Here is a 1,153,433-nt window from a genome sequence, read left to right on the forward strand (position 1 = left end):
TTCCCTCTGTTACTTCTATTTGGTTTCTCAAGTACACTAACTGGTATACTTTCTTGGGATTTTGGTCCAAGCTACAAAGAAAGCCATGAAGATGACAGATGTTGGAAGTGAATTCACAACCCTGACTCTGAGAGACTGATGCACTGACCACTGAGAAACAGAGATAAGATTCTTGCACATCTGCCCACAGAGAGGTGTGACTCAGAACTACTGCCATCAACAAGGACCCTGCTACAAGTGTAAGTTAGTATGGTCTGTGTTTTCGTGGCACCAAGTACTTGTGGTTTTTTAGAGAGGGTATTGGAGGACCAGGCAAATTGCTTTTTTTTTGTTTTGTTTTCAAAAAGTAAATACTTTAGTCAGAAACAATGAGATGTAGTCAAGAAAAATGAGAGAGTTGCTAGACAGAAGAATTGCTTAGGAAAAATGGCTCCTATTTAGCTGTTTTGTTTCTGATTAAATGTTGCATCATCTCAAAGTCTTCATTGATTTCCAGGAGAATGAACAACAGATTCACAATGCTCAGGAGTTATAAACAAGATTTATTACGGAGACAGTAGTGTACTTCATTTGTAAGAAGCTATCAGAAAATAAAAAGCAACCCTAACAAAGAGCCTTCCAGGCCAGTGACGACCTTGAAAAGGTTCTCTGTGTATTTCTCTGCGTCTGCTTATTGTGTAGAAATGAGAATGGAAGGTATTTCTGTACAGCTTTCTCTTCTCCTTTCTCAATAGAGCCGAGGGATTTCAATGATTCTAGGTACTTGCCGATGGTACTGTGTGGGAGCCTGTTATCTCTGTCTTGTCTGTCTTATGGTGGTGGGAGGTAGCAGGTTCCTTTCATCCTCTTTCAGGATACAGGCCCTGGTGTTCTTGCTGACTTTACACTTCAGGGATTGGAATATTAGGTTTTAGAGGACTAGAGGGTTAATGGGTTTACTCGTCAAATGCACAAAAGGTCAAGAATCAAAAGGAAGAATCTCGACTTTAAGTCCAGAGCTCTTTTTTTTACATCTCTGAATTGCATGTGTGGTCAAAGCTGGGTAAGACACTATTGAGAGCAGCTGAGGGGAACAGATAGCAAAGATATCTTGTGCTATTTGTTTGAGAAATTTCAGTTTTACATCAACCTTGAGACCCCAAATTTTCACAGATGGGTGAGGTTACAGGGTGGGGTGTGTGGAGGAGGCAGCTTTGGGAAAGGAACTTTTGAGCTCAGGTTTGCAAAACCCACAGTTGTACAACAGCTCAGAGCTAGCCAACATCCTGGGGTGTGCAAAAAGCTACCAGGACAGTGCATGGCTACCTGGAGTCTCAATTCTCCTTTCACAACGTATCTGCACAGCTGTGCCAAGCCTCACCACTGCACCTCATCAGGCCTTAACATTTTGACTTTCTGAACCATCCAGGTTGATTTTCCATTTGACTTTAACAAGTCAAAGTGTTCCTTGAGTCTCTCTCCACTTCTGCTTGCTGAGGATGGCTTCAGATCATGCTCAACAGTGAGTGATGGGCAAAAGTGGCTATGTGTTCTGTTTTATTATGTAAATGAGACATGGTCTTCCAATTATCTTTCAGATTTTCACAGCTCTGACTTACTGAAAATTAAATTTGGTCATGCCACTCCCTGCCTAACATTATTTTGTGACTTTAGTATGAAGATCTACTTCTAGCATGGAGTGCAAGGTTCCCTACAGCCAGGCTGTTCCCCACTTCTACATCCTCACTACCATGTTGTTTTCAGCAACACCAAATTTCCTGTAGTTCCTACACATTCATTCAATTCCTCCCTTAGGGAAAACTGTACTGGTTCACTTTTCTGTCAACTTGATACAAGCTGTGTCATCTGTAAAGAAGAAACCTCAATTGAGAAAATTCTCCTGACCAGATTAGCTGATGGAGCAATTTCTTTTTTTATTTCTTTATTATTTTTTTATTGATTTTATTGAGCTATATATTTTTCTCTGCTCCCCTCCCTTTCTTTTCCCTCCCCTTCAACCTTCTCCCATGATCTCTATGCTCCCAATTTACTCAGGAGACCTTGTCTTTTTCTACTTCCCATGTAGATTAGATCCATGTATGTCTCTCTTAGGGTCCTCATTGTTGTCTAGGTTCTCTGGGGGTGTGATTTGTAGGCTGGATTTCTTTGTTTTATGTTTAAAAACCACTTATGAGTAAGTAGATATGATATTTGTCTTTCTGGGTCTGGGTTACCTCACCCAAAATGATGTTTTCTAGCTCCATCCATTTGCCTGCAAATTTTAAGATGTCATTTTTTTTCTGCTGTGTAAATGTACCACATTTTCCTTATCCATTCTTCTGTCAAGGGGTGTTTAGGTTGTTTCCAGGTTCTGGTTATGACAAACAATGCTGCTATGAACATAGTTGCGCACATGCCTTTGTGGTATGATTGAGCATCCTTTGGGTATATACCCCAAAGTGGTATTACTGGGTCTTGAGGAAGGTTGTTTCTTAATTTTCTGAGAAATTGCCATACTGATATCCAAAGGGGCTGTACCAGCTTGTACTTCCACCAGCAATGCAGGAGTATTCCCTTTACCCTACAACCTCTCCAGCATAAGTTGTCATCGGTGTTTTTGATCTTTGCCATTCTTACAGATGGAATCTCAATCTTCTTACAGTAAGATGGAATCTCAGAGTTGTTTTGATTTGCATTTCTCTGATGACTAGGGATGTTGAGCATTTTCTTAAGTGTATTTCAGCCATTTTAGATTCCTCTTTTGAGAGTTCTCTGTTTAGGTCTGCACTCCATTTTTTAATGGATTATTTGTTCTTTTGATCGCCAGTTTCATGAGTTCTTTGTATATTTTAAAGATCAGACCTCTGTCTGATGTGGCGTTAGTGAAGATCTTTTTCCATTCTGTAGGCTGTCATTTTGTCTTGTTGACAGTGTCCTTTGCTTTACAGAAGCTTTTCAGTTTCAGGAGGTTCCATTTATTAATTGTTTCTCTCAGTGTCTGTGCTGCTGGGATTATATTTAGGATGTTGTCTCCTGTGCCAATGCATTCAAGTGTACTTCCCAATTTCTCTTCTGTGAGGGTCATTGTGGTTGGCTTTATGTTGAGGTCTTTGATCCATTTGGACTTGAGTTTTGTTCATGGTGATAAATATGAATCTATTTTCATTCTTCTACGTGTTGATATCCAGTTATGCCAGCACCATTTGTTAAATATGCTTTCTTTTTTCCATTATATATTTTTTGCTTCTTTGTCAAAAATCAGGTGTTTGTGGGTATGTGGATTAATATCTGGGTCTTTGATTCGGTTCCATTTGCCCACCTGTCTGCTTTTACGCCAATACCAGACTATTTTTAGTACTGTAGCTCTGTAGTAGAGTTTGAAGTCAGGGATTGTGATGCCTCCAGAAGTTCCTTTATTGTACAGGATTGTTTTGGCTATCCTGGTTTTTTTTGCTTTTCCATATGAAGTTGAGTACCATTCTTTTGAGGTCTGTGAAGAATTTTTTTTCTGGGATTTTGATGGACACTGCATTGAATCTGTAGATTGCTTTTGGTAAGATTGCCAATTTTCACTATGTTAATTCTACCTAGCTAAAAGCATGGGAGATCTTTCCACTTTCTGCTGTCTTCTTCCGTTTATTTTTTCAAAGATTTAAAGTTCTTGTCATACAGGTCCTCCACTTGTTTAGTTAGAGTTACTCTGAGATATTTTATGCTATTTGTGGCTATTATAAAGCATAATGTTTCTCTGATTTCTTTCTCAGCCCAATTATCATCTGTTTAAAGGAGGGCTATTGATTTTTTGAGTTAATCTTGTATCCTGCTACATTACAGAAAGTGTTTATGAGTTGTAGAAATTCCTTTGTAGAATTTTTGGGGTTGCTTATGTAAACTATCATATCATCAGCAAATAGTGAGAGTTTGATTTATTTTCCGATTTGTATACAGTTGATCTCCTTTTGCTGTTTTATTGCTCTAGCTAGAACCTCAAGAACTATATTGAATAGATATGGAGAGAGTGGACAACCTTGTCTTGTTCCTGATTTCAGTGGGATTGCTGGGAGTTTCTCGTTGGAGAAATTTTTGATTAGTGATACATGTGGGAGGACCCAGCTCACTATGGGTATCACTGAAGGGCTGGTGGTCCTGACTCCTGTAAGAAAGCCAGCTGAGCAAGGTATGAGAAGCAAGCCAGTAAGCAACACTCCTCCATGGCTTCTGCTTCAGTTCCTGCTTCCAAGTCCCTGCCATGCTTGACTGCCTTGACTTTTTTCAGTGATGGTTCATTACCTAGAACTGTAAGCTGAAATAAACACGTTTCTTTCAAAGTTGCTTTTGGTCAGTGCTTTTATCATAGCAGTGGAAACCTTAACTAAGACGAAGCTCTTCTTTTCATTATAGATAACCTCCCTTTGGTCTAGCTTCCCCTTATATCCACAACCCTAAGATTTCATAGACCGAGACCTCCACACCAGTGGGTTCTACATCCAAGTATTTAAACAACTACAGATTGAATAAAGAAAAGTTCACCCATATACAACATGTTTGATTTGTTCTCTTGTTATTCCCATGTACTACAGTATAGTAATTATATAACATTTATGTTCTATGAGGCACTATAGTAATCTAGAGATGATTTAAAATGTCTGGGAGGCCCTTTATTGATTATATATATATATGCACCATTTTGTAAGGGAGTTGAGCGTCCTGATGTTTTGGTATCCATGGTGCAGAATCAGGTGAGTTAAGTGTCCTGGAGCCAGTTTCCTGCAGATACCAAGGAACAACTGGAATCTGTGATAATTTCTAAAACACTTTCAAAATCTGCATCATAAGTTTGTACTCCCAACACAGATCAAAGCTCTTTCACCTAGTAGCCCAGCCCAGAACAATGGGCGCCTGCTAAACACACAGCATTAATGAAGGAGAGAGCATCAGTTGACTTTGAAAGGGTCCATTGCTCATCCTTCCCAGCTGCAAATTGTCTGGAAGGCATTGATGGTTTTTCTCTAGTACTGCACTTAGGATATTTACTTAAATATTGGCAGTGATAAAAGGGTGGGTAAGAAATTGCACATTCATCAAAAGTAGGCAGCCTGATAGAAGTACATAAACATGGTACTCATCTCAAAATTAAATTACCATATGTACATGGCTTGATTTGTCATTTATGTACTTGTATATTTATATACCCATCATCCTTAATCACCTGCAAGAATGAATGGTTGCATTTAAAAACAAATGTTTTCAACATAAGCTAATGGCTAATTGAAAATTCCTTCTGGGAGGAGAAAGCTCAAGACAGAAAAGGCTTTGGAAGAGAACAGCAAGACTCAGGAATAATATACACTCTGAGTTTACTTTAACCTAAATGGCTGGTGAGATACCTCCAATTTGTTTCTTTTAAAGGATGATAGACAGAAGGACAGCTCAGCTTATGAGACAGAGCATAAATTTGGCATTGGGAGATGTGTTTGACTCTCCACTCAGTCTGGTCTAAATGTATGACAAGAAGTTCACGCAATGCCGCCAAGTCTCTTGTCTCATGGTTAATTTGAGAATAATGGTGCAACGTTGCTATTGAATTGGTAAACAATCAAACGCACAACAGTGCTTTGAGAGACTACATAAGTTCCTTTGAATTAATTCTTTTCACATCTACATAGTCATCTCACGAAAATAGGGTTTTCAATCCCCCCAAAATATTGCTATTCCTTCTTTATTGCTACTTCTACTCTTGATGACAGCAATAATAACAACTAGTATTGTTTGAAAGTTTAGCATATATCTGCCAGTTTCTTTATTAAATTTACTTTCATTTAATTAAGAAACTGCCTTGGCCCATTTATAGGCCAGCCCTTAGGTGGGTGGAGTAAACAGATAGAATGCTGGGAGAAAGGAACAGAGTCAGGGAGTCGCCATGATTCTCCCACTCCAGACAGACGCAGGTTAAGATCTTTCCTGGTAAGCCAGCTCGTGGTACTACACAGAATATTAGAAATGGGTTAGATTAATATGTAAGAGCTAGCCAATAAGAGGCTGGAACTAATGGGCCAGGCAGTGTTCAAAAGAATACAGTTTTCGTGTAATTATTTCGGGGCATATGTAAGTCATGCGGGCGGCCGGGTGCCGGGGACGCAGCCCCGCTGCAGATATTACAACATCTGCCATACTTAAGCTTTTTACAGGAGTTAAGCATTTGTAACTCATAATACTCTTATGGCTTATCTTCCACAGTTTCTCCATTTTTGAAGGTAAAGAGCTGGTAACCCAGAGAGGCTATGTCACTTGTTTAAAAGCACATAGCTCATAGCCACAGGTGTAGGATTTGAACTCAAGCACAGACCTGAGAGTCTAAGCATTGAGGACTCTCCAGTCGTTATCTAATATTAATAGTGGAGTGCACTGTGACCACAGCTGCACTCTGCTTTGTTTCTTTCAGAGTGATGACCTCATTTCATCCCTGCAGAATTTCTATGAAACAGAAGTCGTTGTCTGTAGTCTAAGGCTGTGAAACTTGGGTCAAAAAGATTAAGGTGTTTGCCCAAAGTCACACTGCTTCCAATGAATAAATACAGACCCTTTACTCTTTGGTGGTGGTGATGAGAAAGTTTTTCTCCTTTGTTTCTGACTTCATGCTACTTTCCCTGCACATTTCTATAGGAGAGGCTTACTATGGAGACCCGAGCTCAGGATGGAGCATTTTGAGTTGTTTATAAAGTTCTCCCTTTTCTGTCATACTCGACCCATGATGTGAATTGGTCCTGCAAGCACCCAGTAGCTTTGTGAGCCTGCACTGAGCTACAACAGGCTACCATCCCAGATGTCACCAGCATTTGAAGAAATTAGCCTGGGAATACATCTGTGGGTAAAGTCAACTCATGACGTCACGGTCACCTTCTTCCCAGGTGCTGATCTTGCCTTTATCACACTTCCCCTGGGGGGGAGCATGTAGGTGTCCTCAGACAGAACATGCCCATGTCATTACTCCCGGTAGATTTTAAGCTTGAGCCCTGTCTCCTGCTGTCTACAGCTTTGCATACTCCACATCTGGCCCTGATTAACTGTCTCAACTGCTCAGCCTGCTGTCTCTCAATTATGTCATTTCGTAGCGTCACTGCACCTCACGCTCAGCTGCTCCTTCAACTAGGGCTCACCTCTTCAAACTCTTGTCTTGGTTGACAAGAGTCTCAGCTTAGGTCTCTTTCTGTGTGTCCTTCCTCACATAGCTTCCACGGGCCACTTCCCCATTTGCTCTTCCACCACTTTTAATTTCATTTTTCTTCTCATTGTGGCTTTTATGATACCATATAATAAAATTTTAAAATGTTAACATTGCGTTGTATTATCATGTGTATCTTTCTGTCTCGGTCTATACATATGGACACATGATTATGATAACATACATGTCAGGGTAAACAGACAAACTTCGTTGGATAGGTTCTCTCGTTCCACCATGTGGGCTCCCCAGATTGAAGTTGGATCCGCAGGTTTGGCTGCAGGCTCTTTTACCAAATGAACCACCATGCCTTTTCTGTCCAATACATTCTTACTGATACTATGTGTTTAGCCACCCCCCTTTCTGTACTATTATAAGCTCTTTGTAGCTTCTAGCTTCCATGCTAATGCCGGCATGCATGCAGAGGTGCTCACTATATAGCTGTTGTTAAAGCACTGATTTCCGTCACTGACTTCAAGGAATACATCAGAAGAATCTCATCAACCCAATTCCAGTGCATCTTCCAGGTGCAGATACTTTCCAAATGTGTTCTTAATGCCTGAAATGGATGAAGGACTCAGTAAATGAGAGCCAACAAGAATTTTAACTTGATTTTGGGGCACTTCCTGCTAATCCATGGTAGCAGGGTTACAACGAATGGCTTCTAACCGCCCATATCCTTCTTTAGATGTTTTTATGTCAGCTCTTTCTCTGGGCTGTGGACTAGATTCAACACTTCATTTTTTTGTCACCAGCATTAAATAAAGATAATTGAACATAATTCTTTTTGGTGCAGGGTCTTGTGTGGCCAGGTTGGTCTTGAATTCCGGATCTTCTGCCTCTTTTCTCTAGTGCTAGGATTAGATGGATGAAGTCCTACAGTGGGTTTTGGATGTCATTTCTGAGATTAGGTTCTTAAAGGGCTAATGGTCACTTGTTGTTGTGTCTCCCTTTCTCTTTCTCAGCCCAGAGAAGCAAACTGCCATGTTGTTATATTTCTATTGAAATCCATGTGATATGGTACTTTTTCTCATCAGCAACAAGTCAGTGTAGATGATCTGCTAACAATCCCATAGATGGCTCCTTAGTAGATCTTTCTGATGATTCTCAATCACATGTCTGTGAGAAGGGGAGCCAGAGGTGCCCGCTGAACACTGCCTAGATTTTGGATATGGAACCTGTGAGGAATAAGGATTTGTTTTTACCAAGGCACTGATTTTCGGAGTTATTTTATAGATAGAAGTAAATAATATATGATTTTATACACAAGGATACAAATGTTTAATTGTTCCTGTTTTACTATTAATCACCGATTAAAAGTTGAATCAAGTGAAGAAAGCTGATAGATTATGTTTGTATATACTCATTCTTTTCAGAAGCCTTGCTTACTTTGTGAGACAGAACCACATACAAAAGAAGACCACAAACACAGATGTGCAGCCAGAAGAATATAAGCAAACACCGAGGTTCTAATTTTATTACTTTTTTTTCATGAACTCAATCTGCAGAGTATGTGTAACATTGGCAATCATTTCATCTCCCCCCACCCCCCCAAAAAAAAGAATAAAAAGAAAGCTAAACAGATGCAGCCTTTTGGGATAGTTTATGAATTAGAGTCTAAATCATTGTGAAATATTAGTACGCGCTTTTTTTTTCAACAAATTAAAGAGGAAATTCTCAGTCAGCATTAGTCATCAGGAGGAAGTCTAGAAATTATGCCACAGAGGGTCATGTGTAATCTGTGGGGCAGAGTGGAACCTCAGACACAAACTCATGATGGATGAATAGACCTGGAGTTTAGACATGGGTTTGAGACTTGGCAGAGGTCAGAAATAGGTGGCTGTCTGTCAACCTCGTTCCTGAGCATATCAGAGCTCTCCTTTCTTCATCGTTAAATGGGAAGCATGCTTTTTCAGCTACAGGGTTTAAAGTAAATGACTCAGTTTCGACAAAGCCCCTTTGAGCACACGGCAAGTGCACACAAGACTTGTACAACACTGGTAGGTAATAACTCTGGCCTTAAAGCAGCATCACATAGTGACCTATCACTTTGCTAAGATTAGCCATATTCCAAGATGACTGGGTTTTTCTTTTGATAGAAACTTTTATAGTGACAGCTTCACATACCATAAAAGCTGTTGTCTTTGCTACTTTTTTTTTTTTTTAAAGAAAAATCATGGTAACTATTGCGAAACACACTGATGTGAAGTGTACCCATACTCTTGGATCACCACTGCTGTACCTTTCCAAAACTATCTCATTTTGCAAAACTGAAACTTTCTGTCTATTAAACAGCAACCCTGTCCTCACCCCTCCCCCACCACACCCTGGAAATCACTCTTCTCCTGTCTCTATGAATAATTTATTCGAGGTATCTCATATACACGGAATTTTCCAGTATAGTTCTTTTTTTTGTGACTGGCTGAACTTGGTACAATATCCTCAAGCCTTATCTATATTGTAGCACATGCCAGATTTCTACCCCACCTTTTTTTAAACTGTTCATATAAGCCATGCATGGATCTACTGGGAGGTCAACAAGACACAGAGAGTTCTTCCTTGGGCAAAAGAACCTCCACCAGACTGTGCACATGGAGGGGTTGAACAGGTAGACCTATGAACGTGACCCAGTGCCAACTCTTCTGCCTCCATCTTTAAAAAAACCTAGCTCTTTATTTAGCTGACTGTAGATATGGATGGAATAACAGATGAGGCTAGCCAGTGCTTTCTGAGTGGTTCGTATGGGCCAGCCACTGTTCTGGAAACTATTCTAGTGCTGGACTGGTGTGGTGCTTGCAGCTCAGCCCACACCCTCCCAGACTCTCCCGTTTCCAATATGGAAGTAAGAGCTCAAGCTCAGAGCTTCTTAAAAAACATCCTGGACATAAACCTCTTAAAGCAACCCTCAGTAGGCAGGAGTAGGTGGTTCTCTATGAGTTCATAGGGAGTTTCGGGCCTGTCAGGGTTATATAGAAAGAACATCCAACAGCAGCAACAAACCACAACCAAAAACCAAACAAAAGCCAAAACGGCACAAAGAGGAAAGTAAGTAGTGGCCCCTGAATTCTGGCATAAACAAAAAGCCACAAGATCTGCATTGGTGGAGGGCCGGGGACTGGGATGGGGATGGGGGAGGGGGAGATGCCCCTCCCATCCTCACCACCACCACACCCTCCATGACCACTGCCATCAATGCCTGAGACAGGTGGGAGAGCGGAAGAGCCGTGATGACTTTCCTGTTCCCATCAGCTGCAACACTCGGGAGAGCAAGCCCTGAACTTCACCTGAGCAAGGCTCTCCCCACTACTCGCCTGTCATACATGCCATGCAGTGGTGTGAGTATGGGAGAGATGCCCTCCCTTACTCCTTCCCCTGACTGCCTGCAACAGTGAGAGATGACCCAGCTGCCGCACTCAGAAGAGGGGCCCTGCTCCTCACGGAGGCAGCACAGCAGAGATGTGGGTGACCCAGCTTCGATGTTGAGAACAAGGGAGAGTTGTACTGTTACTCATCTGACATGTGGCAGCCTGGGCAGAGAAGAGATTCCCCCTCCCTCCAAGACCCTTGCCCATCAATGTCCGAGGCAGGTGGATTAGCTGGTCCTGGGGTCATAAGCGTGGGAGGACTGTCCCTGGCCCTCACCAGCTGCAGCACTTGGGAGAGTGACCCTTGCATCCTACCTGGGCAACAGTGGAGCTGGCCCTGATGAGGTGAGGGAGAGCCCACCCTGAGGGTGTGAAAGCAGGAGAACTGGTCCCACTCTTTGCTCATTGCTCTGAGGGCAAATTAGCTGGGACAATGCTGGAGAGCTCATCTTTGTTGTGAGGACAGGGGAGAGACTGACCAACCCTGCAGCTGCCCAGGCCCAGAACTAGGGTTTTGAATTGACCCACCCCAACATATACCCCATCTGCGACCCTCAGAACCAAAGCCATGACACAGGGCAAGAGCAGGATAGATACCCAGTGAGGGCTCAGCATTGCATTGATGGTGCAGTAGAATCCAGAGGCCTCAAACCAGATCAATGACTCTTTGCAATGAACACTTGTAAGTAAAGATATACGGACAAAGGGGTTTACCATGTGACTCACTGTATGACACGACAGCTTCCATGATGAGATTTTAAATTTTTTCCCTTTTTATCTTTCTTTTCTCTTAAATTTTGGTTTTTTTCTTTTTGGGGTGGGGGGTGGTTGCAGCAGCAGAGGGTGGATGCGAAGGGATGGGAAAATCAATGCAATCAGAACACATGATGTAAAAGATGCATTGGATAAATAAAAAAGTGGAAAGATAGAAGAAATAGGCGTAAGATATTTTATTCAAGGGCAGTGTTCTGCATTTTCTCTTTCTATGCTGTGAAAGTGTGAGAGGGTATGATGATGGAAAAAGTCTCCAGGTAAACGAGAGTATGCTCAATGTGCTCATCAAAATGGACCACACTTAATTCAACTGGAGGCAGCCAGAGCAAAAGGTAGTGAAGTCGTCGGGCGGTGGTGGCGCACGCCTTTAATCCCAGCACTCGGGAGGCAGAGGCAGGCGGATCTCTGTGAGTTCGAGACCAGCCTGGTCTACAGAGCTAGTTCCAGGACAAGCTCCAAAGCCACAGAGAAACCCTGTCTCGAAAAACCAAAAAAAAAAAAAAAAAAAAAAAAAAAAAAGGTAGTGAAGTCCAAGAAGTGGCTGAAATCTGTGTCAGACTTCTTCCCTCACCAACGGCAGTTTCCTCAAGTATCCCCCTAAAGCTAAGTAAAACCTCTAGGAAACCAACAAATATAGGCCACTTCTTCCTTTTTACTGCATCTGGTAAGTGTTCCGGGTATGGAATCACAACCTCTGCCGTGGAAGATTAAGATCCACACTGCGGACATCCGTGCTTGTTCTCTTTCTCTAGCCTCTGACTTTCGCTGCTTTTCCATTTTGACCTCAAGATGATTGACAACGGATTCTTTTCAGCTAGCAAAAAAATTGCTAGCGTGTTGCTTTTTTGCATTTGTTTTAATAGTACTCTTCTTCAGCTGAGAGGGCATCATGAAGAAACTGGGCATTGAGTTTGACAACACATGCCAGTGGAATGGAACCTCAGGTTTCTTTCCTTGTCGAGCACTTTCTGAAGCTTATCGAATGAGACCGTAGCTTTTTCCTGTTTAAGTGGCTTCTGGTGACTGTCAGTGTTTGTCTTTGTCTTTTTAAATATGTTTATCTTTTTGGGAATTAAGGGAGGGGAGTTCTGTGACCTAATTTTTTCTTTGAGTTCTATTTGTTGTTTGCAGTAAATTATGTATATTCCTTTACTAGAAGCCACAGCAATCCAAATTATACAATGGATGTAGACTCCTGCATGAAGGTCGTGTGAGTTCCTTTCTTTTCCATATGAGACATTTGGGTTTATTGAATTTCCCTTTCTCAGTGGTAGAAACAACCCTATTTATTAATAATATAGAATCTCTTCCCTTTCTCAAGTGATAGAGCTACATCATTCATTCATTTTTTTTCTATCTTTTGGGGGTTTTTATGTTGAATGGAGCAGAAGTTCAGAAGGATAAGGGAGTTTTGCATGTATTTACTCTTCCATCTTTACCTGTTACTTGGGTGAGAGAGGATGGGTTGGGTTCTCTTTTGAAGAACTGTGTCTTCCGACAGAACCGATATCTAATTTCAGGAGATAGAAAGGAGCCTCTTTATGACATGTTTCTCTATATCTGGAATTGATACTTAAGCATTAGAAATTGAAAATGTTTTCTCATGTTTTGTTATTCTTTACCTTCCTGGATCTCTTGATGCTACTGTGTCTAACCACTGGAATGTAAGAAGGATCAGGAGAGACTAGACACATCAGGAAGATGAGGATGATTAACATATTAGCATGCCATATTACAAGCGAGCCTCTAACATAATGCCCCAAATTCTGTACCTTACCTGGGCTCTTCTCAATGCCCTGCAGAATCAATACCTTCCCTTCCATTTAATAACCAGGAAGCCTGAAGCCTAGTAATCCTCATGAATATCTTGTTAGAATCTTATTGCAGAATCTTTGAACAGATATTATTTGGCACATTAGTAGAAACTAAGAGAGGAATATATTATAGGAACTTCTGTGATGAACACAACATGGAGGCTCCTACCGGAAGCTCAGGGAACATTCTTAGGCTGCTGATAAACTGCATTTCTTCCAATGACTCAAGGAGTGAAGAGACTTGCTGTGTTCTCACCTTTGCTTGTTCATGTCATTTGTGGGGTACAAAGGGAACATCATAGGAACCACCCGGTTCACACCTTGAACCCCTGTCTCACTGAAGGTCAGAGCCTCGTCTTCCTCAGGTACGTGTGAGAGCAAGTGTATCCACTTGTCTGAGTTGTGAAGCAGCTGTATGAAGATGGTTGGGGAAAGGGAAGTATATCCGTTGCTCTTCCTGGAAGATGAAATTTAAGGAAATACTTCTAGTTTGCTTTCCGGAACTAATTTTGCGATCACACCCAAGTAGAGTAACCTCCATGTGTGGGCAGGCCAGGCCTCTATCAACTTGACAATCACTGTACTACCATTTTCAGTGTCTCAGACTGAGAGGTGCAGGCTAGGCACCCTTGCTTCTGTTAGATATGAATGAAGAAACTCAAGAATTGTCTGCCACAGACAGGGCTGAAGGGATGGCTTCATTTCACGTAAGAGGACTTAAAAGAACCTGAGCTTGATCTTAAATGCCACATTAAAAAAATAAATAGAAGGTTGGACATAGTGCTTCATACTTGTAATCCAAATGATTGGGAGGCTGAGATAGGAGAATCCTGGGACTCCATGGACAGCTAGGATAGACAACCTTAGTAATTTCTAGACAAGAAAGAGACCCTGTTGCAAAAAATAGGGTGATTGTACCTAAGTAGTAACAGCCACTGTTGTCCTCTGGCCTCCACATACACACATATGCACATACACATGACCTCCATATACACACATATGCACATACACATGACCTCCATATACACACATATGCACATACACATGACCTCCATATACACACATATGCACATACACATGACCTCCATATACACACATATGCACATACACATGGCCTCCACATACACACATATGCACATACACATCGTCTCTATATACACACATATGCACATACACATGGCCTCCACATACACACATATGCACATACACAAGGCCTCTACATAAACACATATGCACATTACCTACACATATACACATATGCACATGACCTACACATATACACATATTCACATACACATGTGCACACATTAAGGACAATGAAGAAAAGACTTGCCATGTAGAACCAGTTCTTCTAGACAACATGGAGAGATGACTCATCCTGAACACCATGTGATGACTAGGTTTGTCTGAGTAATCCCCTCTTTCAGAGCAGGAGAGATACTGAAATTATTTTCTACCATTTCTTTTGTATGCTGTAAGCTGGCCCAAGGTACCTGAAAGAACTAAGAGGTATAGAATGCCTAAGGAAGATAAGTCTGAAGGACTCACCCCCCCACATACACACAAAAGACACTATTGATTGCTATTAGGTATCTAGTCCTGCTCAAGTCACTTGGAAGATACCAACTCCTTGTTTCTCTTAACAACTCTATTGGGTAGTCATTTTTTTTTTTTTTTTCACATTTTAAAGCAAGGTAATAAAGTGCAACTAGGTTAAGTAATTTGCTTAAGTTTGTGCAGATGTTAAATGATAGGGCTAGGATTTGAGTCTGGAGAGTTCTAAACTGTGCAACTCAACTGTTATGCTACCCATCATAGGAATACATCCTAGGTGTATTCATCTGTTTCCAGGTTTATTTCTCTCTGGACTTGAATATTGTCCTCTTGAGACTGGTGTAGATTTTTTAAAAGTTCATTGTCTGAATCTCATGGAAGATTGGAATGTCCATGAAGATGACTGGAAGCCACAGAAGTGGCAGAGAAATCAGAAATAATGGCTAAAGGTCAGAAATAAGATGGGGTGAACTCCCTTCCCAGATCCTTAATAGCAGCATCTACTACGATTTTGACTGCCTTTCCTCGAATGAACCTCTCCGTCTCTAGCTGGGAAGACATGGCCCATCTTGTGTAAGATCATGACTGTCCCTGAGAAATGCTACTTCATAGCCTAGCCCTGGGGACTTAAGGGACTCATTCAAAGCACACTTCTTTTCTTTTGCCAAAGATAAGACATTGAGTGAAAACTAAACCAACACTGAGGCATATTTGCGACAAACACTAATAATGATAGCACAGTTTGTCACTCTGGGAACAAGTTTTCTACCAGCTTGGGCGGAAAAGAGAGAGAAACAGACTTCCATGGCTTTAGTACAAAGAATTTTTTTTTTCTTTTTGGATCCATTGAGGTAATGGCTACGTGGAAATTAGACAAGTTCAAAGAAAGATGCTTATTGACATGTAGTTCAAAATGTCACAGCTGGTTTCTCTCAAAACTGGCCATTCAGCTTTATTTTTTTTGAAAAAAAAATTAAGACTGTAGGCAAGATGATACAAGTTCACAAGAAATCTGACATGATTCACACTAGTGGCAGGACAGAGGGATCTAATTTAGATGGAGAAACTCCTGCCCTGCCTGGAGAGTAGAACATGCTGGCTGCACATGGACCACTCCCTACAAGCCATGATGCTATTTGCTCAGACTCAGCCCCAGACTTGTGTCAACTGGAAATGAGGCAGTCATTTCTTTCTCTTTCTCATCTGTTTTTCTCTCAAGCATCATTGCTCCTGTGTCAGGCTCCCTCTCCTGACATTTCCTGCAGTCTAGGCAGAAGCTAAGGATACCTGAAAATGTCATTTATAAAGTGAAAAGGCATTCAAGTGACCACAGGGAGGCAAGTGACCCTGGCAAATCCCAGTTGCTGCCAAGGCATGATGGCTTGGGATAGCTCTGTGTGCCAGGATTGAGCTGTTCCTGCTTGCGTTGTCTCTCAGTACTGGACGTGGGGTTGAGGCTTATTAAGAGAAGAGTATATTCAAGGCAGGTACATCCCAGGTGAGAACAGATTGTAAAGAAAACACTGGGCAAACACAAACTATGAATTAAAGAAGAATATTTGACCCCGGAGGCAGTGCACACTGAAAACTATTTTTTCTTGAAGTTAACAAATACTGACAAAGTGACCTCGTTCTGTCTGAGGAGGAATACAGCCAATAAAAAAAAGCAACAGCAACAAGGGGCTGATAAAAAAAATGTGCTGTAAAAAAATGTGCTGTAAAAAAAAAAAAAAGACTGAGTTAGACAAAGGCCAGAGGGTTTAGAAAGGGTTCAGTCCAGGATCTGGATGTTTAAGGCAGTACTTGCTGTACAGGCACAGACTGCTTGCAGAACTGGCCTCTGACAAAGATTCACAGTGTGTACAGGTGAGACATGAAAAGGAACGAGGGTTAAATGGGGGGAATGGTGATGAAATAAAGTGAGAAGATTGCATGCTCAGATATGATGGGAAATTAAGCCTTTGGTGAAGACAAGGGACCGCAGGACACATTAGTACTCTATGAAGGTGTAACTTGATGAACTCTCCTTGAACTCTGAGAAGAGGAACAAGGATTGACAATAATGGAAGTTGTAGAAATATTGGTTGAGTACATGGAGTCATGTGACACATTTAATGTTACTGCTCTAGAAGGACAGGATACATATGGGGGCCAGAGAGTTTACCACAGTTAAGGAAAACTCAAGAATCAGTCTCACATCTGTGGAAAGGTGAAGGCTTTAGTCAGCAGAGAAATTATATAGGCATATAAACTGTTGTGAAGATGAACGTTAACCTAATTGGGATCTTGTCCCTCCTGGCACAGAGTCAATGATAGAAAACACATAATAGAGTTTGAAGACTGGTCCATTTTTATTCTAGTTACTATCCACATATGCAGGGTACAGAATGATATCCCTGAGTAAGCAAAAGAAACAACATATATTTACAGACTAGCCACAAAACATTTGTCTGTGATATCTTGTTAAAAGAGTAAAGACACACGAGAATAGTCCAGTTCAGTGGGATCAGTAGAAATTAAGGATAAGCACCAAGGAAGAGCCCAATCTTAAAATCACTGTTACGATTAAAAAACTGAATTGAATCCCAACAGTCATCTAAAAGACAGTGTTTATAATGTTTAAAATCATAATATGAAAAACAATGATTGGACCTTCAAAGAATTAGTAACCTAAGACAAGGCAATAATAAGATGACGAAATGCAATGTGATGAACTCATTGTCCTATGGAGGGAGCAAGGATTTTATCTTTGTAACGTGTTTGTAGTTTTGGTTTAGAGGTGCTTCTATGTTCTGCCTTCTAAGATGAATATTTGTCTAATAAATAATTAAAGAAAATGGGAACTAGCAGGAAAGAAAACACTCGAAGGTGAATTCGGCCCGAGGAAAAAAACTTTTTAAATCTGTGTGGATTTTCATCTATAAAGAGCCTGCTGTAACTTTAAATTTCTATTTGTGAGAAAATGGCACAGACAGAGGTTGGAGAGGTAGCAGTGGAATCACCATTCTTGGGAACGGCGAGCCACCACTGTCACACACTGTGGGACATGGAATAAGATGTCAGCTGCAGCTGATAAACAAGGTTCTCCATGGTTCTCTACAGCTGGGGCTGAGGAACACCCAATAGAATTCAGGGTTTGATAATAGTTATATGATAAGGACATTTCTCCACATTTTCTTTTTGGCCTGGAGTTGAGCTTTGGTATACAACAGCAGGTGTTTGAGTCTACCCTACTTGATTTGTGCTTTCTCATATGGAAGATGTAGGTAAAAGACTTGTCTCAAACTCTCTTGAGGAATTCAAAGACATCATGATGTAGGTGGGTCATTATCTATCTGTTGTTTTCATTGGTTAATTAATAAAGAAAACTGCTTGGCCTGATAGATTAGAACATAAGTAGGCGGGGAGACAGAACACAATGCTGGGAGGAAGAAGGCAGTGAGGTCAGATGCGATGGAGCCAGCGGCCAGGTCAGACATGCTGAATCTTTCCCAGTAAGACACCACTTCGTGGTGCTACACAGATTATTAAAAATGGGTTAATCAAGATGTAAGAATTAGCCATTAAGAGGCTGGAACTATTGGGCCAGGCAGTGTTTAAAAGAATAGAGTTTTCGTGTTATTATTTCGGGGCATAAGCTAGCCAGGCGGCCAGGAGCCAGGTGGCAGGAATGCAGCCCGCTGCTCCTTCTACAACATCAGATGGTCTGAGCTTTTAACTTAGCTGGGGAGCAGTAGCTTAGTCAGTACTATGTTCTTTTTTACCCACTGAGAACTACGTGATTAGTCTGTCTAAACTGAGGGAAATATGCTGTCAATGGAGCAGTTATCTGGACAGTTAACCTGATGTGTCTGTAGAAAAAAAGAAAGTAGGACAGAAAAGGGAGGGAGGCTGATATCCAGAGAGGAGCTGGGAATCTCATCTATATTCATTGTCCTGCAGCTGTTGCAGACGGTAGAGGTTTCTACCCTGGGCAATCTCTTGGTACCATAATTCCTGACTATCTGTAAAATATATTGTGAGAAAAATAAAAACAACCTTCTCTACATTTTCAATGACGAGGGTTAGTTTCTTTACTTTAACAACTAACTTTTACTTCCCTTTCCCCAGGAAGGAAATAAATCAAGCTATTAATGGCTCCCTCTTCATTTGGTTGCATAAGACCAGTTCTTCTTGGGAAGGGGCACTTCCGTACTTTGGGATCCTGCAGTCTAGAAAGGGAAACTCCTTTGATGAATCATTGACCAAGCCAGGGCTTGGCTGACCTCAAGTTTTCAAAATCGAGCTTCTGAACCACATTCTTTGAGAAGTCTTCTCGAATTTTTCGGTCTGTTGGAGTACGGACCAACAAAACCCTTTCCTTTCTTCTTCCTATATTCTTCTCTGCATGTGAGAAGCTTGCTTCTGGACTTGAAAGTCATGAAGAAATAATGGTCTCTCTTCTCACTTAGCACAAGTCGGAGCACATGCAAGAGATGTGGGAGGTTCCCATTGCCTTTTGCCTATCTGCTTCCACGCTGCTTCCTGAGTTCCAGGCTTTTCAGCCCTCCTCACCATGATGGCCCTCCCTGACAGATAAACGCTTTTAGTTTCTTCCTGCATTAAGGCTCTATCTTCTTTAAATATGCAGAGAGAGAGAGAGAGAGAGAGAGAGAGAGAGAGAGAGAGAGAGAGAGAGAGAGCCTGGTATCTTCCCAGTCTGTGAAACACCAGGCTGAATGAAGAGCACTGCTCTTGGGCAGTCTTTTAGCACCTCCTTGCTGTTATCACCCCAACTGGTAGCTTCAAAGTTGAACCACAGGGTGTGAAGCAAAGCAGGAACTAGCATATATTCAGCTGCTGCTGTTGCTGCTGCTGCTATGTGTGTGTGTGTGTGTGTGTGTGTGTGTGAGAGAGAGAGAGAGAGAGAGAGAGAGAGAGAGAGAGGAGGGGGAGGGACGGAGGGAGGGAGGGAGGAAGGGAAGGAGGGAGGGAGGTAGAGAGAGAAACACTCCCCAGTGTACTGGCATACCTGTATAATTCTAGCACTTACATGAAAGACAGAATATTGGAGCCAAAGTCCAACCTGTCTACATATTTTAAGTCAATCTGTACTGCATCGCAAAATCCCATCTAAATAAAACCGAAGGACTGAGGTGTCGCTCAGAGGTAGAGTGCTTGCCTGCCTAGCACATGCGAGGAGGCCCTGTGTTCTATCTCTGTGACCACAGGAAAAGAAACAAGAAAACAGAAAGAGGCCCTTAGGGCCATCAAGAGTTGTGCTGCGGTCCCAGGCACATACTAGGAGGTGTTGCTCAGCAAAAGCCTCCTGGGGGACCACAGCAAATGGGGAGCGAAACTAACGAAACCAATAGTAGTAAGTCAAGGATGCAGATGAGTCATTTCAGCTCCGCAGGGTTAACCACTTAACATTTATTAATCAGTGGAAAACCAATGAAGTTTCCCACCCCCTGCCACTTGCCAACCATGTTCTGGTTTTGTGCAACTTGCCAACAATCACTAGAAAAAAAAAGGGGGTGGTGGTGGGGTGGGAGGAGCTTTGCCGGATCTCCAGTTGTTGCAGGTGAGTAGTGTAGGAACCACCTTCTTTCAAGAGCTGACAACTGAGACTTTGCCATCTTGGAATATGTATATATATATATATATGTATATATATATATATATATATATATATATATATATATATACACGTGCATCTTCAATCAAGTGTTGCAAAGCCTATCCACAGAGGTGGATAGTCAATATATTTAGCTGTGGTTATACGTTTTCTGCTTGAAATACGGCACTTTGCCACCGTACAAAGATCTGTCATAGGCCTTTTGCAAATTAACAGTATAATTGTTTTGTAGTGAAACTTTCTTTAGAGCAATAGGACAAATGATGTTTTGTAAGTTTATTCACTTGCTCACTTTTGTAAATAAAATTAGTTTAAGCTGTAAAGACCTTGCTTCCTTAAAAATGCTTTATTTACAAAATCTGGTTCATAGTTTTTTTTTTTTTTTTTGCTCTTAGCGTGGCCAAATTAGTTTCTTATCCAAATTAAAAAAAACAAAAACAAAAACACATTACCCTCATTTATCTTTGTTCCTTGAGTTCAGAAGTTGGTCTTGAAACAAGGGGGAAAGATACAGCTGGTATGAAAGTTTAAACACTTTTACTGAACAAACCGTGAAGATGGAGGACATCCCAACCTTTTTTTCAACCTCTGCTACTGTTGACGGCTCTGTGGTATGAGGTGTCCATGAGTTAGGATACACAGATGGCATGTATATTATAATATTGCAGAAGACACAGGTGAAACTTGGTCTGAAATGTGGGATCACCTCTGTTTCCAGGTGCTCAGGCTCTTTGTTGTAAGACTCTTTTTCAGTGGCTGGGCACTGGAGTCCAGGATCTCATTTGAGGAGTGGGCAGAACTCCAGGTTTTGACAGCTCCCTTGAAGAAGTCCCAGCTCATTCTGTCTGTCTGTCCAGGGGTTGGGTTGTCCTTTCCCTTTCCTCCATTCTTCCTTACTTTTCTTCTATTACCTTCCTGTATTGTTTAAAACATCTTACAAGTGTAACTTGTATTATGCTCCTTATAGAAAAATGATAAAATTTAGATAAGCCCAAAGTAGATATATTTATTTATAAAAATATGATTCAACAAAAATCACTCTCAGCTCAGTGATATATGTACAGTAAGACTCTATATTAAGTGTACATGTCTAAATTTGTTGTAATAGGGCTGCTAGCTAGTTCTCGGCTGCTTAGCCCTAAAGTAATCACACCAAAATTGTATTAATTAAATCATTGCTTAGCCTATTAGTTCTAGCTTATTATTGGTGAACTCTTACATATTAATTTAACCCGTTCCTAGTAATCTGTGTATCGCCATGTGGCTGTGGCTTGCCGGGTAAAGTTCCATTCAGCATCTGTCTCTGGCAGGGGCTACATGGCTTCTCTCTGACTCTGCTTTCTCTCTCCCAGCATTCAGTTTAGTTTTCCCTGCCTAGCCAAGTTCTGCCCTATCAACAGGCCAAGGCAGTTTTCTTATTCATTAATCAATAAGAGAAACACATAGACAGAAGGACCTCGCAAACCATTTTCCCTTTTCTGGTTAAACAAAAAGGAAGGCTTTAACTTTAACATAGCAAAATTACATATAACAAAACAGTTATCAAGTAAGAATTATAGTTACAATATTTATATCTATATTATCTTTTATCATGACTAAAGAAAACTATATCTATTCTTTAACTCCATGAAAGACTCTAAAAGGATATATTACCTAAGAAAACAGGAAGTGCATTGTAAGCTACTTCCAGAATTCTAGAATTGACAGAGACATCTCACTGCCTGGACAGTCACCCAAAGTTCTTTTGTACCATTAGGGCATCTATCTTCAACCTACAGGCCCATAGTATCTAGCAGACTTTTCCATGAAACAGGAAATTTCAAAGAAAGTTCTGCCTATATTGGCAGATTGTCAGTCATTTTCTTCTGTGTCCTGAAGAGCATCTAGCAGACTCTTTCATGAAGCAGGAACCCTGAAGAATCATCTCACCTTTAGGCAAGTTCAGCAGCCATTTCTTTGAAGGTCCTGCATGTCTAGTTCATCAAGTAGTTCAGGCAAGAGCAGTTTATTGCCCAAATGGCTAACTAACTTCATGAGGAGCCTCTTCAATGCCCATCATCCTCTTGAAGTAGATTGGTGCTGCCAGGAGCAGATGTGTCTCACTGTCATGAAAAGTCCTAAGTTCTTAAACATTTTAAATACCATATTCTGTAGTCTTTGAAAGATTTGAAGCATGCCTATCCATTTGAAATACATCTCTGTACATCTAGAAAACCTAACATGACTACAAGCTTGACTATTATAGATGATTATCTATTAACCCACATTTCTTAATTATACATTACTTTTTTCTTTGTTTTTTTTGAGACAGGGTTTCTCTGTAGCTTTGGAGCCTGTCCTGGAACTAGCTCTTCTAGTCCAGGATGACTTCAAACTCACAGAGATTGGCCTACCTCTGCCTCCTAAGTGCTGGGATTAAAGGCCTGCACCACCACCCATACATTACATTTTTAAATGAGCTGCACAATCACAATACCTTAATTGAGCACAGAAATATACACATGACAAAATTGACCTTAAATTTGTATCAATAAATGAAGATCCATACTAATGCAAATCTATATAACATTTATAAACAATATTTAGTGTAGTTCTCTCCAAACTGCTTCCTGCTGTTTGTTGGGCAAAGTGTTTTCTTTTTGGGGGTGTTCACAGTGACCTTCAGGGGGTCTTGGTGCATCAAATCATATTAGTCTGGAAGCAACCCACAGGTTCTCATCCTCTGTGGAAACAAAAAAAGAACCTTTTTTTCCAAAGCAACATATCCTTAGACCCAAATTCTGAAGACATGATACCTTAAAATATATACATTGATTACTTAGCTCCTTCACAGTCAAAAAATTTAAAGAAAATACAATAATATACATAATTCAGACTCTCTGTGAATTTTCCATCTTTATGTGGCTTTTTAAACTCCTTTTAATCTCTGACTGCCTTACTTTGTCTCTTCAAAGACTTAGTTTTGTTTTCAAATATAGCTCTCTGTACTCTTTTTCTTTTCTTTCCCAAGCCTATGTACATTACTCAACACTGATCCATGTGAGGTCTTTTTCAGCTGGATTTTTTTTTGTTTGTCTATTTATTTGTTTGTGGGCTGTTGAATTGCTTCCACATTGTAGTTGTCATAAATAATATCAGTTATACATGAGTGCATAAATACAGCCCACCCCCACTTACTTTAGACTGGATCTCACTATGTAGCCCTGACAAGCCTAGAACTTACTATGTAACCCAGGCTGGCCTTGAACTTGAAGTGAACTTCTTGAGTACTAAGATTACAGGTACGTACACTACCAAACTGGTTTCTATCCTTCTCGGTATAACTAAGAAGCAGATTTACTAGATCATATGGTCATTCCATGTTTGCTTTTGTTAAATTTCTGAAATAATATGAAGCGTTTCCCACAGAACCTATGCCATTTTATAACCCTGTGCCAAGAGTTCAAAATTTTCCACATTCTCACAGTTATTTGTCTATTGTATCAAAGGTGTTCTCCTCTTGCATGTGAAGTGACTCTCCTTTTCTCTAAATTAAAACCAAGATAGAACCAAGTGCACAATATGCCTATTCTGGTTGATGATGCACTCTAATAGATTTTGAAGGTATTCTTCAGTTCAAAGTTTGATTGTAGCGTCATTTCTAGTGGCTGCCTGGCTTCCTGGCCCCTGACTTACTGTGAGACTGTAGCCAAGTTGTATAATTTTTTCTTGCTGCAGTTTCTGAAGCTGTAAAATGCAGTAATACATAGTCTAAAGGACTCTTTTGGAGAGTGCTGTAAAGAAAAGTGATGCTATAGGAAACAAACCAGCAATAGCTATGCATGCATTGGTAACACTTAAAAAGTGTTAATAATTGTGTTTGTGGATCTAAGTAATTCCTTAATGACCTTGATATCGCTCCCCCCAACCTTTTCACTTTGTAAAGATCTACAAATTAGCTACATATTTGGAGTAATTTCTATCTTAGTGCCATCTGAGCTCATATCCTTCTTCACAGAATACTGAACCAGAAAAGAAAACTCAACCCAATAGATCAACTTCTCTCTATCTTTGTCTGCTTTACAACAATTCTTGGTCACATAGCACAGGGCCACCCCTAGAATACATTGCTCAGACCTTGGTTTTTAAACAACCCTATTTCATAATTCATTACCAGGCTATCGTTCTTGCTGATCTGTGGACCCAAAGCCCTTCTGGGGCTCTGCACAATGATGCATGGCCTGGAGAAAGCTTAGTCAAATATTTACATGGAAGAATGTGGCATTTCCTACCCTGCTGCTCCGATTACCATCAGGGGCTTATCTTTCCCCATAAAAGGAAATGCGGACATGGATTAAGCTGTCAACACCAGAAAAATACAAGGTCTAGAAACGAAGGTCTGGGAGTTTTCCCACTGTTCTACTGCCTAATGTGTCTGAGGATAGGAAGCAGAAGAGAGGGTACCTGGAGTCTGGGAGGTAGGTAAGTTTGTGACTTCAGGTACACTTCAGCTGTGGTAATCCATCTTTGTAATGAGTGAGGGGCTTTGGAAGGGAGCAGAAGGCTCTCTGATCATTGCTGTCTTTACCACTTGTGTTTGACTGACTGGTCCTTCAAAGGCGCAGAAACACCAAGCGTCAGTACAGGTCCCCATCTCTGTGATTGGAAACTTGCTTTCTGTGTTGAAACATGAAATGCTACATGAGAGGGAGCTAGCAGGTAGAGCTCTACTGTGAAACCCTGCCCACAACACAGACCTCCCAACTCTGGAAGGTCATGAAGCCTCTTGATGGCCCTCATCTCCTTGTCTGTGAAAACTACACATGCAATGACTAAGGATGGTGGGGTTTGTGTAAAGATGAAATGAGATGGTCTGTGCAGTCTCTATGATTATAATTGGCTGCATGAAATAGTGACCCCACTTAGTTCCTTTTCTCACAGCCAAGTGAATAGAAGCCAACGTCAAAATTATAATACCAAGCTATTTGGACTTTCCAGCTGCCAGAACCATGAGCAGTATAAAAGCCTCTTTATTTCATAAATTTTCCAGGATCAAGTATTCTATTATAGCAAGGCCAAATCCACTAAGACAGCCTTTGATCCACTAGTTTGTATCATAACTGATCATTATAATCAGAGAAATACATACATTGAGAAAAGTATATGCAGGTGGCATGGGTAGATAATTTAATATTAGAACCGGAAGGTTGCTTAGAAACCAACCAGTACAAATTATTCTCATACACAGAGTCTACAGTGGTGACCTTCCAACTTTGACCTCCTGGTCTCCAACTTCATAGGGTTCACAGCATACCTCGACTCTCACCCTTGGGCAGTCTTTGGCTACTTCTGGCAGCTTGAAAAGTTTCCCCTATATTAAGCCACCATTTGTCCCTGGGTAACTGTTACACAGCCCAGTAGAGTTAATCACAGCTTTCTTCCACCTGACAACCCTTTCAATACAACAAACTAGTTTCCAGGTGGCAGGGGATCTGGGATATTCTTAGGCTCAAATAGTGCTCAGCAATGCTGAGGACTTCTAGGACTCATCCTGACTTCAGGAGGGACATGACTTGACACTGGGGGGTCTGTTGAGCATTTCTTGTTACAGATGGATTTGCATTTTAAATACTAGCTGAGCTAACTTCGTTGGAATTTATAAAGCATGTTAGCATTCATTATTGTGTAATGTCCTTAGGCTAGCTAAGTGTCTAGACCAACTTATTACTTCTGTTTTGTTCATAAACACAGTGAGGCTTAGAGTCTGTTGCACCTGTGCTACTCAGCTAACCTCTCATAGAGTTAGAACCCTCCAGATGTTGATGCAAAACCTACCTGCTGTCTGTCTTTGCTATGCCAATTGTTGGTGTGGGAGGTCCGTCTATGTGTTGCTTTTATTGGTTAATGAATAAAGAACTGGATTGGCCTATAGCGTGGGAGGAGGAAGGTAGAGTTAGAGAGAAGCCAAGGAGCCATGTGGGGGTATACAGAATAATAGAGATGGGTTAGTTTAGGATGTGAGTTTAGCCAAAAATACGCTTAAGCTATTGGCCAAACAGTATTGCAAATAATATGGTTTTCTGAGTGGTTATTTCGTGGCTGGGCTGCTGTGACAAACAAGCGACCCTTCTCCCAACAACTTGTCTTCTATCCATCTGTCAGGCTTCCCAGAATTTGCTTATTAGTCTTCCCCGAAAATACATCTTGTGGAACATTGGTTACATTAGGTTACTCCCTCTACCCCAAGCCCTAAATCAAAAGATCAATCTTCAAGCTTCTAAAATGTCCCCGAATGCCTTCAACAGTGTGTGCTTCCTGTGATCTTCAGGGAGCATGAGGAGGATTGGTGAAGCACAAGACCATGCTGTATTAATTATTTGTTGGAAGGTTTATATTCAGGGAAATCTTGGAGGACAGCAGAACAGGATGAGGATGAGGTGTAGCTTCTATGATCTGGAGATGCCTGAGACACAATTTAACAGCACACATGTCCTTAGAGTCCCAAGAGGAGTCATGACATTGTGTGAGAAAAACTTCATTATGCCTGTAAGTATAGGAAACTGGAAGGAATTTTGTGTTTTGGCAGCATGAGATTCAGAAAGAGGTTTAGGGAAGGGTTTGTGGGAGGAGAGTCAGGTTCTGGAATGTGTCACATTAAAGATTTTTGTACTTTATCTTGAAGGCTGTGATGGGCCAAGTTGGAAGGGCCAGCCAGTGGAAACTCTAAGGAGGTGGAGGTGAGGAAGGAGGTGAAGATGGATGGAGCCAGCATGGTGGCAGGCAATATAAAGACAATCATATGACTCAGAGGAAAACAAAAAACAATGATAGTGACTCAGAACAAAGGACAATGACAATAATCATAATAATGGAATGATTTAGAAAACTGCATTTCTTTAGGGAAAAACCAAATAGACCCTATGACTGGGTGATTATAAATGGAGGAGCAAGGCTTCTGTCATATTCATAGAGATTTCTATATTGGCTGGAAGTGCTGTCTTATTCATTGCCCTTGCTGACCTGTACTTAGAATGAGGTATTGTAGTGAGAAAGCGTGATTTGTGGACATTGCCTTTCTACTATTTAATTTTGTGTGTGTTATAGGCAAGATGATTGGCTAGTTGCTTAAATGGTTTCTTTTGATGATATTTTATTTATCTTTTATAAATAAAACTTGCCTGAAGACCAGAAGGTAAAACTAAGCTACTAGAGGCCAGTCAGTGGTGTCTCACACCTTCTCCCAAAATCTGGGAGAAAGAGGCAAATGGATGGATCTCTGTAAGTTCAAGGCCACCCTGGAATACACAAGATAAATACAGAAGCCAATCCAGGTGGTTGGTGGTAGCTCACAGCTTTGATCCCAGTACTAGAGAGTCACACACTTTTAACCCCTTCACTGGAGAGGAAAATAGGTGGGATGAGAGAGCAACTTGCTCACCTTCAGTCTGAGAATTTCTTAGAGGTAAGAGCTCTCTTGGCTTGGCTACTTTGCTTTTCTGATCTTTAGGTTGAACTCCAATATCTGTCTTTGGGCTGTTATTATTCATGCTACAGTTTCTCCTTCTTCTTAGGTGCTCTATACACTTCTCTGTGCTTAGGTGTGATCACAGGATCAAATCTGAGGGGAATGAGATTTTTACCTTCAAGCTGAGTTTATAAACACTCCTGTTTTGTTTTATCTGTTCTGCCAACCTGATGAGCACAGACTAAGGAGAAAAGGAAACCCCTGTTTACTATGTGGATGAGAGCTAAGTACCAATAAGGAACAGCTACTTCTGACATCATGGCAGCAAGCACTTTGCTTCTGTGATGTTTGAGCCATTCCGAATCAGACTTGGTTGTTATAACAGCCACTTGTGTCTGAATGATACACATTTCTTGTTTCCTGTCCTACCCAGAGAGGAAAGAGGGAGGAACTTAACTGATGGATGTTAAGTCCAGACCCATTACCTCACTTACTTCCAAAGATGTACAGAAACTTTTCAACTTGTGTTCTGCAAAAGGAAGAAAAAGGAGAGTTGATCCTGAAGTTAGCTGGTTGGCTCTGGTCATTCTGTTTTCCTCTAGACACCAGCACATACAGATGAGCAATACAAACAGTTTTGTAGGAGATTCCTCCTCTCCATTTCTCCCCTCCTTAGAAAATGAGATGATTATAGAGAAGAAAAAGAAGATATCAGAAGATGATTGAGAGAAAGAGAAACCAACTAACTGAACTTTCATTGGTTCAAGGTTAGCTTTGGTAAGTATCAGATGCTGGAATGAGCTTTGGGCTGGAGTGTTGCGTTAATATAGGTTCTTTTTTTTTTTTTTTTTTTTTTTCCTAAAACTGTGCTATCCTTCCATTGCCCCGGTATTTGTCTTCTTTTTATGTTTGGTTACTATGCTTCAGTCATACTGACTTTCTTTCCATTCTGAAAAGTCTCCTTTCTAATCCCTGGAACTTCACAAGTGTTGTTTTGTGTCTTGGGAGTCTTTACTCATCCATTCAGTTGCTAATCCTCATCCTTCTTTTTTACTAATCCTTAGGTTTGTTCTTCAGTATCTTCTTATCAGAAATGTACTCCTTGACCCCAAGAGCCTGAGCTATGCCCCATACACCCACATTCTGGACTTCACTTTGTGGCAGTCTTCTGATTGTGTAATCCTTTAGTAGTTCAATATGTGCATGCACTGTGTAATAGAGTGTATGCTTTTCAAGGGCAGGTGGTGATGCTCAAGTGCTCTGTCTGTCATGAGACCTGAACCCAGTACCCCAAGTAGAGGGTGAGCCAGAAGCAAAGGTTTTTCTCTTTGCAAAATAACTTTTAAAAATCAGCTGTAAAGAAAGACATTTTCCAAACGGCTTTCTGGAAAAGCACGATAGACAATGTGAAATTCTGAAATGAATCATCCACTTAGTATCTAGAAACTTACTTAAATCTAAACCAGAGTGTGAAAAGGGTACAGCTTCTCCTTGCTGTTGAGTCAGTACTGAGGATGCTAACAGTGCTTGTGCATTGCTGGGAACTTTCTCTCGGATGCTGCCATGATGGTGACTTGGTGGGGCAGTGCTACATGGCTCTAGAGGAGGGACAAATAATAGTAGAGTTGGAATTGTGGCCACCTAATTTAGTAGCTAAGCAAGCTTAGGTAATATCAAACCTCAGTTTCTTTCCTTAAACATGGAGAGTTTTATAATTCCAGACTTAACTCATAGGTTGTTTGCAAGACTCATGTGGGAAAATATGGATGTGTATGTCTTATAAAGAGATTGGTATTCAGCAGGAGCTCCAGAAATTTTTAATAGACTGTCAGATATGAGGGCCATTGATGTGAGATTCCTCTCTGTATGCTGTAAATATGTTTTATTACCATTGGTTCATAAAGAAGTTGGTTTTGCCTTTGGCAGGGCCGAATATAGCAAGGTGGGAAATCCAAGTAGAGTTAGAGTAGAATAGAAGGCAGAGTCAGGCAGATGGCATGTAGTTGCCAAAGGAGAAAGATGCCAGAACCTTACCAGTAAGCCACAGCCTTGTGGTGATATATAGATTAATAGAAATTGGTTAATTTAAGATGTAAGAGCTACCTAAGAATATACCTGAACCACTGGCCAAACAGTGCCATAGTTAATAAAGTTTCTGTGTGATTATTTGGGTCAGGGCAGCTGGGAAACTAAAGTGCAGTCTCCATTTACAGACTATTTCAGGTGCTTCCTGAATTTCTTCCTTGAACTGATCAGTCAGCAGCTGTCAACAAGGCAGAGCTTTGCTAGTAAATGAAGATCCTGATTTACTTCCAAAGACACAAACCAGAAGAGGATGATGAGATCTCTAATGCTGAGTCTGTCCCTTCTTCACAAATTACAAATCTTGACTAAAGGAAAGGCCTCCAGGGCAGCCACAAGACCCAATGACCTAGGTGATGCCATGGCCATAGCAAACTACACATTTGTTAAGGGATCCTTTATATGCTCACTTGTGCTGCATACCTACTGTGTGCGAGGTGAACTCTGTTAAACATACTCCATTTGCTGCTTTGTACCTTATTTAGTGAAAAATCTAGTGTGAGTACTCTTTTAAAGATAAGAACTAAAAACTGAAACTGAAACCAAATACCAAGACCACAGGACAAAGGGACTAGTCAATTTTGTCCTTGTTAAGGCTCCTTGTGAGAAGTAGAGCTGGTATTTGGATCCATGTCTCTCTCAAACCAAATTTCGCATACTTCTGCTAGACACGTTCTGTTCAGTCATCAGTAAAACACATTTCATGAACAGTGAATAAGGAGCATAGGTAGAAAAAGTGAGCCCAACATTAATAATAGCAATAGCAATATGGAAGTTAGTGTTGTAGCTGTGTAATTGCCTCTGGGACGATTCCCCCTGGGATGCAGAACTTTCCATTTCCTTTCTATAGAAGTTCAGTTTCTAATTTGCTCTTTCTCTTTTTGATGGTTCCTGAAGCCTCCTGGGCAGACAGGATGTTTAGTGGAGTGGAAAGAGCATAAGCCTGAGGACCACTTCTAGCACTCATTTTGTACTAGGCCTGACTTTGAGAAATTCTTGCAAGGCCATAGTGTAGTAAGAGGAACGGGCTGCGTCCTGCTGCCCAGCTAGCTTAAGCCCAAAATAACCACACAAAAATTGTATTAATTAAATTACTGCCTGGCCCATTATCTCCAGCCCCTTATTGGCTAACTCTCACATATTAGTTTAACCCATCTCCATTAATGTGTATTGCCACTTGACTGTGGCTTACCGGCAAGAGTCTAACCAGTGTTCATCTCAGGCAGGAGAACCATGGCATCTGTCTCTGTTTTCTTCCTCCCAGAATTCTGTTCTGTCTTCCCCACCTACGTGAATTCCGCCCTATCAACTAGGCCAAGGCAGTTTCTTTATTTAACCAACGAAAGCAACACAAATACAGAAGGACCTCCTACACCACCATGGAGGCTCAGTTTTCCTACCATGTAGAACAGGAACAATCCCACAGCTTACCTGTCTGCAGTTCTGGATTTCAAGAAGCCTTATTGAGATGGCTGTTTCACAGTGGAGGGAAGAGATATTATCTGATGTCTATGCTGAATTAACACTTTGCTTCCACTTTCTCGCAGTGCATCAATCATCTCTACCTCCAATTTCTGGTGAGAACTTAGGACTGATCAGTTCCAAAAATGAAACCTTCCTGCCTATGGATTTTATGTACCCCAAAGTGTCAATTACTTGCATATATAGAAATGTTTTCTTACTGGAGAGCTGCATTTTGATGCTGTGAACTTGAAGTACCACTCGAATGAGATGTATTTCCTTCATGGACACATTGTGAATTCTTCATTTTCACACAGCTTTGTTACACAAACTCAGCCTATCTGGTGAGTTTTGTCATTGTCAAAATCAAAGCCAACTATTGTAGTGGTGTGGAAAGTCCTTCTATATATGTGTTGTTTTTACTGGTTAGTGAATAAAGAAGCTGATCTCTGCTAATGGCATAACAGAACATAGCCAGGCTGGAAGAAAGAGAGAGAGAGAGAGAGAGAGAAGGCAGAGTCAAAGAAAAGCTATGTAGTCCCACTGGAGTTGGATGCCAGAGCTCTACCTGGTAAGCCACAGCCACGTGGCAATATACAGAGTAATGGAGATAGGTTAGTTTAATATATTAGTTAAGTAGAATTATGCATAATCGAATAGGCCAAAGAGTAACACATCAGAGTGATTTAATTAATACAGTTTCTGAGTTTTCTTTTCTTTTTTTCTATTTTTGAGACAGGGTTTCTCCGTAGCTTTTGGTTCCTATCCTGGAACTAGCTCTTGTAGACCAGGCTGACCTCAAACTCACAGAGATCCACCTGCCTCTGCCTCCCGAGTGCTGGGATTAAAGGCGTGCGCCACCACCGCCCGGCTAAGAGTGATTTAATTAATACAGTTTCTGAGTGACTTTTTTTGGGACTGGGAGGGACAGAAACCTCCATTACAACAAATTGGCACACCAATGTAGGTCTAACTACATCCATGTAAAACCTGAGAAAGCTTGGATAGGAATTCTAGACCTAGAAAAACAAGGTTTAGCACATTTTTCCAGCAGGTGGTGTGCAGCAGCTCTCTTAAGAGAGGTTTTCCTGACTCAGTAGTAGCAGAAAAAAAAAGCCACATGGTTTTGCAACAGCGGTGCTCTGGGCCGAGCTGTCAGTGTGAACTCTGGTTCTAACAGAAGACCGAGTATTTAAATGGGGTTTGTGGGCAGTGTGCTGCAAGTTACTTGGTGGCAGCATGGGCCAACTGGTTATTAGAGCTGAGGTGATGAGGATGGCACCTACCCGGAAGTCTCAGAGGCAGTGAATGGACTTCCACCATGTCAGACTTGGCAGAGCAAGCAGGCAGTGCCATATTTGACCTAGCAATGGTGCAGCTTAGGTTTTTAAGAAGTACTTAGCATTTTAAGAAGCAGTCCTGATCAGAAAAGGATTACAGGTACACAGTAAAGACAAATTCAGATAGAAAAGACCTTTAAATGGGTCACAGCATTGGATAAATGTACACAGGCTTGGGAGAGAGAAGAAAAAGAATATAGACAGTTTTAAAAAGAAATAACTGGTTTAAAAAATAAAACAAAGACTTTAAAGAGACAAAGTACAAATAGTCATAGATAAAAGAAGTACAGAAAAATAAGCCATGTTAAGATGAAATATACAAAGAGTCTGGATTATGTTTATTATTGCGTTTTCTTTGAATTTTTTTAACTGTAAAGGAGCTAAGTATTGAGATATATTTCATTGTATGGGCTGCTAAGATAAACCAACATAAAGGTATCTTGACTTCAAAATTTTGGTCTAAGGATTTGTTGCTTTGGAAAAGAGGTTTTGCTTTTGTTTCCCCAGAGAATGAGATCCTGTGGATTCATTTCAGGCTAATGTTGTTTGATGAACCAAGACCCCCTGAAAGGATGACATAAACACCACCAAAAATACTTCACCCATCAAAAAGCAGGAAGCAGTTTGGAAAGAACTACATCCATATTACCAAATATTGTTTATAAATGTTTCTTTACATTTAAAGGGGAATATACTATAGAGATTTGAATTGGTATGGATCTTGGTTTATTGATATAAACTTAAGGTCAACTTTGTTATATGTTTATTTTTGCTCTTAATTAAGGTATTGTGTTTGTATAGCTCATTTAAAAAACATAATGCATATTTAAGAAATACAGTTAATAGTCATCTATAATAGTCAATCTTGCAGTCATGTTAGTTAGGTTTTCTAGATATATGGAGATATATTTCAGATAGATAAAGATTACTCAAATCTTTCAGAGACCTTCAGAATATGGCATTGAAGATGTTTAAGATCTTGGGACTTTTCATGTCAAGGAGACATATCTGCTCCTGGCAGCACCAATTACTTCAAGAGGAAGATGGATATTGAAGAGACTTCTTATGGAGTTTGCTAGTCATTTAGGCAAGAAACTGCTCTTGCCTGGACTGCTTGATGTTATGCTGTATGAACTGGACATGCAGAACTCACAGAAAAAAGGTCTGCTGAAGTTGCCTAAAGAAGGTGAGACAGTCCTTCAGGGTTCCTGCTTCATGAAAGAGTCTGCCAGACATTCTTCAGGACACAGAAATATAACTGACAAATTGTTGTTATAAGGAATAACAGATCTTCAAATTTCCTGTTTCATGGAAAGTCTGCCAGATACTATGGGCCAGTAGGCTGAAGATGGATGCCCCCATGTTACAGAAGAACTTTGGGTGACTGTCCAGGCAGCAAGCTATCTCTGTCAATTCTAGAGTTTTGTAAGTTGCTCACAATGTACTTTCTGTTTACTTAGGTAATATTATTCCTTCCTGAGTCTTTGATGGAGTAGAAGAATAGATATAGTTTTCCTTAGTTATGATAAAAGATAAAGTAGATATAAATATTGTAATTATTGCTCGATACATATTTTGTTACATGGGCTTTAACTGTTAAAGTTAAAACCTTCCTTTTTATTTAAACAGAAAATGGAAAATGGTGTGAGAAGTCCTTCTGTACATGTGTTGCTTTTATTGGTTAATAAAGAAGTTGCTTTTGGCCAATGGCTTAACAGAATATAGCCATGCTGGAAGAAATACATATATAGAGAGTAGGCAGGTCAGAAAGATGCCATGGAGCTGCCAGAAGAGAAAGATGCGGACTGTCATCCAGATGACCTTGAGGGTAGGCCATGAGCCTCGTGGCAAAATATAAAATAATAGAAATGGGTTAGTTCAAGATATAAGAGTTATCTAGAAATATGCATAATCTAATAGGCCAAGCAGTGATTTAATCAATACACTTTCTGAGTGATTATTTTGTGTATGGAAAGCCAGAAATGAACAAGTGGTCTCTGCTAACATCACAGAGACTAATGGGTTCACAGGGACCATCATTGCTGCTGTTCTCAGAAGCTGGCTTTAGCAGTTTCTATCACCATCAGAGATCCTTAATGGAATTACAGCCTTGTATTTCAGTTTTATTCTTGTTTATTATCCAAAGAGCCTCTCTACTCAACTCTCCTTAGCTTATTTGAGGAGACACAGCTAGCCACAAGTGAGCCATGTGGTCTAGTCAATTGAATTTCTACAATTTTATTAGATGACTAGATAAATTAACTTTAGTAGACATGGTTGACACCCTTGAGGATTCATCCGTCTTCCAGAGTTCCTAGTTTTTCTTTTTAACAGAATCATCTACAAAAAGAGGAAAATGAGGAGACAGGGGACCTGAATTGCTGGGCTCCGATTCTTTCAGTACTGGAGAGTACTATGAGCATAGATTGTTTTTGCCTTAGCTAGCAATAAGTACAGAGAGCATAGAGCTCAGGGCAGGGATAGACTAGCAGAGGCATGGGAAGCCTCTCAAGGTACCCTCTTAGTGGGTTTTCAGCTGTTCCCTTGATTTCCCAGGCAAACAGAAAGAAGAAAGACAAAGGGCCATTTTCATTACCAAGGTGGACAGATCATGCAGGGTAGAATGAAAGTTAGCAGTTGGTCTAAGGAAAGATATCTCTTGGGTCACTGTCATGGGAAAGAGATGTACTGAGAGACTTTGTGACTAGATCACAAAAATATTAGGTCAAATTTAGGTGTACGCATCAGGCAATGGGCAGTTCTCAAAGGCTGTTAACAGCTGAAGAAGGACAATTAAAACCCTTTATTTAAACAGCCAATATCTAATATTAGGTTTTCAAGGCAGGTTAGCAGGTACTTTAGGAGCAGGCCAAAAGATGTACATCTTGTTTATATTATCACTACATGGAGCCATATACTTTTTTACTTGGCAGGTGAAGAAATAAAGTCATATAGAGGGGAAGTGCTAAAGGATATATTGCTCAAACAGTAGAATCATCTTGACTTCTATTATAATGTCATATCTTGTAGTTCTGCTGGATAGAATCCTCTGGATTCTCTGAAATTTAATGGACTCCATTGGATTGCTAAGAAACCTTTGTTTTAATGACTCAAAAGGGATTCCCATCTCTGGTTTGGGAATTCTTTCAATACTCTGGTATGAATGGAGGCCATTGCTGACTCAGTAAAATTCAGAGTCATTGGAATTTACCAGAGACAATAATAGGCATGGAAGTGATGAGGGAGATAAAGAGGGAGGGGAAAGGAGGAACAAGAAGAAGATGAGGAGGAGAAAAGGAGAAAGAGGAGAACAAGCACTAGTCCTTATAAACATTATCAGAATAGGTATGATACTTTTATTCAGACTTGTGTGTGAGCCTGGAGTACTTCATTCTCTGATACAGAGATCTGATCCTCTGATTTCAGAGATCTTTAATGTTGCATCTCCATGGAGGCAAAAGTAATGCTGTATGCTGTATAAATTGGGGAGTCTATCTTCTGAGTTATATTTTCAGTGATTACTAAAATGAATTGTTGCCTTATAGTTCAACACTGGAAGTCAGCCAATCTAATTTGAAGTGCTCATTTGGGAAATTTTTGGAAAGGCTCGTGTTTAGATCTTCAGTTTTCAGATCTTCAAAGTGCATCTAATACCATCTTCCATGTAAAGGTATATAAATATAGTTACCATAACAACTAGAGTAGGCTGCAATGCATAGCTGGCGCTTAATAAAACTTACTTGATACTCGACTCAGTTGTTATTTCCTTTGAGTCTTGGACATGCAATATGAAAGTGTGCTTTTGCTAAGATCATACAGAGGAGACACAGACTCTCTTTTAGTTCCTGCATTCCTCTCTCCTATCCGCAACATGGAAATACCTTATTAACCTGTGCAGACTTCCTATCTTCCTTCTTCTCATCTGGGTGGTTTCTTATTGTGGTGCCAACTTCTCAAACTTCTGCATCCAGTGGTCTAGCCTGAAGCCAAAGCCAGATATTATCAACATCCAGAAGAGAAGTGAGGTTAGGAAAAAAAACCCCACTGTTTGAGCACCTAAAGCATTAATTTATGTTGCAAGATGAATACCACCCCACTCTCTCAATTTTATTTTGAAAGAAAATTTTACATTTATATAAAATAAGCTATCATTAGCGTACTGCAAAGGCACAGAGATTTTGTATGAAGAAAACAATAAACATAGAGATCTAGTGTTGTTTCCAATTTAAGGTGCATTACATCATAGTTGAGTGTTTATGGGGCCAATCTTCTACTACTGAAATTGACATCTCCATTTTTGATTTCATGGTTTTGTTTTGGGTTACTCCAAAATCCCAGGGGTTTCCTACTTTCACATTGACTGAAGCAGACTGAAATAGTGGTAAGCACAAAGAAGAAGCAAAAGGAAAAGGCTACCAAGGGAGGCAGCCCCATGGGAAAACTGTGGAATGCATCAGGTGGGGAGAATATGAATTAAATAACTCCACACTAACTCCAAATAGGGTATACTAAGGTTTTTCTTTATGAAAAGGGAAAACTCACAGAAGAGGAATGGGGATCCAGGTGTGGAGCACTGGAAGGGTGGTCCAGTGGGTGGGACTGTGACTTTTTGGTACCCAAAGCCATGCCTCAACCTGGACCAGCCTATCAAAGGACATTGGCTGAAGGAGGTTCTTCATCAGATAACTATATAGAAAACTTTCTGCTAAAAGATGTTGGGTCATTTATGTAGCTTCAATTACAGTGTAGATACGGAAAGAGTGTATGAGTCTGAGGCCATATACTTGTTTAGTAGATGTCAACTAAGATGCAAGTCCAAAACAATACCTACAAGGAGGTTGGAATCAGGATAGGATAGAAATTTGTCCTTTGTGAAATTTAATTGTGATCATAAAAAGCCACGAGAATCCTAGGAGGGCCCTTCAGAACTGTCCCAGCTGGAGACCTTTTTTTCTCTCTCTATCCAAGTGGATTTTTGGAGAGAAACTATCCACAAAAATTTTCATGAGGATTGCTTTGTTGGACAGAGCTCCTGGTTGAAGGTAGAAAGGGTACCTCCATCTCAGGGGCACATAACAGCATATGATACCTTCTTCTACCAGTAGAAGCAGATATATTGTCTTGTCTTTCCAAAAAAAAATCTGTTCATCTCATGTCAATTTCTATCTATCTTATTTCTCACCATAGTACCTACTAAGAGTGAATGCAGTTTCTCCTCTTTGACTGCTCTAGAATGCCAATCTAAAACAAGCACGGATTTGTTTTGCTCATGATTATTGGCCCAGTTCTAGAGCAGGGCAACATATAATTTAAATGGGAAACTTGAAAGTTCTAGACATCCGAGTAAGTTAAATCTTTACAACCACCAAAAGATCCAAATACTATTCTTGTTTTTACAAATGATGAAACTGAGGGAGAGAAAAAAATGTAATTATCTTGCCAAGATCAAGGAATTCAGGAGCAGTACCAGACAGCTGGATTCTAACTCCAAATTCATTGCCATCTCTCATCAGGTTCTCACTCAGCACAGTTACTTCTTCCTCTCTTCTTGCTTCTTTGAGCCCATTTACAACTTACATGGTCACTGCACAGCTGGATGCCCCTGCTGCCTGTTCAGATCTTTACCATCTTATAGGGTCAGCTCAACAGCTCATGCTCTTCCTACTGGTTTTTCAGTACTAGTGCCCTAGAACTCGACTGAGTCATGTGACCTGTCTTACTGTCATCCATTTCTCTACTCAGATGTTCCTAGGGTTTATGGGGCTATCACGTAAGCGTGACCTCATTTAATCAGCCCACCCTTTCCGAACATATGGCAGTGCGAATGTGGGAAAACGAAGCCTGCAAAAGGGTATGTGAGGTAACTAGGAGGCAGAGTCTTTAATTGTACCTTCTGTTGGCTGTTTTGTCCTTTTCCCCCACTTGTTGCAAGGTGGATGGGGCTTAAAACATTTCTGCTTTGTAGATTTAGGGTCAGTTCTTTGGAGTTTCAGTAGATATTTCTCATTTTCTTTTCTCTATTTGATAAATTAGAGTTCTGGGGTACTAAGAGGTTACAAGATTAACCCTGTCATATAGTAGTGCTAATGAAGTGAGATTATCACTAAAGATGGGATACAAGGTTGCAGATTCATGTGCTCTTCAGTACCCTAAACACTAGACTATCACTAAAGATGGGATACAAGATTACAGATTCATGTCCTCTTCAGCACCCTAAATATGCAAGAATTGTCCACCCTTGCTTGAACAAGAGAATAGGGTTCACCTTAAAATTTAAAAATGCTAAATAATTAAAAATGCAAAGTCTAGATTACTTTATACATGTTTGGGTTGTATTAATCTGTGGTCCCAAAGATACCCAAAATGTTGGCAAAACTTATTTATTTTAGAGTTATTTTAAAAGCCCAACAACACTAGCCAAACTTCATAACATCTTTCAGAGGCCTAAGGAAGGGCAGGAGTATTTTTAGTACCCTTGAATGTAATTAAATGGTAAAGAAGGCCTGAGGCTATCCTCTACAAGACAGCCTCCAACGTGGATACAGGTATCTTGGAGCATCCTCTTTTTGCTGTTTGTTGAAGACATTGTTTTGCTTCTTATGGAATGAAAAATTTGGCTGAGTTCCAGGATGATCAAACCTTTCATGCTTGTGGCTTGACAAGTTTAAAACATCAAGATGAGGATTCATTTGTCCTGTCCCTCTGAAATGGAGAAATAATTTGAGATACCATTGACAAAGAAATGAACAGCACAATGAACCAGCCGATCTATCAAACTAACCAAACAAACAAGCTAATAGAAAGTTTCAACTAACAAAAGAGCTTAATTTCTTCCTAGGACTTAGGCTAAAATGGCCAATATAGCTTCTGTTTTGTTCTTTCTGAAAACTGCATTTTTGGATGGCAGCTCCTTGACTGGTCCATTGAAGAGACAAGAGGGGGCATTGACGGGGAGAATATCTGAGGACTTCATCTGGCATCAATTATAGGAAAGATGAGCCTTCTCTGTTGAAGGCAAGTTAACCTGAAGCTACAAATAAGTAAATGATGACGATGTATTTATGTGTTGTATTGAATGGATTGGTTCTTCATGACAGTTGGAATGTGAATCACAGTCGGCACTATTCAATAGGGATAAATGCAGTATCTTATATTTAGACTCAAATAACTATAAGTACAGCACACAGAAAACAGAAGCCATGACATCTATATTGTTAAATAAGGTGATAAAGAGATGAGTAAGTGCCCTTGAGAAGATACCCAGGAGAGAACACACACATGAGCTCTGTAACTGACCATATCCCTAATCAGAACCAACTCTGCCCTGATGTTCAAAAGCTGAAGTGCCCAAGTTAAAGGAATGAATGAGTGGCTTTCTCTCTTGCTGTGACTATGTGAGTGCCAAGAATTCTTAGGATAACTTTGGGCATGGAAGTATGAAAAGAAGTAACCACTGAACGAGGGCCAGGGTGGCACAGAACCGGGCAAGTCAATTCCAGGGAATGCTGAGGGATATTTGTTCTTCAGCCTATGGAACAGAAGGGAGTCAAAGAAGTTACTTCGGCTACTTGAAGGAAATGACAGGCTTCTTTTCTCTTGCCTAGAAGTTGGCTAGGAACACAAAAGCCAATGTTATAAATTGGCAGTTGGCAAACTTTTCCTATAAAGGGACAGATAATAGGCAGCTTAGACTTGGGAAGCCACACGGTCTCTCTTATAGCTACTTAACTTTGCTTTTGTAGCACAAAACTCAACTGTGATCAACATGTCAATGAAGTAATATGACTCTGTCCTAATAAAACTTTGTTCATAAAAACTGGCTCTTGGTCACATTTGCCAAAAGATAATAGCCATCCCCCAGTCCATGTATAAAGTCTTTTCTTCTATAAAACCTCACGCTTCCTAATAAAGGAAGCTATTCAGAATTGTCTAGGAAGAAACTCTAATATACTTAGCCTATTAAAATAGCCTGGATGAATCATAACGGGATAAAAATAATACCACTAAAGTACTCAATAAGTACTAAGGTAAGCATCTATCTTAGAAATAGCCGAAGAACAATTACACCTCAATAATAAGAACACATCCTTGCCGGTGTGTAGAAGTAACCAAGAGACCCTTCATGAAGGAAAACATAGAAAGGGACAATAAATATCCAGATGTACTATATGATTATTATAGATATACTATATGATTTTCATGAGGGAAATGCAAATTGGAACATCAGTGTGCTGTCAATATAACCATGAACATTACTAAAATGGGAAAGATGATGCCAAGCATCCATATTAAATGTAAGCAATTGAATCTCTGAATTGCTGGTGAGAATATAAAATGCCAGATCCCTGAGAGGGTCTCTGTGGCAGCTTTGGGCAGGGTTCAACATTTGCTTCTTACCATCAACTTACCATTCTTTTCTCAAGTGTTTAGTCAAAAGAATATAGGTTCATCCAAAAACTTGTATCAAATATTCATAGCAATCTTACTTGTGGATTACCCAACTAACTGTAGACATACAAATAGATAAATACACTGTGATATGTTTGTATCATATATTTCTGATACACACACCATATATAAACATGCACATTAAGTAGGATATTATGTAGTAAGGAAAGGCAAGCTGTTAATTCTACAACAAGGCAGCTTACAATATATTGATAAAATATTTCAGACACAAACTATATAATGTTTCATATACATGAAACTCTAAAGCAGATGAACCTGTCTACACCAATAGACCAGATGGGTACAAAGCAGATTGGTAGTTCTGTAGGAGTGGGGTCAGAATTGACTTATATTAAAGGGCTGTGAAGAAACTTACAAATTGCAAGGACAAGTTTGAGGTTGTATCTTTGGGAGTGGCTAGAAGACTATGCATTTGGACAGAAGCACTATGAATGGCCAGTCAAAATGAGAATCCTGATCCTGGGAAGATCAGCCAAAAACTTTTCTGGGCATGTGGATGTCAATTCCCAGGCAGCAAAATGGAATGTGTTTGATTTACTGTTAGCACCTATCGCAGAGAACTTGTAAGGCCCAGCTTGAGGTTAAATGCAATAGTAGCCATGTCAGTTGCTGTCTTCTGAGAATGACTTCTAGGAATTTCACAGCCCCAGGTATTTCTCAGATTATAATACAAGTGATCGAAATACCTGATGATATTGATACTACAGCAGACTAGTAGTCAGGCTAGGAATTACAGGTCATAAAATTCTTGTGGTCATAAAATTCTTCTGTCCCTGACCAGTTAGGCACTTTGGGCAACTCACTCTGGATCTGTCTTCTGATGTGTGAAATAAAATAAAAGGCATTCAATTATGGTTTAATCCTCAATTAATTTGCAAATATGAAAATAATCCTCTCTCTTCAGCCTCATTGGTAAATGAAGGAAAACATTGTATCAGTCAGATTTACTGGAGCGTATCACCCCTGTGCCAGCAACTTGACGAGTGTGCTTTCTTGTTACTCCAGGAAAGCTTAGGGAGTCACTGGTTGGGTTTGGTCTGTGGACTGGGTTTGTATTTGAGGTTCATACTTACCCCCATCTATTGTTCTTGGGTTCAAGGTGGGAGAAGCAATAATCCTTTGGATGTTTATTTATGAATGAAAGGGGAGAGAGAAATTATAATCATAGGAATTTTAAAACAGATCTTCTGCCACTTCTAAATACATGGACTAATAATTTTACAAACCTTGAGAAAGTGAAAAAGTAATACACCAGGTCCAAAGTAGACATCCATATGGCATTGGGTAATGTTGAGTCAAAAATTTCTACCCACTTAGATTCACCCATGGACAAATCATATTTGTCTTTGATATTTAACAATATGTTAGTTACTTATCTCATTGCTGTGATAGACTACCTGACCAAGTCACTTAAGAATGTTAGAGTTTCATTGCCTTGTGGGTTGAGAGTGGTTGGGAAGGTAAGCAGCGAAACATGAGCCAGCGGGTCACATTTTATCTGTGGTCAGGAAGCAGGGAGAGATGAACAAATGCTACTCCTTTTTTTTTTTTTTTTTGGATCAAGTTCATAGAATGGTGCCATCCTCATTCAGAGGAACCCTTCCTTCTTCAGTTAAACTACTCTGGAAAGACCGTTAAAGAAATACACAGAAGTGTGTCTCCTTAGTGATTCTAAATGCAGTCAGCGTTGACCAGGGAAAGGGTGGAGGTTTATTCTCCACAAGTAGCATGGAGATCCTCACTTGAGGAGAAAAAGTAATTCTAGGTAGCTTTCAGCAAAATTTTATTCCTAACAAGTTCAGTTCACTGTTGTATGTGCTTCCCCCACCCCCATCTCCTCTAAGCACTGTCGCAAAGGTTTTGAGATTGCAATATGAAGTGCATCTGATTTAATCTCAGGGCTCATTATTTCTTTCTTTAAAATAAAACATGAGACTGGTTTTCTACCAGATCCATTTAACTCTTTTTTGGATGTCTTTTTAATACCGAGGCGGACTCTAGCTAGTGCTGGCCTTGTGCTTTGAATGCTCCCCTCTCAGCCACATGAATGCTTGGATTACAGGCATGTGCCACCAAGCTGTGTTTATTTCTACTCCAAAATGGTGTGATTCTGCATTGCAAATTTTCCAGGGAAAATCGATTACATGTCGGTGTCTTGGGGACTCTGAGGAGAAAAGGCACATGTCATTAGGTAGGAAAAGGCAGAATTCCCCCGTCTTCTTGTGATATCGGAAGCAGAGATGGAGAGAGGATGGGCAGAGGCGCCAAGACGCCAAGATAGCTGTTTTTTTAAGGCAACCAAGTCCTCTGGCTACAGTAAGTCAATATGTATTGTCCTCTGGCTAGAGTGAGTCAATACATATCAAAATATATGTTAAATTGTAAAATTAAAATACGTATTTTCTTTAATGCATTTTGATAATGCAGCCCAATCACCAGCACAGGGCAGAATTAGGCAATCAGGCAAGATCAAGAACAAAAAGTTCCACGCAGGGTTGGGTAAGTTTTCCTTTTCATTTAAACAGATGACTGACCATAACCTGGAACCCTAACCACCTTGGCATGAATGAAGGCATTCTAAAGAGATGCTCATGTCCCTCCCTTTGGCTATCCGACTGTTGAAACAATGGAGACAAAGGAATTATTATTTAGCTAAGAATCTTCTGATGGGGAAAGGGAAGAGCTGTTGCTACATGCATGCAGTGTTCACAGAGGCCAGAAAGGGGCTTTAGATCCCCTCTATTAGAGTTACAGATGGTTGTAAGCTAACAGATGGATGCTGGGAATGGATCCTGAGTCCTCCGGGAAGAGCAGTCAGTGTTCTTAGCTGCTGAGTCATCACTCCAGCCTCTTAACTCTGTATTTTATATCATCTGTATTAACCAAATCTACTTATATCTTCTTTCATTTAAAGAAAAAGACCTTAATAGACATGTTATAAAAGAAAAACTAACTGGTATTAGTTATGACAATTATTTAAGATGTAATTCTAAACTTTACTTCAAAAAGATGACGCTTATTAATGTACCACCCTGAAACATCTCTCAGGTATGTGATCACCCATGCAGAAGCTGCTCAGGGTTCCCTCCTGATTCCCCTGCCTCCTGGAGGCTTTGAAGAGCTATGCAGGGTGCTTGCTTCACCATGCTTCATCCAGGAAGACTTAACGCAGCCATCTCTGAATGCAAACTCAATACAAGCGAACTGTCTTAATCCCGAGGAGCAAATGACACACAGCTTTTCTCTCTCTGTTTTTCCCTTTTGATTAACATGAGTAACTAAGAAGGGTTATTGGTGAGAAGAGAGAACACATCTTTTCAAAGCTGCTTAGAAGATTACAGTGAGTGATTATTTAGCAGATTTTTGTATTTAGTGCCCACATTTGAGGCTGAGCTGGGAGTTACAAGTCTGCAGCAGTGGGCTCATGGTAGCTTCCCTGTAACCATGTCTGCTCGGCAATGAGTGATCTGCTTGCTAGCAGCCACCATCAGAACCAGTCCTTGTTAGACAAGGTTGTTTCCCTATGAAGTTCTGGATTTAGTCACATCCTTTAACTTTTTAAAGTTTGTTTGTTTTAATTTATTTGTGCTTTTGTTGGCTGGCTGGTTTTGGTGTTTGAGACAGAATATCATACTTCAGGCCTGGCTGTGCTTGAACTTGCAGCCATCGTACTGCCTCAGCTTGCTGAGTGCAGAGATTATGAGCAAAGACACCACACATCCTAAGTGAGGACTGCAGACTTGGCAGACAGAAGGGAAAAGTGAAAATGTAGAAGCTGTGGGGCTCACGTTCAAGGGGCAGGCAAGCAAAGAGAAGAGTCTGAGGAGAAGATTAGAAGCAGCTAGAAGCTGGCTCAGAATCCTCTGTGTGTGAGGATGGAAGGTAGAGGGTATTTCTGGGGTGTGTATGACTGAGTGAGGGACAGAAAGAAAACCTGCTTTCTAATTTTATCTTCTTGTGGCACTTTACCAAAAAGCCCCTCAAGGTGGCCGGAAGTTGGAAGCCCTCAATGGGGAGAAGTACTGGAGTAAGAGTAATTTACAAAGGTCCAGCAAGAGACCAGGGAGGGGAGAACACATGTGGCCTTCCACCTGGGCCTCTGCCTTTCAGGAGTCCTTAGAGTTTCTTCCGGCTCCTTGTTTGCATACCCATATGGTGGTGGTGTATTGATTCAGGGAAAATGACTACTTTAACAAAGAAAGAAGAAGATTTAACTTTCAGAAGCTCTCTTGCTCTCTAACTCCCTTTCCCCCTCTCTGTTCCTCCCTCCCTCCTTCCCTCCCACCCTCCTTCCCTCCCACCCTCCCTCTCTCCCTCCTTCTCTCCCCCCTCTCATCCCTCTCTGCTCCCCCTCCTTTCCCCCTGTCTCTCTGCAGGTTCTCCTTCCTCTTCCTCTTGTCTTTTATAAATAAGGAACTTGCTGGAGGGTTGGTGCTCAACCCCAGTGAGCAGTAAATGCTCGCTTGTGAGTGTTTACATGTTTCACCTGCTGCTGTTCTTCTGATGGAGGGATGATGGAAGGCTTAGGGAGTATACTGAAGCTGGAGATAAAATGGAACTGCAGTGGCTGGGGGTCTGCTGGCTTTGGTATTCACCTAGGATTTCTTAAAACAAACCTCCCCAAATTTTGACTTTTGCATTTGCTGTGGAGATGGTGAATGTTCAAGACAGGGATTATTTTGAAGAGTTGCTGAATTGTGGATTCAGCCTGGGTCCTCCCCAACACACACACACACACACACACACACACACACACACACACACACGATTAGATGTAAAAAGAGAAAATAATGGTGTTGCTTGCAGGAAAGTAGACAAGAGCTAGAGATCATGAGGTTAAATGAAAAATGTCAATCTCAGAAAGTCAAATTTATGTTTTCTTGTTAGTAGAATCTTGATAAGAAAATCAGACCCAGCTGTAGGACTATTGAGGAAAATGAAGGGATCCAGCAAGAGTGCAAAGTGGGGACCAGAAAGGGCAATGGAACCTGAATATACTCGAGATATATGATATGCATATATGGAAATTCCATAATAAAACCCATTATTATATAAAGTTATCATCTGGCTACTGACCACTAAAAACCTGGAAATATAACCAATAGAACAGAAAAGAGAAGATGGCTTTACTTTCTTTGTTTTGTATCAAGACAGGTAACTTGGACCTTGCTATGTAGACTAAGCTGGCCTTGAACTCATAGAGTCACCTGGCTCAGTATCCTGAGTTTTAAGACTAAATACAACCCACCCCTGTATACCCGACTGATTTGTTTTTTAATCCTCTGCTACCTTGGCATGAAGAAAGCAAATATTTCATCTTTCACATGTTCTTGACATGACTCCTATGATTCAGTCACTTAGACGTACATTTATTAAACAACCAAAACACCAAAGACTTCAGAACTACAACTAAAAGATCAGTGCCTCAAAAATACCTTAATTCCACAATTATTTTACTTATTGGCTTTGCTTTTTTTTTTAAAAAAAAATGTGTGTGGTTTGTGTATGTATGCAAGTCCTATTGTATGTGGTGGAGCATTTATCTGTGCCCAGCTATGTGCACTCAAGTTTGATGTGCTCTCCACCTCATTTATGGAAGCACTGTCTTGCACCTAGGTCCTCTGTCTCTGCCTTCTTAGCGCTGGAATTACTAATAGGCTGTTTTTCCTAGGAGTCATTTACATGGGTCCTGGGGGTCAGAAGTCTTGTCCTCATGCCTTGAAAGGCAAGGGAGTTATCTATTTCACCTCTTCAGTCTCAGTTTATCCCTCAGTCCAACAAGTATTTGTTTCCGGCATCTCTGATACCCTGCAGTGGACCAGATGTCTTGGGCTAAGGATTGGAGAATTATCTACTCCCTGCTTTGAACCCCTTCTGACTCTTCGGCACCATATTTATGAAAAGGGGGACAAGAAAGAACCCAGAGAGTTCTGTAGGAAGGTCTGCAGAACTTCAGGAAATGTACGATCTGTGTGAGACACGATGCAAAATTTTATTTGCATGAGCTATCACAAACAGGGGTCATGACCCTCATGTGTCCTTAAAGGTTTTAATGAACAAAAATGTTTTAGAGCAATGAACTTTGCCATCACAGAGACATATTTGGACCACGTGCCTTTGAGTTCCCATAAACAGGAACTTCCTCCACCCTGTTGAGGATGCTGCCTTTGAAGCTCATCAACTTGCCTGGAAATCTGTCTCCTGAGAATAAACCTAGGTATGAGGTCAACAACGTCTCTGTCACTTCTGAAGTGTCAGCATAGGTCCCTGTTATGTCTCCCATAGTGCGTTCCTTGCTCGACGTCTTATAGCCAAAAGAAGCTCCATGAGAAAGAGCCAATTATGCTCTCATTTTGTCCCCCAGTTGTCGATCTGAGCCTGTGAATGGCTCAGATCCTGTTCCCTCTGGCTGCCGTGAGGTGTTCTGGTGTTTCTCTCAAGGAGGGGTGAGAATAAAGAGCCTTCCTTAATTGGGGTGTGTGCACAAACATGCTTCCTGCGAAATGTCTCTCACGTTCACAGCCTCGAAGCTTTGTTCCTTGGCTATCATGTGGGGAGAGGTGTTTGGACATCGTATTAATGATAGCTCTGCATATGTACAGGGCACATTCCACTTTCAAAGGCATTTATAAACACTGCAAGATGAAAGCTCATGCCACGCATCTTGGGAAAAGGGAATGTTAATCACCACCATGCAGGGTCCGTGGGGAAGGCTACAGATTCCGAGAGCTGGGAGGGATGTCAGAGTTCACCAAAGCAAACTTCAGGGCCTCCTTGAAGAGGGTAAAGGATTTCTTACAGCTTAGCTTTTCAATTCAAGTAAATTCCGCTTTTGTGTAATTTTCAGTTCTCTCTCTCTCTCTCTCTCTCTCTCTCTCTCTCTCTCTCCTGCCTGCCTGCCCCTTTTCTTCTTCTCTCTCCTTTCCCCCACTTCTCACTTTAAAGTCAGAGGTCACTTTAAGGCTCTAAGTTTGAGGTGACTTTTTAAGTATCGATAATTGTAATATCTGGGCTAAATGATTGAACTGTGTCCCATGAACTCTCAAGCAGTAAATACCGCACACAACCGCTCCCCACCTTTGTCCCCTTCCCTGTGCTGCAGTTCTCTGATCAAAAGGCCCTTGGGCTTCCAGTGCTATTCCTCCAGATAAGTACTGTGCCATTCTACATTATCCCTATAAGCACTTTCTGCAGGAGGCAATTGATTCTAGTCCCCGAAGCACCCAGAAAAGAATGCCTCCCAAGCTGCCTTTCCTCTCTAGGTTGGTCAGAGGAAAATAGAGCATTCACAAGGTGCCCTTTACTCTTCAGGCTGCTCCGAGGGATCAAGTGTATGAGCTTCACCCAGAGTCAGCCATGTAGATGGTACTTCTTACCACATCAGGAAGCAGAGACCCAGAGAGGCAAATCAGTCAATCTCACAGTCTCACAGCCCAGGAGCTAGAACTAGGATTTTAGTCACATGTTGTTGCTGTGCGGCTCACAGTGGGTGTTTAAGGATTAAACTCAGTACCTTTCCATTCTTCCCTATCCCAAGTGCCCCTCCCATCACTTCCTCATCCTGGACTTCTTAGTTCTACGGAGTAAATCTACCCAGAGAATCAGTACCGCAGCTAGAATTTTGTTTAGTGTTTGCCATGTGCCTTGTTTTTATATGTTTTATTTCACTGGATCCTCAGTAACCTATTAAGGGTGCTGTTACAATTTCTGTAGTGTAAATGAAAGACGCGTCACGGCAGGGCTGATTCTCCCCGATCTGTTATTGGTAGGAAGCAGAGCTGGGTCCCAACTTGCTCTCTGTTTCCAGTAAGTTGTTCCTTTGTACTAGATCCATTATTCTTTCTTATTTAGTAGATTTTTCCTTTCCTTCTTATTTTGTCTACTTTTAGTGTTTTGAGATAGGGTGTCAGGCTTCTCAGAAACCGAATAGCAGTATAGCCAGGGATTAAGGCAATCCTCCTGGCTCAGCCTCCCAAATTCCAGAACTCTAGGTGTGAATGTCCATTCTGGCTTAATTTTTACTTTTGATATGACCAGTGTTCCTAAACTCAGCTCTTGATATCGCTAAAACAAAAAGCACTGATTTTCAATGAAAGTCATTAGCCTATGTACTTATACCATGAATAGCTATAATATTTTCGAGAGGCCCATCTCTATCATACCAGATAACTAGTCCACAATAAGACCATGTACAGGAAAGATATAGCAGGATCATTGCCACTTTTTTTGCATTGAGATTTATCTCCATATTTGTTAAGAAAATATAAATGAGAGATCATTATAATACTATCGCAATGATAGCAATAGCTGCTATTCTCTCTGAAGTGCTCTTTTGTGTCCCTTGGTGGTGAGTACTGTATGTTTGGTTTCTTAGAGTTTCCCCATCTGCATTCTGTTTCCTCTACTTGAGAGGAAGCTCAGTGTCTGTGAAGTCAGGTTAGACGTATAGAAGAATGCTAATATTGGGCTTGGGTCTGGGTACCTCTGACTCCCCTCAGCCTTCACACTTAATTAGAACAACACACAATAAATAGCCCCCGATTTGAATCAGCATGAAGGGTCTCCAGCCATCTAAACAAGAAATACTTCTGTCCTGCGGCAAGTGGGGAATCTCATCCAATACCCTTGTAAAGTTTCTAGAATGTCACTCTTTCTGTGACACAGGTGTAGAGATAGAGGAGGGTGGGGATGGCTAGATGGTACTTTCCACATACCACATTTCGGTTGTGGTCATTCTCGTGAGTGCATGTACCTCGCAGAACATATGTGGAGGTCAGAGGGGAGCCTAAGCTATCAGTCCTTTCTCCCTTCTTATTTATGAGAAGGTCTTTTGAATGTTGCTGCTGCTTGTATCAGCTAGCTTCCAGGGATCCCTCCTTCACCACTGATTTTGCAGTAGGTGTGCTGGGATTGCAGGCATGTACTACCTGATCCAACTTTCCATTGGTTCTGGGGACTGAAACCCACATCCTCCTCACATGCATACACTCAGGTACTCCCCAGTTTTGGGAGTAGCCATTCTAGATGGGCCCTTTACAGGTTGGATTTCCAGAAGCAGCTGTAAATTGTTTATCTTTCCCACATGATCAGAATCTTCTGGAAAACAAATGCCTTGAAGATATTCTATAAATCCTGAAACCCCTAAGAATGTGTGTGGCATTCAATATGAGCTTAATAAATAGAATTGATCTTTTGGATTGGTGAAGGGATATTGGGTGGGGAAAGCAGAAGTACCATTGTTTAAGGGTAGTGTGGAAGAGGGGAGAATACAACACCTCACTGGCTCTGCAGTCCTCTGTTAGCGGTTAGCTATGGGTTTTAAGCTAGCTTCTTTTCCTTGTTCGTCCTAGGCTTCCACAGGGGATGGCTTTACCTCCTGGTCTTCACAAGAGTGCTGTTAGAAACACCCCAAGACAGAGCATGCTTACAATAAATAATGAAATAAATACAATGGTAGTGACGTCAATCATCCCACAATAAAGGACTCTTGGCTTGCATGGATTGCCTACCCACCTGGCACTTTCTGTATATTGTCCTCGCAGCTACCCTGGGGGTCATTATCTTCCCAGTTTACAGATGAGGACACTTTGAGAGATATTATCACTCTTAAATAACATAATTATGGAACACACAGAAAAGATCATGACGTTAATGCAGTTTTCTGGGAGGTTGCAGAATATGAGCGTTAAAGAGTCAGTAATGGCCCAAAGCAGGACCATCCCCTGAAGGCTGATCTGGCTGATGCTGGGGACATTTGTGTGCAGTGGGACTGATGAGCATAACTGGAAAAGAGGACCAACCTCCTCCCGTGAAACTCAATGCATCTCACCTGTGGCCCCGGGGAAGAGTCCACATCCACATTCCCTCTGAAGTGGACCTACCTGGGATGCCTGGACTGGATGAAAGCAGCCCACTTTGATGCCAACTGGCCACGGGCTTTGGACAACTGCATTACCTCATCCTCTTTGCTGTCTTGAAGAAACAAAGATAATAACACTTTCCCAAGGCTGGGGCTGGGTACATCTTAATTTATGTGTGTTTGCGAAGGGCTTTGAAGATGGCAAATGTTATTTAAGTGTTAAGTATTATTATTTACTGTGGTTCTAAATGCTATTTCTCCTAGCCATTGTCAGGCTACAAAACAATAAGGGAAATGGTAAAAGGGGCCTGTGAAGTATCCAAACATCTATAAATGAGGTAACTTTGGCCTGAGCTCTGTGATGGTATCTACAAGCCTAGCATTAGCTGTGCAGCATTTTTGTGTGGGCAGGCGGTTGCCTAATTTGCACTTGAGCATGCCAACAGCAGGCCCTGGCACAGGTCTGGCACACACTGGTGATGCAGGGCTCTTTGGACAGAACTGCGTTGCTGACATCATGCTTTGCTGTGTTCTCTTTGAGATGCAAATGAGACGCTGGAGGAACCCCTTGTCCTTTCATCATTTCGTCTTAATAGAAGGAAATTAACATTCATTGAGCCCTCCCCTGCGCTGGACACTTTTATGAATGTGATCTCATTTATTCTCAGGACAGGCAGTGAACTGGCCCCAAATGTTCCCATTTTACAGGCGAGGCAACTGAGGCTCAGGGAAGATAAATAATTTGTCCCTGACCATATAAGTAGTCCAAAGCTGAGCTATGTTTAGAATCTAGAACATGGCTACAAGCGTGTCCATTTATTATGGGGAGCTGTAGGCAACATGCCTTACTTTGCTTCTTCACCTCACCTGTCTGGGCAAGTTCTCTGGATCCCTGGTAAAAATTTTTCAACTGCCTTTGCTACTGTCCTTAAATATCTTGTACACCTCTTGAGTGCCACTTGTTGTTTATGCCTGCATGACAGTTCCTTGATCTTTAGGTTCCATCTTCTCTTTCTGGGCTTCTCTCCTAAACTGCTTGCAAAATGGTATGTTCTTCCTCTGTGTCTGCTAGCCCTTCGCACGTCATTTTCCTAGGGATACTTTCTGATGCTCCAGATAGCAGGTCTCTGACTTGGGTTCCCAAACCTTCACCATCAGCATCACCTTCAAACTTGTGAGAAATGCAAATTTACCGGCCCCACCCTGGCCCTACCAAATCAGAAACTCCTCTGGGCCCTGAGGAGGAGGCCCATCCCTCCTGGGAACAGCTGCTTACCTAAGTCTGAAAATGACCAGGTTTCTCAGCCTCGGCAGGATGGTCATTTTAAGCTACCCAGTTCTTTGCTGTTGTTGTGGCGTGGAGCCGGGTGTGCCTAGCACAGTGGTCCTCAACCTGTGGATTTCAACCCTATGGAATGACCCTTTCGCAGGGGTTGCCAAAGACCATCGAAAAGAGCAAAACATTTGCATTATGATTCATACCAGTAACAAAATTACAGTTATCAAGTTGCAATGAAAATAATTTCGTTGGGGGAGGGGTCAACACAACATGAGGAATTGTATTAAAGGGTCACAACCTTAGAAATATTGGCAACCTGACTTAGCAGGACTTTGAAGAGACTCTTCTGGGTATCCTCAGCCCTCTTCATTTTCCTCTCCCTACTCTCCCCGAGTTGGAACAACTAGAAATGTCTTCAGAAGTTACCTAAGCTCTTCAGGTGTGCAAAATCAAACCAATATGTTTGACTAATGTACGCTTCCAGGTCACACTTCCATATGAACTTACCAGTTGATTATCTGGGTTAGTGTAATGGATTCTCTTACTTAAGGCAAGTCTCCCTTGTCCAGCTCAACACCGGATCTAAAGCTTTGAGAGGACTCTGCCATTCCAAGATAGAGTTCCAGCATATGCCAACAGGAGCGCTGGTGCACATCACAGTCGGAAAGAAATACCTCTTCCTACAGAACTCTGGGAATGAAGACACAATGGTAGACAATATTATTAAATATTGGAGAGAAAGAGGGGGAAAAAAGCATCTTTAGAATGCTGCTGGAGTTAATTTCCTAATGTAGACTCGGTGCTCCTTTTGCTAAAAGAGAAACAAAAGTGCACTCTGCCCACAAAAGCAATAAGGGGATTGTTGACCAAAGGGGGTGTGACTTAGCCTTCCCTGTCTGCCAGTGATGCACTCAAGATCTAGAGGTAGGGGATATACACTAGGATCCCTCAGATTCCTGGAAGGTCCTCAGGCAGTAAAACTCTTTCCAGAACCAGGGGACAATAGAGAGTGGAAGAGGAATGCAATCATTGCCCGCATCCTTTTCTTCAAGTGAGACAGTGGCAGCATCATTCCAGAGACACTCAAAGTGGATTCAGAAATGGAAGACTGGCCGGGCGGTGGTGGCGCACGCCTTTAATCCCAGCACTCGGGAGGCAGACGCAGGCGGATCTCTGTGAGTTCGAGGCCAGCCTGGTCTACAAGAGCTAGTTCCGGGACGGGCACCAAAGCTACAGAGAAACCCTGTCTCCAAAAATAAAAAAAAAAAGAAATGGAAGACTGGCTTGGATCTTTAGGGCGTGGGTCTACCCCCAGGCTTCAAATCGCAGCTCAAAGCAAAGACTCCATAAGTTTCCTGGCTAATACCAGGCTTCTTGTAACCTTATGACTTTCGGGTTATAGTTAAGGGATGAGAACGTAAAAATGCCAGTGAGGAGGAGTTTGCAAAGTGTGTGTGCATGTGTATGTGTTTACACCTCTCAAAGAATTATTTTTCCTGAAGAAACTTTAGAAATAGGAAAAAGTGTATGTGTGTGTTTGGCGGGGGGAATACAAACCTATCTGGATCTTCTATCGATTTGAATAAGCAATTTTTCTTACATCTCCCCCCTTAACATAGTATTTTAAATGTAACTCGGTGGCTTTGTAAAATGGCATTATTTTTAAAACTGATAGCTAAATTCAGTTTCAAACTATTCCTATATGTGGCCGTTAAAATAGCACAACTTTAGAAGTCAAGGTCCGTTACTTTTGCTGCTCCAAAGGGCATAAACATGCGCACTCTTCACGACAAAGGTGAGCCTCACTCTTTCACACACGCTGGAGTTTTCCAAAGGTCAGTTTACTAATTTACAATTTGTAATAATTTGTAGGTGAATGGAGCTAAAGGTTACCTTTGATATATATGTACATGCATAATCTCAGACACCTTTGGTGTATTCTACTTGCCAAATTAACTTAGTCAACCCCTGTTATTGGCATTTGCTCTCATGAACAGGTCTACAGTGGGATTTTACATAAAAGTTTTTTTATTTTCTAAAATAAAGAACATTTCCTCTGGAATGAGGTCAGAAATTTAATCACTGGCTCCAAAAAATATGAACACAATTAACCCACATCAGATTTTGAAAACTACTGCTAAGTCCTTCTACTAGATGGCCTGATCATCTGTCTATTTCCTGAAACTTTATTGACATTGGACTGTGATGATTGGATATGGATGAGAATTTAGGCTGAGGGAACAAGGCAGTGGAAGCATTTCATCTCAGGCAGATGTGATAAAAAGAAATCTTCCATCTGTATCCACTTTGCAGTCCCTAACACCAAGAGGGTCAGTTTGGCTTTGAGTACAGTTAGGATATTTTCTAACAGAGCTGCTTCCTTTATGCTTATAGGCATGAAGTCTACTGTAAGAGGTGATTAAAAAAGAAGAAGCCTCCCTACTCCAGCTTCTACCCCTGAAATCAAGTCAAGTCTCCGTGAGACCTGGGTCTCTTCTTGCAGGATTAAGAATAAGTTGTACTTGTGCCTATTTTCTTACAGACCCACATGACTAAAGGGAGTGACAATCTGATCTCACACACTCTTGGGCTCCATCACTCAGAGCTACCTTCTGTCGCTGCCCTCACACAGGCAAGGCTAGATTTAAATGCTTGTAGTAGTTGTCCTTTGAAGGACGGACCACATAACGCATATAAGAAGGGGAAATGCTCTTCCCTCTTTCTATATTATCTTCTTCCTTTCTCTCCCATTCTGTCTTTTTTTCTTTCCTCCATTCCCTCTCTTTCCTTCATGAAATATCAATTCAGGTAAAACCTATGGTGAGGAGAGACTGGCTAGGGTGATTAGTACACAATATTACTAATTGGTAGGCTTACTGTTTAGAGAAAACCCCAAATTACCTGGGCTGAGTAAGGAATATGATTTGGGTAAATTTAATGTTCAGCATAACTCAGGGTTATTTGGATGAACCTCTTGTTTTTCAAGCTCTCTTTTTGAAGGCCTTCTGTTCCCCTCTGAAAAAGAAAATGAAAAAAAAAAATCCCAACCAACCAACCAAACAACCCCTCTCCCTACCAAAAAAAAACAAAAAAACAAAAAAAAAAAACAACAAAAAAAAAAAACAACCAAACACACAAACCAACCACCACCACAACAACAAACCTTTTGTAAGTCTTAAGAAGAGGGATCCTGGGATGAGAGTTGAACTTTTTGACAGAATCTCAAATCATTATTATTCTTGAGCAGCCCTGAGGATGCAATTATGACAGATTGGGGTTCACCTCGCCAGCTCCCGGGGTGCACTCTAGAGACTGTTCTGCAGTTGTTTTTATTATGCCTATCTTAGCTTATTTAACTCCTCTCTACTTCCTGCTGCGCACACAGCCTTCCTTCCCCAGCCTTCCTTGCAGTGATTTAGGAATGATCATGTGATTACCTCTGATGTATTAAATGTAGTCTGAAGAAACACTCCCTCCCTTTCCTGGTCTGACACAGGAGGACCTATCATCCTCTCCCCTATAGTACTTCCTGACTTCCTTCTTGGTACAGACATAGAGGAACCATTAACTTGGGAGCCCTGAGAGACAGATAATGGAGCCATTAAAAGGAAGGGCCTGATGCTGTTTTCTGGATCAGGCCGAGGATTGGCAGATGAAGAACATCTAACATCTTAAACTGTACATTTGTGAAGATGTCTATTGTGTTTAGTATAATATTTTAGTTGTACTGTAACAGCCACTAGTGCAACCGTTATTAGTATTCATATCACTTGGTAATAAAAGTAAGATTAAAATGTACATTTCAATTAATTTATGTGGCATTTATGGTGTGCTTGCTTCCAAGAAACAAATTTTCTTAAAAATCAAGATGTACAAGATTTTTTTCCATTTAATTTTTAAAATTCTAATTTATTCTTTGACAATTTCATACTTACATATATATCTCTCACATATATATAACACTCTTACCATACTCCTTCTTACTCTCTCTACCCCTCCCCATTAACCTTCTCTCCTCTCAGCAAATCCTCTCCCGTTTTTATACAATTTTGTTTTGATTTGTTTTTTTTTTTTTAACTCACTGAGTTTATTGAACTGTTGTATGAGCATGAATGTGAATGGGTGGGGCTCTCAGATGTGACAACCACACTGAAGACAATGACTTCCCCTCCGCCAGAAGCCATCAGCTGCCAATAGTTTCTTGGGAGTGGGGAGGACCCTAGTAGTCCATCCCCTATACATGACCAAATGTTGACTGGACTAGTCTTTTGCTGGCCCTTTCAATATACATACAGTTTTTACAGATCTTAGGGCCAGTCAGGACCAATGCAGGAAGAGAGATGAGCTTCAAGATGGTGGGCTACATGGATTTAAAATTTCTTCAAAGGAGATTCTCTTCTCCAACCTACCGGAAAGAGAGCTAATGCTTCAGTGAGTGAGCATTTGGCCCTCAGATTAGTTATGAACGCTAATACTACAATAAGTCTTTACTGCCCAGTTAAACAGTTGTGTGTAGGAAGGGAGGGTATGAAACTGAAAAAAAAAATGACTCTGTCCTTTTGATTCCAGCTGCAGTATATGCTGAGATCCTGTAGAAAATGTAATGCATCTCTGCATGGTTGAAAACTGGAAGACAATGTGGAAAATGAGATTACCTTTTGGTTGAGAATTCCTTTGGTGAGGCACACAGTCCTTGGTCAAGTTAGCTGTACACTAGGTTTTCTGGTTACCTGTGCCTCATATTTAAACATACCCTGACATCTAGAGGCACAGTGTTGGAGTCCAGAATCAAGTTCAGAGTCAGTATAGAGTACTGGTTAGAATGGCTAGACAGATGGCAAGATTCCAGGGACTCAAGGAAGAGGAATACACCTTATACCTGCCTCTGAACTCAAGATGTCATCTTTAAGTACATAATGGAGTTTCTTTTTTTACCAAAAATTGTCTCTAGAAGACTCACTGTGGGCTTGTCTGATTGACAAGATGTTTTCTGTATAGGGAACTTCTGTCTTCTTTGTATGTTGGTTTTCTTGTAGCTATTAAGACCATGTATGTTGTTACAAATATATCTGTCTTGTGTTTGCTTGGAACTTGATAGAACTCATGAAAAAAAAAACCCTTAAGATTTTTGTTCTCCAATGTTTTACCTCTTCTCAATTATTCATCTTTCTCACATTGCAATTTAAGTTTTTATAATATTCATTCATAGTTTATAGAGGCATTTTAATTAGAACTAGTCATATGGATTTACTATAAGAACTAGCTTGAAACTATGGGAGTCCTAGATTCTAGCACTACTAATAAAAGGGCCTACATTTTCCAGAATATTTATTGTATAAATATATATATTAAAAAAGAGTTATGGAATTATACTGTGCATCTTGCTTTCTAATCTGATTTTATACATTAATAATGCATTGTTAATCTTTCCTAGATTTAAAATATCACTTTTAACAACACTAGAACACTTACATGGCTGCATAATCTTTTACAGCAAGATGATGTAATAGAAGTAAGGAGTTTCTAAGTTTCTTTTAAATACATAATGTATCAAAGAACATCCTTTAGCTATAAGCGTGGATCTTTGAGCACATCAAAGGTATATTCCTAGAAATTAAATAATGGGCTCAAAACTCACAAAATGTTTACTTTCTCTTTAGTTTATTTTTGCTTTTAGTTTTTGACACAGGTTCTCACCATGTAGCCTAGGCTGGCCCCAAATTTATAATGATCATCCTGCGTTTACCTCCTGTGGTTGTTTGAAAGAAAATGTTCCTCAAAGGGAGTGTCATTAATGGGAGTTGTGGCCTTGTCAAAGTAAGTGGTGGCTTGTTGGAGGAAGTGAGTCACTGAGGGGGTGGGTTTTGAGGTCTGCTGTGTTCAAGCTACACCAAGTGAGACAGATTACTTCCTGTGGCCTGCTGATCAAGATATAGGACTCTCAGCTGCAGCACCTTGTTGCCTGAATACCACCCTGTCCCACCGTGATGATAACTGACTAAACCTCTGAACTTCAAGCCAAGACCTTAAATAGTTTTCCTTTATGAGAGTTGCCATGGTCATGTTGTTTCATAGCAACAGAAATCCTAACTAAGGCATCTCCCAAATGATGGATGAAAAACCTGTACCACTATGCCTGGCCTACTTTCATTATCCTCTTTAGCACTACGAGATGTTGTCAACCTTAACAATCCAAGCAAAAACTTAGTCCATGATTTATGAATTGAAAATGTCACAACGGAAAATCCATAGCAAGAAAGAGGTGACAAGGTTTTGAAGTTTCCTGAAAAAGGGTGTCCTTAAGTCTTGCTAGACCTAATCCCCTAACATGTAAGATGGAGCCTTTCCATGGTTTGGGAGCTTCTGTGGTCACCTTTGAATGCTGGAGAAACAAAATTTGAGTATGTTGATGGGTCTGCAGAGTTACCAGGATATTGCAAAGTAGTAGAAAAGCCTGAGGTTTGGACAATGACTGACTTTGGTTGCTGGGAGGTTCCTTTCTATCTGTGGGAGTGCAGTAACTCTTAATCTCTCTTTAACTTAATTCTGTCTCTGTGTGCATGTGTAGTGCTGCCCTTTATCAGGAAGACCCCCAGCCAGGTTAAAGAGCAAGTGCTAATGATGTCCCTTCAGCAAACTGATGTCACTCAAGACTAGAGAAAACATGGCCTTGGGAAAAGAATTCCAATAAGAGAAACTCCAAATCTCTTGCAGTGTTGGCTTACCTTCAACTCTATCCCCAGTTAAAATTCCCTTTCAGAAGTAATTTTAGCTGACAGTGGGAAGACACAAGGGAATCTTGACCAAAAGAGTATAGTCATTTCCAGGATGATATATCCATGAGAAAAGAAAATCTTCAAATGACTGTGTTCAAGATCCCAGGGAAAAGAAAGTTTAAGATGCAAGACTTTATCAAGTCCCTGCCCCATGAGATGATACCTAGCAGAGTTCCTTATTCTTTCAGGCTTCCTGCATTACAGTGTCAATCACAATTCAAGCCCATTCCATGCAGTCACAGTGAATCCTAAAGCAACATCTCATGTCTCTTGCAAGACTCCAAGCTCCAAGCACAGGACTGAAGCTTCATGGATTAATTTTCTTAGGAACTATCTTGAAAGTAGGAATAAAACAAAAGCTCAACAAATCTATGCCTATGAATAAAATCAGTTTGTTGTTGTTAAATGTGTCCACTTATTCCTCTAATGCCTAAAAATTCCTCACCAGCATATCTCCTGTATCAACTCAGGAATTAAAGTCTATACTGACTAAGGGTTAAAGATGAGCAAGTCAGCAGACTTTTGAGTCTTAGGGAATTTCCACACCGTGCAGGCATTTAGATGCTAATCATATAATTATCAGGGAAGGTTCTTTATGGCCAGTGCCACTCAAAGAATTTAGCGGCTCTCACAGCAGGATGTAATTTTTTGCCCTGCCCTTCTTTTAGTGGTCAGAAAAGGTTTCTCTGAGGAAGGTAAAAGTCATCAGGGGCCTGATAAGGTCTTAGGAGGCCTGTGGTGCGAATACACCGGAGGCAGAGGGAACTGCAGGCACCAGGACCTTAGGATAGAAGACTATGAAGAGAGCTGGGATACTGAGTCCTGGGTAGTGTGACTGCAATGAAGGACGGGGACAGGTAAAGATAGGAGAGGTGGCCAGTTCTCTCATGAGTGGGTTTATAGGTTGTAGCAAAATATTAAGGGTACTCATGAGAAGATGAGATCATCTTTATCAAGAAAGTGACATAGTTAGGTTGATACTCAAAATCCAAGTAAAAGAAAATTGAGTCTTTTGTTTCTTTGCATAAGTTCTAAGAGAAATAAAGAGAGGGAGGGATTTTTACCTTGTTTATGGTCTTTGGTTTTTCTGAGTCCTGGGTTGTCCCTTAGGAATAATATTCATTTTTTTCTGAGGGAATAGCTACCACTGAAGAATCATATGAGGTATACAGACTCTATGGATTTTATGCTCTCATAAATGTGAATGAAATTATATCTTTTGAAAATGACAGAGAAAATGGATAGACCTGGAGAATATTATGGTGAGTATAATAAGCCAGTCTCATTGACAAATACCATACATTTTCTTTCATGTGTATAGGTAATTAGCTGGGCTTGAGGAAGAGGCCGGGACATAAAAATAAAAGAGTGATTGGTGGGGATGTGGAAAAAGGAAAGAGGAAGGATTGAGAGCAGTAAAGAAAGAACAAGAGAGAGGGCAAATATGATCAAAATATATCATATGTATGTATAGAAATGCGACTGAATGCTTTGTACCATCCATATAGGTTAACATAAGAGACAAAGGAAAGAGGGCATCTGTGGTGTCAGAATCTGGCTGCTGCTACCTTCTTGAACAGCTTTCGCTGGGAAGATTCTGTCTTTTACCTTAGCAGACGTAGTTCTTGACCCTTCATACACAGAGTTGATTTAATGCATGCTAAATTCCCTCATTGATGGGCTCTGTATTGAGATCTGAGTCACTTCTCTGTGTGACATGACCAGCATTCCATTGTTGCTCTCTCATCTCTCCTGCTTATCCAGGGACTCCCCAGATCGAAGGTGTGATTGCAGGAATCTGTATGGATTCCCATCTCCCCTTTCCATCCCCACTCCCTGTGCTGTAGGATACCAGGGCCAACGTAGACCTTCAATTCTCCATTCCATAACCTTCTGTCATTTATGGATCATGCATATTTTTTTTCACAATAGCAATCCACTGTCTGTTTTACTATTTGCTGAATGCGACTCTCTAAATGAAGGGATTTTTCTTCTTTAATAAATGTATTTGATTAGAAAATGTGTGTATGTATAAATTATGACATATTTGGAATAACTAGAAAGGTAAGGCTTCATGTTTTATACATATAGAGAGTAAAACTCTCCAAAACGAATATAAAACTATTACAACTAAACATATGAATCCACAGACCACTTTGAATCTAGTGTGTCCCCCTAGGGTTGAATAAGCTCCCCATTGGGAGTAACATCTAAGTTCTTCATTACCCATTTCTACCATCCTAGTTTCTAAAGCTCACCATTCAAGGCAATTTGATTCAAACTGCACTTGTAATTTTCATTAGTTCTTAAATTCTAGTATCCATGTGTGCAGAGAGCAATGGCTCCTCTTGTTGGGGACCTCTTGTGCACAATGTCCCCAGGCTTTGCATATCTCTAGTCCTCTGGGTTCTGAAGAGCTGAGATTCTCACTCACTTTACATATGAGGAAACAGTCTTATGAAAGTAAACCAGGTGGCCCCAAGTCACCCATTCCGTCATGGTAGGTTTGAATGGATTCTGGTATTCTTTTTTATTTTACCCATGGTTGCCAAACACTGTCATTATTGAAATTAAATCATGGCCACTAAAAATAAATTATAGTGAAGACAGAGATAGTGAACATTGAAAACTTGTCACTTGCTTGTCATTTTTCTCTACCTGAAAGTGTAATGTTAAGGTCATTTCCATGTATTGCCTCTGTGCAATGGAAAAACAGTACTTGTACTATGGTGTTTAGTGATGCCATCTTGATAATGTGACGCTGGCCTTGATGAGACTATTTACACTACAGAACTCTTTTATCCACCTAAGTAGGACCTTCTCCACCTTTTACCCCTGGAGCTCCTTATTAAAATCAATAGCACAACACCATCTCCAGGTGTCCCTGCTTGGGTTGGAAAGAGATAGATCTTTCCCTTGTATGATGTAAATCCACTGCAGGACGTCTGTGAGAGAATTCACTAAAGTGGGCAGTCTGCTCCAATTAGATGCAGGTCCAAAAGGAGATGAAAGTGCAAATGATTTCTCAAAATGTCACGGTTTTGAATGATTTAGCAGAAACACCAGGGCCACGTCAGATCCTTTTTTTTTTTTTTTTGATGAGTAAGAAGAAAATTACAAGAACAAGCAGATTCAGGAGTGAAACCCATCTGTGTCAGTGTGTTGCGCCGAACGAATCACACATGTCAACACACGACTCCTCTGCTCACGAGTAAATGTTTCTGATGTAAAACACATTGCAGGAATCTCTCAGATGCTCTCCTCGTTGTGACGGAAGGCAGCTCTCTCACAATGTTCTCATCTTATAACCTGGTGCACTCTATTGCTAGTAATATAGTCCATTCAGGAATATTAATGAGTCATTTAACTATTAACCTTTATAACTTAATTGAACAAACATGTAGAAGATGCTAAAGATGTAGCTCAGTTGGTAGAGTGCCTGCCTGGCATGTGTGAAGCCCTGGGTTCAATCTCTAGCCCTCCATGAGCCAGTCATGATGGCTCATGCCTATGGAGGCAGGAAGTCCTGAAGTTTAAGGTCATCCTTAACTACATAATGGGTTACAGGCCAATCTGGGATACATGAAACCCAGCCTCGAAACACAACAACAAACAGTAAAAATATTGAAAACAATGATAGAAAGACTGTAGGAATCATTGCTTCCATTTTCACATTGAGGGCAATAACATTCACGAAACATACTTAAAACATACCAAAGTTCATCAGTGAGCCCTGCCTGATTCTCAAGGTTAAGATATAAGATACATTGATCCTAGCCACAAGTAAAGGATGCAAGCTAAAGTGACAGGTTAAATGAACATAGCAATTTATTCTTCAGATAGATACTAAAAAAATGTTAATTGATGAGAGAGAGAGAGAAATCCCTCAACTCTGTCCATTTCCTGTTCTGAGTTTGATCATCCATATCATATGAGATAGTACACTGCATGTTATGAATTCCCAAATACGGTGCTGCCTGGGTTGAAAAGATATTAACAGTCATACTTTGATCTTGATCCGGATGAACAAGTCCCCCCAAAGCAACTGCTAATATTCTAAAAGCATTATTCAGCTAGTCTTCAAAAAGCACCTGTGGTATAAGTTCATGGAAAGGCCAAAGGAGAATTCAGACATGTTCCTGTAGAGAATCAATTCAACTGTTTGGAACAATCTGGAAAAAAAAGCCTTGGTGTCAAGCATCTGTGTCGCCCATGAGCCTTCTGACCAAAAAAGACTGATGCTATGCTTTTGTTTTCCAGTACCTTCTGTGATGCCCTGAGTATATTCTAAGAATCTGAAGGAATGAAAGGTTTAAGTACAGTGAGCATTGCTGGAAGGCTCACAAAAAGATTTGAAAGCGTATGTTGGGTTCCTGCCCCGATTATGGCTGATGGGAGTTTGAATTCTGTCTGGGTCTATTTTAGAGCAGAGACATCAGAGATTTGAAGAGCCGAGATCCTGTGGTCACTCCTGAGAGCCTACCTCTGATGTTTCTATTTCAGACAGTGTCTTCCACCCAGTCTCTGCCTGCATCGTGTGCTTCCTGGTGATGAACATGGACACGAGTGGAATCACCCGCTCTGTGCTGTCACCTGCTCTGTGCTGTCACCTGTAAAAGTTAACTCGATTCAGGAAATAACCAGGCTAGCTAAAAGATAAGCAAATGTATTTTTATTTATGATAAGGGGAAAACCCATGAAACCGGAACAAGAAGTCCAAGCTCAGCTGTGCGGTGAGAGAGAGAGAGAGAGAGAGAGAGAGAGAGAGAGAGAGAGAGAGAGAGAGAGAGAGAGAGAACACCTCTGGGTCCCAGAAAACCACACCCTAACTTGGTCCCACCTCTTAAAGATAATTGGCTAACAAGGCTTTCCCATCAGTAACACACTATCTGATAGTCTCATGCGAACCCCCTATGCCCTCTGATGTCCTCATGCAGGGAGACAGCAACTCTTCCCCAGGTATAGAGGGCAGCCTCCTGATTTGACTCTTTCTTGGCTGAGGGATGTCTTGACCATTTTGTTATAACCCCCGTCAGGTCTTTTTGAAAACCTATGGGGACATCATTCCTCTAAAGTGACCAATCAATCAAGTGAGTGTTCGCCATTAACCGTTGTGAAGCTCTCCAGACAATGAGTACCAGAACGAGGTTCTAGTCCCCACTCTGTCCTTCTCCACGAGTGGGTCAGGTCATTCTGCTTAAAATGTAGCCCTGAAAAGGCATAGTTGAATTGAGCCTCTGGTATTTGATGAAAGTTTAATGGTTAACATTTCCAGAAATCAAAACCTGGTGGGAACAAAAGCCAACGCTACTTGATAGATGAGCTGCTTGGAACTCTGTGACGGGTTTTATGTGCATTGTCTGAGAAAACTCTAGAAGACAGTTTTTGTTTTGTTTTTCTTTAGAGCAGGCGAGGCATAAAAACCCTAAATAACTCAAGGCTAATAAACGGTACCACTGATAATTAAACCCACATCTGTCTGGCTCTATAACCTTAACTCATGACTTCTTTACCCCAAGTCACTGAGGATTGTCAGTCTTTAGGATAGGGAGGAAATTCAGGATGTCTGTTTCTGAATACTACTGGACTCAGGAGACATGCTTCTAAAAGCTATGTTTTCATAACAATGACCTGCTTAGAAAGATGTCCCCCTTTTAAGTCTTTCTCTTCATCCCTCCTTCCTTCTCTCTCTCTTTTTCTATGTCTTTGAGTCTGTCTTTCTTTCAATTGGTAGTAAACCCAATTCAACCCACATGATTACTGTGGGAGTGGTAATTAAATAATAATTATGGTAACTGTAGAGATTGCACACACACACACAGAGACAGACAGAGACAGAGAAAGAAAGTCACACATTTAGTGCTTGGGAAAAGCATGTTGTTACACCGTCACTAGCTTCACAGCTGAGACACGTGTCTCCCAGAAGTGAAAAGCTTGTTCTCAATAATTGCGTTGATAGAGCGATGGTCAATGATTTTCAGGAGACACTGAAACAAGATCATATGCACAACACAGGACATGGTGACTGAAATTTCTAGGGAAGCAAAGGCACAGAAAAGAGAAATGACTTATGGTAGCCCATAACCCATCAGCAACAGAGGTGGAACTTGAACTCATCCTGATTCCTACCTCGTGTTTTCCCCATTGTAGGTGAGGCAAGAGGTTCATGCTGCTGATACAGGCTGAAAGAGTCAAGGCACTGCCCCATGCACTGCTGTGCACAATAGGCATACTCTAACCCCCCATTTAAAGTTCTATCACTACTAGTCATTCAGCCTAGACTATGGCATAATCTCCATAATTCCGGTTCTTCTCAGTTAGCTTAAGCATTGTAGTAAGCTTAAACATCCTTCTGTTACTGAAGGGATTAAATAAGATGACACATCTAACATGATTCTTGTCCAAGTGCCTGGCCCAAAGTAGTCATTATTGCAGGCACTACCCTTTTCTTTTGGCCAATGTCACATGGGAAAGTTAACATATCTGGCAGCGTACATGTTAGGATCCTTAAGTACCTTATAGATTGAAGACTCTTTGCATGCCACTCACCCACTGGGCACTGGCTCATGGCTTGAAAGGAAGTTACTATTTGTTCTAGCCAAGGGAAGTCAGCTGCCAGTTTATTTGACTTTGTGTAATATATCCTGGTCCATGGCAAACATAACTCCCTTGTGTTGTATGCACCAGGTCAAGGGTTCGGAAAGTCTTATTTTAAGGACTTGAGTTTCAGTATCACATGGGAATTGACAAGGGAACTAGGGAACTGTACATATTTGTGTGCTGGGTAAAATCATCTTGAAACTAGAAATGGTCAAGAGAGATTTGGGAGAAAAAAAGTGAAAGTTGAGATCACAGGACTACTGTGTCTTGCTTCACATGTCAGTGACCTAGCCTTTTCTTTGTTAAACTGGCTTTGTAGGGATTTGTGATATGGTGGTGTGATGTACCAAGGATCTGCTGTCAATAGGCTGGCATTCATCTATCAACATAAGTTAATATATGGATCTCACACTGGTGGAATCCGTGATCTCTGGAATATGGCGAGGAGACATATTTAGTGTCGACTCAAATCCACTTGACCCCTTTGTGTTCCCCTCAAATGAATTTGTCTTATCATAGGTATGACTTGCCAGCTATTTGGGGAAAAGGCTAAATTTCACCTCACTACTCAGCCCTCCTTTTTGAAATCTGCACTGTGGGTTGAAATACTTGTATAATATTTCTGGGTGGGAAATGATCAGCTCTAATTTATATCTAAACAGAACTCTTGAATTCCCTTCTCAACATCCCAGCACCTTGTCTTGTTCAACATTAGACCTTGTATTTCTTGCCTTGTTCATCATTAGACCTTGCATTTCATTGATTGTCACCACCGATGTCAAATTCTCTTATCAAAGTTTCCATGATCCTTCTAGATTTCACCTGGTATCTTGCACTGTTGTATCCACTTTGGGAGTGAGACTTTCTTCATTTTAGCCTGAAGAAAAATTTCAAATCCTTCAGTTTTGCTTTAAATAAAGCCACACCATCTGGTTTTTTTCCTCCCCATTCTGGTCCATCTGGTCTACTGGAATAACTTCCTAACTGGCTTTTTTACCATCCTTTGCTCAGTACATATAAACAACTCTCTATGCACCTGCCAAGTAGACACATACCCACTGAAAAGAAAGTCTTTCGCTGTTCCTCACCTGGCTTTCAAATAAAATAAAAACCCAGGCTTCTTCTCACACTGTATTCACGGGATCCTTTCTGATCTGGCCCCTATGTCCTAGATCTCATCCCCTGCTACCCTTCCTCCAGCACACTGTGAACCAGACAAACTGGTTTTCTTTCTGTTGCTCAAAGCCCCAGGTTCTCTTCTATGCTGAGGCCTTTGCACAGCCAGTTCCTTCTAGCTGGCTCTGTCTTAGACATTCACACTGTGAGCTCTTCCTTCTGAGTCGATCTCAGTTCTAACATCTGAAGATGTTTCCCAGAGTCACTGATGACCACACAACCTAGTGCAAGCTTTCAATATGATTCATTTCTTTTATATCACTGCCTTTTATATTGTGCATCAAGTGTCTTTATCTCATATTATCTTATTTATTTAGATTTCATTTATTGTCTTTCTCCATTATTACTCAACTACAACATGATTTCAAGAAGAACAAAGCTTGTCTTCCTGGAGCTTGAGAAGGTGGATCAGTGGATAACAACACTAGCTCTGCTAATATGGAGATCTGAGTTTGAACCCCCAGCACTTACAAAAAGAGCTTGGCATAAATGCTCACGCTTTTAACTCCAGTATTGCGCAGTAGAGACAGGCAGATCATGGACTCTCCCTGTCCAGCCAGCCTTGCCAAAAGTAGTGAGCTTCTGATTCAGCAAGGGACCCTGCCTCAAGGCAAAAAGGTGGAGATGACAGAGGAAGGCACCTAATGTTCTGTTCTGGCCTTGACATGTACAGGCACGGTGTACACAGACTCACACGCATGCACATGGACACACACACAAACACAATTTATAAGAAATTGTCTGTATGTTCACTGTTGTGCCTGTGGTATTTGACTCTTGGTCTGTTACAGAGAAAATACCCAGTCCCAGTTTGTTCATTGACTAGATGACTTCGATTTTGAAGTTCTTAGAATTACTTCAGCTGAAAATTTATTGAAGAGAGTTTTAAGTAGGGCAGGTATCAAATGGGCTTGTAAACATGACTTCAAATATTGTTCTGTTACTTCGAGTACATTTTGAAATAAAGCAAAAATAAACCAATAATTGTGAGACCTTGGACTTGTACACAATAACAAACAAACACACAAACAAAAAAGCATCAATAAAACCAAAAATTAAAACCAAGACACAACTTAAAAACAAGTCATTCTAACCAAGCATGTGTTTTCTAGGGTGGAGAGCCCTGCTGGAACAGGCTCCCGTTAGTGTCTGACAGCAGGCTTGCTTGCTCCTACCTGACTGCACAGTAGCCTTCAATGCTTTTTCTCTAGAAGCTCCTTTCTCAGCTTCTGCTGTTCCCTTCCTTGTATCTGTCTGAGTCACCTTCATTTCATGTAGCATTGCATTCTTACACTGTTCACTAATCAGTAGAGCACACAGTGCTGTGTAAAAGCCTGGCTTTGTAACTTACTGGATGGAGGGCTTGTGGCAGGGGCTTTGCCTCCTCCTGCCTGCTGTGCTCTCCCATCTCAGAAGGAGATGATGCAGTCCATTTGGAAGAGTGGTTGTGAGCAATGGCTGATCTGGTTGAGTCTTGGTCCTTACACTCAAATGCTCTGTACATCCGAGGGGATGGAGTACTTGATGAGCAAATCCTTCATCACAACACCTATGCCATGACCTTTCTCTAAACCCTCTCACTGTTATTGGAAATTCAACAATTCAATTTAAGTACAGTGGGTTTTCATGCTAGATCATCAGATGTTTCACAGATGGGTATTGATACTTTCTTCTGGAACAAAACTAGATAGCTGGAGAGCATACCCCCAAAACTAGAATTCATTCTACGTTCTTTGTTAGGTTGTTTTTAAGCTCAGACTAATAATAGTTTCTGCTCTCTGAGCTGTTTTACATTCTGCTGTTAGTGCTCCTATTACTGCTACATTACTACTTTTGCTATTACTTTTGTTTCTGTTGCTACTCTTGTTATTACTAATGGTAGATAACATTTACTGAGTATTTATTATGGGAAAGGAAATAAGCTATACCTTTTATATGTGTTACCTTGAGTCATAAGCAGGGTAGCCACTGTAGGAGACAGGACTTGTCATGGTTAGGAATGTGGGCTGGAGGCCAGGCTTCCTGGCTTTGAATCTTTGTCAATGACTAGGTGAACAGTGGTGAAGAGTTCTAGGAAGCTCCCTACGATGGTGAATCTTCTCTGTGAATGACTGAATTCAGAACTCCCTAGGAGACATGTCTTTGGGTATGTCTGTGAGGGAGTCTCCAGGGAGGTTTAACTGACTTGGCAAGACCTATTGCTGAATGTGGGGGGCACCAATTTGTAGATCCGGCTCTCAGGCTGAACCAAAAGAACAATAGAAGAAGCCAGCTGAGAAGTGGTATTCACAGTCCCCTTTCTTTTGTATTTTAGACACAATGTTGCCAGTTGTCTCACACCCTTATAGCCATGCCTTTCCCACCAGGATAGTTGCATCCCTTAGACCAAATAAATGCTTCCCTAACTTGCCTTAGCCATGTGCTTTGTCACAATACACCTTTATGCATGTCACAAGCTTGCAAGCACACATGCAAACTACTACTGATAATAATAATAATAGTAATAATAATAATAATAATTTATACTGTGATTGGAGTAATCCCTTTCCACATCCTTGTCTACTCTTCTGCATTTCTATAGTATGGTCTTTCCTGTTTGTCCAAAGGGAGTCTCCCATATGATACTAGTCGTTAGCCTCCTAGAGTTCTCTACTAGCACTTCTGTAGAGCAGAGCCCAAGCCTTGTTCATTGTTTTTCTGTATCACCTAGCAGAGACTAATGTGTTGAGTTGGCACTTGCTAAATGAATAAAACTGGATCACTTTAGTTTGCATTTGAAACCAAACTTTCTGCTGACTTGCTACAATATTTAGTGCGCATAAAAAAAAAAATCTCAACTAGTGAAACATTCCTTCTTTTTCTTTTTTCCTTCCCTTCCTTCCTCCCGTGGATATAAAGGTTTTCATGACTCCGTCGTGGATAGAAGATTGAGGCATGATTACAAACAAGCTCCCTGAAGTCGTACACCTTCTTTATGAAGGGCTTTCAATCTCGAAGCTGGGACTTTCCAATCCTAGCCCTGTAGAGCATGCTGACTTAGTAACTACTGTGTACATTCAGTTGTAATTTGAAAAAAATCTTTGAGTACTCTGGAATGGCAAGGCTTCTGTTATAACTTTTTTTTCCAACTGAAGCTAAGTTCTATTATTTAGAAGATTCAGTACATAGATACACTTTATTTTTATTCTGAGAAATGTGTTAGTTACTTTTATGTTGCTGTAATAACATACAAAGACCAAGGCAACTTATAGAAGTAAGGGATTGCATGGCTTATGGTTCTAGAAGGATAAGGACTCATCATAGTGGGGAGGCATGGCACCAAGTGACAGTTTCAGGAAACCGAGAGATCACATCTTCAACCACAGCAGGAAGCAGACGAGAATGAATTGGACTTAGAGCCAAGCTATGAGACCTCAGAGCCAACCCCCAGTGATGTGTTTCTTCTAAGAAGGCTGCACTGCCTCGCAGAGAGACACCAGCTGGGAGCCAATTGTTCAAATAATTGAGCTTATGGGTGCTGTACTCTTTCTAACCATCACAAAACGTACACAGTGTGGCAGAAACTTTAGAAAAAGGAAAAAAAAACCCACATTTTTAATCTTGTGAGTTTAGTAAAATTACTTCATCATGTTGATTATTTTCCATATTTTTTCTCCTGCTTATTTTTTTCATTATATTCATTATAACAGCACATTTATAAAGCTATTTCTGTGCAAACTTTTAGTATTTCAATGAATATTTCCCCTTCTTTCTTAAGTACAATGGTGACGGCCACAATATTTATTTAGTATTGGTGTGTATTCATTGTAGACAGTCTGGGCTTTATAAAGACCTTTCCTTCAAGTATGATGTCCTTTAGCCACAGCCAATGTCCTTTAGCCACAGCCACATACTCCCAGCTCCTTTCTTTAGTGTCCAATCCCTCTTAGACCTCTTGTTGACCTTCCTTCTTCTAGTATCTTCGGCTTTATTCTCATATATGCATCTATACCCATGGCTATACCATCTGTGTCTACATGTGCTCTTACTTATCTATAGAGAATTCCATGGCCCATAGATAAAGGAAACATGAATTATTTATCTTCCTGGGTCTGGTTTATATCACTTAATGAGATATCCTTGGTTGAATCCAGTTTCCAGCAAATGACGTAATTCTTCATTGTGGATGAACAAAACTTCATTGTACGTAGAGACCACATTTTCTGCACAGATTCTTCTGTTGATAGACACCCAGGATGGATGTATAACTTGATTATCATGAATAGTGCAGCAGGGAACATAGACATGCACATATCTCTGTGGCGTGTTGACTTATAGAATTTTAGAAATATACTAAGAAGTGGTCAGAGCTGGGCTGTATGGTAGTTCCACTTTTAGCTTTGTGGACAACCTCCATACTGATTTTCTATGGTGTTGGACCAGTGCGTATTTCTACCAGCAGTGTGAGAGTTTTCTTTTCTCCATATCCTTTTCAGCAGCTTTTTTCTTTTAAAATATTTTGAAACAAGATTTATTTAGTTTAGTTTAGTTTGTATGTGTGGTTTGTCTGTAAGTGTGCATATGCATGTTGTGCCCATGGAGGTTGGCAGAGGGCATCAGATTCCCTAGAACTGGACTTATAATGGTTGTGAACTACCATCTGGGTGCTAAGAACTGAACTCAAGTCCTATCTGCAAGGGCAGTCAATGCTCTTAACCACTGAGCAATCTATCTACCCCCATAGTTGATTTCTTTTCTTTTTTTTCTTTTTTTTTTCTTTTTTTCTTTTTTGGTTTTTCGAGACAGGGTTTCTTCGTAGCTTTTTTTGGTTCCTGTCCTGGAACTAGCTCTTCTAGACCAGGCTGGCCTCGAACTCACAGAGATCCACCTGCCTCTGCCTCCCGAGTGCTGGGATTAAAGGCATGCGCCACCACTGCCCGGCTCCATAGTTGATTTCTTGATGGAGTAAGATGAAGTCTCACTGGAGATTAATTTGGATTTCTCTGATAGCAAAGGGTGTTGCGTGTGTTCATGTACTTCCTCACCATTCTTATGTCACCACCCTTTGAGAGCTGACTGCTCCTTACACTGGCTCATCTATAGATCAGATGTATGGTTCTTGAGTTCTTTATATATTTGAGCCATTAACCTTCTGTCAGAGGTACATTAGGCAGAGATGTCTCCTACTAGGTGGAATCTCCCTTTACTCAAATCTACTAGGTGGAATCTCTCTTTACTGTTGCCTTTTTTTTTTTTTAAATTCCATTTAATCCAATTTGTCAGCTTGGTGTTATTTCCTGAGCTTTTGATGTCCTCTCCAGAAAGCCCTTGCTCATTCCTACATCTTGAAGCACTCTCCTGCTGTATTCCTTCAGCAATTTTAGAGTTTCTAGTTGATTTTTGTATACAGTGAAATCTACAGATCTAATTTTGTCCTTCTACATGTGGCTAACCAATTTCCCCATCATCATTTGTTGAGGAAACTATCTTTTCTCCAATGTATATTTGTTAAAAAGAAGGTGGCTTTCACTGTTGGGCTTACTTTGGTTTCTCTTAATCTATTCCATTGATTTGTATGTTTATATTTGTGCTAATGCTATGTTGGCTTTGTTACTATTGCTCTGTGGCATGACCTTAAGTCAAGGATGATGATACTTCCAGCATTATTCATTTTTCTTAAGATTGTTGACTATTGGGTCAATTTTGCTTACATATGATTCTTAGGGTTTCCTTTACACTATTTATATAGGAAATTACATTAGAGAGTTTTTTCTTTTTCTTTTTTTCTTTTTTTTTTTTGAGACAGGATTTCTCTGTGTGACTTTGGAGCCTGTCCTGGAACTCACCTTGGAAACCAGAATGGCTTCAAACTCATAGAGATCTGCCTGTCTCTGAGTGCTGGGATTAAAGGCGTGTGCCACCACTGCCCAGCACGACATTGGAGTTTTTGACGAGAACGTAACTTATCTGTAGATCAACTCTGGTAACAGAATTTTCTCTTAATATTATTTTGCCAAATTTTAAATATTGGAATTTTAAAAATCATCTTCCAGTTCTTTATCTGATATTTTAAAAGATTTTTACTGGGGCTCTTTCACTTCCTTGGTAAAGGTTTATTCCTCAGCATTTTTAGTATTTGCAGTTATTGTGCATGGGATTATTCTCCTGATTTATTTTTCTGTATGTTCATTAACAGTATATGGAAAAACTACTGATGTTTGGATGTTGATTGCCACTTTCTTGAATATGCTACTGGTTCTAAGAGCACTCAGTGGAATTTTCAGAATCTTTTATTCATAGCATTTATATTTTCTATAAATAGGGATAACTTGACTTCCTCCTTTCCTGTTCTTATACATTTTATTTTTTTCTCTTCTCTTATTGCTTCAACCAGGACTGCAAGGATTATATTTAATAATAGTGGGAAAAAATAAAATCAAATGCATGTAGTAGTGAGTCGTAAGTTTGGAGAAGTTGGAAATGTTTATGTTTTTCCTCTATAATTGGATTTCTTCTAGCAGGAAGGAGAGGGTGGGTTCACTGATTAGTAATCATCCATCAATAAAGGATTTTGGACTCTGCATCCTGTTCTGTTTTGCTTTGATGCTTATTTTACTTTGCTTCTGATAGTAGTGTTTTTCTATCATTACCCACCTATTAGAATAGCTGCTCTCCCACAACCTCTGCTTTATTCCTTGGCATTTGAAAAGACCACACTCTGTTTCAGTCACTATTTTCCAGGGTCATTACCATAATATTTAAGTGGTTAAATGTTGTTCTCCGAGAGCATCGGCAACTTTACAGTTCTTGTAACTAGGATTCCCTGCTTCTAATTTTTAGTTTCAGTCTCAGTGATGCAGTACACAAATTCTGACACTTCTCTGTCACTGGTAGGCGCTTACAACATTGTCCCACTGCTAACTTTAAGATTCCCTGGTTCTTATTATTTGTAGATTATAGTGACTTAGACACTTGGTGAAGAAAGCATTTCACATAATTTTATCATTGTTTTTGGATTCAGAGACCAGAGCTCACTCTAAAAGCTATGGACATGGTTGAAGTAAGGATGCCCCTGTGCCATGGCTGTAGCTAGAGAGACAGAAAGGTTATCAGGGCAGGCAGGTATGCACGTGCATGCTCACGTGGTACATTATAGCCTCCCATCATAATGTGGGAATTGATCTGATGAGATAGAAGGCAGCACATGTTTGCTTTTCCCTACTGAGAACAGAAAGTAGGGGCACGGGTTAAAATTCAGGACAACCGCCAGTGGCAGTCTCAGAAAAATACATAGATAAGAGATAGCAAGCAGCTCAGGTTAGATGTTAGCACAAAAGCAGCTCAGGGCTTGAGGGGAGTCGGTGTCTACTCACATTATCAGGGCCGAGAGACAGTATTTCCTGACATGGAATATAAAGAGGGAAAGAAACCAAGAGAATGCATGGGAGAGACTAGAAGGAGGAAAAGGGAAGAAATGATATCATAATTTCACAAGATACTGTCAAACAAAAAGAATTGCCTCCATGTGCTTCTGAACTAAGTGACTGAAGACCTGACTGAAGGACATAGATGACTTAAAAAAAAATTGATTGGGGTGTGGGAGGAATGAGGAAGGGCTAACATCAACAATTCAAAAGCACACCATTTTGTAGTGTTTCTCAGATTTTGCGTAAAAATGTCAATCGAAACCAATTGTTGAATTTGAATGCAAGTGTAAATTGAAGGAGAAAGTCAGAGAGCATCGTTGAAAGATTTTGAGTGTTAGATGGTGCTAAATGCCATGAGTCTAGATGGGTTCTCTTTGGGGTTTGGAGTAGACAAGAGGGAAGAACCAAGTCTTCTCTTTGGACAGAAATGTAGGAGCCAGGGAAGGAGTCAAAAATGACATTTGCAGAGCCAGAGAGAAAGTTTAATAATTCAAGTACTTGCTGCCAAATAAGATGGCATTCAATTCTACGAACTCACATGATGGAAGAAGAGAAACAACTACAATTTTCTCTCATTTCCACACATGTACATTCACCTGCACACACACAAACAGATGTTTAAATTTTTTTGAGATTTTATTTATCTTTGAAATTTATGTGTATGGATGTCTATGCTCCATGTACACACGATACCTGAGGAGGTTAGAAAATGGTATGGAATTCCCTGAGACTAGAGTCACCAAAAGTTGTTAAGCACTATGTGGGTGCCAGGAATTGAACCTGGGTCCTCTAGAAGAACAGACCATGTTCTTAACCACTGAGTTATCTCTCCAGTACTTAAAACAGTTTTACATTTTAGAAACAGATGTGGTGGTGTTTAATGGCTGCAAAATATCCCACCCTATCGAGGGAGTACAATTGATGGAGTCACTCTGTTGAGCATTAGTCTCCTTATGTAATTACTAACAACTCTTGACTTCCAACAACACTCTTTTGTATTTCCCTGCCTGTGTATAGACACTAGCTAAATGTGAGGACCTGGTAGGTTGATACCCTAGTCAAAGCCTCAGGAACACCTCATTAGGTATCTAACTAACCCAGTATTTCTTATAATTTGTTACAATTAGACTTGAACCAGTCTGAAGTTAACCTTTACATTGTCTCCTAAAAGAGAGAAACCCTTTCAATAAATCCAATAAATTATATTCATTGTTTAAATTAGCTGTAAGTTACCTGTAATTGACTAATCTATTCTGGGTAATGAATAGTGTAAGCAGTATTGGAAGTGCGCATATTTAATCTGCTTAGAGAAACAAACTGGTCACAAAAGCTTGTAAGCATTCATTGGTCTAACAACAGTAATACATGGTTTTAATTTTGTCATCCGTATATTCCATTTAGAAACTATAACCAAGACTGCAGGCTTTAGGATCATCCAGGACCAAGTCAGAATCTCACCAGTGATGTTCTGCTCATTGGTGGTGTGGGCTTGGGAAAACGCCCTCCCATCTCTCTAATGAGAAGAGAATACTGATGCTTACTTCAAAAGCTGGGTTATTTATAGAATGCATGGCCAAGAGTAGATGCTCACTTGTGGTGGCTTTCTTCACTTTCTTGAGTTTAGTTTTCAAAGCCCAACTTTGAAGGTAATAGCATTAAAAAACATTCTTGATTTTCCCTTTTTTTCTTTATGAGCCTAGATGAAAAAAGGCTCACCTCAGAAGATTAGTGTCTCCACAGTCTGGAAAGTTAAAAGTTGCCACCATATGAACAAAGAACCAAGCAATGTTCTGCTTAGAAAGAATGACAGAGTTTCAATTTCTCGTTATGCCTGTCCTTAAATGTTTCCTTTTTCCTTCTTTGGTTAGGTGATACTAACTTGTTCTGCCCTACAGACAGGTCCACAAGAGCTTGATAATAGGGAATTACTTGATATAGATTATGATCAAAGTCTGGCCTTTTTAACTTAAAATGGTGTATATATATATATATATATTTGACATTTTTGGCACCACCAAGTTTAGCCTTGCAAAAAGCAATCTATGATATACTCTTAATAAACATGATCAGACATAAATCTAGATTACAATAAGGCAACTCAAAGAGTTCTAATGGCACCATTATGCTGATTCATCTGCATTTCACATACACACATGCACACACACACACACACACACACACACACACACACACACATATATATATATATACACAAACATGTATATAATTCAGGCCAAGGTGTTTATATTTTTCCTTTTCAAATTAAAATGCCCCCTATAGGTTTTGAGCATATCTATTATTTAACAAGATTAATTGGACAGTGTATGGTAAAATAAAATTAAGATAGGATAAAATATACTAGAAAGAGTTTCAAGACCTGGGTTTGAACTCTGACATTATGACATGGAAAATGACTTTGATTGTGACAAGTTTTCTCAGTCCTGCTCTGCTTCCTCATCTACAGATCAGAATTAGAGGCAACACTTGGAGAATTTTCATGGAGATTAGAGAAAACTATGTTACATGCTTATTTTTACCCCTGCACAGAATGAGCTTTCAAAGAGAAGTTACTAGTGCTATCAGAGGTCAGAAGAAGAAGAGATTGAAAAGGGCCTTGGAACTGGTCAGCAGATACAAAGTCTAGAGAAAATTCTAGGAGATTTTGGATAGAGAACTAAACATGAAAATGAGGAGGAAAGTTGAAAACCTGTGCGTGCATTTGTGTGTATGATTGTGCACGTGTGTGTGGTGATATGCGTGAAAGTTTGTGTGGTGTGTGTGTGCCTGTGTGCCTGTGTGCTGTGTGTGTGGTGAGTGTATGCATGTGTATGCATGTACATGTGTTTGTGTGTGGTGCTTGTACATTTGTATGATGTGTGTGGTGCTTGTACATTTGTATGATGTACATGTATCATGTGTGTTGCTTGTACATGTATGATGTACATGTATCATAATACATATATGAGGTTCATGTGCCTGCATGTGTGTATATTCATGTTTTCCTAGGTGCATGTGTATATGCTGAGTATGTACTGTATGTGTGCATATGCTTGTGTGGTATGTGTGTATTAATGTTTTTTTTGTGTGTATGGGTGCATATGTATGTGCTGCATGTGTATGTGTTCTACCACAAATGTGTGATTCATGTCCATGAGTGTGTTGGTATGCACAGCCAATATACAAGCATACTAAGGACTAAGAATGTTGCTGGGTTTTCTATGTTATTCTTTACCTTATTAATGTGAGACTCTGTCTTAGTGAGAATTTCTGTTGCTGTGAAGAGACACTTTGACCAAGGCAACTCTTATAAGAAAAACATTTAATTGAGGGGGTTCATTTATAGTTTCAGAGGTTCATTCCATTATAATCAGGGAGGAACATGGTAGCATGCAGGCAGACATGTTGGAGGAGTAGCTGAGAGTCCTACACCTTATAGGCAACAGGAAGCCGACTGAGTCACCAAGTGAAGCTTAAGCAAAAGACCTCAAAGCCCGCCTCCACAGTGACACACTTCCTCCAACAAGGCCATACCTCCCAATAGTGCCACTCCCTTTGGGAGCCATTTTGTTTCAAACTGCTATAGACAGTATCTGTTACTGACTCAAAAGGTGTCCATTTTGCTTGGGCTGGCTAGCTAACAAGGTCTTGGGATCCACCCACAGTTTTGAGGTCACAAGCACCCCTAACCAGGCCAGATTTTTCCATGCTTGCTGAGCACCAAAACCAAAATTTTCATGCTTATAGTACAAGAGCTCTCACCCACCAGATCATGGTCCAAATCCCTCTGAGAAAACATCTAGCTAGATGTCAACATCGTAAGGATAGCAATGGAAGGCTTGGAGATACCTATGGGCACAAATGCAGTGCTTACTGGCAAAGACTATTTGGGAGACAAAGTTCAGACTCTTGGGAGAATCAGAGCCCAGAGTACAAAATGAAGCAATGTGATCAGGTGCTAGATGAACCCCAAAATCCCAAGACGTCACAACCAGAACCGCAGTGCTTTATTGAGCACCTGCTTCCTAACAGGAAGTGAGTCAGGAGCCAGGATGTGTTTTCAGAGATCAGGAAGCCAAGTTGCAAGATCTTAGCAATTGCTCTATGATATAAGTTTGGTGGGTGGCATTACTGGACTCTCAGTCCTGTCCATGGAACTGTTCTGTGTACATTTTTAATTATTCCACCAGTGTACAAAATACATCATGAATGTTCAATAAGGGAATTAGGTTGGACCCTGGAGCGAGGAATGGTTTGTTAAAGAGAAAGAAAAGAGGAAGATGGAGAGTGCCAGAAGTGTCATAAACCTGCAATTTCTATCTATAGGAGCAATGAATAAATTATAATAGGGTAGGGTTAAATTTTATATTATGTTTTCTCCTGGAGAAAATAATAAAACTTTCAGCTTTTCAATAATGAATATTTTGATCTAGACACTTATCTGTAAAACAATTTTTTTACTGTTTGAAAATACAGAAAACAAAATAATATACTGAGTTTATGTTTTAAACATTTGCTTTTATTTTATGTGTATGAGTGTTTGCTTGCATGCATGCATGTACACCACATGTGTGCTTGGGGCTCACAGAGTAGGTTGAATTTTCTGGAAGAGATGTCACTCCTTGTTATAGGGTGTTGGGAATTACACCTGGATCCTTGCAAGAGAAGCAAGTGCTCTTAACTGCCGAGACATCACTCCAGTCCCCTGAGTTTAGTGCTTTACAAAAATTCTGGTTTGCAGCTAGTATTAGAAGGGTTGCACTGGCCCAAGAATGCCTTGTATCTGCAATCTCTGCTGCCTTCTCTTCCGTATTACCAACATCTGCAACTCAATTTCCTAGAATCCAGGAAGGCCTCTGAGCTTCTGCTAATTGATGCTCTTTGTCCTGTGATCCTCCCCTGTCTCTTATTACCTGTCCCACCTCCCTCTGTCCACCCCTGACACCTGTAATGTCTAAGAAGGCAGAGTTACAGAACACTAGTTCACCAGTCTGTGCCCCCATCCAATACTCCAACCTTGACTTAGCTTCAAGTCCTTCAAAGAGAATAGAAGCCCTGTTTGTTCAAGACTGATTGTAGCTTTGCAAGCCAAGGTTGTTTGATATTACTGGATCTGTTTCAAAGGGAGCGAATACACAGAGAACATGCTACAGGGGGAAAATCCTTTCCTACTAAAGGAAGCTCTGGACAGCAAAGATCAAGGATGCCTTGTAAGAAGGTTTGAAATCGCTGGCAACAGAGCACACATAAAAGTTCTGTTTGGGAATGAACTGATCCTGGAAAGAAGGAAGTGTAAGGGAAGAGACTCTGAAAAGTTGTCCTATAGGAGACCCAATTGACTAGGAGTTCCAAACGCAAACCAGCCGCAATCTTCCAGGACAGACTTTCTCATTAGATTTCAAGGGGCTGGAAAGTGCGGATTCATCTTGAAAGCAGACACATTTGTTCAGTGATTTGTTTCCTGGGTAAAAATGACCTGTGCAGGACCATCTTAGCTGTTTCTAGGGTAGGGGAAGTCCAGCTGGTTTGATGGCTGTAGCATGTTGGGCTAGGCCTAGGCTGGTGTCCTCGGAGATCATTGTGCTCCATAGTTTAGGAGTCCTCAGAGGATCCTTGAAATCCTTGTCAAATTCCAGGAAGTATCACTTCTGAGAGTGGCACAATATCATCATGGATTACTTTTGTCACTTCTTTCCTTTTCCAGGGTAACCACAGCAGAACTTTGTAGCCACAAAACACTGTCACCCGCTCACGTATTTTAAACATATATAATACAGTCAGCACAGATTTGTTTTTTTTTTCCATTTTCTGGACATTTGATTAGGTATACCTACCTCTACATATTGTAGGATGCAATTGGGTTTCAATCTCAAACATCCTTCCTGAACTCCTGACCCCACAGTGAACAGCCTTTCCCTGACAAGCCAAGCTATACATAGAGCCTCTCTGACTCTTTATCCTCTTGAGATAAGAAAGTGTTCTCCCAATCTGCCTTCCACCTTCCATATTTATTCTTCAAGATTCTCATATTAAAACATTTATACGGCATTAATATTATCTTTAGTTCATCTATAAACTAGGCCTTCATTACCACCTGGAGTCAACTCTGCTGAATCCACTGCATGGTCTTCCTTAGTCTATTTCCCCAATCCTTTTGTTTCTTTCCCTGTAAAACATGGATTATAAAAGGCATACACTGGAGTTTTAGCTAAGATTAAATGTGGGCAATGCTGTCCTATTTTTATTTCTGTTGCTGTGATCAAACATCCTGACAAACACAAGTTGGGAGAGAAAGTGTTCATTTCAGCTTACATCTCCAGGTTATAGTCTGTCATTGTGGGGAAGTCAGAGATGCAGGAGCTTGAATCGCTAATTGCGTCACATGCACACTTAACAGAAAAGAGGAATAAATGCATGCATGCTTAGGTCACAGATACTTTACTTTTATGAATCCAGGCTCCTGAGTTAGAGAATGGGGCTGCCTACTTTCAGGCTGTATCCTTCCACATCAATTAAAGCAATCAAGACAATTTCCCACAGACGTGTCCACAGGTCAACCTGATCTAGATAATCCCTCATTGAGTCTCTCTTCCTGCATGACTCTAGGTTGTGTCAAAATGACAGTTAAACTAATCATCACCAGTATTTAGAAGAGAGAACATCATTTTGCATCTGCCATCTTGAGGATAGTAACATCATAAACACTAAACTTCTACTCTGGGTGGATTTTTCTGATATGTTTATTTTACTTATGTAAATTCAACTGCATAGTCTCACATATAATTAGAATACTTTAAAGTGATATTTTACATAGACATTAACATATATATATATATATATATTTATAATCTTGTATTTGTATAAACACATATTGAGACAGGTTATACATACAAAATGCCCCTGGACAATTGTTAGATAATTAAAGGTGATTTTTAGCCATCTGAAATGTGTGTGTGTGTGTTCTTAGAGATTTACCTCCACATGGTTGAGCTCTTAATAGCTATGGGTTTTTTCTTAGATGACATTTATTTGTGATCTTTCATGGTATAAAAGAAGAAACTAAAGATAGGGGATGTTAACCATCTTATCTAAAGTTATATAGCTATAAAAAGTGAGGTTTGGGTTATTTTGTTCACTTGTGAAGTGATGGGGATAGTACCCAGGATCTTGTATATGCTAGTTAGTCAAGTGTTCTACCATTGAGCATATGCCCCTATCTCCAGAAACATTAAGATTTCCAAACCACAACTGTCTAACTTCCTATGGCCATTTCACCTCATCCATATTTACTGATTTGGGCTTTATAGTAATGGTTCATGTAAGAATTAATCAGTGTTCCACAAGGATGACAGATAACCAGCTATCCTTGAACAAATAGCCTTGTGTTTTGGCTCCATGAGAGCTTTCTCTGGTGTCAATAAGCTGGGGCCTCTCTGGTAGTCTGGGGTCAAGTCTTTGGTCTATTCTTTCAGCTCTTTCAGGGGTATCAGGCACCAGCTGTTCCTGAATGCAAGTTGCAGCTGATATTGGTTCCTGAGGCTGACCTATGAAAGGCTCTCAATTTCTTAGCAGGAGGACATTTAGTGATGCTCTTATTGCTCACAAAAGGACAACTCCCAACAGGAGCTGATGATATTGTTCTATGGGCGGGAACACAATAGATTCTGACCAGGAATAGTTCCATCTCACGTCTCTGCTCTTGGTTTAATTTGACTTGGCAGAGTGACTAATTGGAACAGTGTGACCTCATGGCTCAGGATGCCCCCAAACACATCCTTATTCAAACAGAATAACAACACGTTCATCTCTGAATCCATCAGATCTGTGCTTCTGGTAAAACAAAACAAAACAAAGCAAAACTAACCAAAGCATTAATAGGACATAACCCTCAAAATTGTGATCCTATTATTTTGTATGTTGTATAATAAATACTGACAGTTTACCAACTGCATTTCTGTAAAGCTTGCTAATGAGCCGCCACAAGTCTTGATGCCTATTTAACTTGGTTAGAAAAGAAATGTTACTACAAGTGCAGGATAGGCTAGTAATCATATAAGCTCAGAGAGTGAAGAATAAGGAAGTAGCTCAAATTCTAATTCCTTTCCCTATTTACTATGTAACCTTGAACATATAATTAAACTGCTCCGAGTGTTTCTATCTCTAGTGTAGACAGTGCTACTCTTTCTCTCACCGTGTTTTATTGTATGTATTAATGGTCAGCAGAGCACTCTGTAAACTGTAAGGCATCCTTGGTTTATGCGAAGTGACATGTACTGCACCATGGTACAGTACACATCTTAGAAATCTGGAAATCCATCTTCTATTAGCTGTAGGGTGCTACTGATGCATCAGGTTATAAAATTAGCAATGCCATTTTCTTCCCTCATTTGGGGTAAATGGGAGTTAATGGCTCTATTTTCCACTCCTAAAGAGTTGACAGTGAAAAACATAGAGATATAATCACACGAAATAGGTCAGGCACCTTGCTTAGTGTCAGTGGATTTCATGATTGCAGCGCACCTCGGCCGTCTGCGCTCTATGCGCTACCATACAGTTCGTGAACCGGACAAGGGACTGGAGATTGAAACACACAAAGACTCACAGACAGAGACACAGGTCATCCTTGAAACAGGAATGCCCCAAGAATGCCCCCTTTATTGTGTCCGGGGGCAGCTTATATAGGGATAGCCACGCCCCAGCCAAACGCACCAGAAACCATTCCCCCGCCATCAGGAACTCCTGAGGGTCTCGTGCTCAGAGCAGCTCTGGGCACTCAGATCAGAGGAAAACAAGTTGTTTACAAGAAATTCAGGATCTGGGGGTTCACAGCTCTCAACACATGATTATGTTCTGAAAGCAAATACTGTGATCTCAGGTTGGCAATGGGTTTTGAGGGCTGCTTTCAGAAACCGCAACAATCTACAGACCTGGAGGAGTCTAAGAAGGTTGGTGGTAACTGTGAATTATCAACCTGACAAGATCTAAAATCCATTGGGGATGACTCCGAGAACTGTGAAGAGTTCACTGGGTTGCATTAACTGGGGCGGGAATACCAAACCAATGTGGGTAGCACCATTCCCTAGGCAGTAGATCCTGTGCTGTATAGGAATGGGGAAAGTGAGCAGAACCGGCATGGATATATTCATTGTTTTCTTCTGTCTGGACATAATGTGACTATCTGCTTCCCGTTCATGTTACTGTCACTTAACCCACAACAATAGACTGCAAACCTGAAACTGTGTGCTAAAACAAGCCCTTTCTCCCTCAAGTTGCTTTCGTCAGAGTATTTTATCACAGAAGAATCCAAGACTGATCTTTCCTGAAACCAAGTTCTGTTTAAAAACACTCACCCCAATTAGAATTAGTATGGGAAGTTAGATTTATTTTAAACTTCTTCCAGTGAGCTAGGTTTGATAACAGTAGCCTCCAGGCTACTGTTATTTCAAGATAGAGGAAGGGGGAAAGTAGATGGTGGAACAGCAGGGGTTTGCTAAGCTTTGGATCACAAACTGGGGTTAACTCATGGCCTTGACACTGGCTAGCAAAGGGATCCTGAATAAATGATTTAACTTTTTGACTTTATATTCTTCACCTGTAAGTGAGGAATCAGAATAATGCCCACTACTAAGATTGCTGTGAAGAATAAGTGAGACCACACAAGTGCAATGTTTGGCTGATATTGAGATGCTACTCTACCGCTACCACCAACACACCATTGCCTTTGACCCACATCATCACTTTCTTCTACTTTCTCACTTGGGTCTGTGACTCAGCAAAGCCAATCTCAATTCTTCCACCGTTCCTCAGCCTGTCCCTTCCCTTATCAAATAATTGTCTTTTTTTTCATATTATAAAAATGTTTTCACACTGTAATGATCTAAATAAGAATGACCCCCCCCCATTGGCTCATATATTTGAATATGTCATCCTCAGTTGGTGGAACTATTTGGAAAGGAATCCGTGTTGTAACCATACTAGAGGAAGTGTGTGAGTTTTGAGGTTTCAAAGACTCCTGCCATTTATAGTGTCTCTTTGGCTTGTGAGTGTGTCTCAAGATGTGAGCTTTCTGCTACTGCTCCGGTGCCATGGCTCTCTATCTGCTACTATACTGTACCATGATGGTCATTGGCTCTAATACCCTGAAACTCGAAGTCCCAAATTAAGTGTTTACTTTTATAATTTGCCTTAGTCACAGTGTCTTATCACAGCAATGGAAAAGTAACTAAGACATGCATCTTTAAAACGTCATCTGTTATGATTACCCTTGGCTAGTTATTAGAGGTATAAGTGGATTATGTATTTTGATCACCCTGGAAAGATATTTTTTCCAACAATCTCTCTCAACTTTTCAAAATTCTAGCAGGAGTTATGTACCAAGAGAAGTTTCAGTGAGTACTGAAGTGTTTATTTTTCTGGATCGACCTCTGTCTTCCCTTATACTCATGCAAATGATAGTAGAATCCTGCTGGGATGCTTTTCGTGCTATGGAGACCTGGTCTTCCTGACTATTCTGAGTCAATAGCCCGTTGCTATAGTCCTCACTTTTCATCCTGTCGTTTCCCACTCATGTGCTCATTCTTCATATTTAACATTTCCTTCTCCGTGTCCCCTGACATGGACATTAGGGTCATCCGTGTTATGGTCTCTAAAAGTCAGTGGATTAAATAAGATACGTGATAGCCATCTTATGACCATGCAGGCCTAGGAAGAGACATTTAAAAGAAAATGGCTTCAGCTCCAAATGAGGAAGAATACAATGAAGGAAGCATGTGATGTTGACAAACATAGATAGGGATTTGTCTTGTCTCAGTAGATTAGAGAAGGAAGGTAGGAAGAATTGGTATTGGAAGTGGGTCTGGTTAATAAAAGAAGGAGCTTGCAAGGGGTCTAGTTGTAAGAAACAGTTCTAGCCAGGTGGCAACTCCATCAGTTGACTTTCTCAGCATCCTAGCAATGTATACCACCAGGACTGGATGCCCTCAGTTCCCTAGACCTTTTCAGTTTTCTTTCTTTTCTTAAGATCCTGAAAACAGATCACAAGATAAACTTTAGGCATGATGGATGCAGTCATCAGCTAACCTGAGAATATTTACGCTGTGGACTATGAGCCAAACACATGTGTTCTTAGGAAGAGACATCTAGCAGTTTATGATAAAGCCAGTTTGTATCTGACGTGCGGTGACTGGCATCCCTTCTTGCTTGACATGGAGAGAAAACAATCTCTTTCCCCCTTCTTCTTCCTCCTCCCCCATCCTCTCTCTTCTCCTCCTCCTCTTCTCCTTTACAGTATATATACATTACATTTGAAACTTCAAATCTGGGAGAAACATAAGACATCTGCAAATTATATAGCAAGTTGGTAATGAGACATCTAAAATCATATTGCAAATCAGTAGGCAACGGTTTGAGACAAATTTCAACTCTATTAGTATTCCATACAGAAAGAATATTGAGGGTTTGAAAACTGTTTCTCCTGTCGCTCTTCAGCCTGGGATGTACCCTGTACACTGTACTAGGCACATCTGTTTTAAAGGCTTCCCACAATTCTCCCCCACCCCCACCCCTAGCCAATCCAAGGAAGACCCAAGTACTGTTCTCTATATGGCTCTAACGTCGGCTAAGGCATCAGAGTTGTTTGATCTCTCAGCCTTACACTTACAAGTGTTGGTCCCTTTGCTGGCTCTAAGTCATATAAAGGCTATAGCTCTCTGTTAGTCATATCATAAACACACTGAATGATTCAACCAAACAAACCCTCAGACGCCGTTTCTTCTTTGAGTTAAGGTGCCTTTCACCTGAAAGCCGTCTGTAAGCTTTTTTTGAAACCCCAGAGAAGGTCATATCCCTTTTCAAATAAGCTTTTATCTTGGCAGTTTTCTTGGAGTGGGGAACTGTGTGGGCCTGGCTATTGGGCAATGCACAAACAGAAAGCTCCTGTGATGGATGGCCTGAGATTGCCATCGAGTACATGGAGTTGATAAACTAGTATTTCTACAGAAGTAAATGCAAACAGTGGCTACCCAAGCAGATTAATCCTGGGAATCCTTACTGTGTCTTCAGTGGTTTCCTTGGTGAATTGTTTGTCTTCTTAGGAATAACAACAACAAAAATTGCTCCCCCGCCTTTCATTGTGAATTTCACATCAAGGGGTCGGGCCTGGGGATCCGCTCAGCGCAAGCAGGAATGACTTCAAAGCTTGAAGACAGGTCTCTGCTTAGCTCAGCTCAGCACAAAATCAGTACAGAAGAGATTGCAGAGTCTGGATGGAATAAGACTCAAATCCCGACTTCATCATCACAAATTCACACAAGTTGCTTTACTCCTTTGTGCCTCAGTTTCCCCTTTGATAATGATCTGTCTTCCTGGATGAGTTTTGTCTTTACAAAAAGACATTATTGGCTGCAATAAAAGGTGATAGTAGAGAGACACTGGTATCTAATCCACACCTTATAACCGCTGCAGGTGTCTTTCTTCCTGGGCCTTGGGGGAATTGAAGCAGACAACAAACAGGGAGGAAGTCTTTACTGAGGCTGCTTGAAGCAGCTTTCTTTGCACATATATATTGTTTTTACCTTTTTTGGATGGAGGCACAGGCCAGTATTTCCCCTTCTAAGTCTGTCTGGCTTCTCTTCTGCTCTCACTCAGCTACCCGAAACCACTAATTGTTCTTTCATGAATGGGGCCCACAGTGAGCCCCCTTACAACCTCAGTGGTTGCTAAGGTCCCTCCTCCATCTTTTGTACTTAACTTTGACCTTCCTCTTCAGTGACCATTTTCTAAATTCCAGGAACTCAGAGGTTGTACTTTAGAGAGCAGCTTTTCTCACTTCTGGCTCGGGGCTTTGACCCACACAGCACATCCTGTTAGAAAAAAAAAAATAGGTACTGAAAATGGTAATGACAGCACCACATGGAGCGCCTCTCCCTGTCACACTCCCCCCCCCTTGCATGATGCCCCAGGAGGTCAGAAGGTTCAGCCTGTGAGAAGGGAATTGTCTCTATTTTTGCATGTATTGTGAAGACATTGTGTCCATTTCTTTGAATTACTAACCCAAAGCATATTGCACAAAGATGAAAGAGGATGAAGTTGCATCCATTGAAAGATCTCTCTAGTCCTCCCCATTCTCAACCCCTGAACTCTCCCCCAGAGAGTCAAACTGCTGCAGATAGTTGCCCACGCCTGTCTCTAGTATTCAATGCATGCGTGTTTGGTGGCATTTTGTCACTCAGAAGGTGGCATGGGGTTGCACCTGGCTCTCTGTATCGAGCACCATGCTCCACTAATCGCTTCCCCACTTCTTTCTCTTTCTGAACCAAGAACTGTGAGTGAACCTCTGGATAATTCAAAGAGTCAGCTGAAGGGAATTTAGATTGTTTGCAAAAAAAAAAAAAAAAAAAAAAAAAAAAAAGGCAGTCAATACAACTGAGATGGTAACTCAGTGGCGGAGTGATTGCCTAGCATGCAGAAGGCCCTGGGTTCAGCTCCCAGTACTGCCAAAATAAATGGGCTTGGGAGAAAATGGAGAAGCAGTTAATACCCCGGTACCTCTGTGCATATATCATTTCCTTGGATTTAGTTCCAAATCCACTGAGGAAATAGGAGGTTTGGAAGTATTGTCTTGTGACTTAAGAACACAAACGCGTGGAATTCCTGGAATGTTCCTGCCTGCTTTTCTTGTTTTTCTGTGGACCTCGTCTTTGAAGATTAGGCTCATAGGTCACTTCCTCCTGTCTTAAACTTTTCTCAACCAGCCCCAGCTGGGGGAAGTTACTCCTCTACTTCTTGGGAGAGCAATGGTGGTTCCCAAACTGCAGCTAGGCCAGAACATTGTTCCCTCTGGGGGCTGTGAACTCAGATTACCACCTCTACACATCCACCCCCTTCCACCGCAACAGGCATCCAGCAGAAGTTGCTCTTCGAATGTGGTTTCTTAACAAGGTGCCCCTGGTGCTCTGGTCATTCGTCAGAACCGTACTTGGAGACCAGTTCTTTCCCTGTGACCTCGTTGAGTTCGTCTTCCTTCCCCATCTCACTTGAACCTGGCTCAGGCTGGATTGGTTTCTTCGAAATGCTCAAACCATCCTTTCTTTTTAGTCTAACAGCAACATGAAGGTAGACATTAGGTGTTTAGTGTTAAGTACCTTGGTGGATTGGGGTTAAGGAATGCCGCAAAATCACACCATGCAACTAACCTCATGTGAGAGATTTAGTGGGGAGGGGTATACAAAGGCTACCTCTGAGTGAGGGTGGAGGAGAATGAGAGCATGCTGTGAAAGCACAGGCTTTATAAATGGGTAGAGCCCTTGCACCTAGGGAGACTATGCAACTCCTCTCAACAGTGGAAATGTATCTCATTTGGTGGCTGGTGGGGCTGGGTCACTGAAGGTGGGCTGCATGGTGCTTGGTTTACCAACATTTAGTCCACACTTTCTCTTTAGGATTAGGCGGAGTTCCCAAGGACACCCTGGCACTTATATAAACGTGTGTGCAATGAGAACACATTGAAATAATTTATTGTATTTCTCATAGTTCCTTTTAGGTCCTTACATGTCTTTCATTTCCACTGCTACCAACTCTACTTGGCTAGTCTATTCTCTAACTGGTACTCTCAGTTTTGCCTTCACCTCTTGTCTAGTTCTCATCCTTATGGTAGGACAGCTGATGCTACAATAAAATGCAATTGTAAATGCAAGACCTGACACTCTTCTTTCCAACAACAAATTCTCACGTAGCATTACACATGTAATGTTCCCCTTTCTTCCTTCTTCACACTATAACCTCTCTTCTTCATGCCAAGATGGTGCAGCGCTGTGGCGCTGGGAAGGCAGCAGGGACTAGGATGACCACCCAATGCAAAGGGTTTGAAATTCACTAGTATTTTGGGCACCTGGCAAAGAGATGCATTCTGGAGGGAGAAGCAGGAATCGTGATGAACGGAAGTGGTAGAGCGAAGGCCAGAAAAGGGTGCAAAACTCAGGGACCGCCAGGCAGTAAGGTTCCTGCGAAGAAATCACAGCTGGGAGACATAAACCTGTGGGGGAAAGTGATGTCAGGAAGGGGGTCATTTCTCTCAGCGACTCAGGTATGGGACCTAGAGTGATGGAGCTGCAACAAGCTGTTTCAGACTGGATTAGCTGACTTGCTGGAGATAGTTTGCTGTTGTGTGTTTTGGTGTGGAAGGAGCAGCAGGCTGCATTCCTGCCACCCGGCTCCCAGCCGCCTGGCTAGCTTATGCCCCAAAATAACAACACATAAATTGTATTCATTTAAACACTGTCTGGCCCATTATATCTAGCCTCTTCTTGGCTAACTCTCATATCTTGCTTAACCCATATTTAGTAATCTGTGAAGCACCACGAGGTGGTGTCTTACCAGGAAAGATTCAGCAAGTCTGACCTGCATCCATCTTGGGCTGGAGCTTCTCGCATCTGCCCTGGAGAGGAGCGGTATGGCGTCTGGCTCACTTCTCTTCTTCTCAGCATTCTATTCTGTCTACTCCACCTAATGGCTGGCCTATCAAATGGGCCAAGGTAGTTTCTTTATTAACCAATGAAATCAACACAAACAGATTGACAGATGACAATACTACATTATTTTGGGACTGAAAAAAATTATGAAAACTTTAAAGTGTGTGTGGGTGCATGTGCACATACCATAGCACATCTGACAAGGTCAGGTATCTTCAGGATTGGTCCTTAACTTGCTTGCGTCTTGTTTGAGATGGGTCACTCTGTTGCTCATTGCTGCGTATGTCAGTGGGACTGGCTCACAGGTTTCCTATAGGTGGTTATCCTATTCCTGCCTCTCATCTTGTTACATGAGGACTGGGATTGCAGACATAGGACATGGTGCTCAATTTTTATATAGGTGCTGGGGATTCCAACTCGAATATTCATACTTACACAACAAGTGTTTTTCCCACTGAGGCATCTCCCCGGTCCCAAGAAGTGCTTTTAAAGGACTCTCATTTTCCTGCACAAGAATCTCGAAGGCCTGAACAAAACACCGCAGCAAAAATCAAAATCAAAACAAACAAAAAAGTGCAAAAGAAAATTTACTCTAAAGTCAGTCTTTGAATTTTTCCACCGGGATTTTCTCCCCATTATACGACAACCAGTGCAAGCAGCCAGGAAGATCAGTCATTGTAACCTGTTTAAGCATCTGCTAAAGTTGCCTGACAGTCCATTACGTATCAGCGATGACAGAAATTCACGGACCACCTATCCCATTTGCATTGTATACCCATGTCTGTTGCTAAGTCTCCGTGCCTATGAGGAAACGTGCTGCTTCTTCTAAGGACAAAGGTGACCTTTGGACAAGGGTATCTCTAGCGTGGCTAACCCACTATTCCTGACAGCTGAAAAGGACCCCTCCTTCTTAGCCCCAGCAGGAAACAGTAAGAGAAGGAAGCAAAAATGTTCGGTAACTCCTTTCCCAGTCACACCTTTGTACTTAAAGCAGAAGCCTGCTGCTTTGTGCCAGGCACCAAATGCCAGCATATCACACCTTGCATGGCTGATTAGATTTCCATGAGTTTGCTGGCATCTCCCTTTTTCCAATCGATTTGTCCAAGGTCAAGATAGAATTGATTTCAGAACAGTCTCTCATTAGAGCAATAAACGTTTAAAGTGGACTAACTCACAACGGATTTTGTTATTAACTGCTCATTACAAACTATGTCAGAGCAGTGGCTCTTACCCTTTGGATGCATTAGAATCACCAAGAGATGCCACAGATGGTGACATACACCTGTACTCCGAGCACTCAGGAGATTGAACTGAGAAGACTGAGAGTTCAAGGCCAGCCTAGCGTGCTGGGTCACAGTGTCAGAGCTTCAATAGCTCTGGGATGGAACCTGGACTTGCATTGCTCACATGTTCCCAAGGGATACTGACATTGCTGGTCCAGGGACTAACCCGGAGAAGTGCTGGTGTGGAGGGAGGAAAGAGATCTAACCTGCAGATGTCTGCTGGCTTAATGTCTGTAAGCCTTAGCTCATAGTGAATGGGGACACGGACCCAATAAACTCTGCAGGTACACTAAAACTCTGTAAAGAAAATATTGTTATTTTCGTCCTTTACGGTTATGTGAGTGTGTGTTTCTGTGTGTCTACGCATGTCTGTGTGTGTGCATATGGAAGCTGAAGTCCACCTTGAATTTCAGTCTTTAAGAACTGTTCACGTTGTATTTTGAGACAAAATCTCTCATTGGACTAGGAAAGTCACTGTTTAAGCTATGCTGGCCAACCAGTAAGGCCCAAGGATGCACTTGTGATGACAAGCATAAACCAGCATGATCAGCTTCTTACCTGAAGAGTGGAGATTGAAGTCAGGTTCTCATGCTTACAGTGGCTAAGCCATCACCCCAAACCCTTTCTTCTGTTCACTTCTTCCCTTCCCGTATTCCCCATTCCTCCCCCTTTCTTTCTGGAAACACCTGAGACAAGAGTTCTCTCTTTTTTGAAGTATCCAGAAACACTGAAATCCCTACTGTCTTTTACCAACTCTAGGAGACGGGCGCATCAGTGTAGAAATCGGCAGGATCTGACTCAAGATCTTGGCTCTGTCACTGAGCAGCTTGGGAAACAGAGTATGGGACGTGTGCTGGGCAGGTTGTTGTCCACTTGACACAAAGTAGAATCCCCTGGGAAGAGGACTTCAATTGAGAAAACGCGTTCACAAGATGAGGCAAGTTTATGGCACATTTTCTTGATTAATGATTGGTGTGGGAGGACCCAACCCACTGTGGGCAGTGCCACCTTCTGGGCATGTGGTCTGGGCAAGCTTGTAAGGATCATTAACTTACTGGCTTGAGGAGAAAGCCAGTAAGCATTATTCCTCTCTGGTCTGAGCTTCAGTTTTTACTTTCAGGTTCCTGCCTTGAGTGTCTCTGCCTTGTTCTTTATGGTCTTTATGGACTGTGTAAACTGTGAGATTAGACATACCCTTTCCTCCCCTAAGTTGTTTTTGGTTATGGTGCTTATCTTAGTAACAGAAAACAAACTAACACAGGACTTGAACTCACAAAGATGCAGTGTCCCACCCCTAAGATGGCCATCAAGACTGGAACACCTCCCACGATGATTAAGGGTCCTACATGAAATGGGCAATCCAGATGCCTGGGAAGGTTTGGAACGGAGGGAGAACTGATCTGCTGTGACTAACGTGTTCGTGGGAATCCTGAAATATTCACATCGGAATCAAACCACACCCTGCAGAGAACGAATAACCCAAACAACACAGGAAAAGAACAGAACTCCCTATCGCTCCAGAACAACGTCTGAATGACCCTCGTTGGCAGCTGTGTGTGGATGCCATGCTGCCCAGGGAAGATAGAGAGCATCTGGCTGCTCACCGTGGGGAAGCCCCAGCTGACCCAGCATCCTGGTTGTCTGCAGTCGTAGTTGTGAGGCAGGCCTAGTGCCAGGGCCTAGAGGCAGAAGAACAGTTGGAGGAGGCAGGAAGGGAGGGGGAAGGAGGAGAGCGCCAAGGAGACTTTGCAATTATCTCCCTGAGACTGTTTAGAATGTAATGTTCCTCTCCACCCCCTTCCTTTTCACATTGTAATTTTCTTCACAGAAGGAACACAAAGGAGAACATATTCCAGGCTGCGGAGCTCTGCTGCTAACTCTGACAGCCCAGACATGGGGACAGATAAGGAAAAAACACAGGCATTCTCTTTTTCTTCTTCTTCCCCCCAGAGAGATCTCAGAGATTGAAGCTAAGAAATCCAGTTATGTTTGAACATCGTATTACCTGCCCACTTAATGGTTTGGATACGATCTGTCCTTGATGCTCATCAAGTTTCACTGTCTGTTATTCTTGCTGGGGTTTAGGGAAAATCTGCCTCTGCCATAATGTTCACCTCTAATCCCTACCCAGGTGAGAGGCTGTAGTCAGTCCGGGTTGCTGTTTGCTCTATTTGGATTTGACACAGGGTTTAAAGATCCATGTTTTCTTCGCACCCGTGTCTTGGAAGTAGGGTAGACTCTGGACGTGTGGGTCCTTCTCAACTTCCAGGTGGCCATTGGATGAGCACAAGACAAAGCTGAAAAAGGCATTGAGGAACAAACAGCCTTGGCTATCTATCTCTGCGTGTCCCAAAATGATTTACTTTATCATTTATTTTCATGTGTGTGTGTCTTCAGAGGGTGTTAGATTCTCTGGAATGGGAGTTATAGGCTTTTGTGAGCTGCCCTATGTGGGTGCTGGGAACTGAGCCCAGGTCCTCTGAAAGAGCAGTCAGCACTCCGAACCTCCGAGTCATCTCTTCAGTCACGTGACCTTCCTCCATGCTCTTGCCCTGTTCTCTTTTGTGTTCTCTCAACAGCCACCCTACTTTGAGTCACCTATCCCCCACCCTCTGCCGTGTTTCCCTTTTGTTTGGAGACAGGTGGACATCACAGTTCCAGTCTAGCTGAGAATGACCTTGAATTTCTGATCCTGCTGTCTCTACTGCTCAGTGCTGGAATTACAGGTGTGTGCCACCATACCCAGTGTGTGCTACTTTTAGAGCTGGAACTCAGAGCTTGGCGTATGCTAGACAAATCTTCTACCCACTGAGCTACATCCCCACTCAGCTTACATTTAGCACATCATCACATAGCCTTAAGAAAGGTGGTATAGTTTCTGTAGAATGTACAAGAAGGATCAGAACATCCATTTTCTTCATCTCCTCTCTATTCTTGGTGTTATTAAGCAAATTAAGTACTCTTCTATCAATCCATTTCTGTCCAGGGGACTCCATCATCACTGAAAAGTCATGTCACCCTAACTGAGATGTCCTAGACTCCCCAGTCCCTAGCTGAAGCATGACCGAATCCATGATGCAATAGAAGCTAATCTACCCAGACCTGAGCTCAGCATACATCACAGTGGTTCATTCAACCCCTGATTTGAGAAAAATAAGAAGCGTGTGTTTTTTAAAAAAAACTATTATTGCCCACTGATCATGTGCTATGGGTCAGAAATTTGCAAATGCATAATCAATTATCACTGAAACATTATCCTGGCTTTTGAAGGCATCATGAGAAAATGAGATTAATATGGGAAGGTGCTACAATGTTTACGGTGCAAGCGACACCAACTTAGATGAGAAGAAAGCATTACAGTTTGTGTGAACAGATCCTGTGATGCTATATCTGTCTCAAGAGAAGAATCCCAGAACATGAACACCTGTAAGTGTTGCTTCTAAGAAAGGTCACCAGACACCGGGAACGTAGAAAGACCATTTTCTTTTCTATCCTTCAGTGTTAACCCCCAAATCACCAAAATAAAAGCAGTATTTTTAGGATGTATTAGGCAAAGTATGCCATATGAAAAAATGTCTTGTCATAGATTAACAGAGTTTATTTGGAGAGATGACACATACATATCCAGAACCTCAATAACAATTTAAAAGCAGTGACAATGCTTGCTCTTTAGCTAAAATACAGTTGCAGTTAGATACTTCCCTCATGAGACAAAGGTCCTGAGCACTAGATTAACTCCTTAAGCCGGGGGCCTCATCTTCCTCCCAGCTGTGCTCCAGCAGGAGGAGAAGACCTGAAAGATATTAGAAGCTCAGTAGATAACTAATTAAATGAATGAATGAATGACCCAGAGAATTAGGTAAATATCTGATAATACTTTAAGACCACCATTTCCAAAGGCTATTTCTTCTGAACCTCGAGAAGTAAAATCAGAACATTTCACATCTATAAAGGGGGTAAGAACTGATATTTGTCAAACCTTGCCACATTCCCAGAGCCATGCTAGCGCTGTTATGTTCTTAACGACATAGCATTCTTTCAGTGACCCCAGGAGGCAGATGTTGTTGCTGACATTGATAGATCTAAGTACTTGGACTCAGAGAGGTTAAGTAGTCAGTTGAAGATTGCACAGTGGAGAATGTGGAACAGAGTTTTCTCTTAAATGTCACCTGGATCAATACCTCCTCCAGTTCTTCGCGTTGTCTATTCATTTGGGGAGGATTTGAAAAGACTTGTAGTGAAAGGAGGAGGAGAAAAACCACCGTGTAGAAGAGGACTCATGCACTTTTCAACCAGGACAGTTAGAGTCACAGAGTTTATAGAGTCCCAGTGGGATAGATTAGCATGCGGGGGCTGTAATGACAGGGTCTGTGAACATTCCTAGATTGAAGAGTCTGTGCCTGTCTTCCTGCTTCACCAGCTCTACTTGCCTCTGATTTAATTATATGCTCAGGGTACACATGCCTCTGGAATTGCAGGCCATGTCTTGCTTCCCAGGAAAGACTACTGGTTAGATGACACTCAGCTCTTGGAATGTAAGGGGTGGTGTGTGTGTGTGTGTGTGTGTGTGTTAGTTATTGGCTTGGCTTGGCTTGTAGCTGGGTAGATGGGTTTGAATCATTGTCAGTTAAAGTTCACTAATTCCTTCGTTCAAACACATCCGTTAGTTACATTTTTGATGTGAAGATCACTGAGTAGTTCAAACGAAAGAGAGCCAATGTATGTGCCTTAGCTCAAAAAATCTCTATAAAATCCAATTCCAGCAAGGTTCAAGGGAAGGAATCAGTTTGGACATTCAGAGATTATCTCTCATATCTTGAGCTGAAAGAGTTTAGAACTGGGATTGTCAGGAACTCTTTTATCGGGTGTGCTGAAACCAGAGTTTCACTGACAAAAGAATACGGCATCGAGGTGCAGAGAGGAACATAGGAGCACAGAGCACAGCAGCCCTTGCACACTGGACCTCTACGACTTTGTTAAGCCTCTCTGCACACAGCACTGGAGCTGGGAGCGGGACATAAACACAAAGTAGGGATTTCCCCTTTTCTTTCCTTGACCATAGGCCCTCTCTTCAACTTCAGGCTGATGTCATGGATATAGAAAGAACTGGAAGCAGAACTGTGAGTTTGGATCCTAGACATACTGTTGATTTCTTTAAAAATCTAACTACCAGTTCTGCTCTGGTTCCAAGTACTTGAACAAGAAACTCTGATTCGAAGTGGGGGCATAGAGTTTCCCTAGCTGAATGCATGAGCCTTTGGCAAACTAATTGCCCTTTCTGAACCCTTATTTCCTAGTTGCAGAAGGGGAAATATGAAAATAAAATGGGAAAGGCCTTTGGAAATGTGAAGAGTGCACTCTCGTGTTTTCTGCCAGCAAGGATAGATCACGCTCCCAATGTCTCATTAAGACATTAGTGTCTAATGACCACAGAGCTGATACAGTTTCTTTTTGTAGTCTAGCCTGCAATGCCTCAAGATGTAGGGTCTAGTTTTCTCTGCCATGAGAAGCTACAAGCTAGAGGTTCCCTGGGGAAATTTTAGCTGTACCTTATCAGTTAACCATTACTTCATAACAAACCACAACAACACTGACACTTAAAAAGTAATTATTATTTTTCTTGAGTCTACAGGGGAGCTGGGCAGTTCTGCTAATCCTGGGCTGGATCTAGCTGGTCTTGTCGGTTCTCTCTGTCAGTTGCCAGCTGGTGGAACTGAAAGACAGTGGGTATTGGGGAGCCTCAGGAGGGATTTATCCTGCTCTTCCCCACGTTAGCCTAAGCTTATACTCATGTTTCCAAGTGACTTAAGTGTTGCTCAAGGCCTCTTAAGGCCTCAATGAAGAACTGATCACTTCTCCCATACTTTCTTTCGCAAGCAAGATCTAGGGACAGAGCAGATGCAAGATTGGGGATGTGGGCTTCGTCTTTTGATGGTCAGAGTTTCAATATCATATTGCCAGAAGCAGAATAATAACTGGAGGAAGATACCATCACCCTATCTACTACCCTTTAAGCAAAGATGGAAAAGTGATTAAACTCAGATGATGAAAACTCTAGACAGCTCCTCTTCACTTAGCTCTTTATCTGATCATTGTTTGTTTTTTTGTTTGTTTGTTTGTTTGTTTTTTCCCCTGTTACTGCCGCAGGAAAACTTTCCTAATCTCTGCTGCCTAGACATTTAGGAGAGCTTGAAACTGATCTTTGTCCATATAAACCAAGTTAAAGATGTTTATTTCACAGCTCATAATTCTTCAATCCTGTATTAAGGTCAGAGGGAAAGTAGTAATGTTCTAAGAAAACAGATCTTCCATCCTGGAAGTCAACCCAGTAGAACAATCCAGTTCTACATATTGCTACCTGTTAGGCAGACTGATAGATGTGCCTTCTTTTTCTAAGTCCTTCTCCTTTGCTTCACTAAGATTATTAGAATACAGTTTTTCCTGTTCTCAAAATAATGACCCCATTTCTTAACCTGGTATTTAGAACTTCCATGAATTGCTTCCAACTTCTCTCTCCCAGCTATTGGCTGTTCTTGTGGGATACTATACAAACACTTACTACAGAAGAATCTTTGTTTCCTACAATCCCCTAGCTGTGTTTCATGATGAGTTGTATTTCTCTCTGTGCACTTCCCACTCTACTCTCAATGTTGCAGTCCCCTGATCCCAATCAATAGATCGATAGATCAATAGCCTCCTCCACACTTTTTTTTCTTCCTTCCTGCATCGAATTCGTTTCTTCTTCTTCTCTGCATCATGCTCTTGTACTCTAAAATATCCCTATGCTTCCTTTCCTTGGGAGAGTACAGGCCCTCCAGAGTGGGCCACAGTTGTTTTGTTGAGTAACCGGGCTGCTGTTTTCTTGTAGCAAGTGCTATGTCAATACAATTGTTCTAACTTGAATATTTCTTTTCGTCTGCCTCCTTTCTGGCCCTGCCTCCACTGTTGGAACCAGGGAGAGTTGGACCACTTTCCTGGCTCTGTAGCCAGCCTGGTAAGTTGCACTTGAGTTCAGAGTTAGTATGCTCTTAAGGCCTTGAACTTGCCAATGCTTAGTGACCTAAAAAAAAAAAATGTCACCCTCTGAAAGAAAGGCCAATGACTCACTGTAATTCTTCCTCTGGCCACTCTTCTGAGGCTTGAACTTCCATGGCCTGTCTGCTTATATTTTTAGAGACTTGTAAACTTCTTTGGGTTATTATAACAGTTATGAATGGTCTCTGGAAACCAAGGTCCCTGATTATAATTCAAGTTGTTCAGATGAGGATTCTCCAAGCTCTCATGTTTGAACCCCTTAGTTTTAAGTGATTTGCTCTAAAATTTGGGTAGGAAAGTCATCTCAGGTCTTTGGAAGCCTGAGAATTCCTAGGTGTCGTCCCCAAGTTTTCTGGATTCTCATACCCAGGCAGGAACTCAGCCTACATAAACTTCTCAGATTCCCAGGGTATCTGGTTATGATCAAATGTTGAAATGAGAAGATCTGCTGCAGAGTTATAAGCAGTGGGCAATGACGAAACATGTTTGCTATAGGCTGGCAGCTGATGTGATAGCAAAGTCACCAGCATGGTCTCCGAACCCTGGCTCCTATCTTCATGTTTTTCCTCTGCTCAAGGGCATCCCGTAACCCCGTGTGGCCTTTTTCAGATCACAACTACACCCTTCCTCATTCCATCTCCCAGTCTCCCTCTTTCCATCATCCCCATCCTCTTAGGCCTGCTCGATCCATATTGCTGCCAAAGTCTGGTATTGGGTTTGAACGGGACGCCTGCTATTTATCCCACTCTTTGATGTCATTGTTTCTTCTGGTGACATATTGTTCCTCTCCACTGCCTTGCATCTTGTCTCGTTTTTTTTACTAAGAATCACCAGCATCTTATGGAGCACCTTCTGTCTGCCAGGCTCTGCTACACGTGGGTTGATTTAATCATCAGGTCAGTCCCAGGATAACAGTCACATCACTCCCCCTGACAACAAGGCTTCTGCGATTTTCCCACAGTCACATGGCTGATAAACCAACTTGAAGTCCCATGAAATGGAACTGTTGTATAGAAGGTACCACAGACCTTATGTAATAACTGCAAACACATTGTATTAGTTTTACAAAGCAATGGGATTCAGTTTATTTTCATACATGTGTATTGCATGCCTTGATCATGTTTATTCTCTACTACTGTCTCCTTTTTCTCTTCCACATTGCTCTTCTTACTTCCCTTTCTACTTTCATATCTATAACTTAGAAGTCTCATATATACACAAATGTATACACATAATATAGATTCTACATATGAGAGGAAAACATGGGTATCTGAATGTGGTTTATTTTGGTCAGTGTGATGGTCTCCAGTTGCTTCCATTTTCATGCAAATGACATGACCTCACATTTATGAATGGAGAAAATTCTATTGTGTACATGCTATGTAATTTTCTTATGTACGTTGTCTTTATGGATATGCTGTTGTGTATGGCATAGCAAGATGCATGGATATGCAGGTCTATCTGTGGCATGCTGTCATTAGATGCTCAACAGAGGTACAGCTGGATCTGATGACATCAAGTCACAAGGCACCTCCATTCTTATTTCGTAGTGTCCATTAATCTCAGCAGTATACGAGAGTTCCTCTCTTCACCTCGTCACCCCCAGTCTTTGTCCTTTGTTTTCTTGGTGGAAGCCATTCTGCTGTGGGTGAAAGGGGATCATAACATCGTTTGATTTGTAGTTTCCGGAGAGCTAAGGATGTTGAACATTTTGCTGTGTATTTATTGGCCACTTTCACTTTCGACAAGAACTGACTGTGCAAAGCCTACGTAATTCACACTCTTCCTGGGAGGCAACAACCAAACAGCATCACCCGAATTAAGATGGGAGCTGCCCCACACTGAGCTGGGGTTGACTGGACAGGTGGACCTGCAGGCTAACTGCGGGGGTTAGGGACGATGGGCTTGTAACACACTGGGCCCAGTGACTGGCACAATCTGACTGCTTCACTTCAACTGCTGTTCAGACACCATTCACCTGGGACCCTTTGCAAAGTATTTTCCGGTGGGAGTGCTGAAATTCCTGCGGCTTTTGAGGAATGATGGGATTCAATTGTCAGAACAAACTTTCTGGCATCAAAGCACAACTTACCCTCTTCCTGTGGTTTAGAGACATCACTCAAGGATAAAGATATTAGAAGCCATTCTTTCGGCTGCAGCATTTCTTTCTTTTTTTATCTGCTCTTCAAAGAGGGATCTCGAGACAGTTACAACCATGGAAACAGAATGCGGCAGGTGTGGCTATGCTCGGGATTAGAGGCTCATTTTCCCCAGTGGGAAGGAGAAAAGCTTGGGTTGGGGAAGATGAATGGACGTGAGCTGGGGCTGCTTCGTCACGGTCTGCAAAGAACGCATTCTCCCAGCCTCCATCAATCAGGCCCTCCTATTGAAGGCCCTTCACTATCACTTGTGAGTGACTTGCAGCCCTTTATGTCACTGGAGAGGAACTTCTCATCTACTTGGGTGACCCAAGCGTGTGACGCAGCGTCTAGCAGGAACGGGCCCACCGTTAAGAGTAGATTTAGTAGTTTCTTTGATTCTTGGAGTGGACTGGCAAGGCTGGGCAGTAGGAGCATTCCAGAGGAAGTGTTCTCTTGCCTGTGCCCTCAGTTTGGTTGATTCGGTCAAGTGTGGAGAAAGCCATTATGTGTGGCCTCACAGAAGGGAAGCAAACAAGTGAGCCTGAGAGACAATGTGTGTGCTTCTCTGACAGGCTAGCCTGGTGGTGTGAATGAAGGACTGGGTCAAGAGTCATTTAGATTCTGCCTCCAGTCAGGTTGTGACTCAGGCAAACCACTTACTCCCTTGGTTTGCCCCAAACCGTCAACTGAAAAGGAGCCTGCATACTAGATAATACCCTGAAAAGTATAAAGAAGAGTTTAGGTAAATATCTGAGGTAAGCGAGTAAGTATCTCTAGTGGACAAGAGTCAGGGTCGGCATCCATTCACATGTACACACAGTGGCGTGAGCACCAGGTATCAGTTTCTTCAAGACAGCTCAACGGTTTGACTGACAGCTTTCCGGGTTTGGGAGGGCAGCTTAGCCTGTGAGGTTCTAACTGTAAGGAAACCAGAACCAGGTTTTTTGAGGCCTAGTATTACTTGTTTCTAGAACTGCCTGTAGGCCTTCTGATATTACGTTAGGGGCTTTCTCTATGACACACTTTAAAGAAGAAAGTAGAGCCAATTGCATCCTTCTAAATAAAGATCCCTCTAGAATGGTTCTATGCAAAGTCTGAAGCAGGGTGGATTATTGCATATAGAAAACTAAGTAAAAGCTCCCCGAATAGTGGTAAGTATAGGATATTGTAGAATTGAGACATTGCTTGCCAGGACTGAGTCTCTTGTCAGCTGGCTCCAGGAACTCTTGGGCTCCTCCTCTTTCCCAGCCTCTTACTGCAAACAGGCCATTCTGATGACCAAAGGGTTGTATCCTAGTGATGACAGCGTTCCCCCTGGGCATCAGGGCCAGTTATTAAATGTGCTTTCCTTTCCCTTCATTCATCCCTGAAACCCAGCATGGGAATTCCTCAGACAGGGTAGCATTTGACCTTCCTTCAAAGAACTGTCTGTTTCTTATTTATAGTTTTCCAAATATAGAACTTAGTGTAAACTGAGTCATACTTTGTGTCCCTCTCTTGTATAAAGTAATCTCATTCAATATAAGGCTTTGAGATTCAATCCCTATGCATGTTGGTGGCTGCTTAATTGCCATGAGCATTAAAATTTCTGCTAGGATGGGAGAAAAAAATATAGATCAAATGCTTAAATACAATACCTAGTATATAGCAGACAAGCTATAGATGTTTCTGTGCATCATATATATATATATATAAATAAATAATGGTTAAATGTATGGTTAAATATATAAAATGTAAATTTTATATCTTCATACTTGATTATATGGACCGTAGTAGCAATCAACTACCAAAGAGAACTGTGTATTTTACTGTTTCTTCTGAGAAGCTGGCCCTGGGCTATTAATTCTATGGTTCAGAGCTCCTTGGAATGATTTTTGGTTTGTCTCTGTACTGCTCCCACCCCTTGGAAAGCATACGTCTGTCCACTGTAACCTTTTGAGTAGTACATCCATTGGTGTTACTCTTTATCCACCCTAGTGCTTTTTAATATGCTAAATGGGAGGAGTTTAACTTCACCTTTATCAGTACCAGGCCAATGACCCAAGCTCTACCTGCATAAAAGTGAATTGCTAAAGACCTGGCAAATACCTCCAGATTGACAGGCCAGCTGGCTGTGGGGCACTTGCATTGCTCATGCTCATGTCTGGGTATAGTGCCAAGGGTCCCAAGTGCGCATTTTGGTTTTGTTGTGAATCTCTTTCTTGGAGTGGTTTGCATAGGGTTTATGATGTCAGTTGGTTGTGAACACAACCGTGTATGACACCTTTTGTTGTCCATTTTACAAGTGAACAGACTCAGACTGAGGAAAGGGGTCAGTAAACAGTAAAACCTGGACTGGAACCCAGACCTGTCTGATTTCTAAGTCCCAGGCTCAGTCCTTGGAAGATGAAGGACACATCAGAGACAGAAAGGAAGCAAGAAGAACAGTGGATGGGGCTACTGCTTTAGACAGGTACCAAGATGAATAATAAATGGCTCTAACAGTAGGCATGTAGTTACCATTTTCTTATTGAAAATTTCTTCTAGTGCTAATGCAACAACACAATATAAAAGAAAAAGATGGCTACAGTCATTCTATAGGTCAATAAACAAGGATCCTAAAGATAAGTTAGTAGTGTACAGGTGTGTTAGTAGCATGAAAATGGAGAAGGACTTGAATACAGATCTTAGGACTTGTTTATTTTTTTTACTGTAAAGGCCTTTGGGTGGGAATTCACATATTCCTTGGACTGCATGGTGATAGATATCTGAGTGAATACATTTGACATAAAAATGTGGCCAGGCAACAATATTTTACAATTAGACAGCTGTTTGTGGATGGTTTTCTCTGGGTCAGGTACCAGGTCTGTCAACCACATCTTCAGCGCGCTGATCAGGTGAGCTCTCCCCACGCATGCATGAGTGAGGCTGTGCCATTTCACATCCTTGAAGAACACCCAAGAGCCTGATCGTTCCCTTCCTTTATTCTAACGGTGTTTTGTTTAGTTTTCACCTTCTCTCAAGCTGAGGCCTTTGTCTGTCCTTGGGAGGTAGGAGTCTGGTATGAAACATGGCTTAAGTTGACTCACATTCCCAAGATGAGGCACTCACCTGGGCAGACTAGAGTCTCCGAGAGGAAGACCTTTCAAGGATGACCAATGCAGGGTGAGTGTCCTCAACTTGGTTGCAAAGCATGACTCATCTCCTTTGCTTAAAAATATAACACTGCAATCTATAGGTGGACACAGAGGAGAAGCAGAGATGGCAGGAGGTAACGGGACTACACATTTTTGTAGAATCTCACCATCTTTCTCTGGAGAAGGGAACACTCACCACACCAGGCTTCTGTGTGACAGACAGTGTGATCAGCTCAGGCCAGTTTGGTCATTTCCCGGACATAGCTCCCAAAGTCCCATGTCCCAGGCAAGCTCTCCGAACAAGACAGACTAGGATAGTTGGTTATGAGTAAACTGTTTCCATGGCTATATTATTCTGGTTACTCCTAGGGAATCAGAGATTTCACTTCTAATACAAAAATGATTCGTTCATTTGCTCATTCATGCATTCATTCATATTCATTCATTCATTCATTCAGAGAGACTTTCCAATAGGCTAGTCTGACCTCCAATTGCCATGTAGCTGAGGATGGCATTGAACTTCTGCTTCTCCTACCCCTATGTTCCCAGTGCTGGGATTACAGCCATATGCCACTATGCCTGATTTATATATGGTGTTGGAGATCAAACACAGACTTCTGTGCTAGGCAAGCAATCTACCCACTGTGATATATATATATATCTCCATCCAACCCACGATCTGGCAACTGTCATACCTATTTTCTGGATGGGAGACAGACAAAGAGGGGTTAATTATGTGCCCAGGGAATAGCAGCAACTAAGCAGTGAAGAAATAAACATGGAGTTTAGCTTGCACTGATTCGTAGGCCTCCTGACACAATAACCCTTAAACTAGTTGAAAGGTAAGAATCACAGGTGTGGTCAGGAGGCAGCATCTTATCTGGGAATGCGTCCATCTGCTGCAAAGAACCTCCAGCAACACTGCTTTCTAATCTTTGCCCTTTTTTTTCCTGTTTCTTTTACCCCTGAGGGCCTTTGTGGCTTTCTGAGCCAAGAGCACAGCAGCAGGGCAGGGATTCAGTGAAGGGCACTACTAGGACATCTGGAGACAAAGGAAGTGTGATCTTTACCCTGGGCTCAGCAGCTGAGGACTCAGCCCGTCTTAAGTTAGTGCTGGAGAAACCAGGAGAGGCCATGCCCAGGTCACCATCATCCCTGTTAGAGAGATGGTAACCTGTCAAAGGCAAGAGTCTCATTTCAATTTTATCTGACCCAGTAGCCCAGGTAGCAGTAGATGCATATACCGAGAGTGTCCCCTGTCCTGAGAATAGTCTTCCCTCCATTTTGTTCTGAGTCTAGTAAGACAGCATTTTTAAGTATGTTGCTAAAACCTTGTCTCCTTACTCTCTCCTCCGTGTTTTTCTGGAACTGATTATGTTAGGGCTTGGAGGTGAAGGTGAGGAAACACTGGCCTTTCCCACAATGAAGGTCAATTCATTGAAAAGATAGGCAATAAGCCACCACAGTTTGCGAGTTTTCTCATACATGAGTTCTCACGGCGTTAAGATCTTGGTGAAGCTGCTCCAAACATTCTTTGAGGCTTAGACATCTGATCAGTGAAACAGGGTTGGCAATCAGACTTTCCACTTGCTGTGAGGAACAGGTGCAATGACACTCACCTAATGCTCTGGCCAGTGTCTGTCAGTGGCTTTTTACTTGAGCACCATATCGGGGCAAATGGTTGGTCAAGCTTGCTCATTACTCCATGCACCAATCTTTTTTTCTGCAAAATGCGCATTGCAACAGTACGTCGTAAAAGTGTCAAGAAAATGAGACCAGAGACTGCACATAAAGTACACTGGCATTGGATCACATACAGTAATAAGTGACTGTGTGACTGTTACTATCAACGATACCCGTAACAGCTACTACTACATCTGTGAGCAAAACAAAGACACTCTAGGAAGGAATTCCAGGACAGAGGCGGGAAAGGCATTGCAAGGAGGGAGGGAACAGGTGTCGGAGAAGTTGGAGAAGTTACCGTGCTGGTGAAGGACACCACACAGAGCTGGCACAAGGGGCTGTTGGGCTTCAGAATGAATCACAATACAGGGTGTGCTACTAGGGATCTGGATGGTCTTTGGACAGTCCAGTAGCATCTCTGAGCCTCTTGGCTAGTCACAGAGAGACAAGGGTTTTTTTCCACCTTAAGTATCAACCTAAGGATGAAATAACTTAACTCCTGTAATTGCTTAGCCAGTCAGGAGACCCTCAAAAGGTGGTGCCTAATTATGGTGATTTTGTTGAAATTAGGGGATATGATGAAGAATGGGAGGGACCAAAGGAAGGGTGATTCTGCTGGGAAGGTAAACTGTGATCAAAATGGGTGGAGAAGCCGGTTACAATTTAAAATACAGAGGCTAGGGGAAGCTCAGCTCTGTGGTCCCGAGGATATGTTTCCAAGTGACAGCATTCCCACCTCCCTCTGAGCCCTAGCATATATCCCCACCACAAGATACATGCTATGTCTCATCAGCTTGTGAGTGGAAGAGATAGAGGACTCCAGACTAGGGAGACTAAGGAGGGAGAGGGAAAGGAAAGGCAAAAGTGGAGGAGGAAGAAGACAGGGTAGGATATGGGGGAGTGGAGAAGAGACGTATGGGTGGGATGGGAAGACAATAGGGAAAGGGAGAGGAAAGAGAACAGAGGAGAGAGAAGGGAAGGGGAGGCACAAAGAGGAGAGCACAGAGAAGGAGAGGAGAAGGGAAATAGAAGACAGAGGAGGGAAGAGGAGAGGGTGAAAGCAGAGGAGAAGACAGGGGAACAAAGAGGAGGGAAGTGGGAAAAGAGAGGCCAGAAGACCCTGCAAAGCAGGGAGGTGGCATAGGAGAGGAGGGGAAGAAAAGGGAAGAGAGGGAAGGACCTTATGCAGCACAGTTACCAGTTACTTCATTCTTCGGGTGCTGGCCCATCCCTCTGAAATAACTCCTAAGGGTAAAGCTGGCTCATGTGTCTCTGGATGTTAAAATTAGAGTGGAGAAGATTAAATGCTCCCAAGAAGCTGACCAGCCTCACATTTTTCTCTTCCCTCTCTTTTTATAACTGTGACCACAGTAGTAATTCAATTGGAAACATATCCCATCCCTGATTGCTCCAACATTGGCACTAGATCATTCCTGAGGCTTGAGTCTTCCTTTTTTCTGTCTTTCCTTTTTATTATTATTAAATGCACACTGCTGTTATTTTCTGCTGGAGCTAAAAATACATCTGAGTGTGCAGCAAGACCTCAGCCTGGGCCTCCTCCCCCTGTTCTTGAGGAGGCCAGGACCAGGCTGAACCAGGAGCCTAATAGGCCTTCCAGCCAGAGTCTTCCAACTTAAGCAGCACATTGATTTCATGGAAGAAAGGCCCAGATCCTCACAGAACTCCTGAAGTGGGGCTCCTGGCTGACTGGACAGATCAGAATCATAGGAGCATCCTGCCTACATTCATTCACTGACAACATTTCTTTCCTGGGGTAACTCACCCTTCTGCAATATTTATGTCCCTTCCAGAACCTTCATCTTTGCAGGTGCTCTTGCAGAGCCTGCTCTTCTTGCCTCTCTCTTGTCTGATTGTTTTTGCCTAAGCCCCGAGTCATTTTCTGAGTCCTTGGACTGATAGAGATGCTCAGGGTCCCTCCACTCATGCATGCCACTGGCCTGGATCTGTCTGCCCACAGGACCCAACTATACCACAGTGTTCTAAAGATAGACACAGTGCCTCAGTACCTCTTATATTCCAAGCTCCTACCACAGAGCTGGGCTCAACATGTTTGGAGCTTGACTGGGTGACATGAAGCATCAACAACACACAGCTCTGTTCTCGGGTGCTCTCAGGAGTGACTCTGCATTGACAGGACCCCGGGAGTGAGGGTTCTCTGGAGACCTCACCCTAGGCTCTTAGCGTGTATCATCTCAGGGCTGGCCTTGAGATATAAGATGGTCAATAAATAATTCTATCAGTGCTTGGCAGCTTCCTGATCCCTTTGGTAGTTGTTGACCAGGGGATGGGAGAACAGCTCGTTGCTCCACTGTCCTTTTACTTCCCCGATAGCTACTTACCTGCATCCATCTTGGACTAATTGTTCTTCCATCAGCCCCAAGTACCGTATATGCTCACATAGAATCACCAATGTCACAGTTATCTGCCTCTATGGTCCCTTATTATTTACTCAAACACTGTGGAGTGCTTACCAAGTATTTGAAATATTGCAAGCTGAAGAAAGCCGGAGACATCTGTACTTGGGAAACATGCTTTTCAGTGGCTCATACCTGCTGAGAGAACACAAAGGTCTATAGCTGCATATCACTGAGCACGCAGCTCCATCACCACTGATCAATAACCTGCTTCATCTTTGCATTCTCCGTGTAGCTCTGCCAAGTCCCAAACCGATGTTCAATACGCAGAAAAGAAATGCTCTCTTCAGTGAATGAATGAGAGCGAACCCACCTTAAATATCAATGTTTCTGTAAGAGCATCTTAAAAATCCCTCAAAGTCTGCTTTACTGACTAGTTGGTCCCTACATTCTTTCAACTGAGTGTCATTTCTGTGCCTGACCATGTCTGAGGCACGTGATAGACATGTGTCTTGATATAGCACAGGTTATTATGTTTATGTATCTCCTGTTTTCTGCCCTCCAAGGCTCCTTGTTCAATGCTTCTCTATACCTTATGACTTCAAACAATTGATAGATGCTCATCATAAAAGTTACCTAAAGAGGAACCCTACTTTTATTTTTTAATATTTATTTTTATTTTATGTATATGAATATTTTACTTGCATGTATATGTGTGTACCACGCTCATGCATGCAGTGTGCATGGAGGCTGGAAGAGGGTGCCAGAGCTGTTGGCACTGGAGTTATACATACTTGTAAGCTGCCATATGGGTGCTGGGAATCAAAGACACTCTCTGGAAGAGTGGCCAGTGCTCTTAACTGCTGAGCCACCTTTCTAGTCCCAAGAACCACACTGCCCAAAAAGGTTTCATTTGTTTATTACTCCTGTGTGGGCTTTTGTGTGTGACTACAAATGCACATCTTCCACGGTGGGTGTGTGAATGAATGTCAAAGGCCATGTTTCAGCAGTCAATTCTCTCCTCTCCACTCTGGCTTCTAGAGACCGAGCTCTGAGTCTTAACCAGACCAATGACTCATTGCGATGAACATTTGTTGGTAAAGCTCATTGGACAAAAGGATATACTATGTTACACACCATGCCCAATGCTGCCAGGACAAATAAAGAGGCTTTGGAGAGGTGGGAAACATGGAGAATCTAAGATGGTTTTGTTTGTTTGCTTGCTATGGTTTGTTTTGTTTTGATTCTCTTGGGGATTTCTGCAGGGGTGAGAGGAGAATATGAGGGGGGACTAGGAGGTGAGCAGAATTGGACCACATGATGTGAAATTCCCTCCCCAACAATAAAAATTGTTTTTTAAAAAGAAAGTATATACCAAGACCTTCTAAAGGACTGTTATTACAGAAGGCTGTGCTTTTACCTGAAAGACTTCGTTGAAGTGTTTCAGTTGCTTCACAAATTCCTGGTGACATGTTATGATTTGGCTGCTCTCAAGTAAAATGACTATGAACTTCAGTCGGTGCCTCATAGTCCAATTGGGAGCAAGAATTCTGTTAAAAACTCTGCAGAGAACATAGTGCATCCAACTTTACTTTGAAAGACAAGAAAGATTCATTATTTGAGAGTTGAGAAGTTATAAAACCAAAACCAAACCAAAGCCTGATAACTTGAGCCATTAGGGGAAGGGTCCATAATGAGGTAGGACTGACCTTTGACACTCAAGGGCAGGGGACAAGGCAGAGGGAAGTAGGCGAAAGTCAGCAGGGACTTCTTTCCAGCCTCCAGTTCTGTGCTCTGTTTTATTTGTTTATTAATTCACTCATCAGAGGCAAAAGGCCTCTCTGAAGTTTGGGTGAATTTGACGCTAGGATTTGGCTTGGTCTCCAGGATTGGTTGGGAGTAGACTTAGATGTCTCACTGCCATGGTAACGTCGCCCTGCATGCAAATAACAGCCATGTCTTGTGTGGGCAGGTAGACTAATCTTTTTTGCCTTCTCACTACCTCCAAGTGAGTTGAACTGAAAAGGAAATCCTTTGAAGGAGTGGACAGAATCACTTCTTTTTGAGGCCAGGAATAGTAGAAATAGAGCAAACTTTGGTGGCCCCAAGGGAAACCTAATTCTACTCTAGTCTTCAGTTCTTAAAGGGCATAGAGCTGTCTTGATGGTGGGTCCTTCATAATGAGAGTGGGTATCTAACTGTTGGAAGCGAGTGAGCAGAGAGGTCATAGGGGTGAGATAGTCTGACTTCTTTGATTTGAGTCTGCCATCTGTTTTTGTTTTTTTTTTTTTGTAAACTTTAAACATTTTTTAAATTTATTGTGCATGCATGTTGTATAAAATTTGGGGGGGGCATAACATACATGCAGGCATCAGAGGACAGTTCTGTGGAGTCTGTTGTCTCCTTCTATAGATTTCTGGGTTCTAGGCACTGAGTTTGGGTGCTCAGCCTGCCAAGTGCTTTTATTCATTGAGCCATCTTGAATTATTTTTAAAACACTGCTACATACTAAGATGGTACGTAGTAGTTTAGGTATTTGCCTATATTTATGCATATTCTTTATGTATATTAGCCTTTATTCTAAAATTGATGTGAAGAGGAGCTTTAGTAAGTTTGAGTATGATTTTTAATAGTTAAAATGATTTTTAGTAAGTGGTGCTTTTATGATAGCATTCATATAACATTTATTATTTAAATAATTTTAAGTGTGTAATCCAATGACATTAAGTTTATTTATATTATTGTTCAATCTCCAACCTGAAACTTCACATCCTTGAACAATAACCCTCACTAAAGGGTTCCTCAAGCTGAGTTTTGAAGGTGACAAGTAGTTAAAACCGTGGCCTTGGAGAAAGTTGGAGTGGCTTTAATCAGACAGAGGGTGTGGTGACGTTGGAAGTGTGTGCCTCTGGAATAGGATGGTGATTAAACTGTGTGCGCTGTGACCAGCTCTGCTGCCCAATACAAACAACAGGACATCACATAAATAAGACAACAGTAAACCATTTTTACCTTGTATACCAACTGTCAAAGCCTCACATTTAGATAAACCTCCCGACTCTTAAACAAGATTAACTCATTGAGTGTTGTTTGGGGCTAGCATGAAAATACTGGAGACCCAAAGTCATTGGTCTCTATCTCTAATGAGGCATACAGGTAGATGACCTTTTTGTGTGTGTCAGCTGGAGACTGCCTATGTCAGGACGACATCCTCTGGCTTCTCTTCATGGCATGGGCATTTCTTCTTTGCCTAGACTGGTAAAGCCTTTTACACTGCTTCTGCTCCAATTCTGGTTCACTGACTGAAAGACAGAGAGCATCAGTTCAAATATTTGCATGTGGGTTGCTGTGTAAGATTTTCTCTGTGTCGTTAAAACTGAAGGAAGCCATCAGACTGTTCATCTGACTCATCTGGAAAGTGAGGGCTCCAGATCCAGCGCATGCCCATGAACAGTCCTGTGCCCCTTCAGGCGTGCGCCATGCCGTGGTACCTCTTCCCTCTGCTTGCTGCTTAGCTGATAAATTTTAGTGGGGATGAATGGAAACACTGCATGAGTTTGGCTGGATGCTGAGACATGGAGGGAAACCTCTGTTCCAGGTCTTTGTATCCCAGTGACCGGCTCAGCTGTACAACCCTACACAGCTCCCCAGTGCTAGATGGCTGTGAAGGAGTTGGCCCTGCCTTTCTTTAGCTTTGTCATTAGAAGATGGAAAACCAGTTTGGATGGAAAGAAGAAGGCTTGACATTGGCAGGTTTCAAATATGGTAAACATTTGATCTGCTACAGTTGATAATTATGAATATACATAGTAAAAAACTAATGAAAAAATAGCCACTGTGCTTTATAGCATTCTCTGAAGATGTATTTCATCATCTTACATAAGATAGAGAAATAGCATCTTAAAAACTGGTTTCTTCAGTCACAGACTAATTAACCAAGACCTATTGAGTAAGTGAAATGTTTTCCTTGTGACATCAACTTCAGTGTAAGTGAACAAGACTTTAAGAGCCCTGACCTTTGTAAATAGTTAACAGTTGGTACTGGTTTTAAACATCACCACCAACATCACAGGGTGGCACTATTATATACCCACTTGCAACTGAGGAAATTTGAAGTTTGATAAAGTTAGGGATGCACCCCAAATCTCAGGCATTAGGAACTTAAACACTGGCCTGTCTGATGTCAAAGCTGCTGATCTCAGATTCTATTTCATTCTTTTCTTGATTAGGAGCCTGAATCATAGCTATGTATCTATTCTGCGAAATACTTCAGATCTGAGAAGGGCCCTTCCATTCTATAAATGAAACAATTAAATCTTCCCCCCACTGTACTGATGAGACATTCTTATGTCTAAATACAGCCTTCTATCATTCTCCAGGTAAAAACGCCTTTGGTTGTCTCTTTATTTGGGGGATATGATTCTGACTTTTCAGCACGGCTGTTAATGTTCCTTCGAGCCCTTCTCCAATGTCACTATCCAGAGCTGGGGTCAGCAATGCTGGCTTAGCCTTCACACCCTCTTCTCAACAACCAGCAGGGGATGGTTCAAATAAAGGAAAGCAGGTTCTGGAGTTATTGGAGTTACTCAGAAGAGAGGGCAGCTATAGATGCCTCTGGGAACTGCCCACAGAGTTTATAAAACAGATGACTCTTTTATCGTTTTCATTCTGTCAGTGATTTGAAATTGATACCTTCCTCCCTACTCCACCCAGGACTCCTTCAGGCATGGGCCTTCCTTAGGATGATTCTCTATCTTTAGAAATTGTATGCAACCCTTTCCATTAGATGGATAGCTGTTATCAAAAAGGGCAAAACTGTTCTCCCTGCTCTGGGTTTTGACTATCTAATAATTTTCCTTCTAAATAACTTTCATATTTTCCTTTAGCTATATATGTACTTGTAAGAGTCTAAGTGCAATAAAATGTTATTTCTGAATAATATTGTGTGTCTTAAAGTCTAATAAATCTAAAGCAAAGCAATAAGAATAAATAGTGCCACAGCAAAAATGATTCTGAAAAACAGAAATTTCTGCATATTAGTTACCTTATCTGTAAAACAACAGGGATGGACTAGTCTGTGCCTGAGTCCTCTTTTCACACAGTGTTCTTGGATTCTGTGGGAGTCTAGACTACTCCAGGCATCATCTGTGGGGTATAACTGTCTCAAGGGTATTTTTCTTTTACAGACTCTTTGAGAAATGATGGCACATGTTTTATTTGTTGTTATGGCTGGAAAGTGTGAGAAATAATTTTGGTGACATCCATAGAATTCTCCCTGTGGTGCAAAATACAGATAAGACTCTCATAATATTATCCCTTGATGACTAGTAATCGTGGTGGTCGGGATTTTCTCTAGAGGTCACACAGACAGGGACAGTGTGACCTGTCACTTGTTGTTGACTTGTCTATAGGGATGCTCAGACCTTGGTGCTGCTTCCCCAAATCACTTTAGTCACCCATGTCACAAATATTTATTGGACACCAACATGTGCCAACCATAATTCGGGAGACCGGAGAAGGATAAATAAAAGGTCATATCTTAGAGGGGGCAGAGCTATAGTCCATGCTGCAGACAGAGCCTCAGTACCTGACTGTGCATGGCCTTGTTCCATAGAGGAAAATAGGAAAGAGAAAAGTGGGAGGACTATGTGAGTTCAAGTTCCAGTGTAACTAATCCTTTATGCCCGGCACTCAGAAACTTCATAGAGGAAATGGTACTAAATGGGAGACAAATAGCATGGGATGGTTGAGAGGTAATGAATGGCTGTGATGGTCTCAGTGACCTGGCCAGAGGCTTGAATGAACCTCATGCTGGTTTAAGAAATCTGGCAAGAGCTAAGAGCCATGATGGCAGAGAAAGGCTTCCCCTGTTGCTCCTCATGTCAGATAAGGACAATATTCTTCTGTGCATCACTAATAGCTATTGCATCCCTGACAAAAACAGTGAATCTTGTCTAGTTGCCTGCAGAAAAGCCACTGCTTTCCACACACTTCACACTTTGCTCGACTCAGTAGTCTGACAATGCTCCAGAGGAGGTAGTGTTATGGACTGAAGGATACAGGTGAGAGAATGAAGCCCCGGGGAAGGTAAATGGCCTGTCATCACTATCGTAGGGTAACTGAACAGAGACAGAAATCCCCAATCCAAATCATGTCTTCAGTTTTAAGTTGGGTTTTTGTATTTTAAACTTTTAAAGGTTAATCAATAAAGCAGAGATAGGGGAATAGTGCCACTCATAAACATACAGCTTAATATATTGTCACGAGCTGTCAGCAAGGTATCAGTCCATAAATATCAGTCTCCTCCTTGTTCTTACAAATGCAGTGTGCTAGAATCTACCTGTGAGTTCATCACCGTCATCTTTATGCAGCACTGGCAGGGTTCAGGAACTGAGTTACAGAGGGGTGACCCTTATTGTGTCAGCTGTTACGACGGTTTGCCTATCCTGGTATTATGACAGCGGGAGCACAACTGAGAACCTACTGACCAGGTGGGAACACAAACAGAGCCAAGGTCAAGGAGTCATCCCACTTCTCATATCCAAGAACAACTCCATAACTCCATCTTCTCTCTCAAAAGGGAATTCTTATGAATATGGTGCATTATTTTACCTTCTTCCCCCAATCTTATAATTTTTTATCACAATATCTACTCCATAACAGATTTTTTTACATATCTGGCTGAATAAATGAATTCTAATATGGATCGGTAAATTTATGAAGTTGTCAGATGATTGGGTATTTGTAGCTTTTGTTTGAGTTATGAATGACAAGAAATGAACACTTACTTTGTCCAGATATGATCTGGAAAGTTGTACTAGTTAGTTTTCCACTGATGTAATTTAAAAGAGAAAGAAACAAAACAACAAACTCCAGAGATAAACAATTCAAAAGAAGAAATATCTACTTTGGGTAATGGTTTCACAGCCTTCAGTTCATTGCCACTTGGTCCTGTTGCCTTGGGTTTGCAGCAGCGCGGTACAGCATGGCAGGAGGCAGCTGTAAAAATCTGCTCAGCTCTTGGTAACTGGGAAGCAAGGAGAGGAGCAGACAGGAATCAGAGGACCCTTATTCCCGCCCAAGTACACTCCCAATGACTTACCCTTCTGACATTGAGGTTCACATCCTAAAGATTCCTTAAGAGCATCACAGCCCAGTGACCATGTCTAAGCCGCAAGTCCTTGGGGGAACATTTAAGATTCAAACTACAGCAAAGGTGTATCATGTTTATTTCACTGACCCCAGATACCATTTCCCAAAACGTGACAAGTCCTGGGAGATTGCTCTGGGAATCTAATGACTGTGGATAGTGATAAACCCTCCACTTGAGATTAACAAGACACATTCGTGTAGGAAAAAAGAAACAACTTCATTCTAAAGAATAGTTCTTTCATCTTTGACCCTAGTTTACATTTTTACCTTAATCTTCCCCAAACACAGCCTTCCTTGGACTGTCTGCTAGCATTCTGCCCAGCCAAGGCCCCCAGTGAATACACTCTGGTGAAACGTTGCCTTAAGAAACGTTTTGTGCAATTTCACTTTTACAAGGTGACAGAAATTTGTGGCAGTGAATATTCTCCCTGCTGTGTGATCTGATTGTATTTAGAGAACTCTTCACAATGACATTTTTTTTCAAAAACCTGACAGAACAGAAGCAGTTTTTAATGTTTCCTTTGTCAAAGTGTGCCTTTCCTTTAGTCAGAGGGGAGGAAGAAACCTTGAGGTAATTATATAGTGACGGGAACTTTTCTTTTTTATTCTCCCATTGAGCTCCAATGTCAGTCTTCTTGAACAAAGATGCTATTGAAAGTTTGAATCATAAAGTTGATTTTTCCTACTTCTGGGCACCAGCTGAGCTCAGTGGGGAAGGGCCTGTGGTATGAGGGAAGGTTTTATACTCCCTCCCCACAGAGGTTCTTTATCGTGTCCTTCAAGGGCTTTACACAGCTATTTTTCTATGTACTTGTTCATTCTACACACATGTATAGAACTTCCATTCTGCCAAATACTGGCAATATCCTCATTAACAAAACCCATTGACTGCTTCCCTGAGTAAGTTAAGATTTCAGTCAATTCCCATGCCAATCTTGGTTTCCAGATTAAGATATTTCAGGAGCATTCATCAAATCCCCTGTACATAATATTGTGTGGTTGTAAAGCCCTCACAACGAAATTTCATATGTATACCTGGAAAATTGGTATCACACCCATATTGCATTTTAGAAAACTGAGGCTAAGAATGTGGTCACATTTAATGTAGTCATTAGAGGACAATTTTGATGTTTGAATCTAACAGTATCCACTCCATGGCACATTGCTCCCACAGTTTTGACTATACGATGTCACTGGTAGAAAATTTGATGTTGAACGTCTGGTAAGGGTTAGGGGGGGGCAATTATGAAGCAAGCAGCCATTCATGAGCCTGCTTTTGAGTTTCTATCATCCAGTTGCAGCAGCAGAGAGACTTTCTCTCTGCTATCTTCGGCTTCATATACATTTCCTCATAGTAACGCTGGCTTTGAAAAGAATTACATTTCCTTCTGCAGTGATTAGATAGACCCACACACTTAAGGCCTAAAAGCCAGAACTTAGCCCTGGGTCCTGATGCTGAGTGTGTTAATAAGCCTTCTCCATCTTTGCGATGAGGTGAGAATACAGATCTCTTTTCTATTTACATTATTCCCTTCCAGACTCCGCTGTCCCACGAACAAGATAGATGGTTCATTCCCATTTAGGAGTAGCAGAGTTACAGAGGACTAAAGAGGGCTGGGTGTGTGGTAGATGATCATGCTAATTAAAGGGACTTATGCACTAACCTTTCTCCCATTCTAGGCACGCAGTGTGATAGCCTAGTAGGAAGATCTTTTTGCTCTCTTGAATTTCCTGGGAACTAACAACAAACCTGGCATACAACGCTGAGAGCATGGTAGTGCTCTCAGTCCTTGAGGAGAACTTGAGATATCATGATTCCTGGGATTTTAACTCCAGGTCTGAACATACATGGGAAGCATAGACTCTCATGACTAAGTGCCAATCTGACATCACCCAGGAATGTCTTTAGGTATCCCCAAAATAACAGGTCTAATTCAGACTTCTAATTTCCTTCCTTCCTTCCTTCCTTTCTTCCTTCCTTCCTTCCTTCCTTCCTTCCTTCCTTCCTCCCTCCCTCCCTCTCTCCCTCCTTCCCCCTCTTTCTTTCTTTCTTTCTTTCTTTCTTTCTTTCTTTCTTTCTTTCTTTCTTTCTTTCTTTCTTTCTTTCTTTCTTTCTTTCTTTCTTTCCAAAGCTTCTTTTTCCAGTTTATCTTTCCACCAAGGGAAAGTAGCTTTTTCATACTTCATGTTGGAAATTTGCCTTGTTCTTGATGTTTCTCTTTCTGCCAACTCCCACACTGAATTGAGCACATCATTCTCTTGACCTTCCATTCAAAACATCCTCATATTATGTCTCCTTCAAATTCCCCACTTTCTATGCCAATCGAAATCAGTGTCTCCGTACTGAACCTCAGCAAATACCATCCTCACAGATCTCCCTTTGGTGTACTCATCTGGCCACCAACAGTTCATCAAGGATTCAGAGTTGTTTTTTAAAAGAATAAAACAAGACCAAAGTGCTCTTCTGTTTAAAGCCTACTACCATCCTCCTTTACCACTGGAAAAAGCAAACTTCAAAATCCTGTCTACTACAATCTTGAGTTTGATTTTTGACATTCTGATTGCTTCCTGATTTCCCCTGTTTTCACTGATCCATATTTAACCCGTGCTGTTCTTGGTATCCTTAACATTTCGTGTTTACTTGAGTCTAGAAGTCTTTCCAAAGCCTATCTCTTGGTCACACCCTCTGTTTAGAGCATTTTGCTGGCTGCTTCTTGTCATTCAAACCTTAGCCTAAATGTGACCTCATTAGGAAGCCATTCTTGACTTCCCAGTCTTAGATAACTCTTAGATTACTACCATAACAAAGCATAACAAAGAGTCTTACTATGTGGTCTTTTTCCTTTGAACAAGTCTTATGATCTGAAATTCCCACTCCTCTCTCTCTCTCTCTCTCTCTCTCTCTCTCTCTCTCTCTCTCTCTCTCTCTCTGTGTGTGTGTGTGTGTGTAAGTCCATTGATAGTTTCCCCACTTTTCCACCCAGGAGAGCTGGGATCATCCAGTCCTTTTCCATGTCTATGCCCTGTTTACACTTCAGCTGCCTTGGGAGGAGCATGAATCCCTGAATATGCAATAGACATCAGATGTGAGTTGTTGGGAGTTTCAGCAGAGTACATGGGCAAGGGTTAGATGAGGTCCTCTAAGATAAATCTTGAGCCATTTGAGATGAAGTATATCCTTATCTCTCTTTCTCAGAGAAGGCAACTGAATCTTAGTTTAAGTACCTTGCCTAATAGCCATAGAGCTTATTAACTAATTACACCTAAAAATGTTTATAAAAGGTAGGCATGAAGTATGATTCATATTTGAAAAGTCATTGCTATTTTTTTGCAATGAGAATAGCCATGGGAATCATGTATGCAAAAGACACCCAAGAGTTCTCTTCTGACAATTTATTTGTAAGATGGTCAAAGACACCCTCCTTATCCCAGTAAAAACATCAGCCTTTGAGTGCTTTCTTGTCTTTGAACTCTAAATATTATGCATGCTTTTCCAATAGTGTGTTGAATTTTCACAGTCTGTTTATTTCCCTGCAACTAGAATGCTCCATCTAAGTAATTTTCCATATAACTTAGGAAGGTGGTGGGTCATGCATCTCCGGAGTCTGCCGATAAGAAGGATAATATTCCAACTGGGAAGTGTAAGTGATACCCCTCAAAAGGAGGCCAAGGAAACTGTTTGCTTTGTACTCTGACAGCTGATAAATGGGGCCTTTGAAGGCTCACAGGAAAAACCGAATTTCATGGTTAGGATGAGGAAGAGGGACCCTGCAAGGGAAGAGCAACCTTCCTCAATACCCAGGGCCAGGGCTCTGATGATAAATGTTTGCTTGAAATGTGGACAGAACTTTACAGCTTCAAAAACATTTCACATAGCTCAGTGTATGTGAAATTCCCATCTCCTGCAAGATGGGCTATTTTATGCCTGGTTAACTAGAGGGAAAATGGAGGATTAAGAGAATTATGCAGTTTCCCAGGGTTATAGAGTTGAAGGGAGATGAAGCGAATGCTCTGGGCAGTTTTCTAGCTAATGACTCTAGCTCTGTATGGTCTCTGAGCTCAAGGTCCAAGCTCTGTGTGTGGTCCTGCCCAGTCTACCTGCAGATGAGCACATCAGTCTTCCCTACTTATCTCGGTACTCTAGCCAACTCAGTTATAGAGTTTGCTTTCTTGACAAGTGGTTTCAACAACATGCTTAAAATCCCACGGGTAGCTCTGTGAAGCTCTAGCTCTCAGCCAGTGTCAGGAAAGGATATTGAGAAAGGATGTCAGTGAGGTGATGAGGGGATATGGCAGTTGGTAGGAAGCACCACTCATGACTTTCTTTCTTGTGCTCAAAATCAGTAGCTCTCAGACTTTAGTCACTATGGAAGAAATATGAGGAGATCATTAAAGCACAGAGCCAGGCCTCACCTAACACAGTTGCTGACTGAGGAGAGAGGGTCTAGAGACTGGGAGCTGATGCTTCACTTTTCCATAAGACCATTAAATTGCTCACGTGAGTTTCACTATGAGAGAGTCATTGGTGAAGACGGTGTGAAGGAGGCATCGTGGAATGGAGTCAATAGAAGGCCCAATATGTACCACTTCTCTGGAAGAACAGCCAATTCCAGTGAAAATCTGGGAAGGATGGTCTGATCAGTTACATTTCTTTTTAATGTATCTTAAAGAAATAATTAAGGATGTAAACAAAAACTTCAACATCACATCTCTGGCATTGTAGATATTTAATAAATCTTTGTAGAGAGAGCCGTCGAATGGATGTTTGTAAACGGAGGCTGCTTGTTCATCCCCAGCTGCCCAGATCTGAAATAATCACCCAGGAACTGTATCAATTAAAACATTGCTCAGCCTATTAGCTCAGGCTTCTTATTAACTAACTCTTACATCTTAATTTAACCCATTCCTATTATTTTGTATTTTATCACTAGGCTTGTGGTTTACCCGTAAGGTTCCGGGGTGGGAACCTCTCTCCTTTGGAATGCATATGGTACCTCCCTAACTCTGGCTGCTTTTCTTCTCTATCTCTGCTTGGACTTACCACCTTGCTCTATTCTGTGCTCGATAGGCCCAAAGCAGAACCTTTATTAACCAATGGTAATAAAACATATTCACAGCATACAGAGAGGAATTCCATATTAGATGCTTATCTCTAGAATGTTTATAATAGAGAAAAATAGGAAGCTACCTGCTTGCTGAGAGTTAACGAGGATATATTTACTATATACATAGGTATCCCTTCAATTGAATACCAGAGAGCATTATAATGTGTGAGAAAAGATTTGCCATGTAATAGTAAGAGAAAATCAGTCACATATCTTCATTTTGTTTTCATATATATTTTCAAAATCAGTGATTGCAGACTCTCAATTTCTTTATCCTGTCACCGTAAGCAGATGTTACATATCTCATTAAAAAGAAACCACCCCTACCAAAAGCAAAACGAATCAAAAAGCCCATCTAAAATCTATCTACCAAACAACTCTGCAACTTAGGGCTGTACTCTCTGGCCTAGGAGCTTTTTCTGTATCTGCCACCTTGGAGAAAGCAATCTGTTTGAGGTATGAAGGGGAAATTGTTCTTTGCCTTTGAAGAGACTGTTGCAATACCAGTTAATGGAAACCAGACGTTTGTGAACCTTAGCTTTCTAGCTGGGTTACTCTTTATCTTGGAGCCCAGCATTACCTGTGGCATGAGCCATTCCTCTGAGGGCTGATGTGTAAGGCGGGATTTCAGTGGAGGTGAGCATGTTAGTCTGTAACTATTAACTGGACTGGGTTTTGTTGGAAAGTCAGCTTTGGCAAACTGTACATGTTGCCTTTGAAACTTTTAAATCACTCGGTCATTATTAACCAGGGACAATTGCTGGATTAGAACTGCAAGGGAAGCCGTTATTTGCTGTTTGGGAATTATAAACATCAGCAAGAACATTGATATTTGCCTTTTGTACAGAATGTCACCACGAACAATATCTAGTCTTGCTATGGATGTGTGCGAAGGTCAGATTGATGGGACTTAGAATCATCTGGGAGTTGGGCTTCTGAACAGGCCTGTGATATGACAGTATTAATCGAGTAGAAAGTTTACCCATGTTCTCATTCCTGGAATGAAATCCTAGATGATTTCAATGGAAAAAGCAAGTTGAGGGGCAACAGAGTGCATTGATTTGCTTTTTACTTCCTGGGTGTAGATGTGAGACAACCAGCTGCTTCTAGCTGATGCCACCTTGACTTCCTCACTTTGATGGGCTGAGCCCCTTAACTAAGAGTCAGAACAAGCTTTTGCTCCCTTAAGCTGCCATTGTTGGGATATTTTATCCAACAACAGGAAGAGAAACCAAGACAGCATCCATGATCAATATAGAAGATGCCACCTTTGGGCTGTTAACATGAATGATGTGGCCTCAGATTGGTTGAATCATGAATGTACATTTCTTCTTCACTTTGCAGATATTTTCATGCAGTAGGCATCATAAGCTAGTCAACAGACATAAAATGTAGTGTGAACTGGTTAAGGAAGAAGATGGTACCTCAGTGAAAGTTGAATTGTTAGAAAATTGAGAATTTGGGCATGGACATATAGAACTGGTCAGCAATCTGCATGGCTTATGAATATATTGTTTCCAGCAATTGCTTCAGTTTCTAAATTTGTTCTTTGTGTGGATTTTTTTAGTCAAACATTTAAATAAGTGCTGTTGCTTTAATTATTCTGAGATGTTCACATGACTTAGAGGGAAAGTCTTTAAGGTTTTCCTTTTTTAAGATTGTAATTACAGCATTTCTCCTTTTTATCTTCCTCCAAATTCTCCCATAAACCCCTCTCCATCCTCCTTCAAACTCAAGAACCCCCTTTCCACTAATTGTTATTACATCTATATGTGTATGTATATATTCCTACAGATAACTCATTCAGTTCCTATAATGTTGCTTGATAGATGTTTGCAGGACTTTTCCTCCTTGGACAACTAATTGGTGTGCTTTTCCGTGGGAAAGACCACTTCTCCTGCTCCCAGCTTTTCCCAGTTGCCTGCAGTTCGTTGTGGAGATGCTTTTCCACAGTGTTTTCATTATAGGAGCAGCCTGACCATAGTAAATTTGAAAGCAGCTTAAAACATGTTCCAGTTTCATTAGCACAATGCAACCACTAACAGACTTTTGTAAAAATTGCAAGCAAGGTTAAAAAATAAGCATTTTCAAGTTCTAGGTTGTGTGCTTTTAATTTACCTCAGCTATGAATTCCTTTTTAAAGCTCCAAACAATCTCCTTAGAGAGAACCGACTTCCCAAGAATTTTTAAGGCTTGATTATAAGAAAACTAAGAAAGCATTGGTAATATGTTGCATCTTAGTACTTACTTCAACACATTGATTTTAAGTGTTCATGTGTGTATGCACATGCATACATGTGGTGTGTGTGTGTGGGGGGGTGCCCACATGCAGAGGTAGGTGCATGCTGGTGCAGGTGCCCACAAGGGCCAGATGAGCGAGTCAATTTCTACATGGAGCTGGAGTTGTAGGTGTGTAGGCTGTTCAGCTTGGTGCTGGGAACTGAAACCAGGTCTTCTGGAAAGACAATACACACTCTTAACCTCTAAGCTGTCCCTCCAGCTCCTTATCACTGTAAATGTACTGACTTCGATAGTTAATTTAATGAATATTTAATGGCCTGTATATTTGAACTTAACAGATTAGCAGAAATACACCAATAAAGAACAAGTATCGGGGCTGGAGAGATGGCTCAGTGGTTAAGAGAATTGCCTGCTCCTCCAAAGGTCCTGAGTTCAATTCCCAGCAACCACATGGTGGCTCACAACCATCTGTAATGAGGTCTGGTGCCCTCTTCTGGCTTGCAGGCATACACGCAGAAAGAATATTGTATACATAATAAATAAATAAATATATATAAAAAAAAAAAAAAGAACAAGTATCACCTCTGCCCTGAGGGCATTACAGTTCCATTCTGAAGATAAAGTTGAAACTAATTCTTACTTATGTGAACCCAGAATGTTTTATTACAATAGGAATTGGTAAAAACACATCAATAATAAATGATTCCAAGAAAGAGCATAACCAGGGGCCGAATTAAATTGGGAGACACTAGGAAAACATTTTTTGAGTGATATTCATCACAGTAGATAGCAAGAATCCATTAACCTAAAGGATGGAATGTGTAGGGGTTAGAGCAATGGCACAGGAGAACCCTAGAGGAAGATTCTGAAGCGAGGAATGCCTTGACATGTTTGGGGTTCTGAAAGAACAGTAGAAATAGATCCCATTGGCCTAGAGAGAATACCACACAGGTGAAGCTGAGAAAGTCAGCTGGGGCACAGCACAGGGTACTTTGTGAGCTCTTATAAAATGTGTAGATTACCTCTTCAGTGAACGAGAAGACCTGTGAAGGGTTTTGAGCTTGCAAGAGTGTTTAGAAAATATATTTGCTTCTCCATGGCAATTGGATTAAAAGAGGTGAGGAATCATGGGTAAAATCCTGTTGAGATACTTTGAAGGTGACTGGAGGAGCCCAGCCAAGAGATGCTGAAATCTAGATTTAGGATGAGGTGGGGAAGGCTTGGAAAGCAGGGACCTAGAGTACTCAGATGTTAATGACAGGGATTGGTGGGAAATGCCCCCAGGAAGTTTAGAAAGCATGATCATAAATGATTCTCAGTCTTCTTACTTTCAGATATGTACCGGATGTGGTCCTCTCACAGAGCTAGGCATGTCAAAGATCAGTACTGGGAACTAAGGGAAGTTCTGGGGGCATGTTTAATCAGCAACTGTACATACAGATGCTCACAGCTACAACTGCGTATACCTTGGCTTGGTGGTGATTCTGAGAACCAATAAACTTCTCCACTACTTCAGCAACTTTTGGTTATTTTGTAAGTACTAGACATCTGTAAGAGAGCATGAAACACTTTCTACTTACTTTATTCAAACCTTATGCAGTAAAATCTTCTCTAGTTGTAGGTAAGATTACTTCAATTTAGGGAACTTAAATCTAAGGCTATGTGTAGATTTTGGAAAACACAAAATCTGACAATAACTAGTAAAGTAAGGACTCTGATCTATGACCTTCTCTTTTCTGGATCTATCTAATATCTCATGTTATTTCTTCTTTCCTGTCATCCATCTGTCCATACATCCATCATCCCTAGTCATCTTTTAAATCATTTACTATGTTCCTTTTGCCTATGTAATCTATTTTCTGTTATCCATCCATCCACCCATCTATCCACCCATCATCCATCCATCCATTAATTCATCCTTCCAGAAATAAATCTACCCTTCTGGATATAAACGCTCTTAAAAGATCAAAAATCCATTCACTTTATAGTGGAGGAAATTGAGGTCCAATGGTTAGAATTCTCCTGCTTAGAGCCATTTAGCAGCTGGTTAAAATTCCATTCTGGCCCCTATCTCTAGTCCTTAACTGGTATCATTTGAGTTTTGTGCCTCCTTGGGGATCAGCTCTGCTTGAAGCACTAAAGCCTGCACTACCAGGCTTCTGGGGGGAGCTTTTGCATCTATTTCCAGCAGTTCTCCCCCCTGGTGTTTAAATGTGTGGCTCTACCCTTTGAAGTCCTGCAGAGCAAAAGCATCAGCAGGCGGTCTTTAAATTGCTGCAGCTTCCAAGGAATCTGCAGTCAGTCTGCTAGCACACAGTTAGTCTCCCCTGCTGAAGGGGCCTGACAGAGCTTGGGCTTTATAACAGGGACAAGATAATGATCAAAGGGAAATTTAGAGAGAGGGCTAAGGAAAAGCTTCTGTGATTGATCTGGAGGTGGGGAAAGAGGAAGCTACTAGGCTCTTGGGTGTAGATTTGGAATCCTGCCAAGAGTCAAGTCTGGGAGCTGCCCCAAGTCACAGCCTCGGAACCTGAAGGATGAATGTAAGTAGACATGCATCCGAAACTGGGAGTCTCTTTTCCTCAGAATGCCTTGACTGTGTGCACTGCATGACCTACAAGCTCAAAGGTAAATTTCAACTCTGTGAACTTGATGGCTGTCATAAGAGCAGTTTTGGAATATTGCTTTATATTTATTTTAAAACTAAAACTTAGGGAACTGATGCATCAATAAGCTGGTGTCCATGCAGCTGACACAGCAAAGTCGGTCCTCTCTGAGATCATAATGACGGTTTGAAATTAAATTGCTTATCATTTTTTACTTTATTGTCATTCATGGATTTATATTAGTCCATTTAAGTTGTCCCCAAAATAAAAACTTAAATATATATTTTCCTACTTGAGGCTTCCCTTGTTCCATAATATTCCTAGTGAGGGCAAACCCATGATTTCAGTTTTAATGACATCACCATTAGCATTTCTCCATGTATGATTTCAGACAGAGCTATTGGTGAGGAAAAAGAGACATTGATAAGACCCAGTTTAAGTAGATTTAATATTTTACTAAGTTTAAACTGAAAATAGTTTAAATACTGAAGGGAGGCAGGGGCATGCCAGCTGCAATGCGTTCACTACTGTAAAGCCTTGGTTCCTCTGAAAGATGAAGGTTTATCATGGCAAGCTTTCGTGACTCTGCCTACAGATTTTTTCTTTTCTGGGTCCAAAGCAAATTCCAGGGAACTAATGGAATTGTTTTGGCAGTTGATGGACTAAGTGAATTCCTTAGGCAAGGATGGGTAGACACTGGAGGATGGCTGCAACAGCCCCCTGAGTCTTAAATAGGTCTCCAAAGAATTTTTGTTCCAGAAATCATTAGTTTTCTCTACATTAACCTTTTTATTTGTACATCCCCTATTGGATTTTATTTCTTTCCTCTCCTTCTTTTCTAGGCCTAAACTTCATCCTACCAGGATCACTTCACCCTAAACCCTGTCTCAAGATATGTGTCTGGGAAATCTGGCCTGGGGAGACAGTGGTTAGTTCTCAGGACATTTGGGACTAGGAAACAAGTCAAAGGGGGCTCGGTTGTAGTTTATAGCATGCATACTTAGCATGGGTTAGGACTGGGGATTAATCCCCAATTTAGAGAGGAAATGGGAGGTGGAAAGAGATGGGGACAGAGAGGGTGAGAGAGATGGGGAGACAGAAGAGGAGAGAGGGAAGGAAGGGAAGCATAGGAGGCAGGATGCTGGAGGGAAAGGGGAAATTGTAACACAGTGGCTTGACAAAGGTTACTGATAAGATGATCCCAAGTGATGATGATGTGAAAATACCAAATCACCTCCTTCTGCATTGTGCTCACCCTGTCACTTAACTTTGCAGGTCCTGTGGTTATTGCTGTCCCCATAACCTTGTAACAGGGTACGCTCGTGTTTTATGTCTTGAGGCATTTGCTTAAATTAAAAATATTTGGCAGATGCGTCTTCTTGGATGAGAATAAAACACATTGCAGTTTCAGAAATAAGGAAAAAGAAGTAAATATCTATAGATTTTTAGCATATACACTGAAAGAGATTTGGCCCCTTATCAAGGTTTTTAATGTAAGAGAACCCCAAACTCAAAATGAGTTATTATTGCCATATAGTTTGTAGTCACACTAAATGATATTTTGTTTTGCTTTAATTCAACCTATTCTTCCAGGACATTCTGACTCAGTACCTATTTCTTCCTGTGCTTTGGGTATCCCTCCCTCCGTCCCTCCCTCCGTCCCTCCCTCCCTCCATCCCTCCCTCCGTCCCTCTCTCCCTCCCTCCCTCCCTCCCTCCCTCCCTCCCTCCCTCCCTTCCTTCCTTCCTTCCTTCCTTCCTTCCTTCCTTCCTTCCTTCCTTCCTTCTTTCCTTCCTTCCATTAAACTGTCTTGTTCACTTCAATTTAGGAATCATTGCCTAAAAAGCAAAAGGTAGCTTGTTGAAGAAGTAAATTCCTTCACCTCAAATTATACCAATCAATGGGTTGTAAGACTTTGGGAAATCTTTTAGATAAGGGAAAACTAAAAGTTATTCAATTTAAGAGACTAGACAGTACCAAATGTTTCATAAATTACAAAGACCAGGAATTAACAGAGATCAATGGACCCAACTTCGTTTGTGTTAAGGACTGTTCTTCATCTAATTGTTCAGCAAATGTGGTTAACTCCAAGGAAGATGGGAAATAGTTCAACTAAGTGTAAGGTGGGCAGGATAAGGACCTCAAATAAAGGTTTGCTTTGCTTTGCAGCTCAAACTTTCTGCCTCTCCAAGTTCCCATTTCTCTAGTGATTTATTTAGTGGATCTTTTTCTGGTGAGAGAAAGACCCTTGCAAAGGCAATTTCCTCTATGAATGTGGTTCTTCTTATAAAAGAGCAGCTTTTTAGATCTACTCCAGTGTCTACAATTCTTCAAAATGAAGAGCTCAAAATAATCATTATGCCAAAGAGGCATATTATGCGGTCCATTTTCTGGTCTTATACAGACTCTGAGAAATTGTGCTGAGTCCCTTCTGGAGTTAAATAACTACTCTATCCATCTGACAGTTTGGACTTCTTGGAGCATGGGTTTAAATACTATAAGAATTCCATCTTTGTCTTTCTTTCTTCACCTGTAAGATGAAGGTAATGGGGTTCTTAGCTAGCTAGGCAGGGTAGACACATTTTTAGATTTCTAGCATGTGGGACATAAAGGCAAGAGTTTACGTATATTCTCTGCTGCATAGTGAATTTGAGAGCAACATGTTATGTGAGAGTCTATCCAAAAACAAAACAAAACAAAATCAAAAAAGAGAGAAAGAAAAGAGATTCAGTGGATAAAACTGGTTAAAGTATCACACAACATTTGGTAATACATTCTGCAATTATTGTGGTTTATTTTAGAGCAATTGCTGTCAATAAGGACTATGCATTGGGAGTCAGATAGAGATGGAAGGTAAACTTGGCAAGGATATATGTGCACAGATCAAGAAGAGGGCCATGACTTTGGCAATGCTCTGGTAGTGGGAATAAAGGAGATGAAAGTTTGGAAGCAGAAAGAAGACAAAAGAGCTGAGAGAGACTAGGAAGTGCTTGGGCTCATAGACCAGCAACCACAGACATTATTATTTAATTGGGATCCTTCCAGAATCCCTGTACTTAACCTGGAAAATACTTGTCATTACTAATGAGGCTGCTTACTGTCTTCTGGTATTGAAGTTTCCTAATGCTTCATCTTACTTAAATTACACATTTGATAGCCAGCACGAGAACACAAAGTAGGTGATCAGATAAAAATGATGGTTGACTGGATTTTAACTTGCTTAATCAAGAAGTAGGTATTTAAGACCTAAAGTAGTAGCAACTAATACATGAACTCTTGCTTGAATCCTCCAGGGGCATGAGAAGGCATGCTGGCAGGTGGGGGACATAGTCAAAATTTGTCCATTTTGACCAAGTTTCTGTATGCTCTTGGGGCATGGACAAGTTCACAAAGATCCATCTTTGTCCTCTGAATGGTGTGCCAAATGCTGTATTGCTCTCTCTCTTTTTTTTCTTATGAAGTTAAGAACCCTAGACACCTGGTAACCAGTGGCCATGCTGTGATATTACCCAACAGCTCCTGGTGGAGCTCTGGTCAGGGGATAAATGAGGCAATGCATTCCTGAAGTTATGACTGGCCCACTGGGTCCACTTGCAGGACACCTTTGCCCATCTCTACTGTGTTCTCCTGTTCTTCCTAACGGCTCTCTCATCTCTCCCCATAAAGATCATGTTTCAAGCTTTAGGTTGAAATTTTGACAGCCGTCTCTCCTGAGGTCACTTGGAGACATCCCTTCAGAAACTTAATGAGAGCCATATTAGGTTCATCCAAAAGAGCCGCTCTCAGGCTGGGGAAGGAGAAGGGCTTAAAGGGGTAGAGGAACAAAGGCATCTTGAGCACTGGAGGCAGGCACAGCAATGGATGCTTTGCTTGAGAAGAAAGGATGTCACCCCATCATCATCTACTGTTGTATGTTGGGGCAAGACCCTCTTTTCTCCATCTTACTAGTGCCTTGTTCGAGCCCATTATGAATGAAACATTTTCTCTTCAAGTTGCTAGTGCTATCTATCCAGGGAATGATACTAAAGGGTGATTAGCCCTTATGAACAGCTTGCTCAGAATGGCTCCTGCAGAAACCAAGATAGAATCGCATGAACAAGAGACATTTTAGAGAAAACAATGGTCTGGAGTGAGGAGAATGGAAGAAACCCATGCTGTGATGGGAGTGCTGGCCCTATTGAAGGCCACAAGGAAAAGAGGGAGAGGTCCATTGAACCTTAAGTCATAAAATGTCATCTCTCGGGTCTCTGCTAGGATGGCCATAAAACCCAGACTAGTGACTCTGCTCAGAGTCCTGCCACAGGGCAGCAGCTTGGTTTTAATATAAGTAACACGTGGTTTCTAGGCAGAAATAGCCTGTAAGAGTGAGCTTCACTGTGAGTGCTGGACGGACACTGATGACGAACCAACTGGAGGCTGTGGAATACCCATGCTCTAATCCCAAGGTCTCTGTTGAGGAGACACCTTGATATGTGTGACCTTTCTTCTTTCATCTTTTAGATTCATGCCATGGAGTTAAGTATTTCTATCATTCATTTTTTAGTCTAGGTCTGGCATAATAAAACTCCATAGAAACATTAGCCTAAACTCTAAACATATCATTTTGCAATTCTTGAAATGCAGTGTTCAAGGTTTAAGATCGATTTCCTTCTATATGGTAGATGGTCTGCTTCTTGTTGGATTTTCACATTGTTTTTTTCTGTGTGTAGCCCCTGCTGGTATTTGGCATAAGAGCAGCAGTCCTATTGGATCAGAACCAAACCTAATTGATTTTGCTCAGCCTTAATTACCTCCTGAAAGTCCTCATTTCAAAATATAGTCTCTTTGTGAGTTCAGCCTTGGCTGCTTGCATTTGATGAAAATAGTTAAAGTCTCACTTTATTTTGTAAATGGGTTTTCCCCCTCCCTTCTTTCTCAATCATCTATCTATCTATCTATCTATCTATCTATCTATCTATCTATCATCTATTTATCTATCTATTTGGTGTGAGTGTGTGTGTGCGTGTGTGTGTGTTTAGATGCACATGAATCTATATGTGCATACGTGTGTATATGTGCATTTGGAAGCCAAAAAACAACCTTAGATATCATTCTTCAGGAGTACAGTCTACCTTATTTTGAGATAATAAGGTCTCTCTCTTTCACCTGGGGATCACCAATCTCTATTTGGCAGACCTCTAACGCCTTACAAACATGGACCATCATGCCAGAGATTTTGAAATGAGTTCTGGGTATTTAACTCTGATCTTCATGTTTACAAGGCAAGCACTTTACCAACTGAACCATTTTCCCTACCCTTTCTCCTTGTTGTATCAATAATCTGTTATGTGTGTTAAAATGTAGGCAAAAGATACAATTTTCACTATTGATCTTACGATCCAGTAGGAATGAGAAGCTGGGACTGGCTCTACACGGTGACAAGAGAGATGCTGGGCTCTGAAGAAACAGAAAGGAGAGATCACAGGTCCAGTCTCAACTTGCTGGGATGGTGGGAAAATGCTTCGAGAAGGAGTTGGCATCAAGTGAGCTTTAAAGGCTGGGTAGAGTTTAGTAACCGAGAGGATGGGAAAGGAGCATGTGCAAGTACAAAGGTAACTTGAGGGATGAGGGTCCCCTCAGGAAGTGGATAGCAGTCTGTCCCATGGGTCTGGGATATGGGACAAGTAGAGAAGGATGTTCTTGGAGCCAGCAATGGGTGATGTGGTGTTATGGTTCATGCTGCTGGAGACAGAGATTCTCAGAAATTGGGCTCAGAATTTGGGTATACACTGAAGGCTCTGCCAGCCTTCCTGCTTACTCTTCTCCAATTTCTCATTGCATAGATTAGCAGAAAAAAAAACCCTAGTATTTCAAGGTTCCTAGGTCTAATGCTCACAATGCATTTTCTCATGTTTTTGCAAGTCTCAGCTGAAAATTGCATTCACATGCAAGAGCCACCTCGCCTAAGCTCTCAGTTCCTTGCTATCCCCATCTGCCCACTCCTGAGCACAGTGTGCCGCTCACAGAGATGCAGCTGTCCCCACATTATGCTCAGTGGCATGTCACTATCCCCTGTTATTAATGTAAGAGCAGAGAATGCTAAGGAGATGCCCTCCTCTTAGGAGCTGCCTATGAAGCGGCTGAGAAACACCCTATTAAGACCTGAAAGAGGCAATTTCCATTTCCTGTGGCTGTGGTGATGCCACCAACATGGTGATTACATATGCTGAGCAAATGCCTTGCAGTGGGATGCCCTGTAATTGTGGACCCCAGGCCGTGGGTTTCAGATAGAGGTGCAGACCTGGCAAAACGGACAAACCTTGCCAGACTGTGCTTGTGAGCAGCATGTACTTTACAGGCATGCATTTCAGAGGTGCTGCAGTGGGTTTTCTTTCCCCTTTAGTTGACCGTGACCATCCCATCGCCATCTTGGATAGAGATAACATCAGGTAGGTACCCATGGCAATAATCTAAGCACGACAGTGCAGTAATAGTCTATGGTAATGGAAATAGAGCTGCTAACACTACATAGTAGAAGAGGTCTGCCCCAAGATCCTCACGTGGAATTCTACTTATTACTTACTCCTGCCTGTCCCAGCTGCCGGTGATTCAGGTAATGTTAGTGTATATAGAGGAAGGTATAAGGTTCAATGAAGGAAAATCCATGGTGCAGTCCTATGAAGTTGTCATCCAAGATGGAGGAGGACTTGCTGGTGGTGTAGCTCTTTTGGGGTTACCTCGAGTATTATAAAGTAACCCTGTACCCAGTTCTCTAAGTAAGAGCAATGGACTCATTGGTTCATCAAGCTGAACTCATGTAGCATCATTATTTTGGTCTGTTTTGGACAATCTATTTGTAGGAGTTGATGTTTGTTTATAGCTCCTCAGGAAAGGTGAATGGAACATGGGAGTTATTCATATGAGAGGTGAGAGGGGCTACAGAGCAGTGAGGCCCAGAGATTGTTACTACTGATAAGGACAATTAGACCCAGAGACGAATTATGGGAAGAAGGTCAGGATTATAGGTCTATTTATTGGGAAAATGAGGACTGGCCATTGCCAAATCCAAGGGAATGCCCAAATTCTGTTCATTTGTTTATTAAATATATTTTGAATGCTTGCAGAGACATATGCTCTATGTAAGACAATCATCATACATGGGGAATAAGAAGGAGGTATTTTTCCCCCAGGTTAAAGTATAACTACAACCTATAAGCATTTGAACAAGCACACAGCAAGGACAGGCTGAGGCTCCAGATTTCTCTAGGACAGAGAACCCAAGGCTGTCATATCAGTTTGTATTCACTGAAAGGTGGTTTTAAGACCAAATTCTTGAGAGTTGAGGACCCCTAAGAACTGCAACAGTTAGGTTCCAAAGGCTTGCAATTTGTGTGATGTATTTTTATTATGAGAATTAAAATATTTCATACACAACTTTTTATATTGTTTTTATGCTACAATACTGATACTTCGTGTATATTTGATTAAATAAAGTATATCTCAAATTAAACTTAACTATCTCATTTTAAAATCTTAAAAATATGGTTAGCAGAAAATTAAAAATATATCTACCTTTTTCAAAAATTTATTTTATTAATTAATATGCATATATATGTGTGTGTGTGTGTGTGTGTGTACATGCATCTACACTTGTCTGTGGTTACTCTCAGAGGCCAGAAGAGAGTATTGGGTCCCCTGAAACTGGTGTCACAGGTAGTTGTGAGCGTCTAGATATAAGTGCTGGGAATTAAACACAAATTCCAGTCTTCTGCAAGCAAAAAGCTCTTGACCTCTGAATGATCTCTCCATTTTCTTGTCTTACATTTTATACTGTTGGGTAATGATCACTGGCCAGAGAAAAATGAGGGGAAACTATACTTTTCTTCAGTGACCCTGCGATCTCATTCTAGATCTATACTTGTACACACAGTACCAGCACACAAGGACAAGAGGCACTAAGGACTGCAGTAAAGAGGGTGGCCTCTGGACGTAGCTCCGGAAATATAGCATGAAGCAACTTTTGCACCGAATCATCCCATCTGGGTTCTAATCCAGGTTGGATTGCAATGATGATTTGTAAAATGATCTTGGGTAGGAGGTGCTAATCCTTCACCTGCAAAATAGGCAGAATTAGGTTAAATTTTCATTGAGATAATTTTGGATATTGTTTTTATTCTCCTCATTCTGAATCTTACATGTTTTCTGTGACTTTGTTTCTATGATCTTCTGTCATCAAACCTAAACCCATCTTGTCATCAATGCAGTTTTGATACTGGCCAATGAAATCCACAGGCACTATCCTAAATTTGGTTTCAGGGTCTCTTATCCTAGATAATAAAATGTAGTCCCATAGCCCTGTTGACTACTTTCCTGTTAAGTTGCAAACAAAAATGTCCAACAAAAATAAGACAAGTTACCTCCGGCAGCGTATAGATGTCATTTCTGATTTCTTCCTTTCAAATTCTTTGCTGTCATCAAATGACACTGGGGATTGAGGCGATTTTCAAAAAGGCAATGTCAAATTATTGAACAAAAATTATTTCTGAGGAATATGAGACTCAAGAGTTTATTTTGTTGGTATACATATCAAAATTGGGGATAAAAACAGATAGATCACAGGCAACCAACCTATGGTGGCACTTCTGCCCTCTCTAAAGAGATGATTTCGTCTTAGGGATATCTAGTGCCAATTCAGAGGTGACAGTGCCCATTTTTTCCACACTACAAGAGGCAGGGTCATTCTGAGGTCTTGCCTCAAGCCTTGACTCCTTAGATTGCCAGCTTATTCTGGAAGCTCACAGCTTCAGCAACAAAAAACTCTCAGGTGTGGTAGAAAATGTGGACTTTCTTACTGGAGACTTTATAAACCAGTTCTTGAAAAAATTGGTTCAGGATGGGGGGAAGCAGCTGCTAAGTTCTAGGAAGTGAATTCAGGGAGAGAAAATACCATCTTTAGCAGTGGTGACTGTGGAAGAAAGAACATCTACAGCATTAATAATGGAAACACCTCTAGGCTCAGCACTCGATCTGCTCCCTGACAAACTATCCCATCCATCCATCTTTGGATTTCCGTGCTGAGAAAAGCTCTGAGACCACTGTGCCATTTCAAGAGGCAGAAGAGCCTTGCTGAGATCGGGTGTATGTGTTGGGGTTTTCATATGGCGTGAAATCTATGAACACAGGCATATTAGGAGCCTTTCTGAGCCTGTTTTTCTTCACATATAAAATTGGACCAGTTGTCTAGGCTTACAGAGTTACGAAGGTTACATGAGTTATAAGCAAAAAGATCTCTTTGTGTTAAAATAGTCACTTCAAAGATAGAGAAAGATCTTGCCAACTCTGGACAGAAAGAGGTTAATATGAAGCTTTTTTTTTTCATTTAGGATTTGTGGGGAGGAACAGAGTTATGAACAAAGATTTATAGAATGTTGGCTATTAACTTTAAGAAATCTGATTGAAATAATTGGACTTATTTATTGTGGAAAGTTTGGGGAATAACATTAAAAATGAAAAAATTTTGAATCATACACTGAGAACTAATGTTTATTAAGATTTTGGGACCCTTGTGGCATATATTACTTAATTTGATAAAACAGAGGTGAAAGAAAGTTCTGGTCATTTAATATTATTTGAAAACAGAGGCTTGGCATGAAATGGGAGGGGAATTTGGTTCTGTGTCTGGAAAGAAGGGAAAATAATCTTGGAAGCAAGTCAAACAGATTTTGGAGAGGAAGATATCAAGAACTCCCCCCGCCTCATTTTTCCTTGGAGGGAGAGACCTATTCAGTCTCAACTTTCTGTGTCCCTTTCCTGGTGCTTGACCTGACATTTATCAATTCCTTAGGCACATTGACAGAATCTGATGCGAGGAATTCCCTCTTGTACCTAACAAGTGAACACAGGACTCAGACCATGTATTTCCCGGTGGAAGTGTCTCCACCGGAGTGTGCATATCACGTGTAAAACGAAGCTCTTTAGACAGGAGTTCATGCCAGGCTCCTCAGTGGTTGTTACTTACAGAAACGAAGGGAATCCTTCTGGGCCTTGCTGTACATATAAAGATCTTCCCGAAATCTTTGCCCATATAGATGAGAAGTCCCAGAATTTAGATACCTTTCTGATTAAAAGATGGGGTTATTGGGCAGGTGTAAAAAGGTGTGTGTGTGTGTGTGTGTGTGTGTAAGACAGAGGCAAGGAGAGACAGACAAATTCTAAGCTGTTATGAAGTATGAAGGATAGAGAACAGAAAAGAGAAAAAAGTCAAGGAAATTGCATGAAGAGAAGATAATAAAAGGAGCAGAGAAATGGGGGGTGATGGGAAGGAGACAGGAAAGGCTGCTTGAGTGACAGAGGCAGGGAAGACAGCCATTACCACTCAGTGATTAATACCGGATTAAATGAAATATTCATGAAAGGAAATTGGAGCTATAGACAAATCCAAATGCCACTTCCCTGAAGCCCTTCCCCCTCTTCCTCTCGAAAGTGAATTCCTTGGAGATTCATACCCTCTGTTGTCATTACCTGGGAACGATTGATAGATGTGGCCAGGAGGTGAAGTTTGTTTCTTGGGTGTCATTTGGCTCCATTATAAATAATCCTGTGGTTCTGCTTCAATCGTTTCTGGAATTCTGTGAAAGGCAAGGCACATTTGAGAAGGCTCTTAGTGCCTTGGAGATAATCCAGAAGCTCTTCCTTTCTTGGAGCAGTCATCTGTGGCAGTGTCTCAGGGTTTCCTAAGGTATTCTTCCCTACCAAGAGATGGTTGAAAATGGCTGAAAACATTCCTCTGAGGTTAGAAGCAAACTCACACATATTCCTCCAAGCCTGTCATTGGTATATAACAAAAGCTCAAAGTCCAGGACACTGCCATGTGTCATGTGACATCTGTTCAGCCCCTGTCAATCAATGCAAGGCATGGCACCATCTCTTCCAGCTTCTCCTTTCTGTGCGGATACTTCTTTCTATCTCCACGCAAGCATTACCTATAAAAACATGAAAGCGCTCTCCATAGGATGAAATATTTCCCCATTCCTTTCCCTCTTCCCTTTGGCTTTCTACAACGTAGGATGAAACTGGTTCACTACCGGACCTTGTTCCCTGGGAATTGGCACTGAAATTGGCAACCAGCCTCTGGAATCTTCATTCCTCTCTGATAGAAACTTACCTGGGGCATCCTTGTCTAAAAACTCCATTTTGCATACCACTCCTCAACAACTTGTCAAAACAGCTGCTTGTTTTCCTAGAAAGGAGGTTATATCTGGGGTAGATTACCCTTGCCTTTGCCTGGTCCCTAAAGCACAAATTTCCTGAACTCCAAGGAGAAGATAAATCTGGCAGCTGTATCAATCTTTATACTATAGAACTAATTTGACCTGTCAATTTTCCATTATGATGGCATATAAAATGTGTTTTAAAATTCATATTATTATTATATTGTTTATCTTAGTGTCTTCATTTGACATGGAGATGAAGCTTTCATGATGGTAAACAGTTGTAATCCCAGCACACTGGGAATGAAGCTGAGATGGGAGAATCACCATGTGCTGAGGCCAGCCTGGCCTACAGAATGAGGTCCTAGCTCACCTAGTCTTCCTCTAAAATTAAAATGGAGTTGGTATCATTTACTTCCATGATGCTGTCTGAAGATAGAGTGTCCCTGAATTATGAAACCTATTCAACGGTCACATATTGCAGTGAGTCTGAATGCACCACAAATTATAAACGCTCCACCCTTTACACCTGGGTCCACTGTGCCTGTGCACAAATCCTAGCTACATAGTGGGGACTCAGAAACAGATCTTCTGAGGACCATCTTTGCTTCTTCATATTAATTCTTCTTGTTTTGTTTTATTTCGTCTTGAGACAGGGTCTCATTGTGTCTTTCTGACTGGTCTGGAATATGCTATGTGAATCAGGCTGGGCTCAGACTAAAGAGATTTCTCGGCCTCTGTCTTAGTGCTGGGATTCAAGGTGTGTAACGCTATGTCAGCTCTACTCTTAATTCTCTGTCAATCATTAATCACAATGCTGCTCCTATCTCCATCCCCCATCCTGCAACCCTCAGTCTGTGGTGTTGACTTCATGAATGACTCAGACATTTAGATTATACCAGCTATCATAAGACTGTAAAGCTTTCAAGAGATAAATATATGGAAATCCAAACACTGCTTGACAGGGCACAGAGGACCTGCATCCACAGAGGACAATATGGATGGCACATCAAGAGCCCATTGCATAAAGATCAGTCTTTCAAGGCACAGCCTTAGAGAATCCTGCTTCATTTTAGCACAGTAGTGGTGTGGATGGACCACAGTACTTCATCAATTCTGCATAACCAGGATCTATTGTCTGTACTATAGACTTGGCTGTCTGCAGGTGTTTGATACAATTGATTCATTAAATGACTACACATAGGATATGTCCTGGATCATATTTCCTGTTTAGTGCTAAATATTCCAGTACATCATTCCTTTTCCTTATTTATCTTGTTGACTGCACACCTTTCTGCAAATCTTTAAGCTCTGCCTGTTTGCTTGTTTTATTCTTCTGTCATATGCTCAGGATGAACACTGTACTTAGCATATATTGCCACTCATTCATTGTTGATTTAACACCCACCTTTACTGATTTTTTTATTTAGATGACATTTATACCTCTTTTGTAAACAAAGTCAAACAAAATATGTAACACAAGTCTGTATCTTTTTTCTTATGTAAATGATTTAGCATATCTTATTTCAGAATTTTCTAAACAACACTAAAATAATAAAAAGGTAGTGTCTACAACATTATTGGTGAGTAGTATTCTACTGAATTAATTAATCTCAGAAATAACCTTTTCATATAGACAAAGGGGATAAAGTACAGAGTGGTTAGGTAATCTGTCCCAAGTATCCTAGAAATTGTTATAAGTCTAGTGTTTAAATCCAGATAATAAGATCTCTGAGCTTGTAAATTTAATCACAAAAAATCATTATTTCTAAATATGAATTTGGCTGTTGGCAGTGAGTTGGTATCTCTATTATTAAAGCGAAATCTTATATGCAAGTATTAGAGTTTCTTTTCTGTTGCTATGAAGAAACACTTTGGCCAAACACAAGCTGGGAGGGAAGGTTTATTTTGCTTGTACTGCCAGGCAAAGACTGCCACAGTCTTCTATTCAAGGAAATCCAGGAAGGTACTCAAATGGGCATCGTAGTTCTCTGAGAACATGTGATGTGTGAGAAGACATTGATTTGATCTTTCTGATGTTTATTAAGGAAGACTAACATTAACAGTATTTCCTCCCTACACAACCTCCTAAGACTGGGCCAGAATACACAGGTAAGAGCTCATTAACCAGAAATGTGATTCGTGAAGTGATGTTGGATGTGCCGAAACAAGCAGTCTTGGGAACCAGCTGTTTTGCCTAACCTGTAGCCATTGAACATCTTTAGTAGACAGCCAAATGATTTTAGGAGATAAATGGCTCTGAGTTATCTCAAGAATGAGGCTGGATGTTAGACCCTTTGCAGGTGCTGAGTGCTTTGAGTCAACCTGGGACACAAACTTCCTTTTGTGGGAGGAAGCACAGGATCAAGTGAGAGAATTTTGAAGAGCAAAGGAGTGACTTCATTTTTAAAACCCTTCTTAACTTGACAAGAACCTTGGCAATAAGGTCAAGGTTGGAAGATTCCATCTTAGAGTCTGTCTTAGAGAAGATGGGAGGAAAGACAAAATTGATTCCTCAAGGCAGACAGACTTGGTTATTCTGCACATTTGGAAGGAAGACTGAATTTGTGAGGCAACAGAACAATTTCCATGGCAACAGACTGTCTGGTATCAGAAGAACAAAAAATCTAAAGGTTCTACATCCCAACTCAGTATTTATGTGATGTTTATCACATTGCCTCCTAGGATGTGAAGGACATGCTCTCTCTACAGACTCATTTCTGTCTAAACGATGCTGATATGCACTCCACACTATTCATGCCAGTGTTTTTCAGTTCTAAAAACATCACTCCTTGCATCTTCAAAAGATTCTAATACTTTGAATGGAGCTTTAAGGACCTTTAAAAAAAGATTTTGTTAGGTCTTCAGGGAGTGACACTAGAGATGATGAGATCTGTATTTAGGGTATAAGTTTTGGATTTGTAGGTTACATGTAATTGACATTGTCTTCAGCATGTGGACAATAAGAAGAGCACTTGAAGGACCTTGATGGATCCTTTATTTCAGAGGGTCATCAGGCAGGGTGCAATAGATTGGCCTGGTCCCTGGTAAGTGCACTAGTCCCTGTTACCACAGGCGTCCTTCTGCTACTGATAAATTCCCTGTGCCAGAGAAGCTGTCTTCTTACATTTGAGTAAGAAACTTTATTCCTTCCAGGAATTTCTGAACATGATTAGCATCCTGAATTCATCAAGCAAACACTTTGCTATTGGCTTTATTCCTGAGCTCAGGCTTTTCTAAAACTGCAAAGTCTGACTTCATTGCTCCAGAGGAGTCAACTCTTCTTATTCCTGTTTGCCTAAATCAGAGGTCAAGTGTGCATAACCATTCTTCTCCTATTCGTAGCCCAGAGAAATCTGTATGTTAATCCCTAGATCCAAAGTAAGTACAGAAAAATGAGCATGAATTGCTGTGTATTTCTAAAGAGAGAGATACTGCCTACAGTGTTCTCAGATTTCCATGTGAGTGGTCACACAGTTCTTAAGGTATAGTAGAACTCATTCAATTATGCATTGTAAATTGGGAAATTGTTTGTATGTTATGTGAGTTACATTACAATAAATCTATTGTATAATAGATTTCTTGTACACCATGGTAATCAGAGTAAATAATAATATATTATGTATTTCAAAATTTTACTAAATCTGTAGAGATATGATGTGATATGTCTTAGTTATTGCCCTATGGTTAAAGTGACACCATGACCAAGGTAGGTTATAGAGGAAAGAATTCAATCATGGGCTTGCTCACCACTTCGGAGGGATTAACCATCACCATCATGGCGAGGAGCATAGCAGCAGGCAGGGAATTATGGCATTGGAGCAGCAGCTGAGAGTTCACATCTGGTCAGTAAGCTGTAGGCAGAGAGAGGAGAGAGACTAGGCCTAGTGTGGGCAAGGCCTACTCCCCGTGACACACCTCCTCCCACAAGGCCACAGGTACTACAAAAAAAGCCCTACCTCCTAATCCTGCCCAAGTAGTTCCACAAACTGTGGACCAAAATTTCAAATATATGAGATTGTGTGGGCCATTCTTATTCAAACCACCACGTAATACGTAAGTTAATTTGATCAGTTTAATTATTTTACAATGCTTGTTTATATTTTAAAACATCAAGGCTTTGATTATGAATATATACTATTTAATAAATATAGGACTACATTTAAGAGCTATACCTGCAATCCGACAAAACTAGTGAGGTCAAATGTTGAAAATAAGCATGTTTAGATGAGTGCTGAGTGTGTTTGGAGAAAATATGGTTATGTGTATCATGCTATAGAATATGCGGTATGTGTATGTGGGCATGGAGGGCTAGGAAAAGTTGGTGTGGTAGGAGTAGCTTCTGTGACATTTTGGTAGCATTTTCCTATGTGATTTTTTGGTTGTGTACCACCTTTAAGCATGGCACAGCATGGTAGACCCACATTTGATAAGTCAGACAGCTGTCATACACTGATCACTTCACAGTTCAGAGTGTTTTTCTCCCTCAATGTTGTTGGCCAAGCATTAGGTATTCTTCTTCATATATATATAATATATATGTAATATATATATAATACGATATATGTATACTTTTGAGTATTTTATTGACAACTTAGTGACTGTAACTCAGGACTTTTGCCCTTCACACTGTGGGCATTGTGAACTGGATAAAGCTTCACTGTGGAGCTTGTCCAGAGCATGGTGGAACATTTACCAGTAGCCCTTGGCTTCTCTCTACCAGATGTCAACAACACTCAGCTGAGATGTGACAATACACCACGTTTCCAGACTATGACTGAGGCTTCTCAGGTGCCCAAATCAGTCCCAGTGGAGAGCCCCTGCTCTAAGCCAGTAATACTCAGTTCTGCTTGAACCTTCAGTCGATACTTTTTAATAGTTTCCCTATGAGCCAATTTCTCCTCTGACCACTGATGATGTAGCCATGAATAATAAGAGCTCTTGCTTCCAAGATGTTTATATTCTGTTGGGGAGAAAAACAGAAGCCAAAGAAACACATTAATCATCATGTTAATTTGTAGAGTGTCAAATGCAAGGAAGAAAGTTAAACAGGTTTCTGTATGGTCAAAGAACCTCTTTAAGGATGTGTTTGCAAGCAAGGTCAGGGTGTCAAGGGACATCCAGTTGTAAGAAAAGGAGAGGGTATTTCTAGGCAAGGGACATCTGTATCAATGTCCTCAAAGAGGGGATGGTTTAGAATAGTATCGAGCATAGAAAGTGTGAACAAGCCTAGAAAGGGAGGTAAGGGATAAACTCAGACCATGTTAGTGGTAGATCCCTGGGTGTGAAATTACGGTTCTGATTCCAAGAAGAATCTGTGTTGTCACGGTTTTTCTCCTCTGACCTTGGCTGCTATATGCATTGATCTACTGGGTCCGACAAAAAAAGGATGAAGTCAGAAGGAAGATTGTGGCCATCATATCATGGAGAAGTTATGGGAGCCTGTATTAGAACACTTGTGGAGGAAGTAGGGACATGGAAACAGGATAATGATAATGACAGAAAGAAGATGATGAGCAGTTTCTTCAAGAGACTGGGACAACAAGGACAAGAGACACACTTTTCCTGAAAAGGTGTTTCTGTGTATATCACCCTTCTGTCACTGTGAGAAAATCCTTAGTAGTATGTGGTGTGTGTATGGGTATGTGGTGTGTGTGTGTGTGTGTGTGTGTGTGTGTGAAATTGCATGTGGTGTGTGTAATTCCGTGTATATGAAATTATGGTGTGTGTGTGTATGTGTGTGTGTGTGTGTGTGTGTATGAAATTAAAGAGGAAACATTTATCCTTGTTAATTCTTTCAAAAGTTTTAGTCCATGATGGCTTGGCCCTATTACTTTGGACTCAAGAGAATGACAACTATTATGTAATAGAGCTAAACAGTCCACCTCATAGAGATTAGGTCACAGAGAAAGAGGGTGAAACAAAGGGCCAAGGATAGTAAAGACGTTTCAGAGGGATAGCTCCAGTGATCTAGTTTCTTAGTCTGCCCAACCCCTTAGTTTCATCACCTCCCAATAAATTCTACCAGATTGCAAATCCTTACTGGGGAATGTCGCTCTGTTGTTAGAGTACTCTCCTGGCATGCACGAAGCTATAGGTTCAATCTTCTGAACCTCCTAACACCAGGCACAGGGGTATATGCCTCTAATTCTAGCACTTTCAAGACAGGTAGTCAGGTCAAAAGTTCAAGGCTATCTTTGGCTACACAACCAGTTAGTTCCACGCCAGCCTGGGATCCAGAGGATCCCTTTATGAAAGACAAAAGGTCAGTTATAAAGGCTTTGATAAATGAAGTCACAAATGAAATGACTGCCCCCATGATTCAATTAGGATCGGAAAGATCATCAGCTGGCAAACCCAGCTTTTAACATGCAAACCTTCAGAGCCAGCTTCCTAAACAGTGAGTCTGAAGTTCATTACAAATTGTGTCATATGAGGGTCATGAAAAATTTGGCAACAAGTTAGGTTTCTGAATGTTCAGTGACCAAAAATTAACTAAGAAGAAAAAAAATCAAATGTGTCCTCAGTTAAAGGCACTTCGGAGAGTACTTACCCGTGCTGTATTTTGTGACGTCACGGGAGCTGGGCTTCGCTTTGCCCTGTCTGTGACACACCATCATGCAGCACCAACAAACACTGCCTGGAACATGCTGGCTCAGAATTCGCACCATTGTATGTTATAGATTGCATTGTTTTGACTGTACATATGAAATGCTGTGTTCTTCTGAAAACATAATGGTTTTCATTGCCCCAAACAGAGATTTTTAATATTTTCTTACCATCAGTTTTCACATGTAACTATTAAATTAATATATCTGTGGCATGTATTGTACTTTAAAATTTGCCATTTGAGGTGCTGATTTTGAGTTTAAAGAAACAATTGACTTAATTTTTGCTTAGGATAGGATAGAATTCCTAACAGTTTCTGAAATGGCTCTGAACACATCTCTACCATTCTGCGCTATATATTTGCATGAAGCTCAGAGCCTCCTCCCTGATGCTCAGCGTTCTTAGTTCCAGAAGGTGCTATGCAGGTTTCCAGGGAAGAAAAGGAATCAGTGCTCTTACCTTGCTGTGAATCCTATGAGCTATGATAATAAACTTCCAGGCAAGGTCTGCTCATTTGTGCAATAGGGTCACTAGAGTCTTGGGATAACCAACTCCTCCCTGACTGAACTGAAGACTGGATCCATAGAATGGAATCCATGCCTGGACTGAAACCTGAGCCAAACTCCACAAAAAGTTTGCTGTGAGGTTGTTTCCCAGAAATGTGAAGAAATGACATCCGTTAAGTCTCACCAACATAGCTGCTTAAACAAGTCCTGAGTAATAACAATAGGCGTGCTAGAACAAAAGATGAGAGACTCAAAAGGGTTTAACACGGAATGCTGAGAGTTAAAGAAATAGTCATCCTCAGTCTTTCAACTGGTAACCCAAAAACCAGTGGTTAGCCCAGAGATAATTTTTATAGAGGGGACATTATACAGACTGAACAGGTGGTATTTATATACTTAGGAATATGTATAACAACAATGAAACTTTTTAAAAAGGTTATGAATTTGAGAATTATAAAGAGGGGGAATGGGAGAACTTAAAAGAAAGGGGGATGGAAAAGATGTAATAATATCATTTCAAAAAAATAAGACAAGTTGTATTTTTATAAATTTAAAATACCTCCCTAGCAGCAGAGACTGTAAGCCCAAAGTAGGAACTAAATACTGTTATTTACCAAACTGAGAGAGTGCCAAGCTGCCCTCTAAATATTTATGCTTATTCTCATAGGCAAATGTTGCTCTGAGACAGGCTTTCCAGTGGACGGAGGGTGGGGACACGGGAACTCACTGCTGCCCAAGGGGGCTGAGATAGACACATGTGCAACCCTCCACTGGTCCCTTATGCCATCTCCTCTAAGGTTCAGGTAGGGACATAAAAGTGGGGGCAGAGAGAATATAAGAGCCAGAAGATAGGGAGAAGCTCTACCAAGTCTTCTCTCTGATCCCAGATCAGCCATTGCGGCCATGAACGCATAGCTGCTGCGAGTGTCTGCGCTAGGGCATTTCAGATTCACACCGTAACACCGAGAGTCTTAACTAGACATTCATTTATGGGAGGAGAAAATGACTGCCTAATCAGATTCCATTCTCACCAGATTTTCTAGCTAGTGATTCAAGTTAGGCTTCTTTTATGGCCAGCTCATTGTTTTGTTCCTATAAAGGTGGTTAATAGAGTGTAACACCAGCTTAATTATACCTGTTTCCTTGGCCACTTTCTTTAGTTTAATATTTACTCAGCTTAGCATTTAGTACGTATCTCAGCATAACATGAGGCCATTGAGAAAAGTTCCTGAGTGACAGCTTCCAATGCTTTCAACTGGGCTGTTTACCCTTCGTTCACAGTACATCTTAGAAGACGAACAACCCACAAACTCCACGTCCCCCTGGGCCTCAGAGTGCTGTTTCTTTTCCACTTTGATTCACGTGCTATTTACTTCGACTCAGATGCGCAAAACTGCCTGGCAGAAAGAGCTTTACTAGAGGGATTCGTTTTGATCACAGGTGTTACCCTTCTTCCATGTTCCTGGGCTGGTTATGAGAACACCGCAGTGGTGGGAATGTGTGGCAAAGGTGAATCTTTGTGGTTGACAAGAAACCAAATAGAAGGAAGCCACAAGAAGCAGGAATTCTGGCATTGTGCTCACTTCATCCGTTTCTTTCCTATTACTCTGCCCAGGCTTCCAGCCTTTGGTTTGGCACCACCCACATTGCCCTCAGGAAGACTACTCACAGACACACCCAGAGATGTTTCTCAATCTTCTAGGCAATTCTCAGCAAAGTCATCACCGCAAAGTTGATCTTATTAATATCAATAGCATAGTAACTATGAATACTGTTGATGGAACTCCTCTGGACACTGGGCTGTGTATTTTCTTTTGGGTTTAATGTTCACTCCAACACTACAGGTAGGTTCCTATCACCATCCAGTGGACGAAATGGTTCAGGGAGGAAGTCAATGTGCCTAAAATCACACTGCTGGAGTGTCAGTTTCTTGGGGGTACAATAATAAAACACCACGAACTGGATGGCTGAGAACAACAGAAATTTGTTCTATAATAGTTGTGGAGACCAGGGGTCTAAAATCAAGTTAGCAAGAGCACACTTGTTCTGAAGGTTTTGGAGGAAAACTCATTTTTGGTTCATCCATCTTCTGGAAATCTTAGGCATCCCCTGACTTATGATAATGTGACACTCATCTCTGCCACCATCTGCACAGGGCATTCTCTTTTTTCTCACACATATATATATATATATATATATATATATATATATATGTATATATATTTATCAGAATACTGTCTAGATAATTGAAGATGATGTCTTTTCGAGATGTTCTACTTTACTACCTTCACTGAAAATTCTTTCCAAGCTGAAAGTCCCAAACACACCTGCTGGCATGGCAACATGGGGATACCTTTGACTGGAATTGTTCAGTCTACAATACCTACCTGTGGCTGTTTCCTTGTAAGAGCTCCCAGCTCTGTAGAGTTTGTGCCGTACAAAACTTACTGTGTTCAGATATCTTTTCATCATTGGAGTCTCAAACATTTCTACATTCACTTTCATTGACAATTACCCAAAGACCCAAAGGAGGTTTGTAATTTTTTTTAAAATCTTAAATAAAGTTAGCAGTATAATACAGTATAAATTTTAATTACAGGTTTCACAGTGGAGAAAGTCTTCAAAATGGTGACAGATATTTAAAGATGTTAAGAGATGCTGGTCTTGCTAACTCTAATTACAAAGGAGAACAAAATATTTCAAAATACTTCTTAAGAGTTTTGGGTGCAATAAAAATAAGCTTGAACAACTAAACACCAACTGACATCTAGGCAAATTGATGACACAGCTTTACTTCCCTCCTCCTCCCTCTTCTCTCTCCCATCCTCCCCACCTTCTCCTTTTCTTGGTATTAAATTGATACTTGGTGATACTGTTGTGAAGTCAAGTCCCATTTTTTTTATCCTTAATAACTTCACCTCCCCTCCCTCTCTGCCTTGCTTCCCATCAAGCCACAAGTCTAAAGAAAACCCAGAGCAGCTGGATCTGCTCATAGAGTGAGGCAGACAGCAAATGAGCTACTTTCTAAAGCAACAGGGCATCTCATCAAACCAAATGCTCTTGGTTGAGGAGAATTCGAGGCAGGCAGCTACATAAAGCTAGTCGGATCAATTTGTCTAGTTTGAGTGGTAATCTTTAAGACAGTTGATTAGATGGGTTTTTTTCTTGGTTTATTGCTTGCTCTGCAGAATTTGTTTCTCCCCATCAAAACACACACACACACACACACACACACACACACACACACACACACTCTCATGACTGTCTATGCCATGAATAAAAGATAGGTCTGGAATCTGCAGAGAATGAAACACATTCTTTTTCTCTCTAGAATAAGAACGTTGCTCTCCCCAAAATAGCTCCCCTGCAACCCTTAAAGGAGAAAGAATGGATAACTCTGAGCACAGCTAGGAGGACACAGAGCTCTTGATTCGAGGGACACTGAGCCCCAGTCCTTTACCCTGCCTCTGATGAGCACACATGTGAGCATATACCGCTAGATAATATTTGGGCAATCTGGAAGCATTTGAAAGAAGCGTAATACCTTGACCACACTTGGCTTATGTTTTCAGTCTCCTTCTAGAAATGTAACACGTGTTGCAAACACTTGTAATGTTTCTGCATCACTCTAGGACATAGTACTAAATTTCTAAAAAGAAATTATGACACAATTATTGTTACATGACCATACCATTGGATATTTATTTAGGTTATATCTTTTTTTATCTTTTAGGAAAATCATAAACTTCACGCCATTTTTTAAAATTGCTTAAAAATTCACATATATGTATACATGTAGTATGCATGCTGTGTCTACCTATCACTATGAGTGTCAATCATCTACCCAGGGAAGCTTCCCTGATGTAATCACAGGGCAACAATGGACCTCCAATGCCCAGATTCTTAGAATTGGATTAGTCTATCTTCCTCTTTTCTTCTTTTTTCTTCTGTACATTTCTCTTCATTTTTCCACTTTGTTTCCCAGCTCTGCAAATCATCAAAACAGTAATCTCTTTTCAGTTACAGTGGATTTTTGAATGTTTGGGTTATTCTTGGGTGTGACTTTAAAAATCACAAAGGGTTTATTTTTCTGTATCAATACCCAAGATTTTAAAGTTCAGGGAGTTGTAGGGCAAATCTGATTCTATATCATCTCATCCGTGTGAATATAGAAGGCTGAGAGATTGAGAGACATTTTACAGGATGCAGGGGATCTGGATTGATGGACTCAGCGTCCCCTCCCTGAAGGTTTGCCCTTGTACTGGACAGTTATATTCTACTATTACATGAATGGAGAGCAGAACATCCATCCCTCGTAATGGTCTCCACCTGATGGGGCTTCTATTATCTCACTCACTTTCCAGATGAGCAAAGAAAATCAGAAGCTCTTGCTGGGGAGGCCAGGCTTTCATCTGCCACACTATTTGTTTATCTTGGAGCAGGACAGAAGAGGTCAAACATTTCTGGGGTGTGAGTTGCTCTGCCCTTCCAAGGATAGCAAACAGATCTTCCAAGCAACTTAATGCAACTGTTTATGTCAACAGGCAAACAACTCTTTCCCCAGCCCTGAGGATAAACACACAGAGGCTAATCCGTTCTCCTTGTGTAGATTTCTAGGTGGGAATGTTGACACTTGACTTGATTCCCCTTTAAATAAACAAACATCCAGACAACTGAAATCCAGTTTCCACTCACTCCTTGCTTCTCCCAACAAGCTAGGGGTCGCCACAAACAGGAAGACTTTCTTTCTGGTCCTCACGGTTCTCCCAACACCATCTCCTTTGCTTCAGCTGCTGTATTCTCACTGGATCTTTAGAGCTTGTGATTTTGTGTTCTTATCCTTGAGTCTTGGGGATTCGTGTTCATGGCGGCCCACAAGCACATGGTTCACACAAGCGATGATGCACGCCTGCAGCAAGATGCCATCGTGGTTGGCACTGGGTCTCAGTCACTTGGGAGGAATTCCTGATTTCCTGGACCCTTGGGATTGGCTGCTAGATGCAGGCCAAGTGCACAAGACATCCTCTGGGATCCAAGGTGCTTGTTGCAGAAGTGGGATATAAAAGTTTAGGATTCTTTTCTTTCTTCTCTCAAAACTCTACTTATTTCAAATACCGGGACTCAAAAGTTGATAAAGAATAGCATGTGGGCAACTGTGAAACATGAAAGTCAACTTATGCCAGTAATTGACAAATGAGATTATGTGACATTAAAAGCTTTTGTATGTCACATAATAAAACAAAACAAAACAAACAAACAAACCACAAACCAGTCACCAGCGTAATGAGGAACCCCACAGAATGAGAAAAAGAATGTCTCTGCCAGCTACATATCAGATACACAAACATTAACCCATCCCCCCAAATCCAGATCAGTAAATGGGCTAATGGGTTTAGTAGACAGTACTCCAAAGAAGAAATACAAACAGCAAATACATACCCAAGAAAGTGTTCAATATCTTAAGCTATCAGAGAAATGGAAATTAAAACTGCTTTGAGATGCTATCTCATTCCAGTCAGAATGGCAGTCTTCAGGGTCACAGTGGCAACAAGTGCCCAAGGGGATGTGGGAAAATGGAAGCCATATTCTTTTTTGGTGGGGATGAGAACTAGTGCAGTCACTATGAAAATTGGTGTGAGGTTTCCTCTAAAAAGTAAACCTAGAATTACCATGTGACTCAGATGTATCTCTGTTGCCTCTATATCCAACCACTTGCAAATTCATATTTGTTAGTGCAGTACTCACTAGCCAAGAAATGGAACCTCCCTGGATGCCTACCGACTGAGGACATTGATAAAGAAAATGTGACTCATAACCATGACATTTGCAGGAAAATTGGTACAACTGGAAATCATTTTAAGTAAAATGTCATTTTCAGAAAGACAAATACAATCTACTTTCTTTTATATTCAAAACTTAAGTTAAAAATTACACACATGTATGTCTGTGTGAATTTTTACACACACACATGTATAGGTCACAAAACTAAAAGAGGGATCATGAGGATGGATAAAGAAATCTTTATATGTAAATGTATACATAATCTATATATATAGATTATATATATATATCTTTATTAGTTAAAAATAGCTTAACTGAAAGAAAATAATATACTAGAGAAAGCCAAACCCAAGACCAAGATAACAGACTAAAGATCCAAGGAATAATAGATGCTACAATGGTTATAAAACTAGTTACTGGAATGAAAAAAATACCCAGAAAAGATACACACTCTCTCTCTTTCTATCTTTATTTTTTGAGAGGAAAAGAAATAGTTTAATGGAATACATGTGGTAAGAAGGGGGGCTAAGTGGGGAAGAAAGGAAGGCAGGTAAGACAGAGGTGGGAGTGGCACAGGAGGAAGTCAGTGGAGCACAGTGAATGGAAACAAAATAAATGACATACATGAAGATATGATAGGATCCATCTTTTGTATGCTAACTGCATTAGTTACTTTTTCATTGCTATAACAAAATACCTCACAGGAACAATTTAAGGGAGCAAGGAAGGGATTGTTTGGGTCATAGTTTGGGGTACAGTCCATCATAGTGTGGAAGCCTTAGTAACAAGCACATGAGACTGCTGGTCACATTCCATTCACAGTCAGGAAGCAGGGAAAGGAATGTTTGTGTTTAGCTTGCTTTCTCACGGTCGGAGAAATGGTCCCTCCCATAATCAGGGTGAGTCTTCTTCTTTATTTCTGGGAATACCCTCATAAGAGACATGGAAAGTTGTGTTTCCATGTTTCTAAATTCTAAATCAAGTCAAATTGACAAAAAATATTAAATCATCACACCAACCTAAAAAATTAATTAATAAATGAACAAAGGTAAAAGGTCAATCTGACCTTCCCTCAAGCACGGTCATGAAGGACTTTTCTCTTTGATCCACTTTATTTGGAAGGAAAATATAAGAGTCTCATTCCATAGGAGTCCTGCCCTACTAATGGAAGTACAAATGTTATACAGAAAAATCTAGGAGAATCTGAGACTTCACTGAATGCCCCTACCCCAGTTTATTACTGTTTGATCATACACTTTTGCTTAATTATTTCCTTACATGTCTTTCTAATGAACCTAATGACACAAATCATATTTTCTGTTGATTTTAAGGCCTCCATTTATTGTCTCTTCAAGGCTGAGATGACATATAAGACATTAACATTTCTGATTTTCTCTTGTGAACCTGCCTTGTGCCATAGGGACATTAGCTGTGACCTACCTTTGCCATGGTGAAGATGACATCCTGTTTACTCCTGTCAGAGTACACACACTGCACTCCCACCCAGGACAAAGGTAGTTGAAGAGAGATCATTATAGGCCATAGCTCTGCCTTCATTCTCAGACTTAGCCTTAGCACTTTGGGGCATTTTGTAGAACAGCTCATCACAGGAGTACATTAAGAGCCCAGGTACTTTCAGCTACAGAATTTTGTATCATTCATTCATTTGCTCTATTTTTTTTTTCTTTTCTGAAAGGAAAAAAAAAAAAAACTACCAACATATGCCTGGGGCCAAAGACAGAAAAATGAATAAGAATTCCCTGAAACCACATTGAAAGAAGAAAGACAAATAATAAGAGATGAACAAACACACATTTAATTTCTCAGGGAGACAATGCTTCAGAGCCAGAGCCTGAACCAGAGAGCAAGGAACAGGATGGTTCCTCTAGTACAAGAGACGACATTGAGGTACCGCTGTGAAGGGACACAGGAATGATGTTCCAAGGCGCCGTGATCCTCTGCCTTTTAAAATTGTGAAAACAAAAACGAAAAGCAAAATATGAACAGATATAGAGCTAGAATTTGAACTAGACGTTTAAAAAGTTTGCAAGTATTTTGAGAAATTCAGCTACCTTTTCTACAACCAAGAATCTCTATTGTACATCCTAATAGAAAAACCAAAGTAGGGGTTCTTAGTTTCATGAAAAGCCACCTTCTCTCATTTGTTCTCTCTCTCCTCCCTATCCCTCTCTTTCTCTTTTCAGATTTGGAGCTTTAGACCATGGTTTAGCAATCTATCTCTATGGCCCCTAGGCACCCTTTGTGTAGAGAAGGTGCTCAGATTATATTCTTCTAATTTATAAGAATTAACAGTAAATGTAGTTTGTTGTTTTTGTTATTGTTGCTCCTCTGTGCATTCATGAACTCTCACAGAACTTTATATATATACATATATACACACATAAATTACATACATACATATATATATATATATATATATATATATATATATGTAATAGGGGCTAACTAAAGTTATGTATTGATTAGATACCAGTCCCTTTGACTGGTAGAGAAGCAAAGTTCAAAATGATTAATATAGTCCTCAGATTTAGTATAGGTTTAAGCAAGGTTTGAGATCAGATTCCAGCCAGATATGGCTACTAAGCATAGGAGATATTTGAGATGGGCCAAGTCAGGCCGAGTGTGAGAAAGGGGAACAAGTTCACTGATCATAATTCTGAAGGAACTATTGCTTATAGGCCTCTTTTTGTTCTGGTCAAAGGAAGGGCAGGTGACTTAAATTTCTGCCTTTCTGTTTCTAGGCGAGAGAAACACAAACACTGACAACAGGTGAGGTAGAAGCACGCCCATTCCAGAGTGTTCTTGAAGAGAGAATGTTTTGGCTTAGAGCTCAGGCCCCGCTTGATCCCTCGTTCCGCTGTTTGCTCAATGTCTTTTGCACAGCTCCAGCCCGCCCCCCACCCCCAGCACATTTCAGTCTTTGCGCAGCTCATACACAGCTCGACCCTATTGTCTGGTGTCGAGTGCCAAAGTGTGCAGGATTAGAAGTCCAAATCCCTAGAGAGACCTCAGTTCCTATCTCACCTCTGCTACAGTGCAGTGACTACTGCACCAGACAAGTCAATCTCTGCAAATATGCCTTCTTCCCGTGAAATCGGGATAATGACACTGTTGAAAAAAACGAGCTGATGCATGTAATTTGCTTAGCAGTGTGCCTGGACTTGATCATGCAGTTTTGCCTAGGCTTTCTTTTCTTATCAATGCCTTAATAAATATGATTTGCCTGTTTTCTTGGCACACCAGCTGTTTTGATTTTCCTTGGCCAACTAAGGGCAAGTATGTTTTCCCTACCTCAGACTTGGATCAGAGAGTGTGTACAACACTAATATAGACAAATACCAGAAAAATATCACAAGAATGGAATTTAACAAATTCGGAGCCAACGATGGACTGAAGCCATACCAAAGAAGAAGACTATAAAGGGTGTATTGTCCTGGGTGACTTTATAGACTTGAGAGCATTAAGAAGTCACAAAATCATGTGATTCTGTATCTTGACTTAAAATATTTGAAAGCCCCGTTTCTATTTTTCACTCAAGGAAACAGAGATCTTTCATTCAATGAATATAGTTGTTCATTTCCTGCCATGTGTTTCCTGCCATGTGTTTGGTATCATGCTTCATTCTGAAGATAAGGAGCTGAAAGATGAAGCAGGCACTGTGTTGTTTAGCTCTGTTCTCGGGGAGAAATGAGCAAATGTCTACTCACTCCACATAAGAAACTGATGGCAGATCAAAGAATGGATACCACTGAAGTCCAACTTAGTGGACCAATGAGTTCTGTTGGGGTGACTTACAGGAATATGACTGAGGGGTTACTTACAGGAACAGAAATGTCTCAAATGCAGCTGCATCACCAAATTCTACCTCAGCATGGCTGACAGTTCTTGAACACAGGAAACACAGAGCATACTCTATAACCAGCAGACTGCTTAACAAGCTACAGGGTGTCCTTTCTGGGTAGCTCAGTTGGTCTGAGTCTCTTCCAAGCAGGTCTCTGATTTCTTCAGGCTGCTTGTTTTTGCTTCTTCCTGGCGGTCTGATTGACCTCTTGTTTCTTCTGGTCATCTTGGCTGGTCTCAACTTCATCCAGGCTGTTGGGTCCATCTGAGCCCCATCTGGGCAGCTCAGTTTCTCCGAGGGTTTTGCTTGTTTTTGTCACATGATACCATCACAAACTCTTATGAGGACTAGAATGTTCACCACATCTTTTGGCTTAGCAGTGGATGAGCAATCTTAGATCTTGCAAGAGTGAGGTCATCCAGAAATACATAGGGATCCAGGTCTCCTGCCCTCCACAGCCGTGAACAGTCTAATTTCTCAGAATAAACACAGCACTGAAGGCAACAGGCCTTGCCTCCCAGTCTAGATTTTATTTGGTAACTCTTTGACTTCTTGGAAACAAACCCAAACAGAGTCAGTTTTGATCTCAAATCTGTTTATATCCCTGCCTAGGTGTTTTTCTCTTTCCTAGGATCTAATAATTCATTTCTTCTTTTTTTACTAAATAACGCAGAACCTCACTTCACATTCTAGACTCAGAGGTGGAGATAGTTCTAGTGTGTAGACCACAGACTCAGGTATGACTTGCTAGGCATTTGATCATGGGCAAGTCACAAGTTTTCCTTTCCTTCCTCATGTTTCCCACTTACTCAGGGCTGCTGTTGATTCTTGTTTCATATTAGTAGAATAGTAAATTAAATTCTACATAGAAAGGCTCAGACCATGGGGGTGAACATGAACATAAGGTAAGACTCAGCTCCTTCTGGGTCCACAGAAGGATTCATTCACAAGTACCCCTACACATCAAAATTCTCTGATGTTCAATTTTTTATCAAAATGACATCATATCTGCAGATGACCTAACAATATCGTCTCATAAAATTTAAATCATCTCTATATTATTTGTTTGTGTAATATTGCTTAGGAAATAATAGCAAGAAAAATGCCTGTATATGGTCAGTCAAGATATATTTTCCATTTATTTTTAATTCTTGGTTGGTTGAAGCTTCTGGTACTGAGCCCAGGCATATAAATTACCACGTTGACTAAAGTGTAACTTGGTGGAGGAGGTTGGCTTTAAGGGAGTTTATAGACTATGTAACAATTGTGCATTGGGAGCTCCAGGATCCTAGGAAATTGCATTGGACAGAGACTTTGCCAGGATGGACGGCAAGAGAACCCTGGCTGTCCATGAAGAACCTTCTCTGAGCTAAGTTCTGGGAGAACATTCTACAGACACTTCCCTGCAGCAGCTCCATGTGTCCTTTGGAACTCTGCTGTGCTGTGAGGTAAAGGGTAAGACTGAGGGAGTTAGGAGAAACCCTCAGAGGTTCAGGCATTTCCAGTGTTCTCCGTGTAACAAAGAAAGAATTCAAACAAATATTAAGATAATTCTCCTATGCTGATGGCCAACCAGCTCTTGTTTGCTCTATCAAAACTCACTGACAATCATCACCTTCACCCCTGCAGTGAGGAGTAGGAATCATATTATAGACGAATAAATGAAGGACTTAAAAAGCTCAGCTTCTAGGAGACCACACAATTGGTGGCAGAACTATGATTTGTATCATATCTCACGACACTGTGGATGTTTCCTTCAGTTTGTACAATACAGCAGTTTCTAAATTAAATAAATAGAAATGAAATAGTAAAATACAAACTTGGTATGCTGTTGGAAAGGTTGTTTGCTGGGAACCCATAACTTGATAGAAATGTTAAAACATGTACTAATGATTACTTAGAACATTAACAACTAGACTACATGCTACTTGCCAAGAGATTCATTATTCCTATATAGTTTCTTGCTTTGAACCCCCCTCCTAGTTTCAGATTATTTGAAGTGCAATTTAGTGAGCCGAGGACATTTCTTTTAGAAAAACCAGGAGGAATCCTAACTGGTGATGGTTTTTATAAGTCAATGAATATGGAACGTGGCAAAAGACATCAGAGCTATCTCCAGTGGGATTTTGATAAAGTTTTATGAAACATTTTTTTTTTCAGTAAAACTTGGGTCCAAATCATTTCTCCTTTTAATGGGGAGTTTTACATTTGTTTTCTTTTATTTACTTATTTTTTTAAAAACCTCTTGCCTAAAAAAATATACTCTGGATCTAGGAACTTTCTGCTTTGGGGACTCCAGGAGAGAAAAAATGGTGCAGAAATTAATAATTTGTCAGATTTTTAAGACCACCGTATCTTTAAGGACCCCCTTTTCAACATAGTTTGGGGTTCTGTTTCCAGAACGTCTCTTGTGTCTTCAGTTTGATACCATTTTGATACCAATTGTTCACAATTGAGCATCACAGTGACCAGCTTCGTCTACAGAACTTTTCATATCCCTGACTTTCAGCACACCATGCAGGTGTGTTCTATTTCCCATCCGACTTCATAAAGCATCTTGGCACGTGGCAAGCAAACCTTCAAAAAAACCTGCAACCAAGGGGCTGCAAAAGGGGGTGAGTGGTGCCATGGAGGGCGCTTGCATTCCAAATATGAAGCTGATTGACAGTGCCAAAGTAAAAAGCAAACGTGTGGAAAACAAGAATTGCTTAGATGGATTTATTCCCAAAGATTCTCCCTTCTCTTAAAGCACATCAGACACAAGGGTTAGCAAGAATGTAGTCTGTTACAAAATGTCTCTCAAAAACTTCGGGGAACTGGGCAAATACCACAGGAAAGGAAGGCTACCGACTAAGGTTTCAATGAGCCGTTCATGTATGAAAAGTGAAGCAGAGAAGATCTCACAGGGGAACTGGAGATGGTGCAGATCACATCTTAAAAGTTTTCCCCTTTAGGAAGGAGGATGATGGGGTGCTTACATCTCACACTGTGTTCTTCAGTCATTGGCTAAGGCTCGACAAATTCTTTCCCATCTGTTTTCTGTGTTTTGGTGAAGGTGACCAAAACAGGACCTAGCAGTTTGGGTGTGGCCCTCGGAACAGAGAAGCAAGTGTTGTAAGCAAGAGCCTTCAGGATGGAGGCATGTACAAAAATGGTGAAAGGATGTTAGGGACAGTGGCCAAGTTTCTTCTTAGATGTAATATAGAAAAAGGCAACTATTTTCCCCATAAACTTTTTTATGAGGATTACATTTGGATGGACAATAGAAAACAAATGCACAATAAACAAAAAGTAATTCATTTCATATTGTCATAAGCACAGTGCCAAAACTAAGTCAATTAATATACAGAACCAGATATTTGTATTATATAAACACTGGATAAATGATTCTTCAGGCGTAAATTTTAATTATGATCCAAATGACAACAAAAATGGAATCAATTGATAGGGAAAAGAAAGGAATATTTTATGTAAGTCTCTGAGATGAGAAAGTCAAGGATGTGTTTTAGGAGTACCTAACAAAGTGTGCCAAACATGATGACCTAACAAAGTTTTCTTGTAGCTTCAGTTGCTCAGGTGGCCGAACCAAAGCTGAAGAGGCTAAGAGAAACTCTCTCTGGCACTCCTTCTTGTCCTTTGCTGGGCAGTGAATTCTCTTAGGTTTCCTTGGGAAACAGAGAAGTTGCAAGGCCCTTAGGACACAAATGCCTTGCTGCAGAGGTTACAAATGATCACTCACTTCCACCAAATTTTGTTGGTCAACAGCCATGATTTACAGGATGAGGAAAATGGATGCACCTGTTGACTGAAAGTGATGCAAAGACTTGAAGCATTTCCTTAATTTACTACCAACAGTGACAATGAAGTGACACATGCTGGGGGAAGATTAAGTAGGCCCCGGTGGAATACGTTACAACATTTAGATTGCTGCCATTTGAAAGTGCCCAGTCACCAATATTAATAGCCATTCTTGATCAAGATCTCAATTAGTATAGAAATAAAACAGAGGTTCAAGATGCATGGAAATCAGGATCCCTTCTTATCCTCTGAGGATGGGACTGGTGCACAGGTGCAAGTGACAGCTCTAGGGGCTTAGAATGACATTAGGAAGGATTACCACTCAGTCACCAGCCAGGTCCTCAATTACCAGTATTAGAACTATGTTTGTCCATGAGGGAGTCTTCGGTATGGTTTGCAGTTATTATTAGTATGGGCCAGTCATTCTGGACCACTGATTTGCAAAGAGGCTGTTAAGTGCATCATGCACTGTGGCTTCATCTTTCTTCTCCCTATCATGAGAATTTTCCACTCCTCCTTCTGCTATCATTGTCTCTCTGTGCCTCTGATTTCTTCCTGGATTCACTCACACAGAAGCTTCAACCAAGGAATGGGAGGGGATGCAGTGAAGAACTTCTAAAGGAATGATAAGAAGATTCTTGGGCTTAATGTTTCTGTGAAATTATTGATGAATTTAAATAACAATGTCCAGTAAATGTCTTTGTTTTATTCCTTTATGAAGATGAAAACTATACAAAAATTGTTCTTAATATTGACTGAATAGTTTTTTCCTAAAGGACGATAGGTAGTATATGCATGTACAGCTATCCTTCATGGAGGAGGGAATTCTTTCAGGAAAATTCAATGAAAATGCATCTACACATTAGTAGATATTCTCCCATAGCCAAAAAGCTGTCTCAGTCTTTAATATTTTGCTTAAAAAATCAGACCACCTACAAATTCTGTGATTTACTAGATGTCACTGTTCATAGAGATAGGATAGCTATTACTTTGGACTTTTTATGAACTTGGTTAATACTAAGCCTTAAAAACATAATTGGTCATCTAAATTCAGGTAAGTGATTTCTTCCATATCCAGATTTATATTTTGTTGCTATCCCTTCTACAGATTGCCAGGTACAGAAAAATTCTTATAAGTCAGAGCAAAAAGGAGCCAGGAAAGTAGAAATGACACCCATCCCTAAAGAGCAATGCTGTGTGGAACAGGGAATGAACAAATACAGGAAAAGCAGAAGGAGAGTACATACATGGAGATGGAAGGAATACCTGGGTACCATGGAGACAATCTCAGCTCTCTTGGAGTTGGTTTCCTGAATACTTCCACTTCCTTATCTGGGGTTAATTTCTTCCAACTGCTTCCTATGAGGGAATCTTATGCTTAAAATATCCCCATTGTGGCTTGAGTATTAGGTATCCTAACTTTGTCTTGAATGATTCCCCAACTAGTGATATGATATGGGAAGGTTCTGGAAACTTTAGCAGGTGAGGACAAGTAGGATTAAGTAGGTCACCCATGCCCATTGTAGGTTACAGCTAGTCCTCAATCCCATCCTGACTGCATCGTGTCTATGTAGTATATTTTATTTATTGATCTGTTCATGGGTACCTAGGTTGAGTCCAAGCTTTAGTTATTGTGGACAGTGCTGTGATAGTCACGTGTTTTATTCAGCTGGTAATCTTTTTGAGATTCAGAGTTTCTTTATTCTTCAGAGAAGTAGAGACTGAGAGCTGACAACAGTGCAGTTATGCAAAAAGATTCTCAGAACTTTGTGTAATGTTGGAGACTAGTTTCAACAAAAATACCACTTGCCAGGGTAGGGGCATGGGAATTAGAAAAGTTAGTATAGAGTATAAAGATACAAGTGAAAATAAAAAAGCAGAGAACATAGGATAGTACCAGGAGGGAGTTCCAGTGAATATTGAAATTTCCCACATTTAATTTCCATTTCCTTAAGATATCCTGATCCCAAAAGTTAGGAGTAAGATAAAAAACTGTACTAACATGGTACAAAAAAATGAACATACCAGTTGCAAGTTGTGGGCTACATTCTTAGTTAAACATTCTGTTGCTAGAACAAGACAAGTCACTCTCACACCCTAGACCAAAACATTCTCTAGGCAAAGCATTCCCCGTGTGGAATCCATTGTTATCTCCCTAAGGGAGTAGGAATTCAGCAAAATCCTTAGACTTCTGTTTGGGGTAGAAACATATGTACTTCTCTCTTCCTGAAATACCAGGTTTAGATATTAGCCACACCTGTTGACAACAACCTTGAGAGAACAGAACTCTCTAATCTAAATCTAGGTGGGTCCTTTGTTCAAAGTAGAAACAGACAATAACATTGAAGGAATAGAAGTAAATTCCAACTCTCTGACCTTTGGTCAGGGTGGAAATAGGCTCACATTTTTGGGTCTCCACAGTGGACACTAGTTACATATTTATGGATGGTATTGTTTTCATCCTTGCTTGTGCCTCTGCAGAAATCATCTTGGTTGGAAACTTCACCAAGTAATTACAATATCTTTCTTCCCAAACTCCCTCTCTCAGGGTCACTTCTACTTTAGTCTGTCCTATCCATGTCCTCTTGGTCATATTAAGTCTTTCTACTGCCACAGCACAGCTGAATCAGCCATCATTCAAATAATGATATTCTTGAGACTAAACATCAAATCCAGGTACTGAGGCCATTCAGGGGCAAACCAGTTTGTGTGATAACCAAACCTTGATCTTTGGCCAGTCTTTGACCTTGCAACTTTAGGCTTCCCTCCTTATCCTTTGGGAATGTCATGGTTTGTTAATCCAAAGGATCTTTCCATCAAAGCTCAGGGACCTGTTTTCTAGGTATTTTCTCTGGAGAGCCGTCTAACGCTCTAAAAGCCTTCAAGCTTTCTTCACTCAAAATTTTGTTCTCTTTGATGGCCAAGGCCCAGTGCTCCATTGCACTTGAGTGCCTGTTCCATTCCTGGGCAACTTGCCTGGTAAATGGTTGATAACCTGAGCTTCCTACACACCTGTTTTACCTCTGAGTTGAATCTCCAGCTGCTGAAGATCAGATACCTAGCCCAATGCCAAGGCTTGAGTTCTGCTATTGACCACTCCCCCAAGTTTTGGGAGGATCTAGGTTGTTACATCACTATGATTTCTCTGAAAATCTGAGGCCCTGAAAGATCAACAGCAATAGGGAAATTCTGTTGCCTACTTTCCCATAAGTTGACAGCAATGAGCAATGCGCTGTCACACCCTACCCTGTACCTCTATATGGTCTTTAACCTAAAGATGTATTATTCGTAATAAAAATGGTCCACCAGTGTCACCCTGGAAGGAAACATTTTATACATTGTCATTCATTATTAGAATTGTACTAACCATCGTGAGACTCTCTGTCTACCCCTTAATGTCCTTTAGACTACAGTTTCCACAATATTTAGCTTAGCAGAGAGGGTTGCTCGGAGAATCATAAGACAAGATGGGTAGCCAAGTGGTTTGTAACTGGTTGTTATACATGTACCGTACGTGAACATTAACTACTTTGATGATTGCTACTCAGTGTTGTATTATGACCTACAGATGTGTATTCAGGGAGGACTTCTAGTCAAAGCATAGCTCCTATGTGTGTCTCAGAATGCTAGTATAGAAATGGAAATTAGAGATCGTGTCATTCAAAGATTAAAAGTTGCCAAGTATTCAAATAAAATCTGTTTTTTTAAATCATCCTGGGTATTAAAAAATGTCTAGTCACCATTATTTACATATAATGAGATTTTTACATCATAGTCCATACTTCAGGCACCTCTTTATGTTTTAAAGAATAGATTTAATTTATTATTTGACAGTTTCACAAATGAATACATTTTGTCTTGATCATTCCTACCCCCAGTCTGGAATCTCTTTAAAAAATTGTTTTGTAATCTGAATAAACATGAGGGGCAAGGCATGTACCAGCTGGGACTGTATAAAGCATCTCTATTGCAATATCAAGGGCATTGCAATTGCTCAGCTCAGGTAGTTCTCAGTCTAGATGGCCCACGTCACAGCTGCAGAAACTTTCCAAAGATGAATCCATAATCTGCTTTTGAAGTGACATTTTATCCCCACCCCAGACCTCATACTTTGTCAACTCACATTGAAAATGAGGAAACTAAAGACTGAGTTGTCTCTTTGTTTGGCCCTGAATGTTCCTTGGCTCTGTAGAGTCTTTGGCTGTATGTTCCGTGACACTAACTATATATTGCTTCTTGTCTGGATCTGTACTTTGAGCACTGAACTCCACAGGAGAGCAGATAGTTACTTTGCTATGTTTTTTTATTAATTTGTTTATTAATTTCATTTTATTTTATTCTTAACCAATGAAAGAGCTCTTTACAGAATGTTTTCAAAACCATTAGCAGTTCTTTCTCTTTTATTGTTTCCTCAACTGGTTTCCCAGGGACAATGTTTAACCTCTGTAGAAAACCTCCTGGCAGAAAATCAATAAAATTGATAAACCCCTATCCAAACTAATCAAACGGCGGAGAGAGAATACGCAAATTAACAAAATCAGAAACGAAAAGGGAGACATAACCACAGACACAGACGAAATTCAGAGAATCATTAGATCTTACTACAAAAACCTGTATGCCACAAAATTGGAAAATGTAAAAGAAATGGACACTTTTTTAGATAAGTACCATATACCAAAGTTAAACCAGGACCAGGTGAACAATCTAAATAGACCTGTTAGTCGCGAAGAATTAGAAGTTGTTATAAAAAACCTTCCCACCAAAAAAAGCCCAGGTCCAGACGGCTTTAATGCAGAATTCTACCAGAACTTCCAAGAAGACCTAATACCTATACTCCTTAATGTATTTCACAATATTGAAACAGAGAAGTCATTGCCAAATTCCTTTTATGAAGCTGAAGTTACTCTGATACCAAAACCACACAAAGACACAACCAAGAAAGAGAACTACAGGCCAATCTCACTCATGAACATCGACGCAAAAATACTCAATAAAATACTGGCAAACCGAATCCAAGAACACATTAGAAAAATTATCCATTATGATCAAGTAGGCTTCATCCCAGAGATGCAGGGCTGGTTCAACATACGAAAATCTATCAATGTAATCCATCATATAAATAATCTGAAAGAAAAAAACCATATGATCATTTCATTAGATGCGGAAAAAGCATTTGACAAAATTCAACATCCCTTTATGATAAAGGTCTTAGAGAGATTAGGAATACAAGGGTCGTTCCTAAATATAATAAAAGCAATTTATAGCAAGCCGTCAGCTAACATCAAATTAAATGGAGAGAAACTCAAAGCTATTCCACTAAAATCAGGAACACGACAAGGTTGTCCACTCTCTCCATACCTCTTTAATATAGTGCTTGAAATTCTAGCAATAGCAATAAGACAACATAAGGGGATCAAAGGGATTCAAATTGGAAAGGAAGAAGTTAAACTTTCATTATTTGCAGACGATATGATAGTGTACATAAGCGACCCCAAAAACTCCAGCAAAGAACTCCTTCAGCTGATAAACACCTTTAGTAGCGTTGCAGGATACAAGATCAATTCCAAAAAATCAGTTGCCCTCCTATACACAAAGGATAAGGAAGCAGAGATGGAAATCAGAGAAGCATCACCCTTCACGATAGCCACAAATAACATAGAATATCTTGGGGTAACCCTAACCAAGGAAGTAAAGGATCTATTTGACAAGAACTTTAAGTCAATGAAGAAAGAAATTGAGGAGGATACCAGAAAATGGAAGGATCTCCCTTGCTCTTGGATAGGGAGGATCAACATAGTAAAAATGGCAATTCTACCAAGGGCAATTTATAGATTCAATGCAATCCCCATTAAAATCCCATCAAAATTCTTCACAGATCTTGAGAGGACAATAATCAACTTTATATGGAGAAACAAAAAACCCAGGATAGCCAAAACAATCTTATATAATAAAGGATCGTCTGGAGGCATTACCATCCCTGACCTCAAACTCTATTACAGAGCCTCAGTATTGAAAACAGCTTGGTATTGGTATAAAAACAGAGAAGTTGATCAATGGAACCGAGTAGAAGACCCTGATTTCAACCCACAAACTTATGAACACCTAATTTTTGATAAAGGAGCTAAAAGTATTCAATGGAAAAAAGAGAGCATCTTCAACAAATGGTGCTGGCAGAACTGGTTGTCAACGTGTAGAAGAATGAAAATAGATCCATATCTATCACCATGCACAAAACTCAAGTCCAAATGGATTAAAGACCTCAATATTAGTCTGAACACACTGAACCTGATAGAAGAAAAAGTTGGAAGTACTCTACAACATATGGGTACAGGAGATCACTTCCTACGTTTATCCCCAGCAGCACAGACATTAAGGGCAACATTGAATAAATGGGACCTCCTGAAACTGAGTAGCTTCTGTAAAGCAAAGGACACTGTCACTAAGACAAAAAGGCAACCCACTGACTGGGAGAAGATCTTCACCAACCCTGCAACAGACAAAGGTCTGATCACCAAAATATATAAAGAACTCAAGAAACTAAACTTTAAAATGCTAATGAACCCAATAAAAAAATGGGGCACTGATCTGAACAGAGAATTCTCAACAGAAGAAATTCAAATGGCCAAAAGACACCTAAGGTCATGCTCAACCTCCTTAGCGATAAGGGAAATGCAAATTAAAACAACTTTGAGATACCATCTTACACCTGTCAGAATGGCTAAAATCAAGAACACCAATGATAGCCTTTGCTGGAGAGGTTGTGGAGAAAGAGGCACACTCATTCATTGCTGGTGGGAATGCAAACTTGTGCAACCACTTTGGAAATCAGTGTGGCGATTTCTCAGGAAATTTGGGATCAACCTACCCCAAGATCCAGTAATACCACTATTGGGAATATACCCAACAGATGCCACATCAAATGACAAAAGTATCTGTTCAACTATGTTCATAGCAGCATTGTTTGTAATAGCCAAAACCTGGAAACAACCTAGATGCCCTTCAATGGAGGAATGGATGAAGAAAGTGTGGAATATATACATATTAGAGTACTACTCAGCAGTAAAAAACAATGACTTCTCGAATTTTGTGTGCAAATGGATGGAAATAGAAAACACTATCCTGAGTGAGGTATCCCAGACCCAAAAAGAGGAACATGGGATGTACTCACTCATAATCGGTTTCTAGCCATAAATAAAAGACATTAAGCATATAATGTGTGATCCTATAGAAGTTAAATAAGAAAGTGAACCCAAAGAAAATCATATAGTCATCCGCATGGAGAGGGGGAAGTAGACAAGATTGCAGGGCAAAAACTGGGAACTTGCGGGTGAGGTGGCATGGGGCAAAGGGGAAATGGGATGAGAAATATGAGAAGGGGAGGATGGGAGGAGCTCGGGGGATTGGGATGGTTGGGATATAGGAAGGATGGATACGGGAGCAGCGAAGTATATATCCTATCTAAGGGAGCCATCTTAGGGCTGGCAAGAGACTTGACTCTAGAGGGGTTCGCAGGTGTCCAGGAATATGTCCCCAGCTGGTACCTTGGGCAACTAAGGAGAGGGAACCTGAAATGACCCTATCCTATACTGATGAATATCTTGCATATCACCTTAGAACCTTCATCTGGCGATGGATCGAGGTAGAGACAGATTCTCAATTTGGAGCAACGGTCTGAGCTCTTAAGGTCCAAATGAGGAGCAGAAGGAGGGAGAACAAGAGCAAAAAATCAGGACCACGAGGGATGCACCCACCCACTGTGACAGTGGAACTGATTTATTAGGAGCCCACCAAGGCCAGCTGGTCTGGGACTGAATAAGCATGGGTTGATTCCGGACTCTCTGAGCATGGCGGTCAATGAAGACTGATGAGAAGCCAAGGACAATGGCACTAGGTTTCAATCCTAATACATGAACTGGCTTTGTGGGAGCTTAGCCTGTTTAGAAGCTCACCTTCCTGGACGTAGATAGAAGACCTTCGTCTTCCCGCAGGGCAGAGAATTTGGACTGCTCTTCAGTATCGAGAGGGAGGGGGAATGGTGTGGGGGGAGGAGAAGAGGAGTGGGGATAGGGGGAGGGGAGTGGGGGGAGGGGGCAATATTTGGGAGGAGGGGAGGGAAATGGGAAACGGGGAGCAGGTGGGAATTTTAATTAAAAAAGAATAAAAAAATAAATAAAAAAAAATAAATAAATAAATAAATAAATTCCATGGGAAAAAAAAAAAAAAAAAAAAAAAAAAAAGACATGCACCATAAACCACAACTCCTATTTCCACGCTAGATTCAAGGTAATGGAAGCTACTCCAAGGGGGAAACTTTGTCAGGCAGTGTTTCTAAACATGAGCTGTACAATACCCCATCAATATTTCCTATAAGCTACTTAAAAATAAACTGCCCTAATGTTTTCCAAAAAAAAAAAAAAAAAAAAAAAAAAAAAAAAAAAAAGAAAACCTCCTGGCAGGTCTGTATGAAAGTAACAAAACACTATATGCATGTATGATGGTCTCAATTCCAAAAAGAAAAAAATATAAAAATCAACAGTAACATCAGAACATGTGATCATTGTACTTGGTAGTTAGAGAGTGTTTACATATGCCAGACCTTAGTTGATCTGCTTAAGAGCTATGAGACAGAGAAGGCAGACAGTGATACTGCCTTTAAGCATATGAGAGAACCCACGAAACCAACGATTTACAGAAATGTTCAACAATTTATCCCAACATGAGCTAGATGCAGGAGACAAGTGAGTTGAACCAAAAGTAATACAGCAAAGTTGAGACCAGAACAGGGTTTCCTTGTCTCTGATTGAGCACTGGGAATACAGACAGATCCAGTAAGAACCTTGGGAAAAGGGGGTTCCGAATTCGTCATCTGACTTGCGTCACTGCCTCCTCTCTGTTACAAGGGTCAGGGCTGGGTTTAGAGTATAGAATTCTGCAGCTTCACCAAGAATTCTTCTTTGTTTCACAGCAATTTCCCAGCCCCATGTCAAGATTTCTGTATAAGACAATGTGAACTAGGAGAGCTAAATCTAGTAAATTTTCAAGAGGCGGAGGCTATCAGGCTGACTCGATGCATTTTGATGATGCATTGATTAATGCACAGCGGTTTTTCTCTGTAGCTGAAATCTATTTTTAAGTGAATCGATAAGTATTTATGTATTCTGACTGCCCACCTTTGTCCTTCCTTTGTGTCCTCTTTTGTCTCTAGTTCTCCAAGCATCTTCTAAGCTCTCCTTTGCTATTTCAGAGCCGTGGTCGGTTATGTGGAGCAGTGTATAAATAGAGCTGGAAGGAGGAATGTTTAAACACCTTGGCTTTCCCTGGCCGGGTCATAGTCTACAGGTTTGCCTTGAACTACCCCTCTTGCCTTCCTGATATCTGGCCCTTGCTTTCTGTGTGTTGAGACACTCCCTAACCCTCTTCTCAATTGCCTGTGTCAAAAGGTTCTAAATTCCTAATCCCTGTCCCAATGTTTGCTCATTTCACTACCTATGCGTGTCACAGCCATGACAGATGGGGATAGAATGTTGTTATGTCTGCAATTTGCTAGTTATGCCATATGGAACACTTTTTGACCCAACTGAACTTTTCTTCACTCAAGCATACATGGGTGACTTCAAATCATGCAGATCATAGTACATGGAAAGAGGATATTGCCAGGATGGCAGACTTTTGATTCTGAGGCTCGGGGTGTAGAGAGGCACAAAAAAGCCAGTAAAATATCACACAATGATGGACATGTGGTGTAGGAGGTCCTTCTGTTTCTGTGTTGCTTTCATTGGTTAATGAATAAAGAAACTGCTTTGGCCTGATAGGGCAGAACTTAGGTAGGTGGAAAAGACAGAAGTGAATTCTGGGAGGAAGAAAGCAGAGTGAGAGAGAGCCATCATGAAGCCGCCAAGGTCAGACATGCTGAATCTTTCCTGGTAAGCCACTGGCATGTGGCGATACACAGACTAATAGAAATGGGTTAAATTAAGATGTAAGAATTAGCCAATAAGTAACTAGAGCTGATGGGTCAAACAGTGTTTTAATGAATACATTTTCTGTGTGATTATTTTGGGTGTAAGCTAGCCAGGTGGCTGGGACAAACAAAGGGCCCCCCTCTCCTTGTAACAGACATGATTCAATGTAATAATGTGCAGCTACATGGTCATGTGTAACTGAGTATTTCACAGTGCTTCCAAGTGTCCCTAGAAGCCTATAATGGACCTTATATTAAGTCCCCCAATTTACATCTACAATTATGAAGGACATCAATTTTGTTAATTTTACTTCTAAACTTACAATCCCTATATGGTGCCAATTAGATTGAATATGCTCTGCAAAAGCTTATTCATACTCTGAATATTAATATTTCCCCAATCTTACTTTTCCATAATTTCTTATTATACATTTTAAGACATCCATTTTTAAGTATAATTTATACTGTAAATATTTACAAAATTAAGCAAGCGTGTGAGCAAATAGCAAAGAGGCAAATATCTAAATACTTAAAGAGTTTTAAAATGTGAAAATGAATAACTATCTAAGTCAAAGCTGGACAAAGACTGACACTGGATATAAGCTTTTCAATTTCTAGCAGTATCTTGATCTCTGCAAGGGTACTTGTTTTCCCCCAGATCAGTTTTCTCAGCTGAAAACAGGGCAAATGATGTCCACATTGTGTCAGGGACAGAGTCAGTGTGTTACACATATAAACAAAGGGCTCACAATATTAGTAACTCACCTCTTTGAATGTCTACTTTGTATGAGTGTTTCATACTTACTAAGGCAGAGGCCAACAATGATTGATCAGCTTTTCAAATCGTAATATGCTATCCAATGCGTCTAATCATTTCTAAAGTAATAAAAGACCATAATGTAGGCTCTTGTGGACTGGATAGGACGTGTCCTCCACAGTTTTCCGTGTTGGATGATTGATTTTCAACTGGTGACTCTCTTGAGAGATTCTTCAAATTTTAGGAGAGAATGAGAATATATAGGGTAGTATGTTACAGGAGCAGGTCCTTGGGAGCAGGTCTTGGTTTCTGTCGCTTATTCTCTCTGTTTCCTTATCACCATAAGGTCAATAGTCTCCTCCTATACGTCCTTCTGCTGCTATGATGTTTTGACCTAGTGCATAGTGCCAGGTACCCATGGATGAAAACTTCTGAAACTGTGAGTTCAATTTTGAGACTGTGTGCATGTCTTGTCCCAAGCTCCCTCTTTTTCTTCTTCCACCATGATATAAGCCCTCCTGTCATGCTGGCATGGAAGGACCCTTAGAAACAGGAAGCCCAAGCAGCCCTTTCCTTCCTTCCAGTGTGTTCTCAAGTAAGATTGCCCCAGTGATTGAAGCATAGCTAAAGCAACACTCAACAGAATGCAGCTGCTACAATATTAAGTTTTTAATTTCTATTACATTTTCTCACCAGCAATAATTCCATAATCCACAGTAAAGATTTTTCAAGAGGAACCAAAGAATAATAGCCCAAGATTCCTGCTGTAAAGCTGTATGATTCAAACTAATTAGAAAATGTGCTTTTATTGACCAGGAACTGCTGCTGTTTGGTCTGGTTTCCATATATAAGTGTATATCTTTCTTTTTATAATATTCCCTGATTTATGTAGGTACTACATCCTAACTGACCCATATTCAAAGCCGATGTTTTATAGAAGCCAGAGGAGGAAAGCAGAAGAATGAGAACATAAGGTAGTTTAATTCTGTAAACACGTCTTTCCGGTCACGAGCATGTCTTCAAAGGATCTTTTGATTTATGTCTCCAGTTTCATGGCAGTAGGAGGGTGAAAAATTTGTCACCTTGGATTTTGAGGATCTAATTATTTACACTCTAAAAATATGTCTCCACCTCCAAGGAGTGATAGAGGAATGGTATGTGAGCTCTCATGTTAATGGGAGAGCTACAAAAATCAATGGCAGGATCAGGGATGGGAGCCATTTAATCTCATTCTTGCAGCCGAAGGTGCCAGTGCATCCATCTTTCTCAAGAGTATGCGCACAGCTCTATTAGACAGTGGGCATGCTATAATTCTGCTGTAATTGCAGTAGCATTATAAATTATCACCCTAACACCATGGACGGCGTGTATGGGAGCTCCGGTTCATGGCTCTCTCTGCCAAGTGTAACCATTTATTTTTGGAGATGATACAAGAAGCTATGAGCATAAATATGCCCACATCTTCCTGTCCCATGATTGCTCTGCTGTCTGCCTATGTGATATGCTTTGTAAGGGCGTGGGATGAATGAACGAAGGGAGCTTTGTGCTCTGTACTTAGTATTACTACTAACCAGCTATGCAACCTTGTGAAGGTCACATGCTCTCCATCAGTTTCATGCTATGCGAAATCGGAACATTAAATTGAATCACCGACTTGTAGATATTAGTTGTTTTTGTTTTCTTATCTTCTCATTTTGGGGTGGTCATTTTGCATTTTATATACATGACTGATTTTTTTTTTTTAAACATTTGCCCAGGCACAATAAAGCATACCCTTATAAACATCCATGCTGTTGTGGCAAGAGAAAAGTTTTCCTCAGTTTTTATTGGGAATAAATACATGGAGACTGAAACCACACTCTTGTTTTTTGTTTTTTAATTAAATACCATTACTGTAGTTTTATTTGGTTTTATACCATTTCTGACCTAGCTCCATATCTCTCCTAGGAGATACGGCACTAGAAGCCAGCTAGTACATAGCTGACACTATGAGAAAAGATTTTTTTTTTTAAATTTGCTTTACCTGTTTCCTCCCTACCATTTTCTGTTAGCTAGTTGCTGACTCAGCCTCCTGAACACAGGTTAATTTTATTTAATCAAACAAATGCAACCTGTTTTTGCACTGTAAACAAAAGCAATAGGAAGAAATATAACATACTTTAAAATAACATTCCACAACAAGCTATTTCCTTCAAATCCTAGATATCCATACTATATCATCTCTTCTGAATCTTTAGTTGTCTGTTTTGATTTTAAAGGCCATGGTTAGATAGCAAATCAGAAAGTTAAAAGGACCTTCCTAATTTTTTTTAAAGACTGGGGATTGAACCCAGGCATCACTCATGTTAGTGGGTGCTAAACCACTGAGGAACATCCAGATATCCGGCCTCTCCTATTTTTTCTGAAGTACTTTTGGAATATTATCCCATTGGTACTGTATCCTCTCTCGATAGTTACTCTCTTCCCAAGGACACTCTCTTTCATTCTTAGTATCTTAGGCTTTCTTTATTTGACAGTACATGGATAAGAAGGAGTAGAGGGTGAGGGCTTGTTAGAGCTAATCCTCCTAATTTTAGTTCTGAGTAAACTTTTGGAAAGATGGCAATTCTTATCAGCCAGTGATTACCTTAATGAAATGAGAGTTTGGTTCTCTGGGTCCTAGCCTTCAAAAGTAACTGTCTTATCAAGTGCCAAAGTAAAACTTGTGAGAAAAAAAATCAGTTCATATCTCCTGTCTACTTAAAATTCCCCATTTTCTTCATATCTCATTCATAGTAAAAAGATAAAGTTCTTAAAATGAGGCACAAAGCCATATTAATATTACTCCCCCATTTCTACTTCTGATCCATATTTCTTAATTTGCTGAAAGTCAGGGACCTTATATACTTTGTTTAAAGCCAGTACCTTTGGCCATAAAGTTTTCATTGCTTACTGTTTCTCCTTCAAGGGAGATTTGCATCAAGTCTTTTAGGTCTTTACACATGTCACACCTCCGTCAAGGCTCTATCCAAGGTAACAAGCTATCTATCTATCTATCTATCTATCTATCTATCTATCTATCTATCTATCTATCTATCATCTGTCTATCTATCTATCTATCTATCTATCTATCTATCTATCTATCTATCTATCCACCTACCTACCTGTTTTTTAAGACCAGTAGTGTTTTATGTTTCCCTAAGTCTCTGGGTTACCTATTCTCTGGTTCTTAGTGACCCAAGCAGTGTTAAATATGGGTTCCTCCTCTGGGAGTGGGCCTTAGGTCAAATCAGATATTGGTTGGCAACTTTCACAAGTCCTGTGCCACCACTGCCCTAGCATATTTTGGAGGCAGGAGAGATTGCTGGCCAAAGGTTTTGTGCTCTTTCAGTAGCCTGCCGAGTACCTTCCTATACCAGAGACTGGAATGTAAGGGAGAGAGCTCCATGTAGGTGCCAGTTTGGCTTTATAGTCATTGGGTTATGTTCGTTTTCTCTTTGGCAGTAGGGCCCCACTGTCAGTTTGCAGAGGGCAACCTTTTGTCTTAGCAGCAGTCTGGATTGTTTGGGGATTTCTGTGGCACTCCCTTGGCCAATAACTCAATTGAATGCAACATAGCCCTACTACCGGAAGCCTCTCCAAGCTATCAGAGACAGCCAGCTGAAAATCCATATCCCCAATACTTATAATTGACTATTTTAATTCTCATTAGAATTTTCTGGAGAAGAGCATGGACAACTTTTCTCAGCTTGTGAGTGTGTTCTGAGCTTTTTGAAGAAAGGGAATTTGGATAGATTTTTTTTCCCTTTCCTGACTCCTATAAAAAGGTAACCTAAGGCTAGAAGTGTGAAGGATTCGTTCTGCTATTGAGAGAACTACCGTGTCTTACATTTAAAGATACTTTTGACTTTTTTAAAAAAATTTTGTTTGTTCATCTCTGATTTTTTAAAAAAGCAATGCTTGCATGGGGTCACAGAACATGACTTTTTGAGCTGGAAGGACCATTGGTCCATGGTATGTTTTCCCTTGCACATCACTTGACTGAGAAAGAGACAATGCTAAGAATCTGAAAGTGCCTTTGTCCATGGTTTGGGGGCCACAGCGTTGATCTTAAAAGAGGCCATACATGAAAGCAAGTTGGAGGGCATAGGGCAGGTCACATTCTGGGATTCCATCCAGATAATGTGCAGCAGCGTGAGGGGCCCCTGTGCTACCTTCATCACTCTGGTTCTTTCCCTTTCCTTTCTTTACCTTCAAGGTTAACGGTAAAAGTGGGAATCTGGGGAAGGAAACATGTCCAGTAGGAGGAGCCCAGAATATTTTCTGCTTTCTCTACTGTGCACTCCATGGTGTTGACCTAAATCTCTTTCACATGGAACCACCTAGAGGATCTGTGTCAAAGCTTACAGGGTGGGAAAACCTCCTATGCTTTTGTCTTCTTAGTACTTGCTCCAAGGACTACCCTCAGTCATATAACCGAAAGACTTATCAAAGGAGTATCAGGCAAAATCTAAGTATGAAAAGTGATAGTTGATTCCTCAGCTCCTATTTTCTTTTGTATGTGTCTCTTTTAGCAAATTATAGAATGGGTGGCTGGACCACAAAGGAAATAGGTGCCCACGGATCCTATAAATGTTGTCTCTATCCATCCTCAAACTCACCATGGGCTTGCCCTACTCTGTTTCACCCTCACTAACTACAATTGAGAAGTTGCTATTGTATGGCTGGCACATGCAAATATTATTGTTCAGCATGGCGCTAGGAGAAATTATCCTAACTTTAATTGCAATCACGTAACTACTTAAGCAAAATCATATGCTTAATCACTTCCTAATATTTTTAGAGTGTTAGTTCAATCTGTGCAGCAGATGTTTTTAAAGATGTGTTGCTAGCTGGCCAGGCTGATGACGGGCATGCTTGCCCTGTGATCACATCAGCAGTGTGAACAGATAGACCACAACGGGAGGGTACAAGGCAGCAGGGCTGGGCAGTTCCTAATGAATGAAGCCTCTCCTTGGTTAGGAACTTGGCACCTGCTGCTCTTTGAGTAGTGCTGTGGTGATTAACTTCTCCTTCTTGTGGGGGATTTTTGAGATGGGAATTTCTGGCTTTCAATAAACAAACAAAACAAAACAAAACAAAAAAGCTTCATGGTAATCACTTTCGCATTTTAACTATTTCTTTTATATTTTGAAATTATAGTATAAATACATTATTTTTCTCTTCTCTTTCCTCAAGGTCATGGTCTCTACTTTTTTTTAATTAATTTTTCCAAGAAGGGAGTGATAACAATAGATGGCTTCAAGGAAATGGAGGGAAATATTATAATTCATGTCTGAATGGACATTCAGATCAGGGAATACAGGACAACTGAAGGTAGCACTGGCAGAGAGGCCAAGGGCTTGACTGTACTTATCTCATCTGCTTCCTAAGGCTCATGAATACTGTTATTTTCATATATTGTCTTAAGCTTCATAATGATTCTAAGCATAGACATGACACGATCATGTTTATATCCTAGAAAATTCACTATAGGTGCCTTTAAAGAAAGCAAATTTGGACTGCAGGTTAATGTTGAAACTATTGGTAGGTAATGATGATGTTGAAGATAGAGTTATAGCAGGAAGCACACTGAGATTTCAGCCCATGGAGGCTGATGTCATCCTGTTTGAATCTATTCTGGAGTTCAGATTACCAATGCATGACACCAGTCAGTCCTATAAATCATAGGTTTCCAGGATAGCAAGTTACTCATTTGTTGAAAATGCTTTTCTCTGTTGAATTTTCTTTTCTTTTCTTTTTTTATTACTTAAAAAAAATACCAATCCAGATTCCCACTCCCTCCCATTCTCCCAGTTTCCCCTCCCTCCACAGACCCTCCCCACTACCTTTCCAACCCTAAGGAAGTGCCATGCACCCCGCCCTGTGGAAAGTCCAAGGCCCTCCCTACTAAGTCTAGGTTGAGCAAGGTTTACATGCAAAGAGAATAGAATCCCATGACGCCGGTATGTGCAAGTAGAGACAAATCCCCGTGTCACTATCAGTGGCCTCTCAGTCTGCCCCAGCTGTCAACCCCCTTCAGAGGGGCTTGGTTGTTCCCATGCTCGTTCACTCCCAGTCCAGTTGGAGTTGGAGAGCTCCCATTAGCTCAAGCAAACTGTCTCAGTGGATGACCCCCTCATGTTCTTAAATTCCTTGCTCATACTCTCACTCCTTCCACTCTTTAACTGGATCTTGGGAGTTCAGTCCAGTGCTCCGATGTGGGTCATTGCTTCTGTTCCCATCTGTTGTTGAATGAAGGTTCTATGGTGATATTTAATCCTGTACAATAAAGAGGCTGCCAGAGGTATTACCATCCCTGACTTCAAGCTCTATTACAGAGCTACAGTAATGAAAACAGCTTGGTATTGGCATAAAAACAGAGCCATTGACCAATGGAATCTAATTGAAGACCTGGATATTAATTCACACACCTATGAACACCTGATTTTGGACAAAAATGAAAAAAGATACAATGAAAAAAGAAAGCATCTTCAACAAATGGTGCTGGCATAACTGGATGTCAACATGTAGAAGAATGAAAACAGATCCATATCTGTCACCATGCACAAAACTCAAGTCCAAATGGATTAAAAAACTCAACATAAATCCGACCACACTGAACCTGATAGAGGAGAAAGTGGGAAGTAGCCTTCAAGGCATGGGCACAGGATATCACTTCCTAAATATAACCCCCAGTAGCACGGACAATAAGAGCATTATCATCATCATGACACAGAGAGATAGGACTGTTTGGCAAACTGAAAGAGGCAAACTTGTGATGCCTATTCTTGGTTGTCAACTTGAATATATCTCGAATGAACTACAGTTCAGAAATGAAGAGTAAACTCATGAGAGATTATCTTTGCTTCATTTGAAGTGGGTGGATCAGCTTCTAGTCTGGACCTTTGAGTGGAGAGACACAGGTTTTCGACCTGAATCTTAAGTCTGGAATACACGTGTCTTTCATCCAAATCTTGAGGTTGGAAGGCATGCTTTCATTATGGGATAACTTCTGCTGGAAGTCTGCATAAGGATTTTAGAAGAAGAAAACTTTCACTCTTTGCCTGCTGAAAGAGGCAATGGAATCTACCACAAAACCCATTTTTTATAATAAAACACGCAATATCCTATGTACTGTTTTGAATATTCAAATAAAAAATGCAGGCTAAAAAAAGAGCATTAATAAATAAATGGGACCTCCTGAAACTGAGAAACTTCTGTAAAGCAAAGGACACAGTCAATAAGACAAAAAGGCAGCCAACTGAATGGAATTTTCTTAACTTATTTAGCTTGAATCAGTGTGTTTTCACACTATCGTGACTATATATGAGGATAATTTGTTTGACACTAAGACTGATCTTACATATCTCTGGGACATTGCCTGTAGTATTTTAAAGCAGAAGATGAAAATTTAATTCAGTGTTTATGAAGATTTTTAGTTAAAGGACTTCTTTCTTGTATTTATAGGGAGTTATATAAAGTATTGCTCCAGAAGTACTGAAATCCTTGAAGGAAATGCCAGCGAAGCAAATTATACTTAACGGTATGACCAATACCTTGAAAACACATGATATTTGATGTGTTTTTATGTCCATCACAATGAGTGATCATTTAATGAGTTCTATTAGTCAAGAATAAATCATCTCCTGCAAGTTAACTTCAGAAGGAGTCAGGTTTTAGATTATAAAATTAGTATACCATGTAGGCATCCAATTTTCACAAAAATGAGTTGTTTTTAACCATTCAGTAGTTCAGGTTAGTTTTTCAAGATAAAAACAAAGAGTAGATTAGTTTGGCAGACAGTTTAAAATAAATGAGCTGCCTCTTCCCACTCAATTCTCTCTCTGCCTTCTGCTTCTCCCCCTTTTTTGTTCCTACCTTCTCCATCTCTTCCTTCCCCTACTCTTCTTTATATTTAAACATTAACTAAAATCCAGGCATGGCCATTTCCAGGGAGCAGGCTGGCTGCTTTCTCTTCCACACTTTACTCTGTAAAATCTGCACTTCATTGACAGAATGTTGATTTAGAATTACACAGTGGACTGTAAAGCTCATCATAGAGTCCCACTTATACGACCTCCAATAATGTTGAAAGATCAAATGAAAATCCTACCCCAGCAATTCTCTGAGTCATCATAGACTATACAAGAAGTGATTTAGATGAATGAACTCGCAACTTTCAGAAAATCTGAATTTCCATTTTTATACCTGGCCCACATTAGTACTCCGCAGGCCTGTTCTAGAGGGATGGATGCCTCGTGTGGGGAGTAACAGCCTGCCTGGGACTGGGAATGCTGCTTTTTATACTCTTACCTGCAGGTGACTTTGCTTAATAGGTTGCATCCCCATACCTTGTTACAATTGCTTTGAGACTCCAAAAGCATTAACTCCAGGCCTCCCCATGTTTATTCCTGCTTGCTGACTGCTCGTGAGGATGTTAGTTCATTCTCTCCAAGTGCCACTCACGTGAGGTGATTTCCAACAGGTGCTGAGTGAGGACCAGGACTCAGTTACAGCTTCCAGGCCCAGTCCGCTATGTTCTCCTTTCTCTGTCGGACCCTCTCAGGTGGCAACAAGGGCTGTTGGATATGATTCACTGCTGCAGATTCAGAGCCTCCTCAGGTGTTTTGTTCCACCTCACTGGTCTGTATGGAAAACACATGTGAAGGTCTTGCTTTGCGAGTTTACCTAGCTTTACTGACGTTCTCCCTGAGTTGTGTGGATGGGGAAAGGAGGAAGATGATGACTGACTTCTGCAAGAAAGTGTGGACCAAGGAATGCAGTATGGCAATTGGTGTGCATAAAGACCGTCTTACATCCTTTTGTTCTATAAATAACAGGACCAGGGTGCCAAGAGGGACTGGTGAGGGCCAAGATATAGAGATTCCCACATTCCTCTGCTTCTAACTCTAGAACGTGAAAAATCCCTGCATGGCAAGCTGGTACTATGGCAAGAGCTACTGGGTACTATGTCCACCGCACTTGCCAGGTGAGCCCAAGGACCAGAGTTTCAACCCCCGTATCCACATGAAGCTGAATATGGTGGTACTCTTCTTTAATCTCAGTGCATTATGGTCTAATGGAAGCTCTCAGGCTAGATCCTGGCCTATACAGCATGAACAACAGAAGAGAAGAGAAGACTTGGTATGTAAGGTCATCCTCTGATCACCACACAAGCATCCATGTGCCCAGTACAACACACGCACTGTTGTGGTTAGGTATTATTACTATTATTAGTTATTATTATTGTTGTTGTTGTTGTTATTCAACCCGACACATACTATGTTCAATTTGAAACCAGGAACTTCAATTGGAGAATTGTATTCATCAGATTGGCTTGTGGTCATGTTTGTGGGAATGTCATGTGGGGCAATTTACTTGATTAATGGTTCACATGGGAGGGCCCAGCCCATGGTAAGCAATGCCATCTCTGGGCAGATGGGCTGAGTTTTACAATAGAAACCTGAGAAAGTAATGGAAACAAAACCGGTAAGCAGCATCCTTCCTTGGTCTATATTTCAGTCTCTGCTTCCAGATTCCTGCCGTGAATTCCTGTCTTGTCTTTCCTCAGTGATGGCCTGTAACCTGTAAACCAAATAATACTTTTCTCCCCAAGCTGATCCGCCAGAGAGTGGTACGAGAGACGCATGCAGATTCTGTTGTAATAAACCCGGCTATGGTTTTTGGCAGATTTGCCAAAAGATTTTGGAGTTTTAAACTGAAAGAGCCGTTTGAGTGCTCAGAACCTAATAAGCTGTTGTGACAACCTGCAAAGTGACCCCAAGAGCAACACAGACAATAAAGCCTTGGAATGCGAAGCTTCAGAGGGAAGCAAAGACTCTAGCAGGGCTGTTCATGTGTGATATTTAAGTAAAGACTTTGTGGCAGTGAAACATTCGATTTACTGGTACAATTGATGCTGGTTAGCTGGGCTGAGGAATCAACTGTAATTAGTGAGAAAAATATCATCGCAGTGAATTCTTCTGGCACAAGTGACACAAATTTAGACATCGTTTAGGAAAAGGAACCTCAAACGATGAGTTATTCCCATCACATTGGCCAGTAGGCATGCCCGGGGGCTCTTTTGGCTTTGCTCATGTTGTTGGCGGGTCCTGTCTACTCTGGGTGCCCTATTTTCTGATCAGGTATTTCTTAGCTATACAAACAAGCAACTGAGACTTTATGAGTGCAGATTCCCTGCAATATATAAGTGACACACTATGACAGCAGAAATCCTTTGGCTACCACAATCTTTTTGCCCCTCTTCTGTGGTATTCCTTGAGCCTTATATGTGAGAGGTTATTGAGCAGGTATCAACTGGGGTTCAGCACCCCATGAGCTACATTTTGATCAGTTGTGACTTTTTGTGATGGTCTCTGCCTGCTGATGAGGGGTGAGAGCTACATTTATGTAAAGGTGTGAGGATAATTATGGAGAGTGCAGTCAGAGATTGGTTTGGTTTGGGTAACTGGCAGCTATTGGTTCTCTAGCTTCTGTGGCCTCACTAGCCACATTAATTAGCTTATAGTTGCAGGTAAATTCCCTCTTATTGAGTTGACTTTAGTCCAATTAGACAGTAGTTGGTTATCCCAAAAGTATAAGTGCCATTATTGTACCTTTGGGGAGATATTGCCATTCTGATCATTATTGCACTACCGAAAGAGAGAGCATTAGTCTCGCCTGAGGATGAGATCCTTAATAGCTTATCCAATACTAACTATTAAGTCATAATAACATACATATGTCAGCAGCACTAAAGAGATTCAACAAGCTGTATGAAATGTGTGTTTATAACTATAACTAATTAATGTGTGTTTATAAATAAGAACTTCCTTTACTTGGTTAGTTTTGAAGAATTAATAAATTAATTTTGAAGGTAATAAATACATACATGCAGCTCAGCCATATAGTATGTAGTTGAATTCTTGCCTAACACTGAAGAATCTGAGAGTTTTACTGATCAGTGTTGATACTGACTGGCAGAGCCACTTGGAAACCATAACTGGCATTAACACTGAATAGGGAAAATCATGCCACTCCTAACGGATAATATTTAATAAGTGTTTACTGTGGTTGATAACATAAATACCAAATGATGCTACAAAATCAACCTAGAACATTTTTTTTTCTGGGCAGGGAATTTTTTTTTTTTTTGTCTCACCCACAGAATTAAGCATAGATATTGGTGATCAGCTGGTTCATTGTCTCATAGTGATAAGATCTCTGGCTAACTGGTGATACTTCCATGTACAATGTATGGTCATTTGCAGAAGGAATAGGGCCACAGTAGGTGCTGGCTAATGGGGTGGTAAAATTACTTTTGTTCTTGTTGCATTGGCCATACTAGTTGTGTGGCCACACCCAGGCCAAAGGACTGAAAACCACAGCGGTCTTCAGTATCCACTAAGCAGTAAACTATTTAGGAACTTGCAGCTACTGCTTATGTTCAGTCTGTAGCCATTATCTCATTTGAAGCTATGGGATAGAGACCATTACTTCCATATATTTCCCTGGATAGAGATGCATAAAAGGTTATAGATCCACTGAGCATCACACAGAGCAGTATTTGTGCCCATACGAAAGGTTATTAATCACCATCTTCTGCTAGCTCTTGAACCACAGGATCTGACTTTAGAACAAGACCAGGCAGAGCAGTCTAGAATATCTTCCTGCTGGGGTTTTTAATAGCTAAGTAAATTTGGGAAGTCACTCTGTGTCTTTGCATGTCATTTCCCCCCTGAGAAATGAGACCATCTGATCAAGTTCTCTTCAAGCTTGAAATTCCATTTAATGTTATCAAATTAAGAGAAAAGGATATATGTCTCTTGGAGAATTCCTTTTGTGTGCCGTGTAGCTATCACGTAGGGGGTAGAGGATACTGGAGAGATGCTCCATTAGAATCGTGTCCATATGGGATCCTCAGCACCTTCTTTGTTCCCTTTGAAGAAATCCCCATGTGTGAGCACACCCCACTGTCAAAGCAGCTGATTCTTGTTGGTTTAGGAAAGCCTCCAGCCAGGCTTGTGTTCAGCAGCCCCTTGCCTCTCTTCCGGATCATGCTGGGAAGGTAACCTGCCAAATCGCTTTCACCCTCAACTCACCATGAAACGCCTGACTGGGCTGCAGAGCAGTGTAGTTCATAAAGCAGGAGACTGCTAAAGGGAAAGAGGTTGTTTTTGCTGCTCTGGAAATTCTGTGTGCCAAGAGTCAGCCCCTTTTGGCTCCCTTGGGAAGCTGAGGTTTTCAGGTTTAAAGGCAAGACAGCAATGGCCCACAATGGCCCACAGCCAGCTTCCTGAAAGAGAGATGAAAGACTTCATCAGAGTTTATCACCTCTGGCAAAGCAGATCTCTCTCTCTCTCTCTCTCTCTCTCTCTCTCTCTCTCTCTCTCTCACACACACACACACACACACACACACACACACACATATACTCACACACATGCACGCATACACACAGAGGGTCTTTTCTGTTAACAGAAATGAAGAACAGTGGCAGAAAACAAATATGTCAACCAGAACAAGACTGTGACCTTTAGAAGTCTATGACAGGAGGAACTCTGGTCTTGATATGGGTGAAAGGTTTCCATTTTTTTTAAATCAGTTTGCCAGAATAAGTTAAGTGCTGCAGGTATTGAGGGTGAGTAGAAACAGTCAGGGCCAGACAGAGAAAGCAGTGTCTGTCCATGTGTCTGAAGTAAGCCCAGGCAGTCTGAGACCTATATTTCACATCTGTCTCATCATAACACGTTTATTTAGGACCTCCAGCCTTGATTCTACCTACGACTTCTGGGGACAGACAGCCATGCTGGCCTTGCTCTATGTCTCCGCAAAGCCATGTCTAGCCATAGCAAGACTGTTTCTCTTTATGGCCCTGCTGCTCTCAGTCTTGTTAATTGGGTTATGTCTTCATTTTCCTTTCTGTATCTGCTTCACCTTTTCTGCTCACCCATCCAAGTTTGTTCCCATTGTTCTTTATTTTCTACTCTATCACCAACTTCCTGGCACTGTTAGGAGTTATGGAAACCTGAAACTTTGCACGTTTTCATTTTGTTCCTTCTCCAACTCTAACAGAATGTGGCCTCGTTTTTCCTTCCTAGTTGGCCATAGGTAATAAGTCAGACTGAGATGAAGCCTATCCATACTGCTGACATTCTGCTGTAAAGAGTGCCGTGGCCTTAGAGAGAGTGGTTATTGCACACCAGGTACTGGAGGCTTGGGAGATGTTGATCAGTTAGAATTCTGACTTAGTCATTGAAAACTGACTTTTCCTATGCAGATAGTGGAGTTGAATGACCAAGAATATTTTGTAGAATTGAAGCACAGTGTGTAGAGATGAAGAAGGAAGAAGGGGCTGGAAAATGGCACAGGAAAGTCTGATAGAACATGCTTGACAGAAAGTGAGGAGATTCTCATTTACCCCCAAAACTTTAAATACAGTGACGAAAATAAGATAGGTTTGTCCCCTGCAGCTGTCAGCAGGATAGTGTTGCTTCTGACAGAAGCTGTCTCTCTGGTGTGCTGCAGAGGAGGATGCAAGCAAGTAATTCAAGCAGATTCCGTGCCCTTCACATTGTTCTTCTCATGACCTCAAACCAACCTGTGTTTGATTTGGATCCCTTCATACGCCTTGGAAAGGAGAAGACAAGATGGCATTGTTTTTTTGACTCTTTGACAACGACCTCCAAATATGCTTTTTAAAGGAGAAGGTTCGTAATATTTACGGAGATGGCATATGTTTGGAGAGAAGAGGGAGCCAGTCTTCTGTTGGAGACAACTGCTTGAGCGTCTGCAGGAGGAGTCCTTGCAGCAGCTGCTGCAGCGGGACACGCCCTTTCTCTTCTGAGCAGTGGAAGCGGCAGCATAAGAATCTACGCAAAATCATGCGGTAAAGGGTCACGTAGACTTCCTGTGAGCCCACCAGGAATCATTCACTACCTGTTAGCACTGGTGGGTACCACTCCTGTTCCTGCTTAAATCCATCAATTCAGACGAGCTTGCTTCATATTCACACGCAGAGGACTTCAGGAAAGAGGGGAAGGAGCCAGCTCAGGTATCGGAGGAGGTTTGTGTGCATCTCACTCAGCTCCAGAGAACACTTCTTGGTTATTTTCTCTTTTTCAGTTATGTAATTTTGGTCAAATTAGCAGATGCTGCTGAGCTCCCGTGTCTCTGCAAAACTGGATTAATAATTCCTGTCATAAGGAATTATTCTAAGTGCTAAAGAGACAGTGCACATGACATGCTGGTGGTAGCAACTGAAATTCAATGTACATCAACAGAACTTAGTGTGTAATTATTACTTGCTACCCCAACTGTCACTGCAGTGATTACTGCACACATTTATTAGACTCCAAACTGAGCAGGAAAAATCTATGTCTAAGTTTTTAATAAGCTCCTATAGAAGTATAATTAATATTATACAAATATTCCTTGATGAGCATTTATAAAATATTATGAATGCATTATTCTAATATATTAACATTTTCTTAATAATATGATTACTAAATTATTTAAGAGTCACTGGGCTAAATTATCTTTTTCCTCTCATATTTATTTTTCTAGGGATCTCAATTACCCTCTGGGGAAAAGGGGAAGAGAAAAGAAAACAATGTTTTTATGTGGTTGAGGGCAAGAACTCAGGGACCAGACAGGGTTGGATTAGAGCCCCGCTATGCAGTTCTCTACCTGCAGGCTTTCACCTATATAATGGGAAATAAAGCTTACGGTAATAACAATTATAGCAATAACAGTTCTATAATGCTAAGCTCTCCCTCCACCTATCATTTCATGATTCACACAAACACCTCGTGGGTGAGATGATATAACCCTGTGGAAGGCAAGGTCAACATGCCAGATGACATCAGTCACTTGCTCGGTTCATAGGAAAGACTTTGCGACAAACAGTGCCACCTTCTTGTCCCTGAATATAGATGCAGATAGGTTCTAGCTGTGTATGTGGCTGCTGAGGGGCTGAACCAGACTTTCGGATTACTCAGCTGGCTCTCCAGCCCTTGTCTGTTTCCAAAGAGGGCCATGCTAAGTAAGACTCATTGCATCTCACAAGAGCTCTCTCTCTCTCTTCTCAGCTCACAGCCATTGCCTCCTGGTTGATTAGGAGTGGGATAGGATGAGTCAGACCATCACATGCCTGCTTTCAGGGCCTCTCTCCAGGTGAGAGAGGCAAACGCTGCTCATGACCAGCGTATCAAGTGTTGCCTGGAACAGCAGGTCCTGCTCTTTTCGCTCTGTGGATGTGATCTGCTATTTCTCTTCCGAGAGAGCCAGCATTGTCTGCTCAGCAGCTTCCTTGCGCTGGGTGGCTTGCTGAGGACTGACTAGCTCAAGATCTTTTTGAAGTTAGCTTGGCTCGGTTTTAAAGCACCCAGTGCAGAGAACTATTGAGAGGTTAGCGCTGAGTCACAAGCAGCTGCCGGCCAGAGATGTGCTCTGTTTCTCTGATGCAAGGGGTAGCAAGTTTCCATGCCTGCTGTAATGTCACCCTGTTGGCTGGCTTAGGTCATCGAGCTCAGCAAACCAGTTTAGCCTGGGAGAGAGGGGGAAGGAAGGCTTGGATGCAATCTGAATCTTCCAGGTAAGGGCCAAATAGCTGACATGACCAAGAGAGCAAAGTAGTCTCTTTGGGGCATCTACCTTCCTGCCTCTCATCCTGAGGCGGCTCTTCACCTAGGAACTTGGTGATTTCACCTCAAGCAAAAGGCTTTTTATCTCTATCCTTCCTACCTGGACCAGTGAATTGTGACTGATACTGCCTGACTCACCAGATGTGGGGGCGCTCAATTACCTATAAGGGAGTGTAACCCACTCCTGGCTTCACCCCAGATTCTGCTAAGTGCTTTCACTGTATAATTTTAAAGGCCAGCAGCCTCTCCTTTTTAACACTCGTCATTTACATGATGTGATGAATTGCACATATTGTTTGCTATCTGTCATCCTTCCGGGGACAGGGCTATGCCAGGCTTATTCTCCACTTTAGTCTGATGGAGGATCTGCAGCAACATTAAATAATCTATATATACTGAGTTATTAAACTGCAATTCAAAAAAATTATAACTTCCTGTTCCTGCCATCAGCTTTTGTTTTGTTTTGTTTGTTTGTTTGTTTTTGAGACAGAGTTTCTCTGTGTAACTTTGGAACCTGTCCTGGACCTCTCTCTGTAGATCAGGCAGGCTGGCCTCAAATTCACAGAGATCTGCTTGCCTTGGCCTCCCAAATGCTGGGCTTAAAGGCTTGTACCCGCCCGGCCCCAGGATTGGCTTTGCCCCTCTCTGGACCACACAGCTCAGAGGTGATAAATGAAGAGAGTTTGAATCATCTCCTCCTTCCATGTCCTGACCTTTTGCAGCCCTGTCTTTTCTCTTTGTGACTCATGCTCTTGTGAGCTTCATTAGCCGTCACCAGGACACTGTGCTACTTAGAATCCTTTTGTCCTTTCGCACATGATTTACTGTCTGCCTGAAATGTCCTCGCTGCTCTTATTCTTCCTGCCAAGCTTCTGTATACTAAGCTTGGGTAAGAAATCTTGGGGCACCCACTCCCCTAAGCACAGCTGACTCCTCCTTTCTTTGGATTCACAGCTCAGCGCTTCATTTCTAAATACTCAGTTAAGTTTTTTTTTTCTTTCCTCAAACACAATAGCAACTTCAGGAGAGGTTACCGTAGGTGGGGATATAGGCAGTGGAGTGCGTGAGGGCAGAAACCACGATGGGTCCTTAGCTTCCGTAGATGTAAGAAGGAAACCAATAAGAAGACTAAAGAACGCCGCAAGTATCTCGCTTCACCAGGAATCCTTGTCTCTAGCCCAGGGAAAACGTGTCAGCGCAGGTGAACTGCCCTGGCTGCGGCAGTGTCCTGAAATAGACGGCACACCAGGTGAGAGGAGCGTGCAGGCTTTCAATCCCAGGGCCTGGCGTGCAGCCCACAGGCAGGCACAGGTCCAAATGAGGCTCGAATTCCCTCTGTAAGCAAACAGCAAGCCGGGAGCAGACTCTCCTGCTAATTTTGTGCGGATCAATGCTTTCTGTGCTGGAGATGGCCTAAATCAGCCTGAAGAGACATTCAGCCCCCCCTGCTGAATCAGCTGGGGACTCGGTGGTACCGCAGGCACACAACTAGGGCTTTGCTTCTGATTGGGAGAATTGATTATCCAGCCCAAAACAGCCACCTGAAGTTTCAAAAGGACATTTCAAGTAGAAAACATAAACTGTATCAGAGAAAGCTGCCAGGCTTTGTAGTCGGACAAGCATGACGTTTTCTTCAGTGACCCAGGAGTAAATCGCTTAATTACCAGAGCCCTGGTTTATTCTTCTGTAAAATGGGAACAATTATAACACCTGCCTCATATCATACAGAGTACTGTATGTTGTGCTATTGACAAATCCATGTTGTTATTGCCTAGCAGAAAACAGGAGTATACTAGAAGGAGCAATTTATGCTCTGAGGGGCATTTGGCAATGTCTAAAGATTTTTCTTTCTTGTTTGCTTTCTTTCTGTTCCCTGTTTATTTGGCAAAGTTCTCACTGTGACCATTTCAGAAAATGCATATAGTATTTTGATATTTTCTCTTTTCATTATCCTCACTTAGTGTAGGAGTTTCTTCTGTCTGTGTGTTGCTTTCATTGGTTAATGAATAAAGAAACTTCCTTGGCCTAGTTGATAGGGAAGAACTTAGGTAGGCGGAGAAGACAGAAGTGAATTCTGGGAGGAAGAAAGCAGAGTCAGAAGAAGCCATGGATCCTCCACCTCAGACAGATGCTGGTTAGAATCTTGCCGGTAAGCCACAGCCACATGGCGATACATAGATTAATAGAAATGGGCTAAATCAAGATTTAAGAGTTAGCCAATAAGAAGTTAGAACTAATGGGCCAGGCAGTGTTTAAATTAGTATAGTTTCTGTGTGGTTATTTCGAGTGTAAGCTAGCCGGGTTGTTGGGGTGAACAAGAGGGTCCTCCTTTACAACACTCACTTATGATTTCCTTTCCCTATCCTTAATAAGCCTCTTCTTCCTGTTTCCATGTTCTTTCCATGTTCTATACATGAAGAAAAAAATAAACCACGCAATGTCTGTTTTTAAAGTCACCTCTGATTGTCATGAGTAGGAGATAGATTCCTGGTATCTGGCTGGTTGAACGAAAGGATACTGAAGAGCTAATGAATATCTTACAGTGCACAGGATAGGCCAACAATGTTGAGGTTGAGAAAATCTGTCTCAGAGAAGCTTGGCCATCTGAAGACACTAACCGTGGTAGCTTTGAACATATGATTATTATCTCTTTCCATTTATAAGTACTGAGTTTATACTTAGAAATCAGGAGGAAGTCAGGGCACACCGAGGTGGCTGTAATTTCTCTGATGCTCTTCTCATTGAGAGACTGGGCCCTTCTTGTCTCTCCCTGAAACTATAGGAGTTCTGCAACTGCTCTAACAAGACATGACAGAGTCATGTGATACCTACAGTTCATGGCGTTGGCAGCTTCAATGCTTGCCTTTTGGAGATCCCTCAGATCCCATGCTTATCCTAACACCACCATACTTAAGATTCCTTTAACAAAAAATTGTGTTTAAAGATAAATGTTTTATTTTTTAAAAAATTATATTCTATATTACATACATATCAACCCCAACTCTTCTCCTTAAATCCTTCCAGATTCACCCCAAGTTTTCTACCCCATACTTTATACCATCTTTTATTTTTTAAATTTAACAATCTACCAATCCAAATTTCTGCTTTCCGTATACTTCTCAATGTAGAGTCATCCACTGCAGGATGGCTGATTTGATATGACTACAGCCTTAAAAAAAAAACAAACAAAAACTCAGCAACACAAACAAAAACAAACAAAACCCATATTCTCCCTCCCCCAGAAGACACAGCTCCTCAATTAAGGCTTCTGAAGTCTTTCTTGCTCCATTCTAGAACACGGACTACCTGGAGCTTGTGCAGGCAGTCACTGCTGCTGTGGATTCACTAGTGCCGTGGTCCTATGATAATTAGAAGAGACTGGTTTATTCTGGTCCTCTCTGATTTCTGGATCTTAACAGTCTTTACAACCTCTTTTCTGTGAAAACTCATCAATGGTCTTCCACAGCTTGCTAACCCTGTGAACTGTAGTAATGACCTGGTTGTCAGGACATGGGTACGATAGTGGCATGAATGTTATAGGAGTAGCCAACCACTCTCTGACAGGATTTAAGGTTCACCTAACAGGAGGAAATGCCTGCCGTGCACTGTGAATCTGACTAAAAGTCATGGTTGGGGAGCTCACAGGCTCGAATGCTGAGCTCACTACCATTATTTTTCTAAATGCACATAGCATCAACCTTCCCTCTAAATCCGTATCTCTCTACTTGTAGTCTAACTCTCAAGATTCTTCATTAACGAATATTTTTGTGAAGTGGACAATAGCTAACATAAAAGCTCACAGGCAGCCAAAGTGCAGCAAGCATGACTGTAGAGTGCTCAGACACACATTGGAGATGCTACAGTAAGTATGGACAGTTCAAGCTGACTTCACGTTTCCAGCCGCCACTGCCAAGCAATGAGCCATATGAGTGAAACCTTATAAGTCACCTCACTTGCTGCTCCAGTTCCTAGCTTAATCCATATGCATGAAAATTACATGATTTCATTTTCTTTTACACCTGAGTACAGTTACATTGGATATACACACATGATTTTGGGTGTGTCGCTCATTAAGGCTGGCTCTATTTCTTTGCTGCTGTGAAAAGAACAGCAGTAAACATATCTCTGTGGTAAGATATAGGGTCCTTTTGGTGTGTGCCAAGGAATGTTAGATCTTGATCACGTGGTCTCTTTTTAACTTTTGGAGAATCCTCCCCACTGATTTCTGTGCTGGCCATACTAGTTTTCACTCCCACCAGCAAGCAGCAAGTAATGTTTCCTCTCTTCCCACACCCTCGCCATCAACTGACAACAGATTCCTCGATGGCAGCCATTCTGACAGGGAAGAAGAGACCTCTCAAGGTAATTTGCATTTGCATCTCTACATGGAATAACTTCAATTTCTCAGTGAACTTATTGATTTCTTGTATTGACAAGGTTGAAATTTGTTAATTTTGTTTTTGTTGTTGTTAAAGTTTGGCCTTCTTGAACAGGTTAGAATGTAAAGTCAGAACTTGTGTTATGGAGAGTGATTCACTAGAGATTAAATTTTGAGGTAAATCATAAATTAGTATAATGCTGAGTTGTTTTCTCTAGTACAGCAGACAGCATTGTGATTTGCCACAGTTTTGGAGTGGGATGGAAGTGAGCGACAGTTCTGCCTGTGAATAGTCTCAGATGATTAAAGATATGTTCATGGGTTTGGGGCATTCTGAGAAATATTTCTACCAAAATACATGTGGGACATCAATGACAGGGAAATAAGAAAAGAATCGATAAATATTGTATTTGATGCTAAATACCCATTTTAAACTCTTCGCTACCTAGAGAAAATCTTCTGATGCTAAGAAAGCAGAATCTTAAAAAAAAAAAAAAAAGAAAATATTTAGTAGATCAACCCTCACATTAGCTATGACTGACAATCTTGGTTCCAGCTAAAGGGCCACATCTGTAATAGTTGAACAAGTGAAGTGGGAAGGAACTTGTATCTGGGAAGGAAATGGTTGCAAAACAACCTCAGAGTCTGAGCAGTGTTATTCCTGGAGGGAGCCCATGAAAGTGGAAGGTCTGGATAAAGTACTGGTAACAATGTTCTCCTGATAGATGGCCTGGAGCTGTGGGAAATTATCTGTAGGAACCATAAGGAGCCCATGAGAGCGTGAGAGAGGAACCTTGGAAGGAATCAATAATTTTAGGAACTTAAAAGAAAAAAAAATAACTGGAGGTAGGTGATTGGTCGAATATAATAAGCACACAAAATTTGTATTCAAAGCTGTTGAAATTGATTTCATTTGACTTAGAGAAGAATGAATAACCTCAAATTGTGAGTCTTTTGTCATCATAAGCTTTTAATCTGTTTGATCAGATTAAATATGCCTGGTCAAAGAAGTGGTTTAAAATTGTTTTCTACTTAAGGTCCTGTGTGTTCATTTAAATTCTGTCCTTCTTGTTTCCTAAAGGAAACAGATTATCTGTGAATGTGGGCAGATGATGACTCCAAGGCTTTCTAGAGAGTTTGTGCTGGCTTATAAACTCATCCATGATAAATTTATTCTTCATGTACAACCTCCATTACAGTGATTTGGATCTGAAACCTCTCTCTCTCTCTCTCTCTCTCTCTCTCTCACACACACACACACACACACACACACACACAGACACGCACGGGGGGGGGGAGAGAGAGAGAGAGAGAGAGAGAGAGAGAGAGAGAGAGAGGCTCGTGTGTGAATGTTTGCCATCATTTTGGGAGATTTAGGTTACTTCAGGAAGTAGGACCAAGTTGAAGAATTAAGTATTGGGGGCATGTCATTGAAAGTTCTGTCTGAAACTAAGTAGCTTCCCTACTTTCCTTGGTTTCTGGTCCACATGAGGTTAACTACTTAGCCCTACCATGATGGGCCAATACACTAAAATTTGTAAAAAAGAATCAGTTTTTCCTCTGCTAAGTTATTCGTTGTCAGTTATTTGGTCACAGTCAAGTATAAAGCAACTAATCCATCTACCCTACAATCACATTTTAAAGTCTTGATTCTGTGTAATGAGAAGTGCTTTGGGGGTGTTTCTCTTGAAGGGAGAGACACTGAATGAGAGGTCAGAGAAGCAGCTGCATATTTACTTATCGTTTGAAGACCCAGAAAGAAGCTGGTAATCCATTAGCTCATTAAAGATCCGCACAAGACCCCCAGTTTGCTTGTGCCCTGCTCTTTGATGGCTTAAAAATTTCAGACATCTGAAAAATTAGTTTTTGTGATATGTAAGTCAGCAGTCCATGATATTTCAATATAGCCACCCTGACATGTTGTGCTCATGTTCATTTCATCCCAGGGAAGCCTTTCCTGGAGGCTGTGCCCATTCTCTTTATCCTGGTTGAATAAGGAGCAAAGTGTACTTTGAGGACACAGCTTGGAACTTTTAATAAATAGCAGAAGTATTAAATCTGAGTGGTATAATTGAACAATTTATGACCTTGGGGAGTTCAATACAACTTTTCAAAACTTGCTTTCTTCTGCGAAATGAGGATAATGAAGCTCTTCCAGGAAATGTTTAAGAGATAGATGTAAAAATGTTCTGCAGAACCATTTACATACTCCTTGGATTGGTGCTTCCTTATTAGCTACTCCAGTCCAACTCGAAAGGACCCACTTGGTATCCAGCATCTTTGTGAAAGTCACAATTACAATGATTCTTGCATTTATACACTTTCAAGAACGATGTTGAGAAATTGTGAGCTAGAAACTCCAAGATACCAAATAAGAGAAACAAAGAAGATGCATGGAGCTGTGGTGGTCTGGACCTGGGTGGGCTTTCTCATTCTGGATTAAGAGAAAATTCAAAGATGAAGAAGCTGTGCATGTAGGTCATTTTAGGCTGTTCAAAGACATTACCCAACTTGAGCTATGAAAGACTTTGTGAGGTCTGAACAGCAGAGATTACTACTGTTGTCCCAAGTTGACAGGTAAAGGCACTAATCCTGAGAAACAATCTCTGTTTAACACCGGACTAATACCCAGATGTTTGAGCCTAAAGACACCCACCCACATGTGGCCCATCCGTGTTTTGTTTTCTGAAACTTAAAGTACTGGACTAAGTATAGAGTTAGAGAAAGGGATTAATATTTTGTACCGTGACAAGTTAATTCCCTAGAAACAAAGATGATTTCATTTTGTCCTCACAGTTCTTCAAAAATGATTAAAATTTTATTGCATTTAATATTTATAAAATGCTTAAAAAGTGGGATCACGTCTCATTTATTGCTCAAACTGAAGCTAAGCCATGTTAACTGTGGGCAGGTTATGCAGCAAGGAAGTGGCGAGTCCAGGCCTTTGAGCTGGCCTTTCCATCGCAGGTGTGTCCCTTCCTTCCTGTCACCCCCCTGCCTCCGCCAGCAGCACGTGCCAGCAGTGTCAGCGCCTGTTTAAAACGACCTTGCCTCCAAGAGTCTTTGTAATAAAATGACAAGGCTTCTTGGCGGAAAGACACTTCACATAATGACGAGTCTTACTCCCACTGGCATTTCTTTTTTGCTCTGTTAACTTAGTTCTTGGGGAGAGGAAAGAAAAGGTTGCAATCAGCAATTTTGCCACAGGAGTGGAACCCGCACCCTTAGCCAGCTGTGACCGAATGATCCATTATTCATGTGCCACGCGGGCCTCTTCATTCCTCACCTGCCTGAGAGTGGCTCTCATTTCCATCCGTCCTTTCAGAAATATCCAGAATGTGAGCACACAGAGCAGGTCTGTCACTTTAGTTCTACCTAACAATCCCTTCTGGTTTGATTCCACTCTAAGGCAGAGGGAAGAAACGTTTGCCCATTTCAATGTCACCTGAAAGATCTCCTGTTGTCAACTGAAGGTATTTCGCTATAATCCAAAAGTGGAGAATTGTGTCATGTGACTTGACCTGCAAGCTTATAAAGGCGAGGGTAGGCAGTTCTCAACTCCAACTGAGCTGAGGTGACGTTTAAAGGTGGCCTACGTGGGAGGAATACACAGTGACGTTTCTCTCTGCCACAAAGAATATCCCCGGTAACAATAAACATAGAGGCTATTCCCTCCGTGCCTAAAGCCATGCGGATTAAAAAAAAATCTCTTTCAGCTGAGAGGTTTGTTAGGCTCAGGCAAGAGAGAGAGATTTCATCAAGTAGAGATTGTTCATAACGTTCTGATATAGGGCCATGCACAACTCCATCCTTTTTAATCCCTTGGCAATCATCTTCCAAAGAAGGCTTTACTGTAGGTTGACTAGGTGAAGTTCTTTGATTACGGCCTCACAGCTAACAAATAGAATGTACTATATCAGAACTCCCAACTCACAGTTTTGCTCATTTTTTTTCTATACACGTGGCCGTTATGGCTTGCAAATATCTTTAAATGGGTTTATAGTATTTTGTATAAAAGAATTTTTAGTCTTGTGCTTTGATTTTTGCCATTGGGGTCTCTTTCCATTCCGAACAGTCATAGGAGCCTGCTTGGGCCAATATTTTGAGTAATCAAGAAGAATAAGGGTTGTGATGCTAAAATGAAGTTTGTTGGCTTTAAAACAGCTGACCTTTGAGTCTAATGCCTGAGGGCCTGGATGCTTAATCACCGCTGGTAGGCAGATTGGGAGATCTGTCATAAGCTCCCATAGAGTGTCCTATGTGTGGAGACAAGCCAAGGTGTATGTTGCTGCAGAAAGCAATCAGAAGGGGGTGGAGGAGTAAGTAATGGCATCAGAAATACAGAACTAAAGGAGAATGCTTCAACAATGGCTTGCTGAAGATGTTAGCATGTCAAGAAAGAGACTTGTTTGTCACCTCAGATGTGTTTCTTCAGCCCTGAACTCATCATAGGCACAGACACCAAACAAGCAGCGCCCAAAGCCCTTTTCTTACTGCATGCTAAAGTCACATGTATCTCATATGAGTATTTGAGTTTCATTTTATATATAAGCTTGCATGTATTTATCTGCATATGTATATGCACATAGATATAAACATCCTATAATGAGTCATGGTATACACATATACACATGGATTTGCACTTGTGCAATTGGGATGGTGATGGTGTGATTTTTCTTAAGCAACACTTCAGTAATATTTCTAAAGTGCTAAGTTGAAGAACCCATGAAGGTTTTGCTAAGGGATAAAAGCTGAAACAAGCAGATTTAACCATTGCTCGAATCCCCCCCCCCCCCTTGGTTAGTTTAAATGGAACAAGAGTGCCAGTCTCCTGGGACAGTTCCTATTTGGAAATGCCTTTACACAACACATATTCAGCATCCCCTCAGAGTTTGCCTGGTTCCTCTTGTTAATGTGGAAATAATTTGAATCCAGAATGGAGGTCTCAGGTCCTGGGTGCATCTATAGTTCTGCCGCTTGCTTGACAAGAACTTCAGCATTCAGGGTAAGGTAATACGAACATACCTCAACAGTAATTGATTTTTAGCAACATAGTAACAGAAGTAGAAAGTTCTGCCACTGATAAGATAATTGTACAGGCATGGTTCAGCTGGCGACCTTTCTAGTTGTTTTTAGTGAATTAATCTTCTGAGCATCATATTGTATTCAGCAACATGTGAATAATTATATTCTCTTGAGGTGTGACAGTGAAGAAGAAATGGGTGTATATTAAACATACAACAATTTCTTACCCGTGCAAGGCACTTAATTAATTATACATATATATATATGCTTAGGTGTTTCTCATATATCCATCATTTAACTATTTATAGTCTGTAATATACACCACTTACAGTTATGGTTGACTAAAAGTCTATCTGTTCTGATTCTCAGAAAACTGAAGTGATAAGACAGTCATAATATCACAATTATTAAGTCAAAAAGAATGATAGGTGAGTAAGTAAAAGTATATTGTTTTAAATTCTAATTTTACATTTGAAAATTTAAAGATAGACTCTATAATGCATGTGTAATTAAAAGCACGATAGACAGACTGAGGAGATGACTCTGTGAATAAAGGTACTACCTGTTCAAACACAGAGGTCTGAGTTCGAATCAGCAGCACACTCACACAAAAAGCTGAGCATGGTTTGGTGAGACAGGGGCAGAATCACTGCAGCTTCTGGATGGAAACCTAGCTCTAGATTTGATGACAGACCTATCCCGTCTTAAGGGAATAGGGCGGAGTGTGATGGAACAGGACATTCAATATCTCCCTTCAGCCTCTGAACTATGTGCCCACTCCCTACCATGTGCATACACCACAAAAATACCAAAATAAATAAATAAAAATAAAAACATCATAAAGTTTGAACATAATGCAACCTGAAAAACAGAATTGTTTCCATTTTCTAGATTAGCCTTTAAAAATATTTGCCTATAATTTTCAAAATTTTAACTTATACATGGCTTCATTGATTTCTTCTGTAGAGATTCCATTAACGAGCTTGTCAAATTTAGCAAATCCTACTACAGAAAACAATAATGATGCTAATTGTTACCATAAGAAAATGTATCAAAAGCATATAAAATGGAGCTATTTACAGCAATTATTGAATCACTTAAAATACCTTGGGAAAGTGCCTAACAGAATCTAATTCTAGACTCTGTTGTACATATTGTCAAATATTTTTCTCTAATTCTACCTTTATCTATCTATTTATCTATCTATGTATCATGTATTAATAAATCAATCTATCTATGTTTCTATCTATTATCGTTCTATCATCTGCTGATCTATCTATCTAATTCTATTAATATCATTTATGTATTGAATACTTTCTCCGTTCATTCACTCAATTATTCATTCATTGAACTTCTACTAAGATTTTTAATAAAGAACAGGCATTGCACTAGTTCTGGATGCATAATGTAAACTAAGATAATAATATTTATTAATAAGTGTGCTATCTATTGTACATGAATGGGAAGACTATATAAATATATATGCAATTTTAATATGGTTTTTTAAAGCAAAACTGTGAACCACTAACCATGTTAGAAAGCTAGTTTGCCCAAACCTAGAATCTGGGGACCATTCCTATAGGAAATATGATATTTCTTGATGAAATTGGGTGTCAATAGCATGGAAAGCACCCTAACATATAATAATGAGACACATTTTCCAAAACAAAAGCAATCTAACATTGGCATATTAGATAGTGGATATAGATGAAGATGATTATTCTTTTGGTAGAGGAGTGATTGCTTCCATATCAGAGTGATATGTTGTATCTTATACTGTAGTGATGTGTGCAAAATAAGAGAGAATAAGAGTGTGCCTGGTTTTACAGGGAGACATCACAGAGATGGCAGCTTCTCTCCTGTGTGACTGATCCTAAGTTTCCTGAAGCCAGGGGATGGAACTCTTTTAGGGTTGCATATTATTCTTTCCCCCAATATAGCAGCAGGTCCTCAGTGAGATCTGAATACATTTCTGACTTAATGTTACTTATTAAAATGACACCTAGGAGGTTAGAACAGAGGCTACTTGGATGGGATGAATATGAAGCATGGCAGTGACAGGATAGGTTAACATGAGGATTTTGCTCACTACCTCTGTGGTTACTAATTTGGGATGTGTTTTTGTTAATTTGTTTTTGCATTCACATTGTTGATACCAGTTACCTATTGAATAGAGAGATCATAGTTCATGTTCATTGTCCATGCTCATGTCTGCATGGAGCTAGGATACAGAAACATAAGCATACTATTAGATCAGTGTAATATGAAAAAGTATTGGCACAAGACACTAAGAAACAGGAATGTGAAAGTGATGCTCTTTGGTGTTGTATGACATTGCTAGGAGCTGTCCTCTGGTTTGTGAAGTCCTCCTGTATATGTGTTACTTTTATTGGTTAATGAATAAAGAATCTTCCTTGGACTGTGATAGGACAGAGTAGAGCTAGGTAGGGAAAACTAAACTGAATGCTGGGAGAAAGAAAGCAGAGTCATGAGATGCCTTGTAGCCTCCACCAGGGACAGACATGACAGAACCTTGCCAGTAAGCCACGACCATGTGGCAATACACAGATTAATGAAGATGGGTTAGTTTAGGATGTAAGAGCCAGTCAGTAAGAAACTAGAGCTAATAGGTCAAAGAGTGATTTAATTAACACAGTTTCTGTGTGGTTATTTCAGCTCTGGGCAGCCAGGAACGAACAAGCAACCTCCTCCAACAGTTCTCTGCTTATCCTCTGATCCCAATTTCTCTTCCAGTTCCTCTTCTTAGTGTACTTTATGCTGTCATGTCTTTCACCAAGTTTCATGTGATCAATCCACAAATCTCTTTCCCCAGCATTGCTTCTTCCCACAACTTCATCTATATAGATCTAATTCTCTGGTGACATCTCCACCTAATAACTAGCTGATACTTCTAACTCAATTTCATCAATGCTGAGCTCATCAAAATGTGTTCATTGTCTATTTCTAATTTTGCTAATAGCTCCCTGCTAAACCCAATAATGTTGGGAACACTTTGGCTCAGCATTTCCTTCCTTTATTCCTACATCCAGCCATTTTGGTTGATCATCCATGTGTGATGTGCTGTAATTCTTAATTCTACCTGAGTTACCCTGGTTTAGATACTTTTGCTTCTCATGGAGGTAAGAAGGTAAGAAATGTTCAGCAATAAGATATGGAATGTGGAGGTGGCTGTATAGTTGGCCTACTTAGTAACGCACAGCTGAAAAGTGCAAAGACATGAGTTCATTCTTCAGTTCCCACATAAAAAGCCATATACAACAGTATACCCTTGTAACCCTCATGCTAGGGAAGAGGAACAAGAGGATCCTTATGTCTTGCTGGCAGTTAGCGCAGACAAATCAGCAAAGTCTATGAGAGACTTTCAAAAGTAAGGCAAAGCGCAATGATGATCATGTCAGACATAACTTCTCACCATCACACATGAAAATGTTGGGAGAAACTGATTCCCAGGCTCTGCTTACAAAGGCCATGATTCTATGAATATAAAGTACAACTTGGACATTGAGACTTTTCAGAAGCATTCCAGGGTCATTCTAGCATGTAATAAGGTCAGGGGTCACTGACACATGCAAAGAAGAGATTTCTGCTTCCTTCTTGTTTGGCATACTCAACACTGCCACTCTTTTTTTGGAAGAGCAGAAAAAAAAATCACTTGAACATTGACACGGTTCCAGAACTCCAAAGACGTAAAAACAAAACTTAAAGAGAAAGTGAATAAACATGAAATTTGTGAAGTACAAAACCCTTCTGATAACCATGGCAATCAGCTCACTCCAGACTGAAGGACAAATCTCTCACGATAGCACAGTAGCCTTGGCATCTGTTTAGAAAGAAACAAACATGAGAGTATTCTCTGCTCAGACTTCTTTTTCCACTTCTAATTTTTCCTTCTTCAGTCAATCTTAGACAATATTGTTGCTTTAAAAAAGACAACTGTGATTGTATCACTCTCCTTCATGAATTTCTTTCAATTCCTTTATTGTTGTTGCTTTTTTTAAAATAGGAAAATACTCATAGGTTCTTTACTAATTCTGCATACAGCTCACCATTCCATTCTACGAACTCCATTTCTTTTGCATGCACTCCTGCCTTTTAGGAGCTTGCTTGTGCTATTCCTCCCCATTCAACACTAGTACTCATGCCACTGTTGCCTTTTCTGTTCACACACTATCTCACACCCAGTTTTCCATGGACATTTCTTATCCTCTTAAGTACCATGATCTTTCTTTACTTTACAAACTGAATCTATTATTAATTTAAAAATTCAAGTAATATTGTTTGATTCATGAAACAACTGTTGAACATTTGGTGCAGACCCATGGAGAGAGCTTTGTACTAGGAAGAAACACAGACCACAGCAGAAATGACTACTGTCACCAAGAGAGGGTAAAAAGATGCAAGGACTGTAAAACAATTGGGATTGTTATTTTAATACTGTTTCAGAGGGGTTTTTTGGGGGGGAAGGAATGGGGATTAAATGGTTGAGGATTCATCACTCTAAGTGAGACAAGTAGTTGAGTTAGAGAGGATGAGGCCCTCTGTTTTAAAGAAGTGGTCTTAGAGGTAAGAGAGCTGATAAAAAAGAAGCACTTGGTTTTGGTAAGATGAAAACAATTTCAGAAGAAATGGGCCAGGGATTGGACTATTCTGTTGACGGGAGATTTTAGAGAGCGAGTCATCTAAGAAGGTCCAATATTGGTTGTAACTCTGTCTTCTGTTGCAAGGATTTTTTTTAAAATCTATTTTTCAATTGAACACTCCCATTCATTTTCATTTCTTGCTAAGAATGGATTGTGGTTTGTATGGGGTCTCTAAAGCTAATGTATCATAAATTGACTCCTTCATGTTTATAATGTCTGGAAAATTGTAGTCCCCTGGCTTCATACTACTTTCTCCTTGATCCAAGAAGACGAGTGGTTATTTTTCCCCCTTTACCTTTTAGACCTCAGTCCTGAGGAATATGAACTTCTAAAAGAGATAAGGGTAAGAGAAAACAGATCTTTTGGATAAATTGGGAGCATGAGGACCTTGGGAGAGGGTTGAAGGGGAGGGGAGAAACAGGGAGGGAAGCAGAGAAAAATGTAGAGCTCAAAAAAATCAATAAAATAAAAGAAAGCAGAAATTGATGACACTAAAGGGACTCCAATTTTGTAAATAAGGCTCTGAAGAAAAGGTAGTGCCCAGTTCACTGGGGCTTCTGATTGGGATAAACAACAAAACAAACAAACAAAAACTAGAGATATAGTTTTTATATGGGATCTCTGTTTTATTTTCATTTTATGGTTACAATGGACATTTTCCATGTTGCTAAAATCTGGTTGGCATAAGCAACAACATTTCTTGTTGCCAGAAATAGTCTTGAGTCTCTCAGGTTGTGAGCTCCATTTTGAAATAAAACCCTTACAAAGATCTGGATTTCTTTTGCTTTTATTAACTAAGCAGGACAGAATTCTTCATAACACCAGGTATTAAACACTGTCCAAAGAATGTTATATCTTCTCACATTCCAATTTACAGAGAGCCAAAATGATGGGCATTTGAAATAAAATAGCTGTTGAACTTTGAATTTAGCTTATTTTCAGAAGCGTCCACAATCTTTACCCAGCTGTGTTGGTTCCAGCCTTTCATCTTTTCTAATCCAAATCAGAGAATTAAAATAAAACTCAGCAGAAGGAAGAGAAAATTGGCAGCTGCCATGTTTGGTGATACCCCAACGTCTTTTACACCTAAGGAATCTATACAACAGAGGGTGAAAAGTAAAATTATTTTTCTCCTGTCAAATCATTTGTTTTTACTTTATTTTTTTTTCTTTTCCTTGATGAAATCAAGGCTTTCCACTATTTTATATCCAGTGAGGCCCTGCTTTATACTAAATTGTCTGCAGTATTGGGGGGATATGGTATGTACTTGTGAAGACACAGAAAGACTGGAAGCAGAGCTGATGTGAACCAAAGTTTGAGTAAATGTTCTTGAGGTCACAATTTCCTATTATAAAAAGTGCTATGTAAAGGCAAAGCTAGATGCTGGGGAAATCTCCATTGTGAAATTCATGTCTAGTGGGTGTCTAAGAGTTAGGTCATAGAGGGAGGAGCCGGCAGTCCAGGTATTTAGGAAAGTAAGTGATGACGTTGAAGAGGGAGGAGCTTAGCTCATTACATAAACAGACAGGGGGCCATTTTTGTTGGAGGGTAGGAAATAGGAAGTTGAGATTGACCAGGTCTTGTACAGATTGATAATTTATGCTCAACGACAATGGCATATGATTAATTCTATGGTAAAAAATGTAACCCAATGCATACATCTTATAGGAGAGGAGAAAACTTTGGGCTATTGGAGTTGTCTTAATTACTGTTCTGCTGGTGAAAGAGACATGACCAAGGCAACTTACATAAGAAAGCATTTGATTGGGGACTTGTTCACATTTTAGGAGGGTTAGTTCATGATCATGGTAGTAGGTTTGTATGACAGTACAGAGCAGTAGCTGAGAGTTTAATTATAACTTGTCCACAATATGAATGTAGAAGGAGAGAGAGGGAGAAGGAGGAGGAGGAGGAGGAGAGGAAGAGGAAGAAGAAGAAGAAGATGAAGGAGAGAGAGAGAGAGAGAGAATGAATCTGTGTCTGATGTAGGCTTCTGAAATCTCAAAGTTCACCCCCAGGACACACCTCCTTTAACAAAGCCACACCTCTCAATCCTCCCAAAACTGTTCTACTGACAAGAGACCAACCGTTCAAATAGCTAAGCTTGTGGGGCCAATCTCATTCAAATTACCACAGAAGCTAAACAATACACACAAGTCAGAGCTATTTGTCAGCAATGTTTACAGTTCACTGAATAACACAGGACTCCAGTAACACCTTCAGTGTATTTGACATCTGGAAAAGTGTTCATCAATTTTACCCATCAGGGAAATACAAATTAAAATTGCTTTGAGATTCTATCTCACCCAGTCATAATGGGTACTGTCAATAAATGGCAAGAAATACTGACAACGATGTGGGGAAAAAAGAATCGTATTTGCAGCTGACAGGAATGTAAATTAATACAACCATTATGGAAGTCAGTATGGGAGGATGATATAATCATTATAATGTCAAAAATTAATATTTTATAAAAATTAGAACAACCACATAATCCAACTATACCACTTTAGGGTATATATTTAATGGATTCCAAGTCAGCATGTCACAGAAATACTTGCACATCTATGCTTATTGCTTATTGACAGTATTGACAATGGCAAATGTGTCGATCCAACATAGCTGTTCATTAAGAGATGTATTCATAAAGAAAATGTGCTACAAGTACAATGCAACTTTGTTCAAGCACAAGAAATAATGAAGTCATGATTTCAAGGAAGTAGATAAAGCTAGATATCACTATGATAAAAAATAAAGAAGATTCTGGCTTATGTCACATTTTCTCTAACTGGAATATAGATAAATGTATATATGTAGAACATAAAAGTATTACAGGGGACTATGAAAGGAAAGGAAGAGAACTAAAGGAAGGGAAAGGAGAAACAAGAGAAGATAATGGAATACATGAGACATGAAAGCATAAGGAATTATTTGGGTGTGGGAGAGGCAACGAAAGAGGCAGTGTGTATGGTGGGAGGTGGAGAACATCACAGGGTCTAATGATATACATGTACCAAAATGCCATAAAGAAACCTATCATGTAACTACTAAATATGAATAAAAGAGAACCTTTGCATATGGTAGTTTTCAAAAAAGACTACTGGTATGATCTACAGTGTATCTATATCTATATATCTATGTAGTGTGTGTATACATATATACACACACAGAGAGAACTTGGAGGTGAGTTTTGCATATACCATTCATTGGGAAGGGCCTCTAGAAGCTGCTGAATATGTTGGAGGCTCAGAGCAGACCTTTCCCTTCCCTGAAAATGCACAATAAAGACTCGTGTGTTTCAACCATCAATAATGTCAAGGCTGTGAAATTTCAGGTTAAAGTGAACATCAAAGGAAGCTATAATTAATGGGGTTGGGAGCACAAGCAGGGGCAGCCGCAGGTAGCTGTAACAGAACGGAAGCTGGCAGGTGATATGGTGGTTTTGTTACAAAACACAGGCAAATGAGTCTGCGCTGAAATACAAAAATTATGCCTTGAGTATTGGCTTCATTTTTCCTAATCACCCAGTGGCCAGTGGTGTCTCTCCATTGTCTACACCAGGTTAATTAGTCTGATTTTCCATCCTAGCTATGCGCTGCTTCACTGGAAATGCCTGTTGAATAAATAAATAGATGCTGATTTATTTTGAGAAGATGAAGTTTTGTATAATCACAGTAACTACTGAGCTACTAGTATGCACCACATATTCCTTACAGTTTGATACAATTCTAAAAAAATCTGTGCAAGCAAATCATTAACTAACTTACAAAGGGAAGAGGGAACTAAAAGTTTTGGTTTGTGCCATGGTCAAGAAACTAAATGGCAAGTGATTAATGAACACCATTTTCTGTCCCTTTTAATCACTCTTGGTATTATTTTGCATCAAAATTTTCTAAAAGAAATATAAACAAACTCTATCTATATAAGTAGAATGAGGTTATGGTTATAGTAAATACCCCCCACATACACACACACACACACACACACACACACACACACACAAGAGTGACCTAAAGTACAAAGATTCTACCTTAATGAATGTAATTGAAATCCAAAATCAGTGGGTGGACCCCTACTACATCAAGGGTCCATATTCCTTCTTTTAGACTTAGTCCTCTTTAGCTAATAGTTTCTGTCCTCAGGGCTATCTCATGGACCAGAGTGTCAATCATGTAGCTATCACTTATTACTCTTTGGAGATTTTGGTAAGAATTGCAAAAAAAACGAATGAATGTTAGGAGAACATAAAAGATGAACTCTCTAGATTGGAGGACTCCAGGAGAATTTCCAATTTAGGATGAAAGTAAAGAGATTAAACAGATCTGTACAAGAACAGCTACTAGAGAGTGCCTCAGCAGATAAACAAGAAGACAGTGCGGTGCAGAGCCATGGTCTCCTCTCGGCTACTAGGTCTGCTTAGATCAGGAGTAGAGACAAAAATATCCACTTCAAACAAGTTGTGCTAGAGAGAAGCACACTGAAAATAAGCACAAACGAGTGAGGTGTGTTCACATACCATTCAGACAATTGAAGAAAGTAAAATATTTTAGTGGAGGAAGGGGTGTGTCTTAAATATGAGGTAGGACTGGTGGAGGATTGTGAACAAGACAGAGTGGATAAAGGTATGCTTGTCATAATAGTTTGTGAACTGGTCATTTGTGCTGGGTGGGTTAGTGAAGCAATGCTTTTTTATGTACATATGTGGTGTTTACAATCATTCTACGTGAAAAGCAGGACTGGTCACTGTAAACTTGACACTGAAGCTCAAGAGAGAAACCCAAGGAGGTGAACTATTGAAGCAGGAGCCACACATGAAAGGGATGTTTCTGAGGAACTGCTTGCACTCTCTTGGGAGTGAAGGCTGGTGTTCAGATTTACGGTGTGGTCTGCACCAGTTGTTCAACCTCTTAAAGTCTCATTTTCCTTCCCAAGAACTGAAAGTTGTGATAATTGCTCCCAGGAACATGATGACAACCTTAGGACACATGTCACAGTGACCATGCTTGTGGCTTGCATATCAAGCATTTTCCCTTTTATTGTCTCCACTTTCCTCAGATAAAGAGCATCAAACCTCCAGTAGGAACACTTTGATCACCAAGAGACCCATTTGAAATGGAAACCTAATAGATTAGATGGTGTTTTGTCTCAACAATGCTACAAAGTCTAGAAACATTCTGAAGTTGAAAAGTAAAGTATAGGAGAACTGCACTTTTTTCTCATGTGAAATATTTCCAACCTGCCTGGAGTTTCCCCTCCTTCCTCAACCCCCAATCCATCCCCCTACATCCACTCTGGCCCTGCATTCATTCTTCCTCCATTTCTATTCAGAAAAGGGCAGGCCCTCTGCTTATGTTACAGTTGTGTATCTTGGTCTTCTTGTGGGACTGCTAACAGAAGTGGAAACAAAAACAAGAGTCTCTGTCTCCTTTGCCAACTTTTCCCTCATACTGAGTTGTTTTGTTCCAGCCTTAATAGGAGGGGAGGTACCTAGTCTTTCTGCAATGTGATGTGCCAGGTTTGGTTAACAACTGCACTTGGAACTTTGTGGACAATTTATGAATGACTCAAGGCAACTTTCCGGAGATAGAGAACGCTTGAAAAATCTCATTGTTTCTGTTGGTACAGCAGAGGAAGGGTCGATTGAACTGGAGACAAACTGAAGACTTTGTGCTGGAGGTAAGTCCAATAAGGAGCTTCTTACAAAAGTCAGTTTCCTTTCCATTGTCCCAGTATTTCAGCTAAAGGTAATTAGAGAATACAGGTTTGGTCACAAACCCAGCCTCCCGTCCTCTGCTCACCTCCCATTATTTTTGACTTATTTGGCATCCATGACACCAGTCTGCTACCTTGAGCCCATCCACGAAATCTTGTGAACAGGCAGCTTCCAGAAACAGCAAAATGATCTCTATGAATGCTCTACATCTTCTGCTTTGCTAAGCCACATTTTAAGTCATTTGAAAGCCATAAAGAAGAATTATTTCCAATATGACAGAACTGATTATTCTAGGGGCTCCGAACAGGTTGTAAAAACTGCTGGGATCTGCTTCCATGAAGATCAATCTAAGTGATAATGAGAGACTGCACCATGTAGTGGGGATGATTAGGACATTGCAGTGACAGAAACGCTCATTGCCAAGGCAATGTTTTCTTGGTTGAAACAAGGCTATCCTCAAGTGACTTCCTTTCCTCCTATATCTCAAAGAATATTACATAACCCAGTGTTTATTACTGAAATCAGATTTTGTCCGTAGAGTGCAAAGTAAGTAACAAGTAGCAAGCAGGATCGGCAGAATTTTCACTTCATAAAGAATTGAGACTAAATTGAATTTATAAAGATTCTATTTGATTCTAGTGGGTCATGGGCAGTCAAATGAAGACACATTTGAAACAGAGGAAAATCAAGAGACTTCAGTGGCATAAAACATTGCTCCAGGAACTACTTAGGCTGGCAGAGACAAATGTGTCTGCCTTCTGCTGGGGAAAGCAGCAGTTGTTTACCATACACCCTGGATACTCTAAACACTGAATGAGAGGAGGCAGAAATCAGGGACGGATGAAGCGATGATTGATGGTAATTGAAGCTTAGCAAAGGGAAAAAGTACTAGTCTGTACTGTAGTATTCATATTGCTGTAAATCTTACTCCAAATTGTGATATATCATTTGTATATTCTTGTAATGAACAGGAAGATAATTTATATCATGCTTTAATGCACAGACATACTTTGTAGGGAAAGAACCAGAGCCTGGCTCCATTGCTCTTTTACTTCTACTTGCTCAGTTTTACACTTGCGCTTGGGAACTGAGAATAACATAACTCACCTGCTGTCAGTGTTCCAATCTATTTCTAGGAAAAACATAATATGTTTCTTATAGATTGGCCATTCAAACCTAAATCTATTAGCCATTGCAACATAATTGAACAATAGAAGGCAGGAGAGTAGCACAGTGGTACTGAAAACATTATATGTGGACAGATTTGAATGAGAAAAAACACAGAAACAGAAAGCAAAGGTTTAGAGACATTTAGAGAACCTCAATGTTGCCAAGACACCTATAAGCATCACAGGCAGAAGGATCATGCACCATTGACAAGGGTATAAAAGTTTAAAAACAGAAAGACAACAGAGAAACAAAACCTTGGCACTTCATCACAGAGTATCAGAAAAACCAAATGGATTATTTGTGACCTTGGGAAGGCAAACCACTGTCTCTGATCTTCAGCATCCTGCCTAACTCAGGGGCTTCAGAGATGCTTAACTTTTAGAGTAAGTGTACTCATTGAATTAGACAAGGCATTCAAAGCATCTGCTTGTCAATGCACTATTTTTTCTAGTTCTTTGGCTTGTATTTTTAAAGCCCATTTGATGATTATGAGAACTAAGTAAGATAAAAGACTCTGTCAACTTTGGGTTTCAGCCATCCTTACTAAAGATCCTGACACAGAACTGTTGTCTTTAGTAATATCTTATTAAGCCAGCTTTCTATCACAGAAGCCAGCCTATCCTCATGAACGTTTCTTTAACTTTTCTATTAGCTTATTAATGGGATTGGGGAGATGAATATCATTTAATAGGACTTCTCTCTGTCTCTGTGTAAAGCTTGACATTCATAAATTAAAGAGGTCATTCATTTGCACCCAGCTGAGTAGGTCACATGTCTGTCTCTGACAAGATGATTTCCAATCATAAGTCTTCCGTTGCTGTTACATCTGGTAAGTGACAGGGAGAAACGAAGGAGACCCCGAGCTAATTAGAATGGACAGAGAAAGGAAAGAAAATAAGAAAGAAGCAAGTCTGTGCTAAACAAAGCTTGCCAAGCTCTGACCCTGATTAAGATAGACTGATGGAATGAAAAGCCATGGAGTCTGAATTTTGGAGGAAGGAGGGATGGGAAACTGATGTTTTAAGAATGGCACATTTCTTTGGATTAAGGGTTTTAGGTGTGATGACAGAATAGGAAGTATTAAACTGAATTTAATCTGAGGTGCCTCTTATGTTCTGTCTCCCTGTGATGTGTGGGGTACTGACTTCACAGAAGATAGGAACTATTAATGCAAACATATTAGACCATGAATCTAGAGTTGTAACGGTAGAATGATCTGGGGCATTTTTATAAGATCCAAATCTTGCTGGGACAGTTAGGAAACGTACCACAATGGATGTCCCTGCCTTAGGTCAGTTCACTAGAAGTACAGCTTACAATAGGGGATTATTTAGAACACATGCTTAGAGAAAACAGATAGAAGAGAGATAAGACAAGGCTGGGGAAACAATTGTGTGTCTTTAGATTAGACCAAGGAAGTTGATCTCTAGAGGCTTGAACCCTAGATCTCTTATTCATGTGACCCTCTCCTACAGATTTCCAAAGAAAGTTTCTCTGAAAGAGCTTCTTGAATCAGGGGGCTCATGCAAGTTCTTAGCAGCCAGTGCAAGTAGCAGGTGACAGATGAATTCCCCAGTAGGGAATTAGATGGACAAAATGTCTGCTATAGTGATATTTGAAGTGATTCAGTCTCTGCATTGGATTACAGGATGTTACAGGAGTGCACAGAGAAACCAAAGCTTGTGCAGAGACCCAAAAGAGCTAGCAGGATTAATCTGCCTTAACAGAAAAGTCACTGGATATAGGTGAGATGCGATTATGGGCAGTGTGATAGGCCATAGTTACTGTAGGCTTGGGAAGGAATGATGCAGCTTGGAATCAAATATCCTACTGTTCCTTCCCAGTTATGTGATTCTCAGCAAGAGACCCTAATTCTATCTGCTTAAAGCCCTTCCTTTGATAAAGAGTACAATAAGCCTTCCTTTCAGAAGAGCTGTGAGAACCAAATAATATAAACAGTTGAGTTTGCTAAGCAATCATAACTTTCAACAAATGACTGTCTCCTTAATTATTACAGAACTGCATACATGACTCATATTGATAGTATCGAATTCTATTCAGATAGATTTGGATTTTATAGAGATGATAGTGATGATGATGATGACAGTGATGATTATAACGATGATGGTGATGTTGACAACAGTGATGGCGATGACGATAATGATGATGATGATACTGATAATAATAACAGCACCATAATGTAAAACGAGACATCAACGGATGTTCTACAAAACCAGGCAATTTTCAATCGTTAACCTGCCCTGTGGAGGTTGGGTGAGGTACAGAAAGAGAAAAAGAGAGAGAAGAATCAGTTACGATAGGGCAAACAAGCAGTAACAGGGTTTGAACTCGGCTGGTTGTATGGTTCAAGAAGAAACTGGTACAGGATGGGTCAGGGCTCATGGAATTCTACAACATCAGTCATAATGCCGCATGCATGGATTCTATACAGAATGGATAAGCCACTTCAACTGTGCACAGTGCTGCCGATATCTCGGTGGAGACCTCCAGTTGCCACGCACCGCGCCCCGGTGTCTGCGCTCTATGCACTGGCACCCAGTTCGCGAGCTTCGGGCAAGGGGGCTGGAGGTTAAAATACACAAACACACACAGACAGAGAGACACCAACACGGGTCATCTTTGAATTCCCCAAGAATGCCCCCTTGATTGGGTTCGGGGCAGATTATATAGAGATAGCCATGGCCCAGCCAAACCCACCAGAAATCACTCTCCTGCCATCAGGAACTCCTGAAGGTCTCATGCTCAGAGCAGCTGTAGGCACTCAGATCAAGGGATTACAAGAAATTCAGGATCTGGGGTCTCACTGCTCCCAACACAGTGCAAGCTTTGCAGAATAGCATCGTGTTCTGGGTTAAGCATTTCAGTAGAAAAGTATCCCTTAGAGATGCCACTGGCTCCTGGTACTGATGACTCAATGATGCTTGTGAGCCTGCTCTGCTGTGTCTGCTGAGTTTCTGTGTACTCAAATTCATTAACTAGGAGACAAAGGAGGGAGATGGGTATACGTCCCTTTTGCCATTCTCTGGAAGAGTTTTTCAGGGAAACTATCAAGCATAATGTAATTATTGTTTCTGCTGAAAGCCCATATCTACCCAGAATGACCTTGGCTCCAGTCCATGATGCAAACAGGAAACAAGCTGATTTAAGTTGTATCATCAAGGTACTGTCCTGCAGCCTTGCTATGAAAGAAATCAATAGACATACTTTACTACACAGACACGAACAAACACAGCCTGCTCTTCCTTGCTGAGTTCCCACCAGTCTTCAGATGTCAACTAGTAAAGAAAGCCCACATCCTAGGTTATACAGAGTTAAGATTTTGGGGTGTTGTATCTCTTCCATGTGGACACTCTGACTGTGATTTTCAAAATGATATCCTTAACAGAAGGTAATAGTGGTAACAATCACGGATCATTCTGTGGAACTCACATAGCATTTTCACATATGGTATTGTGCTTGGACTTCATGGTCACTATAAGGCACGGGTACTACTGGAACCCCATTTTACACTCAATGATACTGAGGATTGATGAAGGAATGCACAAAGGTAGGCAAGTGAGGAAGAGATCTAATACTCCATCTGGTCATGAAGGTTTTTATTTCCCTTGGTTTCCAGTGAATGACTGCAATGTTTGTTCTTCCTGTGTGTCTCAACACAGTTCTGGTCCCTTTTGTAATCGTTTGCTCATAGGGAGGGAAGATTCATTAGTGTCAATCACAGGGAATATGGAAGCAAGAGCAGTTGCATAGCTGTGTATTTCTCTCAAACCACCCTTTAAAATGTTGACACTGTAAGGACTCAGACTAATTTTTGTTTTGTTTTGTTTATTTTTACTGAGAAACTTATGGAGTAATTGAAATGTTACCTACATATTTATGTCTGAATAAAGATAACTTTTCTGGGCTAAGGATTTAACCCCGAAAGAGGTTTAGTTTAGCATATTGAAAAATGAATAAAAAGGCCTGGAAGGATGGTACCACATATGATGTGATAAGCAGACCATTGAAAAGGAAACTGTTTACATGAATGGTCTTCATAAGTATACATGGAAGAACACGGAGGGATGGTACTACATATGATGAGATAGGTAGGCCATACATAAGGAAACCATTTGCATAAATAATACTTGACAATAGACCCTTTCTGAAGTAAATGCAGAAAGATGTACACAGGATCACACGACTGGACTTCATGCACACTCATTTGTACTGTGCTCCAAGAAGCTACCAAGTAAGTGACCTTGAACACATTATGGAACATTATTTTTAAAATAGAGAAGATAATCACGACAAATGCATAAAGTTCAGTGAGGATTAACACCTACTGAGTCACAAAAGTTTAATTTACCAGATTTGAAAGTCCTTTATCCTTGTCTATTGTTGCAAAGGTCCTGGTTTAGGGGTCACTGTCTGCCAGTGATTACTGACTGATGGTTTTCTGCTTGAGACCTGTTGAAGACAAACTCCAGGTTCTTTTCTCAAGTGCCATTGTCTCTTTTAGACAGGTGCATAGAATCTCAGCGAGGGGAAGCAGAATAGTAGTGTGGTTCTCTAACTTATCTACCACCCATTAGCATAAAGCCAGAGCACCAGGTCAACTAGGAATAGCTCTCTGCAGAGAGCCAGACAGGTCCTTTACCTTTAGCATCTTTCATCCCGGGGAAAGTAGAAAAAAACAAAACGAACAAAAACAAATACACCGAGATGTGTCTTGGATGACAGATAAGTAGAATCAGAACAATTTCCAGATATGGGGTAAATAAAGGCCTTTACCTGATTAAGTTGCTTGGATGACATAAGGAACAAAGATGCAGAGTTTTCAAGTATAACCTAGAAATTAATATCTGCTTACTATGGTCAGAGAGGTGAGCTGGCTTCCTCCTCTCCAAAGTGATCCAGTGTCTCCGTAGCCATTTCCTTGCCCTTGCAATCTCCGTTTTATGGACAATAGAGGTACTTACTTATGATTGAAATACCTGATGAATATTGTATGAAGAAGCTGTCCCACAGGATGGCAGAGAGAAGGTATTAAAGTTTGTCTTCTACTCAAGTCTAGGAAAAAAGAGCTTCCGGGGCAGCTATAAATGGAGAGGGTAGCAGCACAGAACAGAGACACTTAGTCTAGAGGAGGCAGAACAGTCTTCACATTCAACATGGGACTCATAGTTTAATCTGTGAGCATTGTGACAGCCACCTTAATTCATTATAATTGTTCTAATACAGCTGCAGGTCAAAGTCACCTCATTCAATAAATAGCAATGACAATGTTATGTGGTCCCTGGCTGTGTGGCCATCCTATTATAAGAGCAACAGAGATATGGAGGTGGATAGAGTACAGAGAGCACCTCCTATAAAAGTTTTAGGAGACTACACACAGATATCAGACAGACAGACAGACAGACAGACAGAAACAGAGGAGAGATACTTTTCCTGAAGAAGATGATATCCTGTTTCCTCTGCCAACTAGTTTTCTTATTCACTGTATTACACTCTTGAATCTTGAAACTTGCTATTCAAGCATGGAGTACCTATTACAGCCATCTGTATAAATAATATATGCTAAAATGCTTTTCTGTGCCACAAATATTGACCTTGTTCAATAATTGATGGTGGAGTTCACTGCTACCCTTGAACTATGCAGAGATAGGTTCATGTCCTTCCACTACTCTTCATCTGTGACTTTTTTTTCTTATGCTCGAAATACCTAAATTTCTTGATGAAAGTGGACTTTTCTCTGGAGTTCTAATGTGATACTAGAAACTGGACTCAGTCAGGCAAACATGACAGACATAAACAGAGAATTCTCACCTTTCCATTATAAAAAATAAAACAAAGAAAAACAAATGCCTCCCAGCTTAATATCTTTAAAGAATGTTGAGGTCATATATCCTCTTTCTCTGAATTTTTTTTCAAAATGTTATTATAAGCAAAAGATCATGCAGCATAGGAAAGATTTAGCGAGCATTTATCATGTTACTTGTTGCCATCCAAGGACTTCATTTGTATTACTTCAATACTCAGAAATATTTCTTTATTGAAGAGTTGCAATCATTTGTTCATGAGAGATAAACAAAACTGATTACATAGGGAGGTTGCCTAGTTGTGTAATATGCTGAGGGAGTGGCTGCGGGAAACAAAGCCTTATACCTAGGTCACAATAATAGCTAACTCCCTGCTCACACATCCATATAAAGAGAAATTCCTCCCTCTCTTCCTTATCATTCTTACTTAAAGCATCAGACATTTACTATGGCCATAAGTGTGGTTTGAATGAGAAATGCCCCTCCCCCATTGCCTTAAGCATTTGAACTCTTGGTCCCCAGATAGCATCACTGTTTGGGGAAGTTTAGATGGCACAGCCATACTGGAGGAAATCCATCACTGAGGATGGGCTTTGATATTAAAGACATACCACCTCTTCCATCTTGATGATTGTGATGGAGAATGTGAACTCTCATTTCCTTGCCTGATTTACAAGCCTTCCTGCTGCCACTCCTCTTCATCACGATGGATTTCTAATCCTCAGGAGCTGTAAGCCCAAATCAACTCTTCCTTAAGTTGCCTTGGTCATGGTGTTTTATCCCAGGAGCAGAAAAGCAGTGAGTCCACTTAGACACCATTCCATGCAAGCTTTGTCTCCAGACTTTGTTTATAGTTTCTGATTTAATGATGTGTCTTTAAGTCAAGTTCAACATGAAATCAATTGCACGAGTGGTACCAGCTTTCTACTTTACCCCAATTTATGCATTTGCAATGTGATTTTGAAGATTCACCCCAATGTTCCCCTCAGTGCTTTTAATGTAGACCAGGCCTTGTGATTTAGTTTAATTCTTAACGTACGAAAGAATTGAAGAAATGATATTGTGCTGCTAGTACATCTTTATCTAAGATTGCCTTGTGAAATTCCACCACCTTTCTTCAGCTTTGCTATTACCATTATAACTACCTAGGATTAATTAGTAAAGGATGGAGTATGCGCAGAGAAGTGTTCAATTCTTCTAGATGGCAACTCTAGGATAGCCAGTCTGCTATTGCCCAAATGTGCAGAAGAACTGAGAAAGGATTAGCAGGGCCTCCAGCTATCTCACAGATGGATGTGATGCATGAAGGCTAGCTGAGACTAAGGGCCATCTACAGACTCATGAAAGTTGGGGGATACGTGATCACCCTGTGAACCCTGAGTTTGCATTTGCATTAAGTAAATAAAATTAACCTGGAGTCAGGAGGCTGAGTTAGCAACGAGATGACAGAACGTAATCATAGAGCATCAGAGGGCATCTGGAAAAGATAAAGAGATGCACTGGAAGAAGCAAGGAGGGGAGCATCAGAGGGCATCTGGAAAAGATAAAGAGATGCATTGGAAGGAGCAGGGAGGGATTTGGAGTGGTGCCACTTTTTTTTGTTTGGTAGAGCAGAAGGATACACTTTTTTAGGGAGGCTCCAAAAGAAGAGAAGGTTAGCTAGCTGCTACTCAACATCTCTGGGGTTAGCAGGTTTTCACCCCAGCCTTTGAATCTTGAGTCATATTTATAAGTAGAATGATAGAGGTTTAGTTAAAACTCCTTTAGCGGCCGGGCGGTGGTGGCGCACGCCTTTAATCCCAGCACTTGGGAGGCAGAGGTAGGCGGATCTCTGTGAGTTCGAGACCAGCCTGGTCTACAAGAGCTAGTTCCAGGACAGGCTCCAAAACCACAGAGAAACCCTGTCTCGAAAAACCAAAAAAAAAAAAAAAAAAAAAAAAAAAACAAAAAAAAACAACAACAACAAAAAAAACTCCTTTAGCGGCAGTGGTAGAGCCAGTGCCTGTGGGAACAGAATTTCTGCAGAGTCACAATTACTGGCTGAAATAGCAGCAGATTAAGGCACAGCCACTGGGCCAAAGTTAAAACAACACATGGGCAACAAAGAATTTTGGTTACCTTTTGTGAGGCAAGAGTTAACTAGCATATCTGGCCAGCAGAGACCTGATAATTTTGCTGCAGTTATATCTACTTAGGATAAATTGTTGATGGCTATTTATATTCATGAAAAGCTCCCATGCAAAAATACCAAAACCAGACAAAGAGATCTGAAAGGTTAACGAAACAGATCTCTTATGACATTTTCTTTTTTTGAGAAGCTAGGAACATCTACGGCCATACCACCCTGAATGCGTCTGATCTCTCATTTGATCTCAGAAGCTAAGCAGTGTCGGGCCTGGTTAGTACTTTGATGGGGAACAATGGCCAACCAAACTGAAGATTCTATTAAAGTCATATTTGACAAACTAAGTAGTTGATTGTGTTTGATTACAGCAGTGTGATCAAGAAACAAAACTGAAAATCTAATGCCAGCATGATTGATGGAACAAATGTCACTGGAGCTTTCTATAGGATACTCAGGCAGTTCAATATGGCAGAATCTCTTAATTGCAAAGTAGCTGCTCAGAGGGGCTCCTCTGCAAGGAGTATTTTGCCTTGAGAAGGGGTTTTGGGAATCTTTTAAGTTTTAGATTTTAGACCTGACATGTGAAGTTTATTTGATCTCAAATCTCCTGAGCATCTTCCTTCTAATGGGAGAATGTTTCAACAGTGAGGAAACTACCAGACAACAGTATTGTTTTCTTGAAGTTCATAACATAATGAAACAATGCTATGCTTGCTTAAAATAGTGGGTTTGAAGGCCTACCCTTCATAAATAGTTGGTTGTGGTTTCCTGTTGTAAATCATCAAGAGTGCTACCTTTTTCTCCCTCTTTAATATTTTTTCCTGTAATTTCATTTAAAATTAAATTTGGTTTCAAATTTTTATGAAAGAAGAGTCAAGAAACAAGTCAGAAATAAAAGTAAGAAGAATACTACACGCTAGAGCAGATAGGAACAAAGGTTGGGATCATTAGTTCACTAAATTAACAAGTAATTTTGTTTGCTGGGGTTGGGAATAGAACTAAAGCAGACAAAGCTCCACCTTCTCAGAAATATGTTTCCTACAAACAGTGACAGATACCTAAATACAATATAAATACTGTGTAGCAAATAAGGTGATTTGAGATACATACATACATACATATATATATATATATATATATATATATATATATATGAGAGAGAGAGAGAGAGAGAGAGAGAGAGAGAGAGAGAGAGAGAGATTTTAGCACCGAGACAAAATAACGAAAGTAGGAAACAGACCCCTGTGAAGTTGGAGTGCATGGGTTGTTCCAGCAGAGTTCCTGGGAAGTGATGCTAAATTGGTGGATGAGAAGCAGCCAGCCCTAGTTTGGGTAAAGAGCACTGTACATAGAATTTAAGCTCAGAATAAAAGAGTGAGAGAAGACTACAACTTCAAGTTCAGAGAATAAAACCAAGTCGACACGTAGAGTAGGGAGTAGGATTTTGGAAGAAATGAGGTTGGGAAGGTTAGCCACAGTCTTCTTCTTCTTTTTTTTTTTTTTTTTTTTTTTTTTTTTTTTCGAGACAGGGTTTCTCTGTGGTTTTGGAGCCTGTCCTGGAACTAGCTCTTGTAGACCAGGCTGGTCTCGAACTCACAGAGATCCGCCTGCCTCTGCCTCCCAAGTGCTGGGATTAAAGGCGTGTGCCACCAATGCCCGGCAGCCACAGTCTTTAGTGCATGCTGAGGGGTTTGGATTTTATTTTGAGTGTGATGGGAAGTCATTCGTTTGTTGGTGCTGCTGTTTAATAGAATAGCAAAACAGAGTCAATTCTCAAGTGTTGACTTGTAGAGACTGTTATATGTGACCATAGACTACTTTGAAAGCATCATAGGAGTTCGGTGAAGCAAAGGTGATAGAAACTTAGAGTACTGAATGAAAAATTCTGATAAAATAGTAAAAGCATTTAACACTGCTACAGAGCAAGAGAAAAGAGATGATCAACACAGTATTATAATAAACGCACACACAATCAAACATAATAGATTGGATATAAAGTCAAATCTTTTCACCTAAGATTTTAGACATAAGTGGCAATTTTCTTCCTTTTTTATACTCTTGTATTTCAACAAGAAATAAATTTACAGGAAACAACCAAGGCTTATTCATACTAATTTATACATTTTTTTTTGCTCAATAAAAGTAGAAGAATCATTTTGTGTATATCTCTCTTTTCACTTGATGGCAATTTATTCACTTAACAACCATCTTACTGAATCCCTAATATCTGTTAAATGCTTTTCTAGAAAGTGAAATTTAATTAGGTAATAGAAAATACACACACATACAAAAAATCACTAAGCTTGACTGAGGGTCTATAATGTTAGCCACTCTAGAAGAGAATGCTGGAGGACCATAAATTCAGCGTCAGTCTGGGTTATAGAGTGAATTTGAGGTTAGAGTAACAGTGAAATCTGGTCTCAAGTGAACAGTCAAAACATAACTGAAGGCGTCACTCATTCAAAAACTAGGTCCAATGTTCAGTACAAAAATATACTTATTAGTTCTTATTGAGTATATATTTTATTTGCAAACACAAACAAGAGTAGAATATAAGAGATTTGGTAATTTAGAATACAAGGAAATGTTTTTTGTTGAGAGGATTTGACACTTTGGAAGTCAGAAACATATTTCTATTAATTTAAGACAAATCTTTTAATAGTTCTCCAATATCCCTTCTCTTAACCCAACTTTAAAAGCCTGTTTGTAACATATATGTGTGTGTGTGTGTGTGTGTATTCACTGGACTCAATGCTTCCATTAAATTTGGATACCTTTGTTGCTTTAAAAAATATTGAAAACATTTCGAAGAGGTGAAATTGATACTCATAGGAAACAGATCACTTGCCTAGGTCTTCAGAAAATTAGTGACAGTATCTGGTCAATATTCCAAATTATCTAAATTATAGTCCCCAAACTCTTGCTACTCCCAATTCAATATCTTTATCAAGAAGATAAACTATGCATTGTCCAAGGACATTTCCTATATAACTGCTAACATTTTTTCATGCTGTACCTCCAAGTGTGTCTACCATGGTGTGCCTCATCTTTCCGATGGATGAGGTTCAGGGTCAGCCACCTATATAATTCAGCACCAAGGAGAGCTCCAACAACATGTGACCTGCAATCGTCTTCAGCTTCCAGAGCTTCTTGGTGTCTGTTCATACTAATATGAACTCTTTTCTTTCAGAATAGTGGCCTATGCCTTTTCTCAGAAAGTATTTGGATTATCTATGCCAGAGTTCTGAGTTCTGATAAATTGCATGTAGGCAGAAATTCTGGGTGCCATCCAGGTTTGGGCTATTAAAACTTCTTCAGCAATTTCTTCTATGGACTAGGATGGCCACTCTATGCAAACTGGAAAGATATCTGTTTTATAGAACAGTGATGCCACAAGCTGCTTTTTACATAGCTGGGCACTAAAGAGCCACGGATTGCCTTATTCTCATGAGACCCCCCCACACCAAAACTTAAGCGCACTGTATTTATTATGTTACTTTCATTTGTAATAGATTTATTTTACCCTAACAATAACAGAAGTTGTCTTCAGTTCTTTGAAGTTGTTGTTCACATTGGGCTCTGTGTTTTTCACATCTCCGCTCCTATTTACACTTCTATTATTTTCTAATGAACCTCTCCTTTTAGGATCTATCCTATTTCACTGTCTTGCTTGAACAAAATTCAACTCTTCTATTTTACTTTTCCTTGTCAATGGATAAATAAATCACTTCCTTCTCCTTCTTTACCTTTTCATTGTTATCTTTGCCTCTCCCTTATTAATTTGTCATCATGTTGTGGAGAGTTCAGCCTCCACATAAGAGGAGAAACTGATGCAGCAATAGAAACACCAGATAATTGTTACATAGAGAAAATTCTGGAAGGTAGAATAAGGTATAATTGAGAAGAAAGACATAGAAACTTTCCTTCCAGAAGAAGGGAAAGCTAAGAAATCCGAGAGATTTTTGAGGAATGTTCAAGCAAGAAAGTGAAATACACAGGGCCCAATGTAAACAATAGCTTCAAAAGACTGCCATCTAGTTCTCTTGGTGAGTTTGCTTCTTTTTGTTCTAAAGTTTTCAAATGTTCTGTTAATTCATTAGTGTGGGATTTTTTCAGCTTCTTTATATAGGCAGTTAGTGCTATGAACTTTCCTCTTAACACTGCTTTCATTGTGTTTCATAAATTTGGGTATGTTGTGTGGTCATTTTCATTGAACTTTAGAAAGTCTTTAATTTCTCCCTTTATTTCTTCCTTGCCCCATTGATAATTCAGATGAGCAAATTTCCATGTGTTTGTGTGCTTTCTGGAATTCGTGTTACTCTTAAATTCTAGTTTTAAGCCATGGTGAAGGATCACTTTGTCTTGAGGCTTGACATATTCTGTGCTTTCTGGCTGGTGAATTCCTTTCACACATGTTAAAAATAATGCCATTAATGGTGTTTTTGCATTCTACCTGTCTTGCTTTCTTATGAACTTTTGACTTGCTTATCATTTCTTTCGTGATGAAACTGCCCACTTCAAAACTACTGGGATTCTGGATTCTCTACCTGCGTTTCTATTTTTTGGTTGTTGTTGATTTTTTTTCTCTGGTTGGCTTCATAATGCTTAAAGGTAAATGTTCCTTAAGGATCAGGCTTCCCTCTGGGCTCCCATGAGTTGTCTTCTTTTGCCAACACTCCCCACAGCAGCTTCAGTCATAATTTAAGACACACCAGGTTTCAAATTTGAGCATTTATGTGGCATTGCTCTTCCTCCTTTTCACCGTGATTTTCAAAACATTTTAATAGTTATAACCCCATGAACAATAAAATGTTATGACCTCTCTGATGTTTTCAGTCAGGTGATAAAATATCACCCCTGAATCTTCTTATGTTTTGTTTATACTGGCAATTTGAAACACTTTTAGTGTAGCCGTATGAACACCAGCTGGCATATAGTTGTCCTTAACCTTCCTTCCTGAAGGGAAAAGGGAAACTGGAGGGAAGATGTAAAGCTCCCATTTTCCCTGCATGGTTTTGGATTGCTACAACCAAACATGACCCACACAGCCTGTAACCATTGGGGTTTTGAATTAAATCGCAGCTCACTTGTACAAGGTTTTATAATCAACTCTGGATGTGCTTAGTGCCATTTTCTACTTCTCTCTCCCCTTGAAAATGATAAATCAGACTCATCACTGTATTCAATTAATTTCACACAGTTGGTTCCTCAGGGAATTTGTTCCCAATGTCCTCTGGCTGATGATCAATCATGCTCCTTTGGCTGTCCCTGAGACCAGAGGCAGCAGGCCCATGACATGCTCCAGGTCGTCGAACAGAATGTGTCCCCCTTCCAAGCAGGAAAGGTTCGAGTGACCTTTGATGGCATTTGAGAGAAGTCATTTGCTCTGGCTTTTCTGAGGCCATATTGATCTCTGCTCAGGGTTCAATTTTAGACAAACAGGCGACATAATTTATGTAAACTGGGCAGGTAATTAAACTCTCCTCCCAGCCAAAAAGGTCAGAGCAGAATATTTAAAGTTTTATTTCTAAGTAGAAGAAGAGAGAGAAAGTAGAGAGAGAAGAGAGTTATTAGATTATTGGGCCCTGATTGCCTTTTTGGAAGTAGATTTGAGTTATTCTTGTTGAAGAAACTATAAGAGGCAAGAAGCCTCAGTAAGCACAAGGGTTACACAGTTAAGATAAATGATGAAAAGACATAGTACAGTGCAATAAAATGTGAAGATAATTTCAAAATGATTTTAGAACAGTATCAGCCTTAAAAGTTGCAACTTTGACACACACATTACACCTTATCTCTCCCTGAAACATTTGGGACTAGTTTTCAGGAAGTATACCTTCCAATAATTCTGCATTCAGTTTCTATAAACAATACTGCTCACCCCTGTAATCACAAAACAGCTATCAAGATCGGAAGTTAACACTGATCCATTGCTGCCATTTAATCTTCGACTCTCCACCTAAATTGCTCCAATGTCCTAATAATGTGCTTTTAGCCAAAGAATGCATTTTAATGTTGTACTTTGATACTATCTCCATTCACTCTGGAGCAATTCCTCAACCTTCCTTTGACTTTCATGACTCTGACTTTATTGAAAGCTTATTGGACAGGTGTTTCATAGAAAATCCTGTTTCTTCATGACTAAACTCTGTTTCCCACATTTGGTACGAAGATCATTGAGGTGATACAGAGTCCTCTGCTTTCTGTCTGGTCTGTTCATATGTGATCTCCATTCCATTTCTGGTGATCAGTTCTCTTAGTGGGATTTTCTAGGTTATTACCAAATTATTCTTTTCTTTTTGTGGTGAAAATGTATTGAAATAGATACAGTATATAAGAAATTTTTTAAATGTGCGATTATTCATCGATCTTTCAATTTATTCATTCCTAGGTCAATATTGGGATAGAATTTGATTTCTTATTTTACTAGTAAGTTACAATATATTGGTCTCATTATGTTTCATTGCTCTAATTATCTTTGATTGACTTGATCCTTCAAGCTGTCACATCTTGTTTATGTATCTCTATTTTTGGTGACTTCTCTTGCTAGTCAAGGAAGATGCTTCAGGCTCATTTGGGCTTTTCTTCCCTATGGCAGGGTTTTCCTTCACCTCCCTTTTGTTTAGCCATTGCTACATAGACCCCATACCCCATCAGTGGAAAAGCAATATTTAGAAGTCAGTATGTAGATGATATGTATGTTGCTATATGCAATCATTTTAATTTACTGTTCCCAGGTGCTCTATATAGAACAATCTAAAGATTTTCTGATGGCTTGCTTGCTTGTTTTGAAATAAAGTCCTGCTCTGTAACTCTGCCTGACCTGAGACATTCTGTGTAGGTCAGACTGGCCTTCAATTCAAAGAGCTCTGCCTGGCCCTGCCTCCTTTAATTACAGAGATTAAAAGAATTAAAATGTGCTACCATGCCTTGACATTGTATTTCATTTTTATATGTACTAGATATGTCTGTATACACATCTGCATCTATTGGAAAGCCATGAAATTACATTAATATTTTCAGTTGCATAGCCAAATCACAGGGCTCATTCTGGTTTCCTTGCCTTTTGTTATTCCTGATTATCTTCCATTCTCAGTGTTCGAAATCCTAGCTCTAATTATTCTTAATATGTTTACTTATTTGATTATGCTCCTTTTGGGAAACCAAACTCCCTTTGCTGCTGCTCCATTCTGCTCTTTTGCAAAGACTCATTGCTCATCCTGCATGATGGTGATATCCTCAAGACTCACTGTCATTACCAACCCTGCCACGCTTTGTGGATACCACCCTCACAGCACATATCTGGTACACTTTCTTATTGCTGTGGTGGCCCTCTGCCTCTGGAATCCAATATCACAGCCTCTGGTTCTTGTGTCGATACTTTGTTTTTTTTTTTTTTTTTTTTTTTTTTTGTGCAAGGCTGCCATGCGCCGGTACTTCTTTCCTATTATCAGGTTCTAACGCTGCTCTGTGATGGTTTCTACTCAAATGCTCCCTTCATCACTAGTGTTGCAGGGCCGCTTTCTGGATTCCTAACACATCATTTCTCTAGTGCTTGCTCTCCTCTTACTCTGTTCAGGCTCTGACAATCCTATAGGATATTGCTATGATGCAAATATCTTGGAGACATTCTGACACACAAGGCTGTTGTATACTTTTAAGAAGTCCTCTCATATTGAAGTTTATAAGAAACCCTTGCCTTCAGCCATCTTGCCTAGCAGACACTGTCCTAACTCTGCTCAATTTTTATTTGACTGTAGTGAATGACTTTACTCCACTCCATTCTAGTCAGAGACCCCTGTTCTGGTATCTAATCATCCTTGCAACGAATTATTTGGGGGGAAGAAACAGGAAGAGTTTTTGATGACTTTGTTAAGGATTTACTATTTTTTGTAAACATTCAATTGGAATATAAAAAGCTTTGGCATGTTTAGCAGAATTTTGTGTAAGATTCATCTTCTTTTTAAGTTTAAAATTATATACCCCCTTCTTCTGGATTTATTGTTTAATAGAAGAGGATATTAATGTAATAGCTGGTGCTTGAGAGTTAGTGGCTCCTATTCAAGTGCATCCAGGAATGTCCATTGATGGTGGCCCTATTCAAGTGCATCCAGGAATGTCCATTGGTGGTGACCCTATTCAAGTGCATCCAGGAATGTCCATTGCTGGTGACCCTATTCAAGTGCATCCAGGAATGTCCATTGGTGGTCTGTTGTGAATAATATCAGGTGGTGTATTCTAGCCCAAACTTCCTTTTAGTTGGCTTCCCTTTTCAAAGACTACAAGATTTGCTTATTTCTGCTCAATGTCAAGCTTTTCTCTGGAGATCTTCATCGAATAGGCTGAGACTTCATAAGATCTGCCTTGGAGTAGGAGGCTTGCTCTCTTCTTCCTCCACCCTGCCAGACTTGCCCCTGATCTCATAGGCCTCCAGCAGTAGACAATTGCAACATCCTATTTTGATAGGGTTTCTTCATGCAGAAATACTAAAGAGACCACTAAGAAAAATCCAGAATTTAGATGACAATAAATATTCTATCATATATTTAACTGACATTATATGTCAAGAATTATTCTATGTCTGAAGAGCATGATGATGGATGAGACTTGGTTCCTGACCTCGTAGATCTCAGATTATAACAAAGAAAGCTGATACATATCTGCAAAAAAATGTAGAGAAGAGTTACTTGAATATATTAATTTTTATTTTTTAAACATTTTTCACTAGGAGTTTGGAGGCTAAAAGACAAAGGTGATAGTTCACAACTATATAGTAAGTTACGAAAATAAAACAGAACAAAACAAAACAAGGCCAGGACTTAAATAGGCCACTTTTTTTAGGATAATAGGAATTCTTCTATATGAGTGATACCACTGTGCAATAAGGAAGGGATCAGGGTGTGAATTGCACCTGTATGAAATATTTAATGATTTTATTACTTGAATTCAGAACAATTAACTAACACCATGTGTGCTCTCATTTTCAAATTAAAACTGGGAGAATGATGCTAATAGATCACTTTCGCAGCTGTTGGCGTACCTGTGAAGTGTCTTCCTCATGAAAAAATAACACCCACATGAGGAATTTTAAGTCATGGTCAGTCATATTACACTTTGGTTGTTTTTTTCCCCAATTACAGACCCACTCATTAAGAAATTTTTAAACTGATAAGAACAGATACTGCACTTGATCTTTGCCAAAAGGTTGAGAAGCGATTTTAAAAAGACCAATTATATGTAATTCAGAAAAAGTCAAAACTGGTTGGTGGGAACAAGTATTCCGATAATAGAGGGGAAAGGTAGGCTTTCAAAATAGACATGCTAATGACTAGATATCAGTGAAAAGGAAGATGACAAAATGTCCACGTCCACTGCACAAGACATTATCTGTCCTCAAGCACAAGGCCAAAATCCTATAAGAGGTTTAGCAGTGAGAGTTTTACTGAAAGATCACTGTTTTTATTTTAAAAGTAAAAACACACTATTCTGGAATAAATTAGGAATTTTTGTAATATTAGCGATATCTGCGATATTCCTCTACTGTAGATTTATTATTATCCCAACTTTCTGTACTTTGGATTCTTTGGAGTCACAGGGAGGTCATGAAATAAGCTTCACTTTATACGTCTCTCATGCTTATGACCTCAGAGCCACAAAGGGATAAGTCAAGAGTGTTGAAGTCAGCTCCAATCTATATGCCTTGCATATGAGTATTGAAGTATGTAGAACATTCAGTAAATGTATGTAATTACTGTATGTCTGGCTGGGTGTATAGCTTAGTGGTAGAGAACTCACCGAACCTACACGGGGCCTTGGATTTAATCCCCAATACCATAAACAAATAAACAATCATAAAGATCTTATTTTATTGGGAAAAAATATTCCAAACGAGGAAAAATAAACAATTAAGCACCATCTGTACGATGATGAAAGATTTGAACAAAAGTTTGAGAAGAGTAACAAACAACAATTATAATATTAGAGGTTTTTCTTCTCTAGCAATCCTTTGTATGAACCAGTCTCTGTTTCATGAATTTCTTTAATTTTAACTGTTTCTAGTTACCTGAAGTCCTGGTACCTCAGAATGTTTAGTCATTATTTCAAATGTTATGCGGATACTGATATCAACAAGGGGCAAACAAAGCGTGTCAGACTCAGTCTGTGCCAAAGCAATAGAACTTATAGATAATGCTTTAGAAGTTGGTGGAGTCTCTGAGAGCTACAGAAAAGCAGAGCTTTAGTCTAGATAATGAACTTGCAATAGAAGCAATGATGTATTTGGCAGGAAAATTAAGCAGGCCAAACTTATTTATTCCTTATGCAACTATGTCATTCTACTCTCCATGTCCCCACCTTTCCCTTCTTTATATATCTGTCAGAGCACTTGTCAGATGCTGTTCTTTCAAAAGTGGTGTCTATTTTGTTAATGCTATTCATGTAAATAAAGACCTTTGAGTCTGGAAACTTCTACAGCTCCCCAGCTGACATGGTTCTAGTATCTCCCCCAACTGTTCGACATTGTTTATTGAGTGCTGTGATTGAAAACACAAATAGTTTTTTTTTTTTTGTAAAGATCCTTGATAGAGCAGTCCCTTAAAAGGAATGTATTGAATCATTTCCTTAGCTTCACTCGGGTGTTATCTATACCAAAGAAACTGCCATTCAAGTCACCCAACAGAAAACAATCCATCTTTTTCTAGTTCAGCTGGAGACAATTTATCTGAAAACCCACAATAACAATATGGAGTCAATGGTGGAGGCTCACTGACTTGGTGACTGAAAGTTGGTCAAAATGAATTTGCCACTGGGAAAGTCAATAGCTGCACTGTCTTCTTGGTATTAGTCAAACGAAAATCATGGTTATAACTTCCAATATTTAACTCCCACCGTTAGTCCTTCACTAACCACTATGATGACTCCTTTTCCTGTTTGTCTGACTTCTTGTTCAGTAAACGTAGCTCAGATATTGGTTATATCATGTTGTTTAGACCTCTAGCTATAGAATTATATCATTCCTTTTCTAAAGTTTCTACTAATATTAATATCTTTTTAGATGCTATTCAATTTCTGATACCAGTATTGCATAGTTTTAAATGATTAAAGCTATTACTGACTGTTTTAGTTTACCTAGAGTGTGTTTATTTGCTGTATTTTAAATTTTTTTGACCTTCCATTGATAAAGTCTAAGTAGGTCCATCTTACAACAGCCAGATCCAGAAGCATGTGGGAAATGAAGGGTGCTGTATCTGCCAAGGGAAGTTGAAGGCAAAACCACACATTGACTTCTCATATGTATTCCGCCTGACCAGTACCTACAGTTTATATATATATATTTCTCATCAAGAGCAACAAAAATTATTTAATCAATGACAAATGAGCAGTGAAAGGAAGATTTTAATGGCTACCTCCCAATTACTTGGTTTCCTGTTCAGTTTTATTGAATCTCTCAGTTATTACTGTAGCCATTATACAATTGAGAAAATAGCAAGTCAGAGAAGTTAAATCACTCAATAAAAATCTACCGGCTGCACACATAATAATGGAAAAGGAATTAGCTGCCTGACTAGAGGTTCAAGCTTTCCCCCTAATACAGCTTTCTTATGCCAAACGTAAATATAGGGATCTTGAACAATCTATCTCTCTGATTAGGTCAACACCCAGACTGACTGGATGCACTTTGTTAAATTACAAGGATGGGAAGCTTCATAATTTCCTACCCAACCATATTAGAAATCTGACAGACATTTCAATCATCTGTGGCAAATGACGGCACAGGTGTCTCAGTTTCAAAAATAAAAGCTGTAATTCATCGTTCATTAATTTACTCAGTTATTTTTCTACATGTTCATTTTGTCAGCAGTGATTGACTTTGTTCTGCATCAGGATAATATGCTTAGAAAAAAAATCCAAAGCCCTTAATCACGAAACCAAAACAATGGTCAACAAAAGCAGTAAGTAGTGTTGTTTTAAAGAAGTAAATTAAATGTGTGCTGTCCTCATGATTAACAATCAGCTATGTTAATTGGGTAGTCAGGAACAGCTCTTCTGAAGATTTATTTTCTTTTATTTACTTTATTTTATCGGTTTCTTGAGACAGGTATGAGACAACATCTACGGCCTTTTGAAAGACTTTATACATTAACTGTTATCTGTCACATCCGATTCAAGGAGCCAGCTAAAATATATCAAGGGCTAAAGGAGTCCCCAGAGGATATGAGGGAAGACTGAAGAAGCAAAGATCGGGTGAATCAGAGAATCTTTCTGTGATATGAAATGAGAAAATGTGCAGGGGCTAGATCACAGAAAATTTCCTTACCAGTGGGAGATGATGAGGAATTGTAGAAAGTCTCAGAGCAGGGGAATTGGATGAAGAGAAGATACATTGAGAGCAATACACTAGCTGTTTCCTGGGAAGTGGAGAAGCCTGGGATCAGAAAGACCTGTTAAGAGGATTGCTACTAAATAGAGTAAAAGATACAGAGGGTTCGATGAGGCTGTTGTAAAAAGAAGAAACCAGTGAAGGTCACAATAGAAAAGAAATTGGAAGTTGAACATTTCCTTAAGTATCTTTTGGCCATTTGAAATTCTTCTGTTGAGAATTCTCTGTTTAGTTCAATATCCCATTTTTTTTTAAATTTTAGAATTTTACTGTCTAATTTCTTGAGTTCTATATATATTTTGGAGATGAGATCTTTGTCTGATGTGGGGTTGGTGAAGATCTTTTCCCATCTAGCAGGCTGCCTTTTTGTCTTTTTAAGTGTGTCCTTTGTTTACAGAAGCCTCTCAGTTTCAGGAGGTTTCTCTTATTTATTGTTTCTCTTAGTGTCTGTGCTACTGGGGTTATATTTAGGGAGTGGTCTCCTGTGCCTATGTATTGAAGACTACTTCCCACTTTCTCTTCTATCAGGTTCGGTGTGGTCAGATTTATATTGAGGTCTTTAATCCATTTGGACTTGAGTTTTTGCATGGCGATAGATATGGATCTATTTTCATTCTTCTACATGTTGCCATCCAGTCATGCCAGCGCCATTTGTTGAAGATGCTTTCTTTTTTCCATTGTATAATTTTAGATTCTTTGTCAAAATTCAGGTGTTCATAGGTGTGTGAATTAATATGTGGGTCTTCAATTCGATTCCATTGGTCAACGTCTTTGTTTTTATGCCAATACCAAGCTGTTTTCATTGCTGTAGCTCTGTAATAGAGCTCGATGTCAGGGATGGTGATGCCTCCAGAAGTTCTTTTATTGTATAGGATTGTTTTGGCTATCCTGGATGTTTTGTTTAGGCTCTATAAAAATTCCCAGGAATCCACAAGGATGACCCAAGCTAAGACCTTGTGCAATAGAGAAGAGGGTACCCGAACTGGACTTGCCCTGTATTCACACTGATGATTATCTTAAATATCACTATAGAACCCTGGTCCAACAACAGATGGAAACAGAGGCAGAATCCCATATCAGAGCACTGGATTGAGCTCCCAAGTTCCAGTTGAAGAGTAGAAGGAATGAGAATATGGGCAAAGAGGTCAAGACCATGAAAGGTTCATCCACTGAAACAGTTCACCTGAGCTGATGAGAGCTCACCAACTCCAGCTGGACTGGGAAGGAACAAGCATAGGGGCAAACTCTGAATGTGGTTGACAGTTGTATAGCTGGGGCAGACTGAGGGGCCACTGGCAGTGGCACTGGGATTTGTCTCTACTGCATGTACTGGCTTTTTGGGATCCTATTCTCTTTGAATGTATGCCTTGTTCAGCTTAGATGTAGTAAGGAGGGCCTTGGACCTTCCACAAAGCAAAGTGGCTTACCCTCTCTTAGGGATTAGAGGGGGTGGGGTAGGAGGGTGTGTACAGGGAATTGGAGGAGGGGAGGAAGTGGGAATTTGGATTGATGTTTTTTTTTTTGTTTTGTTTTTTTTTTTTTTAAAAAAAGGAATCTAATAAAAAGAAAAGAAATTGGAGTCAACCAGACTTGTTAATAATTGAGAGATGGTCTATGCAGTACGTAGGAAGGAAGGGCAAACCCATCAATTTGAGAAATAACAAGGAAGGAGTAGATTGGGAGACAGGCTTAAAAACAGAAACCCCGAATTTTGATTTGGCCCCATGAAGCTGGAAATGGCAGCTGAAATTCAAGTGGAGGCAAGAAGCTGAAACTTACATACAGATTTCTGAAAGTCAAGACTAAGGATACATTTTTGAGCTCTGGCACACAGACTCTGTGGAAACCTGAGAACTAGATGAGGTCACCAAGGGAGAAGATGCAAGAGAAGAGAGGCAGAGTCCTGAACTTGCCAACATGTTGGGGCTGAGCAGACTGTTAGCCAGCAAGGAGAGCATCAAGCACCACATGTATGTCTGAAGTTCCTGATATGTCACGGCACAGAGGATTATGCATATGCTAGGTTAGTCATCTGTCAAATTCACAAGCAAGGGGACATCTTTATTTTTGCCTGGTACTGTATTGTGAGCTATAACGTATAATAAAATTTCTCTACCACTTTTCATAGCCAAAATTATACTCGTAAGTATACAATAGTTTGTGAAACCTTCTAAAATATATCTATTGCTTGTCATGCTTTCCAACATTCAAAAGTTAGAAGCCACTTATTATTTGTTTTATATTTTAGAAAATTTTCTTGAATCTGCTGACTTATTAAAGGCAGGAAAACAGGTGATACACAGAATCGAAGGATTTGTCCATGCATGAATTATAGCCTAGATCACATTCCAGATGGCACTGTTCCCTATATATCCTTTATTCCAAAAAGTGTAGGTATCTGGGATGCCCCTTTTGCAGGTCCAGTTACATATGTTTATCCTGTTTTGCTGTGTCTCAGAGGACAGAGTATGTCAACTTTGAGTTATAGGGGCTTTGTTGTAAATTCTCACTTTGCTACTCATTAGATGTATGATGTTTGAAACACACAAATAAAAAATTAGATATGAAGGGATTTAAGTATAACCAGGTGTGACAGGTTTTCAAATACTCAGAGAGTCAAATGAAAATGCCAGTTACTCTGCCTGAAAACACACACACACACACACACACACACACACACACACAAACATATCCTACAAATATGTAAGGCTCCCTAAGGCAAAATTCTATAAAATAATATATCCTATCAGCTTAATTCAATGGAGTGTCTAAAGTAGATTATGTTAATTCTAACGGTAATTTTTAATATTTGTAATGTAATATATTACTTGATAAGATTGTAAAAACTTCTGACAGCTTATTAGCCAGTGCCATTAAAACCAAATGTCAACTTTATCAACTGCTGTCAGGGAAATTAGCAATGAGACAGTCTCCAAGGGATGGAAGTTCAAGTTGTGTTGTATAATAGCATGAATAATCACTTGGATTTTTATAGCACCATTTCTCTGAAGGGTTTGAAGAGTTTCTACTCACTATATTCTCCCCTTGAATAGAAAGAATGACCAACTAACTGCTCATATGTGGCTTATGGTCACACTGCAACCTTCAGTGTATGAAGCCAGTTCTTACAACTGGCTTTCTAGCCTCTTTAATTGCTCTGCAAATGGATGGGATATGTGATGCCATTATGTAATGAGAGACGCCAGTGTGGAACCACACAGTTATAGAAAGCAGAGAATGGAGGTTTCGGGGCTTAGTGGGCGGGGACACTTGTGCATAGGCTTGATGACCTGAGTTTGATCCTTGGATCCTATGATGTAGCAGGAAGGAATTGACTCCCTCTGATCTCCACATGTGCACACCTGCAACACATACACACACACACACACACACACACACACACACACATGAATAGAATGACAGGTAAAAACCGAAGGATAGGGATGAGTATTATGAAATGCTACCTTCTGATTCTGTTCTCATAAGATCCACTCTCCCACGCAACCACACCTACCCCAGCATTCTTCCCTCGACAGCTCTTTCTAGCAATCTCAGCAGACCCAATAGGCACAAGCACTTTCCACATCACTTGGAAAAACAGATGGATAAAAGCCAGTGTAAGAAAACATTCAACCACATAAAGGGCAATATGGCACCATCGAGAACCCAGTGGTCCTATACTAGCAAGGCCTGAACATCCCAACAAAGATGAAGCTAAATAAAATGGCCTTAAAATGATTTTATAAAGATCATAGAAGCCTTTAAAGAGGAAATGAAAAAAATCCTTCAGAAAAATAGAGGGGGGGAATGGGCAAAATCAATAAATTCCTTAAAGAAAGCCAAGAAAAAAATAACCAAACAGGTGAAGGAAACAGTTCAAGAATTGAAAATATAAATAGAGGCAAAAAGAAAGCACATACTAAGGGAATTCTGGAAATGGAAAATTTGGGTAGCTGAATAAGAACTGCAGATGCAAGCATCTCCAGCTGAATATATGAGATAGAAGATAAAATCTCTGGTGTTAAAGATGCTATAGAGGAAATTGATTGATTAGTCAAAGAAAATGTTAATTCCAAAAAATTCTTACCATAAAACACTCAGGAAGTCTGTGACACCATGAAAACAAATAAGAATAATAGGGAAAGAAGAATGAGAAGAATTCTAGCTCAAAGGCACAGGAAATATATCCAGCAAAATCGTAGAATATTTTCCCAACCTAAAGAAGGACGTCCTTATGAAGGTACAAGAAGCCTACAGAATATCAAATAGACTGGACCAGAAAAAAAAGTTCTCTTGCAGCTTAATAATCAAAACACCAAACATACGGAATAAAGAAAGACTAATAAGAGCTACAAAAGAAAAGGACAAGCATATAATGGCACACCTATTAGAAGTACACCTAACTTCTCAATGTATACTCTAAAAGCTAGAAGGTCTTTGACAGGTGTTTTGCAGACACTAAAAACTACAGATGTCAGTTCAGAATACTATACCCAGCAAAACTTTCAATCACTTTCCACTTAGTTGGAAAATAAACCAAGGTATTCCTTGACAAAATCAGATTTAAACAATACCTATACACAAATTCATTCCTACAGAAAGTACTAGAAGGAAAGCTTCAGCCTAAGAAATTTAGCTACACCCACAAAATCACAAGCAATATATAATATCACACCAGCAGAACCCAAAGAAGAGAAACACATACACTACCACCAACAATAACAAAGCCAAAAAGCAACAGGAATTAACAATTACTGGTTATTAACATCCCTTAATGTCAATGCACTCAATTCCCCTGTAAAAAGACATGGAATAACAATGGATATGAAAAAGGATCCATCATTCTGCTTCATACAAGAAACACATGACAACTTCAAAGACAGGACCTATCTTAGAGTAAATGGTTGAAAACTGATTTTCAAATCAAATGGACCTAAGGAGCAAGACCTGCCCCTTTTTGAATGGAGGTAGAGAAGGAGTGGACTTGGGGGGGGGGCTAAATGAGAGTTGGGAGGAGGGAACAGTAGGAGAGGATGGAGGGGAAACTATGCTCAGTATGTAAAACAAATGAAAAAAACTATTAGTTAAATAAAATAAAATTTTTAAATTGCTGTTTAATTTGATGACTTGAATTTTATAGAACATCAGCAAGTAAGTTTGGGTTTGAGATTAAGAGTTAGAAGCTTCTTCTTGGCATAAAAGGTATTATAAAAAGACCCTCAACTGGTCAAGGAACTGAGATAAAGACTCTTTAGAGTATTCAACCCTAAATAGGACATGTGTATCCAAGGGTCAGGGATCATTGTGGAAGAAGAGGTGGAAAAACTGTAAGAGCCAAAGTTGATGGATAACTATTAGGAAATAGGATTTTCTGGACATAACAAGGCATTAGCACAAACTAAACTCATGGTGGTTGTGACAAAATACTTTATACCTGCACAAATTTGAGTTAAACAAAAATCAGAAAATGGAGTGGGAACTAGACATTAAGTTTTACCCCAAGATAAGGAACTTGTGACAACTAATAGCTACCAGAAGAAGGAGAGCTAGTTTTCTTTTAGGGTGTGATGCTGGTAGACTGAACATGCTCTACTGGATGTCCTCACACCCAAAAGTATATAGGAAGCATAATGTGACTTCATGGAATAAAAAAAAAAGGAAGTTATAAAGTTGTGAAGGTAAGAAATGAGGATTTGTATCTGGGACAACTTTGAGGAGAAGGCATGAGTTTGACCAAATACCATCATAGAAACTCTCAAAGAGTTAATAAAAATATTTTAAAGTTAAGGACAGAATTTTTACTAATACTTGTGCTATTTTGTACTGTGCATTTAAAATAATAATAATAAAAACACCAAACATACATTTGGTGGCATTTTCAGCATTGACTATTAAAAATTAATCAACATGATCAACTCTGAATGTGCTGAAGATAATCACATAGTGTGGCCAGCCTGGGTTACATGGGTCATTACTATTTTGTAGCCCATGAGTGGAATTGAATAGTATATTAAACAAACAAAGAAAACAACCAAAAACAACCATTACCTAGGCTGGTGGAGTCATGAGTAATAGAAGCTGTTGTACATATACAACATATGGCCAGCCTGGGCTACATAGGTCATTACCATTTTGCAGTCCATATATGGAGATGAATATTATATTAAACAAACAAACAAGCCAACCAAAAACCAGTACCAGTCTTTGCAGTTCATGAAGTGTCACTGTTTATCATTTATTATGACTTATTTCCAGGCCTCCATAATTAACCCTTGTGTGTCCTTACTGTCATTGGCATTGGAATTGTTGACCTGAAGATATATAGACAAACAAAAAGCACAGCAAATGAGATAGAAATGCTAACAATCCCTAGTTGTACACTATACATTATATAACGCATGTAAAATGATGATTATACCTAGAAACATGTACAATTAAAGTAATAATTAAAATATATTATAACTTTAACAAGCAAGCAAAAAAGAATGCTAATTGTAGGAGGGGGAGCCGCTTGTTCATCCTGGCTGCCCAGAACCAAAATAATCACACAGAAACTGTATTAATTAAATCACTGATTGGCCCATTAGCACTAGCTTCTTATTGGCTAACTGCTACATATTTATTTAACCTATTTCTGTTAATCTGTATATTACCACAAGATTGTGGCCTACCAGCAAAGTTTCAGCATGTATATCTCTGGTCGCAGATCCATGTCTCTTAACTCTGCCCTTCTTTCTCCCAGCACTCAGTTCTGTCTTCCCTGCCTACCTAATTCTTTCCTATCAGATCAAGGCAGTTTCTTTATTCATTAACCAATATAAATAATACATAGACAGAAGGACCTCCCACATCAGCTAATGAATTTAAAAAATCTTTTGAAGCAATCTACCCTAATACCGGGGTTAGAAAACTCGCCAGGCTTGCTTGAGAACTTTGCTTTAATCTGCAGAAAGACTTTCTCAAGACTCCAGTATTTGTGAACACTAAACTTAGAGAGCACAGAATTGGCCACATAAATTGAATAAAACATGCAATCCACATACCTTGCTACTTGAGTAATGTATTGGGAAAAGATTTGTTAGAACTTCATTGATGTCTTCATAAATAAAGTTTTCAGAAGTGTTACCCAAGATGACATTATTGGCGGATGAATTATGGAAAGGTTTGAGTGGCCATACTTAAAGAATATTAATGATGACTCCAACTCCCAAGGGGGACGTGTCTGCAGTGAAGACTGACATGATGGTTTAATAGTTCTATCTGTTATTTGGGAGGTTCTATATAGAGAGCACATTTAGGATAGAAAAAGATTGCACAATACAAAATGAGCTCAAGGAATTGAAATGCTGCAAAAAACAAAACAAAACAAAAACAAAACCCAAATAAGCAATAGGATGAATTAGAAAGTTGAAATCCAACATTTAGGATGATGAAAATGTATTAATAGGAACACATTGAGTATGGTGTTCATCATTTTTATTTTTGGATTTCAAGTTTATAGATTCTACTAAATGCAGATAAAATATTAAAAATGAATTGTACCTTACACAACATAAACCAACTTTTTTCTCTTGCTATTTCTTAATCATTGTAGCATGACAAATATTTGCATATCACTTACATTGCATTAGTATTACATGTAATCTAGAAATAATTTCACATCTGAAAGGGAATATGGAGAGTATATGTAGATTTTCATAATTTCTTTGTGTAGGAGATATGAATGTAGAGATTTCAAACCTCTGGGGCTTCTAGAACCAATCCCCCATTGGTTCTTTCATTTATTATTAGGAGGTAACTTCTCTGAATGCCGAGAAAGTTCTAAGTATCATTTGAGAAGAAAGACCAAAAAATCAGTAATGTATTTGCTGAGGAAGCAATATTACGACTCTCTGGGCAGTTAGACTTAAGATCTCTAAAGTTTTATAACGCCAGTGATTTTGTTCTACAGTGAAATTATAAGGTTTAAAATAACTCATTTTTAGTATAAGGTTTAGAAAGACTTATTCTTAAAAATGGATGTTGACAATAAAATCTGAAGAAATACTAATTTACACATTTTTCTGTGACTTCTGTTAGTCTCAAAAGTTTTACTTTGATCTAGATATTTGGCAAATAGCTTTTAATAAATATTTATGTATCACTAATTGCCAATATATGGTCCATCTCTATATAGCATTTGTAAAATATTCAAAGTATTAATTTTAACACAAAGATGATAAAAACACATCAGAGAATTCAAAGGTAAAGGCAGAAATGGGCACTGCACACACGGTGATGCTTAATTACTCTGCCATATTGACTCTTAATTTGGTACCTCATATTTCTTCCAGATCCAGTGTACTGGATTTGACATTAACAATTGTCAGTAATCTCATTTTTGTTGTTGTTTATTATGAGTCATTTTCAGTGATTGTGTCTTTTATATTCTTATAACACCAAGGCAAATGCCTGACTTTGACAAACCTTTGTAAAGTAAACATCAATGAGAAACATAAAACCCTTTACTGGGCTCTCAGGAGTTTCCCTAAGTGAATCAGAGGCAGCTGAGAAAGGGACGTCTAGCTGCCCATTAGCACACACATTGAAGGGTCCCATATGTGAGGCTTTATAAAGCAGATTTGCATTCATTAGAGGTCACTTTCTGTTGAGTATTTGCAGTTACATCTAAGACATGAGAAGGCCACTCTACCTCGTGCCTCCAATTTGTCTGCTCTGTGATCAATACTGAAGTCTAGACTAGGGCAGCTACAGAATCTTACCACTGCTTCATTTCCCATCATTTTGACTGGAATTCCTGGACATCTGGGGTGGGCAGCAGTGAGGACGGAGCAGGAGTGACTATTGTCCCTATGACACATTAAGATACACAGTGATGGAGCTGAGTGTTTCCTGTTATGTTTCCTGGATATTCTACTGAGGTCTTCCAGAGGAAAGTTTATTTTTCATTTACCAAATAAAAAAAAATACTACAAGACTGAGTCACCGAGCTCTGTACTTGAGGAAAGTCAGAGATATGGTTGTCATTTCACACTCTGATGTTGGTCTGCATCCTCTTCCTGCTAGGACCCCCATCTCCCATAGAGCCCCATGCCTTCCATGTAAAACATTGCTCAGTTTCTGGCATTTGCATGAAAGTGAAGTTGCCTTTATATGAGAGCCTTCAAAGAGTCCTGGGAGAGTCTCTGTTGTAACAAAATACACAGTCACGTTGTCCCTTCTGTCTCCTGTTTCTTCTTAAACAGGCCCTAATCTTTTCTCTTTATTTATTTATTTATTTATTTTTAGCAAATATGGCTTCTTTCCTTTAACTCACTGTAGCCTGATGATACTCTTTAACTCTTCAGTCTTTTGTCTCTACCACCTACAAGTCTTGTATTTGTGAAGACTAGTTTCTCTGGGGCCCAGCTTTAAGTACATTTAGATATTTCCCTCATTTAATAAAAGTGTATTTATAATCTCCTAAATACCAAACATTATTCTAGATAACCTCCTCAAAGCACAACAATGAGCGTGGGAGAGAAATTTGGTTATATGGAGCTTTTTGACCTACTTAAAGAAGACAAAAATAAAAATATTATATATATATATATATTCAAGATAAAGGAAGCATTTAAGACACTCCTCACACAATCTGCAGACTGTGAGGAGACATCAATGGAGCAGAGACTGAACCAGCAAAGACAGAAAGTATTCAAGCAAACAGAGGACCACAGTGCTAAAGGACAAAGGCATGGCAAGTGACATCAACAAGGAAGACATTGCTTTTTATGTTTGAGGAAATGTCTGAGGCCAATATGGCACAGCCTGGAGTGGGAGAGGAGCTGGTGGTGGGGTGGGTGTTACTCAGGATTTCCTTTTGATTCAGCTATGCAAATTCCCTGGATCTTGCCCAAGGTCATACAACTCGAAAACAGGAAAAAGTCACTTTCAAAGTCAGGTTAGCCTTAGATTCTTCCTCAGATTCATCATTTGCAAATGATATCAAATAGTTGAACGTCTTCCATGTAAAGTGCATACAACATTGGATTCTGTGATTTGAATAGGAACATTGTCCATAGATGTGGTCCAGAGTCCTAAATCCCTAGCTGTTGGTGCCGTTGTGGGAGGTTATAGAAACATGGGGTATGAGACTTAGCTGGAGCAAGATCATTTGAAACCATGAGTCAAATGAATTCTTCCTCCTTTAAGAATATTCTAATGATGAAACTAGCTATGTTGTTGCCAAGAGAAGGCAAAAACATTAACACACACACACACGTCATATTCTGGTTTCAGAAAGCCACAGTCTGTTAACCACCCATCCTCCACACACATAAGCAGATATCATTATGACAGCAGTCACAGGTGGCAACAGAGAGCTATTCACCTCACAGAAGGTAGAAAGCAGAGGAATAGACAAGAAGTGGCCAGGGAGAAGAAACCCCCAAGGACTCATGCCGAGTGTTTTCTGCCTAAACCAAGGGCACAACTCCCAGGGCACAGATGGAGCCACAACTACTGCCATGTTTTCCCTGTCCAAATGACCAAAATCTCTGTAAAACCATAAGCTCAAATAACCTTTCCTCTTTTAAATTGTTCCACCAGATATTTTATCATAGTCTTGAGAAAGGAGCTGACCCAGGACCTTTGGCATACATTCATTAGATTCCCCTATTATATATCCTGAAAGCAGTCTGAGTTTCTCAAAATCATATCTTAAAGTGTATTTTTGAGTATTTTTTCCCTGGATTTTAGAGCTCCTAGGGGTGAGGATCAGAACTGTGTTGTATTCAAATAAGTCTGCAATCTTTGTTCATATAGTTAACAACTGATAGCATTTTACTGCACCCTGCGAGAAAACATCTTCCTCACCCTATGGGCCTAGAAGTGGTTGAAAGAGTTTCAGTAGCATCTTACTCAGCTCCAGTTGCTCCTGCGTATGCATCTCATGGTAACTTTTGAACTGTGTGGGTTTTATCCCAATTCTCAAGAAGCTAAAAAGTGAAATGCCTTGAAGAACAACTCCTGGACCAATTATGATAAGAGAAATTCCTACATTAGAGTGACTTTACTCAAATGTTTGTTTTTGTTTTCTGTAATGTCGTGCAGGTCCAGGGTAACTCTTAGAGCCACAATCTTACATTTGTCGTGATCCCAGGATATCTGAGTTTGTGGTGCTGCAATTTCTATTCTAGGCCACCTCTACAATGACTGGAAGAAAGTAAGACTATTCTAGATGCCCTTATATTTAATCAAGTTTTAGACTAGTTAGGATAATTAGGATAGTATAGTATCCATCCAGCACTTCCTTCCAGACCATAGTCTAGAATATTCGCATGTCCAGCTACGAAGGAAGTAGAAAAGCTGACCCTTTCAAGACAGAGAAATATGGATGTAAGAATTAGTTAGCTAATTTGTAAGCAATTGCATTTAGTGCTAATTGGATACATTGTTTGAAAATTAAGCCATTTCTGTCTTCCGTGGAAGCATATGGTTTCCTAGGCAATGGGTTATCACCCAGGGTTATAACAAAGTTGAAAGGAATCTTAAGATAAATAATATTTTGTCAGTTGGTAGATGACCTGAATATATTTTTTCAGAATATTGAACTTAGGTATTTATGCATTAATTTAAAATCTAGTATATTTGGTTAAAAGATTGTTTCTCTTTAGATCACTTGAGCTAGGATGCAATGATAAACATTCTGTGACAGCCTACTTATCAATTGTTGATGCTAGGTAAGCATCTATAAAATGGTGAAGATTATATCCATGCAGTCGTCCTTCTCAGCCTCATTTTAAGAGTCGTAGAAGACGCAACAATGTTTTATAACGAGTGATGTGTGTGTGTTCACATATGTATGGGCATACGTGTTTGCTCAAGTTTGTATACCCATGAATGTATATGTGTGTGGAGACAGAGGTTAATGAAAAGTGTCTTCTTCTATCACTGTGACCTTATATACTGAGTCAGGGTCTCTCACTCAAACTTAGAGCCCACCAGCTTCGCTAGTCTTACCGGCTCACCACAGAATCTCTGATCCTGCCTCCTGAGCATGGAGATTACAATGGGCCACCTCACTCTCGCGGTATTTGTATGGATCTTGGGGATCTCAATTTCACTCCTGATTTACCCATTCAGCCCCTTCTCCAGCTGGTGTGAGAGCCTTCCCGTAGTAGTAACTGAATAGCTGCAGAAATACTGTGTGATCTCTAAAGGACTATGTAAACATATATGTTGTATCCTTGTGCAATAACTGGTAGGAGAAATAAAACAGAATCGCACATAGACAGTAGAAGGGGGAGTCAGGGTGATCCTTTTTGAGTATTCACCTGAGTACACCTCTGTTGATTTGTATTCCCCGAAAGAGGAGCATGAAGGCCTCTGTGTTTAAGACATATTGATGCCGCTCCTCATTTGTATATTATGGATTCCCACCAACAGGCATTGAGTGGAAATCTTTATGAAAAAATGGTACTGTCAACACCGGGCTGTGCTGTAACAGCTTTTTTTTTTTTTCACCCTCTTTTCTGAATGTTTCAGCCTTGGTCTCTAGACTGGGGAAAGAGTATTTCAAGCAAGCCATGCTAAAAACAACAGCAAAAAGAAAAGGAAGAAGAAGAAGAAGAAGAAGAAGAAGAAGAAGAAGAAGAAGAAGAAGAAGAAGAAGAAGAAGAAGAAGAAGAAGAAGAAGAAGAAGAAGAAGAAGAAGGAAAAAAGTGATACATGGCTCTCATTTGGTCATGATACATATAAGCTGCCCATGAAATGGCATCAACAAATTTGAATAATTAGGACCATTTGAATATGGATAGCATATAAAATGAAATTAAGAGATTCTTATTGGGTCTTTTAGGTGTATTATTGTCATGGTGCTAAGGGAACCACATAAACAAAACATGACCTTATCAGTCAGAAATTCGGGCTGAAGCTTTTGCACACAAAATGACCTGGCATCTGGCATTTGCTTTCAGCCAATCAAGCAAGCAGTGAAATAAACAATCAAAACCAAAGAGGGGGTCTCATAGATCAGGGATGATTGGCAGAATACTTATTACAAAAGATGGATACCTGAGGCACAGAGGTTTGTCGGGGTATCTGTGATGCCTTTTTAAGATGTTGTAAAGCCTGCATAATAAAAGGACTATAAGAAATTGCCTTGTAAGAGGATGAAGTCATTCCTGAGATGTGGAGGAGCATCAGAAAAGTCTTTTTGAACAATGAGTACTTTTGGAATCCTCTCATAGGAGGTTTGTTCCAAGAGGGGGATGGCTGCCTTCCACTGAGAGTCTGTTCCTTTTGTGAGTAGAACTGACATCCAGACATGAGATTACAGCACAAGCGTTGTGTCGGGAGAATGTAACTCATTCTAATAAACAGACAAAGAACTGGAGAGAGTAGGTAGAGACAGACAACAAACCTTCCATCACTACAAGTAATTGGAAAGTCTACATTCTCTCCAGTCAATCTATTCTGTATCTTCTGTTCTGGCTCACAAACTCTTGAAGGCTTTGACATCCTCTAGTCCCGTTTATGTAAACATATACAAACATATACATAAACTGTTTTTGATGCACAACTATTTTTCTGTCAAGTGGTATAGACAAATGGCTCACCAAAACTATGGAAAACCACCTACTGATTGTAGAAATTACAAACAGTGCTGTTAGTGTGTTGTGAATCTGTTCTTGCAGTTGTAGGTTCTTTCATTCCCTCATCTAAATATGAATGCATACACACCCAAAGTATTGAGGTAGGCATTGGGACTCTAATGGTAAATCATTCGATGAGTTCACAATTTAGTAACCCAAGAGCTCTATCCCTTGTTATAAAGAAAGACCAAAGAGAAAAATTGGTGGTGGTAATGGTGGTGTGTGTCACATAGTGAAGTAAAAGCAGATATTCATAACACAACTACACAAAAATCATTTTTTCTATCTTCTGTTATTGCTGGCATTATCTGCTCTTTCTCTTCCCAGTTAGGACCTATATGGACATACCACCCTTCAACCAGCTTAAAACTCTTTGCTATGAGTGCATCGCCTCATTTGATGTCTTTGTATTTCTTTGCATAAACTGGTTTCCTTTCCCCACACTCAGAAGAACCAACTCTTCTCCATTCTTCAATACCTAAACAATGCATCACAACTCTCAGTGTGGCTACGGCACCTATTGCCTTGCTGCCAAGAGGGAAACTATGTTCTTTTATAGACATCTGTTATAGTATTTAAGATTCTTGGTTTCATTCCTGTTCTTTATATGTCTGAATCTTTTGCTGAACTCTGAAATGCTACCAGCCGAGTCTATATCTAAAGCATCTGTAGCATCAGTGCCTCAGACGATGAGTGACTCATGGGAGATGACAAATAAATATTTATTAAACAAATAAGAGCATGAGTGAGTCATAGCAGGGGAAGCTTTCTGATATAAAGCATTGGTCCTTTTATCCCCTGAGAGCAATATACAGTCAGAGTCATGGGATTTCAAAGTTGTTAGACATTTTGGAGATCATCTATTTCAAACCATAATTCAGTACATATTGCCATCAACTGGGCTTTCTTCATTAGTACTGAATGAATTGCCTTATTCTGCACTGATTTAGAAAGACAACTTTATAGCCAAAGTATGTGATAGGGATGGTCGGGGAGAAGTCTATGAAAAGTTAAACATTCACAAATACAACTATCTGCCTAGGAAAAATTGACCACATTCTGCTCTTTTGTCCGTGGTGTTTAATACTGCAATCTCCTTCCCCAGGTCAGGATTCCTGTCACGTGCTTTCCTTTCTAAGCTCTTCCATGAAACTTATTAACTTCTACCATGCCATTCCACCTAATCATTGAGCAGGACCATTGCTTATTATCTTCTGGCTTCCGAGTTCATGTTCCCTTCCCTTCACAAACGCACGCCTGGCTAATTCATTCTGTTTGCAGCAAATACTCAGCCATATGCACGGTGTTTCCAGTCAGAACTCAATAGACCTTCTCTGAAGAAAAACTTGTTTTATAAATTTTCAGTGGAGGATCTATACATTTCCCGACTGAGCTTGAACAGTTTGGGCCATGTGTCCTTCACTGCGTAGGTTGCACAGTGCTGAACTGCTCTGTATTCTGTTTGCTGAGAGGACGCTGCTGAGAGCACTCTTGGATGCCAGGCAAAGAGCGAGCGGCTATAAAGTTCCCCAGTGCTCACTCACAGTTTCTATTCTTATCTCACAGTCAGCTGCCAACAAACAGGTCATAGGCTGGACCACATTCAGAGGAACGATTAATTTTGAGGTTGGACTCCAGAGCTCATGGCCTAGATTTGGATTCTCTCTGTCCTCTTTACTAGCCTTGTAAGTCTGAGCCAGTTTTGCTAACATCTGTAGCTCTCAGTTTACTCCTATTCAAAAGAGAGTTAAAGGAGCCTACACGGAGGGTTGCTTCAGAGAGAACATGGGTTCGTGCAAACGGATGGCTGAGAACACGGCTGGCACAGTCAGTGCTTGCTAAATGTCAGCTCTTGTTATTGCTGCTTGACATTTCCTCAGTCAGGAACACACTCTTCACATCCGGGTTCCTGAATTTCAAAACCCTAGTGTCATATAAGGATGCCAACCTGGGAAAAGAAAAAATCTGCTAGGGAGACCAGAGGCCCAGTGGGATGTACCTGTCCAGACCAAGGGCAACTCTTCTCTTGCTTTTGTCTTTTATACTAACTCACAGTGGGGGGCTATTTTCTTCCTCCAGCCAGGAAAAGGAATAAGACAGAGGTATCTTTTACTTGGGTTGGAAATGTTGGTTGGTTTGCTTTGCACTCTTATGTGGCATTGAACTTGTTCTGAAAGAGGTGGGAATGTGAGGAAAGTGAGCATCCAGCTCAATTTCTAGAAAGTTCAGGACTTTGCCAGTTGCTATAACTCTCTGTCTCAAGTCAGCCCCCCTGTGGGGCATGGGTGATTTTCTTTTGAGTTGGTAGTAATGTCCCATATAGACACTGATGTGGATATATCCCCTTAGATGTGGTACATCTCTAATTCTATAAAATATCTATCTTTGCTAAATGGATTCACACATATAAAACTAAGATATCTCCTTAAGAATGTGTAGTAAATATATTATTCTCACACTTTGGGCATGTAGAACATATTTTGAAAAGAAAAGATATAAAATGAGTGAGAAGTATAGAGCAGCAAAGCCTAGTTAAAGACTAAAGTAATAACCAAAATGAGAATATATATGTATATATTTCTGTTATATATGTGTCATATATATGTGTGTGTGTGTGTGTATATATATATACATATATATATATTCTGCTATAATTTGGCTAGCTGATTTAACCAACATATAAGAGATAGCAACTAAAATTGTTTCCACCCATATTACATGCATATATTAGAAACTCTTGTATACCAAATACTTCATTCCAAATACTTTTCAAGGTCTTATTATCCTTATTTTCCCACTTGATTCTTACTGGATTGTACTGAGTCAGATCAACTTTGCTTATTCTACTTTGACATACTTTCTTCTACAGTAGGAAATACGTTTCTGTTTTCCTGTTCCCTTTTCCTAAAGACAACAAAGTTTCAACTCTAGAAGATTTCTATTTCTTGGGGGTGTTTTGGGTGTCAGAATTTCTCCCAAGGCACTAAAATCCAAAGAACAGACGGTCCAACAGAATTGGTGAGTGGTGGTAGCAATCCTATGGTTCAGTTCTGCCTGGCATAGAGCAGGTAGGACTTCCGCATAATTTTGATAAGAATTAGCCTTGATACTGCCTATGTCTCAAGTCACCTTCAAATTGAAGGGCAATAGCAAATCTCTAGGTGTGATTAAGAACCTTTTAAGAGGGCAAAGTTTAGCAGGAATGAAAGCACAGTCTGCATAAAACCATAAATAGTGGTCTTTCACCTTTTTTAAAAATTCAGATTGCTAATCAACTTTTTGCCCAAGGATAGAAGGTGAACTATTTGTGTACATGCCAATCAAACTGTGGCAAACATTAGGTTCACACAAGACTTATCCTTCTACAAAGTAAATATGCCCTGTTATTGGTTATCACTTCAACTACAAAGAGTTCTAAGCCGAGCGCTATTGATCCAAGTAAAGGAGATAAAACCCAAAGGACTTTGAGTGCATGTTCTTTTGCTCGAGGCAACTTCCTTCTCTCCAACTGTACATTTCACAGCTTCATAAAATGGGCCATGGGAGCCCCATGTGATCATGGCAGTTACTGTCATCGCCAATAACAACAGCCTGAGAGAGGCTACCGCAGTAGGCACACAGGACTGGTGGGGTACAAGGAACAGAGGTGGGGGTCTAGACAGGTCGATGTCTGCAAAGAGTGTTACTGTTGTTGCTTTCCCACCCTGAAACCCTGAACTTCGAACGATACATTTCCAAAGCTATGTGAGTGTCTACAAATTTCACTCCAAAACCCGAACAATATGTTTCTGAAGCTGTGTTAGTAAGTATCTACAAATTTAGGATGGTCATGGTTTCCTGTTGAACTCAGCTCTCTATCATTGCAAAATGTCTTTGATGACAACTCTAATGATGGCTCCCACTTTAAAGTCAACCCTGCCTCTGGTTAAAGCTACGAGGGCCACATCAGCTGTCTCTTGTTACCCACGTGAAACAGCTCTTTCCTGTAATTCTGTTTCACAGCTCTAACACCACTATAAATGAGTTTCACAAAAAGCCCACCATTGCATCTTTTATTTTCACTTCTTTTTAAAATCTAGACCGATAGTTTTGCCAGTGAACTGGGACGAACAATACATGTACGGATAATTTCATTATTAATAAAGCTATGCATAAGCTCATGTCTTGATATTCATTTTTTCCTTGTCAGAGCTTCTCGATCCTCATTTTGTATCATCTTCTGGATTAATCAAGTATTTTTATGATTTTATTTTATCTCTAATATCTTTTGTAGATGTTATTCCTATCATGTTTCTCTTTAAACCCTAACATAGCATCTAAACAAGAAAGATATCTAGTGTGAAAAAAATTGCTGTAGGCTCTTTTCTGATGGAAATTTCATGGAGCATGTCTCTTTTTTTTACATGTGGTGTGTGTGTGTGTTGTCTACACATGAGTGTTTGCATGTGCTAGCTTTTGTGTGTCTATGTGAAGGCTAAACCAGGTCATCGGGTGTCTTCCCTTGCTGCCACACTATTGCCTTGAGACGGGGTCTCCTACAGACCAGCCAGCTCAGTGTCTTGGATGTGTGGACTGACTAGGGATCTTTGATGAGCTACCTGTCTTCACCCCTCCATGCTGGAGTTGGAGGGACATGAAGCTGTGTTCAGCTTTACATGCTCAGGAATTGAACTCAGGTCCTCACGCTTCCAGCATAAGCACTCAACTTGTGTGTCCCTAGGCCACATACCTCACAAATGTATTTCAAAATCCCCACGTCTGCTCATGAGCTCTGGTAGCTGATGTGCCTCTGGGTCACAATATGTCCTACCAGGTGAAGATTGTTGAATGTGTGCAATTGTCCTCTTTCATTCACTAAAAACCAGTGGATGTTTCCAAACCCAAGTCTTTGCCTATGTCCAGAATCAGCAAATGCCTTCCGAGAGGAAATGACAGGTTCTCAGGTCATCTTAGAAATAGTCTTTTCATTTTTAAAGTCTAGGTCTTCCAGTCTTCTTAGACTTCCTGGCATAACAATGATTTTTACAATTGTGGCACTTTTATAATTTGTCCTCTCAGTGGAGTAATGACTATCATTCCTCTCCTAGAAGCCAAAGCTCTGAGTGCTATTGTACATCTGAGATACAGAGGTTTATCTCAGGGTTAGGGGGCAGGGTTGGATTGCGCAGTTTACATTCCCACTGGGCCTTGGGCAAGTGATTGAACCACTGGGCCTTTGTTAATTCTCTTGGAAAACAGGATTAACGATTCAACATGTCTTTAAGGACATTATGAGGATATAATGTCATGAATGCAAAATATTTCACACGATGGCTGAACATAGTGATTTCTTAAGGATTAGTTACTGCTATGGCTGGGATGTACTTTGAGTTTCTTCCCCAAGGGTTCGCAGGCTGAAAGCGGGGCCTTCAGTGTGATGATGGCCTTAAGAAGATGTGGAAATTCAATAGGAACACAGAGGTGCTCTGCTGCTCCCTGCCTGCTAACCTGAATTCTCGCCCTCACAGGCTCTCCATTGTGCTACTGGCCTTGAGGCCTTCACTGGAGCCAAACATGACAGCCGAAACCTGCGGATTTGGGAGGTAAGGAAGCTTCTGTTCTCAGGAGATGTCTGTTTTTAGCACCTTGCTATGTTGAAGTGGACCAGCATACCTATTGGTAGACAGTATTGATTATGCTAGACGGGAGCCCCGTTGTCAGTTTTGAATCAGATACAGCTTAGGAACATTGTGACTTTGAATGGTCTATTTGATGGTTTTGTGGCTGTTGCTTCATTGTGAAATATAGTATCCGTGATAATATTTCATAAATGCTCATGTTCTCATGTCATAGAGGTTAGGGCTTATTTCATGGGATGTTCAAATATTAACAATATTGATCCGTAAATTATTGTCTGATAAAGTATCAGTTGTAGCTATAGTTTAGACTGTGAGTATAAAGCTGAGCTCAAGTCTCAGGGAAAAGAAAGTAATTTAATTGGAATTGAATTTGAATCACAGTGTTCAAAGCGTGATTCTTACTTGGCTCATATGAAAATGAATGTCTCACAATAGCATGCCAAATGATAAGTTTGCATTTGATTTTATTTACTGCATCAATGTTGAATGCAGGCTCTCACTTCATAAGCAAGCTTCAAAATAAAAATGCATCATCTATTAAAACGTGCTGAGAGTCATGATAGTTAGTCTTCCTTGTCAACTGTATTTGGAATCACGTAGGAGACTTACCTCTAGGTATGTTATGTGAGCCTTTGTAGAAAGGTATAACTGAAGAGAGAAGATCTACTTTGAAAGAGAGTGGCATCATCCCGGAGGCTAGGACCCCACACTGAATATAAAAGAAGAAAAAGAGAAAGCCAAGAAAAACTCACCATTTCTCTGTAGCCATAGCTGGAAACCTTGCTGCTAGTGCTCCTTCTTCACCATGATGCTGTGTACTATTGTCAAACAACAAATCAAATTAACCTTTTCTCCCCCAAATGTTCCTTGTCTTATACTCATGTGTTTGCATTAATGTTTATCAATCACCTTTCTTTGGAAAAATACTGCCTTTTATCCTTTCAAAACCATTTTAATTAAAAAATCCATTTTATGAAATAACATTATATAACAGTTGTCAAGTTCTTATTTGAATATTACTTAACAAAAATAAAGTCCTGAAAAATCTTGTAACAGCCATAATTTAAAACCAGAGCATCTTGATTTATTTTATTTTTTATTGTATTATAGTTGTATAACTTCCCCTTCCATTTCATCCCTTAAAATACTCCCGTGTATGCCCCCCTTTTTCAAATTCACAGCCTCTTTGTCACTAATTGTTGTTTTATATCTGTGAGATATAGCATATATAGATACATTTATCATAGATATAAATTACATAAGCACAACCTGCTCAGTCTATATAACGTTAATTATACATATAATTTTAGGGATGGCCATTTGATATTGGGTAACCAATCAGTGTGCTCATCCCTAAAACCAGAGCCTGTGACCCGCTGATAAAGGTGAATACTGGAAACTTGTCCTCCTAAACTTGTTCTCTTTTGTAAACTTGAGATATAACCGTTACCACCTACCTACATGCCACACATCTTAATTATTCTCTCATATTTCACTGTATTAAGTCAAATCACAAGAGATTGCTGGCTTCAGAAATTCTCGACAACTTAATCCATATGGCCACATTATTGACATTTCTATTCTCTTCTTTTGCTAAAAATGAGAACCTGGAACACAAAAGAACTTAAAGGACTTTCAGGGGATCTCAGGATCAATGGTTGAATTGGTGTTTATTTCAGAGTCTTATATTGTCCCGGCAAAGAGTGGTCTTTCTGTCTTATGGGCAGAGTAAATGTAAAAGAAGGAAGTAAGTCTTTTTCCTTCTCCAGCCCACTTCCACTGGACCCGAGCACCCATACTAGAAAGATTCTCTGTTTCTGTGTGGACCCATTTCACCACCCTACTCCAGCGCCAGGCCTTCTCCTCTCTGGAAGCCACTGTGGTTTGCACCCTTAGTTCCTATCATGGCTTCAGGAGAAGCACAGAAGCTATTTTGTGTGCCTGCACTGCATCTCAATGGCTCTCTATTTGTCCCATCAGCAGCACAGACTGTTCACCTACTTTGAGCATATTTTGTGGTATTTTTCCCCCCCTGTGAAACTTGCAGCCATGGTAATAAAGCTAGTGTTCCGGGAGGAATGGATTGAATGTGACTCTTTAAATGAAACTAAGAAGCACAACACATACTTGTCTTCTGAGGTTGACAGCTGCATTTTTCTGGAAGAACTCTGGCTTGTATGTGTTTTATTCATGTGGGCCTCACACGATGAGATAGATTTGATCAATGGAAGTCAACTACCTCACACTAGGTCCTAGAAGATTCTGTTCTTGCACTTTATGAACCCAGAGAATTGTTGATTTTTCAAATAGGAGTGTCAACACTTGTTTGGATCAGTGTCGTGTCCTTCAGGCAATAAGCTGTAACTGACCTTGCGAGGGATGAGTCAGCTGAGGTTGATCAAGACAAAGTTTCTCCAAAGGATCCAAACAAGCACCAGAGAAAGAGGAGATGAGTGTCTGTTATATTTGATTATCTTTAGCAATGAATTTTTCCCCCCTCAGGCAAAATCTTATGTGGAAACTCAATTAAACTTATTAAAGAAATTGGGGTGTCAATGTTGCATCACTTCTGATTTATTACATTTATTTTTACTGTCAATAAATGCAAAAAAAAATCCTGAGGCTGTTTTGACGAAATGAACATGTGGAGTTGAAGACCAGAGATGATAATTACTTCATAATAGAGTCAGTGCTCAATTCACTTTTGGCTCTTCTTCCTTGTTTTGTTCTGCTGTGTCAAACAAGCCTCTACTCACACGGAAAAATACATGTAAACGTTAGTTAGGTAAGGATTTGGCTTGCAATTTCTGTGTGTCCTTTGGTTAAACTGACTATGAGCTTTGAGTCTGTTCTAGGTTGAATTGTTGACATCTGAAGGTTGCTCATATCCGTTGTTATGGATGTACCAATTAGAGAAACCCAAAGCTATAACAGCAAAATAAAAGCATGGTCTTCTGGCGATCTGTGCAACATGTAGCATCTATAGTTCTTATTGGATCACTTACCCCACAATGTGATAAAAATACTCACTGGCTCCATTCATCCTTTCCTGGTGCTCAAGTACAATAGAAGTATAAAACAGTGACAAACACTTGTTTATATAAATAAGTATATCTTACATCCCAAGAAGAAGCGGCTTCAACTAATAATCTTCCAAACTAATGATATGCTCCCACACAGATTGACTGTATGCACAAGGAAAGGGATAGAAGCTTTATTTTAAATAAGACCCAAACAGCACAAGATAACCATATGGGGCCTCTGAGATTTCAAGCTCTAAACAATATGTTTCAGTGTACCTGCTGTTACTATTATAAAAGTTTATAGATATATCTGAGTAAACATACACACTGTTGGCTATTTGAATCCATTGTACGGGAATCTTTGGGTCAAGGCTGTGAAACTGCTGAAACATCTCTGGAGAGTATTTTCATATTTCTGGACTTGCGGCATCATTTCAATGTCTCCACCTACATCTTCCATGGGAGTCTCCTCTGCATCCTTTGCCTAGCAAGTCCCTCGTTATTGCTCATTTTTCCCTAGGTGGCTAATTTTTGCTCCTTATTTTTCCACTCAAAAATCAATTTCTTAGTGTGGCCTGCCTTCCTACTAAAGAAATATTCCTTCCAAAGTAGCCTGTTTTTTGTCAATCACCAACTATTGTTTCACCCTATTATTTTCTAAGCTCCACGCCTTACCTGAAATTATTAATTATGGCCTCTCTTCCCTTATCTTATAAAATATTTTTCAATAGAAAAGATTGGCTGCTTTAATTCAGCAGAATACTCTTATATATTGCTGATTTAACATTAAAGTTAGGGTTAGGGTTATGGTTAGCACTATTTCGTCATTATCAGAGTATTACATTTAGGGCAATAAGTAAAGTGTTCACTTTAACCATGTTTTTTTTATAAAGCCTCATCCTCTGCTCCCAGCATAGTGTATGGCTCCCATTTTTTTGTTGTTGTTGTTGTAAATAATGGAACATGAACAAAGACTGTGTTTCTTTGGGAAGTAGTTTGACAGCTGATTAGACAAACAATGTGTCTTAGGTGCTCACTTTGACAGCATATATGCTAAAAAGAATGGAAATCAGGAATATTTGGTTACTATTCCAGATTCAATTGTACAGTGGATCAAATATCCCTGAATGAAATAGGAATGACACAGGCTATCCATATCCATTCTATTGTGTCAGTCAGATAACAGAATACTTTCAGACAAAATTGTTTTTTTCTCTATAGATTTGCAAAGATCAGAGCTAATTCATATTCCAAGGCATTGATGTGGGAGAAGAATTTGGTTTTCCATAAGGACGAGTTGTTAGAGCAAGGAAACCCTACCAAAGCTATGGGCAACTACTCCTGGAAATGTTTGCCTGGGTCCCCAAGGAATGGCTGCTTGTGTATTGCACCCTGACTTGCAAGTTAATATCTATGATCCTTTCCCTTTCTGAAGCCAACTGGTCTCATGTATAACATATAGATGATTCTATCAATGCTTCATATCAAATCTTCACATCTTCTCTAGTTTGCCAAAAAAGTTAATAAATTAAGTTATTTTAAAGTACAACAGATCAAAGCAACTGTTGACATGTCAATGAAAAGACAGCCTAATGCAGGACTTATCCTGGATGACTAGATGTTTTCTTGTCATGGGGACTGAGGCACTTATTGAAATGTGTAAAGGAAGAGCTGGGGTGAGCTTTTCCAAAGCCTCCATGACAGAGACAAATCTGCTCCTGACATTGATGGTTTCCATTTTAATAAGTGATATAATAAGGCTTCTTTTGCTTCCATGCCAAGGTCAAACAAGTGTTGTTTTCCGAGGTAAGAGCTTTGAGGTATTGCTGAAATCTAGAGGGGCTCCCCTGTGTCTAAATGGAAGTCCCTTGAGAAGTACTCAGAAAGTTTTCCTTTTCCAACTTGGGCATATGTTTGCCCATATAACCCTAGGAGCCTTAGTATGTTTGTGTACATGAATGAGCACAAACACAGATCATGAAAATGAAGAGAGACTGGGAGGAGTGTGCTTTAGACCTACTAGGTGTCAGATTGTGTTACATGGTGACATTTAACATGCTACATTACTTTATTGCTGTGTTAAAATAAAAAAAAACACATAACTTAAGAGATGAAGAGTTCCTTTGACGTGTTCCATTATAGCAGACAAGGAAAACATAGAGAGAAGAGTCATTGGGAGGGTGATTTTTCACAATGCGTAGCCAGTCAGGAATCAGAGAGAACAGGAAGTGAGGCTGTAAGGCACCAAAGCCTACTTCCTCCTCCAGTAAGGCCTCACTCTCTGAAGGTTCTACAACATGCCCAAACAACACTACCAGCTAGAAATCATATTTGGTTTCTAGCCATAAATAAAGGACATTGAGACTATAATTCGTGATTCTAGAGAAGCTAAATAAGAAGGTGAACCCAAAGAAAAACATATAAGCATCCCCCTGAATATTAACCTTCATCAGGCGATGAAAGAAGACAGAGACAGAGACCAACATTGGAGCAGTGGACTGAAGTCTCACGATCCAAAGGAGGAGCAGAAAGAGAGAGAGCACGAGCAAGGAACTCAGGACCGCGAGGGGTGCACCCACACACTGAGGCAATGGGGATGTTCTATCGGGAACTCACCAAGGCCAGCTGGCCAGGGTCTTAAAAAGCATGGGACAAAACCGGTCTCGCTGAACATAACGGACAATGAGGACTACTGAGAACTGAAGAACAATGGCAGTGGGTTCTTGATCCTATTGCACGTAATGGCTTTGTGGGAGCCCAGGTAGTTTGGATGCTCACCTTAATAGACCTGGATGGAGGTGGGTGGTCCTTGGACCTCCCACAGGGCAGGGAAACCTGCTTGCTCTTTGGGCTGAGGAGGGAGGAAGACTTGATTGGGGGAGGGGGGAATGGGAGGTGGTGGCAGGGAAGAGGCAGAAATCTTTAATAATTAAATTAATTAATTAATTAATAAAAAAAAGAAAAAAAAAGAAATAAGTTTTCAAACAATAGAAAGCCAACAAGACACACTTTACTCTGCTCACAAAACAAATGAGGGACCTAAAGCTAAGAGGGCTTAACATATTCCAGGCAAAGTACACCATGAGTACCTAGGCCTACATCTCTGCTTGATGCCAGTTAGAACTCAGCCAGAAAGACTTGCTTGATTTGTCAAGATAAACTTATGCTCTCCCCCACCACAAACAAGATTATAAATAGCATTCCCGCTTCTGTATCACTCTCACCCTTGCCTGCATGCCATCTTGCAACTCGAGGCCACTTTTGTGGTTAACTGGAGAAGTGTACAAAGTGTGTGTTCATCTGGATTCCTGTCTCATGTGTCTTTCACAACCATGGTCTGTGGTCTGCTTATTTAGTAATAAAATAACCTTAAACTGAGTTTCTTCCAACATTCCCAGCAATCTTGGGAGGCAAGCATCACCTGTGGTTTGGCTTAGAAGTAGGTTGCCGTGGCAGCCCCGGTCCTAACCATCCACCTTTCATTGCATTACGTTAATAATTCTCTTGTCCATGTTTCAGGAGCTCTGGTAGCTAGCTTCCTTAGGGTGGTGGGAAAGAGTATGTCTATTCTGTGAATGATAAGAACAATTTTGAGGATGTGGACGTCTTTCAAGTTCCCTTGAAACTAAATGAATCGAAGACGTACAACTGCAGAGAGGTTTTGGAGATCCTAATCCCCATAAAAATCCAGTCCCAGTGGAATATAGTGGTTGCTGATCTTCAAATGTTGTTTTTTTCCTTTGTTGGCAAATGGGATGGAATTGATGACTAACCAGTTCTTTTATCAGCAAGGACTATTATTGTCTCACAATGACCTCAGAGTAGCCATGGCATTTATGATCTTATTCATACAGGCTGTCTGCCCGGAAGCATAGGGGAATGAATCTCTGCTTGAAATGAATACTATTACTGACTTCCGATACCCCACTTCTTCCTAAGATAGGTCAAACTTTTTGCTTTTTAATGCTAATAATACTACAATTTAAATACATGTGGCTTTCACTTATTCTCTATCACAGGGAATCTATTTAAATTTTTTATCTGTTCTTGATTTAATTTTGGTATGGGGTATCTATTCAGAAAATTGTCCATTTCCTTTAAATTTTAAAATTTTGTGGAATACGGGTTTTTGAAGTATGACTTGATGATTCTCTGATTTTCCTCCATGTCTGTTCTTTACCAAGTGGCACATATTTCATTTTTACATACACTTTCAATACTACACCTATTTTTGAGGGGAGTATGCTCATTTAAGAAGAGACAAATTCTTCTTCACATTTTAGACACAGTGTTGATAATCAACTTTATTGTTTATGCCTCAATTTTCTATATGTATAAACAGAGAAAACATACTTGCTTTAAGGTGTGAAAGGCTCACAAAAAATAATACTACAGGGCAGTAGGTTGAAATTCTGTGTCCCTCTCGGATTCATTTGTTGATGTCTAATCCCCGATGTCATGGTTTTGGAGATAGGGCCTCCAGGAGGAGATAATGTCATGAAAATGGAGTTCTCATGAATGGGATTAAAGACCTCATCTAAGAGACCCCAGAGAGCCCCCTTTCTGCTTCCTTCAAGTGAAGAAATAAAGAGAAGTGGGCAAGGCTGTATTCTGCACAGATATCTTCTTGGGATAGATGCCATGTCTGTCAGGGCTTTAATCTTTGCCTCCTTACCATAATCAGCAAGTTTCTGTTATTGATATGTCACTCAGGCTCTGGTATTCAATTACACCAGGCTAACTGTGGTTTTAAAATGGATGTAGTAAAACGAGCTTCAGTGGGGATGGGGAGAGCACCTGCTGCTCTTACAGAGGACCTGGGTTCAATTCCCAGCACCAGCACCTGCAGTTCATAACTTTTTTTTTTTTTGGTTCCAGGGACTGTACCACTTTCTCCTGACCTCCACATGTGCTGCACACATGTGCTTCACATATAGACAAACAGGCACACACACATACACATAACAAATACATAAACAAACAGATAGTAAAAGCCTTGAGTCAATTTCTGATGAGTGCTAAAGAAAAAAATAATGATTCTTGCTTGGGTTTAAGAGCTTTGCTTCTTCCTCACAGTGAGGAACAAAAGAAGAACTCTCCAGGATGGGCTGGTGTCAGAGCCATTGATTATGGCAGTTAGTGCGAGCAGGATGGGTAAATGAATCACCGGTCTTGATCCCGCAGAGGAAATCACAGACAGATTACCTTTTGAAGTCCCATTATACTGGATTTCTATTGAGCATGGCTGTTTACTCTCTGGATCAAATTTGCGCTCCTGTTGTGATAAAATATAATATATCCCGACAAGAAACAACGTAAGGGAGAAAAGGCTTATTTTGACTTACAGTAGGAATCATAAGATATATGATCCATCACGGAGTGGAAGGCATGGCAACAGAAACATGAGGCCATCTTGGCAGTCAGGCAATAGACTTATTAGGTCTTTATCTGCACACAGGAAGTAGTCAGAGAGAACAGGAAATGGGACAAGCTATGAAATGCCTCCAGTGACTTAATTTCTTCTCACAAGGCTCTATTTTCTATAGGTTTCATAACACCCTCAAGGAGCGCCACTAACTAGGGAGCAGGTGTTCAGATGTATATGCCCGTGGGGCACATTTCCCATCCAAGTTGCTATTACATGAGATTCTGAGGTAGCAAGGCTTGCGATTCTGCTTCTGTTCTAATCCTTAGCACATTCTGGGGAAAGAAACACTGCATTGCAGTCAAAGGCCCGAGAGTGGTAATGGAAGAACACGGGGACTGTTATATCCTGACTTTGGTGGTTTTTTGCATTTATTCTATATGTGCAGCATTTGTGTAATTACAGAACTATGTCAGAGCAGAAGTCTGAAGTTTAAGGCAAAATATATTCAGGGTTCTTAGAACAGGGCTTAGCATATTCTAGAGGCTCAGGATGAAGAAACTGAGACTCAGTAAGAATTAAAGGTAGATGGATGGAAACCTCATGTGTCCAGGTCCGGAACACAATAGTTTGACTTCAGAGGCTCCCGTTTCTCACCTCTGAGTCTCATGGAATCTCCAGACCTTTAGAAAACACAACTTGAATGGCCTGCAATCTCTACATGCACAGAGAAAACAGATTAGAGTTAGGATAGAGAAATGATCTAACAGCATGTGACTTTGAACAATCAGAATCCTGTGTTTCACGGTGCCCTCCACCATAGAGACTGGTTCTTGGGTCTGGCCTGGGTTCCCTGGTCCCTTCTCCTTGAACTTAGAGCAGTGGGTGCTGAGAGGGCAGGGTTGAGGAAAACAAATTCTAGTACCTTCCTTGCATGATACTCAAGCAGTCAGTTTCCCATTCATGCCTCAGATTCATCACCTGTGAAACGGAGGTATGATTTTTATAATCTCCAAATTACCTTCCAGTCCTGCCAATTTTTCCTGCCCCCCTCCCCCCCGGGAATCAGGTTTATGTTACCTCTTACCTGGCAGAAGATAAATCCCCAAAAATATGTCTCCAGCATCTCCCATAGCTCACTAGACAGATTAAAGAATTAGTGAGCTATTTTACATGTACAGATTAATCTGGACACAGACATGGGTGTTAACGGCATTCTTTTATTTCCCGCCTCAGGTAGGGAAAGCATCCTGAAAGCATTGTCTGAGAATGTTTAAATTTAGAGCCTCAGGAATGTAGCAAGGACTCCTACTGAATGAAGTCTCTAGGCAGCCTGTCCAGTGATATCAACCTCACTTTTCTGGTATGATGATTCAGCCATCTTTAAATGGTTCACACCTGTTGTTACTATATGTGTGGCCAAGGCTTGGATACTTTGGCATCAAAACAAGAATCGTTGCCTAGAGACAGGACAAAGACATAGTATTCATGGACACTGTGTCAGGATGACAGAATGCTTAGCTGCATATCAACTCTATGGGCACACTAAAGAAACTGCTAAGCGAAAGACATACATCTAAACAAAAATGGCCTAGAGTCTTATTAGAGGAATATAACCTATAAACTACGTTAGCTGCTCCACTCAATGCTAATTTCCTTCTTCTATCTTTAGCCAAGGATGTACCAACCTCTTGCTGAAAATGTCCCCTGGGATGGGAACTTTATTTTCCTTGACAAACTTCCAAAGTCTATTCTAGATCAACTCAATCTTTTTCATGCAATAATCACCATTGAGTCAACATTCCCAATTCAATCATTTGTCCATATAGCAGTCAATTATTCCCAATAGCCTTAAGATATTTGCCAGGCATGGTAGCATTCACCTGTAATCGGAGAGCAAGTAAAGGAAGGAGAATCATGAGTTCAAGGTCATCCTCAGATATATAGAGACAGTTTGAACAGTCTGGGCTACTTGACACTTCACCTTCAATCAATCACACACACTCACACACACACACACACATATTGCAATATTTCTCATTTGAAAATTTTCAAGTTTACAAAGACTTTTGTCAGTCAGAAACACTAAGTCTGTTTAATAATCCAACCAATCATCTAGCATAAATGTCTAAGAACATGATACAATTAACACACCACAGAAGATAGGGAATTTAGCAAGAATGCTTTTTTTCTTTCAGAAAGTTGTGCCATCTTTTCAGCTTTTCCTGTCAGTGAGCTTCAGTGAGTAATTTGAACTCTTCGGATGCATTCTCTGCTCTTTTAAAATGTAGCTATATTGTGCAGCCTCACAATGTTGTTATAAGGCTCAGCTACAGCAAAGTACATGATACTCTTTGCAAACTGTGTGTGAAAGTGCAATATGCCTATTGGTTCTCTCTGCTAGAGAAGGAAGGAAGAGGGCAAACTACTGTATTAGGGATAAAGTAATCTATCAAAATGAGTACAGCAACATGCTAAGATTGGTGTGCTATGTGGTAAGGGAGAGCCATGCCAAAGTTAGTAATTACCCTACAATTCACTTGAGGGAAGGAGAGCAGCGATTTTATTTTTATTTTTGAATATTTCATACTTGCATACAATGTATCTCGCCTTCCAATTCCTCCTGCCTACCCAACACATCTCTCTCCCAACTTGACAGACATCTCATTTGCAGAACTCACAGTTAGGTATTACTAACAGTCTGAACACTAACGTGTCTCTACATTAACCACTCTCCACTGTAGTGAGAAACTTTTCTGATCATGGTGAGAGTGGTACAAATCCACGGGGATAAATATTTAGAAGGCAGCTTGTTAGCATGACCACTTAGCAAAACATTAATAGGGCCTAGGACTTCCAGAATCATGGCTGTTGACCATGATTATATTATCAGGTATAATTTCTCCAGTTTCAAATCTAAATCAAGATTGGTGAACCTACAAACTTTATCACTATTGTGTCGCTGGGAAAATCTTGCCTTGCAGGTTAGTATTGTAGCATGCAAGGTTCATAACTGAGTAAGATTATTGATCTGTTTTTTTTTCTTCTTTTTTGCAAGAACCCAAATATCACATTCTATCATTATGAAAACAAGGCAGCAGAAGCTTCCTGTTCAATTTGTGTTGGTGTCTGTATGTCCTTCCATCAAAATATATAGTTTTCAGCACAGGGGATTACCATCTAGTTACTGTGGGTAGCCTATAACAATGGTAATAACCTGTGTTGTTTTAGGTGATTCATGAGCCCTTCTGGTTTATAACTAACAGGGAGGTCACCTATATCTGAAACTGAGATTTTTCATTTAATAACCCATTTCTTCTTCGAGCAGCACTGTTGAGCCATGAGGGTTGCCTGTGTTTAATTTTTTTGAAGTTCTATTTTCATTATCTTACAATGTAGAGGAATCTACATAAAGTAACTGCACTAAAAATTTGTTCCATGAAAAAATGGAAGCAGAGGATGATTTAAAAGTAAAAGTCTGTCTGTCTACCTATTCCTATGCTTTTTTCCCATTCATGAACTCTACCCACAGGTTGTATTTATTTCTATGACAGCTCTGAAGCTTTGCCTGTCTAAAGATATAGAAGGGTTGGCAGATGACTAGAATACTTTTTGAGAGTACCAAGGATGGTTTTATTTTTCTAACAGGGCAGTGGATACCCATTTTTTGTAGCCATCCCACATTAAGAAAAGTAGCTTTAGAATCAACGTAGACAAGGTTCTCCTTCGATTTTTAGCTGTGTTACCTTGAGCAAGTCACTGGCAGTGGTGGCTTGGACAAGAATGGGGCCTATAGGCTAATACACTTGAATTCTTGGTCCCCAGTTGATGCAACCGTTTGGAAAGGATTAGGAGGTATGACCTATTTGGAGAAGGTGTGTCACTGGGACGTACTTTGAGGTTTCAAAAGACTTCCATCATTTCTAGTATATCCCTCTCTACCGTTTTCTCCTAGTGGCGGATTAAAATGGCAGCACTTAGCTATTGCTACTCCCATTCCTCTGCTTTGCCGTCCTGTACTGTAACCCTCTTAAACCATAAAACAGTTAAATGGCTTCTTTTATAAGGTTCTTGACCATGCTGTTTTATCACAGCAATGAAAAGATAACTAAGACATTGACCCTCTCTAAAACTTCCTTTGTTTGCACAATGCATCTAGCGATAGCAATTTCAAAGTGTGTTGTTAAGTATTGATGAACCAATACAAGCAGAAGTCCCAGAGAAGCCATGATAAAGAAGGCTTGTGAAACTAGAGAAAATGGAGAATGAGGACATGCCACTCTGAAGAGACTTTCTGCTTGTTGATTCCTGATTGCCTGACAGTCTGAACTCCTTAGGTCTCTGGCACTACATTCGAAGCACTGAGTAAGCAGATTCACGCTGAGTTAATCCATCTGGGGACATTGTATTGATCTAAACTGCAGATCCATTGTGACCGAGGGCAGTAAAAAGCACGAGGTAAATTCATAGGAAGAGGTTACCCATTGGTTAAGACATTTTTTAGTGTGGGGAATTTGGAGATGTCGTAAGAAGGATCAGGATAAAGAAGAAATAAAAAGAAATGTGGGATTCTCGGGTTCATTTAATTATCATCTCTTTCTTAGAAAATGTGAACTGTACCTTAGGTCTCCAACTGTAAGCATGGGAAAAATGGTAGTTGCCTAATATGGTCATGAATCTGCATTTATGAGATTCATGATACGGAGTTTCAGGAATGCTAAATGACCCAGAATTCTCCATGAATATGTGTAAGAAATTTATAAAAATATCTCAGCAAGTGTGTCCAAAACAGTTTATTGTTGCTGACATTTTTGCATTTCTCCGCAAAGCTGCAGATGTGTGCATGGAAGCTTCATGCTGTTGAGCTGAATAGGAATATTATGGCAAGCATTAAGCATAGTAAATTATTATCAGCTAAAGGCACATCCTCTGATCCTGGGCTACTTTTGTAAATGAGTTTCATTGGAGCGTGGCCACATCAAGTTGTGTACATATGGTCTGTGGCTTCCTTTGTGCGGCAGAATTGAATAGTTGGAACAGAGATCTTAAGGCTCATTCTCTAAAGTATCTAACTCTGTAATAGAAAGTTTCCCAATCTTCTGCTCTAATGCTCTTTGCATACTAAAAGCACTGAGAAGTCACATATCCAAGAAATCTAATTTTTAACTCAGAACTTGGCAGGCCACTCCAAGAAGGAACTCATTGCTAGCTACGTCTTGCTATTCCTGCCCTTGGGTAATATTCTCCCATAAGTTTTGACCACAGAGATCTACTTTTTAATGGAGAAAATAGAGAATGAGGACATGCCATTCTGGATCTTATGACATAAGGAAGCTATGTTTCTCCCTGAAACACTCTCTACTCCTTCCCTGGTCTAGAGTCAGTAGATACTGCATTGTAAATATGTAGAGGAAGCCTCCAGGGAAATCTATGTGGTAAGAATCCAAGTCCTAAAGTAACTACATGTGGACAACAGAAAGAGGAGCTCCTCAGCCTGCCAAGAACCCCATGAGCGAACTTGGAAACAAACTCTCCAGTCTCAACTGAGCCTGAGATGACTGAGGCATGACCAGGAGCCTTGATGCTCCTCATGAGAAATCTGAGTCAGTGACATTCTGCTAACCTCTAGTTAGGTCCTTTAGCACCAGAAACTGGGATACAAAAAACACTTGTGACTTTAAATTGCTAAACTTTGATTGAGTAATAAAACAATGCTAATTAAACAACTTTTAAAAATATTCAGCCATTACAAAAGTCATTTGTCTTAGAAAATTTTCTTTTGTTGTGAAGAGACACTGTGACCAAGGCAACTTATAAAATAACACATTGACTTGGGGGCTTGTTTACAGTTTTAGAAGGTGAGTCTATGACTATCACGTCAGGGAGCATGGCAGCAGGCAGACAGGCATGGCGCTGGAGCAGTAACTAAGAGCTACTTACTACATCTTACTTACATCTTATCTGAGATGAGAGACTTACATCTTAGCTGAGACTGGAGTGTGTGCGTGTGTGTGTGTGTGTGTGTGTGTGTGTGTGGTGCGTCTGAGAGAGAGACAGACAGACAGAGAGAGAGAGAGAGAGAGAGAGAGAGAGAGAGAGAGAGAGAAACAAAGAGAGAGAGAGACATAGACAAAATCAGAGAGGGCAAATATGCCTGGGATGCCTACCCTCCAAAACATACCTCCTTTAACAAGGCCACACCTCCAATTTCTACCCAAAAGTTCCACCAACCAGGAACCAAACTTTGAAATAAACTAATTTATGGGAACTTTTCTCATTCAAACCACCACACCATTCTCCATAGCTTTCTGCCATGAATCATATACTGCCTTAGTTTAGACAGTGAAGGGTTAAATAACTACATCTTTCAAATTCACATAAAGGGAAAATGTATTTCTGTTCTGATCATAAATTAAAACCTCAAAGAGTTTGATTCATTGTCATTTATCTGATGTAGTAATAATAACCACATTAGAAAAATGACTTCTTCAGGTTAAGGGTCCACTCTATTATCAAGAAGAATGATTATGAAAAATCACTATAAATAATTAGTGCTATATAAGCGAATTGGCCATCTCTTTCCCTGTGAACTCTGTTTATCCTGCTTGAAAAGCAGTGGGAATGTAGTAAGGACACAGGTCTTGAAGCTGTGCGTTATCCCTGCATTCAGATCTGAAGACACAATCATAAATTCCTAATGCATGCTAGCTTTAGGAAGTGCCTTGGGTCTGCAGAAACTTGCATTCCCTTACTCTCTGCAGTGCGACTCACAGTTTCTGAAAATTTGTCCTGTCAATTCATTGATCTCATGGGTTGGTGATGTACTTTTTCCTTATAAGTCAGTACAAAGTCTCTGTAATTGGATCAATTGCCAGTATTTAACAGCAAACATGACAAGAAATTGCAAAACAAGAATTCCAGAAATTGTTTTCTCCGTCTTTCATTGAGTCTAGACATTGAGCAAAATATACAGCCCAGGGTTGTCTTTACTAGGTGTTTCTACAGTATCTCTTTGGTAATCAGCAGGGAAATTCATATGTGCTGGCAGTCCTGTAAGGAAGGGATCTTTACCCATACCTGAGTGGGTCCAATGACAGCTTAATGTAATTTGCAAATGAGAATTAAACAACAGTGAATTTCCATAGCATTTTCACTGGTCATTGGTTGTATGAATCTGGGCAAGAATCTGTAATATATGAGTCTGGGCTTTCATCGATAAAATATTGAAAATCATGATTTGGGAGTTAAGAAATATATCCAGTGTCTCTCACAGAGCCTGGTTCATCATAGGCCCACAGGAATGATAGTTTCTGTCTTTGCCTCTCTTCCTTACATCAGAACCCATCAGACGAGGACTGTATATGGTCTGGATGCTTAGAGCTGCTGTCTTCTTGTTTGTCACTTTTCCCTATTGTTGCTCTCTGTTTTCTTCTTTTCTGAACTAACATGAACATTCTTTGACCTGAATGTTATGAACCTTGATAATTTTTATGTTCACGACTAGCATCCTCAGCCGTTAAAGAAAACTCTAGTTTTGAAGATGTTTACTCATCAGGAGATTATCTAGAAGCTATCCAATTTACAGTAGAGTTTGACAGAGCTGCCTGTTACTGGGTTTTGTAACTGAAGTTTTCTTAGGATTCAGTCACATTCATGGCTGCTTTTCCAATTCAAAGATAGCATCAAATAACTGAAACTCCATGGCCCATAAGCCCTAAAGTATTTACCATCTAGCATTCTCTAGAAAAATGTTTACTCACTCCTAATCTACCTACTTGTTCTCTGGAGGCAACTCAGGAGATAGCCCTCTAAATGTCTGAACTGATATATAAATTTTATATATAAGTATATGCAACTTAAGAACAAAATAAACAGAAATGATTATTTCCCATCAGGACATGGGAAAGAATTGTTTCTTTACCCTACAAAATAATGATTTCAGTAATTCTTTCCTTAGAGAGTTTTTTTTTTTGGCAAGAATTAATGAGATAATATACTCCATAAACTTTAAAACTTTATACAAATGTTATTTTTGCGATTAAGATATAGATCCTCGAAATATGTTTGTTGGAACAATTAGTATAAAGATTACACCTCTAATATTGTTGGCAGATTTCCAGGCATGTACGCCATGAGACATGTTGATTGAAAAGTCAAACATGAGTTGATTCTTTCTTGCCTAAAGTCCCCAGGACATTTTTGTTTTAACACAAATGGTATTTTAGGCCTTTAAATTTCAGGCCAACTTCCAACATAGACATATATTCCAATACAGACATTTTAAATCCCTGTAGACTGTGCTTTGTGGGTAAAGCACTGAAGTCATGAAATGCCTCTGTATCACCCCATCCTGGGTCATGGATTACAGAATTTATCCTCCTTTGCTTTCCTATGGAATTATTCCATCTCTGATCTTGGAGCCACCTTCCTATCTTAGAACTACCGAAAGCCATATTGAATACAATCTTACCTGGTCTTCTTTAGTCTTATAAGCCAGATAATATGTAAGCAGCTTGGGAAAACAACTCTGTTTTGTGCCTCTTGTCTCTTCTGGATCCAGCAAAGAAGTTGCAGTCACCATGTTGGTAAGTGGGAGTCTACAAATCGCATCCCTAGGAAGGCCCAAGGAAGATTCCAATTTTTCTTCTACAGGAATGGGTAAAAGGGGAAAATCAAGCAGTTAAGATGATGACAGAGAAGGAAGTCTGTCTGCCTTGAGGGGAGAAAATGGTGTGAATTTAAATGAAAAATTACTATTCTGAGAAGATGCTGGCAGAATTCCCAGATCTCCCTTTGTGTGAACGGCGTTCAGTTCAGTTAGTCTTCTAGCCCATGCTGTGCTCCAGCTGTGATGTGTGCCTGCCATGTCAGTGATTTACTCCCTGCCACTTCTAATCCACACATTTTCAGGGCTGGTGACAACACATTTGTGGCATCTAATTTGCAGCGACTTTTGTCATTCTGACATAAAAAACATCATAAAGTACAAAGTGCCCATGGTGAGTATCCCTTGTGGTGTGGAGTGTAAAAGATCCAAAGTGTCCAGGACATGATACCTAAGGGACATCTGTGCCTGGGGTCTGAGGTATGAACAGTCTCTCTTCTTTGCCTCATAGTTTAAATACTACGTACGAGTAGGTATTCTAGCCATTTCAGATTAAGAAAGAAACTTGGATATATGATGTACACTCAGTAACTCAGGTAGTAAGTGTAAACCTGGGGAGAGAATCAAGGCCTGTCTACACTGTTTTCACACTATGGTGCGCGGCTCAGAAGTCCTGAGTTGATTTGAATGTTTTTGTTTGTTTGTTTTCTATGTATTTTACCTGGTTCTCTGATTTTTTTTCTCCATTTTTCTTTTTTAAGAATTTTTCTTTTATTTTTATCAGGGTTCCACCTCTCATCCTGCAATAAAATACCTTTCTCTTGGTGGTACAGGGTTTGAAGTGTGAGTGAGAAAAACACACTTTGGCTCACTCACTCACCTAATCCCAGAACCAAAGCTTCATCACAGCAAGTCACTGAAATAACTTAAACATCTTACTTGCTGTACAAAGGAGAGCTCATCTGCCAGAGCATGGGTAGGGTCAGCTTTCCCTGCCGAGGGGCAAATAGTACTTCTTTATGGCATTGTTGGCTATGCAGTAAGCAACAACTACTCAGTAGCTCTGCTGAAGCGGGAGAACAGCTGTGGACCATCCATCAATAAAACACAAGGTCATATCCAATCAAACTTTATTTACAATATCATCATCAAGTCAGATTCAGATGGAGGGCCAGCATTTGGCTTGCTTTGGCTAACTTGCCTTCAGCAGCAAGCAGCTGACTGTGGACTTCTGCGTTATCTATGACAGACAAATCAAGTCAAGGGCACTGCTGGGAGAAGAGCGACTAGGGTTCCTAGAGCTCATGGGTTTTGACTGATGTGGCAAAAGAGTTGAGTTGTTGGTGAGCCTCACCAGCCAAAGGCAAGCTGTGTCTGAGATGTGGAATCTAAAATTCATAGGTGATGAAGCTGGGTGATCAGAGTCAGAGCCTGGCTTTAATTGGAATATTAATTCCAATTAAATTATTAAATATTAAATATTAAAGTAGTGATGGTGATGATGGGGCTTCAGGTTAAATTTAAAGATAGAAATAAGCCATTTTAGCTCTCTTCCTTGACACCAAAGTAAAATTTACCTAGAAAAGTAGCCTGTACCTGATTTTCCATCTTTTCTAAGTACTGGGATGACATTCATATATGTACCTAATCACCTCTCCCCAGCTTTCTCACTGACTTAATCATTTCTTCCTCTACTCTAGTCCCACTGTTTGATCTGGGTCAAAGTCTTGCATTACAAGACTTTGTCCTCCTGAGGCTGAGTAGTGACATGATTTTGGGAAGTTGATATATGGTGCCTGGAGGAAGGAATTATATATCTGTCTGGAACAGTTCAGAGCAAAGTACTGATCCACATCCAAAAATCTGGAAAAATGAATGATGATAACATGAACTCAGTTCAAGATGGTTTCTATTGAAGTTCATTCATGACTAACTAGAGATAAGCATATCCGAAAAATGCTGGGCTCCTTCTCACCTGGGTCATAGGGAGTTCAGGACTCATTGCAATCTGACCCATCAGGGTGCCAAAACACAGAAAGCAAAGGTTTGTTGCCTTCTATACATTCAGATGTGGAAGGTGGCTCTGTGGATAAGACTGCATATGTTCTACTATAAGACTATCAGTTGCAATGGTCACAATCTCCTACATAATCCTGTATCTTTAGTATAGGAAAAAATGAAAAAAATTCTTACTTTGTTCTTTTGGATATGAACTGTCTACAACACAGTCATAAATGTTGAATATTTAGTCCCCACTTGGTGAATCTTATCAAGACATGATTACACTAGGAGAGCTCTACTCAATCAATACATAAATACACTGATCAATAATCTTGTTTGAATGGACTGAGAGGGTGATGAAAATTGTTGTGTGGAACCTGATTGATTAGAGAAAGTAGATTTCTAAGGGTATGCCTTTGAAGGATGCTATCTTTTCCTGGCCTCCTTTTATCTCTTGTTCATGGTTACCTAAAGATGAAGAGCCAGCTCAGCCATGTCTTCCTGCCGCCATGATGTCCTGCTTCACTGGAGGTCCATAGTAATGGAAACAGCTGATGAAATCCTTCTTCCTTTTAAATGAAAAGTCAAGAGAAATTCCCAGGAATCCACAAGGATGACCCCAGCTAAGACCCAAAGAAATAGTGGAGAGAGTGTCGGAACTGGTTTTGCCCTGTAGTCAGATTTATGACTCTCTTAAATATCACCATAGAACCTTCATCCAGCAACTGATGGAAGTAGAGGCAGAGAGCTACAGTGGCACACTGAGCTGAGCTCCCAAAGACCAGTAAAAGAATGTGAGGAGTGAGCATATGAGCAAAGAAGTCAAGATCATAATGAAGATACACACTGAACCAGCTTACCTGAGCTAATGGGAACTCACCAACTCAGACTGGACAGGGAAGGAACCAGCACAGGATCAAACTAGGCCCTCAGAATGTGGGTGACAGTTGGATGGCTGAGGAAGACCGCAGGGGCACTGGCAGTGGTACCATGATTTATCCCTACTGCTTGTATTGGTTTGTGGGAACCCATTCTCTTGGAGGGATACCTTGCTCAGCCTAGATATAGTAGGGAGGACTTTGGTCCTTCCTCAAAGCAATGTGCCTTACCCTCCCTGAAGAGTGAATGGCAGGTGGGATCGGAAGGTTGGGGGAGTGAGAGGAGGGGAAGGAGTGGGAACTGGGATTGGTATGCAAAATGAAAAAAGACAGTTTTTTGTTTTTACATAGGTTCTTGGAATATTTTGCTTTTCACCTATAATATGAAAAATGTTTAATTGTGTTAAGGGATATATCAGACATGTTGGTTTTTACTTGTATTCATGGTAATCATTCACTTGAAAAACAGAATGCAACCATTTTGTAATTTTTATATTGCCTGAAAGATTTTGCTGGGCTATATAAGCTTTAGGGGAAAGAATAAGGCTAGAGTTTAAATGCATTAGAAGGAAAACATCAAGAATGAGGGAGTTAGAAGGAAAGTATCAAGAATGAGAGAATTAGAAGAAATCAGAAGGTCAACATCAAGAGTAAACATAGATTTAGAAGGAAACCATCAAAAATGAGAGAAGGAAACCACCAGGAAAATAAAGAATAGAGAATGCAAAAGAAGAATAAAGGAAAGGTCTGAAGGAAAGAAAGTCTCTAATACATTTATTTTCTGCTTTTGCTAAATACAGGTAATATTTAATATATTTTATAACTGATGCCACTACTGATTATTCTCACAATTAATTTATGTAAAGACATTTAGCAATGTGAATGATTTGATACCTCCTTCTATTTTGCACAACAGTCTTGTGAAATTTGGTGAAGTATCTAAGGATCAGAAACATGGGTTACCTCCGATGAGGTAACAGAGCCCATTAGATGCTGTAACCAATCTGCAAACTTAATTCCTGTGTGGACTGAACATGCGATATCCCCTATAGTCTCATGTATTTGGACACTTGATTCCCAACTGGTTGCACTGTTTGGAAAAGCTTTGGTATCTTGGAAAGGCAGAGCTTCCCTGGAGGTGCTAGGTCATTGTGGGGAGTAGGCCTTGAGGGCTTCTAGCTCAACCATACTTCTCATTTATTCTCTGCCTCCTGCCGGCAGATATGACGTAATCAGTCAGCTTCCAGTTCTTACCATCATATCTTCCCCATTATGATGGACTGAAACTGTAAGCGAAAATAAACCCTTCATTTCTTCAATCACTGTGTCAGTTATTTTGTTGTAGCAACAGATATGTAACTAACGCAGTTCCCCAATTACAGTTCCTGGTTAAGAAATTCTGTGATTCCATCATGATAATTGCAGTTCTGTTGTCTTCTCCAACACAGCCATTAGGTAACCAAGAAGTATCATTTTGTGTGATAATGCTACTGCAGGGAATACAGAGTTCTGTGGACCTGTAGTGCAGAAGCAAATCAATTGAGGGGGACTTTCGCTATTAGCTTTAGCCTTACAAAGAGGAAGGACTTATTAGTGGCCATAAATAAAGCGTATGTCTCTCTTAGCTTCAAAGATATTCTATAAGAAAGACCTGAGCTGGGAAAATTTGAAATTGCTAAGGAGAGAATAATTTTGTAATCTGGAAGTAAATTTATACTTTGCAATTAGCAATGAGAAATGTCAGTTAAGGCTTCAACACACACTCCAGAGTAATTCTGTTTTCTGCTTAGTAGCAAGAGAAAGTTGTGGACACACAATCAGAAATATATTTAAGACTTCTTCATGGTCCCAGAAATACTGTATGATCAGTTATCTTATTGAGTCCTCTCAAACACGTGGGGCTATTATTTCAAACAGAGTACCAGCAGCCTCAGAGAATAGATACAGTGCTATAGCAGAGAGGGATGAAAAAGACACATTTAGTGACCAATAGATATAAGATCTGCCTCAATTACCTGTATGCAAGTCTATTTCTTTGCTTGGAATATTCCACTTCATCACTTAGTTTATTTTGTCTTATCCAGATGAAAGTCCACAACCTTTTTATCCTCTTATAATTTTTTATTGTTCCATAATTGTACAGCACATTAGATTTCTGATTATTATATTATGTTCTGCTGTGTTAAATAGCCCAGGTGTTCCCTGACATCTGCTACATACGCAGAAGAGATGTTTAGGATCCATGTACCATGGAAGTATGAGAAACCTCAATTCACTAATAGATAAAAAAAAAAATCCATGTGTATTGACCACAAAAAAATGGTGCCTAGTGGGTTACAGTTATGACATTTATTCTTCCCTAGGGAGCAGTTTTAAAATATTTAAATGTGAAAGCTGGGAGAGATTTGAATCCCAGCAATCCAACTTCATGGTATTACAAATGAGAGAAATAAAACAGTATCTCAGAACCAACTTGCTCAAGGCTACAAACCTTACTAAGCTTTGAGATCGTTGATCATTGTTTTCCAAATCAGTGCACAGGGAAAGATGGTCACGAGGTACAGCAATTGGAAGGAAAAATCATAGTTGGTGTATAAAATGTAAAGAGATCTGGGGCTGGAGAGATGGCTCAGTGGTTAAGAGCATTGCCTGCTCTTCCAAAGGTCATGAGTTCAATTCCCGGCAACCACATGGTGGCTCACAACCATCTGTAACGAGGTCTGCTGCCCTCTTCTGGTCTGCAAACACACACAGAAAGGATATTGTATACATAATAAATAAATAAATATAAAAAAAAAATGTAAAGAGATCTTGTAAACATGGGGTTCTTAAATGAATAAATCATTTGCTATTTCTAGAGGTAGATTTTGAGTATATATCATACTCAAATGGGTTATCCAGTCACTATTGTTGGGAAGCTCGTGACCTTTCTGTTCTGGAAAGGGATGGACTTCAGCGATTCATTGACTTCTGTCCAGATAGCTTTAGTAGACAGGAACAAGTATTCTCTACATAGGCTTTGAAACTCTTATAGATCTACTTCTTTTGACAAGATATTAAATATCTCTTGGCTCTTTGTTCACAAAGATGAATATTGGGTCTACTGCTGACTCTTGGCTTTCTGCTTCTTGCAGAATATTTGAGGATCCAGTTTTCTTCTGCAGAAAACCATCTGCACTCCTACAGAGCAGGAGAATCTCAATGGGCAGGCTTGCACATTCCCAAAGAGCTCATCAAAGCAAAGATGGGCCTACGTGAGCTTAGCAGAAAAGAATGAATAATACTCTTTTGATCTTTTCTAATAATTTTAATGTGGTATGGATATGATTTAGTCTCCATGACCCCCAAATTAGATAAGAGCAATTTATTGAAATACAAATTTAGAATAAACCAGGATCTAAGTTCTCTGAAAGCTTTTGAAAAATCACCCTTGATAAATTAAGTCAACCTGTATATCTTTTGACATTTAGAATTTGTCTAATTTGGAAATCACACTTTTACAAATAACAGTTATTTGTATTTACAAAGTAAAATTGAGCAGGACCAAGCTTGGAGGCTGGAGAGAAGGGTCTATTGTCACCATTATTTCCTATTTGCATGACTTTGCAAAGGTAGGCCATGAATGATCTTTCTAAGACTAAGGTTGCTTATTTGCAAAACAGAGATAACAACATTTACCCCCAGAGTTTAAACTGTGAGAAGAACTAACACAGACAGAACTTTCCAGTTGTTTCATGACTTGATTACAAACTGTGTCTGAAATTTGAGGAATAAATTTTGAGCAGGCCTGATAGTGAGAAAATGGCTGAATTTGTATTTTGAGACGTTGAGATAAGTGGATTTCTGGGAGTCGTTCAAACTTTAGTAATTATGTAAAATTACTTTGTATGCAAAGTCTTATACATATATATGCACACATATTTTCCATATATGCATACATATAATCTATATATACACATCACTTTGCTTAATTCTCATCACACTTTGCAAATTTGCATATGTCATATCCATCCCCAGAGGAAAAAGCCAAGCCTGGCAGAGAGCAAACAGCCTACAAGGTGAGATGCTAAAAAATAGAACTGAGATATGAAGGTGACCTAGGAGCACCTCAAGGTCCCTCAGGGACTCACCATGTGGTACAATCATCTCAAATAGAAAATCATAATAGAGAAAATAGGCACTCTGGGGATGTTGCATGCCCTTATAGCGAGTATAGCAATGTCTTCTAAAGCCAAGTCTCTGGAATCTAGAAAAGCACAGACACAAATGTAGATAAACAACTCACAATCTCTTCCTTTTATTTCATTTAAGCCAATAAATAAATACAAATTGGATGTGAGTGTCTCCATGGAGGACAGCACCATCTGGCACCCACTGGGGCTTCCTGAATCATCCTTTAAATTGAGCTGCCTTAGACTTCACCCATCTTTTGATTCCAGAATCTGTCTTTCTAGAAATAAAATTAAAATTACATTCATGCATTTAGTTTGTAGGGCTTGTATGTGTGTGCATGCATGTTTATGTGGTATGTTTGTGTGCATTTATGAGTATGAGAATGTGAGCCAGCACATGGCACGCCATAGGTGTTGATGTTAAAACAACTTGCAGGAGTTGGTTCTTCCTTCCACCATCCAGTTTGAGCTCAGGTAGTCAGGGTTGGTAGCAGATGAACCATTTTGCCAGCCACCTAGGGCCTTTCTTACCTCTTGTCCTTATGGTCTCTTTATTACTTTAGCCTTACTAGTGGCTACACTATTTTAAATAAGTCTCTCCTTTCTTCAACAGCCACTAACTGCCTATTGATCCTCAGGAAGGGGTGACGCTTTTTGAGCTCCTCCCCACCACAAGACAGAATGTTGACTGGCTCAATTATGTGCACGTTTTGCACAGGTAATCACAGCTGCTGTGAGCTACTGGGTGTAATTGCCATACCACACCCAGAAGAGAGCATCAATTTTGATGCTTCCTTGTTCTCACAAAGTAATTGAATGATAGAAGGAGTCTGTTCCTCCCTGAAGAGAGAGGTTCTTGCTCTGATGCTGCCCCTCCTTTTTTCCCACCACCTTGAGCATTAATGCAATGCGTTTTCTCTGCAATTGGTGTTGGTAAAGGGTACATTTTTCCTATGCCAATTGCTGATTATTTGATTATCAGCTATACAAGTAAACTGCCGGGTCAGAGGTTCCTAATTTTACTAACAGTAATCCGTGATTGGCTTTCGTTTAGAAGCTTCTTTTTTATTATTATTTTATTGATTTTTTTATTGAGCTCTACAAAAGCTTCTTTAGCCAAACGCCACACCAACAAAAATCAACTAAGTAAGGAGTACTTCTGAGGCAGAGAAGGACTCCAAGGAAGTGGGAGGAGAAGGAGACTAAAGGAATAAGTCAAATGTAGACACTAATATTTTATTCATTTATCTGCAGTGAAAACTCTCAGCGGGTTATGTCATGTTACAGCAAAGCAACGTTGGCCATGAGAGAGCTGTCACTTTTACAGAAAGGAAGAAGATATCTTTAATCTCATTAGGATTGGGTTTTGTCCAAAGAGGGCCGCCTACCTACCGTCGCCTGAAAAAGAGAAAGATGTATAGGACAGAACCTATTTATAGATTACCCCAAGGCACTGGCAATGATTTTTGATTGAGAAGAAGAAAGAAAATGATCTTTTATTGAGGACCTGTGCTTCTTCAAAGGTAATGGTCTAGTTTCCAAACTGCCGTGCCTGTGAGTGGAGTTATTAGACTTCCCACTGGTACAACCTAACTTAACCTTGCAGCACATTGTGCAACCCTCACAAGGAAAACTCAAATGAGCACTATAAGTTCTTAGAATGCTTTCTAGCAGGTGGTAGGTAGAATTGCTAATCTTTATCTCTTATACTGTCGAGACTTTTGCAATGTGGATGTGGGCCTCTGGGGCTAATGTTCTGAATAGAAGCGCTGTGCTGGAATTAGAATGCAACTTCAGAAGTGCTTAATGTTTGAAAGTGCATACAGCAGAGGGCTGCAAAAGGGTTTTCTCATCTTGCACGCCATTAGCGTACATGTTGAGAAACAAAGGTGAGCCCCATACCGTAAGTTGCACAATTTTTTATAATTACTGCGAATGCTAAAAGTTGGTTATTATAAGGTTTAATTCACAGATGAAGAGATTGAGACTTTCAGGTATTTGCACAAATTAAGAAAGGGTATGATGGCATTCCTTGGGTTTGACTCCATAGATTTTTATCTCTGTGATTATGATTCCTTTTGCTCCACTCTGTTTCCTGTGTGGGGCGAGTCAATATATTTCTATCATAATGTGATATTGCTCCAACTGGGCAGAAGACAAACCTACCTCAAGCAGTTTCAGCTACAGGTAAAGCTATTTGTTATCTGAGGAGGAGTCTGCTTCTATTCTCATCTGTTTCTGCTCTCTTGGAGACCTCTTCTCTCAGCACCCCTGTGAACAAACAGTGGAACCCAACCTGTGCATCCTCTGCAGTGGCCAGGGACCACTGTCATCCTCCAGCAAGTGGATGTATGTATCACCCCTTACCTAATTTGGCCTAAGTTTGCATTCACTTAACCATTTCTTAACTCATTCCAAGGACAAGCCAATGTATTAAGACCAAGAACACAAAGATAAATCTTGTCCTCAGGAATTCTCTGTTCAATGTGATGGATTTACATAAAATTGAAATCCATTGAGAGAAGAAGGATGGCAGGAGAATTTGTCAGTTACAAGGAAAGCACAAAAGCAGGAGAGGTGGCTGTAATCCAGGGAGTCCAAGGATGGCTCCATGTTTCCGTATAGGTTTGGTCATTTGTCACGTGTGCATCTAGGAAGAGACTGTAGGGGAAGACGAGACAGCAGATGAAGCTTATTAAACAAAGTCAAAGAGTCAGCTGCAAGCACTAGGCAAGGTCTAAGCAAGAATTTGAGTGGCAAATCAGGTGATCTAAGGTGACTTGGAGCCAAGACCAGGAAAGGGATATGTGGAATAATTCACCATATACTTGGAAGTTAATAGTAAACCAGTGGCAGTGTGACAATATAATTATTTAAATGTCACAGTATTTGACACATCCTGATAATGTCCCCATTTAATATTTAATGAGTCAGAAAGTCTATACAGCTATTGCAGGGTTTGTGTCTCACCTCTTTTCTTTCCTCCTATCTCCTTATGTGGTCCCTTAACCCAAATTCCATCTTTTCTACTGTGATGGTCTTTTAATTATGCCCTCTTCCCTTAATTCATCCCTTTCTTAGAGAGATTTAAAAGGCAAGATTCACCAAAAACTTGTTAAAAATATGACAAGAATTCAGCATATACGTTTAAAGGAGTGCAATAAACAGGAATTGAAATTCATACTGGAGTTTGCCATTTTCATTTCTAGACCCTTATGTTTTAAAGCCATTTCTCTTGTGCTGTAGTCTTCAGGAAGTGTAGGCATGAAAAAGAAAACCAATGCACATGATATGATAAGAGTAGAAAGCAAAGAGTTAAAGATTCTAGGCAAGTGAAAGGGCTCAGCCAGTGAAGATATTTGCCATCAAGCCTGACTCCTTAAGTCCAAGCCCTGAGACCCACATGGTGGAAGGGGGAAACCAATTTCAAAGTTTCCTTTCAACTACCACAGGAATGGTGTGGTTCATGTGTACAACAACCTCCCCAAACAATAAATAAATAAGTAAATAAAAGTAATTATAAAAAAAAAAAACAAGAGAGTTAAAGATTCTACAGCACGAAGTAGCTGTATGAAGCTATGGTGTTAATTTTTTGAACTGAAGTTAATAATTTCAAAATAAAAGCTATCTTATTAGTTGAATCATGTTTCTTGAATGTTGAAATCTGAGTTCTTAGTGTCCCTAAACTTGACATTACATGGCACTAGTATCATTGGAGATGTAAGATGTTGCCCCTCCTATCATAGGGTGACTTCCTTATAGTTGCTGTCCTTGCAGTAATAGTCAAATACGAAGTTAAGCAATTGAGCAATGAAGGAAGATTCTGTGAGCAGTCAGAAAAGATGATAATGAAGAAGACCGGAACTGTCTCTGTTTTTAGCCCCCAGAAGGAGCCAACCTTGTAAACACAGGGACTTTGGTTTTCTGGCATCCAGAACGATAAAATGATAAACTTATGCTCTTTAAATCCTCTGGTTTGCTGCACTTGGTTTTGGGATGGTCTTAAGAAACTAACATAAAAGTCATGGAACTTTGATGTTAGCCTTTGAATGGTAGGTTTGTACAGCCGCCTCTCACAGACACTGGGGGTACTTTACCTTATGTTCTCCTGGAACCTTGTTGGACTTATTACGTCTTCATTTTGGAAACGAGACCTGAGGTTCCTGGGGCAGTTTCTTTCCCCAGGCAGCCATTAGAAGTTTGTAATTTCCTTGTAGATACCTGGTGACTCTGACCCATGGCTGAAGAATGTGAGAGAAAGGTCTACCAATGCTTCAACTTCTGAGGTAGACCCCATACTCTAGAGTTCCCCACACTTCAGGGGGAGTCTCTCTTTCACAGGGATTCATTTGCAATCCTCTTTTGAACTTCACCAATTCTTTTGCCAGAGATCACTTGCTCTCCAATCCTTTTATCAATATCTGCTTCAGGGAACCCTTAGCTACCATCCTGCTGGGTCTCTTTCTGCACTCATCACCTCTAAGATTGAAGGAAAAAGTCAGTCTTTGATTGCTTCACAAGCTACGAAAGTGGGGTTGGTAAATGCCAGCCAAGGGAATGGTTGAAAGGCAGACTGGCAGGATGGCATTTCCTTTAGGAACAAAGAGTTTTACATAAGGCAGACAAATACCAATATCGAGGTAAAGAGGATATAATAGAATTCCAACAAAACCTTGGTGTCCTTGGAGCACAAGGAGCCACGCATTGTTATGAACATCACGACTATAGTTGCAAACATACTTCAAGAAAAATTATAGCATGTGCAATTTATAGCTCACATCCTTTGGTTCCTAGTGTGTGCTTCTGTCTTCTCACTGCGCTCCGCGAGTTAAGACAATGTGCAACTTGTCATAAGGAAGTGACTTTTTCACCTGCAGAATTTGGCTCAGTGTTAGTTAAATGTTCTGGAATTTAAAGTCATCTTTTCCCCCCTTCTTTAAAATGTCTAAATGCTGTGTTGATAAATGTCACATAGAATAACGAATGTGATGGAATGTGCTAAGGATAATGGGAGTTACTTTCTAGTTCGCCTGAACCATGACTTGCCTGCATTTAGAAAGAATAATGAATGTAATTTAATACAGCCCCTTTGCAGAGAAGTGACTCAAAACACTTTCAAAGTGAATATTAAAATGCCAAATTATGCAATAAGGACACGGACTTAAGTAGATAATAATAGATCACACACAAAAATGACACAATGCAGCAGAAGGTGCATTTTTTTAAGGTCTGCGTTATGTAGTTATTTGTACAAAAATGAACAGAGAGGTTGGCATGAGATGAGGTAGACAAAGGTCAGATAGAGATTGAACACTTATGGCAATGATGAGAGCAGCACAGGCACCTGCCAAGGGGACATAAGGAAGCCAAAATCATGGGCAACAAAGTGTGATCCAGTATTCATGATTTGTGTTGCTATGAACAAGCTCATTTCAAACTTGAACTTTAGGATCCCTGCATAATATATAGACTGTTTTGTGGAAACTCATTAGTTCCATACGTTTTAGGAGACCTCCAATAATAAATAGCTTCATTAATATAGCTCTTATTATCAATGTGAAACAATAGCCTCAGCATCTTCTACACACACTCTTCTGCTGCCTGTCATACACACACACACATACACACACATGAGTGACATCACTATGTAAATCCATCACACACACACACACACACACACACAAGAGAGAGAGAGAGACATTACTATGTAAATCTATCACAATTCTCTCTCTATTCCATAGAATGTAATCACACACCACTCGTAGACCTTGAAGAAAATTAGGTTTAGAGATCATCTAGTCCCAGACTCTTATTTTCACATTGTAATAATTGGCAGCCTAATGACGTGAAATGATTGGTTTGAAATTGCACAGTCATAGCCAGCGTTTTGGTCTAGATCCTATGCTTATTACTACACACCCATCATTTTATCCTTAGGAAATCATTATGAGGGATATATCTTTACTTATGACTGACAAACTGAGGTAGATAGAGAGGAAACAGTTTGCACCAAGACTCAGCTGCGTTAGCCTACCTAGCCCAGACTCCTGAACAGAGTCTCGGACTCCTCTTCTATTCTGCACTCCCATTCTCTGTTCTGTCTCCACAGGGCCAGATAGTGGATCAGGCCTTACTTTCCTGGAACTTATGTAAGTAGGCCATGCAATGTCCTTTGCTCTAACATTTTCTCTGTCCCAGGAGAGATGGGGAAGTAGGGAGGATACTGTAATTCAGCAACGACTTGTTTTGCTAAACATGAAGAACTTTTGCCTTGGATCTTTCCCAGTCTCCTTTGCTGCTCTTTGACTCTGAACCAAAGACCTGAGTCAGAAAAATCCCTATTTAAATATGTGTCTGTAAGCAGGACTTAAAGGCATTCTGAGTCTCAATTTGTTCATATGAAATACAGGGTTGCCATTAGTAGCAGGCCGTTTCCTTGAGTACCAGATGATAAGCATGAAAAGGCCTTGAAAACCCAAACCGCTAAATATTACTCACTTTTGCTATGCCAGACGGAAGAGGAAGCTATGAGTCTCATAACCCAGAGTCTTTGAGTGAGATGTAACTGTAGGAGACTAATCCTCAAAGCCATTATCAGTGTACTGCCCTTTAGAAGCAGGGGGGAACTACCGGTTACTATGACATGGTGGCTAAGGAAGTGATGACTGAGAACACAGAACCTTATCAGGTCACCAATATGACTTAACAAGCCAACAAGGTCCTTGGCAGTAGCCTCTTCCAACAAATCAGTATGTCAAAAGAAACAATGACTCCTCCTGTGAATAAGAACAAAGTCATCAAACCGTTCAAGATGGACTCGAAATAGAACTCTTCAAGACAGCCTCCTTGCATCTCATGCCTTTTGCATTCATTAAGGACAAGGGCTAGCTAGTGGTAATGGCATTCCTTTGACCCAGTCAGTGAAGAGAATCATCTACCCAGAACGACCCATAGAGGCTCAGATAAGAGAGTGAATTGTTTGTCCATTGTAAGTTTAAGTATCTCTTATCCAACTAACCAAGTACAATTTTCTAATGTGAGATGTTCTTGGTATTTTTATTTGGACTGGAACCTAGAAACCAAATAGAAAACCCGATTGTTAGTTTCTTGCAACAATGAGGGTGGGACAGCTTGCTACCAGAAATCCAAAGGAAACCAGATCAACTGTGGAATGCTATTTTTTTGTCTTAGAGATTTTAGAGATAAAAAGATAAAGCATACAGCATCTTGCCCTACCTTGTTTTATGCAGAAAGAAACAAAGACTGAAGAGGTAGACAAGGGGAGACAATATGACCAGGAGCACAGTCACCTGATCAAACAGTTGCTAGTCTCTTTTCACCTTTTTCAGGGCTTTCCCATAAAAGCATGGCCATTTCGTCAACTACCTTTGACCCAGCGCTCACTCCTCTCACCTGCTATATCTCCAGAACTAACTAGGTCTAGAGTAGAAAATGTCAGAACCAAACAACAAGGATCCATTTACTGGTTCCCCCTACTGCACTTAATCCTTCCCACAGCAGTGTGAATCGGTGATCCTTGTCTCTGAAACAAAGGAGTAAATGAAACCTTGTCTGTAGTCACACCATATAGAGTTGTGATTCCCATTATAAGCCATTGGACCTCACATTCCAGATTTTTAGCGTATACTATGTGATCTTCTGCACCACAGATCGTTTTTTTTTTTTTTCTTTCTTTCTTTCCTTGACAACTCTTGTACTTGCTTATATTTTTATTTCCACTGGGCCTTGTTATAATTAAGTTGTTAGAGATGTACAATGATCTGGGAACTTACAAAGTCCCTGATCTCAGGAGCCGAGAAGGTCCACAGACCAGCACACACAGCTTCTGCAGAATCAATAATGTTTTTGTTACATGCTAAGAAGGAAAATGAAACAAAATAAAGGAGAGGCAGACAAGCCAGAAGAAGCATCATTTTCAATAAAGAACTAAAGGAAGACCCTCCTGAAGGCACACTATTTGAAAACAGACTGAGAATTGCAAAGACCCGGGACAGAAAAGAGAAGCTAGGCAAAAGCCTTGGGTTATCCTAAAGAATAGAAATACAATTCAAGACCTGGTGGAGGAGTCAACATATTGTATCAGATAAGAACACAGGTGTGGACGTCCATCTGACTGGTAGAAGCTATATACCCAGCAGATGATTAGCTATATCACATAAGCACATCTACTCCAGTTCTCTGTACCTCAATTCTCCCTTTTGTAGTCGGGTACTGATGAGATGCTTCACTTCTGGGGTCATGGGAGGATTTCCTGTTGACAACAGTACCTGACCCACAATCAACAACCATCCACCGTTTCCCTTTACGTCAGAGCTAATACCATTATTGATTCTGCCTTTATACTTTTTTTTCCCTCCTTTGAAAAACAGCAGGAGCTTGTTATATACTTGTTTCTTCAATAAAATGTGAGGAAGGGCCAATAAAATAAAATCAGTAAAACAGGAAGCTGGCAGTTCTGGCTGACTCAAGAGAGTATCAGGCAACCACACCATCTGCTGAGCTCCACCCAGGCCCCATGGTGGTCCTGGGGAGGCCCTGGGCTTCAGTACTCATAATTAACTACTTTCCTATGTGAGCTCAAAACAAAGAGATTAGCATCAAGGAGGGCGAGATGCATCATTCTCAAAAAATTTTGAAAATTGTAAAGTAGAACATCTTGTCTCTTAAACTTATTCGACTTTTTCTCTCCCCCTTCTTTCCTTTTCCTTCCTTCCTTTGAGAAAAGAGATGGCAAAGATGCACCACACATAGCCACCCTTCTTGAGGTGGTTGCTGGTGCCTGTTTATTCAGCTCAGGCTTAGTCACAAGTTCAGAACATTCTGTGGGTTTTACTGGAACTCAATATCATGGCTCATCCATCCCAACTCAGATCACTCTGGCGGAGGCTGCCAGCAGTCTCCCTTGGGACAATGGCTCAGAGTCTCAGGCTGCACACAAGAGAGAAAACAGGTCCTACAATTCCTTTTAATATTTAGGAATGGTCTCTGGGCCTATTACCAAAGCCTTAGAACTGCTGGACTGGGAACTTGGGGAGGTGTGATGGCCCATATTTGGTGTTCCCTAGGGACACTTTCATACTTCACAAAGCACAGACCATCTGTCACACTATGCTTCTAGATGTCCTGAGATCACCTGCACATCAACACTGTTGTGAGGTTATTCCTCTTATGTGCCTTACAAGTTGCACTGAGAGTTGGCTGTGGTTAGTCCAAACACAGGTTTGACGTTGAGGGTTTGATGGTTTCTGACCTTTTCCTTCACTTTCGTTCCCTGCAACACTCACCAATATCCCATCCTTTCGGAGTTTCTGAGCCTCAGCTCGTGTGTGCTCACTTCTGTTGTGGGTTCTGTAAATGGAGCACAGGCACAGAACCTGGTGTGATCCTGACAGCAATGCTGCGAGTGGGGAATAAATCATGACTCTTCCTTTAGACGAGGAAAATGGGATCTACAGTCATTAAATAAGTCACCAGCACTCACATTGCAGATGGGGATGAGAGCATCCGCGGAGCAAAGTCAGGTGGATTCCTGGTGCTCTTTTCTACTGAACTGTGCTCTAATGTGAACCTCCATTTCATTTTAAGACTAAGACAACTGTATCTCTTATGAAAGATTTGCATTCTTGATACCTAAAGTTTACTTATCCTGATGAATTCTTAGATTCAATGAGAGAAAGGAAGAGAGAGAGAGAGACAAACACAGAGAAAGAGACACGGGGGAAGTGGAGGAGACTGAGTCTGTACATGTGTGTGTAATGATTTATGTTCGCATGTAGAGAAACAGGCAGAAAAGGTAAGAAATTAAATATCTTTTGGATACAACTTTAGTTTCCAATGCTGTCAAATGAAAAAGTTTGTTGAGAGCTCTTCTAACTTCTTTGCCAGCCTGTACTACTGAATCTCTGCACTGGGAAAAGGGGGAGAGTGCGCTATCTTCCTTCTGTCACTTGCTTTTCTTCTTAAAGACCTTTATTTCTTCCAAAGTCAAATCAAATCAGAGAGAAAAATCTGGCAGAGCAGCTGTAAAATGGGCCTGCCTTTTGATGTACACACTACCAGGGCACCATGAGAGCCGAGAAGGAAGCTGTTTTGTTTTGTTTTGAGTAAGCTTCCTGGCATGTATTTATTTGGTGATGGGGTTATGAGTTGTTCCAAATTCCGATAAGAGAAACATAGTGGTTTGAGATGTCTGGTTGGATCAGAAAGAATAATGAGAATACAAGGCTAACTTCACCGTGCCTCGGAGAGGGTGTTTGGAAAGAGGCAGCATTTGGGATCAAAACATGGGAGCTACTGGCTCAGAAGACTGCAGATATCAAGAAGCCAACATAGTGGAGGTTTCCAGATGCACCCACTTGGTTTATAAACTGAGTGTGCAGAATAAAGGTATTTCGATAAAGGAAAGGAGGAGGCGCAGTGAAAGTTTAAAAACTCTGGGGAACAAAGGATTCAGTTGTACCAGAGATATTCATTGCAAAGACTAATCAGAAATTGCCTGTCACAGACAAATCAAGAAAGTATGGTTTTATAGCTCATACCAAGACAGATTTGGACAATATATGCTTATCTCTTACCCAGTACCTTAGGAAATCTATTTTTGCATAGACAAGAGTCAATGCTGAAAGGGGCTTTAGAAACTACTACATCTAACTTATTTTACAATGAAGAAGAACTTTATAAAAACCCCAGACAATAGGAAGCATTTCCACTCCTTTTCAGGACTTTAAATATTTTGAAGACAAGTGGTTAAGGCCATAATAGAGCAACACAAAGGAACTTAGAAGGTCAACTATGGTATTTGTTTATTTTATGGTATTAGGAAAAAAATTTAATTTTATGAACCTTAATTTCTTTAAAAGAAATTGAAACTCTTCTTATTTTACAAGGGATATCATGAAAATTAAATGTTTATAAAGTGGTTAGCACAGTTTAACACAAAGAAAGTGTTCAATAAATGTTCACTTTTAATATGTTTTATATGAAAGCATCTCATTTTAATTCTGTGAATAGCCTATGAGATAGTCCTTATTACTCCTATTTTATGCCTAAGTAGATTGAGCCTAAGACAACTTAAATTCTGTTGATCACGGCAACAAAACTAATGGATAGCAGAGTTGGGATATAAGCTTAGGTTGATCAAGCTGCAAAGCCCAATTGTTTAAATTAAACCATGATGACATCATGTTGAGAAAAAAAATGCTTTTCAGCAACTGAGAAGTGGCATAACATGGTTCTTAAGTACGTGAACCAATACTGTCCCTGCAGCATGATGAAAATTAACTGAGATAATAAAAATAAGCACTTTACATACTACACATATAGTAGTAACTTGTATGGGCACAGAAAAAATATTCAATAATTGGCAACTAAATAGTTGATGACATTCGCCTTGCATATTTGAAGCAGCACAGAAGATGTCCGCTTCCAGCTGAGCACTGTACAGATGGGAAAGGATAGCCCTATGTCCTCTTCCACTTGTCTCTCCACTTTCTCACCTTCCTCTGGCTGCTCTGCACGTCTTCAGACACAGGTCATGTGGGTATTGCAAAATCAGAGCTCCGCATCCCCTGGTCACCTACCTTCATTTGCATTTCCCAAACATCTCATGAGATACTACCGTGATTTTCTGTTGTTTTCCAAGAAGAGAGAATGTTAAGGTATAGCTAAGAAACTTAACTTGGGTGGGGCCCACAGCATGGAAAGATCTAGTAAGCTTGTAACACTTTGACTGTAACCTGAGCACAGCACATATGCAATTGGAAGGGGTGTTTCAGCTCTCCTCCGAGAGCTGCCTCCTCCAAATATTTGTGCTTAATTAAATATTAATCTCCCTTTATTCTTCAGCATTAGCTCTCTAGTCTGAGACCTGTTAGCCCAAACTGGTTTTTGTCTTCCCATTGTAAGAATGGTGACTCTCAGGTTATGGGCCAGTAGGAGAGCATTCTTCGTTGAGGTGATAATATGCTCTAATGAGTTGCAAGCAATCACATATGTGATTTCAGCATATGACAAGCAGGAGGGTATCAGAGAGAAGCCAGGAGATTATCCCAAGGCCAGAACTGCTCCCTGTAGGGCTTGGATAACAGCTGAGTCCCACATGTTTTGGGTCATAAGATAAAACCATACTTTCTCCATGTTGAAAAGACTGCCTTTTACAGTCTGCAATGCATAAGATCTTGTGTGAACTGTTAAGACTCTTTTATTTGTTCATATACATATAGCAAGTTTTCTGATAATACTGATTGACATTTATGAAGATATTTTCTCTTCATGTATTCTTTCATTTGTGCTACATGTCATATGCGGTGATGGGGTATTTTTATAAACAATTTTATTTCATGTATACAAAACTTTTAGGAGATAGGTGTTGATTACCACCTATCAATTTTTGATTGCAAATCTGGAACACAAAATATTTTTTGTTGTAAGTCCTCCAAACAAAAAGGAAGTTAGAACTTGTTATATTTGTGGCAATTGCCAAATTAACAAACAAACAAACAAACCCAATTCAAACCAATAAGGAACTCACAGTCTTCTGGATGATATAGATAGAGGTACAGATAAGTAGACACAAGAAATATATTTTAAAATGGAAATTTAATTTTAATAGCATGAAATACGATCTGCATCAGTGCAGCTTCATATTAAATGTATTTCTACATATACATGTGGTTAAAATAAGTATTTTAAGGTCTACAGCTAAGATTTTTATAAAGCTGAATATTCAAATATCTAAGATTAAGATGATTAAATTGGTTACGAACTGATGTTTAGCAGTGTGTGAATGGCCACTAGGCTCTCATGAATGACAGCTGAAGTTGTAATGTCCCTTGGTATAGAAAAGCAGCATGAAGCTTTCCTCTAATCAGGACTCTAGAGGGAAAGGAACCATCTCTCATGAGAAATGGAAACTCAAGGATGTGGATCCGAACTTACTCCAAAAGATAATTATTTATATAAAATCTACGGGAAGATAAATAAAGCAACTGGTTATTGACAGGGAAGAAAATATAAAATGTTTACAGCTCGACCTGACTGATTCTAACAGAGAAAGAGACAACCTCTACTGAAATGAGTTCCCAATACAAATTATAAACACCATAGGAATTGATGTGCTACAAGGACATTGCAATTGATATAGCTCATTTATGACAGAGTCTACCAAGAATTCAATACAACAAAATAATCTGAAAGCATTAAAATATTTGATGTAAATTTAGTAAAGAGAAATTAAAACAAGTAATAATCAATATAAAATAAAAAGTCAACAAAAGCATTTATCCCTTTTATCAAAACCAAGCAATCATAAAAAATTTCTTTTTATTAGATTTTATTTTCAAAAATGATATATGTGTGTGAGCATATGCAGGTGAGTGTAGGTGCCGGCAGAAGCAAAAGCCATCACACACCCATGGAGCTGGAATTGCAGGTAGTTGTTACTGACCCGTTGCGGGTGGTGGAAACCGAACTTAGGTCCTCTCTAAGAGCTGTGTGTATTTTAACTGTTGAGGCATTTAAACAGCCCTCTAAAGAATTTCTGAAGTTGAAAATATGTGTCCGTGATGGGAGAAAAGTCAATAGCAGCTTATATAACCAGGAGAGAGAATTGGTGAACGTGAATCTTAAAAAAATTACATAACAAAACATAAACCACATGATGCTTGAAGGATAGCTTTAAGAAATTTGGAGGATGGAATAGGTTAATTTAATATATATATATATATATATATATATATATATATATATATATACTTATCTAAAAAAGAAATGACTAGAAAGAAGGCAAGAGGTACCAAGGATAGAAATTCTTTATGTTTGCATCTTCAGAATAAAAAAACCATGGTGGATTCTGAGGGTAATAAGCAAGTGAACAAAAATAAAGAGACTGCACTGAATACATAGTGAAGTCAATAATTCCAAATAGAGAAATGATTCAAGCTGCAAACAGAACGAAAAAATAGATCACCCACGATGATGTAACAATTAGACTGACAGTGGCAATGCATACTGAGAATTAGTAAAATAATGTCTGCTAAGTGCCGAAAGGGTGAACGAAGAGAATGGAAGGAGCAATAATAAGAAAATCAGTGGAAATTGTGTGCATACATTTAAACACAGCTTAATCTGAAAAACAAGATACTAACCAAAGCCTTACAAATAAGATGGAGAAAAAAACAAAACAAAACACTAGTTATCCACATTACCGTGGAAGATGGGGATGGATGGCAGGTGTTGTGGTAGTCTGAATGAGAAATGTTCCCCCACAGGTTCTTTTATTTGAACAATTGGTCCTAGAAAGAAGGCAAGAGGTACCAAGGATCACAGGATAGAAATTCTTTATGTTTGCATCTTCAGTCCTGAGTTCAATTCCCAGCATCTCACAACCATCTGTGAAAAAACCATGGTGGATTCTGAGGGTAATAAGCAAGTGAACAAAAATAAAGAGACTGCACTGAACACATAGTGAAGTCAATAATTCCAAATTGGTGGTAGAGTTTGGGAAGGTTAAGAAAACTTTTGACGGTTGACCATTTCTGGAGGAAGTATGCCACAGTGAGTGGATTTTGAGAGTTTATAGGCTCACCCTACTTCCGGTTATCTCTTAGTCCTGCATGTGGAATGAAATGTAGGATCACACCTTCCTTCTCTGGTGGCCTGCTGCCATACGTTTCTGCCATCAGCCTCCTCCTCTGGAACTGCAAGCCAAACTACTCTTCCTTCTGTAAGTTGCCTTTGTGGTGATGTTTTTATCATAGCAATTCACGTAACTAACAAGCTAGGAGGTTTGTGTTTTAAGGAGAATAGGTTAAGTGCATTGTGAATCTTGATACTGTGAACTCAAGGTGGACTAAGATGATGTTCAAGATAATCTTGAAGAAGAGAACATGGAAATTTATAGCTTTTCAGGCAATGACTCACGAGGAAAGGATCAGAAACCCAAATTAGTTAGCTGATGTGAACAAAACCAAGTATAGGAGAAGAGCAGGGGTCAAAAAACATAGAATAATATTAACAGAACAGAGTTCCCAGAACTCACTCATTTGTAAGTAAAGTCTGTGAAAAGTCATCAGAAAGAAAGGACAAGCTAATGAACAATTCTAGAAATATGGACAATCCAAATTGTGATGAGCAAGGCAATGACTAAGGTTCTCATCTCTCGGTATCTCCACAAAGTCTTGATGAACTTAGGAGGCAAGTATCAAATATCAAAACTCTTAACCTAGATTACTTTTAGTCTTTTGATAGAAAAGTAACTTTTTGTTAAGATTCAGAAAGACCACTCGGAATGTAACTTAGTGGTTAGAACACTTGCCTAGAGTTCATGAATCCCTAGGTTCAATATCTGATACCAGAAAAACTATTCATAAGGGGAAATAGTAGTACTCATAAGTATTCTAACATTCAAAGCCTCTATATGGCAAACACAGCAACATAAAAATGGAATATCCAAAGGATGCACAATTGTGCCACAAGGACATGTGCTCAACTATGTTCATAGCAACGTGTTTTTTTTTGTTTTGCTTTTTTTTTTGTCATAGCCAGAACCTGTAAACAACTTAAATGCCCCTTGACCCAAGAATGCATAAGGAAAATGTGGTACATCTACACAATGGAGTACTACACAGCAGAAAAAATAACGACATCTTGAATTTTGCAGGAAATGGATGAAGCTAGAAAACATCATTTTGAGTGAGGTAACCCAGACCCAGAAAGACAATTATCACATGTACTCACTCATAAGTGGTTTTTAAACACAAAGCAAACAAAACCAGCCCACAAATCACAATCCCAAAGAACCTAGACAACAATGAGGACCCTAAGAGGGACATACATAGATCTAATCTACATGGGTAGTAGAAAAAGACAAGATCTCCTGAGTAAATTGGGAGCATGGGGACCTTGGGAGAGGGTTGAAGGGAAGGAGAGAGGCAGGGAGGGGAGCAGAGAAAAATGTAGAGCTCAATAAAAATCAATAAAAAAGAATGTGTAGAATTGACAGTTATCATACTTTCTTTTCCTGTTGATGTGATGAAATGCCCTGCCAAAAGCAACCTACAGAAGGGTCTACTTTAGCCTTCAGTTAAAAGCATCATTGTGGAGGGTATGAGGTCTTCTTGCTTGCAGAGAAGCCCTAGAGAAACAAGGATGGTATGCATACCGACCTGTCTCTTCAATAGAAGGGATGTGTGTACCTATTTTCCACCTATAAGGCTGGGAGTGGGTATTGTTAACAGCCTGTTAGTTTATAGGGCTGGGCTACATCCACCACCCTCCCCAGACTATTGTGTTTATGCTAGATTCTTCCTCCCTACACCTTTTTCTTTAGTTTTGTTTCTCAGTCAATATAACCCTTACTTAGGGGGAAATGTCACATGTACTTTGCAGCTTGGTGACCCCTATGACATCCGTAGACTGAGACCACACCTGAACCTCTCCTAGGCCGTTAAGCTGCCTTAAGCTGTTTTGTGCACATGGGGTTGAGATCATTGTTACCAAAAACTTTTCCCCTAAATTGTACTGTACTTAAATGCCTTAAAAGTAAACTGCCTGGTGTCAGAGTCTAGAAGTTTGAACTGGCACCTACTAACTAGGACATGCTCAACCACATCTCCTCCTTGCCTCTCTTGGATTATTCCACTGCCAGCCGCAGCATTTGCAGGAACTCCACACAGCATCATGATAGAAAAAAACAAGGCACCAGGAGCTTGAAGCAGCTGATCACATTATCCCCATAGTCAGAAGAAAGCAATGAATGAATAAACTTAGCTCTGTTTCTCTGTCTTACACAGTACAGGATCCCTACACAGGGAATGGTACTGACCCCAGTGTACAGGTCTCCCTACTTTATTTACCCCAATAAAGGCTATTCCAGACAGTTCTTGATTCTGTCAAGCTGGCCATTATTGCTGACCATCACAACCATTTTCATTTGTTGCCAGCAGTTTAGATTTTAAAGTGATTGGCCCAGCTACTTTGCAGTAGTGATAAATTTAAAGAGATATACATGATGCCTAGAGATATACCTATGGCCCCTATCTTGGGCAATTAGGAAAACTGACTTTATCTTTAGACCAAGGGGTGAGATACATCGCTCAAAAGTGAACACTGAACATACAACTCTCTTCCCATTGACGGCTATAAGAATTCAGCACGATCAATTAGCAGAAACCAGTACTTTCATTTGATGTGTTCTTGATTGTCATCCACAAGCCCAGCAGTGAACATCTTCATCAGCCAATGGCAAACATTTTAATATATCTAGGGAAGGAGCCTGAAAATAGTGAATTCAAAGTTGAACAATCAATGTTGAAAATATAGAGAAAGCAATTCCTGGTCCTGTTTTAAATCCCCCAAAGAACATTTGCCTAAAACCAATTATACCTGGAATTTTTAGTCATCTGAACCAATTGATCTATAAGCTAACAAACACTAAAATCCTGTCTCATGCTACATCACTCTAAGCTTTGATTGCAGTGTTTATTCTTCTGTATTATTGTACCCAGTAGCATCCTAAGATGAACAATACTTAACAAGGCTTAGGAAAATTGGGTAAGATGTATTATGGAATATTCATATACTGTATTTTGCTTTGAGCATGCTTTCCCACAACACCTTGAACTGCCTACACTTATCTGCCCCTCCTTTCTTTGAGAGGTGATACAAATATAATACACCATACACAAATACACTAATGCCATAGAGTCTGTTCCAGTAAATACTTGTTGAATGAATGCTGATCAAAAAGAAAAGCACAGAGCTGGTAGATACCATCCAACCCAACCTTCAGGAAGATCCACACAGAGGGCAAACTGTATGGGAATCAGATATATTGGACTATAGTGTAAAATGGCAAAAAAGGAAAAATAAATCTGACCCTTCACTCACACATTCATTTGTTCAAGAGGAATGGGGATTAGCACCTATGTATCACAGATCATTTACTCTGGCACTACAGCAAATACAACATGTAGGCCTTATTTAAATCTCATGGCAACCCTTCAGGTTGTAATAGAACCTTGAACAGAGTACATACTCAGTTTATTGGGTGGTAGCACTTAGATAAATGAATAGAACCAAATCTGTACTCTTTTTTTATCTTTCTATGAACTGAACATTGGTTGAGTACCTCTTCTGGGCCAACAAAGTGGAGAGCAATTGGTGAAGCACTGGGAAAAGCCTTGGCAGATGGTGTTCCATTGGTGGTGAACACTTGCTTTCCAATCTGGTGCGCAGATACTTTACAAGCCTCAGTTGATATTTTCTGCAAAGTTTGAATCATAAAGAGAATGATAAATATGGCCCACGGCTCTAAGTTTTATTGTTCTGATAGAATACACAGACACAAAGTAACTTAGAGGATAAAGGTTTTATTTTAGCTCACGATTCCAGGATATAGCCCATCATGGTTGGAAAGTCAAAGCAGCAAGAACTTGAAACAACCAGTAATATCACATCCATGGTCAAGAGGAAAGAGAAATGAATGTATGCGTGTTGCTTATTTGCAAGTGTTCAGATGGCTTGCCCTTCTCTTTTAGAGCCCAGAGCCAAAAGCTCAAGGAATGGTGACACCCAAAGTAGGCTGTATCATCTAGTATCATCACAGGCAATCAAGACAATCCCCAAAGGCAATGCTCACAGGCCAATATGATCTAGACAACTCCTCTTCGTGACTGTCTTCCCAAGTGATTCTGGGTCATGTCAAATTGGCAATTAAAGTTAACCATCATATCTGGGTATGCACAAGGAGTCTTCTGCCTTGAAGAAACAAATGAAGGAAGGTTTTTTTCAGGACAACAATGAACATGGGATAATGGTTCCAATTATAGTATAAAGTATTTAATTAATAACAGTTGAAAGTACTTAACTGCATTGCCAGAAAAGCAGTAGTAACCCAGAAAAGATACTCATTTTATAACCATATACTTGAGAATTTATTCCTGGTCTTGGTAATGGGTCTAAGGAAGAAATAAGTGCAGATTCTATGGAAAAGAGTGTTAGAAGTATTGTCAGAATACCTGACAATAAAACCTAAGGAATGAGAATTTTAACTTCTAGATTCTCCCCCCATGCCTACTCTATAAAATGGAGCAATCATAAGATTTACTTTATTAGGGCTAGAGTGGAATAAAGCATTTTCCAGAACACAGCCAATGCTTGGAATTGTCAGCACTGATTGTCTTGAGGCAGGTCCCTAAGGATCAAGACATACCAATAAAGGTGGGACAACTTAAGCACAAGTAAGAAAAAATAGAAAGAAATTGGGAAATAGATTTATGGCAGGAGAGAATCTGCTTGCTCTGGAGGGTGAGGGTTTAAATTTAGCATATGTTTATACTTACTGTGTGCTTAGCTCTCTGCCAAGCCCAGGGATGCAGAGAAGGTAGCTGGAGCACACAGCGTTCAGGGTCCTGCAGCTTTCAGAGGCAATTAAGGGCTGGTAGCCTTGGCTTTGGAGTCAGGTGATGATGTTATTCTGAGCTCACGTTCTCCCACTTAATAACATTTGTATTCTGTCTCCAAATCAGCTAATTTCTAGTAGTGTTAGGGTGGTAGTGATACTGAAATGTCTCCCTCCAGTGCCTAACAGGTTTGATGATATATTTTAAAGGCATTTGCCATGATATCTGACACATATTAAGATACCTGCAGGAGCAATAATAATAATAAAGCAAATGTAAATAACTTATAATAGTAACATCAACATTGGAAGGGCTACCTGTGGTCAGTTAATTCAGAAGTCCACATGGAAGCATCATCTTCAACAGTCATGTCTATGGAAAGAGAACTCCAAATGGGGAATGACAGCTTGAGAAAAGAGGACAAAGGGATGAGTGACAAAATAAAGATGGCTAAGTGTGTGTGAGAACTGAGGGGAAAGGAGCTTCCCAGAGCATACAGTGAGTAAAATGCACAGTTACTGAAAAGTAGAAACAAGGCTGATGTAAATGTGGGGAGATCTTCGAAGCAGCAGTTTGGGTTCATAAACACAGGCAGGAATCCAACAGTAGATGGTCAGAGCAGGCTACACAGTGAAAACAACATTAAATAAGTTGTAAAGTAAACATGTCAGACAGGAGGATCATCTGGAGAAGTGTCAGTGTAGCATCATGTGTCCATTCAGACCTCTGCAGTGTGACAGTCTGCTGGGACAGCAACTCTCTGACCAGGGAATTTGTATCCTGTAATAGGGCCGCTAGTTAATTCCTGACCACTTAGGCTTCTTATTGACTAATTCTTACATTTTTATTTAACCCATTTCTATTAATCTGTGGCTTACCAGCTAAAGTTCCAGCATCTGTCTCTGAAAGGGCTAGATGGCTTCTCTCTGACTCCACCTTCCTTCTCCCAGCATTCAGTTTAGTTTTCCCCCACCTAGCTAAGTTCCACCCTGCTCTGCTATAGGCTCAAAGCAGTCTTTTATTAACCAATGGTATTTACAGCATTCAGAGGGGGATCCCACATCACTGATGCCCCTTTGAGTACCACCAGTCCTCCAGCTTCCCTCATAGATAGATGTAGTGTGGGACCTTGTGGGTAAGAGCTGAGCTTTTGGCAATGAGATCCTAGCTGAAGGTGCTGTGACACTATGGTCCTTGGCCTTGACTTCCTTTATCACCCCACTTCTTGTATTATTTTGTCCACCACCCCAAACCAAGATAGGGCCTCTAACAGCACAGGCTGATCTTAAACTCAACCTGAGTATGTGGCGGATGACCTTAAGTTTTTTTTTTTTTTTTTTTTTCTCCTGGGATTACAGGAATACACTCCCACACGAGATATATACAGTACTGGGTATCAAACAATGTGCTGAGATTGAGAGACTTTGGGACACTCAGTCCTAAATGTAATGTCTTCACTGAAAGCCTCCTCTCAGGATTCAGGGAGCAATGTATAAGAAAAGGTTGTAAGAGCCAGCAGTAATGGAGGACAGCAAAGAAGCAGTGCCTTCCAGACCCAACAGGACTAGTACACACAGAAACTCGTTGAGACTGGAGCAACATGCATAGGTCAAAGCCAGATGGAGTCTCAGGACTGAAAGGGAAGGTGGAAAGAAACCCCATCCCTAACTTGAAGCTATCTTCAAATGTCAACTGCTTGTGGAGGAAAAAATAGCATTTTTTTCCATTGGAATTTTACTGAGCATACAAACCTCACTTATGCCCGTAATGGCCAGAACAATGTGAACTCGGTGGTATTTTTGGAGACTTTTTTTCTTCTTTGTTTGAGCTTTTTTTTTTCTTCCCTTACTGCTTTTTTGCAAATGTGTTATGGTTTCTGATTTTGTGTTTTTATCAGCTTGTGTGTGTGTATCTGCATATGCTTGTATATGTTTCTTATGTTTTATTTTTTTTCTCTATTTTTTCTTTTCTTAAGAGTGAGAAAAGGAAGATATGGGGTTGAATGGATGAGGAGGCAGTGAGGATATGGGAAAAGAAGAGGGAGAAGCAGCTTTGATCAGAATGTATTATATGATAGAAGTCTTTTTTCAGTTAATGGAAAGAGGGTTTCCTGTATGCCAGGTAAGCACTCTACCAACTGAGCTAAAACCCTAGCTTCTTCTGCACTCTTGCTGCCTCTATTTCCACCTAAGTGGAGGAATCCAAGGATCCACGGTGAAACCCTTACACTGACTGATTCCAGGCCCTTCTACCCTAACTGTCGTTGTACATGAGTGAAAAACACAATGTTTATAAAAATTAGACACTAATGTTTAAAAGACCTTGGACACCATGGTTAATATACCCTAAGTCAGTCAATGACTCCATTAAATCTCTGCTTCCTCATTGATAAAATAGGATTTCCTTGTCAATGGGCCACTAGCAATGGCAAGAGAGTTGGTGATCTTTTGTTTTAAGAGAATCAAGATCTGTCCTCTGTGTTGGCCATGTGGCATGTATAGCACATCTCAGAAGAAGGCTGAGGTGCTGGGTGATGGCTGACCAATTTGCACCATTTTTGACAAGTTTTCCTTTGTGTCATGAATGGTTCAATATTGTATATGAAATAAATGAGATATGCAGAGGAACCCTTTGAAGTTTCTGGAAAACTTTTATATTGAAATGGTGACTTGAAAAACACACATTTCTTCATGCAGAATTTGCATATTAACATGTAAAAAAGTGCTACTTGCAACCACCTTGCATTTTTTTTTTGCCCACTAAGAGAGAAATTGAAGGCAAAAGCTAAATGAAGATGGGAGAATGTCAAAGGCAGGGTGCCAATCTTCGGAAGCATCCTGACAGCTGAGGATCTTTGGTGCAATGAGAACACTGCCTTTTCTTCGTAGCATTCTTCATTGTTCCTCTATTTAAAATGAAAACCATCCTAATCAGTGTTTCTATTTAGACTAAACTAATTCAACTGCAATGCATGGGTCAGGGCTCAGCAGGATTTTCCACATAATGGCCATGATGATCACCATCAAGGTATGGTTCTCCTGGGGCCAGTCTAATACCTCAGCCCTCATTGTCCCAACGTAGAAACAGGATTGTGTTCCAACCATGTAACAACATGTTATAGAGGTTGTAGAGCTGGTAACAAGACCGGTGAAAGACAACCAGAGAACCTGGACTCCTTTAGAAACCCAGGCTGTAGAGGGGATGTGGTGGTAGATGCAGGAGGATATGTCTTTTAAGTGAAGTATGGAGTAAAATGTGTCCTACACAAATAAGGGTATTACTAGCTAGGTAATATTTAACTAGCACTCCCTCCTTATCACAAGTAATTCAAGGCAATAGAACAGAATAGCACAACCCTTGGCAAGAAGCAGGTGGGAAAGCATGGGATCCTCACATCGTTTCTCCTGATTGGTAGAAGGGATAGACACAGAGCCTTTCATTATCCTGCATTCTGCCTGCCAAGGTTGATAAAGAGCAATGCTGCTTCGTGAAAAATGATGCCACTATAAAAGCCATCTTTCCTATCTCTCTTCTGTGAGAAATCAGAAAGGGGAATCAAACTAAGTATGTGTGTTGAAATTCTAGAGGAAATAAACAAGCGATTTTCTCGTCCTCCAATGACCCAAAGGATAAAAACACAAGAAACAGCATCATGAAGAAGAAAGAAGGGGAGTAGATGGAGAAAGAACAGACTTTCTGTGCTAATTTCCTCTTTATCGGTGTCTTTCATGCGTAATTTCATTTTACAGCTTAATGATTCAATAAACCAGGGAGCGATCCTCTATCCTCAACACCTAACAGATTAGCAAAGTGATACTCAGTGAAGTTGAGGGCATTCCTCCGAGATGTCAGCCAGGTCCTTGCATTCCAAGTGCATGTGCCTGCCTAACCATGTTTCTTTTCAGTTTCTCCTCTCGAGGATGAAAGTCTTGGGTGGCCTGGACTTCGGATTCAAATATCATCACGGCAGTCACCCCACCCTCGGAGGAGCTGGCTCAGACATGAAGAGGTGCTAGTGAACACTGTGTTTATGAGGGAGTATGGGTCTCCGGATTCTGGCTAGGCAACAGCTGGGTGCAGCTTCTGTTAATGTACTTATACTTGAGCCCCAAGGAGTGGTTTAGAAGATCCTGTCTCTGACTTTTGTTTTCCAAAAACAAACAAACAATAAAGGAATAAGAAACAACATTCTTGGCCACCAGGACTGTTTATCTTTGTTTCATATTCACGTTTTACTAATATATATGAGTAGAAATGCCAGGGAGTAAAAGTTTTTTAAAAGATGCTCACCTTAATAGACCTGGATGGAGGTGGGTGGTCCTTGGTCTTTGCACAGGGCAGGGAACCCTGATTGATCTTTGGGCTGACGAGGGAGGGGGATTTGATTGGGGGAGAGGGAGTGAAATGGGAGGCGGTGGCGGGGAGGAGGCAGAAATCTTTAATAAATAAATAAATTAAAATAAAAAAAAGATGTTGCCCGTTGTTTTCTCATAGATTTGAGGACTTCTGTCTCACAAGATAGTCACTAGGTAAAGCGGGTCTATAAATGTTTTTAAGAACTACAGGAGATCCAGAAGCAAGTCATAGAACTGTTGAATACATATGAACCTCTCTCTGTTCTAGTCCCTTCTGCATGAATCCTTTTAGGGGACAGTGGACTGGCTGAACTCGTTACTCATGCTTCAGACCAGAATTCCAGCTGGACTTACGACATTTTCTCTAAGATAATTCCAATTTTCTTCTGCCTGTGTGGCCCCAGATTCCCATTTGGGGCTATCTAGCAGCACACAGTGTAGGATAATGTAGGACTTTCTACCCTCCTCTGAAATGGCACTTTTAGACTCTGGGCAGCATTCATTTACCCCAGAAACTGTATCTACAACAAGGATACATATGTTCCCTATTTGTTCTGCAGAACAATCATGTTAGGCAGGGATTGATGGTCACTCTGCTGTGGAAAGAGAAAACAACTCAGAAAGATTAGATCAGAGGTCCAGAATGACGGCTGTTGTGAATATCACCAGTTGGGCTGTCTCTGTCTCCATGTCACCATGATTCCTGAGCAAGCACTTTCACACATTGTCTAAACACAGTGCCGCCCACGATGATAATCTACTTTCTAGGAAGCTTTAGGAAAAAAACGCTTTTACAGAACCCATTGTTTCCGTGCCTCAGTTTCTCCATCTATTAAAAGAAAAGCAATGAAACGGAATTACCTATGTTTGGTTAGATGGAGTTTGTCTTAATTCTCCTCTGAAACGTGATGAATGCAAATTACCTTGTTATTTCACTAATTAATAACATCTGCTTGGAAATGCAGCTATTAGCACACAATAAACGATACGGCTTATAATTATGGGTGACAGTAATTGCTTCGTTTTGCCTTACCTTCATTGCCGTTTATCTCCCTGAACTATAGCTACCCTTGTAGGGGTTAGGAAAACATATTAGAAGAAGCTAAACGCGGGGTTCTTTTCCTGTGGGTTTGCAAATTGATGAATCAGCATACTTTCCTCAGGCTCCCAATGAATGTCTTCCTGACACACGGGGAGAAGCAGGCTGTTGGAAACGTCATCTGAGTACAAATACATACTGCCTGCTCGGAGTGTGACCTGTTCCACTCCCCGGCTGACCCCTTGTGCCCAACGTCACCTGGAGCCTGGAATCTGGAAGCAGAAAGTCCTTGACTGGAGTCAGCAGAGAGAAAATCATCACCTGCTTGGGCACAAACATGCCTAGGGACTGCGTCACTGTTTGTCAAGTGGATCAGCTAATAGTTGCTCAGCGGACCTTCAAAGCTCCACCGCGAAGTTGCCCTTAAGTTCCGTCAATGCGCTCCCTGTGCGGGGGCCTTGGACTTTAGCTCTCAAGTGCTCTGAAAGCATTTTGAGTCTGCTGACTGGCTCTGGGGCGAATCTTGGTTAAAGTGTAGGGGGAAAAGACTAACTTTATGCCTCATCACCCCTGGCGCCACCATGTCCTCCCCTAGGCTGGGATTTCCGGCCTTCTCTTTGCCTGGGACACTGTCAAACTACCTGCGGGGCTTCCTGTTTCACCGACTGACCTACCTTCTGATAACTTTTCTAAGGACCTTGAAGCATATGCTCCCTTCTGTATTTGCTTCAGCCTTCTTTGTACTCCTTACACTCGCTAATGCATTTGGTTGACATTTTGAGAGACCAGAAGTCCCCAGAAAGCATGGCACATTCCTGTTTCACTCATTGCTCTTTCTCCAATTCCGGAGAACGGTTTTGAATAGGTGAACAAATATATGAAAAAAAATGATTAACCCCATCTTACAAATGATAAGACTGAAGAACAGAGCAAGGCAGTTGAACAGGAATTAGGGGCAGATCTTAGCGTTAGTGCATTGACTTTATAACAGCATCTCGGATAGTTTTTAAGTTTTTTTTTTTTTTTTTTAAATGTATAATGCTATTCTCCACATTTGCAGCTAAGATAACTCTCAGGACTCACCTTCATGTTGGTTTGACTGGCTTCACCATGTCTATACCTATGAGTTTTACAACGGCTAAGTCTTTATTAGCCAGGTTCTTATTGACTTTACATGGTTTACAAATTCCTTCTAAAAGAAATGTACCTGAATGTGACACTATAATATTTTTTAAACAAACCTTAATGTAAGTAATTTTATCACTTAGTGTATAACTGTGTATGCATATAGATTATAAGTAAACACGAAAATCCCTAGAGAAGCTCTACTGTCTTTCAGTATATTTCATATGAATCTAATAATTAAAAATACACTGTACTCAATTGAAAAATAGTTTTACATATTATGCTTAAGGAGCTTGCTATTTTACTATTTATTATTATTATTTGTTTTTATTTTTTCAAAAGTTCTCACTATGTAAGTCTGACTATACTGGGACTCACTTTGTAAACCAGGCTGGCCTCAAACTCACAGAAATCCACCTGCCTCTGCCTTTTGAATGCTGGGATTAAAGGCATACACCACTGTGCCCAGGTTTATATAGCATTCTGATGCCATTAAAACTAACAGTCTCAGGAGCCGCCAATATTTCAACTCATGAATGTGCCATGACTTTCCTTAATAACTTTCCTGTTGAGAATACCATGCCTACTTCCATCTTTTACTTATTTAATTATTAGGTACCTGTCTTTTTTTTTTTTTATGGAGGTTCTAATACTATGCTAACATAGTCATACTTTTCCAAAACCAAGAAAAGAATGGGTTATTCTTTATGTTTTTGCTGAAAATGTTAGAAATAATCTTGAGAATCCTGGAATTATAGTTCAAAGCTTCCCTGCGCATCACTCACCCCTGAAGATTTCTCTCATTTGCATTTCTGGTCTTTGAAGCCGAATAGACGGTGGGAGTGTGTGTGAGGAGTGGACAGGAAATATTGGCCAATTTGAAAGTAAATAGAGGTTTGGGGAGTGTGTTTACATTCCGTCCAATGTGTGGGATTCTGTCCTTTGTAGCCAGGCGGATAAAAAGGCAAGACTGGCTTTCATGGCGCCTGGGAACCTCTGTGCTTTAGCAACAGGGGCACACGTTGTCCTGGGAGCTGGTCCGCATGACTCAGCCACAGAAACATAGCAAGTTTTGCAGGGCCGGGATCTGCTCTTCCTCCCAAGTTGTGCGGAGAAAAAAAGGGCAGCAAAGATTGCTAGTCTGAAAAAGAACTCTGTGTTCAGAGTGGATGGACCCAGCAGGTTATTCGAGCAATAACTCTGGCCGGGAGATAGATGCCTTAGCCTCATGCCTACCATAGTTGCACAGCTCACATGGATGTTATACATCTTCCTGTAGCCTCACATAATCGCCACCATTGATTGGGTGCCAGTTGCTAAGCCAGGCACTTACAGGCCTCAAAATACCAATTCAAGGCCAGTATTGTTGACTGTGTTTTCCAAATAAAGACACTGAAGTTCAGAGAGATTAAGAGAGTTCCCTAAACTTTAGAAGAAGACTTCTGCCAGAGACCAGGGAAGATTAGGGACCCCAGGTGAGGCACTGCCCACTGCCAACTAACATTCCTTAAAGCATGCTCAGCCACCCCAGACTGCACCTCCTCCCCTGGGCTCCACTCTAGGGCTTATGTCCCAGAAGCTTTATGGGATCCCAGGCTGGTTTTGGGAACCCGGGCTGGTTTTGGGAACCCAAGGTTAGAGGCTACCCATTTCCCACAGAACCTCTTTAAAGCTTGCCCAGCAACCCCAGAGTGCATCCCCCCACCCTCCCAACCCCTCACTTCTGCCTCCATAAGGATATAACTTTGGAAGAAGACTTTCGCTTTATCAGAGGTAAGGCCAAATCTAGAGACCCCAGGTCTGTAAGTTCAGAACTCAGCTTTGCTGGAGCACAGGCTGGATTTAGAGACCCCAGTGCCGGCAGCTATACAGCATGCCAAGGTGGTGCTAAGGACCCCAGAGGACAGATCAGATATAGGGACATAAGTCTGCACCCCTTTCCTTGCGCTCCATATCCTAAGCTACAATTTCTGAACAGAACTTCAGACTTATCAGAGGCCAGGCTGGATCTAAGGACCTGTAGTCTCAAACAACACAGAGTGGACACCCTATTGAACCTGGAAACACACTAGCTACTATAATTCCTGACCATTTAGGCCAGAAGACCAGAGAGGAAAGAGAAAACAAAGAACAAAACACCCATCTAACAAGACAAACATGGGCATCAACACCTAGACATAAAATTATCCCAAATCCATGATCTTGGGCTCCAGAGGTTCCATAACTATAAGAAATTAATTTTCTTATGAGCTGCTAGTCTATGATATTTTGATATAGCAGTGCATATGACACAATAAGCCAACATTAAAGTCAATCAGTGTAGGCAGTGGAGAAGTGGGGTACAGTTAGGCTGAATTTAAAGTTGGAATTTAAAGAGTGGAATTTAATCTGTGTGTTGTCTTATTTGTTGTATCCATGGGCAGAGCACATGCTATTTAGTTGTGTGACATCTCTAAATAAGTAAGGGATGAAAGTGGTACAGAAAACATCAAATTTATTAACATGATGTTATTATTGTAGAAGAACAAAAGAGTAAATTGAATATAAACAAAGAGCCACCCTGTTGTCTGAGGTCACTTGTTTATTCCCAGCTGCTCAGCCCAGAAATAACCACACAGAAACTATGTTATTTAAACCACTGCTTGGCCTATTAGCTCTAGCTTCTTATTGGCTAGCTCTTACATCTTAATTTAACCCATTTCTACTAATCTGTGTATCGCCATATGGCTGTGGCTTACCGGCAAGGTTTCATCTGGCATCTGTCTCTGATGGGGCCACATGGCTTCTCCCCGACTCAACTTTCTTTCTCCAAGCATTCAGTTTAGTTTTTCCTCTCTGACTCTATTGTGCTCTGCTATATGCTCAAAGCAGTTTCTTTATCATTAACGAATAAAAGCAACATACATACAGAAGGACTTTCCACATCATTACCCTTTATGTGGGTTTACACTCTGCTACTCTGGCTGTTTCCTACTTCTAAATTTAAGTGATTCTTCTGCTCCATCTCCTGCATACTGGGACCCATGCACCCTTAAGCTTGCATTTCTAGAAATGTATTTTGAATGCATATTAGTGGGACATGTCAGTATAAGCTCCAGAGTGAAATAAAATGGTTAGCTTGGATCTTGCATTTAAGAAACATTGAAGTAAAACTGAGGTAGGTATGACGACCATTATGGATGAATCTGGACTGGTGGGGAGAAGCAAAGAAAGTAGAGAGTGAAAGAACCTTGTGAAAGTTTATTATGCACCAAGAAAGAGCCAAAATAACATGTTCCCATTGTTCTGTTAATCTTGACCATTTCCCTAATCCTCATTTGTAAGATGAGCTTGTCCTGCATGGCCTTGAAGCTACTCTTTTGATCAAGCTCTGTATATACTTAGAGAAAAAAATTATTAATTGCAACTGTGATCATTGCTAAAAGCTAGAAATGTAGAGTGACCCAAACTGCCTACTCTAATCAGCAAGATCAAAGAAGATGCCTCACAAGTGACCATGACATGGAAGCCTGAAAGACAAATAGCTGAGTTCTCTAGAGCTCTCTGTCTCAACCTTGCACTATGACTATTGACATTTGAGGCTGGGTAATTTTTTACTGAGAGAAGTTTTGTATGTTGCAGGATGTTTGACAACAATCCTGGCCTTCACCTCCTGGAAAGAAATATCACTTCCACCCAGTTGTAGCAATCAGAAATATCCCTAGACATTTGTAAAAGTCCCCTTGGAAGAACACTATCATGTTTTCTGAACAGAGACCCACACGTGCAACTACAAGGAAGGAAACATAGCACAGCCCAGGAAATAGTGACTATAGGTGATTTTATATATGTATATATGTGTGTGTTTGAATGCATGTATGTATATGTATATATAATTATTCTTTATATGTATAATAAGTATATGCCTGCACCTGCCTCCCAAGTGTTAGGATTAAAGGTGTGTGCCACCACATCCAACTACTCTCTTTCTTTATTTTTTATTTTTAGGACTTTTTCCTTTTTCTTTTCTCTCCCAAGCCTACATATATTTTTAAACACACTATAAAGGTCTTTCATCTGAATCTATCTTTACTGTATCTTTACTGAATCTCTCTTTTTCTGATCACATGAATCTTTAATTTGCTAAGTGATATGGCTAGGATTAAAACCATGGGTTTGACTGTTGGATTCACCCCATTCCGTAGATTTCTGAGAGCCTAGTCTCATGGCAGAGGTACTTGCAGGAACCATGTTTATTGGCACAACTCTATGGAGTTTCAAGGTTCATGCCACCACCAAAAAGCATGCTATCGGCTATCTGTCAACACCATTTAAGTGTTTGGTGGTGGAACCACTTAAAAGAGCTGCAAGGTTTTTGCAGCTGAGCTAAATCAGAAAGCCTCTCTTAAATGAGATGTGCTTGTCTCTAGCAAACAGAGCCCACCTGAGAAAATGTTGTTACCAAGAAGCCATGCTGAACTCTGTTATTTTGTTTCTAGAATTACTTCCCAAGCTCTCTCAGGTTTTATGTGGATATAGTTGTCCACATTGGCACTATGTGTTGACCGATGTTTCTGTCCTACTTGGTCCTGCAGCCTTTGGTGCAACAATCATCTTCCACATCGAGAACATGTCCCACTTTTGTGTGTGTTTGATACTTTTAACTCCCTTCTCCAACATTTTCTTTTAGTTCCCAATCACACTATCAGAACTCACTAACTCAATGTACCATTTGCTTGCTGTAATTCTTAGTTCAGGAACTGGCTTGTGTCTGAGCTCAGCCAGTGAGCAAAACATTAGAATACAACTGTTCTTCAGCACATAAACTGGTAAGCAAGGTGTGTGTTTATGTTCTTTTGTCTGCACTGCACATCTTAATGCCACAGCAGTCTCCAGTGTCTGAGCAGAAAAATGAATAAGTGACATTTTTGAGCAATAATCTTTCCTCAGAGCTTGGGTTCAGAGTTTAACACACTGGTTCATTTTTCACAAGATCATGAAATGCCATGATTAGTCTCTCAGAGAAAAACATTAAGTTTTTGCTTGAGTTTTATTTTTTAATTAGCTGGTTCTAGATTAGATAGGACCTAGAAATTTTTCTAATATTGTCTTTAGAAATGTTAGGCTTCCAATTGCATTCAGTAGTCACTCAGTGATAAAACTAGCATACAATGCAATAGTTAATTCACATGCTTCATGGTTGGCTTACCATGATTTAATTCCTGACTGGGTCAATTAACGATTTTTTTCTTTGTATTTCTAGAGATGAAAGCTGGGACCTCACAAATACTAGAAAAACACTACCACTGAACAGTCTTCCCAAGCTTAATAATTATTTTTAGATTGATCAAATAAGTATTCTGAAGCTGTTTCCTTATTTGTAAAACCAAGAATATAACAATACGTGAAGTCACACACAGATAGTTTCCTTAGTGTGGCTTAATATTTTTATTTGTGTACACACACACACACACACACACACACACACACCAAACAGAGAGGAGACTGGAGACTACCTACCAAGTCAAGACACTCTTTAGAACATGGTTTGCAAACTAGAAATCAGTCCAGGAAAAAGCCCCAATGATTCAGCATGATGGGCTGTGCTCTACTAGATGAAGAGATCATAACTTCTGTCTTTAAGATATGTGGGCAAAATACAAAGTTAATATAATTGTGTCTGAAATGTCACAATATAAACTATTGCTTCAATAGCAAAATAAAATTGTATTTGATGGAACATATCTCCACCTCCAGATTTAAACTCAAAATTTAAATGCTTTGGTGTAATAAGATTGAAAGTTAAAAAAAAAAAAAAGAATGTGTGGGTTCTAGGAACAAGCGCAGGCTTCATATTTCTCCAATTCTGCAAGAATTAGGAGGAGGAGAGAGGAGAAAAAGGAAATGGGGGAGGAAGAAAACAGAAAATGAGGAAGGAACTGAAACAGAGAACAAGGAGGCAGGAATCAGCCTGTGGAACTTCCTTTGTTTCAGCAGGAGTCACACTCTCCACAGGAATATTCATGTCGCCAGATTAATAATTTGACCTGAGTGAAGGGGAGGAGGGCGTGGGTGAGGGAAGAATCAGTATTAATATATGAAATGAATGAATGGCAACAAAAAGACAGGACACCCCTCCCCCCACTCACACACACAAATCCCACCGAGGCCTGTTTGTTACACAGAGCATGTTTGATGTCTAAGAGATAGAAAGGCATGCACGCTTGGCTCACGAAGCTTCTCCTCCCTCACTACTGAGCAGCTAACCTATTCCAGTTCTCAGACCACTATCTTGCTTTGCTGGAAGTATTTTTTCCCCCTCAGTCAACGGTCTCCCATTTCCACTACTATTCATGCATTCTTGGTTTAATTCCTTATTCTGGAACTTAGGAACTTTGAAATTCTTTTAGGTGCCTGCTGGAACCTAATTCAGGTTTGCACCAGCTGAATTGAAGGAGCCATAACTTTAAAATGGTTTCCACGGACTGTGGTCCATCTATGGAATACTCTTTACCAGAAGAAATGAACTACAGTGTTGGGAGAAGACAAGGAAAACACTTAACAGCCTATGCTAGGTGAAAGCAGCCTATGTGAAAATCTTCACAAGACATGAGTTGAACTTTGAAAGATTTTTAGAAAGCTTAAACTGCAAGACAATAAAAGGTCGGTGGTTTCAGGACTTGGAGAGAAGAAAGGGTCAGAGCATAGAGTTCACATCTCATGAAACCTTGCCCCATGTTACTATAAGGTTGGATGCCTGGATGACATAAACTTGTCCAAGGCAGGGAAATATCTAACGCCAGAGTGAACTCACAAGTGCATCAGACTCAGGACTCAGATGGTAACATGAGCCACTGTGAGGAGTGGTGGCCGGTGGGGGGGGGGGGGGGGATGGAGGGTGGGGGGGAGGGTTGACAAGGGAAGCTCTGCCTCTGTCAGGGCCTGGCTTTGCATGACAAACCAGCACCTTCTGCTTAATGTAATCCCGAACCAAAAATGCCAATTTCAAAACTAAGCTCTGTGAGAACAAAGTCAGACAGCTTTCCTCCATTCATTCTTTTACAAACAACCCAGTTGCCACTGACTTTTAGAGAGGCTTTGCTGGGCGGTAAGCCCTCTACTGAGTGCTTTTAATGAAACAGCTCGCTTAACTCCCACAAAATCAAGGGACATGTTCCGCTGCTTCTCCTTTTAAAGGTGAGAAAGTTGCAGCTTAAATATAGTAAATATCTTTGCAAGGGAAAACGGTTTGTGAGAAGGTCATATGATATTTCAGAGTAGAGCGTTAAAATTCCCAAACAGTGTATGTACAGAAAGATACAGGCCAAACCCCTTGTTCCCCTCCTCCCCGAGCTCTCGGAAGTCTTAGTGATAGTGAGAGCCCCTTAGAATTTCCCGAGAACATGGACTAGTTAGTCATGCCATCTTAGGTCTATGTTGATGAAAGCACTTGGCCTTTCTGAGTCATCTAGGCTATGCAAACCATTGTTAACACAGCTTCACATATCTCTTCAGAGCTGTAGTCGCAGAAATCGGCAAGCCACAGGTGAAGGAAGTTCAGTACAGGCGAGCCATCAAAAAAATGCATCCTCAGTGAATGTGGCCATGGAGGCGACTTAAAGAATGAGAGGGTTAGAGATCGCAGGAAAGGCCTTACAGAGGACAGGAACTGGACGGTGGAAATAGCTCTGACTCTGAGCTATTTCAATAATAAATAAAATGCCACTACGTAGTTCATTGTTCAAAGTTGTGCTGCCTACCGAGGGAAGACCCCAGAGACCATTCAGAGGTTAATTACTTTATATTTCTCTGACAATCCAAGCAGTCTAGTTCTCTGATTTCCTAAACCTTGGCAATTGATAGGTAGGTTCAAGAAGGTGATGTTAGCGACAGGTTCTCTTAAAGGAAGTAGGAAAAGCCTGTTGCATGGGTTTGAAAACTGAGGGAAAGAGGCCAATCCATGGCCCTAATTTGATTTTTCATTCCCTCAAAATTTTGTTGGAATCTGATCTCCAAAACAGCAACAGTAAGAGGTAGTGCCTTCAGGAGACAAATAGACCACAAGGTCTCCACCTTCATGTCTGGGATTAGCATCTGATCAAATATCTGGAGGTAACTGCAAAGGCCCCTTTGATCTCTTTGCAATAAGTCAAGTGAAGACATAATGTTCAAGATGCCATCTTTAAAGCAGAAATTTTGCCCTTACCTGACACAGAAGTTGCTTGAAACTTGATCTTTTACTTCCCAGGTTTGAGACCTGTGAGGAAATTAATTTCTATTTTGTTTTACATAAATTTTCCAGTCTGGAGTATTTTGCTGTAGCAGCACAAATAAAGCAAGATGGATAATTTTTCCCCCATTTTTAAGGTGAGAGGCAGTGGAAAAGAATATCTCACTACTGTTAAGGAAAGGTACTACCTTAAGTTTGATTGAGGTTTCATTAGAACAGTAGCAGTAGAGTTGGGAAAAATTATGATAGGCTTCTAGTTAGGATACCAGAGAAGGTATAAACAAATGTGACCAGGAGCTGTAACTATTGGTGGTGATTGGTAGAGGTAACACTAGAATAAGAACAACAAGGTTTAATTATGGAAAAGTAATTCATGATTTTCAACATAGACATATTTAATATGAAAACTCGTAAGTTATGATACCTTTCTTCAATCTACGAAGTTGAATTTCAGACTAGAAATGTAGATTTTGGTTGTCTTGACATGGACTTGAAATTTCAAATCACAGGGTAAGGCTCTACAGGGGGGAAGAGTCAAGAAATTTCATGAGATCAAGACTTGACATGTCCCTATCTTAAGACAGTTTGCAGAGGACTTGGTTGATAAAAGAAATTGAGAAAGAAGAACTGGAGAGAGGGAAAAGCACCTTCACAGAGCACAAGAGATAAAGGCTTCTAGATAAAGGTTGTGATAAAATGGTACTAAGAATTCATCAAGGAAGTGTTGGATGCTACATGGGCGTGAATATATTCATGGTCTGAGATCCTGTAGCTCTCACATAACAGAGTCTTCTTATATTTTTGCTGAATCTGTGAACAACTCAGAAAAAAAATCCCCAATGCTTGTTACAAGTTGTAAAACATTCTAGAATGGATGTCATAATTACACAATGAATGATTCTTGCCATTTCTATTTCCTAAATGAGGAATTAGTGTCCTGAAGAAGATGTTTGTTTTTTTTTCTTTTTATTTTATTTTATTTTATTTTATTTTTGGTTTTTCGAGACAGGGTTTCTCTGTGGTTTTGGAGACTGTCCTGGAACTAGCTCTTGTAGACCAGGCTGGTCTCGAACTCACAGAGATCTGCCTGCCTCTGCCTCCCGAGTGCTGGGATTAAAGGCATGCACCACCACCGCCCAGCAAGAAGATGTTTCTTTTCCTAAGTAAAATATCTATTATTACAGTATAGTAGGAACTAGCCTGTATCAACACCGCAGTTGCTGGTAGACAGGGATATATGAGATGCTATAACTGCATACATACAGTATCTGTAGCAGTGATTCTCAGCCTCCCTAATAATTAGACATTTTAAGAAAGTTTCTCATGTTGTGCTGACAACTAACATAAAATTATTTTCATTGCTACTTTATAATTGTTTTATAACTTTATAATTATTTTGCTACTGTTATGAATCACAATGTAAATACCTGTTTACCAATGGTCTTGGAAGGCCCTTGGTGATAGGGCCACTCGACCCCCAAAGGGGTCTCAACCTAGAGGTTAAAAACCACTGACCTATAACAACATTTGTGCATTGGAACATATTTGTGCAGTGCTGTGTGTATGTGTGTGCGTGATTGCATGCATGTGCACCTGCATTTCCTCAAACTTGAAGCTCAAAGATAAAAGTTAAACTAACATTCAGCTTGCAAAGACAGTGGCCACGTTTCCTGGAATAGAAGAGGATGTGGTGCTATATTGTGTTAGGGTGATTGATGAAAGGGAAGAGACTGACAGCATGAACCAATGGCTGGAGAGAGTTGACAGGAGGTGGGGTTGTGTTTCAGCATCAGTCACTGTGAGAACCGATCCCTCCACACGCAGATGTTTATAGAAGGCAGACTCAAGGTCCCCTCAGTATGAAGGAGCTTCAGCTGCATCTCAAGATCTCTAGGCACATTACCATAGTGAAAACAAGTGAAGCTGCGCAACATCTAGAAAGAGAAAATAGAAAAAGCTACAACGGGAATATAAGTCATTATTCACCTTCTTTCGTCGCACTATTCATACTAAAAATTTTATTTGTTTGTACATGATCATTGTATTTATATCATTTTCATCTCTCCATTTCCTCTTCCAAGCCCTTATATGTGTTCCCCTTCTCCCTTTCAAACTCATGACCTCTTCTGTGATTATTGTTGTTGGTGGTGGTGGCGGTGGTATGTGTGTGTTCCAATATAACCTACTGATTTCATTTAATATTATTCATTTGCATATGCATTTATGGTTCCCCAGTCAGAGTTGGGTGACCTATCAGACATTTCTTCACTAAGATAATTGATTATTCTCTCTGCTCCTCTGTTCTCTCTCTCTCTCTCTCTCTCTCTCTCTCTCTCTCTCTCTCCCCCTCTACACCCCCTATCTATCTATCTATCTATCTATCTATCTATCTATCTATCTATCTCTATCTCTTCCTGTTTTCCCCACCTTCTCTGTCAGCAGTCATTGGTTGCCTATAGTTCTTCATCCTCATCATATTAATGGGGTCTTATGAAATTCATCCTATCCACGTTGGCATGTGAACTAGTGTGATTCTTACACAAATCTTATTTAGGCGATTGTATTGTTGAGATTTACTGCATACTGCTTCCTTGTCATGTCTAAATGCTAGTATCTCTCAGAGAGAACCATGGTCTTCTGTTGATTACACACTTTTTGTCCCTTCCTCAATGCTCCCTGAACCTTTGGTGTAAAGGTATTGTTATAGATGAACCAATCTGGGCTGGGCATCCCAGCATCACTTATTCTCTGCATTTTACTAACGGGTAAGATATCGGAAATGAAGAAATCACCCGCTTTACATGGCTTCCGTTTCCAACATCTTTAAATCCACATGATCCAGTCCCAAATGTGAGTTGGCTTTTAGAGAATGTAGGAGCTGTAAGACTCAGGAAGTGTTGTCTCAATTTGATGTAGAGACTCAAAATTCATATCAAGAATGGCTTCTTCTACAATTTCTCTTATTTAGACATTTTCCTGGTTTATTTAAGACCAGGAAATCATCTCATAAAGATTTTTACTCTGTCATATGCACATTTAAAACAAGGGCATATGTTTATTGTTTCCTAGAACTTGCATGCTTGTTAACACCCCCCCCACACACACACACATAGTGTCTCTCTTTGATTCCTATAATCTACATCTTTAAAATATCGAGTCTGTAGCTCACACATAGGATTTTCCAAATTCACGTTCTTGGGATCCTACTGAGGTTTTAAATAAGCAGAAATATTATAAATAAATTCAGCCTGAGCTAACCTCTGTGCTTCCAGTGGCTTTGTGGGTACAAACTATGTTTCCCCTGCTATACCTCAAATGACTTGAACACTGGGACAGTGTGCTGAACCAAGGGCAGCACAGCCACTCCAAGATACAATGAAAAGCTAAGAGCTGAAATATGTAAGGTAATATTTACCATCCTTTGTTAGTCCTATGAGTGACTGATTATAGACTGGATTTCATTGATGAAATATTTGCAACCCAATCTAGACACAATCCCTTCTAGGCTCACTTCTAAGGCATTCTTATAGGATCCTTTTTTGATGTCATGAAAATGCACTCAAATGGATTGTGGTGGTCATTATGCAACTCTACAAACAAACTAAGAATCCCTGGGTTATACATGTTAAATTGGTGAAGTTTATGATCTTTTAATCTCAATGAAACTGTTTTCCAAAAATCTTATGTTTAACAAAGCAAGTTAATTGTTTTTATTCCATGCTTTCCAAATATCTTTGACTACAGGAATTTCCCCCCCTTTTAAATAACAAGTTCTTTTTGTATCCTATTGTATACAGATTTGGCAAATAGGCCAGTGGATAAACTTTGGTTCAAATAGTAACTGTGTCTTTTTCTAAGTGGTTGCTCTAGAGACAAACAGCTGAGTGAGCTTTGGCAAGTCATTCTGATCTCTGAAGCTCATGGTAATAGTAACACATCTCAACAATCTTTGCAAAGATTAAATGAGATAACAAATGAAGTATTGAATTTTTAATCACAATACTTGGCAGTAAGAGCCTACAAACATCAGCTGACTCTGATTTGCTGTGCTGAAAGAATCAAAATAAAAACAAAGTAACAAAAGAGAATTCTCATATTGGTGAAGACACCCGGATTGTACCTTGTGAAGCATTAGACAGTAGGCACAGGAGACTATGTATCAGTTTGCTATCTACTTCTGAGTGCCAAGTGTTGTGGTGGTAAATGTTTAAGTAACAGAGCACAGGTCCTTGAATACTTTCAGGCCTGTTTTTGACTGTAGCAGTCAAAAGCCCCCAGGCTCTGCATTAGGCTTCCTCCAGGAACACCATCCTGGCAGTCTAGATATTCTCTTCAAATACTCTTCTAGGGAATGTAAATCATTTTCTGGGAAAGCTGAACAGAAATGCTATGATGATGAATGAAAACATTAATGCTGCATCTGGTAGAGTCGCTTACTGTTAATTTTATGTTGTGAGCAATTAGAAAAGAATAAAAAAAATGTTTTTGTTAAGGAAGTCCATGTAGCTCGACAGGTTTACGTTTTTCACTTTGATAATTGTTTCATTTGATGTGTTCATTAATTAATTTATTTATTAGTGATGTGATCTCACCATGTTACTTCACCTAGTGTGGAGCTTTGGGGCTCAAATGCTCCTCCTGTATCAGCCCCCTAAGCAAATGTGACATCGGCACAAGCCACCACACTTGGTTCTTTCACTTTTAAAATACATTATTTTTGAACAGCAAGAAAATATTTTTCCACCAACTTCAAAACAGAATCTCCTTACGAGAGGGAAGTCCAAGTCAACCGTGTACTTGGAAATGAGCATGCGTTTACCAGACTTCTAACCAGACTGGAAATCCCTAACTGATCTTTCAACTGTATCTATGACTTTGGCTTTGAAAAAAAACAAAGCCAGCTTTCTGGAAAGGGTTATCTTGTCGCTTGAAAGTGGAGCACATTAGTCACTACGTTACCTAAAATCTATCAGAGCACTGAGAAAAATAAACACTCTGGTTGATCCACTTAATTTGACTAGAAATTGTCAGGTCGCTGAGAACAGTGTGACTCAAGATGAACAAAGGCTGGATGCAACAGATGAGAACCTCACTCAGTAGCAACTTATACTTGTAAGCATTTTCAATAAGAAAAGGATGATATTTTTGTCTAGACAGGTCTAGAGTCTGGAAAGAAATGACCTCAGATTCACAAACTTCCCTTCAACTTTCTTGTAAAGCCACACATGTGACATAGGAGATTCTGTATCCTCTCCGTCAAGGGAGAGCATTGACAATTGCGGGCGGTGAACTTGAATCTAATCTAAACTCTTGAAGAGTGCTTCATGCATGGTTGAAGTCTGAAGATCATCTGGGATGGAAACCTTTCCAGTCTATCCAAAAGTCTAAGCACTGGAAGTAAGCACTCCTTGGTCTTGTCCTAAAAGGTCACTGTGAACTGTTGTCAGTCCTGTAACAAGTTAAATAGGTTCAAAAAGGCAATGTCTTAGAGCCAGGAAAACAAAGTGTGCAAGGAGACTCCAATTCATTCACTCTTTCTTCATTCTCTGGAGGTGTGATTAGAGAGTTAACTTGCACACCTGCTTTTATGTGTTCCGAGTGCAACAGTTTGAGGTCGGCACCATCATTGTGTTTTTACAAAGAAGCAGAAAATTTTCATTTAAAAATGCATATTCCAAGCTGAGAAATTCACAAAGAAAGCTGTTTGTCTGAGGCTTTTTGGCCAACATCACAGGCTGGAGCCAAACCCAAACCTAGTCACCTGGGTTTGAAAGAAAAACTAGAGTTTCCAGCATCCACCCAAGTTTAGCTTCCATGTAAAGATCAAAATACACAAATAATCTGAATGCTATATGTTATTGTGGCATCTTTGAATTGCTTTACTGCTGAGGAAGGAGCAACAGCTGCTAAAAGACATTTTATTATAAATACTGCTGGATTGATTCAACCTATATATTTTGAAATTGCTTTAACTTCAAAATTTAAATAAAAGGGTATGTTACTTTGGAGAAGAGCTTTGGCCTCCACAGGAAGTGAGAGGCTGTGGAATAATTCTGGGTTAAGAAAAATAACCAAGGAAGTTGTGATCAAGGAAGACCCCCTGAAAAATCTCTAATAGGAGCAGATGACCAGATGAGCTAATGTTTTAGAGCACCTCTGCTGCAGTTTTCTCTGAGTTTTACATCCTGAACAGTTTCAAGACTGCTGCCTGAGATTATTCAGCTTTACAGAATACACCAGTCAGGACTTCACCATAATCCTAAATATTTTTGGGTCCCCAGAAGACTTTAAGTGCCCACAATCAGCGGGAAGTAGCCTAGAAAACTAGGCCCACATTTCCAAAAAATGAATTATGGATGTCTGTCTTTGCTTAGTGTGTTGGTTACAAGTTGCTGTAGATAATGGTCAGGAAAAAAAGCTAAACAAAGGGAATTAGAGTCAAGGTTCTTGTTTTGAAAAGAAAAAAAGGAGGGATATAGATATGATCTTGTTTTGAAAAGGAAAAAGATATAGATATGAAACAATAAAAGAATAGATTATTGAATCTACTGTGAAAAGAATAAAGGGAGGACATAGATAAAATTAAAAGGTAGATTATTGAATCTACTTTTAAAAAGCAACTATTAGTTTTAAATGTTTTACCTTGGATCGGACTTTTCTATAATGTATATAATTTTATATATTGAGATTAATTTTGTTAGAACATACTATACATATATTTTTACTCTTGCTCAAGGTATTGTACTTATGTAATTCATTTAACATTGTAATGCAAATATAGAGTCCTTGTAAGTTATTATGACCAACTTTTTAGGATAATAAGGAAATGCAGGTTAATAATAAGTCACCTAGTATAATCAAACTTGTAGTCACTTTGGTATGTTTTTCAAGGCCAAACAAAGATATATTTTAGGCAGATCATTTTCAAAAACTTCAAAAATCTACATAATATGACATTTAAGATGTTTTCATAACCTAGGTTCTTTTATGACAATTAGACATGTCTGCTCCTGGCAATACCAATCTACTTCAGAGAAGATATGAGCATTGAAGAAATTTCACATGGAATTTACTGTCTTTGTGGCAAAAGTAAGACACTGGGCAAGAAAATGCCTTAGCCTCGACTGCTGACAGTATGTTGTCCTAATTAGACATGCAAGAACCAAAAGAAAGTGATGGCCAAATATTATCAAGATAAGGAGGGGCAGTACTTCAAAATATCCTGCTTCATTGAAAAGTCTGTTGGATATGTCCCAACATTGTAGAAACTTTGGGTAACTGTCCAGGCAGCTGATCGTTTCTGTCATTATTCAGTTTTTGGAAGTGACTTGCTTGAACTTCCTGATTACTCAGTTGATATTATTTCTTTCTTGGGTCTCTGAGGGAGTTGAAGATTAGATAGTTATAATTAGTTTACCAGATGCAGAAAGCAAGTTATGATAGAAAATAAATTAGGTATAAGTCTTTGGACTCACCAAGATATGATAGATAGATATGGAGGATTTTCTTTGATTAGACATTGATGATGTATTTATTGCCTGTATATATTGTATATAGTAATTGTACTTATTTTATATTGATTCTCTTATATTAGTTATAGCCTTCTTTTTTATTTTAGACAAAAAAGAGGATTCAGTGGCTTTTCATTTGTATTTTAATAAATAAAGCTTGACAGAAGATCAGGGAGTAGAACAGCCCCACTTGTCAGTCTTGCAGACCAGGCAGTATGGCACACACCTTTAATCCCAGTAGCCACACTAGTTTGCTATAGATACCAGGCTGTGAATGCCCTTAATCCCAGTGGGGCACACCTTTAATCTGAGCCCTAGAGAGGATTATAAAATGGGAGGAGATAACTCTCACTCTCAGTCTCATTCTGAGTTTCCTGGAGGCAGGATCACCATTTCAGACTGAGGTAGAGGTAAGAGTCAGTGACTGGCTGTTGCTTTTCTGACCTTCAGGTTGAATCTCAATTTCTCTCTCTGAGTTTTTATTAGTTGTGCATCATATATTTATATATCTTATGCTGACATACTGAATTTTCAAAAATATCAGATATTGTTTAAAGAATTTCATTTAGCTTACTGGAAGTCAATGAACTGTACTGAGTAGATTACATGAAAATTCTGACATACAAACCACAACATGACAATAACAACATGATTACCAGGAATGGGAATGAGGAATTCACTTAGTTTTTACAATAGAAAACTTTATCCACACAAATATTGTAAAACATGTAGGCTTAAGCAGTTCAATAGAGAACAGAGTCTTCCACATTCTTATGAAATTGTGTTACTCAGTGTTCTGTTGCTGTAAAGAGACACCATGACCAAGGCAACTCTTATAAAAAAGAGCATTTAATAGAGGGCTTGCTTGTAGTTTCAATGATTTAGTCTAAAACTATCCTGGCAAGAAGCATGGTGGCATATACAGAGTTGGAGAAGTAGCCCAGAGCTTACATTCTAGGGTGTAAGTTAGAGAGAGACACTGGCCCTGTTGTGTGTTTTTGAAACCTCAAAGACTATCCCAGGTGATATACTGTTATCTGGGTTTTCTGTCCTATAGTCATAAGGTACCAAAGAAATCACACAGAGGTCTACATTAGTTATAAACTGATTGGTTCATTAACTCGGGCTTCTTATTAACCCCTATAACATATATTAGCCATGTGGCTTCGTACCTTATTCAGCAGGGCAGTTATATCTTGCTTCTTCTGCGGTAGGATCAGTACTGCAGAGAAATGTGCTTCCTTTTTCCCCAGAATTCTCTTGTTCTCATTGACCTGCCTCTACTTCCTGCCTGGCTACTGACCAATCACTGTTTATTTAAAATATAATTGACAGAATACAGATCATGGTTCCATATCAATATACTTCCTTCAACAAGACTACATTCCCTAATCCTTCTCAAACAGTGCCACTCCCTGATGACTAAGTGTTCAAATATATGAGCCTGTCAGGACCATTCTTATTTAAGCTGGCACAGAAACATTTATCATCATTCTTAAATGTTGTCTTCTGAATTTCTGGAAGAGCCATGTAGCTGCTTTGGAGAATTCTTTTCTGAGTGTCAACAACTTTTCATGGTGCATTAATCTAAATCCCTCACCACTGTTAGTGGAATTCTTACCCAAACATGGCACACTCAGGATCAAGGTTAGTTATGAGAAAGCATAGCTGATTTCTGGTAATAAGTTAGATAGCAGACATTAGACCAGTAGCTGGGTTTCCAGTGAAGACAGGCCCAGAAAGGATGGGAATTCCACAGTTGTTTGTTTGAAGGAATTTATCCTAGAGAAGCAATTTCCTATATACCAAGCAGTCTTAGACTAAGTTTGAGTGTAGGGCACAGAGCCAATGGACATTCTAAGCAATTGGTATTGGTATGATTGGATTCATTCAATTTAGGGCAACTAATTTTAACAAGATTTTTAAGTTGACCACCAGTTTTTATGTGTTTTTATATACCATCACTCACAAATATAATTAAACATAAATTCAATAATATTTTATCCTAACATAAGCCATTTTTAATAAATAAAATTCTTAAATAGCAATTATCCATTTTATTCACTGTCTCCTTTATCTTTTGTGCTTAGATACATGGTCCAAAATACCCCATTGTCTACCACAGCACACCTCAGGCCAGTATTTGCTACTGATTATGTCATATTATTGCATGGAGAGCTACCCAGTAAAAGTGGGCTATTTTCCAATGTTTCTCTGGCATTATAAACACAATGCAGTGTGAGGGAGTTTTGATTCTTAAATATGACAGTTTATTTTGGTGAAATTATAACAACTTCTAAAACTCTTTCATTGTGTTCCAAAAACTTAGCAACTTTTAATTATCATAATTGTTTTCATTTTTCAATTACATGTATGCATTTCATAAGAAACATTTTGTTTCTGCAGTTAGAAAGGTTGAAGCCCCGAAGAGACAAGAAGCAGCTTAGCTGATTCTAGCCTACATTTCTAGCCGTAGCAGAATTCCACATGTGGGAAAAACTAACTCATTCACCCAAAGGGAGAACAAAGGGACTTCAGAAAAATGAAATCCATAGATCATTGCAGAATCTGTGTAGTTCTCATTTTCACTCTTTTCTCAGGACCTCTTTAAAGCTTGTCCAAGAGCTATAAAGGTTCAGAAGAGAAAAAAATAAAAAGATAAACAAAAATTTCTCTGAAAAGAGGTGGGGTGGTATTTGAGTTTGGACATTGTAGAATGAAGATCTAGCTAATAATGCTCCATGATTATTACCTGTGTGAACATGGTAAGGTCACATTATCCTGTTAGTTATTCTTTCCTATTCTGTATGAATGTCTCTTAAGATTGCTGCTTGGAGCAATTAAAAGAGTACCGATATTGTAGATATATTAAATATAACCAAAAGGTTATTCAGTTGGTCTCAAATTTGCTGCATACAGTGTACAGGTTGTGTATTTCATATCTAGGCATGCCCAGGTGAAGGGGAAGAATGAAATCCAAACTGAGGTTAGTTGATAAAATCACGTACTCAGTCATAGGACTGTAACACATTTTATATTTGGTCATTCACATAAATGGACTATTTACTGGAGTCATGGTGGTACAAAATAAGTCAGGGTGGTTTAAAGTATTACATAAAATACTCTTATACATACTTCAATGGCTCACATGTCAAAGTATAGGAATTACATTCAAGGAATCTGGGTACTGGACCTGCCTTACTGGAAATCAATAATTTTAAGCTATTTTCATAGCTCCTTTGAGCTCCTACTTGCTCATTTTCAGAATAAGGTGGTTTTCTTCCCTCTAATCTGGAGAATTCATGTTTCTTACTTGCTCTGAAAATGGAGACATGTTCATTATTCAATGACTGCTCTAACTGCATCTTATCCAATTATCTACCTTATTAAAACATTCCCGGCAATCTGTAATTGGTTCCTAAGATCAACAAGCTAAATCTTTAAAATCCAGAGAAACCGTATAACCAGGCACCGTCTGGTGCAAATGAGGCTGGGCATTCTTTGTTCGTGGCAGAGAGCTTGTGCTCATCCTCTATCTTCCTTCTCCATCGTGTTTAGTCTCCATATTCCCTTACTCATCGCGCTCGGAAATTACTTGCTGGCGACGTGTAAAGGATAATTGTTTTAATTATTTTAGCCTAAACAAATAAAACTAAACATTACAAGATGGAATTACCTGTCGGCATCTTCAATGCCAGCTGTTCTTCAGCTCTCTATTTAAGTTGCACTTAAAACAGTGAGTTCATAGGCACATGGGCAGTGTGCTAAGAAGGGATCTATGGGGGGGGGGAGGATGCACCAAGCACAGGTTTGTTTTGTAGGAAAAAGGTTTACACTCCAAGAAGATCAGTGGCTGGCCCTGGTTCCCTCCTCTAGAGCAGAAGTATCTGAATAAGGAACCAGCACTTTGAGGCTTTGGGTGTGTCACCTATGCAAAGACAGCTCAGTTCAGTTTTGCCAGCTGTCCGTGTTGCTCGCCTGCGTCTCGCTTTGCAGGAACTGGCGCCTCCCAAGCTGTACCTAATAACGTTGGGCAAGTTGGCAACATGATTTCTCCCTCTAGAGATCACACACTAGGGTGACCCTGCTCCTGACTGTCCATCGATTCCCATGCAAGTTTTATGTCTTTCCAACTAGGTCTTCAGTGTTCATAGTTTTCTAAAAATATTATTACTGTGCTTTAATTTCTTCATAATCCTTTCCAAACTTTAATAGTATGTTTACATTACTCATGCTATACTTGAAATTGCATTTTTCCCCCTCAGTCATAATGAGATTTCCATAAAAACAAGGCTTTTCCTCCCTTTTCTTTACCCCAGTTCCTAGAAGAGTGTCTGGCAGATGGTGGGTGCCTAAGACCTTGCTGTGGGAGAAAGAACGAATAAGCAATGGCTTAGTTTCCAGGTTTTATTTTGCATTCTTAGTAAAGGAGCTTGTTGATTTGGGTGCTTCTAAGAAATCTGATTAGCATAATTGAAGCTGTTTAACAATCTTTGAATGTCAGCTCTCTGTTTTCTCGTTCACATTGAAATCAGACTTACTCTCTAGTCTCATGTGGCATGGGAGGTTAGCGTATGTGGTCCTGGAATCACAGAATCTTTTCATGTAAAACAAGAGATTCAGAAGTCAGTACACTTAGTACAGCGCCTTGCAGTCCAACTGAAAACTGAGCTTCCCTTTGATAAACATTTCTGGTTATGGATATTTAGTTTCTATTCTGTGTTGACTAGGATGCTCTGAACTGTGGTTTTCACGACCATGGAAGTCTCAGCAAATTGTCACATTAATTACATTGTTTATCTGAAGCCTAAAGTATTGATGGATGCTGGGCCAAAGGTCCCCATGGAAACAGACTGACAGAACTTCTTTCCTATTACATTTTCATTTAGCTCACTCCTTATTTTCTCATCTATTTTCTTTAGAATTTCCTCATGTAAGGAGTTATTATTCACTGTGAGAACATTTTCTTTTATGGAGGCAGAGAAGTATTGCGCTTACATTTGTGCAAGGGCAAATTCAGAGGCAATCCAAGCTGGGCTCTGGCCTCTGTGCATAGGCAAATCCATCACGCAGAGGCGATGAGACAGTGAGTGATATTCTTTAATTAGTTCTGTCCACAAAATGTGGTTTTTCAGGGGCAGAAGGAATTGCTGGCTTCTTTATACAAGTGTCTTCACTTGTCCTTCAAGGATTTTTTTTTTTGTAGCCTTGAGTGAAATTTTACTTGAAGATTAATATTTCCTTGGTTTAGTTTGACATAAAATTTAAAGCTGATATATTCAACTTTTTTAATGACTTCATTTACTTAGACATTCATGAGACTGGAATACATGGCCCCCAGGAGGTAAAAAGTGCACTTTATCATAAGTGAGGCATCTGAGTACTCAGTAAACTTTCTAACGTATAGGGAGAGCCTTCTATATGTTTGTGAGTGAAAGAATGAATTAGTAAAGAAATGCAAGAATGAGTAAATAACATAAATCAGTCATCTTTTTTGCCAGAGGAATATTTGCAATAAAGAATCAATAAAATAATTTTGCTTGTATAATTATCAGGCAGTCAATGTCGGCCAAGAGAGGGAGAAGCAGGCTTACTCTGGGACAACTCAAGAGCTCCTTTGAAAGTCAATTGAGACCTCCACTGTATGGACACCATGGTTTCCTTTTCCTCCTACCCTATCCTGCTCTGTTTACATAGTTTCATTTTATTTTGAGAATTTAATCACTGTATGTACATCACTCTTGCTCCTCTGACTCCTCAGTTAACTTTTTCTCATACTGCCTTTTCGAAATTTATTTTCTTTAAAAATTACTATTACCTATATATATGTAATATATATGTAACATATATATATATACACACATGTATATAAACCTACTTAGTTCATTTAGTTTTACTTATATTTACATGTGTCCATGGATGACCACTTGGGATTGGTAAATCTATGTGGGGATTTGTTACTTCAGGGAACTGTTTCTCCCTCTCTTGGCCGACATTGACTGCCTGAATCCTGAATCTTTTATTCTATGGATGGGTCCATATGAACTTTCTCTTGTCCCCACCAGCATGGCAACTGGTGTTGTCATTATACTTGTTAAGAAAACCATATTGCTGAGACTTTGTGGTTGAATTTGCTCTTTCCTCTCTAGGGGAGATGATTGACTAGCAGGTATTCAGGACCTCTGGCCCTGAGAATCACTCCGATCTTTCTTCCACACATTTTCTTGAGCCTTTGGTGTAGACGTTGTATGACAGATGTATTGGTCGGTGTTGGGGACTCCGCAGTCACTTATTCTCTGCATTTTGACTAGATAGCATCTCTCTAATATCCTCTATCAATTACAAAAGGAATAGATAGATGAGCATTAAGAGAGCTGTGAGGATAAGTGTTTAAAAAACGGAAACTGGCAGTATTAAGTTCTTCTTTTAGGTTCATGATTTTTCCAGGCATGGTTGATTCTTTCGCTAGGTTTAGAGTAGCAGTTATAAATTCCCTCTTGTTGAGCAGGACTTAAATCCAATGAGAGAACTGTTTCTTACCCCCAAGATAAAATTGCCACCATTGTCTCCTATAATATCTTCTTTGGCCCGACATCATTCCAGTTTATAAAAACCTAAAAACTTTGCAGCTGTGTAGGACTACCAATAGCACCTTCTAGTATGCGAGCCAGTCTTCAGAGAGGAGGGTTTCCGGTCAGTTCCAGGTTTTATTCTTCCCAGTTCCGTGTCTGAAGTCTATGTATCTTCAGTAATATCGCCCTACTTTCAAATTCTGGAAGGTAATCTAGAACACTGGCAATATAATTTGAGGGTTTATTGGTTTCCTCCGACCAACAACTCAGGAGGAGGGTTTTCTTGCCTGGCTATTGGAGTTTTGTTAGAGAATCCACAGTTTTGTGGGAGATACTATCACCCCAAATGGAATAACTTTATTAAACTGTATCCATATACTTAAACACTTTATGTAATTCCAGGAAACATAAAATTATCCCCTATATCTTTTCAAACATTCTTGGTATTAATGTTCTTTCCTCCCTCCCTCTCCATCTACACTGGTTTCTAACCCTCCTCAATTAAACTACCTATTTTCCCATTTCCCCCTTCATAGCACATGTCCTGCTCATCTCTTTTTACAGACGCAAGTCTTAGATTAGCATCCTGACAGAACTCTACTGTATGAATCTCTGCAATCAAACATGTTGCAAGGAAGCCATCTGAGATTAACTTTCCTTACTTAATAAATAAAAGATACATACCCGAAAAGACTATCACAAGAATTAAAAGTGTAGAAAAGAAAGGTCCCCGTTGCTCTTTTTTAGTGTTAATTTGTGTACTTCCTTTTCCTCATAACCTTGGATGCATTCTAGATCTTCTATTACAAAACAAGTAGGTACACATAATAGCATGACAGAAACCTGAAAATATCACTTTGGCTTTTTGTTTTAAACCCAAAGAGTGATAACATGGGGAAAGGTCAGGACACTCAAGGGTCAGGTCATTCCATGTGGACTCTGCAAATACCCTGAGAGTTTGTGTTTTGCAGAGTTTGCTTGCATTAAGTTCAGGTTTCTTTCTTTCGTAAACATGAGCAAAAAGAAAAAGAGAATTCCTTTTTGCCTCTTCAAAGGCATTACAAACATTTTTTTCCTCTGTTTTCTGGGGATTCAGAACAGCTTCATCAGCAGAGAAACAAACTGGTTACCTTAACAGTAGTGCTTGTGAAAATTTTTCTAAGAACCCTTTAGTCTCTCTGTACTACTTGTATAGGAAGAAAAGTCCACCAGGGTTCAAGGAAGACAGAATCCTCCCCAAGACCTTCGCCCCTCTTCTCTGAGAGAGACAAACATAATTATTCAACTTACATCACTAAACGAATACCATTTTCTACATTTGGCCCTGTGGATCTGATGTGTAGAAGTGGATTCTTGGCAGTGTGCTGGTCTTTGTGCTTTCATTTCTCTCCCTGTAATGTAGCAGTGGGGTATCTATCTTAGAATGGCTGTAGCAGTGGGTTCTGTCTTAGAATGGCAGAGAAGTGTGTTCAAATATAGAACAGATACAAGTTCATTCAAATATACATCCCATTTTTAGTGGCTTCTTGATGTCAAAAGAAGGAGAAAAATGAGAAGGAGGAGGAAGGAGAGAAAGGGAGAGAGGAGGTCAAACTACCTCAGGACATGGATTTGGTGTTCTTAGAACCCAGGATGGGGCTGGTGTGCATTTAGAGGAGGAGTAAGAGGGAAAGAAGGAGGAGCAAGGAGAGGGAGAAAAAGGAAGAGAAGAGAATAGGGTGGAGGAAAAACTATTTAAGGACATGGATGTGTGATCTTGGAGTCAATGGGAGGTCTTAGTGCATATTTTGGAGGAGGAAAAAGACAGGAGAAGGAAGAAGGGAGGGTAAGAGTTGGAGTTACCATTTAATGAGACTTTCTTACACTAGAATTTTATTATTCGGTTTGAGTTAGCTGTTGTAATAACGCTTCACAAAAGAGAAGAAAATCAAATTAAAGGACTATGAACAAAATGCAATCATTCCCATGGCCACATTATCATTTGACTGTTGCGTGTTGAGATCAATATGGTGGCTATTCTTCAGGCTTTGGGATCTGCTAGGGTTGGAGCCAAGAGATGGGATCAGTGCATATTCTGGTTTTGTGTGTTTTAGGCCTGAGATAAAGGGTGCATAGCCACCTGAAACACCTCTTTCTCAACAGGGCAGCTGAGTAAGTTACACTGTAATTCTATAACATTTGCTATTATTACTCATCATAGCCTACCTGTGTTTATACATATATTGTCTGTTAAACCTTGAGACTTTGAGGGCCAATGGGTCTTCCTCATCTCTCAAACAAATGCTTCAGAATTTTTTTGCTATCTGAAAGCACTCAGTATATAGCTTTTGGTTAAGAGATAAATAAATGAAAAAAATCTGCATGAATGTGCACCAGTAAGTTCTAAATGAACTGTACTCAAACAATGAATAGTTGAGCTACAATTTATAATTAGGACAAACTAAACCTGCTTGGGCAGTTGCTGAATCCTTTGAAGCTGCTGTTATGCAATATAACTGGCAAACTGCCTTCTCATGCCAGCCTTGGCTTTCTACGCTGGTAGCTTAGACCACTGATCTGAACTAGGATGCTTGCCTTTTACATTCACTCATGAGAATGCATTTAAAAAATTGAGAGAATTCGGTGAATTTGCACAGAGAACTCTGAGCTTTTTCAAAGCACGGCATTTGGAATCATCAAAGAAATGGAGTTATCTGCAGTGTTAAGGAAATATTCCAGTGACTCAGTCACTTATCCCCAATGAGAGAATTCCAAAAACTCTTCCACTGCAATAGAATGAAGGCAATGAAACTTACTTACAGAAGCACTGCTCTAAAGGACAGTGTTGGGAAGTGTCCACAGGGATAGTGACATCAGTTATACTTAAATCTTTAGCTTTCAAACATGAATGTGCTAGGAATGTTGCTGTTTTCTGACTATAACATATCTTCTTTGTAAAATGGAGATAATAATATCTAAATGCCAACCTGATAACAGATAGTCAATCTATGTATCTACTGACAGTAAAATTTCCCCCTCCTCTTCTGCCTTATTTTCTCTCTCTCTTGTTTCTTTCTTCCTCCTTCCTTTCTTCCTTCCTTCTTTCCTTTCTTCCTCCTTCCTTCCTTCCTTCCTTCCTTCCTTCCTTCCTTCCTTCCTTTCTTCTTTCCATTTTATTGATGCTCTTTTATTCTCTCCATTCCCTCTCTTGTTTTTTTCTTTTTTATTTGGATATAAAATCACTTGAAATTAGCTTTCATGAAAGCACAGATATTACCACTATTATCTTCTTAACATTTATTTAATCATTATCTTATTTGCCAAAGAAATACAAAATTATTTTTTTACTATCTATCAGTTTATTAACTATGTGACCTCTATTAACATTATGATGTGGGTAAATGCTATTAAATTATTAGATAATCTGAATCCAATTTCATTTATGACCAGAAATAAGTTACATATGTTACTTAGTCTTTTTGAGCCCTCATTTCCTATAGGATATCAATATTTATGATTATTGAAGGCGTATAGATCTATTCCTTCAACATCTATGTTCTTATTGATAGTCTCTTATTTATTAATCCATCCATCTTTCTACCATAAACGCTCCTTGTGCCACCTCTGAAGTTAATGTTTTCAATAAACAGTTATTCACGTCAATTTGGAGCTTCAGATAAGTCACTGATACTAGCAAAATCTTTGCTAAAATTGAGGCAGTCAGGATCAGTGAGAGGCAATTACATGTATAACAGTATATCATTTAACTAAATAAAACGAATCAGAGGCCTAAGTAGATAAAACATGTTTTGAGCTAACCTCCAAATCTAAAAATTTGGATTCACCAAGTAGGTGAGAGAGTTAATATCTGTACCCAGTCATCAGGGAATATTTTAAATCACAAGATCTTCCACCATATTTAAATTTATTTGCTATAAATCCACTTATACAATTAATAGAGTCAATCTTGTTTATTATTTTTCATTAAATATGAGCAATGCAAGTATATATCATTTTTTTCTAAACTATGCTTTTAGATCTTAGCTGGCAACTTGCAGCCTCAAAACAACCCATCCTTCCACTTCCTTTTCTAATCTTTCTATTCCCAATATTCTCAGTGCAGACTGTGTGACTTTTTCTTCTGGGGACGACAGCCTCCTAATTGGTTACACTGACCTAGAGTCATGCTTCTTCACTTCCATTCAGCTTCCAATCTGATCATCCTTAAAGGTGCAGCATTGACCGTCAAATCAAGGCAAAGCTTGCCTATTTCACTGTGAATAAGTAGCACACTGCTAAGCATAGAACACATTGCTGTTTCAGTGCCACTTAAATCTGTTCCTCACCATCCTACTAACACATCAAGATAGTGAGGAACTGAATTTTATCCCCATTTCTGGAATTTCGACATAGCTGTGTGTTTCCACACTTCTTTGTTCTATAGAAACATCCTTTCCTCCCATGATAATCACTGAATCAAGGTTCTGTCCTTCAGAAATCCAGTTCTAACCTCATTACATACCTATGCTCAGTCATTAGTCCTATGACAAGGTACCTTTTCTTGCTTCAAGGACCATTTTGGTTCACTGCTGACTCCAAACACTATATACTTGATGAGAAAATATTTCTGTCACCCATACTGTGCCGGGGATGGCTGATTACAAAGGTTCATGATTCCAGCATTACACCCAAATTAGCTAGACATTTAACAGACATTTGTGGAATTAACAGAGTGAGTGAAATTTTTATAGCAACAGCAACCTGGTTGTTGTTACACATTAAAAAAAATTTAAATGAGAAAGAAAAATTTCCATACAGGTTGATTCGTCTTAGTGCATTGTTTCCCTGTCATATTATGTCAGAGATCAAAAGATAGTTGTTTTTCTTTTTAAAAATTCAAAGCAGCTTTGTTTTTACTGCTTTCATGTCCCTTGTATTAAAGGGAGCTTTAGTGGTTGACTTTAATATAACTTGATTGTCTCCACATTCATATCCCTTGATACTTCACTTTCACCACAAGTCAGCACGATCCAAATCTCTTCTTAATTATGTTCCTTACCTGCTGCAATAGCAGTTGCTGAGAATGTGTCACTGTCTCAAATGATTACACTGGTGGTAACGGCACATATTCCCACAGGGCAGGGTGGTGTAGTGGACTTCAAAGGGCTCATGCCAAGTGGTGATGTATATTGTAGTCCAATTAAAGCTTAATTACAGTGGCATGCTATATTCTGATTTCTGCTTGTGTCGTAGATAACCTATCCCTATATTTTCTACTGTTACCTACACAAAACCTCCCAGGTCACACCAGCAGAGCACAGCTCAAACTCCTCCAGTACACACCCATGGGAGTCAGCATCAGGTGTTCAATGGGGACCAGATTTCTTTACATATGCATGTAGTAAGTCTGACATAATGCTAAGTCTTATGTGCAATATCTCATGGATCCTTAGAGGCAAGTGTTACAAATCTCAGTACCACAAGGGAATGATAAAATTCAGAAACACTGTGTTATGCACAAAGTCATGAGATCTATCATCCCTTGACCGCATCATGATCTTGGCCTCAATTTCAACACTGCAGTACCTATACAGAACCTGAAGGAGAGAGAGAGAGACAGAGACAGAGACAGAGAGACAGAGAGAGGAGAGAGACAGAGAGAGAGAGAGAGACAGAGAGAGAGCCTATGATTATTTAACATAAAGATTGAATCATGGTTAAATTGCTTCTCTCTTCCTAGATGTGATCTTAGAGGAACTTCAAATTTTGATTCTAGCCATTCCAACAGCTGTCAAGTTTTCTGAAAACAGATTTTGGGTTCAATCACTCTCCACCCCAGCCTTGGAGAAAAACAAACAAAGAAACAAAACCCAAAGGAGAAGCCCAATAGATAGATATTTTTGTGGCTCTATTGAAAGATTCTAAGAGACTTTGGTTTGGGCATTTTAAATGGTCCTCTGTTTTGGATTCTCCTATCTCTGCCTAAGGCTTGTAAAGTTAAACTTCCTATTAACTTGTGCAAGGCCCTAATGGGATAAAATCTTTCTTTTCTCCAATTTCACACCTGGGACTCTTCTCCTGCTTTAACTCCTCCCTCGCATCACTTTCCAGGCAAAGGTTGTTCATCCTTCTATATACATGTAATTACTGATACAAGTTTGAGGACCCTCACTGCAAAGTCACTCAACTGCCACATCTGATATCCTAACCCAGAAGGAAGCAGGAAGAAGCTAGGTTCATCCATTGTTCTTTCAAAGAAGAAATGATGACTGGAGAGAGAAATGAGACAGGAAAGCTAGTTACAGTAACCTTGATTTATATTTTGGCCGTAAATCAAAATTTTCCTTGGTCCTACGTAGGATTAAAACCAAAAATGATAGAATTGTTTGGGGAGTCTGATTCTGGATCAATTCTTCAGTAATTTTAGGGTTACCACTTCAAAAGGGTGACTTTTATAACAGGCATTAGGGAAAGTTAGGCTTGGAGGCACTACTACAAGCTACCCAACACATAAAAATGTTAATATAGTTGGGTCACTCACTGATCTAGAGACCACCCCTCAGTTCACCTTAAGTCATGATAAACATGTAGGTAGAACAATTATCCAAATTTTAATGAAGATTATGTTGCTCTTTTCTGGAATTCTCACTTAGGTATATTATTCCTGGGAAGACATTTAGCAAATGTCTACTTACTACAGAGAGACCAAAATACAGAAAAAAAAAAAAACTCAATTTGGTAAATCAATGAGTTTTATTGGGAATAATTACAGGAATATTCATAAGGGTTTATATAACAAGTCTTTCTCTGTCCTGTCAGTTCCCAAATGATGACAGGAGACTTATTATTAATTATGAAAACAACCTCAGCTTAGGCTTGTCCCACTAGCTGTTATAACTTAAATTAACCCATTTATTTTAATCTGTCTTCTGTCACATGGCTTATTACATCATCTCTCTGTACTATGCATGCTTCTTCTTCTGCTTCTGGCTGGCGACTCTGCCTTCTTTTTCCCACATTTCTCTCTGCCCAGAGGTACTGCCTATACCTTCTGCCCAGCTATTGACCATTCAGCTTCTCATTACACCAATCACCATAATACATTTTCACACAGTGTACAAATAATCCACAACATTTCCCACTTTTTGTTTAAATGAAAATGAAAGGTTTTAAAGTTAATGCAGTAAAATTATATACAGTAAGAGTAATCATCAAGTTAGAATTACATTCACAATGTTCAGTCCATTTGTTTTTGTCAAATTTGGAGAAATTATTATCTATCTTATTTTGATGAGTCCAAAGTTTTATACCTAAATCATTTTCAATCATAACTTGTATTATCATATTTTCAGACATTAAGACATCTCTTAGATAAACAAGTTAAGCTTTTATGTTTTTCAACCTATAAATTTTATATGTTTTATATATGTTTCTTTCTGAATTTCATAGCAAGGAAAACTACCTATCTAGTCCTGAATTCCCATCAGAGACCCAAGAATGATAAAATATTACTTGAGTAAACAGGACATGCAGAGAAATCAACTTTCAAAATTATAAGAAATAAAAGATATAGCTATTTGTAGTCAGGTTTTTTTTTTGTTGTTGTTGTTACCATTGGGTCCCTAATAATGACACAGAGACTTACTATTAATTATGAAAGCTCAGCCAAGAGCTTAGTCTTATTTCTAACTAACTCTTATAACTTAAATTAACCCATATCTTTTAATCTATACTCTTTTATGTGGCTCTGTTACCTATATTCTATACTGTCCATGGCTCTTTCTCCATGCCTTTTGGCATCTCTGTTCTTCTTCTTCCCAGTGTTCTCTATGCCTAGAAATCTTGCCTAGCTATTGGATGTCCAGCTTCTTATTAAGCCCATCAGAATGATACATTTTCATAATGTATAAAAAGATTATTCCACAACAGGTTTACTTACAAGACTAAAAATGGCTCAGAATAGATGTGTCACCAAAGCTCACCACAGCATGAGTGACATCTCACAAATGTTGGAAACATAGAGCACACTACACACAGCCTACAGGCAGCTCAATAGGTTAGGGAGTGTTAATTACAAGTAACTCAGGTGATCAAAGCTTCAGCAAAGCAGTTCACCTGGTCTTCGTTTCTTCTAGGCAGTTCTGCTGGTGTATCTTTCAGGTTGCTGCTGGTCTTACTTCCAGTCAGCTGGGCTAATAATGTAAGAGTGACTTTCTGCAGTATATATTTCTTAAATGCTCTTGGGAAGTGAGGGACTCAATGAATCTGATCTGTTTCAGGGGCTTCCTAAAACTGTCTGAGTTGTTTTCTTCAGGTCTTTTCTTTTTATTTTTCTTATTGTTTTTATTGAGCTATGAATTTTTCTCTGCTATCCTCCCTTCCTCCCCACTCTTCTTCTGCCCTCTCCCATGATCCCCACACTTCCAATTTACTCAAGAGGTCTTGTCTTTTTCTACTTCCCATGTAAATTAGGTTCATGTATGTCTCTCTTAGGGTCCTCTTTGTTGACTAGGTTCTCTAATATTGTGAATTTTAGGCTGTTTTTTTTTCTTTGGTTTATGTCTAAAAGCCACTTATAAGTGAGTAAATACTATATTTGTCTTTCTGGGTCGGGGTTACCTCACTCAAAATGATGTTTTCTAGATCCATCCATTTCCCAGCAAATTTCAAGGTGTCATTTTTTTTTCTGCTGTGTAGTACTCGATTGTGTAAATGTACCACATCTTCTTTAACCATTCTTCAGTCAAAGGTCATTTAGGTTGTTTCCAGATACTGTTTATGACAAATAATTCTGCTATGAACATAGTTGAACACATGTCCTTTTGGTACAATTGAGCATCCTTTGGGTATATATTCAAAAGTGGTGTTGCTTTGTCCTGAGGTAGGTTGCTTCATAATTTTCTGAGAAATCACCATACTGATTTCCAAAACAGCTGTACAAATTTGCAATTCCACAAACAATGAAGGAATGTTCCCTTTACCCCTAATGCTCTCCAGCATAAGATGTCAACAGTGTTTTTAATCTTGGTCATTCTTACAGGTGTAAGGTGGAATCTCAGAGCTGTTTTGATTTGCATTTCTCTGATGGCTAATGATGTTGAGTACTTCCTTAATTATCTTTCAGTCATTTTAGATTCATCTGTTGAGACTTCTCTGTTTAGGTTTGTACCTAATTTTTAAAATTGGATTATTTGTTCTTTTGATGACCAATTTTTTAAGTTCTTTGTGTATTTTGGAGACCAACCCTCTGTCGGATGTGGGATGGCTGAAGATCTTTTCCTATTCTGGAGGCTGCTGTTTTGTCTTATTGACTGTGCCCTTTACTTCCAGTCTTGATGAGCTTCCCTGCAGGATAGAATGTTTCAGTCTCTGAGGAAGCAGGTGCTAGACATCACCATCACCTAGTGTTGTCCCCGTAAATAGCATGAAGTTTTGTTAGGTCAATCCAACTTTCTGAGTTCAGAATCTGAATCGTATAACAGTTTTTTCTTTCTTTTTTTTTAAAGATTTATTTATTCATTTTGTATACAGTGTTCTATCTGCATACATTCCTGCATACTAGAAAACATCACCAGATCTCATTACAGTTGGTTGTGAGCCACCATGTGGTTGCTGGGAATTGAACTCAGAATCTCTGGAAGAGTTGCTGTTGCTCTTAACCTCCAGCTTGTTTAACACAAACAGCTTGGCTTTCTGCTTCCTCATACCCGTCTTCCTCTTCCAGGCTGTGGCCCATATTTTAACAGCCTGATTTTTCTTTTCTTTTTTTCCCGGATGTTGTAGTTTCTTACTTGTTCATTTGTTTTTAACTTCTTTATTGAATCTTTTGGGGTTTCACATCATGCACCCCAATTCTTTTAACCTCCTGGTCCTCCCTTAGCCATGTTGTGCCCCTCCATAAAAGAAAACAAAACAAAGTAAACAAGCAAACAAATAAACAAAAGCAAGAACAACAACAACAACAAAAACCCAATATATCACAACAGAGCAAAAAACATAGCAGGAACAGAAAAATCTTTGCTTCTCTTTCTTTCCTGTCTCTCCATCATCTTTTTATTCATTCTCGTGGCATTGGAGTCTTCAATGTGTCATATACTATATCCCTTTGTCCTATCAGCTTAACTGGCAAATGGTCATTGCAATGAGTCACTGGGCTGGTTCAAGGCTTCTAGGTTTTGGTACACCATTCTCACTGGGTCCTTACCAGAGCTCCTATGGGGTATAGTGTGGCCTCCTCCAGTCTTAGAGATCTTGCAGGTATTGGTTCACAGAACCAGTCCCTTCATGAGCTCCGGTAGGTGCCAGATGGGGTAGATCCTAGGGTGGGTCAACCCCAAGGCCCAGTTATGGGCCTGAGTGTTAACTAAGCAGGTCAGATCCAGCCACTGGAACCACCTACCTCTGGTGGGCAGTGGGTGGGGATGGGGGCAGGGTCAGCTTCTTTACATGCAGGCCCTCAGGTTAGGTTTATCCTTGTCTGTGGTGAGGATGGGGGACCTCTCTTTCTGGTGAGTGCAGGGACCAGCTCTCTTGCTGTAGTAACCATCCAGAGACAAGACCAGCTTATCCAGGGCAGCAAAGGGCAGGGATGGCTCAGCATAGCCATCTGATTTTATCTCATGTAAGTCCTTCTGAGGTGACACTGACCGGGAATTTTTTTTTAAACTCTCATAAAAATGTGCTGGCCTTTCACAAGTTTCCTTACATTCTGAACAAAACAGGAACTAATACCTTTATCATTGATCTGCATAGAGTTTGCATTAATATGTACTTACACACACTAGAGCACATGTGTCTGTGTATGGACATATTTACCCATGCAACTTTGTGAAACACATGCCTATTTTCATCTGTATCCCATTCTTGATCCTGTTTTACAATGCACCACCATTTTCTTTAGTTTCCAAGGCCACAAAACTAAGAGTGCCACCTAACCATCCACTTTCCTGAGGCATCATGATACACTGACCTTTTTCTTGAACTATGTCAATTCTACAAGAAACTATTGGACCAGTACTTGGTAGGTCCCTAAAGTAATGGGACAAAATCGCATGTTGATTCATCTCTTCTTATGTCTTAAAACATATAGAACTAAAGCAGGGCATGAAGGACTTCTGTGGATATGTGGAGGCTACCATAGACAGGTTTTTTTTTTTGTGATATCTAGATAACCTCTTTCAAAGACAGAAAACAAAACACACACACACACACACACACACACACCACCACCACCACCACCAACAACAACAACAACAAAAACCAAGTTGGTTCACTGTGGTTTTGACCAATGAATCAAGATTTAGAAAAGTATGAGTTTATATCTAGACCCCTTTATTTAACAGCTGTACAAATTTAAATACATTCTAGGCTTTAGTTTTTATCATTAATAAAATGAAAATGCTATTAATACCTACATCATAGGGTTGTGAAAAGGGTTAGATGAGATAATGCATAGATAGCTGTTTGCCATGTACCTGTTTTTTTTCCTCAGAACTCAGTCAACTTGTGTACTGTTATTGTTGTTACTCCGACTTCCTCTTTCTACCCTCCCCTAATCTCATCTTTTCTCATGTATGCACACACACTCTCCCCAGCCTTTTGTCTCACCTCAGACTTCCAAACACTTCTTGAAGGTGCTCTCCTGCAGGGGAAGAATCAAGCAAACCTACAGACCATATGTGGATTTACCTCTGGAATTCAGTCCGCCCCCCATCTTTAAATTTCAACCAGATTTACATTTCAAGTACTGAGCCAGGTTTGACAATTCTCCTGTGTGATAGCAATACTGTAAACTTGAACATGGATTCTGAACCCTTTTCACAGGTTGTTAGTTATCATAATGAACCTGACTTAAGCCTATCCCAGGTGCTGTGGGTGAGCAGTATCAAACCTTCAGCATGATGGGCCTAAAACTAGGTTAAGTTGCATGGAAGAGAGCTCCGAATGAGATCCTATCTCTTCCTGTCTATCAGAGTCTATCACAAAAGTGGGGTCTCTGTGGCAGTTTTGGGGACTCACAGTATTTCAAATGGCCCTCATGCAGGATCCTGTTTATGGCCCAATAGCAAAAGGGCAAGATCCAGCATAATATAAATCTGCTGAAATGCTGAAATGTAGATTTAACACATTTAAAGAGCAGAATAACGAATAATGGACAGAAAGAGGGGGAAGGTAAAACAGCACTAATGATGTAGGAAGTTGGAGAAGAGGTAGCATGACACAGATAGTTGTCATGCAAGTACTTGGTAGAGCAGAACTATTTCTAGGTATTTCCTCTCTGTTAAGAACTTTCTTTTTGCCTTGTGAATTTGTGCCTTCTTAAAAATTCCAAATGCTTAATGAATTCTCATAAATGCTCTTTAAGAGATGATTCTCAGTTTCTAGAGAATTATGGCAGCAATTGGAAATTTTCAGACTTGATGAGTTTTCAGACATCCCAAATTTACAGTAAAACTGCATTTTGCTGGAAATAAGTGACTCCTCTTCATTGCTTAGTACTTGGTGTTATAAGACACATTTTCAAATCTAATGTATCTCTCTCTTATTTCCTAAATGTTTGGTATGATAGCACAGATGCCATTCAATAATTTGAATCCTTTAGCAATTCATGAACATGCTATAGAGATTTGCATTGGTATGGATCTTGGTTTATTGATGTAAATTTAAGGTCAATTTTGTTATATGTATATTTCTGCTCTTGATTAAGATATTGTGTTTGTCCAGCTCATTTTAAAATGTAATGTATAATTAAGAAATATAGGTTAATAGGTAGTTATCTATAATAGTCAAACTTGTAGTCATGTTAGTTAGATTTTCTAGATGGACAGATATGTATTTTAATTAGATAGGCATTCTTCAGACCTTTCAAAGACTACAGAATATGGCATTTAAAATGTTTTAAGAATTTAGGGCTTATCATGACAATGAGACACATCTGCTCCTGGCAACTCCATTCTACTTCAAGAGGCAGAGTCATGGAGAAGCCATGGAGCTGCTGCCTGGAGACAGATGCTGAAACTTTAGCAGGTAGGCCACAGTCATGTGGCGATACACAGACTAATAAAAATGGGTTAAATTAATATGTGAGAGTCAGTCAAAAAAAAAAAAGCTAGCGCTAATGGGCTAAGCAGTGATTTAATTAGTATAGTTTCTATCTGATTATTTAGGGGCTGGGCAGTCGGGAACTAAAAAGCAGCCTCCTCTAACACAAACATGCTCATTATTGTCATCAATTTTAATATATATTCATATTCTTATTTATACACATGTTATATATTCTCTGCTACAGTTTCATAATGTTTGTTTTTAATTGAGTTCTTTCCCTTATTCTTAGAAAGGCTCTAAGCTGATATGGGATTCTCCTCTGTATGCTGTGAATACCTTTGGTGAATAAAGAAACTGCCTTGGCCTATTGATAAGGAAGAACTTAAGTAGGCAGGGAAAACTAAACTGAATGTTGGGAGGAAGAAGGGCAGAGTTAGAGAGATACCATATAGTCCTGCTGGAGATGGACTCGGGAACTTCAGCCAGTAAACCACAACCACGTGGCGATACAGATTAATAGAAATGGGTTAAATTAATATCTAAGAGTTAGACAATAAGAAGCTAGAGCTAATGGACCAAGCAGAGATTTAATTAATACAGTTTCTGTATAATTATTTTGGGGCTAAGTAGCCAGGAATGAAATAAGCAGCGTCCTCTAACACGAAGCAATTATACCTTGTTCTGGACATTATGTCCACTTTGTTAGAGGAAACAAGATCGAATAACCTGAGTTTATTTTCATTGAAAAGCTGTGTTGAACTATTACTATAGATCAAGAACATAAGAAGACTTTAGACAGAAATGAGTTGTCCGAACAAGCTCCCAAGCAGTGGAAGAAGTAACAGACATCTGTCAAAGCAACCGGGATGCAAGGTATTAGGGATCCAATAATGGTGGGAATAAAGTGTTTTTACAATTTCATTGGGTTCTCAGACCCACAGAGAAAGGAAAGAGAGGAGTGTAGGTTGTTTAGGAAAAAAAAAAAAAAGAATGCTCCTATGGGAGAGACTATAGCTTTTTAAGCCAATTCCAGTCCATTTTTTAAGAAATACTTAAAAGGGGAATCCAGAGTGGCCAAGCGTTCATATGTAAATTGTAATTTTCTCATCTTAAAACTATTTGTCAGCTCTTTATCAAGGTCTGTCTCTTTTAAGACCCCTGGGTAATAATGAGAATAAAATGGAAAAGATGCTTAATGATACCTGCAAGGTCAAGACGTATGTTAGATCTGAGTTGAACCCGAACAGCTGAAGAAGTGGGGAATTATATTCTGTAGACTTAACGCCCTCTGTCTGGTACAGCATATGTTTTATTCATCTGTATGTCTGTATCTTGCTTCATTGCTCAAGGGCTAGGGTCTGGGGTACTCAATATGTATCTGTGGAATAAATTTTACAAATCTCAGAAAAAAGGTACTCAAATATAAACTGAACATAGAAAGTGCAAGATGCGGTAGGAATAAGTCTTTGATCTGTCTTATTGTTGTATTTATTTAACAAATAAATGTTGGGAGTCTATTTTGTATGTGAAATTGTTTCAGATACTGCAACATCGCAGGCAAACTCTTTTCATTATGGCATTTATACACTCTACTAAGAAGACATAAGAAAAATAAACCACTAGAATAAATTCAATGTACTTATCACCTGTGCTGAATATGCTATCCACACTGTCTTCACCATTCAAGCTAGAAAGTATTTTCTGTCTCTCTCTGTTTCTCTCTCTTTCTTATATACACAGAGAGATGTGTGTACCCATGTAAGCATGTATATAAGCATATGTGTGCGTGTATCTATATTATGTTTATATTTGTAAAATAACTGCTAAAGTGGCACCCACACACTGAGACAATGGGGATGTTCTATCAGGAACTCACCAAGGCCAGCTGGCCTGGGTCAGAAAAAGCATGGGATAAAACCGGATTCGCTGAACATAGCTGACAATGAGGACTACTGAGATCTCAAGAACAATGGCAATGGGTTTTTGATCCTACTGCACGTACTGGCTTTGTGGGAGCCTAGGCAGTTTGGATACTCCTCTTATTAGACTGGGATGGAGGTGGATGGTCTTTGGACTTCCCACAGGGCAGGGAACCCTGGTTGCTCTTAGGGCTGACAAGGGAGGGGGACTTGATTGGGGGAAAGAAATGGGAGGTGGTGGTGAGGAGGAGGCAGAAATCTTAAGAAAGAAAGAAAGAAAGAAAGAAAGAAAGAAAGAAAGAAAGAAAGAAGGAAGGAAGGAAGGAAGGAAGGAAGGAAGGAAGAGAGAGAGAAAATAAATCACAGAAAATATGATGTGTCATGAAAATTGTGAGACAGGTTATTCTTTTGATGAGGGGCAGGGTTCAAGACAGGGTTTCTCTGTGTAATAGCTCTGGCTACCCTGGAACTCTGTATACCAGTCTTGCTTTGAACTCACAGAGATCTGCCTGTCTCTGCCTCTGAAGTTTTGGAATAAAGGTATGTGCTACCACCACCTGGCTGACATGTTATTTTTATACTTGGGTCACACACACACACACACACACACACACACACACACGAGATTACAAACAGAGAAGCCTACACATCTAGATGAGGTGAAAAGTGTTCAGGAATAGAAGTTACTGGATGAAAGGACAGCCCTAGGAAATAAGGTCAGAGAGCAGAGATCTAGCACTGGACGCATCAGTGACGCATTAAAAGAGGTGAGAAACTACTGGAAGCTTCTGAGCAGAAGCATGATGTGATTTGACTTTCATTTTAAAGGGATCATTTAGAAAGTTACTTTAAGAACATGATATAAATACCCAGAACAGAAAGAGGAAGTCAAAATCGTGAGAGGACCTTGTAGACACCCTGGAGCGGTGAATGATCATACTAGAGTAATGAAGATCTGGTCAGGCTATGTATCTATTCTGGTTCAGATTTGTTGATGGGTTGGATGGATACAGGGTATAAAGAAAGCGAAGAGGATAATGCCAAGATTTTTCTCTGAGCAACAGAAGGCTAGCGTTATCCTGAGTTTTGCCATGGAAGCTTGCGACAAAGGTTAAGTAAGGATACATGAAATTAAAAGTTTCATTTTGGCTTCACAGAAATTGAGATGCCTGTTAAACATCCAGATGGAGAAATTAAGTAGACAGGGCATATGCATGTTTAGTGTTTGGGAAAGAAGTCTGAACTAGAGATATAAATAAAGCAGTTACCAGCATGTAGATAGAATCACTACATCTAGTTAGGTCAATTGAAGACTAAGTTTAGATAAAGAGAAAGGCTGTGCAAATGGAGGCTTGGGGTTCCCACAACTCTTACAAGTCCTGGAGACAAATCTAGAACACGCAGTGAGATCGGAGGAGGAAAGTCGCCGCATTAAGGTTTTCCCGAATGTCAGTTGAAGACTGTTTTAAGCAGGCAGGGGTTATCAGGGCGCCAAACACTGTGCCGTAGGCTGACTGACAAGAGGCAGTGGATTGAGTAAATGAAGGTTTTTTTAGTGACCTCGATCAAAATTGTTTTGTGTGGAACAGATTGCTTAGCGTTTCAGAGACAAACTGAGCAAAGCTGAAGATGGATTTTCTGAGGAGGAAACAAAGGAAACAACGTGTGAGAGGAAGAAAGAGAAAACATTTTATTTTACAGGGTATGCATGGACAATAAGAATAAATCGGGAATGACGGCATGTAGGAGGACGGACATTTCCTCAGCTGAAATCCCTTAAGAAGGAGAAGGGACTTGTCTAGGGCACAGGTAGAGAGGTAGGCTATGAGTGAAGTGTGTGCATCCATATTAGGATGAGAGCTGTGCAAAGCCAATAGGCCAGCACAGAGGGTGTGAGACTGTGGTGAATGTCTCAAATTCAGCTGTTATATATCAAGTGTTCACTCCGAATGGCTGAGGTGTTATAGGTTTGATTTGAAGTGCTGCTTTCAAAGGCGGGAGTTTGGTGAGCGAATGGACTCTCTGGTGTAATGAACAGCCAGTTCTATTGGTGGCTTCATAATTGGAGGGTTAGGACATTCCGGAAACGTTGAAGTATGACTTAGGTGAAGGAAATAGATGGAACCAAGGGGCTGCCCCTGAAGGGTGTACTTTGTCTTCTATTTTCCTTGCTTTCTTTAATTCCCAGACATCACAAGCTCAGCATTCCTCTGCCACATGCTCCTACTGACATGATATTCTCCTTATCACAGGCCCACAGCAAAGGAGCCAGTCAATGCATGCCAAAGGCCACCAGACTCCAAAGTTGTAGCATTTCTTCTTTCCAGCTGCTAGGACACAGGCCATGGAAGCTCAGCATTTGCCCTCCCTCAAACAAGTGTTCATGTATGCGTCTTGAGGGCTAAAGAGGTGATGAATCCTGTTCCTGTCTAGGAGACACGAGGCATACTGGAAGGCAATCTCTCGCAAACTTCTGTCATATAAATGTTCCATTGAATTATTGTCATATAGTTATATATTCCCTGTGTTAGTAGAAAGTTTCCTTTAAATATAGACACTTTCACGTATTGCTGTACATACGTTGAAAAGATTTTTTTCTGCCAACATGATAGAAAACTAGTCTTATTTGCAATTAAAAGAAAGTAACTATTAAAACCAGATAGAATTCCAGTAGTAAGTAATACTATAAAATTCAATCCTTCTGCCTCAAATGCTCAAGGTTCCTACCCAGAATATCTTCTTCTTTCATTAATATTGGAAATTATCTAGTAGGATGACATTTTCCAATATTAATGAAAGAAGAAGATATTCTGGGTAGGAACCTTGAGCAAGTGTAGACTAGCAAAAGGCTCAGATTTTTCCCATAAAGCTGTCAGAAGGATTGAAGAGAATGAAAAGGAGAACTCTACCCTCTTGTCATTAAGTATGGGGTTCAATATAAAATAGCTCTCCTTCCTCAGGTGAGGCACACCCTGGGTTTAGATAAATGCATATTTCAACAAAAACCATCCTCACAGAAAAGAATAACCTATATAACAAAGAGATAGGGCATAGGCCTCACTGGAGGACAGACTAGCAAACTTGCAAGTCACATTAATTGAATTTGTCATTCATTGAAAAGTAAAATTTAGGAATCATAATATGGTTTCATCATGAATTCTCAGGAAATTGTGATATTACTGAGTTAGAAGCTAAATTGTAAGGGAGTAGACATTGTGAGAAGCCAAACAAACATGGTAATTTATCCATCCTCTCTGGCATAGCTGAGAATAGAAAGCTGCTCAGCCAATTTAAAGTCTGTGTTATTCTATTTCATTAGGACTTGAGTTTGTTTTCACTTTTAGTCTTTTTTTTTTTTTTTTTTTTTTTTTGCCCCTGGAAAAAGACACATGGAAACAGAGAAGCTAGCTAAGAAGATATAACCTAGACAGCAGCCTACAGTGTCTAATAAGTTACTGAAAATTGGGATGGACAGAGAGGTGGAAAGAACAAGTATTTGATTTTAGACTGGGTAAGCGATGGATTAGACCCTGTATTTAAGGAGGGGCAGTCTGTAGCATATAACCATAGGTAGAACGTCATAATGATTCATGAACATCACAAGCTTTGTAAACCACTTACACTGGAAAGATCTACACACACTGTTGCGGGAGGTCCTTCCGCTCCTCCAGCCAATAGCCGCCAAGATACCAGCCCATTGGGGCGTGGTATCTTTCCCTTTAAAAAAAGCGGCCACTTCCCTCCTCTTTCTCTTTACTTCCTGCTCCAATTCTGCGACTAGACTTCTTCCTAATTGCATGCGCAGAGGGCTGTTGTCTGGGACGGTGATCTGTAAGTTTATTCCCCTTTAAATAAATACCACCCTATTAATCACAATTCCAAACTGGTGTGGGATTGTTTATGACTTGCGCCTTCAACACACATCACACACACACACACACACACACACACACACACACATATTTAAATTTTTCCAAATCTTGCTTTGCCACTTTTTCATTGCTTGAAATTGATGAAGCTGCCCAACTCAGTCTCTCCACTGTAAGATATTAGACCAAGTGGATGACTCGTTGGGTAAAATCATTGGCTGTAAATGTCTGACAGCCTATGTTAGATCCCTGGAACCCATGTTAAAAATGGGATGCAGATGTACCCGTTTCAATGCTAGCATTTCTATAGCAATATGGAAGGCAGAGACAGGAGAATCAACTGGAAGCTCTTGGGCCAACTACAGCCTGGAATCCACAGTGCAGCAGCAGAAACCAGAGAGACCTTACCTCAACAAGGGAGAATGCCTAAACTGACTTCCCAAAATAGTCTTCTGACCTCCACATGCAAACCATGGCATGCGCGTATCTATGTGAACAGATGCATGTGTGCAGGCATGCAAGCTCGCACGCACACATAAACATCCACTAAATAAATAAATTAAATAAGATACAAAACTACTTAAGATCTTTCTGTTAGGTATCACACAAATAGTGAGTGTATTTTATGATCAAACAAAAATATCTTGTCTTTACATACCCTTCTGGGAGACGAGATAGGCACACACATAAATTTATAATTGCAAGTGTGATTTCATGGCACTAAGAGTGGAGTTGTCAGGAGAACATGAATTCATTCCTTTGGTAATCAAGTAATTATGTTGCGACTCCAACAGAATTGTATTGTGTACTGAGTACAATTTTTTCGGCAATGTGTAAAAGGGAATGGGGTGTAAGGGGAGATAAAAGCGGATGGGGTAGGGAACCTGGCCTTCAAGCAAAGGACTCCCTTCTGGAGAGTGGGAACATGAGTTTGAATAAGTATGTTTAAAATCATTTATTTTGAATTTCTCTCTCCATTTCACAAATGAGTAGCCCATCTCTGTACAGAATCCACTGAGGCAACCAAGACAGATGAAAGATTCCAAACTCCATGGGTTCACTTCCTGTATACAGAAAGCACTAAAATTCAGTCTAAATGTATATATATATATATATATATATATATATATATATATATATATATATATTCCATCCACTTTTAATGAAGCAAATTAATTCCCCAGACTCAATCTTCACATAAATAACATTTGCGTGCAACTAATACATTTTATTCTTAGACTTGGAGTTATTCATTCCCCTTTTTGCTCTATGGTCTAAGGAAGTCAGCTTTCCAATATACATTTGTGTTAATTGTTTTAAGACTTGTTTGAGATGTATAGAAAAACAAAATTTAATATGCTGGAAGTTTTAGGTCAGCATCCAGATATCCTGGATGGATTTCCCCTTATGAGTTCCATGCTGCCCACACCGGGAGTAACAGGTTGGGTAACATTTCAGCTTGCTGGGTAACCTTGGTAGGAAGTTCATCCATCCTTTTCAGATCTCAGTTTTCTCATCTATAAAACAAAGGGCATGCTAACCTTCTCTGACCCCTTCAAAATGTTAGAGAAGGGAAATCAGTTAATGTTTGGAAAGGCCTGTGTGACCCTTTAAACCAAGACATTATCAAAGTACAAAGTAAATGGGAGGAACTGTTTGCCATCCCATTAGTAACTCAAATAATACATGAGCTCCTGCTGTCAAATTCTTGCAAGGCAAGCTTCCAATATACACTTGTTTTGTTTACCAGGATGAAAATGGAGTAGAAGTGTACTCCCTGACTCCTGCACACATTTTAAAAGGACTCTGCTGGGGAAATTACGGGCACAGGCAGATTCCTTTTCAAAGAACCCAACCCCAAACTCTTTATTCTTGTCCCAGGATTCTAAAAACAAGATAAAGGAGTTTGGAAATGAATCTAAGACCTTAGAACTTTTATGATGTAGAAGCCCTGATATTGTTTCTGGACATGTAAAGTAACAATCACTATCCTCATTCTTAGAAGTCCAAGGTGAAATATATAAACTCTTATGATGCTAACTGCTCTATTGGTACTACTTCCTTAAATTCTCACAAAAGCTTGTGTGATGTGATCTATTACTGCCCTTAACTGCCATACGAATGAAATGAGATCATGTAACAGAATGTTGGGACCATTTTGAGTCCTGGATTGCATCACACAACACCTGTCTGCACTCTATGCGCTTCCGTACAGTTCTCGAGCTTCGCGCAAGGGGCTGGAGGTTGAAACACACAAAGACTCACACAGACAGAGAGACAGAGACACAGATCTCTAGTCACTGGTAAGAAGCCCTTTATCAATAGCACTATGGAGGCTTACATACCCAACAGTCAGGTGGGCCAGCAGGTGAAAACCTTATCCTCTGATCCTCAAGGCCAAGACAACACGTGCTCGTGAAGCAGAGCTGGTAAACAACTTTGACACGGCCTTTAGTAACTCAAATCAGAAGGAAAATAAAGATATCTAGTAGGGAAAAGCAGCTGGAGGCCAGGACTCCAAATGGTCCCAACAACAGAAGATTGTAAAAATCAGTTTGCTGACTTTTGCAAGCCTTAAGAAAGCCTGAGACTGCCCATACATCTGCCTGAACTCAGCCTGAGCTCCCTGACTAGACCTGGCACACAGTGTAGTCAGTACTTCATTGATACACACCTACAAAGCAAACATACATTGTGACTTTTATTCACATGGGAAGAGAGTTGTCTTTCCCCTAACAGTCTTTTGTTGTTGTTGTTGTTGTTGTTTACTTTTGGAAAGTTAAATGTGATAGGACATGGAGAAGTTCTTTGATCATGCTGATTGGGGAGGGAGTGAATGCCCTATACAGACAATAATATCTAATCCAAGATTCATTAAGGTTTTTTCTATTTGTTCACTGGATATATTTTCTATGCTATACCTCTTGTACATAACATGTCTCCTTCTCCACTTACTCGTTTTAAGTTTAATCTCTTAATGGTGCCTCGGAGATTTTATACAGATGTCTGATTCATTCACACAAGAGTGAATAGCTGACTATCAATAAGCCAATTATGCTTACCTTGGGAAGAGGGTCTTAATGAGAGAGTATCTAGATCTCATTGACTGTGGAAGATAGTCTAAGTCAAATTAATTGATATAGGAAGACTCGGCCCCTCATAGGTGATTCCATTCCCTAGCCAGGAAGTCCTGCACTGTATGAGTGGAGAGACTGGATATAAATCAGGGAGCAAGTATGCTGGTATGAATGAATTTCTCTCTGACCATGACCATGAATATGAGGTGACTGTAGCTGTTTGAAGTTCCTGCCTTGATTTCTTCTCAGTGACGGCTGTGACCTAAATCACAAACTGGAATAAGCTGTTCTTTTTCCCAGATGTGTTTTTTTTTCCAGAATATTTTACCACAGCAACAGAAATTAAATTAAACAAGGACAGTCTGTTGCCCCTGTCAAAATGAAGAAATATATTATATTTTTAGATTAATATAGCTATTTGTTTCTTATCAATGCCGATCCAGCATAGTAAACTAGAATGCTTTTTTCCAAATTTATCAGCATAATTAAAGTTTACAAAAGTTCAAATTAGATATGCATATTTACTTCTGCTAAAAGACAAATAATAGCAATGTTGTGATTTATGAAATAGCATTGAAATGATGATATTTGGGTTTATGTTTACATTTCCACAGACCAGTGAATTTATCAGCTCTTTATGCAAGACAACACATGTTGAGATCTTTCCGTATCGATTTACCCCTGGATTGACTCAGAGAAAAATGCTCTTTCTGTTCAGCAGGAGAAGAGTGGTGATTAGTTCACACCAGGCCAGCGCAGAGCTCTCCCAATTGTGCGTTTAGACCCTTTTCATTCTATTAACCTTCAGCGTTAACTCAAATTACAGCTCTCAGAATCTACTGTTTATTCATACGTTCAAGCTTCTAAGTGATAGAGATACGGGTGTTCTAAGGTGAGTGGAAGTGAGGGAGATAAAGACTCCTGGTCAGCCTTTTCCAGCACTCTTCCAAAGCTTCTGATGCACTGACCTGTAGTTATGCAGAATTACAAGCACCTCTTTTGTCCAGGTACTAAGAACGAAGACATCAGGTCAATCATCTATGAGAGGGAAAGTGCACTGTGAAGAACTGGTGCTTAATAAAATGGTTTAAATTCATTCAAATATACTCTCTTGGAAGGATAAGAGAGTAAAAACCAAGAGTATTGAGGAAAGAGTTCTTGCTTACACTTAGTGTCTCTCCTGGGGGCGTGTACTCTGCTGAGCAGGTAGTCGCATGATGGCTGATAAAGAAGACATCTGATATCAGAGTTCATCACAGAGAGTTGGCCCATTGGGTAACACATGGCTCTCTTAATCCTGAACCATCTTCTATAACTGATACTAAGGAATCATCATCTTTGGGAGACAGAAAATAGACACAAACAGTCATAATTTACTTCATTCCCTGCCTAAATCTCTAAGGTTTATAAAACTGGGTATCACAAAATTGAAAGGAATGAAGGAGACAGAAGAAATCTTTCCCTTCATCTCATAGTCTTCTCAGCTTGTACACTTGGAGATTCCAGCTTACTTTGCATAAAGTGGAAACACCCATGACTTTTAAGCTTACAGCAATTCTCTATTGTCGTCAGGAACAAAACAAAATTGTTCAGATTATTTCTCCCATATCTCCAGTAAATGCAATAATATGCCAAAAGTATCTTTTAGATATAGAATAGCTTTAAGAACAGATAGAAAGGTGTATCTTTTTCTGAAAACCACAATACAACATACCACACCACAAGGCTGCTGAAACTACTGGCCAATAACACAATGTCAGTTCTCAAATGACATTCTAAGGTCAAGACTGGACCCAATGAGCTTTTTCAACAGTTCTTTTGCACTCATTTCGCAAATTTTAGGTGGGTACTTCCTATTGTTGAAGATGCGAGAAATGCATCAGTAATTCAAGTAGGAAACTCTTGACAGTAGAGTTTTATCCCAGTGGTAAAAGTAGAATTTACAAAAATCAGCGCATCCATAAGCAAGATGGTTTGAAATAGAAAATACTAGGGAGAAAACAAAACAGAGTAGAAAAGATGTAGTTAAATTTATTTCAGAATGAATTTCAAGAAACTTCCTTTCTCAGAAGGTGATAATTTGTGAAGATGTGGCTGGCAATTGGGAAAGAGCCAGGATCTGACAGCTGGGATGCAGAGGTACCAGAGGCAAAAATAGTCTTCCCGAGCAGGGCGGAGCTCAGGTGCCTGAGGAGTAGCTGGTGTATGTGTGCAGCGACAGCTGTGGAAGTGTTAGGCCCTGGAAACACTCGGTTTCAGCATATGAAATACTCTTTGATCTGCTCTGCCATCCCCTCAACCAACGTTTTTGCTCTCTTTCCTAGTTCCTCTGAACTACTTACAGACTGAAGGTGAATGTACCAAGCTCTTCACATCTCCACTCCTCAGCAATTCTTGTTCTCCTTGCCTGAGATATTTGTATCCATTCATCTTTGAATATAAATCTTCTCTTTTATCCCTGTAAGCCATAGAGGGCATGATTAACTATTCTTATTATTCATCTCTATTGCTAATTAATGATTTGTCTTCTTTTTTGGAGCCAAAATTTCAAATGAACATTTTTGCCTTAGTTTTCTGCTTTGGCCAATTGTAAAGTTCAGAATGACATTTTAGGTTGTAGACTCCAGAAAAAGATGCACCTGTGTTGTGGAGTATAAAAAACTAAATTTGGACTGGGTGTATATTTCAGGGGCAGAAAGCTTGCGAGCCTGTACACAGCCATGGATTTAATCCTCAAAATCAGCAAAAAAAAAAGAAGGAATAAAAATTAGGACATAATGTTGGCAAGATGGCACAGAGGGTGAAATCACTTGAGGCAGTAGGCTACGTTGTATCTATAGTCAGGTATCAGAGAAGAGTGGTTGCTGCCCCAAGGTTTCTGCTTCTTATGTAGTCCAAGACTTGTGTATAGGGTGGGTCTTGCCTTCCTAATTAACCTAATCACAATAATCTTTCACAGGTAAGAACAGAGGTAAAAACAACAAATGCGCCCCAAAGTATATTAAGTTGGTAACACTAAACATCACAAAATATAGCAGTGTGCTAAGTCTTCAGCTTGCAGAAGACAGATCATGGGACGTCTCAGTTTTTTTTTTTTTTTTTTTTTTTTTTTTTTTTTTTTTTTTTTTTTTTTTGGTTTTTTTGAGACAGAGTTTCTCTGTGGTTTTGGAGCCTGTTCTGGAACTAGCTCTGTAGACCAGGCTGGTCTCGAACTCACAGAGATCCGCCTGCCTCTGCCTCCTGAGTGCTGGGATTAAAGGCGTGCGCCACGTCTCAGTATTTTATTGTGTGAGAACATCCCATAGTAACAAATCTCTCCTTTTTGTCTCTCATTGGTTCTGTTCCTCTGGCAAACAATGACTAATATGTAACATTTCTATTTCTTGGATAATCAGTTATTCCTATAAGATGACACTACTATTTGGAACCTACTAGTAGCCAGGACTACTAGTTCATCTCACAAGAGTCAGAATGGTTCTTACTAGAAAAGAAGTAACATTTTCTGGAGTGTACTGACTGCTCTTCCATAAGACTGGGTTCTGATCCTAGCCTCCCCATGGTGGCTCATACTATCTATAAGTTCAGTCTGAAGTGATCCAACCACCTATAGCCTCCTCAGGCCCCAGAAACACATGCGATCAAGAGACATCCATACATGTAGGCAAAATACACACACATATAAGGTAAATAATTTTTTTTTAAAAAATAAAGCCAATAATAAATTCTGGCAAAAATGTAGGGAAATTATTCATTGGTGGTAATAGAACCATCAAATTTGTGGCATAAATGTTTAGAATTGAGACATCATCTTGGTGGCTTTTTCCTTTAATGAAGATGAAAAGTCTTTCTTCATCTCTTTTGATTAATTTTGGCTCGAAGTCTATTTGGGGAGCTAGACTTCTGATGCCCTAGATAGCCTCTGTTCCACAGGCGGATTGCTGGCCATGTTTGGCACTGAAGTTCTACTATGTATACGGGTGGCCTCTGATCTGGCTGGGGTCTTCTGGGGTTCAGAGGATGTTTCAACCAGAGGTGTGGGCCAGGACATGGTGACAAGGAGAGGGGCTACATTGGGTAGGGCATGGGGGGGTGATGGAGGTAGCTTACCTGGTTTTTGGGGAGGTAGCCTGGCCTCTAATGGGGTGGAAAGCTTCCATCAGAGATATGGACTGGAATATCTACATAGAATCCACTTAGAAACTGTCTAGGTTTCTAAGGGTTCATGTTTTTTACAGGGCAGTATAGACACTATATTTTTTTCATGTTATCATGCTATGCTGGGAGCTCCTGTTTCCTGTCCCCTACAGAAATAACCCACATCTTATTATTATTTTTTAAATCTTTCTCATTATCCTAAGAAGAGCCTTATATGAATACAGTTTTCTCAATCTGATGACATTTTTAGAGAAGTTAAAATCTCCTCTGAGATTGAAGTCTGCAGTTAGTGCACAGTCACTGACCGGCTAAATCTAGCTCCATTGAGCAGTTCTAATTCTGGATAAGTCAAGAAAAATTCCTGTGACCTGAGCAGTCTGTTTCTCATTCATCAGCTCAGTTACTTTACCCGGATTACTTTCTATGACCTTATTTATAGGAAACATCCAGAAGGCAGATCCGTACTGACAAAGTATGGAAGTAATTTCCAAAGGGTGACCTTGAGCTTTTGATCCTCCCTCTTCTACTTTCTGATTGCTGGGATCATAGCCATGTGTCAAGACACCAACTTATGTAATACTGGAGACTGAAAACAGGGTTAATATCCATTATGCTAACTACGGCACTTCACTACGACATTTCCATATATGCATGCTTTATTTTTGTCTTCCCCATGCCCCCACTATACTTTATTATATTCCCTTACCTCTCTCTATTTCCATTTCCACATCTCTGATAGCACCTCCCCCCACTCCTTACATTGCCCCACCCCTTTTTCTTCCCAGAGGCTACACATGAAAAACAAAACTTGATATTTGACTTAATATCATGATCTCCATTTCCTGAAAATGTTAAGGCTTCCTTGTTCTCAACAGATGAACAAAGTTTCATCGAGCGCATGCACCATGTTTTCTGTATCTATTCATCTGTTAGTGGGTAGCTGGGCAGATTCTGTAAATCCGATGTGAATAGCACACAAAGAAACGTGGGCATTTCCATATAGGAAATTCTTTTTTTTTTTTTTTTTTTTGGTTTTTCGAGACAGGGTTTCTCTGTGGCTTTGGAGCCTGTCCTGGAACTAGCTCTGTAGACCAGGCTGGTCTCGAACTCACAGAGATCCGCCTGCCTCTGCCTCCCAAGTGCTGGGATTAAAGGCGTGCGCCACCATCGCCCGGCCATATAGGAAATTCTTGTGGATTCTTTTGAGTATATTCTTTTGGGAAGGATGAATGTTTTCTTTTTGGTGGTTTTAAGGACTTCATATTAAGTTTCATTGTCAGCTTTACATTTTAAGGTGACAAAATGTTCTATAGTTGGATGGAGTGATAACTCAAACTTTTGAATATAGTAAACATACCTAGGTGATTTATATTTGGAGGGTAAATTTTATTGGATATACATCACATCTCAATCAAAGCATATGACCTCCTTCAATACTACTGGAATTTGATGAAGTTTTCACAAATCAGTTTTTGGTTTGTTTTAAATGAAACTTCTCCGGTAATATTATAGGCACTCAAAAACATTTTGGATTTGATCATCCATTTTCTCACAAGCGGCAGACTGCAATTATTGCTGCTTACCCAGTGGCTGGCTTTTCTAGAAGGAAGAACTAGATAATTATTGACAAATTTGCCAGATGGGTGAATTCAAGAATTAGAGAAGATATTCTTTTGGGTTTGAGCCTTAAGAAACGAATGATAAGTATATTTATCTCTGTGGGCTACATTCCCATTTCAGCCAGCAGTTTCGATTGAATTCAAGTGATTTGGCTGTGATACAAATAGCATACATTATATGCAAATTTCCCAAGCATATGAACACAATCACATTCACAGTGGGAAGAAAGTGAAACAAAATCTATATTTAACCACACAGTCACTTATGCTAAAAATACCCTCTTTCAAGACATATCTCATTTTTTTCCAGTGCTTGGAAAATATATTTGTAGTATGCCCTCTATGGTACTAATGATCAATTGTAAAATTATGGCATAAAATTTTAATCTGCTATTTTTCCCCTCTGAGCAATTGATTTTTCAAAGTGGAGAAACTAGCTTTCTGTTCTTTCCAGGCCTTTGAGCAACTGATTATTTTAAACACCTGCTTTTCTCTAAAAAAAAAAATTATTTCAAAATATGTATGATGATACATGATGGCTAAGCTACTTAGTTGTGTATCTTGGGGACACTGTCACTCAGATGGAACCTGGAAAGTGCCTTTTGCTCTTCTTGCTCAGCATCCATTACTAGTGCTCTCCCCTTGAGATATTTCAAAGCTCATCTGCTAATAAAACTCAGTTCTGAGAAAACGGGAGATAAAGCGAGTACCAAGCTTTTAAATCTTAATATTCCCTACGCCCATTTGACTTTATCTTTCTCCTCTGGTGGTAGAAACAATCAAAGAAACTTTATGGTCTATAAAATAATTCCATGTTCCCCCTTTCCAAGGAATGCTGCTGGAACTGAGATTTAGGAATTTCTTTGACTGAAAAGGGGAATCACAGAATATTTTTTATTTATTTTCTGGGTGGGAGCACCTTTGGAAGTCTTTGGCAGTATGGCAGATGGTAGGGTGTGGATGGAAGACTAAGAAAAGTAAGTATATTAAAATGTTAAAGTTCAATAGTACTTAAGAACACTGGTTCTTCATGTTTGAAAAACAGGCTTAATAGGTTAAAATCTTAAATTAAGTGTGACCATCTAAAGGCAAATGAAGGTGCTAAACTTTGTTTTTGTTACTTTATCTGTCATTTACATACAAGAGTTATCTTCAGGATCTACATGAGTCTCAATTTCATTTGACTGTTTTCTTTGAGATTGGAAATATCTTATCATGTCTTTTCTGAATAATTTGGTCTCCTTTCCTAGCTTTATAAATATATGTCCATAATATTTTTTAGGTATAATTCAGATTAATAATTTATTGTTAAGGCCAAAACACAATCCCTAGTCTTAGTGATGTCACAGAAAACTCACCCCTCTCATCCTCTTTATTCTCATCACCATCTGCTCTGGGTCAGGCACCTCTTTCAAAGAACAGTTTAGAAATTCCAGTACCTTGAAAATTTTGGCTCAACTCTACAATTATAAAATAGCTCTTCCAAGATGGGAATCTTTCACTTCTAGATTCTCGAAAGGAAGGGAAGGACAGGCTGAGGTCCTAATGAAGAGTCTTAGGACCCCTTGAAAGTACCTTTCTTCTGTTAGACCCACCTTCCGTTGGCAATAGCTGACTGTTTCCCAAGTGAAGAGGAATTTGGAAACGAGGTTCTCCTGTGTTCGTATGAAAGAGAAATGGAACTGAAAAGGAGCAAGATCCTTTTTGGTCTCTAACAGTCAATTATATTCTTCCTCTTAAACATGAAATATGCTGGCCTTCTCCCTACAGGGGACAGTTTAATGTTTTGTTCAAAGCGATCGTATCTCCAGATGATGCACAGGCCTGTGCACTCTGCCAGATGTCTGCCCTCATGACTTGATGATCCATGAGGACAGAGAATCAGCCCCTAATCTTTCTTTTCAGCCCCCCCCCATGTTATTATACAATAGCCGACTGTGGACAAATTACCAAAACATATAATCTAATTTATGAAGGAGAAACATGCAGGAAATTAAACCACTAGGTACAAAAGATACTTGGGTTCTCCTTGCAGACCTCCCTCAAGGGCATTCGTTGCTGATAGTTCATGGCAGGATCTCTTCCAAGAAATGCTGTCTAAGGAAGCTACCTAGGCTAAGGCAATGACCTCTTTTTGCAACAGCTTGCATTCAATGATTAATGTAGGTTAAAAAGATAAAGCCCATTTGCCTCAATTGGAGGATTTTGAAAGAGATTTTCCAGCTTCTAAACTTCGGCAAAATTGGTGGAATCTTTTCTTGCAAATATTTGTTGTTCAAATTCTTTCTCAGCAAAACCTTTATGCTTCCCCTCTTTCCTTAAAGTGATTCCCAATGGCATTTTCAAGTACACTTTATACTCAAATTTCAGATTGTAGTTCATGATCCGAGGATCCTGAATTCAAATACTGGCCGTTGGTTTCCTGACATTCCACAGGATCCATCTGATGAGGTCCTACTAGTGTGGACACTGGAGAAAGTTCCATTTAGAGGTTACAGTTCTATTAACTAGTAGGAAAACACCCTGTCTTCTGTACCCAATGACCTGTCGTTCTATCCTGGAGTGTTGGCTCTCTTTGGACAATAACTATTTTAGGGGACATCAGAAATAAGTGCCAGAGTATACCATTCTTAAGGGATTTACAATCTGTACCCTGTTTGTTAGGTTATAATCCTAAAGGTGATGATCTAAAGGACCTAAGCTTTTAAATGAACTAGTGACTTTATGTCAGTTTAATTTTTCTAACATTACCACGTTTTCTAATTACTACATTGCCAGTCAATTCTATGCCCAATAAAAACACCCCATTTAGTTTCCTAGACTTGGTTCTCAGATACACTTTGCAAATTAATTAATTTTAGTTTTCATACCTCTACCTTTCAATCTTAGCTAAAAAGGTCCTTAAAATTGCATGGATTGATCGAAACATAATTCATCTTTTCTCTCAGTTACTTTTTACAAATAAGAAGTTTCTCCCTAGCTTTCCATTAAATGACATGTGAGGGCTTAGAATTTGTTAAAGTTTCCAACTTAAAAAAATGTATTTCTGGCCCTGTGTTATTCAGTTTCATTTTTGCCTACAAAATATCTAATTCTTCCTTGAGTGTTAATGTTATCTTACCAAAGACAGCCATGTGTGGTCAATGTACAACATTAGGCTTCTCTTCCTAAGATTTCTCTAAGATGTTAGTTTCCCTGGCAAGTGAATTGTACTCCAAGCACCTGCAAATTGGAATGAAACCAATCTTTTTACAACTGCATAATCAAATGACCTAAGCTTCCATCCTGTATAACTTTGTTGATTACCCATCCCTGCTAATTAATCCTTCGTTTTACTTTTTTGTTATGGAAGTGTCTAAAATTTAATTACTAAATTCTATCTGATATTTGGTAAGTGGCAAACAACTATGAAATCTCATTGACCTACGGGACAAGATTAACAAATACTCTCTCATTTCAGTGCTTATTTCAGATACAATTGGTTTCTTAGATTTTCCTCTGAGACATATGTCTGCTAGCCCCTAGCCGCATGATAACCTCTGCCAGGTCCTTCTGTGCTTGTGAACTGAATAAGCAGAGTGCATGAGAACATGTCTTGAGAACCTTGAGGAAATGGGAACGGCTGGCTTTGAAAATGCTGTACATCCCTTTTGCTCTCATCTCATTGTCTTGATTTGTCATAAAGGCACAAATGACTCTGGGTGATCTAAACTTTTTTTGTTATTGGGAGAAGGAAGAAGTTTTGAAGAGAATCTAGGATCTCTGTATTTCTGCATTCATAGCTCTGACCTACATATTTCTCTGGTGTGGGAAAATGATCTATATTTGTCAATTATATTTTAAATAAACACTGATTGGCCAGTAGCCAGGCAGGAAGTATAGGTGTGACAACCAGATAGGAAGTAGAGGTGGGTCAATGAGAACTGGAGAATTCTAGGAAGAGGAAAGCCCATTCTTCTGCAGTCCTGGCCTAGCCACAGAAGAAGCAAGATGTGACTGCCTTGCTGAAAAAGGTACTGAGCCATGTGGCTAGCATAGACAAGAATAATGGGTTAATATAAGTTATAAGAGTTAATAGAATCCTGAGCTAATGGGCCAATCAGTTTATAACTAATTTAGACCTCTGTGTGATTTCTTTGGGACTTAATGCCTGTGGGAGCTGGGGCAGGACAGAAAACCTCAGTCAGCATTTCTCTCAATAGAAAACATTTCCTAATGAATACTTAATATGTGCATGGCATTTTATGTGTGTTATATGTTGCAGTCCCTAAACATCTTTATGATTTTTACTTTTATTCTCTTTGGTGGATGGAGCAGTGAGGCTTAAGAGTTTAATCATGTTACACATATAAAACTTCTCAATATCCTATGATCTCTGCTGAAATTAGGGTCAAAATGTTACCCTCATGTGCATGCAGGTTGTGGTGATGGTGAAGTGTAAGAAACATATGCAAGCTGAGCAATAATATTAGCGAATGTATGTTTTTAAGTGATATCTGCTATATGTAAGAAGGGAAGACAGGCTAGTTTGTATAAAAATATAATAATTTATAATATTAAAAAATAGCATTTCACCAGGTGGTGGTGGTGAAACCTTTAATTCCAGCATTCAGGAGACAGAGGAAGGCGACTTTCTGTATGTTTGATGCCATCCTGGTCTACAGAATAAGTTCCAGGACAGTCAGGACTACACCGAGAAACAAATAACCAAAAATAAGAAAATGAAAAATAAACTGCAGCCGGGCGGTGGTGGCGCACGCCTTTAATCCCAGCACTTGGGAGGCAGAGGCAGGCAGATCTCTGGGAGTTCGAGGCCAGCCTGGTCTACAAGAGCTAGTTCCGGGACAGGCTCCAAAGCTACAGAGAAACCTTGTCTCAAAAAACCAAAAAAAAAAAAAAAAAAAAAAAAAAAAAAGAAAAGAAAAATAAACTGCATTGCAATAATGGTTTTGCAGCTGTGCAAATACCTTCAAATGAGTGTGCATTTTCATTGGTGAACTTAATGGTGTGGAAATCATATCTCAATAAAGTTGTGAAAATAAGAGTGCATTCAAGAAAAGAATAGCAGATGCTTCTTCCATGTTATTGACAACCTTACTGTTTCGGGTGGACACCAAGGCTGACTAACCAAAGCCTATGACAAACCTGTGAGTTTTCACCACTGACCCTTGCCAACCTAGAGCGACAAACAGCTCTTGTGAATCCATCTAGCTCAGCCTGGTTATGAAGATGAGTTTGAGACTTGTTATCATTAGATAAATTATTCTTCCTTCTTACCCTTCCAAGCGACAAGTGGGAACTGGCAGAGGTTCTGACATGGTTGGTATGATGAGGGTGAGGGGAGCAGGGCAATTTAAGATGGGCACAGAGAGAATAATGGAAGTAGTGTGTTTTAGTCAAAAGTTCTGTGAAGCTTCTCTGAATGGAGGCCCTGTAGTCAGATGTTCAGTAGGGGCTTTCCCAGTTCTGCCCCAGCCATCTGGGAAATTCTCCAAAGCCACCCAGTGACTTTGTACCTACTACATGAATGGGGTCAGTGGGTGAAGGAGTTGTTTTTCCTTTATATGAACTTCAGTACAGACGTTAAGCAGATAAACCTTCTGCATAGAAACACCTAACAGTTGTACTGCAGTGGGACACTATGCAAGAAATTATGCTTAGTTTTTGCAGCAAAGCATTTTGAACATACTGTTGTTTTCCTTTTATAAGTGAGAGATGTTACTATCAAGACAGTTAAATACAACAGCAGATTTTGCTGTGAGAAAGTAACAGGACTTGATCTTTCTGATGTTCTAGCTCTTTAATATTCAATGTTGACTCATTAAACGTTTAATAAGTGAGAAACCTTAAAACATACCTTCTTTTTTACTTTTTTATTTAAGTAACATTACCCCATTCATTTTACTTAGCAACCAGTTTTCCCTCCTCTTCTCCTCCTCCCATCCCCTTTTCTTTTCTATCTATCCCTCCTCCCATCCTTTATCTCAGTTCAGAAGGAGGCAGGCCTCCCATAGGCTTGCACAAAGCAAACTGAAGCAGGACCAAGCTTTTCCCCTTACATCAAGGATGGAGCCAGGTAATCCAGCAGGGAGAACAGGTTACCAAAAGCCAGTGAAGCTCCAGAGAGCGGTCCTGCTCCCACTGTTAGACCCTACTAAGAGACCAAGCTACACAATTGTCCCACACACGCTGAGAACCTAGGTTGGCACCATGCAGGCTCCCTAACTATTGGTCCAGTCTCTGTGAGATCTTGTGAGCACAGGTCCACTGTCTCTGTTTCCCTCATCATAACCCCCCTGGCTTGTACACCCGCCCCTCATTTGTACACTGTCAGTGCAGCGCTTGTCTGGGAATCTCTGTCTCTGATGTCGGTTACTGGATAGAGTATCTCTGATGACAATTAGGGAAGTCCCCAATCTTCTTCCAATAGATGACCAGTTCAGACACTCTCTCCACTATTGCTAGGAGTCTTAGTTGGAATCATCCTTGTGAGTTCCTAAAATTACTGGTCCAATTAAGCATAATTAAACATCAGTAACTATTGACTTTGTTTTCTATTTTTACATATGACACTTTAAGTATTTTAAAAGTTGAGGAAAGTAAGCCAGTGTGAGGTTAATGACTATCTCATTCAAATACTTCAAGTAAAAACAAAGACTATGAGAAGAATTAATTTGAAAGTAGAAATATCAAAATGTACCAAGTTCATGGAAGTTAAATGCTCATCAAATAAGTTATTTTGAAAAGGTCCACTTTTATCAGAGGTACTGGGTAGCATTAGAGCTTTGAAATCAAAGGACTCAATTGGATCTCTTCTTAACAAAGTTCTGAAGGATTTACATGGTTAAACAATGTTCCTCACTGAATATGGTTCTACAGGAAGACACAAAATGCTTCAACCCTTTTTATAAAGTATTTTCAAGTTAATTCTACAATTCTGCTTTATTAACAATCTATCTATTTATCTATATGTATACATATATATAATATGATAAAAACAATAAAACTTTATTGAGAGCCAATACAGTTCACAAATGGAGATCACCATCTTTATACCATAAGTTGATAAGTCAGTCTGGTTTGTCAAATGGCATCGATAGAGAACATTATGAAAATGGAAAACATCTGCCTAAGAGAATGACCGAAACCAGAGCTTTACCTGCTTTTAACGACTCCTACCTATAACTTTCACATCTCTTGAGTCCTATTCTCCCCACAGCCTCTACCATGTTTCTTGCTCCAACAACATGGAAATAGAATAGAAAGACCTTCACGTCAGAGAGAAGCGCAAAAGCCATGGCTAAAAGTCAAAAAGGAGATTGTCTAGGGGGCATTAGTGTGAGTGGTCAGTACTAACCCTGGTCACAGGCAGTCCCAAGCAGCATAAACAGAGCAAGTGAACATGAAATGGGTTCTAGTGAATTGGGCATAAACCTCACTCTTTATCTTTGTGGTACACTGGATGCTGTCATTTAAGTGGTTCAGCTTCTAGGAAGCATCAGCCAATTGTCCACACATGGAATAAAAACCTTATTATTACTTTCAAATAAAAATGTATTGAAACCCAATTTTCATACAGATTTGTCTGATTTTTAAATGCCACCTCAATTTTCTTTTTAAAAAAACTCCTAGGAGACCAAACCATGTGTCCCTTCTTCTACAGCTCTGTCTTATAGTCTGACTTTTTTTCTGTTTACAAAATAGGCTTAACAATTTGTATTTGGCAATGTTGTAAAGGTTACATTTGATGTCTAGGGCTGCTTTAGTATAAACTACTTTTATTAATCGTATGCATATTTATTAGTGATTACATAATGAGAATACCATAAATGAGCTACAGTAAAGAATGTTTCAACTCAGAGGTGATTAGAAACGTTGTGTCTTCCTTTCCAAAATATCTCTGAATCTTTTGGATTTAAGGTTGAAGTCAATCAAAGATAGATGAGCTTATCTTCGCCAACATTTTAACTTGCTGTGCCTTCCTGGATCAATGGTCTGTATCTGTAATGACTATTAGTGATAAGGGACTCTCGAGATCGATTAATGATATCTACCAGGGTCTTAGAAAACAAAACTGTTCATACACACATGCACATTTGCCATTCTTTGGCTAGATGACTTTTCAGTTCATGGTTTGCTTTAGGAGTTTAGTCCTATTGTCTTCAGTACTTCATGGTGACTGCTGAAGTTTACACAATGAAGATCGGTGGCAATGAAACATCGACTAATGGAAATTTTTGTTTGATAGACAACCACCTTTACCACTTTTTATTTTTATGTTGAATCTACTCTTAGATCTTCACAAAACAGTTGTGTTATCTAATGTCATAATTTTGCTGTATGCATGGTGAATTTTTGCCTACTTCATTTTGGCTAAAGGTCAAAGATACAAGATTCCATCTTATATCTAAGATGTTAATAACAGTATGTGTATTTATGAAATTTGTTTCCTATCCACTATTACAAACATGGAGCAAAGGAATAAAATTTAAAGAGATAGGCAATCCTAGAAGTTTCCACCACTGCTTCTCAAATGTTCCTACCAAAACGTTTTAGTAAGGTTGGCTGCATCAAGGAATCAGAAGTCAGCTGTAAGAGGAAATACTGTCTGAGAAATCTTATTTAATACCTTAAGAAAAAATTTAAAACACTACTACATAATATTCCTATCTCTTAATTTATAGGATTTTTATCTTAAAGTAGTCTAGTATAATTGCTAAACAAAAAGGTGTGGAAAACTTTCTATGAATTTCTACATGCCTATGAGGCCACACAGTCCAATATACAAGAGTAAGACTGGTAGATTAGTATTTCTGCCAAGTCATGGAAGACACTCTTAGTGTTGCTATTTGAGGAGGGAAAAGAGCTACACAGCTGAAATCAGACCTGAGGAGAGGGCCAGACCTATGTGTAACCAAAAGAGGAGTTTGTGCAAAGATGTGGATGCAGCCCATTGCAGAGTGTCCCCAGGAAATTACAAATACGTTTGTACGGTTGGATATGAGGTTTCCAGACTGGATGAGGCCAGAGTGAGGGAGGTCCACTGAGTCTGAGGAGCAACTGTTAGACACATCACCAACTTCTAAAATATGTATTGCTCATTATTCTTTTTAATTGTCCATGTTCTTCTAGCTTAACTTCCCGCTTGCAGACCAAAGAACAGGTCAGGTGGAAGTGCTCTCTAAAAGTTATTCATTCATAAACTGTACTTCAAAACCAAATCATCTGTGACCAACTCTGGCCTGGCCTTGGCCACCTATCAAAGGTATCCCCTCACCGGTGATCAATGGTTCTGAAAGTCCTGGAACTGAGCCAAGAAGGAAACAGCCACCGATGAAAGAGCAGGGCGGCAATGCAATGAGACCAAAATATCCTCCCCAGACAGAGCTGGAGGGTTCCTTAATAAAAAGCATTCTGTCCGTTCAGGGATCATTCAACGAGTGCTCTCCACATCAGGGTGAAAATTCCTTCTGAAAGTCAGAAACAATCCACCTTCTGTGTATAACCTTGCAATCCTTTTGAGGAAATATTTACAATAGAAAACTACACTGTGCTGCGGAACACCAGCTCTGTTTTGAGGGACTGAGGACTGAGGCCTTTGAAGATGCCTTCTCTCTGCTTCCTCTGGCGACTGCCTGAATAGTGCCTGGCTTATTTACCCGATCCCATTCCCACCAGGAGCCTAAACTTTAAAACAGTTTTCACATGCACGGACCAAAACCAACAAAACTGTTCTTCCTGTGAATTGGAGGTCATTAAATAATATTTGTAAAGCATTTCATCTTTGGAATATTTTGCAAACAGTCTGCACATGGAATGATTGGCTGTATTTCCAAATTATCTTGCACTATCTTGTATCTTACCCAGCCTTGAAGTTGATTTGGTGGTGAGGGTTCTGAGAAGAATGATGTTGATAGGAAGGTTCATAGTACTCATGGCCCAAAACCACCACACTGTGGAGAACTTCTATGCACCAGTCCCTTGGCTTATCCTGCTCATGATACACTACTTAATTAACTATTTAGTTTATACATACCCTCAACAGCCTTGTAAGAAGGAAAATAGGACTTCACACTTCAGCGCTATGGGACATGAGGCTCAGAAGAGCTCATTAATTTCCTCAAATTTGGAACACCATCAGAAATAGAGCTGGTTTAAAACCAAGGGTATTGGGATTTCAATCATTCTCTTTCAATGTCCTCTTATGTCTGGGTCCTTTGCCCTTGTGGTTCACTTTGTCTGTCATGCTTCTTCATCCGTGGTTCTTGACTTTGTCATTGCTGTTCATTGTTTTGTGTTCACACTTGTTTTAAGATCTGAACTTAAACCAGGCATAGTGGCACACATCTTTAATCCCAGTACTCAGGAAGCAGAGGTAGGTGGATTTCCAGGAGTTCAAGACCAGTCTGATTTGCTTGGTAAGTCCCAAAACAGTCAGAACTACATAGAGAGACCCTGTCTGGGAAAAAAAAAGAATATTTGAGTTTGTAGGCAACTCTTCATTGTATGCCCTGTTCTAGGATAAGTGACTGCTGTCTATAATTCTATAGTATTCAGATCTCCCTGTCTTCAAGTTCTTCTCTGCTCTTCATACTGTTTATTCTAAAGTCTAGCAAAGTATTGTCCATGACCTTTATCTACCCATACCATACATGATACAGAGTGCAAAGTTTCTGCTTAATAACTTATTAGTCATTTAATAGAGCCTATCAACTATTTTTGCATTTCGGTGATACTGTTTTACAAATGCTTTAATGCAAACTGGCTCATGTAATGATATGCAGAAACAAGTAGCATCAGCAAAATAGCACATCACGTGAGGCACGTGATTAATGCCAACACTGTGGATTGCTTTACAAGAGTCTGATTAACATTAATGTGTTTCCACATATTATACATATGTAATGTTATCAAATATGTTAAATATTAAAGCACTGGAGTGGGTGATTAACAGGTCAGCAATACCATCTTTGAACCACAGTATACTCTAGCAGTGCATATAAACTCTGTACTGGTGGTAGACAAGTACATACTAGTTCCTGCTGTATAAATGGACCAAGTATAATTGATCATGGGATTGTCCTCCATTTTTTTGTAAAGATGAAAATTTGATCCACTTCATAAACTCAAGGAGTATTCACCTAATGGTTTTATTTTTAAAATTTGCATTTATTTCCCTTTCTGTAAATTTAGTCTATTGTAGTTATTCGACATTTTTAAGTATGAATTTCTTAATAATATATATATATATATATATATAGTAATGCCATTTCAATAACACCTGCCAATGAGTATTATCCTTCTGTGATGTACTGAATTGTATCTTAACACTCAAATCCTGAATCCCATGATCTCAAAATGTGAGTATGGCTTGGAGATATAGACATTAAGGAGGCAAATATGTAAAAATGATGCCATTCAAATGAACTTAAGCCCATGATAATTAGTATCATTCTTCAAGGAGGAAATTTTGACCTAAAGAAAGACATTTGGGATGAGCTCCCACAGAGGAAATGTACAGGAAGAGGAAAAGAGAAGTTGGTGAAAAACCCAACTCTACTGAAACCTTGAGTTTTAACTTTCAGCCTCTAGAACTGTGAGAAAATCAGCTTATGCTACTGAGGTAAACTAGTCTGTAATGTTCTGTTGTGAGAGCATTAAGGGAGTAATCTGAATTTTGGTATTAGAAATGTGGGTACTACTGTAACAAAGGTTAAAATATGGAAATTGCGTTAGCACTATCCTGTGGATATGTAGGAAAATATGTATGTAAATATGTAGGAAAACCCTAGGTGACCTTGAAATAGACTAGTAGCCAACAACCTAGAGACTTTTAGGCAAATGGCTGAATCCAGAGGTCTTTAAGTTTTTTCCTCCTCATTAGCTGCTTTGTCTGTTCTAGAGTATATATTCATAAACCTTTATTGAGTCTAATTACCAAAAGTCAAAAACATTATCATTATAGATAATAGTAATGGTAAGGTGTATTTTCATTCCTCTCCCTCCTCCTCCTTCTTTCTCCATTTCTCTTCCTTTCTCAAAGACATGAAATGTAATTAAGCAGAAACACAGAAACGGGGGAAAACCCATCTCAGAAGTTATCGTAGTAAAAAGCTGTGGGCTAAATGAAGCTGCAGTGAGAAAAACAGAGGGAGTGACAGAAAATATTACACATGTTGCAAAAATTAGTCACCAAGTTAACCGGTGTTCTATTCAATTAAACAACATAATTATGTTCCATGCTATTTTACAGGGGAGCAGGTCTAAGCAGGAATACGTGTAACTATGGTGCTGGTCTATAGTTAACTGATAAATCTACCCAGAGCTAAAACCTTGGCTGAATCCCAAGAGCATTCAACAGGCTCAGATTTCTTCATTTAGAGTTATTCAAAGTGATTTCGCAAATCTGTATAAAGGAACAAAATAAATAATTTGTTGATATTGTCAACTTGTATCCTATTAAACACTTTCATGTGGCAAAACATTGAAGGTACTTTGTAGGTATACTTACTTTCCCCACTTCCTCTTTTCTTCTCTACTTCCTGCTTCTCCTTCCTCAGCAGCCTGTGTATCACTTTCTGTCACTGTGTAAGCTAACCAGCAGGAAGAGTTTCCTGGTCAGTCAAGATTTATTTCTCTATGAACTGTATCTGAAATAAGAGGTCTTACAATCTAGTTATGGTGGACAGTCAAGGACAATGGCATTCTCCTGTCTTGTTTGGGTGCCTCAGAGATTTTTGGATGCCTGGCACTGAGATTTTCATTTACTAACCCATGTCTTCTGAGGGCAGCATGGTTCAACCATGCAGGACACTCTTGCTCGAGTTTGACAAATTGGATCCTGAATAAGTGAAGTGATTTGTATTACTAATCTGAAAGCTACCTTTCTAAAATTATGCCTTAGTTTATATATTCCACATTCTCATATCTACACCCTTGCCAAGTATCTGTAGGAAAAGACAGGATCAATTTATAGGTCCACATCATGAAGGCATATCACAGAATCATAGTTCAGACTGACTGAAGTGTATTGTGCATCATGAAAAAACATGAATATATTACAGAAGATCACAATCCTGAACTGTTCTATATTAGTACATTAAAGATGGATTTGAAATGTGTCAGTTTCTTCTGATTCAGAGAGTTCAATGAGAAATACCTAGGTTTTACCTAGGATTCTCCCCGCCCTTCTTCTTGATGAGGAATGGCAACCTGCGTCATTTCCATGTGGTAGGCATCTGCTCATGCTGATTATTAATGAAATATACGGTTTCCCTGCAAGAGTTAGAGCAACAAGCTTTAGGGTTAGAGAACTCAGTTGCCTATAAATGTGAACTCAAATTAGATCCAGGAGGTCCAGAACAGACTGACAGTTTCCCTCTAACACAGACACTTACAGGACTGTGGAATCTGCTCAATCTATTTCAAAACTGGTATTTCAAAGATAGCTTCATTGATTATCCCCTCACAGTTATTGTAATTCCTTTTGGCTGTTTTACAAATCCATAAATGTGCTGGTGGTAAGGACTTTTCTCATAGTCATCCACGATCTGAAATTGCTGATACAGCCTCCAGTCTCTCCTCCATTTTGGGCATGTGGAGTTATTCTAAGGCTTTGTTTGCTTTATGCCAAGAGAAGACAACTGTTGCATGTAATCAGATTCTTTATTTCATTGCAATTCCCCATGTATGCTACAGACTGTCTCGCCAGACATAATTTAATAATGATTATCAGGAGCCATTCTAAAGTCTTGCTAATTCACTGGTTCATCCATGTCCTGGTTAGTTTCTATTGTCAGCTTGATACAACATAGAGTCACCTGAGAATAGTGAACCTCAATTAAAGAATTGCTTCAATCAGATTGGTCAATAGCTTTGCCTGTGAAAGATTGTCGTAGTTGATAATTGGTATGGGAGGGCCCAGAATACAATGGGTGGAACCATCCTTAGGCAGGGGGAAAGCCAGAGATTGAACCAGTAAGTGGCATTTCTCTATGGCTTCAGTTTCTGCCCCGACTTCCCTGAATTATGGATTATGCCCTGGAATTATAAAACAAATAAATCTTTTCTTCCTCTGCATTGCTTTTGGTCGGCCTGTCTTATATCACAGCAGGAAGGAAAAAAAAAAAGAAAAGCTAGAACACACTCCAAGTCTTTTCTCTGAAATGTAAGGGCAGCATTGTACATAAACACAACTTTTAGATAGCTTCCTAACCTTTTGCTGATCATGCATCATCTGACAAATTGAATAAAAAGGGCCAAGTGTTCCTCACGTGTACCAAGTAAACAAATTATGGGAAGAGTGATTATTTATCGCAGCTTTCTTAGGAAAGACTTTCCATGGAAGTGGTCTGTGGAGCATATTTAGATGTATCTTAACTTGCATTTGAAATCTGAACTCTAATGTGACAACAATTTTTTCTGGGGTTATTTAAACTTTCAAGGCTAGTGCATGCCCATTTTTTTATCAAGGGGAAATCTTGGGGTGCTTTGTTAAGTTCTGTTTTAACTACAATATTCAGTGATCCCAGTCTTAGGAATTAAAAACCATTTCTTTTGATTTTTTTTCCTGGAAGGTACACCTTGCCTGGCTCCACTCCTCAGCTAGCACACACTGGCGTAGGCTTACAACAGCTCAGAGTTCAAAGGCACTGTCAGGTCTCAGAGCTCAACCCCTGTGGGCATACCTAATGTCTTCTACAACACCTCCACCAAGTGGCCAAGCACTCTGTATTCTGCAGGTAGGATCACAACGATTGGTCCTCAGCACATCCATTCCAGGCCAATCAGCACTTTCTCTAAATGTGAAAAATGTGGCTTTTATGAAGTTCATTTTTTAGTTGTTCCCAAAGGTGTTGTCTCTCTTGCTCCACAAGAACACCGAAATTCTACCATTTATGATTTAAGCATTTTTTTTTAAATAAAGCATCTCTTCATAAACCAACACCCCTTAGCTCTAGAACAAGCAAGCCAGGTCTTGAGAGCATCTTTGTTCTGAGTGTGTCCCTGGTTCTGATCACTATCTTCTTAATTAGACAGACTATCAACTTCCATTGTATTGGCTCTTGGGATCTGTTAAGTGTCCTAAGCAATTTGTGATGATAGAATTTTGAAGTTGGCTTTTAGAGAAAACAAAAGAATCTGACAGGAGACTGATACAGTAAGTAATCTGTCAAAAAATACAGAACCTTAGCAATGATAGGAGCAGAAGAGTCATTTCTGTTGGGTCTTCGAGTCTCGACTTCAATGCATTGTCTTCAGTATTGTGCTAAGTCTTTCCCATGTGTTGTGTAAGTCAGTTTTAGGAGACTGATGTCTTGGGAAATCAAATAGCTTTTCAGGTTCAAAAATCCACTCATACCCTGATAGAAAGAAAGATTCCGGAAATATTCTATGATAAAAAAATAAAACTCTTAACAAATAATTGAAAAGAGTAAGAAATCTGGCTGCCTAATTACTTTTCAAGAGAAACTGCTTTTGGGATTTCTTTTTTTTTTTTTTTTTTTTTTTTTTTAAGAAACTATCATTTTTATCAATTTTTGTAAATAAATGACCTAAAAGGACACTGTCCATTCTCAGTAGGTTCCCTTCATGGTATACAAAGTACGAGAAAATCAAGTCACAATTGTTTCTCTTTTAATATCCCTAGACAGATTCAAATATTGGTTCTTTTTTTTTTTTTTATTCTTTTTTAATTAAAATTTCCAACTGCTCCCCGTTTCCCATTTCCCTCCCCTCCTCCCACACATTGCCCCCTCCCCCCTCTCCCCTCCCCTATCCCCACTCCTCTTCTCCTCCCCCCAGTCCATTCCCCCTCCCTCTCGCTACTGAAGAGCAGTCCAAATTCCCTGCCCTACAGGAAGACCAAGGTCTTCCCACTTCCATCCAGGCCCAGGAAGGTGAGCATCAAAACAGGCTAAGCTCCCACAAAGCCAGTTCATGTATTAGGATCGAAACCTAGTGCCATTGTCCTTGGCTTCTCATCAGCCTTCATTGTCCGCCATGTTCAGAGAGTCCAGTTTCAACCCATGCTTATTCAGTCCCAGTCCAGCTGGCCTTGGAGAGCTCCCAATAGATCAGTTCCACTGTCACTGTGGGTGGGTGCACGCCTCGTGGTCCTGATTTCCTTGCTCATGTTCTCCCTCCTTCTGCTCTTCATTTGGACCTTAAGAGCTCAGACGGTTGATCCAAATTGGGTCTCTGTCTCTCTCTCGATCCATCGCCAGATGAAAGTTCCTGTGCCATTCTCCTTGGCCTCTCGTCAGCTCTCATTGTCCGCCACATTCCGAGAGTCCGGTTTTATCCCATGTTTTTTTCAGTAGCAGTCCAGCTGACCTTGGTGAGCTCCCAATAGATCGGCCCCACTGTCTCAGTGGTTGGGTGCACCCCTCATGGTCCTGACTTCCTTGTTCATGTTCTCTCTCCTTCTGCTCCTCATTATAACCTTGGGAGCTCAGTCCGGTGCTCCAGTGTGGGTCTCTGGCTCTATCTCCATCCATCGCTAGATGAAGGTTCTATGGCGATATGCAAGATATTCATCAGTAAGATTATAGGATAGGTTCATTTCAGGTTCCCTATCCTCAGGTGCCCCAATGAACTAACTGGGGACATTGCCCTGGGCATCTGGTAGCCATTCCAAGTTCAAGTCTCTTGTCACCCCTTAGGTGGCTCCCTTACCTAAGGTATGAGTTTCCCTGCTCCCCTATCCAACCTTTCTTTATCCCCATTCACCCCGATTCCCCCAGTTCCCCTCATCCTCTCCTTCACACTTTTCTCTCCCCATCACCCCTCATCCCCATCCCACCCCACCCCCAAGATTCCAATTTTTTGCCCATCAGTCATGACTATTTCCCATAGCTGGGAGGATATCTATATGTTTTCCCTTGGGTTTACCCTCTTGTTTAGCTTCTTTAGGATCACAAATTATAGACTCAGTGGCCCCTATCCATGGCTAGAAACCAATTATGAGTGAGTACATCCCATGTTCTTCTTTTTGGGTCTGGGTTACCTCACTAAGGATCGTATTTTCTATTTCCATCCATTTGCATGCAAAATTCGAGAAGTCATTGTTTTTTACCGCAGAGTAGTACTCTAATGTGTATATATTCCACACTTTCTTCATCCATTCTTCCATTGAAGGGCATCTAGGTTGTTTCCAGGTTCTGGCTATTACAAATAATGCTGCTATGAACATAGTTGGACAAATGCTTTTGTCATATGATAGGGCATCTCTTGGGTATATTCCCAAGAGTGCTATTGCTGGGTCCAGGGGTAGGTTGATCCCAATTTTTCTGAGAAACCGCCACACTGATTTCCAAAATGGTTGCACAAGTTTGCAGTCCCACCAGCAATGGATGAGGGTACCCCTTTCTCCACAACCTCTCCAGCAAAGGCTATCCTTGGTGTTTTTGATTTTAGCCATTCTGACAGGTGTAAGATGATATCTCAAAGTTGTTTTGATTTGCATTTCTCTGATCGCTAAGGAGGTTGAGCATGACCTTAAGTATCTTTTGGCCATTTTAACTTCTTCTGTTGAGAATTCTCTGTTCAGTTCATAGAAGACCCGGATTTTAACCCACAAACCTATGAACAACTGATTTTTGATAAAGGAGCTAAAAGTATACAATGGAAGAAAGAAAGCATCTTCAACAAATGGTGCTGGCACAATTGGATGTCAACCTGTAGAAGAATGAAAATAGACCCATATCTATCACCATGCACAAAACTCAAGTCCAAATGGATCAAAGACCTCAATATCAATCTGAACACACTGAACCTGATAGAAGAGAAAATGGGAAGTACCCTACAACATATGGGCACTGGAGATCGCTTCCTATGTATAACCCCAGCAGCACAGACATTAAGGACAACATTGAATAAATGGGACCTCCTGAAACTGAGAAGCTTCTGTAAAGCAAAGGACACTGTCATTAAGACAAAAAGACAGCCTACTGACTGGGAGAAGATCTTCACCAACCCCGCAACAGACAAAGGTCTGATCTCCAAAATATATAAAGAACTCAAGAAACTAGACTTTAAAAGGATAATTAACCCAATTAAAAAATGGGGCACTGCTTTTGGGATTTCTATCGACAGTCGATTCCCAGAGTGAGACTACCAAGACAGAAATGTCATAGAATGACAGAGGGATTCTGTGTCCCTCTGGGCGAATGAGGATGAGTTGTTTATGTATGTGTATGGTTGCTTTTCCCCTAGGCTAGTTCCATCCATTCATAAGGGCTTTAGACCGTGTTTGTTTTTAGACCACTGAATGGTGTTTATTAGGTCTAGGCAGGTATTATCAGTGAGAAGTTTGTAGCAGATTAGTTTCTGGATAAACTGACTTCTGCACATACCTTTTGCTTTGACTGAGCCTCACCTGCTTCTCTTTTAGGAGTATATTCACACAATAGCTATCATTTGAAACATCTGTCCCACATCACATACCACAAAGCCACATTCTCCAGCAATAATCACTGCTGGCTCTGACAGGTCTATGGCCTTTAAAACACCAGGTTGTGAGGGGGAACCTTTTTGCTCAATATACTTAGCAATGTAGGTAGAGTTTATCATTATTGCTTGCTCCTGAAGCAGTCCCAGGAAGCCAAGAGGGAGTGATGAGCCCTGTCAGGTCATCCTCAGAGCAAGGTTGTAAAGGTCAGAGCAAGAGACTGTGAGCTTTCCCTCTGTAGACTAGCTAACAGACAGAAGTCCTTTGTCATTTCTAAGCAGTCTGTTGGACCACACCATAGCCCAGAATGCGTCGAAACCTAAATTCTCCTCCAGACTTAAATCCTTAAATGATCACTGACAAAAGACATAAATTTATGAAACAGGGTAGGTGAAACTCAAGAGAGCAGGTCACATAGATTGACAGCTACTGACTTTGATTACTTATAGTCTCTTCCATATGCCTAAGGACCCAAAGAACTAGCCATCAAATGAACTTCTTAAGAAACCACCTTTAGAGAAAGGATTATAGAACACATGAACATATGATATAAAAATAGAAGGAGGGATTGTAGGGGCTAAAACTTTAACCAAAAATGGAGGATGGGGTAAGGGAAAAGAAAGGGTGGGGTGGGTTAACAAAACACTAAATATATCTGAAAAACCTCTACTGATATCCAGTATTTTATAAACTAATTATAATGTAATTTAAAAAAGTTTGTACCCATGTACTTGCATTGGCATAATGACTCCCCAAGAAGACATGTCTTATTAAATTAAAAACTCAGTACAAGTCTGGGATGCTTCACTGTGAGTTTTCAGTCACGAAGATCCCAGAGGTGTCTCTGAACAAGACAAACCATTACCATTGCTCTTGGTTACCAGAACTAGATGGGAAGATCCTATTTCTGTAAATACAATACACTTTGGTGTAGAACATAGAGAAAGAAATCTTGAACTGACAGGAGACCTTCCTACTTACTGGCTAGTGTCTGCAGTGTTAGAAGGTGATGTGCAGGTCACTTTGGGAGAAAAAACATCAAGAATATTCCTGCAGCCAACCCTGCTTGATACAATATGGACCTGCCAGGCAAGGTGTGCCTGTTGGTACAATAGCAGCAGGAAGGACACAGGGGTAATACACAGTATTTGGATTGGATTTGAGTCTTCCACAGCAAAAAAATTCATGCCTGGTAATGTAAATTTGGTCAAGAGCCTATGACTCAGGAGGTCACAGACCAATGACTGTCTTTTTGCCAAACCACATGTTGTCAAATTGTCGTCTAAATGCTTATTCCCATAGATTACTGTGGCCTCACCCTTGGCCAGAGAAGGACAGTGGCCAAAGTAGAGACTCAACTCATAAAAGTGTTGAGAGAAGATTTCTATTGAAATCCCATTAATATACACAAGGATAAAAGCTAGAGACCTGGACTTGGGGTTGTTTGGACATGTGCTCCCATCTACTGGGGAGGCTCAGGCAAACGAATAACAAGTGTGAGGCCAACCTGAGTTAACTTTGTCAAGATAACAAGTTAACATTGTTCAAAGGAAGTGCAGGATGTAACTTATTGGTAAAGTATTTACCTAATATACAAATAGAAGAAGCCCCTGTGAGTGTACACACACACACACACACACACACACACACTCATAGAATCTGTAAATGCAATTCATGTCTGTTCCGGGGCTTGAAGTTCTATGACTAGAGGCCTACCATAAAGGCTCTCTATAATTAGGTGCAGACTAGACATTTTTAGCATTAACATGAATTTTGCTAATGCCCCAAATGAACTGACTTCAAAAAACTGGAGTTGGAGAAAGAGCAAGGGGAAGTCTCTAGCAATATGTGAATGACAAGGAAGGGTTGTGGTTGCTGGGTAGCGGGGGCACGTTTCACCAAGAAAGGCAAGAGAGAAAGAGTACAGGCGATCCTTCTTGTGGTGAGTCACCTGCCTGGGCTTCCCCCAAATCATGAGCACCCAGAAAGAGTTACAAGCTACTGAATGCAAGGACCATATTGGGTGTGTGGACCTGAAGTTCATTTGAGTCTTACTTACTGCTACTACTTGCTCATTTGAGGAGAGAGCCTAAGTTCCATAAGGTTATTTCCTCTTCAAACCTACTCTCTCTTTATTCTTTGAGTCTGTGTGTGTGTGCACACACGCGTTTATGTGCACATAGGTGCATTTGCAGAGGATCTAGTTACATTGGTGACTTTATTCAGATGTGTTTGACTATGCACTAATGAATGTGGAACAGAAATCCAGACCTAGAGAAAGCAAATGAGATGGAGTTTCCAGACCCTCAGTCAGGTAAATCTTCCTTCTGGATGTCAGGCAATACACTTGGATCAGGAAACACACAGATTAATGAAGTCTATCGATAGGCATCTGTGGTCTAGACAGAGTGATATAAGGTTTAAAGCATACTAGGAAAATAGGATGGCATATTCTTAGGCACAAGGAAGGCATGGTGCTAATCATTCTTGACCTGTTGTAAAAGGACACTAATGAGTAGCCTGCCGGAAGCCACAAGTGGCAATCCCCTGTCTGACCGCCTTTAGGCCTCTTCCTGGGTACCACCAGCCTAGCTGTCAGGGTGGGGATGCGTAGACTTTCGTCTTACTGCTTTCTTCATTTAATTTACATCTCCTCTTGTTAAATAAGTATCTAGCAAACAAAACCCATTAAGGAAGTAGATCAAGATATGTTTCTAAAGAAACAAAAAGAGACAATTTAATTTAGTGAGATACTAAAATTGTGACTTTCCTCTGTTTGCTTCTTCAAAAATGCTTGAAGATGACCATGGTGTTGGTGATGACAATGATAGCAACCACAGGATGAAAACCAGTAAGAATAACAGGCATCTTCAAAGCTCCCTATGTCTGAAAATTTTTGTGTGCATTTTTGTGAGACAGTTCTATTGTTCGTTTTCCAGATAAAGAAATGGGGATACTTATTTACTTAAGATTATACAGATTACCAAGGGGAAGGCCTCCGATCAACTAAACGCCTGACTGTAAAGAGGGAACAGAAACAGAACCCTGTGGAGTGACTATCGGGGCTTGTAAACTATGTCACCCCTTAGACGCCAATAACTTGTCAGTGTTCATAGCCTAATCTCCTCGATAGGTGCTTTCTAGTTCATCCATCTTTTTTCTATAATTGGGGTGTCAGCTGAAATATCAGTTAGCCACTTCCAGTAATAGATACTATTCAGAACTGCAAAAAAATTATTTTCCTACACTTTAGCTTCATATGTGCAAGTGAGTCATATTGAAGATGTGATGTGGAGGAGACTCAATTACCCAGCTCAAGAAAAGTGGGTGAATGGCTTTGCAACCTCCCTCTCTTTGGCGCCACAATCCATCCTCTTTGTGGAAACTTCTCTAGATATATCATCCTGACCTCCATTTCTTTACATCTACTCTGATGGTCCCGCTGAGAAGGAGGGTTATCTAGAACTTGAAAATGATTAAAAAAGAGAATTTGGGGTTCTTGTGGAGGCTTTTCTTAAAGTGCTATATATAGTTGTTGCTTTTATGTTCATATCTACACAGAAATACAACTTCCTGCTTTCTCTGAAATAAAAAAAAAATGGTGTTAGAGCTAGCAAGCTGAGGCCAGTCACTAAAAATACTTGTACCCAGATCAGCCTGTGTGGCCTGTTAGAAGGTCGTGACTATGAAATGAAATCTTCTCTGTTTTAACATGTCCCTGTATTAGCCTTCACCTCAATTTTCTATCCCCACAGACGTCTATGTTCTATCTCTGAATTACTGTTTTAATATGGAATTCAATATAGATTGGTCTCTGACCTCGTCATGAATCTCATTCAGTGATTTTTCAGCACTTAGTGCCCATGTTAGCATTGTCTTGAACACCAAGAAAAGAGCATCCCTGCCAGTATTGTACTAGAGTCCTATGATCTTAGTCCACTTACTCTTGATTTTTAATTTGCACATAGGTCTTGGGAAGACGGTAAATGATAGAAGTATTGATAGTGAGTTGTTTATTAGTAAGGAGTCAGAGCTAATTGAGCGTCAGCAAAATTTATTTTCTGCCTTTACTATGAATGCCTAGTAAACATTTATTCCTACAAATGCAAAAGAGTCACTTTCTCTTGTACTTTCCCCTCAGAATATGCTATTTTCACAGGTAACCATTAAGTGCTTAAAATTGCCAAACTGCTTTTGATTTTTTTAAAAAAATTAGTTCTTGGTAAGGCTGACTTTGAACAATTAGATAAAGTGAGGCATCAGATTTCACCACTGTAAAGCCACTGCTCCTCTAATTGCATTTATTAAATTATCTGTGAGAAAGCATTTCTGGAGTTGGAATGAACTGATACCAGGTGACTCCTCCTGAGATGTGATGACAGCACTTGGTGCTGTTTGTGTCCAAAAATGCATAAATGAAATCAAACCATTAGGAAATATGAGGCAAAGGTCTGTTGAAGAGCTGTACACAGAATTAGTTGTTGTGATTCTTTAAAAGTGTCAATGTTGGGCTGCTAAGATGCCTCAGTGGGTAATGCATTTGCTGTGTAAACTTAAGGGTGTGCATTCAGATCTCTAGCACCTATATACCAAGTGGGGAGCAGTGGTGCTCATCTGTCACCCCAGCACTGGGAAGCAAAGACAGACAGATCCTAAGTGTGCTCTAGCCAAGTGCTCTAGCTGAAACAGTGGGCTCCATGTTCAGTGAGACCCTGATTAAATCAAAAGGTGAAGAGAAACAGAGGAAGACACCAACATTCAACTTCTGACTTCCCCTCCACATATACAAGCATGGGCAAGCACATGTGCACATATGTACATGCAACACAGTCACACACACACACACACACACACACACACATACACTTAATGATAGAGAAAACAAGAGGGACTGGAGACCATTCCCATGTAAAAACATTAGGAAACAGCATCACAATGCAATGTGGTCTTGAGTTAGATCCTACACCAAGAAAAACTGTTCGTATAGTATTTGGGGCCAGTCATGGTAGCTTATGCCTCTAATCCTACCACTTGGGAGGTAGAGATAAGTAGATCTCTGACTTTGTAGCCAATCTTGTCTACAAAGCGAGTGAGTTCCAGGCCAGACAAGGTGCATAGTCATCCCCTCCAAAAAGGACACAAAAAAAGATATTATTGGGACAGTTAGTGAAATTTGGATATGATCTGTGGGTCAATTACAGATGCTGTGTTGTTGTTAAATGTATTGTTTTTCATGAAGTCTCAATGACATGGAAGTGGATGTCCTTCTAATTACGCAAGTGTTCTTGCTCTTAGGAAATGATGGTGTAGGATTTAGGCAGCTTACTCCCTCTACTTTCATGAGGGACAGAAGAGCAGAAGAGAGAGAGAGAGGAGTAAAAGAGAGATGGGAAGGGAGAGAGTGAAAGAAAGAGAGACACAGAGAAAGAGAGAGGAGGAGAAAAGGAAGCGTCATGGTAGAGCACACATGTGCCTCAGTAACTGAGAAGCTATGGGGAGGATAATCCTGAGTTCAAGGTCTTTCTGAAAAAAAAAGAGAGAAAATATGAGATAAAGGAAAAATGTCTGCGACAAATTTTAAGAACTAAAAATGCATGTTAACAGCATACATGGTTTTTAAAATGTAATTCTTCCTAACTTTTTGAGTATAAGATTATTTTAAGTATAAAAATTGGAGCCAACAAGTAAGAAACCAATACTCCAGGAAAGAGAAGCTAAAATGAAAAATCATCTTGTTACATTTTCAAGAGCTCCAGGGAATTTAGAGTTTTTCTTTTCCATGACTTTCCTTGGCTGAGGCTATGGCTTAATTGCTATGGTAATCCTCTCATGTTCCACACAGTTATAGCTTCTTTGACACAGATGGTGACTGAGGTAGGGCAAGAATCCAGAGAAGAGTCAAGCAGGTATTTTTAGCTTCTTCATATAGTTTTGACACATTCCTAACAAGACCCATCATTGAGTAATTGAGACTCAGTGAAAGTTTATTATGTTCCAACTGTCTTTCTAGGTTCTGAAACAAAGATGTGAATAATGTGTTTCCACCCAAGAACTGTGTAGAGTTAAGTTTGAGAGTCACCACCACTCAAAAAGGCAAGTATTGTAATTGAGATAGCCATAGATGCTACCAAGGAAGAAAGAGTGGACAGAGTTAATTCCATTTTTGTAAGCAGATTTTTTTGCTGTGTGACTATAACTACAGAAGAAGAGAGTGGCTTTTAGACTGAGGAAACCATGACGGTCTAAACCATCACAATCCATGTGGATAAAGGATATCAGTGGATGTTGATGCATTCGAGAACATGCAGAGGATGCCAAAGAAAATAGGAGGAAGAGCTGCCACCAAGAATTTTTCTATTTTATCTTTTGCACTACAAAGTTTTCATTGTAGGTGGGTAACCAGATATCAGAAGGGCTTCAAAGCTTCCAGTTGAGAGTTCTCAGTCATTGTTGCCTAATGCTGAGATTTAGAGGGCCGAGTTGCCTCTGTAGGCACCACAAATTACAACCGCAGCAACGCTCCTATTAAGTTTGCTTAGCTCTCTATTGAAGAAGAGCACATTTTCTTTCCATTCTTCTTTTGTCCTAGGATTCTTTTTTAGATTCTTGCTCCCCAAAATTGTGGCTAGGTCTGGACAGATAGGTCAACAATTAAGAGTAAATATTATCCTAGCAGAATGCCCCACCACTGTACTGGGTGCCTGATAAATGCCTGTAACTCTAAGTTTCAGGAGATCAGATGCCATCTTTTGGATTCTTTAGACATTTGCATTCATACATGCACATAAACTATCCCATATACCAAATTATATATAAAATACAATAAAATAAATCCTTGCAATAATGTACCTCTTCACCCAAATCTGAAACTTAATTCTGTTCTTTTGAACTTCATGAGCAGTAAAGAAGACTTTTTTATCTAGTTATAAAACCCCATTCCCTCAGAACTGATTAATGAGGTTAAAGTTTCCCCCAATTCTATTATACTATGCCTAAACTAACCCACTCTTTTTCTTTCCCTTCCTTCCTCTATCTGTCTCTCTCTTATTCATCCCTCCTTTCTTCCACCCCTCCCTCCCTTTCCCCCTAATTTCCTTCCTTCCTTCACCTCTCTCAGGGGCCCTGCTTGCATGTGCGTTAGACTAGTCCAACACTCTAGCACTGGACTAAATTCCCAGCTATAGCCCTTACACGTTGACTGTCCTCCTGGATGCTTTGGCTGTCCTGCTGAGTTCCTACAACAGGAAATCTATTTGAGATCCTCAGATTATAAATATCTATACTATATTATCTTTGGGAATTTGACACATGCACACAGTTTATTTTGATTCTATTCATGCCACCCCTCCTCCAACTTCTCCTAGATCCACTCTTCACATTCCACCCTTTGGAACTCCATGTCCTCACTTTTTTAAAAGCTAAAAATGTTGTGGAAGCTTGGAATGGGCAATATTCCACCTGTACATAATTTCACATATATTTGTAAGAAAGAAAATAGTATAGGCGCTTTTTTTCCCCAGCAGAGATCTTGGTGAGCAGGGGTAGTCAGAATGGTTTCTTTTTAAAAGTAGTTACCTTTATTTTCACTAGATATTTTCTTCTTGAAAAAAGATTTTTGTGAGGAAAAGAAAAAGGACATGTAAATGATAAAGCAAGAGTTATCCCAAGGAGAGATAATCTAATTATTGATTCATATATGTATGTATACCATATAATGTAGGCCTAGAAATATTTACCTTACATGCTCAGATAGATTATCAGCATTCATTTCAAATTGCTATATGCTCCTTGAAACTATCTGAACTTAATTTTTAATACAAATCATTCAATACAAATTATGCATAAAGTAGATACACTATAATTCATCTTCATATTTCATTGTGAAAGACTCACTTACCTTCTCTCTAAAAGTCCTCATGGTCCTTAACAGGGCCAATGGTATTCAAAAATCAAAAGTTTCTCCTGAGACTTAAAGCAGTCTCTAAATTGTGAGACACTGTAAAGTTGCAAAGTAAGTTATATACATCTAACATACAATGTCATAGAGTAAACTTTCTCACCCCAAAGGTAGAAAGGGAGCATAACAAGACTATACTGAACCAAAGAAGAGTGAAATTTAGCGGAGCAAATATAAAATTCTGCAATTTCCTGTCTCTCATGTGTGATTTATGATGAAATTGTCTGGTAAGGTAGCCTCCACCTCTTCAGCTTCGATAGCCATTGCAGATATAGCCTCTCGTTTAGACCAGTGCCCTCCGTTTCCAGCTTTCTTATGCTGATAATTCATCATTTTACTGTCTCCAACACTTTGTATTCCACAAATATTTTAAGCTTCACTCTCATAACAATCCACAATGGCAATGGGGATCTTTCTTGTAGCTATTCTGACCCTACCACCCACTGCATGGCCTTAGTGGCTCTCAGTAATCTGGGCATAAGGCTCTCTGAATCCCTAATCTTGCATTACAAACCCAGTACCATGTCAGCATTGTTTATAAGTTCTGCTGAGATGTTGCCTGGCTAGACCTTAGGTTTTTTGGTTTTTTTTTTTTTTTTTTTTTTTTTTTTTTTTTTTTTTTTTGGTTTTTCGAGACAGGGTTTCTCCGTAGCTTTTGGTTCCTGTCTTAGAACTAGCTCTTGTAGACCAGGCTGGCCTCGAACTCCCAGAGATCTGCCTGCCTCTGCCTCCCGAGTGCTGGGATTAAAGGCATGCGCCACCACCGCCCGGCTGACCTTAGGTTTATTAACTATTTATTTAGTCCAGGATCCCAGTATCTAGAATGGTGCCACCCATATTAAGATATATCTTTAATTCAAGTAACCATTTTCTAAAACATTTCATAAAAATACACAGAGATGTGTTTCCATGGTGATTTTTAATCCTATCAGATTAACAATGAAGATTAACAGCACATTTATATAATTTCATTGATAGGTGAACTATGACAGATATTATGTCAATATTTCATCGGGAAGAATAAGAGGCACAGAGTGGTAAAATATAAGAAAAACAAAAGTAGAACTAGCCTATTAGTGTAGCAGTGCTATGATTGGTTGTTACAGAAGACATCTTTTGTACATGACACTACTTACATATTTTCTCATGCTAGTACATCCAAGATCCTCATTGAAGTCCCTATTTCCCTGATGTTGTAAAATGGATGCATCAGTAACTTCATCTCCCAAATAGATACAGCTGAATTCACATTGATCCCCAGTGCCACGATTTTCTGTATCATCTTTTTTTTATTTGGATTGCCTCAATGAAATGTGACTAGGCTCCTTGTTCCTTATTTTCTATTTTTCTATGAAGAAGAAGAAGAGGAATCATTTGTACAAATATAAATCTGACTTTGCCACACTAACACAGAGAACCCTTCAGTGACTTCTTAGAACATGTGGAAAAAACTGTCTATCCTGATTTTATCCTGTCTGTAGAATATGAGTAACGTCAAAGTCATCAACCATTGTGAATAAGGCTCTGTGTTCTAATTTACCTTAGAGCTCTACCTGTACCTGGGCAATGAGGAAGTTTATTTTTTTTCTTTAATATTTCCTCTTTTCTCCCTGTTCCTGGCCTTTGCATTTGGGCTTGGATGAGTCTTCCTCAGGATTTTTTATTACTGGTTCCTAATGTCATTCATGTCCCAGACTATTAAGCCATCATTGCTTTGCCCCTCTGTCACTTACAATTATATATAATGAGATGATTCATCAAAATATTTATCTATTTTTAACAATATAATGGGGAACCTAGAATGTAGGCTTTTTGAGAGTAAGAACGTCACCTTCGTTTAGGGCTGTATTGACCTACACTTTTAACTGTGCCTAACATTCATTATTGTTTAACAGGTATTTGTTGAGTGGAAGCCACCAATCTCATATATTCAGAAGCAGAGCATAGAAGGCTATGTTATAAATAATCTTAAGGCATTCTGAATTTAAATAAATTTGAAATACATATGAGTTTTGTAAAGACATGTGCCATGAATGTCTACATTAAACATACTTCATAAGTTAAAAAAAGAAAAAAACTTTTTAAAAATTTTTTAAGAAAAAACTTTAAAAACTGTATCAAATGTATCAAATATCAAATATTGAGGATTAAATGTAAAATCTTCAGGCTTGGGGATGCATTTTCTAAAGGTTACCATTTCGTTATTGAGTTTGAAAACTTCTCTTCTTCTTTTCCCAGACCTCGCCTTTTAAAGGTCCTACATCCTCCCAAATAGTGCTGCTGTGGAATAATGCTCCCAAATAGTGCTGCTGTGGGATAGTGCTCTTGTACACTGTAAAGATTTGCCACTCGTGTAAGTTTAATAAAGTACAGATTGACCAGTAGCCAGGCAGGAAGTATAGATGGGGTAACCAGATGAAGAGAATTCTGGGACGTGGAAAGGCAGAGTCACAATCACCACCCAGATGCAGAGAAAGCAAGATGAGAATGCCTTATTGGTAAAGGTACCAAACTACATGGCTAGATATAAATAAGAATTGTGAATTAATTTAAGTTGTGAAAGCTAGTTAATAATAAGCCTGAGCTAATAGGCCAAACTGTTTATAATTAATATAAGCCTCTGTGTGTTTCTTTGGAACTGAATGACTTTGGGACCAGGCTGGACAATAACTTCTGTTTACAAAGTGCCTGACGTGGAATTCCAATCTGTATGCTATTTATTACCATTGGCTAATAAAGAAGCTCATTTGGCCTTTGGCAGGGCAGAATATAGGTCGGTGGAAAACTAAACTAAATGCAGAGAGAAAGAAAATGGAATCAAGCAAATGTCATGTAGCTGCCCAAGAAACAAGAGGTAACAAACCACGAGCCTTGTGGATAAATATAAAAGAATAGAAATGGGATAATGTAACATGTAAGAGATAGTTAATAAGAAGCCGGAGATAATAGGCCCAAGAGTATGTAGCTAATAGTAAGCCTCCGAATGGTTATTTCGTAAGTGGCTGCAGGAGCTAGTGATTGGGACCTAGTGGGAGGAGAGAAACCATTCCAGGGAGATCACCGGAATGGAGAATATTTGTAGCTACAAGTGCCTATAGTTGAAGATGAAGCGTTTAAACACACGAGTGTCTGAGAATATTTTACATGTCAATCATAATAGTTTTGTATGTGTTTACATATAGGAGCCTATGTGTACCAGCTAGTAAAATTAAATGTAAAAGTCATCCGTGGATGATTATGTTCATTGATGATCAACTATGGACAAAATAACAGAATAAAATGAAAGAATAAAATTTCATAGCCTGTCTTTAGGTAGATAATACCACTCTCACATATTGACTATGATGCATGAAGTAGTGTGTTTATTTTCATAGACACTTTTCTAAGTACATTTGCATATGTGTGCTAGGTTTGCCTTTTAATTATGATTGTACATGTGACTCGTTTTTTTATTATTGTGATCCTAGATTATTGTACTTAAAGAAGTAAATTTTTTTCCCAATCATTCTTTCATTTTTAGGGCTATAATATAATCACATTATTTTCCCATTTCCCTTTCATTCCACCAACCACCACCCAAATACCCATCCTTGTTCTCCTTCAAATCCATGGCCTCTTTTCCATGCATTTATACATGCATATATCAATATACACATACATCCCTAAATACAGCCTGCTCATTCTTCGTATGCTATGCCAACCTTAATGGGTTATTTGAAACAATCTGCTCTCATTATTAAGATGGCTGCTTTGATGAAATTCAGATAATTCTTCTGGCAATAGGGAAACCGTCCTATTCCACAGATCTCTCAGTGAATGTCAGTCTAGTTCTGTTACAGGTTCAAGAGCCAAACCATTCTATAAGAAATGCAGCTCTGCCACCCTCGTCTGCAGAAACGAGGGTCAATGGTTTTCACATTCCATGAAGGAACTGTGATATCCATGAAGAAAGAAGAGAGGAAGCCTGGAGGAGGCGTTACCACACAGGAAGCAGGGTGCTTCCTTCATCCTATTTAACCAGCCTTGGAACCTTGTCAAGATATTGAACTTCTTGATCTCAAATTTCCTAACTTTGAAATTTAAAGGGTCAGTTAGGTTTGTCATCTTTGCACTTTGTGAGGCAGCGAATTCCTAGATCAAATAGAAATCTTGATTCAGACATGAAGGGAGAACTGAAGGGAGTGGCGCTGGTGTGGTTGAAGCCAGGCACTGCTGCACTATCGTTTGATCCCTAGCAGGAGTTCCAAAGCCCTTCAGAGAGCTGAGGACTCTTCAATACAGTCTGGGGAGAACATGTTGCTGGTTTTCCTTCTTTCTTCTAAGGTTCCCTTTTCCCCATTCCAGAGATCTCATGATTCTGTGCACTCATCACCAAATGCATTGTAATTGCATGTACAGTAATACACCGGATTTTAATAAAAATAATAATATTAATAGTAGGACATGTTCTTTTTTAATAATCATGTATTCCTGTTGCAGTAATATGCTTACTACTCATATGCTAGACAATTCCTGGGACAAAGATGGAGTCTTAGCCATTTCATCCCTGTGCATTGATGTTGGGAGATACTGAAACATATAGAGAAAGAAGATTCAATGTATTTGGATCATATGACTTACACTTCTTTGTTTGTTTGTTTGTTTTGTTTTCTGAGACAGGGTTTTTCAGTAGATATGAAGCCAGTCCTGGAACTCACTCTGTAGACCAGACTGGTCTCGAACTCACAGAGATTTTCCTGCCTCTGCCTCCCGAGTGCTGGAATAAAAGATGTTCACTACCACCGCCTGGTCGATTTACAGTCAATGTTCAAACCTAGCTTCACTATTATACTCAAGTTCTGTGAAGGATAATCCAGTATCTTTACCTCATTTTCTGCAGTGTTTTAACTTGTTCTTAGTAGGAGAAAACACTCTATATAATTCCATACATTAATATACAAATAACTTCTTCTCAATGGCCCGTACCAACTGTCAATTCCATACAAAACCGGTGATGGACTATCAAGGAGTAAGGCTGATCCAATTGGTTAATCAGGATTATAATCATCCAGGAGTATCCCAAGATGAAAGATCGCTAGACCAGATGTCTCATTCCAACATTAACTTCTGTCCTCACTGGTCACCATTTACAAAATAGCTACATAATTTCTAAAGTATTTTATCATGTTTCTCTAAGTCTATGATTAAAAGACTAAGAAATGCCATAATAAGGTTTTTCTTAAATTCTTTTAAAATTAATTATTGTAAATCACTAAAATGTCTGCACCTATAAACTCACAGGATTCTCCCAGTACAGTTTCTCAAAGACTACACAATGACATAAGATGACCTCCTCTGATGGGGAACCTTATTAGTGAATTATCTTTAAGAGGTGGGACTTAATTAAGGCGTGGTTTTCTGGGACCCAGAGAAATAAAAACGAGTGCACAGCCAGGTGCTCACTCTCTCTGTGCCATCTTCCCCTGGGACACTGCTGTGCTTGGACTTCCTGTTTCCTATTTCGTGAGTTTTCCCCTTATAATAAATAAAAATATAATTGTTTTATCCTTAGCTAACCTGATTACTTTCAACACTCCTCTGTACCTACCAAATACATCAGTGTTTTGGTGCATGTACTTTAGTTTTCTGTTGTACTATGTAAGGCTGAGAAGCAAATAAGCAAAACAAGATGAAGATGGAGAAGGAGAAAGAAAAGAAGAAGAAAGAAAGAAACCAGTGGTTACCTGAAAAGAACTTCCAAGTGAAACTACTGGCAGAGTTTTCCCTTGTGTCTGACATCAATGTGGGAGTGTTGGAATACTGTAGAAACATTTAAATCAATCTAAGCAGATGATACCAATCAGGGTTACTTGAGGAAAAGCAAGCATAGACCAGAGCTTCCCATGCAGCCTCAGCATCAGCTCCACATCATACCTTAAATGTACCAGGAAATAAAATCAAAGGCCTTCATGTATTTTCCAACTTGTTTAAGATCTTCTGCATAGGAAGAAGCCTGTTGCTGGCTCATGACACACCCGTTCTTGACACTTAAGATTCCTACTGAATTTGGAATATTTTTGGAGCAAACTACCAACATTTCGCATTTTCCTCACTCCCCTTTCTCCTTTTAGTGGAGACACTGTTAAGTCTCAGAAATCTTCTGCCTGCTGATGAGCATATGGCATCTGTAAGGATCTTTGTTCTGCTCTCCAGTTCCTGCTGCTTTGTTAGCAATAGAACCTCTTTTCCAACGACCTATTATTTGCTTGGAATGCATTAGATATAAAAATACTGTTAAACATCATTATTTTTAATTATCATGTCCACACAGTACTTATCAGTTATGTAATCTCAATCAACTCATTGACCATCTTCATTTTTTTCTATAAAATGGAGATTGTTTTGAGGAAAGTCTTATCCAGTGTTTGACAAATATTAACCACTAAATCAATGTCAGTTGTCACTATCATTATTAATTTTAAGTATCAAGCAAACTCAACCAAAAAATTAAAGGCATAGGAGGTAGGACCTGCTTATTAACTCTGTTAATTTTAGTTGAGGGTCTAGATATTCTATTACTAAGGGTGGTGTGGTATACACTAGGTTCTTTGTCTGAATTTTGGGTGTCACTTAATATTAGGCTCATGAGAAAATTATTGACCTCGTCTAATTCTCAAACTTTCCCAGTCTCAGGGTTGAAAACCAGTAACCCAGTGATTATTGATAAGGATCAAGCTAATACATTTTTCGAGAAACTTAAGGTACAAGGCACTTTCATCTTTACTCTGTTCGGATTTAAATCATTTCCTTGAGGTCTAACACTAATTTCACAGCACTGCATGGTGAGAAAGATCATTTCAATACTGACTGTTACCATAGACCTTCTAGGGGCTTCTAACTGTTGGACCATTCTACTTTCTAAATTAATCAGACCCTAATGAGATGGGTCTGCATTGGTGGTTTCATTGGCCAGTAAGAGTACACAGTCCCTTACCAGGAGCTGCATACCCCCTTTGCTCACTTAGTCATTCTGCTCACAAGGATATAACATATATGGTTTTGTAAGACCTTGGCCTTCGCTCTGATTAGGCCTCCAGTCAAAAGGTTCTTCCATTTCCTGTGGGTATTTCTTGAACTGAGCAGCTGCTTTACCATACTGACTTCAGTCTGTAAGCTTGCTGTCACAGGTTCAGACCGTTTGCAGTCATCAGTGTGCAGACTGCTGTGATATCCTGGTGGGTTTTTGGTGGGGTGGTAATTGGGATCCAATGATGGCGGAGAAGAGTTCTTCCATTCTAGGTGCTTCCTCTTTCTCCTCTGTTCTTACACGCTTGCAGAGATTTCCGGGTATGTCTATCCTTTTTCTCCCCTCCCACTGCTTTCCTCCGTATGTCAATTCTTAGCAGTCGCTGTCCAGAAGGACTTCAGTGACACCTCATCCATCAATGCCATGCTTAGCAACACAACTTGCGATTGCTCCTGCTCACGCCATCTGCCTCCTTGAGACAACCCTTTGAATTGCCTAACACAATAATTTCCTTTTCCTAACTGTGCCTTTGGACACAGCCTTTCCCCACCATTCTACTCGAAACCTAGACCTCTGAAATTTGAATTTCCTCAGGGATATCTTGCTAATTTGATCATATTTTATATGTTGGAGGATTCGTTGACATCTCAAAGACTATGAATTTCAGGCTGATATTTCTAAATTAAATCATTTCTATAGTCTATAAAGCCCTACCTGGCTATCCAGTCACTGATGTCTGGGTGTTTCATAGGTAGCTCCAAACTAACATTCCCAAATATTCTCCCCTCTACCAGTTATCAGCTATATCTCCAATGATTATCTAAACAACTCGCATCTCCCACTACCCATCAATCATCTTAGACACTCCTTCACCCTCCAGTGTACATCCAATTAAGAGTCAGATATCAGCAAGACGTCGTTTATTTTCTAAGTATAGCTACATATTTAGAGCTTTTCAGGCATAGTTTTGTTTCACTGATACCATGGAATCTGTAGAGGATTCTGACAAGTTTCCACCCGTCTGTTCTTGCCCCTCTTCTCCCTATTCTCCCGGAAAAAAAAAATTATCTCTTAACTATAGTTTAAACCTGATGACTCTCCTATAACTTGGGTCTTCTTATTCGCAAGATATTTACCAGCTTTGTTATGGATTCAGGGAAGTTTTATGATTCTATTTCTTTCTAATATGCCAACCATATCAAATGGTATTTTCTCCATTGTGTCTTCTCATTCCTCTGGGTCTTTGTTCTCCTGTATATTACTGGATAATGACTCTCATCAGCCATCTCCCGTTCAGGCTAACTCTAACTTATCCATCATGTCTTAACCTAAGTTATGTTTTCTCAGTAGGACTTCTAACAAGCCAGATGGGGTCTTTCATTTATACACTCTTTAATGTATATTTATAGTATTTATACATGCCTAGCACTTATACAATATCTTATTATTTATTTTCTATCCCCATTAGCACAATATAAATTTTTATTGAATAAATGAGTTGTACATAAAACTGCTGTTTAAATGCTTTAAACTTATAATAAGAAACAACATTTTCCCTACTTACTTCACAACTCTTTATCTCTGATTGTTAGATAATTCATATCAAATAACTTTATTATAATGAGTAAATATATCACACACATCAACAGTGACACCCATTCAGAGACTGTCAGGCAAATAGATGTATGAATGACGAATTTAGAGAACCATGGTTAGGAAACTCTGGAATCCTCCACCATGGATCTGCAGTGAATAAACGGACATCCTCAGCAACAAGACTAGGAACAAAGGAGGAGCTATTTTTAGAGTTAAGATCCATGTCTCCTGTACCTGGAAAGGGGCCATAGTAAAAATGTTAAGCCAACTCTTCCTTTAGACAATAGATTCACAGATAGTTTTCTGAGATCAAACCACAGAATAGCAAAGGGTACTCAGCAGTATCGTGAGTGTCACAGACCAAGAACTACTTCAGTTCCTCTTTAATTCAATTAATTCACCTACCATAATTTCCTTCCCAGGGACAGCAGAAGACCCATGCATGAATGCTTTGGTAGAAAAACCCTAACATCTGGTGCTCTCCCTCACACCCCCACAGAAGAGAGGGCCCAGTATCTTTCTAGGAAACAGGATTTTCTGAATTGTAATCTGTCGTGTATTCCTTGGTGGTGGCCACAGCCATATGTAACTTGAAGAAGGCAAGCTGTAAACAACCACCCACCTTCCTATTGCCTCCTCGGCAGGAACATACAGTAGTAAGAGTTTTCCCTTCTTTGAATCAAGTCTCTTTATTCTTCCTCCTACTTCCTTCTTTCTGTAAAAGTCTTTGGTTTTATTTGTGGCTGCTTATGTAAACATCCTTACTACACTTCACTTCCACCCTGGGCCACTGTGGAAAAAAAATTCGAGTCAATACAGGCCAGAATTGCCACATGAAACTTTGAAATAAGGCGAGTATTTTTTTCCACCCTCCCCCAAACCCTTAGACATTTTTTAACCTGTAAGGTAGTTCACACATGACCTAAGAACTACATCTTTCCTCTGTACGTTGAGGATGAATGGCTGTCTTTCTGCTCTTGAAACACGTTTTCCCCACACTCAAAGAAATGCCTTGGATAATCTGTGACACATAAGTGCTTCATACGTTTTCAAGTATCTGTTTTCTACTAGTTTGCCTTTGGTAGTTAAACAGAAGGCATTGATACACAGTTTACTAACAAGCAATGAGAGTCAAATTCTTTAAGTAGCCATTTATTAATCTAGTGTCTGCTCCATTCAACAATCATTCCTCCCTGGCCTCTAAATACAGCAATTGTGGGGTGGGGAGGAATACCTAAATTGAAGAGAGGACTAAAGTACAAGATATACAGAGCTTGCTTCATTTATTTCCTTTTAACTAGCAAGTTTGAACATTATGCTTTCAGATAAACTTATGCAGAAACACAATGACTCCTATCAGTCATTCAAGGCCATGTTACAGGTTGGACTATGTTCACATAGAATCCATATATGAAAGTTCTCACTCTCAATAACTCAGTGTGACTTACTTAGAAATAAAGTTAGAGCACATGAATTTTAGGACGAGATCATTAGGAGGACAGGCCCCAGTCCAACACAAGGAAATTCAGGTGCAGAGATGAACATATTGGAAAGCTCAAAGGAATCTGAAGGCAGAGATCAAGCTTCCCCAGGCAAGGGGATTTAATACTAGCAAAACCGGAAGACTTTCAGGGAGAAGCGTGGAGCCAGGGTTGCTGCACGATCCTCAGAAAGTCTGACATTGCTGACACCCACATCTTAGACCTTGAACACATGCAGCTGTGCGACAAAGCATGCCTGTTCCTTAAGCCATTTGCTGTATAGCAGCCCTAGCAGACTATTTCAACACCGAACATATTGTATGGCAGAAGAATTGCTGATGAGACAGATGCAGTGAGGTTATTTCCTTGGCCTCAGAAGGGTTTAGTTTAGTGATGAAAACACACAGGATACTTCCCCAGTGACTTCGCACTTACTTATCGCAGGATGAATGCATGCAGATTTTCACTGCCTCTCAGACTTGCTAATTTCCATAATACATTGCCTCAATCTCTTTTCATACACTACCTTATAATGTGTGTTGTTTCTTCAAGGTAAGGATATTGATTAGTCACTTTTACCTCTGTTCAATATATTTGGATCAGGCAATGGCCTGAAGGGTGAAGGCAGGAAACAGAACAAAATGAAAGAATAGAGGGATAAAGACACCTCTCTGTGCGGCATATATAGGAAATTGTTCTTATATTCTTCCTTGCAAGCTACCACGTGAATGTGTATACATTGATGGTCTATTCTTCCACTGATCAGCTCTCAGGGTGATGGAAAATTGCTATGAATTTTGATATAATTTTATTTTATATTTTTGGAAACTTTTGAAACTTTGATTGCAGGTATTCTCACTAGAGCCATGCAAAGTAGCACATTCAAGTACTTTGGATAGTTAAGGATTGAAAACAGCTGACTCCAGAGACTTCCTCTCTTGCGATTGCTCCAGAGCTAGGGAAGGCTTCAGTGCTTTCTGAACCAGTTCACACTGAAGGAAAGTCTGAAACACACAGGGCCCTTTCACTGACATGGATCCACTTGTAGGGAACATCAGCAAGGTGGGTGCTGATTCCACTGTAGGTAAAGAAACTTTATCCGCACCATTGAGAAATGGAAAACGTGGAACTTGTATCCTGCCATATCTGACAACCACTAACTCCAAGTAAACTTTGCTCAGCAATGTGTCTGATTCATTTTTCTCGTTTTGACATTAAGCCTTGTATTTTGAAGGGAGATGAAGATCCTGACTATATTATATAACAACTGGAGACTTCCTCTGCCCAAACAAGGACTAGTCAACAAGAGCAGGAGCCAGCTGGCACGGAGCTTTGGGTGCCAATAGACCTAATCATGCCAGGCAAAGCAGCTTTAATGGGCAGCTGTTGTCCTGTCCAGCTGTCCAACAGATGGAGAAAGGAGCATTGGAGCTCTCTAACTGGCACCAAAGAGTTCTGCTTTCTCGTTTTGCTATTTGAATATCAGAGCAATTAAATTGACAAGCAATGCTATACTTAATATAGGGGCAGCCTTTTACAAACAATAAAAGTTCCTGTTGTTTAAGACTACAAGATTCTGCACTTTTGAGGTGTTACGTTTGAGTTAAACTGTTTCTCATTAGCCTGTGGTATAAGTGAAAGCAAGACACTTGGGAGTAAGGCTTAGCATACACACACACACGCGCGCACACACACACACACACACACACAGAGTGACATCAAGTTTCCCATAAACTTTGTCCATTTCCCTCTTATACTACTCATATTTCTGTGTATGCATAGATGAACCTCTAAGTAGCAAATTATGTTTAATGACTGACTTTGCAGCAATTGAGATTGAGACAATAAGCTGCCTCATTAGGGCAATGGAGTAGGGCTTGAGGAGATGGCTCAACTGGAAAATCTTGTCTCCCAAGCATTGAGAACCTAAGTTCAGTACCCACGTAAAAGGCAGGCACAGTGGGATGAATTTAGGAAACTCCTTAGAACTTACTTGACAGTCAGTCTAGCTAATCCAGGCTCAGTGAGAAACCCTGCTTCAAAAGACTGATGTAGAGTTTATTTAGGTGTATAGTCCCTGACAGGTTGATCATGCTCTGGTAGGTAGCCCCTCCATTCTGTGCAGCAAAAATTGTGTTTAGTGGGTATTAATAAAAGGAAGACATGAAGAATAAATAGGGAAGAGGGGTGAAGATGTGGATGCTGAGGGAGTGGAGGATGCATTTGACCAAAATATATGGTATACATGTGTGAAATTCTCAAATAATATTGTTTTAAGAAAACTAAGATGTAAAGTAACTGGGACAGATATCCAGTGTCAATCTCTGGCATGTATATCCTCATGCACACCTGCTCTTCACACAAACACAAATATATACCAAGTCTCTTAAAACTTTAAAAAAGACATTGGAGTCAGTATTGACTCATAGATCATGAGCAATGCGAAACTCAGAGCAGTTGCGTATCCTGACTGTGGTACTTATCACCATGCATAAATCAATCCTCTCTTTAGCCTGATAGCTCCCTGGAGCTAACCACAGTTCTTACTGTGCAGCATTGCTAGACTGAACTCTCACGTTAGCCCTATAGACATAGTAACATTGAATGATGCCACACTGTAAAATTTAATTGGAAGCTTCTATACCTCAACAAATTTAAATGGAGTATAGAAAAATCCCTACACATTGGGGCTCTCTTTGGAGACACAATGCTCTAGGAGACAATTAAGATGCACCCTTTTATCGGATACAGTCTTTGTAGCTGAAACTTATACTCTATATATTGCTGAAAAGAAACAAATAAATAGTTAAAATAGACCCTGTTAGAGAAGGCTTTATGCAGTCACATTATAAGTCCGTATGAAGACTTGATTCTGTGAAATTCAAACAGAGACTAAGATTTTCATTTGTTAATCATTGACTGGTGAGACAAAGCAGTATGAGGCATCAGTAGCTCTTTGTCAGAGAACAACAAACCACCTTCAGCACATAGTTTGCAAAGATGACCTCAATAGTTTCTTATATCTTGTCACACATATTTGCAATGTGACCATTTTATTTACGTGTATGTTGGTTTGTGCACGTGTGCATACAGTGAAAGTATCGTAGTGTATATGTTAGCATGTCAACACCAGTATACATGAGCCACAAGTGCATGCAGAGATCATGCCAGATGCATGCTCAGATGCATGCCATTGTCTCTTCACATTGCTTGAGACAGGGTCTCTCTTGCTTTTCTGCTGTGAACTATAGGCTAGATGGCACAGGAACTTCTATTATTTGCCCATCTCTGCTTCCTCTCATCTGGAAGGACCGCCAGTATTCTAGCTGTCCAAGCTATATGCCTGACTTTTCTGTGGGTTCTGAATATCCTAAGTCAAGTCCACATGCTTGTGCTGCATGCAGTTTTACCCCACTGAGCCATCTTATCAGCCCTACATGTGACTGTTTTCTATATCAAGCTATGCCTATTTTCCCTTATTGTAGTTTGCACAGAACCTAAAATTTCTGTGAACAATCAAATGTGTCAGCAGTGACATCTTACAACTTGCAAAACTCAGTTTAGGGAGATTTTAGCCTTCTCTTTGTTTTTTCCCCTCTGGTAATGATTCTTCACTCCCATGAAGAATCCTAGTTTCATTGAAAAGTAACAAGGAGTGGAGACAGATCTCTACCCTGAAGGCCAGGAGTAAGTAACTCATCAATAGCAGAATTGCTTACTTCAAGCATGAGCAGGACAGGAAATCTCAGACCATTCAGACCTTGTGGAGCTATTAGACACAAAAATGACTTCAAGAAAGACCAGCAAAAGTACCTCCCAGTTGAGAATACCCCAATTTCTTAGTATGAAGAATTAGGAACACTTAACTGATTTCTAAATGCCAATGTTTTGAAGTGGTTGATACTCGCAAGTAGATGAGTGATACATCAAGTGATGTATGGTGGTCCCTTACAATAAGATCTGTGACCTAATTCAGCAAGTATTTATTGAAACCATAACAAGGAGGAACTAATCATTAACAGTTGATATACATTTTCACTGTGTCTTTAATATTTTGATTCCTTCAGTGGAATTAAACTATCACTTTATAGTTGAAAAGGTGGATAGGAAGAGATAATAAGAAAGTTCTAAACAGTTTTATTTGTTGCTGTTGTTTTTCTTTATGGGAGACTAAATGATAGTAGAAAAAATCTGTTGAAGAGTGGGATATGATTGATTGTCTCCTGGTGATGTAATAAAGAACATTACCTGAAAAAGAGAAACATCAATAAATCTATTCAGGCATTTTTCCATAGTTGTCTTTAACACTCAGGCAATCTGTAGAGAACTGATTTTTCTTTCTTTGACTTATTCTAAAGTTAATATTTTAAGTGGATATAAAATTGAACCAGTGCAGTGTTTCTTGCCTAGATTGCCAAGAAGAATTTATTGACATAGAAAGAATCGGTGGTCACTTTCTCTTACTTCTTCTTGGTTGTCTACTATGTGCCACCAGGGCCTAGGTAAACTATAGTCATATTCTCTTCAGCAAGCTTAGGTTGATAGTGATATATGAGGCTTTATATGTTAGTAAATGTGATACATGCACAGAAAATCAAATATAATGGGACAAGAAACTATATGCTTAAATGGAGAAAAATAGAAAGAATTACAAAAGAAGAGATAGCTAGTTTTGTTTTGTTTTTAGCTATGTCTCATTAAAAAGCACAAACTTTCATTTCCATGCCCTAAATGTGAGTATCCTGATACAACAAGACAAAGAAGAAGAGAGAGATGTACAAAAGCAGAAGAAAAGCTGTCTTAATATCGACTCTGACTATTTTTGGTCTGAATTAGAACATCAGAGAGAAAGATAAGAAAGTACTAAGGGTTCTATTTCTCCAAACCCTTAGAGAAGAGGTATGAATATAGAGAAATAAAGCTGGTACAACATTAGGGAGTATGCCCATCATCTATGGAGATCTATCAGAGATAAGACTTGTAGCAGCTATTACATATAAGTCAATACTAAGTAATGTAAACACATGATTTCATTTTAATCCATGCCTGAATGATAAAGATTATATGTATTTCTATTACTAAGTAATGAGAGACCCTGAAATATAACAGTTTAAAGCAACAATCATTTAATCAACTGATGATTCTATGGGACAGTGAGATGATTAGGTGGTCCCTACTTTTTCAGACACCTTCAGTAGCTGGTAAGTCACCTGGTTGTTTGATGATCTAGAATGGTTGCATTGAAGTTTCTGGGCATCACTCATATTCTTTGGGAGGGTGAAGTTCGGTTTGTTACCCCTGGTTTTGGTCTCCAAGTAGGGATTTCTGGGTGTGTGAAAAAGGAAGCTTCCTATTGTTTGGAAAAGGATCCAAGCAACTAAAGAAATATTCTTAAGTATCACATCTACATATTCTTTTCTGAACTCCTTCCTATTGCCTGTTGTAGATGGGCATATTTCTTTTCTTTATTTATAAATGTCTATGCCATATGAGTTCTTAAACCTTGCAGGTATCTAAACTACACAATTGGCATACTTCCAGATAGTTGTACCTCCTTCTTGTTGGATTTTTCTCTTTCCACATCCAAATAGCCTTTTTCTCTGATCTTCTTTTCCTAAAAATCCATTATCTTTAGAAGACACAGTGAAAAATTCAAATACTGTTTGTATTATTCTGTCTTGTTACGCAATGCTTGTTTGATTTTCTTGCTTTGAAATCGTAATCATGGCATGCGCTAATCATATAGTTTATTGTTTATACTTTAAGAGAAGTACTTTGAGTATAAACAGTGTATTTTGTAAATTTAGTTTTGATTCTTTAACAGCTTCATATTTGTTTAAAATGGATTTTAAACATTTTCACTTCTATTGCCCTCTCTCATCTCTTCTCCTCCCACTTAAATCCTTCTCTTTCCCAGTGAGCATCCCTCCTAGTTCCAGTCCTGTTTGTGTGTGTGGCCCATGGAGTTTACCTGCTGTGGCCTGACTGTGCATGGGTCGGAGGTTATTTACAGAAGCAGAGGCAGTTTGTCAGTGGCTAGACCACTGAAGACAGTGACACCCACCCCTCTGCAGATGCTATTAACAGTCAATAATCCCTAAGGGATAGGTGGGGCCTCACGAGTCCTTCCCCTTCCCATGATGAGATATTGAGAGTTCCAATCTTATATGTTGAAGCACAATTAATAAAAGCTCAGGGTCAGAAATTGGGGTCAACCTGAAGATCTGAAAAGCAAAATAGCCAGTCCCTGGCTCTTACCTCAACCTCAGTCTGAAAATGGTGATCCTGCCTCCTAGAATCTCAGAAGGAGACTGTGTCTAAGAGCTGTCTTCCTCCGTCTTATATTCCTCTTGAGGGTTGAGATTAAAGTCATGCACCCCTGGGATTAAAGGCATAAACCGCCCAGTTTCTATGGCAACTAGTGTGGCTACTGGGATTAAAGGTGTGTGTCAGAATGGCTACTGAGATTAAATGTGTATGTTATCATAATCTGGTCTGTAAGGATGACCAGTGGGACTGTTTTACTCTCAGATCTTCAAACAGTCTTTCTTTATTAAAATACATTTGAAACGCCACTAAATTACGTGGCATGCACAATCACAGCTGAAGTGAGTTCACAAATACGATGTCCTTGTCCTATTCAGATGCCTTTTGGAAACAAAGCTCCCCATTCCCTTGCTCTTCCATTCTCTCCCACTTCTTTCCTGTAATGCTACCTGAGCCTTGGAAAGGGTAACACAGATGGCCAATTTACAGCCAACCATTCCAGGACTCTCCCATCTTGCCACTTAAACTATAAACATCCATGATTGCAAAAGCAGTGTTTCCTTTTAGTTTATGCCCTTTCTAGTTAACCTGTAACAAATTTCAGAACACACTGTGGAAAGGAAACACAAAATGATTGCTGAGCTGAATTGAATTGAAAACTCAAAACATTCAAGAGGTATTTTATTCATATTATTTCCCTTCATTTTTATTAGTTCTTTCAGAATGTCTTACATTATATTTTGAACATATCCACACCTTCCCAACTTCTGTTATATCCTCAACTCTGTATCTTTTGAACTAGCATGTATCATTGATGATGAACAGATACTCATAAATATAGACTTCCCCGGGAGCATAGTCAGCTCACCAGGTGCCTCCCTTAGAGACAACAGACTCCCCATCTCCTTTAAATGATGAGCTACCAATAGAACCTTAGGGCCTGGCTTCACACCCACTTCCTAGCTTCATGCTGAGATTTTTGTTCAGCTCAAGTGTGCATATTGTCTCAACTGCTGTGAATTGGTCTGTGTGGTCTTGAAATCACTATTTCCTTGTAGTCGCCCACCACCTCTGGCTATTACAATCTTAGAATCTTCTTCCCCCTCTTCCCTAAGGATCCCCGAGTCTTCAGAATAGAGTGTGTATGATAAAGATGTGTCTGTTAGAGTCGAGAACTCTCCAGTCCGGCCCTTCTCTTCACTTTGATCAGTTATGGGTCATTACCTTATCATGTCTCTCTTCAGTAAGGTCTTTCTCTGCAGTTTTCAATAACAACAAAAGAGTATGATGGAAGATAATATTTTCCGTTCCCCCCTTAAAAACAGTTTTAAAGGTATTTGTGAAAGGAGGTAGGAGGGGAAATAAAATATTTTGACAGGAGCTGCAAAGGTGCTGTCCCAGGTCCCTGAAACCTCAAGACTGACTGACTCATTCCTCCTACAAATCTTGTGCTATCTCCCCCACCCCATGTCTATCTCCCATGAAGCCTCCTCTTCAAGGGCAGTACTTGGTCTCATTTCTTTCCCTCATTTGAAAACAATGAAGTGTCTTTGTGTTATTTGTGAGAGTTGGTAGCTAGGCATATGCAATGACTCCTCCTACCCAATTCTTGGGCTTATGTTGAAGTTGCAGCAAGAGATAAGGGAAGAGCCATATTCATGTTGTACATGTCCACAGCAGCAATATTTCCTGATATGTCACAGTGCTGAAGGGATTATATTTAATAATGCCAAAGTATAGAATCAACCTATTGTATGAGGCTGCTTGTTTGATCTCAGCTGCTCAGCCCTGAAATAATCACACAGAAACCATATTATTTGCAATCCTGTTTGGTGGATAGCTTTTCTGGCTAACTCACATCTTAAATTAACCCATTTCCATTAATCTGTGTATCGAAACGAGGCTGTGGCTTACCTGGTAAAGATCCAGCATCTGTGTCAGGTGGGGCTACATGACTTCTCTCGACTCCACCTTCTTTCTGCCAGCAGTCAGTCAAGCTTTCCCTGCCTAGTTCTGTTCTGCCCTGCCATAGGCTCAAAGCAGTTCTTTATTAATCAATGGTAATCACAGTATACAGAGGGGAATCCCACATCATCAACCCTGCTTATAGAGTTACATTTATACTCATTAGCTTTGGTGTATGCTTTTACATTCCTGTCTTCATCAGTTAGTGTTGTTCATATAATTCTGTCCTGGCAGTTGCATGTTTGGAGTGTGTCTTGCTCCCTTTTGCTATAATAGGCAATGTTGCAACCAAAGAGTAAAGTTCTATTGTGTTTGATTTTTCTCTAAGATACAAACTTCAAAATAAATTGGCAAATTTGCAGTTGTGTCAGTGTGGTGGCACACACCTGTGATCCTAGCTACAAGGGAGACTGAGCCAGGAGGGTCATGTTAACCCAAGGATATGTGACCAACCTGGGAAAGATAGAAAGCCCCACACTTGAAAAACACCATTGTTCTTGTTTGTTTTAAACATTTTTTCTGCCCCTTACTATCCATTAAAACTTTCTGTCACTGCCACACTGGTGACCAGCCTAAATTGCAGACGGGATCATACCTCTAAAAAACAAAGCCTGTTATTGAACTCTTGTAGTCATTAGGGCATACTATACATCAATTAGCCTGATATTAAAGCCCCTTTAGCCTGTATCATGCCTACATTAGCTTCTCACACACCATATCCTGCAGTGGTCCTGAACCATTGCTCATTTTATGGGGGCACAATAGAGCACAATGCCCATCTTTTACACAACCTTTTTCCATGTTTCCAAGTCCCTTTCTTTCCCCATACTCTCATTTTAGCCTCCAAAGCCTACTACATAGGCACTTCCTTTAATTATAGTAATAATAGGTAACACATACTGAGTAAATATCATGTGCTTGAAATTACTCTTTGTCAGTTTGTCTTCCTGCCAAACATTTAGTTTCCTATTCTTTCTAAAAATATATTTCCCAGGCAGAGTTAACCCCCTCTCCTGTGCTTTTCTATTATTTTGTCTCCATCTATTCGTTATTAGCACCAGAAGAACAATGGTAAGGCTGAAGATATTGCTCATTTATTGACTAACTACATTTACATACATTTCTCATATTCTTACACTCTGTACTTTAGAACCATTTAACTTAAAAATTAGTATTGGTAGTTATTTTTCCAAGAAAACTTCAAGTTTTGGTAATGTAACTATCTTTAAAAATGTTTGTTGCATGATTAATGGCCTAAATATTCATGCCTGCATTAAGTTATGAATTCCTATAAGAAGAGGTTGCCTGCACTATTTATATTTTAGCTCTAGTTATAGTAGGAAGATGGCTCTGTATTTGTTTGATAGGTAAACTAGTACATTTTCTAACAAAGTGTCTTCCTCTTTATGCAGAATTAGAACTATTGGTTACTTTAATCACCATTAATGTTGGCGATAAAGTTAGCTAGGCATGGTAGCACACACCTTTAATAATACCACTTAGGAGGCAAAGGCAAAGTCGTTCTCTGTGAATCTGATGCCAGTACCATCTATATAGTGAGTTCCAGGACAACCAGATCCATGTAGTAAGACCTTGTCTGGAAAACAAACAACAAACAAAACAAACAGTAGCAACAACAACAGCAGCACACAAACACACATATTGGTGATAACGACATAATTGTCAAATGTGAGTGAAAAGCCATCTTTGGATGTAAAATCACTCAACAATCAAGTCCTGAAACCACAGAAGCCTTGCACTCTCGTCCCATCAGTTTCACTGAGAGACCACATCCTTCCTTTCCCAGGGCTAAAGATCCCAGCTTGATCTCATGCAAACTTAATTGAATCTAGTATCCAGAATTAAGTGGTAGTAAAGAGAGTGGGCAGAAGAGGCCAGCTAGCAAGACCTCCACATTAGATGAGTTTCTTTAATTTTTCTTTTAACTCATGTGGATGTGGGGTTTGGTTTCATGTGTGTAGTTGTGTAGGGAATCATTCATGTATTTGGGGCAGAGGTTGATATCAGCATAACTTCTTCAATTGCTCTTCTTATTTTTTGAGACAGGATCTGCATGAAACCAGGCATTCATCATTTGTTTAGACCACCTGGCTAGTAAGTTACAAGGATTCCCTGTCTCCAACCCCCAGGACTGGGATTAAAAAGGGGTGCCACCCCCTGGCCTTTACATGATGCTAGCTAGGGATCAGAATTTAGGTGCTTATGTTTGCACAGCCAGCACCTTACTCAGAGTTATCTCTCCATTCCCATCATGATATGGATTTCAAAGAAAATTTCTGTCTGTGGGGTCTGCCCCGGTGCCCTACACAAGGAATTATCAACAAGCTTTTGCGGAAGGGAATTATTTTATCTCATGAAGACAGAGCTACATCTTTGGCCCTGGGTAAGAAAAAGAAAAAAGGTGCTTGGTTAGACATAAGCAAGGCACTTAGAACAGACACACAAAGAGGGGATCAAATGCTGAAAAATGCCTGAGAAATGCCAGGCATTTAAATATTTTCTGGTCTCCCATCTGCAGTCCTTGATAGGAAGTCACGAAGCCAGGAAGAATAAAATGATCACACAGACTGCATTACTGTATTAGGAGAACTATCCAGAGTATAATCTTTGGTCTGTAACTTCTTTTTATATTTGAATTTTTCCAGCAAAAAGTGTTGAATTAAGTTATGTGTCTATTTGGACATAAAAATAAGGACGTTCTGTTTTGTGTGCATTGTAGCTTTGCCTCGGGATCTAAATGATCCTCAATTTATAAATGGAGAACTTGTAACTTTCAAAAACCTGATGTTGAAAGAGTGCTTGGCAAGTGATTATTTAAATTTTCATGAAACATTACCTTGCACTTTATAAGTGTATTCAAGTTATTAGCTGTCAGCTAGCATTTTAAGAACAAAAATTTTGTATGTTGAGCCGGGCGGTGGTGGCACACACCTTTAATCCCAGCACTCAGGAGGCAGAGGCAGGTGGATCTCTGTGAGTTCGAAACCAGCATGGTCTACAAGAGCTAGTTCCAGGACAGGCTCCAAAGCTACAGAGAAACCTTGTCTCAAAAAAAAATAATTTTTTATGTTAGTAACTTAACACCTAGTGAGTCACTGATCCAACTCCATTTAGAATGAATTACATGTTCTGTTAAAATATCTTGTGAGGGGGATGGAGAGATGGCACAGTAGTTAAGCGTACTTGTTGTTTTTCTAGATGACTAGATTTTGATCCTCAGCACACATGGAGGTTGCTTACAACCACCTGTGACAGGGGATTTGATGGTTTCGCTGAGTAGCCACATACTTGTGTGCCTACTCACAATGAGACACCTATAGACTCACAAATAAAAAGTTTGAAAAATCTACTGACATACCACATTCATAAATGCAAATATTAAATGACATTTCTTAAAAGAATATAATGAGCTCTATACCTTAAATATCACACACAGACACACCACTATAAAATAACTACCAATTTGGGACACTCTTGATATGACATACTTAGTTGAGACATAGTCCTTCTTGACACCATCTCTTAAGTCATCTCTAATCCTTATGAAGGAGTTATGAATGTTCATCACCTACTTTATATCAAAGATGAAAAATGGTGGGTTGAGACACCAAACTGCAGGCATTAGTCAGTGCTAGAATCAGAATGTAGGAACTGAGGCAAGGACGAATCCACTACATTTTACAGGAACTTCCAACAGCAGAATTGGACGGTCTGACTCTGCCCATTTTCCACGGGTATCACTTTCCAGTAATCTTTCAGAAGTAATGGACATGTCACAGCCAGACTTTTCCTCAGTTCAGAACCCTGTGATATTTTATCCTAGCCTTTAGAGATATGGCACCAGTCTCTCAGATCCACAAGCTGCTCTAAACTGCTGAGGAGAGTGGTTCTGGTTAAAAGGCAGTTATTGATAACAGATAATAAACAGGCAATGAGAATAACAAATCTATAACTAATTTGGGATATTGCCATTGCAGCAAGTCAACAAATCAAGGAAGCAGAAATGTCACAGAAGCTATAGAAAGTTTGATGACAGAGAAAGAGGCCCGTGGGAACTAAATCATAGTGGTGTACAGTTATGAGACGTAAACTATCTCTACTCTCATCATAATTGCCCAAAACAACACCAGAGAATTTACTTAGCCTGTCTCTGAGACTCACTTTCCTCATTGAACAATGACGCATGCATTGTTATAATAACTAGGAGGAGAGGCTTCCTGATAGGTTAAGACCATCTTTTGTTTTTGACCTCCAAAGGTTGAAATTTGGGCTCTGCTACTCCACTTTTCCACCTTTAAAATGAAAGCAACCATAGCATGTGTTTAACATAACTTTATGGGGATCAAATTTGCCACATATATAAGACTTTTGAAAGAGCATCCAAAATAATGTAGGAATCATACATTATAAATAAAATCCATGTAGATGAAACTTTTCATTCCATTTGTGCCGTAGACACAAAGTGTCTGCAGATGATGGTCTTGAGTTGACAGGTCTCCCTCAAGGACATTCCATGATAGCCACGAAGGAAAAAAGAAAGCGTCTGCTGTATTCAGATAACCAATCCATAACCAAGTCCATGACTTAGAAAACCTGAGATGTTTCTTTGCCTTCTGAGACACCAGACTTACTACATCTCCGCGCATTCCCCTCTTTTTGGAAAGGTACTACTGATTATAATATCCCAGTTAGGAATGTACCCATGTTCTAAAATTCAGACCATAGTGTTTGGACAGTTCTAATTTTCTTGGTTATGTGTTGTGTTCACAGAATGAAAAGTTACCTCCATTGACTGCTTACCAAGATTGGACCTGCTCCTCTTTAGGATTTGAAGTTGATAATAAAATACTCTTGTTGTCTTCGACTGATTGAGTTCTGGAAGAAAACTGCTAGATTAGCATCCTGGTCCCTACAGCTGTGGGGGTTTCCCTGCGACTCTCTGTGTCTCTGTTTCACTCAGTCTCTCTCTCTCCCTCTCCCTTCTTTCCTATCTCCCTTATCTATTCTGAGGAAACATTAGTAGCATTAGTTCACAGAGTTGAGTATTAAATGAGCTACTTTGGGGGAAAGATTTGGAGTAGTTTCTGACACATAGTGAACAATAAGTAAGTGTCTCATGCTTTAATTATTGTTTGGCTTACCTATGATGTTACTATTATTTGCCATGTTAGGAGAAGTAAGATTAAATGTAAATGTACTCATGACCCAGACACAAAGCTATATCTTCATTCCATAGATAATAAAAAGTCTCTTTAAACTGTAGACAGTCATAAGTCTCTTTATTTATTTTATTCAGCTACTTCTAGTTCAGAAATATGTATTGTAAAATTGTTTTAAAATAGTACTGAAAGGTCTATTAATCTAGAAGATGGGAGATAGTTTAGCAGTAAGAGTCCCTGCGCATGTAAGATGTGTTTTTGCTCTCTGAGTTGACTAATGTTTTCTCAGGATTAGCAGAAAAAAAAAATCTAAAACCCCCAAACCAGCCCAGACTTTGCATTTATCATTATGAAAAAAAAATTCCTGCTGTTGAGCTGTGTGACATTTGATGACACATAGTAATAAAATATACAGAGGCTGTGCACTTCTGAGTGACTCATAATTCGCTTCATAGGAAAAAAAAACAGCATTCTACACACCAAGGCAAGCTAGAGAAAAGTAGGGGTTAGATAGCTCTTGTGGCTGTGAAAAACAGGAAAGGGTCTTTCAGAAGGTTGCTGTCCAGACTTGGGGTACCATCTGGATTTTCTGCTGTCAACTGTACTGTTTGGATGGAGATTCTTTGTTTAAACCAGACCCTTCCTACATCACTCAGGCTGACCTTAACTTTCATTGATTCTTCTGATTCTAAGTGGGCTTCACCCCACCCAGATAATATGGTTTTTTAAGGATTAATTTTATGGTTTTCATCGGACCCTGTAAAGCTTTTACCTTTTGCAAATAATATAGTCAAAACGTGAGAGAAGTTTGAGGAGTTTTTTTGGACACTCCTTAAGTATACAAGGAAACACTAAAAAATGTTTAACATGTCCTGATGTTTAATTCCAGCTTTATTGTTTTTAGAGCTAGAATGTTATACATAAAACCCAAATCCCACCATCATTCATTATATCTCTGTAATCTTCCCATCCAGGCCAGAGATAATTAACTGTTACCCCGAAGTCCATGTGTCTCCTTCTACAATGAATTAGAATTCCTTCATATCATCTGGGAGACTTGGGAGACTTGGCTCCGTCTCAATCATTTGCATCCATTGTTTGAACAGAACAAACTTAACGTTCAGTTTTATGTTAATATAAACGTTAAACTAGACCCTATAGTATTGCCACCAGGCAGAAGGCTTTGCAATAATAATCATTGCAGTCACATTATCAAATGTCATTTATTAATTGTACTCATATTAATTGCTGGTTTATATTCCACAGCTTTAAAACACATCCTTCTATCATTGGACATTTCATTTGCTTCTATTTCAATAAATATATTATTGTCATAAACCATGAAACACTAATTTGCACATTAAAATTTTAAATTTTATCTGGTTTGTAAGCTTACAAGTTTGCCTGCCACAAATATCAAGAATTCTGGCAAAAGATAGGAAATGCTTGACTCAGCGACAAAGGACTTTTTTACTCATGGTGGGTAAACAGCATGGGAAATCGCACATTTATACCAAATCCTCTTCATTCTGTGTAGTTTTCATGGAAGTACGTTGTTGAAGATCTTTTCTGAAGGACACTACATACTTAGGTATGCATTCAGCCTGAGGACTCTTGCCTCTGGAATGCCTGCTTTAAGTGCAGGTGCCAAGGAGAGACATTGCTTTCTTGGTATTGAACAGCAATCAAATCCAGTCTCTGATGACTGCCCTTTTTCTAAGTCTGTTCCTTAAAACATTCCTTATGCTTTCACTTAGCATCCTTGATTTCTCAGTTAAACATTCCAATTCTCTCCTGATGTTCTGCTGGCCTATCTACAGGGATTTCATTATCAACCAACAGCTAAGCATAGACCTAGCTACAAATTAACTTTCCACATTGAAAATTTATTTTCCAATGTTGATGACTCCCTACCAACTGCTAACTTACAGTACTATCTTAGAAATGAAATCGCTATTTTTTTTCTGTAATTGTTTTTATCATTCTGCAACCATTAATGAATCTTTTTTTTTTAAATTCATATTTCATCAAATGGTTCTCAATATTTAATTCTTTTCATGTATATTGGTCACCCAGGTTTTCTTACTTGCCAATTTCCTTTCTGTGTATGCATGTGTATGCAGATGTGTATGAGGTCTCAGAACAATTGTGGGTGTCGTTCCACAGGCTCAATTCACCTTGATTTTTAACACAGCATCCCCCACTAGCCCGAAACTCATTGATTAGCTATGCTGGCTAGGTAGCAAGTTGTAGCAGGCCTTCTCTTGAGCCACCAACCAGCTCCCAAATCATGACAAAGAGACTTATTATTAGTTATGAATGCTCAGCCTTATCACATGTTCATTTATTGTTGGCTTTTATAACTTAACCTGTTTCTCTTTTTATTTATTTATTAATGATTTCTGCCTCCTCCCTGCCACCGCCTCCCATTTCCCTTTCCCTCCCCCAATTAACTCCCCCTCCCTCAACAGCCTGAAGAGCAGTCAGGGTTCCCTGCCCTGTGGGAAGTCCAAGGACCTCCCACCTCCTTCCAGGTCTAGTAAGGTGATCTACATTTTGTCTCCTGGCTTTTTCCTTTTTCTCATTCTGTATGACTTACTCCATTTCTGTTGGCTCGTGGCTGCCTGACTGGCCCCAAGCATCTTCCTCTCTTCAACACTGTCTCTTCTCCTTGGGGCCCAGATTTCTCTTCCTACTTATTCTCTCCGCCTGCTAGCCCTACTTAGCCCTCTACTGCCTAGCTGCTATGCAGCTTTTTAGTAGACCAGTTAGGTGCCTTAGGCAGGCAAGGTGAAAAAACCGAAACCTATCTTTACATAATTAAACAAATGCAGCATAGGCAAATGTAACACATCTTTACACAGTTAAAGCAACATTCTGCAGCATTAACAAATGCAACACATCTTTACATAGTTAAAGTAATATTCCACAACCTGAAGCCCCAGTGATCTGCTTTTTTTTCTGCCTCCTTTGTGATCAACTCACAAATAATCATTTTTCACTCAGTTCTGGTATCAAACTCATGTCATCTTCCTTAAAGGCAAGCACTTTCCTGATTAAGCTATCTTTTCAGATATTTTAGTATATTATATATTAGTATATATAATATTATTACATAATTTCACCCTTCCCTGTCCTCCCATGTCTGTCATCCATTCCCTAACTTCATGCCTCCTCTTTAACCACTGTTGTTACATATAAATATTTAAAATTCAACATTGAATACAACCTGCCAAGTCCTTTCTGTGTTACCCGCCTGTATCTTTTCGGGGTTGACTACTTGGTACTGGGTAAGCAACCAGGGATCCCATCTTTGATAAAGATTACTTTTGCTTTCAGCAGTTGTTAAATTGTTTGCATCCCTTCATCTAGGAGTGAAATTCCCCAATCCATGTTGGGATGTTAAAGTGTATTGGAATGGTTTCAAACTTGTTTAGGCAGCAATATTGAGATTTCATGGATGTAGCCTCCCTGTCACAATAGGAAGGAACAATATTACAGCAGACTTCCTAGCCATATGATTCTTCTATTTTGTTTAATCATAACCACCGATTATTATATCATATTAATTACTAAGCATTGCTAATACATAAGCTTATTTCCTTAATGTCAGGAATGTTATATATTTTTCTATGATTTTTAGTGCTCCACTTTTTCTTTATTATTTAAGCTTCTCTTCTTTTAGTGACTCAGATCAGATTTTATGTGTTTCAAAAACTTATACTGAGCACTGCATTCTTTGAAATATGTTATAGACTAGATATACCCCAACTCACATGTGGAAGGCCTAACCCACCCCCAAGTTTGGAAACTGGTATTTGGAAATGAAGTTCAATGATGTCTTAGACTTAGAGCCCTACCTAATCTAGTATTAGTGACATCCTATGAGGGGAAGAGACATCTGTTGGGTAGTAGAGTTATGCAGCAAAAAGAATATGTGAAGATATAGCATGAAGTTTATCAACATGCAAGGAAAGGAGAGAGGCCTCAGAGGGAGTCAAACCTGCCAACAACTTGATGTTGAACTTCCAGTGTTTAGAAATGTGAGAAAAGTTTATTTCTATTGGCATCAGCCACAAATTTAAGCTACTGTTATGATAACCCTAGAAATTAATATAAGATTTGAAATGTATGTTATTTACTGGGAACCTGAATAATTCTCAATTGCAAGCTTTTCTCTCTCCATTATCTGTGCTATGAAGACATTGAAAAATATACCAAACGAATGGCAAATGAGGTTATTAAAAACGACTTAATTACTGATCAAGCCCTAAATATAGAACACGGACTAATAGACTTGTAACGTAAGATACTCCTGTTAGACAAACTCATTTGTCAAGCTCCTTCCTATAGACTGGAGCAATCTTTCTCACACAGGGTGCTGTCAGGAGCAAAGAGAACACGGCATGCTTTCTCCTCTGTGTTCTTCTGTGCCACTGAGGAAGGGACACAAGAAGAAATGTGCCCCGTCTAAGCTCAGGATATATTTTCCTAAGTTTTCTTTCTGTTCCCAAGATCCCCCCCCCCATGATAATAGTCTTTATTTTTAATCTGCAAACAGATTTCTAATACAATATATTTTGGATATTGTTTCCCTTCCCCAATTCCTGCCAGATCTTCCATCCCTCCCTCCTCACCTAATCCACACCCTTGTTTGCTCTATCTCATTCAAAAACAAACAGGCACCCATTTTTTTTTTTAAAAAAAGAATGAGATAAAATAAAATAAGAAAAAAGAAACCTGAATAGGACAAAACAAACAAATGAACAGAAAAAAAGAGCCAAACAAAAAGCACAAAAAACACATATAGACACAGACACAGAATCACACACACACACACAATCACACAATCACACGTAAATATGTGCTACAAATCTCAAAATTGGAAGCCATAATAACAAACCAAAGACCTATAAGGTTAACAAGAGTGACCATATGTAAGTGCACATGTGTGTGCCCGCATGCAGGATATCTGGAATGTTTGAAGATTTAGATTGTAATAGATAAAGGCAACAAAAATGTTTGTGTAGACTTTATGATAAAAGATGTGTATTCATTCATCTGAGAAAAATAGTAAGGGATATAATATGTGGGTCATGCAGGACATGAATGTTTAAATTTTTAAAAGATGAGGTGCCAAACTTCTTCCAGTTGATAGTACTGTGTTGTGCTCCCTCTGGAAATGGGGGATATATGAGTTACCTGCTTTCTCTGAAACACCCTCAGCTTTTCTGTTTTATCCATTCTGAAGAATTTCCTAGGTCAGTTATGCTAAACACGTTTCCCTTCATTCTTTCGGACTAGAAGCATTCTGTGGCATTTCCTCAAGACATCAGTGGCTTTAGATCAGAAACTATTGCCAACTTGATTATAGTTTTCCTCCTGTTTCTTTCTATTTTGAACATTTAATCTCGTAATTTTATGAATTTGACATGTATTTTTTGGGGTGGATAATCTTGTTTGGGCTTCACTCAGTGTTCTGAAACTCTTGCTTTTCTGTTTTTTTTTTTTTTTAATATATTGAAAGTGTACTCAATCATTATTTACATAATTGAAGAGGCCCCCATCTTTGTTTACTTTCCACAGCTCACATGACATGATGGTTCTTTTCCTGCAAACTTCCAACAGATCATTGACATTTTATGTATTGTTATTTACTTACATATTTGTCTCTGATCAGATGGCTAATGTAATTAGTAATGTAATTACTGTTTCTTTCCATTTTATATTTATTCTTCTGCTGAGCTCACCTACCAAGTTTTTAAGTTCAGTTGTTATATTTACAGTACCAGTCTTTTAATTTCATTCCTATTAATACATATTGTTTCCTAGCTGAGCCCTTGTAATGCTTTTCTGAGAGTTCCAATTTTCTCATTTTTGCAAGGTATGTTCTTGCCTCTTGCTGAAGTTTTTTCTTTTTTTAAATCCATGGCTGTTTAAAGTCTTTGCTGGATTTTTCTGGCATATTATTTTTCTGTCCTAATATCCACTTGCCGTATTGTACTGATTTATATTTTACTAGCTTTTTCTTTGTTTATTGTTTTATTGTTATAATGATAGATTTATTATTCAACTCATTAGTTGGATGTTTCTGGCAAGAGATAAAATGTCAGTACTTTAGTACTTTCAGGAGAAGACAGAAGCCTGGGTTTCCCACTTGGCCTCTGCTGGTACTACATGGGGAACTGATGAATTATGAGTATTAGATGCCAGGAGATTCTTCACTGGCAGCAGAAAAGGAGGCCTTGTTCCAGCTGAAGAGTCCGTAAGGCTCTTTGACAGACCCTCTTTGACATTACATGGTTCTGTTCTTGGAACATTTTGTTATATTCTTATGTAACAGTGCTAGTGGTTGGTGAGTCTACTTTGTAACTCATCTTTTTGCAGGCATAGTTCAACTAAGGCACAGTCCCCTGATGACTTGGCTTGAATACTTTTATCAATACCCAAAGGTTCTATGTCTGGCAAATTAGTTCTTTTCCCCCTCCTTAGTCTGGAGAGAGGTTTTTGATGATCTTTATCCAGGAGATCAGGGTCTGGTAGCATTTTCTGTGTGACGGCTTCTTTGTCATTCCTCACAGTGCAATGTTGCTAGCAGATACACCTTTTTGTTTTAGTATTCCTACCCTTGCTTTGTATGTAATGTGCAAGGTTTTAGGGCTAGTATTAAGAAATGCATGTTTGCATCATTTTTATGGAAGTTGATGTACTTTGACTGGTTTTCAAACAACCCAAATAGTTAAACCAATACACACAGTTTTACTAAGAAAATATGCCAGGTGACCTCCTCCACCATACACGCAGATGTTTGCTGGCCCACACACAGAAAATCTGGAAAACAAGCAAATCTCCAGCTCCCTAAAGCAATTATCACTGGTAAAATTATGTTCCCAGAACACAGTGCTTACCATTGCCAGAGAATAGTGCAGCAGAATCCCTGATACATGAGAGAGAAAATTTTGAGACTCTCTCACCATAGCAATGCCTGTCAAATGCTGGCAACTTCTGAATCTGTGATTTGTGAATTCAAAATATGTTGGGGAAAATATCCCAACCAACTTTGTTACTGTATGTCTACCTATTAGAAAACACACTGAATGTTCTGTCTAGATCCCTTCTCTAGTGTCATTACGTCTTCTCTCCAGTTGCTGGAGAATGACTGTTCAGATTGAGCTCTTTCTTCACTACAGGGATGTACCTGACAACCAATTCACTTGGGATTCAAAGCCCTGTTCTCTTACTCCATAAGTTAGAAAGTTGTGAAGGGCCACAAGATTGAGAGGTCTCTGCAGGACCAACCGAAGCCTTAGTTGCAATCATACCATGGGTAGGCTTATTTCTCTTCTCAGTTCAAGCTTCTATGCTTCCCTCTAAGTTAGATTGATGATAACTCCATTCTTTGTGTCTTCTCTGTGCAGTTTTTACATCCTTTCGGGAAAGATGATGAGACATCATTACCTTTTTTTTCTTATTAGAAATTTGCATATCTCGTTTTGGGGTCATGAACTGAGTACAGAAACAGCATCAACATCTACTTGTGAACAGAAACTCACGTCCTGATGCCTCAGTAACTTTTTTTTTCTTTTCTGATCATTTGATATTTTTGGCTGTGCATGTATTGTGTTAAACAGAAGTAAATCTTTGCTAGGTATGATAGTGTAGACCCTGGACCTCAGGAAACACAACTGATAGAATCCATGTGAGTGTAATGCCATTCTCATCTCCCAAAAGAGTTTGAATCAACCTTGGAACACAGAAAGGGTCCTGTCTAAAATATAAACCAACAACAAAAACAAAATGGAAAAAGGAAGTAAATCTTTTAATTCAGGAAACTTAGTTGATTATATTTTCTATCCATTGCATCTATGGGATTTTCTCTAAGACTTTATGTGGATGTTCTTCTCATCTCTTTTACAACCACCACTTTTAACAAGTTTGCTTACACGTTTATATTTAGTTGAGTTTTTAATCTACCTTTCCATCTGTTGCCTTTAGTTTAATTCTTTTTTGCCAACACTTTATTTACTTATGCATAAGTAGTGCTTTCAATTTAAAAATTTTAAGTTTAGCTAAAATGCAAAAGAAGTAATTTCTATGTTCTTACAAGGATAAACTATCTTTATGATTCTCCTCAGGCCAGTAAGTTTGTTATTATTTTAATTCTGTTTCTATAGAAATCCTCTTTAGGATCAGCTAGTTCTTGACTTTCTTGGTATTTTTTTGTTGGTGGTGCGCCTGACATGTCTATTTAATTTTGTAAACATGTATGATTAGCTGATATGCATATAATTTTCAATGCTGAAGGTCTTTTATCTCTATAGATTCTTGTTTTGTCTAAAAGATATGTCTTGACATTCTAAACAGATAAAATTCAGTAGCAGATTTAAATTTTAAGGGAATCAATATGAAAGCCAACAATAAAGGGATATTAGGGTTGTTGAAATAATAACAGTGGACCTTGAGAGTTTGTTTGGAGGTTTTAGTAGGGGAGTGCATCTGTTCATATACCCTTGACCTAATACAAGTCCTCCTCTATTTGGGGAATGTTGTCCTCTTCAAGGGAGACCTATCACAGCTTCAGATGGATCCACTTGCCTAGTTGTGAGTGGAGTGGTGAGGGAGGAGTGGGACACTTCCTTATCAAGCCAGATCAGCCGAATCATCTCAGGCAATCAATGCTGCAGCCAGGTGGCCTTTACTGCATAGGACCGAACTAGGCCCTCTGAATGTGGGTGAGAGCTGTGCTGCTTGGGATCTGGCAGTAGGATCAGGATTTGCCCCTAGTGCATGAACTGGCTTTTTGGAGTCCGCTCCCTATGGAGGGATATCTTGCTCAAGCTAGATACGGGGGGTATCTAGGTCCTGCCTTAAGTGATGTGATAGATTACTGACTCCCCACGGGAAACCTTACCCTCTCTGAGGAGTGGACGAGGGGAGGGGTAGGGAGAAGATGGGAAGAGTGGAGGAGGGAAGGGAAGCAGAACCAGGATTGGTATGTATAATAAAAAAGATTGTTTAAAACTAATAATAATAAATGACAATAACGTTTCTGAGAGTTGAGGTCCTTAAAGAACTCTTTTCCATACATTTTCTCCCCAGCATTGTCATTTATGTTGAACAAGCTCCTTTTTTAGGTTTCTGTAAGCATTTTGGGAGTCCTCACATAAGTTATTTATTTTCTAAGTGAGAACCTTCTGCAAAGGCCTGATGCTAAAAAAAATAATCTTTTCCTACTATACACAAGTAAACATCTTATTCAAAGACAGTAACTGAAATTCCTTCAGGATTACCCCCACGAGTTGTCTGTACTGACTCTTTAGACCCCAATACACACACATACATACATACACACGTATGAATGCATGCAAATATGTACACATGCATACACATGCATACACTTTTGCTAACTAGAATAATTTTTGTGGAAGAAAAACTAATTCTTAAGTATTCAAGTTGGCATCATATCTCTTTTAGTTTCTTTTTAATTTTTTTAGGTTATCTAATTTATTTTTATTCAGTTATTTAATTTCTCAAATCAAAGTTTGAATGTTTCTATTTAAATATTCATTTGTATAATTGGAAATTATATTTGTCTAGCTTGAAAATTCATTGAGAATATATCTACCTTGCATACCACACATTTTTATCACTATGCAACAGTCTATGTCATCATTTCCCAAACTGTTTTAGCCAAGGACTGTGAGGGCATGCCACAAATTTTTGAGACTGAAGGATAACTCTAAATGGAAATCTTCACATTACAAATTATTCATTTGAGATGATAAACTATTACTGCTTCAATTTGGCTTTATTTTTATGGTTGGCATGGGAATTTCCTAGGAAGAAAATGTGGTAAAGTTTTTGCTAAAGATTTCATTAAAAGGTGAATAATGACATTATTGTGTAGAAAGGTTGTCAGTAAGTTCTCCCCAAACAGAACAGCACAGACCCACTGGCACTTCTATTCACTACTGGAGAAGTTGCAAAGACCATTGATCAGGAATCATAACTTTTAAAATCCTGTAAATGTTTTTACTTCCTAAGATTTTCACTTGTGAAGAGTTTTCACCTCTATCTGGCTGTCTGCAAGTCATTGGAGATTAATTTTATGAGCCTTTGATAAGGAATATAATAAAATTCGTATGTTTTGTGCCAATGCTACTCTGCTATGCAAAAGGAATAAAATTGAAATCAATGACCAGAGGGCTTCATCAAACCTAGCCTCAAAACTTTTCTTACCCAGCATTCCAGACTCACTTGTTTTCTAAGCCAATGTTGGGCAAGATGCCCACTACCCATTAGTAGAGACAAGGCATTAAGAGAAATGTGAGCAAAGACACAAGGAGAGGATTTGTAGGAGCACCAAGCTGTGACTCTGCAAGTTATAACTTAGAAAATACTAAATTTTTAATTGTTAGATACACAAATAGCAACTGCTAAAACAAGATGAAAATTCAGGTAAAATGTCTGTAGTCAATGGCAATGAAAGGAAGAAATATTAATATAAAAATTCTAGTATCTATGCCTGACAGATGATATAGGCTTGGCCAAGAGAAATGTCATTTTCTGTGGTATATTGGATTTTGTTTATTTACTGCCATAAGCTCATTCAGTATTGCATCTATGCCCTCCTCATTCCTTAGCAACAACAGAGGCTACTGATCTTGCTTTGTGACTGAAGATAACACAACAAGGATATGGGTTCAAACTGCAACTAATTCATGAAAGACGCTAGGCAAAGCTCTGACTTGTGTAAGGAGACTGTTGTGCCTAAACCCTAGCCTGAAGGATCCTGATAATTAAGAAATATGTCTCTAATGCATGAGCAAGTGAACTTTGATCAATGATACATGAGAGGTAAAACATCATCAGAAGTGATGTGATTTATTTCCCATTAATGTATGGGAATTTTGTTTCAAAACAGAAATATTATTGAAGAGAGTCTTTAAAGAACTCTTATAAACCTCAAAAAAGACAGTTACATTTGTTTTAAAGCAGAGACTATCTTGGTGATATGCCTTTGAATTTGTTCTCCTTGCATTCCCCTTCCCCTTCCTCCTCTTTCCTTTTTGCATGCTAAGAATTATAACTATTAGAAAGCTTTGGCACCGGGTCCTGCCTTTTCTTTATCTTCACATTTAACTAATACAGAATCAAATTTCTCTCATTTATTTATCAAAATACAAAATAAAGCAATGCATGTTTTAAGCAGTAACTGGATATAGATACCAGATATAACCTTCCTGTAATACCACACAGGGTAGTATGGAATAAAATGTGCCAACCTACATTTGATAATAAGCATAATGTCAGATACCAAGCTATTGTAAAGGAATATGAAGTTTTTAAAGTTACTTTCCATTTATTATGCTACTACAGAAAATAGAAAAGCACTGGCATTATTATTTGACAATTGCCATCCTTGGCTATCTTTGGAAAAAGGAAGGTTAATGGATGGTTAATAAAGAAAGGAGTATTTGGGTCAGACTGTCCCATTATCTGTTCCAGCCCAAGCTATCCACTGATGGGAATGAGCAAGTTTGTTGTAAGTCAACTACCATGATCATTTGTCTTGTGATTTTCCTCAAAATACAGGTTAAATGTCTCATCCAGAAACATGGAAAAATCCTGTGAGAGAGCAGCAGTGAATGTTTGATTCTCTGCCCTGCTCTGGATCCTTTGATGCCTTTTCATGCCGATTCAAAACTTCAGAGCCATCTGAGAACCTTCTGTACGAGTTCAGTGTGTACTTCAAAACTTGCCATTGAGAAACATTCTTATCAGATTCAGCATTCCTAACTCTTGCTGAGTTTCTACTCTGTTCCAAACAATCTAGGAATAGATGCTGACTCAAAGTTGACTCCAACAAGAGAAACCTCAACACATATTCTTCCTATGGAAACACACACAGAAACAATACACTGTACAAGATCAATTATAAGGTGGAGGTTGCTCATTCGTTGCCGGCTGCCCAGAACCAAATAATCACAGAGAAACTATATTAATAACAACACCGCTTAACCTATTAGGTCAGGCTTTTTATTAGCTAACTCTTACATCTTAAATTAACCCATTTTTATTAATCTGTGTATCAGCACAAGGCTGTAGCTTACTGATAAGGATCTAGCATCTGTCTCCTTTGGCACCTACATAGAGTCTCCTTGCTTCTGCATACTTTTTCTCTATATCTCTGTTTGGATTTCCTTCTTGGATTTACTCTGCTAAACCATTGACCCCAAAATTTTTATTCATCAACCAGTAAAAGCAACAGATATACAGAAGGACATCCCACATTACCTCCCATTTGCTGTCTAAATAAAAATGAAGGTTTTAGCTTTAACATAGTAACAGTACATATAACAAAAGAGGTATCAAGAATTACAGTTACAATATTTATATTTAATTTATCTTTTATCATAATGAAGGAAAATTATAATCAAACTATGTACTCTTCAACTCCATCAAAGACTCCAGAAAGATATAATATTACCTAAGTAAACAGGAAGTGCATTGTAAGCAACTTCCAAAACTCTAAAACTGACAGAGACATCTCAATGCCTGGATAGTCACCCAAAGTTCTTCTGTAACTTTGGGGCATCCATCTTCAGCCTACAGGCCCATAGTATCCCTCAGACTTTTCCAAGAAGCAGGAAATTTGGAAGACTGTTTCACTTATACTGGCAGCTTGTCAGTCACTTTCTTCTGTGTCCTGCAGAATGTCTAGGAGTTTCTTCCGTGAAGCAAGAACCCTGAAGGATCATCCTATTTTTTGGAAAGTTCACCAGTCACTTTTCTATGGGTCCTGCATGTTAAATTTATGCAGCATACCATCAAGCAGTCCAGTCAATAGCAGTTTCTTGCCTAAATGGTTACCCTTGTCACCTTGAAGGCAAATTCCATAATGAGTTTCTTCAATGTCCATCAACCTATCTGAAGTAATTGGTGCTGGCAGAAGCAGATATTTCTCACTGTGAAGAAAAGTAAAAGTTCTTAAAACATTCAGTTTCTGACTTGAAATCTGCGTAAATACTTATTTTTCTACTACACTGAGAGTTTTTGAAGAAAAAAATCTTATTCCACTCTTTATTGATCACAGGGTATAACAATCAACCAACAAAGCACATACTATTCTTAAACAGTTAATTTTGAATAGAACATAAACATTGAGACCAACTGTAACATATCTACCTTCCCATGAAATGGACACTCTTTTTATTGCATGGTGATGACAGAGAAGGAATAAATTCTTCTGTGTTGTATCTTCAGGGGTTATATGCAAAAAGTTGTCAGTATTTGCTACATGAGTGGATGATGGCTAAAGTCTTATTCCTCACAGTTTTAGCCAGGAACTATCTAGAGAAGAGAAGAATAGCCCTCCTGATCATCCTCAATTTCCTATCCTGCAGAGCTCAAATCACACCTGAAGCTCTTCAGTTCTAACAAATATCCATTTGTTTTCCACATCTCTGCTCATCTTCCATTGCTCAAAAGTAACAAAGTAACCAACTAGAACTCATATAACCATCTTTGCAAATGTGACTTAAGCAAATTAAGTTGGGTTTATATAATAATAAGCATTTTGGGACAAAAGATGATTATGTCTCATGTTTCTAACTTGGTGAGTGACCTTGAAAAACATCACTTTTTTTTCTCCAGTTTTATTTTTACGTCTTATTTGTAACAAGTTTTCAGGCTGTTTTTTTTTTTTCTTTCTTCTTAGATAAAAGTTTCCTTACCAAACGGTAAGAATACAACAACTTTCAGTGTAATTAGAGACAATGTAAGCCCTCTGAAATACAATTACCAATAAAAATGATAATTTTGGGAAACAATTAACTTCAATGAAACAGTGGGTTTGGCACACCGCTTGCCAGCTCAGGAAGATGGCTTGTACACTTCTGCTTGCTCTGGTATTAATCTACAGAGCAACAGAAGAAAGAGAGCAGCTGCTGTAGTTTTGGAGAAAAATCAAACTCAGTGCTAATTTTCAATGACAGAAAAAATATGATCATGGTAATTACAGCATAATTACAATGCCCTGAGTCTAATTTTAGCATCACAGTAAAATAAAGAATGGAAAACCAATATAAAGGATGAGAAAAATGCATCAACTTTCTACTTTCTAAAGATAGTAGAACCATAAGCAAAGAAGTGTTGGTTTATAGGACAAAATCATTGTCTGTACATTGTATTGAAGCTCCCCCCAAATGTTTTTCTGAAAATCATTCAACATTTTTTAGACTAAATAAAGAGATGCAGAGTCCTCTTAAAACAAAAAAATTAAATAGGATACTACTTTGAGCATGAGCTAGACATGGGAGCATATGTCTGCCATCTCAGTGCTGGGGAGTGGGGGAGTTGGAAAGAGGTGATTCCTAGGGGTTCTCTGTCTGGTCATTCTGTTCTAGATTCAGTGAGAGACCCTGTAAAGCTAAGATGGAGAAGCGATAGGGATAGATGTATAAACCTCTGTCTAATCTTCAAATGTTCCTGCATAGGCAAGCACCAACACACACACCACACACACACACACACACACACACACACACACCCGTGGCTATTGGTAGGAGACAATCATGGGACAAGATGTATCCGGAAGACCTCTCACTCCATATTTCTAGTAGGATAGTTCCGCATACAGATGTGCAGCTGAATATCAGTCTCAAACTGAACTTATGAGACAGAGATAAAGCATTAGCTTTTTGTTTCAAGAAAAAATAAGGCCCCTGGTTCTCAGAACTGAGTAACATTTAAGCCAAAGAGAAAAATTCTGATGCCAAGAAAGAACTAGCAAGAACATGCATTGGAAACCTTGTTTCACTACATATCAGCTATAGAATGTTCTTGACTTCCCCATGTCTTTTGGAAAAGCTACAGTCATTGTTCATATACATAAGCTTCTTATGAATCATAATTTTTATACTAGCAATTTGACATTTTATGAATGATGTTTATTAATGGAATGTTCTTTGTCGATCAAATGGTTTCCCAGTTTGTTCTGATAGAACCGATCACTTGTATCAGTATCACCTGGGCTGCTTCTTAAAAATAAGGATGAGATACAAAGTACTAGCATAAGTCACTTGGCTTTACTTGTCCTTTGACCTCACTGGTGGATGATCCACATGCCGGATGATATTTAAAAATGTATTTTTAGGATTAAGACTCAATCAGAACTTAAGGTTGTATAAGTAGACTTACCACTGTGTAGTCTTTTTTTCCAAATACATATAATAATAATAATAGGCATGAAGATGTATAGAGGCATATCTACACACCTTATATTTATCATGGGAAGTCATATTTTTCTTCTTATTATGCTAAACAAAAAGCTCAAATAATTTCTGAGCTTCAAAAGTTCTTCAAGCTTCATGATGAAAAATTGTGCAAAGGTCAAAAGAAGAAAGACCATGAAGGGTTATCTGTTGTCTCTTCAATGTCTCCATCTTGGTCGTCTCTATGTTTGATACTCTTCACTGCCTTTATCATAAGTGAGAGCACGTTTTAGGTTAGACCTTTTATTTTTACAAAACCATCAAAAGGCACATATAAATCTAAACACAGATGCTTGCAGAAAAAGACTGCATTTTTGCAAATAAGTTAAAAAATGGCACTAAATCTTGATAGTATTTGCAATTTAGGGTTTTTTGTTGTTATTGTTCTGATTTTATTTTGAGCATGCAATTCTATTTGAACAGACTTCTTTCTTTTTCTCCTCCACCCACCCAAGTAGTAAGCTTTCTGGACTTTCTTCTCTTTCACACGTCACAAGCAGGCCATGTACAACAGAATAAGGCCTTAGGATGGGATGGGTTTTAAATCTTAAATTTCTTTCTGCATCTGCTCCCCCACCCACTTGAATCTGATGTTTCTATCCTCAAACATCAGAAGCCAAAAACAAGCAAAGAACAGATATTATTTTGAGACAAAAGTGATTCTTGATTCTTAAGAACTTTCTAACATACACAAATTTCCCCTAGAAGAACAGGAAATGTCATGAGCTTTCCTAAATTTGGCTGATGTAATTTCCTCTGTGAATAACACCCTTATAGCAGTGGCTGACATTTACTTCCAGAAATGCATGAATACAGCTGCGGACAGTTGCAGCAGGGGCAGACTTCAAAGAGTTATCCAGGGCAGAATTCATTGAGGAGGTTGTTAGATTATTTCTTTCCTCTTTTGGGCTGGAAGGTCACTTGATGGCTCTCACTAAATGAAACACTGGTTTTCTTACAAAGAGAAAGTATTCAAGGACTTCTTTCAATAGATTTAGCACACACACCTCCACTCCACCCATGACCCAAGATATTTACTTGGGTTCAATTTAAGTCAAAATTTACACTCAAAAGATTATACACACAGACAGAATTTAAAATTTAGAAAAATTTTGCTGACCTTTTGTCACGAACTATATATTAACGATGAGCTCTTAAGGCCTTGCATGGTTTAGATTCTTATTTGTTTCTAGTTTATGCTGTTGGATTGCCAAATTTATCTACTTTCCCCTCAAACTGTGCTTCAGCAAACATTCACCATATGTTTCAGAGACTAGCACCGGGCTAATGAAGATTTTGCCTATGAGGTGATGATGATAGTGTTGATAGGAAATACATTGGCAATAAGTTTTGTAGTATAACTTACATAGTGCCATTTAATATTCAATTTACATTGGGATTTTGGTTGTTCAAAGCTCATCATCTTCATGTCACAATTTAAAACCATGACAACATCATAAGAATTGATTAAAAACAGAGATGACAACTCACATCTGTGTCTCCAATTAGTATATACTTGCACTCTATATTAAGGAATTATCAATAAAATAGGACTTGTCCTGAACCTTACAAGGCTCACAAACAGGATATGAAAAGTACACAGAAATAATACCAAAGGGGATAAGTATGAGTAAAGTAATTTATATGAACACATCTTAAGGGTAAATCAATTCTGCTATACTTAGATTTTAATTTTAATTTGTATATTCCTCTCAGGTAACCTTTCTCAGTATTTCATTAATTATTCTCATTTTATTTCATCATCTACATATTTTCTTCATTCTCATATTTTTAACTTATGACTGAAGTTACTTTTCTTCTTGATTCTGTTTCTTGCTCTACCATTCCAGCCCTCATTAAGTTCTTTTGGCACAGCAATTATGCCCCATACTGAAAAACCTGGTCCCTATGTCACAGTGTTTTGTATGCCAGTTTATTCCCACACTCAATAGCCATAACAGTATGGTGGGCTGGAAATAACATCATATTACATTTTTAGATTAAAGATTTCTTTCACACATTATGGCATATAAGACTTTGCCAAAATCATGAAATAAGTTAGAACTTATTGATGAAACTGTAAGGAGTAAATAAGTCAATACACATAAAACTCTAAAAAAATTATGCCAGAAATATGGTTAGTACTTGTCAGTGTTATGCAACCAAGTAAAAATTGAATCAAGATTTTATGCAAGTTTTTTGTCTCTAATATAAGAATTTGTCAGTTCTAAACTCTGCCAGAACTCAGAAATAATATTTAAACTTTACTTCTTAAACCTTAATTATCTCTGTGATATAAATGGACTTTATCAGGAAGTGCTATGTACTTGGCATTCTAATGACCCACACATATAACATTGAATAAAAATTAATCATGAGAATCTTTCTTTTGTTATCAAATGCATTCAAAGAACACTTCAATCTAAAAACATCCTACCAAACTGTTAGAATTTGGGACAAAACCTATTGGTATCTAAAACAGTGGTTCTCAACCTCTGGGTCATGACCCCTTTGGTGGTGGTGGGATTGAATCATCTTTTAGAAGGGGAAGACTAAGACCATCAGAAAACACAGATGTTTACATTATGATTCATAACAGTAGTGAAATTACAGTTATGTAGTAGCAAAGAAAATACTTTTATGGTCTGGGGTCACCACAACATTAGGAGCTGTATTAAAGAGTCACAGCATTAGGAAGGTAGAGAACCACTGCTCTAGACTATAAAACTTAAGGGTATATTTAAGCTATGTGATTTTGATTATTGATTGTTTTGTCTTAAAGAATGTTAATGTCTTAAAGGATGTGGGTGGCCTCAATGTTATCTTCAATTATAGTGGTCACTGATTGGAAGATATAAGGTATTTGAGTCAGAAAGTATTACTTGTATTTGCTATCTATGCACGTATGTTAGGGTTGGATACGTGATGAGTTCTCAAGTATTCCTGATATGGATAAAGGAAACAGAAAAATACTTTTTAAACACAACGTCCATCAATGACAGCTAGTTTTAGACCAACATTCATATCAAAGCATGGTTAAAGTGCTGGGGAATTTAATTAAACATGCTTTTGATTCTTTTTAAAAGCATGCCTTCAATTCATGTTTTGATAAAATTGAAGGTATTGACAAAACAGCCTCAAAGCTAGTACTGGAAGGATCAAAACCATACTCCTTCATCAGCATCCCCTTCCGCCTAATTTTGCTAGTCTATGAATCTACACAGAAAGAAAGGAAGGCCAGTGTTTTCATCTCTTGTATATAATGAAGTTGAATGAAATGTGTGGGCAGAAGTGCATTGAAATTTCTACCAAGTCAGTACACCAATTACTTCTTAATGACTATGTTGCTTGAAATCAAAGGTCTAGTTATTAAATAACAACTAAGACATTAAAGGGAAATAAAAGCATAGGTGAATTCAGATATTTCATGATAGTTAGAAAAAAATCTACAGGTGAATTTTCAGGGTACATAGGGACCTTAGTGAAGTCCAGACTTTCTGTTAAGACCCCTGAAAGATTATATGTATTAAAGCAGACAGTGAGAAATAGATCAGCCTTTATTTAACTGAAAACTAAGCTCAAAATAGTCTCAACTTAGAGTTTTGCCAAATGATTCTTCACACTTTATTAACCAATTCAGAAAGGCAACTGAATAATCTTTGTAATAAAATAACACAACTCAGAGCCCCTATCCTTCACACGCACTTCATTTGATATCTACAATGAAAATACCAGGCAAACAGGTAGATAGCACTAAAAATGAAAAAGAGAATATGAGAAAAAAAGAACAGTGGAAGATTAATGGCAAACACAGAGCTTGAAATAATTAAAAACAGACTTACAAAGAATTGAGTAAAATAATAGAATAAAAATGTAAGGGTAATAATCTTTTTTTTTTTTTTTTTTTGGTTACTAGAAGCCCCAATAGATATCCAGGTAAAAAAAATTCATTATAACATATATCATTAAGAACTCATAAAATAGGGTAAATGAAAGGTTAAATACAGTAAACCAAAGTAGGAATTAATTAAAATATAAATGCAATGATCTTTCAAGTTGACCATAGAAAAAATTAGGAATAAACATGAAAGAAAATTTAAGTAAAAATTAAATTAGTAAATTTGTGTGAAACTTCGAAGTGAGTAAATAAAAAAAGAGAAACAGAGTAGAAAATAAAATCACAAAAGATGTGGGAAATGGGATGAGAAGATAATCTTTACCTATAATTGGTGACTCTAGTAAAAAAACACAAATAGTATTTGTCAGCAGTGGGAATCCACATCTTGGCTGGTTTTCAAAACAGATGAAATATATCAAACCACAAATTCAAGAGACAACTATAAAACCTATGCAATTAGTAAAGGGCAAAAGGAGAGGAAAATTGGAAAGAAATTTCAAAATTTATAAGAAGGAAAAATATACATCGACAAGTATTAAAAAGTAATGCCAAGTGCTGGCTTTTCAACAGAAATGCCCTGCAGATGACAAAGGAATGGCAATTTGCTTACAATGGAGCACAATAACAACTGTCTGTGTTACACCTAGTAACAAACACACAGAAAACCAGAATCTTGGAGAGATGTCCAAAAGAGAAAGTAAAGACATACTTCAAATAGGGAAACAGTCATGTGCTAAAGTGCCAAAATATACATCAATTAAGTTCATTGTCCAATATAGGCCACTGCACTGAGCAACAAATAAGTTTATAGACAGAAAAAGTGTATCTGCTAAAAGTTATCTATATTATCTATATCTAGACCATAGAGATAGTCCCAAATAAAGGCAGTTTTAAATTACACAGGGCAGTCACTGAAATTGAGTGAAATTAAGTTATAAATTAATAACAGAATGTCAATATTATATAAACTTCTCATGGGATTCACAGAAAATAGTAAGAACTACACTATAAATTCAAAACTCAGAATCAATGTATAGAAGAAAGAATGATGATAAAACCATAAACCATAGGCAATATTTATAACAAAACTGGATAACAAAGTATCTTCATGAACCCCAAATTGAAGCAACAGGTGGAGAAGTATAGTCACCCAAAGTAGGCACCAGACACATACCTGGTGGACAGACACACATGCAGGCACCACACCCATACACAGAAAGTAATAAAAATGCTTAAAAATCTCCGTAGAATTACATCAAAGAAAGTTGTCACCCAAAGAGGGCATTGGTTATTCTCTGGAACTGGAGTTAGACACAGTAGTGAGTTCTCATATAGATGTCAGGAACTGAACCCAGGTTTCCTACAAGATGAGATAGTCCCTTTAATCACTGAACCATCTCCCTAGTCCTTCTTCAGAGATTTTTAGAATTAATTTGTTTTTAAGTTTTGCATGCATCTATATATTGTATATTGCAGATGTAAAGTATTTCACTCTTGGGGGAAAAGCAAAGAAGGCATATCAACATACAAGTCTACGTAAGGATTTTCTCAAGGAGACTGTAACCACCAGGAAATAAGACCAGCAGTTGACAAAAGAAACTCGTAATCTTTTAATTATGAAATTTAAAAGAAAGAAATAGGCTGTCAATGTATTAAAAAGGCAACTGTCCTACTTAACATTAATTATGAAATTGACAGTGTCTAGTGTCACTTGAGAGAGGAGTTTCAATTAAGTGTTGCTTGGGTCACTCTGGCCTTTGAGCATATCTGTGGGGCGTTGTCCTGATTATTAATTACTGTAAAGGGCTCCAGCCCACTATGGGTGGCATCCTTCCTTGGGAAGGTGATGTTGGAACGTTATAAGAAAACTAGCTAAGCATGAGTCTTTGAGTAAATGATCAAGCAACATTCCTCCATGATTTTCGCCATCAAATTCTTGCTTGAGTTCCTGACCTGACTCTTCTCACTGGAGGACTGTGTTGCAGAAGTGTGAGTCAAGTGAACACTTTCCTCCCTTAAGTTGCTTTTGGTCATGGTGTTTGCCACAGCAACTGGAACAAAAGTTTATAGACGGGAAGAAACATTTGCTAGCTATATATCTGATTGAGGAACAAATTACAGAATATACAAAGAACTTTTAAAAACCCACAAAATATTAACACTTTATTGATACGCATTTTAATATTGCTTCTGAATCTTTGTATCTTCTTGAATTTTCTCCTGCAGTAAGAAAGTACTTATTATTCACTCTGACTTATCCACATTCACAAAACTGGTCTTCCCAGGCTTGCTGATGGAGGCATTTCTATTTTTTGTTAATTATACCCAGTGCAGTGACATGGCCTCTCTTTTCAAAGAACATCGTTTTGATTTACAGCTGTTTTCATGAGAACATATCTTTTCCCCGTGATGAATCTAAACCAGACCCAGAGTTGTTGATTTAGAACTCTTAGCTCTGGGCTCTGCCATCACATACTTTTTTCAGGGTCCTTCTGAATTCTGAGTTCTAATAGCACAGCCCTTTTAGCATTCAGTTAATAGCTGCTGTAGCACTGGATTTAGAAGGAAGAAAGCAAGCTATTCTCATGGAAAACATCATTCTTTCATCAGTGAATTCCATTAAACACAACTTCAACCATCTTTACCAATGGAAACTCCTCGGTTTTGTCAATGAAAATCTAATGAATAGAATATACAAGCCGGGCGGTGGTGGCGCACGCCTTTAATCCCAGCACTTGGGAGGCTGAGACAGGAGGATCTCTGTGAGTTTGAGACCAGCCTGGTCTACAAGAGCTAGTTTCAGGACAGGCTCCAAAACCACAGAGAAACCCTGTCTCGAAAAAACAAACAAACAAACAAAAAGCAAACAAACAAACAAACAAAAAGAATATACACTCTGGCCCAGATAAACTCTCACCTTATTCAGGAAGAACATAAATGACAAAAATAAAAAAGAATCCCATGAGATGCATGCTATAATAAACTCAGTAGTTAACATATTGCCATGGAGATAAGGATTGAAGTTAATGTTCTAAGGTAAAATTAGGTAATTAGAGAAGATTTCAAGAAGGGGTGGTAGCCAGGAGAAGGGGTCTTTCCTCTTAGGAAGAAAGGGAATGGGTAGAGAAATCATATAGAGAAGATATAGAAATTGTAACAAGCTTAATGTTCCTCATGGTAGGGAAAATAAAACTCTTCTGAAGATGGTCATAGTCTAGTTCCCTATTACAGCCTTGATTATAGGGATTTTAAAAAACAGACAGATTGTCCTGCGGGGCCCCAGTGGGTAAACTCATACATGATCCATAAAAGAGGGAGGGACCAAGACAAGGTCAAAGCCATAGAGAGATTGTAAATGGCATGTGGCTGACTTTGAAGTGGAAGGCGGAGGGGTAATGAAACAAGGAATTCAGGCAGTCTCTAGACACTAGAAAAGTAAAATAATATATTATCCCTAGGTCCTTAAACAAGGATCAAGCTCTAAACACCTTCAATTTGGTTCAATAAGAATAATGTTGAGCTTCTGAACTCTAGCAGCAAAAGAATCAAGTTATGCTATTTTCACCACAGTTTGTGGTGGTTGCTATAGCAACAATAGTAAACTAATGTAGTAGAAGATCATGTCTAAAATGTCTAGTGTGTGTGTGTGTGCGTGCGCACGTGTGTGCACACTTGGAGGTTAAAAAGAGAGAGACAGAGTGTGATGTCAATGGAAAAGAACATGAGGGCTCACTATGCAGAATTTCCTAACAAAAGTATTCTGAATTTCCCCAAGAGAATGAGATCTTGGGAGCATGATCTTTACATAGAAGCCAGCATTCCATTTGTCTCTGTTATGGTTTTCCCCTTAAGGTTCAGATTTGTCAACTATACATCTTGTCCTCTTACACAGATGGAACTCCACGTTGAACGTTGAGTTTCCATTGTACCTTAGGAGCCACTCTTATTCTAAATACAGCCAAGCACTTACTCACATACAGGCACACATAAACTATTTGCTATTGTCTCGTGTATGTCATGATCTTTTTAGTTGCTGAGAATTCTATCCACTAATAAAAATAAAACCACAAACTTTGATAAAGGCCATAAAACAAGAGATCAGATTGCAATAGGAGAGATTAATACAAAGTCTTAATTAGAATTTTCAAGGCAAGAAAGCTTTTCCTGAGATCTCTCTGCCTCTTATCCAGTCCTCTACTGTTCCTAGCCAATCACGATTTTGTACTTATTTCTTCTTTCATCACTTTGGTTTTAGGAATTGATCAGATTTATTATAAACAGGTTGAGCGAGTATATTTAAAGTCTGCCTTTACTCCCCAACTTTAGTCCTTGTCTCCATTCTTGATTCCTTTTAAAGCAGGCGGCTGGCTATGTGCATGACTAAATTCAGTAACCATGCTAACTGTTAGAGAAGTTCCCAAAATAGAGAGCAGACCACCAAAAGCTGGGTCTGGGAGAGGAAGGAGAATATGCGATACTAGAAGTCCTTGGAAGCATAAGAAAGAGCCTTTTTTGTTTTTATGTCAGCGGGATTTCTCTGGATTAGGAATGATTGCTGGGCTATGTGTATAGTGTTGCAAAATGCAATGAGTTTCACAATCTCTACGTGGTTTTCTGTGAAGTCACTGGTGGCCTCGGCTCTCCAAAACACTTCACAGTGAACACTTTGATCCTCTATGATATCAGTCTTGAGCTGCTAATTGCTTCCAAGTGAATTTTAGATTGCCAAGAGTCTGGGTGGTGTCTCCCATCTGATTCAGTTCTTTGCTCTGCACTTACATATTTGTGTGCTCCCAAAGTCCTCGAAACAACTTATTAGCAGTTAATCCTTTCACTATACCAGAAATAATACATCTATCTGTAAGCGAACCTGAAAATGGATAGTTATGTTCTTTTTTCATACATTTACTCTTTTACAGGGGACGCAATAAAGACTTGAGTCTCTAATCCTTTGTTTTGTACCTTGAGGGTGATTTCCTCTGCTTTGGGTGTCCAGACAATGTTATTAGATAAAATGTGTGAGATTTGAAAAACATTTCAGAAAAGTGGCTATAGAAACAAATATTACAACTGCCTAAACCTGTACAGATTTTGAGTTTGTTGTTAACCCATTTTCTATATCCACATCCAACAAACCAACACCCAATTACGTGTGCTTTCTGTGTCCCCTGTAATGTATAAAATGTACAACATAGTCACTTTGTCTTCTCTTCTTATACTACTCTTCTGAAAGGCACCCATCTCTAGTCCTCACTACAACTTTAAAAATACTCCTTAGTGTCTAGTCCTTCTTCCAGTAAACTTCCAGCATCAAATTTTCTTTGGTTACTTGAGTATGTTAATGAAATTAAGCAAATAAAATGCCTTTGTAACTGGATAGATGCCCGCACCGAGCACGCGAGCTTCGGGCAAGGGGGCTGGAGGTTAAAATACACAGACACACACAGACAGAGAGACAGCGACATGGGTCATCCTTGAATTCCCCAAGAATGCCCCCTTTATTGTGTTCAGGGGCAGATTATATAGAGATAGCCACGCCCCAACCAAACCCACCAGAAACCACTCTCCTGTCATCAGGAACTCCTGAAGGTCTTGTGCTCAGAGCAGCTGTAGGCACTCAGATCAGGGGATTACAAGAAATTCAGGATCTGGGGTCTCACTGCTCCCAACAGATAGATGCTACTGGCAAATTCTCTAACACAGAGAAATCACTTCTTAATGTTTTCTTCTCTGTTTGCTTCTTGGGATCACAATCTCCTATTCCCCCAAAATAAGGTGGTCATATCTCTAGACACTGATGCTGAAAAGTAATGACCACTTATCCCAAGTGATGGAGTTCAGAGTACTTGGGATGGTAGTGTCTCACCTCTCCCAGCTTATCCTGTGATTCTCTACTATATATCTCTATTCTGTCACCTTATGTTATGTTTAAATTTCAGATTTCTTTATCCCATGTGTGTCTTAGCATTCTCTGTCCTCTGCCTGTATTGAACTTAGTTCCAATTTAAGATTATCTCAATTCCCAAGTCTCTAAAAACACTGTTTAGCCATGCCAAGATGTTTATAAAGTCTGAAGCATTTCTCCTTATTGTTTTGTAAGTGTTCATGGGAAGACACAAGTAAGGGTCTACTCACTCAACAGAGGGCATTCAAAATAGAAGCATAGGTAAGGGTTGCAGGAGCATGGGAGTTTCAGGCAGCTGCATCACAGAAAATCTCACTCCAGCATGGTGATGACTAACAAAATTCACACAAACTAAATTTCCCTGTACAACTTAGAGGCATTCATACAAAAGACTCTCCTCTCCTATCATAATGGTTTGCTACTTAATTAAACTTGGGAAGGGGCCCTTTAAGTATTAGAGTTTTGTGAACTTGTTGAATCTTAAGAGCCTATCTCTTTCTTCCAGCATCTTGCAATTCAAAGGAAGCATCTACATATATATACTCTAGCCTTTCTCATACTTGCTATTTTATCTGTCCTTCCTCTATTTCCTGGTCTTAACTGAACTTTGGAGAAAGTGATATAGATATCTGATCATATTCTTCCATTTATGCCTGAACAATGGGTCACTATGTCACATCAATAATTGCCTAATATCAATACCTTGATAGATTGTGAGTCTCTGTAGTAAGCAGTGCTCACTACAGAGAAGACTTTTCTCCTTGTGAGTCTGACAGCAGCATTAATATATGAGTATAAATGCAAATGCACAGAAGGCATCTTGACAAGCACACCACATCTATTTAACAAAGCAATAGCAATAGCCTGCCAGAAATGTTTAAGCTTTGCCTTGGCTTATGATAGCAAGCAAAGGTTCCTTCTTAAGGAACAGGCCTTAAGTTCACACTTCAAAGAGGTTGGATGCACCCATAATAATTATGCCACCATTACCCTAGTCTATACAGCCTGCCTGGTATGCTGATAATAGTATAGAATGAAGATCTCCAAACCAAGCAAGACTGCTGTTAGCAATTCTATCACCATAGCCTAGATAGAGCCCCTGGTACTAAAAAAGCTAGCCTGTAAGAGGAGAGAGCCACTTGTTCATCCCAGCCACCCAGAATTGAAATCATCACACAGAAACTGTATTATTTAAATCACTGCTTGGCCCATTAGCTCTAGCTTTTTATTTGCTAGTTCTTACATATTAATATAACCCATTTCTATTAATCTGTGTATTGCCATGTGGTTGTGCCTTACTGGCTAAAGTTCCGTTTAGCATCTTTCTAGCATAAGCTATCATTAGTGTTTTTGATTTTAGCCATTCTGACATGTGTAAGATGGTATCTCAAAATTGTTTTGATTTGCAGTTCCCTGATAGCTAAGGAAGTTGAACATGCCCTTAATTATCTTTTGACCATTTGAAATTCTTCTGCTGTGATATCTCTGTTTAGTTCAGTATACCATTTTTAATTGGGTTATTTAGAATTTTAATGTCTAATTTCTTGAGTTCTTTATATGCTTTGAAATATATATATTTCTTTGTCTGAAGTGGGGTTGGTGAAGATCTTCTCACATTCAGTAGGTTGCCTTTTTGTCTTATTGACTATGTCCTTTGCTTTAGAGAAGCTTCTCAGTTTCAGGAGGTCCCATTTATTTTTTGTTGCTCTTATTGTCTGTGCTACTGGAGTTATATTTAGGAAGTGGTCTCCTATACCCATGCATTGAAGGCTACTTCCCACTTTCTCCTCTATCAGGTTCAGTGTGGTCGGATTTATATTGAGGTTTGTCTCTACTGCATGTACTGGCTTGTTGGGATCCTATTCTCTTTGAATCTATACCTTGCTCAACCTGGATGTAGTGGGGAGGGCCTTGGACTTTCCACAGGGCAAGGTGCCTTGCCCTTTCTTAAGACTGAAGGGGATTAGAGGGGAGGGTGTGTGGAGGGAATGGGAGGGAAGTGGGAGGAGGGGAGCAAGTGGGAATTTGGATTGTTTTTTTTTTTTTTTAAGTAATATAATAATAATAGTAATAAAAGAAAGGATGTGAGAGTGAAGAAGGTTTATATGGTTCTGAAAGTAACCTAAGAGTGTGGGTCTTGAACAATGTCAAGAGGCTTGGAAGGCCAAACTGCTCCTATCAAAGTTGTTCTTTTTACTATGTTGACCTCTTTTCCTTGTGCAAAAACATCTATATTAATCGGGAAAACATTAGAATATCCTTTCTCTGCTTGATTACTTGATTACACATAGCATCAGAAATAAACAAAAATAGAATCCATGACTTCTGTTCAGTTAGGTAGCAAAGATATTTGCAGCACTGGGAGATGGCTCAGTCAGTAAAATGTTTGCTGTGTAAGCATGATGACCTGAGTTCAATCCCCAGCACCCATGTTAAAATTTGGGCACAACAGCAAGTGTTTGTAAGCCAAATGCTGGGGTCTTAGAAACAGGAGGCTCCCAGAGATCATGTAAAATGAATAATATTGTATGTAACCTTTCAAGGCTGATTCTTTTGTTTAGCATAATGCATTTGAAATCTACATATATTGTCGTGGGGTTTGTGAGTTGCCCTGCAGTGAGTGCTTCTTCCTTTGTTAGTAGGGTTTTCTTTGTTATGCTTTTCTAGATAAGGTCTCACTAAGTAGCCTAAACTGACCTTGAGATTACAATCATTTTATCCATGCCTCTACACTGCCAAATTAAGCCAGGCACCACATCTGGCTCCTTGCATTGATTTACCACATTTCTTTGTCCACCTACCAGTTCACAGACTGTAGTGTTGTTTCCAGCTTTGGGCAATGGTGACTAAACATTCACAGACAAATTTTTGGGTGACCATAACATTTGTGGTGGTATGGGTGGCTGTACCCAGGAATTTAAATAGAAGACAGTTTAGATATTTGAGGATGAAAGGGAGCCATTTTAGTCAGAGTAATAGTCTGGACAAGCTGTCTTTTTACCCATTTGTCTGCAAAGGTCATAGATTCAAGGGACTAGAAATCTGTATGTAGAAGATCTAGTGGGCATGTTTTTGTCCTCTTGTTCTGTGTGGCTAGCCTCAAGTCCTCCTGAGGTACTCTACCTCAATCCTAGCTCCGGCTAATGCTAACACTGGGGCTGAGTTGTTTGGTGACCTAAGGTTAACTACTCATGAGTCCACTTGCCCTGTATCTAGAACAATCAATAAGCTTGTAAGAACACAAGTGTTTTTTGTTTCTTATTTTTGTTTTTAAGTAAGATTATCTATTAAGAATATATATTTTAAAAAAAAGAAATGACAAGTCAATACCTCTGCCTCATCCTCTTCTTTCATGTGTCTTTCCATATTAGAGGCTAGTCTAGAGGAAAACAGTCACATTTCTTCTCATTGTTCTCTCTCTCTCTCTCTCTCTCTCTCTCTCTCTCTCTCTCTCTCTCTTCCTCCCTCCCCCACCCCTCTAATCTTTCTGGGCAGTTAGCTCAACATCAGTTTGTGTCTTATTATTCATAGTAAATTCTTCCAAACTGCCTCCACAGATGCTTATTATCTTAGCCATTCATGTTACTTCCAGAAATTAAAATGTATTTTTTGAGTCCATTAGCCAATAGAGGGATGTATACTTACATAGATAAGTTAAAGGTCTACTTGGTGTAACATAGCAAATATTTCATTTATCTGGAACAGTGAAGAGGCGGTATCAAATAATTTTCAGAATGATAAGACTCTGAAACTGACGACAGACATACAACTAGCAGAAAGACCTACGTCCCAACACATTTGTCATTCAGTCTGTCCCCGAATTTAAAGTTAGCTTGGGGAAAGCAGGCCTGTTGATGAAATATATTAGCAATAATCCAGAAGAGGAGAACTGAATTAGAATCCTTTAAAAGAGACCTTTCATATTCACTTTTTGGAGTTTTAAATGTCTGGCCCTGGCCCACTGTTATTCAGAGGGATCTTTGTTGGAAAGGCTTATCCCATTTACTTAATGAGATAAATTTGAGTTCCCACTGAGAAGAATGTAAAGGTGATTTAAATAGCTTCAAATTAATTACTTGGTCAGATTTTTAAAGCATTTCATAAAATTTAAGTCTTCCATTTGTTTATTCATTGACTTATACTTTATTCATTTGTTTGGTTGTATATTTATTTAACCTAGTCAATAGGCATTAATTAAACTAGCTCTACAAACTCATAGCCTTTAATTACCCTCTCTCCTAAATTAGGTTTTATTTTCGAACTAAATTTTAAACTCCCTTCGATATAAGCAACCAAACATGTCTTTTATATTGACCAGTGGAAACATTTCATGCTGGAAATTCACTAGATAACTTCCTACTTGCCTGTAACCTGACAAGCAAGCAGCTCAGGCTACCAGTATAGATTCAAAGTGAATTTCTATTTATAAAACTCAAAATTGATCAGACAGACTCCTTTCTGTTTTATCTCCATGGAAACTTTTCTCTTGCTAGGTTACAAATGAGGAAGAGTCATGGTGGGGGGGACAGAACCTTGGAACAGCTCTCCTTTCAGGTAAGAGCACTTATTCATCATCTGTGGTGTACGTACTGAGATCCCAATACTGGGAACATTGAGAAATTCACAGACATGGGTTTTGATAAACCAAGAGATTGAATAAATATCAACTTCATAAGGCAATGATCTGCCAAAAGAAGACTTGCAGTGTAAACAAAACACTTGAAGTTGCAAATAAAATTTTGCCACACAGACAGAACGCAAAAGGATTCGGAGCTGATGAAACAAGAGAAGGAAAAAAAAATAATTACACAAGGCTCCAAACAAGCTTCACAAAGTAATATCAAAAGATATTTAAAACTATGAGTGATTTGATGCCTAATTCAAGAGAACTAGAGACTAGATTCAGCCTAATTAAATAAATGACTTATTACTAGTGGAATTTAACTAGGAAGATTGAGGCAGAATTTGAGTAAGATTTGAATTTGAAGAATAGCAGATTTGAAGAAACAGTAATTTTATACCTACCTGTGTCTAAATTTCTATATATTTAAAATGAAAGTTTACAGAGAAAAGGTCTCAGGGAAGAAATACTTCCATTATTTGTCAGGTTGAAGACTGAAAAAAAAATCCAGCCACATTATTAGAATATTCCAGAAACTATTTCCAAATTTTAGATGCATATGATATGAAATTCTATAGCCTACCCTCAGCCTCAGTTAGTCCCTCGGCCTTTCTCAATATATTGTGATAGCAAGAGGAAGAGACAATACCGCAGAATAAAGTATTCCCAAAGTATTTTGAACTAATACATGAAAATGCACAAACACAAGCCACTCAATATAAGAGGCTGTATTGAAATGGTCCAGTAAGTATTATAGAAAACAGAGCATTTACCTGAGACAACTGTGAGTGACAGAAAGTGCTATTCAGTAAAACAATGTAACTAGACCTAAAAAAAAGGTCTTGGATTAAGCTTAATAGGTGAAGAATTAAAGGTAGATCACCATGAGTAATTAAATGGTCAGACCTTGCAAAAACATTGTCTAAAGTAGAGAGATGGCTAACTTTGAGTAGGTACCACAAGATTTGGGGGAAAACTTCCCTTAAATTCTTGTTCTTCCTCTCCAATAGCTAGTAGGAAGTACGCTTCTTTGTTTTCAAAGAAATAAATGTCTCTGGAGTACAAATGAGGCATTTCATTATTGCTGTTCCTCAGCCATCACAAACTCAGAAGAAATATCATAAATCATACATTGTCTATTTGTCTGCACTGTAAATGCCAGAGTCAACAGAGGCATGCATGTGCATACACACAGAGAAACATACACACACCACATACCCACATACAAACCATACCACACCACACACGTACCACAAATACGCATGCACAACATACACACACATGACAAATCTCCATCTCTTTCCCTTCCCCTTCCTTTCTCTCTCTCTTTCTCCCTCTCACACAAATACACACATATACATATACATACCATAAACCAAACCAAACACACATATATACACAATTAAAAATTTAGATTGAATAAATGAGACACCAGATAAAATTCTAGTTCTGTAGAAAACAATAACTATCATTGGAAATGGTAAATATGAGGAGAAATATTTGTTTTTTTCTTCTATTTTAAATGCTTTGTAGTATTATGATGATAGTAGAAAGGATCTTTATAAAAAATTAAAAATATACTATATAATATGCTCATATTTTAAATGTTATATTAGTCTTTAAATATAATAAAGAGACTGTAATGAGTATAAGGTCTATATTGTCAGGTATAGAACAACCATTATTAAAAATCAGGGTAGCATATTTGAACAAAATCAACAGAGCATGAACTTAAATATTAAATATTAATTGTCTCAAAGAATACAGTGACAAGGAGAAAATGAGCAAATTATAAATGAAACAAATACAATAAAAACAAACAAGAAACCCAGCATATTGGCTTTGAATCCAACCAGATTTATGAACACATTAAATATAAGTAGTCTAAATAGACACTCCATAAGGCACAGACACAGCTCAAATATTTTTGTCAACAAACAACATTTATTAAACAGAGGCACGAGTAAATTTTTAATTATGTAAAAGCATTCTACACAGACATTAGTCATCAAGAACATTGAATTGCTATGTCAATGTCATACAAAGCATCTTTCACACCCAAAGATACCACTGCAAATAGTTTTAGGAAGATAAAATATTCACATTTATCAAGGTATAATACAAAGTATGTGTGTGTTTTGAAAAAAATGCATTCAAACACTTAAGAACAGGCAGCTGTTAAAAAAAACAAATCTAGAGTTTTGTATTTTGCTTTTTCTATAAAATATGGAAAAAATGAAGAATATATATAGATCATTTAAACAGCATAAGACATCAAGCTGAACTGGCTTCTTTTTTTTAGAGTATTTCAAGGATCTATGAGCGTTCACCAAGGAAGACCGTATTCCTAATCACAAAGCAAGACAACATAGTGTTTAAAATAGCAACCATACAGAATACTAGTTATTGCTCTAAAATGAAAATAATAAAAATATGTGATATTGAAAGCTACAAGCAAACTTTTGAACAATTCTAAATAGATGCGCAGCACTGTTGATAGTAGATAACAAATAGTTTAAATCTAATGTTCTTCATTAATAGATAGCAAAAGGAATTAAAATTCAAAATAAGTATAAGAACAGAAATGCTATATATAAAGATGACCAGAGGCACTGTGCTCACGGATTGGAACACCTATCATGATGCCAGTATGTCCCAGATCAATACGTTGATGATCTCAGTCAAATTTCAGTAGTTATTTTTATATAAGATTCACACAGTAGTATAAAATTTATATTGAAAATCAGAGGACCTAAAATAGGGAAGAGAATCTTATAAAAGAATGGTTTCAGATGAGTAGGTAAAGAATTGTTTGAAGATTGGGAATCAACCAACATATCAAAAGACATTCCAGAAAAATGTTAATTATACTCCAGGTAGTTGAACAAGGAAAATAAGTTATTTCAACAAGTAGTATATTAAGAAATTATGATATAACACAATCAATCTTGCATGTCCACTTTTTGAGTATATAAATTATGCATTTATAGAATGGTGTGTCCATAAATGTGCATATTGTCAAGTACGCTAATGTTGTATAAGTCTCACTTGGCTTTAGTAAAAATTTGTCTAATTATTGCTAACTAGGCAATGTTAAAATCTGTAATCATGCTTACTGAGTTGTCTATTTTTTTGTGTTGATATACATCTATATACAAACATGTAGATACATGTGCGTTGTGGGGGTAGATGCAGGCATGCATGTGTACATGTGTATGGAGATCAGAAGTTAACTTCAAGTGATATTCTTCAGGACCCATCCACTTTGTTTTTTGAAACAGAATCTCATAGAGCCGGAATTTGCCAAATAGGCTAGAGTGGTTTGCCAACGACCTCCAGGAATCAGTTTGTGTCTGCCTCGCTGGGGTTATAAGTCATCATATTTATCCTATTCTTTTAGTGTGCTCTGGGGATTGAACGCAAGTCCTTTTTCTTGCAAGGTAAACACTTTATCTATTAAGACATCATTCTAGGTCCCCATTTCTTGTTTTAATTCCATAAGTTGTTGATTCAAATACTTTGTTTTGTTATTAGATGTGAACTATCCGATTTATTGTTATGAAAAGAAGAAATAGCTATCACCTATCAAGCATCTATTTTCATCTCTACTCACCTAGCTATATCATCTCTCTCTTTCACTATCTCTTCTTTCCTTAAAAATGGAAAGCACTGTACCTTGTACTACACATAAAATAATCTTTAAGTGTATCATTTTCATATAGCAAAATAAAATAGATAGAAAAATAACTTCAATCTGATAATAAACATATTTTGCTGTTTCAGTATTTCTTATACTGAAAATATATTATAGCTTTTTCCTCTATTTTAAATATTTTGTAGTACTATGAAGTAAGTTGCTAGCATAAAGGACAATATAAACAATTGAGGAAAAGGTAATTTATGCATATATGTAATTATATAAATATGTACATATATTATATATGTATAGATACATATATTTTTAAAGCTCATGGAATTGTATACTAAAATTCAAGTTTGATTTAAAATTTTTAAAGGGAAGAAGGCGTTATGGAGAAATTTAAAGCAGGTTGTAGTGGTATACTCTCTTGATCATGAACGTTTCTTCCAGGATCATTGTGAGCTTCATAATCAGGGCTTTTTCTACTCACCCACCTGGAAAGAAATAAGTATCAGAAATAAAACAGATACATTTACAGATTTATAGAAAGTATTGAGTGTTTTTAATCCAATTGATTACATAAATACATGTAATGTTCTTAGTGAGGTGTTGAGTATACTAGAGGCACTTAATAATTGCATATAATAATGATTGAATAGAAAAAAATTCATTCTCCTAATATGCGATGATTCCCGCTCATCTCTAGCCTGCAGTTGTTTAGATTGAGAGTCTTGTGAAGCACTTCCTTTAAGAGGCATTCCATCTTTCTTACTCAAAGAGCCTTCTCTGCTTTGACATACAGTTCAGATACCAAGACTCACTAAGTCGAAGAGGGAACTATGGCAGCAAATTAAGGCACCATGCAAATGAGAGGGGCCACGGGGCCTAGAGAAGATCAGATGGTCAGTGTTTCTTCATATAAGGTTGCTTACGGCTACTGTCATGCAAATACACAATGCACTTTGTGCGTACTTCCCTATGCCCCACTTCTTTTCTTTTTCTTCCCCCCTCCCTTCACTTTTTGTTAGTTTTCATTCCACTCCAGAGACTTTGTCTTTACTTCCATGTCATCTGTACATTTCCAATTTTATGCATCTATAAATAATAGGACCCCAAATTCCAGAAAACATGATACTTCTCTTTCTGAGACTAATTGAATTCTCTTAATAGGTGAAACGTGTCAGAATGGGACAAAAGAACGAGGGCCTTCTTAACAGAAAAGAACTTCCTGGAAAGAAACTCAGAGTGTGAGAAATGGCTCTCAAGCTGACACACCAGTGATCTTAGCCACAGATAGTTAAGTGACAGAGGTGGGCTAGATTTAGAATCCCACCCTAGGGCCTTGCCTGAGAGAGTCACAGGATTGCACAGATCCTGAAATAGACCTAAGGCTTCTTGCTCAACTTGTGCTTTAAAAAGGTGAAATGAGGACCCCAAAGCAGTGCCTGACCCGTGAACAGATAGCCAAGGAGTTAGCATTACCCCATGTGACACACAACTCATTTCCTCTTTTGCCCAGCAAACTCCAATAAAAGACGTACAAGATGAAGCCACTGAGTCCCAGTTAGCCTTACTATTCTCTCCCATTGTATGTCCTTGCTCTGCTAAAGTCAGGACATTCGAGACATAGTTGCACAGCCTGTGAAAGTCAGGTGGTTTCTGATTGCTTGCCATCAAGGATGAAAGCAAAGCAATCTTTTTAAGTTCTTTCTGCTGTGAACTGAATCGTGGCATCTTCCAAAAAAAATGAGGGCAAAGGATTCTGAGGCGATATTTGAAAAGTTCCTTAAGAGGCTTCAACTAGTCTTTGGTCTCCCTAGTTGTCACAGTGAAACTTTTCTTCGCAAAGTTGGTGTCTCGTGGTGATCCACACATCGGCACTGCAATAGTCTGGGTGACCTTAAACGTGCCACTACCTACACATGTGGTTTTGAGGGGCTCAGGCTATTCTACTTGAGCTCCATCTTTGTTGTTTGTGGGCGCAAGTGTCATCTGACTCTTTCTGATCTGTTGCTGTAACTAAAACCCAATTCTTGTACTACAGATATCCCACATCTGTTTATAAACCTCAAGGAACACACACCTCCTCATATATCTTAACACATCTGGTAGGCGAGCTGGAACACTTCTAGGTTCTTTTCAAAAACTAGTGTACAATTATCTGCACTAGAAACTTTGTTAAAATATAGTTATTGCTTCCTTTAAAAATAGTTTAAAATCTCCTGTATTGTAGTTTCAGGATGTTTTTCTTTGCCCTTCTTATTTCTGAAAAGGAAAAATATCAGCAGTCTTCACCCTGAGATTGGGATGCCCTGAAGCTCTCAGGACTTAGAATTCCTGCTCCCACTGGAGAAGTGAAAGTACCTCATGCTAGTGATTTCATCTTCGTGCACACTGGTTCCATAAGAGAAGGGATAGCCCTTCCCTTTACCATGTATCTAGTCTGTAACGTCTCAGCAGCACGACTTAATAATTATGAGTCAATAAATCCAGTAGGTACCTGTGAAAGTGTATACACAAAACATATGACTGGAAAACAGGATTCAACATAGGAATGACTAGCCCACTACACGGGATAGGCTCCTTTCTCAAGAGGAGATGGAGGACAAGGAGAAAGTGAAGACAGAACTTTTACCACTTGTATACTATGGACTTCTTTGGATTATTTGCTATGTGACATGAGCAGTATCTTTTCTTGGTGATTCAGCTATTCCTAATGAGGACAAATGGTGATGGAGAAACTATACACACTCTTGCAAGAAACCAAAACTCTAAGCAATTAAAAGTAGATGTTATATAAGCTAAGAAACATGATGAGGCTAAAGGAAGAAATTTTGCTAGAAACAACAGACCAACTCCTTGATAATGGAATAGATTAAAGCTGAGGTACAGATAGTACATATGATATTTTTCTTTACTTTCAGTGCATAAATGAGCAGTTTGTTCAGAATTATTGAGAAATGCTGCCATTTATGGATGAAAGGTATTTACTGTGTAGTTATCATCATAGGGACATTTTGACTTTACAGTTTTTAGATCTACATTTTTTTTATCATGTGATTTGGGTTCAGACACCTCATGGGAAGACTTTAGCACCAACTGTGGATGATCTTAAAAGAATATGCATTAAAGACTAAGGAGTACTCTATTCTCCTTTTCCCTGTTCCAGAAAAGAAAAACAAAAACATAAAGGTCCCAACTTCATGGATTAAAGCAGAGATAATCTATATGTGCTATGGACCTCACTCAGTCCTTCAAACTAGCCCCTCCCTTTTTTCTAATCTTTAATATTAAATTTCACTTTGAAACAAAAGTAAAAGCAGAAAGAAACACCCACTTGTAATTTCACTTACAAGCCATTAGTTAAGATCCTGCAGCTTTCATTAGCTCACGGTAGGTGTTATCATAATACACATGTGGAATCGTCATGACTCTCTCCTGATATGATAGTTTATGACAATTGCCCAGAAATCATCCTTATCTGCTCTCAGATGCTGGGACTTGCTGACACTGAAGAACTACATTGTGAAACAATAATGTGACTTCTGACATCCCATTTCAGAGAAAACCCTTAAAAATAAATGAGTGGGAATTATGAGCAGGTACCTTAAACATAATTATAGAGAATAATATCTAACTATTAGAGTATCTAAATTTGATTTTAGCCTCCCAAAGAAGTCAGAAAACAAGATGAATAGACATCTGGCAGCATTGCTACTAGTAAGGAACCTTTGTTCATGGATGGGAGACAGAGTTAAATAATCCTTACCAACTACAGGATTATTCTCTGGGTCTCATAGAACTGTCCCAGATATTTATTAAGCATAAGCCAACACTGGGCAATCTCTTTAGGGTAGTCCTTGTTTTCTTCATTTTATGTACTAGGAAATAGAGGCACAGATGGGCAAGAAAAAATTTTTCCCAAGCCTCACAACCCAAAGTTGAGATCAAAATTTCACTTGAGTTTGTTTTGTGAGAAGTGTTTCTCAGAGTCCATATTACTAATACTTTTATTCAGGAAATTCTTTTATGTGGAGAATATTCTGTGTGCTTTAGGATACTTAGAAACATGCATGACCTCAACTTTTTAGCCATTCGTGTCCCCTTACGTGAGCAGTGCCATCCCCATTTGTCCAGGTCGCTGCCCTGTGTTCCTTGGGGATAAAATATCCCTCTCTCCTACCCCCGGGGAAGAACTATTGCCATACCAGAAAGCATTCCATTCTGTGTAGTGTGATTGGTGCTGTCCTCTGCTTCTTGCCCTTAATTAAACATTTGTAAGGCCCAAACACTTTATTAAGAATCCACATCTCCATTTTATGATGTGTGTGTGTGTGCATGTGTGTGTGGTGTATGTACATGGTGCATGGTTACATGCAGAGACAAGAAGAAGACATTAAGTTTCCTCCTGTATCGCTCTATACTTTTTCTTTGGACCATGATGTCTTATTGAATTTGGAACTAGGCTGGCTGTCAGTCAGAAAATCCCAGAAGTTGTTTTATATCTGGATCCCACATACTGGGGTTAGAGACAAGTAGGTATACATAGCCTACTTCTTATGTTTGTTAGTGTTCTGAAGGCAGTTCCTTATGTATGCACAACAAAAGTTCTTGTCCACCAAGTTATCTCTCCAGCCCTTAGAAAAATTCCTTTCCTTAGCAGTTTAAAGACAGTTTATTGTGTCTCTATCATTTGTTATTTATTTGAACTCATTCTTTAGGAACGTAGGAAGTTTTGCATGTTCTAGAAGAATGAACACAGACAGGAAGACAATCCACAGGCCCTGGTGTTTTTATAGTTCTTCTTGACTACTTCTCCCATTGTCATTGTTGTCTAACTGCAGACAAAATGAATCATGATGTAATTTTCCAATGGCAACATCACTGCTGGCATAAATAGAGTGCTGTGGGGTATATTTCATACCTGTGCTGAGCTGCACATCTGGAGGCTAGAGTACTGCATGCTAAAAGTGAGTGTCTTTCCTTATGTCTCTATTCCAAACTACATAATCTTTGCTTCATTACCAGTAGGCATCTATTGTTTTCACATAGACACAATGATTAATAAAAGAACTGTTCCCCTCATAATAGAGACAGCCAGAATATTAACTAAAAATAATGGAGGTCACATTGGAGAATAGAAAAATATACCTTATGAAAGAATCAACTAAGATAATCTTATTTATGTGACTAATAATATAAAATCATGGAAGATTGATTTAGCTCTTTTTACTTCAACTAGGCAATTTGTAAAATACTTGATCAAGAAACATTAAGAGTACAATTCCTGGTCTTTTTTCCCCTGAATACCAATGTAGAACATAATTTAATGTATAGCCATCTTTTTCATATATATGAACTTAAATGAAGTGGGATCTAAAGAAAATTAAATTGGGGGCACCAGACTACATAGCATCCAGGACATAATTCCGTCAAATCTCCATTCAGAAATGGCTCTTTTCCAGCAGAAAGTAACACATGTTTCTTAATTAGAAGCATGCCAGCTCATTCAAGATACAGCAATTCCACAAAATGCTTACAGTAGTGACCACAACATTTTCCCTCTCCACTGCTTCTTGTAAGTCACCATAAACTTGACCATGTCATGGCTGTGGCAGTGCCAGTTACAAATATTATCTTGATTTCTATTCATAAATTCCACGAGCACTGGTATCCCATTGTATATTTTGCATGTTCATGAAGCTGAGAAATCACAGACCATCACAATCCAGTCCCTGACCCCAAAGAGCATTCAGCCTGAGTGAGAAATAGAAAGGAAGGAGCTGAATGAAATCGATACAATGACAGGGGAAGAGGGAATACTAAGGGACTACAGGAAGAAATTCCCTTACAGGAGATCTTGAAAGGATCTTATTAGGAGCCAAGGGGAGATTTGGGGGTTTTATAAATGAGGAAGGAAGGAAGGAAGGAAGGAAGGAAGGAAGGAAGGAAGGAAGGAAGGAAGGAAGGAAGGAAGGAAGGAAGGAAGGAAGGAAGGAAGGAAGGAAAGAGGGAGAGAGGGAGGGAGGGAGGGAGGGAGGGAGGGAGGGAGGGAGGGAGGGAGGGAGGGAGGGAGGGAAAGAAAGAGAGAGAGAGAAGAAAGGAAGGAAGGAGAGCAGAAGTGATAACCAAATATGTAAACACGTCTAAGAAGTTTGTAATTGAGAGACACACAAGTAAAAACAAAACAACAACAACAACAAAAAACAAGAATAATTTCCTTCAAACACATTCTAAAGGAAGATTTGCTTTGGTTGTTACTTATTTTAGTTGGGAAACTATAATGGCCTATTTGTAGTCTAATGTGAATGGAGGAAAAATAAAGACACAAGAAAGAAGGAATAAATGGATCCAGAAAGGCTTTGTGTGGTGGACACTATAAAACGCGGTTCCTAAGTCTAGGAATTGATCTGCGGTGGAGCAAGGACAGCTCTCCCATTTTAACAGATGGAAAATAAAACACTCAAAAGCTACTAAGGTGATAAATGTGCTGTTGAAAGAACTGGAAATCCTCTTCTAATTGCTCCCGTTCTCTCAGTAACAAAAGCAAGGTCACAGTCAAAGGAGGAAGGTGAGATGAGCTTGGTGAGAATAGAGTGTGTGAATAGTGACATCAAAATGAACTAATTCCAGATTGCAGCTGAACACCTGAGCTTTCCTTTCACGGGGTGCATGCCGTAGTCTGTCAAGTTAAGCTCCTGGAGGGTGGGCAGATTCTTGATGTAAGGTTAAGATTCACCCCAGTGAGCTTGTCTCTAGCGCTGTGGCAGATAGAATCATGGTCCAGACTGAATCTCGGGAAGCTGTTGTGTTAGCTTATGTGACAAGTCTTAATTAAGACCAGAGATAAAATTTATTGGGAGAAGATTATTTATTAAGAACGAGGGACCATATCATCACCCGAGAAATCCCTACGATGGAGGAAAGAGAGTCGAAAGTTAGAGTCATCCTGGTGTGTTGTCAGAAGGACTTAGTCAATCATACTAACTCAGAGACGAAAGGAATCCAAGTGGCAAAGAAGGCTCAGAGAGCTGGAAAATTCAAATGAAAGTGTCTTTTAAAAGAACCCATTTCCTAAATGAGCGCAGCCCTGTAACTCCATTTCATCCCTGATACCTGTTTTATAAAATCTTCTGGTCTAAAGAACGATGAACAAGCTTGTGCTGTGTTCAAACTCCTGTAACTCCTTTCATTGTAACCCGTATCCATGAGCCAAGTTTGGGTCAAAGTTTTGTTTGCAGGATGACATCAGAAGAAATTTACAAATGCCTAACCACAAATTCTATAAGGGTTTTGAGAAGTGGTGAGAGGAACGTGTGAGGTTTAATTAGATTAGAGAAAGTATAAGCCTGTGGTTTGAGGACTATCTAGACAGTTGTTGGCTTGTACCAAATTGGACAGGCCAGTCAACTTTTCCATAGGATCTTTTTCTGAGTCCATACCAAATGTTGCTTAAAGAAAAGTTGTCCAAAAATAGCTTAGAAATCCTGACAAGGAAGAGATTTTTACATTTTCTAGCAGGTATCAGGATTACTTACAAAATATAAACTAAATAAATATAAATAAAATCAAAATCTGTGAGTTTTTTTTTCCAGTCTTGTTTGGTTCTTTCTGGGTCTCATGACTGTCCTGCTTCTGGTTCCTGGCCATCCAGGCAGTGTCAGTTATGGGCTCCCTCTTGCGGCATGAGCCTCAAGTTGAACCAGTCGTTGGTCACAAGTTCTGTGCCCCCATTACCCTTGCAGGCAGCACGGGTCAAAGTTACTATCTTTTTTTTTCCTGGATTGATGTCCCAGTTCGATCACTAGGAGCCTTGCCTGGTTGTAGGTGATAGCCAGTTTGAGCTCTGTATCCACAGTTACTAGGAGACTTTAATAGGGTCACTCTCATAGATTCCAGGGAGTTCCCACTGCCCTAGTTTATATATCACTCCCAAATGTAGCCCCCAATAGTTGTACTGGAATTCCAATATCAGTACTCTCTCCCTCTGTCATTTCTACCCTCTGCCTGATCCCTCCTCTTGTTATCTCCACATGTTCCTACTCTAGTTCTAGTTCTACTCTATTTCCCTTTCCTAGAGAGATCCATGAATATCCCCATTGAACCCTCATTGTTACTTAGCCTCTCTGCATCTGTGGATTATACCGTGAGTATCCTTTACTTAACAGCTAATGTCCACTTATAAGTGAGTACATATTATGTTTATCTTTATGATTCTGGAATACCTCATTCATGTTGATCTTTTCTAGTTCCATCCATTTGCCTGCAAATTTCATGATGTCATTGTTTTTAACAGCTGAGTAATACTCTATTGTGTAAATGTACCACATTTTTTTTTTATCCATTCTTCACTTGAAGGATATGTAGGTTGTTTCCAGCATCTGCCTATTACAAATAAATGTGCTAAGAACATAATTAAGCAAGTGGTAGGGCGTTCTTTTGGGTATATGCCTAGGAGCTGTGTAGCTAGATCTTGAGGTAGGTTGATTCCCAATTTTCTGAGAAACCACTGGTGTGGAAGTGTTTCTTTAACAAGGTGGGAATTCCAAGCAGATAGAGGAGAAAAGAAGGCAGAGTCAGAGAGAAACCTTGTAACTGCTGTATAAACTGGACATACAGGGTAAACAGAAAAATAACAGCTAAACTTGCCTGAAGAAGATGGAAATGGTCCTTCATGAAAAAAACTGTGCCAGACATTTTGCAGGACCAAAAAGCAACTGATAAAATTTGTCATTAAAAAGCAAATACAGATCTTCAAACTTCCTGCTTCATGGAAAAGTCTGCCAGATACTATAGGCCTGTAGGCAGAAGATGGTTGCTCAAACAATACAGAAGAACTTTGAGTGAATTTCTTGATAGTGAGATGTCTCTGTCAATTCTAGAGTTTTGGAAGTTTCTTGCAATGCAGTTCTTGTTTACTTAGGTAATATTATATCCTTCTGTAGTCTTTAGCAAGTTGAAGACAAATAGTTATAGTTTTCCTTAGTTATGATAAAAGATAAACTATATATAAAACTTTAGACTCACAAAAACAGGATAGATGATAGAGTATTTTCCTTAATTTTTCAAATGTAAATGGACTAAATATTGCAACTGTAAGTCTTGGTTGATAATTGTTTTGTATATGTAATTTTATTTGTTAAAGTTAAAACCTTCATTTTTATTTGTACGGAAAAAGGGAAATTGTGTGGGAAGTCCTTCTGTATACATGTTGCTTTTATTGGTTAATGAATAAAGCTGCTTTGGTCTATGGCAGGACAGAATAGATCAAGGAGGGAATTCCAAGCAGATAGAGGAGAAAAGAAGGCTGAGTCAGAGAGAAACCATGTAGCTGCCAAAGGAGAAAGATGCCTACCAGTAGGCCACAGCCTTGTGGTGATACATACATTAACAGAAATGGATTAATTTAAGAGATAAGAGTTTTCCAGCAATATATCTAAGTTATTGGTCAAAGATTGTTGTAATTAATATAGTTTCCATGTGATTATTTCAGGTCTGGGCAGCCGTGAAATGGATGAGCAACCTCCTACTACAAAGCACCATTTTGATTTCCAAAGTGGCTATGCAGGTTTGCATTTCCACCAGTAATAGAGGAGTGTTCCCCTTGCTCTACACCAGCATGAGCTGTCACTTGTGTTTTTTCTCTTAGCCATTCTGACAGGTGTGAGATAGAATCTCAAATAGCTTTGATTTGCATTACCCTGATGGCAAAGGGTGCGAGACATTTATTTAACTGTTTCTTGGCCATTTGAAATTCCTCTGTTGAGATTTCTCTGTTTAGGTCTGTAACATGTTTCTTTAGTTGGATTATTTGGTTTGTTGATATCTAGTTTATTGAGTTCTTTAACATATTTTGATTATGTAATATCCATATTCCTAATATGGATATTAGAAATTAATATGGATTCCTCATACTATTCTGCTATACTCATGGATGAGTGCTTGGTCCAATTGTCATCAAAGAGCCATCAGAAACATATGGGAGCAGATGCAGAAATGCACAGCTCAAACTGGGAAGAGCCAGGGGAACCCCACAGAAGAGGGAGAGAAAGGATTGCAGGATTCAAATGTAGAGGATACCATGAGAACATGGCCCACAGACAACTGAACAGAGTTCACAGGGTTTCAGAGAAACTGAAGCAACCATAAGGTGTTTTGCATATACCTTATCGCTGTGTGACTTGGTGTTCTTGTGGAACTTCCAACAGCAGCAATTGGTGGGGGGTGTCACTGGCTCTTTTGCCATTACTTGGGCCCATTTTCGCCCTACTGGGGTAGCCTCGTTCAGCCTTGATATGAGGTTTTGCCTTTAGTTGTATTGTATTTTATTAGGCCATGTTTGATGAATATCCCTAGGAGGACTGCTTTTTTAATTTTTTGAAGGGAATCAGAGGAGTGGGTCTTGGGGAGAGGGAAGGTGCAGGGAGAGACTGAGAAGAGTGGACTGAGGAGAAACTTTGGTCAGGATGTAGTGTATGAGAGAAGAATAAAGGACAAAAATATGTGTGCTTGGTAACTGAATACCATACTCAGAAACATATCACTGAATATAAAAATATTGTTGAGATAATGCAATCAAGTATTGGAGAAATGGAAATTTCAAAAACAGAGTGGGGATATTGAACATTCTATATTTGAAGAAATTCATTAACAAAACTCATGTTGTATTGAAAACATCCAAGATGGTTTAAAAATTGAAGACGTAAATTATACATTTTGAAAATATAAAAAAAATATTTATACAGAATTGCTTGTGTATTTGTGTATGGGGAAGTTGGTGTGTGGGGAGTGTGGGTGTGTGTGTGTGTCTGTATAGACAGACAGACAGATATTAGGCAACCATTGGGATGATTGAATGGTTATGCCAGCCTGGTCTAAAGAGAGAAAGTCTGTTGAAATATCATTCCATAGACAGAAAACCAAAACAAAACCGGACAGAAATCTTGCCTGTAAAATAAGATACTTCTCTTTAACAGAGAAAAATGGACTGATTTTTTTGATGGACTAAATTCTTAATTGTTAACCAAGACAAGCTATGTGCATATAGGGATGGAGTGAGTATTCACCTACACTTCTTTTAGGCTACTTACATATGTCTTTCAAGACAACTAGCTGCAACAACTGTGAATTATCACTCTCAGTTGAGCTGCTGAGTTTTGATCACAAACAAAGTGAATTTTCTATCCAACTTCTTGCAAGAGTTTGCAAGTCTTGGCTTCCAATAGAAGGAGCTTTTGACTTTTTGTTTTGTTATATAGACTTATGGTGAAAATAGTGAAGTAAAATACACCAAAGACTCAGCTTGAGACATTACATTAGGGTAGAAATCTCCTGAAATGAATCTTGGAATAAGCAGGAGATATCCAATGATGATAAAGACTTCAGGTTAAAAGAAATACAGACAAGGCATCAGTGAGTTGTTTATTTAGAAAATAATCAATTATGGGTGAGACATTGATCCTCAAATCATTGTTTCTGCCTAAGTTTGTAAAATGTCTGCCCTACCTATCTCACAGGCTGTTTTGGAAAATCAAAATCACTTTAAAAAATAACTAGAGAAACTTTCTCACAGCAAAGTAAATGCCAGACAATGGAGGAGATAATAAAACAAACAATATATCCCTCTATCTTAGCAGTGACCCAAAAGGAAAACCAGAAGCTGGACAGTGTTGCCAGGGGGCAGTAAGTAAAATAAGAAATATAAGAACACTGAATCCTTAAAATAATGGCTTCAAGAAGGTTTTTTATACTTTTAATTAAACTATACTTCCATAAAATCCCTCTTTCTTTTTCCCTCTCCAGAATCCCCAATGTCCTTTCACTCTCAAATTAATAGTTTTTTTATTATTGTTGTTAGACACAGATGCTTATGTCTATATGGACAAATATATAAATACAACCTTTCAAGTCCATTTTTATTGTTTGTGTGGATATGGAGTCCCATATGATATCTTTGTATTAGATAATCAAATGAGGGGCTCATCTTTGGAAGAGCCTATTTCTCCTCCCAATAGTTGTCTGTAGTTCGTTGCTTAGGAGCAGAAATCTATGAAAATTCCTCCTTCCATGTTAACACATCCATTGATAATTCCATTGCTCCAGTCTTGTTTATGAAGCCATTTGTAGGAGAGACTATTTCACAACAATTTCCTGGTATTCTGTTTTTTACAGTCTCTTTGCCCCTTTTTTTTTGTGATTTTCCCTGAATTACAGATGTAGGAGCTTTGCTACATCTGTATCCATTGGCTCTTCGCTCCTTACAACCCATTGATCATTGTGTTGTGTCCAGTTTTGTTTTCTTTGCAATGGTCTCCATTTGCTGTAGATCTAAAAGAAGATTAATATTCAGAATATAGAAATAATTCCAAAAAGACTGCTTCCTTTTATCAGCATGTTTCTGTTTCTTGTCATTCTGATTGGACATGGGTTGATGGCTGCATCTTTAGCAGAACAGAAAGATTGTGGACTTTGTATAAGAATTTACACCTGACTGGCTTTCCAATTTCTTGTTTTAAACAACCTCCTTCTCACAGTCTTTAGTTCCATTCTTTAGTTGTTTTTTGTTTCTGTGAGATAAGACCTCTCGATGTATAAGGTGGTCTGAAACTTTCCATGTAATCCAGGCTAGACTCAAACTCATGACGACAATCCTCCCGCCAGCTTTCCAGGTACTAGAGTTATAGACATAATCCACCATGCTTGGCTTCATGTAGATTTTTTATTCTGGTGATCTCTGGATTTCTTGTCTGTGACAGAATTTGAAATGTCTTCTTAATGGGGTTGTGAGAAAATTAAGAAAGTAAAGGCGAGCCGGGCGGTGGTGGCGCACGCCTTTAATCCCAGCACTTGGGAGGCAGAGGCAGGTGAATCTCTGTGAGTTCGAGACCAGCCTGGTCTACAAGAACTAGTTCCAGGACAGGCTCCAAAGCCACAGAGAAACCCTGTCTCGAAAAAAAAAAGAAAAAAAAAAAGAAAGAAAGTAAAGGCGAGCGGCATTGCATTCACAGTAGGTGATCTAGTCTGATAGTAGCAGTGTTGAGAGTTGGCCACTTTGTTCTGTATTGACAAATGTCCCCTCTTCTCAGTCCATCCAGAGCAACTGTCTTGGAATAGGTGTTACCTGATATGGGCTCCTTAGTTAAACTGTGAGGAATAGTCGCAGTTTTCCAATTTGAGAAAGTGATGGAGGCGAGGCTCGGTTCACTCAGGCCATGTTTGCTTGCTCTACAGTGAGTCACCACAGGCAATTTCCTCTTTACTATAGGGGGATAGCAATGCCTCCCCCAGAATGACTCCAGCACATGTGCAGAGTCTACTCTCCAAACATTTCCATATGGTCTGCTGGCTTGGATTCCCAAGTACTGATTCTTCCATCTCTCCCTGCCTGTGCTAGCTCTCAGGATATGGAGAAGGGGACAGCAAAGTTGCTGGGAAAGTTAAATGAAGATATGCCAGACAGCTTCATGAAGCCCTGTTGGGTCACTAGCAGAGTCCACCAACCACCTGGCAAAGCTTTCACACCAAGAAATCTTTAGCCCGACTCTGGGAGATGTCTTGGAACACAAACAGTTTTCTTAGGTTAATGATGAGTATTGTCAGAGCTAGATTGCTGGTGACAAGTTCTTTGACCAAACTGTTCCTTGTATTTATTCAACTAAACAGAAGTCACAGAGTAAGTCTAGAGGCCATAGTAAGTAATAGGAGCTAGGAGGCTAGGGGCAAGGCTATACCCCAGTCCATATGCATTCTGTATGGGGTGAATAGCACCTTTTCCTGCCTGGCTTCAAATCCCCCCCATCTCTATGTCCATTATGATCTCTGAACTCTTCTACTTCAACACATGTTGGTAAGTAGAGAACGAGACTCTCAAGCAATAAATACTTTCCTGATGTTTGCTATGAGCCAGACACTGCACTGCAACATTCTGCTAGGATAAGAAAACAGAAAGACATGAGCAAAGCAAAGAATTAAACATTTAGAATTTGTTACAGAATATTAAAACAACAAGAGAAAATGTGTCAAAAGAAAAGCTGTGAGGAATGGCTTTGTGATTTATGCAGAAAATATGTGTCAAAAGAAGTGAGACTTTGAAAGCAAAGCAATAGATCTATAAGCCAATGGCTCCGGGGATTAAGGAGAGAGAAATGTTTGTATTTGAGGCATCTAGGCTCTGGAGAGGCAAGGAGAAAACAAGAAAACAGAAAGGGAATGTAGATGCTCTGCCTCAGATTAGGCAACTGGTGACAAAAAGATCCTAGGTATTTCAAGTCTTCCATTTGTTGTATGGATTTTGTCATTAGATTGATTTACATAAATAAGTAAGTAGGTGTCATCGGCTAGGATTTGGACAATATTGTACAAAGAATGACCCTTGCGGTCAGGCAAGCAGCTCTGCTAAACATCAGCAGTGGGTGGGTACACAGACACCTGACAAGTAGAGAGCGGTGAGCCACAATAAGCACGACCAGCCAGATTTCTCAGTCGGAATTTGAACTAACCAGAAATATTCTGGGAAGGGAATCCTGGAAAGGTACTTCAGTCCAGCCAAATTGATACATAATGCTACCTTACTGCGTGTTTCCTAACTGGGTTTGGCTCTAGAGTGAAATGTCATATTCACAGTACAATAGAATCCAATGCATAAGGTGCTGTGGTAGCCCTTCCTGACTCCTCCTTAATGTCTCATGCTTATTTTCCAACCCTATTTCAGTGTCTGTGTTGGGAGCAGTGAGACCCCAGATCCTGAATTTCTTGTAATCCCCTGATCTGAGTGCCTACAGCTGCTCTGAGCACAAGACCTTCAGGAGTTCTTGATGGCAGGAGAGTGGTTTCTGGTGGGTTTGGCTGGGGCGTGGCTATCTCTATAAAATCTGCCCCTGAACACAATAAAGGGGGCACTTTTGGGGAATTCAAGGATGACCCGTGTCGCTGTCTCTCTGTCTGTGTGTGTAAATGTATTTTAACCTCCAGCCCCTTGCCCGAAGCTCGCGAACTGGGTGCCAGCGCACAGAGCGCAGACACGGGGGCGCGGTGTGCGGAATCTCTGACTCCTGTCTTGCTGGTATAACATCATCCTTAATATGCCCTATTGGTCCTCTAGGACTAATCTAGTTTTTTTCTACTACACCCCTCTGTACACTTGCCTCTTGGATGACAACTGCATTGGGCTATTATTACAACTGTTCTTATTGTTAATTTTGTTGTTGGATGACTTTGTGCCCTCAGAGACATTTATGTTCAACTCTATATGATACTGTTTTGCTTTCTCTTCCCATTCTATCAAATAGAGAAGGCTACAAGAACAGAATGCAATGTTGCTCCAGGGGACCTATTTAAACAGAGAACAAATCCCACTCGTACCTCACAGAAGAACATGTTTAAGATCCAGCTTTTATAAACAGACCCTTGAATCTCAGCAAGAGGATTTGAAAAGTCAAACACTCTGGGGCCATGACTATAAAAGTAAAATTACAAGACTGGGGAACCTTTCCAGAGACAGGCTTATTTCAAACATTGCTATCTCATAGGTGTTATTCTTAGCAGAACCTAGGTTCAACACTCAGCTGCAATGGGAACCTTGCAACAGCTTCCCTAGGCTACTAAAGAGGGCATTGCATAACACAGTGTCTCCTCTCCCCTCCGTTTCTATCATGAGTTCTAAACCCACCCCTTCCTCTAACTTCAAACTTCGCATACATTTCTTTGCACATTTGACTCTCAGATGTGAGTGCTTTTGCAGATGCACTGCTGGGGTCCAGAGGCTATAAAAGTGGACACAGTGAAGCTCACACACTTAAGAACTCACAATTAAAATAGAAATATTTTAATCCCAGGAGAATGATGTTGTGTTGCAGATGGAGGTAACAGAAGTTTCTATACAGAAACAGTTAGAATGCATGGCAAGGAGAGAAAAATTCTCTGGCGACATGTGTTCATAGGTGTGTGGATTAATATCTGGGTCTTTGATTTTATTTGATTTGATTTGATTCCATTGGTCAGCCTGTTCATTTTTATGCTAAAACAAAGCTGTTTTCATTACTGTAGCTCTATAATAAAGCTTGATTCAGGGACAGTGATGCCTCTGGAAGTTCTATTATTGTACAGGATTATTTTGGCTATCCTGGGTTTTTGTTTTTCTATATGAAATTGAGTATTGTTATTTCAAGGTCTGTGAAGAATTGTTTTGGAATTTTGATGGGAATTTCACTGAATCTTTAGATTGCTTTTAGTAGGACTCGCATTTTTATTATGTCTATCATACCTACCCAAGAACATGGGAGATCTCTCCATTTTCTGGTATCTTCTTTAATTTCTTTCTTCAAAGACTTAAACCTCTTGTTAAATAGGTCTTTTACTTCTTTACCCCTAGATATTTTATTTTACTTGTGGCTATTGTGGACGGTGATGTTTCTCTGATTGCCTTCTCAGCTTCTTTATCATTTGTATGTGTTTTCTTTATTGCCTCTCTTTCAGTCTTCAAGTTTTGAACTGTTTGCTTAACCTTTTTGATTATTTTTTCTTGGTTTTCTGTGTTTCTTCTAACGTTTTGTATGTCTTTTCCTCCATTTTTATGGGAATTTTTCATTTCCTCTTTAAAGATCCCATCATCTTTATAAAGTTCCTTTTAAAATCATCTTATTCTGCTTCTTCTGGGCTAGGATGATCAAGTCTTCCTGTTGTATGACCACTGGGTTCTGGTGTTACCCTGTTACTTTTTAGGTCATTGAATGAATTTTTGCATTAGCATTTACCCATCTTTTTTTCAATTGGTTCCAGCAGTGCTTTTGCCTCTTGGTCTTATTCTTGCAGTGCCTGTCCATGTCTTTGGAAGCTATTCTTGATCTGCTCTGTACTGGGTGGTCATTTACCTTCTGGTCCTCTCTATGTGCTAGCAGATTGTGTTTCAGAGTTCCCCTGAGATTGTGGGAGATAGGAGAGTTTGGGGCAGAGTGGGAATTGTAACATTCAGGGTCCAATGGATGGGATGGGAGTGTTGGAGCAACCTACCTGCAGGAAACTCACCTGCTGGCTGGCTAGAGATGCATGGGCAGGTGGGAAAGGGGTCCAGGGTTTTGCCCTGGTATGGAGTGCCCAGATAGAGAGTGGCATGTTCTGCCAGGTTGCTGATCACTCACCTCTCAGTCTCCTCTGTGTAGTAGCAAACTGTGTTTCAGAGTTCCACTGAGGTTGCAAATGGGGAGGGGATAGGAGGATTTGGGTTGCACAATCCAATGGGTGTGATGAGGGTATTAGAGCAGTCGACCTGCTATACAATGATTTCTACTGAATTTATTTGATAGTGGCTGATACTATTTAATCATCAGACCCTAGCCTCTAACTCACAAAAATGCTCATTAATTTTTTCCACTGTATCAGAGTTCCAGCTAAGAGGAATTTATAGCCTCTTGATGCTGTGACTGTTTGTGTCTTCATCCCCTATCTGTATTGTTTACCTACTTGTGTGGTTTTAGGTATGAGAAAATAGGTGATCATGCTCACAGTTAAGTATGATCACATGTATTTTTTTTACAAGTATTCCTAGGAGAGCTAAAATCCTTGAAGATGTCCCATGGAATCACATAGACTACCAAAGAGGAGCTGTAAAGAGCATCAATTCCAACTTGAGTATAATTTCGACCAAGAGTACTCACTGAATTTTTATCAGAATGAAAAACAAGTTATTGATAACTTCCTCATGTCTTTCCAATGATATGTTGAATGTAAGTCCTACAGCCCCAAGCCTTTGCCCTTTCCTAATTGCCTGACTTCCTTCAATCAGTTTGGAGTACCTGGATTAGATGAATTCTAGGTTTCTTTTTATATCTGAATTTCTGCTCCTTGACCATGGGATCCTTTTATAGTGAATCCAACAATTCATCTTAGCTGTATTACTTTTACAGCTAAGGACATCTTCTTTACTTAATTTATCTTGAGAGAGGGGTGCAAAACTAGTGCCTGCAGTTTTTAACTGCCTGACTGTCTATATAGCTTTTTTAAAGATGTATTGACATACAACCCAGTCATTTTTTCATGTATTGTCTATGAACATTTTCATTCAACAATGGCAGAAGTGCTCATGGCACAAGTTTCATGACCACAAAGTGCAGCATTATTAACTATTTGATGGTTTCCTGACAGTGCTAAATAACCCCTTGCCTTGGTGTCTGAATTTTATATGGCCTTTAAGTATAATACACTTCACATGGATTTCACTTATATTGGGAAGCAGTATGGTAAAATATTTAAGACTAAAACATATGGAATCACACAGCTTTTAAAATATTTGAATTTAATTGAACTCGAATATTGTTTTAAATTACACATTTCAGTTAGGTACTCTTAAAGCTGCGTTACTAAAGCTATGGCAAAACACTCTGAGCAAAGACAACTGAGGGGAGAAAGTAATTTATTTGTCTTATACTTCTAGGTCACAGACCATTAATGAGGGAAGTTGGGACAGGATCTCAAGGTACGCCTATTTGCTATTCCATGTAGCATTATATCTAAGAAGGGGACTCACAGCTAAGAAAGCACAGTGAAAACCATGGGGTGAATACTGCTTGATAACTCATTTCTACACCGTCCTTAGCTAGCTTTCTTATATAGCATAGAACTATCTGACCAGGAAATAATACCTCCCACAAGGGAATGGATGCTCCAATATCAATTAACAATCAAGACGATCCCCCACAGACATCCACGCTCACACATGAATCTGTGCTGAGAAATCCTTCAGTTGAGACTCCCTTCCTTCTTTCCTTCCTTCCTTCCTTCCTTCCTTCCTTCCTTCCTTCCTTCCCTCCTTTCTTTCTTTCTTTTTGAATTTTCTTTCTTTCTTTTTTTTGAGACAGGGTTTCTCTCTGTAGCTTTGAAACCTGTCCTGGAACTCACTCTGTAGACCAGGCTGGCTTCAAACTTACAGAGATCTGCCTGCCTCTGCCTCTGCCTCCCAAGAGATGGGATTACAGGCGTGCATCACCACCATCTGGCTCCAAGACTGATTTCTTAAGAGAACCTATGCTGTGTGACAGTCAAAACTATCCAGTGCAAGTATTATGTGATGTTTTGATACAAATACTCAGTCTATAATTTGTAAATTGAGGTAAGCATGTCTAATTTTTTTTAAACAATCATCACTTTCATGATGTGAAATTTACCAAATCTTACTTATGGATTTTTGAGATATACAGTTGCTAATTGCTACCAATACTCAGGCTAATGAACATTTAGTTCTTATTAAAGTGTAATTTATCATGGTTAGATCAACCTTCCGATGCTTCCCCTTCCTCGCTCTCCCAGGCCTGTAGTAATTAGTAGTCTATTCTAAGTTTCTATGAGATCAACTCTTTTAGAGTCTATGTATCAGAGACATCAGACATGAGGCCTAGTTTAGTTCAGTTAATATTATGACTCCCATAGACCATCCATACTGTCACAAATGACAGGGGATCACATCTTTCTTACAGCTGAATAATGTTTCATCATACACATGTAACACACTATCTTTGTCTACTCATCAGTTAATGGACAGTCAGGTTGTTTCCATTTCTCAGCTATTGTGACTAGTGCTAAAAGAAACATGGGACTATACACATCTTTTCAACATACTGATTTAATTTCCTTCGGATATGTACCCAGAACTAGTACTGCTAGATCATATGGTGATTCTATTTTTAATTTTTTTTTTTTTGGAACCTCCATACTGTTTTCCATATGGCTGTGCTAATTTGCATTCCCACCAACTGTGTGAAAGGGTTCCCTTTTCTCTACATTCAGCAGTTGTTATCTTTAGTCTTCTTCATAATGGCCATTCCACACAGGGGTGAGGAGATAGCTCCCTGTGGTTTTGATTTGCCTTTCTCTGATGATTAATAACATTAAAACTTTACTAATGTCCTATTGCCCAGGGAATATATCCCTCCAGCACAGCCTGGAAGACAGAGAGAAGCAGAGACTCTTCCTGTTTTCCTTCTTCTGACTCTCTCTCCCAGGCCCGGCTCTCACACTCATGCCATTCTAACACACCCATCACCCACTTCACTCCTTCCTCTGCATTTTGGCTCTCTGCCTCCTCAAAAGTGTACCTGTGTTTGAAAGTCAAACCTGGGATGAACAGTCCAAGTATTGAGAATACACAGATAATGGAAAACTAGTGCTTGAATGCTTCCTAAGAAGCTAACTAAACACAATTGATGCTTAATAGTATTTGAGATGCAAAGACACCCCAAAGTTCAGGAAGCCAGACTTCCTGGATATAGCCTCCTTTGAGAGAACCAGCACCCTCTATTTTCCATCAAGTTGCCACCATTCCATTGCTGTGGGTTCTTCTGTTTTGTCTAATAGTAATTGCTTCCACTGTCTGAGAGCTAGCGTCCCTGAGAAAGCTCAGCATCCTGACTCAGGATGCTGAGGGCGGTGGTATGTGGGTTATAGCAAAGACAAAGACTAAATTGTTTATTGACTGTCTTCAGAAAAATACACCAGATAGGCCTATGCAGTTAGCAGATGGGCATCTGGACAGATGATGGATACTCATGTTTTGTTTGAAAATTAAAATAGGACCAGTGGGGTAGAAGATGTGGAAAATTCTCCCTCCTTATTTCCTGAGTGTGGAAAACAACCCCCACCCTTTTCACTTGTTCAAGAGAGGTCTGCACTTCGGAGCTAGTAAATCTGCTTGGCAGGTAATCTGCTACCCATCCGCCAGCTGCTTCATTGGCAAAAGGCGCATCACCATCACCATGGCAACTCGCAGGCAGGCAAAGGGCACGCAGGCCTGGCTTGAGGCCAAGGTAATCCGATGGCACTGGGCTTTGTTAATAGAAAGAGAAAAGCGGGCCAGAGCCACTTGCCTCTGCCTTTGCCAGGAAAGGCTGGACGGGAGCAGAGAGCAGAGCTAATTAACCCGCTGGACCAGCTGTTGGCTGCCGCTTGCCAAATCCGACAAGTGGCCAAGGTTTGTCTATTCCTAACCCTTGTCGGCTTCCAGGGAGGCTGGGCCCTGCGGGAACAAGGGCCTTTTCTCAATGATGTCATCTGAGTATTTGTAGAATTTCCTCTTTGTGGGAAAGTTCTCTGGCAAAGTATAAAGAGACTTGACTTCCCTCGGAAGACCCCTTGGCCTTTTGAATGCTGAAGTGATTTTTCTAGATGAGAAACAAATCTGGGATTATAGGGAGAAGCAGGATGGTGGGGGTGGTGGGATATCCGTCCGCTCGGCCGCATGTTGTTTTAGGAGTCAGTCCCCTCTGAGGCGCCTTTCATTCACCATCAGTGCCTAAAAGATCCCATATCCTGCAGGACAGTTAGAAAACATGAATCGTTTTGAAAAGACCTCGTACCAGGGAAAGGGAACTAACACATACACACATTTCCGACACTATGACAAGGAGTCCACCAGTACATGACAAATGCACCTGAAAGCAGAGATGAAGAAAAAGAGTCTGCGAGGTCAGGGAGTTACATAGAGGAACACAGCTTCACCATGGTGGGCACCCATGAAGCCTACATTGGTTTAGAAACACCCCCTCTACCTCTTTCTCTTCCTTCTCATTGCTGGCCCACACTCATCAGCCACTGGTAAGTATTGCTGACATCCTGAAGAATAGTTCGTTGTTTAGGGATAAATTACCTGACAAAATACTTTTATGACTCAATCAGCTTGCCTATGATAAAAAAAATTTACAAACCTAAACAACTTAGCTTTGCATCAACGTTATTTAAGATAATAATTCTCCATTGTGTCTTGTGTACAAGGCACTTTGTATACATTGCGATTATAATGGAAAATACTTGCTCTGATCTCTTCTTATGAAGAAGGCAACTCAGGCTTAGGCAGCATGAAGGCGACAAGTATAAATAAGGCACATCATAGCAGACTGGGCCTTACTGGAAAAATCTGGACTGTCATGGCTACATATGTTTGCAGCCTTGAAGCCATAAAGAATCCAGTATACGGATGGGAGGGAAAGGAAGATTCCCATGATTGAGAGATAGAATGAACATGAGAAAGGGCAGTGGAGATAGTAAAAAAGGCTGACCCTTTGGCCCTGGAAGTCCACCCACAATCAGGAACTAAGAATGTCCGATCTCTGAAGCTAGCTTATTTTTTCCTGGATAGAAATAGTACTTCCAATGGGAGAGAGGTCATGACAAAGAGGGAGAGATATTCTAGGCCTTGACTCGTAGCATTTGCAGCATTTATAGTGGAAAAAAGCAAGTCCTAGATTATCACTGAGCATGCACCCACTTAAGCCCAATAATTCTATCGTTGTCATCTATGTGGCTTACCTTGGTCTGCTTCCCAGTTTCTGCTAATGCTACAATTAAGGGGCTTCCTGAGACTGAGGCTATGTCTGAACACTTGAGAAGGATCCATTTCCCAGTTAACATTAGGTAGAATTCCACTCCCCAGCCACGCCCTCATTCTTTACTGGCTGTTGGTTACAGATCCAGTTCCTTGTCACATGAGCCTTTTCGTGGAATAACTTGAATCATCCAAGTCAATGAGCCACATAGTGATACCATATTTTGTATTCTAGTTGTCAAAATGTCAGCTCACAATACTGCCATATACTAGTTTTTGAAAGAGAGTCATTTATGGGGAGATAGTTGCACAAATCCAGGAATACCAAGATGTGATGATCAACTGAGGGCATTTTAGAACATCTTAAATGGTTTAGAACAAATTAAGAGGTTCTTAATCTGTGGGTCACAACCCCTTTGGAGGTCAGCTAAGCCATGGAGCCACCGCCGGGGACAGAAGCGCTGAAATTTTGCTGGTAGGCCATGACCCCGTGGTGATACACAGATTAATGGAAATGGATTAAATTAATATATAAGAGTCAGCCAGTAAGAAGCTAGAGCTAATGGGCCAAGCAGTGATTTAATTAATATAGCTAAGCAGCCAGGAACAAACAAGTGGCCCTCCTCCAACATATACCAGAAGGAAAACTTTAATTCTAGGGTGATGTGACTTAGCTTAGTAGCGTGCCTGTTCTGTATACTGAGACCTCCCTAATTCCTTCAACAATGTACCGGGTTACTCAGATTCAAAGACAAGCTCACAGCACCTTGTACTTCAGATATTCGGGTGTCCTTCAACACATGGAGAAATCTGAATATATTGGATATGACTCTGTCTCCTTTCTCCCAGCATTCAGCTTAGTTTTCCCTGCCTAGCTCTGTTCCCCTATAGCTCTGCTTTAGGCCCAAAGCAGTTCCTTTGTTAACAATGATATTCACAGCATACAGAGGAGAACCCCACATCAGGTATGAACGCTCACTCACTTCCCAGTATCTCTTGGACAGTGAGATGGAAGGTTTTCTCATAATAAAATTGTGTAAGGGTCCAAGGTTGGGAGAAGCCTGCAAGTGTAGTCTCCCCATGCAGCACTGTGTGAAATCAAGGCATATTTTCAAATATTCAAGAGCACCTGTTTAGAATAACCCTTGTCCTGGCTACTTTTATGGAACTTGACACAAACTCAAGCCATTTACAAAGAGGGAAACTTAATAGAGAAAATAACTCCACCAGATTGACCCTGAAAGCATTTTCTTGACTGATGATTGAAGAGGAAGGACCCAGCTCACTGGATAAGGTATTAACTCTGAGCTGCTGGTTCTGGATGATCTAAGAAATCAGGCTAAGCAACCATGGGGAGTAAGCCAGGACACAGTGTCCCACCATAGTCTTTGTTTTAGGCTCTGCCTCTAATTTTCTAGCTTAACTAAGTGCTCTGACTCCCCGTTGATGTTGGGCTGCGATGTGTGAATGTAAGTTGAAATGGACCCTTTCCTCAACCAAGTTGGTTTCGGTCACAGCATTTTATCACAGCAATAGAAAACCCAATTAAGATAGCCCTCTTCCTTTCATTAGTCTCTGCCCTTCTTAAATTCTCTATGTTCTCAATAAGTTTGAAAACTGGGAATGCTGTAGCATGGCTGAAGTACATACCTTATCCTATGTAAAGTTTCTGCTTTAAGTTCATCTCACATTGTAGATATCACTGCCCTTTAGTTAGCTCCTGAGATAATCCCATGGTTCCCTTAGAATAGACAGCATAAGACATGAGTTTGAGTACAATTTCTCTCCTTGTGCCAGCTTTCATGATTCTGTTAAATAGAATGAAGGAAGAGCAGTGACAGCCTGTGGAAAAATAACATTCCATGAGGGTCTTCCATATAAGAACTGACTGCATAACCTTACCTTTCCAGAAGCTGAGAACTCCTTCCGGAGTGATTCCTGTGATTCACATTCCCCAAACTGTCCTCTGGACCCACCCCCTACATGTGCATGAGACTGAAAAAATATCACTTTCGATTACCCCTTTGAGATTCTAGAATTGAAAATGCAATGCAGAATTATTGGATCCAATACATTTCCACTTAATCTAACAGTAATAAGAGACCCAGGTTCTAGTTTGGGTTCTTAAAGGATCCCTAGTTCATGGTGTGGCTTTGAGCAAATTTTCTTAACTCACCAGGAATTGATTCCCTTAACTATTAAATGAAAAGCTTTAATCATATCCTGGCCGTTTCCTGGGACTGGATTCTGAGATTGCTTTTCTCTTTGCATCTGTCACTGAGTTTCTGTGTAAACTGTAAGCGTAGGAACACACTCTGAATCTGCAGTGCAAGCTATCCTAAATATGGCAACACTAAGCCATTTCCTGTCAAGTTCCCTTGGAAGCATAAAAAAGCAGAGACGGTGCCTTTTCAGCTAAGCACACTCCCCCCTCCCACATCTACTTGAAGGAGGATGGGATGGGAACACTGTGTCAGACAAGAATGAAAACGTACCACACAAGTGGAGCTCTCTACTAATCCAAACAAAATGACTGGGGTGGATGGCCAGAGCCTGAACAATTTTAATGCAGGCATGAAGATAGGCCACACAGTTAGATCAGAATTTAAATCACTTCACATGCATTTTCTAGCTCCCTTTCACAACTCCTCAAAAACATTCAAATGTTCCATTTTGGGGAAGCAGATGCCCCTGAAAATGAAGACCATCCCTCCATTGTCTTTTCCTTTCTATATTCTTCACAGTTAACTGCTTGCTCTCCAGGAATGATCTCTAAGATGATGCATGCTTTATAACGGGAGGGAAAGTGGCCCATTGTTTTGGCCTTACAGTCCTGCAGAATGACATCACTTGGAAAGTGCACACTCGTGGGAGGGGCTGAGCAGTGGTTACAAGCACATACCAGAGAGACCAGATGTTTGTCAGCAGCTACCTGAGGCCTCCCACCCAGCCAAACAGACTACCAGGACCAGGTATCAGTTTAAAGTCAAGCACCATTCTAGGCACAAGGGACAGAATGAGGAGTAAACAATATACTTTCTATGCAAATGAAAGTTCTGGCCCATCTTTAACTAACTCAAATCAGTCCGTCTAGCCATATTGATCCTTTGGGAGTCAGCTAGTTTTTGAAAATATAATTTTTTAATTTCATGTATGTGTATTTCATTTGCATCATTTCCCCATTTCTCTTCAACCTCTGTCATGTTCTTTTTCCACCCAGCAATTTTCAAGTTCATGACTTCTTTAAATACACACAAACATACACACACACATACACACACACACAAACATACACAGAAACACATAGACAAATACACATGCATACACACACACACACACACACACAAGTCATCTCAGTGGAGAAGCCCTAGTCCTCTGGTCCCTAAATCTTTTTTGGACCCATTTCTACAATGTTCTCTGAACCTCAGGTGCAAGGGTTGTTTTGTATACGTATAAACTGCAGCTGGACACCCTATGACCGATTGTTCTCCGAATTTTGACCAGTTGTGGTTTTCTGTAAACATCACTGTGTGATGCCAAAAGTACCCTCTTTGATGAGCATAAGGCTGGGATGGAGGACGACAACTAAGAGTTTTGGTATTCCAATGTCTCCAAAGATCAGGTTACTTACTTTATTACACATGTGACCCAACAAGAGATTTAGATTACCACTGAAGAAAGCAAATATTATATCTGAAAATGTGGGACCAATTTGTATGTACAAATGTTGGGAGCAGTGAGACCCCAGATCCTAAATTTCTCGTAAACAATTTGTTTTCCCCTGATCTGAGTGCCTACAGCTGCTCTGAGCACAAGACCTTCAGGAGTTCCTGATAGCAGGAGAGTAGTTTCTGGTGGGTTTGGCTGGGGTGTGGCTATCTCTATATAATCTGCCCCTGAACACAATAAAGGGGCATTTTTGGGGAATTCAAGGATGACCCGTGTCACTGTCTCTCTGTCTGTGTGTGTCTGTGTATTTTAACCTCCAGTCCCCTTTCCCGAAGCTCACGAACTGGGTGCCAGCGCACAGAGCACAGACACGAGTCTGATATGGTTACACCCCTCTGTTCACTTGAGGGGAAGAGGGTGTGTGGGAAACAGTATGAGGAACCAACAGTCTCTGGGATTTACAAGAAATTCAGGATCTGGGGTCTCACTGCTCCCAACATCTAAAGACCGAGGTGAGATCATGAGTGAAAAGTGAGTGGAAAGAGTTCAGATTTCTGTATACTGGAATTAACATAAATGAAGCAAGTTATATCTTAAATTAACCCATTTTCACTATTTTGTATTTTAACACGAGGCTCATGGTTTACTGGTAAGTTTCCCCTGTGTCTTTCTCCTGCGGTGCTTACATGGTTTCTCGTTGACTCTGCTTTCTTTTTCCCAGCGTTAGGTTTAGGTTTCCCTGCCTAGATCTATTCTGCCCTGCCGCAGGTCAAAGCAGCTTCATTATTCATTAACTAATAAAAGCAACCGATATGCAGCAGGACTTCCCACACCACATATGGGTAGCCAATGTGGTAGTTTCATCCTAAGGGATTTTGTTGACTAAAATAGTGAATGGCATACAGAGACCTGTTGTAGGAGGCTGGTAGTTTATTTCCTTACCACCCAGCAGTTCAAAGTCGAAATGACCACTCAGATACTGTATTAATTAAATCACTGCTTGCCCTATTAGTCCTGGATTCTTATTGGCTAACTCTTACATCTGAATTTAACCCATTTCTATTAGTCTGTGTACCACCATGTAGCTGTGGCTTACTGGGTAAAATTCCATCTGGCATCTGTCTCTGGTGGCAGCTCCATGGCTTCTCCTGACTCTGCCCTTCTTTCTCCCAGCATTCAGTTTAGTTTTCCCTGCCTAGCTCTATTCTACCCTATCACAGGCTCAAGACAGATTCTTTATTAAATAATCGTATTCACAGCATACAGAGGGGAATCCCACCTCAGAGACCCCTTACTTCTCCAATCTTTTCCTGTCTATATGAATTGCTTTTGAAAATAAATTTTTGTATATTCCCTCACATCATCTCCTCACTCTTCAGTACTGTGCTGCATATATCAATTCAAGCTAAAACAAAAATATTTGTTGATCCCCTAAAATGTGTCACAAGTGTTTCTGTGACTACATTTGCATAGGCAGTTTCATTCCAGGTTCTAATTTTATAGAACATCTTGAGGAAAAATTGTCTCAGTTATTTTTCACTCGTTATGACAAAATATCATAACCAAAGCACCTTATAAAGAAGACACTTGATTTGGAGATCCTGGCTCAAGAAGGTTAGAGATTATGACTTTCATGGCAGAAAACATGATAGTGGGCCAGCAGATATGACACTAGGTAGTAGCTGAAAGATTACATCAGATTCACAAGCAAGGGCCAGAGAGAGCTCAGTGAACCCCCATGACACATCTCTTTCAACAAAGCTACACTTTCCAATATTTCCCAAACAGTTCCAACTATAGACCAAATATTCAAATATCTGAGCCTTTGGGGGGCATTCTCATTCAAACAACCACAAAATTGCAATGAAAGGAGAATGAGTTAAGAGGGAGGTAGCTTTGAAGACATTTGTCCTTTCAAGAAGCTTGCATAGGAATGGATACGGTACTCCAGGAAAGGAAAAGGTTTGCATAGGTTTAGATACGGTACTCCAGGAAAGGAGAAGGTATGTAGCCTAGGGGTGGTATCCAAGCACTCATGATGGGCAATGGGATTTCTGAGTAACTGGCTAATGATGTTCAGATGAGTGATGAGGAATTTCAGAAAAGCAGTTACAAGTTCAGCAGGACATAGACTATAGAAAAAGAGATGGCACAACTTCTCTGGGTTAATATTGTAATTACCATAGAACTGCCATATATGAACTGCCCATGCATGCTTCAGCAATAATAACAACATGGGGGAATAATGGATCCAATGGCATCCTGTGATGAACATGGATAGACCACTTCCCCTTCAGTGAATTACTTGCCTTTTTTCATTTCATGGATTTCCTAGGCTTTAAAGAACTGCTACCCACAAGCTCATACCCTCTTCCAGGACAGTCCAGGTTTAGTGACTGATTGATATGGGAAAACTAAGTTCTGGCTAATGTTTAAAGGACTTCAAGAGACCAGTGTAGCCCCTTCATTTTCTATAGTCAAATAGTGCTTTTGAAGACTCTTCCTTCCACCCACTCTACCTCATTCATTTCCTGTCAACTGGCACTAATTACAAAGGCTTAACTTCAAAAGCATTGTGCATGCTTCCTCTCTGTCTCAGAGATGGCTTCCTGGGAAACCTCAACTCTAACATCATCTAGTGGTATCTTTGCTAATTTATGTTCCACAAAATTTATGTTAAAATACTATTCGTAAGATGCTAGTATTTGGAGGCAATGCTCTTAAGAGGTGGTTAGGTCATGAGAGAGAGAGATTGAGCTCTCATGAATGAGATTAGTGGCCTCATAAAATATACCCTAGAGAGATCTGTCCCTTGAGGCTACAAGGAAAAGAAGCAGACATCTATGAGAAAGTGGATCCTCATCAGTCATGAAACATGCCAAATATTTGATCTTGGGCTTCTTATCTTCCAGAAGTATGAGAAATTAATCACTGTTGTCTATAAGGTATCTAGTCTGTGATGTTTCCTTATGATAGCTTAAATGAACTAAGATACCAAATATGTTCATTGCAAGGCATTTTATCATTTGATAACTAGTTATTTGAATATGGACAAGAAATCTGTGATTCCATTTTTGGCAATTTTCAATGGTTGTCACATGCTATGGCTGTTGCATGCATCAACTCACACCAACTTTGAATACCAGCTTGAGATCTGTAAGAGAGTAACAGTCAACATTCGAGTATGCATGGTGCAGAACCCCCTGAGAACCACCCCTTTCAGGAGATATTGGCAACTAATAGCTTCTGTGGGAAGGAGAGTCAGTGTTATTTGTAAATTTGGCTGCAGGTAGGCTGCTTATGCCCCAGTGCGTGACCACATACCCTTGGGCATACGGGCATTAGTAATTGGTCTTAAGGTTGTTAATAGCAAAAACAAAAAATAAAAGGAAGGCATGAAGCTGGAAGGGAGCTTTGTGGGATAAGGGAAATAGGGAGAGTTGGAGGAAGGTAGGAGTGGATGAATATAATCAATATTCTCTTATATAAATACATGAAACTTCCAAAGAATGAAAGTATTAACTTTTTTAAAAGGTTACAGCACTTCACTTTCCCCTCCAACTTTTCTGGCCATCATTGCTTTGTCACTAGTTGGTCAATATCATCAGAATAAGATTGGACATGAACTAACATTATCTCGAGATTACTGCTAGAATAATCCATATCATCACAAGAACAGATTCAGGACCTTGGGTAGCAGCATATGTAATGCCCCTCCTGCAACCTTGATGCTTATTTTCTCAATAGGCTACCCTTCTATCACGTGGCACACTAGGAAGCTGCCATCTTAAACTCAAAGTTCAGGCCCTTCCCAGGCCTTAATTGAAACCTTTATCTTGAACTTTCAGTCTCCAGACTTGGCAGCAATAAATTTCTCATACTTATAAATTAACCAGTCTCAAACATTTTGTTATAGCAGCAGACCATTACTGTGACTTTACCTGGATGCAGAATAATGAAACATATATTGTTGTAGGAAATGGGAATTTGTCATTTTCAGAAAGAATTTATACCACAGAGAGATATAAATAAACCTTATCATTATGGATTTGATTCCAAGACACCAGAATGATCTATTATTTCTGAACATAAATACTGCTATTATTGAAAATATATTTAAATGTTTGCAAACTGAAGATGTACACATGATTTTTTCCTTATGTCCATTATCTAAGATCAAATACTAATTAGCATGCATACAACTTGAACTTTGGTTCTTCCCTAGTATAAGAAGCAGGTTATCGTTGTCCACCATATTCAGAGAGTCTGGTTTTATCCCATTCTTTTTCATTCCCAGTCCAGCTGGCCTTGGTGAGCTCCCTATAGATCAGCCCCACCGTCTCGGAGCTGCTGAGAAGCCAAGGACAATGGCACTGGGTTTTGATCCTACTGCATGTACTGGCTTTGTGGGAGCCTAGCCTGTTTGAATGCTCACCTTCCTAGACCTGGATGGAGGGGGGAGGACCTTGGACTGCCCACAGGGCAGGGAACCCTGACTGCTCTTCGGACTGGAGAGGGAGGGGGGGACGTGGGGAGTGGGGGGGAGGGGGAGGTAAAAGGGAGGTGGGGAGGAGGCGGAAATTTTTAATAAATAAGAAGCAGTTTATCGATATGCTGTTATTGTGTGATGGTGGTTTATTAAAATTCTCAAATATGCTCTTACATTGACAGTATTTAGGAAAAAATTTAAAAAGGAAGTATTTAGAAGACAGTTGAAAGGAACCCCCAATAGTCTAACTCCAATTAATAAATGCAATGAATAGATAGAATGGATTATTATGTTCAGTCTTAAAGTTGAACATAAATACCATTAGTTAATAAAACAATAAAATTTAGAAAATGAATGAACTAATGAGGAAAATGGAAAGCTCTTAGAGCTGAATTTTGATTAATAAATTTAGATAGGATAATAGCATTTGGGGTACAGCAAAGTAACAGTTACAAAAAGAACATTAGTGAGTAATAAAATCAATCAGTACAATTCTAACAAAAAACAGGTTATACGCACAATTTCAAAGTAGGTTTTCACAAAGTAGTTATTAAGTACAAAGTAAAAAACTATAACTATATGGAGAAGAAATCTTGTAAAATGTTGTTATTAAGTCACTAACAATACTACAGTCACCATGTCAAGTATCTCCTGATGGCATAATTGACAGAGCCCAACATTGCTCTAATGGCAGCAATGTTGCCATTAAAGATATATATATATATATATATATATATATATATATATATTTACCAGATATTTATGCTTCAATTTAATCGTGGTGAAATTTACACAGATTTAGGCTGAAGAAATATTCTATAACAATTGGCACAAACTTACAAAATGTCAGGTAGTGAAAAACAAAGGAAAATCAACTTGAGACAAAGTCCAGAGGAGACCCCCAGCTCTGAAAATCACAGGAAGACATGACAGAATCATGACATGAGTCAGGAATGTATTCTGGGTCATGGCACAACATGCACATGCGTGTGGCAACCAGTGGGCAATGTTGACTGTCTGCCCCTGTTACTTCCCCTAAACTTAGTTTTCCAATGCAGCAATATTGGTTAGACAGCAAGCCACAGGTATCCCGTTCTCTCCATCTGTTTTTTGCTGGGATAATAGCATGCTGCTATGCCCTCCTTTTTATGTAGGCTCTAGAGATCCAAACTTGAGTCCTCACATTTGTGTGACAAATGCTATACTGGTTGGGCCACCTCCCTAGTCCCTACCATCTACTTTAAAAATAGTAATTCTTGGCATCCAGGTAAAGTTCCCATGATGTTCTATTTATTTTAGCTTTTCCATCAAAAATAGTTCTTAAATATCAGTGTTTGAAAGTCTCACATTTAATAACAGGGATATATATATATGTGTGTGTGTGTGTGTGTGTGTGTGTGTGTGTGTGTGTGTGTGTGATTAAGAACTATTTAGGTGCTTATCTTGTTTTGAGAACAAAATTGCTGGCATATATAATTTTATAAACTCTTTGTACACATTTCACTCGCCACGTTCCACTTTCTGAAATGGTTTAAAAATACAATACCTTTGGTACAAGCAAGCATAAAGAACATTTTATAATTTGCTAAGGTAATTAACTTCTAAATATATTATAACTCAATTATCTGCAATTACTTTTTAAATTGAAAAATGTAATATTTGATACAGCTTATTTCTAAATGTAATTTACTCACCAGTTCTCTTTATTTTACAAATCCTACTAGTTTCCATTATGTATGAAGAACATGGCCCTCCCATGACTTGGAGGCTTCTTCAGAAGTTCTGAGGTTATAAAATGACCAGAGAAGCCACTACATAGACCAAGCTATTGCATGCTTAACTGATGTGACACCTGTGCATGTTTGCGTATAGCTTGTGGCTTGCAAAATTCTGTATATACAAGACAGTGGAGGGACAAAACAGAAATAAAAACAAGTAGGCACTCTGTTTATAATTTACCCTGAATGACCTAGACTGTTTAAATTGCCCTTATGAAATAGAAATCATGCTTTTTTGTTATTCAAGAAACTAAATATCAAACAAGTACAATAATTGAGTAGCCTTCCATAAAATGAGAGCACAAAGTGAATAAATGGATAACTAAAATTGGTAAGTAGAAATACTTGAATATAAAGAGCCAGTTATCCATTTACCCCATATTCCTCCCACCAACAATGGCAAATTGTTTTCCCCTAGACACTCCATTTCTGGATATACTTGCTACATCTATTCTTTACTTTCATTCTTATAGTGTGTGTGTGTGTGTGTGTGTGTGTGTGTGTGTGTGTGTGTGTTGGAATACCTTGCCTTTCATAACTGTAATACTGACCCTCTCCATTCCACACACTGCAGAATTTCCATTGGGAAACTATTGATGCACATTACTATTAGCAAAATATATAGTATGATGAAAGCTGTACCACTATCCTTCAACTCTCCTCCCCCTATTTCCTTCTCTGCAGTCTTTTTTTTTTTTATCACATTTACTCTTCTCAGGAATTCTCTTCAGAGCAGCCTGTGGAGATGGTTTAAGCTGGAGACACAATGTCAAAACTCTATAGCTCATAGCATCCTAAGGTTGGGGCAGAGAATTGTGTACACAAGTTTGTTCACTCCCCTTGTTCTCCTTCGTCCTTTGGTGTTACTGATCTGGGTTCCTTCTCCTACTGTTTGACTCGAGCATACACTGGCTCTTTATAGACCACTTATTCAGTCTGTAGGGACTTTTCCACATGCTATTACATTCCATCTGCACAAGCAACCTGTGGAGTAATTATTACGAGCCACGCTTCAAAAACGATAACATGTAAGAGGCTCCAAAACAAAGGTTTGTCCCAAGATCAATGGTTCATAAATGGACAGGCAAGATCTTACTGGAGAGTTGTGTGGTTTTGAATACACCACGATCCTCTCAATACAGTTGCCTCCCATGTGACATACAGCAGGAATCACACATTCATGTAAATGACAGATCTGCTTCTGGGAAGCAGTATATGCTCCGTATAAATACTGTGCCCTTTGTTCATCTCTCTCTGATGGGATATTTCAAGCCACAGGGAAGTTGGCACTAAGAAAGATATTTAAAGAGAAATAAAAGCTACCAAACCTCTAATTGTCTTCTTGGTTGGAGAAGTAGATCCAAATTGCTAGCCCTGGGAATGTACTGAGTTCTTATCTTTTTGGTTTTTGTTTCTAATATGAAAAAAGGTATAAAAAACTTGCACAAAAAGATGGATGAGATGTACTGAAAGGAAGAGAGACTATAATTTCCATCCTTGCCATGAATAAGAAAAGACAAAACTGCAGAAGATAATAAAGAAGCAAGAAACAACTTAATAATTACAGAGGGCAGCGAACACAAAGAAAGCCAAGGCAAATCCTGGGTGTGCTTATTTAGCAACTTTTAGGAAAATTGAGTTCCGCCATTGGGATGGCTATCTATGTTCTTATTTCCCTCGGTACTAAATAACAGGTTCTTGCCCATTTCCAAGGGCATCTTTCTCAGTACCGAAAGAAACAAGGGATGTAGTCACAGATGATACCTAAAGACCTAAAATCAGAGAACCTGCATTCTCGTCCCCAGTCCACCACTGAAAGCCAGCTGGGCTTTTTCACATGAGTACTCTGCCACCCGGATGCACGATGTCAAAGTGTTCCTGAGGTTCACAATGAAGGAAGGTATGTCTGGTTTAACCTTTCTCCATTTTTCTGGAAAACTGACCACCAGTTGGCTCGTTGAGCAATTGGGAAGAATAACATAATTCAAGGGATCCCACGGAGAAGGTGCTAGTTGGAGAGTCGGGTGGTAATGAGTGAGCCAGCCCTTGTGATAGCAGCTCTTGGAAAGCACTGCCCACACTCACTCTCTTAATGAAAACTCTAACCCTGGAAAGAATGGGTTTTGCTTATTGCCCTTGCCTCGAGGAAGAAAATTAGTGCACATAGACGACATTCTGAACTTGGCCAACAGACCTCCACATTGCCTTTTGAAGTACATGAGGTCTCTCATGTGACTGTCTATGCATCCTGAGCATAAAGCAGAAGAGCCACCAGTGCACCAGTTGCAGCTCCTGCTTTGCCACCCTGCTTCCTGGGCAAACAGCAACAACTGTGCATCTAATAGTTTTTTTTTAGCCATGAGTTGCTGAAAGCTGGAGAAATGAGTCAAGAGGCACCTAATTAGACTGCCTGGCTTCAGTTTAGTTCTTGAATTTTCTTTTAGACTTCAATTAGTGTGAGCATGTCCCTGGAGAAGCTATAAATCAGCCCAAATGAATGTAGCACACAGGAGAAGAAGCGCAAAGACCGAGCATGTTAGCATCCGAGTGAGCATGGACCAGGCTGGCTCTCCTTGGATTTCCTTATAAGGGTATGACTGACCTCAGGAATGACTGTGAAACTTAGTTTAGCTCAGTTCAATAGACATTTATTGAGATCCATTATCCTCTAACATCTAAGTTGGGATCTGGCAGTAATAGCATGAGAATAGATGATAGTAATGATTACTATTTATTTAGCACTTTCTACTTTTAGCCAGGCAATAGCAAGAATATTAAATGTGTTATCTTATTTAACAGTTATAGCAACCTTATAATGCACATCCTGTTAATACCAGAGGAGACAGAGGATTTCAGCTATTGTCTACACATACATGTAAGTCAGGAAATACAGGGAAGTCTGGATTCCAATCTAGGTCCGATTTCTTAATATTATGTGTGGCTTGCCAGATTGCTAGCTGTTGACCAAAGGACATCTCTACTCTTTCCAAAGTACATGGCAAGACTGTATTTCCCAGCTTGTTTGTACTGAATTATATTCATCTGTGTCTTCTTTATGGTACATCATATGTATAAATCATGTGTATGCGCCGCAAAGATTTGAGACTTCAAAGTTGACACAACCTCCATCCAAGAACTATATCGCATTGCATTTACTGGATACCACTGAAAATCAGTACCAAGCGATAACACATCAGAACCTGAGAGCAACCTGGATGATTACTAAATCACAGTACTAAGAAAACCACACACCAATCAGGGGCATCATCTTCGGGTTGCCTCAGAAAAAAAGAGGTTGCACTAATTTATGCACTATCTAGTATGAACAAATCATTATTTTTATCTTTGAGTCAATAAGTACAGAATGCTCTTAAATCCAATATGCTTTTGTTTGTTTTCTGTCTGGTAGTGCTAGATTTTGAAGTTAGTGCCTTGTTCATTCTCATAAAAATCCTGGCATAGAGCTGCATACATACATGTTTTGTATGCTGTTGACTCATTGCCTGTATATTTCTAACTCTTCATTTGGTTTTAAACTCTGCTTTCTCTTGCTAAAGCCCTCAGCTCTGTGGACAGAACTTGAATTCATTTTATGCAGCAAGTATTCTTACCCACTAAGCAACCTCTCCAGGCCCAAACAGACTCTTGTTATAAAAGGAATATTTGTGATGTTTACAATACTTGCCTTGGATGAGAGAGATCAGAGCTACTGCTATCTTTTCAAATCAAAGGCTGCCAAAAGTAAGATATGTTTTTCAGAATTCTTGTTAACTAAAGACCAAAATGGGGCCAGTAGGTGGAATATTTGAGATGTTAAGTTTTAGTTTACTTTGTGAATTATGTGTATTCTTTTTCTTCAATGGGCACAAACAAGAAAAAATACTTTTAGGAGACAAGAAAACTAACACAAAACATCTTTAAGAGTCTGTGAGGCTGGATGGCCATTCATCACATAGTTTAGCAATGTGGCAGGAATGTAGAGAAATTCATGCCACTATTTCCTCTGATCTAAACATCACACAATTCTGAGGGTATTTGATTTTTAGTCCTTGAATCATATTTCATGACTTTTCACTTCTAAATCCATCATAATAAAATTTTCAATGTGACTGGTTTCTACTGAAGAAAGTAGGCACACTTAGTAGATTCTTTTGTTGCAAGGACTGCTTTGTTTAGGATCCTGACTCTAATACCTTCTAGATATGTGCATTGAAGAAACCATACATTAAAATATTTTCTACCTTAGGATTCTCATCTTTATCAGAAATGATTATGACAATACCTACCACATTTGGGACTTTTGAAGATGAAACTCAATCTACATTGAGCAACTAGAATCATTCTTGATGCAACATAAGTTTATGAGAAATGTGAGCTTCAAATATCACTATACACACCAGTGCTTTATTCTGCCATCATCACTTGCTAGTCTAGTTTATTCTTCTTTCAGGACTTTTCAATGTCTTTACCAACAAAGTGAACCAGGATATTTCTATACTCTTGAAACATTCCTTCACTCAAAACACAGGTGGCAGGTAGCATCTAAGTCAATGACGCTACAGAATGACTGGTGAAATTTAAGACATTGTAGCTATTCTCAATTTGGAGGAATGATCTGAGAGCAAACTATAAAAGATTGGCCTGATCACGTGGTCATTTCTGTGGGCCTTGATCAATTCCCTTGCCCTCTGTCATTTCTTTTCTTGTCTCTCATTTTTCTTAAGTTTAAATGCAGTCTTTGTTTCTCAAGGACTTGATCCCATTGCAGGGACTTTGCCATGTGGAAAGACTAAAGAAATTGTTGGGTTTGTACTCCACTTGTTTAGTTAGATATATAGGTTGTTTCTGTGTCCCACATGAAAATTTAAGAAATAATATGATTGACCAATAAAAAGAAATTTATCTAGAAATACTGCAGAGCTAAAGAAGTTCTATGTCCCTTTGGAACAACTCATTTAACTTCAAGAACTCGATGCTTTGCAAAAGTTTTTCTACCCAAATAGCCCGTCTCCCAAGACTTTCAATTAAAACTTATCTTTCTTTGCTTTTGGGGAGATTTAGTTCCATTTTGTCATATGCCTTTTTGTTTCATTTTATTTCTTACATATATTAGTCTATTACTGCTAACTACGGAAAGTGAGGGCACTTTTGAAAAAAATAGATTTGTTTAACTTATGCTGTCAGAGACTGAAGACCAAGTCTCAGCATCCCCATTGGCTCAATTTTTGGGGACAGCCTAATCATGGTAGCATCAAGGTAAAAATATGTACAAAAAGATCACATGGGTAGATATTCCAGGTAGAAGGTTAACAGGAACAAATCAGAGTTTTGAGATATATTAGTTCCTTCTAAAGGCAATGTCCACAGTGATCTAAAATTTTCCTATTATATCCACTTCTTAAACATTCTGTTTCATCTCTGCACCATATTAAGGACAAAACCTCCATCCTGTACACTCTTAGAGGACCAATCACGCACAAAGTACCACACAAGTAGATATTATGATTATAATCACATTCTCTTAAAGAGTCTAGGGTGTTCTTTTTATTTCTCCTTCTTATTTTTCACTCTCTACCTCATGTTCCTAAAAAATAAAATAAAATAAACTTTAAATTGCAAAGTTTTTCTCCATAAACTAGAATTAGACCTTTTCTACTGTATCCAAAATACTTTGGAGCCAGAAAGCAAGCACTGAAAATACCAAGAGCTGATGTAGTCATTAATCCCAAAGTCTTCAAAAAAGAGAATTAAATGCTGATAGGGAGGCAGAGAGAGATCTGAGATGTAAATTGAGGACCCTAGCAATCATAACAACAGAGTTGCCAATGGTCTTTGCTTGTAGTCTAAACACTGAAGTTATGAGGGGGTCATTGATAAAAATGACACCATTCTGTTGGGACTAACGAGTCCTGGCTTTCAGCTGGATGTTGGGATTAATGAGTCCTGGCCTTCAGCTGCTCTTCCCTTTGGAACCTTCTAACTAAAAAGTTACTAGAAGTTGTGCCTAGCTTAGAGGATTGGAGGATGGGATTTTCACCTGTTGGCCATTGACTGCAGTGTATTTGAGCCTACATGATGCTAATAAAGAGGGGCTTTGGTATCAGTGTTTAAAGGTCTGCGTGTCGGTCTATCTCTGCGTCTGTGTTCTCAATCTCCAGCCCCTTGCCCGAAGCTGGAGAACTGAGGTCTAGCGCATAGAACACAGACCGGGGCCACGGTGTGTGGCACCATTCAGTCACTCCTTCATTCCAGGATCAATGAATACCTTAGTTCCCAAGGGTATGATGGCATTCTTGCCTCCTTGGTGCTTCAATTCTGGACTAGGAGCAGAAACAAAGAACAGACAACAGGCAAAACATACATATATAACATCAAGTTATGGAAATTAAGAAAGGCTAAATGATTAAGAATGTGCGGGTGGATGGGTGGGGGAACTCTAGGTGAGAAGATCAACAGATGCTAAGTCATTTAGTCTGATCCATGACAGATGAAGAAGGACATAAAATAGGCAGCAGTGAAAGGGATATTTTTAAAATGACAGAACAATTGAGGGTCCTTGGGGAAGAAATGAATCTACCTACTACCCAAGGAAAAGCAGTGACACAATTGGGGCCTAGTAGGGGAAGTAGTAGGCCTAGTAGAGGTGGCAAGCGTTACACTCAGATGCCGAGACACCCCTCACCCCCTTTTCTTTACACATATTTGATCTTCATCGAAGTTATGTGTTTGTACTTGTCTCTTACCCTATTTTTTTCTCCACTCATCTTCGTTCTTAATGTCTCCTTAGGCGGAGATTTACACTGAGTTTTTTCCATGACTATTCTCTACCATCAGTTAGGAATCACAGTGAAAGTGACATTTGGAAAGAAGTCCTCTTTTCCAAGATTTTTGTTGTTGATCTACTACCAGTGTCCACGTGTTCTGCCTCTTGATGTGGGATACCCCTCTGTATGCTTTGAATATGTTTTACTACCATTGGTTAATAAAGAAGCTGATTTGGCCAATAGCCAGACAGAATAGATCCATGCAGGAAATCCAAACAGAGATACAGGAAGAGAAAGGGTAGAGATGGGAAGATACCAGCAACCATTGAAGAAGCAATATGTGAGGTAACGCCATGGCCACAGGACAATACACAGATTAATAAAAATGAGTTATTTTAAGATGTAAAAGCTAGTTAGCAATAAGCCTGAACAACCCACCAGTTTGTAATTAATTAAGCCTTTGAGTGTTTATTCGGAAACTGGCAGTTGGGAGAGACCCCTCCAGTTACAAATGACACCCCCACAGGGCATGTACATCCACATAAAGCCTGAGAAAGCATTTTTAAAAAGATTCTAGACACACAAAAACAGAGTCAGAAACTAATTCTTGATAGCCACATTTTTTTACAGATAGACACTGTTTGTTGGCAGCGAGCAGATCTACAACTTCTTTTTCATACTTCTCCTTTTTTATTGATTTTTGTTGAGCTCTACATTTTTCTCTGCTCCCCTCCCTGCATCTCCCCTTCCCTTCATGGCATCCTGGTTTGTGTTGGCAATACATATAATCTCTGGCCATTTTGAGAGGTCCTGTTATGAAGCATTTAAATAGGGTTTGTGATCAGCATGCTACAAGTTGCTTGTTGTTATATGTAATGTTACTATGTAAATGTTAAAAACCTTTTTTAACTAGGAAGAAACGGGGAGACAGTGTAGGATATCCCTCTGTAATCTGTGAGTATGTTTTATTTCTGTTGGTAAATAAAGAAGCTGATTTGGCCAATAACCTGGCAGAATAGAGCCAGGTGGAAAACCCAGAGATACAGGGAGAGAAAGGGTGGAGTCAGGGATATGCGAGGTAACACCATGGTCACGTGGCAATACATAGATTAACAGAAATGAGTTAAGATGTAAAAGCTAGTTATCAATAAGCCTGAGCAATCAGTCAAACAGGTTTTTAATTAATATTAAGTCTTTGAGTGTTTATTCAGAAACTGGCAGGAGGGAGAGAAACCTCCAGTTACAGGCTCCGGTAATGTATTCTTCATCACTACCGTCACCTACAATCTTACCTTTTCTTTAATTCTGATATAAAGCGATTGTGAGTGTACTGAGTATGGGTGTTGGTCATTCCTAAGTTTTCCTACTTGAATTCTGATTTCACAAATAAACATGGTAGACTTAATACATAATACCTTATCTACTAATAGCTCCTAATACCTACAAAGGTAGGTATGATATTTCAACGTTACAGGAGATGAAATGCAGAGGTGCTGGCTCAACAGTACATTTCTAGTAAGCGGCAGAAGTGAGGTTTGAGTGCAGATCAAACCTTTGATATTCTTTCAAGTTCACAATTAGATCTTTCATTGCTTATCAACATTTACCTTAGTTTTTGCCAGTCTGTCCATTCAGTAAATCCTGGCTGATGGCTGATCTACGTACTGCTTTCCTTTCCAATCGATCTGCCTTCTCCACGAGTCCCTCTCCTTCGTCTAAGCTTGATTTTCTTATAGCACATAGATGTGCTTATAGCATGCAGTGAAGTATTAAACTCTGAAATTCTTCACACTCACCAAGGAGCAGAAAGTGCATCTCTACTGTGTTCCCTATGAGCCATTTAATTCCCCCATCGAATTACTGCAATCATTATGATTGATCTCTCCTTTTTTTGCTGCACATTCTAATGCCAGCCAGTAACTTACACACTGCACTTGCAACATAGCCAATATGACTAAAGAACTGAAATTTATTGTTCAAGACAAATTTTGTGTCGATTTAAATTTCAACATTAAAGCAGTGTAGGGTATTTAAACGTTGGATACTAAGCAAATGAATTGAGACCAACTGTCAGTATGCAACGAACAGTGATTTCACCCCAGCTGGTACCTTGGGCAACTAAGGAGAGGGAACCTGAAATGACCCTATCCTATACTGATGAATATCTTGCATATCACCTTAGAACCTTCATCTGGCGATGGATCGAGGTAGAGACAGAGTCTCAATTTGGAGCAACGGTCTGAGCTCTTAAGGTCCAAATGAGGAGCAGAAGGAGGGAGAACATGAGCAAAAAATCAGGACCATGAGGGATGCACCCACCCACTGTGACAGTGGAACTGATTTATTGGGAGCCCACCAAGGCCAGCTGGTCTGGGACTGAATAAGCATGGGTTGATTCCGGACTCTCTGAGCATGGCGGTCAATGAAGACTGATGAGAAGCCAAGGACAATGGCACTAGGTTTCGATCCTAATACATGAACTGGCTTTGTGGGAGCTTAGCCTGTTTGGAAGCTCACCTTTCTGGACGTAGATAGAAGGACCTTGGTCTTCCCGCAGGGCAGGGAATTTGGACTGCTCTTCAGTATCGAGAGGGAGGGGGAATGGAGTGGGGGGAGGAGAAGAGGAGTGGGGATAAGGGGAGGGAAGTGGGGGGAGGGCAATATTTGGGAGGAGGGGAGGGAAATGGGATATGGGGAGCAGGTGGAAATTTTAATTAAAAAAGAATAAAAATAAATAAATAAGTAAAAAAAAAATTAGTAAAGAGAAAGTAATACAAAATAGGTTTATTGATTCATTATATTGGTATCATGTTTAAATAGCAACACTTTGACACACAGAGATAAAACACAGCATATAAATAAGCTTCCGTTGTCCTTTTATTTTGTGAATGGTGACAACTAAAAAGTTTAAAATACACACACACACACACACACACACACAATGGTGCATTTTAACTGAGTAGTACTGCTCCTGGTACACCAAAGATAGGGGTGGTCTTTCAATCATTCTTATATTTGTAGCTTCAAACATGAAATAGATGATGAGAAGGAGTGGCCGAGGGGGTGACTGCCTCACTTGATATCTTGCACTGTGCTTCATATGGAAGGTGGTCAGTAAATACTGGACACTCAGGTAATGTATTATATAAGGCTTTGAATAAGAAAGCCTTATCCAAGGGAAAGCACTACTTTTATCACTTTCTTTTTTAATAATGTTTTGATTTGAAGTAGAATTGTGTCATTTTCTCTTCCCTTTTCTAACACCTCACAGTTTCTCTCCTTTGAATGTGTCTCACGACCCACCTCCTCAGTCTCTTTTTCTTTAATATTGTCACACATACACACATATGCATATAATTATATTTGTATGCATATATGGACATGTAAACATATATTTACATATAAATACAATCTGTTTAGTCCATTTTTGTTGGTGGGGTGTATTTGGTTTCAAGACTGACCACTCTGCATTTGACAACCAATAAGCAGCTCATCTCTAGGACACTAATTCTCCTCTCAGCAATTATTAGTTGTCTGTAGTTCTTTGTCTAGGAATGGGACCCTGAAACTTTTACCTCTTTCTACATTAACTTGTCCACTGGTATTCATACTACTTTTGTCTTGTTTATGCAGCGATTTCTAGGAGAGATTGTTTCACAAAAGACTTCCTTGTATCCTAGCTCTTACAGTTTCTGCCCCTCATCTGAGCCGTAGATGTAGGAGTTGGGTGTAGATGTATTCATTGAGGCTGGGTTCCCCATTATTTTTTTTAATCTCTGCATTGTGTCTGGTGTGACTTTCTCTGATGATCTCCATTTGCAATAAAGAGAGGTTTCTTTGCTGAAGGATGGTAGCTATACTCTTCTGTCATTATAGGCATAAGGTTTAGAATTTGGTGAGAAATTATGCTGGCCTATCAAAGTGGCAATAGTACATTCTTTTCTAAAGTCTAGTAGGTTTTGTAGACTTAATATGAGTTTTCATGTCTTGGAGGAGATATAAAGTCAAAGAGACAAAATAAATCATGAGTTGCTACAGTAAAGCTTGGAATATTTTCCCTTTAGCCCAAGTATACCACATGTTTTTGAAGAACTTACTAACAACCTGCATTACGTTCTTTTAGTATGGAAAATGTCAACAATTTGTATGCCCTACTGTTAGGGTGTCTTGTACAATTAAAGAATGTGTTTGATGTGGTAAATAGGTCATGGAGAGCTACGGATTGAAGTGGTTTAATATGATGATACCTCTTAGAGGAAGGATCTGATTACCTAGAAATCTTTCTGGTGTACTTCCCACAAACAACTTGAAACTAATGAAAGTCCCTTCATAATGCGATGCATACCTGTTTTTTCCCTCTAAATTCCTTTTATACATCTATAGACTTCACATTTGCAAGCATCTTGTTACTGCTATTACTGTCATAAAAGTTTGCAATTTCTTGCACTTAAACCTGAATGCAACTAATATCATTTTGGGTCTGTTTAGCAGATTACTTTACCTTTTTCCTTACAATCTTCTTCTCTTGCAGAAAGAGAAGACACTTCCCATCCATTGGTTGTGTGACTTGCATTGGTCATTAGAATGGGGGAGGATACTGTATGTGTACACCCAGTCCAAATAGCAAGTCTCTGCAGCTTTGTTTCCTTGATACCATCTGTAACCCACATGACATGTGCCAGATGTCTGTTTTTCCTTTAAGAAAGGACCCAAAGTGAGAAGTCATGTAGAATATGCAAAAGCAGCTACTGACATGTAATATAATGTAATGAAAACAAAATTCAGAGCAAGCTTACCCTTATAAGCTACTAACATTTGGGGGTTATTGAACAAAAAAACTGCATTATGCGGCCTACTTCTCATAGACATAGCCCATCTTCACTCTATGTTTTGAATTGGAAACACAAGTTTAGGGAAGTCATATAACCATTTTATCCCTCTATTTGAAAAGTTAACGTAGTCAATGACAGGCCAAAGTTGTCAGTAAAATCTAAAGACTGGGATTCATCTTGCTCTAAACAAATGTTAAGATTCCTTAACTGCAAAGTAAGCTTCGCAAATGGTAAGTTTAAAGGCCTCACCATTATGATCAAAGCAGTTTGAGGCCAAACTTAATAGAAGATTAAATTTTTCTTTAAAATTATCCTAATTTTTAAAACTGTATCATTAGCATAATATTATCTAAACGCTTTCCTCAACTGCTTAATTACAGAGCAGGCAGTTAAGCTGATCAAGAGATGCCATTAACAGACAAATCCCAAGCAAATATAATGAAATGTAATTACAGGGAGTCAATGGTCTGGAGTTTCCCAGAGCCTCTCAGAACACTAAGAAGGTTCTAAACATGATTTATGCCACCACAAAGTGAACCTGTATTTACTATTCATTCTCCCCATAATCTGCTAATTGTGCTAGATAGAGAAACACACACATTTCGATAAAATAACTGTCCCTTTGCACAACGTCATACGACGTTTAAAACCTCTTCCTGTTTTCCACATGTGTGTGTGTCTGTGTGTGTCTGTGTTATTATACTTGGTAGCTTAGAAATTTTAGTTTTTCACTCTATAAAGTTTGGCCACACATGGTGAAGAAATCAAGACCCTTGAAATAGTCAGGGGGAATAGGCTAGAGAACTCGTGTGACCCTGGCACTAGGAATTTCAATGACCAGTCAGATTATAGCATTCAGAGTGTGGATGGTCATCAGTTTATACCTATGCTGGTATTTCTTTTGGGGTTTCTTCACATGAACAGATAGATAGGAGAGATTTCAGTTGTATGATAATCTGTCTGACTTGAAAAATGGACCCCATAGAGAACAGGTTCAGCTAGAGTTTATTATATGAGATATAATGTAGAGGGAACAACTCCACAAAGTCAATTCTAGATTCACGTCCATTTCCTAACAATGGCGCTCTTATTACATAACAGATATCAATTACTAATGAAGAATCAGCCCATAGGTGAAACTTGTAAGTGTACAAAGGTGTGAACAGCATCAGTTAAGAAGAAAGAAAGTAGGTTTGATGTTTCAAGAAGGGAAAACATCTAGACACAATCTAGTCAGGTGTGAACAAACTTTTAAAAAATACCTTTCTCTCTCTCTTGTTCTACTTTCTTCCTATGACTCAAATAGAACTGAAAACCACAGAATTAGCCCATGTTACCAAATGCATTCACAGCTAACTAAATCTTCACAACTGTTTTGTGGTAATGGTAAGGAAATTGGAGCACAGAAGATTTTCCTAAATCCTGATTCAGTGATGTCAAATTTGGATTTCATATGCTCATTGCTGACATGGAAGTCTATGCCATGATATGAACAGAAACTTATGCCTGAGTATTCAATCATAATTATCAAATTTCTTAATTCATAATCTCATTGTTTCCTACAGTGAATTGGGAATAAAATAAAACATGCTAGTCAAATCCCATGGTCTCTTGCCTTCTGCCTGGCATTCACCATGAACATGGAAGGTCAATTAGAAAGTCAGAGATTTTACTTAATTAAAAGTTAAAATGTCCTCTGGATGTTTTTAAGACTTGGTCTTGTTATATTGTTGAGGCCAACATAAAATTTTAATCTTCCTGTTTCGGCCTCCCAAATACTAGAGTAGTGGATGCATTTCACTAGGAACCAGCTGAAAATTATTTTAAATACTTCCTTATGATATGAAGTTAATTTCTAAAATGACATGGATTCCAGATGTTACTGAGTATTTGATAAATGTTAGGATCTGGGAATTGGTTCAACAGTTAAAGTACATGCCCCCTTCCAGAAGTGTGAAGATCTGTGTTTGAATGGTTGGAGCCCATGTAAAACCTGGTTGGCTATGAGGCCTGCCTGAAATCTCAGCATGGAAGACAGGAACAGGGAACTCTCAGAGCAACAGCCATTTTAGACTATCAGAATAAACGAACACTGGATTCAGTCAGAGACCATATCTCAATACAAAGGACAGAACAATTGAGGAAAATACCCAGTTCCATCATTGAACCTTCACATCCATGTGCACACCCATGCATGTGCACCTGTACATGCGTGAGTGTACATACATACACACATATGCATGCATACACACTACACATACATATACAGAAAAAAGTATGAGATAAAAAATTTTCCTCCTATAGTCAAAATACATGGCATTGTTCCTATTTTGCTCCTGGTGCATTAATGTCACAATTCATTTGGGACAATTGACAAGTCACAAGTATTTGCAAAAAGATTGAAGAAAAATATGAATGGTAGAGATGAAGCTCATTTTCAAGTCATCTTTGGCAGACCTTCTGATATACAGTCCTACTCAGAATCGTTATTTAACTCACTGTTTCTTTACTTCGATGAATATAAATGTGCACACACTTGTCATATCTTCCAGACAATACAGATCTGACTAATGAATTAAATAATACAGAAAAAACTAACTGGGTAGATGATTGGATGACTGGTCCATATTATTTTTTCTCAGTCACATATACATGTATTTATTGTATACTCTCACACACATATACTTAAAAGTAAAGTACAAAACAATGTGTGTTAATTATACTACCATCAACAAGCTACTGTCTCTACCAAATAATTTCGTGCTTTTGAAAAATTGAGATTAACAGGTTTTTTATTGTTTGTTTGTTTGTTTGTATGTATGTTTGTTTCTGTTTTTCAAGGCAGGGCTTTTCTGTGTAGCCTTGACTGTCCTGGAATTCACTCGGTAGACCAGGCTGGGCTGAAAACTCAAAGAGCTACCCATCTCTGCCTCCTGAGGGCTGGGATTAAAGGCATGCACCACTACTGCCCAGCTTATACATCATTTTTTGGTGACAGAAAATTGAAGCCCTAGTATAAATAATAGTAGAATCCCAGGATAGTAGATTAGAAGAGACCATGAGGATTTTCTAACTCAGCTCCCTACTTAAAAATCCCTTGTAATGTATCCCTGTAAGATGCTTATTGGTTTCTTATTGAAATAGTTCCTTTACTTCGTTTGAAGAATACCATTTCACTGTGGGATGTTAGAAGATTCATACACATTTCAACCCAGGTTTAGACACTTTATAACTTCTACCTACTGGTATTCCGTTACTCATTATAGAACAATACTCTTCACCTCCCCCATATTTTATATGATGGCTCTAGTAATTATTGTAGATAAACATAGAAAACATATCATTATTACAAGGGTCTTTGATTTGCTTAAAGTTACTTTTGTAAATTAAAAGCTCACCTTGTAACATTGTTTGTAAATTCAACATGGTAAAAATAGACTTTCTTTATAAAGGAAAAGAATTGCAAGTTTACAACATTGTAACTTTACTTTAAAAAACTTTTTTCTTCATGTTAATATAAGAAATTTGCAGAACTCATGCCTACCTGGTTTGGGGAACTTGTTCCCCATGCTGGATTACCTTGCTCAGCCTTTTGCAGGGAAAGGAGTTTCATCCTACTTCAACTTGATGTGCCATGCTTTGTTCAAACCAATGAGAAGCCTGCTCCTTTCCGAGTGGATGCAGAAGTGGGGGGACAGAAGGAAATGAGGAGGGAGGAGAGGAGGGAGAGGAAACTGTAGTCGGTATGTAAACTAAATGGAAAAAATGTAAATAAAATAAAAAAAATTAAAAATGCCAGAAGCTTTAATAACTTATGGCATATTTTTCCAAGAAAGGATTTCTCTGTAGCTTTGGAATCTGTCCTGGAATTAGCTCTTGTAGACCAGGCTGGCCTCAAACTCTCAGAGATCTGCCTGCCTCTGCCTCCTGAGTGCTGGGATTAAAGGCCTGCACCCATCCCCCCAACTATGCCCTATTCTTAAATACACGTTTTGCAAATTGTGGGCAATTTTGTTCTTAAAATTGTGTACTCCTAGGCTTCACCTTCTCTGCCTTATAAGAATTCAGAGTAGAAAGCAGAAAATACCATCATAAGCCTTTAATAAGAAAAAGACATAAAAACAGAGAATAGTTGTATAAAAGTTTGCTGAAAGACAAGAGCAAGAGACTCATCTGTAAATAAGCCCCCCCAAGACAGGAGATTTTCTAGAATGTGGAAACAAAGACCATACATGGAAGCCTAACCTCAAATCATAATTAACAGCCATGCCTCTGGTTAGAACCAGATATCCATTATTGTCTGCAAGCTACTGTCAATACCACAAGTTCCCTATGAACCCTGGAGTTCAGAGTGCATCTCCACTGCCCAGCAGCTGCTCCTCAGTCCCGCCAAACCGCAGGGTGGACTCCAGTTCCCCCACAGTCCTCTTCGACAACAAGAAACACTACATTGCTGCGGGAATATGCCGCCTTCTCTAATTTCAATTTTCAAATTTCACTCACAAGTACAAGAGTGTACTTCCACAGGTACACTAAAAAATTGGGGTTGAACTTGATCCAGACTCTGACCTGCAAACACAGATTCTGGACGGCTTCATTCAGCAGTGTAGGCGGAGCCAGGTGGAGATGGTGGGAGTGGAAGCCAAAAACGGTAGTAACCTACCTCCTGAGCAATAATAGCTCAAAAATACCCACAAACATAGGATACCATGATTTGTTCCTCAGACATAACCACACCCACCACCAGCTATTGCAATGGGCCCCGTGAATTTGCAAGTTTTTATTTTTATTTTGTTTTTATTTTTATTTTATTTTTTGCTGGGGAAAAATAATGCCAACATTTATTGTCAAATATGTTTGAGACATGTTGTTACCAAGTCCATCACACAAATTTGCTCAATCATAAAACTATGTTAAATAGTACTGTCATTTTGCAGATAACAAAACAGAGCGGAGGATAGAAGTCATTTTTTTAGGTTCATTCACCTACTTAGTGTTAACCCTTCTTCACCTTTGTTCCTTCCATCTTCATGTTCAGAAAGATGTTAATTCTGTCTTCTTTTTATAGGAAAAAAAATACTCAAAGATAAACATCCTTTCTCATCCCTGGGTAATTTACACCTCTATGTTTTATTATCAATGTTATTATTATTGTTGATTCCCAAGACTTCAAACATATACATGCCATTCCTTAGTAACACATTCCATGGGTCATGTGTACCTTTACAGAGTAATACTCCTTGTGAGCACATACTCTATCAAGTCTCCTTTTTCTTTCCTTTTCTGGCTGCCAGGACTACAAATAATTCCACAAATAAATAAAGCCCTACTCAAATGTCTAGCCCAAGTCCATGTTTATGAGCCAACATTTTATTATGAAGTATGGCTGTGCTTAAGTTACCGAACCTGGACAAAGGATATGGATGAGGGAATTTGGGGGAGACAATGGATATAAAACAAGCCATTGATTTCTTTTGTAGGTTCCTCAGAGAAGACGTATTGTATCTATTAGGGGATATAGCCTATCACACTGTAAGCATCTCCAGGAGGGAAAAAAAAAAACCCACAAACAAACAAAAGATACCGTGATTTGTACATTAGACATAAATGCGCCCACCACCAGCTGTTGCAATGGGCCCCATGAATTTGCAAGCTTTTTTCCTCCCTTGCAATTACATTACAACAAACGCCCTAACTAATAAGCAGACAAATGACTGTTTCAATGGGTTTCAGCAGCCTGCGTTTTAGAGGGAATATTTAAAACCCTGGTTCTTTTCTAAGCAAATTCTTTGGAACTTATGTCCTAAGCCCAGAGCTATTAACCATCCTTCCAGATAACACCATCACCACGATGTATTCATCTTTCGATTTTTCTGAGACCATTTGAGACAATGAGCTTGCAATTCAGCCACATTACTGCTTATGTGTAGACAGCTAATGAAAGTTCCTTATAAGCTCATCACCAGCAGAAAGGTACCGTTTCATTCCTCCGCACCAGAAAATGTCATTTCTACTAAATTGAGGGAAAGAAAACAACAGAGATGAAAATGGTGTTTTGCGTTTGTAGACGACCCAGCCTGTTCCTTAGGGTAGCAAGCCATTAAGACTTTCCATCTTAAGTACATACCCTTACAGCATCTAAGAGAAATGTCAACTGAGTGTAACCAAAGCATGCGTGACCTCACACTGAAATATCCAGATTTGAAGAGAGCCCTACAGTTAAATGCAGTAGCCTAAACTCCTGCCCAGAGGGAAATGTGGATGTTAAAGGCATGATTGTCAGGGGTTCAAATTCAGAGAGAGTTTCCAGATTTATTATTAGAAGAAATAAAAACAGATGTTGGAGAAGGGGTGATTGTGTGTGTGTGTGTGTGTGTGAGAGAGAGAGAGAGAGAGAGAGAGAGAGAGAGAGAGAGAGAGAGAGAGAGAGAACCGAAAAAACAGGGTCTACAGAATGAACCTTCAGTGGAATGTGGGTGTGGTAAATAATCCCTTTAGAAGGCAACTCTAGGGCTCCATTTCCCCTCCCCTTGTAAGAGAGTAAAGTAAATCTAGACAAATTAGAAACTTTCAGACTCTGAACTAGGAAAACTCCGCACTGATGCCTGTTCTCTGAGAAGAGCCACGAGCAGTGGTCTCTCTGTGTCCTCCATTTTCCTAACAAACAGCTCATGAGAAGAGCCATGCAGGTCCTGTGCTCTGGAGCCCATGCTAATGTCGTCTGTATGGATATTCATTCTTACTATATGTAGACCACATCTTTATCTAAACTTTCTGTTGTGCACTGGATTCACACAACTCCCATTGGGCTTAGAGGAGGTATTTCTGAAGAAAAGAAAAGAGTGAGTAGATTTTAGGATTTTGGACTGCTCTATGAATGGTTTTGTTGAAGAGTTGGAATGGGGTTGCTGAAATAAAAGAAAAACTGAAGAATCAAGTTTCCAAGACTAGGTCTAGAGATTTAGTTAAAAGGATCTAATGGGCATTCTCTTTATGATTCCCTGGGGGACACGACTCTCTAATAAGATTTCTGGGTTTGTACCAATCCAGGGAAGCAGAAAGCACCAAACTTGCCCAGCTTAGGTTGAACCCAGTCCTCTTCCAGATAAAATCAGGGAAATCTGAGTAACTGTCGCCCAGGGACAGTACTGCAAGGGGATGGTCTTCAAAGCAGTCCAAAGAGTGTACTTCGCGGTGAAAAGGAGAAATGATTGTAGGCTAGAACAGCGACAGTGCCTTTAAGAGAGCAGAAAGCACGGAAAAAAAAAATGAAGGAGAAGAAATTCCAAAGAACAAGTCACAGTACAGAAAGAGATGGTCAAGAAAATCCAAAGCAGAGTCATAGAAAAGAGGCCAAAGTGAACAGAAAAAAAAAAAGAAAGAAAGAAAGAAGAGAAGCAGCTGAAAAGAAAACCATTTACTCTAACCCTTGAGAAATGCCTAAATGCCTGCCATCAATGGAATGGCTTCCTTTTGACTGAAGAAAGCGGGCTTTGGTAAGAATGCCCTGTTAATGTATCCTCAGAAGAGTTGGCAGAATTGGGTAGCACAGATTTTCTACTTTGTAGTCATTCATTCTTTTCTTTATAAACCATGAAAGAAATCTTCAAGCATCAGGCTATTTGGAGGCCAAGTTACCCAGTTTTCATTGGTTTTATACTGACCAGGAGACAGGCCACCCAGGCCAGCCCCCAACTCAGTGCAGCTCTGTACTAAGATACAGCAGGTATGCTAATGAATTGCTGGCCAAGGAAGGGAGATGTCAAACCAGGACCAGTTAAAGGGAATCAATAAGGTAGAGCTAGAAGACTAGGTTCTTGGGATGGCAGCCAGCAGAAACTGACTTTGGCAAACTGAGGGGAATTTAAAGCCCCGCAGGGCTGAGTATCAGAGGTCATTTCACATGTATGCCACAGGTTAAGGATGTTAATTGGTGATTTGGCACCAATACCCAAATTGTACATATATAATGTACATATGACAAAATGCTGCCAAGGTCATTGATATATGAGATGAGCTAATAAGAATCCTTATTATTTTAATAGCCTTAAAAAAACAAGCTGAATATGAGAAGAAATTGTGCAGTAGTCACATGACTCATGTCATCCCATGAACTCTCCCAGACCTCAAGTCTCAGACAGGCCCAACATCATTATCTTGCTACCACAAAACTAATGTCAACTAGTATTCAATTAAACAAAACAAATTTCCACAATGAAGGAAGAGTTTTTACCACCCAGCAGGGGTCCTATAAATTAGCTACACTTAACTTTTTTTTAACAATTATTTGAATAATAACAGCCTATCAATGCCTTAGCACCTTGTCTCTTTACAGCGGGATCTCCAGCCAAGTACCTGGGATGTTGTGAGTGTAAGTTCAGCCCCCAAGGCTAATCTAATTGGCAGTATTTGCTCAGAGGCTGCAGTTCGTCACCAGCACCTGAGAGGATTGAATTAACTCTCACTTGAAGCATTCCATTTCCTGCCAGTGTTGGAGTGCGATCCCTCTGCACATAGAAGCAGAAGGGACCCGGAGAAGATATGCTATCCAAACCTGTCTTCTGCGAGGAAAGAGGGGAGTGGGAGAAGTCACTTCCTGACTTGTGTTGAAACCAAGCTGGAATTCAGATGTAACTGAGAATTCAATGCTCTTCCCATTACTTGCCTCTTGCAACAACATCCTCCGACCTTGGCGCACTGCGAGCTCCCAGGTTGCTGCTTTGTCTGAATATGCCTAGAAACAGCTTCCCAGATTTACCAAGCACGAGACAGCACACCAGATTTCCCGACTTTAACAATTTCTCTGCAGAAATTCTTTTCTTTTCTTTTTTTTTTTTTTTGCCTTGTTTAGTTCATAAAGGTACTTTCTCCCCTGTTTGATCAGACTATACTAAATGCAGATTTTCTATCAGTGCCCAGGGCTCCAAATAAATCCGATTATATCCAATGGAATATAGGTAGCTCATCTAATGAAAAGCAGGCAGGGGGACTAATGGAAGTCAGGAAGCCAGTCTGAAAGAAATGAGTTGGGTTTGTTTCCTTTGGGCTTGCATTTCAGTAGAGGTAATATTTGGAAAGCCACCTTGATCTGCTTCCTGTTGCAAAGCAATAACATGCCTTCAGCTCCCATTGCTGCCCACTCGCTACCAATCCATTCATCTTCCTGGAGCTCTCTCAGGATTTAGCACTCCTCTTAACTGTTCTGACTCCAGGGAAGCCTTCCTGGCCCACTTTGAAGGAACAGGATTTCCTTTCCGAACCTTGTATTTCCCTTCACAGTACTTGTCTCAGTTTGTGTTTTATATTATGACTGTATTTGGGAATTATTTTTCCGAATATGAATTTTTTCATATATCACAGACTTGTGGGTAAAGGACTGCCTCTCTACTGAGCTATTCTCCCAGCACCCTGTCGTGGCTGAGTATTAATAAAGTTTGGATAGGGTGAGTGTTTAGTTGAGAGAATTAATATGTGAATTAAATGATTTTCTTTCTATCAACAGAAAACTGTACCTTAGCTAGATACCGGTTTGTTTTGCTTACACCAAGAAAAAAAAGAGAAAAAAAAAAACACTGCAAATAGATACATAGACAGATAATAGACTCAATCACAAAACACTTACAAAGCCATACATTTCAAAGCAAGATTAATTCTATGTATTTAGCCCTTGGGGTCACAGTTTGCATTAAGAATATCAATAAATGTTTTTTCAAAAGATTCAGTCAGCATTTATTTTGTACCCAGTCTTGATGTCACTCCCAATACTGCACACTAGGAATACTGAAAGGCAAAAGTGATATTCCCATATTAGGAAGCTCAACTGGCTTCTCTTGCCAAAAATCAGTAAATCAATACAAACATCACTTGTTGCATAGTAAAGTAATATAGATATGGAAGAGCAGAAGAAGAGTGTGGCAGAAGACTCCATTCCAGGAGATATGGAGATCAGATAGTATGATTCTTTAGCAAGCATCATAAAACACAAAGGTTGCTTACAGTGTTCAAAGGACAAAGGAACTTGTAAGGATTATGAAAAGTGTTGAGGATGAAACTGGAGAATCCTGTGATCCATCCAAAAGCTGATATGGAAAAAGAAGAGAGAGTGAGATGGAACTAGACCAGGATTGACCCTGTGTCTTTCATGGCAAATTTCCATAGATTTAGTACACAGTGTATCCCACCCATTTTCCTAAGAGGTTAGTATAGAGGAAAGCATCACACTCTTCAGACATGGATGCCTAGTGAACAAATCATAATAGCATATCCTGTATTGAGCACCTATGCCATGACTGACCTTGCAATTGTTGTGAAACACTTAGGATTTACCCGGTATTACTAACACAGAAATCAAGGTTTTTCCATGTAAGTTATGCAAGATTCTTGAGGACATTCAGTGGGTTTGAGACAAGCAAGAATTACATGTTAGGTTATAGGGACTCTATAGCCCAGGATCCCAGTCAGAAGGCTTAGTTAGCATCAGTCTGTTGATGGTTATGATTATGCTGCCCTGAAAATGAGTACGTTCTTGTTCGTTTAATCACCCTACAATGCAGGAAAGAGGGCTATTTTAAAACACTCAGAAATAACTGCTTTTTTTTTCCTTTTTGAAAATTAAGTTATTGGGGTCATTCTAATAAAAGCAAATAAACACACACACACATAAGTTGTTCATATTTTTCTCCTTCGAAATGGACATTAAACAGTATAAATAATTCATGGAAGGTATAGAGCCTGGCTGACCTAATATCCTCTAACACGACCTTCTTAGTCAACTGGTTCACTTTCTCCTGTTAATTATATTTGGCATACAGAGTAAAGGTCAAGGGAACACTTGTGATGCTTGGGGCTAAGGAAAGATTCCGCACCTCTTCTCAAAAAATGCTTGCTGACAGGGCAGATTCACTCACTCAGCTTTCCTTGGATTGCCTTATTGTCACTTTTGATCTTATTTTCCTTTTAAGACCTTTTGTGCAAACTCAGCGAACCAATATGAAACAGTGTGCTAACATGTTTATTCAATTTTTGTGGAGAATTCTTACCTCACAGTGTACAAGGTTTGCTCAATTATTTGTTGCAGACTCCAGAAAATTTCAGCTAGCGATTTGTATTTATTTGTTTTTCATTTTATTTTATTCACTTATTTATTGCTCTCTTGGGTGTCAAATTTCAAGGAAGTTAATGGCATTGGATCTTGACAACTAGATCAAATATTTTCTCTAGTTCTCCAGTCATTAAAATAATGAAAAGCATCCTATTGCTGTTCTCTGTTCCAGAATTGATCTCTTGCTACACAAGGGTGACACCAAATAAATAAGGGATCGTGAGTATTTCAGACCTGGGAACATAAACTGGACACATCTGTACAGTTGACTTTCTGGCGTTTATGTGATATTGACGAAAATACAAATAAGAAAAAGGATAAGATACTTTTCTTCCAGACATTTGTAGATCTGTCAAGGCTTGCGTAAGACACTGATCATGTATCTGAAGCTTACTATTAGCTAACCACTATACCAAATCCAGAGGATAAACAGGTTTCTTTGAGTTTGGTAGAAGGGCAAGTCATACTTTTTCTCCATATCAGATGGGAAATTTTCAAACAAATATCATAACAATTCCAGCATGCACAGAAAGGGGCCCACAGAACCCCACCCCTAACTGAGAAGCTATTCACAGTTGGTGGTTCCTGGGGAGGGAGAATAAGTTTTCTTCAGAGAGGCAACCCCTGATAGCCTGCCAGTGTTCAAGTGTATGGTCCTCTACCCATGTACACGTAACAACATGAACTGGAATTGATGGGATTAAAAAGAAGTACATGAAGTTGGGAGGGAAAAACATTGCAGGTAGAATATGGGTAGAGTGGATATACTCCAAACACATTGTGCATATGTATTTATACAACTCACAAACAAAGAATAAACAATATTCTAATTGTGGCTACTTAAGAGAACTTACAACATGAGGTAGGGCTTCTGAGATTCTTGCCACAGCATTTGGTACACTAGAAAGGGTTGCAGTTAATCTCTGATTAAAACTGTGCTGTGTGGTTACTAATAGATCAGAAGACATTAGTCTGCTAAGTACCCCTTGGCACTCAGAAACACTGAATTTAAAGATGAATACACTTTGATATACTCAAAGCTTGTTGCCTAGTCCAATTTTCATCAGAGGGGTGTCATCCAGCAACATACGGGAGCAGATACAGAGATCCACAGCTGAATGAGAATCAGGTGGTGATGGAGGTGGGTCATTTTTTTATCTGTTGCTTTATTGGTTAAGTAATAAAGAAACTGCCTTGGCCCCTTTAATAGGACAGAAAATTAGGTAGGCGGAGTAGACAGAACAGGATGCTGGGAGAAAAAAGCCAAGTCAGGAGTCGCCATGATTTTCCCACTCCAGACAGACACAGGTTAAGATCTTTTTTGGTAAGCCAACTCGTGGTACTACACAAAATATTAAAAATGGGTTAGATCAATATGTAAGAGCTAGCCAATAAGAGGCTAGAACTAATGGGCCAGACAGTGTTTAAAAGAATACAGTTTTTGTGTAATTATTTTGGGGCATAAGCTAGCCATGTGGGCAGCCGGGTGGCGGGGACGCAGCCCTGCCGCTCCTCCTATTACAACAGAGTGGCGCCCAACGTGATAATAAACTCCACGTAAAACCTGAAAGGGCTTAAAAAAAAAAATTTAAGACAGCTTTTTGCTGTTTGTAAGTTGTGTGCTTGTTTTCACAGAGGATGAGACTCTGTGGATTGCGTCTATCCCGATATGGTATGATAGACCACGCCCTCCTGAAAGGTTGCTGTAAACACCTTCAGAAAATTACTTCATTCAACTGCCGACTGAGATGACCCTGACACACAGGTTACACCATAAAAGAGATCTAAATACAGCGCCCCCATTCAACAGGAAACAGTTTGGAAAAAAAAAAACTGCGCCCATATTCCCAAATATTGTTTATAAATATTTTTTTACATTTAAAGGGGGATATGATATAGATATGAATAATTTGCATTGGTATAGATTTTAAGGTCAGTTTTGTTATATGTATATGTATTTCTAATCTTGATTAAGGTATTGTGATTGTATAGTTCATTTAAAAATGTAATGTATATAGGTTGTAAATGGATAATCATCAATAATTGTCAAGCTTTTAGTCATGTTAGTTAGATTTTCTAGATGTGCATAGATATATTTCAGCTAGATAGGCATTCTTCATATCTTTCAAAGACTACAAAATATGACATTTAATGTTTTAAGAACTTAGGGCTTTTTATAAAAATGAGACACATCTGCTCCTGACAACACCAATCTACTTCAAGAAAAAGATGGACATCAAAGAGGCTCCTTAAGGAGTTTGATAGCCATTTGGGCAAGAAACTGCTCTTGCCTGGACTGCAGCATAAACTGGACACAGAGAACCCACAAAAAGAGGACTGCTAAACTTGCCTAAAGGTGAGATGGTCTTTCGGGGTTCCTGACTCATGGAAGAGTCTGCGAGACATTCTACAGGACACAGCAAAAAGTAACTAAACTGTCTTTAAAATTTCCTGCTTGATAAAAATGTCTGCTAGATACTATGGGCCTAAAGGCTAAAGATGGATGCCCCAACAGTACAAAAAAACTTTGGGTGACTGTCCAGGCAGTGAGATGTCTCTGTCATTTCTAGAGTTTTGGATCTCTTGTTTACTTAGGTAATATTATATCCTTCTGGAGTCTTTGATGGAGTTAAAAAATAAATAGTTATAGTTTTCCTTAGTTATAATAAGAGATAAAATAGATATAAATATTATAGCTGTAATTCTTGCTTGATAACCATTTTGTTATATGTAATTTTACCACGTTAAAGTTAAAGCCTTTCTTTTTTGTTTAAACAGAAAAAGGGGAAATGATGGAGGTGGGTCATCTTTCTATCTGTTGTTTCATTGGTTAAGTAATAAAGAAACTGCCTTGGCCCCTTTAATAGGACAGAAAATTAGGTAGGCGGAGTAGACAGAACAGGATGCTGGGAGAAAAAAGCCAAGTCAGGAGTCACCATGATTCTCCCACTCCAGACAGACACAGGTTAAGATCTTTCCTGGTTAGCCAACTCGTGGTACTACACAAAATATTAAAAATGGGTTAGATCAATATGTAAGAGCTAGCCAATAAGAGGCTAGAACTAATGGGCCAGACAGTGTTTAAAAGAATACAGTTTCCGTGTAATTATTTTGGGGCATAAGCTAGCCATGTGGGCAGCCGGGTGGCGGGGACGCAGCCCTGCCGCTCCTCCTATTACAACAAGGTGGGGATAAGGGAACCTCATTGAGGAGAGAGAGGAACAATTGTAGGAGCCAGAGGGGATGGGGACACCAAGAGATGGCCCACAGAATCAATTAAGCAGGGTTGATAGGACTCAAAGAGAGTAAAGCAGCAAATATGGATCCAGTATGGGGCTGAATTAGGTCCTTTGCACATACCTCCTAGTTGTGTAGCTTGATGTTCTTGTGGGACTCCCAGCAATGGGGAGTGGAGGGGTATCTCTGACTCTTTGGCCTGTGCTTGGGACCCTTGTCCTCCTACTGAGTTTCTATGCCCAGCGAGGGTTTAGGCATAGTCTTATTGCATCTTGTTAGGCCATGTTTGGTGGATATCTCTGGGAGGCCTTTTTTTAAAAAGGGAAACAAAGGAGGCATTGTTCTCGGGGAGATCAGATGTGTAGGGAAGGGCTGAAAGAAATGGAGGGAGAATAAATTACAATAGGGGTGTATTGTATGTAAAATAATAAAAGTTTTTAAAAAATAATAAACAAATAAAAACAGTACTTCCCAGATTCTGAGAGGGGTCAGAGCCCAGATTTCAAAACGACAAGTGACTAAGTGTGTGTGGCTTCTACATTCTGTCTTGCTCAAAGAATCTGTTGACATCCCTTGGTTTTCATGTGAGCTGCAGGGTCTGCTGAAGTTAGTAAGGTAGGATGGTGATTGAACTCTGATCTCCTTTGGTAACCCAGATTTTTTTTTTTTTTTTGCTTGGTTTTGTTTTGTTTTTTTCAAAACAGAGTTGAATCAGCTGTCCTGGAATTCACTCTGTACACCAGGTTGGCCTCTAACACATCCAGATCCTACTACCTCTGCCACCAGAGTTCTAGGATTAAAGAGGTGTGCCACCACCACCTTCCCAACTCAGAGGGAACAGCAACATCTTCCCTCTGGCAAATAAACGCTGCCCCTTCAAGGATACATGTCTGAACTTAGGAGATACAATTTTCAGGTGCCTCATCACCCAGTTCAAGTAAATATTTTATCTCTTACATAGACTTCCTCTTGCTCTTGGCAGAGTAACACATATGCCACAGATCAACTTCCTAAGGATGGAAGTCTTAGCACCACAGCAATTGCATTAATAACACACAATAAAGCACAAACGAGACATATTTCTTAGTGTGACATTTTCCAAATGATGAAGCTCCTTCTGTTATCTTGCTTTTGCTGCTATGACCAAAGATCAAGTGTCAAACCATTATAAATGTGTCTGCCAATCTTAGAGGGGCCTCAAAAAAGAAAAGAATACAGATGATAAAAGAAAACTTGGTGCATAGATCTTTAGAGATACATCACAAAATCCTAAGGAGTGGAGAGGAAGACAAAGAGAGAAATAGACTAACAACTAATATTTGAGCATGTATTGGCCTTACTATTGCTGTGTTATATTTAGTACTTAAAGAACAATGTGTGAGAGATAACTCTATGTATCAGCTTGACTGGGCCACAAAGAGCTATTTTTGGATGTGCCTGTTTTCTTTGATGTGTGGAATATGATTCAAACTCTTGCATTATGAGCAGAACCACAGAGTTGCTTGAGCTGGTCATTTAACCTCATGTCTTCCAGGTTTAGGTTTCACACCACTGGTTCTTGAAAGTTCAAAGTCCTTCACACTCACCATTGATTTGCAAGGGCTCTAGTTTATAGAAATAAGGTCATTAGACTCTCAACTTCTACAATCACATGAGCTAGTTTCTCAGGTTAAATATGTGTGGGAACATGTTTTAATGTGTGTGTAGTGTGTGTATTACATATAGAATGCACATTTGTACACATTCAAAAATTTTCTACTGACTATATTGAGATAAAATATGTTTGGAGAGATTGTTCAGCAGTTAAGAGCATTGCCTATTCTTCCAAAGGTCCTAAGTTCAACTCTTAGCAATCACATGGTGGCTCAAACCATCTGTGATGAGATCTGGTGTCCTCTTGAGGAAGAGACCTGGTCATTTGTCCTCTTCAACTTAGACCATGAAACCCAATGTGGGCAAGTTCAACAGAACCACCATATAAAAATATGTGAGCAACGTAGATGCTACATACATAGTAGGGGGTGAAAATATGTCCCTTTCTATTCTGTAACATGACTTTGTGAGCAGTGAGAAGAAGAGAGGCCACTGGGAGAAAAAAAAAACAACTTCCTCTACTTAGGTGGACATCTCTTTAGAGCAGTTTATACATTTATTAACCATGTGATCTCCTCAGGATAATATGGCAGAGCCATTGTATTAGGAACCTAAGAAATGAAAGCACTCCTGAGCCCAGAGGCTGGCCAAGAGTGACAGCCCACATTTCATATTTTGGTTTCAGTACCCTCCAAATCTAGATAGAATATTAGTATTCCTCTTATACCACAGTGGACAACTACTTATGTAGCTGACTATAATAATAATAGCGTTTATTTACTGAGTATTTGCCATGTGACAAATGTTATATCTGGTAGCTCACAGGAAACATTTCTAATCATAACAAATGATGTCCTAGTATTGCCAGCTCTGTTTTCAGGATGAGGAAACAAACTTTAGGGAGAACTAAGGATCTGTAATCCCATAAATAGGACTCAAATTGAGACTCAGTGATCCCAAGGTACTCACGCCTCCCACCACAATGTGGAAGCAGGAGGAATATGAAAATAGATGGCTGGGAGAAAAATGCCACCATTATAGATATTTTTGGTTGCCTTAGTTACCCTCAACAAAGGGTATATAGCAGCAACAGACTTGTAAGTAAGGAATATCTTTGGAGCTCAGAAGATTAATTTCAGGAAGTCATTTGTTTTGGCCTCTAACAGTGCAAATGAAAAGAGTAGCCAGATAAACCAATGGCTGACATGGCTTGTTTGAACAAGATGTGACTTATAGGCAAGATTTCACACTAAATCACCCAACCAGACAGCAAGTCTTTCACGTTAATCATGACTAAAAGGAAGCCCTATTCATCGAATGTGGATTTAGAGCCGTATGAATGGGACTCAGGCTGGTTGCATTCAAGAGCTAATTAATAAATGAGAAAATGAGCTATTTGTCTCAGTCTAGAAAAACATTTCCGCCACATCCAAGAAGGGAAAGTGATTAGAAATAGCCTGAAAATATATATTTTCTAACTCTGAGTTCAGCAATTCAAGGAGGCAAAAAGCTATTAGAGTTGGGACTTGTATTTCAGGCCCTGTACATATTCTGTGGCAATGCTATAATACAGTGTTTGTAGTAATAGGATAAGAAAACATCTAAAAGCAATAAATATTTATTTTATTTACAACAGGAAGGAGAAAATGGGAAATAACAAGCAGAGAAATATTAAGAATAGGAAAACAGACTGTTAATGACTACCATTAACTGAGCACCTTCAGCCTGCCCTGGATACAATTCCACACTGTGAAGTGGTCATTTGAATTTTTTTCAGGGCATGAGACTTAAGTCCAGGAGGTTGTGTGGTCTATACTAAGCTATCCAACAAGTGATTAGCAGGGCCAAGGTTCAAAGCTTAGAACTTGAAACCTCTGTTTCTTTCATGCCAAATGCTTTAAACTTTAGCTGTGGAAGACTGTGACCTCTGGCCTTACAGATGCATCAACTGTTACATGTCCATTTTACAGGTCGAATAGATGAGATAGAGGAGGTCAAATAACTTGATCACTAGCCATACATAGCTAATATGAAGCCAGAATGAAATGTTGTCCCAATGACTGCCCTCTGTTCTTCATAGATCTCTCGTACAACTCTACAAGTTTGCAGAAGAAAGGAAGAACTAAGAATATACTGTAACTCATCCAAGGCATGTCAAACTCAAGATAATGCCTCTGTGTAACCATGTCCTGGAATTGTAGAAACATGGGCCCTGGAAAGGGAAAAAGAAGGAAAACATGGCCCCATCAGGGAAATAAATAAAATCTTTCTTTTGGAATGAATGGGTTCATTGCTGATTTTCCTACTTTATCAGGGACTCTGGCAAGGGGAAGGAAAGGTTTCCAGGAGCCCAGAAGAAGAAGTAAGATCCCAGGAGTTTCAAAGACAATTCATCATGTGTGTAACTCAAAAAGAAATGTCTGGTAGTGCCCACAGGAATTAAGTTGAGATAACACAGATTCGAAGAGAACCAGGCTGATTCTGAGAGAGGTGTTTGGTGCAGGCATTTGAGGCTATGGATGAGTGAATGCCGTGAAAACATAAGAGCAAGATAGTGTGTTATTGGTCAAGAAAGTGTGAGACAAACGGCAAAACGTCAGGTTCCACTTGGTTGCAATCACACCCAATGTTCCATGCACGACTGTTTCTATGTTTAGTAATAAAGTGAATGCTAGATATTGTTGTAATAAGAGCGACAGGGCTGCATCCCCGGCACCCGGCCGCCCACATGGCTTATTTCCCATGCCCCAAAATAATTACACAAAAACTGTATTCTTTTAAACACTGCCTGGCCCATTAGTTCTAGCCTCTTATTGGCTAGCTCTTACATATTGATCTAACCCATTTCTAATATTCTGTGTAGCACCATGAGCTGGCTTACCAGGGCAGATCTTAACCTGCGTCTGTCTGGAGTAGGGTAATCATGGCAACTCACTGACTCGGCTTCTTTCTCCCAGCATTCTGTTCTGTTTACTCCACCCACCTAAGGGTTGGCCTATCAAATGGGCCTAGGCAGTTTCTTTATTAATTAACCAATGAAAGCAACAGATTAATACAAGACTCACCTCCATCAAGATATAATACAGTTAGATGAAGGTTTGGGACTGTATCGCACATAACATAATAAAGATAAGAACATTTAAAAATGCTTTCCACCCATGGTGGTAGAGGTGGAGAAAGAAAAAGTTGCTACATTATCCAGCTTCTCATTTGTAACCCAGAGCCCCTTTCTTCTGCACAGTTAAATCTCTAAGCCCCTTCATGATATCTTTTCTGATCTCCTTGACACATATTGTCACCTGGACTTTGGTTCCCCTAAGAACTTCACTGAAAAACTGAACATTTTTATAGATACATTAGACCATAGCTGTGTCTTAATTTCTAACATAGATGTGACTCTCTCTCCCCTTCCACCTCTGAGTAGTGATACTTTAAGATTACAAGCTGTATCTTCTTTAATGTTTGATTCCTGAATAGACATGAAAATAGACATGCAATTTTTAAATAAATACACATACAGATTCTAATGGAGTGGTTCTCAAAGCATGACTTTGATGTATTGTTGCATAATTTGACACTTATTGATTGATTTTTCATGTAGGAGCATGCTTGCCACAGCATACGAGTGGAAGACAGAAGATACCTTAGGTTGTTTCATTCTTTCCCCCATGGCTGCCTATGCCTTTACTAACTGAGCTAACTCACTAGCTGAACCATCTCATCAGACCCTTTTGCATAATGTTGCCTGATTTAGACTACACAGAAAAACAACAAGGAGCATTGTGACAGCAAAACACAGAGCTTTGGTGCACTCTGTTTAGTTGCAAATACGCTTTCCTCTGGCACGAATTACACGACAAACCTTTGGTAAGTGGAGAAACATTGTCAATAAAGTATAAAAGTCACGGTGATTGGTGCACAATTTTTTTTCAATATGTGGATATCTCGCAGCAATCAAGGGCAACCTACCTTGCAATTAAAGGGAAGGACCTGAGGTAAGAATTGAAAATCTATATAAGGGCCATTTTGTAGTGCAAGCAGTGACTAATTTAATACCTCCCTGAACTGCAGGCTTTCCACTATGTTAACCTACCAGGAAAGGGCGTGAGTACAAAAATAGACCTGCACAGACAGTTCCCTCTAAATAGAAACAAAGGATGAATGAAGAAAGCTACATTTGGATCCGACTTTTTATTTTGGTCATTCTGTTCTCTGTTAGAAGGAAGTGACCTACAAAGACCTATGGATCTAAGTCAAGGCTTAGGCCTTATATTTAAAACTACAAAATGGGTTCACATTAACCATGCACCACTGTTATCTCTCAACTAGGATTATTGGTATTTTTATGGAGAATGTGATGTGTTCCTTACATTTTAAGTCATATTACTCTGTCCTAATCTCTCTCTCTTCTCTCTGTCTCTCTGTCTCTCTGTCTCTCTCTCTCTTCTTCTCTTTTTATGACTAGTGAGTCCTTTTGAAGAACATGAGGATTCTTTATTTCAGAACATATAAGTAATATTCCAGAAATAGAAAAAACTACTGTAAGATAAGTAACAGAGATTGCCAGGGATGGTGTCCTCTGTAAGGTTCTATATAATTTTCTACATAATTAGCATCCTTCCAGGGATTGCCCTAGTAGGTACTAAAAAAGAGTGGCTGAGGAGAAGAGTCAAGAGAAGAGGAAATAAGGGACCAGACTATGTAGCCAGTAGCAATGAGGAGGTTATTAGTTCTTTGTGAATATCACCAAGAGTGATGAAATAAAGGAGTCCAGAAATCAAGGTGAAGTTGAAGAAGTTCATCCCGTACCTTTGCTATGGATAGAATTACGACTTCACTTAGTTTCACGTGTTGAAGTGTTTATCCCTCAATGGCTACATTTGGAGAAAGGGCTTCCGTGGAGCTAATTAAGATTAAGTGAGGTCATAGGTCTGGATATGGCTAGAACAAAGGTGGTATCCTTATAAAAAGAGGCGACAGCAGCAATTTCTCATTGTGAACTATTCTGGAGGAAGAATATGCCTGCCACAATCCTGCAGAGCACTCTCGGGGTTCAGAAATCATGATCTCAGACTTTCCAGGTCCAGAACACTGAGAAAATGAATTTCTATTCTTAAATCTGCCTAGTCATATTCTGTTATGACAGTCTGAACAGACTAGTCCAATAGCATCCTAATGCAATTCAGTTACACTGAGATTAGGTTGTCTTTATAATGTTGCCAGAACCTACAATACGGCTCGACCAGGGAGAAAAGAATAGAAAAGAATTTCATGTAAAATCTGCATCCCTGTATTTTTATACTTAGCTGTCATAGAATATATAGATATAAGGGAGAAACAGAATACATAAGTACCTCATAGAAGGCACCAAGAGGTGAAGAGATGGCTCAGTGATTATGAGCATTTGCTGTGCCACCATGAGGGTCATATTTGGTTTCTGATACCAATTAAATAAGCCCAAGAAAGAACAAGCTGGTTACCCCGTCAACACCTATAACTCCAGCATAGTAGAATCCTATGTTCTCTTCTGGCCTTCCTAAATGAATGCCCACACATATGTGAAGATAAGGGCTCGTGCATACATGTGTGTGTGTGTGCACGTAAAGAAAAGTATACTTTTTTAAAAGGCACTGACATAATTCTGTATTTTGGCAAAGAAATAGGAGTAACATGACCTTCTGTAGTAACATAAAGCCTATAGAAAATTGCATTTTGTCATTCAATATAATGTAAGTATGGGGTTGAAATACCCCAGTGGTATATTTGCCTAGTATATGCAAGGCCCTGGGTTCAATAACCAGAACCACACAAAAGAATTATAAGTCCAATAAACACAGATATAAACTTTCTATACTTAATTGAAGTACATGATATGCCTATGTATCTTTTTATAGCAACTTAATTCCTATATATATATTTCACTGTACTTCAAAAGAAAATTGACAGGTTTCTACTTTAGTATTGCATTAATGAAGTCATGTACAAAAATTCTTTTAGCATAAATAAATATTTACATTAGTGGAAATAATCATAGACATATAGATAATCTTCCAAAGGAGACTGCCAACACATACACATACTACTAAAGATTGAATTATTAGGCTATATTGTATGTTTCTATCTAGCTTCAGAAAATATTGTCAGTATTAAATATTCCAGTTGTACCATATTGGTGACAATTATAATGATAATTTTAATCATTTAGAACAAAAATGGAAATATTTTTGAATAATGACTAATTATCATATTTGATCTATTTTATATGTATTATAGATCATAGTAAATATCAAGCAATTAATTATATGTATTTTGCTTCATGTTTTGCCTATTTTAATGATAGTTTGAGTATATTTTCTGGGCATTTTGTTAAAAATATTTTGGCATTAAATGTCTAAATGTAGATGCTTCATATTAAAATATTTATCCTCAAATGGTGTGGTAGTATGAACGTAATTAGCTCCCTGAAGTTCATAGGGAATGTCACTATTAGGAGGTGTAGCTTTGTTGGAGTAGCTATGGACTTGTAAGAGGAATTGTGTCACTGTGATGGCAGGCTTTGAGGCATTTTCACTTAAACTTTACCCAGTGTCTTGGACCACTTACTGCAGCTTGTAAGGTATGTAGGTCTCTCAGTTACTTCTCAGCATCATGTCTGCCTGCACACCACCATGCTCCCCACTATGGTGATAATAGACCTCATGGACTGAACTGTAAGCCATAACCTTAATTAAATGTTTTCCTATATAAGACTTACCATAATCCTGGTGTCTCTTCACAGCAATAGAAACCCTAAGTAAGACAGAAATTGGTGCCAGGGACTCAGATATTTGACTATGCATTTTTTTTTTTTTGAGTAATAATGACTTTGGTACTTTGGGTTAGAAAAGCAGCAAAATGCTATAAGCAGTGTTTTATGAGTCATAGTAGTAGGAGCATGGAAGGGTGCTAAGAGCTATTTGAACAATGGGGAGGTAGCTCAAGAGGTTTTAGAGGAGAAGCATCTTATTATGTTCCCTAGAGATTGTTCTTGGGACATTTTGGTGAGTAAAGTGGCTGCCTTTTGCCCCTGTCCAAACAGTCTGTTTGATGCTAAAGTGAAGAATTTTGGATTAATTCTATTAGCAGAAGAAATTTCGAAACAGACTAGTATAGATTCTGCCGTGTGGTTATTGGTGGTAACTCTAATGAGGATTTGTGGTGAAAAGGCACAAGCTGAGCAGGGTAAATCGCAAAATGTAAATTTTGAGGAGAAAAAGAGCACCAGAAAGTGGAATGGAGCTAAGTCCTGTGTTCAAGGAGATAAATGGATTAGGAAATGGAATGAAGGGAGTGGTGACCTCAGGGCAAGATCCTGCCCAGCTAGGTTTCCAACTTGTGAAATGGAATTTAAAAAAAGCTTTGTGGGGTCTGCACCATTAATCCTAGCACTGGGAAGGTAAGGGCCAGCAGAGCTCTGAGTGTGAAGCCAACTTGGTCTACAGAGCAAGTTTCAGGATAATCGAATTTAGGCAGTGAAAGACAAAAAGCTGGTGAATATGGAATAGAACAAGGGGACCATTTTACAGTTCTAGCAAGCAGCAGAATTTTGCATCTTTGGCCATGTAGTTCTGGTGTTAGAGTTAAGGAGAGAAGAAATGGATTATGGCATTTGTTTCCATGCCAGGCATGCTTAGGCCAGGCCTGTGTCAGGGGTGTCTCTGAATAGAGGCTTAGAGAGACCATTTTGTGAAGCTCTGAAGTTGACACCTGGATATCCTTGGAAACCCCAAGTTGTTAGAGATGCCAGAACTGTTGGATACCTGCGTAGGAGAGCTATTAACCAGGAGCAGAATGAGCTCAAGAGAAAGAAGTATGCTGTAATTAACAAAGCTGAACAGAGTTAGGGAGAGCATTTTGACATCAGACATGGATATGTGCAGCTTGGAGTTTGCCCAGCTAGTTATTTTTTTCTTCCTTTGGTTCAGTATTTCCTCACTATGCTCCCTTCCCAATGTCTTGGAATGTTAGTGGATAACCTAACATATAATGTCATTATATGCATCTGTTTTCTCTTTCTTTCTTTCTTTCTTTCTTTTTTTTTTTTGAGTTTCATTTTATAGGGAATTGCAAATAAGAGATTGCAAAAACCTCAGAAGAAACTTTACTTTGGACCTTTCAACATTGTTGAGACTATAATAGACTACGGGATATCCTTCTGTATATGTGTTGATTTTATTGGTTGATGATGGCTTAGCCGAATAAAGCCAGGTGGGAAATTCTGAGATATATAGAAAGAGTAGGTGGAGTAAGAGAAACACCATGTAGTTGCTGAAGGAGAAAGATGTCAGAACATTACCGGTAAGGCCTAGCCTTGTAGTGATACATAGATTAATAGAAATGGGTAAACTTACGATGTAAGAACTAACTATGAATATTTCTGAGTCATTGGCTGTCTAATTAATATAGTTTCTTATTAATTCTTGATTATTTGGGTCTGGGCGGCCTGGGAACGAAAGTACAATTTCTGTTTACAAAGTTGGATTAAATGCATTTTGCATTATGATGTTGTTAAAAGCTTATGGGGGGCATGGAGTGGAATGTGGAAGTTTGAATGTATTGGTCTCCATTAGCTCGAAGGGAGGGGCACTATTTAGAGGTGTGGCTTTATTGGAGTAGGTCTGTCCTTGTTGAGGAAGCATGTCGCTGTAGGGGCAGGTCTTGTTGCCTTCTGATTAAGATGTAGCTAGCAGCATGTCTGCCCACATGTCTCCATGCTCTCCAACATGATGATAATGGACTGAACTTCTGAAACTGTAAGCAAGTCACCCTAATTAAATGTGTGACAATGAGGACTACTGAGAACTGAAGAACAATGGCAATGGGTTCTTGATCCTATTGCACGTAATGGCTTTGTGGGAGCCCAGGTAGTTTGGATGCTCACCTTAATAGACCTGGATGGAGGTGGGTGGTCCTTGGACCTCCCACAGGGCAGAGAAACCTGCTTGCTCTTTGGGCTGAGGAGGAAGGAAGACTTGATTGGGGGAGGGGGAGGGAATGGGAGGTGGTGGCGGGGAAGAGGCAGAAATCTTTAATAATTAAATAAATTAATTAATAAAAAAAAATTTAAAAAAAAAATGTGTTCCTTATAAGAGTTGTCGTAGCCATGTTGTCAGTTCAGAGCAAGAGAAACTCTAAGACAAATGGAACTTTGTTAGAATATCGTCCCCATGGTCTAGGTAAATGTAGGATTATGTGAATTGATTGTTGGTTGTGAATTTAATATCCAAATACACAAGGGTGAACACAGTGTTTGTCATTTATTGGGTGCATGCCACTTCCTCAAAGTATGTCCTGTGAATTTGCTTCTAGGCAAAGGGCATAGTGGTGTGATTCTGCTACTGAGAAGTGCTTTATTTGTTTATTTTTATTCTTCTCTCATACATTACATCCTGACCATAGTTTCCCCTCCCCCAATCCGTCTCAGCTGCATCCCCAACACACCTCCTCTCTCCCAACTGGGAAGGAAGGGATGAATCAAGGTGCTCAGTGAAAAACCTCATTTTGTGTTTTTCCTTCCTAAGCATCTCAGGGAACAAATCTTGTCTGATTACCAATGGGGAGTGGGTTTCTCTAAGTGGTTAACAGTTACAAATGATTAATGTATTAAAAAAGAATGAGTAATATGACTTAAACCCATGTACCAGAGAAAAGAGGCTCCTGGGTATATTTTCTGCCTGTTCCAAAGCCAACATTGCCTCGGATAAAGGGTTTTTCTTTATGGTAAACTTAGATTCTCTTCCCAGTGTCCCCACTAAGCCACATGTTCACAAAGCCAGCAAGTGTTGCTGAACCCTGACTAAACGCCAGGCACAAGGTTATATGTAGGAGACAGTGCAAGGATGTGGCTCGGAGCTCTGCACTTCGCATTCCAGGACAAGACTGTTAGGTGAACAGTGTGATGTCTGCTAAGCATTAGGGGATGTACAGGGGAGAGGCCTGGAAGAGCTGGAAACATTTTTGTCCTTAAAACAAGACATTGTGATTTACCTTGCTGCCACATATAAACTCAATGCCCTTCAACAAGTTATTTAGGCTCTTCGGAGTATATTTTTTATTGCTTCCAAACAACAGTATGCTACTTAGAGATTCATCACGTAAAATACCTGGCAGATGGATGCCACTTGATCCACAACTGCTCCTAGTTTTACGACCAGATGGGAGAACCCAGGGATGACTGTGACATGCACAGGAATACAGCTTCCACTGTCAGGGTGACAGCCACTTGCTAAATCTTCTGACATTTTTATTTCAACACTGAGCTTTCATGGCCTTGCAGGAAATGAGGTGCAGGTTTTTTAAAGGATGCTATAAACATCAGGTCTTCTTAGGTATCATTCAGAGAAGAAGGAAAATGTAGGAAATCAGAAAATATTAAAAAGTTGCACACATCAAAGCATTCTCAATTCCTATGGACTCAAGCCTAGCTGGATTTCCTAATAGGAACTGGCTCAGCTAGAAACAGGGATTGTCTTGGGGAGTATATAACTCTGAACCTGTAGGCTAGTAGGAAATGGGACCAAAGGAAAACAGGGTTCTGGCCACTAAAAACATCAATCAGATTCAAAACTGGTGTCTTCTAATTTCAGACTGCTGTTCTCTACTTAGCATTACATGGATCTGTGTGGGACCCAGAATGACGTCTCCCTCGAAAGACACTCGTCTTCTGACCTTTTTAGACCGTACTGTAATATTTGACTGCCTGACAAAGGGAAGTCATATTCAGGTAGAATTGAGATAGCTAATCACCTGATGTTAAGATAGGGAGATTACCCAGGTTATACAAACATATCCACCACAATCACAAGTTTGTTTAACAAAGACAGAGACAAAAAAGAAGGTTTCAGGTGAGCATGAAAGGTGACACAGAGAGCTAGTACTGTTGTCATTAGCCCAGTGTGAGAGACAGTGCATACTCTGACCTTCAGCACTGAAAACTAGTGTGCTGGGTTATTTTAAACAGAACGCGAAAGATGTTGTGAGCTCAAAGGCAGACTGCAGATGGAAGCAAGAGTCTGTATTGAGTGGATCCTAAGTTTCTGTCTTCTGAGAATGGTTTGTTGAGCTGGAAATGACACAAAAAATTCTTAAGTGATTTTCCTAACAAAGCACCTGAACAGCAAAGCCCCAAGGCATTGACTAATCCTATGTTAAAGGTATTTTTATTAACTAAGTACACTTAGTTGTGTTTCCTTACTATGTCTCCATTCCTCTCTTTTGGAATGGTAATGTATATTCTGTTTCCTTGTAAGTTGGAAATGTATAATACATCTATTTCCTGAATGTTTAGATATTGTTTTTCTTAAAGTGCTTGTTAGTCTTTTTTCTATTTCATTAAACTTATTGAACTATAGTTGCTTCGGATCTTATTAATTTAATAATTTCAGTATATTTATTTCAATAAGCTAATTTTTACTTTATAAAGTTCAAATTGTCAGTTTAAAAATTGGACAGTGAGCCGGGCGGTGGTGGCGCACGCCTTTAATCCCAGCACTCGGGAGGCAGAGGCAGGTGAATCTCTGTGAGTTTGAGACCAGCCTGGTCTACAAGAGCTAGTTCCAGGCTCCAAAGCCACAGAGAAACCCTGTCTCGAAAAACCAAAAAAAAAAAAAATTGGACAGTGGATATAATTTGTGTTTTTAAAAGTTCTTATATTTTTCGAGATTATAATTTAATAATTGCATCATTTACCACTTCCTGTGATTGTTTTTCAAAAAACCCTTATTTTTCTGAAGTATACTTTTAAATTTATTTCTGACTATTTCATACATGATTACTGTAAGTTTTGCTGCCAGTGGCATCATGAAGATAAATCTGTTTTTATGTTATAGTCTCGAAAACTTGCAGTTACACTTTTCACACTTATAATTACAGCCTATATCAAGGTCACTGCTACAGGTGTTGGGGGGTGAGGTAGGGGTGTCTATAGGTTATTGGCATCATTGTAACTAATCACCACAAGCTGAGTGACTCAAAACAGAAAAGCTCCTCACAGTCTTGGAGGTTGAAAGGCCAAACAAGATCCTGACAGGAGCACTTAGGTGTAACCCTCTCACGGTTTTTCCTACTTCTCTGTGGTTCTAGGCATTCCCAAGCTTCTGGCCCTTTCTATCGCTTCAGTTTCTCATTCTATCTATGCACGCCCTTATCCTGTCTGTCTTCTTCCTTTGCCTTCTCTTATAAAGATAATGTCATCAGGGGTGATCTCCCCTTAATCCCTTTAACTTACCTATAGCTACAATGAAAATTTCCCAGCAAGATCTCTGCTGCAGTTCTGGGTAAATATGATTTTTAGTGTCCACCATTCATGTTACCACAGAGGTTAAATTTTCTTTCACATATTAAAATTGTAGAAATACAACTGCTTTGACATTGTCTGTTGTAATTATCCTTCTCCACACTGAATCTTAATTGTAGTCTGTCAATAATCCGCTGATGGCATATTGTGTGTCTGTTTTTACAAACTAATAGTATTTTGTGAAGTTTTAAAAGTATATGGTTAAAACTTTTAAAAATGGAAGTGACTTTATTTCTTCTTTTCTTATTAAGCTGCCTGTTGTTTTTTTTTTTTTTTTCCTCTTTGAATGTTTTTGTAAAGACTGGACTGAAGAAAACTAGAGGTAGCACAAAACTTCATCAATTACTGGCGTTAGAGAAAATGCTTCAAAGTTCTTCACATTTAGTATAGTATTATCTATAAATCTGTTGTAGAATAATGTGACTTACGTTGACAAGTGAGACATCTATTGCTAGGAGTTCAGCAAAAGGTGACGTAAATTTTGTCAAAAGTCTTCTCTACCTTTTTTGAGGTGATGATATGGTTCTTTTGTCTTTGGATCTATTTTTATAAGATATTACTTATTAATTTGTCTAAAATCAACCATTGCATGCCTGGAATTACTGTAACTTAATGACGGTATGTGATTTTTTAATGTATTGTTGAGTTATTGTTTTATTGAAAAATTTGCATTTAGGTTTACCATGGAAACTGGTCTGTGTCTTCAAGTACTGTTTTTAAATTTTTATTCACTTTAACATTGTAATAACAGTTTTCCACAATCAGCTTGGAAGTGTCTCTTTCCATGTATTTTAAGCAGCAGTTTGAGAAATACTAGTATTGCCTCTTATTATAGTCTAGTATAAATCCACAGTGAGTCTGTGCACTCATTAATATTCCTTTGTTCGGAAACCATCACTTCTTCAATTTAATTGCATATTATAGATTTGTGTAGACTGTTTATATCCTTTAAATTCAATTACTCAGATCATATGTGTCTAGAAATTTATTTATTCTTTCTGAATTCTCTAGTTTATTGAAATACAAAATTTAAAAATATCATCTTCTTGAACTCCTGGCACTAAATTTTTGCTTGTTCGGATCTAAAATGCTATATTTCTAGAATTTATCTTGTTTATATTTGCTGTCTGTCATCTCATTCCTCATCTGTATTTTATCTCAGCTTTCCTTGTTGCCTAACACATATTGTACTAAAACAATAATTTCTGCCTCATGAACACACAGGAGTGAGTTGTGACTAATCGGGTGGCTAATCCATCACCTTGATTTTTATATTCTTTACTGCTTCCTCACATACCTCACTTTTTAATTTGGAATATTCCAAAGTCCTTTCTAATCACACCCTTAACTTTTGTAAGTTTATAGAAAACGTTTTCTACAGATGAGTTTAATCGTATATTATCTTGTGTATTTATTGGCCCTCTTTGCCAAAGATTCATAATTTGCCCTTTCCCGGAAGTCAGACATACACATGTGACTTACTTTGGTCAATGGCACGTAAGTTGAAAAGCTTGTGTTAGCTGCACAGGGGTTGTATGAGAATCTGGTTCTTATTCTCATCCTCTGAAACAAACTTTGTTCCATCCGGATAGAGAACAACTGAGCCGCATCGTAGTGTAAAGATATCAAGTTTGGCAAAAGCTATCGAGTTGTTAATATACCTAAGACTCAGTCAGCCAACAGTGGGAAATTAGAAACTGACTTTCAATGTATAGAATGTGACCTGAAGTTCCCAGAACAAATGAAAGGTAGACAGAAAATCAAACGCCTAACCTCTGTTAAAGAGTTTGCATAGATAATCAACTGATTAGAATTTCCTTGATTGCAGAGAATTAGAATATTGCATTTCTGAACCTAAATTACTTTTAACTGTAATTACCCACCATTAATAGAGTTTAATATAGCTTGCCCACCTCAGTGTTGAACTTAGCATTGTTTTGACTTTAGATTTTTCATTCTGTATTTAACCAGGTATGTACATATGCATGGGTTTGTGTATATAAATAAGGTTCCTGCAGGAAAAGAAGAGGGCTTCTGATCTAGACAGGGAGTTATAGGCAGCTGCCTCACTTAGCTTTTGGGAACTCAACTCAGGGACAGTGATATCTCTGAAGCCCCTAACCTAATGTGCTCACTATCATACGAAATCTTCTGGGATATAATAATAGCTCACCAGCCTGTACCAAACCAATGCCAGGAATATCATCAGACAGCATCTGAAACATTCAGGGAGATTTGTCTATTCTGCTATACCTAGCCCACCTGATTTTCCTGTACTGCTTTTTTTAAGTGTCTTGATTTATGGTTTTCTTTTGTTCTGTAACTATAAAATCTTCATAAAGCTGTTAACACATTGGAATATGATGTTTGAGGAATTTATGTTCCCCAGATCATGGTCCACTCATATTTGGCCCCAGAACTAATTCTTATTCCATTTTTGGTAAGAGTCATTTGGAGTGTCAACAAGGATATGTCCAAGTTTACGGTCTATGGACTTTCAAAGGAATCCATGGCATACTTATATCATGGAAGGTGTCTCTTCGGGCCCTTTAACCTCAAATTCAAATTATCTGTTAAGTGAACACTAATTTATATTAGACAAAAATCCATTTTCAATTCTTAGGACTTGCTGGGTCTGAGAGAAAGGATGATGCAAGTCCTTGGCTAAAGACTGATGGTTTGAAAATACTTGACTACTTTAAAATGCTCTGCTAAGTCAAGTTTCCTGCAAGAACTCCCTTTAGCGACATGAGGCAGCACTCTCAGGGTGGCCTGGGGTGGCAATTCCTAAAGTTTACCGGGATTAGTTCTTAATAGACTGGAGCCTAAAGTCCAAGTTATTAGATGGCTCTCTCTGCAGAGAGATCATTGTTAATGGAGGGCATTGTTCCTAGCCACAAAGAATAGAATGTAAGCTATCCCAGTTATGTGTCATGAGTAAACCAACCTGTTTTTCTTGAATTTTTATTTTCTAAGAGAAGGAAAACAAGCAAACAGAGTTTCCTGGAGGGAAGAACATGCCCAGGTATCTGGCTTTCTTTCATCTATTCCATCTTGAAATCCTTGTGTAAAATGACTTAAATCGCCACAGAAACACTAACCTCCCTGAGCTAATCTGCTCACTGATGCCCAGAAGAATGCAAACTGAATAGCAAGTCTAAGCAGACTGCCTGGGACAGGGCTCCCGAGAGCATGAAGGCACCAGTTTCCTCCACATAAAAGGGAATGGAACACATTTGCTCTGTTTTCTGCTTTTCTGTTGTGAAATATGAGAAACACTTTCAAGAAGTTCCTTAGCAATCCCCAAGAATAAACTATTCCCTGGCCCCACACATCCCTTTCTCTTTGTGGAAATCAGATTACAGCCTCCCAGTGATTTCTCAGAAGAAAATCAAAGCGCACTGCTCCGGAAACATACAAAATCCTCTCCCTTCCCCAGAACACACTAGTGGCCGTGCTGCTCCAACAGCACTGTGGGAGTCTGAGTTCATATCCTGGTATTGCCAAGGAGATGACATCACTCCTACTTTCCATAATGAGTTCTTCCATATGTGCTGCTTGCTGAGAAAAACACATATGTGGAAACTGTAGATGAAATATGCATGCATTGTGAGCCTACTCCAACTTCCTCTCTTCAAGGAAACAACCAAGTATGCAATTCAAACACAATTTAAATGACATGATAAAACGGCATTCTCTTTTCTGAATTTAAAAACAATCTCCAAGTCTGCAAGGACTTAACTCACTCCAGTGATGCATAAACCTTTTCTGAAGTGCTCGTCACATAAGGGTTTGTCTTAATGGGGAGTCACTAGCTAAGCACAGACAAAAGAATGGGTACTGTTTCTAAGTGCTTAAAATGTGCTGAGTGCTAATATGGGGTTTAATGCTTGTGCTATGGTTCCTTGGATGGTGGCATTCTTCCCATTTAAGAGATGGCAGTAACTGAGGCTGAGATGCTAAATTAGGTCAGTTGTGTAGTCCTAGTCCAGACAGAGAAGCAGGGGAACACCTGGAGCCCCTTCTACCTCTTTGCACCAGAAAACGGCACAAGATGGAAGGCACATAATTGTTGTTGATAAGATGATTTGAAATGGGATTGCTTGCCAAATCTCCACCCCAGAATGCTTCACAATCTGTTCACTTGATTTTTTCCCCCTTCTCTTTCTGAAGGTGGGATGGAATCACAGAAGCAGGCACTATGAAGCCTTTGGGGAAAAATAAGTGCATTAAATTAAGACATGGGAGCTTCTGTCCTGCAAGTACAAACTGAACTTCCAAAGGAGTTTGATCTTTTCCGAGTTTAAACCAAATGATAGCAGATCTCTGTCACCACATTGTCATTAATTCCTGCATAGGTTTATGTGTTTTTCTTCTTGTCTGCCTTAAGTCTTTTCTTAAGAAACTAAGTGAACAAATCCTTGTTCACTAATACAACTGGGGTTTGCCAATGATTTTGTTCCTAATCTTGCTAGGCAGTCAATAGGTTTTTCCTCTGGGGCTGTCTTTAGTCTTTCCCTGGTGATTGACACTTGTTTCCCATCTCTCTTTTGTTTTCCTGACTCCTTCCCTCATTTCCATTCTGGGTAACTAAGCTCCTTCCAGTGAGGTCTTTTTCTTCCAGTTCTGTTCTAAGGCCTCTACTGCTCTGTGAGTACTCAATCTTTCTCAGGTTGAACAGTCTCTATAGTTTAACCCTGGTTTTCACCAGGTTGAAAATGAATAGTGTTGGCGTTATAAAAGCACACCCTCCTCATCCACCCAGAGAACTGTCACCCAGTCATGGTCTCCAGTCCCCAGGAAGGTATCTGCCCATATCCCTGTGAGCAGGGATCCATATAGTTAGGACACACTGGAGGAAATGGGAGAGAAAATTATATCCTCCCTGACCTCTTAGGAGTCCATGTGAAGGAGTTTATTGTGTTCACTGGGTATAGTCCCATACCAGGGATAACTGACAAGCTCTTAGTTCAAAGAGGATCTTTTGTGAGAATCCTCATTTCCCTGATTTTCTAAGGAGTCCTCGGAAACAGACAGGCACATCCTAAACATTGTGAGAGTATTCAACAGGAGCCAAGATTCCAAAGGAATCTTAAATGTATACCGAACGCAAAACTCCACACTTGCCAGCGACTGAGATCTGCTCCACATGGTTCTGGGGAAGGAAATGCAAGAATCAGCTGAAAGTGAGGGAGGGGGCGAGATGTGGTTGCTAGCAGCAAAGAGCGTGAGGCAGAATTAGAAATGTTTCATCCTTCACTCATTGATTCCAGCTTTCATTCTATACAAGTTTATTTTTAAAAACGTGGATGCTCCATTTTCAGAGGCTGATCTAAAAATACATGCCTGCCTGCCTGAGGCTCCAATGTGTACACAAATCCAAACCCACAAAAGAAAGTGATTGTATTCAGCAACACAGTAGACCGCAGAATGGAGCTGAAGGATCCCTTCCAGGAGGTGGGTGTCATGTGAGCCTATGATACACATGTTTATATTGTCAGAGTTGATTTTATGAATGGGCTGAGCTCGTTTTTGCATGTGGAGATTTGAAGGGATGTGAAGAAAGGGAGTTTTACAGGCATGATCCCATATGGGCCGCTTACTCTTTCTACAATGACATCCCCATCATTCGGAAGCTACAAGGTTGACAGTCAACATTGAGCAGGCAGGTTGTTTCCTTATGATAAGCATTATATTTTGCTTTTATAAAATGAACTATTTTACCACACGTAACGATGATGTAAGTCACAAACCATAGAAGGCTTGTGAGTCAACAGTGGAGCATTAAGTCACCTAGTGTTGTCATAATCATCTTTTCTTATGATTTTCTCACAATAACAAAATCACCTAAGGATCCGTTTCTCAGAACAGATCGTTCTGTTAAAGGGATGGGTGGCTCTATTGATATTAGAATTTAACAGATGATCAATGTAACTAATGACGATTAAGTCACTTGTTAAAAGCCATGCCCGTAGAAGTACAATGTTTGATTTCATAGCCCATGCACCGGATGAGAGGTGGTCTGTATAGGGATTAACAGTGGAGCCAGCTTCTGGCTCCAGAATTCCGGGGTTTGAAGTTGAACAATACCCACCACTAACTTCTTAATCATAAGGAAACTTTCTCAAAGAAATTCTGTCATATTTAAAAATGTGTGCATGTAAATATTTATCTGCATATGTGCACCATGTGTGTGTAGTGCCTCCAAGGGCCAGAAGAGGGCATTGCATCCCTTGAAATTGGAGTTACAGATGGTGTCATGTGAGAATCAAACATGGATTTTTGAGGTCTCACCAGTGTTATATCTTCACCCCACAGAGAAGTTTTACATTTTTCTTGCTCGTTGGCTGTATCTTATGAATAAATTGAGGACAATAATTTTAAAACATCTTATAGAAATTTAGAAATATTGTCTGATGTAAAGCCACAGAGTAACTTAGATCCTTAGGTCCTGGTGAGCCTTCACTTTGTATCATTTCACCACGCAATCCTTCTGGAATAAATGACTAATGTGTGCCTTATATAAATGCAGAGAATTTCACATGCTAATGCTTGTCCTGGTCACATTTACATGGGTTGAGTTCACATAAATAGCCCAGTTGAAACTAATGAAAGATCGGGAATATGGTTCAGGATTGGGGAAAATTAAACCTAATGCTTGGAATAGTAACAGAGATTTGAGAAAATAGGACTATTGGTTAATTCAGTCACTGTGACAAAATTCCTGAGTACATCACCTTAAAAGAAGGAGTTAAAATGCCTAACATTTTCTTTCAGTTTTGCTTATTCCGGTGGCTTTGTGCCTTTACTGAAGTAGTCAATATGGCAGAAGCACCTTGTAGAAGAAAGCTGCCCATCTCATGATGGCTAAGAAAGGAAGGGGAAAGGAAAGATACATGGTGGCGGCAGGGGGCGGTGGTGGGGCGATAGAGTCACAAAAGTCCTTCCAGTTTCTTAGTGGCTTCTTTTCTCTGATTAGACTCTAACTTTTCAAGTTCCTAAGCTTTCACATGAATTTTCCAAAGTGGAGTCAAAGCCTTCTACACGAGAGCACCTGAGGGATATTGCAGATGTAAACTCTAGCAGCAGGTTTCCGTGGCTAACAAAAAGGTAACACAAACACTCTGAGCCATCACAAGGGAGGGAAGGAGTAAGGACAATAAGTATGAGTTCATATCCTCCCTCTGCAGTTACAAGGACTTAGCCTACTGAACTAGACTGTCAAAGGACAAATTAACAGGAGAAAAAAAAATATAAGTTCTAGTTAACCAGCACATATGCATGAGGGCTGCGCAATATTAGAAATTCAGCAAATGGGCAGATGGTTAAGGCTTAAATAACACATACCTGGGGGAGAGGGAAGAGAGGATCATATACTTTAGAGTGATTACAAATGAATTGTTAGGAAAAATGAGTAGCCTGATGTTCTGGGACAAAGTTCCTCTGTACTACAATTGTGGTGTTGTATTTTCAGTCTCTTCCTCTGTGATGGGAATTGAATCATGAGTCAGAGGACGAAGAGAATCATGTTCCATTCTGACAGGCACAGATTTAACGGCGATAGGGAACTTGGAGACATTGGCTGTGTTTTCTTCTCGCAGGTGCTCTCAGTGTGGGGTCCGGAAAGGGCCTTATTTGGGGGGATGTTTTTGTTTTGGAGCCTCATCTCCGAGTATAAAAGAGGTTAGCGAACTTCTGTAATGAACCAGGCAGCAAGTACTTTCAAGGCTGCAGGCCCTTGGCAATCAGTTGCTGCTATGCAGTTCTGTTGCTGAAGCAGCTAAGGCACAGATTGCTGTCTGTTGCTGAAGCAGCTAAGGCACAGATTGCTGTCTGTTGCTGAAGCAGCTAAGGCACAGATAGGCTGTCTGCAATCACAGGGATGAGTGTGGGTGTCTGTGCTTCAACAGTCACTTGTGAGCACTGAAAGGTGGATTCCATAACCTTTTTACATGTTGTTAAGCTTTATCCTTTTCCCCCAACTCTTTAAAAATTCAAAATCTATTCTTCATGCAGACTAGATATTTAGAGGCATCAGGCAGAATCTGACCATTAGACTACAGTCCCACCTTTGGTGTGAGACCCAGGAAATTAACTGAAGTTTCTGCTTCAGAGGTCAAAACCACCCATGGCCACACTGAGTGACTAATTTTCCAGGATTCATTCAAGAGTTTGGGAAGGAAAGAATGGGGACTTGGGAGACCTTTTGCTCACCAGGACTCAAGCTCACATGTTGTAGACTTTATCTTGTTAAGGTTCTCAAAGCCCCTATGAGGCAGCAGCATTATCTCCTGCTCATGCAAGGGTGAGAAAGGGCCACTGCCATTCCTCGCCCACCGTAATTGCCATGACTGACACTCCTGTAACAAAAAACAGGTTAGCCAGAGGGAAGCATAGCTAATTTATTTAATCAAAATGTTATGGGACACAGAAGCCTTCAGGAATGAAGCTCAAATAAACCAGGGGGAAATGTCTGTTTTTATGCTTAAGTTTGATGAAGAATGGACAGCTGTGCAGAAGTGTAACCAGACTAAAGTGATAGACTTAAAGCAATAGACTGGCAGAGGTGGGAAACCAGCCTGTTCAGATTCCTTTGGACCCTTGTTACATTCCTTTCTCCCAGGTACATGACAAGGCCACTCTGGGAGGAAGGTCCTGTAAGCTATTATCAGATAAGGTCATTGGGGTCCTTCCTGATAGCAGACTCCTCCACAAAACATTAGGGAAAGATTAAGGAGATGGTTTGGATTCTATGAGCCATCTTGGGAAAAAGGAATTCAAGTTTCTCTAAGTCACTGAAGGGAAGGAAAAAAAGCAAGCGAGAGAGGAGGGAGGCTCTGGTCCTTACCCCAACATCCTTCAATTTAATATCCTCAGCACGTCAATGTGGCACACTTTGTGGGTATTGTTTTCTAGACTCCAACACAGCATAGGAACATTTTTCAGAAACATATTACAGCTTGTAAGTAACGGGCCGGTGATCCTGTGTAGACCAACTCCAAAGTTCTGTGCATTAAACCACCTTTCCAAGCATACTGAAAGCCCAAGTTAGCCAGGCCCAAACTCAGTGAACATTTTTGAAGCTACAGGAATAACATTCACGAATCTGATGGATTCATTTCTATTAGTTAATGTTGTAAGTTTGATGGGATTAAGAAATGAATTGGACATCAGTTAGTCACTCCTTGAGTTTGCCTAGGATTAGCTGATAGAAGAAAACTCACCATAAATAGCACTGTCCAATGATGTGGGATCTCATACTGAAAGAGAGAGAGAGAGAGAAAGAGAGGAGAGAGAGAGAGAGAGAGAGAGAGAGAGAGAGAGAGAGAGAGAGAGAGAAATGAAACCAGTATCCACCTCTTCTTGCTTTCTAAATGAAGATGAAACATAGAAGCCACCTTACACCCCTGCCCACTCATGCTCCCACTCTCATGCCTTCCCTGCCTAAATGGATTGTGCCCTCTCAAACCATGAAACCATATAAATCCTTTCTGCCTTCAGGTGCCTCTTATCATGTGTTCGGTTACAGGAAGAAGAAAAGTAACCATTACGTCTGATCCAATCTGTCTTTATTTTCTTGGTGACGTGGAATGCATGATGATGCCAACATTATCAAGCAACTGTGAAACGGACAGTGAAAGTAGACTTCAAGACAGTAGCTCACAGCTAGGAGTGAGCTTGACCACTCACAGACCTTTGTCATCATCAGAAATGTTTTTAATTATAACAAATGGGGAGAGGGCTACAAGTAGGTCATTGATAGAAGACAAACATTCTGTTAAACGTTCTAAGTATAGGACAGACACACAGAGAAAAGAATAGTCCCAACTTAAACACAGATGGTAAAATACCTAAAGGACAAGTATTTTTGTAATTGTAAAGTTTTCTTCTCACCATAGCAAATTTCTACAGAAGAAAGGAGGAAAAGAAAAAAGTCATTGGTAGCCATGAGACACAGTGCAAACTTTAGCATAATCTACATTACAATCTTCAAATTAAATTATACTTCAACCAGTGACCAAAATGTATTTTCTAGACATCTCTGCTTAGTAAGATTTATTGAAAAGTGCCATTTTGCTATCTCCTCACCTTTGCTATGTTTCTGTATCTGTCGGGATCTTTTAGACCTATTCTTAGCTCTCAATGTTTTCCCCATTGCCTCAGATCTAGCCAAGCTTCACTTTCCTTTCAAGCTGTCCCATTGCCCTCTGGTACCTACTGTACTCTTTATGCACTAACAGGCCAGAGATTCAAATGTAAAGTTGTGTGTTACTGAGGTGATTCTCCCCAATGGATCTCTGGGTACCAATCCTTTCCTGTATCAAAAGTGTCTCTTACCATGACTATAATACCAAAAATGAGACATGTGGGAGGTCTTTCTGTGTATGTGTTGCTTTTATTGGTTAATGAAAAAAGAACTGCTTTGAACCTATGGCAGGGAAGGACAGAACTAGGTGGGAAAAACTAAATGGAATGCTGGGAGAAGTAAGGCTGAGTGAGAGAGATGCCATGGAGCTGCCGCCAGAATCAGACATGCCTAAACTTTGCCGGTAAGCCACAGCAAGTGGCGATACACAGATTAATAGAAATGGGTTAAATTAATATGTAAGAGTTAGCTGATAAGAAGCTAGAGCTAATGGGACAAGCAGTGTTTTAATTAATACAGTTTCTGTGTCATTATTTTGGGGCTGAGCATCCGGGAATGACCAAGGAGCCTTTCTCCATGCAACAAATGAGAAACTTAGGATAGATCAGTCACCATTCATTTGAGATAGTAAAAAAAAAGTCAGGTAAGACAATAGACTGAGTCAAGAAAAATTAAGGCATCATATATATTTTCTGAAATCTTTTCTTTGAATCAATGCTTAGCTTAAGCTACCCTTGATAAAGTATCTTTATGGATTTATGTTGCCTGATAGTCAGAAGATAGAATCAGCTCCACAGTATAAATGTAACCCCTGACCTCAGCATCTCTTCTACCTTGAGTAATCTGCATGTCCATAAGAGATAAAGAAAGAGTCCTATTACCAAGACATAGACAGAATTCTTTTTCCTCCACCTACATGAAAGCCGGAAAAATATTCCTATGGAGAATCTTCAGTGATGTGAAGGCAGATTAGCTCTGAAACAAAGAAAACACTAATGTGGTTGATTTTGTTGTTACACACACACACAAACACACACACACACACACATACACACACACACTGGCAGTTCCACAGCCTAACAAATGTTGGATTTAATAACAACTTATTCATAAGCAAGCAACTCACTATATCAGAACCTCAGTTGCTTAGCTACCAAATGAGGATGCATTGCCAATGCTACTGAAAATACATAACATAAACTTTTATAAGGAAAAATTGAGTTCTTGGACCCCCAAGTGGTCAGGAAATAACAGTTCATTTTATTTTGCATATGAAGTATTTGCCCTTGACTGAGGAAGATATACTTAAATGAGGTCAACCATTAAGTGGATTATCTCCTGTGTTTTAAAGCCTTGACAGTATGGTCAAGAGTGAGCTGGACACTAAGAATTGTAAGATGTCATGTTTACCTTTAGAGACTTGGTAGTCTGGAAGGGTTATTTCATACAAGATCATTTTTGAAACAAATGGAAACTTGTATAATACAAAGATCTGTTACTTTTGGTTTATGAAACAGTGAAGTCAAATGAAGCACAGGACATCTAAGAAATCTTTGGAGAGAGAAAATCCACTGCCTAGACAGAAGGGTGAGCTGGATGTCCATGCGTGAGGAGGTGAAGGAGAACAAAATTGTTTTAGAAGAAATATAAATATCTATTTATTTCTAACAAGAATGCAAGCTAGTATAACCGTTTGGAAAATATATAATATATATATATATTATTTGCATTATATAATGTAATATACCTATGATTATATATGTATATTATAAATATTGAATGTATACTTTCATTTTTAATTTTTAAAGCAATCTTATTTTACATACCAATCCTAGTTTCCTCTCCCACTTGTCTTCCCACTCCTCCCACCTTCTCCCCACTCCATCCCCCATCCACTTTTCAGAGAGGGTGAGGCCTCCCATGGGGAGTCAACAAAGTCTGTCACATCACTTAAGGCAGGACCAAGGTTCTCTCTGCTGTATCTTGGCTGAGCAAGGTATCTATCCATAGAAAATGGGCTTCAAAGTGCCAGATCATGTGCTATTGATAAGTATGGGTTTCACTGTCTGCCCATGCCATACAACTGTCACTTGAATTTGTAGGGGGAGGGGATAGGTGGTAGGGGAATGGGGAGAGGAGAAGGGGATTGGAGGATATGAGGGGTAGGGAAGATTGAGTTGGGTAAAAGATGGAGAGCGAGAGCAAGGACGGAGATACTTTGAATGAGGGATCCATTGTGGGGTTAGCAAGAAACCAGGCACTAGGGAAATTCCCAGAAAACCACAAGGATGACCCCCATCTAAGAACTTAAGCAATAGTGGAGAGTGTACCTAAAATGTCCTTCCCCTGTAATCAGATTGATGATTTTCCCAATTGTCATCATAGAACCTTCATCCAGTAACTGATGGAAGCAGATGCAGAGATCCACAGCTCAGCACCGGGCCGAACTCCTGGAGTCAGTCATAGAGAGCAAAGGGGGCCAAGACCATGATGGGGATTCCCACAGAAACAGCTGACCCCAGACTGACAGCTGGGGGACCAGCGTAAGACTGAACACTGTGCATCTTTAATCAGCTATTAAATGAGAAATTACTGGCAGCCTAGCTTTGCCTCACTTCCCAGGAGGCTAAAGTCTTGTTCATAAGTTTCCAGAGCACTTCAGAAAGAAATCTGTATGCTACACTTTTTTTTTTTTTTTTTATGATTCAGTCATTTCCAAACATGACTGCGCTGAGTGCCTTTTAAAGACTTCTGCCTTCATTCTCCAAAACCCCGGGAAAAGATTCTTTGTGGTCTGACATTCCTTTTCAGTTACTCTGGAGGAAAACACACCATGAAAATTTCCATATGTTCCTCTTCTCCTGTACATATTTATGTGAACAGTTTCCTTTTTAACAACTCTCAAAACATATGCTCTTTTCCAAGTTATTTCCCCTGAAGTGATACAGCGGTGGCATGATGCATGGATTATAGGGACCATGCAAAGTTACCGAGTCAGATGTGACATTTGAACTTGTTAAAAGTCATTGTGCCAGCAGACATCAAGCGACAGGCTTTGCCCACCAGCTTCGGGTGATCACGTCATTCTATTTCAGTCTGTGATAAAGTGTTAGGACTGAAGCAGGTTGCTAGTTTAACTGACAAGAGACTGTCACTACCCTCGTTTTTTTCATGTAACATCCTTCCAAATGCAAAAGCTTGGATCGGGGTGAAGATGGGAGACAATAAATACAAGTCCTGAAAGTAGAAGCTCTTAATTTCTCATACTCACCCCTGATGTCTACTGAATTGGAGAGAACAACACAAGCATATTTAAGTTGCAAATACCCAGCCAAAATTCTTCTAAAGACCCATTACAAGCTTGTCTTGATAACACTTCTCGCTCCACAGTCAGTTTCAATTTTGAAATTTATACGCATTATGTTAGTAGCTTGGATAATTTTGAAGATCCATTTTACACGATCGCTATGCTTTACATCTTGTCTGAATATTGTCCAAAGGTTCACACAGTGAAGGTGGAATGTGGTGGAGATGATAAGAGATGAGGCCACACGGATGTTTATTAGATCATCTCCCAAGGGACACCTGCTGGTCTCACATAGTTATTTCTTACTAGTGCGGTATAAAATCTACACTCGTACATATTGTCCTTTCTGCACATACCATGCACCTTTCATATTCGTCATAATGTTGTGAGAAACATCAAAGTGCTCCTCACCAAAAGCCCAGTGAAATAGGGCATATGGTTCATCTTAGACTTTTAGTCTATGAAGCTGTACACCAAATAAAATTATTTTCTTTAAATAAAGCCTTGCTCTTCAGGTATACTTTGTTATAGCAGCAGATAACTGACTCAATGAGAAACAGTACTATAGTGTATGGTTGCTGAGATAATATTTAACAACACAGAGGAAGCTTTGGTGATAAGTAAGGTTTGAGCAACAAGCAGGAAATAGGTATTTCCGTGATACACGAAGCATTCTGGGTGATTCTGGTGATAAAGGGTATAAGGAAAGATCTAAATAATCTCAAAGAAGGATGAAGTCTCAGAGTGAAACCAGGAATGGCCTACCGGAAATTGGTGAAAAGGTCATTCTTAGTACAAAGTAGCTAAGAGCTGCGCTGAACTCTGTCCATGCCCTAGGGCTTTATGGAGTGCTATACTTGTGAATGATGGACTACTTTAACTGACACATGAAATTTCTAAACAAGATACGGAAGGAGCTGCATGAGTGCTTCTGGCAGCTTTCAGCATGATTTAAGAGCAGAGGAAACAGAGCAGACTAATATGAAAATTTACAGCCCAGAGAGAAGTGTGCCTGGGAAAACAAAATACTGATATCGCCAAGTGACCATTTGCTAATGAGATTATCACAGATAAAAGGAAACTAGGTATCATTTTTTTTTTTTCAGAATAGCAGGAAAAGGGCTCCAAGAGCATCTCAGAAATTTCAAGGACCACCGGACCACCCTCTCCTAACACACCCCAAAGGCTTCTCAGGAAAGATTTTTTTTTTTTTTTTTTTTTTTTTTTTTGGAATAAACCTAATGCTATCTCCACAAGCTTACCACCTAGTATTGTCTTAGGCCTTGACCTATGTTCCAAAATGACCAAGTACAGGTTTTGGCATGGATCATAGGGACTGTGTAAAGTGACAGAATCAAATGTAACACTTTGATTTGTTAAACATCCTTGTCCCCAAACATAACAATTAAGAAGATTTAACCACCAAGCTTGAAGCATTCATGCTGTTCTACTGTAGTCTGTGCTAATTGTGCAGGCTTGTCGAATGTAAAAATTTTGGAATCACTAATGGCTTCCACTGAGTTTTCAAAGGAAAGCTCAAGGGATGGCAAGGTCTGCACACCACTTGAGTGTGCATAGTATCTTGGACAGCTTTAAAATTTGATGTCTACAATGCTTGGTTTCTCTCTTTCTAGGAGCCAGAAACCCTTTTCATTCGGAACATTCTTTCTTTGGAATCAGAATCACCCTTCACCTATTCTACCGCTGTATGTTTGAAGTATATAGCTTGTTTTATAGCTTATTCTTAATTTTACAGGTTTATAGTAGGAGGACGTCTACCTTGGCCTCAGATGAAACTTTAGCTTGAAGTTTGAGTGAGGCTGAAATGAGTTACAATGTTCAGCATATTGATGTGGGATGGACACATTTCATGAGAAAAACATGGCTACTGGTGGCCAAGGACAGAATAATGGGGCTTATATACAGCCGCGGTTCTCAACCTTCCTAATGCTCCAACGCTCTAATAAAGCTCTTCATATTGTGGCAACTCCCAGCTGTAAAATTATGTTGTAACTTCTTAACTGTAATTTTGCCACTGTTCTGAATTAACGTAAATATCTGATATGCACGATAGATAGCTGATGTGTAATCCGCACAAAAGGGGTCACCACCCACCCGTTGAGAATCATTTATTTGTAGTAGCTTTGATCCCCACAAAAGTTTCACCGGCCAGAAGTGTTGGTCTCATTCTGTTAATGATGAGAGATGGTGTATCCTTTAAGAGGCCTGGCCTAAGAAAAGGGAATTGGTCTTGGGGCAGGCAGGGAGCTTTCTGCCTCCGAAGTAATAGTCTTGTGCTATAAGTTGTCACCAAGATTACTTTAAATGCTTTGCCTCTTCTACATTAGGCTACTAATCATTTTCATTCTTTATTGTGTTGTAACACAATCAAGACCCTGACCACATTGAAACGTCTCTTTATGAAGTACTGAATCTTCATTGTCTTGTTATAACAGAGAAACAAACTAATTAGGATGCATACTTGTAGTAGATGAGAAAAGGAGATGATAATTCACAGCTGAAGTACTGAAATGCCCATGGATATCATTTTTAAAGGCCATTGTTACTATTACTACTATTGCTTTGCTCATTTAACAGGAGAGGAAACGGAAGTTGTAGAGAGGAAAATCACTCTGCTCCGAGACACTCATAAGTCTATGACATGACTCATCCTCAGCCCTTTCTTACCCACATCCCAGCTCTGATGGGTGTCTGTCAATCTGGAAAGGAGGAAGTTATGCAGCCCTGGAGCACAGGACGGCAGTCACATAAGAACTCCCTGAGACATCTCTGGGTTCAGAGGGTTCAGGTGCCTATGTGTTAGTCTCCCCTATCCCTGAGTAGTGAATTCCAGTCAACACTTGCTTTCCTTTTGACTCATATGCTTTCCAAACAAGAAACGTACAAAACAACAACTCTGCACTGAAACTCTGACATTCTTGTCAATAATTCTATTAGTGTTTTACCACTATTAAATATTGGCCAACATGCTGTTCTCCCTTAACTAACTTCTCCACCATTCACACCATTAACTTTTTTAAGAGTACACCAGATAAGTTAAGCTCTATGGAGGCTCTGAAGACAGAGGGATGACTTCACTGGGAATTGAGGAAGACTTTTCAGATGAAAGAAAAGTTGATTTTACTGCTAGTTGGAGAGGGTGAGAGGAGAGGCAAGGTTTGGGCTTGGCATCCTAGCTACAAAATTCATATACATATTAGGTAAGAGGAAATAGTAGTTTTCCCTGGGGGTAAAGAATTAAGGAGGTTCCAGAAGACTTGGGGGGAACAAAAAAATGGGTTACTGTTTAGGAGTGAGAGGGGAACTGATGTGTGACAGGAAAACATTATTTGAAAATTTTATTGAATTTTTTTCATATAATGTTTTGGTCATATTTTTCTCTCTCCCTCAGCTCTTTCCACTTTCTCCTCACCTCGCTACCCATGCAATCTCATGCTCCCTCCTCTCTCAAAAAAAGAAAGAAAACTCTAAAATTAAAACAAATTAAAAGAAGAAAGAAAGCCATCAGAAACTTTCAAAACAAAACAAAAAGAGTACACACACACACATACACACACACACAAAAAAAAAAAAACCAAGCAAACAAACAAAAATAATAGAGCCCATTTTGTATCTGTCAACTATGCCTGGGCGTGGGGCCACATGGGGACTATGTTTGACATATCTAGTGGCTCTTTTTTGGGTAAAACTGATTTTCCCTTTCCTAGAAAACATTAATTACAAATAGTTTCTTGGTGAAAAATAGGACAATGGTAATCAACCGAGATCTACAACTGAACAGTATGTAGAGAGTGAGAAACTTAGAAACACTCAGGAAAGGAAGGTCTAAGTTACACATGAAAAGGTTTGAATGGACTTAGAAGGTGAAGTGAAAACGATTTAGAAACACGGGATACAGCCTTTACCCTGAATGCAAACAATACATTCAGACTGGTTACTGTCTGTAAGAAAAGGGAAACATTTTTCAAATGCTAAATCTCACTTGCATAATTTATCTCCTTACAAATTAAAAACCATTTCACCAACTTTTCTACCCTGTAATTCCGGGCTGATGGGGCATCCAGGTCATCATCTTTGAAGTTTCTTTATAGTGTCTGCTGGAGCACCTTGCTGTCACATCTGCTGCATGTGGTCAGAGGAACAGCAATCCCAGTTCCTTTGCTGCACCTCATTTGCATTTCTGTGTACCTACATCTAGGAGATCAACAATCTGTCTTTCTGGGATACTGACTTTCCTTGTCTACCACATTGTGTTCCTTTTCTTTCTTCTTCCCCCATCCCCTTTTCCTTCCTTTCTTTTTTCCTTCCTTTATTCATTCCTTCCTTCCTTCCTCCCTCCCTTCCTCCCTCCCTTCCTCCCTCCTTCCTTCCCTTAGTAATAAGGCTTCCTTATGAAGATTATATTGCACAGTGCAGACTAAGTGATACATAGTCTAGTCATATTAGTCATATTTTTATTTTTTTTATTTTTATTTATTTATTTATTTTGGTTTTTCGAGACAGGGTTTCTCTGTGGTTTTGGAGCCTGTCCTGGAACTAGCTCTTGTACACCAGGCTGGTCTCGAACTCACAGAGATCCGCCTGCCTCTGCCTCCCAAGTGCTGGGATTAAAGGCGTGTGCCACCACCGCCCGGCTCTAGTCGTATTCTTAAAGATGTTCAGTGAATAATGAGAGAAAAACAGATTTATAATTTTTAATAAAAATGAATAATGAAAGCAGACCAGTATATGCATAATCTTCACAATCATTTTCTTTACTATCCGCTGAGAGGACCCACAGGTGCTTCCTGTTGTGCTGTCTCACACTTTACAGGCACACACCTAACTCTTTGTAAGTGTCTTCCCCGGAATCTCAGTTATCTGTGCCTGCAGCTCCTTGGCTAAGGGTCAGTGGGACAGAAGGCTGTCACTGTCATTTCTGGTGTCAGCGTCCCAACAACTTTAAAATATTCATCTGCGTTTGGGTAAGTGATTGCTAAGCAAAACGCCCATTTAAAGTCAACTACACATAATCAAACCTGTTTTCAAGGTGTGAAAGCAGAGACAGAGTAATTTTTGCATGGTTTCTGATTGCTATTTTATCTACTACTTCTGATTTCTCCTGAATTGTCTCTAGCTATATTGCAGGAAGAAAATATATAGAGGCCATTTTTTAATTTTTTTTATTCTTTTTTAATTAATATTTCCACCTGCTCCCCGTTTCCCATTTCCCTCCCCCTCCTCCCAAATATTGCCCACTCCTCTTCTCCACCCCCCACACCATTCCCCCTCCCTTTCGATACTGAAGAGCAGTCCAAATTCAAGTGTGCATAGAATTAGCATAGTTGCTGGGTGTGGTGACACACTCTAATTCCAATACTGGGGAGGCAGAGTCCAGTGGATTTCTATAGTTTGAGGCCAGACTGGTCTACATAGTGATTCTGAGGCCAGCTAGGGTTACTTAGTATGATCCTGTCTCAATAAAAAACAAAATGAGTAAAATCACAGTATTTATAAAATCGCCTTTACTACTACATGGCGATTTCTATACTGTACAGGGTTCACAATGGTCACGTTTCTACTTCGCATTCTGCTTGCTGCTATCTTGATAGATTAACTGCCTTCCTGTTGCTGGCTATTTGATATTTTCTTGCTTGTAGAAATATCATGAAAATCCCTCAAATGCTCCTTTCTCCAGCAATCTACTAAACTACGGAAAACCCCTCCTGAGGCTTAAGTGCCATCAAGGCATTTTTGCTTTATTAATCTTTGGAGGTCACCTGTCTTAAGTGCATAGTTAACACTTTTGAAAAAAATAAATATGAGTAGTTTCTAGATTTATAATTTGTTAACCAAAGGATATGAATGGCTTTGTAGTTTGCTGTTTTTAGGGATCTATGCAATGCACAGATTTCATCAGAGTGAGACAGATTTGGCTGTAACGAAAGCATCAGCTTCATTGCTGTTAGTAAAAAATGTTACTTTAGTCATCTCTGACTTCTAATGAGCCTTGTTTTTATTCTTGTAAATTTTTGTTTAATAATTACTCTTTTTTTAAAAAAAAATCACATTTTTAGTAAGGATTTCTTTAAGGTGTTTACTATCAGCAAACGTTTTTATCTGTGAAGAAGAAAGAGAAAGAAAAAGAGGGCTAAGAATGAGAATCCCCTCTCTACTTTTCTACTCCAGGGAGATTTTAAATGCATTCCATGCAGGGTCACCATCTTAACTGCACCCAAAGGCATGCAATTCAAAAGCGTATCAAGTTCACCTTTTCAAAGCAGATACTGCCAAATGAGGTTAAGGGATTCATGTTAATTCAGAACTTTTAAACTTTGCTACCAGCATAAAATGCCAAAATACTATACAGCACATAAACATCTTTGTTCTGCTGAAAATGATATTGCACAGGTCAAAAAGTCTCTATGGCGTATTTCTCACTCCGGAAACTGTTGAAGGTCTTCGGGCAGACGCTGCTTCGAGACTTGAGAGACTTTGCTAAACAAAGTGCACCACTTCCCTTGATTTCCGCTGCCCCCATTTCACCTCTTATGTCAGCTTCTTCTAAGGGACATTAGATGATGTCGGAAAACAAAGCTCTTAAATTGATATCAAATTTGTGATCTACAGCAGTTGAGACTGCCCTTTGCCTGAGTTACAAATTACATTGCCACATTCTGAGATGAAATAAATAGCTCAAGGTGACACACTTGTGATCTCCAAGGACCGGAAATACACAAAATTCTCACGGACACTAAAATCTTTCACATTTCCGCTGGCAGGCAGTTGGACAGTTTTAGTTGATGAGGCAAAATAATCTAACAATTTGTGAACATGTCTGATTAGAAACAGTTAAATGGGCTACTTCAGAGGACATTTGATGCCATGTTTTTCTCTGATGAGGGTATATAACTACGAACTGTACAAAAGCATCTCATTCATTTCCACTGTCTAAGTATGCACACTGCTCTGCTTACTCAATTTTTACCAATATGTTATTATTACTATTATTATTTTAAACTTTCAACATCATAGGATGTTTGCGTTGGAAGAGATTTTGAGGGCTAGCTAGCCTTATCCATTCCAGCTCTTAGACTTTAGATATTTCAAAATGATGGTTTCCAAATTTGGTCATTGTCTTCACATTCTCATAATTGAATTGAGAAAGCATGATGTCAGTAGGAATAATTTATTTGTGGGATAGTTTTGAACCACAGAAAGGAAGTTCATGACTATTTTTATAATGTGTGAGTGAATAAGTAAGGAAGTGTCCATTTTCCTCCATTGCATCTGCTTTTTTTTTTTTTTTTCCCAGATAGGGAGACTGCACACTGATTCTCCTACAGCAAATAAACTTTTAGAAGAAGAGGCACTCACTAGTAAACTTCTGACAGTTTGGATATAAAACACCTTCCACAGGGCCACTTTATTGGGGGATTGGTTGTGAGCTGGCAGGCATGATGGCACTGATTGGACCGTAAGGGTTCTGCCTTTTAAATGACTTAGTGCACTGTTGTAATAATTATCAGCATTGTTGGCAGATGATGAAACACTAGGAAGTGAGGAAAAAAAAAACAGGAAGTAGCTCACAGAGGACCTGACTTAAAAGAATGTGTCTCTCTCTCCCTCTCTCCCTCTCTCCCTCTCACTCCCCCTTCTCCATCTCCTCTATCTATCTCTCTATCTGTCCTGCCATGATCTTAGAAGACACTGCCACAAGCTCTTACCACAGGTGTTCTGAGTCACCCTGAGTCCAGGATCAGCAGATTTAAGAAAAATGGACTAACATGTTGAGCCCAAATAAACCCTTAACTTGCTCTTTTCTTCCTGTGTTTGTCACAGCAACAGAAATGTTCCTTTTGTATCCTAATTTTCCTAGATTTGATGGAGTATTGCAAGAAATGAGACTCTTCTTCCGTTTATCATTGCTGTGAGTATAAAGTGACATCCAGTGGGACTTGCGGAAGACAGCTGGTCCACAGCTAGAACAGAATAGAATTGTGGGGAGACAGAGTGATTGGTCTATGCATATCTAATATGACCATAATTTTTATAATTATTGTACACACTTATTCTATTTTTTCCTTTGTTCACTGCAAGGAGACTGGGACACCTATTCCTGTAAATTGCTTAAAGTCATCAAGCATAACTCTGATTTCTGAGATTATTTTATTATTTCTACCTTTGCTCTTCTTTTACTATAGCTCAGTGTTTCTTTACTCTATATATTCATTTCTACCATCATGTCTTAAAGATTGTTTTAGTTTTAACTAACTAATGATTTTTGAAACAGGGTCTTGCTATATAGTCCTATCTGGCCTCACCAGGTAGGTCAGGCTGGTCTTGTCTTAAAGTCCAATGACTGTGACCATACAGTGGAACATGATTAGGCTTCTGAATTGATCCCTTTTTGACCAAGTTGTGAAAATGAAGAGCATGTGAGCCTCATAACATCACAAATATCATAACCAGGATAGCATGACCTGCTGGCTTGCCTTTGTTAGGAATAGAAGGTTAAGAGCTCTTATTTTTTCTCTTGTTCTCTTCTCAGGTTAAGTCTCAGCAACTCTATGGTACAAACAACAGCTATTAGCCATTAACAAATAGATTTTAACGTTTTGTGGAATTGTAACCATGGGAACAAATTAAATTCATATATCTTTAATACAAAATGTACTTAGTAAGTTACTAAGTTTCTCTTTTCAGAGTTTTTTTTGAATTAATAACTTTAGAGACTGAGTATATAATTTAATAGAATACAGTAAGTCCTTGGGCTTGATCCCCAACAGTCAAAAGTTAAAGCCCTACACTATACTTACATATTACCATGTCAAGTTTCTCATCTCTCATCGTTTCTTCCGACTTTTTACTGTTGTTATTGTTGCATTCTTTAGCATCTCCTATACAAAGATCTTAGGCTAGACTGTTAAATAGAAAAACCCAGTAGATGTAAAAACAGGAGAAATCATCTCAAATAAAGCAATTTTCCATTTCATGGAGCTTAAAGCCACACATGTCCATTGGGTGTTCATTCCTTCCTGGGTGCTCAAATAGGCATAGAAAGGCAGAGACAAAAGCCACAGGGAGAAGGAATCCACATGCACACAAACACCCTTTGAGGAAGAAACCCAAGTGCAATTTGATTATGGTTATGAGATAGGAATGTTCACTGCTAACGGGGAATGCATGAGGAAACAATTTATTCCGGCTGGACACATCCAGCAAAACTCTCGGGCCAGTGACTGGACTGATTGTGGCTGCAGAATACAGGGTAGCAGTTTTTAAATGTCCTGACTAAGACCTAGAGTAGAAAAAATGTATTCTCTGTTGCCGTTCTTGACACAGGAATAAACGCATATTTAATCACATTTCTCAAACCATATTTGGTGTCTGTGGTGTGCACATGAGTTTTTTCCCCTTCTTTTTTTATTTCAGTTATTTTATATGCCGGTTGAAGTTCATATTGAGTCTGCCTGAAACACTGTCTCCTGTTCCTATGTTTAAGAAACTAAGTTTAAGTTTGGACTACAGTGTGGGCTCTGGAAAATCAGTGAATTGCTTTTGAATTAATTCTAGAATTGATGATATGTAGTCCTGAGAAGGGATAAGTTTTAATAACTGCTATGGGCCTGTACCCATTTAAAAAAATGGTAGAAGGCTACTATCTACCTAATAAGAAGGCTGTGTTAAAGGAACTAGTTCTGGAAGCAATTTAATGTTTAAAAGCTCTGTGGCTGGGTTATGAGGCAATATTGGCACATTGACCCTTCCAGGATTGAACATCGAGGTTACCCTTGACAACTGACAATCTTTAAAACTGAGTGTATATAGTAGGAGTAAGAAATAAAATGTTACTGTGGCTTTCGTGCTTCTGCACCCAAGAAACTATCTGAGCATATGTGCTTGTATGTAAAGAAGTAACCAAATAGCCACATGCCATGTGTGCACATGCTTCCAAGTACATATGTTTTGTGTGTGTGTGTGTGTGTAAACTTCAATATGTAACTTGGAAAGAGAGTAGAGGCATGGATTAGTTTTCTCATTGCCTGGTGAAAGTATCTTAAGGAGGAAGCAATTATTTGGCTCAGTTTGAAGACATAGTCTATCCTAGCTAAAAATGTCCTGCAGAAAGAACTGCTCCATCATGTAAAAGCACAGACAGCTGGTCCCGTTGTGTGTGCAGCCAGGAAACAGAAAAAGATGGATGCCGGTCCTCAGCTGGATTACTATTACTCCCTTTGTAATCAGTCTGGGATCCCTGCCCATGGAGACTCTCTCTGCATTAAGGAAGGGTGTATCTTATGGGTGATTTCAAATCTAGTCAAATTGTTCATGAAGTTAAATCATCACAACACGATACATGAAGCCATCTGAATCTTCTTTCATTTAATAACCTCTAAAAGAATTCTGCTGAACTTCTCATGAAATGATTCTCTCAAATCTTTTCCGAGACCTTCCTTTCCTCATAGACCGTAGTCTCTCTGGGTCTTTGATTCAGCCAGAATTCTGTATTTGAATGTCTTTACAAATCTATTGATCTATTGGGCATATAAAACATTGCTAATAAGCTTACCAGGGCCTTTAGAAAATTTACAGAGTCTTTTCTCAAACATAATCTTTAGAAGATGCTGATATTCAGTTATGATTATATAGAGAGGGAAACAGAAATATATAGCTTAGCATAACTCTCCTTTACTGTATCCTTAGTTTTATGTAACGTGCTTTCAGAGCATTAAGACTTCTGACGTCCTAGCTATATGTCACGGCTGCAAGCCTTTAATACCAGCACTTGGAAAGGAGAGGCATGCATATCTCTGTGAGTTCCAGGACAGTCAGATCTACACAGTGAGTTCCAGGACAGCCAGAACTATGTAGAGAGACTATATCTTCAAAAAAAGTAATAATAAAAATCAATAATAGACAAATAAAATAATAGACAAAAATTGACAGATAAATACATGAATAAATTAACTCAGACTTATTATTAACTAGTTCTTACAACTTAAATTAACCCATAATTCTTGTCTATCTTTAGTCACCTGGCTTAGTACCTTTTCTCAGTGAGGCATTCTCATCTTGCTTCCTCTATGTCTGGCTAGTGACTGCGACTCTGACTTTTCTCTTCCCAGAATTCTCTTAGTCTGGTTGTGCTGCCTATACTTCCTGCCTGGCTACTAGCCACTCAGTGTTTTATTAAAGCAACATGAGTGACAAATCTTTACAGTGTACAAAAAGCATTGTCCCACAGTATTAGATGGTATTATTTTTACTGAAACCCATGCTTAGCTTTTGGGTAAAAATATTGCTAAATAAATAACATATTTACTGTGGTGGATTTAAAGAGAGTTAGTGAAGGAGGAGGGCATTAATTAATTTCTTCCATGTAGCTCTGGGTGCTTGTGGGCAATTTCTTCTCTGTATTTTAAGATGATATTGTGTCTAAAGAGTTAAAGGCTAATTGGGTCCTCCTTCAAAAGCAACAAAGTCCTAAGTCCACATATTTCTTGTGAGAAAAACACTATGAACCCTGAGTAAGCCTTCCCATCCACTTTCCAGCCTATGACTGGAGTTTCAGGTGAATTAGGGATACTGTGAGATGGCAAGAAGTTTTTCTCCTAGTATGTTGAGCCAGGGGGTATAATTGAAGCTTGAGATTTAATTTTCTGTTGTAGTAGCCAGCAACAGGGAGAGTACTACAGTCTCTAGGGGCTGTCTTGATAGCTGTTGGGAGCTGCAGCAAGAAGGAAGTTTGAGAATCAATTCATTAGTTCCTCTTATATACCTTTATTATGAAAAGTTAATTAGAAAACCTGCCCCCTTTTCACTTAATGATCAGAAACATCAGAGGGTGGAAATTTGAACCTTCATACTCCCTGCTCCTATCTGTATCTCTTTTCAGGGGCTTGTTATGAGAGTAATATAAGCAAGCCTGTAAAGACTTTCACCCTGTCCTTAGCACATAACGGGAACTTAATGATTAGTTTCCTACATCACCTCCCTCCCCATTCATAGGACTCATTCAAATCTAAGTTTCCTACTTCCCACCTGAGTCATCATGGTCAATGGATAATAGAAAGTTAGCACATGCTGAAACCTTAGTGTGCATAAGGTCTGTGTTTAAATAATTTACTTGTATTAACTTGATATTGTCTTACTTCATCCTCCTAACCACCTATAAAGTTATTACATTTTAGTAGGGAAAAATGCACGATGTAATGAGCGTTGTAAGTACATACTTGTTAACCCAATTTCTCCTTGAAGAGTTACGGCATAGAACCCATTTCTCCTACGTTTTAAAGATGAGAAACTTAAGTTGAGAGTATGTGATTCACTTAAGATCACAAAGCAAAGTCCAGGCACCCACAGCCTCAGGGTTCTAGTGTTCACTTCTTCGGTCAGGTTATCTTTCAAGCCTTAGTCTCTGCTTCATAAAACCTGCCCAAGGCAAGGTATCTATGTCAAGGGGCTGATGTAGTGACTAAGATAGAAAATTTGAAAAAAAAAAAAAAAAAAAAAAAAAAAAAAAAAAACATCAGGTAAGTACTAGATAATGTAACTGGAAAAATCCGGTCAGCAAAACCATAAGCTAGGACATATTGTTGAGTACTCAAGAGGTTGGCAGAAGTGAAATGCAAGACTATTGTTTGGTAAATGCCTGTTAGCTGCAGCGCCATTTGTTCTTAAAACTTATGTTGCCTCATTTTTATATTTATCAATGAGCAAATAGTCCAGTTAAGGATCAATAATACATCCAGGATGACTCACCAGGGAGAAAGAATAGTCATGAACTGGATATGGTGACATCACATCCTATATTCCTGGCAGTACAGGCTCAGAGTTGAGAGGAGTGTGAGTTTGAAGCCACTTTTGGTCATATAGTCAGTTCAAGATCAGCCTGGGATACATGAGACTCTGATCTCAATAATCATAATAATAGTAATAATAATAATAATAATAGTAATTAGGGTCTGGAAAGTGCTTACCTGACATGTGTAATGCTGGGTATAATCCTCTGCACTACAAACAAAAATCCCAACAACAAAAATAGAATTGAAGGCCAAGTTATCCAAGCCTGAGATCCACTCTCCCTATTTCATATGAAAGTTTATAAGAACAAGGGAAATGAATTTCCTGATGGAATTTGGTCATGTGGTTTTAATTTTGGTTTTCTTCTTTAAACAGTATGAACTTTTCCCTGTGCCCATGGGTGCCTCCATTCCCTTACACTATCCATCTTGACCTTGTTCATTCACACTTATTCTGCAGGCTTCATTCAGAGAGTCAATTTGTGACCCTACCCATCTCCTAAAAACCACTTTGTATCCTTTCTTTGCATTTGTGAGATTTAAATTTTAAATAGTCTCATCACTCCCCACAATGCTTTGTTCACTGTATTTCTCCCTCAAGTATCATGTAACCTCAGAGAGTAATTGGTCTGCCTTGCTCACTCTATAGCTCAGCACTCAGCACCATATGTACCACGTAACAGGCACTCAAAACATGTTTATTAAATGAGTTCATAAAAGGATGATGGAGTGTGTGCAAGCGAGGGAGGTTAGTCCGTGTGCCTTCACAGGAAGACTATCAGACTGTGTCAGAATGCTTTGCAACCAGTCCTCCTCGCTTTGATTTCAACTAGCAGGGCGACTTCTGGAACAGTTTCCTTTTCCTTATACTGGCCAAAAAATCTTACGTTCTATTATCTCAAAGGGTTGTTGGATTCAATCCAAGCATCTAGTATATTGATAGATGCTCAATACAAAATGAATTGTTTCCCACAGTAGGAGAAATTGCTGATGGGGCTGTGAGATCACCAGGGTTTCAAGAATCAGCTAGGATCTTGCACATCCTAGGTTGACACACAGACTCACTCTAGTTTAATCTAGAGAAGCTGATATAGAAGATTACCAAGTCTAAGTAGGGACTTCTGTGATCAGTTTTCCCTCTGCACAGCGTTTGTTGTTCTGCATAGAGACAGTAACCCCTGTGAAAAATACCTGTGTCGGGAAGGCTCTACTTCTGGCAATGGTGACCCAAGTAATAAAGGCAATTCATGTTTTCAGTTTCAAGTCTTCTCAGTAACATATATGAAGTGCCACAGTCCGGAAGGAAGCCATGGCCTCTCTCTCCCCTTAAAAGGCTTCGGTGCTTCAAGGACCCTTAGGGGTGCTATACTCCTGGAATTTCTTCAAAAAGTGAATGTTATGCATGCAAGGAAGTCCACTCCTAGAACAAGCCTGGCTGTCCTTTTACACAGCCTGCCAGTGTGCTGGATCTTTCCCACTGAAATAACCCACACTTTAAAAAAAAAAAGGCAAAATTGTAGACCCAGAAGCAGACGTTTCTGTCAGTATCCTGCATGAGGGATGTTCCTTATATAGCTGTGGAGCAGACTGTAAGGGAACTGGATGCTGGGTCTTCAGTAACCCATGTTTGTGCTGAAGGTATGGATGGAGCCTGGGCACATACAACCAAAAGGAATTCTTGCAGTGGGTCCCCATAAGTGCTCTTTGACAGGGAGAACCAATGGGAAACTAATTTTCTACCTCTTGTGAATGCCTGGTATTCTGTTTTCATCTATTTCTGTTCTGCCTGAAACTCGACGAAATCTAGAACAACTCCGTATTTCAAGCCACACTAATTAGTCCTTACAAACTTGTCATAGGAGTAGCAAAGGAGCTTGGGTTTGGGGGTTAGACAATCCTAACTTTAATCCCGACTTCACATTCCCAAGTTTTGTTAAGTGAGATGACATGAACGACGGGCCTCCACTGTACCAGGCCCCAGTAAACACCTCATCGCTCTCTCATCGCAGAGGCTCATGTATTTGTGTGCCATTTGGTGATACTGTTGTGGAGGTTGAAGATCCTTTGGCGTGTAGCTGGACCAGTGAGTCACTGGGGAGCATTAGGGAGCCATTTTTTTTGTTTTGTTTTGTTTTTGTTTTTTGTTTTGTTTTTCCTGACAGGGTTTCTCTGTAGCTTTGGTGCCTGTCCCGGAACTAGCTCTTGTAGACTAGGCTGGCCTCGAACTCCCAGAGATCTGCCTGCCTCTGCCTCCCAAGTGCTGGGATTAAAGACGTGCGCCACCATCGCCCGGCTAGGGAGCCATCTTTAAAGTTTATAGTCTAATTCTGATTTAAGTTTTATAGCCCAAGTATCCTAGCTCTGCTTCCTAGGCCAAGAATATATGTAAACAAGAGGTCCTCTCCTGCCACCTCAACCTCAGGCCACTGCTCCACCATGGCTTCCACATTACAATAGACGATATCCCAGAACTGGAAGACAGGGCCCTCCTACCTTAAGTTGTCTCCTGTTAGGAATTTGGTCATAGCGGTAAGGAAAGTAACTAAGACACCTGCCTTACCAGGTCTCCTGCATTTAAAATCAGTAACTGAGAAAAAAATTGTTTTTCTATGCATGACACCGTCTATGAAAGACCACTCTTCACCTCTAGATTATATGACTACATAATCAGGTGTACTGCACATTAATAAATGTAATAGTTAAAAGTCATATAATCTGGGGCTGGAGAGATGGCTCAGTGGTTAAGAGCACTGCCTGCTCTTCCAAAGGTCCTGAGTTCAATTCCCAGCAACCACATGGTGGCCCACAACCATCTGTAATGAGATCTGATGCCCTCTTCTGGCCTGCAGGCATACATGCAGACAGAATATTGTATACATAATAAATAAATATTTAAAAAAAAAGTCATATAATCTAGCCAGGCGGTGGTGGCGCACGTCTTTAATCCCAGCACTCAGGAGGCAGGTCAGGCGGATCTCTGTGAGTTCGAGACCAGCCTGGTCTACAAGAGCTAGTTCCAGGACAGGCTCCAAAACCACAGAGAAACCCTGTCTTGAAAAAACCAAAAAAAAAAAAAAAAGTCATATAATCTATCCTTCACAGTTTGGTATTCATAGCTATTGTTTTTGTCTTTCTTTGGAAAGCCAACCACTTATAAGAGAAGAAATAATCAAACGGGAGTATGTTAAGCTTTGGTGACTTGTGCTTCACTCATGAGGTTTGGACATTACTCATGACAAAACTACATATTCAGTATGATCAATAATTGATGACTCACAGGCATAAGAGGGATTAAAGAAAATGCAACTGCGCCAGCAAGGCTGAGATTATGTGGTGACCACCTGAGCTACTCTGTCTGAATACTATCCCAAAATGGAGTCACGTGAGGAGAATTCTGAGTGATTGTGACGAAACTGCAAGTGGCACAGGAAGTGGGGAACGTGCATCCCTTTGTTGTAGAATCCGGGCTCTCGATTCCTATATTATACTGCCTTGTAAAGACCACGAGTTCAAGATCCTGTGTATCCGAGTTTTAGAGGAAACGCTGCAATGCTAGAAACAGCCTGAGAAAAGAAAGGGACAAATCAAGGTTTAGTAGAAGCAGGGTAAACATGAAGGACCACAAAAACTGAGACTCCTGTGTTATCAAATGATTACAGAAACACATTTAAATATCACAAAATCCTACAAGTTAGGAATCAAGGTACAGCATGGTTAACTCTCTTTCTTAGTTTCTATAGCTATCACAGAGAGATCATAGTCCAATCAAAAGTTCCACGGCTTTTCAATAGTTTTGTGCCCAGGACAGAGGAAGTGTTGATCTCTTTCCATTCTGCCCCACCTACAGAGACGTAGCTGTCATTGTTACATAGAAATAGAATTCATAGACTCTTCACTACTCATGATCTTCAGTCAGGAAGATTCTGCTCACAACATTCTGAGCTTTTGGAGCATGAACAAGGGAAACATTAGAAAGTGTGGGTATCAGCAAAGAGATACCAGTGTGCATTGAGTCCTTGCCAAAAGAGCATACATGATTTAAACCATTTAATTTTGCAAGTCTACTAACGAAAGGCTTTATGAACATTAAGTGGAGACCTATACAAGTTAAGTAAGTCAGCAGATGTCCTATAGTCTAGTAAGTGATATAGGCAGTACAGAGCCTGGGTTCCATTGTCCAAGATTTCGGAGTCTCAATTCTTACCCTACATTACCTTAATAAAGACTGTGTCCCAAGATCCCTTCTATGGGGAATAAGGAAATTCATAATGCTGGAAAGAGCCAGGCAGTTGGGTTCTTATGATAGAATAAGCTCTGTTTGAAACCAAGTTCCTTGCTAGAATCTCTGGCTAGTTTCCCAGGATCCAAAGCACTATTACAGAGGGTCTGGACCTCAGGATGGGAAAAACCCAGGGGAGACAAAAATGAGGTGTGAGATCTCTTAGATGAAAGAACATTTCCCCCAAATTTCATAAAACTTGCTCCTCTAGATTTTCAGGAAGTAAGAAGCACACAATTCAAGTCAGTTACTGGCTCTTCTGCTTCAGTATGATGTATGTGGTAATCAGCATTAATACTAGCACTAATTAATAAAACTAAAAAACAGTGGATTTATTTGGTGCCTAATCCAATACACATTTTCTACCAGTGCATTAAACTGACCATGAGCTTTCTGTTTCCTTCTGATAATTTCTTAAGATGAAATCTCTAGTTTACTCATAGTAAAGAAATAAGTTGATTGGCTCATTTTAAATTTGTCTCAAAACAAGAATGTTTTGATTAGTTCTCTCATAATGCAGCTGCTTGTATGTTGATCACAGGTAGAGGAGAAAACAAAAGGAGAGGCTAGATTCAGGAAAACCTTTTTAGCTAGGTTTTTCAACATGGTGGTACATGCCTTAATCTCAGCACTAGGGAGGCAGATGCAGGTAGATTTCTGTGAGTTGAAGGCCATTTTGGTCTACATAGTGAGTTCCAGGCCAGCCAGAGATACATAGAGCAACCCTATCTAAAGAGAGAGAGAGAGAGAGAGAGAGAGAGAGAATGAATGACCTTTCCTATTGCTGAGACAAGAGAGGGCTCTAGATCATAAACTAATTCAGGCACCCAAGAAATCACTGAAAACCAAAACCAAAAATAAAACAAAGAAGATAGTGAAACCACTTAATATCCATGGAAAAAGGTTGTTGACACCTCTTTTTTAGCACATCCTCCTCCAAGGTTAACAAAGCCTTTGGCAGACAAGCAGCATTTCCCTATAACCAAAGGCAGGAACTGGTGGGACAGGTTCAGTCCACAACCTACAGCTGACCCAGTGTGCAGATGCAGAAGCATGCAGGTCTCAAGTCTGTGCTCCTTTCACTGAAAGACGTTCTGCAACCTTGTTCCTTTGGAAGTTTATTTAGCTCCATTGCCTTCACAGAGATTCTACAGGGAAAAGTATCAGGTTTTAATGAGTATACACTGTAAAAGGGTAGGTGGCAAACTCTGTGTGTGTGTGTGTGTGTGTGTGTGTGTATACACATGAGTTCACACTCAATCACATTACAGAAACAGTTGCACAGTTCTGGCCAAGAACCAATGCATAGTTCTCTTGTATTGAAGCCCCTACTGGCTTTCAAACCAGTTACTCAGTTCTATCATGTCCATGTTCCCTCTTTTATAAAAACAAACCTCTCCAACTACATTTTAAATACCATACATGAGACCTAATTTTAAGGTATATTTTCAGAGAAGGGATCTAGTAGACATTTCACTATATAGTTGCCATTGATTTTCTTATCTTATTTGTTCATCATCTACGTCCTTTATAAACCATGTATAAGAGATGAACTCATGTCATTGTATGTATGATAGGACTACTATTATTACACATTCTAGAACAATCATCATTCTCAAGGCCATCCTTATTCCTTGTTGTTTTACACAAATATTCCTACAGTATAATCAGGAAGAAGCTGTGTCTTCAGTTAGTCAATGAGAGGCATACTCCTACGTCCTGGACTAGTGATGGTTAGATTATACAACAATGGGTGCACAGTGCCATCTCAGAGGTAATAGCAGTGCAATCAGTTGGGAGTACAGTGAAGTTAGATATATTAGTTAGTTTTCTTTTGCTGTGATAAACACTAAGACTAAATTCAATTTATAGAAGGGTTTATTTTGGCTTATGGTCCCAAAGAGATAGAGAGTCCACAATGGCCAGGAAAGCATGAAGCGGCACGTTGTGATGTCAGGATCAGAAATCTGACTGCTCACATTCTATCTGAATGCATAAATTTTACAGGTCAGAAAGTAGAGTAAAGGTATACATCTTCAAAGACTACTTTTGTCTAGCAAGGCTGAACCTCTTGAGGTTCCGTAATCACACAAAATAGGCAATTCTTACCAATGGGAGACCAAGTGTTCAAATCCATAAGCCTACAAAGGATACTTCTCATTTAATCTACAACAGGATACAGCTCAGCACAGACTTCTATTCCTTCTTTCCATCTGCTGAGCATTATGCTGTGGTCTTTGTTTGTACTCTATAGCCCAAACCAACCATATCTGTTGCCTAATAATCTATTTTCTTGCTAAAAATTAGAGGCTGTTTTATTTGTTCAACACTCATAACTTTCAGGAACTGTCACAATAATTGGTGAAAGACAAAAATAATCTGAAGAGTGGAAGAAAGAGCCATCCATGCAAGTAGAGTCATCCCATGAATTCAAGTAGAAGGAAAGAGAAGCCCCTTGTTAGATACCTTCTAGGAACCCACTCCTTACCTTTCACCTTTTCTTGTTCTGGCCAGATAGTGTTGGAGTGCCTCCAACTGATATTCCTTGGGCATCCACATCACTTCCGTTAGCCCATGTGATATTAGAAGGTCTGCTACCCATTTTATGCAGTTGTTTGTGGTTGCTCCTTTAGATCTACGATTGCCAGGAGAATATAACTGGATTGGCCTACAGAAGAATAAAGGCCATGTGGGGTAGAGCCAAGTTTCCTTGCATGTACCAGTGAAGTTTGCACTGGGCCAGCTGACAGCTTGTCAACCTAAAACTCATAAGGGTACTTAGACCAAAGCAATCCAGAGATTAAACAACCAGAAGTTAACTACAGACTCTCGGGGAAGTCCTCATAGAACCAAACAAAGCTTCTTCTCAGTCTCTGCAGCCTACAGACACAGAAACCACATAAATATTTACTGTAAGGAGGCTGCTGAAGCTCATGGTTGTAAGACAGCATTCTTGTGGCAGTACGTGAGTGAACCACCCCGTAAGGAATGCATATAGAAACAAACACAAAAGTGGAACAACAGCAGCAGGCTAGTCTCCTTGGAAGCTAAGTGACTCCCTTCAACTCACTAGCCTGAAGCATTAAAATTAGAGCACCAATAAATTTACCTATTATGACATGTCACTCATTACTTGTGGATGTTTATCAGCTGTGAAAATTGAAGCATTAAAGATGTCAATGGCTGTAGTCTAGGGTTGGTATGGCAGGGAAGTGGTATGAGATAGGCCTGGTGACACAAACATGAGCCAGATGGATGCATCTGGATGCTTTCCTGGAGTTATTAAGATGCTCAGGGGGTTAATGATGGGGGTTGAATGAATGAGATATTATAGGAATGATGGACATTTCTGGGTATAACTCAAATGAGGGTGGATCCCTCTCTTACCTCTGAGGAAAAGCTGGCCCTGGAATTTGTGAAAATGCCATCTGCTACTGAAAATTTCACTGGACTTTTGTGCTTTTTGTCTGAGGAACATTTGCCAGGTTATGTATCACATAATTTCAGGCATAGGGCACCTTTAAATAAAGCAATTGTTCAATGCAGAGAGCCTTCTGTTGTGAAGAAGATGGGAAGGGGACCACATCAAATAAGAATTACAAATAATGCTCTCTTCAGTCCATAACAAAAGGTTCTGGATTTCATAATATGTTCCTGCCAAGGGCCTTGTCTAATATTTCCTTATTAGTAGTTTTTTCTTTCTTTTTTTTTTTTTTTTTTTTTTTTGTGGATTTTTCGAGACAGGGTTTCTCCGTAGCTTTTTGGTTCCTGTCCTGGAACTAGCTTTTGTAGACCAGGCTGGCCTCGAACTCACAGAGATCCGCCTGCCTCTGCCTCCCAAGTGCTGAGATTAAGGGCATGCGCCACCATGGCCCGGCTCTTATTAGTAGTTCTTAATCACTATGAAATTGCCAAAACCTCCATCTTCTGTCCTTTCCTACTTGGGAACATATTTATAAGGTTTAGAAAATTATGACTATGCTTCCCAGCTTGAATAACACTAATAGTAATCTTTGAAGGCTTGGAGAATGATATAAGGAAACCACAGTGTATGGCTGCTTAAAAACTGTCCTATTAAAGTAATCTGTAGTGCTCCAAAGGTGGAAGGTGAGACATTGGTATTTAATAACTTAGCTTTCAATGACCAGACTGACACTGGCATTAATAGCCAAGATGGATGAAATTATATTAAAACTAAAAATTTAAAGCATTAAGAAAGAACGAAGTCGGGCAATAAATGCATTTGTTCTTCTGAAAGAACTAAACTGTATTTTAAACATATGCAAGGAAGCTTTGAATTGCCCTGTTGAATATGCATGAGGTCATAGTACATCCTTCTGCTGAGTCAAACCTCTCTTGAATAAGGACTAAGGATACTATAAGCTTTGTCCTACTAAAAAAAACACACCGAATATGATGAGAGTACCTTAAAAGTAATTAAGGACATGTGCTATATCCATGGATCAGTTTTTGAAGTAGCTAGCTGGTTCTTTGTGATGTCTAGTGATAGCCGCCAAATATGGGGTCAGTGGACGAGCCAGATGATGTGCTAAATACATGTAATAACTCATGTAAATGTTACATCAATGCTTTACAATAATCCTATTTTTATTTCCTTTATAAACAAGAAACTTGAGGCTAAGAAAAACGCAGAGTGTTGCCCAACACCATGCAGTGAGGAAATCTGATTGGGTTGGGTCATATCCATGACCACACCTGAGAACTAATAACTTCTGAGTCTCTATCTCCTCACAAGGCAAAATCCTGGTGACTCTTGAATTCTAATGAAAGATGTTAAGGCTGGTTTTCATTGACTCTTGGGACTATTCCAGCTAGATGAAGCAGTCATGGACAATAATTGCATGTAGTCAAGAAGCCTTTTAATTTGTACCTAAGTGCTGGTGTTTCTTTAAACTTTGCTATAGTGCTTAGCAATTTATGGCTTGTTAAGTCATTTCCCAAATTGGCAAAGCATTTTCTTTAATAGAAGAGGCATAATTATCTAAAAGCCTTACAATATTTCTGTTCATTCATTAGAAAGCTTAGCCAGTTAGTTCTTGCAGTGAAGGTGCACAGAGTGTGAGGACACTTGCAGTGAAGATGCACAGAATATTAGGCACTTGCTACAACCCTGTAATTCTAGATCATCACAGTAGTCACGATTATCACAAAGAACCAAGCTCCTTGAATTTGCAAGGTCTTCCCATCAAGAGGAGTCATACCAGGAGAGATTGTCTTTTTATTATTTCTCAAGATTTTATTTTATTTTAAATTATATCTATGTGAGATGTATGTGTGTGTGTGTGTGTGTGTGTGTGTGTGTGTGAGAGAGAGAGAGAGAGAGAGAGAGAGAGAGAGAGAGAGAGAGAGGATTCAAGTGCACCTGGAGCCCATAAGAGTCAATTTACCCGGCATGTGGATTTACAGGCAGTTGTCAGTCACCTAATGTGGGTGCTAGGAATCAAATAGAGTCCTCTATAATAGCAGTATGTGCTCTTGACCACAGTGCCATCTTTTGAGCCCCAAGGTGGTTTTCTTTGCCACTGTGGGGTGACTGTTGACATGTGTTCTCTTGCATGATCTTTTCACCCAAAGACAAGAGGTAGTTAGTACTCTCCCTAGCTCTGATGACAACCTCACATTTCCTAAAATCTCCATATCTCTTTAATGATGACAGTCTCTGCATGCATGTTTTAAAAGTAAGGTCCAAGATACATTAGTAGAGGTTTTCACTCTTTAGCTATGATTAAGTCAACAAATGATACAGTTGTCATTGAAAGAGTATGCTGCAAATCATGAAGAGATGGAACACTGTGCCACAAGAGGTCACACGGGGAAGCAGGAGGAGCAGTCAGGAGGTAGACGAAGATGTAGAATCATAAGCAAAGGCTCCCCTGACACTTCTGCAGTAAGAATCAGATGAGGTAGCACAAGAAGATTTGGAGCTGGTGAATTTGAATAACAGCAGAAGGTGGCAGAGCAAATAGGTTGTGATTCCAAGTCCTTAGGTGATTCAGGAAGGGAGATAGAGGTAAGGAACCTGGAAGGCCTGGAAAAGAGGAAGTCACATGTATGTGGCCTGGGTTGATTGGTTTGCTATTGAAACAGACATGCTCACAAGAGGCTGTTTGTCATCGTTAGCCACTGATTAGACTTAGGAGGGATCAGGCCTCCACATATGGTTAAAAGTTCAAAATACAGATTGAAAAATAATAAATCAGCTTCCTTAGGAAGTGGCCTTGCTAGGCTGCCCATGTTTCAGCGGATGAATCTATACTCAGGCACATATGGCAGCACTGTGGATTCAGTGTGTTTAAAAAAGCAGAGAAGAAGTTGGGAAAGAAATGTAGTAGGGAGAGTGGGGGAGGAGTTTTGGGAGGAGGGAATATGAGATGGATTGGATCAAAATACATTATATTTATGAATGAAATTCTCAAACAATGAATTTTTAAGGGCCAAAAAGAGAAAACTGAAAAAAGTCTCCTTGCAAAAGGGAATAGTATCCTCTTTGTGTATGTGTGTGCATGTACACACACATATATGTCATGAGAGTGTCCATGTGTCCAAGCTGCATCAATTTCTTAAAATATAATGAAGTCACAGCATTTCCAATTGCTCAATATTTATTTTTAGGAAATGAGGCATTCACATAGATGTTAGATATATTATGAATAGCATGCATTCCCCTATCCATTTTCACTGGTTTGGCCTATCTCCAAGGATTCAAGTTGAGGCACACAAACAGTGCTTTTACAGACTTCTCTTCCTTTTCTAGGAAGTCACTAATTCAGGGTGGTGATCACAGAACTCCTTATTTCACCCTCTCATTGTGAATGTCTCTGCTATGGTCTCCTTAAAGTCATTGAAGACAAATCCTAGGAATGAGGAGGGGGAAACCCCTGGATTCGCCAGTAGCATGAGGTCCCCTCCTCTGTATGGGGGGCTCAACGCTGTTCATGGTTGAGCTTATTTAGCCAGTTTCTTCCTTCTTCTTTTCACAGAACATATTTATTTATTTGTTTGTTTGTTTGTTTATTTATAGGCACATGTTAACAGTAACCCAAGAATGAGAACTTTTCCATTGGGAGACAAATACAGCTACCGATTTGTAAAGGTTTATCTAATCTAGGCTGGGGATGATGTAGTTAGTTCATAGAGTGCTTTCAAAACAAAACTTAGCAACAGCTTCTGCAAGCAAAGCAAAAGCTCTGTATATCCATGTATGATGTATTTGATAAGCCGTTATCATGTTAGGCTTTAAATACCATTGTTTTCTATTACGACTTGGAAATACGACAAGGCTCAGACCCAGAAAATTGCAGACATGAAGGAATCTGACTATGTGTCATAACAACAAGAAAACGAGGAGTTTTAGCTCTTAAATGCAATTCTTGGGATCTCACTAGTTCTAAGGCTGGGGTCAAGTTGCTGAAACATTCAACATAGTTCTCTCATGTGCTTAAAAAAATAATGATTTTTAAAATCTCATACCACTGAGAAGTGCATACAATTAGGATTGTTTTCAGGAAGCCTGTGTACCTAAATTACTTGGCAACTCACCCAATATTTAATACTCATAGCTATTCTTTATCTTTTTAAAAGATATTGTGGATGGTGGCATGTTACAATGAAAAAGACTATGAGCACTCACACTAAGGAACTGTGAATCACAATATTGTTTCTCTCTCTTACTAGGTGTACAATCTTAGTATATTAGTTAGTAATTTTGGATCAGAAAAACACAAGCTATTTAAAAGGTTTCTGAATCAAGCATGCAATCTAGGCTTCTTATGACTTACTAATTTCTGCTGTCTGCAGTAAATAACAGTTGTAATTGTGGTGCTGTCCAGTGACTAGCTACTGATCTTGGACCCAAGAGAACAGCTCTCTGATTCAAGGGCCAGGAAATAATAGGATGCTTTGCCTTTATGTCATACTGTTCTTTGTGATAGACCTTGAACCAAGGCCACAGATTGTTTTTGGTACAAGATGCCTTTGTCCAGGCTCCAAAACCTGAGTTTCTACTTGTCTCTGCAGCTACCTATGATAACCATTGAAGAAGATCCATCAGATTGGAGGAACATGCTGTGTAACTGTGATCCTGTTCGAACTGTGTTCCTGCCAGTGGGTACATTTGACTGGAAGAATGTGTAATACAGAAAGAGGTTCTATGGAGCCTTCGAGTGGGAAGACACTCAAGGCCAAGGTGTTCATAGGGTCCAGGAAAGAAGGGCAGGCTTCTGTGTAACAGCAAGGTTTCTTGGAAGAGGGGACAACTTCTTTCCCAGTCAAAAACGACTTACTCTGTACTCTATGCAGAGGAGCTAAGAAATGTTTGTGGACAGAAATAAAGACCAAAGACAGGAGAGAACAGAGGGATGAGAAATGAATCTAAAATCAGATCTGGGTTTAAATATGGATCCACTCCTTCATGTTGTGTGAGCACCTACTCATCTGCAAATCAAGGGTCATATGTGAGGGAGAATAATTGGTTCTAATTTAGCTTTCTTTGACCATGTGGTGGTTTGGATAGCAATGGCCCCCACAGACTTATGTGTTTGAATGTTTGGCTATAAGGGATGGCATTATTAGAGGTGTGGCTTTGTTGGAGGGAATATGTCACTGAAGGTGAGTTTTAAGGTCTCAGATGCTCAAACCACATCCCATGTGACATTCTCTTCCTGCTTCCTGTGAAACCAGATGTAGAACTTTCAGCATCTTCTCCAGCACCATGTTGGCCTGCATTCCGCCATGCTTTCTTGTCATGACAAAAATGGACTAAATCTCTGAAATGTAAGCCACCCCCAATTAAATGTTTTCCTTTATAAAAGTTGCAATGGTCATTGTGTCTCTTCATAGCTATTAAAACCCTAACTATTAAAAATATAATCAATATTTACATCAGAGTCCATGGTTTAGCTTCATTTGACAGTAAAATATAGCTGGCAAAATGTGGCAGCATTTTAAATCTTAAAAACTTTAAGGATTAAATTGTATATTAATAAATACAGATGTGTAGATGGGTATCTATTAAATATCATATACTTAACTACTTATTCTATTCAGAAGCCCATTCCTGTAAATTTAGCCTATAAATACAATGAAAGATGTAATCATAAGTATAGTGCTTAAGTGCTGGAATGGCTGAGTAGTAGGTAAAACACAATCTTTATTCAGCTTTTCTTCAATTATAGTATTGTTTAGAGTAGCAAAAGCTTATAAATGGAACACATCCTATCAACCGAGAATGCTTGAACAAAGTGTGGTGGAGTAGCTACCTGGGATACATTTTTTAACAGTGTCTTGAGGCCAATTCCCACCCAGCTACCAGCCTGTTTCTTTATTGTTTGTGTGGCAGGAATACTATCCAGAGCTTACTCCTGTCTCCCTTCATTTCTGCAATCTGCTGCTTGTATCTCTTCAGGTTTCATTGGGGCTACCCAGGTGCAGATCACTAGTGGTGCACCTTTGTGCTGGTCTGAGAACTCACCCGGGATTCCCTCTAAATGGGACACACTTGATGCTTCTTAACAAAACTTTCAGCACTGGGACTGACTCCTAGAAAGTTCTGGGTTAACTTACTACAGCCTCGCTGCTGATATCCAGTTTCCTTGGTGGTTTCTTCCTATTGGTTTCATGATAATATTAAGGAATTTATTCCTTGGTACTTTGTGTTCCTAAGCCTCAATAAGCTAAAAAAACTGAGGACAATTAGTGAAGAAGAGTCTGCTAGAATGAGCACGGCATAGTAACAAGAAGCAGTGAGAACCAAAAAGCAGCGCTATACGTCCAATCTACAAAACAAAGTGAAGCACCTTCACTTTCCATTAAGTCAAAAGAGAAGCACCTTCCAGCTCATTTCAAATCCAGCCTGTGAAAGACTTCAGGCCTTGGTAACCGATCGACTGACAAAATTTCACTGTGTGGTATTCACTATAGCATAACACGGCTTAATCCTCTCATCCACCACGTGATGTGGAAACTGCATTGCTGTTACACAGATAATATGCTACTGTTTTAGAGATGTCAAATCCAAAGTACTTTCCAGGGATCATGCAGTATTTATATGCTCAAGTCTTAAATGATTTATCTTAGTGTATGAGCTTCTAGAAAACCGATACTATTTCTGCCTTCTTTACTACAAAAATGGAATTTAAACCAATTCTTAAGATATGGATCTTAACATTATCTAGTGAGGCAGTGACTAATTGTTATAGTTAATTGCTAATTAAATAAATTAAAGGAATGGCTTTTACTCTCAAATTATTTTCATTGTCCCTTACAATGCGAACCTTTGATAGCTACAGATTATGGATGCTAATGCACTGGTACACATAAAGGTGTTCTGAGAGAGGTCACCAACTCTTAACTCATACGTGGGCAAATGCGTGGTCTTTTCTTTTAAATCATCTATTATCAGCTCCAATAGTTCTATCCAGACACATCTATTGAAAGTTTTACCTTTTCTGTTGTTTAGGCAAATTTATTTAGGAAATGGATGTACCCTCTCATACGTGGAATTCAGTCAATAATATATTATTAAATATCAATATATAATATTATAATATATTAATACACAAATGTATTAATATAATATATTATGATATATGATATTATATATTATCTATATATACAAACAAATGTACATGTGGGTACAGCATAACATGTAGAAAAGGTAATGAGAAAGGATAAATATATAGAGGAAGGACTGAATGTAGGTCATAGACGTGAGCTATGGAATAGGATAGAAAGCTAAGTGTTTTTCTAGTTAAATTCTGTCGTGGGTTTTATTTGTTTGTTTGCTCTGGGTGGTAGATGCGTGCATAAATTATATGCTATACTTAGAGTATAAATTTAATATGAAACACTGCAGTTTCTATTGCAAATGCCGATTCTAACTGGGTAGATGTTCTTTAAGCTCTATAGATTTTGGGTCTGGTTAATTTTGAGGTGTAACAATTTTATCTCTTTGTAAGTTTTTATAATGAACTTTATAAGTATAAAACAAAGAAAGGGGGCATTTTTTAAATATTTATTTTAAAATGAATGCTTTGAACTTTTTCTTTTTAATGTAGTCTATTACTGGTGGACTTCAGTGACGAGAGCTCAGCCTCTCATGCAGAATGGAGAATACAGTTTCGAAAGGAGCCACACTGTAACTCCACTTGTACTTTTCCTCATGTCTTAATTTGAGCAGCTTTTTTTTATTAATTAATTAATTAATTTAATTATTAAAGATTTCTGCCTCTTCCCCGCCACCACCTCCCATTCGCCCCCCCTCCCCGAATCAAGTCTTCCTCCCTCCTCAGCCCAAAGAGCAAGCAGGTTTCCCTGCCCTGTAGGACCGCGAGGGGTGCACCCACACACTGAGGCAATGGGGATGTTCTATCAGGAACTCACCAAGGCCAGCTGCCCGGGTCTGAAAAAGCATGAACAGCTTTTGTGAATGTATTTTGTCGTTCTTCTATCACTTATTGGCTTTGCTTTTCTGAAACTAGTTTGTTAGCAATTTTTGCCTGAATATTTTCGGAAGTTAGAGTAAGGAGGCTCCTTTTGGTTGACAAGAGACTGATTCCAGCTCTAGATAGCAAATCCCCCTTTATTTTAAAGCACACCCCCAGTAAATTAATAATTTCATTTTTTCATACATCTCTTTGGAATCCTTCTGGAATTCTTATGTGAGGGTAGAGCTGGGCTCATTTCTCAAAGCAAGATGAACCACTATAGCTCATTGCCATCTTCTAAGCAAATTGCCCTTTTCCCATTAGTTGGCCACACCAACTTATTCATATATTTAGCTCTCTTGTGTTAATGAGTCTGTCTCAGAGTTACTTATTATTTCCCATTAGTCAATTTGCCTGTTGTTAAACCAATAAAACGCTACTTTTATTAGCATAGTCTTTCTATATATCTTGATATCTGAAAGGAGTAAGCTATCTCTGTTATTTTTTAAGGTAAATTTAGATATCTTTAATCAGTCTAAATTTTAAATTCATTTTATCAAGTATACAAAACCTAGAAAATTAGAAGTTTTTATTAGCCTTGTACCAGATTTGTAGTAGTCTGAAGAGAAATCATGTTTTTAAAATCTTTTCCCTGGGAGATAGGGTGTATAACTCATGTGAGCTCACCTAATATGCATGATACAGGCACTGCCTCCTACCAAGACTGTAAAACAGAACAACAACAAAAATCAGGAAATATGCTAAATTTAATTTTTTAAAAAAATTCTTGCTTAAAATTGTACAAGTTTGTGCATTTGTTCGTATCATCAGCTATGTCTGCTGAGTTTTGTGATTTATTTAATTTTTAACTCTTTAAAAAGTTTTAATAGCCGGGCGGTGGTGGCGCACGCCTTAAATCCCAGCACTTGGGAGGCAGAGACGGGCAGATCTCTGTGAGTTCGAGACCAGCCTGGTCTACAAGAGCTAGTTCCAGGACAGGCTCCAAAACCACAGAGAAACCCTGTCTCAAAAAACCAAAAAAAAAAAAAAAAAAAAAAAAAAAAAAAAAAGTTTTAATTAAAATTTTGTTTCCCTTTAAAGGGTAGTCCCTAGACAGGTGAATGTTCTGCTATATTATGGAATGTTTTATTTTTAGGGATTTTCATCTACATTATGATTGGGATGAAGAAATCACACTGAGTTATGGTATTGGGCACTACTGTTGAACTTTCCTTAACCTGTGGGTTAGCCTTCTTGGTGATTCTCTTACCATTTCCTATTATAATATTACTTTAAAGAATTATGTCATCCTTTCAAATACTAATTTCTGTTTTTATTTCTTTATTTTTCTGTCTTATAATTCTGTTGGTGATAAGTGTTAGATGTTATGTCTTGCTATTGAAAGAGAAAAGATTTGCCGCTGAAGCTTCTCAGTTCCTTTATGTACAGTGGCTGTCTCCTTATGTACAGTCCACCAAGCTTTCACTGCTGTTTTATTTGTTCCATTTGATATATGAAAGCTTACATTGAAGCAAGAGCTGCTTTTTCTTTAGTTTCCCTAGATTTTAGCTGCTATGTACTGGATTTCACTAGCTTTTTCTCATCCCTGTGCTTAATCATGAAATATTAGCCTGAATACATACTTAGTTTTATTTTGTTAATATCTTTTTCCAATTTATAAAACTATGCTTAGAAATGACAAGGGAAGCAATGTGAAAGACAGCTCAGACCACACAGGTGAATGAGACGGCCCAGACTTATGATTACTAGATTTATCACTCAGGTAGCAATCAAATTTCTCTCTTCAATACATATATCCCAAAGGATATCTGCTCACCTTCCTAAGCAATCAAAGTTATTTATTCACTGCCTTAATTAGGGTTTCTATTGCTGTGAGGAGACACCATAACCATGGCTATTCTTAATAAAGAAAGCATTTCATTGGGGCTGTTTTACAGGTTCAGAGGCTTAGTCCATTATCGTTGTGGGAGGAAGCATGGCAGCATGCAGGTAGCCACAGTGCTGGAGAAGGAGCTGAGAGTTCTACATCTGAATATGGATTAGCAAGCAAGACAGAGCGAGAGGGAGAGGGAGGGAGGGAGGGAGGAAGGGAGGGAGGAAGGGAGGGAGGGAAGGAGGGAGGGGGAGAGAGAGACAGAGAGACAGAGAGACAGAGAGACAGAGAGAGACAGAGACAGAGAGAGACAGAGAGACAGAGAGACAGAGAGACAGAGAGACTGGACCTGGCTTGAGATTCTAAAACCTCAAAGTCAAACATCCTCCAAAAAGACCACGCCTCCTAATCCCTGCCAAGTAGTGCCACTCCCTAGTGACCAAGCATCCTGATATATTAGTCTATGGGGGTCATTCATATTCATGCCACAGAATTCATTTTCATTGTAGTATATTTGTGCTGAGAGAGAATTAGAAACTTCTCGATCGAATGTAAACTTTCCTCCACAGTCTCAGGCAATTTAACACTTGGTGTCATATCCAGCTGACAGTACTGCTTTGGAAGCCTCTAAGAATCTTTAGGTATGGGGTCTAACTGGAGGAGGTAGGCTGCTATTTGACCACGCCTTGAGATTTGCAACTAAATCCCACTTTCTGTTCTATCTTTGCTTCGTTGTCTACAGGCTTTGGAGTAAGCAACCACATGCTACCTACTGCTGTTCTGGGTACCATATCTTCCCTGTACCTTCAAACTGTGAGCCAAAGTATATTATTCTTCCTTTAAGTTGCTCCTTTTCGAGGATTGGTTGTAGTAATGCCAAAACGAACATATTTATCACTTGGAGGCTGAACTAGTGAATATGGAACTGAGTGGCAGTCTAAGAAGCACTAGGAATCTGCCTCCAACCTAGCAACAATTGCACTGGAATTTTGCAGTCTACTGAAAGCTTAAAGGTTTTCAAGTAAAGCACAGGCTTTTATTAAACAGCAGTTAACTTCAGCTACTAGACCGGTAGCAATTAATTATCCACTCCTCAGGACCGCTTCATGGTAGACAGATGTGCACATTTTTCCTGGAGCAGCATGCATACAGCTTGTAGGGAAAAGGCTGAGCAAAGGAATCTTGCCCTCCAAGTACTAAGCATCAGTGTGCTGATTGATGGCTTCTCCTTCTGATCAGGAAAGCTCAGACAATGAGGCAGTGACCACTGTTTTCATCCCTCACTTTTTTTTAAACAATCTTTTGTTTTTACTTTACATACCAATCCCAGTTCCCTCTCCCTTCCCTGCTCCTGCTTTCCCCAATTTCTTCCATACCACCCCCTACCTATTCCTCAGAGTGGGGTCCTTACCATTGTTCTTCCTAGCCCTTCTTGTTCTAGCAGAAAGGATTTCCAGAAAATGAAAAGGATCGATATTTCATTGTCTCAGTTATTTTCCCTGCATCTAAGAGGCAGATATCAACAAGGAGGAAATTAATAATCAGCTGCATATGTGGGGGGAAACGGAAAGTCATCATCCATAAACAGGGCTAAGCATAGATTCGGGAAAACCCTGAAAATACCTGGAATATTTTCTTTAAGGTCTTTAGCACAAAGAAATTTATAACAATGAAAACAAGAGGAACAAAAAGTCTCAGTTACCAAAAAGCACCTGGCAAAGGGGAATTCAGCTCATTTGAAGACACTATATTGTCCCCAGAGACATGAACTCAAAGTCTGAATAGGGGAAAAAAAGAGAAAAGTGAATGCCATCAAGCAAAGCCACATACACTACAGAAAACCAAGGAAAACCAAGTTTCTTGGAAAGAGGTAGAAAAGACATTTGAAAAAATAAATGCTTGAGCACATCCAAAATTTGATAAGGGAAAAAACCCCACAAATATAAAGCTCCAAGTTCAACGAATTCCAAAGGGGAGGAACTGAGACACCCACACTGAGACCTGTAACCAAGCCATTGAAGGCCAAATGAAAACTGGGAATGCGGGGAAAGGAAGACCTTATCACATACAAGGATTATAAACAAGGTCACCAGCTGAGTTTTCATCAGACACTTTAAGGCAAGAAAGCAGTTGTCTGATAAATTAAAAGTGAGAAAAGAAAAATTAGCTATGTAGAATGAAAGACAAAACTGATATAACATGTGAATCTCTGTACATGTGTGTGCAGGTACATCCCTCAGCATATAGACCCACCATTTGTTATAATACATGTTTCCAGACTCGGGAAGAAAGGATGCTTTTCCCTAAGAGTGAAACAGCTGTCTAAACAAAGGTCTGACCTGACGATTCCATGTCTAACATCAGCACTCTGTGTGTTGTCTACCATGTAAACTATTCTGCCTGTGGTTTGGAGCTTTATTTTACAAGGTGGGGAAACTCTAGAATGAGGTCAGAGCCTTGAACTTGAAGTGAGGGCATGGGTCTTCCACTAGCCTTGCATGGAAGCCTAGATGACATGGAGAAATTGTATAGGGGAGCAAGAAAAAGAGGAAAAACAATGAACAGAATTCTTTGAAACTATAACAACACTTCAGTTTTTTAAGTCATTCTGCACTCTTTTAAAACTTTATCTGTAAATAAACGCACCTTGTTTTTGGTTGTAGCAGCAGTCTTAAATGGCATGCTTCCACTAAATGAAGTTTTCAGTTTTGAAAATCTGTTTCATTCCAGAGAGTAGACTGCAAAGGTGGAGCAGTCTAAATGTTATAACTGAAGAAATGTTAGAAGTGAAAGTGCTTACTTTAGCAATAAGGAACGGAGGCCACAGATCCCATTCATATTTAATTCAAGGACAGTCTGATGTTCTGTATGTACATGGATTGTTTCTTTTTCCTTCACCTTAACGTGATTTCAGGATGTGCTTTAAAAAGATTTTATTTGTTTGGTTCACATTCTGTCTCCTGTCATTGGTTAGAACCTAGAAAACTCCCATTTATAATTCTCTCTCTCTCTCTCTCTCTCTCTCTCTCTCTCTCTCTCTCTCTCTCTCTCACACACACACACACACACACATGACTGTGTGCCCTTGAATGGAGTTTCACAAATGTACTGTTACAAGGTGCCCATCCTTCTCCTCCTGCCTAATCTCAAGCATGAGCCCTGTGGACACACTATTTGATCCACCCAAGTATGTATTTGGTACTTAGAGTGGGTCTGCATAGTATATACATACTGTTGATTTGCAGAACAGCACTGATATCGAGCAACAGAAATTCCTGCTGTAAGAAGAGGACTATACAAGGAGTTTACTATCTAAACTGAAGCCCTTTGAAGAATGATGAGGGTACCACTAGGAATCACACCAGAAAAACAGATGCCAACTAAATTGCTCTGGGAAAACCAAGCATCCAGAAATTCCATTTATCTCTGGGGGCTTCTTCCGCCTCTGGACCATTTGTGAATAGAGATAATGGATTGTAAATATTTTTACGGTATGAATGAGTATTCACAGGTATAGTAGGTTATTGTAAAGTTGTCCAAAGGTACACTACCATTCGTAATGAGTCCAGCCGTTTAGATGAGTAAACTCAACAGTGCATACACATGGGGCTCAAGTTTGCCTTAGGGATATCTGGGATTGCTTGGAAGTTTTATTTTTAAGTGATAAGAAACTCCAGCCCTATTCTCTAAATCCGTAACACTATCAATAGCAAGAGCGTCAGCACAGCAATAACGGGCACAAATCACCCACCTTGCCAGGACCCTCAAAGATCTAACCTATTTAATTTTCAAGGCAAACACCTGCGTTCATAGAGTTTAGGTAGCATAGCTAAGGCTGGGATGTTGGGGGTGTGAGTCTAGAATCAAACCCAATGCAACCTGCGCTTCTGTCTGTGCGATGCTGCCTCCTCATGGTCAAAGTTTGTACTAGGGCAACCGCAGTTACTTCAGACCAAATCATCCAAGTCACCTTTAGTCTTTAACCTACAAATCCTCCGAGAATAGCCTGACTGGCACCTCTGCCTCTGTCAGAAAGGGAACAGCTTCAACTTACATTGATGCAGAGAGGAGGTCAGATGAGCCGAGTCACACTGGAAAAAAAAAAAGTACCTTTCTCGGGTCACTGAACTGATAAAGGTGACATTAATCTAGGACTTGGAGCGATAGACTAGTGACCTGATATGAACAGCTACTGGCCTGTTAGAAAGTTCTATTTCCAGAGAATGAGTATCCATCCCGGGAATCTGTGCCTTGCTCAGCAGTGGCAGGAAGGGTGCCCTGAATTCTGATGCCAGGCTGAACTCATGCCTAGGTTAAGTGGCACTGAGTATTTACCTCGGAAGAACTTAACTGGATCCAGAAAATTCATGGAAAGCCATCATAGGAGGAGACGTGACACTTTGTACTTGACTCTGTTTTCTATTTCAAGGTGACTAGCACATCACAGTGGTCAAATTGCAGGGTAGGAGGATCTTAAAACTGCCTTGGGAAAGGCTCAGGTAGAACTGACAAGCATGGAAAGATAGTTGCTAACACTGGTAAGAGCTTTGCTTTTCAGATCCAAATATTAATGCTTAAAGTATTGTCTTCCAGCTTCCTGTCATAAGGAGCACAAAGTACAAAGTGCCGTTCAAAGGCACTGTTACATGGGCAAGTGAACTTTGTGCTACAATCAGTTTGTTGGTGACCCAACCCCCTTCACAATGCTTTGTTTCTTAACCATCTAGCTATGAAGGTTCTCATTATGCTTTTGATCAATGCAACACAAGCAGGCTTGTTTTGACTGGGGTTGTAGGAAGATTTACATTACTCTAACGAGAATGTTAGCTTTTAACTTCCCTTTTGCAACATATTCAAAACTTGCTTTCATTGTTTACTAAAACAGAGGTATGAGGTCAGTAACACAGCATATCCTGGAACCATGAGTAAAAGCATTAATATGTAAAACTGGGTTGAGGAATAATTGGCACATGCTTAGTTCTAAAGAAATGATGATTTAATTCAGATTTTAAATAATTTTCCTTAACAAATTATTTATTTATTACCATTATTATGAATATGACAATAAGACCTTAATGATAATAAAGTGAAAAAAAAAAAGAAGGAAATGTCTTGAGTGTTTTACTCACCAGGCTGAACTGTTTACCTTTGGGAATCTTGCTAAATAACCCCATATTTTCATGCTAATATCAGTCAGATATTGCTTTCATTGTCAAAACAATTGCAACCCTAGATGAGGCAACGCAGGCCATTAGTTCTTGCTTGTTTTGTTATTTTGTCAAATGAATAGCTAATGCTTGCACCCCTATTAACATCTTCGCCAATGGTCAACCAGCTTCTGCCTGAACAATCCAGTGACTGGAAAGTCACCAGCACCAGAGGCAGTTTCCTGTGCTCAGAGCAGAACTGACACCTATGTGGATGCTCGCTATGCCGAGGTGGTGTATAGTCCATACAGTTCCACAATTCCAAAGAATTAACTCTTTATTAAGCCTATTGATTCTTTTGTCCAAAGTAGACTTCATACAATTGGTTTGACTGTCCAATAGCTCAGTATCTTGCTTTTGAAGGCAACTTAAAATTTGATCATTCCCCTCCCTAGTTTCTGTATCCCAGGGTCATCCCCTATATTCTGAACTTGTCTGTGACATTGCAGAGATGCTTAAGATAGTTTCTTTCTGAATGACATTCTATAACAAACATCCCATGCTCAAGATATTCTCTGTCCCTACTCCAAAAAAGAGTTAATCGTGTTTGCATTTATATCTAATTGAATATGCTTCCTTAAGGTTGAGTTAAAAACAGCTGTTAGTAGTTTTTTTTCTCTCATTAAAAGCTTTAAAATACTAATAATTCTAACATTGAGAAACAACATTATAGGTGAAAACGAGACATTCTGGAGTCTCATTTAGTTCAGGTTGACTCACCTACATACCACACAGCTGACATATAATTGAAAGGAACAGTGTAAATACCAAAAGAAGGATCCAAGGCTAAATGGTAGGAATTCAGTCTTGAACACACATTTGTAATTATATTCAGATCAGGCACTGGTGCACCCTGTTCTCTATGATTTTCAGGGCACCATTATTCTATTTGGCTAATGTTCTAAGTAGGAAGTTGTTTCTTATGCAGATGTGTTGAATGAAAGAGCTCTCGTGTATATACGGTTTTAGTGGCATCCAGTAATTGGTGGCTACTGGGCTGTGGCATGCGGAGAGAGTTAGTTCATCCATCAGACATGTATGGAACAAGAAGAAGGGACAGTGTAGTGTTCTGGAGGAGAGAAAATGAAAGCAGAAGTTCACACATCCACCCAACCAGATTAACTGATGAAATCTGCATCTTTCTGGCAAAATTTCTTTTCTTCCAGGGAAAATTGTTTAACATTCTCTAATGCTGGTATCTGAAAACATATACATAGAAGTATAATGTTATACAGACTAAACAGGCTGTAATTATGAATACATATTAATATAGTTGTATGTAACCATAGTTAATGAAAAAGAGGCCATGAATTTGAAAGAGAGCAAGGAGGACGAATATGAATGGGTTGGAGGGAGGAAAGGAAAGAGGGAAATGATGCAATTATATTTTAATCTCCAACACAAAAATAATTTAAAGGTCTCATTTTTCTATAACTCCTGACCTAATACTAACAGTTATGCATGGAAGGAGAGATACAGTATGAAGGAGTGGGAAAGGGTTTCCACAATTTCTTGAGCAAATGTAAGCAGCCTTTAGAGTACCAGCTACAATTTGCTCCCTTTAATAGCCCAGTATTACCTTATTTGACTTTCGCCTCTGATACCTTAAGAGGCAAGGAGGTTATTCTTGGGGGAAGACTCCCTGAGCACGACACTGCATGTTATTAGCTGCATGAGGCTTGCTTGAGTAACAGTGTGTTCTCCATGGAAGTCATCAGAACTGGAATGGGAGGAGTGGTTCCCTGAAGTAGGCACTGGAAGCTGAGATATCAGGCACGTATCTGGCAGCAGGAGATGTCTAAGAAGCATCTCCTTATCCAGCAGCTGAGTCACCAATCACACAAAGTTAGTACACTGGTGAAAGATGCTGTCTCTTAAGGCACTGTTCTTCTGGTCCCGTGTCTGTGAGAAGTTCTTGGAGGAGAGTAAAGAAAATGCATCAGAAATTTGGGTTTATAACAGTCAACAAATGCCTTTTCTATCAGTTCCCCACTGATAGATAATCATGCAGCTTTGGGTAAGATTTTAAAGATTCTCTAACTTAAATTTTCTCCATATTACAGGGAATTAATGACAGCGCTTTCTTTAAAAGTTTTTGAAAATATTAATGACAGCTTCAAAGTCTTTAAATAGTGGCTGTCATTATAGTAAAACTTCCATAATACGAGGTACTACTGTTCATCCCTTGAGACACTCAGTGAGGGCCTATGCTGTGCTGAGACTCATGCTAAGGTCGGGAAACAAACAGCTGAGCCAAACATACAGCGCTTTCTGAGCTCACTCTGATAATAATACGATGTTTAAGGAAGTAAGTTAGATCATAGCAATGCAATGTCCTGTGTGTGCCACAAGGCTCCCACCAGGCTACTCTACTGAGAGGAATACTGAGCCTATGCAGAACTTAAGATGACTTTCTGAAGAAAGAATGCATTTATCTCTTACCAGTTGCAGTGGAGAGGTAGGGTGTTAGAAAATGGATGCTCCGGGCAGATGGTAGGAGACCTCTAGGCAGTAAGGGTAACTGAGTGAAAGAAAGAGTTGGGCTCTTTCAGTGAGAGAAACTGATTGGGAGAGGTACACTTAAGTGTAAGAAAAATGCAGGAAGTTTGCTACTAGTTCAAAGGTGTACGTTCTGGGGCATTATGGTTGGTTGTTGTTGCTTTGGGGGTTTTGTTTGTTTTTGCTTTTGTTTAGTGTGAAAACTTCATAATCTGATTCCCACCTCCTACTTGAAGGGTAAAAGTAGATGATTCTCAGCTCTGGTGTCCTCTAATGCACTGGCAATATCTTTTCCCTGGTCATCTCTAAAGGCTTTGGAGAGATCAAGTGGTCTTGTCTCCAAAGCGGTGAAGACAGGGAGGTCTGTGTTGGACTTTGCTTCTTTCCATCCCCTATAGCAGAGTCAAATGCTAGAGCAACAGCTGCTGCCGCGTGTTCCAGGCACCAATTGTCTGAGGCTTTTTCTTCTCGTGTCTCCAGAGACCGGTGCTGCCAAAGCAAGGCTTCCAAACCACCCTCTGTCCATCCTGGCTTGTAGCAAACACCACTTCCATCTGCACCATGTTTCAGAATTAAATTTTTTAAGCCCTTCAAAACTTTACATTGCAATATTGCTAAAGAAACTAAACAAGTAATTCTTGAGGCTGTTTGGTCAAAAAAATAAACAAGCAGTGAATTGGGGCTCAGATCATCAAAGCAGTAGTTCTGTTTCTGTCGGTGACTAATAATCTAGCCTTGTATAAACCCGATAACCTTCACCGACCTCTGCCTCCTAGGATGGGAGCTATCTGGCTCCTTAGCCTGCTTTTCCCATTATCCTCTTCATCCTCTCATTTTCTCTAATTTAATCCTCTAATTTGAGAGGCATTGAGGGATTGTCATACTTTTGCTGTGTCAATTGATTAATCACTTGGGATATCTGGGTGAATCTTTGCTATTTTGTGATGTTAAAAATGACTCTAGAGTATCCATCATTGTTTTATATTAAAGATCAAAGAATCTGAGTAAGAATGAACCAGTTTTATGGGTCTAGCTGCTTTTACAGTAAAGATCATGAAGTCTTCTTCTTTTTTCTTCAATTCCATGTTCCTCTTCCCAGTTTGAGTCAATCACAGAGATGAAATAGCCTGCTCTAAAATTAGCTAGTGGAGTCCTTTCATCTTGTATTCTTTTGAAATGGGAATTTAAACCCAAGCCTCAAGGAATTAAAAATCTAGTTTTTCTTCCACAGGCTTGTGGGATGTCTGGACTGGTGCCCTTACCAGAGCAGCACAAGGGTTTCTCAAGTGGGTTGCCATTTTTATCTCAAACCACCTCTTTTGAGGGAGGTCACTGCAAAATGTATTGGCCAGGATTCCGTACTTCAAACCATGTCACGTTTCTTTCTGGGGTTTCGTGTATCAGCCTCTTACATCCTGGGCATCCAGGGAGCTTTGTGGAGAAGTCCCTGTGGGCTTGTACTGGATGAACATGAAGTACTAAACTGAGAGCGTTGCTCATTCCTTGGCCAGGGCATGTGGGACACTAATGTGTACTTTCCAATCTAAATGCTGAGGCAGTCGGTTCTCTGGCCACCACAGAAGAGCTAACAATCAGGACAGCAGGAAGGAAGCCAGTCCTTGGGATGTGCAACATATCTACCCCATTGCTGCAGTTTCTACCACACTGTGTAACTTGCAGAGCCTTCGGTGTGTGGCTGTGGTGCTTTAGGGACCTGCGGGTCCACTTCAGATTGGACTGCCTAGACATGATCAGGCTAGTGCTCCACTGCCCTCTGGGAGAGAGGCTTTCTTATATAGATACCTTGGCATATAGATAACTTGCCAGTCAGTCAGTAAGCCTGCCTGCTAGGCTGTGCTGGTCAAGGAGGAGTCAGCTATCCCAATCACAAAGTTCCAAGGAGCCCCATGCTCTACAGCAGCACCCTTGGAGTGAGCATATGCAGAGAGCTTAATATCTAATCACCAAAATCAGCAACACTTAGCTTCAAATAATTGACATTAGTGAATGAGTTTAGAGTCAGTACCAGTTCCGAAAAGACACACGTGTAGTGGGCACATACTCATGGACAATAAGTATCAATCATAGTAAAAATTGTAAAATATCAGTTTCTTATATTCATGTAAGTGATGAGGTTGAGGGTTAGACAGGTAGGCTTCTGCAAACACTTACTCTACTTTATGGAACTGATTTATGGAATTTTTCTACTCTATGGTGCTGTTGTGATATATACCTACAGAGAGGGTTCCTTTGAGTTTTAGAAATGTTTAATGAAAAATGTCAAACACATTGACTACCAAATGTCAAACATTTCATACAGAGGGCCCCTGCGATGACCCCTCAACTTGCTCTTTGGATACCCAGGAAGTTAGCTTGGGTGATCCATGAACTCTGATGCTCTGTAAAGCAAGCCATTACAGTTCGTTACCCCAGAGAACACTGTTAAGCACTGAACATGTTCTGATGGTCTGTAAGTCCAGGCTATTATTGCTCATTAACCCAGAAAGCTCTATAACGAGCTGCACGTGCGATGCGTGCAAGTCCACCAGCCCCTTCTCCCGTTTGCTTCATATTTGCCCCTTTCCTTCCCCATCCACAGCTCTGTCTGTTGCCTCCGCTGACCTCCCTGACTGTTACAAATACACATTGAGGCCACACTTTACACATGGACCAGGACAGAACTGCTCAGACCCTGAGCACTAAGTACATTTTTGCCATTGTAAGCAAGCTCAGTCCCACATTCTCAGTTCCATGTCCTCTACCCTCAGGTGGAGATGCTAAATATACAGAAAGGACCTAGCTGTTAGCATTCACACCTGACCCAGATTTGGTATCCTAGGGTGTGTTGTAAATTAAGTGGGAGGAGTCTCTAAAACTGAACACACTTATGTAACTTTTCTCCCCAAGAGGATTAGCTCTAATGGGAATACACAGTTCTTTATTTTGTTTGTTTGTTCTTTTTTTTATTTTCTCAAGTCTTCACAGCAAACTAAAGACAACGGTAAGAACAGAAAGGCTTAAGACTCAATTGTATATTTCTCTCTTCCTAGATAAAAACTTCTCTGTAAACTCTAGCACTGATCAGGGGATACGTTCATCTGAAAAACAGGCCTATCTCATACTTAACTGTCACCTGTTCTCCTCCATACGTCTGACCAAGTCCTCTTCTCTCATGGTCTTCTCTACTTAATACACATGGTAGCTTCCCTTGTGGTCCTCTCTACTGAATACATATGGTAGTTTTCCTTCTACTATTTTCTACCAAAGATTTCTGGAAACTTCTTCACAGACGTGCAGTGCCAAGATACTATAGACTTTCAGAGCACATTACCCTTCAACTACCACATGCCAAACATTGTATTTACAGTTTTGACCTATTTTTAAATTAATCTTTACATTGGTTACTTAAGTAAAAGACCACAAATTTAAGATCTCCTTTCGAAAGCTGCACCTAAATTTCCTTGTGGGGGAAATATAGCCTACTCATACTTCCTGTGTCTCAAGATTAATCAGTCCTATCTCTCAGGATGGAAACACAATCCAACCCTTCCATTTAGGACATTCTAACCTCCTAGTCACAAAGATCAATCTAGGATTAGGCAATGTCTCAACTCTATACAGTGGTACCCTAACATAAGGTTTCATATAGAATAAATAAATAGAGAAAATACATTATTTTCCCACTGTGGCTAGAAGAAACTTTTATCATTGATACAATCGCTCTCAGACAGTGCAGCAATCAGAGGATATTCTTGTCCTGAAAAATTGATGTACTAGTGGTGTGAGAGATTGCATATAGTTATATACATAAAGTGAGTGCTGTAGAGAATAACAAAGCAAAATATGGACATAGAGAATTGACTTGGAGAAGACTCTCTTCTTTCTTTTGGAGCACTTAGGTAAAATCTCCGTGATGATTTGGGAAATGGGAAAAACTAAACAAAATACGGAAAAGAATATATGGGGAGAAGTGAATAAAGAAATGCAAGTTCAAAACTTGGTGCAGGCAGGTGAGTAGAGTGATTAAAGAAAGGGGACAGGTGAATGGAACAGAGATACTCAAGGAGTATCGCAGGAGGAAAGGAGTTTGGGGATCTCAAGTTCCAGAGCAGTTTACAAAGCCAAAGTTTACAGGAAAAATAATTAAATCTATTTTTAAAAGTGATACAAAGCTCTTGGTGCTTCATAAAAAGAAATAATACAATTAAGTTGGTAACGTATCGATGAGTTAGGGTTATCAATTTTTGTTAGGGGGAACAAGATGTTTTAATTGATTATATAATGGATGTGACTGCAATAGAGAACTTGAAGATGGCTTCTTGTGTTGGTTCATGAGTTCTTGTAAATGGAATCACAACAAACTAAGACTGAGAACACTGAAGAAGAAACAGGTTACTTCTTTGCATATTTTATTCACTGGCTCTTCAGCATTTAAAATTGCCAACCACCTCTTTCTCTTCCTTCTCCTCCTCCTCCACCTCCTCCTCCTTCTTCACAAGAGTTCAGTTTCACTGTATGATCATATCTAGACTCCATCATGCCTCCCAGACCACCATGGTCATCTCCTAGTTGTCTTGAAGCATCTGTCCTGACTCCACAGTTGTCTGCTCTTTACTGGGTAGTCATAGCAATCCTTGCAAAGGTGAAGTTTACCACATTCTCCCTCTCTCTCTCTCTCTCTGCCCCTCCATGCTTTCTGTCTCTGTCTCTGTCTCTCTGTCTCTCTGTCTCTCTCTCTCTCTCTCTGTGTGTGTGTGTGTGTGTGTGTATTTGCAGAAAACTGTAAGAATGGGAAACCAGATGATAACCACCAGTGTTGGTGGAGAGTCCACCTGTTATCTTTGTTGGAGACATTGATCTCTAACTGGCATGGAGTCAATAGGACAGATTTGCTGGGTCGGAAGCCTCAGGGATCTACCTTGTTTATATCTACCTGGAACTGGAATAACAAGCATGTGACTCTCTGCCTTGCTTTTTAATGTGGGTTCTTGGGATTGAATTCAGTTACCAGACTATGAACCAGACTATGAAATCGCTCCAGCCCACATTATGCTAAAAAAAAAAAAAAAAAAAAAAAAAAAAAAAAAAAAAAAAAAAGCCTACCGACTTGCCCTGCTAAAAGTCTAAAATCATACTAAGGCTCCTATTTTTTATTTTTACTCTTTTCCAATTACCAACCCCATCTTTGAATACTATAAAAATCCCACATACATCACTTCTTTAATTTATTTGACATCTGTCTTTTGCCTTTCTGTTTTCTTCTGATCAACAATCCCAGTTTCATTGTCACCTTCCACATCTACTCTGTGGTGTTGTCAGAAAGATATTTTGAAGACCTGAACATGTCATTGTAGTTCTCAAAATTATTGGGTGACTCTTCACAGCTCCTTGGATGGAGTCTGAACTCCAGGTTCTGTGTGATTTGTCATTTGTTATTACAAGAATTTCTGTACCACTAGCAGCTGGTGTTAAAGGGACTGACACCCTGCATTTGTATTTGAAAGCTTTTTTCTTCCTACAGAATTTGCCTTTTTCTAGTTGGCTAAAACTAAAGTGATGACTCCCTACCTCACACCTGAAGAAGTGTTGGGTTTGTGTCTCTAACTTGTACTAACATCATGTCACAACACACATGCTCTTATGACAGTGTAAGATGAAGTCTCAACCTTGCTGTTGCCAATCAAATTCACTTCAGGGTGTTTTTTTCTGTTTCAGATGATGCTACCACCAGAATGGAGCTACAAGAGGTGACAAAGTCTGATGATTTTCTGGAAGGGAAGTGTGACTTTATAAGACTTGGTCTAAATAATTCTAATTTATTTATTTGAAAATCCTCTGTAGAACCAAGGTACTACCATTCACTGTAGTCATTGATCAGTTCAAATTTTGGAATATTTCTTGTCATTCTTGATAGCATGAAAAGATTACAAAGTTATATATCATTAGCAGGAATAATTAAATATAAATTTCTCTCACTTATAATTCAGATCCCTGTTAAAGCATGAAAAATAACAGCAAATTAAGGCCATAGTAATTGGTCAAATAGGACATAAATACAAGTACATATAATAACTAATGTATTTTATCTGTGCTAATTCTTCCCCACCAATATACTAGATACTAAATTTATCTTCTTATGATGGGAGCTACTCAGATTAAATAAAAGTTTTTCCTTGTCTTTCAAGAAGCCTAGACAATAATTAATGTGTAGTTACAACCATAGCTTAAGTTTTTAGGAACACTTAAATCTCTCTCTATCTCTCTCTCTCTCTCTCTCTTTCTCTCTCTCTCTCTCCCTCCCTCCCTCCACACGTGCATGTGTATGTGTGTGTGAGAGCATGAATGCAGTGAAAAAGGGCGATGCTACTTTAAGCAATATTTAAGAGGGATAAAATCAGATACATTAAGTTTCCTTTGCCCTCTGCAAGTCTAATTTAATGAAACCTGAATTCTGTTTTATTTCCTCACTCAGCAAGGAAGCCTGGGGCCAAACCTATCCTCCTAAATACTGTTATCTCCCTGAACAAAGGTCAGGATATGGCACTATTTTAAATGGATATTACGGGATGAATGGCAGTGCTTGTGACCGAGGAATTACAATGGCCTTTTGCAGATGCCAAATGTCACCATGTCCTCTAGGCTGTGCCTAACATCTGTGGGAGAAAGTGAGCATGTCATTTGCGGGAATGGAGCCAGATCAAGCCCCTGTTCTGTCAGATGTCCTGAAGAACAACTCCGCCTCATTGTCTCAGGAAGGCAAGACAAGAACTTCTGAGTGCAATCTGACCTTTAAAAAAGGAGAATTAAATGGGAAATGGACAACATTCGCTGAAAGAGTCAAGGATAAAATGTTAAGGAAGTTCTAAAAAGCAAGTGGCACTCTTCAGAGAACAGGGACCTTGGTAACAATGTGGTCAGAGTTTATATCAGCCATATTACTACTGATCATTTGCCTCTTTCAACAAATTTCTCTCTCCATTGGTTCTTCCACCCATAAATGCAGATATTTATTTATTCTACAGTATTGTCTGAGAAAACACTATTACTTAACATACCTTCTATCAGAAGCTACACAAAGCTCTAAGCATTGCATGAAAAATAAAATAGCACAGGCGTAAGGTACAACAAGGGAGTACAGATGTTGGCTATACCACAATCTGGAAGGGCATGGACTACTTCCTATGTTGGTAGTTCTGTAGAAGATGGTTGTACAGACCACACAGAGTGTTTTTAGTACAGGGATGTGATCTTCTTTGTCACCATGCTGCCAGATAATGTCAGGCGCTACAACCAGAAAGTCTTATCAAAATGCCTGCCTTGACTTGAGCTGAGCGCGGATGACACCTACAGACATGTCAAAGTGGAGGGGGAAGCTCATGAGGCCTCAACCCTAGACAAAAACTGAGGTAACTAAGGATTGCTGACAGTGGGAGCAATAATGTTCCCAGGGGAGGGCACCAACGGATCATCCAATACCAACGGTCTGCCCTGAAAATGTCCATACAAGCAACGTTGTACAGTTGTGTTTGTGTATATCTCTATGTAACATGTAATATATTAAATGTGTTATATATGTATATGTATGTATATATTACATACATATGTATGTAGCAGCAATGAAAAAGAATCTATGAGTTCAAAAGAGAAGAAAGAGAAGTATATGGGAGCATTTGGAAGGGGGAAAGGGAGGGGAAAAAATACAAAAACAATACTTCCATCTTCCTGCCCGGTACTTGCTCATTGTCTGAAGTTCAGTTCTGGCATTGTTCTCTGCTCCTCTTGTACAGTTCTGTCTTCACGACAAGATGCTTCTCTGAGGTATCTTGTGTGTCTCCCTCCTCTGAATTTTCTTCTCATAATATCATGAATTGATCCCAAACCAATTCAAACCATAAACTCCAATAACTGAGAGTATACCCTTAGTTGAGAACTGTCATTGGAGGTTTAATAGAATTAAAGTGAGGACATATAAATTTAAGACAGGCAATAATACGTGTGTTGTCACGTGTGCTCTTTTATTTTATGGGTTTGATGCTAGTAATTTTAAAGAAGCTAACTCACAGCACAGTCACAGTAGAATCCCAAGGCTGGAAATGCAAGTGTCATTCTACGAGGGACTGGCAGTGAGGGAACACGAGCAATACACCTCGTGACTCCTAATCTGTTGACACTCTTCTAACCACTTCTGTCGGCCTTTCTTAGCAAGAAGACACAGAGTCTTACAATTAGTTAATGGAAGAGTGTAAGCTGCCAGAAAACATTTTAATCATATCTATTTTTAACTAAGAACCTCTTCTCAAGTTCCAAAACAGGTTGAGAAGCTCAGATTCATATAGAATGCCAGCTCCGAGAAAACTATGCATTTAGCAAATATGTTTAAGTGGACGTGGTGAACTTGTAGACCTTCTGTTCTAACTGCCTGCTCCATCCTTTCCTAAAACATGGGAGCAGGCTAGTACTGCAGAATTCTTTCACCTCTGAGTCTCTCTTCAAGCCCTGTGTTAGCAAAGGAAAGGAGAAACAGGAGTGTTTCATTACAGCCTAGAGAAAGAAGAACAAACCCTACATTTTTTGACCATGTATCATGGATGCCTCACCAGCATGGATGGTAGCAGAGATAAAGAAAATCTGCACCTAACTGGAAACCTGCCTGACCATAAAGTCCCATTGTCTTTGAGAGGTGACCAAGTAAGTGACAGGGTGGTCAGACTTCCGTGAACCAAAATTAAAAGGAACTTGAAGTTCTAGAAGAATTCCCAACCTCATAGTCTCTGTAACAGAACAGTTGGGGAAGGATTAAAGCCAAACACGACTTTGTGTGTTGGCATCCATCATAGAAGGCACCTGCTATTAGCAATCTCAGGGTTGAATCAATGCCTTTCTCCCAGCTGGAAGCATTGAAGATTGCAGTTAATCTCGCTCCCTCTTGCTCTCATTTTTAACGTGTCATAACTTTATCCACAGAATAGCTGAGGTTTTAGCAAGATGCTCTTTCTGATTTCAACATTTTGAATCATCACTTTTCCCGAGTCTGCCTGCTGATCTGAGGGGCCCCTAAACAAAATCAAATGGCAACACCCTGAAAGAACACAATGTTTCCTCCCTCTTCCAGGTCAGCCCAATCTATAGCCCTTGCTTTGTGCCTCATATACATCCTTACAAACTGCTGAAAGCTTGGTTTGGAGCTGTTCCCAGCACATGCTGATATCAATCTACACATTTGTAGTGTGCGTTTCTCTGGCCCTGCTAGAGGATTATTAACAAGAACAGAGTGTTTGGATGATTGCCTGGGAAGAGGGAACTTCATCCTCAATTCACCACATCAAACCTCGGTTTGTCATGCTATACCCTAATGACACTCAGAAGGCAAGTTCTTAATTTTTCCCAATAGAAACCACCAACTGCCCTCCTGGCAGGCTGGACGGTGAAACAAGGGAGTTTGTTTTGGATGGTGGTCCTGGACAAATCTTTCCTGTCAAGGACCACTTTTGGAATGCGATCTTTGCTTTGCTTCCTCCTGCATATCCTCCTGAGCTATATCCACTGACATCATCCTGCAAGCAGTGTCTTTTCACTCTGGCTTAGCACACATCCATACGAGCCCCTGCGCTTACACTCGCTTCCAAGAACTTTGCTCATACAATTCACCTGCTGGCTTCTGTATCTGTCTTCAGTAACAATCACAGAGGGTACTTACTGATGCCTTAACCAGGACTCCTAGGATCCCTCTTTGATATTTGATGTTTCTGTCCTTTAGTGCTATGGATATTTTAGCCTTGAACTTCTACTTACAAATTTGACCAGAGGATGTCCCTGGAACAATGATGCTATCTCTAGAAACCTGTGGCTGTAACATACTCTGACCTCTCTTACTGACCTGGCCTCCGTCTCTATGGATTATTATGGAACTTTGAAGTTCCACAGTCACTTGCCCACCCCTATAGAATAAAGCTGAAATAGGAATTCAACTAAATCCATAGCCTTGTAGAATTTTTTTCTTCCTCTTCTTTGTTTCCCTCACTGCCTCTCCTACTTCTCAAGCAAATACACATTCAATTAATCACATGTGCATTTGTCCCCATCTCAGACCGTTTCTAGGAAACCAGTCCGAGATAACTCGATAGTATTACTTAACTCAATTAGCTCAAGAGTCAAGGTTTCTTAAGCTAAGTGCAGTCACTGAAGTTCAGAGATAGCAATTACAAGGCTGTATAGTAAACACTTTCCTGACACATACAAAGTGCTCAGTGAATAGTTGCTAAATTAAATAATAACCAGACATAAGCATGAACTCACCCAGTGATAATGGGTCCCAAGATCAGGTATTGGTCTTGTAGAATAACAGTACAATCTGAAGATGGCCTCAAGATTAACCTGAGAAAAACCAAGCAGATATTTTAGAATCATCATCAGTAGAGAATATGCTGATAGGTTATGGAAAATATCACGTTATCAATGAGTGAAATGGAATGTCATTTTTGGTCTGGAAAAATGACCAAGACTGGTTTTAAACCAAGGGAATTGGTTTTAAAAGTGACATTATTTATAATTTACTGTACATTAACTCCTGGTCCATCTGCAATCTCTCATTAACTATCTAAAGTAAGACTTTAAGGTGAAAGATATTTGTACAATTTTTCTATTCAAATGTAAAACCGGACCAAGATTAATCAAGCAGAGGTCTTTCTGGCTTCAAAGTTAGTTCTCAACATAATTTCTCATTTCTAGATTTGAAGGAAAGTTTGAGTCTCAGGATATCCCTTCTATCAGAAAAAAAAAAAAAAAAGAAAGATTGCCTCACCTCTATGAACGGAAGGTCAAGGAGACAGATGGCTTAACACTTGAGAGCACAAACTACCTTTGAAGAGGGCCTAAGTTCAGTTCCCAGCACTCACATCTGGCAGCTAACAACCACCTGCAACTCTAGCTCTAGGGAGTCCAGTGCTCTCCTCTGGCCCCTATCGGTGCTGCACTTAAATGCACATACGCACATACAGACAGAAGAATACACATAATTTAAAAGAAAAATAAGTCTTAAAAAGGGCAAGTTTTCAAACTTAGTCCCACCTAGATACAAACAAAGACTTCTACCTATTCTTCTATGTTTTAACAAATCTTTATTTGATCATGGTCACGGTAGAAAAAAAATGTCATGTTCTCTCTTTCTCAACAAAACTTTAGGCCCTTAAAAATGAGTGTTTCTGCCCTCTCTCAAGTATGGATTTCAAATGTCTGCCCTTATCTTTACATCTGATGGACTCGTTTTCAGAAAAAAAATATGGATTTGTTAAAGGTTTGCTTTGTGGGATGTTTCTGAATGAAGCTCCAGTGTTACTGAGTGAGCAGATCAGTGTAGGCTGTAGTGTTACTAGAAAACCCTATAGTTTCAACACTGCTGTGCCTAACTGGGTTGGTCAGGTTAAAGCAGCAGAGAAAAAACAGGTTCATGCTTTCAAATTGCATTCTCCAGTTTTGTTCTTTAGTAATAAGGTTTTGTCTTCCACAGGGGTGTGTGTGTGTGTGTGTGTGTGTGTGTGAGAGAGAGAGAGAGAGAGAAAGAGAGAGAGAGAGAGAGAGAGAGAGAGAGAAAGAGTTAATTCAATATAGAAGGAAATACAACTTCGAAAGAAAGGACTTATGGAGTAAACTAAGTAACTTGGAGAATTTATCCTCCAAATTAATACAATATTTTCTTTGAATATTAATTAAGCCAATAGGGAACTTATTTTAAAAGCCCCAAGTTTCCACTTCTAGTTGTGTTTCAGATTGACCAAAAATCCCTTCTTACTTGAAATTATGGAGAGACAACTGAGGAAAGCATTATTTAGACTGTCCTATAAGTAGAAATATTGACAGCTATTTGGTTCATATGAAAATATAAAACTTACAGATTAGTTATTACAAAAACATCTGCTAAGATCAAGGGGTTTTGGTTGTTGCTGTTGTTTTATTTTGTTTTTTTTTTTCTCTATTGGATCAATTTTTAATCTGCAGTGGCCTGAACTTCAATATAAGTCCGTGTGCTAACAAAACTGGCAACACAGAAAGAAAGTAACAGGGGTTGGATGAGGTCCTACCAAGGCCACCGTCATTCATCTTAATTTTCATGAAAAGGTTTATTTCCTTCAATCCCAACATAATTCCTTGTGAGGTCCATGATCCTGAACAAATGTGCATGAGCATGCCACTGCAGTCATCCATCTGGCATAAAGGAAGATGAGGAGCAAGTGAAATTAGACCATGGCTCTCTGGTTTCCTCCAAGAGCTGCCAATGAATGAGAGCATCAGCTGCACCATATTGGGTAAGTCAAGCCTCTTATCCTTAACTGAACACTCTACATGCAGGCTGCAAGGCACATCCTGTGAATAGGAATGACTTAACCTCAACAGGTGTCCATTGGCCTTGCCAACCAACCGCCTGTTGCAATAGACTGCAGCAGCAGCACATTCTCAGAGGCATGGAAAGACTGATAAATAGCAGGCTTGTGTCTCTCCACAGAGGGAAAGGGTTGGGTTGAAGGCAGGTGCAAAGACTAGATACAAATGCATAAATGCACGCTGTCAGCCCCAGGGGGATGTCCTGCCAACTGGCATATTAGCAACCTTTTCGTTTCCATTTGATAGTTCTCTTCCATTGGATCTGAGTCAATAGTTATAGTCCGTGAAACAAATTAGAGAAACACGGTATGAATTTTCTAGGTTTTAACTTTTCATGATGCCTCTACATTTTTTTACTTTCTGAGAAACATTTCATGACATACAAGTGTTGGTGTTGAATACATCATACAGATAAAGTAAAGCATAGAGAGTGGATTCTCAAGGCCATAGCAGGTGTTCAAGAGGGAACGGGGCAGAATTCAAAACCATGACTTCTCTTTAATACACTTTAAATAACATTATGTATAGTTGATATATGCATGACTATGAATTCCTTCTTAGAGACTCTTGAGTGAAGAGCTGAATTGCTGTGCTCTGAAATGAAATTAGAGGACATTCTTTGCATCCTTTTATCTCTCTCTCTTGTCTTCTTTCACTTCCATCTTCCCAATTACAGTTTAAAGTGTTTGTCTCTACCAATGATGTCAAGAAGGTAAAAAAAAAACACCTCTCTCTCTCTCTCTCTCTCTCTCTCTCTGTGTCTCTCTCTCGTGTGTGTGTGTTCCTCTGATTACCCATAGTACTTCTTTCCATTTGTTCTCATGGTCACATCTTTCTTTAAGTTAGGCTTAGAATTTGCCTATCTGCACAGATAATGATGGGGATTTTTATAATGGGGAGAGGTAGAAACAGTGAATTTCAGTAGATAAAAAGTGGTGGTAACATCTATCAATGTCTGATCAGTGTCTATGAAATAAAATGGGAAGTAAAACTACAAAACACAGACAAGAACTAGGTCATATAAAGAATTTTGAGAAGCAGGAATAATAAAGTTTATTTTACCTGAATACTTTTAAGGACTAATACTATAAAAACAATCACTCATAGGTTTATCCTAACTCAGTTAAAGACTCAGCAAGAAATTTACTATTTTCACAGAAATTTTACAAGTTTTAAGATAACTAAGACATATGCAAGTTTAATTTTTTGTCCAGGTTCTCATATTAAACCAATACAGAGCTGGGACTCATAACAAAAGTCACCAGACCTCTAATTCTCCAGTGATTAACTATGCCATTCCTTGACTTATTTTAGTGTCAGTTTTCACACTTGATGTGAAGCTTGTTTTATGAATTGTACAGAGATGAAGGTACATGTCTGTGTGCATACAGAATGTGGTCAAAAGGAGGTTTTCCTCAAATACTTACAAATATGTGGAGAATTATATAGATCATGCATTAGCAACCTGACCATCAGTTTACAAAACAAGCAAGGTAACTGAAGAAAAGAACAGTAAAGTGTTTGAACATGTCCTTGGTTGATCATTTCTCAGTTCAGTCATGGATTCTGCCACCTTCATTGAACATGAACAGAGTTCAATGGGCAAATCAATACGCTGCTGACAAGCCTGCAGCCATCATTTCTTTTTCATTGACTGATTATTCAATGATGAAACCATGAAGGGTATGTCTGGTTGACCCTATGGAATCAGGCGAAAAGGGTTTCCTGGAGATCACCTAAGCATTCCAGCCTCATGAAAAGCACGGTTTAACTGCCTGAGGAGGTCACGAGCATCTGCTGCTTAGGGATGAAGAAGAATCTGAACATTTTGATAAGTCTGCAAGAAGACCTTCAACTCAACCCCAAGATGACTATTGCATTTAAGTGATTTCCATATTTTAACTCTTATTAAGTATGGCTTTGAATGTACTTTCCACCTTTTTTGGAGGACACAGATATAAAAATATGAGAAACATTGAAGATATAGACAAAACCAAGCTTGGTTATTTGGTAACTGTGGGCAAATACTCTTCCCTTGATATTGGGATACCCCTCAGTAAGTCAGGTCTCATGTGTTCTTCATGCTTGCTTCTTAAGACATGATTACAAGACAGTTCAGTTCCCAGTAAAACTGGAACACATTACAAAGTTATCATTTGTTGAGAAGAGAAAGAAAAATAAATGCTGTTACATGATGAGGTCTTGATTTTTGTATTTCATTTTTTGTAACATTTTTGATGATTATATGACAAAAGCCATAACTTCAATCATATAGGTGGAGACATGGATCTTCAGTGGCATTGCCCAATCTCTCATACATTGCACAAATTAACACTGCTCCTCAAGGTCTTCCAAGAACTGCAATAGAGTCTCTTTTGGAGTGAATTGGTAAAGATAACTGGGCAAGGAAATTACATTTTAAGCCAGAGATATTAATGACAGCTACAGAACATAAAGGAAATGACTGATATAAATAGAAAGAAAACAGTACATTTTTAAGATGCTAAATGCATCCAGATGTTTTACTCCTTTAAGATATTTAAAAATTATATGTGCTAGGCAGTAGTGGCATACGCCTTTAAACTCAGCACTCAGGAGGCAGAGGCAGACAGATCTCGGGGAGTTCCAGGCCAGCCAATTCTACAAGAGCTAGTTCCGGGACATAAACCAAAGTTACAGAGAAACCTTGTCTCAAAACCCCCCTAAAAAGTTATATATACGATTATGTGGTGTATGGGTCTGGCCAGGCGTTAGAACATATCACAGAAGATAATGTTTATCTGATGAAAATGTTATCAGAAAGGATGTTTACCATATAATTTTCAGCTATATAATGCACCAGTTATACATTAGTCTACCCACTTTGTTAGAGCCCTAACAAAAACCCAGATAGTCACACAAGTTAATATATATCTTTTTCTTAGCAGTGTTGTGTGTGTTCACCTCAATGTAGTAATCCCTATTAACCCCCTCTTATATGTTGGGACCTACCCCACATATATGAGATTTGACTCTTTAAGGGGTTTTTGTAATGTTATCAATTACAGTTGAAGTTTAAAATAATAATGTTAAAGTTATTATTCTGAATGTTGTGACATGTTCTTGTCATCCCAGGTACTCAGGAGCATGAGGTGGGAGTATCACTAGAGTTAAAATTTCAGGGCCATTCTGAGCATCACCAGGGGGTCCTCTATCTAAAAAAAAATAAATAAAACTGGTGTAAAAAATGTTACTTTATTAGTAAAATATTCTATATTCACCACAATGCTAATATAAAATGAAGATGTACACAACACACACAAACACACATACACACACTCTCACACACACACATTGGATCATACCATCAATAACAGCAGTAAAGGAAGTTATTCATGCCCACCTATTACTCACTATTTCTAAATCAGTTATCAGTCTCTATTGATAATTTAGGCAATGAGACTGCCGTGTGTACAGCAGGATGTTTAATTGCGATGGATACAGTAGAATCTTTAACAACATTCCTGGGTCTTTTTTAAAACTAAATGTCAGTAGCATCACCATTTAGCTCAATAATAGAAAAGCTTCTAGTTGTTTACCAATATCCCATGGAAGCCTAAGTTGCAATGCTTAAGAACAACTAAGTAAAAATCTATCAACTACACTGTTTCCTCAAAACAGCGCCAAGAGGTTACTCCTGATTGTACATCACAATTCACAGTCAAGGAAATGAAATCTGACAGCTTAGAAGGGCTGAATAAAGAATAATTTGAGGTTGTTCCTTCAGCAATTAAATGAAGAATTAAAAGAAAAGTGATTTAAATATGTCCATAACTGCTTTTTAAATCCCTTCCTTTCCTCCTTTCTCCACCTTCCCTGTATCTCTTTTCCTTTCTTTCCCTGTTCATTCTCCTCTCTTTTTCTTTAGGAAGAATGAAGCAGGAAAATATTGTTACATACCTGCCTTTGTGACCATACTCTGTGCATCTTTCCCACTAGATACCAGTTTAGAGTGTTATATCAATAACTACATGATGTTCATGCATGGGGTTTCCTTCAGTAATATATCTGGTTCTTCACTGTTGAATATTTACATCATTTCTCATTTTCAGATACTCAATTATACTCTAGAGTTTATATTTCTGTATTTTACCATGAGTTCTCTAGTAATTAATATTTTACCCAGGAATTTAATATTCCAAATGCACCATTTCTGAGAGAGAAGGAAGAAGATCCCAATGCATATACCAAGACAGATATCCACCATAAACCAGGATAATCTCAGGAAAACTGTCATGTAGTTTTATCAAAATTTCAGTCACTTTTCTACAATAACACAGATCTGTGAGATGTCTGTTGTTTAGATTTATTTTTGATCTCCAAAGAGAACATAAAATTTCCCACAAAGTCACTGAGGTTTCTCCAGGAAATAAAAGAATTTCTGCCCAAATAAGGAAGATGGGAATCTAAAAAATAAGTTTTACTCTCCAGCACATAGTAAATCTCATAATTGAACACCATTTCCTCCCAAAAGGATGGAGTTTTTTCTTGTCTTGAATTGGCAAATTTATGTATTCTGTTTGTGGTTATATATTTCTCTTGCTTGCCAAGACAAAAACATATTCTTCCCCTTTTAGTTATTTATTGTTTGACTACTCTAAAAATGTTTGAATACTCAAGGCCAGACAGCATTCCAAATTCTGAAAATAAGAATATATCCAAAGGTTCTAGTAATTTGTATAATATACAGGGTTTTAAAACAAAGCATGAAGTGTCCCTGTGTCCCTGTTATAACGGCAATCCAACTGCACAGGACCTCAGTTTTATGATCTATGGTGCCATTGCCTTGGACTATGGCATAAGTTAACACCTTATGCTGTCCCAACACCATTCATGTGAATGACAACATCGCTTCATTCAAAATTCAGGTCAAATTGTGGTTTTGAGAGTTCACTTTCCCCTGGAAACTACATTTCTGTGTTTAATGTGGTCAGTATACCCATTCCTTTTCTAATTAGTACTTTCCTGAAGATCAGACACAATTACCTTCATTCCTGCATTTCATGAGTTCACTATGGGTTTATAGTATATGACAAGGACTAGTATGCATGTACTGAATAAATGAGAGTACATAAAAGAAGACAGTGTGGGCATTCTATTGGTTTTGATTATATAATGCATCTAAGAGTCCTTTACTAGAGGAAATGAGATGATCAATGCTAAATGAACTTGATGATAGTAGAAGTGGCAAGGTTTTTCTCCAAAAGAGAAACTAGACCATTAAGCCTCAGACATCATGCAAGAAGTCATGCAGAAGTATCTCACATTCTCAAAAGTTTAGATTAGGGATTGTAAGGTAGGTGTGAAAACTCTGGTTAGTCTCCCTACGGTCACCAAATGGGGCTAGAACATTTAGAACACCCAGAGGGGTGTGTGTGTGTGTGTGTGTGTGTGTGTGTGTGTGTGTGTGTTCCTGTGCGTGTGCATGTGCATGTGTGTGTGGTGTTGTATGTGGTGTGTGTGTGTGTGTATGTGTGTGTGGGAGTGTTTGGCTAGTGCCTGAAAAGCCTAGAAATTTGATGTAGTCACGAGGAAGGATATAAAGAGAAATCAGTGGGAGAGATGCTCATTACAGCCCAGTGCTCATGTTTTGTTGTGGTAGTGATTGTGTGTGTTTGTTTGTGTGTGTGTGTGTGTGTGAGAGAGAGAGAGAGAGAGAGAGAGAGAGAGAGAGAGAGAGAGAGAGAGAGAGAGAGAGAGAAACCCAACCAGGGAGCTGAGCTCTCTATAAGCAAACACATTAACTCTCTCCCAGTGAAAGATTGAAAATTTGGTAAAAGACATGAAGATTCTATGCTGGTTTCCTCGCTGTCAAGCCAGAGTTGGTGGGCTCCAATTAGTTCAGGTCAGCTGTTTCAGTGGGTGTTTCAATCATGGTCTTGACCCTTTGCTCATATTCTCACTCCTCCCACTCTTCAACTAGACCTTGGAAGCTCAGCCCAGTGCACCGCTGTGGATCTCTGATCTGTTTCCACCAGTTGCTAGATCTCGAAGGTTCTATTATGACATTTAAGATAGTCATCAATCTGACTACAAGGCAAGGCCAGCTCAAGTACTTTCTCAACTATTGCTTAGTGTCTTAGCTGGGTCATCCTGTGGGTTCCTGGGAATTTCTTTAGTGTCAGGTTTCTTGCTATCCCCATAAAGACTCTCTCAATCAAGATATCTCTTTCCTTGCTCTCCCTCTCTGTTCTTTCCCCAGCTCGACTATCCTGTTCCCTCAAGTTCTCCTCCTCCTTTCCTTCTCCTCTGCTCCTTCCTTCCCACCATCCCTTCTTCCCTTACCCTAAGGTTCCCAATTTTTTTTCAGGAATGTGGGTGACAGTTGTATAGTTGGGACAGACTGTGGGACCACTGGAAACAAGACCAGGATTAATCCCTACTGTTATTACTTTTTGAGGGATTCCTTGCTCAGCTTATGTATAGTGAGGAGGTTCTTGATCCTGCCTCAAAGCAATATGCTAGATTTTGTTGACTCCCCATGGGAAGCCTTACTATCTCTGAAGAGTGTATGGGGTGGAATGGGAGGAAAGGTGAAGGGAATGGGAGGAAAGGAAAGAGTGGAACTGGGATTGACATGTAAAAGGAAAAAAGATAGTTTTGTTTTGTTTAAAAAAAAAAGACATGATTTAACCTAAGATTGATATAAACTTCAGAGACCATCAGTGACTTCAACTACCAAATCAATTGTCAACAAATTACAAAAACATGTTTCCCTTTCAGATTTATTTGGATTCTGAATTGTGATTAGAGATTTAAATGTTTGTTATCAATATGGCTCTCCATTGACTATATTTAGTGGTATTATATAACCAATAACTTTGGGAGAATTCTGACTCAAACTAAAAGATATTCTCTCTTAAAACATCAATATGTTTCAGATCCTTTGTATCTATCTCCAAGGCTGGTTTTTCCCATCCAGAACTGACCTAAATATGCTTTGTGGGATTCAAAAACCAACATCAGCTTCTCTTAGGAAAAATTGCTTTCATCTCTCCAAGAGCTGCTTCTGTGGAATGTGTGGTCATTCTTTGCTAGAAGGCATTTTGGAAAGCCACATCAGCCTAAACTCTCATGAGAATTTCCCTTGCCTGTCAGACACTTTATCTCCAAAGAATGGGACTTGGCCGTTATGGGCTCCCCCTCAATGAGAAGATGAGAAAATGTGTGCCTATGTTTCAGTTGCTTCAATAATTGAGGTGACTTTTTGTGCATCATGTTTTTATATCATTGAGTTTCATTTGCAAGTTGTGAAATTAAATGATCAATCCTCATTTTCACAAAAAAAGAAACAGCCCTAATTTCTGCATTTTGACTAAGAGAGGTGTAATATTCAATTTTAAGTTTCTTAAGAGGGTGATGGTTGAACATTTTAAATATTCAGTAGATATGATTACGGCTGTTGAATGGATTTATCATTTACCATGTGACTCTACCAACAAGAGAGTACAAGGAAGCCCATTAGGATATTATGAAGCAAATCAGATTAGAAATTTGTGCTCTACACTTTATTGGCCAACTCTCACTTGTTTTTGAAATAACCAAATCATAAGAACAACAAAAATCAAGCTGTACTAGGAATACAGCTTTTCACTGGTCTCTTGAGCAATCACTGAATAAAAATGAAAAACATAAAGTTAAGCACCTACTCATTATTGCTGCTAAGAACTTACTTTGCTTCCTATTGTACAGTACAGTACCAGGCACTGTATTGAGTATTTACACATTCTTTTATTTGAATTTGCTTATTTTATTCTGTGTGCACAAGTATGTTGTCTGCATGTAAGTATTACATCACATGCATGTGGTGCTCACAGGGACCAGAAAAAGGGTATTGTATCCATTGGATCTGGATTTATAAAAGGTTGTAAAGCTACCCACAAGGGTGCTCAGAGCCTAGCCCAGCAGACAGTACTGAACTGCTGAGCCATCACTCCAACCTTACCCATTCTTTTCTATCACACTCACAAATCAGGCCTAAGTATTATTAGTTTCTACAGAGGTGAACCTAAGGTTCTTCAGTGTTTAAAAGCAGATGAGTCCTGAAACCTAAGAAGCGTTTATTGAAATGCCATAAAAAGAGCAAAAGGGAATATCATTTAATTAGTGCTGACTGCACCACAAGCTTTGGAGAGATGGTATCTTGATGTTGAGAGTCATTTGGAAAATAGATATTTATGTTCCACAGGTGAGAAACAGGAGGCTAAAGAGATTATATCAACCAGCATCACAAATATAATCAATAACAATGATGAGATTCAAACCCTTGAGTCTGACTCCAAAGTCTGGTGTAATCTGCACAAAGGCCTGCTTGTCCATTGTACACAAAGCTGTGGACACTGAATACTTAATGACCTCTCTTTCTAATGGCTCATGATCTACATTGCATAAGAATATGTACAGACATGACTAATACAAGAGTGAAGACAGAACCACTTAAAATATGTGCAAGACATGCAATAAGTGCTTTGTAGAACAGTGTTTCTTTCATTTCATTTTATTCCTGGCCTCTCTCTACTTTATTGTGTGTGGAATTTTTTTTTCTCTTTACTCTTTTGGCTCATTGGGGCCTACCACCCAGCTCCTAAATAAATGTATACATGGAGACTTATTAACTTATTATTACTTATAAATGCCCAGACTTAGCTTGGCTTCTTTCTTGCCAGTTTTTCTTAAATTATTCCATCTACCTTTTGCCTCTTTCTCTATTTCTTAAAGGTTTTTTTTTCTTTCCTTCGTATTCTGTGTCTGACTGTGGTTGGGTAGCTGACCCCTTCTTTTCTCTCTCTTTGATCCTCTCTTCCCAGACTTCTCCTTCTATTTATTCTCTCTATCTACAACCCTGCTTATCCTTTCTCCTGCCTCATTATTGGTTGTTCAGCTCTTTATTAGACCAAACAGATGTTTTAGACAGCCAGAGTAGCACAACTTCACAGTGGTATGGGAGGTCTTTCTGTCTGCATTGTTTTTCTTGGTTAATGAATAAAGAAACTGCCTTGTCCTCTTGATAGGGAAGAACTTAGGTAGGTGGGGAAGACAGAACTGAATGCTGGGAGAAAGAAGGACTGAGTCAGGGAGACACCATGAAGTCACCAGAATCAGACATGCTGAATTTGCTGATAAGCCACTGCCACGTGGCGATATACAGATCACTAGAAATGGGTTAAATTAATATGTAAGAGTTAGCCAATAAGATGCTAGAGCTAATGGGCCAAGCAATGATTTAATGCATACAGTTTCTGTGTGGTTATTTTGGGGCTAAGCTAGTAGGGCGGCTGGGAACTGGGCATCAGGATGAACAAGCAGCCCACTTCCTCCTACATCACAGAGTTAAACAAATGCATCATAAAAGAATGCAGCATACTTAGACATAATTAAACAAATGTTCCACAGAATGAATGAATGTAAAACATCTGACAGATAATATTCCACAACATTCTTGTACCCGACTGCTGAGCTGGGAAAGACGACATGGCCATGTTCAGTTCAGTGGAGGAGTCCATTTCCCATGTTTCCCATTGGAAAATGTCTTGATTGGAAAAAGCCTGTGTCATATGCTGTAGCTTCATTTTATTGTTCTTAGCTACCACTATACTGGTTATATCATTCTTTCTAACACAACAAGCACCATATAAGTCACAGAAGCCACAATAAATGAAGTGCTATGCTAAGGCAAAACTTTATGGAAACTGAGAATTCTAGATAAGAGCTTGAGAAATGTGTTGATATCAGAAAGGAATGCCTTCTATTCACAGTAAGTGCATTTCCCAAGAATTGGAGCTAACTTTTACAATGGATTTATCATTTTATCTATATCCATAATATTTATCCTTATCCAGAACAGTATCCTTTCTGGATTTATTCACAGCATACACCCATTAGTATCTTCAATTGCACCCTTGTTGGTCTTCTTGATAAATTCTTTGCACTGCAGAGTTATTGTCTCAACAAATACAAATTCACAACATTAACCCTTTACTTTCACTGTTGAATAGTTTCACACTAACCCTGACAAATTCAGCTTCCAAACCTCCCCCATGTTTGGCTCACTCTTCTCTTCTTATTCCCTGAATCACAGCCTCAGTGGCCTTCTCCCATTTCCTACAGACTCTGGAGCCTGCATCAATCTATTCCCTCTGTCTAGGACACTGTTAGAAATTCTTAGTCTCTAGATAATTTGGATTTTCACTCATTCTCCTTATAACAGTCCAAATGTTACTTATAAGAGGGTTTTCTTGATATATAAGAATATATGAGAGCTCATATTTGCCTCATCAACTACAACCGTTTGTCCTTCTGCAGTTGTATTTTTCCCATTTTACTCTCTGTTTTGCTTGTTACATAGTAATTGTCAATTGAATACTGAATGCATATGTGGAATAAGAAAAAAAATGAATGAATTCAACTATTCTTCCACCCACAGAGTATGAAAACCAGGACTGTTATTAATGTAGGTTAAGCATTTAGCAAAGTATTGAAATGAAGCAAAATGCTTTTCAAGACCATGAGCTTTTTGCATTGAATGTAACAGTTTCTTTCACACCATAAAACATTCAATAGAATGAATCAAAGAAAAACAACATTTACTTCAGCTCATAGTTTCACTGGATTCAGTCCATCAAGCAAGTCATGGTGAGGTTTAATAGGCATTGAAAGAGGAACTCTACTCTGATCTCACTTTTACTCCATCGTAGGCCCCCTAACAACTGGATAATCCACCCAAAATCCAAAGTGGGTTTTACTCATTACTTGCCATCCTACATATCAATATTCCCTGGGAATATCCACAAAAACACATGCAGAGATGTGTTTTACTAATCCTATGCATCTCTCAATTATCCTGTCAAGTGGACAATTGAGGCTACTTACCACAATGATCTTCAAGGGTTGTCACCCAAGTACTAGGCTTCCACAGTGCTGAGTGTCTCAATTTCCATTTCTCCATATGACAGGAAGTGGGAGGTGTCATGCCATGATTATGAGCCATCTGCTCACCATGATTCAGGAACCTCAGGCTCTGGACAAAGCCTTTTTATTTTCAGTAGAGTTTAAGGTGTTTCATGGATCTAAATTGTCTTCAACCCTGATTGCCATTCATCTTTCTTGTTAATCAAGGACATATGTCTATTGACTTCAATGGGGTCTTGAGTGTTCTACAAGCTGTCGAGAGGAGAAAGGATCAGTGCTTGAATAGCAAAAGAAAAATGGGAAGGACAAGACCGTGCAAAGTTAATTGAAATAGAGCATGTGCTGGAGGACACAGAGTCACACACGTGGGAAGAACAGTAAATAGGGAGGTTTGTCCTGGGGTGTTTTATAGTCTATGACCTTACAGGTTGTAATCAGCAGGATAGTCAGGAACTCCCTGCAGAATGTAATCCTTCTAGAAAAACAATAGAGCAGAGTCAGTAATACTATGGAGACATCATCTTGTCCCAGAAAAAGCAAGGTGGCCTGTTAAGCCTAAATTTAGCACTGATATAATAACACACAAATGTTCAAAGTAAGTCATCTGGTCATGTTCTTACATCAAACACCATGTATAGGTATGTGTGTGTGTGTGTTTATGTGTGTGTAACACTATTGAAAATGGAACATATTTACTTGTGTAACTCTTTGAAACCTGAAACAAATGCTCGGCCACATCAAAATAGGGACTGTATGATTTTTAAGATGAAGATTATGGTCTTCATCTTTCTGTGTTAGGATAGGAAAGCCATGAGTACCAACACAAGAACATTCCTTGGTTCACTGCAAAAATCCATCAAGTGTCATACTCACCAAGAGTATGCAAGCTCTCCAGAGTATCAACACTACTGAGGCTCTGCTTGAGACACAGATACTCTCATGGTCACATAACCATTAGCCATAGTGTACCTGTGTATATCCAAGTTTATTTGAATTTATTGGTTTCATATTAGCCAATATTCACAAATGCAAGCCCTTTATCAGTTCCACGTCTTTCCATCCATGTACTCTTAAGTAAGTATATGACATCATTCCCACAAAATATACAGCATTCATGTTCACACAAAGCAAAATGTATCACCAAGAGACATTCATTGATTTTTATGTATATATGAACTTTATTGTTCTCCTTTATACCCACTTCCAGGATCATTTTCATGGGTACCAAAATCCATATGTTAAGTCACGTTTCGAGAGACATAAAATTTACACAGATTCTCACATGTGTGTTCACATTTATATATTCTATTTATCTTTTGAACATTTGTGCATACATATATACATAAATATACACACATACAAACACACACGTACATAAATACATGCATACATATATACATACACACAGAATACTGTCCTTTCTTGGAATGTTGCTTCAAATATCTCTCTGTGACAAGGCAGAACATATGAAAAAAATTTAAGAGGGTGATATTAATAAATATAGCAGGCACACACGTAGTATGCACAATTTTTGACATATGTTTGCTATATCCATATGTTAGCAGATATGTATTTTAATCCCTGTTCCATTAGCATTAAGGATACTCACATAATCCACAAACATTAACTCTCAATCAAAAATCTTTCCTATTCTTTACATTGCTTCAAATACTGAAGCAAATCAGTGAGTCTATTCTTCTTTGTTCAAGGAAAATCATGAAAATACACAGAGAACCACTGACATGCGATGCTTTGAAAGTCACCACTGCCAGTGAGGTCCCAGAATTAGAAGGTTCAGGAGGAAACTGACCATAGAGGAATGTTTTTCTACTTAGCCAAAAAGATCCGGCTCCTTTGAACATTGACTTTCTACTGAGATGTCCTAATGCATTCCACATTGGACCATTAAATCCTAATTGGAGGCCTGCTGGGAAGGTATGGGGGCCTAGCCTGCCAGAATTTCCTGGGTCACATCCCTGCCAGCCCCAGCCTGGCCCCCTGCCCCTGTGTGACCTGCCCTTTTGAACTCTTAATCCTACTACCGCTCACAAAGAATTAGGAGCTCAATTTACTCCTGAAACCACAAGAATGTGTCCTTTGGTCTTCCCCTTCTCATCTGCCACCTCCATCCCCTGGGCCCCCCATCCACACACACATACACACTTTGTTATTCTTGCTTCTGTCCACCACCCTCAGTGAAGCGGCAGAATAGCTTATGGAGGCTTAATTGAAAGGCTCCAAAAAGCCCGAGACTTTTTATGATGAAACAATCATCCTTGGGAAATGTCAAGCTTTGTATTTGATGATATTCGTGACCTTTTCCCCATGACTCTGCCATTTTCTTGAGTGATTATGACCTGCCTTCTTCAGGCTGACCAGGTCATGCTCATATACAGTAAGTGTTGTGTGTCTGAAAGAGGCTTTCCCTGTGTGATACAGATAACTACCTTCAGGTTCACGGCATATGCAAGCAGGTACTAAGGAGAGAGGATTAAGAATGAAAGGGCCTTGATTTCATCGCTTTGGAAAGCCAGATAATCCTGGAATGACTGATAACCTCAGCCCTGACTCTGCCTAGCTGCATTTCCTCTTACCAGCATTGTGCTCCTAGCTACAGTGACAGCAGATGGGCTCCTGGCCTCTCAAAGTATTGTTTTAAGATTCAAATAAAGGAAGTCGGGTGAAAGTCCTCTGAACAATTGAAACATTGATGCAGGATCATTAGCATAGAAAGGATAAATAGACCATCTTCCATCAATAGGAACTTCAAAGTAAACCAAGCTTTTGGGATAACGATTGCCCTGAAATCTACGGAGAAGGAGTTATCGTGGCCAATGTTAACTCCAAAACACAGGAAGACAAACTTCAATTCTGCTTGGGATATAATTTCCTGAGGGTCAGAAGATGGAGCCCCCATGAAAGAGCCTCTATGAAATGTAGCCCCTTGAAGTTCTGTGCTTTCTGTCCTCTAGAGTGCTTTGCCTATGGTCTTCTGAGAGGATTACTCTTTGTCTTCCATTTGCTGACATAAAACCCAATTCTACTACCTTGCAGATGAACTCTCTTGGACCAAACTGTGAATTTCCCTGTCAAGGAAGATATTGAATTACAACACAGGCTAGCCCTGGACCTTGAAGACAACATGCTGAGTGTTGAGCGTGGCTTGTCATAAAGAAAATGCAGAATAAAAAAAAAGAATAATTGGATCCATATGGTCAAAGTAGGTTAGCCAAATTGATGGAGGTGGCATAATGAAATCCCTTACTTGGCACAACTAATAAAAGACCCAAGTTGAACGCTAGATTAGACTTTTGGTTCCAGAGATGAAGAAATGTCTTACTACCTTACCAATTTGAGTAAAATCCCCAAATCTCCAATTTCTTCTCTTTAAAATGGGAATAAGACCTACCTTGTAAGATCCCTGTGGCACTCAGTGATGTAAACCACCCAATGCATGTGGCCCAGTCTCTAATGTCAGCCTTAGGCATTATTATGGTGACAGTGTAGATAATAGAGTCAGTTCAAAAAGGACTCAGGAGATTTATGTATGAACAGAACTCAGTTCATGCCCATTCCTAGTGAAGTTCCTGACTCTCTGACACAGTATCTGGTTTGCTCAGGCACCTTTCATTCTGCTTTACTAGACCTCACTAATCTAATTCCCATTCTACAAAAGCTGAATCCTCATCCTCTATACTCATATTAATAGGATAGGTTCTGATTCATTTGTTTAGAAGCACAAGTCATTTTATCTTCAAACAGTATCAGCTTGTGAGTCCTTAATAAATTTATACCACTTGCTTAAAGTTCTAATTTTTCATTTATTCAATATTTTGAACAGAAACTGTGAGACTCTTTAAAGAGTTAGGAATAAAGTAAGAAAATAATACATTCTAAAGAGAATATTGAGTTTTCTTAACCTGTGTCATGGACTTACAGCAATGATCAAATACTAAAACATTGCTATTCTTTTCAAGTCGATAATTTTTCAAGTGAGATATATAGACACAATTATCACACAAGCAAATATATATTTAAGCTATAAGAAACATGATGACATTAAAATAGTAGAATTCTATGAGAAAATAACCAGTGTAGATGGGGTCTTTATTAGGATGAATATCTAAAGAATCATTAGAAATTATCCAGATATGGAATAGAGGAGAGAGTAGTAGTGCTCAAGAGAAGAATCTAAACAATTTTGGTCCTGATGAGAGGAAGGAACCACCCAAAGTTCCTGGAGAAAGAACAATGTGCATTAAGTTGCACTGTGAGAGAGTGGTCAAGAAGTAAAACTTAACACTGGGATTAAACACACATCAGGCAAGGGGGGCCCCTCTGGTTAGTGCATGAACACAAAGAACACAGGGTAAAAGAGGGTGATTGATGTTAGTTTCATGCAGGCTACTCAAAGTCCTCTATCCTTCCATAAAAAAAGAAAATAAAAGCCTTAATAACTTTGCATTCAGAGCAAAGAATTGCTAGAAATTGACATCTAGAAGAGAAATGGCTGGGTCACATTTACACAGGTCCCATGCTAAGACCCTGTGTCTTAGCAATGTCTATTGCAGTCTGTTATGACAACTACTAACTCTCATTAATGATTAATGAAGCAGGAAAGAGAAGAGGACCAGGCACAATTACAGCACACTGCAGTGTTTTGTGGGACTATTAGAATTACAGTATTCTAAAAATCTACCCAGACAAATAGTGTGAGATGATGTTCTTAACTGACTTGGTTTTGCTTTTCTTACTTACCACAGTTGGAATAGTCATGCAATGTAGTTATTAAGTTCATATGCAAAAGGCAAAGATATGTTTTTATTCTTCTATAACTTTTTATAATTTTTTTCTTCTTCTTCTATAACTTTTGTACTAAATTTAGGATTTTCTAATCAGAAAGCAAATCCTAAGAACTCTTCTAAAGAAATATATCCAACCCAGGCAAAATAGGACACAACCTATGCAGCACACAGTCTACCAAAATGCTTGAATCAGACCCACCAAAATGATCCTGAGACACACAGATCCATCCTATCATCATTACATGGAAGAGCAACTGAAGACTATTGTTAAAGTCTACTTATTCAATTATCTTCTCTAAGGCTATGCATTGAGCATTTACCCAGTCCCTGCATTCATTATCACAAATGTGTTTATCATCTTCCAAATTCTTGATGACACATTATCAGGTGGACTATTATAACCTTGGTACAAAATGTAGGACAAAAATTATCATTTCTACCATGGAGAGAAACAACACAAGCCAACCAAGGTCCTCTTTCCCAGCCATTCTGAAGATTACTTAAAATCCTTCATAATTTGGATCTGCAGTTAGTTTTTAGTTAATAAATCTGAACCATGAAAATTGAACTTTCTTGTAGTTAATTTTGTAGATAATTGGCTGATTTACCTGGGTTATGGCTCTTCTGGTAAAGAATATCATGGCAAGATAGGTTATAACTTGGTGGGATTTCTTAACAAAGTTTATTATTGTTTACACAGTAATGATGGTGTAAGTCATAAACAATCCCACACCAGTCTGGAATTATGATTAATAGGGTGGTATTTATTTAAAGGGGAAAAAATTTATAGATCACCATCCCAGACAACAGCCCTCTGCGCAATTAGGAAGAAGTCTAGTCGCCGGAACTGGAGCAGGAAGTAAAAAGAGCGAGGAGGGAAGTAGCCACTTTTTTAAAGGGAAAGAGACCATGCCCCAATGGGCTAGTATCTCAGCGGCTATTGGCTGGAGGAGCAGAAGGACCTCCCGCAACACAGTAACATTTTCCAGAAGGCACAACACACTCTCTCATCCAATGTTTTTTCTCTCTAGCATTAAAATAGTGAGCCTCCCTGTCCACCATGCATTTTCAAACAAATAGCAATTTAACCTTGGGGGAGGGTTGAAGGGAAGAGGGGAGAGGCAGGGAGGGGAGCAGAGAAAAATGTAGAGCTCAATAAAAATTAATGAAAAAAAAACCAAATAGCATCAAATATTCTTAACTTATTCTACTCTTTTACATCTCATTTTTATTGCATGTAGTGAATTTTTCTCAGTATCTCTATTTTAATGCTCACCATCGCATCTTAAACAAGGCTTTAAAATCAGCATAGTTAGACAGTGTTGGTCACCTACAATCCTATCACTCAAGGTCACTCAAGGAAAGGATGCAGTTAAACTGCAAGTTTAAGGCAAGCATAGGCTATATAACAATATAATACAAAATGATGCTGTCCAAAAAGCAAAATCAAATAAGTTAAATATAAGGACAATATATAAATATGAATATATATATAATCATTTTTTCTCTCTCAGCTCCATGGAATTCTTTCTACATCTCTGTATTCCTAGGGTTAGCAGCTTACAAACGACACGTATCAAACCCTGTCCCCAGCTGGCTCCAACTTAGTGTGTGGTATGAGAGCAAGTTGATGGGAACCTTAACAAAGCACAACCCCGTCTTCTGAAGGTATAGTCCAGAAATGCTACCAGTTGTGCTTGCAGTTTGCTGTCAGTGGTATATGTATGCTCATCCTCAGGCAGCCAGGTTGCCGTGCATCAGCAGAAGTCATATAAGAAGTATTTGCTTTGGGAAACATGATTAATATTTCTCTTCTCTAGCATTTGAGGGAAGTATTATCAGCTTCCTAAACTTACTAAGCTGTAACCATCCCCACATTTGGCCTTCCATTTCCTCCCTCACCATTGTGAACAGGTATCTGTGACAAACTATTTCTTCCAAAATACCCTGAACCTCTTGTTTTCCAAAGGCAGAATGGAAGAACAGGATTACCTCCATGGAGTTCTAAGAAGGTGAAGTTGTTATCAGTCATATCCTGAAGGTAAATTTCTGCAAGTTCACTCTCTAAGTTCTCTAAATTCTTGATCATATTTTAGAATAAGGGTCAGCAAACTTTTTAGAAAAGTAGTCACACACTAAACATTGTAGACTTGGTGGATAATAAAGTCTGGGTTGAAAGCACTCAACTTTGCTATGAAATAGAGGCAGTTATATACAAGTATAAAACTAAATATCAAGAGTTTGTATATTAATTATAGTCTAGTGATACCTGATCCACAAAATTGAGAATGTAAAAGGAAAGTTCATAATAGTTGATCAATAAGATCGGACAATGATCTGCTTCAGTTATTCATTGCTATTCATTTATTCATCTTTTAATCCACTCTTAATGTTTAAATTTTTCACAAAACATATTTCTATCATCCTCTTCTCCCTCTGCCAATTCCTCCTAAATCTTCCCCAACTTCTTTCCCACTCAATTTCACATTTTTTCTCAAAAAAGTAAAAGCTAGGGAAATAACCAAAACAGAAAAATCAAAACAAACTAAAGATCAACAACAGGACAATTAATAAAACAAAAAGACACCAAAACAAAACTTAACAAAAATCATGTACACATACACACATAAAATTCAATATGGACTTTATTTTTACATTGGCCAACTACTCCTGAGCAGAACCTGCGCTGGAATATGGTTGATAAAGTCAGTGACACTCCATTGAAGAATAAAGTTTTGTTTTTTTTTTTTCACTTTCCTAGTAGTTAATAATTATAAAGAACTTCTTGGGTAGAGATGGACTTTGTGTACACCTCTTCTTCTCAGTGCTCTGATTTTGTCTTGTTTGAAACTATGTATGACTTGTACATGCTGTCACAATCTCTCAGAGATCATATGTATATTAGCCCAGTGTGTCTGGGGGATGCTATTTTTTTGAAGTTATCCACCACCTCTGGTTCTTACAATCTTCTACAGCTACACCATTCCAAATGTGCATGATCTCAAGCAGTCCTTTATTGCTGCTGAGCAGCTAAAGGTAAAGTCATACATAAAACAGACACATTAGAGATGCATTTAATTGTTTACACAAAAGCATGTGAAAATCTACTGTCTAACAGCTCCGAAAATGGTCCCCTAGCTCAAAACATCGAGGCATTTTCCATTAATGTTCCCCAGCCCTGCTTTGCACCAATCCTGGCATGTAATCTCTTTGTGTAATCTTGTCTTTGTGTAATCCTGTCATGACTCTCACTTCCACTTAAATTCAAACAATCAAAAGACATCCGTGAGACAGACAAGCATGAGTACTAAATTCCCACTCCAAGGGAAGACTTTAATCAGCCCTGAGAAACATCTAAAACACAGAGACTTCAAATTGCCTTATCCCCTGGAAAAAAAATATATATCCGTTCTGCCACATAAATAACAATTCTCTTGTTCTTACTATCAAAACGGCACAAAAGATACCACGGGAATGCTTTTATGCGCCCTCTCAATAATGCCTATAATTAAATGTACCACATACATGACTAAATAAAAGTTTGCTCACTTTCCAGCTTCCTGCAAATAACACCAGATTAAGAAGATCAAAGGAACAGGTCATTTTGATGTTTGAATTTCTTTTTCCCTTTCCCAAACATGAGCACCAGTATAACAGAAATAGAAACAGCTCCCATAATTATATAACAATGCTGTTATTCTAAAAAATAAGACTGCTAACTGAAGCCTCCTCAACGTTTCAATTTTTGTACAACTTCCAGCCTTCTAGCACCTTTAGTTTTCCATATTTTAATTTTATTTAAAATAATTTTGAAGATAGACTACTTACAAGAATTACGGTACTTTCATCCGCTCAGAAGCATGATCTTTATTGCCAAAGGATTCCATCCAGCATCTCATGCTACTTCAAGTTGTCGTGTCTTCAAGGTCCTCCTTCACCATGACCAATTACTCTGTCTTTCCTTCACTGGTATAACCAGGCTGGGGTTTTTCTTTGAAGATAACAGACATAATATTTTGTGGAATGGCTCTCTATACTGATTTGTCCAATGCTTGCCCAAGATTAGATTCAAGTTGTTTCATTTTGAACCAGAATATCACATTTGTGACTGTTGTCACAAAATTAGTGTCCCAGGAAGCCAATGTTAACCATTAACGGTGACATTAATTCTGATTAGTCAGTGTCAATGATTGTTTTCTTCACTATATTTACTTGCTTCACTTCTGTGATTAACAGCTACTAGCATGGATTTTGCAGCACTGTGCCAGATCTCATTTTACACTTCATTTCCATGTCTTCGGGTCACTATCCATTTGTATTTCTTTCTATGGTCACTGTCAAAAGACTTTTATTCCTGTGCTTTTATAATTGTGACATCATAACAGAATTTTGTCTTGTCTATGCATGAAGCCACTGATAACACTTCTGATGTGTACTGATTATGCAAGATCTGTTCCATATGAGACCCTTTGAAGAGGTTAGGGAGTCATGTGCTTGGTAATTGTGATGCCTGGAATAAAAACTAGGTTTTTGACCACACTGATCTTTAAAATATATATTAAGGCTTTTTAAAATATCAAATAAACCCTCTCATGCCTGTGTGAATTTTCAAAGTCAACCATTCTGCAATGTCTGCTCTGTAATTTACAGAAAAGATAGGATCTTGTCATATGAGCACAAATTTTTGCCTCAAATCATATACTTTTTGTTACAGAGAGCATATTTGTGTGTTCCATGAATTCATATGTGAGAACTTTAACCCTTGATGCTATAGTCTTTGAAGTAAAGCCTTTGGAGATAATTTCAGAATGAAATCATGCGGATAGGAACCTCTAGGTAGGATTTTTGTTTTTCTTGAGAGAATTTCTAGCTATGAATCTTGGACTGAACTACATATATGTGTCAACCTTCTGAATACTGGGATTACTCACATGTGCCACCATACTGTCCAATAATAACAATACAGTACTTACTTCTTAGATTAAGAAATGATCACTATCTTTTTATTTCTCTCCCTTTCTTTTCCTCTCTCGCTTCTGTGTTTTCCCTTGTAAACAAACAATATGGAGGCAGCCATATGCAAGCCTTTTAAAGGTCTGAATCCGCTGGCACCTTGATCTTGAATGTCTAGTTTCCAGAACTTTGTGAAATGGGTGTCTATTGTGTGCACATCCAATCCAGGACAGTTTGTTAGAGCAACCAGTCTGACTCAGATACTATTTTAACAAAGTTAATACCATAGTCTCCCCCTTATCCACCCTTGTACTTTGCACACTTATGGTTACCCCACACTCACCTGTGGTCTGAAGAGATTAAAATGCAAAATTCCAGAAGTAAACAATCCATGTGTCTTCAGTTGCATTCTATTCTGAGTGGTGTGACGAAATAGTGTATCATCATGCATCATCTCACACCTTTCCACCCACAAATCTCCCCTATTCGCCTATAAACTGAGAGAAAGAAATCAAAATTCACACAGATTTTATTATATATTCTTATAACTGTTCTATTTTATTAGAAGTATCTTTTGTTGATATCTTCCTATGATAACTATCTATCAATAAAACTTTATTTCAGAAAGAAAAAAGATAGATAGATAGATAGATAGATAGATGACAGATAGATAGATAGATAGATAGATAGATAGATGACAGATAGATAGATAGATAGATAGATAGATAGATAGATAGATAGATAGATAGATAGATAGATATAAATAGATTATATATAAAGGGGAGAGGGTTATGCTATTTATACTTTCAAGCTTCCACTGGGATTCTTGAAACATATCTCTCAGGGACTGGGAGAGGCTAAACTACAAACAAAATAAAGACAGATTAAAATAACTAAGGTAACATCAATGCACCTACTTTGGGGCCAGATGTAAAAAGTCATCAGAAAGTGACCCATCCTTGTTCTTAAGTCATTGACAATAGCTCTTGGTACAGCCCTTTTAAGTCTGCAAAATGGTCATGTACCTAGTCTCACTTTAGAAAGATATAGCTCTTGCCCCTTTTTCTTAGAGTTTAAGAACTCTAGCTATTTATTAAGAAAGTCTCCACTGTAGTCAGGGAAGTGTTGGAAAGAAGAATACTGAAAAGAAAGACATGAAATATCATGAGGACAGCATATTGGAAACATCCCTAGTGTTGCTCTTTTCTGCTACTGTTTACTAATTAATGTAACCCAACCTGAACTTACAAAAGCTGACTGGCTATTTTGGGCAATTAGATCAGAGTGAGCCATCCCAAGGGAAGCTGGGATATGCTGGACCTGATTACAGGAGATTACAAGAGGCTTGTGTGTGTGTGTGAGTGTGTTTGCTGCAAGCTCTGGCTTCCAGGTCTCTAGGTTAGCTGGGTCCACATGTTCCACATATTTGTGTGCTCAGCTCCCGTTGCTGGTCAAAAGTCTCAGGTTTCATCAGCAACAGCAAAGAGCAATTGAGGACGTTGTCCCTTGGTTACCATTCTGAATTCTCATTAAGGGCAGAAACAAAAGTACAAGCTAGAATCACACAAACCCTGACCTGTTTCCTAGACTTACTGTCTTAAGCAAGTTTTACAATCAATCTGAGGCTTAAGTTTCTTGTCATCATTTGAAAACATGATCTAGATACATCCACAGTTACTGTTACATTATAGATCAAGCAAGTATCACATACTTATTGCATAATTGACACTAGAAAACTGAGATAGAATATCCACAAACCCTCTGAGGATTTGAGACCTTTGCTGAAGTTAAGATAAACACTGCAATGATGGGGGAGAGGCTTTTGTTTTGTGTTAATTTCATTGGTTAAATAAAGAGACTGCCTTGGATCTTTAATAGGACAGAAAATTAGGTAGGCGGAGTAGACCAAACAGAATGCTGGGAGAACAAAGCTGAGTCAGGCAGTCGCCATGATTCTCCCACTCCAGACAGATGCAGGTTAAGATCTTTCCTGGTAAGCCAGCTCGTGGTGCTACACAGAATATTAGAAATGGGTTAGATCAATATGTAAGAGCTAATCAATAAGAGGCTAGAGCTATTGGGCCAAGCAGTGTTTAAAAGAATACAGTTTCCATGTAATTATTTCGGGGCATAAGCTAACCAGATGTCTGGGAGATGCAGAATGCAGCCCACCGCTCCTATTACTACACTGCAGTACACTGAAACATCAACGATTCCAATCATCTACAGTAAACAGTTTCAGGAATCCAAAGGAGTTTGGACTTAATTGACTAAGAAGTTTATCCAAGACAGAAAGCCACTAGATATGGGCCAATATGACTCAGTAGAATTTGGATGGCTAGTTAGTAAGAAATAGGGAAAGTTGTGGAGCATTGTGAATGCTTTCAGACTATTATAAATGACAAATGATCACTTGTTTGTTATATTCCACTGCTAAGGTTGACATATACATGTGGTAATAAATAAGACAAACTCTATTGTTGTTGACAAGATTTCATTATAAAAAACAAGCACAGGACAATGGGTAAAAGACAATAGTGCTTTAGTCTAGAGGATGGAAGTCTGAATTCAACGTATCTCCAAAGTCATGTGTTCTCTGAAGAGTCAAGAGAAAATCATTGCTAGATTCTCTGGTAATTCTCATACATTGGCTTTTAGTTGCCTCCTTCCCTTCTCTGTCCACCTTCTTACATAGGTACCAATTATTTTTCATTAAAGTTCTACTCTACTCCAGCATTCTCTTGTCTCAATTTATGTCTTATTTATGTCTACAAAAATTGTTTCTAAATAATATTTATAGGTACTAAAAGTTATGGCTTCAAAATATATTTGTTGAGTGAATGACAAAAACTATAACTCTGTGCTTCACGTTGAAGAATTCATAACGGGGCATAGAAACAAGGAAAAAAAGAATTCTAATATGATGTGAATATACTGCTAGAGCTTTGTTCAAGGCTGTGTAGGTTGACAGAAGAAGAGTCTTTTTAATGTAGCAGAGTCTTGGTTGGTTATGTGGATAGGTGGCTAACTTCTGAAGATGAGCTGGACATAGGTAAAGAAATGGAGAAACCCCATCACAAGTACAATGTCATCAAGAGTACATCCCATTTACTGGCACTTGGAAAGTCAGTAAGGCATGGCACACTCTGTACAGAAAGAAAACATGAACAAAATTCTAATATTAATGGAGCAAAGGGGTCACAGAAGGAGAAAAACTAAAGAGCCTGAAGAGTGAGAATGCAAGGGTCCTTTCATCACTGTGCTGGGAAGCTTGGACTCTTATTTAATCATTCTCCATCTCCCAGCAGAACATCCATTGGATCAGTGTGTGTGTGTGTGTGTGTGTATGTGTGTGTGTGTGTGAGTTAAGGTATCATCAGATCATTTGTTGAGGCTACTTGTAAAATGATTGTAGTCAGCAAAATCAGGAAATTCATCAAATGCATGGATTTTAAGTGGAAAAGTCAAAGCTTATGAACTTTATATCTGGACAATTTAAATTGAAGCTCCTGATTCTTGGGGTCTCACTAATGTATAGGATCGGGAAAGAGTTTACTAGTATGTGAGTCTTATGGGGATTTTAAGTGTGAGAATTTACGTGCTAAGTTATAAGGAACTAACCCTTTTTATTAGTAGTAACTGTACTCTTACAAATAAAATAAATATGATACTCTCTGATGTTGAGGATTCTAACAAATGGATTTCCAAAACTGCTTTAGAAACTATAGTAGGTAGCCCATAGAAAGAATATGAGAATGTACAAACTCTGTCATATACAAACATGTCTTCCTCTTCCTCAGCACTCCTCTCTCATTAGGATAAGAAGACATCCCAGACAAGGTTCAGCTAAGAGCATGCTACATAAGTCCCTTTTCTAAACAAAGCTAACTGTCTATCCTATCAGCAGTTGGCTCCTGATGTATGTCAGTTACAAAGAGAGCAGGACCCTAAGGAACATGAAGCCCGAAAGTGGTTACTGAGCAAGCAGGGCTATTTGAGGTACATTCCTTTCTGCTTAGCTTGGTGTCAGGACAACGGAACCCTGCTTTCCTATAGCAAGATCCTCATGTCCTAGTGAGGCTGAGCAAAGGACTGTACAGAGTTGGCAGTGAGAGAGGGGCTTGTGAGCACTTGAGGTGCTGAAGTCCATGTCCCCAAACAGTTTGGGAAGGCCTTTATTTTTGGCTTCATACCTTTCTCTAATTTCATTTCCATTGAATAGTGGCCAGAGTTCTGTGATCTTTTCCATCATCACTGTGGCTAAAATTAAGTTTCAGTGTCCTAGTGTACAATGAGCAGAAGCCTTTTCTAAAACACACTCAGCCCTTGCTGTGTGAGGATTCTTTACTAAGAAGAACTCAAGAAGAATTTGCTTCAATGGAATATGCTTCTGGGAAGAAAGTAGATTTACATAACTTCACTAGACGTTGTAGGGTTAGGAGATGTCTAAGTCCTAACCTCAAAGTACTTACATTCTTTTGGGACATTTGAGACTTAAAGCCCAAAGTCTACTATGTAGCATTTTATGGCAAAATTATTTAATAAAGTAACAACAGACAATAACAATAGAATTTGCCATTGGACTCATTTTTTACCAGCAACCACATTTATAGTCATTGTTTTTATCTTTATAGCCACCCTGTAATTTTTTTGTGAGATCATGGTTGCTCCATTTGAAATCTGAATAAACCACATTCAGGGAAACAAAGCCTACTGGTCAACTTTAATGTGTCCAGGAACTGACACATGTCTCTTGTTTCAAAATACTGTACCTTCTTCTCATGTAAAATGCTATTCTGGGACAAAGGAGGAAATGTGGAATCCTTACTGGTAGAGATAGTCATAGATCCTATGCTTTGAACTTAAATCATTTCATACTTTGTCTCTACTCATCTGTCTACAAGGCAGACAGTATTTTAATTAGCAAAAGACTTGTTTTCCAAATGGTTAGGAATTTAACCTTTTCCTCTCTCTGTATAAACAGTTATTCATGATGTACATAGTCATTTCTCTTTCTCTCTTTCTAACAGTGTTCTAGTCCTCATGCTACTTGTTGACACAATTCAAGATAAGCCCCACGTGTTAAATCATTGGAAATCCCCTTTCATCCAGTCGGGAAACTCAGCCAAAGGTAAGCAACTGCTTGGGAACATTCCAGAATCCTGAGGTAAGCATGCAATTTCATGGCGCAAGCCTTGTTTAAGGAGCTCTTACACACCATTTGAGTACCATGACTAACTTCAGGTAATATACTTGCAAAGTCTCTGGCAAATGGAGACTGATATTTTGCATCATTGTTTCTTATGATGGAAAATACTTTTACTCAGGCACATGCAAAGAGCAAGTCTACAATCAACCACTTAGAGTAAGAAATCCTGTCAGTTTCTCAAATTTCAGTTAACTTCCCATCTCTTTGATGAATACATAGTACATATTTAGTGAAGAGGTAATGTCATGAAATAAGTATGTTAATTATTTGATGGTATGCCAATGCCTAGGTCTGTGAGATACAATAAGAAGAAGGAAATTTGAGATGTTCTGAATTCTTCATCTATAGCAGGGAGATTTATGCTATAGACTAGAAAGGTTTGAAATTACATCAGGGTTTTTGGTGGTTTGAAAGGAAACTGTCTGCATAGTGAATAGGCACTGTAAGGTGGTGTGGCTTTATTGGAGTAGCTGTGTGCTGTGGGATAATGTTTTTGCATATTGCTAAGATTTGTCACTCATATTGTTTTAATAAAATGGTGATTAGCCAGTTTCCAGCCAGGAAGTATAGGCAGAACAATGAGATGAAGAGAATTCTGGAAAGATGAAAACCAGAGAGTCAGTCATCGTCCAGACACACACACACACACACACAAATGAGGATTCTGCACTGAGTAAGGTACCAAGTCATGTGACTAAACTTAATTAATAATTATGGGTTAATTTAAGTTGTAAGAGCTAGTTAATAACAATCCTGAACTAATAGGCCAAACAGTTTATAATTAACATAAGCCTCTGTGTATTTTTTTAAGACTGAATGTCTGTGGGAATAGGACTGGTATAAACTCTGTCTACAAATGGCACCCAAAATGAAGCCTAAATCTCTGTCCCTAAAATTAAGAGTCTCATGCTCTAATAGCCTAGAAAACTTACAGCCACATTCCCAAAAATGGATTATGGATGCTTGTCTTTGTTTAGAATGTTGGTTACAAGTAGTTATGGATAATAGTCAAGAGAAATGTTGAACAAAGGAGAATAGATTCAGGGATTTGTTTTAAAAAGAAAAAAGGGGAATGGCTGTAGAATAAAGCTTTTGTATATTGGTTTAATAAAACACTGATTGGCCAGTATCCAGTCAGGAAGTATAGGCAGGGCAACAAGATAAAGAGAATTCTGGGAAAAGGAAAGGCAAAGAGTCAGTCACCAGAGAGAGGAAGCAAGATGAGAATGCCACATTGAGTAAGGTGCCAAGCCACGTGGCTGAACATACATAATAAGTATGGGTTAATTTAAGTTGTAAAAACTAGTTAATAAGCCTGAGCTAACAGGCCAAATGGTTTATAATTGATATAAGCCTCTGTGTATTTCCTTGGGACTGAATAGCTGCAGGACCAGGTGGGAGAGAAACCCTGTCTACATGTGTGGCATTATTGAAGAAAATATATCACTGGGGGGAGGGGGGAGGGCTTTGAGGTCTCATATGCTCAAGCTATGCCAAGTGTCACAGATTCCTTCTGCTGCCTGCGGATCAAGATATAGAACTCTCAATTACTTCTCTAGCACCATGTCTGCCTGAACACTACTATATTCCATCATAATGATAATGGACTAAACCTCTGAAACTATAAACCAGCCCCAGTTAAATATTTTCCTTTATAAAAGTTGTCATGTTCATGGTGTCTCTTCAGAATAATAGAAACTCTGAGACAGGGCTATTTTCAAATTTGGGTTACTCTCCTTGTCTTTGGGGAAAAAAACATCCTAATTTGTTTGCTCCTAAATTTCTATTTTCAATACCTCTCCCATAGATACAATACAGAAATACCATATATTTATCAATTTTCTTGTTTCTGTGATAAAATACATGACAAAGAAAAAACAACCTTAAGGATGAAAACTTAGGGCCTATAGTTCCAGGAGGTGAAGGCTATCACAATGGGAAAGGCATTGAAGCAAGAGTAGAAGGCACCTGGTCACATTGCATCTGTAGTCAGGAAACCAAGAGTAGACAGGAAAATAGGAACAAGGTATAGAATTTCAAGGCCCAAATCCTATAGCTATCTCCTCCATTGAGGATCCACTAATCAAAGGTTCCATAACCCTTGGAAACAGGATAGAGAACAAGTTTTCAAAGACATCAGAGTCTAGAGAGGCATTTTATGTTCAGATGGAACAGACCATATTTTAAAATTCTAGGGCAGCAAGATAGCTCATTTGGTGCTTGCAACAAAGAATGATAGCCTGAGTTGGTATTGGGCAACCTAATGGTGGAAGGCAACAACCAACTCCAACAAGTTGTTCTCTGATCATCATATGAACACTCACACATATACACATAAACATACATGCATGGGTGCATGAACAAATAGTAAAGTAACAAAGTAATTTAAAAAGAACGAAGAATGTGCCTAGCTTTAAACATTAACTTGCTTCTTTCACCTATGCAACTGAGTATCTGACTTATTTTGTTAACAGTTTGAAAGTGTTTACATTTTACAGAATTGGTAAGCATTCCAAGTAATAGTACCTTCTTGGTTTAAGCTCATAGTACATACTGATAATTGTATATATAAATAATCAGTACCCCTATTAATCTGAAGAAGTATACTGTCTTATTATTTCTTAGTTTTACGAAGTAGTACTCTTGTTGATTTTTGAAAACGATCTATTTATTTATTTATTTTATTATGTTTACAATATTCTGTCTGCTTGTATGCCCAGATCTCATTACAGATGGTCGTGAGCCACCATGTAGTTGCTGGGAATTGAATTCAGAACCTCTAGAAGAACAACTAGTGCTCTTAACCTCTGTGCCATCTCTCCAGGCCCCCTCTTATTGAATTTCTGACTCTTACTCAAAGAGAAATAATGCTTTCTTTTCCTGGAAAGCTTAATAGTGAACCAATAATTAGGAACTCCTGAGCTATGTCCTCTTCAATTCCTCAGTTCATCAAGGTGGCTTAAGCTTAAAGCAAACAATTAGAGTTCATTGCTGTGGTTTATAGGTTAGATCCTTTCTTGAGAACAGTCGCTGGATCTTGGAAGGTGAGAGAAGGAGGAAGCAATAACTTCACCAGCTCAAAGGTTCATTTAGTTCTAGGTTAATGTCACACACACAAAAAAAAGGATAATAAAGTTATTATTGTTTCCATTTTTACTAACAAGGAAATTGTCTTCAATTTATCATGGGTGAAGGTAAGGTGAACACTTGAGTCAACTCTTTCTCTTTCATGCTTTATGTCCATGAAGTATTTTACTTTTACCTTGACACTTAACATTTGTTTTTTTTTTTTTTTGCTTTTTTTTTATTTATTCTTTGCACCTTTCACATCATGCATCTCAATCCCATTCATTTCCCTGCCCCTTCATATCTGTCCTCAGGCATTGAAACACCCCTCCCCTAGAAAAATAAAATGAAATAAAATGGCCCAGCCAGTAAAGGATAGGCTTTCAACTGAAAATAGGATTTGCTAAAATAAAACAAAATTATCTATTTTCAGAAAGAAATAAGAATCAGACCTAGAAAGGATTAAATTATGACTATGAACTAAAGTATTTTTTGCCAAGAGGGAAGATATCAGAGAACAGTAGAGGAAGAAAAATGTTGAACTGGTAAATCTAATGACAAACCTAATTAAAATAAGACTAAATCAACATATTTCCAATAACTCTTGTTTTTCTCATGATAAATATAGTATTTATTAGTGAAAATTATGAGAAATGAGAAGAGAAAAAATAATATATTCCTATATAATAATAAGATATTCCTATATAGTAATAATATATTCCTATATAATAATAAGGAGTTTTTATTTTTCTGTCTTGGAATGGATGCATCTGTTTAGCCCTTCACATTCATCCTTTCCTGATGAGAGTTCATTTATCAAGAATCATTGAATCAGAATTGCTAACAAGCTAGACATACACTAATTTGGTATATACAGAAACAGAATAAATATTTGTTGAATGGATGACTGCATATGATAATTGTATAATCTGTGAACAATGTGGGATTTACAAGTCTTATTAGACACATTGTTAAAAGTCATTCACCCATTATGCAACACAAGTCTCAGAATATATCCAGACAGAATTAAGGTTAAATTCTCTTTCTTAAAGAAATTTAGTTAGAATAACTTTCATAGGAAATAATATATAATAAGCTGCGAAATGAGTAGAATCTATGGCGTCAAATAAAACAGACAATACAATTAAGCAGTTTTAGGAATCTTAGGCTTCTTAGACCTAATAAACAGGAAAAATTTAGGTATCTAGGTATAAACTCAATAATTCTATTGCAATTAAATCCTTTTAATTATACTGTAATGAACACATTGAGGACTTTATTTTTCTATTTGAAGATGGTCTTCTGGAAAAGAAAAACAGTGTAAACCTATAGTCTTTTTGGGATTTTTTGTGATTACAGATGGGCAAATTTGGTTTTATGTTTTAGCTTTTAGCAATTAAATCAAGTACTTGAAACATATCATGTATATACAGATATGTTTGGGAGATGGAAGCCCCTTCTACTCCTATTGCTGAATTTGTACTGTATATGATGGGGCAGGAAACATGAGTAAAATTTAGGTAGATTGGGTTGGAATAATGCTACTCCAAGTTCATAAATTTCGACACAATTATTCATTTCTTCCAAGTCATTGGGTGACTAAAAAATTAAATCTCTGTAAACTCTTGGAAAATGACTTTCTTAGCAGCAGTTACCTTGATTTTTAAGGGAAACATATGTGCTCAATTGCTGGTTAGATGCTGTAGACATATTTTTATGATGGGTGTTAAAATGTGTGGTATATGTTAAAATTAAATTGGAATATATGGAGTTTATAGAAAGATTCTGCTAATTACTGGGTATTTGTACGGTGTCACTTTTGGATAGAGCATGAGAGATAATACAGTTAAAATGTCATGGTTCAAAGTCCATGCCTAGATGATGATTAAAATGATATTGATAAACTTCATGATTTCAACATTTTTTTTTTTGTTTTTGTTTTTGTTTTTGTTTTTTGAGACAGGGTTTCCCTGTGGCTTTGGAGCCTGTCCTGGAACTAGCTCTTGTAGACCAGGCTGGTCTCGAACTCACAGAGATTCACGTGCCTCTGCCTCCCAAGTGCTGGGATTAAAGGTGTGCGCCACCACCCGGCAACATTTTTTTTTTAATTTAAGTTATTTACTATCTCACTTTGGTCACCTCGAAGTCGATCTATTTATGGACACCTTAATTCCTTGTCTTCCAACCTCTTCGATCTTTTTTGAAGTTTTTTTTTTCAACTATTTATTTATTTATTAAAGATTTCTGCCTCCTCCCCACCACCGCCTCCCGTTTCCCTCCCCCTCCCCCAATAAAATCCCCCTCCCTCATCAGCCCCAAGAACAGTCAGGGTTCCCTGCCCTGTGGGAAGTCCAAGGACCTCCCACCTCCTTCCAGGTCTAGTAAGGTGAGCATCCAAAACTGCCTAGGCTCCCACAAAGCCAGTAAGTGCAGTAGGATCAAAACCCAGTGCCATTGCAACCTCATCGATTTTAACAGTGGACATTCCTCGGAGTACCTTAGTGGTATTTGAGCTTCCTCAGTACTGAATAGCCAAGCACCATCTTCACATCTTCTAGATTTGGTCTTCTAAAACAGTCAGCAATTTCACAGTTGTATATCTATAAATCACTAAAATGAAAAATTAGCTTGTTATCTTCTGTGCTGCCATTTTGCTGTGACTATGCCCTTTCCAATCCATGATGTGGAATTCCAATCATCCCCAGAGGCTACCGGTGGGGTCTGGGAGCCAGCCAAAACCCTTTAATAATCCCCCTGTCCTTGCCTATCTATCATTACCTTTGTAGGTTTAATTTTCCTTAGGAAAACAGCTTGTGATTAGATGGTAAATACTTAATATGCAGAGAATGGTTTGCATGGTGCACAACTAGTTTGCCTGTTGAGTCCATCACTTCATGGCCTTGAGCAGAGTACATAAGCTCGCTTCCTTTTCTGTTTAATAAAGAAACATACCAAAGTTGACATAATTTTCTCTGATGGGTTTCCCACCACTGACTTGGCTAATCTTTAGTATTTTGTTTGATTGTTTATGTAATTTCATAGCAACTACATCTCTGACTATTCTAATGGCCTTGGCTGCTTTCTCATTTGTATCACTGAAAATACTATAAGGTTAAAGGTATCTACCAGTCAAGAGTAAAGTTTTGAAATAAAAGCATGTTAGTTGTGGAAGGAAAAGAAGACCCAGAACAAAGCTGTCCTCCAAAACCAACATTGAATTTTTTCCTTCTTATTTTGCCATAACCTTGAGTCCCAGTGAAAACAGTCTTCCAATGTTTGTCTGCTTGAGGATACATAATACATTTCATTACAGGGCCTACGACTACACTTAATGTCAAGGATAAGCTGACTGATGTAACATTTTCTTTCTGCAAGAAAATAAAGGGATTTTTTTTCTCTTCTTGCTCTCTGCATATATCAAGGAATCAATGTAAGTGCAGAGCCATGTTCACCTACTTATTGACAGTTACTGAGCATGGCTGACATGGGGACTTAGAATATTTACTCCACATGTTTGTGTGTTTGTGTGTGTCTATGTGGGTCTCTGGATCGCTCTGCCTCTCTCTCTCTCTCTCTCTCTCTCTCTCTCTCTCTCTCTCTCTCTCTCTCTGTGTGTGTGTGTGTATAGTGTAGAACTTAGAGGTCCAAGTGTATCCCAACAGTAAACATATCTATTGTTTTTAAATCACTGAAACCCTCCCCATTCCATTGATCTCTAGAAAAGCTATACATTTTGCTGTTACTGGATTTTGTAATTTAGTGCACGTGTTCCTTCCAGCTTCATATGTTGAGGGAATAATGCAATTAGAATTGCTGTTACAGAATATGTTTTCCAGTTAATCCTGGATATGAGCCTAGAAGATACCAGAATTTACTTCATACATGCAGAGATTAATCTGCAATATGCACATGACATAAAAGAAGAGATGCACCGATGAGAAGCAGGGAGAAAAATACATATGACATGAACGAGGAGATGTAGGATGAAGTATGGGACAAAAACATGGGATCTGATTTTTATTATAAATAAATTCAAATGATTTAGGGAATATCACAAAAGTATGACAAAGGCAGAAAGAGGCATGCTATCTCTTCTGAAAAGTGGACTGTTGAGCCGGATTAGAAGACATTTCAGAAAGAAAGGCAAGTATGTGCACAGGCATGAAGATTGAGGGGCCACGTGCATCTCAGTATGTCCGGAGGGTGATCTGGCAGTGGACAGGTGACATGAACGGATGTTGTTGAGGAAATAATGACAAATCCTGGAAGCTTCACGTGCCATAGCAACAGTAATATAACAAACATTATCTCTTGTATGATGAGCCACTAGAGAATTTTGAATAGTGGAGTGATCTGAAAGTTCATTGGGTTCACCTTGGGACACAGAGAATTAGAAAAAATGATACACTAGCTGGAAGAAGAAACAAGGTGAGGTTGCGCTAAGGCTGTGCTAGGAAACTCTAAGAGGTCTTTAAACAATCAGTTATTTAACAAACATTACATATTCTAATATCTGCAACCTGCTTATCAGTTACATCAGAAGGAAATGGACGTGGAGACAATGATTTATCTTGAGGGTACGCGCATCCCATCAGAGTTTCAGCTCCTTCCCACTAGACCATGAAGAATGAAAAGTTATATTTTCCTACAGCCCATCTTCTAGATGTTTGGTCACCATACGTCCCTGTTTGTTAGATAAAAGAAGAAATAATGAAGAAAGATAATTGTAACAGAGATTTTGTGTTTGCTGTTACAGGAAAAAATGTTAAAATTTGTACACAGGTGTGAAAAGAGGATATAACAAATGTCATAGTATCACAGACTGTGTGCAAGCAGATACATGGAAATTTACATAGTAAATATAATCACAACGATAATCTATAAGCAGTTGAGTGAGCGAATGGATGAATACAGGGCTAAGTGAGCCTCAAGAACAGATGAACACAAATGAGCATGTGAACAAATGACTGTATTTTGCATGTGTTTTCAAGGATTAAGTACTTTCCAAAAGATGCCAAGTGCTCATCTTGGGCTCACACAGCACAGGACTCCAGCGTGCTAAACAGAAAAAAAAAAAAAAAAACACTACATTGTTTTCTCCAGAGGAACAGCTGCTGGTCGTGAGCCATAACTTTTTTCTTTCATGATGTAATGCGCATTTAGAGAAAACTCATACACACCACAGAATTTAACCATGCCAAATGGCGCTGCCTCTCTCCGGGCCTCACAGGGGGTTGGTTGGCCTGCCAAGTAACACTGCTTAAGAGTCTAAGGATTACCCAATCTTAAATTGGTCACTGTGATAGAGTGGATCATGTAGACTGGAAGGGAGAAGTCTACCTCAATAATCTTTCCTATTAAGGGAAAATAACTTTTCCAATAAAGTTATAAAAGGTAGAGTAGAAACTGAGGAGATCATAATATACTGCAATGCACTTATATATTTTTAAAAAGAAAAGGTAATATAGATTATGGTAACAGTCTTACTTCATTCTTTTGAGATTATATGAGCCTAGAACTTTTTGGTGAAAAGTTTTGGCATTTTATATTTACCTTAAAATACTCAGATCCCCAGCCACAAGTGAGGACTCACCAACTTTCTATGTAGAAGGCTCAGAGGAAAGGTTGTTATTTCTCTTTGACATCAAATGAGCCCTGATCCCTGAATGGACTCGAATTCAACCAAGTTCTTTAGAAACTCTTCTCTGATTAAAAGAACCTATGAATACAAGCATCATGCAGTAGAAAGGGCATGGAGCTTGGGGTTGCGTGGATTTATTAGAAAGCTGTGTTCATTTTTCATTGTCACCTTAGTGAAAGTTAAGTCATTTAAACATCCCAAGACCTTTTTTTTTTTTTTTTTTTTTTTTTTTTTCTGTAAGGCAACTGGAAAAACAGTTTCCTTCTTTAAAACTAAAATGAGGACAAAAGTTAGTGCATGGGAAAGACAATAGTTTGTGGTATTTTCACGGGGCACCAATAATGATCTAGTAGTTAAAAAAACTGGTTGTAGTGATGATGTGTTCTTTGGCTCTTCGTGAACATATACAACCAAATCATCACTCCATCGTTATTTTTGATAACATGAGTGGAAAGAAACATATATGTTGAAAATCTTCCTTAGCTCTTATGTACACACAAACATACATTGCTGTGTACCTAAAGATAAGGTCTATAATTCAGAACATGCCTTCTTTCCTTGACAGGTGACTGGACTGTTGATGTAACAACAAGGATTGAGACCTTAATGGTTTTACAGGGAATTAAAATCTTTCCCGTATATGCCATACATCTGTTCTGAGGGGAAGTAAGTACTGCTATACTGTTTGCCTTTGTATTTAATCTCAAAACAATTCAAATTTTACTATGATGGTGTCCTAGATGCCACTCACTACAACAGATTTTTCTTTGATCTACCAGCTCACAAAATTAAATGACAAGGAGATTTATTATTAGGAAACTCAGCCTATAGCTCAGGTTTGTCCTAATTTACAACCTAAATTAACCCATTTATATTATCTATGTTTTGCCTTATGGCTTTTTACCTCTCTTCTACCTTATACCTCCTGTTTACTCTCTGGGTCCTCTGGCATCTCTCCCACACCTAGATTTGTTTCCTCTTTTATCTTTGCCTGGAATTTCTACCTTACCTCTTCCTATCTAGCTATTGGCCATTCATCCCTTTATTAAACCAATCACAGTGACACATACTCACACAGTGTAAAGAATATTCTGCAGTAGTTCACAGTACTCTGAAATGATGATGAAGTGTCTTGCTGTCAGGCCTCTCATGTAGGGTAGTGACCAAAGTGTGGTGTCAAGGTAGTCTACAATAAAACTTTGAGGAGAAAATGAAGAATCACCTCATAACTTAGTTCCCACAAGTATGTCTTGTACTGATTGACACCAATCTATGGTATTTGCATCCTTACAAGTCCTAATGGAGTATATTTCTAAATGTCATTGGAACAAATGAAGTCTGTCACCTCCTTACTACTTGAATCCAAATCTAAATTATTTAACTTGGACTAGGGCAAGTAGTTCTAACTAGGGCTACTGCCTTTTGTTTTAATTGATATTCTTGAGTCAAGTAATCTATTACATGTGAGAAAACCTTCCAGATTTCCTCATTACCTTTGAGGTATCCACCAAACTCCTGTACTAAATATGGTTTTATGATGATACACTTTCAGGTTTCTACTGCCCATTTTTTGTGCCAGATCCATAAGCATTATCAGTGCCCTGTATAGGCTCAGACACCCCAAGTCATTGCATCCAGTCCTGAGGTTCTGTTTGTATTGGCATGTCATCTTTGGAATACATGCTGAAGAGATAATGACTACCTTTCCTACCTGGAATATTATTTTTTTTCCTTTTATCTCCTCTCTTTCTTGCCCCAACATTTCTACCTTAATAATTTCTCACGAATGTTTATCTCAACCCAAATACAATTTTGAGAAACATGTTCTTTTGGCAACAACAGCAAAAACTTTGTAAAATTACCCTTATGTATGGTGGGGTATAGCAAATGCAGGCCACAGTACATGTATGGAGGATGGGAAAAAAAAAACTTGCATTTTTGGTTCTTTCCTTCATGTGGGTCCCATTGACTAAACCCAGGCTTTCGGGGTTGGTAGCAAAAGCATTTACTACTGATCTATCCCACTGAACCGAGAGCTGATTCTTTTCCATAGCTATTGCTTTCTCTGCTTACAGGCTATATTAGATGGTGGGTCCTATGTTTTTACCCATTGATGTTATATCTTCTTGCCTTTAGCTATTTGTCTCAATCTTCTAAGCTACAGTCTCCTTGTAAGCAAAAGATATGATGCTCTGGTTCACTTCATGATCTCCAGGCTGAGCACAAACACTGGATGAAGTATACATGTGCACTTGGATGAATAAGTTAACAATAAGTGGGCAATGCTAAACATTGAAACATTGTGCTTATTACTTTTTGACCTCAGCAAAATGACTAAAATTTTTGACCCTTTTTTTCCAGCATAAATTCTCTGGCTTTTTTGTACTTTATTAAGAAAATTTGTGAGTCCAGGTGGTTTCTATGAAAACAGAAACATACAATAATATTCATGAGCTTGGATTGGTCATTATTATTCATTATTGTCTTTTTCTGCAAGTCATACTTCCCTCAGCATAAAGAGAAAAGGAGAGAAAGATCTCTAAATCCCTTGCAGGATAGTTTAAGGAAAAGGCTAGGTGACTGCTTGTTTAGAGAGAATTTCTCTGAATTTGATTTCTGTCAGCCCTATTAGACTGTACCTTCCAAGAAGAGCCATTTGTTTTTGAAAACAAATTGTTCCCTGTGTTCTGCTGTTACTTAACTGACCAGCACCATCTGCTCTGCCGTTATGCTCAATTTGAGTCAGGAGGAAAAGGATTCTTTCTGTTTTCGCAGCCTGAGGAAAATGACAGGTTCTAAGAAAAGTCAAGAAGGTGGAAGATCTAGGTGGCCAGTCCACACCTTTTATTCTGCCCACCCCCCCTTTTGTCAAGTCAGATGGGGATTCAATTTGGCCCAGAGCCAAGAGTGATTCTAAATGCCACACTCTGTGCTCTGAGCTGTCTGTTCTCACATGCCATCCCAGAAATACAAGCTGAAGAGAAGACGACTCTGTTCAGCTATCACAGAAATCCTCTAGAGGACAACATGCTTCATATCACAAATGGGGAATTGGTTAATCATCTTGCCCAGGGTATTTATAAAAGGACCTGAAATCTACCTATGTAATTTTGTGGATTTTTATGTGTGTGGGGGGGGGGGTGGAGGGAGGAAAGGCATATAGTTCAGTAGCAGAGTACTTGCTTAGCATGTATAAAAGGCCCCAAATTCTATCCCCAGCATTTCAAAAAGGGAAGAGAAGAGGGGAGAGAGGAACGAGGCAATTGTGTATTTGTCTTGGGTGTAACTAAGTTTCATGTATTTATGCAATGGATGACACACACTGGAGGAGTGGACAGTTGATAATACACACACACACACACACACACACACACACACATACAGTTATAAACCAACCAACAAGGCAGAGCACCTTCTAAACATTCCTAAAACCAGATAACAGTCAAAGCACTATTTGTTAGTTTCTGAACAAATATTTCTTTCTTGGAAGTTAACAATTTAATAAAACCTGACCCTCAATTTCATAGAAAAACAAAACCTTTCAATTTTAGCATCGATATCAGTAGAGACAACTGGTGCTAAGAACCAAACGAGTGAGAAATGGTACCCACTGTGGCTGCTCTCAATTTAGCAAAAGTTGTTCTTCCTGACCAACTTAAGCTCTTAGTTCCTGGCTTCCATTCTGCTCACTGACAGAGCAGTCCAGCTTCTCCTACCAGCATCCACCCTCCTTCTTTTCTGCTTCTTCAGGAATCAAGAACAAGGGGACTTCTTCCAGCAGAGAAACCCAGGGAAGCTGTCACCTTGCCAGGTTAATTTTTGAATTTGTTGAATATGTCTTGAGTTGGCTGAAAATGAAACATGGATGCTCAAGATAATCAGTCAATCTGACCATGGGACACAAGCAATGATTTTGATATGGAGGAAGTGGGGGGATCTGGAAGAGTGTCATTTTCTGGAAGTGGACTTTACTAACTCATGGGCATGATTTATTATATCCTATAAAGACTTCGCTTCAATTTAGAAAGTTTCTTCTAAACAAATTAAAATTCATATCTTTCTAACATAATTGTTAAAAGTATTACATGAAAAGTACTATAACTAACAAACACCACTTCTGGTCAACCATATTCTTTCTTATGGTATACGGATGATCAAAATTATTTATAATTCTCCCAGAATTCTCTAAGATTACACTAAGTTTTCTGAGAACATGATTTCTTTTTTTTACTTTAGTACTATACAGAGGGTTATTTCAGAGGAAGAGACAGAGGCAACTTTGGTTCATTCTACATGAAGAAGGTTTAGCTTTTATAACATATGAGGATAGAAGACAACAGAAAACAGTCACAGCACCTTCATACCCAGGAAGGCATTAGCAGCAGCAGCATTGGCCTACAGCTTCAAATCAAATCCTTAGGTCTTGTATTCTGAGTAATAAGTCACCCCTATCTCTACTTCAGGCGTATACTCAATTATTCCCAAGTTAGGGGATCTAGTTTGATATATAAGTAAGCAATCTGATTGTAGTTCTCCTCCCAGATTCCCACGTAATACACTAACTAGTCCAAGACCATCTTTCATACTCTATTCTCAAGTCTAGTATGTGGTGGCTAACGCCATTTAGTTCCTACGGAACATACCAGGTGACTACAGCTCAGCTGCTCCAACATATGTTCTGCTTGTTTCCTTTTCTAGAATGGTTCTGTCAGAACCCACTTAGAAACAAAGAAACAAAAGATCAGGAATTGAGATAGTTTATACAAGACCATAAACTTTGTCAATTCTATTATTTACATTTAAATTTAGCTTTTTCCCCCACCAGCTCTCATTTCAACATTGTATTTGTGATCTCATTTTCTTGTGGTTGATTATAGAAACTTTTATATCCCTTTACTGTTAAGTATTGATTCCCTAAAAATCAACACAAATCAACACATGCTTTTCTAACCACAAAGTAAGGTAAGAAAGAAATAACTACAAAAAAAATGGAAAATACACCACGAAATATTGGCAGACAAGAAAGTATCTTAAGAAAAGAAAAGGACATAACCTAGAGCCTGGAGTGACCTGCTGGTAAAAAGATAGACACAGATAAATTACCATTATCATAAACTTGAGAACTAATGCTAAGTCTAGCTCATATCATAAGGAACAAAACAAAGGTAGAAGTTTCCTAACCAGGATGATCAAATGCCAGTAAAAATGAAAGTAATCATAAAACTTGATGTGTATACTTCTTAAATCAATCACAGACACTAATATGTATGTATGTGCATGGTTAATACTTGATTTTGGTTCAAGACTTTTTCACTCATATTGGATGCATTAAATAAAATGTTATGCTACCTTTTAAGAATTGTATTTTTTAAAAAAATTTATTCTTCTCTTGTTTTGCTTCTTTAGTGCTGGGATTGAATTTAGCACCTTACACATACTAGACAAGTCTCCTAACACTGAGTTACACCTCAATATTAATGAAGATAAAAATGTTATTTACATAAGGTGAATCATGTTTTCTTCAAGTTCATTTGAGGTAAAATTTCATCTTGGAGATTTCTTGGAAATGAAAATAGTTCACTATAATTTCTTAATCTTAAAAATTATTTTGTTCAATCCTAATTTAGTTAGTTCTCTTTCTATTTAGATCTTTGAGAATTTCATGCAGTGCATTTTGATCATATTCTTCTCTCTACCTACTCTCCTCTCATACCCACCCTGATTTCATGCCCACCCAAAACTATGTCCTCATTCATTTTATAAGTTCACAGAGTCTAATCAGCACTATCTATAGACTCTTGTCCATGTAACCACCCACTGAAGTGTGTTGCACATACCAGAGACAACAGCCATAAAGAAATTAACTCTCACACTCCCAATTGCTATCAGTTACCAGTAGCTCCTCACATAGGTATGGATGGGACTTCACACTCAACTTCACTGCTTCTGTGAGATTTTATGTGGCTCGAGCTTGTCTAGGTTTTATGTCACAATCACTTTGAGGGAAGAAAAAAAATGCAGTGATACAAAGCAAGAAGGGGAAATAATGGAACAGGAAGGATTAAGTGGGGGTGAGAGAAGAAAGAATAGCAGGATAGAAAAAAATTGCGGGATAACTAACAGTAAAGGCAAAAAAAGTCATAACTCAGTTCCTTTCAAAGAACAAACTGTAATTATTAAACCTACATAAAGAACTGTGTTTTGTTTTGTTAGTATCTTTGATATTCTTTCCATAATCAATCTTTCTCATTTCATGTAATATTTTAATAGAATCCATAATTACTATAGCAAGAACTTGTTTGGAAGCAGACACAATTGACTCTTAGGTACATAACTCAACCAGAAGGAGAAATGTGCAGGCACACAGTAGAGGAACACCTGTGGCTATATATGCTAAGACACTAATTGTCAATAATTAAGAGAGAAAACAGAGAGCATCAATTAAGTTGTCAAGACAGATGCATGGATATTAGATAAAAGAGCCTCTACCACAGTTGTCTAGTCTAAAAAAGATTCTACATATTTTCCACAATATGATCATCAAGAACACATCATAGGGTCATAGGGGTGGGCACACTGAATCAGTATCACATCTTGTTCCTGTTTATGTGAGTTCTTAAATATATATAGCATAGAGAACTTTTGGTTCCAAGAAGACAATCAACTTATCATCTTCACAGAGCAGACATTTTCATGAACACTAGGAGAAACTTTCAAAGGAGACAAATCTATGAAGTAAGGAATATCTTTAAGAAATGCTTACAATGATCTTGTGTCTCAAAAATCATCTCAAATAAAAAAAGAACCTTTCAACACAGAGCATTCTTTGATCTATCTCTGAAACAAATAGATTCCCATTTTGTTATTAGTGAATAGCTTTTTAAAAATAATATATACCTAATTGTATTAGGAAAACTAATAACCAACCTTCACTTATTAAAATAATTTTATTCCTTTCACATTATTAAAAACATAAACATGTCAAAAATTTAAAGTGACAAGAATCAAAGAATCACTTCTCTACTGACATGTAGACTTGTTTTAATAAAACCTCTTGGTTCTTGGCTGCTTAGCTCCAAAATAATCACACAGAAACTGTATTAATTTAATCACTGCGTGGCACATTAACTCTAGCTTCTTATTGGCTAACGTTTACATATTAATCTAACCCATTTATATTAATCTGTGTATTGCCACATGGTAGTGGCTTACTGGGTAAATTTCTGTCTGGCTCCAGTGTGGCTACATGGTTTCTCTCTTAACTCCACCTCCTTTCTCTCAACATTCAGCTTAGTTTTCCCCGCCTACCTGTATTGCCTAAAAAGGCCCAAGACAGTTTTCTTTATTAACCAATGGTATTCACAGCATACACAGGGGAATCCCACATCATCTCCCCTTTTCTGTTTAAAAAAAGAAGGAAGGTTTTAACTTTAAAATAGTAAAATTACATATAACAAAACAGGTATCAAGTAAGAATCACAGTTACAACATTTATATCTATTTTATCTTTTATCATAACTACAAAAAAAACTATATTATTACTATCTATTCTTCAACACCATCAAAGACTTCAGAAGGGTGGAGGTACCATTACTGCCAGCTCTGAGACTGCCAGGGAGGAGCTGCACTCAGCAATTAACTCTGAGAATGAGCATGCAGCACACAAACCCTTTTTATCTGATTAATAGCTAAATGTGCCATGCAGAGAATTGTGCAGCCTGGAAATATCTCTGTGTATGGCAGCAGGAATCTACCATGTTTTCCTACCTGTGCACTCTCAGCAGTCCTGATCCCAGGCAGGGGGGAAGGGGCTGAGCTACAGGCATGGAATACAAGTACCTGGGCCCACAAACCCCATTCAAGTGCTCCATACTCAGACCTCCAGAAAGAGTCAGACTTTGTACTGACAGCACAGCTCAGAAGCCAGCATTTTAAAACTGCAGCTTTTTTTTTTTCTGCTACCACTGAATTAAAGGAGTCAAAGTGTGCCACCAGCAAGCAAAGCCTATTCAGGAAAATAAATGTGGCTAAACTTTGTTTTTTAGTGTTTAGAATTCCTTTCCAAGCTCTCTCAGGCTTTATATGAATTTAGTCCACCACATTCGTGTGCCAATTTGTTGTAATGAGGTTCTTTGTTCTGGGACACTTAGCCCCAAAATAATCACACAGAAACTGTATTAATTGAACTACTGCTTGGTCCTTTAGCTCTAGCTTCGTATTGGCTAATGCTTACACATTAATTTAACCCATTTCTATTAATCTGTGTACCGCCGTGTGACTGTGGCTTACTGGGTTAAGTTCCTTCTGGCTCTGGAGGGGCTAAATGGCTTCTCTCTTGACTCTACCTTTTTTGTACCAACATTTAGCTTACTTTTCCCCACATACCTCCATTCCCTGTGAAGACCTAAGACAGTTTACTTTATTAAACAATGGTATTTACAGCATACAAAGGATAATCTCATATCATAGATTTCACATCACTTATTGTGTAGAATACTACTGATTACATAAGATACTTTCAAATAACAGTAGATTGAGAACTAGTAACTAAAATAGTCTCTTCATTTTATTACTGTGGAAACTGAGAAATTTTTACCTTTTTCATAACCACAAAGATAGACATAGATCCCCAAATTCACTTTCTCCTCTAATAAGAAATGAAGCAAATAAGATAATAAGATATACTCATATATAGATAAATATAGATGACATATACGCACACATATACATATATACATTTACATTTTTATCTACCTATATACATCTATTCCTATGTAATGTATACAAATACATGAGTGCATATATATACATAGACAGAGATCTACATCTAGCAATCTATCTATCTATGTATCTGTATATTACTCATTTGTTTCATTTCATATTACAGGAGATGGTGAATTTGGAAATTTTATAAATATAATCTTTCCCTGTTGACAGTAGAGGAAAAATATCTACAGGAAAATATCAAGTAGATAGCAGAAATCCAACTATACTGTGTTGACTGATGTTTGGCAGCACAAATGCAGCTCCTTCTGTCTGTACCTTAATGTGTTGGCTGCTGAAGGGCATTTCCCACTCTTCAACCTACAGTTTCACCACCGAGGGAGGTAATTACACATGTCAGCAAGGTCAACAACATGGGTTCAAAAACCCATGTTTTAACTGAGTAGTTTAATTTGGTGCTTGTCTGAATTACAAAGACATTTAATAGGTTATTGAAAGAATTAAGAGTCTCCTGGATGATTCACTAAAAGCCACAGACAACACTTCAAAAAAAGATGCAGTGTTGCTAATATTAGCAGCATCTAGCTCTCACACTGAAACTAAACTCTAGCCATTCATTCATGAAACAAACACTTGATTAGATACATGTGTAAGACAACCTTTCCTGATTAGCAAATAAATGCTACCCTTGAGTATTAGGATTTAATAATAATTTCCAAAGTCTGAATAATACTGACTCTGAAAGTTTGTCGGGCTTCAAATGTCCTTAAGGTTTTTTGATGAGTTAAGTGTAAATGAATAAAAACCATATGTATAAAGATCTCTTGAAGTACATGTGGGTTTAAAAATTGAGAGAAAAAAGACTTGGCACATATTAGCTTTGCAACCTGCCAAACCCAAAGCATTTGAAAATACAGCTACAGACTTTAAGAGAATCCCAAAGTCTGGTGAGGTTCATCTGTTCTTTAAAGAATACATGAGACTGAAGTAACTTTTTATATTTTTAAGAATAGATGTTCTTCTAAAATATTACTGAATGCTTAAATATAACATGCCATTTTGCATACAAAGTCACACACAAATATATATACAGGTATACATGTGAATACATTCTGTCTCAGGCTCCATTCAAGCTTCAGCAAATATCAACCCCAAATGACTTCTCTTAACTTTAGCAATATAAGCTAAAAGCATTCCCAGATCCTCAGGCACACACCGCATGCAGTATGGACTTGGAATGGAAGGGGTATTCAGTAGTGACAAATTTATTAGCCTCTATTTATAAACCCTTTAGTGATATGTCATTTCCAAGTACATCACATTAAACCTGGGTGTTCTATGTGTTCTATACTCCTGATGTCTTTCTGAAGCAATTCTTATTTGGAGAACTTTTATTTTCCAATTCTTTCTGAGATTCATATACACTATGACAAGACTGTGCTAATACCCACCATACTTCCTACAAGAAAACCTCACTTCCACCTTTCTTGATTGAATAGCTTTTCTCTTGCTTTCTGCCTAGATTCTCTCCCTGCAATGGTCTTTGCCATGCAGACTCCACCATTAAATATCAGCTTCTCATGACCTCTCTCAGCCCTTCTCTAAAGCATCAACAACACTGAATAGTTCTAGAAAACCATTCAAAGTCTTTATTCTTCCTACATTCACAGCTTAGATTTCTCAGCATTATGAAAGTAAAAAAATATATATCAGGAAAAAAACTCACTCATTTTATCTTCTTTCTTACTCCAGTCACTTTGAGTATGGACCTGAGTGTCCAGGTGAAAATCAAATATCACATTTATTCCTTTACTACTAAATATGAACCAGTGAAAATTACATGTTTTAAAGCTTACTGACTGAAAGTAAATATAAAATAAAGTGAGGCAGTGAGGTAAAACATTAACCCCACTTGGGGTATGTTGGGGCAGATGAACAGCAAGTACCTGATTAAGGAGGTATTATGAATGAGAACGAAGAAATAGTGCATGAGAGGACTTACTTTATTCTGTAAATTACCTGAAGATTTAATTCATCTTTGAGAACATGAAATATTTTCTCATATTTTTGGAAAGCAGACTAGACTAGTAGTTTAGTGAAGTAAGAGACTTTTAAAGGATCATTTCTTCTGGTACTAAATGGGACCCCAGAGAACAAAAAGAGCTTCCAAGGAACTCATTTCAAAGTGCTTAGATACTGAGGGAATTGGGTTCATAATTAATTCTTTCCATCCCTGAGAGATTTCTAGAAAATTATCTTCCTCAAAAGTGAGTTCGTTTCTCTTTCAGTGGTGAATTGCACATTGATGATTCTAGAGACAGTTTTCTATAGGCCCAAGGTTTTATATGACTTTGAGGCCAAATAGACTGATATAAAGCCCCTATTCTGTAACCCTGTATAACTGGATAACATGCTTTAACAGTGAGATCATTAATTTTAGAGTTTGTAAACAAGACAATAATAATATTAAACCCATAAGGTAAATGAGGCATGTAAACCAGCTTGCTCCATAAATAAAAGGGAGGGTTTTAATAGAGGAAAATTGAGAGGTGATGGTGGTCAAGAAAAGGTGGAAATATGAAATTGGTGTAAATTTGTAATGATTACATTGATGGAATCTCAACTTCAGGGGCTATTTGCAGTGTGATATGGAGATAGCCTCTAACTTTTACGGGGTTTTCGTATGTGGTGCAATTGATGAGTGCTCTTTCTTCTAAGTGTTCTTTCCCCTGGAGATACAAAAGGGATGGATGATAAGTGATTTGTGACCACAACCACACATATACTCCACACACCTTATGAGCCATAATTGTCATGAAGTATTGTTACTTCAGTCCAAAGACATTCACAGTAATGAGTTCCAACTAAGGCTGGGATGTTATAACATAAGTACTAATAGTACTATAAAATGGGATGGTGGGACTTTTCAATGTAACCAGTGTGCTCAATTCTATGGTGTTCTGCTCAGACTCCCTTTCAGAACTAGGCGTTCAAAAGTCACATGAAACACAACTATTTGTAATAGTCTTTTTCTGGGAATTTTCTTCTAATTAACAGAAACTTTACTCACAATTAATTTAATGTCAGGCAACCATTTGGGATACGGCTACAAAGATCTCACTCTTTTTCTTCAAGTGGGAGACATACCTGTATTGTTATATTGGTATTTATATCTTTATATCATTTATTTTCTTTTAAGGATTCTCCTCTGTTTTACACATGAGAACATGTTGATGGCCCAGAAAAAAAAAATGGCACTTGGGAAAAAATTCTGAGGGTTTATGGTCCATTGTTGAAAACTTCCAGGATATGAGTTGCCCAAATAAAGGAACACTGGCACTAGAGAGAGCACCCAGCTCACTATGTTAGACTGGACTTCAGTTTTATCACTTAAATAAGACACTTAAATTCCTTATGTAAAGGATAATTCCATTTCATGTCTTATTTAGGAGTGTCCTTCCAAACTCATTTACCTGAATCACTCTTATTCATGCTTAAAACTTTTCTTGTCACTCTTTTCCTTGTAGGAATCTTCTGAAACACTAATACCATATTAATTTCTCATTCACTATGATTTTCAAGACAGACATTCATAGTTCTACTGATATATATATCATATGCTTCATTTTATTCTGATTTTTTGGCATCCCATAGTTATGTTTTCATCTGTCTGTCTATCTATGTATCTATCTATTTTAAAACCCATATTTAACTTTTTATTTCCTAAATATAACACTGATATTTATAGATAGTCTGTCTACAGCAATTAGAATTTGCATATACTCAAATACTAAAATAAAAAGGCCATTTTTAAAAATTATAGATAATTTTGAAGTAGTTCAACAAAGAATAAGACAAGCAACATTTCTGCCTTCACCAAATGGCAAGGAGTGAGATTATTTTCTTAACTGTCTGAAATCAAGAGTTACACACTAAGAATATAATTCTGGTAGGTAAGATCCATATCTGTAAGGATTTGTAAAAATAAATAACCTCTTTATTGGGAAATATGCTAGGGTATCACCCCAACCTGTTTAATTGAGGGACTATCATTCATAGCAAATCTGTAGCAGAACACATACTAAAATTCTTCCCAAAATTGCTACATGACCTTGTAAACCAATCATAGTTCAAGATTGTCTTTCTGTACATCCATATGATCTAAATAATACTAATACCTTTCTATTAGAAATTCACATACTAAATTAGCTTTAAAGTCAGCATTATTGTGTCTACCCATTCTTGGGCTGTTTGACATATCATTTGCTTCGACTGAATAAAATTTTCAGAATCTGGCCTTGGTTACACAAGGCCAGCCTTTCATTTCAACCATTCTCTGGGAGAATGGGCATTTTGAAATAATCATATTAAGGAAAAGAATAAATTGTGTGGTTTGAATTATAATTTCCCAACATATTCCTAGTTCAAATAAAGTTGCCTTTGGTTCTAATGTGGTTCTCTTTGTGTTATGGCAGGAAATAGGAAGGGACACAATTTAGAGCTAAACATAGTAGGAACAAAGACCACAACACTTTGGAGACATCCTACTGCAGGGGATTTGCTCTTCAGATCAACAGACAGGATCTGAAGCTGTGAAGTATTCTTCCCAAGGTTAAATACTTTATTAAAAACAGGAATATAACTAGAATTGTTATGTGATCGTTTCACTTGAAGAAGGTAACTGCAGTTAAATAGAAGCCCACAGCGTTTTTTCTCAAGGTCAGGTCATCTTGATTCAAATTCTGACTGTGTCAGAATAGAATATTATGCAAACCAACTAGTTCAGCACCCCATCTACAAAATGTAGCTCTCATATATATGTCAAGGATCATAGTAAATGTTCAATAAAGATTTGTTAAACCCAAAATGGCATTACAACAGTCGTTTTGCCGAAATCATATGTTAAAACATCTTCTATTCAACTGCAGGAAAAGATATGTGTAGTAGCTAAGTCACCAGACAGATTCCACTTCTTCTTGCTGTTATATGAACTAGTGAAACAGATATGACCAGAGCTCAATGACATTATGAGCCAGAATTTCCTTCTTAGAAAACAAAGTTTAAAGTCCTCCCAAGTGCAAAGTCAACCTATCGCCACAGGCATTCTTTGAAGTTTTGAAGTTATTTATTCCTCAGCCAGACTAAGGCTGAACAATGAGAACTGTTATTTGCAAGATGTTTGTAGGCCCAATGACAAACTGTTCCTTGTCTGACTAGGAGACTCCTAGAAACTCTAGTTTATTAAAGTAAGTGCAAAAATCTACGGATGATTTTTATTGATTTAGTGCATGATCGTGGGGCTTGGGGCAGATCATAAAACACTGACTCTATTCTTGGATGCTTTCCCTAACCCCACTGCCCTTGAGCCAAGCAGAATTGCCTGATTGACTGCTGGCTGTTGCAATGGGAGAAATCAGTTCACTTAACCATTTTTCTTGCAAAAAAAAAAAATCTGCTTCTGGTTTTTGATATTCTGTTTGAGAATTCAAGGCCAATTTTACTTCTCTGCTAAAGAGATAGATTACTGTTTGATATTAGGATAACCCACAGAACAACCTGGAATCACTTGTGAAAATAAGGAACATGACTTGCTTTGAGACGAGAGGGTGGTGGGAATGCTAAGGAACTGGAACTTCTGTGCACAAAGCTTCAGAGTGCAATTTGATGTTTTTGTCTACCTGGGTGATCACTCTGCAAAGCCCACAATCTTGCTTCTTCTCAGTTATACCCTTTTGCCACATGCATGCATGCTGCTCTGGTGACTGATATTTAAATTCTGTCAGCACAAATTCACGTTGCATGTTTCTGAACTGTTTATAATTGTATAGAAAGCACTATTTGTGGATGGCTGAGTTTGCTCACTGTTATGTCTGGGAAAGTAAGCTGTGGTATTATTGTGTATAACACTACTTGGTTTATTCATAGAGATCTGTATTGTATCATTATATAAATAGAATGCATCATTCATATATGCTCTTTTACATACTTGCTTAGGTTATTACCTTTTGGGAACTTTTTTCTTTAAATCTGATTTAAATAGTTTTGCTCATATATTTTAGGTTCTTATAGGAACACACCCTAGGAGTGAAACTGACAATTCATAGGTGAGGCACATGTTCTGCCTTAGAAGAGCTTGTTAATGGGATATTTCAAAATAATTGTTTCATTCTACACTTTCATAAACATAGGAATGCTATCTTCATCCACCCTTGACTCAATTAGTCTTTTCAAATATTCTGTGACTAATTTCAGTCCTATTTCTATTGTAAGAAAAAATGTAGTGATGTATTTAATGGTCTACACTTTAAGTTCAGCTGCTTGAGTTGTAATCCCGGGTCTACGACTTGCCACCCGTGTGAATTTAATTAAGATTTTCAATCTCTTGATGGCACAATTTTCTCAGCTACAAGATGCATCTCATTGAGAAACTTAACCACAGAGTGCTTTGACAAACAGAATGGCTATTGCAGAGTTGTTACAATAACATTTATCAAACATTAAACTTGTGTTGAATATCTTCAAAAAGTTATATTTATTTATTCATTTATTTTGTGGACATATGTGTAAGAATGAGCATGCTACAATGTTCATATGGAGGTCACAGGACAACTTGTCGTAGCCAGGTCTCTCTTTCCACCATGTGGTTCTAGAAATTTAACTCTGGTACTCAGGCTTGGCAGCAAGTGCCTTTACTGCTGAGCAGTCTGCCCAGCCCCCCCCCCAAAAAAAATTCATTTTTTGAAATGATTTACTTTTGTGTTTCAAAATTAACAATACACTTCATGTCAGTGAATTCTGTATAATAAAACAACAACAGCAAAACAAAATAAGTGCTGCAAATTGTCATTGTTCACTCTAAAGGCGTTCCAGACACATTTGTTTAGGCAAGAAGAGACACAATCATACTTGTAAAATGGGATGAGAAAGGAGCAGTGGATTACTTATCACCTGTGCAAGCTTGCTGTTGGAATCTTCCACTGCCTTTCATAAATATTTCCTTCTGAACTCTGAATTCTTGACAGGATCGAATCATTACCATCATTTTACATCATGAGTAACATTGAGGCATTTGAGCGATAAGTAACTCCCAACCGTGGTCACGAAGTTCATAAGCAGCTGAGCTGAGATTTTAATGGAATATGCAGCATAACCCCAGTATCAAGAGCTGAGTCCAGCCTGTGTATCTAAGTCTGCAAACTACATGTACTGTACAAGGAACTTAGGCCTACTATACTAGTTTTCCTGTATTTTTTTTAAAGAAATTAGTAAAGTAAAATAATAGATTTATTTAGTTTGGGCAAAACTGGGGGAAAGTAAAGTCTACACCCTCTCCCTGCCATTTTACAATTTCTAGTATTTCATGAAAGAAAGGACAGTATTTACAAAATTTAATTATAATAAGATTATCAGATTCTTTCCTAACAAAAAAGGGACTCATGGTCCAGGTTGCTTCCAATCTTTGATAGAAACAATTCTGGTGTGGCTGTTTAAATTCAAACCTAAGAAAACCTGGTCTTAAAGAACTCCAGTTTTTAAAAGAAAAGAACCTGTTAGGTTTCCTGTGGTTGTAGGCTCCCTACCCATCTGGGTTTGCAGAGCTCATTGTCCCTAAGTCCATTTCTTTGATAGGAAGAGGGTGGGAACCTTTTCTATCTCATGTGTGTGTGGTGTGGAACCACTTTTCAAGTTTATTTTTGAAGTAAACAAAACAGTAGGCCGGGCGGTGGTGGCGCACGCCTTTAATCCCAGCACTCGGGAGGAAGAGGCAGGCGGATCTCTGTGAGTTCGAGACCAGCCTGGTCTACAAGAGCTAGTTCCAGGACAGGCTCCAAAACCACAGAGAAACCCTGTCTCGAAAAACCAAAAAAAAAAAAAAAAACAGTAGATTTCTTTACATTGTTACAACACACACACACACGGCAGTTTCATTTCAGATTCCTGCATAACCAGTAAGCATATTAATTTTGCAAGTCACAAAAAGGAGATAGAAAAACTCACAAGTGAGTTTCTCTAGAATATCTCTTCTCCGATCGGAACTTTAAGAGAGTATCATAGCTGCATTTATGGAAACTAAAGAAGGTGTGACCCCCAGTTTATAAAGAACGAAAAAAATAAAGGAGACTTCTTTTGGTACAATACCGTCTTGTCCTGGCACTCGCTCTTTAGCCAGGCTGGCTGAATATGGGTGACAGGCTGAGGCAGACTGTGGGGACTGACAGTGACAGCAGGATTTATCTCTACTGCTTGCACTGGCTTTCTGTGGAACCCATTCTCTTTGGGTGCATACCCTGCTCAGCCTAGATATAGTAGCGCGTACCTTGGACCTTCCCCAATAAGCCTTTTCAAATTACCATGTCCTATCCTTCCTTCTTCCCTTCCTCCTCCCTCTCACACTATTATCTCCCCCTTTCTTACATTTTCTCCATTTCTTTTCTATACTTTTATTTCCATGGCCAGACTAAAAACATTAAGCCTTTGATGAAAAAAAATGAATGAAAACAGGTATGTTAAAATAATAATATCTTTGATATTCAGAATAGATATTAAGTAAAAATAAAGAGATCATTCAGTGGAGTCGGGCAAAAGGATCATTAAACTTGACTATTCTTCTTATTGAAATTGTCCATGGTGAGCCTCTCCTGCTCCTCTCTTCCTACTGAAATTGTCCATGGTGAGCATCTCCTGCTCCTCTCTTCCTACTGAAATTGTCCATGGTGAGCATCTCCTGCTCCTCTCCATCTAGCTGTCAGCCAAGATTTTCAAATTATGCCATTACTACAAGGCAACTGAAGACGACATGGATCAAGTGGCCCTGATATCAATCAGAAGATTCTTGTTCTTTGACAAACATAAATCCAAATACCTTGGGCTCCATACTCTTCACCTACTTAAGGAGTATAAGTGTCTTTTTCTCTAATAGTTGGTTTACAGCTGTGCTTTCTTTTACTTGTTTCACCATCTCTTTGGTAATTTATACATGTTTTTTAAAAAACATATTTCTTCAGAAAGTACTCTGAGCAAAAAGTAAGAACTTCAGCCTTTTTTAGTAGAATTTTAATGATATTCTCAGATCACCCTCTGGACTGAAGACAGAGGACCTCAGCATCGAGAGAGACCTTAGTACTTTCAACAGAAGCTCAAGGCAAGCTTGGCATTAGGCCTGGCTCCCTGGGGTCCTGAGTGAGGCTGGCATTGCTCATATGCATCTCTTCTGTGTGTCAGTGAAACAGGACAAATGCCAAAGAAGGAGGAGGCCTGGTAGCCATCAGAACCTGAGAAGGATAAATCACTGTGGACACATCATTACACTGCAACTAAAATATTAAGAGTCCCTGGACAACCTTCAACAGATCCACAAGTATGGGGTGAATTTAGGTCACAGCAAGAGGGCTAAAAATGGGGTCTCTGATCCCAAACTGGTTTCAAAACTCAGTGAATGATGATTAATATGCATGTGTTGTGGTACTCAGGATACCCTTAACTGTTGAACTTTAGCATCATGAATAGTTACTTAAATAGTGACCTGCAAAAAAAAAAAAAAAAAAACTGAAGGCAAGATCTTTCTAAAGTTCTAATGCCCTTCTCTCTTCCTTTCCCTTTCCCCGGTTTCCTAGAATCTGGAACTTTACTTCCCAACCAAAACTTCAAAGCATTATTCAAATTTTCCCTTGTCGTCTGTGTAAGGGCTGTCCAGAAAGAAGTTCTTTAACACATCTTTGTGTGAATAAAGGTCATAGATACATTCCTAAAGGGGTTCTGTAATATGCCAATGAACGGATGACTCAGGTCGATCAATCAAAATCTGAACAGACTGGTCATGCTGACTTCTTTCTTAGTCTGTTACAATTTCTCCTGCCTGGTCATGTGTCTGCCTGGCTGTCTGTGTTATATTCAGCCTAATGATAAAAGAGGAAAGAGGTTTTTGAGTCTTTGGGTCTCATTCTAAAGCCTCCTACATCATTTAAAATTCTGATTAAGTGTGTTCTGATTTTCTACAGTGACTCTGTCTTTTTCCACTTTTTTTATTTTCATCCATCTGATAATCAGAGGAAGTTTTTGTCTCCTGCTTATGATATTAGACCCCATGACCTTATATGTAAAATCAGAGTGCAAATATAGTAATATCAACTTTGTGGGATTGTTGAAAATCTTAAGCAAATTTGTGCATGGAGAAACATGGAGAAAACTGCTTTCCACTCAATGTTCTCTAGATCCCACCTGCAGTTGTAGCATCATTATTAATATCTTCCAAAGTTATAAGGCTAAAACAAGATGCATTATTTTAAAGGGGTGCTGAAGGATTTGAAGCTTTAGGTGATTTGGTCCCACTCTCTTTTTTTCACTCAGTCATTTTCCCATGACTAACACATACTGGATCTAAAGACACTCAGAATTGCTTATTACAAACTGCACTCACCTCTCCCCATCCAGCCTAAAAAAAGAATGAAAATCATGTGTACACATTCAAATATAGTTTCTATAACATGGGTATTTTCCATTTGAATTCTTTACTTCATTTAGTCTTTGCAATGAGTCAGTGAAGGAGGCATTGTCCCCACCTCTTTAGAGAGAATGACATTGGATCTTAAAATGAAAGATTTTGCCCATGTCTAGCCATCTGTAAAAAGCAGAAATGAAATTTTATCTTTGGTCTCCTGTATGAACGTGAGAACTTTGCTCTCTCTGGTATATGTACGATTCCCCATAGAAGATCCTTATGATTCCAAATCCTTGGATCTTTCCAAGAGATAGCAGTGAACTAAAAAGAGACCATCCATCGGTGGGTTCCATCTGTAGTGCAGCATCTCAGTGCAATGTTCAGTTACAGTCAAGAAGTTTAGATGCTGAAAATTCCTTGGATACTCTCTTCCCATCCTCCCTAAGCTCTTCCATAGAGCTAAGTGCTTCCATAGAGCTCCATCTAGTGCCCTAGGGCAGGGTGAGGCATAGGGGTAGGAAAGAACAGAGGTCAGGATTCCCTTGACAGTCCAAGGCTAATGAAAACACTGGTTGACACAGAGAGCCTGGGCAGGAGAATGGCATGACTCTATTTTGCTGATGTCCCAAAATTGTTTCCCAAAAACTGAAAGAAAACTGTTTTAGGCTCAAAATGTAGATTGACAAGATATATTTTTATTATTTAAATCAATAAGCTATCTATATCATCTATCTATCTATCATATATTCATCTCTGACTTTATTTGCTCAGGTTGTGCACCATCTTATCCTGGAATAGTGTTCATATATTAAACTTTTCTTCCTTAGAGATTCTCTGAGTCTTAAGGCTGTTTTGAGTGATGCCACTCTGTGTTCATGGACACTATTCTCTTGATCATTACCTAACCTTTAATGTTGGAGGTGATAAGTATTGTAAGCTTTCAGATACAGAAGATGGTCTAGAGGCAGAATAGAATTCCTCTTATGCAGCTGTGAAACATGAAGCCTAGATAATTGATAGTCTTCACCATCTCATGGCTTAAATGTGTGGCAGAAATGAGAGGAATAGTAGGTAGAAAAGTCCATTTTTCCTTGTTTTCTCTTAGACTATTTTTTACTTATAAGGTAAACAAAGAATGTGGATGGCCAAGTCACAGCTATAGCATTGTATCAAGGAGCCAGGAAATAGTTTTCTCCTGGCTCTAACTGAAAAACTACTTGTCCTTGAGCAAAGGCTATCATTGTCTCTGTGCAACTATCCTCAGTAAATTCGTATTCAATTATACAGATTAGCTGGTTCATATCTTTTTGTGGAAATACAGGTTATAAAATATAGATTAAAGGTATATGAACACATGAATACATACGAAAATTCAAGAAAATATTAACAAATAGAATTCAATACAAATTAAAAATAATTATGTAATTTAGCCAAATAAGATTTATTTAAACTATACAAATTAGCTTAACACCTGAAATATCAAATCTAAAAAATAAACAAATAATTAGATTAAAATTAAAAATCAGCACTCCTTTCTAATACTTTAACCACCTATCACTAAGTTTCTTCCTTCTGAGAATTTTGGCACTCTTTCATTATTTGTATGATTTCTGCCCCCCAAATAGTACAATAAGATGTATTTTATAGTTGAAAAATAACGTAAAATAAATTAAGAGTTATATGACACTCTGGAGAAAATTTGAGTCAATCATACTTTCTTGAGCACAATGAAAGACTATATACATACTCATCAAACCCAGAAGGTTTGTTTTTTTTCATTCAAGTTCTGGTTCATTAGGAAGAAAATGTAAAATTGTAAAACAACAAGATATCTATCTATCTATCTATCTATCTATCTATCTATCTATCTCCCTCTCTTTCTCTCCCTCTCCCTCCCTCTCTCTCTCCTCCACCTACTATACTCAGTGAAGCATTATTGACAAAGTTGTTTCCCTTGACTTTCTTCAGCACAGAGTATCTTCATCTCCCTAAATGCTTTCTTTGATGTGTTTGACCTTACAGTGTGACCTTTAGGTTTTGGGAACCCTACTCCTCATCCTGGGTCACTTTGTTCAAACTTAGTACATGGGAGGATGTTTAATCTTACTGCAACTTTATAAACCATGCTTTGTTGATATTCTTGGGACACTTGCTCTTTATTAAACAGAAATGAAGGAGCATACCTGGGAGTCAAAACACAGGGGCAAGGACTGGGAAGACAGGAGAGAGAGGAAACTGTGCCTGAGATGTAAAATAACTAAATAAATTTCTTTTTCTTAAACCTATATTTATACCCCAGCAGCCAAAGCAACTTGAATGTCTCTTTTTTCACATGAGTTTGTTGGGATAAGATTAACCTATTAATATTTCCTTTCACGTTCTTCGTTACACTCTTGTTGCTACCATAGTCTTATCAACCCTACACAGAGTTATTATATCTTCCTGGTTGGTAGTAAAAGTTCTGTGGTCCAGAATTCTGCTCAAATATATCTGTTCTAAAATATTCTTCCAACCTCCAGAAAGATATTTTTAATTATCTTATTTAAATAACATTTTTTTTCGTTTATTTTGCATACCCATCAGTTTTCCCTCCCTCTTTTTCCCCACTTTCTCCTCTTTCCATCAAGTTAAGGCAGGGAGAGCAGCTGTAAAGAATAAGGGAAACATGATTAGGCTGAGGAGGGGTTTAATTTCTATGGGATTACAATATGGGCCTCGGCTAAACCCTGTAGTGTTATCATCTGTGGCCCACTCACCAGCTCTCCCAAAACATACATCTAAGTAAATCTCCTGGTGGTCAAAACTCTCAGTCCCTGCATCCCATGGAACATTACCTACTTTTATTTCATGAGTCAACTGAGAAAAGCAGATAGTATAACAGATTCTCATGGCTGGATATCCACCGGCTAGCTGACAAGGAGGACGCTACCAACCATTTAATGAAGTTCATAATACCTCTGGCATGGGACAGAAAGTGCTGTTGTTGAAAACCCTCATTTGTGAATGAGATGCTGAGACAAAAAATGCATTGAGGCTTGTCAGGGGCAACATCTTGAAGATTTAAGACTTTTGTGGGCAGAAAAATCTTAAAGGCTGTGGAGTCAGTTGAAGTGCACTGTTATAAATGGGATTGATATCTGCAGCCTACTTTCCAAATGCTTAAAAATTGGTTGAGATCTGGACACAGTGATTTACAAATGTATTTCCAGAGGAGGTGGAAACTGGAGGAGTGAGAGATCAAAGCCTTCATGGACTCTATGACTCAAATCTAAGGACTTGGCTACTTGAGTAAAGTTCTTGCCACACATAAAGACCTCATCTGAGTTTGGATCCCTGGTACCCACATAACAACAGAAGAGACATACGATAGTGTATGTCTCTAATCGCAAAGCCTGGGGGGGCAGAAACAAGAGAATATCTGTCCAGTGTGTCTAGCCAAATCAGTGATTTCCAAGTTCAGTGAGGAAAGTGTAGATTTCAATTGTCAGTCATGGTCTGTATTTTATGGTCAGTATTTGGCATCAGCTGAATAAGAAAAGTTAGCATCAGAATTTGTGAGGTGGGGCAGATGTAGTTACATCATGACACAGTATTTGTTATCTACTACTTGGTTTGGATAGATATTAGGTTGTTACTAACTTGAGAGTGAAAATTTGGGAAAGTTACATTATAGTGTTGGATAGAAACCTACCTTGGTGCATTTATAAAATTTTCCATAAAAAGTACAATACAAGAATAAAAGATACCAAGCAACGACCTTCGGCCTACAGGCAGACAAAAATATCCCATATACATAACACACACAAGAGAGAGAACCTTCGAGGGAGATTGACTCATGGTGGATGCTAGGAATGTCTGAAGTCCTCATCTTAAAAAATGTCTTCTCATTCTTTCTGTCATTCCGACCTATTAAAGGTGAGTTGCTAACTGTTGCCCACAATAAAGATGAGGAGATTACACATAAGTAGGAAGAAAAAGAAGAGAGCAAATGTCTATTAACTCTTTATGGGCTATCCTCTATATTGCTTCATTTTATATCTCTACTATAGTGCACATTTCCAAACTCTCCATTTCTGAGTGATTGTTTATTCTTCAAACAATGTACGATACAGTCTTGTATATCCCTCCATCTAAAAGTCTCCACTGTTCTTAGGTGAGTCTTAAACTATGACCAGTTAAAGTGATTATTGTCAGAGTTAAGTTGTCTACCATTTTAGTCTTTTATTTTTGTGCCATTTAAAAATATCTGTTTTCTAGTCGCTATTGAATCATTTGAATATTTTTTTTATAATTTTAAGATAAGCACTTTTCCCTTCCCATACTTCCATAGTTAAAATCATTTATTATTTTATATTATTTATATAATTAAAATATTTATGTACTTTTAATATATTAAAAGTTTTAGCTTTTCCTCTTTGTATCATAATCTAGTGATGAACCTAAGGATTGGTCTACACTTTAATATCTCAGTCTACTTTGTGTTAGTAAAGAGCCACATGACAGTATAGAGATCTTTCTTTTGTTTTGTTTTTATTCTCATTTTCCCCTTTTATTGAAAATAGTTCTTTTCTCTTGCAATATATCCTGATTGGTTTTTCTCCCTCTATTCCTACCAGTTCCTCCCTCCCTCCTCTTCCACTTAGATCCACCCTCTTTCTTTCTTTCATTAGAAAAGAACAAGTTTCTTTTGACCATGGTATAATTTTGTCTTACATAGTTTTTAGTAAATCAAATTATTTAAAGGAGAAATACCCCCTCTCTTTCACTCATTTTTTTCTCTAAAATATTTCTACTTCAACTAACCCCTCATTCCATTTTGAAGGTCCAAATTTCTATCTGTCATGTTCTCTGCCAACAGGGTTTTCATTCTCTTTGTAATGCATTTTTTTTTTGTTGGACAAACTACTTTCTGTTCACTTAAATATGTTGCTATCTTCCAGTTTCCTGGTTTTAGATGAATGATATTTGTCCATTTGAAGTTCAGTTTTCCTATGTTGCACATTTCGTAATATCACAATCTTCTCTAAGTACAGCTTCCAATACTTCCGTCTATTTAGAGATAACGTATCCAGATATGAACAGCCCAACATGATGACCAAGTGGGAAGTAAAGAGTGATTCAAATTATAAATTAAAAGCAATGATAAGTTTCTGCACTGGGAGGAGAAGGGTAAAGGTTAAATTTGCTTCTCTGGTGATCTAGCTTCCCCAGACTGTGAGGGGAACAATGCCTCCCACACTTTTGAGAAAACAGCTCTGCCCACATGGGGCAGAAACTGTTGACTTCCAGCTTGTTACAATTTACTATCAGTACCAAATGTGAAAACCTGCAATATCACTGATAAGAACCTTTAACCCTGCACCTCATTCCGTGTCTAACCTCTATGCATGTGGACAAGTCTCACTGTCTGCAGACCCCTGGGTCAGCAATTCCCACATCCACACCTGGGTGTTTCTAAGAGCTCACTGGTAAGTGCTCTTCCCGCCCTGTACTTCTGAGATTCCCCTTGTGTTTTACTGGCTCCTTTTATAAAAGCACGTTGCTGCACTGGGATCCATAGCAAATGAAAGAAAGTGGAGATTTTCATCTTCAAGCCAAAGACGAAATTAAGTACGTTTTTTTTTTTTCTTTTTCCCCTGCACTCCCAGATGACACTGCTCTTGGAGCTAAAGGATCTGTCAGAACAATCCTCCCCAGCTGCACTTGTGGGTTTTCCCCCCTTAGTGGTGTACAGTTTGTCCCTACATTTTATTTTTTAAAATGGCTAACGATGTGCTCCTCTTGTAAATAAAAACTGTATCCTTAGTAACAAGAGACACTGTGACCCGAGCAGTGAAAAGCTGGAGCAAGCACAGGATCTTGGGAATCAGGAAGAGTTCTATACTTTTCTCTTTGTTCTTCCCTTTTGGCTGACTCTATTTTGCTTTTGGATAGGCTTGATTTAGACAGAAACTTTCAGCTCTTTTTAGGAAAATAGAGATTAGTAGAATAATGAACTATTTTTTAGCGTGTAAAGATTAGATGAAATGAGAGGGTAGAGTTTATCCTCATCTGTGAACTCATCTCATCTGCTGAGGGAACTGAAAAGAGAAAATTAAGATGAGTAGGTCAATGGAAGGAGACGGAAAATGCAGAGGAAGAATACTTTGTTAAGAATTTTATAAGAACTGTCACTTTTAATCCAAATGTCTATCGTGATAGTTATGCTTGGTTTCACTTTAGTTATGAAATTAGGGCTCAGAGGTGCTATGTTCACATACTTATAGTCATGTAGCAGAGTCCATAAACCGTTGTAATTGGGTCCTATTGTCTGAGAGTTCTGCAGAGGTAAAAATGCACATATGTGTTTGATTATGTCTTTAGCAATTATCACAATATTTAAATTTAATAGGTAGTTATAGGCATTTCATGAAATTATGCTTCTGATCTTTGGAGTTTCATTACAATAGTTCATTCACACAAATAGGTATGGTTTTTTCTAGAGGGAAGAAATCACTGTTTGTGCACATTTTTGTCCTCAGAGAAGCTAGAAATACATCCTGCATTAAATTGTGTTATTAGTCATGGAAATGAAGTCAAGTCTCACCAACTAGAACAAATATGGGATATAGTCAAGTCTAATACAGGCTTGAATGGGATGGGGAAAAAGTCAAGTCTAACACAGAAAAGAATGGAATAGGAATATAGACAAGTCTAACACAGACATGAATGGGATAGTAGATCACACAGTTAGTAATAGAGCTGGATGTAATGTAAAAACCTGCACTAACTACTTTGTGGATTGCTATGACAAAATACCTAAGAAAGGCAACTTACGGAACTTAAGGTGAGGTTTAATTTAGACTTATTATTTGGGATATGCTCTATCACTGAGGAGAAGGCCTAAAGAAAACTTGAGTCAGCTGGTTACATTATGTACAGTATCAAGAAGAAGAAAAAAGGAGAATGATGCTGCTATAAAGACTTGCCCACTTCTATTAAGTCCTGGATCCTGTGCCATCAAATGGTGTCACCCAAGTTTTGGATCAACCTTCCTTTCTCTGAAAAACTTCCAGGAACTAATGGACACACCCAGAGATGTGTTTCCATAGTAATTCTAGATCTGGTCAAGTTGACAATAAAGTCATATAGCACAAATGATTCTTAGGAAAGTGTTCCATGAAACCAAACTGAATAAGGAAAAATGCCATATGCAAAAAGAAAAAAGTTGCCCACATGAATTGAGAAATTGAGCCAACATGCAAGACCCTTGAAAGCTCAAGATAGACACAATTCCAGCATGGCTGGTGAATTTCTCATGCCATTAAAACTCATGGACCAGCCGGGCAGTGGTGGCGCACGCCTTTAATCCCAGCACTCGGGAGGCAGAGGCAGGCGGATCTCTGGGAGTTCGAGGCCAGCCTGGTCTACAAGAGCTAGTTCCAGGACAGGCACCAAAGCTACAGAGAAACCCTGTCTCGAAAAACAAAAAAAACAAAAAAACAAAAAAAAAACAAAACAAAACAAAACAAAAAACTCATGGACCATCTTCAAGCTCACGGGCTTAGCTCCAGTTGAGAAGCCCACAGGCCAGCTGTCTGTGGCCTAGCTGCAGCCACATAGCTACTGCACTGGCTGAGTCTAAGGCAGGATAGACTCTTACGTCAGATACACCACCAAAGAAAGGTATCTGATCTGCATGCCCAGATCACATAGCCAAACACTAACTACATAAAAGGTCAATATTGTATCTCCTTTCAACCCAATTAATCCTATATAAATATTCTCCATCAAAAATCACCTAAATGAACCCCATGACATACAATTTAAAAGAATAATCATGAACTTTATCAAAAAATTAAAACCGTTTTAAGAAAAAAATGAGAAAATAACTCATCAAACTTAGAAGAATACAAATAAATTCCTGATTCTTTTCTGAGAAAAAAGCATATGACTGAATGAAATGGTGAACACAATTCAAGATTTGAAAACTGAATTCATGGAATAAATAGAAATATTAGAAAACTAAAACTGAAATGAAGATGAAATTGAAAAACTCAATGATCCAGTTTTTAAAAATGCAGAAAAGCACATTTTAGTATAATAAAGTAGAACATAGAATATCAAGATTTAAAGATAAAGTACAAAAATAGAACCACTAAAGCAAAAATATGAAAAGTTTAAATGAAAGAACTGTCAGACACTATTAAAAGACCAACTGTTTGAATTCTAGGCAGAGACGAAGGAGAAGAATCTCAGGTCGATGGCACAGACTAGATTATCAAGAACCTCATAGAAGACAACCTCCTCAATTTAAGTAAAAACACACCCATTAAATACAAGAAGCAAAGAACACCAAATATATGGGACCAGAAAAGAAACACTTCAGGCACATTATAGTTAAAACATTAAACCTATAGGAAAAAGAAATGATTAAACTAGCAAGAGAAAAAACAATCACAAGTCATATCTAAAGGAAAATGTATGCACATAATAGCTGATTTCTCAATGGAAACTTTAAAATCCAAAAGCATCTGGAGTAATGCCCAACAAGTTATGAAAGACCAAGGATACCAGCTCATACTACTATAACCAGAAAAAAAATTGTCATAATTCAAAGAGAAAGAAAAACTTTCCATGATATAAATAAGCTACAAGAATTTGTATCCTTCAAGAAAGGCACCAGAGAGAGCACTAAAAGCAAGTCTTCAGACTGAGTAGAATAATAGCCATAGCCAAGATAGTATAGGAAGAAAACAAATGAAGCTATAATTACTTAAACACATAATAGGACTAAGAACATAAACAGCAAAAGAAATCATCACATTCCTTTCAATAATAACTTAAATTATTAATGGCCTCAACTCCCTTAATGAAAATATTTGTCTTACCTAAATTAAGAAACAAAACTCCATGATTATTGTCTAAAAGAAACCTACCTTACCTTCAAAGACAGGGTCTACTTTACAGCAAAACGATGGAAAATTTACTCCAAAACAATGGAACCAGAAAGAAAGTAGATGCCATTATCCTAGTATCTGACAAAATAGATTTGAAGGTAAGACAGATTAAAAGAGAGAAAGAAGGACATTTGAATGACCATCTGCAAGTGATAAGAGAAAATGAGCACTCACCTGATTCAGGATTCGAGGGCTCTTTGATCCTGCACCACCCACCTCCTTCCAAACTTGGAGAAATAAATAATAAACATTTTTATCTTTAAAAAATGATTACTTCACTGTAATCAAGGCACCAACAAATCAAGAAGACATCACAACCTGACATATATATTGCAACCATTTCCTAAAAGGCATACTACTGGAATTAAATATGCCAAATTAAGGCCAATTCAGTAATATCAGGTGGTTTTAATATCTGAAATTATCCAATAAAGGTCATTCAAACAAAAAATTAACAGGAAACTACCAGAATTAAACAATGTCACATATCAAATGGACCTAATGGCTGTCTGAAGAATATTCCACACAAACACCAAGGACTATACATTCTACTAAGTAGCCCCATAGAAACACCTCTAATACAAACACATCCAGGGACACAAGACAAAGATAACAAACTCAGAAAAATTGGAATAACTCTGTGTATCCTACCTGACAACAGTGTAATAAAAATTAAAATCAACAACAAATGAATCACTAGAAACTAGACAACACATAGAGCTTTAACAGCACATTGCTGAATGATAAATATGGGAAGAAAGGAAAGAAGGAAGGAAAGAAGGAAGGAAGGAAGGAAGGAAGGAAGGAAGGAAGGAAGGAAGGAAGGAAGGAAGGAAGATAGATTGATTCCTGCAATTAAATGAAAATGAAAACACAACAAAACCTGTAGGACACATTGAAAACATTCCTACGAGGAAATTTATAGGTCTAATTCCCTACATTTAAAACTATATTTAAAAATACCAAGCACAAATAGATTAATTAATGATACAACTTTCAAAAACTGGAAAAACAAGGAAAAACCAAATTATAATCCCATATATGGAAAGAAATAATAAAAAATTCAGAGTAAAAATTTATGAAATAGAATCAATCAGAGCAATGTAAAGAATCAGTGTATCGAACAGCTGATTCATTGAGAATGTAAATAATACCAACAGATTATTCATCCATTTGACAAAAAGGAAGAAAGAGATGACCCAAACTAACAGAATCAGAGATGAACAGGAAAATATTGTAACAGAGGGGGAGAAAATCAGAATAGTTAAGATACTACTTTAAAAACTATACTCTATTAGGATCAAAACCTAGTGCCATTGTCCTTGGCTTCTCATCTGCCTTCATTGTCCGCCATTCTCAGAGAGTCCAGAATCAACCCATGCTTATTCAGTCCCAGACCAGCTGGCCTTGGTGGGCTCACAATAAATCAGTTCCACTGTCACAGTGGGTGGGTGCATCCCTCGTGGTCCTGATTTCCTTGCTCATGTTCTCCCTCCTTCTGCTCCTCATTTGGACCTTAAGAGCTCAGACCGTTGCTCCAAATTGAGACACTGTCTCTACCTCGATCCATCGCCAGATGAAGGTTCTAAGGTGATATGCAAGATATTCATCAGTATAGGATAGGGTCATTTCAGGTTCCCTCTCCTTAGTTGCCCAAGGTACCAGCTGGGGACATATTCCTGGACACCTGCGAACCACTCAAGAGTCAAGTCTCTTGCCAACCCTAAGATGGCTCCCTTAGATAGGATATATACTTCGCTGCTCCCATATCCTCCCTTCCTATATCCCAACCATCCCAATCCCCCGAGCTCCTCCCATCCTCCCCTTCTCATGTTTCTCATCCCATTTCCCCTTTGCCCCATGCCACCTCACCTGGCTTTGTGGGAGCTTAGCCTGATTAGACGCTCACCTTCCTGGACGTAGATAGAAGACCTTCGTCTTCCCGCAGGGCAGAGAATTTGGACTGCTCTTCAGTATCGAGAGGGAGGGGGAATGGTGTGGGGGGAGGAAAAGAGGAGTGGGGATAGGGGGAAAGGAGTGGGGGGGGCAATATTTGGGAGGAGGGGAGGGAAATGGGAAATGGGGAGCAGGTGGAAATTTTAATTAAAAAAGAATAAAAAAAAAGAGAAGAAAAAAAAAACTATACTCTAAACCTGTACCTTATTTAGATTTAGCAAATCTAAAAGAAATGAATGAATTTATAAATTTATCAAAACCACCAAAGTTAGAACAAAAGGAGATCAATTATTTAAATAACCATTAATTATTTAAGCATCCGAACATTTAAGAGGATTAAAATAGTGTTAAAAAAAAAGCTTTTTGGCTGAATAAAGTCCAGGCCCACATGGGTTCTTAGCACAATTCTACCAGATGTTCAAAGAAAATTTTTAATCAAAATTTCTTAAATAATTTAAAAAATCATAAGCAAAAAGTGCACTTTCAAACTCAGTCTACGAAGCTAGTATTACTCTAATACCAAAACCAGGTAAAGACATAACTGTAAAATGGAAACAAGCTAAATGTCCTGCAGCAGAGAAATGGATAATAAAAATGTGTAGATATATACAATGGAATACTATTCATCTGTAAATAAAAATGAAATTATGATACAGGCAAATGAATGGAGCTAAACATATTATACTATGTGATGTTAACACAGATATAGAAATACAAGTACTCTCTTATTTATGGACATTAACTTTTAATCTTTATTTGTGAGTATAGCACCTGCAGTAATTATAGATACCAGAAAGCTAGAAGGGAACCATGGGCTAGAGGAAGAACTCTAGTGGGAGAAGTAGTGGGACACATGGGACTGTGCAGGGAGAAATGGATAAAACAAGGGGAGGGTGACACCTAACAGGCAAAGTGAAAGGGTGGGCAACACAGAGAGTGAGGGCAAAAGAAAAATAAATAACACCAAGGATGCTTGCAAAAGTTATAGGGAATCATATTGTTTTATGTATACACAATATATAAACACTATTTTATGTCTAAATGTGAGGGTATACTATATACATATACAGATACATACATACATACATACATACATACATACATACATACATACACTCACTAGTTTTTCAAGACAGGGTTTCTCTGTAGCTTTGGAGCCTGTCCTGGAACTCGCTTATGTAGTTGCACCTTTTGGGATAACGTGTGTAAGGTTATCCCAGGACTGGCAAGCCACTAATGACTGCTCTCTTCTCCCAGAGAAAAGTGACTTTTCTGTCCTATTCTGTAACTTTTTCTTCAGAGATGGAAACATTCCACCCTGCAGGGAAAATCCCTAATACAGAAGACAAACAGCCCAAAATAACTTTAGGCAGTCCCTGAAACTGACCAGATTCACTAGGTTCCTCTCTCCCAATAGTAATCAATATAGAGTGTTGAGAGTCACTCGCAGACGAGCCAAGCCACAAAGAAAACAATGAGGCAAGACCAGTTGCCTAGAAGAAGAAAAAACAAACTAAGCTACCTGAGGTTTAGATGAACTGGGTCACTTGGAAACGACACTCTATCATGTTTGCTGTCTGTAGGCTGTGAAAAATGCTCCAGGTTCCCACCTTCGGTGAGCTTTTTACCAATGCTTAGGTGGGTTTTGGTGTTGCAATTTTCTTTGAGTCAATTCTGCTTCTGTAACCTCTCACAACTGCTGTGAGTCCACTTGTATAATAGCACTATAGATATTGAAGCCAGCCTTTTGACATATTCCTCCCAACATCTGGCTCTTCTATGTTTTTAGCTCCCTCTTTCATGATGAGATCTGCTGGGCAGGAGATGCCTTAGCTGTCCAGTCTATGGTCGAGCAGTCCAGTCTATGGTCGAGCGTTCACAGCACTTATTCTCGGCATTTTGAACAGTCATTACATTAACTACTACCCTCTGTAATAAGAAGCTTCTCTGACCAAGGTTGAAAACAGCACAAATCTGTGGTTTTAACTATAAATATTTAGAAGAGTGTTTGACAACTAAACCATTTAGAAAAACAACATCAATACTTTATCCCCCAAGGTCTATGGCTTCTCTAGTCATGGGCTTGGATCATGTTTATGATATTTAGAATGAATTCCCTTCTCAGTAACAGGCTTCAGATCCAATCAAGAGAGAGTTGGTTTCCCCTATAAAATAACATTGCCAATATTACACAAATAGGTATATTTTTCATGGTATGTCAGATTATAATATGCAAAGTCGATTGCTGGCTAAAATCAATTATGTATTTTGCTTCCCCAGCAACCTGAGAATACATTTTAGCACTATAAAAGATAACCATCAGAGAGAGAGAGAGAGAGAGAGAGAGAGAGAGAGAGAGAACATTTATTTCCTGATTAGTTCAAGGTTAATTTCCAATGTCTTTTACCCATAGTATGCAGTGTCCTTAATAACATGGTCTTACCAGTTATGATGAGAAACCAAAAGAAATGGCTTTCTCCTGTCTAGATTTGGGTATTTGGGGGCCTCCCCAACTAAGTGCGTCTGGGGAGGTAACCTATGCTTGACACTGTGATTTTCATTTAGTAACCCATGTCTCCTGGGAGCAGCACTGTCCGTCTAAACAGAATATCTCTATTCAAACTCCTTTTTAAAAGCTTTAAGTAGTTTACAAACTAGTATGGTTTCATATGGCTTCTTCCTTCTTCCTTAGGGCTTGCCCCTGCCCTACCCTTCATTTCCCCTACCCCATATCATCATTCTCACTCGAACTTTAGCTCCGAGTAAACCTGCACCATGGTTTTTTCATGCCACACATATTCTACTACCCCTATTTATTATATTTTTTCTTGTTTATTTATTTATTTATTTTATTTACTTTTTATTGAAAAAAAATTTTCCGCCTCCTCCCCGCCTCCCATTTCCCTCCCCCTCCTCCCGCCCCTCTCCCCCTCCCCCCACTCCTCTTCTCCTCCCTCTCCAGTCCCAAGAGCAGTCAGGGTTTCCTGCACTGTGAAAAGTCCAAGGTCCTCCCCCCCTCCATCCAGGTCTAGGACGATGAACATCCAAACTGTCTAGGCTCCCACAAAGCCAGAACATGAAGTAGGATCAACACCCCGTGCCATTCTCCTTGGCCTCTCATCAGCTCTCATTGTCCGCCATGTCCTGCTACAAAAGCATAGGTTCCCATTTGGCTTGTTCACATACACTTTGCTTTTGTCGTCACACTTCCCCTGCCCTTCTCATTGCCCATTTCCCTAATGCCACTACCTGCATCAACCTTGCTATTCCTAGCGTTTCCTTCTCTGCTTCCACTTCACCTCTAATCTTCGGTCTGCCCTCTCTAAATGCATGTTCCCACGCACTGGCCCTTTAATAGTTTCCTTAATTTCACATGTGTTTCAAGTTCAAAATACCAAGTGCCTTCCTCACAGGCATCAGTTAAAAAAAAAATAAAATAAAAATTATATGATGACTATAAAGCCAACCTTGAGGAAAAAGAGAATACTGTATTACCATGCCTAATTCCAAGCTGTATTACAGAGCAATGGTTATAAAAACAGCACGAAACTAGTACAAAATATATACACATAAGCCAACAAAGACCAACAGAGGACCCATATATAAATCCACACAATTATACCTAATGGATGATTGATAAAAAAGTCAAAAATATACACCAGAAGACAGACAGTGATGGGAAGGAAAGATCTTCCTCAGTAACACCAGACACATTTAAATTGTTCAATAGCTGCATAGGGCGCTTTTCTACTTAGATGGAAAAACGTAGCTTCCCAGAACATTACATTTTCTACTGGATTGGACCATTCAGCTCTATTTTATCACATGCTTCTCAGTCACCCCTGCTTTTCCTCCCGGGTATGCACCTCTCTTGCACAAACCTGTGACCATCATTTGTCTACATTAGCAACTTCCTATAATAATGAACCATGCTCATTTATTTTGTTGCTGCTGTGTGTTCTTTTTTCTTTGCTGTGCCTTGTCATTGATATAGGGCTTGGAAATTTATAGAGATCTCATTCAATGTTCATAAAATGGATTGCTGGCTTCTTCTTTTCAAACAATATATATTGCTTAAGGCACATCAGTTCATCTATCCAAGACCCCACTTGCATAATAACATATAAAAAGAATAGAACCTCTGAAAACTCCAAAGTTTCTTTCATTGATATATTTTGGAATTTTGCTGCTCTAGCCTGTTCTTCACCCCTTTCCTTCCTGTGGGTCTGCTTCCCTTCCCCTACTTTCCATCCACTATAGGAAACACATTGTCAAATGACATTATTGATTAAAATCATTGCAAATAAAGACGTTAAGAACAGTAGGGGAGGACATCAGTTTTGAAGCTGAGAGAGCCTTCCATATTTTAGTGATTATTTCATCTTTCTCTTCAGAGCAATTTAAGGAATACACATGTCTTTAAATTCCAGCTATTCCTACAACTGTGCAAAACATGGTCTTCCTTCAATAATATTAATAAGAGTCCCACAAATTCACACTATGAGCTTCTCTCAGAGAAAGCCAGATAAGGTAAACATATTTCTATCTTTGCGTGGGAAAGGAAGCATTGGACTGAAGAATAGCTAAAAGACCATCCCTAATTTTTTTCTTTGTGGTTATATTGACTTGATTATATCATTTAGACTCTACTGACTCAGAATCATTTTTATATTTAACCTAGAGGTGTCCCTTGACTTCAATGGAAACCAAGAGAGGAGATGTTTGAACTTGCTTCTAAAGCTACCCTCAGAGAGGTCTTGGATCAAAGCTGGCTCAAAATAGGTGTCCATGGTTATTATGAGGGTAATTCCAGGTAGAGTGAGGAGACATTTTGAGCATCTTTCTACCTTCTGTATCCTTTATGATTCACTATGTACATGTACTGTTCTGAAGTTCACCCTGTACTCGCAGTCTTACATGTAAACACACTGCAGCATGGACCTCAGATCACTCTGAAGATGATGATCCCTGCATTTCCACTGCAATGTCATTTATTCCCACAGATCAACCGACTTGATCTTAATTGGAGCATCTTCCTTTTTACCAGAACACGACCTCACATAGCAGTCGGTGGGCACCAGCCTTTCCCATTTCCATTGCTTCTTTACCAAAAGATATCTATTTGTGGATCCTTCTTCAAGGCCTGAAAGTGGACATTCACCAGTGTGAAAAGCTTCTTGATAAATTTGTGGCTTTTAAAATGGTTCTCGTAGTTATACTTTTTTGTTTGTTTTTGGTTTTTGTTTTGTTTGGTTTTGTTTTTGGAGACAGGGTTTCTCTGTGAAGCTATGAAGCCTGTCCTGGAATTGGCTCTGTAGACCAAGCTGGCCTTGAAATCACAGAGATCCTCCTGCCTCTGCTTCCTGAGTTCTGGGAATAAAGACATGCATCACCCCTAGGCAGTATTATACTTTTAATAATGCAGCTATTTCTGTTTAGGATTACCTTGTTTTCCCACTTGGATTCTCCATTCCTCAGACAAAGGTACATTACCCTCCCCCAAAAGCCAGCATTAACAGTAGTACTAGGAACTGGAACCCATGCCAGTTTCCAAGTGTTTGTTACTAATGTCGTGTGTTATATGGGCTCTTACTCTCCTTACTTTCCCCTTCCCCTTATGCCTTCTACTTCCCTTTTGTCCCATGTTACACCCAGAATGATTCTGACCACAACTGCACTGAAACCTTGAGGTTGGGGGACATGGATGTTTGTGCATCCTAAGATCTAGCAAAAAGCCTCATAAAAAGCTCTTCTCAAAAAGGAAGCCAGAATGGGGACACAGCTGTGTGGAATAATGCATGCCTATCAATCACTAGGCTCTGGGTTGAAACCCTAGCACAACGAAAGAAAAGGAAAGAAACAAGAACCAGAAAAAAGTTACTATGTTATTGAACTACAAAGTTATTAACTCAAAATCTCTGAGTTTGTGTGTTGTACTGGATGACATTAGATCAATGTGACACAAACTAGAGTCATCTTGGAGAAGGGACTCTCAACTGATAAAATTCCCCCACCAGGTAAGCTTTGTGGGCAAGCATATGCTGCATATTATTGATTAATAATTGATGTAGGAGGGCCCAACATACTGTGGGTCATGCCACACCAGAGGTAATGGTCCAGGAGCTGAAAGAAAGTAGTCTAAGGAAGCCATGAGGATAAATCCAGACAGCACCACCTCTCCACGGGCTCTGTTGCAGTTCCTGCCTCCTTGTTTCTGCCCTGACTTCTTTTGTGATAGACACAGCTAAGGAACTGTAAGCTGAAATAAACATTTTCCTCCCCAAGTTGTTTGATTCATGGTGTTTGATCACATAAATAAAAATCTTAATGAAGACATGTCAAAAGATATTCAGGGTATGTGCTTCTAGATTATTTTCAAGTAAGCCAGACTTCTGAAATATGGTTTCTAGATTTATACACTTTTTACAGTAAAGTTTAAAAGAATCTTCTACTTGGTGGAATCTACTCATCTCAACCCAGAGATATTGAATATATATTCATTCCAGACACCGTGTTCCTTTTGGGAATAAACAGAAAACACAGATGTTGCCCGAGTCCTCTGGGAAGTACATGATGAAGATTAGGCAGATACACGCAGCTGCAAATATACTATGGTATTCACAGAAGATATTTTTATGTATAGCATAAAGAGTCAGAAATGAAGATGTTTAAACTACTTTGAGATTATATGTGTATATGTGCGTTTGAAGTTGTAGTGTACAAGATGGCTGAACTCCATGAAAAAGACAATGACATGTGGCAGGAAGGCAGAAGGACAGTTCATGCCATATGGCAGCAGAGCAGTCATGTATATACAGAAGCACATTTGCCTGGAGAGGTCCCAGATCATGTTACACAAGTTAGAAAAGTGCCCAAGGGTGACAAGGGCAAGAAGAGATACCACAGAAAGAGCACTATTACCAGAGACATATGTACATCTGACTCTTTCCCTAATTAGCTCTCATGAGGGAGACTAGATATAAACAGTGAATTTTTACAAAATGAAGCCCACACACTGATCCACTCAATTTTGCACAAGGTTACCCAGAATACTCATTGTCTTAGTCAGGGTTTCTATAGATGTGAAGAGTCACTAAGACAATGGCAACTCTTATAAAGGAAAACATTTAACTGGGGATGGCTTACAGCTCCTGGCAGCACCGATCTATTCCTGAGAGAGTGTTGAGCAGCAAAGACACTCCATTTTAAGTTTGTCTTCTTCTTGGCACAACTGGCCTTTTGGCAAGATGCCTCAACCACTGACAAAGTGCGTGATGTCCGGACTGAACAAGCAGGATACAAGAAAAAAGACTGTCGAATCTTGTCAAGACAGGGTAAGATGGTTTTAAAAATTTTCCTGCCTCTAAAATGCTCTGTCAGTTACTCTAGGCCTTAGCCAAAATTGGTTGCTCCAGAATTGCAAATGAGATTTTGGGTGATTGTTCAGGCATCCAGTTGTGTCTGTCATCTACTGCACATTTTGGAAGCTGCTTGATTGCACTTCCTGCCTACTCAAGTAATATTATCTCCATTCTCAGACCTTTGATGGGGTTGAAGATTAGATAGTCATAGTTACCATCCTCTTATGATCTATGCAAGCCATTTCCAATACAAGACTTTGATTCCTTAGGATAGAATGTTTATTAAAACATTTAGCATATGTTCCTTGCTTAATATTGTTGTTTATTCTGGTATTAATTCTAATCTTGTACTTGATATCTATTCTTAGTGTATATAGTTTTGTATTGGGTTTGGAACTCTCTTACTTAAACAAAAGGGGAGGTGTTGTGGGAGATCCTTCTGCTCCTTCAGCCAAAAGTCTTTAAGATACTAGCCCACTTGGGCATTGTCTCCTATACTATAAATGCAACTGTAAAGCCTGCACTTACTCCCTGCTGTCACTGCCAGCTGCTAGACTCTGTTTCCGTTCCCCATTTATGCAGAGGACTGTGTTCTAGGACAGTGATCTGTAAGTCTCCCCTAAATAAATAACCCTTTATTATACATAATTCTGAACTAGTGTGGGATTATTTTGTATCTTCCACCATCAATATATAGGCTTAAGTATATTTTTACTATTGAGAAAGATTTACCATCATCAACATAATTTTGTATTTTTACTGATAATGAAAATAAAGATTAGAGAAATTAAGTAACTTGCCTAAGATTATATAACAAATAAAAAGCAAGAATTATGACTTGCATTAAAGTAGGCTGATTCAGTTTATATGCAAAATTACACTCCCACATAAATGGGTTGCTTTCTATGTTCTTAAGGTGAACCGTGTCTGAATTCATTAACTAAAAATTGCATATATAAGTCATTGGTTTAAAAACTTATCACATTTTATTTTATAATTTTTTATTGTTATCAGTCTGTCATACCTAATCTACTAGCTAAATTTTATCAGAGGCATTTATGCATAAAAAATATGGTTTATATAGGGTTTGTCTTATCCCTCTTATCTCATATATAAAGTGATAAATTGTTTGTAGATTATATTAACCAGAAAGAGAGAATGTGAACTGATCTGCTACCTTCTGAATATGTGGGGCCAAGTAGATAGTCAGTAGTCTATCTAAGCTAACAACCTAGCTTGGTCTGTTTCTTGACCAGGGCAAACCTTTACAAGGTACTTTTATAAAGCTGCAGTATCCGCTTATCTAGCAAGGAAATCTCCTATTTGTATAGCACAACAACAGGCATGATAAAATATTGGACCTTCCCTTATACACTGATCTTGCAAGGCCCAAAACTGTAGGTAGATTTAATCAGAAATCAGTGTGACATACAGCCTTCTTCATCTGCCTCTGGTCTGCTGTAGATCCTGGCTTCTCTCTCCATGATAGAAGGGACTGTTTATCCCTAGTCAATTACCATGGCAACCACTTCTCTGGTATATTTTTCTTTTCCTAGAGGAATTGCTAAAGGGATAAAATATACATATGAAAATTAATTAAAAGTTTCTGTCTAATAACTTCTCCAGAGTATAGCAGGTAGGGGAAGGGCTAGAAGGTTCTGTAATATTGTGGTGATAATCACAGCATTGTGAATGGTTTTATTAATAAGATATAACTTTATACACATAGTGGAGTACAATTTCCTGTGGGATATGGGAATATATGCATTCCCTTTTTTTACTCAAGGATGATTGCAAGAAGTAGATTACAGAGGTTTCATAATTTTTTCAGAGACCATTTTTATTTTTGGATTAATGAATTTGAACAGTCAAGGCATTTAATGTTGATCACCAGTGAATCAACAAAATTCGTTCATTTTTTGTCATTGTTGGTCAATAAGAAACAGCCCCAATGAGGGATTAAGCAGAATAGTTCACATTTAAAGGCAGACATGGCAACATACATCATTAGTTCCAGCACTTAGAAGACTGAAAAAGGAGGATGGCAAATTCAAGACCAACTGTAGTTGAATTGTGATATCCAGTTTCAAAAAAAAAAATCTAGGGCTGGAAATATAATCTAGTAGAATATTTATCTAGCATGTTCAAGCTTAATCTTCAACTTCACAACTAAAAATTTCTATAGATAACTGAAGTAATTATCAACTCCAGGTTGGTGTGACTCTAATATTGACAGAGGTTTCTGTTCTACCATGATCACAGAAAAGAAAATTATAACCTATTTCCAAAACTCATTTGAACACATAAATTAAATATGCATTATATTTTCCTATTTTGTTAATAATGAGACTCAATACTTTGAAAAAAATCTGCCTGTTGTGGGGAACAAAATCATAAACAGAATCAACTTTGCACTTAAAAATATTTAAGTATCTACAGGGGATTCTCCTCTGTATGCTGTGAATACCACTGGTTAATAAAGAAACTGCTTTGGCCTATAGTAGGGCAGAATACATCCAGGTTGGAAGATCTATATAGAGAGAGTAGGTGGAATAAGGGAGAATCCATGTAGCTGCTGAAGAAGAAAATGTGAGCTGCCAGCCAGAACCTTGCTGGTAAGCCATGAGACTCATGGTAAAATACAAAATAATGGAAATGGGTTAATTTAAAATATAAGAGCTAGATAGCAATACACTTAAATAGTTGGCCAAGCAGTGTTCTAATGAATATAATTTCTGTGTAATTATTTCGGGTCTGGGCAGCCAGGAAGGAAGGAGCAATCTCTGCCTACATGGGCATTTTCATATGTATTTTTTCCTACCTGTCACTTGATGGTTCTTTTCTCTCTCTACAAATTATTGCCCTTTCCACCTCCATGTACCTCTGGGGTTGAACCTGAATATAGGACTATACAAGAAACATTTCTTACTACTCCATCAGGTTCCACCAACTAAAGATAGGAATAGTCAGAGTCTCCAATAGGTGGTAAGATTTATGATAATCAGGTTTTTGTAACCTTTACACTTACAGGACATCTTAGCTTATACAAGGCAACCTTGATAACATTTGTATAATGTTTTGGGTACCAGTTCTTCTATTTACAGTTATAGACATGTGATCTTGCTTCATTACCTCTGCATCCCTACTCTATCTACTGCATCCAGATTTCTCTCTGGCATGAAAAGTATTCTGGCTATCTTATCAATACCCCTACATATACCCAGGGTTGTCACAGGTCCCACTTTTTCAGAATGACACCAACCAATCATTAAAGTGTAGCTTCAATGTTATTCTGTTCACTTTCAAAAGCATCTAGATTTAGAAAATAATCTTATGATTCCTTCTATGTACCCTACCACTATAGCCTATTCTTAACTCTCATTGGAAACAAAGAGACAACTCAGCCTAAGAAACAAATAAATTTTTAAGTAAATTAGAAGCAAGAGTAGACTTCATTAGAGATCTTCAGAAACTAACTAGATATAATCACCATTATTAAAATATTACCTTTGTAGACTAGCATAGTACAAGGTAGGGATAGAATAGGAGATCTCTCAAGGCAACTTCCTGATAGATGGTTCTAAGTGATTGTAAAGAATGAAGAAAAATGGAAGACTAGAGCAAAGCCTGTGACAGGTGGTGTGTTAACAGATGGCAGATAATGCTCGATGGTTCTTATGTACCCACTGTTTAGATCAAAGTGAGTGATTTTAAAGCCAAAGGCAGAACACAGATGCACATGATAGAGAAATTAGGGCTACAATCTGTGAGAGTTGGGAAGCAAGCTATTTTTTCCTTATATTCACTCACGTGTCCAAATAGAGGCAAGTTACACTCCAACCTGCTGTAAGGCATTGCTGCAACAAGTACAAGCAACTCCAAGGTAATTTGCACAATAGTATGGATAGGAAACAATTCTGAAAATAGTAGCACAGTTGACTATGTAAACCCCCGCCTTGCTTTCTAGGGAAGTGTAAAGGAAATACTAAACTAAACAGAAGAAAGCTGTTACTTATATTACCTTGATATTAGCAATATCTGTGATGAGTTTTCTTTTTAGTATCTTAACAAATGTGCTAAAACATTGGCTATTACACTGAATCATACCTGTAAACTCAATTGAAGAGACTCCTACTTTATTCCAACTAGCAAACAAGTTATTACTCAAAGCAACACAAGAGTTGGAGGAGACAGTTTTAAACCCAGGGAATCTATCCTCAGAATCCATATGCTATGTCAATATCGATAATGCTTCTCCACTCTGTAATGTAAGATGTCAATACCTGTTTTTATCAACTTTTCAGATGGTATAACACCAAAAGTCAGGGAAAATGACAGAATCAATAGTGAAGCACCTGGACAGGCTTGGAATTAGGTTTGAGGTATCACCAAAAGAAGGCATAGATTTGAATCTACCCACATAACTGATCTTTCCTGAATTCTAGAAACTTGTGTTGTACCAGACATCATTGAAATCAGATCTGATCAAAAAGTTATTTTTATCTTCATGTAGTTTCTATATAGGAAAACTCATACTTTGATATTGAGATATTACAAGGAGCAGATAGCAACAGAGAACATGTACATTGGAGCCAGCCAGAATTTGTTGAGTTCTTATGGATACTACCAATCATATGATCTCATCCATATCCTAAAATTTTAGAAGCAGAAACATCATTTCTGTATTATCTATGTTCCTTTGAATAGTGAAGCCAGTACCAATGTGACACACACAGAGCATAAAACTCAGTTCAGGATGTTAAAAAGTAGTCTAACCAAAAGTAGTAACCAGCCTTACAGTGAGTGGGGGTGATTAAAGCTGGGACTGATTCCACATCTTGTTATTGTGGATAATTCTGGAATTCACAAATCATTGCAGCTGTCCCTTCAACATACTAATTTTATTTTCTTTGACTGTATACACATAGTAGGATCATGGAATCATGTGGTATCTCTAATTATAATTTTATGAAGAATTTGACTGCTGGATTTTAAATGACTATATTAATTTATATTCCCATGAACAATGTGCAAGGTTGCTTTTTGTGAGTGTCTTCAACAACCTTTGCCATTCTTTCATCTTTTTTAAGACTCTATTTTAAGGGAGGTGATGTGTTACTATGCTCTAGTTTTAATTTACACTTCCCTGAAGATTAGAGGTGTTAAGCATTTTTTTACATGCACGTTGGTCGTTCTTGTGTCTTCTGAAGTGCTTTTAGTCAAGTGCCTTGCCTGGTTTTGAATATGGTTATTTATTCTCTCTCCATGGCAATGAGTTCCTTGCATATGTGATTATTAGTCCACTATCTGATGTCCTTTGCACACATTTTCCCACTTTGCTCAGTTACTTCCTTTGCTGAGCAGAAAGAAGCCCTTTTAGTTGACACGATTCATGTGCCTGTTGCATCTTCTGCTGCCTGTTGTGGGCTAAAACTTCTCCTAAACCAAGGCCTTGCAGCTTTGTTCCTGTTTTATATTTGTACAAGTTCAAATCTTACATGTATGTTGCTAATGCGTTGTGAGATGATTTCTACATGCTCTGTAAGAGTCTAATTCATCAATAGGTGTATGCAAGAAGCATGTGTGGATACATGTACATGGAAATAACAATCACCACTGAAAATCAATGTAATAGTAGTACTTGCAACAACATGGATGGTTGAAAATTCATTTTAACTAAATAAACAAGGTAAGAAAGGACAAATGTCATACCATCCTACTTCTGTTTTTAATCTAAATAATGTTGAATACATGAAGAAGAAATTAGGATGATAGCTTCCAGGAACTGAGGGGCTGAGGGGTGGAGGAGAAAGTCATCAAAGTCTATTAAATTTCAGTATACGAAAGGAACAAGTTCCAGAAATCTGTTATACACCATGATTCTTGTAGATACTGTGTTGTATACATTTCAAAATTGTTCTGAATAGATATTGTGTGTTCTTACCATGAAATTAATGTAAATATAATTGAATACTGAATATATCAATTAGCTTGATTTTGGTATTTCTCAATTCATAATTATTTCTAAATACCATTTAGTATGTCATAAATATATGCAATTTTTGTTTCTCAAAAATGCTAAAAAGACTAAATATGAGCTATGTTATTTCTAGGATTGGACTTACTGACTTTGGAAATAGATAATTGTCATTTACTAATTTTAGGACATTTCCACCATATTGAATTTCATGTAAGATATCTCTTAATTTAGACCCAAACCTCAGATTTTCATACTCAGACTAATTAGGGGATTGTTACACAAAATGGGATGAAAAAGGAAATTTAAAAAAATTAACCCTGTGGCTTGATATCACAGCTATGTTTACTAGCCTCTGAATAGCAGCAATAATTAATAGTGCTCATGGAGTTGGTATCATTTGTAGATGGAGTTTATATATCTTAATTAATTAATAAATAATTAATATATAACTAATAAATTAGGATATCTAAGGTATATGTTAATGTAAGGTACATAATTTAACCAGAAATAATAGAATGTTAGTCATCAAGAAGATAACAACCCATCTAAAAATAGATACTTCCTACGAAATGCCCAACCACACATTCTCAGCATAGCCCAGAAGAGAGCCTGGAGTCTTTTTACCCACTTAGCCTCCCCATTCAATACACTGAAAATTCTTAAAGAATATTTTCCATTATCAAGGAAGTCCCCCTTTTCTTTGCTGACCCCTTGCTCTTTAGCTCCTTTTTATTAATTCTTACTGGCTCACTCTCATCAATACCAGATACATTTTTTTTTCTCGTTTTCTTTCCACTTTACCATTCTGCACAGGAGATCAATAGGATATATTTATGAAATAGTAGAATGAGCCATGACTTAAGGGAAGGAAGTTATAGTCAAATCCTGACTGTGCCTATTACATCTGTGTGTCTTGAAGAAATCTCTTACCTCTCTAGACCTCACACATAAGATAAAACAGTATTATAGCAGCTATGTAATGATTCAATGTGATTACATATTGCAATATTGATCCAGAATTAGCTAGAATAAGATATAACTTGTCTTATTACCATCAGTAAAGCAGAGTTAGACACAATAGTGTCTTTTAATTGTTGCCATAATTACAGTTTCAACAGAATTCCTGAAGTACAGAGATCTCTACAGAACCTTGATCCCTCGAAACAATCAAGATTAGTGCACAAAAACTTAAAATGTGTGTGTTTCCATACAGCACTACTAAAATAACAGGAAGAAGGAATAATATTGGTCAATACGTACCTAATACCTTACCAGTTTGAATCACTTTCTGAATAGTTCTCCCTCCCACAGGCTGAAATGAAAGTAGAGTGAAAAGAAAGGCAGGATTCACTTCCAAGAAAACAACAAAACCTGCTTCACAGGCTCAGGCAGGAACTCGAGAAGAAAACATCACCTACTATATGAAAGGGCAATAGACTGAAAACAAGGTATAGGGTGCTATGCTCCAAAAGGTTAGTCACAAACAGCTTCCCTGGAGGTAGTCTTCTTTAGGCAGAGGAGAAGACAAGGAGACATCAGTGTTCCTCTACACTCCACATAAACATCCAAGTCAGGAAGCATAGCTAAAACTAAGCTGCACAAGTCCAAGGCAGCAAAGACCTTCAATTAGGGGCAATAGTGCTATGGATGGAAATAGGTAATCTAGATAGAGGAAGAACTCTGCAGCAGAGATCAGCTGTTTCTGATGCTTTACCAATGTCAGTTATTGATCTCAACTATCTTCTCTTGGGCTGCTCAATAGTTTGTCAATACACACTATATCCATTGATCTAAGAGTTCTGCTATACAATCTTTAATCAAAAGGTTTGATTGAGATAAAGAGCCATTGAAGAGAGAGATTTCTTAAATGCTAGAATACCCAAATATTGTAAGTTTAGTAACTCCCTAGCAGGCTGTCATTTTAATATTATTTTGTCATGCTGTACATAAGATTTTGCTGCAACTGGTTTTCCTCTTTTATTGTTTTTGGGACTTTAATGGAATATAGTAGTTCCTACATGCAAAAGAAATAAATATATACAGCTAAAAATACCTTGGGATCCTCTCAGCTTGTGGTTCTGCCTGCTCGAAAAAGAAAGGAAAGAACAATGGGGTAGGTTTTCAGGTCTTGGCATTTGGAATTCTATTTGATGACTTCTAAGTCAATGCACAGGACACCCTGTCTTGTTCTGCAGTAGCACTATTGATTTGGTCCAACTGCTCTCTCTCTTCCACTAGCCCTGCCCCACCTTAGATTTTTGGTCACAGCTCTAGATATGGTGACACTCTATGAAATGGGTGTGTGCCTTTTCATGTTAGGTTGAGAGGCATGTGCCCTCCTAGTTTTTCCAAAAGCTTTAGTTTCCAAAATTAAGAATGGCTTGGAGCTATGACCAGATGTAGAAGAAATTCTTAAAGCCTCTGTTTAGTTCCTATCCAGCCATAGGGCATTTTGCTCCTTTGAATGCATCCAACCTGTTCTCTGATCTGTACTGTCTCTCCAAACTGGACTATGTTTTCCAGTCAGAATCACCATTTATTCTAGCTGTTGGTAGAAACTGGAAATTTAAAGGATTTAGTATCAAATTTAGTATGCTTTAGTTTAAGAAGCATTTGCAAAGTTTCTTTCAGGGAACACACACACAAATTACTAAAACTCTGATAACCTGGATATTTAGCATATTCTTTTTTTCCACATCAAAATATGAGATGTGGGTGTATTTGTACCTCACATACAAAGAAACACTATCACACAATTCCTGTGCACATGACAGACATGATAACACATTAAAGATGGCTAGGATCTGAATATAATGGAGCAACATGTGAGGCATGATCTTCTGCAAGGTTGTGGGGAGATGGGAGATGGACTTATTTGGCATTCTTTACAGTAGTTGCTAAAATGACATGTTGAGTCAAAGTTGAAATTTGTTTTAAGAAATTAGCTTTGAAATAAAACAAACCTGAGTTTTAAATATGGATTCCTTTCTGTCATTTTAAGAATGTAATTCACTAGCCGGGTGGTGGTGGTGCACGCCTTTAATCCCAGCACTCGGGAGGCAGAGGCAGGCGGATCTCTGTGAGTTCGAGACCAGCCTGGTCTACAAGAGCTAGTTCCAGGACAGGCTCCAAAGCTACAGAGAAACCCTGTCTCGAAAAACAAAAAAACAAAAAAAACAACAACAAAAAAATAATGTAATTCACTATCTCAAGCTGCAGTTTCTAAAACATGTAAATGATTGGCAGCTACTTTGGAACAGGCATACACAGGTTCTGCACGCTGAGGTAGAAGTTTAAACAAGATCGACAAAACTGATGATGATAATTATTTTAGCATGCAGTAAGAAATTAACAAATGACAGGTCTCAGTTTGATATTTCTTGTGAAAGTTTATTAAAAAGGAGGTGAGGTGGTCAGAACTTTGAATAAAGCATGCACATCTGCCCTGTGGGGCAGGGCTATAATAGCCTTGGGGTACACAGGTAGCTCAGAAACAGAGAGCCCAGCAGAAGATAACTGTACCATAACAGTGACTGCTGCTGTGAGAATTGCTGAGGAGTAAGGCCACGACACTTACAATCTCCAAATTTTCTGTAAATTTTGATTCACCTATAATTGTATTTATTATGGAGCCCTGTAAACCGAGGCTGACTTCATTTACTTCCAAGCTGCCCAGACCCAAATAATCACACAGGAACTATATTAATTACAACACTCCTTGGTTGATAGCTTAGGCATATTTACAGCTATTTCTTACATCTTAAATTAACCTATTTCTATTAATCTGTGTATTGGCATGAGGCTGTGGCTTATGTATAAGTGTTCAACATATGTCTCCTTCTGTTGCTACATGGTATCTCTTTGACTCCACCTACTCTCTCAAATCTGTGTCAATAGACCAAGATCAGTACCAATGCAATGTGTTCATTTCTATATCATGTCTCCCCCTCTTTTTTAGATAAAAAAATTGACTGTGACCGTTAATCACTTATAATCAACTCCCTTTAAATGAAAACAAATATTTATAAACAATTACTTTAGAAATTTGGACATTGTTTTCTCCAAACTGCTTTCTGATTTTTGTTGGGCAAAGTGTTTTTAGGGTTCATGGAGACCTTTCAGGGGTTTTTGTTCCATCAAACCACATTAGCTGGGAAAGAATCCACAGGTTCTGATATTCTGTGGAAACAAATACAGAACATCCTTTCCAAAGAAGCATATCCTTAAACTTTTGAAGTCAAGATACCTTTAAAATTTATATGGTGGTTTAGCTTAGCAGCCCCCAGAATTAAATATCTCTCTGCAGTCAAAAAAATTAAAGAAAACACAATAATATACATAACCCAGACTCCCTATGTATTTCCCATCTTTACATAGCTTATTTTCTTTACTCCTTTAATCTATGACTGAAAATACTCTTTTATATTACTTTTACTGTCTCTTTAAAGACTTTACTTATTTTTCTAACTATCTATACCCATTTTCTTCTCTCTTCCAGGCCTACATACATTTATCCAACACTGTGCCCCATTCGGAGGTCTTTTTCATCTGAATATGTCTTTATTGCATATCTGTAATCATTTTCTGACCAGGAGCACTTTTTTTAGTGCTAAGCAGGCATGACTAGGACCAACTCCTGAGTCCTGCCTGTTTGCTTCACCCAGTCCAACACAAGGGAGGTTTATGCTTACCACCTCTGTGATCCATGATCACGACCCCAGGTGCAGGGGCTCGGTATATCTATGTCATCATTAAGCAATGAGTAGGACACTGCTCACAAACCCTATTTAAGTGCAGGACCTCCAAAAAGAGCCAGAGTTTATGATGTCAGCATGAACCAGGAAGCTGACATTTCTTAACAAAGCTGCACAGTTTTTCTTGCTAATGCGGAGTTAGAAAGCCTTCTCTTAAAAGAATCATGCCTCTAGCAAAGAGAGCCCACCCATGAAAATGCTGCTACCAAGAAGAAAATGCTGCTACCAATAAGCTATGCTTAACTCTGTTCTTTTGTGTCCAGAATTCTTCCCAAGCTCTCTCGGGTTTAATGTGATGTAGCTGCCCAATGTTGGCATGCCATTTGTAAATGGAGACTGTTTTGTTCATTTCCCAGCCTCCCAGCCCCAAATGATTACACAGTAATTAATTACAACATTGCTTGACTAACAGCTTAGGTATATTCCTAACTACTTCTCTCATCTTAAATTAACCTATTTCTATTAATCTGTGTATCAGCATGAGGCTGTGGATAACTGGCAATTGTCCAGAGCCTGTCTCCTTTGGCAATTACATAGCTTCTCTTTCACTCTGCCTACTTTCTCTATATATCTTTCCAAGCCTGGCTTTGCTCTGCTAATCCATTATGTAAAACAGCTTTATTCATTATCTAATGTAAGCAACACATATACAGAAAGACATTTCACATCAAAGCCCAGTGTAGTGTTTTCCTACGTGTTCATGTATGTCATGACACTATCAGGGTAATTGTCACATGCATCACCGTAAACATGTCATGTCAACACATCAGACAATATTGCAGCCTGTGTAGCCCTGCATATCATAAAAAAGTCATCCCCTAGATATTCTGCTGAATATGAACTAAGGCATCCTGACCTTTATTTAATTCTGAGAACAGCAATTTTCCTGGACTTGCAGTTGGGAAATCAGCTTATAAATAAACCATTTTGTTTGCTCCCTGAACTACCCTGTCCCTGGCAATGATGTGCTGACTCAGGTGCCACGGAGTTGGAATGTTTATACAATGTCTTTAAGGGCAGAAAATTGACATTGCTCCTAAGTCAGAGGCAGTAAAATTTCAGAGCCTGGTTTCAGTTAGCTAGATGGTACAAATTATATTCATCAAATGTATTATCAAGAGTTTTATCATCAACAAAAGGAATATCTTTTCTCTAACTGTATACAACTTAAAGTCCAGGTAAATGAATCAACTGCCACCTCCTTTGCAAGAACTATAGAGTTTCTTAATTTTTGAAACATATACATGCTTGGAATCAGAAAGAAACACCAAAACAATGTTTCTTGAGCATTCATCTTCTGATGGAGCATTATATACGTATGCATCCATTGGTTCCATTTCCCATAAGGAGTGTCTGTCGTATGACCACTGTGATGAGCTCTAGAAACTATACTTGGAGTAAAATAAATGCCTCCCATCCAGGAAATGTCAACCCTATCCTGAAGTAGAAGCTCAGAGTGCATTGACAGCACTTCCCCTACAGAATCCAGGTATCAGGGCCCTGGATGCGTATATCCAGACATCAGCCATCTTCCAATAGTGTGGAATCTCCCAAAGAACATTTTAAATTCTTCATTTCTTCTTTTTCTGTTCCTCTTTTCTCTATTTTCATGATCTTTTGCTCTTTTTAGCTCATCCTTTCTTGATTGTTCTCATTAACACCAACTTTTGAGGAAGAGCAACAGCAGAACTTGATTCCACAGTGAAATGAACACTTGCAGGACAGTGCATGTCGTCTGGGCATTTATATCTACATGACTCGGAAGCAGACCTGTAGTCTCTTTAGTCTAATTTACAAAATAACAAGTAATGGTGTTTCGTAAATTTGTGTGAGTATACAGTAATGAAGATCTCACACACACACATGCACACAAAATCAACAATGAAATTTAATTTTATATAGAGTATATTCATAAATATACTATATCTACAAATATGTTAATATCTACACATTAGGCTAGTGACATATAAATCACATCTGCATTTATTATTGCCTTAACATGGCCTGTTTGCGGTGTTTAAAACCATGCCTGCCACGTAGTAGGCATCCATTCAATAAATAACGTTATCATGAATGAATGGGTGAATCATTGGAGTCCAATAGATACCAGATTCTTTCTAAATTTCATATGAACACTGGGGAGTTTTTGCTTCTGTTCCCCAGCTGTGACCTATTAGAGGGAAATTGTGTAACCATGCTAATTGACTTTATAACAAATTTATGATTTTTAATCTTATGCAACCTCTAAGTATTTCTTCATAATTCTTCACCATGTCTCTACTAAATTCCCTTTCCTTTCCCAAAGCGGACACACCTGGTGTCACCTTTCCTCCTAAGTTACTTAGCCCTTCACCTTCTCTTCCTTTACCCATCAGCAGAAGACCTGGGGAACCTCACTTCCCTTGTCTGTACTCTCTTGTTTTTGCCTCCTTTGCACATTGCTCCAACTTTCTCCCTTATGTTTTCTCCTTTTTCTCCTTTAGTTGACATCATAGTGTCCTCTGCTCATTGCCGATAGGATCTCTCAAGGACTTTAACTCTTACTGCCTTCCCACACATGAGAAAGGAAACAGATGATGATTAAAACCCTGAACTGTTTCTACTGCTGTGGGAAAAACAATCTAACCAAAAATGATGTGGTTAGGAAAAAGGTACTTTTCACTTACAGCTTAAGTCTATCATCAAGGAAAGCCAAGGTCAAAACTCAAGGCAGGAGCCTGGAGTCAGACACTGCAGTAGAGGCTATGGAGAATCACTGCTCCCATGGCTTGCTCAGTTTACCTTCCTATACCACATAGGATTACCTATCCAGGTGTGATACTTCCCACAGTGGCTAAGACGTCCCACATCAGTCATTAATCATGAAAACATATTATACACTTGCCTACAGTTTATACTGATGAAGGAAATTTCTCAATAGAGGTCCCTTCTTCCAAGGTGACTCCAGTTGTGGAAGTTGACTAAAACTAACCAGAAACAGAATGATGGGTCATTGTGGTTCGGCAGAAATGTTGGCCTAAAATGAAAATGACACTTACCTAACCAGGGTAGCCTTCTTCACTTCACAGAGCCTCTGGAATCTAGAAAAGGCAAAATGTAAATATCAGACGGCAGTATTATAGATTTGCACAGCCCATCAAAACAGTGTTTGCACACCATTGGAAAATATGAGAATTATTTAAAGAATGGGACAAGTATTATCCTCACTTTCCATGTGAGGATGGAAAACTGAAACTGAGTGACCCCAGGACACAGTCATCACCCACTGTTTCATCTGCCCCAGACAGAACTCCAACTTCTAGGTCTGCCTATTAGACTGTGTTAACTTTCACTGTCCTCATCCCATTTCAGAGTCATAGACCCTTACTTTATGTTTTGCCCTTTGCCCTAGTCCTTTCAGCCAGGACTTCATTCCTCAAAAGTTACGATCCGAAAAGCATGCAGCGTAATAGCTAAAACTGCTGTGTCAGAAAACAGCCAGCCACAAGCTATGTAACACTGGCAAGTTCCTTAATTTAGTTATTAATCATCAGTGGATGAGGATAATATAATACTGGGTATTATTCATTCATTGGAAAAGAAAATGAACACACGAAAGTCATCTAGAATTAGGCTTGATGTGTAGTGATGACTGTGCATGTGAATTGTCCTTACGCAACCAGGGACTGTGTGAAGGCTTTCCTTTGCCTTCCCTATGTGATATCACAGGGCACTTGAGTGGTAGTTTGTCAGATCCATCCATCAAGAACCTATTTAATGTATCTCATTTTTTCTTGCTCTCTCCTAATGGTTTACCTTGTTTCTGAGTAGTGGTGTAATTCATCCATTCCACTTTGGCAGTTTCTTCAAAGCCATGGGCCACTACTAAAATGTGCATGGGGCAATCCCCTTTGTTTCCCTATGGACTTTTCTTATATCCTTGTCCTCAGTTTTGATTAGTGGCAATCATATTACTAAGAATGACTCCCAAGGTTCATTGCCTTAACCCCAGGAACTTGTAAATTACTCCAATAATTGTCTGGTTTTACATGACACAGTTGATCTTCAAAGAAGATTATCCAGGTGGTCATAATCTAATCACGTGAGTCCTTAAGAAAAGGAAACTTTCACCAGCTACTTACCTAAGATGAAGGGAGGAAAATCAGAGAGATACAAAGTATGAGAAAGATGAAAGGTGCCAGGGGTCACATTGGAAGGAATTATGGGTAGCATCTGAGAAGAGAGAACACTTGCTCACCAGTGTTTACAGTCTTAGGTTCTTCATGCTAATGTGAGAAAATACTTGAGACCAGATAATCTATAAATGATACAATTTTACGCCTCGTGGTTCTGGAGGCACTTACGAAGTGCTAGATCAAAATGTTGACTGGCACCATGCATTTATTATTGCCAATTGTGAATTGCTCCCATAGTTGTATGAATTTACATGGCACGGTTGATCTTCAAAGGATAGTATCTAGGTGGTCATAATCTGATCACATGGGTCCTTAAGAAAAGTAAACTAGAGGGGCCAGTCCTGCTTTCAAGATGTCACACTGGGAACTGTATTCCCCAAAGGGAAGGACCAGTATATTCTCATAAGGAAGAAGGGATAGTAAGATGGAAGGAACCTAACCACTTTCCTCCACCCAGTAAGAGAGATTAGAGCCTTTGCGGCTTGATTACCTGCCAGTGTCACACTTCTTCATGCTCCCTTGCATTAGAGATTAAGTTTCAAGGTGAATTTTTGAAGAAACACCAATATTGGAACCAGACCAAACACCAAAGTAGTAGACATTTATTTGCAAGTACAAAGAGCTAAATTTTACCAATAACCTGAATGGGCTTAAGATCAGTTTTTCTCAGAGCTAAAGAAGAATCCAACCAGTACTTAACTTGAAGTTAGCCTCACGAGTCTCCAGGGATAACCTTGCCAAGTTGGCTTGAAACTTACATTCTACAAAAATGCAAGACAATATGTGAGCATTACTTGAAAAGCCAAGTCAGCGATAATTTGTTTTGGGAATGACAGGAAATTTGCACAACGTTGGATGAGGTGGTGCCCACCACTCACCTCTGCATTCAAGAGGTAGATACAGGAGAATCATGAATTGTAACTAAGAAGGAGGAGGAGGATAAGTGAGAAAAGAGAGAGGAAAGAAGAGGAGGGGAGAGGAGAGAAGAGGAAGGGGCTGGCAATGCTTATATCCAGAGTTTTGTAAAAACTGGACATGCCCATCTATGTATTAGTAAAGAGAGGAAAGCTTTATAAGAATCTAAAGTATTAGTACAAATCTTGGTAAAGGAGTTTGGAAATTGAAAAATTATAGAAGCTAGCCCTTACAGAAATGGTCACTTTTTTAAAGTGATAATAACATTTTTATTTTTAAAAATTAATTAATTAAATTGAAAAAACTATACTTTTTCATTTTACATACTAATGCCAGTTCCCACTTCCTCCCCTCCTCCCAATTCCTTCACCTCCCTCCACATTCCACCTCTCTTCCACTTTTCAGAGAAGTTAAGGCTCCCCATGGGGAGTCAGCAAAGCCTAGAACACTGCTTTAAGGCAGAACCAAGGCCCTCCTGGCTATGTCTATACTGAGCAAGATATCCCTCCAGAGAGAATGGGTTCCAAAAGTCAGTACAAGAAGTAGGGATAGATCCCGGTCTCACTGCCAGTGGCCCCACAGTCTGCCCCGGCCATACAACTGTCACTCACACTCAGAGGGCCCAGTTTGGTCCTATGCTTGTTCCTTTGCTACCAGGACAGAGTTTGTGGGCTCCTATTGGCTCAGGTAAAATGTTTCACTGGTTGTCCCCATCATGGTCTTGACCTCTTTGATCATATTCTCACTTCTCCCACAATTTGACTGGACTTTAGGAGCTTAGCCCAGTGTAGATCTCTGCATCTGCTTCCATCAGTTGCTGGAGGAAAGTTCTATGTCTCTTTCAAAGGCTTATGCAGTTAGAGAGTTTGTGGACTGAGCAAGCCTACATCAGCTGGATTGGGTACCCTTTACTAGAGATGCTGGGTTCACTGAACCACTGACCTCTATGCCACTGTTAAACAACATAGAAAGAAAAAAAGAGAGACAAGAGGTAGGGAGGGAGGCATTCACTTTCTCAAACTTCTGTGTTGTTTCAAAAGAGCAAAGTCAAAGTCGCTATTCCTATCCACCACGGATGCACCTTTCTTACTCTGAAGCCAGTGCCTCCTCAGGCACCAGATAACTAGGGAGGCAGGGTAAAGACAGACACTTTAGCACCAAGGTTCACAGATAAGGTTTTATACCTGAGCAATGACCCTGCTGTTCTCTATTTGCGACACCTATGGAAGTATATTTAACTTTGTCCAGGAGTAGATCAGCATCAGTTCTGGAGTCAGACATCTTTTGCTCCCACAAGCCTCTGCTGTCATCTTCACTGAAACGCTTTGCCTGCAGACCCTCTCTCCACATCTGGGAAACTAGAAGAGTAACAGCCCCTCGCTCACTGGCTTGTGGTGAGGGCTCAAGAGAAGAATGGTGTATGCAGTGCTTCTCTCGCTGCCTGGCGCTTGCTAAGTGCTAACTAAACGGTTGCAATTATAATTATTCATGTATTCATTCAAGAAGTATGTATTAATCATCTTCTCTGAGCCAGGCATTGCTAGGCAATGTGAGAATACAAAGATGAATAAGGAGGAGCCTCTCTTCTCAAAGCTCTCCGTGCATTGTGTCCATATTTAACCTTTGCATTTATTCATGTATGTAAATTCTCCTCCATGCTTGTGTGTATGTGGGGAGTGCCTATGGCATGAATTCTGCACTCTGTGCAAATTGTAGTGAACAAAGTCCTACTTTGAAACACAAGAGGAGGGTGGAGGTTGCCGATCCAATCCAGCCATCCATCTTTCTCCTCCTTAGAGGTGGGTGGCTGTTTGCTCTGGGAATACTGACGATATGACCATTAAATCATTTCAGAGTGGTGGAGCAGGGAGGTCCTAGCAAGGCCTTCCCTCACACCCACCCTGTTCTGGCACAAAGAAGGGTGTTATACCTCATACACAGCGACAGGCAGGCCACAGGAAAAGGGCTCTTTGTGCCAAGTCGTTCTGCCCAGTCCTCCTCCAAGTGGGGAAGCAAGAAACGATCCATCAGCCTGGTTGTCTGGGAGCCACAGAACTCCTCAAAACAGACCTATTAGCTGAAAGGATAAATATTTACTCTGAGTTCATCTGAATAAGGCAGAAAGGGAACTCTGTTTTTTGTCAGTAATAAAAAGCACTCCCACCTAAGTCGGGAATTGGAGCTCTTTGTCTTTAAGTCTTCCCTGCCTAGAATCACTCAGACTTCCTGTAGGAGACTAGATCAGGATTTCCTCCTGGCCTCCAGAGCAGCTGGAGCTGGGGAGGTATGGGAACACAAAGCTGGGGTGGGGAGGTCCTACATGGGGTGAGTCTGGGCGGGGGGTGTGGGGTGAGTGAAGTGGGACGTGTTTTCTTTTACTGCAGAAGTATGTATGGCCTCTGCCTGCCTCTTATACACAGGTAACTGAAATATTTGCCCTCTGGGAGAGAAGGTGCAGAATGTTCTCTTAAAATGCTCCAACTGGTGAAACAGGAGATTTTAGATAAACAGCTTTCAGAAGACCCCATTTCCTGAGCTATGCTTTGATCATATGACGGCAGGACCAGTGAAAACACTGTTGTTATCCTTCCAAGGAAGATGTTCCAGAAAGGACTATTGTCTGGGTCAGAGAGGGGGAGGATTTGAATGTCATGGGGGAGGAGGGAAAAGTGGAGGAGGAGGCTGGGTGGAAAGACAGAAGAGATGGGACATGGATAGTACACAGATTAAATCCAGGGTGTTTGTTTGTCCCAAGCCCCAGCCCTCCTTCCCCCTTTTGTGCCCCCATACCACGTTTTTGCAAACAACACTGCTCTGGCAGAAAAATATCAGGTGCTAGAACCTATGCCTTTGTTTCAATTTCAGATCCAGATTGTAGATATTCAGAAAACATCAGTTGAATGACAGTGTTCCATCGTGGTTTTTTTTTTTTTCAATCCCACTGACTTCTTATTTCTCTATTGGTATTATGGGGATAATAATATTACCTCTAAGGTTGGATAGAAATGAAAATACACATATATGCATTACCACAAACACTGGTACATTACATGAATCTAAAAAGTGTTAACATTAGTCTTCATGTTAGAAGAGTAGAAATCGGCAAACTATGTACATTAGATCATGTGGACGTTGTCAGTTCAAAGGCTTAAGTAGTTACCCAATTTGCAAGCCTCTGTAATCTGGGCTAAGCAGCCTATGCTGGAGATGCTCGAGTCCCTGATGTGTGTGACAGAAGCCTACTAGCTTTACTGGAGCTGAGCAGAAAGTTGCTCACATGTTCCAGAACCAGTTTGTATTCTATAGACAACCAGAGTACTATCACTGCAGAGGTATTTTTTTATTCTTAATCTAACAGTAAAAATACATTGGTGCACTGTTACAGCGAGTCTGTTCTTCTAATCAAAGCAGAAACAGATAAAAGGATGAATGACGTATCAGTCTCTTGCCTCAGTGGAAACTACTAAACTATTTTTCCCATATCCTATACACTATAGACATAAGTGCTCAATTAACTTTAGAAATAAAAATAATTAGTAGGTGACAGAGTAAATCAATCAATCAATCAATGAAAAAAAATAAGATGATAAGCCTTAAAAACATCTCGGGTGGCTGCAGGCTTTCTATCGCTTCCTCGTTCTCATAGGTCACTTAGCTTCCTGGTTACTGTGGTTTATTTACTTTGGCCACTTTGCGATCACCTATGGGTGTTGAGCTACTGTGGGTCTAAGAATAATGAGTCAGAGAGGCAGACAGAATAGAATTCAATAGGCTGAAGCTGTTTTATTGGAACAGTAAGGGGCCCCTTTCCATGGGATAAAGGTTGAGTGTATTTGGGAGAGGGTGCTTGGGGCAGGTATATATACGTAGGTAGCTAAAAGGAAGTAATAGTTTTGCTGTTGTTCGACGTGGAGCAGGGTGGATTGTCTTTAATACCGGGCATATTAATTCTGTTAGTTAAACAGTAGGATAAGGCTGGCACCAAGCAATTCTTTATGGTCAGGGGTTATTGTCCAGTACAGCCTGACTGAATTCCTCGTGACCTGAGGATATTACCCAACAACAGGTACTGGCAAATGATTTTGCATTCCTCACTCTAAACCTGTGCAGTGTTTGGGAAAAGAGGAGACTTGTGCTCCTTTCATGATTTTCATGATCCTTGACGATTAACTTTCTTGGGAGTTTTATGACAACGTCCACATGATCTAGTGTACATAGTTTCTATATATGTTGTGGTCACTGTTAACCACACAATGATGCCAGTCTTGCTCTCATCCTTGTATCTGTTATGGTCCACATCCATGATTTCCACAGGAGCAGAAATACTGACAGGCCTGTGATTCCAATCAGGAAAACTCTATGATCATTTCTCTTATCTTTACATGATAAAAGTTTCCTCAAGGAAGAAGAAGAAAAAGAAGAAGAAGAAGAAGAAGAAGAAGAAGAAGAAGAAGAAGAAGAAGAAGAAGAAGAAGAAGAAGAAGAAGAAGAAGAAGAAGAAGAAACTACCCATATTTGAGGAGAAGCCACATTCTATGTTAGTCTGGACATAGATAATTTGGATGAACTTTGAGGTATGGTCCTAAGTAATTATTCTGAATACAAACAGTACTTTGTTTTAATATGTTTATATTATCGACATATTTATTTTTATTTTATACTAATATATTTGTTTTCAAAGATTTGTTGTATGCTCTGATGGTTATTTTAATATATACTATGAGAAAAATGTCACTTAGTTATTTGTCTTTGATCCTTTTGGTTATTAATTGGGGCTGAGCTTATGTTTCATATTTTTTGGAAGATGCACAGAAAACATCTTCTCCACAGAGGACACTAACAGAAAAAAACAGTCATCCCATCCAAGGTCAGCTTAGTGAGGCAATGAGTTACAGGGGTGAGTTAAGGAGCAAGGGGTGAATGAGACAGTCAATCATGGAGAAGTCCATCCATTGTGAGTGGTGACTCACACAGGCTGTATCACTGGAGGTCACCATGCAACCTGCAACTCTCCACTGAAGAGTCACTCACGGCTCAGCAACTATTTACTGAGTCTTCTAAATTTTCGTGATCCTTGATGCTTAACTTTCTTGGGAGTTTTAGGAGCCTCCCCTAACCCTCCATTTGGAAATGTTTCAATTGGAAACTGCTGTGGTTCACTTGGCTTCTGAGTCTTCCCCTCTCCCTACCAGGGAACAGGAGGCTCTGAGTGTACTGCTACCAAGAAAAGAAATCTAGCTGTTTAAAACAGAATTTGTAGTTCTTGAGAATGCTCAGTGTGTGGTAAATGGATAAGTGCTGAGTAAATCATTATCAATTTCTTATAAAACAGTGAATAAAAAATTGTATCCTAGATAAATGCTAAGGACACTGCCTTTGTAAGTTTTATAATAGTAATTTGTGTCCAAGCTGTCATGCGAATTAGCTGGACGAGAGAAAGGGTCCCGAATGTATTTGTGCATCTCGAGAAGGAGATTTCCAGGAAAGATGATGGAAGTGGATTGGCTTCCATCAACTGTATATGGTCACTTTGTAAGCAGAATTCAAAGAAGATGCCATGTAGCTGCAATCTTCTGAGTTGGAAAAATAAAACCTTTACAGTGCCTGCTTCTCTAATGAGACATGATATCTTGACAACAAAATTAATAAAGTCACAGATTCAAAACTAAAACAAGAATTTGACTATGCAACTCTTGGCAAATGTCATGAAAACGTTAAGGTTCTTCTTGGTAGGCCCTCTCAGCTGGGTAAAATTATTTCTGAAAACCTTTAGGGTGTATTTGAATGTAATCATAACTCTAAAACAGCCTTGAATATTTGTAGTTTGAATATAAGGTGATACACAAGAAGTTCAAAAATGCTTAAAGCTATATATACATTCTGAGAACAAGAAGTGTAGTTCTCTATTTTTTGGATAAGAGACAGCAAAGGGAATAAATCTGTTGAATTTTCTTGAGGAAAGTGATATTCTTCCAAGACATATATTAGCATAGTGTAAGAAGTAGAACAAAGCACATTAGCAGTGGGAGTCTAAAGAAGCAGTCCCAGTGAGCTCAGCTAAGAGAGGAGTGCCTGGCTAAGTTATATGGTTTCTATATGTCTCTCTGCATCTTTTCTTTTCTTTTTTTTTAATTTATTTATTTATTTATTAAAGATTTCTGCCTTCTTCCCGCCACCACCTCCCATTTCCCTCCCCCTCCCCCATCATCCCTAAGAGTAATCCGGGTTCCCTGCCCTATGGGAAGTCCAAGGACCACCCACCTCCATCCAGGTCTAGTAAGGTGAGCATCCAAACTGCCTAGGCTACCACAAAGCCAGTACGTGCAGTAGGATCAAAAACCCAGTGCCATTGTTCTTGAGTTCTCAGTAGTCCTCATTGTCCATTATGTTCAGCAAGTCCGGTTTTATCCCACGCTTTTTCAGACCCAGGCCAGCTGGCCTTGGTGAGTTCCTGATAGAACATCCCCATTGTCTCAGTGTGTGGGTGCACCCCGCGCGGTCCTGAGTTCCTTGCTCGTGCTCTCTCTCCTTCTGCTCCTGATTTGGACCTTGAGATTTCAGTCCGGTGCTCCAATGTGGGTCTTTGTCTCTGTCTCCTTTCATCGCCTAAATGTTTTTCTTTGGGTTCACCTTCTTAATTAGCTTCTCTAGGATCACGCATAATAGGCTCAACGTCCCCTATTCATGGCTAGAAACCAAATATGAGTGAGTACATCCCATGTTCCTCTTTTTGGGTCTGGCTCACCTCACTCAGCATCTTTTCTTCTGTCCATTTGAATGCAGGTGCTCATTGCAACGTTCTAATCTGGCCTCAGGATTGTACGGCAGGCACTTGGAGCAGATAACTTAGCTATCTCGTCTCTGTATCAATAGGAAGTAAAGTCAAAGCAGGAGTTTCATTTATTTCTGCCACCAATACCGATGAGTGTGTGATGCCTTATCTGAATCACATTTCAGGGCTCTTAACAGAGGATTCACATACTTTGCATGCTAGAGAGACATCACTAGCAGGGACAAACAGGAAAACTGTGGTATGTCTATATGTGACACATCCCTTTCTGTGTATGCCTTTAAGGAATCCTCTCTGCTTACTCTGGGTTTGACAATGTGACCTGCATCCAAAGAACATGAGGAAATATCAGATAAGCATCCACTAGAAAGGAATTTTTGAACTGCATGCTTGTTCTGCCTTCCTTAATGTTAGTATTCTTGAACCGATATGAACAAGCCCAGTATAACTTACTGGAAACATGTGGGTTAGCTAAAAGCATGTGTCATGTGTATGAATATTAAACCATCTAACCCCATTGACCTCCTAGATAAAAGAAATTCAACCAGTGATCTAAGACATCAAGCCAAACCAGCCTATATTGTTGACTTAGTTTCTTTCATACTTGGACCAGTAAAGCAAGAGTAACCAAATTATTCATCATTTCTTCTCTGTGATGTGAACTTGAATCTTTGCATGTTTTCATGTGTAGGTCCAGGTTGATGGGTCAGAACATAGCCTAATAACTGCTGAAAAGATGACAGAGAAGTAAGAGAAAAAACTGGTGTGCAAACCCAGTAAGTACTGTTGCATCTCATCTGCTACTGTCCTACTGGCAAGAAGTCCTATGAATGAATCCGAAGACAGTGGGAAGAGAGAACATTCTGCTCCAAACAAAATTTACAGAGAAACACGTTTTTACAAAAGCAAGTCACACCTTCATAGCAGCACTGTTCATTGTGGCCCCAAAGTGGAAACAATCCAAATGCCCATTTACTTTGAAATGCATTCTAAAACCTCATCTCCACTCAAGGGAATTGTCATTGCCAATGCATTAGTTTGCTTGGCTGTTGCTAAGATAAAATGCCTATCAAAACCAGCTTAGGGGAAGAAAGGGTTTATTTGACTTACATGTCGACATCACGGTCCATCAACGAGGGGAGCCAGGGTAGCAGCTCAAAGTATGAACTTGAAAGTAGAACCCAGAGGAAATTTGCTTATTGGCTTGCTCTAGTCTCACCTTCAGCTACCTTTATTTACCCAGCTCAGCCCTACCTGTCTAGGGAGGGCACTACCCAAGGTAGTCTCCCCTTCCACATCAACTAGTAATCAAGAAAATGCCTCACAGACATTCCCACAAGCCTTCCGATAGAGGCAACTCTTAAACTGAGGTTCCCTCTTCCCAGGTCTCAAACTGACATTAAATACTAATCAATATAGGCAATTAATATTTTTCTTTTAAAGGAACATGCTGGCATATACTACAACATAAGCCTTAAAAATATTATGTTAAATAAATGAGATGATACTAAAAGAACTGCATGTATGAAACTTCTGGAAAAGATAACTTTATAAAGACACAAAATGTATCAGCTGTTGATGTGGGGAAGGAGTGAAGTATTACTTAAAAAGGTTCAAGAGAGTTAGCTTGACGAAAATAATTAGAGCAATGAACATTATTGAAATGTTTACTTACAATAAAGGAATTTTACGGGACATGTCATATAGGTATTAAAATATATAACTAATGGAACATATGAGACTCTGACGTTACACTTAACCATGGCTTCAAAGGCACTAAAAGAACACTGGTTGCATACATGTGGAAATATTTACAAAACCCTCTCTAACTCCTGTCTTTCTTTAAACAGTTCCCGAGGATAAACTTATTTCATCAAAAGTAACACGCTGCATTTTATAATCGTTTTTTAAGTTTTTCAGCTTTATCCGTAAATAGCAAACATCTTTAATTTTATACTTCGAGCTACTGCATTTTAAGTTGGTATATGTGTTTAAAAAAATTGACTCACATACAACCAACTGCAATTAATGAAGCATGCCCTACTTACTGACTTTTCATATAATATGAACAACAGAAACATGCTCTTATAAACAGGTCAAGAACTATAAAATGTTCACTAATTGCTGGAATTTGCTCTTCTCTTTGGAATGAAAATGGATTTAACCATCAGAATAGCTATTCAAGGGGTAATAGAAGCAGGAAAGAGGGACCTCTGTTATTAGCTAATCTAGCAATTATTCCCAAATCAGAGCTTGTGTTATGCATGAATATCAACTGAGTTCGTTGAGGAGCTGCAGCTGGAGAGATGAAAACAGCTGCCTGCTCTAATGCAAAATTCCTTTGGTTTGGAGAGCACACTAGCATTAATCCAAGAGATCTAGGATGAACCGCATTCCCTAAGCAGAAAATGCCTACTTCTGTTATAGGCCAGCAGCAATCCCTCACACTTCCTTTCGAGCACATGGGGAATGTGCCTGCTATGACTTCATCTCATTTAAGAACTTCTACAAGTCACTGCCTGAAACTTAAGTAAGCCTCTGTTCTAAAACTCCTTTACTAACTGAGCTCCTGAGCCTGGTTAAGCTTAGGTAATGCATTCTCTCTACCTTCCCTTTCAATGAAGACACTTGGAAGGGAGTTATGAAATGAAGGAAAGGACACAATACCAATTGAATGTCACTTACAGCTTATAAAACATCACAGGCACTGACTGTAACTTAAAACTTATTTCACAAATATCCATGAAAAGCTTTGGTGAGCTTCTTTCACTCTGCTGAACTTGCTGCCCTCAAACAGCTGCACTGGAAGATCATTAGACCTCATAGCTTTCTGACTTTTGGCATATTTCATTACAATTTACAAAGCCCAGTGTCCTCTTCTACAAGATTTCATACATGCTTCTTAAATTGAAATTGAAAGACCTAGCTTGAGTCCTCTTCAACCTCTACCTACCATTTATCTTATAAAGAAAAGGTTACTTGAAAATGTGTGTATTTAAACTCCAGTTCTTCTCCTGCATTGTTCCTTACTCCTATTTAATTTATAGAACTTCTGATTCACTGCAGGACCTCTTGACAGAGTTAATGCTGACCTGCCCCTTGCATGGTTTCAACAATAACCTTCTCACTTACTTGTCTTTGACCTTCTGTTTCTGTCCTCCCATAGTCTGACGCTCTCAAACTCTAAATCAGACCAGTTAAACCCTCCCACTAAAACTCTCCCATGATACCAGTTTGGTGGTACATTCTTGCAATCCCACTGCAGGGGAGATAGAGACAGAGGGATTTCAGGAGCTTGCTGGATATCCAGGTTAGTTCAATTGGTGAACTTTTGGTTAAAGAGACCCGGTGGTGGATGGCATTCCTGAGGGGGATATTGCCCCCCTATCCCTCCAAAGGCTTTTATTTCCAATAAAAGAAGTATTATTGTAACCTATAAGATTTTCATTGGTCTACTGTCTTCTCTTGGACCTTATTTCGTATCATTCATTCATTGAGTTCAGGCATTTAGACTCAGTGTTTTGCTGTTCCTAAACTATTCCAGTTCAGACTCCTCTCTCCACAATATATTTTATGTTTTTGTTTTCTCTTCCTAACAGCTTCATCTCACTGTAATTCTCACCCATGACTATAATCCTCACCTGCTTATGCAAATGAAAAAAAAAGGCTCAGCACAGTCTTTCTGTCCATCCTTCACTTGCCATTCTCAAAATAACTGTCCCTTTGTCTGGCCTTATTTATCTTGAGAATACTCATCATCCTTTGGTGTGTCACACCTCTCCTGACTTAAATGACAGCATCACAGAAACAGGGATTCTGGAGAATTTAACTCGATGTTAAATCCTCACACTGTAGAAAACCATCATGTATATCACATACATGTAATTTGCATAGTGTGGCCCATTTTGAATACTTGATAAATTGAGGGCTATTATCATTGACAGTACAAGTTCATTAAATAGGAAGTAGATAAATTTAGACAAAATATTAAGCATGATAGCAGTAACAGTTGAACAACTGCTGTGAATTTCCAGAATCCTATTTTGGATTTGATTTTGAACTTCACTATGCAACAGTGCTATTGTGTTTACCTCTGTACAAGTCTGAAAAAGTGTCCTGAAAAATGACAGAGGCCTTTCCAGCCTCTCTGAATCATGCCTACTCCTGGACATCATTCTATGAAGGGTTTGGCAAAGCTCTCTATATTTCTCATGCAGTTTCATATCTGGTGCTTTACAGTATAGTTTCACTGTGTTTATTCCTGCGGCTCATCCCCCAGTTCCCTTCTACTCTGAATCTCCTCCAGTCCTTTCCCATTGGCAAAGAATCTTCAAGTCTCCATATTGGGGTTTGCCCAGAAAGAATATTTGGTTAAGAGTTAAAGGACCATCTTTGAAGCCTATGTGATGTTAGCAAAGTAAGCCACCTTGTTGAGCCTCTGTCTGTAAGTGGACTGGGTTATAGTTATTTGTCTCTCTAGGTCTCTTTCAGTTTTATGCAAACTTAGTTTTTTAGATCAGATATTTCTGGGAAATCAAGACTGTCTTGTGATTGTCTAGTTTGTTCATGTGAAAGGTTACATTATCTTCACTTCTAACACAGTTCTGGTATGTCATTCTAGCTGACAATCATAAAGAATAAACTATCTCTGCAGTTTTATTTGAATAATTTCCTTTTTCTTGGAAGAATTGTAAATGGAGAGCACTAGAATTGTCTTTAGCTCTGTGGTGAACAATGAATTTGAAAACACAGGGTGCGCTCCGAGAAACTGCAGGCTCACATCTGATAACCATTTGATGGGAATGTGCGTTGGCCCCTTAGTTGTGCTTCTCCACAGAATCCCATGATGAGCGACATACTTCCAGCAGATGAAAGCTACATGGTGGCCTATGCCAGAGACCTCTGACTATAGTGCTTGGCATTTGCTGATTTCTGCCTGTTTGTCCTATGTGAATATTTAAATATTTGGTATTCCAATGAAAGTCACATGTGGCCAAACGGAAATGCTGTCTCCAAAATGATGTAGGGTGGACTGAGAGAATTTGATCCTAGAATTTAAAGATGTAGACACAGGCAAGCTTCCCAACTGCAGACCTTTTAAAACTTTAATTTAAAAATTTTTTTGAAGACTATGATCTTAGCAGATATCAACACCTTCATTAGTGTTGGGTTCTGGTTTTTTTATATATATATATTTGAAGAAGAAGAGGAAAGAAAGTTAGAAAAAAATAGGAGAGAAAATGAATTAATTGTTGCCAAAGTAAGACACATAGACAAGTGTGTATTTCAGATAAAGAAGAAAACTCTAAACCTGAATGTTTGATTCATCTCACTTCTGTACTATTTACAAATCCCAAGAAACTGGGCAAATCATTTCACATCTGTGTCACAGTGTTTATAACTATAAAGTGGAGCTACTAAAGGGAAGATAAAGGTTTCAGAAAGAATGAAAAGGCCACTGGGATTATAGAACATAATCTCAGGCAGTATGCTACTTTCCATGATCCTATCTCTCATGAGACCTGCAACTCTCCCTGAGCAAGAGATATTTTCACTTTCTCTGTGTTTCATGTTTGTTCCATATCATATAATATTCCATAGAATCCAACAGCAGGGTAAAGAAAACACAGGCTAACTATGACAAGGCTAGAGTTTTCATGGTAGAAACATTATTTGTAGAAAGATAGATTCTTTTTGCCTTCAGAGAAGAATATTTGGATTCTGTCTGAAATCCAGATTAGGGATTTGATATTGCACATAAGAAAGATAGCACTAAAACAGAGATAAAAGGAAGCATTTAGTGGCATAGTGCATGATTACAGAAGTATTCTTGTCATCAGTTGATCACTTGAAAGATAGCCTCAAGCGTGGTATATAAATGATCTCATGTTTCTCTGTTTATTTTTTTCCAGATGACCAATCTACTGGAGAAAGTAAGTTATTAAAATTACTCAATACTATTGAGTTGGAGTTAACCTTTGTGTTTAAGGCCATTCATATACTTTTTAAAAATTGTGAGCAGTAATTTAATGTATATGTTTAATGCATACATGTTCAATAATGTGAGGTTTTCTCATTTGTGTCTTCATTATCCCTTGATTAGTTCGAGTGAACACTCAAAGAAATTTTAATTTGTATTTCCCTGATGATCAACAATGATAAGATTATTTCTTGTTCTGTTTTATTTTCTTAAAATTCTCTGTTCAGTTCAGGAGTCCATTTTTTAAAATGGGTTGTTTGTTTACTTGGTGTTTAACTTATTTGATATTGGTATATTCTAGATATTAATCTTCTGTTAGATGTACAGCTGTAAGAGATTTTCCCCCATTCTAATTCTTCATTTGATTATCTGTTTCATTTGCATTACAGAAGTTTTAATTCCATAAAATACCCCTTGGTAATTGTTTTTTTCTATTTTCTGGGAGACCACCGTCTCCTTCAAAAAGTTCTTACTTGAGCTAAATGCTGAAGTCTTCTCCCTATTCTATTTCCTTGAAAATTTTAGAGTTTTATACTTAACATTGAAATCTTTAATCTATTTGGAAAACAATTACAATGTAGAGTGAGAGAGAAGGACAAAATTTCATTTTCTCATATGAACATTTCTAATTTTATAAGATACAATTGTTAAAGAGTATTGCCCAATGTTTACTTCTGACAGCTTTATCAAAAATCAGGTTTTTATAGAAGTATATGCATGTCTGGGTACTGACTTGATGCTATGTAAGCTACAATAGAAACCTCCTTGTCAAGATCTTCACATGGGTGCAATAGTGGTATAAATGTTAAGAAGTAACCATTTTTTTCGGATTAAATTAAGGCCCACTCTGTAGGAGCAAATATCATGCCTGGTACATTAAAACTGGCCAGGAACCATTAGAGTGTTTCCTGGTCCTTAGTAGTAGTAGTAAACATACTACTAATATTTTTTTTAAATTGATATAGTTTCAAGCTACTCTCCAAATTTGTACTCTATACCTATAGATTAGAGCAGCTCTAGGATCTCATCTTAGAAGTTTCATTGTATCGTAGATAGTGGTTAATACAGAAATTCCCAACTGGTCAAAGAGTAAAAATTAAATGGCTATGGAATGCTCACCCACAAATGGAATATCTATATCACACATCCTCTTCTCAAGATTCAAAGACCATTAAGGAAGAGGGAGTGGAAGAGAAATATTCACCAAAATTAGTTTCACATATTTTTGAGTGGCATCACCAATTAGTCTTCACAAACACCTTCATGCTCGTGATTGCAACATTCATGCCGTGAGACAGTCATAATAGACACACAATGTTCAAAGTCATTCTTTCAAGTGTATTGTTAAAGATATGGGAAAACTCAGACATACACAGAAAGCCAGTAAATACTAGCATTCAGCTAAAACCATATCATCTTCCATCACTCTCTTCCAAACCCCTTCCTCTAAGACACTCTGTTGTCACTGTTAGCTGCACTTTGTGTAACTGAACCATCCCTTAGTAGTTCATTCTCTTCACCGGCCAAATGTCACCTCACCACATCTCTCCAGATATCCACACAGTTTTGTGTTTCCCTTGTCTTTTTTATGAACTTGAGGTCACTGGGAATGAAGAGAATGAAAGTTGTTGTTAGTGGGTTAAATATTTGTACTCCCCTCCCCCTCCAAAATCAACAGAAGCTGCTGAGTCCCTAAATTTAAGAGTAGAAATTAGACCTATAATTATAGCTATGGAGTTGAATGGTTTTCAACATTTTCCCCTGTTCCTAACTTTATCATCTTGTAGTTGAAGTCTAAAATTCACAGTCCTTATATCCAGTAATTCCACTAAGAAAATACAAATTTGTTTATATAGCATGTCTAATAACCACTAGCAAGATAAAGAAATGCAATTTCTATATTACTACAGCATCTTTCCAAACATTTCTAGAAGAATCATTGACTATTTTCATTGTGAACAAAAAGGATTTTTAAAACAAGATCTCTCCTTTTTGCCCACCCTGAGGAAAGTTTAAGAATTCAGACAAAAGATCCACTCAAAAATGAATAATGCAAGGATTTGTCATTTGCATAGAATAAGAAAGGATCACCTTTTAAAACATCATTATTTATGAATTTGACTTTAGCTGCCCTGTGATTAAATCTTTTTTTTTCTTCTGGCCAAATATTTGTGACATGAAAAATGTTATGGGTCTTATCACCAGTGTGATACTGCCGGGAGTGTATTGAGGAGAAAACGCTGACCTCACTAAATGACAAGGAGCAGAGGGACAACTTCAGGGCGCCATCACCACCATCTTCCTTGCTTCACCCTGCTCTCCAGAGTCCACTGAGGAATTTTTTCTCTTTATATTAGAAGAGATTGCTGCTCTATACAGACTAATAATATTAATAACAATCATTACATATAATGCCTAAAGCTTAGATATACAAACACACAAGATCTTTCAAGGTTTTGTATTTTTGTAAGGTTTTAAATGTTCTGTCTAAAGGTAAAGAGATGGTGTTGAGTTCTTCACCACAGTGACATCAATATAGACATGCTAGATGACATTTGGTATCTTTTATTTTCATCACCTCTTCACCTACATGCATTTTCCCCCCTCCCTACTAGTATCTTGCCTGGAGAATTGCTGAGGTAGCAGGAAAGCGGGTCAAGCTATGATATCAAATTGCATCACTTCTGTAGGTGGTTATGCCATCTCAGGTTGGTGAGAGCAACAGTGGCAGTCAATGCCAAGATTCACACACTCACCTCTGGATACTTTCATATAGCTCACACTGAACCTACCAAGCGGAGGTTGCTCCTCTCTCTTTCTTGCTGTTAATTAGCTGGAAGCTGTCTTAAGTCACTTTCTGGGTGAGACATTCCAACACAACACATTCTTTAATAAAAGAGAGCAATGGAGAAGATCTGCTAGCTAAGTTGAAATAACAGCTTGTTATAACCAAATCACAGGACTGACATTCTATACTTTGCCATAATTAGAAGCAAGTCATCAAGTCCAACCCACACTGAAGGTGATAAAAATCACTTTCACACACAGAAAGGGCTTGGCATCACTGGAGCCATTTAGAAGTTTGTACACAAATGCAATGCATACTACACGTCACACAACTGATCTGTAAATCCAGTCCCAGAAAACTGAAATGTATACTGAAGTTTTAAGTGAGAAAGTGAATTTTGCAAAGATGGCCCTTGTCACAACATTATAAAATCTCAATTTAAAAGACAATTAAAAACCCTTAGTAGCTTTATAAATTAACATCCTTAAGCCATTTTCATAATTTATGGAAATGGACATATTTTTAAAGGTTGGTGCTGGCTTAGTTTATAGTCTCTACTTTTCTGGAAATTAGACTTGGTTTGTCTCTTGCTCTTCTCTTAGGCCAAGTGGTAAAGGTAAGGCTGAAACCATCTCTGGATTCTGTAATGTTGAACATGAGCATCAGAAATAGAACTATTCAGTCAATGCGGTGCTGCAAGGCCATGCTGACTGGTGCAGGATGGAACACATGTATTCCCTCTCCATGAGGAGGAGACCTAAGGCTTATCCTGAAAAATTAAGGAAAGAAAAAGCTTTTTATTATTCCTTCACCCCCACAAACTGTGTGTGTGAGGGGGGAGGTGTACATGTGTGTTTTTCAGGGGAGGAGGATTTGAGAGGGTGTTTCACATAGCCTAGACTAACCTTAAATTCACTGTGTAGCAAAGGGTGATCTTGAACACCTGATACATATGTCTCCTAAGTGGGATTACGGGTATGTGCCACTACCACAGAACATTCTTAATGATGATAAAGTTCAGAGAACATATGCCTAGAGTTCCTTATGGTCTAGCTAAGTTATAAAGAACTCTAGGAGAGAATAACATTAATGAGAGCATTTAGTAATGGGGTACGTAGAAAGAAAAAATTCCTGAGGATGTGGAGAAATCTGGAGAGAGCCTTCCCTGCAGCAGAAAAGCATTACTTTTCTGAGAGAGCCTATTTGAGTTGTGTCCAGGACCTGACCCATCCATCTCTACAGCCTTATACATCACATAACAGACTCTCAGCAAATGCACGTTGAGTGCAAAATGAGAGAGGAATTTGGAGACAATTAGCATTGAGATACAAGGGACAGGGACTTAGAATACATTCTCCCCACCGAGTCTTCCTTTACCCCCCAAATTCTGTGATTGTCTTCTTCCCAGGGTACCTTTTTGAGGCCTCTATTTCGATCTTGTATCCCAAATCCTCAGGGATGGCTTAGGTGACTGTCTTCTGTTCATTCATAGCTGCTCCTAGCTCACTGCTGGGTAGGTGGGCTGAGCTTGTAAAACTCTATCTCTCTACACCCGCTGGCACAGGAAGTTGGCCCATAGAAGTTTCAAAAGAAAAAAAATCACTCAGAATATAAGACCCAGAGCAGGAAGCAAAACTAATGAAGGAATGTCCTCGGCTTTCACAGGAAATTGTTTGCACTCTGCCGCTCTAAAAAGTACCAGATTTGACCCTTCATCCCTCCCCAACTCCTTCACTGCTAACCTCCAGATAGAGGCAAGAGGGATCAGGGCCCAGACCGAGGCAATGAAAGACAGGCTGCCTTTCATGAAAACCATCACCAGAAACCGCTGGTCCCAGCCAGAGGCCCCCAGAACAGTTCAGTCGACTGAGGTACTGGATTGGACAGTCTTGAGTGCAGAAATCCAAAGCTGTTCTCAGTGATTACAGGGACAAAACATCTCTTTTCCATAAGAAACTAGAGACTAGGGAGGAAATTTATATTCCAGCTGCTTTTCACAGGATATGGTGACAGTTTATCAAACGAAGTTCTGTTGTTTTATGTAAATACTTTCATTCTATTTCCATGCTGGTGTGTGATTGAATAGTAAAGAAAGGCCATAAGTCTACAAATGTTCTGAGACACTGAGGATAGAGGTCCTAGGCCAAAAATAATGATTGTTCATTTGTTTTTTTTTTTCTTCGAAGATCCAGGCAGCTATAATCTAGTTCACAGTTCACGGCACAGATAACTGAGCCTCCTAGGCCATTACAAATAGCCTAAGTCTATTACATGCATGCTCATCTGCAAGGTTTGACCCAGCAAATATAAAAGTATCATGTTGAAGAAAAGGCTAAAGTGGTAGGAGATGACCTCTGGTCAGTGTGCAGGATGGGCAGTGAAGCGACACAGTGGACCCAAGTGTGGTAGACCTAACCAGGTCACACACTACATGACTCACTCTTGTTTTCTCCACAATTCTGCTTCGCCTATGTCTGTGAGGGCTGTCTCCATCACCTTCTTTGCTCTGATTAAACACTTTGACAAAAGCGACATAACAAAGAAAGAGTTTATTTATGCTTGCATTTAGTTCCGGAGAGATACAATCCATCATAGTGGGTAGGCATGGCTGCAGGTGGGAAAGGCATGCATGGTAAGAGCAGAAAACTTGCTGATCATATTGCATCTGAACTCAAGCACAACCCCAAGGGACATACTTCCTGAAGTAAGTCTCCACCTGCCAAATGGTCCTTAATTCACAAACAGTGCCAACAACTGTGCACCAAGAGTTCAAATGTAGAGAACCCAATGAAGGGTATTTCACCTTCAAACCACCATAGTAGCAGAAGGTCTTTTCCTCTTTTTTTTCCTCTGTCTCCAGTGCCTAGCATTTGACAATTGCATGAATGAATGGTTAGATGAATAATTAACTACCTCTAATAAAAAAGAGGTAAGATTCTGTACAGCATAGGTTTAGAGTCAATGAATGACAAGTACAGAAAACTCTTTAAATCCTCAAATACAGTATTTATATTATATTATAAATAATATTTATAACAATATATGTTTATGATATATAATATATCAATTAAATGTATATTTATATGCATTTAAATATATATTTCCTGCTCAGTCTGTATAATGTTGTTTATATATGTATGTTCTCATGACTGACCGTTTGGTATCGGATAACTAATTGGTATGCTCCTCCCTGGAAAAGATTATTTCTTCTGCTCTCAGCATTCCTGAAATGTCTGTAGTACTTTGTCTAGGACTGAAGCTCCTAAGTTTCCCTCTATCCACATTAGCGTGTCTATTCGTGTTATCCTTGCTCTGGTCATGTTTAGCCAGCCATGTAGGTGAGACTTTATGGCTGTAGCTTCTGAAATTGCCAGGATACACAGTGTCACAAGAAATCTCTGTTTCTCTGGCTCTTATAATCTTTCCTCCTGCTCTTCCACAATGATCCCTGAGTCTTAAGTAACAGGAGTGGTTTTGTAGATGTATCTGTTGAGACTGGGCTCCACAACTCTGAATTTTAATTAGTTGTGGTTTTCTGTAATGGTTTCCATCTGTTGCAAGAGAAATTTCCTGGATCAGGGGTGAGAACTGTATTTATTTGTGTGTATAAAGAGAAATATTTAGAATGTAGTAGTTGGGGGTTTGTTGGTTTAGCAAAGTGGTGATTGTAGGTTCTCCTCTAAGATTCATGACTTCACTAGCCCTGAAGAGTTCACCAGGTTTTCAGAACCAGGAATGGTTTCCCTCTTGTACAGTGGGTCTTAAGGCAAATGAGAGAGCCTTTGGTTACTACCGAAATATGTGTGCCACTACTGCACCCTTAAGATTTTCATGCTGGTCATTGATGTAGTTCATAGGTATCATACTTGGATGGTAATGCTGGTTGCTTGCCTCCCTTGGAAGCTTGTGTGGCACCTTCTTAAGAGAGGTTTTCAGGTTGGATCCAACTGAAGGGATCTCTGGGTCCTGTTTGATGTGTTCTTTCGTCATTGCAATCTTATGTGCTAAGCTATCTAGTCATTCTTTCATTTTTTTACTCATAAATTAAGTTTCAGTAGCAATTTGGTTCAGATTCCTTAAGATGTAATTTACTCACCTGCCCTCAGAAGCTCACAAGTCAGTAAAGAATTGATGTGTAATTTCACTGAAATATGCACTTAGTTAAGCAATCATGATAAAATGTGTTAGGCATTAATGGAGCCAAGGTACCACAATGAATTGTTGAGTAGCTTCCCCATGGGAGCCAGAGAAGATTCATAAAAGTGATGACAAGTCAAAAGTAGCAAAGAAATCTGGCAAATATCCAACAGAATCGGAGAAACCAAAAACTACTTGCTGACATCACACAGCAGTCTAGTTCAGTGAAAGACCTCATCCCCCAATAAAATAGAGAAGAATCAAGAAAGAAACACAATGTCAACTTCTGCTCTTACACACATATAAATACACACACACATACACAATGCATACACATGCCGAACACACATGCACATACACACGCGCACACATGCACACATACACACACAAGTTATCACAGGTATGTGGATACGCTTTGGTTGAAGTAAGATGTTCAGATTTTTAGATTATTTTCCCTGTGTCCCAGGAGGGAACTTGACCTGACCCTTCTTAGTCTAGCCATGGAGAAGGTACAGAGGCAGCCAAGTTTATGCTGGACTGGAAATGAAATGTCAAATGTCAAGCGTCTACTTCCTGCTTGCTGTTTAATCATTAGACATAATTTTTGTCATGTGGAAAAAAAAGAGTTCTTTATAGTCAGACTGGAAATTCATGTACCTGAAAACCTTTAGAAGGGAACTTGTAGGGGAAGGAACACCACTGAATAGCAGATACAACACAATTCTTATCAGTTCAAATCTGTTTTACATTTCATTCCAGACTCTGTGAATTAGCACCACAACAATGGACCTTTGTAAATTGACGAGGGTAACAGCAGGCAAGAATCAATCAGCCACTCTTGTTCCTGAACCTTCCTCCTGCTAACAACCTGAAGTGAACCTTGGAGTCAAGACCTCAAACGAATAGCCTGCTTTTCTTACCCTTTGAACAGAACAATTAAATAATCACGTTGCTCGCAGTCCATTTCCTGAATGTATTAATTAGATTAAAGCACTTGTCAGTCTGCCCTGAGGGGAAAGGGCTTGTGGGATCGGTTTTCTCTTGCCCTTCAGCTTCTAATAGCATGGACAGCTTTCATATGGTGGAGGCTGTTACCTGGACAGGCAAACTGCTGCACAGCTACTAATCCCTCCTACTGGTCTAGCTCACTCACTTCTCTCCTCCTAATTTCTCTACCATGGCATGTTATTGGAATCCAACTACCTGGAAGGTCTAATAGTACTATGAATCCTCTCTGAAAATGCAGAAGCTATTGGTAGCACTGTGGGGAATGAATCTCAAAGTCTCTCCTTTCACCCATCCACAATTTGAGGCCCTGACTCTGCAAACTCTTATCACTGTGAGCAGATTCAAAATTATTTAAACTCTCTTTACTTCTGCTCCTTTGTCTACCAAATGGGGACAATGACAAGACATACCTGCGTGGCTTCTGTGAGGGATCTCGAATTCATTGCTAACAAGTGCTTCAAATAAACTCCAGTTCATTTAATGAGCCGTTTGCCAATACTAGGACTGGAGGATTTTGAATATGAACATGGCTCTATTTCTGCCACCAAAGTATTAAAACACTATGCCAAACCACTCAGACACTAGGTTAAATGAAGTGAGAGAAGCACATGGTACCCTAAAAGTAGAGTGGCTGAAGGACTGCAGCCAGGCTAGGTGCTGCCTGCCAAGACTTCTGCAGAGCCAGTCACCCTCTGGTCATGGTCTATGGAGGCCTCTCACTTCATTAATTCTCGGCCAAGTGGCGGGATTCTCCAGGAACGTCAATCTAAAATAGCAGTACCCACCACACTGTACCATTCTGTTTCTTTTCCATCTATTACTCTGCTTTATAATAGCTACTATTAGTTAGCAATATATTCTGTATTTACCTTTTCATGTAGCTGTAGTGGTTGTTCACATAGCAACCATAGGTATTTCAGGAAATGCAAATGCTTAGGCCTTGCCCCAGTCATAGCAAATCAGAATCTCTGGAAACAGGTTCCAGAAACTATGTTTTTCTGTTTGTTTGCTTGTTTGCTTGCTTGCTTGTGCGGTTTTTCTGTGCATGGGATCAAAAGCCTTGTGCACACTAGGCAAGTACTCTGCTATATCCACACTCTTGCCCTTTGATTTAAGGTCTTCCCTGTGTAGCTCAATCTGGCCCAGAACTTCTATTTATCTCAGGTTAGGCCTCAAACTTGTGTTTTTGCTGCCTCAAACTCCTTAATTCTGAGCCACTATTTAGCCTGCAACCTGGGTTTCAACAGCAGTGATTAAGTGATTGGAATTTTCAAGTAAGTCTGAGAAACACTGGGTACTGTCCATCTCCACTGGGGAAGGAAAACTTCTTGAAGCAAGGACATTTCTATCACCACCAGTGTACCTAGCACTTTGATCTGTGCCTGAAATGCAATTGATGTACAATCGTAGCTGGATGAATGAAAGAACAGACAATGACTCTATCTTACTTGGTTCTCAAGCCAAAAGTAGCATTTCACCTATTTCCTTGGAACCAAATCTATTTTCATTATAACTTTCTGGAACACATAATTTCAAAGGCCCCAATACTAATGTGCTGAAATCAAAAGTCAAATCATATGTGTATTCAACTTCAGAGATGGTGGAAAGTACAGGTGCATACACACACACACACACACACACACTGCTTTCCTGAAAAAGACACTTAAAAAATACTTCATATATATCTGGTATAGGACAGGTATAAATAAAACATTATCAGAAACCCATCAAAGGATATCATTTGGGCGTAAGTGCTGAAACCGGTTTGATGATGCTCTGGAGAGCCAGCGAGGATGGGTTTGATAGAAAAACAGTTAGCAGCATGTTTTTGCATCAAGAAGGAATTTGTATACCTGAGGAGAATATCAATTTATTCAGTAGAAACTGTACATACACATCGATGCAAAGGAGAGAAGGAGAGGTTACTGAGGGAAACACACACGAGGAAGACTCTAGCACTATATATCTCAGCCTTATTTTCCCCAAAATAAGCTGCTGCGCCATTTATCTCACAAGTTGAATGTCATTGCAACCCATATCATGCACTACCCTGCCGTCGTGAGATGCATGTATGACTCATCAAGAAGACAAGAAAAAGAGGATCTCAGGCCACCATTTCCCCAGAGAAGGAAGAAGTCAAGAGTTTATGTGGTCTGTGTGATAATGCTAGGTCTGTACTGTGCTGAATCTGCTCCTAAGGAAGAATGGAACAAACCTGAGTCTGTGGTTGTGTGTTAGGATGTGTTTGTGTGTGTCCATGTGTGGTGTGTGTGTGCTTGCGTGCATGTGTGTATGAGTGTATGAAGATGTTAAATGAGACTACAAGTAACGATAAAGTCTGAGCATTTAGCAGGAAAGGAAAGCATCAGAAACAAAGCGGTTTGTTCTAAATGACGCAAAAATCATTTGCCTACGTCTCCACATTTCTTTCCCATATGTCATGTTTTTCATGAGAGATTTGACCGACAATAGCAGTAAGTCTAGTTACTACTGAGATTTGTTCCTTACACCTTTAAATTGAGCTGGGCATTATGAAGCATGACTATATTATATTACATGATATTTCCTTCAGTTGTTTATTATTTTGCATGAATGTAACAGATTTCAAATATATATATATATATATATCTTTTACAGCATTCTCATAAGGATACTCTTTTAGAAAGGATGTTCTGGGTTCTTTTTATATTGCCTCAGATTGTTTTCTCTTGATGCCATAAAACACCATGACCAAAAACAACTTAGAGAGGAAAGCATTTGTTTTACTTACATCCTACATAACAGTCCATCATAGAAGGAAATCAGGACAAGAACTCAAAGCAAGGAATGTGGAGACAGGAACTGATGCAAGAGCCACAGAGGAATGTAGCATAATAGTTTGATTACCATGGCTTTATTATACTGTTTTCTTATAGCATCCAGAGCCACTAGCCCGGAGATGGTACCACCCACAGTAAGATGGGCAGTCTTACATCAATTATCAATCAAGAAAACGCACTATGGGCTTACCTGTAGGACAATCTGGTGGAGGTAGTTTCTCAATTGAGATTCCCTCTTCCAAAATGACTCCAACCTCTGACATAAAATCTAAAGAACACACACATGTACAAACATGCGCGCGCACACACACACACACACACACACCTTGAAGATGACTAATTTAAACAAGACCACTCACTATTCAAGCTAGTTGCTACATGGAAAGGGTTAAAAGGGGGTATATGAGTATCGCGTCCACCTAATAAACATTGGCATTCTAAGGCTGTGGATGTAGCTCAGTGGTCGAGAAACTGTCTACCATGCTCAAAACACTGGGTATGATCTCCACTGACACCAAAGCAAACACACAAAGGCCTACATTGCTTCTCCAAGACTCAATATATCACCCATGCTCACCACAGAGATACAGAGAGAGAGTGTGCTGGAAGTCTACTCACAAATGACATAGTCCTAAAGTAGACACATGTTGCTCCATGAGTGGCTAGAAGAGGGGCACAATGATGATGACATGTAGCAGCAACTGTTTCTGGGACACAAACTTGCTTAGTTTTCAATAAATGAGACTGAAATCCAGAATACTACTTATCTACCACTTGCGAGTGTCACTGTATGCTAAGGGCAGTGCTGCTTATGATTCGTGTTCTTAGTGAACATCAGAAGAAACCCAAAATGGCTTGACTGTTATATTTTACAATAGGGGAATGTGCAACATGTCCACAGCCACAATGTAAATAGCATATTTTCACCACCATTAAACACCTTTACAGAGTTTAGGCAAGAGTTAAAATGTCTCAAAAAATAAATAAAAAGGTCAGGTTCCCCTGTAGTTTATCTCTCTTATACTCTCAATGTTACTTTCAGACACTTCTCATTATTTCCATCAACTATTAATTATTACCTGTTTCAATCATAGAATAAAAAAGCTAATAAAGGGAACAATTTCACTAGAAGACATATCTCATTGACCACACCAATTTTCCAGCTATTATGGTATGCCTTACACTTGCAAGTCATTAGAAGATATTGCCAAATAAATGGCCCTCAGTTATCTACTTTTATCCTATTTCATCCTTCTGATCACTCTACACTAAACAAGTCAATGTTTAAATAAATGATATAATAATTCAATATTCTCTAATTTTTTTTTTTTTTTTTTTTTTTTTTTGGTTTTTCGAGACAGGGTTTCTCTGTGGTTTTGGAGCCTGTCCTGGAACTAGCTCTTGTAGACCAGGCTGGTCTCGAACTCACAGAGATCCACCTGCCTCTGCCTCCCGAGTGCTAGGATTAAAGGCGTGCGCCACCACCGCCCGGCTATATTCTCTAATTTTTAATAACCTCTAATTTCTAATAAACTTATAAAGGGCTGCCTGAATCAAAACTCAGGCCTTATATGTCATTTCCAGATGAATTTGAATACTTCTGGTTGGTCTCACTAACTCTGACACTCTGACCACTTGAATACTTGCCTACTATCATCTCATTACTTTGAGGATAGTCATAATAGGAATTAAATGATACTGATTTTTCATGAAGAAGAAAGAAGACATTTCGGACAAGAGGACAGAGTCAAATAATCAAAGGCAAGGAGCCATACTCAGAGTGGATTTTACATTTGAACAATGCAAGGATTTATAGTGAAACCAATGATGTCAGATTTGTAAGACTTCTTGTTTAGCATCGCAGGTTTGTGGAATGATGGCCACTAAGACAGCAGGATTTCTGATGCCTTTTATCCCTTTTCCTAAAGGATTGTGCTTCCATAGCGACTATTCTCCGAACAACAGCTGGATGATAGGGAAGATGGAAGAGATGAGTGACATGGACTAGGTGGAGGTTTTCTGTAGCCTCCCAGGGTAGACTCTTCCCTAACTACCTCTCAGTTGTTTATGAGTGACATGGACTAGGTGGAGGTTTTCTGTAGCCTCCCAGTGTAGACTCTTCCCTAACTACCTCTCAGTTGTTTATACCGTATATTAACCCAGACATGGAAGTAGTTATATTTCTACTTTACAGTAGAATTTAGAGTCTTGCATATACATGAAAAGTTGAGTTTTGACGTGCCATATATCGGTGTTTCTTGACTTAAACTCACTTGTACAGTACTATTTTTAAGATAAACCTCACTCTTAGTCTTACTCCAGACCAATCAAGTCAGAATGTGTGTGTGGTTCTGACAAGTGTCGTGTAGAAGTCCCTCAGTTCACTGATTTCAAATGCAGTATTGGTGTGGGAAGTCCTTCTGTATTTGTGTTGCCTTATTGGTTAATGAATAAAGTTGCTTTGGCCTACAGCAGAGCAGAATATAGTGTGGCAGGAATTCCAAGCAGATAGAGAAGAAAAGAAGGCAGTGTCAGGGAGATGCCAAGTAGCTGCCAAAGGAGAAAGATATGAGCCATCAGCCAAAGCCTTACTGGTAGGCCAGGAGCCTCATGATAAAATATAAAATAATAGAAACAGGTTAATTTAAGATGTATATGCTTAAGACATTAGCCAAACAGTATTGCAATTAATACAGTTTCTGTGTGATTATTTCAGGTTTGGGTGTCCAGGAAATGAACAAGCAGTCTCTGTCTACAAAAATGGCACTCAACGTGAGGTCAGCTACATCCACATAAAACCTTATAGAGCTTAGGAAGGAATTTTATACACACAAAAAACAGCTAAGCACAGCTTCATGGTAGCAATATTTTCTCGGGTGGGCTCTGTTTGCTAGAAGCAAGCAGAGGCATTATTCATTTAAGAAAAGAATTCCTGACTCAGTGTAGGCAGCAAAAACTGCATGGCTCCTTCAGAAGACTTCCTGGTTCCTGCTAGTTTCATTAACAGCTCTGGCTCTTTCAGGAAGCCAAACACTTGAATGGGGTTTGTGGGCAGCAGCGTGCAGCAAGTTAGTTGGTGGCAGCATGGGCCAATTGTTTTTTGGATTTGAGGTGATGAGCACGGTTCCCTCCCAGTGGTCCCAGAGCGGGTGGTAAGGTACTTCTACCTTATTGAAAGTTTGAGAGAGGAAGTTGTTTGATTGTTCTTTCTGTTTACTCAAGCAAGATTATTTCCCTTCTCAGGTCTTTGATGGGGTTGAGAAGACTAGATAGATAGTTGTAGTTATTTTCTTCTCACGATTTAGCCAAGCCATTTCTAATATAAGACTCAGATTCCTTAGGATAGGATAACTATTGAAACATTCAGCGTATGTTTCTTGTTTAATCTTGTTTATGCTGGTTGTAATTTTAATTTTTATACTTGATATTTGTTCTTATTACATATAGTTTAATATTAGGCCTAAAGAACTTTCTTATTTAGACAAAGTAGGAGGTGCTGTGGGAACTCCTTCATCCATTAGCCCCTAAGATACCACCCCACGTGGGCGTGGTCTTTCATCCTATAAATGCTGACAAAAGGTTTGTGCAGTCATTCTCTCTCGATTGCTGAATTCAGTTTCTGTTCCCCACTCATGCAGAAGACTGTGATCTGTAAATGTACCCTTAAATAAAAAACCCTCTACTCAGTCCTGAGCTAGTGTGGGACTACTCTGTAGTGTCCATCTACATAGCATGAAGTTAGAACAACTCTCTTGCTGGTACACCTGTGTCCGACAATATTTTCCTCTGCCCTTTCGTTGGAGGGCCCCTTACAGTGACGGTGGGAATGGCCATGTCGATGTCACTGATATACAGTCTGGCATAGTGTCTGGTCTGGACAGCAGCACAGCTGCCAGGGGTGCTTGTTTCTGATTATGATACTCCAAGAATGCTAGTTTTCTGAGCTCAACTTGAGTAAAATCACTTAAATCAAATACATTTTCTTTCCGTCTTTGCTTTTCTTAACTCAGAACTGCTGAAAGAAATGGGTACTGGCATGTTTTCTAAACATGTATTCATGGGTTGACAAAATACTAGTAAATCGCAGAGACGTCTTTAAAGGGCTTATTTCCTTTCTGACAGGAAGTAACAATTTGCCAAAGGGAAGATGATAATGGGTGCTAAGGAAAAAAAGTGAAAGACTTTAAATCAAGCTCTTAAAAATCATAAAAATTCTCATCGATGGATAGTGAGATAAAACTAAAGAATTTTTTTCCCAATAACTTGTGGTGTATTCCTGTTACAGAAAGACCTGTTCAACAGAGCAATGTGGCTATATATACAAGTTCTTAGGTCTGGGGAGATGGCTCAGTTGGCTGGCTATGTGGTTTGCCATGTAAGTATGAAGACTAAAGACCTCATTTTAAACCCCCGAATGACCTCACTATAAACCCCCAGATTCCATGTGGAAAAAGCCATGTATGACAGTACATGACAGTATGCACTACAGTAGCAGTGATGGGGAGGAGGCAAAAGCAGACCAGTCTCTGAGACTCCCTGATCAGCCAAGCTAGCCTGCTTAGGAAGTTCTAGGCCAGCGAGAGATCCTGTCTCAAAAAACAAAGTAAATGGAGCTGTAGAAATAACAACCAACATAGATATCTGGACTCTATGCAAATATGAGTACACTGATATGCATATTGACCAACGCTCGTGTACACACATGTGCATACACACACATATACACACTGAAGGTAACTTGGATGTCATGGTTTCAGAAATAAGGAGTATATCTGCTTTAATAGAGGCAAAAACACTGAGGATTAGAAGGAAATGGAAAAACAAAATCACAGAGATATAAATGAAGGCAGGGAGAAAACCCTACATTCTCTTACTGTGAACTCTGACAGTTAGTGCCATGCCAGCCTAAGCTTGATAACACTATATTTCTTCCTGAAAATATAAACTATCTTAGTTCTTCCTTTACAGATAAATAGAACAAATTCTGAGGAAGGATCTGAAAATAGAATTACCAGCTCTTGGAAATTCACTAAAATATTGGAGATAAGTTTAGACAGCCCTATCATCAAAATTCATTCTACAAAACCATGTTCTCACCAGCTGTTTTCTGGTGTACCAGGCAAATAGGTTTTCTCCTTTGTGTTGCCATGGTAACACATGGAGATGTTTGTTATTAAAGTTAGCGGGTTGCCATCTTCACCAAATGGGAAAGAACAATCATGATGCATTGATTCTTATTTTGTGACATGGATTCAGAAGGCAGATATTATTGGCCTTTAGGGACATTAGAAGGACTATCTCAGGGACTGGAGCCAGAGACCTTCCAAAAGGCTTTTAACATCATGGGGATTCTCACTTTATGGTGTGTATTAAGTCCAGTGGTACTTGTTAGTTTCCTTTACCTTAGCTAGTGTCTTTACTCAGGCTCAGATGTAGAACAGCACAGGGCTAATATTAGCATTGTATGAGGCATAAACACCCTTTAAGGAAAAACAAAATTTTTACTCAAAGCACAGCATCTCTACAGTAATAATGGAAAACCAAGTTTCAAATATTTAAAGAGAGTTCAGCACCAAACCAATTAGACTGTCAGAAATATTAGACATTCCTGGAAAAAGACAATGGTAAAAGACAAACCATAACCCACAAATGATAAAAAAAAAAAACCTTAGGGTATATAGTAAATTAAAATAAACCCTCTGGAGAATATGAGCAAGACTTAATCCAGAAAAGCTCAAAATGTGACCTCATTTGGGAGTAGAGTCATATTGACTCTACCTAGCTAACTTGAGGTCATATTGGGAGAGGATGAACCTCAGATATATTGAATGCTATCCTTCTGAAGAGAGGAACAAATACACACAGAGACACAATCAGAGGAGGCTGTGTAAAGACACTAACAGACCTGCTACAGACCAGCAAATTGAGACTGAACAAAGATCCCCTCTCAACTTTCTCACAGGAACCATTGTCCTGCTACCATCTTGAATGGAGACTTCAGACCCTGACAAATGTAAAGAAAAATGGTTTTTTAGTTTATAGTTTCAAGTCAATTCTTCTGGAATTCTGAGAAAGTTATATAGATCCAAAGTGATGTAAATCTACATCTGACATCATAAGCTAGTAAGCAGGCCAGTTATGTTCACCTAGGTGAATTTTTTTGGTTACCCAATTCAGGGATCTCATAACACTCATCACACAGCATTATAACTTTTTATTGGTACTTTCCAACCCTGATAGCCAAAACTATGTCTGTTATGCTCATGGTTTATCTCCAGCCACAAACTCAGTGCCTGTCATATGGGATAAATTCAATAAATCTGTCCAGTGGAACCAGTAAGTTGACTGGGTTACAGGCAGAGGTGAGATCAGAAATAAGCACAACTCTCTTTCTGACGCTGAATTTTCTTGCTATTAAGGCAGAAACGCGCTTATTAAAATACTTAATTTTTCAGCTACCTCCATCTTTCCTATGTTCCTTCTGCTGGCACTTGGATGCTGTGATCTGCCTAAGGAAGCAGAGACAAACTATACATGGTTTTAGAGGCCCGCAAGACTGGTCTCTCACGGATCCCTGCATCACTGATGCCAAAGGTTGCCACAGGTTACACTGGCATCTTCTAGGATATGCAACTTGGATGCTGTCTGCCCCTGGGATTCATCATCTTGACTATTCACAGGCCTCTCACTTTCAAAAGTCAGCAGCTCTGATGGATGAGATGGCCTCTCCCAGGGGCCCTGCTGCCTGGGCTGTGATTTTGCAAGTCTAGCAAGAACTGGTTTCATTTCAAGCACGTCTCAAGGATGGAGACTTTTAGAGGGGAAAGCAAATTTGCAAACAGGGAAAGACTCCAAAACTCCAGATAATAAATGGACCTTAAAATGAGCTTTATGTGCCTCCTTTTCAACACTCTACCTCTCTCTGACATCATTAAGTCAGTACCTGCTTAGAAGATTTGAACAACTCTGTACATAATAAATAAAACATAGTGGTTTTTAAAAAATAATTATATTCTTTGCATGGCTGGTGCAGAAAAATGAGAGTAAAACAGCCTATTGTTTTAACAAGTAGAGCAAGGCTATATGGAAGATAAATAAGAGGATCTGTGTGCTCATTCCCCCGATAATGCACCAATCATGGTGGCCAAACTGTGCCTTGTATAGACATGACAAGCCCGGATTCTTCTCCATCCTTGTCCCTTCCAAACAAAATGAGTAGGATCTCAGCAAGAAGGACTCACCCAAACTCCTCAAGCAACTTCAGCATACGCATTTAAATTGGAAGACAAAAAGATGGTTATTATCTTTTAGTCTTTATTACCAAACAGAAGTGATTTTTTACCTTATAAAAATGTAATCTGGGAAAATGGATCAGAAACTAAATAACACTTGCTGTACATATGTGAGTACCTGAGTTCAAATTCCAGGAACCCACATAATATCTGGACATGCAGCATGAGCGCACATGCAATCCCAGAATTCCACAAAGGGATTAGAGGCAGAGACAGAAGAATCGCTAGAAGCTTATGATCTGGCTGGTCTGGCATATGAGCAGCTAGATAACAACAAAGGGACACCACCTCAAACAAGGTGGAAAAGCAGTGGCAACATTTGAGGTTGTCACCTAACCACACACACACACAGTACTTGTGCCTCGTTCAGAGGCACACATGTATGCACAAGCACTCATATAATACACTGTACATACAAACTCAAGTTATATTCAAATATTTAAAAAATAATATGTAATTATATATACTACCTTTAGTACACTTAGAGAGTATATTTCTCTCAGCCTGGATTTATAGTTATATTGTGAAGCTCAAAATGAGGTAAGAAATAGAATTTTACACAGTATTCAAATAAAAACGTATAAACTGTCACAATTGACCTGCATCTTTGGGGATGTTCTATCGGGAACTCACCTAGGCCAGCTGGCCTGGGTCAGAAAAAGCATGGGATAAAACCGGACTCGCTGAACATAGCAGACAATGAGGACTACTGAGAACTCAAGAACAATGGCAATGTTTTTTTTTTTTTTTTTTTTTAGAACATACCGGAAGTTTATTGTTGCCTGAAGCTTCACAATATAGAGGACTATGTAAGTTTTCTTTGACATAAAACAACAGGGATTTCTGTAGGACAAACATAACAATTACAAAAATCATCCTAACGGTGAAATTCACTGATCGCTGGGACATAACAATGGATATAAAGTACTTGTTTTCCTATTATCATCACCAGTCATCACTATCATCATCATCATCATTTGAGACAGGGTCTCATTATGTAGACCTGGTTGTTCTTAAACGTTCCATGTGACCTGACTGGGAGACCCACCAGCCGCTGCCTCCCAAAGGCTGCGATTAAAGGCCATGCACTACCATTCCATCTAAGCACAATTCTTGGAATATCAGCCATGAAAGTGATCTAGATTTTTCTGAAAACTGCTAATATTTGTGTCTCTAACACATAAAGGACCTTTAAGAACCAAAAGTCAACAGCAAAATTAACCCCACCATTATGCTTTAAAGGAACATGGATTGAAGGCAACACAGAAACACAGGAAGAGTTAAGTTACACATGTATGCATGCATACATACATATATAAAGCAGGACTTCAAGAGAAAAGCACTATCGCTTCGTCATGTTTAGAGGAGGGAAGAGAGACAGGAAGAGAGGAGGAGGAAGGGAGAGAAGAGAGGAAGAGACAGGTACACTGAAGTACTGCGGCCTGAACAGAGGCCTCCTTCCTATAAGACCAAGGCTTTCCCACCAAGGGACTGCTACTACCAGGTCTCCTTGCCACCACCTTCGGCAATGGGTTTTTGATCCTACTGCACATACTGGCTTTGTGGGAACCTAGGCAGTTTGGATACTCCTCCTACTAGACCGGGATGGAGGTGGATGGTCTTTGGACTTCCCACAGGGCAGGGAACCCTGATTGCTCTTAGGGCTGACGAGGGAGAGGGACTTGATTGGGGGAGGGAAATGGGAGGTGGTGGTGGGGAGGAGGCAGAAATCTTTAATAAATAAATAAATAAATAAATAAATAGTATTTTATTTTATGTGCACTGGTGTTCTGCCTTTGTGTTATGTCTGTGTGTTAGATTCCCTGAAATGGGAGTTACACACACTTATGAGTTGCCAAGTGTGTGCTGAGAATTGAACCCAGAGATTCTGGAAGAGCAACCAGTACTCTTAACCACTGAGCTGTCTCTCCAGCCGCCTTGACCTGCTTCTTTATTTCAAGCAAAGCTTCTTTTCATAAAGCAATTTCTTTATGATTCTCAGAATTAACATTAATTCAATTTTATGTTGAGTATATATAAGTAAGTTAATGAATGTGAATAGTAGTCTTTCTTATGTGCAAAAAGAACCCAATGAAAATTATGCTTACATTGCTTGTAGCCTTATTTATTCAGACACAGCCAAGTTTCTTTGGCATCTACTGTACTTGAAGCATGATGAATAAGAAATCTTTCCCACAAAGCCAGTCTAGGCAGTTTGGATGCTCACCTTACTAGACCTGGATGGAGGTGGGTGGTCCTTGGACTTCCCACAGGGCAGGGAACCCAGATTACTCTTAGGGATGATGAGGGAGGGGGACTTGATGGGGGAGGGGGAGGGAAATGGGAGGTGGTGGCTGGGAGAAGGCAGAAATCTTTAATAAATAAATAAGTAAATAAAAAAAAAGAAATCTTTCCCTGCTTTCTTGAGGCTAAAGATGTGGGAGGAAGACAAACACATTACACTCCAATCTGTCTATTTGATACTGTTTAGAAAATGTGTAGCATACCAGACAAAGAATCATCATGCTAGGCTACTATGGGACAGATGTTGAGAATAATGAAGAGAATAACATTTCACATTAAAGCTTCCTGACCATCCTGCAGGGCTTTGAATACTATGGTCACTTCCCATAGTAACTTGAGGCTTCTATTACTATGACATCTTATAACATTTCTCATCAAACATTGTGCTAAATATTCTGAGCTAAAATGGAAGACAATAGTTTGCTATCAAAAACCTGAGCATAAACTCTTTTAGTCCATTCAGTCTTCATTTACTTGAAATTCAGACATCGTGATTGTGCTGTTCAAGGATCATGGAACATGGAAGCCTCTCCCGTTTTCTCCATATTCTGAACTTTAGAATGCAAAGCATATGATGACATCCTTTTTATTTTTATCATGTGGTGAATTATTGAACCTAAGCAAATAAATCTTCTAATGTTTTTCTTAAGAGAAGCCCACCGAAGATCCTCTAGAGGAGTGACCATTTTTTATGGGTCTCCAACTTGTACCCAGTATAACTGGGGCCTTTCAGCCTCCATAATTGCAAAAGTTTATTTCTCATAGTAAAAGCTTCATTGGTTCATTTCCCTGAAGAACCTTGACTAACAACACAAGCAGAATCAAGCTGATCAGCTGCTATCACTACCCCAGCTTGTTGCAATCACTTAGAGTATCCACGATTCTAAATCACCTTACATCACAAACTCCTGAGAGTTGGCAACTTCTGAAAAACAATGTCTTTTCGTTAGAGAAGGTTTATGTTGGTATTTGATATTATGCTCCAGACGTCCTTATAAGCTATACATTCTTTAACAAGGGCATCCTTATGTTGATTCACAGTATATTTGGTTTACATCCTTCTGCTCTGGTAGAGTAAAAGAGAAGAAATCTGCTTCAGTTCCTGACTAGTCCTGTTGGCTTTTCCTCTAGCTAGCTTCAACTGTTTTCTGGAAAATTCTGTGTAATTCAGCATAACCTTTTGTCACGAGCAGAAAAGTATTATCTCATTTCTCACATTTAACATCATGCAAATCACCTTCAGTGTCTATGTTAATAATACTATCTTAACTTGCCTTCTCTTTCCTGCCTCTCTCAGGCTTCACATAATTCTAGCCGCAAGAGTAGTTTCTATTGAAGACAATAGGAGCCCCTGTACTTCTTAACTTCCTCCCTGGCTAAAATATTTAAAGTTTTGTCACTGACTATAACTTTTTTCTCCTTGGTATTCAGATCTTTATAATTTCCATCAAGCCTTCTTTGGATCTGTGACCTATCTCCTCTGATTTTCCTCTATCTCATACAGCATCTAAATCCCATAGTGAATCATAAATGCCATTGATGTCTTTGGACCACATTTCTGCTTATTGACTTAGAAGTCAAATCATATAGAAGTTTCCCCAGTTAGGTAGATGAACATCGTTCCCACCTAAAGACATTTGCCACCACGGTGCAACCAAAAATTTTCTTTTGTATATTTGGTCAGGCTCTCCTCAAATAAAATTATTAATAGTGTTTCTATGAGGGTCTAGAGAGATGACCCAGCAGTTAAAAGGAAATATTCTTGTCACAAAAAACTTGGGCTTGATTCCTAGCACCCATATTAGGCAACTAGTCACTACCTGTAACTCCAGTTCCGGAACTAAAGCCCTCTGTTCAATTCAAGAACTGATATCCAAATAGTGCATAGGCACACACACATACACATAATTGACTCTGTATATAAATATATATAGTTTAAATTTTAGTTACTGCAGAATGTATTGTATATGTATTATTTTCTTCTTTTTGTATCTCTCCATGTGTAACCTATGTTTACTGTACACTCACTTCCAATGTCCTTTCACCTATGATGTTTCTGCTATGCCTTCAACAGACTAGAGGATGCTATAGGCTCCATATGCCAAGGAACAATGTTGACTAATGGAAAACTTTTTCTGGACATATCCAGAGATATGAAGTTGATGGAACCCTTTTGACTTGACGTCTCATTTTTTTTTCTCCTAATGACTATGGCAAAATAAACACAGCACATGCAAGCATTTGGTTTGCAATTAAAGAAATCATTTTTCATCACTCAACACTTACTTTAAGACCAACAAACAGAAAATTAGGAAACAACCTACTTACCTCAAGACCCAGCAATACCATGTTTGGGTATGTACCCAAAGGATGTTCAATCATACCACAAGGACATGTGCTCAGTTATGTTCATAGCAGCATTATTTGTCACAGACAGAACCTGGAAACAAACTAAATACCCCTCAACTGAAGAATGGATAAAAAAAGATGTAGTACATTTACACAATGGAGTACTACACAGCAGAAAAAAATGACATCATGAAATTTGTCGGTAAATGAATGGATCTAGAAAACATCATATTAAGTGAGGCAAACAAGACCTAGAAAGATAAATATAATATGTACTTACTCATAAGTTGATTTTAGACATAAAGCAAAAAAAAAAAAACTAACCTACAATTCACAACCCTAGAGAACCTAGACAACAAAGAGGACCCTAAAACAGACATAATCTCTGATAATCTCAGGATAATCTCTGATATGTCTTTTCAACTTGAAAGCATTTCAATGTTGACATTTCTATCATTTAATATATTCTGAAGTGTTCACTGTACTCTGTACCCTATAGTAAATTTTAATATAAAATAAGAAAGGTGCCAGGTCATGGTGGCAATGCAAGCTTGTAATCTCAGTACTTGGATGCAGAGGCAGGTGGATCTCTGTGAGTTCGAGAGAGATTCCATGGCTTCTCTCTGACTCTGCCTTCTTCCTCCCAGCATTTAGTTTTGTTTTTCCCTCCTTGCTCTGTTTTGCCATGCTCTGCTATAGGCTCAAAGCAGTTTCTTTATTAACCAATAGTATTCACAGCATACAGAGAGGGGAATCCTACATCACAAAGGTCCCTTTAAAATCTTTGATACCACTTCTCATGTCAGAAAAAAAAATGAAGTATCAAATTCAAGTGTAAACGATAATGCTACAAAGTTAATCCCCATAGTTTCTGGACCACTTCTAGTCTGTGGATAAAGATGTCAGATAACTTATTCAACCACCTCCTTTTGAATACTTGAGCTCAGCAGCAACTGTGCCAAAAAGTCGACGTTCTCCCCTCAGTGACCTGTCAGTTTGTCCTTGAACAGTAGTAGCACTGCATTCTCAATGAGGTGCCAAAGCAATTTTTCCTTAAAGATGAAAAGAGGTGATCACAGAACTGGCCCATATCTGGATGTAGACATCTTTTCCCAGTCTCTTTCCATCCAGGAGTAAATGAATCATTCAATAAATGTGTTCATGAGCAACACAGAGAAAATGAATTAAACTGTCTCCTTAACTCCCAGCAATTTCTCTCATTTTTCCTGTTTGCATCTTGGATGCACTGAAAGGTTTATTATCTAGGTGTTCAAACTTCCCTTTTGGATTAGGGAGTACCAAACTTTAGGCCTGTTAATGTAAATGAATCAAAAGCATGTCCTCATTTCTGAGAGAATTAATTTTTGGAAATACATAAAAATGTGCTATTAAAAATTGTGCTTGTGTACAGAACTCTACCTATTATCTACCTTCAGTACCACATCACTTTTCTAAATATATTCCCAGCAGCTCCCTGTTTCAATGGGTTTCAGGGCCAATAATGTTCAACTTCAAAAGCTACTTTATTTATTTCCTGGATAGCAATCACTTGTATAGTGAAAGTCTATCAACTGTAACTAGTTAGCACATTACCTCGAATTGGACAGTGAACGATCATCCCATCAATATCTCGATGCAGAAGAAACCCATAAAAGATGTGGAGAGTATAGGTTTGTCTACAGCCCAGCTGCCAGCTACTCAAGCTACTTCAGAAGTCAGCGTTCTGACTTCAGACATAGTGTGCCATGCTTCCTATTTAGAAGTGCACCATACCAAGTAGATTGGCTGTCATGTCATGCCTGCATTTTCTCCTACAACTACACGTGAGTCCAAGCAATGGGTTCCATGCTAATTTTTGGAAACTATAATAAGCTACAACAAAATTCCTTAAATTGAAAAAAAAAAGGTATTCCTGACACACCCAAATGTCAACTCACTGTGTAGCATAAGCCTTAGCTTTGAAATCAGACAACAATGAAATTTTGTTAGTATTTTCTGAGAAATCAGTTAACTTTTCTGAACTTAAGTTATTTCATTTATTAATATCAGAAAATCTAATAATAATAAAATGCACTTAATTAACAAATGAAGACCAAAAAAATAAATTTACATGACATTGATTAGATTTTTCTTTGTTACACTCTACTATCTTGTATATTATCATGAACAAGGAAACATTGGAGTAACCACCTGACCTTGGGTATCTCATACTATAACTGGGGGATTCCAGGTAAAGTTTCATGAACAATCAAGTAAAATATATAAAGAATGTCGTAGAAAAAGTCATGAGGCCATTGCAAACTAGGTGTGAAATGATTCTATCAAGCTGTGTTTTCACAACTCCCCGCTGTGCCTGGCTCTCTGGGAGCCACAGTTGCTTTAAGTAGCTGCCTAGGGGTTCATAAAACGTTTAAGAGCTTTGTCCAGTCCCACACAGAGAGCTTTAAAACTTTAAGTGTACTTTATCCTAACCTCAGGTTTCAATTGAACATCTATGCAAGGATTCAGGTTAGTATCTTTAAGAGATTAAAGAGCCTCCGGGGACTTCCATAATAGTCCCAGGATCTTTGTAGAGAGAAACAGACAGGACCCATTTCATCATTACAGAGATGGATGCTTCAACATGATCTTCTACTGACATCCCATGTCTGGGCACAGGGCCAATACATCTCTTCCTTGGGAAATGAGGGCGTGGACACCAAACTAGCTTCCTGTAGAAGGATTGCACAGCATGATACCCCATAGAGATAAGAAATCTGGAGTAAATAATTCACGTTCTTGAGTGGGCCTGACAACTTTCCCATAAATATCTAATGAGATCCACTAGAACTAGAAACCGTGCCAGTTCCTTCACAAGATGATATTGCCAGCACAAATAAAAATGAATAAAGAAGTAGAAATGAACAGCAAAAATACAGCTTTCTGGGTTATTTTATTCATCCTTTTTAATTTTAAGGGAGGTAAAAAATCTCAGAAAGATTATTAGACTGCCCACACACACTTGACTAAGAAGAGACAAAGTCCATTTTCTGGGCTGAATATTAATGACATTTATTATAACCACAAACATTGAAATCATTCTATCCATAACTAGAAAAACAATAAAGCAGCCAGTCACTAAATCACTAAGCTCAGAACATTAAGGGATTAATTTATCAATTTCATCCTTTTTATACCACAATACTAATTTTACAGTGATAAAAAGGGAGACTTAAGATATTAAGTGATATTTAGCTAATGAGATGTCCCAATTAGGAGTCCTTCACAGTGTTTTGCATTGCCACTGATGGATAAATTAGAATACATGCTGTCTTGGTACCCAACAACTTTGCCATTTCAGTAACGGTCTGGGTGACTTGCAAGGTATGTGTGATTTGTCTAATAGAAAAAGAGAATCCAGATAAATGGGCATATTTGAGTATAGGTCAAGTGTTGAAGGACTTCTTGCAACCAAGATCACACACATTTGGTTTGGCAGGTGTCTGGATAATTCTAAGGGTATACCTTACTTCTGTGTTTTACTTCTGTGGTCTCAGCACTCATTGCTCAAATGATGTGGATGACTGTCAGATGCAAACACCAAGGTAAGTTATGGGCAAAAGGTCACATGGACCATGAGAGTACAAAGAAGGCTACTGATGCTGAGGGCAGTGGGAAAGAGGGACTACAACACGTCAGCGAGAGAAGCAACAAAACAAGTTTCATTTGGAAAATACCATATTAAAAGCTAATTCTTTGAAAGCTTGTAAAAATTAAGATTTAAATTTAAAGAAGGACTATGAGAAGATGCATATGTTGCCCTCAGAAAACATCTCCAGGGATATCTGGAAGAAACCTACCCATGGTGTAGGGATGTCAAATGATAGCACAGATGGGCCAGCAATGTCTAATTGAGAAAGAGGAACTCAAAATAATCTGGGTGATTCAGGTTGTACGCCTGATTTTAGGGGAGAAATCCAAATAAAGAGCATCTCATGTTTTAAAGAAATACTTAGAATAAAGAGTGTCCAGGGTCTTATCTGAACTCTTCTTTTTTATCCTTTTCTTTATGCCTCAGTACACACGAAACACGGGAGTCTCAAGATAAATTTAGAAGCACAAAACATGTCCATCAAAGCATTTAAGAACATACCCTGATTTACTCAAATTGTCTCTGATGCATTTTCTGTTAACTTTTCAGCAGAGTGTTCATGAGGATTATTGGTTTCATGCAATACCTTGTTAAATTATGCTCATGGATGATTCTAGTTGTTGTATATTTGTGGAAAATAAAAATGAAAGAAGGAAGATGAAAAACATGGTTTTAGGAGATTTTATAGGTCTAGGATTCGTGGTTATTGAAGAATCAAAGAGTTGGCTCAGTGCCTAAGAGCATTTGTTGCTCATGCAGAGGACCCAGGCTTGAGTCTGAATATTCAAATGACAACTAACAGCCCCCTGTAAGTCTAGTTCTAAAGGAGGACATGTGCTCCTATAACATCTAAGGACACCAGACACCTGTGGTCTACAGTACGCATAAAAAATAACCAAATCAATAAACCTGAAAATGTATTATTGAAGAACACGACTATGTTCATAAATTGCTCTTTGGATGAGAGTCCTTGAAAGTTGTGCATCCGCCTTTTGTTGTCATAAACTCTTGATACATATGGCTTTATTTAGCTTACCTAATTAAGATAGTATCTCGATAACTCATCTATAAACAATGGCAATATACAAGTTTTTTCCATGACTTTGGACTGACATAGATTTAATTTGTAGAATCAATTTCATATTCAGTTTTTAAAAAAATGCAAAACTCTCCTCTGAAGTGACTGTGTCAGTTCATGTTCACAAACAGCACACACAAGAACTCTATCTAGTATCCTCATTGTTGTCTAGGTTCTCTGGGGTTGTGATTTGTGGGCTGGTTTTCGTTGCTTTATGTCTAAAAACCACTTATGAGTGAGTACATGTGATAATTGTCTTTCTGTATCTGGGTTACCTCACTGAAAATGATGTTTTCTAGCTCTGTCCATTTTCCTGCAAAATTCAAGATGTCCTTACTTTTTTCTGCTGTGTAGTACACCATTGTGTAAATGTACCACGATGAGGACCTTAAGAGAGACATACATAGATCAAATCTAGATGGTAAGGAGAAAAAGACAAGATTTGCTGAGTAAATTGGGAGCATGGAGTCCTTGAGAGAGGGTTGAAGGGGAGGGGAGAGGTAGGAAGGTGAGCAGAGAAAAATGTAGAGTTCAATAAAAATAATAAAAAAACAGCAGCAAAATATTTGAAAATAAAAAACCCATTACCTATAGTAATGAGTTCAGAGATTTTATCTCTCTCTCTCTCTCTCTCTCTCTCTCTCTCTCTCTCACACACACACACACACACACACACACAAACACACACACGAACTCTACCTAATGTAGTGGTTCTCATCTTGGGTCACAACCCATTGGTGGGGGGGGCGGTCAAACAACCCTTTCCTTAACATTGCATAGCAAATATTTACATTATGATTTATAACAGTAACAAAATTGCAGTTATGAAGCAACAAAGGAAATAATTTTATGGTTGGGGATCACCACAACATGAGGAATTGTTTTAAAGGGTCCCAGCGTTGGGAAGAACAACTGACCTAGTGTGTCACAAGTTTTACTTTTGTGAATTTGACCTTGAAAAGTGGCAATCAGCAATGCTTAGGAGAGTGAACACCTTTTTTATGCTCATAATTATATCCTTCATTTGCAATCCTTTTGAGATATGACCTTTCCATTCATATCATTTCTGATCTTGTTCTTCAGTTTGGGGACACCCCAGTGATTCTGAGAAATTTGATATATAAAGATTTTAAAGGAGACTAATAATCATACATAAAATGAACCTTTTTTTTCTTATGAACTATGAATAGATCCCTAGTTTGCTGTTCTCCTCTTGACTTTAATCACAATTCAGTTACAAAGAAACATTTTCTAATTATTATCTGGTTGGAAGACTGATTGAATAGCATGTGCAAAACCTTGAGATCAATTCTCATAAATATGAAAAATGTTTGTTTCTCTGAAAGTTTTTGGATCATCTTTTTATATGGAAGCTGTCCTATTTCCTAATGACATTCTAAGGTTTACATGTTCTAATTCAAAAGAATATTCCATCCAAACGCTATGAATGTATATGTGATCAAGGAGGTGGGATGTTATGGGTAGAAAAGAGATGTCCCTCACGGGCTCTCAGGTTGAAGACTTGGTCCTGTGCCAGTGGAACTATTTAGGGAATTTTACTCACGACCTAGCTGGAGGAGGAAACCAACAGGTTCTTTGTCCTTAGGAGGATATATCTTGACCTGTCCCCTTTCTGTATTCCTTTTTGTTTTCTGACCAGCATGAGGTGAGCCTCTTGCTGCTATATCAACTGCTTCAGCACAGGGCCAAAAACAATGGAGCCAGTGGCCATGTCAGGAAACCTGATAAGATAAGGCAAATCACCTCTTCTTTGAATCTTTTCTCTCAAACATTTGTTGCAGCGGTGACAAAACTGACTACATGTACACCACAATCTTTTAAACCAAGTGGCTCATTAGCTATCTAAACATTCTTTATTGCAAGGTTATTTTATCTACCAGCTTGAAATGCTTTCCTGACCATAGATTATTTTCCCACACAGAAGTAAGCCTCTTATTGACTCCCTGTTGCATGCAATTGAGCAGCTGTCTCTCTGTACAAGGATGAGAACAAAGTTTCATTATTATCCTGGAGCAGACCCAAATATGCACTAGGCTTAGTTTATTTCCGTTCTCTTTGAGCTACATTTTTGACATCCATTCTCATTTTCCCAGCCCGTTCCCTAGAAAAAAGTCAACTGATACGCTTCTACATTCATATTGAAATCATAGATTATCAAATTCATATCTTAATGCAAGAGAGTTTTTTAATCACTGAGAGTTTAAAAGAACATCTTTTGTCTAAATTACTTTTAATTCATCAGTTTCTTTACCGAGCTATCTGTTCCTATGTTGTAAAATTATTGCATTTCTCTTTTTTAAGGGGAGTTATCATCTCATTTTCAAATAAAGACACTTGTTTCTTTCCAGTCCTTAACATTATTTCTCCTTATCAATGTTATTACACCTTTTATTTCTTCCCCTACTACTCCCTTGAGACAAACCAACTACTGGTGATTTTGTCATCACTTTTGCTTTGTTATAATGGTTTAGTACAGGCACTTTTCTTTTTTCCCCTCTTTGGTTCAAATGACAGTCTATTTGGAAACATTCTTCAGAGCTGATCTAGACGTGCTCAGTGTTTGGACTACAGGTTAATGTCTCCTTCAATGTTTTTGATCCTTTGGCCATTCCTGGTTCCTCTTGATTGATTTGAAGCACCGAAAAATATGTAAATATGCATTTACTCTCTGTGTGTCCTGAAGTCCAAATGTTTTGCATATCTGTCTGAAGCATTTTATTATTCCTGACATCTTTTACAAGAAATAATGAGATGGATAGCTTACAGATTGTTTTGGGATCCCCAACAGGAAGCACATTCGTGTTTAATGCTAAGCTCATTCACATAATCATATTTATGTCAGTCTGAAGGTAGAGAGCTTCTTAATTATTATTATTGATGACTTCTACAGAGGATTTCCTGAGAAATGCACATATGTTCTAAATTATTTGCATTGTCTCCAGTTAGCCCCGAAATACCATGACGAAACCCAAATCAGGGAACCCAGGTAGAAGCTGACTTCATGGCTAATCAATCTCCTTTTAGAGAGGTGAAATGTCCCAGGCAAAGAGAGGAGTAAGATATGGGGCTCTGTGAACTGGAGCCTTCAGCATATTCTTCTTCCCAGTGAAGGCAACAAAGACCTTGTGAATTTTCTGCCTTTCGGTGAAGAAGAAAACAGGGGTATGGCACCATGATATCTAGATTATGACTGCTACCTGCCTGGGAACAAAAATATCCATTGAGCAGCTCCTGAACCATGAGGGTTCCTCTGATAGAAAGGGCATCAAAACCAGCATGATCAAGTGAGTGCCCAGTATGCCAAAGCTGTGTGCTAGATGAGGTATAAGGCATTGAAAGAGGACAAGATAGAATTTCTACTTTTGCTCACTCTGACCACTGAGTTACTGAAGGAAAGTTTTCCAGTGTAAAGCAGAGACTCATCCAAGGCATGAGTCAAAAGGGGAAGAAGTTGAAGGAGACATATGCGCAGTATAGATACTTTAGCGGGATCCAGAGAATGACTGAAAGAGGGTAAACAGAAAGTACGAGGATTCCAATGATAAACATTATAAAAACATACAAGTACAGAGTATAAAATAAGGACTATTTGGTGGGACAGAGGCACCAAAAGATGCATTAGAGTTTGTATTAGGGTGCATAAGAATTATACAGGAAAGAGCTAGTCAAAAAGATGCTCTGGGAGAGACTATAAACAAAATAATGAAAGACAGTGCTTAGTGTAATGTCCCTGCCTGCCAACTGGGCCCATATGCATTTTAACACATATTAATTCTTCTAATCCACATGCTAGTGCAGCTGTATCGATATGTACAAGGTCATTGTAGTTGCCCTGTGGAAGATGAGGTAGAGATGTTGGGGTTATAGGCAAGGGGAGGTAGGATATAGAACATGGGCACCTTATTAAACAAACATTTAGGCTTAATCGTGACAGTGCAGTACTCAACACTGATGAGAACTTGAAAAGCCAGCAGACTGCTCTGAGGATACTGATGCCTCGTGGTGGATTTTCTTGTTTGTGAAATGAGGAGAGCATCATCTTTCCCTTCTTTGCTACACAAGATAATGTTGAGAACCAAAACTCAAGCCTGTAAGCAGTAACTTGCTTCCTGAAAAGGGAAGTCTCATACAAAGGTTAAGTCTTATTAACAGAGAAGGTTACAGAGCCACAGGATCTTAGTGCCCCATCCTTCTCTATGGTTGTAGAATAGTAGGTTGGTTATAAAGAGAACTGCATACTATTCTAGGAATGTGAGTAGTGACCTCTTCCCTAAGACTTGTGGCTGTAGTCTGATTTCCTCTTTCAAGAAAAAGAGGCATTGGTGCGTATTAAAGTTTCAGGATCCTGCTTTTAAAGACAGGTCAATATGATTTTTTTTTTACATATATCTATTTATTTGTTTACTCTGTGCACGCGCACGTGTGTGTGTGTGTGTGTGTGTGTGTGTGTGTGTGTGTGTGTGTGTGTGTAAGTCAATGGATAACTTGGAGGAGTTGATTCTCTCCTTCCAAATGAGTTCTGGAAATCAAGCTAAGATTACAAAGTTTAGAAACAATTGTCTTTACCCACTCAGTCACTTCACTAGGCCATCAATCAATTTTTTAAATAAAAAATACAAGACCATCAGGGGTGAAGAGATGGCTCAGTGATTCAGAGCACTAGCTGCTCTTCCCAAGGACCCATATTCAATTCTCTTAGCAATTTCTACCTCTAGTTCCAGATGATCTGATATGCTCTTCTGGCCTCTACAGGTAATGCATGTACAGGATGCACACACAGATATGGGTAAAACATCTAAACACATAAAATTTAAACTGAAAAGGAAAAAGGCAGTCAAGCAACAACCTCTTTCCTCTTTTCAACTTGGAAAGTAATACAGAGAGTGAGAGAGAGATCCCCTATAAGCATTTACAGGGCTTCTAGACATAGTTCTGCTAATCAATTAACAAAATAGATTAACATTTCTCTCTTATCAGCTTTGTATTGCATAGCTAACAGAGTTCTTCCATTGACATTATTCCTTTGGTCAATGGCTGAATTCGACTGAATTCATTTTTATTGAGGGCCCACAGTGTATGAGGAGTTTTACATAAATTATCTATAATCTATGCAACAGCTTGTTGACAAGGTCAAATGAACACGGTTAGTGGGAGGAAGTGAAACTTGAATTCAAAACACATATTTGTCTAACTGAAAAGTATATTTCTTTTTTTAAACATGTGTGTGTGTGGTGTGTGTGTGTGTACATGAGCAATAGCACATATGTGTAGATCAGATCAAATTCAGATCATCATAAATAGCACATATGTGTAGATCAGATCAAACTCAGATCATCAGACTTTATGACAAGCTTCTGTACTGACTGAGATAAATCACTGCCTCTTTTTAATTTTAAAAATTCTTACTTTAATATATACTTTGTATTATATATATTATATTTTTGTTATTTTTATTGAACTATATATTTTCTCCACTACCCTCCCTTCCACCATCTCCCCTTCACCCCTCTCCCAGTCACTGACTCTTGAAAAATAAATTATTTCTACCAAATAAAATTATGAAATAAACTAGACATTGCTAAGTAGAATTGTGTCCTCTTTGCTACCTTGTAGATAAGTCTTTGAACAAGGCTGTCCAGTTTCCTCTGTGTCCATTTTCTTTCACCTATAGTGAAGGGATCATACACAGTTGTCTTTAACATTGCCTCTCTCCCAAAATGGCTATGAGACCTTGATTTGAATTCTTTTCCACAGTACATTTCCCTTCACAATGCTTTGCCAGCCACCTGGCCAGCTGAATCAAGCCTGGCAACCAGCAGGGCGATAAATGTCATCCCAAGATATCCGGAAAACTTTGTATGTGATTCTCAGCTGAGAATTCCCACAGGTCATCTCACTCCAAGAGATATCTTACCAAAATACCACCATAACTTTATCCCAAGAAATTAGAGAATGTGTGACATTTTTAAAGTTCTTTCTAATGAAACTGAGTGTCTGCTGCCAGAACCCTAAAATCTTAAGCAGTGGGGAGATGGACAGGACAGATGTAGAAAAAGATGCAAATGCTTGAAAAGAGGAGTTGAGAATCGCATCTGAGGTAAAGATATGATACGCACATACACTCTCCTTTACAGCAAGGTGTCTCATATAGAAAACTTAATAGATGCTAGCATTTGCCCCGCTGAGAAATTCAAAGGGCTAGACAGCCATAATGGAATTCACATCAGCTTCAGTGTATTCCAATAAAGGGATTTGCTGACCTGGAACTCACTTCCCTCAGGGACATCACTATCCAGAGGAAATGCTTTCTATATGAGCATCCTGAACTCGCAAAAATACCATAGGATCCAGAGCTTCTCTCTTCAGCCACAAAAGCCCTGCATAACCTGTGGTTTTAGTATTTCTCAGAATGGCCATTTATTTCTCTTCCATCCTCTGGTCATCTTCTCCCAGAGTTAAAGTAAAGAGCCTTTTTTTTTTTTTTGCCAATTATTCAACTAGTAACCATTAAGAAGCAAATGCTTATTTCAACACATATCAGGGAAAAATGATAGTCTTAATGTGTATCTTGCCTCTCAGAACACATGGATATTCTTGGCACAGTATGCCTGGGGTTGAAAAGAAAAAATCTGAGATCTAAAGGTTCAGATTGTGGTCTGGGACAAGGACAACTCTGCACACCTAGCATATGACAGATACCCTTGAAGGGCCATCCTATGCTATCTCCCTGCTTTCCCATGAAAGAGTCATGGTATTTGATATGTAAAAACACAAAGACTCGGAGAAATTACTTGGAGTATTCTAACACTAAGTTTCCTTTGATATACCATCTTCTGCACCATTCTGAACTGGTTTAAGAAGTAAGCTAATTTCTTACCTCTATGTTAACGATTCATTTGATGTCAAAAACAAATTTAACATTTATCTCCTAGGCTGAACCTTCTCTCCCTCAGCCTCCTGACTTTTTTACACATGGTTGCAGCCCACTCCCAAGTCCTCATTACATCCATTTCCCCTTCAGTCACTGATTGAGCTTCCCTGTCTCCTCAACGAATAAGGCCTTTACCCTTTACTCTTCTACTTCCTTCATTATCATACAATTTCCAAAACACCCCCGTATCAGGCTTTTCTGTCTATACTAGGAAAAACTAAGTCATTCTTTGACACTTGGACTGTGTTTGGTGAGTTTCCAAAAATCTGTGGTATCTAATATGAAGCAGGCATTCAATATAATGTTGCAGCATAAGAAGAAGGGAGATTTGAAACAAGAAAATGAAAGTAGAAAATTAAAAATAACTAAGAAATTTTGAAAGAAAGCTGGGTGGGGAAAAGGGTTGGAAGGAAGAAGAAAAGGAGGAAAGGATACAAAAAAGAAGAGGCAAACAAGAGGATGAAGTGGGTGGCATCGTGTATTAAAGCATTGAAAATGTAGCCAAAGGAAGCGATCATGGCAGTATTTATTTTTAAACCACTTATGGGTCAGAAACATGAAGAATCTCAGTTTGGCAGCCTTGCCTGAGATCTCAAGAAGTGGTAGACAGAAAGTGTGGCCACTCAGTGTGCATGGATGAGCCCCTTCAGGATAGCTCACTCACTTCTTTCCTGACAAGAAACCTCAGCTCCTATAGTTGTTCTTTTATCCATGAAATAAGAACCCCCCAAAAGAAAACAGGAGAAAAACACATAGCCTCCATGTCTTATGTATCCTCTTTTCTCTCAAAGATATATCTTTGAATTTAGAATGAAGCCAAGAAATCATCTCAAAATCTATTTTAAACATCTTCTTTTTCTTTTAAAAAGACCGCATCCACCCAGGTTCTAAGTAGACATAACTGGATTGGTGGGGGAGACATTCAACTCACTACAGACGTATTTTTGCTATTATAAACTGCTTTCCTCTGTTTGCTGCATGATTATTGCTGGTATGGAGAAAAAATCTTAATGATTTCAAGATTTATTTGTATGTAACTTTCTCTCTGAGATTCTGAGTCCCCCTTTTTATTTCTTGCATCTTAAAGAAATGCTTTGAATTTCTACAGAGACAATCACATGGTCTACATAAATTATAATTCATACTCTCCTTTCCAATTTATAACTATGTTTGGTATTCGTAATTTTAAGACATGGTTTCCAAAAAGCAAATTAGCTTAAGAGCTTGTGGAGGTGTTATTGCTATCACTTAAAGGAAATCAAATTTGCCAAGATACTGGAACAAAGTAAGAATGTCAGGGCATTTCAGGTAACAGGTTTGAAGAGTTGGGGTGTCTTCAGAATTATTTATTTAGCACCATTCTGTGATATTGATAGTGCAAATTCCAAGACTCAGTAGCCCTCAGATACTTGTAGCAGTTTACCCACCCAGGCATTACCAACTCATGAAAATATATCCTCTCTTCTTTCAATCTGTAATATTCAAAAACGATCATTTAAACTTGCATGCATTATCACGTTATTCAGTTTAAAAGATCCCCCTCTGTTGAATAACTGGCTACTGGTGGATTCTAGAAAAAGAGAAGCCATTGACATCATTAGCTGAGTAGAAATCCATGATACACTAAATAGTCTGATATTAAACTCAGTGAATCACAAAAAAGATGTGAATATAAGAAAGGGCCTTCTAAGAATGAAGGGAAGTTCATAGTGCTGGAGGAGTGAAGGAAACAATGGCACACTGAGAGCAAATCAAATGAATTACATGCATGCAAAAAATTGTCCAAGAATTAAATTTTATAAAAATTAAACTTAATAAAATTTATATATGGAGAGAAAGAGAGAGAGAGGGAGAGAGAGAGAGAGAGAGAGAGAGAGAGAGAGAGAGAGAGAGGAGAGAGAGAGAGAAATTGAGGTCAGATTTATAGTATGAGCATGAGTTTCCTTCTGAGAAACAGGCCATAAGTACAATCAGAAAACAGTTGGTTACCCCTATAACATTATTGCACCCATGGTCATGTAGTGCCAATCTCTATTGCCTATTGTTATTCATTTTTATTGAAATATTTATTCATACAATATGTTCTTATCATGGTTTCTCCTTCCTCATCTCCTCCCAGATCCTTCCCACCCATCCAATTCCATGCCTTCTTTCTCTCTTTCTTTAGAAAACAAACGAAAATGCAAACCACTACAGAATCCATCATGGCCTGGCACATATTGGTGATCAGGTGCTGCCAGTCTTGCCATCCTACTTTATGTTTTTCTTAAAGATTTTCACTGTGTCCCAGAGACACAAGCTACACGTGCTTCCAGAAATCTACATCACTGGGCTCTTTGTACATCAACTATTTTCCTTCTTGCTAAGGGAAATCTTCAGTGCTTCTTCCATTCCATGCCCACGTCTGCCCTCTGTTTTTAAAATCTTATTGCATAAGATAACGATGTTCCTCTCCCCATCCTAGATTTAGGAAAAGGCCATGGCTTTCACTTCATCGGAAATGTAAAGGTAATTTCCATCATGTCCAACAATAGAAAATCATAAGGTTTCCATATAATTCATGGACTTAATGTCTACCTGCCCCACCAGAGCATTCATGAGATCCAAAACTAAGTCTACCCGCATTATGACATTTTACATCTTATACAATACCTGGTTCATCCTAGACATGTAATTTTAAGAACGGTTATATATGTGAAACATTTATTTTTATAGTTGTTCCACAAACCACAGGCTTTAATTTTTCAGTCCGAAAAAAACTGCACTCATTCTCTTCTTTCTCAGACATTACTGTGCATTCTCTAGGTCCATTCCTTCTCATTTCTAACCACAAGAAGCAGAGTGGTTATTTTAGAAAACCACTTAGTGCTTATACAGAATTAAATAATAATTTAAATACTAAAAAGCTTCAAAAAGCTTATATAAAAGATAATGTGAACATAATCTATTATGATTCAGAATTCATGTAAGTGGTCCCTTTCCAGTAAACTTTATTTATACTGTAATGAGAATAATAAATTTAATAGCTAGCTTTTATGTGAGATATTTACTCACAACTCTTACTTTTTTCAAATATCCAAAGGAAATTGAGCTTTCTTGGGTGTAACATAAGATACAGGACCAAACATCATCATTTATTTCTTTTATTGTTTTGGAAAGCATTGTAACGAATGAGCCACCTGCCAAAACTGACCTCAAGTTGAAGAACTCCAGAATGGGAATATACAATTACCCTCCAATTAGTTCTATCACACATTGTTCTTGTTTTCTATCCATGCATACATAAACTACTACTAATAAAATACATTAGTTTTTCAAGAAGGCAATAGAGTACTCATGAAAGAGCTTGCCAAATTATTTTCAGGAAATACAGAGAAGAGCATCTCTTACAAAGCCTTGAGCCTTTGGCACTAATTGCCTGGCATCAGGGAAAACAAAATTCCACACCAAACATCTTCTTGCAATATGTGTAACACATCCCGATGATGAGTTCCTCCATTTTTTTTTCCCAGTGATCTTTAAAACTGTACAAGAATCACTGAGTGGCAGGAGATCCCTGTACAAGTATGCACAGTGCTTCCTTTCTGTGAATTTATTCTTTAGGCTAATGGTTGTATGGGATATGTTAACAAGTGTTAGCAATAAGCCCACGTTCTGTTGTACTGCTCATGTTCCACATGGAAGGAATTTCATTCTTAATTCTCAGTGCATAATGGAGAAGAGGGGAAGATAATACAGTATATTCTGTTTAATGGACCCAGATGGCAATGGAATAAAAACTGTTACATGGTTAATAATTTAAAAATTGTGTAAGAGTTAGCTAAATCCAACACATGTATACCTGAAAGACAGTCAAGAGAAGGCTCTCCTAACATGTGTATTAGGAAGGATTCAATGACCAGAAGCAATGGACAGTAAAAGTTGGTTTTTGTACGTGCACATTTGCTGAAGGTGCAGAGGATAGCTCTAGAAAAAGAAGGGGCTTAATGCAGTCCCTACTGACTGGACTTACAACAAAAAGTATGCTCATGACGTACACAAAGTTTGCCTATATTAGTGATTTTGCAACAACAGTCAGAATAGGCAAGAAAATAATTGAGGTAGGAAGGCAGATGTTTTCTGTTTTGATTGGTTTGTTCATGTGAATCTTTACCACTACGTATCAATTTCAGAGTAAAATGTTTGTGTTGAAACAGCATCTTTGACAAATGGTCACTAGTGAGAGATTTCATTCCAAGTGTACTTGGTTTTTCAGTGTCTCTCGCAACTTGAGGATAAAATTGGTGTTTTAATAAATTGAAATCATTATTGGTTTTGACTCCCAAGGTATCATCTCAGGTAATCGAGACTCCTTCCCATTGTCTCTTGCATCCGTTTGAGGGAACTACATTAGTTTTGAGTATTTCTTTACCCTCTGTCACAGAGTACCCTAGGTCCATTTGCTAGGTCCTCTGCCATGGACTGGAAACCATCCATTCTTCCAAGGAGCCCTGGGTCTTTCCATCCAGGAAGGGATTTCAAAGGGCACAGTGAATACATTTAAAAATGTTCTGTGTAGAGGGGTTTGGGTGTGGATTCATTTGAAAATGAAGTAAAAATTGCTGGAAAATGGTATGAAATATAGTCACCCAGATCATGTGTTTAAAACCACTCATTTTATAGTGTATCTAAACACAATTAATCTTGAAAATATGAATTGAGTATTTTCTGGAGACATAATTCTTTTGGGCCTAGGAAACTGACTTTAAGAGTTGCAGTGAAAAAAAAATGACTATATGCCTATTAATTTTAGAGAAAGCTCAGCTGGTAAACCAACAATTTTGTAAAAGTTGAAAAAAAAAAGTAGGCTTGGAGTATCTTTGATTGAGAAAGGAATTTTTAAAAATCTAATGATATTCTAAAGTTTGCTTTGAAAATGCTTCAGTGGTAATATAGTTCATATATGTTAGAATTTTCTGAGATAATACGGTAATGTATGTCCAGCCAATATATAATTGTAATCCTCTGCTGTGACAGTTCAGTGTTTTTGAAGTCTAAAACAGAGCAGATGTATTTGAATCTTCAGAATAGCTCCTCCATTGTGCCTTTCTCTCCTTACCAGAGTCAACCATTAACCTCGATTTTATGTTTCTCATTCCTAACATAATTTTAAACCACTCTCATGTATCTGAACTCGTTTTTCATATTTAAAGCTGTGTTTAGATTGTCTCAGATGGTCCATATCATTCTTCAGTTTGTTTTGCTTTTTTTTTTTTGACTGAATATTCTTTTGAAATACAACCGGCAAGTACATGTACCACTTTTTACTTATGTTCACTTCTGCATTGTGTACTATTCTGTGAAAATATCACAATTCGTAATAGTAGTATCGGTAGTCTCACAATGAAAATGTCTTATAGTCTTTTCAATTTATTACAAACCCTTCACAATGCCAAATTCATAAACACCTGTGCTGTGTAATTGTGAACATTTCAGTCTATACTATGCAGTAGAGATATTACTAGGTCAAATGACATAAAAACCTTCTATAATGCTGGCAGATATGAATTTGTATTTCAGCCATTCAGTTTTTGGATTAATAACTTTTGTTGAAGTGTTTACTCTTCACAAGCCTCAATTTTTTCCATCTTTAACAGAGTCAGGGTAACAATTCCTTGTTAGTAAAAAGAATTACCTATCAGTGCCTAACAATAGTAATAATTAACTATTTACTATTAGAATCTATTTTTTCATATTTATAAAATATTGTTTATATTATATATATTATAACTTAATTTAAAAACAAGTGAGACTCCTGAGTGTGTGTGTGTGTATACACATATACCTGAAAGCTCCCAGATCAGCATTACAGAGAAGACCATTTGCATGTCCATGTCATTAATTCAAAATTCAGAGTAGCCAAGATACGAAACCAGCCAAAAGCCCATCAGATGATGGATCAGAAAAAAATTGTAAATTTTTATATAGTCACAGAGTAAAATTACAATATTTGTATGAAGATAGATGGAACTTAACATCATTAACAAGAAAGGTAGAGAAATATGAAAGGTGATACAATATGAAACAAAAAGGACACGTTTACAGGAAGAAAGAGGAATAGCAATGGGGAAAGGGGACACAAGGAAGGCAAATAAAAACAAAGTATAGCATGCTTATACTTGCCATAATTGCCGTTGTTACTATTCACAACAACAAAAACCTGAATTAGAATCGTGTGCACATATGCACCCATGTGTGCGCCTGAGCACACAAACACACACTGACAGACACTTACACACACACTTAAACCTCCTCCCCTCAACACACACACACACACAAAAAAAAAAAAAAAAACCTGAACAGAGGTCCTATGTAAAATGGCAGCATCTCATAAGTGGCCCACCCCTTTTCCATTTGTCTGCCTTAACAGGAATAAACAGCTTTAGTTAGAGTAAGTTAGAGGATGGATGGCAGAGAAGAAGGCTTCTGTAGACTCGCACTCCACAGATGACCTACTAATCCAGATTCCGTCTAAACCACGGGTGGAATTTGCAGAACTTTTTGGGTGGAGAAATGTGCTATGTGAGTGTTCCTCCTCGAGAGAATTTACAACAGCCTTTCCAAAAGTAAAGCCTCAAATCTTTATTATAGCTTCTTAATGAGTCAGTGGGCTTCTGGCAGAAGTGTGTAGTTTCCTTTGGTTCAAAAGTTTCTGTGAAGGGTTCTGATGAATCTATGCAATGGTCTGAAGTCAAAATACCATATGTAATCTTTGGCTGGCTACGCTCTCCTGTGGTGCTGTGGCAGTGACTTCTCTCTCCTTGTTTTCATGTATAACTATTGGAAACATTCCTGCTGGGCCAAAATCTCTATATTTTGGAAACTTGGCATATGGATGGATGGTGGCTGAAAGGGACCATTTTATTTTCCTTTCAGAGAGCAGTGGAAAAAGGCAAAGTGATGGTAAGAAATTCTTGTAAGTTTATAGGACAAACCAACCTAATGTTGAATAAAGTCCACGCTGTGATTTGCATGTTCTTTTAGAATTTTTTTCTTAATTACTCCATTTGAAGTAGTTCACAGCCTCAAGGTCACTTTCCCTGCCAGGGGTCAACATTTCTCTGCAAGGGGTCAGAAAATACTCCCAACTATGCAGGTTATGCAGTCCCTGTTGTAACCACTAAACATCCAATCATTCTCGAAAACATCCAGGAAGATTTATATGATTGACACAACATTACAGACTCTGAACGTCCAAGAATTCACACACGATTCAAAATAGGGGTCACTCCTATTTTGGGCATTTGTCTAACAGTTGACCAAGTGTGAAAGACCAATCTTAGCTGACAGGTCATTCAAAGCCAAGCGGTTTTCTCTTCTTGATTCACAGGCTGTCGTTTGCAGTTTTCAGTTTTACACTATTTTACTCACTTACTTTAGATCACTTGTAAGAATTTCCTTATGGGCCGGGCGGTGGTGGCGCATGCCTTTAATCCCAGCACTTGGGAGGCAGAGGCAGGCAGATCTCTGTGAGTTCGAGGCCAGCCTGGTCTACAAGAGCTAGTTCGAGGACAGGAACCAAAAAGCTACGGAGAAACCCTGTCTCGAAAAATCAAAAAAAAAAAAAAAAAAAAAAAAAAGAATTTCCTTATTTGTTGCTGTTCCTGGGACAGTATTTGCCCCATTTACCCATATATTCATACTTACATACTTACAGTCACTCAGTAAGTGTTGGGTGAACAATCCTGTGACCTTCAGATAAGTTCCCCTAAATGGTTGACTCTTTAAAGATCTATGTCCTCTCAAAAATGTTGTATATAGCATGTGTTTTCTCTCATTTATGGATCTTAGATCTTATATAAATGTACAGAATTCTATGTGCATATAAAAAAGTAGAATTGAGATTACCTGAGGGACTCAATGGGAATAATGGGGAGGTGACATGAAAAGGGTGATTGTGGTCAAATTGTATGAAAATAGCTTTTTGAAACCCCTAACTCTGTGCCATGAATATACACCAAGTAAAGAATGTTCCAGGACTGTAGAGATAGCTCAGCAGTTACGAGCATTTGCTGTTTCTCCAGAGTATCTGACTTTGGTTCTCACCATCCATGCCAGGCAACTCACACTTGCCTGGAACTCCAGCTACCTAGGGGATCCAATTCTCTTTTCTATCCTCCACAGGTGACCTCATATATGGAATACACACATAACATAAAAAAAATCTAAGAAAAATGCTTAATTTTTTATATAGTATACAATTTATCATCAAAAACAGTACGGAAAATGTGTTTTACACTTCCAAGTTACAACAGCCAAGCTTCAACTCTTAGCCTCATGAATTACCATGAATTACTGCTTGTAATGAGTGAGTTAAAGACTCTGTCTCTATTTTCTGAACTTCAAAAAGAGGGCACAGACAGTACCTCTTTCATAAGATTAATGATGAGGTTCCTACTCAGACTTCGACTTTCTTCCCCAGATCCAGTCCCTGCTTCCCTTGCCCTGTGCTGCATCCTGACTGGTCTACACGTCAGTACCACACAATTGATCTATCATCCTCTGGATTCCACATGGAATAAGGATATTCCTTTTGTTCACTCCTAGGATCTAAAATACCAGCTGTGTCAAGAAGACAGATATCCATCACGGCTTTAGAAATTTATAGAAGCCCAGTAAATTTATGGACGGCCACTTGGACTTATTATTGCATCTGGTAGCTTTAGTCCTGGGTACAGGAAAGTTTTCATTATCTGTTCCAGAATACTAACGCATGCTTAATTGTTTCTTATATCCTGTTCATGGTGTTAAAATTAGCAATTCAAGGCTGGTAAGATTGCTCAGCAGTTAAAGGTTTTTGTTACCAAATCTGATGAATTGAGTAAGTTCAAATGAAGGAAGCCAAATACTGGAAGGAGAGAGCAAACTCCTGAACTCCTGAAATTTGCTCTGTGTCTTCCACACGTGCTCTGTGGTATAAACATCTGCACACATGCACGCACACACACACACACACACACACACACCATCATTATCATCATCATCATCATCAACAACAACAACACACACAGTAAAAGAATTTAGAATACTGTCTGCCACAAGGTAAGTTTTGTGTCACCAATAGAAGGATAATTCTCCCCCTCTACAGTCAGTTACTTTGTAAAAAAGTAAGGCCAGTAATTCAATTAAAACACATTTATTGAATATCTGTAATCTCAAAGAGTATAAAGACATATTCTGTGGGGGCCGGTGAAATAGACCATGCCAGACCTGTAGCAAAGCATCTTTAAGGTAAATAGGAAGGATAAGCCTCACAGACACGAACACAGAGGAGGCTCTGTAGGGAGGGTGCTTCTAACAGACCTGGTCAGTTCTGACACACACAAGCAGTAACAGGGCATGCCTCTGTGAAGTCCATCTACAGATGCCCAGCCTGGGATTTCACAGGATTTTTTTTTTTTTTAACATTGCCTTTGAATCAGAGACGGGCATCGCCCCAAAGGCTGATTCATGGAGAGAATTTCTGACAGTGTGCCAGTCTAATGGGGGATATGTTTTTGAAGAGGTAAAAATTTCACTAGCTAGTTCTTTTTTAACTACTTGGTAAATATTTCAAGCAGTAAAAGTGATTACAGAGAGATAGTAATCATTCTGTTTGATCCTTGACCCACTTCCAGAACAACCATCATTTCCAGTTTTTCACGTCTAGCAGGATTTGTTTGTTGTTACATTTACGTTAACAAGCATGCTTTTCCCTTAACTTACTGTTTGGAGAACTTCAAACAGGAAAACAATGTATTGCTCAGAGACAGCCCCGATCTCTCCTCTCTAACCCCCTCACTTTCCCTCACGGTGTCATGTGCTCTTTTCCTCACCCTGAGTCTTCTCCATGCTTTGAGTATCTGCAGGGCCATTCATTGGAATATGGGTACAGAAACAAAAAGTCACACCTGGAGTAAAACTGACTCTTCTTTCTACCAGCACCGTAATTCACCAACGGTTCCGCAGCTAGAAGTGTGACCTCATGAGGCCCCCTCCTCATTCCATGCTGAAAGTCTGGCTAACTTGATCCTGCATGGGACTTGTGAATGTAAAAGCATGTAGACCGATGCTCCCCAAGATTTGAGAAATAAAAAAATAAATAAATAAATAATAATAATAAAAACATAGTTGCCAGGAGAAAGGAAAACTATCCATGCTAAAAGTCAGTTAGAGGGATCTCTGAGCAACAAAGCAACACTGCGAAGGATTCATGGAGGAAAGATAAACACACCCCAGAGATGATGGGAAAATGAGAATGTTAGGTCAGAGATGAAACAAAGGGGGACTAAGAAAATGAACTCACTGCCCCTTTGTCCATCAGTGCCTGAGGCAGATGGGGAGGGCTGGCCCCTATGTCAGAAACCCCTACCTACCACCAGCTGCAACACCCAGGAGACCTGACCCTGCTCCTCACCAGGGCAGCACAAGAGAGCCAACCCGGTTGGCAGAGGTGTGGGAGAGCCAGCCCCAAAGTTGTGAGAATGGGAGAACAGTCCCTATAATTCATCTGTCAAGTGGCAGCGTGGGCAGGGAAGATATTTCCCCCCTGCACTCCCCCACCACCCTTCAACAACTGAGGCAGGTGGGAAAGCTGGCCCTTAGGTCAAAAGGGCAGGAGGAGAGCTGCAGCAGCCGCACTCAGGAAAGCAGATCCTGCACCTCACGTGGGCAGCACAATAAAGCTAACCCCATTGGCGGAGGTGCGAACCAGACACAATATCATGAGTACGGAAGAACTGTCACCATTACTCATCTGTCACGTGGCAGCATGTACAGGTGAGAGACATCATCTCACCCTCCCCGCCCAAAACTCCTGATGCAGGTGGGAGAGCCATCCCTGAGGTCATAAGAGCGGCAGTGCTAGCTCTGCCCTTTCTGCTGCAACACTCAGTAGAGTACCCCCTACTCCAAGCCAGGGCACCACAGCAGAGATGATGCTGAAGGTGAAATCTGACCCCGAGGAGCACCCCTTGTTCATCTGTGCAGAGGGTGAAAGAATTCACCAAGGTAATGCAGGAGCGTTCACCCTGGTGCTGACGACAAGGGAGAGTTGGTGGGCTGACCAACCTTGAAAGCACCCAGGCCCAGAACCAGGGTCATGTGTTGACCCACTCCAACATCCACCCCATCTGTGATCTGCTGGAGCACATGAAGAGACTGGTCCTGAAGACACAAAGCTGCATGATTTCCACAACACAGGGCAACTGCAGGTTAACCAAGAGTTGCAGTGAGGGACCGGCATCAATAGTGCAGCAGAAGACAGAGGCCTCCAGCCAGACTGAAGATTCTTTGCAATGAACACTTGCAAGTAAAGATATATGGACAAAAAGGTTTACTGCATAACTCACTATGTCACACTACAACTTCCATGGCAAGATTCCCCTCTTCATTTTCTTTCTTTTTTCTTTTTTCTCTTGAATTTTATTGGGGGGGAGTGAGGCTGCAAGAGCAGATGGCAAATGTACAGGGATGGGAAATGAATGGGACCGAGTTGCTTGACATGAAAGACACAAAGAATAAATAAGAATAAATTTAAAAAATAAAATGAACCCAGTAATATATACATCTTTTAAACACATCCAGTGAATTTCATTATAGGGCAACTTGCTATATTTTTAAGCAGTGGGATTATTATAAATGCCTCCTCTCTAAAGCTCCCCCCATCATAATGAGTATACTGTACCCAAATGGAGCTATTGGTACACTGCCATGTGCTTCAGAAGCTTTATTATTATCATCATATCGCATATATATATATATATGCTATATTAATTCTCTCTGTAAGTGCCTGCTTTCTGTGGAATAGGAGTGAAATGGTAGGTGGTGGACACTGTAGGAAATTGAGTATTGAGTGGATTGGTAGATATCACCTGAGGAGTTACCAGTCAATCCATCCACTAACAGTGCAGGACTGCTGTGCCACTGCCTTGTCAATACTAAACCAGGCTTCTTCACTTTCAATCACTATGGCTGAAATACTTTGATCTGTTAATTTTATCAACTTTTGAGGAAACTAATTAGCATTATGATAAACGGCATTTGTATTCATTTCAGTTTCTGGGAAACATTGTTTTATTCTAAGCTACGTATGTGTGTGTGTGTTCACATGTGTGTTCGCGAATGTGAATGTGTGTGTGTATGCCTGCCATGGTATATGTGGGGAAGTCAGAAAATGATTTTGGGGAATTGGTTCTTTCCTTTAATTCACTCTACAGGTCCCAGGAATTAAACTCAGGTCATCAGCCTTGACACCAAGCCCTTTCACCTGCTAGGCCATCTTGCTGGCTCAACGCTCTACTTCTGAATTATATTAATAAAATTTACTCATAAGACAGCTTTATTCATTAACATACTGCCAATATTTTTCTACCTGTCTCTATAGACTGATTTTATATCTCTTAATAAAAATGAAATTTTCAGGTTTTATGAGGCTATATTTATCCGCATTTGAATAATTTGATATGATCTTTATTTCTTAGGATATGGCTTGAAGATTATAAGAAAGAAATCTATTCTCATTTTAATATTAAAACTTAATCCATCTGGATTCAGTTTCCATGTTAATAATAATTGGTTCTTTTGTTGATGGGTTGTTCCAGCACCATTTATTGAATATTCTGTCTTTAACACACTGATTTAGAATGCTAACATTATCATAATCTGAATACGCATAGTATTTCAGTTTCATTCAAGACTCTTTCTCTTTCCTGAGAAATTATTATTCAGGCGCTAATAAAAAGTGCTATTACTTATAAAAGTTATATAATAATAGGCAAGAATGTAGCCTGCTCCCTTATCTTTATTTTAATTTTTTTTAGAGAATGGTCTTTATTTGAACTATAAATTCAACAGTCTTGGCTTCATAAAAAGAGGTAATTTTATTGGAAGTACATTCGATTTATAAATCAATGTGGTATAAATTAGCATCTTTATAGTCTTGCATTAACTTAACTGAATGGAGCATGAATTTTTATTAATTCTAACAGTACTTTATGCATCCTAAATTTCTCAAGTATTTTTTTCAGTAGTGAGATGATTCCAAATGTGTCTTTTTACAAAGTTTTCCCCACCATGGTGGAGGTGGTAAAATACACTGCAACAGTTTCATATTGATACATGACAGTGTGTCTTCCAAATATTTGTCAGAAAATGCGAGGTATTTCGCTCTGCACAGGAGCCGCTTATCTGAAAATAAAAGTAACCTTTGGGAGCCTTCTCAAAAGATCTTCATATCTGCATATCAAGTACATTTCTGCTCACTTCTCTTTCTAGGCCTGATTTCTTTCTTTTTTGTTTTTTAATTTTGCATTTTTATTTGTATTTTTTCTCTGACCAATCAATCCATGACATGCTTCAGTGGTGCTGCACAAAACTCAGTACTTTTTAACTGCAACCATAACAAAGTAACTTAAACTTCTGCCCTAAAGAAGATTTTTTTTTTCTTTAATTAGGCCTGATTTCTTATGTTCTACATTTTCTTTAGTGGTGTGCTTCTCCTCCTGTATGTAACAACTCCTTTTTAATGAAAACAGTGGAGTCAATGTAAATATTTCTAAAGTTTCCTCATTAAAAATGTCTCCATTATTTTTTAGTAGCTTCTCTTAGGGTTCCCCATCTCATGAAATTCTACAGATATGTGGTAAATGACTGACAGTTTACCTTCTCTCTTAGACTTCTTAGGCCTCATACATGGATCCTGCCTCATTGGAAAGAAACTCACACAGTTTATTGGTGAATCATGACTATAATCAGTTTTTATGTTTAAGTTCTTGGAGTTTTTTTTATTTTTATTGAGCTCTACATTTTTCTCTGCTACCCCACCCCCCGCCTCTTCCCTCCGCTTCAACCCTCTCCCAAGATCCCCATGCTCCCAATTAACTCTGGAGATCTTGTCTGTTTTTACTTCCCATGTAGATTAGATCTATGTATTTCTCTTCATGTCCTCATTGTTGTATAGGTCCTTGGAGTTTTTTATGTTTCATTATTAGATGGGTTCTGGTATACATCTGCTGGTTATCAAATCCACATTCAAATGTGTCATTGGATTTTTTAAACTTTTATTAGCAATATGAGAATAATATTTTCCCTTTACCTATACTTTACATGAAAAATGAATTGATACATTAAATTATGTGAAATGAATCACACCTGATTTTTACCTCTTTATCATTCAGCATACTGATGTCCTTTCCCTAAACTATTGTAGAAATTTTGCTGCCAAACCCACAGTTAAAATTCATCAGTACTCTAATTTTATTTTACTGCCTTTGTTAAATATTATAAAATACTTTTATATAACTGCAGAAAAACTTTAGACGCTTTCATCAACTTTTAACAACTGAAGCAGCATTTCGTATATTTGGCTTTTGAAATAAATCAATATTATTGATATTTTTAGTTACTTTTGTCAAGGCACTTATGTCTCTTTAATTTCAAATTTTATACATAAAGGTATTTTTCCCTGTGTGTATGTCTGTGTACCATGGGCATGCCTTGTGCCCACAGAAGTCAGAAGCCAGCAACAAATACACTTCAATTGGGGTTAACAGATAGTTGTAAGCAACCGTGTGGGTGCTGGGGAAATGAACCTGGATCCTCTGGTTCTCAATATCTCCGGACACTAATTAGTGTCTCTTACTGAGATTAATGTATTTTTCGAAACTAGTGAGTTGATAGCCAAGGTTTTTATTTATTTGTTTAAATTTAAAAGTGCTATTCCATAAATTATTTGCCCCAGCTGTTTGTTATATTTATTCTTTTCCATTTTTACCATTTTTTGATTTGATTTCATGTTATCTGTAATTCAAGATATTTTTCAAAGGAAATATACTTGATCTTTTTTGTTTTGTTTGTTTTTAACTTTGACCCTTTTCTTAATTCTGACAAATATATCTCACAAGCTGGCATGTTGGGAATAAGCCACATAATATGCTGCCAGTCTTAATTCACTGACCTCTTCGATTGGGACCAGTGTTCTTGTTCTGCTTCTTAGTGGAGAATGTAAGGAGGCATCCAGCTTGCTGTTTGATAGCTGCAGGATTTAACTCGGCGGGCATGGCTGAGTAATTGGAACATAAGAACATGAGAACAGCTTGGGGAATGTTGAGAAAAGAGAGACAGGTTCTCTCAACCTCAATGGAGGATGGGTCTAAATCTGGAGTGTGAGACATCAAGATAGTTTTTACCAAATCAGAATTATACAGTTTTATTATTTTATTTTCTGAGACAGAGACTTACTATGTAGCCCAGGCTAGTCCGGATCTCACTATGCAGCCCAGCCTGACCTGGAAATATATTCCTAGTACATACACTTTCTGAATCCTAAGATGTAAGAGACGTTCTTTAGACCTGACCCTTTAATAAGGACTCTCACATACACAACAACATACTGGTTTAATGTAGAATTTTTTAACCAAAATCTGTGTCCTCTTAGGTCCCATGATTTCCTAGAAATTTCCCAGATCACCCTGATCTATATTCTCCCAAACTATTTACAAATTTTACGTCAGAAATATTGATTTTCAATATCTCTGAAATTCTAAAATCTCACAAACTATTTCTTGAGATACTGTTGGTTTTCTTAGTTTTGATGTAGGAATGATACATCCTTTCTGTCTGCGGAGTATGATGGTTTTTCATCTCAGAAATATATTATTTCTTTGATAAGCATTTTCTTTCTTTGAGTGCTTTGATTTTTTTTTTGTTTGCTCTTTTTTTCCTTTGAAAGGGTGAAAGCATGGCTAATGACAGTATGCTCCCATTTTAAAAGTAACACATATTGCATAAAACATGCCTAGCTTAGGGCTGAACACTGACGGTAAGAAACATGGCCTGAAGTCTCACTATCTGAATAGAGTGTGTGTATTATAGGCTAAAGTTATTGATTCTGTCAGCCCAGTGAGTCGGGTGTAACATTATCACTCAGGAATATAGAATGTTGTTTAAAAATATAGAAAGTAAAAGCTATATATAAAAGACAGAAAGACTCAGAGACAATGATGCAGTTTACAAAACAGGCAACCACAGAGAAGCAAAATGGGGACAATGTGGAAAACAGGACGTATATCTGCTTTGTTGACTAAAATAAGTCTGGAATAAAAATGAAAACGCATCCACACACGAAGGATAAAACATATCAAGACAGATTCAATATCCCACGTCCTATAAATATTTAAATGAAACTATGAGGTACAAACACAACGTGAAAGACAGAGTCTGATAGAAAACACTTGAGCTGGGGCAGTAACATCTGGAGACCGCGTCTTCATATCTCTTTTCATTGATAGCACTTTATAAAGTCAGGATTCCTTTTATCTTATTAAGTACCCATCTTCATTTTCTTAAAAGCTAAGTTATATTTTTTTTGAAAATCCTCTTCTTTGAGAGCAAATTTTATGCTAGATAAGTGAATTTCTTGCCAAATTTCACAGCTCCACCAAAAAAAATATTAGGACTTTTTTCTATGAAAACAAGGAAAGAAAAAGAAAATTTTGCAACTGGACAGTAACATCAATGTCCAACATGGCTTCCTCACAGATGGGGAGACAGAGAAGAATCAATAAGCTTTTTAGGATTTTCTCAAAACTTTGTATAGCAGTGGTCTCCGTCTCATTTTTTCTTAGCTACTGTTATCTTACATAACCTTTAATAATCAAAAATAACTTAAAATTTCTTTCCATTTATTTTCAAAACTCAAACATTGAGCACAGTAAATACATTGGCCCCAGGGAGCAATATGGTGCATACACATCTGAGAACTAATGACCTTCTTGAGTTACTATTTTGTTGAATCTTCAAGTAATGAGTATATTACTGGTCCAGGATCTCATTTTTGTTCTCACTAATACTTGTTAGGCTCATTTATCCATGATTCATACAGTTCAAATACCTCTAGTCCACCTCACTCTGCTCAGTCAGCACCGTTCAACAACCTCCATGTCTGTGAATCACAGATCTAAACATAGAAAAGATACAGTGATGCTTCACCAACAAGAAGTAAGCAATGAATTCGAAATGGCAAACGAAAATATAGCCATTTTTTTTAAGTTTTTACAAAAGTATGTATTCTGTGGATGTGAAGGTCACAGGTCAAGGTCAGTTGTCTTCCTCTGTGGCTTTTTACTGTACATTTTAAGACAGAGTTTCTTATTAAACCTGGAATCTATCAGTCTCTCTTACCTTGGGGTTGAGTTAGACATAAGTATCATTCCACATATGTTTTTCATGGGTGCTGTGGGTCAGATCAGATACTCAAAGTATAACAATCATTTCACCCATTGGGCCCTATACCCACCTCTGATTCCAATCATATAGCAAGCCAAAGAGTTAATAAAATAAGCATATAATAGATTATATATTTGACAACCCATAGCCAATATTGTCATTCAATCTCAAACTTCATATTTTTATTTTATTTTCTACTCTACACACTACATGTCCCATGAGACAAAGACATGTTTCCTTTAATTTAGGTTATGTCTCAAATTCTGGGTTAATAAAGTAATTTTCAGTTCAGAAAAATATCATCTCACCACAGGTTAAACAAGAGAAAAAAAATCATTGGTGCCATTTCCCCATCTGTCCTGAATGAGCATGAATTCACTTTCTTTAAAGTCTTCTCAGACTGTCTGATGGTTGCTTTTGGTGGAATTGACAGGCAGCATGCTTTGGAAATGAAATGAACAAGAAAGGTACATCTGGAAAGACAGAATCTATCCATATACACAACATACGATCATACCTCAGCTGCTTAAAAGAATTGGAGACACTTATTTCACTTAGGCATCTTGTAATCGGGTAGGGTGGGCACACCTATGAGGAGAGTGTGCATGAATTCTTACAGCAGCATCACCTAGAACAACAGCTAGCCCAAGAGCTACAGCCTCTGCTTTCAAAATGATCCACTCACACAGCTGGTGACATGTGACTGGTTAGCACCTGTGGCCTTTCTGTCTGTGGTGATCTCCAACAGTATGGTGATTCAAAACCAAGAACATAGCACAGAGAGTATACATTTTTAACCATCCTGATGTGGGATTCCCAGTGTATGCTGTGATTACCATTAATGAATAAAACAGTTGCCTTGGCCTATTGATACCGCAGAACTTAGGTAGGTGGGGAAGACAGAACTGAATGTTGGGAGGAAGAAAAGCAGAGTTGGAGAATTGGAGAGATGCTATAAAGCCACTGCCAGAGACAGACATGCTGGAACTTTGCTGGTAGGCCACGACCTCGTGGTGATATACAGATTAATAGAAATGGGTTGAATTAATATAAGAGTTAGCCAGTAAGAAGCTAGAGCTAATGGGCCAAGCAGTAATTTAATTAATATAGTTTCTGTGTGGTTATTTTGGGACTGAGCAGCCAGGAATGAACTAGCGGCCTCCCTGCAACACCATCCAAGTTCTAGGATCACACAGTAGCAACTCGGCAGAGTCTGTTTGCCTAGCCTGCATTTTTCCATAGACTTTTTACTACACAATGAGGTGGTTAGAATTGGAGCAAAATGAACTTATGTTAAAATCTTGCCACATAGCATGGCTAGCGGTGATAGCCTTAGTGTTGCCAAGAGGGTATTGCCATTGGTGAAGAAAATTCTACGGGAACAGCACTCATCCAAGAAGTCACACAGCCTCACAAACATTTAAGAAGAGGCTCAGATTCCATGTCCTGTTGGAAAAAGTGGCAACTCTACACTTTTAACAAGGAGGTATGGGGAAAAGATGGCAGCCATCTCTAGGATGCAATACCCTCTTGTAATTTGTATTATTGAAAAAAAAATGGCATGAGGGAAAACTATCTCACACTGGTAATGTATATCACAGCCTAAGTCCTATATACGCTATAACTCAGCAATTCTGCTAGGCAAATGCCAATGGAAGCATTGCTGGAAGAGACTAAAGGTTGGGAATGATGATAACAGCACTATTTGTAATAGCTCAAAACTGGAAACCATCTAGATGGTCGACATTTCATCAGTAGCAAGTGAGTGAAGTCTTGGCTCTGATATACCTTAACTGTGGTTCCTGTGAAAGCATCAAAACTTCACAAAGTTTCGCATTTTATGAACTCTAAAATAAGGAAATTTGGTTCCCTAACTAGACTGTTGTAAAAAGTTAGTAAGATCACATATGCTAAAGGTCCTCATCAACTATTAAAACTCTACCAGAGCCACTTTGCAAAGATGCCTCACTTTGAAGACAGAATGTCACATGTCAAAGGTACTCAAGTTTAGTGAAGAAATTAGTGAGTAAATGAATGGGTGGGTGCTATTTATCATCCAGCTTGTACGTGTAAATCTACCAAGGCACTGTAAGTCAATGAGACGCTGTCCCATATTTAAGAATCCCACTGCTCCCCACAGAAACTCTTGACAATTATTGAGTTCATACTTGGCAAGATAGTGCTGGAATTTTGAAAACTAAAGAGGGAGAATAGCCATACATCTAATAAGCATGTAGTGGCTTACCTCTGATCTGGTATTGCAGCTGGGAATCTCTTGAGAAAACGCCACCCACGTGAAATTCCAGTGCTTCAGGTTTCAGCGAGGGAGGGAGACCACAAGTATGACCTTCCTGTTGGAATTGGGGAACTTCCACTCAGGTCCAAACCAGAAGCAGGAAGTCTCAGTGCTTGCTTAGCAAGAAAGGGGAATGGATTTGCAAGCTCTGCAGCTCAGGGCCTGCACAGGAGTAGCTCTTCCTTTGTCTATCACTCTTCCTACTAATGGTCCCAACCTGCCAAAAAGGAATGTTCATCTCAATGGCTTGTAGCCAAACTGTCTCAATTATTCTCAGTATGCTGGAATTCAAACACAGGTGTGTGGGCTTAATTGCAGGTCTATTGTTCTTGCATATTAACATTGTTTTGGGTTGGGACTTAGGGTGAGAGACAAGTATGCTGTTGAACATGAAGGATGGAGAAATACAAACTCAAATTATCTGATTCAACACTGACAGGAATCTTTGCTTTTATCAGACTGAAGAAGGATGGATTTTTTTTACGTGTCTTTTTCTAATTTGGCTATCTAGGTTAAGCGATCATGGAGGAATTCATAGCTGAGTGTCACATAAAAGATCAAAATGAACATTCCTGAAGAACAGAACAGCATGAGCACAAACATGAAAAAGAGAGTCAATGAGAGCTTTTCTTGGGAAAATAACTTTTACCTAAAGTGTATGAGACAAAAAGAAGCAAGCATAGTTTATTAAACACATACTATGAGTTTAAACCTATGATAAGCACCTCGCTGGGGTTAGTCCTTTTGGTTAACCAGGGAAATTAAAATAACTTCAAAAGATCAACCAGCTACGAAGCAGGGAGGCTGTATTTCTAAGTGTGCTCTGACCCGTTTCAAGATTGATGACTTAGACTATGGAAGATCAAACTTATGGAACACTTCAGAGTACGTAGAGGAGAATTTCAATGTACAAGTTGGCATCTTTCATTTTTAGAGCGAGTTTGAAACATGATTCCCGTGAGGTAGATTCAAATGGTGCCAGAGTTATTATCACAGTGAAGATCACATACTGTCTAGGCTAGGGAGCGAGTTCCCCAGAGTCTCAGGTCCTAGGAGACTAAAGCTGCTCATTTGTTTTGTTTGCAAAGTACTCAGTGACAGTGCACAGAAGCTGCCTCTGGTTTTCATTACACAGACCCCAAACCGGAGTGAAGGCCCTCACAAGGTCATTGTCAGAAGCAGAACTAGAATTGAAATGAACTCAAGGTCACTTAGATTCTAATTACACTGGTGTCACCTCTTGCTGAGCTTTACCTGGCTTCCAGCCCCAGTGTTTCTCTGGGTTCATCAGAAAACAGACAAATTCATTATCTCCTTCCATCAGGAAGAATTTTCCTATTTGGATATAAATATAAAAATCATCTCGCAGCGTTTTTGTATTCCTTACAATGCATATGCCGCGAGTTACCTATCTACCAGGGCTTTTTAAAAAGCCTTCCCTCACTGCCCCTGCTCATCTTGCCATCTCTATAGCATTCCATTCTATTCTCATGATCCTCTGTGCATTCTGCCTTGAGAAAATAAGATAGCCTTGAGAGCAGGAATTACCTCTTTAAAAAAACACCTCGAGTACATTACACTTACTTTCACTTACTTCCAACCTTCAATATCATGCATATTTATGACTCTCCATTTTCCTAGGAATGGCGTTACCTTTATCTAACATTTTAAACCCTTCAAACTGTTTTTCCCCCAAAATACTCCCCAATAGTTTAATATTTGTTGTCAGTAGAGAATTTAAATACTTTCATGATGGCCTTTAAAAGTGGGTTAGTGGAGGTGAGAGGATTTTATGATTTGACATGGAGGGAGGCACAGTTCTGTAGGCAGGTGACTTCAGTGCAGGATATGCATGCCACTCTCAAAGTGACCTCCTGCTTCTTGTTCTCTGTGATGCTGTGCCATACATCACCAATGAGATTGCTGGTGGGCCTGGTCATTGAGGAGCACTTTTAAATAATGGGAACCTGAGGTGGAGAAAATAAGCACACAATAGTGGTACACTGTGCCTCTTCTTCAGGCAGGCATTGGCACTGGTAGTGCTAGCCCTCTTTTCTGAAGTTGGTTCCCATTCCTTTCTAGATAGGTCATTCACTTTGACCCAAGCTCCCATGCGGTGGCCCCCTCACACTTGATTCCCACCTGCCTGGCTGCATAAGCGGCTGCATTCTGCTGCACAGCTTCTCTTTCTGTCTCTCTAGGAATGTGCCTGCCACTGTTGCTTCCAAGATGCCTAATAACCTCTTGTTTGTCTATATAGATTTTTAAACATATTTTCAAAATGGTGACTTCTACTTTATGCAGAATGAACACACTATCATAACACTCACATGATCTTTAGTGAACTTATATCTACGAAAAGCGCAAATATGGTTTTCTTTTATTTCTTCCCCCTTAATCTACATTTAGATGATAATTGATTGATTCTACCTTTCATATGTTTTCGTTATCCCTTTCAAAACAGTTTTAAAAAATGACTGGTCTAGGACGAAATTGACTGAAATGATCAGTTTCACCGCGGACCATTGCACTCACTCAGAAAGTCACCCTTAGAGGCAATTTGACAGAGTTGTCCTTTGAAACTAGCATTCTCTAAGTATTCTTCCAAATTACAGTTGGGCCATAAATACAACAGGCTAAACGAAGGCTGCTGAGAAATTGTGTAGGTGAAAAATTACAAGGATGGGATCCTTCTATTTGGCCATGTAAAGATTTAATCTGTCAGATTAAAAAAAGAAAAAAAACGAAACTGATGATTATGTCAAGATAACAGCTTGGAGGATGCTTAGAGATGGGGTTCCCAGGGTGTTTCAGGGGATGGGTCTGTGGCCTAGAAAAGCAGGTGTTTCTCAGTGGGAGCATAGAGGAGTCCTTGACAACAGTATGAAGCCAGCTGTGAGTTTATCTGTGGCATCTGACTTTCAAGGAAGGGTTCCCCACAGTCCGTCTCAGAGAAAACAATGAATGGAGTGGTAAATGCACTCTACTCCACACTGACAAGAGGAAAAGGAAAAGTTATGAAACAAAACGCAGAACCATGAAGCCTGAATATAACAGTAAGGTGCTACTGATTTAGCTTCAGAGAAGTTGAATATAATAAAATATGTACCTTTCTGGAATCTATGGATACCCAGTGATAGAAAGTAGGTGTCTGGGATCTCTCATGATTGAGATCCCTTTTCTGTGTTGGTTATCACTGCTAAGTCCACTCCCATGAATAAAATTCTTCTGTGTTTTTCTGAGTTATGTTTCCAAATCCTTAGTTAACAAGACCCTCTGTGAAATGGTTTCTGTATGTGTCCTAGATACATGTTCTTGGGCTTTGGAACACAAAGACTTGTCTTTTCCTTTATTAATTCCCAGCTCTCCTTTGCAAAAGTCTAATGAAAGTACTGAAAAGAAATTAAATTCAACAAATTTCTTACATGACTCAGGGATCCACCACAAACAAAGAGATGTTGGGTTGCCTTTTATGACATCGCTTCTAATTCCAGTAGCATAACTTGCATAACACACTAGTGGGTAAAAGGTTTATAAGGGCTTGTCCTCTTTAAGTCATGACTTAATGCAGAGCAGCAGAAAGAGAATCCGGAAATGGCAATGCTGTTGGAGTCATTTCTGAAAGAAAGAATTTGCTATGGGAAATGGTATAGATTACTTATTTTTCTATGCCAAAATCAATCCCAGTACACATTAGCCAATTGTTCTCCCACTAAGCTACCTCGCCAGCCTCTAGATTACTTTTAAAATAGAGAGTGTCACTGAGGAGGATAGAAATAGAAGAAATCAAGAAAACGCTCTTTAACCTGAGTGTGCAAATGAACCATCATAGAGCGAGTTTGGAAACACACATAGATAGTTCACCTAAGGGTTCACAGTGAACCCAGGACCTTGTGGTTGAGAAATAATTTACTAATGAGCATCATTCCTGCCTAGTTCACATGCTACAATAGAAGAAAAGTCCCCAAACACCAAGCTCAGGTCGCTGACTGCTTTTGCAAAGTCCAATAAACAAAGAACATTTACCAGTTTTAAAGGAAATAGTCCAAAGAAGAAAAACATTTTGTGAAAGGTAACTAAGTCATAGTTCGTGTCCACAAGTGAGGTAAGTTCAGAACATAAATTGGTCTTTTGCCAAACTGTTTAATGTCCCGTAAGAACTGACTAGCATCAAGAAAAACCATGATGGAAGACAAGGTCCATACCTTACTGTCCTGTCCTTTGCGCAAAGTGTCTCCCAACTCTGCTGTGATGTCTCTAGGAGTCTATTCCTGCCTTTTTCTATAAGAAGATACACTCAATCTCACAACTTCTCCTCTTGCTTTCTGCAGGAATATTTTTGAATTACATTTTTGTGTAGAACATTGTACTGGCCTGTCTCACATACCCTCCCACTCAGGTTCTGGTTGAGGTCTCATTTATCATTCTGGCCTTAGGTATCTTCCCTTCAGAGTGGTGCCTCATGACCTACTGAAAGGAGATCCACAGACCTATTCTCTCATTCCTAGACACTGAATCCTAACTATCCTCTTGCTACCTTGCCCTACCCTCTAGCATGATCTCCATTTCTTGAATGCCTAGTCCTGTCTGTTTCTGCATCACAGAACCTGCATTCTGTGGCAGCAGGAACTTTGCCTCCCTTGGATCCCCAGAGACAGTGTTTAGCTAATATACCACTTACTTGGCATGTGGCTTGGTTCCATGGGGAAAATTATGAATGTCTGAATGCTGGCCTGCTTTGGCTTCACTTGCCAAAGGAGAATGGCATTCTGATATCAACATAATCTAAAGCCAGCATCTCTCAATTTCTACTTCAAGAGGGCTCATATGAGATTATTTTTTCTTTTATATGTCCTGTTGTGAAAACTCAAAGATCAGCAAAAAAAAAAAAAATCAGAATTCTTCCAGGCATGAAAGTGGCAGATATGGAGAACAAAGAAGCAAAAATCAGAGACAATATTCAGGACTTCCATGCAAGGTTGCATTGCAATATCCTTGCAGAAGAGCATGAATCCAGGATTGGGTCTGCAGACTCAGGGTGTCTTTCCACTCACAAAGGTTACTGTATTGTTAACAAGAATGTTGGTGGACTGACTAATGGAAAGTAGGTAAAAAGTAATATGGATGGTTGGACGTAGCTCATGCCAAGGACAATGAAAATAAGAAAATTGAAGTGAAAAGTCGGTTAACCTCTGACCTTGGAATTTTGGGGTCATATCCATCCTCTCCTGGCATCACACTCTTTCATGTTTTACCTTAATAATTTGTCTCTCTCACACCCAGCCCTTCTCCATTCTTGTTGCCTATTCCTTTATAGATAACACTTTTATCATTTCTGTTCGAGACTCCTACAAGAGCTTTTTGCTCAATCTCTCGCTCACTTCAGCTTCCTCTCCAGGGAAAATGCAGTTTGTCTCAAAAGAGAACTTAAGTTGACAGTTTGGGTGGTGCACAGTCCTGTTTACATGTTGAAATGTACTAACTTTGAGTGAGGTCTTTAAAATGCATGGAGATTGTACAAGCTGTGACTGCTTCCACCACTTTCCTTGTCTGTTTTCTTTTGTGGCTTTAAAAAGATGTTTAAAATTGGTTTTAGTTGCTGCATTCTAAATACTTATCCTTATACTCATAGATGAGTACAGCTCTCATCCTTCACCAAAGAAGCTTCTTTTTGATTAAGACAGAAACCATTACAGAAAGCCACAACTTTCTCAAACTCTCAAAATGCGAGAGAAAAATGACAGCTGAATGCCAAGCCCTGCATAAATGTGTGTGTGTGTGTGTGTGTGTGTGTGTGTGTGTAGCAACAATAATTAAAAAGTAAAAGGAAGGCCATGAGTGTGAGAAGGAATGAGTGGAGCAGAGGAAGAGTTGGATGGAGGAGCTTGAGGGGAAAATAATATAAATACATTCTTAGAAAATAAATACACTAATTTTAAAAATGGTGATCATTCTGAGCATGGTGGCATGCACCGGAAACCCCAGCACGCAGGAGAACTACCACAAGTTCAAGGACACCTTTATCTACTGCAGGTTTACAGGCTAACCAAGACTACATAGTGAGTCTCTGTCACCTGCTGACTTCCAAACAACCATAATTTTTAAATGTCTGTAGATGTGTACTTTCTGAATATCACGCAAAATGATGCTGTATTTATCGTTTAGAATAATAGGCTGGTACTTTCTTAAAGATACTTGTTGGCTTCTAAAATCTTAGTTTTCTTCTGAAAACCATCAACAGGACCCACAGGGGAAGGAGACTGACAAAATACTGACTTACATAGCTTCACAGTTTATTCTAGGTAAAGTATATGTGATTATATTCAGGTGATTAATTATATCAAACAGGTTTATTCCATCACTGAATAAAAAGACAGAGATAGAGAAAGAAGAGGAAAATAGGCAAGAGAAAGAGAAAGAAAAAGAGATTGTATTTAGTTATGTGCATATTTTCAGCAGTTTGGAATTCTTTTTATTTTATTTTATTTTTTTACTTTAGACAACACTTTTTTTTTCTGAGACTGGGGTTTCTCTGTATGTAGCTTTGGTGCCTGTCCTGGAACTGGCTCTCATAGACCAGGCTAGTCTCAAACTCACAAAAATCTGCCTGCCTCTGCCTCCCAGGTACTGGGATTAAAGGCCTGTGCCACCCCCACCCGGCTCAGACAACACTTTTTAAAGTTTCAGCTCTTCTGGATAATTTAGATAAAAACCAGCTAACACAGATCACTGTGTGAAATGTTAAGAGCTGATATTAGTCTAAGGAAATATCACAGGAGACTATAAAAAAGAAGTTATGAGCATTGTAATGATACAACTCATCCTAATGAATGGGGTTAAGCCTAGAATATCTTCAAGCCCTTGTAACTAATGTGGGGCTCTAATTAATCCAAGTGTTCGCCATATATCTCCACCATATGGTAAGTGGGCCTAGAAAAACTTTATAGACAATTATTTAAAAGAAATGAAGAAAATAGCCTTCTAGTTTATCTCCTTGACTCTTTCTGAACCACAAGGGTTATTGTTAGGGTTTTAAGGAGTAATAACAGTATCAAGGTTCTCTAGAGAGATTAAGGGGCCAACCAGAGGATGGGAATGAGATTGTTGAGAACATAAGCAATGGAAGACAGAAGTGCACCTGAGTCCTCATGCCCAAGAGGATGACTCCAGGGGCTGGAGAAGACAGACTGTAGAGATGAGTCTTTTTTTAATGGTTGGATATATGGAGCTTATCTGGGTCACATAGAATTAAAAGCTAAGTCAAGGATGGGTCTCTTTTTTTCCATATTTGGTTCCCATTAACAATGTCCTTCAGTTGACTAGTCAAGAAAATTCAGAATAGGCATATTATTTCTCAAAAACGTCTCTTCCTCTGTATGTGTTGCCATGGTTGTTTACTCTTAAAATCACTATGAAATCATTGTTTTTTTTAATGAAAGCGTCTTATAGAGAAGTAGCTACATATTTATGAAAAAAACAATGTTACATGCAATAAGGGTTTCTGAGTGAGGCTCTTCCTCTCATAAAGAACAAGCATTGGGCATACTTTTCTAACCCCTTAGCTTCAACTTTTCTTACCAAATGAGAAATGTTATAACAAAAGCTGCTTACAAAGAATATAGTGCAATTCTAAAACAAAATTCCAACTCAATTAAAAGTAGCTTTTGTACATATATATTCAAATTCTCTTTGCTTCGCTTTTCTTTTGGGCTCAATTATTAATTACAGATTAATGAAATATACTCATTACTTTCCTTCTGATGTCATTGACTTGGTAATTTGTTGGCATTGTTTTTTGTTTTTAGGGTATTTTTTTTTTTTACTCTTTACTTTCTTTGGGGTGGAGTCTGCCACCCAACTCCCAAATAATCATACAGAAAGTTCTTCTTACTTATAAACACCTGTCCTTAGGTTAGCTTATTTTTAGTAATTTTTCTTAAATTATTCTGTCTAACTTATGTTTCTGGGCTTATACCTTTTTCTATTTTTGTGTATCTTTTCTTTCCTTCTAACTCTGTGGCTTTGTGTGTAGCTGGGTGACTGGCCCTGGTGTTCTGCTTTCTCTCCCTTTCCTAGTTCTTCCTTTTCCTTCCTCCCCTCTTCCCAGGTTTCTCCTCCTGTTTATTCTCTCTGCCTTCCAGCCTTGCCTATCTTTTCTGCCTGACTATTGATCATTCAGCTCTTTATAAGACCAATCAGATGTTTTAGACAGGCAGAGCAGCACAGCTTCACAGAGTTAAACAAAAAAGATAACATAAAAGAATGTAACACAACTTTGCATCATTAAACAAATGTTCCACAGCATAAACAAATATAACATATCTTTAACCAATATTCTACAATGGTAATTGATTTCAGGATGGTGCCAAATGAAAAGGAAAACAGCTCTACATTATGGATAAGACAAGGTAGAAACATAAAATTCTAAGGAATTTTAATAAATATTTTCTTAAATGCTCTACACAATTCTAGTACCTGAGGAATTGAAAAGGGAGAATTAATTGATTTTTACCGACTGATTTCAAAATTCATTCAGATAAGGAGAGTAAATCTATGACTTCTAAGAAGTTCTGCAGGTTGAAAATACATAGTCACCTTCTCTAAGAAACACAAACTCTCAATTCAGAGACCAAAACACTCAACAATGAAGAAACATTCACATACATTGAGGAATAATGTATCAAATGTATTTTGTTATAGCCAACCTTTCTATGACAAATTACATGTGATAATGAATTTTAAAAGAAGAAAAGCTTATTTCTCATCCACAGTTTTAGAGATTTTTGTCCATGATTGGTGACCTGCTGCTTTGTGGCCTCTGATAAGACAATTACCTCATGGTAGAACATTCAGAAGAAGATACTGTAGCCAAAACATAGCGAGGAAGAAGGGCTGGATCCCACAATCTATTCTAAATTGCATACTTCCACGTCTCTACCTTCAAAATGTTTTTCCACTTGCTTTTAATATGCTGAGTTAGGTAGGGATCAAGGCTCCAGCACATGTGCCCTTGGTGAACATTCGAGATCTAAACTATAGACTAATCTGATTCTTGGCGTTAGGAAGCTGTACATTATGAAGGGAAAGAAAAGATTACTGTCTTGGTAGGTTCAACACTTATTAATCTCAGAAACTAATTTTTTTTTGGTTGTGAGCCTAGCCTTTAACGGCTGAGCCATCCCTCCAGGCCAGAAACTAATTTTTTTTAACAATCACAATGCTCTACTATTTTTTCTTTTATTCTTCTTTCATACATTATATTCCAACCACAGTTTTCCTTCCCTCCACTCTTGCCAGTCCCCTCACTTTCTCCCAGACCCACTCCCCCTCCATTTCCTTTCAAAATTAAAAGATTAGGACTCCCATAGATAGCTACCAAAAATGACCTAACAAGTTACAATAAAACTGGGCACAAACCCTCATATCAAGGCTGAATTATGTAATCCAGTAGGAGGAAAAGAATCCCAAACACAGGCAAAAGAGTCAGAGATACCCTCACTCCCACTGTTTGGATTCCCACAAGAACATGAAGCTACAAAACCACAAGGTTTATACAACGGACCTAGCTCAGGACCATATAGGGTCTGTGTTTGCAGCTTCAATCTCTGTAAATCCATATAATCCCTGATTAGTTGATTCCATGGGCCACATTCTGGTGATGACCTTGACCCCTCCAGCTCATACAATACTTCCTCCTCCTCTGCAGGGGTCCCCTGACTCCACCTAGTGTTTAACTGTGGGTCTCTGGATCTATTATCAGATGTTGAATGATGGCCCTCTGATGACACCCAGGCATCTGAGTGATGAGTGATGACACTCACCAATCTATGCATGTTACCGGAAATCACAAGGAATAATTTCATTGACTTAGTTTTCTTTCTTTACTTATTTGGCCAGTCATGTTTTGTTCTATCTTTGGTCTGTGGGTTGTCTTACCTCTGATTCCTGGCTACCTAGTTCATGCCAGCATGGGCTCCTTTTTGTGGCATGGGCCTCAAGTTGGACCAGTCATTGGTTGACCCTCCCACAAATTCTGCTCCACCATTATTCCAGCACATCTTGAATGCAGGGCAGATTGTAGGTTGAAGGTTTTGTGGCTGGGTGGATGTCTCTGTGCCACTGTTAGGAGCCTTGCCTGGTCATAGAAGATGATTAGTTCAATATAGAAACCTGGTGCAGTAGGAAGTCACTGAAATCTAAAAGAGTAACCCGAGTGATGTCTTTTAGAAATGGGGATCCATATACTCTTCCCCATTTCCAATATACCCTAGTCCTTAAGAATTACGAAACTTTCTGACTATGAAGGAAAGAATCACAGTATCATTTGTATCCTACCACTCCTGTGACGTGGCTTTGTCATCCACAGTGATAGAGATCTCATGCTCTCTCCTCAAAAATGTCTGTTTCAACTCCAACCATATATAGCTACCAGAAAACTGCTTCATGATTTGGCTATATGGACCTGCATCTACAGGTCCTAATTAGACCTTTAAAAAACAAGGAAAACCCTTGCAGAGACAGGTGTATTGGTACATGTTGAATAACCAACTCTGAAAAACGTGTTACATGAATGTAGAGAATTTTCTCACACACTTATGTTTATTTTTCTGATATTTGCTAGTGGGTTTTAATTAGTAGACAATGTAGTAGATTCATACATAGTTGTATTTTGTTTATCTTCCTTTCCCTCTTTCTTCCCTATCTCTCCTTCACATTCATATTGAAGCATGTATATTTACCCTTATCACTGAAAAAGATAAACAGCACAAGTCAGCAAACAGCAAAAGATACATTATTGTAATGGTAAATTCCCTAGAGCAACCTAATTCTCAGTGGCTGTTTCCAGTGATTACTAGGGACCTTATAAAAATCACAACTCACCTACAGTCTTGGTCAGCATTTGCCTTTAAAGTACTGACAGAGATTTATGAGAAACAGCAAAGACATATTAGAACATCTTTTATCCATGGAAGAAAGTGAACAGCTTCTTAGCTGGACAGGACTCTCTACATGGAGAAAGAATATTTACTCCTTTTCTGGTGCTGCTCTAGTAGCATGCTTTAATCTGCATTATAAATTTTTAACACTCTCATAAATTAAGGCAATAAAAGAAAAAATACGCCAAGATGCTATTCATAGCATGAGCTGATTTCCATGCTGTAAATCTTCTTGCCTGGCAAATTTCAAGCACCCCACATGCCTTCTCTGAGGGGCAAGCTGGTAAGGATGGGCAGGAACATAGCATTTTATACCACCTCTGCACAGAGGCACGAGCTACACATAACCAGAGAGCACAGATAAGGCTAAATAAAGTGAAACAATTCATGAAACTTTTGTACTATCTTTCATTTTATTGACAAATAATTTATTTTCATTTTATACAATTTTATTCTCTTTGGTGTCCAGGCATAAAACAGGCTTACAATAAAATGCAACATGCATATATGAACTTATATGTATATATTTTATTAACAAGTTACTTATATGTATGGGGGGGTGGATACATAAAAATGCATTTATGTAACCATCAGTGTTTAGCATTCTCTCTAGTGCACTATTTTTTCATTAACTCTAATATTTTTTAGAGAAGAGAAACAAGCCCTTGAATAAACTGTGAATGACTCAAGCCACAGTCATTTAGTGTTGAGTTCTATCCTTATAGCCATACATTTAATTCTTCTTGATGTTGTATAGTCTGAGTGTTCCTAAGGTAACCTGTCAGTTTCTCTGAACCTCATCTTCTTTTAGTGCTTCGTGGAGAAAGTAATTACTAAATAATTTATATTAGTGTGTGGGATAAATAATAGATAGCACAAGTCATGCGCTTAGCATACACTCTGATATTTGGAAAGTTTTCCATGTTTTCCAATTACTGTAAGTAGTAAACAGCAGCCCTGTCAGGAGAAGCCATTCTCATCTAAATTCTACATGGCAGCCATTCAAACATGTAGTTTTGCATTCCACTAAATACAATCATCTCTTAACTCTATCACCCAACTCCTTCAAGCACTCAATACTCATTTTATGCTAGATTTGGCATTTGGTGCTAAGAATATTTTTTTAAATTACAATTGTTTTCCTCATTTTTGGAACCAAACATAGTCAAAAGTCTTATCAAAAGAGTCTCAGGTTTAGTTTTGCCGGATGGAGTGCACCCAAGAATCAGATTCGTAGCTTAGTGCTATCTTTCACGAATGTCACTGGCAAACCGGAAAGTGTCTAGGCAAACAAAAAGGCTTTAGAAATGATTGGAGTTTTCTGGGGAAAAAAGCAGGCTTATCCGTTTGGAGGACAAAAGACTATTGGTTACAAAATATATCGATGAAAATAAAGTTAACTTATTTGACCATAGTGGAAGCCTTATAACTTAGTTCCTGTCTCACTGTGCCAATTTGAAAGAATGAATGAATGAGACACAAGAATGTGTAAGTTATTATTTAAATAAAACTAACATATTCACCTTTTATAATCTATTAAACCTGAATTAGCGCATTAGCGATAATGGATGGTAGCTGTTGTTCTGATACAGATCAATGTTCTATGGCAGAAGCACCATACACAACAACCTCTGAATGACGGTGGCCTGCTCATGGGTTCAGAGCCTTATGAAGTTCTAGTCTGCATGTGAGTCTCTCATAGCAGGCAGGAAATGGCTGGGGCTAGATACAATGTTCCAAGAATTTATGTGAAGGATTACATCAGAAGCCATAGTTGAGAATGTGTGTTTGTGTGTGTGTGTGTATTTGTGTGTGTGTGTGTGTGTGTGTGTGAGAGAGAGAGAGAGAGAGAGAGAGAGAGAGAGAGAGAGAGAGAGAGAAACACAGATGGAGACAGAAAAACAGCGAAAGAGCGGAGAGGGATGTAACATGAGGGCCTGCTCCTTGGGGTTTCTACTCTTCCCAGTTCCCACAGCCTGCAAGTCCCAAAGAAAATCACACAGAGGTCTCCATAAGTTATAAACTGGCCCATTATCTCAGGCTTTGTATTAGCTCTTATAACTTATATTAACCCATTATTCTTATCTATGTTAGCCACATGGCTCAGTACCTTTTTCAGGAGGGCATACCCTGCTTCTTCCGTGGTCTGGAAGACTGGGGGAAGAGCTTTCTTCTTCCCAGAATACTCCTGTTCTCATTGCCCCACCTCTACTTCCTGTCTGGTTTTCCCACTTATACTTCCTGCCTGGCTATTGACCAATCAGTGTTTATTTAAAATATAATTGACAAAATATAGAATTGTCTCACACCAGTGGGAGGTAGAGAGACAGATACAGAGTGAGGAGGAGACAGAAAAGGAGAGGGAGAGAGGAGAGAAAGAGAGAATATATCTTATTTGGGACAGTGCCATAAGATCAAGTAGAAAACTGACTTATCTCTGTTGCTTTTACCTTAATCCCAGGGTAATAGTCACAATGACTGTTGTCTAGAAACACTAGTCTTCTGTTTCTGTGCCAATACCATGCTGATTTTTACAAGACAAAATTTCCAAACATGAGTAAACATAACCGCAGTCATCTGATATTTAACAAGGACCCCATAAACAAACACAGAAGAAAAGACAGCTTCCTCAACCAATGGAGCTGGGAAAACTGTATGCCCACATGTCCAAGAATGGATTTAGACAGATATCTGTCAATTTGTGCAAAAGTTAACTCAATATGGATCGAAGACCTCAATATGAAACCTGAAATGTTGAAAATCTGGAAGTAAACCTAACAGGTCTCTGTAAGTTATGAGTGTAGTCAAGGGCTTTATGCACAAGACTTTATGGAATAAGGCCTGAAATTGACAAGTGGGACCTCATAAAACTAAAAGCTTTTGCATATCTAAGGAAAAATCAGTTGAGTAAAGAGGAAACCCAGGGAGGGGTGAGAAATCTATGACAGCTACACACCTGATGGAAGATTAATAAACTAAATCTGTAAAGAAATCATAAAATAAATCAATAAAATAACAAGATCCAATTAAACAGTGGGCTATAGGTCTGAACAGAGAGTTCTCTAAAGAAGAAATAAAAATACTAAGGAATACTCAAAACATATTCATCATCATTCCTGCAGGGACAGGAAAGGGGAACTCTCTCTCTCACTGTTAGTACTACAAATTGGTACCACTCTAGAATTCATTGTAAAGAATTCTCCAAAAGGTACAGATCAATCCATGCTGGCTAAACCAATCCTTGGCATCTGCCTAAAAGATTCAACATCGTATCCCACTCAATTCACTTAGCCAAGTTCACTGCAGCTCTATTCATAACAGCTAGAAAACTGGAACACCCTGAATGTCCTTCAACTGACAAATGAATAATGAAAAGGTAGTACATCTGCATAATGAAATTCTATACGGCTGTTAAAAAAAGGAAAAAAAAGAAAAAAGTGAACTTTTCAGGTAAATAGATGGAACTAGAAAATGTATTGAATGAGATAACCCAGACCAACCCAGAAAGAAAAATGCTGCATGCTCTCTTTCATCCCTAACTCTAAATCCTCAGATATGATTATAAAGAGACCACAGGGGCAGGGCCACTAGGGAGGAAAGTAGCAGAATACAAGTAATATGAAGAGAGAGATGGAGGAAATGGATGGGGAGAGGGGAAACAGAGAGGAAAGAAGGAAAAGTCAGCACTAAGATACTTGGAAACCCCATGTAGAATCATTATTTTTTTACTCCATTCCTGAAATAACATATATAAAAGCTACAGTAAAGAGACTCAGTGTATTATATTTATATTTATCCATGTATACATACATCTAATAAAAACAATTATAGAAAAGGAAGTCATGAGTTTGACAGGGATTTAAGGGGGCAGGGTTCATGAAAGAGGTTGGAAGGGAGGAAAGAAAAGGAGAGAATGATGCACTTTTCTTTTAAATTTAAATTAATATATATTACAAATTTATATACTGCAAGCCAATAAGAGTAGTCTGTGCAGCACAGTCTGCATGTGAATCTGAGCTTATTTTTAAGCAGTTACAAATGAATCCATGAGGTCTGGGCATGGGAAAAAAGACTACTTCATAGCTCTCTAGAACGGAGATAAAATGCTGAGATTAAATTATGGCCAGATAGAAGGCACTTTATTTCACGCAATGTCTTTTGAAATTTCTTAAAATGAATTACTATATGATTTTTTCTTTTACTTTTCTTTTAAATATTTGTTCTGGCCTACAGCTGAAAGATCATGGCTGGAGTCCCAGAAGCCATGTGGGAATACACAGTGGCTGGAATGGAAGTTTAAGGAGGAGGAGTCTGGGATTTCACTCCCAGGGAGCCCTCCATCCCCTCCTAAGACACTTAGTTTCAGACCTTTTTTCACATGGCACAGAAATAAACTTAAGCCACCATCCTCGTGCTTATTTCAAAAACAGATTATTTCGAAGTTCACAAAAAACGCATCCTAGTCGTAGAACTCAAGAGTATTAAGACAAAGTTGTAAACTTTCCTATAAGGTTAAAAAAAAAAAAAAACAACTCTTGAGGAACATCTGACTTCATTCCTAGAGATTCTCCTTAGAAAGTTACTTCTATACCCGTGGACATTAATCAAAAGTTTATTTTTGAGCTTCTGCGCCTTTAAATAGAATTTTTAACGCTGGCCTATTTATTTTATGTAGTTATTTTCCATGTAGTGTATCTCTTGTACTGTTCTTAGCACTTTGAAGACCTTAAAACATACAACTGATATAACAATCCTTTATGTCTTGTGAAAGATAAGACACATTTTTTAATTGAAAGTTCTGAAGTCGAGACAAATAATGTGTTCAAAGTCATGTTAATGAAATGAGAAGTCAAGGCACAAACCTCACCAGGCAGGACCTAAATTTGGATGCTCTTACCCAGTATTCTGTGTTGTCTTTTGGTTTTTAATTTAGAGAAGGAGATTTTTATCAAAGAGTTGTGGAAAAGATATATGTCTCCTTCATTTCCTCCTGTCATGGCTTCCCCTCTCACTTCCCAGTGGAAATTTGTTTACATTTCTCCTTGATAAAATTTTTTTAAAGACCCCAAGTAAGGCTGCCTCCATTACTCAGAGCCTGTTGGGAAGGTGAACAGGTTTCTATAATGCCTTTGCTAGGCACAGCTGATGTTAACCATTAGTAAGAGGAGGTGCCAGTTAATCAAAATCACCAGAAAATGGCCCATCTTTCTTCTCCTTGGACTGCAAAGACTTAGGGCTTCACTAGGAAAGCTATGGAGATGAAGCCTGGCAATTCACATTTCTGGAAAACTCACTAGTGTACAAAGTAGTTCTCTACCAGTATCTCCGGTCCTCACAGAAAATGCATGAGGTATCATTTCCTTTCTGTGGGTGAGAAGACTCAATGCCAGTACTTAGCTATTTTGAGTTTTGATATTTTTTCATGTATTTATTTATTTATTTTAATTTTATTGATTTTTTTTTGAGCTCTACGTTTTTCTCTGCTCCCCTCCCTGCCTCTTCCCTCCCCTTCAACCCTCTCCCAAGGTTCCCATGCTCCCAATTTACTGAGGAGATCTTGTCTTTTTCTACTTCCCATGTAGATTAGATCCATGCGTCCTCTCTTAGCGTCCTCATTCTTGTCTAGGTTCTCTGGGATTGTGATTTGTAGGCTGATTTTCTTTGCTTTATGTTTAAAAAACACTTATGAGTGAGTACATGTGATAATTGTCTTTCTGAGTCTGGGTTACCTCAGTCAAAATGATGTTTTCTAGCTCCATCCATTTGCATGCAAAATTCAAGATGCGGTTTTTTTCTGCTGTGTAGTACTCCATTGTGGGAATGTACCACCTTTTCCTTACCCATTCTTCAGTCAAGGGGCATTTAGGTTGTTTCCAGGTTCTGGATATGACAAACAATGTTGCTATGAACATAGTTAGGCACATGTACTTGTGTCACGGTTGAGCATCCTTTGGATATATACCAAAAAGTGGTATTACTGGGTCTTGAGGAAGGTTGTTTCCTAATTTTCTGAGAAATTGCCACACTGACATCCAAAGGGGCTGTACCAGCTTGCACTCCCACCAGCAATGCAGGAGTGTTCCCTCTACCCCACAGCCTCTCCAGCATAAGTTGTCATCAGTGTTTTTGATCTTGGCCATTTTTACAGGTGTAAGATGGAAACTCAGAGTTTTGATCTTAGCTTGTAAATCTTAGTGTTGCCTCATGTTGCCATTGATGACCTGTACACAAAGGAAATGAGCACACACAGTAGGAGACTGTCAAAGCAAGTCGTGAGTGATGATAGATCTCCATGGTAGCAGTGTGCACCCTCCTAGAGTCCTTCATCCCATCTACTGTGCACTAGCATTCTTTCTGCACTGCATCAGTCACAGTTTGCATCCATTCAGTTCTCATTTACCAATATTGAATCTGAGGCCCAAGGAGGAGAAAATGTACTAACAAGTTCAGTGGACACCACAGTCTAGACCAGGAAGCCTGATTTTGGTGTCCCCTGACTACATCACAAAAACGAAATACCTATTTACTTTTAAAAGATAACAAATTTTATTCATTTTCCTAAGTGATGGAATTCCTAGAGCTTTTGAACATATCTGAAGAGCCTGGAAGACATATGAAAATTTGAGTTGAGAGGATCTATTCTCAACAAATTGAGAGATAATTAATATTATCTTCTGTTCCACAGGTGACCTGAAAAGTGTTCTGATCCCACTTTTCTGATAGGATATGGAATGACCACAGGAACATACCACGACGACAACCCTATTTATTTTGTCAACAAATGAAACCCTCCTATCTGCCTAACGTTTCTCCTTTCTCCTTTTTTTGTATGTATTTTGTATATGTGAATGCATATGATGTGTGTATGTGTGTGCGTGTGTGTGTGTGTACGTGTGTGCCCACGTATATGTGAATGTAGCAGCCAAAAGACAACTACCACCTAGGGTGTCCTTTCTCAGGTATTATCTCTCTTCTTTTGTTCAGACACCGTCTCTCACTGACCTAGAACTCAACAACTGAACTAGGTAGCTAACCAGGGATCATCCTGTTCCCACCTCCACAGCACTGGGATTAGGAACACACTACCATACATTTTTCCTTGGGTTTTAGAGATGCAACTCCATCTGCTGGCAAAGCAATCTACTGCCTGAGTTGACTCCCTAGCCCCTCTCTCTAACATTTCTAATCCTGAGGGACGAGTTGTTGGTGCTTAACAAAGAGCTGCCTGGTTAAGAGCTCCTAAGCATCCAAACCTCTGCAGAGAAAGCCTGTGTCCTCCAGCCAGAGCCTGTGACCTAGTCTGAGCTGAAGCAAGCCTCTGGATCCGTTTATCAGTGGTGGTGGTGGTGTCCTTTGAAGTGGCTTCACTGGGCCTTGGCAGGAGCTCAGACTGCCACCAGCATTGGAGGAACTGCCACCCACAGGCTCCATTAGGCCCTTGGGAGGGGCACCCCACAGCTGGAACAAGGCCTTGCTGGAGTCAGGCTACACTAGGGAAAAGGGGGAAGAGAAACCCGCTGACTCATGCCTTTGGCTGTCTCCAAATTATTCGCAATTTCTTGGACTAGGAATTGCAGACATAGATTTTCCTTCTGGCATAACCGAAGTCATGAGGCTTTTTGCTCAGAAGAAGAGGGAAGAGAGGGAGCATATTGTGGCACATTTTGCAGACTAGTTTTGAGTGCTTCGGTTCACCCTTCACTTCTAGTTTCCATATTTCTCTGTCTTGCGGAGTCCCAAGGCGTTCGTCTTTATACAGACTGTGTGCTCGAGCTCTCTTGCCACTGAGTTGCCAGGTGATTTTCACCATGAAGAGACAAGAAGGGCTGTGAAAAAGTAAGTTCACCCCTGTCCCTATCAAGACCCCATGCATCTGACTCCTTCCTCCAGTGGTCCAAGACCACAATCAATGAGCAGTTCTGTCCTTTCCCCATCTTCTCTCAGTGGTAAAAGAAACGGAAAAGTTTTAAATTGTCATAGAGGGAAGAAGAGATGGGTGTAAGCAAGCAAATAAGGGTAATAAAGCACTTGGGTATTGTTAAATATCAATTGTGAAATGACTTCAATTGACTTCCTTTTCAACGAATTATGCTGGAATAGGTATAGACCAGCATGAGTCTACAAGTCTATAAGGCTTAATCTATACTTTATACCATGAATAACATTCACCTAAAATGATCCTATAGCTGAATCTTAAACTGAATTATTAATATTCTTAAAGAAGAAAGCACAAACATATCTACAGTGCCTGGCTTAGGAAGTAGTTCTTACACATCAATAGTATGAGCAAGCCAAACTTGTGATGAAGTCCTCGTAAAGCAGACCATGTGTGTGTGTGTGTGTTTATAGCGTTTTTTCTTTGTCTGTTTTGTCTTATTCTTATTCTGTTTTGTTGTATGACTGCTTATTTTCCAAAGAGAGAGAGAAAGAAGGTGGAGTTGGGTGGGTGTGTTGGTGGAGAAGATCTGGAAGGAGATAGGGAAGAGAAACTGTCATCAGAATAAAGCATGTAAAAATTTTATTTTGAATAACAAAAACCATAAAAAAGGAAATGTAAAGGCAGTCCACAGAACAAGGGAATGTACTTATAAAATGCATACTTGATAAGGGCAACTGCTTTCAAGAAATTATAAAGACATTTTTTACTATATTTGGGACCCTTTTATATTTGTTTAAACTTGCATTTTCTTCCAAGAGAGTTTTAAAAGTGGTCAAAAAATATTGAATAGACATTTTCCATAGAAGTAAATAAAAATATTGTTAACCATATTGTTCATTAGGAAAATGTCAAGTCTATAGTGAAATAGTACTTAACAGTCACTGGGATGGCTATAAGTCTTATACAAGCAGAAAATAACAAAGATTCTCAATGATACTGAGAAATTGGAACCTGCAGAGATTGCTGGAAAAAAATGTGTGAAATGGTGCCATTTCCATGAGAAATGTTTATCTAGTTTCTAAAACCTAAAACATAAACTTATCATGTGACCCAGAAATTCCACTTCTAGGCTCATATTCAAAGCTGAAAACATATTTCCACTGAGAGATTTTACACAAATACTCAATAGAAGCATTATTCACAATAGACAAACGCAGAAGTAACCAAATGTCCAACAGATGAATTCATGTACAAACTGTGGTACATACATATGGTGGAATATTGCTTAACTTCAGAAAGCAATGAAATGTTGATACACACCAAAGTTTACAAAAAAAATCTTTAAAACGTTGTTCTAAGTAAAAGAATCTAGTCAAAAGACCACAGTTTGCAGGATCTCCTCTATAGGGCATGGACCAAAGAGGCAAATCTAGATAGAGGGAGGCAGTAGCCAAGGTTGTGGAAAGTAGAGATGAGGATGAAAAATGTCAACTTAAGAGCATACAGCTTCCTAAAGGGTGATGGATATGGTCTACAACTGTGGGTGGATGTGATGAATAGTTGTACTACTCATTAGATACACCAGGAAAGTGCTTCTTTAAGTGCGTAGGCATATAATATTTAAATGCATGCATAGGTAGCTGGTGAATTTATACTTATATGCTAATATGCTAATGAAGTTGTCATAAAAATATTGAATAGACATTTTCCATAGACGCATTGGGTATAGTCATCATCATTGTTGCTATTAGGCTAAATGATACATGTGCACGAAGGCTTCAGTAACACAAGAGTTTGTATTTTCAGTGTGAATATGGATCCAAGGACTTTTCACAAAACCTGAAGCAAATTCCCACAACTGTTGTGGAATGCTTAAAGGAAGATCTGGGGACAAGAAACTTAGACCCTGATTATAATATCACTAATTCAAAACTACATAATCAACTTATAGACAATACAAAAACTTCTGAATATTCAAAATGTGTAATAGTAATGTTACTTTGCATGAGAAATGTGTGTGCATACATGTGTCCAAGTGCACACACATATCAGTGTATACGTGTATTGCAAGAACTATGTGTGCGCATCTTCATGTATGTATGTGTTTCTGCATTTTGCCCTCAAAGAGCCCAGAATAATCTGTGACCCAGCTGTTGGCAAATCTCTCAGTGTTAGTGCACAGATATAAGAAAGACACAAGACACAGATAGATAAAGAAAGGGACTGGGGAGCCCATGTTGAAGATGTAAACAAATCATAAATCTGAGTATTTGAAAGTAATTCAGAGAGGGTAATATGATAGAGAATAAGTGTCAGATCTAATTTGAAAAGAGACAAGACTATTAAGTGTGCCTTCACAGACTATTTCTTTCTTGAGAATACATGTGAAGACATATTTGGCAAGCAGGCCTTGGTGTTTCTTTCCACTTGAGCGAGTTTCTTCCCTCTGCTTTCTGTCAGCAGAACTACTAGTACAAAACTAAAACTTATCATTATTAGTCCGGGACAATCCACCACTGCTCCGCAAGCTCGAGCTTTCAATATGTAAACATTCCAACCACATGACACTCATTATTCCTTATCTGAGTATTTTGATCACTGGAGAAAATTAATATTGGTTCTGACTTTCAGTTATTATTTCTCATTATTTAAGTATGCATACATTTACCTTCCAATATGTTTATTTGTCCTGTTAGGCATTCCTTACAGTTGCAAGGTCTTACATTTCTGATGTATGCTTTGCTATTTACCATCATTCACAATGTAATATAAAATGCAGAAGGATTGTTTTCGTTACTTACACTACGATTCTTTTCTTTTATGTTCACTCTCAAATACCGGAGAGGTTGTTTTGTTAGTGCATGTTTGCTTTACAGTACTGAGGTGCAAGTCTTATGCATTCTATACAAACATTCTATAAATAAACTATAACCACAGCCCTATCAAGATTCTAAGAGTGCATTCCTTTAGAATTTGATACTTTTATCAGCTTCATTATTTTGGCTTAAATATTTTATACTTCTAAGCATTAAGAAACATTTTTGTTTCAGATATTTTGAAAGATAGGGGTATAAATAAATAATATTTAATATTTATACTTGTTATGATTTCTCCTATAAATAAAAGAAAAACTCCAGGAAAATTTGCCTTGTTTGCTGTTTTAGGAAATTTTTCTCTGTCAACGTGATAGGTATAAAAATAAATAAAATACATGAGTCTTCTTGGGAAATATGAATTTCAGGAAAATAATAAAATGTAAAAGAGAATTTTATGGTAATGATAGCAACTGAAATATGAACAAAGACTAAATGAGCACTGCTGCTTGTGGAGAGAACAGTAATTTTTAGAGACTAAGAAGAATCAGGCAAGGTGGAGAAGCAGAGACAGGTGACTTTAGACAGAATCATAGGGTTAAGGGCAGGACCCAACAGTAACTTCAGAGAAACCAAACTGTAGCAAGTTTTTATGCCAAGTGTGGAAAATAAAATGATCTGGAGGTATGTTATTCTGAAGGTGAAGAGTCAATAGAATACGTATAATCAAGTTGTGGTAGAATATGACTCTAAATTGGTCTACATTTTTCCAAACTAGGGAAAATGAAGAATAAACTTTAAAGTCGGTATAACAACCTATATGATCCACACCTGCTTTCATTGAATGTGTATTCATGAACCCCTTCAATTTTTGAATCGATAAACACTGTTTTTGTTTTTGTTTCATCAGCTCTATTCTGAGTCTCCACCATGTTTCCGACACTTTGCAAAGGTATGTCAAAAAGAACAAGTCTGTCCCTACCCTGGAGCACAAGGGAAAACAGAACATTGGTGACGCTGTTAACAGGCTGAGGAACATAGCCACTTTCATGTAAGCTAAGGTAGAGGGCCTATGATGGCTGGAGTTCCCCATAAGAGCTGCCTGTAGTCAGTGGCATGGACATTCAGCTAAGATGTGAAGCAGGAGCGGCACATTATCAATTTGAGAATATGAGTGAATGAGGTGTGGAATGCTAAAGATAAGATGTTCTTGTAGAATCAGATCTACCACTAGGATCTGTGTGCTTTATATCCATCACCAAGGAAGCCGCTGTTTTAAAGCTGTGTTTCCTCTGAGTGGGATTCCTCTATGTAGACACTGAACCAATGTCTATGCTTCTTTAGTCAACATATGATTGGTGGTCCTGGTCAGACATAACAAAACTTTCATCTGCATATATCCCAGGAGTGTGTGTAGAAACAGTGACAATATTCACTGGACATTCAGCATGTACCAGACACTGTTCTGACAATATTGACTTCTTTTATCAACACAACTTCCTGTACAATACCTCTGTGCTTTCCAGCTGAACAATTGGAGGTTCGCAGCTGGCAAGGTCTCTGCCCAGGAAGACTTTCTAAACAGGAGAGAGGTTATTATCTAGGGATTCAAATAAATATCCAGACACAGAGTCTGTGACATCAAACACTTCATCCCAGCCTCCCCTCACATCACTGGGATTAGGAAGAGATCCATGAATCCAGACTAAAGTAATTAAACACAGACAGCTATTCTTCAGGAACATACTGATTAACATGGTGGATAACAGAAAAATGGAAATGATCAAGGAATGGTCCAGGGTTTGATTTTGTAGATTTTTAAGACATACAAAATGTAGATTAAATGGAATTGCTACATATTTAATTATTGGTTATATGGGCTATGTCTTTACAGTAGGTTGTATCATTGGAAATAAATATGAGATATTTGGTTTGTTACCACTTAACTTGGATGCAGAATAAAATTCTTTAGTATTTAGAAAGACTTTAACAATTATCATTTAAGTGAAGTTGTACCTCTTTAATGAAACTTAAAGGTCATTTAAAGCATTTGTCTCCTCATTGTGTGTCCTTAACAGCAAATTCCATAGACAGCAATTAAAAGAGATCAACCCTGGAGCATTTATATCACAGATACGTAATGCAGTCCCTAAAGAATGAATAGGGCGCAACTACTATTCTAGTTGATCCTAGGCACAAATAATTCAGGGAAGTGTATCAGCAATTTGTACAATGCATGAATAAATACTCAGAAAATAAACCTGGTATACAATCAGAAACAGATGTATCAGGGACAGTCTTTCTTTAGGGTAACTTACAATAGGTCTCCCATGAGATGTCAAGTCTTTTATTTCTACATGATTTGATGTCATAATTTACATCTAAATTAATAAACTAGTGATGAGTGTCAATAACCAGCCCCCACATGTATTTTTTGACTCTCAATATCTAGAATAAATGGATGATGGTTCTAAAAAGAGTACCAATGTATAATTATTTAAGATATTTCTAAAATAATCTATATTTCAAGAAACTTACTTTATATAAGAATTCTACCAATGCCAAAAGTCCAGGTTCCCATAGCTCAAGAACGGGGGCTGTTTGTAAATTCACTGGACCCTGGAGGTCAGAATCTCTCCATCTTATCCTCTCTGGCACCCAAGGGACATGTCATCACACTAGCAACTGCATCTCATAAACTCCATAGCAACAATTCACTGTAGCTGAATCACAGGTACAAAATTGAGATAAGACAATTATTTTGATTATGAACATGATTTATTTTGCTCAAATTGTATGCCTGGTCAATTAGAATTTATTTTTGCAATAATTATTTAGGAGGAATGGCATCTTATCTTAACACAGCCACATACTCTGTAACACCCTTCTAATGGATATATACTAAATTATCACTAGGTTAAAACCAACTATAGATAATTCATGAAGCAAATGTTGAGCAACTAGTGCTTGTGTTTATTTTCTACTCATGATTCTGTTTAGTCTTTTAGTAATACCTAATATAAATCAATGCCTTCAGAAGAGTTACTGTGTCATCAATATGATTAATGCAAGGAATTGTACATGAACTACCTGATTCCCTGGAGTAAGAATTAAGTACTCTTGCAATGTATGAAGAATGTTTGTGTTTCTTATTATTAATATTCAAAGAATAAGTCATTAGCTAGATGAATAACAAAGAGAGTAGTAGCTCTTTAAATGCTCTTTTAAAAGCTCTTTAAAATGCTTTGTATATGTGCAAATGAGTCAAATTGCATTCGATGACTGTAAGATGTAGATCTCACAAGGAACCAGTGTAATTAAATATTATCCTGGGATATTAAAAAAAATAAATAAAAAACATAGCCTGTTAAATTGAGTTTGTACGGGTATCATTACATATTAAGCCAGTGTCTTCTGTTAAATACAATGCATTTCCCAGACAACATTAGCATGACAATTGTCTCACATGTTTAGCCACCTGGCAAAAGCTTATCTTCATCTGTCAAAATCCACATCAAGCAGTTTCCATGAGGCTTTTAAACAAGGCTCCAACTCCCCTTTGTAGCCCCTGTAACCGGCCCAGTCTTTGTCTCTTGTTTTCACTTCGCTGAATTTGATTTTGAATCACCTGCCAGTCTTTGCATTAAGATTATGAGCCGTGTGATACCACTCCACCCTTGGAGGGTAGAGAGCGTCACACACCCAGCGCAATGTCTGTTCTATGTGGTCAGGAAGTTCCAAGGCAACACTGAAGTTACAGATAGATAAATAAAGAAGTGAGTGAATTCTAAACAAATACCAAACAGGCTTCGGGAGCAACACTTCATCTGTAAAACATCATTGGAAGACGTTCTAAGAGGACTGAACAGAAATTCAACATGTGTCTCCTCTTCCAGAAGGAAAAAGACTAAGTAAAGATCACTGAATTTTGAGTGATCGTGAATAGATGCTAGAACTTAGTGGGCCAAAGGCTGGAACCCAAATGATTCGGAAACAGAAACAAGTGAAACATTATTAACCTAATAAAGCACAAAAGCACACACATAAAGAAAATATTTTAAAAAGTACATTTCAAAAGCAATTATTTTAAATAACAAAATCAAATCTAAATTTGTCAATAATAATATAATGTGAACAAATTCAGTTAATAAAAACAATTTAAAATATAAATAATATACAAATATCATAAAATCAAATTAAAATTATGGAGATTTGAACAAACTAATAGGAATGCTTTAAAACTAAAAATGTGATGTCAAAACTTATGAACTAGATCAAAGGTAGTCAAGCAAAGAGGGAAGTTTATCAAGAAGAAAACATAAAACATTTACATCAAAAATATAGAAATATTTTAAATAATAGTAAAACTTTAACTAAATAATCTAATGGATGCAGTTCAAGATTCTAGGAAAGAAAGGGTATATCAAACAATAAAGAATATAAAATTGTAAATGACTGAGGTTATAGCAGAAAAAATGAATAGTAATACAAAATATCAAGGTAATGAAGGGATTTTAATAAGTGATATACATACAATTTTTAGTTAGAACAAAAAAAAGCCCTAAAAAGTAAAGAAAGAATCAATCATTACAGCCAGTGCTACTAAATTACAAAACGTCATTAAAGACTCCTATGAACAATTATGTCTGAAACCCCCAGAAAATTGAAAAACCTGATAAAATGGGTAAATTTATGGATACTTATTTCTTTCTACAAATAAATCACAAAAAAAAGTGAATCAGTAATTTAAAAAAAAAAAATCCCCAATGAAGAAAGACCCAGAACTGGGTAACTAAATGGCTGAATTATACCAAATTACTTTTTATTAAATTTAATTTTTAGAACAATCTTTTCTCATTTTACATACTTTTCCCAGTTTCCACTCCCTCCCCTCCTCCTGCTCCCCCTACCTTCTGGGCACCACATCCCCCCCATCCACTCCTCGGAAAGGGTAAGGCTTCTGAAATGGAGTCAACAAAGTCTGGCACATCACTTTGAGGCAGTACCAAGACATCCCCCGCTATATCTAGACTAAGGTATTCCTCCAAAAAGAATGGGCTCTAAAATGCCAGTTCAAGCACTAGGGATAAATCCTGGTCCCACTGCCAGTGTCCTCACAGACTGCCCAAGCCACACAACTGTCACCCACATTCAGAGGACCTAACTTGGTCCTATGCAGATTCCCCCACTATCAGTCCAGAGCCAATGATCTCTCACTAGCTCAGGTCAGCTATTTCTATGGGAATCATCATTATGGTCATGACCCCTTTGCTCATATTATCACTCCTCCCTATTTTGGATTGGTCTCTAGAAGCTCAGTCCAGTGTTTACCTGCAGATCTCTGCATCTGCCTCCATCAATTGCTGGATGAAGGTTCTTTGATGACAATTAGGGTAGTTATCAACCTGATTACAGGGAAAGGCCAGTTCAGGCACCCTCTCCACTATTGCTTTGAGTTTTAAGTAGGGTCATTCTTGTGGATTCCTGATAATTTCTCTAGGGTCGGACTCATAATGGCTCCCTCAATCAAGAGATCTCTTTCCTTGTTCACCCTCTCTGCTCTTCTCCCATCTCAACCATTCCATTTCCTCATGTTCTCCTCCTCCCACCTCTTCTCCCTTCCCCTCCCTTTATGCCTTCCCTTATTCTCCCCAAATACTCCCATTTTTCTCTGGATATCTTGTCTAATTTCCCTTCTCAGGGGGATCCATCTATGTTTCTCTTTGGGTTTTCCTTGTTATTTAGTTATCGGCAGCTGTGGACTATAGGATGGTTATCATTTGTTTTATGTCAAATATCCACTTATGAGTGCATATAAATCATGTTTGTCTTTCTGGGTCACTCAGGATGTTTATTTCCAGTTTCATCCATTTGCCAGCAAAGTTCAAAATGTCATTGTTTTTTACTGCTTAGTAGTACTCCATTGTGTAAATATACCACATTTTCTTAATCCATTCTTTGGTTGAAGGGCATCTAGGTTGTTTTCAGATTCTGGCTATTACAAATAATTCTGGTAAGAACATAGTTGAACAAATATCCTTGTGGTATGAGTGTGTATCTTTTGGATATATGCCCAAGAGTGGTATTGCTAGGTCTTGAGGTAGACTGATTCCCAATTATCTGAAAAATCACCATACTGATTGTCAAAGTGCCAGTACAAGTTTGTACTTCCACCAGCAATGGAGAAGTATGATTATTTCTAGTCTGAGCTAGCCGAGCGACTGGGAACCAACAAGCGGTGCCTTTATTCCAACATAAATTGGTATATGATGATAGCTTTGCGGGAGAGGATGTAGAGTAAGGGAAACACTTCTCCATTGCTGGTGGAAAATAATTAGGTAACTGGGGGAAATTGAGTATATATATATATATATATATATATATATATATATATATATATATGAATGAAGAATAACAAATTATCCATTTTCTGATAATACGATTTTATGTATAGGAAAAACTTAAAATTCCATTAAAAGTAAACAAAAGCTGCAAGATAAAAATCCCTAGAATTCTATATAACCATAATGACATTGCTGAAAAAAATCATGAAATATTAGGAGGGAGGCCACTTGTTGGTTCCTGGCTGCCCGACCTGCTTAGACCTGAAATAATCACACAGAAACTTTATTTCCTAAATCAGTGTTTGGCCCATTAGTTCTAGCTTCTTATTGGATAATTCTTACATATTACAAATTCTACTTTCAATTACTTGAAAATTAAAACAACTAAAAGTAATTTTGTACTAGGAAAAGGAAGACACCTACAGTGAAAATTATAAAAGGCAGATGAAAGAAATTATTAAAAGGAACAAAAAACATGCAGATACTTCCCATTTTCATGTATTGAAAATAATTTTAAAATAATACAAACAACCCAAAGTCACTGATAAATTCAAGTAAAACTCTTCCAAACATCAACAACATTTTTGATGAGTTCTTTTTTAAAATATATTTTATTTTTCTGCTGTGAATTTCAAACATGTATGTATGTATTTTGATTTTATCTACTCCAATTCACCCTACTATTCCTCAGACCCTACCATTCCATTCCATATATATATGTGTGTGTGTGTGTGTGTGTGTGTGTGTGTGTGTGTGTGCCACATTGCGTCCTTGAGTTCAGTTGCTTTTGCCCATATGCACCACATGGGTATAAGGCCATCCACGTAAGTATGGAGAGCCTTCCAGAAGCCACACCCAAGGAGAAGATAGTTTCTATTGTGCCCCCACCTTCAGCATCATCATCTGCCAATAGTTCCTCATATAGAGATTGGGCTAGGAAAAAAGTTTCCTAAAATTGATATGGAAGAAATAAAAGAATATCTAAAGCAATCTTGACAATAACAAATCTGAGGGCATCACACTACCTGACTTCAGACTATACTACAGTGCTATCAATCAAACATGGAGTTTGCATATAAGTCAACACACAAATCATTGGATACCATGGAGGAACCAGCAAAAGAACCATGAATCTACAACCAACTTATTCTTGATAGAGGTACCAAATTTATGTTGAAAAGGACAGCTACTTCAATAACTCCACTAAGAAAACTGGACATATACCCATTCCGAACATTGAAGCTTGAACCTTATATTTCAACTTATAAAATAGTCTCAATATTTAAAAAATATAAAATCATCAAAGATTAAAATGTAAACGTAGTAACTACTAGAAGGAAATAGAGTACAAATACTTTAGGACATTGGAAGAGATGTTCATGTTCTGGAGAAGACCCCAAAAGACTAGAAACTAAAACAGATGGGTTTAAATTAAACAGAAACTTCCGCTCAGCAAGGAAACAAGCAACAAAGTCAAGAGATAACATACCAGTGGGTCAAAAGTAGTAAACAACTTATCTGACAAAAGAGTAATGTCCACAATATTTCAGGAACCTTAAAAGTCAATAACTAAAAGTCTAAAGTGCAACTAAAAAAAAAAGGGGCAGTAAATATGAACAGACACTTTTCAAAGCAGTCTCCAAAAACCAAGTAAGGGTCATGTCTCACTTTCTTTTCCTGTTGCTATGTTAAGATATCCAAAAAAAAAAAAAAAAAAAGCAACTTAGAAAAAAAAAAAAAAAACGTTTATTCCGGCTCAGTGTTTAAGAGTGCTCTGTAGAGCCGGGTGGTGGTGGCGCACGCCTTTAATCCCAGCACTTGGGAGGCAGAGGCAGGCGGATCTCTGTGAGTTCGAGGCCAGCCTGGTCTACAGAACTAGTTCCAGGACAGGCTCCAAAGCCACAGAGAAACCCTGTCTCGAAAAACCAAAAAAAAAAAAAAAAAAAAAAAAAAGAGTGCTCTGTAGAGCACTATAGACACAAAGTAAAGCTAGCAAGGGATTAAAGTAGCTAGGATCATCACACCTATAACCAAGAAGCCGGGAGAGATAAATACATGCTGATGCTCATTTTGAGTTTTCCATTTTGACAGTCTATGAATTTAGAGAATGGTGCTGCCCTTTGTATATAACTCATTCCCCCCCAATTAATACAGTCCCCAACACATGTGTCCAGAGGCCCATCTCCCAAGTGATCATGTCAAGTTGACAGTTAACACTAACCATGACAGATCAGGATGTGAAACTGTTATATGCCATTATTCGATCATGTCTTACTTTATAAACATTGAAACAGCATACTGTAATTCTTAATTTAGTATAGTAAAATATTACCTGTTAGTCAAGATGTTTTAAAAACCATTAAAGAAAATAAAGATCAATGGAAGTGTGAACACATATCTGAAGGCAATTACTTTGAGGTGGAATTTAGAATTTGTACATGGATGTGCATGGTTCCTAATCTATTGTGTTTTCCAAGGCACGTTTACAAATGTAACTTGAAACTGTGCACATCAAGGGTTTGAGAAAAGAGTACCATGTTCCCAGCTGTGGTAAATAGTCACTTGAGCTTTTCAACAGTTCTTTTGGTTCAGATTTACAGATATGGTCAATATCCTTTATATTTCCAATTTGCATTGTGAGTCCTTCTTGAGCGGGGCACCTTCTCGTGTCCATGCTGTTTCTATGATTCACTTTCTCACGTCAGTGTTTTTTCTATGATGAGCCTTCTCATTCTAATGCTGTTTCTATGGTGTCACATGTTCCTAGTCAGTTTCCCTAATGATAGCAGGTTTATCGTAGGACACAAGAGTGGAAACAAATCATATACAAGATTATATGGTGAAACGTACTAATTTTAATACATAATTCAAAATAAATATAATCAAACTTCTGCTGTTTATAATGATAAAGATTAAGTGTTTTGGTGAGAATGACTGTAATAAAATCTTTATTTGCCCACATAAAGGGACCCGGAGCCTCTACCTTCCCATGTGTAAATTGGGAATGATGATAAATAAGCTTTCAGGTGTAGAGGATTAAAGGAAATAACCTATCTCCAACATCTGGTAGGGCATCTGGCACATTCTTTTTTAAGGGAACACTCAGCCTCCCTGCGTAAGCTACAAACAGAGTGCTAAAGTAACAGCCATTGCTTAGCCCACTGGAAGATTTAATGTTGCTTTTCACATGAGACATAGCCCCAGAAGTCTTCAAGTGAAGTTATTGCATCTGGCCTCAGAAGCAAAGCTGACATTTTTGACAGAGTCTTAAGTGCAATGCTCTCTGGGGTGCTGTAATGGAGACAAGACAGGGCAGGTGGCAATAATTGGCATCACAAGCACTCAACGATTGGGTATAACATGGATTACAATGGAATTCCTTTTAGTAAAGATATTTCTATGAATTCTGGCTGTTTCAAAACCCTTTGATAATTATTTCTATCATCAATTACACAGCTGAAGGTTGAAAGGAAAAGCTGTATGTCCTGGGGAAGAAGCAGATTTTGCTGCTTTGTTTCCAAGTAGAGGAATATGGTATTAAAGGCTACCAGTTTACCATCATCCTTGTATTGCTCAGACTTACAAAACAGTTCTCAAGTTCCCCCAAAGTAATGTCTACCTCCATTCCTGACACACTTCACCTCTGCACCTCTACGTTCCTTGTATATGGTACCTACTCATATTTCATAATTTGAATCTTGAAGGCACTATTTTTAAAAAGAAGTAAAGATCCTATCATTCTGTAAAATTATTAATATTTAGTAGGCAGAAACATTTAGAACAATGATAGAGACATCTAATATACAGACCACTGTGAACAGAATCCCAGAACCATCACTGAAACAAGCCTAAAACACACAGCATTTTTTTTTTACCATAGCTGATTCTACGTTTGTCTGCGTGTGTATGATGAGAGTGGTGTCTATTATTTGAGGTTAACAATGAGAGGTAAGGGGAATATATGGGAATATCAGCAGATTGCCACAAATTAAACATAATTTGCTGATGTTATTGGGAATATGCCTGTTCACTATTTTGATATCAGTGCCTTACAAAAAAGAAAGCTGACTAGAGAGATGATAGATAGATAGATAGATAGATAGATAGATAGATAGATAGATAGATAGATAGATAGATAGATGATAGATAGGTAGATAGATGAGAGAGAGAGAGAGAAAGAGAGAGATATGACAGGCAGAGATATTTGCACATGCAAGAATGTATAGATTACAAAATTGGTGCATCAAAATGTGAAGTCTGCTGATAGTCTATGAGGAGATAGACCTGCCTGTTGTTTAGTGTCATTCACCTTCAATATGTTCTTCAACACAATATTCTGCTCCCCCCCCCAAAAAAAGAGAAGGATATGGGATCTATAAAGGAAGTAATTGAAAGTAATGACCATCAGTTTTGAAGGTTCAGCGAAGCGTTTGTGAAGAACAATTCAGTAGACTGAAACCTAACTACACATCTATTATTGCGGGAGAGTCAACAGAAGTTTTGAGCAGGGGAGAGGACATGAACATCAGCTTCTTACACTCTTTCCTTTCTCTCATACTATCTTAAAAATGACTGCTGCAGCAAATCTTTATTAAACAACTGCTCCGTGTTACAGGTAATAAAAGCAGAGAAGATGGGACAGAAGGGTCGCCTGTTTTGTGTAGTTTACATGTTAAGACAGGAAAATATTACACCCATTCATCTGTCTAAGGTATCATAACCATGAAACAAACAAATTCCCTGAAAAACAGTAAGAAAGCCCCAGGTGAGATTGGGGCAAGAGTTTAGGAAACGCCCTTGTTTCTCAACAGCAATTGATTTCAAGAAACAAGCATTAATTCTTTACCTCTTTCTTCCGGGCTCCCTGACTTACACACTCCCCCTCGTCTTTCACCTCTGTTTCACTTTTTAATTAAGAGAAACTTTCTATTTGAAAGGAATCCTAGATGACAATATCTCACATACTAATTCCCATTGACAGAGGCCGGAAATAATGAAATATCAATTGCAGTAAAATTGAACTTGGCTCAGACATCCTTAAAGTAGAAAATGAGTGTTCAGCTCTGGGAGCTATGGGGATTGAGATGTTGTCGAGAAGACAGAGAAGCAGAGCAATACATATTTAATATAGTTCCTGTGTTTGTGGGGGTTCTCTAGAGGAACAGAAGTGATCGAATGAACATAGATTACAAAAGAGGATTTTAGGCCAAAGGGATGAGTGAGCAACTGAAAGCTCTTCTGCAAGGCTTGACCATCTGAGTGCCATCCCTAGACTCAATGGTGGGAGGAGAACATAACTACAATGGGTTATCCTCTGACCTCTACACATAATCCCTGGCATTCATATTACAGGCATTAATGCACCCTTCTCTCTCTCTCTCTCTCTCTCTCTCTCTCTCTCTCTCTCTCTGTCTCTGTCTCTCTCTCTCTCTCTCTCTCTCTCTCTCTCTCTCTCTCCCCCCCCCCTCTCTCTCACACACACACACATATGAATAATAAAAAATGTTTAAAAGGGTAGCTGATCAGACCCTGCTTTATTCTTGCCCATATTCAAAGGATTTGGGCCAAAGTGATGAAACTCTGGGTACACATTTTGATAGGGACCACTGTAAAATGAGAGCAGGCATGGAGACGATATTAAGGTTTCAAGAAGGTACAAAAAAGAGAAGCTGGAAAAAAATCAAGATGCAAACATCAGGAGAGATGAGAAAGAGGGATGTCAGTTTCAGCACAGATACCAATTTGCATTGCTCATCTCTCATTTAACAAAGAAGGTTTTGATATAACCTATATATTAACAATTGTATATCGGTAACTAGAACACTCAGCTCTAGTGCTGTGAGATTATGGTTACCATAGACGAGGATTCTGAAATGAAGAAAGTAAGCTGCCTTCATGGGCTCAGGTTGGAAAACAGATTCCCATTCATAAGGTATCTACCAATCCTCCCTTTTCCAGGAAAATCTGAACTCTTAAAAAGAAGATTGACTTTCTTAAGATTCTGTAATGTTCAAGGGCAATTATAGACTCAGGTCACATTGTAGACTCCTGGGCTACTGTGACAAACTACCGTAGGGCAAAGTTGAGTCAGATGCTCCTTCAAAATTCAAAACTGAGTTCAATCTCCCCTGTTAAGAGCTCAGGAAAGAAATCTGCAAGATTCCAAAACAATATGAAAAAGAACTGACAAAAGAGTGTGTCTGATCCCATCTCCACACCAGAGGGAATGTCAGAGAAAGCACAGACCCACCACCACCAAAGAGAAAATGCATTTTTTACATGTCCCCCAAATCATCATTACTAAAAAACATGGAAGTCTCTCCCCATGATTTCTTTTCTCCCTTACACACAGATATTACATGAAGAAGCATCAACCTATAAATGTCAACAAATAAGACTAAGGCGATGTTAAGTTTATTGCACTTCTGTGGTGCATGATGTTAATGAATGGAACACTTCCTATAAATTTTTGTGGCATTTTATAAACCCAAAGTGATCGAATCAAGTTGTCTTGAGATACTAACTAACTAACTAAGTTACTTACTTACTTACTAACAAGATCTCAGTCTACAAAGTACAAAACTGAGAATACTACCTGAAATTCTGGTTGCTAGGTTTTATTCTGGTATACACATTCCAAGAGAATTGGTCACACTGGACTTTGATCTCTCCACCTATAGAGGTTCAAATACCTTTTGGTTCATGTTTCCCCGCAATTTCAAAATTAAGAACTTCATGAAGTAGACAGAATTATATAAAGGCTTAAAAGCAAATGTAACTCCTGGACTTGAAACTCAGGGCTCACAGGAGACTCCACAGTTATGGGATTGCAAAGATCTTCATACTCCAGCCAACTGCAACAGCCACATTGGCTGGAAGTTCCAACCACATTCCCAAGCTTTTTCCCTGTGGATCTCCATCCAATTTAAGCATATAATATGGCAAATCCCAAGACTAACATTTTCTACCAAAAGAGAACACATTTGTACCTCCATAATGATTTTCAGTGACGTAGTTTAAAATACATAGTGTGTCAATTAAAAGTATATAGTACAACATGTATCATTATAGAGAGAAAATGTGAATGACCTCATGAAGAATCATGAAGGAGAAACGGAATATGCTATTTGGCAGCAAGACGACTGTTCCTACTGGAATTAATGTTCATGATGCTGTGTGTTAAATAAACAAAAGCGACTCTATGCAATCTAAAAGTTTAAAAGGCGCCCCTTTAGCAAGCTACATCCCATTCACAAGCACATGTTAATTTTAGCTTTCAATTTGTCATAGACTAAATTAACTTTTGTGCAAATACAGTTTTATGCATTTGAAAATATTGCACAGATTCCCAGAATCGCCGCCACAATCAACATCACAAAGTATTTCATCACTTCAAAAGCTCCTTTGGCTTTGCCTTTAGAATCAACCTCTTCCCCACTCCTAATCCATAGCAACCTGTTATTATGTTTCTGTAACTAAAGTATTTTTTTAGAATGCTGTACACATCCAGTGTATAACTTTTAAAGCTGACTTCTTTCCCTCTACTGTAGAGTCCGTTCACTATTTTTATTTGCTCTCTGGAGATTTTTTATTATTTTTTTATTTCTGAGATGTTTTCCTGTCCATCAAATGACCACCTTTATCTATTCATTGCTGGAAGACCATTTGGCTACTTATAATAGCTTGGGTAGACTAAGAACACAGCTGTTATAAACATTCACATGTAGAGTTTGGTGGGAACATAAGTGTTTTTGTTTCCCAGCAAACAGTAGGGTATATTTCATCATGTAAAGCATGTTTAATTTCATAATAAGCATTCAGACATTTTTTTTTTTAGTAACTATTCTATCTACGGGCATCTTTAAATGAATTTATGCATGGGCCGGACATGTCTTTCACACCTGGTTCCCTCCTGGCTTCCCACAGCTCCACCCTCTGTCATAATTTTCCCCAACTGTTCTAGCCAAACTCAGGGATTTCCATATTCTACTGTGTTCTTTCTCACATTTAGAACTTCATTTATTCTGTCTGAAATGGTCATGTTTCTTGGAAAAGTCAATATATTAAAAATGTATTTCAGTCTAAAACTCAGAGTCTTCCTAAACTTTCCATTCAAGAAAAAATAATTTTTTCCACATTGTTTCTTAATCATGCACTTTCTTTCAAATGCTGACCATCAAAGACAGGAGCAGAGAACTGTTGATGTTAGGTGATGAACCTGGACTGATGCTCAGCAAAGTCTCTATTATGAGCTGTATCCCCAGATCTTGAAGGATGTTTTGGCATTCCCCTTTCTTTCTACATTCACTTTATTCATTCATTCTCTCAACCAATAAATTTTTATCAGGTATCTACTATCCTCAGGAATTATCTACTTTCTGAGGATAAAACCCATCCTAATATCTGTCACAAAATAAACAATCAGGATATGAAGAGCCTAAAGGACAAGGAGATAACTACTCATATTTTGAAATAAAATGTATTTCCAGCAATCACTTCCTTGGCTGTTTCTTCATTAATCTAAATCTTAGTTGGAAGGGCATTATTCTAAAACTCCCATTAGAGGAAAGGGGGTGCTTCGCAGTGTGTGAGTGTGTGTGTGTGTGTGTGTGTGTGTGTGTGTGTGTGTGTTCATATGTGTTTTATATGACTATGTAGAAATATGTGAGGGTACACATAGTGGTCAGAGGTAGATTTCAAGGGTCTTATCACTTTCCACCTTTTGCCACTGAAATAGGTCTCTTACTGAACCTGAAGTTAGACTAGAGTACAGCAAACTCCAGAATCCCTCCAGACACTGCCCCACACACCAATGGAGTTATAGGTACACATGGTGGCCAAGCCCAGCTTTATCATGTCTTTGTTGGGAACATAAACTTAGAACTCCGTGCCTGTGCAGTAAATTTGTACTACATAAACCAGCAAACACGTGGAGGCTCAATCCATCTTTCTGGCGTACATTGATTTAGTTAGTGAAAACTGCATTTTGTATGGTAGACTTTCCATCTGACACAAGACCAAGCTATTAGAAAAGCATTTGATTAGACAATATTTTTTTTGTTTTTAAGGAAAAAAAAAGACTTAGTCAAAAAAAAAAAATATGTCTCTTCAACTTGGTCAGAGGAGGCTTTTGTTTTTTGGTGTTTTTTTTTTTTTTGATTTTTAATACAATCTTTTTATTTCATATATCACACAGTACACATAGTTTCTCCTTAGCAGCTCTCTTTCTTTGGCATCTGAAATTTGCTTAAACAACTAATTATAGTTTGTAGCAATCATTTTAATGACTATGGTGGTGCATAGATCATAAAGCATTGTGGTAATTCAGACACGTGCTTATGAGCTCATCATTTTAAGAAATATCTATTAAGCCTGTTGATTTACTCATGTTCCACCTTTTCATTAGACAGTTACAAAGCACCTGCAACACAGTAGGTGCTACAATTGCAGAGATGAATCACACTCTGTCTTGTACATTCTGAGTAGGAACAGCACACTGTGGAATCTGGACCAGAACAGAAAGGGATAAATGATTGCTAAGAACTGCATCCCACAGAGTTCCGAAGATTTCCTCTTATCTCTGTATCATCGGATGCTTATTCTTTTGTTTCAAGGTCAAAAAATGCAAATCTCTGAGGATTTTATGCAGTGTTAAAATGAAGGTTGGTGAATTCTGCCAAAATCTCCACAATTCTCAGCTGCCATCTGAATCCAGAGTGAGATGCGCTCTTCTGAAGCAGGCCTAAAATGATAGTAACATAACAGAGCATGCTCTAAAGCACTTCAATCTTTTATACTACAAGTGCTTTAGCCCGAAACTCAGAGCATTATACATTCTTCCTCTCTTTATGTTACAACTAAGTAAGAATATAGATGTGCAGAACAATAACCCCCACAGCACACTGCAAAACCGTAATCCTGTTCCATGGGGACATCATATTCTAAAGTAGAAAACATCAAGAATATGATGGAAACACAGTCAAAAAAGAGAAGCATTCAGTTCATTTGGAGGAAGGGGTGACTTCTTGAGGGGCAAAATAATCACTTAAAGGAGTCTTGGAGGATATGAAATGTTTACCAACCACAAGGAAGGAAAATGTTTAGAGGGAAAATCAAAGACATAAAATGATCTGGTATTTCAAGGACACAAAAGTATTCAGTGATGATTGAATGTGTTGATAGACTATAAGAAATTTATAAGAATACTTTTCTGCTGACACATTTCAAAGATAAGTGTTCAATAAACATTTGCAAAAGGAGAGCAAGAGATATTGACAAGAAGTGGGCAGATGTGACAATAAATGACTGGATCTGGATACCAGAGGGGACGGATTTGCAAGCAAGATTGGTGTCGAGGGGGTCACTAGGACCTTGACATCAGGGTTTAGGAGGATTTGGGGTACATTCTTTGCACACAGCTTCAAATCTAGTGCTTGCCTAAGGCCTTACATGTGTTAAGAACTTAGTAATAATTTGACAACTGCAGAAGTAGAAGCTTTCCTTCTCCAGTGTGATGGGCATTTCAGCTCCACTCAGTCTGAGGGGAAGGTCAAAGGCAGTGGAAAGAAAACTATGTTTGAGAAGAGAGAATACCTATCTAGACACTAGAAGGACCTGTGAGTCTATTAGCCAGAACTATGCTAACAAGTTGTTAAATCTAGCCATCCTTGAAATCAACCCTATGAGAGCAAACAGTGGCAGAGTACCTGCCTGGAACTCTTGAGCACCTGGATTTAATCATCAGCATTACATTAAGAGAGAGAGAGAGGAGAATGAGGGAGAAAGGGGGGGAAGAGGAGGGTAGAGGGAGAAGGAGAGGGAGAGGAAGAGAGAGAGAGAGAGAGAGAGAGAGAGAGAGAGAGAGAGAGAGAGAGAGAGAGAGAGAGAGAGAGAGGAAACAAAATAGTGACTGGTAATGATGTTTGGCTTCAATTCAACCCAGGAGGACAAGGCAGAAGGACTGTGACTTCAAGGCCAGCATATTGTTAATAAATTAAAAAGCAGAATGGCTTTTGTTTTGTACTTTGCTTTCTTGATAGTTTATATTATTATATCGGTGAACACAAACTGACTAGCAGTTGCCTTGTTAAATTCTTCACTGATGGAGCCATCTCTCTAGCCCTATCTTAGTTATTTATAAAGTAGTTATCACATTATCTGTGTCACAAGAAGGCCAATAATACCTTTATAAAAACACTAATAAAAACAAATATTCCATTAGTTTAATAGTGCTTACCAAACTTTAGGAGCTGTTATTAAGTCTGGTCTGTACTAACTAATTCAATAGCAACAAAGTAACTTGTGATGTAGCAACCATATCATTGTCTTGGAAAAGAATGTAAGAGCCAGAGAATAGGTAGCAGTGCCACAAAATGTTGTCTTCTATGTCTTCTCAAAGTCCTTGCAATCATGAACACAGCAGTGGTGGCTATCTGCATAAAGTCTGAATTTTGATGGAGACATCTCACCGGTCCCCACCCTTAGATGAAGAGCTACAAGCCATTTACAAGTTCTGTGAGGAAGAGAATTAGTTATCCCTACTGATGAACCCCAGATTGGTTATCACCTGTAAAAACAGATACATGCAGGCAATTTCGGAATCCAATGGGTTGTAATTATATGTTCATTCATTTATATGTATGTGCAATAACAATAGTAAAGAGATGACCATGAACTTGGGAGGGAGTAGGAGTAGACATGGGGTAGGGGGTAGAAAGAAAGAGAGGTAGGGAAAATGATAAGATATTTTAATTAAAAATCAGAAAAGAAATGCATAAAATGGACTATAAATAAACTAGCCACAGAAACTGAAATTAACTTATTGGTTTAAGACTTGAATAAAGGCTTTTGGGGAGGAAGAAAACTTAGTGGGAGGGAGAAGAGAGAAGGTAATGGACAGCAAGCATGATCACAATGCCTTCTACCTATATGAATCTGACAAAAATAAAAGACATTTTTAAAAGCTCCTGGTTCAAAGTTTAACCACCCTAAGATTGCCCAGTCAGGATGGACAGGGACAAGATTTAAACCAGGGAGGTAGGCAGACTGACTGAAGAGTCCCTTCCCAGTCGTTCCCTAAACCACTGAACTGCATCACCCCATACACTGAAGAGAGTACTCGTGTGCATTGTCACCCTGGTGTCATAGCAACCCTGACAAACACACCATTCCAGCAGTACCTTGCCAGTCTTTCTTTGGACTCTAACTCATGCCTTTGGCTCAGAGCATTTAAAGTTTCTGCCTTGAATTTGCAGACTAAACTTTCCAGCTGATTCACTCTCTAGAACTGAGTAATTTAAGGCCTTCCTAGAACCAGTAGCCTCTGCTGTCCTGACAACCTGGGCCCCTCATCAAGGTTCCTCTGGCTGCAAGTAAAACAAACTCTGAATAATATCTTAGGCAGAAAACGAAAGTGGGTATGCACCAAAAGAACACAGGCATACAAAAGAAAAATACAGGGAGATGAGGTTCAAGCATGCAAACAACAGGGTAAATAATACAACAAAAACCCTTTGAACACCATTACTTTTTAGACTATCTCCTCATGCTCTACCCTGTAAGTGGGTTTGTTTAAATGCCTGCTTACTCCTTTTTGATATATACAAACTAGTTTGTTCTCCTTTTCTTTCCTGTGTCAGACGCTACATCCCATCTCTTCTGTTCATAAAAAAGGTGCCATCTGCTTATCTGTAACCGACAGAATTGCTCTATCTTAGGATCTTGATTCTGAACTCTGAATATAAGAACTATGGCTGACGCTTTGGAATAGCATATATGAGACTCTAGGTTCTATAAGATATGTGGAGAGGGAGCAATGAGGTAATGGGGCCACATAGTAAATTATAGCTGCCAGCACCTATACCTTGAGGAAGGTGGCAGTGATCGGAAAATGGAAGGTGCTTGTTTATGGGAAATAGACCCCGGGAAACAGTTTCACATGTGAGGGTCAACCTGACCAGGTCTTCTCGCATTCCTGACTTTGTCACCCTCCAATGCTTCCTTCTTTTTGCTTGTAATTTCCCAAAGTCCATGTTGTCCCCTGGAATTCTTACAAATAGCTTTTTATCTTATTAGTGAAGAGTCTTCTCCAACATAAAAATGTACAGCACAGCATGATAAGAACTCAATGAGGGCAGGGTAACCCAATGTACACTGTGCAGATGGAGAAAATTCACAGAACTGAGAGTCGATGTTATTGTGATGTCAGGATGAAACCATTTAAAATGCCCTCCTTCTTACATTTTAATAAGTTTTCAAATGTACATTAACTTTTCACATGGAATCTTTGTCCCTTTTAAAAAGAAAATTACTCTGAAAATTACGGCTTCAGGTCAGCACACATTTTGCTCAGCAAACTTCCTCTGCTTATAGACATATTACTGAACATAGCAGATGATTAATTCTGCTGCACAAAGCTGGTAACTCTTTTCCACATAAAATTTTAAAGTGAAAGATACATTTAAGAAGTACATATTCATTTCACTAAGGCTACCAACCCAGAGCAGTGAGTCCCTGACCAGAGGGCAGGCCTCAAGGTCCCCGCCAGGGAAAGCGGGCCCCTGCTGCTGGGGCTGCAGTCTCTGCTGTGATCTGCTGGACCTGCTCTGCCTGCGCCCTACTTCCCTTAGTCCCTGGCTCATTGGGGCATCCAGGAGTTCCTGTGTAGGTGCTGAGAAGTTTCATCGGGACGGAACCTTCATCTGGCGATGGATCGAGGTAGAGACAGAGTCTCAATTTGGAGCAACGGTCTGAGCTCTTAAGGTCCAAATGAGGAGCAGAAGGAGGGAGAACATGAGCAAAAAATCAGGACCACGAGGGATGCACCCACCCACTGTGACAGTGGAACTGATTTATTGGGAGCCCACCAAGGCCAGCTGGTCTGGGACTGAATAAGCATGGGTTGATTCCGGACTCTCTGAGCATGGCGGTCAATGAAGACTGATGAGAAGCCAAGGACAATGGCACTAGGTTTCGATCCTAATACATGAACTGGCTTTGTGGGAGCTTAGCCTGTTTGGACGCTCACCTTTCTGGACGTAGATAGAAGGACCTTGGTCTTCCCGCAGGGCAGGGAATTTGGACTGCTCTTCAGTATCGAGAGGGAGGGGGAATGGAGTGGGGGGAGGAGAAGAGGAGTGGGGATAGGGGGAGGGAAGTGGGGGGAGGGCAATATTTGGGAGGAGGGGAGGGAAATGGGAAATGGGGAGCAGGTGGAAATTTTAATTAAAAAAGAATAAAAATAAATAAATAAGTAAAAAAAAAAGAAGTACATATTCAAAAACAATTAACTTTTTTTTTCTTAAGACATTATTGAGACTATAAATCTTGAAATATGCAAGACTTGAAGAATCGTCCAATGCTATACATAAAGCTGTGGTTTCCTTAGTGATGGGATGGTGTACTTGACACTCAACTATCGTTTATAGCTTTAAGCTTCTTTCTTCCTTACTCTGAGGCCTCTAACAAGTAGCTTAATATTAGTGGCCCTCGTGGTCCTCATTATAAGCAATGATAATTCCATGTACCTCTTAGAGTTGTTGTATAAGGCTTTTGCAATCCCTGCAATGGGATTAAAAATACTTGTTCTCTTTGTTTTTCCTGCTATTTATCTCTCTGAAATAGATACTACTCTGGTTTATACCATAAAGGGGGTTAATGTAGCACCAATATAAGATTGACACAATTTTACTAATTGGTTTTGCAGTGTAGGCCTCTACCATATGCAAGTTAGCATTGAAAAGAAGACGGAATAGTGAATTCATCATATCTTATTTGATCTACTTATCTTTCTGTCAGAGACTCACTTACATGACCAAACAGAAGACAGTGTGTTATAATACTAAAGCAATAAATATGTGAAAAATACTGAAGATTTTGATAGAGACCAATGGATTTATTGAGTGGAAAAAAGTAAACAAATTTGAATCAGTAAGCAAAATTCACTCCCAAATGAAGACCAGAAGTGAAGAATCTGCCTCAAAGTATTCATTTGGATTTAATGATGAGCAGGAAACTGAGTCGTTAAAATTCTGTATCTGAAGCCATTTAAATACTACTCTTACTAATACTCTGCCCCTGGCCTTTCAAATGAACAATAGGACCAGATGTGGACCAGCCTTCATTCACAAGGACTAGAACAAGTCTTCAAAGCTTAATGAGAGCAGAAATAGAATCCAGAAGAAAGCCTCATGGATCAAGCTACCAGCCTACGACATTTTGATCCTCTGTTGTGTAGAGAACAGATGATCTTTGATTTTATATTCCTCTTGTTGGCCAGTGAGCCCAATGTAATGTTGTGACAATGCTTTGACTTCACATCCATGAAGCCCTTTTAAAGCCATTAACCATAGTGGTGGACAGCTCATATGTTTGAAGCACCTGATTTGGGGGTGGGGATATGCTACATTTGTGATAGGAATATTATTCTTAGTTCCCAGATAAAGAAACTTCTGGCCAGAAAAAAATAATTATTCTATCCAATGATAGAAAGCTTATCAGTTTTAGGGGTAAGTTCAAGTCCATTGTTTCTTACCATCAAATACAAACTCTGTTATAGTAATAAACAATTTGTTGTGGTCAGTGCTCAAATGAAGATAAATCATGTTTAGTAATACATTCCACCATTAGTCTGCTGATGAGTGTCATCTCTCAAAAAAATCATGACTAAGTTTACTTGGGAAACCTGAGTATATTTGCAACAAAGACATCCATCTCTCTGACTGCTGTGGGAAGTCCCAATGCTAGCTAAAATAAGCTAAGCCTTTTGAGCTGAGCTAAATATAAGAGTTGAGCTCCTGGATAGACTCGTTCTCCCACTGTTATTTCATTAGTGGAAAATGCTGTGTTGCCCTTTCCCTGACCTCCCATGCAGAGGAAGAAAAGGCTTCTCTGTGCCAAGACTCCCAAGTGTAAAAGACAGCTAATAAAGTTCTGTGGTCCAAACCCCTGCATCCAGGAAATAAAGTACCTCTTCTTCAGGAAAGATGATAGAATCATTCGCAGTGAAATGCCATTTCACACGCAGAACTTATACATAATCCAAGAGAGAAGAATCAAAGGATCTGAAGCTGGAGCAGGACAAGATTTGTTCTCGATGCATCAATGTGAGATAACATATATGATGAAATGGAGTATTTGTGTTTATAAGGAAGTAGAAATTTGTCATGTTATAGTTCAATCGAGTGTAAAGATCAGAAAGTTCTATGAGTAGAAAAACAAAGCAAAAGCATACATTTTAAAACCTAAATATCACTTACTTTATAAGGCTCCAGATGAATGACTCAATAGCCTAATAGTAAAATTGATCAAAGTAAATATTTATCAAGTGTACCATGTTCTAGGCTGCAACTCAATACTTGTCAAGCATGACAACACTTACACTCTCTATCACAAAAACAAATTTCTTATATCTCTTACATTATACTAGCCAATATTCTTTGAGTACATGAATATATATACATATATATACATATATATGAAGACTCTTCTTAATGATTTACTTGAGTAGTAAAATTGGGAAATAGCAGGAACTACCATTAAAATAAACTGGCCATCAACATAGTCACTGTCCAATTTCTAAGATGCAGCAGAGACAGGCTATATGCTCAAGTAACGGCAATGAAGCTCATAGTTCTTTTTTTTTTTTCTCAGAGTCTTTAATTGAAGTTTTGTAAGTGTATTTTTTAAAAGTTTACAAATTAAAAACATAAAACACAGTAAATTTTTGAACTGTATAGAGTTAAGTATTTTCCATTTGGATCAGAGACTAGAATACTAATAAACACTCCAGAAGTTTCCTTCTCACTCACTCATAGTTGCGTTTCCCTCTTCCTTTACAAAGTTCACAAAACTCTAACATCATAGATAAGTTTTGACTGTTTTGAGCTCGATATAGATTTACTTAGTCCGTTTATAACTTTATGTATGAGGCTTTGATCCTCAACATTTTTGTGAAATCTTTCTCATTTTCTTACTGGGATGGATACATTCAGAGACTACATTTCAATTTTGTGTATATATCAAAATGTATTCAAGCACCCTCTGATATAAGGATGTTTATAATATTCATATCTTGGATCACACATATAATTCAACCACAAGCTTACTTCTCTCTTTCTTTGGTACATGAAATAACATACTTAGTAGGATATAATACTGGAAATAGCTAGGTCTCGTGTGTGCATGTGTGCGTGTGTGTGTGTGTATCTGTGTGTATATCTGTGTGTGTTCAACTTACTGCATAGCACAAAAGGAGTATTTCAAAGGTATTTCAAGTTTACATATTTTTGCATTATATATAGAAAACTCTTGCAGATCAAAATTAGTCTTGTAAGAGATAAAATATATAAATATACACTTCACTTTGACAATTCAAAAAAAAGTAAGTATGTAGAAGGATGATGATGCCCATTAGTCAATAAGAAATGCAAATAAGATGGGTAGTGGTGGCATACACCTTTAATCTCAGCACTCGGGGGCGGGCAGAGGCAGGCAGATCTCTGTGAGTTCGGGACCAACCTGGTCTTCAAGAGATAGTGCCAGGACAGTCTCCAAAACTATACAGAGAAATCCTGTCTTTAAAACTACAAATAAAAAAATGCAAATAAAAGTTCGCAAATAGGTTTGCATATCCACTTCAGTGAGTGGTATCAAAAGGCCAACAATAATAAATATTGGCAATGAAATTAAGAAATTGAAATTCTTACTTATTAGTAGTAAAGATTAGAAATGGAATGTTCTCTTTGGAAATGAGTTTGGAAATTTCTTAGAAATATAAGCTTAAATTCACTTTATTGCGTGTTTAAATGGTGAATTTTGTGATATGTGCATTACACCTCAATAAAATTATTACAAAATTACCACATGATTCATGAGTCCTAGTTCTGAGTTTCTATGTACTCAATAAAATAAAAACCAATGTTATAGCAACACTTGTATGTAGTTGTCAGCCAGAAACTGTAAAATAGTCTAAACATTCATTAATTGGTTAAAAAAAAAAAAACAACAACATGTAGCCTAACAATGCAATGTACTATTGTTCAATAATAAAAAGTATTTGCAGGTATATTGTATACTGTGAATGTACCTAAAGTCACATGTCAGCTAAAAGAAGGTAGTAGGTATATAAAAATTGTGTGTGTAGGATTCCATTCCTATACAGCCAAGAAAAAACTTACAAACAAATTTCTGAAATATAGATATGAAGCTCAGAAATACAGCTTCCATTAAATATTCCTCTGCCATTGAGGAGATGAAGCCTTGCTTCTCAAGCTGGAAGATGCTGTCTTTATTTGAAAAAAATTAGAGGACTTTAGTGTCACCAGCAAGTATTCTAGTGCTGTGCTTTGCAAATAATACCCACCATATAGCATGTGTGCATGGTGATTGCTTACTTGGTAAGAGAAATGTGTGTCTGCACAGGTTTCAATCTACTCTACCTTCTGGAAATTATAATTGCTAAGTCTCCCCTACTTTATATCATAAGTATGGAATCAAATCCTAAATTCACTCACACACACACACACACACACACATACACCAAAAAAATCATGGATGTTTAGATACAACTCCTATCCACACTGACATTTTCACATTGGCACCCACATCCACACGTCCTTCAGTGTTCACATAGACCATGAATGAACATTATACCTTGCGAAACTCAGAGGAATGTCAACTGCATCACAAACAATGCCAGAAGTGTCTTCTGTTCTGAGCAGGGCACAATCTGTGTAGTAAACTAAGTACCACCTCAAACAAGTCATATACATCTATTCTCTTGTTTCTACTCAATGCATCTTTTCACCAAGAATAACATAATAAGCTGGGAAAAGTAAAGCAAGATAAATTTTACAAAATGTAGTAGTTGAAACAAGTGAAATAGGGAAGGACATCAACAGGATGAACTTTTCACAGCTTGGTGATCAAGCCCATCATTATATGGTAATTGATGGGAGTATTTAAACTGCTGTAAGCACAACCCAACAGACAGTAACTGTGATTATATTTCTCCTCATAAAGTGCAAAATAAGACAAAGAAAATAGACACGTATATGAACATAAATATTCAAATCAAAACTAAGTTTGATAGATTTCTGATTTTGTCTACTCCTGTGAAAACGCAAATGTTCTGGTTTTTTCACTCCTGAATGAAATGAAATGATATAATGAACAATTACAGATCAAATTTTACACTGTTTTAGTTAGTATTTATATCTAGGTCATAAAGGTCACAAATCCTATCTTTTGTTGCTGTCCTGATATTTATAACTAGTTCTGTGAGGGGTACAGTAGAGGTCCGCAGGGTAAGATGGCAAGTATGTGAATCTCATTGTCTTTATTTACTATGCCATGGTAGATAAGTAACTCTACATATTTCACCCTTGTTTCCTTTCCTACCACATAACAGTTATACAGTTCATAGAGTTTGAAAAGAACTAAATGAGTTAACTTATATAAAAGACTTGGAAACTTTCTGCCAGATGGTTAAGTATAAAGAAGAGATTCTGCACATTTATATAATAATCCATATTACTAGCAATTTTGTATTTTCTGCATGAATGCTTCCTAGATAGCACTTAAAATACAAGCATCATAGACATACACACATGGACTTTAAAGTCCAGCTAGCCCACTTGGTTTTCTTGAACCATAAACAGCCTTGAGGGTATACTTTTTCTCCCACAAAGGCATCTTTCAGTTGAGGATCATGGTAGGTAGCAATACATAAGGTTACAGCCCAGAATAGATGCTTGTTAGACTCCACATATCTAAGCCATATTGCAATGTAATAGATTCTAAAACTTGACCTTCCTGGGGACCTCTGTGCCAGCTGTGTCACGCACATCTCATCAAGAACATTGCATGAAGTCATTGCAGCAAACATCATTTTCTTGACAACAATGTTTCCTTGTCCCTCAAATATCTTCTTCCTACACCGCTTATGTACTCCTCCTAAGGACAAAAGTACAAGCTACCTTTTCATTACAGAGATGGTCTCTGTAATATCTGCAAACGTACAGTTACTTCAATGGATCATCTCAGCAACTTTTGGTGACTAACACCAGACATTTAATGAAATAATATAATAACCTTGTGAAACAGGCAGCAATGTCTCCACCATTTCACAGAGAATTGAATTAAGTCTCTGAGAGTTGGCCTTCCTGTTCTGATGTGTCTGATAAGAACCAGAACTTGACTTTGAACCCTATGCATCCTGTGTCTGAGCCAGTACTTTTCTTTGCAGTGTTCACTATTGGACTTTTTCTCTTGCTTCCTCCTAATTTTTGCATTTGTACACACACGATTGTATTATTTATTGACTCCGCCCAAAAGCCTCTTACAGAGGAAGCAAGACTGCATTTTTCCCATACAGACCCAGTTTTAGCATGCGGTAGACAGTTGCTCTTGTGTTGAACGTGGGTAAGAATTTATGAATGGACAAAATAGACCATAACTTGTAGGTGGCTTTAAAATAGTACTTCTGTTACATTTTTGAGAGCAAATGAATAATGGCCTTTTGTTACAAGTATAAGTTGATAGTCTTCTATTAATATTTCATTCCATTCAGGTGCTGGCAAAGTAGCTCTATTAGTCACAGCACAAATTCATGTTAAGTTATAACCCAAGCTATGAGCACTTACAACACTGCTATTACAGAAATTTCCAAAAGATTCACTCTACTGGGTTTGTTTGAATTTGAAAATATAAAGAAGGGGGCAAGAAAAAGTCTTTTTCTAGACTGTTCAAGATCCTCAGAAGAGGCCAGACATACATACAAGCTACACTAAACCCTGGATCAGAGAGTACAGAACCATGGATAACCTTGGAGACTCTAGGGTGGTTTGAATGAGACACCCACTCCCATAGTATTGGACATCCGAAAAATTGGTCCCCATTTGATGATGGTTTTAGGGAAGTTTAAGAGGAGTGGCCAAGTTAGAAAAGGTAAGTCACTAGGGAGCTGGCTTTGTAATTCCAAAGCCTCATGGCATTCCCTGTGTGCTTTCTTTTCTTACTGCTCAGGGTTCAAGATGTGTATCCTTCTCTTCTGCTCTCAACATCCAGTTCTTCCCACCTGTTGCCTCTACTTTGCCATCAAGGACTCTAGCCCTCTGGAATTGTAAGCCAAATAAACCCTTTATTTTATGTGCTGTGGTGTTTAATCACAGCAATAGAAAAATAACAAATACTGACTCCTAACACCAGTGCTGGCAACTAGGGAAGGCTGATGATCATGGAAGGATAGCAGGAGTTACTTTGCCATACAGCAGTGGCGGTATAGCAAGCAAGCAGAAGTGAAGAGGAAAAGACCAGGAAACCATCATTAATAGCTTCACAGGTAAAACCCCAGCATGGATCTGCTTCTTCCCTTTTCCATATCTTCCCCTTCTAACCTAGACCTTCTACTTCTAGAGGGTATTGGAAGAATTTTTGCTTCCCCTTGTTCTGATTTTTTCTCTTTTCTCTTCATGTTTCACATTGAGCCACAATTCATATTTTCAGAGACAATAAGAGGCTCAGTATAATATGATATTGGGGAAGAAAGGAGAGTGAGCCCAGAACCATTGGTTTGTTATGCGTTTGACCTGCTGGTATTGCAGCAATTCAAGTCAGCTGGGTCATGTTGCAACAGAGCTATGGGTTTTTCATAGCTGACCCCAGGGGTGGGAACATATTCCACTGCCTACTTAGTTTTTGCCAAATACTTTTATGAAGGCTACTTATCTTTAGATATTCAACTGTAATTTTAGAATTCTACAAAATTGAAATGAAGAAAAAGTAAAGGTATATCCAGCCACTAGGCGTGTTGTCAGGGCAATGATCGTTACCTTCTCTGACACATATTCAAATTTCATTGAATTCCTCCTATGTGATTGACACCAAATAACTACTGTGACAATGAGCAGATATGAAAATGAGTAAATTACTCAATTTCACAATACACCAAGACTCCATTGTGATTATATTCTAGATCCCTGAAGAAGATTAAGGTATTTCCACATGTTCCTAATTTTCACTACTACAGACAGTAGTTGATTTAGTTGGTGTAGAAACCAAGATTAAGAAGAATCGGGACACTTTCCAATTGTCACCTGACCAATCAGGAACTCAGGTGTGTGCTTCTCAAAGAAGATACTGATGATGTAGTTTATTGATGGCTCACTGTGTCATTCTTAGACCATTATCTATTCCTTAAGCTATCTCAAAGTCAGTCTGAGAAAATGCTGATTAATGCAAATACTCCAGGTAACAGGAAAGGATATGGAGACCCAAACATAGTATTTGTCATACATAGGAATGGCCCCAGTAGGAATATGGAGAGCTCTATGCTGCAGAACATAAAGGAGGAGCTTCTGGGTCTTCCTCAAGACATGAACAGATTCTGCATCACATGGCTTAAGATGATCTCATTGGATGGTATATTAGTCTCTGATGTTTTCTGTAACAAATTGCCATAAATTTTGTGTTTTTATATACATATTTCTCGTAGCATAGTTCAAAAGATCAGAAATTTAAAACCAAGTTGTCTTTAAGGCTGCATATTTCTGGGAACTTTAAGGAAGAATATGTTCCTTGGCTTCTTTGTTTTCTAGAGAATGCCTTCATTCTTGGAATCATGACTCCTTCCTCTTCTACAATAAATGTTGAAATACAACATGCACAAATCAATATTACCTGGTTTCCAAGGAAACACCTCAGTTCCTCAGCCTTAGCCCTTTTGCGTTGGTGAAAACCATTGGGTTCCCCCTAATGCTCAGTTCTGTGACGAACATCACAGAATGATGACATAATTATTGGATACTATTCTCACTTCACTAAAGAAGAAAATTGGTCCCACAGTCTGTTATCAGTAGTGATTGTATGTTGAGTATACAGTTAAAGGATTTAATTGGCAACATGAATATAATAAATATGGCTTCCAGAAGGCCAGTACAATCATCATTACAAGATTCAGTAATGAAGCATTGCAGTCAGCACCTCTCAAGTCCAGGAACTATAGCCTATTAAGAAAAAAACGAAGCATCGGGATAGAAACCATCTGTTTCATTTATTTAATGCTTTAGAGAAAATATAATTAAAATGTAAAGGAAGCCTTTCCTAAAGAGCCTTAAGTCCTAATAGTTGATATCTTAATCTCTACAAGATGAAGTCTATCATTGGAGAAGAGTATCAAACAGAACCAAAATCTTTACAAGGCCATGTTTCATCTAGCTGTGGTTTTTCTTGGTATTTAACTATTTTAACAGTGTTTCAAACAATTCTATATTAGCCAGTTTTCTTTTGTTGCACCAATATTGATGGGTATATTTCAAGGAAATGAGATCAGAAGAGTCAAGGGAATGGCCTTAGTATATACTGGGCTCTGCTGAAGACCCCTGGCTACATGAGAATACCAGAATACAGAATATGGCAAAATGGCAAGGACAGAGACACAGAGAAAGAAGAAAATACATGAGATTGGTGGTTAGGTAGGAAATAAAAACTCAGAGGACTTGGAATAAATACTCTTTTAATGATAAATTACTCTCATGGAAGCTAATTGTGGTCCTGCGGGACTACATTAATTCATTTTGTGGATAAGTCTCATAATGATCTAATTGCTTCCACTAGGTATCACCTGCCTAAAAGTCCCAACGTCTCAGTAGCTCCATATTGTAACCAAGTGGACAACTTTTGGTGACATAAGACAACATTAGACCATAACTTCAAAAGGTCTATAAAAATTGTGTATGCTGAATAAAAGATTATCCTCCTTAGTGACATACTTCCTGTGTTCCAAATGTATACCAGTACCAATTCCAACCAATACCAGCTAATAAGATTTAAAGTGGTTAAGTACGGTGATGAATCTCTTCTGGGAAAATACTATAAATCCTTTGAATGATATTTTTATATGTTTAGAGGTACCTCCAATGAAAGATCCTAGCTTGGAATCTGAATTAATCAAATAATTAACTTTCTCTAAGGATGTAATGAAAAGAATGACTCTACCCCTCATCTACTCTATTCATTTGACTAAATAATGCTTCTGCTCTGGAGGTCCAAGGTCCTTCTCTGTTCACATATGCTAATAAAATAAAGGCTGCTTAATAGACAGGCTTACATGTTTAGGGTCTTGATTATGGTAATGGTGGTGGTATCCTGAATGTGTGAACCTCATCAAAATCTAGATAGAATTCTGAAGAGAGAATAAAACAAACAACACAGGTTCTAGAAAGACTGTTAGCATTCTCAAAGTAACAACAAAAAAGATGTAATAACTTTCATAAAACACCCAGTTAAGCTGGCAGCAAACCAACAATTTTATCTTACTGCTTGTATTTCCCCTACAATACTTGGCACCTTTGTATACTAAAATTACATTTTAACTGTTTATCTAAAGCTTATATTTTAGTTAGCCAGCCTTTATCTCAAGTGGCGGCCTGATCTATAATTACACTACCTCATTGTTTTGAAATTTATTTTCAGTGTGAAACTAGAAAAAATTTTAAAACTCCCCATGTTTTTGTTGTTGAGGAAATATTGGCAACACCTACATCAAATTACATTATAGAATATGAAAACATTTATTATAAGGCCAGGACAGTGGCTGAGTCATGATTTGTTCAGTCACCGTTACTACAATAATTAAATAACTCAGAATGATTAGTGAAGAGGATTATACCTTTTTGATCTCAGTAATGTCTCTGAACACAGTTGCTTTCAGTATCAAGGACAAAGCCATATGTAATATTTGGGAGTGACAAATAATTGGACAGAAATCGTTTAATATGTGGCCAGTCAACTGTCCTTTTCATTTAATTTAAGAAAACTCCCAAATAAAAGTTGAGCATAAGAAGTAGTTTTACATAAAAAAAAAACGCATAATGACTTAGTGAGTTTAAGGTAATTCATGAAAATATTAGCCAAATGGCATGTTGGACTCTACCAGTAAACTCAACATCAGCAAAAGCAGGCCCAGGGTTGCTGAGGGCATAATTAGGACAGGCTCACTCCTGGAGGATTAATTTAACTCCCCACAGATTGTGGCAGCCACCTTTCATTTCCACAGAAAGACTCCATCAGCACGCAGATTTCAATTAGTGAAGTGTGGCTTTATTGACTTATTAGAGACCTAGCAGACAGATAACACATTGGATTACATCAGCATTAATCTTATGGCCATGACATCAGAAAGATTTCCAAATGCATTAGCTCTCTCCCTCAGGAATAAAACAAAAGATTTTTTTGCCAACAATTACAAGGAGTTTAATCTTCATACAAGGTGATGGATTGATACATAAATTGAGAATGAGGTTAAGACCCCGTTGTTTCTGAAGAGGTATGAAGTTCCAGGAGAGACTTTTACTAGAACCCTGTGTATTAGAGCCCACACCTTCAAATATCAGTCCTGACTGAATCTTCACATAAAAATAAATCTCAGGTAAATTGTTGAGATATTCATCCAGCATAGCTAAGAAAGAATGATTGACTACTCCGTTGTGTGGACTAGGTGAAAAGAAGTCATTGAAAGGAGGATGAAGATAGGAGATATCTGAAGGGATCTTCATCTCTCATCTAAGTAATTCTACTTCTAATTTTCTCAATCCAATTTTCCTGGTTACTATGTGACTTGTCTTCCTTGTCATGTTCAGTAGAGATCTAACATTAACTACTTTTGCATGAGTGACACACAACTCATACAGTCCTGCATATAGATTATTCTAGGACACATGTCCCAAATCTAAGATGCTAGACTGGGTGACAGTGTCAGCTGAGGTCCTTAAGACATCATTTAGATTCTAACCTCCCAGATCTCAGGTCAAAAATGGAATTTCAAAGACCATGAAAAAAAGACAAACAGAGTTAAGTATACACTGAAATAATACCAGAAAGGCTACGATGGAAAGGAAGAAGCGCAGAGCAGAAAGGGACCAAAGCAAGATAAAGCCCCTACAGACATATCCTCATTGTCCTTTCTCCAATTTGACATTAGCTTCTATTTTTTAGCATTTCCAAAAACCTATAGTACTATGAGTTCACCAAGAGATGAATCTCTTCACTAATTCACTTCCCTCATGATCTACATATCTCCAGAAGCTCCACTACAGACTAACCCAAATTTTTGTACTACTAATACCTTAGGCTTTCTGAAACCATCAAGTTCACAATTAAACTTAATAATCTCCGTAATGTCAGTTAAAGGAGAACGTGTGTGTTTAAGAGGTGCCTCAGTGGTTGAGAACACTAAATTGCCTTCCAGAGTATGTGGCTTTGATTCCCAGCATCTACACAGTGGCTCACAGATATCTGGAATTGCAGTCCCTGGGTACCTGATATTTTCTCCTGGTATTCATAGCCATTGCATACACATGGTGTATAGATTTGTATGTAGACAACACACCTATACAAGCAAAAACCTTTAAAAAATGTAACAGAGGATATTATGGTACAATCAGTTTTTAAAACAGCATCCTAATCCATCAACAACCATGGGAAGATGCTCTCAAGGGAGAGCAGATGGAAATCACTGGAAGAAAGGTGTACAAGCAATAATAAAACAGAATGAGTCAGACTAGGGTTGGGGAGAAGAGGGTAAGGTAGCAGAATGAGTATGGGAAGAATAAAAAGAACTGAAGGTGCTTGGCAAAAGATACGTGGAAATCTACTAACAATATAAGCTCTTCTCTCTCTCTCTCTCTCTCTCTCTCTCTCTCTCTCTCTCTCTCTCTCTCCTCTCTCTCTCTGTCTCTCTTCTCTCTCTCTCTCCTCTCTCTCTCTCTCCTCTCTCTCTCCCCTCTCTCTATCTCTCTCTGTCTCTCTTCTCTCTCTCTCTCTCTGTCTCTCTCTCTCTCCTCTCTCTCTCTCTCCTCTTTCTCTCTCTCCTCTCTCTGTCTCTCTCTGTCTCTCTTCTCTCTCTCTCCTCTCTGTCTCTCTCTGTCTCTCTTCTCTCTCTCTCTCTCCTCTCTCTTTCTCTCTCTGTCTCTCTCTCCTCTCTCTGTCTCTCTCTCTCCTTTTAAAAAGATTTAAAATGAATTTATGCTGTAATAAAGCAGCAATGCTCCACTAGACATCAGAACTTAACAAATAAAAAATATAGTGTCAGGAATATATTACCATTTGTGGAATTGTTAGCCAGTGATACCACAGATGCCAAACATCTCACATTCCTCTCTTGGACTGGGATTAAAGGTGTGCACCACTGAGATTAAAAGCACGCACCACCCGGTTTCTATGACAAACTGATGTGGCCACTGGGATTAAAGGTGTGTGTTACCACTGCCTTATCTGTAAGGCTGACCAGTGGGGCTGTTTTACTCTCTGATCTTCAGGCAAGCTTTATTTATGAAAATACAAATGAAATATCATTACATACATCTGTGCATGTAATTACAATCAATGAAAAAACAAGCCATGAATTTGAAAGAGAGTAAGAAGAGATGTATGGGAAGTTTTGAAGGGGGGTTAAAGAAAAGAGGACAGAATGTCATTATTTCCTTAAAAATGAAAGAAATTTGAAAAAGCTTATAGATCAGAATCTATGATTGGTATAAAGAAAGGAAAATATATAAATGATGAATACAAGCAACTGAAAGACTTTTCATAATTTTAAAGCATACCTTAGGAAGAAAGAATAGCTACAAAATCTGAGGTGATTGCAGCCTATGCTTACCTGAAATGAGTGGGTTCAGAGTCAAACAGAAAGAGGAAATAACTAGAAATACTTTATTTAGTTAGCACCTACACTCCCTGAAAAGTAGTATTTGAAAGTAGACTTAAATAGCTATAAGGATATTTTTTCAGATTTTGGAGATCATCTCCAAATTTTGAAAAGAATTGGAGTATATATAAAACAATATTAAACATTTTTATTAAGGTTAGTAGTCTATGGAAACTACATTGTAATCATACAAATGACTTCAGATGTGAAAGGAAAAAAGTTATTTAACTATAAAAATATGTATCCAACACTTAAATACAAATTACCAAGTGAGTGAAATCCTTAAAGGACTATATTCTATATGATTCATTTATATACCATTTGCAGAAAGCAAACTATGAATACCAACCAAAAAGATAGTTTCTGCCAGAGGCATGCTATGTACATAAAGCAAGAGGTACTTCTCTAGGAAATGAGACTCCACTCTGTATGCCTTCACAGTGGTGGATATTTGGATTTGTCAAAATCCATAGGACCTTATAGAGCTTTACAGCACAAAATGGGCATCTACATATGCAAATTTTAATAATTTAGGAATTTGGGATGGACTTTAGTGAACGCAGATACTTTATTAGATCCTTTCAAAATTGTTTAGATAAGATTGTAAAATTAATTGTAAGCAAATAATTCACACAGTCTACCATCCTCTCGTTCGCAACGTTGTATTCTACAGGGATGTGGCTTGGTAATTCTGCTTACTAGACTTACAAGCTCAAATGAACAATTAGATAAAATGATCTCAGAGGGAGGGGTCTGTTTTCCTATTATTGGACTAAAAGGTTTCAGAAAAACAAGAGAAAGCAATGAAAATCAGCTATAATGACACACAGTGAAGAACTGTTTCATTAAAAAATTATAAAGACAAAATTTAATTATAAAATATTGTATACAGCATGTCATATTTCCATTTCTTAATAAGGAAGATATCAAGTGTTATTTGTAAGTACATGTATAATAAGTATTCTAAGGCATACATTAAAAGAATGCACAGCACATGTATGGAGTCTTGTCACTAATGAGGGGGGTAATAAAAAAGGGAAATAGTCTAAATAGGATTTCAGTAGTATTTGAGTTTTCTTTTAAATCTTAAGCGCCTATGTGAAAGTGATAATATTTATTATAATGAGGCAAGATTATCCAGATAATTTTTATATTACACAGTGGTTTTTACACATTTAAAATTGCTGTAATTGGAAGGAAATTCTTTCAACAATACATATTGTTGATAGGGGTGTCCACGCAGGGGTGGTTTAGTGCTAATTAAGTAGATGTATATCAGAACTGGCTGAGCAATAGTATTTCCCTAACTACAGAAGGTGAACATGAGGGAAGAATTAAAGGATGGGTGCTGGATATATGGTTCAAGCAGCTGTGTGGAAGGAAGTTTGTCAACAAAAAGAGGAGATGAAGTGAGTTTGCGGTGAGAGAAGCTATGACAAACATTTATTTCAAATGGTCAGTAAATGTTTTCTTGGCTGGTTTGAAAAGACAGGCTCGGGGTACTTGCACAAGGATATTCTACTTCTAAAGCCACTCTTTCCTTTTTTATAGGCATTTGGAGCACATCAGGTCCTACCTCAAGTCTAGTGAACAGGTAAGCAAGGAAAGGGAACACATTCTTAGGTTGCCTAATTACAGGTATTATGAACCAAAGAATGCCAAGTGAACGCTATCCTGAACTTTAACAACACACTGGAGAAAAGAGCTGTTACAGCTGTAGTGGTAGAATATGGCTCCCCTTTAACAGAAATCAATAGACTCTCTAGAGAAAAGCAGCAAATGACTTCCGTTTCAGAATTTCACAACTGACTTTGTTTCTACACAGCACAGTCTATAAAATCATAGCAAAAGATGAACTTGCTGGAAAAAGAAGCATCAATCTAGACCAATAGCTGGTTTAAGAGGCTTGGGACATTGGCTGTTTATTGTTAGATATCCTTTCAAACACAGCCCAGGTCTATAAATTCCTGGTAACTTCTATACTTGTCCTCGGCTTCACCTTATCTGTCATGTAGAAGTTATCACCATATTTACCATGATAGCTAGCAATTATTTTTTTTGTTTCATGTTTGATGAATCATGACACCATTTTAAAACAAGAAACTAAGGTAGATTCAGAAGTGAACAAATCAAGAAGCCTCTTGGAATTAATAACCTAAAACAGAACAGAAAAATAAATAAAGCTGGGCAAATCAAATATCTCAGTTGCTAAAGTATGTGCTTCACAGCCATGAGGGCCACAGTTTGATGCCCAAAATCTACACAAAAAAAAAAAAAAAAATCAAATAAGCTGGGCATGTTGAAGTGTACATGCGATATCAGCACGAGGGAGGCACAGTAAGGTAAACTCAAAACTCTAAGCCCTGGGTCACTGAAAGACCCTGTCTTAAAAATCAACGTGTGCGTGTCCTGAGGAACAATACCCAAAGCTGATCTCTGACCTCCACATGTATGCACACTCTTAAGAACACACATCTGTGCATCTATACACGCATGTGTGTGTGCATGCATGCACACAAGCACCAATGCATAAAAATAAAACTTGACCAAACTGTGGCACTTTATTTTTTCCTGTTAATCTTACACAGAGACTATAATGGAAGCTGAGAAGAAAAAAAAAGCCTCTCTGTCTGTCTGTCTGTCAGTCCATCTCTCTCTCTCTCTATCTCTCACTATCTATCTCTATCTCCCTCACACCAATCTTCCCTTCTTCACTCCCTGTGACATCCTAACTGAATGAAGGCAGAAACCAAAGCATTTCAGTATGCAGCTCTGGGCTCACCACTGATGAGTGGCCAGCCAGCTGAGCACTATCTGGTCTCAGTCAAATCAGCCTTAGTTTTAAAACCAAATAGCTCATAATATAGGTCAGTTGGCAATGAGTTGTGTCTTTATCAGGATATCTAACAATTGGAATCATTCTTCAATATAGTCATAATGATCAATTGTCCTAGAAAATAATAATTTCTAAACTTTCCATTAAGTGCAAATATTTTCTATCTATAACTTCTAAATAGTAACTTATTTTGAACATAAGACATTTTGTCTTCAGAAAGTTTTGCCCTAAATATTTTACCTACTAAATAAATATTTTTAAAGTGTATTTGGAAGTAGTTGCAAGTTCTCAATTTGGCTATATGTGGGACCGTATACGAATTCATAATTGGTATCTGTAATGTTCAGTGACCCAAGCCAGTGAATTTGATTTATTAACTCATGGAATAACCAACACTCAGTATGTATTCACTGTAACTATTTGCAAATGTACGAGCTTCTATAATATCCTATTTAATTATAGCATACTATGATTATAAGCAAAGACATTTTACCTTAAATGTCTACGAAGGTGGGATCACACAAAATGTTCTCCCTTCAGTGTTAACATGTCTACTGAGATTGATGTTGTTACAATCTTGTTTAGGCACCCGTTTACAGAAGTCACTGTTTCACAGCTGACTTCCTGGTATTTCTGACCCCTTTTTAACTATATTCCCTGAGCCATAGATGCATGAACTGTGATATAGACCTATCCATTGGGGCTCAGCTCCCAGTGATCCATTTCTCTCTTCATTGTATCCAGTTATGGTTTTCTGTGATGGTCTCCACTTGCAATACAGAGAGGCATCCTTAATGAGTGGTTGCAGCTGTAGCCACACTTGCCTGTAGGTGTAAGGGTAAGATTAATAATGTAGTAAGGAATTATGCTCGTATAGCAAAGTAGCAGTAGTAGATTCTTTTCTAAGGACCATGATCTCACTAGTCTCAGAAAGCTGGCTAGATTTCCAATACCAGGCATGATTTCCCTCCTGTTTTGTAGACCTTTAGACTAGGTAGACAGCAGTTGGCAGCCACCACCATATAAGTGCCCCTTACTGTGCCATTATGCATATCTTACCATGCTGGTAAGAGTTACCACTAGTAGGTGTTGCAGTTGGGTAGGACTGCTAAGTGCTACCTTCCCTTGGTAGCTTAGATAGTATTTTCCGGAACCATGAAAGTTAGACTGTGGGAAAGAAGCTTTCGTGTCAGATCCAGGTCTAATTATTCAAGGCCTGGGTCTTAAGTGTAAGGTGTCTTCAGTAGCTAATGACCGTCAGGAGAAGAAATGGCTTTTGCTGAGGATGAGATCCCTTACTGGCCTTCCAATGGAGAGCGATAAGGCCTGAAAATGTATATACAACAAAAAAACAGACTCATCTGGTTGTATTTAAATATATTTGTGCTTGCATGTATGAATATATGTGTGTATGCAAATAATAATCAAAGAAAAAAACCTAACGGAATGGGCGATGCATGGGAGGGGTTAGAAGAAGAGCAACTAAGAGGGGCTGGAGAGAGAAAATGGAGGAGGAAATTGATGTAATTCTATTTCAAGTAAAAACATATTTTCCAAAAATATCTATTGGCTCTCAAGTGTGCCAAACTCTGGGCACATTCCTGACTCACACTGAATAAATTTTACAGATAGACATCTGCATAGACAAAGAATCGGACTTCAATCATGAGCCCTAACTCGCAGGTGACATAGAGACCCTTCCTGGCCACATTTGAATCATGAATTATGCAGATTTAATTGACTTCCTTATTGCTTTGACCTTTGCATAAACACTTTGATGGCAAAGAAGAGAATAATCAGCCGATGTTTTCTAAACATTCTATCTGAAAAGGACTCTGACTTCCTTTAAAGAGTGGTGAAAGGCAGGCTGGGGACGTGGATCGGCGGCTAATTATGGTTGCTATGCAGAAATGAGACCTGAGCTAACATCCTCAGAATAGCCTGAAAAGGTAGTTCTGGGCTCACGGAACCCTGCCTATGGCAGAGGAACTAAAAAGCACCGAGGACTGAAACAAAGGAAGTCATTTCCCCAGTGGTATGGCCACTGGTAAGTCACTAATGATCCGACGAATGGCTTCACCCCGTGCCCATGTGAATTAGTCTGCTGTTTACCAGGACCAACCGCATCAGAGATTTTTAAAAAATGACCTGGACCAGCATTTGATTATAGGATATATGTTCTGTATAAACACTTCACTCTGCTGGGTACATTAATCATCTTTACAAAGAAATGTGACTGCTTTATTGCAGGTTCTTTCTTTATCTGTACATTCACCCATGTAATCCTTAAATTATTCGACTTTTTTTATTGATTTCTTTAAACCATGTCAACCCAATAGTGGTCACTCACTACTTTTTCTGCTGGCCTAGCTACCTACCTTTGAACAATATGGATCCACCGGATCCCTGGTACCCTCTGGTGGAAGAGGCACACTAACACATGAAAATGATGAACACATCAAACATCGGAGCTGGCAGATGCCTTCGGAGATTATCTCCTCCAGTCTCCGTCTCTGCCAGATGACAAGGCAGAGAGCCAAATAAGAAGAGGGCCATGCCTGAGTTCACATTACAAAATGTTTTCTGTAGCTTTTCCTGTAGGGACCTGAATTATCTGTCTTCCATGCTCGCATTGATCTGAAAGCAGGTAGTTGCCAAATCCCCACTTAACTCAGGCACAGGACCAAATAATTAAAATACACCCCAAAGCCCTATATAATAGTGAGATGCTTCCTAAAGCCTTCCACTGACAGCATCACCTCATGTCGATCCAATCGGATATTTGGAATAGCTCGAAGGGACGGCCTTCTGCACATATTCATGTCACAAACGCATCAAGCTTTGCATAAGAACAGGTGTGAATAATTAATGAGATAATGATTTGTAGTGCCACCTTAATAGAGAACCTGGTTCCTAATGAAAGCTCAACCAACGTTGGTTCTCCCGTTACAAGGCAGTCGCGAACTCGTGACAGTGACTTATAAAGACTTGTTTGCTACTTAATCTGCTCCCTCATTTGACGCTCAGACTGAACTTAAACTCACAGCAATTCTGTTTCAACTGTGCCCACCTTCTATTAGTACTTATGATGCAGTTTTAGAAACTGAATGATAAACACAGTTTTAGGGGTAAACATAATTTTACCCCTAAAGCATAACCAGTCTAAATAGACTGCTATTTATCATGGCACATTCTAAGTACTTTTAAAAAAAAAATAATAACACTTCGGTTAAATTACGTGGTTTGTTCACTAATCGCCATTACCTGTTTGGTACTTTTCTGCAACATGTCTGAGGAACAGTAATACTCTTTCTGTAGGTGGATTCACTATTGAGACAATGGATTATTTACAGGGAAGCTCCACCATTCTGTTTGATATCTCCATTGTATCTTCATTATCTGTAGGCTGTTGGTATCTTTGCCAGAAGGCAGTAAACAAGGAGAAGATGCAAAAGAAGGAACAGTTGGAGACTCAGTGTCCCCTGTTTCAAATAATTTTTGTCTAAGAACAAAGTCTACACCAACTTATCCTACTAAAGAAAACCTGAAAGACAGGACAATATCTTTATGGGCTATAAACACATACAGTTCCCTTTTCTCTCCTCCACTCCCTATTTCTCTTTTTTCTCCCTCCTTTCCTCATCTTTCTCTTTTTCCCTTTCCTTTCATTTTTCTTCCCTTCCTCCTCTTCCTCTCACCTGCTGTGGGATGTCTTTCTGTTTATGTGCTGCTTTTATTGGTTGAGGAATAAGGCTGTTATGGCCAATGGCTTTACAAAGGAAAGCCTGATGGGAAATCTGAACAGATAGAGAGTAGGCGGAGTCAAGAGATGCCATGCAGTCACCGAAGTAGTAACATGCCACACCCGTAAGCCACAACCTTGTGGCAATACACAGACTATTAGAAATTAGTTAATTTAATAGTTAGAGCTAGCCAGTAAGAATCCTAAAACAATGACAAACAACAGTAACTGATATTAAGCCTCAGAGTGGTTATTTTATAAGCTGTTGTACAAACTAGCTAGGAGGAACCCCGTGGGTGTAGAGAAAACAGTACCAGTCCAATAGGACCAGGCGAGATGGAGAAAAGCCTTCTGACTACATCTGGCCCTCCCCTGAAGAAGCCACTCAGCCCCTGTATTTTGTCTGGTAGACTGTCTTAAGCCAGAGTTCATAGATGGTCTTGGCCATGGGTGTCATGCTGTGAATTTCCATGGATCTGAAGCACATGGTGTGGTAACGCCAATGTCAACAGACGATGAGGGCACAGGAACACAGGAACATTTATTGGGTCGCCAAGAGGAGCAGGGTAATATATTCTCTATGTCCAACCCTGAATTTTGAACCATTATGTCCTGGCTGTGGGAAGAACAGCAGACTGGTTGAAAACTCATTGGATTATTTAATCTTCATCTTGGGTGGATTTGGACTCACTTAAGTGCATTCTTTTGGTCTGTTAGTGCAGGTGGTAGTAAAGAGCGCTAATGAGAAGAGAAGACCCAGCCTGAATGCAGATGGGACCATCCCATAGGCTGGGCTCCTGCGGTGAAGGAAAAGGAGTAGAGCGGTGTTAATATGCCAGGATCCCCACTTCTTGCTCTTTCCAGATGAAGGAATGTCCAGCTGCCTGCTCCGGCTGCCATGAATTCTGTCACAACTTCTCTCATGTCTCGGCTGGGATGGATTGCACTCTCTTAAATCATGACCTAAAATAAATTATCATTCCCTTTCTGTTGGTCACTTTGTCACTCAATAAGAAGAGTAGCTAGTACGGAAACTCAGTATCAAGATGTGAGCAATTGCTTTCACTATCTCATCTCATGTGCTTTCTAGGCCTTTGGGGCCAGTTTATGGAGAGAATTTTGAGTTTGGATCTGTAGCTTGTAAGTGCTAGAAACAGAGTTTAATTGATCATTCAGATAAAAGTTGGTGAAAGCCAAATGCTGAGAGAAGTTCACACAGTGGAAGCTAAGGTTTCACCAAAATAAATAAATAAATAAAAATGAAGATTCTATTAGGACTTCAGGGAAAGGACCCTCATGTTATATTATCCCTGAGTCCTAAAAAGTTGAGTTTAGAAGTAATATACCAAGTCATTTGGCAGAGGGATTCTCAAGACCACGAAATGCTTAGCCTGTAGTGTGGTCATTGCTCACTGTCACTACTGAGACTTTGAAGGAGAATCCAATTAAGGAGAAAACTTGCACTTTGCACCTCAACCACAGGAAATGTGCCCGAAGGTAAGAGCTCACCAAGCAAAGGCAAAGAAAATGCATTTGAAAGGAAAGTCTGACTTGGGAACACCAGTGAAGTAGTTCCCTGCTCAGAAACAGCTACCAAGGGATACATCTCCAAAACAGTTCCTGCAACTAAGGTTTGGGGAACATTATGGAAAATAGTAGAATATAGTAAGAGTCAGAAGATCAGGGAGTTTCCTGGGAGATTGGATCTCCCTGGAATATAAGAAGCTACACTTGTAAAGTCTCATCAACAGGGATGACTAAACTTTAACTGAACAAGGATGACAGAAATAGACATGCTAAAGTGGATGGGGGAGACATGAAGGCCTCGGTCCTACACAAAGAATGACAGGCAAGTAAGGAAGACCGAGAGAGGAAGAAACTGTCTTTCCTAGGGAAGAGCACAAAAACTGGTTTTTCAAAAAATTTATATGATCAGCCCTGAAAACATACACACAAATAAAAATATACAGACTAAGCAAGTTGTACTCATGTATTTAGATATGTGTGTAAGAGTGTGTAGCAACATATATATGCTACATATATACTACACACACACACATATATATACACACAACAAGAATCAATTATTTCAAGGAGGCCATAATTTTGAAAGAGTGGGTTTGTAGACAGCAAATGGAATGGAGAAAAGTTGTAATTGTAATCTCCAAAAATAGATAAATAACTTTTTTAAACTGCCTAAGAAAGTTTTTTATAGGTTTGCCCAATGAGATGCAAAAAGCCTTGCAACTATGTTGGATAGGACTGCATCTTGAGCTGACAGCAGTAACATCCACATGATGGTTGATTTACGGTGTAAAAACTCCAAGAGTTACCTTGCATCAAGGTTTCAAAAAGATGCTGAGGCCACCCAATATGTGGCAGGGTCAGAATTCTTGAAAGAGACCTCTTAGAGGGTCTTATATGAAGTTGTGAAGGTGAAGTCTAAGCTGCAATGGAGACCTCAGGATATGTGCACTCCAGGACTGTGAGACGTCCTTTGAGGAAAGCTTGATGCACTGAGGAGAGCCAATCGAAGAGAGAGACTATATGTTCTAAATCAGAATTACCAGAGAGCTTGTACTACCCAAATCATTAATGAATAGATGTCACTTCAGGTCCCATGTGAGGGACAAGGGAGTTTGGTGCTTGCACTGCTTGGTTTCAGTCTTGCTTGGACTCTATCTTTCCTCACTTTTACTCTGCTTCTTCTCTTCTGCTTCCTCTACTTTGAAATGGGAACATTTACTCTGTATATTGGAAATACATAATTTTTAGCATTTTTTAAATTTATTTTTTTAAAAAGCTATCTTTTATATACCAATTTTTCAATCCTTCCCCTCCTCCCAACCCCTCCACCTTCCCCCCATCCCACCCTCCATTTACTTCTCAGAGAGGGTAAGGATTCCCATGGGGAGTCAATAAAGTCCAGTACATTGCTTTGGGGCAAGACCAAGGACATCCTCTCTATATCTAGGTTGAGCAAGGTATCCCTGCAAAGAAAATGGGTTCCAAAAAGCCAGTACAAGCACTAGGGAAAAATTCTGGTCTCACTGCAAGTGTCCCCGACAGTCTGCCCCAGCCATACAACTGTCTCCCACATTCAGTGGGCCTAGTTTGGTCCTATGCTGGTTCCTTCACTGTCAAACCAGAGTTGGTGAGCTTCCATTAGTTCAGGTAAACTGTTTTAGTGGGTATCCCCATTGTGGTCTTGATCACTTTGTTCCTATTCTCACTCCTCCCGCTCTTTAACTGGACTTTGGGAGCTCAGTGCAGACCCAGAAAGATGAGTATGGTATGTACTCATTCATAAGTGAATTCTAGATGTAAAGCAAAGGATAATGAGCCTATAGTCCATGACCCCAGAGGAGCTACATTACAAAGAGAACCCCAAGAGAAACAGATATAGACACCGCCCCCAGGAAGAAATAGATCTCCTGAGAAAATTGGGAACATGGGGTTGGGGGTAGAAGGGATGGTGGAAGTGGAGGAGAAGGAGAGAAGGGAAGGAGGGATAAGAACTTGAGTAAATGGAATGGTTGAGATGGAGAAAGGAAAGAGACAGAGAGCAAGGAAAGATATATCTTGATTGAGGGAGCCACTATGGAGCTAGCAAGAATCCTGACACTAGAAAAATTCCCAGGTATCCACAAGGATGACCCCAGCTAAGACCCTAAAGCAATAGTGAAGAGGGTACCTGAGCCTAGGCAGTTTGGATGCTCACCTTACTAGACCTGGAAGGAAGTGGGAGGTCCTTGGACTTCCCACAGGGCAGGGAACCCTGACTGCTCTTCGGCCTGATGAGGGAGGGGGACTTGATTGGGGGAAGGGGAGGTAAATGGGAGGCGGTGGCAGAGAGGAGGCAGAAATCTTTAATAAATAAATAAATAAAAGAATTAATGTACCTTTGTAAGGTTCTGACCAGATTTAAAGAGAACAAAAAAAAATAAAAAATAAAAAATAAAAAATAAAAAAAAAAAGAGGGTACCTGAACTGACCTTGCCCTGTGGACAGAGTGATGACTATCTTAAATGTCATCATAGAACCTCCACCCAGCAACTGATGGAAGCAGATGTAGAGATCCACAGTGGAAATATATAATTTTTATTAGTGGCATACAGCTAAGAGTTTGTCTTGAGTCTTAGGAGCCATTGGACTTTTGAATTGTGTTGATAGCTTTTTGACTCTTACAGATTGATGGCATGCAGTTTGTGTTGACATGGCAATAAGGCTTTAAGGACCACCAGCGGGTGGTTATGATCTTAAAGTGATATTGTTGGGTGGCAAACTGGCAAAGGTTGACCTGTGATGGCTAATCTTCCTTGACACCTTGTCTACATTTGCAATCACTTGGGACACACCTCGCTATATGTCTGTGGGTGGGGAGGAGGGGGTCATTCCCGGAAGGTTTAACTGAGGAAGGAAGCTCCATGCTGATGTGAGTGGTATTCTCCAAAGGTCTTGAGTGCTAGACTCAATTAAAATGGAAAAGGGAATGCCAACATACCCTGATCTCAGAAACTTCTGCTGTCATGAGCTCTATCTTCCTGTTCTTGCCCTGATGGATTATACCATCCTAAAACATGAGCCCCAATATATCATTTTCCCTTTAGTTGTTCTTTGTCACGTGTTTTGTAATAGCAAAGGGGAAAAAAGGATTCTAATGCATTGATCTGAGGATTTGCAACCTTGTGAAAAATCTTCCCTTAGACTTACAAAATTGTAAACAAAAACAGCACTTTCATTTCCCAACATCCCAAATCTGAATATCACACAGAAATTATATTAATTGCAATACTGTTTGGTTAATGGCTAGGGTGTATTCCTAGCTAGGTCATACATCTTAAATTAACCCATTTCTATTAATCTGTGTATCACCACAAGGCTATGGTTTACTGGTAAGGTTCTGATATCCTTCTCCTTTGGCAGCTGCATGGCATCCGCCTGACTCTGTCTTCTTTTTTCTCTGTCTCTGCTTGGATTTTCCACATTGCTATATTATGCCCTGTCAGAGGCCAAAGAAGTTTCTTTATTAACCAATGGTAATAAAACATATTCACAGCATTCAGAGGGGAATCCCACATCACAAAATATTACTTCATAACTGGTGCCATTAATTAGTCTTCAAAAAGTGATGCCAATACTGTATCAAACTAACTACTTCAAAATATCAAGGAACAGAGTAAGGTTGGTGGATACTATCAGCAAGAGCCCTTTGCCATAGTTCTCTAACTGTGAAGTGGGTTTCTCGATCAGAATCAATACTGTGTAAAATTCCATTGCAGATAGATAAGGCATTCCATAATTACACTGATAATAATTTGAACAAAAAGACTGTGCACAGAGAAAGAAAATCTATATCTATAGCATGCATCTATTTCAGTAAGATGAAAATACTTCCCCTTCCATGGTTAAAACAATCAAAGGTGATCAACCTGTCATAAGCCAGTTGATCACCATTGGGAATGGTGCCTTATCAGGGACTGGTAGTCTCTGGCGCTCAGCCATGGCCGTGACAAGGTCATCCGTGGGAAGTAGAAGTCCATGCTTCTTCCTGAGAACTCCTAATTACCATCTGCCAATAAAGTCACTTTCTAACTCCCTGACCATCCTGCTAAAACCTCGGCTCACTAAATAATTGTATATCTGACCACATATCCTTTTAACCAAGGTGAACTACCAAGTGTAGCTCCATGAAGTGCTAACCACTAAGATGATATATTGTCATCATATTTTTTAGGGATGGCACAAAGTGGGGCACCTGCAACTGTCTACTAGCAAGTGGCACCAGCTTATCATAGAGAACAGTTTATAAGCCTTAGCCTTCTCTTTCTCTATCAGCTAATCCTAAGGAACTCCCAAAGAACCAAAGTTTCAGGATGGGAAAAAAAAAAAACAGCATAACTTGTATAGAGATCATGGGCACCAAAACAGGTTCTTCCTGTAACCTTCTTCTGTTTTTAGGGCTTGATTATGTCCTATTATGTCTATTATATTTCTGTCTCTCTTGCTGTGTGTACCAAGCTTTACAGTTTGGTGGGTCAGATATGATTCGATACATGGTGGATAACTCTAAATTTAAAATAACATGATGGCATATGGCCAAGTATTTAGATTTTACTAACGCCAAGAACTGCTTCTCAAAAGTTCAATTAGTATGGAGGATTACAAGACGTCACTCAAAAACATGAAGGATTTGAAAATATCCTCTAGGAACACGAGAACAGTCCCAAAACAGCATCCCCACCTGACATTGAGCATTCAAAGACTGTTGAAAGTGGATCATGAAGCCCAAATAGAAAGTCATTTATACAGTCATCAGGGCTTTCTTTTTCATTAGGCTCCACTTATCATAAAAGAAGATTAAAACAGTTGTCATCAAAACAGCTAAAATCTACAAAAATCTAACATTCAACCTATAGTAGCACTGATAAATTGCAGAATAATTATAACATGGAACACTATGTAACAACAAATGAGGGTGTCTGCCCTAAGCAGCATCACCTCAAATCTCGCAGGGAAAGCAAAGAATGAGTGAGAAAAAAAAAAAAAAGACTACACATTGTATAATTCAATTATGTGAAATCCAAGAGCTGAAACAAGCTGTGGTGGCTGAGAAGTCAGAGTTTCTGTTACTTGATTTATAGGGGTAGACAGTGGAAGTATAGAATTAGGAAGAAACAGGAAGGATCCCTCTGGGAAGCAGAAAATATTCTATATATAATACATAATACAAAATGTAAATAGCTAAAAACCCATTGATTGCACAGTTAGGATTTGTTTCTATCTACACCTCAGTGATCATTTTGTTTTAATGATAATCATCCTTTTCCTCTAAACAGCTGGAAATTGCTGAAATTATATACAGTTGTGTTTCTAGTCGGCTGCTCTTACCCTTAATAACCACCCACCATGGGTTATCCATATTTTTTTTTCATAAGGGAGTTCCTATTAGAAAAGCGTGTATCCTAACCACAACAGAAAATTCCAAAATAAAAATTTAAATACAATTTAACAAAAACATTTAGCAAAGATTCATTTTCATTACACATGCAAATTCAGGGCAGATGTGTTCAGCAGAATAATCCAAGCCAACCCACCACTAGGATAAAAGTAAAGTTTAGTAGACAGTTCTGAAATATTGTAATGACTTCCCTTGGGTTTGTCTCCTAGGCTGCAATGGGAACACAGAATTGCTAAAAAGGCATTCCTCTCTCAGTCCATGTGCCTGGAACACTTGGTGCTAGAAGGCTGGAAAATTCTGCTGAGCTTGAGCACTCAACCTTGAAGTCTTTAAACAATACTCAGAAAGAAAAGGTGTATATATAGGTGTAGAAAGATGGGTAGGTGTAAAACTGTCCGCAAGGAGCAGAATTTTAAAGTAAAACTCAGCAACCATCTCCAAAATTTCCAAAATATTTAGTTGGTAATCCCAGGTATAGCCTACATAATCTAACTACCAGCCTTGATCGCATGCCCTGTCTCTTTGGTCTGGTTGGATTTACTGCATTTCATTTCTAGACTCAAATATAAAAATTTAAATAGGTTTTTACACCAATAAAAAGCATGATTTTTTTAAAATTTTATCTAAAATAAAATGGTTTTTACTTACTCTAATACCAAGATACCGCAGCTGCTGATTTCTGATCAACACTGTCTTCAGACACCGAGAATATTGGTGGGGGTGGGAGGGGGCTCAGTAGGATTCCTGACTTCATTCCCACTTACTGTCTTTGACTACCCATTCAATGTTTAACCAGAAAAATGCAGTAATTTATCTCTGTGCATCCAATGGCTTGTTCTTTGATTTATTTAATTTTTAATGCTTAGATGGAACATAGAATGTTGGCCTTCTAAAGTAAATGTCCTATTGATGAACTATCCCCAGCTCCTTGTTCCCACATCATCAAAGCTGTCTGTTTCTGACACTGGACCAAGTACTCCTGTGCTCCCAGACTCTAACAGCCAACAATTCTAAATACCTTTTCATATAGAGTCACTCTACAAGTAGCAAATTAAGGAAAAATATGCTGTTATTGGAAGTCTAACATAGAAATAATTCCTACATTAACTAAAAATTGCTAACCTTATTAGCTTTCTAGTGCTTCCCTAGAATACTGTGCTAGGCTACTAACTCAGGCAGACCTGAGATTGTCTGACCAGGCTCCACTGTCTCACATTCGGTTTGTTACTAGGACTGCATGTTCACTTCAGGGCACCAGCCAGAGGAGAGAATCATCAGTTCCTGAAGTTGCAAATGGCTCCTCATGATGAGCACTCAAAGGCTACTTGCTGCCTTTTCTTTCTAAGTGAGGACTATACACTATTCTGAAGCCTGAGTACAGTCATCAGTACCTAGTTTACCTGACGATGTGGGGGCACTGTGATATTCATAAACCTTTTAAGAAACGTCAATAGCATAAGCAGAAGTTGGGGACCTGGGCTATTAGCCTAGGGAAGAAAAATATGGGCCACATATAACATAAACTTCTGTCCTCTCAGAAATATTGAAGAGAGGAAGTTCTTTTTTTGTTAAACAAAATACAGTGTATTTGATAAGAAGGACAAGTAAGTGTGCCTCGATTCAAGAATTACCTGAGGCATGTTTCATGCTCTTTCCTCAGGTCCTGCTTCACGAAAAATATCTATCGTGAGTGCGTGAAGTCAATTCAAGAAATGACAGATCCATTTGGATTGGGGCTAAGTCATTAAGTTCATTGCTTTTTAGAGGGTTCTATGTGCGTACAACACAAATATTTCAAGTATCCAACAAGTTTTCTCATGCCGATAGAAGATGTGTTACTGGGTTATTCATCTCCTTGTAGCAGATTGTATTATCCTGAGGGTCAACATATTACAAATATTGGATGATGAGTGCTTAGATAGCTTCCTATGTTTCATTGCTGCAGATTGTACTGTTAGGAATGTGCTGATTGTGGGGATATGTGAAAATTTTCCTAGGGCATTTATCATAAACAGGAATTACTGCATCACAGGCAAATTCATTTTAATTGTTGCTAAGTATTACCACAGGTGAATTTTTTGGTTTTTTCTTAACTTTTATCAAGCCCAGAGGCAAGAGGAAATGATCAATAACTCTTCCTTGCTCTACCTGAGCTAATAGTTCATCCTTTCCTTCCAGTTTCATAGCTTAATCATTTTCTAAAGCTCAGCTCAGTTCCTCTCTCCCTCTGAAAACTTCCCTAAGGCCTCCACAATGAGGCCACCCCTCATTTGCACTTTCATAGATGACTGTCTCGTGTGAGATTAGGCCATGCTGAATCTTTAAAAGCCAGCTTTGCTTGTGTATCTGCAGAAGTTTTGTGAAGCTGTAAACAATAAAGTAAAAACTAAAGAAACTCCCATAAAATGTTATAATCCCAGCTTCAGTAGAGGAGGAGCTACTGAAAGCTGATGGCTTTGTGGGGAAGAAGACTCTTTTGTTGTAGCTGTGGACACTTGGAAGTTGCCCATTTTTCAGTGAATGACCATCTGCATATAAGCAGTAGTAATTGGACCAGTAGGTTAGATAAATAAATGAATGCATGAATGAATGAATGAATAAATGAATGGTAAAACAGAAGGACATAAACTTGGGAGGCAGGTGTATTGGGGAGTCTTATAGGAAGCTAGGGAGTTCCTACAAGAAGTTGGTTTAGGAAAGTAGGGAGTGGATGATCAGGATCCATTGCACACATATTCAAAATCATCCAAAATTAAAAAAAAAACATTTTTTTTGAATTAAACTACAGTGGCATTATATTCTTTAATCAATTTCTAATCACCCATCACTATCAGTAAGAACTTTAGCACTACCATTGATCCATCTGGGCCTTTCTTATCAAGAATACTCCAGTTCTTTACAGAATTTAGAATTTGAAAACAATTGTAGCAGCTGTAACGTCTGCAAACACATCAGCATCATTCATACCAGCCACCCCCTTGAGAGTTCCTTGACCAGAGAAGCCATATATTTTAGACTACTAAAATAAGAAAAATCTACATATAAAGACATGCATTTGTAAGGATTGTACACCTATCAGGAACTTAAGGGGTTAGGGAAACTCTTCTTCTGTAAGGAATTCTCTTTTGAGGTACTTTCTCACCTGATGTCAAACAGCTGATTAGACTAGTCAAGTAAAGGCAGATGTTAACTTATTTTCTTTAATCCCGTGTACATTTATAAGACAATTGATCATACCATGTCTCTATTACTTATGTAAAGGATGATACTGAAGACATTACCAACATTAAAGTTTTCAAGAAACATGATAGGGGAAATGGTGACATTTGTGGATGCAATTGAGTGTCAATTTGGAAGCCTTAACTGAAATGGCAAGATAAATAGGTGATAAATTCTAAGATAGAGTACCATGCCACCTGTAGACGATAAAATGGATGATAAAATGCTAAGTTAGAGTACCATGCCACCTGTAGAAGTGTTGAAGTAAGTCTGAGAATCACACAGATGTGAGAAGACACAAATGAGATAAAGGCTGCCAAAAGAACAAAGAAGAAAAATTTTTTCCCCTGAGAATTGTTTATTTAGAAGAGGTTAGACTGAACTGCCAGGTTTTCCTCACTTATTCACATTTTATCTTTAGCTTAAAGCATCTCCTTGACTACAAATAATTTAAAAGAATTAAGATTCCTAGATTAGGGAAATGTACCAATTTAGAGAGTGACGTTGGCATGAAAACTGTGAGTGGAGGAGCTAGGGAAAACTGTCTACTTTAAAGTTAGGTTAGGGAGGGGAATAGGTTTGTGCATTCCTTTCTAGGTGCCTTGCAGCCGCCAACTAGGAAGCTTCATTGGAAAGACTGAATACTCAGTTAGGGGTCCTGACAAAGGGAGCATCTACCAGACAGCCAAAGGATTCATACATTACATGTTTCCTGAGCTTCCAGAAATGAGTGGAGTGTTAGTCAGGGCCATAATAAGCAAAAATGTAGACATGTCCCTGGAGTCAAGATTAGAGATATAGCCAGGAAAGATTCAAAGCATAAAGGAAAAGTCCATCAGAGAAAGTTAGCTGACTCCATTAACCAAGTTCAAGAAAGAAAGCAGACAATAAACCAAACACTAATGATTTCACATTTGATTATAAAAGCTTAAGACCATAGGTGAGCAGATAAAATAGTACAGAAGGAGGAGAGGGAGAGCGGGGGGGGGGGGGGTGAGGATTAGTTGAACTGCATTCTTCTAAACATAATCTAGGTATCCAGGTTACCCAATTTAGTGAGAGAGATGGCAATAGATCTTACCACTGAATGAAGACTAACATGTTAATTTATATTCACAACTGTTGAATTGTATATTCACTGAATATTTCTGAGTTATCCGTTTCTGAAAAATAAAATGATCAGATGGTTGTTTATAGACACTCATGTCAAGAATATTTCTCAGTCTGCCGACATTTTTCACCAGTGGACTGGGCAACTAATCCCAGAAATCAAATGAGAACATAAGATCTGAGTACCAAAATGAACCTATGTTTTTATTGAATTCCATGAATGATAGTCCTTTGCTATATTGGTTACAAATTTTACCATTCTGTTCACTTTAAACGATTGTTGCTATCTAATCAAGATCCTAAAAATTGAATATGTATTATACTCATTGTTAGGGATGGTACAAGAAGTTAAAATTAACCTAACTAACCTAACTAGAACTCTCTTTTCCAAATTAAAAAAAAAATCTGTAGACTTCCAAAAGCTATTTTCATACTTTTATTATCTGACATCATATAAATGAATAACAGAATGAATTAAAATACGTAGCATAAAGTTCTATTGTGTAGTCTGAATGGTAAGTTTCAATTTAATATCAAGTTCAAAAGAGAACACACATCATCTCTAAGAAATTCTTGAGAAGGAATGTAGGTCAAAACTTGTCAGAAAGAAATTACATTCATAATGAAGCAAAATTTCTTAAAACTGTTTCCAAGAATTTTTGTTTATTTTTATTTACTTATTTAACTTTATTTAGTTTATGTGTATGAGTGTTCTGCCAGTATGCAACATATATTTATGTATCGCATGCATGCTTCTTGCTCATGGAGGTTGAAAGGAGTCATATCCACAGAAGAATTATAGTCACAGACAGTTGTGAGCCACCACGTGGATGCTGGGATTTGGACCTGGGTCCTCTGCAAGAGCAGCCAGTGTTTTAAAGAGCTAAGCCACCTCTCTAGAGCCTTAAAACTTTTCTCTCCATCTTTCTTCTCACTTCAGTATCCAGTTGCATCCAAGACTCTCTTTGCAAATTCTTAAATTCAGAGAAACTTGAAATATGTGCTGCTTTTCTCCTGCTAAGTTTCTCATTTTATCAGATCTAGGACTTTCCCCTAAAGCCTTTACTGCTTGTAATGGCAATAAAACAAACATTTCCCGCATCTTGGCTCCATTTACCCTTTCCTCCATTATCATGATCAAAGTGCTGAGAAGGATACATGAGGACAGAAGAGAAGACCTTGAGCATTATATGTTCGTATTTTTATGATATAAAGATATATCCAAGTTCATAAAATGGGTGTCTCCATGTGCACTTGAGTCACAGAAAATATTCAGACAGGAACAGCACCATCAAGCCTTGAAACAGGAAATGAGCTTGGATGTTCATATTATGCACATATCACTCTCCTATCTACTCCCTCATTCTGAATGCTGAGGAACTGGAATCTGCATGTTCGCAATCACATTTGCTTTTACCTTCAAAAGGTGGTTCCCGAAGACAAGAGTCTGAAGTGTGAGTCTTAAGGAACCTATAATCAGTTGCTCTCCCTAATTGGGCTCTTCTCTTTGCCTGATTTTGGAAGAAGCATGAAAATGATTTACTGATTTAGGAACTGGGTGGAGTGGACCACAGAAAGACAAATCAAAAACATCTGGAATGAACTATTTGAGAGAGAAAAGGGGAGAAAAAAAGTAGTGCTTTCAAATGAAACGAAGTACAGATGATTTGGCCAAATTTAAGCCAAGCCAAACACTCACATTAAACATTGCACTTGGGTCTGGTTCAATAGCAGGAGCCGGCAAGGGGGAGCCTCAGCCAACACTGCATCAGAGGCACATTGTGGAGGGAGGAAATGAGTTTAGTCAAGCCAGCTGTGACTTCAAAGGGGCGGCTCTCCCAGAGAACAGTGGGAAAGGGTTCCCCCTTCAGTGAAGACTGCAAAGTTCATCCGAAGACAGTCCGAAGGGAACAGACTCCGGGAAGAGGCAATTTGCATTCCATACACAAGAAAGAACATTTTCCTTCCATGAAGTAGCAGTGAATCTCTAAAGAGAAAGGAAAATGACGAAGAAGAGGTAACAAGAAGACAACCCCATGGGCATTCAAGGGCTCCTACAACTGGTGTGACTGTAGTTGCTTCTCAACAAAGACAGACATATTTTTGCGTGAATCATGCTTCCAGCCACGTGAAAGGTGACAGAGCAGCATTCCTCTTCTGAAAGATTCCCATGTTGTTGTTTTCCCCCTTTGAACGTCTAGAAAACTCACATTTCTTTCAATGCATTTCCTCAGTAAAACCTTGTCAAGGAACACATGGTGGCTTAGACCAGAGTAATTCAAAGATAAGCAAGGAGAAACTAGACACATAAACAAAGGCTTTGGGTAATGAACCAGACGCCTGTGTTAGAGCAGCGGTTCCCAGGGAGTGGGCACCTAAGCAGCAGTGGCAGTGGGGCCAGGAGCAGCCCTTGGGAATGCAAACTTGCAGGCTCCAGCCTCAAGGCACTGAATGAGAAAGCTCAGTGGGTTTCAGAGTACTCCTAACAATTCAGAAAATTGTTAACTTAGGGAGGCACCTTGACAATACAAAGACTGAGGATTCTGCAGCAGAGACCCAGCACATCTGAGCCAAAATTGAGATCCTCTGCCATGTACAAGGTATTTGGTCGTCTCCTATTTAGAAATCTGTTGGCTGCCCACTATTAATTCACAACCATGGGCCTTGGCTTTCTAGGAAAACCACAAGAGCTTCAAGGGTAAGCAATGATTCTTCTGTGTGCCCCCATGCCTCTTTGTTCTTCTAGCTTCAGGCCCAGTTCTTGGAAGATAGAGGCTTTAGAACTCATTTTAAGTGGCTAATTTGCAAAGTTTCCATTCAGCAGGAAGTCTAAGCAAGTATGTATTTTGCAAAACTTTCTGACTCTTGAATATTGAAGAAGAATAACTGTTATATCCGTCGTGCACCACAGGATGCTTGGATCACCCCTGTGATATTCTTATCAGGGGTTTTCTTTCTGTATGCCTGGGTACCTCCACTGATGAAGATCACACTATCTCAGGCTGCAGTTTGCTTCCTTTTAGACAGCTCCCTTTAGAAAGTACTTCCTTCTTCTGGGCTGAGCAGTGCCATCATTTACATTCCATTTGTTAGTCATAATCCGATCCCTTGGGAACTCATAGCAAGGATACTTACATATTAATGTGACATTTTTCAAGTATTTGAAGTTAATAATTATGTAGCATATGACATCGGTTAAACGCACAGACTCTGGAATCAGGCGCCCTACATTCAAATTCTTGTTCTGCCACTTAGTAGCTAGGTGACCTCAAGAGACTTATTTACTTGCTCTTTACTCCTTGGTCTATATTAAAAGATATAATAATACCATTACATCAAAGGGCTTTTATAAGGATTGCAGGAATTAATATATGCATATAAGCCTGGAATACTCTAAGTGTTCTAAATGTTTTAGCTATTATTAATCATTATCATTACCATAAAGATCTTGTCAATTCTCTGACCTCGGCCAGATTTCTAATTCTATAGTCATTCACTCTGTGCCTTGAATCATTACGTATGTTTTGGAGAGATCTCTTTATTTTCCTTCAATCCCTATTCCTAAATGTGGGTGGCCAGTTAGAACCACATGAACTCCACTGGCCACTGTAATTTAGGAAGAGATAATGTATATCCCCTCTGGCCCTGGCTAGTAAAATTCTCTACTCTCTTTATTTCAATCTATCAGATACCTGAAGACAAAGGATGGAATAAAGGATGTTACCAAGAAGTAGTAGAGACAGAGCTGAAAGAATAAAAATTCCTGACTCAATACATGAAATCATAAAAATCAATAAATTTGGACATCCTCCTTGGCTAGTGTGAGCAAAAAAAAAATGCATTTATTCTGTGAAACCACTGAAATTATATGGCCAAGGATAACTAATCTGATGGCTTCCAAATGTATGTATGTCTCTTGCTCATATTGTGCTTCTGAACGCTAGCAGTGTGTATTTCCTATTGTATTGCCCCTTTCTAAATAAGTGCTCAGGTATAGGCAAAAAAGGTAAACAAGGGGCTTCTGGAGTTAGAGCGTCTATACTGCCATTTTAGTCCTGGGGACCAGCTATATGTTTATGAGAAGACTACACGAGCTATTCTAAACTCTAATGCTTATTAGTAAATTAAATATGTAAATCTCTGTAAAGCAGAAAAGTCACTGGTAGATAAGAAAGATCCAAAAAAAAAGCCAGGTAGTTATGACCACCATGCCCCGTATCCATTGTCTCAAACTGATGCATGATGTTATCATTCAATAATTGTTAAAAATTTAAACTCCCAAGCTAATCTTAAATCATGTTTTTGTCATTCTCCCACACAAAACAAGGCATTGATAAGTAATTAATCATATTCACTAAACATTTCTCAGGTCCACCCTTCTCAGTCTTCTTTTGTTGTGCCTCATTACCCTAGTCGGGACCACCAGCACCTCTGGCTCCACTGCAGTTACCGTCCCATGGCTGTGCTCATGCTCATGAGATTCATAGAACTATACAGAATCTTTTAAAAGTTCAGTCTCATGTTGTTAATTCAAAGTTTCAATGCATTAATGCCTCCCATTGTTCTTTGATATGACTGTGTGTCTGACCCATCCTTTCCGGATTTCCTCATACCCAATCCCGTGAGTTCATCTCTAGGAATCAGCTACCCTGGACTTCTGTTTGTCTCACGGAGGTACAACCAAGTTTTCCATCTTTAAGTCTGGATATGTTTTCCATTTAGGCTGAGCTTTATCCCCATCCTAAATAACCTAATTAATGCCTGGCCATCTTTTATAGTTTAGTTAAGTTGGATATTTTCCATAAAGCAGTTAGCAATCTATACATACCTAACTCGTGAGAGATAAGAACATAGCCCCCAACTTACTCCTCACTGCACTCAAAGCACTTGCTGCTATTTCTATAGCCATGTTTGCCAGAAGTCCACAAACATATGACCCTCTGCTTACTACATTGGCTTGTGCGGAGGAGGAACTTATCAAGTATGTAAGAGAGTCTGCTTGGGTGGCTTTGTGTGTTATGTATCCCATGAGAATTGCTATGTGGTTGGGTTTGGAACAGAGGAAGTGGAGAGAGGAGGAGGACGAGGAGGAAGCTTCAGTAAGTCCACGTATCCTTATTAAATTTACTTCCAAATTTAAGAAATTCAGCACCTGGCCTATAGAGTTATAATTCTAACTGATCAAACAAATATAAGTGAAAGACATATGATTAATCATATGTTTTTATAGTAGAATTAAAATACGACCACCACTGCTGTATTTGTGGTGGGTTTGAGATCAACATACTTCTGGAGCCTATATTATCATAGTTCCTATACATTCTGAACATCAAAATATTCTTCCCTCCCATGGGAACATATATGTGGTACCAGATCAAAAATACAAGGAGATTTTACTGTAAGTCAATTGGAGTTCAGTAATAAGACATGAAACTTTCAAAATTAAATGAAGTACAAAACTGGAAAGGAAGAAATGAATGAATGTATTAAATATGGTGTGATCTGGAGAAGGCATTCTTCGAGAAATAAGCACTGTGGAGTTTACCAAGCCTGGCAAATGGCCTCTAGATGAGTCTAGCTCCACACCTAACCACGCCCTCAATGTGTGAAGGGTCAAATGTCTCTCAACAACATTTTTTCTTATCTATGAAGTGAAAAGAACAAGCCACAACTCATCTGATTGCTCATTACAATAATCACTGCCCCCAGAACACACAGAGTCTTGAAGAAGCCATGATCTTCCCTTGAGGCTATATCCATTCCCTCAAATTGAAAACAGCTAGGATTATGACTCTCAGTGTAGAACTTTTTCACTCATTCATAAGATAAAAACAAAGAACAAAGCACATGGACAATGCCAAGAAGCAAACAAGTTAAACTAACTCTAAATTCTACAAAGTTAGGATGCTGTTCCTCGGATTTAAAGTAACAAGTGCTCTCTACTTGGAGAGATGTTACCTCATCAGCTGGAAATGTTAGGTGATGTGGCTAAAATTCAGTTGTTTCTTCTGCTTTTGAAGAATAAAAAAAAATTAAAATAAATAAATAAATGACACAATGTTTCCCCCAGCAACTATATATCCATACCCAAAGAATATTGGTTTTCCTAACTTGTTTGGAGTAATAACCAATAGTTTTGTTGTTTTCTCTGGTTCTAATAAAATTCTGTGATGGGTTTTGGATTACATTCATTCCAGAAGAACCCCTTGTCAATCCTGGAGTGCTCTTTGTTGTCCACAAGTGCTTACAGTGAATTTGGGGTTAGAGGTCTCTGGTTACATCCACCGGTGAAACCGGATTCACTCCATGAGGAACATATTATTAGGTAAAATTCAGTATTTGTTTCCGGAGACAGAAGGCAACAAAGACCCTTGCCTTTATTCTCCAAGCCTACCCTTGATGATTCTATTGCCTCTTATACTGGAGACAGCAGGATTTCTTTGGAACACTGACCTGAACAGATAACAAAGGAGCATGTAGCAAAGCAGTCAGATGTAGTCCTAGGGATGTTTTTCTCAAAGAGAAGAGGTCAGGTGAACAAGTTTAAAAATAGAGACTTACGAATCCCTCCAAGCAGTTTTCCCTTTTAATAGCCACTGTCAGGGCCCTGTTATTACTCACTCCTCGGTTGAATAATGCAACCTTTAGATTACTGTATTTATCAAGGGAAGGAAATAGAGTCTGTTTCAAAAAGTGCTTTCATAGCTCTCTCTTGTGTTTCTGCAAGTTCAAGTGCTCTCTCTCTCTCTCTCTCTCTCTCTCTCTGTGTGTGTGTGTGTGTGTGTTTCCATCCCTCCTTACCTCCCTTTTCTTCATCCCCCCTTCCTTCCCTTCTTCTCCACCTCTCTCTGCCATAATTCACCAAGCTTTCCTAATTGCTAAACTCACTTTCCTGACTTAAAATTTAAGAATCTGAAGAACTGTAGTTTTGTACTGCACCAATGTAATTGAACCACATTGCATTCCTGGACCTTCATTATCCAACCTAAGCATTTTGGTCCCAGTTTATCATAGTGTCAAGGTTTCATATCTCTATGTGAGCATGCCAGAGATTGTCAGTAGTGCTGATCATACATCTCATCTGCCCAAACATATGTACATATAATATATACAAATATAAGAATATGCATCATAGAAAAGATTACATCTAGATTTTACTCCTCATCTAGTATTCTCTACCAATATAGTGAGTGGAGGAAAGTCCTAAGCCTCAGTTTCCCTTCCTTCAAGAAGGAATGCTTTTTCTAGTTAGTCAGATTACTTTAAAATTGAAGTAAAATAATCTGAGACAAGGAGTGCATAACACATTTCTGGGGGAAAGTACAACCTGACAGTTTAGAATACTCATGTACTGAAAAGTCACAGCATCTGCCATTTCCTCAAAGAGCCTTATAGCAATGCTCTTTGGAGGACTGAAAGCCCTGCCCTGAGCAGGCGGCAGACACCTCCCCTTTCCTGTCTAGCATTATTCTGAAAAGTACAGTCAAGTCGGACAATCAGTACATGGTTTGAAAGAAGCCCAATTTTGAAAATCTAATTTTCAGGTCTTTTCCCCTGAGTGAGTAGTTATATTCATTTAATCCAATGTTTTATAAAAACACAAGGAGCTAGAGTTGGCTTGCAAGGTCCCGTATGCCACAATGGCTCTGAGTTTAAATGTGAATTGCTTGAAACAACCCAAATGCCCAATCACCACAGAAGTGCATCATTGAATGGGCCATTATATACCTGCAAATGACCATGAAAAATCCTTTTCAGGTATGAAAAGGCATCAGTGTGATAATCTTAAATAGTAAAACAGGGTTCACAATTATATAGTGTATATTGACTGGACTTAAGCATGTTTCATTGATCACAAAGAACTCAAGACTGGAAAAGGAGAAAAAAATCTGCTTCTTTCTTTTGACCACTATTTTATGTATGCAAGGGATTCTGTGAGGCAGGCATCTAATGCTCCCAGGTCATCCTACACATTACAAATGCAGTTACTCTGGACCTGATCAGTCTGTCTTGGTTAAGCACTCCAAAAATTGAAAATCAGCATAAAATGTATGCATATAGCTAAGCTGTGAACATCCTTGCTTCGGCAAGCCGGCCTTGATGTCTCAGAATACTCACACTGCCCGGCAGTAGGGAAAAATTATCCCACACAAAGCTTGTTTTATGAAAGAGTATTTAGCATTTGGTGCAATTTACTGAACATCTGTATCTAAAACACCTCTGGCAACACAGTACACTATAGAGAGCCAGGTGTTTTCCCACATGGTCACATGGCTACGGGGAGTTGTGGCTTACTGTTGCAGATCAGAGACTATCACACTGCACAAGGCTAACCCAGGAAAAGGGCTAGAAAGTCCAAAATTAAAATGTCTATGGACCACACATTACTTTCACATCACAAGGCAGAAAATTTTCTATTCAAATCAAAGTAAATTGGAGAGAGATGCAGAGACAGAGATGGCAAGATGAATGTTCTCAACACCTTCAGGCCTGAACACAGCACCACTTCAATAATTAAAATATTCCATCCAAAAATTTAGTAATTTTTCTATCTAATATTTAAGGTGGTATTTGACAACATCCACTAATGAAATTTAAATTTTTCCTTCCAAACCAACTCAGGCTGCTACTTCACTTTACACTTGAGAAGCCTGTCGTTGGGGAGAGATAAAAACTAATGTCTGTTTTCTAGTCTTCTTGCACTCCTTTGGCTTTTGCTCCCTCATAGATGTCTTGGCACCCATCAGCATTGAGGAAAGTCAAGGAAGAGAGCGAGAACATTGATAGATTCAGACAACATTCTGGTCTTGGTGTTCTCTGCGGTGAGAGAATCCTGATTGATGCAGATGGACTCTCTAGAATTATCTATTGCCTGGAGTTATTACTCAACTGTTAAAAACAAGGACACCAGGAAATTTGATGGCAAATGGACAGAGCTAGAAAAAAAGTGATCTAAGTGAAGTAACCCCGACCAAGAAGTGAGTTATCAGCTGTAAAATAATGAAGTGTGCTACGATCCACAGAATCAGAGAGACTAGGTAACAAGGAGGGTTCATTAGGTAATGCCTGGATCTCCCTGGGAAAGGGAAATAGAAGAGACTTTGTGAGTGGACTGAGGATGGATAAAGATGGGAACATGAGTTACCAGGTTGGGGAGTACTGGAAGAGACTACTGAAAATGGAGGGCATTTGGGGGTCAAGTAAAAACCTCACAAAAGGGAATCTCCCAGGAATCTACACAGATGACCCAGCTAATGCCCCTAGCATTAATGGGTATGTAGCTTGAACTGCTCATCTTCTGTGTCCTGATTGGTACCTAGACCAATTGTCATCAGAGAGGCTTGATCCAGCAACTGATGGAAAAAGATGCAGATCCACAGCCAAAAATAAGGCAGAGTTCAGGGAACTCTGCACAGGAGGGGGAGAAAGATTATAGGAGCCAGAAGGGTTAAAGACACCAAAACGAACACTCACAGAATCAACTAACCTGTTCTCATAAGAGCTCGCAGAGACTGAACTGACAACCAGGAAGCCTTACGGAACTTACCTAGTCTCTCTGCATATATGTTACAGTTGTGCAGTTTGGTCCTCTTGTTGAACTCCTAACAATGGAAACAGGAGCTATCTCCAATTCTTTTACTGGCTTTTGGGACTCTATTCCCCATGCTGGATTGCCTTGCCCAACGTTAATACATGGGGAAGTGCTTAGTCTTACTGCAACTTGATATGCCAAATTCTGTTGATATTCATGGGAGACCTGTCCTTTCCTAAACAGAAATGGAGGAGTAGATTGGGGGGTTGAAACAAGGGGATGGGTGGACAGGGTGGGAGAAGAAGAGGGGGATACAAAATAAACAAATAAATAATTTTTTAAGAAAAGAAGTGTCCATTGGTTCCCCAGGAATTCCTCATGGGGCCTCTTTCAGTGTCTCAGCTATTGACCCATCTCTTCCCTCCATGTTTCTCTCCCATCTCTATTTCCTCCAGCAGAAATATGCCAGACCTCAGGGTTTCTTGTGTCCTGAAACAAGACAAACTTTTCTAAAAACTTGTCCCACTCAGCTTGAAAAGGGGACATGTGGTAGGCCTATAGTGAAGGGTGATGGTACATGGCCCCAATGCTACATTTCAGCGTCTGATTGAGTTAACTGATTCAACTCCTGACTGATTTACCTTCAACCCATTTGTATGCTTAGCAAGACTCTCTGTTACACTTTTTCCCCTTATACTTACTCAGATTCATGTTATATTAGCAAAATGTTTGAAAAAATATAATTAATATAAAATACAATATAAATTCTGGATTGGGAATAATTGCTATAATTTACTTTTTTCTTTTTTCCACAAATATACCACAATGAACATATTTTGTATGCTCAAAAATGTTTTCCTATTTTTAGGTAAGTTAAAATTCCTACCTCTGAATAGATACTGACAGTTTGTGTAATGATTCAACTAAGGACCAGAATTGTAGTTACATTTGTTTCTTTAAAAAACCCACATGATCAGTGCACCTCCTCAAAACCCCACTTTCCTAACAGTGTCTCAGAAGCAAGATGGTCTTCACAATCCTGCATTTAGATCAGAGCCAAAGTATGCTAAGGAGCTGCTCGACTAATCTCAAACTGTATCCCTCTGGCATCCTTAGGAAAGATGGAACTCTTTATCTCCAGTGATGTCACCCAGAATGTTGCTTGTCTCTGCCTCTCTTTTCATCTGACAGATTCAAAAATGCATCACTAAGATCAATGAAAGCCACCAGCCAAGAGAGTCAAAGTGGGGCTGTTAAAAAGGAGAACTACTCAAACATTGCTCTCTCCACGTGCAGCCTAAACGGGAAAATAAATTCATTTTTCTCTGTAATAATGGGCACATTGTCTGCTGAAACAACTATAAAGATATTGTCTAAACTGAGGCGGTAACAGCCTTGGCTCCACACACAATGAGTTCAAGGTCTGTAAGGACCAGGTCGAAACAAATGGATTCCTGCCAGCATAGACTCATGAGAGCTGATGTCATTGTGATAGGAGGGGAAACCTACGTTCACCCAGCTGCCAACTTTCCAGCTGCCATCCTAACCACCAGTTGGAAAGAAGCCCTTCAGCGTTGGGCACTGGGAGAGAGAGCCGAGCTAGTCTAAGAGCCTAATCAGGATCATGATGAGAAATAGCAAACCTTCACTGAGCACTGATCATGAGCTTGCACTGCTAAGAGCGTTCTCTGTGTGGTATGCTACTCAATCTTCAATGGGGCAATGGCCCCAGCATTGCCATGATGAACACTGGGTACCAAACACTAAGCTCTCTGGGGTTAAACAACCTCCCTATGATCGCTCAGGTTCTAAGTGTTAGACCTGGCCTTTGCATGCACCAAGGACTTTTTAAGCTTGTAGCCTAAATCCCTGTTACCACTCATCCTGCTCCATCCCTAAAGCCCAGTCTTTCAGCAGCAACTCTTATACATTAAGGTCTGGTCCACAGTCTCTCTGTGGGATGGGGTAGGGAGCTGGGAGGGGTGGAGGGACCTCTGCTTCCCATCATTACTGTGCTTCTTTCCTCTGAGCCTACCAGTTCAGGATCCCTTCTAAGTACTGACAAATCTTGATTTGCTTACCTCTCAAGGTCAGGGAAATTGGAGTGTTTCACAGTAGCATGGATATAGGCTGGCCTTACCAGTTCACCCATGCCACTGATCTCCTACACTGTGATGATTCTTTGATTTTGCTTAGTAGTTACGTTTTAAAGGTTCTTCCCTTCTCTGCCAAACTATCTACAAGTTTCCTGGGTAAATATAACTTCCTTCATGCATCCTTCATCAGCCTCTTTGTGCTTGAACTTGGCCTCCTCAATTCTATTCCCCTTTGTGCACTTCGTGTACAGGGCCTAAGCCACAATGAACAGAAGGCTAAACTTGGCTTTCTGCTAGTGCTGGAAGATCGTGGGCTAGAACTCATTTTATTTATAATGCGATGAAGGGGAAAAGCCAAACAAAAAATATGTAACAGGATACGAAATGCAAATCACAGTGGATATGAATAAAGTTTTATTGGTAAACAGCCATCATTTGTTGAGATATTGACTACGGTGACTTATATTGTAATGACAGAATTTGTTTTTTAATGAAGGTAAGTGTCCTGATGTCTAAAATACTTTTTTATTTTGCTTCTGTAAAAAGTATTTATTGATAATCCTTGCCTTAGAATACTATCATGCAATGTCTCAGAGGATTGAGCATCCACATCACTAATTTTGATATCTCTCATACTCAGAACAGGGCATTCGTCCTAGTAGACACTTAAGTAGGTACATGAGTAAATTTTGGGGAGTTTTTTAGAAAGATGGTATACTTATAATCAAGAATCTTGGCATGTTAAATCATGACTGCCCTCAAATATCTCAAATATCAAAGTACGATATTTTGGTAAACACTTTTCACAAGAGAGCAGTGAAGAAATCAAGTCCTGGTATCAGCAAAACTCAGTACCACTGTCTGTGGCAAACAGATACAGTTTCAAGATTCCTCAAAGAGAAAATATAAAGACAGTTAGCCACTTTGAGAGTGTGTGGTTGGCTGTAGAGAATGTAGCCACCTGATATGAACCAGGATGGGGGAAAATCAAGGAAAATACCCAAACCTGACTCATTTCCTCCCTCTTTCTTCACTCTACTGGGTCACTCTAGTGATGAGACTCTGGCCCTGGATCCCTGCCAATTCCGTGCATGGAACTTCACTTCTGGGAAACAGAATAGGGTGGAAAATGAGAGACAAATGAAAGGAGATGAGAGAAGACATCCTACGGGTGACCTCGCTGACTAGTCACGTGCATTCTTTGGCCTTCAATCTCCTCACCTAGAAAAATGACCCATTCAATTATACAATCTCTACAAAGAGCAAATCAGCAGCAATAATACTTGCTTTGCTAAGATTTTGCTACGTCCTTCATTCCCCTGCTGTCTTATCACCATCTGAATAAGATGTCATCTCCCTAGACAAGGTTAAAAAAACCTAAGGATCAGAAGGATGGTGCAAGCCACGCATTTGTAGTCAAACCATGATGCTACATTTCCCCTTTGCTTAGCCTCATCACAGCATGTTTTGCACTGACTGTTACAACAGTTGTCTGGGTATGTTGTTATCATTCAAATTAAAATTAGCACTGATGACTAGGTTTTCTGTTGCCGGTTCAGCTCTCCCAGATTTACTGAACCCACACAGCTCTCCCTGATCTTACATTTGGTTTCTCATGGTCATTAACTCACTGTCTCCCCATGCACAGACTGAGGCATTTAGAGAAACAGAGTACTTGGTGCCTACCTTCCTCCTTATTGCTGTGGTAATACAACACTTGGGTAGCAATCTTAGTAAAAAGGCTCTGGTGACAGATATACCCAAGTTTGCTAAGAAATATGTGCAAAATGGAACATTATAGGTCTGACCCTTGTACGTTTATTTATTTATTCTGAGCAGTTTGCTGAACACGGGAACCCTTGTGCATCATAGTATGGATGTGATTTCTTACTTATTCATGTCATTAATAATTGACACCATTAATAACAACGTAACACCATTAATAATTGAACGCACAAAATGGAATTCTCTGGAATTAATTTATTATCGTTAATTTTCTGTGCCAGCTTACCAGAACTCATTAGAATGGTGGTCAAAGTCTGTGCATCAAATTATTTAACTAGTAATCTTAGGGCTGAAAAGGCTGAGGAATTATGGAATTTACTTCAACCACTTCCTGTTCTTCCCATTAATAACCTCTTTTTCATCTCTTCTTTATCCAGAGGAGAGAAAATTTTTGTGAATAAATCCACAGAACATATATATAACAAATGCTTATTTCTGGCTCCTAAAATGTGCAGTAAAATATAGAGGAAAGAAGAAAGTTGCCTAGATAACCTGAGTCTTTCAACAATCATGCCTTGGATCTAGTCCTCCCATATCCAAAATTCAGGTCTTGTCTTGCCATAGACTCCTGGGGTCTGAGAAAATTCCATTTTCTCCTACCTCTTTTTGCCTCAGTGTCCTTGTTCCTTAAATGTGACAAAGAAAAACATCACCTCATGCCAACCTTTCCTTGATGTTGTCCCTGTGATAAAACTGTTGATACTTTTAAGAATTTCACAGGGTGGGGTGGTTGCAGAGATTGCTCAGTAGTTAGGAATACATACTGCTCTTCCAGAGGACCCTAGTTTGGTTCTAGTACCAATGTTAGATGTTTCGCAATAGCCTGTAACTCCAGCTTCCTCTTATGGCTTCCTTGGGCAGCTGCACTCACATATACAAACTCCCACAGAGACATACACACTTACACACAATTAAAAGATAAATATTAAAGAAAACTAATTTCATAGCCATGAACTGTACAGAAACTGAAAAGAGACAGCAATGCTTCTCTACTCTCTAAGATTCAGTACCCCCATAATCTGCTCAGGTGCACACAAGTGCCCCTCCAAGGTCACAGTTCTCCTGAAGAGTGTGACCACTCATTTAGTTTGCCTGAGACTTGACACAAGTTCTCATCCAAGAATGGGTCTTCATACTGAATCTTGATGCCATGAGTGCATCTATCAATGCAGGGGCATTTATTCTCACATGCAATAAGGTCTGTCTTCACGACACTTTGGCTCCATTGTTTGAACAATAGCTGATGGTGATTCCATTCTTCTCCCACTAAAACCCTGCACCAGCTGAGTATAACTGTCCATGAAGCCCCTGGGATTTCCTGACAAGAAAATTAATGGTATGTATTCCTCCTACAAATTCCCGCAACACTCCATAACTTTCTAATGGTGCTCTTGTCATTTCATCTTTCATTAGAGCTACTGATGAATTTCTTTCTCCCTCTCTTGGACTACAGGCCTCAGATCTCATTTAGGTGACTAGTATGTCTATGTGTGACCACCGAGTGAACAATGGCTCATTGCAACCTCGCTGCTTCCTCTGTATACCCATTAAAGCTTAAGAGACCCCAGGGTTTAAACATATGTGTAGTTTTGTGATAATATCTAGGAGCTACTACTGATACCTAAAATCCTAAGATGGATTTTTAGCTCTCGGTTTTGGTGACCATAAGTAAATATGTTAAATAATAAATGAAAACCCTTTTAAAAATTGTTCATGTAAGGATGAAATCCTACAACATTCTCCCGGTTTCACTTAACATAGTCAGATCTTCACTTTGAAATGGGACAAAATGTGTGATATTTACATTCTTAGCTGTCATTCACCCCTAGATGAAGAGCTATAGGCAATTGGTGACCATTGAGAGACAGTCGACCCCAGGGATGAGTCTCCTCAATTGGTTATCCAATACCAAGGGGTCAGTCCTTCAATCCTAAAACAATATCTCTGTGCAACACTAAATGAACTCAACAGTTTGTATTTATATCTGCATATATATATATATGTGCATGTATGTGTAATGATAATAATTAAAGAATAGATAAAGTAGTGTATGCATATGTATATATGTGCATGTGTGTGTAAAGATAATAATTAAAGAATAGATAAATAGTAGAGATAATACATGGGAGTAAACTGAGGGCTTGAAGCTGGAGGAAGGAGAACTGTGGCTGAGAGAGCAAAACATGTATTAGGGGACTGAAAATGAACAAAGTATATGATATACATACATAAAATGATGTAATAAAACATGTTATTTTGTACAATTAATAAGTGATAATGAAACAAATTTTTAAGCAATTAATATTATCTATTTATTACCAATACTTGTTGCCAATTTTCTTTTATTGTATTAAATAGTTCAGTTTATTGCTGGTTTGAGGATCTTTGGAACTTTTTGTCCTGATTCCTCCAGAGGTATGTGTAAATAGGTTATCAGGCACTCTAGAGTGGAAATGTGATAGCTTTTCCATCTCCCTGACCTCACTTAACCCTCCTTGTGGATTTAGCCTTCTTGATTAACCAGACCGGAAAACTCATGGTATCACCTGGACACTCTGATGAAGGATGCTGAACTCCACTGACAGAAATCATCTTATCCTTGGTGAAACTTATCAACTATTAATTACTTCACTCAATGGGCCAGGAATCCATCTGCATCAGAGGATAGTAAGTGGTATTGCAGAAGAAAACATCTGATATACACATGTGCTTGAATCTGAAGCTCTTCTCCTGCTTTCCATTGAGGTTTAAATTGAATATTGCTTTAAAGTATGCTTAAAACACAGCTTTAGAAAAAGTAATCACAGGTTCAACGACAAGTGCTACGGCTTCTCTCTGCACAACCTGTAATCAGGTATGTTAAATAATGATTCACTTACTTGTCTACCACCTCTCCCTGTGTCTCTATCTCTATGTGCATGTGTGCATGCATCTCTCTCTCTCTCTCACTCTCTCTCTTGCTCTCTCTCGCTCTCTCTTTCTGTGTGTGTGTGTATGTGTGTGTGTGTGTGTGTGTGTGTGTATGTTTGTACATACATATGATTAGGGATTTTCCTGAATGGTAAATTAATAACTAATGTTTACTTGTTGAATGAATGAACGAATGATTTCCAGTTTTTTAAACTCCTAAAATCTCAAGAGGAAGATACTTTCAAACCATTTTGTTTACACGAAACTGTGCTCCTCTTTTTCATTTTTATTTTGAATACAAAACACTCATGGAAGATCTCATGCTTTGACCAAAGGCACAGAGTTATCAACACTCCTTCATATTCCTCTAAATGTCCATGGAATTTTTAACTATATGTTCTGATATTAGTAATAATATTAGTAATATATGTCCTTTTCGATTAGATAACCTCAATAGAGGATTATCAATTTTATTGATTTTTAATTCAAGAAACAGTGTTTGGTATCACTACTATTCTCTGTTATATTTTCCTCAATTTCATTGATTTTTTGCTCCGACCTTTACTATTCTTTTCTGTCTCTTTACTTGGATTTAATGAATTCATCTTCTTTAGATTTCTAGGGTGGTTGTAGAGGTTTTTTCTCTTCCAATATACATACTCAGTTCTAGTCATATTTTATAACGCCGATTTTGTTGTGTGCTTTCATTTTCATCCACTTCAATATTTGTTTGTTTGTATTTAATGCAATTTTTTCCATTAAACAATGTATATTTGGAAGCATTTTTCTTAATCTCCAGGTTTGGGAAGATTTTTTTTTCTTGTTATCTCTCTGTTGATTTTCAGTTACATTAAAATGTCTGAAAGCACACATTGTATTGTTTCTATTACTTTAAATTTTTAAGGTGTGTTTTATGGCCCAGAATTTGGTCTATCCTGGTGAATATTCCATGCAAAGTGTTATTGTTGGATGAAGTGACCTACCTATGCCAATTTTACCCTGTGATTGATGGAGATATTGAGCTCAACAATGGCCTCACTGACTTTTTTGTCCACTAAAGCCTTCTACCTCTCATAGAAGACTGTTGAAATCCCCAACTATAATAACGAATTAACGAATGTCTCTTTCACTCCCATCTCTCTTTATTTTCCCCATATATCTTTCTGTCTCCCATTTCCCATGCCTTCCATCCTTAGAGTCCAAGGACAACACTCAAAGTCCTAAGTCATTAAATGTGTTTTCTTCCTTTTCCTTGCAGGCCACTAATGCAATGCTAACCCAACAAAGACTCAGTCAGTCGGCTGGGGAGTTCTGGAAGAAAGGTTGTCTCTTCTAGAGACTCACTCAGGCTAAAAATAAGTGAGTCTTTTGGTCCCTAGTTCATTTAGTCACACATTGTAGGCCACCAAAGGAAGGGTAAAATCTCAGAGTAGATGGTATTTCTGCAGCTGCTTCTGACACTGAAGGGGCTGATGGTTGCAGTCATCAGCAATTCTTCCTCAAGGGCTAGCCAATAAAGCCTTTGTCTGCCACACTTTTCTCCTGAGAGAAGAATTGAAGGTTCAAGTCTTTTATTACAAATAGAAAAGTTAGGTGGGTGGTAGTGCCACACGTCTTTAATCCCAACACTTGGGAGAAAGAGGCAGATAGAGTTCTATGAGTTTGAGGCCAGCCTGGTAATGAGAGCTAGTTCCAGGACAGCCTCCAAAGAGATGGAGAAAAAAATAAAAGAAAGACAATAAAAGAAAAACAGTTAGCAAAAATGGCTTCTTTTACATAACAAGATGTCTCTGGGTAAGGAGCCACTCATATTGGTTTAACACATCAGAAATGTCAATAATGGACAACAAGAAGGCTTGGTGAGTCAAGAAAGCTCATAAAGGTAGAAAGAGAAAACCAACTCCATCAATTTCTCTCTGATCTTTGCAAATGTATTATGGCATGAGACCCATGCACATACACACACGCATACACATGCACACGTGCACATGCACCCACACACAAAAATAATAAATGAAATGAAATCTTAAAATGTCAATAACTTTCTTGCCATTATCATCTTTTCTGAAAAGTGGCAACTATCAGATTCATAGCCAAAGCAGGTATATGAGCTATCACTATAAAACGTTCCTTTTCATTGGAAAATCAAAACCTTTTTAATTCCACAAAGAAACTTTTTCTTTTCTAAGATCTCTTTGGCCCAAGCTGAGGTGTACCAAGGCTTCCCAGAATGCCTACAGACTGAGAATGAGATTTCCATAATTGACTGACACCAATAAGAATTCATTGTTCTTTCACTCAGGCCTAAATAGGTTGTCTCCATCAAACTCCACCCCTTGGGTCTCAGGGATTTGTGTAAAAAAAGAGGTGGAAAGGTCTTAAGAGCCATAGATGATGAACAACTTCAAGGAAGCAGTGTCTTCCAGACAGAGCAGGGCTGACACATGTATGAACTCACAGTGACTATGTCAGCTTGCACAGGACCTGCACAGTTCGAGCCACACAGAGTCCCAGCGCTGAAATGAGGAAATGGGCATGGTCTCCTACCCCTGACCAAGAAGCTATCTGAAATTGATAAGGTTTGCAAAGAAAAATTAGAAAACATATTCCCAGGGAGAGGATCTCCCTAGGTATACTAATCACACTTCAGGATAGGCCTCTTGAAAAGGAGTAGTTGTCCTATATGCAACAAACTCAATGGTTCTTTTGCAGACTTTGTATCTCATATTGCTTTGTTTCTGAATTTTTATTTGTCTTATTAGTCTTTTGCTTGTATATTTTGGCTTCTGTTTTAGTGTTTTGTGGACCGGCATCAGTCTCTGGTGGCTCCATCACTTCTCTCTCTCTGCCTTCCTTTTCCCTGCCTACCTAAGTTCTGCCCTATCAACAGGCCAAGGCAGTTTCTCTATTCATTAATCAATAAAAGCAACACATAGACAGAAGATCCTCCCATACCAGTGGGCCTGGGTCATAGCTGAACTAGTAGTCAGTCCAGAATGCTAGGACTGCATCCCTCCGGCAAGAAACAGGGCCAGCTCTCCTAAGTCCATGACTAAGTGACCAGCTCTTCACACCTGGTACTGAGGGATGGAGCCATCTCTCCCTAGTGTGGGGAGGGCCAGTTCTCCCACAAGCGATGGATCCAACTCTCTTGTTGCAGTGTCCAGTGAGGGCAGCACCAGCTCAGCATGGCCCTAGGATTTCAGCATACTTAGTTCTTATTCCCACCTGTGGTAGCCGGGTCCATGGACACAGAGCCCAGTCACAGCAGAACCATGGACCTAGACATGACCCTTGGCAGTAGCTCAGTCCAGATAACCATGGCCCTGGTGGCAGCAAAGGTCACCCAGATCACCCCAGCCACAGTGTGGTCCTTGGACACCAAGATGGTTTCAAGTGGCTGATCAAACCCCAGGCACTTACACAACCCTCTGTGGTAACAAGAGCCATGGACATCAGCTCAGACCCTGGTTGCTTCAGGGCCATGGACCCTGACATATCCCTAGGCCCAGTCATCACCATGGCCCCTGTTGGCAACACAGGCCACTTTGATAAGTATATCCCTGGTAGCAGCATGTTCCTTGAATACCAACATGGTCTCAGGTGGCTAACCAGACTCCTGACATCCACACATCCCTGGATGGCAACAGAAGTCACAGAGATCAAAGATCAACTCAGACCCTAGATATGCCATGGACCCAGGCATAGTCCCTGACAGCAGCCCTGGCCTGGATGACACCATGGCCCTAGGTGGTAAAGCAGGTCATTCAGGTTGGCATGGCCCTGGCAGTGGTACAGTCATTGGCTGATAACATGGCTACAGGGTGTGACCTAGACCCCGAACATCCATGTGTCATTTGATGGCAACATGGGCCATGGACATCAACACAGACCGTGGCTACAGTAGGACCACGACATGATCCTCAACAGTAACCTGGGCCTAGATGTCACCATGGCCCCAGGTGGCAGCCAAGGTCACTCAGATCAGTATGACACCAGCAACAGCATGGCTCTAAGATACCAACATGGTCCCAGGTGACTGCCAGACCCCTGGCATTAGCTAGGCCTTTGATGGCAACAGGAGCCACATATATCAACACAGTGGCCGACTGCAGTAGGGGCATGGATCCAAATACAGTCCTAAGCTGCAGTTCAGGTCATTTTTGGTAAGAGGGAAAAAGAGGGTGTGGAGTTGGTTGAGCATGAAAAATCGGGAAGGGGATAAGCGATCAGAATACATTATCCAAACAAAATTTTCAGCTAAAAAAATAGAGAAAATTGATTGTCTGTTTAAAACAAAAACCACCTAAGACTACTAGTTGGAAAAGGAAGGGTACTTGAACAGTGGGGCAATGATAATAGTTTACTGACTAAATGTTTACTGAGGTCATTTCATTCCCCATCTTTGAACTATAGAAAACATAAAAGACCATCCACAATTAATACAAAGAAATTTTTTAAGCTATGGGCAGCCATCATGAGAGCTAGCAAAAATGGTCCTCAGCATCCTCTCCAGACTCATTTAGTCCCCCAAGGAATCTTCAGGCAGCCATTGGATTTCAAAACGAAGCAGTCAAGGCAATGGCAAGCCAAAGCAGAAGAATAGCTACTTTGTCCTTCTCCTGGAAATAATGATCAGCTGTAGGGCTCATGAAAAGCCTCCCTCTTTCTACCTTTAGCAACTCGCCTCCGCCTTCCTTCCCAACCCTGACGGATTCCCCTGCTCAAAATCTGACGTAAATTGTTTCCTTACCATGGCAAGCTGCCTGAGATTTCTGGGAAGTCTGTTTAAACAGGAGCCATGCCAGAGCTGGGATCAGCAGCGCTTCTGTGTAGCCTGTAACATAAGCTATAATTAGGGACATTGAGGTCCCTAAAGTTGTAGGCCAAGTGAGTTGTCTGTGGAAGGAATGTGTATACCACATACACACACACACACACACACACACACACATTGTGGTATATAAGCAAATATATGTGATTTCGTGTGTATGTGTATGATTTTCTTCTCTGTGTTTGTTAGCATATGAAAAACCAAAACTAAAAAGGGCTGATAGAATAAATATGACAACACCCCCAACTTTCTCTTCTCCTTCCTCAATTCATCCACTCATTTATTCATTCTCTTAGTCATTCTTGAAAGTAAAGAACTGTTCTTGGTTGAAGAGTAACTAGCATACAGATGTCATCCTCATAGAGTTTGTGGCGAAAGATAGATTTTTTTAAGCCGATGTTTATAATTGTTTCTTGATGACATCTATGTGTTTACCTTCTCCCGCTTTTCTTATTCATTACTGTGTCAGAGATGAAGAAAAGCATTTCCCACTGGGATAATAGAATTGAAAAATCACAAACAATAACATTAAAAACAAACAAACAAAAACAAAACAATACTTGGATTAGCATTCCAGCCAAGTCCGGTTTTATCCCATGCTTTTTCAGACCCAGGCCAGCTGGCCTTGGTGAGTTCCCGATAGAACATCCCCATTGTCTCAGTATATGGGTGCACCCCTCGTGGTCCTGAGTTCCTTGCTCATGCTCTCTCTCCTGCTCCTGATTTGGACCTTGAGATTTCTGTCCGGTGCTCCAATGTGGGTCTCTGTCTCTGTCTCCTTTCATCACCTGATGAAAGTTAATATTCAGGAGGATGCCTATATGTTTTTCTTTGGGTTCACCTTATTTAGTTTCATGGGATAAAACCGGACTCGCTGAACATAGCAGACAATGAGGACTACTGAGAACTCAAGAACAATGGCAATGGGATTTTGATCCTACTGCACATACTGGCTTGGTGGGAGCCTAGGCAGTTTGGATGCTCACCTTAATAGACCTGGATGGAGGTGGGGAGGTCCTTGGACTTCCCACAGGGCAGGGAACCCTGATTGCTCTTCGGGCTGACGAGGGAGGGGGACTTGATTGGGGGAGGGGGAGGGAAATGGGAGGTGGTGGCGGGGAAGGAGGCAGAAATCATAAATAAATAAATACATAAATAAATAAATAAATAAATAAATAAATAAATAAATAAATAAATATTCCAGGCAAGCATGTGCAAACTCTCAGGCCTTTAGGAATTTGTAGAGTTCATGCCACGTTCCTTATCTGAGCAGGTGACCAGTAGTCTAAACTTGTACTGATGGATATTCTTTGTACATGTTTCATTTCCCAATTTATCCCTTCTCAAGCAAGTGTTTTCCAAGATTATTTTTTGAAGTCATAGCTTTTCTTGCCACATTGATATATTCATAGCATACTAATAGCTCGAATTTTTGCTTGTTAGCCTGTATGTTTGTATTTTCTGGTATTCTTCTCATTTTGTTTTGTGTTATGTAGCTTAGGGTGGTCTTATGCTCATACATCCACCAAGTGTTAGTAGCATTTTACTGGGAAAAGTATTTATTTTAATAGAATTTCAAAACTGAACAAATATGTGTAACTATCATTTGTACCATGAAATTGAACATTTTTGGCATTGAATCCTTTGTTGCCCCTCTGATCCTTCACATTAAAGTAACACACCCTTCATTTCTAACACTAAGATTCCTAAATCCTGTTTTTAATAGGACTTTATCATAAGGGCTCTGGAGAAAGTGTTATTTTTCTAATTCAATATTGGTATGATAAATTCATTGGTTAGTGTAATTTCACTCTTCAATCTCATTGGTGGATAAAATTACATTACTTGAACATAAGTTTGTATTAGTTGTCAAGAAAGAAAGAAGCAAAGAAAGAAAGAAAGAAACAAACAAGTAAACAAAGTAAGAAGGAAAGGGTCAGGTACATTCTAGGTATAAAAGCTGGGTAGGTGTGAATGATATATATAAGTCACAGCTTGATTCATTCTGTGCCACAAAGAGCTTTTAGCCATGCACCTAGCACAAGCAAGGAGTTTCATAAGACTGATGTAATGGTCCCGCAGCAAATCCAAGTACTTCAAAGGTATCTGCAAAGCCCAACAGTCTTTATCTCTCATTTCCTCCAAGCTTCTCTACTTCCCAACTCTTTTGAATAAGGTAAGGATGTCTTCCCCAAGGAAGCTGTGTCACTTCTCAGCCACCAGGGTCTGTACACTAGACGGCTTTGGCATTGATTTTATTACTCAAAAAGCAGCAATTTTTCAATTCCTGAGAAAGTAGTGATCTTGCAAGGATGTAAGATCTATGGAGAAATGAAAAAGCAGATTCTGAAATTAGGGGATCGCCACATCCTACCTACAGCTATAGAAACTGAGTCACAGAGAAAAAGTGTTATTCACTAAGCATGGCAAGAAGTTAATATGAAAGACTAAAGTTTTGTTTTTTGTTTTGTCTTTCTTTTTCTGACTCTAAGTTCTAGAGGCCAGGGACTGTGTATGGTTTAATCATTGCTACAGCATGTGACTGATGTTCCTACTTCAGGGCTTTTAATATGGTATCTCTACCACTCTCCAAACTCAGAAAGCTTATTAGACCCAAAAACAGAACTGGAGAAATAAGCAGATCCTCGGATTTTTTTTGTAGTTGTTGTTGTAAATGTGCAGTAACATGAACAAGTGGTTGATTGTTTAGGAAATGTACAAAGCTGGGAAAATTCAAATAAGTGATTACTTCTGGAACCCTTCCTGCAGTCCACTGAGAATCCTTCCAAAACCGCCCACTCCTTAAGACACACTTAATCTCTGTTCTCATAGCAATATGTTCTTAATTCTGTTATAGATGTACATGACTTCATGTTGTAAACAGCTGTCATATGCTGAAATCTACGAGCTTGGATCTGACATGGACCCTAGTACCGAGTAGGTGACTGAAAGTCATTGTCCCGGAAATAAACCAAATCAACAAAAATGGTTTGGATATATTTATGATCAATTTCTAGTAGGATTACTCTTATATCCTCCACCTGTATTCTCAGTATTTTCAACCAAAAAATGGATTTTGTATTTTCAGTTTCACAACTAGATGAGGGTTGTTGCTTCTGGTATCGACTGGGTAAAGATCAAAGACATTGATTGCTAAATAGTCTATATTGCACAGAATGGTTCCCATACAAAAGGGATATATTGACTAAAATGTCTGCAATAAATACATATAGACATGCAAAAGATAAACTCTTGCCCATTGGCTTATATTATCAAAAAAAGAGTATAATGAGTTTAACCAAGAAAGGACAGTCTTCTTATTTGTAGGCCATACAGATACAGTCACGTGATCCTTCCCATTCATAGGCCGCAAATGAGCAGTTAGGTGACCTGTCTCATTTGTAGGCAATACAGATGCAGTCACATGATTCTGATTCTGATGTCTAATCTTCATGGTGAAGGACTCATCCAGGTATGTTATTTGAGAACCAACTGTTGGTATTCAGAGCTAATTGAACAGTTTTATGATTTGAATTATTTAACTCATTCAGCAGCTACTTACTGTGGGCCTTATAGCTGTCTAGCACTGTTCTAAGATTACAGACCATGAGAAACAATTATTATGGAAATTCAACTTTCCACTTGTCAAAGCATTGCTGACATGACGTCATTGCTTCCACTGAAGAAAGGAAGATGTGGAATATACACCCAATCTCACACGTGAATAAAGTGAGGTACGTAAGTAGTTATGGGGGGAGCCTCTGTCTCCAAACATTAGAGTTGTCTCAGTTATATAAATGTGCAAAATCACACAATTGGAAAAACAAAGAAATCCATTAGAAGGTCCTCGACTGCTATACTTACTCATCTGGAGTTAAAGACAGTAGCAAAAAAGCAGAAGTAACTCTTTCACTCTTCCTTCCGCAACTCTTCAGTAAGGGTGCCCATTTCAATTAGAGGCAAGGGACTCAGCTAAGCAGTCCCTGCGTGATACCTGGGAAGAGCCAAACATTCCATAACATTAGCACATCTGTGGGAGCTGCTTTCTATACTTTCTAAAATAAATACAAAATACATCAAAATAATAGTGCACATTCTTGTTGAACTTTTATCTCCTCATTCTGAGTTTTTAGGGGAAAAAAAGAACTGGGATAAGTTTCCATGAATATACTGATCAAAAAAAATCAAGGCTCATTGCAACTAGATGATTTATCCAAAGCTGTAGAGTTGCATAACACTGGTGACTTCATGACTTGGTCTTTTTCCACAGATGTTTTTGTTCCAGAACACTCTCCTCCTTTTAAATTCTCATCACTCCTCTGCTCTCCACCTTAATTCTTTCTGGACAGAGCAGAGTATTAGAGGGAAGCACAAAACTGAGAAATGTATGGTGCCTCCAGGGATTTCCATGACTCACTAAAATAACTGAATGCATCCTCTGGGAAACAGTCAGCAAGTGATGTGGGAAGATATTCTCCTTCCTCTGAACTGACTGGATGTAACATTCTCTGACTGACACTCTCAGATTCCCATGAGAAGATTACAGCTCTGCGTCCATCCAGTAGGAACTCTGAGCAGACAGACTGCTTTATCTTCTCCAAGAAAATGGGAGCTCTTATCGCCAAAGAAATGTGTTTTCTGAAACGCACAACTGAGACAGAGAAGAGACCCATTGCCAATGATACCAACACCTATAAAAACCAGGCCTATCTCTGGACCAAGCACACTAAATTCTATTTCTTGAATCTGCTAGGGCAAATGGTAGTTGATTTAATACTAGACTGTTTTTTATCAGTCTTAACTAAAATTTAATATGAAACATCCTGTTTTGTAATATATTTGCTTTTTACATTGAGTCCGTTATAACGATTCACATTCTCCAGATGAGTCTGGAGACTGCAAAACAATTCCAACGATAATCATATTTATTGTTTCCAGACTTGCCTATGGTATAGGAACACAAACTCTCACTGTTGGAGAACTGTGATATCAATACTATTATTATGTTTATGTAGCATGGATAATTTATTAATTCGTCTGATATTATCACTACTACCAGAACTAAACTACTTGTTGGCAAAAGAGAAGAGGCTGACAATTTCATTTTTCTTGTTGTTTTTGTGAGACAAGCTTTCTCTGTAAAACAGCCCTAGCTGTCCTGAAACTAGCTCTACAAACCAAGCTGGCCTCCAACTCACAGAGATCTACCTGCCTCTGCCTCCTAAGTGCTGGTATTAATAGTGTGTGGCACCACCGCCTGACCAGTTTCATTCTTAAAAGATAACTGACTTTAATTTGATTCTCATAACAATGTCAATTTAACTACTTAATTATGCAAGATTCTGCACTACATATAACACATAGAAATTTTGAAAGCAATGTCAATTTAGAAAGGAAGACAGGAGGATCCCTAGAGAACTATATACAATGATAATTTTAAAAATGGAGAGAGTGGTCAATTATCTATGAAGACAAAAGCTACAAAAAATTCAATGAATGTCAGGGGCTAGCAGAATATTGATTAAGAGCAATAGGCTCTTGTGTAGCATGATGGTTTTCAAACCCTTCTCCTGGCCAGTGGTTGATTTAGAGACTGCAGACACACACACTTATTTAGCCACTGGGCCAGTAGGGAATAAGATTGGATTCACTGGGTGAGTTTTCCTCAGGGCTGTTGCATTCAGTTCTGTCCTTGCATTACATAAACTGAGGTTAGGAATCTATTACAGAATGTGACTAACCAACTCTTACGTTTTACAGGATTTCACAATAAGGGAAGATAATTAAAAGTGTGTTCAAGGCCAGACACCGGGGAGGTAGTATTCTGACTAGCCTCAATGGAGACAAGAACCAAAACTATTACTACTCCCACTGCACATTTAAATAAAAGTATTTGGGCATTTTGCCTGTAGCCCTAGATGGAAATGATTTCAGTCAAATGATCAAGAAGCACAGAAAAATACTTGTGTACTACAAGTACCCTTGATCCTTGACTTCTCAGGGTCAGTTAAACTTGCCTAGCATCCCATAAACCATCAATGCCACATTTTCCTCACCAAAGATTTAATGAGCTACATACTGGGTAATTGATAACAAATGAACCACAATCCTCATCTTCAAGAATTATACAGTCCAACAACAACAGCAAAAAAAAAAAAAAGTACCCATGTGTCATCTAACAGTGATTCCTGGGGATGACAAAATGACCCAGACCTCAAAGGTTTGTGAGGTCTCATCTTCCTCAAGTTTTCCAGGACATCTCCACTTTCACACAAGAACTGCTACATTTAGGGACACCATTGAATTTTTAGGAAACTTTAAATAGCATGTCCTGCTAACTTTAAACCTTCATAGTATTGGGTCTTTACACATTAATAACTGAAGAGGCAGCAATGGATATCTTCATGTTCTTATCCAGTTGACAGTTTTCTTCTCTCTCTGACCTCGGTTTTCCTCTGGATTACATGTCTTCCAGTCAAAACTAAGTCAGATGTCATTGGGATCACCTTTTGGCCTCCAGTCCCATGATAAGACATTGTGACAGCTCTCCAAGGACTAGATGTATTTACAGGGTATCCATTTCAAAGACTGGCTAATTGCTCCACAGGCTGCACAAAGTGCACTCTCAAATCATAAATGGGAAACACTCTGGCTGTTCCCAGGCCACAAAGCATGACCAAGTTGATTAAGACTCATAATTCACACTCAAGATACCTGAGCTTGATCCTCTGAGAAACAGCTGCCCTATAAAAGCAGAACAGAGGGTGTATATCACATGGTTCGTTCAGGCAGCCGTGGTCACAGCTCTGCAGCCACAGTAAATGGTCTCTGACATGCCTGGTCAGGGTTATGCTGGAAATGAAACAGTAAGAGTGGCAAATCGCCTTTATTTATTGCAAACACGTACACCCAAACATCATATCAAACCCCAGCCTGTACAGTTCACAGAGTCTGAAGTGCTAAAGAGGGAAAATACCTCAGTACACAAGGGATCTGCTCCCACAAGCTAGCCCTGGACATCCCCTTGCCAGCCATATCTGTATTTCAAGTGATGAAGCAACCAGTGCTCTACACTGACACACACCATGGGGATGAAGGGTCACACCAATGTGCATTAGAGATGTGTTGGCTCAGGAAAGGAAATATTCATTTTAAACAGAATAAAAGAGGAGAAAGCATTAAGGTGAAAGTTAATGAAGCCTTTTCTAGTCATTGTAACACTGGGGAGAGATGCTGTGGGAAAGAATCTATGTTGTGGCTTAGGGGAGCGTTTCATTCTATAGGAACCAGGCATCCCCAGATGAGTTCATAAAGAAAATAAGTCCCATCTTGGATCCTACATATTGTGGCACTTCTCAAAATCAACACTTCACTGCATAAGGTTAGTGGCACTATTTTGGGGGTTGCCCAAAGTGACTCTGAATCTTAACTCAGATGCTTCATCCCCTTCATGTTACCTTCCAACTTGTACTTCTAATTGGTCACTCCGTGTCTACAGATACAGGAAATAGTAAAAGAGACATGTAGTGGGGAGCTGCGGGCTGTGTTCCTGCCGCCCCAGCTCCTGGTCACCTGGCTAGCTTATGCCCCGAAATAACAACACACAAATTGTATTCTTTTAAACACTGCTTGGCCCATTAGCTCTAGCCCTTACTGGCTAATTCTCATATCCCGATCAACCCATCTCTAATAATCTGTGTAGCCCCAGTCTTACCGGGAAAGATTCAGCATGTCTGACCTGGCGGCTTGCTTCATCGCGTCTGCTCTGGAGAGCAGTGGCACGGCATCTGTCTCTGAGAGGAGCTGCCCTGCATCTGAGCTCACTTCCTCTTCCTCCCAGCATTCTGTTCTGTTTACTCCGCCTATCTAAATTCTGCCCTATCAGATGGACCAAGGCAGTTTCTTTATTAGCCAATGACCTTCCTCCATCAGAGACAACTCTTCCTAGGCTCATCCCTGTGGATTTTGAGAGCAAGAATGTTAATATAGGTCAAAAACTGAGTTGGGCTGTGCTGAGAGGTGGCACACAATATGATTGCAGAAGGGAAGGATTCTTATAGCTGAGGCCCTCTAAGGTTAGGCCTAAAAAAGCAAAATATAGATGCATATTTAGGGAGTTGAAATTGAGAATAAAAAACACACATTTTTTTTAAAAAAGAAAGTAAGGAGAAATATAGAGTGTTGGGAGTTCGTATGAAACTGAAAAGGACCTCAAAAGGAAGAATTCTGGGACAGAGTTGTTATAGGTAAGGAAAGTGATTTATTTTTGTTCAGAAAATGACCGTGTAAATTTTAAAAATATTTTACTAATAAGATAATGTTGAATCAATTTAAGCTACTTATTCGCCCCTGAAATTCGGTTTTTAGCATGGGTAAACTATCTACAAAAATATGAAATAAAATAAAAACTACTGGTCTTCTTATACAAACTAAATAATTATATATAATTATGTATATATACATATATGATTATCCAACATTCATTAACTAACTTTCCAATAACTTGAGTTTTCCCTTCTTGTATGAGTTCAGATACTTCCTGCTTTGAAATGTTTGAAGTCATGAAACATCACTTATAGAATTAGGTAACCCTGATTAACTCACGAGTTGGCGACATTCATTTGTTTGACCAGTATTGCATGTAGTCTAATAGAGAGTATTTTTAATGCTATTATGTGAGTTGACCATTGGAATACGAAGACGAAATTAGCGGCAGCTTGGTGATTAATTTAGAAACGAAATGGCAGTTTAAATTAAGTATTCAGCAATTTACTGTGGTTCATTGTGGTTGGGGATTTGTGGCAGCCACTACCAGTAACCATCGAGTACTGAAACCCCTTTCTATATAAAATTAATACTAGCGTTGGGTAACCATGATACTCTGCTTCATGGCCGAGGCATTGTACTTCAAAAATGGATTTAGTTTGAGAAAATTTGTCACCATGTGTTTCTTGTCTCATAGTTATAACAAAAGCAGTTTAGGGAATGTTGAAATGTTATTTTGCCCTGTTGCTCTATAGAATAAGGTCCATCATGGCAGGGAAGGCATGGAGCCAAGAGACTGATGTAGCTGTTCACACTGTGTCCAGTAAGGAAGCAGAGCTATGGCTTGCTTCCCCTGCCCCGCCCCTTTTATTTCAGTTCAGGACCCCAGCTCAGGAAAAACGTACTGCACACTTGTAGGTGTAGGCCTTCTCACCACAGCAATTAACCTAACCTGGAAATCCCCACAGGCGTGCCCAGAAGTTTGTCTCTTGGATGATTTAGAATCTGTCCAGGTGAAAACATTAACCTTCCCACTTGCCAGTAAAGATTTCATGTAAAACTTCTTTAGAGTTAGAGATACAATATTCTGAGTTCTATTCAAAGAAGTGTAAACCCATATGAAAACTCCTGTCAGCAACTCTTTTTTAAAAAACTGTAAGAGTGATCTCTAATTCCTTTCTCCACCCTAATACCTGGAAATATATATGGCAATATGAAGCTTACAAGGCAAGGAAAATCAAGTGTTATTTTTAAATAAGGAATAACCTAGAAGCACAATAGAAATAAACAGGATCCAGCTTCTCAGAGTACCCTACCTAGAATGAAGAATCTAATCATTCATTTCTGCTGTCAGGCATTTGATTTGACTTGAAAGGCAAAGTTCCAGGAAGAAAGAGTCTTACTGACTGAGTATGGATCAAAGACGTTTTGGCTTTCTCTTTCACATAATATATTTTGATCATATCCTTTCCCTTCCCCCAACAACTCCTACTAGGTCTTCCTTTATGCCCTACCCACCAAGCTTCATATATGCTTTCTTGTTCTATCTATCTATCTATCTATCTATCTATCTATCTATCTTTTCCTATAACATTTCAAAAATGAAAATTAATACTAATAAGCAAAAAGTCAAGAAGTCAAAAATACCCAAACAAACAAACAACACCCTGCCCCAAAAGGGAGTCTGTTTTATGTTGGCCACCTCCTGGGCATGAGGCATTCCCTGGACTTTGGTTGATATGCCCGGTGATATTCTGCTGAAGAAAACTGACTTTCCCTTTCCCGGAAGGTACCATTGCAAAGATCTTTTAGGTTATAGATAGGAGTTTGTGTCTGCTTCCCCTTCTCAGTGCTAGGAGTGGGTCTGGCTTGAATCTGGGCAAGTCCCCTGCACCTTGTTATAGTCACTGTGAGTTCATATGTGTATCAGTCCTGTTGGATATGGAAGACTCTGTTTCTTTGGAGTCATCTACCAGCTCTTGCTTTTCAAATCTTTCTGTTTCATCTTCCACATAGATCTCTAGGCCTTAAGTGAAGAGGTTTAATAAAGACGTCCCATTTAGGACCAAGTGTTCCAGAGTCTCTCACTCTCTGCACATTGTTCAGTCGTGGGTCTCTGTTAATCACCATCCACTTAAGGAAGAAGCTTCTCTGATGAGGGCTGAACAATGTACTGATCTATGGGCATTGCAGTATGTCATTAAGAATCATATTATTGCTATGTTCCTTTAGCAGAATAATTGTAGGATATTCCCCTAGAGTCCATGACCTATATAGTCTCAGTTTCTTGGCCACTTCAGCAGGTATGGGTTCCATCTAATGGAGTAGGCTTTAAATCTGATGAAAATTAGGTGGTTACTCTGATCATATTTGTGCTACTGTTGTGCCTCTATATCTTTCAGACAGGTCACACTCAACATTTGTCTTTTGAGGTCTAAGTTACCTCACTCAGAATGGTTGTTTTTTGCTCCATCCATTTGCCTGCAAATTTCATAATTTCATTTTTTTCTTAACAGCTGTATAATATTCCATTGTACAAATATACCACATCTCCATCCTTTAGGAAGTCAGCCTCTTTGTATGAACACAGGGCCCCCCTAATTCTCTCTGGCAACTCCTTTCAGGCTTTCTTCATCTGCATGCCTTTGTGACTTCTGTGGACCCACAGAACCACTCTCTAACAGAGATTCCACAGCTACCACAGTTGGCTAGGACCCAGAGTGGGAAAAAGAAACCAAAGAATGGAACATCCATCAAACAAAGGAAGACCAGACATTAGACCAAGAAACACTTTAAATGTCATAACTTTAGATGCCTAGGTCCCAGCACAAAAAACCACAAACATGAACAACCAAGACAGCAATCCAGTAACCCTGTTATAATATGCCATAAGAAAAGAAATTTAGATAAAATACAAGACAAGGATTTCAGAATAGGAAATATGAATGTATCCAAGGACCTTAAAGAGGATATAAATTGCCTTAATGAAGACTGTGGAAACACAACTAAATAAAAGTAGAATTTAACAAAGAAATAGAATCACTAAAGAAAACTCAAAGTCAAATAAAACTGGAAATGAAAAAAAAAACAATGATGTCAGACAGAAAACCTCAGCCATAAGCCTCAGCAATAGATTAAAAGACATGAAAGAGAGAATTTCAGTTCTTAAAGCAAAGTACAAGAAGTAGCTCAGCCAAAGAAAATATTAAATAAAAAAAAACAAAATAAAAAAAAAAAACTTTGCAAAACATCCAGGATGTCAGAATGATATCCTGAAAAGACTAAAGCTACAAATTATAGGCATAGAGAAAGGAGGAGAAACCCAGGTCAAATACACAGAAAATACTTGTCAAAAATGATAGAAGAAACTCCTCAAGCTAAAGAAAGAGAAGTTGAAGGGTATACAGAACATCATACAGCCAGGATCAGAAACAACACCACTCAGCTTCTCTAAGGCTATGCAAGTGCAAGACCAGAATGTGCTGCCTGGGGGACCTCTAGCTCTATATGAGAAACACAATGGGCATGGACTTGTAGTGTTCCCATGAATTTCCAAAGCAGGGGCTACTCAGGTCTCTCGAATTAATGGAGTCTGGGCAGTCAGAAATCAACAAGTGCCTGTTCTTTTCTCCTCACGTACTACTTAATAAATTGGAGACAAAACTTTGAAAATTGAAAAACACTACACAAATACTCTTTGCTATAGTGCTCATTTTATTACAATTACCATTATTAGAATTTATGAATACATAAACTTTTGAATCATGATTATCCCAACTTTGATTTTTCTTTTTTTTTCTTTTTTTTTTTTTGGTTGTTTGTTTGTTTGCTTGCTTGCTTGCTTGCTTGCTTTTCGAGACATGGTTTCTTTGTGTAATAGTCCTAACTGTCCTGGAACTAGCTCTGTACACCAGGCTGGCCTCCACCTAAGAGATCCATCTGCCTCTGCCTCCCTAGAGCTAGGATTAAAGGTATGCGCCACCACTACCTGGCATAGTCCATGCAAGTTAATTTTAGCTATAACCTCAGCTGTAATCTTTAGAAGAGTAAACTACTGTAAATAAATGAACAATAGCAGATTAAAGAGATGTAAATGATAGTTAGGAATCATCTCTAACTCGTTTCACAAACGAGGCCATTATGTGCTGTTGTTTTTTGTTTTGTTTTGCTTTGCTTTGCTTTTCGAGACAGGGCTTCTCTGTAGCTCTGGAGCCTGTCCTGGAACTAGCTCTTGTAGACCAGGCTGTCCTCGAACTCACAGAGATCCGCCTGCCTCTGCCTCCCAAGTGCTGGGATTAAAGGCGTGCGCCACCACCGCCCAGCCTTATTTGTTTTTCAAGTACTTTCTCCTGGTGAGAGCGCAGATAATATACTAACACTTAAGGAATAAAATTACTTTATTAGGGACTATTGGTCCTTGGAGTCCCTCTCTAACGAAAACAACATAGTTTAACATAGAATACATTGATTCCCATGCAATGAAGAATAACTCAAATTCAGGCCTCCATACTGAGAAACCTGTAGCTTCTATTAAAGCCATAGTTGTGATATCTTCAGAACAGAGATTTTAATAAACACTTCAGAGGGCTGTTATGATCTGAAAAAGTAGAGAGATTAAATCATTGTCATAGGCATTCAATGCCTGAGAAATAATGCCAATTCTGACTACTTTTTAATTTATTTCCTAAATATTTGAAGAAATAAAGATGGCAAGAAAGAAAAATATTTTAAAGTTTCTTATAAAATGGCTTTCTGTTTGATACAAGAGTGTTATTTTAATCTTACTGAATGCTGAAGTTACGACTGTGTTATTATTCTTCAAGACGGCATTCTGGAAATTAGGGAAATGACAACACGGCAAGTGTAGTTCACATTCTCATATCTTTAACTGTGGTTTATTGCTTAGTCTATGCTTTCTACGGTAATGGTTAAGACTTATTTTGTTCTGAAATAGAGAAAACCCAATTCAAACTGCCAAGATAGAGGACATTTAATTTTCTTCAAATAATTTAAAAGTCCAGAAGGGAGATAGACTTAGGGATTTTTCTGGCTACACATATACTCTGTGTAGTAGTTTCCACAGCCAAATTATTCAATGTGTCAATCCCTGTTCACGGTGACCACTGTGTGTATTTATCTGTCTGTGTGTCTGTATGTGTCTGTGTCTCTGTGTATATCTGTGTTTAGATATAATATAATACAAGATTTGGTACCACTAAGTTTCAAATAAACAGTACAGTATTTTAACTATTATCTGTATATTAGATGCACAAGATCCGCTAACTGGAAATGTTGGATGTTTTGATCAACATCTTTCCACTTCTCCTATTCTTCTTCCATGGTAACCATCATTATCTCTTCTTATTTGTAATTCTTACTTGGTAACTGTTTTGTTATATGTAATTTTACTATGTTAAAGTTAAAGTCTTTCTTTTTTGTTTAAACAGAAAAAGGGGAAATGATGGAGGTGGGTCATCTTTCTATCTGTTGTTTCATTGGTTAAGTAATAAAGAAACTGCCTTGGCCCCTTTAATAGGACAAAAAATTAGGTAGGCGGAGTAGACAGAACAGAATGCTGGGAGAAAGAAGCCGAGTCAGGAGTCGCCATGATTCTCCCACTCCAGACAGACACAGGTTAAGATCTGCCCTGGTAAGCCAACTCGTTGTGCTACACAGAATATTAAAAATGGGTTACATCAATATGTAAGAGCTAGCCAATAAAAGACTGGAACTAATGGGCCAGGCAGTGATTAAAAAAATACAGTTTCCGTGTAATTATTTTGGGGCATAAGCCATGCGGGCGGCCGGGTGCCGGGGACGCAGCCCCGCCGCTCTTATTACAACATTCCATATCTAAAGGAGATGAGCTAATAATTGTCTTTCTATGTTCTTTACTCGGTTCAACGTCCTCCAGGATCATCCATGTTTTTACATGTGGTAAGTTTTCCTTCTTTTGTAAAACTGAATAATATTCCTCTATGTGTTTCTTATTCCATTCTTCTGCTGATTTCCTTTGGACACTGTGATCTGACATATCTGTGCTTTTATAAAAAATGCTGCAATGAATTTTGCGGGCAATGTTAGATATTGATTTTATCTCCTCTGAATATATACCAACATGTAGTAATATTTCATTTGCACTTTAATAAATAAAGTTTGCCTGAAGTTCAGAGAGTAACTTACAGACCAGGCAGTGGTGATACACACCTTTAAGCCCCGTAGCCACACTAGTTTGCCATCGAAATCAGGTGATAGTGATGCACACCTTTAATCCCATCACTAGAGAGGAATATAATATGGGAGGAGACAGCTATTAGACACAGTCTCATTCTGTGATTCTTGAAGGCAGGATCGCTTTTTCAAACTAAGGTAGAGGTAAAAGACAGTGACTGACTGGTTTGCTTTTCTGACCTTCAGGTTGAACCCAAATTTCTGTCTCTTCTTTTTTAAAGCATGCTACACCAGAAAATGAGATTGCTATTTCCAAGGTTTTTTTTTTCTTTTTTGTAGCTGCCATATTCTTCTCTACAGTGGTTATTTGCTGTGCTTTGCCACCAACAATGCACAGCTGTTCCCTTTTCGTTCTACACCCTTTTTGTGTAGTTGCCTTGATTGAGAGGCCAATGTACATGGATGTGTTTTTCTGTGTGTTCTGTGCCCCTCTCTTTTCTCTGGTGAGCTCACGTTCGTCTAAAAGTAAATAAACTCCTTGTGAAATGCCTGTAGGAATTTCAAAGTTCACATTAAAATCCGTCTTCCAGCCCGGCGATGGTGGCGCACGCCTTTAATCCCAGCACTTGGGAGGCAGAGGCAGGCGGATCTCTGTGAGTTCGAGACCAGCCTGGTCTACAGAGCTAGTTCCAGGACAGGCTCCAAAGCCACAGAGAAACCCTGTCTCGAAAAAACCAAAAAAAAATAAATAAATAAATAAATAAAATCCGTCTTCCAGTGGAGGAGAGGGGACTGCAGGAGAGAAAAGGCAAGAAGATTGTTTCCCAGGGACCTTTCTGAAACCCTCTTCTTAGTCTAATTGGTTTAAGGTGAGTTATTCATACCCGGTTGGGACTCAGATTATATGCATCAGAATCCCAGAAGCTGGCTCTTTTATGCTGTTTTACCTGAATTACAGGTATTATTTGTCAAGGATTGATTCAGACCAATCAGAACTTCCCCAAAGAGTTTAAGTGCACATAATTTTTCAAATAGTAAAGTGAATTGAGAAATGTCTGTGTTCAAGGATTGTTTAAAAGAAAAAAGGAAAGTGATTGTCTGAAAAATGACAAAATCTCATTCAACAGATCAACATTTCCGTGGATATGGATAAACAGTAGGTATTCACACATAAACAGAGATTTGGTCTAATTATGGAGGTAAATACAAGATTTATCTTAGTAACTATTAGTAAAATAGTAACTGTTTAGTTACTATTAGTAAAATAGTTACTAAGTTGATAAAAATAAAACAGAATCCTATCCTTCAGGAATAATCTCTATGTTCATGTAAATATTCTACAGGCATTGTATCTTAGTCTATATAAAACACATAACTATTTTTAAAAAATGAAATCTCACATTAAATTTGTGTGTTCTTTTTTCTACTTATTAATGAATAATTTCTACATTCCTGAGTTTATCAGTCCCTGTCATGTATTCTTATGATTGCATTAAAATATAAATTATAATAGATATATTAATACATACTGTGACTATATAACTTGCTTAAGCATTTATCATCACAATTATTATTTAGTAGTAATAGAAGCAACTTTATCTCTTTTAAATACTTCTTCAGACTTGAACTTCATCATCTGAATTCTCAGCCAGAGTTTGAGCCAGACAAATGTGGGCTAACACGGTGACTTCACCACTTACCACTGTGAGACCAACCAAGTTGTTTATCTTCTTCAACCTCAATTCCCTTGGGGTGGTAACCATTCTTTCAACAGGGAATCTGGCACATCAAAGAAAATCAACAGTTACCTCCACCACTACTGCCACCATCCATCACAGTAGTGAGCCCCTATGTGACAAGACGAAAAAGATCCTGCCCCAAGTCAATGTTGTTCTGAGGAGAGTGTTGGAATTACTGACTTAACCAGCTTCCTCATGGGAGGTATGGTTTCCATTGTCCAAACTGATTTTCCTCAAAATAAAAATACAAATAAGCTCCAGAGTAGAATTGACAGTCTTGCCCCATAAAAATTACCAATCATTTAAAAGCATTGTAAAATATCTTTTCAAAAGATCATGGTGATATTATTTAATACTTAAAAGCAATATTTCCAAAACTAGAAATTTCCTGCCCTCAAGAACTAAAAATTAATGCTGAAGCTAACTCTGTGCCCAACATCTATAGAGACAGTGAGTATCTGTGCATAGTGTTTCAACTAAGTGAGTTGAAATCCTGAGGATTATTTTCTTAGTGTCCCTGCCAAGAACATGAAGACAATTGCTGAAAGGAGTCAATGGGCAGAAGACCACCAAAAAGGAAGCAAATGAAATTCTTACTCAGAGTAATCTATGAAAGGCAAAGATCACAAACCTAGACCAGAGTTCTTCAGTGTTGACATTACTGGCTTTTGCGATAGGATCATCCTCTAGGTATCTGTCCTATGCTTTATAGAACATTTAGTTGCACCCTGGGCTATACCTACCATATGCAACCCTTGTTCTTCTGTGACAATCAAAATCACCATATGATGTCCCAGAGGATCTAAAAATCAACCCGAAATGAAAGCCACTCATCTAGCCTGATATGAACACACAATGGTGAGTCTGTCTCTGTTTTTGTATAGGCAGGTGATATAGAGCAAGCAGTAAGATTATTCCAGTAAAAGCTACCCACCGTTCTCTCCCAGACTAAACTAAAATAGCCCATGTAAATCAAGACAGAGCAGAAGAGCTGATCCTGCCCGCTCCCCTCCACCAACTTGTGTACCCTCTACAGCAATCAGGAAAGAGGGCCCTATCCCTCACCTGGGCAAAAGAGTAGAGCCACTCCTGTTGGTGTTAGTGTGCATGACCAGAATCTAAGAACTATAGCACAATTAATAAAAGCTCAGAAACAGAAATCTGGGCTCAACCTGAAGGTCAGAAAATCAAAACAACCAGCCCCTGGCTCTTACCTTGACCTCAGTCTGAAATGGTAATCCTGCCTGCAAGAATCTCAGAATGAGACTGTGTCTAAGAGCTGTCTCCTCCCATCTTATAGTACTCTCTAGTGCTGGAATTAAAGGCATGCACCACTACCGCCCAGTTTCTATGGCAAACTAGTGTACTACTGGGATTAAAGATATGTGTCACTACTGCCTCGTCTGTAAGGCTGATCAGTGTGGCTATTTTACTCTCTGATTTTCAGGCAAGCTTAATTTATTAAAATGCAAACGAAATATTACTACAGAGTACAAGAGAGCATGAGAACTGGCCCCACTCCTTGTTGCAAACTGAACTGGGTAAGCTAGCTGAGGCAGTGCTAAATAGCTTGCCTGGGTAGGGACGATGAGGGAAAGCTGGAGGGCTGACCAACTACCACCTATGCCCAGAGTAAGAGCTATAATTTGGCCCAACATCCACCACTTCTAAGAACTGTTGGAGCATGTGGAGGGAGCAAACCTACAGATCCAAAACAGCAGTATCTCCACAACAGAGGACAACAGGATATCCAAGAGGAGCCCCAATGAGAGCCTACTGTAGGTGACATAGCAGAAGCCAAAGACCATTGGCTCCTGACAATGAACACTTGCAAGTAAGATGAGTGGACTGAAGGGTAAACTGAGTATGACTCAATGGGCCACAGTTTCCAGGATGACATTCCTCTCTCTCTCTCTCTCTCTCTCTCTCTCTCTCTCTCTCTCTCTCTCTCTCTCCCTTCCTCCCTCTCTCCCTCCCTCCCTCCCTCCCTCCTTCCCTCCCTCCCCCCCCGTCTTGTTTTGTTTTTTTGTTTTGATTTTGGGTTTTTCTTTTTATTTTGACTTTGCTGCCGAGGGCGTTACAAGGACAGAGGGCAGATGTGAAGGAATGGGGAGATAGGTCAGATTAGAATGCATGATGTGAAATCCACAAAGAATCAATAAAAGTAAAAAAAAGACACAGAGAATGAAAACACTTCTATTAAATTAATTACTTTCAAGTTTTCTGATAAAAAGTCAATGCTGACAATAGGATACCCTCTAATTCACCTCAAATAACTTCATTTTATGTCTTCAATTACAGTCTCCACTAGGATCCATTCCTGACTAACTCTCCTCCTAAAATAAACTACAATAAGCTAACACTTCAACTCCAAAGCCAAAGAAGTCGTGAAAGGAAGAGAGGAGAAAATGGACCCAGAACCGTGTTAGATGTCAGTAGAGATGACAGAGATTCCAGAGAATAAAATCCCACTCTGACAGGAAGGATGGTATCATGAGTTGAACTGCAACCTCCCAAATTTGTGGTTTCAAGATGTAAGCCCCAGCTCTTCAAAACATGGTCCTATTTGATAGAAGAGAATTCAAGCATACAATTTTTTAAATAAGATCAGCAAATCTGAGTGCAGATATGCTTTCTGAGATGGGGGGAGGGGTTGCATCATCTGAAGAGTGAGGAAATCAAAGAAACTAAATCAGGTGGGAAGCAGCAAATCTTTATTCACACCACCTCCTGAGAGAGCCCAACCCTGTCCACACCTCTTATGGATTTCGAGCCTCCCAAACGACTAGACAATGATGTTCTATTGTTTAGGGCGCTCAGCCAGTGGTACTTTGACAGAGAACTCTTAACAAATCCAGGTGGTCATGAAGAGAACAAAGACAGTATTATCAGGTAAGCATCTCTAAGTGAAGCTGAATAGAGGGTCTGGTCCAAGTTCCTACTGCCTGCAATTTGACATGAATGCAAATGAAAATGTCCAAGTCAAAACTAACAAATATCTATTTCTATGTTTTTCTAGAATTAGTATCTTAGTAATGCAAATTTTATTTGCTAATGAGCATGATTACCTTCTGTTCCACTATCATGAGTTTTTTAAAATTGCTCTGACTAGGGCAGAATACCTTGCTGGAATATTGTAGATTCCAGAATTCTATGTCTCCTTTTCCAGGGACCAAAAGTTTAAACTGGGCTGGAGATATGGCTCAGTGATTACGAGCACTGGTTGCTTGTCCGGAGAACCTAGGTTCAATTTCCAGTACCCCACATGGTAGCGTTATAAAAATCTATAACCCTAGTATCAGGGGATCTGATGTCCACTTCCTGCCTCTGGAAACTACATGAATGTAGCACAAATAATAAAATCCAAGAGACAGACATTGGAGTTCAAGAGAAGATCAGAAAAGCAAAGCAGCCAAGTCACTAGGGAGAGTTCTTAGCGCTACCAAGGCTCAGCCAAAGAAAGGGTTGATCCTATCCTCAATGTGACTGCAGACTGCAATGCTCTCAACCAAAACTCAGACTTCAGACTGAGACCCTGAATTCCTGTCTCCTCCCATCTTAAATCCCTCTCTAGTGCTGGGATTAAAGGGCGTGCAACACCACCACCAGGCCTCTATGGTTAATTAGTGTGGCAGCTGGGATTAAATGTGTGTTCCACCACTGCCTAGGTAATGTGGCTAGCTTTGCACTCTGATGGTCAGGCAAGTTTTATTTATTAAAACACAAATAAAATATCACTATGCATGAATGTGATACTCAGACCCATGCACATAAGACAATAAAATAATTAAGTTAATATTAAGTTCCAAATTGGTTACCTCTAGGGGAGAATCCAAGAAGATTTATCATTACAACAAATAAAGTTAGGGCAGGACATACAAATAACATTATATAGACTGCTAAGGGTGTGTGTACGCGCGTGTGTGTGTTATAAGAAATAGAAGCCATGAATTTGAAGAAAGCAAGGTAAGTACATGGGCAGAGCTGGAGGGAGGGAAGAGAAGGGGAAATGATGCAATTCTATTTTATTTTTTAAAAAAAAATTTAAAAAGAGATTTAGAGTGGGGATATTATTATCTCTAATTTTCTAGGTCTGACCAACTTTCTTGTCATAGTCTGAAAGATGCCTTTATATGCAACGATATTAATCAACCCAGAAAGCCATAAAGGGACATATTACCATTTCACATGTGGGCAAACTGAGATCATGAAGAAAATCATGCGATTTTCTTCATTCAAGTGAAACAACCATTTGAAAAGGCTTCACTAGAATATTTACATCATTGGAAAATACTCCAACACTTTTAGATACAAGGTTCTCCCTTTTAATTCTCCTAGGACAAAAAATGCTGGACTTACTGTTGTACATTCCGGGGACACCAGCCAGATTTGAGGTTTGGTCCCGACTACAAAATCTTAATTCCCACCATGGCCTTAGGGCTTCATGAGCCTCCTATTAACTTACCAGACTTGAGTCATAATTCTGGATGATCTCGCATGGGATCTTTGAGTCAAGAGATCCTCATAAAACTTGTTCTGGGAAGTTGGGTGCTAAAGCCAGAGTTTTACACAACTGAACATCTTACAGAGTTCAGACAAATACTACCAAATTGTTACTTCCCTACAGCCTGAGGGTTTGAGCATAGAAGGATGTTTTCTCATTGGGGGTATGGTCATTTTTGTATCTCTGTGTGTCTTTGCCAAACACACTCAGGAAACGGGCTCATAATGTAGAGTTATATTCTGTTTTCTTCAGCACATAAAATGTTAATCCTGGAAATCATGACAGAGGTCCCTGCTGCAGTATTGTTTCTCTAAGAACACTGAGATATGGGGATAAAATGTAGTCTTCCCAGTGCCAAATAAGATGAATACCGAAATCATCTTTTAATCCCTAATTCAGCACCCTTCCTAACATGCTGATCTGCACCTATTGATCCAAATGTTTCTAATACATTATAATTGATTGCCAATTCCATTTTCATGGATGAAAGCAATAACCATCAGTGACTGTGATTTGCCTAGTTTGTTGAAACTATAAACTGATCCAAGACCTCGCTCTCTATTGTCTATAGTGGTGCATATTTCTTTAACAATAATTACTAATTTATTGATTCATTCCACAAGTATTTGCAAATGAAAAAAGGCTGTGCCTCTGAGTCATGTCTATCCATGATAGAGCTTACATAATATGACATCAAAAGTAGTGTCTCTATCTTCTTGGAGTGAAACAATGGCCCTAGAAGGGAAGCATATGGATAAACAGAGATGTCTCACTAGTGCATATGGCCAGATACACCTCCCACTACCAAAGTCGGAGCAGGAAGTATATGAGAGATCACAGTCTAGGGATAAATTATTACAGGCTTTTCCAAGATCTAGTAGTTTTTCTACAATGTATGAAAAATGTACAGACACTGTACATGGCTAACCTTCAGTAGTTAAAAGGTTGATTTCACTGATGGATTATCTGTGGCTCTTTAAATACAAATATTCATTGATGTTTCGAAAATTAGCTGCGATGTCCATTTTGGCTGCTTGACATATGATCTCCTCTGTATTAGGCACTTCAAATTAATCTTTTTTTTTCTTTTTTTTTTTTTTTTTTGGTTTTTCGAGACACGGTTTCTCTGTGGTTTTCAAATTAATCTTATCAATTCTTTGTTGTTAATGTTTTTCATACTTACATTGATTTAACACACATAAAATTACTTTAAGGGAAGTTCATTTTATTTGAAGATCATAAATCTGAAACATAGGTAAGCTTTGACTGCTTTGACTAATAAAGTAACTCAGCAAAGATCATCCAAAACAAGATGCTTAGAACTTCCATTACTTCAGGAAGTTTATTACATATCTTTGGGTAAATCTAATGTAATCATAGTAAGCACCCACAGTTCTGATGCCTATAATTACCAAGCCATTTGTCTTGTTGTTAGATTTACAATAAGTGAAATTATATATCATTTATGAATATTTTTCTAAGTTTGTTTGATAAATATGCTTTCAGAATTCACTCATATTGCCATGTGTGCAAGTAGCTCACTCCCTTTTTATTATTAGGAAGTGTCGCACTGTATGGAGATGGCATGGTTCATTTATTCACTTTTTGACTGACATTTAAGTTATTTCTATTAGAAATACAACTGCTGAAATATTCATGTGCAAGTCTTTTGGGAACACAAATTTCCCTTTATCTTCTGGAAATATCTGAAAATGAAATTTGACCTTTTAATTTTAGATTTTCTAATGTATGTGCCATAGTATTAATCATGGTTTTAATTCATATTTCTCTGAAAACTAATAGTGTCAAGCGCTTTTGTAAATATTAATATGAATTTTTCTACATTCAGAACTTTGTTCATTTTATCTGAGTGTGTCTCTTATTATAAGATACACAAAATGTTTACAAAGGTAGATTTTTCCATGAATAATTAACTTATCATTATGAAATGATCATTCTGTTCTTGTTCATATGCTATGCTGAAATATTGGAGAGAGAGAGAGAGAGAGTTAGACCAAATACAAATTTAGCCACCTAACACTTTCCTGATTCTGATTGATGCTAAGACTATCTGCATATGTGTGTATGTATATACATTTGTGTGTGAAATTTAACTACCCAACACTTATTTGATGGATATTAATGTGTGTGTGTGTGTGTATTTAAAGCATTTTTTTCCTTTGGGAAAATGTGGTTAGATTTTTACTTTTTTTATCCAATTTGACAAACTCTAACTTTTAAAAACAGCTCAATTCTAGTCAACTTTATATGAATACTAACATATTTAAGTTTACATCTGTCGGCCTACTTCTTTTCTAACTTCTTTGTGTGAGCTATGTTTCTCCTTCGTCTCTCCTTATATCTACTTCTAAAATGGTCGGGTGACTCCAAGAAACTCACCCAAAGAATATAGGCTATTGCCATTGTCCTTGGTTGTTTCCCAAACTTGAGACACAACCCTAATGCTGAAGACAACAGCCATTTTGGACACAGAGGAATTCACTGGAATTGACCTGAAAGCCTCCCCCTCCCTGCAGAATAATTTTTGTAGTATCTGAAGTTTTTATCCAAGTTGCCAAAAATGAAAAGAAATCAGTGATCCTACCTATCTGTAAAGTCTATGAACCACAATAATCATCTGAATGGCAAGATGTCACCAAGCATGCCATAGTAGCACTTATACTTAGGGAAAACTAACAGGATTGGAGACCTGCTCAATGAGAAGGAATTGATGCCTGCTAATATAAGCTTTGCCAAATACCCATGGCTGGTGAAGTCAATGATCTGGAGAAGAACCCACTAATGCCACTGTGGTGATTTGAATGAAAGCGGCAAGACTGGAAAGTGTGGCCTTGTTTGTGGCCTTGTAGGAAGAAGTATGTCACTGGGGCGTAGACACTGGGGTTTCAGAAGCCCAAGCCAGGCCCAGTGTCATTCTCCTGCTGTCTACTGATCTAGGTGTAGAACTCTCAGCTACTTCTCCAGCACCATTTCTGCCTATGTGTCACCATATTTTTTTTTGCTATAACAATGGGTTAAACCTCCGAACTATAAGCCAGCCCTAGTTAAATGTTTTCTTTTATAAGAGTTGCTATAGTCATGGCATCTCTTCACAGCAACAGAACCCCTAAGACAACCACTTTTTAAAATCAATTTCTAGCTGTATTCTAAATACTCACCCTGATACTCACAGATCAGTACAGTATAGCTCTCCCAACCATTGAACAAGCTTATTTTTGCAGCAGGCACAGATCATTACAGAAAGCCTCAAGTACTTAAAATGTAGAAAACAACTGACCATAGGGTGCCCAACCCCAATGTATACATCTACAGCACAAACACCTAAGGTTCGGAGAACATCATAGAAGAGGGACCCAAAAGATTGTAAGAACCAGAGGACCAAGATGCTTACTGCTAGATAGTGCCCACTATATATAACAAAGACTTCACACCGATGAAATCTCAACAATATGGTTGTCTAAACAAGAACAGTGATACCACCACTTGATGTGCCAATATGAATGGGGGACACCTCATGAGGCCCCACTCCTAGAGGAGGAGCTACAGACATTCAATCACTTCTAAGAGAGGGAAAATCAGAATTCTCCAGAAATAAACCCCAAGTGGTCAGACTTAAACACATATACATACAAGCAATACTTAATACAGTCTGCAGTATGTATCTGTGTGTGTACACACACATCCGTGCTTGTGAGTGTGTGTGTGTGTGTGTGTAAGTAAAACAATAATAATTAAAGAAAGGGCCATGTAAGGCCGGGCAGTGGTGGCGCACGCCTTTAATCTCAGCACTCGGGAGGAAGAGGCAGGCGGATCTCTGTGAGTTCGAGGCCAGCCTGGTCTACGAGAGCTAGTTCCAGAACAGGCTCCAAAAAACTATGGAGAAACCCTGTCTCGAAAATCCAAAAAAAAAAAAAAAAAAAAAAAAGGCCATGCATTTGAGAGAAAGTGGAGAGAAACAAAAGGAAATACAAGAAGAAGTAGCGTGTGAAAATAATGTAAGTACAGTACCTTGTACATGAAATTATCAAATAAAATTAATTTTTAAAGTTCTATTATGTCTTTTGTGGGCCTCTTAGCTTTCTCTCTCTCCAGTGTTCTCTCCACACACTGCATTCTTCCTGTGGATGCTTTCAAAGTGTTTTCCTTTGACATTGTCCAGGAAATTTTGCCAGGATCCTTCCTCTGGTAGGTTTTTTTTTTGTTTTTTTTTTTTTTTTTTTATGCATTTGGGTATCATTGACCTCCCTGGATTTGTAGGTTTATAGGTTTTGTCAAATTTGGAATACATTTGGTAGTAATTTCTAAATGAATAATTTTCTATCTTCCTATCTTTGGTCTGTCTCCTTTGATCAACTCTGGGGATTCATAAATTAAGTTGCTTTAAATTGTCCTAACACTGCTTTTGTTTTTGTTTATTTTCTTCTCTTTTACATTTGTTTTGTACCAAGTCATTCACATTTTGTGCCTTGGAATTTGATGGGTTTATTTCTAACCCTTGAATGTTCATTGCGTGCAGTGTATTTTCTATTTGATACAATATTTTTATCCCAAGGAAATTAATTTGGACCCTGTAAATGTCTCTCATCTTCGTCCTTCACTTCTGGATACAGGGATTGTGTCGATGGCAGTTTTTATGTCTTTGTTCAATAACCGTGGCACCTGTGTCATCTCTGGGATAGCTTCAGTCAAATGGATTTCCTTCATACCACACATCATCTCTTTTGAATATCCATGTCTTGTGAATATTTTTTTTAATCTTTGACATCAGTCGTTGTGAATCTTGCCTCAGCCAATGTTAGATTGATTTGTGTTCAGTAAATATTCTTTCACTTTGTTCTGGAACAGAGTTTAGTATTGTCCTCTAGACTCTGCCTTTCAGGGTTTTTTTTGAGGGGGGGGTGGTAAATCCAATGCATCTCTCATGGGTTGGATGATTCTTAAAACTGAGGTCATCCCATTTACTTGCCTTTACCTAGTATTTTGCTAATCATGAGGCTTTCTAGTTTCACTGGTGGGAACTGCACCCATTCCAGCCTCGTGTGTGGGCGAGATCCACTTATCTGTTATTTTTGACTGAACTTTCCAGGCCCCACACATATGAGCAGATCAGTCCTCAGCTGAATACTTAAGGGCAAAAATCCCTGTGGATTTCCTAAGTTCTGTCTTTATGTATATATTTGCTTTCCAGCCCTAAATCTTGAAGACTTTAATGATCTCAGTTTCACATACACTCATACCTTTATTCAACATAAGAACTTTGCTGACTCTTCTGAATTTTTCTTTTCTTTTACTGAAATTAAAATATAATTACATCACTTTTCCCTTTTATCTCTTTAACTCTTTTCCTATATCCCCAATATCTCTCTCTCTCTCTCTCTCTCTCTCTCTCTCTCTCTCTCTCTCTCTCAAATTCAAGGCATACAGCTTCTTTTTCTTTAACTGTATTACATTTATGTGTATATAGTCATAATATATAAATATAATTGTTCAGTCTTTATAATGTTACTTCTGTGTATTTGACTTCAGGACTGACCACTGACTTGGTATTGGAAAACAATTTGGAGTCCCTCCTTGAAGACTGTTTTCTCCACTCTCAGCATTCTTTAGTTGTCTGTAGTTCATGATCTAGGTTTGGGGGCTCATGAGACATCCCCCTCTTTTGCTAACATATCTGTTAGTATTGCACTTGCTCATGTCTTGTTCAGGCCTCCATGTTGTTGAAACTTCCTTGATAATTTGAAGAGACACAATCTCACAGAAGACATTCTGTTCCCCTGGAGTTTACAACTTCACCCTCCCTTTCCCACAGTATTTCCTGAGCCTTGTGTGTGGGAGTTTGTGTGGAAGATGGATAAGTTAGGGATGAGAACCACATAATCATTTGGTCTCTGAACTTTGCTCAGTGGTGGTTTTCTCTAAGTCTCTGTCTGTTGAAAGACATGTCCTTGTTGATAGGTGAGAGATGCACCTCTCTGTGGGCATTGTTTCCTCCATTGGTCTATCCTGAACTGTCACTCAAAGAAGCACTAGGATTAATTTAAATATTCCCTCCCCTTTCAAGGATCTCTTTCTTCTTTTAACTGGTGCATAGTGTCTCATAAACTTCTTCTCATTTATTCTATGCTTTACCTTTTCTTATCTCTTTTTAATTTTATAGGCAAAGATTAAAATGTTCTTAAACCTCATCTGCAAAAATAGTGCCTCACTTTAACCGTTGATTTGCAGGAACTATTTGTTTTGGATGTAATTTATTTGCCATATCTTTTATAAATATAACCTTCTTATTATAGACTACAATTTTATTTCTCTGTCAATGCCTGCAGGTAAGTAGAAGCCTGAAACTCCTCTGAAGTCTATCTTGGCAATTTTTTATTTTTATTTTTAGCTGGAAAATCATGATTGCAAATATTTATAAGAAACAGTGTCCTAACATGTTTGTACAGTGCTTGCATTATGAAATGAATAAGGCTCAGTAGTTAATAAAGCCTTTCATGCTTACATTTTTGTAGTAAAAGTATTTAAGTCCCCTCCTTTTGAAGTGCACATTACTCTATCACGATTTTGAAATGTGAAATGCATAATTCAGTGTAGTCTCTGTTATGTGTTAAAGGTGTAGCAGCTTACTGATGTTCCTTGCTTCTATCTAAGAGAAACTTCAAACATTTTGCTCAGAATTCCCCCTCTTATGGATGACCTCCCACCCCCAGCTTCTGGTAAAAAAAAAAAACAGTCTTTAGTCCTAAAATTTCAGGTTCCAGGTATAAATGGATTAGACAGTGGCCATCCTTCTCTATTAGCCCTAATTCACTTAGCATAATGTTCTCCAGGTTACTCCGTATTCAGCCACATTGTGCTGGATGCAGGCACTCTACCCGTTCTAAGGCTAACTAGTTCTCAATGTATATACACCACGTTTTCATTTTCTTTGATATGATAATAGACACAGTTCACTTGCAAATCTTAGCACTCATGAACAGCTTTGCAGTAAGTATGGGCAATGTTACCTTGGCATGTCAATTTAAATTTCTTTTGAATGTATCCCCAGTAGAAAACTTTCTAGATCATATAATGATTCTATTTTCACTTTTCTCTGGAACCTCCACATTGTTGTGCATGATGAGTGAACTAATTTATATTCCCACCAACGGTTCACATAAACTCATTTTTTTCACCTCCTCACTATCTCATTTTGTGTCTGCCTTCCTGATGATACTAGCCATCCTAACAGGGGTGATGTGCTATCTTATACTTTTAATACACATTTTCTTTTCTTGTGAGTGGTGATATGAATTTGTTTTACATTTATTGGCTATATTATTCTGTCTGATTTTCAGAAATTCCTCCTGAGGTTCTTCACTTGTTCTCTGTTTTGTTGTTGTTCTGATTGTTTAATTTGTTTACTCTTGAGTTATTATCCCCTTATTACCAGTATGATTTGAAGATAATCTTCTCTAAGTCTTCTCTTCACTCCATTTGTATCTTTTGTGTTTCTAGAAGCTTAGTTTCTGTTAATTCTACATATCTATTTTTCCATATGTTATTTTGGGGGGAGGGATCATGCCCAGAAACATTGGCTTAGATCAGTGTTGTAGAGGAATCTTGCTCTGTGTGTGTGTGTATTTTATTTTTCCAGTATCTTTAAAGTTCCGGGCCTTATATTCACGTTTTCCATCAATTTACATTTACTTTTGTGTATGGTGTGGAATGAGAGTCTTAATTAATTCTTCTCTTTTAGGTATCTAATTTTCTTAAATGAACTTGTGGATGTGGTAGGCCCTTCTCCACTGTATATGATAGAAACTGTCAAAAGATCAACTGCCAATAGGTGCATATGGTTTACTTTTGGTTCTCAGTCCTATCTGCCCATCCCATCACTATGTTTTTTTTTTAATGAAGTACCACATTGTTTTGATTTGTGAAACTTTCTAACAGGTTTTAAGTTGGGTAGTATGAGTTCACCTGTGTTTTTCATTTTGTTAACAACCATTTGATCAACTTAAATCTCTTGATTCAATAGAAAGTTTGTGACTGGTATTATTTTGTTTGTCTTGCTTAAGACAAGGAGTTACAAGACAATGCAACCCAAAATTGCCTCATTCTCATAGGGTTTTCTACGTCCACAAAAACATTGTAACTTCATTAGCATCAACTCTGGTCAAAGGCTTACATTAGAGTTTCTGTAAGAGAGAAGAATCACGGTTGGTTATCTGCTTACGTCTGTGACTGTATAATTCTATTTGAAGATGAATTCAAAAGGTTTCTATATCTAGTAATGAACCTAACAATTGGACTTCCATATGCTAGTAACTGGTCTTGTGAACTGACTCCAAAGTCAAATGTAAAATAGATGTTTTAATTAATCACTTCTTCAATTATACTCTATCTTGCAGAACCAATAAAGCAAGCTGTACAACAATTCTTTTTATTAAAGTTAGCTTTGTTCCAATTTGGATTTAGATTACATAGGTTAATAGGATTGATGCAATACTAAATTCTTACATTTAATATCTTACTAGTGCATATTCATAAGGATGTTTCTTGAAGGAGAAAGGGTACATTGAGGGACTAACATTAATCGAGTCGTAAGTTTCACATTTAATCCATATTGTAGGTCTTTTGAGATATTATTCTCATTAAACAGAAAAGTAAAACATAATTTGAGAGCCTAAGCAACCACGACTTAAATTTATAGTTAATAAGAAAACTAGAAAAAGATACACGAGCTTCTTCTGTAAAGTACTTATAACCTTCAAAGAGCTTTGCCTTTCATATAATGCTCAGATTAATAATATAGAGAAGTAACTTATATATTAAAAGTTTACAGATGACAGCATGGAAGTGCACAGAATGAAAGCAAGTTGTTTGTGACATCGACCCACTACCAAAAGACATAAAAGGAACAAGTTTAATGACACCAGATTCACAGCGAGACAATTACTACAATTACTACCGTCACTCACAGCAGAAAGCAAAATTCCAAGATTTTACCTAAAATCCCTGAGCACTTATGTTGTTTCAGACAGCAACAGAAACCTTATGAGAATAGAGATGGATGTTAATTTTATAACTCAGAGAAAAAGGTGGCCATAGCATTAATCAGCCTTAATCAAAATAATGAATGCATTAAGATTGGGTAGGCAGAAATCTACAATATTTCATCTGGTTGTTTGGTGCTTGTGCCCAATGAAACATCCTCTACATACACATTTCATTTCAATCATTATGAAGAAGTGAGATATATTTTAATTTTAATTCATCATGTGGTTCTTTTCTCATCATTTGTTCTATGTAAAAAGACTAAAATTAAATATGGTTCTAATTATAAGCCAAGGATATCAATACCAGATAAAGCAATAAATAGATTGATCTTGTCTGGTTTTCTTGTCAGCTAAGCCTTATTCATCTATGCTGAACCCTTTAAGCAATATTATTCCACATAAAATCTAATTAGAGTAAAAGGGAAGACAATGTCAGTAACAATAGAGAGAAGTGTCATAGTCCCTAATACGCACCAGGTTCCCAAAAATGCTTATGGAATGAATCACTATGGATATTTGATGCACATTCGTGGAGTTGAAATGTAGACCAACATGGGAGGTGGCGTGAGAAAAGGAATTTGTGAAAGATAAATTCCACATTTTTTTCTTATCACAGATAAGAAATTTAGGAATATGGAATGATTATAGGAAAAAGATAATGAGTCTACTTTTTAAATTAATCTATTTGAAAGGTTTATGGGGCTTCCATGTGCGGATGTAGTCGATCACTGGGAGATAGATGGGTTTGGAGCACATGAAAGCTCTCTGAACTGGGTATTTACGCAACACTATCATCTGTTTACATGCAAGAGATAAAAACTAAAGAGGTGAATAAGAGCCATTCATCATTTATAAAACATGCAACAAGGCACGAGGTTACTTGCTGGAGGAAAAAAAAAAAAAGCCAGAAGTCTTAGAGACAATTGGTATTTATATGGATAGCCCTAAAGGAAATTAAATTTTTTTTTTTTTTTTTTTTTTAAAAGCACACAGAAAAACATCAAGTTTTATGTGTTGGTCCATTACACCCAGTATCATTCCAATGGTATAAACTTACTTAAATATTTCCTTAATGAGATAAGTACAGTATGTTAACAGGGCTCTTGCCTTCATTTTATGAGTGAATAATAATTCTTTTTTTTTTTTTTTTTTTTATTTTTTTATTCTTTTTTAATTAAAATTTCCACCTGCTCCCCGTTTCCCATTTCCCTCCCCTCCTCCCAAATATTGCCCCCTCCCCCCACTCCCCGCCCCCTATCCCCACTCCTCTTCTCCTCCCCCCACACCATTCCCCCTCCCTCTCGATACTGAAGAGCAGTCCAAATTCTCTGCCCTGCGGGAAGACGAAGGTCTTCTATCTACGTCCAGGAAGGTGAGCTTCTAAACAGGCTAAGCTCCCACAAAGCCAGTTCATGTATTAGGATTGAAACCTAGTGCCATTGTCCTTGGCTTCTCATCAGTCTTCATTGACCGCCATGCTCAGAGAGTCCGGAATCAACCCATGCTTATTCAGTCCCAGACCAGCTGGCCTTGGTGGGCTCCTAATAAATCAGTTCCACTGTCACAGTGGGTGGGTGCATCCCTCGTGGTCCTGATTTTTTGCTCTTGTTCTCCCTCCTTCTGCTCCTCATTTGGACCTTAAGAGCTCAGACCGTTGCTCCAAAAATTATCCTGAGTGAGGTATCCCAGACCCAAAAAGAGGAACATGGGATGTACTCACTCATAATCGGTTTCTAGCCATAAATAAAAGACATTAAGCATATAATGTGTGATCCTATAGAAGTTAAATAAGAAAGTGAACCCAAAGAAAATCATATAGTCATCCGCATGGAGAGGAAATTAAATTTTGCGTGTTAAAAAAACTCAGTTAAAGTCAGGATTTCTTTTCATTCTTTCAATATACCAGAATTCATGGATTGGTTTTATCTTTCATGCCTCCATGCCTTCTTCCTCACAATTTAGAGAACACCTAATTCCTTACTACCTTACATGGATATCCTGTTATCCATTTACCAAAATATATGTCCGGATTTAAATTGCCTTAAAAGACATGGCTAGTTGCCTGTCTGACATCTGTTTATATTCTGTCCCACAAGAAGTCTTTTTTATTGAGATTTTCAGCATTCCTCTCTCAGCCTCCACTCCCAAGAGTGACAACTCCTGATTAGGCTAAATGGGCAGCAATGACTAGAGATGATTTGATTATTAAGACTGGGATAAGAAATGGAACTGACATCTTGTGGAGAAAGACCAGGAACATTTCTGAATGTGGACTATAATATACAAATAGTCTATAATAACCAGGAATTATTCAGGCCAACATGTCAACATACAAAAATTCCATATCTTCCTGTTAAAAAATATCAACTCATAATTTCAATTAATTTAGAAGGATATGTTGATACAAAAGTTACACTGAGGAGTGTATTGCAGTAGAAGCACAGTCATCAAGCTTTAGGATGGATATCAATTTCCTTACTTCCTTGTATAAGGGTTTGCTCTTAAGTAAGGACTTCCCAAGACTCCCAGCAGATGCATAGAACTAGAAGAAGTACCAAACCATAGTATCTCTCTCTCTCTCTCTCTCTCTCTCTCTACATATATATGTGTGTGTGTGTGTGTGTGTATGTATGTATAGTTTTATATATATAAATATATTTTGTATATATGTATAGTTATATAGTTATATCTGTGCATGCATACCCAAGCTAAATATCATTTAGGTAATGTAAGGAAATGACAACAATAAATAATTATATAATCATTATAAAAAATTTACAAGAAAGTATGAAAAGATCTCTTCGCATCAAATTATCCTATGGTACTGTATTCAGTCTTCTACTTTACATTTTGTTGAAAGTTTACTGAAAGCAAACGATGTCTATGGGTTGGATAGATGGCTCAGTGGGCAAGAATGGTTGCCAAGCTAATGTGAAGAACCAAATTTTAATCAACAGCACTAACATGATCAAGCTTGGCATGCAACTCAAGTGCTAGGATCCCAAGACAAGCTGAACCAAGGTGTGAACTGATCAGCCAACCTAATCCTGGGGGCAAGATTCAGGTTCAATGAGAGAGCCTGTCATGTTTTATGTTTTCATTTTACTAGATCCATAAAATATATTCTGAGTATAGCCTTTCCCCTACCCCAACTTCTCCTAGATCCTCGCTTCCCCTACCTACCCAATGTCATGTTCTTTCTTTGTCTAAAAAAAAAAAGCCATCAAGACAAAAATCCCACCAATAAATAAATAAATAAATAAGGCATCCGATTTGTTTAGCCAAGAATTCATGAGCTTGAATCTTGCCCTGGGGTCTATTTAACATACCCATTGTCCCCCTAGTGAAGAAAAGTTTTTCATTATCCCAGCAGCTATTAATTGCAGATAGGTTCTTGGCTAAGGATGAGACTTTGTGCCCACTTTCCCCCTCTCTATGCAGGGACATTGCCTTAAGCTTGCACAAGTCTTGTGTAAGCTGTCACAGTCTCTGTGAGTTCACATGTGTGTCAACCCTGTTGTGTCTGGAAAACACTGCTGTCTTGACAACATATACCACCTCTGTCATTTACAGTCTCTCTGCTTCCTCTTTTGTGTAGATTCCAGAGCCTTGAGGAGAGGAGTATAATAAATTCCATTCATGGGTGAGTGTAGATGAAGACTGCTCATTCATTTCCCAACTGCTCTGACCTGAATAATCATACAGGAACTATATTAATTACAACACTGTTTGGCCAATATCTTAGGCATATTTCTAGCTAACTAAATTAACCCAATTTCTATTATTCTTTGTATCACCAAAAGGTTGTGGCTTACTGGGTGAGGTTCAGGTGACTGTCTCCTTCGGCAGCTACATAGTATCTCCTTGACTTCACCTACTATACATACATATATATATATATGTATATGTATACATATATATATATATATAGTATGTATTCATATTTCCCACCTGACTTTGCTTTACTAATCCATTGATCAAAAAAGCATTATTCATCAACCAATAAAAGAAGGACATCCCACATCATCTTCCCTTTTCTGTCTACTTAAAAAGAGAGAGTAGGCAGAGTCAGAGATGCCATGTAGCTGCACCTACAGGTGAGTACTCCATGGTTTCTTATTCTCTAAACATTGTCCAGTTGTAGATCTCTATGCTAATTACCATCTATTATTGGAAGCTACTACTCTCATGAGTATTCAGCCAGGACCAGGAATGGGTTAAAACTCAGTTATTAGCCAAAGAAGTCTCATAAATCCCCACAATGCTGCATGGTTTTGACAATGTTATTGGTTAATCTCCAAACCTGACAGCAAAACCCTATTGCTGAAAACAGCAAATAATTTATGATATCAAACATGGAAAAATCAAGCTGGTGAGATCTATCTTAAGGGAATAAAGCAGAAAATGATAGAGGAGGACATCCAAAGTTCTTCTCTGTGCTCCATGAAAGCATGTGCAAAGACATTTACAGCATGCAGGCACATGCACACATACACACACATACATAGACACACACACAACTATGTCCACAAACTGGAATGAAATGGGGAGAATGATGCAAGCCTTGCAATGAGTCATCAGGCTGCTATGTTTCTGGAGATATTAAACCAGGCTGTTGTAAGATTTTTGCCACACTACCCAGGACAGAATGTTATTTCATTTTTATGGGTTGTCTCTTATGGAATCCTCTTTTTAATATTTTCAGTCTAGAGATATATAAAGTAGAATATGCTAAAATAATTACATGGAGGGGAGCACTTTTGAGATAAAGTTATATAAAAGCTGTGACCTTCATGTTGCAAGTCCTTCTTGCCTGTACGGATTGCTCGTCTGCGAGAAAGACAGCTGCCACAAGGTGATACAGCTCTGTGGAATGAACTGCTGAAAACAAACAGACCAGAGAACAATTGCTATATTGAGCATAGAAGCAAAAGTCTGCTGTGTTCTCTCTTAGATGAGACCACAGCTTTGGTTGACAACAGTAACTTCATCAGAGATGCCAGGTCTGAAATGCCCAACTAAGTCACACCAAGATATCTCATCAGTGGAACCATGATAAAACTGTTTATTCTTACCCCCTCAGAGGAGTGTATGGGAATAGGATGGGGCAGGAGAGGAGTGGGAGAAGGAGAGAGAGGGGGAACTGAGGTTGGTATGTAAAATTAAAAATAAATAAATAACACAATCCCAGAGAACCTAGACCCTAAGAGATCTAATCTACATGGGAAGTAGAAAAAGACAAAATCTCCTGAGTAAATTGGAAGCATGGGGGCCTTGGGAGAGGGTTGAAGGGTAGGGGAGAGGCAAGAAGGGGAACAGAGAAAAATGTAGAGCTCAATAAAAACCAACAAAATAAATAAAACAAAAGATGGAAAAATGTTTATTCTTTGATGGCACTCTGATTGGGACAATGTGTTATGGAACTCCAGATAACCAGCACAGCCAGTGCCCTTTTCAAATGCTAGCATTTGAATGCAAAAATAAATGGTTACATTCCATTTATTGCCATCATTTTCACTATTTCTGTTGCCAAGATTACACATTTACCAAATACATATATGTGTGTGTGTTTAGACATATATGTTCATAGATAGATAGATAGATAGATAGATAGATAGATAGATAGATAGATAGATAGATAGATAGATAGGTATATATCTCAGTATCACATTTTATAGGATCTACCTATGATCCTGAGCTGGTTCCATGTGATATGAATATTATTTTAAACATGAATTAATCAGAAGGGAATTATAGTAGATAGTGCATATTGAATTCAAAGAGATTTCAATTCAAAGTCCAATCTGCCTACATATTCATGGGACTGTGGTCAAGTCAAATACCCCATATGAACTTTGGTGTCATCACTTATGAAGTGAAGAATGGGTCTGGAAAGAGAAAGGTCACATCTAGCCTGGCAGGAAAACCTTACAGAAAGCAATTTTACACTGATGGTGTTTAAGCAAGCTTTTAAAAGATGAATAAAGGTTATGAAGCAGAAGTGGGACAAACAGCCATCTCAGCAGCAATGGTCGCTGATAAGAGGTCTGGCATCTTTGGCAGGTGGGAAAAGTGCGTTGAAGAGGAATGGCACAAGGGAAGAGTTTCTACAATCTTTCTGGATTTAAAGTATGCCCTGCATTATAGAAAACACTCAGACTCCTTTGCAAGGTTGACAATTATTGAGTTTTCAAAAAAGACAGTGACATGTATAGGTTAATATTTTGCAAATATTCTGCATCTGATAAAAGACAGAGGCCAGTAGCTGTTTTGTAAAGGACTGGATGATAAAAATATCTTGCATCTTGCGGCCTGTGTGGTAGTTTTCACCACAATGTAGTTATTATGCGTTTAGGGAGATCGCAAAAGTACTGGGTGGATAAAGCCAAATGTCAGATTACAGGAACAGACAACAGGCGGTGTTGAGTCTCTGGGCCTCAGTTTCCCAATTCCCGATGTAAAGTTTACAGGATGAAGACAAATGTAATGCTCAGAAAATACTCAGGACAACGTTTATGGAATGGAGAGATGGCACCATCTTTAAGAGCACTTGCTGCTCTTAACGTTCTGGAGAGGACTTGTGCCATCCACATGGTGGCTCACAGCCATCTGTAACTCCAGTTTCAGGGGATCCAACATTCTCTTCAGGCCTCTACAGGCACCAGGAACACATATGGTATACCTACATACATGCAAGCAAAATATTCAAACACATACAATAATATATATATATTGGTTTTTCGAGACAGGGTTTCTCTGTGGTTTTGGAGCCTGTCCTGGAACTAGCTCTTGTAGACCAGGCTGGTCTCGAACTCACAGAGATCCACCTGCCTCTGCCTCCCAAGTGCTGGGATTAAAGGCGTGCGCCACCACCGCCCGGCAATAATATATTTTTTAAATTAGTCAATTACTTAATTCAATCTTATGTATCACACTTACAAGAAATGTTGTCCATTTCCCTGTAAAATATGCTTGGGACTCAGGCATGGCAAATAGATAACCTCCTTTTTCTGGTAGACGTTAGAATACAGTGAATCAGAATAATCGAGAAAAGCCTTGAGAATGAGTGCTGTAAGACAGAATTCCTGAACTATACAGACATCACCATTGTTGTAATGAGTTCATCTGATATTTACAATGATTGTATTTAAAAGTATTTTTATGCAACAAAACATCTAGTACGCATTTAAGGACTGACTAGAACTTCAAGAAACCACAATTTCCTGCCAATAAATCTAGTATAAAGTTGAAGAGACAGGCCAATGATTATGCTAGTGAGCTTCTATGTGTGCTCTGATTGATGCTTAAAGCCCAATACTTTAAAGTGACTAGTCTTCTCTTGTGAAAATCTGGCTCTCCTTCCCTTCATATTCCTGCTGGGGAGATAACTCTGGCAAGAGCAGTGAGCAGCAGAGTCTGATGTTTTATAATGGGAGACTAAGCAAAAAGTCTGCCGTAAACCCTTGTGAGTCCCACAGAAAACTCGGGGTGGGCCTGGGAACTGGAATCAGGAATCCCGATTGCTACTTCCTGCTTCCAATCACCCTCCCAGGAGAGCTGCCCCAGCTGTGTCTGAGTGGAAGGAAGGCTGAGAGTCCTTGAAAACCTGAGTTCTTTTCATAAAGTAGTCTTTCTGTGGTGTGAGCGGAAAAGGGACAAAGAAACTGTAGGCTTAAGAAAGTAGCGCTTCCTTTCATCAGATCAAGGGCGGTGGCTGGAGGAAGAGAAAGTGGTCTGCTGGCCGCAGAAGATGAAGTTCCCAGTTTGCCCTGAATGCTCACCCACCGCCTGAGAAGGAATTCTGTCATGCTCAGAATAGCGTGGCTGCACAACAGGGCCTTCTGTTTCTCCCTAATGAGTTGATTATATCCTGTCAGAGGAGTCATAAGGCCATCAAATGTCAAGTCCATTTTCTCAAACATATTATTTTCATAGCAGCTGGGTCTGACTAAGTCTCAAAACAGAGCATCCCATTGTTCCTTTCGGCAGAGAATGCTAGACTGAAACTCAATTAGAAGAGAAAGGAAAGGGGCTCAGAGGACACATGATCTTGATTCATGCAAGTTTATGATTTGCCGTTTAGAAGCCACTTTTATTAGGATGATTTGGTCACTTAGTTCACAATTTGCTCCTAATGCCAGAGGAAACAGACGTGGAATGTGTTGCTCAGTCGCCAGGACTCTGTTTCTCATAAGGAAGGCAGGGCATGTCTTTAGTCACTGCCTGCTGCTGGAAAGAGAACACCAGAAGTGAGAGGGACCTCTAAGCCTCACAACACAAGCTCCTCAATAGATCTGGCTTGTCGCAGTCCCCAAACATGCAAGTATAATATTGACACAAAACAAATAGGCTTTTTAAGAATCAGACAAGAAGAGTGCTAGACACGTATAACCCAGATAGTCCTGAGCTTAGTGACAAATTAAACATACTAATAACTAGTAAAGTTATTCCTTCATTGCAGGAATGAAGTGGCTTAAGACACCCATGATATGCTACCAAAAAAAGTTCTGTAAATGATCATGATTCTTTTAATCATGATAACATGAAAATGGAGAGAAATGATGAAAATTATAAAGCGTCCATCAAGGACAGTAAACAAGAATAGACAGAGAGAGACTGTGATCAAGAGTCAAGAAATCTGAAGCTGAAACCAAAGAGTCATCTTCCATTTATATTAATGAATCTAGTATCTAGCAAGTTTGACAACACAGACTGTCCAGGCTGACGTTAAAAGGAAGCAAGCACATGTCCCACCGCCTACTTCTTGTCACCAAAATTTGAGTTGATGTGATCTTTAGTTTTCGCTTGTTTTCATTTTTTTTGTAAGGTGCTGGCAGAATTTAAAATGACCCTATTGTTCCTAGACTCTGGCACACACTTCCCATCGCTGGTTCAAAGACTAACCCAAGTACCACAGTTTTTTCCAGCTGACTGATGAAAAGGAAGTCAGAGGTGGAAACATGAATGATTTGACACAATGTTGCTTGTTTGGAAGTGGAAGTAGACTCATAACAAGGAATGAAAGAAATTGTGTGGAAACAGGAGCTAGTCATCGGTCCTATAATGACTAGGTCCTTCAAACTTTTCCAGCAGCATGGGTTTGGGATTGGATCTTTAGTTTACATATCCAGGAGATGAGAATGCATCTCAAAGTCAAAATTATGGTGTTTCTATGTAAACCAAAATATGGTACACTCTAATTCTGACCCAAAAGTTGTGAGTTAATTACTAGGGCTTGTTTTAATTCACAAACATCATCATATATCAATAGAAAACTGATATAAATGTCCCAAAAGCTACAAATGCCAGAAGTTTCATTAAGTTCTCTTGCCTCTGAAAAAGCCTGGGCTAGCTACATAAGCCTAAGGGATCACCCCAACCCTGGGTTATTGGCATGTGTGCACTCAAGCACATGCACACACACACACACACACACACACACACACCAAGCTTTACGTTTAAAATACCTTAATAACTGAAGGTAAATTACATATTTTATTTGAGATAATTTCGTTCACTCTCTCAATGCCATTCTTGTCCTGTCATTTCTACAGTAAGTAGTCATTGAACAACTATCAAGTGCCAGGCTACAAAGATACAACTTAATTGATCAATACACAACCCTTCAGTGAGATACTAGGCAATGATGAATTAGCAACAATAAAGGAAGTCTAAACAAAAAGAACTCAACCCTAGCTTAGACATCAAGGAATGTTTCCCAGAGTTTATAGAGTGAAATCTACATCATAAAAAATACAAATGGAAGATTATTTCCAGACAGTAATATGCTATATAAACTACTACAAGTGATTGAGGTCCAAACCTTCTAAGAGAGTTCTTCAGCATCAGCCTTGACTTGGCAAGAGGAAAGCAGAGAAGAGATGGTGAAAAGGTAAGAAAAAAAAATGACATCTTCTCTATTCTAGAATCTTCCTAAGAAATTGAGAATTTTTCCTGAGTCATGGGAAGCCCATGGAGATCAATAATGAACCCACCCAAAGGCAGTATGACCCCTTCTTCAGCAAGCTGTTGTCTAGAACTTGGACAATCATGGAGAAAACAGGTCATTCTCATAAAAATGACGTTCATGAAGACTGAGGGAATGACCTAAGTTATAGATTTACATTCTTGACAGAAAGTTTCTTGAACTAGATTTTTGAGCTCTGCAAAACTTACATAACATCTCTAAACATTAGATTTCCCATTACTTTAACAGAAGGTTCCTAGGATTCAACTGATATGGTTAATGTCAGCATTCAGTGAAATAAGCAAGGAAGGAAATTTGCAAAATGCTAACACATTTCACTTTAAAAAACAATTACTTTATTATCATTTTATCATTGCTAACTTGCACTAGCTCCTGATGCATGCTTTCAACATCTGTCCTCATCCTCTAGGGCTTAATGTTTTATAATTCTATAGTATCAGCTTCATATTCATCGAGATTAAACATTTTCAGCAGAAAAACAAGAATGTGAGCTAGCATTTTTTCAATTAGAAATTATGCACCAATTATATATTCTGAATGTTTTATGCCATCTATCTATGAAATAAACATAAGCACAAAATCGTTTTTAGCAGAGCCATTCTCCCTTTCTCAGATCATGTTGATCCATGGCAAGTGATGAGGACCTAAATGGAATAGTATGTGGACTCATTTCATTAGAGTCTCTGATTCCTGGCTCAGAGACTGTTTTCTATAGTCTACCATGTGTCCTAAATCTATAATCAAGTGTGCTTATTTGAATCACAAGGATCCTAGGTAATAAATAAGACTCAGACATTGCTATTCTAAACTACACGTCTTATTTTTGTATTTATTTATTTGTTGGGGTGCCACAGTTTATTTGCAAAGATAAGAAGATAACTTGAGGAAGTCAGTTCTCTCTTTCATCATATATGTTCCAGGGATCAAATCCAGAGCATCAAGTTTGTCAACAAGTGCCCTTGCCCCATGAGCCATCTAGCCAGTTCCAATACTTTTTAAAATGTTTATCAATTAGTGACATCGAAATGATTCCCAAGATTTTTCCAAAGACTATTTCGCTACACCTAGTATTTATTGAGGGTTTTCACCATGGGTTAAGCACAATGACAAATATTTCATATCTAACCATATAAACCTCTCTCTGGGCAGAAAATTGTTATTGTGGTGCCTTCATTTTATAACCACAAAACTGAGTTTTAGGAGCACTAAATCTAATTCACAGTAAGGGAAAAAGATTGAGGTAGGAATTAACACTGACTGACTCCCAAGACCCTGCTTTTAGAATCACTCTGTATTTTTTATAGCCACAATGGAAATCAGTATGGTGGTTTCTCAGAAAACTGGGAATCAATCTATCCCAATTTTCAGCAATACCACTCTTGAGCATATACCCAAATGATGCACACTCATACCACAAGAACATTTGCTCAACCGTGTTCATAGCAACATTATTCATAATAGCCAGAACACAGAACCCAGAACAATCTAGATGCCCCTCAACCAAAGAAAGGATAAAGAAAATGTGGTACATTTACACAATTTACATTTACACAATCAGTAGTAAAGATAGATGATAGATAGATAGATGATAGATAGATAGATAGATAGATAGATAGATAGATAGATAGATAGATAGATAGATGATAGATAGATAGATAGATAGATAGATAGATAGATAGATAGATAGATAGATATGGCATCTTGAAATTTGCAGGCAAATGGATAGATCTAGAAAAAAAAACATCCTGAGTGAGGTAACGCAGACCCAGAAAGACAAACACAAACTTTCATCTAGTAACTGATGGAAGCAGATGCAGAGATCCACGGCTACACACTGGGCTGAGTTCCCAGAGTCTAGCTGAAGAGAGGGAGACAGAATAATATGAGCAAGGGTGTCAAGACCATGATGCAGAAACCCACGGCAACAGCTGATCTGTGATAGTGGGAGCTCACTAACTCCTGACAGACAGCAGGGGACCCTGCATAGGACTGAACTAGGCCCTCTGAATGTGGTGACAGTTGTGGGCAGTCTGTGAGGCCACTGGCAGTGGGACCAGGATTTATCCCTAGTGCATGAGCTGGCTTTTTGGAGCCCATTATCTTTAGAGAGATATTTTGATCAGTCTACATACAGGGGGGAGGGCCTTGGTTCTGCCTCAACTTAATGTACCAGACTTTCTTGACTCCCCATGCCTTACCCGCTCTGAGAAATGGGTGGGGTGTGGGGGGAGGTGAGGGGAACAGGAGGAGAGGAGAGAGGTGAAACTGAGATTAGTATGTAAAATGAAAAAAGTTATTTTAAAATAAAAAAGTAAATTATTAAAAAATGAATCACTGTTTTATGCATTTTCTCTCCCACTCTTAATTTTGTATGTTTTTAAAATCACTCACACTAACTTATTCACTTGGTTATCATAATAAAATCCATTGAGAAAGTTATTGGGTGGGTCAAATGAACAAGAACAAGATAGAGAAACATCAGTGAAGGAAGTCAATGGGGTTGCAGAAGGAAGCTGGTGTCCTGGATGTAGCATTGGTAAGTCTGTCACTCACAATCCAAGACTCAGAACACCTTCCTTCTTGGCCCACAAACTCGGTGCTTGTTCTGGATAATCATGTGGTCATTACTCGCTGATTAGGCGTTATTGATTTAAGTCAAATCTCATCTTGTTTTCTGTTTTTTTTTTTGTCACTGTGTGACCCAAGTTTTAGAGTAAAAAGTATCTGACAATACCTTCAAGATATATAGAAAACACTTCATTTTCTTAATTAAAAATAACCAACGGAGAATGAACTCAATTGCATCTTTGGAGGTTTCCCTGTCTCATAATGTCATGCCAGAGCTCTTCCTTTTAATTTTGTCATAATATTTTTTATTTTTATTTTTATTTTATTCATAGTTTTTTCTCCTTTTATTCTACAGGTTCTTTAAATATATATTATAGCTTCCAGTTTAGTGTTTTTTTGTGGAATTCCTCAGTGTGTGAATAAATGGGTCTATTTTTGTGTCTTCTCTTGGGCTCTTTTCCTTTGTCTATTTGTTTTGTCCAATTTTGATGTGTTCACTGTTGTTTTATCTTTTATTTTATTTTATTATTAGCCCTTAGAAGCCTGCTTGTTTTCTAGTGAGAGATAAAATGGGGGTAGATCCAGATGGAAAGAGGGGAAGCAAGGGAAGAGGTGGGAAAACTAGCGGGAGGAGAAACTTAATAAGATTGAAACAGAAGGGAAAAATCTATTTTCAATTATTTTTTTTAAATAATGAAAATCTGGCTGTCCCTTTCTGCCAGCTGAATGTGAATACAGAGATGCACTACAGTGATTACCTGGGCCCATTAGAGAAGTACCAAGTAAATCATAGTTGAACATAGACATAATTAATGACTGAAAAATGTATTTCTTTGGTATAGTGTCATACAGTAGCAGAACAATGGAAGTACTGGGAGTGTGAGGCGTCATAAGTAAACAAAAGTTAAAGATTCATGCTAAGTTCTTAGTTTTTAATGAATTCTGATTTGTGTTGTTTTTCCTTCACTATTTAAATGGAACCTCTGGCATTGGAGGTATGTTTACTTGAAAGATGAAAACTGGTTCTATAAATGACCCAATAGCTGATATATTCACCTTCATGTTTAGAAGATGAACCCATGCCATAATAAGCACATAGCTAAATACCCCCAGAGTATTAAATGGTGGCAAAATCAACTAAGAACTTTGTGGAAAATTGACTTTGACTCTTCACAGTCCCCACCCCTTCAGGGCCTCAGCGTGAACTAGCACAATAAAACTGCAGTGGGCTAGACCCACGCAAAAGTTTCCATTTCTACCAAGACTTTGTTTAATGTAGAACTGGATACCTCACCAACACATTTGCTGCCTGCAAGTGTCAAATTTGCAATTAAAGCTGAATATCAGCAGCATTCCCCGCTTGTGCTGTCATCTGGATTATGTAACAGTGCGGGATTTATAAACAGCAACTGTTCATTTTTGTGGTTCAGTTTTCACTAGATGTGCCCAAAAACCATCTGACTAAATAAATGACTGACAATGAGATTGAACACAGGGAGTAGCAAAGTTCCCTGCCATCGGCAAAGCCAATTCTTACAGGCACTTAGAAGAATACTCGTATTCTCTAGAGTTATAGGCAAAGTATCACAAAAATCTGTGTGCATTTTCAGGGACACAGGGATTGACTCTGCCTTCTCAGGACATTTTGAAAGCTGTCCACCATACATTTTTAACCAAGAATACTACCGGACCACAACACTGAAACCGTTGTTAGGGGTGTTCTTTGAAGGTGAATCAATTTCAGAGAGTAACTATTTAGCTATAAGTACTCAGCATATTGACAGTCACTTTTCTATGTTGATTTCCAGGAACAAATATTTTGTCTCTGAATGATACATAAGTCAAAAGTTATTATCTTATGGCAGGATGGACTGTATCTAGAGATGATTTTCTAACGCCAGTTCTAGAAATCAAAGTAAATGCAGTTGTCCAAAACTGCTTCCCACAGACAATTTATGAAAGTCAAAGGAGAAAATAATTCATCAAGGAGATGAAAAAGGATAAGCAAAGTCTCCAAATATCATCCATAGGTTATACCTTGGGGAAGAACTAGTGAAGATAGAGAGTTCTATATGTATGGTTGAAAGTCACTATTCTTTACTGGAGATGTTCTGATATGAATGAACTCTTTACATCTTCTTGCAACATTAAAGACAAAAACAGCATCGTAGTTGTTTACTGTGGGGTTTTTGTGGGACTCCTAACAGTGGGAGTGGGGGTGTCTCTGACTCTTTTGCCTGCTCTTGGGACCCTTTTCCTCCTACCGAGGTGTCTCATCCAGCCTTGACATGACAGTGTTTGCACCTAGTTTTAGTGTTATTATGTTGTGGTCAGTTGATATCCCTGTACTTTTCTGAAGGGATATAGAGGATGGTGGGTGAGGGGAAGGGATTGGAAGAAGTGGATGGAGGGGGTCCTGCAGTTGAGATGTATTTTATGAGAGAAAATAAATAACTTTTCAAAAAACATGAAAAGAAAGAGAAAAAGACTTTAAAATGTATTCTTGCATCAGCCAACACATACTCATTAAACATTTAATGATTATAACTATAATCTTTTTAAAGAAATGCATAAAGACGTCTCCATTGCTGACTTTGGCTTGTCTTCCAATTTAACTGAGAAATTCAGATGTATCACAACTGAGAGCTACTTAACAACATAGGAATAGCAACAAGTTAATCAAAAAATGCTCAGAGCATGAGAGAAAAAGAAAAAAATCTTGTTAATGCATTGCTATAGTGTATGTGCTGTCAATGATGTGAAACAAGTTTTATTGGTAAATTTGAATAATAGTTGGGTTTTGTTGGTTGCAATAAAGATCAGCTTATGATGACCTAGAGTTGATTCACAATATGAATAGCGTTTTTTACCCAGGAGATTTGGATTGCCAATGTTTTATGTCTATTGCTTGCCTTGGATTCCTTGGCTCACAGTCTTAAGGTTTCTGCTTCTCCATAGCATTTGCTTATCTTGTTTCATCGTGGTGCTAACTCTATACTTACATGATGGTTCCCACTTAAATGCATCTCAAACTTGGTTCTACCTAAAGATATTTGTCCATCCAACATTGTCTAAGTAGTTATTTGTTTTTATGTTCTCTTTTATGCTGCCTATTTTAAAATTGAAGAGAAAACATATGATTGTGCACGGCTTTGTTTTCAGGTCAGGAGACATCATGAGATGTTTGTGTATTGTTGATTGATACCTATTGGATAAGTACTCTGTTTTTTCCCATAGTTTGGGATGTGTCAGTTATGAATATGAGTACATAAAGGCATCCAAGTAGTGGTGATTAGTGTAAGGGCTGACAACCTTTCTATAAAGATAAAAGAGTAAGCAGTTGGGGCTTACAGATCAAGAGTCAGTGGTTAGAATACATATAACATGGCTCAAATATAATATATATGTATATTATCTTACAAAACTTACATTACTATTTATCTTAGGGTTCTTAAATAACAACCACTTAAAATGTAAAACTCACTCTTAGATCTCAGGTTACAGAATATAAACAAATATCAGATGTGACCAGAGAGAAGTCATTTTCCTAACTCCATCCCTGCAAAGATATAGTGGTAGAAAATATTTTTATTCTCAATGTGTAAATTGGTAATTTTTCTTATTGAAGTCAAAAATGTCCTTATTAAACTCTGATTCAGTTTTTTTTTCTGCTTTTTAGAAACAGTGTTTTTCTGTGGGACAGTCCTGACTGTCCTGGAACTATCTCTGTAGACCAAGATGACCTTGAAGTCACAAAGGTCCATGTACCTCTGCCCATTGAGTGCTGGGATTAAAGACGTGCACCACCACCACCCAGCTAAGCTCTGATTCTTATAGAATCCACAGCTACCATCTGTGTTTGAGTATCATCTCCTACTTAAGAATTGCCTTTGGATGGGTCCTCCCACAAGTTGGCTGCAAGGCAAGGATTTGAGCACAGGTCATTTGAGAAACGATAGTACACAACAGATATGAAATATATATTTTACTATGTCAGTTGTGGCTCTGGAGACCCAGAATTTAGTCCGTGTAAGAATCTTGATTAGAGACTCCCAAAAGTCTCTTGAAGTTCCAATACGCCTCATAGTGACAGGGTAAAAGATGATTTAGCTATAATGAACAAAATTCCTTCAATAGTTGGAATATTGAGAATCAGTAAATAAGAGATTCAGTCAAATAAATTTTTACTAATATATAGATATGATACAAAAATCATACAACAAAATGTTCCATGTGAAGAACTGAGCATGTTGGCACACATTTGCCAACCCAGCCTTCAGAATTCTGAGATAGAAGGATAATCAATTTAATATCAGTCTGAACTCCAAGACTTTACCTCAAAATAATAAATTTAAAAATTGATTCACATGAGCTGTTGGTCTTCAATAAAATTTCATTTTCTACTTATTCACCCTATCCTGTATTTCTTCTTTAAGGCCAAAAATATAGCTCTGGTACATGCATAAAGCACTCCCATTTTGAATTGCCTTCTTAGCAAAATGATGGGATTTGCCACTTACTTCCTGGTTAACCTTGGGCGAAAGAAGAGAGAAAGAGGGGTAGGAGGAGGAGAACATGAAGGAATGATGGGGCTGAGATGGGGGAAGATCAGAGAAGGAGAGCAAGAAAAGAGGTATCTTGATTGAGGGAGTCATTACAGGGCTAGGGAGAAACCTCATACTAATGAAATTCCAAGGAATCTACAAGGATGACCCCAGCTAAGACCCTAAGTGATAGTGGAGAGGGTGCTTGAACTGGCCTTTCACTGTAATCAGATCAATGACCACCTTAATTGTCATCATAGAACCTTCATCCACCAACTGATGGAAACACATGCAGAGATTCATTGCTAAGCATAGGGCCAAGCTCCCAGAGTCCAGCTGAAGAAAGGGAGGAGCAATAATATGAGCAAAGAGGAGAAGACCATGATGGGGACACCCACAGAAACAGCTGTCCTGAGCTAGTTGGAGTTCACTGATTCCAGACTGACAGTGGGGGAACCCACATAGGACCAAACTAGGCCCAATGAATGTGGGGGACAGTTGTGTAGATGGGGTAGACTGTGGAGCCACTGGCAGTGGGACCAGGATTAAACTGACTTTTCGAACATATTCGCTTTGGAGGGATACCTTGCTCAGCTTAGATATGGGGGGAGGGCCTTTGTCCTGCCTCAGAGTGATATGTCAGACTTTGTTGACACTCTAACCCTCTCTGAGGAGTGGATCATGGTGGGCTGGGTGGAAAGTGGGGGAGCAGGAGGAGAGGAGGGAGTGGGAACTGGGATTGAATTACAAATGAGAAAAGAATGTTTTAAAATAATAATAATAACAACAACAAAAGAATCTGGGTGACTGCTCTAGTAAAGTCCCTGATTCTAAAGGCTCAAGAACCGGGAGTTCTGATGAGGGCAGGAGAAAACAGAAACCTAGCCCCAAAGATCACCCAGCATTTGTTTTTTGCTTTGTTCCATTCAGATCTTTAAAGCACAGGATAATGTTTATGCACACTAGTGAAAACAAATCATCCTCTCTCTGTCCATAAATTCAATGACCAATCACTTCTACAATTAGTTCCATCAGCATACCTGTAATATTGCCTTTCCAGCTACTAATTTCCATTATCCATCCAAGTTGATAGAGTAAAATTAATAGTAACAAAATTTTAATTTCCTTTTTTCATTATTCAGCATCTATAACAGCACCTAAGAAATAAATGCCTTCTTAAAGATTTTCTTAATATTTGAAAATAAAATATTATTACATCATTTTCCCCTTTTCCTTTCCCTTTCGCCTCTCCAAATTCTTCCATGGAACTTCTTTTGAGCTCTCTCTCTCTCTCTCTCTCTCTCTCTCTCTCTCTCTCTCTCTCTAATTATGGTCTCTATCCTCTTGGCATCATTTCTTTAACTGAATAGACAGATGATAAATAGAAAGATAGATAGGTGATAGATGGATAGATAAAAATATGCATAGATATTTAAGCTACATCATAGACAGATAAAAATATGTGTAGATATTAAGCTACATCTTACATAGATAGATAGATACATAGATAGATACATAGATTAGATAGATAGATAGATAGATAGATAGATAGATAGATAGATAGATAGATGATAGATAGATAAATAGATAGATAGATAGATAGATAGATAGATAGATAGACAGACAGACAGATAGATAGATAGATGATAGATGACAGATAGATAGATAGATAGATAGATAGATAGATAGATAGATAGATAGATGATAGATAGATGATAGATAGATAGATAGATGATAGATAGATAGATAGATAGATAGATAGATGATAGATAGATGACAGATAGATAGATAGATAGATAGATAGATAGATAGATAGATAGATAGATAGATGATAGATAGATAGATAGATAGATAGATAGATAGATAGATAGATAAAATATGCATAGTTATATAAGCTACAGCTTAAATTCTAAATATGTACTGCATGCTAAATATGTAAACTGTATGGTATTTAAAATACTCAAAATGCTACTCCCTACTCCATGTTGAGTGCTTTTCTGTCTTTTCATCTGTTTCTGTGAGCACACACAAGTATGTGGGTATATAAGTATATATGCGACGTGCATGGGGAGGCAAGAAGTCGGCATCAGGTGTCTTCATCATTGCTCCCCCTATTATATATTGAGGCAAGATCGCTCGTTTTAATTCACTGCTCAAAGGTTTGTCTAATTTAGCTAAGCCAGCTTTCCCGGAAAGTCCTCTGTCTCCACCTCCTGACTGCTGGAATTAGGCCACTGCGCTCACCTAGTATTTGTGTGGGTGCTGAGGATCTGCACTCAGTATCTCACATTTACCTAGGAACGGCTTAACAGACTGAGGTATCTCTCTCACTCTAGCACTTCTATTATGTTCTTTTCCCCTATGCAATAAGAATACTTCGTAAAGCAGAAACTGGAAATCTTGCATTGGTTGGAACATGGCAGTCATTCAAAAATGTCCCCTGTCTGTTCTACAGCGTGAATGGAGAATCTCAGACATGAAACCGGCTGCTTCATGGGTCACTCTGGAAAATTCCAAATAGGAGAGTTTTTTTTTTCTTTTCTGAGAAAGGAGACATTACCTCAGAACTTCCACATGTGTTCTGATGGAGTTTCTGTTTATGTGAATGGATATTTTTACCAGATATTGAAGAAATGCTAAAGTTGTATTCTAGTATAATAAAGGAAATTCATCTGGCCATTGACTTGTGATATTATGAGAAACAGAGTTGAGTTAGACAAATGCTCCTTGAGGAATGGTTAATAAATTAGTGATTTGATTTTGGGGGGAGATGAATATAAAGAAGAGGTATCTGCAATTATATTTTTCTTGACAATGTTTTTGAAAAATAGAATCAATGTCTTAAATGAATACCTTAAATTCCAAATGACCATTGGAAGATAAAGAATCCTACTCTGGATTCTTTGATTCAATAAATGGGTGGATGGCTGGATGGCTGGATGGGTGGCTGGATGGCTGGATGGATGCGTGGATGGGTGGGTGGATGGAGGGACAGATAAGTATTTGGGACTTTTTCCTTTTCTATGTAAAATAAATAGAGTAAGTGAAAAGAGCTTCTGATTTCTTGGAGAAGAAGCTTTGGAGAAAATAATGAAGGTTGAGTAAATACAAATGAAGTTGAAAGGACAATTTTGATCAAAATAAAAGTGCAGGAACAGCAACATAGAAAACTAGAGGACATGCAACTTCTCTGCCATGGGGAAATAGTAACTTAACTGTTCATGTTCACATTCAGTAAGAAGCAAAGAGCCAACAAGGTGGTGCCACAGATTAATGGCACTTGACCAGATATACAACCTGAGTTTGATCTCCAGAACCCACAAACAGACAACCAATTCCTGAAAATTGTCCTCTGACCTCTTCCCATGTGCCATGGTATGCTTCATAACATATACACAAAGAAAGAAAGAAGAAAGAAAAATAGGAAAGACGGTAGGAAGGAAGAAAGGAAAGAAGTGAAGAAGGGAGGGAGGGAGGGAGGGAGGGAGGGAGGGAGGGAGGGAGGGAGGGAGGGAGGGAGAGAGGGAGGGAGAGAGGGAGGGAGAGAGGGAGGGAGGGGAGGGAGAGAGAGGCAAATATTTTTACCAAATAAATATTATAAAGTTCTTAATATTAGTAATATTAGTTTCTAACAATAAAATTTTATTTATTAATTTATTGCTCTATTTCTTTGAAAAAACATGCTGAAATTACATTTAAAAACAGTGAGCATAGACTTGGATTTTATTATAATATTTTATGAAATTTCATTTTTATAGATACCTACCATGTTCTCTATATAAATAAAGATTATATACCTATTTTCCTACCATGTGTACTATGTAACATTTCTTTAAATATTATTTCACAAAATAAGTTTTATTGTTACCCTCAGAATTTTATGAAAATATCCATGACATTCCACATAATGGAGAAACCAACATTATTTGAACCTTTTGAATGTTGATGTTATTACTATTATCTGTAATTCTACACAGAATGTATTTATTAACATGACTTTTTCTTACTTCAAATGGATTTTCATTATGTTTAATTCCTATGAGTGACATTATAGACCAAAGTATATGATTTTTTCATGGTATATATTGCCAGTTGCAATCAAAAGTGATGACTAGCTGCATACCCGTCAGTAATGTTTTAGCATATCCCTTTCAACAAGCCCCAGCCGCACTTGCTGCTCTCACGGTTGGAGATGTATTTTCAGTTACTGAGCAGTTTAACAGGACCCCACCCTCTGCAAAATAATCTTAAGAGCCTTAAGTTTGATGAACTACTCCACCGCTCTTCATAGAGATCGCACTGGGATTGGAGAGAGATTATTTGATGAATGCTTCCTGAGTAAAATCTCTCTCCAAGACACAAAGGCCACCATTACCATCACTGTCACCATCATCCAGCCCTAGCAACCCACTTCTCCCTGATGGGCCCGCTCCCCCAAAGGTTTCACAATTTTTCTTTCTTTTTCTTAATTTATTTATTTTTTGTTGGCTTCCCATGGGAGTCCACAACTTTTCAAAACAGCCCCACCAGCTGGAAACCTTTTCACATTCAACCATATTCACATATAAGAGCAGAATAGCATGGCCGGACTTTGAAATATGGTTTTTCATTTCCTGGTGGAAAAGAAAGTGGAGACACTGAGGATACACACACACACACACACACACACACACACACACACACACACACACACTGAACAGGATGAGTGCTCTACACGATTTATCGAATTGTACCCTATCAACCATTCTGCAAGACAGGTCTCATTCCTATAAACAAGGGAAACAAGGTTCAATATGCTTCTTTGGGGAATATTTGTTTGTTTGTTTTTATAAAGACAGGGTGTCTTGAAAGAGTGTTTACAAAACCAGAACGATTTTTATGTTGTCATTCACATTTAAACTCCAACACACCTTCACTTTTCATCCCACGAAGACTGAGACATATCATCCTTCTCAAAGACAGTCTGTCAGTTAAATGAGCCACCACCCACTTCTTTCCCCTCTCTCATGTGTTTAAATGTCTAAAGGAGTTTGGCTGGATTCCGGAACAACTGATCCACTGCGTAGGGAATATGTTCTTGGAAAGCCACATCTACAATCTGTGATTTGGAGCTTCTCATTTCCTGGGTGTCAGTCCCTCAAACAACCAAGAAGAGGACAAGGAGACAAAGCCAGAGGCTTCCTGGGGACCACTCCTGATACAATGATCTATCACAAAACTTTCCCAGTGAACTGTACAAGCAGGGAGTGCCTTCTCCCAGAAAGATGATTCTACAGTCTCACTTTCCTGGAACAACTGACGGGTGTGGTAATAGAATCCACAGACAGAGACTTTATGTGGCTAATATCCCAAGGCTCTCGAAGTGCAGTAATAAACAGAGCACATCTTGATGACACAGAAATTACAAGGCGAAGACCATAATCATAACTCATGTCTGCTTCTGTTCATCATGAAGAAGAGACGTTTACACTCCTAAGACACAGAGAAGGAAAAGATGGAAGCCCAACAGTTCCAACAGTTGCTGTCACATATACTTTACTTCATGCTAACATTTCTTTTCTTTTCTTTTTTTTGCCACCCACAAAAGTGAAACCCAGTCATCTGCAGAATCTGCCCTGTGTCTAGAAATAAAGCAGTTAATTAACTGCACCATGCAATGCTGTTCATCGTGGCGGTTCCACACCGGCAAGCACACTCCTCTCCATCGGATAGCTCTGGTTACAGTAATAAACATGCTGTAATTAGAAAGGAATTCTGAACATATCATATTCGTAAAATATTTCCCAGCCTTGGGGGAAATTTCAAGGAAACTGGGTAACTGTGTTAGCTACCCTTCTATCCTCATCCCCTATCGCACCATTCCCAGCCCCAAGATGATTTCTGGGAAATTTTTATCTAACTCCTACTGACTCCATCATGAGACACGAAATTTTACTACTTACTTATTTTATGAGTCACTCCACAAAGTTCTCTCTGCCACAGTCCCGGTGGTGAGAATGAACTATGCCACTGTAGCCACACAGGAGTGAGGCAGGAAACATTTATCCATGACTATGCCACTGCTCTTTGTGGATATGAGTGAACCTCCCTACACCTTTTTGTATGAGCAAGAAGACTCCTTGCACAGTTTCTTCCTGACTGTTGTGTGGCCATTGAGCTTAAGTCCCTCTGCATATATAAAACCACAACTCTGTGAAAGTTATTGATCCTCTGGTCTTTTGCCATAGGGAAAGAGGACCCTCAGAGTGATTGGTATGGGATAAGAACTGACCGTGGTGGTAAGGGGAGATGATGAAGTAGGGAAAGACACTAACTGTCCAAGCTTGACTCGTGTTCATATTTCTAGAACCCATGAAAGGTGGAAGGCAAAGCCCAACACTCAAAGTCTTTCTGTGAGCTCCATGCACATGCACCTCACATGGGAACATGTAAACATACACAGATTAATAAGCACCTTAAAAGGAGTGACACGACTATTTTCATAGATATTGCTTTGTCATCCAAACAAATAGGGATAAAAATGGTGATGTGTGTTGTACTGAGAGAAGACAAATTTTTAAAGATTACAAACAGAGTGACAACTTCGCAGAAACATTTGGGATAATTCTACCAGGAGATGTGCTCTGCACACATTGATATCATTTACAACATGGTAGAGATATTATTAATGAAGACCTGGGCAATCATAGATGGAAGATTATGCCATCCTGAAGGCTGAAATAGAGAAAGAAATCATCTTTTTAAGGAAATACTTGGCTTTGCATGGTCTTTGAAAACCCACACAGTAATGCTGAGGAAAAGGCAATGTACCAGGGCCATGAGCCAGAGGTCTGGGGCTGCCTCAACTACAAAACCAGCACACAACATGCAATTGTGGCCATGTGTCAGAATCAGCCAAAGATGTAGCCTCTTCATCCATCCAGCGGGTGGGAATGCTCATCTTTGACTTCCTCACAACATCCAGAGCTCACAGGGTAAGAGGCATTTTGAATGCAGGAAAGTCAGTTCTAGTTGCAGTGTGATTAGTGTGATTAAGGGTCCAGGAAGTCTATGACAAGAATGCATTCTTAGTGATTGTAGCATAATTTAATTCCAAGAGCTATGTACAAAAAATCTAGCTACCCAAAATTTTGCACTCCATATAAGTGCAAAGTTCACTTTCTTCCCATGATCAATACCTTCGAATGGCCTCCTGAACACCTGCAGCCCTCGTGGTAATATTCACCACATACTTAGCCAGTATCTTTTGATATGACCCTCATCTCCTCAGTTCATCTCTCACATATCCTGCTTTAAATTCTGGGATTGATTATATATATATATATATGGGGATTATGAAATTTTTATACATTTATCAAATTTTGTTGTATTTGCCTATCATTTACTGTCCTATCCTTAGTCCCCTGCTCCCATCTTGTCCATCCCTTCCCAGGATATCTCCCATTTCTGCTCTCTTGAAACATGTATTCCCTTAAAGTCTCCCTTCTTAAGATCTCTTCTTCCTCCCTCATGATGTCCTTTCTAGTTTTGTAACCTAGACACAAATGCTCTCTCTCTCTCTCTCTCTCTCTCTCTCTCTCTCTCTCTCTCTCTCTCTCTCTCTCTCCCTCTCCCTCTCCCTCTCCCTCTCCCTCTCCCTCTCTCTCTCTCTCTCTCTCTCTCTCTCTCTCTCTCTCACACACACACACACACACACACACACACATTCAATTTCAAATCTGGGAAATGTGGTACACATGCACAATAGAATTTTACCCAGCCACAAAACTATGACTCAGAAAGATGACTCAGTGTTTAAGAGCACTTGCTGCTCTTCCATGGGACTGGAGTTCAATTCCTACGACCCAGGCTGGGAGGCACACAACTGCCTATAACCCCAGATGCAAGGGATCTAACACCCTTTTCTGGCCTCTGTGTACCTCTGCACACATGTAGCATACAATCACACAGACACAGACAAACACACACTTATACATAAGTAAAAATAAAAATAGATCTAAATGTGGTTTTAAAAAACAAAACCATGACAATCCCAAACAGGTGAAAGCAGAAATTCCCAAGGATAATCAACCTGACTCATCTCTTCTTCAGCAACAACTCACATTTTACTTTCTACAGGAAGGTCATCAGACAGGAATCTTGGGAAACAAGGCCTCTCTTCCACCTTGCAACTTGTGTATATGCCTGACTTGGCAATGACTGTATTGGTTTATTTGTTTTCATGCCCCAACCCTTCAACCTGTGAACAAGAATCCATTCATCTTGGTTTGCCATCGCCCAGAAGTGTCTGAAAGATGGTGATAATATTAATGGATATTGAATAAATGTTAACCAATCCTTCCTTTTTCCATAAGAAATCACAAAGTATCTATAGAGGTGAAATATCACTGATCCATGACAAGAACCCAGCATACATTACCCTCATTGATTCGGTCATTCAGGAAATGTTTACGAGGTTTTTTCATCCGGGATGTTGAAGTTTCCATGGCACAAAAGCATTTTGTAATAACCATTAAATAATTAGCTTATTGTTTATCTACACGTTGCTGTTTCTATGTGTTTGTCTTCCCAAACATGATCTCCCTTGCTTTTGAAAGTTTCCTTAAATAAATGTTTATTTAATGTTGCCAAAACAAATTTTAATAAAACAAAACACTGGTATTCCACAGTAAGTTAAAAAAAAAAAAAAACATTATTAACTAAAATTAGGAACAACCACATTAACAGACATTAGTGTTTGTTATTACAAGTTGTCATGTTTTTTTACTCCATTGTGCCAGGAGGCAAAAGTACAGGTGCATTTAAATAAATACCTGGTCAAGCGGTGTTAATTGCAGGTCACCAGGTCACAAGTATGACTCTGCTCTAAGGAAGAGCTCCACAGTCTTTGTCTCTGCTCTGGGTAGGCTGCTCCTGCAGACTCATCACACCTCCCTCCTACTTCTGCATCCCATGATTATTCCCACCAAGACTGTGAGTGTGTTAGAAAATAATGCAATGTTGAATGGGGAAATTCATCACCCCTCATAGAGCAATCAAAGCCACAATGTGAGGGATCGGGTTGCACCGGGGTGGATTTCAGATTAGTCACCGTCTTTCTTGGATTAGCCAAATTCAAATTACAGGTTAAAGTTCCAAAAAGAAAGAAGAAAAATTTAGAAACTATACCTGAAGCTCTCTCACTAAAGTAGCTCAAGATTAAGTCAACTCATCAAAAGCCGGGCATATGTGGGTCACTGATTTGAGACCCAGGAGGAAGAGGGGTAGACAACATAATCACAACTGGAACCAAAGAGCATCCCACAGTGTCAGAAATCTCTGCGTCACTTACTAGCTGAGATAATCAGCAATTCCACTCCTATTAGCTTCAGGTTCTACATTCGTCAGGGGCAGAAGGCCATAACAGCCACCTGGCTGAGGCGTTGGCCAGACTAATGTTTGGATACATTGGTTCCTGGAACATAGTACCAGTTGATATTGGGCTCTCGTGTTCATTAAAATCGTTCCCTTCCCTATTCTAGGTCATTATAAGGTAATCTACATTGAGAAATGTTTTTGAAAAGCTCTATTAAATACGGGATGATGGATGGCTCCTCCTGTCCTCACCCCAATATCTGGGGAACTCAGGACTCTCCAAGCTTCCGTACTCTTACCTTCAAAATGAAGCAATGATGGTAGATAGTTCAAAGGAGTATATGAAGATTCTGTAAAGTAGTTTATAGAAAATATTTTATACTGATTTACACAGTAAGTATAACATAATATTAGCTGAAATTATGCTGGAATACATTGTTATAAATGTTTGGGTATTTTTTAATAATTGTATTTGTCCTCTGACATTGCATACACATAGGTAATGCATACTGATTCCTCTTACCCCCAGTCTCTTTTATCCCACTCTCTTCAATAACAACCCCACCTTTCCCTAAAAATCTCTGCAGTCATGTATTTTTGCTTTGTGACTCATTGATTCCTGTCTGTCTATGTGACCATAAGTTTGGAACTATTCCTTGGAGCCTTGTGGGCTCCTCAGTGATTATACAAGTGAAGACAAAGACCGTCTCATCCATCAGTAGTCAACAGTTCATTTCAGAGTTACATGGCTCAGGGAGTTCATCTCTGATCTCTGATTAACTGCTGAAGGGCCCAGTTTTAAAAGGGGGATAATGATTGCATGGCTGCGTCAGGCTCTAAAGACAGCTCGGCTTAGCCCTCTTCCCTCTCTTTGAGCTCTCTCACGCTCTCTGTAATGCTGCCTGAATTTTAGAGGAAAGTGGTATGTCTTGTGTAGGACTGACTTTTTAGCAGTCACCTCTGTCGGCATCTTGGAAAAGACATGATTCTCTGAATTAACCAGCATTCATTACAAAGAAGGGATTCTCTGATTAAGGCTGGGAGTAACATTTGTTAATAACTATAAACATTGTGATTTAGAAAGTAGTTTTCTGTAAAGATACTTTAGCCAAACAACATTCCCAGGCATGGAATTTTAACTGGGTTTATGGTACTAGGAATTGTGGACCTCAAATCTAGTCATATCCCACATTCCTGGATTGAAGAAGCAATATTGTGAAAATGACCTACTGCCAAAAGAAATCTGCAGATTCAATGCAATCATAACCAAAATTCCATCTAAATGACAAGCAAAACACTATTTAGTTTTTTTTTTTTTTGCAAAAGGAAATGTACTATATGGGCACTGGAGAGACGACTTAATGAATACGAATACATAATGCTCTTATAGAGGACCTGTGGTGAGTTCCCAGAATGGAGGTTCACAACAGCCAACAAAACCTGATCCAATGGATTGGATGCCTCTGACATCAAGAGTTACTTGATTCACATGTCACATGCATACACACATACACACACACACACACACACAAACGCATGCACACACACGAATGCACGCACACACATGAATGCACGCACACACAAATGCACGCACACACACGAATGCACATACACACGAATGCACACACGCACAAATGCACATGAATATTTTTGTTTCTTATGTTAGTCTTCTAAAATGTATGCACTCATGCACATGCAAAAACACAAAACTTAGAATAATAAGAATAAATACTTTGATAGGCTGTTGAACTAAATAAAGAGTTCTTAAAGGGAAAAAATACAAATGTCCATCAAACACCTAAATATAGTACAACTTCCTAATCCATCAGGAAAATTCCGATTAAAAGTGCTGTAAGATTCCATTTCACCAGTCAGAAGGGCATCATTATGAATACAAATGCAGGCAAGTGCTAATGTGGACAGGGAAAAGGGAAATCCTCCCGTGCTGTCTGTAGGAGTGTAAACTGGGCTAATCATTTCAGAAAGTGGTCTGGAGCTTTCTCAAAAAACTATTAATAGGACGATCATGTGGCCCAAATACATTACTCCTAGGCATACACAAAAAGAACTCTGTAACCTACTACAGAATCACATACACATACATATTCATTGCTTCTCTGCTCACAATCACTAGGAAATTGAATCAACCTAGATGTCAATCAACATATAAATAGATAATGAAACTATGATACATACATACAATTGAATTTATTCAGTTGTAAAGAATTGTAAAATCATAAAAGTTGCAGATGAGTAGACAGAACTGGAGAATATTATAGAGTGAGGCAATCCAGACGACGTGAATCCTAGCTTTAAATCTTATTTTGCATCTTTGACTTAGAACATCTATAGAAGCCAGGAACTTGAAAGGGGCCGCTAGTGCTATAGTTTAACAGGAAAGATAGAACATAAGTAAAATGAAAGTAGAGAAAGGGGATGCTGGGGGCAGAATGATATAGGCAGAGAAAGGATAGAGGAATGAGAAAGATAAGGAATTTTAATCAAAAGGAAAAGTATATGAAAAATCAATGTAGAAATCGAATATATTGCCACCCAGTTTTTAAAATATAATTAAAAGAGTTTGAGATGGAGATGTCCAGCATGGTTAGATTGTCGATGCTGTTAGATACAGTGGGCTCCTAAGCAAAAAATCCTGGTACCAGGTATGGGATACCTCGGTTGGAGATATTTTTTCTTTCTTATGCTTGCTTTCTAAAATAGAAACATGAGCCACAAAGGGGTATCAAGAGGTGGTAGTTGGTAATCTCAGGGAAACTTCCCAGAACCAAATTCCAAAGAGCCCATGAGTCTATCAGCATTTCAGTGGTGCTTTAGGGCATCAGCCTCAGCCTCAGCTGGGCTTGAAAGTCAAGCTCCTGATTTTAATTTATCAAACATTTTCATTTCCCAGCAGCACCTTTGGAACGGGGAGTAAAGAGGAGAGATAAGGAATCTGCTCTCAAGGAATTCATGCTTTAGAAAGGAACAAACACATGTGAATCAAATCAAGCTCATCCCTTCTGATTGTTTTTAGTGTGGGGTCTCTACTGAAAATTGGAAAAGCCCTACAATACTAAGAAAAGTCTGATTTTTTTTCCCTGTAACCTTTGTAACAAATAAATTCCAGAACAGCTTTTACACCTCTTCTATTGACCACCAATTCCTTCCGCTGAACGTGCTTTTACTAGGCAGTCGAGTATTGGCAGTGCCTGACTTCGGATAAACACTTTACTACTTACACCCCAAGAAGCACATTCCACAGTGTCAGCCAATCATCTGCAAGCTCTTCAACTAACCTTGCTTCTGCAGATACGGGCAATCTATGCCCCTAGGTACCCATCTGTCACTACTACATCCTTCTTCAGCACCCCATGCTATATCGGCCCTCTTGGGGACTCTGCATCATACAGCTTAGCTGCCTCCCTTTGGGAACAGTAAGTTCAGTCTTACCTTTTAATTGCCTCAAGCTGTTTTCACAGTAATACACATTTGATACCAAATGAACTCCAGATAAGGATATATATATAATATATATTAGAACAAATGATGCAATTTTTTAAATGCGTGCTTTACCATAGCAATGGTTGGTTTTGTTTTGTTTTTGTTTTGTGGTCAGATGGCACTACATATAAAAGTTATAAGAAGAAAATACTGATATAATTAAACTTCACTAAGGTAAAATGAAACATCATCACCACGACTACAATACACCACAGTAGCATCAGGACCAACATCACCAAACAATGCTGCAACAGCAACATCACCAGCACTACCAACGAGAGCAATTGGAAAACAAAAGAAGTGGTGTGACTAAAATCACTCTTAGCAACACTATAAAGACAGGTGACACAAATAATGGGTGACACATATTTGCAGCATTAAAGTAAGGTAAATACTGACGTTCAGACCTAAAAGTCAATAAGAAAAGATGTAAAAGTGAACTAAAAGTATTAAAGGGTATAAAAATGATCATAAATTGAAAAGGGCTGTGAATGCCAAGGAGAAAGAGAAAACAAAAGCTAACATTGAAAAAGGACTATTTTCTGACAGTCAGAGAAATACCACTTTAAAAGAGTGACAATTCCTATATCATATCAAGGCTGAAAATGTATTTGATTATGCCGCTGGTAGAAAATCAAATTTGTTCAAGTTGTTTGAAAGGATGTGTGGCACAATGAATTAAAAGACAAAAAAAAAATACCACTTCTGTTCTATATTTGCACTTCTACAAATGTATCCCAAGAAAAATTGCAAAAATGTTTCCAAAAGTTTTCATTGTGCTGCTGCTTACCATAATGAAGAAGTGGGAACAACTCCAAGGTAAAGAAATGAAGGATTGTTTTTAATAAAGCATTATACGTCCATAGAGGTAAAATGTCAGCTACTCAGCAGTACCTAAAAAATGATGTAAATACTTATTTATTGATGTGGTTTGAAGCACTTGATACATTATTAAGTGAAGGAGATTAGGATACAACACTCTAGGGATGATATACTCTTGTTTTTATAAAATGTAATTTACATATGTACATATTCACTTACCCAAAACATATCTATCATTTTTTGTATTCATTTATCATGTTCTACTGACAGGAAATAATTCTGTCCTTTCATGTATAATAAACTATTAAAAATATAAAGTTTAAAAAGTTATACATAATCATCAAGGTGACACTGAAAGGACATCTCTTGAAGGCGTAGTAAAAATAGCTGAAATGCATGATGCATTAATTAATTTAAGGAAAAACTCCCCTAACCCTATTCCACATAGTCACACCTGTCACATATGAATGGAATGTTTTGGAGCTGTGATGGCTCTTTCAATTTTCCCCATATTTGGAATGGAGACCCAAGACCCTATATTTATAAATCAACCAAGTCTCAGAATGAGGGATGCCCCAGGGAAGAAGTTAACACCATAGATGTGACTCTCCTCTGCCAAGGACCGATCTGGAAGAGAATTCAAAGTCATCAGGCTATGAACCTTCCCAGAAGCTGGAAAAATGTTCTTCAATGCAGAAAATACATTTCCTCTACAGCAGAGCGACTCGGTTAAGTGGTATTTATCCAGAGTGATCAACCAAGTCCTATCTCCTGTTCCAATCACATGGGGGCTCTAACCACACAGATTAGTGGAAAGGACAACATTTTTGTACATACTCTCTCCCACTTTTCCCAGAACAGTTTATGACCAAGATCAATTAATAAGTAGTTATGAGAGACAAAGAATCATGTTATTTGTCTTACATAGCAAATAACAGTCTAGACAAAAAAAACCAAGAAAGGTAAATAAAAAAGGAAATCTAAAGTATCCAGAAGGAATCTACTGTGGTGAGACAAAGAATAGGATAAGAAATAAATTAATAACATAATAAACTTTAATAGTTATGGAGAGTTAAAGGGATAAGGAGGATTTGGCAGTAAAGCTGGTGCCACAAGGGATTGCATGCTGAAGGAATTTATTGACGCAGTAAAGGTACTGAGTGTAGTCTTAAAGTCACCATAGAGAACCCAGGGAGAGAATTCTTAATTAAGAAAAATTACTATTGCCCTTTTGGATACAAATATGAGGTATCTTAGCATACAAGACATGTATTCAAGTAGAAAATTCCAGATTGAAGTCCAAGAGAAACATTAAATATAGAGATAGGATATATAGAATTCACCCTTGGACAGAATGAGCTAGAAAAAAAGCCCTCTCAAACTTAGGATAGAGAGTGAAGTTGAATATCAAAAGCATAGAATTTAAGTTGTATGTTTTCAGTTTCAAAATAATAAAATGATTTAAACATATTCAGATTTATATGCAGATATGCTTGTGCCTCCATATCCACATGCTCATGAATTCATGCAAACCCAGATGGAAAAAATATATCTGAAAAGTATGCCCATTCTGATATAAACATAATTTCAATTAGTCCCTAAACAATATAGAATAACAATTATTTAGGCATTATTTACATCGTGTTAGTGTTATGACTTCTAGATACATTCCTAAAGGACTATATACCCTACTAGAGATACTTGTTCATCCTTGGTCATTACTGCCCTAGTCACAATACCTAGGAAATGGAAACAACCTAAATATTCTTCAACTGATAGATGGATCATGAAAATGTGGAACATACATACAATAAAAAATTATTCACCTATTAAGAAAAAATAAAAATATAAAACTCACAAGTACATGGATGGAGCTACACATAATATTTCTTTTTTTTTTTTTTTGGTTTTTCGAGACAGGGTTTCTCTGTGGTTTTGGAGCCTGTCCTGGAACTAGCTCTGTAGACCAGGCTGGTCTCGAACTCACAGAGATCCGCCTGCCTCTGCCTCTCGAGTGTTGGGATTAAAGGCGTGTGCCACCATTGCCCGGCTACACATAATATTTCTGAGGGAAGTAATTCAGACATGGAGAAGCAAACAGCACATGTGCTCTCCCATATGTAGATGCTAGACTTGAATCCTTTAGAAATTATTCAAACTATGAAAGAGGATGGCACAGGTCATTTACAAATTCAACATCACTTTATATGCCCTGGACTCACTTCCTTGGAGTATTTTGGGACCAGTTCCCCACATACACCGAACATTGGAATAAATGTACATTATGCAACTGTTTTCAGGGAAAGGTGAAAACAAAGAGTCATGACTCGGCATAATTTGATTACCTTAATTTCTATTCTCATAGCCCATGGTGAGGCATTTTTAGTTATCCAACTAATTGCTGTTGGAGACATAGTGTGAGTTATGTTAGACTAAATGGTACGAATACGGAATTTAAGGTTTGACCTTTCCCTCGAAGAGATCCCAGTTCAGATCAGTTCACAAACAGGTAGACTAGTCTATGCAGCAGAAACACTCCCCCATCTAAATTCACCAGCCATACATGAAATGTGTAGGCATGGTGCAGAGAACAAAGGAAATTGGATTTGAGCAATTTTCAAGAGAACCAATAAAAATTCAATTGGTAACTGCCCACGGACTTGACCTAAATACATTAACTAGAGGGAGAAACCATTGCAAAGCCCTGGTGAGGTAAGATATTTTGACGTTGGTAGAAACAGAAATAAAAAGAACTTGACCACCAGCGTATGCTCTGATTCCAGCTTCTAGTGGAATCATTTGTTCTTGATAATGTCATCCACTCTGTTAAGGAGTTCATCAACTTTTTCGGGCAGCCGTGATGAATGGGTGAGACCATATCTGTGCCCCTGCTTAAACGGCAAGAAAAATATAAGAAACAGGTATTACAACAAAAAATGTTGGGATTTTGTTTCTTCTGAATTCAGGTGGAAATTAAAACGCAATCCCTGTGTGCTGGATAGTCTTACATCAACTTGATGCAAGCTAGAATTATCTGAAAGGAACCTTGATTGAGAAAACGCCTTTGTCAGATCCAATTGTAAGGCATTTTTTTCTTAATTGGTGATTGATGGGGGAGGGCCCAGCCCATTATGGATGGTGTCATTCCTAAGCCAGTGTACTTGGTTCTATAAGAAATCAGGCTGAGCAAGCCGTAGGGAGTAAGCCAGTAAGCAGCATCCATCCATGGCCTCTACATCAGCTCCTGACTCCATGTTCTTGCCCTGTTTGAGTTCCTGTCCTGATTTCCTTCTATGATGAACTGTGATGTGCAAGTATAAGTCAAATAAACCCTTTCCTCCCCAACTTGCTGTTGGGTGATGAAATTTCATTACAGCAATAGAAACTCTGCAATTGTTCAAAATCGATTTTGCAGTCTGTAGCATAAAGAGTCCTCAAAGAGAGCAAGTATTCTTAGAAAGTTGAAGAAATTGCCACAAAAGTTCAAAGAGATTTATGTCGCTAGAATTAAAAGCATGAACATCTAGAGAGTTGAGAAAAATGTTAAAGGACCTCATGGATCTGTAACTGCCCCTGTAAGCCAAGGGCTAATACAAAGCCACATGTACTCTTAATAATTCAAAAGGCATGACTTAAATATAATGGACGAGTATATTCAACAATACAAGAGATAAGTTGAAGAATGACCAGAAAGCAAGTAGCTGAAAATCATCCCAAGTATTCATAATTTAAACAATGCTAACAGTACTCTGGAGTTTTCCTAGAGACATTCGGAAATGATCACAAAAATACAGTTAGATCTCACAAGCATGAAATTAACTATAGAGGTTAAAAAAATTATTGCAAAGGCTTAAAATAAGTAAAAAGAGTATCAAATTAATCTACAAATATCTTAGCCACCTGGCAGAACCAGACCAATAGTTACTTCCCTGAACACTTACAAGATGTATGGATTAAAGGGTTTACTGTGTGATTCACTGGGCCTAACTACACACTAGTTTCCATGCTGAGATTTTTTTGTTTTCTCTTTTGTGTTGTTTTTCTTCTACTTTTAAATTTTGTTTTGGAGGTGGAAGAAGTTACATGGACAGAGAGTGGACGTGATCAGATAGGAAGATGAGTGGGATCGGGATGATTTGAAATCTACAAAGAATCAATAAAAAGTTATAAAAGAAACAATATGGACTGTTGGGAATTCATGTAAATATTGCCAAGCATGCCAACTATCAAGGAAATGGCCACATATTTTAAAGTATGCGCTTCACTTAATTTAAATTAACTGGGAGCTAGTGACTCAGAAAAGACAAAAAGCCAAGTAATATATCCAGTATAGGAGTCCATCAAGAGTTAGATGGACAAAGAAAATGTAGTATGCATGCACAAGGGAGTTTAATTCAACCATAAATAATTAAATTAAATTATTTGCATGAAAATAGGTAGAAGTACAGTTCATCATAAGCAAAGAAACCCAAACTCAGGGAGACAGATATTACATGTTTCCCATCATGTGGGAAACCTAGATTATGTATAATAAACATAAACATATGGGACATAAAAATATTAAGAGGACTGGGAGGAGGAAGGAGGCCATCAGGGAGTGAGGAAACAAGAAATAACAGGAGATGGTAAAAAAAAACTGTCAAATAAGCAATTTACTTGAATGAAAATGCCATTATGAAACTTAATACTTTGTATAATGGTTATATATTAGTGAAAACATTTATAGATAAAAGAAAAGGACATAGCTTATAGATCAGTGGCAGTGTCGAGTGTGCACTACTGAAGTCCTGAAGTTCATCCCTAGTACAAGTTTAGTTGTGAGAGAAATAAAAATCAACCAGGATATACCACTACATATCTAATAGAAATATCTGTCTTTTTATATCAAGACCATTTTGCTTTAGTAATAATGAATAGACCTGGCAACCTCATACACCAGTAGTGCATGCAAAATGGTACAACTATTATGGGATATGGTCATGCAGGGATATGTTCATAGATGACTCTAAATAAGTATTGTTTGTTAATGCAGTTCCAAAATTATATAACTATGTACTGACCAGACAGGAATGAAAACACATGCCCAAATGAATACTTATAAATGAATTATCATTGTAGCTTTACTGCAGCAACCAAAATTTGAGAGGAGTAAAAGATTCCAATAATAAGTAACTAGATGAACAAATCTTGGTATATCTTTCTTATGATGTATTACTCAATAATGCAAATAAATCAGCTATAAACTAAAAAAGTAAGTTATAAAGTAAAATTCACATAAATGGGATTTTAAACTCACTAACACTGAGCAGAAGAGCCAGAGACAAAGGAACATGTGACTCCATATGAAATTCTTGAACCACTGATACACATTCCAGGGACTGAATAACTCATCTACAATGACAGGAAGCAGAATGGTGATGTGATAGAGCTTAGACTTGAGGGTTGATAGCATTTTAGGGTGACTGTGCTGATAATTGCATGCATATATAGAATTCTCAAAATTAACTGTGGACTATACATGAAATGAGCATTTTTATCAGATAGTGATTATACTCCATTGTTTCTAAAGCAAACATTTCAACATATTTGTTTAACCCTTATTGGACAGCCTGTGCTGAACCCTGAAAAGGGAAAATATAAATTGATAATATTAAAAATTGGAGGTGTATTCCAGTTAAGCATCACTTTCCAAACACCAATCTAAACTAATTTGCACATGACATACTGTACGTCGATCACGTACAGTTATGGGTGGTATAACTAGCCCCATTTCTTAGAAAAAATTCTAGGATAGAAAGTCTGATTGGTTAACTAATGTCTTAAGTACATTAAAGGGAAAGAGCAGAGATGGAATCGTAGACCCTGTAGATTAACCACCTAGAAGCACACAGTTTGGAGAGAGGACGTGTTTGTGTCTACTCATCATAATTCACTAGTGAATACTACAAGATCTTAGTCAATTTGATAAGTGTTATAGCTGAACCTTTATGTCAGGATCACCAGCTTCCCAATAATGACACAGAGACGTATTATTAATTGTAAAGCCTTGGCCAATAGCTTCAGCTTCTTACTAACTAGCATTTAAACTTTAATTAACCCAGTTTTATCAATCTACTTTTTGTCTGGTGGCTTTATTACCTTTACTCTGTATTGTCTATGTTGTTTCCTTTTCACCTGCCTGGGAACTTCCCCCTTCTTCCCTGAGCATCCTTTGTGCCTGAAAATTCTGCTTATCTGTTGGCCATTCAGTTTTTTATTAAATTAATCAAAATGACACATCTTCACGGTGTACAAAAAGATTATTCCACTACAACATCTACCATTTCTCTTTTCTTGATTTGGCCAACTGTCTTCCGTTTGATTGTTACCAATAAAGCTGCACTTGGGGTGGCTTTCTGTGTAATGCTTGTCTTGTTTGGTTTTCTATATACTACTTATACATAGTATATAGTATGATGGGAATCATCACTCAATTCTACTTAATTGTTGAATGTGTTGGGTCTCTGGTTGGCGTGACGCTCTCAGAGGAAGCATGTTGGAGAGTCTTCTAAGTAGCATAGTTCCCTTTTCTTCTCCATCCAACTCAGCTTCTCCCAGTGTGGCAGACAGAATGCTGTGGACAGTGAGCCAATCTGCTCGCATGCTAGCAGTGCTTGGAAATACACTCTGAGGTTTTGTGCATTTTGAGAATACAACATTATTCTAGAGTCTGGGTATCTGGGGCAAAGTGTGATAATGTTGCAGTGAAACTGTACACACATATGTGGCTAGTAGAAATTATAGTAAGATGCTTTCATTTGCATTAAAGGTTCTCACATTGACGAATTTTTAAGAAATACTACTCTTTCTGGGTTTAATCAAAGAGATAAGGTGTTCAAAACTTCTTACAGGGCCATTAAGGTAGTTCAGCAGATAAAGGCACTTGTTACCTAGTCTGATACTGAGTTCAGTTCCCAGAACTGAACCCTCGTAACTGAAGATGAGAACTGATTGACCTGCCTCCCCAACACACATGCACATTAAATAAATATATAAATGTAAATAAAACTTTTGGATGAAGTATAATTCTCTGGGACATGAGATTAACATTGTTCTTGATAATTATCCCATTGAACTCTCAACCTTATTTACATCCTGTTTTCTCTAAGGAGAAAATCTTTTGAAGATCACTTCCCCCATCAAAATATGGTCTAGTAGAAATCCTTGGAATGCAAAGGAAAGGAAATGATTGCCTGTGGTTCTGAATTTGGTTACTCGTATCTGTTTTGAGACTTGACCAAGTGTTTGGATTCTAAATCCTCCACGGTGAACTATTGATGTAAACATCAAGACCTATCTATAGAACATTTCTGGTTCCTATGACTTTGTTTAGAAATTCTCATAAGACATGCTTCTTTCTAGATAAAACATCTCATCTGTACACAGCATAGATCAATATTCATCAAATCTCACATAATTCAGACTCCAGTCTCAGAAACTTTACCATGGTATATCAGAGCTGGAGTTGACTTCAAGGATCACTAATTCATTGTACCTACCTTTTAGTTGCTGTGACTTTGAAGTTCCCAGATTTCTGAGTACATATCCAAACTGCCAATGACTCACAGCAAAAGGAACCCAGAGAGCACTATGGAGGTGCACCGGAACCACACAGCCCACTCAAAGTCATTTATGGTACAGGAAAATCAGGGACAAGGAGAGAAAGAGGCTTGTTTTCAGGAGCCAGGTCTTCTTCCTCTGAAGAAAAACACTAAATCTCAGTGTCCTAACCCAAGCCAACCTCCCACTGTGTTATGACATGTTTTTGTCAAGATCAGAGGACATACTTAAGTGCACTGACTTCTTTAACATCTAAATATTAGGACACATTGTCTGAGACCCTCTGCACTCTTTTCTTAGACTTGAAAATGCCAGCGGAAAGAAGGCTGAAAGTTGTACTTAAAGATTGAGATTGTAGTTAAAGATTGTATTGTATGAGAAAAGTCTATTTTTAGTTAATTAATTACTAATATATTGAGAGAGTGAGTGAGATCAAAACCCACAGACAACTAGTCTAAGAGATGTTACTGGGTATTCAGTGTCATTACTCAGTGAATATAGATCATATCAGTGTCTTACATAGGTGTCTTGTGCTGGCAATTATTACCAAAATTATTACCATTTTAAACACTCTGCAAGTACAGATCAAACCCAGGGTCTCATGCAAGCCTAAAAAGTGTTCTATCAATACAGATCTATATTCCCACTCCATCCAACTATTTTTTATATTTATCATTGGTTGGGCAAGATAAGGTTGCTTACTCCTGCTCCTCCTTCTCCTCAGAAGCATCCACAAGGACAAATTTAAAACTGTGTCACCACCCCAAACCCAAAATTAGAACACAATTTCTTATGCTTGTATTTATGGGATTGCCTATGTGATTTTAATATGGATTCCGTAGTAAAGAAATGTTCAAAAATAAGATTGGAAAGTACTCATTTAATTCTCAATGAGAAGTTGGGCTTATCAGCATTTAATAGAGCTTTAGAGACCCCAAAAATTCAATTAATCTATTGAAAGGTAACATGACCAGTGAGTGAAAGGATGGGCTTTTCATCTACTGAGTTCAACACCTAACCTGTCAGTGCTCATGTGTAGAATACTCATGATATAATACTGTTCTCTTTATTTAATGGAACAGAAATTTATGATGCTTCTTAAAGAGTTTCTAATTTTATCAACTCCAGGATAGTAATGTCTAGAAAAGTCCAAAGTTAATTGACAACTTTCCTCACTATTCTCCACTAGCTTCCAGCTGTTCCCAAGCCAATGCCTTTAGCAGATGTTTTGGAATGGTCATTATTATGATAACGTTTAGGAAATATCTGTGTCAAGATTAACTTCTGGGGATGGGAGAAGATGACTCACTAGGCAAAGTGCTCGCCATGCTGCCTGAGGACCTGAGTTTGAGCCAGAGAACTTACACTACAAAAGCTGGGGACAGTATCATACACCACAGAATTGAGGGGCAAGAAACAGGAGGATCCCTAGAGCTCATGGGCAAGCTGGCCTTTCCTAATCAGTGAGTCCCAAGTGTCAGGATACAGCCCTCTCTCAAAAAAAAAAAAAAAAAAGTGGAATGCTGCTGTGTAACAACCTTGGACTGGCCTCTGACAGTCCCACATACATGAACACACATGGCTGTGCATACACATGAACACACATACACTCACAAAGTAAGTTTATCTTTCTGTCCCCAATAATGTGGTTGGCATATAACAGGGACTCATCTTACATTTGACGAAAAAAATGAATGAATGAATGAATGAATGAATGAATGATTAAAATCATTCATTCTGGGTTTAAGCTGTGATTCAATAACTTATTACTTGTGTGATCCCTGGTAAACTCCCTTGTCAGCAGACCCAGTGTAGAGAATAAATAAGATAATGAGATGAGCATATGGCATCGCCTACATTGCAAGTGTGTTCTTTTCGTATTTGATTTGATTTCATTTCATAGAGAGGTAGGAGTAGCATTTACCATCAACAAGAAACATATGCCAAAAAACTGGATGGCTTGTTCAAGTTCTTTCAGCTAATAGTTGGAAATGAGTAGTTCTGAGTCCAGTTATGTGACTACAAAGTCCCTTGCTTATTGTCCTCTGTCCACAAGTGTGGCTACAAAACACAACTCAAGTAACAGAATATCTGATTGTTGGCCTCTTGATAAGCACAGGCATGCCTCCTCTGCTTTGGATATTCCATTTCCCCTGACTGTTTAAAACTCTTTTGGGATCCTGTTCTCTGATAGTCACCAACAAAATTTGGTTTTCAGAGGAGTTTGCTTTTCCCCATATTACCAAGCTTGCTGTCGAGTACATTAACTCTGTAAGATTTTGTTTTTGATTTGCACTTCATCTAACCCAGCTTCAGTAGTTTTTCATGAACAAAAGGATTCAGAGACCGTCTGGATGCTTATTACAGGCTCTGAATCCTGAATTCAACGACCCCCGCAAGTATCACTACAGCCCCAGGAGCAGCGTGTTAGAGCCTCATTGATTGAAACTAGCCAGATGTTTGGAAATTGAGATGCTTGCCCACAGGCCGCCGAGGAACCTCCACAATGTGAATTCCTGATGGCAGCAGGGATGTGAGAGGGGAGGGAAAGGCCTCGTAAAATGAGCAAACAATAAAGCAATGATTATGGGTGTCTCACTTCAGCACTCGAGTTGGTAGCTGAGCTTACCTGAATGGAGTGTGAAGCATTAGTAATGAATTCAATTCTGCCATTTGGGAAATGATAATATCAGCTTTCAGGATAACAGAAGCTGCATTACCTTCAAACCAACAGAAAATTGGAAATTGGAGAAACAGAGGTGTTTGACTATGAGAATGGGGCTATTCGTGATGATGAGGACCTTTGAGGGAAGCGGTGTGCCACAAAGGAGTCTAGTAGTAAGGGGGAGAAGCAATATCGGTCACAGATAACTCACCTTGGGGCCGTCTGACTCTAAGAATCTTTTTTCTCCTAGGCAACGTGGAGGCTATACATTTATCTTAAATACCAGTTTGGAATACAATAGCATCTCCCTCTATTTCTGGGTCTGTTCTCACCACAGAACACAGTGAATGTGAAGGAATGAGGAGTGAGGGTTAAGAGGAAAACAGACATGGTAGGAATTAATGAAGCTAGCAACTACTAAAATCAATAGTTTGAAAAATATCTATTTTTTCCTATTTGGTTTTCTATTGCTACAATAAAGACCATGACCAAAAGCAAGGTTTATATGCCATACATATCTCCTTCACAGTCCATGAGTTAAGGAAGACAAGACATGAACTCAAGCAAGGCAGGAGCTCAGAGGCAGGACTGAAGCAGAGACCATGGAGGAATGCAGCTTATTGAACTGCTCCCCATGGCTCACTCAACTAGGGTCTTTTTACAACCCAGGACTACTCACCCATGGGTGGCAGAGCCCTTCCACATCTCTCATTAATTTAAAAGATACCTGCAGAGATTTTCTACAGGTTAAACTCTTATAGGCATTTTCTCAGTTGAGGTTCCCTCTTCTTAGATGAGACTATCTTAATTCAAATTGACACAAGACTACCTACCATGTGTTTGACTAACTGTGCCATTTGGCTTTATTTCATTTCATATATTACATTACATGCTTTGTTTCCCTGCGTACTTTTTCAGAACATTTGGTTTCCTCTGTTATTTTGTTTTCTTGATATGTCCAAATCAAAAAGTCAAGCTGTCCAGATTTGAGTCTAACTTAGCTTCACTATTTATGAATTGTGTGACTGTCTTTCTAAGGCTCAACAATCTCATCTATGAAATCAGGATAAGACTACTATTTATCTTGTAGAATCAGTACCGTGATTGAAGAGACTTCATATATGTAAAGTACTCACCACAGTGGCCCATGAAAAGTGCTCAGAAAATAGTAAAACTATAATATTGTTGCTATTATTCCCCTTACCTATAAGCATTCTATTGATAAAAATGTTAGATGGTAGGATAAAGGTTTCATTTCTAATATTTGTACATGTATTGTACCTACAACCAGCATGTGCGTTATTTAATTCACCTCTTGGAGAGAAAAGATTTCACATAAAGTGGAAAATGTGTTAGCATTGAGGAAGATAGGCCTTGGAGTACTTAAGTGACCCAAGGAACATTCAACAAGTCAAGAGGAGCTGAGAGCTTGAAACCTGAACCTGACCTCCAGCACTGACCTGAAACATTGACATTCAAAGTGTGTCCAGATGTTATTCTACCATACTTCTCTCTGCTTTCCCCATCTCTCTCACATACACACCCTAAACTTCAGTATTTGTGATACAAGGAGGTCCCTCCACACACTTTGCTATCCAACCCCACTCAACTGTTGCAAGTGTGGTTATCCTATCTAGGATACTAACTCAGTACACAAACTCTCACTGATGGACACTTCTGTGAGAACTTCAACCTACCTCATAAGTATGCTGCCTGCCCAGGTTGAATTGACCTCATAGCCTCTGGATTCAACTTCCAACTGAATTAGTTCTATGTATGATTTTTCTAACTGTGAATTTTCTGGTGTGGACCCTCACTGCCTTAGTTTCTCAGTTAAAGTCTGGTTCTACTGCACTGGTGGACGCCGTAGGTTACAGAAAAAGAAGGACATGAAGTTGGGGTGATCAGAATGGAGTGGGTATCTGGGAGGAACAGGAGGAAGATCCAGCAGTTGATTCAATCAAGACACATTGTGTGCATGTATACAATTCTCAAAGAAAGAAGAAAAATGACCAGTCCTACTTAGGCCACGCCTTCTAATCTCCTAAAAACTTATTATGTAGTTGTTTAACCTTGGTTTCCAATGTCAAGGATCTTGAGGCAGAGAACAGAAGTCATACGTTAATCCTCACACTACCAGATGAGGCCAACAGAATAGGGAAGCTCTTTAAGGAAAGCATTGATTTCCCATGGCCCAGTGGAGTTGTGTCCTTTCTTCTAAATAAAGGATTTTTGAGATGGAAGGAGAACCTTGAACCCTCCCTTGAACTCTCCCCGCTTCAAATATCATCTGGCATGACTCAGGGAGCCAAGCTGCAGCCCTCAGATGACAGCACACATCGGTGGGAAAGCTAAGAGGCAAACACTAGTATCTTGGTCCTCTGATCTGGCTCTCCTCCTCCCAGCATGTTAGAATCCAAAATGGACATCAAAGTGCAAACCACTTGGAAAGTACTTCAGTCTCATGGCTCCACTTTCTTTTACAGTATCATGTGCCTTTGAAAGAGCCAGGGGTCAAAAGCATTGTTTGCTTCTAATTGTCTCAATAAATTTGAAAACTGTTATTACACTACAATGATTAAGAACCCGTAAGAATAGATGTAATAAGAGAAGATCAAGGCCATGAAGCTTAATAGTCCTTAGCTGATTGTCACCTTTTTCCTCTCAAAGAAGAAATAATTCTACCTAGGACTCTAAAGCACACAGATTCAACAGCACTTTATATTTCTGCTGTGAAATTCCTGGACTGAAGCAGCTGCCGACTAAAGTGAGGATTGCACAAATAAACCCTGAGGTCTGATCCCTGCTGCCTGACCTGAGAGCCCAGAGGACAGACAAAACTGATTTCTATGCAAAGAAATGTGCACTTTCACACACACTGATGTGTTCTTTGTCCTGACAAGAGGCTAATCTCGTCATACTTCCCTCTTTTTGTCCTTCTCCTACATTTTCATTACTTCTTTCCTCCTTTTCTCTCTCCCTTCCTTTCTGTGGAACAGCAGAAAAATTGCTTCAAAGAGACACACCTTCCGTAATCATGACTTGAACTTTGTAACAGCTTTGGTTACGTATTTACAGTGCCATACATTCAACTAATGCCTGCAAGTATACAAAACCACACTTGAGTCTTAGCTGAAGGCAATTTTAATTTTCAAGGCAACCATTGTTATTTGTATCATACAGAGGAAGAAACTGAGGCTGAGAGAAGTCACTGGATGATTTTCATTATATCACAGTTATAGAATGTTTAGATCCATTTAATAAAAGTGAAGGTTATATTTAATGGATCACTGATTAATTTTCAGAGTCCTAAAATCTCCATATAGCAATGACTAGAAGCCACTTGAGTGCAAAGAAGTGTCGAGGAAAGACAGACTTCTTAACAAAGCAGATTTCATGTGTAATGACAATAGTCATTAAGCTAAGATAAACAGCACATTTTACAAAGTTATTCTATCCATAGGACAAGAGTCAACATTTGCCATTTTCTACACTCAATGCATTTGGGGGAGCAGTCCCACTGTTCTGTCAATCCAAGTAACAGCAATGACATGAAAAGGGGTTTCTGATATTACTATGCCCTAGGTCTCCTCTTCAATTCCAAGAGTTCCCAGAGATGACAATGGAGCTTTGACCAAGCAAGTCACCTAATGTTACTTGCCATTGGAAGTTTCTCTATCTAATGAATGGATAGTTGTGGAGACCAATAAGTATTTTAAAAAATATCAAAAACAAAGGAAGATTCTGTTGCAAAAATGCCTGGCCATTACTGTTCAAAACCATTACTGGATTACTGCCTTAGAAGAGATTGGGTAAATATTAGAAGTATAGCTTTATTTCCTATATCTCACTTGATATTAGATTGCAAGTGTTTGGTAATTTCTATACGAGAACATAATGCACAGAATTTTCTCCAGGGAGGTATAGAAATCTCAAAGCTGAACTCTTGCAGTGAAAGATGAGCCAGGGAAGGGCTGAAGTCTGGTGCAAGACCAAGCAATGCATATTGTATCTGAGCTATAAATCCAAGATAATGACCTTCGAGAGTGAGCAAGGATGCAGGCATGAGAGAACTGAAGTTTATTTACAAGAAAGTGGTACCCATCCAAAGACCACGAGAGCTTCGGTCCTCTTGTCACGTTGTTTATTAAATGATGTCTGTTTCCTCACAAACAGCTGTGTAGAAGGCAGGAACAACTCCCCGCTTACCGCTGGGTTAGCTGTTCCTGTACAGCACATAGAACTGCATAGTTACTCAAAAATATTGAGAAAGAATAAAAATGCTCTGGGTTTCTTCCACACACTCTATCCTTTCTCTTTCTAGATTACATTGTGTCCCTCAGGACATTAATGTAAACGACCCCAAGTGACGCCCATTCCTGGAAGAAATATCTTCAGCAACTTGCTCCTACCCCATCCCTAGATATAGTAATTTTACTATTCTGAATATTCAGTTTTCCTTAAATATAAAGCTCTACGTATTACATAAAATATTGTCTTTAAGAAATGGAACCAATATTTCCAAATTGCCCTGTACTCTCAAATGAGAAGCTTAGTAACCCTGCCAGGACTATGGAAGATCTTCAGAGAAAGAATCTTCCAGGACTTTGGGGGAGCATATGCCTGAAATAAAAGTGTCTGGAAATCTTGCTGCAGTTACACCAAGGAAATCTATTTCATATTCCTCTCTTGATTAGCATTCTAATGGTTTCTGACTCAGGTCGAACAGCTTGGAGGGAATAGTCCAGGCAATTGTGTAAATAACACAGGTTTTTTCCCTGTGTGCCGAAATGTATAATTAAATGGGTAATGTTACAGACCCCCAAGCCCACTAAGGCCTGCTGCCTAAATGGAGAGCTTTTGAAATTTCATCCAATACATGGTTACATGATACATTGCTTTTATGGCCCGCTGGGCAAATGACTAGTGGTTTGGAAAAGGGCTGAAGGCATATTTATAGTAGAGTACTCAATGATGTTTGGAGGGCCAGTAATATCAGACTAGTAAATAACATGAATTATACAGAACCATCTCTTAATGCATGTGAACTTTTCAGCGGCAGGATGTGTGTCGACACAAACACACTTCATCTCCTTAATAGATTTAGGCATCATGCTCCAAGTGCTATATAATCGGATAGGAGGGGTTAGACAAATTCTAAGGGAAAATTCTATTTCTGAACTTCCACTCCTATATTCAGAGTGTTTAAAATTCTCAGAGGATATGACTTCTATTATCTATAAAAACGTCTTTCACCTTGAACCCAAATGTATGTGTCTATGTCAAGCCTTTCACTTTCAAGTTCAGATGAAACTTTCAAAAAATGAGGACAAACCAGTGAAACACTTGGAAGTCATGATAAGAATGAGGTTGCAAGAGAGGCCGCTCCTCATGTGAACTGTGGACTACTTAAAATATGAAGCTGGGTGCTTGCCCTTCCCTACCCAATAGAGATTGACCCATATAGTCTCTTCACCCTTCTGAATCTCAGAAACATAATGTTTAACAAATAATAAATTCACTCCTCACCCACAGACTTAATTATTGTTAGAGGTAATGTAAAAGATGAAAGGTTTGCCTCGTATTACACAGTATCATTCCACAGTGAGCGTTTATAAAATCTTTCTTTTATAAAGTTGTGTTTTACACAACTTTGCTTATTCAGCAAATAAATGAATAGCTGTGGTAGGAAGAAGAGAGATGCAAGTCCTTGCTCTGTATGAGTGTGTATATTAAGAGAAAATACAAATAATTAATAATTCAGATGCCCTGCAACACATGACAGCAGAGAACATATTGAAGCGTGCCATGGGGAGAGAAGGAGAATCATACCTCATTAATATGAGAGTTAACTTTAGAACCCTGGTAAGAGATGATTGGAGAAGATGAGTCAGAAAAAGAGGAATTTAGCTTTTTTATTACATCAGGCCTTGATGTGAAAAGAGAGGGAGAAGGGGAAGTTTGAAATCTGAGACATGTGAACAGGGAAAAGCCGAGACCAAGGAAAACTAAAGACTGATGGCCAGGAGGAGTGGATCGGGTGAAATTCTGTGATGGGAATGGGCTAAAGGCATGGCCTCCAAATCCTTTGTCTTTTCTCTGTGGGCCTTTTTCCCAGGAGACATGAGGTCACATACTCTTCCCCCTCCTAAGCATGGGCATCAGCAGCTGCCTTTCCTCAAGCCAGGCAATATGACCTTTCCTAGGTAGTGCTCCCCCACCCACCAACATTTTGAAGGCTAGAGAAGGTTCTATTTCAAATACACTTGAAATGTAATATAAGAAGTACCCCCACCTGGGAAAAGGAGAGCCACAAGTTCCATCCATTTCCTAGCTTAATCCTAGGTCTTTTTCAAATTGAGAGCACTGCCCATTAGTGGGTCTGCCAATCAATGGGGAGAGCTTTGATCAGCATTTCTTTAGATTGCATGGAACAGAATAAAACAGGATAGAGTGGAATAGAATAGAATAGAATAGAATAGAATAGAATAGAATAGAATAGAATAGAATAGAATAATAGAATGATAGGAAAATACTCTGGCTTTAGAAATACTTTATTTCAATTACTTGTATATGTATATGCGTAAGATTGCAAATGAAAAAATTAATTTCTTCCTGTGAGTTCCTTTCACTGGAAGAAAATATAGATAGAGTTCAATTAACTAGTCTTTTGTGAAACATGATCACAGATATTTACAAAACAGTATTGATAATATCTCATTATCTTCTAAAATACAGTTCTGTTTGTTTCCCTTATTTGTGTATGTTAGTATTGAATCTTCAGTTGCGTATGCTTCATTATGAATATTCATAGAGGCAAGAAATTAGTAAGAAGCAATTCGGAGGTTTTCAAATGAGGGAGAAAAGAAAGTAACAATATAGGAGGTATTGGGAATAATGAAACAGTTAGGGTCAAAGGTTTGGGGGATGAGACCACAGAATAGAAGAGGAATGTAGAGAGGGATAACTAACTGTAAAGATATTTTCAAAAAGTCATATGGAGACCCACTACTGTAGAAGCTTAATATATACATCACATATTTAAATGGAGTTTCCTATAATAGGGTGACAATGTGCCTACCAGACACCTCAGGTGGACAGATAAAAAGCCTGGTGTCAGGAACAGACTACCTTTTTTAAAGTTTTTGGTCAATAAGTTTTCATAGGTTCCCAAACATTAAAATCTAGTGATGTTGCTCTTGATTACCCTCCACAACTTGACAACAAGGCCCTGTTATCAAAGATACCACATGCTTGAGTCATAGAACATGGAGAAATTAAGCTGGTGTTGACATGGACACTCCCTCCTTAATGGCTAGCTTTCATTGCTCTGGAGAACCTCTCTAGGCTGTTGAGGGGTATTAATTACACCTTTCTGTGCTACAATTGTAAGAAGGAAATGAAATATATAAGAACAATTTAGCAAAAGCTAACATTGGTGTCTCTCCTAAAAGTCTTGATAGACCAAAGAACGATTCTCTTCACCTGTAGACAAACCCTTTAAAACATTATAAGCCTGCGAAATCCAAAATTTTGTTTCACAATGTCAGAATGCCCATCATTTATCACCAAGGTAGAACTTACAATATCATCTTCACTGTCTTTTGAAGACTTTGCTCAGTATGGTGTCCAAGAAATACATATGAAATATGTTCTCCTACCCAGATTGACCCCTTCCAATATTGTCCCTTTGTAGAACAGTAAATAGGATACTTTGGCTATTTCTAAAAGGTGACAAAGCAGCTCACTTAGCATCATGAGCACCTACCTTTACTCAAAATTAACCCAAAAGTAAAATTGCACCCCATTTCTGCTCCATATGAACCTAAGCAGTAATTTCTACACTCTTTCACCTTTGTTCTCCAGGAGTTGAAAAACCATGCACAGCCATTCACCAATTCTTTTCATTTTCAGGACTGTTTTAGAAGGTAAAGTGAACATCAATGACTATGCAGAAAATTTTACATGGGTGATATGAGAAAAGAATATTTAAAATCATGCAGTACCTACAACATGTATAAATCTACCATAAAGATATTGACCAAACAATATTTCACATTATATTGATTTAAATTTTCATCAAACAGAATACAGTACAATAATTATTTCCATATATAATTTTGCCTATAAAATCAAAGATTGAAAATGGGCAAATGGGATATTCTGAGAGTGTTTAAGAACCAGCCTGTGACGATGACTTATAAACCTATGGAGGAACTAATCAATAGACTGTGATAAAGGAGATGAAATCTGCAAATGTAACAGAGTCTCCAGTCCACTGTCTGAGTGGAACAATGGGATTCCTTTTATGTAATCTTGTAGATTAGCATTTAAACTCTGGGATTTTTTTTCATTTTTACAAATACGACTACAAACATCATCAAGGTGTCTAACTTACATAAAGCATAGTTCACATCACAATGCAGTATAGGTCCAACTTTAAATACCAAAAAGATGCTTTAGAAATTTTATCATTTTGAAGACTAACATCGCATATAGAGATAGATAGATAGATAGATAGATAGATAGATAGATAGATAGATAGATAGAAGGAGTGAGAAATGTCTCAGAGGATGAGGTGTAGTTGTTCAAGCATAAGAACAAGAGTTCAGATCCTCACATACAAGCAGGGTAAGTATGGTAACAACCTGTAACCCAAGTTCACTGAAGGCAGAGATGGGACCCCCCCTCCCCTGGAGCAAGCTGGCGATAGTCCAGACTCTCCAAAATGGGAGCTTCAGGTTCATAGAGAGACAATGCAGATAGGCCCTTAAAAGAAGGGTATGAACCTTCCCTACAGGAGCAAATGCTGGGCAGCACAGAGGCTCTTCTTCTGTCTTTGAAGAGAAAGCCATTCTGAGACCCACTTCTGTGTGGGAACTGATGACCTTACTCCTACAACCATACAGAACTGAATTCTGTCTGCACTATGAGGGATCATTGGAGGAGACCAAGATGACAGAAAATCCAATCTGGTCAACACCTTCACTGGAACTTAACTACAGTGTAAACCATGGCTCACCCACAGAAAAGTGGCTAAAGGGTAGGTGTTGTTATTTTCAGCCCATGTGTCTCTTATAGCTTGTTCCACTGAAAATAAAACCGATACTTGTAAATTGCTGATCTGGGGGTTCACAATTTACAGTAAATACTTGCATCTTAGATTGAGCAATGTCAGCCCCACATTCTCCGTGGTGCATATAAAGTGAGATCCAACCTGTGAAACGTTTCCCTTTTTTTAGATTTTTCAAGGTTTATAATCTCAGTTAAGGGGATCAAAAAGTGATGTCATGTTTGCTCACTTTACCTCTTAGAAGCCCTGAAAGCTCACTAAAGCTCTCAGACTTAAAGGTTCTCAGTTACAGCTCTCGACACAAGTAGTCATTGAGATTTTATGAACAGGTGGTGAAGTGGGGGTAGGCAAGGCACAGGCAATGTCTTGGAGTTCCCACATTAAGAGAAGAATCCTGTCTCTCATGGAATACAAGCCTCTCCCTGCTAGACCGTGCTTTATAAAACATGCGTAACTTCAGCACACCGCCAACAGGCAGACACAGACACACACTTACACACATGCATATCCACACGCATCTATGTACACATACATACTACCTCCACCTTTTCTCTGCACAATCCAGATGTGCTGCTAGCTATGATATGGAGGTGAAAACAAAAGAGAAGTAAATTGACGTCATGTTACACACCAGAGTGTTGACACAAAAGAATGACCCAAAAGTGCTGCACAGAGGAACGCTTCTTTACTAAGATGTGACTCAAGGGTGTTTAACTGAACATGTGTGTTTAAGATCAGAATGGCTGCGGCTCTGCAGCCCGTGACTGCACAGGAAAGTACTGACAGGATCACAAATGTACAACTTCCCCGAAACCCAGAACAACAGAGATTGCTTCTTAGTTTGTCTCTTCCTAAGAACAGAAATTGTATACATGAAATTCAAAGAGCCGAGTATTTTGCTGCTTAATGAAGCTCATTACAAATTTGGATAGGGCATGGACCCCAATTTCAAAAAGGTGTATTACAAAACAAGAAATCCAGATAAAATGAACCCTCGTTTTCAAATGATTCCAGGTCAGAATGCTGTATTGGCTATGATAAGGATTCAAGGAAATCCTCATATCTACCATGAGATTTGGCACTGGAAAATGGAGTAATAACTGTTAGGGTATATTAACAATTAGAGGAATCTGAGCTGAGTTTTAAGAACCAGAAAGAATTCACCATACTGACCAAGTGTCAACAGAAAACAGCACTAAAATTGGAGGGAATTAAGTGGGTAGGGAATAGAGACCTGACCTACCTGGACATGTCCCAGAATTCAGACTAATCTAAGGTAGGCGCAAGAATCTCAGTCAGAAGTTTGATTCTGGAGTTCTTGTCTCTTGCACTATTTCCATATTCTTCAGTCTCCATTTCACCGGTCCATCAATGTCTCAAATATCCCTTATTACCTACCATATATGGCCTATAGTGAGTTCTTCCAAAAAGAAAAACAAAACCCTGCATCACTTATGCCTCTTCATCCCTATCTGCACAACTCTGCCCTCATAACAAACACACTCTTAGCAAAGAAATTTAAGGTACTCAATTATAGGAACAGAGTACACTGTTCAGTAAGGCTGCTATGAGATCCTACACACGGTCCTTGTATGTCATTATAGACTTCTCGGGGCACCCTTTTCTGCTAGGCAAACTGTTTGACACCTTCTGTCCTCTATGCCTCTGCTCTGCCTCATTTTCTCTCAGTTAAGCACTCTGGTCTCGAAACATACTGTCCTGAGTCCCCTGGGAATTTTAGCTGATTATGTTACTATGTCTGGCTTATATGTACGCGGGTATAGAAAACAATTGAAATTGGTGTGGCAGGAATTCAAACTGATTCTAGCTAGAGTTCACAACACAGGGATATAAATACCTGTGTGGACCAGTAGAACCTCAGTCTCCCCACCCCCACCCCAATACCGGCATCACTGCACTCTGTCTTGTTTATATATTCAGTCTCAGAACTCAGCACATAGCAAACCTCCAACAACTTTCCTGAGGAGATGCAGAAGCAATTTTCTCTAATCTGGACACATTCTTCACTCTGCCTTCCCTGCCAGGGTGTTACAAGAGTCAATTACTTGGCAAGTGCCGGGAAATTGTCTAATGCTCTCCTGAGAAGCATTGCTTCTCTGGGAAGAATGAGTCTAAATTAGAACATCGGCTTGTTCTTTAGTGCCTCTACTTGCTTCAGCCTCATGATGTGTTAACACCACAAAAAAAAACGCATCACAGGTTAGATGCTGAAGGCAGAAACCAAAAAGAAATTACAATGGGCACGCAGGTTATTTCCTATGAGTACTGATGAAGACTGTTATATGCAAGGTGTCTTCTCCATTGTATATTGACGTTAGTTAAAAATTCCAGATTCTTATCTGAATATCACTTTTAAGGGAAATACAGTCTACATTTTGGGTGGTTTTACATTTACTTATTTGAGTGGCTCTGAGTTTGAGTATTGTTCTTAGTTGGTGCTTTAACATGTTAGCTGTCAAGATCATTTCTGAATTAGCTCTCCACACTGTGACCCCATCAAGATATAAAATAATAGAAATGGGTTAATTTAAGACGTAAGAGATAATGAAATAAAGCCACTCTGGCCAAACTATTGCAAATAATATAGCTTCTGTGTGCTTATTTTGATTCTAGGAATGAGCAGCCTCTGCCAACAGATTGGCATGCCACCCTGAGTCAACGACATTCACGTAAAACCTGAGAAAGCATGGAAAGGAATCCTAGACACAAAAGAATAGAGTTAAGCACGGCTGATTGGTAGCCAGCATTTTTTTTTCCAGATGGGCTCTGTTTGCTGATAACAAGCACGAGGGCCAAAGCTCCTTTAAGAGGTTTTCTGACTCATCTTTAGTGGCAAAAACTGCATGGCTTTGTTAAGAAACAGCTTCCTGGTTCGTACTGCTAACATGAACCCTGGATCTTTCAGGAGGCTGTGCACTTGAATTGAGTTTGTCAATAGAGTGCAACAACTTGCTTACTGGCAACATAGACCTGCTGTGTACCTAAAATGGGGCAATGCTCATTCATGGCTCTCAGAGGCTGCAAACATACCTCTGCCATGTTTGACTAGGCACAGTCAACAGGAAGAACCTTGGAGTTGGTCCTAGCTATGCCCACTTAGCATTTAAAAAATAAAGCAGTCCTATTGAGAAAAGGATTACAGATATATAATAAAGACAGATTCAGAATGTCATTGTCTTTTATTGCTGAGTAGTGCTTTAATGTGTAAACGTGCCACATTTTCTTTATCCATTATTCAGTTGAAGGGCATCTAGGTTGTTTCCAGGTTCTAGCTATTACAAATAATGCTGCTATGAACATAGTTGAACAAATGTCCTTGTAATATGATTGAGCATCTTTTGGGTATGTACCCAAGAGTGGTATTGCTGGGTCCTGAAGTAGGTTGATTCTCAATTTTCTGAGAAACTGACATACTGATTTCCAAAGTGGTTGCACAAGTTTGCATTCCCACCAGCAATGGAGGATTATTCTCCTTACTCCATATCCTCTCTAGCATAAGCTATCATTGATATTTTTGATCTTAGCCATTCTGACTAGTGTAAGATGGTGTCTCAAAGTTGTTTGGATATGCATTTCCCTCATGGCTGGATGTTGAACATTTTCTTAAGTGTATTGGCCTTGCCCTGTAGTCAGACTGACAAATATCTTAAATATCACCATAGACCCTTCATCCAGAAACTGATGGAAACAGAGGCAGAGACCTGCATCATAGCACTGGACTGAGCTCCCAAAGTCCAGTTCAAGGGTGGGAGGAGTAAGAATGTGAGCAAAGAGGTCAAGACCATGAAGGGTACACCCACTGAAACAGTTTTCTCGAGCTAATGGGAGCTCACCAACTCCAACCAGACAGGGAAGGAAACAGCATAGGTCCAAACTAGTCCCTTTGAATGTGGGTGACAGTTATATGGCTGTGGCAGACTGCACCAGGTGCAGAGGCACCAGGATTTATCCCTACTGCTTATGCTGGCTTTTGTGAAACCTATTCTTTTTGGATGGATACTTTGCTCATCCTAGATATAGTAGGGAGGTCCTTGGACCTTCCCCCAAAGTAATGTGCCTTACCATCTGTGAGGAGTGGATGGTGGTGGGGTGGAAAGTAGGTAGAGGGAGTCGAAGGGGGGAGGGAGTGGGAACAGGGATTGGTACGTAAAATGAAAAAAATAGTTTGTTTTTTTAAATATATATATAATAAATAAAGAACAGATTTAGATAAAAAGATTTCTAAATGGGTAGCTGTGTTGAATAGAAGTATGTAGGCTTGAGAGTATAGAAAAAGAGTATAGAAAAAATAAAGTCTTTAAAGAGACAGAGTACAGACAGTCATAGCTTAAAGGAATAAAAAATAAAATAAGTCACATAAAGATAAAATAGACACAGAAAGATTATGTATATTATTGAACTTTTTGACTGTGAATGAGCTAAGTACGGAGAGACATTTCATTGTACAGGCTGCTAAGCTAAACCAACAAGGTATCTTGACTTCAAAATTCGGGTCTAAGGATGTGTTGCTTTGGAAAAGAAGTTCTACTTTTGTTTCCACAGAGGATGAGAACCTGTAAATTCCTTCCAGACCAATATGGTTTGATCAAACAAAACCCCCTGAAACAATGGCCCAGATGATCCCACATCCATGATGCCTTCAGAAATGCTGGCTGAGATGAACCTACCACACAGGATGCTCCAAGGCAGACCTGATTAACAGCACCCCAATCAGCAGGAAGTAGTATAGAGAACAATGCCCAAATTCCCAGATACTATGGGCTTGTAGGCTGAAGACTGATGCTCCAATGATACAGAAGAACTTTTGGTGACTGTCCAGGCAGTGAAATGTCTCTGTCAATTCTAGAGTTTTGGAAGTTACTTACAATACACTTTCTGTTTACTTAGGTAATATTATATCCACATGGAATTTTTGATGGAGTTGAAGAATAGATAGTTATAGTTATAATTTTCCTCAGTTATGATAAAATATAAAGTAAATATAAATATTGTAACTGTGATTCTTGCTTGATACCTGTTTTTTATATGTAATTTTACTATGTTAAAGTTAAAACCTTCCTTTTCATTTAGACAGAAAAGGGGAAATGGTGTGGCAAGTCCCTCTGTTTATGTGCTGCTTTTATTGGTTAATGAATAAAGTTGTCTCAGCCAGTGGCTTAGCAGAATAGAACAAGGCTGGAATTCCAAGCAGGTAGAGGAGGAAAGAAGGCAGAGTCAGTGGGACACCATGGAGTCACTGCAGGAGACAGACATGCTGGAACCTTGCCAGTAAACCACAAGCCTTGTGGTAAAATATAAAATAATAGAAATGGGTTAGTTTAAGATGTAGGAGCTAGTAGAAATATGTTTAAGTTATTGGCCAAAGAGTATTGCAAATAATATAGTTTTATTTTGAATATTTTTTGTGTGTTTATTTTGAATCTGAGTGGCCAAGAACAAAGGAGCAGCCTCTGTCTATAGATGACTGATGGAAAAGATCATGCTAAGTGTCCCAGTAGCCTCTGCTCTGTCATTCTGATGTGGCATTTGAGTGACTAGAGAGGAATCATCCTCATATCAAAGCAGAGGGAATGAAAATAAGAGAAATCATGATGTGTCTAAAGCTTCCCTTATTTTTCATGAGACTTAAAGGGTTCCTGAGGTATTAAAAACTCAGATGGAATGAATTTATGAGCCATTTCCAGTTGAAACACTATGCAGCTATTAAAAGGATTAAAGCAAAGAGACAGAAAGGTACATAGCACACATGATTTAAAAGATATATCTGAAAACTAAACAAGTTCATAAGCTTCATAAATAAGTTATGTTACTAATTTATAATTTAAAACAAAGCCATACTATGTATCAGGGATTGGTAAGCATTTTCTACAAGGGACAAATGGCAAATGTTATAGACTTTGTGGGCCACATTGTATTACTAATACAAACTAATTTTGTTTGCTTACAATTCTGAATAGTCTTAGAAATATGATTGGAATATAGTCACTACAGAAATAGGTCATGGAATGAATTTGCCTATTGATTCCTGTTGATGCCAGGTAGGATTGGTTCACATATTTGCATGTAAAAATATAGGAAAAGATAAAATTCAAAAACTAAAGATTCATCATAGTACTTGCCTCTAATGACCAAATAAGAAGAGGATGTAAATCTAAGGGTCTGTTTGCTTGAAATGGTTTAGTTGTTTTGTTAAAGAACCATGTGGGGGGTGCTGAGTCTGGCAACAAAACAATGACAAGCCACTGAAGACACGTGGGCAGAAACATGGTATAGCTAAAGGAGTTGCTTATTTGTTAATATCCTTTTAAGAAATGTACTGAATTTTTTTCATTGCTGTGGTCAATGTACCATTAACAATATATCTTTTAAAGGGAAGTATTTTTTTCAGCACACAGTCTCAAAGAGTTCATTTTGGCACAGAAAGAGGTACATGGCATAACAAAGCCACACGGAGGGCCAGGAAGCAAAATCAATAACAGAAATAGTATAAATACCTCAAAGGATTTTTATCCAGTAACTAACATACTCTCTCCATCTAGACTAACATCCTAAAATAGTGTCGTCAGCTTGAGACCAAGCATTCATAACTAAGCATTCCCTCTCAGAGGAGACATGTCAGGTTCAAACCGTAGCAACGAGGATGGTTGTGAATAAAAAGATGAGAAATAAAGTAAGAAGCCTGTCATTCAGAGCTGCATGTAGGGGTAGAGCATTAGCTGCTTTGGGGAGACAACGGCGCTCTCTGAACTCTCTTTGAATTCTTTCCCTAAGCTGACAATTGATACAGCTGAGCTGTGGACCTGAACTGGAAGAAATGCCACAGAATCTAAGAAGTGGCGAGAGAGGGGATGCAACAGCTGCCTAACAGAGGCCCAGGTGTGCTGGGGAGTGGTAAGGGCAAGCGGCAGCATGGCCTTGTCAGAGCTACCATCAAAGCCAGGTGCCAACTGTTGAAGAAAAAAACCCACCTTTTGAGCAGCATTTGCAGGGGCACAAAGAGCAGAGCAGGAATCCTGTGGCCCAATGGGTGATGCCACTCTGGACCCCTGTGTGCCAAGCCTCACAGGAGCTTCTAGAACCCTGGCCAAGGCTCTCCGTGACTTTCATCTCAGGCATGCTTTCTGAGACTAATGCAAAGAGGGGCAGGAGCCTGCCACACTCCCAGCTAACTTCCTCAGCAAGTTATACTCTACTACTGTTGTTAATTTTGTTTTCATGTCTGTTTGTTTTTATTGTTTATCAGACTCCTTGCCCAGAGATACTAACTGGTCCCTCAGTTGATCTGACTTCTCCAGAAAAACACATACAAGAAGATCCAGACCTACTTAAATCAAAAATTTACTTGTTCTACCATGGCTTCCACATTGGGAGATTGACGATGATAGAAGAGATAACAGACAAGAAAATACTCTATAAACTGTGTAAAAATATCACCAAATTGACAGAAAGGAATACATAAAATCTGACCTAAAATCAAATAAAATCAACATGAAGTATACAAGATTTAAATTGTTTTTTAAAAAGAAGTCACTCAGAAGGCCTATGTTCAACTGAACCAAACTGTCTCTCAGTAAAAACCTAGAATGAATAATATCAACCTTGATAATCTAGTTAAATATTTTCTTAACTACAAGATCTAAAGCAATAATGCACTTATATCATAGAAGGTAACCAACAGTCACTTCATTGGATTTAAGGCTCACTCAGTAGAAGGAAATTCATGCCTACCACAGTAAATTTTAAGCAACTGCCTGTGGCCTGTGGCCATAGAACCTAGAGGATAACTTATCACAGCCAGTTTCCTCAACCAGTACAATCTCAAACTGCATCCAAATATTTATTCTTATATGCAGGCAGTGTAGTTCTCACATTCCATCAAGGGAGCTACCTTTTGCAGCTGATGAAAATCATTACAGAAAATCACAGGTTGTCAAAATGCAGAGATCAACTGTCTCTGGGGTGCCTGCTGCCAAAATATACATTCACAACCTATTCCCTACACTTACGGCACAGGGAACGCTGCAGAAGAGGGCCAAGAAAGATTATAAGAGGCAGAGGACCAGAGCATCTGCTGCAAGATCGTGTCTTCTGAAACAAAAAGGATATGAAGTAGAGAAGGGCATCTTGGAGGAGTTTGGAAGAAATAGAAGGGGATAATATAATATTAAATATTCTAAAAAAAATCATTAAAAATACATTATTTAAAGAGTATAAAGAGAAATTATTGTAGTAATATAGGAATGTTTCTTTATTAGTTGTTTTCTTGTGGCTATGACAAAATATCTAACATAAGCATCTAACAGGGATGAATTCTCTGTTTTGGATCATGGTTGCAAAGAATTCAGTCCACACTCTTGGCTCCCTAGATTTGTAGCTCATGGTAAGACAAAGCATCATGGGAGAGAAGGTATGTGCCAAAAGTTATCTACTGGGGGTGGACAGGAAACAGAGGGAAGGAGACAGGGATTCTTCAAAAGCAGGCCTAACTTAGCCTGCTTCCTCAAAGTAGGCTTTGCTTCATAAAGTTTCCACCACTTCCAGAAGTATTAAAAACTGGGACCATGTAGTAACCACATGAATCTGAACCTACAGGAAACCTCTCACATTCAAGCAATGACAGTTTTGTTTTGGATCATGATTTCAGATGCTTCCTCAAGGTCAGATAAATCCAGTACATTAGCCTGAGCCACTCAGAGTATTATAGTAGAAATAATGGAGAGAGGATGTTACTTACACCATGGTGGTCAGAAAACAGAAAGAAGAACACATGAAGGGCCAAGGACAAAATATATCCACCATAGCAATGCTCTTAGTGACCCATGTCTTCCAAGTAGGACCTACTGCTTATTATTTCTACCACCTTCTAATAATGCTATTAAATTATGAAATCATTGAATATTGAATTGGAATAAAATAATTGAACATTAAATTGATAAAGTCAAAGCTCTGACTATGCAAGTTGCCTCTCAATGAATGGGCCCAGCATCTGGAGTACAAGCCTTCAACACATGATATCTTTGGGATATACTTCAAATGTTAACACCACCTAAAAACCTGGATTTGTGTATGTTGTGAGGAATGTGATAAACACTTGCCTCTTCCAACAAAATGGACTTGAGTGTAGCATGTTGCTTAAGCTATTTTAGATGAAGTTACACCCTCAGTTCTGAAATCAAGGACAGAAAGTTGATTGAAATAGTATTTTGAAGGCATAATATTACTGAGAACAAAGAATAGAGCTAGAAATCCCAAATTAATGCAAAGGTCATTAGCAACCAAAGTATTAACCAGTGAATGAAAGGCAAGTGTATAAAAACTCATAAGAATGAGATGCCGGAAGTCCTTCAGGACTGTCCTACAGCATAATCTTCTGTGCTACCGTCAGCACAGTACAGATGTGGGTCACACAGAACCAACAACAGTGACTGACAATTTCCAGAGGAAGAGCTACTTGAGCAGAAGATTAACTATTCCACCCCCTTAATGCGTATCTCTTCATTTTTAAATTACATCTAACATGTTTCTCTTACCACCAAGAGCCACTAAGATACCATAAATGCATTAAGGTACCCCCAGGTTTGTCTGTCTCCCTAGTTCAGAAAGAAATATGCTCACCGAAGGACTTCAGGAATCCTCTATTAACTTGATATTGGGTGTTTTTATTTTAAATTAATGAATGTACATTTAAGTGTTTTTATTAGTTGCCATGGGCACATTTTACAAATAAGCCAAATTTCTAAATGTGGAAACACAAAAGGTAGAAACTGGGACAAGGAAATGTGCAGCGGTATATGTCCCCTCTTGAGATTCCTGATGCTTGGGCCACAGAACTAGATGATGATCTACCATTGGGAAGTTTTACCAGATCGGAGATTGCTCAAGCTTTATAGAGCAGGGAAAACTGAATGGCAGCACCGCTGAGCTTTAACCTAGGGGATCAGTAGTTTGACTCATTGTAAAATCTAAAAATATCATCAGGGAGGCATGAAATAAATATGTAAGTTCAAAAGCAAAATAACTAAGTTTCTTACAAGAAATATTAATGAGTTGTGTTCATCAACCTAGAGCTTATCTGAATAATGTCAGGATAGTTTCTTCGAATGCAAGAATTTCCTGGTAATGCTGAATTTTTATTGAGTAAATGATAAAGATCTTCCAGTTCTCAAACGAGTTAAAAGATCATCTGTCAATTTCAAATCCAAGCTTCCAATACATATGTGTATGTGTAATTGTGTATATATAATACTGATATATAAAGTAGGTAATAAAGACTGGATAAAAACAATTCTTCATGTCTTAACAGAATTCCTAGATATAATACAGATTAGAGATAGATAGATAGATAGATAGATAGATAGATAGATAGATAGATGATAAATAGATAGATGAGAGAGAGAGACAGAGGGGGGAGAGAAAATCTTTTAAATATAACCTATTATTGCTTGGGAAGTAAACAAGACTATAGATTTTTAAAAAAAAAAACAAATGATATCAGAACTATTATTAAGTTCTTAGGACTGTTCCAATTCTTGGGATGAAGGAGTTCTAAATGAAGAGCTTTAACGTGATTCACTATGTCCATCAACATAAAGTTTATCCAAATAATCTCGGGACAGTTTCTTCAAACATAAGACCTGAGAATAATGTTGTAGTCTTTATTAAGTGGACAATGAAAATCTTCCAGTATTCTTCAAACACATTAAGAGATCATCTGTTAATTCAATATCCACACTGTCAAAGGAAAGCAAGGTCTCATAAATGCCACTGACTTTCTGGCTAGCCATGGCTCAGACTAGCAGATCCCATTAAATAGTTTAATAAAATATTTATGTAAATTTTGACATAATATAATGTAGCCAAACTCCCCTTTTCCTTCCATGACATTAACCAATCTATCTTAGCATGATTATGATACTCAATCTGCTAGCTAATTAGAGACTAATTAGTCAACTTGTATATTTATGAATGTTTCCAGTTTCTAATTGCAGGCCTGTGGAGTCCTCGGAAATATTTGTGACTGTCAATGGGTTGAAAAATACCATAACATTGGATTACAAAAAAGTGATATTAAAGATTGGATAATAATAATCCTTCATGTCTTAATAGCTTGCCAAAGCATTCACATAACTTTCTATCTACATTAGTTTATTTGATTGTTACAATATCTTATGGAGAAGTAATATAGAAACTTTTCTGGATATGGCATTAATGCTTGTGATATGCTTGTAATAAGTGCTGACTCAAAGAATCAAAGTAATAAATATTTGGAAATATGGATGGAAGGAAGGGATGAGGAGAAGGGAGAAGGCTACTTCCCATTTTCTCTTCTATCAGGTTCAGTGTGGTCGAATTTATACTGAGGTCTTTAATCCATTTGTACTTGAGTTTTGTGCATGGTGATAGATATGGATCTATTTTCATTCTTCTAAACAAAATTGATTTCAAACTAAAATCAATCAGAAGAGATGGAGGACACATTATACTCATAACAAGAACAATTCATCAAGATGAAGTCTCAATCCTGAATATCTATGCCCCTAACTAATATAAAAGCACCCACATATGTAAAAGAAACATTACTAGAACTCAAATCACACATCAAACCCCACACACTAATAATAGGATATTTCAACACTCCTCTCTCACCAATGGACAGATCAACCAGACAGAAACTTAACAAAGAAATAAGAGAACTAACAAATGTAATGAATCAAATGGATTTAACAGGCATCTATAGAACATTCCACCCAAATAGGAAATAATATACCTTGTTCTCAGCACATCATGGAACCTTCTTGAAAATTGATCACATACTCAGTAACAAAACAAACATCCACAAATACAAAAAAAATGGAGTAACTACCTGTGTCTTATCGGATTACCATGGAGTAAAATTAGAATTTAACAACAATACCACCCCCAGAAAGCTTACAAACTCATGGAAACTGAACAGTCAACTACTGAACCACCCCTGGGTCAAGGAAGAAAGAAAGAAAGAAAGAAATTAAAGTTTTCCTTGAATTAAACAAAAATGAAGATACAACATACCCAAACCTACGTGACACGATGAAAGCAGTGCTAAGAGGAAAGTTCATAGCACTAAGTGCCCACATAATGAAAACAGAGAAAGCTCACATTAGAGACTTAACTGCACACCTGAAAGCTCTAGAAAAAAAGAAGCAGACTCACCCAGGAGAAGTAGAAGACTGGAAATAATCAAACTGAGGACTGAAATCAACAAAATAGAAACACAGAAAACAATCCAAAGAATCAATGAAACAAAGAGCTGGTTCTTTGAGACAATCATTAGTTTTAAAAACACACCGCAGTCTTGCCCACAGGCTTATCTGGTGGGGACATTTTCTCAATTGAGGTTCCCTCTTCCTACATGACTTTAGCTTGTTTTACATTCACATAAAATTAGGAGCACAATCCCTATCCATCGAAGGCTTCGACTTGTGGAGATAGAAATTAACTTGCCAGTATAAAACTAAATTGGGAATGACACTAATGGAATTCCTTTCTAAAAATAACCACCTGGGGGAGAAAAAAAAACCTATGAGTAGTAACCATGCAACATCCTGAACTCTATGCTATGAAGGTGAATATTAAGTTGTAATTCATACTCTAAAAGATTCCAGAAGAATGGGATATTCATTGATAAAAATCTCAGGGACAGAGAAGAGTCATCCCAAGAGAGTTTATGCATGACTTAAGAAGCAGAGGAGAACTTTCTTTGCCAAAGGCCACTGAAGCTTATGACTCTATCATAAGCTCCAGATGCCAAGCATAGAGGAATTGGCATTTGCTTTATGAGAATAAAGGATTATCTCTTGGTCATATTACATGTCCTTTACAGTGGACTGCTGGTTTGACCCTCATGTTCTTTTCAAGGAAGTGACATAAGATATATCATCCCTTGCCTGAGACCTGATGATCTAACCGCACTGAATAAAAACATAGCAGAGCCATGCAGTGGTTCTGAGAGCTTCTGTTTAGAACTGATTTATGTGACCTTCCATATCTCATTGGTCAAAGGCCAAGTAGATCTTGCCTTGGCTATAAAAAGAAAAGCACAATATTCTTGTTTTTCTCATTTGAAAAAGGAAAAGAAGTGAATATAGGTTTGTTTTCTCAGTTAAAAAACTATATTCTTCAACATATATATAGTTGAATATATACTATACATATATATGTGTGTATGTGTAATATATAACAGAACAGAAAGCCGTGATCAACTTCCATGCATCCTTCTTCACTTCTAAATAGACCCCTAAGTTATATTCCATGTTGGACTTCTGAGGAAGATATCAAATTAGTTAGGGTTGTAGGACTATGTGAACCCAGGCAAAAAGCAAATGTTGGTTCTTTGTCTTTCTTTGCTTTTGAGCAGTTGTAAATATTGAGTGTTTGCCAGTATTATTTAATGTATTCGCATCCCCATACATGCTGCCTAAATGTAGCCTCCCCAGTTCTTGTAATCGACAGCGTGTATTCCAGAAACAAATAGCCTCAACAAGAAGGGGTCTTTCGGAAGCCAGTAAGATAGCTCAGCGGGTAGAAAGCTCTTGTGGAGCAAGTCTAGAGACCTGAGCTCAGTTTCTGGAACTAACATAAAGCTAGAAAAAAAGAACTAACTCCCAAAAGCTGTCGCTGACTTCTCTCTACATGTGAGCGGTGTCATGTGCATGTATGCATAAACACACTCACAAACACACACAGGGATGTCATTCAAATAAACATGCGATAAAAATAGTAATAATGAATGAAAAGACCTGTTCAAGAACTACAACGTTTTTCCGTCCATTTGCATGCAAAACTCAAGAAGTCATTGTTTTTTACTGCTGAGTAGTACTCTAATATGTATATATTCCATACTTTCTTCATCCATTCTTCCGTTGAAGGGCATCTCGGTTGTTTCCAGGTTCTGGCTATTACAAACAATGCTGCTATGAACATAGTTGAGCATATACTTTTGTTGTATGATAAGGCATCTCTTGGGTATATTCCCAAGAGTGGTATTGCTGGGTCCAGAGGTAGGTTGATCCCGAATTTCCTGAGGAACCGCCACACTGCTTTCCAAAGTGGTTGCACAAGTTTGCATTCCCACCAGCAATGGATGAGTGTACCCCTTTCTCCACAACCTCTCCAGCAAAGGCTATCATTGGTGCTTTTCATTTTAGCCATTCTGACAGGTGTAAGATGGTATCTTAAAGTTGTCTTGATTTGCAATTCCCTGATTGCTAAGGAAGTTGAGCATGACCTTAAGTGTTTTTTGGCCATTTGAAATTCTTGAATTTTGCATGCAAATGGACGGAAATAGAAAACACTATCCTGAGTGAGGTAAGCCAGACCCAAAAAGAGGAACATGGGATGTTCTCACTCATATTTGGTTTCTAGCCATAAATAAAGGACATTGAGCCTAGAATTCGTGATCCTAGAGAAGCTAAATAAGAAGGTGAACCCAAAGAAAAACATACAGGCATCCTCCTGAACAGTAACCTTCATCAGGCAATGAAAGGAGACAAAGACCCACATTGGAGCACCGGACTGAAATCTCAAGGTCCAAATCAGGAGCAGAAGGAGAGTGAGCACGAGCAAGGAACTCAGGACCGCGAGGGGTGCACCCACACACTGAGACAATGGGGATGTTCTATCGGGAACTCACCAAGGCCAGCTGGCCTGGGTCAGAAAAAGCATGGGATAAAACCGGACTTGCTGAACATAGCGGACAATGAGGACTACTGAGAACTCAAGAACAATGGCAATGGGTTTTTGATCCTACTGCACGTACTGGCTTTGTGGGAGCCTAGGCAGTTTGGATACTCCTCTTAATAGACCGGGATGGAGGTGGATGGTCTTTGGACTTCCCACAGGGCAGGGAACCCTGATTACTCTTAGGGCTGACGAGGGAGGGGGACTTGATTGGGGGAGCGAAATGGGAGGTGGGGGTGGGGAGGAGGCAGAATTCTTTAATAAATAAATAAAATAAAATAAAAGAACTATAACCTTTGAGACATTATCCTACAAATGAAAAGAGCAAGTGTTTTTGAGTCACACAGTCATCTGTGGGGTAACCCTCTTATATTCAGAATTTTACACGGTTAAAAGAATACAGCACAGCACACAGAATTCTGGCATTATCACCAATCTGCCACAAACTGTCTCCTCCCACATTGCTTTGGGTAGGCCAAATAAATCTTTAATCTTATTTCACTTCATTGCATTAGTATAGTACATGATTTAAAAAAAAAAAAAACTATAAGAAAGTCTAAACCAGAATAGGGTTTAGATAGTAGCACTTTGTTGGTGGTATTGATGGTGATCTTTACAATTTTGTAAGACAATCAAGGAAAATCCTGTATTATATACATTTTATAAGAAAATGAACTGATGGACTAGTTAAATGTCACAGCAGGAAAAGGTGCTTGCCACCAAGCTCACCAACCTGAGTCTGATCACTGCGACTCACAAAGTGAAAGGAGAGATCATACTCCCACAAGTTGTTTTCTGACCTCCACACCTGGGCTGAGGTGCATATGTACATGAGGGTACACATGTATATATTGGCACACATACACATAAAAGATAGATAGATAGATAGATAGATAGATAGATAGATAGATAGATAGATAGATAGATATAACAAGATGTAAAATTTTTTATAAGAAGAAACAGAAATTATACTAAAAATTGATTTATTCAAAATCACACATCTGGAAATTATCTGCCTTAATAAAGTTACTATGTGTTCTTTAAATTTCCTTGACTTTTGTAAGGAGAATTGCTGATGGTACATGATTCAATAAATCAAAAAAGTTTGTTTGTGTCTCTGTGTGTGTGTGTATGTGACCCTAGCATTTGCATGTTAAAACATACTTATGTCTCTCCGACTGCACATATATACTGAATGAAACATTTAAGCTACTCTGTGCATTGCTAGTACATGAAAAGCCCTGAAGAAATTGGCTTTGAGAACTGTTTGGGCCCATGATAAATTACTCCATCTTGTATAGAATACCAACTTTCAAACTGTAGCTAGCCTTGAGTTATTCCACTTCATAAAGCAACAGCCTTGACCTGAATTACTCCATTCTAAATACAAGTGCCAAGACAGAATAACTGTACATCTTGTTTACACAAGTAAATAATCACCATCTGCCAGCACATCAGGAGACACAACTGATAAATCATTTGTTCCAATAAATAATTACCTCGTGATAAATCGAATCAGATCAGAAACAACATGTGCGTGAGCTTACCAATCACGCCATATGAAACACACCTCAACGTGCAATCTTAAAAGGAGGGGCATCCCAACACTGGAAGGTGGCAGATACACTGACCTGACACCCAGTCACTCATTACAAGACTAATCCAAGAAAACATCCAGAGCAAAAGACTTCTACTTTACTTCAACCCCTACCTAGCCTCTATCTTCAACAGTTTCTGCTGCCCATGATGCACTGCCCACTCAAAACTGCCTTCCACATAAACATGTCTTTGGCAACTCTGCTTCTTAAACACCTCTGCACATGCAGATTTCCCCTAATCTGGGTTAGTTCTCTGCTACAGTCTGCAGCTCCATCTCTTTAAACTCTGCAAATTTTTTTTAACATTTTCTTAATCATTGTGTGACACCACATACAAATACATACATAAATTTATATATACATATGTTGTATATGTATGGGATATGTATTGTATTGTGAAATGTGGAATCTTTGCATTAATATTACCAATTAATATTAGAATAAAAGAATTTGTAATATCCAGTGACCGTATGTACCAAATGAAATTAGTAGGACCTGGTGAGTTAAAGAATTGAGGTAACTTGTGAATTTATTGTTATTTAAGAACAAAAATATAATTTACATGCTTATCACTTCTAATATTATTTCATAGAAAATTTAAATTGATAGTTTAAAATATATAAATATTTTACTTTAAATACATGAATCTAATTCCTAAGGCATTCTGGCTTCTGTAACTAACCCTAAATTTTGGTCAGTTTAGTCCACTGAAGCTTTCTTTTACATATTCAATTTACAGTTTTGCCATCAGTATGCAACCCCTTGTCACTCAGAACTCATATTTATCCCGTCTCTTGACTCATTGATCTTTAAAATATGCTCTTCGAGTTTGTGCAGATGGTAAGGGTTTGCCTGGTGGTTGACAGAAAGTAATGTTCAAATTTCATCAGTCTAAACTGATTATAAGATCCTTATCTGCAGACCAAGGTCTGCAACCTCTTTCCCAAGGGTCGATAAGCATTAGCATGCTTTTTGCATGTGCATTTAAAAAAGGTAGGGGTGTCCGACCGACCAGAAGCAATTTCCCCCCACATGGACACACCTCCCCATATCTGAAGATATTTCTGGTTGTCACAATTTGGAAGGTACTCTGGCATCCAATGGATAAAGACAAGGACTGGTGTTTATTCCACTACATCTGAAATACCTACTCCCCCTTTGCAAAATAGAAGTACTTATCCAAAGTTGTCAAAACTTCTGAGACCGAGATGCCTTATGCTACTTCCCACCTCCTAGGCTTCTGATACACAGAAGGTAACCATTTGCTTGCTAGGCAAGAAGTGCTACCTCAGGGCCAGAAGTTCTTGGTTCTCACTTACATTCTCATGGCTCTGATCAATTCATTTTCTAACACTCAGGCTCTTCCTTGATGTTAAAGATATAGTGACATTGTTCCCATAATTCCAGTAAGATTGGGTGTAAATAACCAAAGTTTATTTAAGAAGTCAAGAAGCCATTAATGTGATTCCAGGGTTCCCTGAGTTCACTGACAATTTGAAGTGGATATGGAAGGATATCGGACTTAGTTACATGTGATTACTACAGCCACGTTCTCCAGATTGTTCAGAGCAAGATAATTGCACATAATAATCCTCTGTGCCATTCCCATTCTCTGGAAATTACCATAATTTGATTTAGGAGATAAAATCCAAAAGGACGTTCATGACAGATGCAGCCTAGATGCCTTTTGTTGGAATCTGATTCTATTTTTAGCTCGTCAGGTTCAATCACAAACACTAGAGAAATATGTCTGTCTATTCTTTCTTCCAGTGCCTGGTTTCAAATGAAGTGACTAGTTCAGACTTGATGTTTAATGACTGTTGGTTAAATAAATAAATTAATATAAAGAGAAAACACACATACAGCCATGAAATTAATCAAAATGTGAAACTTCAGATAAGAATTCAAATCTTTTTATTTCCTTTGTGTATTCTTGATGACCGGTTCATAAGTTATATGCAAAAAATGCTGGACTAACTAATTATAATTACTGAAAGTTACCCTTGAATAAATTGTTTTGGGCATCACTTCTAAGTTTAGAAGTGTATTTAGGAGATGATTTTATGAGAATCACAAAAGTTATCAACTATCCTTAGCTAATATAATAATATTTAAATACTTAACACAATAAAATTAACAATGTAAAAACTAACACAAAATTTAACATTATCATATTATTGTTCAAATGTGGTAAATATTACTCCAACTTATGAAATACCAGTGCTGACTTTGATCATCTAGATGGTTCTGTGGAACACATGAAACTTGCAAGACTTCTATGATTTGAATGGATTGGCTAGGTGGGTGACTGTGCGGAGCAAAATCTAAAATCATCTGTGTGCCATTGGCATGGACATTAAATATCTCTGCACGATTGCAAGCCTGATTCTCAAACAGATCTCAAGAATTACATTCTAGTTTTCAATAAAATACTCCAAATGAAAAAAAAGGTACGTATGGCTAGTACTATCAGCTTAAGATAATCTTAATCACCTAGGAGATAAGGTCCTGGCATATTCTGTAGGGAAGAAAAAGAAAGCAAACTGAAACAAATTGAAATTTCTCTCCTCTTCTCTCTTTTTTTTTAATTATTTTTATTCTTTTTTAATTAAAATTTCCATCTGTCCCCACTCCCCATTTCCCTCCCCCTCCTCCCAAATATTGACCCTCCCCCCACTCCCCTTTCCCTATCCCCACTCCTCTTCTCCTCCCCCCACTCCATTCCCCCTCCCTCTCAATACTGAAGAGCAGTACAAATTCCCTGCCCTGCGGGAAGACCAAGGTCCTCCCACTTCTATCTAGGTCCAGGAAGGTGAGCGTCCAAACAGGCTAAGCTCCCACAAAGCCAGTTCATGTATTAGGATCTATTAGGATCGAAACCTAGTGCCTTCTCTTCTCTTCCTCTCTCTCTCTCTCTCTCTCTCTCTCTCTCTCTCTCTCCCTCCCTCTCTTTCCCCCTCTCCTCCTTCCTCCCTCCCTACTTCCCTCCCTCTCTCCCCCCTCTTTCCCTCTCTCTCCCATCTTTTATTTTCTCCCTCCCTCCACATATCTTTGGATCTTACATCTCTTCCAACTCTGACCTGATAAGCCTTCCTAAATATTCAACCAGCATCTTATAAGGTCAGGGCTCAAGTCTAAATGCATATACATTTGTTATATTTATAAGAATTTTTGAAAATGCATAAGGATATTCTGACCTGAGTAAATTAATGGCATTATTGACTATATTCTTCTGCACTTTATGTTATTTGGCTATTATGCTTTCCAAATGTCTCATATCACTCTAGATCATGCTAATTTATAGATTTTTTTTGTTTTGTCTTCCTGGTAGTCACTCCATACACACACTACAATTGTTTCATTCATTCTTCTGGTAATGAATAGTAAAATTGTCTTCAAGTTTCATTAGCATGTTTTGTTAGTATTTTGTTCCGTATAAAAATATGCCAGATTTTTGTGTGTGTGCAACAAATATGAGTGAAATATTCTTAGAAATATAATTAATCAATTATAAAATATAAGTGTCCTCAATCATACATGATATGGAATAATTTCTGTCCAAAATGCTGAAACTAAGGAAATATCACCAGGGACCATGTGTGTTTGTGTTGCTTCACATTTTTGCCAGCCCTAGTATTAGCAGATGTTTTCATTTTCTATGGAATGGGTTCAACAGCTCATGTTTTCCTACTGAGATTAGAAAACTTTCGGTTTATGTATTGGCCATTGCAGTTTCTCTTCTGTGAATCTCGGGACTATCTCCTCCATTTTGCCCATCTGTTTTTATTTTTCCTGCTGTTCTTTATATTGAATACAAGTCTATTGTTTTGAATAGTAAATAATGTCATTGAATTCATTGGCCACCTTTTTCCTTTTCTAAGGAACTTTCTCAACTTTCTGCAAGTGTAGAGAAACTTTCTACCAGGGAAAACAAATGAACAACTCGGGAGCAATTTCTGGGGGAAAAAAAGAGAAACATATTGACCTAACACTCTTGAGAAGCTACCTATCAGTGGTACTTTCCAAATTCTGGATCAAGTTGCTTAGGCAGAGAACTGGCTAGGAAGATGCAAAAGCTTTCTCATCGGGGACTGCTACAAGATGGAAAACCAGCAGAAAAGTGAGCTGACTATAGACTTAACCTCTGCCTGCACTGCTGTGGAGTTTGATGTTTGACTGACACCTCAGACACCTCAACTTTGCCATGAAGCAAGAGTTAGGCATCTACTAAAGGCTGCTGCAAACATACTCAAAGAAAATCTCATTAGAATTCCCAAGTTTGGTTCACCTCAGCAAAGTATAGAGCTATTTATCTGTGGATTGTTGACCACCAAATCATAGGATATAGATTGGGTGTTTACACACCCTCAGGGGAAGATGGGCAAATGCATCCATTACACAGGAGTCAAGTCAGTGAAGTTTGCCAGCCACACAGATAACACCATCTTTGATGGACACCAACACTCACATGCTAACAGAGACGCTTAGATGCCACCTTAACAGGCGAGAAACCCAACATTCAAACTTTTTCCTGATTCCAGAACCTGTGCTCTGTGTAATTTGTCCCTTTATGAAGGTTCCCATCTAATACCATCACCAGTTGATAATAGAAGAAGTCCCAGAAGCTTCCCTTCTGCTCAGTGGAGCTTTGCTTTCTGCCATTAACAGAGAACGTGGAGCAAAGGCAGATAAGAAATTCCTTTGGTCAGCTCCTTTGAGCATCTTGTTAGCACGTAGAATGTCTTTCAGAACAGAAAGCATCTCACTTCCCTACAAAGAGCACAGGAACCCAGAGGAGTTCAGCAACACTGTAAGAAACTATATGTGACAATAGTGCCTAGCTCCACATCTTTACATTTGGGGAAACCCTCTAATTGCATATGTGACACTTTTGCTAATATCAAAAGACGTGACTAGAAAGAAATGGTGCCACACACCTCTCCCTATAAACTGAAGGTTGGAAGAGCCAAGGATTTAACCCTGTCACCTTGTTAGAAATTGAAATTGTCATGGAACTTGGAAGACAAATTGTTCCAGGGTAGATGCACATGGATCAATGAGAAGCTGTTCATCTTTGTACTTAATCTTACAAAGATGCTGCCCCTCCATCCCAGCACTAATTGCACTACCTGCTCCACCAGGCTTCCATCTGGGCACTATTACATATGTTATCTGGTTTAATACGGCAAGGGATCTAAGAATCCTAAGTACTGTCACTTGCTTTCTCCCAGGACCATTTGCTCACCAGCCAGCCTGCCATTTGTAAAAGCAGTAGACAAAAAGACTCTCCAGATGGCTTGGGGATCTGAGAGAAGAAAAAGGTGTTTTCACACAATATGTTCTGTTGGGTTACTGTCGACAGAGGCACTGAAGCAAGGTGACTGAAATGCCAGAGAGTGTGGAGTTGTGACATGTTCCATTTGCTTGTGGCAAACAATGCCTCCCAAACCACAGCTACAACCCTGAGAGCCAGAATCACTCTTCCTTCACTAAATGATGCTCTGCGTCCTGTACAGCACAGAGCTATGTACCGAGGCTGTGTGGTGTTTATAAACTGAGCTGTTCTGCTGTGAGAAGACATGTGAGCCTGGTAGAGAGAGCACCTATTGAACAATGCAATTCACGGCAATAAGAAGAACAACAGGATGGAAGGGAATCTCAAACCAGGTGCAATTACATGCATTTTTATATCCACTTCTTAAAGTTTAATGTTATTTATGGACTCCTGGATAAACGGGTTATCCAGGCTTCACAAAATTGCAAAAAAAAAAGGTGCATTTTTTTGCATTTTCAAAAACCCATGATCTCACAGAAATGGAATGGTGGTCAAGAGACTAGACTTGGAAAGTGCATCTATAGTTACTACCCTGAAGACAACAATGATATTAATTGATGTGTGTGTGTATAAAAGAGCCATAAAGGCCCAGGCTGATGAAGAAGACAAGAGAAATTTAACAATAAGTTTTTATTTAGCATTAAGTTTTCTTTCTGAAGCCCTTACACACATCTCTGCCTAATTAATTCCCAGTCCTGATGGCCCCAGCCATTTATCCAATGACCAAAAATAATAGGTAACTCTTTGGTTCTTATCTCTCCAGACCCTGTCAATTTCTCAACCACTTGACATCAGATATTAGACAGAAGATATATTTTTCATTTGTTCATTTATTCTTTTGTCCTACCTCATGCTGAGAGTGGGGACTCCTTGACTCACAGGAACACCATAGCTTAGCTTCTCTATTCTTCAGCTTCTCCATCTACAAAAAGTATAAATAATCTTGTTAATTATATACTCTTGAGATTATTGTAAGGGAGTTGCAGGTGTAGGTGTCAGTAGAGGACTTTCCTAGTGTGCCCAAGGCTCTGGATGTAATCTCCAGTACCACATAAGTGGATGTAGTAACACATACCAGTCATCCCAGCACTCAGAATGTGAAGGCAAAAAGGTCAGGATTCAAGGTCATAGTCAGATATACAGCAAGTTAGGGGCTAGCCTGGGATATATGACATTCTGCCTCAAAAAAAAAAAACAAATAAAGGTCACAGTCAGAGTTCAATATGAGTATGACTATGAACTCTGTGAATACAACATGCCTCCAGAAGTTGCTTTATTGTACAGGATTGTTTTGAGTATCCTGTTTTTTTTTCCATATGAAGTTGAGTATTTTTTTTAAGATCTGTGAAGAATTATGTTGGGATTTTGATGGGCATTGCATTGATTACTTTTGATAGGATTGCCATTTTTACTATGTTGATCCTTCCTATCCAAGAGCATGGGAGATCTTTCAATTTTCTGGTATCATCTTCAATTTTTTTCTTCAAAGACTTAAAATTCTTGTCAAATAGGTCTTTCACTTCTTTGGTTAGTGTTTCACCAAAATACTTTGTTATTTGTGGCTATTGTGAAAGGTGATGTTTCTCTGATTTCCCTCTCAGCTTCTTTGTCATTTGTGTCTAAGAGGGCTACTGATTTTTTTGAGTTGATCTTGTATCCTGCCACATCACTAAAGGTATTTATCAGCTGTAGAAGTTCTCTGGTAGTTTTAGGCATCACTTATATATTATCACTTACATATCAGCAGCAAATAACGAACATTTGGCTTCTTCCTTTCCAATTTGAATCCCTTTGATCTCCTTTTATTGTCTTATGGTATAGCCAAAACTTCAAGAACTATATTGAAGAGATATGGAGATAGTGGACAGCCTTGTCTTGTTCCTGATTTTAGTGGAATCACTTTGAGTTTCTCTCCATTTAGCTTAATGTTGGCTGTTGGCTTGCTGTATATTCCTTTTATTATATTTAGATACATTCCTTGTATCTCTGATCTCTCCAAGGCCTTTATCATGAAGGGGTGTTGGATTTTGTTGAATGCTTTTTTTTAGCATCTAATGAAATGATCATGTTTTTTTTCTTTCAGTTTATTTATGTGATGGATTCCATTGGTAGATTTTCGTATCTTGAATCAGCCCTGCATCTCTGGGATGAAGCCTACTTGATCATGGTGTATGTTTTTTTTATGTGTTCTTGGATTTGGTTTGCCAGTATTTTATTGAGTATTTTTGCATCCATGTTCATGAGTGAGATTTGTCTGTAACTCTCTTTCTTGGTTGAGTCTTTGTGTGGTTTTGGTATCAGGGTAACTGTAGCCTCATAAAAAGAGTTTGGCAATGTTTCTTTTGCTGCTATTATGTAAAACACATATGGGGGTTTGAATGAGACTGTCCCCCACAGGTTCATGTGTTTGCATATTTATCTCCATTTGGTGGTGCTTTTGGTGGAGGTTTAATAGGTATGGTCTTTTTGGAGGGAGTATGTCATTGGAATGGCTTAAAAACACATGCCCCTTCCACTTGTTTTGTCTCTCCTTGTGCTTTTAAAGCCTTCAACTTCCTGATTCAGCTGTCATTCTTCCACTTGGCCATCATGGACTCTCACCTTTCTGGAATAGTAAACTCAAATAAACTCTTTCTATAACTTACCTTGATCACAGCATTTTATCACAGCCAGAGAAAAATTGTGCAATACAGTTGTGATGGTATTTTCCTCAGCAAATGTATGTGGAAGATACAAAAAAAATTTAAGAAAGGGAAGAGGGTAAAAAGAGAGGGAATGGGCACTAATTAATTACCAACTAAGATCTGAAACATTTACTTACTTATTGCACAAGGCCATCCCAAAAACTCAATATAGAACTATAACTGTTTCTCAAAAAGTAAATTGAAGTTTTGAGAAATTAGTCACTTTATGGTAATTTACCATATACACCACAAAAGCAGGTCCCCAAGATCCCAATGACAACAAATGGGCACATCACGTATAAATCTTGGTTGTGGAATATTAACTATGTGTTACATTTATTTAAAATGTAGTATATTACTTTAACTATGTGAAGGTGTGTTACATTTGTTTCACCTTGCTTGCCTAAGGCACCTAAATGGTCTAATAAAAAAGCCAAATATTCCATAGCTAGGCAGGAGAGAATGAGTAGGAGGAGTAATCTAGGCTATAGAGTAGAGGAGAAGGAGGAGAGAATGAGGAAGAGAGGGACATGCCCTGGGGCCAGAAGCCAGACAGTCACTAGCCAGACATGAGAAGCAGTGAAAGTAAAATATATAAAAGGAAAGAAAGGCAAAACGTTGATAAAGAGGTTAAGTTATAAGAGCTAGCAAGAAACAAGCCTAAGTTAAGGCTGAGCATTCATAGCTAATATTAAATCTCTGTGTCATGATTTGGGAGCTGGCTGGTGGCCTAAACGCTTTGTAAACATCTCAATCAGGATATCTGTTCACAGGCATGTGAATGGATGTTCCTTATTTTTAAAATATCATAAGCTATACTGGTCAAGTAGATTCTGCTGCTATCTGCCCATTGAAACCCTGAAAAAGATACTGCACAACCTGATTCTGCCCATTTCTGGCTCTCACTGGCTATACAGCCACTAGCACCATCCTCTTTCGCTGTCTCTCCATTCAGGAAATGCAACAGCAAAATCTGCATGATTTCTAAGGTTCTTTTCAGCTCAGACGTTTTATGATGATTCTTTCTGCACAAAGATCTCTTCTGGCAATCCAGAGCAAAGACAGAGCACATATGTAAGAGAGTTACTCCGTTTATATTAAATTCCACATTCCTGCAGGACTATGTAATGTCTGTTGCCCTTCAGTCGACTCCGTACACCAATGTTTGTTTACAGTCATGGGAGCACGAACGGCTATTTTTAAACCTGGCTTTTCATGTAAGAAGGTTAAAACTCAAACTGAATTTGATTTGTTGAAGAACTCAAATCCTCAGGATTATGGCAGGAAGAAAGAGAAATGTAAGTCACTTTAATTACCCTTTGGCTCTTCTCTCCCCACTCCCATCCCATGACTCTCTTAACAAAGATGCCATTGGCTAAGCTGATTGTATCCGGGGCAGAAAAATCTTTACACTGGTTGCTGATAACCAAGGGTCTTTGGGTTGTTTACTTTACATTTTCTTTGGAAACAACAGGAAAGAAATCTTTTAACAGGCAGCTGCCTGGGGAGGCAGAAAATCCAAGGATTTGTACAGCTGCCTGGAGTGAAGTATCTAGAAGTTTTATTTTTCTGAGATTTTAAGTTATGTTCTCCTTTAGCCAATACAGGCTTTGAAGTCACACACATGTCAATCCCCAACTTACTAGTAAACTGGCAGAAAGCCTGGCTCACTCTGTCACTAACATGAGCTTTGTCTGAACTCCCTTCTTAACCTGGAACCCATCTGTGGACTCCAGCATGCAACATCAGTTCCAAGAGACATGGGTTTGGTTGGTCATCTCCCTTGGTTCTCTCCCTATTGCTAAAGCCTAGGAAATGTTTCAATCATAATAGACATATTGCATGGCTTATTACACTGGGGGTGTCCAATACTGGAGCACTTACTTCATGGAGAGTTCAACAAGTGTTTTAAAGGGCTACTACATGAGGTGAGGAATGACTACCGATGACTATGGAGTCTGTTTGAGGAGTTGATAAAAATGTTCTAGAACTTATTATGGTGTTGGTTATACAATTTTATGAGCATAATAAAACTATTTGGTTGTACCACATAAACAAGAATATGTCTTAGTAAGTGAACCACATCTCCGTAAAGCTATTTTTGAGAGGAATCTTCTTTAGCATCCCAAACTGAACACATCAATTAGTACCCATAGAAAGACTAGAAATTGACAGCCATGTTTTTAGTAAATTATTGAGCAGCTGGTAACTTAATGAACTGGAGAAAGGGGTGAAGAAGAAAGAATACTGTGTCACATCCAAGAAAGAGATGCTCACACTGTTGTCTTTTACTTAAAGCACAGCTTTTTCTCTTCCTGAACTGTCAAAACAGCCTGATGCAGATGAGGGACATATGGACAGCCAGCGGGTCACAAACCTGAGTCTTTCCCTAATATCCTGACTCAGACTGCACACTCTCATGGCAGGCATTCAGGGAAGAAACTTGACCTTCAACCTAGCTTCGTGAAGTTTCACCTCAGCCAGAAATTTCCAAGTCCTGGCTATCTGATGAACTCATATCAGAAATCACATGATGTGCATATAGCACACTGGCACTGCCAGACTATTTTAAACCCACAATTCATATGCTAAAAAATGTTTGCCATACAGTGTTCAGCAGATACTGTGTGTGCTGTGTGCAAATTGAGAGAACAGAGCACAGGCTAAGAGGACCTACAGTGTGCTGTGGACACTAGAAATACTGCCTGAGGCGGTTACTGCAGTTGTCCTGACAGCCATTTAAAGGGAAAGCAACTGTTATGATTTGATGGGAAAACCAATACAGAATGGTCAAAGAAGTTACTTAGCGTCTCCGTAGCCGGAAGTGAAAAATTTGACCATATGATGAGGTGATTTCCTCCAAGCCCAATGCTGTTAGCTCTGCTCTGAATAGTGTGGGTTCTCCAAGGGAAGAATTAATCATTGGATAAATTATGGTCTGGTTCAGGGCTCTGTACATGAAGGGTACTGGATAAATTAACTTTTCATGTTCCCAGACCTAGGTAGGTCCCACACAAACATAACATAACTTCCAACCCTTCTTTCTTTCTTTCTTTCTTTCTTTCTTTCTTTCTCTTTCTTTCTTTCTTTCTTTCTCTCTCTCCCTCTATCTCTCTCTTTCTCTCTCTCTCTCTCTCTCCTTTTCTCTCTCTCTCCTTCCTCCTTTCCCTCTTCCTCCCCCCTCTCTGACATACAACTTTAAAACATCTTCCCAGCCCACTAAGCTACCATGGAGACTTGAAAACAAATGGCCCAGCTAAGAGATCTTATCAAGTGGTTTTTAGCAAGGGTTCCTTTCCTGAATGGCAAGTGTAAAGGGTGGGTCGAAAATGAGCACTTCCCAATCCTGAAGAAAGTCAGACATCCGGAGGCACTGAAATTTCTCAACAGATTCCTCCTTTGTCCATGCCAAAGGTCACCCTGAGCGAAAGCTCATTCATTGCTTGTCAGACATTACCTCTCAGTGGCTAATGGCTTCTTGCAGACTTCCGTTTTCCTTAGCTCTCTAACAGTGTTTTCTTCAGTCACAATATACAGAGATAGTATACGTATCTCTCAGCGATGGTTAGTTTTAATCATCAACCCAACACAGCTTAGAATCATTCAAAAAGAAAGCCTCAAATGGGGCATTGTTTCTATCAGGTTGGCCCATGGGCATGTCTATGAAGGATTATCTTCATTAGCTTAATAGGTGTGAGAGAAGACCTAGCCCATTGTGGGCAGCACCATCCCGAGGCAGTGGGTCCCAAGAAGATTATGGAAGAGTGGAGAAAGCAAGCAAGCAGGCCTGGCCTGTATACATTCATTTCTTTCTGCTCTCGACTGTGGATGTGTTGTGTCCAGCTGTTTGAAGTTCCTACCTTGCCCCCCCCACACACACACACATAATGATGGACTCTAGGAACTGTAAACTGAAACACTCCCTTTTCTCCCCTAAGTAGGTTCTTGTCAGGGTGTTTTATGACAGCAACAGAAATGAAGCTAGGATAACCCCCTTGAAAAAAACTTTTAGAAAGACAGCCAGTAGGGCAGGTCCATGGGCAAAAGCCCTTACCACTGAGCCTGAGTTCCTGAGTTTTGTCTTGGGATGCCCAAGATTCAAAGGAAGAACTGACTCAAGAAAGTTGTCCTCTGTCCTTCACGGATGCTCCACTGCACAGCACGTGCAAGCACTTACACAAGACACACAAGTAAACAAATGCAGATTGTTGTTTTGGTTTGTTTGGGTTTTTATTTTTTATTTTTTTTTGGTAATTGTTAGGAAGAATGTTCTGATTAAATATCTAGTGGGTAATCTATTTCAATTTACAATTGTTGTTGTTTAACTTAGCGATTCTTATGTGCAAGGAAGTCACTGCTGGTGTACTATCTCCATAGAGGGTGATTGAGATAAGCTGGGGTAGCCTGGACTGTAAATTGTTTGAAAGCTTACTCCAGGTAGTGCTAATGCATAGCCAAGTTCGGAAACTTTGGCAATATTTATCTCACAATAAAATAATTACCCAACTCTAGGGAGAGAGTACTATAGCCCTTTATATCCAATCCAGACTTGCTTTATTCATAGCTCTTCAAAGATAAAAGCAGATGGGGTGACCTAATAAAATATTACTGACCTAGCCACCATTTGGTGTGAACTACAACATAATAATTTGACTTTTCTGGGTGCTGAGGGTCGGTATGAATAATTGCATCTTAGTACAGTACGAAGTAGGAGGAAGGATGTGCCCTCCAGTTCTGTGTTTTACAGAGCTGCAAAATCAAAACGAAACTCACACAGGCAGCAAGGGGAGTACAGGAGCCTACAACAAAAAAACTGTTTTCTGTGATGGTTTGATTATTACTACTAACTGATCATCTTGTGACAAGCCAAACTGGGAAGATATGAAGTGGTTGGTTCATTTAGTAGATCTAGTGCCACTGAGAAAGTTTGTCTAATCTGAACAAGGAATGTCAGAATGGGTATATAGTTGGTGTGCAATTGTAGTTATATGGGTGATTATTAGAATTATGGTATCCAAGGGCTCCTCATCTCTTAGCTTTCTTCTCTCTGACTTAGATTGGTGATAGTCAGGTGTGGATGGTTAGTGATTCTACCTTCTCATCCTTTCATTCATTCCATCTGGTTAAAAGGTATTTAGATAGGGAGATTTTTACGAGACCTAACGTTTGCCCATTATCTGTATATACAAATAAATATCTTATTTGTATTAGGATGTAATTATCAGAATGCCTGAGCTACTTGATATCAGAAGTTCTATATCAACTGCAATCCTAAATCTCCAAATTCTTTCTAGCTTTGGCCAGACAACCTTCCACCAAGGTCCATTGAGCACTTATCAATTATATTCAGTTTAATTTCAATTTTTCTTATGCAGAATCCTGTGGGTGAAATGGCAGTTGGTTGGTGTGATTTTCAAACAGTTATGTCAGTGACCATAGTAGGATTGAAATCTTGCCCTTCAACTATGCTGTAAATATTTAATAGCATTTCCTATACTTATGGGAGCCATGCTAGATGCCAGGCAGAGTTCTTATCTTTTAAGGAATTGAAAATGGAAGCTGTAAATACATGGTCAACAGTACTACTTTTAACAGTTGTAAGTGGTGTAGAAATGCAGGAAAATTTTCAGTATTTTTAGAATACTTGGTGATAGCATCAGTGATCCAACTTTTGAACTTAGTAAGGAAAGCTAAGTTCTAACAATAGCTACATTTAAAGAACAGTCTAGAAAACATAAGGTGCTTCCATGTGGATTTTTATTAATATCAGCTTCAAAACTATTGGGAATTTGTTCCTCTCATCCACCCCTATATTCCTGAAAAGTTTTGTAAGATATAGAATATGATATGCCCAAATTTAAGAGTGGAGGAAGAAAGGAAGCATGCTAGCAATGGGAGTAAACACACAGAGAGAACACATTCAGACCATATTCTCCTGGGATTTTGAATTTGGGATTCCCTAAAACAGGATTTCAATAAAGTCTTCCAATGACTCTGCTGGGAAGATGCCTCAGTCTGTCCTAGAGATAACCCTAATACAGTAGTTAGTACCCTTGTAAATGTGCCATAGCTCAGAATCTGGTTCACATCTTTGTAGGCTATCTAAAAAGGAAAAGAAAGAGAGAGAGAAAATCCATCAAACTATACATTAGCTGAGACTGTTAAAGTGCTAGAATAACGATAGTTGATTAATTTATGAGAAATTACTATTGCAGAAACAATAGTCGCTATTCATGGCCAAACTGCTCTACTTTGGCAATTTAGCAATTACAGTGACTAATAATTGTCATGGTGACCAAAAAACTCATGTCCCCATCATGAGACTACTTCTCTCAGCACAAGAAATCATGGCAGAGAGTTTGATGAGTCTAAAATCAAATGTAAAAAAGCTAGGGGAGAAATGATAAATGGATCTCAGAGAAGAACGCTTGGTTCATCTGTTCCCTTGGGACATTTGTGACAATGGGTACAAAATGGGCAACGTAACTTTACCATCTTACCAATAGACTCATAAAAATAACCAAAATAACTTTACCGCCTTACCAATAGACTCATAAAAGGAACCAAAATAACCAAAGGCCATCAACTTCAACATTACTTCCTGGACAGCATTTCCCTTTTTATTTCCAGCTTCTATTTAAGCAAGTCATAATCACATGTTAACCAGCTGGTGGATGGAACTATATATTCATCAAGCTTGTAAACGTGCAGAACTAACCACTGACTAATTTGTAAAGAAATTACCATTGCAGAAATTTCAGTATTCATTTTCTCTATTCCCTTTCTCTTTTAAACTTTTCATTAAATAGATTTATTTTGTATGGAACTGAGTTATGTAAGGACACTCCTCTACAAGTATATACTGTATGTGGGATATGTTATTCCCATATTTCCCTATGCTTAACTTTCTCACCCATTCCTCTTTCTACTAGTTCCCTTTGTTTCTCTAGAGTCTAGACAGTTCGACAATAATCAATTCTCACGACCAGCCTGCTCTGCCTCATATTGTTAATTATATGATTTCAAAGGGATCATGACAATTTTATTTGAGAGCCAACTGTGGATTCATCATGTAGATATTCCCATTTATCAGTCACATGAGAGTTTGAGACTTGTTTTGTTTATTTCTCTGAATGTGTATAAATGTGGTCATAAAGACAATAAATGACCTATCCCAGTGAACACAACAGTAGAGGGATAAAATGAAGATTTTACTACCTAAGTCATTTTAAATGCATCTGAGACAGCCATTGGATGTTGACTTCCAATTATATCAACTTGTGAGGAGAAATTATTCACCTTTAGGCTGGAGATGATAGTGCTCACCTTCCAACCCAGAAGTTAGGAAAGGCAGTCATGTCTCTGTGATTTTGAGGCAAGCTTGGTCTACATAGTGAGTTCCAGGGTAGCGACAGCTACAAAGTAAGACCCCATCTCAAATATATATATATAGATATAGATATAGATATAGATATAGATATAGAGATATATAGATATATAATATATTCATATTTTATCAGATTACAAAAAATTCTCAGAAGCTGGGACTAGATGGGTCAGATGGTATGAACCACAAAGGTTCTCAAATGGTAGTATCATGTTAGATAGGGTGAACCAAAGTTTAGGAGATGGGTGGGATTGAATTGAAAAACATTTCCTTTCCTCAAATGCTAGAGCAAAGAGAGAGCAAACAAGCATATGGCATGAAAGTCACACCCGCCTTCACAGACATGGCCTAATTATTTTGCAATAATCCCAGATATAACCCCAATGTCTTTCAAAACACAGCAATGTGTAACAATCTACAGTCAGTCACATTTAACAGCAAAACAGACGATCTTCACCATGCCTGAATTGGAAGTTGAATCTATAAGGCATTGAATATACCCAATGTACTGATCTCTCTAGTAGGAAAAAAATGATAAATAAAGTGAAGTAAATGTTACTGCCTGGTAAAATTCATAAGAACCAATTTAAGTACTTTTTTAAAAATGTTCCTACTTCCCCTCTCCTTTCTTTTCCTCTCTCCTATCTCTTTTTTTTCTTTCTTCATATGTATGTGATAGACATACAGACGGGTGAAAGATGATAGATGATAGATAGATAGATAGAGGATGGATAGATGATAGATAGATAGATAGATAGATAGATAGATAGATAGATAGATAGATAGATAGACAGACAATTGATATTTAGGTACATATCTAAACATAGGTAATGGCAAATGTTTTAACCAGTAATCTTCACACATGGCAGAAGGGGATGTCTTTTCAGACCCACTGTTTCCATAGCTGATGTTCTATTCCTGCCCAAAGCTAACAGCATTCACAAGTATTAGCAGGTAAGAGCTGCAAGAATCTGCCTAACATTCATTAAGACATAGTTCATGCTTGACTCAACCTCTACAGCCAGCAGTTCCCGAGAATAATGTGAAGGAAGTATTCTTGCTCAATCATGTTTCTACCATACCATCAACCCCACAAAGAAAGAAACAGAGGAACTCTCCCAGCTCCTTCTACCCACATATGTCTCACTTCTGAACCTAGGCAGAGAGAAGGAAGGCCTCCATCTCTTTAGTCCTTCCATGTGAGGCTGGAGCAACCCCATGGAGGCATGACAGCTTGGTCATTTGTTAAACATCCAACAAAAACGAAACTCACTTTATCTGTTCAAGAATCCACTTGCACGCTTAGAAATTTAGTAGCTCATTTAGCAAGCATTTGCCAAGAGACTCCGTTTTTCCAGGCATCCTGCTAGCAACTCCGGATATAGAGAGTAAGAAAACAATTCCTACCCTCAGGGAGGGCAGTGGCCAGTTGAGTAGATGATGGCCAGAATGCTGATTGATGGCGAAACAAATGACTGCAGTGCAATGTGGAAGTCTGGTAAGAAAATTAGGCAAAACTGTAGCAGGGAGGAGGAACACAGAGAAAAGAGCTCACAGCTCTTGCCAAAGGCATTTGTATGTGGGACACTTTATAAGACATGCAAACTTTGCAAACTGTGTAACTGTTTACCTCCAAATTTGTAAAGCCCTGGGAGAAATGCTGTAGTCCCAGTTCAAACAGGAGTGAAGTTCTGCCCCACAGCTGTTCCCACAGTCACACTGATAGGGAGCTGCTCTGCCCTACTGCTTAGCACTGTTAAGGACAGCACTGATAGGACAGGAAACAACTCAAAGCTCAAAGTAAAGGAAGAGGCAAGATTAGAACCACTTGCCTGGATTACAACTATGTTTATGTATCCAGTAAATTTCAAAGCATCTACTAAAGTGCTGGGCTGCTGAATAACAGACTATAGTAAGCCCCAAGGTTTTCTTTCATACAAACAGCAGTCAGAACAAAATATGTGATGCTGTTATTTACCATAGAGTAGCAAGAAATGAAAAGGAAATGTCAGACGTACATTCTGATACTTCTCATGGTAACAATGGTGTAAATGATTTTGAACAAACACTCTCTGTGAAAAACAAGCTTCTAAAGATGGCAAGCACTTTGCCCCATAGAACTCAATGAAGACAGTGCCAATCTCAAAGAGATATGTAGGTGAAGAATTGTCTTAAATAAATTGCATTTTTAAAGGCATTCTTACACCCGGGACTGTACAGAGACAATTCGAAATGAAAAGAAGCCTTTCAAACCTTCATGTGAAATAAATACAATTACTTTGCAGAGAAGGCAGGCAATTTCTTATGGAATATGAAAGATGATTTGTCGTGTAACAATAAAGATCCCAATGTGTGCAAAGTAATATAGGTACGTTGAATGTAGCATGGTCTGTGATGACAAAAAAACAAACAAAGAAAAAATGTTTATCCCCTCAGTAAGATAAATTGTAATGCATGAATACAATGGAATCCTCTGTGACTTCTGTAATATACCTTTGATCTGTATGTCTTAATATGAAAGTAAGAATTAATAAGCATAATGTCTTATTTTAATTACTAATTTGTACATGTGACAGGTTGGATTTCTGAGCAATAAACACAATGATAATACAGACATTCATCTATATATCTATGTACATATCTATCATCTATCTATCTATGTATCCGATCTTTCTCTGTGTTCTCTCTGCTGCATCCTCAGTAAACCGAACAATGCTTGGGAGGTAGTCAGTGCACAGTATGAATATCTTCAGTGAATGAATCAATTTAAAACTCTACCTTGTGTCCAGTGCATAGTAAATTCTTAATGTTACACACATGATTAAGAGGGCAGTGAGAAAAAGAGGGAAAGCCTTACAAAACAAGAAGAGATAGATCCTGCAGCCTGTGCTGTCACAACCCACCAGAGTAACCGCTTTTCAAACCCACTGCTGAAGTGCTTCAGGGCCCGGGGTGAACTTCCCTCCTCTAATGCCCTTTCCTAGAATATGGCTCTATTAAAAGACTTAGCGAGTCAGCACCACAGCGGATACTCCATTTCCTCCCTGGGCCCATTCTTGAGAGGTCAGGCCCCACTGACTTCCCATTTCCCATCTATGGTCACAGTTCACTGTTCTTCCCCCATCACAAGGAGTGACCAGGACGATTACATCACTTGCCTCCTACCCCTTCTGCCAGTTTTGCAACAGAGAAAGATCACACTCTCTGCTCATGTGTGAATCTTTCAGACAGCTAGCCTGGCACAAAGAAATCACTCTGGATTTTCTTTTGAGTGTTTGTTTCTTTCTTTGTTTTTTGTAGATAAATGATAGGTTTATATAAAGCTGCAGATTCCTCATGACAACACTGTAAAATGGACAATAAGAAAACTGAGCCCGACTTCTGAATGAAGCCCCTGGGGAAAAAAAGTTTAGAGCATAACAGACAAGAGCTCAAATCCCAGTCAAGTTAACTCCAAAGTTTGGTCTTTAAATTTGAGCCAAAGATTATTCCAGACTTGCAATTTCAGTACAGTTCTTTTTCTCATTGCTGATGGTAACACCCCAAATCTCCTTCCTGGAGAAGGCAGGGGTGAGAATATAAGACACAGTGGGTATGAGTTTTTACATGTGACAGAGAAAATCCCAACTTCCTGATTGGGACAGACTTCTACAAATTTATTCCTAGGAGGCTATGGAGAAGAAAGACATCTAGAGAAATCTTGTGTGTTCAAACCATAATGTGATAAGAAAAGTCCCTTCATTTATTCAGAACAGCAAGACTGATGAATGATGAAGCAAAGTAAGAATGAGAAATGACTGAGAGAACTCACTAACCAAAGTGTGGAGGTCATTGGTGCCTTGGAACTTCCACTTGCCTTTGGAAATTAAAAATTATTGCAATAATTTCGTTTTCTTCTAGTTATGAATTACTGTATCTAACAAAGTCTCCATAGATTCATATATAAAAAGCACTTGGAATCACTCAAGTCAAACCATAAAGCCTTGATAGCTAAGTAAATATAAATTTCAAATTCAGAAACTTTTTGAAAATGTTCTTACCCCCCAAATAAAAAGTGTGTTCACTCTTTTGTAGTCAGAAGGATACAAGTCAAAATTAAAATGACATTACTTTGTCTAATTACATTGGCTTTAAGGTAGTCTAAAAGACACACTCCTATAGAAGAGCAAAGAATTCATAAAATGGCTTTTACTGGGTGCTCAATGGGTCATGTGAGCCACTGTAAATGTCCTGCATTTGTTCTCACAGTTTAATCTCCCTGCAGATTTGTGAAATAGCTATAGTTTTCAAAGCTGGCTTCAAGATAAAGAAAAATTTACCTAAGGGCAGAGGATATTAAGTAACTTACTAAGGGTCATGTTGTAGGGGGCTGTCTGTTGGTTTCCCAGCTGCCCAAACTCCCGAAATAACCACACAAAAACTATATTATTTGCACTACTGTTTGGCCAATAGCTTAAGCACGTTTCCAGCTAACTCTTATATCCTAAACTAACCCATCTCCATTAATCTGTGTATCGCCACGTGGCTGTTGCTTACCAGCAAAATTTTGGCATGTCTGTCTCTAGCAGCAGCTCCATGGTTTCTCCTTGACTCTGCCTTCTTTCTCCCAGCATTCAGTTTAGTTTTTCCCGCCTATCTAAGTTCTGCCTTGCACAGGCATAAGACAGTTTTTTGATTAACCAATGGTATTTACAGCAAACAGAGGAGAATCCCACAGTGTCAAACACCTTTACAATATGCCTAGCACATTATACAGCATAAGTTTTAAAATGCAAGTGACTTTTGGCCCATTAATTATCATTTTATTTTAGCCATTCTGACAGGTATAAGATGAAGAATGGATGAAGAAAGTATGGAATATATACATATTAGAGTACTACTCAGCAGTAAAAAACAATGACTTCTTGAATTTTGCATGCAAATGGACGGAAATAGAAAACACTATCCTGAGTGAGGTAAGCCAGACCCAAAAAAGAGGAACATGGGATGTACTCACTCATATTTGGTTTCTAGCCATAAATAAAGGACATTGAGCCTAGAATTCGTGATCCTAGAGAAGCTAAATAAGAAGGTGAACCCAAAGAAAAACATATAGGCATCCTCCTGAATATTAACCTTCATCAGGCGATGAAAGGAGACAGAGACAGAGACCCACATTGGAGCACCGGACTGAAATCTCAAAGTCCAAATCAGGAGCAGAAGGAGAGAGAGCATGAGCAAGAAACTCAGGACTGCGAGGGGTGTACCCACACAATGAGACAATGGGGATGTTCTATCGGGAACTCACCAAGGCCAGCTGGCCTGGGTCTGAAAAAGCATGGGATAAAATCGGACTCGCTGAACATAGCGGACAATGAGGACTATTGAGAACTCAAGAACAATGGCAGTGGTTTTTGATCCTACTGCACGTACTGGCTTTGTGGGAGCCTAGGCAGTTTGGATGCTCACCTTACTAGAGCGGGATGGAGGTGGGTGGTCCTTGGACTTCGCACAGGGCAGGGAACCCTGATTGCTCTTCGGGCTGATAAGGGAGGGGGACTTGATTGGGGGAGGGGGAAGGAAATGGGAGGTGGTGGTGGGGAGGAGGCAGAAATCTTTAATAAATGAATAAATTTAAAAAAAAAGAAAAAAAATTATCATTTTAATGGTTAGATAGTGCAGAGATAACCTATAGAAAAGACAGCTTACTTCAGTATACCCTCAAAATAGCAATTTATAATAGTAAATGTTATAAACAAAGCGTTCAAAACAATTGAGAAAATTTCTATTATTTATTCAACAAATTATTTGAAATTTTCTAAACTGCATTAAGGAAGAGTTTTAATAACATTACAAAACACCCCATTATAAATTCGGGAGAACTAAATAGGTACCCATGCTTCGTCTACCATACTATGTCACACTAAATATGCCACAGTATAAATCGTATATAGTATTTACATGGTGTGTCTATTAGTCAATATTAAATTTTCAATCTATTCTATGTGACAGTAAAGTATTTAAAGTTATGAGGTATTAAGAAAGTCTTCAAATAGTTGTTAAACTATGTGGGCCTCTGCCAAGAACTGTGTGATGCCAGGAACAAACTTAAATACTGAAAATCATTATGAAACTTTATATGAATCATGAAATCTTTATAAACTGTAGAATTATTGATTCAGATGTAACGTGAGTTGCCTTTAAGTGATAGCATAAAAGAGGATGCGTATGTCTGTGTAGCTAGAGGTATTCTCCCTCCTGCTGGTCCCCTGGACTAGTTTTTCTCCACCCATCTGTTCCCAAAGCCACTTATGAAATAACCACTCTGAGGCTTATTATAAGATACAATTATTTAGCCAATGTCTTCAGCTTCTTACTGGATAACTCTAACTATTAAACTAACCCATTTCTATTAATCTGTGTATTGCCATGAGGCTGTGGCAATGTTAGTCCTTCAGTGGCTACATGGAGTCTTCTTCACCTCCGCCTATTCTTTCTCTCAATCTGTGTTCATATTTCCTATCTGGCTTTACTCTGTTAAGCCATTGACCAAAGAAGCTTTATTCATTAACCAATAAAAGCAACACATATACAGAAGGACATCCCACATTATGTTTAAGTCTTAAGAATAACTTTAGCTTGGCAGTGGTGGCTCACACCCGTGATTCCAGCACTCGGAAGCAGTCAGATCTCTGTTATTCAAGGCCACTTGTCTACAAAGGTAGTACACGACTGTTACACAGATAAACTCTGTTTTGTAAAACCAAAAGCAAAAAAAAAAAAAAAATACTTGAGTAATTAAGCCATCTCCTCCACCCCACAGTGTTGATTGTTAAACAGTGTAATATTTGAAGTGGTACCATGTGCACATCACTTGTTTTATCAGTGTAACAGTATGGAATTTTTCTTCCTTGTGTTTCACAATTAAGTATAGTTAGTATAGTTATATGTTTTCCTATTGTAGAGGGCATGAGGTCCTTATGCACACATATAGCACTAGGGAAACCAGGAACATTAAACTCACAGATGTTTCTCTTCAATAGGAATGATTTACAATTGTTTTCAGCCCAGAAAGCTGGGATTAAACACAGTTAATAAATTGATCTTTTGTTATCTATACAACCAGGCTTCATCTGAAGTCCCTGAACTATTATGTTTATCTCAGACACCTAAGCATTGTTTCCCAGTCAACAAAACCCATTCTTATGAAAAGGGTCTCATGTACTTAGCAAAAGAGTCTACTATTATGCTTATTTGGGATTCTTCTTCCCTAGCCCCTGATACTGAGCATCAGTCCTCTGTCAACAGAACCCATTCTTATGGAAGAGGGCACAGATACTTGCATAAGGTTTGGACTTTGCAAAGGAGTTTCAAAGTAGTCATGCCCTAAGTGATAATTGTCACCAGGAATTTCTTTTTCAAAGCTGTACTGTGCTTACATGTGTCAAAAATAAACTGCTCAGGGTCAGACTCCAGAAGTTTGAACCGACATTGGCTAAGTTGTGTTGAAGTGGATTTCCATCTTGCCTCATGCAGATCATTCCTCTGACGGCCATAGCATTTGCAGAGACCCCCTCATCCTATAATTATTTTCGACATTATACTTCTCATAAGAATCTATGCTATATTCTCTCCTGTGTCACTTCGCTGCTTCACAGTGATCCAATGATGTGATAATTTACAAATTAATTCTCTTTATTGATTTTACAAATATTATAAGCTTAATTTTTGTTGAATATGTAGCTAGATGTGGAGTTGTTGGATTATAAAAAATAGACTAATTTATTGTAGGGAGGCTTCTTGTTGGTTCCCAACTGCTCAGCCCTGAAATAATCACACAGGAACCATATTATTTGCAATACTGTTTGGCCAATAGCTTAAGCATATTTCTGGCTAGTCTTATATCCTAAACTAGCCCATCTCCATTAATCTGTGTATTTGCACGTGGCTGTGGCTTACCAGGTAAAGTTCTAGTGTCTGTCTCTGGCAGGGCTACATGGCTTCCACAAACTCTGTCTTCTTTCTCCCAATAGTCAGATTAGTTTTCTCTGCCTACCTATATTCTTCCCTGCCCAGGCCTAAGACAGTTTATTTATTAACCAATAGTATTCACAGCATACAGAGGGGAATCCCACATCGCTTCCCCTTTTCTGTTTCCATAAAAAGGATTCTTTTAACTTTAACATAATAAAATTGCATTAAATAAAACATACATTCAAGGACACAGAAGCCTTGTCCATCCTCCTCACTATTGAAGATGACCCAGCATTCTACTTTGACTTTCCACAATGATCAACTTCAAAATCCCCCACTTAAAGGCTATGCCTCTTGGTTATTACTGAATAAGGCTTTTTTTCCCCCAAACTTTCTTGGGATCAAGAATTAAAGTGGAAGTTACTGAGGCCCAGATCTCCAGAGAAGGGGAGGGGTGGAAATAAAGTTAAAATGTAGTAACAGTAATATATCTAACCTGAAAACCTCTTTCCCCAGCTAAGCAACTGTAGACAGATGGCCTTTCCAGGGTGATATATAATGTGAAAGATTTTATCTTGGAATAGGAAAAACAGGAAGTTGTTGACATGTGGCCTTTTCTAAGCCTGGTGGCCCATGTTCTAGTTTCAATGAGGGCTTGTAACAATTATGGTACTTGTCATTTTCACTGCCAACCAATCATGAACAGAAGCCTTATTTTTCTGAGTATTTTTCAAGATCTAAGTTTCCAGTGGGGATACATACTAAAATGAATACAGTAACTCATGACCTCAGCATTTAGACTCAACTTTGATACACAGAGTGACCTTAGGTAAATCAATTTTCAGCTTCCTTTTCTGTGTCTGTACAAGGACAGTTTTTCAATGACCCATGAAGCTTAAATATTTTGTATTGAAACTCGTCAATACACATTTCTAGCCAAAAGTAACCACCACCATATCTAAGAATAATGATGTTAAGAACAGTGTTGATTGGCAATGAAGACCAGTACATATTTCATAATAATGTCTGTGTATTTATTATCTCATTTGCTCTATAAACCAGCCACCAAGCAAGATACACCACTGTCTTCATTCAACACTTCAGGAAACATAGATAGAGAGTAATGGAAAAAGAAGGATCGAAGCCTGGTATGAGATAGGTGTGAATAGGTGTGAACCTGGTGTGAGCAGTCCTCATCAGTCTGAGTGACAGACTCTAGAATAATTTTAATGTGTTACTTTCTCTTATAAGCATGACTCTTTAAAAACAAACCACTCATAATGCATGTTAATCTCAGTTTTAAAATTATTACAATAAGGTACTTTATGGACATGTTGAAGACAGAGTTATAATCAGTTGTATCTGTTTGTCTGTTCTGTATCCAGCCATTAAAAAGTCAAAGTAGAGCAAAGAGAACAACTTTCTTCCCATTGTGATATTGCCTGTAGTTGATAGCACAGAAGAAAACAGCTCAGATGACCCATACAGATGATCCCTGTGAGTTCCCAGTTCTGTTGCTTTAAAAGTAGTACATGCATGATTCTATTACCTTATACCATTGCCTCAGAAAGAGGCAATCTTTTCCTCTGCTAAAAGTATGTTTTAATTTAATTCAGTATCTTGCTATTATATTAGCAATTAATATTAGTTTATATTAGTAATTATTAACTATTAGCTAATATTTGTAATTAATAAAGTTTATAAACAATATGACTTTGAAATTGCAAGCATATATCATCTTGTAGTTTATATTCAAACATTTTCATTTATTTATTTACCTAGTAGCTTAACATTGTCATTAAAATAACACTTCTCAGATGGTACAGTTTATTGCTTATTAGACATAGACAAGGCAGATGCCAAGCAACTATTTACATTCAGAATTGATAGCCCCAGCCTTTGCTGGGGCTCTTTTCCTGTTTTGGATCCCTTCTGAAATATATAACAAAAATTAAAGGTTGAATTGCCATTGTTTTCTTTATTGTTTAAGTTTTGCTGCTGCTGTTGCTGCTGCTGCTGCTGATGATGATGATGGTGATTAGGGTGGTTGGTTGGTTGGTTTTGGGTTTTGCTGTGGCTTGATGGTTTGGCAGATTTCATAGGATTCAGCTGGGATAGCTCACCTCTGCTCCACTTGGTGTAGACCAGTTCATATGTATACCAGCAGGCCTATGGCAGTTGATGACCTCACTTGGATGTCTAACCTGTTGGCAGAGGTGATGATCCCATTTTTTTCCAGAGCAACAAACATGGAATTCTCACTACCCAATCACTCATAAAATGCCTTGATTTATCACACTGGATACTGAAAATTGTCCACAGTAGGTCATGGTATCTAGGCTGAATCAGTCAGATGAGACTATATTTTCTTTGTTTTTCTGTGCTCATGAGGAAAACATTACTGTCTGAAAACAGGGATAATTTTACTATTTCCTTTCCAATTCGTACCCCACTTTTATTTTAGCTAAGACTTTGAGCACTATCTGAAATGAGTGGAGGAAGTGGGCACCCCAGCCAATGGTAGATTTCAGAGAAAACATTCTCTGAGCATTGCTGTTGTTATTCTTCTCATGTAATTCCATTATGGACACTGGAAATGCAGCAACATAATCAGAACATCCTCCATGACCTTCCCGGCTTCCCTCTAAGGACATCACTTCTACAATTGTCCCATGGCCAATTTTTTTTCATAGTTGTGAAGCAGGTAAGTAATTATTCATATTCCCTTGGTGCTTGTCTAAAATCCCTGCCCTCTGAAGGCTGAAGATATTTTCTTTGACTACTTCTCTTCTACTAATTTATGTCTTCTGCTGAACTCCTAACTATTGCATCTCACTGGCTAACAATTTGATACATAACAGCATTTTCACTAAAATTTCAGCCCAAGCCCTCATCCTTGCTAGCTTCAGTGACAGCACAAGTGAAATACCAAGAAATTCAGCTTCTCAAATTGTTGAAGCTCCATCTCATGTTGCATCCCGTGATGCGGTTGACTGCTAACAAGTTCAAGGTCATCACCTCCCACCCTTCTAATGTAAAGCTCACTTACTTCTCTATGATCATACCTCTTGCTTTTACTGTAACTTCTTATTCGATTGTTGGTATTGAAATTGTTATAAACTGACCCCTGTTCCCCAAATTACATGCTATTTCTCCCCCTACTCAGTCTCTATTCTACACAATTCATATTTATTATCACTTAAGTAAATCTTGGATGGACCAATGCTCACCCATGTCTGTTTTTATTATTTGACTAGAAAAAAAATAACTTTAAACTGGTTTCTCTGTCTATAACTGCAAAGGTGAACTTTTCTGTAGAGAACGGCATAATGGTGTTGATAATTAAGATATCTTTAAGATAAACATCACCAATGTCAAACTGAGTAACTAAGAAAACTTTTGATAGAGGTATTTTTTACGAATCATTGAAGAGATTATTTGGAAATACACAAAGGATCAAGTAGCATTAGCAATATTCAAAGCGATTTTACCACTACAAGGCCTGAAAGGAGATAAAAGATAAGGAGTTACACAAACCCAAGAACACATCAACCTAAGATAATGTATGACCTTCAATTATAAGATCAGCATAGCTAGAATGAACCCCCTATGAATATGCTTCCAATTAAGGGGTTGGTTGAATAATACTATAAGCAAAAGAGATGGCTAAAATAGTCTCATAGTCAGTATCAAGGGGCTTAAGAATGGGCCATGAGGGGCACCGAAAGTACAAAGTACAGTGAATATATAGAAACTCACAGCTCAAAATTAGTGATACCTGACATCAATTGAACCATGAAAATACCTGCATCTTCCTCTGGTTAATAATTTCTTCAGCTGTCTCATACTTTCCAGAATGATTTCAAAACTCCACTATTTTCTTTAAAACCCTACTCCCTTCCTTTCCCCATTTCGTGGGGAGGGTCAGGAATGATAAAATCAGTAGGAATACTCTCAGCTTCCTTTATGTGAATCTGTGTATGTTTTGTAAGCTTCCCCTTCTACTCTACCACACCTTAAAAGAAGAGAAACTCCTCTCTTCTGAGACCATTCCCCATCCCGATGTTTGGCTCTTATCCCCTTCCTTCTTACAGGATGCATTTACACTGTCAACAACCAGCTTTCTCTTTACATGAAATCTCATTCTCTGGGCTGTTTCCCACTAATATTTGAATATATATGGATACACCCCGTCTTTGAAAAAAATAGTCTTCTAACCCCACTTGTCCTTCCAGTGAAGACCTATTACCACTCCTATTCACACAACAGCTTTGCAAAACTGTGAATAGACTTTGTATGTACATAGTCTGTGGGCATGTTGCCATCCATGCTTTTAAGATTGACAGATCTGGGAAAAGCACAGAATGAAAAATCACCACGGCATCACCAATGTAGGAGGGAATAGGTGAGCTATGTAAATGGAACACGAATAGTTTGATGATGATCTGGAGATCCATTTTCCTTCGTGCTTCTTGAGGTAACAGCAAACAAATGTAATTTCTGCCCTAATTGTTAGCTTTGAAAGTCACTCAATCGCTTATATTTCCATCACCTCCTCCAAGTTGCTTTTCTCTCCCAAAGGATTCGGAATTTTCTGAATCCTGCAGGCTTTCCACATCTGAAGAGTATTGATTTTGTTGTGGGTGGAGGGATAAATTTTGCTTGCCTATCACCTTACATTTCATCACGACAGAACCAGGTGTCCCTTCCTCTAAGTACACCTCCTTACAACTAGAACTAGTAAGAGTTTCGGAGCAGGAGAGCTTCAGCTCTTAGTTTGACATTCAGCTTGCTAGCAGTTTCTACCAGAGCCCAGGTACACACCACCTTGCTGGCTTTTTTCAAGGGAAGATTAGTTCTAATCCCAAAGATTTCTGTTAAAGCAGATGCTGCTACAACAAAGGTCACATGTTAGTATGCATAATGACCTAATAATATTGCTTTAAATTGTATATAACTAGCACTCTGTAGGTAACAGAAAGGTATTTAGAGGTATATTTTAAACAGTAAGTGTATCAGTCAACAAATTCACCGACACTGAGACAGTTTTCCTAATACCAGTCATATTCCCATACAAATCTTAACCAATGTATTTTGAACACCATCCAAGAATGTCTTTAGTAATCTCTATATATATGTATATGTGTGTGTGCCCATGTATTTGATTGTGTGTTTGTGTGACTGTTTGTCTGTGTGTATCATGCATGTGCAGGATTGGAGCAAGACAACTGAACTTAAAACTTAAGTCTTCTGTTTGCATTCAATTTGGATAGGGAGTTGAATAGGAAGCATGGAGTTATAGGACCCCATCACTTTAAAGATAAAGATTACAGAGGAGCAACGACTTGATCAAGGTCACACAGTAGTTTTATGATTTATATTACTTCTGATGATTATAAGTTCATCAGTCAGGGCTTTTTCCTCTGCCTCAAGCTACCACCTTCATTTGACCCACCCCAACAGTTGTAAATGTGTTCACATTTAGAATGTATTCTTCATTCTCATAAATTATCCTTAATGGTTTTTATAAAATGGAAAAGGTAGTCAGGAAAATGACCCAGGTACCATAAATCTGGGCCACATCTCAGCATCCAGGGGCACTGCAGGCAGGTTAGCAAAATGCACAGGCACCATTCGAGCTTCGTGTTTAAAGGGCAGTGCTTGCCTTCAAAATTCTTAGGTTCCTCTCTTCATGTCTTAAGATCTACCATCATTTAAACCATTCCTGTCTAGGCATCTTCAATCTTATTAAAATATTTGGCCATATTAAAGTCACATGATAGTAGCCCATGATAAATATTGCTATTCCTGTGGCTTGATTTATGAGAGCCAGCTAGTAAATAGTCTCTGATTCAAACAGTGATTAACCATTATTCATGAAGCAAAATGAGCCTGCCCTGTCACGTCATAAATTTCATGTAATCTGATCTTACTTCATTCTTTTGCCAAGCTCCATCTCCTCTCGGCCCAGCATGGACTCAGACATGGTGTTCAATGAAACCGAAATAGAGAAAAGGCTGGACCGCCAAACCATTTCTTTGTGGAATGGTGAGGATGACTCAGAAAAACACAGTTACTGACTGACAGTCATATCAGAACACCCTTGGAAATGGCCTTCGGGGAAAGGCTTGAGGTTTGCATCGATCCCCTGAATCAATTCAAAGCCAGCCCTTAAAAGGCAAAGGCCAGCAATTATGGGAAAGGAAGAATTTGGCTGTGATGTGAGCCACGTGTTTGCTGAGACATTGGGTGGTGATTTGTAACACTTTCTACTGTACTCATGGCAAATCCAGGAAGCGAATCATTCCCTGAGATTCATACAGTAATTCTTCCTCTGCCATGGATTTCCAGTCACTGAAGGCATCGCATTGGCCTGAAGACCCTTCAAAATAATGTGTTGCTACTGTAAAGGTCTCCTGTGACTCACAACAACCCGTATCTCATCTTACCGAGCCTCATCCCACTGTCCTCTACTAACCTTGTATGCAAAGTCACCAATACACTGTTTCCCACTGCTTTATCTTTCTGGAATTCACATCTCCTCCCTATGCTTTCCATAATTTCTAACCTCTCCAATTACTTCTTTGGTATTATTCTCTATGGAAAAAAAAATGGCCCTAAAAAATCTTAAACTGTCCTTTGCAGCACCTCTTCCAAGACTACATTGTTAAATACTTTCCGGGGGTTTCTTGTGAACTTGTAGGTTTGCATTTGGTAGGGCTAAGTGGGGATCTACATTTTTAGGAGCTGTCAATACACTGACCTACAGCTCATACTTTGAGTACCCTCTGGGCAAGGACACCTTTGCTGAGGTTTGATTGCACTCCTTGAGTTGAGCTGCTCAAGAATCCCTTTGAAAATTGTTCCATTACAAGGCTAACTGTACTTACTGCCAAATATGGCCCTTTCAGGTCAGAAGCAATAAATCTTTCAGTTGCAAGTAGCAGAAATCCAGCTGAATCTAGAATTAGCAGAAAAGAAGAAGAAAAAGAAGGAGGAGGAGGAGGAGGAGGAGGAGGAGGAGGAGGAGGAGGAGGAGGAGGAGGAGGAGGAAGTTATTTTGGCCCAGCTAATCAAAACAAGAAGTTGAGGAGCTTCCGACACAGCTGGACCCAAGCATTCAAACAATGCTTTCATTAATTTTCCTCTGTTGGCTCTACTCTGTTCGATCTCATTATTATAAAATGAAAGCAGCAAGCTTCACTACCTCGAGGAAAGACATAACTTCTTTCCCAGAAGAATACAAGCTGATCACAAAGACAGATTAAACCAACAATTACTCATCAGGGCCAGGGAGAGGACTCGGCAGGTCAAAGCACATGCCACCAAGCCTCACCACATGAGTTCGATCCCCAGGCCCCACATATTAGGAGATGAAAAATCAGTTCTTACAAGGTATCCTCTAATCTCCACCTGCATGTGACATGTGATCCCTAACTTGCAAAATGCACACATGTACACATCAATCAATCAATAGTCTTTTTAAAATATTGGTAATAAAAACATGAATCCAGGTTGTCTCCATGTTTTGGCTATTAGGAATAATGTTGCTATGAACACAGTTGAGTTGAATGTCCTTGTGGCATGAGTGTGAATTCTTTGAGTATAAGCCCAAGAGTGGTGTTGCTGTGTCCTGAGGTAGGTTGTTTCCCAATCTTCTGTGAAACCACCATACTCATTTCCAAAGTGGCTGTACAAGTTTGTACTCCCACCAGCAATGGAAGTGTTTCCCTTACTCTCCATCCTCTCCAACATAAGCTATCAGTGGTGTTTAGATCTTAGCCAATCTGACTGATGTAAGACAGAATCACAAAGTCACTTTGATTTGCACTTCACTGATGGCTAAGGATGTTGAGCATTTCCTTTAGTGTCTTTCAGCCATTTGGTGGTGTATGCCTTTAATCCCAGCACTTAAGAGGCAGGGGCAGGCAGATCTCTGTGAGTTTGAGGTCTGCCTGGGCTATAGTAAGAGACTCCTTATAGAGTCTGTTGGCCAAACTTAGGCAAGAGACTGCTTTTGCCTGAACTGCTTGATGTTACGCTGTATGAGCTGGACATGCAGGACTCAAGAGAAAAGACTGTTGAACTTGCCTAAAGATGAGGCAGTCCTGTGGGGTTCTTGCTTCATGAAAGAAACTGCCAGACATTCTGCAGGACACAGAAGAAAGTAACTGGCAAACTGCCAATATAAGTGGAACTGTCTTTGAAATTTCCTGCTTCATGGAAAAGTCTCCCAGATACTATGGGCCAGTAGGCTGAAGATGGGTGCCTGCAATGGTATAGAAGACCATTGGGTGACTGTCCAGGTAGCAAGATGTCTCTGTCAATTCTAGAGTTTTGGAAGTTGCTTACAATGCACTTTCTTTTTACTTAGGTAATATTATATCCTTCTGGAGTCTTTGATGGAGTTAAAGAATACATAGTTATAATTATAGTTTTCCTTAGTTACGATAAAAGATAAAGTATATATAAATATGGCAACTGTAATTCTTGCTTGATACCTGTTTGTTATATGTAATAATATGGTTAAAGTTAAAACCTTCCTTTTTATTTAAACAGAAAAGTCCTTCTGTATATGTGTGGCTTTTGTTGGTTAATAAAGAAGCTGCTTTTGGCCAATGACTTAACAGAATATAGCCAGCCTGGAAGAGATATATATAGAGAGAGGCAGTAGGCAGAGCCAGGGAGAAGTCATGTAGCTGCCTTCAGGAGACAGATGCCTCCTCCAGGGCCCATGGAAACCTTGCTGGTAAGTCACAGCCACATGACAATACACAGATTAATAGAAATGTGTTAATTTGAGATATAAGAATAAGCCGGGAATATGCTTAAGCTATTGGCCAAGCAGTGATTCAAATAATATAGTTTCTGAGTGATTATTTCTGATCTAAGCAGCCAAGAACAAACGAACAGCCTCCCCAACAATATACAGTCCTAGTGCCAGGACAGACTCCAAAGCTACACAGAGAAACCCTATCTTGAAGGAAAAAAAAAAAGATTCTGTTGAGAATTCTCTATTTAGATCTGTACCCAGTTTTTTAATCAGATTATTTGGTATTTTGCTGTCTAGTTTCTTGCATTCTTCATATATATTAGAGATCATTCCACTGTCCGATGTAGGGTTGGTGAAAATCTCTTCCCATTCAGTTGGCTAGTTGACTGCTGTGTTGTCTCATTGACTATTTGACTGTGTCCTTTGCCTTACAGAAGCATCTCAATTTCAAGAGGTCCCATTTATTTATTGTTGCTCTCAGTGTCTGTGCTACTGATTTTATATTTAGTAATTGATCTCCAGTACCCATGACTTCAAGGTTACTTCTTACTTTCTCTTCTGTAAGGTTCAGTGTGGCTAGATTTATGTTGCCATCTTTAATTCATTTGAACTTGAGTTTTGTATATGGGGATAGATATGGACCTATATGTATTCTTTTATATGTTGACATCCAGTTATGACAGCACCATTTGTTGAAGATGCTTCCTTTTGTCCATTGTATCTTTGTCAAACATCAGATGTTCATAGGTGTGTGGATTAATATTGGGTTCTTCAATTCAATTCATTTGTTCCACCTGTTTTATGCTAATACCAAGCTTCTTTCATTAATATAGCTCTATAATAAAGCTTCATCTCAGGGATGGTGATGCCTCCAGAAGTTCCTTTATTGTACAGGATTGTTTTTGGATATCCTGGTTTTTTCCCCCATGAAGTTTTTTAAAAAAATAAATAAAACATGAGTCCTAAAATAAGACATTGTTGAGAGTACTGGGACTTGATGTGATAAGAGATCTACTCTACATGAAGAATTCAAGGAGGGGTATATGAAGTAATAAAGAGGCCAACAGGAAGAACCTTCCAGAACAGGTGACATCAGACCCAGACCTAGAAGAACAATTGTCAGTCTGCGTCCAGACAGAAGACACACTGGATGCCTCTTTAGATAGCAATTTCATTCATAATGCATGTAAACATAAGGAAAGCCTATATTTGATGCCCAAATCGTTGAGCTTCATGATTCCAAAACTGCGTGTGACTATAGGTCTATATGAACTAGGATTATGAAGTTTTATTGCTAGTAAGTACAGTGTCATTTTATCTAAATTTCTCATTTTACCCAAAATAAAGTGAATTGAGACCTAGACATCTTAAGTGATGATAGATTTAATTTTTCTGACAGCATTAAATGTTAATCTGCTTATCCCAAAATGCCTTGTGCTACCCCGTGACAGCAGTGCCAAAATATCAGAGATGATGTAAGTATCTGCTCTAAAGGAGACTAGATTTTTCCTAACCAAGCTTGTTGCCAACAAATGAGGCGTGTCAGAAATGTATCTGTAAACTTTCTGTAAAGGCTTGGGGGCAGAACTGACATTAGAAAAACAATGTCAGAAATTCCACAAATACTGTGGGCACTCAACCTATAAGTAATTGACAGGATTAAAAAGGTAAATAGGAGTTCACTTTGGCCTGTAGTGGGAATTACTGTCCAGAAATTACCTTCAGAGAGATTCAGAGATCCCAAAATTATGTGGCTTGAATTGGGAAATAATAGGATTAATGGCAAAATTATATTTTAAGTACATCAAATTTGTTAAATTCAAACATGCTAGGGATGGACCTCTCAAGCATGGACACATGTACGTGCATATGCACACCCATGCACAATAATCCTGAATCCAGATGTTTTTGGATTGAAATCCAGCCCCTGAATGTGCTTGCTAGTTCTGTGACATGTGGCAATCATTTAACTTCTTCTGCCTCAACCCCTCATGTAAACAACTAAATTCATATATTTAAGAATGGCTGTGATGATTAAATGAGACAATGCATGCAGACTTGTTTAGAGCAGGCCCTACAACACAGTGAGGACCTCTGTGTTTGCTGTCATAATTGTCCCGCCTTTCATTCTACTCCAATAACTCGTTCCCTTGAGTGAGGACGGTGTAGGCTACAGGAATCTGCAGTTTCCCAAGTCTTTCTGCTCCAGCTTGTCTCCTGGCATAGGGATGCAAACCCCTGGGACTGCAATCTTCTGGCCCAAAGATAAACTGTGCATGCAAATGCAAACTTGAGGAGATCGAGGTTCCTTGAAATACATATGACTTTTCCAGTAAAGGCTCACCTTGAAAGCGTAGCTTCCATAAGCTGTCTGGGAAGTATCATGATTGTTGAGAAGGACCCTGGACCTGGAGTCAGAAATTGATAGTCTTGTTCCAAGTTGGCTAAGGCCACCACCTATGATCTGAGACAAATCAGTCATCACTATATCTCATTTTCCTCTCCTGTAGAAAGGAAGACACTGCCACCTACAATTCCTCTTTGCTGGGGCTATCACTAGGGTCAAATTAATGTGAAATGACTTTGAAAAGAAAAAAAAATAGACAAGAGAATGGAGGTAGGAAGGAAAGAAGGAAGGAACGAGAACAAATGAAGAATTCAGAGAAAGGGAAGAAGGCAGGAAGAGAAAAAGGGATGGAAAGAGGGGAGAAATGTGAAGGAGGGATGTTGTCCAGGGCCAGGTCACCAAAGCTGATGGTATAGGGAGTTATAATTGACCATGACATCAATCCCAAACATGATTATTGGAATGCAAAGAGAAGAGTTTTAAAAAACTGTTGGTCTAACATTAGCAGGAGTGGGGGTGGGGCAGGGGTAATGCAAGTTCTATTTCTCTATGACCTTCAGTGAGAAAGGATAGCTGTGTGATGGCCCTGCTTTTTGTCCACTCTTCTTGCTATTCCCACCAACCTAATAAGAAGAGAGAATTTAGGAGAATCAGGCTTACGTTTTTCCTATATAGAACCACTGCTTGTCATTGCTTCCATAGCCTTGAAGGAAAGCCTTCACCAAGTCAGAGTTGGTGTGAGATAGCCCAAGAACCTCCACAGACAGACCATACTCTCCAACACTCTCGTGTTCCTCTTTAGGAACAAAGTGTCCACAGTTCATACACTCTCCTCCTCTTTCTGGAACCAGGGACACCTCTCTGAAAGGACTGCTAGGAAATAGTAGAAGGAAAACAGCTGTAATCTTCTGCTCTCTTACGTGATAATTAAGGATTAAAATTGGTAAACATTCATGATTATAGTATTCTACCACATTGCTATTAATTAGCAATAGCATAATCATTTTATTATGTATAAATTATAATTTTAATAATCATTAAAAACAAGTGTGAATTTTTAGGGTATTACTTTAGTATTATAAAATGGTACCCATCCATTAACTTATTCAAATCTCAAAATAGCTTTGTTTGGTGCTCACGGAAGTTAGGATCTTTGGGATAGAGAAAGAAGTTAATGCCTGGAGAGGTGAAATCATCTTTGAGACCTGCATGACTTAAAAGATGTTAAATAAGTCTCTAGCCTTTGTTTGAAATCTTCTTTCATAAATGGCAAATTCATTCCGTTATCTCTGTCTGTACTGAACCAACTCTGTGCCACTGTAAATCACCCTTACACTATAGAATCCTAATTTTGGAAGTGTTAAAGGTTACCTACAACTTTAAAATGAGAACACACTAGAGAAAACACACCTTACTATCCTGTCAGATGACTTATGCGCCCAAGATACAGTACAAGTCTCATTATGCTGGAAGAGTCTAAGCTCACTGAGGCATTGTTCAACCATAGATTTCACATTTGTCTAGTAAGAGAAAACCCAGGTTTCATGAAAAATTAAATAATCACAAGACAGGTCAGAAACGTTGTCTTTCTGGGAGCAACAGAAGTCAGGCACACCCAGCTCTGTAAATTATCACTGTGCTTGCCTCGGGGTCTATACCACAAACTTTTTCTATTGGGCTTGACCTTAACCCTTAGACTAGGCTCCTCTTTACGCTAATAATCTTCAGGTCCACCTTCATGTCCACCTTCCTCACTTTGGAACAACATTACTTTTTTACTTCCTTCCATCAACACAAACCTCCAAACAGATTCTGTGGGCTGTTTACAGATAATACTGAGATAGATAGATAGATAGATAGATAGATAGATAGATAGATAGATAGATAGATAGATTTAAGATTGAGCTTGAGCACTGGGCTGAGCCATGGGAATCCTTTTTAGAAGAGGGAGGGGGGTGTGCATGCTAGGGGTTCGGGGTCATCATAAGGGAACCCACAGAAGCAACTGGCCTGCTCATAGAGCTCACAGATTATGGACTAGGGAGCCTACATGGAACTGACCTAGGTCCTCTGCATTTGTGTGACAGTTGTGTGACTTGGGACTCCTGGCAACAGGAGCAGGGCCTGTCTCAAATGCTTTGGCTTGCTTTTGGGAACCTGTTCCTAATGCTGAGTTGCCTTGACCAGCCTTACTACAAAAGGGAGAAGAGTAGTCCTATCTCAACTTGATATGACATGCTTTGTTGGTACCCATGGGAGACCTGCACCTTTCTGAACAGAGGTGGAGTAGGGGTGGCCTGGGAGGGAGGCAAAAGGGAGGTGACGAAGGGGATGGGAGGAGTGGAAAAAGAAACCTGTGGTCAGGATGCAAAATAAAAGAAAAAATTAATTAATAAAAAAGATTGAGCTTCAATATGGTAGCTTATTAATATATCCCATGCTGTGTGATGATGAATTAAAGAAAACTTGTATCATTTGATTAAACACATGGAGTGTTTCGTGTGGCCTAGTATCACTCATCAAAAGGCTAGGTAATTAACACTGGACACTTAATCCGACTTGTGCTTGTCCCTGCCCCCAGCTAGCCAGGTGTTCCCATCACCCTCCCCAGAATGAGCTAAGGGAGTCTCTCCTCCCCTCTTCTACTTAAGAGAGGAAGAAACACTTTCCTGGAGATGTCAGCAGGCATCACTTCATTTGTGGCAGTTGCTGTAGATTCTGTTCCCTTCATATGTTCTCATTTCCAGAATCTGGAATCTTTAGCTTCTTGCTTCCTGTTTGTTACTTGGCCATTGTATCATTAGTCTCCCTCTGCTCCACAGCTGTCTTCCCTTAGTGCACTTGATCTCCACACTCTCCCATCTTGCCAGTTGCCGGCTCATCACTATTAAAAAACTTTTCGCCCTTTCGTCTACCTGTATCTCTATTTGCTTGCACTGACATGCCAAGCATTCTGCCCAGCATCCTGCCCTTCTCTCTCCTCAAAACTCATTCGCCCATAAGGAACACACACAGACACCATGGCACCAAATGGTGACAGTTAAATTTGCACAATTTTTCCATATTCTCCAAGCTCCATTAGTCGCACAGAAGCTGGTTAGAGGCCTATGGCTTTAAAGGCTCACATAACATATTGTCTTGCCTACTAGGCTTTATGGTTTACTACTACTCAAAGGCAGGAACCCTCCTTCCCTGTGAATCCCTAGAGCCTACCACACAAGTTATCAAGTAAGAGACCATAAAAGTCTTATCTCATGGCTAGAATGGCAGTGGGTGAAATATTGTCTTGCAAACATGAGGACCTTAATTCAGTCCTCCAAAATTCATGCTTTAAAAATAAAGAGTGTGTGATACATTTATAATCCCAGCATAGGGGATGGGGGCAGAGACAGGTTAACCAATGATTCTCACTAGCCAGTCAATCTAGCCTATTTGGCAAGTTATAGGCCAATGATAAACCCTATCTCAAAAACAAGGTGAACAACAACACATGAAAAACAACATCCATGGTTGACCTGAGGTCTCTACACATGCATACATGCACCTACACATGCATAACACACACACACACACACACACACACAATGACTTATCTAAATCCAATTCTGTAGCATGGAATAATTTTGAATACCGAAATGAATTACATTTTACAAAACGTAGAAGTTAGAGCTTACGTCCATCAATCATGTCAATTATTTGTCCTTGATGTATTATTCAGAACCTTTAGACATGCATTTGATCATCAGGGCCCACCAAACAGTATCTAAAGATTAGATGGCTTTCAGAAGGTAATTCCTGTCGTTTCACTTTCTCCCAAGAACAATCCCATGTCTAGAATCAAGAGAATAAGAGTTTAGATTTTATTTTCAAATGAGTAAATCGCTTTTCAACATGCCGTTGTCATAGGACTCTAGCTTTCAGCTCTCATTTCAGAGAGAATATGGAAAGAGGAGTAGCAAGGAAGACACATGCTACTTGGAAGATGGTAGGTTCTTAGATATTGCATATTCAACAGATAACTCATAGATGATTCTGAGATATCTCTCAATCCAACGTCATTGTAATCATTACTGATGCCCACTGTTGGGTAGTGGGGGCATGATTTAGTGTCTTTAGAGGCTGAGAACAGTCAAGATCTGACTTTCCAACTTAGCTCTGATTTCTGACCAGTTCTGCATTTCTAGAAACTTAATCTCCTTGAATGCAAGATTATTAAAAACTACTGATATTTTCCCTTCCACTACTCTAGACCCTGGTTGCTTTAGTACTTTCTAGCTTGCCTAGAGCTGAAGACAGTTACCAGATACATAATACAGAAAGAACAGGGTTCGAGGAAACGGGGCAAGTTCTTTTTCAGTTGTATGTCTGCTGGGATCAGTATGTCAATCCCACAGCCACTGTTTCTTCAAGGACTGTAAGAATATAATAACCTCTTCTCTCATATGGTTTGATGGAAGTCATATGGGACCACATTTAGCTTCACAAATATTACTGCTATGTATTTAAACACTATGAGGAGCTGCAACATCAAAGTGTAGAAATATTGACATATCAGGAGAAATAAGAGCATACACCAAAAGTCAAAAACTGGCGGGAAAAAAGGCGCATGGGAACCACCCAGCTAGAAGATGTGTTTAATTTGGCCTGCATAGTGTTTTTATGTATTGGGGCCAGCACTTAAAAATAAAATAAGGATATCTTATTTTTTAGAAGAAAGAATTAAAAAAGAAAAACAGAATTCCCGTGTCTCTTGGAATCTAGAGTTTTGCAACAGAAGTTTGCTCCCCTAAGCAGGGACACTTGGCTGGAGTGAAGAAACACCTGCCCTTTCCCACGAGACATGAGCTGTGCAGTTTGCTGCCACCCACCTCTCACAGGTGACTGTCCGTTCACACATACCCAGTCACTCACTTTACTCACTGAGGTGGGTCCAGACACTAACTTTCTCATGACCTTCCTGCTGTAGCTGAAGTAGTCACAATGAGGAAAATTCTAGATTGGCTTTCTCCCTTCTCCATTAAATGCCTATGAAACTAGACATACAATTAGCCTATCTGAAACTCTCAATATTCATGCTTCTTGATATGAATACAAAATAACCTGTAATGCAGATATGGTGACTTTTATGAGTTATATATATATATATATATATATATATATGTACAATATATGTGTGTGTATTAGACATATATATGTATATATAGTTATTTAGAGATTCCATATTGCTCGAATTGATATCTATATCAGAAAAATGTTAAAAGGAAGGTAATAGCTAGCAAGAGAAAAGTAGGCAGTGGGAAAAAGATATTTTCTGATGAGCAATTTCAATACAATCAACATTAGCTGTATGTAAAATGACTTACTTGCTCTTAGAGTTTAAATGAGTAACAAAAATAAATAACAGCTCATCCCAATAGACAGGCTGTCTTTGGAAACTTTCAACTTTTGAGGGGTGATTACAGTGTGCGCATGTGTCTATGTACGTGCATGCTCACGTGTGTGTATGTATGTGTGATTTCCACATCAGTTCTTTTCATTTTCTCCTCATGTTATGTTTTTCTCAGCCTAATAAAGACTGTATATGCTTCAGCATTCGGGATCAATTGGATCTCACTTTCTGTGATACCCCCTCTGTCATCCTCAAATTGGTTTCCTCTTTCCCACTTCCTCTGCCTGAAATTCCTCTGTACCATTGACAGCAGGCCCATGAAGCAGTAAGTTTTTGTACTTATATATTTCTTTCCAGACTGTGAAGCCTCCAGGGTCAAGGTAGTGCCTGAGAGTGATTTTATGCCTAGGCCACAGTAACAAGGTTTTTGGTCAATAATTATTTTGTATATTCTTATGAGAGTAGTCTTTGGGTTAGATTAAAATATTTAGACAAAGCAGAATACCTTCCAAGTCATTGGCAGGCCTCATTCAATTAGCTAAGGGCATAAAAAGATTGGGCTTCCCTTAGACTCAAGGCATCTGACTCGTCGGATGCTCTGCTAACTTGAGTTTCCCCCACAACTGTGACCTATAGCAAGCATTTATTAGGAGCTGAGAAAAAAGTAAACAAATAATTGGATTATGAAATTGGAAATTTGTGATGGAACAAGATTCTCATTGCATGAACGATTAAGCGATATTACTTCTAAACTCCATAATAACAACCTGAGACTTGATTTCCCGCTAAGAAGTAGATCGCTTTGTATCCTTCCTTCATTGTAGTTATGTGTGTAATTCTCTAATCTTGCTCTGAAGGTGAGCATTCTCTGTGAAGAGCAAATATAAGGACAGCCTCTCCCAAGCTCCTGTGCTAGCATAGGGCCTGATGCTTCACAGAGCCACAGTAAGTACTTCAGTCACTCTGTATTATACACATTGTACCAACTCAGCCGTCTCGCTCCTCTCAAAGCATCCCAAAAGGACCCTCCATACCTCCCAGGTCTACTAATAAATAATGAGCTGTTTCTGTCATATTTTTCATAATTGTTCTTAATGCAATCTATTGATTTTTGCATGGCATTTTTAATAAAAATCCTTTCTGGAGACTCTCAGCGCCCGACACAAGTAACATTAAAATATTATAAATGAGGGATGGTTTGAGAGTGATTTTCTTTTTAACTAATTGAATAGTGATTAAATTAATGAAAGAAATCAGGACATCTAAATTGAAATTTTCAAGCTTTAAAAAATTACATGGGGTAAATTAATTTCCATTTGTTCGTTGTCTCGCTCTTCACAAAACCCTGCGCTATCTCCCAGCACTTAACAGCATGGGCTGGGTAAGATGCTGGGGTTACTCAATCTCTTTCCTTGAGCTAGCACCGGCCCACCCTCCCATCATGTTGAGTGTTCAGGAATCGCTGCTGTGAGTTTTAAATATGTGAACTCATTAACCTTCTTCCCACCCCCAAGAACTCCCCAGGTACTATTATTTTCTTCATTAAAGATAAGGGATGAAGACAGCTAGGCTAGGCTGCCTGTGTGAAGTCAGACAGCTGAGTCACCTAGCTACCAAGTCTGGAACTAGAACCCTGAAGGGTCGGGGTGAGCCCAACATCTATGCTCCTGCACCTAGCTCTCTCTAGCACCCATTTTATCGATTTTCACTTGCAACCCCCTTTACAGAGGTCTGTGACCGCGAGTGCATTTGAATGGCATTTTACCCTAAACTAAGCGTCTTGGGGAGAGCAGATGGAAGATCTTTTAGCCTGAGCTAAACAGCCACAACTACCATGCAGCCGATCTCTTCACCTGCCATGCGTGTGAAAGTTTTATTGCTTTAGCAGGTGAATTCCCAAGCCCAGTAAGCACACTGAAATTGCAGGAAAAGCAGAGGGATGCCAGACCAGATTTCTAACAAGACACACCAACATGTGGCCCCCAGTGCTCCCCTCACTGGGGCCTCTGATCCTCAGGCATTCGAGACTCAACTTCAAATGATTTTAATTGAAAGGTGTTCTGGTCTTTTTTCAAAAAGTACTAAAATGTAATAATGAAGAAAAGACTATAGGTTCAAGGACCATTCTATCTCTGTGAGACCATTGAAAGTCTAAAATGTTTCCCAGCAAGATCCATTTGCTCAGCTATTAATATACTTTATTATTTTTCCACTATGGCAAGCATCTAGCATTCCTCTAGCTGGTATTTCTCTTAGGTGGAAAAAAGAAGTCATTATCATTTCAGACATCAAAAATCCTGCTTTTCCCTCACTTGAATATTTTTTAAAAGAAAGCAAAAGCAGGCTTAACTGTATGAAAAAAAACATCTAAATGAAATATGTGAGTTAAATCAGGGGCCTGTGGTCACACTTACAAAACTTAATTAAAATTAGAAAGGACAAATTTATAAAATTCCCCTACCAACTGACCCTGAAAAACAGGAATATATAAAGTACTTAGAGTGAGTGGTCTTTGTTTAATTTTAAAGCTTCATTTTTGATATGGAAATGAACAACACAAATCTTATTATAATGAGAACTTTTTAATGTCTTCCCAGCCAAGACAGGCATAAAGGAACAATAAGTAATACACACACATACACGTGACAATCAACAGCTGTCTAATTGGACTTAATGACCACTCAACGGAAGGGAAATCGTACTAGTACAGGAAGCCTAGCCAGCTTCCAGAGACCAGGGGCCTTTGAACAGAATCTGTTCCCACCACTTTGCTAGACCAGCATAACTTCTTATGCATTCTAAAGCTTATCATTATAGCCACACAGAAGTATAGCTACCGCTCTTCGTCAAAGAAGCCTGTCTTTCCAGCAAATGAAGACCATCACAGAAAACCACAACTGGTCACAACGCAGATATCAACAGACACTGAAGAGCTCAATCTCAGTAGATACATCTACATCCTAGCTCCTGCATCTGTGGTTCAGGGAACATTGAAGAAGAGGGGTAGGGAAGATTGTAAGAGCTGGAATACCGGGAAGTCTGCTGTGAAAGTCTGTCCTAGAAATAGCTGCATAAACAAGACAGGAACAATGGCAATATCAATGGAAATGCTAACACAGAAGGGGAGAATTTTGCAGGATATCACCCCTTGACAAAGAACGACAGGCCACTAATGACTTCTGGGTGAAGGAGAAGTAGCCTCTCCCCTATTGGTTGGCCCATGCAGAGCAGCCAGTCCAAAAGCCATATATACACAAGCAGCAAAAATGGACTTAGCAGGTTGTATTTCTATGTATCTGTGCATATTTGACAATAATAAGTAAAAGAGGCTATCAGTGTGAGTGGGTAGACATGGAAGAGGTTCAAGGGAGGGTGTCTGGCAGGGACTGGAGGGAAAGGATGATTTAATTTATTTTGGTTAAAAAAGAAATATTTAAAAATGAAAGAAAATCCTCATAGCACACAGTACCTGTAATGGATTCTTTGAGTTGCTCTCACTCTTCTGGCGTGCGAGTTCCCTAAAGCCAACAAAATTGCTACTGACTCCACATAGTCCAGAAATTTGGAACAGTAGATCCTCAAGTTGAATAAATTAATTAATGATTTCCTCTCTCTTAAAGGCTTCTCTGCCCTCTGTTTCTTCTCCTATATCCAGTAACAGCAGGGTAGGTGGTGGCGGTGCTATTTCAATTTAGAAATATATCTCCGGATATATGAGGGTTGATTTATAGTAGCTATCAATCTCTTCAAGTTTCCATTGTGGAAAGAGCACTCGGGAGATGGCACGGTATCCTGATGAGATATGGGACCTCTCTAACTCAAAATTTTGAAGAAGATCATTGGAGGTCATGGGGACAGCGAGGGAGGCAGAAGAGAGTAGGGAGAAACTCTACCCACCATTTCCTTGTCCCCAACTAAAGGTCTAAGTTTATGTAATTGTTGCCATTTCCCTTACCAAGAGCAGTTGTTTTCTAAGACTTACTGTCATCTCATAGACACAGAGGTCTGTATATTCCTGCTGCTTTGAACACTCCTCAGAGCCCCACCCATATAGCACAACCCAGGGCAAACTATGGTTCATCACAGTCTGCCACTACCACCTCATTCCCAGCAAGTGAAGCAGGGGCTCCCAAAGTCAGGCATACTCAGCTGGTAAAGTCCCAAACTGTCACACTCAGGACTCAGTTGCCCTTTCCCTGACCCCCTATGTCTGCATTTGCCCTTTGATACTTGGCCTTGGTTGGGTCTTCAGCTGGTTTATGTGTCAGGGCATCCTGACCTAGCAGTCACCATAGAACTCTGTCTGACCTATCTGGGAGCATCTTGAGGCAGTAGGCTTTAAACTGACTGCCTAGGAATCAGAGAAGTTAAACTCACAAGCAAAGCTTTTGGTGCAAAAGAAGGGCATGACCCCACCTCTGACCCACCCCCAACACCCTGGAGAAGCTCAGCTTCGGTATACACCTTTGCCTGGCTCCCAAAGAAACCTCACTCTTGGAGTCAGAGAAAAGATGATTGTGGGTAGGGTACAGGGAGGCTGGGAATTGGAGAATCCAGGCAGGAATGAAACAAACTGGTGGGAAGGAGATAGAATATTTTTTTAAAGAAAAGAAGTCACAAAAAAGAAAAGACGGAAAGAAAGACTGCGGCTTCCAGCATCAACCAGATGATTCTAATTCCAGCTCCACTATCTCTGTCTCTATCATTTTGCGTTGGCTTCCCAGAGCACAGTATCCAACGCCTGGCTTCCCTCCCCCACAGTTTACACCCTTCCTCTGCCAAGTTGCATCCCTCTGCCAGCGCACCCAGCAAAAACTCTTTACCGGAAAGCTCCTTGCAGGTCCAGACCTTGAGAGCTCTTACCGATAATAAGAACTGTTAGCAGGCAAAGACGCGTGCCCAATTAAAAGACGGCTTTCATTCCAAGAGGAATACTCTGGCAAAGTCCCAAGTGCTTCAAAAGCTCCTCCCCTCGCTCTCCCACCCCAGTTTTGATGCTCTGATTATCCTATTGTCAGATCAATAGCCCATCTGCTCCTTGGTGTAGTCTAAGCCGTCCTGTGTTAAATTAAAACAGATAGGATCAATCTGTGGTTAATTTCTCCCAACCAAACAATTTATCTCTCTTTTGGATGCTCGTGGAAGGTGAATTATATAATCCTGACACACCATTAGGGCTCTCTGGCCAAAGAAAGCCAGCCACAATGCCTGCCTGCTCTCTTTATTAGCAGCTCAACAGTGTGACAAAGGCAGAGATTTATCTTAGCGTTATTCAGAACCAGCTTGAACCTTGCAAGGTCTGCCAGGGCCTGCCAGAGAAAAAGAATCTGGAATATTATTGCATGTTAATTATCATGGAGGAGGAACTGGATCCAAATTTGATAAGCTGAACATAAGCTCCCATTTCTGAAGACTCAATTTACCCACTGAAGAGCAATTCTTTTCTGTCGAAGGTAAAACCTAGGACATCTGGTATAAGAATGTCAAGGTAAACAGGATTTAAGCCCAAACTGAAGATGAGGACTTATTTTAACAATAGATGATTTTTACTGGTACTTGAATATGATAGCACACACACACGCACATGCACACACGCACACACACAAACACATACAATAAAAACAATAGGTGACTCCTGGAGATGGCATAATAAGTAAATAGCTAAGGTTAGTAACCACGAGGCACCTGGAGTGAGTATATGGAGGCTGCAAAGCTGCTGCCCTCACCACTGTTCTATACAAACCCATTAGCATAGACTTAGCTTCCCAAACCAGAAGATATAGACATTTCTATGGCGTAGTAACTCAAGGGCTAACTCCTGATACAACAAAGAACCTAGAAGTTTCTGCTTCTTGGTTTGGGCCAATGCCCATAATACTTGTTTTAAACAACATTTTAACATTGTTTCTGGTATGAATTGAGTCCAAGGAATCCCTGACTCATGAACTTATGTTCTTTTCTAATACTGTGTTTATTTATTTGGGGAGTAGTACATACCATTTTCACTATGTAGTACATAATATAATTCAAACTCTTGATTCCTGTCTCAGCCTCCTATGTGCTGAGATTAGAAGTATGTTACATCAGGTCCAACCTAAACTACTCACACTCTTTTGCCCTGACTGTCCTGGACTCGCTCTGGAGACCAGGCAGGCCTCAGAGATCCTCTTACTTCTGCCTCCCGTGTACTCAGATTAAAGTGCCCACTACCACCTGGCAGTCTTTTTTCTTAATTGAAAAAATAAACTGTTGTACGATACGTTCTTATCGTGCTTTCCCCTCCCCCAACTCCTCCTTCAGCCTCCTAAGCCACCCAACTCCGTGCCCTTTCTTTTTTCTCTTGCTCTCTCCTAAATTCATACTCTTAACTCATTCCTGAAAGGAAAGTGGGGGAGTGGAAGACAATTTGGAAGCTTTAGCAAGAGGAAAACAGATCAGGTCCATCGTCCATGAGCTAAGCCTGGTGCACAGTGACTCTGTTCACTGGAAATCATCTCTGCTATAGGGTGAAAGGGATAATAACCAACCAGTGTCTACTAGTGACTTGCAATATGTCTGAAACTATATTGGGACTTAAAATTCCCTATTTCATCACAGGAACAACACGGTTATGATGGTTGATGAGGATAGATGATAGAAGAAACACTGTGGGAGGAAGGGATTGTTGGAAGGATCCATAAAGAAGGTAAACAACTTGCCCCAAATTTCAGAGTTGACATACTGGAGCCAAGATTCAAATCCAGGAAATTTAACTTCAGAGTCAAAGCTCTTGGTCAATTCACTATGTTGTAAGCCAGAAAGGGGGAAAGAGAAAAAGAATCTTGATGAAAAAAAGTATACACGTGAGATGATTTGTTCCTAGCTTGGTAGTTATCATTCTGGAGAGCACCGTATCCCAGCATGCCAAACAAAGTCTCCAAGACACTGGGCTGACACTCAGATTCTCAGACATTATAACCAATACTGTGGTAGACAGTGGTTGTCTTTCCCTGCACAGAACCCATCCCTCCTTATTCTTATCATGGCATCCTGGCTTCACGTTAATGAACCATCCTTCTATTATCTGTGTTATGGCCAACGTATAGCTAATCACGGTGTTTCTGTCTGCTTAGTGTAGGGCAAGTGTACGAGAAAAGGATCCTTAGAAACAATTGGAATCTCTGGATTCATCTATGCTTCAATAAAATGTTGCTAGACATTTCAATTTTAAAAGTCTCGCTTTTCATTGAGAATATAGGGGAGGGATTTTGTGACTTACGATAGTAAGAGTCCAACAAGTTATAAGTAAGTAATTCATAGATGGGAGAGTTAAGAACAGTTAACACCCATTTGTTACGATCCTGAAGATGAACAAAAGCAAGCTGGGAAAGAGCACAGCTCATGAAACATCCCAAGGAATTGTGGCCTCATTCAATCGATCTTCTAGTACAAGAAAGCACTTCTTAACTGTCAGTAATGGTAAAAATATACTTGCATGATCTACTCTGGAAAAAGTTTAGCAGTAAAAGTGACAGAAACTTTGCTGTGGGTAGAAAGGACAGGAGGGTGGCAGAGAAAGATGTCATGGGTTAGGGTCAGAAAGCAACTGGAAGCCAAAGCCTGAGGAACACAACTGCCCAAAGATGCCTTCTTGGGTGACCTAATAAGTTAGGTCACCAGAGAAACACACCCACACTAGTTTTTTAAAGGGAGAAATTTAGTGTGGCTTAAAATTAGTTTACAAGGTTCCAGAACTTAATATGGTGGGCTTTACCTATAATCCCTGCATTTAGGAGGCAGAAACAGGAGGACTATGAATGTAGCTCCCATCTAGAAAACATAACAAGGCCCTATGGCAATAAAAAAATAAAAAATACGTTAGCAAATACATAGGGATGGTCAGATAATACAAAGGAAATATGATAGACAAAAGCATCTATTCTGGGGCTGGACAAAGGTAGAATTTGGGATTGTTGGAGCAAGTATCATTAAAGAATGACTCTAAAAAGTGAGACCTAGACCTTGTGAGAAAAGGAAGTTGTTGAGCTTCAGGGTCCTAGAGGAAGAGACCCTTTAGAACTGAACTCCACTCCTCTGAGGAAGCATGTTCCCTCTGGTAATGAAAATAGAAACTTGGAAAGAGCTAGAAACCAGAATTTCAGTAAGTATCGCTGAGAGGCACAAGACTATGTGGAAGGAAAGGGATACCTGACTCTTGCTCTCTGGTTGCTCTCTCAGCCCTTGTAAGCAGAAATTGAGAGGAAGTCACTAGCAAAGAAAAAGTGGGGGAAGGCTGTAAAGCTGAACCCCACAGCACTGCCAAGCAGAATATCAACCTGTAGCTTTGGAGCTGAGAAACAAAAGCTTCAAAATCAGAGTACACCTTTCCATCCAATGTAGCACGTAAGCGAGGTCATCTAATTGTTCTGAAAGCCATCGCATGGGCTAAAATAATAGTACTGTTGACAGCTCACACTTATTGAATACGTGATCTCTGCACAGCATGGTCTACCAGTTCTCACAGCACCAAAGGCAGATAGCATCATTATCTTAGCTTTTGTAGATGAGAAAAACTGAAATCAGAACCTCTTCACTGTAACACAGGCTTCAACCCCTTTGGGCTTTATCCTTTATGTGTGATTATTAACTACAACTCATCTAATTTGCCTCTTTTAATACTTTTCAAGGTCTCATTCACTGTGAATATGATTCTCCCTCTTCCATGCTACTCCTATTACAACTGTAGGTCACTGTGTCTGTCACGCCACGCCTACACAATCTTTGACTGAAAATCTAGATCCTCCAGGCTCCCTCCTGAGAACCTATATTTGTGTGTGCACAAACACTTTTAGTCATACTCTAAAAGTTTTTATTTCATGAAACCTCTTTTGTCTCCATTGCTATTCAGTATATATTAGGTGGTCTTAAGTATATATCATTTGGATCAATGAAGATACATATTTGAGCTTGAAGATGTTAAAGAGCCACTCAAGTCTCTTCTTTGGTCTACAAACAAAACCAGTGACCCTGGGTTCTTTGTCTATCTGGAATACTCTCAGATAAACCAAAGCATGCACCTAGTCATTCCAATCCTATGACGAGTCATAGATCAGCTTTACCCAAACCCCTGGAGGAAACGTCCTTCAACTCTATCATTTCTTTCTTATGCATATCACAAAGCATTCTGTCACTAAGATAAGAACTAGAGGTATGAAGGGCTTGAGTGGCCATATCACAAAGCATTCTTTCACTAAGATAAGAACTAGAGGTATGAAGGGCTTGAGTGGCCAATGTCAGGTTTACCAATGTTGTAAGCGTGGCCTGCCACATATAGCATACATGTATACAAAGACGATCTCAGCATGAGATGCCTAGAGTTCGGGTATCTTGAGATGCCTAGAGGTTGGGTATTCCCAATAATGTGTGCAATTGGTGCATGTCTGGTACACATGGTGAGTTGACCTCATGATGAGCCATAAAATGACCATAGGAAAAAAAGACCAATAGGTCACAACCCACAGCCAATTCATTCAAGGTCACAGAGACCAATGCATCATTTAGACAAGCCATTTGACCTCTATGCATCTCATTTTGACTGCTTCCAGGACAATTCCCTATTATTGATGATCGTTATGGAAATAAGCTTAGATAATCTTGTAGTGAAAATTAGAAACCTGGGTTTTAGGCCTGCATCCAAACCTGACCCTTAACTTGATACAACCGATGTTAGGTCTGAACTTTTCCATGAAAATAGAGTCCTTGGGCCAGTTCTAATCACATGTATTTCATCAAGTCCATCACCACAGGAGACATAAATGCAAATGTGAATGTGAAGGTTTCCATCCCTTAAAACACACATACCACACACACACACACACACACACACACACATCACCTCACCTCACTGCCTTTACAGCAGCTGTGTACAGAGAACTGAAGGCAGGATTATGGAGACTCAGATTGGAGGAACTCTTACTAAAAGTGAGAAGTCTGGTCCTTCAATAGCTGCAGGCAGCCCTGAGGAACACCACAGAAAATAAAGAGTTTCAAAGAAACTCTCCAGAGGCATATTCTGCTGTTGAACCTCTTCTCTTTCTTCATGTCTGGGCCTCTCATGGTCTGTCATTTACCAATCCCCCTACATAAAAATGGAGACACATAGGGGAAATAAACATACAACACTCAGCTAGTTATTAACGTTTCCCAGAGCTTTATAATCCATGTTTGAATTCAATTCCAAATATTCTACAAAAACCTAAGTTAAGTGATGATATAGTCTATGTGGACTAATGAACAAAAGCAGAGTTGAGTCGATCTAGTCATTAGATCAACCACTGTGTTTTGCAATAAGGATAGAGTTGCCTGTAAGAACACTTGGTAACCCTCATGGCCCACACAGTACACAGAAATAACTCAACTTAACATATTCCCATCACTCCATTTTTTAAATCAAAATCATTCATACTTTTACTCATTCAACAAAATATTGAGTGTCTCTTACACGCTAAGGGCTGTTCTAGATGTGGAAATATTGTGCAGCAATAAGACACTATCTCCCATGCCCATGGACTTTGTGTCTTCACATTAGAGTACAATATCCACAGAAAACCCTGCATCTCAGTAGAAAGATCGTCCTTTCTGTGGCATGACATTTCCTAGAAAGGCATGAATAAATGTATATTCTCTCCACATATGTATTCACCTCTAACTTGGTGAGCCAATTAATGTGTTAGCATTGCTTACAGGAGCGTGGATAAGGAGTTCTTTACAGGACCACTGAAAACCCGAGGGCTGCTTCATGAACAAGATAACAAGTGGCAGCTGTGACACCCACAATGCTGCATCCGTGGCCTCACTACCCTATTTGTATAGAGCCTCACCAGAGAATCTCCTGTTCTCTAGGAATCGTTACCCGATTGTATAATCTTTGGGAGGAGCCTTGTGAATCTTATACTTTGTGAGTTTCCTGAGTCTAGGGAGTGTTATGAGTTTTCTAAGCTTTGTGTGTCATATTAGCTTCTCGAGTCTTAGGAAATTCATCCCTCTCTTCAACAGATAATTTCTTTGATGACCCAAAAGTTCCATGCTCAGGTCCCTTCTGATGCTCTGTTTCATACTTTGGACAGCCCTTCCCATGTCTCATTTTGGTTAGGCATGCTACATGTAGTCTCTCCAAATTGGGATTCCCTAACTGGGACATAATAGCAATATAAATTTTCTCCACACCCCTGTGCCTAGCATAAAATCGCCTACATAACACAATTCTTGCCTGGTTTACCTGTTGATTTTATTTTCATTCTGCCAGCTGTGCTCAGACTGACCTACACTTTTCCTATCACTTTATGTGCCCTCACAATTAGGAACTTCACCATGAAGTAGAAAAAAAGGATAATTTTGCAATAGTAGAAGCACATGAGCTTCACAGTTTATATGTAAAATTCACGTGTCTTATTTTACTCTGTGATCTAGGAGCATATTAAAGACAATTGCACAATGGGAAAGGTATAAGTCTCAGTGGGGACAAGATGTTTACTATCCTTCAATTAAAGTGAAGAGAGAGAGTGAAAGTTAGAGAAAGAGAGAATGGCTACAGCACATGAGAGTCACCCCCCACTCCCTCCAATGGACTGTCATGGTGTCTTATCTGCCTAGACAGAAACAGCTTTATGTGCTGTCCTTTCTCAGAAGGTAAGAGCCAAAATACCTTAACAACTAGGCATGGAAGAAATAGAGATAAGGCAAAGGTGACTAATTATCAAGTCAAAGACTTCTCAAGAGAGAAATACAGGAGACTAAAGGTCTGTGTAAAACTCATGTTGGGTTCACATCCCTCTTGGAAGAAGGAAAGATGTTATGACTGAGTCAGGGTTGACTATCCTGACATATAGGATATCCAAATATTCTCAGGGTCCAAATGGAATCAATCTACATAATATTGAATGTAATAATCATATAGGATTCTAGATAAATTCTTGGTTATATCACTGATTATCACTGATGTATGTATGTATATATGTATATATACATGTGTGTGTGTGTGTGTGTGTATTCCTTGTTTCAGATAATTCTAGTTAGGCTAATGTATTAGTCATCTTTCCATTTGCTATGATAACTTCTGAAATAAATTATTTAAAAGGAGATATCTTTACTTGAGCTCCTGGTTTCAATTGTTTCACTGTACCTGGCTAGTTCTACTGTTTTGAAGAATATATGTACACAGAATATCATGTCAGGAGTTCATGTCAGAAGATGCTTGTGGTGACATTTTGTTTGGCTGTAACAAATAAAGGTTGTCTGGAGAGCAGAGTGTGGAGCTAGCCATGCTAGTTAGTCAAAGAGGTCAGGTAGTACACGCCTTTATTCTTAACACTCTGGAGACAAAGACAGACTGATCTCTCTGTGTTCAAGGCCATCCTGGGCTACATGAGATTGAATCGGTCTAAACTAGAAATAGAACCAAGTGGTGGTGGCTCACACTTTTAATCTGAGCACTAGGGAGGTGAAGACAGGAAGTGGATATTATTAGGTGGAGAGAGAACTATGAGGTGAAGAGGGAGGAGCTCAGGATTCGGACTGAGGTTTCACAGAGATGGCATTCAGTCTGTAGATTCATAGGAACAGGATACCTTTGGTCTGAGGATTCAGTAGAGGTAAGAACTAGCAACTGGCTGCTCTGCTTTGCTGATCTTTCAGAATTTACCCTGATATCTGACTGCAGGGTTTTATTATTAAGAACAATTAGCATTCACAATACACATACGACTCAACATCTGGAGGCAAAAAGCAAAGGAAGAAGGCAAGAACCTGGGACCCCAAAACAGACTTCTAAAATGTATCCCCAGTAACTTAAAATCCTTCAACTGGATTCTACATCCTAGTAGCATAGTAACATGGAGACCAAGACTTTAACACATCAAACTTTCGGGAAACTGCAGATCCAATCCATAGCAACTGAAAAAGAAGTATAGTCTTAACAACAGCCCATGGATTCTGTAACATAGAATCAGAGAGCAGTGGAGAGATAGAAGGGCTAAATGCTTAAGGTAGATATTGAGTCATCAATGGTCTTACCCAGCTGTGGACCTTACATCCTGTATAATACTACCCTGCAAGGAAAAAATATACCCACTGGTAAATCATTCGTCATATTGTAGTGGTAACCGACTATGTTCTGACAGGATGTGTCCTGCTCCAGAGGAAGTAGTTCAGATGTGGTGCCATGAACCTAGTCAAAGACTCATGACTGGGAGTTCATAGCCTATAGTGGTAAGCCTACTGCTTCTGTCTTGCTAACTGGGCACATTTGTCAAGCTTCCTCACAAATATTAATGTTTATACCCACAAACTAGGTCTTTCTTAGGGCTTTCTCAGAAAAGTTACTTGTTGCAGTGAACAGTGGTCAATGCATAGACTTAGGTCATGAGTGTTCAAGGTGCTGAGAATAAGTAACTATGCAGGACATTCATATCATCTACCTCCCAAGGCTTGGTGAACATCCTAGAAGAAAGAAGAATGTAAAAATTGTACAATGAGGAGAAGAAGGTCCAGTGAGATGAGGCATAACATGGCTATTGTATTCATGAACACAAAGCAGCTTTGTTTGTCTGGAGAAAACCTGTCATAGACAGGCCATCAACATTTATATATAGATGGGAGAGGGGCTCATGGATCCTGCCTCTCCCTACTGGGGTCTTGTCTTTACTGGTACAGCCACATAGTTACATGTGTTATTCATGTTCCAGTTGATATAGATTCACACCCATAGTCACATGGGTGGCCCAGGCTAAACTTTTGGCTCAAAAAAGAAAAAGAAAAACAAACAAAAAAAAAAGCAAAAAGAAATTATATTAAAAACGTTTTGTGCAAAGACTGGAGGAGTAAGGGGTAGATACGAGAGTGCATGGTATAGGGGAAGTATTAAAAGAATGTGTTGTATGATCATATGAAATTACCAAAGGATAAATTAAAAAAATACATACACGAAAATAAAAATAAAGTGAAAATGTTAGCATCTCTTGCCCACATGAATGCAGTCTATAAACAATAAAGCCAGCAAACAGAGAGGGCAGTCAAAATCTCACCTTCCTCTCTCTCATCGTCCCAGGGCAATCCACATTACCTCGTGCGTTCAATAAGCATTTCCCACAACATGGCTTTATGAAACATAGAGCCTGGGGAGCTTAAGAGGAAACACAAAGCCATGGCTGCCCCTACCTGCTTGACAAGTTAACACAGGCAGGATCTAATCCTGTCCCTCCCTAATGATTAAACTCCCCAGGCAGGGACATTCACAGTCAGAGAAAGATTGATATGATACATCCAAAAAATAAAAAAGGCTTCAATTGGCTGTCAGAACTTTAATTAAAACACTTATAGATCAACTTCAGAGCAGCAAATTGTCTGTGCCACTATTGCTACAGCAAGATGGATGGTCGCTGGGAAAACAGACAAGAACTCTCCCCTGGACTAATGTGTAATTTCATAGCCATTGATTTTTTTTTTCTTTAAAAATTCTTCCCTGACTCTTGGAACTTGTTCTGGGTGACCTGGAAGCGATGCTACCTATTTTTTATTTTGGAAAAGGAGAAAACCATTTCCTAAGCCCATTCGTATTTTATCTTCATTGCCATGATCCAAGATGAAGCTTAAGCTGTGTAGTAAGAATATTGAGAGTCTCAGAAAGTAGCTACCGCAGGCAATAAATGAGGAGGAGTGGGTTGAGTACGGAAAAGCGGAACACACAATGAGACGGAAAGGTCAAAAGACAGGAATGAATAAGAAATGAGCAAGAGAACTGGGAAATAAAACTTACTTTCCTATGATTACCAGTAGAATCTGAAAACAGACTAAATGACAATTTCAGGTAAAAATTACAGATTTACAGGGGGAATTATGTTTAATCATTTATTTGATTCACTGAGCAAAATCTTATTTAATAAATCTGATGTGTTTAGCCATTAAATTCCCATTATAAACCTGTAGATGCAGTGGATCGCTACTACAAGGAAACAATGTCTTTCAGCTAGAGCACAGCAGCCGCACGTAGAAATTTATAACAGTTTGAACAGCATACACAAGACATGTGCAAGTCTAAGCCAGACCAAATCCCAACATAGAGATGGACTACTGGCAATTCTTAACTGCCAGGAAACAAAGGGTCAGTTTTCACTAAGAGTAGAGCCACTGACAAGTCAACCGAGCTCCAGCAGAAGAACGCACATATTTGTGCAGAATATTTGCGCAGCACAGATTGGTCTTGATGGAGGTAAAAAGGGACACAAATATTCTTGGATGTGTTGTCTTCTGCTGGAGTCTGATTCACTTGTCAGTGGGGGTGACCACCCTAACTGTCATTATAGAACCTTCATCTAGTAACTGATGGAAACAGATACAGAGATCCACACCTGAGCACCTGACTGAGCCAGGCGAAGAGAGGGAAGAGGGATTATATGAGCAGGTGGGGGGGGGGGGCACGATCATGACAGGAAATCCCCAGAGACAGCTGAACCAAGCTCGTGGGAACTCACAAATTCAAGACTTATAGTTTGGCAAGCCGGAATGGGACCAAACTAGGCTCTCTGCAAGTGAGCAACAGTTGTGTACCTTGGTCTGTTTGAGGGAACCCTGGCAGTGGGACCAGAATCCATCCTTGATACATGAGCTGGCTTTTTGGACCCCATACCCTATGGGATGCCTTTCTCAGCTTTGATGCAGGGACAAGGGCTTGGTCCTGCCTCAACTTAATATGTTAGGCTTTGTTGACTCCCCATGGGAGGCCTTACCCTTTCAGAGGAGAGGATGGGGTGGGGAGAATTAGGGCAAAGGCGAGAAGGAACAGTAGAAGAGGAGGAAGGAGACTGAGGTTGGTTCGTAAAATGAATAAAAAATTTTAAAATTAAAAACATTGTATGCATTTCTCAAAGGAATAATAGAGATAAAAATAAATAAACCTGGAGGCAAATTTTCTTCACACACTTATATTCTGTGTATGACCTTTTCATCACTGTGGAATGGACCTAATTGACTCAGTTTCAGAGGTTAGAGTCCACATTGGCTCCATTGGCTGTGGTGAGGCAGAAAATCACAGTGGCAGGAGCATGTAGCATGACAGTAAAGAAGCAGAAAAAAAAAAAGAAGGGAGAGATAAGATAGAGCACTCAAGGGCTAGACCCCAATGACCCACAGCAAAGTTCCATGTCCTAAAGTTTTCCGAAGCCTTGAAAACTGTGTCACCAATCGGCAACCAACCTCTTAATACGTGAGAGTTGCAAGAGGTTACCTAAATAGCCAAAGCCTAATATTCACAGTACAGAAAAAAATGTAAAAATTTTTCAGGTTCTGTAAGCAAATATACAGCTCTATAGTTGGCTGTATCTACATCTTTGTCTGCCTATAGACAAATACGCATAGATATAGTTGCAAATAAATATACCTGTCATAAGTAGCGTACACAGAAGCTTTGGATTCAAGGTAGAATAAGAGAGATTCTTTCTTTGCTCTTGTTCATGGGCACTTAAAAATGGTTTCTCATCACTGTGTCTGAGATGACTTATCCTGCTGTAGCCAAAATAATAATATCATATTTCAAAGTACATGAGACACATCATTTTTGATGCTATCTAATTCAAAAATTATGAGGTACTAAGAAACAGACAAAATCGAGCACTATGTCACTATAGAACTGACAAAATGAGAGAAACAAAATTGAAGACAGATACCGATAATCTTCGCCAATTTCTAAACATCAAATGTGTTTCAAATGCTTCTCATCAAAAGTGTTTTGTGTGCAACATAGGAGCATCATAGATATCCTCTCTGTTGGGTGACATTATAGTCACGCTTTTATAAACAAGTAAAGTGAGACACATACAAATCACCTATAAAGACATAACTTATCATAGTTGTAGTGGGCAAAATAATGCCCATTGTCCCAAAGATTCCCTTGTCCTAATACTCAGAAAGGACAAAGCTGTTCAGTTAAATGGCATAGGGAATTAAGATTTCAAATGGACAAAATTAATTAGCTGCCTTTAAGAAAAGATTTGAGCTGGAGAGATGGCTTAGTGTGTAAGTGTTTGGGGCACAAGCATAAGGACCTGCATTCAGATCCCCAGAACACACATAAAAACAAGGCATGAGAAATGCTGGGAGGTAAGGCAAGTGGATCCTGGGATCTTGCTAGCCAATCAGACAGGAGAGCCTCCGCCCCAAGAAATAAGGTAGAGAAGCAACTAAGAAAGATTCTGGCCTCCACATATGTCTGCTTAGACAAGCACACACCATGCACACATGCACAGACACACAGACACACACACACACACACACACATTCTCTGAGGGTGGTGGGCATATGTACAGAGATTTTTTCTGAAATACCCAGAAGAAGTCAATGTTAACTAAAAGTCCTTAAATCTGGGAGAGAATGCCAGAGCGATGTGATATGAGAAAGACCCTGTTGGGGACTTGAAATGGTGGAAGGGGTACGTGAGGAAAAGGATGTAAAGACCTTTAGAAGGTAGGAAACTCAAAAATCCAGGCTCTACATCATGTGTTGAAGACTTGATCCAGAATTCATCAGTAGTCAAAGGTGATGTCTTGGACCATGAGGTCTCTGTTTTCTGGAATGAACTAGTGCATTTATGGATTCTCAGGGTTTGCTATAGAATGATCCTCCTCTTGAGGCATGGCTGTCATGAGGTGGGTGAGAAGCTTCCTCTCCAGCACAGGCTCCTTCCCTGTCATGACACTCTGCCTCCGCATAGGGCAGTGAAGAGCGAATCCCTGTGACTGTGGTCTAAAACCGTGAGTCATAACAAATCTTCCATCACCTTAAGTTCATTCCTCTCAGGTATCCTGTCCAGTGGACAGGAGACTGGCATGCCTGGTAAGACCTCTCAGACTTCCGGTTTACAGAACTCTGGGGCGAGAATTCCAAGTTGTTTTGCCATAAAAACCATAACACAGTAATGTCCAATCGCTCATGGAAACTGACCCCAGACAGTCATAGAACCACAGAGTCATAAGTCAGTAAGTGGTTAATCCAAGAAACCAGAAGCCTCAGAACAAGAGGGACCTATAGTTCATCCAAGCCCAAGGCTAGGAAGCCCCATGGAGAACTGTGAAGACAAGTTTGTATTTGAAGGCTGGAGAATCAAGAGTCTGAAGTCCCTGGCAATGGAAGCGACATCCTCAAGGAAAATTGAACAGGTAGGCAAGAAAACAAAGTTACCTCTCCTCCCCATTTTGTTTCCTGAAGGCAGGTATTCTCCAATCAAATCTTTAACCCACATGCCAATTATCTCAGAAAGCATTCTCAAATACACATCTAAAAGTATTTCTTGGTCAAGCTGGCAAGCTAAAAACCCAGAAAATTGTTGGAGTTCAAACCTTTCTTCCCTTGGGCAGTCTCAGTCTTTTTTTTTTAAGGCCTTCAAACGATTGAATGAGATCTATCCATATTGTAGAGGCATCTGCTCTTCTGAAAGCCTAGTTATTTGAAGAGTACTTTTATCTGAAAGAAATACCATCATTTAACCTAGACTTACCAAAAACTGGATATCATGCTCTAACCTAACTGACACTCAGATTAGCTATCACATGGCATTTTATATATTCATTTGCAGCCTCTCCAGCAGAAGGTAAGCTCCACAGGAATAGAAATTTATCTGTCATAGTCACTGTGATTTCTCTAATGTCTGTAACAATGTCTACATAAAACTGGTACTCAGTAAATATGCTAAATACACAGTGACAAATTGCTTGTCCTCAGAAAACCAGCTTTCCTCATAGACTTCACACTGAATACATGATGGAATCAAATAAGTCAGTGCTTAAGCTAAGCTGATGTAGAGGAGCCAATTTATTCTTCATAATCTGAGAGGCATAAATTGCAAATCCTACCTTCGCCACTCCCAAGCTCGCCAACGCCATCATGATAACCTTACTGTTGCAGATGTCAGAGAGGGACCCAGTAGCACCTGTGGGCTCCTAGGTGCTTGAACCAATGAAGCAATGAAGAGACGAAACATAGGATGGAGGACAGCGAAGAGGAATTTGCTCTTCCTGAAGCAGGGGCCATGGAAGAAGAAGAACACTGAGCCAATCCAGCGACTGTGATGAAAATCCTGCCTCTCATCAGGGCTAGCTCAGGAGTACTGTGCTGAAAGTGGGTGCATATCTTGTACATTGACAAATATAACCACCAGAAAGCACAAAGAATTTTTAAAAGCCATCTAGTTGAGGTTCAAAGGTGCATACACCACATAAAACCACACAGAAACATACAGCCTCAATTTGCCCAGTACTCTTCCTATCCCTGAGCATGTGCTGGATAGCAAGAGTAATAACTCATACCCACTCTATGACATCATTCCTCCATACTGCAGCTTCACTTGGAATGTCAACAGGTATGGCTCGGGGGCTCAATGGGCATGTCACACTACTCTGGAACTAATCTGTCTCCAGGACACACAATATCTCTGCCATCATCCACCTGTTTCAGGTGTTCCCACCTAAGCTACTAGGAGTAGAACATCCCTAGGAAGACTCATTGTTACACCTGTCGCCAGTGTTCTAGGAGAGAGAGGTGTTACCCTCAATCAGAGGCTCTCTGAAGCTTCCAGAGTTCAAGGAGTGGAGGAAAACTTTGTTCCATCTCCTAATGAATCACCAGCCCCAAAATGACTAAGATCAAATTTCAACTACTGGGAGTTTTACAGGGGCTATTGTGTGTCTTAGACATTTTCTAATTAAAATGAGGTTGAGAAAAATATACCTCGCTAAATCAAAAAGGGGGTGGTGGTGGAAAAGTGTTTACAAATGATCTAAATAAGAGATGGTACCTACACCCTTCTTCACCTTCTTCTCCAGGCCTGAGAAAACTGGACATGCTGAAACCAAGGTCCCCAGAGTAAGAATATCTGAAAGTGGGGGCTTTTGGTCATGACTGTAAGTAATGCTCTTGTAAGAACATACAAGAGAAAGATGAACAGCCTGTCAGTCACACAAGGAAAGGCAAGGATGTGGCCATCAGGAGAATAAGAAGGAAACAATCGTGTTGTAACCTAATCCAGGACTTCCATGTCTTCCTAGTTATAAGAAATACACTGCTGTGGTTTGACAGTGTGATCGTCTGCTAAATCAGCCCATGCTGGCTTAACATCATGTTTCTTCAAGGGACTCCATGCTGGAGGAAAGACTGGTTCCCACAGTGCTGTCCCATCCATCCCAGGTCTCCCTCAGTCAGGCAAGAGAAAGTCACAGACACATACATACACCACCCTGAGAAAAGAATATAACATAATAAAACGAAGCAACCTGTGCTAAGAATTACTCCCCATCTGCACCCACAGAAATGCCTAGAATATTCCCTCCAGTTCAGGCTTGCCAGTTCCCGCTGCACAAATGAGCCTTGTGTCCCACTCACCATAACTGAGCCCATCAAGGTAGAGCCAGGCTGCTCATGTGTGGATCTCTAGGGATAACCAGTTTTACATAGGCAGTGCCTCATCCAACCAGGAATAATGGTTACTAACACCTGTCCTATATATCTAACATGTGGAAAGGGGGCAAAAGGCATACTGGAGTGGATCCAAAGCAGACAAACGTGCACGGAGTGAGAGGAACATCAACCTGGAAACCATACTAATTGGGGGTAGTCAGCTACAGGATTCTGACTTAGAGAGGAAGAAACTAAGGCTCGTGTGTTTATTCAGCCAAGAGCATGTGGAATTAAGAGGTGTGAGGCCGGAGGCATTTATATTTAGTCTTAGTTTATATGGCCAGGATTATTATCTCTTTTCAAATTTCTGTATAAAATTCTGGTATAAAGATAATACACACTATTTTCTCACTGAGCCCAGACTGAGACAGTACGAGTTCCTCTCTGTTGCTATTACTTAGAATTCCTAAAGGACCACTAGCAAGTTCTCCCACTTCAACACCTGTGAGCCCAAGTGGAAATCAGGCTTCCAGGGTTCCATCCAGTGCCTGTGACCGCCTAGCAAAATTAGCCTTAGATTTAGATAATGGATTTAATGACAGTGGCCATGCTTCATAATTACACGGTGTTTTAGCATTCCCCGCCCAGTATTACTATCATAAGTGAGGCCTTCTAAAAACTTAAAACAAGAGTCCAAACGTCAAAGGCCTGCATAGGCTGAACAGCTGACATGAGTGAGTGAGGATGACGTCAGAGGCTTGTGATGTTCCTGGTATATTGCAGTGTAACTGGGAATAGCCAAGTCCTTGCTACATTGCCCATCGACCATGATTTTGCAGACACTGATTCGCCATGTAGGGTTATTGCGATGATGACCACTGTTTCTAAAGTTCTAGGTTTCTACCAAAATCGAAATTCCAGAATTTTGAGTCACATATCCTGCTTCTTACTTACATGCTATGGTCCAGATTCAGCCAGGCTGACCCCTAAACTACCAACTTAATAATGCATATGTAGAGAAAGAATTTCTCACACTAGAAGTAGGGGTGGCTCCCCTATATTCTTGAGCACACCATATGAACATCATTTGACAAAATTCTTCCTTTGGCATGCATGGTTCTCTCTGCAGGTATTTAAGAGTTTCAACTACAGTTGAAAAGCTGAGGTTTAGCTTTCCTCAAAGCTGAACTCAATGTCAACATTAAACTCAACCTCACTCAGTTGAAGAAGAGTTGAGCCCAACTGTAGTTCAGGTCTTAGCTGGTCTCATATGACCATGATTTATCTCTCTTTGTGCCCCACTTCCTGAAAAGTTCTTAAACAGTCAGTTAAGAACCAGTACTGTAATAGAACCAACCCCATTGGCAGAGGTGTGGGTGAGCCAGCCCTGAAGTTGTGAGCATGGAAGAGCTGTCCCCACTACTCATCTGTCATGTGGTAGCATGGGCAAGGGAGAGATGGTCCTGAGATCATGAGGGCAGAAAGGCTGCCCCACCCACACCAACTACAACACATGGGAGAGCAGGCCCTGCAGCTTATATGGGCAGCACAGTAGAGCTAATTCCATTGGTGAAGGTGTGGGTGAGCCAACCCTGAAGTTGTGAGCATGGGAGAGCTGTCCCTGTTACCATCTGTCGTGTGGCAGCATAGGGAGGGAGGAGATACCTTCCTCACCCCTATAAATGCCTGTGGCATGTGAGAGAGATGGCCCTGAGGTCATAAGAGTGGGAGAGCTGGCCCTGCCACTTATCAGCTCTGGTAGTCTGGAGAGTGGTCCCTGCATTACACCTGGGCAACAACATTGAGTTGGCCCTGAAGGTACAGATGTGGGAGGCCTGACCCTGAGGATATGAAAGCAGGGGAACGGAACCCGTCCCATCCTTTGTTCATCACTACAAGGGGTGAACTCACCAGGGCAATTCAGGAGATGGCACCCTGACTGTAAAAACAAGGGTGGGCTGGTGAGTTAACCAGCCCTGCAACTACCCAGGCCCAGAACTAGGATTCTATGTTGGCCCACCCTAACATCTACTCCATCTGTGATCTGCTAGAGCAAGTGAAGGGACCAGTCTTGCAGACTCAAAGCTCCAGGATTTCCACAACACAGGGCAACATCAAGATAACCAAGAGGAATTCCACTGAGGGTTCAGCATCAGTAATGTAGCAGAAACCAGAGACCAATGAATGACTCTGCAATGAACACTTGCAAGTAATGATACATGGACAAAGGGGTTTACTGCATGACTCACTGTATCTCACTACAGTTTGCATGACAAGACTGATTTTTTTCTTCTCTCTTTTTTCTCTTACGTTTTATTTTATTTAATTTGTTGGGGGAGGCTGCAAGGACAGAGAGTAGATGAGAAGGGACTGGGAAATGAATGGAATGGAGATGCATGATGTGAAACACACACACACAAGAAAAAAGGAAGGAAAAAGAAAGAACCAGTGCTGGCTTGATCTGGAGGTCTCCAACCTCTAACTTTCTCACTGAGATATATTTAACAGCCTTAAAACAGAAGTTTAGTGGCATAGAGTGTAGGCACCTGCTCCAACTGCTTTTCTTGGTTTCATACTCTTCCAATGCCCAGATCTATATACTCTGGTGTGCCCCATAGAGTATCACAGAAGAACTTTGATTCTTCCCTTTACACAAAGATTTTTGAATAGGTTGGTTGCAGTAAGCTGAGGGCCCCCTCCTTCTCCTCACTCATGGAAACATCATCATGACTTGCTGGTCCTTCTGGAAATAGCCACTTGCCATAGTGATAAATCTTGGGCTTGCTCTATAACCTCTGATGCGTTTTGCATTTTCCCACCAAATTCCACTGTCCAAATTTGGACTCCCAGCTTGACCACAAGCAGATACGATTTCAGTTTGTGGGATTTTCCCAGCTTTTCTCTGCATTATGGCTGCAAAGCCTGTACCACCAGCTGAGTATGAGCCAGCCCTCCAAAAAAGGCAATTGTGCTCTCTGATAGAATCACTCCTCGCTCTGCTCGGACTCTGCTGCCAGCTCTGCTCCTCCAGCAGCCTTTTCAGGATTCTGGAGCTGCTTCCAGCCTCTCCGCCCACTCACCAGTTAATGATGTAGGCCCCTGGAGCAGCTCTCAATCCTTTAAAACGCCCCGAGGAACAAAGGAGAGGAAACGAGGCATTCCCTTCTTCCCTAGTTCCCTGAGACTCTGGTTTTATTTTCATCATCACCCAGACTCTGCCACTCTCCCATTCATTTACTCCTTAGTCATTTTCAAATTACCTAGCGTGTCTCAGACATTTATTTTAGATATTGGAGAAAGGTTTATTTAAAGACAGGTGGCGTCTACAAGAACACTTCAAACATCAGGGAAATGGATAAAGGGACAACATGGATCATCCACAGCCCCTTATCCACAATCCTGGAGGCTGGAGGAGTTTGGAAAGTTAGCAGTTTTCAAACCATGGAGACCTTGCATGATATCATGATATATGTATATGTGTATTTGAATATGTATATGATGTGTATGATGTGTTTTTATATGTACATATGTTACAAAACTCCAAAAGTCGAGATTAATTTGTAAATTACACAAGTAACCCCATACCAACTCAGGTAATTTTGAGTCAAAATTCATTCTGGCAGTAAACATTCAGTCCCAGATTCTTCTAGATTTGGGATGGTAGACTTGGGACTGTAGAATTCTCTTATTTCCATTTATTGTCTCCTGTCTCCCAATTAACTGACACAGCACATCCCCCTTGACCTTCCAAAATGCCTTTCAAAGTGAACTATTACTCTGATTATCTCTGGACACCTCACAGTGCGCTTTCCTTTCCTACACATGCCATTCTAAGTGAGCGTTACACTACCACAGCAGGATCCTGTTCTATTTTAAGGAAAGGAAGCTGAAGTTCGCCGAGGTTAAGTGACTCTCACAAGGTTGTAGGGAAAGTGAATGGCAAGGCTGAGCCACCTCCCTTAGTACCCAAAGCTGTGTTGTTTCCATGATACAAGACTTCTACCTTCCCTGGGAGGCAATTTGACTCTGTGAATACCCTTCCTCCCTTTCTCCTGGTCATAAGGCCTTGCTATTCTCCATGAGAGATCTCATGACCTGCCTCAAAGATGTATACCAATGGTTCTCAAGTTTTTCTGTTTCACTGGGGAAAAAATACTTCAGGATCAGGCTTGTCTGAGATTTATCCTGACTTTGAGACAAGTTTGAGGATGTCAATATTTCCAAGGGGCTTTTCCCTGCTGAGGGACTGGAAGAGTCTACAAGGTGACATTCATTTGGGGACTGAAATAATTTATTGGTGTAAAGTGTTTGATAGTCTTTCTGGAAAACAGTAAGTGCTAGACAAAAAGTAACCATTGCTGTTGATATGAAGTCATCTTCTCTCTAGCAGTAGACAAGAGAATGAAACACAGTAGCATAGAGAAATCTACTGTGCTACAAGTACCTTTTCTGAAGAAGGCCAGTAGTCACATGATCAGTAACACTGTGAACATAGCACAGTGGCCCAAGATTCAGAATTATTTCCCTGTGAACTGTTACCTGTAGTGACTTCTGGATTCTGAGTCCTCCTGATAGCAAAAATCTGTGCAAAGGAGATAATGTAATAACTTACTGGGTCTACCAGAAAGAGAGTTTGGACTTTCTAAAGCCAAAGCATGTGCTTGATAAGAAGCAAGCCAGTGGGACAGCAATGCCAGGATCTAAACAGAAGATCCAAATAGACATGAGCAGTGTGGAAGGAAGAGCAGAGTTACAGAGGCAGAGAAAGAGAAGAAAGAAGAGGACAATAAAAAGGAGGTAAAAATAAGAGGAGAAGGATGAAGAAGAAGAAAAGGAGGGGGAAGAGGACAAGGAGGACTAAATGGGACATAGAAGAAGGAGAAGAGAGGATGGAAAGTATCTGTGACATCTGGAGCAATAATTGTAGAGAAAAGAGCTACAGTGAAATCACTGTGCTGGGACTTGAACCACAGATTCTGTGCACTTGACCTCCACATTGGCAGCCACTGATCCCACTGCCTCCTGAACTACAGTATAATCACTGTGCTGGGATTTGAACCACAGATTCTATGCTCTTGACCTCCAAGTTGGCAGCCTCAGATCCCACTGCCTTCTGGGACCAAGCAAGTAACAGAAATGAAAGCTGAGTGGGTGGAAAAGCCTATATCAAGGTAGACAGCATATACCTGCTTAAAAAGACACAGCTGTGAATGTATTTTAGGCAAGTGATATTGTGTGGGAACATGAGCCAAACATGTCTGGTCTTCTGACTTTTCAAGAGAAAACAGAAATCCAGATATCCATGGGAAAATTCCAGTGTTTTAATGTTGAGCGATAATTCCATTTATTTAAAGTCTCTGTACAGGCAAACACACATACACACACACACACACCACTACCACCACCACCACCACACCACACCATGTATGGGGTGGATTTAGTCTACAGGCCTCCAGTTTGGAAGATGAACTTAATAGAAGAGAAGGGGTGTTTTCAGGGCAATGTCAAAACTGCTTTCTAGCAGAGACGGGAAAGCAAAGAGATGTGCTATCAGCATTCCAGAGATGAGCATTTAGAGTCAATTTCTAGGTGCAAACTCTGAAGGAAAGAGCTCATCAGGAGTTATAAACCACTTCATAAATCCAAGAAAGAAGACATGTATGTCTCTAATTAAAACGGAATAATAAGAACCAGGTTTACCTTCCCAGCTGAAACAACTGAAAAGCAGTAGTTGAGCAGGAAGGAGGTACAGGGGAGACCAGAAGGGAAGGAAAACAAATGGAAACAAAGCTCAATGACATAATACATATGAAGATGTCATGTGTGTGTGTGTGTACATTTACATCCATATAAAGATGATGAAACCCATTACTTTGTACAGCAGCATGATATGGTCATTTTTAAGGTAATAGATTGCAAACAACCTGTTCTGTTGTCTATTTCTTGCTCAGTCATGAACTGAACAGCTCTAAACGGTGTATCCACCCATCATAGTGTTCTGCCCAAGTACTTGGGACAAAGTGACCAACCCCCTCTAAAACCATGAGTCAAAACAAGCCTTTTTCACTTAAATAGTTTCTGTAGAGTATTAATTTTGCCATAGAGATACAAAAGGAATTAAGACATAGGATGGGTAGACTCCAGCTGTGGATACGATAGGTGTTAAAGATTGACAGCACGTACTCCCCTTGTTTCCCGTTCTTGCCCAAAACGTTCTCCAGTTGCAGGCCGAGGAAACATTAACTCCTGCTCTGAACATGTGCCTGCCTTCTGAAAGCAAGCCCTCTCTTTGCTCCCCTTTCTTGGTGCCTTTCCCTTCTCTGGAGATGTGGGGCTAGACCCAGGGAATGATAACACAGTTAAGCACGAGGCCTCTGTGACTGAGGCTTTCTGTCTGTCTGCCATTTCCCCTAGTTGGACCTCAGCGTCCACATCTATGGTCATGTTAAACTGTATCATCTAACGAAATTGGTTACCAGTGTTTCATGTAGCCCGGTCAGGCCTCAAATTAATTACGAAGTCAAGGATGACCTTGAACTTCTGATATTCTAACTGCTGCCTCTACCTCACAAGTACGGAGTCGCAGATATATCCCGGCGTCAGAACACAGTCCAAGAATGGCGTCAAGTGAGAATTTCTGAGAAAACCCTAAGAAGAAAAGAGTCTCATGACCTCAGTTTCTTAAAAACACAGAATTGTCCTCGGAACGTGTTTCTGTGCTCCTGGCAGGTGAAGCAGATACAGTCCACTTTGCCGCTCTTACTCCTATTCTTATATGGAAAAACATGTGTTTGCCACGTGTGACTTGTCCTTGTCATTGAACCCCTTACTCGTGAGACTCTTCTCAACTCCCAGAGTATAAAATGCCCAATGCTCTGAATAAAACAGACTATTGCTTGAGACTTCAATCTGCCTCATTTTCAGGTCCTGCTCTCCCAGGCTCACACTGCCTACTAGAATGGTGAATGTACCAGCACGCCCAGTTTAGGCAGGGCTGGGAACCAGGATACCGCGTATATAAGGCAGTCACTCTGCCCTCTGAGACACATTTCCCAGCCCAAATAAATGGCCGTGAGGAAGAAAAAGGGATTTTTGTCTATCCTGCTGTTTCCTTATAGCAAACTTCTTCTAGGAACTTTAAAGGTCATTAATTCAATAATTCTCTTTTTATAATGATTACTCCCCAACCATATTAGTTCTGATCTGCACAAGGTGATTTAACACATTGCAAGAACAAGGAAAATTGCTTTTGACCTCTGGGAAGTGAAATTTAGGGTTTATTGTTTCAAATCTCCCAGGTAAATAATGATTTAGAGTGATAAATTGCACGATTGCATTTAATCTGTGCCCGAGGTCAGGGTATACGACAGAACAAAAGCTTCTAGTTAAAACTATGATTGTGCTCAGCAGCAGGAATAGCCAGTAAGGAACAGCTCTTAGGAAAGCAAGCCTTTCTCTCCAAAGCTCAAGATGGTGCCGAGGCCTGGGGTTTGTTCCCCTTTCCACTTGCTTTAAGTGAAGGGGAAGATGCAGCCTCTTACCAGAGGTTTCAAAGTAGAAGAGCTGGGGATTCAGATCTGTATCCAAGGAGTGTAGAGTGTAACTTCAATGAAGCAATGCTCTTGCTGGGCAAGGTACAGGAAAATAGAATCATAAGGCCTGGGCTCGAATCCAAGCTGTGGGATGCCCTCTGTCCTTGACCTTGCCTTCTTCCTCCCTTTGTCATACTGCCTTCCTAAAGAGATTATATGGAATCCATGAAGAGACACATTGAAAGTACTATGGTAATATTAATTATAACGCTGCATATCATGACCAGAAATTAGGTCATCTGCATAAATGTGTTCCTCAGAAAGCAAAAGCTGATTTTCGTATTTTCATGAAAGCTGTCAAAAACACAACATATGCTAAAACACTCCACACAGAGGAGCTGGATGTAAGGGCACAGTATTTAGGATAAGAAAGCATAAGGCTTTGGTCTAACTGCACCAATCAGTAGCCAGGGTGTCTGAGCAAATCTCAGGATGTCTCTAGGTGCAGTTTGCTGCCATTTTAAATTATGCACACACTTCTCAAAGCTGACAGAGGAAATATTTGTGGAAAATGCTCTGCAAACTCATCTACAAACAAAAAAAAATCACCATTGTTCACTTTTTTTTTTGGTGATTTAAAACTATTGTTACGAAGGTAGAGTCATATGCCATAATATGATAAAAATTTACCACACGGGGGCAAATGTGAAGCATAGCATTAGCTAGAGGTAGTTTCATGCCCATCTCCCCATTTCAACGCTGAGATTTTTATCTGCCTTGTACTTGAGCAGGAGGTATTTTGGTTTGCTTTGTTTTAAATCATCCAACTTCACATCATTCAAAAATAAGACATGCTTGGTTTGCTTATTTGAGCTTTTGTTTTTTTGCAGTGGCAGAGGTTGGTCCCAGGCCTTGAACATGATTGAAAAATGCTCTGTCCCAGAACAAAATGGTGGTTCTAGGTAACCAACGAAGCAGAACCCTAGAGGACCTAACCTACTGTTACTGCTTTTCCAAATCAGTATAAGTCCATAACTGTGTTCCAAACTCTCCCCCTTACACCCACTGATAACTGTCATCAAAGAGGCCATCACAGAACGTTGCAACTGAACAAATACTGGGAACAATAATGGGGTGCCCAGCCCCAGCAGATACATCTGCAAAACAAAGATTACACCTACGGCTCAGGGAGCATTCAGGAAGAAGACAGAGAGTAAGAGCCAGTTGTGAGGCTGTACTTTAATACACAATGGGGAGGCTGCACCCATGAGACCTCAACAATATGATCACCTAAGTAAGACCTAAACAATGACAGCACCCACTGATGTGCCAACATAATGGAGTAAATTTGACAAGGTCCTACCCTAGATGAAGAGTTATAGACAACAGCTTCAGAGGGAGGCTCAATCTTTCTGTGAATGAGCCCTCTGACAGGCTATTCAATCCTAAATTGTCAGCTGTAAGTACATACATACATACACGCACACACATTCACATACACACACGCACATACTCACATGCATACATATGAGCAACACTAAATGGACTCAGCAGGTTGTGTTGGTATGTGTTTGTTTATATGTGTATATGTCTGTGTGTGTGTGTGTGTCTGTGTGTGTCTGAGTGTGTAAAAGAAGAGGCTATAAATTTGAGATGGGGGCAGAAAGAGTTGGAATAGAGAGAGGAATGGCAATAATGTAAAAACAGTACTCATGTCTGAAATTCTCAGATAAAAGTTTAAGTTTTTTAAATTAAAAAATGTTAAGTAAACAAACAGTAAGAGGGATATCTGGCTTACAGATGTAGATATAATGATAGAAAGTAATTAAAATATCATAGGAATCATTTGGGTAGAAAAAGCATTGCATTTAAATTTATGTAAATTTAATACAATAAACTAAGGAGAATGGAAATGAACAATTAAAACTAGATGCTTCTTACCTGTAGGATTTGTTAATCCATGAGAGATTTGTCTAAAGATTTAAAAAAAAAAGGAGAAGAAGAAGAAGGATTACAAAATACACTGAAAGAAACCATTTTTGAACATTTTGCAATCTTATGTATAACAGAAGATTAGCATAATTACATTTTTCTCAACTCACAGCCTCCTTCCTCCCATATTTATTACCTACGTTATTATGACATTTTTAATTTTCCAGGGTTTGGAAAGTTTGCAAGTTATTCTAAAATAATAATTACAATCATATATGATATTAGTACTGTAAAACATAAATGAATAGTATCTTTTTGCATATGTATACAAGTACAAGTGTCTGCATGTATGAAGGCACATATGCATATATAGGTGCACCGTGTGTGTGTGTGTGTATCTGTGTTTGTATCCTTGTCTGCCTCTGTTCTCTGTGTGTCTGTAATTGTTCATGGGGAAGTCCCGGCCGCCATTGGGAGTCTTCCTCCATCGCTATATAACATAATCAAAGAGCTCAGGATCAGAAGCTATTCTTTTTTTTTTTTTTTTTTTGGTTTTTCGAGACAAGGTTTCTCTGTGGTTTTGGAGCCTGTCCTGGAACTAGCTCTTGTAGACCAGGCTGGTCTCGAACTCACAGAGATCCGCCTGCCTCTGCCTCCCGAGTGCTGGGATTAAAGGCGTGCACCACCACCGCCCGGCCAGAAGCTATTCTTGATACCCAGCTTGTTTGAGGGGTTCCCTATCTCAGCCTTCAGAGTGCGGAAATTATAGGTGAGGGTGAGCTGCCATACTCACTCACCTTTTCTGTTGGTTCTTCCAATCTGAACTCAGGTCCCCCAAGCTTGTGAGGCCAGCACAAATCAATCTCCCTAGTCCCTAAGCAATATCTTGAGCACTCACTGCATATTGGGTAATCCTGTCAGTGGACATGTTGGTGAATGAAATAGAAAGTAGGAAGGATTGTCTGGATGGAGTGATTGCTTCTGAAAGGGTGAGCTGTGAAGTGTTCAGGTTTCTAGGAAGTAAGGAAAACTAGAAAAGCCATATGTGTCCCTACTTCTTGCCCTCTGGAACCTTTTAGTCAGATTGTCCTCAAGGAACAAAGCCTTGATTGAGCCTTTTCAAGAAATTCTCCTTGATATTGCCTTCTAAACACTGCTAGTCCTGAGGGGTTCTGTCTCTTATTATTACAAAAAGGGCAAGTTGGTAATCTTCTTGCTTTGATATTCATTTCCTCGGACTTTGTTGCAGAAATATCTGGCACTCACTGTTGTTGAACAAAGAGTGGGAGATGACGTGTCTGGAGACAGGGAAATCAGTAAATATAAACTTATTTATAAACTTTCACTATCCCTGATGTGAGATTGGTGAAGGAGGAAGAAAGGCAAAGAGGGACGAGGACACCAAGTGAGCCCAGATCGTCCAATAATCCATGTGCCTTCATCATGGGGTTGGAAAAAGGAGATATAAATTTGGATTTTATATTAAGAATCAGAAAAATGTAGATTTCAGTCCATTGTACGGCCCTGACTCTCGGGAGGGTTGTGGTCCTTCTCTGCCTCTATTTACTCATCTATATTATAGCCATCTGAATTGCACTGCCATGGTCTACAAACTAAGTCAACACACACAGTGTTTGTGGATCACTGCTGAGTACTCAACAAGAAGTACATGCTAAATAAGGAAAGCTATTATTTCCACACACCTAGGTTTCTTAGAGAATCTAGCTTGCTTCATTAACCAGGCTGATTTACCAGTTAATAGAATAACATTAACTGCTACATAAAAAGCAATCTGAATTTTCAGGAGATTTGAATGTTCAAGTTCAGGACTATGGGAATATACAAACAGAAACCAGATAGGTCATCTAATTTAAGTGAATGACTTTCATGGGGGAGAGATTGCTATGTGAAAGGACTGACTCATTTAGTGGTCCTTAAAGTGATCCACAAACTTTGGACATCATTATATTCAATCAGAAACCTTGCTAAACACATATTTGGGGTCCCCAACTCAGATGGTTTATTCTGGATCTAGAGAGACATGTAATTGTGCATTAATTACAAGTTTCCATGTTAGTCCTTAATGTCACTGGCTGGGGAAACATACACCGAGAGCCTCTGGTCTAGAAGAATGCTTCTTATTTATTTATTTATTTATTTATTTATTTATTTATTATGTATATAATATTTTGTCTGTGTATATGCCTGCTGGCCAGAAGAGGGCACCAGACCCCATTACAGATGATTATGAGCCACCATGTGGTTGCTGGGAATTGAACTCAGGACCTTTGGAAGAGCAGGCAATGCTCTTAACCTCTGAGCCATCTCTCCAGCCCCTAGAAGAATGTTTCTTAATGTTTGCTACATATGAGAATAATCTAGAGACTTTTAAATTTTTAAAAACCCAAGGTACACCCCACACCAATCAAATAAGAACTTCTACAGGTAAGTTCAGCAATCCTTAATTTCCTAGGTAATTTAAGAAACAGCCAATTTATTCTCTAAAAGAAGAATGAAGATCTTCTTGTTAATAGAGAGCAGTGTCCACATTCTGAGCCTCTCATCTTCCCCTGAGGGTTCTTGATGTTTATTAATGAAAAAAAAAACCAGACTCTCAGAAAAAAAATGAAGTACAGAGTAAAAGGTATGATAAGCTTCTTTATTTGGAGGCACATCTAAAGCACAGTAGTTATATAACACACACATACACATACACAAGTGCATATAGACATGTGATATATAAGATAAATTTATTAGAAATCCCAATGGCTTAAAGCAATGTTACTATCTCACAGCTTCTGAGTCCAAAGTTACACCCGGGCTGCAATCACCTTGGAGTTTGACTAGACAAATGTCCACTTCCAAGTCTACTCTGTATTCTGTTAGCAGATATCACATCTTCATTGGTACTGTGCCCTTTTCACATATGCCTCTTTATAGGGCAGCTCTCAACATAAGACCTGGAGCCTGTGAGCAAGACAGCAGGGAAGAAAGTCTTAGCTAACCCCCTTTTGTAACATCTTGGAAATGATATCTCTTCTCCTTTGTTCAGTAGAAACAGCTCACTAGGTTGATCCCACATTCAAGAAAAGAGGACTATATACAAGGGCATGTGAACCAAGAGCCAAGAGTCTGGGTAGGATTTTGACAGCTATCTGTCACAACAGAACTATAGGAATTTAAAAGAAAATACTCCTAGTAAGCCACAGTGCTCTCAGAATACAAAAATAATGTAGAAACATTAACATGAACCCAAAGCTTCAGAGAGATGATTTCCCCCTTGCTTATCCACATCACTATGGAAAGGAAGGAACTATACGGGGGTCAGAGAGCTGTGCAAGAAGAGAAGCCAGGAATAAGGTTTTCGCTCATATTTCCCAAGGGCTTAAAGGAAAAGAACTTCTGAAAAATCATTACAAAGGTGTAACATGATGCTTTCCTGGAATGGAAGAAGCTAGTAGAGTATTGGACAAACAGAGGGCAACTGTACTATTCTTATTAAAGACATTAGGGAAAATATGTAAATATTTAATCTTATCCAGATGACTAGGCTGGCTGAATAAATGGAATAAATACAAATTCAATCTTAAATCTTGATGAAATTATACCCTACCTAGAGATTAAAATAATATGCTACAAAAGAACAAAGAGACCATTTTTATACACGTGAGTTATTCAGTTGGTCCAGGACAAGTTCACAACTAGAACTTAGTTCTCCTGTGTTTGAGCTCAATGCCCCCTCCATAACTGTACCTATTACCCAATAATACACAAACAGTCCCTGAGTAGAGCAAGACAATGGACTCCCTCTATTTTAACTGTTTCTCCCAAAAGCACAACTGTTTTCAAAGATGAGAAACAAGTAAGTAAGTGTTTAATGCTAAACGCAACTTATTTTTCCACCAATTTCTCTACTTGGATAAAAAAAATATTTTCCTAAATATACAAAACAACATCAGAATAAATCTGTCTCAATTGTAAAAAATAAAAAAAAAATATTTTTCCCAATGAGCATTAACTATGGGTCAGATATTAACCAAGCACTGCACTAGCTACTGAGATTCCAGAGCTGGGAAGAACATGTCACCTTCTTACAAAGTTCTCATAGCCAAAAAGAGACAGAGGAAATGTCACTACACTATAAAGGAGGCAGATGCCTTGCTGAAATCACATGTTCTGGAGATCTAAGTCAGACTGAGGTTAAGGTGAGGATGGAGTGAAGCTTTTGTGGATTGACAGACAAAGCTATCAAGAGAATTAATCGTGTATACAAAAGAAAGACTTAAAAGAATATACATGTACATGACAGGAAAGAAATCCAGCATGGCTTGGATGATGGATTTATGGAGCAAAAGAACAAAAATGAAAAAACAAAAAGGGTAGAGTTCTCATTTCCAATGCTGGAGCAAATATATATATATCAGAAACTAAAGAGGTTTAAAAAGAATTCCAAATAGTATCTTACATTTCTGAGGTCTTACACCCAATACAAATCTTAAGAGGCCAAAAATCAGAGCAGGTTCCTTCCAGAAGCTGCATGATTGAGATTCCTGTAACTTCAACTTCTCAGGCTTATTACAGTCTTCCACTGCTGTTGTCAGAGAGCATTCTCACCTTCAGTAAGATTCCCTGCTACCTTCTTATGATAACCACAGTCAGGGACCATCTGTGTCACTTGGGATAATCTCTTTATCTCAAGATCCCAATTTAATCACATCTGCAAAGCTCCCTTTATCATAGACGATAATTATTAACAAGTTCTAAGAATTAAAATGCAGATATCTATGGGGGTATCATTATTCCACCTATCACAAGAATTATAGACGCTAAAATGAGCATCTTTTTATTTAAAGATATTTAGAAAGGTGTGGTTAAATCTGAAGCAGGGGAATGATGAAACAGATTTTAGGAGGCTCATGCAGACAGCAAACTTATGGAGGATCAATCAAAAGTCAAAAGAGACAGTGGACAGCTGAGTTTTCAATAAACTCAGCTGAGTAAAAAATGAGGATTTAAGCCAAGGAAAGGGCCTGGAAATTGAAATGAGAAATTGATATGATCTAAATCACAAAGACCTTAAGTCTAATGCATTCAGACTGTTATAATCTAGGGGATAAAATGGTTTAGACATCTGAAAGGACTCACACAAACTAGTCTAATTGGCCAATGATGAACATATCTCTTTGATGCCATCTTCAAGAGAATTCCAGCTGTTAGAATGTTGGAAGCGGGAAAGGAGTTGAAGATATTCATTCTTGTATGTAAAAGTTGGGTTTTAAATGCCTGGAAAAATATCTCATGAAGATAGCTAGCTATTAAGTCTGAAATTAATGCATAACTTGGATATTTAGCAAGAAGATGTGTCCAGAGAACTTGATCCTAATGATATCAGCACATGAGAGTATCAGCTATATAAAAAGATATGATTACTGCCGGCTTTCTGAAGCATTTGTAGAGGCTACAAATGAGTTCCTGGGAAATCAAAATATGCAAACATGAAGGATCTTCCAGACATTAAAACAGGGGAAGACTTCAGGAGAAATGACTGGTAAAATGGTATGAAAAACAGAAAAGAATGAGCCTTAGAAGATGACGAAGAAGGCTCTGTAGAAGGACTTATGGTTCCTGTGAGAGAGATACAAGTTAGGTAATGATACATCCAATAAGCATCACAATCTGAATGCAGCTATTTGATGTCAAAGTGAGACACTGTGAGGTTACACTGGTACAGGATTGGGGTTTGTGATGAAGATGAAGAAGCAGGAGAGGCTATTTATGAATATAGGAATGGAATGTTAATCCAAAATATCATGACAAGGGTTGAGCAAGTTGGTAAGGAGGTTAAAACCAGTTGAAACTGTGGAAGGAAGTGGTAGAGTCCAAGGTCTTGGGCCTTCATGATATATAAAGGGAAAGGGAAAGAAGAGAAGACATAAAGTAAAGGATGGGGAGTGAGATTCAGAGTTCCAAATTTAAGAAGGAAAAAATGGCTATGAGCAATGAGCAATGGTTTGGGGATCAGGGCAATTGCAGCCTCATAAAAAGAGTTTGACGATGTTCCTTCTAATCTACATGGGAAATAGCAAAACAAAAGTTCTTCTGAGTAAATTGGGAGCATGGAGACCATGGGAGAGAGGGTTGAAGGGGAGGGGAGAGGCAGAGAGGGGAGCAGAGAAAAATGTATAGCTCAATAAAAACAATTTAAAAAAAAAAGAATGAGAAATGAAGACAGTGGACAAGGTGAAATTACAGTGAGGAACTTTTAAGAAATGTAGATTAAAACATTAACTTAATACTCTCTTTAACCTGGGCTATGTTTATATCTACAGGGCCTCTCATTGAAATCGAAGCTTTCAAGGCCTGGTAAAAATTATTGACTTAAAATATCTCCCCCAGAAGAACAGCTGGACATGAGATGAAGAACATTAATCTAATGGATTTTAAAATATAGTCTTTCATGATAGTGGTGTTGTATATCATCTTCCTTTAAGATTGGAGCATTCAAGCCTGCAAGGAAGCTCCTTAAGCAAGAAGACAAACAACTCAAAATAGCTTCAGGAAATCCCTGAAACTGACTATGTTCAGTGGGGCCCTCCCTATTAGAGTAACTAATAAAGCTGAGCGTGTCTCTCAGACTAGTAGAGATAAACTATAAAGAAGACCCTCAGAGGGCAAAATCTGTGAAGAAGGCTCTAAGACCAGATCTGTTGCCTGGAAGAAGCAGAAACCAGCTGAGCTGCCTATAAGAGGTTTAGAAAACCCAAAGCACCTGGAAAGAATGCTCTCCGACCTATTGATCTGCCTGCAGGCTATGCAGTGTCTCCAACCTATTGATCTGCCTGCTGGCTATGCAGTGTGCCCAAAATTTCCCAGATTTTGTGAGCTGTCACCCATGCTGGAGTGGGCCTTGATGAAGCAGTTGTCTTTGAATCATTCCTGCTCTTGTAAGTAACCCCTCACATATTCCTGTAAGTAACCCCAATAAAACTCATTGGTTCACCACACTGGACATTGGCGGTATCTGTGCTTTGATCTGTCATGGGTGAATAGATAGGTGTGTTTAGCCTCCCCGTAAAAAGTTTTGTCATATAACAACTGGTATCTTGATCCTTCCATCCTGAAATATTTATCATAAAGAAATGACTTCCTGTGGGAGTGAGTACCAGGGATAATGGTGCACTTTGCCCTGGTTTGACCCTCTGCACGTGTCTATATTTGGTTATGGGTAAAACGTCCTGATTCACAATGGTACTGAATTAGAAAATGTTTCCCATGTGTATAAATGTCAAAGACCTTATAAAATAAATATAACCATTAACAGGGGAGAACACTGGAAAATCATTTTTGATTACACCACTATGTTTGGCAGCATCTAAGTATTGTTTATGGAATATGGGTGTTCTATACCTGGGAGGCAGGGGAAAAGTGCCTCTACATTTTTGGCCAGAACTAAAATATCTCTTTTACCTCTGGAAAGCAAAGACCAGAAAGTTAAAACTGACCTACACAAATATTCAAAACTTATTATCATTATCAACAAACTGACACAACATGATTTGTTTAAATTCACTGAGACCAGGGATCCTTGTTGACTAGGCAAGCCCAGAAAACTTGTCTTACTAGACCAGAAAATAAAGAGCTAACTATAAGACAATATTCCCCACAAAATAAAGCAAAATATTGAATCCTAGAAGTCCAAGCCCTCTGCATTCTGTACCGTCATGAATGCTACAAAATATAGAGATGACTTTTCCTCTCTATGGTCACATACTGGAGCAAGTTGGTTATCAGCTGATTGTCTTCATGTCTTCCTCTTTTTGAGCTTCTCTCTACCCACTCTCTCATCCGTTTGCCTCAGTCCAGCAGCCATGCATGGCTAAGATAAAGGTACTTTAACCAATGAGGCAAAAAAACAGAATGTGTAATCTACCATTTTCCTCTTCAAATCATCTCTTGGTGCACAATTATGATGAAATAAAGGGAATTCTCCAACATCCCTATCATTACTCTGCTGTATGTAGAAACCTCATAACCAGCCAGAACTCCCAATCCTGTACAAAAATCATGAGGCCCTTTTCATTCACTGTGGTGGTATGAATAAAAATGTCCTCCATAGTCTCAGATATTTGAATACTTGGTCCCCAATAAATGACACTGTTTGGGGAGCTCTAGGAACTATGGCCTTGCTAAGGGAAGCCTTTCACTGGGTGCATGTTTTAAGAGTAAAAGTATGTACCACCTCAAGACTGCTTTCTCTCTGCTTCCTGCTTCTAGTTGGAAACGTGAGTTCTTAGCTTCCTCCTGCAGCCACCATGTCAACTTACCTGCTACCATGATGCCTCTGCCAATGTGGACTTCACCCTCTATAACCATAAGCACAAATCAACTTTTCCTTCTACAAGTTGCCCTGATCATGTTTTCTTTTCCTCTCTTATATCATAATATCAACAAAGGAACTAAAGCAGAGGCTGAGTCAGGAACCGAAATTCCAACGACTCTCTGGCAGTTACCCAGTAGCTGAAAGCATGAAAGAGGAGCTGAAGGTCTGGGCACCATAGCATTTGGTGCAGTATGTCTAACTCTGGAGCAGAAAGTTTGCAAGAGCAGTGCCCTTCAGGGACAAGATAGTTAAAATTTTCTTCATCATGAATAAATTTTCAGAACCAGAGAGATGACTCCACAAATAAAGGTGGTAGCCACACACCTCAAGCTCAATTCCCAGAGGTGACACAAAAAAAAGCTTAATGTGGTTGACTGGATTTATTGCTCCTACATCAGTATAGAAGGTGGTAGGAGAATTGTAAAGATGCTCATGGACCAGTTAGCAGCAGACACAGAGAAGTGGATGTCATGAAGAGATTCATGAAATCTGTCCCCTGATCTCCACAAACATGATGTGGAAAGAGAGAGAGATGTGGAGGCAGGGACCTGGGGAGATTTCATGTTAGAACATGATCTCTGGAGCTGCTTTTCCAAGATTTCTATTTTTCTGGATCTTCTGAAAGTCATGAGCACTGTCCCTCCTCCACAGCCAATTTCTTTCTTCATTGCTCTTTCTAGTGATGCACTCACACAAACATACTCACACATGTGCGCACATTCTATTATTTAGACTACAATTACCATTGTTATCTGGATAAAGTTTAAACTAACCAAGAGCTACTATATCATTACCAGAAACTGGAACTCTAGAATCAAATTGAGCTAATCACAGGTAACATCCCCTGAGTCAGAGGGTGGGAGAAAAGAAAAATTACAACATGATATGGAGACTACAAAGTCACCTGTTCATGTAATATGTGTGTCATTCTTGACTTCCTGCATTCAAATGTCATCTCTGCCATTTCCTCTTAATGAAGGATTGTTACTGCATGCATCCAAACTATGTCTCAGTGGGTCAGATAACAGCTCCTTTATGATTGGCATCTCATATTTGGATTCTTAGTCAAGTGTTTAGCCTCCCAAGGGCTCAGTAGCAAAATGAGTGGTTAGTCTTGAATAAGAAGAATAATTAGCTCTCTAGCCTGTTTAGCCATGCTCCAGTGAGTATGTAACTTACACAAATTGAACTGGGCTTTTTTTTAAATTTTTTGTGATCATTTTGGTGGAAGGGGGTATGTAAACAAAGGTGGAGCTTTTCTTTTGTCCCGATCACCAAGTCCCAAATAATTATACAAAAGTTTATATTAATTTCAAGTTCTTTGGCCTATAGCTCAGGCTTATTAACTAACTAACTCTTTCAACTTAAATTAACCCATTTCTATTAATCTACATTTTGCCACATGGCTTCCTTGCTTCACAAGTTCTCTAGCATATCTTGTTTCCCTGGTGGCTGGCGCACATCTCTCTGACTCCACCCTTTTTTCTTCCTACATTTCCATTTGGCTTTCCTGCCTGGCTTTTTCTGCCTTTCTATAGGCCAAAGGAGCTTCTTTATTAACCAATGAGAGCAACACATATTCACAGCATAGAGAAGGATTATCCCACAGCAGGAGGAATCTTAGAGGTGGGGAGAGATATGGAAGGACTGGGAAGTGTGTGTGATCAGGATACCTGATGTAAAATTTCCAAAGAATCAATAAAAAAAAATTTTTTTTTAAAAAAGAATAGTTATTAGCAAATGCTATATGATTCTCCTCTGGGGCCTTCCAGACCCTCCTTATCACAACCGTATTTTTCATCAAAACTCTAATTTCATTCAGATTTTACTACAGCATTTAAAGTAACCAACCAGACTAATCCATTGGCCCTTCACAGGGAAGGTGAATGGAGGGTGGAAGAAACCTAGAAATATCATGTTAGTGAAGGAATGTGCATGTGGGAATAATTATTAGGAATGGAAATGTCTCCTCCCTATCAACCTTAAGCCTGATAGGCAATCAGCAAAGAGTTTATATTAGAATAAATGAGGGCATAAATGGACAAATCACTACTAACAATTCAAAAAGCTGAATATTGATCCCATCCAGGTATTGCTTATCTGGTCACTTAATTAATTCTCATGAATTTGAGTAGAATATAGAAGTCTAGTCAATAAACCTAGATGGAAGAATAGCTAAATTATAGACTCAGCCTATATGATTATTATCAAATGAATTGCATGTAGGCATACAGCATGTGGCATATTCCCATAATGGAGTGTTATTGGCCTTAAACAATTAAATCATGCCATTTGGAAAAAGGGGGGGAGAAATAGAACTAAAAAAATAAGCCAAAAAAAAGTCACTTTCATTGGCTCTTAGAGTAATAGTAACAATGCCAAACAGCAAGAATCATGAATGAGTTTGATGTGGAAAAGATGATTAGCTTTATTTTCAAATATTCAAAGGCATTGCAGTGATCCTTATGATAAGAAATAAGGAAAGATCAGTTAGGCAATGCTTAATCTTAAGTTAAATAAAAATAAGATCTAGTATCTGTCAGCATATGAAACCTTTGAATATTGCTTTCTCTCTTCATTTGCATTGAAAAGACAGAGAGGGTGCAAACAGAGAGGGAAGTCACGATTTACTTGGTACAATTAGATTTTATCATTTTTTTTTCTTCCTTGGTAGAATTAGGTTTCCTTGTACAGCAAGTTTAGTGGTTGCTCTTGGGTGTCACAATGACATCTACAAACTCTGTGTCCCTGATTTCACCTCTACTGAATTTCATGAGCTACCTTGTTTTTGTTCATCATGGACCAGTAAATTCCCATGATTCATTCTACCCATTTGAAACATAATCTCACACTTTGGGATGCTTTGCTAATGAATGCTAAGCAGAGAGTCTGAAACAAAAGTTGACTGGCATTATCGTCCCTCCCTCTAAAAACTGTATAACAGGGACTCTGTATAATTTTGAAAACACTCAAAAGAAGAAGACAGTAAAAGCAACCACACACTCAATTACATTCCCTGTGAAACCATAGCAACCTTCCATATGTATTTGTTATTGCTTTGGTAGTTCTGTTTCTTGACTTGCTGTAATATTCATCATATAATTTTATATTCTTTTGTCAACCAGTCCAACTGGGCATTTTCCAAATTAGTTATAAATTATTCTATTTTTAAGATGGTATGAGTTTACACTAACAGAATGGTACTGTTAATTATCATCCATTACATTGAAAAGATATTTCCATGCTTCAGCCGTTGGAAATGAGCTGTGATTTTACCTTTTCTCATAAACTCTTTTATGTATGGGGCAATTCCCAAGTTCATTACACACCAAGTTACATGTCTACTGTGTGCCTGTTGACTCTTGAGGGCAGACATTCATTTTCTGCCTCTGTTCGCTGGTGTTCAGCATAAAGCCTCAGTAAGCAAGCAAGAGATATTCACAGAGACATTAAAATATCTGACAGTTCCAGCACCATGGAGCATTCTGAATATTTTACGTAGAATCATAAAAAGTAGTATGTGTTCATGCTAAGGACTTAGAGTGAAGCATACCAGTGATTACCAGGGAGTTTAAGGACATTGAATTGCTGAGGCTGTCTTCTCAGCTGAGAATGAAATGACCCAGGAGAAACAACCCCCCTGTTCTTGACAGTATTTTATTATCTATTCCTGAGTAGGCACTAACCTAGGAATTCCTTCACAGAGCACAGTCACTGAGGGACAACTGAGGCTATTGTGGTTGCTCTTACTCAAGTCCCTTGAGCCGACAAAGGAAGTTTGTGAAAATACCCATAAACCCCCATGAGTTTACCCACGGGTCTGGAGATCTGTTAGTATACCTTCCCGATATACCTACACATGCCCGTCTCCACCGTAAGCACATAAAAAAAAATCCAAGTCTAATGGGTCTTGATTCTTACAGTACATACACAGGACCTAGAACACAATGCATACAATTCAAAACCAAATTCAGTCTATAGGATCCTAAGGATCTTTCACCTGGTCAACAAACACTGCCTGAGTACAAATCTACTAAATGCATAGCTATGTGCTACCTTAATAAATATATATCAAGATTAAAGAAGAAATTAAGCAACAGCCATCACAAGACATTGTGTGTGTGTGTGTATGTGTGTGTGTGTGTGTAATCTAAGAGGTTGAATAAGTAGCCCAAAAGCAATGAAATAGAAGTTAAAATTGGGCTCCATCTCGATAAGAACTAACAGTGTGTAAGTCCTCAACAAAATGTCCAGGATAGATAGCACCCCAGACTCCTCTGCGGATGGTGGCCATGAGAGCCGAGCTCCCTCCCTCTCTCTCGCTTAGTTAGCACTTAGTCTCAGCATTCACTACCAGGAGTCAGTAGGTGTAATTGCAGCTTGTTCCGTGGCACTGTGTGCTGTCAGACTGATACACTGGTCGCTGCAGCTGATTGAAGTCAAGCCCCACAGGTTGCCTGTTAGCCTTTGAGCTGCTTTCTGCAAGCCTCTCACATGTGCATGAGTAGCTCCAATTTCCTTTCATAAAAAGAAACCCCAGAAACATGATAAAGACTCAATTTGTGACCTGAAAAGGGGGGGGAAATTCTATAGGTAAACGGCAGTGCTGGGGTCTACTGAGGTTTAACAAGGCATGTAGAGACAGACAAACGCTTCATGCACTGTTTCCTCCAGGGCTGTCCCTTCCACAACTCTTCACTTTTTTTCCTCACTTATCCTATCATTTCAATGTCATCAACTATAAAGGGACCTGATGGTCTATGTGCCAATGTAGGTTTTATTACTTAAAACTCATGCTAAGGCAGAATAAAATGACAGGGAAATTATGGAGCTGTGAGGATGGGAAAGGGGCTTCTTGCTCTGAAGCTTCAGTGGGAAAAAGGATCCCAGCACAACTGACAACCACTCCAGGTATTTCTCCCTTCCCTGATGATTATTATTTCTAATAATCTCACCAGAAACTTCTTTCACAACTCTAGTGGCTGCAGGTTTTGCCTTAGCAGATTATAATTCTGTCAAAGTCATCCCCGGAGTTGACCTGTTTCCTTACTTTCCCAAAAGAGAGAAAATGAAAAGAACAAGCTTATGAGCAAGTCTTTAAGATATAACTTGAGAGCCACCAAAATAGTACATATGTCTATGTTAAGACACTTAATTATGACTCTTCCTTGAGAAGTCTGTGTCCACACTTGAGGATATCTTAGTTTTTCCTTGAGAGACTCCCCTACTTTTAGTTCCCTTACTTGAAATCCATGCAAATATTGTCTTTTATTAAACCATGAGTCTTCTTTGAGAAGCCCACATGCATGCTCTCAAGTCTTCTTTTAATTTTTGCACAACCCACCCACTGAGACAGTGGGGCTGATCTATTGGGAGCTCACCAAGGCCAGCTGGACTGGGACTGAAAAAGCGTGGGATAAAACCAGACTCTCTGAACGTGGCAGACAATGAGGGCTGATGAGAAGCCAAGGACAATGGCACTGGGTTTTGATCCCAATGCATGTACTGGCTTTTTGGGAGCCTAGCCTGTTTGGATGCTCACCTTCCTAGACCTGGATGGAGAGGGGAGGACCTTGGACTTCCCACAGGGCAGGGAACCCTGACTGCTCTTTGGACTGGAGAGGGAGGGAGAGAGGAGTGGGGGGAAGGGGAGGGGAAAAGGAGGCGGGGAGGATGCGGAAATTTTTAATAATAAATAAATAAATATAAAATAATTTTGTGCAAATGCCTTTGTTTCTATTTTTAATAAAACTCTGATTCTGTTTTATTCTGGCTAATCTTGAAATTCTTTTTTGAATCAAATTCGATTTTTTATCTGAATCTTTCTTTATTGTGTATCTGTAATTATTTTCTGACCAGAAGTATCTTTTTTTTTTCTAAGTGGGCAGGCCAACATGGAGGAATTATGTTTACTGCCTATGAGACTGTCCAATGGGAGCCATCCTTACCACCTCAACTTTGGGAAGCACTGTGCAGCATATAAACCCTTTTTATCTGAGTAAAAGCTAAATCTGCCATGCAGCACACTGCATGGCCTAGCAATATCTCTGTATCTGGTGACAGGAATCTGCCACACTCTCCTGCTTGTGTGCGCCTAGCAGATCTGATTCGGCTGCCTGCCCAGGCGGGGAGTACTGAGCCATAGGCATGATCTCAGCTACTTTCCCACCCATCCCAAGTGGGCATACAAGCATCCAGAACCCAAAGTGGGTGGCAGACATCAGTCCCAAATGTTTCAGACCACTTTGGTGCACCAATTAGTTGGGTGGTGAGCCAGCGCTTCCCATATAATTATTTCATTTGTATTCTAGTAAACAAAGCTTGCCTGAAGATCAGAGAGTAAAACAGTCACCCTGGTCAGCCTTACAGACACACACCTTTAATCTTAGGTCTAGAGAGGAATATAATATGGGAGGAGACAGCTCTCAGTTAGTCTCATTCTGAGGATTCTTTGAGGCAGGAATGCCATTTTCAGGCTGAGGTAGAGGTAAGAGCCAATGGCTGGCTGTTTTGTTTTTTTCAGGTTGAACCCCAATTTCTGTCTCGGGGTTTTTATTAATCATGCTACAGTCTTCTTCACATTGCCGTCCCTCTGTGTTTTTGTATCTCGAAACTCTCTCTTGTTATAAAGACATCTACCACACTTCCCTTGTTATAAAGGAATCTCTTGACATCATTCGAATTTGATTATCTCTGCAAAGATCCCATTTATAGGTAAGAGCACCTTCTAAGGTTATGAGGGTTAGAATTTTAATACAACTTTTTAAATACAAAATAAAATACTCGGTCTGGAACCATCTGAATTTATAGCATGATTATGAGGATGTCCCAGAGGGTGTAAAATGGCAAGTGTTCAAAAGATGCTTATGTTGGTTAACTTCACATTGATATGACATACACCTGAAACAAACAGCTTACAAGAAGGAAAGATTCACTTTGGCTGATGTTTTATTGGTTTCTGTTCAAAGTTACTTGACCCTGTCACTGCAGGCAAATGAGGCGACACAAGAAATCAAGGCAGAACTGTGTGTCAGATGAAGTTTGCTCACCTCATGGCAAACAATAAGATGAAGAAGAGCAGAGATATAGTATGACCATCAAGAACATGATCTCCAGCCGGGCGGTGGTGGCGCACGCCTTTAATCCCAGCACTCGGGAGGCAGAGGCAGGTGGATCTCTGTGAGTTCGAGACCAGCCTGGTCTACAAGAGCTAGTTCCAGGACAGGCTCCAAAACCACAGAGAAACCCTGTCTCGAAAAACAAAAAAAATAAAAAAAATAAAAAAAAAAGAACATGATCTCCAGTCAGCTAACTTCCCTCCACTCAACTTTCCCCTACAGGTTCAATCACCTTTCAATAGTGCCAGAGACTTGAAACCAAACCATTAACATATGAGACCTTAATGACATTTACTATTCACATCAGAAGGAATGATGTTTTCCCTTAAGTATAGATTTCAGCCTTATTCTGAATTTTTCTCTCAACATCAATAATTTTCTTAGTAATACATTGCTTAATAGTTTTCTCAAGACTGCCTTGTTCTGTTCTGACATAGTATAGATTCAAACTATGTGTTTAATGAGTACTTCATAAAAATATTTTTACTTCTTGCATAAGCACACTGCTACTTATTTTTTCTCAACATTTTTATCAATAGAACAATTGAAGAGGTAATAGTATGATGTATATGAACTAATTTAAAAATCTGTAAATTTGGAGATATAAAACAATATGGGGCTTAGAAACATCACATGTTAAAAGGAAGATATAGAGAACTCTTTTTGAGAGACTAAAATGAAATCAATGATTAGCAGCCTTAGCTCTTTGCAGACACCCATAAGTACAATTCATGTTTATTCTTCCTGTTGCCAAATCTCTATTGAAAGCTTTGACATATTCTAACACAGGAGTACTAAGCTTCAGATAGTAAAGAGCACACAGGAAACTGAGGAAGGAGGGAACCCTTCAAGTCTGTGAACATTCCCAAGATCCAATGATTTAATCAACCTAACATCAGAAGAAAGGAAATCTGAAGACTGCCATTAATAATGGCAAAGATAAAAATAGGCAAATACTTTGGGTTCTGAGAATTTGTAGCTCACAGTTAGAACATAGCATGTTATTCCATCAGTATGGATAATCAGTTAGAAAATAAAACAGGATGTGTTAATTATATAGAAGGAATAGGTTGCATTTATATATTTAGGAATATATGTGTGTAAAGCAAAAATTAAAGAAATAAAGGACATAGACTTGAAAAAGAGCAAATTGGAGCACACGAAAATGGCTAAGTAGAGAAAAATAAAAGGATAACATGATATAATTACATTTTAACTTCAAAAAATTTAAAAAATTATCCTGATGATAAAAGGGAATTACTCAAGGAATAGAAATAGGAAGTAGATTAATTAACTGTTTGCTCAAGCACTCACTTATTTATACAATAAATATCTCTATTTGTTGTATTGCTATTTTAGGTTTAGATGATTCAAAATGAAAAAGACATAGCCCCTCTTCTGCATAAGTTTACAAGGCTTATGTGGCCTTTTTAATTGCTCTGAATGGATTACTTTGAACACTCTAGACTTCATAGTTTTCCTTTGTAAAATGGCAGCAGTAGATGCTAAGAATTCTGCCTGGAAAAGTTTGACAGATCTTGGAAAATTGATTCTATGGATGCTTGACACGAAGCTTTATCACACAATGCTTTACAGCAGGAACTGTGAGAGTAAGGGCCTAGCTGCTCAAAGGCAAGCTCTACCGCCGATCATTGCTATCTCTCACCAAACTGCCTAACTGCTCCTAACTTCAGAAATGTTGTCTCTAAAGAAAGATTATCAGTATCTGCCCTGAGGGGGATGCTGCAAAGATTCAATATGAAAATGTCCTGAACTGCAGAAACAAATCTCAGTGTATAAACAGAAGGGCCTATAACATGCATATATTATTACATGTATGATGAATGCTGTATATGTATAATTTGTGTGTGTATGTTTGTGTTTATATATATAGTGTGCAATAACTTACACATATGTATAATTTTCTTTCACACACTTTAACTAGTATTTGAGTTAGGTTATTAACATTAAAAAAATATGTATTTAGGTGCTTAAAGAATCTAAGATTCTTGATATAAACCAAGAGGCCAAAATCACCTTGAGGGAGTGATTTGTTTTCCTCAAAGTGCATCCTTGGTATGCCTGGCTATCTGTTAAGGAATGGTTTAAAATTATTTATAAATGTCTGATTATTCAACGAATGCATTGCAAATATCCCATGATTATGAATTGGATTTGCTAGATGTGTGCTTAAATTGATATTTTAATGTAATGTAATGTAAATGCTAATATAATAAATATTAACCCAAGCCATACACTGACTAATTTATGAAACTCAACTTTCCAGAAAGATGCTATGATTTGCAATTGCTTAGTATGTATGAAATATTTATGCATCGTGTGCTACCTGGAGAAATTAAAGTACTCTGTACCCCTGAGCTATCTTTTCTGCTGAAGATACCATAAAAGCACTACAGATGTTTAAGAGACTTGGCAGGATAGTGGCAGGCAAATTTCTTTTATGTCCTACCTGGCCTCAGATCTTCCTATGGCCAATCAAAGACTAAGGTAGGCTATATAGGCATAAGGGAAAGAGATAAATTGACAGGAGACGAGAGGCTGAGGCGACCACATAGCTGTATTAGTTACTTTTTTGCTGCTTTGATGAAACACAACTTTTGGAAGAAAGTTTCTTGGGGCTTATGATCCCAGAGGGGTAAGGGTTCATTGTTGCAAGAAGCCATGATGACAAATGTCAGGCAGGTGACAAGAGCAGAAAACTGAGAGCTCACATCCTCAACCACAAGCACAAAACAGAGAGAATGAGTTAGTGTTATGAGGCTTTGCGCTCTCAAAACCTATCCCCAAGCAATAAAAATATAACACAACTCAAAACTAACTGGAACAAACATGACTTGATGAGACAACCACTAAATTCATCATCGTAGTATGTCTGTGCCAGCAGCTATACGGAATTGGCCATTCTCGTGTATTGGATTCCATGACACAATCCAAAAATTTCATGTACAGATGAAGAAAGAGTAAAATCCTATTTCTTTAATTCCCTCACCAATTTTATACCTTACAAGTGATTCTCCCTATACCTCAAGTTTGTACACCATATGAACTGTCAAAGATTCCAGGCTTTGAGATTCTGTCATGAGGAACACTCCTACCTCTGAGCACATACTAAAATAAAATAATTCTGTACAATTCCTTTCCTAATCTCACTTCTGAATGTTTTCTCTCTTGATGGCCACAGAACCTGAAAACATTATTTAGAGGTCTCAACCCAGTTTCTGTATTTCACACCAGCAATAAGACCTGACTTCAAAACTCATCTGCGAAGACTCTCTACTGTTTATTCTAGACACTAGGTTGACCTAATGTAAGAATGTTGAATGGGCAGGCCTTTTTCACAGCATTAAGAGAGCAAGAAAAAAAACAGAGGACTTCTATACCCACTCTCAGTAGAGTAGACCTTACTTTACAGAATAATTTCATATACCTATCTCACAAAAATCAATTTCCCTACAGCAAAATCTTACTAAACAAATGTTAAAATTTTGAACAAGGTATTATAGTAAAAGTATGAAAGATTGAGTGTGTCTTTTTAAGAACCAAAATTCATTCACAATATGGACTAAAAATACTAGATAAGAAAGATGATCAAATATAACACGTCTTTGCCTGTCAACAGCAATTCATTATTGCCACAAGAATGTATAGAATTTCTGTGTGTATTTTTGCGTGTTTTTCTCTAACATTCTAGAGGCATTTGTCAGCCTAGATGCTGTACTGAAAACGTGAGGTTTACTCCTAATAAGCAATGTGAGCAAACATAGTATTTTTATTATCTCATTGCAGTTTGGAAGTCCTTTGTTGCTTTGGCATAACTCCGCTGCCCCTGACTGATACATTTTTACAGTAGGAGTCCTGGATCCAAGAGGGAATGAACCGAGAATAAAACAAAAGATGCTTAGAGTCACTCGGGTTAATCTAATTTAAGGGAACTAACATTTGAACAGAGTAAATGTAAGCAGTTGAGACTCTGGGGAAATTTGAAGTTAGAGTTGTATGCAGAACAAATTTAAAGAGTCAGTTCAGTGTGAGAGACAGTTTCTCTTTTCATTTTTAATGAAAAGACCACCCTTCTGTAGAGTTCACACTGTAATCTGGGCTCATTTAGTCCTTTCAATAAGCACCATAAAAGCAAGTGCTTCTTCTAATGCTCATGAATCTCCCAACCTTAACCATATCAGACACCATCTCAACGTGTCCACATGGCCTGGCAAATTATAGAGAGTAGAACTATGGCCAGAAAATTCTGGCCAGAAGAAGACTGTGAGAAAAAAAGGGGTAAGGGGGCGCCATCATGTGATAAAACAAGAGAGCCCGGATGGAGTAGGAAGCTTTGAATAATGTCCAAAAGAGACTCTGTGTATGAAGACAATTTAAATATAAGTATGACTTTCACAAATGGTGGAGGAAAAGTTGTCAGAAGAATTCACGAAGGATGTGTTGATAGAACAAAATCACGGATGTGAGAAAACTCTGAGAACATTCCAGAATGAAAGACTATCTCTGTGTTCTGGGCTGCTGTCTGACATTTACATTAGAAAATATCAATTGATAGTAGAAAAGTTACTTAAATTTTTTGAGGATTAAGAAGTATTTATGAGAAACAGACATTTGGGGTTTACTCCCATAAGCTTTGTACCACATTTGCCCTAGCCTATTTTGCAGGCAGGACAACATTGAAATTTAAAGGGGATGTGTCTGGGTTGGTATTTGCATTTCTCTTTTTGTAGCCTGCAAAATATCTTTCTGTTCCAAAGACACTAGATGTAGGGGTGAGGGTTCTGTGCAGGTACCAGCTAGACTTCTCCATGTTCAATGAGTTGTGTGGATGCTGTCTTCAGCAATAGGGAATTATTGTCAGTCTGTGGAAACCAAACTACTGTCTTGGCAACCTCTTGGGTTGTTTGGGGATTTTCTTTCTTTCTTTCTTTCTTTCTTTTTTTTTTTTTTTTTTTTTTTTTGCCAACAACTCAATCATATATAACCCAGTTCCAGTGCAGGAAGCTTCATTTGGCACAATTGGGGCTTCATCACCCCCATGATTTGGAGACTTTGACTTTATTAGGATTATCTAATAAAGTCAGTGATGGTATTAGTCGACTTTCCATTACTGTAACAAAAGGCTGATAAAAGTAGCTTACAAAGAGAAAAGAGTTAAAATCTTGAACCAGATAAGCTATACCCTGACTCCTCATTCATATATGGGTGAACAAGTATTTTGGTTTAGTTTGGTTTGTAATAATAAAATATTGTTACTTCTTTGAGAATTTCATACATAGATACAAATAATATCTTTTGATCAAATTTGCTCCCATAGAATCCCTGTAACTCCTTCCAGATCTCCCTTTCCCTTCCCACCTCGTAAATCCATGTCCTCTTTAAGTCCAAGTTATACTGACCATATATTCATGGGTGTAAATCCATCCAATGAAGCACGGTCTACCTACTGGGGACTCTTAAACAAAACTGACTCTATATCACCCACAATTCATCAATTCTTATAGTTCCTCAGCAGGTAAAGGCACTTACCACCAACCCTGACAACCTGAGTTCTAGCCCCAGGATCCACATGGTAGAAGAAAGACCAGTATTGTCCTCTGACCTCCACACCTGTGCTATGATATTTGTACCAACCCTCAATTGAAAAGTTTTGAAAGAAGATTCTCAAAAGATAAGGTGAGAGCAGGGGCTGGACAGTTGGCTCAGGGGTTAAGTACACTGGCTGCTTTTCCAGAGTACCCGGGTTAAATTTTTAACACCCACATGGCAGCTCCCAGCTGTCAGTTATTCCAGTTCTGGCATACTAAATACCCTAATATAGATATACATGCAAGCCAAACATCAATGCACATAAAATAAAAGCAAAGAAGTCATTTTAAGAGGGGGAAAAAAGTGAGAATGGGCCCAAATTTCTGGAAACTCTCTTTATGCCCAAATTTAAGGGTATAGTGTTTTAAAAGACAGAACCATAATTATATAAGTAGGTAAGTGGAGGGTACATTAGTGATGGATTTAGAGTAGCCAAGTAAAATTTACTCTTTTCTTTTTTGCAAGGTTCGGTATATTTTAGACTCAATATTGGATTTGGTGATAAAATAATATTCACACACACACATATATATACATGATATGTATATCATATGTAATATACATGATACTCCACATTGACCAAGCAGCCATGACTAAATTATTTAAAATTTTTGAGATTTGGGTTACTTATCTATAAAATGGACTTAAGTATATCTATCTTGTATTGTTATTGTGAATTACAGGTGATATAACACATTTAAAGTACATAAAAGACTGTAACAGTTTTGAGAATGTAGCAAGTCTTCAATAAATGTCAGCTTGTGGTTTTTATTTAAAATTTAATGGCAGACATTAACATGTGGCAGATAAGGTCAAACTAAAATTCAGGTGTGCATAACTAAAAGAAGTTTTTACTCAAAATGTCTGCAACAAAATGTCTGTATATTTGACAGGTTAAGAGAACTAAGGAGATGAGAAAGATGGGGACTTAAGGGGAGTTATTAGAATATCTCTAAAGCCTCTGGTTGCTAGGGATGTAGCCACTGCAGGGAGGGAAGACAGAACCAAAGGGGTTACTGTCAGCTACAAGAAATCCAAATGGCAGCAGCAAAAACAGCAACAGACAAATGGGAGAGAAAAAACTCAAAGGGTTCTGTACACAACAGAAACAATGATAAAATAAGAAGACAGCCTACCGGTTGGGGTAAAATACTCATCCTGTACATCTGATGAAATATGTAAGTAACCCAAAAAATTGTACAGCAAGAAAAAATTCAGTTTGAAAATGGTCAAAATCTTTTTTAAAGATATACAAACGGCCAATAGGTACGAGTAAAGAATGTTCAACATCACTATTCACTATGGAAATTGAAGCCATTATAGGCCACCTCACTTCTGATGGAATGGCCTTTACCAACCAAGTAAGAGGTGAGCAATGGAGAGGATTTAGAGAAAATCAAACTGGTATGAAAAATAGAGCTACCAAAGGAACTAAAGTCCTTGTGTTCAAAAGATTTTTCCACCCCTGTGTTTATTGCAGAATCATTCAAATTAAGCAAGATATAGAATTAGCATAAGTACCCATTATGTTTATTGATGGAAAAACAAATATGCTATCTACAGTAAGCCAGAAATGGACAAACACTGCATGATATCATTTAGATGTGGAATCTAAATGTTGAACTCTTAAATGCAAAGTGTGGAACTATACTGAAAGAGTGGGGACAAGGAAGAGAAAGAATGGGAGGTTTAATAAAATGTTGGTAACATTACTGTACTCAAAGATAAGTGCCTAGGTCAACCTCCATCAGGGTAGCTTTTTCTTACAGCAGATGAAAATTAACAGAGACCCACAGCTGGACAATAAACAGAAAGTAAGAGACTTTGAAGCACTCAGTCAAAAAGAAGATATCTTCGTTAAATCCCTCTCCCTCAAACCTTAGGAAGCAAAACATACCTTAAGCGGTAGAGGTGTTAGATGACACCAAGGAAACAGTGTCTTCCGGGCACTGCAGGATTAAAGCACATAGAAACACACAGAGATTGTGTCAGCAGAGACAAGGCCTGCACAGGTTCATACCCGATAGGGTCTGAACACTCCGGGAGAAGAGGATAAGGGGTCCTACTTTAACCAGAAGTTATTTGCGGTTGATTCCAGCTGGCAAGGGGAAAATCCGTTTTCTCGAACACAATGTCACTGGGTGTATCAACCACACTCCGGGACAAGCTCTATGCTCAGGAGGAGATAGCCAACACAAAATAAATTCCATTATTTTTGTTTCTATAGTTGTTGCTGTCTGTGGACTTTTTGTTTAATTTTGTTTTATTTTCTAATTTTTTTGTCTTTTGGTTTCTTGCTGTTTTGATTATCACCTGCTTCATTTTGTTAGGTTTTCCTAAAAAGGAAAGATCATGAAGTTGGGTGATAGGGATCTGGAAGGAGTTTGGGGAAAGGGAAAAACATGAGCAAAATGAAACATGTTTTTAATGTGAGAAGGAGGCAAGGAGAGTGTGACAATCAGGCTGAACTATATAAGGGTGTTCCAGGTCAGCCAGTAGAGAGAGAGAGAGAGAGAGAGAGAGAGAGAGAGAGAGAGATGATAGATAGATAGATAGATAGATAGATAGATAGATAGATAGATAGATAGATAGATAGATGATAGATAAAAAGAAAATCAGGTGAAATGATGAGTGTTAACTATATTGACTTAACAATCTTAATCAGGTAATTATTGTACAAGAGTGAGAACATGAGCTCAAATCCAAAAAACTAAAAGTAGAAATTAAAATATGTGAGAAGCCAAGCATAAAGGCACACGCTGCAGTCCCAGCACTGGGGAGGCAGAAGCAAGAGCTTGCTGGCCAACAAGTCCAGCCGAAGAATGTGTTTCACATCAGTGAAAGATCTGTCTCAAAATATAAGGTAGAATGTGATAGAGAAAGAGAGATGTGACTCTGGTATCCGCAGCCATGGACTGTACACACACATGTGCACATAAATATACACATACACCAAGCAAAAAGAAAATGGTTCAAAATATCCTATCTGTGCCCAATAAATGTAAATAATAATGGTTTATCAGCACTAAAAATCTGAAGCGAAAAATGAATAGAATAGAATAGAATAGAATAGAATAGAATAGAATAGAATAGAGTAGAATAGAATACTGACTCTCTACTGAGTGTCTACTAAATGTCCTCAGGGAAGAGTCCACCAATTGGTTACCCATACCAAATGGTTATCCTTGAAAATATTCGTATAAGTAACACTATACAAACTGAGAAGGTTTTATTTGTGCATTTAGGAATATATAGACATATATATGGATGTCACAACATAGGTCTGTATATATGCAACAACTCATGACAAGAGGCCATGAATTTGAAAGAGCTGGGAAGGGTATATGAGAGGGTTTGGAGGGAGGAAAGGAAAGGGATTAATGATGCAATCACATTATAAACTCAAAATGTTTAAAAGATAATTTTAAAAATAAAAATCCATATTTATAATAAATATCTTAGAATACATGCATATATAAATATATATATATACCCATAATCGTATTATCTACCACCCATGTATTAAAATAAGCATTGTATTAAAGCCAGGTAATTTTTGTCTCTTTCACTGTATGCAGAACAGTCCAGCCAAAGGATGGGAACATAACGTGTTTTCAGATGAGTGGATGAATCAGTTGTTTGGGGCACAACAGTTAAGAGGATGGACTGCTGTCCTCGTCCTGGAGCTTACATGCCATGAGGAGTAAGCAGACCCCATGGGCCACAGGGCACGTACTGAAGAACCAGCTACGCAGTGAACTGAATTCCATTCAGAAAAATCCCTGCATCTTGCAATTGCCACAACTGCAATTTCTCCTGCTAAATAACCAAAAACTTAAAGCATGAGAACGCTTTTGTCTTAGTACCCAAAGCAATGCTGCTGAGCCATGTAGAAGGATCTTCCTGTATTTCCACTTCCTTTTGAGGGTGCTTTCTCTTCAGCTTCTGCTTAGTTTCTGTCTTAATGTTGGTCCTATTTTAATCCCTACTTCTGTCCCCATTTGACCATAAAGGACGGTCTTCGCCCAAGAGAGGAAACAGTACTTTGGAGAAAATCTGTGACTGGCAATATTCTCATGCTCAGTCCTGAGAAGAGAGCAGATGCTGAAATTTGCCGCCTATTGTACTTACTGCTCGGCTCCACTCTAGAGTGAGATCTGGAAAACTGATAGAGTCTGAGTAGCTTCCAGTACACGAGGAGATACAGTAAAAAAGTGAAAGGGGGCCTAGGTGAGAAGCAGAGTATTTCGGTTGGCACACATGTATACACACAAACATGCACACGTGTGTGCATACACACACACACACACACATTTTCCCCCCAAAAAAGATATAATCATTTGCATGTGGCAAAAATAGGAAATAGTCTGAGAGCTTACCCACCACCCATGTTTCAGTGTTGAGATCACATCAATGTTAGTCTTTCTGACTCCAAAATCTGTACTCTCCTTGTGATGTGGAACACAGTCATTCATTCTATTCACCTATTCCAACTGAAACTGACATAAAAAGTCCTGCCAGGACTAGGGAGATGGTTCATTGAAGAGGGCCTAAATTCAAATCCTCAGTGCCTATATAAAAAGTCATACATGGCTGTGTAACCCCAATGTTTAGAGGGGCGGTGACAGGTAGATCCCAAAAGCTCATGGGCCAGTCAGCCTAGCCAACATAGTAAGCTTTGTATTTAATGAAAGATCCTGTCTCAAAAATATAATGAAGAGATAGAAAAAGACTCCTGATATCCTCCTCTGGCCTCCACATGTTTGTGCATATGTACACACAGAGATACACATAACATACAACATGCATAAACACACATTTTCACATGCAGAGCTCTGCCAAACTTCAGGCACCATTTCAGATGTCTGACCCTCTACTTACCAAATTAGAAACAAGTTGTTCTGACAGTTTTTTCCACTAAATTACAGAAAACATCATTGTTCAAAAGATTTTCTTTTTTTTCTTTTTTCAAAAATTGCATGAGCCGGGCGGTGGTAGCGCACGCCTTTAATCCCAGCACTCGGGAGGCAGAGGCAGGCGGATCTCTGTTAGTTCGAGGCCAGCCTGGTCTACAAGAGCTAGTGCCAGGACAGAAACCAAAAGCTACGGAGAAACCCTGCCTCGAAAAATCAAAAAAAAGAAAAAGAAAAAGAAAAAAATTGCATGAAAGCCATCAGAGAAGCAAATTTCCAACCCTGCACTCCTGGCATGCGACCCTATCGTGAGACTGTGTGATTGAATGCTGGTCACCTCCACAGTACTCTTTCACTAACAAAGCTCCTTATTCAGAACATGAGCATTTCGTATTTATTTACTCATTTATTTTTTAGTTCAGAAGCAGGGTCTCACTCTGTATGCCTGGCTGGCATCCGGACTGCCCTCAAACTTGCAGTGACTCCCACTACTTCTGCCTATCTGGGTTGGAATTACAGGCATGTACTACACCTGGCTAACTATTCTCCAACAGGGGACGATGCCACAAAATAAGCCAAAGGGATGCCAGGCGGGACTGGAGATTAGTTTTCCTGCTGTTCTGCCCCTGATACAGCGTTCTTTTGATGGCACAAAGTCCGGAAGAGATTCTGACGTCACACTGAGGGTGAAGTAACTAATCTGCCTAGATCTTTCCTTCCCTAAGGAGAAATTGATTGGAAGTCTCCTGGCCTCTTCCTTCCACTTGCCGTCAGCAGTCCTGGCAGCTTCACTCCAATAATTCTTCCCTAATGAGAACCTCAGGGAAAGAGAACTCTCTTGTTGTCCATTCATGAAAAGATACTCAGCAAATGGTTTTCTGCAGAAGTCTACGCTGCTTGCCATTAGTTTACACATGCCTTGGGAGGAGCACCCATGATAAAGTTATAAAATTTTCCTCAACACGGTGGAGAAGCTAATCTCACTATTATGTTTGGATAGTTAGGTGGCTCACTCTTCACAATTACAACTTTAAAGTAAACAAAAAGCAAGCTTCTACTTTGACACAGATCAATAGACACTTCAGTGTACTTATGCATCATTTGTGCACCACCAGACATTGCATATGATATCCAGTTCTAACCTCTTTGTTTTTAATATTTATTTGTTTTGCTCACAGGTATGTCTGTGTGAGGATGCTGGGTCTTGGAGTTACAGACAGTTGTGAGCTGCCATGTGGGTACTGGGAATCGAACCCAGGTCCTCTGGATAAGAAGTCTGCTCTGAACCACTGAGCCGTTTCTCCAGTCCCCAGTACTAACCTCTTAGAACTCAGATATTAATATGTGGATAAGTAACCTGACTTTTGTAAGACAGTACAGTAATTGCTACAACATCATACTATATGAAAGGCTAGGGAAATGGCTCATTTTGTAAATTGTTCATCTTGCAAGTACAAAGACCCGCGTTTGATACCCACTTTTTAAAAACCAGACTTGGTGGTGTTTGTAACCCAAGTACTTTGGAGGTAGAAACAGGCAGGGCTCCCTGACTAGCTAGCCTTGCTTATATAGTCTGTTCCAGGGAATAATAGACGCTGCCTCAAAAAAAAAAGTGAATGAAAAGGTCTGTGGTGCTTGAAGAACAATATTGAAGGGTTTCCTCTGATTTAAGGGTGTGTGCACGTGAGCACACACACACACCACAGCATATGGAATGTCACAAGAATAGTAAAGAGAAGGCAACTGACTTTATGTATGGGAGAACTGGAATCAAGAGTTCAAGATACTCCATCCAGCAAAATAACAAACTCCTATTATTGGTAAAAGTCAGATCAAGTTTATTGAGGATCCCTTGGATGTATCAATTAGAATAGCTTGTAGTACTTCTTTTCAATAAAATATTAATCCAGATGTTATTATAAAATATTTTACAGATGTTATTAAAGTCTACAAGCAGTCAATTTTACGTAAAGAATAGTACCCAAGATAATTTTTACAGACAGAATTCAGTAGATCGAAATAAACCTGGTACTAAGGTTTCCTTCAGAGAAAAGAAAATTCCCACTGTGGTCAGAGCAGGCCACACCTAAAAGCTCCCATCCTTTCTGTCTACTATAAACTCAGATAACTAATTCTAATGATTTGTGTTTGCCTAGCCAATACCTACAGATTCATAAACCAAGTAATTGCAATGAACTCTTCATATTTATTCCTCATACTCCTGCTCCTCTAAAATATGAAGTGTTAATGAAATGGGACTTAAAAGTGCAGAAATAGCTTTGGACTATAGGCAGGCACAAGAAAAATTCTAAGGACTTGACTGCAAAGGCCTCTACTGCTTTAAACAGATTGTGAGTAGACATGTGGATCTTACCACAGACATGATCGGTGAGAATTCAGAAGGAGCTGAAAATGTTTCTCACAGACAAGGGAAAAATCTAAGTCAATAGTCATCTACAGAGCACAACAGAGTGTCCACTGATACTGAAATCCTGAAGGTCTGAGCTTTCTTTAAGGGAAGTCTCTCTGGTTCAGAGGTGGAAACCTAGTAAGACTACACCTAAGAGTAGACACAAATTCAAGTTTAGATTTAGTCAAAAACATTGCAACCTAATCTTGGAGGGATTCATTTCTTGGTGTGATTGTGATGGCATCCACACCCTAGATGCTTCCTAAAGACAAAGTCAACATTTGCTGGAGGACAAGGATATCATTCCAAACTTCTACAGTTTTTTACATAAACAGACTACCGGTACAACATGAAACAAGATAAACACAATCAAAACCACTGAAGTAGATGCATAATGGCCTGTATTTATGTTCTGATACAATGAGTTTTGGGACATGGGAGGCTTGGGCTGACAGTTCTCTCATAACTTCTGAAGATGAGATGTTCACATGCAGCCTAACTATGTTCTCCGTTTTGTGTCTCACAAGGCTGAAATCAATGAGACAGTGTTCTTATGTAGGTCTGGGTCTTATTCCAAATTCATTCTGGCTTATGGTTGTGGATTCCATGGCCTAGTCTTCTACCTGGCTGCTCAGCTCTTAGAAAGCACCCCTAAGGCCTCCACGTGGCACTCTAACAAATTGGTATCTTACTTCTTCAAAGTCAGCTAGAGAATCTCTATTCTCTCTACTGCAAGGGACTTTTACCATAAGTCATAACTATCTTATCTTCATTGTTAAGTAGCATAACCAACTACAGGGTGGTATCCCTAACACAAGTAGAGTTTATACTACAAGGGGAGGGGCTAAACATGGGATTTATAATGGATGGAGGTGAAGAGAGGATTTTAAGAAACAATTTACAAATTCTGCCACTCAAATGACGCAAGCATTGACTTTACCTATAAATGACTTTTAAAATAAAATGTATGACAAAATAAGCAATTTCATAAAAGATAAACCAATAAAATTTCAAAGGAGGGTTGGAGAGAAGGCTCGGTAAGTAAAAACACTTGCGGCACATGTAGGAGGACCTGAGCCCCGATCCCCAGCCTCCATGAAACAAAAGAAAGAATTAGATAGAATGTAGATGGTAAGGTGAACTGAAGCACAAGGAAGACAAGAAATAAATATTTCTCCATATATTTTTACACTAAAATACTGTAGATGCACATTGTCAGAGTGGATTTAAACTATGTAAAAAAAAAAGTATCAAGAATATTTTAAGAAAAATTAAGGTAAAATATATTTGGAATACTTAAAGTTCTAGTATGGCTGGGAAGGCGATAAGCCCATGAATTTATCTTGAATGATATAAATATAATATTGAAGGGTTTTCCCAGTTACTTTTCTCTAGAAAGGAACAGTCAACTCTCAACTATGTAGGAGAGAAAGAAGTAAGGATCTGTTTCTGGAGAAATTGCAGACAAGCATTTCCCAAGCCAGAAAGCATCTACAAAAGTCTGCAGTGGACTGTGTCTTATGAACCCTCTGTGTAAGCTGAGACAGAATTCCAATGACACATAACCCCACCCTGCTAAAAATCTTCAGGCTCTGGTCCTCTTTGCTCAGAGTAGGGCAGTCCCCACTTACTCAAACTGCCTGTTTTCTCTGTATTATCTCACACACAAAACAATTTCTTAATTATGATGAGCCTGTTTTCCTTTGTCTCTCCCTTGATTTTCTTTTGTCCTTTTCTGTACTTGAGAAAACACTGGAAAGAAAAATTGGCTGAGACACAAGGTACAGTTACATGAGTGTAGCATGACAAACCAGCTGTGTAGAAATAACCTTTTGGTCAGACACACTACTGTGACTTCTATAGGCAAATAATAACACTAGTTATTCTGTAGATTGTGATGAGTCTTAAATGAGAAAGTCCATGTGAGGCTGTAGTCAGTGTCTTTCACCTAACCTGTCTCTCCTGAAGCTAGCAGATTCCTTTTGCCTGTTCCAGATATCTCTATCTATTAAAAAGGTGGGGGGTTTATAGATCCACAACAACCATACCCCTGCCAGGGAAGAACTGCAACCTGCATAGCTAGCATCTGCAGAGCCTTGAAGCCCTTCTGAGGATTGCATGTGCATTGGATGCAACTGGATTTCCAATAAAGGACTCTATAACAGGGTCGTGCCCAGCATGAGGCCCTGACTACTCCAAAACTGGGCTGAGTTTGCCATCTAGAGGACACCAGGGGACAGACAGGCCCTACAGGGCCTTCAGTAGAGAAGAAGCCCTGGCACCCAGCACAGAGACAAAGCTTCCGCACTGACATTTGATGAGGGTTTGTCTACCCAAGCACCATAGGGACAAGGTAAAATACAGCCTCTGCCCATGGTGCTCTAACGTGACAGTGAGACCATCTTTCTAAAAGGATGAAGAGTACTTCCCTCACAGCACAGAATGAACTTGGGCACTAATAAATCGCCATGCCAGCTGAGACTCACCCTCTGGATTAGATTCCAATTTTCTAGACACGCAAGCTGAGCTGGACATCAAAAGTCCCCGCCGCTTGATTTTTGCAGTCTCTGGAAAGTAACGCCAGCCAACAGGGACCACACAGTTAGAAAGTAGCAGAGACAGACCTTGGAGCCACCCTGGCAGGGCCTGCATTCTAATGACGTCAGGAGGCTGACCTGAGCCTGAAGCAGCCTGATGCCATGGCCGTGTGGGAAGAGAGCAGAGCAGGGAGAAACCCTGGGCTGACGAGGTTTCAGGAGCAGAGTTTCCAAAGTCAGAAGTATTCATATCTTGTTGAGGCCCTCATTTGCCAGCCGTGGAACAAATGAGGAACTTTGGCCTCTGGCCTACATTCACATAGCTCTTCTCACCCTATAAATCTGGTCAGGTTGGAGAAAGCTTCTCTGACTTTCATGGGTGTTCCCTCCGTTGCAAGGAATGTCTGTATATGCACTTACAGTTTAAGAATCCTTTACCTTTGAAAGGTGACAACGTGGCTACATACAATTCAGGGCATTTGAACTCAAAAGGAAATCTCCTCTCCAGAAGCAAGACTGTAGGCCAGGATCCTAAACATTCCACCAATATTATATCCTTTTCAGACCCCATGCTATATCCTGCCATTGCATTCATGGTTCGTTTTCACCTATATACAGAGTAAGCAAGCGTGAATTCTGCATGTGCTGTGACTAAGCAAAACACCAAGGAGACGGTGATGGACAAGAGATCCACAGTCACTGTCCTTGGGGATTTTACATGGCATCTAGTTTATCATCTGCATAATTAGGAGACTATGACGAATGCACCAAAATGGTGTCTCTGAGTAGACATCAAGGACTAATTAACAACAGATTGAAATTGAATTTGTGGTTGGCTTTCCTGCACACAACCTGGATGATCACAGCACCTCTGGTACTCTTTTCTTAGAGCTTCATTCAATGTACTCCTTATATTGTTTTTCCAAATTTCATATTTTATTGCTGTTTTGGTACAATTAAAAAATATCTGTACACACAGATTTTCAGCTTCTTGAGTTCAGGCAAAGCTTCTTTTCGTCTCACAATCTCCCCTATATTCTAGACTCTGGATTCTAGACGGTAGGTTTGGGTTAAAATTTTTAATGAATAAATCAGTCAGATTTTTCTATCAATCCGTCAATCAATTTTAAATATCAATGACAAAAGCACATCCATAAAGTCTTTAATTTGTAATGCATGAGAACCTAAGTATAGTAATTGATGATCAATGAAAATTTTAAAGTTACATGCCTCCATCCAAGTGCATCATTGCAAGTCATTTGTCATTTGTTGCACAAGTAATCTGTCAAACATGACACTGGATGTCGGTTAAAACCGAAGAGCCTTTCCATAAATAACCATAAGATGCTCGTGGGTTCTGAGAAAGGGGCACACCTCACCCTTTGCTAAAATAATCGGCCAGGGATATCTTTGCTGAAAACTGAAGTCTGACTACGATGATTTGACATAGCTTTCCTCAGTGGAGGCCTGACCGCCGGCAGGCAGGGAAGGATCCAAAGATTGTGTCACAGCTGCAAAGGAAGCAGCCAGAGTACATTCAGTTTCCATATACATGCATGAAGCATTGGGTAATAACTTCACTCTCCAACTTCATTTAAAACGAAGATGGTTTTAGACTCAAAGCCATAAAAGTTGCAGCAAACCTTTTTGAACCCATATGTTCAGAATCCTTTAAATCGTCCTTCAAAACTTCAGCCAACTCACATTTTTGAACCTGACAGCGCTCTTCAACTCCTGTAATATTAGCCACCCCATTCAGTGAGTGGTCCATTATTTCTAATTTTTGTTCACTAGATTTCATGAGCAATTGTGATATGCCAAACACTGACTTATACACTGTTTCTGAAGGATCTCTTTTTTGTTGATATTTATTGAGCTCTACATTTTTCTCTGCTTCCCTCCCTGCCTCTCCTCTCCCTTTTCCAACCCTCCCCCAAAGTCCCCATGCTCCCAATTTACTCGGGAGATGTTGTCTTTTTCTACTTCCCATATAGATTAGATCTATGTAAGTCTCTCTTAGTGTCCTCATTGTTGTCTAGGTTCTCTGGGATTATGGTTTGTAGGCTGGTTTTCTTTGCTTTTTGTTTAAAAGCAACCTGTGAGTAAGTACATGTGGCAATTGTCTTTCTGTATCTGAGTTACCTCACTCAACATAATGTTTTCTAGCTCCATCCACTTTCCTGCAAATTCAAGATGTTGCTTTTTTCTGCTGTGTAGTACTCCATTGTGTAAATGTACCACATTTTCTTAATCCATTCTTTGGTCAAGAGGCATTTAGGTGGTTTCTTTTACTTAGTGTGAAGACAGTATTAACTAGCTTCCATTCTGCCATCAGGAAAATGATGTTGAGAGAAATTGGGTCACTTGGTTAGGGAAATCCAAGTAGGGAGTAGTGGAGCCAAGCACTTATTACTTTTACAGTGCGATGGTCATAATACCAGACAGGGACAGCTTATACAATGGAGGGTTGATATGGGCTCATAGTTCCTGAGAATTTCCATCCAGAGTGATAGGAAAGGTAGGTCAATGTCACATGGTAGTCGTATTCCACAGATAACTCTCTCATGGCTGAAGGGAAGAAGGATGGGGAGATTTGGCAACTAGGTGAAGATCTGATGCAGAATTACTGGCACTCTCAGAGGCATGCAGTAACCCACCACCCACTTTCGAAAGCCTCCTGTTTTGAGGCAATGCAGCAAATCTCCCATCTTTAAAGAGTTTGTTTTTTGCTTTCTCATCAAAGAAAGATTGTCTTAGCAATAATAATAATAATAATAATTCAAGGTTGAGGAGTATATGTTAGTTTACTGAGATAATTTTAGGGAACAAATGGACTTTCACAATAATTCATCCTTATTCTGTATTCCTTGGGAAGTAAACAAATGCTGAAAAGGTAGGTCTTGTTTGTATTTTTAAAACAAAACATTAGGAAGATCTACTTTGTAAGAACGAAGTTTAAATTTTGAAATGTTCCCCAGAGGACTAACAGAAATGGCTCCCTGAACCCTTAGTACTCAAAGCATCTCCAGTGAATAAGAATCCCTCTCAAATTCTTCTAAGAGCTGGAGATGAGCCTCAGGACTGTTTTCTCACTGTCCTCATGCAAGGAAAATCCTTGATGCATTTGATAACACACATGTCAATTTTCTGCTAGGTACAATGTGCCATAAAACCTAACAAGATTCTGTTGTACTCACCATGTGAACATTCTCCCATCTTAAGCATTTCCTCCTTTTGCCATTCTATGTTTACCATGTGACAGTCTTTATCTATATCAACTTACATAAATGCTTCCATGATCTTTACCATGTAAACTCTGCTGAGTGCTTCTCAGGCATCTCCTCCCACCAGCCTTCAGAAACACACATCCTGGGCGGTGGTGGCGCACGCCTTTAATGCCAGCACTCAGGAGGCAGAGGCAGGCGGATCTCTGGGAGTTCGAGGCCAGCCTGGTCTACAAGAGTTGGTTCCAGGCCAGGCTCCAAAGCTACAAAGAAACCCTGTCTCGAAAAATCAAAAGAAAAAAAAAAAAAAGAAAGAAAGAAAGAAAGAAAGAAAGAAAGAAAGAAAGAAAGAAAGAAAGAAAGACACATCCTTAACACTCACATGATGAAAGAAGACAATGCTTCATGAAAAGGAGGCGATCACATAGCAAAGAAGTGATAAAGCTTGGACTAGAAACTGCGTCTGGTTTTGCCTAGAACAAATTCTCTGTCTGAGGCCCCGATAAGCTGGGGGAACCATGGCTGCTCAGTGCTGAGATAGTCTAGCATGAAGCACGGAGTAGAAGAGCAATGACTCGCCAAAGAATTTAATGACGGATGTTCGTGTAAGCAACAAATCTGTGGTGGTAGCTCATGCATGTATCTCTTCATGAGGGGAGTGGGAGCAGGAAAGTCAAGGAGTTCAAAGACATCCCCAGCAACACAGTGAGCTCCAGGCCAGTAAGGGATACATAAAAACCTGTCACAAGGAAAAGATGAATAAAACAGATTTTCATGTACACATTAACTCATTGTTTGGGCCTGTTTAAATATGAGCTCCTCAATAAAGGCCCTTTATTTTTTTCTACTCCAGATATGAAAATTTATGGGACCTAAAGACCCTACAAGAGTTCATTTCTGGGTGCTAAAATGAGGAAGTTGGTGTAGGGATTGGAATCTGGGTGAGGTCATGAATGCAACTATGAGCAGAACTCTAGACTTGACTTGTTTCAGCCTCTCTCTAGAATGCCTCATCTTAAAAGATACAATGCTATTTCTGTCTTGCACTTGACATTTAGAGTAATCTTAGCTGGTCTACTTATAATAAATTATGTAAAATAAAACATTAAAAGCCAATCAGGATGTGATTATCCCAGGGTGAACTGAAATGGAGAAAGAGGAGGGGGAGAGACATTTCAAGATAAAGCAACATCAATATTCAGGGTCAAGAAAGAAATCCATTTTAATGTCCTCACCAAAGAGCATGTTTAGGTAAGCCTAGAAGAAGCACCACAAGGGAAGAAGAGAAAGAACAAACTGTTTCTAACTTCAGACCTCTGCTAGAGTAGTAGCCATATAATGGTGACTGTGACATGACCCCCCGCTTCAGGGAACTTACAGTCTAATGATTAAACCACAAAGGGAAGAAGTCAAAATGCTATGTAGTATGTATTGTGATGCACTTGAGTCTACAGTCATTTGAAAATCATAGGGAAGGAGTTTACAATCCACAGGATGTTTTCTGAAGCAAGTAGCTGCTAAACTGGCTTTCTGGGGGTTCAATACAACTGGTAAAAGGACATTCAAGACAAAAGAACAAGAACCACACTAAAGACATTAGGGCAGGGAGATGCCTCAGAGGGTAAAGGTGCCAGAGCCAAGCCTGATAGGCCCACATGATTGAAGGAGAGAACCAACTCCCATAGGTTGTCTTCTGACTTTCATGTGTACATTGTGAGATGTGCACAGGAACACACACACACATGCACACATATATCATGCAAATAAACATAATTTCAAAATGTTACAATACCTAGAGGTGATAGTCTAGTTTGTGTTGGGTATAGACAAAGTCCTATATGGCAGACCACAGCGGGAAGAGATGATGGTACAAAGCCAAATGGAGCAAAGCAAAGGCCAAGTTGTGCCAAAGCTTATAGGCTAGGTCTATGATTTGGCATCTTTGCCTAAGGACAAAGGAGATCACTCAGGATATCTATGAGGTGGAATGGCATGAGTCAATGCATTTTTACATAAAATGCATTGCTGTAACTGCTGACTGGTAAGTGAAATGGAAAGGGATAAATCTGTGAACAGGGAGACTATCCTCCGCTGTGGCCATAGTCTAAGGGAGAAAGGTCAATGCAGTCAAAATGGAATGTTCTCTCCTTCAACACAACTGTGGGTTAAACATGTGAGAGAGGTCAGTGCAGTCAAAATGGAATGTTATGTATTGGAGATTTATCAGACAATAAATGGTAGAACTGGAAAGTTAACTTTTAAGTTTCTGATGTGGGCCATCAGTGGCAGAATAAGATGGTCAAGAAGGTCAAATCTCTTGGCTTGTAACATGTATCCCTGCAAGCATAAAAGCCTGAGGTTCCACACAGTGCCTTTGTTGATGCAATGGGACTAAATTCTATGGGGATAAAAATATTTTTGAGATTTGGACTGGATGAGCTTCAAGAGCCTGAGTGAAAGGACTCACCTGAATAACTAGACTAGGTTGTCCCGTTAGCCTTGCCAGGTTTATATGGTATCATATTGACTTCATGTATTAACGGACAGTCATGTATTAACAGACCCTGAGAGCAAGGGTTTCCGAAAACACAATATCAAGCCAGTTTAACTCCATGCAGAACGTGTCTGGCTACAAGAGTTTTGACTCTTGCCAAACCTCATAAAGTGTATTGGAACCATGTTACAGACCTCTGCATTCCTGCAGGTCTCCGCACCCTAGTCTCTGCTCTTTAATGCTAAGTTTCTCTAGGGATGATAGCTTTGGGGTCTTGGGTTTGACTCAATTTATTCCAGGACTTGGAGACATTTTAAACAAATTAGAATCCATGTGCTATCTTCAATGAAAGGTTTCATAAGGCAATGGAAGACGAGCTCAGCCACCAAATATTTGGGTCTGGGGAAGCATCTTCAGCCTTTTCCAATAGGCCAAGTGTGATGTGGTGAGACTGGCTCCTGTCAAAAGCAATGAGGGAGGCAGCAATGGACACTGGGAAAATTAGGCCTGGCACCAACTTAAGCCACTGGCTATTCAAATGCATGGCATGCGAAGTGTGGTTTGAACATCATGGTCTGGAGAGCAAAGAGAATTCTGGGTAGAATTTGGGTAAGTATGAAAAGTGCTTTAAAAGATCAAAGTAAAAATAAATATTGGTGAAATGTTATCACTCAGATTGAGGACAGAAAGAAGTGAAAGACACACAAGGCATTTTTATTGGTTTGCTCATTAAATGCATTCATTCGATGACTATCTACCCAGACTGAACTTCAGAAGCGCAGTGGAAGTTCTAATGGCTTTGATATGAAGCAGGATTCAGCCACCAAAAATTCTAATGCTGATGAAAAAAGTTAAAAACTTCATGAAAACATTTATTTTCAAGGTCATTATTAGATAAGAAGAATGAGTTTGGAAGGTCCCGTGTATCTGAGTTTCAAGTTTGCTTGGTTATTTACACATTTTGTGACTGTGGCTATTCTCCTAAAGGTGACATGCAATGCTTGGCACACTGAAGATACGTGACCAATACTTGGCCGAAGGATGAATGAGTGAATGCTTACCCCAGGCCACACAATGTGCTAAAAATATACACATTCCTTTATTAATTGCAAACAGCCCTCTGTGGTAGGTATTATAATAAGAAAACTGGGATTTGGAGAGTTTACACAACTTACACAGATCATATAGCTAGTTAGTAGAAAAGTCAAGATAAAAATCCTACCTTAACATTGAAAAAATAGAATCTCAAATATCTGCCATGGAATAATGTGTTCCTACATGATATAAACATAGAAAAAATAGCACCAGGAGAAAACTCTGAAAGATGGAGAAAAGTCAGGATGATGTCATGAAACCATCTAATATTGAACTTAGACAAAAGAGGGAGATTCTAGCTAGAAGGTGAGGCAAGGCCTGCTCAGGATGCAACAGGTAACGCTCAAGGCAAACAAAGGCAGATTCAAAAGCATTGAGGAGTTGGATTAGAGTGCTTTGAGTACCAGCTGCCCTGATGTTCATTCTTAGTGGAGGGCAAACAAATTATATGAAGGCTAATGATGCTTTAGGAGGAATGTGTTGTCTTTTGTGTATAAGAAGGTACAGTATAAAACATTGAAACTAGACCACAAACATTCACAAAACAGGGGAGTTGACCAATAAGCCAATTTTAGTTTACTGAATATTTTGTAAAAAAAAAATAATAATAATAATTCATTAAATCACACCTAAGATTATTCATTTACATAGCATCCATCCATGGCTGCTCTCCAACTCCAAAAAAAAAGTTAAATAGAATGATAGAGACTATAAGGTCTTCAGAGCTGAAATATTGGCTATGTTTATTGACCTTTTTAGGTACTTGCCAAATCCCGTAGTAAAGTTATACGACACAAAAATATGGAAGCACCTATCCAGGGTCTGACATATGGTAAGTAAGCAGAAAATTAAGTTTGACTAGAATACATTCCCAACCTCTATCCAACTAAGCCAATTAATACACAGTAGCCTGTCACAAGAACCCTCAAAGTCAATCCAGCAGAGTGAGGGTCAGGGTTTGAATAAGGAGCTTTCCTATGTAGGATTACATCAAAGTCCCTCACCATTCAGCAGAAAAGGTGTTGGTATTCCTGATTACAGGAGGGGTGACTATAGGCCTGTCTAGACTCTGCTATGATACAAGTTCCCACGACCCCATTGGTAGAATGAGAGAATTTGCCGGCTCATGTTATCCTCTATTTTCTTTCTTTTTCTTTGGGGTGAATGTTACGGTCTTTCAAGAGAAGGTGCATTTGGGATGTGTGGATTTGCTATCAGGATGATATGGGCCATTGGACTTTGAAGAGTAAGTCACAGCTACTCTTGGAATGACAGATTCCTAGAAGGATAAGAAGTCACATTATCACAACAGGGGCAATAGTTTCATGGCACCTAGGGCATATTAACAGAGGAGAATATTCCACAGAGAGAAGTGACCCAACCAAGTGGAAAACTGGAAGGGACTGGATTTATGAAAGATTTCAGAGAGACATGGGGGACAAAAAAACATAATCATCACCATTACTAAGAGGCAACAGAATGGAAACACCATAAACTACTCTGAGACCTCAAGATGTCTGTGAACCAAACAATGTGTGCTACCTGGATATATAGAACTAAATCTAATGGCACAGGATCTGCCAGGTGGTCTAGTATAATGTAGGTGAATATACAAGAAGAAACCATGACGTAGTCTTCTAGGCAAGACCAGAAACTAAGTTAGACTCCCAGTCATAGCCAACTGATCATTTCATCTGTTTAATTGTACAAATGACATAAAGTCTCTGAGCCTCCATTGTCCTAATTGTAGTACTGTCTTATGATCACCTTTGAAAGTAAATAATGCTCGGCACATACAAAATGCTCAATAAACACTATGCACATTATATGACCATTGAGAACATACAAAATATTATGGAGACAAGCCCAGGGATGTTCTACCTAGAACTGTGCTAAGGTAGAGAACCCTCCTTAGATTGGGCAGAATATAACATAATGGTAGGAGGGACAAGAAATAGAGGATGATAAGAGAGGCTACTCTCTCTGCTTCCAGTTTTATCCAACCCCATTCATTCTCACTCTAAACTAAAGCACAAATCCAGTTTTCTTTCTACCATGCATAAAATCTATAAATGATTTTACTTGGATTCAAATCAGTACTCAAATTCCACAGCATGCAGCATGCAGTTAGTATGCTCATCTGAGATATATTTATTTAATACTGACTCTATGTCAAAAACTGTTGTTATAAGAAATAGTACATGGACCTTGATTATAAAAAGTTTGCAGATCAGTGCAAGGACAAAGATCTACAAGGCTCAGGACATGGTGAGATCTCCATCTGGGCAGGCATGCAATGCTGTAATGGAGAAATGAGACTTACTTCTGGTTGACAGACTCAAGGAAAGCCATGATACAGAAATAAGGCACGGCTACATTTTGAAAAGTAAGTGGGAAAATATTTAGAAGAAAAGACAGGAAACAAAGAGTGGAAAACTGACCTGGAGTCTAATATTGCAGGAGCTTAGAGAGCAGGTAGAAGGACCAGTAGGCAGGGACTCAGTCAGCAATCTTACATGTCACGCTAAGAAACATGTACTTTATCTAGTGAACAATATAGAACCATGAAAAAGCCATGGTCATTGCTGTCTAGGAAAGGCTGGACAGGGTCCAGAAGAGGGGAAAAGAGAGACCATTGAACAGCTCTTCTGATGACCCAGTCTACCCAAGGTAAATGAATGAATGAATGAATAGATGAATGAATGAATGAATGAATGAATGATCACACAGATGACTGATTCTGATAACGCTAGCTGGGGTTTCTACTCACATGAGAAAAGGGAAGTGGCTTTCATATCCTTTTCAACTGCTATCCCCACCCCAGCCCCCAGCCTTCATGAATGGTTTCCCTCTTGCACGCATGTATATCTCTTCCTCAAATACTGAGATCTTAGAACTAAACCTAATGTCTCCCTTACTTGGGCTTGTTATAGCTAAGCAAACTTAACATGCAAGGAAGGCACCAAGCAGATTAAATCAGAATCCCCAAGAGGCCCAGACAAAGAATGGAAATCAACAAAATATAGTTTGGACCAAAATAATCATCACTTGGAACTATTCTGAGATTGCTCTTACCATACAAGATTGAAAATGAGGGTGTTGTGGAAACGCAAAGGCCTGAGAAGTAGGCATAGATGGTTACCCTATAAAGAAAAATTGTAAGAATCTCAGGTCACAGTAATTTGGAAAGCAGAGCTAGTTTTCTTCAATTCACTAATTTTCTAGATATTAATAAACTAAATCGTAGTGTAATTCATTCCTTCAAAAGCTCGTAGCTTAGTGGAGATAGGTGGGAATCTAATTACACATACTACATTCTAACAGCTGCCAAGACATGAAAAATAGGGAGCATTGTGCCATCCCCAAAAGCACAGAAAGCCTTGGCATATGAGGTAATAGTCGTGGTGGGTGTAGAAGGGAGATCAAGACCATAAAATATGAGCAACAGCTCATGAAAACATGCAGAGGTGTAAAGTGAACCGGGCCTTGAGAAAAAAAAAAAAAACTTGATCAAATGAGTGTTCCCCAGTCTCACTAGGATGGAACATTTCAAACTGAAAACTTCAGTTAAAGATCATTTCATCTTTTCTCTGTGTTCAGGACAAAAGCCTCAAAAAGCACCTAAAGGCTAGGAAACATACACCATGCGTAGACAGAAGGAAGTCACCATCAATCAGCACGTCAAAAAACCTATAACCCAAATCTTATTAAAAATGAAAGCAGCGGGACAGGGTCCATCTCTGGGAACTTCCTAAAACTTCCTTCTGAGATTATGAGTTTGGCTACTTAGCATAATCAACTCAAGGGAAAGCTAAAATGTCTTACCTAGGCTTGGCACTTACTTTTCTCTCTGATCCAAGGGAGGAAAGACACTCTATGAGCTTTTGTTTTGAAATTGTAAAGGGATGAAACGTATAGTAATTCCCACTCAGACAGACTGCTCTGAGAATTAATTAGGGTGTATGTAAGAAAAGAGAGGCAGAGCCTAGCAGTCAGCAGATGATGAACAAATGTGAGCCACGCTTTCTCTCTTCCCATCCTCCTAATATCCTGGATGGAGTTCAAAACACATACCTCACACACAACCAATGCTCGACCTCCACATAACCCCGCTGGGTCTACTAAAAGTTGGTAGAGACTGATAATCGCAGTGCTTACTATGTGTAGAATATTTGGCCTGTTTCCTCACTTGACTTCCACAATAACACCCAGCGAGGCAGCTATTAAGTTATGTATCCCCATTCAAGAGTCAAAAACTTCCACTGTTCAGGGAGCATAAGGAATGTCAAAGTCATATAGCTATTTAAATGCAGAGTGGTATGTCTACCATGACTCCAAGACTGTCCATAGACAGCCACTCGCAGAGGTGAGGCTGGGGTGACTCAAATTCTCTCAACAAACCAGACCTGAATAAAGTTCTCAAACCGCACTGTGTGTCTGCCACTCTCTCTCAGACCTTACGTACTTTGCATATGGAATGTCTTCATTCAACGTGGTACGACAAACCAAAAGAGGAATTTCCAGGATGCCAAAGTCGAATTTTGAAGAGAAAACGCAACTTCAATTTTAACAATAGGCTTTCTTAATTCTTTACATTAAGAAAGAACAGAGTCAAAGAACAAAATTCATTAATTAAAAGGAAAATCAATTAAATGAGATTTGGGGCAGTTAAAGTAACCGAAATGTCCTCTGTTTCTCAGAATTGGCCACTTTGGGGAGGTTTTGCACCTTTTTTTAAACTTCCAGATTTCATACTTTCTGTTCAACTTTTGCAACTTCCCAAGAGTACAGTTTGAAAACAAAAAGAGGAAAATAGAACCCCGGACCTAGTGTACCACTTTCAAGAAGGCGCCTCTCATGGAAGGAACATTTCAAACCTAAAAGCCCCTCAAAGGCTAGGTTTAGCTCTTCCCTCTGATATTGCTGCTTCTCATTACTGAGTGGTCTTTGGATGGCCAGTATTGCGTGTCCTCAAGAAAACTTCATGGTAGTTTAAGCAAATCATGACAGCTATTTTAATCGATTTACAGTGGTTTCCAAGTAGCTCCCCAACAACATAGAGAAAGAGCAAGAAAGGGTAAAAGGGAGAGGGAAAGAAAAATCCTCTAACTTAAACATTGAAAGTAACTAATAGGAAAAAACTGAGACCAGGTCTGATTATTAGCCCTGCATGACTAGCCAGAAATTAACTATTTAGACCATACTGACATCAACCCCATATCCACCTACCTCTGTTGCCCTAGCGCTAGGATTAAAGGCACGTGCCCCCATGTCCAGACGTTTGAAAATACTTTAACTTAAAGATGAACATAAATACTCACAAAACAGCACTGGCATAACCTCAAGCTTGAAAAACAAACCAAAGAACACAATATGTAATCCCCACTGGCTGGTTCTTTCCCACTAGGTTCTTAGTATATAATTCTGACTGGTTCTTTCCCACTAAATTCTTAAGTTTCCACAGAAACAAGCCTAGGGAGTCTTATGGTACACTTTTTCGTGGTGGTCATTATTCTTTTATATGAGGGTATGTGTTTGCTGTGTTTTTACATGAGTACAGGAACATACATATCACTTCATATATGTGGAAGCTAGAAGACAGCATTCAGAAGTTGGCTCTCCCCTTCCACCTTTTTTTTAACAATGATATATCTCTCTTGTTTTGGCGATGCTGTGCACTCTATGCTAGCTGGCCAGTAAGCTTCTGGGTGAGTCAATTGTCTCTGCCTTCCACATCATCACTGAATTCTAGAATTACAGGTGTGTGCAGATGTGTGCAACTGCATCTAATTTTTTTTACCTAGGTTTTCAGGATCACACTTATGTTGTCAGGCTTGTTCAGCAAGTACCTTCACCCCCAGAGTCATCTTTCCGAGGATTTTCTGTGCTGTCCACTTCCATACAGAATGAGAGACTTTCTTCCTACTGAGAGATTTTTTTGGCACTTTCCACGATGGTGCTTCCTAACCAATACAAGGGCATATGAGACAGCTGTGCCAAGATGCTAATCCACTTAGTAGTGGGGGGAAACTGGACAAGTTGAGCTGGACAAACGCCAAGGACAGTCAACTACACAGTGATCAACTTCCTGTTTATCAGACTGTGCTGAAAATGCATCATCTCCTCCATGAATGTTTTGCTTTGGAAAAGGTGGGAAGAACTTTACAAAAGATTTTTGCCATGCCTGGGGTTATTTGCCCCAACTTTAGAAACCCAACTTTCATGCTTTTGAAATCCTCAGTCTATTTTTATAGTCTTTTTTCCCATTTCCTTCCAGTTCATTGCCACATCTTGCTGTCCTGAGTGTTTCTCTTTTCTTGCTGTCTGTTTCTAGTCTTGTTTAGCCAAAAAAGAAATAAAGCAGTTAAGCAAAATTCTCATTTTACTCAGCAAACGTTCCTTGTGTACCAACTCAATATGAGGTGCTCCTGGCTCTTGCAGAAGGAAAGAAAACAAATAGAGACAGCACATTGCTACATTCTTCCATGGGATCAGAACCAAAACACTTGTAAGTAAAGTTAGAGTTGGTGGGCTCTAGAAAGCTAATGCGAGGTCCTGGTTTTCGAGACCATTGCTTCACAGATATTAAAGCAAAGCCCAGTGTTTAAGCTCAGCAGCAAACATTATTCATGCATCTGGAGGCATACTGCAATGATTGACATCCCACGAACTCTCAAACAGAACTGACAAGCTTAGCCCCATCGGTCACTAATTCTAAGTTGCTTCATCCTCCTCAGTCTGGGATTTCTCTCTTGGAAAATACCTATCCTCTGGGTTACTGTAAAAATTTAAAATGTATGCACAGTCTCGGCTCCAAATTTATGTCTGAAACTGGCCAACTTTATACACACGGGATGTCCCACATCGTACACTTGGAAATTGGACCGTTGACAAGAAGGAAAGAAAGTTTTCCCAGAACATAGGCTTTGGTACCAGTTACTGGGATGTTTGAAGGAGGTGGGTTTATCTCCTCACAGTCAGCAGCTCCTAGTCACACCAGCTTTGCCACTGTAGTACTCCTAAAATGTCACGTGCCTCTGCATAAAGAACATACATGCACTCTTCTGTGTCACCTAAAACTGCAATCATTGAACCTTAGTCCCCTCACCAGGCTTTATTCTCGGGATGCCTTCACAGCTTTCTGAGAAAGTGACAAAACTGAGCAGCTTCACCTCCTTGAACATCTACTGAGAGAAGCCTGATTACTCCCAGGGGTCCCTGTTCCCAAAGACAGAATCAGAAAGAAGGCAGCGTGAGTGCACACAAGCAGAGTTCCAATCCTGACTGTCCCTCTTTGACAGAAGACGACTTTATCTCCCCCGGGAACTATAGTTTTTTAATCTATGAAAGAAAATAACATGCATATCATACAAGACATTCTGCAAATTGAGGAAGGAAATGCCTATGACAAGCTTAATACTAAGCCCAGTATATAAGTGCCATCAATTGGCATTAGCCTCCTGGTACATCTTTTTCATTTGTGAGACTTTTCATCTGTGAGACTTTCTGTGTCTCAGTTTCCGCTTCGTTCAGTAAAATACAGATGACCTTCTCTATAGGTCTGGTATGGAGTTAGCAAGATCATATCGTGTATTTGAAGCATGTATATCCTCACACCCTGATACTCCCCTTTCACCCACATAACTGAGTTTACAAACCCTGGTCCACTAAAAATTCTAATTAGTGTGTGTGTGTGTGTGTGTGTGTGTGAGAGAGAGAGAGAGAGAGAGAGAGAGAGAGAGAGAGAGAGAGAAGAGGAGAAGAGGGAAGATGTATTTTCCAAAAATCCACTGCATATTTAAAAACCATAAGAAACGTCCTTTGTAATACAATGCCCCCCGGAACTATGTCCCACGTCAAAAGGCTTGAGGGCCACATGGCTGTGGTCATTTTGAAAGGTTGAATGTCCAATCAAGCGTTGGGAATCTGCAGAATGCTAGGCAGTTGGTCATCACCCACCAGCAAAGAGGCTGTGCACCACAGAGTCATGTGGGAGATGTGCAGATGCTGGCCAGCAGAAATAGCAGCATCAGATAATGCCCGAAGGCTTTCTTGACAATGGAGTTCATTATCGGGCATGTGAATGAAATGGCGAGTGCTGTCGTCTCTTCCTGCGGTTAGCTGGGTTTTCATTGACAAAAATTAAAAAAAAAAAAAAGAGAGGACTTTTGTTGCCGACAAGCTGCCCTTTGCAAGCCTGCTAGGACCCAGCCCTGTGAAGTTGCACTTCATGTTTCAATGAAGCAAATCTCTCCCAATGAGAGAAAAGGTTACTTCCTCCATCACGCTCCCCTGACCACTAGTTCTGCCAAATCCTGTCATGTGCTAGAAAGAGAATTCAGAGCAAAAAGCAGAGCTTCCAGGAAAGAGAGAGAAAGAGAGAGAGAGAGAGAGAGAGAGAGAGAGAGAGAGAGAGAGAGAGAGAGAGAGAGAGAGAGAAGGAGAGAGAGAGAGAGAACGCTACTACTCCCTCTCACTAACTTCTTACTCCAAATGCTAAACCAGAGTCCAGTGGTCTTGTTGGGCTTTGTGATCAAGCCCCTGCCTTTGGTTTCTCATTCATGAATGAAGCTGGTAAGGGAAGTCTCCATGAGGTCACGAAACAGTCACACTGGACGTGGTATCTTGGTGGCATGATCTCAAGCCTGTTCTGCAAATGTTCTCTTTGCAAACAACAAAAGGAGTAATATGATTGCAGCCCTCACTAATTACAGTCCATCCTAAGCTTACCCTCTGAAGGCCACCGTACAACTTGGAGGCCTATCCTAAATAGCCTTCTCCAAGTGAGAAGGCTAAAGTCCTCGGAGTTCAGCAATCCCTCTGGCTGGAATCACCCAGTAAAAAGCCATGACTACAGCCACCAGGGTTGACAAAGCCTGTCTGGAAATGGAAATTTGAAAACACCAATGAACTGAAATATACCAAGTAGCAGGCACAGAGTACCCTGAGAGGAAGTACAGAGAAATCATTTCTTCTACTCTGTAGAAAAGGAGACACTCTGGCTAATTGGTGGTTTCACCACTCCACAGGCTTTTCCATAACAACAATCTGTGTCCTCATCAATGATGGCGACAGTCATGATGTCGTCAATAAAGGTACTTTCCACTCTTTGTTGAACTGTCATTATCCAACTAGACATCATTCTCGAGAATGGATACAAATCCTAGTAGACCAAAAGGGAAGAGAAATAGCCCCAAGAGGCACCTCTCTACTCAGACTGACAACCATACTCACAATGAGTGAATTTCCCCAGTTCTGGGGTCATAGCTTGTGTGTAAAGCCCCACACAAATTTCAGGATGAAAGAGTTGTATGAATGATTAATCTAACATCACATACACATGGCAGTACTGCCCTGCACAAACCTGGATGTAAGGCCACTCTTGTAACTCAAATTTCAAGTCCTTAAGAACCAATTCATTATTTGGGGGATAGTAAGCATGGACGAATAGAAAGGCATACATTTTTGGTGATGTCTCCTCGGTACCTTGAAGAGGCATTGTGGCACACATGTGCAGGGCGGTACTTAAATGTAAATCTTCCCCAGCCCACTCAGACGCCTACCCACATGTTCATTCGGTACAACCAATAAATCCTTCCCTGTTTGTGAAGCTCTGACTGCTACTTTCCTTCTTGAAATTATCTCTTCCACTCTCAAAAGAAATGTACTTGATTAAGTCCTACTTATCTCCAATTACCTGCTTACACTTCACTATTCTTCAAAGACCTCTGCACACACCTCGTCTAAAGAGAATTTGTAGGTATACCAATCAATGCATCTTTCCCAGCACTGATAAAATAGCTCATGTGTGTGTTTCTTTGACTTCCTTATTTTAGTTGACCTAGAATCTCACATGAAAAGAAATCAAAGCAGAGACTGCAGTTCTTTGATTCATGGCTATATCCCCATGTGCTATTGAAAGGAAGTTGAGCTTTAATAAACATCTATTATATGCCTTCTAACCTTTACATCAACTCTAGGAAATTAATGGAGACCATAATTACAGGCGGGGGAAAACTGTAACTCTTCAAAGCCTGTGCAGAGTGCATCATCTCTGAGGGCAATGCTCTCTGGGCTGCATGAAAACCACCTCCCAGAGATCCAGACCACTGAGCATCAGCTGAGTTTTCCATGAATCGTGCTGGCTTCATCACAGCAAAGGGAAGAGTATGAGGGCGGTGTCAGATCCCTCAAGTCTGAAGGCTGTGAGCAATCTCTCCAGGGACTGCAGATGGACTTGAATGATTAAACTTTGATAAGGAACCCACACAACCAGCAGACCCAACACTAAATCCTGATCTCTCCATGAAAGATTTCTTCTTATGAAATTGTGGTGAAACATCTCTAGTTGTTACCCGTTCCCCCCTTCTGGAAAATGAGGATCACACAGATTTAGTGTGGATGCATTTCTTAAATTTTTGAGCAAATGTACATCAAGTCCTCAGTGCAAGGTCAAGTTTATGGTACATACGAAAGAAACAGTAGAACTTTTTATGATGACTGCATTGCCACCAATATTCACAGGAAAGCTTGACACTATAAATCTATTAAGGAAATGTATTTCCCAAGGCCAGAGGACTTGAGCAAACCTGTCAAAGGCCCACTCCCATCAGAATGGAAATCTCTGAGATAGAATTCAGCAATAAGTAGTTGGGTGTAGAATTAGTCGTAGTTGTGACTGTGCACTTACACAGTAATCCTTAGGTAAAGGATTGACCTTGATTACATACCAAGCCTGGTTACAAGCAGTCATTTCCTGCTCTTCTGTCAGGCAGGCCCTTGACACCTCCTCTGAGCTTCCTCTCACTTGCTCCGAACAGCCTTTTTTTCCACAGTTAATTTTTTTCCCCAGGTGTGTTCCTGGTTGGGAGCTCGGAGGAAGCTTACCACTTACCCCAGGGACTGCCAGGGGCGGAAGAACCTTTCCAGAGAGTGCCTCTCAGAGGAAGGAAGAACAGATGTGAGGCCTGAAATGGACTGGGTTTGGTGCAGAAGACTCAGGTGCCCCGACACCTGCTGTGGCAGGCAGGATCTATTAGCTATTACTGTCCAGTGACCACAGGCCACAGGAATGTTAGTGGACCTAATTATCTTTGAAGATATTTCATCACCTGGATGAAGAGGTCTAGACACAAAGATGCTCTTGAAACCACAAACAGTGGTCCAGGAGCTATGTTCCATATTTTCAAAAGCTAAACACTTTCTCCTAGTACATTCTCTTTTCCCATATGTGGATATGTGGTGTGCATAAGTATGTGTGCATGTTCACATGTCTACAGGTACAAATGTATGTGGTACACATGTGTGTGGACATAAGCCTGTACGTATGTGTGCATGCATGTGGAGACCAGAAGTTGATGTCAGGTACCTTCCTCAACTGTTCTCCTTATATGCAGGGTCTCTCACTTGAACCCAGAGCTTGCTGGTTGAGCTAGTTTAGAGAGCCAACTTGCTCTGGGGATCCTGTCTCCATACCCTGAGTGCTGGGACTACCAGTGGGGTACTGTTCCAGTCAGCCATTTGAAGGCAAAGGCGTAAGTCACAAACACCAGTTTGGAATTATGATTAATAAAATGGTTATTTATTTAAAAGGGAAAAAACTTACAGATCACTGTCACAGACAACAGCCCTCTGCGCAATCAGGAAGGGAGTCTAGTCACTGGAAGCGGAGCAGGAAGTAAGAGAGCGCGAGGAGGGAAGTGGCCGCTTTTTTAAAGGGAGAGAGACCACGCCCCAATGGGCTGGTATCTCAGTGGCTATTGGCTGGAGAACCTCCCGCAACAGCCATTGTGCACATCTGACATTTCTGTGAGTACTGGAAATCATAATTGTGTTTCCAATACTTGTAAGCAAGCACTTTATCCAACGAGCCATCTCCTCAACCTCTTTCTTGGTGCATTTGTTTAATTTTGCAAATGTTTCTTCAATTATTATATATTACTTTCTTAATTATATTTGTTCATAATTATTATCCCAAAATAAAACTATATTTTTTCTCCTGATAAGCCAATTAAAATGTCAAGATTAGTAATAATAATTTGAGGAGAAAATGAGAATGAACACTCGGGGGAAAGATAAATAAATCCATTTTTAAGTTCATATAGAATGTTGGCACTTCACTGTATGAACCTGCAATCTACTCTCTTGGATTGTAGAATAAAAATTTAGTTCCTGTCTATAGCCTAGAAGGCCCAACCTAAACTTGCCTCTCAGTCACACCTCAAACCATTCACCTCCTTACCTACTGCAAGAGGTTTCTAGAATGTGACAACTTATTTGTGTCTCACATACTTACACAGCTGTCTCCTCTTCCTAAAACACTCTTCCTCTCCTCTGCATGTGAGTGTTGTCTTTATCCACAAGATTCAACTCCTCAATGAGACTTTCCTTAGCTACCTGACTGGCCCTGCCCATAGTTTCCAATTCCTTCAAGATATTTAATGCTAACTGAAATTGTTCTTCTTGCTTATGTTTTCCAAACTGCTTATGGCTCTATTGGCCTCTGACACACATAAATCAATCATACATCAAAGGTTTTCTTTAAGTCAGAGGAAACCAATGAGATGTTACAACCAACGCTCACATAGGGATGCTGGGATGAATTTACAAATGCATGCAAAATGGGCAGAAATGTTCAATATCCACAGTGTAAAAATCAATTGCATTCCACCAGATACAGTTTGCATTTGTGTAGACATAAATTAATTATATCACTGCTGGCTTTCTACAGGTTAAATTATATTTCTACAGTTATAAAATTAGGTAGTAAAAAAAATGAACAAAGACCCCCGTTTCTGTGGGGTCAGATAACCTCCAAAGACTCCAGATTCATGGAAGAACATTCATTGATCTCTCCTGTGCATTCCCAAATCACCCAAAATTATCTCTGTAATATGTATTAATATCCAAAATTCTTGTTTTGTTTTCTTTGTTTGCTTGTTTTTACTATTCCTTTTCCTAATCTTCCTGCTATGAACTGTAAACTTTATAAGGAAGCTTTTCCTTCAGTATTCTTCAAGGCTACCCACAAAGCCTCAAGCATTCATTATGAGTATTCAAGAATATTTGTTGGATGAAATGTGTTGACCTACAGAACAATAATGGACAAGAAATGTCCTGTTCTCTGCCAAAATACACAAATTAGAAAGTAAAAAGGCTTTCTCTTTCCTTTCTAATCGGCAGAGCAATTAAAGGTTTTACCAGAGTCTTCTTGTAGACCGCCTTGGCGAGTTACTCTGTCTAGGGTCTGTAACCCGCCTGGCTGGTCAGTTATTCCAGGGTCACGGAAAGGTACTACCTGAAAGACATGGGCTGGTGAGAAGAAGGAGGCTAGGCAGATTTGTCGAAGCCTCCGTTTATTAGAGTCATGGTTGCAGCTTATATAGCCCCTGGATGAGGAGCTTGGGGGGCTGGGGCACGGGATCTTGCCACGTGGTCCACGCCGGTCATGTAGGCCAAGAGGTTACGACCGGTCAGGTCACGATTCCTCTGCCAGGAGTTCACAAGTTGACACACCTAGTTCTCTAGATAGTAAGAGTGTGAGGCGGGTTCCGCTAACAGATAGTTCTCTATTAACAGACAATTTGGGTGTGGGATAGGCTTTGTCAATAAAACAATTCTCAATACAATTGGGAAGTGGAGCCTTCTACAAACTTCTCAGGGCAATGCTCCCTATAATAATTTTTTTGCGGGGGGAAATGGCTCCTGACATCTTCTAAGGACATAAGTTGGGGTGGGGGCTTTCTAGGTTGCCAGAGAGAAGCTCAGCTCTGACACTTCTCCATTCTTTAGGGGGATCTGTGTATTCTGGAAGCAACTACCTAATTCAGAATCTGAACTTGCAAAGGAGAACTCTCAGGCAGAAGTGAGTGGCAGAAGTGAAGAAGCTGAAACTTCTACTGGTCACAGTTGGGGGCATTTCAGAACTCAGGGTGACTTCTTGCTTGCCAATTACAAGAGTGCTTGTGATGGGTTGCAGGACATTGCCAGGAGCTCCAGTTTCCCCAGAAACTCTAGTGTGTTGGGCTGGAGTTGTTTGTGATGGCCTTTCCCATCTTCTTGCTGCAGCTCCCACTGCCTTCCTCTTACAATCACTAATGCCTGGACTAAACTCATTTTCCTAAAACACTTGGAGTGGTTCTGTTTTCTTAACCAAATCAAACCAAACAAATACAGAAGGGACTTCCAGACAAATATCTGTCTCTTCTTTTCAACCAATGTTAGGTAGTTTTGTATCATGGAAAGTGACTTGATAATAGTGGGGCAGGAGTTCACAATCTTTGATGCAATAACTCCACTTATGTATTAGATAGATAATAGATAGATAGATAGATAGATAGATAGATAGATAGATAGATAGACAGATAGGCAGATATTATAGATATTGTATTTATGGGATGCAACTCATTAATCCAGACATGATTTAGATTCATGTAAAAGGATGTTCGTGACAACAACAAAGACCAACAAATTCAGCGGCAGGGAAGTAGTTTAAAACTTAAAGTGCATTCATCAAATACAGCATTTTGTAACTTCTTTAAAATTTATTTCATAATAGGGCTAAAATGTCACAGTTAAGGTTAATATGCAATACATCAAACCCTATATTAAATATTTTTATTAGTTTCATTAACAAGCAAGGGACTGGCAAGATTGCTCAGTGGTTAAAAGCACTTGCTGCTCATCCAGAGGATTGGAGTTCAGTTCCCAGCATCCACATCAAGCATCTCACAACCACTTTTAACTCCAGCTCCTGGGAATCCAACATCCTCTTCTGGCCTTCTTACACACCTACACACACATGCAAACACAAACAGATGTATATAAACTTTAAAAAAGAAAATCTTCAGAAAAACAAAGTGCTCACTATACTGTACCATACATTAATTCTGTGAGTCTAGGCATTTAAGTTAACTTTTCAACATCCATTTGCACAGCTGTCAAGGGTGTAATGGTCTGCTCTGTCCCTTTAAGAAACAAGCCACACCCACTCCCTCCCCAGTCCACCCTGAGGCAAGCTGATCTTCAGTTTCCAGCCTGAGTCCCTTCCTTTTCTGTCTCCCTCTGGAAGAGGCAGTCTCTGTCTCTCCCCACTTCTCCCCTTCCCCCTTCTGTTTCTCTCTCTGTCTCTGTCTCTCTCTGTCTCTCTCTGTCTCTCTCTGTCTCTCTCTCTCTGCTCTGCTCTTCTCTCCTTCTCCCCTTTCCCTTCCATAACCTACTAAATAAATATCCAACTTCACCCTGCATGGCATGTCTATCCATGTCTCTGTCTCTCGCCAGTTGCTTGGCTCCCTGCCTGGGACCAGCCACCTTCAGAGACCTGTGGCATGGTCTCTAGGCATGTCTGTTTGTCTGTCTCTCCTAGTGAGACTGGCTGCCCCATCGAGGTCTCTCACCCACCATGCAGCTCCCTGCCTGGGACTCATGGCCCACTATAGCCACTCGGGGAATGGCGCCATCCCTGCCTCGGACTGGCTGTTCTTGGAACCCACTGCCACCACTTGGGGACCTGCAGCCACAAGGGGATCCACAGCACTTTGCCTAATCCTTAACAAAGGGGAGAACACATGCTTTGCCATGCCTTTCCTAAAAAGTCAAACGAGGAAACTTCTTTCTTTCTTTTGTTTTGTTGTTGTTGTTTTTTTTTTTTAATTTACACCCTCGCCACAGTTTCCCCTCCCTCCTCTCCTCCCAATCCCTCACCCTCTCCTATCTTCTGGCCCCCAATCCACCCCTCCTTCTTTTCTGTTCAGAAAAGGACAGGCCTCCCGTGGATGTCAACAAAACATGACATATCGAGTTATAGTAAGATTGGGCACCTCTCCAAGTATTAAGGCTGGGCAAGGTGACCCAGTATGAAGAGGAGGGTCCTCAAAGCCAGCAAAACAGTCAGAGACGGCCCTGCTTCCACTGTTAGGGGTCTTACAAGAAGACCAATCTACACAACTGTAGCATAAGCAGTGCACCTAGGTCAGTACCACGTAAGCTCCCTGGTTATCGATACAGTCTCTGAGCCCCAATGAGCCCAGAGAGTTAATTCTGTGGGTTTTCTTATGGTATTCTTGACCCTTTTGGCTCCTACAATCCTTTTCCCCCTCTTCTGCAGGATTACCTGTGGAAGCCCAAAAATGTGAGCCTATTTCCACCCTGTCTAAAGGTCAGAGAGTTTGAGGTTGCTCAAATATGTTGACAACTACATCCTGAGGGCTATATATCCTGACTCAAGACCTCAAGACGTGGTTACTTGGTTCTTTTGACATTAAGATGGCTCATTCAGGTAGATCCACCCCACCCTGACAAATTGTCAGGATATGCAAGCGTACTTCTGCTCCTTCTTTTGTATTAGGAGGTTTAACCTGGGGAGTGGCTGCCATCAGATTACATGGTCTAGAGTGGCTTCCCTGCCTAAACAACAGAACACTAATGACTTGATGTCTCTAACTGTTAAAGGAATTAGCTGTTCAAGTTGTCCTTTTTATCATGTTAAAGAAGTCTTTTGTTGCCTTCTTTCCCCCTTTTGTATTGGGGTATAAAAATGTATGGAAAATTAAAGGCAGGTGATTTCAGTGTTCACTGGAACTCCCTCCCAATACTATCCTATGTTTCTGCTTTATTATTTTTACTCACATCTTCATATTCTTTACCTATTTTATTATCCCCATGCCCCTATGCTGATAAGCGGTATTTTTGTTGTAGTTGGTCTCTGACAATTACCCAAGCTCTCCCTAATGTTTAGCTGTGGGTCTGCATCTGTTTCCATCAGCTGCTGGATGAAGCCTCTCTGATGACAGTTGGGCTAGGCACCAATCTATGTGTATAGTAGGATACTATTAGGCATCATTTCATTGACTTTTTTTTTCTCCAATCATGTTTGGTTCTATCCCAGGTCTCTGGGTCATCCAGTCTTTGGGTCCTGGTGCTCCAGGCAGTATCATCAGTGGGCTTACTCTCCTGGCATGGGTTTTAGGCTAAACCAGTCATTGGTTGGCCACTCATTCAATCTCTAGTCCACCCTTACCCCAATCCAGTCATGAGATAAATTCTTAACCCACAGAATGAAGCACCTTGGAAATTATATTCTCAACAACACCAGTGAGGGACTTACAGTGAACAATTCGAAGCAAATCGTCTAGATCCAGCTGCCAGACTCCACATCCTGGCTTTGCTGTTCACCAACAGCCTTTTATTGGAACTCACTTGTTTTTCTGAACCTTAGTACTACTTCATGCGATTATTATGAGAAGCAAATTAGTTAATGAATGTGACATATTTAGGAAAGTATGTGGGACCTGATAAGAATTAAATTAGTGGAATGTCTTCCTCCAATGCTCTCTATATATTTATTCTACAGCTCATTATAGTTTTTATACCAGAGGGTTACTGACATATTTTATGACAGACCCTTCATTCGCAAAGAAGCTAGCCAAGGACTGGAGGGTTGGGTCAACTGTGAAGAGCTCTTGTTACTCCTACCTAGGGTCCAAGTTTGGTTGCTAGCACCCACATCAGGTGGCTCACAACTGCCTGTGACTCCAGTTTAAAGGGATCTGAAGCCCTCTTCTGAACTATGTGGGCACCTTCACCCACACTTGTATATCCTCACACAGAGACACACTTATACATGTAATTAAGGATAAAATATCTCTTTCTTTTCAGCAAAGAAAGCCATTGCAGAATACAGCAGCATGTTGTAATGCAGAGATCAATGGATTGTTTGGAGCCCAGGCCCCAACAAGTGTATCTACAATACAACTTCTAAACCTAAAGCTCAAGGAACATTGTGGAAAAGAGAGAGGAGAGATTATAAAAGCACATGGGTCAGGGAATCTGCTGTGGATTATCTCTCCTAGAAACAACAGGGGACCTCAAACAGTGTGGCTACCTAAATAAGATGCAAGCAATGGCAATACCAAGAGACATGCTAGGGTGGAGGGGGAAAAGAACTAAGCAAATAATGATTTCTGAGAAAGGAAGAGTTAGTATCTCCCATGGGTGAGCCCTAACTGGATATGGAGATCAGCCCTGAAATCATAACACACAAAGAATAAAAATACACAAAGAATGAAAATATACACTCAGAAGATTGTAATAATTATATGTTATGTTTATGCATATGTGTATAACAATAATAACAAAAAGAGGCTAAAAATTTGAGAGTGGGGATAACCTGGGAAGAGTTGGAGGGATGACAGGGAAAAGGATGAGTAATATAATTATATATTAATTCAATTTTTTGTTTGTTTGTTTTTTGAGACATGGTCTCTTTTGTTCTCTATCTCTGTAGCTCTGCCTGTCCTGGAACTCACTCTATAGACCAAGCTGGCCTTGAACTCACAGGGGTTCACCTACCTCTGCCTTCTAAGTGCTGGGATTAAAGGCATGCCCACCACTGCCAGGCTTAATTTAATTTTTAAAGAAAAAAAGAAATTCTTTTAAAGAGACTTTATTTGTTTGGTTGGGTTTTTTGGTTTGTTTTGTTTTTTTGTTTTTCAAGACAGGGTTTCTCTGCAACTTTGGAGCCTGTCCTGGAACTCACTCTGTAGACAAGGCTGGCCCCAAACTCATAGAGATCCACCTGCCTCTGCCTCCTGAGTGCTGGAATTAAAGACGTGTGCCACCACTGCCTGGCTTAAGAGATTTTTTTTTAACAGGGGAATTATCAAAATGAAGGAGAAAGGCTATATACAAGGTCATTAAAATATAATGAGAAAATTAACTCTTTCATCAGAAAATGTGATGCAAAGATCAGAAGAGGAAAGATGCGTGTGAGCCTTGACACCTGGTAGGAAAGGATGGTGTCCCCTCGATGAGAAATTCTTAACTCCACCGGATTAGACAACTCGTTCATTATTATCTGCTTGACACTGATACTCATAGAAACAAACGGAAGTTTTTCAGCTTGGGTTCTTCTCTGTGAAGCACACTGATTGTCAAATCACCAGCTCAAGAAATGCTCCTCTCTCAGCCTCCTGATTCACTGGGAGTGTAGAATGGACACATGGCTTACAAGTTTAGGTTTTCACATTCATATTTGCATCTTGAATAAACCCTACCATTGAGGCATCTGGATCAATGAAAAATTACCTGCTTAAAGACGTGAGGTTTAAAAGGTGGAATAATAGAAATGGCAAGCCACGTGAAATCTGTTCCTTCTAGAACCATCCCATTGGACTATAAATCATAAAAACTGTTAATTCTGTTGCATTATCCCTGCTCCCAACATCATGGGGTCTTTTCTCCCTAAACATAAAGGACCATCTCCTAAGTAATATCTCTGTATTACCCCAAAACTCCTATGAAGCCTACTTACTAGGAAGCCTCAATAAATCCAAGCCAAGTAAGTAAAGAAATGCATAATGCCCAAGTCAAGGGGAAAGGCAGACCAACTGTCTCCTGCCTGCTAAGACAGCATTTAACAAAAATTAAAACCTAAGAACAAGTAATAAAAAATAGTAACTATTCAGCTTGCAGGAAACTGCCCCGGCCCTTCTGAACAAGTGTCCTATCAGCTTCAGCCAACAGTACAATCCTACGGCACATTAGGTGGTGAATTTGATCCTAAAGAAGCAATCAGGATGTATGGACCATTTTTCTGATTAAACTCGGCCTGCCAGAATTAAAGCACCATAGGCTGTTTGCAGAGCTCCTTGGTTTTAATTAGAAGAACCCCATTTTAATAGCAAAGACACAATGTATTCCGCAGGCTCCTAGGAGGGACAAATGTAATTAGGCCATAATACAGTGTGGCTAATCTGCACCCACTTGTGGAAATTGCAGGCTGATCAATTAAACCTGCCCAAGTTAATTCCTTGAAGCCTCATTTGGTGAACTGAGGCAGGCAGTTCTCATCATGTTCGCCTTAGGGAGTAATTCATCTCACCAGATCCTGACAGCAAGGGAACTAACATTTCTTACCAGCTGGTTATCCATGAACAGTAAGTGCAAGCATTCACCCCAGGCTGCCTCCCTCTTTTCTCCCTGTCACCATATTTCTCTCTCTGTTTTACAAACATTCAATCTGAAGCTTCCACTAAATACCTTCTTCTGACACATATCCGGTATGTAGCAAGTTCAGTTCAAACCTGTAGTTGTCTAACTTCCAAGATTCTGCTGCCAGAGGACAAGAGAGAGGCAGGCCTGCATGGGTGCAGGGTCTGGATGCCATGTGTAATAAGATGATAGCTTTGACAGGTTTCTCAAATGAACCTATTCCTGATGAGTCTCATGGATAGAAGCCATAAATCCACCTACTTTGTACATTGGGAATGAAAAGTAAGTGAGATTCCAGAAGGAAAAGAGGGGCTGTCAGAGGCAAACTCGGGGTGCGGTGTGGTCACTGCTGAAGTATCAGAAAAAAAAAAAAAAAAAAAAAAAAAAAAAAAAAAAACAAGAAGTACCAAGAGTCTTCCAGTATTTACGTGAGGTCACATAGATGACAAGTGCCACACCAGGCCACACATATGCAAGTGACATAAAGAACATAAAGAGTCACTGTGTCTCCCACATCTCCAGAACAAATAAGCCAGGACCAGAGCACAAGATACCTAAGAGATGGAGAGAGCCCAGGCATCCACACTTTGAGCACAAGCAAATGTTACCTCCCCTCACCTCGCAAGTGCTATGAAGAACTCAGTCTCTTGCCCTATGGCTTGTTAACAGTGGGAACCAGGCCCTTACTAAGTAGACAACAAGACATTCTTGCACACACTGCTCTATGTCATTACTTGCTCTGGTTAATGTAAGGTCATGATTTAATATGAGTAAATCTAATTACCAAAGAACTTTCCTACAATTGAAAATAATCCAAGACAAATCAACGTAACTGTACACTATTAGATCCAAAATCATGCAAAGAGACAAACATGTCTTCCTGGGTACTTCCTACATCCACAGTCCTTGGTACATGCTCAGTGGGATCTGCAACATGGATAACAAGTACTACACAGAAATTTGAGCTAAGTTTGGCTGTTCACATTAACATTCATATTGCCAACATGAAACTCTTTTACTCAGAACAACACATAGTGAGGCATTATATCAATGACATTATATCAATGACATCCTAAGAGAATAAGAGATTTAACCATAAAATCCACTTTAAGTATAAAGTTGATATTGAAGAAGTAATAGTAAATGAACATGTATTTTTCTTATTTGTATATTTTCTCCTCCTTAGAAATAGCCTAGGAGCAATGTCACTGCAATAACACAGAGCACTGCCAGCAGCCGGGTTTCCTGAACGGCTAGAAACTGTGGATCTTACAGTTTCCAGACTGGACTAAGGGAGATACAAAGTGGACCTAAAACGTGTTGTCAGGCTTAGAAGAAAAGAAGCTTTCGAGTGGTAATTAGGTGTGTCCAAAGGACACAAGCATCAGCTAACTGGGGGCATATGTGCGAAATGTCATGACAATGAGCGCCTTAGAAAAAATAGTGGCTATTGAGGATTAGACTCTCCTGGCTCAGCTCTGCCATGATCCATAATGAAAGTTCGAAAGGAGAAAAGAAGAGTAAAAACTGAAGCAGTTACTGATGCAACTTTGTCTTTTTACAAAATCATAATTGAGAAGTAGTTATTGTGTTTGTTTTTCAGTAGACATTATATTCCAGGGCAAATGGGATACCTTGTGATGGAAATATTTGTTTTATGGAAGAACGACATGCAATAAAGGTAGAAGGGTAGAGTCGCAAAGTCTTCCTTGGGGCTTTTGTGGTGTCACAGAAGGTAAATAACAAGTTGCAGACGAGGAGACAACTGAGAATGTGTCCAAGAAGAGGCAGGCTGGGCTTGAAGGATGCACAGAATGGACCCAAAGTGCTGGGCTTGAAGAATGCACAGAATGGACCCAAAGTGCTGAGCTTGAAGGATGCACAGAATGGACCAAAAGCAGGATGTGGAAGAAGAGTCTGTCATGTAGAATAATGATTCAAGGAAGTCCACAAAAGCCTCACAAATCAGCAGATTGGAGGGAACTGTTATCTGCTTAAGTCAGAGTCTACACAAAAACTGAAAATTGGTCCAGGAAGATGGATCAGTGGGTAGGGATGTTTATCGCACAAACATGGCATGATTCCAAATCCTAGGACCCATGTAAAGGTGAGAGGGGAGTACTGATTCCAGTAAGTTGTCTTCTGACCTATGTGTGTGCCGGTGCACATATCATGCATGCCCATATGTGCACATGCACACACAGACACACACACACACACACATTCAATTAATCAATCAACAAAAACATTCAGTTGCACAAAGTCAAATTTATCCTCAGAATATCTCCTTATGGAGGTAGGGGATTGAAAGGATAGCTCAGTGGTTTAAAGCACTTTTGACTTTTGCAGAGAGCCCAAAGTCTGCTCCCAGCACCCACATGGTGGATCACAACCATCTGTAATCTAGTTCCAGGGACTCTGACACCCTCTTCTGACCTCCACCAACACCAAGCATGCATGTGGTATACAAACACACAGGCAAAACACACATACACATAAAATAAATAAATAAATCCTTTTCAGATTAAAGAAAGAAAGAAAATCTCTCTGGAAGGCACCAAATACTTGTATTTTTCAATCAGTCTATCAGAGCCAGTTCCCTCTACCTGTGATCGGATAGATAAGAAGGATAAGCAACTGTGGACAATGTTGTACACATAAAGCAAGATGCTCCCACTCTAGAAGATCCATGGAAACGCAAGGAACTGTGAGAGAAATAACAGTCCTCTGGCCCATCTTTGGCTCCCAAGGACTCGTACATACGGCACATTCAGTAGTCAAGTTGCCATTGTTAACGTTGATGTAGCGTTTATTGCTCTCTCTATCCCCACTTCGTATTTTAATTGAAAACATCTGTGTGGTCAGCTTGGATTACAGAACACATGTGATGCAGATATGCATGGGAAGGAGCGGGAGACCATTTGAAAGCACGAAGAAGAGGGAGGGCAAGTGTCTCCTTGGGAAGGGGTTACCAAAGCAGTTTCAACTTTAGATGGAGAAAAGCCATTGGATGTGGTTATAAGTCATTCACATCATAAGAACTCCGCTGTAATAGAAAATAGTAGCCTGGTAGTTGTGGCCTTTTGGATGGGCATAGGGTGAACTCAAGTGTGGAGTCTGTTGCCACCATTTTTTAAAAGCTGGCTTCTTTTACAGTCCTCTATGAGAGACCAAGTGCCACATGAACTTGTTTTAGATATGAAAACTTGGATGTTTTAGATATGAAGGAGGAAATCATGTCATATTTCAAACGCTGTGCACAAAGGAACCCTACTTGACTTGGATTCTCCAACCACAGAAAGCTGGTGCATGAGAAGTAGCTGGTTCCTGCAGGACTCCCCTGGGAAAATGAAGGAAGAATGTGCTATTGCTTCCCTGCAACTGACCATAGTGGTGGAAATTATAAATGGAGCCAGGAAGTGGTCATTCACTCCGACCCACCTGCAGCATATTCAAAATAACCAGCTCTTGCTAAAATATACCTCTACATTACAAACAGTCTATTAGCAAATTTATTCAGCAAATCTGATTAATCATCTAATGATGCCAGGGATTGCACTAAGGTGTCTTTTCTTGTCCATTGGAGTGCTTAATAAGTTCTGGATGATAATAACTTTACTGCTATAACAATGGCTCAATAGGAGAAATTTAATAAAAGATAGAGGGGAGGATGGAGGATAAGAAGCAATAAAGGAAAATAGAAATAAGTTCTTCATAACATAAGTTCACAAGAGCTCAGGCACTACAGCTGGACACGAGCCTTTGCCTCGCTCTTTGTCAGTTAGATGATTGTATGAAAGTCAGGTTTTAAGGTGAAAGCAAGAATTCTGTCGGACAGAATGTAAGACCTTGGGAAAATACTTAGTTCACAGTATGTACTGATGAAGAAGAAACATAAATAAATTTTAATCAAAAGGAAAATACCTTCTGCTCTCTGCTGCTCATTTACCCCTAGGTAAAATTTACCCAAAGGGTTTCTTAACAACAAGACCCCAGCCAGGGAGGCAGGGAGGCTAACTACAATCTTCAGCTCTCCCTGCTCTCTCCAAACCCACCCCATAGTCTCATCCCCAGCTCTGTAGCAGAACACCTGCCGTGGCTTTCCTTCCCCCAAGCCTCCATCTCCAGTTAATCATACAAATCTTCCCCTCCTCACTTCCCTGCTCCTACTGATTGCTTTATCCCAGCTCCCAACTCCAGCGGGCATTCCCTGGGAATCCTAAAACCACTTATGCCAGGGAAGCACGTAGCCTTCCTGCAAAACTGCACCTCTTCCTCCATCTGTCCAAGTCTATAACCCAACCTCACCCCGCCCCTCAGCTCTGTAGGAGACCTTCTAAGGTGGCCTCTCCTCACTCTCTGCCCCATTCCATGGAGACAATGCAGATTCCTGTGGAACACCCTGATTTCCTCCCTCCTGTGGACCCCCTCAGACTCCCTTCCAAACCCATCCCCATTCCAAAGTGTAAGCTCCCAATACCTAGAATCACATTTTACTTGGGAACCACCAGTGTCCACACCTACCAGGATTCCAGAAGAATTTCCTACCAAGCAACACACAATTACCACTCTCTCCTAAGACCCAGAGACAGCAACAGAAAACAAGGAATAAAACATCAACCCATCAAAGCAAAGACCAGATATCAGCACCTAGAATTACACTCTTCCCAATCCCAGATGCCTAGACACCAGTATAAAAACATAATAAATTATGGTCAAAACAATGCATCAGCACTAGAGCTCAGCAATAAGTACTGTAAAGTAATTAAAATACAAGACAAAGACCTTAAAATAGCCTTTGTGAATGTGATAGAGGTTCTTAAAGAGAAAATGAGTAATCTCCTTAAAGATATCTATGAAAACAAAAACAGTAGAAGAAAAAAAAGCAGTTTAAGATCAGAAAGTGGAAAGAGAATCAATAAAGAAACCCCAAACTGAGAAAAATCTGGAAATGAAAAACTTAGGAACTTTAACAGGAACTTCAGAGGCAAGCCTCATCAATGGAGCACAAGAAAATAGAAGAGAGAATTTCAGGCATAGAAGATACTGTAGAAAATATGGATAACTCAAAGAAAATGTTAAATCTAAAAAATCATCAAAATGGCACAGAACATCCAGAAAATTTGGGACATTATGAAAAGATAAAAATTCTCATTTTGTTCTGTTTGGTTGTCATCTCTTGGAGGCCTGTTTTTTTTCTTAAGAGGGACCAAAGGGGTAATGCATTTGGATGAGAGGGGAGATGGGGTAGGTAGCTGGGAGGAGTGGAAGAAGAAATTGTGGTTGGGATGTATACTATGAGGGAAGAATCTATTTTTAATAAAAATAACAAAATAATAAAAAGTATCATTTAAAAGAAAAAGAATAAAGAAATGAGAGGAACAGAGAAAGGGAAAAAGCACAGGTCAAATGCACAGGAAAAACTTCAACAAAACAATAGAGAAAGTTTTCCTTAACTGAAAGATGGAGTTGCCTATCAAAGGACAAGAAGCTTGGAGAACACCAAATAGACCAGACCAGAACAGAAAGTCCCCTCAACACATAATAGTCAAAACACTAAACATACAGAGAGAGAGAGAGAGAAAGAGAGGGAGAAAACAGAGAGAGAGAAAGAGAGAGAGAGAGAACTTTGAAAAGCTACAAGGGAAACAGAACAACTAATACACAAAGACAAACTTATTTGAATTATACCGGGCTTCTCAATAAAGATTCTCAAAGCCAGAAGGACCTAGGCAGTAGTTCTATAACAGACTGCAGATACCAGCCCATATTACTATACCCAGCAAAACTTGCAGTCACAATAGGTGGAGAAAATAATCATTTCCAAAATAAAACTTAAGCAATATCTATCTACAAATCCAACCTTACAGAAGGTGTTAGATAAAAAATACTAGCCTAATGAGGTTAACCCCACACAAGAAACCACAATGAATAAATAATCCCAAACCAGCAAATGAAATGAGGAAACACACACCACCACCACCTCAACAACAACAACAATAACAGCAGCAACACCAAAATAACAGGAATCAAACACTGTCCATTGATCTCTCCCAACGTCAATTGTCTCAATTTCCCAATAAAAAGACACAGGCTAATGTAATGGATGTGAAAACAGGATCCATCCTTCTGCAGCACTCCAAAAACACTCCTTAACATCAAGGATAAAAAAATGGAAAAAAGTATTCCAAGCAAATGGACTTAAGAAGCAAGCTGGTATAGCCATATTAATATCTGGGGAAAAAAAAGTCTTCAAACCAAAACTAACTAACCAAAAGACATTGGAAAGTACACTATATATTCATCAAAGGAAAACCCACCAAGAGGATATTGCAATTCTTAATATCTATGCACCAAATGCAAGGGCACCCAAGTCTAAAACAGAAATACCACTACAGCTTAAATCATGTACTTACCTTCACACTGACATTGGGAGACTTCAATAGCCCACTCTCACCAATAAACATGTAATTCAGACAAAAAAACAAACAGAGAAATCCTGGAGCTTAATGGTTTTATAAACCAAATGGACCTAACATAAATTTACAGAATATTTCACCCAAACACAAAAAGAATACTTTCTTCTCAGTATCTCATGAAACTTTCTCCAAAACTGACCACACACTCAGCACAACCATATCTCTACAGATACAGAAAATTGAAGTAACTCCCTGCATCCTATTTAGCCACCATGGATCAAAGCTAGACATCAAAATCAGAAACAACAGAAAGCTTACAAACCCATGGAAATTGAGTTTGAAAACTATTAAGTCAGGATAGAAATTTAGTAAGAAATTAAAGACTGTCTAGAATTTAAAATAAATATACTCCATACCAAACTTTTGGGACACAATGAAGGCAGTTCTAAGAGGTAAATTTATAGCCCTGGAGTACCTTCACTAAACCTTGGAAAGATCACATACTAGTAACTGAACAACAAACCTGAAATCTCTAGAACAAAAAAAAGACATAATATCCAAAAGGAGTAGATGACAAGAAATAATCAAATTCAGGGTTAAAATCAATAAGATAGAAACAACAAGAAAAAAACAAAGAATCAATAAAACACAGAGTTGGTTCTTAGAGAAAAACAAGAAGAGAGACAAACCCTTATCCAAATTAACTAAAAGGCAGAGAAAGAATAACCAAATTAACAAAACTAGAAGTGAAATTGCAAATATCACAACAGATACTGAGGAAATTTAAAGAATCATAAACACATACTTTAAAAACCTATATTCCACAAGATTGGAAAATCTAAAAGAAATGGACAATTTTTTCCATACATATAACTTACCAAAGTCAAATCAAGAACAGATAAGTAATTTAAACAGGCATATTAAATTAATTAGAAGTACTAATTAAAAATCTCCCAACCTAAAGAAGTCCAAGACCAGATAGTTTTAGTGAAGAATTCTGTCAGACTTTCAAAGAAGAGTTAATGCCAATACTCCTCAAATTATTCCACAAAATAGAAACAGAAAGAACTCTGCCCAATTCATTTTACAAGAGCAGAGCTACCCAAACCACATACAATGGAACAAAGAAAGAGAATTTCAGGCCAATTTCCCTTATTAATATAGACTCAAAAATTCTCAATAAAATACTTGCAAATCAAATCCAAGAATACATGAAAAAATATCATCAACTATGATCAAGTAAGTTTCATCCCAGAGATGCAGAAATAGTTCAACAATCACAAATAAATAAATATAATGCACCATATAAACAAACTGAATGGAAAAAAACCCATATTATCATCTTATTAAATGCAGAAAAGGCTTTGACAAAATTCAACACTCCTTCATGATGAAAGTCCTGGAGAGATTAGTGAAACAATAGACATACCTAAAGATGGAAAAATAGAATACTTAAGAATCCCTCTGCCTATCAAGAAAATAACCCAATTTAAAAATGGGATACCGATCTAAACAGGGAATTCTCAAAAGAAGAAACTTGAAGGGCAGAGAAAGACTTAAAGAGATATTAAACATCCTTAGTAATAGGGACATGCAAATCAAAATTACACTGAGATTTCATTTTATACCCATCAGAATGTATAAGATCAATAAAATAAATGACAGCTCATACTGGCAAGGATGTGGACTAATGGGAAACACTCACTTATTGCTGGTGAGACTGCAAACATGTCTAGCCACTATGGAAATCAGTGTACCATTTCCTCAGACTCTATCCACCTCAAGATCTAGCTATACCCAAAGGATGATTTATCTTACCACAGAGATACTTGCTCAACATGTTCATTGCACAACTATTCATAATAGCAAGAAATTGGAAACAACCTAAATGTCCCTCAACAGATGAATGGATAAAGAAAATGCAGTGTGTTTACACAATAGAATATTTCTCAGAGATTTAAAAAAATGAAATCCTAAAATACGCAAGTAAATGGATGAAACTAGAAAAAACAATAATCCTGGTGAGGTAATCCAGATGCAAAAGAACAAATACAGTAGGAATTTGCTTATATATGGATATTAACCATTAAGTCAATGATAACCATGCTATAATCCATAGAATCAAAGATTATGTATAAAATAAGGGACTGGGGTAAGAGGCACATATATATCCCTCAGAAAGGGAAATAGAATAGACAGTTATGGATGGATAGGGGGTACTGGAATAGGAGGATCAAGTTGGGAGGGGGACGGGAAATGGGGACAAGAGAAAGAATATGGGGAAAGACAGCTATAAGGGTCATTTGAGGGTTAGTACAGAAACCTAATACAGTGGAAGCTTTCTAAAATATATAAATATATGGAAGATGATCTAAATGAAATTATCAAATAATGAGGAGACAGAGTCCCAACTGAACATCGCTCATAACCAAATGAAGCTTCCAGTACTGGTATTGGGTAAAGTGGTCCCATGGGAACTTACAAACAAACCAGGTTCCTGCCAGAACTATAGACTACTCTCCACAGACTGACAACAAGGTCCCATTGCTGACGACAATACCTACACAACACATTTAATGAAGAGAAGTCAAGCTGGTCCCTACATAGAGCCTTTGCCCCTACTTGCTAGTGTCTTTGGTACAGGGGGATTCTCTGCACACTACCACAGGAAAACATAAACACCAATCCAGCCACAAATGCTGTGATCTACAATGGTGTTGTGCCTACAAGATATGCTAGTACAATATGGCATAAAGTGTGGGAACAAGCAACTAACCCATGATTTGACTTAAGGTTTACTCTACCAGATGGAGCTCCTACTTAATACTGTTTGAGTGACCAAGAACCTGAGACTAGACAGCCCGGGGACATAGGATAAAACTAAATACTAGTGCTGTTCTAAAAAAATAATTTAAAATAACAATAAAATGACTCAGAATGATATTCTGCTATAATCAGAGATCAGCGCCTTGCTCGGCTATCATCGAAGAAGCTTCCTCCTACAGCAGATGGGAACAGATACAGAGACCCACAGATAGACATTACGCAGAGAACGTGTGCCCTTGGAACACTCAACCCTAAACAGGATGTCTCCACCAAATCCCTCTCTACCTGGGGCTCAGGGAATTCCAGCAGAAGAAGAGGCAGAAACACTGTGAACCAGAGGGGACAGAAGACACCAAAACTACAACCTCTAAATCAACATGATCAAAGATCATCTGAACTCCCAGAGACTGAGGCAGCATGCATAAGACCTTGCGACCAGGTCCTCTGTGTATATTTTATGGCTTCCACTTCTGTGTTTTTATGAGATTCCTGAGTGTGCAAACAAGTGGTTCTCTGAGTTGTTTTCCCTCTGTTTGTTTATTTTTATTTATTTATTTATTAAAGATTTCTGCCTCCTCCCCGCCACCGCCTCCCATTTCCCTTCCCTTTCCCCCAATCAAGTCCCCCTCCCTCGTCAGCCCGAAGAGCAATCAGGGTTCCCTGCCCTGTGCGAAGTCCAAGGACCACCCACCTCCATCCAGGTCTATTAAGGTGAGCATCCAAACTGCCTAGGCTCCCACCAAGCCAGTACGTGCAGTAGGATCAAAAACCCATTGCCATTGTTCTTGATTTCTCAGTAGTACTCATTGTCCGCTATGTTCAGCGAGTCCGTTTTTATCCCATGCTTTTTCAGACCCAGGCCAGCTGGCCTTGGTGAGTTCCCAATAGAATATCCCCATTGTCTCAGTGTGAGGGTGCACCCCTCGCGGTCCTGAGTTCCTTGCTCGTGCTCTCTCTCCTTCTGCTCCTGATTTATTTTCCTCAATTCTGATTTGTCAGTTTTTTTAATGTATTATATCCAAATTTATGTTTTTTAAGACAGGGTTTCTCTGTGTAACAGCCTTGGTTGCCCAGGATCTAGCTTTGTAAACCAGGGTGGCCTTGAACTCACAGAGATCCTCCTATCTCTGCCTCCCAAGTTCTGAGATAAAGACTTGAGCTACCATCACCCAGCTTGGTTATAATTTATTATTAAAAAGAGAAGGAAATGTGAATGGGGTGGAATTTTATTCATACATAAAAAGAATAAAATTATGCCAATTGCAAGAAAACTGAAGTGCATCTTATTAAGAGAAATAAGACTCAGAAAACAAGTATTTTATGTTTTATAACATTTGTGAGTTCTATACATTATATAAGCACAAAATTATATAGAGAGATGTATAGATATAGATATATATCTTAGCTAGGGGTTTTATTGCTGCAAAGAGACACCATGACCACAGCAAAACTTATAAAGAAAATATTTAATTCGGGAGGCTCATTTATAGTTTCAGAGGTTCGGTCCATTATCTTCATGACATGGAACATGGCAGTGTGCAGGTAGATGTGCTGCTGAAGTTGCTGAGAACCCTACATCTTGCAGGAAGTCAACAGGAAGTCAACTGAGACTCTGGGCAGTATCCTGAGCATAGGAAACCTCAAGCCTACCCCCACAGTGACACACTTCCTCTAACAAGACCATACCCATTCCAATAAAGCCACACCTCCTAATAGTGCCACTCCCTGTGAGATTATGAGGGCCAAATACATCCAAACTATGAAAATGGAAGCAAGACTTGGGGAGTTAAGAAGAATAGAGGGAGAGAAGGAAAGGTGTGTGGAAGATTGTGGAAGATAAGTATGATCCCAGTACTTGATATACTTGTGAAAATGTCTTATGAAGCCCATCACTATTTCAATAAGGATATGCCAATTAAAAAATCTTATACAGTGAGAGGGAGGGGGAATGGAGTGGGAAGAGGGGGAGAGGAGTGGGAGGAGGGGGAGAGGAGTGGGGGGAGGGGGAGGGAAATGGGAGGCAGGGAGGAGGCGGAAATTTTTTCAACAAAAAAATTTTTTAAAAATCTTATACATTAAAGCATTGCCATAGGTGGTGAAAATTGGATATAAAATGATAATTGGTTACTAGTAAAATCTGAAATGATACCACCATGATGGGAAACAGTTGAACAGTTTCTTTAAATGTTAAACGATGACTTACAATATAACCCAGCAATTCGACTGCTAGGTTTCTACCAAAGAGATGTTAAAACATGTACGTAAAAGAAAGAAAAGAGAAAAACTTGTCTATGTGCTCATGACAGCATTGTTCAAAATATGTAAGAAACAGGGGTCTACAATAATGTCACACAGTTTTTATATGGATTTGTTTTTCTGGCTGATTTGAATATCAGTCTTTAATTGCACACTTGCCTCAACACTGGAAATATTCAGGACTGTGTATCTGAAATTTACACTAGGTTGGGAATATAACTCAACCTAAGAGCACTTACCTAAAATGCACTAGAGCCTGGGTTGGAACCACAACACTATTAAAACAACTTTCCTGTTGCTGGTGCTGTTTTGAAGATATCTGCCATGTATGCCCATGCCCTTTGCCTCTGCTCTGGTCCTTCAACAAAACTGGTTTGCCTTTGCTAGGAAACAGCAGCAACAGCGTGTCCAAGATCTGGTTTAAAACATTTGCTTGGCAGCTTTCCTGGAATCTGTCACTTGATCTTTGGTGAACTGATTTTCACCAACAATGTGCTGAGTTGATGTTTTTAATGAACTGCTTTTTGACAGACTGGTTTTCAGTTAACTGAGAGCCACTCTCCTCATGTGTGCTCTCCCTCCTCTGAGCTTCATTCTCAGTCATGAACACAAGCGTCCATTGACAGTCACTGTCGTGTAACACTCCCAGTAGGTTCTTGACTTTGAGACCTGACCTTTGTCCATTCAGATTTCCTGGTGGCTGGATCACATGAAGAAGGGTGTGTACGGTAGACAGCAGGAGGTTTCGGTAGGCTAGTTGTCCCACCTTTTTTCTCAACAACCAAGAGATTATTTCTTCAAATTTATTCCAAAGTGTAAAGTATATTATTATAAATACAATATATATGATAACAGAATATATATGTTATGAAAGACTAAGCTTTGCTGACATGGGAGCCACAGGGAGACGTTCCTTGTAGTGCCTTCCAAGTGCCTCAGAGTCAACAGGCTTTTGGTGTTTCACAATGCAAAGGAGATAATTTCTAAATGATGAAATATCAACTGCCCCCTAAGATGTGAATAATTCTAAATGAATCTCATCGTTTGCTGAGGAATTTCCTTCTATTACATCCAAATGGCTCTTCCCCATTGGTCCATGGAAAGAATATGGATTTCTATTTTAAACAGACATTAGATCAAATTCCCCTTCTGTTTCTTCCTTTTAATATAAATTTGGGCTGTCTGTTAGCCTTTCTGAGCTTCGGTGTTCTCACCGCTAATGAATGTATGAAAATATCTATGTCGCAGATTGCCATGATGATCAATCAAGCTAATATATGTAAAGTATTTTAACAGCTGTAGGCACAGAGCATGCTCTTTCCTTTCTCCCTTGTCTCCTGCCTCTGCTCTGAAGTACATGGGACCTAAAAGTTCGAATGTGATGTGGCTGACCTTCAAATGCAACCCCTTTCAAAGGAGCTACCAACGCTGAAAATAATCTGTGACCACAGGCTCAAATAAACTTCACATTGATCAGTCGCTGAGAACCCACAAAGAAAGCATACACCACAGGGGGCAATAAGAAAAGAAAAGAAAAGCTGAAAATAGTGGAAGCCCAAATAAATTTGCATCTGGACTATCACTTCCCTTTGACATTTCTTAAAATTCTATTTCCCTTGTGACTATATACATTTCTCCAGAATTCTACTGGAAATTTCCTTTCTAAGCCTTCGCTATTCTTACCACGCAGTCTCTCAGGGGAAACAGCATTGACCAACGGATTTAGTGACTGTTCGCTAATTCCCCAATCAAGGAATCCACTGAGAACTAACTAGGGCACCAGGTAAAGAAACTTACAAGAAAAATCTTGAGGATGAACGAGATTCTTGGGCTTTAGCCTGGAATTCTCCCCAGTGTCCATCTGAGAAGAGAGGCCTTAAGGGGGAGAAACACTTGGACTGAAAATGTCGACATGGCCCAGTTAGTAAAGCGCTTGCCTTGAAAGAACTAAGACCAGAGTTCAATCCTCTGAACCCCCATTTTTTTTCAAAAAGCTGGATGTAGTGAAAGCATGCAATCTTGACACTAGCGAGCAGGGGACAAGGGACTTGCTGAACAGCCTGCCTAACCAGGTTGGTGGGTTCCAGGCTAGTGAGTCCCACATGTCAACACAAGGTGGACAGCACCTGAGGGATGACAACTAAGGTTGTACTCTGGCCTGGACACACACACACATACACACACACACACACGTACCCATCAGGGAGCCTAAGACAAGGAAGAAATATCTCCAATGTAGTTTGCACACCTTCCTACGGAATAAGACTTGACAGGGCACACAGACAGTAAAGCCCAAACACCTATAGTTAATGCCTTCTGTTGAAAGACAGTTAAGAATAATCACTGAGTTTGATGCTTTGCTTTTTATTTACTGCATTTTACTTTATGTACGTTTTTTCAAACCTTAGACCTCACCAAAGACTTCCTAATTCTTAACTTTTGAGGGAAGAAGCAAACAATAAATTAGGACCTAAAGATGAAAATATTTGTCCCGATTTTAAAGTATCGAGTTACATTTAGATTCCCCTTAAGGCATAGTGTTCTGCAATGCACAACGTCTCTGCTTAAAACCCACCAGGGGTTCACCACATTTTAACGCGGCCATGTGTACTTTTAACTGAAACTAAATTATATGCATTTATCATGTGCAAAAAAGGTAAACCAGAGAAATGCCAATGTAAATTAAATCAATCAGGCACAGAAAGGCAAATGCATTAGGATCTTGTTTATGTGTGGCATTTTGAAAAGTTGACCTCATACAAATAGAACAGAATATGTTAATTAGGGACAGGAAACACCAGACACACAATATGAAATTTCAGGTAAATTGGAGTGGACCATGACTCTTCAGAAAAAATCTGATGATGGGTGTGGCAATTCTAGACAAACACACACATGTGCACGCACGTGCACGCGCACACACACACACCACCTCTTCCATCACACCACTTCATCTATTGCCTGGGAAAGTTGCTGATGAGCTATTTCTCATCGAGTCACACATAATTGGTTTAATGTTTCAGTCTCCCCAAAGCATTTGCATTTTAATAGGGGACAATATTTTATTAGCATTAATGTTAATTATTAAGTAAAATAGCTTCATTTTTATAGCACTTCAGACTTTACAAGGCACATTTATATATAGCATCAAATTTATACCCATAAAGGTGAAAAGAGGAGCAAGATCCTGTCAAGAGAAAGAAAGTTACCTTGAATTATATCTTCTTCCTATGGCAAGATGATTCCCTTTTACTTTGTGGGGGGTGGGGGAGATATTTAAAATGAGATATCGTTGGCAAACCAAGGAAAATTCTAAACTCTACATGAGTTGCAGATTCCATTCCTACAATTTATTAGAACGTTTTTTGTCTTGTTATGAATAGTAAATAATGCTCACTGTAGCAACTTTTACCTCCAAAGAAAACTTCTGATATGATTTTATTTATTGAAAGAACAGTCAAAAATCATTAAACAAATGTCAAGTCCCATGTGTGATTGCTAACCTTTGGGACATTGTTCTCCTTGTTTATGTTGTCCCCTTATTTTCTCTCAGTTATATGTAGAGATTCCCTGGAGAAAAAAATAAGGAGGTTCTGCCCTTGTGGGATCTTGGTTCTCTGAATCCAGTCCCTGAAAGAATTGAACAGGAATGACCCCAGCTGAGAGGAATCTTGCAAACTTTAACCAATGACTATGCCAAAATTGGAATATGTTGAGTGTTTAAAGGTAGGAAATATCAACCAGGAAACAGATAACACATAATTAAGGTCCCTTCTAGTGTAGCAAACAATTACCATACATGGAAGTGATGTAAATCTGACACTCTGTAGCCTGTGCCTCCTTCCAGTCATGATACAGTGTTGCCAAGTTCATGATTGACATTATCAAGCAGCTCAAGCAAAGAAACATGCAGCTAAAATTCCTCTTCATTATTTTTAACTATGTGCATATATGTAGATATGTCTGGATGAGTGTGTCTGTATGAATGGGAGTGCCAGCTGAGGCCAGAAGAAGGTGTCAGACCCCCTGGAGCTGGAGTTACAGAGGACATAAGCTGCCATGTGAGTACTAGGAACTGCACCCTGGTCCTCAGGAAGAGTTGCAAGTGCTCTTAACTGCTGAGCTGTCTCTCCAGCCCCACAATTCCTCAAATTCCTTTGAATAAAATGTTCAACATTCATTCAATAGGTATTCTGAAGAATGAAAAACAAGAATAAGAAAGGAAGAAACCGACAATAGAAACTAGTACATGGGAGGTTCATTTACTAAATTTAACAGAGACCTTTAAAAATTGTATTAATGTGCTCAAAAACGTCAATAACAGCCCCACCGGCCTCCATTAGTTGTTATTAATAGCTACCCTGCCTGGAGTGAGGCTGTAGCTCATCACAGTTTTGATTTTGTTGTTGTTGTTGTTGTTGTTCCCTGCTGAGTACCGGACATCAGAGTAATAGAAGAATTTCAAATTAGAGATCAAACAGAGCACCCCAAGAACTTAGAGAATAAGAGAAAACCAAAGCAAAACTAATGGAAGAAAACAGAGCACAGAAGTGAGACACAGTGTCAGTTTGCTATTCTAAAAGTGATAGACCAAAGTTGGCAAGCCTTGAGAAGGAAAGCGAGAGGGGAAAGGGAGAGCAAGAAATAAAACTAGGGATGGAACGCTAATAAGTACTACAGAAATTCAAAGGAACATTTGGGATTGTTTCTTAAAACTACACCCTAACAAATGAAAATAGCTAGACAAAACGATCAAATTTCTACATACATACAGCCTACCAAAATTGACACTAGAGGATATAAAAACCTGAATAGACAAAAAAAACAAGTCATATAATTGATGGTAAAAACAAGTAAATTAAAGTCTTCTGATAAAGAAAAGCAAGGGCTGGGGGCTGGAGAGATGGCTCAGTGGTTAAGAGCATTGCCTGCTCTTCCAAAGGTCCTGAGTTCAATTCCCAGCAACCACATGGTGGCTCACAACCATCTGTAAAGAGGTCTGGCGCCCTCTTCTGGCCTTCAGGCATACACATAGACAGAATATTGTATACATAATAAAATAAATATTAAAAAAAAAAAGAAAAGCAAGGGCTGAATGCTTTACTAAAACGTTTTACTAAAATGTTAAAAAGAAAAACTAACACCAATGCTTCTCAAACTATATCAGAGGATTGAAGTAAAAATAACCCTCCCAAACCTCTGAGGAAAGAATTATCATTATTAAAATCTGAAAAGGACACACACACAGAGACAGATACACAAACACACACTATTGACCAATATCACGGCAAAATAGATGCAAAAGGCCTTTACAAAATCTTAGCAACCCAGATTCAACAGCATATTCAAAAGATAACACACCATAATATGTTTGTATGTATGTATGTATGTATCATGATTGAGTTGGTTTTATTTCAGCGATAATGGTGGCTTGACTTTATATTCATAGATATGTGTAGGTATCTCATCAAAGAATCTTCTTCGCAGCAGAGAGAAACCTTTACAGAAAACCCAACAGGTCAACATGCAAATAACAACTGGTCCTGAGATGCCCAGCCCAAACTGATACATCTACAACATAGCTGCTGTATCTAAGGTTCAGGAATCATTGCTGCAGATGGGAGGAGCAGAAAGACTGTAAGAACCAGAGAAAGAGGGAGTTTGCAGAGGGACTGTATCTCCTACAAATACCAGGGAAGTATCACCCATGATACCTCAACAATATGACTGTCTAAACAAGATTTTGACAAGGACAACATCAATAGACATGTTGACATGTCTCTCATGAGGCCTCACCCACAGACAAAGAACTCAAAGCAACTAAGGAATTCTAAGAGTTGGAGAAATAGGCTTCCCCAGGGATGAGTCCCTTAATTGGTTATCCAAGGCCTAGTAGTCAGCCCTGAAAAGATAAATGTATATTCAGTTGTGTGTGAGAGAGATGAGAGAGATCAAAGACAAAAAAATTATGAAATCTAGAGTGGATGGGATATACGTGGGAGGAGTTGGAGTGACAAAAGAGCAGGGGATTAATGAAGCAATTAAATTTTAATCAAAAATATAGAAGTTAGAAAGATGGTTTAAAATATGCAAACCGATCAACTCCAAATCTTCTTATTCAACCAAGCCATAGAGTATGAGAAGGCAGCCTTGGAGCGCAAGACAATATCTAAAACTCACGCATCTGACAAGGTCCTCAGACGGTGTGAGAACTCCCTCTGCCAAAATGAAACAAGAGAGAGAAAGAATGGATGAAAGACTGGCCACTCTGTGAAAGACATCACGTGGGTGGCCCATAAAAAAAGGTGCTGAAACTCATGGTTCAATAAGACAGCACGGACAACTGCGTGATTCTGCCACTACACTCAAAATGGCTACCTGCTGCCGGGTGCTGTGCTCTAGGGGTACTTTAGGAAAATAGCTAAACTGTATTTCTGTGACAGCAGAAAAGCTGCTGAGTCTGTGAAAAGATTTATTTGATAAATGGTATACCGATAGAGACTTTTTGTAGCAACCCATAATCTTCTGTAATCTATCCTCTAGTCTCTGAAATACTCAATATTTAACCTACCCTTACTACTCTTTGTAATAATAAAGAAGTAGATGAATAAATAATGTGAATTAAATTTTTTAAAAGGGCTACAGCACATAATAATATTTAGCCACTCACTTCTGAATATTGGGGTAAGGCACTTGCCACCAAGGCTGAAGACCTCAGGTCTCACATGGTGGAAGGAAAGAATCCACTTCCTCAAGTTGTTATCTAGCCTACACACATGTATACACAAATGTCTGTGCACTCACACACACACACAATAATAATAATAATAAGTTAGTAGTAGTAGCAATTGTAGTAGTATTGAGGAGGAGGTTGGGGAGAAGAAAGAGAAAGAAATACCTTTTTAAAGAACAATGCACAGAAAATGTTATGGCTACAAAACTGATAGTCCTTTCATTCCAAAAGGAAACCCATAGATTCAATTCTGATCTAACTCAAGACCTCTCTGAACGTTTAAAGAGAGGCAAACAGTAAAGTCACGAAAAGTCCTGCTCTGCCCTATAACTGGCCTGTTGGCAGCTGGGGAGCATGAAGGAAACCATACCTATCCCCAACAGGAGCACCAATTTTCCCTTCATCAGAAATCCTGTCAGCCCCTCTGCCCTGCAGACAAGCCCCCAACAGGGGTGTTTGACTGACACAGAGATGCGAAACAGAGGACCCCTTAGCAGGGTGAGTCCACATGCATGTCTGCCTTCGACTTCGGACACCCAGGACTATCTCCTTGCAGCAGTACCCAGTCGGAAAACAAGACAATTATTTTTTTTTCTAGTGGGGATCGTACAGAGTAGAGGAAGAGAACTAAGAAGGAGGAGGTGAGTTGAGGGTGGGAGACCCACACAGTGTGGTTCATTTTCAGGAAGCAGCCCGGCTGGATCTACAAGAGCAGCTCATGTTTTCTCAAGATGCGTTTTCTTTGAGGTCCCCCACTCCGGATACCCCAGTGCCCTCCTTTCAGCCCTCGTCCTTGCATCACCAGCAGGCAGGGGAAGGAGCCGTGGCATGGCAGTGGTCACAGTTCACTTGGATAAACTCTACCATAATCTTCATAAACCTCAAGGCGCAAGGTGCAGGGGAAGATTGGAGGAAACTTGCTTTTCCGTTGGTTTCTCTGTGACTTCTGCGGCTGTTCATTCCTAGAACAGGAAGCTGGAGAAATTTAGGTGGGAGACATTATTCTGAGCAGTCGGGTTTCTTCACCAGTCTAGGGTACAACTGATTAGGAAAAGCTTCACCCTTGCATAACCTCCTTCCTGGAGGGCAGCTTCCCATGAAAAGGTGAATGGGCCTCTGGCTTGCTCAGAGACACAGTAGGCTCTCTTCAGTTGCTGGGATCCTGCCCACCCCTCCCCCTGATGGCTCTTAGGGCCGGAAATGGGACCCATCCATTCACTCACCAAGTGTTTATAGACTGTCTTTCCTTCTAGGTGTTTGGAAAACCTCAATAAACAAAATGAAGAACTCTGTGCCAATGTATTTATATTTTAGGGCAAGGAGAGAATAAACGGAAATAAATAAATTCATGCGGTCTTAGAAGGTGCTAAGAGAAACTTTTAAAGGGCAGAGAAGGGCAGGGTGACAGGCATTGGAGGAGGGGAGGGAGGGGGGTGGGTGGCCCTTGTAGACAGAGTACAAGATCAGGCTCCACAGAAAGAGGGCTCCTGAGCAGAATGGGTGAGGATGACACGTGACCTGGAGGGTTCTGCAGGCTGGAAGCAAAAGTGCCTCCTTGTTCCAGGGTGGGTATAGTACCTGGGTACAGCAGGAGAAAGCACCTGATAACATATGTGTGTGGGGGGGGGGGAGTTCTGCCAGGGACTGTGAGGACTTGGTTTCTGAGTATAAGTATATAAAGCAGTAGACACTGCTGGTCTCTGAGCACAGGGGCGATCAAGTCATTCTCTGGAGTCCACTCTGGAAAGAAAGCAGAGAATTTCCATGTGCCATTAGCATCTGTCCACACTGGAGGCCCCAACGCTTCTGGGGATAGCCAGATGACCAATATGTTAACCCCACCCTCATTGCTTCCAGGGAATAGACAGACAGCCTGCAGGCTAACCCCACCCTCGACAGTCTGGAAGGGTATATAGTGGAAAAGAGGAGACTTGACAAGAGTATCTACAGGACTCAGACTTCAAAACTCATTTTTGAGGGGTTTGCCCTGGGGAAGTTAATGGCTTTATGTCAAGCTGTTTCCCTTGTCTTTTCTCTCTCTATTTTTCTTGTGACCAAAGAGACAAATTCCAAAGAACACTAGAAGGGTACACTCGACACCCTCCAAACACAGCCCAGCTAAGCTGGTGCTTATACTCAACATACTCTAGCTCTCTGAGCGGCCCACCCACACTGCCTTCTGGGATAAAATTCCTCATTGGAAAACAGACACAGAGCCCTATTTTAGGGGAATTCTTCCAAGGCTGCTGGTTCAATTTGAGCAAGACCCATCAGCTTCCCAAAGAGGAGGGATACCATTGTTCTAAAAGTCTGAAAGCAGGAGGGGTAAGGTCTTCTGACTAACTGAAGAACCCACCAAGATGGCTGTGTCTCTCACCCCAAATTCCAACAATGAAAGCAAGACCATGAGGTTGGAACTAATGTAATGACCTAACCCCCCCCCATCCCCAAAAGTAACCGGTCAGTTAATTCTGGAGCTTGAAAGTTCTTTAGAGGTATATCGGTCCTGGAAACAACCTGCACCCACATATACAAGTCCAAGTCACTAGTATTCAGTCTCACAGCCTGTCACTCACAGAGAAATGTAAACCAAGAATTAAAAGTCTCATGAGAATTACTTTAGCTCAGGGTAGCCCCTCTTGTGAGCACAGCCTGGTGGAGAGCAAAGCCTCCAAATGCCCTGGGGTCATGTGGCTACAACTATGTCTAACTTACTGTTGATGGTCATTCACTCAGTGTCTCATACAGAGCTGCACCAGGGTTTGATCAGAGGTCAGACCCTGAGCCCCGTGGGAGTTGGAGGGAAAGTCTGAAGTCCCATATGGATTCCATGAGACTCTACAGGAAACCTCCTACCCAGCCCAAATAGTGGCATTCAGATCTCCAACTTGAATGCAACTGTGAGCGGCTCTCTGACAGGACCTATTAGAAAGACTAGTCTCAGGGACATGGGAGAACCATGCTGCCTGCCCTTTCCTCTTGGATGATGTGCTCATCCTCCTGTAGGATGCATGAACACCGGGGATGTTGAGTTCTTTGCTCATCCCCACCCTCTTCAGTAAGGCTCAGTTGGTGCCTTTCCCTGGGGAAGCTCCAGCAGTAGACTTTGCAATGATAGGACATGGCTGGTGCTCCCTGGACGAGGGAGCGAGTAAGAGAGTAATCAATTAGCTCAAGCTGCTTTTGTACGCATTTGTTCATTCGTGCATCCTTTCACAAACAGGACTAGAATTTAGCCTCTCCGGGGTGTTTAGAAGATCTGCAAGCAGCTTATCCACCTGCTATGCCCTGAGGAAATTCATGAAATCAACTGCTGCTCATATTAGTGGCGCCTGTGTGGTGAGGAGGTCCCGTCTCTGAGCCTCAGTTTCCTGGTCAGAACACCCTTCCATGTCATCTGGTTGGTACGCAGCACAAATGTGAAAAGTGTTTCCCATCTCTACAGCCTCCGAAGCACAACTTCAAGGCCCAACCACCAGCTCCGATCACACATGCTCAAGGCATGAGCCATTATAAAGAGGACTTTCTCAAAAAAAAAAAAAAAATAGAAGCAAGGAAAGCTTTTGCTTGTCGTGTGCAACCCAAAACAAAGTAGGAAGGATGTAAATAGAAGAGGATGCTCGGGTGTCATCAACATGTCAATCAGGCGAGCCGAGGTCACCATCGACTCAGATAAGAATCATCTACTTATTTATTTATTTTAATTTTTTCATAACAGGGTTTCTCTGTGGAGCCCTGGCTGTCCTGGAACTCTCTCTGTGTAGACCAAACTGGCCTCAAAGTCAGAGATCCGCCTGCCTCCGCCTCCCGAGTGCTGGATCAATATGAGAAGAACTGACGTCTTGCCATGTGTGGAGAAGCAGAAGCCTGCCTTGGGAAATGTTTTCCAATCGTACACTCACTAGCCGCAGGAGGAAAGTCAGACACTTTACGGCAGAGGCGTCTAGTGGAAACCACAGGAAGCAAATAGCTAACATCAAGGGTAAAGAGGGAAGCTGGTCTTATGCTCATCCACCACAACCCATGAAAAGCCAGAGTAGCCCTTCCATGATGCCTGCTGGAAATATGGGACCCGAATCCAAATACGAGGAGACACTGGGGAAGTTTAGCTGGAGGACTAGTCTATAACACATCTCATCTGCATCCTTCTGAATGTACTACCGTCCCAAAAGACAAGAAGCTCCTCCAGACAGGCGCTAGAGGGACATAACTTCAGTGTGGGATTCAACACCACAAGGGACTGGGACATAACAAGGGACACCCACATAAAGTCCACACATTAAAGGAACAATTTTTGATAGTGTAATTGGTTGTGACCCAATAATTGAAAATATATATTATTAATAAAAACATTTGGCATTATATTTAAAATACATTGTATACAATATATATCATGTATATTTAAGCAAACTTGGTCACTTGCTAACATCAGGAAAACTCCTTATACTAATCTCTCAAGTTCATATTGTCAGAATAAAAAGCTTAAACAGTAGCAACAAAGGAAGGATGATGTGCAAAGCCCTAACCCAGCATGGACCCGATGAAGTAAACCAGAGGGCGTGGCCTGACAAGTTTCTGGAAACCCATATGTCATACGTGTCTCATACATTTATCATCCATCTTCAAGGCTTCCAGTAGTCATGATAAGATGGAGATGATGCTAAATGGGCCAATTTCCTCGTTAGTGGCTTCCCATAACTACCCATTCACGCTAGCTAGCGCTTTAAAAATGTATCTGTTAGAACCCACATCTCATCCCCATTCCTGACTGGTCAGCAGAATGTCCCCTCTGCTGCACATTTTGTCACCATACTTCCATCAAGCATAAACTTGGTGGCAGTTTAGTTTCTAGCGCTGTTTGTGCCCTCTGTTGTCCTGGGCTCTTCCTGTGACATTTAGGTCACATGATGAAAGCCTCCCTGTCCCAGACAAAACACAGATAAAAATCAGTCTAGATCAGACCCTCGCCATTTTGGAAATTCACAAACCGGACAATCGCAGGGAATGAACACAATGTTGTCCTCCACGCCCAAATGGATGCAGAAACTAAACTGGACAATGGAGATTAAAAAGTTGTTTCCTCCTGGTGACTAGTTAGGACAACCTAAAGAAAGTGCAAGAGTGCCCCCTGCTGCCATGACCTGTAAATTCAGCTTTGAGATGTGCAGCCTCCAAGTTTGAAATCAAGCCGTCTGCTCCCAGAGCTCACATTTTTCAAATGCTATACCACAGCTGCCCTTAAGCCAACACTTAAGATCTCACCTGCATTTTCACACTTCGTCCCTTCAACAGTCTTGATAGCCTGGCCGAAGAGACATCCCTGTGGCCTCTCGCAGGTGATTTAAAAGCTGCAGTGTAATACGGCGTACGGTGAAGTTGCTTACTCAAGGTCAGAAAGACTCTCCTTTAAAGTGGTTCCATCTTTAAAACTTTACATCCTTGAAGGACCTCTTATAAATCATTCTGCACACGTAGCAACATAAGCTACAGCTGGATCTCCTAGTGGACAGGACTGGGCAATGGGGACTAGATACAGACACAAGCCAATGATGTATTTTTGTAAGTCTGTAGACTTCATTAAATTTCCTGCTGAGATATGGCCCATCTGAGACTGGTCTTTGGGGTGCCATGAATTAACAGCTCTTCCTCTCTCTTCACTGGCAAGTACCAGAATGAAAATGGCTATCTTATCTGGGGGAAAAAAAAAAAAAAAAAAAAAAAACAACAGACTAGATCATGAACAGCATAGCACCCAGGGTTCAAGGCTCTCAGCTAGGACACACAGAAGAGCAGCTGGTTCAGAGACGATGACTATGAAGACCTAGATAGAAAACGCTGGTAAGACAGGTACCTAATGAGCAGTGGTTTTCTCAGGAAAGCTGCAAACATTCTTCAGCCTCGCCCGTGATATTTTCCTATGTTGACATATAAGTGTGTGCTTATCTAGTGAGTGTGCAGTCACATGCTGTTCCTCCAAATGTGTGTTCTTTCTCCTGGACACTCAAATAATAACTGGAAAAGGAAGACAGCTTTTGTTTCCCCCAAGTCAGACTGCGACAGTTACCAAAATGAGACCCTTTGGCCTTTGCACAGGTGAGAGAATCATAGAAAGATGAACCCAAAGAGCAGTCAGGGAATTCGGTCAGAACATCACAGATGGGCCTGTCAGTCCAGGGACATAGGGTTCAGAGTGTCCACAACTGGGCAATGCTAAGGTCCGACATGAATTAATAGGAGAGTCTATGAATACAAACATGTGCCTCTTCTCGGAGAGAGACTTTAGCGCTGGTGGGAGACCAGTGGGCTTTCATGTCTAACCGTCTGAGTCCACAGTGGGAGTCAGCTGTTTTCTTCATCTTCCTGAGGTTGTCTATTTGTCTGAGGGTCACCTTTCTAGGGCAGATGATGGCTAAAATTGTCATTCCTTCAACATCAAGAGCTTATACTTTCAAAAGGTGAATTGCTGAGCGACAAGGGAAAGTCAGGAAGACAAAAGTGGGCCACTTATGATCTGACATTCCGCAGGAGGAAGATGGTGGGGGCCGTCGGCCCCACACGTCCCTCAAATCCAGAGACAGTCTAACACCGAGTTGAAGGCAGGCAGTTTGTGTGACGATGCTCTGTGGTAGCTGGGCACAACTTGAAAGAAAATGTAACTCTGCTGTGGTAGTCTTCGGCATCAGGAAAGTTTAGAACGCACAGACACCAGACAGTCCGACACTATCAGATAGTGGTACTGGAGCGAGGGGACGTATTGCTGAATATCTCAGAAATGAAATCCGTTCACCAGTTCAGTTTTAAAAGTGAATTGGGAAGAAGTAAAGAAAGCACCATTCTTGAGATGTAAACATCAAGATTCAACTTCAAGTCTACTGGTCACTAATGCTTTGACCTCGAGCAAGATAGCAAATGTCTCTGGATCCAAGTCATCATCTGTAAAGGGTGTGCAATGCCACATGCAATCAGTCCCAGCTTGGAAACCTAGTAAGGTAGTTCACAACAGAGGAAAATGATACTCAGCGGGTTAAATGGACTTCCAAGGACACAAACCCTAGAAGTCAGAGCCCAGTTATAAACCTGTCTTGGGTCTTTCTCATCCCTTGCCCAGACTGATATGTTGGGTTTAATACTAGGGACTGCAGAGATGGAACAGTGATTAAGGACAGGAAATGTTCTTACAAAGGACCTAAGTTCAGTTCTAAGCACCCAGGTCAGGTGACTCCCAACTTCATGTAGCTTCAGCTCCCAGGGATCCGAGAGCCTCTTCTATACCCTCACTCACATGCACTTATCTACACACACACACGTACACACAACTAAGAAAAATAAAACTTTAAAAATTCATTGCAGAACTCCACCTATTCCCTAGCTCCTACCCTCTAGCACTTAGACTAGGACTTAGCACATAATAGGACTAAAGTACAAGTTTGTTGAATAAACCAATTCAGGAATTAATGAACGGGCAAGCCAACAAATAGCTTTGCTGCAAATACCAGTACTAACAACTATATGTGTCATCATGAGATATGATTATCTTGTGTACCTAAAGTCATAATACAATTCTCCAAATTGTTCATGGAGATTGCAGATACTGATGTTTGTAGTTTTGTAATGATAATGCATGCATGTGTGCATGAGGATAACGCACAGACAACAGCATGGTCATTACCTTAGCATCCATCTAGCAAGCACCTGTCTTTGGAAACCCTGGAAGCTTTCTGGAAAGGGACCCCTTCCACATGTCAGCTGAGAGCCTTCTTTTGAATTGACTGTGGACACGTCCTTGAGGGGCAATTCTAGCCCTTTCACCATCAGAATTTGATGCGTAGGCACCGTCAGGCTTGCGATTGGATCTCTCCTCTGCCTTTCCAAGGCTCTGGCTTTAAGTGAAAAACACCAGAAAGCTCTATGATCAACTAACCAATGTGATCAGATAATCCTTCATCACACAGGGAAGGCCACAAATGCCTGCCTCCACCTCCCCATGCTGAAGAAAGACAGTCTTCAGAATGCTGGCCTTCTTAGGCTGCAACCCAGGCCTCCAAGACAGTATCCAGCTGCTTTCCTGTTGGCAGTTTATGCTTTAAAAAAACAAAAACCCAATGCTCATATTTCTTCCTCGCTATGGCTCTCATTCTAGACTACAAAGCCAGGTGAGTCTGTAAGCTCATGGAGAATTAAACATTCCCCATCTCATTCTTATTTCCCCAGTTAGCAGAGTCCTTGTGTGGTCAGATGATACTGTGACTCAACCTTCTCCTCTGTAGAATAGGGGTAATGGCACAGAGGGACTCAAATGAGTAGTCCAAGTGCAATGGCAGAATGCTAACACAGAGTTCATTAAGCTGAAGTTGGCAAACAGTGGTATCGTTTAAAAATAAATTTAATTTTGGAGTATGCGAAAGGGAAGAGAGATTAAATTTCACAGAAAACATAAGGGCATTTAACTATATTTATTTGTGAAGACTCAGCTTAAGCACCCTTCCTCAGAGCCCCTGACCTTCCTTCCATGTAGCCTGGCGGACCCTCCTTTGGGCCTATTTACCCCATAGCTCCACAGAGCACACTCATTTTTAGCTGTTTGCCAAGCTGTTCTACAGCCCCAAGGAAGACACAGCTCAAAGCAAGGTCTCCCCAATCCTTCCAGTTCTACCGGTCAGTATAAATGAATGGGCTGTGCTAACCACAACCATTGATGTGAACTTCTACTAACCCAAATGACTGCTGAGTCCCTGCATGTCAATTCAGGGAGAAAACTGTTGTGTGGCATCAAATGATGCCACACACATAGTGGCTGGGTTTAGAGCTCGAGCCATTTAGGCTTGACAGCAAGTGTCCTTACCTGGTGTCCTTAACATCTCGTCAGCCCTTGAATTTCAAATAGGCCAAAAATAATTGCAAAGCAAAGTGTGTCCCATGCAGTATCAAGACAGATACCTGTTAAACATGCATTTGTTTTTATCTGAAACTCACATTTAACTTGATGTCCTGGAGGAAGTGCATCCAGAACCATGTGTGACAGAATAACCCAGGAGAAAGTAGAAAATACCTCACTTAGGAGCCAGAGAACAATCCCACAAAGACACCGTCCCTTCCACCCCAAGACTCCACAGAGCCCCAACACTGGTACCAGTGACCTCCTAGATAAAACACATATGGTGCTAAAGCCTAGAATTAGCAAAGTCTCCAAAGTTTTTGAGGGAACAGAAATAACATGCGTGGAACATACTGCCTTTCCCAGCCCTGAAATGAGCTCTGAACTGAATGGCCATCACCTCTTAAAGACTTCACAGTCATCTGCTAGGCTGGATATTCAATTGGTTGTCAATCTAGGCTATCAATAGGCTATTAGGGCCCAGAGACATGATCACCCCTCCACATCCTCATAGTTATAACGTGTTAGAAAGATGTGAGTAAACCCAGTTCTCCTTGTGTAAGAATTTATCTTTCTGTGGAGTCAGCTGCTTATGGCCCTTCTCAGGGTCTTCATTACGATAATTCATTTGGTCTCAATACCACAAGGAGCCAAAGTCGTGCACTTTATGCTAACTTCTGAGACGGCTTCCTGACACCATGTTAGGGGTGGGGAAGTCCATGGGAGTAGGCAAAGACTATCATTCCACATTGCCATTCACTGCAGGAGTGTCTGTGTGGCGTGAGACTTTCAGGACAAGGCCCTGCCCCCTCTTCCAGTCCCTCTGGATTGCTAACCCCTGGACACAAGCTTGAAATTCTAACTTGTGGCCTCCCATTGGTACTCCTGGGTCCACTTTTGGCTCCAACTCTCTTGGTCCCAAGCCAGCAGTGGTCTGTGGAAAGACAAGAGGGTTGGACAAGTGTGAATGGAGCCCCCCTCCGATGGTCACACCCGCCTCCCCCCCCAGCCTCAATTCAGTTAAAGATTGCAGGAAGTGGTTTGTCCGTTTAGAAGACATCTCTGCCTGGAGGCCCTTCTGAGAAATGAACTTGCAGTTCTCTAAAGATAGATTGTGCAAAACAGAAGGGGGTAGCCCCCAAGGACCCTCCAACAGCAGCTCTCTGGAGACTACCGAGATCGCTGTGGGGGCCCTCCAGCCGCACCCCACCCCTTGGAGCAGCTGCCATCCCTGAATGGGCCAAATCAACACCTCGCTCTTGTGCAAGGCTCAGGTTTCAGAGACCCAGCTAAGAAATTGTGTTCAGAGGAGGTGGCATTGAAAAACAAACACAGCAGGGGAGGTAGTGGGAGACTGTGGGGGCGGGGCCCTCAGCTGCCCATGTCATTTATTTTCCATGGATTCCAACTGTAATTCCAAACGGCCTCTGGGTTGTCTGAAACCATGTGATCTGACACGAGGTTCACAGAAAGTTTAGGCCCCACTCCCAACGTCAGGGTTTTCACGCCCAGAGGAACAGGTGACAGGATCTAGGAGCGTGAGGTGATGAGAAGAAGGGGATGTAGCCCCCTGATAGAGGGACCGGTGAGCAAGTAAAGGAGTATTTGGTTTAGCCCATGCGTGGTATGAGAACACAGAGACAATCCACTCAGAAATCAAAATTTTCTAGCAATCCGATAGGGCTGGCCTTGGGAAGAACAAACTGGGCCAGGTTTTGTTATACTGCTGTTGCTGCCTTACTGTGGACAATGAGTATTAAGCAGTTGCTGCTAGAAAAAAAAAGGGTAGATTAATCAAAAAGGGCTAGAATGACTGGAATCATCCAGTCATCCACGATATTATTACAACCCCCTGATCAGAACTGTCCCTTTTTTAAAAAAAAAAAAAAAAATCCCTCCACATTTATTCCAGTTCATGGGCTTTCTCAGGATTGGGAATACAGAGAAAATTAAGGCACAATGAGATTGGTACCTAGGATGAAAGGGAAGAAAAAGTGGCCTGGGGTTATATACGGATTGCAAAGCTTGAGTCGGCAAAGGAAGGAGGGTGCTTTTACCCGGATAGAGAGCTGAAAACTGGGGATTGGGAACAGGGAGGAGCCAGCTGAGCTGGGTTGAAAAAGATGAATTCACCAGGCAAAGTGGACAAGGCTGCTTCGGCTGTAAGCACGCAGGCATGCAACAGCCAGGTGGCCCAAAATAGCCCAAATGAGCTCTGTAGTTAGGCAGAAGCGAAGGAGGTGGGTCGCCATGGAATCGAAGCCACCTAAAGCATTTTTTGATGAGGTCCCAGTGGACAAAATCTAACTGGTGTTCCACCCCAAGTGGGCTGTGAGAGTCAGCCTGGAACCCTATGCCAAGCAGATATCATGCTTGCAGGAAGCTTGGAATCCCCCCCACCATTAAATCCTTCTAGCCAAACAGAGCATCAGCATCATGGCTTCACCCCTGCAACCCTTGGGATCATGATTACTTACTCTATAATGCCCTTCCCAAAGCCCAGCCCCGGGGAACCACCTGAACCTCGGGACAAGCAACAAATCTCAGCTGCCTCTATCTCTCCATTGCCTCCCTCCGCAGGCATCAGCTCTTCCACCCTGCGGCTGCTCCTGCTCACACAGGCAGCCCTGCAGCTTCACACCATCAGACACTCTCTCATCCCTCCCACCTCCTTCTAGAACCTTACTTCTGCTTCTTCACCCAGCACTCATTCTCCCTCTTTTCATTTTACCCAACAGCTCTGGAAACTCCGGCTTTGCAAACCCGCCCATTCTTCATGCTACATATGCCTCCCATGGCAAAAGTGAGTCCAGAGACTCTGCCCTGTTCCTATCTCCCAACCCTTGGTGACACCTCAAACCTGACAGACTCACGGCCACCTTCTTTGCTTTTCCACTGGGGTAGTTGAACATCTCTAAGGAAAGCCTCGGAGGTGTGAAGCAAACCAACATCAACACGGCTGGCGGAGTGTTCTGTTCTGTGCACTCTGTCTTTGGGGATCAAGTTCAGTGTCCAATTCTTTCTTCTGCTAGTTTTCATGCCTCTACCAAAGACCGTTCCTGATTATTTCTGTTTCATTCGACATCACCGTAAGACACCACCTAGCTTCCCAATGATGAACAGTATTATGTCATGTTCAATTCTTGTCTATCCAGACCCCAAAATAACTATTTCTGCACACTCTCCCTCATGCTATCAGAAGATATATTAACCAATTACTCTAAAGTTAGTAACTTAAAATGACACAAATTACTCTCACAATGCTGGTGATCCAAAACCCAAAGTGAGGGGCTGAAGAAATGGGTCAGTAGTTAAGAGCACTTGCTGTGCAAGCTTGAGGAGCAGAGCTTGGATCCATGTACCCATCTAACAAGCTGGGCATCCCAAACATGCTTATAACCCCTGATCCAACAAGGACAAAGGTAGAAAGAATGCTAGGACCTGTTGGCTTCCGAAGACAGGTTCAGGGAGAGACCCTGTCTCAAAGGCATAGGTGGAGAGTGACAGGGGACCCTGGACTGTTGTGTGATATTTTGCTCATATTCTGACAATAAGGTTTGCTTTGAGTCAGAGGGCGGAGCTAGCTATTAGCTGACCAAAATTAACCATAGAGATTTTTGGAGGACTGAGGACAGATAGAGAGATAGGAAGTAGTAGGCAGGAACTAGAGAGGGTCTTTGCCCTTTTGGGTGGAAGAACAAAAGAGATAGGCGGTCACTGGTCTCTTCTCTGCCATTTCTCTGATTGTTCAGGCTCCTACCCCGCTTTCTGACTCCTGAGTTTTCATCGATGAATAATTAGATGAACACTTCACTGGACACCACTTCAGGCTTCTGCCCTTGTTCACATGCATTTGCAACCACACAGACACAAACATGCACACGCACAAATAATATGCGTTTTGTAAGTTAATAAATTCAAAATGAATTATGAAGCTAAAAACTGGTACCTGCAGAGGTGCTCTCTTAGGAGGACCTGGGAAAATACCATTTTCTTGTTTCTGGCCTCTGATAGTTTCCATCTTCCCTTGGCTGACGGCTATATCACTCCAGGCTCTTCCTTCGTCACTCCACCACCCTCTACTCCATAATCAAGACTCTGCCTTCCTTCTTAAAGGAAACTTACATTGACATTTAAGGCTCTCTATGATAACCCAGAATAATCTCAGTACCTTTAAGATCCTTAATTTAATCATTTCTTCAATGCCCTTTTGCCCACAGATTCATAATAAGACTTGGGCAGCTACTTTCCCACCTAGCCCAGAGAATGAGCTTCCTGACCCCTGCCTTCATGACCACCCTCCACTACCTGCCTTCGAGATTTCTGCTCTTCCTGGACTCTCCATTTTATCTTCCTTATGGATTCTTTGTCACAAGTCTATGAATATCATTAAGCGCATTCTATATTAAAATTTAAGTACTGTGGGTCTGATAGTCCCTCCAAAACCCACCTATTTCTACTCTAGTTTCTTCTAGACCATACTGGGAACATGAACACATCACTTCTTGCCTGTGTTTCTCCCCTCCCATTCGCGGGCCAGACTATTACAATCTCCCTTCTCTCCCGTGTCTCCACTTGGACTGTTTGGACATAAGTGACTCTCTTCCAGTTCCATTTGGACTAGACTCCATAGCATCTGATGGTGAACCAGCCACTGATCATGTTGAAACTCTTTCTCCCTCTTTTGCCCCTCACATTTTGCTAATCACTGCTCTCATTTGCTTTGGTAGACCCTCTTTTCACTTTCTCGGTACTAGAATTAGGGTCTTGGCTTTTCTTCTTCGCGTTGACACTATGCTTGGGTAATATAATCTGCCCTCAACAATTAATTTTGTTTTGCAGATGGATATCTGTATGTGTATGCACACAGGGACCAGAGATCATGTCACACTCCCTCTTCTGTCACTCCCCACCTTGCTTTGTTTAGAACAGAATCTCTTCACCAGTACCTCACTGACCAGTTAGACTGACTGACCGGTGAGCTTCAGGGACCATCTGTGTTCTCCCTCCCCAGTGCTGACGTTATAGATGTGTGCCATCATCTTTTTCTCCACCTGAAGTAGGGACTTTATTTATTTTTATTTTTCTCTCACACATTACATCCAATTGCAGTTTCCCCTACCCCGACTCCTCCAAGTCCTCCCCCCCCCCGTTGCCTCTTTGTGAAAGTGCACTGTGGGTCCAAACTCAGGTTCTCAAGCTTGCGCAGCAATCAGCTTACCTTCCCAGACCCACATTCGCATCATTGTAACAGCCAGACATGTCTGTGGTTCTCAACCTTCCTAACGCTGTCACCTTGCAATACAGTTCTCGTGTTGTGGTGACCCGCAACAAGAAAATTATGGCTCCTTCGTAACTGCAATTCACTGCTTTTATGAGTCATAATGTAAATATCTGATATTCTCCATTGTCTTAGAAGACCCCTGTGAGAGGGTTGTTCAACCCCCAAAGGCGTCTCAACCTACAGGTTGAGAACTGCTGAGCTAGACGCTGGTTTCTCCATATCCACGTTTCCAGCTCTAATCTCTCTCCTGATCGCAGGGCTCCTCTACTCAGTGGTCCACTTGACACCTCTAGCTTGATACGCCAAAGGATCCTCAAGATCCTAACGTTTATCTATCCCCTTACTCTTCTAATTCCTGTCAAATCTCTCATCACCCCCTGTCCAGTCACCAAGTCAACAGCCTCTCTCTGGTTATTCTCCTTAGTTAGCCTGCTGACCTAGTTGAGGGCATCCTGAAAAAACCACCCTGCTCACCTCCACCTTCTGCTGCTCCATCATCCACAGCCCTGAGAGCTGTTTCTTTGATCTTTCTACTTGAGAAAACCTGATTGCCTCCTATTCCTATCATATTGAAACCAGCATGCAGGTCCCGTATGTGGGACTGCAACGTCTCTTGCTCTTCACAGTTAACACCAGCCTTCATTTAACCCCCACATGTGCCAGGGCTCTCTCTCCTCTGCACCATGGCTCAAGCTGCCTTTTCACACCTCTTTGATGGTAACTCTCACTGCGCCTTGAATCCTGGCCTTGGGTGTCACCTCTTCTGAGAAACTGTCTCGGACCCCCAGGCTTTACCCTGAACACCCACAGCACAGTGTACTCTTTTTCTGTTGACACTTAACACGGAGTCTTTTTTTGTACTTTTCCTGATAAAGCTCTTCTTTGACAACCCCATACATGGACATAACGTGATCCGTACATGGACATAACGTGATCCGTTTACTCACTGACTACCCTCTTCCATCTCTCTTCCACTCCTATTACCCCACCTCCTTCCAACAGGCCTCTTTCCCACACCCATGCCTTTTTGTTTTGTTTTGTGACCCACTGATTTTAATCAGGACCTTCTGCATGGTCATGGGCTTAGACCTATCCTTTGGAGCCTGGTGGGCTCCCAGCTGCGTATACATCTGTAGGCAATGACTTACCCCTCCCCCAGAATGCATCAGCTGAGCGCACTCTTGAATCGAGGAAGCCAAACCGTTTAGAAATGAAATACGTACACACCTTTCTCTCAAGTATCTGCCCTGTCTTCCTCTACAGCAGAATCTAGAAGCATCTTCTCTACCCCAATACTTAAAACACTTTTTAAAACTTACTCTTTAGCAATTTTATGAGGGAATACACTTTTTAGCGAGTGGTCTGTCGTTAATAACACAAGTCTACCCATTTCGTGAGTAACAAAGAAAGGAGATGGGTTTGGGCTTGTGGTTCTGGTCCAGGGTTGAGAAGCAACCTCTGGTGATGGTCTTTTTGCTGCCAGTCTCAAGACAGTGCAGAACATCAGTAGGCCACAGACAAAACACATAGGACAGATTTAGCCAGTCATTCTCAACCTGTGGGTCGAGACCCCTTCTGGGCTCAAATGACCCTTTCACAAGAGTCACATATGAGATACCCTGCACCTCAGATATTTACATTATGATTCATAACAGGAGGGCACACAATGGAGAAGTACATGATGCAGAGAGCTGCAAGTTGGAAGGAACAACATGGACGAGGCTTCACTAGGGTTCACACCTAAATGGCTGGCGGTGGGGCTTCTGTTCATTTACTCACTAGCCTATGTTAAGTGCTTAAAAATGGAGCCTGCCATACAGCAGCACACCTTCAATTTTTATTGAATTTATAATCAGATGTTTGTTTTCTGTGCATCTTAAAAGTCCCTTGCAGGGACCAGAGAGATGGCATACTATTTAAAAGGATTTGTTTCTCCTGAAAAGGACCTAGGTTTAGTTCCCAGAACCCATATGGTGCCTCCTGTCTGTAACTTCAATTCTGATCCCATTTTTACAAACTGGGATACAGTAGTATACCAATTCCTTCAGATAAAATAATATACCAAGTCATACAGATAAAAAACACCACAATGTTGGCTTCAAGCCAAGTCTGCTTGGCACAAATATGGTATTTTTACCCTAAAGCTTTACAGAATGAAATAAACATGAATGTGATTAGAAATTTGATAAACAATTCTGTGGGAAGCCAGGACTCCTCCAAATGTCCCAACCCTGTCCATCTCTACAAGACAACCAGTGACCTACATCTTGATCATAGAAATAGAAAAGTTACCTTTAGCTGTTATTTGGGTCAGGGACTGGTGATGCATTGTTATACAAGTAATAACATATAGACCTCATCTCACAAGCCTTAACTTAGCTCAGGGTTTGGTGGCTGAGAAATATCTCGAAAATATCTATTAGCAAGCCCTGATGCTCCAGTTAAAAGTCAGAAAAGCATCTTAAAAACTCAGTTTAGGATCAAATAAATACTGTGTGCTTTCCTGACACTTTCCAAGAATTTCTAGACTGTGTCTCCTTCTTCTCAGAGTGCCATTGGCAGTTCTAAAAATCAAGTTTATCTGGCTTGGAAAAGAAATCCTGTAAGACAAAGTCTTCAGTTATTAAAAAAAAAAAAATCCTTGACGTGAATTCATGGTTCAAAGCCTTGGCAAGTCCATTGTCTCTTTGGATCTCTCTAAACAATCTCTGAGGTTAACTGTTACAGGAATTACTCAGTGCTGACATGGCTACACGCAATGGAGAACACGTAAGGGAAAGGTCACTGTCCTATGAACAATCCAGTCATTGCACAGGCCACACATAAACAACTCTCAGCATATGAATGACAGCCAGAAAGCCATGAACTTCCCAGCAGGAAAAGTCAGCAATTGTCAATATGTAAGTCAGTCTTGTCTTCCAGATTTTTTACTTGGCTTGCAGAGTCATCTGCTCTACCCGAGTCATGATGCCCTGCTCTGCTAAGAGGGTGACAATGGTACCCACTACATCTACCTGGCCATGTTTAGAATGAAGAGATAACTCATGTCATCACTCCAAGAGCAAGTGCTCAAGAAGTATTTCCTCCTACTGCTGCTTCCACTTTCCCCATCCTTCCTATTCAAAGCTCGTTTTGTTCTTTAAGGCTAATTTTCTGACAGCTCACTTCTTCTCTGCAGACCTTGCCAGGATTCCTTCCATCTGAACTATGATTGGTCTTTCTGTTTGGTTCCTTTAAGAACCAAAAAATAATTTGTTTTTATTGGGTTTTTTTACTATCCTAATATAAAAACAATACATGCTTATTCCAGAAAAAAAGTAACTGATAATACAAATAAGACCAAAAATGTGGCAGAAAAATTAAGCAACTATTTTCAAGTAAGTCAGATAACCACCCTAAGTTTATTTCATTCATTTTTTAAACATATTTTTCATATATGTTACCACTACTTATTATGTAATAGATATCTTTCCATTAAGACGATGAGATGGCTCAGTAGATAAGAAAGTCTACCATGAAAGCATAAAGACCAGAGTTCAAATCCTTATCACACACATGAGAAGCTGGGTTAGGCTGAACACATCTCAGTAACCCCAGTGCTGGGCAGGGGGCAGGGATAGAGGTGGGAGGATCAGGAATGCATAGTAGCAGCCAGCTTAGCTCCCCGTGCAATGAGAGATCGAGTTCTAAACCTGGAGAGAGACATAGCAGGACACCAGTCCTCTTGGCCCCTGTATGCACACAGATACACCCTGGAAAATACACACGTACACATAGTATACACGGAGAAAGTTCCATTACATGGACGGGTGCTATCATCTTCTTAGTCCTCACGGTTACATTTTTAGGATATAGACAACGAGAGTTCCAGTAAATATCCACCCAAATTGCTATCTTCTGTTTCGACAGCTTGATCTTTTCTTTACTACCTACTTGGTCCTTTCAACCTTAAACCTTGTCCTGGTCATAGGTTCCATTAAGGTAGAGTCTATCTGTCTGATACTACTTAAAATTTCCTAGTGTCCAAAATGATGCCTTAGAAACTATAATCAAATCTCTAATTTTACACTGATTGACTGTCTACCCCAGAAACTAACTCCCAGAAGGGCTTGCACTAGCCCAGCATGGAGTGGCATGCCTTTAACCCAGCACTCAGGAGACAGAGGCAGGTGGATCTATCTTTATGGGTTTTGAGGACAGCCTGTTCTACATAGTAAGTTCCAGGAGAGTCGGGGCTATAGATAGAGACCCCATCTCAATTTGAAAGACACGAGCCATGTATATGACTATTTAAATGTTTTTAAATTAACATTAAATAAAATGAAAATTCAGTCCCTTGCTCAAACTTACTCTAAAGGTGAAGGGTGTGTGTGTGTGATTCTTTATCAAATTAGTTGTAAGCAAAACAATTATAAATATGGGAGGGGTAAAACGTTAAAAGTTAAAAGTCTGAAACAAAATTGCTTCAAAATTACCTTTAAGCTTCTGATCCATTTAAAGACAGTGGAACTAGAAACACACTGCTTGTTATAGACATGGGTGTTACTTTGTGTTCATTTTTGCAAGAAAGATAAAACCAACACCTGAGCAAGCTTAGCCTTGAATCAACCTGCATTTTCTGTTGAATGAATTTTTACATTTTTATTATGTATAGGTGTTTATCAGCATATTGGTGTGCATACCCTGAAGCCACCTGATGTGTGTGTACTGGGAACCGAGCTTGGATTCTCTGGAGGAAGAGCCACAAGTGCTTTTAACTACTGAGACATCCCTCCATGCCTAAGTGAATATGTTTAATGCCTTTTGACTGATCTATCAAACGCAGGTACCGCTCATTTTAAAGGGAGAACATCCAATACAGACACTCAAACAATTGAGTGAATGAATGAAAATCGATTCATAAGTTAATAAGAAAATGAATTGGTAAATAAACTGGGGAATCCTCCTACTATTTGCCCTGGTTTTGTTGTTGTTGTTGTTGTTGTTGTTGTTGTTGTTTTCCCATAGCACTAACCTGGGAAAGATGGCTTGCTCTTCTCTTATTGGTCCTGTAGCTTGGTAAATCTCATCCAAGCAAATGCAAGAATGGGTTCTTGTGGTTTTTTTCTTTCTTCTCAAGCTCTTCACGTTCGTTTCTCACCACCATTTCCCCATTATTTTCACCTGTGTGTGTATGGTTGAACGCGCCTTAGTGAAAAAGCCCAGTGAGGTGAGAATATATCCCATGAAACTCCTATTGAGGGCTTGCTGAATGGGCTTCTCCTCTGCACACTCAGATGGTCATATTTGTTTCTCCCAAGGAAACTGGACACTCTTAATCCAGAAAGAATGCAAGGCCCATCTAAAAGGAAGAGGCGGGATTGGGCTGCAATCCTTTATTTCTCAAAGAGCATTCACGAGAAGAGATCTGTAAGTAGCTTTCCTCAGCCTCGTGAATGCAAAACTGAGATCACCCTAACTCATGCCCCACCTGCTCAACATTATCCTAGTGAGCACAACAAGCGTCAGGGCTGAAAAGAGAAACCTGTGTAAGCAATGGAGTTTTGATAGTCCCTTGCAATGAGTCAATAAATATGCTTCTTAACAGGACTTGAAGTCACAGGGCAAAGTGGTGTGGGGAGGGGCTTGTGATTGGACAGAGCAAGATTTAAATCGTGTCTGAGGTACCCAGGGTTCTGGGTCCCTAGGCAGACCATCTGGTGTCTTTGAGATTCAGTTTCCTGCTGTATTAAATGAAGATAGTAAAACCTACTTGGAAAAGTTGTGGTAAGCATTGCAGAAAATATAGACTATAACATGCAAGGTGCAATTTCAGCCTTAAAGTGAATCTTTTCCCCACTTTGGGAATTAAAATCTTCAATTTAAAGGTAAGATTTTTATTTCAGTCTGGATTCCAAGCCCCATCATTGGAAAGTTTTTTAAACTTTTTTTTAAAAAAATACTATACAAATACATAGAAGAAGTCCTTCAGGACAGTGGCACAGGCAAAGAATCTCTGAATAGAACAGGAAATCGCAGCAGGAATTGATGAATGATGTTATATCAAATTAAAAGACACAACAAAAGAAAGAATTATTAGGATGAAGAGCAAGTCTGCAAAATGAGAGAAGTCTTTGCCAGCTATCCATCCAACAGAAGACTAGTATCCAAGAGAGATGAAGAATTCCTAAATGCAAAATGCAGAGAATAAGCAATTCAACCAATCAGTGGCGCATTAATTGAACTACACTTTCCAAAAGATGTAAAAATAGTCAATAGCTCCACGGGGAAATGTTCAGCAGATTTAATCATCAAGGAAAGGCAAACAACACTACGCTGAGATTCCATTTCTTTCCGGTCAGGATGAAAGTCAACAAATGCTGGTGAGGATGGGCTAAATAGGGAACTATACTCACTGTCGGTGGGAAGAAAAGTTAGTTCCAGCCACTATGGAACTAACTATGCTCTTCAACTAAAAATAGACACTGTCATGAGATCCAGCTCTAGAACTACTGGGGATACGCTCCAAGTACTCAAAGGAATATGTGAACTGAAATGGCCAGGAAAAACCTCACCTGTGTCCAAGGTCTACAAGGCCGATTGGCTGGTTAGAGTTTCAGCGAACACTGCAGGCCCTACACTGAATCATCTTAGGCCATCTTTTGCCCCCTTCAAAGAGTTTCAGTCATCCAAAAAGAAGAATAAAATCATTTCTCTCAGGAAAATGGGTGGAACTGGCAAATATCATATTAAGCAAAATCAGATAGACTCAGAAAGATAAATATTGTGTGCATTATGTCATCTGTGGAATCTACAGAAAGAAAATAAATAAAGATGGAGTGTAGAACAAAGGACTATTGATGAAAGCAGAAAGGAGCAGGAGGAGGAACTGGGATACAGTGGCTAGTGAGTAGGGGTGGGTATAGTACCAAAGTACATGAAAGCGCTTCTGAACTGAAACTCGTCATTTCGTACAAGTTAATGGTGCTATTTTCAAAAGAAATAAATAGGTCTTTTCCTTTGTATGGTACATTTAATCTACTTTAATAGGTACACGTTACTGGTGCTACATATTTGCTTCTTAACCTCCACAACAGTGCTACAAGGCACCTGAACTTTAAGGTGGTTAACTAGCTGCCTGAGTCCACGCAGCCCATTAGAGACAAAATCAGCGTTTCAATTCAGGGATGTTTCACTTCACAATGCTTTTCTCAGTTCCCTGGTGTAGGGAAAGAAAGTCATTGTGCATTCCAAATCAGCCAGGTTAACCTGCTCTGTGACCCCTTCTCCCAAAGCACACTCAGAAAGTTTGGGTTCTCCATGGACAGGAAGCAAGAGCCATCCCAGATGATGCTGGGCACCTCACTTCCTCCCACACTGCCTCTGGCTTCAGTCTGCCAGAGCCAAGACCTTCCTTTCCAGGCAACAGATCCTGCCTAGGTTTATAGTGATGAGCACATTCCATGCCTAAGTTAACTACCATGTCTGTGAGATAGCTCGTGACTCTCAGCCCAGGTACTTGGGAAGCTGAAACAGGAAAATCACCCAAGTGCAGGAGGTGGAGGCCAGACTAGGCAACACTGGAGAAAAGAAGGAGAAAGGGAAGAGGAGTAAAAGGAGGAAGAAATGCTTTCAGTGGAACAGTGGGATTCAGGTAGTTTAGTTCCCATCACCTCCGCACACACGTCTCCATCTAAACCATCCATATGGAAGCACAACCGCCAAGGTAGAGACATCATCACCTCCGCTGATTTGAACAAAAGGAAACCACTCCTTTCTCCCTATCAGCCACCCTGTTCCCACTCCTATGATATCAACCGGCAGGTATGTGAATAACTGGGGGATTGGTGTGCATTGATTCAAGAGAATCTCTGACCCTTTTCCCTCCATTCACTACCATGGATAGCCTCCCTTCATTCTCAACTTCTGATGAAGGTCACAGGGGTCAAAAGTACCAAGATCCATTTTGCATATGTTGGCTCTAAGATACCCTTGGTTATGCCAGAAGAATGTGGGAAATATTCAGCAATACTGAGAGTTAAACTTCGCCCAGGGACGAACCAGGGGGCATGACATAGAAACAGCCTCCTTGACTTCCATTTTGTACAAATGATAATGGCACCAAGGACCCCAGAGGTGCAGGAAGGGAATGACCCCCCACACTCTTTCCTCTGCCATGAAGACAAAGGGTCAATTTGAACCCCAGCTTCACTATTTCAACACCAAAGGTTTTTTCACTTGGCAGCCACTATTCGTACAACACAAATGCTCCTCCCTCTGACATAAATCCTTTCTTGAAGAAGCAAAACAAAAAAGACTCCATCCTTCAGGCTCTCCGGCTCTAGACAATGGCCAAGCGTGGCTGCCAGCATCCAGTGAAGGGTCCACTGTGCTTCTGCGGCCTCCTTATCTTCTCTCTCCTGCCCGCACCACAGGGCTTGATTTTTCTGGGTGTTTTCACGACTTCTCTCCTACAGCTGCTTTGACAAAATTTGCCTGCTGCCGGCTCATGCAAACAACCCTCCTCTTGTGCAGGATGCCTCTTGTCTTCACTCCAGGCCACGGGGGAGAGAGCAAGCCTTTGTAGCTTAGCTTCAATAGCTCTCTGAATCCAAAGCCCTCGTGGGCGCTGGCAGGCCAGCCGGCCAGCCCGTGAATAGAGGATGTTGTTCGGCTTCTCTTTGCAAAGCCGGCCTCTGGGCATCAGAAATGGAGCCGCATCTTCAGCCTGGTAGCCTGGGGACAGAGTCATGGGCGAGCTGGCAGAAGCCCAATGATGAAGATTATTTTTTCCTGGCATGTAAGCACATATTCAGGTCCCCCTTCAAAATGCTTTCAGAAATCCTGTCCCACTGGGTTAATATTCACAGCCCTGCCTTCTCTGTCTCCTCCAGCACCATATTTGTGTCCCCTGTAAGTATTGTTCTGGCTCATTTGTCAGCTGAAGAATCAGTTTCCAAATAAAAAAGTGATTTTCACCTGCCTGCTTGGCTGTAAAATCACAGCACTGCTTTATGCGGGGCCACTGACAGCTTCAGGAATGTGCAAAGCCCCCAGGAAAGATACCTTATTCACGTATAAGCCACAGAGAAGGAACACACTCCCATCAGCCTCGACACTGGGTGCTATTCCTCCACCATCTAAGGGGAGAAATGACTGCGTTCCCTTTCCAGCCCCAAGCCCCTCCTACCCAAATGTAGCAACTGATAATCCTCTAGAAGAAAAAGGAGTTGGTGACGATACTGATACATCAAGTTGACCAGACCCTGGTCCTTTAAACCACACCATTCTGCACCTAAGCATCTCTAAAATGTTGAACTTGACCTCCACTGTACAATGCAAAGCAGACCAGGACATTCCCCAGCACAGGTAGAAAGGTTCAAGAGTCACATGATTTCAAGAAGCCACTTCTCAGTATCTTCTTTCCCCTGGCATTATGGAGTTTCCAACAACCACATCGGGTATCAGAACAATAAAATGAAAGAGAGCAAGGGTTATGGGAAATGATACCAAACCTTACATCGGCTCTGTAGCAGCTGGTTCTGTGGAAAATCTGGTAGAAGGTTCAGCAGTAGAGGAGAAACGATGTCACCAAGCAAGCGCCCTGCTGGCCTGAGGCAATCACTGTCAACTCCCATTAATCACATAATAAGAACTTCATGCTGCCAAGAAGAGCGCCTTTTCCCAGAAACCCACACAGCTCCCTCACATGCAAAGAAATTGGTGATGACAACTGAGGCCAAGTAGTCTAGTTGACAGCTACTGGTTAATGCAGGGAATGTAATCTGACTGTCAGGATGGTGGACCAAACACATTGATGAGGTTTTATTTGACACGTAAGTTTAAAGCACTAAGGATTTTAAAATTGGAAGACTAACCATCCAGAGTCTGTATATTAGACAGTTATCAAGAAGAGGAGACTAGAACTCCATTCCTTATGCAGGCCAGGCACTCTCAAGTTCACCAGACCCCATCACTGCCTGCTGCTCAACTTTACAGCTCACGGTCAATTGCATGTGCTATCAGGATTCTACGTTGTCTTCCTTTTAGTAAAGTGTGCCCATGGGTCTCGGAAGAACACTAACCACTACAATAGCAGATCCCCAAACATCTGCAGTGTGGATTATCATATCTCAGTCTTATTCCAGTTAGTGGTGGCAGCTTTCCTCCACATGTTGGTTCAAGGATCCATGCTCCTTCTGTCTTAAAGTTTTGAGAATTTTTAGACCTTTAACATCCACTTAACGGCTTTAGCTGTGTTCTTCAGCTAAAGAATAAGAAAAAAAGTGGCTTTAAAAAAAGAAAACTTGTTTCTTAACGGTGTGATCCTATGGCTGAGAGACAGCTCAGTCAGTAAAGTGCTTGCCTTCAAAATCCAAAGACATCCATTTTACAATATCCAGAATCTAATTTAAAAAAGAAAAAAAACAGACAATAGTGGTGGTTTGTTCTATAATCCCAGAGTTGGGAAAACAGAGACAAGTTGATTCCTAGGGCTTGCTGGCTATCCAAGTCAAACTGACCTACTTGGTGAATTCTGGACCAGTAAGAGACCTGATCTCAAAACAAAAGATGAACATCACCTAAGGAACGATACCCACAGTTTTCTTCTGACTTCCACACACACACATACACACACACATACACACACACACCACAGCCTTGGCCAAGAGAAGACATTATTCATTCTTTGCACCCCTCACCTTGAAGAACAAGCCCCATGAGCCTTCTAGACACAAAGTGGTTAGGAAGATACATACTCCAGCAGGACAGGCACCTCTGTGCATCCTGCAAATGCAGAAGGAGGGCATTGACTTCTAGTTTCCATCCATCTCTGCCCCAGCCCTTTTCTATGAGAAGCATGTGACTCTGAGCAGAAGACTAAGAGCTATGAGTTTCAAGCCTTACCGGCTGTCTACACTCATAGTCAATCCTTACTTTCCAATATCAGAACTGCAAGCCCGGGAACAGTTCATCTGGGGAATGATGCTACCGGCAGTGGGTGGTTCTTTGCACCTCTATTAACTTCATCAGGAAAAGCCCCCAGAAGTATGCAGAGGCCCATGTCCCAGGTTATTCTGGGTCTGATGAAGTTGGTGACTGAGATTCACTATCACATAGGCTCAAAGGACTTTCAATGGAATTGGGGTTATGAGAGTGGGGATACAACTTAAGCCAAATAGAAACCAGGCAGAAGAGAAAAGTACCCCCTTGCATGACACCTACGCAGAATTTTGGAGGAAGGAGAATGGTAGATAAGGCACTGCACATTGATCTTGGTGTACAAACTCATTCAGACTTTTACTAGCAGCATCCACACTGTACCTGTGTCCTTCTCCAGCCCTAACCACAGGTATGCCTAAGTCCCTTTCCTGGGACTCCAGAATGTGGCTGTGTTTAGAGAGGATCTTTAACAAGATAACTAAGCTAACAATGAGTCAGTTGAATGGTTCTCAATCTAGTACATCTAGTGTCATCCTAAGAAAAGGAACAAAAACTCAGACGTACACAAAGCAAAGTCACGGGGTTATCTGTAAGCCAAGAATAGGCTTTTGTAAAAAGACAACACAGAGGCTAAAGAGAGGCTCAGTGATCAACAGCAATTGCTGCTCATGCAGAACACATGGGTTGGGTTCCCAGGACCAATATTAATCAGCTGGCATCCAACTGTAACTCCAGTTCTGACGCCCTCTTCTGGCTACTCTGGGCACCTGCATGCACATAGTATATATAACAACAGGCATGCACACACAAATACATACATTTTTTTAAAGTATATCTTTAAAGAAAAGAAAAATAACATCACCAATCCTGCCAAAACCTTGGTCTTGGATTTCCAGCCCGCAGAATTCGAAATGTCAGTTGTTTAAGCCCAAGATGTGGTATTTCACTATCCAGTAGCCTTAACAAACAATACAGTTTATATACCCACTTCTTAGCCATCCTGGGTGCTTACCTATCCAGGAAGACATGCGAAGGAAAGAAAGCAGATGCTTGTGAAGTACCTAAGATAGAACCTTGCTGGCAACGCACGTCACTAAATGTTCATCGCAATTACAAAGGGCAAATTGCCTTCCAAGTCACACTTTGTGCAGGGGGAGGGGAAGGTCCCAGAAAGACAGAGAGTCCAGTTTGAAACTTCAGACCATTCTCCATAGCCTCCCCCTTCTAAGCCCCCTCGAATTTGGCCAATTGACTTACTAGGGGGGAAAAATCAAAATATAGACTCTGGATAGGTGCTATGGAAAATATTTTTAAAACATTATAGCTCTCAGTGGCACCGAAGTTACTGCAACAAACACGATACTATTCCTGGGCAAAGAGAATGTGAGAAAAGCTGGTAGAAGGGGCTGCAGTCTAAACAGGCGCATTCTTAACCTTTGAAAGCCAAATAACCTACAACAATATCAAATTCTACTCATGCTCTACTCCACTTTTTCCACCCAAGTTGGCTTTATAAGTTGTTGGTTTTATCAAAATTGAGTCAGGGTGTGTTCAATACAATGTTGAATTCATGGGGAGGGGAAAAAAAGCAAAAGAAAACCCTTGCTTCTTCAATGCCAGGAGCTTACAAAGACATATAAACCATGAGGAATTCCAAGGGCTTACTCAGAAGCGGTTCTGCAAATGCATGGCTTGAACAAAGGGCCAATGTTCCTTTCAGAGAAGAGTGCAGCACTGGTTTCCGGCATTTTCTTTAAGTCATTAGGACTGTGCCAACAAACAAACATATACTGGACCCCGGAGAAAGAATCTCATTCAACACAGCTTACAAGAGTTTGATTATTGGAACGGGGGTGCTCCATGGCACGTGCCTTGCCAGCCGGCCCCCAAATGTACAGATTTGTTTAAATGGCTTTATTGATGGTGGCCCCAGACAGATAGAGACTGTGGGGGAGCTGACATCCCCTGGATACTAACGAATTGGTGTCATCCAGACCGACACACAGTCCAACCAGAGACAGCTAAAGACTCTGCCTTGTTCCTCAGGAACCTGTTTCTTTAAACATGCAAAAATATAGAAACAGCACACTTGTGTTTGGTAGGATTGAGATTCCCTTTCATAGGGATAATCAAAGGGTTTTGAAGACCTGGGATGAAATGCCACTGAGTGACATCAGATGAGGTAATGTTTGGATCTTTACCCAATTACATGTTTCAGCTTTTAACAAACATGAAATTGAGCAGGGTGGGTTTTCAAAACACTGGGGCACTGGATAAAGGATGAAGCCCTTTTCCAAACTCCAGCTCTCTACACGTTATCTAGGTGTCTGGGACAACCTGTTAGCTACAGAACTTTTGTCTCTGCAACTATAGCAAAAGCAGGACTTCCTACAGTGTGCAGCAAGATAAAGCCGCATTGTGGATGCTTCTCTCAGAATGTATCAAGTTGATTGGTGCTAGGACATTTGTTTCTCAATCCTCCTAATGCTGAGACCTTTTAATACAGTTCCTCATGTGGTGATAACCCCCAACCATAAAATTATTGCTACTTCATAACTGCAATTGTCCAACTGTTATGAATCATAATGCAAATATCCAACATGCAGGTATCTGTACACAGGTATCAGGTATGTGAACCCTGTGAATAGGCCAAGACCCACAGGTTGAGAACCACCACACTAAATAAAGAACTAAACATAAAAAGTTAAAAGGGTTGAGAGATGCACGAAAAACACACAGCACAAAGGTAAAGGGATGCTGAGTAATGGTTGAGAAGTCAACGTTATAGAAAGGGAAATCTGCACACGTGAATTATTTTATGTGAAGGCAGTGGAGAAAGCTTCAAGGAAGTAGTATTGGAGTTGAAACATGAGGACTCAAGAGATGATGAAATTCACATGGGAAAAATTATGGGGAAAGTCCTCTGAGCATTAAGAAGGGCTTGTCGGAGGCTGGAGTTTAAGAGTGTAGGGGAGAAAGGCAAGTGCCTTCTCTGGGAAGCATCCCTAACACCACTCACCCATCCTCACATCTAAATTCCACACTTCTTTCATGGAGCCCCACTTCGCCTCTATCATAGCACCAATTCCACAGTATTTTCTTCAGTGCATTCTCTTCTGTGGCAGATGCCCAACACACAATACCACAGTATTAGAGCATTCTCTTCGTGCCAGATGCCCAACGTACAAACACACACACAATATACCATCATGGACTGAAAGGTGCCTGAGGATTAGAACCTTGTTTTTACATGAGCAAACCAGCACTTAGCACATTACCCGAAACTCAATTAGGTGCTCAAAAACAAAAGAGACTGTGAGTTAAGACAATCTATAATTGCTTTGGTAAATTGATTTAGACTGGAAGAAGACATTGTGTGTGGAATGTCAGTGTTATCTGGGTCACCTATGATGAGATGGAGCCACATTTGAGATCAGTATGTATCCAGAAAGGGATATGAACAATGATGACGAGCCAACAGAGAGAGAACAGTTTCCCAGAGGGTCTGCAGAGCTCTCAGAAGAACACAAGACTCTGTCATTGCTGAGTCAGGGCTGAGTGAAGAGAAAATAGCTGGCCCACAACCATTCCAGAAATGTCAAAGGGAAAGGCAGTCTTGGGGAGGCTTGTGTTTCCCAGGCTCCTAGCCCTGGTTCAAAATGTTATCTTCATACCACAATACACTCCCAAGACCCTTTTCTGAACCTAGTCCTTCCTCCGCTATTTATGTTGTTGTTGTGGTTTTCCTTTCTTAGTCTTCTCATTGAAACTTTGGAAGAAAAGGGGAAGAAAGCCAGGATGCCTCTAACTGACTGGCATTAGAATAGGTGACAGCTTTGACCCTGTGTGGTCTCTGGGGAGGCAGCAGGAGGCCATCCAAAAGCCAGAGGCTTCACTTTCTACTTCCAGGTGATGTAAGCAATTCCGTAATTTCTCAGTGCCCCCATTTCCTCATTCATTTATACCTAATGGACGCATACACATACACACACACACACGTAAACACACACATGTAAACACATAAATTTCAGCTCAGTGTTGTGCCCAGTGCAATAAAATTCTGAACATAAAAAGCTCTCACTTCATACCTGTACGACTATGTAACCCAAAGAGGTGCATTTCTGTTCCTTTGATCAAGTTTTACAACTGTTCAAAGCCATAACTCTTCCAGATCTTTCCAGTACTTTCAGAAGAAAAAGAGGATAAACTTAATATGAATACAAACACAAAAGCTCCTGGGCATTTTCAATGTAGGAATCTCTCAACTTCTGATTGGTTTGCTTTTTTTCTTTGCTTGGTTCTCTTACTAGAGCTGACAGAAGCAAAAGAGGTGGAATGCCAGTGTTACCATGTGCCCAAGAGATGTCTTATAATAAACACACGCACGCATGGACGTTGGGAAAACAAGAGGATGAATGGATGTTGTCGTAGCTGGGGTTTCTATCGTTATGATCAAACCCCGTGAACAAAAGCAACTTGGGGAGGAAAGAGGTTTGTTTATCTCATTTACAGATCCACATTACAGCTCATCACTGAGGGAAGTCAGGGCAGGAAGCTTGAAGGCAGAAATTGAAGCAGAAACACGAAGGAGTGCTTCTCACTGACTTGTTCCCCATGGCAAGCTCAGCCTGCTTCCTTGTAGAGCGCACAGTGGGTAGCACTGGGTCCTCCCATATCAGTCATCAATCAAGAAAATGCATCTCAGAGCAATCTAGTGGGGTCATTTTCCCCACTGAGAATCCCAAACGACTCTAGCTTATATCAAACTGACATAAAACTAGCCAGCACAGATGTGTCCAGGGATATGAATAGATTCCTGCACACACAGAATCTTCCATACCCATGCCGCTTCAATTGCACCATGATCTCCTGAAAAACTAGAGCCACAAAAATAGACTCTCAGAGGTCTAAAGACTATGAAAATACTTTACTCCTTGTTTTGTGCACTAGCAAACTAGACATTCTTGGCCAAGTCTTGTTTAGAAATGGTCGTACAGCCTGAGAAAATTGAATTTGACTTGCCATGTAGAATTCTGTTAACACAGTTATATAAACATAGCTCTTTATTAATCTAAATTACTGGCCTTCAGGCTGAGTTTATTTTATTTGCACACAGGATCTTCAATCCCTGGGAACCCTGAAGGACAAGTGTGTCCCAGTGAGAGCAAGACTTTTGTGAGCCACTTAGAAACAGGCCCTCGGGAGGTGCTACATAAACAAAATGTAATGAATTGTTCCCCCTGTCGAAAAGGAACAATTCATAATGTGCCCCTGAATGGAACCAACTGGTCCTCTTGTCAAACACTGGACTTTGATGTCCTTTTCATTGGTCAGAAAAAAAAAGGAAAGACTATAACAGCCTTTTTAAATGACTTTCTTTTTTTCATAATGAAAAGAGAATTAAATGTATTGACTACCAAGCCATGAATATCCTTCCTGGTAACCACTGATGAGACACACTAGACATCTAAATAAAACTTGCTCAGCTAGGGAAACACTCAGCTGATACAATTACAGTATTCTGTGACTGTGTTGGAAATTATAAGTAATTTAAAGCAGTATTCCTCAATACCTAGTGGGTGTTGTAGAAAGAATGACAGAACATAGTAAGTAGAAGGGGTTACTAGCATCTATTTCTCTTGGACCCGCAGTGTGCTATAGTCCCATCCCAGCAACCCACGGTGTAAATCCTGCTATCACCTCCATTTTACAAGTAAGAGCGCTGAGTCTGAAAGAGACCAAGTCCCCATCCCAAAGTTACACAGAAAAACAAGAGGTGAAGGCAAGTGTTCATAGGAGGGGATTCGGAGCTTGACACATATCCTGAGCTACTCTGCTATAAAGAGCATTAAACTAGGAATGATACAAGATCCTTGGGACTCATACCCTGTCACTAGCTCACTGTATGATCCTGGACAAGCTACTGAGAGACCAGTTTTCTCATCTCTCAACCCGGGGAGAGGGGTTCATAAGTTGATTTCTGCTTCTGTTGGGGCTCTATGGTTGCAGAAACCCACATTCTATAACATAAGCAAAAGAACAGGAGGAGGAGGAAGAGAAGGAAGGAGGGAAGGAAAAGCCAGCAAGTGGGGAGTAAGAAGAAGGACTTACAGGCACAATATTTAAGTGATTCACACAGTAGCCAGGAGGATGGGGCCAGGAGATCCAGGCTTAGAAGTAGAATCTAAGTGAGGGCAGAAGTCACAGCAGGTCAGCATGCGAAGTCTACTAATCCCCTGGGTGCAGGTGCACCCGTGGTGAGCAGCGAATTCTATCAGTAACATTGGCTGCTGCTGTGGTGAAATGCCCTAACTAAAGCAACTTAAAGAAGAAAGGAATGGTTTGACTCACCGCTACAGTCCATCATGGCAAGGAGGTGGCGGCAGCTGGAGCTCAAAGCAACTGGTAACATTGTATCCTCAGTCAAAAAGCGAGGGTAATGAAAACTGGCGTTCAACATGCTCCACCTTTTTTATGGAGTCTAGGACCTCAGCCCATGCATAAAGCTACCTGGGTCGTCCTACCTCAGTTAACCTAATGTAGATAATCCCTCCCAGGTATGCCTAGGGACTTGCTTCCTGAGCGATTGCCAACCCTATTACATTGATAATTAGCACTAACCATTACAAATTACAGAGTTTTCCTTCTTACATGTTATTTATGGTGTGTGTGTGTGTGTGTGTGTGTGTGTACAAATATGGGTTCCAGAGCTCAAACCCAGAGCTTAGCAGTAAGTGCCTTTATCTTCTAGCAAGCCCCTTCCTCCATTTTTGTCACCTTTAAGATTTAAAGTCCCAGCCAGGTATGGTGGCACAGGTCATCAATCTCAGAACTTAGGTGGACCTCTGTGAGTTCAAGGCCAGACTGGTCTGTATAGTGAGTTCCCCAGACAGTCTGGGCTATATAGTGAGACTCTATCTTGAAAAAGAAAGTCAAAAGATCAATAAATAAACAAATAAATTCCCAGTAATAATTTATTTGCCTCTGCATGAGTCCACTGAGCAGAGCAAGTCACATGAGCTATAACTCAACCATTGCTGCACACATAAGGAGTGGGTTCCCAAAGAGAGAGTGATTTGGGTCCTACTAGGAAGTTATGAATTTCATTTACAGATCTACTATGACCTCAAAGATCAATTTCAAATGAATGTGCTGTTTTAAAAAATATGTAAGGGAAGTTTGCGTTCTACCTAATTTATGGCGTCCTAAATTCTGAGACAATAGTGGCTATAGACACTACTGATTTTCCTTCCATTGTCTCTCAAAGCACAGTGGTGGGGGTCCTAGGTGAGGAGAATTTACACCCACAAGTCACCAAGAGTTTGCCATTGCCACTTCCCCCGCAGCAAAATGCCCGCCTCTGGTCCTACCCTGTGGACTGTTTGACTTGGTTCCTTCTGTGAAAAGGACATGGAGAATGAGACAGAAGGGAAATCATTCAAGTGGCTTTAGCAATATTTTGTGTGACTGATGGCATGTGTCCGAACCAGGTCAAAAATAGACATGATGGGACCCAACGATCTGGAGAATAAAGGAGAGCCTTGAGGTTTGCGGCACAGGTGCTTTAGTGGGTAAAACATCCATTAACTGTGGAAGCACACGGACAGTTGTTAGCCCACAAGGGAAGATAATAGACACCATTTTAAGCAAGGTGAACTCGAGTTTTTGGACAATGTCTTCAGAAAAGACGCCAAGAAATGAGATGGGTGTGCTAGAGAAACGGCTCAGCTGTTAAGAGCACTGACTGTTCTTCCATAGGAGTGGGGTTCAGTTCCTAGCACCCACATAGCCGCTCACAACTGCCTGCAACTCCAGTTCCAAGGAACCCGACACCCTCACATAGACATTCATGCAAGCAAAACGCCAATGCCATAAAAAAGAAAAAGGTCTTAGAAAGAAGATGTGAGATGGATACAAGACTATGAGTGGGGCTGAAGAAATGGATCAGTGGGTATGAATGATTGCGCCACAGTGCAGGTATCTGAGTTCTAATCCCCAGTGCCCTTGTAAAAAGCCAGACTTGGTCATACACACCTTAACTGCTGGGGTAGCAGAGACAAAAGGAAGGATAAAGGACTTCTGAATAAAAGAAAGAGAAAAGAGCCGGGCGGTGGTGGCGCTCGCCTTTAATCCCAGCACTTGGGAGGCAGAGGCAGGCGGATCTCTGTGAGTTCGAGACCAGCCTGGTCTACAGAGCTAGTTCCAGGACAGGCTCCAAAACCACAGAGAAACCCTGTCTCGAAAAACCAAAAAGAAAGAAAGAAAGAAAGAAAGAAAGAAAGAAAGAAAGAAAGAAAGAAAGAAAGAAAGAAAGAGAAAAGAACCATTGGTACCCAAGATTAGGGCATAGCTATCGGCGGTGTCACCTGGAGCCCAGGATAAGGAGGAAAGCCATTTGGACAATCCGGGTGGACGGGCTTTCTTGAAGGCTGTGGGAGAACAGAGCATGACGTATCTACTACATAGTCAGATAGCAGAGGTACCAACAGCAAGCACATAGGCAAGAATAGCCAGAGAAAGATGAGGTTAGAAGGTAGATATGACCTGCTTTTAAAATAAGGAATGAAGAGTTTACACTCATGGATTAGGAACTGGGAAAGAATACTTCAAGCAGACAAAGCTACTGAGATCAGGGTGACACAGTCAGAAGAAACATTTGATTGCAGTATTTAGAGTACACACATACACACATACACACAATGTTTTGATGAACACACACACAGTGGAGCTGTTACAACAGTATCGTGAACCATCTCACCCATGACCTTTTACAGCTGTTTTGCCGCTGTTTCCAAAAGACCAGCTAAATCTACTCTCTGAGCATAGGAAGGAGAAGGAAATGGGAAGAAATCCATCAAAGGATATGAACTTGCATGTGCGTGTGATTAGTAAGTCCAGAAATCAAAACGTACTGCCTTGGAACTGGCTTGGAGTGGAACCCGGTTGAAGATCGCTTGCCCAGCCTGCCCAACACCCTGGGTGTAACCCGCTGTGCTACAACACAAAGTTGTACAGCATCGGGTGTGCATTGCATACAGAAAAACTGTAAGCGAGCTGCACGGTAGACGGCTTCTCCGAAATTGAAGAACACATGCAGGGGAAGCAGCTGGGAGGCTCCTGAATACATCCTGCAGCAGCAGCAGCAATGGTCTGAGACAATGCTCTTCGAGTCAGACAGCCGTGGTTGAAGCCCAGCCTCTGAAACAACTTGTGCTATAGAATAAAACTGTAAATTCTCGGTGCCTCGGTTTCTCTCCGAAGATGAATACGCAAGCACTTCCTACCGGAGAAGGTGGTATTAGGATTAAATGCAAACTGTATGCATAAAGAAACCAAACCATGCCTGGCTTCGAGCACTCCCCTTGATTGCAACAGTGCAGGGAGAAATCAAAGTTGGAAAGATTGGGACTGTGGCAGATAAAGCAAGATTGGATGAATTGAGAGGATACTTGATAGCGGTAGGCAGCAAAAGCCATAGAACTTCAGAGTCAGCTAAAGTCATGGAGTTTGTGCTATTTGTGGGAAAGCAGGAAATTGTGTCGTAATGGGAATTTATGAAAGAATGGGATCTTGTGAAGAGAGAGTTTTGAGCATTGTTACAAATTCAGATTTTGTATAATGAACATGGAAGTGGACCGAGGAAGAATTAGGAGGCGAGGCAAAGCGCCGCATTTCTCAGAGCAGAGGCTAGATACAAACTGAAGCTTCGTCTGCCAACAGGCCCATTATATGTGGAGCATTAGCAATCTCTATGCCTAGCTCTGTGGGGAGAGGTCCCACAGCTACTGAAGCAGAAGAGCCTGTGGGGGGAAGCAGGGATTGCTCACTCATATCTCCACAAGAAGGTCCAAGAATCCAGGGTATTTTGCTAGGGAGGATAAAAGTGTTTAAAAGGTTTTTTTTTTTTTTGGTTTGTTTTTTTTTTTTTGTGTGTGTGTGTGTGTGTGTGTGTGTGTGTAGAATACACATTTCATACTCCCTAACTCACTGGGGCTGTTAAATAAATGTTTCCTTCTATTACATTAGGTGACAATAGCAACTTCTTTGTGCGTCTATCATTACAAACTGGGGGTCATGAGCTAGGACGCTGAGAGCCTCATTAGCAGTAAGTGCTCAAATATGTCACTTTGTTTGAAAAGATAATAGCTCATCATGTGCTATATTCATGTTCAGGGCAACGAACTTGATTAATGATGAAAATTGTACAGGCTGCATATGTATTTAAAAACTATAGAGTAATTCATATCACAAGATAAATAGCTGTATCCAGAATGTGCTAGAAGACAGTGCCTAAAGTGTGATGGCACCCCAGGACTTCCATGTTCCATTCTTACCAAGAAAGAAGATTCTTTTGGACAAAAAATAATAATAAAAATAGGTAGGTAACAAAACAGGAAAACTGAAACGCAAATTCTTCTCAACTTATGCTAGTGTTGTGTGGTTCCAACTCCATGGCAGGGTGAAGAGACTGCTAAGGGTTCAAAATGAAGTCAATGGGATTGGGGGTATAGGCCGATGGTAAAGCAATCGGTTGATATGCACAGGCTCTGCATTCAATCCTGAACACTGTATAAAAAGAAGAATGAAAAGAAGAAATAAAAGAGGGAGGGAGGGTAGAACCAAGTAGGTAATATACATTAGCTCACTAGCCCCAGAAAATATCAAAATGAAAACTAGAAGTATGTTTGCTACTAAATGCACCACGAATTCTGTATAATCAGCAGGTTGGAAAGTTATGTCAAAACATGGTAAGTTAGGAACTGTCTCTCCAAAACAGAAGATGAGAATACAAAATCAGGAAGAAATAGGGGCAAGGGGCAAGATAGTACAAAGTCAAGGAAAATAGGGGGATGGGGTGAGCGTCTGCATTTGATGGTAACCTTGTTTATAATATTGTAAATCCCAATGGATACTGTCAAATATCCTAATGGATACTTACTAACCAAGTAAGATCCTATCTGAAACAAGGGTGGGAGCCAGTCCCAAGCAATCCTCAATCCCAACTGGTGTCCATGCTTGTCTTAACAAGACAGTGGATATGTAAGGCATGATGGAGTACAACCTCTTAAAAGATCAGGAAAGTCAACTGGAAATAAAAATCCAAATATGAATATATTTCCAGGATGCTCTACTCTCTCTGGGTTGCTCTTGTACAAAGAGCCTGACTGACTCAAACACAAGGCTTACAGGTTCGCTGGAGAAGCCAAGAGGCAGATCCAGATGAGAACTTCATCCCCAGCTCCGTCCTAAAGATGTCTTCCTTGCTAAGACAGACCTTGCAAGTAGGTGTTCCTCTTTCCTCTCTCCTCTCTCTAATGTCAGCTGCACCAAAGGCAATTGTGAGCTAAAAATGAGGGATTTAGGAATTGGGGAAATGAGCAAAGCTCTTAAGTGGCCATCATTAATTTTTTTTTAATTTAAAAATCCAAGAACATAACAGGGGCTGAGGATAGGAAGAGGGCTCAGCACCAGCTGTCAGCTGGAAATCTGATATAAGGTATGTAATCGGGTCAGATTTATAAAGTCCATTTTGTTTACAGCGGGAGATAGGCCTTTCTGAGCCACCATATCCAAGTTCAGAAATGTATACCCTTCTAGACAGGAAGCCAGGCTCTCAGCCACAGCCACTTCATTCAGTAAGCTTTGACAGGGATCTGATTATCTAGGGAGTTCTCTTTGGTGGGCCAGGGCAAGGCAGCTCGCTGTCCAAAGTACATACTAAGCCCCCTGCCAGCCCATACCATGCAATGATGCTATGAAAGCAAGGGGATGATACAATGGAATTCCAACAGGATGGGGTAGCAATAAGAAAGAAAAACACTCCAACATTCCAAATCTTTCTAAGTCAGCACAGCAACTGGAGGATTTAGCATGAAATTCCTACCCATGGGATGATGGCCAAGCCGGGAGATAGTGTAATTACAGGAGATAAGACATGGAGTAGAATGAATGAGAGGAAACCTCCCCAAGCTACAGATGGCAGGAAGCAAAGAAGGCACGCGCTGACGTTTCTGCTGATTGGGGGAACGTCAGGATTTAAGTGGGGCTGTTCGTAAAGACCTTTACTCCTGCGTATTTCAATTCACATGAATATATGCACATAGACACACATTTGATAGTGTTAACTTAAATCAGCAAACATGTAGGTAAAGCCTGTTCTGTCCCAGGCCCTGAGCCAAACTCGACATAAAGCAACAGTTTTCGGCTCAGCACTATTGACATGCTGAAACAGATCATTTTTTTATTAATATTAAAGTAGTCTCGAAAAAAAATGGTCAAAGTAGATACTGCCCCGGGTGCTGTAAGACATTAAGCAGTATTCCTGGATTCTATCTATTAAATACGAGGAGCAAGACACATGTCTGACTAACGCTGTCTACAGGATTTTCTAAACTTCTCCCTGGATGGGGGACCCAGCATCACACTGGTTGGGAATCAGGACAATAGACTAGAAACTAAGCCACAAGCATAACAGTTCTGCGTTTGTACTTAGTGTGCTAAGCTTGGGGATTGTTTTCTTTTATACCTGATTCTGACACTTATTGGCTTGTAACCTTGGGACAGTGATGTAATCAATTCTATCTTCCTTTTAAGACTTCCAAAGTTCCACAGATTTACTCATAACTATCTTTCTCATTTAAGAGTTCTTTATGACTGCCTGTCTTTTTCACTGTATGAGAGTTACTAGGCAACTGAGTTCAATTTTATTATTTCTGTATCCTCAGTGACCACCCTGCCTTACCCATCACATATAAGAAAAACTAGACAGGATTTGCATGTCACAAGGACGTGATAGCTAAGAACCAATCAAAGTAGATACCCTTTGCTTAGCCCATGGTTGTTACTGTATTAGAACCAGAGTCTCTGGAAAACGGCACCGAGAACAAGTTTTTTGTTGTGGTTTTGTTTTGGCTCCTTGGTTGGTTTTAATTTCATAAAACTATAGTCCTACAAAATATGTGAAAAAGTCTCCTCACTTAAGTTGTCCAAGTTTCATTTTTTTTTAGGCCAGGCCCAACGCCTGGAGCATTGGCTTGAGAAGGGTTTTGAGGCTCCCTTGGGCCTTGATAGAAGAGAGCATGGTGATTGATTAGCAATGACTGCCAAGAATAAGTAAGCAGGGAGTTGCAAGAAATCATGCTGCTAATTGACACGCTGTGATTGATGCATTAATCAGAAAGACCTAGTTGGATATAATGCCTATGTGATACATAATACATGTACTATATATGCATATGCGCTTATCATTTATAAATGCAAGCATGTGTATTTACTACAAGACTAATAACTACCAGCCTAGAGTCAGAACTAAACTCTAAGCACTTCTGCAGGCAGCCGTGCTAATGAGTATCACTGACATGGGATCTCTGGCCTCAGAGGGTGGACAACGGAAAGAACACAGACATTAATAATAATAATCACACAAATAGATCATCATTTAAAAGTAAAATTAAAGGGTGTTCTACAAATCTTGGCAAAGGGATATTAAGCCGGTTTGGAGATTCTGAGATAGCTCCCCCGCCACCCGCCAAGGAAACAACATTCGGGTTGAGATCTGAGTGATGAGTAGGATTTACCAAGAGGAAGAGTGGGGAAAAAAAAAAACAGCATTTTAGGCTAGGGGCCAACACAAGGGGGAAGGGTGGGAACTGGGGCTCCCACATAAATCGCTGTGTGTTCTGGGAAAGTTACTTCAACGCTGTGAGACGTGAATGCAGAGTAAATAAGTGGCGACTGAACCTGGATTCCTCCTGCCAGATGCTGCCTACAGTACTGCAGCGGGTAGAAGTCCTTGCGTGATGAAAAGAATAAATACTTCAACCTCAAAAGCCCAGGATCCAATCTTGGCTCTGCCATTCACTAGTTGTGTGGCTCGGTCAGATAATTTCATCTCTCTGCACCTCTGTGTTCACGTCTGAAACTGCAGGTAGCAGTTAGCTGTAGTGAGAAGACCACGGTGGTCAGGAGCCAGCCGTCTGGAGTCAGACTGCCCACATCCAAATTCTGGCTCCACCGCTTTCCAACTGCAGCTTAATAAAATCATCTTCTGTGTGCCTCCATTTCCTCACTCGTCCAAGTGAGCCATCGGTGAAGATGCACTGAGACAATGTATAAGTAAGAAGTTTAACATAAAGCCACTCGCATTAAAATTTGCTAATAAAAGTGGAGCTCTTGGAGTCAGTGAGCTAGCTTGGTTGATACTCATCATTTCTGCTAGCTTGGTTGGTTAAGGAAAGCACAGGTTGCCAGCCCTGACGACCTGAGTTTAATCCCTGGAACCCCACATAGTGGAAGGAAAAAAAAAACAAGCCCCACAAAATCAAGTCCCACAAGCTGTTCTCTGACTGCTGCACAGACACTGTGGCATACACTGAGGCACACAAGCACACACATAAGAAAGAGATTAAATACATAAACGCAATTTCAAAAGTCAGAAACCGTGTGCTTAGGAGATAACTCACTTAGTAAAGTGCTTGCCATAAAAGCATGAAAACCTAAGGGGAATCCCCAAAAGGCAGGTTAAGAAGCCAGGCAGGGTGGCACGCACTTGCAATCCCACACCTGGGGAGGTAGCATCAAGCCAACCCGTGGGACTTGCTGACCAGTGAGCGCCAGGCTACTTGGCAAGTTCCAGGTCAGTGAGAGACCCTATCTCTAAAATCAGGTGGACAGGGGCTAAGAAACAACCCAAAGTCAGTCTCTGACCTCATCAAGCACATGTACACACACACACACACACACACACACACAACTTTGGCGGCCCCAAACTTAAGAACAGACAGCTTCTTCCCGCCATTGTTCAACCTGTCTTCCCACTCACATTGCCTTTTCCAGAAAACAGTCTCCAGGCCACCCCACGCAAGCACAACTCAACACAACCGCTCTAAGATTTAAAACGACAGTTTCTTCATTTCTACTCCAAAGAAAACACCCTCTAGAAACATGATCAAAATATTCCAAAGTGAAGGTGTGATCATTCCTCCAAGCTCTGGGGTGTCCAGGAGTCTACACATACTGCAGATCCAGCTTCGGAAAGAAAGCAGCTTTGGTTGCGAGCCTCTTCCAGTGGAGCTTGCTCTGAACAGCAAGAATGTAGGGTTTCCATCGGAGCGCGCCATGGACCTTGTTCTACAGCCGCCCCCAAATCACTTCCCTTCTCTGGGAAGCACAGTCTCCACCTAACAAAGATTTGAGCTGGGTGATTACTCAGATTCATCCACAGTGGGCTTGAGGAGTCTGCTCCAGAATCTCACTACAAACTGAAGGAACTGTGTCTCTGTGCAAGATGAGTGTGGGTTCAAATCCCCTTCTCTGTGACAACGTTCCAACCCTTAAAATAACTGACTGTCCTGCTCTGTTAATATTTTATCACTTTTTGTTTGTATGTGTTGGTTTTTTACTATTAAATTTATTTTTAATAATAAATTAATCAAAATAGTAAAGATTGTTTTTTAAAACAATTTTTTCTCATTTCACATACCTAACCCAGCTTCCACTCCTTCCCCTCCTTTCACTCCCCACTCTTTTGCCCTCACCCTAGTCTCCCATCCACTCCTCAGAGAGGATAAAGCTTCCCAAGCGGAGACAACAAAGTCTGACACATCACTCTGAGGCAGGACCGAACCTTCCCCCCCGCCCCCCGCCATACCTAGGCTGAGCAAGGTATCCCTCCAAAAATAATGGGCTCCGAAACACTAGTCCAAGCACTAGGGATAAATCCTGGTCCCACGGCTAGTGGCCCCACAAATTGCCCCAGCCACACCACTGTCCCGCACATTCAGTGAGCTACTTTATCTCTTTTCAACGTCTTCCACACATTGCTCATTTCTGAGCCTGTCTCTTCATCATACAAGTGGTTTAGGTGTCTATGTGTCAGTATCTATGACTTCCTGCAAAGAATGAGGTTGGGGTCAAGGGGTACCCCGATGAAGTGGAGAGCTGGGGCTAACCTGAAGCTCCTAGACCCCACAGCTGCCACCAGTGCCCCCTTTCCTCCTCCTCCCCATTTTCTCCTTTCCCCTCCTCCTTCTCCTCTTCCTCCCTGTCCTCCTCTTTCCTCTGACTTTCTGACAGGCAGATACTCTTCAGCTGAAATGAATCCTCTCCCTACTTAGCCATTAGAAAGCAACTCAGGCTTCCCTGAACAGTGGGTAGGAGGGACATGGCCCCTGGAAGCCCAACCTGCTTTCATCTCTTCACAAGGACTCTTAACAGGGGTCATTACAGGAGATTAGGCCTCAGGGTTCAGGGTTCCCCAGGCTGGGTCACCCCCTGCTAAGCACTTCTCTTTATCACTTCCCAAGATTGGTGGGCCACTGCCTGCTCGCCTCCTGGTCTGATCCCCTACAACAAAGAGTCTGATTAAAAGGGGAAAGGAGGGAGATGATATTTAAAGGGGGGGAAATGCCTTTTCTCAGCTCAGACAAAAGATGAGATTAAATGATTTGGGGAGGAGGCCCCTCCAGGTTGCCGAGAGCCCTTCTGTGAAATTAATATACTTCCCTAGGCCTGCTGCGAGAACCGGCTCGGCTCCCACTCCACAAGCATGAGAATGTCAGCCCAGAATGCTGGCTTGACATGTGCTCAGTGTCAGTGAGAGAAAGGGCTTCAGAAAAGAAAGGATCTAAACCCTTTGTCCTTCTCAAGTCACCCATGGGGCTTGCTTGGGGCACAGGTACTCACCAGCAAGCTGATTTCGCCATTCTTGACAACTCAGGAATGAAAGCGGTCATCTAGGAATCTGGATGCTAGCTTTGTGGCCCTCCACTGGAGCGGAAACTCGACCACACGGCATCTGTGTGGCCCTCAGCGAGCCACTTAGCCTCTCTGAGCCTCGGTTTTCTGTTTCTTTGTTATCGAAGGGAGTGAACGTGAGACAAGGGACGGAAAGCCATCAGCTGGTAGCTAGGGTACTGATTTCTTTCCCTGCCTTGTTTTCTCCCTTTGCTCCCACTTGGCTTTGGTTTTTCTCTGTCAACAGAACACCTAAGGGGACCTGCTCTGCCAGGGGGTGTGTCGTTCCTGGTAGTGTTTCCGTTTTGCCAAGAGTAAAAGTTATCGATGTGAGTGTTGTTCAAGAGGAGGTGGTTTCCATTGTGTGATAAAAGCGATGGGAACTGGGAACTTGGGGCAGGAGGAGGGGGATCAGCAGAAGTGGAAAGTGAATGGTACGGGGCCTGCAGCACACTGGTATTGATGTTACTCTGGACGGAGACAGGTCCTGAGATGGTTTCAACTTTTCCTGTATAAACTTTTGATGGCCATGCCGGACTTGAACAATATGAGTTAGGTGTTCTGTAGAAAGTCACTAAGTTTTGAATGTCTGTGGCGTTGTCTCATGATTAGACTGAGATCAGCCGTCTTGAAGCGGCATCCTCAGAGGTGGCCTGCCCTTTGTGTTAAGAGAATGATAAGAAGCCGTCAGAGACCAAAGGAGACTGAGGAAGCTCACAAGCCCTTGTAGTAAGATTGGATCCTGAAACAGAATAATTGCATTTGTTGAGAGCCAGAGCATCTCATTAGTTAATGGTTCTGTGCTATTTGAACGCCTTAGTTTGACAAATGCACTGTGAGGATCCAAGATGCAAAGGTCAGAGGAAGTTGCAAGAAGGCTAAACAGAAACGATCTCCATCATCTTAACATTTTCCTAATAACCTAAAGTGTTCCCAAAACTAAAAGATATTTAACCACTTTTCAAAGTCCTCTGCCCTTCAAAATTTTGTTTTCTCAATTTTCTGGAGTAGATGTGAAGTTTTGAACCATGTCAGCAATTCATCAACTAGAACTTAGCTGGAAGATCCTTCACTTCTGTGTTCTGTGAATGCTGGCAGGAATCTTCCAGCCAATCGTACAACCAGAGCAGTTCCGCACTTCTGTTATTGGACACTGGGTACAGGTAACGCTGGGACACTCAGAGCTCTCCTCAGTACTTGTCAGTAAAGACCTAAACAAGCTAGTTGCTTTCCAACGATGGAAAGTGGAACTCCAGGGCCAAAAGTCTCTCCGAGTTGGAACTGTAAGCTAAAATAAAATGAGGCCAGTTTTCAGAAGAAAACCCAAGCGCTGGAAAGGTAGCTCAATGTTTAGAGTACTTGTTGCTGCAGTAGCAAGGGACCTGAGTTCAGATCCCAGCACCCTAGTAACGGGCCAGGATTGATCTTGCATGCTCAAACAAACCTAGCAAAAAAAAGGGCTGGAAAGATGGAAGGATTGTTGGGGCTTCCTGGCTGCCAGACTAACTGGAAATTGTGAAGCAGATTCAGAAATTAACCGTTTCAAAGGAATAAAGCAACGAGTGATAGAACAGGACATCCAGCTCCCTCCTCTAGCCTCCATACATACACAAACACACACACACACACACACAATTTAAGTCAGTCTCAGGGTCTAAAAAGATGGCTCAGCAGTTCAGAACACTTACTGTACTTTCAGAGAGCCAGAGTTCAGTTCTGAGCACTCTTATCAGGAGCTCAGAACCTCCAGTAACCCTAGTTCTGGAAAACCAGATGTGCTCTGTCCTCTATGGGCACTGTGCATGCATGCGGTGCACATCAGTCTCATACAGGCAGAACTGGAGAGGTAGCTTAGCAATTAAGCACCTTTCCAATTCTTCCAGAGTACCTACATTTGATTCCCATCACCCAAATGGTTCAGAATCTTCTGTGACTTGAGTTCCAGAGTATTCAATCTTCTCTTGGCCTCAACAGGTACCAGGCATGCAAATCATCCAGTGATACACATCAAGGTAGAAGATCAAGACCCATAAAAGCAAATAAATAAAACAGAATGAAAATAACTCACACAGGCATGCACAGATATACATAAATTAAATAATAAATAAACCTATAAAACAAAAACTATTCTCAGTGATATCCCCCTCATCTTTAATCTGAATACACAGTGCCTTTCTGACATCCACATGAAGCATTTTTAAACTTCCATTTTAGCCAAAGTTATTGGAGTTGAGTTTCTATCACTCCTGAGGCAAAGACTCCATCCTTAGCTTCCACATAGGGAAATTCTTCTTCCAGAGTCAAGGCTGTGGAGAGGCCCCTGAGGCACATTGACCTTGCCTTTAACACGGTCATGCTCAAAACAGATTAGATTGCATTTTCATAAAATGTTGACTTGACTTCATTTGAAAGGGGTTGAGTTGGGTTGATATTGAGTATCAGTATCAGAATGTGATACTGAGTGGGTAGGGAAATGGGGATTTGGGAAGAGTTTGGGAAGGGAAAAATACATTATATGAAAGAAATTAATTAATAAACATCAGTTAAGATTTGTTGCCCCCAACAGTAGAGACTAGACATATTTCTATACTACCATGAGGTAAGAGTGTCAGTAGCTTCATTATTCTCAGTGTCTGCCATATGGTTAGCACATAGCTGCAACCCAGCAACCCAGTGACCAGATAAATATATCCATAGCTCACGACAAATTGATTACAGGTAGCTGTATGGAGTGAGAAAGTCACAGCATTGTAAGTTGTGACTAAAGCCAACAGGGTACCTTGGTGTTCTCCTTCAGTTCCTCTGATTTGATGCGTGGAATGACTCCTTAGTTACCAGCAGCATCCCACATTTAGGACAGTATTAGACTCACCTGACTCCATTAACGGTGTGTGATTTTGTAAATAGCCACTTTTGGTGCTATAAATTCCTGCCATTAGGCAAAAATCAAAATTATATTGGACTCCCTGATAAATCCATGAGAAGGGGGGAGCAGCAAAAATAAGAAAATAGATGGTACAGAGAATCAATCCAAAGCACACAATAACATTTTCCTGAGGTCAACAGGAAAATTTTCAGAAAGTCTCCTTCTAGAAAGCACAAATACACCTTAGCACTCCACGTTGTATTTCCAACCACTATGCACAATCCCTTCTACTCTCCAGGCAATGTTTATTGCTCACCTGATATTAACTAAGCACTGTTTTCTCAAGCAAACCTCTCAACCATTGTGAGTCTCATTTCCATTTTCTAAAGAAGAAACCAAGACACTGAATAATTTGCCTCTGGCCAACAAGATGTTGGGCAGACCTGAGATTTGAATTCAGAAATTACAGTAAATACACAGCCTCTCTGATATAAAGAGTAAATCATAAGTCTTAAAAATCTCTACACTAACTGACAATTTACCAATCAATACTCTTTGCCCACAAAGTTATAGGCTCTTTTGCCTAAATGAGAAACAGCTAGTATCTCATAAACAGAATGTGCTCATTGAGCAGTTGCGGGATGTAAGCTACTTAGCTTATATGTTTTAATTTCTTATTCATGAAAAATTAATATAGCACTGAGTGAGCTCAGAGCAATAAAACAATTCACATTTTAATTGCTTATTCTAGCGTATGGATTACTCATCTCCATGTTGTAAAACCCTAGCACCCTATCTATCTATACCTTATTTGAGATGGGAATGTGATTCAGTTGGTAAATTGCTTGCCTAGCATGCAAGAAGCCTTAAAATCAAACCCTAGCACTAGACAAAACAGGTGGGGTAGCGCACAGGAGTGGAGGCGGGAGGATCATCTTAAATTACACAATGAGAGCAAAGCAAGCCTGGGATACATGAAACCCTGCCTCAAAGAAAGTTTATATATGTTGTCAAGACGAAGAGACAGGCTAAAGAGGTTCCTTCCTACTTCAGTTAGTACATTAAACCTGGAGACGAGTCTAATTGAACCCTGTGTGGATAGACATGCTAACATCCACAGCCAATTTTTTAAATTTTTCTCATTTTTTCTTTTTCTTTTTCTTTTTTTTTTATTTATTTATTATGTATACAATAGTCTGTCTGCATGTATCCCTGAAGGCCAGAAGAGGGCACCAGACCTCATTACAGATGGTTGTGAGCCACCATGTGGTTGCTGGGAATTGAACTCAGGACCTTTAGAAGAGCAGGCAATGCTCTTAACTGCTGAGCCATCTCTCCAGCCCTCATTTTTTATTTTTCAACTTAAAACTTTTTTCATAGAATATCATTTGGTTATATTCTTTCCCTGCTACCAACTCCTTCCAGATCCTCCCTACCTCCTTACTCGCCCAAATTTGTGTTCTTTCTCTCTCTATGGCTCTTCCAAAAAAAATGAAAATCAAAAACAAATAAGCAAACACAAGACAAAAATAACAAATAAAACAAAAAGCACACAAAAATATGAAGTTGTCTTTGTATCCATATATTTTGTCATATTCTTTCCCCCTTCTACATAAAAAGGAATTGTCAGACCTAGAGAAATGGCTCAGTGGTTAAGTGCACTGGTTGCTCTTCCAGAGGACGCAGGTTCAATTCCCAGCACCCACATGGCAGCTAACAACCATCAGTAACTCTAGTTCTAGAGAGCTAACTCCCTTTTCTCACCTTCTTGGGCACCAGGTACACATGTAACACAAAGACATAGCAGGCAAAGACCCAACACACATAAGAAAAAAGAAAATTAAAAAGAAAAAGAAGAAGCCATGTCAGTAGTGGCACATACCTTTAATCCCAGCACTCAGGAGGCAAGGGAAGGTAGATCTCTATGAGTTTGAGGCAGATCAAGTTCCAGGACAGCCAGGGCTACAATTAAACCTTTATCTAATTCTTTTAATTTACTCCATTTTATCCACCTATTTAAAAGAAGTGAATATTTGAATACCAAAATAGGTCATATGTAAATGCAATACATGTAAAATAAAACCAACTATGACTAGAAATTATATGAAGACAAAGATGCTAGCAATGCTGTAGGTCTCTCCACCTTAACCTGAGACTAAGATCGAGTATTCTCTGTCTTCCTGTTTCTTCTAATCCTCTTGTTAGATGGAGCAGGTAAGCTGATCTTTTCTGGAATCCCAGAAAGTATGCTGGGCAGGCTATGTCTTGTTTATCTCTGCATTCCCCCAGCACATAGTACTTCATCATGTAATTACTGGATCCTGAGAATTTAAAGGCATTTCATCTGTCTTGCATACTTTCTGCATTCCCAAAACATCACTTAGTACCTAGAATATGAGAAGCAGTTAATGTTAAATTGATTGAATTAAATTGAATCATCAATATGATAGTGTCTACTCTGGACTCCATTCTAGTATTTTCCTTCAAACTGCTTGAAAAAAGAAAAGAAAAACTAAATATGGCATGCCTAACCTGCTATACCTTAACTGGGTTTTAAAAACCAACCAGTGTCGTGTCTAAAATGTTCATAAGAAGCATAAATAATGAGTATCAGCTTCTCCAATTTCAGAATGAGGAGAAGGCAAAGGAGGCTGACTACATTTTCGAAGGCTCTGGAGATACTAAATGACAAAGAAAGTCTTAGTCTGGGTATCTGCAGAACCACATATTGCCGCTTTCAACACACTTATTTTTCATTTTCAGACATGTAAATGCATGTAGGTATAGGATTACATATATGGTGCTGGACCCCGTCTGCCTACAAGAAGTCTAGACTCGAAGACATCACACTCAGCGGCAAAACCAGTCATGCCCTACATTCACGCATTCATTAAGTCCATTTGACTAATACTAGTTAGGGACCATCATGGGCCTGAAACTATACTGGGTGCAGGGAATACTAGCCAGAAAGACAGGTTCTCATGGAGGGAGATGGAGTAAGGGTTGACAAACACACTTGTGAAGAGATAGATAGTAAGTAGTTCAAGTTTCACACTCAGATAGTCTGTGTCACGACATTTCAGCATCACCTTTGGAGAGCCAAAGCAGGCCCTGAGACTTACAGAGAGATGGACCAGGCTGTATACCAGCAAAACTTGACTTATAAAGCCAGTAGGCTTGATTTGACCCACACTGATTGGCCAACCCCTGATTGGTCAACGTGGAAATAAGTAGAGGCAGACCAAAGGATGGAAGATAACTATGAGGACTATGGGGAAAATAAGAGGACAAGGAGAGAATAAGCTGTGGCTTTAGATAGGACAAGGGAGAAGGTGATACTGGAGATGAAATCTGAACATTAATGAAGCTGGCCACTCCAGGATGCCGAGAAAATGCCTGCTCCAGTGGGAAGAAGAAGAACAAGAAGAAGAAGAAGAAGAAGAAGAAGGAGGAGGAGGAGGAGGAGGAGGAGGAGGAGGAGGAGGAGGAGGAGAAGGAGGAGGAGGAGGAGGAGGAGGAGGAGGAGGAGGAGGAGGAGGAGGAGAAGAAGAAGAAGAAGAAGAAGAAGAAGAAGAAGAAGAAGAAGAAGAAGAAGAAGAAGAAGAAGAAGAAGAAGAAGAAGAAGAAGAAGAAAGTAGCTAAGGTGAGGTATGTGTGAGGAACAAAACAAGGCCACCCTGTCCAAAACAAGAACGGTACGAGAGTGCATCTGGCTTAAAGAGCAGCAAGAAGAGCTTGGCTCTTCTAAGTACTGCAGGAAACCCTGGGAGGGTCTAGCAGCACGGGGTAAGTTTCATGAAATATGTTTAAACATATTAACTCCAGCAGATCCATCATGAGGGATAACAGAGACACAAAGCAAAAGGGGGGGCGGGACAGAAGGGGGTTTGCATGAAGACATTGCAAAATGAAGACATGGGAATGGGTAAGAAGTGACTGGATTCTGGAGAGATTTTGCAGTATCCTATCCACAGGGAGTTGCTGAGGCTGGTCCATGGGAAAAATGAGCACAGAGGATTCCAGTCTGTGTTTGGTTTCATGTGTGGAGACAGAGCAACTGCTGAACATTGACAAGTATCCACATGGTCAAAGAGAGTGTCATCAACAGCAGGAACTACCAACGAGGATGCTCTCAGGTTTGACCCTAACTGTCCTACACAGTGGTTCAAGAGCAGGATTAAAAAGCCTATCACATAGAGATTGCTTTGACAAGCAAGTCAGACAAACAAGAACTTTTCTAAGACTGTTTCAACTTCTGGTCACCAAGATGCCAAACTGAGGGGAAACTGAAGTTGGCATGGCTTAGAGAAGAGCACTCCAATGATCCAGAAAACCCTCGTAAAGGATCACAAATGTAGGTCTTAAGACATGTTGGTAATGAAAGTGTATATAAGACACTTCCTGTTTGAGAAGTGTGGAGACATGGGAGCGGGAGGCAGCCTGAGGCTGTCTGAGGAAATCAGTCCGTGCTCTAACGCTCCAAACGGCTGATGCCCAGGCCTCTCCTGCAAGAGGCTTGAAGACTTTCACTCAAGAGAGAGGCGTACTTTCTGTTCTCACTATCAGAAATGCCGTCAGGCACATAGTAAGAGTTATGTAATAGGAAGCAATAGTTTCCGGCCATTTCTCCATCCTTCTGTTATATAAGAATCATGCCAAGATGAAGTGGCTAACGTCTAAGCCACAGAGATGCAACCCTGTCAAGTAAATTTATAGTTCAGACTTCCTTTCCCTTTTTTTAAAAGCAAGTGCCCCCCCCCACCCGCTGGATCCCCTTCCCTCAGGCTTTCCCAATATGCCAGCTTCCAAGCTGCTCTTTTCTCATTAGCTGGACCTGTTCCATTCATGAAAGAAAAAGAAGAAAGACTGTTTTTGTTCATTCATGCAAGCACTTATTTATCCCACCAACCAGTCACCAAAAAATTATTTCATGCACCATGCAACAATCACTTCTCACCATGTGCAAGATTCTGCAATTATGTGTGGCAAGAGAATAAGTTTCAGCTAGTGAATTTGGGTCTACTAGCTAGGTAACCTGGGACAAAGGACATAAACCTTCTGAGCTTCATCTGTGATGAGGCCTAGGAAAGCCACGCTAGCAGCAATTGTGGGAGGCTTAGAGAGAACAAAGGCAGTACAACTCATGAAGCGTCTGTAAGTTGATGATATTTCCATTCTTTTGAGGTCAAGATAACTGAAACGGAAAAGACAAGTCTCAACAATTGGTTGAGGGCTGGAGTGATGGCTGAGGGGTTAAGAGGACCTTTGCAAACAGAAAATAGTTGAGTATGAATATAAGTAATTTCTGAAATAAAGGATGGTGACAAAATTGCAATAATACAGTGCTATACAAACTTATGAACAAGCATATAAATCAAAGCAGTAAGACGGGCTATCCTATGGTAGATATTTGATATTTGACCAGCATACATTGTAAAATCCAGAGATAAAAGAAGAGTCTTTGCAACAAATGGTGCTAGAACAACTAGAGGTTTATAAGAAAAATAAAACAACCTACTGAAACTGTAAGTCTTAGAGCATGCAGGGGAAATCTTTTGACTACAAAAATATTTTCCTGACCAACAAAAATGTAACATCAAGAAAAGTTGATGTCGATGTTAAATTTCATCCAAATTAAAACTAGTACTTTTCTAAGACATCGTTGAGAAAATGAAATGGTGAGCCTGAAAAAGAAAAGAAATCACTCACAATAGACACATCTGACAAGAATTTGAATGCAAAGCATATGAACAACTCTGCAGTTCAGTAGCACCCCAGTCACGCAAAATAATGAGCAAAGCATTTGAACTGACACGTCACAAAATAAAATCTATGAAAGGACAATATACATCTGTAAAACGTGCTCAGAAATAAGGTGTCATGCTTAAATGAACAATGAGGCACTACTATAGATCCATTAGAGGGTCTGAAATTAATAAGGGGGCAAAACTAACTGTTGGCAAGGATGTAAATCACAACCTCACACATTTCTGGTCAGGGTGTAAAATGACATCAACACCTTGGAGAGCTGTTTGAAACCATAAGGCTTTGTGCAGGAGTAGCTGCCTTGTAAGATCCACTACAATAGAAACTCAAGTGTCCTTCAATGGGGAACACGTCTACCCAGAGAATAATGAGGGATGTGAGGGATGACGGATGAGCCATGCAACTGGAAGGAACAGTCGGCACAGGGGGAGAAGTCAAGCATGAAAGAGTAAATGCTGAATAATTTTATTAATATAAATCGCTGATTAGGCTAATCCATAAAGGCGGATCAGTGGTTGTACAAGACAGGGATTGAGTAGGACGGGAACAGGGGAATCTATTGATGTAATAAAAAATACTCTTAACTGACAGAGTGGGTAAATGGATAGACAAATTTTTCAAAACTCATCAGATGGTTCAAAAGAAAGAAAGAAAGCAGATGTATTTTTGCATGGAAATTTCCCTCTGAGGGGGAAAAACACTTTAATAGGAGGGAAAGGAAATTTGGAACGTTGAGGTATGAGTGTAGGATCTATAAATTTCTAATCCCACAGACTTGGGAAGAACTGTAAGATCTATATGAAGCTGGTTGAATGTTCAACCACAAAAGAAGTCCTCTAAACAGTCCCCAAGAACATGAACTGAGATATACCACTGAGATACCCAACATCTGCCACAAAACAGAAGGCTCACTCAGAAGGAAGCGTCACAAAGGACCTGTTCACAAAACTATAGGCAGCGTTAGAACAAGAAAAGAATGCTGCAAAGCCAAGGATTAGTCGTAGCAGGGAGCCACTGCCTCACTGAGACCTGAAGGGAAGTTTACTGAAATCTAATGAGAGTTCAAATATAGGCAGAAGTTCAACATAAGCTACAGGTTGAAATGGGAAAAGAGCCCAGTCAAACCATGGCCTGGCAGGCCAACAGCAAGTGGACCTAATGCCATATCCTCTTCCGACCTCTAATGCAACTAGTAGCTAGAGAGCAAGGAACCCATATGATATAGCAGCTAGCCTCAGCATCCTGAGGCAGAGTAGGTGATGAAGGGCAAAAAATAGATTTAGGGACAACCAAAATTATCCAACTCAGACCCTAGTTGTTTTTCCAGAATTCAATGAGCTGAGCACAGTCTCATGTTTTATTATATATATTATATGTAATATATGTATAATATAGACATATATGAGGTGGGAGGAGTCATATATTTTTATAAACCGATTTTACATCCTCTGTTTCTTGAATCTTTCACAAAAGATTCATGGGCAAGGAAGATTGAAGGTTACGGCCATATATATGGTCAAGAACAAAAAGCTTGTAGAACATGTTGGTAATCTCAGCACTTGGGAGACAGAGCAAGCTAAATTCTTCTCTCAAAATTGAAAGCAGGAAAAAGAATGGGGGGAGGGGGGAAGATAAAAGAAAGGAGAGAAGGAAGGAGGGAAGGAAAAGAAATCTCAAAGAAAGGAATGTCCAAGACCAAATACCAACAGCCAACGATGGAAGAATCATACATTCTAATGCCTACATGGCTATACAACCTCATCTAGTTACTAATCAGACCAAAGTGAAGAGCTGGGTATCCCACCATCACCCTGTTGGTCTGTTTGCTCAGAGACTTTCTAAGAATGGACAAAATAGTCAAATGTCTAATCTGCTCACATCACCCTACATCTTGTGATGGTCAACAGATGAACTCTAAAATGTGCATATGACCACTTCACACTCCTCTACACCCCATTGTCATAGAAGCCCCTCTGTGGATTAACCTCTGTTAATGCCTCCAAATTTATTACCCTCAACATTCCCTGGAAATAAAGAAGCCTGATCTCACGACCCAGAACTACCCCAACTGCTATCCTTTCCCATGTCCTCATCCTTGCTGTTCTTTCCTTTCTTAGGCTCCATGCCCCTCTAGAGGATGCTGCTTCAGCCTTTGACAGCAGCGACCTTCTGAGATAGTAGTTTTATCTAAACTTTACTAACATAGTTCCATCAAGAAAAACATAGTGCTAAATTCCTGTTATCATGATATTTATGAAGTTGAGGCAAGAGGGTTGTCATGAGCTTGAGTATGAATTGGGCTGTCAAGTGAGAGCCTATCTCAAAAACCAAAAGAAGGAAGGGAGGGGGAAGGGGGAGGAGGATAAGAAGGAGGGAGGGAAGGAGAAGGGAGGGAGAGACAGTGTAGGAGGAAAAATGAAGGGAGGGAAAAGAAGTAAAGAAAGAGGAATGATTTCACCAATTTCAATTTTTTTTTTTTAAATTAAGTGTAATCAAGTATCTTACCTACTTTGGAAGAGAAAGGGCTGTGGTTTTCTTGGCTTTCTAGCCTGGGACCATTAGATGTACTTAAGCATCAGTTGTTAACAAGGACCAGCATTCATTTCACTGTAAGAGCCACACTAATTTTCCTGCGCTCCAATACAACAGTATCGTTGCTCACAGTCTCAGGAGGCTGCTACTGATGGAAGCTTTCCCCACTCTTAACTGGCTGTTTTCTGTTAGCATCTGGCTTCCATGTAGCTTGCCTGGGCCAACCTTGAAGACCCTTTGTCCTCAGACTTTTAATTTTCAGCTTCTAATCATCTGTGTCTTTGGAAACCAGATTGCCAAGCCAGAATTGTCTTATGTAAGGATGAAGTCCTGGCTGTACCACAGCCAGAAATCAGTTTTACTCCATAGGCTTTTTTGACACGGAGAACTTCAAAATATTTTTTTCTGTCCATTTCCTCATTCTTAGCTGTTTGTCACACAGCTGATAAGTAACCTCTGTATAAGGAAGGTCTTATCGATGCCTTAGAAAATTACTGTGTGGGATCCTTAATGGTGGATCATTAAACTGTTGAGACTAATGTTCACATCTGCTCCCACACCTGGGGGGCACTTTCCAGATGTCTCAGTCTCTGGGCCTCCCCCTCTCCCTCTCTCTTTGCCTTCTTAGCAAATGTAAATTATTTCAGGACAGGAACAACCTTGTAATCCTGCAAGTAGGTGCTATTCTTATTCAGAATCTCTCCTCTGAGTTTGCTCTCACTGATAGCCACAAAATGACATCCACTGATCTACACCCCCCAGACCCCATGTTGATAGACACCACAAAGTTGTCTTCCCTAGAAATAGCAGGCATGGGTCTTCGTTAAACTTCTTAGTGGTGGTTTATTCCAAAGGAGATGAAGAGGCAGCATCTACAACCTTGGAACTCAACTCAGTGAAACGAATAACACTTGTCTACCATATGCAAGGCCCTGGGTTCAGTCCTCAGCAGTGCATCTCGGGGTGATGTTTGCTTTCAGTTTTAAAAGGGCAAGTAGGCAGATGTCTTCTAGCTAAGGGCATTTATTCCAACTGAAAGCATCTGCATGAAGAACAGCACAGACCGTTCTGAAGATAAGCATAGGAAAGTTTGTTCAGGAGGCATCTTGCAGACGCATGTAAATGGGTGAACTGTTTTCATAACAGGAAATTTTTTTCATATGCTCCACAACGGTATTTCAAGATTCAGGTAGCAAGTGTTGTGAACTTCAAATATATAGTATGGACCACAGCAACTACAAAGATGCTCAACATACCTATGAGCAAATGTAACTTGACCTTCACATCTTCTGCTTAACCACTACCTTACTCTTTCTATTTTCTAATTTTAAGAAAACTTTCTATGATTGCCAGCATTAATTATTATACTTCATTATTCATGCATTAGGAGAGCCTAAAAATGTTCAAGTAGTTACAAAACAGAAAAGTTAAAGGACCTTGAAGGAAAGTTTATCTGAATTCTCAAAATTCTAGGAGCATTGTTGTCTATAAAATAGAGATAATAATATACTCCCTGATCTTAAAGAATTAAGAAGATCTGGGTTGACAATGCTCCCTCCAAGAGTCAAAATCATCTAACAAAAACACCATCACCAGGCATAAGAAACTCCCTTTGGAGTTGTTGATCAGGATTGTCCAAGAGACTCCCAAAACATTACAGACTATTGCGATTGCCTTTGGTTAACTCCCAGAGATGGAAGGTAAGTCCCTATTGCTGAAGACAGCATCCACTTCAGACACAGGGCCCAGAGGCCCCTGAACTGGAACTGGCCTGAATGACCTTTCATGGAAGACTAGCTTTCATGGTATCCAAAGGCACCATGCAAATTTACAAAGAAGGGAAATGCTAGGAGTCCTACAGGTAGACAATGATGCTTACCAACACAGCAGATACCAGCATGGCCCAAAACTGTAAGGACATAATAGTGGCCTGCATATCTTGGTTATAATCAATAGCTCTCTAATTACACTTAAGACCCAGTCAACAAGAGAGAAACAAGACCTGGTCTGACAACTGAGTCAATTACCCAGGGCTAGTGAAGTCATGGGTCTTAGAGATGAACTTACAACTGCTGCTTCACTAGTGGTTTGAAAGAAAGTGGTTCCCAAAGGGAATGGCACTATTAAGAGCTGTGACTTTGTTGGAGTAAATAAGGTTTTGTAGGAGGAAGTGTGTAACTGTATATAGGTGCCTGATGTCTTGTATATGCTCAAGCCACACCCAGTGTCCCAGATCACTTCCTATTGCCTGCATCTCAAGATGTAAAACTCTCATTTTCTTCTCTAGCACCATGTCTGCCTGTTTGCTGCCATGTCCCACCATGACGATAATGAACTGAATTTCTGAACTGTAAGCCACGCAACTAAATGTTTTCCTTTGTAAGAGTTTCCATAGTCATGGCGTCTTTTAACAGAAATAGAAACCCTAACTAAGACACCAGCATAATCCCTAACTATACACTAAATATTTGTCCCTATATTCTCAGAAATGTGTAGTCCTCACCCCTCACCAAGGAAACTTCTCTCTGTAACAGATGGAGACAGAAAACTACAACAAATCAAAACATAGAGTTGAGGTGCCCAGTCCCATTAGATTCAGCTGCAGAGCCACTCCCGCAATTAAGGCTCTGTAACATCATAGAACTGGGGTTGGAAAGACTGTAAGAGCCAGAGGACCAGGGAGTATGTTGTGAGACTGTGTCTCCCAGGGATATCAGAAGCTACATCCATAAAATCTTGCCAACATGACAACCTAAACACAAACTGAACAAAGCCAATACCATAAATAAATCTGCTAAAGTAGACTGGGAAAAGTTCATGAGGCCTCAACCTACACAAAGAGCTGCAAACAAGTAAGGAAGATAAGAGTGGGGGAAATAGCCTTATCCAGGGAAGAGCACAGCAATTGATTATCAAGTGTCAGACAGCCCTGAAAACATACCTACATACACACATATATGCCTGTAACAATTAATAAAAAAAGGAGGTTATGAATTTGAAAGAAAGCAAGAAAGGCTATATGGGAAGACTTGGAGAAAGGAAAAAGAAAGGAAAATGATATAGTTATAATCTCGAAAGTTTATTAAAATAAATAATAAAATATTTGAGAGTATCATATTGACCTAATAAATACTAAAGTTACTCACTATGTAGATCCAACATAAGAGATTATCACCTTATAAACCATGAGAGAAGCCAAAAAAACAATTACTTGCCCAAAGTTATGAGAAATTGGAAAATGAAACAGTTAAACTGAGTTCTCAGCTCTGTCCACAGGACCATACTCTCACCTGGAGGCCCTCTAGGGCAGGAGAGAATGGAAATGGAAGAAATATAACAGAGAGAAAGGATCTGTATCTCCCTGCGTTGCCTGATCTTATAACTGCCTCCATCTATCCACTGTCCAATTGGCTTCTCCAAGAACCATACCATGCAACCAAATCAGTAACCACACATAAGTATGTTGTATTCCCTCAATACAACAATCACAAGGCTAAGCTTAAGAAGCCATCACCAATGAAGATCTGCAAAGTTCATCTCCCTTATTACAATTAACTCTTTTCTTAAGGGCCCAGGACATAAGCACCCATCTCAGAGAGTTTTCCCTCTAAGCCATAAATCATAGCACTGGAGACAGGAGGTGCACATGAAAGTTATCACTGAGGTTGATGTTATGTGACTAGGATGATTAATGGAAGCCAGAGATCAAATTACTGATGATGACTAAGGATGCTGACTTCACTGTTCTTCATGAGTCACCCTGCCCAGTCTTTACCCCATCACTTCTTTCAATAACAGCACCAGCTTTGGGAGTTTTATTTGAAAGGAAGGAAGGAAGGAAGGAAGGAAGGAAGGAAGGAAGGAAGGAAGGAGAAATGCTTGCTATAGTTGCCCAAATCACACCAGTGTCTCTGACAAAACTGCATGTGTGCCTTTTAAGTCTCTGATTTCTGCTGGTTTTGTTGACTTTTAAAAGTCACTGATTCATTCAACCATATTTTAAAATATCTGTTCTAAGAGCTTGGGATTCATTAGTAAATAAACCTGACAAAACCTCTTATCCTTAAGTATGCTACAAGATGATAAGCGTTAAGAAAAAAAAATCTAGGGGATAAGTTCTGGGATAAGCAGGCAGTTGCATTTTAATTAAAGCAAAGTAAGCGTGCTTGTTGAGCTGGTGTTTAAGCAACCCTGAATGAGGTCAAGGTTAACTAAGTGTGTATGGAGGTAGAGCATTGTTAAGAGCAGGAACCGATGCTGTGAAAGACCAAAGATGGAAACAAATCTGAGTTGCTTAAAGAACAGAAGTCCCAAGCATGTGGTATGAAAGGAAAGCCTTGAGGAAAAATAGAGTTGGAATGAGGTCAAAGAGAGAAGGCCTGTATCTCACAGGGCTCAGTATCATATCATCAGCTTTGTCTTTATGTGACAGGGGAAGCTGTTTTTTTGTTTTTTTTTTAAATATTCAGTCCAAATGTCACTAGAAAATAGACAAAAGGTTACACGGAGACCATTCCAGTCATGCAGGCTTTGATGATGATGACTTTGACCAGTGGTTACTGTGAAGGGTGAAGAAATGGCCAAATGTTTGGTATCTTATACCTCCTTCACTGCTTGGGACACACATTTCTAATTTTGATATTTTTAAAGGTGATGTCATCTGTGTTTTATTTTCAAGGAAATACAGTATAAAGTTGATATGAAAGGGGTTCTGGAGATTAAAAGTAAGGGTGACAGACAGAATTCGGCAAGATTCCAATGCCTGAGGTCCAAACCACAAGAAGCTGAGAAAAGGAGAGCCATGGAGGGACCAGCAAGACCTGGATCGGAGCACAAGGCATTTCCAGGGAAGATATTCTGTCTGCAGTTAGCTGAAGACATTCAGGAGGGAATCTTAAACCAGAGATACAAATTGGAGAGCCACGGGATACAAATAGTCAAAGTCAAGAAAGTGAGTAAAGATAACTAACAGAAGGAATGCAGATAGACAGAAAACCCAACAGGGAGTCTTTCGTCTGTCTGCAGAAGAGGCCTGAGCAGAAAAAGTAGTAATACAGTCTAAGAGGTAACCAGTGCAATGTAATGAACCAACACCGATAAAGAGAAAAGGCCAAGATGGATGTGTTTGCACAGTGGAAAATGACCTCTTTAAATACTGCTAAAGTCAATGCGACAAAAAAGAGTTCCTATCTGGACTTAGCTGACAAGTAGTGGCACTCAGAACAAGAATGGTGTTAATTTTAAAAAATAACCAGGCAAAGAGATGCTAAGGAGTGAAAAGAATTGGAGATAAAAAGATATGATAGCCACATAAAGTATTACAATCTATATTATTTAATGTGTTTCTTCACAAGTCACCATGAAGGAAAAGCAGACAGTGGCTGTTCAGAAGTCAGCCTGGCCTGAAGTGGTGTTACAAAGCAATCCTGCTTTCAAATCTTAGGTACTCGCTGTCATTTAATTTGCATGCCTTCTGCCCCAGTCATTGACTCACTGGGTGCCACAAATTCTTACCAACAGTACTGTGAGCCAGTTTTCCAGGTGCTGAATGTAGGTGCCGACTTAAAGACCCATGGTGCCAAACCCTTCCCACTTATTAAGTATGACGCCAGTCCAGACATAAGACTAGGGCTTAGCAGCTGCTACCAAACTCAATGTTTTAAACAATTATTTTTATTTGTGTGTGTGTGTGTGTGTGTGTGAACGTGTATACCCTGTGTGCACAGGTACCTCCAAAGCCAGAAAAGGTTTTTGGATCTCTGAAAATGGAGTTAGAGGCAGTAGTGAGCAGTCCCTTGGGATGCTGGGAACTGAACTTCTGGAAGAGCAACAAGCACTCTTAACCACTGAGCCCCACAAACCCAATCTCTACGTCTATGAAATACAAACAAAAAGCTAACAGGAACAATCTGTAAGTGGTCAGGCCAGTAGGCTCCAGACTATTCATACTAAGCCAGGATCTTCCCAATCTTTTCCTGAAGGATGCCGGGAACACAGGGAGCCCCCAGCAGTGACAGTAGACACCACAAGCAGTCCCTTTTAGGTTTACAGTCTCTATTCACTCTTGCACGTAAATTAAGCTAAATGTCTTTACCGGGTATAGCCAACATGGTTGCCATCCTGGTCTTACAAAACAGGCAAAGGCAGTCACTTTAGTCTTCCAGCCCTGTCAAGCCCAAGCTATGTGAAACTGAATCAAACGCCCTTTCCTCTTCAGACTGCAATCACTAATGTGGAGGGAAGAATGTAACCCTGGCAGCCTCCAGTGGGAGATTCGAGCGGAAACACCCAGAGTAGAGCACCAGGCTCTGGGAAGGCGCTCAATGAGCCGCAGCTATTATTACTAAGGGTCCGCGAACAGGACACTTTCTGCTGTACGTTTCTCACCACTTTCAATGTGCTCTCCGAATTTCTCCCAGAAATGATTCTCTTAGGAGCTAGGTTTGCAGCCAGCTGCTAAGGCTCTCCATAACCAGCAGGACTTCAAGAAGCTGAAGCAGCCCTGGGCGGCACAGTCAAACGAAGTTCCAGCTGTGCGCCCTTTGGTCATTTTACTGCTGCTTGCTGTTTCCGGGTTTCTATAACTCAAGTCATCCATCCTCTGGACAAACTTTGTCAGTGACTCAGTGTATGCCCCTCAGGGGCCTGATCCCAGGGGACAGGACCAACGTTAACTGAGTTGTGGTTTTTTTTGTTTTGTTTTGTTTTGTTTTAATCACTGCCCATTAAAGTTTTAACTTGCCCCTGTTGTCTCAGACTGGACCAACAGCCCTTGCCTGATTCTCTTAGGAGCTAGGTTTGCAGCCAGCTGCTAAGGGAGCAAACGAGTCCCGGACTGATAACATCTCCTTAAACACTAGTTCTAAGGGTCCATTCCATGAGCTCAGTGAACACTGCTTTAGTTTTCAGAAGCAACTGCTTCATTAATTTACAGCTTAATTAAAAGCAAGAAATAATATAATTCTTATACCAAAACTTCTCCCACCCCATTCTCTCTCTTTTTCTATTTCCCCTCCCTCTCTCTCCATTCAAAGTTCTGCATTTCTCTGTATACATTCCTCTCTCGGCGCCTGCTCTGTCAGGATCTGCTTGCTATACAGGATCCACTACACTTGTTCTGCTATACTATAATAATCTTTGTACTGCTGTACTGAATAGACTCTTGTCATAGAACTATGGCAAGGCAGAAACAATGCATCATCCATTAATATGAAAAAAGTACTAGAATATTTAAGGATTCCCTCTGCCTATCAAGAAAACAAATAACGCAATTTAAAAATAAGGTACAGATCTGAACAGAGAGTTCTCAAAAGAGGAAACGCAAATGGCTGAGAAACACTTAAAGAAATGTTCAACATTCTTAGTCATCTGGGAAATGGAAGTCAAAACTACTTTGAGACTTCATCTTAGAGCCATCAGAATGTCTAAGATCGATCAAACAAATGAAAACTCATGCTGGCAAGGATGTGGAGTAAGGGGAACACTAATCCATTGCTGGCTGGACTGAAAACTTGTACAGTCACTATGGAAAACAGTGTGGCAGTTCCCCAGGAAGATGTGGATCAATTTATCTCAAGATCTAGCTACACTATTCTTGGGTATATACACGAAGTGTGATTCATCTTACCACAGAGACAGTTGCTCAACCATGATTATTGCTACTCTATTTATAATAACAAGAAACTGGAAAGAGTCTAGATGCCACTCAAAAGATAACTAGGTAAAGAAAAGGTGATATATTTACAAAATGGAATATTACTCAGCCATTTAAAAGAATAAAATCATGAACTTCACAGGTAAATGGGTGGAACTAAAAGAATTATCCTGAGTGAAGTAACCCAGACCCAGAAAGACAAATATATTATGTTTTCATTTACATATGGATATTAGTTGTTAAGTCAATAATAACCAAGCTACAACGCATAGAACCATAGAGGTTATGTATAAAATAAGAAAGTCTGGGTGAACGGGGGGAGGGTGGGCAGCAGATAGATCTCCCTAGGAAATGAAAAGAGAATAGATAGTAGATGGATGGGGGAGGGAAACTGGAATGGGAAGATCCAGTTAGGAGCAGGGAGGGAACAGGGGAACAAGCTAGGGAATTCAGAGAGAGACGGCTAAAATTAAAGGTCATTTGAGGGATAGAATGAAAACCTAATATAGCAGAACCTTCCTAAATATATCCATATATGAAGACAATCTAAATGAAATTGTCAAATAGTAGGGGAGACAAAGCCCCTACTGGACATCACCAAATGATGCTTCCAATACTAGGAATGGGTTATATCTAAATGATCTATTGGCCAACGGGATCTCACGGGAACCCACAAAAAATTCATGTTCTTGAAAGCTATAAGTTGCTCTCCACAAACTGAAGTCAAGGTCCCATTGCTGAAGACAACACCTATACAACTCATTGAACACGAAGAAGTCAAGGTGGTGTCAATATAGAGCTTTCATCCCTATGTTCTAGCATCTTTGGTATAGGAAGGCTCTTTGCATGCTACCAAAGGAGAAATATAAGCACCAGCCCAGCCACAAACCCTATGATCTATAGTGGTGTCCTACCTACAAGATATGCTAGTGTAATGGTGGCACAAAGCTTGTGGGAAAATCAACCAACCTCTGATTTGACTTACAGCCCACTCGATGAAATGGAACCAATAAATGACACTGCTTAGGTGACCAAGAACCTGAAACTACCATTCTGAAAAGAAAAAAAAGACAGCAAGAAAGAAGGAAGGAGGGAGGGAGGGAGAAAGGGAAGTAAGGAAGGAAGGGCAATTAAATGACTCCTAGTGATATTCTGCTGTACTTACCTTGCTCAGCCATCATCAAAGAATCTTACTCCTGCTCCATCTAACAAGAGGGTAGAATCAAATATAGAGACTCACAAACATTATACAGAGAATGAGAGATCTTGGAACATTCAGCCCAAAAGAGGATATCTCTATCAGATCCCTCCCCTCAGTGCTCAGGGAGCCCTGCAGAAGAGGAGGCAGAAATAGTATAAAAAACAGAGGGGATGGAGAACCCCAAGGAATCGAGGTCCTCTAAATCAACAGGATTGCCACTCAGAGACTGAGGCAGCATGCAAAGGGCCTGAACGAGTCTGCACCAGATGCTAAAGTCCTAGAGCTAAAAAGAGAAGTGGACACATACTTCATCCTAATCCAGAAGCAATCTCCAATTGATATCCACTTGCAAGTAAAAAATTAGTTTTCTCCAAGAGACTCTCACTAGGGAGACAAAGTACCCTTAAGGGTAGGCTGCATTCCCAGCAGTGAATGTCCAAGAGAAAATGAATTCAATGGCATCTTTGGGGGTGCCTTTTCTCATAATGTCATGTCAGGGTTTTTTATCTTACTTTAATTTGTTTTTATTTAACTTCTATTTTTTCTCTCTTTTTACTTTACATGTCCTTTGTGCATCTATTGTGGCTTCCAGTTCAGTGTTTTTATGGGATTCCTGGGTGTGCAAACAAGTGGGGCTCTGTGCTGTATCTGTTTCTTGTGCCTCTTCCCTTTTCTTGGGTTCTTCTCCTTCTGTTTGTTTTCTCCTACTCTACGTATTAGCTTTTGTCTTATCTTACTTTATTTTATTATTACTCTTTTGAAGCCTGTTTGCTGTCTCATTTTTCTTTTGTTTTGCTTTGTTTTTTCCAAGACAGTGTTTCTCTCTCTGGCACTTTAGACCAGGCTAACCTCAGACTCACAGAGATCCGCCTGTCTCTGCCACCCAAATGCTGGGATTAAAGGGGTGTGGTGTTGCCACTGCTACCACCTCTACCAGCTGCCTGTTGGTTTTCTAAGGAGAGACAGAAAAGGGGGTGGAGATTGATGGAAGGGGAGGTGGGAGGAACTAGGAGGAGGAGAGGGAAAGGAAACCATAACCAGGGTATATTGTGTGACCAAAATAAAAAGCTATTTTCAATAAAGGGGAAATTATGGTATGTATGTATGTATTGTTCTATGAGATAACTATTGCAATCCTTACAAACATATAAAATGTTACTAAGAAATTTTTTTTTAAAAAAAATGCTGAACTTTAGATCCAAAAGTTTTTCCTAAGTCATTGGGCTGCTCCTGGCCACAGGGTAATAAGAGACTCTCTATATTCCTAATCTGAAATAAGAAAATTCCTCTGCCAACCTGCTAATGAGTGTAGTTTTATTTTTGTAGGGATGAAAACTATTCTCAAATTAATCATGATGGTGTTTGAACATCTCTATCAAGTACACTAAAAAAAATCACTAAACTGCGTGTTATCAATGGGTGTTATAAATTGCAGGAAATAAAAGAAAGCACATCTCAGTAAAATTTGGATCGTGTTGCTTCGCTGTTTGTTTTCCACTCAGAGTCTCGCTGTGCAGTTCCGGCAGGCCTGAAGCTCTCCCTGTAAATTAGGGTGACCTTGAACTCATAGAGATCTACCTGCCTCTGCCTCCTGAGTGCTAGGACTTCAATCATTTCTTTTCTCAGAAAAAAGAGCACTGGAGCCCACCCTGGACTGTGGGTTTGACTCCTTGCTGCGCAATCTGGCACGTGATAACGTGCATTTCCCATGCTACCCGCCCCCCTTCTCTGTGACTCCATTCCCTCATCTGCAAATTGGGTTACAGCAACATCTCCTAGGAAGGGCAGTTATGAAGAATTCTTTCTGATGGAGTTGAATAATTCCCAGGATACACATAGCACTGTGGGAGGATAGTGTCACATTTTCGACCCCGTATTCCAATTATTCAGCAACATGGTTAAAGGCCTGAGTCACAGTAAGCTTATCTGTATAATTCTGCCAGGTACTAGCAAGGATCCAAATGTGGGAGATTTTTACTGACAGGCATCAGTCAATGGGGAGAAGACAGGAAGGCTCCTGGTGGCTTGCTTTGAGTTCTTATCACCACCTTGTACCACGATTATCCTAAATATCTTACCTTCACATCGACCCCAAGATTCGGTTGTCATAATCCAGCTCATAAAGCTACTTCTATCAAACTCACACGATATTTCATGCATGAACTCGTTAACGCTGTGGATGTCTTTTAAAAACTGTTATTTCGCTCTCAAAAATTAATTTTGCCCGAAAGACAGCCAGGGTGTCTCTTTTCCCCTTAGATATCCCTCCTAAATATTCCCCACACTCCTTGCTCATCCATCTCCACATCAAACACCAAAAACAGGTGAGAGTTAACCAGTTCTCAAGGACAGGAAGAGGCCGGTTGGTCTCCTTGTGTGCGCACAGGCTAGCCTGTGAATTCCCAGCTAGCGCTGTTCCTTTAACTTTGGCTCCTTGCTGGGACAAGGAGGATAAATTCATGCAGCAGCTGCGGGCTCATTAGGCCTTCCAGGGTGGCAAGATGGAGGTAGGCGAGCCCAGCAGGCCAACCACCGACTCTAAAAGCTTCTACTGCCATCTACCGACCTGTGGGGGAATCCGTAGGCAAAATGCCAAGATGATGAGGCCCTAACAGTTGAAAGAGTTTAACTACTAATTAACACACTCCCTTGGCGTCCTAGTAAGGGGTCCAAAGCCCACAGAAGGAGGCTTGTATGGGGTCACGCCATCAGTGCTAGACGCCTATCTCCCCTGGACCCCGATTGCCTCTGCCCACCTACACTTTTTCCACCTGAAAACAGATCAGCCATGCGAGCCTGCAAGAAAGAGCTTCTGCTGGGTCCCTTTCACTTTTGTCTCAGCTGTTTCTTCTGTCCCAGCCCAAGATTGGATCTGCATTAATATTTGCCTTTCTACTCAGAACCCAGTGCCACAAGGCCAGCAAGGCCTTTCAAGAACAAAGTGTTGAACCATTCGCTTGGAAATATTTGCTGGTTTTTGTCTAGTTTTGTTTTGTCGTGTTTTGTTTTGCTTATAGAACATGGAGAGACCAGGTCCCTTTGCACACACCTGTGATTCCAACTCTTAGAAAGCTGAGCCACTAGGCAGGAAAATCTTGAGTTTGAGGATAGTTTGGGCTACAGCTACAGCAAGACTCTGTGGGGGCCTGTGGGGGGTCTGTCTGTCTGTCTGTCTGTCAGAAGGATAGAGCCTGGTGAAATGGGAGGGAGGGAGAGGAAGGAAAAGAGGGAATGAAGAAAGGAAAAACAGATACATAGAAAGAAGGAAGGGAGGGAAGGAGGGAGGAAAGAAGGGGAAAAGCCATATTATTATAGTATACAACATACTTTGGAGTTTTTGCCATTTACATGCTAAATATAATATTAATTGCATTTTAAGTTGCCCTGTTTCTTATAAAACATACATTTTTAAAAGAACACTAATTTTCAAAACTGGAAAAATCAGTATTACTTAACTCAAAACAAAAATCTGCCATAAGACTAAATACCCTGAAATACAAATATTAAAATAAAACCTACAGCTGCATATCTAATGCCTCTTTTTTCTGATTGGAAGGAACTATTATTTACTAATTATAAAGAAAAGTAGCATCCGTAGGCAGTTCTCCTATCCCTCTCAGACTTCTAACCCTTGCGCATGCTGTTTTCCCTCTGTGTCCTTTCTGTCCCAGGCCTCACTACTGAACTTGGAAAAAATAAAAAAATATAAAAAACTCCTACCAGGACCTTCCATTTTGTAAGTTCCAAACCCAGGGACTGTGGGTTCTCTGTCAAAAGGTGACAGAAAGCATCCTGCCCAGGGACGTACCCAGCAGCTGGGGCACACTCACAATCAACTAAGAGCAACAGGTATTCTTTGTCCATTGCTCCAGCCCCACGGGTGGATGGTGTACCTATTGGAATGGAAGTGTAGAAGTGTCGTGTCTAAGCAAGCCCCCATTCCCACCCCTTCTACAGACCAGCCCCTGAGCCCCACTTCCTGCAGGTGAGAGCCACCATGCTGCTTGCTCAGAACATACTTTGACAAACCCCTCAAACAGATGTGGAGTCCCTGCCCCAAATTTATCTGGCAACATCCTCTTCTATCCCACGGACAATTGCATGTCTGAAGGGGGCTGTCCTACTTAAACCAAGAAGGCCAGTTAGCAATTACTCCGGAATGCACAACGTGTGTCTGTCTTGAAAATGGGGGGGGGGGGTCTACTTAAATAAACAGCTGGAAACAAGCTGGTTACTCAGTCATTGTCCCAAAACAGACCGTCATCTTCATACCCTTAAAAAGAAAGATCATTTTAATCCAATTACATCTTATAGTCAGTTTTAACGTTTTAGTCAAAACAGGAGCAAAAAGAAGAAAATGGCAAACAGACACTGGGGTTTTGTTTTGTTTCTGTTCTAATTCTAGATTTCATTTTTTCCTTGTCTTTTTAAAAAGTGATTTATTTATTTTTATTTTAGGTGCCTTGGTGTTTTACCTGCATGGATGTCTGTGTAAGACTGTCAGATCCTCTGGAACTGGAGCTGGTTGTGAACTGCCATACGGGTGCTGCGAGTTGAACCCAGGTCCTCTGGAAGAGCAGCTGGTGCTCTTAACTCTAGACCCTCACCACCCACTGTCCACCCCTGTACAAACCCCTTCTCCCATTCGTTGGTCTGACTTTTCAGTTTTATAAAGAAATGAGTCCATGCAAAACTAACCAACGTGCGATATTTGTTTCATGTAGCAATAAATCACAAAAAAAACCTTTCTATCGTTCTGAGTTCCTATGTGACAGCATTTGTACTAAATATAGAGCATGCCATTTACAAATAGTTAAAGCAATTTGAAGAAGCTGGCCCTGGAGCTGCGTGCCTGTAATCACAGCAGATGCTGGTAAGTGAAGATCAAGAGTTCAAGGTTTTCCTGCGTGTAAAGTAAGCTCAAAAAAAAAAAATCTAAAGGTAGCCACAGAATCTTGTTGAGCATTCTAAGTATTAGATAGTTTTTGATGTCTGTTTTTTATGTTGATTTATTGGCTTACTTTTAAAATATGTGTGTGTGCTTACGCGCACGTGTGTGTGTGTGTGTGTGTGTGTGTGTGTGTGTGTGTGTGTGTGTGTGTGTGTATGTAGCCCAGGGTTCTTCCGCAGGTATTGGTCCTCTGGGGTCATTCATTGTATCTTTTGAGACCAGCTCCCTCACTTAGGCCTGAGTCTTGCAGAATTAGCTCAATAGACTGGCCAGCCACGGGAATAGCCACCTGTCCATGCCTCTCTGGTGCTGTGATGACGATTATGCCCAGTTTTTTACGTGGATGCTAGAGACCAAACACAGGCCTTTGGGCTTGATTGTCAAGCCCTTTACCACCTGAGCTGTCTCTCCAGCATCTTTTTATTATATATATTAATGGCACATATTCCTGAGGTTCGATGATCTTCCCATACATCACATGGCACATACTGATCAGATGCAGCCACCCTTGCCAATCCAGCCCCCACCCTTCCAGGTCTGAGCCAATTGATATTCTACTTTCAGATCGACTCTTTTGGTTCCCACACATTAGACAGAACATAGGGCACATACTGTACTTGTCTTTCTGTGACTGCCTTGCCTACTGTCCTTCAGTTCCATACATTTGCAGACGTGACAGGATATCACTCTTTCCTTATAACTAGCCAATACTTTGCTGTGCAGATACTTTATACGTTCTTCATCTATTCGTCTGCTACTTTTTAGTGTGGTCAGTTCCATCTCTTGGATATTTTGAGCAGTGCAGTGATAAATCTGAATAGGTAGTTCCTTCACATCCATGGGATATTCGCCTAGAACCAGAGTGTCTGGATCATACGTTAGATCCTTGTTTCTTTTCTTGAGGAAGGTCCATACTGCTCTCCATAATAGCTGTATCAATTTGCATTCTTACCAACGGTGTCAAACATGGTCAGATACGGCTTCTCACCCTGTCAACAATCTTAAGTGTCAAGTTTGAAAAGAGCTTTGAACTAGATGTCAGGAGATCTGGGTTGTATTCACACCTACTCAATCCACCAGTCAGAGTCATGGCTACAGGACATGGTTTATCTGAGCCTCAATTTCCTAATCTATATCCACAGTGATGTCACAACCTGCCCTGCCAAGTTTGACTTGAACAACAAAAGAAATAATTATGCTTTGTGCCACCTTGGGAGGTCACTGTGAATTCTTTTGAAGAGCCATCAATGGTGAGTTTTAACACTCTGAAATGCCTCAAATAATTATAAATAGGGAAGGAAATGCTGAGCCCAGCTAATTTTAGAAATAGAGAAACTGACTTCCTGAGAAGTTAGGCAGCTTACTAGAAGGTTTCAAAGTGAATGAGGAGTCCAGCTAACACTAGAAGCCAGTATTCAGATTCACACAACAACGTCCCTGATGTAAGACCATCCTAGTGCAATCAATGGCCCAAACATGTCCACATAAGCATGTTGAAGACAGTTCAGTTCCCTCCCATTCCTTTACGTTCAATAAAGACACACTAGCTGTTTACCACTTACCGTCCCAGCTCTAACATTTGTCTTAAATGCCTTTCAACTTCAAATGCTTGTCTGTGTGTTCCTTACTAGAACAAGAGCTGCCTGGAAGAGTAAGAGAAACGTGAACTGGGAGCCCAGATTTGGCATATGCTGAGCAAGCTGCATGCAGCTTGCCCCTGCTCCTGGCCTAACGTGGTCTGGACAATCGATCACATCCCAGGAATTTGGAGAGCTGCCTAGGCAGGGGAAATTAGTTACAGAGTCACAGAGTGGTGCTGCCTGTCACATGAAAGTCACTTCCAGCTTGGAACTGATCTCAAATTCCTGCCTTCTGAATGGTGTTTCAGATGCCTGTGGGCAGTCACCAAAACAAGGAGAGGAAGTCAGGAGGCAGGGGCATTTCGACACCCTGCCCAAGACCCACAATCACACACACACACACACACACACACACTCACACAGGAGAACTCTAACACTCCACCAGCCCTTGCTTGACAGTGTTGTTTGAGCAAAAACGATCAAGTTCACTTTGTCGTCAAAGGAAGTATTTATTTAACAGCACAGGGAGCCTTAAGTTCCATCATAGCACTTTTCTAAGCTATGCACAGGGTGTGTACAAGGGTGACAGGGTTTCTTAAATATGCATCAGTTGCCAAAAAGCCCTGATGTAGACTGAGGACCTTGCAAAGTGCTTTGCATACCTTGAATTGGTCCTTGCAGGCAGCTTCAAGAGAGAGGCACTGTTACTGTGACAGCCAGAGAACCTGTGTTCAGACTGAAGGACCTGTGCAAGCTCCATAACTGATATAAGCAAGAGTAAACAAACTTAACCCAGCACTGACTGTCTCTAAATCCAGTCTCTAAAGAAGCTAGATAAATAGAAGGCAGAGTGACTGGAAAGTAATGAGTTAGGCGTAAGGGTCCATCCTGTTTTTTCGAGTCCAAAGTCCTGTTATACAAGAATACTTCCTTACTCATAGAAGATGTACTCCAAGATGTCCAGGATACCTGAGACTGAAAAGAACACTGAGCCTAATATACCAACAGTATAAAACCTCAATAACTGACTTGAGGATCTAGGTAACAAATGCGTGGGTAGCGTACACCACTAATGGCTGGACAGTGTGGATAGGTTGCACCAAGTGATCACTCAATATCCAGGATGGGTGGTGCAGATATCATCACATTCTGGGCGAAGAGATCATTCAGTTAGTAAAGTGCTTGCCTCCCGAGTATAAGAATCTGGAGTTAACCTCAAAGAACCATAAGATGGTGCATGTCTAAACCCAGCAACGGTAAAACGTGGGCCAGTTTTTTTTTTTTTGGCCTATATGATGAAGTTCCAGGCTAAGGAGAGTGAGTCTTTGTCTTAAACATAAGGTAGAAAGCATGTGAAGACCAACACTCAAAGATGTTCTTTGAGACACACACACACTCAAAAAATAAGAAGGATATACAACTCAAAGCAGATGTTCTTTAAAACTTATAAATTGTTTATTTCTGACTTTTTACGTTTAAAACCTCCAGGCCGTTACTGACCGTGGGTAAATAAAAACCACATATACCGTGGAATTTGTTCATTGCTAAGTTGCCCGTTGCAGGTTTTACGGTTGCAATGACTTGAAAAGTCTTCCTTAGATCAGAATATCCCATCACCCTAATTCCTGTCTTTTGGCTTCCCACACCCCCCTCTGAGAAGCCTGTCTCAGACCCCGTTCCCGTGAGAGACATCCCCTGTCCTCACAAAGGGATTCTTGTCTATCTTAAGTTCTTCTAATTGGAGTTTAAGCAAACTGTTTCTTGCTCTAATCCAACTAAAAAAAAAAAAAAAGCATGATTGTCCTCTATTTCATGTTGCCCTCCCGGTTACAATACACGCTTAGATATTGTGAACGTAAGATGTGATTCAATTTTTTTCCCTAAAACCCTAGGGCTTCAAGGGACTTGGAGGATTTTTAATTTATTTCATTTTTCCTTCAGACGGGACTGCTCTAAATCAGCAGAGCACAGACGCGTCCTATGAGATCCACAGAGAGATTATTATTAGCCATTCTTTGTGGAGCAGGAAATCAAGGCAAGGCAACTGAATGAACAACCGCAAATAGCTCATAACTAGGGCAAGGCAGGAGCCTGAGTCTCTCTCTAGTAGCCTTTACTGGGAAAAAATACACAGCACTGACTCTAATCTATTGACATTGCAACAGTACCAGGACATGAGACTGTTATCTTATAGAAATTCCACCCCACTTTTCTGACACTATCTTCACTATACTATAGATATCAAGGAATACAGATTAATTCACAGCCCCCAAGAAGCGCTCTGCCTGGGATTAATCGCTTCCTCTAACAGACAGACCATCACCACTCTCTACAGGCAAGACACATCTCACCCCCTGGCTCCCTAATGACTCCTGCCTGCCCGATAAGTTCTCTAGGCATTCCATGGAGTTTGGCAACGGGCAAGCCAAAGGGGAAGAAGCACTGGTGTGACTTAGCCACCAGCCAATTTGATGCCATGGGCAGTTTCCCTTTATGTTTTCCTGACCTCTACACTGGGTTTAATGATGGCTGCCCATATGATAGGTCCATAGCTAACCTTCAGAACCAGAGACTGTGACCTTCCCTACTTATATGCAGGGTCTTTGCAGATATAATTGTGTTAAGGGTTTTTGGATTAGGTTTCTCTGGGTGATGTTTTGTTGCTGTTAGTGGTGGTAGATTTTGGTTTTTTTGTTTTGTTGTTGTTATTGTTTTCAAGTCAGGGTTTTTTGTGTAACAGCTCTGGTGGTCCTGGAACTCACTCTGTAGACCAGGCTGCCCTCAAATTCATAGAGATCCGCCTGTCTCGCCTTCCTAGCGCTGGCATTAAGGCATGTGCCACCACCGCCCCAGCCACTCTGGGTGTTTTAAGTGACCCTGAGTCCATTAGAAAAATGTCTTTCTACAAGAGACTCTAGAGACACAGAGAGAAGAGGAAAAGTCTCCATGTGGACAGGGGTAGAGATGCGATCCATCTACAAGCCCAGGAACATCCAGGGTCTCCGTAGGCTGATCAAAGGAAAGATGAATTCTCTCCTATGAGTCTTTCTGAATCAGTGTGTCCCTGTCCACAGCCTGATACAGATTCTGACCCCCTGTACTGTGAAAGAATATGTTTCTCCTGGTTCTTTCTTTAGCCTCTGAGTTCGTGCTCAGTGACTAAACATCCTTAGGAACAAATAACACCTCTCCAATGTCACATTGCTCTGAGCATGGAACCCACTCCAGAGATCGTGCGCCACCATAGCACGGGTGCTATTTTTCCCTGTACTGTTCTGAAAGCAAGCATAAGTTCTTCCTTGGTGTTCCCTTTACTCTGAAGGCCATTCCCACACCCATGTTTTGTGTCTGAGTTTGCAGCTTATATGTGTGACCTATGAGCATTTTTCAAAATGATATCCCCAAATGTGGCCCCAAGCAAAGCCCAATTGAACCTCACAGTTTAAAGCACTTCATAACTGATTCTAATGCAAAACGGGGCTGCCATTCGAGCAGGATACTCTGACAAGTGTCTGTTCTGACTGTCCTGCAATGGCATCATTTGGTTCAGTACCAGCACTGCCACCCCTGAACACTGGCATGGAGAGAAATTTTAAATGTTGGGGTTCAGCAGTACCGAGTGCTCACTTCATGTTGAGGGGGCCATGAGTGTATGTTGTCCCTTAGGAAACATGTATGACAACAGAGATGGCTGGAATGAAGCATAGAACAGCCCCCTGTTGGTCCAGATTGCTTCTTCACACAGAACCGCTTGGTTCGTCTGCTTGGGACTAGGCACGTGATTCTTCCGAGAGAAGGGGAAGGAAAAGCATTTGTGATTACACTTTTAAAATACATTTAACAAACTTGTAAAGTAAACTTCCTAGGATGAAAGTAGAGGTTGCAATAATTGACAGATCCAGGATCACCCAATGAGTGGTGTTGGACCGACTGACATTCAAGACGAGAATGTCAGACTCTTGGCATTCATCTAAGGCCTGTTGCTTCCTCAGCCACAGCCTCAGTCATCCAGCCCCACTGCCTGAACCTTGGGGTGTCAGCGTCTTGGTCCTCAGAACCTCTCTTCAGGTACAACAGTACCACAGTCCAAAGAAGATCCACACCTAGGACAGCAGAGGATGCCTGGCAGGGCCTTCAAAGGCTCTGCAGAAGGTGTGGTCTTCACTCAGCCAGCCCAGCTTCCAGGCCGTCACTGTAAGAGGTAGTGTCCTTGCTAGGAAATGATGTACTAATCAGATCTCCCACCCCACTGTACCTTTCCATTCCCAAGCGCTCACACCCAGGCTTTATCTAACTGAGGAAATGTCCAGAGCATAGGGCCGTTGAGATAGTTCTCAGAACACAATGGCAAGGCACGTATTTTCACAGAGAAGAAAGGGAGGTCACCAGGTTGTTTCTAACAGATGAGACTTTATCTGCTCTGACCCAGTTCTAGACTCTCGGGCTGATATCACAACTGTCTGATCAAGTATTTATGACCAAAGTGATCCAGAGGTAAAGATGCACAAATAGAAACACCAATAAGAGATTCATCTGTCAATCATCACAGTGAATACTAGTGAAGAGCAGGCTTAGAGACAGACACACATCTGAACTTGGCACAGAAAGTCAGGAGGATCAAGAGCTTGGATCCAGCCTGAACTACATGGCAAGCGTCTGTTGCAAGCTGGGGAGATGGCTTAGCAGTTAAGAGAATTTGGTGCTCTTGCAGAAGACCACAGTTAACTCTGAGCACCCACACTGGGCAGCTGACAACTGCCTGGAACTCCAGCTCCAGAGGAACCAGTGCCTCCTTCTGATCTTCGGGTACACAAGCACTCATAGATGTATAGACCTAATTAAAAATAAATAACTAAATCTTTAAAAAAATAGACAATAAATTTCTGGAAACCAAACCCCTAACATAGAGAGGTTCACTGAACTTGGTCAAAATGGAATGTCTGTGTGGGATCTTCCCTCAGGGAAACAGCTATAAGCAGGGTGTTATGAGCTACGAGCAGAGAGCTATGAGCTATAAATGAGATGCTATGCATGTTTCATAAACAAGATGATATAAGAGCCCAATAATCATCCTAAGTAGGGAAGGGAAAGAGGGAAGAAGAAAGGAAGGTAAAGAAGTAAGAAGGGAGGAAGAAAGAAGGAGGGGGAAGAAGGGAGGGAGAGAAGTAGAGAGAAAGAGTTAAGAGTTGTAAATTAAGTATGAAGAGAAGAGAAGGATGGAGGGGGGAAGGTTGAGGGGAGAGAAAAGAAGGGAAGATAGGAAAAGAAAGAATACTAAGTAATACAGTGTCAATGGGTGAACAGATAAATGGTGCAATCAATAAATACCAGAAGAATCCAAGTGGGGAGGTCTGCAAGACAATGAGCAACACTAAGCTTAACTGTCTCTGCCTTCTATTGAGAACCTGCTACCTGCTAGAATTTGGGAATTCCTCCTTCCAAAATGCCACAAGGCCTGGATAACAACTGCCCTGGGGAAGGCTGCAAACAAGGCTCATCAAATCACAAGCTCTGTGTTCAGAGAGACTCTACTTCAGTACATCAACAGGAAAGTGATTGAGGACAATAGCTGACATTAAAATCTAGCCTATACATGAATGCACATGCATGCGTCCATATAACATGCAAACTCACATGCACATCACCTGTCCACACATATATACTTGAGGGGGGGAAGGAAGGAAGGAAGGAAGGAAGGAAGGAAGGAAGGAAGGAAGGAAGGAAGGAAGGAGGAGAAATAAGTAAAAGTGCAGAAGTGTGTAGGGTAGTAGGAAATAATGGCATTCACCAACTAGCCAGTGGAAGAAAAATCACAAGAAAGCTTAATTCTAGAAGAGCTTATTGTACCCTAGAATTCAAGGCCAACCTATCACCTGTTTGTTCAACACTTTCTGTGTGTGCACACACAGTAAAGAAGTTCCTAGCCCTGGGGGTTCTTCAGGAGATGGTAGGACACAAAGGGGGGGGGGGGGGCATGATCTCACAGGATTCAGCCTTCCAAGATTCTAGACTCTCCTACTTAGAAATCCATAAGGAGTGCTCTGGGTTTATAGAGGATGTTCCCTATCAAAAGGAGACTTGGTGTGTTCACTACCTTAACTCCATCCACCCCTTCCAAAATCAAAGAGCAGGGCTAGGGGAATGTGAGGCAAAGGGTATGAACTTGTCAGCTCTCCTGCAGCTCTCTTAGGTAACAAAATGCAACGCATCTTGGGAGTACAAAGCCTAAAGAGGCTCAATCAAGACACAAGAGTAGAGAAAGGCAATAGGCAAAGGGAACGTTGTTGTTATTCCCAAAGTGATGTAAGTTATTTTCTCCTCCAAGAGAAAACATTTAGGGGTTTTATCTGGGAAGTTTATCGATATTAATATTAGAAAGCGCTTTAGAGGGGCATTCATTCCCGAGCATGCTCAATTTAAGGTTAGAGTTCAAGAAGGAATGATGGCAGACACAATTTTGGACATGTTTAGCTCACAGAGTACATGTTCATATGATAGGGACACTTTGGGGCATTCTCAGTCTGTGTTATAAGGATGGTGGACAGGAGCGCCTCTGAGCATGCTTGGCACACCTCATGAAGACAGTGGACTGGAGCATCTCTCGGCAGGTCAGCCTGGCTCATAAAAATGGTGTATATTCAAGATGAGCTATAAGGTTTTAGCCACCCAAGGAAAAAATAAATACACGGATGAGATGGCAGAGAGGAGACACGTGGGACCCAAGAGTTAAAAAGCAGTGGGCTCTGTAAGGAGCTCCAAACTCTATACTGAGTTTTTTGTGGCCTCTGTGAAGTTGCTTCTCTTCTTGTGACCTTTTTCTTCACTCACTCCTGGGCACCCAAAGATCCCTACACCCCAGCGCAGAGATATTTGTACACTCGTGTTTATAGCTGCACCATCCACAACAGCTGAGAAATGGAGTCAGCCTAGATATCCACCAACAAACGGAGGGATAAAGACGATGTGCTACATACACACGACGAAATTTTATTCCACCGTAAAGATAAATGAGATCATGGTATTCGGGTAAAGGAATAATATAACTGGAAATCATCACTAAACAAATAAACCAGGCTCAGAAAACCATACTGTGTATTTTCTCTCATCTACGGATGCTAGATTTCTATGTATATGGACTATGATATTTGCATATATGTGGTAGGAGTTTCGGTCATGGAAGTAGGAGAGAGGGAAAAGATCTTCAGGAGGACAGGAGAGATAAACAGACTACATGCGGCATGAGAGCCAGAAGGAAGGGGCTATTGGTGGGAGCAAGGGGCCTGCAGGAGGGGTGAAAAAGATGGGTGGGGGAGAGTGGAGGAGGGGACCAACAGATGCAATGTATGGAATACAATAACGGAGCCCATTATTTGTGTGCTAATTTCTTAAGAAAGAAGCTAATGTGTTTTTCTTAAAGGAAGGGGTCAGGCTTCAATTGTCGCAACTCCCTGTTCAGCTCTGTGAATGAACGCCGTCCTTGAACAAGCTGCATTAACGGCTGTTTTGTGCCTCTGCCCTTGAAAACAACAATTAGCCTCGCCCAACTCTTATCTTGAGCAGCACACCCTTTTCTACCCCCTTCCGCACCAGAAGACCTACCATCTCAAGAGAAATCTCTTTGGGTTGTTGGTGGACAAAATTGACTGTCATAGCTGGTCACTCTCTTCTGGCATGGCCTGCCCTTAGGGAACACGAGCGGACTGTGAACACTTGGCCTCTCGATGGTTGGAAAGACAGTCTCTGCTCTCTTGGAAGGATTGTGCAATTTCATGCTGCTGTTGGGTCTGACAGGGAAACCCCTCCTAGCCCTGGACCCTTCAGCTAGGTTCAACTCCAGGTCAAGTCGGGGGGCTCCCAGCAGCTTAGGGGCATACGATTCACAGGAAGAAATTCCGGGACTTTGCCAGAAGCGAACAACAGTTCCCAGCTGTTCCCAGCCGCCTGCCTCCTGCCATTAGAGCAGTTTAGAGTGGGGGGTCTTTGGACAAATTCAGCAGGAGGGTCAGATGGATGCCTTTGCCTCTGGGCCAGGGCGCAGGACACACCATGGTGAAACAGCAGTCTTATTGTTCCTGTCAGTTCCTGCCCAAGACCCTTGACAGAGACCTCCCTTTTCCAGGACCCCTTGGGGACCTTGACATCAGCGGCACTGCTGTGGCTGCCCTTATGGAAGGACTTCAGATCTCTCCCGTAAGCTAGAGTAGGGCCCAGAGGCTCACTCTGTCCTTCCTCCTGGGGCCCGTGCTGCAGACTTCTTTTATCAAAAGGCGGCTCCTGAGCAGAAGCACTCTTAAGTGGAAGCAAAGATACACCCACCTTAGAAGAAACTTTGCTTGTAATGCCTGTTATCGGCTTTCTTCCTCACACAGCCCACCGTGTGACCCCTCTGGCCCGTTAGATTATATGACCACATTTTACTCATTATCTAGGCCTCGGTGTTAAAGTTCCCACCTCAGAAATGTCTTCCCTGCCCCATCTTTAGCAACCAGACTCTGCCCTTCCTCCTAATGTATTCATTCATTGTCTCTGCTCTTCCTTATAGACCCTCTGCACACACCCCTGGCATTTGTGCATGTGTGTATCTGTATAGAGGACCCACACACACACACACACACACACACACGTACTTCAGTCTTCTGCTGGCTCGCATATTGCCTGCTCACATGGCAAGGGATCATTGCATCGTTGTGGGAAACAAAGACCGCACTCAAAAATGAACGAGTGACTTAATCTTCAGAGTCCTAGAAGAGAAAATGTTTGTGTTTATGAAAGCTGTGAAGCCCTTAGTGCATAGTATCTCGATTGTTTCGTTTACTCTTTGCTCGGTGTATGCACGTGTATGTGTTCACGTGTGTGTTTTCACGTGTGCACATGTTCAGGTGTGTATGGAAATCAGAGGATGACCTAAGGTGTCATTCCTCAGGGACCTTCTTCCTCCCTTTGTTTGAGATGAGGCCACTCATTGGCAAGGGAACTTATCCTCTTTCCTTTGTATGCTAGACTACAAAGAACTCATCTGTCTCTGCCCCTGGACTGCCTCCCATTTTGCCGCTGCTAAGATCCTAACTCCACACGCCACACCCAACTTTCCACTCGGGTTCCCAATTCGGGTACTCATCTTGGCAAGGTGAGCGTGTTACCTACTGAGCCCCAGCCCTGATTCTTTGCTCTCACATAAAATAAATGGAGCCTTGAGAAAAAAGGTACTTGCTCTCAGGGAGATCACAGGACACTGGGAAAGCCATGAAATCATGTGGAATCACCAGCTCCGCATTCTCGGTGAGAGCTCAGATGTGGGGTGAGCACTGGGGTGTGTCTGCGTGACAAGGACTCTAAGGTGCAGAAGCACAAAAGTCTTTGTTCCAACCACAGAGCTGTCGAGCAGCAGAGCTAGGTAGGGTCTATGTCTGTTGAATGAAAAAGAAAATGGAAGGTTCTTCTTTCTTTTCTTTTTTTCTTTATTGATAGTTTCTTTATTGATTCTCTAGGAATTTCACATCATGCACTCCAATTCCACTTACTTTCCAGTCCTGCCATATCTGCCCAAAAGAAATTAATTTTAATTAATTAAAAAAATTAATTAAAAAAATTAAGAACAAAATAAAACAAAGAAAACCTTCATTTCTCTTAGTAGCACTGGGAGTCAAGGTGTGTCACACAATGTACCCTTTCGTCCAGTTAACTTCACTTGCAAATGTTCCTTGCAATGAGTCACTGGTCTGGTCTGGCATACCATCATGCCTGGACCCTCACTGAAACTCCTCTCAGATAATCCACGGTCACCCCTGCGAGTATCATTCCAAGGACAAGTCCCTTCACGCGCTCCAGCAGGTCATAGATGAGGTAGATGTTAGGGTGGGTCAACCTTTGTCCCCGGATGTGACCACTGAGCTGGTTGGTCTGGGCCACTGGGCCACTCCCCTCAGTTGAGGGATGGAACGAGTTCTTCTAAGACAATACCACCAGAGCCAGCTCTCTCTCACCCACGGTGAGGGGCAGGAGCATCTCTCTCAAGTTGGTGCAGGGAGGGGAGGACGGTTCTCCTGTGAGGGTCGGACCAGCTCTCTTGCTGCAATAACCAACTTTTCCGGGCCAGCAAAAGGTGCAAGGTACAAGATGGGGTACAAGATGGGATATGCGGTACAAGATGGGATGAAGGAGCTCATGCAGGGGACAAACATGCCATCAGACAGAGCTTACATGGGAAAGAAGTTTACTGAGATAAAGAATGGGAAGGGGAGAAAGAGAAAGAAAGAAATACAGAGAAGAGAAAGAAGAGGCGAAGACCAGCAGGGAAAAAGAACAGAAATGGGCGAAGCTTGTCTCTTAAAGGGACCTTTTGCACCTGCGTACAGTCTATGGGTAGTGGCATAGCCGCTGTAGGACACTGGTTGCATCCTGCCAGGTGACAGGGGCCACCATATTGCCTGAATCCTAACACTCATGGCCCACTCAGCACATGGTTTTCTAGTAGCCTTCCTCCTGCCCTTCCCAATGTGGAGCTTTTCTAATCCTTGCATCTGGCAGCAGATGGATGCAAAGTTCTCGAACTTCACACCTGGCCAGGAGAGCCTCGACCAGGATCGTGAAACACTTCAGAAACATGTTCTCTGTTTCACATGCAGCGCTGAAAGGCCGTGAGAAGAAAGTTGGGTGATGACTGCAGGAGATGTGATAGCCCAATAGAACCACCTTCACTTCTTTCCTGCTCCAGGAACTCTAGGGTCTGTGCTGCAGACGTTTCCTTTACACCAGAAACCACTCCAGGGGAGAGCGTATTTTGTTAGTGCCATCACAAGAGGGTCTGCCTTGTTGGGCCACATCCGCTCCCCAAATGAAAGAGAGGCTCTCACTGCATGGGCAAGACTCTGATGGACAAAAGTTCCCTATGCTGTAAGCATAGTCTTTGTGTTCCCAAAACTCTGTCATTTGGGGTGAGCTCTTCAAACTGACCCTGACTTTCCTAATGTGAAAAGAGGATTCTTATAACTGCTGTGAAGGTCAAAGAGGACAAATCTCCACTCACCGTCTCTCATCACCACTGTTCGTCCTGTGACAGCCCTCACTACCACCTTTTGGTTCTCTGGTTTTAAACTCTCATTTTGTGCCCCTATTTCTTGTTCTCTCCCTTATTTCTTCATCTTCCCCTCCCTTTCCATTCCCCCACCCCATGAACTCCTACACACAACCCTCTCAGTGATAAAAAGAATTACATTTAGAGTCTCAAACTACTACACCTCAGGCTGACTTTGAATGTGCAACCCTGGAGCTTTCTGAGTCTCCAGGGTTGTGAATTCTATACCCAGATATACCATATTTCCTGCTCTTTATCTCTTTCTAGCATTCCTGGCCATTTCTCCCTCTATCAAGGTCTTCTAGACTCTGACCACCTCTGGAGAGCAGCCCCCAGATCCCTGTGCTCAGCATATAGCAGAGCCCAAAAGGAAGTGTGACCCCGCATCCTGGCAGAGGTAAGAAGAATCAGAGACCAGCCAGTGTTCCAAGAAACCTTGGAAGTGATGCTATGGAAAAGACGAGATGGGCCCTGACAACAGAGATGCCATCAATGGAGGAAGTAGCTGAGAGACATGCCTGAGATATGACACACAATGTTAAGAAATGAATTTAGATGGAAGGCGACAGAAAGAACACAAAACTGCCTCAGAGGCTTCCAGCTCTGACGGCTGGACCCCAGTGTCACCAGTAAAAGAGATTTAGAATACAGGGAGAGCACGGCCATGACCAGAAGAGGCAGTGGCTTAAGTTTCTTTCTCTCTACCCGTTATTCCCACTGTCAGTATGGGGTCGAGACACCTCAGACACAGCTTAGGTTGTTCCCTCCCATGGCACAGGAAAGGCATTGAAAGGTGTTGCTTGAAGCTTCACAGTAGCTTGGGAAACGAAGCAGCCGCCCCGTTCCCCCTCTGCAGTGTTGCCCAGCTCCCTGCTTCAGCTCCACAGTCCGTGCGGTGTGAAGTGACCTAAGTGGAACCCAGGAAATGTCCAAAAGTTGTGCCGTAAATGGATCCGAGGAGGAGCCAAGAAGGCAGTGGCACCCGTGTGGTTTGGAGCCATTTGGCATGGAGGGTGTTTAGCAGAAGATATACAGGAATGAGATCGCCACCAAGACAGAGTCCAGACTCAAAAAGAAAATACCAGGTTTCTACCTGGAACCCCAATACTCTGAAGAAGTCAAAGCATGGAAAGGTTATCTCAAGTTCCAGGCCAGCCCGGGCTACAAACTGAGACACTGCTTCAAAAGACACACACACCATAATCTGAATTACTGAGGTCAGAAAAAGGGACATGGGGTTCACACAGATTTAGACCTATGTTAAAAATTCACAAAATTTTGGTGTAGAATAATTTTTAAATAAATCAAAACAAAAGAAAAAAAAAACTTGTCTACAACCCTATTCACCAAACTAGCAACCTAGCAATTGCTAATGTGGACGACTGCCTTCTGGTCTTTTTAATTTCCCTTGCCTTATTTTGAGATGGGGTTGCACAGCCAACAAAGTTCAAATGCAGTCTTTCCTTATTTATATCACACTATTTTAAAAGTCTATCTGCTAAATAAACAAATAAATAAGTTCACACAGGAAAAGAAGGAGAGAAGTAAGAAAGGGAGGGAGGGAGGGGGAAGGGAGGAGGAAGTGAAGAAGGAAGGAAGTGGGGGAGGAAGAAACAAGACAAAGAAAGTGGAAAGGGCTGGAGGTGGGCAAGAGACCCTGATAAACGTAGCGGAGACCTGAGAATAATGCAAGCTTGAAAAGACTCTGATTTCTTTCAAAGTTGTTTTAAATATTACCTAAAGCTTAAACTTCACAAAGCCTTTTTGCCATTTTTTAAAAGAAGAAAGTGGGGGGGGGGCTTTTTTTTTTCAGGTCTAGTTACTTTCCAAACGGCTCCTTCGTGTAGCAACATCTCCACCTGCTGGACTTGAGTGGTATGACCACACACTACAAGACAGTTCAGATTGGCAAATCCACAACCCCAAAGATGTGAAAGTCCCTGAGGCCCCTCAGCTCAGATCCATATGATGACCCCACTCAGATGGTCCTTCACCTCTACTCCTTACTCAGTGACAATGTCATCACTTCCACGTATACCAAAAACTGAATACCGACTATTCCCAAGACAGACGAGCCTTGGCCCCCTATGGATTGTAGGGTAGGCCAAACGTGACTGATTCAGGCTACCTTGTAGCAAGGCAGTCAGCTGGAATGAGAGCAATCCATCCTGACACAGACGTGTTAGGTTCAGACAGCCCACAATATGCTCACAAGTGGATGGGTGTCCAGAATACTCATCCATTACGTAGTCCTTTTAAATATGGTAATTTTGTTGATTCTTTAGGAATGTCATAATGTTTATAATACATGTTGAGCATATTCGCCTCCAGTCCTCTTAAATCCTACCTCCTCCTTTGCAATGTCATACCCTCTTTATATTGTTTCTTTGGTTGGTTGATTTTCTTTCAAGACAGGGTTTCTCTGGCTGTCCTGGAACTCACTCCTTAGACCAGGCTGGCCTTCAAACTCAGCGATCCACTTGCCTCTGCCTCCCTTGTGCTGGGATTAGAGACGTGCACCACCACCACTGGTATTTGGTTGTCCTTAAAACACACTGAGCTCAATCTGTCCCATCTGTGTGTTCGTGGGTACAAGGTCATTCACACAGACAAAGTCAACCGCAGAAAGAGCACACCTCCAGAGAAAATTGATTCTCCCCAAGAAGCCACCACCTATGGACAGTTAGGACTGGTGTCTCATGAATTCCCTGCCTCCTATGCTCGAATGTTGAACAGTTTGATTCCGTGCGGGTCTTACTCAGGCAATCAGTCTGCTGTGAGGTTTCTGAGCTCAGTAGTCCTGACATGCCCAGAAGACCTTTTCAACCCGATCCTCCCAACCTCTGACTCTTAAATCTTTCCACCCCCTCTTTAAGGATATTTCCTGAGTCCTAGGGAGGAGGTGTGATATTGCTGTCCTGTTTGTAGCTAAGCATGCCTCAGATACTTGTTCTCTGATCTTTAACCTGTTGAGTTTCCGCATTTAATGACCGCTGACAGCACAAAGAAGCATCTCTGATGAGGTCTGAGAGCCACACTCATCTATGGGTACAGAAATTCAAATTTAGAGGGCCATTTGATCCTTTATTCATTTATCAGAATATCTGCAAGTTTGTCACTGGGGCCTTGGTAAGGCCTTGAGCTTGGGACCTTGAACTCGCCCAACTGTGGGTTCTTGTAACCATGGGTTACAGTACTAGACATGGGTTTCCTCCAGTAGAGGAGGCTTTGAAACCAAGGAGAAGGTGGTTGGTTACCTTGTAGCATTCATCCCAAGATTGCACCCATGGTCATCATTGTTGTAGTTCCCAGGTTTGTCCCAGCAGCCTGAATTGCACCTTCCAGTACTATGAGAGCCAATGGGTAGAGCGGAAGCATCCTGATCAGTACCAACTTTATTTCTACACACCTTGTGTCCAAAGTGCGGGGTGTCTTCAGAAATAGACTCTTGCTGGACAACCAAGAACAATGACAATAAATTGTATTGTTCTAGGAGGTCTCCTGAACACTCCTGCCTAACACCTCAAGGAAAGTATCTCACACCTGGCACTGGAATTTTTATTTGACAACTTAACGCCTTTAGGGGAGGAGCATTAGCCCCTCTGCAGTGTAACTCCGGTGAAACCCCAGTGTCCTCCTCTGTCCTGGCCTCCCATCCCTCTCCCCTCTTCATATCACCTGTGCTCTACTCTGCCCCAGTATGATCTGTCTTTTCCCTCTTCACAAATGGTCTCTTTCTAATACCCCGGATTTCACAGGTACTCTTCTTTATCCTCACCAAGATCCACGTCTGACCGAGAACATGGGACATTTTTCTTTCCAGGTCTGGTTATCTCACTCACTTTAGTGTTTTTCCGTTCCATCCACTTTCCTGAAGATGTTATCATTCCTAGGCTGCCCCCATGTTCTCACAGCTATCAACACGGATGTGCATGTGTCTCTGGCATAGGAAATAGGAGTTCTGTGGGTAGATGCACAGGAGGGTTTGGGCTGAGTCATATGCTAGGTCCTAGTCCTGGTTTTGATAAACAACCACCGCACTGACTTCCATAATGATTGAATAGGTTGCACTGCTACCAACAGTGCACGAGGCTTCCCCGTTCTCTACATCCTCACCAGCCTGTGTAGTCTTCTGTTTTCTCAATCTTATTTATTCTACTTATGGTAAGATGAAATCTCAAAGTATTTTAAATATTCGTTTCTCTGATAGCTAAGGATGATGAACACTTTTAAAAATATTTCTTAGCCATCTCAGTTCCATAACCCACATTTAATTGCTTGGTTTTTCTTTCCTGGTGTATAACTCTTATGGTTTTTTTATTTTTTCATCTAGATACTAATCCTCCATCAGAGGTATAGCCAGCACAGATTTTTTTTTTAATTCTGTAGGCTTCCTCTTTAGCCAATGAACACTTTCCTTTTCGGTACAAATTTTAATTTCATGAGTCCCACTTGTAGATTATTGGTCATTTCCTAAATAGACCAGGTTCTATTCAGAAAGTCCTTCACTGAGCCAATGTCATGAACCGTGTGTCCCCTGCTCTTTCTTCTAGAAGTTTCAGAATTTCAGTTTGACCGGAGCCATTTGTTGAAGATGCTGTCTCTTCTCTAATGTGCATTTTTGGTCTCTTTGTTAAAATCAAGTGGCTGTCTGAGAGTGGATTCAGATACAGGTCCTCAGTTCTAACGCATCCATCAGTGGATCTGCTTTTTGCCAGTGTCATGGTTTGTTTGAGACAGGGTTTCTCTGTAGCTTTGGAGCCTATCCTAGAACTTGCTCTGTAGACCAGGCTGGCCTCGAACTCACAGATCTGCCTCCCGAGTGCTGGAATTAAAGGCGTGCACCACCACCACCCAGCTTATCGTGTTCTTTAATTATAATAGCTCTGTAGTATAACTTGAAATCAGGGATGGTGTTTCCCCCAGGAGGGTTTTTATTGTTCAGGTTTTTTGTTTGCTTTTGGTATTGGCTAGTCAGGGATTTTTGTGCTCCCATATGAAATGTAAGGTGGTTTTTTTTTCCCTATTTCTGTAATGAACTGTATTGGAATTTTTATAGGGGTTTCATTGAATCTTCAGATTTGCGTTTGGAAGGGTAGCCATTTTCATATTAATTCTACCAATCGTGGGATAAAAGGCCTGGTCATTTTCAGTGCCTTCTCTATTGCTTTCTTTGGTTTTGGAATTTCATTGTATAGGTCTTTTGCTTTCTTGGTTAGGTTATTCCAAGAAAAATTTTAGGCTACTGCAAATGGGACTGCTTCCCTGACTTATTTTTCAATATTTGGTCTATAGGAAGGCTACTGATTTTCGTACGTTAATGCTGTAACCCACACGCTTGCTAAAAGTGTTTATCAGCCCAGCATGCAGTCTTAACAGTAATAGAACTGATTATCTAACTACCTGTCTCTTCTCTCAATTTCTTAATAGGTTGTAGGCTTTGAGTAATGAAAGAAGCATAATTAGCTAACATCCTCCAGTTTCATTCCATGGAAAAGTGTATCTGCCTAACAGAGGCTAGTTGACATTGTCATGGGAGGCTAGTGAGCTTTTCAAAGCACCCCTGAGAAGGTATTTCAGCTGAAAAGCTTTTCTCTGCCCCCTCCTCTGGCCTCACATATGAGACCACCAAGGTGTTCACAAGCAGTTAAGGCCCTGCAGCATTGCCTCTCTTGGGCCTTTGACTGTATTCTAAGATGAGAACGACATGTTTGATTCTCTCTCTTTGTTCACGCAGATTGTCAACAGAGAGCCCCAGAAACAAATGAGACTGTAACGCTACCGGGCAGAAAAAAGGTGAGTTCCTAATGTGCAGAGCTTTATATGGTTTTATATAAGCACCAAAGCTAATAATCAGGGGACAAATGGCAGTTAAGCCAACAAATGTTGGCCGAACAGCTGCCTCTAGCTAAGGAAGAGGCCAGGAGAGGAGGCATATCGCCAAGCAAGCGGTTGGCAGAACCAAGGATGAGAGAAAAGAGAAGAGGGGCCCTCACTGCTCTCTGCACTGCAGGGCCGGAGCCCAGGCGTCAGCTCCCACCCCACATTCAGTCTCAGCCAGGACATCACCCTTTTCCCTAGACACTCCACGAAACAACACACTCAGAAAAAAAAAAATAAAAGGGAGTTTCTGGTAAGAGAGAAAAAGATTAATTTACTGCTACTGAAGAGGCAAACAAGAAACCCAGCTAGTATATCACTAGGAAGTAACATTCATCTTCACTAGCATTCCTATTTCCTTTCTCTCATCAGAAAAGACTGTCGAGTCATGGATGCTTGGTGCTCTGTGCTTCCGTTAGCATGGAGGGTCTGTTTAGAACCAAAAATCAGGCATGGATAGACACCAACTGGCTCCAGGGCAACAGACTCATGACCCACCCTCGTGGTGTTCACAGCCATGGCAGTGAGTTCTTGGTGAAGGTCACCAGACGACGAGGGTTCCCACCTGCGACTTCCCCCTTAATCGCTGGGGACAGGTTACTTTATCTGTGTCGTGATCCCTCGCCTGAAGGATGCAGATTCCAATAGCACTGAGCCCATTAGAGAAGAGAAGGATATGTGAGGCCCCAGGAACTAACTTGCAGCTGTGCCCAAGGAACATCAGTGTTTAGTAAGCATGCGTGATAATCATCGTGCTGCAAGTGCAAGGGTCCTCGTTGTTCTAAAGCAGTAACCATGCTGAACAGCAAAGAGTACAGACTGGACAATAACAAGAGTACAGTGACCCAAACATTGCCTTCTTAAAGATGTCTGTGTCCTTGCCAGGTGATGGTGGCGCATGCCTTTAATCCCAGAACTCAGGAAGCAGAAGCAGGTGGATCTCTGAGTTCGAGGCCAGCCTGATCTACAGAGCTAGTTCCAAGAAAGCTAGGGCAGTTACACAGAGATATCCTGCCTTGGAAAAAAAAAAGAAAAAGTCTGTGTCCTAACCCCTGGAATCTGTGAATGTTTTATATTGGGAAAGAACACTGTAGAAGAGATTAGGCCATGGGGGCGTGTGCTGGGTTACTTGGGTGGGTGTGATATAATCATATTGGTCCTTGTAAGGGGCAAACACCGGATCACAGCCAGAGACAGAAGGCAATGTGATAAGAGAATAGAATGAGAGATGGTTCTGGGATGTGGAGCCAAGAACCAAGAGGTGTGAACATGTCTAGGATATGGGAGTGCGGGCTTCAGATGGATGCAGCCCTACAAACACCTTGACCTCAGCCTCTTGCAGTTCACTTCATATGTATGACCTCCAAAACCATCAGGGTATGTTTATGTTGTTATCGTCCATGAAGTTTGTGACAATTTATCAAAAGTCACACTTAGGAAACCATCCCAAACTTGCATAAGAACATCAACTTGTTTCCTTCGTACACTGTTGAAAGGCAGCCTGACGGAGCAGAAAGAGCCCTGACCCTGCCATGGGAAATGTCAGTTTATATTGCTCCTCTCTTTGCAAAAGTGGCCAAACTTTTCACGGTCTGATTTTTCCATCTCTAGAATAGAACAAAACATAATCATTTCAGGGACCGACTACAAAAACACACGGAAGGTACTCAAGAGCCATAGCTTGCTTTCCATGAGAGATGCACAGTATCCTGAGGCTTGGCCCCATAGAGCAAGTAATTACAGACCCAGCTCCTGAGATTTGGTTAACGTGTGCACATGTCACAGCCCACTCTCCATGTCTAAGGTCTGTCGTCTAGCTCTTTTTTCACGGTTTCCTCTAAAAGATGAGACGCCTTGTGGCCGCCAACAGATAATGCTCTAATTTCCATTGCCATGTCTTGAGGTTGCAGCTCACCTCATCTTCCTCTGCCTGTCCTCCTCATTCATGAGTCAGAGGTCTGCACCTGACAACCTGGTATTGGTTAAAGCCACCTCATCAGCAGCAAGCCAGGTCACTACTCCCTCCCTCTACCCACGGTGCTAGAGATGCTCAGAATCTACCCCAGCTCACTGTGAATACCACTCTCATCATAATCACAACCAACAGCAATGATGGCGGATGAGCGCTGGGTACCGAGCACTGTACTGGGGACTCTGAGTGGGGCCGGGGTCTTTTCTATCCCTCTTGTTCTTTCACTGGGAAGATACTTCCAAAGTTGACATACTATAATTATGCCCTAAGAAATGATTAACATTAGCAAATACATTTATTTGTTACCAGACCACACAAGGGCAGCATGTGTTGGCTGATCAATATTTCATTGTGGAAAATGGAAGGGCTCAAGAGGCCCCACTCCTTTCTGAGGCACGATTGGCAGTTAATAGTTTCTCGGGGTATGGTCAGTGTGGTCACTTTCTTCAATGGCGGAACCGCTTGCTTCAGTAAATGACCCCCCCCATGCTCATGCAGACAACCCTAATTAAACTCAGTGGGTGATACACACAAGAAAACAGACATGAACATAAGAGAGGACCTGTTAGGGAGAAGCATTTCACTGGCCAGGGAAGGAGGTTAAGACGGGTAAGGAGGCAGGGGAATCACTAAATGCAATATACAAAGGTATGAAATTGTACAAATATGTATGGAACTTTCAAAGAACAAAAAGAAATTTTAATAAAAAAAAAAGAAAAGAAAAAAAAAAAACTGGGAACCCTGACTGCTCTTTGGACTGGAGAGGGAGGGGGAGGCGGGGAGGAGGCAGAAATTTTTAATAAAAAAAAAAAAAAGAAAGAAAGAAAAAAAGAAATTCTTAAAATTTGTTCTGCAGCTGCTTCATCAATAACAGCAAATCTCCTCGCTGCTCCTCTACCTAGGCCTCTGCTCTAGCTACAAAGGAGACCATCATAAGACTTGTTCAAACCTAAGCATCAAGGGAAGACAAGATGAATTAGTGGGACCCAAAAATGGGCTTTTGGTGTGCATGGCAAAGCAATGGTGGAGGGTGGTGCCTTGGAGACGAAGGAAAGTCAAGGAGGGAATGCTAGCGGGCCTCCATACCAGAATCTAAAGGAAATCTTCCTCTTATCTGTCTTCTGGACTCTATTTCCATGCATGGCCTTGTCTCCATGAACTCAGTCTCTACGCACATAGGGTTTTTCGTCCCAGTAATGAACTTCACCTGCCCACCTTTCCGAAGGTTACAAAGAGCTGAGACCCTGGGTGCACACGCATCATTCCATTCAGCCCCGTCAAGAACCTGCTGAGGTGCACATATCATTCCCACAAAAGCAGACGGAGACAGATGCCCAGGGATCCGTGTGTCCAAGGCAAACCACTAGTCAGATCCTGGATCCCAGCGGCGTTGGCCTGACTCCAAAGCTTGTGTTCTTCCCAGGCATTGCCACTGGGACGGCTGCTGCTGTTGGGCTTCCCCTCCCCACCAAGTGACAGCCAGAGCCAAGAACATTTCCAGGGCCTCTTCCAGCACAGCTTGAGCGTTGGGTGGTCCAGAAAGACTTAGTTTTATCCTGGAACGAATGAAGAACTGGAAGTGAAAGGTCTCTTTGCAAGCTGGAAACAGATTGTCCCAGCTGAGGAGCTGAAAGGGGGGAAGATCACCTCTTAATGGAGAAGCCTATCTTCGACGGGAGGCCCCATTATTGCAGATTCCTGAAAGGAAACCAGAGGGGTGTGCTGAAAGGGGGCACAGGTGTGAGGAAGGAGGGGCTAAGGATGCTGGGCAGCTGCTGAGGGAGGCTACCTAGGACAGGAGGACTATAGGATGTGGGTGGAGCCCTGAGAGGGTAATGAGGCTAAGAGGAGGCACACACAGTCCTCACTGCACATGGAGGGAATGCCAGGGGTGTGGGGAGAAACAGATGTTCCCAGAGCACCTACTGTGTATCCATTGCAAGCACCAGGCTGTGAGCTTCCAACAGTGCACCCGAGAGCACCAGGGGCTCTTCAGGGTCCAAAGCCTCTTCACTCACAGCCACCGGAGCACCTGTAACATTGCTCAGCACAGGCTGGAATGTGTCAAATTCCTGTCCTGTGCTGTGCCTCCTGCTTTGAACTGACCTGCACCACCCTCTCCAAGGAATCCTAGTTTGTCCTGATCCTTTAGGTTGTAATCCTTTAGTGAGCATAGTGAGCCCTGCTCTGCTCCCTTAGGTTAGATTCCTTGGGCTGCATACCTGAAAAGCATTAAAACCATATCGTGGAGGAGAGGGGGTGCAGGTGCAACTTTGGGTGTTTTTGAGATAGGCTCTCTCACTGGCTTAGCATTCTCCGAGTAGGCTATGCCAACTGACCAACAAGCTTCAGAAATCCACCTATCTCTGACTCCCCAGTGCTGGCACTACAAGTATGTACCACCATTTACATATTTTTCTACATGAGTCCCCGAGTTCTGAACTCAGGTCAAGCACTTTACCAACTGAGCTATCATTCTAACCGTCTTCTGTCATATCAACAATAGAATATTCTAGTGGCCTGGCAGTCAGGACAATTAGCTTCCAGCAGGCATCAAGGGCAGCTTCTAGCATTTTCATGTCAACAGCCCATTTGGTATCATCTCTAAGTATGATCATCCAGGTTGTGGTACCTTACAAAACACTTGAAGGTAAGGCCCATCCTGTGTCTCCCTTGTTGAGCTGTGAACACCGGCATGTCAGCCTATAGGGGAAAAATGTCTTGTTGAAGGATTATTTTCGTTGTTTGGATCCCAGCATCTCTTTCATCCTTTGTCCAGCTCAACCCTTTGTTTTCCAGTCTTGATACCTTTTCCCTCTTCTAGCCTGCACCATCCTGATCCACCTTGGACCTAAAAAACTTCATTTGTTCCTTGTCTGCTGAGGCTCCACAGCCAGAGAGAGGTTCTTAAAGCGTTTGGAGATTCTCAGGAGCCAAGCACATGGCCTAGCTAGAAGGAGAAATGGGACCAAAAGGGGGCTTTTTGGAAAGGAAAGAGACCAAATAAATAGCCTAAATTAGACTTCTAGAAGGATGGTATACATGGCTTGGAAATGTCCAACCTTACCTTAAAGGTTTACACAAATTGAACTTAAGGATGGTAGCTTGTACTGAATCATGATACTAGGAAGAGGAGGCAGAAAGACTGTGTCACTTTCGATGCCTACACAGAGTAAGATCTAAGTCAGCCTGGGCTACGGAGACCCTGTATCAGTGCACCAAAAAGTTTTCAGTTTGCAAAGTGTGCATACAGTCTGCCTTTGTTTAAGCAGAGCTGAATGCTTGAAATTCACCAACTAGAAGTGGAAATAAAACATTTCCTCTCATGACCAAGCTGGGTCCTTGTCTCTAGAGAAGTCAGGTTTCACTACTGCAGATGTTTGGAAGACTCTGAGCCATTTCTCAGTCAAATCCAGGAGGAAGGAGACCAGGAAATTTTTTTATGGAGAGGAGAGCTACAGTGGCCTCATCATGAAAAGGGCCAGGAGTCCAGGGGCTCCATAAAGGATTCAGGACTTAGTAGACGCTACGGAAGCAATCCAGAGAATGGAGATGCTAAGTCCTGCTGTGCCATTCCTGCAGAGATAATCCACATGCTGCACAGCATCAGAGCATTGCTAGGTGCCAATGGTCAGGAGGACAAAGTGGTATGAGCCTAGGAAATTAAGGGCAAGCCCCCAAGGAGAATCTTCTTGCTCAGTCTCCTTTGTGTCATGGATCAGAAAACTGAGGTCCAACTGAGGTCCAAAGAGAAGCAGCCTGCCTGGCTAATAATGTAGAGCCAAGATGAAAACAACTCCATCCTGTGCCCTAAGAGGGGCTCTGTCTCCCGCCACGCTGCTCCCAGCACTGCACATTCCCTTTACAGTACCTGGCTTCTCATTCATCACAAGGCTTCAAGGGCTTCTGTGATAGGCACAAAATTGCTGTGCTTCGACCTGCAATAAATCACCCACCTAATGATCTCCGAGCTCCTCGTGACCATCTGCAAGCAGTCCTGTGCTCACTCACTTGGGCAATAAAACAGCTGAGCCTGCTGCCTTCCTTGAGGGAGGGGTGGGAACCAGGAGAAAGAAGAGCTGCAAAGGGGTAAGCTGGATTTCTATTGCTGGCGCTCCCGCTCTCCCTCTCTCAAAACTCTTTCTTCTTTTCCTCTGCCCCCTCCTCCTCTCCCTCCTTCCCTTTTATGCCATATGTGGTGGCACTAGAAACAATCCCTGAGTTAAACCCCAGTGCCACTACTATGGCCATCTGGAACATGTCCCTGAGAGTTCCTCGTGCAGGTCAAATGCGGTGAAAGCTTTTGGATGGCATCTCTGGTCACTGTCTCTGTCCACACAGCAGAGAACAACATACCTGTTCCCCCACCACAGACTCTGTGGCTTAGACAGCTTTTGGCTGCTTCTGGACCAGGCTTCAACCATGGAAGTCCTTTGGCAGCCTCAGCTCCCTCCTGCCTTGGTCCTGCCTGGTTTCCTCCTGCCGTACTTTGCTGCCTGGGTCTTCGTCACTGCTCTGGAGTCTACAGCTGTTCCCCACCACATCCTTATCATGGGGTCTAAGCTGAGGACCTTCAGGGCTTCTCAAAAACTATTTTTTATCGTTAAAATTCTTTTCTTGAGGGTCAGACTTACACCATTTACCTCCCTCCGTCTCTATTTCCTCTTCTATAGAATGAAAGAGTTTATTCACAAGATTGTCAAAAGGATCAAATAAATTAGTACATACATTGAATGCCATAGCAAAAACCACAGTGTAAGCAGCTAATGACATTAATAGCCTGCTACAGCTGCCAAAAAGAATGGTTCTTTGGGTGCATTAATTAGAACAGAATCAGAATGATAGTGGAGGGAGGGAAGGGTCCTTATGTAACCCCACTTTTCAGCCTACAGTGCAGTTCAGCACTAAGAAATGCTTAGGTAAACTGAAGGGCGTCCAGAGGAGACAGATCTAGTAACTGGTCCTCTGTCGTATGAAAGGAGACTGAAGGCAGTCAGTTAATTCTGAAACCTGGAGGAAGGATTGGAGGAGTAGAGGAGAGGGGACACCAGAACTGCCCTTAAACGTACAAGAGGTGACTTCTTCATCTTTTTTGTGTGCAAACCCAGGTACTGGTTCAACACTTGGCTCTTGGGTTGTGCTTGGAAAATGTCAACTAGTGTGGTTTCTAATATTAGAAACCATAATGACATAGGATGGTAACCAACCAGTACATTCATTCATATGGACAGACAGACATCTGATGTTAGAAACCACAGGGACATGGGATGGTAATTAACATAAAGAAATTTTAAAATAAATTTTATAAAGAGACATAATTTCCTTGCCTTTACAAGGATTAGGGATTATTTATTGAACCAATGAATCCCCCCCCCTCAACACACACACACAAAATCAGAGAACAGAGAATTGCCACCTTTTTTTTCGCCAACAATGGGTATTAAAAGAAATCTAATTATCATCTGTTGCATAGTCATTCTCTAAAAATAAAAATCTATATCACACTTCTACAAAAGAGAAGAGCAAGAAAGACAGGGCCTACCACAGAATAAAGAAGGCCCTTCAGATTTGTGCGCTGAGCTTCCCAGACCTCACTTTCTATACATCAGTGAACAGCACCACTCGGAAGCCCATATCTGGAAACACTTTAATTCAATAGCTCCATGGTCTTTTTCTTTTTAATTTAATTTATTTGAAAGTAAAATGTAATTACATCATTTCCCCCTTCCCTTTCTACCCACCAAACCGTTTCCTGTACCTTCCTTGCTCTCTGTCAAATTCATGGCTTCTTATTCTTTAGTTGTTGTTACATATTTATCTATTATATCGTATCTATGAAAACATAGCTCGCTCAGTCTATATAATGCTAGTTGTATGTATATGATTTCAGGTCTGACTATTTGGTATTGGACAACCAATGGGAGGCTATTTTTCCTACTTTCCTTAGTTACCTATAATTCCTTGTGTAGACCTGAGGCCCATGATATTTCCCTTTCCATTTTTGTGTGTCTGTTAGAGTCATCCTTGTCCAGATCATGTTAGGTAGCCATGCTGATGATATTTCATGGGTATAACTTTGCTCACATTTCTAGGAGATGCAATCTCACTGAAAGCTCCCTGTTCCTCTGGATCATTGAATCATTCTTCCCTCTCTTCTGTGATGTTTCTCTGGGCTCCTTCTTTGCCTACAGGTCTATATATTGTTTTGATATTGCAACAGGACATTGTCATCTAAAATGTTCGCATCCAAGAACTAGGCACAGAGGGAGGAAGAAGAGAAGAGGGAGGATGGCAAGGAGGAGAAGCCTCTAAAACAGTGAGCCAAGATAACTCTTCCCTTAAGCTGTGTTTCTCGTGGCCCTTGTCACAGAGCTGGAAAGCTGGCTAATACAACATTGTCAAGTAGCAGTAGAGAAAGCAGAATCTTTCTGGAGTGCAAAGTCTCCTTCAGCTATGATAAATGACTGGTTTTTCCCTGGTGCACTCACTAAATGAGGAAATTTTTCTAACTCCACATAACTGGCCATGTCACTTACTGGCTAAGTGTCCTGGGCTAGTCACCTTTTTCGGCCCTCAGTTTCTACATTCCAAAGTAGGAAACACAGTGCCTTAACGTCTACTTCATAGGGATGCTGATCACACAGAAAGAGATGCGCAAAGACGGAGGATGTGTTGCCCCTCCCTCCTTGTACTTCACTTCACTCTGCTTCTTCTGTACTTCCCATCCACAGTGTATTCTCTGGGCTCTGGATCCAGGATGGTCCTCACAACTTCTTCTTATCTGTAGGGCCTTCCGGTCCAGTTCTCAGTAATATCACCTAATGGTTAAGAATAATGAGAGGTTTGTTTCTGTCCCACGCTTTGAAGCAATGCTCCAGAAAGGGTGATCAATAACCCAGGACAAGTTTCTAGCCGTATAGTGTGTATCTTATTAGAAGAGTCCACAGACACTTGTCACAACCTGATGAGACCCTGCTCCACAGCCCTTTCCTAAATCTAGTCTTGTCCCTTACCCTGACCATCATCAGCTCCCAGCTCCACAAGCCTGTTTTCAAAGTTGCCCCTAAAAATGTGTGGCTCAGGCCAGCAAGACACTTAGGGTGAATAGGGGCTGTTGCCAAGTCTAATAACCTTAATTTTAATCCTTAGAACTCATATGGTGGAAAAACAAAACCAGTTCCTGCAAGTTACCTTCACACACACACACACACACACACAGTGGTGGGGGGTGGGAAGAGAGAGAGAGACGCATGTGCACTGCAACTACCAAACAAATATAAAAAGAATTTGTGTAATGCTGATCTCTTTCCCATGATGGGACCCTGCCCATACTCTCCCCTCTCTCTCTCTCTCTCTGGAATTCATTTTCCTAACTTCAGGGAAGCCTAGATCTCTCTTAAAATGGAGATCTTGCTGACGCCTGGTCACCTAGACTACAGTGTGTTCCCAAGTTTCGATGCTAGCAGAAACCATGTCTTCATTGCTCATCTCTGAACACCAGTATCTAGCATCATGTATGATGCCCAGCTGGTAATTGATAAATTGAATGACTAAAGACATGAGATATACATGAAAATAAGTAACTTTCCTCCCTTACACATGTGGTTGTTTTGTGAGTGTCTGGCCAAAGCAAACAGCATCTCCCGTTAGGACAGAGAGCGGGTAAGAGTTATAGATTTCTTTTGTCCCCAGACCACTGTGTAGTAAAGTACAGCACTTGTACACAACACTCAGAAAAAAATGTTTGATGAATAGTAAATCATTGAATGAATGAGCGATTGGGCATGCATCCAAAACTTACTGGACTGAATTTAGTAGCCCTGTGAGGGTACAGGAAGTGCCACATCCTAGAGACAGCAAACATGTGTTCTGTGTTTGTCAGAACAAGTTTGCTTGCTCAGTTCCCCCACACGTTTGTCACCCATCAGCCCGCTAATGGGATCATAAAGGCAGGGGAGTCAGGGTTCTGGGCTTTGTCTAAGTCATCAGCTCAAAGCCCCTCTAATGGGAGTTCTTGGCACGATTGGGTGTGGAGAGAAAAGAAGAGGTGATGAATGGCTCAGACAGCAGGCAATTCTGATACCTGCCTTTGTTCTTCTCTTGGGAAGAGGGTAGCAGCCAGGCACACCGAGTCACGATGGACGAAGAAACTCAAGAATGTCCCTTGATAAATGTGCACTGGGTACATGAATGAACGCCTCTGCTGCTGATTACCTTTTAAGTGAATAGGGTCAAAGGTTGGCATTAACCCTAGGCTCATGGGGTAAGATATCCTTTGTGACCTAGGGGGAATTATTACCAAGGGCAGACCAGGCCAGAAAGTTCACATGGCTAATGAAGACAGGGTCACATGATTGAGGCCCCCCTAGAGACTAGTTATCTATGGGCCGAGAAAAATATGCTTCGCAGCCTTATTGCTATGGTATTGTCATGCCCTGACGCTAGGCAACCATCTTACAAATTCATGTTTGCTCAGAATAGGAAACTCCAGTGGGCATGCTCTAGCTCGAATACCTCATCCAAGCGTAAACAGCTCAGTCTACCTTCGTTGGATGTCATAATCATTGTGAAGGAACGACAGTAGCCAGTGTTTGTCCAGGGCTTCCTCTGTGCTGAAATCTTTGCAGGAAATTTCTTGACACAATCTCCACATGTGGGTATAACCATCTACTTTAACAGTGAGAACACTGGAGCTTCAAGTTAATAAGATGCTGTCATGCCCGTTCTCCCGTCTGTGCCATGAAGCCACTGTTGCTCTGTGAGGAGGAACTGATGCCCCTTCTTTTACAGATGAGAAACCTGAGCGTGGAGATTTTACTGTCTAATCCAAGATCTCCCAATTAGGCAGTGACAGTTCCTGACCCCAGGCCCAGCCTTTCTAAAAACCAGTTTCGTTCTCTACCATTTGGTCTCGAATGGCATGTTAATTTTCTTGGCTCTATGGGTGAAGGGTATTGACTTCCAAACCAGAGAAAGCAAGGCATTTGAGATAGCACAACCTTACCCCTTGAGAACTGACCTCAGATAAACCCACAGGCTTGAAGGCTTAAAGGGGAGGTGACGAGATGAAGAAGGAACAGATCTTAGACAGAGAGGGGTATCACTACAATTCCTAGCTTCATCGTTGACTAAGTGTTGCTGGGTGGGTTTCTACATAGCCCTGGGTTTAGTGAATCAGCATTCTCAATTTTAAATGCATCCTCCAACCTGGTCACCAGAGCAACCATGTGAAATGGACAGTGGTGTTCCTATTTGATGGACACATAAACTGAAAGGCGAAGGTGAAGTAAGTAAGTAGCTTAGCTTGAATCCCCAGGCTGTGGCTCCAACACAAGGTTCTGTGTCCTGAAGCAGAAAATCACTGAGGACAAGGACGACTGAGAAGCAGATACCCTAGCTCCGTCCCAGCTACCGGATACCTGGGCAAAAGATGGCCCAAGTCAGAGCTGAGGTTGAATTCCTCCAGACCTTCTAGAATTTCTTTTAGACTCTCCTGCCAGGACACAACTGCAGACCGGGGAGCCTGGCATGGTGAGCAAGGGGTAACATGAATGAAGCTGAGAACACCCAGCTGGCAGTGAAGAGCTAACCAGGGTTGGGAGTCAGGCAGGGCCCTGACCTCTGCAGACTGAGGCTGACGAGCTCCTGTCAGGGACCTCAGGGTGAGGATTCCTGCATCTGGCAGAGAGTTGGATCACGTGACCTTTGGTGCATCTTCATCTCTGTCGCCTCATTGTATCACTCTCTCACGCTCCTCTGTGCCCTCCAGGATCATCGTGAGGCATCTATGGGCTGAGCAGTGACATCCTAGGACAGCTTAGGTGATAATTCTTTAGTTCCAAATATGATTCTCTGGAATCCAAGCATGATTCTCTGGAATCTGAACCTCCCAGAGCTGTCTCTGGACATAACTTCCCAACAGCAGCAGAGTTTATCCTGAAATCCAGCATTCCACGGTTGCGAGTCTGTTTTCGAAGGTGGCGCGATAGGCGGCTGGAGGTGGGAACCCCAAGAGCGATGCCAAGTCTCTCGAGGAGCAGGGATGGGACAATCCCAGGCATCAATGGAGCCTTGTAGCCTCGCTGGAAAGAGGGGAACACCCTGCCTCAGGAATGTACCCTGCAGAGTGCTGAAGAGAGTCACCCTGCCATTATGAAACCCTAAACACTCGGGGTGTGGCGAAGCTTTCAAAAGAGGGCTCTGCTCCCACTGAGGAGCCTTGAAAATGTGGAACACATACCACCCAAGGCTAGCAAAGGCCTAGACAGCTCAGACAGACACGTGAACAAGGAGCCAATGAGCTCGGGCAGACTGTCTCAAAGAAATAAACATGTGGCTAAGGTATTTCCATAGCCTGTAAATACTGTCTTTCAGGGGGTTCCGAAGGAGACCAAACAGCCTGCCCCCACCATTCCCCGAGAAAAGAGTGACACTGTACCCAAGGAGGGGGCAGCCAGGCTCCAAAGCCAGATTTCCCAGCCACCCTCTAATTTATAGGCCATAAATGATGGGGCCTGTGATCTACTGCCCCTGAGCAGGAGATTTATTCCAACCAAGAGCACACACAGGGCCCACTGATCTAACGAACGGCCCTGGGTGGGGAAAGGTTCAGCTTTTGCTGAACACTGAGTAAAGATGTTTGGAACAGACGGTCATACTCAGAGGCAATTCCAAACATCACAGAAACCAGCACACGATCCACAGCCCCACCAAGGACTCATTGGAAGGAAGAGACACTGGGATGCTGGAACCAAGAGAGACAGGCAATCTCCATGTCTCTGAACCAAGAGAGACAACCTCCATGTCTCTAAACCAAGAGAGGCAACCTCCATGTCTCCAAGCTTCCCACTTTACATCTCTGTATTGACTTCTCATTCTGCTTTTGCCTCATCCAAACCTTCTTTCAAATGGGAGGCACATCCATTCCTTCCCAAGAGGCTGCTGGGTGGAGGGGCACAAGGGGCTGGGCATCGTCTGTCCTAAGACGGCTGTGCACAGAGGCTGTATAAATCTCTGTTCAGTCACTGGAAAGGAACAGTCTCTGCTCATTAATTTGTCATCTACCCGTTCCAACATTGCACTTCAAAGGGAACTTGTCACAGAGAGGACGTCCCTTGCGCCCAGTGGCTGGCAAGGAGAGAATCTAACCGTGTTTTATTTCGCTATTTCGTTATCACCTATATGTAATCAACAATACTGATTTTTCTATTGTGCTCATAGAAGTTTTTATTTTTGTTTCAATTTCTACAAAACGAAGAAGTCAGATTGAATTTTAAAAAAGTAATTAGAGTACAGGTGCTGTTATTGTAATTACAAATACAGTTAATTGCACAAATTAATTACGTTCACTGTGCCCAAAAACGTGGTAAAATACTTGTGTTTGGGGCTGGAGAAATGGCTCAGCTGTTAAGAGCTCTTGCTGCTCCTCCGTAAGACTAGGTTTGAGCCTGGCGGTGGTGACGCACGCCTTTAATCCCAGCACTCGGGAGGCAGAGGCAGGCGGATCTCTGTGAGTTCGAGACCAGCCTGGTCTACAAGAGCTAGTTCCAGGACAGGTTCCAAAACCACAGAGAAACCCTGTCTCGAAAAACCAAAAAAAAAAAAAAAAAAAAAGACTAGGTTTGATTCCTGCCAGTCACGTGACAGCTCATGAGCATCTGTCGCACCAGGGGATCTAATGTACGCTTCTTGCCTCCATAGTTCCCTGGGCATGCTTGTGGTCCACAGACTTTCACATAGACAAAACACCCATACACATAAAAAATTTTAATTTTTAATTATTTAATATTTAAACTGGGTTGGAAATAATGAAACCTTGAAAATCATCACATTAAGCAAAGACTTATTGATTGGCACTAATTCTAGAGTGTATAGGTTCGAGGCAAAGGCTCCCATGAGGTAAATTATATTTTTCCAAAAGTCCAAAAGAATTCTTTCTGTTCTTCTCTTCATCTTTTATAGGTCACAGATACAATCTAATATTCTTTTTAATTTTTAATTAGACATGGTTACAGATTAAGAGTGTCTATCATGCTCCCCCATGCTCCCAACCTTAATAATTCATAACTGGAATCCTAATCCATATTTCTCTAGAGCATGTAGACTGTAGTAGAAGATAAATAAAACCTTTAAAGGGGTAAGTGAACAAAAATGAAACCAGAAAGTTAGCCTCTGATCCCATATAATTGGTGCCTTCCCAAGAGGAAATGTTCTGGGCATGGCCCAGCATTCAGAGGCAGAGGTAAGAGAATCAAGAGTTCAAAGAAAGATCCTATCTCAAAGAGAAAAAAAGAGGCTGACAAGATGGCTCAATGAGTAAAGACGCTTGCCTCCAAGCCTGACAGTGTGAGTCCTTATAATTCATCAGAGAGAACCCGCGAACCAGTTACATGTTTTCTGACCTCCAAATGAGCATGTGGGATGTGCACCCCATGCATGAAATAGGTGTGAAAAGAACAATGAAATTTGGATCCCCAAAGACAGCAGAGATGCTCGACCACATAGTGAGGAGAGACACGTAGGGTCACAGAGAAAAGTAAGGAGAAGGTGAAATCTGTCAATGCCCTGATCTCAGACTTCGGGCTCTTGCTATGGCAGTCCTGACAGGCTGGCACCAGCACTACACTGGAGCACGTGCCTCTGTTTCAGGAGAGGAAC

At 39.5% G+C, this 1,153,433-nt stretch overlaps 1 pseudogene; it reads right to left on the reverse strand.

Annotated features, from left to right (window-relative positions):
• Nucleotides 1-220,446: 220,446 nt before the first annotated feature.
• On the reverse strand, nucleotides 220,447-220,654 carry LOC130889235 (U2 spliceosomal RNA; annotated as a pseudogene).
• Nucleotides 220,655-1,153,433: the final 932,779 nt, after the last annotated feature.

Source organism: Chionomys nivalis, chromosome 17 (genome assembly GCF_950005125.1).
Source record: "Chionomys nivalis chromosome 17, mChiNiv1.1, whole genome shotgun sequence".
Taxonomy (NCBI): domain Eukaryota; kingdom Metazoa; phylum Chordata; class Mammalia; order Rodentia; family Cricetidae; genus Chionomys; species Chionomys nivalis.